Here is a 1,153,433-nt window from a genome sequence, read left to right on the forward strand (position 1 = left end):
CCCAACACTGCCATGTCCCGAACGCTGTCAGATCCATGTTGTGGTTCTATCGTACCACTCCCCACACTTCCACCAAGGTTTCCCCATTTGAACTGTTGCGTGGGAGGAAACCATGTTCAAAAGTTTGTCCTGGGTGGATGTCACGTTGGGTAAAAATGAATTCCATTGATAATGTTGATGAAGTTGTCAGGTCTAATGTCTCGCATGCTCAGTCTAAACAAAAGAGTGTTTTCGACTCCAGGAAGAAAGTGATCTCTCAGTCATTTGTGGTGGGTGATAGAATTCGGATCAAGTTACCCACTCACTCTACCAAGGGGAGTCCCAAGTTTTCTGAACCTTTTGTTATTGACAAAGTATGTGGGAATTCTGTGAGAGTTAACATGAAGAACTGGTGGAATGCTGCCAGGGTGGTTAAAGTGGGCAAATCTGTGGTTCATCCTCAGTTTTCTCATGATATGTCTATGTTGCCTCTTGATGTTCCTATTCTGCCTATTCTGCCTTCTACTTCTTCTGCTCTTGATTTGCCTCGCAGGAGTTCTCCTGTTCCATCTTCCCATGATGCTTCTGCATTACCTTCTACTTCTTCTGCCACTGTCCTACCTCGTAGGAGTTCTCGCACTCGAGTCACTCCTGCCAGGTTTCGGTAATTTCCATGTTTTTTGTTGTTCTTGATCTATTGCTGTTCTTTCCTGCTTTTTCTTTTGTTTTGTAGGAGAGAGGATAATGTAGTGTTCTGTTAGGTTTACTTTCTAGTCTTTTTAGAATCTTCCACACTCTGTGTTCTTTCTCCTTTACCTCTGATTCCGTTTAGAATGCTGTTTTGAATTGCCAACTGTATTGATGATTTACTGGCTGAGTGAGCTGCTGCGCAGCACTTGTTCTAATAAACCAACTTACAAATCAACCTGCCTGTGAGCTAATTACTACACTAGCCTTGCGCGAACACCCCAGGGGAAGACTGATCTGTCGACCTCACTTCCCCTGGGGGCCGCATTCCGCGAGCAGGCGCTTGGCCTCCGCCACCCTGGGGTCATCTCCCGGGCGATGTCGCTGCCATTCGCCAACTCGCTCTCAACAGGGGCTTATGATGTGTAAAACCAGCACCGCTTGCAAGACCCTACAAGACCGGCTGTCATGTCACCCACCGAAAATGGTGTCTGGCAACCTAAATTGGCCAGTCTTATTGTGCCAGCCCAAATGTAGCGCAACGAGCCCAATGGCCCGGTGGTCAGCCGCCCCCCACAAAGCCCTATTATATGTGTAAAGGGGCCCTTAAAAATAATATCGCAAATTATGAACAGGGACTAGAAGCCTAATGCGGATTTAGTTGCTAGGTGGCGCCATATTTTGCAGTTCTGATTGTTAAACTAACAGCACTTTGCATTTTGGGATTTGTAGTTTCCATTTTTTGTAATGTAAATAAAGCTAAAGAAATTACAACATACAAAGTTTGTTGACCACAAGCCCTGGGTAAATGGCGCCTGATGACATGGGTAAAATTGGAAACTACACCTACTGCAACACTTTTATTTTGGTAATAATCTACATTATTGTTTGGAAGGTTCCTGTTTTAGCATGTGTTCGTTTTCATTTCAGTGTATGTTTTTCCTATTCATTGTTGGAAGTGGGATTTGTAAAGGGGAGAAGATGTGTTGTACCTGGTAAGTCTGGGTTGTGCTGTTTACATCTTTAAACTCAGGTTCCATGTTCTAGTGTTCTCTTCTATTGTGATGTCTTGGAGGACTCTGTCTGGCCAGTAGTTAGCTGGTTGAGAAGGAACACCAATGGCAGTCGTTCCGTCTCGAATAAATACCCATTTAATAGTACTGAGTGTGAATAGTATCTTTACAAAAGTTCCCTTCCTAATGCCAGGGTTTTCCTTGTGAGTCCTGAGGAAAAGGTTTTAGGGGGGTTATCTAGACACTACTTTCGCATTTGCAGGTACTGCAAGAAACTTTTTCTGGATATAAAAAGAAAATGTGCTCACACAGAGAAACATGGTATTTTCCCCCTGTTGAACCTGGGTTTCAATAACAAATATACGAACACATTTTACAGAAGGGGCACTGGGTCATGGATAGAGAGGGGCCTGCTGCCTAATAACACTCTGCCCCCTTGTCAAGGTCCTGCATGAAGAACTACACAGATGCCCTAATCCAGGCCTGCCAAGTATCACGCATCAGGCGTGACTCTAACACATATCAGTGTGGTGATCCTCATCAACGCACTGAAATGCATTGTCACGCATTTTAATGCCGGCCACAATATAGGTGCACAGGGCTGGACTGGAACCAAAATGTTCAAACCTGCCCCCCTCCAAACTCCTGCATGATTCGGTCACAACATATTCTGCTCAGCAAGGGGCTAACCTCGGAGAATAAAATACTTCCCACTTTGAACCCTATATTCCAAATGTCAGAAAGATCATAATTCACAAAAGCAAACTTACACTTTTGTGTAAGTTAACGATTGTTTGCTATCCACAAGGGGATTTATGCGTTTGTTTTTGAGTGCAGACTAGAGTCTCAGCGTATTAAACATATGTATTTTTATGTGCAGAGACACCGCACTGTTAAAGATACTTCCCGTTAAGGATTTTGTGAATAGTGCAAATTTGCAAACTTGTAAACTTACACAAAAGTAGATGTTTTAGCACCCAGGCTAATGTGCTGCATAGCTAAATACATATAAGATCCCAACGTGAGACCGATTGCATTGTACATGCTTGTTTAGGGCGGCAGCTACCGCGGGAACAACAACATTTACAACACTTAAGTTTCGGTTTCGGTTTCCACTTTCAACTGTGAGAATCCGTGATCGGTTCGTGAAAAAAACTGATGGTGAGTCTTTTGTGAAAAAGTATGTTGTTGGTTTTTCCCTTATTCGTGGTGCGGTTTCGATGAAGGCTGTGACAGGTTAGAGAGAGGACACGGGGACGGCTTTTTGAACTTGGAGGCTTCGGTAAGCCGCTGCAAGACGTCGAGGTGCAGGCTTCAGTGGTTGGAGAAGTGGATCAATTTGGGAACGATTTGAACAGCTTTTTTCTAATTGTACATCAACAGTTCCCCCACTTTTTGCATTTAATACAACTACCAGTACTATTTCTGCACAGTTAGTGCCGACCTTGAGGTGCCTATGGGCTGAAAGGGAAGGTGCCGCCAGTATTTCGTCGCCATCATGGGCGAGGCGTGGCAGAAACAAGCCAGGCTGGTGCCTGCGCCCCGAAAGAAATGTAAATTTAAAAGTACTGTTCTTCTGTTTGCACTAGGTCTGATTTTGTATCACGAAACACAAAATGTGAAAATACTTGTCTTATTTTAAACACAAAATCTCTTGGCGCATGTTCTGTTAATACAATTTTAAAAAGTGTACTTTGATTATTCACATCTCTTTCAGTCTGGGATTTTTTAGAACTGTGAAGGAAAGTGATGATAATCTCCATTGCGCCAACTAGCATTCATTTCTGCAATTGTTAGGTGCGTACACGGACATCTGCGGGGGTGGAATTAATCAAAAAGCTTTCCTAACGTAAACGAGTACATTGCCCTCCGATTCCTTTAATGTTTCATGAAAGGCGTACGTTACATTATTTACAATTTTAAGATGAAAGGTAAACAAAATATTGCAAAATGTTTTCCGCCACGTCACTGGCCCCGCCTCCTCATTTCATACTTTTGTTATGCACTTCAACCTATGGCTGGGTTATCACACGTCAGAAACACGTAGCGGTTTCTGGGTGGGTTTACTTTGGAGCCCCACCCCCTCACACTCCACCTCCATTGCAGAAGTTCTCTATTTTCCAAGCTCCAACCGAGCGCGTGACTAGCTCCAGTTTTTATTTATATATTTAATGCAATTTTATATAGCGCAGACTGTACCCAAAGACGTCGGAGTGCTTCACAATATAACCAAGTACGTTACATAAGGACATTTACGTACGTACAACTTACAGATACAAACGAGATAGATGAAAAGGTAGAAAACAATAGTTGGCAGTGTTTGCTTTCTGGAACTTGTACTGTCCCAATGGCACAAATAGAACAACCAATCCCAGAACTCAGGTGAAAAACCCGGACAGGATAAGGAAGTGCAGGCACCTATAAAAAACTTGAAAGATCTATTTTTTGTAGGGGACTCCTGCTGTCTTTATCATCAAGCTTAAGGTGCACGTGCAACGATAAGGTGCACTTGCATCCAGTACTGAGACATAACTCCCCGACTTCCAACGAAACGGCATACTGCATCAGTGAACTTCAGACACAGTCGCAGGTACAGCCTTTCCCAGGGCACAAGTCCTAAAAAAAAGAAGGGGGGGGGGGGGGGCGCTGTCACCGGAAGTGACGTGACGAAAGGTGGCTTGCACCATCGGGCTCATTATTTATTTATGCGTTTTTATATAGCGCGGACTTTACCTGAAGGTGTCAAATCGCTTCACAAAAGGAACAGAACTGAAATATGAGAACATTACAAGTGAACAAATTACAAAAGCAAAAGTTACATTACATGAGGCAAAAGTGACAATTGTGAGCAAACAAAATACAAGAGGTAGCAAACGGTGCATTACAGGAGGAAAAAGTGACGTGTGCAGGTTACAAAAGCGTACAAAGTACAAGTAGAGGTATAATACTGCAATAAATGGAGGACACTCAAACATAAGAACAAACGTTACGTAGGCAATGGTGGCACTTGTGCAAGTATCGAAAGCAAACAAAATGTAAGAGGTAGCAAACAGAGTGTTACAAGAGAACAGTGACGTGTGCATGTTACAAAACAATACCAAACACAGGTAAAAGGGTATTACTGCAATAAAAGGCAGTCTCAAACCACACAAGCACACTGGGAAGGCAATTCCATAGTCCTGGAGGATAGAAATTTTCTATACTAAAGGGTCTTCCTTCAGATAATAGTGAGGGCATGAATTAACTTTGGAAGTGACTTTGAAGGAGGAGAACTTTGAGGTCAGTTTTGAAGGCCTGGAAGGAGGTTGTGGTCCGGAGCTGAGGCGGAAGTGAGTTCCAGATTCTCACTGCGTTGCCTGAAAAGGATTGGGCCATCGATCTTTCCTTCTTGAAAGTGGGAGGTTCAAGCAGTAGATTTTCCGCATTTCGTGATGGTCCAGAGCCTCCAGAGAGTTTCAGTTTATTTGCCAGATAGCGAGGAGAGGAGGAGTGCAAGGCTTTGTGGGTGATGCAGGCAGTCTTGTAGATTGATCTTGCCTCGATGGGAAGCCAGCGGAGGGTGGATAACATGGGTGTGATGTGGTCGCTTCTTTAGGCCCCATAAATGAAACGAGCTGCTGAATGGAGAACAAACTTAAGGGGGGACAGGTGGATTTGGGGAGGCCAGTAAGAAGAGAATTGCAGTAGTCCAGTCTGGAGAGAACCAGCGATTGGACCAGGGTTTTAAGGTCATGCTCCGGGAAGAAGCGACGAATCCCCCAGAGAAGGAGAAGTTGGTATCGAGCAGACTTTGCAATTGAATTAATGTGGGAGAGTAGATTAAGTTTTGTGTCGAGTATGACACCAAGGGATTTTGCGCTGTCGACAATGATGGGTTTATTGTTCAGTAGATTCATCTGGTCCATCCATTATTGAACCGGGGGAGGAGAAAGTGAGGAGGAGAGAAGGAGGAATTCAGTTTTGGAGGGATTCAGAATCAGTTGATGTGTTGACATCCAGTTTTGAATGGAGTCCAGAGTAGAGCTTATGACGGAGAGATCGTGAGTGGAGGCAACCTTGAGGTAGATTTGAGTGTCTTCTGCGTAGAGATGATAGTGGACCCCGGATTTACTTAGGAGATTTCCCAGTGGTTCCAAATAGAGATTGAACAATGTGGGTGCAAGTATAGAGCCTTAAGGAACACCTTGACCCACCGCCAAAGGAGATGACAGACTGTCCGCTATTTTGATCATTTGGGATCTATCAGAGAGGAAGGAAGCAAAACATTTAGCACAGTGCCCTCCATGCCCTTTCTCTGTTGAAGAGTGTTGAGGAGGGTGTTGTGATTGAGTGTCAAAGGCTGCAGAAAGTCAAGGAGAATTAGAAGACAAGAACCCCCCGAATCGAGTATCCGCAGCGCGTCATCAATCACTTGCAGCAGGGCTGTTTCAGTGCTGCAGTTTTGGATGAAGCCTGACTGAAAATTGTTAAGAAGATCATTGTCCTTGATATGACGAGAGATCTGTTTCGCAACACATCTTTCTGTGATCTTCACAAGAAAGGGTAGGTTAGTGATGGGGGCGGAAGTTGTTGAGGTCATTCGCATCAGCAGTGGGTTTTTTAAGCAGAGGGGTGACCTGCCCAGTTTTGAAGGGAACAGGAAGGGAGCCTTGACAGAGGGAGAGGTTGACCAGAGTGGTGCAATAGGGAAGAGAATGGGTATATCAATCAATCAATCATATCATTTGTAAAGCACACTACTCACCCGTGAGGGTCTCAAGGCGCTGGGGTGCGGAATGCTGCTACTGCTCGAAAAGCCAGGTCTTGAGGAGTTTTCTGAAGGTCAGCAGGTCTTGGGTCTGCCGTAGGTGGATTGGGAGGGTGTTCCATGTCTTGGCGGCGAGGTGGGAGAACGATCTGCCACCTGAGGTCGCTCTTCGGAAGCGGGGGACTGTAGCGAGGGCGAGGTCTGCGGAGCGGAGCTGGCGGGTGGGGGTGTAGAAGCTGAGTCGTCTGTTGAGGTACGTTGGTCCGGTGTTGTGGAGTGCCTTGTGAGCGTGGGTGAGGAGCTTGAAGGTTATCCTCTTGTTGACCGGGAGGCAGTGCAGGTCTCTCAGGTGGGGTGTGATGTGGCTGCGGCGGGGGATGTCGTGGATCAGGCGTGCAGAGACGTTCTGGATGCGTTGGAGCCGTCTCAGAAGTTTGGCCGAGGCTCCTGCGTAGAGGGCGTTTCCATAGTCCAACCTGCTGCTGACAAGGTGCTGGGTGACTGTTCTTCTCTTTTCAGTGGGGATCCACTTGTAGATCCTACGGAGCATGCGGAGGGTGTTGAAGCAGGAGGAGGAGATGGTGTTGACCTGTTCAGTCATGGAGAGGGTGGAGTCGAGGATGACCCCTAGGTTGCGTGCGTGGTCGGTGGGTGTTGGAGCGGTTCCCAGTGCGGTCGGCCACCAGGAGTCGTCCCAGGCCGAAGGGTTGGATCCGGGGATGAGGACCTCCATCTTGTCCGAGTTCAGCTTCAGTCGGCTCTTCCTCATCCATTCAGCAACGGCCTTCATTCCTTCGTGAAGGTTAGTTTTGGCGGTGTGGGGGTCCTTGGTGAGGGAGAGTATCAGCTGGGTGTCATCGGCGTAGTAGAGGATAGTTGAGGTCGTGCCGACGGGCGACGTGGGCAAGCGGTGCCATGTAGATGTTAAACAGGGTTGGGCTGAGGGATGAGCCCTGGGGTACGCCGCAGATGATCTCGGTGGCTTCGGAGCGGAAGGGGGGAAGGCGGACGCTCTGTGTTCTGCCAGAGAGGAAGGAGGTGGTCCAGTCCAGGGCCTTCTCTTGGATCTCAGCGTTGTGGAGGCGTGTTCGTAGTGTGTGGTGACAGACCGTGTCGAAGGCGGCTGACAGGTCCAGGAGGATGAGGGCCGTCGTTTCTCCGTTGTCCAGCAGGGACTTGATGTCATCGGTGGCGGCGATGAGGGCAGTCTCAGTGCTGTGGTTTCTGCGGAACCCGGACTGGGAAGGGTCCAGGATGTTGTTGTCCTCGAGGTAGCGGGTCAGTTGTTCATTGACTGTCTTCTCGATGACCTTTGACGGGAGCAGGGAGATGGGCCGGAAGTTCTTGAGGTCCTTGGGGTCCGCCTTGGGTTTCTTGAGTAAGGCATTGATCTCGGCATGCTTCCAGCTCTCCGGGAAGGTTGCTGTCTCGAAGGAGGTGTTGATGACTTTCCGGAGATGGGGTGCGATGGATGTGCTGGCTTTGTTGAAGATGTGGTGTGGGCGTGGATCTGACGGAGATCCGGAGTGGATGGTGTTCATGATCTTGATGGTGTCATCGTCGTTGATGTTGGTCCAGTAGAGCAGGCAGTTGGTGCGGATGGTGGTCGTGGGGGCGGAGGTCTCAGTGGTTGTCGGGGCGGTCATGGCATTGAAACGGTCGTGGATGTCTGTGTTCTTGCGGTGGAAGAAGGTGGCCAGCGAGTCGCACAGGTCTTGCGAGGCTGGGACGTCGTTGGAGCTGGGGTTGGAGAGTTCCTTCACGATGTTGAAGAGCTCTTTGCTGTTGTGCGTGTTGTTGTCTAGGCGGTCTTTGAAGGAGGCCCTTTTGGTGGATCTGATGAGGTGATGGTGTCTGCGGGTGGCATTCTTGTGGGTGGCGTGGCTGTCCGGTGTTCGTTCACGGAGCCAGATCTTCTCCAGCTTTTGGCAGGTTTGCTTGGAGGCCCGGAGGTCCTCAGTGAACCAGTGGCTTTCTTGTTGGTATGATTGTTGGAGGGTTTCTTGATCGGGGCGAGGGTGTTGGCGCAGTCGTTGATCCACTGTCTGAGTTTGCGGGCGGCGGTGTCGGGGTCGGTATGGTCGATGGGTGGGCTCTGGGCGAGGGTGGTGGTTAGCTGGTCTTCGGTGACTTTGCTCCAGAAGCGGTGAGGCATCTGTTGGGTGCGGTGGTGCGTGGTGGGTTTCTTGAAGGTGAAGTGGATGCAGCGGTGGTCGGTCCAGTGGAGTTCGGTGGTATGGTTGAAGGAGACGTGGGGGCTTGCGGAAAAGATGGGGTCAAGCGTGTGACTGGCGGAGTGGGTGGGTGTTGTGACGAGTTGTCTGAGTCCGAGGTTGGCTAGGTTGTCCATCAGGGTGGTGGAGTTGGTGTCGTCATTGTTCTCGCGGTGGAAGTTCAGGTCCCCGAGGAGGATGTAGTCCGTGGAGGCGAAAACGTGTGTGCTGACTAAGTCGGCGATGGAGTCGCTGAACTGTGATCGGGGTCCGGGCGGTCTGTAGATGAGGGTTCCTCTGAGGGTGGTGTTGGGGTCGGTGTGGATCTGGAAGTGCAGGTGTTCGGCGGTGCTGAGGGTGTCGTCGGTGTTGGTCGAGACTCTGAGAGTGTTCCTGTGGACGATGGCGATTCCTCCTCCCGCTCTGTTGGTGCGGTCCTTGCGGGTGATCTTGTAGCCTTCCGGGACGGCTATGGCTATGTCGGGTGCTGAGGCGGGGTTCAGCCAGGTCTCCGTCAGGAAGGCGACATCTGGGGAGGTTGAGTCAAGTAGGTCCCAGAGTTCAACGGCATGTTTTCGGGCGGAGCGGGTGTTGAGAAGGATGCATCTGAGGTGGTTGGGTTCTTTCCTGGTCGGCAGCATGGTGGAGCGGATGCTTGTGAAGCTGCAGTTCCGGCAGGTGAAAGCTCCATGGGTGCGCTTCAGGGCGGCCAGGAAGCAGGTGTTTGATCGTCCATTGTTGAGTGCATGGAGGGTTCTGGCATCGTAGCGGTGTCGGGCGTTGTGGCATTCGTGGTGTCCAGGTTTCCTGGCGCTGGGTGCAGTCCAGGCACGGACGGGCACAGACGGGCTTGCCGTAGGGGCTTCCACATGAGGGGATGCGGGAGGGAGGAGCAGCTGGGAGGCGGGAGCGAGGCGGCGAATGGGGTTGAAGGTGGGCAGGGACGCAGCGGCGGGAAAACGGGCAGGGGCCACGGGAGAACTGGGCACAGGAAGGAAAAACAAGTTTAGGCAAGAAAACAAATACAGGCACATAGGAATAACAAGCATTTGCAATGCAATAGGTCTCGCATTAGGAAATTTTGAGCTATTGGTATTGTAAATGACTAATATTTTATTTATGTGTTTGTTTTGAAAATAGCTAAATTAATAGCTTTGCCATTTACAATGCCAATAGTTTTAACTTTTGAAAACATGACACCTATAGCATTTGTAATGCAATATGTGTTGTATTTACATGACTTAGATGTATTAATATTACAAATAACAATGGCTTTTATTTTTTTTGATAATTAATACTTAAATAAAAGTTATTATAATTTATAATGGCAATAGCTTAAACTTTTGTAAATAACTTTTTGGGAAGATTATGTTCAGTGTATTTTATTGTGATGAAAATCCAAGAACAGCAGTGAAATATTAACATCTTTTTGTGACATTTGTAATAAAGCTTGAAACATTGAGAGAACATATTAGAACCAGTTGTTGTTGAATGGTTGCACAGAGTGATGCTGTGGCGTTCAGTGGTGCTGAGTGATGCTGTGGCCTTCAGTGGTGCTGAGTGATGCTGTGGCATTCAGTGGTGCTGAGTGATGCTGTGGCATTCAGTGGTGCTGAGTGATGCTGTGGCATTCAGTGGTGCTGTGGTGTTGAGTGGTGCTGAGTGATGCTGTGGCGTTGAGTGATGCTGTGGCGTTGAGTGATGCTGTGGCGTTGAGTGATGCTGTGGCGTTGAGTGATACTGTGGCGTTGAGTGATGCTGTGGCGTTGAGTGGTGCTGTGGTGTTGAGTGGTGCTGTGGCGTTGAGTGGTGCTGTGGCGTTGAGTGGTGCTGTGGCGTTGAGTGGTGCTGTGGCGTTGAGTGGTGCTGTGGCGTTGAGTGGTGCTGTGGCGTTGAGTGGTGCTGTGGTGTTGAGTGGTGTTGAGTGGTGCTGTGGCGTTGAGTGATGCTGTGGCGTTGAGTGATGCTGTGGCGTTGAGTGATGCTGTGGCGTTGAGTGATGCTGTGGCGTTGAGTGGTGCTGTGGTGTTGAGTGGTGTTGAGTGATGCTGTGGTGTTGAGTGGTGCTGTGGTGTTGAGTGGTGCTGTGGTGTTGAGTGGTGCTGTGGCATTGAGTGATGCTGTGGCATTGAGTGATGCTGTGGCATTGAGTGATGCTGTGGCATTGAGTGATGCTGTGGCATTGAGTAATGCTGTGGCGATGAGTGATGCTGTGACGTTGAGGGATGCTGTGCGTTGAGTGGTGCTGTGGCGTTGAGTGGTGTTGTGGCATTGAGTGGCGCTGTGGCGTTGAAGGGTGAAGTGGCATTCAGTGGTGCCGAGTGATCCTGTGGCGCTGAGTGATGCTGTGGCGCTGAGTGATGCTGTTGCGTTGAGTGGTGCTGTGATGTTGAGTGGTGCTGTGGCGTTGAGTGGTGCTGTGGCGTTGAGTGGTGCTGTGGCGTTGAGTGGTGCTGTGGCGTTGAGTGGTGCTGTGGCGTTGAGTGGTGCTGTGGCGTTGAGTGGTACTGCGGCGTTGAGTGGTGCTGCGGCGTTGAGTGATGCTCAGAGTGATTAAAAAGTGTTGCCAAATCTCATATTCGTGCCATGAGTGAGATCAAGCGTGACTCTGTGAGCAAACAAGCACTTTCAAGCATAACTCAATGTGTGTCTAAGTCTGCAGCTCCCAATTATTACGAGCTACATTAACTGTCCAAATGTTGTGCGCAGTGTGTGTGAGTGAGAGAGTGTGAGAGAGAAAGAGTGTGTGTGTGTGTGTGTGTGTGAGAGAGAGTGTGTGTGTGTGTGTGAGAGAGAGTGTGTGTGTGTGTGTGAGAGAGAGTGTGTGTGTGTGTGTGTGAGAGAGAGTGTGTGTGTGTGAGAGAGAGAGAGAGAGTGTGTGTGAGAGAGAGAGTGTGTGAGAGAGAGAGAGTGTATGAGAGAGAGAGTGGTGGCATCATGACGCCAGATGTAAGGGGCTTGCTATCGATGATCGAGCTATGACACTCCTACGTTGGTTAAAAATTGACCCTGTTAGCAAGTGATGGAATTGTGGACTTTACGTTGTGGGCAGTTGTCAGCTTTTCGAAGCGGCTGAACCACCGGCTTTATTTAGAGCCCTTCGCAATCCCCCTGTATGCAGTACCTGTTCCTCACGTGCAGGTGGCAGTACACATCTATGAAACTGCACAGGGAACTAAACAGTGACAGAAATGTATAAAGGAAATTTTGATTCCAGAACCGGGCTTGCAATGGTTATACTGAACCTTTGTGTGTTTAACTTGTCCATAACCCCGCTTCAGTAAAAGCAGCAGTGCACGTCACCCCATTTGCTTCTTTTTTACTGCTGAGCTTCTTACCCGACCTTTAATTTGGTCCAGGCGCACTTTAACGTAAATTCATTTTGAAAGGGCTTTTTGACAAGTTTTCACTAAAGGCGAAGGTTGCCTTGTGCGAAAGTGTATGTATCGCGTTAAGTTTAAAACTGTACCCACCAGCACTGACGGTGTAATTGTTTAAGAATATTATGGAACTGTGTTGGTAATTTTGGGCATGGAAGTGGCGACGTTTACAACTACGTCAAGCGCGTAAGTTGGTTGGCTTTCTGAGCATCAAATTTGACACAAAAGAATTCATGTGCCACGAGCGCTGTGAGGGGGCTGGGCAAGCATGCCAGCATTCACGAGCAGATGGTCCTGTTTATGACCTGCGGAGCGCGTGAAGTGGCTGGTGGCAAATGGACTCAAAGCGGCCGGTCGCTTTGATGTTCTTGGCTTGTCTTGCTTGATGGGGGAGCGTATTTCTGTGTGAGGCCAAGCGCGCGCCTGGCGAAGCGTCACGCTTCAGTACACAACATGCATTGCAAGGAATCCGCTTGTTCAAGAGTGTTGTTTCCCCTGCAATAGTTCAGAGCTATAAATAGCTCGACCTAAAAAGGGGCAGTTGGTACAAATAGGGTCCAAGATATGACCTGCCAGATGGGTAAGGAGCCCCATCTGCTGGATTAGTTGGGCCAAATGCAGGTTATCCAGAAAGCCTAAATGGATGTTTAAGTCCCCCAGCACGACATACTAAGAGAATCGCAATGTCCTAGTTATGATGTCATCCCCAAAAGCTAGCAGGAATGAACCAGCACGCCCATGTTATACTTTTAAGGTTGGCTTTAGCGCTGACCTTTTGATTTTAATAAAATAATATATGTGATATAGTTACAGGGGCTTTCATGCAGCCCTCGTCATGTACTGGTCTGTAATTGCGTCATTCAACATTTGTCTTTCGCCCACTACTACATACATATGGGAGGCGGGTGGGGGTGTAATGGGTCAGTCATCACTATACGCTGAGTGATTGGTCCAGCTCTTTCATAGGGAGCACAACCGCTCACAAAATAGTTCTCCAAGTGCCTTGGAATAGTACGAGAATATGCGCTTTTTGAGGTCAAAGCATATTTTTATTTTACATCTGTTTAAGTTCTAGGTTTTGTAAAAAAAAACATGACAAAACCGAAAGGCTTGCGGCCATGCCAGACCTGTTGTGTTTCACCGATACGTGCTTCCATTATACCGTTAAGAAAGAAGCGTTGTCTTTTTGTTGGTGTTCGAAGCATCACCGTTTAGGACACAGTAGCTGCATGGTAACTGTGTCGCAGTAACCCCCTCCCTTAGCTACCGAATCCCACCTCTGTGCTCGAGGCACAAACAGAAATGAGTGTTATCTTAAATGGTGTTTGAAGGAATCTGGGCCTGCCATCAGGCCTGCTGTTATAATATCTACTTGAATCCCCTCTGGGGAGGGCTGAGTTGGTAGAGAAGGGGGTGGATGGCCCCCGCTGTGAAGTGGGTTCACAGAGGAGGTGGGGGAAGCCCGGTCTGATGTCAGAAGTGACGAGAGCCCGTGCGTCTGAATTTCCCCAGCAACAGGCCGCTATTAATGTAGCTTGGCAGAAGCTGGCATGCCCGCTCTTAGGAGCTCAGATTCTGGCACATTCCTGTGAATGGCTGCACCATGGGCAGACGGGCAAAACAGTGCACACGTATTAACCAGGCACTACCACTGGCATAAGGGCAGACAGTGACACCCCCATATTCTCATGACACCTCTAGGCTCGATCTGGCCAATTTTGCTGTCTGGGCAATCCGTTGTGAATCTCTCCTTATTTTCGTACATTGACCTTCACAGCCTGCAGCCTCGGTGGCATGGGAATGACTTGTAGCGCTAAGAAGAAATTTGTTCCCAGAGATTCTCCAGGGATTTATCTTGACGTGCGAAATATTCAGTGAGCGGTTATGTGAAAAAGGAACAGGGAGTGATTCATTTAACTTTCCTTCGATATTAATTGAGAAAAGGCGGGAACAAATACCTTATTTTTTGCAGATTTATTATAGGGCGAACTAGACCCGAAGGTATTAGAGTGCTTTATACACGAGCAGCAGTTACGTTTAACAAGGACACGTTCGTTTCTGAAAGGCACGGGGAGATTTAGTGGTTTGCCCACAATCACAGTAAGCTTAGCCGACGCTCGAACCTGGAACCCCAGCTCTAAAGTCGGCAGCTCTAGCCGCAAGGCCACGAATAAAACACACGCAACAACAAAGAGAAGTTGAAAGTACTAATGTTGGTTTAAACCCGATGTTTTAGTTCGGAGGAGTGGTATGCTGGAATCGAAGGGTTTGGACATAAGCGGGATTGTGTACAGCTAATTAAAAAGCAATTTAATTAATTGTTTAACAAATTTGACACTGTTAGACGGGGACCTGGAGGGTCGGCCGAGCACAAGTGGAGAGGCCTCCGGTGAGGGCCGTCTCCAGCGATCGTACAGACAAGTAACTTCCCCCCCACAGATGGACACCACACGAAGATCAGATTAACACCTTTTATAGGCAGTTCTTGAAGTAAGGTAGTACGATACAAGGAGATCAGGACACGATGATCCTCTCAATTCTAGTCTCTAGTAGGGAAAGGGGGTAGCGGGACAGTCTTGGTACCTACGGGTACTGAGGTGAAACGGCGGTAGCTCACAATCCTCGAGCTCGGCGGTCGGACGGGTCGGACCGTGGCAGCGCCAGCAGGTCCCGAAGAGATCGTAGGGGGCAACGGGCCGCGGCAGCGCCAGCAGGTCCCAACGAGGGTGACGGTTACACCGGGCCGCGGCAGCGCCAGCAGGTCCCACGAGGATGGAAGTTACAACGGGCCGCGGCAGCGCCAGCAGGTCCCACGAGGATGAAGGTTGCAGAAGGCCGCGGCAGCGCCAGCAGGCAGGACGATAGTTCACAAGGCAGGGCTGCGGCAGCGCCAGCAGTCCGTCAAGGATGAGTTCTTCTCGGTGTCTCTCGACTCCAGGATACAACTCCCTTCCTGCTCTGGGGCTGCCTCAGTTATAGGTCTGGCGCCCTTTGATGTCCGGACCCTCGCACTGGGAGGTCGGGGGGTCCGGGATGAGGGAGTCCAGACACCCAGCAGGGGGGTGGAGCCAGCACCCGGGGAGGCTGGGGGCGATCGACACCTGGCGGGGGGAGAGCCATCGACACTTCTTTCTCCCATTAGCCTGCCAAGTGGTCCGTTCACCTCCTGGGTGGATGGTGGTGCCGGGATGGCGGGGCCTGGCCAGGCCCAGGGTTGGGGTCGAGCTGAGGCCACGCGGCCGCGTGGTGCAGTGTCCAAGATGGCGGCTGGGCCGGGCAATGGGGCTGACGGGGGCCCGGGCCCGTGACACAGAGATATCCGGGAGCAGGCGTCCCGGAGGGGACGGGTTGCGGGTTGCTTCTGCGGGTAGCCCCCGGAGAGCCGGTGTCTGGGCCCTGTCATGCGGGGAGGGAGCGAGCCCTTCGTGGGGCCTGTCCAACATGCGTCCCCCCCCAGCTGAAGGCGGGGAGAGTCACCCATCCTCTTGGGGACTCTCCTCGTCGAGGCGGAAAAAGCGGGACAGGCCATCCGCGTTGGCGTGGTCTTGGCCAGGGCGATGCTCCACAGTGAAGTCCATCCCCTGCAGGGAGATGGACCATCGCAATAGTTTGGGGTTCTCCCCCCGCATTTGCATTAGCCATTGCAGGGGCCGATGATCTGTTTGTACCCGGAAGTGGGTTCCGAAGAGGTAAGGCCGGAGCTTCTTGAGGGCCCATACTACTGCGAAGGCCTCTCGCTCAATGGTGCTCCAGCGCTGTTCTCGGGGCAGTTGGCGTCTGCTGATGAAGGCCACTGGTTGGTCGACTCCCTCGGGGTTCAGTTGGGAGAGGACGGCCCCGATGCCATGGTCTGATGCATCAGTCTGGACGATGAACTCACGGCTGTAGTCGGGGGCCTGGAGCACAGGAGCGGTGCACATGGCGGCCTTCAGCCTCTCGAAGGCCGCTTGACAGTCGGGAGTCCAGTTGACTGTTTTTGGGTTGGTCTTGGATGTGAGTGCCGTGAGGGGCCCCACAATGCTGCCATAGTCCTTTACGAACCGCCGATAGTACCCGGTGAGCCTCAAGAAGGCTCGGACCTCGGTTTGGGTTACGGGGGGGCGCCAGGACTGGATGGCAGCGATCTTGAGCTGGAGGGGGGCCACCAGACCGCTCCCCACTTGGTGTCCGAGGTAGGTCACGGACCCCTGGCCGATTTGGCACTTGCTGGCCTTGATTGTGAGGCCGGCCCGTTGGAGGGCCTGCAGGACCCCTCGGAGGTGGCGGAGGTGGTCTGACCAGTGGTGGCTATACACCGCGATGTCGTCCAGGTATGCGGCGCTGAACTCTTCGAGGCCCGCCAATACCTGGTTCACCAGTCGTTGAAACGTGGCTGGAGCGTTTTTCATGCCGAATGGCATCACTCTGAAATGGTAGTGTCCATCCGGGGTGGAGAAAGCGGATCGTTCTTGTGCCCTGGGGGTGAGGCCGATCTGCCAGTAGCCCGCCGTCAGGTCGAAGATGCTTAGGTAGCGGGCCGCCCCCATGCGGTCAACTAGTTCGTCGGCTCGGGGGATGGGGTGAGCGTCGGTTCGGGTGACAGCGTTCAGACCCCGATAGTCGACGCAGAACCGGAGCTCGGGTTTGGTGCCCGGGGCCGCAGCTTTGGGGACCAGTACAACCGGGCTGGCCCAGGGGCTGTCCGAGAGTTCGATGACTCCGAGTGCGAGCATCTTGGAGACTTCTTCTTGGATGCAGGTGCGTACCCGATCTGGTACTCGGTACGGCCGGTGTCGGATAGGAGGACTGTCGCCAGTGTCCACGTCGTGCAGGCACCAGGGGGTGACCCCGGGTGTGAGGGAGAATAGGTTTGCAAATTGCGGCAGGAGGGCCCGACAGTCTTGGCGCTGCTCCGGGGTCAGAGCCTCGGAGAGTTGGACCCCGTCCACCGAACCATCTTTTTCCCCGGTCCCCAGTAGGTCAGGGAGGGGCTCGGAGTCCTCTTCCGCCCCACTGTCTGTAGCCATCAGCAGGCTGAGCTCCGAGCGCACGAAGTGGGGTTTGAGTCTGTTGGCGTGGAGGACCCGGAGGGGGTTCCGGGGGGATTCCATGTCGATGAGGTAGGTGACGGGGCTCTTACGCTCGATCACCTTGAAGGGCCCCGTCCACTTGTCCTGTAAGGCACAAGGTTCGATGGGGGACATCACCCATACCTGCTGGCCAGGCTCGAATTCGATGGAGGAGGCATGTTGATCGTACCACTTCTTCATGTCCTCCTGACTGTCTTCAAGATTGGCTTTGGCGATCTCTCTGAATCGCCGGGTCTGATTACGGAGGGTCAGGAGGTACTTGTAGACGTCTGGAGGGGTCTTCAGGGGGGCCATTTGCCACTCTTCTTTAACTAGGCTGAGAGGCCCGCGAACAGGGTGTCCGTACAGGAGTTCGAAAGGGCTGAAGCCGAGGGACTTCTGGGGGACTTCTCGGTAGGCGAAGAGGAGGCACGGTAGTAGCACGTCCCACTGGCGGCGTAGGGGTTCTTCCAGCCCCATGATCATCCCCTTGAGAGTGCGGTTGAATCGCTCGACCAGTCTGTTTCCTTGCGGGTGATAGGGGGTTGTGAATCGGTAAGTGACTCCGCACTGCTGCCAGAGGGATTTCATATATTTTGAAATAAAGTTCGTGCCCCTGTCGCTGACGACTTCCCTGGGGAAGCCCACTCGAGAAAAGATCCCCATTAAGGCTCGACCTACCACTGGTGCTGTTACAGTTCGAAGGGGAACCGCCTCAGGATAGCGGGTGGCGTGGTCCACCAGGACCAGGATGAATCGATGCCCTTGTGCTGTTCGGGGGTCCAGGGACCCCACAATGTCTATTCCCACCCTCTCGAACGGGGTGGTCACAACGGGGAATGGTTGCAGAGGTGCCTTGAGTTTGTGCCCGCTCTTCCCGCTGGCCTGGCAGGTCGGGCAGGACCGGCAGTGGGTGGAGACGTCCTTTCTCATTTTCGGCCAGTAAAAGTGAGTCACCAGGCGGTTGTATGTTTTGTCTTGCCCCAAGTGTCCAGCCAGGGGGACATCATGGGCCAAGTTCAAAAGGAGGTCTCTGAAGCGGAGGGGCACCACCAGCACTCGACTGGCCCCCAGCTCCGCTATTCTTTGTTCGCTGTACAGTAGGTCATTGTCCCAATAGATCCAGTGGGCCACTGCGGTGTCTCCTGCGCCCTGGGCGAGCGCTTGCTGTCGCAGTCCCTCGAGGGAGGGACATGTCTTTTGCTCTTGCCGGAATTGTTCTTGGGTGAGCCCCCCTTTCTGACGCCACTGAGCCAGGTCCGGAAGGTCTTGGGGCTGAGCGGGCTCTTCGTGGGTTTGTTCCGGGGTGTCGGGAGGGATGGAGTCTCCCTCTGGAGCGATCGGGGGAGGAGGTGCTGGCCATTCGGGTTCTTCAGATCTAGGGATGGTGTCGGCGGCCATGGACCAGGTTGTTACGCACGCCCAGCCCGGGAGGCCTAACATCCCCAGGTGCTCTCTTCTTTCAACGGCTGCCCACGGGGAACTCTCGAGATCGTTCCCCAGGAGGCAGTCCACGGGGGCATCGTCGCGGACAGTCACTTTTAACATACCGGAGACTCCTCCCCATTCGAAGGGGACGCAGGCCATCCGACACAGGCTCTCCGAATTGTCGGTCGATCGGACGGGGCAAAGAACGTTTGGCAGAATTTGTTCTGGGGTCACCAGGTGACAACGGACGGCGGTCACACTGGCCCCTGTGTCACGCAGGGCTTCGGCCTTCCGCCCATTTATGTTCACCCACTGGCTGTATTTCCTGGTGTTGGCTGGTAGGGGAGCCCGCGGGATCAGGTCTCTTCCCCCTAGGCAGGCCAGGGTCATGGCGGCAGGTTCCCACTCGGGCTGCTCCTGCTCGTACTCTTCAGGCTCTTCGGAGACTTGCTCTTCTCCTAGGGCGGCGGCAGCCACCTGGCGGGGCCCGGGGGTCTGGTTCTTTGGGCAGGTCGGGTCACTGGCATAGTGGCCGACTCGCTGGCATCAATGACACGTAACGTTGGCTCGGAACCCCGGGCGCATCGGGGGGTTGCCCCGGCCGGCCGGGGGCGGGGTGTTGTTGGCGGGAGCGGCCGGGGCGGCGTCTCTGCCCCGGCCCTGTCCTCCTCCTCCTCCTCGGGGACGATGATGACCTTGGTTGGTTCTGTTCTGCTCGTTGGGCCCACTCCGGGTCACTCGGGTGCTCTCCCATCGGTCAGCCTCGGCGGCGAGCTGCCGTGGGTCAGTCAATTTACTGTCGAGGAGGTGCTGCCTGAGCTCGACGAAGCAGTTGTTGGAGAGGTGTTCCCACACAATGAGGTTGAAGAGCTGTTCGTAGGTTGTTACGTTGCTACCCTTGATCCATCCCTCGAAGGCTCGGCTAAAATAGTTCACATATTCTATCCAGGTTGTACCCGGGATCCGGGTGCAGTTGCGGAACCTCTGGCGGTACATCTCGGGCGTCAGCCCGTATCGACTGAGGAGGGCGGCCTTCATGTGGTCATAGGGCGTCATTTGATGGTCCGGAAGCTGCAGCAGGGCATCACGGCCTTCATTGACGAATCTCCCCCATAGACCGGCTCCCCAGTCACTTCGAGCGATCCGGTGGGCAGTCATGGCGATCTCGTAGGCCTTGAACCACTGCTGTATGTCGTCGTTCCGATAGTATTCACGGACCACATCCTTGGGGATGTGGACCTTCTGTTCGGTAGTACCTGGGGGGCGCGGTTGCTCGGGCACCCCTAGGTCTTTGCTCTGTTTGCGCATTTCTATCTCCGCTAGCTTGCACTCGTGTTCGTATGCCAGTCTTTTTTCTTCGAGTTCTCTCTGTCTCTGCTTTTCCTCTCGCTCTTCTTGGAGCCGTAAGTGTTCTAAGTTCATCTTTTGTTCTGCCAGTTTCAATTCTCCGTCTAATTTGAGCCATGCCAACTCTAACTCGTGTAGTCTATTTTTCTCTCGTTCTCGGATCTCTTCCCGGGAGAGATCCGTTCTCCTTTCTTCCGTCAGAGTGGTGTTTGTCTCCGGGGCTTCGGCGATATTTGTCTCTGCCCAGGATTCTAGGGCGTGTTTGAAGTCCTCTTTCGTGCTCAGACCGGTGGTGGCAATGCCTAGTTCTATGCAAAATTGTTTTAGCTCTCGGTGGTTGTACTCTTCCAGTTTTTCCATCTGGAATTTCTCTGCAGATCCGCTCTCTCTGGTCGTCATTGTGGATTAGTCGTAGGGTGAGTTACTCTCTGTACGGTTACACGTTGGTTCGGATCGCGCCGCTGGCCACCAATGTTAGACGGGGACCTGGAGGGTCGGCCGAGCACAAGGGGAGAGGCCTCCGGTAAGGGCCGTCTCCAGCGATCGTACAGACAAGTAACTTCCCCCCCACAGATGGACACCACACGAAGATCAGATTAACACCTTTTATAGGCAGTTCTTGAAGTAAGGTAGTACGATACAAGGAGATCAGGACACGATGATCCTCTCAATTCTAGTCTCTAGTAGGGAAAGGGGGTAGCGGGACAGTCTTGGTACCTACGGGTACTGAGGTGAAACGGCGGTAGCTCACAATCCTCGAGCTCGGCGGTCGGACGGGTCGGACCGTGGCAGCGCCAGCAGGTCCCGAAGAGATCGTAGGGGGCAACGGGCCGCGGCAGCGCCAGCAGGTCCCAACGAGGGTGACGGTTACACCGGGCCGCGGCAGCGCCAGCAGGTCCCACGAGGATGGAAGTTACAACGGGCCGCGGCAGCGCCAGCAGGTCCCACGAGGATGAAGGTTGCAGAAGGCCGCGGCAGCGCCAGCAGGCAGGACGATAGTTCACAAGGCAGGGCTGCGGCAGCGCCAGCAGTCCGTCAAGGATGAGTTCTTCTCGGTGTCTCTCGACTCCAGGATACAACTCCCTTCCTGCTCTGGGGCTGCCTCAGTTATAGGTCGGGCGCCCTTTGATGTCCGGACCCTCGCACTGGGAGGTCGGGGGGTCCGGGATGAGGGAGTCCAGACACCCAGCAGGGGGGTGGAGCCAGCACCCGGGGAGGCTGGGGGCGATCGGCACCTGGCGGGGGGAGAGCCATCGACACTTCTTTCTCCCATTAGCCTGCCAAGTGGTCCGTTCACCTCCTGGGTGGATGGTGGTGCCGGGATGGCGGGGCCTGGCCAGGCCCAGGGTTGGGGTCGAGCTGAGGCCACGCGGCCGCGTGGTGCAGTGTCCAAGATGGCGGCTGGGCCGGGCAATGGGGCTGACGGGGGCCCGGGCCCATGACACAGAGATATCCGGGAGCAGGCGTCCCGGAGGGGACGGGTTGCGGGTTGCTTCTGCGGGTAGCCCCCGGAGAGCCAGTGTCTGGGCCCTGTCATGCGGGGAGGGAGCGAGCCCTTCGTGGGGCCTGTCCAACAGACACAAAAGAATGCATGGGCCAAGAGCGCTGGGAGGGGGGCTGGGCAAGCATGCCAGCATTCACAAGCAGATGGTCCTGTTATTACCTGCGGAACGCGTGAAGTGGCTGGTGGCAAATGGACTCAAAGCCGCTGGTCGCTTTGATGTTCTTGGCTTGTCTTGCTTGGTGGGGGAGCGGATTTCTGTGCACGCGCATTTCTCAAATGAACTGCATGGAATCCGGGGAGGAATCCGCTTGTAAAGAGTGTTGTTTCCCCTGCAATAGGTTCAGAGCTATAAATAGCTCGACCTAAAAACAAGCCTGGGCAAGAAAGCAAGTTAGGCACAGGGGAATAAAAACAAGTCTGGGCAAGAAAGCAAGTACAGGCACAGGGGAATAAAAACAAGTCTGGGCAAGAAAGCAAGTTAGGCACAGGGAAAAAATACAAGATTAGGCAAAACCAATGCAGGCAGAGCAGTGCAGTAGAGTATAGAAGTCAATGGCAATGGCACTAGGAAAGGGGTCAAGAAAATTGTTGGAGGGCTTTGTTTCGAGGATGCACTTGAGGAGGACATCTTCAGAGATGGGGTCGAAGTTCTGCCAAATGGTTAGTGATTTGCGCTCCTCTGGGGGGGGTAGGATGAGCGACCTGATCCACAAGTGATTTCACTTTTCGTCAAAGAATACAGCGAAGTCCGCATCTTTCTTTGTAGAATCCTCCAACTTGGAGGTTGGGGGAGACCAGTTAGTATTCTTGAGGAGATCAAATAGTTTTTTGGGTCTATTTTTGGCTGAGTCAAGGAGGGTTCTGAAGTGTGATGCTTTCCCAAGGAAGATGTGCTTTTGGTACTTGGATCTTGCTGAACGAAGCGTGGCCAAATTACCGGTGGAGGGCGCTTGCCTCCATTGTTAATCCAGAAATCTTAGGTGCTTCCTTTCTTCATAGAGGGATTTGTTGAACCAAGGTGCTGAGGGAATGGGCCTTTTCTTTTTGCTTTGGAGATGAGTGACGTTATTGATTTAGACTGCAAGGACTGAGAGGCATTGGGAGGTGAGATCGTCAACATCTAGGTTCGGGTCTAGTAATATGCTTGTTGTATTCCCTCTACATCGAAAAAGCCTCGCGCGCTTCCTGTGCATATGTTTCTAGGCAATTACCTGGATTCTGAGGTCGCGGAGGATCCTTTTTGCCACCTCGGCGTAATTACATGCTCGCTGTGGTCATGGGTGCACCCTTGTGCATTCAAATAATAATACTCACCCTTACAGCATTGTGCTCGAGCTGCGCACGAGCAACACGGCCCAGCTCAAGACACAACATAAGGCACCTTGGGTCAGGGTCGGATTGGGACCACAATTGTGCCCGGGCACTGATGAAAAAAGTGGGCCACATTTGCGGGGCGTGGCCCACATTCGCGGCTGTTCCCTATCATGGAACACACAAGGAATGTAAGTGGGAGGATATTGCTCTTGGGAAAGACACAGGGCCAAGATGACAATGTCCTACAACCTGAGCACCTGAAAATCAGCCAGGCCCCTTTCTATTACCAAACTATTCCCAGCCCTCCAGCGCAGGAGCATCTGAAAACAGCGATGCCCCTTTCTCTTGAAAAATTATTCCCCAACCCTCCAGCGCAGGAGCATCTGAAAACAGCGAGGCCCCTTTCTATTAAAAAATTATTCCCCTGCCCTCCAGCGCAGGAGCATCTGAAAACAGCGAGACCCATTCCTGTTACAAAATTATTCCTCAGCCCTCCAGCGCAGGAGCACCTAAAAAACAGCAAAGCCCATTTCTCTTAAAAAATTCTTCCCCAGCCCTCCAGCGCAGAAGCACCTGAAAACAGCGAAGCCCCTTTCTATTAAAAAATGATTCCCCAACCCTCTAGCGCAGGAGCATGGAAAACAGCAAGGCCCCTTTCTATGAAAAAATTATTCTCCAGCGCAGGAGCATCCGAAAACAGTGAGGCCCATTTCTATTAAAAAATTATTCCCCAGCTGTCCAGTGCAGGAGCACCTGAAAAACAGCGAGGCCCCTTTCTCTTAAAAAATTATTCCCCGGCCCTCCAGCGCAGGAGCGTCTGAAAACAGCAAGGGACCTTTCTATTAAAAAATTATTCCCCAGCCCTCCAGAGCAGAAGCATCTGAAAACAGCGAGGTCCCTTTCTATTAAAAAATTATTCCCCAGCCCTCCAGAGCAGGGGCATCTGAAAACAGCGAGGCCCCTTTCTATTAAAAATTATTCCCCAGCCCTCCAGCGCAGGAGCACCTGAAAACAGCGAGGCTCCTTTCTCTTAAAACAAGCATTGGAAATGCAATGGGTCTCGGATTTATTTGAGTTAGAGCTAATGGCATTGTAAATGGCAATGTCGTTTAGCCATGTGTTATGGAGTGTATGCATGTAGTGTGTAGTGGAATTATGTGGGTTGGATTGGAATTGTAGCAATGGTGGCATGCTGCGCTTTAGATGAATATGTTTAAAAGTAAAGTGCACCATACTGCGATTGCTACAATAGTTAATTGTGGATGCATTAACAATTGATGTGTGCACTGATGGCTGGTGGTGTGTGTGCCTGTAGAAATTGTGCACTGATGGCTGGTGGTGTGTGTGCCTGGTGGAAGCATGCACTGACGGCTGGTGGTGTGTGTGCCTGTTGAAAGCGTGCACAGACAGCTGGTGGTGTGTGTGCCTGTTGAAAGCGTGCACAGACAGCTGGTGGTGTGTGTGGCTGGTGAAAGCGTGCACTGATGTCTGGTGGTGTGTGTGCCTGGTGAAAGTGTGCACTGATGGCTGGTGGTGTGTGTGTGTTTGGTGAAAGCGTGCACTCACGTCTGGTGGTGTGTACCTGGTGGAACCGTGCACTGATGACTGGTGGTGTTTGAGCCCGGTGAAAGTGTGCACCGACGGCTGGTGGTGTTTGTGCCTGGTGAAAGCGTGCACTGACGACTTATGGTGTCTGTGTCTGGTGAAAGTGTGCACTGACGGTGTGGTTGTATGCGTGTGTGGTTGCGTGAGTGGTGGTGTGTGGTGGTGAGTGTGTGTGTGTGGTGGTGTTGTGTGTGTGGTGGTGTTGTGTGTGTGGTGGTGTGTGTGTGGTGGTGTGTGTGTGGTGGTGTGTGTGTGGTGTTGTGTGTGTGGTGGTGTGTGGGTGGTGGTGTGTGGTGTTATGTGTGTGTTGTTATGTGTGTGGTGTTATGTGTGTGTGTGTGGTGGACTTAGGTTGAGTTTTCATACCCTGCACACTCACACACTGCCCCTACACACTCACGCTTTGCTCACCCTACACACTCACGCAGTGTTCACCCTGCACACTCACACACTGCTCACCCTGCACACTCACACACTGCTCACCCTACACACTCACACAATGCTCACCCTACACACTCCCACAATGCTCACCCTACACACTCACACAATGCTCACCCTACACACTCACACACTGCTCACCCGGCACACTCACACAATGTTCACCCTGCACACTCACACTGCTCACCCTACATGCTCACACAATGTTCACCCTGCATGCTCACACAATGTTCACCCTGCACGCTCACACAATGTTCACCCTGCACGCTCACATACTGTTAACCCTGCATGCTCACACACTGTTAACCCTGCACGCTCACACACTGGTCATCCTGCATGCTCACACACTGGTCACCCTGCACACTGCTCACCCTGCTCACCCTGCACACTCACGCACTGCTCACCCTGCACACTCACACACTGCTCACCCTGCATACTCACACACTGCTCACCTTGCACACTCACACACTGCTCACCCTGCACACTGACACACTGCTCACCCTACACACTCACACACTGCTCACCCTACACGCTCACACAATGTTCACCCTACACGCTCACACACTGCTCACCCTGCACACTTACACACTGCTAGCCCTGGACACCCACACACTGCTCACCCTGCACACTTACACACTGCTAGCCCTGCACACTCACACACTGCTCACCCTACAACCTCACACACTGCTCACCCTGCACACACACACACTGCTCACCTTGCACACTCACACACTGCTCACCCTGCACACTGACACACTGCTCACCCTACATACTCACACACTGCTCACCCTACATACTCACACACTGCTCACCCTACACGCTCACACGATGTTCACCCTGCACACTCACACACTACTCACCCTGCACACTCACACAATGTTCACCATGCACGCTCACACACTGTTAACCCTGCACACTCACACACTGCTCACCCTGCACACTCACACACTGCTCGCCCTGCACACGTACACACTGCTAGCCCTGCACACTCACACACTGCTCACCCTACACACTCACACACTGCTAATACTACACACTCACACACTGCTCACCCTACACACTCACACAATGTTCACCCTGCACGCTCACATACTGCTCACCCTGCACGCTCACATACTGCACGCTCACACACTGCTCACCCTACACACTCACACACTGCTCACCCTACACACTCACACACTGCTCACCCTACACACTCACACACTGCTCACCCTACACACTCTCACACTGCTCACCCTACACTCACACACTGCTCACCCTACACACTCACACACTGCTCACCCTACACACTCACACACTGCTCACCCTACACACTCTCACACTGCTCACCCACACACTGCTCACCCTACACACACACACTGCTCACCCTACACACACACACTGCTCACCCTACACACACACACACATCTTCGGCCCGCCTGGGTGGGAGGAGAGGCTCCTCGCAGACGTAGCACTCGATCCCAGCTCAGAAGGTGACTCGGCCTTGCGGCACTTTCGCTTTCAGAGTCTGAGCAGGGCTGAGTCCAGAGCAGGGGGCGCGGTGGAAGCAAGTGGTGCTGCTGGGGCTTGTTTCTAGAAAAAGTCAAGTTTGCGTCTAGCTCCAGAAAGGAGGTGCCCTGAGGAACGACAGACGTCGGTGGCTAGAAGGAGGAATGGACAGAGGGATAGGACGTGAAACCAGAAGACAACAGCTAAACAGAATGAGGTCAACCAAGGGAAGAGGGAAGGGGGGAGTTATGAAAAGAGAGTGGGACAGTACTGAATGCCACTGGGAGGGCCAAAAGAATAAAAGCTGCTGTTCTCTCCAAGAATCAAAAAGGGCCTTGACTCCTTACTCAGAAAGGCTGAGTCCAACCAAACTTATTAAACAAAACAAAAGCCAATACTGGAATGTCAATTCAACAACAACAAAGTTCCAACAAAAGCTGCTTTGATTGAAGCAAAAACAACCTATTTGTCTTTAACACCATACAAATTTATTCTTATTTGATGAAATGATCATTTTTCTTTTTTAGCACACTATTTGTCGTGCTTGGAAAATACAAAATACAAAATGCAAACAGTTTTATGTACAATATATACAACCATATGAATATACAATTTCAAGCACACTTGGCCATTCATTCATACACTATCCTTTCAAAACAGTGAAAACAATAATAAAAAAACAATAATACGAAAACAGTGCGTCCAGGCATCGGTTAATGAATCAGTCCAAAATATTTCTTTTCATATTTTTGCGAATTATTGCAGTTATAATTGTCACAAGATCCCTCGTGAATCCAAATAAATGCAAAACAAGAATGGGGGTAACCAGATGCTGGACAAAAAGTGGTCGACGCGTTTCAAACCCCTATAATTAAGGTGGGGTTCTCCTCAGGACCGGATTGGTTCTTATTCCAAATATGAAAACGCAATCAATGGCAGGCAGTGGAGTTTCCCAAAGGAATTGTATTCCCCAAAAACATGTGATGTCAGCAGCCGCTGCCTCACAGCTTCACGCTCGCTGCTTTCTCAACTGGTTACACCGCCTAAGGAGAAGGACTGATGCCTTCCACCCGCATTGGACAGGAGCAGATGCTTGAGAAACTAATGAGAAAGCAGCAAGCGTGAAGCTGTGAGGCAGCGGCTGCTGACATCACATCTTTTTGGGGAATACAATTCCTTTGGGAAACTCCACTGCCTGCCATTGATTGCGTTTTCATATTTGGAATAAGAACCAATCCGGTCCTGAGGAGAACCCCACCTTAATTATAGGGGTTTGAAACGCGTCGGCCACTTTTTGTCCAGCATCTGGTTACCCCCATTCTTGTTTTGCATTTATTTGGATTCACGAGGGATCTTGTGACAATTACAACTGCAATAATTCGCAAAAATATGAAAAGAAATATTTTGGACTGATTCATTAACCGATGCCTGGACGCACTGTTTTCGTATTATTGTTTTTTTATTATTGTTTTCACTGTTTTGAAAGGATAGTGTATGAATGAATGGCCAAGTGTGCTTGAAATTGTATATTCATATGGTTGTATATATTGTACATAAAACTTTTTGTATTTTGTATTTTCCAAGCACGACAAATAGTGTGCTAAAAAAGAAAAATGATCATTTCATCAAATAAGAATAAATTTGTATGGTGTTAAAGACAAATAGGTTGTTTTTGCTTCAATCAAAGCAGCTTTTGTTGGAACTTTGTTGTTGTTGAATTGACATTCCAGTATTGGCTGTTCTCTCCAAGTCATTACACATCTAATCTGACCCAGAACTGCACCAAGTGCAACACCCGCCGTGGGGATTTTTATAACAGAAAGGTCACCTGCTGCTTGAACGAGGGAGGCAGACACTTGACACCATGTGCTTCATATCGAACTCTGGATCATGGTTTTCGAACTGGAGCCTCGGTACTAGGCAGGCTTAAACAAAATTAGCAGCATAAAATAGCAAGGATTCTGTCGCTGATGAAGGTCAGCAGAGACGGAACGATTTGAGGAGTAACGAAAGGAAAAATACAGATGAGGCAGTGAACAGCTATCTGACCTTTGTTTCTGGTGAATATTGTTAAAGGAAGAAAGACTACCTGTGCAAGCCCCTAAGTGAATGCTTGCACTAGCGCTGGCCTCCACAATAGTGCGGAGAAGATCCGGTACCGAAGATTCCCAGCACAGCCAGATGTGCAGGTACTGACGGCAGCGCAGCCCAGCAGAGCGACGCAGGTACTGACAGCAGCACAGCTCAGCAGAGCGGCACAGGTACTGACGGCAGAGTGCTAGGAACGAGTGCTAGGCGAGGGCGGCTTGGGCGCCAATTAGAGATGATGGAGGTGGATGCGGGGCGCTGCCTATTAGCGGGTGGTCCGGGCTCCGGGGGAGCCAGGTGCGAAAATGCTCCAGGATGTGAAGGATGGTGGACGCAGCCTCCCCTCCCCTGCTGTATGGGGTTGGGCCAGGCCGAGGATACACGGAGCACTTGGGAGGTAGTGCCGTGTGGGAGTGTATTGCGCTGGGGGGACCGGGCTGGATGCGGGTGTCGCACAGGGCGAGCATCGCGCGGAGGCATGAGCCCGTCTGCGGGATTCTCTTGTAGCTTAGAATGCTGCCCTGGTAAGGCGGGGTGCGTGTCCCCCACCCTCGGCAGGAGATGTGTGGAGAAGGGCGCATCCTGCACCCGCTGCACCCTGGGTCTATCCCAGGTTACTCCCGCGCAAGTTGTTTGGGCAACAGCAGACCCCCCAGGATATAGCGGCATGGATTGGCAAATTTAGCGGCACAAAAATGAAAATTTAGCGGCACAAAAATGGAAATTTAGCGGCATTTAGCGGCATTTTATTTTGTGGTTTTTGCAACACCAAACACAGATATCTTACTGTTTGAGTTATTTGACAACATGGAGCTATGTACATTTTGTTTATTTACAATTCAGCCCATTTGTTTTAGTTAAAAGGCATGTTAATCTTGGCCACGTACGTTCAGTTCTTCCGAGCACTCCAAATCTAGACCAGTATTGTGCTGCTGGTTGTAATGTAAAAACAATAATGCCCGGATTGATTGCTCTGAAAGGGACCGTCGTCTGGAAGAGAGAATAATTTTGTATATACTGTTGCTCCTTTCAGCATCTGCAGAGCTTGTGTGTATTGTGTAAATAATGTGCATGTAACTGTGCACGATTGTTTGTTTTCATTTTTGAAATTCCATTTTGACAGTTTTTAAGTAGACAAGACAGAATTAATTTTCCATCTCTCTGAGCAGCGTGCAGTGCTTGCAGCCACAACGCTATCTGCCTTGTACAGAAATTGCTAGAAAGGAAGTAAAAATGTTACATCTCTGCCTTCCATGTACTCTGCAATAGATCATTGCTTGTGTACAATTGTAGTCCCAGATGTGCAGAGCAGTCCACAATCGCTTCTCCATAAGAAGGTAAGGTAGAAAGAGAATCCAGAAGAGGGTGGGGTTAGACACACAGACCAAATGTTGAGGGGGCATGCTGAAAGATCATATTCTGACTGCAGGCCTACCACTGATGAAAGCTATGCAAGGATACTAACTTGGCTTAGCGTGCTGTAAGTTAGTTAGGTGATAAAGCCAAGAAATTATATGGCTGAGAATATATTTTTCTGAATAATAGATAGGGATTTTAGACTGATAGAAATCGGGAGGTGAGATGAGACGCGATTGGAGCTTTACTTGGATTGGCTCTAGCTTTGGTGATGATTACAGAGACTTTAGTAATTATTCACATATTTCTGACACGCATGTTTTCATAGAATATTTGTGCATAATAAATAACCAATCCTTGTCAATTACCAATCATTGTGTGTGTCCTGTTTTGGGTAAGCAGGGCAGAACTCGGGTTTATAAATAACTCCTCTGATAAAAACTCTGGCAGGGTTGTCTAAATGAGATTGTTCTTGGTAATATTAAAAGTAATGCAACATTATTGCCCATATGTGAGAGATATGCCGAAACTCCGCAAGATCAGAAAGTCGTGACGCTACCAGAGAATAGTTCACAGATTTATGTTTCGATTGGAAGTGCCACCCTCTGTGTAAAACCACAAAGACACCAATTGAAACCCAGGGTAAAAATTAAGAGTAGTCAGTAAGAAAGATAGCCAGAGTCACAATGTAAAAAAACACATACAATCTAGGACTATACCGAAGGCAAGGACCATCTAAAAATCTTACAATGGTGAATTCAATCTGCAAGGAACAGAACGAGAATGTGCCCCTGACTAAAACCCAGGACTCACTGAAGGTGCAACACTTGCGATAGGGTTACTTGGACATTACACATCTCCACTGCCCCCCTCCCACCCGGGCAGCGCTCTTCCCTATGTGTGCGGCGGGCCCTCCACCAGCGTGAAGGACGGACTTACCTGTGTCTTCGTGCGTGTCGCTGCCGCTTCGTGCTCTCTCCCCCTCTTGCTGCTGTGGTGCTGGTCTTCTCCCTCGCTCGGCCGCCGTCCTCGACCTCCTGGCTCCTTCTCTCCGCGCGCAATGAAATCAAATCCTGGGGGGAATGGGAAAATGGGTGCCTCGCCTCGCGCTCCTAGGCGGAAACGGGCGGCAAGACGGCGATCGGGCGGAAACGGCAAATTTCGCGATTTTTTTGCAAATCACGAAATCGCGATAAGCTGGAGGGTCTGAACAGTGCTTAACGACTTGACTAAGGCAGCAAAGGGTCGAAGTACAAAGTGGAGGGGGGACGGTGTTTAGCGGACCTGGGGGGACGGGGCGGGAGCATACGGGAGGCTATTTGTGATCGTTGGTAAAGATAGGGCTTGGGCGCCCCTGGGGAAAGGGAAAGACTGGATGCCAGGGCGGTCGGGGGGGGTGCGGGGTCACTGCGAGCGTGGGGGGGGGAGATTACGGTGCGTTGATGGTGGTCTAGGCTGGTATGGCAGGGCAAACAACGAATGCTGAGTGATGGTTTGGGTGCTAGGGATAGCAGAGGGAGGGTGATGGCGTTTGGGGGGTTGCAATTAATTGTGACAAAGGACTTTTACACAGTAAAGGACGAGGCAGCAACCTACGGGACAGTGGTGGCGGCACGTCAGAATGGGGCAGGGTTGCCATGGTGCTCAGGCAACGCTAGTAGCAGCCGAGGGGGTGAGGCAGAGCAGGAAGAAGTTAGGTACAAAGTCGGGGTTTATTTTATTTTATTTATGCTTTTTAGGTCTCGCCTCTCAATGCGCATGCGCATTGAGCGAGACTATAGGGGCTTAAATAAGGTTTACCTACACTGGCGATTGACTGGCGATTTGATGCTGTGCCCGTGCGCATTTAGGTCAATGCGAAAATGCGCGTGCACATCATCAAATCGCCATCTGTTCCCCAGCAGCACTCCTCCCACACCTTTGAAGTGAAGCTTGGCTTCACTTCAAAGGCCCCAGCTGCTTCACACTACGGCCGCATTTCTCCTCCCCCTCCCCAGCCGCCAGCACCTCCCCTCTCTCTCACGGCCGACAGGCCGTGTTATTTTTTCAGCCTCCCCTGAATCTGCTACTTAGCCAGCACCTCCCCTCTCTCTCACGGAGAATGTTTTATTGACACACCCCACGTACCACTTAAACCGAAGTGAGCTTAATCTTTGACTACCACATTAGCAATGTTTTTTTCCACAAACAAGCCCAACACTCACCCACTGTACCCCTGACCCTAACCACGCTCGGCGTTTCTCGTCTTTCCAAGCGACGGTTTCTAACCACTAACGTCACTTCCGCAGCCGTAGGTCCCGAAACATTCTGAGCCCTTAGGACAAGCTAGCCTACAGTGTCGCTTTTGTAAAATACACAAAACGAGATCAAACGAGAATAGCAACTAAAAAGGCATTCTTGTTGCAATGAGGTACTGGGTTTTTAAAGACCGGCACAGAACCGGTAACCCAGCGGTGCTAGGGAATCAACACCCAGAGACCTCGGGTTCTTCCTGATTCAGATCGACAGAAACTCAGAGTGTTCTAGGTGAAGTCAAAGATTAGTTTATTGGCTGCAACCAAGGTAACAGGTGTCCTAGAAGTACAATACGGGTATGTTCTCAGGAGACTGCACACTTTTACAAAGTCAGGCTTCTCTTTTTATACACGATTCTAGGCCCTAGGCAAAACATTCTTGGTTGTAAAGAAAATAGTTAACATATTCTGGTTCAAAGAAAAAGCAGAGTCATGATGACATGTCCATATTTCACTTCGTGCTGCCGGCAACAAATCATTTGGCAAGGCCCAACATTTCATCAGATAACACTGGACCCCTAATAAAAACGGGCACCTCCCCACCATAAAGTAAGTGAAGCAAAAGAGTGGAGATAGATGTGAGCGAGATATGGCAGGTGTGCGCGCTGAAATGGTTTTATGGTTTGTTGAGCCTAGATGCTATCTTGCTTGGCCACTGGGAGGGAACTGACCTAACGAGTTCGGCCTGGGGCAATGGTTCCAACTTGTACTGAGGTCAGGGAAAAGTCGATTAAGGAGTATGTGTCCTTGTGGAATCAAATTCAACTGGATTAAGGCCTATGTAAAGGGCAACATATAAATGGGAGCCAAGGGTTCAGAATGTAAATGACGATTTCGAGGGGAAATCGTCACTCGAACACGCCGAAAATACATGTACATGATGTACTCGTCATTCTCGGTCTTTTGATACCAAATTCGTCATATTTCGACGAAGTTTTAATTCTCGAGTCCAGAACTATTATATGAATTTCAGATTTCCAGAACCACAAACCCTCCTTTTGCCCTTACATAGGCAACTAATCTATCCTCGTGTTACTCTGAGTCCAGATCGATATTCGTAAAGTCATTGAGATGTTGCTGTAACATCATTCTAGTGCTTAGTTCATCTCTAGACACAGGCTTCCTTACACATGATGTAACACAGAGGCCACATATTGCAGGAGCACACTGTATGCATAGACAGAACAGGAAAAGAATGGCTAAGACCATCCCAATGACCATCAGAATTTTCCATCCCCAGGCAGATATCAGTTCCCAGAACCATCCCATTAACGACCAATCTCCTTTATCCACATGGATAGATTCAGAAATCTTATGTAATTTGGAGATGGCCCTGTACACGGTTGGAGCATTATCTGGGATGAAAATGCAACAACTAGACTGGATCAATTTGCATATTCCACCTCGGTCCGCAAGTATTACATCCAAAGCGACCCGGTTCTGAAGGGTCATAAGTCGATCCGACTGGAGCTCAGCAGTCAGGTTACTAAGGGCACCAGCAGTTTCAATCACGGTGGATTCAACTACCCTTGTTAATTGCCTTATGTTTCTACTGTTAGCCATGGATCCCCAGAACGGCAGAAAACCCTATGCAAAGTCCCCAAATTCTTGACCTGCAGTGTCTTCTTTACTCAAAACACCTCTAACTACCCTTGTCCGATGGTAATCCGCCGCTGCTGTGTAGGTGGGAGGTAACAGGAATGAAACAAAACATGAGCCCGAGAAGTCAGGGGGCAACCATGTATAGGCTCTATCATGGCAGATGAAATAAGTACCCTTAGCGGCTAAAAACGCAGGGGATGTTTGAGATCCAAAAACATACGTTTCTGTACAGATACTCTTCCCTAGCTGAGCTCTGGGATTCTTGCCAATACCTTGCAGACACAGGTGACCTTGATGGGGTACGATCCAGATAGGGGATGATCTTTTGGCTTGCTGTTTCTCACTTAAAGTAGTGCCATATCCGGTCACGTTTCAACCTACATATGCAAGTATCTCATCATCTGGGGTATCTTCATAAGAAGTTACTTCCTTGATCATGTCAACTATACCTTTGACTAGGGCGCTAGTCTTGAGGTTGTCTTTTACAGAACGTAGGGGTTGGATTTCTCGTGCATATATGAACATTGTCCTATATGCCCATACTGAACCATTGTGACTAAATGGCAGGACCAAATAGGGGATACCTTTATCCGTTGTGTGAGGCATGAGACCACACACCTAACAGTTAGTTGTGTTCATTACAAGTTGGTGTTGGTGTAATAACTGAACTAAGGAGTTATTAATGAATTCTAACCTTCTATTAGATTCGTGGTCAGGCAGAGGGTGGAAAGAATGAGAGGAAACAGTAGGAGGAGGTATGGGTGATGTAGTGGGCGCAAATGTCACATGAAAAGAGAATAAAACATAACTTATTAAAAAGACCATTACGCTGGATAGCATAAAAATACACAATATTATAAAACTTTTCTTCGTCATCGTGTTAAAAGTCTCTGCTTAAAGTTCATTTGTTTGGCAGGTCTCTCCACATCAGGAAACTCCATCCTCTCTAAGGTGCTGCCCGCGACGAGGAGGTTGATTCTGCTAAGGAGTGCTTCTGTCAGTCTAGGGCAACTCCCTTGGACCGACCAGAACCACCGACCTAACGTCGTTGGCTGCACTTCCGAAGACTTTAACCAATCGCGGCCCTAGCAGCGGAACCCAGATGGCGGTTCGAAAAACAAAAATAAGCAAGTTACCTAGATGGGAGATCTGCACCTTCAAAAATAGGATTTGGGGAAAAAGATACGTTTATTAGTCCATAGGTTTTGGTCTCAGATCATAAAAAGGAATCACTTTTATTAGTCTGTTTTTCTCGGTCGCAAATTGTAGCGTCTTTTTCCTGGTACTGTCTGGTCCTGAAACAGCAGTTCAGGCTCCAAAGAATTCAATTGTTCTGGTGGTGGCACAGTTTTTTGAAAAATGTTCTCGCTTTCACAATCAGGGTTAGTTTCTTTTACACGGCCATCAGTTGTGCGCTCTGAGTCAGTGCCACCTTTCTGGACCCATTGGTCATGTGGCGGAGGTGAAGGGATTCTCTTGCAATGGACCCCGTGAATCCAGTTGGCCTTCACCTCCACTCGAACTGCTGACCTCGTGGAAAGAAGGACGAGGTACGGCCCGGTCCACCTGGGCTGGTCGTTCTTTGTCCTTTGAAAGTTCTTTACGAGGATCCAGGATCCAGGGACAATGGAGTGACCTGGAGTCTCAGAGACCGGAGGCAGGGTGTTGTGGACCTGTTGATGTAAAACACGCTATTTAGCCGTCAATTCATACAAATAATCAAGCAAAATAGGGTGTTGCAGCTCGCTGAACTTCGTGGGCCTAGGCACTCCCCATATGTTGGCTGGCCGGCCAAAGACGATTTCGTACGGGCTGAGTTTCACTCGCGAATGCACAGTCATTCTGGTGGATAGGAGTGCTAAGGGTAGAGCGTCAGGCCATTTAAGACCTGTGCTCGCTTGGATTTTGGCCAATTTAAGTTTAAGCGTGCCATTGTAATATTCTACTAATCCAGCTGATTGGGGGTGATTTGCAGCGTGGAACTTCTGCCTAATGCCTAGCCCTTCACACACTCTTTTCATCACATGACCCACAAATTCACTTCCGTTGTCAGACCAGACCATTCTCGGCATTCCGAACCTGGGGAAGTACTCTTTTACAAGGGCTTTGGCTGTGGACAAGGCAGTATTGTCTTGTAGGGGATAGGCTTCTACCCATCTTGAGAAGGCACAAACAACAACGAGCACGTATTTTAAGTTGTTGCACCTCTCCATATGTATGAAATCTAGCTGCAAAACCTCGAACGGATACGTAGGAGGTGCAAAATGACCAGCTGGAGTTGGGGTTCCCCTACCAGGATTGTGTTTCAGACATACCATGCAATTCTTGACAACATTTTCTGCACACTTGGGAATCCCTGAATTCTTCCACACTGGGGCCAACAACTCGCAAATCCCTTTCGCGCTGATATGAGCCATTCCATGAGCCATTGTAACCACTGCAAGCACATATACATCGGGTAACAACCATCTCTGATGCTCTGTCAATTCAATCCAACAACCATTTGCATCCATTCTCCCTGTACTTTCTCTCCACGTGCTTAACTCTTTCTCTGTGGCCTCGGCTTGGATGGACTTCACACTTTCTATCGTGTCCTCACATATTCCAACCTCACCAGTCCATCTTTCAGGGCCTGCAACATACATTCGGCTCATCACATTCTTTGCCGTTTCCTTAGCGGTCTCATCAGCAAATGCATTTCCTCGGCCAACATCATCAGTCACTTTCTTGTGAGCACTACATTTCACAATCGCTATTTGCAGGGGCAAGGTCAGTGATTCAAGAAGCTCATTCACTAACTGACCATGCTGAATCTTAGTTCCATGCGAAGTCAGGAACCCACGTTCTCTCCACAATCGTCCAAAACTGTGAGCCACTCCAAACGCATACTGACTATCAGTGTAGACAGTCACTCTCATTCCTCTAGACAATACACATGCTCTCGTAAGTGCGACTAGTTCTGCGGCTTGAGCTGAACCATGTGGTATTCGCGCAGTTTCAACGACTGTGTGCAAAGTTGTGACAGCATATGCTGTAGTCACGTTCCCATTTGGGAGCTTAAAGCATGAACCATCTACCCATAATGTGCCCTCACATTCAGCAAGAGGAGTGTCAAATAAATCAACTCTCCCTTTCGTCTCTTCCTCTGTTCTAAGAAAACAATCGTGCTGTTCTGAAGCATCTGATTCTTCTGCAATTGGTAACAACGTGGCTAGATTTAAGGTACTGCACCTTTTTATATGCACATGGCTCGCTAGCAGCGTTAATTCATAGCTGGACAGTCGAGCACTAGTTAAGTGCTGTGTCTTGGTCCTATTTAACAATGTGTCTACTGCATGCGGGACCATCACGATTAGTGTATTATTCATTACTAGACCAGCAGACTGTCGAATAGAAACAGCTGCTGCTGCTGTGGCCCTTAAACAACTTGGCAATGCTCGTGCTACCGGATCCAAAGTTGACGAAAAATAGGCGCATGGCCGCTGTCTATCTCCGAATAACTGAGTCAGCACAGACAATGCACAGCCCTCCTTCTTGTGGACATACAATGTGAAAGGCTTACTGTAGTTGGGGGTAACTAACACAGGAGCCGAACATAATGCTGTGCGTAATTCGAGAAAACTTTTCTGACACTCTTCAGACCAAGGGATGGGATTGGGTGTATTTTTACACGTTAATGCCACCAAGGGTTTGGCCAATAACGGAAAATTTGGAATCCACTGTCTACAGTACGATGTAATGCCCAAGAAAGCACGTACTTCTCTCTGTGTTCTTGGCACACTCAATTTCGCTATTGCCTGAATTCTTTCTGGGGTCAGTTTCCTTCCCTCCTTCGATAAGAGGTGACCTAAGTAGGTCACTTCTTGTCGGCAATATTGAAGCTTGGAAAGTGACACCTTGTGATGCAGATCACACAGATGACGCAATAATGTCAACGTGGCCTTTTTACAAATTTTCTCAGTATCCGCAGCAATGAGCAAATCGTCCACATACTGTACAAGAGTGGCACCTTTAGGCAAAACAATCGTGTCAAGCTGTGTTTTCAGAGTTTTACTGTATATTGAGGGGCTTTCACAGTAGCCTTGAGGAGCGCGTTTAAAGCGGAAGCTTCGACCTCCTAAACTGAAGGAAAAAATATCCCTGCTCTCCTCAGCAATTGGAATGCTGAAGAAAGCATTCTTTAGGTCGATCACCGAAAACCACGAAGCAGAAGCTGGAATCATAGTTAATAATGTGGTAATGTCGGGGACACCTGGAAATTGTGGCACAACTATCTTATTTATTTCTCGAAGATCAATCACGAATCTGTACACAGGTGGCTGAGAAGGGTCGGTTCGTTTTAAAACAGGCAGAACAGGACTATTGCAAACATTGCCTCGTGTTTCCTCAATCACATCCTTTTCAATCAATTCGTAAACAATCGCTAGCAAAGCTTTTTCACCCTCATTAGATATTCTGTATTGGGGAATTCGTGGCATTTTGACATTCGACTTCAATGTTACAACATATGGTGGAATTTCTAAAAGACCTACATCATTAGGACCAGTAGCCCAAAGAATATCTGGGAGAACCGACAATTGTGCTGGAAGTGCATCTCTCGACAAATAAATGGGAGAAACCACTTCCTTACCTAAAGTAAGTTGTACTCCTGAAGGAGAACAGTATAAAGTCGCATATAATCTTTTTAGCAAATCCAATCCTAGCAAATTTTCACCACAACCTGTTGTCAGAATAAGGGGTGCTTCGAATTCACAAGGACCAACAGAAAGAGATAAAGGGTCAGAAATTGGATTTCTAACTGGGGCGCCAGAAAAACCTACAGAAACGTTCATTTCGCCAGACACAGGTGCGCCAGGGAGTTTGGAGTGCATAATAGAACTCTTTGTAGCACCAGTATCCAACAGAAAAGGTTCTGACACACCTGATGTAATCACCTCAACGTAAGGTCCACTCTGATCTACTGGAACTGAAACAACTCCCTCTCTTTGTCTATGGCTGTCCTAGCAATCATCATTCTCCCACTGCTCGTTTTCTGTGTAATACTCATCAACGTAGTATTGAGTTGTCCTGTCAGATATGTTATTTTGCTGATCGAACCTGTTCATAGAGTTTTGTGGTGGAAGGGGACGTGTGTCCTGAGGGGCGTTTCCACGCCCTCTACCTCTAGGCGCTTGCTGACTGCCACGACCTCTAACACCAGAAACACCATTTGCACGTTGTGACAGGGCAGGACAATTATACCTGTAATGACCCTCTTGTTTGCAATATAAACACTGGTTGGGGCCTACACGGGGTTGAGTGTAATCGAATCTTTGCGAGTTTCTCTGATACTGTTGAGGCTGCTGAAAAGAATTTTGGTAGTGATTCTGACCATTATTATTTTGATGACCACCACCACGTGGCGGATAGGCTTGCTGTAGCAAAACCTTCGTTTTTAGTTCTCTAGTTTTCTTTTCTACTTTATCTTTCTCATCTTTGTCTCTATTTTCGTAATATTGCGCAGTAGCCAATATCTGCGCTGAAGATGAGACTGCCCAAGAACTTTCTGAATCTTTTAATTTTTTACACAATTCTGGAAGCAGATTGTGCACGAATTTATCAACAAATAATCTCTGACCACCTTCTGTGGTCATATCTTGACCGCTGTGGTCAATGAATGTTTCTTCAAATCTAGTGAAGAAATCTGAAACAGTTTCTTCCTTCTTTTGCTTGCATGCAGACAACTTATCCCAATTTACGCGTATTGCAGGCATTATCGTTTTCATGTAATCTACTATTTTACCAGGGAGTTCTGCTATCAAAGGCTCAGGCTTGGCACCACCAACTTGTCGGGCATCTGCAGCAGTAATATTAGCCCATGTATCACCTAATTCCTGGTCATGATCTACATGACGAATTTTACCCCATAAAGGCTGTGGAACAACATTCCCAAATAACATGTCGATATCGGCTAAATTCATTATAGATGACCCAGCAGTTTGTGACAATTCTTTATAGTACCCTGCAGGATTTTTACGCAGATCTGGTAATGTTTGTTTGAGTGCTAAAACTTCAGCTCGCTTCCATGGGACATGTACCCATACACGCTGGAAATGTGGAAAATTGGTGGGTTAGCGGTTGTGTCACCCTCTCTCCATTGTGGGGGAACTTCTCTCATAGGGTATTGGCGTGCCTTTTTCCTACTAGATGCACTAGATTCCGATGGTGACCCAGAACTGTTTCCCTTACTTCGATATGATAACAACATTTCAAGTGCTTTTTCCACTTCGGGACCTACAATCATACCCTCTCCAAACTTAAACCGTACACGACACATCTCTTGTGGGATGCATTCCTGATCATTGTCTTCTAAGTCCTCGCAAAGGAAAACACACATCTGTTCGAAAACATATCTCTGGGTCGCTGCTTCCCATTGATGGAAGACTTCCATAACAGACTGTACATCATATCTTGCAGTGTCCATGACCCATTTCCGAGCTAAACTATTCAGTGAATCTCTCTCTTGATAATCAGGCAGTTGACTTCGCAACTGTCTTCTTCCTATGTTAGGGGTCGTAGCAGGCGACCCGAAAAGAGGTAAAAGAAAGTTAGTAACAGTGCTGGCCATTTTCTGCCGAATAGAAGGTGAAACTGAAGGACAAACGGATGGAAAGACGGGGTGAGATAAGGCGGGGGTAGAGATAGCAGAAGAGGTATCAGGGGAAATAGAGGGGTTACTAGGCAAAATCGTAGAGGGAGCATTAGGAGACGTGAAAAGTGCAGTAGGCAAAATTGTAGAAAACACAGGTGAAACAAAAGTGGTCAGTGGGCCTGGAGAAGGCTGCACCGAAGAAGTAGGAGCCAGCTGAAGAACAGCTGGTGAGTGCTGTTGAGGAGCAGGAGGCGTAGTTTGCGCAACTAAAGGTTGCGGGGTGCTGTGGCATTCTGCGCATAGGGGGGTGGTGAATTTAATAATTGCGACATTAATGGGTCTCTTTCACGCTCTTTTGCTGCCTCTTGCTGAAGAGACGGTAAAACTGGATAACATTTATCTATTGCCATTTTACGTTGCCTGTGCAACTGCTCATTCATCTGCTCTTCCTCATTATCTTTAAACTGCACAGCAGCTTGCGTTACTGAAAGTCCCCCTTCTCTCTTATTTTTCTTAGCTAATTTAATTTCTTTTTGTTTGGCTTCTTTACGCCATAAGCGGAAAGAGTCAAACATCGCCGGCCGGGCTTTCTTTTCAAAGAGTTTAACTTCAAGGTTGTCTAAGATTTCAGAATCAAAGCTACCATATTGGGGCCATTTTAGAACACCATCTTTTCTAGTGTATTTAATCCATACTTCGTTGTAAGTGATGGGGCCTACCCCATGTTTTACATATAGCTCGTAAGTCGGAGTTCCAACTGGAGGAACCGGACATGAGTCCTCCAATCGGGAGTCCCTATTATCACTACCAAGACAAAACAAATTCCCAAGTCTAAGACTAGGCATCCTCGCTCTCTAGTCTAGTTCCAAACTTCAAAGGATTATCGATTACCATATTTCTCGTGGATACACGAGTCCTTCGGTTATGGTGCTTGCAAGTACCAATACAAAACCTTTTGTATCCCAAAGATACCACAAAGTAAGTCCACCTAAGGACTGGGAGACGCTCCACTTATACTTAACTGAAATATCGATGACGTCACCAGAAGACTCGTCTCAGTGTTTCGCTCTACCAAAAACTTCAAGGGTCCAACATCAGGGCGATAGCCAGGGCAGCAGTCCTTGTAGCCGTCGGGAAGCGGGGAACCTCGCAGCAAAGACCTCGGACCACGTCGACATGCAGGGGTCGATGAGGTGGTTGGCCGTCCTCTGGAATTTCCACACGAAGCTCCTCACGATCTTCTGGCTGACTGGTACCACTGGAATCGCCCCAAACGTTGGGCGCCAACTGAGGTACTGGGTTTTTAAAGACCGGCACAGAACCGGTAACCCAGCGGTGCCAGGGAATCAACACCCAGAGACCTCGGGTTCTTCCTGATTCAGACCGACAGAAACTCAGAGTCTTCTAGGTGAAGTCAAAGATTAGTTTATTGGCTGCAACCAAGGTAACAGGTGTCCTAGAAGTACAATACGGGTATGTTCTCAGGAGACTGCACACTTTTACAAAGTCAGGCTTCTCTTTTTATACACGATTCTAGGCCCTAGGCAAAACATTCTTGGTTGTAAAGAAAATAGTTAACATATTCTGGTTCAAAGAAAAAGCAGAGTCATGATGACATGTCCATATTTCACTTCGTGCTGCTAGCAACAAATCATTTGGCAAGGCCCAACATTTCATCAGATAACACTGGACCCCTAATAAAAACGGGCACCTCCCCACCATAAAGTAAGTTAAGCAAAAGAGTGGAGATAGATGTGAGCGAGATATGGCAGGTGTGCGCGCTGAAATGGTTTTATGGTTTGTTGAGCCTAGATGCTATCTTGCTTGGCCACTGGGAGTAAACTGACCTAACGAGTTCGGCCTGGGGCAATGGTTCCAACTTGTACTGAGGTCAGGGAAAAGTCGATTAAGAAGTATGTGTCCTTGTGGAATCAAATTCAACTGGATTAAGGCCTATGTAAAGGGCAACATATAAATGGGAGCCAAGGGTTCAGAATGTAAATGACGATTTCGAGGGGAAATCGTCACTCGAACACGCCGAAAATACATGTACATGATGTACTCGTCATTCTCGGTCTTTTGATACCAAATTCGTACTATTTCGACGAAGTTTTAATTCTCGAGTCCAGAACTATTATATGAATCCCAGATTTTCAGAACCACAGCAACCATAAGATAAACCATTTGGAGAAAAATAAAGCAGTTTTTAAGTTTCATTTTTTATAATTGTTTACAACATTTTCATAGCGATTCATCTTGTAGCACCAAAGTTCTTTATACGCTTTCATATTTACTTTTTGGGATCAATGTCATACACCACATCTGGCAAAAAAAGATGGCTGCTTCCAGTCCATACGATCCCAGTCCATATCTAATGCTCCTTCAGAGTGTAGTCCTTTGTCTATCTCTAGGGCCGCTGCATAATATTGCAGCTTCAGCTATAACGTGACGTTGTACGTGACGTATACGTGTAGTTTCAACACAATTCCTCATGGGAGTGGTAGTTTACTACGAGCTGGTTTGAGTGTTCGGTTGCTCTTCCCAGACTCCATGAGCCGGCGTTCCACGCGTGTTGTGATAGTCACATGTCGGTGAGCGGAGACAGTGAAATGAAGAGAAATGGGGAACAACATAAAGAGAAACAAGTCACGGTAAGTGCACCTTTTTATGTGGTGCTTTATTTCCCTCCTTGTGATCTGCATAACTTCACTTGCTGTTTCTGTCCCAGGTGCTTGGAGATCAAACAAGGTAGGGAATTCTAGTAACGTTGCTTTTAGGATTGCCAGCTGTCCCGTTTTATGTAGTAATTTGGGTTGTTTTCACCACCCAGTTGGTACACGACGCCAAACATCCCGCCTTTTCATCCCTCGCACTTAAAGGTGTCACGGTCGCTTATTTTAGTTATATGTAGCGCAAACTCGACCCGAAGGTAATCGAGCACCTGTCGCATTACAGACGAACACATTCATTGCTTGTTCCCTGTTGTTCACATCTTCATCTCCCCCATGGTTACTCCTTTCCCAGGTCTATCTCCATTGATCTGCCTTCCACCTCTCATGCCTCTCTCCCAAACTCATCTTCTCCCTTTCTATACTCAACTCTCTCCCTTTCTATAATCTCAGACTCCCTCTCCTGCTTCTCTCTCTTGCTTCGCTCTTGGGCTCCCTGTCCGTACTTCTCGCCCCTGATACACTCTGTCTCCCTCTCCATGCTTCTGTCCCCTGCTGCACTCTCAGGCTCCCTGTCTGTGCATCTCACACTTGCTTCACTCTTGGGCTCCCTCTCCGTGCTTCTCTTCCTTGCTGCACTCTCTGCTCCCTCTCTGTGCTTCTCGCCCCTGCTGCACTCTCGTGCTCTCTAGAGATGTGGCCTAACGACCAGAGCTGCCATCTAAGTCATGTAAATACAAAACATGTTGCATTCCAAATGCTATAGGTGTCACATTCGCGAAAGTTATAACTATTGGCATTGTAAATGACAAAGCTATCCAGTTAGCTATTTTAAAAACCAACACATAAATAAAATATTTGTTATTTACAAGACCAATAGCTCCAACTTTTCTAATGCGAGACCTATTGCATTTCCAATGCTTGTTTATATAGTGCGGACTTTACCCAAAGGCGTCGGAGCGCTTCACGGTAGGAGCGGTAATGATTCCTGAGGAGAGAGTTACAGGTGAACAGAGTACAGGAGCAGGCGTTTAAGTTGCGTGGGGCGGGGGTGGCGGTTGTGGTCGGGCAGAATACATGAGGTAGCAAACAAAGTGACGTGTGCAGGTTACAAGAGAAAACAAAGTACAATTAGAGGTAAAATACTGCAATATATGGTAGACACTGAAGCACAAGAACAAACGTTACGTAGGCAATGGTGGCACTTCTGCAAGTATCGAAAGCAGACGAAATGTGAGAGTTAGCAGAAACTGTTACAAGAGAAAAGTGGCATGTGCATGTGAGGGCTTGTGCGCAGGGAGAGGCGATCGGGAAAGGGTGGTGGGTTGAAAATTGTTGGGAGCTCCAGCTCAGCAGAGCGGCGCAGGTACTGACGGCAGGAAAAAGCCCGCTAGTGGTCCACGCGCGCGCGTGCGCTACTGCGGGCATATGTGCGATAATTAAAAACAAATTGTCTCTGGTGCGCGTAACAGACACCAATAGGCCATAGGCGGAGCTACGCGACCGCCTACGGCCTATTGCGTGTTCTGTTTAAAAACAGCACTCACGCAAAGGCCAATGGAATTGGACCTTGGAAATCCACACGCACGAGCTTGTGAACTTTCAAGGTCCATTTTCAAATCGCCCGGAATAGGACTCGGAGCTGCGCGACACTGCTGCGCAGTGTACGGCAGGCCCGAGCCCTAAAAATATTCCCCAGCTCTCCAGCGCAGGAGCACCTGAAAACAGCGAGGCCCCTTTCTCTTAAACAATTATTCCCCAGCCTCCTGCGCAGGAGCACCTGAAAACTGCGAGGTCCTTTCTCTTAAATAATAATTCCCCAGCCCTCCAGCGCAGGAGCACCTGAAAACATCGAGGCCCCTTTCTCTTAAAAAATTATTCCCCAGCCCTCCAGCACAGGAGCACCTGAAACAGCGAGGCCCTTTCTCTTAAAAAATTATTCCACAGCCCTCCAGTGCAGGAGCACCTGAAAACAGCGAGGCCCCTTTCTATTAAAAAAGTATTCCCCGGCCCTCCAGAGCAGGAGCATCTGAAAACAGCGAGGGCCCTTTCTATTAAAAAGTTAGTCCCCAGCCCTCCAGAGCAGGAGCATCTGAAAACAGCGAGGCCCCTTACTATAAAAAATTATTCCCCAGCCCTCCAGCGCAGGAGCACCTGAAAACAGCGAGGCTCCTTTCTCTTAAAAAATATTCCCCAGCTCTCCAGCGCAGGAGCACCTGAAAACAGCGAGGCCCCTTTCTCTTAAAAAATTATTCCCCAGCCCTCCAGCGCAGGAGCACCTGAAAACAGCGAGGCCCCTTTCCATTAAAAAAGTATTCCCCGGGCCCTCTAGTGCAGGAGTATCTGAAAACAACGAGGCCCCTTTCTTTAAAAAAATTATCCCCCAACCCTCCAGCGCAGGAGCACCTGAAAACAGCGAGGCCCCTTGTTCTCCAAAAATTATTTTCCATCCCTCCAGCGCAGGAGCACCTGAAAACAGCAAGGCTCCTTTCTCTTAAAAAAATATTCCCTAGCTCTCCAGCGCAGGAGCACCTGAAAACTGCGAGGCCCCTTTCTCTTAAAAAATTATTCCCCTGCTCTCCACCTGAATACAGGGAGGCCCCAGCTATTTGTAAATTACTCACCCCTCCGCAGCCCTTCCGTGCCTCAGGGCAATGGCCTGGCAGGAGAGGGGCTAAAGCAAAAACAGAGCTTCTGGGCCATCCATGGGGGTGGGGGGGGAGGCTACGGTGAAGATGGTGAGAATTCTCCACATCACCTGGCCCCCACAGCGAGACCCATTCTTCCTCACCCACTATGCCCTGAACGAGAAGGGCTGTGGGAGAGGACTAATGCAAGCACTAATGCAGCAATGCTGCGTGGGCCCCAGGGGGGCCTAGGTGAAAATGGCTCATAGGCCTGAGCAACACCTGGCTCCCTGGGAGGCCGATTCTGGCACACAATCATCCCTCCACAGCCCACCATCAGCATGATTGCTTGGCAGGGCAGGGGGTCAAGGAGAGGCCACAGCTGATCATCGCTGAACGGCTGCTTTCCTCTCCCTGTCAGTGCTCTCTGTGGACTGGTAAAGGGGGAAAAACCGGCCCACAGAGTGCACTGAGATACCGGCCCTTCGGCCCATGCCCAAGTGCCCGCAGTGCCAATCCGCCCCTGCTTTGGGTTACTTCATTCCAACCGCCTGTCCCTGTTCATCCTTTTAAGGTCATGATGTGAAAGCTATACCTACCTGCTACTGCTGACTTGAGAGCCTGTCTGATGTGCCCCACCCCCTGTTTTAAATACTCCTTCATTTGTCATGTGGTCTGATCGCGCGCACTGTAGTACACGAGTCGCATTAGTTTGCGGCAGGGATAGGTTAAATACGTCTGATGCAGACTGCTGCGTAGAAGCTGCAGCTCATGTTTGAATATAAATAAGATTGTCCAGATAATAATATTGTTCTTTGCAGAGATCTTTGTAAAACCCACAAGCCAAAAGTTCACATCCTCCTAAATGGTTCATTATTAATAGGCCTGCTGCAAGCATCTACATGTAACTAGCAAGACGAAAGTGTGAATCTTTGGAAAACACAGGGCTTTAACTGGGATGAGTAAAATGGGGGGACTCTCAAAGGGGCGTGACTAATGTAACTAAGGGCGTGCCTTAAATACACATAAGCTAAATATCAGTGCTTAGCATTGAGGTACTGGGTTTTTAAGAACCGGCACAGAACCGGTAACCCAGCGGTGTCAGGGTACACCCAGAGACCTCGAGTCCTTCCTGATTCAGACCACAGAAAATCAGAGTCTTCTAGGTGAAGTCAAGGATCGATTTTATTGGCTGCAACCAAGGTAACAAGTGTCCTAGAAGTACAACACACGGGAAGTATATTCTCGGGAGACTGCTCGAATTTACAAAGTCAGGCTTCTCTTCTTATACAGAATTTTAAGCTTCAGGCAAACATTCTTGGTTTTACAGTAGATCATTGACATATTTTCAATACAAAGAAAAAGCAGAGTCATGATGACATGTCCATATTTCACTTCGTGCTGCCTACAACAAATCACCCGGTAAGGCCCAACATTTCATCAGATATCGGTGGGCCCCCTATCAAAACGGGCACCTCCCCACCATAAAGCAAGTGAAGCAAAGAGAGCAGAGACAGATGCGAGCAAGATGGGATTCTTGCCAGTACCTTGCAGACACAGGTGACCCTGATGGGGTACAATCCAAATCGGGGAGGATCTCTTAGCTTGCTGTTTCTCACTCAGGGTAGCTTCATACCCGGTCACGTTCCAATTTATATATGCAAATATCTCATCGTCCGGGTATTTTCATAAGAGATTTCTCCCTTAATCATGTCAACTATACCTTTGACTAGGACGCCAGTCTTGGGATTGTCTTTTACAGAACGTAGGGGTTGGACTTCACGTGCGTATATGAACATTGTTCTGTATGCCCACACAGAACCGTTGTGACTGAATGGCAGGACCAGATAAGGAATACCTTTATCCGTTGTGTGAGGCATAAGACCACACACCCAATAGTTAGTCGTGTTCATTACAAGTTGGTGTTGGTGCAACAGCTGAACAAAGGAGTTATTAATGAACTCCAATCTCCTATTGGATTCGTGGTCAGGAAGAGGGTGGAAAGAATGAGAGGAAACAGTAGGAGGAGGTATGGGTGATGCAGTGGGTGCAAATGTCACACGAAAAGAGAATAAACCGTAACTTATTAAAAATATCATCATACTGAATAACATACAAATGCACAATATTAAAAAGCTTTTCTTTGTCATCACTGTACATAATTTGTGTTTAAAGTTCGTGGGTTTGGCAGGTCTCCCCATCTCGGAAAACTCCATCCTCTCTAAAGTGCTGCCCGCGACGGTAGGTTGATTCTGCTAAGAAATGCTTCCGTCAGTCTAGGGCAACTCCCTTGGACCAACCAGAACTGCCGACCTAACGTCGTCAGCTGCACCCCAAAGACTTTAAGCAATCGCGGCCCTAGCATCGGAACCCGGATGGCGGTTCGAAAAACAAAAATAAGCAAGTTTTCTTCAGATGGGAGAGCTGCACTTAAAAAAAATAGTACTTGGAAGGGAAAAGAAATATCTTTTATTTGTCCATAGGTCTCGGTCTCAAATTGTAACGTTCTCTTCCGGGTACTGTTTGATCCTGGAACAAAAGTTCAGGCTCTGTAGTGTTCGATCGCTTGGATGGTGGCACAGCCTCGTGCAAAATGATGCTGTGCCCGTGCGCTTTTAGGTCAATGCGCAAGCGCATTGACCTAAAATGCGCGTGCACATCATCAAATCGCCATCTGTTCCCCAGCAGCACTCCTCCCACACCTTTGAAGTGAAGCTTGGCTTCACTTCAAAGGCCCCTGCTGCTTCACACTACGGCCGCATTTCTCCTCCCCCTCCCCAGCCGCCAGCACCTCCCCTCTCTCTCACGGCCGACAGGCCGTGTTATTTTTTCAGCCTCCCCTGAATCTGCTACTTAGCCAGCACCTCCCCTCTCTCTCACGGAGAATGTTTTATTGACACACCCCACGTACCACTTAAACCGAAGTGAGCTTAATCTTTGACTACCACATTAGCAATGTTTTTTTCCACAAACAAGCCCAACACTCACCCACTGTACCCCTGACCCTAACCACGCTCGGCGTTTCTCGTCTTTCCAAGCGACGGTTTCTAACCACTCACGTTACTTCCGCAGCCGTAGGTCCCGAAACATTCTGAGCCCTTAGGACAAGCTTGCCTACAGTGTCGCTTTTGTAAAATACACAAAACGAGATCAAACGAGAATAGCAACTAAAAAGGCATTCTTGTTGCAACCATAAGATAAACCATTTGGAGAAAAATAAAGCAGTTTTTAAGTTTCATTTTTTATAATTGTTTACAACATTTTCATAGCGATTCATCTTGTAGCACCAAAGTTCTTTATACGCTTTCATATTTACTTTTTGGGATCAATGTCATACACCACTTCTGGCAAAAAAAGATGGCTGCTTCCAGTCCATACGATCCCAGTCCATATCTAATGCTCCTTCAGAGTGTAGTCCTTTGTCTATCTCTAGGGCCGCTGCATAATATTGCAGCTTCAGCTATAACGTGACGTTGTACGTGACGTATACGTGTAGTTTCAACACAATTCCTCATGGGAGTGGTAGTTTACTACGAGCTGGTTTGAGTATTCGGTTGCTCTTCCCAGACTCCATGAGCCGGCGTTCCACCCGTGTTGTGATAGTCACATGTCGGTGAGCGGAGACAGTGAAATGAAGAGAAATGGGGAACAACATAAAGAGAAACAAGTCAAGGTAAGTGCACCTTTTAATGTGGTGCTTTATTTCCCTCCTTGTGAGCTGCATAACTTCACTTGCTGTTTCTGTCCCAGGTGCTTGGAGATCAAACAAGGTAGGGAATTCTAGTAACGTTGCTTTTAGGATTGCCAGCTGTCCCATTTTATGTAGTAATTTGGGTTGTTTTCATCACCCAGTTGGTACACGACGCCAAACATCCCGCCTTTTCATCCCTCGCACTTAAAGGTGTCACGGTCGCTTATTTTAGTTATATGTAGCGCGAACTCGACCCGAAGGTAATCGAGCACCTGTCGCATTACAGACGAACACATTCATTGCTTGTTCCCTGTTGTTCACATCTTCATCTCCCCCATGGTTACTCCTTTCCCAGGTCTATCTCCATTGCTCTGCCTTCCACCTCTCATGCCTCTCTCCCAAACTCATCTTCTCCCTTTCTATACTCAACTCTCTCCCTTTCTATAATCTCAGACTCCCTCTCCTGCTTCTCTCTCTTGCTTCGCTCTTGGGCTCCCTGTCCGTACTTCTCGCCCCTGATACACTCTGTCTCCCTCTCCATGCTTCTGTCCCCTGCTGCACTCTCAGGCTCCCTGTCCGTGCATCTCACACTTGCTTCACTCTTGGGCACCCTCTCCGTGCTTCTCTTCCTTGCTGCACTCTCTGCTCCCTCTCTGTGCTTCTCGCCCCTGCTGCATTCTCGTGCTCTCTAGAGATGTGGCCTAACGACCAGAGCTGCCATCTAAGTCATGTAAATACAAAACATGTTGCATTCCAAATGCTATAGGTGTCACATTCGCGAAAGTTATAACTATTGGCATTGTAAATGACAAAGCTATCCAGTTAGCTATTTTAAAAACCGACACATAAATAAAATATTTGTCATTTACAAGACCAATAGCTCCAACTTTTCTAATGCGAGACCTATTGCATTTCCAATGCTTGTTTATATAGTGCGGACTTTACCCAAAGGCGTCGGAGCGCTTCACGGTAGGAGCGGTAATGATTCCTGAGGAGAGAGTTACAGGTGAACAGATTACAGGAGCAGGCGTTTAAGTTGCGTGGGGCGGGGGTGGCGGTTGTGGTCGGGCAGAATACATGAGGTAGCAAACAAAGTGACGTGTGCAGGTTACAAGAGAAAACAAAGTACAATTAGAGGTAAAATACTGCAATATATGGTAGACACTGAAGCACAAGAACAAACGTTACGTAGGCAATGGTGGCACTTGTGCAAGTATCGAAAGCAGACGAAATGTGAGAGTTAGCAGAAACTGTGTTACAAGAGAAAAGTGGCATGTGCATGTGAGGGCTTGTGCGCAGGGAGAGGCGATCGGGAAAGGGTGGTGGGTTGAAAATTGTTGGGAGCTCCAGCTCAGCAGAGCGGCGCAGGTACCGACGGCAGGAAAAAGCCCGCTAGTGGTGCACGCGCGCGCGTGCGCTACTGCGGGCATATGTGCGATAATTAAAAACAAATTGTCTCTGGTGCGCGTAACAGACACCAATAGGCCATAGGCGGAGCTACGCGACCGCCTATGGCCTATTGCGTGTTCTGTTTAAAAACAGCACTCACGCAAAGGCCAATGGAATTGGACCTTGGAAATCCACACGCACGAGCTTGTGAACTTTCAAGGTCCATTTTCAAATCGCCCGGAATAGGACTCGGAGCTGCGCGACACTGCTGCGCAGTGTACGGCAGGCCCGAGCCCTAAAAATATTCCCCAGCTCTCCAGCGCAGGAGCACCTGAAAACAGCGAGGCCCCTTTCTCTTAAATAATAATTCCCCAGCCCTCCAGCGCAGGAGCGCCTGAAAACATCGAGGCCCCTTTCTCTTAAAAAATTATTCCCCAGCCCTCCAGCACAGGAGCAACTGAAAACAGCGAGGCCCTTTCTCTTAAAAAATGATTCCACAGCCCTCCAGCGCAGGAGCACCTGAAAACAGCGAGGCCCCTTTCTATTAAAAAAGTATTCCCCGGCCCACCAGAGCAGGAGCATCTGAAAACAGCGAGGACCCTTTCTATTAAAAAGTTATTCCCCAGCCCTCCAGAGCAGGAGCATCTGAAAACAGCGAGGCCCCTTTCTATAAAAAAATTATTCCCCAGCCCTCCAGCGCAGGAGCACCTGAAAACAGCGAGGCTCCTTTCTCTTAAAAAAATATTCCCCAGCTCTCCAGCGCAGGAGCACCTGAAAACAGCGAGGCCCCTTTCTCTTAAAAAATTATTCCCCAGCCCTCCAGCGCAGGAGCACCTGAAAACAGCGAGGCCCCTTTCTATTAAAAAAGTATTCCCCGGGCCCTCTAGTGCAGGAGTATCTGAAAACAACGAGGCCCCTTTCTTTTAAAAAATTATCCCCCAACCCTCCAGCGCAGGAGCACCTGAAAACAGCGAGGCCCCTTGTTCTCCAAAAATTATTTTCCATCCCTCCAGCGCAGGAGCACCTGAAAACAGCAAGGCTCCTTTCTCTTAAAAAAATATTCCCCAGCTCTCCAGCGCAGGAGCACCTGAAAACAGCAAGGCCCCTTTCTCTTAAAAAGTTATTCCCCAGCCCTCCAGCGCATGAGCACCTGAAAACAGCGAGGCCCTTTCTCTTAAAAAATTATCCTCCAGCGCAGGAGCACCTGAAAACAGCGAGGCCCTTTCTGTTAAAAAATTATTCCCCAGCCCTCCAGCGCAGGAGCACCTGAAAACAGCGAGGCCCCTTTCTCTTAAAAAATTATTCCCCTGCTCTCCACCTGAATACAGGGAGACCCCAGCTATTTGTAAATTACTCACCCCTCCGCAGCCCTTCCGTGCCTCAGGGCAATGGCCTGGCAGGAGAGGGGCTAAAGCAAAAACAGAGCTTCTGGGCCATCCATGGGGGTGGGGGGGAGGCTACGGTGAAGATGGTGCGAATTCTCCACATCACCTGGCCCCCACAGCGAGACCCATTTTTCCTCACCCACTATGCCCTGAACGAGAAGGTCTGTGGGAGAGGACTAATGCAAGCACTAATGCAGCAATGCTGCGTGGGCCCCAGGGGGGCCTAGGTGAAAATGGCTCATAGGCCTGAGCAACACCTGGCTCCCTGGGAGGCCGATTCTGGCACACAATCATCCCTCCACAGCCCACCATCAGCATGATTGCTTGGCAGGGCAGGGGGTCAAGGAGAGGCCACAGCTGATCATCGCTGAACGGCTGCTTTCCTCTCCCTGTCAGTGCTCTCTGTGGACTGGTAAAGGGGGAAAAACCGGCCCACAGAGTGCACTGAGACACCGGCCCTTCGGCCCATGCCCAAGTGCCCGCAGTGCCAATCCGCCCCTGCTTTGGGTTACTTCATCCCAACCGCCTGTCCCTGTTCATCCTTTTAAGGTCATGATGTGAAAGCTATACCTACCTGCTACTGCTGACTTGAGAGCTTGTCTGATGTGCCCCCACCCCTTGTTTTAAATACTCCTTCATTTGTCATGTGGTCTGATCGCGCGCACTGTAGTACACGAGTCGCATTAGTTTGCGGCAGGGATAGGTTAAATACGTCTGATGCAGACTGCTGCGTAGAAGCTGCAGCTCATGTTTGAATATAAATAAGATTGTCCAGATAATAATATTGTTCTTTGCAGAGATCTTTGTAAAACCCACAAGCCAAAAGTTCACATCCTCCTAAATGGTTCATTATTAATAGGCCTGCTGCAAGCATCTACATGTAACTAGCAAGACGAAAGTGTGAATCTTTGGAAAACACAGGGCTTTAACTGGGATGAGTAAAATGGGGGGACTCTCAAAGGGGCGTGACTAATGTAACTAAGGGCGTGCCTTAAATACACATAAGCTAAAAATCAGTGCTTAGCATTGAGGTACTGGGTTTTTAAGAACCGGCACAGAACCGGTAACCCAGCGGTGTCAGGGTACACCCAGAGACCTCGAGTCCTTCCTGATTCAGACCACAGAAACTCAGAGTCTTCTAGGTGAAGTCAAGGATCGATTTTATTGGCTGCAACCAAGGTAACAAGTGTCCTAGAAGTACAACACACGGGAAGTATATTCTCGGGAGACTGCTCGAATTAACAAAGTCAGGCTTCTCTTCTTATACAGAATTTTAAGCTTCAGGCAAACATTCTTGGTTTTACAGTAGATCATTGACATATTTTCAATACAAAGAAAAAGCAGAGTCATGATGACATGTCCATATTTCACTTCGTGCTGCCTACAACAAATCACCCGGTAAGGCCCAACATTTCATCAGATATCGGTGGGCCCCCTATCAAAACGGGCACCTCCCCACCATAAAGCAAGTGAAGCAAAGAGAGCAGAGACAGATGCGAGCAAGATACAGCAGGTGTGTGCGCTGAAATGGTTTTATGGCTTGTTGAGCCTTGATGCTATCTTGTTCGGCCACTGGGAGGGGAACTGACCTAACGAGTTCGGCCTGGGGCAATGGTACCAACTTGCACAGGTCATAGGAAAGTCGATTAAGGCGTACGTGTCCTTTGGGAATCGAATTCAGCTGGATTAAGGCCTATGTAAAGGGCAACTCACAAAATGGCTGCCATACATAAAATGGAAGCCAAGGGTTCAGAACGAAAATGACGATTTCGAGGTGAGATCGTCACTCGAATATGCTGAAAATGCTTGTACATGGTGTACTCGTCATTCTCGGTCTTTTGATACTAAATTCGTCATGTAACGATGAAGTTTTATTCTCGAGTCCAGAATAATTACACGAGTCCAGAATTTTCAGAACCACAAACCCTCCTTTTGCCCTTACATAGGCAATTAATCTATCCTCATGCTAATCTGAGTCCAGATCTATATTCCTAAAGTCATTGAGATGTTGCTGTAACATCATTCTAGTACATAGTTCATCTCTTGATACAGGCTTCCTTACACATGATGTAACACAGAGGCCACATATTGCAGGAGCACACTGTATACACAGACAGAACAGGAAAAGAATGGCTAAGACCATCCCAATGACCATTAGAATTTTCCAGCCCCAGGCGGATATCAGTTCCCAGAACCATCCCATTAATGACCAATCTCCTCTATCCACATGAATAGATTCGGAAATCTTATGTAGTTTGGAGATGGCCTGGTACACCGTTGGAGCGCTATCTGGGATGAAAACACAGCAACTCGATTGGATCAATCTGCATACCCCACCTCGGTCTGCAAGTATGACATCTAAAGCGACCCTGTTCTGAAGGGTCATAAGTCGATCCGACTGGAGCTCAGCAGTCAAGTTACTAAGGGCACCAGCAGTTTCAATCACGGTGGACTCAACTACCCTTGTCAATTGCCTTATGTTCCTGCTGTTAGCCATGGATCCCCAGAACGGCAGAAAACCCTTTGCAAAGTCCCCAAATTCTTGACCTGCAGTGTCTTCTTTACTCAAGACACCTCTAACTATCCTTGTCCTGTGGTAATCTGCCGCTGCTGTTTAGGTGGGAGGCAACAGGAATTAAACAAAACATGAGCCCGAAAAGTCAGGGGGCAACCATGTATAGGCTCTATCATGGCAGATGAAGTAGGTACCCTTAGCGGCTAAAAACGCAGGGGAAGTCTGAGACCCAAAAACGTATGTTTCAGTACAGACACTCTTCCCTAACTGAGCTCTGGGATTATTGCCAGTACCTTGCAGACACAGGTGACCCTGATGGGGTCACGTTCCAATTTATATATGCAAATATCTCATCGTCCGGGGTATTTTCATAAGAGATTTCTCCCTTAATCATGTCAACTATACCTTTGACTAGGGCGCTAGTCTTGGCATTGTCTTTTACAGAACGTAGGGGTTGGACTTCACGTGCGTATATGAACATTGTTCTGTATGCCCACACAGAACCGTTGTGACTGAATGGCAGGACCAGATAAGGAATACCTTTATCCGTTGTGTGAGGCATAAGACCACACACCCAACAGTTAGTCGTGTTCATTACAAGTTGGTGTTGGTGCAACAGCTGAACAAAGGAGTTATTAATGAACTCCAATCTCCTATTGGATTCATGGTCAGGAAGAGGGTGGAAAGAATGAGAGGAAACAGTAGGAGGAGGTATGGGTGATGCAGTGGGTGCAAATGTCACACGAAAAGAGAATAAAACGTAACTTATTAAAAATATCATCATATTGAATAACATACAAATGCACAATATTAAAAAGCTTTTCTTTGTCATCACTGTACATAATTTGTGTTTAAAGTTTGTGGGTTTGGCAGGTCTCCCCATCTCGGAAAACTCCATCCTCTCTAAAGTGCTGCCGGCGACGGTAAGTTGATTCTGCTAAGAAATGCTTCCGTCAGTCTAGGGCAACTCCCTTGGACCAACCAGAACTGCCGACCTAACGTCGTCAGCTGCATCCCTAGCAGCGGAACCCGGATGGCGGTTCGAAAAACAAAAATAAGCAAGTTTTCTTCAGATGGGAGAGCTGCACTTAAAAAAATAGTACTTGGAAGGGAAAAGAAATATCTTTTATTTGTCCATAGGTCTCGGTCTCAAATTGTAACATTCTCTTCCGGGTACTGTTTGATCCTGGAACAAAAGTTCAGGCTCTGTAGTGTTCGATCGCTTGGATGGTGGCACAGCCTCGTGCAAAATGATCTGTGCCCGTGCGCTTTTAGGTAAATGCGCAAGCGCATTGACCTAAAATGCGCGTGCACATCATCAAATCGCCATCTGTTCCCCAGCAGCACTCCTCCCACACCTTTGAAGTGAAGCTTGGCTTCACTTCAAAGGCCCCTGCTGCTTCACACTACGGCCGCATTTCTCCTCCCCCCTCCCCAGCCGCCAGCACCTCCCCTCTCTCTCACGGCCGATAGGCCGTGTTATTTTTTCAGCCTCCCCTGAATCTGCTACTTAGCCAGCACCTCCCCTCTCTCTCAAGGAGAATGTTTTATTGACACACCCCACTTACCACTTAAACCGAAGTGAGCTTAATCTTTGACTACCACATTAGCAATGTTATTTTCCACAAACAAGCCCAACACTCACCCACTGTACCCCTGACCCTAACCACGCTCGGCGTTTCTCGTCTTTCCAAGCGACGGTTTCTAACCACTAACGTCACTTCCGCAGCCGTAGGTCCCGAAACATTCTGAGCCCTTAGGACAAGCTTGCCTACAGTGTCGCTTTTGTAAAATACACAAAACGAGATCAAACGAGAATAGCAACTAAAAAGGCATTCTTGTTGCAACCATAAGATAAACCATTTGGAGAAAAATAAAGCAGTTTTTAAGTTTCATTTTTTATAATTGTTTACAACATTTTCATAGCGATTCATCTTGTAGCACCAAAGTTCTTTATACGCTTTCATATTTACTTTTTGGGATCAATGTCATACACCACTTCTGGCAAAAAAAGATGGCTGCTTCCAGTCCATACGATCCCAGTCCATATCTAATGCTCCTTCAGAGTGTAGTCCTTTGTCTATCTCTAGGGCCGCTGCATAATATTGCAGCTTCAGCTATAACGTGACGTTGTACGTGACGTATACGTGTAGTTTCAACACAATTCCTCATGGGAGTGGTTGTTTGCTACGAGCTGGTTTGAGTGTTCGGTTGCTCTTCCCAGACTCCATGAGCCGGCGTTCCACGCGTGTTGTGATAGTCACATGTCGGTGAGCGGAGACAGTGAAATGAAGAGAAATGGGGAACAACATAAAGAGAAACAAGTCAAGGTAAGTGCACCTTTTTATGTGGTGCTTTATTTCCCTCCTTGTGAGCTGCATAACTTCACTTGCTGTTTCTGTCCCAGGTGCTTGGAGATCAAACAAGGTAGGGAATTCTAGTAACGTTGCTTTTAGGATTGCCAGCTGTCCCATTTTATGTAGTAATTTGGGTTGTTTTCATCACCCAGTTGGTACACGACGCCAAACATCCCGCCTTTTCATCCCTCGCACTTAAAGGTGTCACGGTCGCTTATTTTAGTTATATGTAGCGCGAACTCGACCCGAAGGTAATCGAGCACCTGTCGCATTACAGACGAACACATTCATTGCTTGTTCCCTGTTGTTCACATCTTCATCTCCCCCATGGTTACTCCTTTCCCAGGTCTATCTCCATTGCTCTGCCTTCCACCTCTCATGCCTCTCTCCCAAACTCATCTTCTCCCTTTCTATACTCAACTCTCTCCCTTTCTATAATCTCAGACTCCCTCTCCTGCTTCTCTCTCTTGCTTCGCTCTTGGGCTCCCTGTCCGTACTTCTCGCCCCTGATACACTCTGTCTCCCTCTCCATGCTTCTGTCCCCTGCTGCACTCTCAGGCTCCCTGTCCGTGCATCTCACACTTGCTTCACTCTTGAGCTCCCTCTCCGTGCTTCTCTTCCTTGCTGCACTCTCTGCTCCCTCTCTGTGCTTCTCGCCCCTGCTGCACTCTCGTGCTCTCTAGAGATGTGGCCTAACGACCAGAGCTGCCATCTAAGTCATGTAAATACAAAACATGTTGCATTCCAAATGCTATAGGTGTCACATTCGCGAAAGTTATAACTATTGGCATTGTAAATGACAAAGCTATCCAGTTAGCTATTTTAAAAACCAACTCATAAATAAAATATTTGTCATTTACAAGACCAATAGCTCCAACTTTTCTAATGCGAGACCTATTGCATTTCCAATGCTTGTTTATATAGTGCGGACTTTACCCAAAGGCGTCGGAGCGCTTCACGGTAGGAGCGGTAATGATTCCTGAGGAGAGAGTTACAGGTGAACAGATTACAGGAGCAGGCGTTTAAGTTGCGTGGGGCGGGGGTGGCGGTTGTGGTCTGGCAGAATACATGAGGTAGCAAACAAAGTGACGTGTGCAGGTTACAAGAGAAAACAAAGTACAATTAGAGGTAAAATAATGCAATATATGGTAGACACTGAAGCACAAGAACAAACGTTACGTAGGCAATGGTGGCACTTGTGCAAGTATCGAAAGCAGACGAAATGTGAGAGTTAGCAGAAACTGTGTCACAAGAGAAAAGTGGCATGTGCATGTGAGGGCTTGTGCGCAGGGACAGGCGATCGGGAAAGGGTGTTGGGTTGAAAATTGTTGGGAGCTCCAGCTCAGCAGAGCGGCGCAAGTACTGACGGCAGGAAAAAGCCCGCTAGTGGTGCACGCGCGCGCGTGCGCTACTGCGGGCATATGTGCGATAATTAAAAACAAATTGTCTCTGGTGCGCGTAACAGACACCAATAGGCCATAGGCGGAGCTACGCGACCGCCTAAGGCCTATTGCGTGTTCTGTTTAAAAACAGCACTCACGCAAAGGCCAATGGAATTGGACCTTGGAAATCCACACGCACGAGCTTGTGAACTTTCAAGGTCCATTTTCAAATCGCCCGGAATAGGACTCGGAGCTGCGCGACACTGCTGCGCAGTGTACGGCAGGCCCGAGCCCTAAAAATATTCCCCAGCTCTCCAGCGCAGGAGCACCTGAAAACTGCGAGGTCCTTTCTCTTAAATAATAATTCCCCAGCCCTCCAGCGCAGGAGCACCTGAAAACATCGAGGCCCCTTTCTCTTAAAAAATTATTCCCCAGCCCTCCAGCACAGGAGCACCTGAAAACAGAGCAGGAGCATCTGAAAACAGCGAGGGCCCTTTCTATTAAAAAGTTATTCCCCAGCCCTCCAGAGCAGGAGCATCTGAAAACAGCGAGGCCCCTTTCTATAAAAAAAATTATTCCCCAGCCCTCCAGCGCAGGAGCACCTGAAAACAGCGAGGCTCCTTTCTCTTAAAAAAATATTCCCCAGCTCTCCAGCGCAGGAGCACCTTAAAACAGCGAGGCCCCTTTCTCTTAAAAAATTATTCCCCAGCCCTCCAGCGCAGGAGCACCTGAAAACAGCGAGGCCCCTTTCTATTAAAAAAGTATTCCCCGGGCCCTCTAGTGCAGGAGTATCTGAAAACAACGAGGCCCCTTTCTTTTAAAAAATTATCCCCCAACCCTCCAGCGCAGGAGCACCTGAAAACAGCGAGGCCCCTTGTTCTCCAAAAATTATTTTCCATCCCTCCAGCGCAGGAGCACCTGAAAACAGCAATGCTCCTTTCTCTTAAAAAAATATTCCCCAGCTCTCCAGCGCAGGAGCACCTGAAAACAGCAAGGCCCCTTTCTCTTAAAAAGTTATTCCCCAGCCCTCCAGCGCATGAGCACCTGAAAACAGCGAGGCCCTTTCTCTTAAAAAATTATCCTCCAGCGCAGGAGCACCTGAAAACAGCGAGGCTCCTTTCTCTTCAAACAAATATTCCCCAGCTCTCCAGCGCAGGAGCACCTGAAAACAGCGAGGCCCCTTTCCCTTAAAAAATTATTCCCCAGCCCTCCAGCGCAGGAGCACCTGAAAACAGCGAGGCCCTTTCTGTTAAAGAATTATTCCCCGGGCCCTCTAGTGCAGGAGTATCTGAAAACAACGAGGCCCCTTTCTTTTAAAAAATTATCCCCCAACCCTCCAGCGCAGGAGCACCTGAAAACAGCGAGGCCCCTTGTTCTCCAAAAATTATTTTCCATCCCTCCAGCGCAGGAGCACCTGAAAACAGCAAGGCTCCTTTCTCTTAAAAAAATATTCCCCAGCTCTCCAGCGCAGGAGCACCTGAAAACAGCAAGGCCCCTTTCTCTTAAAAAGTTATTCCCCAGCCCTCCAGCGCATGAGCACCTGAAAACAGCGAGGCCCTTTCTCTTAAAAAATTATCCTCCAGGGCAGGAGCACCTGAAAACAGCGAAGCTCCTTTCTCTTCAAAAAAATATTCCCCAGCTCTCCAGCGCAGGAGCACCTGAAAACAGCGAGGCCCCTTTCCCTTAAAAAATTATTCCCCAGCCCTCCAGCGCAGGAGCACCTGAAAACAGCGAGGACCTTTCTGTTAAAAAATTATTCCCCGGGCCCTCTAGTGCAGGAGTATCTGAAAACAACGAGGCCCCTTTCTTTAAAAAAATTATCCCCCAACCCTCCAGCGCAGGAGCACCTGAAAACAGCGAGGCCCCTTTCTCTTAAAAAATTATTCTCCATCCCACCAGCGCAAGAGCACCTGAAAACAGCGAGGCCCCTTTCTATTAAAAAAGTATTCCCCAACCCTCCAGAGCAGGAGCATCTGAAAACAGCGAGGCCCCTTTCTATAAAAAAATTATTCCCCAGCCCTCCAGCGCAGGAGCACCTGAAAACAGCGAGGCTCCTTTCTCTTAAAAAAATATTCCCCAGCTCTCCAGCGCAGGAGCACCTGAAAACAGCGAGGCCCCTTTCTCTTAAAAAATTATTCCCCAGCCCTCCAGCGCAGGAGCACCTGAAAACAGCGAGGCCCCTTTCTATTAAAAAAGTATTCCCCGGGCCCTCTAGTGCAGGAGTATCTGAAAACAACGAGGCCCCTTTCTTTTAAAAAATTATCCCCCAACCCTCCAGCGCAGGAGCACCTGAAAACAGCGAGGCCCCTTGTTCTCCAAAAATTATTTTCCATCCCTCCAGCGCAGGAGCACCTGAAAACAGCAAGGCTCCTTTCTCTTAAAAAAATATTCCCCAGCTCTCCAGCGCATGAGCACCTGAAAACAGCGAGGCCCTTTCTCTTAAAAAATTATCCTCCAGCGCAGGAGCACCTGAAAATAGCGAGGCTCCTTTCTCTTCAAAAAAATATTCCCCAGCTCTCCAGCGCAGGAGCACCTGAAAACAGCGAGGCCCCTTTCTCTTAAAAAATTATTCCCCAGCCCTCCAGCGCAGGAGCACCTGAAAACAGCGAGGCCCTTTCTGTTAAAAAATTATTCCCCGGGCCCTCTAGTGCAGGAGTATCTGAAAACAACGAGGCCCCTTTCTTTAAAAAAATTATCCCCCAACCATCCAGCGCAGGAGCACCTGAAAACAGCGAGGCCCCTTTCTCTTAAAAAATTATTCTCCATCCCACCAGCGCAGGAGCACCTGAAAACAGCGAGGCCCCTTTCTATTAAAAAAGTATTCCCCAACCCTCCAGCGCAGGAGCACCTGAAAACTGCGAGGCCCCTTTCTCTTAAAAAATTATTCCCCTGCTCTCCACCTGAATACAGGGAGGCCCCAGCTATTTGTAAATTACTCACCCCTCCGCAGCCCTTCCGTGCCTCAAGGCAATGGCCTGGCAGGAGAGGGGCTAAAGCAAAAACAGAGCTTCTGGGCCATCCATGTGGGTGGCGGGGAGGCTACGGTGAAGATGGTGCGAATTCTCCACATCACCTGGCCCCCACAGCGAGACCCATTCTTCCTCACCCACTATGCCCTGAACGAGAAGGGCTGTGGGAGAGGACTAATGCAAGCACTAATGCAGCAATGCTGCGTGGGCCCCAGGGGGGCCTAGGTGAAAATGGCTCATAGGCCTGAGCAACACCTGGCTCCCTGGGAGGCCGATTCTGGCACACAATCATCCCTCCACAGCCCACCATCAGCATGATTGCTTGGCAGGGCAGGGGGTCATGGAGAGGCCACAGCTGATCATCGCTGAACGGCTGCTTTCCTCTCCCTGTCAGTGCTCTCTGTGGACTGGTAAAGGGGGAAAAACCGGCCCACAGAGTGCACTGAGACACCGGCCCTTCGGCCCGTGCCCGCAGTGCCAATCCGCCCCTGCTTTGGGTTACTTCATTCCAACCGCCTGTCCCTGTTCATCCTTTTAAGGTCATGATGTGAAAGCTATACCTACCTGCTACTGCTGACTTGAGAGCCTGTCTGATGTGCCCCCACCCCTTGTTTTAAATACTCCTTCATTTGTCATGTGGTCTGATCGCGCGCACTGTAGTACACGAGTCACATTCGTTTGCGGCAGGGATAGGTTAAATACGTCTGATGCAGACTGCTGCGTAGAAGCTGCAGCTCATGTTTGAATATAAATAAGATTGTCCAGATAATAATATTGTTCTTTGCAGAGATCTTTGTAAAACCCACAAGCCAAAAGTTCACATCCTCCTAAATGGTTCATTATTAATAGGCCTGCTGCAAGCATCTACATGTAACTAGCAAGACGAAAGTGTGAATCTTTGGAAAACACAGGGCTTTAAGTGGGATGAGTAAAATGGGGGGTCTCTCAAAGGGGCGTGACCAATGTAACTAAGGGCGTGCCTTAAATACACATAAGCTAAAAATCAGTGCTTAGCATTGAGGTACTGGGTTTTTAAGAACCGGCACAGAACCGGTAACCCAGCGGTGTCAGGGTACACCCAGAGACCTCGAGTCCTTCCTGATTCAGACCAAAGAAACTCAGAGTCTTCTAGGTGAAGTCAAGGATCGATTTTATTGGCTGCAACCAAGGTAACAAGTGTCCTAGAAGTACAACACACGGGAAGTATATTCTCGGGAGACTGCTCGAATTTACAAAGTCAGGCTTCTCTTCTTATACAGAATTTTAAGCTTCAGGCAAACATTCTTGGTTTTACAGTAGATCATTGACATATTTTCAATACAAAGAAAAAGCAGAGTCATGATGACATGTCCATATTTCACTTCGTGCTGCCTACAACAAATCACCCGGTAAGGCCCAACATTTCATCAGATATCGGTGGGCCCCCAATAAAAACGGGCACCTCCCCACCATAAAGCAAGTGAAGCAAAGAGAGCAGAGACAGATGCGAACAAGATACGGCAGGTGTGTGCGCTGAAATGGTTTTATGGCTTGTTGAGCCTTGATGCTATCTTGTTCGGCCACTGGGAGGGGAACTGACCTAACGAGTTCGGCCTGGGGCAATGGTTCCAACTTGCACAGGTCATAGGAAAGTCGATTAAGGCGTACGTGTCCTTTGGGAATCGAATTCAGCTTGATTAAGGCCTATGTAAAGGGCAACTCACAAAATGGCTGCCATACATAAAATGGAAGCCAAGGGTTCAGAACGAAAATGACGATTTCGAGGTGAGATCGTCACTCGAATATGCTGAAAATGCTTGTACATGGTGTACTCGTCATTCTCGGTCTTTTGATACTAAATTCGTCATGTTACGATGAAGTTTTATTCTCGAGTCCAGAATAATTACACGAGTCCAGAATTTTCAGAACCACAAACCCTCCTTTTGCCCTTACATAGGCAATTAATCTATCCTCATGCTAATCTGAGTCCAGATCTATATTCCTAAAGTCATTGAGATGTTGCTGTAACATCATTCTAGTACTTAGTTCATCTCTTGATACAGGCTTCCTTACACACGATTAGGCTTTCCTGTTTTCAGTTTCTATTTTTGGTGAATTCTGGTGGTGTTTTTTCAGTGTTTTCCAGTGATTTCAATACCTCAAAAAAACAGTGCTTTTAGGTGGTTACTAATTTTCACGCCATTAAAAACAACTGAAACTGTGTTTTACCGGTGTTTATGGAACGCTTTGCTTTTATTATTGCGTAATTTCTTCATTGATGCATGGTATATAGACTGTGTACGTACAGTGTATATGAGGTCCAAATACATTTTTTACAAGTCGAAGGTTAAGTCAGCACTTTCTGAAATTTGCCTGAAAAGGATGGCTCTGTGCAAGGCACACCTCTTGAACTGCGGGGTACAGAGAGAACTTTGTGGAAATGAGAGATTTCTGGGGGTGTTGGGTGTTGTAGGCAAGGCAGGCAGTTCTCATAGTTCATTTATAATCCATGTGTTGTCATTTGAAGAAAGTGAGAGCTGGGTGACATGTTCATGGTTTTGGACACTCCTCACAAATCACGTAGCATGATGGCACGGCTCTGAGTAAAGCTAGGCTAGTTTTCACTGCTGTTTTTTTCCCCTCTGAAATATTTATAGTGCTAACTCGACCTGAAGGTATTGATGCGCTTCACATGAACACCTGTTGCGTTACACAAGGGCACATTCATTTTTGTTAGGGACGGGTAGATTACGTGATTTACCCTGAACCACAATCATTTTCATACAGTTGGTGACAAATATACTGTAGCTTTTGGATTTGACTGACTATGTTATTAACAGTTGCGCGGACGTTTTCGTGTATGGTCTTTTAATTGGCTAATATTGGCTCTGGGTTCTTTACATGGAGAGGCGCCTGTGGCCAAAAGAAAAGGACGGTAGAGGGAGAAAATATGTTGTCTTATTTCTTAATGAAACGTTACAGTCATTTTAGTTTAGTATGTCTATCGCAGACAGTCTTGTCGATTCAAAGAGGAATTGTTTTCTTTTTATTTGCCTCAGTATAAAATGCAACTCTTTTCAACTAGGTGAAGTTCTAAGGGTTTCTTTTAACTTTCTAAACAAACAAAGGTTGCTTCTCTTTGGGGTAATGTGCCGGCAGCTAGGTCATGGGGTTTCTGTTGCCCTGCCACTTACTGTGACACACACACAGTGTTCTGCTCCGCATATCATATACAATCCCACTCCAGAGTGTGTAGGAGACGTGCCAGGGACTTGTAAAAGAATGTTAGGGGACCATAAAGACAACCATGGGGACAGCGCATTGCCACTCATGTAGGGAGGAGTCAAATGGGAATAACACCACCACTTGGAGACTGTGTGGAAAAAAAGGGATTGAAGCCAGATTAGTGCACGGTCACGAGGGCCAATGGCATGAAGCCCTCTCTATAGACACTGACACATCCTTACAAATCAGGACTTTGGCACGGCTCCAGCCACCTTCTGTGAATAGTCACTGTAGGCTGTGGACCCTGGCTAGGATGCTTCCTCCAAGTCTGAAGGTATCCTGGAAGGGTCCATTAGCAATGCAATAGGTCTTGCATTTGCTGTCCGTGTGCATGTATCCAGAAATCAAAAACCAAGTAAAACAAACTGATATGCAGCAGTGATAAAGCATAGCAGCTTTAAGTTTGGTGCAAGAATCACAACTCTAGCCATAGGAAAAATGGCTCAAATGAAGGAACATCAAAATGAAATAAACTGAAGATAACCCACCTCGACTTCGTAGACCCGGACTAGTGTCCTGCACACACTGAAAGGGCATTAATTAACTGAGCTCAGCTGATACTATTGCACTCCAAGCTCATGCGCTATGAAAGCCATGCGCTAGCGGGTGAACAGCACACATAGGCGTTCGGTTTGTCAAGGGCAGCGAGAGAGTGCGGGTGAACATTATCTGATGCCCTTTTTCTCGTTTGACTAACTTCTCTGCTGGACTCGAGCAGCCTGCACTAGGGAAGAGAAAAGGCACGGCTAAAGCAGAGCTGTCAAGTTTTTAGATTGCACATGTGTGACACTCCCATGATTTCTGTGTACTAATGAGTGACATTCAACAATCAAATGAGTGACACTTATAGTGACACTTTCTCCCAAGTAAAACCAAGCTATGAAGTGACTGGAAACATACCTTTTGAGCAACGAAAAGCTCTATAAAGCTATTTAAATGTGTCAAACCCCTGAAATGAAAGGTCTCTAACCTACTGTCCTGCCAGCCAGGCAGGGTCAAGTGTGACAGAGTTTGAAAGAGAGGCTCTGCAGCAACCTTGCGCTGCAAGGGGCCCCAGAGAGCAGCTCAGCGCTACAAGTCAAGCATCGCCCTGGGCACTTTGGTGAATGCAGCCAGGCAGCCTTGGATGCACAAGCAGGAAAAACATCATCAGTTAAACTATCAGTGAAACTAAAATGGCAAACCCGCTATATAACCCTGTCAATGGTAGCAGAGAAGCCAAATATTAAATAAAAATAACCCTGCATCCGGAGTGGTGTTAAACAGCTTTGCACACCACGTGCCCTGGTGAGCCGTTCACAAGTGCGGTTTCTCATAGTGCTAATAACAGGACACACCATGAGTGACGTCACAATCCCAAAGGTGCCCCTCAAATATTTAACAGGCCAGTAGTTGGGATTGGGGTTCAGAGTTGAGCACAACTAACTGTACCCCCTTTCACACGTGGCTTAAGTGAGACATTGACAATCACCCACCGCAGCGCTATGTTTTTTCTGCGCACTTGAAATTAAACAATGTGATTGTAATGTGAGAAGTAAACAGACAATGCTCGTCATCTGGCCGGGGCTCAATAGGAAGCGAATTACCAACGACAGCATTTAATATAAACAGCAAAACCGATTATGAATAATATTTTATGAGGAGCAACCCAGAGGCCCCAGTAATGTTCATGGCTGTTTGAAGCACTCACCTGACTCTGGGCCTGGACTCGGGTGTCTCTCCTGCGTCACTGATGCCTGTTCTGGGTCCCGAATGTCCAGAGTGAGCAGTGGGGGGGGAGGGGGGGAAGCAGAGTGAGCAGCAATGTGCCCGGAGGTGGGGGCACCCTGGGCAAACATATCCTGCCGCGCTGCCCAGCGCACACAGTGCCTCGTTACCCACGGTTCCTCTTTTCATGCAGCGCTAGCAATACCAGCACCACCGCGGAAATGAGTCCGTTTAAAAGACCAGCAAAGGACGGGGTCCGAGGAGAGAGTTAAAAGTAATTCGACACAATGCATGCCAGCCTTGTGTACTCTTGCAGTTCCTAGGTCAGAGATCAGGGGCGGCATCTCACCGAGCACAGCCTCTGGCGAGGGAAATAATAAACGCAAATTACAATAGGCGGATGGCGTGCTGAAACAAAGCGCTGTACCTGTGTACATAAAATGTATGTGGGTGGCGCCATGGTAATTAAAAATAAAAACGAGCACCATGCTAAACGTCTGTGCTACCATTAACGTGTATGCAAAGAAACATTAAAATTAAAATGAGCGCCTTGCTAAAACAAAGCCGGCGCCTGTGTACATACAAGTTGGGCGTGGAAAATAAACAGCTCCCTGGTGCAGGGCCGGCTGCCAGACATGCAAAAACAGCAAGCAACAAAGACTGTTTCTGTGCTCAGCCCCGCCCCCAGGAGCTCTGAGAAGGGGCGAAAGAACAACAAAGCCTAGTTATGTAAATGGTCTTTTTAAAGACTTGTGAAGTACTCGGGTGCGGCCGCAGTGAGACAGACGGCAGAGCACAACAGCTCCTCTCCCTCGTCAACTATGAAAATCAGTGACATCCGGTTTAAACCAGGTCACCTGATTTTCATCCAGTAGGGTATTTACGAGCAGAGTCGGTTATAACCGAATTCCGGACAGCCTACACATGATGTAACACAGAGGCCACATATTGCAGGAGCACACTGTATACACAGACAGAACAGGAAAAGAATGGCTAAGACCATCCCAATGACCATCAGAATTTTCCAGCCCCAGGCGGATATCATTTCCCAGAACCATCCCATTAATGACCAATCTCCTCTATCCACATGAATAGATTCGGAAATCTTATGTAGTTTGGAGATGGCCTGGTACACCGTTGGAGCGTTATCTGGGATGAAAACACAGCAACTCGATTGGATCAATCTGCATACCCCACCTCGGTCTGCAAGTATGACATCTAAAGCGACCCTGTTCTGAAGGGTCATAAGTCGATCCGACTGGAGCTCAGCAGTCAAGTTACTAAGGGCACCAGCAGTTTCAATCACGGTGGACTCAACTACCCTTGTCAATTGCCTTATGTTCCTGCTGTTAGCCATGGATCCCCAGAACGGCAGAAAACCCTTTGCAAAGTCCCCAAATTCTTGACCTGCAGTGTCTTCTTTACTCAAGACACCTCTAACTATCCTTGTCCTGTGGTAATCTGCCGCTGCTGTGTAGGTGGGAGGCAACAGGAATGAAACAAAACATGAGCCAGAAAAGTCAGGGGGCAACCATGTATAGGCTCTATCATGGCAGATGAAGTAGGTACCCTTAGCGGCTAAAAACGCAGGGGAAGTCTGAGACCCAAAAACGTATGTTTCAGTACAGACACTCTTCCCTAACTGAGCTCTGGGATTCTTGCCAGTACCTTGCAGACACAGGTGACCCTGATGGGGTACAATCCAAATCGGGGAGGATCTCTTAGCTTGCTGTTTCTCACTCAGGGTAGCTTCATACCCGGTCACGTTCCAATTTATATATGCAAATATCTCATCGTCCGGGGTATTTTCATAAGAGATTTCTCCCTTAATCATGTCAACTATACCTTTGACTAGGACGCTAGTCTTGGGATTGTCTTTTACAGAACGTAGGGGTTGGACTTCACGTGCGTATATGAACATTGTTCTGTATGCCCACACAGAACCGTTGTGACTGAATGGCAGGACCAGATAAGGAATACCTTTATCCGTTGTGTGAGGCATAAGACCACACACCCAACAGTTAGTCGTGTTCATTACAAGTTGGTGTTGGTGCAACAGCTGAACAAAGGAGTTATTAATGAACTCCAATCTCCTATTGGATTCATGGTCAGGAAGAGGGTGGAAAGAATGAGAGGAAACAGTAGGAGGAGGTATGGGTGATGCAGTGGGTGCATATGTCACACGAAAAGAGAATAAAACGTAACTTATTAAAAATATCATCATACTGAATAACATACAAATGCACAATATTAAAAAGCTTTTCTTTGTCAGCACTGTACATAATTTGTGTTTAAAGTTCGTGGGTTTGGCAGGTCTCCCCATCTCGGAAAACTCCATCCTCTCTAAAGTGCTGCCCGCGACGGTAGGTTGATTCTGCTAAGAAATGCTTCCGTCAGTCTAGGGCAACTCCCTTGGACCAACCAGAACTGCCGACCTAATGTCGTCAGCTGCACCCCAAAGACTTTAAGCAATCGCGGCCCTAGCAGCGGAACCCGGATGGCGGTTCGAAAAACAAAAATAAGCAAGTTTTCTTCAGATGGGAGAGCTGCATTTAAAAAAAATAGTACTTGGAAGGGAAAAGAAATATCTTTTATTTGTCCATAGGTCTTGGTCTCAAATTGTAACGTTCTCTTCCGGGTACTGTTTGATCCTGGAAGTTCAGGCTCTGTAGTGTTCGATCGCTTGGATGGTGGCACAGCCTCGTGCAAAATGTTCTCGCTTTCACGTTCAGAGTTAGTTCCTTTTACATGTGCATTATTGGAAGGGATGACACGTGGCACGGTTTTAGGTTCTGGGTCAGCGACACCCTTCTGGACCCACTGGTCATGTGGCGGAGGTGAAGGGATTCTCTTGCAGTGGACCCCGTGGATCCAGTTGGCCTTCCCCTCCGATCTCGTGGAAAGAAGGACGAGGTGCGGTCCGGTCCACCTGGGCTGGTCGTTCTTAGTTCTCTGGAAGTTTTTAACAAGGACCCAGGAGCCTGGGTCGATGGAGTGACCTGGAGTCTCAGAGACCGGAGGCAGGGTGTCGTGAACCTGTTGATGCAAAACACGCAATTTAGCCGTCAATTCATACAGATAATCAAGCAAAACAGGGTGTTCGAGTTCACTGAACTTAGTGGGTCTAGGCACTCCCCATATGTTGGCCGGACGGCCGAAAACGATTTCATAGGGGCTAAGTTTCACTCGTGAATGCACAGTCACTCTGGTGGACAGGAGTGCTAGGGGTAGAGCATCAGGCCATTTAAGACCCGTGCTCGCTTGGATTTTGGCCAATTTGAGTTTTAAAGTGCCGTTGTAGCATTCTACTAATCCAGCTGATTAAGGGTGATTTGCAGCGTGGAACTTCTGCCGAATACCTAGCCCTTCGCACACTCTCTTCATTACACGACCCACAAATTCACTTCCATTATCAGACCAGACCATTCTAGGCATTCCAAACCTGGGGAAGTACTCTTTCACAAGGGCTTTTGCTGTGGATAAGGCAGTATTGTCTTTTAGGGGATATGCTTCTACCCATCGTGAGAAGGCGCAAACAACAACGAGTACGTATTTTAAATTGTTGCACCTCTCCATGTGAATGAAATCTAGCTGCAAAACCTCGAACGGATACGTAGGAGGTGCAAAATGACCAGCTGGAGTTGGGGTTCCCCTACCAGGATTGTGCTTCAGACATACCATGCAATTCTTGACGACATTCTCTGCACACTTGGGAATTCCTGAATTTTGCCATACTGGAGCCAACAACTCGCAAATCCCTTTTACGCTGATATGAGCCATTCCATGAGCCATTGTAACCACTGCTAGCACATATGCATCGGGCAACAACCATCTCTGATGCTCTGACAATTCAATCCAGCAACCATTTGCATCTATTCTACCCGTACTTTCTCTCCACGTGCTCAACTCTTTCTCTGTGGCCTCAGCTTGGATGGACTTCACACTCTCTATCGTATCTTCACATACCCCAACATCACCAGTCCCCCTTGCAGGGCTTGCAACATACATTCGGCTCACCACATTCCTTGCAGTTTCTTTCGCAATTTCGTCAGTGAATGCATTTCCACGACCAACATCATCAGTCACCTTCTTGTGAGCACTACATTTCACAATCGCCACTTGCAGAGGCATGGTCAGCGATTCAAGAAGCTCATTCACCAACTGACCATGCTGAATCTTAGCTCCATGCGAAGTCAGGAAACCACGTTCTCTCCACAATCGTCCAAAACTGTGAGCCACACCAAATGCATACTGACTGTCGGTATAGACAGTCACTTTCATTCCTTTTGATACCACACACGCTCTTGTGAGTGCAATCAATTCTGCTGCTTGAGCTGAATTATGTGGAATACGTGCAGCTTCAACAATTGTATGCAAAGTCGTGACAGCATAAGCTGCAGTCGTGTCACCATTCGCAAGCTTGAAGCATGAACCATCCACCCACAATGTACCATCACATTCAGCAAGAGGAGTGTCGTAAAGATCAACTCTTTCTTTCGTCTCTTCTTCTGTTCTAAGAAAACAATCATGCTGCTCTGAAGCGTCTGATTCCTCTACAATTGGCAACAATGTAGCTAGGTTTAAAGTGTTGCACCTTTTTATGTGTACATGACTCGCTAACAATGTTAATTCGTAACCCGACAATCGAGCACTAGTTAAGTGCTGTGTCTTGGTTCTATTTAACAATGTGTCTACTGCATGTGGGACCATCATGACTAGTGTATTATTCATTACTAGACCAGACCAGCAGACTGTTGAATAGAAACAGCTGCTGCCGCTGTGGCTCTTAAACAACTTGGCAACGCTCTAGCCACTGGATCCAAAGTCGACGAGAAATATGCACATGGACGCTGTTTGTCCCCAAATAACTGAGTCAAACCTTCCTTCTCATGGACATACAATGTAAAGGGCTTACTGTAGTTGGGGGTACCTAACACAGGAGCCGAACATAATGCTGTGCGCAATTCAGAAAAACTTTTCTGACACTCTTCAGACCAAGGAATAGGATTGGGTGTATCTTTACACGTTAATGCCACCAAGGGTTTGGCTAATAACGAAAAATTTGGAATCCACTGTCTACAGTACGATGTAATGCCCAAGAAAGCACGCACTTCTCTCTGTGTTTTTGGCACACTCAATTTCGCTATTGCCTGAATTCTTTCTGGGGTCAGTTTCCTTCCCTCCTTCGATAAGAGGTGACCTAAGTAGGTCACTTCTTGTCGGCAGTATTGTAATTTGGAAAGTGACACCTTATGATGGAAATCGCACAAATGACGCAACAATGACAATGTGGCTTTCTTACACATTTCCTCAGTGTCTGCAGCAATGAGCAAATCATCAACGTACTGTACAAGAGTAGCACCTTCAGGTAAAACTATCGTATCAAGCTGTGTTTTTAGAGCTTGACTATATATTGATGGACTTTCACAGTAGCCCTGAGGAGCGCGTTTAAAGCGGAAGCTGCGACCTCCTAAACTGAAGGAAAAAATGTCCCTGCTCTCCTCAGCAATCGGGATGCTGAAGAAAGCATTCTTCAGGTCAATCACTGAAAACCAAGTGGCAGAAGCTGGAATCATAGTCAATAATGTAGTAATGTCGGGGACAACTGGAAATTGTGGCACAACTATTTTATTGACCTCTCTAAGATCAATCACGAATCTGTACACGGGTGGCTGAGAAGGGTCAGTTCGTTTTAAAACAGGCAGAACAGGACTATTGCAAACGTTGCCTCTTGTCTCCTCAATCACATCTTTTTCAATTAGCTCGTAAACGATCGCTAGCAAAGCTTTTTCTCCTTCACTAGAAATTCTATATTGGGGAATTCGTGGCATCTGAACATTGGCTTTCAATGTTACAACATATGGTGGTATTTCTAAAAGACCTACATCATTAGGACCAGAGGCCCAAAGAATATTAGGGAGAGATGACAATTCTGTTGGAAGTTTGTCTCTCGACAAATACATTGAAGAAACCACTTTCTTACCCAGTGTAAGTTGTACTCCAGAAGGAGAACAGTACAAAGTCGCATGCAATCTTTTTAGCAAATCTAATCCTAGCAAGTTTTCACCACAACCTGTTGTCAGAATAAGGGGTGCTTCGAATTCACAAGGTCCAACGGAAAGGGACAAAGGGTCAGAAATCGGATTTCTAACTGGGGGGCCAGAAAAACCTACAGAAACATTCATTTCGCCAGACAAAGGTGCGCCAGGGAGTTTGGAGTGCATAATAAAACTCTTTGTAGCACCAGTATCCAACAGAAAAGGTTCTGACACACCTGATGTAATCACCTCAACGTATGGTCCACTCTGATCTACTGGAACTGAAACAACTCCCTCTCTTTGTCTATGGCTGTCCTAGCAATTATTACCTTCCAAATACTCATCTTCTGTATAATAATCATCAACATAGTATTGAGCTGTCCTGTCAGATGCGTTGTTCTGCTGATCGAACCTATTCATAGAATTTTGAGGTGGAAGGGGACGTGCGTTCTGGGGGACGTTTCCACGTCCTCTGCCTCTAGGCGCTTGCTGAACACCACGACCTCTTACACTAGAACCACCATTTGCGCGCTGTAACAGAATAGGGCAATTATACTTGAAATGACCCTCTTCTTTACAATATGAGCACTGGTTGGGGCCTATAGGGACACGTGGTTGTGTATACTCGACTCTTTGCGAGTTCCTCTGATACTGTTGAGGCTGCTGAAAATGATTCTGATAGTTATTCTGACCACCATTATTTTGACCACCACCACCACGTGGCGGATATGCTTGCTGTAATAAAACCTTCGTTTTCAGCTCTTTAGTTTTCTTTTCTGCTCTATCTTTCTCGTCCTTGTCTCTATTTTCGTAATATTGTGCAGTAGCCAATATCTGGGCTGAAGATGAAACAGCCCAAAAACTTTCTGAATCCTTTAACTTTTTACACAATTCTGGAAGCAGATTGTGCATGAATTTATCAACGAACAATCTCTGACCACCTTCTGTGGTCATATCTTGACCGCTGTGGTCGACAAATGTTTCTTCAAACCTGGTGAAGAAATCAGAGACCGTCTCGTCTTTCTTCTGCTTACATGCAGACAACTTATCCCAATTTACATGTATTGTAGGCATTATCGTTTTCATGTAATCGACTATTTTACCAGGAAGCTCTGCTATTAAAGGCTCAGGCTTAGCGCCACCAACTTGTCGGGCATCTGCAGCAGCAATATTAGCCCATGAGTCACCTAATTCCTGATCATGATCTGTATGACGAATCTTGCCCCATAAAGGCTGTGGAACAACATTCCCAAATAACATATCGATATCGGCTACATTCATTATACATGACCCAGCAGTCTGTGACAATTCTTTATAATACCCTGCAGGATTTTTACGGGGATCAGGTAATGTCTGTTTAAGGGCTAAAACTTCGGCTCGCTTCCATGGGACATGTACCCATACACGCTGAAAGTGTGGAAGAATAGGGGGGTCAACAGTTGTGTCGCCCTCTCTCCATTGTGGGGGAACTTCTCTCATTGGGTATTGTCGCGCCTTTTTCCTACTAGATGTACCATGCTCAGATTGTGACCCAGAAGTGCTCCCCTTACTCCGATATGATAACAATATTTCAACCGCTCTCTCGACATCGGGACCTACGATCATGCCCTCTCCAAACTTGAACCGTACACGACACAACTCTTGCGGGTTGCATTCCAGATCATTGTCTTCCAAATCCTCACAAAGGAAAACACACATTTGTTCAAAAACATATCTCTGAGTCGGTGCTTCCCATTGACGGAAGACTTCCATGACAGACTCTACATCATACTTTACAGTGTCCATAACCCATTTACGCGCTAAACGATTCAATAAATCTCTCTCTTGGTAGTCAGGCAGTCGACTTCGCAACTGTCTTCGTCCTGTGTTAGGGGTCGTAGTAGGCGACCCCAAAAGAGGTGAGAAAAGATTAGTAACAGTGTTGGCCATTTTCTGCCGAACGGAAGGTGAAACTGAAGGAAGAACGGGTGGGAAAACAGGGGGAGATAAGGCAGGGGCAGAAGTAATAGCAGAGGGATCATTAGGAGAAACCGAAGGTGCACTAGGCAAAGTAGTAGAAAGCACAGGTGAAACAGAGGTGATCGGTGGGCCTTGAGGAGGCTGCACCAAAGGAGCAGGAGCCAGCTGAAGAATAGCTGGTGGGTGCTGTGGAGGAACAGGAGGCAAAGGTTGCACAACTAAAGGTTGCGGAGGTGCCGTGGCATTTTGCGCATAGGGGGGTGGGGAACTTAATAAATGCGACATTAACGGATCTTTTTCACGTTCTTTTGCTGCCTCTTGCTGAAGAGACGGCAAAACTGGATAGCATTTATCTATTGCCATTTTACGTTGCCTGTGCAACTGCTCACTCATCTGTTCTTCTTCATTGTCTTTAAACTGCATAGCAGCTTGCATTACTGAAATTCCTCTTTCTCTCTTATTTTTCTTCTCTAATTTAATTTCCTTCTGTTTGGCCTCTTTACGCCATAAGCGAAATGAGTCAAACATCGCCGGCCAGGCTTTCTTTTTGAAAAGTTTAACTTCGAGGTTATCTAAGATTTCGGTATCAAAGCTACCATATTGGGGCCATTTCAAAACACCATCTTTTCTGGTGTATTTGATCCATACTTCATTGTATGTGATGGGACCTACTCCGTGTTTGACATATAACTCGTAAGTTGGGGTCCCAACCGGAGGAACCGGACACGAGTCCTCCAATCGGGAGTCCCTATTAATACAACCAAGACAAAACAAATTTCCAAGTCTAAGACCAGGCATCTTCGCTCTCTAGTCTAGCTCCAAACTTCAAAGGATTATCGATTACGATATTTCTCGTGAATACACGAGTCCTTCGGCTTTGGCGCTTGCAAGCTCCAAATCAAAGCCAACTAAGGACTGGGAGACGCTCCACTTATACTTAACTGAAATATCGATGACGTCACCAGAAGACTCGTCTTAGTGTTTCGTTCTACCAAACTTCAAGGGTCCAAATCAGGGCGATAGCCAGGGCAGCAGTCCTTCGTAGCCGTCGGGAAGCGGGGAACCTCGCAGAAAAGACCTTCGGACCACGTCGACATGCAGGGGTCGATGAAGTGGTTGGCCGTCCTCCGAAATTTTCACACGAAGCTCCTCACGAACCTCTGGCTGGGCTGGTACCACTAGAATCGCCCCACGTTGGGCGCCAACTGAGGTACTGGGTTTTTAAGAACCGGCACAGAACCGGTAACCCAGCGGTGTCAGGGTACACCCAGAGACCTCGAGTCCTTCCTGATTCAGACCACAGAAACTCAGAGTCTTCTAGGTGAAGTCAAGGATCGATTTTATTGGCTGCAACCAAGGTAACAAGTGTCCTAGAAGTACAACACACGGGAAGTATATTCTCAGGAGACTGCTCGAATTTACAAAGTCAGGCTTCTCTTCTTATACAGAATTTTAAGCTTCAGGCAAACATTCTTGGTTTTACAGTAGATCATTGACATATTTTCAATACAAAGAAAAAGCAGAGTCATGATGACATGTCCATATTTCACTTCGTGCTGCCTACAACAAATCACCCGGTAAGGCCCAACATTTCATCAGATATCGGTGGGCCCCCAATAAAAACGGGCACCTCCCCACCATAAAGCAAGTGAAGCAAAGAGAGCAGAGACAGATGCGAGCAAGATACGGCAGGTGTTTGCGCTGAAATGGTTTTATGGCTTGTTGAGCCTTGATCCTATCTTGTTCTGCCACTGGGAGGGGAACTGACCTAACTAGTTCGGCCTGGGGCAATGGTTCCAACTTGCACAGGTCATAGGAAAGTCGATTAAGGCGTACGTGTCCTTTGGGAATCGAATTCAGCTGGATTAAGGCCTATGTAAAGGGCAACTCACAAAATGGCTGCCATACATAAAATGGAAGCCAAGGGTTCAGAACGAAAATGACGATTTCGAGGTGAGATCGTCACTCGAATATGCTGAAAATGCTTGTACATGGTGTACTCGTCATTCTCGGTCTTTTGATACTAAATTCGTCATGTTACGATGAAGTTTTATTCTCGAGTCCAGAATAATTACACGAGTCCAGAATTTTCAGAACCACAGCATAGTGTGCAGCCTGACTTGTATTTTGCTGTTTCTGCCATTGCAATCCAGATATATGATACAACAAGTAACATCATACCTACAAGTCAGGACTATTGGCTTTGTCAATGGTTGGTAGTTGCATAAGATAAATACGCAGCAACTATGGCTTGTATATAATCAGCCGCGGTCGGTAGTGAGAGTACCTTCCGGGCGGTGACGTGGGGAGGGGCTATTAAACTATGGATTACAGAGGGTTACAGGTAAGTAAATATATAAATAAATTAAATAAATTTTGTTCTGCTCACTGCATCGCATTTGTGGATGCAGTGCATGCAACAAAATTCGTTTTTATTCATTTATATGTTTACTTACCTGTAAACCACTGTAATCCATAGTTTACTACCCCCCACCATGCCCCTCATCTCGTCACCGCCTGGCAGGTACTCCCACTACCGACCGCGGCTGTATATAATATTGAAAAACCTTCCACTTAAAGCCCTGTTGACACAACAATGTTGCTGCTCCTGAGTTTCAAAAAGAGAAGGGAAATCCAGAGAGAAAATGACTCTTTAACCCCTTCTAAGCTCATAACGAGCTCAGCTCGTTATGCAGTACACTGCTTGTGTGCTCATGACGAGCTGAGCTCGTCATGAACAATGGGAATCTAGGATCTGCAGCACAGAGGATGAATTGCTGTAGCATTCATGTGGTTAAAGGATTTCCCTTCTCCTATAACGCTCACCTGGCATGACGTCATGCCGTAACTTCTCCACTACTGAGAAGTAAGCAGTGTCAGCACGTGCACATCGATTTGCCTGCTGTCACTGCAGTCTGGAAAAAAATGGACCGCCTGTTCCGGGGCACAAAACAGAGCCCGATAGAGACCCTTTTCGAGGCCCCCTTTAAAAAAACTACTGGTGCTCAGCAACGGTGAGACCCGACCCACTCAAAGCCCAGGGAAAACGTATGTATTTATGTATGTATTGGATCTATAAAGCGCAGGAATCACCCCCAAAGGGGTAGCTCTGCGCTATCTTAGCGGGAAAGTCAGACAACCATGTGCAGATAGAAATTACACTCTGAATAGTGCAGTTTTCAGGAGTTTCCTAAAGTGTAAGAGATTGGAGCATTTACGCAGGTCCACAGGTAGGGTGTTCCAAAATTTCGAGGCCAGATGGGCAACAGTTTTGCCGCCTGTCCTAAGCTCCTTGAATCGGGGAACCACTAACACCCTTTTCCCTTCCGACCTAAGATGACGATTGGGACAGTAGACTCTGAATTTTCCGCCAGATAGCTGGGGCTCGTGCCATACAAAGCTTTATGGGTGAGGCAGCCAAGCTTGAAATTAATTCTTTGGCGGATAGGGAGCCAGTGAAGCTGTTTTAATAAAGGGCCTGCTGGGGTACGAGGAGGTTTTTTTAGAGCCCGGCGTGCGGCCACGTTTTGAACAATCTGCAGTCTGCTGCGAAGGGACTCATTAACGGATGCCAGCAGAGCATTGCAGTAGTCCAAGCGGCCAGTAATCATTGCCTGAATCAAGATTCTTCGCACAGAAAGTGGCAACCAGCGAAACACTCTTCGCAGGAGACTTAAGGTCTGCATTGTGTCAGACGCCAGGACGCCAGGACGCCATTTCGCTCCGGTCGGCTGGTGGAAGGGCTGGCTTGTTGGCTGTCTACTTCTTGTAATCGCCGTGATTAAACGGGCGATTTCGCTGTTTCCCCGGCTGTTTCCCCGGCGAGTTTCTGCACGCCGTGAACCGCTGTGAGCTGCCGTTTCCCCATCGCCGCCGGACCTCACGCATCTAGCAGGTGCGGTGGGTGCGGCTTTGCAGCTCCGCGGTGCTGGACCTTCGGCTCTCTGCTCTCAGCCCCCAGCAAGCAGAGCAGAGAAAGCAGAACACGGACAGCACGGACGGTGAGTGGCTGGCGGTAGGTGGCAGAAGGCTGGAAAGTCGGGCTGGGCACTGGAGCGGTTTTCTTAGGTGACATGAAGACCTCATATGTAAAATGTGTGTTTAGAGAGATGGCAGTGAGTGTTTAGTACACACGTGGCTAGAGTGATATATCATACTGCTGCCCAACGGAGTTACGAAGCGATATCAAGCACATCAGCACTAACAAGCTGGCGCTACACTAAGAAGACCTCGTTTTGGATTGTGCTGCATTTCTGCAGCTTTTTAAAATTCCCGTTTTGTCTGCCTAATTGTATTTTGTATTTTGATTTAATACTTTTACCCTGTTTTTAAAACGTTAAAATTGGCCTACAACTTACTGCACTCTGCCCCGCTCACTGCATATAATTGGATATCAAGCACCGCGCTTTGCGGGTCCCTGCCCACATCTCGGATTAGTGGCCATCTTAGGTGGGGCTGACGACGCCAGGCGTTCTGCGCGGTCTAGTCTCGGAGGCTGGACGCGCATTTAAGCGAGGCAAACCTTCGGCGGGCGCACTAACAAGCTGGCGCTACACTAAGAAGACCTTGTTTGGATTGTGCTGCATTTTTTGCGGCTTTTTAAAATTCCCGTTTTGTCTGCCTAATTGCATTTTGATTTAATAATTTTACCGTTTTTAAAACGTTAAAATCGGCCTACAACTTACTGCACTCTGCCCCGCTCACTGCATATAATTTGGATACCAAGCACCGCGCTTTGCGGGTCCCTGCCCACGTCTCGGATTAGTGGCCATTTTAGGTGGGGCTGACGACGCCAGGCGTTCTGCGCGGTCTAGTCTCGGAGGCTGGACACGCATTTAAGCGAGGCAAACCTTCGGCGGGCGCACTAACAAGCTGGCGCTACACTAAGAAGACCTCGTTTGGATTGTGCTGCATTTCTGCAGCTTTTTAAAATTCCCGTTTTGTCTGCCTAATTGCATTTTGATTTAATACTTTTACCCTGTTTTTAAAACGTTAAAATTGGCCTACAACTTACTGCACTCTGCCCCGCTCACTGCATATAATTGGATACCAAGCACCGCGCTTTGCGGGTCCCTGCCCACGTCTCGGATTAGTGGCCATCTTAGGTGGGGCTGACGACGCCAGGCGTTCTGCGCGGTCTAGTCTCGGAGGCTGGACGTACATCTAAGCGAGCCATGCTGACGCACAGCGTCATCGCGCAGCGGGATTGCTGGACTTCCGCCGGAGTTATGCCTGAGTTCAGCCCGTCTGCGCCCGTCCGCGCTGAGGACGGGCTGCAGGACGGGCTGCCCTCTGCCAACATGTTCTCAGGTATGCTAACTCGGGATGACCGCGTACATTATACCTCCATGGCACTACATTGACTGCGATCCCCCACCCTCACTACTTGCACCGTATGCATTTTGCCCTCTCATTACTTTACATGTGCTGGTTGCGGTTTTTCCACCGGCAAAATGCAGCTTTCTAAGACGCAATTAAACATAAAGCATTACCGGGGGAAAAGGAAGCCTACCAAGGGCCGTACCTCATCTTTTTCTCCTCTTCATTTTTGGAGCTTAAACTGTAGATCGCTTCCCAAGAATAAATTAAACATCTATGATTTCATAAGTGATGAATCTCCTGATGCAGTGTTCCTGACCGAGACCTGGCTACATGCTAGCTCGGGTCCGGATATTGCTGCAGCCATCCCTCCCAACTATGTTGCGCTGCATCAGGACAGACCCTCCGGTAAAGGTGGTGGAGGAATCGCAATCATCTTTAAATCTATTTATCAATTCAAACTGGAACATTTACATCTTCCAGGTAGTGAGGCAGCATTATTTAAACTAATGATTAACTCCCGATTGACGCTTTCCGGTCTGCTAATTTATCGGCCGCCCGGGAATGCAGCTTCGTGGATTCCCTCACTTGTTGATTGCCTTTCAGCAACACTATTGAAATTGAACAATTTCACTATTCTTGGTGATTTAAATATCCACTTAGAAGATGTTAATAACCCCCTGAATAAATCTTTTTTTATCTGATCTTGAGGTCTTTAATCTCAAACTTTGTAATTCAGGGGCTACCCATCTCGCAGGCCACCTCTTGGACCCTATCATTTCTACTCTTTCGTTCGATTGTACTCAATCAGCGCGTCCGCTACATTGGTCTGATCACTATGCGATACACTTTATGCTACCACCTGGTCTTTTTTCGGCCAGTGTTCATGTGGAGGAAACTAAATCGTCCTACCGATGGGACAGGCTCGACATGGTTGCTTTTAATCAGCATTTGACTGAGTCAATTCCGGCTTCTATCAAGACAGAGCAGGACCTGAACATTCCCATTTCGTGTTGGCTGACAGACGCAGTGACTGCTCTTACCCCTCGCTCTAGTAGCAAATATAGATCCCTGCGCCCCCCTGCACCTTGGTTCTCTGACGAGTTGAAAATCCAACGTGCTAAATGCAAAGCCCTGGAGAGGAAGTGGAGGATTTCATATTCCACTCCTTGCAAGGTGACTTACAAAGACGAGCTGAAAGTCTACCATGCAAATTGCAAACGTGCCAAGGCCACATACATTGCTTCTACCATTATCCAAGCGCAAAATTGTCCTCGGACTCTTTTCGCCACTGTAAAGAAACTCACAGGAGCAGATACCATCCCCTCCTTGCCGGCTTTGAATGGCACACAATGTAATGCCATTGCGGACTTCTTTATATCCAAGGTTGAGGGTATCTATCAATCTTTGGCCTCCCTTTCACTGCCAATTGATTCCCCTCAACCTGGCTCCTCTTGCAGTGTTTTTTTCTCTCCCACTGTATTCATCCATAACTGGTTACCATTTGATGACTCCTCCTTCCTGTCTTGTCTAAATAGTATCAGGTCAGGTTCCCCTCGGGACCCAGTTCCTATGAAGATACTAAAACAACTAGACCTTGAACCACGGAGATTCTTAATGAGGCTACTAAACATCTCTCTTATCGAATCTCGGGTGGCACCGGATTGGAAACATGCCATGGTTGTGCCTTTGCTCAAAAAATCTGGTGCGGACCTTACAAACCTTGCCAACTTTAGGCCTATATCCCTGCTGCCAGCCTGCTCCAAAATACTGGAACGCCATGTTAACACCCAGCTCAATGAGTTTGTTGAAAATGTGGGATATCTCCATCCATCCCAATCAGGCTTTCGCGCTAATTACTCCACCAAATCCGCACTCCTTGGGGTGACTGAGCGACTCCGACACGGTATCGATAGCGGTGAGACCTTTGCGCTTATTCTTCTTGATTTAAGCGCTGCATTCGATACCGTGTCTCACTCCACTCTTTTGAAGTCCCTCCGCTCCCTTGGTGTTGATGGATCTGCGCTTGCCTGGGTGGCCTCATTTCTTAATGAGCGCACCTTTCAGGTTTTCTCAAACAAGGCTGAATCTGCGATTCATTCTTCAGCTTACGGCGTCCCTCAAGGGTCTATATTAAGCCCATTGTTGTTTAATATTTACATCAGACCTCTTGCCTCCATCGTAGAGGACGCCGGTCTGTCTATATATTCATATGCAGACGACACGCAGATTGTGTTTTCTCTCTCTAGCAGCAGTGTTCAGGAAGTCTCTGCCCTTAAAGTTGGCCTATCTCGCGTTGCAGCTTGGATGCAAGATCATCTGCTGAAGCTCAACGGAGAGAAGACGGAGGTTATTATATTAGGCAAGCATAAAGACCTGTGGGGCTCTAGACACTGGCCATGTGACATGGCTCCTCTGCCTACCCCTGTGCCTGTTGTTCGTAACCTCGGATTCCTGATCGACGACACACTTTCGATGAGGCAGCAGGTGACCAAGGTTGCTGCAGTCTGTTTTAACACCTTACGATGGCGGCAGAAGATCTTATGGATGCTGCCTGAGTCCACCCGAAGAACTGCCGTCCAGGCCCTTGTGATGTCTCGCATTGACTATGGCAATGTGCTTTATCTGGGAGCGGATAAAGCAACAATTAATAAACTCCAAGTGGTACAGAATTCAGCTGCTCGCCTCTTGCGTAATGTTCCACGGAGAACGTCCGCAATGCAAGCCTTGCGTGATCTGCACTGGCTGAGAATTTTAGATCGCGTGACTTTCAAAACACTGTGTTTTCTGTTTAAGATCCGTCAGGGTTCTGCCCCTACCTACCTGCATAACCTTGCCCAGCCTTATCTACCCGGCCGTTCTTTAAGGTCATCTAATAATGGCAATTTTTTGACTCCAAGAATCCGACTGGCAAAAATGGGAGGCCGTTCATTCGCATATCTTGGACCAAAGATGTGGAATGCTCTCCCGCTGGCGTTAAAAACTGAAACTAATCTTCTGGCTTTTCGTAAAAAGTTGAAGACTTTTCTGTTTTGATTTCCTCCTTTTTGTGATCTCTTTTTGCACCTGCTTGATCTCCTTCTTCAGTCTGTCATTGGCGCCGGGAAACCCATTGCGGGTAGCTGTGCGCAATACAAATTCAATAAAATAAATAAATAAAATAAATAACATGCTTCCTGATAACCTTGGCCAGGGGGCCGTGTAGATATTAAATAAAGTGGGGCTTAAATATGAGTCATGGGGAACCCCCTTAGTAAGTTTCAAGGTTTGGGAACGGAAAGGGCCCAAGTTGATGGTCTGAGTGTGCTGGTCGAGGAAACTGATGAGCCAGTTGAGTGCCTGTCCTTGCAGCCCGGCCTCTCTCAGTTGAAAAATCAGTTTCTGATGAGAGACCGTGTCAAAGGCTGCTGTCAGATCCAATAATATCAGTATCACTGCTTTATTGCCATCCAGTGCCATTTTGATATGATCTGTGGCCCCAATCAGGGTTGTCTCTGTGGAATGGTTGGGTCTAAACCCAGATTGTGAAGGATCCAAAATCGTATGGGTAACAAGATAATCCATTTGCTGAGTGTTGACATAGCTCTCCACCATTTTACTCATCAATGGGAGAAGCGAAATGTGGCGGTAATTTGAGAGCGTGTCAACAGATAGCTGATCTTTTTTTCTTGATCGGAATCACTTGAGCATATTTCCAGTCTAATGGTAAAATACCTTCATGTAAGGAGGTATTCAAAATCTCAGTAATAGGGGCGGCTAGAGGAGGGGCAAGCTGGGCATATTTGTATGCTGGCATAACATCTAGGGGGAGCCCGATTTTGCTGTGCTAAGCATGGCTTCCACCTGAGAGATCTGAATAGCTTTAAACAATCCAGGCCTACTTTTAAGTCCTCAGCTACTTTAGAACCCAGGTCAGTGGGCTCAGCATAATCAGATTTTTGCAGAAATTCACTTTAAATCCGATTGATTTTCTCATCAAGGAACACAGCTATGCTGTCACAAAGGCTCTGAGGGGGGTGATCTGTTGGGCGCAAGCTGTGGGCTTAGTGAAACAGTTGAGGACTTTATATAATTCCTTTGCAGAGTTACTGCCTGGTTCAATTTCAAAATAACATGAATTTTTTATGCACTTTTTAAGTTCTTATGGTAAGCAACATGGGCCAGTTTAAAACTATGTGTATCATTTTCAAGCTGAAATTTATTTTTATTTCTGAGTTTGTATTAAAATAATTAATAATTCCCGCCATCTTTTTTACAGCACCTTACGTCTGGATTTTTCCTTGTGTAACTCTACAGTAAACCATTCTTCATTTTTCTTTTTAGATTTATTCGTACAGTGTTTCAGCGGGGCTAACATGTCAATTATTGTGCTAACATTGTCATTAAAGACCCTCAGCTTCATTGCGCTGTCCATGTGTTCCCTGAATATCATGGGCGTATATAATTTACTAAAAGAGTCAAGCGTGACTCTTTGCCACTGTCTTTGAGGGACGGTCTGAGCGCCTTCAGGCAAATTCTGTCTGATGCAGCTAGTGATCCGGAAAGGGGTCATGGAATGATCTGACCACGTCAGTGGGCACGGGGGGATCAGAGTTTATGAGAGGGGAATTGATTAATATAATATCCAGCATGTGCCGGCCAAATGTGAGGGGCCAGCATTAATCTTTCCCAGTCCCAGGGTGGCCATGTCAGCTAAAAAGCTAGCTGCCTCATAGTTATCTTTATCCTCGCTGTGGATATTGAAATCTACTAGCTGTAGAAAATGATTAGAGATCAAAATGTGAGTGGCGATTTTGTCAATTGATTTTACATTAAAATCTTTAAGTGGTCCTGGGGGCGATAAATAAGTGCGCCTTTTAAATTTTCCTGTGAAGATAGCTCAGTTTAAAAAATACACATTTCCATCAGGCTATCCAAGATGGATTCGACAACTGTAACTTTCAGCTCTTTTTAGGTCTCGCGCCTAGCGTTGCAGTGCACAGCATTGCTCACACAGCGCGAGACCTCTTGTAAGGGGTTTTGAAAGCTGACCACACGCTCGTGCGTGTGATTAGGCTTTCGCCGGCAGGCATTGGCTTTCACGTGTTTTAAAAAAAAATAAAAGGCACGGGATTGCGGGCGCATGTCCCGCCTTTGCAACTCCCATTCCCACCCGGTGTCTAGCACGCACAGCAGCTCGCATTCGCTTCGCTGCCGCGCTCCCTAGCACCCGCTCCTCTGTGGTGCGCGCGTACCACTGGTTTACATATCTGACAGAGAGGTAGAGTGTTTGGGAGAAGGGGGTGTCAGTATTGTGCTGATTGATATTTGGAGGTGGAGCTAGGGTTGCGTTGCTGGTTGATTTTTTTATATTTGAAGGGGGTGCTGTGGTGTTGGTTGTTTTTTGTTATTTGACGGAAACTTCGTGTTATGGTGCTAGTTCATTTTTGATGTTTAAAGAGATGCCAGTCCGCAGCTACACGTGAACATCGCCCAGTGTGCATGTGGCAGGTCCGTGCTCCAGGGGTGTTGGTAGTGTACGTCACTAGATAAGTCGAAGGGTAAACGTTTACCTCTCTGGTGCTTTGTTTGTATAGCACCTCTACCCGGCCTGGCACGGTTTGTCGTCGGTGGTCGGGGCAGCGCCCTCACTGCACCTGAGTCATGCAGTTTTCAGCCCACGCATGCACCTTCCTGCCACGCCAGGTATCTGTGTGCGCGTGTACATACCTGTCGAGCTCCAGGAGTAACCAGGTGGGGCTAGGAAGGCAGTGATCCTCACCGTGAACCCCCCAAACCCTTCCGGACCCAGTCAAAGAGGAACGTGACAGGCCCGCCCCTTCCGTGTAAACAAAAGCATGTGTGCCCTATTCCTGCCAATTCTTCTTTCTCTCGCCCATTCTCCTACAGCTCGTTTTTCATTGCTGCTTGACCTCCTCCCCCACACCCTCCATCCCCCGTTGCTCCCCCGGCCCTCGCTTCCCCCTCGATTTCTGTTTTCTTTGGACGCAGCTGATACTGAAAGGGATTTGGGGCAGAGACTGCCATGCCAATCAAAGAATGCATGGCAAAAGGAGAAGGCCAGCTGGATAACGCCCTGTCTGACTCTCCGCCTGAGGAAGGGTGCACTCACCCCGAGAGGACGGGTGGACCCGCATTACCATAGTATCCTCAAACATCCCAAAGCTACCACCATTACTCTGTCTCCCAGATCCATTCTTCTACTAAAATGGTTCTCCAATCCGCAATGCCACCTCCACACCGAGCAGCATTCCCCTTCCCTACACGCCACTCTGGGGTCAGTGGGACACCTATCCGCCACCACACTCATCGGTCTGAATGAATCTCCCATCACTATGTCTCTCCCTACAGCCAACAGCGAGCCAGATGCCCCACTGCCCTTCTCTCATCCCCACATCCCCCCACAGGTAGCAGAGCGCACCCTGTCTCCCCACCGCCACCCTCGATCTTAATCCCGCCGAATCCCCACACACCCTGCGGAGAGCAGGGATCACTCTTTGTCTCCATGCAAGTCGATGCCTAATGCTCAATTATGTACAAAACCCCCAGCGGATGTGGCGTAAGAACCAGAGCTGCCGACTTTGGACCTGGAGAAGGGGTTCGAGTCTCGGCGTTGGTTCAACATCCTGTGATTCTTGTGGTAAATCACTAATCTCCCTGTCTTCCAAAAAAGTGAATGTGTTTTTGTGCAGTTTAACTGGCTGGTGCCCACTTTCCCTACTCTATCTAGCCTGAGAATAGTTCTCAGGGAGCTCAAGGGAAATATCAGGCGTGGAATTCGGTTTTAGCCAGGTCTCTGTTAAAAAGGCAAGATCTGGAGATTCGGAACAAACTAAGTCCCAGAGTTCAGTGGCATGTTTCGGTAATGAGCGTACGTTTGCTAACAGCCCCTTCCAGGTATGCAACTGGTTTATAGTGTTCAATCCAGTTGAGCTGCTAATCTCACCAGCTATCCCTGTCACACTCTTCCCGTGAGAGCCACTAGTATTGGGTATGATATTGCTGCAGTCATAGTGGCAGTCCAAACAAGCGAATGGCTCTTCAAGATTGTTAAGCATACCATTATGAGAGCATAGAATCATGCCCTGCCTCATCTGTAGAAGTTGTGAGGGGGTGTAGGAGAGCCTAGAAATGTTATCTGGTGGGAATCGGGCAGGGTTCCTGGCGACGGTCTGGCGGGGAAGGGCGCAGGCGGGTTTGCCTTTGGCACGCCACCGGCGCACCCGCTGCTCGCGTCTGCTGTGTGTTGGCGCCATCTGATCCTAAAATAGGCAGGATCAGTTTCCAAATGCAGAAGACTAGAGCGTCTTCTTGCAAAAATGGCCGCCCAATGTGTTCCACCGGAAGTGAGGATTAACTACCTATCCTCCCTTCAGCCCTTGGCTCCCTCCACACAATCAGCACTACCAGCTGCGGTGGACCGGGAATAAATGGATGAAGCAGCTTAAACAGGGTACAGGATCCCGAGAATGTCACAGCGGTAAGAGAAGATAGTTACACACAGCTAAATGAGAATAGTTAAAACACAATTAAATTCACATAGTAAAATCGCAAAAATTAATGGGATAACATTTTTTAAATCATCAGTCCTCAGGTGCTAAGAGAGAGCACAAGCTATGTCTGTGAATTATGCAGAAGCTCTGCCTCAGACTGACAGTCCACTGCTGCGCGTCGGCTCCATCTGATCCTAAAATAGGCAGGATCAGTTTCCAAATGCAGAAGACTAGACCGTCTTCTTGCAAAAAATGGCCACCCAATGTGTCCCACCGGAAGTGAGGATTAACTACCTATCCTCACTTCAGCCCGTGGCTCCCTCCACACAATCAACACTACCAGCTGCGGTGGACCGGTGTATTATTACAGGGTTTTCCTCCCAACACTACAAACGTACTAAAATGTTAATGCTTCGAATGTCGATGATATGAGCAGAGGTGGGCGAGCCAACAAATTAAGGATCGTAGAGCCCGTGCACAAGGCAAGCCCTGAAATTATTTGTTATGCAAAAAACAAACCACATCAAATATAATAATTTCAGTTTTTTTTAAAAAACAAGCATTGTCCAAGACAATATGTCTTGTCTACGCAAGAGCTATTGGCTTAGCCAATGTATTTTAGCCATGTTATACATCAGTGTGGTTGCTGTTCAGCATGACTAAAAGTTAGTGGCATAGAGAAGAGTGCATAGATGCCAAGGTTTTAGATTGCTAAGTGTGACATTTTCATAAGTTCAGTGTAATTATGAGTGACATTTCAACAACTGTATGACACTTATCTCACAAGCAAAATCAACCAATGAAGACGAGGGAAACATAAATATCACAAATTATGCCCGTTTGAGCAATGAGAAACTTAGAGGGGATCTTAAAAGTGCTGCAAAGCTCCAGAAATGGAAGGGCACTTACATAATACACGTGCAACTTGATCATACCACGAAACACATGTGTAACCATGAGAGCTGCCCAGACCTCTCAGGCTGTAACCTACCGCAGCCCGCATATTATTTACACCACCCCAGTGCTGAAGATTGAGACACAGGTGCTCGTAGTGAAAATCACTGTGTTCCAGCAGTGGTCCGAGTCGGGCCTGAGGGACAACAGACTTGAGAGTCACATATGCTGAGGATGACTCAGTGAAGATATATAGTACAAATTGAACCATTTAGCTGTGGCATGCCCAGTCCATGCATGAGAAAGGAAGCTCATGTTTTAGTCAGGAAATTAAACCCATTAAACAGATCACATTTGCTATTCTCCCTATCTAAATGTAAAAGTCTATGAAATATTGGCACTGGGGACCTCAGAGGAAGTACGATTTACGGTAAATAGAAAAGGGAATGAAGTAAATAAGGTTCTCCTTTACTCAGGGTTAGTAAAGTCAGTATTAGTAAAGGCAGAGCATGAGCTACATAAGGAAGGTATTAGACTAGTAAATAGAGTAGAAATGTTAGAACACAACAAGTATGAGATGCCAATCCTTACTAATTATTCAGGGTTGGGACTACGGCAGGTAAGGTCAATCGATCCCTGCTGGGATAATAAGGAAGATCCTGAAATTACCATAAGATGCAAGGAAACCGAGAGAGCTAGAGAAGGTATATTGGCTGGAAATAGATATAAGGCTCTAGCATTCCCGGCTTATGAGGAAGATGGCTGCTTAAGTGAGATAGACTAGGAGTTAGGGTCGTTGCACAGCCTGGCCATTTTATCCGCGAACATAAATGGATATAATAGAATACTGAATCTGAAAATCTTTAAAGAATCTATCAACAGCAACGAGATTGTGTGTCTGCAGCAGACCTGGCTGAGCGACGAATCCACATTGAGCGAAGGGTTTGTCCAGCAGACAAAAGTAGCAAGAAAAAAACATGTTGGTCGACCCTTAGGAGGGCAAATGACATTGATCTCTACAAAAATTGCCAGGAAGGTAGAACTCTTGGAAGCAAAATGCAAATGGGCAATAGGTTGTAGAGTGTTGTTGTTGAACCCTGACCCACGATACGAATGTATTGTTATTGTAAATGTATATATACAGAAGGAGCAAGAGAATGAATACAAGGCTGAATTGGAAAAATTAAAATACAATTTGCTAACTTTAACTGACAAATTCCAGAAGGATGCACTTTTGTGCTGGATGATTTTGACCATAAATTAAATCTTTGTAGGATTGACCCATGGTGTAAGAAGTTGTTGACCTCCTACAGGATAAATGATGCGATCTTTCTGAAGGTGGATATATCAGCACAAGATACGGCTCTGGGGCAAATGTTGGGCTCAAATGGGCTTATTTTGCATGAATAGTAGAATAGCGTCAAAGCGACCTGCAAGGCGTACTTTTAAGGCAGGCCAGCAACCCTGTCCGATTGACTATGTGTTTCTACATGCATGGAACTTCGAATTCATTAAGAACTTCGAGGTGTTAAAAATGGATGGAAGTCTTCATTACCCCCTGAAGACAGAATTATATGGAGTAAGGAAAACCAAGGAGATACAGTGCTCCATGTCCATATCGATTACCCAAGGCGTCTCACAACACGCATTTTGGGGGAGTACATCGAAAAACTAGCCGCTGTACAGCAGACCCAAACATTAGAAAATATCCTGAATATGAAGGATAATGGATGGTATGAAAATATAATCACCCAACTGGTGGAATGCCTAAGGGTTAAAATAAAACCTAGTACATCAGGCAATAATAGGAAAAACAAAACCCAAAGTAAAGAGAAGTCCTGGTTTGTTGAAGAATGCCGGTAGGTTAAAAACAAGCATAAGACAAAGGGAAAGAAGACTTAGGAGAAATTATAAGGTAGAATCTTTCCGCAGCCTTCAGAAATTAAGGATAAAATATAAAACGATTATTAGAAATAAAAAAGAACATACAAAGAGAGTTGCTGGACAAAATTACTACCTGTAATAGAATTTAAATATTTGAAAGGCTTTTGGAAGATGGTCCAAGAAATTTCATGCAAAATACTAGGGTCCTTGAATTGCGTTGTACCAGAAGATGTTTGGGTAAGGTTTTTGGAGGAAATATATGGAAATTGGCCTGTAAAAGAGAGATTGAGATCCACACTATGGCCAGGTGTGAGGAAGGAAATTAAGGAACACTTCACTTCTAGTAATATTAAAAACACATATTTCTAACCTTACCAGACAATCTCCCAGCAGTGATTATAGCCCCTTCCATGCTCATGACAAGCTCAGCTCGTCATGGCATATACCTCTCAGGTGCTCATGACGAGCTGAGCTCGTCATGACCACACCCGATTTCTTTGCTGTCCAGCACAGCCGGGGAAACTCTCAAGCAGCGATGAGGATAAAAGCCAGGCCAAAGTGGTGGGCAGAATTATTTTCAAAAATGTTCCTGGGGATACTTAATAAAGGTCATATACCAGAAAATTGGAGAGGAGCAATCATAAGACCCATCCACAAACAAGGAGATACAAAAGCCCCGAAGAATTATAGATTAATTAACCTACTGGACAGAGGAGAAAAGGTATTTGCCAAAATAAACTTGGAAAGACTTAAGGACTGGGCAGAAACAAATCAGATTGTGCCCCTGGAACAGGAGGGATTTAAAGAGGAGCTCTCCACAGTTGACCACTGTTTTGCGCTTTGGTCCATTGCACGGAAGTCTATTGAGCATAAGGGAAGTTTGTTCTGCTGCTTCGTGGACGTCCGTGCAGCATTTGATCTAGTGGACCGTGAGACGCTGTGGAAAACGCTGATTGGATATAACATCCCAAGGGATTTGCTAAGGTTAATTCAAACACTACATAGCTATAATTGAGCGCAGATACTTTTGGCCATAGACGGGAGACTATTGCAGAAAATCCCAATTGGAAATGGGTTAAGACAGTGGTGCGTACTGGCCCCTCTACTCTTCTCCTTATTCTTAGCAGACTTACCTTCAGTTTTAGGCACTGCAAGGGGGGCCAGCCCAAAGAGAAATGGAAAACATATTACATGTCTACTATATGCAGACAACCTCGTAATAATGGATCAAACAGAGATCGGTATGCAAAGAAAGACTTATATGTTTAACGAATGCTGCAGTCTTAAAAAACTAGTAGTAAATATGGTTAAGACAAATGTGTTAAGCTTTGGAAGAAGAAAAGTTGGAAATGGTAGATGAATATAGGTACCTTGGGATGTGGTTTGAGAAAATTCTGAACTGGCACACCAATCTAGAGGCAGTAAAACTGAGGGCATCAGCTTCGGTTAGTGGGCTAAAAATAATGAATGGAGTTTACAATGAAAAGTCGGACAGACCGGTTCTAAAAGCATATTCAGCCATGGTACCCCCACAATTCCCATACAGAGCCGAAGTGTTATATCTGAGTGGTAAAAACTGATGAGAGGTTGAAAAGGGAACATGTCTGAAAAACTTGCTATCATTGCCCAATCCGCAATGGTCCAGGCAGTGAGATTAGAAACAGGATTGACATCATGGGGTATAATGGCATGCATGGCGCTATTAAGATTCTGGCAGCGCCAGGGCAGAGAAGAAGATCATAAAATCTCGCAGTGGTGTAGAAACGAGATATTGAAGAGTGAGCTAAGATGGGCAAAAGAGATAAGCAAAACTATCATTAAAGCTTGTAGAATTATGAGGATCAAGCTGTGCCCCCTGATGATCCAAATTGAGGTGGGCAAGAGGGAACTCAGGGCCCTGGGGAGTGAAATCTCTCGAGCCCAGGACCAAGACTATCTCTTGGGGGAAAAATCTGTACACTTTATGATTAACTTGTGGCAAAATAAACGTAATTTCCCTTATATGGATAGACTACCCTGTCATCAGTTAAGAAGAGAATTACTAAGGATAAGAATTGGTGCAAACCCTTGCTATGCCAACAACGGGGTAAAAAGAGCAATTATCGATAGCAAGGGGAAATGTGTCTGTACCTCGGGTACAATGTGTGATACTCTACATCTTTTAATGGATTGTCAGATGGTTTTGGATATACGGAAAAAGATTTTATGACCAATTTTTGAAAAGCATGGGATTAAAAACAGGGTAGAAGCAGTAGATCTTGAAAACTGAAATGAGCAATTTAATCACAGCCTGCGCTATGGGGAAGTAAAATAAACTCTTACATGTGATTAGAAACACACTTCTTTTTCAGATGTTATAGAGTAAGTTATACAGAATGCTGGAAGGATCAATTCATTTTAAATTTGTGAATGTTATGACATTTTTTATTATGAAATGTGATTGCTGGTGTTGTTTTTATGGAGATTTTAAATGTTTGAGGACTATTTAGCCCAAATAAACGTTGGTTTGAACTGAACTCATAATTTAGTATTAGTTTAGCATCAGTGATAGTAGTAACATGCACAACAGAATCCGTGAGTGCCATGGTAGCAGGCACAGAACAGATGTAGCACATAGGTGTCAGTAACATGCAGGGCAACAGGGCAACAGAATTAGGTCAGATATGGCATGCCCAATCTTCATATTAAACAAGCATTGGCATAGCCAATAGGTCTCGCCTTTTGGACCTTAGTTATCCAGCACAATATCCTTGGTGCAACAACATCAAGTGTTGCATGGCTAAACACTTATAAGTTCACAAAAGCAAGACCTATTGGCTATGCCAATGCTTGTTTTGAGTGAGTGGCTTGTGCAGGTAGGCCACTGTGAGGTAGAGATGCTGCGAGTGCTTTTACAGAAGCCCCTGTGACATTGCGCCTCTTCAAAATGTATCTTGGGTCTGGTGTAATACTTCTAGCCCCTAATCCCATCTTCTCGCACCCAATGCATCCTTAAATGTCCCATGTACAGCCGGGGTTGGATGTGGTGGTGGTGGACGAGGTGGATGTGGTGGTGGTGGACGTGGTGGTGGATATGGTGGTGGTGGACGTGGTGGTGGTGGTGGACATGGTGGTGGTGGACGTCGTGGATGTGGTGGTGGTGGATGAGGTGGTGGACATGGTGGTGGTGGTGGAGGACATGGTGGTGGTGGACATGGTGATAGACGTGGTGGATGTGGTGGATGTGGTGGTGGACATGGTGGTGAACATGGTGGTGGTGGACATGGTGGTGGACGTGGTGGTGGTGGACGTGGTGGTGGTGGATTTGGTAGTGGATGTGGTGGATGTGGTGGTGGTGGAGGACGTGGTGGTGGTGGACATGGTGGTGGATGTGGTGGTGGACGTGGACATGGTGGTGGTGGACGTGGTGGTGGTGGATGTGGTGGTGGTGGACGTGGTGGTGGTGGAGGACCTGGTGGTGGTGGAGGACGTGGTAGTGGACGTGGTGGTGGTGGACATGGTAGTGGACGTGGTGGTGGTGAACTTGTTGGTGGGGGATATGGTGGTTGTGGTGGACATGGTGGTGGTGGACATGGTGGTGGACGTGGTGGTGGTGGACGTGGTGGTGGATGTGGTGGTGTTGGTGAATGTGGTAAACGTGGTGGACGTGGTGGTAGTGAATGTGGTGGTGTTGGTGGAGGGTGTGGTGGTGGTGGACATGGTGGTGGACGTGGTATTGGTGGACATGGTGCTGGTGGTGGACGTGGTGGTGGACGTGGTGGTGGTGGATGTGGTGGTGCTGGATGTGGTGGTGGGCGTGGTGGTGGATGTGGTGGTGAACGTGGTGGTGGATGTGGTGGTGGACGTGGTAATGGTGGACGTGGTGGTGGATGTGGTGGACTTGGTGGTGGTCGTTGTGGTGGTTTCAGTGTAATTGTACATTGATCTCTCCTGGTGGCAGAAGGCCAGGGGGCTCTGGGGCCCGGACTGACCCACTCCTTCCTGACAGGTTTTATTCCACCTCCGATAGATGAACATCCCTTTTATGAATGAGATTGCGGCTGTTGCTGCTGAAATGCCAACGTTTTACCCCAAGACTGACTCCAAAATGTCAGTGCGGGTTTATCAAAAGCCATTTTTGAATTGACACCCGAGTGAGCGTACACTGCGTTCTTTTGAAGCCACATATGGACGTTTCGCTGACTGCCAAGTGTACAAAGAGACAATAAAGTCTCCTAGGAATGACCTTGTGCATAAGCTGCAAGCACACTTAGGCTCTCGGAGAGCACGCAGGAGGAAGGGACCACATCTGTTCACGCGCAGCCTCGGCTGGGCAGCGCTTTCACGGCACACATTCTGAATATCATTAGGCCAGGTTGCATACCAGGGACGAGTGGACACTCTCAACAACTGCCTGGCTGGCAGCCCTCGCCGACTGGTGCTGAAAGATGCCCTGTCTGAGCCTGAGGCATCTGACATCCGCGGTGCACAGCCTTGCTACGTCACTGGTGCAGTGTCATCGCTCATAATTAAGAAGAGGGCGCTTATGCCACTTTCACCTTATTAGTGGGCAGTGCACTGCATGTTCAGCCTGCTGACTTCCGCACACACGTGCATTGAATGAAACAGGGGAGAGGCGGACCGGCGTTAAAATAAAACACACAATCATGATTGTGATAAGAAAAGTTTGCTCGGACTAAATTAGTGAATTTAAATAGTTTTTATAGGACACTTCGATTCCATATGCCCTGGACTGCGCACTGTTGGGCACTGTGGGTATCACATTTGCATCGCACTTGCTCATCTGCATGCCCCTTCTTATTGTGGTAGTGCCCACCAACATAAAGAAGGCAGTACAGAGCACCATTGTTTGGAGAACAGTGCCACAGTCTGCCTGAAAACACATGCTCCTTTGCACACTTTGGTGCACAGTGTGTGCACTGCTGCAGGGTCTGTGCTTGGAACAAGGCACACTGGCCTGTCAATGGCTACATGCCAGCTTGAAGAATGAACCCCATCTTTGCCTCCATAAACACAACATGCCTCGTTGCTTGGTCATAGGAAGCACACCACTGGTTGGTATGTGCAGTCCCATTGAACATGCCAAACTATGCTCTGCACATGCAACCCTGAACATTCGAGTATACATTAGAAACTGAAGTGCTGCCTTTCTCTGCCATCCCAAGACCTTCCGCAGGCAGCTCCCGAGCCCGCCAGCAACGCGACAGAAAACAAAAATACACCTCAGTCAAGCAATCCGTCCTCCTCAGGCGTCTTCTGAAGGGGCAGAGAGGCGAAGCGCTATTCCTGCTATTTTGCAGAACAGCCAGGGAGGAGTCTCTGTCTAACCCAGAGGAACACTAGATTCCTTTCCTGCTATTCCTGCCTCTGCTGCTGCGGTTCGCCCTAGTCCTCGCTGCTGGCCCGGCTCCTCTCCCATCCATCCAGTGCAGGATGGCAGCCTCCTATCAGCTCAGCCAGACAGCTGACCGCAGTTGGCTCCAGCTGACTGAGCAGGTTAGCCTGACCTGGGAGGGAGCTGCGGTAATCTGCACCAGATGGAGGGACAGGGAGAGGGAGAGAGACAGGAGCGAGGATAGGGACAGCCTTTACTAAATTATGCAAACCCGGGGCAGTCGGGATGTGTAATTTCATCATTACAGCAATATTACCTCAAAGGCACACTGATTACACGCCTGAAGGAAATATCACTAGAAACGTGCTTACAAAAAGAAATAACTACATAAACGTGTACATTATACATTTGCTAATACCAGACAAACAGGAGTTAAAACCTACATTAATATTAATAGACTTAATTAAGTGCAACTAAACAGACATTGCATCTTCAAGAATCAACACATTCTAATAAACTTCTTCTGTTCCAAATGAGAATGCTGCAAACCTCAAGCCTACTGAAAAAAGCATCGGGGCACTGACGCTTTACTTTTCATGTTAAAAGTAAATTGCTGGTGCCGCGATTATAGCAATAGTAAAGAAATAGATGTTTTTTTCTATTTCTTTACTTTTGGTATAATCACGGCACCCGGCTTTACTTAGAACATTAAAAGTAAAATGCGGGTCCTGCAATTATATGGGTTAATTACGGCATGCTAACCTGCAGGGTTAGGAAGAACTCACACAGCAGGAAAATTATTAAAATGAATCCTGGGGTTCAGGAGCAGACAGCCCCTTTGCTGTCCATTAAGCAATCCGGGATGAGGCAATGGGAGCGCCTTCGTGCAAGCTCCCGCCAAGAGGAGGCCAGAGGCTGCGCGAACCTGCCCGGATATTTAAATCAACAAGAAGCCCCCTGTTGCGACTCTTGCCTTTATTTTATGAGGAAGTCGTAGTGGGCGGCAAGGCGGGGTCAGAGACCCCTTCATGCTTGCAAACGCTTCATTTAAAAAAATTCACATGCTGTTTTTAAATAAAGTCCATGTCATGAACTCTCACAAAGGGCCTTCTATTTATCCGGCCAGAAGCTTCCGTTCTGCAAGGAGAAAGTCAGGCATCAAGGAGAGCAAATGGGGTGAACCGAGGGATGTTTTCAATAAAAACAAGCGCGTGCTGCAGCAGGGGGGAGGAGGGGGGCCTGTGCGATTCACTTGCGGGAGCGATAATTGCTACTATAGGGCGGTGCTCGCTCCCGCAAGTGAAACGCCACACGTGCACGCGTTGCCATTGAAGGCAATGGAACGCGTTCATGTTTTTGGCTGAAAAGCCAAAGCGATTACAAAAGGTCTCTTTTGCCTATGTAGCGCATGTGCACTGCATAGGCGAGACCTAAAAAGAGCTCCGTGTTTTAGAGCTCCAGTGGCAGTGATGTACATAATAACAGGCTCAGTCTATTCATGACAGTAGGAGTTCAGGTATATCAGTGACTGTAATGTGCCTGACAGCAGAATCAGACCGAGTAAAACTGCACCAATGAGACCCCACATATGGCAAAAGAAGCACATGCATAAAAGGCATGCAGGCTGCAGGTATGTTTGAGACATTAGAACTAGTTCTGTAACCCATATATCATACCACCAAGCTGCAGCCCTGAAGCTGTAACCTACCCCAGCCTCCACGTACTTTTACACAACCCTGGAGCTGAAGATTAAAGCACAGGTGCTAGTAGTGACACTTGCTGTGCTCCGGCAGTGTTCTGGGACTTGAGAGTCACATACGCACAGGCTGACTTAGTGAAGAAACGTGCAGTATGAGCAGCTGCTGTGCCGGTCTGACGGCAGGCCAGACTCCACAGATGACTCCTCGTCGGCTGGCCTCTCCAGGGCACACTGGATTCTGAAATGACACTTGGCAGCTGAGCTCAGTGCTGGGGCTGCACCACTGCGGGCTGCCTGTCAGGCACCACCACTCAGGCCGCTTTCTGGGTCAGGCATGCAGGTTTACAGACTTGAGCTTCACATACAGCAAAGGCTGACTGAAGAAACAAGCAGCAGGGACTGGAGGCAAGCGCTCACAGCTGACAAACTTCAAGTATGCCGTGCAGCCCACTCATGCCTCTCTGCCTGCCAATGTGCAAGTCATTCGAGGGGGAGAGTGAGTCTGTCCTCTCCTGGCTGCCTCTCTATGTAGTAGCCATTGGCCATTTTCAAGACTTATTCCGTCATGTGAGGTCACAGTGAAACTGAATGCATTGCAGCAGCAGTGAATATTGTTACATGGTAACCTCTCAGCTTGCCTAAGCCAGCCCAGTCAGGAGCTGACCACCCTCAAGCCTGCCACAACAGCGTGGACCGCGCGCTGCAGCCTGGCTTTCTGATAGTGCATGTAACAGCCCTCCGCTCCTGCTTGACAGCTGAGGTGCTATAAATGCGTGACTTTGCATTTCAGTGCAGTGATGAGGATAACCACACTGGAATGCTTTAATCTAACGCCTGTTGCATGGTATTTGGCAAGACTGAGAGCGGTGTGGAGTGTCTTAGAGATGAATGGAGTTGAATGGCGAAGAGAGTAGTAGAGTGAAGTGGAGTGGAGTGTCATAAAGTGGCATAAAGTGTTGTGTATTGCAATGGCATAGTGCGGAGTGGCGTAGAGAGAGTAGAGTGGACTGGTGTAGAGTACATTGGAGTAGAGTGTTGCAGAGTACAGTGATGTAGAGTGCAGTGGCATAGAATTCAGCGGCTTACAATGCAGCATCGTATAATGCAGTGGAGTAGATTAGAGTGTTGCATAGTACAGTGCAGTGGCATAGAGTGCAGTGCAGAGTAGAGTACAGTGGCATAGAGTGCAGTGATGTAAAATGACATACATAGAATGCAGCAGTGTAGAGTGGTGCAGAGTAACGTGGCCTAGAGTGGTGGAGAGTAGAGTATAGTGCTAGGAGTGCAGTGGCACAGAGTGCAATAGAATACAGTGGAGTGCTACAGAGTGCCGTGATATAAAGTGAAGTGATGCAGAGTAGAGTGCTGTAGAGTACAGTGACATAGAGTGCAGTAATGCCGAGTAGAGCATGGTAAAATTAAGTAGTGTCATACAGTGTAGTGGTGTAGAGTGTATTGGCGTAAAGTACAATGGCATAGAATAGAGTGGTGTCGAGTACAGTCGCATAGAGTGCAGTGGTGCAGAGTAGAGTTAAGTGGTTTAGAGTGCAGTGACGTAAAGTGGGGTGGTGTAGAATAGAGTGGTCGGGTGTAGAGTGCGTTAGTGTAGAGCACGGGTACTAATAGTACGGCCCGCGGGCCACCAGCGGCCCTGCAAGCCTTCCTTGCCAGCCCGCGGACCTTGCAGACATCGTACTTGTGTTTATTTTATTTTTTTAATTAAAGAGTGTCAGCAAACACTGCCGCAGCAGCGCGGACTCCGAGACACTCTGCTCTATGGGGGCCGGGTGATTCACAACAAAGTCTCAGTAACAAGTAAATTGTCTTTTAAAGACCTGTGAAGTACTCGGGTGCGGCTGTGTGTGTGCCCGGGAAGCTAGGGTGAGGTGACAGAGGGTGACAGACAGAGGAAGGGAAACAGAAGGAGGGAGACAGAGGGAGGGAGACAGAGAGGGAGACAGAGAGAGAGAGGGAGACTGTGTGGGAGGGAGACAGAGGAAGGGAGACAGAGGGAGGGAGACAGAGGGAGGGAGACAGAGAGAGAGGGAGACAGACAGACAGAGGGAGGGAGACAGAGAGAGGGAAACAGAGGGAGACAGAGGGAGACCGAGAGAGAGGGAGGGAGAGGGAGACAGACAGAGGGAGACAGACAGAGGGAGGGAGACAGAGGGAGGGAGACAGAGGGAGGGAGACAGAGGGATGGAGATAGAGTGAGTCTGAGGGCGACAGACAGGTGGAGGGGGGCGACAGACAGAGGGAGACAGACAGGGCCGGAGACAGAGGGAGGGAGACAGAGGACGACAGACAGAGGACGACAGACAGAGGGAGACAGACACAGGGAGACAGACACAGGGAGACAGACAGATAGAGGGAGGGAGACAGAGGGATCGAGACAGATAGAGGGAGACAGAGGGAGCGAGACAGATAGAGGGAGACAGAGGGAGACAGTTGGAGACAGACAGAGGGAGGGAGACAGAGGGAGGTAGACAGACAGAGAGAGACAGACAGACGGAGAGAGTGGGAGGGAGACAGAGGGAGAGAGAGAGGGAGAGAGGGAGGGTGACAGAGAGAGAGGGAGACAGATAGACAGACAGAGGGAGACAAACAGAGGGACACAGAGAGAGGGAGGGAGACTGAGGGAGACAGGGAGGGAGACGGAGGTAAGGAGACAGAGGGAGGGAGACAAAGGGCGACAGACAGAGGGAGACAGACGGAGGGAGCGAGAAAGACAGAGGGAGACAGAGTGAGGTAGACAGATGGAGGGAGACAGACAGAAGGAGACAGAGGGAGGGAGACAGAGGGAGACAGAGAGAGAGGGAGGGAGAGGGAGACAGACAGAGGGAGACAGACAGAGGAAGGGAAATAGAAGGAGGGAGACAGAGGGAGGGAGACCGAGAGGGAGACAGAGAGAGAGGGAGACTGTGTGGGAGGAAGACAGAGGAAGGGAGACAGAGGGAGGGAGACAGAGGGACGGAGATAGAGTGAGTCTGAGGGCGACAGACAGAGGGAGGGGGCGACAGAGGGAGGGTGGCGACAGAGGTAGGGAGACAGACAGAGGGAGGGAGACAGAGGGAGGGAGGCAGACAGAGGGAGGCAGACCCAGACAGACAGAGACAGACAGAGGGAGGGAGACAGAGAGAGGGAAACAGAGGGAGATAGAGGGAGACCGAGAGAGAGCGAGGGAGAGGGAGACAGACAGAGGGAGACAGACAGAGGGAGACAGACAGAGGGAGGGAGACAGAGGGAGGGATACAGAGGGAGGGAGACAGGGAGTGGGAGACAGACAGAAGGATACAGACAGAGGGAGACAGACAGGGCCGGAGACAGAGGGAGGGAGACTGAGGACGACAGACAGAGGACGACAGACAGAGGACGACAGACCGAGGGAGACAGACCGAGGGAGACAGACAGAGGGAGACAGACAGAGGGAGACAGACAGAGGGAGACAGACAGAGGGAGACAGACAGAGGGAGACAGACAGAGGGAGACAGACTCAGGGAGACAGATAGAGGGAGGGAGACAGACAGAGGGAGACAGACAGAGCGATCGAGACAGATAGAGGGAGACAGAGGGAGCGAGACAGATAGAGGGAGACAGAGGGAGACAGACGGAGACAGACAGAGGGAGGGAGGTAGACAGAAAGAGAGAGACAGACAGAGACAGACAGAGGGAAGAAGAGAGTGGGAGGGAGACAGAGGGAGAGAGAGAGGGAGGGAGACAGAGGGAGAGAGGGAGGGTGACAGAGAGAGGGAGACAGATAGATAGACATACAGAGGGAGACAAACAGAGGGACACAGAGAGAGGGAGGGAGACTGAGGGAGACAGGGAGGGAGACGGAGGTAATGAGACAGAGGGAAGGAGACAAAGGGCGACAGACAGAGGGAGAAAGACAGCGAGAGGGAGACAGACAGAGGGAGCGAGACAGATAGAGGGAGACAGAGTGAGGTAGACAGATGGAGGGAGACAGACAGAAGGAGACAGAGGGAGAGAGACAGAGAGACAGAGAGAGAGAGAGAGAGAGGGAGGGAGAGAGAGGGAGAGAGAGAGGTGGAGAGAGAGAGAGGGGGGGAGAGAGAGAGAGAGAGAGATAAATATATATATATATATATATATATATATATATATATATATATATATATATATATATATATATATATATATATATATATATATATATATATATATATATATATATATGTGTGTATGCCGGTCTGGTGGCTCCTCATGGTCACAGTTTTCTTTTTTTTTTGCTCTAGCCTCGCCCCCTCCCCCACTGACCCCGCCCCCACCGGTGCGGCCCTCGGCCACAAACCACACTGTAAATTTGGCCCCAGAGAGAAAGTTTGTGAGTACCCATGGTGTAGAGAGTCTAGTGGCGCAGAGTGCAGCTGCATAAAGTTCAGCGACATACAATGCAGCATTGTAGAATGCAGTGTTGCGTAAGACATGATTTTAGCGTAACTCTACAAGGTGTGCTTTCCTACCCACAAGTGTCACAGGTGAACTCAGTCAGTTCAGTGCTCCAGCAATGAATGTGAAGGACACGTTATTGCAGCCCAAGACTCTACTCAATGTGTAATTGACATAGAAGTATTGCTTTTGGGATATTAACAATCCCCTAAAGGGATCAGAGGCAACGTGGAAACAGCAACAACCTTATTTCGTTATTAACAGTTTACAGCAAACTGTACTAAGAAGAATGGACACTTTTGAGTTAAAAGTATTTATTACTATAGGAAAATTCAGTTTCTTACCACTTCTAAAACATCTACACAGAATATTATAAAAATAGCAAGAAGACACATTATAAATAATAATAATACTACTCAATAATAATAATACTAACAAGAATAAAATGAACCTAACATTCTAATGCCTACTGTTATGCTCTGACTGTGAAAGCACAAAAGGCAGAGCAACTTGTAATCTAGAGTTTCCTAGGGAGAAGAGATGCCTCGAATACCTGGTTGACAGCAAAGGCTGTCTTTATCAGCGTAACTTGTGGGCCACCCTGAAGTCTCCACTAAACACAACAGAGGGATATATGGTCCAAGGGATATGTTTAAGACCTACCCAGGTTCACTTCTCCATATACTACAATACAAAACACCTAAAGGTCTAATATCAACAATTTGTCAACTGGCTTCAACTCCTAAAACTAGTGAGTCACATAAAAGCCCAAAAGGAAGGAAACAATAAAAATAGAGAGCCAAGATAGAGTCATCAGTGGTTAGATCCAAAGAACGCTAGACGGATTCCCATCAATTTCTCATGGTGATCAATCTTATCATTTGGTTATCCACATCTCAGCATGGTGTGTCTCTTGATCATAGAGACTCTCTACCACACATAAGGAAAATAGCTTGATTGGATCAACCCCAAAATCACTTTAAAAAAACCTATAAATTGTTTCTAAATACAAGATCACAAGAGAAATGTGCAAAACGTAAAATGTGATGATTAAAATAGGATGATGAGGCGAAAAAGACGAGACATTTTATTATAGATATCGACTTATCTCCTGATTAAAACCAGAACAGTGCAAGGGACAGTTTCAACAAATAACTGCTAAACTCAGGCCAACATGTTTCAGACGCTCGGGAACAAAACAAACCCTTGGCTTTCTTCAGGGCCTCTGCTCTTAAACTTTGCTACTGCAGACCAACTATTATGTACTCACAATTAAAGTGAAAAAATAAATAGTGAAAATGCACACATACTAATAGGTTGGATTCAATACAACCTACTTGTTACTGATCCTCCGCATCAAAGAATGCAAATGGCATCCTGGTTGACCGGGGACTGGACCTCACCTCACCTGGACCTAGCTCAGGAAACGCGCATTTACGTGATTTTGGACTATTAGTATTATAAATGACAATGCCTTCTATTTATGTTTTAAAACGCAAAACATAAATAAAATGCATTGTCATTTACATTGCCAATAGCTCAAACTTGCGTAAATGCGAGACCTATTGCATTGCAAATGCTTGTTTTCAGTGTCTTCAATAGAATAAATCAGCCTCATATCGGAAATCAATCTATGATGTTTCTCTCCCTTGAGTGTACTTCACTGTTGATCGATGAAATGTTAGCAAGTAACAAATTACACGTTCGGCAGAGCAAAACAAAACAGGGATATGATGAATATTTTAAAGAACTTATTACATCTAAGACCAGCTAATATATTCCAAGAATGTCAAAAGTCATTTTATTGTTCATGAGCAAAACCCCCGCAATGTAGGCGTTTTTGAAAACTTCAGAGAGGGCACCTCCTGCAGACGGTGGTCCCTTTTACTGTTGCTAATCCCCGGCAATGACGTAAATCAAGTGTAGCACTTGAAGGTTGTGTAGCTGCTGCTACCCTTGACTTGCCCCCTGGTCCAGTAACACAGCCCTCCCTGCCGAAGGTCCAGGGGTCAGGAAGACAGCGGCAGGAAGAAAAGCAAGCAGGGCCCAAACAGCCTTGTTTACATTCTGTATTATCAACTCCTTGGCCTTTATCTGTAAATAGAAGTCAGTTGATTGATATAGCAATGGGTCAACCCTGTGATTCCATAGGGTGTCAAAGGGTGTGGGATGCCACTCCCAATGCCCTTGGTATTTTGCAGAATTGACATTGGGGATCCCATGGGCCTGACAACGTCCTGCAACAAGGCGGGATAGATTTGCTCTGGCAGTGGAGTGATGCTCATGATATAGATACAATGAAGTAAATATAGATTGTGATAGGAGCGGTGTTCCCTAGACAGGTCTGGGATCATGCCCTTTACTTGGTCCATGCAGTGTAAACATTTCTAGAAATGCTTCTGGTTTCCAGTTCGCTCCTGCCCTCACCATTTCTCAGCTTGGGCAATAAGGCAAGGGCGTCCAGATCCAATAGCCTAGTAAATCCCCTGTGTTGTTCCAACGCTCTCTGAGGTCGTGGGTATGTACTCTCAGTGAACAGGGATGCCCTCTCCCAATAGTCTCGTACCTGCATCATGTCAGTGTAATGCTCTCTGTGGACGAGACTGCTCTGATGCAATAACCTTGCAACTGCCCCAATTTAGTACAGTGATGTGAGAATGAGGGTGCCCTGACCAATTAACTTTGTTACTCACCCATTACCAGAATGTGAGAGCTCACTCTTGTATATGCAGGTAAAACGAGTTGCACGAAAGATCGAGTTGGCACAAGCATGGTATACAATATTGCTCTTGTTTACAAGAAACAACACAACAGATAAGGACACCGGCCAATAAAAATAAATTGAAAAAGACCTATGAGAAATTTTGCTAAAAAATTGAAAAGACCCAAAATAACGCAAGAAGTGTCCATGATCTCACCAGTGGATAAAATAAATAAACTGATAGAGACAAGCAGAAACAAATGCACAATTCAGAAGCTAGTTGAGATAAACAGTGAAAGAGGGAACTTTTCCGTGCTCTCTGAGGATGAGGGTATTCTGACTACATGAACTTGTTACTCCCTCATGTTAATGCAATGCTTTCTAAGTGCAAGGCTGTTTTGACTCAATAATCACGTAACATCCATGTCGGTACATTGCTTTCTGAGGACGAGGGTGTCCTGACCAATTACTTTGTAACTCCAATATGTGGGTCAGTACTTACTGACGATGAGGGTGTCCTGACCCATTAACTTAACACCCTAGTATGAATGCATTGCTCGCTCAGGGAAGTGGTTTTTGCCTGGTCAAGTAGCCTTGTAATATTCACAAGTAACTAAAATGCACCCTGAGGACAAGGGTGTTCTGGCACAATAATCTCGTAACAGCCCATGTTGGTACATTGCTGTCTCACGACAAGTACGTCCTAGTCTCATTAACCTCAGAACTCCCCAATGTGCGGTCCGTGCTCTGTGAAGACAAAGGTGTCCTGACCCAATATCTTCTGAACTCCCCATGTCTGGACAATGCTCTTTGAGATTGAGGGTGCCCTGATCTAATAAACTCAAGAAGAGTTAGAAGTAATGCTAACCCTTCTCCGTTGTGGCCCAAGATGGAAAAGGACATAAACAACTGGGAAGCAAAAGCAAAGGGATATGAAGGGGAGGCTGGAGCAGTGGCTATCTAGGAAAGGTGACTAGTTACCAAGAAGTCACAGCCATTGGCACTGGGGAACAACTTATAACTTTCTGAGGCAGATCCTGAGTGTTTACTGGAAATTGGACCTCTCTTTAGAGAAATGAACCACACAAGAGATTTGGCCTTGCAGGGGACCCTTCGTACAATCTTGTCCACATCACAAGGTGAAGCTTACCCAAGCCTTTGAGACATAGCAACAGTTGTCCTTGCGCCAGGTGCAGCAGCAGAATGGAAAATCTTGGCAGCATAGTCTTCCAAAGCAGACGTAAGCAGGAGTAGCCAGTCCGAGGAACAAAAAGGCTTTACAATTCGTCCGCCTTCTCTGTCCAGCTGTACAGCTCCACGTGAACCGGCTTAGGTCCTCGATGAGGCCAGAGCCTTTCCTAGACCGGAAGCCCAGTCACTGATCTCTTCTGCAGATGGCAGGACCAGCAGACGGGTTTAGCAGAAGTGAAAGCGAAAGCGTGCAACCTCACAGGAACACACACGCAGTCCTTACGCACTGCGCATGCGTGCGGCCAACTTTGCCTGGGGCATGGAGCGCGCGGCAGTGTCTGGGGCTCCCGTGAGCTGAGGGAGCCCTGCGTGTTGTAGCTCGTGTGATGGTAGCATGGAGCGCGTGTGCCAGGTGATGTGACGGAGCCTGTAGCGGAAAGAGCCCGGTGAGTGGGGGGGAGGGGGTGTGTGCGCGTGTGTCTGCGTGTGTGTGTGTGCGCGCGTGTGTCTGCATGTGTGTGTGTGTGTGTGTGTGTGCGCGCGTGTGTGTGTGTGCGCACGTGTCTGTGGGTGCGTGTGTCTTTCTGTGTGTGTGTGCGCGCGTCCTGATCCATTGTGAGTGTTAACAGCATGCCGGTATCAGAGCGCGTGTTCAGCACGCGACCTGATCCGATTCCGGCATGCTGCGCGTGCCCATCTCTTATCTCCCTCTTGGCTCCTTGTAAGCAGAGCCGCCAACAATAGTCTCGCCCTGCGACAGGGCTTTGCCCTGTATCGCAGGTGCGAGACCTAAAGACCCCGCTCTGTCCGTAGTTGCCTCAGACGGATCCGGAGTCAAATGGGGAGGCCATCCTGAAGTCTCCCAGGTCTTTCTCAGCAAGCTACCACCTCATCTAAAAGTCTCATTTTCCAAGCACCTCTAAAGATTAGAAGCCAGCCCAGGAAGCTTGCTGTGGCAGATGCGTGGAAGGGCTACTAATGTAACACCATAAGAATGCAGCCGTGGCCCGTGCAGCTAAGAGTAGTGGGGCCGGGTTGGGGGGATTTCCGCAGACGATGACGAGGGAAAATTAATTATTTAATTCTCCCTCGTCATCGTCTGTTGAAATCCCCACCCGGCTCCACCACTCTTACCTGCACGGACCGTGGCTGTAAGTATACCTTACCCATACTTTCCTCTCCAACCAGAGCTTTGCATTTCTTTATGCCAAAAGGAATATGGACCTGGAACAGCTACTCTCAGACAACATGCTCTACCTCAACTACTCAATTCTTTTTGCAAATTACAAAAAATATTTTTCTTCTCCTTAGACAGATGGGGAGATAGCTCATTGGGCTGGCAGCATTGACATTTCCTTCTCTGGGGAGCCTTCATCCGTGGCAACAACACCCTTCTGATCAACATAGTCCCTTAACAGTATTCTTTTGAGTCTTCAACACTGTACTTACTCTTACACTATGATTACCTCACCTCGTTCATTTTTTACAAAGTAGTTTTTTATTGCATTTTCATCACTTATGCAAACATATTGAAGGACATAGAGCAAGTGCATGCTACAAAAGTATGTATCATACATTACGTCACCACGTGGTCCCCGTCTCATGTTTGCATGAGCATTTAATCCTCCTTTCCGTTGGCCAGGACCTACGTAGTCAATAAGTTGTCGGGCTAAGAGTGCCCTGATGTCTGTCACATGAGAGCCTTAGCAGCATTATATGATAATTTGTAGCAATTCGCCGTCGACCAAATGAAGCTTAACCCACGATAACAGTTGTGAGAAATCTGTCTAGTGCCCCTCTTTGGGGGAGCACTGTTCCTCAGTGTCGGTCAGGGGTAGGGGGCAGGCCACAGTAGGCCCATGGAGTGGCCAGAAAGTAAGAAACGAGGTACACTATGTCAAGGAGTGGGAAGCAAATCTCAAATGTCCGGCCCACAGTCATGTTGTTTCACTCTCTGTGAGTCAATACACATCACGTCCACCATCAACTGCATAGGAACAGGCAGCCAAGGAATTCAGAGCCTCAAGGTGGTCTCCCTTCTGTCTTCGCCGCCAGGTTTTCTAAATACATGATGGCCCAGGCGTCCCATAGTGTCACCCCTCCCCGCTGAGGTGGAAGTGAGTGTCAGGCAGTAGTCTTGGCAGCCGCCCATTTGAAAAGGTTTCTAAGTCACAGAGACATTGCGGGAGGGCTGTGGTGGACTTCCACACCAACGCTATGCAGCAATTTAATGGGCTATATGCAAGATCTACAAACCTTGTGAGTGACATATTTAATCTTGCATGTATGGGATGTCCGACCCAACAAGCAGTGTAGGGGATCCAGCTGTACGGAGCGTCCAATTTCTGGGCAAGCCCACACCATACAGTAACAATCTGCCTCCGGAAATCTACACCGTGTGCATTTCGGGTCCAACCCCGGAAAGATCCGGTGTAGACGCGCAGGAGTAGGGTATGTCTGGAGTTGGTTTTTGAATTGTGTGTATTTCAAACCTGGGTTCCTAGCAACCTTATTGTTGTGTTTCAGAGTAAGGGACCAATGCCTGCCCATGAGCTCTTGCCAGAGTAAGTGGGCCCATTTATCTCTCAGGGCATATAAACTGTGGCTGTGGGATTCCAGCAGCATCTTATAGATTAATGTAATCCCTCCTCTGCCAGCACCATGTTCCAGCGCCAATCGCAACGCTGGGGATACAGTGGGTTTTATTGTGGCTGTTAGTGCGTTGTGGGTCAAGAGTTGTCCCTCATTAGAATGGGCACACAAATTTGTCAGCAGGCTCACAATGGCTGTCAGCTGTGGGGGTGAGGTCGGCTGAGCCTCAGGGTCTTCGTCCTTCTAGCACTTAACTTAAAATGCCCGCTCACTTGCACCGCGGTAGGAAGTAGGACGGACCGGACACCCAGCACCTATTAAAGTGAGTCTGACAAACTCAGACTTACACTACTGTCTTCATAGTAGCCAGCCATTGGGCAGTAACAGAGATTCCTCCTGCCTCACTGGCTGCGTGGTGTGTTGTGTGTGTTACATTGTAACACACTAGTAAAAGCTAGTGAGCAGCTGAGCCAGCAGCCTCTCGGGGGCAGCACGCCCCTATCACTGCAGCTTTGGTGCATTATACCAGTGCTGGGCTTGAAACTCGAGACGCGATATAATGTGTGAGTTTGCATTTCATTGTGGTGATGTGGACCACCGCACTAAAATGTGTTAAACTAACGCCTGATTTGTGGGACTTGGCAGGGCTGCACTCCACCCCTCTGTCGGACACCGTTCCATCTTTTTCCTAAACAATGTGGGTGATGCGTGTGCCTATAGTTTCACAAATTGTGCCATCGTGTAGGGCCCGTGAGTGTAACCGCCAGGTAGGTAGGTTTAGGTGTTTGTTGTCTGCCCCAGTGTATCGTCATCTTGAGTGGGCTGTGGTTAGAGAGTGTATGGCTGCTAAGGTTCCTGAGGCCGAGATTTACATCAGCGCCTCGCTGCTGGTCGCGCTGTCCCCATTGTATTGAACGTTTTAAATAGCCCGTTTTGGATTTCATTTAATTTTATTTTTTTCGCTTTTCCCCTGTTTTTAGCACGCTCCTGCCCCTTACCTTGCACCATAATTTACTGGAAAAACCACCGCTGTTCGGCGGGTCCGGGTTCCCGGGAGGTTGTGGCTGCCAGTCACATCTTGGCTTGGGAAGGGAAGCGTGAGCGCCATTTTGGAGCGTCCAGGTGATCTGGGACGCCGAGTGGACGCTATTTAATGCTCGCTTGCTGTGCGCAGCGGTGACGCGCAGCGGTTGCGCCTTCCCTGCGCCTGAGTCGTGCCAGAGTCCTGCCCGTCTGCGCTCGTCAGCGTCTCGGAGGCGTAGGAGGTGGGACTCTGGCCTTCTTTCAGGTTTTTAAAACAATTCATTATCGTAGGTATTCCTTTCTTTGTGTCTTCGCTCCTTAGTTTGACTCTGTGATGATTGTGTACAGTGCCGCTGCGTTACAGGCCTTGCGTAACCTTTCCCCATTCTGCCACTGTATTTTTCCTGGAGGACGCCTTTTGAGGAAAGGATGTCCTGCTTGTGGATGGCGCCCAGTGGTATCGCTGATAACAGTTCTGCCACCTCCTATTCAGCACTGTCATTGTGCTCTTCTGAATACGAGATCCCTTGTCAGACACTCTACGGATATTTGGAATCTTCTTGTTGACTCCAATATATCCTGCCTGTTCTTAACAGAAACTTGGTTAGGGGAAGGCTCAGGACCGGATCTGGCCTGTGCCTTACCTCCGAACTTCACTATCCTAAGAAAGGACAGAGTCGGGGGCAGGGGAGGTGGAGTGGCCCTTATTGTAGACAAGGCCCTCGTGTGCACTTCTTTTCCTGTGGAGAATATCGCAGGCTGCGAAGCCTTAGGTTTTACACTTGGCCTTTCTGCGTCTCAGACGTGCACGGGGATCCTTGTGTATAGACCACCCGGGCCTATTGGCTCGTTCTTTGATGATCTGCAGGCTGCACTGTCCACACCCTGTATGCGATCAGCGCACTGTGTTTTGTTGGGGGATTTGAACTTGCATATGGACATGATAGCGGACCCCGATGCGTCTAAATTGCGGGATATAACTGCATTGCTCGGGCTTGTTCCTTTCATTGATAGACCCACCCATCTCAAAAGCCATACTCTTGACAAAATCTTTTCTACGACGCAGATTGTGGTGTCCCGCCGCTCCCTGTTTTATGGTCGGATCATTTTCTAATAAATTGTAAAATCCCATATGAGACCAGGATCGGCCAGAGAGCACAGAAGGGTGTGATCCGACAGTCAAGACCGTTTCACTTAGTTACGGCAGAAATGCTGTCGGACGCCCTTTGCCGACATCCATGTAAACTTACAGGTAATTTAGATTCTGACCTGGATTCGGTTCAGAAATGGCTGAAAACAAGATTTGAGGAGCTAGCTCCAGCTAAGTCAGCCAGGTCAGCCCCTAGACATAAGTCCGCCCCTTGGTTTACTCCTGCATTACGGAAAATGCGCCAAGACTGTAAAAAGGCTGAAAGACTGTGGCGGCGCAAATATGAACCAGATGAGAAAAGAAAATATCGCGATGCCATAAAACTCTACCATAAATATATCTCCGAAGGTAAAAAAGATTATCTTGAGCGGAGAATAGATCAAGCGGATAATATGAGTGGGGAACTTTTTAGAATAGTAAAGGAGTTTACTGATCCTGCTGCATGCGCTCCCACTCACTCCCACACAGAAGAATGGATTAGGCAGCTTGCTGACTTTTTTGTATCAAAAATTAAAGCTATTCAGGAATCCTTTCCCTCTGCTGATGGGGATGCAGTGGCTTGTATGCCGAGCTCTGTATCGTCAGCAGGGGCAGAGATAGGGCCCATACTATCGGTCTTTCCATCAATGTCCTGTACCACTTCCCACGACTTGATGTCCCAGCTTCAGTCTGGTTCACCCCTGGATGTATGTCCAGCAAAATGTTTGGGTAGAGTGGCTTCGGCAGTTAACATCTTGCTGAACCCCCTGCTCAATCTCTCCCTGAGTTCGGGAGTGGTGCCACAGGAATGGAAGCATGCATTGATTCTGCCGCTACTCAAAAAACCTCTATTAGATCCCCTGATGCAGGCTAACTATAGACCTATCTCCCTGCTTCCTGCTCTGGCTAAGGTGGTTGAGAAACATGTACAGCACACACTTACCAACTATATCGAGAGTAACAACATTCTCCATGATTCTCAATCCGGTTTCCGTGCGAATTACAGCACGGAGACAGCCCTCTTGGAGGTGACCGAAGCTATCAGAGATACCCTCGATCGCGGAGGGAAGGCTATGTTAGTCTTGCTTGACCTGTCGGCGGCTTTCGACACCGTCCCGCATGACGGTCTCCTTTTAAGACTCTGGGAGATCGGGTTGCGTGGGACGGTGTTGGACTGGTTTCAATCCTTTCTATCGGGCCGTCGACAGGTGATCTGGGCACCACCGTTCTCCGCCGAAATGCCCCCGCTAGAGGAGGCTTTTGGTGCCCAGATCATATCTTACGCTGATGACATCCAGCTCCTGTTTACTTGCAGGAAGGGAGAGGTTTTTGACGGCGACAGGATCAAAGGCTGTCTGAGTGCGGTCTTTGCATGGTTCCAGCGGCACAGCCTGAAATGCAACTCAGATAAGTCTGAGTTGCTTTTCTTTGGTTGTGCCCCTGATCCCTGTTGGAAATCGTGGTGGCCTCAGGACATGTTCCCACCAGAGAAGGCGTCTTCCCAAGTTAAGAACCTGGGGGTAGTGTGTGACGACGACCTCTCTTTTAGACCCCATATTATGGGGCTATCGGGGAAATGTTTCGGTATCCTGAGGATGCTTAGAAAATTTCTTCCACTCCTCTCTTTGCAATATAAAAAAATTATTGTCCAGGCGTTAGTAGGGTCTCGACTCGACTACGCCAATGCGTTATACTCAGGACTACCCAAATATTTGCTGGCTAGATTGCAAATAGTGCAGAACTCAGCGGCAAGAGCCATTTTTGGCCTGCCAAGGAGAGCAAGAGCTTCAGAGCTGCTAAATAGGTTGCATTGGCTACCTATCTCTAAAAGAGTTGTTTTTAAAATCCTTACGCTGGCTTTTAAGGCCCTTCACTCTGTGGGTCCGAATTACATCAGGAAGCGTGTGGCTTTTTATGCGCCGCGGAGGATGTTGCGGTCAGCTGCGTTGGTTAAAGTGGATGTACCGCCTATCAGACGTCCCCGGATGGGAGGTCGGTCCTTCCAATATGTGGCGGCATGCCGTTGGAATGAGCTTCCTATCACTCTCCGCAAAGCCAATAGTCTCCTCTCTTTTAGAAAGGAGCTAAAGACTAAGCTCTTTTCTGCATAAGTTGTAGGACCGTTGTGATTCGCTGTTACTGTGTTTCTTGGTTTTCAAACCCCTTTGTCAAAGCGCCGGGACACCCCTTTGGGTAGCCGTGCGCTCTAAAAGAGTGGTATAACATAACAACATAACAACATATTTGGTAGCTGCAACAAATGGGATCATGTCAGGGTTGCAAAGAATAAGATTGATTCCAGTGTGCAATTGGTGGATGGATGAAAAGAATGAGTATTTTTTCATGAAGGGATGCATGGTGCCCCAAATGTCCGTGAGGCAGTTGTGTCCTAGCCAATCTACGAAGGTGCATGCTGTTCTGGTTGCTGCAGTACCATGTAGAGGGGGGGATGGAGCTATCCAGAGTAGTGTTGTGTACACAGTTAAAGTCTCCACCCCCATATATCATCTGGTGGGCTAGTGTGTCTAGGAATTGGGACTGACCAATGTTGGTCGCATCCAACACCACTGGTGTGATGGATGCACCATCCAGCGTTCCCTCAGCTACCCCATAGCACCCTTTGAGATACACCATCTTGCGTGTGATCACCAACTGTACGGCTGGCTCCACCCACAGAAGCACCCTCGTTGCATATGCTGAATATGAAGTACCAACTATCTGGCCTCTCTAGCGGTGGCTGAGTTTAAGGAGCCCCATGGCCATCATGTGGGTTTCCTGTCAGTATGTTATGTGGATCTGTCGGCATCGCAAATAAGAGTACACTTGGTGGCGGCGTTTGGACGTAGCCATACCCATGTCCATAATCCAGATCATAATGTTCTATGTGGGGTTAAAATCTTTCAAACGTGTCATCATGATTAACGTATCCTCCCACCTTTCCATTCAGTGATCCCTCCGCACCTGGGGTCTCAGGCAGTCCTAGACAGCCCCCCTGAAACTGTTGTTGTCGGGTCACACATAAAAACGAGGCAATAACATAAACCCCAACTCCTATCCCCAGTTCAGGACAGCAATACGCCCTGGACCAAATATAAACAGTACAGTACAGCAAAAGTAAGGGTTTCCTACAGAATCTAGGGAGGGGTGGTGTAAGGGGCCAGTGGTGGACAGAGAATGAGACCAGAGTGCTGTTTAGACAACAAAAGTGTTTTTATTGGTTTTTGTTTGTAGGTGGGGCTTTGACCACAGTCCTTCCTCAAAAAGGGGTTGTTGCTGATTGCTGGGAATGTCAGGGTTGGTCCGTCGTCATGGTTCGTGTGGCCTCAGGGAAAAGAAAAAAGAAACGGGTTTTCACTGATCTGTTCTCAGTCTTTACTGTAGTGCTACCGTCACCGATTACCAAAGAAAGGGGGTGTGTGCATGCAAGGATCACCGCGGGGCCTCCCGCCTCCCCAATCCTGCTACCTCCCGCCTCCCCAAACACCCCACCAGAATGCCCCTTTTAGCAACACTTGCCTTGGGCTGTGGCCCGACTCTCGGACCACAGCAGCTGGACCCGTGGCGTCTTCTCCCTTCAGCCCACCGGGTATGGTAGCAGTGTCGGGAACGTTGCTCAGCAGCACGCGCTGGGTCCTCTCTGCCTTCCGGGTCTCCTCCGCCTCCGCTCTCTCGCTCTCCGCTCTTCTACTCTCCTCCGCCTCCGCTCTCTCGCTCTCCGCTCTTCTGGTCTCCTCCGCCTCCGCTCTCTCGCTCTCCGCTCTTCTCCTCTCCTCCGCTCTCTCACTCTCCGCTCTTCTGGTCTCCTCCGCCTCCGAGTGCTCCACAACCTCCTCTCCGACCTCGCATCCCGTCCGTTCCAGACCTCTCCTTCTTATCCTTCCGGGTTCCGTCGGCTGACCGGACTCCTCCTCCTTCCGCAGTACAACCACTAGACCGCGGCCGTTGACTTCCTGGTTCTGTGTTCTTGGCAACCAGGAAGTGGTGTTTTCTTCGTCTTCGTCCGTCCCTGTGTACTCCATACGCTCCTCATCCCCACAGGTGGAATATGTAATCATGCCACACCCGTGGTGTAGCTGCAGATAGGTCCCCCTCCTGTACAAGCACATAGCCCTGGAACACCGATATAAACAAGCATTTGCAATGCAATAGGTCTCGCATTAGGAAAGTTTGAGCCATTGGTATTGCGAATTACATTTTTTTAATTTATGTGTTGGTTGTGAACATAGCTATAGTAATAGCTAAAGTAATAGCTTTGTCATTTACAATGCCAATAGTTTTAACTTTCACAAATGTGACACCTATAGCATTTGCAATGCAATATGGAACTTTCTGGGCCTCACTGATCTTGTTCACTTTAGCACCAAGATGCCCCCAGGTGTACGTTGCGCTTTAGTTCCTTAATTTAGTCATTCATAAAAAGGTACATATTGACCACTCACAGCTGGAACACAGCACATTTTAATGTTCCATGCTGGTGGTGCCGTACCTGCTGGACCCTTGCTTATGGTCACATAGGCCTTGTAGGCGTTCATGCTTTGGAGACAAATTAAGTAACAAGCAACTATGTCTCAACGGGTAGTACTTAAATACCACATACATATTGGCTAGACAAGACAAACGAAAGCTTTATTGATGGCTGTCAAGTAGGTCTATTGGGCGTTGACGTAAGGATGGAGGGGGGAACAGGATCGTAGCTGACCTCTTGGGCTACGCAACTTAAAGGATGTGAGACATACGTGGTAATGCTATGCACACATCCTTGAGTGAAAGTAAGACGTGTAACAAAGTTAGGGAAACTCCTCGGGTTGCGTGGAAGGGCCGCAAAACACCGTTGGTAACTTACAGAGCCAGTGTGACAGGAGGCAGCTGTGTATGGGGCGGGCGCCTGGAGGTAAGACAGATGACAGCTGGATATTTACATAGCAGGACAGCCTCCTAAAAGGAGGACTGGGGGACTGAACCCTGCATCACAATGGAGGAAACAATACCCCGCACCTACCTGCGAGTCGGGATCCTTGAGTCGGTGCTCGGCCGAAAGGTGGTGCCTCAACAGCAGCGGCCGCTTGTAGTTGCGGGTGCCCTTGCTAAGCTCGTCGCGCCCTCCGCCGTCCTCCTGTCGGCACCAGGCACAGCCCATAAGCCCCGTCTCTTGGCTGAAGCGCAACCACGGGAACTCCCGGAGCTATGAACCCTGTCATGGTGGCGGCAGGTGTGGTAAAGGCATGTCCTGCAGGTCTCCTCCCTCTGCTCTGCCATGTGGAGCTTCGAGCCCAGCCCTGTGCTTCCAGACCTGCGCAGGTAACTCGCTCTGGAGCCCGCACAACAACGGGCCGCCTGTGCTTCATGACAGCACCGCGCCTAGCAGCGCGCTTAACAAAGTTAGGGAAACTCCTCGGGTTGCGTGGAAGGGCCGCAAAACACCGTTGGTAACTTACAGAGCCAGTGTGACAGGAGGCAGCTGTGTATGGGGCGGGCGCCTGGAGGTAAGACAGATGACAGCTGGATATTTACATAGCAGGACAGCCTCCTAAAAGGAGGACTGGGGGACTGAACCCTGCATCACAATGGAGGAAACAATACCCCGCACCTACCTGCGAGTCGGGATCCTTGAGTCGGTGCTCGGCCGAAAGGTGGTGCCTCAACAGCAGCGGCCGCTTGTAGTTGCGGGTGCCCTTGCCAAGCTCGTCGCGCCCTCCGCCGTCCTCCTGTCGGCACCAGGCACAGCCCATAAGCCCCGTCTCTTGGCTGAAGCGCAACCACGGGAACTCCCGGAGCTATGAACCCTGTCATGTTGGCGGCAGGTGTGGTAAAGGCATGTCCTGCAGGTCTCCTCCCTCTGCTCTGCCATGTGGAGTTTCGAGCCCAGCCCTGTGCTTCCAGACCTGTGCAGGTAACTCGCTCTGGAGCCCGCACAACAACGGGCCGCCTGTGCTTCATGACAGCACCGCGCCTAGCAGCGCGCTTAACAATGTTAGGGAAACTCCTCGGGTTGCGTGGAAGGGCCGCAAAACACCGTTGGTAACTTACAGAGCCAGTGTGACAGGAGGCAGCTGTGTATGGGGCGGGCGCCTGGAGGTAAGACAGATGACAGCTGGATATTTACATAGCAGGACAGCCTCCTAAAAGGAGGACTGGGGGACTGAACCCTGCATCACAATGGAGGAAACAATACCCCGCACCTACCTGCGAGTCGGGATCCTTGAGTCGGTGCTCGGCCGAAAGGTGGTGCCTCAACAGCAGCGGCCGCTTGTAGTTGCGGGTGCCCTTGCTAAGCTCGTCGCGCCCTCCGCCGTCCTCCTGTCGGCACCAGGCACAGCCCATAAGCCCCGTCTCTTGGCTGAAGCGCAACCACGGGAACTCCCGGAGCTATGAACCCTGTCATGTTGGCGGCAGGTGTGGTAAAGGCATGTCCTGCAGGTCTCCTCCCTCTGCTCTGCCATGTGGAGCTTCGAGCCCAGCCCTGTGCTTCCAGACCTGCGCAGGTAACTCGCTCTGGAGCCCGCACAACAACGGGCCGCCTGTGCTTCATGACAGCACCGCGCCTAGCAGCGCGCTTAACAAAGTTAGGGAAACTCCTCGGGTTGCGTGGAAGGGCCGCAAAACACCGTTGGTAACTTACAGAGCCAGTGTGACAGGAGGCAGCTGTGTATGGGGCGGGCGCCTGGAGGTAAGACAGATGACAGCTGGATATTTACATAGCAGGACAGCCTCCTAAAAGGAGGACTGGGGGACTGAACCCTGCATCACAATGGAGGAAACAATACCCCGCACCTACCTGCGAGTCGGGATCCTTGAGTCGGTGCTCGGCCGAAAGGTGGTGCCTCAACAGCAGCGGCCGCTTGTAGTTGCGGGTGCCCTTGCTAAGCTCGTCGCGCCCTCCGCCGTCCTCCTGTCGGCACCAGGCACAGCCCATAAGCCCCGTCTCTTGGCTGAAGCGCAACCACGGGAACTCCCGGAGCTATGAACCCTGTCATGTTGGCGGCAGGTGTGGTAAAGGCATGTCCTGCAGGTCTCCTCCCTCTGCTCTGCCATGTGGAGCTTCGAGCCCAGCCCTGTGCTTCCAGACCTGCGCAGGTAACTCGCTCTGGAGCCCGCACAACAACGGGCCGCCTGTGCTTCATGACAGCACCGCGCCTAGCAGCGCGCTTCACTGAAATTCTAAGGCGAATGTGACACCGAAGGGTTAACTTACTGCCTGAATTACAGTCAGAATGTAGACATCCCAGCATGCACTTCTCGTTGTAAACAGCACACGGGAGCAATTTGTGCACTATGGAGTTCGCTCAAAAAACAGAGGGCAGACTCATGTGATGTAAGGAGCAGCTTTATTTTTAGATGTTTCATGCACAAGTGAGTAAGTTTCGTCTTTTATTCAGACATTACTTGCATCTATTCCATTTACGGCAGTGTTTTATAGGTACGTGGACGTTTATTTTAAGGACCAGATGTGCTTTTTAGTGTGACACGTACGGTGCGGGTCGGGAGGGCAGGTACTTTCTGAAATTCACGACGATTTGAGACTTCTATGTAGGTGCACGACAGTCCTAATATTTCCGTTCGGCGTGGTTGATATTTAGAAATTCAGCGAGATTTCAGGTAATTGTAACTACTTATGGGAAATAGTGCCGGGCGGGGCGCAGGATCCTTACAAGCAAAACAAGTGACGTCAGGCGGGCGCGTGCACTTCCGCGCAGGCGCAGAGTGTTCTTGGTCGCTTCTCCGGCACCCGCCCGCCCATCCATCGGGAGCCGGGCAGAAGGAGCCCACATGAAAACAGGACAAGAAGAGAGCCTGGTGAGGTGAGGTAAGGGGGGGGACAGTGTGTGTGTATGCAGTGTGTGTGTGTGTGTATGCGACGGCGGGTTCTCTGTATGCGTGCGTGTGTGTATGTGCGCTCGTGTGTGTGTCTCTGGTGAGGTAAGAGGGGAGCGTGTGTGTATGCAGTGTGTGTGCGCGCATGTGTGTGTATGCGACGGCAAGGGTGAGTTCTCTGTATGTATCGGTGCGTGCATGGGTGCTCGTGTGTGTGTGTGTGTCTCTGGGTATGCGCATGCATGTTGGTGCTTGCTTCCGAGGCAGGAGAGGGGCACGGCGCCTTGCGCGCCCACGAGGTGCAATCTGCGCTCGTGCACCTTCTCGTCCGTCCTTCCCTCGAGACAGCTGACTATACGTCTCCGTCCCTGGAAGCATCCTTTGGATGCTAATTCCAGGGCGAGACCTAAAAAGGATATAGTGCCTCAGTTAAGATCACTTGATCTGCTGTCATGGGAGTAAGAGCAGGGCCTTACCGGAGGTCTGGTGGGATATTTTTCAAAGCAGAGGCTAAATCTTCTCCAGGGAGTCTGCCCTGCAATCAAATGAACTTGCAGACTGATTATGACAGGACTTTTAACTCGGCTATCACTCCTTCGTCACCTGCTCCTCCATAGACCTGCCTCTGGGGCTTCCGTACTGCTGCTGTCTGGGCTTCCGATGCTGCTGGTCACTGGGCAATAGCAAGTTGCGTGGTGGCGGGTTCACTTACTTCGAATCCAGCCACTCCCAGGCCTTGGTCAGTGTTGTAAAGAACTGCATATATCCGGAGTCTATGATGCGTAATTTGGATGAAAACATGAATATCGTAGACCTAATTGGCAAAGTTTCTGTTTAACCTTCATAAATGATCCCCGCTGGCTTTGCACATCCGCCATATAATCTGGATAGATGTTTACAGGATTTGGGATTGGGATGTGGCTCAAGGAATTACCGGAGGCAGAGATTAATTAGAATGCAAAAGGAACCATTGATGGACAGAATGCTGAACAATGTCAAACATTCACTCCTAGTACAGAGATTTGGGCCTAAATCCATAGTTATTTTGCTCATCATGCCATTCTAGTTTAGACCAGTCATATGCAAATCAGTCTTGACTCTGCTCCCCATTGGAACAGTCCAGCCTGAACTGCCAGGCCAGTTCCTCCCTTGACTGTAATGAAGCATCCTAGAACCGGTTTCAGGCACTGGCATAACGAAAAGTGAGGGGGCCTCCCTGCACCGTACTTAGGGGGGACCCCTCCGGGCCCAATCAGGAGCTCTCCCGACCCGAGTTGAGTGCCGAGGGGTCCCCTTGGAGCTAGGGCCCGCCCCCCCGCACCGCGTGGGCTCCGGGGGCCTGTGTTACGCCCCTGGTTTCAGGGTATCAACGCTCATCAGCTAGGCTTGCTTGATTCCAGTGGCATGGTGAGCACGGGACCCAAGATTGGGCATACAAGATTAATTGCGATTAATTCAAGCATTCTATCCATCACTTTTCTGTATACTTGTGTGTCGCCCTAAGTAGGACGGGTATGCCGAGATGTGGGTCCAGTGCACACAGTGTCACTAGAACCAAGCTGTATGCGGCTTATGAGTCCATAACTAGGGTGAAATTGATCCTTTGTTGCTTGTGTTCCGGTTCAGCGAGGACCTGGCTTGGAACTTCCGGCTGGACTATTCCTATTAGAGCAGGGTCAAGACTGATTTGCATATAGGTGGGTCCAAACTGAGGTGGCATGGCGTGTAAAATACCGATTGATTGGAATGAGGGCCTAGTGATTACCAGTGGCTGAGATTAATTCCATCCATCACTTTCTTGTATACTTATGTGTTGTCATTCCTAAGTGGGACGGGTATGCCTAGACGTGGATCCCGTACACACGGTGTCACTGGAACTAAGCTGTAACTGCCATGAGCCCATAATTACGGCATAACCGGTCCTGGGTTGCTAGGGTTCTAGTTCAGAAAGGACCTGGCTTGGTAGTTTGGGCTGGACTGCTCCTATTGTAGGACGGTCAAGATGTATTTATATATAGCTGGGTCGAAACTGAGGTGCAATGGTGGGAAAAATAATGATGGATTGGAATGCAGCCCAAGTGATTTCCAGTGGCTGAGATTAATTTAATTATTCCATTCATCACTTTTTTGTATACTTATTACAGCTAATGGAGTTCTTTTGATCTCTGGGGTACAGCACTAGAGAGAGATGTTGGGGAAAAGCTCCTAGACACAGAGGTGTAAGGCAGCTTGGTTTTTCCTTCTAACCTCCCGTCTCTGTTCATCCTCTTAAGGGTGTGTGATGTTTATAACTGCTACTGTTGACTATCCACTCGTTCGGGTTTCTGGGCTATCCCGGAATCTGCTTTAAAAGAGTGTTGTGTAAGTATCCCCATCTTGTTTTACTTACTTCCCCATCCATCATGTGGTCTGATTGCAGGTACTCTAGTGCGTGCTTCGCATTCAACCTGGTCAAGAAGTTCTGAGTGTGAATCACCTTTCCAACGCATGACAAATTATTACCTTACATGTAATGTATATTGTGTGTTTGAACATGCATGTTCTTCTTCTAGCCGTCCTTGGACGGCTAGAAGCCACAGCAATACCCAATTAAATTAATAATATGTGCTAAACAAATGTCATATACAAATAAGAGTGTACCTCGGTCCAAATAATAGCTCCTGTCAATCCCTTATATACTGGTGTCCGCACAGGAAAACTCTCTGTATTTTTACTGACCTTCAAAATAATGTATGTATTGATCAGTGTTGGAAATTAGCCCTTTCTCCAGGGACACCCTGATTTATTTATTTATTTATTTTGCTTAACCATGCTTTGCTGGCTACAGTGATAAAATGCCCAAAGTAAGAAGGGTTAGTACCAGTAACCTTTATCCCATTGGTTAGGGCATCCCTAGGGATTATTTCCACTCACTGGCTCATGGCAAGCATAAATGTGGAGCCTCAAGGCACCCAATTAAGAACACTTCTGGACTTGAGGAAGATAAGAAGATAAATGAACCTGTTGTCTGAACCCTGAGAAGAGTCCTGGAGGACTGGATCTTCTCTCTTTTTTGTACCCAGGACAAGAAGTGGACAGAGTCCTAAAGCCAGCAAAAATATAGGGTCCATCAAAAATATAGGGTCCAGCAAAGGTGAAAACTCGTCGGTGACCCTGCTCAAAAGGTAGCTTTCCTACAGCAATCAAATCACTTATCCCACAATTACACATCCCAGATAATTTAAATAAAAACTAAAAAATACCCTATTAGGTAAATGCACAGTCACAAATAGCAGTTTGCCTAAAAACATAATGCACAAAATAGGCAAGCAGTTAGCAAAGCACCGCCATAAAAAGTACGTAAAATAACATAACTGGCAGCACAATATGGAACATTAGGAAGAAGCATAAGTAGCAACATTGGGCATTTTACAAAGAATATAGACATGTTGGTAAAGGTAAATACAGCCACTCCGAAGTGGCTAAAAGAAATAGTAAAGTGAATTATGTTTCAACATTTTTAATGATGTTATAAGCAGACAGGAAATTGGTAGACGAGGTTTAATTAGCAGTATTTACATGAAAGTATCATTAACTATTGCCATATATGGATGCAATTCAAACTTAAGACCTCGCAACATAATTGAGAGGACCATCAATGAACCTGAAGATACACACACACACCACATATCATCATCAAAGCCGCTGGTACCACATGCATCCCTCTTTTCTGTAATTTGCACATGTTGTTCTTTATACGCCTGATTTAGTTTGTTGGTTGCTTGACATTCGTCAAATTTTCAGTTTCCCCACCTGATTCAGATTAAGGGGAAGTGCCATGTTTCCATTGATGGAACCGACACTGCCACAGGTGGAAACCTTAAGAGCATGGCCTGATGGACATTGGGCTGTTGGTCAGTATTCCTTACACTATCCATCCTTTTTGACCTGTTTAGGATCTCTAGGGAAAGCCTGGTATCCGCAACAGGGAATCGAAGAAATGACTTCCAACTGCTGAAAGAAAACTCCCAGAGTGGAATTAACATTTTATCTTAATAACATACCAATGTTCATGAATACTGGGACGAAAAAGCAAGCATTGACAAAGCCAATAATTCTTTCCATTGAGACCTATTGGCCCTGTCAGTGTTTTTTTAGCCATGCTGTACAGCATCCCCGATGCTGTGCAACATGGCTAATGAGGAAAACATATTCTATGATGTGGTTGGTTGTGTCATTTTGCAGGCACGCACACCACACGTGCACACCAACAAAATGTTGCACCTAATGTCTTTTTTTCATTTACTTGCTGATCCCAGCCGGATCAGAATTTTTCAAAAGTGCACAAAAGTGTTTTTTTTTTAAACATGGGCGGGGGAGCAACAGAGAGTGCAGGTGGGGGAGAGTAATGTGGCGGGTGGGGAGGAGAAGCAATGGTGACAGACATGGAGGGTGGGGCGAAGCAACACGGAGGACAGGAGGACAGAAGCAACGAGGAGGGCGGGGTGGGGGAAAAGAAACAACGGGCGAGTTAGCAATGTGGAGACAGAATAGTAGATTTCCAAACCACAAAGTTTTATTAACAAATTGGTAAAGTTATGAGCTCGAACGATTCCAATTGGTCATAAATCATTGATCGTCATAAAATGTGTTGGTCAGTAGAATTCAGAGCGATTCAAAATAGCAAATACAAAGACAGACTGTTTCAAGTTATTGAAAGCAAATCAACCAAGTTTCAGTTTTCCCTGAAAAGAAATTCGCTAACATCGCAAAGCTATGAAGTCAAAGGAATGGTAGAAATTGAGAAGAATGTGTCAAAAAGTAAAGCCCCCCAAGAAGACAGAATCATCAAATGGAGATTCATTCAGGTAAAAGAGAAATGATTTTCACAGAAGTCAAACTCTTTGAGCAGGAGCAAATAAGACATCAGTCTCAAGATAATGGGAGGGGACAACTGAATCTAGCCTGCAATGCACAATTAAAATTCTCGATACGTTGCAACACTCCCTACAGTTCTCAGGGAGAGGAAAGCAATCAGGATAAAAAATGTCATGACATCTGGCTTAAGCCCTCTTCTCAGCCATCACAATAGAAGTTTTCTGCTGTTCGACCTTGAAGAGATATCTCGTAGCAGGATGATACATCCTGGGCAGCCTGTCCGCAGTACAAGTGCAGGGATTCATTAGTCAGTTTTCAGTGAAACACATGGAGATAAAGCATTTTGCAGCAATCTAATTAGTGAGAACTACTTCAGCTTGGCTCCTGAAACGAGAGAAGGAGAGAAAGAACTCAGCAGCCTAAAGCGCATTAACTTGTACCTGGGAAGGCCTACGTTATCTATGGGTAACTTAATGGTAACTCCACACTTTATATATTCACATATTCATATGTATTTGTGCAGATTAGTGTATGTTATGCAAAACAAAAAATAGTGACAGTGTCACCAGTTCCCCCTATGATCACACAGAGAGTCATCACACATTACGTTCATAAGTCCCAGGTGACTGATTTTTGAATGCCAATTGTTGACTTCTGCTGTTTACATCTGCACTCCATATAAACATAAGGATTCTATCAATGTGTAGAGGTGAAAAAATATTTTATAATTTTCGTTTTTAATGTGAAATAGTAGGCTCTCTCTTAACGGTGGAAAGATGAGAGCACGTGTGCTTTGTTAAAATACCCCTCACACACTAAAAAAATCCGTTAGTGTCATGCTTCATCATAGGGGTCTTCCCGTCCCTATAACGGGGCGGGGCGTGCTACGACCAGACGGACTACGCGGGAGCACTATAGATGTGACAGAGCTATGTGTGGGTGCAATGGTGTCAGTGAAGTGTAGGGATCTAACTAGTGAATGCACAAAAATACAAAAAAGTTAAAAATTCCCTGGCTAGTAGAACAAATACATTTTATTGGTATCTCTGGCTGGAAATGTTAAAAAGGGGATAAAAGGTAGAGCAATTACTGAAAACTTGCTCTACCTTTTATCCCCTTTTTAACATTTCCAGCCAGAGATACCAATAAAATGTATTTGTTCTACTAGCCAGGGAATTTTTAACTTTTTTGTATTTTTGTGCATTCACTAGTTAGATCCCTACACTTCACTGACACCATTGCACCCACACATAGCTCTGTCACATCTATAGTGCTCCCGCGTAGTCCGTCTGGTCGTAGCACGCCCCGCCCCGTTATAGGGACGGGAAGACCCCTATGATGAAGCATGACACTAACGGATTTTTTTAGTGTGTGAGGGGTATTTTAACAAAGCACACGTGCTCTCATCTTTCCACCGTTAAGAGAGAGCCTACTATTTCACATTAAAAACGAAAATTATAAAATATTTTTTCACCTCTACACATTGATAGAATCCTTATGTTTATATGAATCGTTCAGGAGGGTGATTCTATCTCAACCTCTACGCTTCCTCTTTTTTTTTTTTTTTTTTTTAAAGACCTTTATTGATAGAAAAGGCAAATACAAATCAACAGGAGCCCAGGAGCTCACACATACGGTACATTGCAATTTACTGAAGCACGAAGGATCCATTACAGAAGGAAGGAGGTCTAGTTTTAAAAGTGTTCCTTGTAGAATAGACATGAACAGGAGAGCGCGGTGCAACAGGACAACACCGGTATAAAACAATCAGGATAGGTAATCTTGAAGCATAAACAAACACCAAAGTCGTTGCGAGGCACCAAGGAAAGAAGCGTCTAAACCCCAGGGAAGGAAAAAAGGAAAAAGAATAGTAGGCCCATAGAACAGAAAGAAAAACAAAAAACAAAAAGAAAGCATCCCCCCCCCCTAAGTACCCCCCACCCTGCACCCCTGCAGCTGGCTACGGCCCGACCCCCCCTAGCAGTGTGCCTGTCGCCCAAGAAAAGGAGTCCCGAAAGATAGAGAGTAAGAAAAGGAGAGAATCCTAACACTCTCAGAAAAAAGAAAAGTGGGGAGGAGCCCACAACCCGTCCCCCAGCTCCGCCATTCTGTACCAATAGTTCCCACAGCGGTCTGACGCTCAACAAGTATAATATGTCCAATATGCAGAAAAAGTGGAGACGCAGCAGCAGCGCGCAATATATGTAAGGCAATAACACCCAAACCAAGCGCAAGCCCCCGATATAATCTTCCATCCCCAACGATACATGTCCGAGTCACTCAAAGAAGCTAGATCCCTCGCCGTCACACCCACCAGAATGGCACAAGAACAGGAATCAGTATCCCAATCGCCATAGCACGGTCCCAGAGCACAGAAAGGAGCACAGCGGCAAGAACAATAAACAGAATACCAATAATATGTCCCCATCCGGCATGATCAGTAACCAAAAATCCATCAGCCCAATAATGGAAGCGTCTATCCTTGTCCCGTTTTTTCCCTACCACCGCAGACCCGGGCAGTCGATACGGATGCAGACGGCAATCCAGGAAAGAAACCGCGGCGTAGGGGATCCGGTGCAGGCAGGGCAATGAAGTCCAGGAGTACCAAAGGGAGCGCCGAGTATGCCATCTCAAAATCTCCGAAGGTAGCCAGGGCAGGGAGGGAAAGCGCCGTGCACAACTCTCCTCGGAGCGAGTCTCGGGGATCAGCAAACATTGCGAGAAGGGAGGGCTCGCATTGTGGCAAAGGTTTCAAAATACACGATTTCGGGGGCCACTCTCCCGTGACTGATGGCAACGACAGGTTCGGGGTCACGAGGGCGCCACCGACTCCAGTGGACGCCACCGGAGCACAGGCGAAGGTGGAACAAAGAGCGGTGCCGAGTCCCTGCGAGTCGGCCATCTTAGGACAAAGTGAAGCACCGAGGATGCCCTCCATTTTGTCCAGCAGGACGCAGCCAGAGCGTAGAGCCTCAGATCGGAAGGAGAGGACCGCTTCCAAAACGTTCCCAAAACTGTGAGAGGGAGCACACAATGTAGCAGGCATGTTCTCCATTCAGTGAGGCAAGAAACACCAATCACGGCCAAACAGCCACAACACACAGCAGGATGTCCACCATAGCATCGGGCAGGGAGACCCCAAGTAGAAACAGGCGCGCACCATACAAGGACAACCAGGCGTGCTACGATGTCAGAAGCCTGAGCCCGGGCGCAGACTTTAGTGTAGTCCGACCAATACGCCGTCCGCTTAGTGTCGATTGCTCGGCCAGCTCGAAAGCACAGCGGCAATAGCGGGGCGAAATGCAGGCAATAAGCACACAAATCACAGTGTAAGTGTCCGTAGCGTCAAAGTTGTAGACTGGCGCAGTCACCGCAGAGCCAAAAGCGCAGCAGGATGCGAGCACGGGGTCCGCTGGCCGATGAGAGCTGCCAATCGGGACCTCACCGTCACCCAGTCCGGGAGAGCGCGTCTGTTGACCGGCCTCGATAGTTACGCGAGGCCCCGGTCTGTACGCTGATGCGGGCCGCCAACTGCGTCCAAGTATTTCTCCGACTTGCCAAGGAGCAAAAGCGTCAGGATTTCGTGGCGGGTCAGTGGAGTAAGTCCGCTGTCGAAATCAGCCACTGCGTTGCAGGATATCAGGCAGGAGAGACTTAAAGGCGGAGACGGTCCCCGGAGCCGAGGGACTACACGTCCGCTCCGAGCGCCATCTTGGCTCCTCCCCTACGCTTCCTCTTTTTGATTTTTTGTGTACATCTGCACTCCTCTAGATCCCTCATTTCATCATCTCTGCATCTCCTCAAGCTCTACTTTTTCTCTCTTTCATTTCCTCCCATTTCCCTTTGACACAAATTCATCTTCCTTACATTTTTATCCAGCTTATAGCTAAGATAGCAGTAATCAATATGGGGTCAATATAGTTCCTAATAATCTATTGCCAATGCCATTACAGAAAATCCTTTTCCAATTTCCTCCCAGGCACCTGTTGCTCCCAACTCCATCAAATCTACAGAAACTTCAGAAATATTAATAATAAACCTGTTAATTTCACTACTCTGGCTGAAGGTGTTACAAGTGACAGACTCCAACCTCTTTTGGAAATAAAGGATTTGAAGCAAGCTTGTTCTGTATAACCGTGGTCCTATAATTGCCACAAGCTCTGTATTAATAGCTGATAGCGCTTCAGCTGTATTAGTTGCAAGATGGTCACCCACTGTAGACCGCTTTCTAATCACGTCATTCAAAACTACTCCTGTAGAAGGAATCATAGGACCAAAGATGCCACCACCTATTTGTGAAGCAATATGCTTAGCTATCCCATGAAGCACTGTTCCCTTACCATCTGTCTCATCTACATGGTACAGCTTAGGGAACACTTAAGCTTAGTAGAAGCTGCTTTCCACTTTGCAGGAAGCTGAAAATAAGCATTCTTCCCACACACATGATAAACTCCAGGATTAACAGGATCGTTTCCACTAAACACATAATCTCCCAGTACCTCTGATCTCTGTGCTCATTCATTCTATCGCATCATCTGCAAGTATCTAATCTTTACTTTTCAACTCATAAAACAAAACTTTCCTTGCTTTTCCCAATCTAAGTTGAACATTGGGTGCATCCCAGCATTTTTAGTTTATCCTCTTCCCACTGACACCGTTTCTCCCTTTGCCTTTAACTCAATTTCTTCCCTTCTGTCTTTCAATCCTTCAATAAATTTACACACGCCGGTACTTTATGTACTTTTCTCGCTGCTCTGCTGCTAATCTCTTTTGTTGCTAGAGTGTGAAATATTTGGGAATTATTAAGTGTTCTTAACTCATTTTAAGGTGTCAGTGTTGTAGGCGGAGGGCAGGGGCCGTTTTTGCCTGTGTTTCAGTGGCCATGTTCAGAGCCACTTCCTACTTTTGTACAATAACAAACTAGAACTGCCACTTTGATGCAGCGTTCTAGTTGTTAGGATCAATCTGGCCCGACTACTTAAGGCACACAGGGGCGCAAAGTCAACTTAATGTGCCGGCAGTACTTTGTGCACACATCTCGCTGCTCTGCTGCTAATCTCTTTTGTGCTAAAATGTGAAATGTTTGGTATTTTTTAAGTGTTCTTAACTCATTCTACGGTGTCAGTGGGGTGGAGGGCAGGGGCCGTTTTTAAGTCGAGCTAGAGCTGCGCATGCGTAGCATGCGCTGTCTAGCTCGGTACCTATTGTGTTTAGTTTCATGGGAATCTGAGACAGCATTCGGCCACGCGCCTCTGCTGTCTCAGATTTGTCCGTGTGAGCGCGCTTTCGTGTCTGGCTGCTGGCAGCTTGCTGGAGACAGCTTGAGTGCTGTCGGTTTCGGAGTGTGTGTGCTGAAAACTTAAGGCATGTTTAAAAGACACAGCACACATACACGCAGGCAGGCACACACACAGGCAGAACACACGCAGGCACATACAAGCGCACACCACCCCCCCCTCCCCTCCTCCGAACACGCAGGGCTTACATACACACACAAACGCGCACACACACACACTCCCAACCCCACTCACCGGGCACACGCAGGGCTTCCATCACTGGGGGGGCGGGCACCGTCAATGTGCCCCGACGACCCCCTCACCGGGTCTGTTATATTCCTCTCGTCCTGTTCCTCCGTGTCCAGACTCCGCAGCCCGCTCCGTTGTTTCTCCGCCTCTTCCGGACAGTTCGTGCGTGTCACGCCTCTCCTTTCTCCCGCCCGGAAATCCTATTTGCGTGTCAGGCCTCGTTTTCACCACGCATTTACAGCAATGCCGAGAGCTTGTTTATGTAGGCTCTGAATTATGTGACATCATGGGATGTTTTAAATAAGAAAAGTTCTTCATCTGCTACGCTTTGGACCAAACTGCGGAAATTACATTTCAGGGATGTCATTACAGAAATAACATGCGTTTCTATATTTTTATTTCTTCTGTCGTTTTATTTTGTGCTAAGTTTTTTGATCCATGTTGCGGCTTCTTTTGCCAGCCTCTTAAATTCACAAACATTCTAGGGCAAAATGATGCTCCTTAAATTAAAACATTTTCACTAAGCGGCAGACCGTTCTTGGTGCCGATGGTTTCCAATGCCGTGATCTTCTCTCAAGGCACTGGTCTGAGAACGCCCCTGGCTCTTCTTGAACTCTATGCCCCTGCATCTCCTTGTCCCCTGTGCCCGTGTCTCCTTGTGCTGTGTGCCCCTCCTTGACCTCTGTGCCCCTGCGTCTCCTTGACCTCTGTGCCCCTGCGTCTCATTGACCTCTGTGCCCCTGTCTCCTTGCCCCCTGTGCCCGTGTCTCCTTGCCCCCTGTGCCCGTGTTTCCTTGCCCCCTGTGCCCGTGTCTCCTTGCCCCTGTGCCCACGTCTCCTTGCCCCCTGTACCCTGGGTCTCCTTGCCCCTTGTGTGCCCCTGGGTCTCCTTGCCCCAGATCCTGCCAGTGGGAGAAGACAAATATCTATACGAACCTGTGTATCCCAAGTAAGTACTCATGCTTATTATTTTGTGGGTTAGTTAATAACACGTGTTTCTGCACCTGTGGTTGGTGGTTTTAATAAATGCTCAGTTTTGGAAAAAAGCAGCATATTAGCTATTATTGTGCGGTAGAAGATGCATTGTCTGTTAACACAAAGGGAACTCGATCTCCTGCACATCCATCCTATCTATCTACCCATTTATTATAGACTGTTCACTCCATAATCAAGCACAGCTTGTAGAAGTGTATTTGAAAAATGTTGATGCTGGCAACCAAAGTTTAGTATTAGAGCTGGCAAACAAAAGCTCAGAACATGGTCCTTTTCCAAATTTGTCATTCATGCATAAAGACAATTCTCAAAGGAGTGTAATAATCACAGACCTGTTTTTCTCAGTCTTATAAATATATGATGGGTAGGAGATGTTACGGGTATGACTGACTAACTTTTAGTTTAATTATCAAGAAGTGTCAAATTATGTATACAATTTCTTCAACCTAAAGAGTAATACAATAGGCGAAGAAGAGGTGTGTCTCCATCCCCTGAAAGGTTTCTACTTAATTGTCCTTTACCTTCTAAGGCATGGTTTTGGAATTCCTCTGTGTATCATGGCTTTTATTTTGAAAAGGACTCACTCTTGGGAGCAGTTATTACATTGGGGGAAGAACATAAGTGTAGTTAGATTTATTAAATCCATTTTCTCTTCGATTCTGTAAATTCTAATGAGGTTTAAGTGTGTGTTTTCTTCAAATATATAAGTAGTTGAATTAAATTAAGTAATCTTTCTGCACCCTTTATTTTATAAGATGTCTCTCTTTACGCTGTGAAAAACACTGTTGCTTGTCATTTTTGTACTAACTATATTGATTTATGCGGGCGATCTAGTCTTAATTTTCAGGTACACTGTACATTTTACTCTGATGGGAAAACTGTGGGATGTATAATTGTGCTACTTTAGAGTTGGCGCATCATATCTGCCACATTTGAGGACACTATTGGAGAGAGGCCTCCAGAACGTCTGCACCTTGATGCACATGGGCTATTGTTTATTGGGGGGAGCAGCCCCTACGATCCTAATTATATTGGGGACAACTACTGCCTGACTCTTTACTGCTGCATACTGCACTGCATGTAAGCGTGCCAAGGCACAGGGGACACATCGCCCGCAAACACAGAGAACAAAACAAGCATTTGCAATGCAATAGGTCTCGCAATTGTGAGAGTTTGAGCTATTGGCATTGTAAATGGCAATGCCTTTTATTTACGTGTTAGTTTTTAAAACATAAAATAAGGCATTGTCATTTACAATGCCAATAGCTCAAACTCTCACAATTGCGAGACCTATTGCATTGCAAATGCTTGTTTTACTTATGTTTCGGTGGCCGCTTTTGGAGCCTCTTCCTATGTTTGCACATTAACAACCTAGAGACGCGATTTTGGCGCCATGGTCTTGTTGTTAGGATCAGTCCAACCTGGCTACTTAAGGTGCACCAGCAGGTGCACCGTCAGTGAGCTAAAGGCAAGCCCAACTGCTCTTGTCTGCATCCTGCCGTGACCAGAGACCCTACCAGTTTCTCACCATGTGTCTAGTTTACACATCGAAAGAGCTACTCCAACTGAATAAGGCACAGGGTAAGAATTGCCGGCATGCAATAGCACACATGCAATAGCACAGTTCAAGATACCCATCACCTGCATGAAATGTAACTTCAAGCAGGAAATCACAAACCACCTTCCACAGGCCCCAAACCATTAAAAAGTACACATCACACCCACAAGGCGCAGATGTACTGGCTGGACTGCTGATCTCTGCTAAAACACAGCTCCGAGCTATTCATCTTAGAAGAGAAGAAACCACTGGCCCTGTTTCTCACAGAGTCAACTTCAGACATAGTGATGTCCGTCCTGCCTGGCTACTCCATAGAAAAATGTGATAGAAAACATAGAAGAGGTTGGCAGGGTAGCCATAATCTTTAACAAAGAATTGGGAACGTTCACACCCATTGACATCACAGGAAGCGAGAGCCTCCAATTTTCCCTCAAGCTTTTCCCCACTTTCACCTTCTCGGACATCGTGATGTACCGCCCCTCAGGGACTTCCTCCCGGTTTGCTCAAGTACTACCAGATATTGTGGCAGAATGTAGTAATCCAAAAGCAAATTTTACACTGTTAGGAGACATGAATTTACCCTTTGAGGATAATGGATGTGATACTGCCAGTGTGCCAGCTCATGATCTAGCTGCAGTACAATAAAGGCAAATCGTCGAGACCCCAACACACAGTCAAGGTCACATCATCGCCCCTGTCTTTACCAACATTACAGACCTGGTTACAGACCATACAATCCCAATTTTGTGGTCTGATCAAAACATATTGTTATGTTATGCTATGTTAAAGAAACTTGTAAAGCGCACGTACACCAGATGGTTACATGGCTCTGGAGTCCAGGGACTGCTGTAGTGAGAGGATTAAATTAGTCATATGCCTGGCGGAACAGCCAGGTCTTTAACTGTTTCCTAAACTGCGCTTAAGAGGTCGTTGATCTCATCCCAACAGGAAGAGAGTTCCAGAATTGAGAAGCTAAGAACGCAAATCTTAGTCCCCCATGTTTCTTACGTTTAAAGGACGGGATGACCAACGGATTCAAATGAGAGGACCTGAGGTCTAGAGAAGGGACGTAGTACTGAATTTCAGAGGATCTAAATGCTGGACTGTTGCCATAAAGAGCTTTAAAGGTGATACACCCCAGCGTAAATGCACAGCGCTTGGCCACTGGGAGCCCGTGTAGGCTTTTCATTAGCTGTCTAACTTGGTGCTATTTGGGCTGGTGGTAAATTAGTCTGGCCGCTTGGTTTTGCACCAGCTGTAGGCGAATTTATTGATATGCCGGGATACCTGCATAAAGTGAGTTTGCATAATCAATGCAGGAGATTACCAACGCCAGGATGACTAGGGTCAAGGCTTCTGTGGTCATAAATCTATTGATGTTCCTGATCCTTTGCAACTGAAAGAAACAGGAGGAGACCACTGACCCAATATGGGCTTTCATAGACAGGTCATTGCTGATCATAATACCCAGACTTTTGATAGAACATGATCAGAGTGGAGGGATTGAATCTTTTGTGACTCAAAAGACATCTTTGAAGTAAAACAACTTGCACACTTCTGAGCCCAACAACAGAGAGTGTACTTATGCTAAGCATTACATGCCACAAACAGATGCTTACTGGGTAAGTAACATTTTCCTTCCATTGCAGATAGGGAGCCAGATGAGGTTATAAAACCTCTCTGGGACCACAACTGTGCTGAATCATGAACCACGCCAAACCCGTTGTGGCTGTCAGTTAGATGGTGGGTCTCAAATTGTTAGAGACCAAACAGGCTCTAATAAAAGCGCTCAGTTCAGCTACCTGCGCGAAGGTTACATTTCACAAATAGGAGGCTTCCACTACACCTAGGTTGCAGACAGTATAGGCTGCTTTCAGAACTCCTCATCCGTCTCTTAAAGAAGAGCTGTTTACAAACAAGATGCAATTGGGTAAACCCCATTATCGTATTTCATCAGTAACAGGCAAGGGCAACAATATAGCAGGGTTGACACAGGAGCACCTCCGCAGAGCAATCTTGTCTTCAGTGATGATAGATGATTGTACTGGGCTAGCCTACTATGTGTCTTGTGATGTGTTTGGGGGTGAGTAAGATCTCAAAAGAATGGGGAACCTAAAGGAAGAGCGTTCCTCATAACTATGCCCTCACATGCTGGCACGAACTTCTGCAGCTACTGTGTCAAGAGTGGCAGAAACGTAGGCAACAGAGCGTTTAGAATTTGCATGGGTCTGTATCAACACGTACTGCGACCCTCCCATCACGTTCACAACAGTTCAATACAAAATCCTTGTTATAGTCCGGCATTCCTAGAGCTGAGGTGAGGCAGAGGCTTTCTCTCAGCTCAAGAAAAGGCACTTATGCATTCGTTGTCCCAAGATAGCAAATCAAACACATCTTTGTGTGTAAGCCTCTGTAGAGGCCTTACCGCTAGGGAAAAGTTGGGCATCCACTTACGTCAATAGCCCCACATTCCCAGAAACATCCTGACTTCTCGTTGTGTGGTGGGAAGGGTAATTCTCAGTATGGTAGAGATGCTCTCTTGAGACACCTTTCTAGCTCCTGTCTCAATATGGTGTCCCAGATACAGGACTCCCTTCCCGGAATATTTCAGGTTGAATAGGAACACTTTATGCTTGTTCTCTGCCAAGTGAATAAATAAGGCAAAGATGTATTGCCTGCATACATCTTGTGTCATGGATGCCACTAATGGGTTGTGGATTGCACAGAACCAGAACAGAGTTTCATAACAACTGCAAGGTCACCAGATTTTGATTCAGTGTCTGTTTGAAAATCAAGGGATTTTCTGTGTACCCCTGTGGAACTCTGCACCATGCCAGAGTTTAATCTTGAAATCGGAATGCAAAAGAGAACTGGCTGTCCTCATGCAAAGGTATGCAAAAAGAATGCTTGGCATAGGTCGATGACCGTGAACCACTCAGCGATGTAGGGTATCTGAAAAAGCATCACAACAGAACAAGACAAGGAACAAGAATATTATTGACCTCTTGCAAGTCCCCGCCATTCTCCAACTTTTTTTTCACTTCTACAAAGCCATTATTTGTGAATTGCAGGTACTCTCTAGTATCTCCTTTTTATTGCCCTGCTGTAGCATGGACTCGTTTTTGGGGACAAATCGAATGACTGTCTCTTTGTGAGAGGTTATTCTCACAGGTTCAACATCTTTGATCAGGCCAATATTCATGCTAGTACAATCCCAGACTTCCTCCTTCGCGGAGTCCTGTAGATCAGAGGATAATGTTCTCCCTTGTCAAAACCTGGAGCAATCCAACAACTGACTTCTGTGTGTTCAGTTTAAAGCCTGCATCCTTATTGTGTGTCTGAAGCTTGACACCATTAGATAGATCAAGCAGTTCAGTTTGCAGAGTAAAACCCTGCCCAGTAATTTGACTGGACTTGAATCACATATTACAAACTGATGGTATTCTTAAAGGGGATCTATCTTAAATGGGATGATAGCTGAAACAGGATTCACAGTCTGATTATTGCAAATACCTATAACTTAGACTTGTTCTCCCGAGAGGGGTAGGGGTGGATCTCTACAGTTCCAACAGTAGACAAGGTGGCTCTTGTGTCAACCAAAAGTGACACGGGTGGCTTTTGATCTCTCTATACACACATGGGCCATGTCAAGGCCTCTAACTTGTTGATATCCGGGAGTTGCTGGAGTGACATTGTTCCGGCCAATCCCTTCTCTTGGTACCAACACCAATTGGTAAGAACTAGGGGGAAGAGGGTAGATTTTGTGAATGGTATCTGACTGTGCTTGTTCTTGTCCTGAGCTCAAATTGTCTAGCTCATGGTGGATTAGGATGAGTTCTTCCTCTTTTGTGCACTATCACCTGTGGTTATCACAGAGAAATTACAGTTGACGTTAACTCTGTGACTTTACTTACATGTAGCAAATGCCCAACAATTAATTTACACTTAAACAAAATGGTTCACTTGGGAAAAAGGTCTCTTCTTTATTGTCCTTGATGGTTATTTTGGAGAGCTTGAAACGATTTCCCTTATTTTCTCTTAAGGATCAGGTGTCTCTTATTAATTCTCATTGTTCCAGCAGACTCAAGTAAACCATCGTATTATTTTCTCATACAAATGGATGGGTTGGGGCTCTACAATATGGGCTGTTTCCTTGGTTCTTTTCCCGTGTAATAATTTAGAAAATCATTATAGTTAAAAGGTTTCCATGCAACTAGTTCTTGAGTTCTATAGTTATGTGATTTAGAGTGAAGGGAGAAACTGTTCGCGCAGTAATAACCTCTCTCTTTCTTTTTCTTATTTACAGGTGCGAGTCCATTAACGCAACAGCATCGCAACGAGAAGATGGCAGTGCTGGAAGACGAATTCGCTGGAATATGAAGTCAGGCAAGTCTGTGTGGGAAATCCTTGGAACTTGAGTGCGGGAGATCCTTGGGGTGGGAGCCAGAAAGCCAAGCTGCAGCAGAGGGCATGGCTGAAATAAGCGGGAGAAAAACAAGTTGGCCGTCGAGTCAAGTGACTCCAGGAAACCCTTCTCAAAATATTGTGAGAGTTCCTGTGTCCCATGCCAAGAGCAAGCAATTGTGCCCATGGTTTACAACAGAGACAATGGTTTACCATGCTAGATGAGGCCAAGTGCCAGAGGTCGTCACTTGGATAGTCCCAGGGGGGAGGGGGTCGTTCTAATGATCTTGGATGTGGCAGAGGTCTGGACTAGGTAAACAGAACATACTAGGTCCCCTTGGAGTATTATAAGAGGCAAGCTCAAAAGAAGGGTCAAGAGTGGAAGCCAGAAAACGTGCACGTAGCATAGATCACGACAGGCCACTCTGGTGTACCTCAAAGAATTCGCCAAGCACACAATCTTTTTTTTTTTTTTAAACAAATGTTCTTGTTTTTTAACAGGTAGCAAATAGTACAGTGCCAGGTAAGGCCACAGTGCATCCTATTACAATGAAAACAGTACATTCCTACTCGTTTAGTCCATATATCAGCGATCCATTCACTGGAACAATGCTAGACAATATCTGTAAATCAACTTGTTTCTCACATTTTGAGTAGGCTTGCTGTTCCCTGGTTCCTCCCTCCACTCTTTATAACACACAGATTTATTTTCGTGAAGTCCCACTTTCCCTTCTGCCCCATGGTAGCATGCCTCCAGTTCATGTGCCACTGGGCTCAAGCTGAAGCTCCTATCTCTCCTATTTGTCTTCAATTGTCATTCAAGCGCAGATCAGGTTGTTGGGGACTGTTGGAGGAGTCATCGTCTGAGTCTTTTAAGCATTCCACTAGTGCATCCCAGGCTCCAGCCTTATTTATGGTGCTATGGTCTCTCCTCACCTCCTGAAACAGTGCTGCTCCCTCACATCCCGCCCACTGCGCCAGGGTCTCTTTCCATTTGGGTACCTGGGGGCTGACAGAAGCATTCCACTTCATAGGTATTGCCTGTTGGACTTGGCCCTTCTGGCAGGTTCACCCCTAAACTTTTTTGCTTTTAATGGTGACCTAGTGATGGTGATTTTTGGGTTCTGCGCAATTTCACTGTGTCCCAGTGGAAAGTGCGTGCACACTCTGAGTGCGTGGAGTAAGGTTGGCCTGCCCTCCCATAGGAATGCATGGGGAATGTCTGTGTCCCTGGTAGTTCCTGATGCGTGGGGTGTGCAGGCTCGAGTCTGGTATGTGCGGACTCGTGTGATTGAATGCTGCGAAATGATTTATGCGGCGTGTATGTGTCTAGTGTGGAAGTGCCACTTCTAGACATGGCTGGGCATGTGCTGTAAAGGTGCTTGCGTGTGATTGGCTGGAGCTGGCTGGGATGCCAGGCTTCATGAGTCATGATCGGTCTGCCCGGTGGTGAGTGTGGAGATTAGCATGCTGATGGCTGGGGAGGAGTGCACCTGGGTCCTGAATAGGGCTGGGCTTTCCCCACACAATGCTGGCTCCGCCCCGTGTGGTGCGTCTAACGACCCTAGCCTCCCTAGTGAATAGAAAGGGTGGTTGAGCACATCAAGGGTGCTCCAAAACCAGCTGCAACTGGTTTCTCCCCCACCCTGCACCTCAGACAAAGGGATTTCATGTATAAGAAGGGGCTGTGTCCCCTTACAATTTGTTCTCTTCTTGAATCCTGTCTTGAGGGGGGCTGCTGCCGGGCGCCAGGAGGACCGCCACTTGGACTGCCTCCCTGCCTGGAGGGCCAGTGAGCTGGCCCCTGGGCACAGCCTTGCCCCCTGCCTACCTTCCTGAACTTTGCAAGGACTTGTTGCTGCAACTTTAAACCTACAGCAAGGGTAGAGCGCTGTAATTACCACCCTATCGCTGGAAGCGCTTTATTTATCTGCTAAGCGCTGGGAGCGCTATAATTGTCCTTAAGCGCTGGGAGCGCTTTACTGTTCGAGGCATGTGGGCTGCTAAATTCATATCTGTAGCATAGATCGCCGCCTAGTGTTGGGTCCGGATGATTGCACATTGTTGTCCTGGAAGAGTCTTCGAAGTATCACGAGATAGGTGGCTCCTCCCCTGGACTACAGTGCGCATGGGCATCGACTCCATCCCCATATTGTTTTTTTCCGCCATTGGGTTCGGATGTGATTTCGACGTCTCCTGTTCGGAATCGTGATAGAACTTTTTCAAGGCAAAAAGGCCTTCTTTGCACCGTCGGTATTGTTCGCGTTCGGTCCCGTCTATCTTCCAGCTCGTGGAGTCGGATATCCGGGGGGTCGTGTGACTCTTCGGTGATCGCGGCCTAGTCGACGCAGCAAGACTTCGACGGCATGGAGCGGAGTCCATTCAAGAAATGTCCCGTGTGTGGATCCAAGTACCCACACATCGACGTCCATCCTGTGTGCAACAAGTGCCTGTCGCCGGACCACGACGTGGCCAACTGTATGGCCTGTTCCAGATTTCGATCAAAGAAGACGATCAAGCTTCGGCGCGTGGCGTGCCTTGAGGCCCAGCGATCGGCTCCGGCACCGGTGGATATCTTTGACGACCCCGCGGAAGACGAACAAATGCGTCACCTGCAGATTTCCCCTACCCCGGTGGAGGTCGAGTCCGACGACGGAGCGGACGTCCACAGTCCCGACATTGAGGAAATCGTCGAAGGTAGGGGACGACGACGAAGCATATGGGGCCATGGAAGATAGCTCGGAGGAAGAGCTATGCCCCGTTCGTACTCTTACAAAGGCTCAGGTCACGGGATCGCCACGCGGCCTTACCCAAGACCTTACACCTCGATCCACGGCCCCGCCTTCCGGCCCGGCTACGGACACCTCCGCGGAGCCGCCATTGCTGAAATCGAAACCGAAACCCTCGGGATCGATGAAAACAAAGATGGCCGACACGCCATCGAAACAGAAGACGTCTGCTCCGGTGCCGACGCCGTCGTCATCGGGGGCCTCCAAACCGATACAAGCTGCCGACCAGGCAAAGGTGCCGAAGGTGGTTAAGGAGCCAAGCTCGAAGAAGCCCGTCGAGCCGGTGTCAACCAAGGTAGACAAGCCGACGTCCAAGAAGACTGTCGAGCCTACATCGGGACAGTCTGTCGCGCCGAAGACCAAGGGGCCCGTTGACGCGAAGTCGGTGAAGGGCGCAGAGCCACGATCTGGGGTCGTGACTCCTAAAGGAAAACCTGTCGATCCGAAGCAGTCGGCGTCGACGTCTGCGGCTGTGGACAGTGATCGAAGCGCACCAGTCAAGAGTGCCCCTGCGCCTCGACCGGACAAACACAAGTCATCCACACTCGGGTCTTCCCCTGGGGGCGGACCGAGGACGTCGGTCGGATTGACAAAACCGTCCGCTTCCTTTACGAAGCAGGTCTCGGACTCCCTCAAGCGCCTTAAGGACAAGGCTTTGGCAGCGGAACCGAAGACTCCTTCCGCACCGAAGCCGGCAGACACAGCGAAGACCACATCGGCACCGCTCCTCTACACGTTGCCGCCTAAGGTGGCGCCGAAGGCCTTTGCACCGCGGTCGGTGCCCAAGGACCCTGTGTCGACGTCAACTCGCCTGGCTGGGACTGTGGGTCATCAACACCCTTTGGTTGAAGAACGGTCGGAGCATTTCATCGATGCCGACACCGGGAAACTCACGCTATACAAAAGGAAGATTACTTCACAACCTTTGCAGTCGTTTACCATTCCTCTGAAACGTAAGAAGCCTGCAGCAGAAACACCAGTTCTGGTGGAGCAGATTCTTCCTCAGCATAGGAGGAGTGCAACACCTTCACCCACATACTCTGATGGGGATGGAGGGGAGCAAGATGAGGAGTACAATTTTCCTGCTCATACAGAGCCTGATGAGCAACAGGACTCATGGATGGACACTGGTGATCAAGGGGACCAGCAGACGGTCCAGGATCCTCAGGTTTATAACGTGAAGCCGTCTCCCACTGAGGACTCTGCGGCATTTAATGCCTTAATTGAAAGGGCAGCTACAAACCATAAAGTGGAAATGCATGCTGACCCCGTGGAGGTGGACTTCCTTTTTGACACTTTCTCTACTGCTGAAAAAACTGTCAAGACTCCCCCAATGTTGAAAGGGGTCCTTAAGCATGCGGCAGACATTTTCAAGGAACCCACAAGATCACGAGTTGTCAACCCACGCATTGAGAAGAAATACAGACTGGCACCTGGCGACCCGACCTACATTAGGGGCCAGTTGCCTTTGGACTCTTTGGTGGTCTCTAATGCCCGCAAGAGGGCAAACTCCCAAACCACGGGTGAAGCTCCTCCCCCAGACAAAGAGTCAAAAGTGCTGGAGGCATCTGGGAAGAGGGTGGCAGCTCAGGCGGCCAACATATGGCGCATCTCAAACACGCAGGCTCTGTTGGCCAGATACGATAGGGCACACTACGACACCCTAGAGCAGCTGTTACAACTCCTCCCAGACCAGTTTAAAGAGAGAGCTGAAATGTTTATCCAGGAGGGGAAGCTCATCTCCAACGCTGCTATAAAGTGTGCGCTAGATGTTGCGGACACAGCAGCGAGAGCGATCAACACTAGTGTGATGTTGAGGCGTCAGGCATGGCTCCGCATCTCGGGATTCAAGCCAGAGATACAAACTACTATCCTCAATCAGCCCGTTAATCCAGACAGGTTGTTTGGCCCAGAGGTGGACACCACCCTGGAGAAGATCAAAAAAGATACCGAGACTGCCAAGTCCATGGGAGCTCTCCAGTCACAACAATTTAGAGGGAACACTTTTCGTCACTCAGGCAATCGAGGTGTTAACAGGGGGCACATGTCGCAGCAGACGCCGTTCGCTAAAAGTGGTGCGCAATCCTCCTACAGCAAGCAGGGCAGAGGTGGATACAGAGGAAACAGTGCCAAGGGTAGAGGCAGAGGCAACAACAGTTCCCGTTCCTCTGCCGCCAACAAACAGTGACTCCCTGTCACTGCCCCCTGACCATCCAACACCTGTCGGGGGGAGACTCCAGCAGTTCCTGCCCGTCTGGAAGCCCATCACCACAGACAGGTGGGTCAGGAAACTTATCCAGTTCGGCTATTGTTTAGAGCTGACATCCACCCCACCACCTATGCCCCCAAAACACCGTCCTATGTCAGCAGAGCACTTGCACTTATTGCAGCAGGAGGTTCTGGTGATGCTGCAAAAAGGCACAATAGAGCGCATGCCAGTGGAGGAAGAAGGCACAGGGGTTTATTCCCTGTACTTCTTAATCCCAAAAAAGGACGGCTCACTCAGACCGATTCTAGACCTACGCCCCTTAAACCAGTACATTCTTTCAGAACACTTCCACATGTTGACACTGCAGCAGGTTCTTCCCTTGTTACAACAGGGAGACTTCCTAGCAACCTTGGACCTCAAGGATGCTTACTTTCACATACCACTCCACCCATCCCACAGAAAGTACCTCCGGTTCACCATCCAAAACAGGCATTACCAGTTCAAGGTACTCTTCTTCGGAGTGACCACTGCTCCAAGAGTGTTCACAAAATGTCTGGCGACAGTGGCGGCGCACCTCCGGAGACAGAGTATACATGTCTACCCTTATCTGGACGACTGGCTCGTTCAGGCAAAGTCAGCCCAGCAGTGCGCCACAGATATGTCCCACACCATTCACCTCCTTCACAGTCTAGGATTTACACTGAACTACCCGAAGTCGCACCTTCAGCCGGCCCATGTGCGGCAGTATTTGGGCGCGACGATCAATACTCTGGCTGCCACAGCCCAACCAAACCCAGCGAGAATCGACAACATCCAGGCGCTGATCCAAAAGTTCAGACCGCAACACTCACTCCCAGCGAGAGTGTTCATGCAGTTGATAGGCATGATGGCCTCCTGCATCTTCATAGTCCCGCACACGAGGCTCCATATGCGTCCGCTCCAAGAATGCTTAGCGCATCAGTGGACTCAAGCTCAAGGACAGTTAAACGACCTAGTGTTGGTGACGGGTCGGGCATACAGCTCTCTGCATTGGTGGAATCCACACAACCTTTGCAAGGGCCGACCGTTCCAAGATCCTGTGCCACAGATTACACTAACGACGGACGCATCTCTCCAGGGATGGGGGGCCCATGTGCTCCACTACACAGTGCAGGGGCTATGGACAACACTACAAAGGAAGATGCACATCAACTACTTAGAGCTGATGGCAATCTTCATGGCTCTCAAGTCCTTCAAAGTACATCTGTGCAACAAAGTCGTGTTGATCCGGACGGACAACATGACAGCCATGTACTACATTCAAAAGCAGGGAGGTACGCACTCTCCACAGTTGTCTCATCTGGCTCAGAGCATGTGGAAGTGGGCCATTCAGAGGAACATCTTCCTCATGGCGGAACACCTCCCGGGCACAGACAATCAGATGGCGGATCTGCTCAGCAGGTACAGCCACCAGATGCACAAGTGGGAGTTACATCCATCAGTACTCCGCCTGTACTTCCAGCAGTGGGGTCATCCAGAGATAGACCTGTTTGCCACGGAGGAAAACGCAAAATGCCAAAGCTTTGCCGCCAGGTTCCCTCACCCACTATCGCAGGGCAATGCGATATGGATGAACTGGTCAGGCAGATTTGCGTACGCTTTTCCCCCAGCGCCTCTCATTCCGCTGGTGGCAAAAAAGCTAAGGCAACACTCGCTGACGCTCATCCTAGTTGCTCCAACATGGGCGCGACAACCGTGGTACACCACGTTCCTCGAACTCTCCGTGGTACCGCATCAAAGACTGCACCTCACACCCCGGCTCTTAACGCAGAACCGTGGCGACATTCAGCACCCGGATCCGCAGCAGCTCAATCTGGCGATCTGGCTCCTGAGGTCTTAGAGTTTGGCTACCTTGATTTGCCCCCTGAATGCATGGACATCATCCGGGAGGCAAGGAAGCCCACTACCAGAGCTTGCTATGCAGCAAAATGGAAGCGGTTTGTCATCTACTGTACCGAGCACGCTATCAACCCGCTCGATGCATCCATTCCTAATATCATCTGCTATCTGTTGCATCTTTACAAATGCAATCTAGCATACGCTTCCATTCGGATACACTTATCCGCCATAGCGGCTTTCCTCCAAAACAGGCAGCATCTCTCTGTCTTCAGGGTGCCTGCCATTAAAGCATTCCTGGAAGGGCTAAAGCGGGTCATCCCTCCCAGGACCCCGCCAGCTCCTGTGTGGAACCTCAATGTGGTGCTCACCAGATTGATGGGTCCCCCCTTTGAACCTCTGCATTCATGTGAGTTTCAATTCCTCACATGGAAAGTGGCTTTTCTCATTGCCATAACGTCTCTAAGACGTGTTAGTGAGCTACAGGCGCTCACAATCCAAGAGCCATTTATACAAATTCATTCAAACAGGGTGGTGCTGCGCACTAACCCCAAATTTCTCCCGAAGGTGGTGTCGCAGTTTCATGTCAATCAAACCATCGAACTGCCCGCATTCTTTCCAAACCCAGAAACAGTAGCAGAAAGAATGCTCCATTCGCTTGATGTCAAAAGAGCGCTTATGTACTATATTGACAGAACACAACCTTTTCGAAAGACACAGCAACTCTTTGTTGCCTTCGCGGCCCAGCATAAAGGCAACCCCATTTCCAAAGCAGGAATAGCCAGGTGGATCGTTAAGTGTATTCAGATTTGCTATCAGAAGGCTAAGCGCACTTTAACGGTCCCCCCCAAGGCGCACTCCACACGCAAATTGGGGGCCTCCATGGCATTCCTAGGTAACATTCCTTTGGAAGACATTTGTAGGGCAGCCACATGGTCTACACCACATACGTTTACCAAACATTACTGTGTAGATGTGCATTCCAAACAGCAGGCAGCTGTAGGACAGGCTGTTTTTAAAACACTTTTTCAGACTTCTTCAGCTGGCACGGGCGGCCGCCGTTAATGGAGGGACTGCTATGTATTCTATGCTACAGATATGAATTTAGCAGCCCACATGCCTCGAACTGAATATGCTACTTACCAGTATGCATCTGTTCTTGGCATATAGGGCTGCTAACATTCATATCGCCCGCCCTCCTCCCCGGCGCCCGTAGCGGCTGCAGACTTTTCTTGCATTTCATCTCTAGCATGGCCATCACTTTCTCAGTTACACTCCATCTTTGCCACAATGGCTAAAAACAATCTGGGGATGGAGTCGATGCCCATGCGCACTGTAGTCCAGGGGAGGAGCCACCTATCTTGTGATACTTCGAAGACTCTTCCAGGACAACAATGTGCAATCATCCGGACCCAACACTAGGTGGCGATCTATGCTACAGATATGAATGTTAGCAGCCCTACATGCCAAGAACAGATGCATACTGGTAAGTAGCATATTCATTCCCTTTCGCGGCTGCACACGCCGCTTTTTGCTGATTTTAAAGTCCCCTGGCAGGTGCCCACTCTGCCAGGGACCTTGCGCTGTTTTTGGCCCGAACGAGTGCCCACCTCGCCTTATATTTAAATTAGAGAGGGTGCCTACCCCTCGTGTGTCTCCCCGCATCACCGCCGCAGCCCGGGACAGCTGAAAATCGCCACCCGGCCCGCGACCAGGAAGTCAGGCAGGCCGGGGGCGGGACTACGGGACAACCGGAAGTAGGAGGGCGGGAGCCTACCCCGCCTCCCACGGAAGAGTCGCGGCTGCACGAGCACCGGAGCAGGTAGGAGCCTACTCTGCGCCCCGGTGCACTCACCCGGCAAGGGGAAGAAGCCCCAGAAGCAGGACCGGAGAGAGAAGGCCGGTGAGGACTGCAGCCCGGTAAGAAGGAGACCGCCAGCGTCCCTGCCGCCTCCTGAAGGCAGTCCGGTGAGTGGAGCTGCCTGGGAGGAGGGGGGGTTTGGTGCGAGGCCGAGGCTCCTGGGGGCATTCTTTTAGAGTCCAGGAGGGACTCCAATGGGCGGCACAGTTGTCCTCAGAGCCCCGAGAGGCTTAAGCCACCCCATTTGGTCACTGAGTCCCCCGAGAGGGACTCCAACGATGCGCACATTTCTCCAGAGTCCCCGGAGGGGGGACTCCGCCTACCCCCTACCTTTAGTCACAAGCCCGAGAGGCTCCCCGGGGCCCCAGTTGTCCCCGAGTCCCCCGGGAGGGACTCCAGCGAAGGCCCCACATTGGTCCAGAGTCCCGAGAGGCCCCAAGGCGGCCTAGTTGTTTCTCGAGCCCTAAGAGGCTCCCCCGTTGGCATTTGTCTTCCGAGCCTGCGAGGCTCAGCCCCAGCATCTTTGTTCTCGAGCCAGAGAGGCTCCACCATTTGCATATTTGTTCAGAGCCTGCGGGGCTCCAACGACCCCGCATTTGTTTGTAGAGCCGACGAGAGGCTCGTGGGGGCATTTCTGTCTTTAGAGCCACGGAGGCTCAGAGGGGGCATTTTGTTGTGCATAGAGCCCAGCGAGGCTCAAAGGGGCCAGTCATTTGTTTAGAGCCCTGAGAGGCTCAGGGCGACATTTTATTTCTTCAGAGCCTGCGAGGCTCCCACGTTGGCCCCATCATTTTCCCCAGCTGCCCAGCACTTCGTGGGCAGTTGCTACGTTTAGGACCCCCCTGACTTTGGGACACAGGGCATCCTAGCCCTAGAGAGGCCAGTTGACCTAGGGACAGTCACAGGTGGTGACTAATGTGAGTTCTGCGCTATTGTGTTTTCCTGCACCTCTGAATGTGTTTTAATGCGTCATGTGCCTTGTTCTTACACCAGTGAAGTAGTGTGGCTCACTGGTTAGAGGCGGCAGACCCAAGAGCAGAGGACGGCCCGGGACCAGGGTTCGATTCCCGGCGCGGCAGGTTTCGGGACCAGGGTCAGCGGACTCGATAATTCTCTCGCCTCGGTGCCCACTCTGATCAGCGTTCACACTCGGCAACTCGGGGCATTAGCTTGCCTCATCTTCACTAACGGCCCCACCAGACCGCCGGGGATGCCTGGTCTCACCCTGGAGATACCCATTAAGGGACCATCTCTCAGGGAAGCCAGGAAGGGTTTCGCAGCGGTCAAAGCGCCTTGGGACCCTATGGGTAAGTAGTGCGCTATATAAATGCCTATACATTTACATACATACATGTTTATGCATCATGTGTTTTCCTTCCCTACACCTCTCAATGTATGTTATGCATCATGTGTTATGTGCTTATACCCCTACAGGTATTGTGATACTTAGGTGGTTGTTCTCCTAGTGCAGGTGGTGCTAGTGAGGTCCTGGTTCCCTGCGCAATATTCTCCTAAGGTGGTTAGGGTTGCGTAGGTGGTACTACTGGTTACCAGTGGTTACTGATTGTGTGCTCTATTTTCTATTTTGTGCTACAGTGATTTCTATTCTATGTTCTAAGTTCTAAATTCTAAATCTACCAAGTGCTAAGTCCTTAAAGTGCTGATCTCTGACAGTGGTTCAAGTGGCCCTGTCTTGTACATATCCCCTGTAAATTCTGCCCATGCCTGTTGGCACATTGTAAAGTGTGTGTTTTTATCTAATGTGTTTTGGTAATACAAAGGCTATTTTTATACATAACCTTGTGTGGAGTTTCCTTTGTGGTGGGCCTTGGGTGTTGTTGCTGGGGTGTGTGCGCAAACACTTAACGCACATTGCCTCCGAGTTTAGCCTTACTGCTCGTGCTACGTTACCAAGGGGGTGAGCAGGGGTTATCTTGGCGTGTAACTCCCTTGCCCTGACGTGGAAGTGGTGGTCTCTGACTGACTTTGGCGCAAGCCCTGGCCAGCCAGGGATCCCATTTCTAACAGGCGTGCAGCAGTGTGGCGTGCAGCAGTGTGTGGCATGCAGCAGTGTGCAGCATGCAGCACTGTGTGGCATGCAGCAGTGTGAGTAATGCAGCAGTATGCAGCAGTGTGAGACGTGCAGCAGTGTGTGGCGTGCAGTAGTGTGTGGTATGCAGCAGTGTGTGGCGTGCAGCAGTGTGTCGTGCAGCAGTGTGCAGCATGCAGCAGTGTGAGGCGTGCAGCAGTTTGAGGCTTGCAGCAGTGTATGGCTTGCAGCAGTGTGTGGCGTGCAGCAGTGTGAGGCATGCAGCAGTGTGAGGTGTGCAGCAGTGTGAGGCGTGCAGCAGTGTGAGGTGTGCAGCAGTGTGAGGCGTGCAGCAGTGTGAGGCGTGCAGCAGTGTGAGGCGTGCAGCAGTGTGAGGCGTGCAGCAGTGTGAGGCGTGCAGCAGTGTGTCGTGCAGCAGTGTGGAGCATGCAACAGTTTGTGGTGTGCAGCAGTGTGAGGTGTGCAGCAGTGTGAGGCGCGCAGCAGTGTGGCGTGCAGCAGTGTGTGACGTGCAGCAGTGTGTGTCGTGCAGCAGTGTGCAGCATGCAGCAGTGTGAGGCGTGCTGTAGTGTGCAGCATGCAGCAGTTAGCAGCATGCAGCAGTGTGAATAATGCAGCAGTGTGCAGCAGTGTGAATAATGCAGCAGTGTGCAGCAGTGTGTGGCGTGCAGCAGTGTGTGGCGTGCAGCAGTGTGTCGTGCAGCAGTGTGCAGCATACAGCAGTGTGAGGCATGCAGCAGTGTGAGGCGTACAGCTGTGTGCAGCATGCAGCAGTGTGAGGCGTGCAGCAGTGTGAGGCGTGCAGCAGTGTGAGGCGTGCAGCAGTGTGTGGCGTGCATCAGTGTGTGGGTGCAGCAGTGTGCAGCATGCAGCAGTGTGAGTAATGCAGCAGTGTGCAGCAATTTGAGGCGTGCAGCAGTGTGAGGCGTGCAGCAGTGTGAGGCATGCAGTAGTGTGCAGTATGCACCAGTGTGAGCAATGCAGCAGTGTGCAGCAGTGTGAGGCGTGCAGCAGTGTGAGGCGTGCAGCAGTGTGAGGCATGTGGCACTGTAAGGCGTGCAGCAGTGTGTGGCGTGCAGCAGTGTGTGGCGTGCAGCAGTGTACATTATGCAGCACTGTGAGTAATGCAGCAGTGTGCCGCAATTTGAGGTGTGCAGCAGTGTGAGGCGTGCAGCAGTGTGAGGCATGCAGCAGTGTGCAGCATGCACCAGTGTGAGTAATGCAGCAGTGTGAGGCATGCAGCAGTTAAAACTCAATCCGGACAAAACAGAATTGATACTCACTGACAGCCTTCCTAGCCCATGGTCCCCCACTTTTTGGCCCCCTGCCCTTGGTCCTCCTCCCCCCCTTCCATCAAGGCTAAAACCCTAGGTATCTTAGTTAGCCAAGACCTGACAATGCGCCCCCAAGTAAGTGCTGTTGTCTCGTCCTATCCCTAGGTATCATCCGGAAAATTTCTCGTTTCTTCTCTGCGGAGGCCCTCAAGCTTATTGTCAGGGCCATCATTGTTTCTCGCCTAGACTATGGCAATGAACTTTATGTAGGGATCCCAGCTTATGAGCTCCGGCGCCTTCATCTCATTCAGAATCAGGCAGCCCGCCTGATATACAAGCTCCCTAAATACCATAGTGTCACCCCCCTCCTTAAGTCCCTCCACTGGCTCCCTATCGCCCAGCGTGCCCTTTTGAAGCATGGCTGTCTCACTTTCATGGCCCGTGCTGGCACCGCCCCCGGGTTTCTTAATTCAAAAATCCGGCCTTACCTCCCCAACAGATGCCTTCGTTCCTCCACCCAAGCCCTTTTGGTGGTCCCCCGTTTTAAAAGGAAAAAACACGGTGGACTCCGCTTCTCTTTCCTTGCCCCCACTTTCTGGAACACCCTCCCTTTTTAGGTCTCGCAGAGAGACCTAATGCCACCCATCCACAAAACTGACTTTTTACGACCCGGATTTGTAGAAGTGCACGTGCTCGTGACCGCGCTTCTATCCCCCTGCCTTGCTCTTCAAAGGCTCCCCATACCATTTGCTCCTGCCTCCCCGCCCACTGGTTCACACTGCCGTGACTCGCATCTCTACTCCCCCCTGGTCTCACATCAAAGGCATCAGCCTCCCACAGGCTTCCCCCCCCCCCCAACGTCCTCTTTGGCTCCTTAACTTCTGCCCTCTTTCCCCCCCTCCCTGTTCCTTTTCGTGTTCTTCGATGGTTTCTCTTGTTTTCTTGCTTCCTGCACTCTTCTCTTATCTTTCCTCTTCCTGCTCACTTTGAAATTTTCATTTTCCCCCTTTTCCTTCCTCCTCTAATTCTCCCTTTTGGTGCTTTCTCAATAGCTAATATTTTCTCCTTGTTTTCCACCCACATTCTCCATTTCTCCTTCCCGCTGCCTGTATTTCACAGCACCTCCTAAGAGGTTGCGGGGAAGAAATGCCGTGTAACATGCTGGCCGCTTCAGCAGGCTTGTGCCGTATTTTGTTTAATCAACACAGCGCCCACTTTTCTCCTGGGTGCTACCATCCAGCCTGCCGTGCCCATCACTAACCTCTAACTAACAATTCAGTGGCATGCTTTATGCTCTGTTCATGTTTTTTTAGCTTGGCGCCCCTTCTCTGTCATGACTCCACCCCCCTTCCCCCCCCCCTCCACCACCACCACCAACCCGCGGTTGCTGCGCTTCCTCTACTTTTCTCCCCTTCCTCAGCAGAGCGTGTGCGAGCCTTCTTTTTAAAAGGAATTTCTATGGTTTTTTTTTACAGTTACGGAGTGTGTGTGTGTTTACAGGGCAGTGGGTAGCCCCTGACACAGTCTATGCTGAGGGTCCCACTTCTCTGGTGGTAGGACAGCATTGGTAGCGCAGGAGACTCACCCTGGCAGGCTCCATAAGTGCTGCAGCGGCTGCGCTGACACGGCCTCCTTCCTGGCTACCTGCTGGGTTAGGACTTTGCTCTCTCTGGCTGTAGCTACCATGAAGCCTGCTGCACCCATTACTCAGCTCTAAGTAACACTTCAGTAACTAATTGGTGGCAATCATTTGTCGCTATTGCCTCCCCTCGTGTTCTCCATGTGACTTGCATTTCTGCCCAGCCATCTGTTCCCCAGCTCCAGCACCTCCCCTGCATTGTAAATGCTTGTTCACACCTGAGAGCTGCCTGTTTAGATACATGTTGGCCAGCGAATCCTGCTCAGAGAGCTGTAAAGCCAGCAGGTTTAGTTTGGCATAGTGGAATTGTATCTGAATTCATAAATGGTAGTGTTTCCTGCCATGCGTGTTCTCACGGAATACATTTTTAAATATGCATGGTTTCATTTCATCCTTTATTATGCAGAATCCAGTCTACCAGATGAGTCGTTCTGGGATACATGTTACTGAAAACGCCACTTTGAGAACAGAATTGTAAAAGAAAGAAGGAAACGTGGTGTGGTGTTTCAGTACTTTTTGCTAAAACAATGAACTTCGACCCTGCCACTTAAGAACTCCGCACGTTGCTCGCTCCCATCGTGCAGTGAAGCAGCTTGTGTTCCCCCCTCCACTCACTTAGGAAGAACACTTGACACTTCTGCCCCTGCTTAGTGATGTAGGTTTTACTAGAAATACATTTCCCATGTGAATTTTTACCAGCACATAGTTTTCTAGGACCGTCTTTTAGAAGAGCTGCTTTGATGCTTTTTCTAATTATGTTCTTTGATTCAGTGGCTTGCCTTCAGGACTATTAAACTGTTAAGGAATGTGGCCATTGACAGAAGATGCCATACAGATTCATCTCAGTCATAATAGCAGTAGTCACGTGTTCCTGTATAGTCCATTTCATATGAAGCAGCCATACTGCTCATGCTCCCTCCCAGAAAAAAACGAGATCGAGGCTTGCTTTGATCTCTCTCCCCCACATCAACCGCTAGTGAAAGTCAGTGTTTTTGTAATTAATCATGGCATCATAATAACTACATGAGCCCAATGTCTTCTTGCCACAACTATATAATCAGACTGATAAGACTGGTAATGATTCTTGCTGCCTTTATTTGGGAAAAAAATGTGATCATCCTCAGCCTTTCTTTGTAATACTTTGGATTTGATGTTACAGTTTAAATCGCTTTATTGGCATTTTCATATGAAGATGGCAACAGGTAGAGCGCAGCACTGCTGAGTCCCGGCCTCTGTCTCATCTCGGACCCCGACCATCGCCGGAGACTCGACCTCCGGCGCACTCACCCGCCTGTCACCTCTGTGTCAGAGCGCACTCTGCTGTCACCGTCCCTGCACTCTCGTCTCAGTGTCAGACCTCTCTTACTCTCGTCTCAGTGTGTGCCAGACCTCCCCCTTACTCTCCGCTCTCATCTCAGTGTCAGACCTCTCTCCCCTCTCACTCTCCGCTCTCTCTTCCCTCTCACTCTCCGCTCTCTCCCCTCTCACTCTCCACTCTCTCTTCCCTCTCACTCTCCGCTCTCTCTTCCCTCTCTCCACTCTCTCTCCCCTCTCACTCTCCACTCTCTCTCCCCTCTCACTCTCCACTCTCTCTCCCCTCTCACTCTCCGCTCTCTCCTCCCCTCTCACTCTCCGCTCTCTCTCCCTCTCACTCTCCCCTCTCACTCTCCGCTCTCTCTCCCCTCTCACTCTCCACTCTCTCTCCCCTCTCACTCTCCACTCTCTCTTCCCTCTCACTCTCCGCTCTCTCCTCCCCTCTCACTCTCCGCTCTCTCTCCCTCTCACTCTCCCCTCTCACTCTCCGCTCTCTCTCCCCTCTCACTCTCCACTCTCTCTCCCCTCTCACTCTCCACTCTCTCTTCCCTCTCACTCTCCGCTCTCTCTCCCCTGTCTAGGCTGCTCTCTGACTGTCTCTAGTGGCCTCTCTGTCTGACTCTGGTCACCCCTCCTCACCATTACACACCCTCACATCCACTCACCCTCACACCCTCACCCACCCTCACCCACCCTCACACCCCCTCACCCTCACACCCCCTCACCCTCACACCCCCTCACCCCCTCATCCTCACACACCCTCACTCACCCTCACACCCTCACCCCCTCACAACTCTCTCACCCTCACTCACCCTCACACCCCCTCACCCTCACACCCCTCACCCTCACACCCCCTCACCCTCACCCACCCTCACCCCTCCTCACCATCACACATCCTCTCACCCTCACACACCCTCACTCACCCTCACCCACCCTCACACCCTCACCCACCCTAACACCCCTCACCCTCGGACCCTCTCACCCTCACACCCTCACCCTCAGTCACCCTCACACCCTCACCCTCAGTCACCCTCACACCCTCACCCTCACACCCCCTCACCCTCACCCCCCTCACCCTCACCCCCTCACCCTCACACACCCTCACTCACCCTCACACCCCCTCACTCACCCTCACACCCCCTCACTCACCCTCACCCACCCTCACACACCCTCACACACCTTCACCATCACACCCTCACCCTCACACCCCTCACCCTCACACCCCTCACCCTCAAACCCCTCACACCCCTCACCCCCTCACCCACCCTCACTCACCCTCACGACCCTCTCACCCACCCTCACCCTCACACCCCCTCACCCTCACTCACCCTCACACCCCCTCACACCCCCTCACTCACCCTCACCCACCCTCACACACCTTCACACACCCTCACACACCCACTCACCCTCATACCCCCTCACCCTCACACCCCCTCACCCTCACACCCCCTCACCCTCACACCCCTCACCCTCACACCCCTCACACCCCCTCACCCTCACACCCCCTCACCCCCTTACCCTCACACCCTCACCCTCACGACCCTCTCACCCTCACCCTCACACCCCCTAACCCTCACACACCCTCACTCACCCTCACACACCCTCACCAGCATAGCATAACAAAACCTAGCATAGCATAGCAAAACATAGCATAGCATAACAAAAAGCATAGGATAGCAAAACCAAACCTAGCATAACAAAACAAGAAATAGCATAGCAAAACACAACAAAGCATAGCATAACAAAACACAACAAAACATAGCATAACAAAACATAACAAAGCATAGCAAAACAAAACATAGCATAACAACACACAACAAAACATATCATAAGATAAAACATAGCATAACAAAACAAAGCATTGCATAACAAAACATAGCAAAACACAAAGCATAGTATAACAAAACACAGCATACATAACAAAACATAGCATAACAAAGCATATCAAAACATAACATAACTTAGCATAACAAAACACAACAAAACATAGCATAACAAAACACAACATAGCATAGCATAACAAAACAAAGCTTAGCATAACAAAACATAGCATAGCATAGCATAACAAAACATAGCATAACAAAACATAGCATAGCAAAACAAAGCATAGCATAATAAAACACAACAAAACATTGTATAGCATAACAAAACATAGCATAGCATAACAAAGCATAGCATAGCAAAACACAACAAAACATAGCATAACAAAACATAGCATAGCATAACAAATCAAAGCATAGGATAGCAAAACTAAGCATAGCATAGCATTACAAAAAAAAGCATAGGATAGCAAAACAAACCATAGCAAAGCTTAGCATAGCATAATAAAACATAACATAACAAAACATAGCATAGCATAACAAATCAAAGCATAGGATAGCAAAACTAAGCATAGCATAGCATTACAAAAAAAAGCATAGGATAGCAAAACAAACCATAGCAAAGCTTAGCATAGCATAACAAAACATAACATAACATAGCATAGCATAACAAAACATCTATAGGCCCTCCCTCTATCTATCGCCCTCCCTCGATCTATCTATCGCCCTCCCTCGATCTATCTATCGCCCTCCCTCGATCTATCTATCGCCCTCCCTCGATCTATCTATCGCCCTCCCTCGATCTATCTATCGCCCTCCCTCGATCTATCTATTGCCCTCCCTCTATCTATCGCCCTCCCTCTATCTATCGCCCTCCCTCTATCTATCGCCCTCCCTCTATCTATCGCCCTCCCTCTATCTATCGCCCATACTCACTCTATCTATCTATCGCCCATACTCACTCTATCTATCTATCGCCCTCACTCACTCTATCTATCGCCCTCACTCTATCTATCTGTCGCCCTCACTCTATCTATCTATCGCCCTCACTCTATCTATCTATCGCCCTCACTCTATCTATCTATAGCCCTCTCTCTGTCTATCTATCGCACTCACTCTATCTATCGCTTCACCACAGCATCACTCAGCACCACCACAGCATCACTCAGGGGAAATACAACATTACTAGGCGCTACCACAGCATCACTGAACGCCACAGCATCACTCGTCGCCGCCACAACATCACTCAGCACCACCACAGCATCAATCTGTGCAACCAATCAACAACTGGTTCAAATATGTTCTCTCAATGTTTCAAGCTTTATTACAAATGTCACAAAAAGATGTTATTTCACTTCTGTGCTTGGATTTTCGTCACAATAAAATACAATTAACAAAATCTTCACAAAAATTATTTACAAAAGTTTAAGCTATTGCCATTATAAATTACAATAACTTTTATTTAAGTATTAATTATTAAAAAATGGAAAAACCATTGTTATTTGTAATATCAATACATCTAAGTCATGTAAATACAACACATATTGCATTACAAATGCTATAGGTTTCACATTTGCAAAATTTAAACTATTGGCATTGTAAATGACAAAGCTATTAATTTCGCTATTTTCAAAACCAACACATAAATAAAAAATGTGTCATTTACAATACCAGTAGCTCAAACTTTCCTAATGCGAGACCTATTGCATTGCAAATGTGTTAGGATCTATGCTTCATGGAACTGTGAGCATGTTGCTAGGAGCTTAGAATGTTATAGTCTGAATAGGAGACAGTACAGAGGGAGCTGTGGAAGGAGCTGGAGGTCTCTTTACTTCTGACCATTAAAGACTAACTTTAATCATCATTTCTGTATTGGAGTCATCTTTACATTGGCGACGAGGACCTTGAACTCTGGCAGGGGACAGAGACTATGATGTGACCTCCACCCCTGGATGATACTACTGGATTCTGCTGTGGTATACATTTTAGTCCTCCATTTGGACTTCCTATTTTCGTTCCCAAAGTGGCCATCAAGCCGGTATGTACATTTCCTTCTTGCTGTTCTGAGTTGCTGAGGAAATTCTGAACACATTGGAACTGAAATTGAAATTCTCCTATTAGTGGATATTTCGATACCTGATACTCGAAATCTATTCCCTAAGTTTGTGGTTGCTTCGTGGTGCAGCTTTGGAGTGCTACTGACTGTACTTCGCTCAGCGCGGTTCAAGTGCTTCAAGTGCAATATTCAGAAAATATCTGCTACCTTACTTATACAGCCGCGTCTCAAGTGCATCATTTGAAAGTCTCCACTGCCTCGCTTGCGCGTGCTGACTACCCGTTGCCATCGCCGAGTCTTCTCTCTTCGAGTCTTCGCCTCTGGAGCCTTCGTCATCAGCTGGGATGTCGCGTCGCTGATTTTCGTCACGTAACTTCGTGGGGTCGAGAACGTCAGCGTCATTAGCGTGACCCATACGTGGCGGCCATCTTTGTAATCCTCAAGTTTGTAGTTTGAAACTCCCTCGGCTCTTATACTACAAGACTCGTATTTATTTCATATGGACTCACTTTTGAGGTAACGAAGATGATAAACGTCTTTTCGGAAACGTGAATGCCCTGTTCATCTCTGGCAACATACTGCAAGGAGAATTTTTTACCGAAGGAGTGTAAGGCTGCAAGAAACATTCTACTTCTTCTTCATTTACTTCTTTGACTGCCTTTCCTGTTGATTTATTTGATTTTATTTGTTTGTCCATCATTATGGGTGATCAAACTTTTTCGACGCCTCCTTCCTTTTTACCCTCTCCTGGTGAACCTTCTATACCTTGGAAAGAATGGAAGAAATTGTTTTAAACTTATGTCATAGCTTCTGGTGCGGACAAATATGGTCCTGTTCGTAAGCAAGCAATTTTACTTCACAATTTGGGAGTGGAGGGTAGAAGATTATATGAAGATTTGCCTGAAATATCTTTGGGTGTAGGAGATGGTCAAGCTAGTAATGTGTATGAAATGAGTATGTTGATGTTGGAAAAGAGGTTTATTACTAAGATCAATACTGTTTTAGAAAGGCATACGTTTTTCTGTCGTGCTCAAAAACATGATGAAGACATTGCGACTTATGTAGCAGCTTTAAGGGGTTTGTCCTTGAATTGTCAATTTAAAGACCTGACAGATTCCCTAACTCGTGATCAGATCGTCAGATGCACCAACAATAAAAGAGTGAGGGAGAAACTACTTATAAGAGATTGTACGTTAGAAGAAGCAATTCAGATTGTTAAGGGTCTGGAGAATACTGACTTATGGATTAAAGAAATGGATAAATGCACTAATTCTATTGTATCAAAAGATAGTACAGTGAAAGAACCAGAATCTAGTGCAAAGTGTTCTCAGACACAAGCTTCTGTTGATGAAACCAAAATTCTTAAAAATATTGGGAAGTTCGATTCTAAAACTACGAATAAGCCACCAGGTTACCGTCCTACTAATTTTGGCCAACAAAATAATTTGCGTCCAGTGAAATGTTATAGATGTGGTTCTCCTGGACACATTGCATCCAGTCCACGTTGTGCAGATAGAAATGCCATATGCAGAGGGTGCGGAAAAAGGGGACATATACTTAAGGCTTGCAACGCTAAGACACAGTATATTAATGAGATTGATGATTGTTGTGAAAATATTGAAAAACTAATGTTGTGTGTAGATGGACTAATTTTGAACGAAAATTGCCCTTGCACAGAGAAACCTATATGTCTTATTGATGTAGCTACAGAGAGTACTGATAAGCTTGAGAAGCCACATTGCTTAATTAATTTTGATTGTAGAGATCCTAAACATCCTCAAACTAGATATGTTAACAGGTTAGTGGACTCTGGAAGTTTATATACCTTATTGTCCAAGGATGCATATGTTGAAATTTGGCAGAATGATTGTGACGTTGACTCTTGGAGTGCACCAGACATAAAAGCAGTGGGATATGGTGGGAAGACCATAGATATCCTAGGTCTCAAGTGGATGGTAATAACTTTTCAAAATAACAGGGTTTTTGGACGAGTATATCTTACTAAACAAGGGTCTAACTTGCTTGGTTGGCGTCACCAAAAGGACTTAGGAATTGTTTTAAATCCCAATGCAGTTGAACCAGTTTCTTCTTTTTCTGTTCTAAGTGTTGACACTTTTGAAACTGATGTCATGAAAAAGTTTCCTAATATTTTTTCAGACAAGTTAGGAAAGCTGAAAGGATTTTCTCACAAAATCATCTTTAAGAAGAAAGCAATACCAGTAGTTCACAAAGTAAGGAATTTACCACACTTAATGAGGGAACCTCTTAAACAAGAGTTAGATAAGTTATTAGATCTGAAGATTATAGAACCTATTGAGGCATCTGAGTGGCTCGCCCCCATTGTGGTCGCGCCCAAGGATGGTGGAGCCAAAATTCGGCTCTGTGTGGACTTGCGCGATTTAAATAAGAATATATGGGTTGATAGACAACCTTTACCAAACATTTCTGAAATGTTAAGTGCCATGGGTGGAGGTGTGTGTTTTAGTGTAATTGACATGTCTGCAGCCTACCACCAAATAGATTTGGATGAGGAGTCAAGACACCTCACTTCCTTTGTAACACTACTGGGAGCGTTTCGTTATTGCAGAATGCCGTTTGGTTTAGCGTCGGCCTCAGCAGTGTTCCAAAGAGTGATGCAGCAAGTTCTAGTTGGAATCGACAACGTTTTGTGTTTTCAAGACGATGTATTAGTAGTTGGGAAAGATTGTCATCATCATGATAAGATATTAACAGAAGTTTTGGAACGCATGGAAACCAATGGTTTAACGATAAAAAAAGAAAAATGCCAGTTGAAGCGAGATAATGTAACATATCTTGGTCATGAGATATCTGGTCTGGGCATTAAACCTAAAAAAAGTATAATTTCTGCAATCAATGATGCTCCTACACCAACAACTAAAGATCAGCTAAGATCTTTTCTGGGATTAGCTGAATATTGTTCAAAATTTATTAAAGGATTTTCTGATGTAGTTGAGCCTTTAAGGCAATTAATGAAGAATGGTGTGGTTTTCGAATGGAATGAAGCTTGTGAGAATGCTTTCAAATGTGTGAAAATGGGAATTCTTCATGCACCTACTTTAGGTCATTTTGACGTTAAAGCCAAAACATTGGTTACCACTGATGCAAGTGCTGTGGGAATTGGAGCTGTGCTCTCTCAAATATCTGATGGTGTGGAAAGAATTATAGGCTTTGCTTCTAGGAGACTTCAGGGTGCTGAAGTTTCTTATTCAGTTATTGAGAGGGAGGCTCTCGCTTGTACGTGGGGAATTAAACATTTCAGGTATTTCCTTTGGGGTTTACCTTTTAGAGTACGGACAGATCATAAGCCCCTTGTGCATTTGTTTAAAGGAGTAAGAGGCTTGGAGGGAAATGTCACTCCAAGAATATCAAAATGGATTTTATCTGTGCTTGAATACAACTTTCAAATGGAATATATGAGGGGAGAGAGAAACGTCATTGCAGACTATCTGTCTAGAATGCCTGTAGATTTGGTTTTTGGTGAGTCAGAAATCAATGATCCAGTGATTAGTTGTGATGAAATTCTAGCATTTGATAAAGGACAATGGGAGAGTGCCATGGCAAATGATCAGCTAATTCCTTTGGTTATGGAAAATGTTTCTGGAGGATGGTCTAGGGAATCTTCTAATGATATTCGTTTGAAAGGTTTTTTTTAATGTAAAAGCTGAATTGAGTGTTTCTGAAGGTAAACTGTGGAGGAGGAACAGGTTGGTGCCACCGTGTAATCTCTGGTCCAAAATCATGAATATAGCGCATGAAGGTCATTTGGGAAGGAACATGACTAAGAGAAGGATCCGTGAATCATATTGGTGGCCAGGTATGGATGGTGAAATAGATGATTTGGTCAGGAATTGCCATGCATGTGCTGGAAGTGATAAGACGAAAGTAATTAGGCAACCTCCTCTTTCCTGTGTTGATTTTCCAGCACGTCCCTGGGAGAAATTGGCGATTGATTTCCTAGGTCCGATTTCTAAATTGGGTGCTCAGAATAGATTTATAATGGTCCTTGTGGATTATCATTCAAAGTGGTTCGTGATGGAGTCTACCGAGAACATTGATACTAGAAGGGTGATAAGTTTTATGGAAAGAACATTTTTAAATGAGGGCATACCGAAAACTTTGATTTCAGATAATGGTGTGCAATTAGTATCAAGAGAGATGAAGGAGTTTTTGGATGGTATGGGAATTTGTCATGAGAAAGTTGCGTTGTTTAGGCCACAAGCAAATGGTCTTGTTGAAAGGATTAATAGATTGTTGATGGAGAATATTCAGTTATCTTTGGCGAATGGTCTGTCGTGGTCTGAGGAGCTTAAGAAAATGGTCTGGTCGTATAGAGTGACCCCGCAGTCACAGGTATATCTCCATTTGTTTCTCTGAAAGGGCGTGAACCAGGTTTGAAGGAAGTTCCGGGTTGGCTGAAGAACAAGGAATGTGTTTGGAGTGACCGTTCAAGTGTGAAAGATGGTGTCGTCAAAAAACAGTGTAATTCTGCACATTCATACAATTTGAGAATGAGGGTGAGAGATTCGGACATAAATGTTGGTGATTGGGTTGTGACGAAAAAAAGTGGTATTGTTATAAAAGGGGAAAGTAAATATTCACGACCTAAACAAGTGAAATCTGTAAAAAAAATTCTCATCTTAAATGATGGTTCTGCTTGGAGCTGTGGTAATGTTGCAAAATGTAATTCCCCTTAATTGTCACTTTCATTTTTTTGTATTTGCTTTATCCTGTAGCTTGTATTTTTAGATTGTATTATATTGTAATGGGGAAGATGTGTTAGGATCTATGCTTCATGGAACTGTGAGCATGTTGCTAGGAGCTTAGAATGTTATAGTCTGAATAGGAGATAGTAGAGGGAGCTGTGGAAGGAGCTGGAGGTCTCTTTACTTCTGACCATTAAAGACTAACTTTAATCATCATTTCTGTATTGGAGTCATCTTTACAAAATGCTTGTTGTATCCGGTCTCTGCCTTGTTATGCGGATTTCCGCAGAGCCCTCAAAACTTACCTCTTTTCCCTGGCCTTGCCTCTATAAATATTCTTTTTAGTTCTTAGTCATCCCTCCCCTTCTCAGTCTAGTCATAGCGCCATGAAACCGCTCGGTGTTAGCGCGCTCTATAAATGCTTTCAACTTCAACTTCAACTTCAGTGTGAGGCGTGCAGCAGTGTGTGGCGTGCAGCAGTGTGAGGCGTGCAGCACTGTGAGGCGTGCAGCAGTGTCGGGCGTGCAGCAGTGTGTGGCCTGCATTGTGGTGTACAGCAGTGTGCAGCATGCAGCAGTGTGAGGCGTGCAGCAGTGTGTGGCGTGCAGCAGTGTGTGGCGTGCAGCAGTGTGTCGTGCAGCAGTGTGCAGCATGCAGCAGTGTAAGGAGTGCGGCTGTGTGAGGCATGCGGCAGTGTGAGGCGTGCGGCAGTGTGTGGCGTGCAGCAGTGTGTCGTGCAGCAGTGTGCAGCATGCAGCAGTGTAAGGTGTGCGGCAGTGTGAGGCGTGCAGCAGTGTGAGGCGTGCAGCAGTGTGAGGCATGCAGCAGTGTGAGGCGTGCAGCAGTGTGAGGCGTGCGGCAGTGTGAGGCGTGCGGCAGTGTGCAGCATGCAGCAGTGTGAGTAATGCAGCAGTGTGCAGCGTGCAGCAGTGTGAGGTGTGCAGCAGTGTGTGGCGTGCAGCAGTGTGTAGCGTGCAGCAGTGAGTGGCATGCAGCAGTGAGTGGCATGCAGCAGTGTCTGGCATTCAGCAGTGTGTGGCGTGCAGCAGTGTGTGGCGTGCAGCAGTGTGTGGCGTGCAGCAGTGTGTGGTGTGTAGCAGTGTGTGGCATGCAGTGTGGCGTGCAGCAGTGTGTGGCGTGCAGCAGTGTGTCGTGCAGCAGTGTGCAGCATGCAGCAGTGTAAGGAGTGCGGCTGTGTGAGGCATGCGGCAGTGTGAGGCGTGCGGCAGTGTGTGGCGTGCAGCAGTGTGTCGTGCAGCAGTGTGCAGCATGCAGCAGTGTAAGGTGTGCGGCAGTGTGAGGCGTGCAGCAGTGTGAGGCGTGCAGCAGTGTGAGGCATGCAGCAGTGTGAGGCGTGCAGCAGTGTGAGGCGTACGGCAGTGTGAGGCGTGCGGCAGTGTGCAGCATGCAGCAGTGTGAGTAATGCAGCAGTGAGCAGCGTGCAGCAGTGTGAGGTGTGCAGCAGTGTGTGGCGTGCAGCAGTGTGTAGCGTGCAGCAGTGAGTGGCATGCAGCAGTGAGTGGCATGCAGCAGTGTCTGGCATTCAGCAGTGTGTGGCGTGCAGCAGTGTGTGGCGTGCAGCAGTGTGTGGCGTGCAGCAGTGTGTGGCATGCAGTGTGGCGTGCAGCAGTGTGGAGCATGCAGCAGTGTGGAGCATGCAGCAGTGTGAGGCGTGCGGCTGTGTGAGGCGTGCGGCAGTGTGAGGCGTGCGGCAGTGTGTGGCGTGCAGCAGTGTGTCGTGCAGCAGTGTGCAGCATGCAGCAGTGTGAGGCGTGCGGCAGTGGGAGGCGTGCAGCAGTGTGAGGTGTGCAGCAGTGTGAGGCGTGCAGCAGTGTAAGGCATGTGGCAGTGTGAGGCGTGCGGCAGTGTGAGTAATGCAGCAGTGTGCAGCGTGTAGCAGTGTGAGGCGTGCAGCAGTGTGTGGCGTGCAGTAGTGTGTGGCGTACAGCAGTGTGTGGCATGCAGCAGTGTGTCGTGCAGCAGTGTGCAGCATCCAGCAGTGTGAGGCGTGCAGCAGTGTGAGGCGTGCAGCAGTGTGTGGTGTGCAGCAGTGTGTGGCGTGCAGCAGTGTGTGGCGTGCAGCAGTGTGTGGCGTGCAGCAGTGTGTGGCATGCAGCAGTGTGTGGCGTGCAGCAGTGTGGGGCGTGCCGCAGTGTGTCATGCAGCAGTGTGCAGCATGCAGCAGTGTGAGGCGTGCATCAGTGTGTGGCATGCAGCAGTGTGAGGCGTCCAGCAGTGTGTGGTGTGCAGCAGTATGATGCGTGCAGCAGTGTGAGGCGTGCAGCAGTGTGTGGCGTGCAGCAGTGTGCAGTATGCATCAGTGTGCAGCAGTTTGAGTCGTGCGGCATTGTGCAGCTTGTAGCAGTGTGAGTAATGCAGCAGTGTGAGGTGTGCAGCAATTTGAGGCGTGCAGCAGTGTGTGGCGTGCAGCAGTGTGTGGCGTGCAGCAGTGTGTGTTGTGCAACAGTGTGTGGCGTGCAGCAGTGTGCAGCATGCAGCAGTGTGAGGCGTGCACCAGTGTGAGGCGTGCATGCAGCAGTGTGAGGCATGCAGCAGTGTGCAGCATGCAGCAGTGTGCAGTATGCAGCAGTGTGAGGCGTGCAGCAGTGTGAGGCGTGAGGCAGTGTGAGGCGTGCAGCAGTGTGTGGCGTGCAGCAGTGTGTTGTGCAGCAGTGTGCAGCATGCGGCAGTGTGAGGCACGCATCAGTGTGAGGCATGCAGCAGTCTGAGGTGTGCAGCAGTGTGAGTCGTGCAGCAGTGTGCGGCATGCAGCAGTGTGGGTAATGCAGCAGTGTGCAGCATGCATTAGTGTGAGGCGTGCATCAGTGTGTGGCGTGCAGTAGTGTGTGGCGTGCAGCAGTGTGTGGCATGCAGCAGTGTGTCGTGCAGTAGTGTGCAGAATGCAGCAGTGTGAGGTGTACAGCAGTGTGTGGCGTGCAGCAGTGCGTGGCGTGCAGCAGTGTGTGGCGTGCAGCAGTGTGTGGCGTGCAGCAGTGTGTGGCGTGCAGCAGTGTGAGGCGTGCAGCAGTGTGAGGCGTGGGGGGAAAAATGCACTGAGAAAGAGTAGGGGAAGCATTAGCCGACAAAAGAGTGGGGGAGGGGATACTCGAGCCGACGTAAGAGTGGGGGGAAAAAGCTTGAGCCGACAAGAGTGGGGAAAAAAGCACTAGCAGACGAAAGGTTGGGAAAGAAATGCACGATCCGACAAAAAAAGCATGAGTCAGAGAAGAAAGTAAAATGTGAGCCAGAGAAAGACAGGAAATAAGTAACGAGCCATGTAGAAAAAAAAAAGCTCTCGGCATTTCTGTGGTAGGGGCGGGAGAGTGCATTCCTCTCAAGTCTAATTCGGGGGCGGGGGAGCGGCAGCCTTTGACGTCTGATGCCGAGGTTCAGACAAATGGTGGTGTGTGATGTGGCTGGCGATGATGTGCATGCGCAGAGCTCACATGAACTGTACGCGATCCGCAGCTAGGTAGACTTTTCTTTTCCGCTTACTATAATCTCGCCTATTTATTCCTGTGGGATAGAATAGGCGAGACCTGAAAAGGCCAGTCCTCATGCGAGGTTACAAATGAAGACAAGGCGGTACTAAGGAGGTATTAACAAGCTGATTAATGAATCAGAAGCCAGCATTTACAAAGGACAAAGACACAAGCCAATGATATGGGCGGAGAGTGGGCGGAGCTTAAAGTGCATACTCTAATACAGCATGCCTTGCAGAGCAGCAGATGTGCTGCCCAGGCTCGAACTAAAATGTACATTGCAGTGAAAAAAGGAGTTAATTAAACATCACTTTGTAGCAGACATGAGGAGGATGCTGAGAAATATAGGAGTTTTGTTGAAACACATTAACAATTTACATACATTTTCAGAATCACAAGTGAAAAAATTGCTTTTATAAGGAGCATTCACAATTGAAAGATACCTTCCCCCTGAAGTCAGGATGAACCCTCCCATGTTCCTCTTCAAGAAAGAAGCCAAAGGGCTCCTAATGAAGAATTTTTCACATCAGTCTGGCCTCTCCATGTGATGCTGGGGCCACAACCGCAGATTCGTGGCCCGGTTGCCTGGCTCAAGAGAATGTTTCAGGCATTTTATGACTGTGAATTTTTCGCTTTGTTTATTCTGTTTTGACATTTTATATCTGTGAATTTTTTTGACTTATTTACTTTGTTTTATTTTACTTGTACCCTCTTGATGCATATACTGTAAAGCGCTCTGATACTCTTGGTCGTCATGTTCGCGCTATATAAAACTTTCTAAATAAAATAGACATAAATAAAATAAATAAAAGATATATTTTAAGAGCAAACGGAAAAATATTGGAACTGTTTAACAGTAAAGCTAAAAGTAATAGTATTTAGTTCTTGCTATCTTCGACTTGTTTGAACATTTTTAATATTTCTAGAAAATGTCATTGACGATATAAGAGGCACTTTACAAAAATGCATATTGCATTTTTGCTCAAATGTAAAAGGTCTAGGTTGCGTTCTACAGTTTATCATTATTATTTTTTAGACCTAGGTTAAACAGAGGAGATGCACTGTCTAGAAGAGACTATTGTATTGAATATGTGTTGTGTTTCTTGTCCCGCCCCTCCTGCAGACAAAAAAGCGCTTTGACTTGGCGAGCGCTGGCCTTGTCATATCGCTTTTTTCCACGGCTTTCATCCATGCTTAACAGCAGCCCTGCTGCTATACCAGATAGCTAAAAGACTTTGACAACGCCAATAGCCCTCGCATTGCCGAGACCTACTGACTTTGCAGAAGGTGTTTTATTATGTGAAGGTTTGTATGGAAAGTCGGCCTGAGGGATGGCAAGTGGTTGGGATTAATTCACGCATTCCTTACATCGTTTTGTTGCTTGTCGCTCTTTGACTTCTTTGACTTTATGTTAACATTTCTAAAGAATGTTACTGAAAAGTCGACGGCCTCTTCACAAAATGCATTTACCGATTGTGCTCAACTGCAGTAACTCTGTGTTCTTCCCGATTGCGTCAGTTTCTTCACATTTGTCACCAGGTGGCTAGGCAAACATTATTTCTGTAAACCATAACAATGATTGTGCCTTCTTTTTTAACCCACAGAAACAAAACCAAGTGATCGCTGTGCGTGGAAGTAAATCAGGCAATACGAGTTAATCTATGGAAATAAAGAAGAAACCAAAATATACCAATGAATTCCAATTTCAGCATCCCTTTGCGCACTGTGACTATGCTTCTAGTGTCGTACATATCAGGTAAGTGTCAACATAGTACTGAGAGAAGGCTTTGAAAATGTAGGGTCCGTTTTACAATGACTTAATTAAATATTCCTTTCTGATATGAAAACATTCCAAAAGTTCAGCAATCACACAATGGTTCATACCATTGCATTATTTAAATCAAGAAGAAAACAAGGGTAATTGTAAAACACATTAAGTAACGAAAAGAGAACAGTGCACACTTGAAACATGGCTTATTGTCACAAGGCTTGTGGTAAGTTTTCACAACACGGAAGTCATAGATTCACTAAAGGGCCTGTGAGTTGTGGGAGGGCCGGGCAGGCAGAAGTCGTGCACAGCCCATTCCCCCCTCTGTACAAAGCAGCACATCTGGCCCATGGCTGATGCTGCATCAGTCAATACCACATGATGTCACAGGCTCCCTGCCATCAGCAGACATGGGAGAAGATGAGGGGTGGAGAAGATGACTCATCTAAAATGCAATGCATGTTTTTCATTTGCATCCTTAAATAAGGAGCAGGAATGCCCAAAATGTACAGCTCGGGTCATTCTCTGCATGCACGTTGCTCTGTGGAATTTCTGCAAGGTAGAGGTCTAAAGTACACGGCTGTCTGTCTCCGTCTCTTCTATCTGGCCACACCACCAGGTACAATGACAGGCAGCCCAGAGTAAGCACATCACGTCATGAAAGAGAGGTGGGCACACAAATGCGCTGAGCATTTCCACGGTTGAGTCCTCTGCATGCATGGGTGTGCAGAGGCTTTTCATAAGGACTGTACCTGCTGAATAGAGCAGTATCTCAGTCCTAAATACAACAAAGGTGTGGGATGACGCCAATGGCAGGCGAGCTGCTGTGCAAATAAAATAGCCTGTATAGCGTGAAGGCAACAGAGAGCACCCAGGGAGCGAACCCACCAGAAGTGGAAGAGTAATGGCGGTGAACGACAAAGGAAGGGGTCAAGAAGAGGAAGATTGAAGAGTTGCGACGGGGGAGGATTGTGGGAGCTGTACCATGGTCTGGTGGACGGAAACGCAGGGCAAGTAAAAGTTGGGGAGAGTCAGAGCAATCTTGTCCATGCACGAATCAGAAACCCCCAGAAACTATGACCATTCCATTCCATCACATATAAAATACAGCAAGCGGTAGCGCTGTAGCAGCTCCACCTAAAACTACAAAGACCATCGTCATTTGCCAGTGACACCATTGGCTGGGGTTTAAGTCTTAGCCAGTAGATACTCTGATGAAGAGCAGGTTATTCTAAACTATATGGATGTGAGCCAAAGCGCCTGCTTGAACTTCAGACTCACCGCTGTATAGAGCCTGGGAATTGTAGGGTATAGCCTGGGTAGGCGTGTCCGACCACAGTCCTTGAGAGCAACAGTAAGGCCAGGCTTTCAGAATAATTATTAGTTCGAGGCATGTGAGCTGTAGATCTCATGCTGTGCATAGCTTGCCATCTACTGATGTTTTCACTTTATTTGTGTTCGCCCTCGAGAACAGAATTTTCTATCCCCAGTGTGTAAAAACCTTTTTGCGCAGTGATTTGAATTCTGAGTTGAGTGGTATTTATCACTTTCATTACATTTCGACAGGTCACACCTACCGGAACTTAGCAGGAGAAACGTGTATGGTATTTACTGCACTGCACCATGTATATTTTGATGCGTCAAGCACCGACTCCCACATGTTATTCCCCAAACAATCTGAGTAGCTTCTATTTACCGCTCCCAATAAATAATGTACCCCAGGATATTGTTCTTTATCATGTGCAATAAATAGCACCTGCATTCCGAAAAACTCTGAATCAGGGCATTAGTCAACATCAACCTGCTTTACTAAAGCATCCCAGTGCTGAAACAAAACTTTAAAGCTACTATTACTACATTCAGGTCACAAGAATTCTATGATGGGCGAAGTGGGAGTAGACCAGATTATCCTGAGTGAAGTAAATAGGCATGAGGGGCCTGTGGAAAGATTCCGTTCCAATTTGCACTTCGAGCATATACTTCAATTTCATGGGGTGCCGACAATAGACGATTGAGTATGTCTTGTCCTAGGACTTCAATGGTTAAACAGGCAGCTCAGTGAGTGGAACTCAGAGTGTAACTTTACATATGTTATGTAGACATACCAAATGGCACTTCTATGTATTTTCACTGTGCTATTCATATGTGAAGAGAGTAGGTCAGACACTTAAATCTTCCTGCAGAATCCTCACCTTATGAATTATCCTTTCAGGCATCAGACTGGTCGGGAAACCTTTTCTCTAGCAGTAGGTCACCAGTACCGCTGGGTGACACCATGCGTTTGAGCCAACCCCCCCCCCCCCCGACAGGTGACGACACAGAAGTTTCAGTCACAACTCCCCCCTCCTCCCCTCCCCCAGATGTGACAACACAGAAGTATATTAGGCGCCAAGTGGTGTTCTGGTTGCAGGTCCTCTTTTTCTGTAACTCATCGCTGAAGGTCCTGATCTCTCTTAGTGCTCCACTGCAACAGTGAATAGCTCTAATGGGTCCACCTAAGATTCCATGTTTTAACTCTTATCACAGGTGCTGAAAGAAAATGTCCTTGGCAGACGCATATGACATCTGCATGAGGTGTTCGGGTTGGAACCTGCTGCTGTGGTCTGAGTCTCTCCAAAGCTGAAGGGACCTGCCAAAGTTTTCCCTTTTACCTTTAAATAAGTCTCCTTAGAGGGAAAGTTCTTCCAAAAGAACTTCCCACAAAAAAATACAAAAAGCTCAAAACGAAGAAAATTGCTCTTCTTCCTCTAAGAAACAGTCCTGCTCCAGAGTTCATTAGGAGTCTTGACGATGCTGTTCCTCAATGCCGGATTCTTCCTCGCTGTTGTCTTGGCCGAGCCTCTTGGCTAATGCTGAAGAGGAAGATGCCACAATTTCACTGCATGTTGAGACCTTCCATCAAGTGATGCTAGATTTGTTCATAATGACTCAAGTTCCCTCTGAACTTGTGTGGTAAATAAATAATTAATTACCGGTACTATTTTTGAATATATTAACAATAACAGATAGCTCAATAAATAAGAGGCAGGATCCGATGTGTCCGAGTTGAACAGGCTTTATTCAGGCAAAAGGGAAGGGACTGGAACGGGACAGCCTGAAATAAAATAGGAAGGAAGGCAGCTGCACCATTTCATTAACAGTGCAGTGTATATATAGTAAGATATTTCAAATACATTACATACAGTAGGCGTAACTTGTGACAAGCGTAAGATAAGAACACATGGGTGGAAACAGAAGGCGTGTACAGGGCGTGCACTGAGACATGTGATGTGAAACGTCATAGAAATGTCATGAGTGGGCGGAAACAAGGAGGGGGGCTACCTGAGAGCAGCTGGGACCTTTAACCTAGTGGTGCGCGCAAACGGGCAATGACGTGTTACTAGGGAGAACTGGGGCTATGACTTCTGCACTAGAAGAGGAGACTAAAGTCTGCGGTGTCAGGACGACATGTACCTATAGCATATCTGGTATCTGGTGTTTGGAGTACATGTCGATAGAATCTAAAAGTTATCAGGGCAAAGGCTACTTGACACTAAGGCTGGTGCATGCATATATTCTACATGTATTGTGTGTGTTAGGAATATTCTATGAATACTAATACAGTATTTCTCTTACATGGAGACAGAAAGACTAGACTATAGCTGAACTGTTTATGCGGTTCAGTAGCTTAGGAATGCAGAGAAGGAAAGCTGGACTGATAACTGGAAGCATAACATATTCTTGGCAGACAGGCAGGCAGGCAGAGCCAAGCCGGGTACCGCGCTGCGAGACAGGAAGTAAGTGAAGGGTCAGGGATGCAGGTGGGGGCTGCATCGCTCCTCGGAGAGGGTTCAGGAGACTGGAGCTTGAATCTGGTGTCCGGGCCCTTTGAGGCCTAGAAACGGGGACAATGTGGTGAATTAACGTGCACACTGTAAAACGTTGCAACATAGGCCTGATACTCGTTGCTTTCACGAGAACTGGATACTTGGCATACTAGAGTTGGACACAACTATAATTGCGTCTTTAATCGATCATAGGGGAATACATGCATATCGATCATGCACATATAACATAGGATGGGGAACACGTAGGCACATATAACAAGGCAAAATTCAATTTTCCTCATTCCCTCCTTGTGCCCTACGTTTCCATCAGGAAACATCAATATTCATAATACCATCTATCTGTTCATATAGCATCATTTGCTCGTCTCGAATTGTCTTTGAACGGGACTTACGACTAGGAATACAAGAGGTAGCACACAAGCCGCAAATCGCAGGGCCACATTGTAAACAGAGGCAGCAACTGAATATGATCATTACTGCTATACCTAGGAATGACAATACTTTCCATCCCCAGGCAGATATGATACTCCAGAGCCAACCGGACCATGCCCAGGTGCCTGGATTCTGGTGTAACTGATGGGCAATTTTATGAAGTCTCGTTATAGCTGAATAAACAGACGGCGCGTTATTAGGAATGAAAATGCAGCAACTAGATCCGATGACTCTACAAGCTCCTCCTCTATCGGCCAATATGACGTCAAGAACGAGACGATTTTGGAGCACGACAAATCTAATGGCAGATTGCTCTTCGGTTAAATTACCTAGAGCGGAAGTAGTCTCATTCACTACTGCTTCAAGGGTTCTGGTTAGCCTACGTATTAACTTACTATTCTGGACAGGACCTATGAAGAAAAAGAAACCTTTATTGAAATCTTGATATTGTTCTAGAGTAGTTTCAGTTTGATCGACAATTGGGGACTCAGTCTCCCTTCTATGTCTAACGTGTACTAGATGTGTGTTTCGGTGATAATCAGATGAGGCTAGGAAAACTGGTGGCAGTAGGAAGGCAATGTAACATGTTCCATCCCAATCTAGGGGCAGACGAACATATGCGGTCTGACCACAAACAAAATAAGAATGACGTGAGGCTTTGAAAATAGATTTCCCACTGTCACTATACTCGACTACAGTAGTACAATCACTATGACCTACATGTGCGGAACCATTCTGTCTGACACATAATTCGCCTTTAACTGGTAGAACTGAAATAGCAGGCAAATCTGGAGTAGTCTCGGACTGAACATTCAGAACCATGAAATTCGAGGAATAATTACCTAGATCATATACTTCATTTTCTAGATCTAACCCTGTTCTATGGGAAAGACCTTCCTTGTCTGGGAAACATGTTCGATTCAGAAGGGACATATCAGTTAGGGATGACGTTAACGTGGACCATGCTCCACACGAACCATTATGTGAAAAAGGATAAGGAAAGAGTGGCAGAACTCCCTTCGGTGTCTGGAAAGGGGGGAGTCGACCACACACCCAACAATTAGTGGCATTGCTGGTCTGGTGTGAATAGTGCAGCATTCGGATAAAAGTATTATTACGCATAGCAAGACGATAGGATAACTCGTGAGGAGGCAGGTCACTAAATGTGTGCTCTACTGTAACATTAGAAAACATATGTACATGTGAAATAGGAAAACATAAATGCAACGCATAACTTATGCATGTAACCATAAGGCTTAAAAATAATAAAAAGAACAGAGTAGCTATACATCGACTGCAAAGATTCTTTCGATAGCGTATTCTCTTAGAGTTTTGACTAACTCTTTCACTGTGTGGGTCTATCTCATACATGTCAGGAACCTGTCTAACCGTTTCACCCGAGAGGGACTTAGACAATTAAACTGGCTGACTTACTAGACCTCAACTTGGATTTATACTCCTGCTGCGGAGTTTTCTCTAACAGGGGAATTTTAGATTCAGTTTCTGGGCAGTCCTTGAGAACGGGGCAGTCCTTGAGAAAAGATTTAGCTTTGAGTCCATGGAATTTCTTGACGTGGCTGGCGTGTAGCCACCCTTTTCGGTTTTCAATCTTCACTGCTGTCCGGGTGGTGAGGAGAACGAGGCGGGGCTCCTTCCAGCGGGGCTGCAGCGGACTTGAACGATCAAAATTTCTCACGAGGACGAAGTCGCCTGGTATGACTTCGTGCGATTTCACTTCGGTGTTGTCTGGAAATGCAGCGGCAACCTGTGAACGACAAGATTGTAGTGCAGACATCAAGGAAGCAAGGTAATCTGTCAGCATATTACTGTCAACATCGGTAATGATACGGGGTCTAGGTGTACCCCACATATTGGGGGGACGTCCAAACACTATCTCATACGGGGACAGACCTGAACGGGAGTGAGCGACCATTCTCATATAGAAAAGGGCGACTGGCAGTGCTACTATCCAATCTACACCTTTCTCTGCACACACTTTAGCAATACGGATTTTCAGGGTCTGGTTATGTCTCTCTACGAGACCGGCTGCTTCAGGATGGCGTACACAATGGAACTTCCACTGGTACCCTAACAGAAGGGAAACTTGTTTCATGAGCTCGGATGAGAATGGCTGGCCGTTATCTGAATACACGACCCTAGGTAATCCATAGCGGGGAAAGAACTCACGAACCAACTGCCTGGCAGTGGTCGCGGCTGTGTAATCTGGAACTGGATATGCTTCTGTCCACCTGGACAAAGCGCATACAACTACGAGGACATACTTGAAACCTCGACATCGCTCCATCTGAATATAATCCATCTGGAGGACTTCAAAAGGGTGGTCAGGAGGATGGAATCCACCTTGTTCCACCGGGACACCTTTACCTGGATTGAACTGACAACATATCATGCAGGTACGCACTTTCTGCTTGGCTGCTGCTCGTAAATGCTTGTTGAACCAAATGTTCTGGATACTATCTAACATGGCTTTTTCTCCTAAGTGTGCTGGACTATGTGCGGTGTTAATAATGACTTGAACCATAGAGTCGGGGAGAAACCATGTGGCTTTTCCCTTCGTCAACCATCCTTGATCTGTCTGGACCCCTCCTTGTTCGGACCATTTCTTGATTTCATCGGGAGTAGCATGTGACTGTATATCTATTACATCTTGTGTTGGGTCCTTAACTGTCATACAAGTAGTCTGATCTGGAATGTGTGTCGGTGTCGTGTTAACTGGACTGTCTGGAGTCTGAGCTGTGAGCTTGGCTGTTTGATCTGCTAGATCGTTACCTTGGGAAATGATGTCGGTGACTTTCGTATGTGCCTTGCACTTCATGATAGCGATAGCTGTCGGTAAATGTATTGCATCTAACAGAGCTTGAATGAGGGGGCCATGCTGAATCTTGGTTCCATGAGAAGTCATGAAACCTCTTTCTTGCCAGAGTACTCCAAAGTCGTGAACGACTCCGAATGCATAACGTGAATCTGTGTATATGTTTACTTTCAAGTTCTTCGCTCGTATGCAGGCTTGGGTCAGAGCGACAAGCTCTGCTGCTTGAGCAGACAGGGTGTCAATACGATGTGTTTCTATAACTTCAGTGTCAGTAGTCACTGCATACGCGGCTACTAGTTCTCCTGTACTTGTTCTCATACATGAACCATCCACATAAAGTGTCAGGTCGGGATTAGGTAATGCAATGTCTGTCAAGTCTTGTCTTGGCTTTGTCATGGTGTTAACAACTTCCACACAGTCATGTGTGGCAGGATTAGAGGTAACTGACGGTAACAGTGTAGCTGGATTTAAAATGTTGCAGCGTCTGATTTCTATGTGTGGCTGAAACAGTGTCAGTTCATAACCTGTTAAACGTGCAATTGTCAAGTGCTGAGTCTGTGTTCGGTTGAAAAGAACCTCCACGGAGTGTGGAACTTGTACTGTCAGGGAGTGTCCTAACACTATGGAATCACTTTGTCTGATAGCTAGAGCTGTGGCTGCAACTGACTTGAGGCACGCAGGCAGAGCCTGGGCTACTGGATCTAATGTGCTAGAAAAATAAGCACAGGGCTTGTATTGTCCTGCTTGATCTTGTGTGAGAACAGATAATGCAGTACCATCACGTTCAGTAACAAAAAGTGTAAAGGGCTTACTATAGTTCGGTGTTGCTAGAACAGGTGCTTGGCATAAAGCTTTCTTTAATTCATTGAAAACAAGTGTATGTTCCTGGGTCCAAGGGAGGACAGTCGATACGGCTGCCTCCTGTGTCGTTAACTGTATCAGTGGCTTGGCTAGAAATGCATACTGAGGAATCCATTGTCTGCAATAAGAAGTGAGGCCGATAAAAGCTCGTACCTCCTTCTGAGTCTTGGGCTGTGGAAGACGTGCTATTAACTGGATACGGTCTGGTGTCAACTGCCTACCCCTCTTGGACAGTAAGTGTCCAAGGTAGACCACTTGCTGGACACAGAATTGCAACTTGGAAGGGGACACCTTGTGCCCCATCTCGGCCAGAAAATACAGGACTGTAAGTGACGCACGTTCGCAGTCACGTTCAGAACGGGCTGTGATCAGTAGATCATCGACATACTGGAGCAGGGCAGTTTCAGTTGGCATGTGAATATTGTCTAGTTGTCTTTTAAGCGCTTGACTGTAAATACTAGGACTTTCTGTAAATCCTTGAGGAGCTCGTGTGAATTTATAGCTTCTTCCATTTAAACAGAAACCGAAAAGGAACTGGCTGTCTGGATGAATAGGGACACTAAAGAATGCGTTCTTGAGATCGATAACTGTAAAGAACGTAGCTTCAGAATCAATGGCTGTCAAGAGTGAGGAAATATCAGGGACCACTGGGTATTGGGGTATGATACATTTATTAAGTTCTCGAAGGTCAATCACTAATCGATAAACTGGAGGTGCATTTGGATCAGTACGTTTCAGGACTGGAATGATAGGAGAATTACATACATTGGAGTCAGTTTCTACAACCACTCCTTGAGCAATGAGTTCGTCAATAATTTTGGATAAGGCTGCTACAGCCTCAGGTGGCAATTTGTACTGTCGGATTCGTGGTAATACAACACCTTGCTTCAGAGTGACACGATGGGGTGTGATATGCATACAACCTACATCAGTTGGACCTTGCGCCCATAAATGCTGCGGTACATTCAATAATCTTGGATCAAAATCACGTAATACATAATGACCTTTAAAATCACGCAGAAACAAACGGACCCCTTCTGGGGAGCAGCATATGACTGCTCCTAATTCTTTCAGAGTTTTAATGCCTAATAAATTTTCTGGACAAGATTTCGTGAGTAACAAATCTGTAGTTCGGGACAATGGACCAACTTCTAGAGTAACTGGTTTCGATATTTCATTAACAATAGGCTTTCCTGAAAATCCAAGGGAAACATTTCTAGAGCCTGAGAGCGGAGCCCCTGGAACCTCGTCATGACTGATGGTAGTCCTACTTGCCCCTGTATCAATCAGAAACTTTCTGTCTTTCCCTAATACTTGACTGTGTACATAGGGACCCTCTTGATCTACAGGAATCTCGATGAGAGGCAAGCCTGCCTCCCTCTCTAGGCTGTTTCATGAATATGGCTGATAATCTGGATACTCGGACTGTGCATACTGGTACATCTGCTGTGTAACGTGTTGTGTTGCAGCGATAGGCTGCGGTACTGTAACTGTCTGTTGTGCATTCTGTGGTGGCTGGGAATTCTGTGAAACTTGTTCTTGTCTAGACGGACGTGGTCTCTCTTTAGTCTTACCAGTAGCTATGTTGTGTTTCAGAACTGCACATTCGTTTATAAAATGACCTGGCTGTTTACAGTAATTGCATGTCCCTTTAACGGGAGCTGCAGGATGGCTGGCTTGATTCGGACCCCTCTTCTGACTGTCTTGTGGAACAGATTGTGCAACTAGTACTTTCATTTTCGTGTCTTTCATACGTCTCTTTTCGTGTTCCTGCTCTTCCCTGATTCTGTTCTGGTGATACTGTAACATCTGGAGCATCTGTGACGGAGTATTAGCTTGCCATGTACTTTCGACTTTCAGTACTCGATTTTTAACTTGTGGACTTGAATTCTCGACTAGTTTGGTAACAAAAAGATGAGGGTACGATTCACTACTTGTTTTCAGACCACTATTAATAATGAAACATTTCTCAAATCTAGAATAAAAATCACTAGTATCTTCGTCTTGTTTCTGTTTACAGGCTGAGATGGCATCCCAATCTTCCTTTTTCGTGGCTAGTAATCTTGGCAAGACTTGTATTAACAATTCGGGCAAAGCTTTAGCTTTATCCCCAAGACCGGTACCTGGTACTCGTGTATTATCTTCAGTTTCTAATGCTGTCCAATCTATCTTTTTCTCTCCCTCCTCCCATTCTTTTTCTTTGAGTTTTTCATATATGCCCGCAGGCAACAGGACCTTTAACATTTTAATGATATCAGGATACGTGTATTCTCCCATACGGAGCATGTCCTTTAATTCACGGTGGAACCCTGCTGGATCTTTATCATGACAAGGAATTAACTTTTTCATTTCTAAGAGTTCTATTTTCGTGATAGGGGTGTAAACAAATACTCGTTCTAGACTACCATCTTCTCCCTTAACTGGATGCACTTCCCGTAACGGATTCTGTCTGTCTATGTAGAATGATTTTCTTTCTGGGGGTGAGGCGTGAACAAAATGTGGATTCAGAAATGTTCGGTATTTGTGGCGCTGTTCTAGAATGACACTAATTAAATCGGTACCTAGACCCTTCCATCTGTATTGGAGTAACTCGTTCAATACATCATGTAGAGGACCTGGATCAGAATGCCGTTCCTCATACAGTGTAATGCGGTGCTGAATCATATATGTACCCACCAGACGTTGCTCGGCTGGGGGCAGTTTCAAAAACGTTTGTGCCACTATTTCATCTGGAAACGTGGTGGAATCACTAGTCCATCGGACTGCTGATCGGGCGAGTTCTTGTTCATGCATTGTACTAAGCTCGCTATAACCTATTCGTGATTTCAGAATGTGATCGGTGGCCTGGAATACTTGCTCAAGAGAACACTGTTCTGGTGCAGGAGGAGGAAAAACTTTCTTGTAATCTAGGCGTGAATATCGGTCGGAAAGTCTAGTTCTACCTACATACGCTATTCTGGAGGGATTCTCGCTGTCTACCTCTTCACTAGAAGAGTCACTCTCTTTCTCGGTTGCTCTTTTTGCTTCTCGTTCCTTGTGTATACGTATTATTTCCTTACGAATTTTCTTATACATACTCTCTATACAACCTTGTGTCTTGTGTTTTCCCTCCGCTATATTGTCACTCCACCTGGTTAGGACTTTCATCTCGTCTTGATCTTTATCTGGATAATCTTGCTCTCTTATTAAACAGTTAATCAGGAACTTTAAAATCATAAGTTGAACCTCGGCTTTCCTTTGTGACATAGCTTCGTGAATACTTTCTGGATTCTCTCCTGTACGGATGAAACGATATATTCTGTTCAGATGTTCCTTCATATCGGGCAGGGTGATCAAAAAGCTGGCCACCCGTCTTAAACGTACTGAATATAAGATCATGTGATCTTCGCCTGGAACTGGATCATATATACAGTCAGTAAGAAGTCGCTTGAGATCTGTGTATGTCGCCACTTTTGGCGTACGCTGTAACGCTACGTCGTGCAGCGTCAGACGTTTCGGTTGAGGCGGGGTGCGAGGAGCACTTCCCCCCGCGGCTCCTAAACTAGAATCGTCGGTGAATACTGTACGGGCTGGTAGAGTGACTGGCATAACGGGTACATTTACTGTGGGCTGGTCCGGGGGTGCTGGAACATGAACTTGACCCCCGGGAACAGTAGTTGGCGGGACAGAAATTACATTATTAACGGGAGCAGGCGGAACAGGCAGAACATGATTTGCATATGCTGGGACTGTGTCGTCCAAATAGGACGAAAGAAAAATTTCAGCTGCGGTCGGTTTATGACGTAGCTTAATCGGGACCATTGGCGGCGGTAAATTACCGGGTACTTCCGGGGTTGCCTTCGGCAAGCCCTCGGCAAGAAGAGGATACATACCTTTAATAAGGGCATTTCTCTGTCGGTCTGACTGTTCTGCTCTAACTCGTTCACCTTCTCCTATTAATTCCCTTTCTTGGGCTTTTTCTGAGGATTCCCTACTTAATTCTGTTTTTCTAAATTCTTTTTCGGTTCTTTTATGAGATTCTTTGCGCCATAACTCGATGGCATCTTTCTGGGACTGTCTGGCTTTCTTTTTCCATAATGCTTCTTCTACTCGCATGATGCACTCGGCATCCCATGTACCTGATACGGGCCATCTATATTTCTCTTCTAGTTCCTTAGTATAGTCCGCCCATAAGTCTAGATATATTATGGCATCTAAGCCATGCTTGTGATACATAAAATGTCCTGGACTGTCCCTAGGAGGGACAGGAACTGCTTCTTCGAGTAACCCTTTTCTGGTCTTTAACTGACGTAATTTCGAGAACAGAGGCATTTCAGTAATACACTTGGAACACAATACACAATAATCACAGTAATAGAATAGCAAACAAAACATTCATACCACGACATAAAAATACATTGATAACAGTTCGAACAGAATACTACCTGATACACTGAAAACAGAACACATGAATTTCTCGAGAACGAAACTTACTAGAATTACTAGATGCACTGCTAAAACAGTACAGAACATACCGGTCCCAGAAAGAGACACGTCGGACCGTATCCACCTAGGTGAATACTTCGGACTGGATCTGTGTACCCAAACCCAACGGACCAGGAACAAACTAATGATCCTGTCTAGATACTTCCCCCGCGACGGTACTCACCGGTAAGCAGAAACTGGAAGGCCTCGGAATGGACTGGACTGCTACGACGCCGGACTACTACATACTTCGGAAACTTCGGAAACAGGTGGGCCTCCAGATACTTCGGACCTTGCTCTCTCGGCTTGGGCTCTGGTCGGGACGAACCGCATTCCACACCGCTTCGTCTGGATGTCGGACCGCAGTCTCCGTCTCCTCCGTGGGCCTGAGGGAGACTTGAAGCAGAAATATCTGCACGTGCACGGTATTGTTCCGTCACGGCTGCAGAGGGTCAGGGGACCGGCGTTGCATCGCCAGCGCGTGAGGAAGGGGTACGTCCCTATTCGGGCGCCATTTATGTGGTAAATAAATAATTAATTACCGGTACTATTTTTGAATATATTAACAATAACAGATAGCTCAATAAATAAGAGGCAGGATCCGATGTGTCCGAGTTGAACAGGCTTTATTCAGGCAAAAGGGAAGGGACTGGAACGGGACAGCCTGAAATAAAATAGGAAGGAAGGCAGCTGCACCATTTCATTAACAGTGCAGTGTATATATAGTAAGACATTTCAAATACATTACATACAGTAGGCATAACTTGTGACAAGCGTAAGATAAGAACACATGGGCGGAAACAGAAGGCGTGTACAGGGCGTGCACTGAGACATGTGATGTGAAACGTCATAGAAATGTCATGAGTGGGCGGAAACAAGGAGGGGGGCTACCTGAGAGCAGCTGGGACCTTTAACCTAGTGGTGCGCGCAAACGGGCAATGACGTGTTACTAGGGAGAACTGGGGCTATGACTTCTGCACTAGAAGAGGAGACTAAAGTCTGCGGTGTCAGGACGACATGTACCTATAGCATATCTGGTATCTGGTGTTTGGAGTACATGTCGATAGAATCTAAAAGTTATCAGGGCAAAGGCTACTTGACACTAAGGCTGGTGCATGCATATATTCTACATGTATTGCGTGTGTTAGGAATATTCTATGAATACTAATACAGTATTTCTCTTACATGGAGACAGAAAGACTAGACTATAGCTGAACTGTTTATGCGGTTCAGTAGCTTAGGAATGCAGAGAAGGAAAGCTGGACTGATAACTGGAAGCATAACATATTCTTGGCAGACAGGCAGGCAGAGCCAGGCCGGGTACCGCGCTGCGAGGCAGGAAGTAAGTGAAGGGTCAGGGATGCAGGTGGGGGCTGCATCGCTCCTCGGAGAGGGTTCAGGAGACTGGAGCTTGAATCTGGTGTCCGGGCCCTTTGAGGCCTAGAAACGGGGACAATGTGGTGAATTAACGTGCACACTGTAAAACGTTGCAACATAGGCCTGATACTCGTTGCTTTCACGAGAACTGGATACTTGGCATACTAGAGTTGGACACAACTATAATTGCGTCTTTAATCGATCATAGGGGAATACATGCGTTCGAGGCATGTGGGCTGCTAAATTCATATCTTAGCATTAGATCGCCGCCTAGTGTTGGGTCCGGATGATCGCACATTGTTGTCCTGGAAGAGTCTTCGAAGTATCCTGAGATAGGTGGCTCCTCCCCTGGACTACAGTGCGCATGGGCATCGGCTCCATCCCCAGATTGTTTTTTTCCGCCATTGGGTTCGGATGCGGTCTCGACGTCTCTCTGTCGGAACCGAGAAAAACTAACTTTTTACGGCCAAAAGGCCTTGTATTCTTTGCGTCGGTATTGTTTGCGCACGGTCTTGAGTTCTTCCGTCTCTTGGAGTCGGAATCAACGGAGTGATTGCACTCTTAGGACATCGAGGCCTTCTCAGCGCGACACGACGCAACTTTCCAGCATGGAGCGGAGTCCGTTCAAGTACTGTCCGCTCTGTGGGTCCAAATACCCACATATCGACGTGCACCCGGTCTGTAACAAATGCCTTTCACCAGACCATAACGAAGACAACTGCAGGGCCTGCGCAAAATTCAGGTCGAAGAAGACACTCAAGCTTCGGCGCGCGGTGCGCCTTGAGGCCAGACAAGCGGCCCCGGCTCCGGAAAACATCTTCGGCGACCGAGAAGAGGAGGACCAGAGCCATCATCTTCAAATCTCCCCGCCCGAGACGGAGGTCGAGGCAGATCCGGAAGACGACGACGGAGTCGTGGATCAGGGCCTTGAATACGTCGACGAGGTAGGGGACGTCGAAGAGATTTATGGGGCCGCGGAAGATAGCTCAGGGGACGAGCTATGCCCCGAAGGTTACGAAGATCAAGATCGGGTCACGGGATCGCCTGTCGGCCTTACCCAAGACCCCGTACCGCAAGCCTCGGCCCCGCCTTCAGGCCCGGCCACGGACATACTTGCTGCGCAGCCCGTATCGAAACCGAAACTGAAACCATCGGTATCGACTACACCTAAAATGGCCGACCCGAAAACGAAACCGAAAGTTATCGATTCGAATGACCCGAAGATGGCGGCCGTACCACCAAAAACGATGACACCCGCTGCTGCATCGACTCCGTCGACCTCCGGTCCACAAAAGTCGAAGAAATCTGTCGATTCCACAGGGTCGAAGTCGGCGCCAGAGGAGGGATCCTCTAAGAAGGGTGGTCGGCACGGGTCCGCCGCTGTGACGCCGTCAAAGCCCGCCAAAGCCAGCGACACGGCTCCGGTTCCGACTGGGACTCCGTTAGTCGGACGCGTGGTGGTGACGGAGCCGACAAAATCACACGGATCGAAGGCTGGCACATCTGCACATCGGTCCAAGGACTCTGGGTCGGCGGCTGCGGCGTCGTCGTCCAAGACTCAGTAGGGCCAACAGGACGTCGGATCCGAGGGCAAAGTAAAGTCCTCCTCGTCGGCGCCAAGAGCCGCTGTAAGTGACGCGTCCCTCGTCGCCGCTTCACTACAGAGAATCAGGGAGAAGGCCTCTGCTACGCCGGCTCCGATGCCATCGCCGCAGAAGCCGATGGACATTCCGGTGAAGCCTGCGGGTAAACTTCTCTTCCTTCTGCCGCCAAAAGAGACGCCGAAGGCCTTTTCAACAAAATCGACGCCAAAGAAGTCGGATTCTTCGACGGCGGGGGCACTTTCAAGTCGGGTACTCGACTCTGAAGAGGATGCGGAGCGTTTTATCGACGCAGACACGGGCAAATTGACCCTTTATAAGAGGAGGATCACTTCACAGCCGGTGGACTCCTATGTCATCCCCCTAAAGAAAAAGAGGCTTCCTGAAGGCGCTTCAGGCCTCATGGAGCCTATCCAGCCTCCTCCAAGAAGGAGCCCAACTCCTTCCCCAGAACACTCTGAGGGTGAAGGATATGTTGAAGATGACCAATACACTTTCCCCATCAATGAACCTGATGCACAGCCGGATTCATATGATGACATTGGTGACCAAGGCACCCAAGATGTGGGGCAAGACCCACAGCCTTTCACTGCACGTGCATCCCCAACAGAAGATTCTGCAGGTTTTCATGCACTCATTGAACGGGCAGCTGCTAATCATGATGTGGACATGCATGCTGACCCAGTAGAAGAAGACTTTCTATTTGACACTTTTTCAGTCTCTGAACGGACAGTAAAGACACTGCCTATGCTCAAAGGGGTCCTCAAACATGCTGCGGACATCTTTAAGGAACCTACCAGGGCGAGAGTGGTCAATCCACGTATCGAAAAGAAGTACAGACCAGCACCTGCAGACCCTGCATACATTCGGGGACAGTTGCCGCTTGACTCCCTGGTGGTCGCAAATGCCTGCAAAAGGGCCAACTCCCAAACAACGGGTGAAGCTCCTCCCCCGGATAAGGAGTCCAAAGTGCTAGAGGCAGGAGGCAAAAGAGTAGCCGCACAGGCTGCCAATTTTTGGCGTATTGCGAATACACAAGCACTCTTGGCACGTTATGATAGGGCGCATTACGACACCCTAGAGCGGGTTATAGAACACCTGCCTTCGCAGTTTCAAGAGGGCACCAAACTGCTTATAGAAGAGGGAAAACTGATTTCCAACGCAGCCATAAAGTGTGCACTTGATGCCGCAGACACAGCAGCTAGGGCCATTAACACTAGCGTCATGCTCAGACGACAGGCGTGGCTCCGCATATCGGGGTTTAAACCTGACATTCAGACAACCATTCTTAATCAGCCAGTCAATCCTGATAGACTGTTTGGTCCAGATGTGGACACCACACTAGAAAAAATTAAGAAAGACACCGAAACTGCTAAGTCTATGGGGGCCCTACAATCACAACAGTTTCGTGGCAACAATTTTCGTCGCTCAGGTGCACGTGGAGTCACCAGAGGACAGATGGGTCAACAGTCACAATTCTCCAGAGGCGGAGCACAATCCTCGTACCCCAAGCAAAACAGAGGGGGTTACCGAGGAAACAGTACCAGAGGACGTGGAAAAGGAAATAACAACTCCCGCTCCTCTGCCCCAAACAAACAGTGACTCTCTGTCACTGCCCCCCGACCACCTAACACCTGTCGGGGGGAGACTACAGCGGTTCCTGCCCATCTGGAGAAACATCACCACGGACAGGTGGGTGCGACAACTTGTCCAGTACGGTTATTGTCTAGAGTTAAAATCCACTCCACCCAACATTCCACCAAGGCAACGGCCTATGTCCGCAGAGCATTTGCACTTATTGCAGCAGGAAGTAGTGGTGATGCTGCAAAAAGGCGCAATCGAGCTCGTGCCGGTGGAGGAGGAGGGCACAGGGGTATATTCCCTGTACTTCCTTATTCCAAAGAAGGACGGATCTCTCAGACCCATTCTAGATCTGCGTCCCCTCAACCTGTATATACTATCAGAACATTTCCACATGCTTACACTGCAACAGATTCTTCCCTTGCTAAAACAAGGGGACTTCTTAGCAACCTTAGACCTCAAGGATGCTTATTTCCACATTCCACTACACCCGTCCCACAGAAAATACCTCAGATTCACTATCCAAGGCAAACATTATCAGTTCAAGGTCCTACCCTTCGGAGTGACCACAGCCCCAAGAGTGTTTACCAAGTGTCTGGCGACAGTGGCGGCGCACCTCAGGAGGCAGAACATCCATGTCTACCCCTACCTAGACGACTGGCTCGTTCAAGCCAAGTCGGAACAACAGTGCGCCGCGGACATGTCGACTACCATTCACCTCCTTCACGATCTGGGCTTCTCGTTGAACTACCCAAAGTCGCATCTTCAGCCGGCGCATGTCCGGCAGTTTCTAGGTGCGACGATCAATACCCTGACGGCCATGGCCAAGCCAAACCAAGTCAGGATAGACAGCATGCAGTCGCTAATCCAAAAGTTCAGACCACAACACTCGCTTCCAGCAAGAGTGTTCATGCAGCTGATTGGCATGATGGCCTCCTGCATCTTCATAGTCCCTCACGCACGTCTACATATGCGTCCGCTCCAGGAGTGCTTAGCAAATCAGTGGACACAGGCTCAGGGACAATTGACAGACCTAGTGTTGGTTACCAGTCGGGCATACGACTCTCTGCATTGGTGGACTCCACACAACCTTTGCAAGGGCCGACTGTTCCAGGAGCCAGTGCCACAGATTATCCTGACAACGGACGCATCTCTCCAGGGATGGGGAGCTCATCTGCTCACTTACACGGTGCAGGGACTATGGACGACGCAGCAACAGAAGATGCACATCAACTATCTGGAACTGATGGCAATCTTTATGGCACTCAAGTCCTTCATTGTACATCTGTGCAACAAGGTAGTGTTAGTCCGGACGGACAACATGACCGCGATGTACTACATTCAAAAGCAGGGGGGCACCCACTCGCCACAGCTGTCTCATCTGGCTCAGGGCATGTGGAAGTGGGCCATTCAGAGGAACATTTTCCTCATGGCAGAACACCTCCCGGGCAAGGACAATCAGATGGCGGATCTGCTCAGCAGATACAGCCATCAAATGCACGAGTGGGAGTTACACCCATCTGTACTCCGCCCGTACTTCCAGCAGTGGGGTCATCCGGAGATAGACCTGTTTGCCACGAACGAAAACGCAAAATGCCAACACTTTGCCGCCAGGTTCCCACACCCACAGTCGCAAGGGAATGCGATATGGATGAACTGGTCAGGCAAATTTGCGTACGCTTTTCCGCCAGCCCCTCTGATACCGCTGGTGGCAAAAAAGCTACGGCAGCACGTGATGACTCTCATCCTGGTTGCTCCAACGTGGGCGCGCCAAGCATGGTACACCACGTTCCTCGAACTCTCGGTGGTGCCGCATCAAAGGCTGCGCCTCACGCCCAGACTTTTGACGCAGAACCATGGAGACATTCAGCATCCAGATCCGCAGCAGCTCAACCTGGCGATCTGGCTCCTGAAGTCCTAGAGTTTGGCTACCTTCACCTACCTCCAGAATGCATGGACATCATCAAGGAGGCAAGGAAGCCAACTACCAGAGCATGCTATGCTGCAAAATGGAAGCGTTTTGTCATTTACTGTACAGCCAATAACATCAACCCGCTAGATGCATCTATCCCTAACATTATTTGCTATCTGTTACATCTTTACAAGTGCAATCTAGCGTACACTTCCATTCGGATACATCTATCCGCCATCGCAGCTTATCTTCAGAATAGGCAGCATCTCTCTGTCTTCAGGGTGCCTGCCATTAAGGCTTTCCTTGAAGGTCTGAAACGAGTCATTCCCCCAAGAACACCGCCAGCTCCGGTGTGGAACCTCAATGTGGTCCTCACCAGACTGATGGGACCACCCTTTGAGCCACTGCACTCATGTGAACTCCAGTTCCTAACGTGAAAAGTAGCTTTCCTCATTGCTATTACGTCACTGAGGCGCGTTAGTGAGCTACAAGCGCTCACAATCCAAGAGCCATTCATTCAGATTCATCCAAATAGGGTAGTGCTACGTACTAACCCCAAATTCCTTCCGAAGGGGGTGTCACAGTTTCATCTCAACCAAACTATTGACTTACCAGCGTTCTTCCAAAACCCGCAAACGGTAGCGGAAAGAATGCTCCATACGTTAGACGTACGGAGGGCGTTGATGTACTACATAGACAGAACACAACACTTTAGGAAAACAAAACAACTTTTTGTTGCCTTCTCACCACAGCACAAAGGCAACCCTATTTCCAAAGCAGGAATAGCCAGGTGGATTGTTAAGTGCATCCAAATCTGTTATCAAAAGGCCAAGCGCACTTTAACGATACCCCCAAGGGCGCACTCCACACGCAAATTGGGGGCATCCATGGCTTTCCTGGGGAACATTCCTTTAGAAGACATTTGCAGAGCAGCCACGTGGGTTACCCCACATACCTTTACAAAACACTACTGTGTAGATGTGCATTCCAAGCAGCAAGCTGCTGTAGGACAGGCTGTTCTCAAGACACTTTTTCAGGTTTCTGCAGCTGGCACAGGCAACCGCCGCTAATGGAGGGACTGCTATGTATTCTATGCTAAGATATGAATTTAGCAGCCCACATGCCTCGAACTGAATATGCTACTTACCAGTATGCATCTGTTCTTGGCATGTAGGGCTGCTAACATTCATATCGCCCACCCTCCTCCCCGGTGCCTGTTGCAGCTGCAGATATACTATTGTATTCAATCATTAGCATGGACATCCTTTACACTTTTCACTCCATCTTCTGCCACAATGGCGAAAAACAATCTGGGGATGGAGCCGATGCCCATGCGCACTGTAGTCCAGGGGAGGAGCCACCTATCTCAGGATACTTCGAAGACTCTTCCAGGACAACAATGTGCGATCATCCGGACCCAACACTAGGCGGCGATCTAATGCTAAGATATGAATGTTAGCAGCCCTACATGCCAAGAACAGATGCATACTGGTAAGTAGCATATTCAATATCGATCATGCACATATAACATAGGATGGGGAACACGTAGGCACATATAACAAGGCAAAATTCAATTTTCCTCACTTGGTACGGCCAAGGGAGAGCCTGACGCTGTCGACTTGGTGCCTGTGGTGGCTTCAACCCCAATGCCTCCTGACTTCGTACCTCGACAGGATACGACTCTGATGCTTAAGAATTCAAAGTCTGCTAGGGCGCAGTCTGCTGTTCCTTTGGTGCTGCCTTCAACACAGAACTGCCCTTGGAGCAATCTACACCACTGCTTTCATAAATATTGATGTCTGAAACAAATTTGAGTTGTCACAGAGAAAGCAAAAGCATGTTTTTATGATGTGCCTTTAATGTTGCCTCTTTCTAGGCCTCAGTGATTTCCCAGAACTTGCAAAAGGTATTTGCATCTGACTCTGGGGCTATTGCCATGCCTGATAACAATTATGGCCTTACAACAAATGATGACTATGAAGTTCATAGCCTCCTTCTCCTCTGTAATATTGATCTTATCTTATATCTTTATTTACAAAGTGTAAGCGGCCTGTATACTTCTTCAGAAGGGGACATCCCTTATCCCTTTTATATGGCGCAAACTAGACCCGGAGATATCAGGTATCAGAGCTCTTTACATAAGCACCAGTTTAGTTACAGATGGACACATTCATTTTTGTTAGGCACGGGGAGATTAAGTGATTTGCCCAGAATCACAGGTTGTTGAGCACCGTTGTCGAGACTCAAACTCAGTTCCGAGGTCGATTGCTCTAGCGTAAGGCTTCTTCCTCTCCCCTTGAATGGGAGAAATACTTTTTGGGCCAGCAATCCATAGGCAAAGATCCACACAATATAGAAATTTTAGGACCTATATTGTCGGGCCCAGCAGTCCATAGACAAGGTTCCAAACAACATGCATGTGCAATAGATAACTCACAATTTCTTTTACCAAATCCTTCACTGTAAAGTCTGATGGTCTAAACTTTTTTCTCAAAACTGAATCCAAATGCCTTTCAGGCTTTACATTAAATACAAGAAATCCTCATTAGCAGACACAGTCAGTAAGCTTTATTCTTGTCTACTTCTAGCACATGAGAGGATCTATTCTCAAACCATGACTGATATGTGGTCTTCTCTAACACAGGAGGATGTACAGAAGAAACATTAGCAAGAGTGCTTCCTTAAGAAGCATCGTCAAACCAGTGCTTCTTACATGATTGAGAAGTCATGAAATAATGGGTTTCAATAAAATCAGGCCACACATTCATATCCTGGTTCTGGGATTTGTTAGAAATGGTCCTTTGGTCGTTTTTCCTACTGACTGTAAATGAGAAATGAACCCAAGTTGTAATGTAACTATTAGTAGCTTTTAAAAAACGTTTTTAAACATTTGTTTTGTTGAGCACAACTGTGTTACCTTGTGGACTGAGTGCTGAGTGCCAAAGTAGTAGTCATGAAGGTATAGTTGTTTCAAACCTTGCTAGTTACCTTGTCCCCTGCATCAAAACATGTATCCAGTTAATTATGCATCCTATACTGTATGGTTCAGTCTACCAGAGGTAAGAGGTAATACTCCCAGAGCAGAATTAGGAAGGGGAGGGAAGGTCGTCTGTGAAGTTGTCATACATAAGTGCCCTGCTCTTCAGATGAAATGTGGGTGAAACTTGCAGGTGAAAGCTTCTCAGAAATGAACGGTTTTCAGATCCTTCCTAAATGAGTGGTGGTTCACTTGCTATCTGAGTGTCAGTTCCAACTTTTCCCCAAAGTGTTAGCTCAAGTGCCCCAATCATATGCATCCTACAACTAATAGAAATGAGGTAAAAAGAGAAGAAAATACATGTGAAGAAGCATAGAGCCAGGAAGTGTAAAGCCCTGCTACATTTGTGCTTAGCAAAACCTGTACAAACATAAGAGATTATTTAGAGGTTGGTGGAGTGGGATTGGTAGTGCCCCACCCTTTCAGATTTGTGGATTTCTGCCACCTCAAGAGGTGGGAGAACCGAGTCTGTCAGTGGCGCCTCAGGCAGCCAGTAGAAACCCTTGACTCTGAGGTCTAGCCAAGAGTGGACTGACAGGTCATAGTACCGGTCACCACCCTATCTAGAGCAGGAAGGCAGTCACTTTTATGTTTTACTTGGATAGCCATGCATGTCTTTCCCTGTGCATCAGGGAAGTTTGTATTTTGCTTTAAATGAGCAAACCTCATTTTTAGAGGTTTGTTGGTGCAAATAAAAGAGAATGCCGAGCAGGCCTTTTCAGCACGGCGGCCCGTTCGGTATTGAACAGTAATGAAAGGTACATCCACCTAATCAGCAGATGTACTTTCATTAGAGAGATCCCACAGGCCGGTGAAGATCTCAAAATATAGCGAGCATTTTTAAGTTAAACTTGTGGAATGGTGTTGATGACCCCCAAATATATAAATTGAATGTAGAATTGTTACATAATTGAACTAATTTATGGAGCCTTGTACAGAACTCAAAAAAATATTTCATGCAAATAACTTATAAACGAAAGCAATGAAAACATTATTTGGCATTTCTCCATCTTATAAAAATGTTTGTTGTTTCGCTAGGCGACCGCGCTTCAATGATAAGAGCCCATTCACACAAAGATGTTGTACTGCCTTGTCAAGGGGCCTACAGTGGAGACTTCATCTTGGAATTCCTTGTTATCACCTGGCAGCGCTCTGATAATGACGCAGTTGTGCACAGCTTCTTTCATGGAAGAGACCAACCTGTGTATCAGGAAGAGGAGTGCAGAGGGCGGACTCAGCTATTCCCTGGAGAGTTTCACAAAGGAAACGCGTCTCTGTTATTGAAAGATGTGCGAGAGTCTGATGCTGGGAGTTACACCTGTCACTACATACTGCATGACAAGGACGGATACACACCTCAACGCGTTGTACTTCAAGTGCAGAGTAAGAGCACTCTTGTCAATGTGATGTTTCTATTTGTTTGGTGGAGGGAATCAAGGGATGTGGATCCCTTTGAATGGAGGAATTTGTGCTTAATCATTTAGTAAGTGAACAGCCTCAGATAAACAGCATCAGAACTATCTATATCAAGAACATTTGGAGAAAGAAGACGTTTGGCCTAGTTGAGTCCCTGTAGATAGATGGGTATCATTTTAATGCTTACATTGGTTTTTATTGTTGTATGACAAAAATCAAAGGCACTCAACAAAGCTGTGACATCTCAAAGGTTCAGCTTCATCATAACAAGGAGCAACATTTTTTAAATAGATCCCCGTGGCCACCCACCCAACTCCCCTTCTCATCCGGGTGCTCATGAAGCTCCAAACCATTAGAGAGATCATGTATTAGCAGGGGTTCATGTAAATGGATTATCAGAGTAGCTCATTCTACTGGACTAGTCAGTCGGAGCAACCTCAGATATCAGGGACAGGTCAACTCTGTAAACTCCTGTGAGAGGAGGGTGATCTATGGTTGTCAGATATCCCGTATGAATCCTCTTGCTGAATGAGTGTTAAAGAAAGCCTCTCCATCCCCAGAACATGCCAAATATGATGTAGCCAATTCTGCTGGGACAACTTATCTGTTCCCCAGTAGGTTAATATAGACTGGTGTGCCACACCCTGTGCCAGAGCTATATGTCGGTCCCTTCAGGATTTAGGAGGGTATGTGAGTGGGTTGGGAAGTCCCAATATGATATATGAGGGGAATCTGGACAGCTGGGTATTAAAGTGAGTATTAGTGTCAGTCAGGATTTCATTCCAAAACTATGTTAGTTTAGGGCCTTCCCACAGAATATGTACCAAAGTTCCAGTGGAGTCTGAATGTCTCCAGCACCTATCACTACTCGCTGGATTCCCTCTATGTAATCGAACCAGGGTACGGTACCAATAAGTGGCAATTTTCGCTACAGTCTCTATGCTGGAGGTGTTAGATGCTGTATATCATGCACAGTAATAAACATCCTGCCATTCCTTAGGGGACAGTTGTCTGCCAACTGCCAATTCTCATCGGGCCTGCACAGGGGACTACAACCTGAACTCCTCATGTAGCAGTATCCCATATAGTTCGGCAATGAGGCACCTATCAGAGTCCTTCTTGAGTAGCCAACACTCAAATTCTGTCAGTTGCCATTGTGCGGCCTCACTAATTGCCGACTGCATCAGCCAATGTCTGATCTGTGTATATCGAAACCGTTCCCTCTCTGGGATAGCAAAGTCAGCATGCAGGGAGGCAAATGTGATGGGGCCTTCTGCATTGAAAAAGTGGACTATAGATTGGCACCCCGCCTGTTGCCAAACTCGTAACAGTATGCTATCCAGACCCGGGTTAAAGTCTCCATTTCCCACAACCAGAGTTAAGGGGGAAGGAAACGATGTAAGGCCTCTCCGGGTCACCTTCAAAGTAGGCGTGGTAATCAAAGACAATTAGAGACTTAAAGGGAGGTCGGTGCAAGACAGAAACAAAACCTTCCATGAAGCTGTTCCCGCCAGTGTTCTGTCCATAAACGACCACGTCTTCTCCGAATCAGGGCGAGACCACTCTACTAAATAATGAAGCTGTGTCACCTGGAAATAATGTAGTAGGTATGGGACTTCTAAGCCTCCATCGATCGGGGGATGCCAGTTGCGAATGCACTTCATCCGGGGTCGTTTACCAGCCCACCTGAAATGCTGTAGTGCGTCTTGTAGAGTCTGAAACATCCCTGTCGGGGGCTGTGGGGGGAGTGTTTAGAAGGTATATAAAATCTTAGGTAGATCTGCATTTTAAGGGCGGCAACACATCCCAGCAAGGAAAGGGGATTGCCAACGTGCCAAATCAGCCTTCAACTTCCTAGTTATATCTAGACAGTTGAGGATCGTGACCCCTGTGATAATAGGGGCCAGCTGGATACCCAGGTCGGGGATAGATCCCGAAGCCAATTGGATCGAGGGATTCTGAGTCAAGTAGGCCTTTACTTTGGGTGAGTCTATGAGGTCTAGGAATTGTGATTTAGCAAGATTCATACGGAATCCTGACGCCGCTCTGAAATGTCTGACTTCATCTAAGAAGCTGGGCAGGGCCTCTCAAGTGTTGTTTAGGGTGACAACAGCTTCACCCGTATATAATGTAATTACATGTTCCTCACCCTAAAAGCACACCCGGTAATGTTTGGGTTATCCCTGACCTTTTGGGCAAAGGGCTCCATATAGAGCACAAATAATGGTTGAGAAAAGGGGCACCCCTGCTGTGTGTCACGACGTATGGGGAATTGGGCTGATCTTCTCCCATTGACTCTTGACAGAGGCCTTTGGGTTCCCATAATTGCTAAGAATCTTGGCGCAGAACCGTTCCCCTATGCCAAAGTGAGCCAGTGTCTTGGATAAGTAGGGCCAGTGAACGCAGTCAAATGCCTTCTCTGCATCGATGGAGAATGGCATGACTTCTCCCTGGGAACGATTGGCTTTGTCTATGCGATGTAAAATCCATTTGGTGTTGTCTGCACAGGGCCTTTTGAGTTTAAAACCTGTTTGATTAGGGGCCACCATCCGGGCATTAAGGGCATGAAACGAACTGCTAGTATGCCCATTTAAGAGGGAGATGGGTCGATAGAACCCACACTGCTGCTTGTCTTTATATGGTTTCGCTAGGACCATTATGGAAGCTTCCGTCATTGAGGGAGTAAGTGAGGCTGAACTCGTGATGGAGTTAAAAACTCTAGTAAGGAGCAGAGCTATGGACAAACAGAAGACCTTATAAAAGGCCGCGGGGAATCTGTCCAGGCCAGGCGATTTAAGGGGTTTCTGCCTAGAGATCACTGATATGCCTTCCTCTATTCTTATTGGACCATCTAGTCCTGCTGCCTGCTCTTCTGTCAAATGAACAATGCAGTTGAGTATTGCCTCTATGACCACAAAGTCAATGTTTCTATTTAGAACATAAGTAGAAGTTCTTTACCTAAGTTTCTGTTCAATGTATGAACTGCATATCTTATGTCTACTCACATTTGTGGGTCAACAAGCAAAGCATCAATGATTCAAATAATACTCAATATTCTATTTAGACATTTCATCAATGTGAATTTACTTCAAAATCACTTTTTTTGTTTTTCTGTTTTGTAACACGATTGAAATATATTTGTTTTTTCTAATACAAATTTACATGTTTGTGCATAATTATGATACATAAATAATCCATTTACAGTGCATGAAAAAAAACAATACATAAAGGCCACAACACTTTTAAGGACAATACAGTGAAACCGAAGGGTCCTACTTCCCTATCAACATATATCGGGAAAATACATACTTTTCCTCAATAATAAATCAATACATGGTCCAAACTAGTGAGAAATGTCAGAGACCGCCTAAGTCCATTTTATATTTATTTACACCACAGTTTGTTGGCTAAACTGAGCAGTTTGGTAATTTATTTTGTCATTTACAAATGGCGATACTCTTGGCCTTGTGAAGTGGAGGGGTTGGGAAGGGTGTGCCGATGCGTTTCAACTGTTGTGTGGGGACCAGGAGGATTCAAAGAAGGTCTTACTCAGGCCTGGAATTTTCTGTGTAGGACACTATTGGTTAAAAATGAAAGGACATTAAACTTAATTTATAAACTGTGTGGAGAATGAGTGCAATTATTTTACCAAAAGCCATACATTGGGATCATACTTCCTATTAATTGAGGTGTGTTTTTTCAAATGGTTTTTGAAAGGAGTCCAAGGCACTTCCTTCGATTTTTCAGGCAAAGTTAAAATTTCTCTGGCAATGTTCAAATTTCTCTGTATATGCACTTAATACCTACAGGGAACAAGGGGTGGAAAAGTATTTCTTGTGTTTTAGAATTAAAGGGTTTAGACCGAATAACATGTTCTTTATTCGGCATGCATTAATGGTGTTTATTTGTGTCATGGTTGAGAAATGGAAATGTTTCCAAAAGTGCTTGAAATTGTACATTTTTGGTTGGCACCTAACTAATTGTGAGTATAGTAGTTTCTTTAGCATGCGCTAGGATTTAAAAGAACTCAAGGTGCTCACATTGCTCGGTACATTGCCTGTTTCAAACTTCGTCAGAACAGACCATTATGTTACAATTGGGACGGAAAATGACAATGGCCTCCGGTTTCGTGGCATCGAATATCATCTGCCTTGGTTTTAGCATGCAACTTAGAAACATCGATTTTGTGCTAAGGTGAGGAGAGAAAAGACCTCATGCATTCCAAGATTGTGAGCTTAATGATTATTTAGAAATCGGGAGAGCCTTTACCTTCAAGGTGAACAACAGTCGATCTTCACTTTTGACTCGCGCTTTGCCGCACTCGTACAGTTTGTTCACCGCTCTGGTCGCAGTCTTCGACTTCCGTGTATATCACATGTGCGTTTGCATCCTATCACTTTTAAATTTCTAACGTGTCTATGTACACTCTCTGATGTCCCTCTTCTTCCTGATGGATGCCTGACTTCCGGAACGCTAGTTTCTAAAGCTACCGTTTGCTTATGAATTTGTTGATATCTTCGATCGCCAGTTTCACATCAGATGCGCAATTGGACGCCTCCATACTTGTGACTGCATATTTTCGGTTAACAATTTCACTTTAAACCAGGATCACTCAGCCAAGGAATGTTCTTTCCACCGAGAAGCTTAAGCACAGTGCATAATTTCCAAAAGTTTAAGGCCATTTGATGTGGTGCCCAGTTTCAAGATATATTTTGCTTAAAAATTCCCAAGAAGAGAATCTGTCATAATGCCTTTGATGTGTTTTAGCACTGTCCACTTCATTTCATGTGGCAAATGGTTCTTTCCCAGACAGTGTTTTATCATGGGTGCAGAGAGTACTTTACATTTAATGCGCGATCTGTGTTGTGCGAGACGTGTTTTTATTTGTTGTGTAGTTTTTCCAACATAAGCCAATTTGCAGGGACAGAGCACACAATAGACCACATTGGTGGTGTTACAATTTGCGAACTGATCACGTCTGATGTTTTCATTTCCATAGTTAAAGTCATTACCCACAGTGGTGCTGCTGCATGAATTGCAGTTTCCACACCAATGGTGACCTTTGACTGGGGGTAGTGCTACCATGGATTGCAAAGTTGGTTCAAATCTTTTCTTTTTTGTATTCGCCCGCACCAAGTAATCTTTGATGCTTTTGTTCTTTTTGAGGGCAAAGATTGGGAATTCCTTAAAGACTTCCAACCGTTTGACCCTTTACCAATTCTTTTTTATGATCTTCTCGATTTCATTTGTGTAGCCAGAAAAGGTGGTAACGAATACAAGTGGCATGTCTTTCGCTTTCTATTTTGGAGTTAGTAAGGGCTCTCTTGGCATGCACCACGCCCTTTTCATTGCCTGTTTCGTCAATTTCTGGTAGAGCGACATCACAGAGAGTAGGTAGACACGTCAGAAATGTAAAACTGATAGGATGCAAACGCACACGTGATATAGACGGAAGTCGAAGACCGCGACCAGAGCGCCAAACAAACTGCACGAATGCAGAAAAGCACGAGTCGAAAGTGAAGTTCGACTGTTGTTCACCTTCAAGGTAAAGGCTCTCCCGATTTCTAAATAATCATTAAGCTCACAATCTTGGAGTGCATGAGGTCTTTTCTCTCCTCACCTGAGCACAACATCATATTATAAGGTCTAAACCCTTCAATTCTAAGACACAAGAAAACCATTTCCTCCCCTAGTTGCCTATAGGTATCAAGTGCATATACAGAGAAATTTGACCATTGCCAGAGAAATTTGAACTTTGCCTGAAAAATCGAAGGAAGTGCCTTGGACTCCTTTCAAAAACCATTTGAAAAAACAGGCCTCAATTAATAGGAGGTATGATCTCAATGTATGGCTTTTGGTAAAATAATTGCACTTTTCATATCATTCTCCACACAGTTCATAAATTGAGTTTAATTTCCTTTAATTTTTAACCAATAGTGTCCTACACAAAAAATTCTAGCCCTGAGGAAGAACTTCTTTGAATCCTCCTGGTCCCCACACGAAGGTCGAAACGCGTCTGCACACCCTTCACAACCCCTCCACTTCACAAGGTCACGAGTATCGCCATTTGTAAATAACAAAAAAGATTACCAACTGCTCAGTTTAGCCAAAAAACTGTAGTGTAAACAAATATAAAATGGACTTAGGCAGTCTCGGACTTTTCTCACTAGTTTGGACCATGTATTGATTCAATATCAAGGAAAAGTATGTATTTTCCCGATATATGTTTATAGTGAAGTAGGACCCTTCGGTTTCACTACATTGTCCTTAAAAGTGTTAGGCCCTTATGAATTGCCTTTTCCATGCACTGTAAATAGATTATTTATGTATCCTAATTATGCACAAACATGTAAATTCATATTTGAAAAAACGAATGTATTTCAATCGTGTTACAAAACAGAAAATCAAAAAAAGTGATTTTTGAAGTAAATTCACATTGATGAAATGCCTAAATAGAATATTGAGTATTATTTGACTCATTGATGCTTTGTTTGTTGACCCACAAATGTGAGTAGACATAAGATATACAGGTCATACATTGAACAGAAACTTAGGTAAAGAACTTCTACCTAAGTTTTAAATAGAAACATGGAATTTATGGTCATAGAGGCAATACTCAACTGCATTGTTTATTAGATTCCAACCACTATGTTCCTCACCTGAATCATTCCCTTTTTTTGTAAAATTTTCTGCCAAATAAGTCACTTTGGATTCTCCCAATTAGTCAGCTATTTTATGGGTGGGAAGAGCCTGTGCGAAATAAAGTCTTTGTAAAATTCCCCAAACCTTCCCGCCACAGGCCCATCCCCCCTCAACAAGGGCTTCCTCTTCAGTCAGTACGGAGTTCACCATGGTGGCTTGACGTAGGGCTCCGAGTTTATCCGCAAATAATCTCCCACATTTGTTCTCCCCTACATAAAAGGAGTGTTTGATGTGGAGAATGGAGTATTCTGTGCTATCTCGATCCAACCCTGCTGGTGTTTCCGGGCAGACTCCAAATGATGCCACACTCTAGGGGCCCCTGTGCAGTGATGGATGATCTCTAACTCCCGAAGCTGCGTCTGTAATTATGAATGTTTATTCCTCCATATTTTGTTGTCCACAGCTGAGATGTTGATAATTTCCCCTCGTATGACCGCCTTCAGCGTCGCAGACTATCGAGATAGGGCTACCAGGGGTATAATTAATTCTCAAATAATCCCCAATTGCCCTATTTATGTGCTGGACCACCCCAGGTCTACGCAGGAGGGTCTCTCGCTGTCGCCATGTATGGGTGGTAGTGTCACTGTGCTGGTGTGTAAGGTCTAGCAAAAGGGCAGAGTGATCGGACAGTCAGCGCGGTTCTATTTCCACCGCGTTGACTGCCATATACACATATCTAGAACCCAGGAAGAGGTCCAATCAGGCGTATGATTTATGTGCGTGGGTATAGAAGGTGTAATCTCGCGTTAGCGGATGGCAATCCTGCCAGATATTCCTCAATCCCATCTCTTGGAGCCAAAGGGCTCTCTACCTGCGGTAATAGCTCCCGCCGCGCCCTCCCTCAGAGCCGAGCAGTCCAACTCATTATGAAAAATTAGGTTAAGGTGTCCCCCCCCCCTCCCCCCTCAGCACAACCCACCGGTCCTGTGTTGTCATAGTGTCCGCTACAGCCTTGTGCAAGAACTATTCCTGCCTCTCGTTAGGTGCATACAGGGATCCTATTATCAGTGTATGTGGTCCTAATGGATGCGATAAACCAAAAGGCGGCCTATAATTTCTGCTAAATTGGATCTTACTTTCTCCCCGAAAATAACGTGACAATAATATTGCTACTCCTGCCGCATTACGTGCAGAGGAGTAGAAATATTATTGGGGAAAGACCCTGGACTTGAGTCTATGTCAATCACCTGCTAGTAAGTGAGTCTATTGTAACAGGCAAATAGCATGTGTATGTTCTAGATAGGAGAGGATAGCACGTCATTTAACGGGGTTATTGAGTCCTTTAACATTGAGAGTCAAAACCCTCCGACTGTTTTGTGGAGCCCCTTCCCGTCTAGCAGTAGAGATTACTCTTTCACCCCAGATGTAGGAAACATAAAATGACTAAGTACTAGTGATGAGCATCCCTAAAAATATACCCCAACAAAAACAATCCAGCGTCCCTGGAACAAGGAGGGGACCAAAGTATCCAACCTCAGTCCAGTGGTGAAAAGACAGTAGGGGACTGTGGCCAAAACTTCAACGTCCAATGTGCCCCTCCCCGGACTCCCTCAGACCCCCTACACCTCACCACAGGCTCAAATTTCAACATGCTCAGGTGGGGTCTTTGGATACAGAATCCTCGGACAACCTTTCCAGAATAGACTTTCTCTCTGAAGTGATCACGGCGGAGTCCGGCCTGGCCCTCCCAGGCCCAGAAGAGGGTCATCTCCATCTCGAATGCCTGTCAGCTCTGCCCCCCACATGCCACTGTGAGGGAGCAAAATGTATGAATCTGCTCATGTCATCGAAAGATGATTCGGAAGGGATTCTCCCAGGAGTATGCAACATTTTTGTACCTGAAGAATGCTGTAACCGGGCTAAAATCCTGTCTCTTTTAGAGTGTGGTGGCTGAGAGATCCTAGAACAAATGCAATATATGACCTCGAAACTGTACCAGCTGTTCTTCTCAGGCTTTATAAAATTAGCAAACCCTTCCACCACTGTCACTGCTTTGAGGCACAATTTCACATGCCTTCTTATGTTAGTTTACTTTGGCAGGAGCTTCATGAACAACAGAAACAGGAGAAATTACACCCTAGCTTCCTTTTACCATGACAGCCCTTCAATCCCTGGTTGTGGTGTTGCTTTTTCTATGATTTGAAACCTGAGCTGCGAAATAGTATGTTTTGCCTCTTGCCAGGGAGTGCTAGGCTAGATGTTGTACTTCTATTTATTATCTTACTCTTATGTTCAGTGATCCGAAACTCTATTTTACGCTCCGTCTTGCCCACGTAGGCTTTTCCGCAAGGACACTTAATGCAGTGTACCACATATACCACAGAGGCCTCCAGATTTACACGGTACCATTGCTTTAATTTTTAAGCAAATATTTTGGTCTTAATATATTGAAGAACAATGTGTTTGAGGCATGTGGGCTGCTGAATTCATATCTGTGCATAGATCGCCGCCTAGTGTTGGGTCCGGATGATTGCACCTTGTTGTCCTGGAAGAGTCTTCGAAGTATCACGAGATAGGTGACTTTTCCCCTGGACTATAGTACGCATGGGCATCTTCTCCATCTTCAGATTGTTTTTTTCCGCCATTGGGTTCGGATGTTATTCCTATACTCCAACTTCGGAATCAAAACTAAACTTTTCTAGAGGCCAAAAGGCCTTCGACTTCGACGGTATTGTTCTCGCTCGGTACTTCTTGACTCGATCAAGCTTTCCATCTCGACTCGGTCGTTGACGCAGGCCGTTGGGCCTTTTTTACGCCACGTGGGCCTGCTGTCGATGGAAAGGAGCCCGTTCAAAAGGTGCCCACAATGCCACTCCAAGTTCCCGCATACTGACAGACACACAGTATGCAACAAGTGCCTATCACCAGACCACAAGGAAGAAACCTGCCCAGCCGGTGCCCAATTCCGTTCGAAGAAAATCATCCGGATTCGACGGGCCGCTAGGCAAGAGATACAGCGACAGGCACCGGAACCTGACAACATCTTCGAGGATGAACAAGAACTTCCACAAGGGGAAGATTCGGATCTAGAGATCGTCACCGTCGAGGACCACTCGGACTCCGATGACGAAATCCCACCGGGGCAAACCGTGAGTACATTGCCCCCGACACCAATTACCCCGTTACAGAAGGCTCCGATCGAGGCATCGCCTAAAGGCCTTAGCCAAGATCCAAAACATCATTCAGCAGCCCCGCCGTCCGGCTCGGCTCCGAAAACAAAGATTAAGCCTTCAGACACCCCAGGTCCAAGTAACGTTATCCCAAAGAAGGTTCTAGAACCCAAACAGGTAGTCGACCCGAAGGGCGTCGAACCGAAGAAGGCCGTACAGCCTAAGGGCGTCGACCCGAAGAAGGCCATCGAGCCAAAAAGCGCAGAACCAAAGAAGGCCGTCGAGCCAAAGAAGGCCGCCGAACCGAAGGGCGCCGAGCCGAAGAAGGCTGTCGACCCAAAGAAGGCCGCTGCGCCGAAAGTCGTCGAACCGAAGAAGGTCGCCGACACAGAGGGCGTCGTACCGAAAGCCTGTGGCCCAGCTGAAGAAGGTTATCGAGCCAAACAAAGGCTCCGACCCAAAGAGGCAACGCCTAAAGGCCTTAGCCAAGATCCAAAACATCATTCAGCAGCCCCGCCGTCCGGCTCGGCTCTGAAAACAAAGATCAAGCCTTCAGACACCCCAGGTCCAAGTAACGTTATCCCAAAGAATGTTCTAGAACCCAAAAAGGTCGTCGACCCGAAGGGCGTCGAACTGAAGAAGGCCGTACAGCCTAAGGGCGTTGACCCGAAGAAGGCCGTTGAGCCAAAAAGCGCAGAACCAAAGAAGGCCGTCGAGCCAAAGAAGGCCGCCCAACCGAAGGGCGCCGACCCGAAGAAGGCCGTCGACCCAAAGAAGGCCGCTGCGCCGAAAGTCGTCGAACCGAAGAAGGTCGCCGACACAGAGGGCATCGTACCGAAAGCCTGTGGCCCAGCTGAAGAAGGTTATCGAGCCAAACAAAGGCTCAGACCCAAAGACAAGTGCTCCTAAAAAAACGGTCGATCCGAAAAAAATCGGCGTCTCGACAAAAGACAGTCAACCTAAAAAACCTGTAGAGCACAGAAAGCGCATCGAACCTAAAGATCCGGTCGATCCACAATCAGTCGTCGACCCGGACAAAGAGGCCGAGCCGAGGAAGAGCAATAAGGCACCGAAAGTCGTCGAACCAAAAAAGGTTGTCGACCCGAAGGCAACAGTTGATCCAAAAAGGACCGAGCCAAAGAAGTCAAAGACACAGCCACGGACAGTGGAAGAAGGACTCTTCCATCCAAAGCCATCAGAGGATCAGGCAAAAAAATATATAAACCCTGACACTGGTAAAGTTACAATCCTACACAGGAAGAAGAGGCCATTGGACACGGACTCTCATTCCCCCATTCTTCTAAAGAAAAAGGACTTTGGGACTTCTCCCTCTAGACCCTTCATTCCTTTCTATCCCACTATGCCTACTACGCCTTTTGCTCCTTAATCTCCTACGCACTCTGGGGACAATGAGGGCGACACAGGGGAAGATCCTCAATATGATTATAACTATCCAGAGGATCCTAACCCTCAAAATGAACCATGGGTAGAGCCGACTGATCCATATGACACGCATCCCATCCCTGACACCTCCTCATACCCAACAAAGCCGTCACCTACTGACGACACCACTGTCTTCAACCAGCTAATAGATAGAGCAGCGCAGCACCACAACGTAGACATGCACAATGAACCTATAGACGAAGACTTTTTATTTGACACATTCCCTACTTCTGAGAAAAATGTCAGAACACTTCCTATGTTGAAAGGGGTACTAAAACACGCGCCAGATATATTTAAAGATACAGCCAGGGCACGCGTAATCAATCCCAGGAATGAAAAGAAATATAGAGCGGCCCCTACAGACCCTACTTATATCAGAGGTCAGTTACCATTAGATTCACTAGTAGTGGCTAATGCACGCAAAAGGGCCAACTCACAGACAACAGGAGAAGCTCCACCTCCTGATAAGGGGTCCAAAATACTAGAGGCCTCGGGTAAAAGAGTAGCATCACAGGCCTCCAATCCATGGAGAATTGCAAATACACAAGCTCTACTAGCTCGTTACGACAGAGCACTGTGAGAAGTTGGCCTGATATGCAGTGCTCACTATTCTAGTGATCACTATGTATCAGTCCAAACAACCCTTATTGATGATTGGTTGTAAGTCAACCTTATAGACCAGCTATCCTAGTAGCATGGATACGAGCAGTCTAAGGCTAAGACTCTAGAGGGCGTGTTAAGCCAGCTGTTTTACCATCACATTACCCCTTGAACACCAAGTGAAAGGACACCACACAAGTTGTTATGAAAATAAACAGATATTTATTTATAACAAGACTACCCTGAACTCCTTATGAGTCAGGGAGCTAAGCACACAACAAAACTCTTACGAAAATACTTTAAGTTGCACAATTTACACAAATGCCCTAGGGGCACGAAAAACCATATACACAGTAAGTGGAATGCGAACTTGCTAGCAGGTAAGTAATACTTTTCTAGACTTAGGAATCGCTAGGCCTACAATTCTAAACACTGGGATTAGATGCAGGAGGCCTGTGGACGTCGTGTGCAGAGTGGGAACTCTCACGCGTAAGGCGGGAAAAAGTCTATGGAGGCTAGCAGTTGCAAAGTTACTGTTCTCGGGCGAACCCGACTAGGTGGGTCGAAAACAAGAGTGGATCCGAACACTTAGGGTGTTGGACTATGCTGGAGCACCGGAGTACTCAGGTTACCTAGCCCAGGGGCTGCGGCTGCATAGGGTTGAAGTTGCGTCGGAAACCCTCGTTGAAGATCCAGGAGCCTGAAGAAAGAGTTGCTGGCAGGCGGCCAGTGAAGAAAGTTCGGAGTGATCCAAGCCTGGATCAGGGAAGAAGAAACCTGTAAGCAGAGGGGACCAAGTTCTGAATCACTAGCCAGTGATTTAGGTGGGCACCAGGATGGCACCGGACGAAGTCACCTCAGCCAGGTGAGTGGGCGCTGCTGGGCTCTGCAGTCTCTCGGACCAGGAGGCGTTGTCGGCGACCAGGATGGAAGTGCGAGCTGTCCCACGAAGGTTCTTGCTGTCGACGTCGCTGGACCCAGGATTGGGCAACAAGTCTTGGCAAATGCAAGGCCCACGCGGTGGACCTAAAATGGCGTCTTGAGTGGACCAGGAGGGTCCAGGGTGCTCCTCTTTTGGAGGGGAGCAAGGGTTAGTCTGGAGCAACCAGACCAGCAGTAGTTGTCGTCGTGGAGCGTCGTGAGAGGGCCACTAGCCAACGGGCAAGCGACCTGGACAACGCGGTTGGCAGCAAAGAGCAGAAGGGCCCCACGCCGATCTCGTGGATGCAGGGGGGCTGAACTTCGGTGCTGGAGCTGCTCAGGGTCGGGGCTTCTCTTACCCCAAAGCACTCGGTCGAGGGTCACTCGGTGGTCGTGCTGGACAAGCGTCGTGCAGTTCTGAAGATGGCCGGTCCCTCGAGGTCTCGTCACACCCACGGATCACAGCTGGGCTGATGATGTAGGTTGAGGTCAGAGGTGCCAGGGAAGCCGGTTCTCGTCGTGCTGGAGCAGTCTTGATCCGAAGGAGAGACTGGCAACAAACCGCGATGCTTGGTTGGTGCCTGCTGCTGCAGGGTGACTACTCCTTAGTCACAAGGGAGAATCTTGGGAAGAGTCTTGAGTTCCTTTCGTAGAAAGTAGTTTCAGGATTCAAAGATGATCTGATTTGGAAGGGGGCCAGTTCCTACCTTTATCCTGCAAAAAGGGGCTGGCACGCGACTAAGTCCTGCCCTATGGGTGGGACTAGGAGGGGGGTGGTTACACCCCTCTCCTTTGGCGGGCTTTCCCCAGGCCAGGGGCAGGAGTGCCCCTGGAATTGGTTTCAGCCGGCCTATGCACAGTGAGCACCGGGGTGCCACTTGCAGTCACCTTCCTCTAAAGCCCAGCCTACCTAGGATACACAAAATCCTGTCTGGGACGGTGCTGGCACCGCCCCTGGCAGGAAACCCTTTGTCCTTGCCTCCTGGGCTGGGAGGACTCCCAGCAGCAGGAGGGCAGAATTGTGTCTCGGTGGCAGCATCCATTTTGTGGAGCTAAGGCTCTGTCTGACTTTAACTGGGGTTACAGGTTACATACATGTCGTGTCCCTCTAGAAGGGTGGAATGCTAACCCCGTCGCCAGAATTGGCGAGGGGTTAGTATTCCAATTCGTATGACACCTTACTCGACATGTTTTGATAAAGCGATACCAGAGTTGGCATATAACCGCGAGGATTATAATGCACTTAAGAGTATATGGTATGCGATATCATGGAAACGGCTAAGGGATGGATCCCGAAAGCCGCAGACAGGCTCAGCTCATGCCAGAGCACCATCTCACACGATTCCAAGCACTCTGCCTTCAGGATTGTTAAGGCCTGCCATAGGAGTGACTGATAGGAGATCTGTGTGTCCATTTAGGTTTAGATATAGGAATACTATATCTACAGCAGAGGGTGAGTACACCACTCTGCCCCAGCTGTCAAGCAGCCAGTTGTGTCTGATTTAGTTAGTCAGCCCAGGGGTGGCATAATACATGCTGCAGCCCCTGGGAGACTTCTGGGTGCACCTCAGCCCTGGGTACAGGGACTTGAGAGGGCCCAGTGCCAATTCAGTACCTGGGTACAATTTGGAGTAGAGAGAACAGCTAGGCTGTGGGTCTGATTAGCAGGCCCACAGCCAGGGAAAGTCGTAAACCAGTGAAGCAAAAAGCAAAAATCTGGGTGATCATAGGATTGCAGACCCTACTCTCCTACAAGCACACTATGACCAGCTTGAAAGTTTGATGCAACACTTGCCTGAGCCTTTCAAAGCCCAAGCTAATGACCTCATACAGGAGGGGAAATTTATTACAAACGCCTCCATTAAATGTGCGCTTGACGCAGCTGACACTGTTGCCAGGTCCATTAACACTAGTGTCTTATTACGAAGACATGCATGGCTGCGCATTTCTGGCTTTAAGAACGAGGTGCAATCCACCATTCTTAACCAACCAATCAAGACTTCCTTTTCGGCCCTGCAGTCGACACCATTTTAGACAAAATGAAAAAGGATACAGAAACTGCAAAATCAATGGGTGCATTGCAGTTTCAACAACACAGGTTCCTTTCGACACTCCTCATACAGAGCAGCTACACGGGGCAAAACTTCACAAACCTCATCTACATACAAAAGCAACACCCAAGGTTCCTTTAACCAGAACTCCAACAGAGGAGGTTATAGGGGCAACAATAATAAGGGAAGAGGATGTGGAGGCAATAACACCAGAGCCTCCACTGCCGCAAAACAGTGACTTCATCACACTACCTCCAGACCATCTAACACCGGTCGGAGGCAGGATCCAACAATTCCTACCTGTCTGGAACGCAATTACCACAGACAGGTGGGTGAGACAAATTATCCAGTATGGTTATTGCCTAGAACTCACTTCTACTCCACCAAACATACCACCCAGACCCCGCCCTATGTCCAAAGAACACATCACCCTGCTACAACAAGATGTGAAATGCATGCTGGAAAAGGGGGTCATAGAGCCAGTCCCTTTCCAACACCAAGGGACAGGAGTATACTCACTATACTTCCTTATTCCCAAGAAGGACGGTTCACTCAGACCAATATTGGACCTCAGACCCCGAAATCAATTCATACTGTCGGAGCACTTCCACATGATCACACTACAGCAAGTGCTCCCGTTGCTCCAACAAGGAGACTTCCTAGCAACATTGGACCTCAAGGTTGCGTATTTTCACATACCCATCCACCCAGCTGACAAAAAATATCTCAGGTTCACAATAGAAGGTCAACACTACCAATTCAAGGTTCTCCCCTTCGGGGTAACCACGGCCCCAAGGGTGTTTACAAAATGCTTAGCGACAGTAGCTGCACATCTCAGGAGGCAACACATGCACATGTTCCCATACCTAGACGATTGGCTACTACAAGCAAAATCGTACGAACAGTGTGCAAGAGACACGTCTCAAACACTTCAGCTGCTACACAGCCTAGGTTTTTCGATAAACTACCCATAATCGCATCTACAACCATCCCACACACAACAATATCTGGGAGCTACTATAGATACCTCAGTGGCAAAGGCATACCCAAACTCAGCGAGGATAGCCAGCATGCAGATGCTCATTCGCAAATTTCTGCCACAACATTCTTTGCCAGCTCGAGTTTTCATGCAGCTCATAGGCATGATGGCCTCCTGCATATTCATTGTCCCCCATGCCCGACTTCAAATGCGTCCATTGCAAGAATGCCTAGCACGGCAGTGGAACCAAGCTCAAGGACAACTAAAAGACCTAGTGTTGGTAGACAGTCGCGCTTACAACTCTCTGCAGTGGTGGAACCCACAAAACCTTTCCAAGGGGCGACGGTTCCAAGAGCAAGTTCCACAACTAGTACTAACAGCGGACACATCAATGACAGGTTGGGGAGCCCTCCTACTTCAATACACAGTACAAGGGCTCTGGAAAATCAAACAAAAGAAACTGCATATCAACCAACTAGAGTTGCTAGCAATATTCCTAGCCCTAAAAGCATTCCAAAAATACTTGTACAGCAGGACTGTGTTGATCCGGACGGACAACATGACAGCCATGTACTATATCCAGAAACAGGGAGGAACACACTCCCCACAGCTGTCCTACTTGGCACAGAGCATATGGAAGTGGGCAATTCCAAAATAAATCTTTCTCCTGGCAGAACACCCCCCAGGGAAAGACAATCAAATAGCAGATCTGCTCAGCAGACACAGCCAACAACTACACGAATGGGAGATTCACCCCCAGGTTCTCCAGCCATTCTTCAAACAGTAGGGGCACCCAGAGATAGACCTGTTTGCCACAAACAAAAACTCAAAATGCCGGTACTTTGCCACCAGGTTCCCACATCCGTTGTCACAGGGCAATGCGATATGGATGAACTGGTCAGGCAGATTTGCGTATGCTTTTCCCCCAGCACCACTGATTCTGCTGGTGGCACGCAAACTGCGGCAACAGTCACTCACACTGATCCTAGTTGCTCCCACATGGGAGAGACAGCCATGGTACACAACGTTCCTGGAGCTTTCAGTAGTTCCTCATCAAAGGCTGCGCCTCGCACCCCATCTTCTAACTCAGAACCATGGAGAAATCAGACGCCCAGATCCCAATCAGATGAACCTAGCGATCTGGCTCCTGAAATCTTAGAATTTGGATACCTTAACTTGCCTCCAGACTGCATGAACATCATTAAGGAGGCAAGACGACCAACTACTAGAGCATGCTATGCAGCTAAATGGAAGAGATTTGTTATTTACTGCAACAATAACCAAATCAGCCCATTAGATGCTTCCATACAGAACATTATATGTTACCTACTGCATCTTCAAAGATGCAACCTAGCATACTCTTCGATAAGACTACACCTCGCTGCTATAGCAGCATACCTTCAAAACAGGCAACACCTTTCACTGTTTAGAGTACAAGCAATCAAGGCTTTTATGGAGGGTCTTAAAAGGGTGATTCCTCCAAGGCATCCACCTTCCCTAGTCTGGAACCTAAATATAGTACTTACTAGACTTATGGGACCTCCTTTCGAACCTCTACACTCATGCGAATTGCAATTTCTAACATGGAAGGTGGCATTCTTGATTGCCATTACCTCACTCAGGCGAGTTAGCGAGCTACATGCACTAACAATTTAAGAACCCTTCATGCAAATACATGCTAACAGGGTAGTTCTTAGAACAAACCCTAGGTTTATGCCAAAGGTCGTATCCACTTTCCATATTAATCAATCAATAGAACTGCCAGTGTTCTTCCAAAATCCATAGTCAGTAGCGGAAAGAGCCCTACACACACTGGATGTAATGAGAGCTCTGCTTTATTATGTGGTCAGCACGAAATCATTTAGAAAAACAAAGCAATTATTTGTTGCTTTTTCACCACAACATAAAGGGAATCCCATATCAAAGTCAGGAATAGCCAGATGGATAGTTAAATGCATTCAAATATGTTATCAAAAGGCTAAACGCACTTTAACTCTACCCCCAACAGCACACTCTATGCGAAAAATGGGGGCATCCATGGCTTTCCTAGGAAATATTCCTCTTGAAGACATATGTAGAGCATCCACATGGACTACCATACACACTTTCACAATACACTACTGTGTAGACGTGCAAGCAAAGCAGCAAGCTACTGTAGGCCAGGCTGTCCTCAAAACTCTCTTTCAAACTGCTGCAGCTGGTACAGGTAACCACCGCTAGAGGAGATACTGCTATACAGTCTATGCACAGATATGAATTCAGCAGCCCACATGCCTCGAACGGAATATGGTACTTACCAGTATGCATCTGTTCTTGGCATGTAGGGCTGCTGACATTCATATCGCCCGCCCTCTTCCCCGGTGCCTGTTGCAGCTGCAGCATTATCTTTTGCATGGCCATCTCTTACTTTACTATCTCCATCTCTGCCACAATGGCGAAAAACAATCTGAAGATGGAGAAGATGCCCATGCGCACTGTAGTCCAGAGGAGGAGTCACCTATCTCGTGATACTTCGAAGACTCTTCCAGGACAACAAGGTGTAATCATCCGGACCCAACACTAGGCGGCGATCTATGCACAGATATGAATGTCAGCAGCCCTACATGCCAAGAACAGATGCATACTGGTAAGTAGCATATTCCTTATAGTAAGAATTGCCCTTAGTGAGGAATGCATTAGGGAGAGTTGCCCTTAGTGAGACTTTTCGTGAGGGTGGGCTGTCTTTGGCGAGAAGTGAGAGCTTCCATTCCTGAAACAGTGAGTTTAATTTATATTCTCCCATTCCTTTCTCACTTTGAACTGCACAAGTTATGTTGTATGATATTTGAAAATTTTATATCATGGTACAGCATTTTCTATAATGTTGACCATAATGGAGTTGCAGTGTTGTGGATATTGGAGATTGGGTGGTCACCAGGTTTTGGCTTGAGGTGTTGAAGAAAAATCAGCAGTGGTTCAAAAAGATGAGACTCTTTTACACTGGGAAGTGAAAAGGAGGTAGAAAATTGTAGTATGCGTGGAGAGAGATATGGTAGGTGTGATTTGACGTTTCGAATTCTTGGGAATGAAAGAGTACCATGTGTTGTTTAACTTAATGGTGTGTTGAAAAGGAGTATTTAGGAAAATTGTTCTGAGAGTGTGGCAGGAATAGTTTTTTTTTGCTAGTGTGTTTTGTGTCTAGGCGAAGGAAAAGTGTAGAGGGTAACTTACGGTATTAGAGGAGATCACTGAGCACGTGCCTCCTCTTATTTTTGAGGAAAGCAAGAACCGTCTAAAGGTGTAAAAGGGATTGTGTTTCGTCTTTTGTCCCATTGGCTGGAAACAAATAACAGAGTGGGGAGATCTTCTCTCTTGTCATAGGTCAGACAGCTCAGTCCCACAGGACGTTGCTTTACACGGAAAACCAAGGCCACTTGCATCTGGACAATGATGCAACGAATGTGGCATATTTTAATTAAAATACATCTGTGTCCTCTAGTGTGTTTTTTTAAAAAATGTCCCAGGCCTGATAGCTCAATGCCCCAGAATGTCTTTTATATCAAAAACCGAGAACTTTCAGTCCCACACCAACACAATATGAAGCAAAAACAACACGTGTCGCTAGTCACCAAAATTTCATCTGCATCTTGGACATGTTGTGGATATGCAATTTTCATCTAATACCGCCCTTAAGTTAATTACTGTATGCATCTTTAATCTGTATTTTACTCAAGTATTCATTGTAGATAACAATCTATGTTCTTGACCTTGATTTCTGTCTGCTAATCATAAACTAAGGTCATGCTATGAATGCAAGTCATCATGATATACAGTGTAATGCATTGAAAAAGTATTAAGTGAAATAAATATTCTCTATTGTATCCCCGGAAAATATTAGTATGGATTTACGTAGACTGTCAAGTACCTGTCCCCAACAACTCGACTATAGGAGTTAAAATAGTAAATTCACGCATTTGATTTGTGGGTGCGGCATGTTGTTTGTTTTAGGAATTTTAAACAGATCAACATTATTGTAGGAAAATAGTTTAAGGTTGAGACGATGTCTATATTTTTGCATATATATTTTTTTCGCACATTATCTTTTCAGAAAACTGCATTTTTATGTATGGCTCTCAGAGAGTGTCATTGGCGTGAATGCCTGGATTCTATGACGCAGCACTAGTGGGTAAGAGAACTTGTTAACCACTAATGCTTCATCATACAGAAAATTCAGGCTGTTGTGGCTGGGCTGCCTGAAAGCCTGTCAGCGCAGCACTGGGGGCCAATGAGCAAATCTTCTGGAGGCCTTTTCTTTTTTTTACATTTGGGACAGGGGGAGAAGCCATGTTATATATGGATTCCCCATTGCTTCTCTGCTCCTGTGCAGAAGTTGAAAGCAAGGGCAGATGATTTTGGAGGCCATACATAAAATTATAGATGAGTAAAAAGTGGATTATGGGGATGTTTTTCACCTTGGGGACCTGAGTGACATCGTAGATAAATCAAGCTTTGCTCTTTTTTGTGTATTTGATGTCACTCAGTGACACTCCACCCCCATAATTCACTATTATCCATCTACAATTCTATGTTGTATATACCTTCCATTTGAAGCCTTTATTATAAGAATCATGGTCAAAATCTGGTTATTCACTGTAGTGACATCACCAAAGTTGTTAACCACTGTTGTAATGTCACCAAGGGAAAGGGCTTATGTCCTTTTTGTTCCATCTCCTTGTGCAGGTCTCTAGAGATCCAAGTGCCTCAGCGAAATAGTGGTCTCGGCCACTTTCTCCTGCCTTTCCTGGGTCTCGCCAGACTGGAGGGTGACAAGAGAATGCGGTCAGGGCTGTTCTCCCACCAATCTTCCACTCATCTCTCAGTGTTGGCCCTGAGAGAAGAAATGTAGCTGTGGGTCTCACAGAACCATTGTCAGCATGGTGCTGACTCTGCTCTGAGTGTGAGAGTTGGGAGCACAGTATTTGGCGTGGAGGGATTGGAATTGCACAGGAGGTGGTATAGGTTGGTTGCACGAGACTAGGTATTATTTTCTGTTGGTTGGGGTTGCAGACAGTGGTGGGTGTGCATGGCAAGAGGCCATGTCTTTATTTTTTCATTTGGTGGAGAGGAAGGGTATCTCAAGAGTGGTGGAGTGGGGGCAGAAGCCCAGATTTTTTACAATTCTTTTTTCCACTGTTACTCATCTGCCTCTGCATATTTTGTTAGAAGCTGGGGCAGATGATTTGTGGGGCCATATACAACATACAGTTATAGATGAGTAAAATGATATACATTGCAGGGATGTTTTCACCTTGGGTTTGAGAGGGTCATCAAAGACAACTAGAGCTCCGCTCTTGTCTATTTGCTGTCACTCAGAAACGCTCATGGGCAAACAGGGAAACATCTCAGTAATTCCCAGTTACCCATGTGTAATTCTATATGTATATCGGGACGGTTTGCACCCTTGGTATTATGCTGGTTGCATTTATTCAGAAATCTCTGTTCCATATTGTAGGAAAAGAGCCATTTTTGACATGGTCACCTCCACTTATTGCATGATAACTGATGTGATTTCGACTGAAAGGACACTGGGTTCCTGCTAACCAGGTCCCCCAGTGCCAGAACTCTTTCAAAACTGCACAATTGTTTCCGCAATTGCCAAAACCTTTAGCACCCGCTGTACGCTCCTCTGTAAATGGTACCCCTGGTACTTAGGACCTGAGGTACTAAAGCGGGCACCTAAGGGCATCAGCACATATTGTGCCACCATAAGTGACCCCTCACCAATCACATTCAAGACTGCTATCACAGGCTGCGTGTCTTCGTGCAGACAAAAGTGAAAACACAAGATGTCACCCATCCCTTTGTGCCATATCCCCTAACACTGCTCGTGATATTTGTAAGCCACCCCTATAGCAGGCCTGACAGCCCTAAGGCAGGGTGATGAATATTATTATTTTTTTCTTTTTCATTTTGTAGCTGTGTGTTTCTCATTTCTTTCTTTTTTTTTAAAAAACCTTTATTAAGCGATTGTACGGTACATCAGTGTAATAAAACATCCGTAAGTCATATGTCACATTGTAGCACTTATGTTTAACACCTTCCTGTATCAGTTTGATGTAACATTAACTTCCCCCCCAAATAACTTCAACATAGGTCCTGAAAACACTACTAGCAGTCCATCTTTGTCATTACAGTATAGCTGCATGCGATGCAGACCACAACTTACATCAGTGTACACGAGGTCTAAACAACACAAATTACCTGGATATCATAGACATAGTATAATTGCAAATTTAGTGCCCCTCTCCCAGGTCCCGCAAGCCGAAGTAGGGGTGGCCATCCCATCCATGCCGTTTCCTCAGTCCCACAGCACTGACCCTGGATAGAGTTACACTCCAGATAAACCCTGCTGCGGGGTTGTGGATCGTGTCTCAGGCCCAGTCTCACGTTCTGATTCCAGAGTGGGCCCGCCCTCTTCTCCTTCGCCCCTGGCCTCCTGCGCCATCAGATAGGAGGTTACTGGGCTCCAATTATCTTTCGGGCGTGACTTAGTGGGTAATGATCTTAGGTCTGCATAATTGTGCATCTGCTCTTGCCAAGTAGCCATCAAATTAATCCAGTCTTTAAACTTTGGAGCGCGGCCCCTGCCCCAGCGACATGCTACTTGCTGTTTCGCCAGTAACAACCCCATTGCTAGGAACTTTTTATGACCTGTGTTAACGATTTGAATCAGTCCCAAGAGAGCCAGGAGTGGGCATGGCGACATTCGGACGCCCAGCATGTCCAAGATCCCCTCGAAAGTTTGCACCCAGAACTCCGCCACCGGGGGGCAGCTCCAGGCCAGATGTAGGAAGTCCGCACCCTCCCGACCACATCTCATGCAGTTGTCAGTTTCCCTGAGTCAAAATATATGGAGTTTAGCCGTGGTGTGGTATAACCGGTGCAAGAACTTACAATGAATAAGGCGCAGCCTACTGTTACTAGTGATAGCCTCCGTCTGTATACAGCTAAGTTCCCATTGGTCATCCGTTAGTGGGGCATCCAAATCATTATCCCATTCATACCTGTCTCGGACAGGGCGGGGAGGCAGTGCTTTCTGTGCGTGCTTGTATAAGAGGGATACGGTGTGGCGGGGGGGCTCTGTCTGTAAGAACGCATGAAGGGGAGCAAGTGTATTTGGCTCTGTGGGAAAATCTGGGGTAACTGCCTTCATACTTTGTCGGAGTCGGGTGTACTTAATGTGTCCATTACCGTCGGCATATGTGTACCAAAGAACTGCTCTATAGAACGATACTGCCCCGCTATGTATAGGTCCCCCCAAGTGTAATACTTGATGCCATTCAGCATCTTACGACAGATGCCCTCACTCGTGACCCGTAATAAAGGATTTTGCGACAGGGACATTTTGGGAGAGTACAGCATAGGGTGTTCCAACTTATGAGCAATTAGATGCCACCCCAGTACGGTGCAATCCACCGTGGATGGGTCACGTCCCCGCTCCTTCACTGCTGTGAAAAGGTAACCTGACGGGGGTGTCGGGCCATGTAGCCATCTTCGACCGCCAGGTGCGGCATGAAGGGTGGCGGGTGGAACCAGTATGTTGCAAAATGGGCCTGTGCACAATAATAGTAAGTTTAAAAATTCGGGACACCGTACCCCTCTTGGTGGTATGGCAACATCAACGTGTTTAGGGTAAGGCGTGCCTGCTTCCCGCCCCATATGAGTCTCGTAAGCTGAGATCTGAGTGTATTAAAGAAGAAACTCCCCAGGTGGTATGGAATATTTATACAAATATATAAAAGTTGTGGCAATAACACCATCTTGATTAATGAGATCCTGCCTGCAATGGAGAGGGGGAGCCACAACCACTTGGTTATAGTGTCAGTTATCTTATCTATAGCCAGGCCATAATTGAGTCTCATAAGCGTGTCTCTGCCTCTGGTGACATGAAGACCCAGATATTTCAAATCGTCAGTTTCCCAAATTAGAGGGTAGTCCATCTGGTGTGTCTGGGTGTTATTTGTTAGGGGGAAGATTGCCGATTTTGACCAATTTATTTGTACTCCGGATATAACTCCAAATGTAGTTATCTCGCGCAATATGGGGTTAAGGTTTTCATGTTTTTTTTAACATACAGTGTCATATCATCTGCATATAAAGAAATAAGCAGCTACCTAGAAGGGTAAATTAATGCTTTATCATTATGGTGCTGTTGGAGTATTGCAGCTAAGGGTTCGATGGCAAGGGCAAATAAAATAGCAGATAGTGGGCAGCCTGGCGCTTACCCCTGGAGATAGTGAAGGGGGAAGATTTGGCGCCATTTAACAGCACCGATGCCACCTGCTGATTGTAAAGCAGCTGTATCCATCGGAGGAAGGCAGCAGTCAACCCATGTGTCCCAAAGTGCCTAGCAAGTAATCCCACTCAAGGGAATCAAATGCCTTGGTAGCGTCAAGGAATACCGCCACAGCTGAGCAGTCAGGATCAATATCTTGTAGGACAGCAGCAAGGGTTCTAAGAATATGCGACGTAGCTTGGCTAAGGATAAACCCCGCCTGGTCCGTAAGTACTAGTCGCTGCATCAGTAAATTAAGTCTGGTCGCTAAGACTTTAGCAAGTATTTTTGTGTCGCAATTTAATAAAGATAGGGGCTGATATGAATAGCAGGATATAGGGGGCTTCCCAGGTTTTAATAATGAGGTTATAAGGTCCTTGCGCATGGTTTGTGGTAAACAGCCTACTTCCAGAGACTCATAAAACACCTCCTTCAGGATAGGAGCTAGGATCGGGGTGAAGGCTTTGTAAAACTCTATAGGCAATCCATCGGACCCTGGGGCCCGTCCCAACTTCATCTGCATGATAGCCTCTGTGATTTCGTCCAGCTCCAAATCCAAGCTCAGGAATTTTCGCTGGGTATCCCCTAGGCAGGCCAGTGCCGTGTCGTCAAAGTACTCGGACAGGTTAAGCGGGGTACCTCTTTGGGAAGAGTACAGCGGTCTGTAGAAATCTCTGAACGTGTTAAGTAGAGCGGGGAGATTCCTATGCGTGTTACCCTGCGCAGGTTGAATCTCCGTGATATAGTTGGAGAATTTAGGAGGCCTAGTTGCAGCCGTAAGAGCTTTCCCTGGCCTGTCCCTCTGCCCATATATCCTCGCCATGTGGGGTTTCCCCCTAAATTTGCATTCCCTGTCCGCAATCTCACCATATTCTGTCAATTTGCTGCGCATGGCTGCTCTGAGTGCATGACCATCAGTACTGGTGCTAATGTCCTTTTCTAATTTTTTAAGTTCCACTTCCAATTTGGAGAGGTCATTGCGCAACATTTTAAGGATACCCCCCGTTAGATATACACCAGCCCCGCACAGTAATTTTAAACGCCTGCTATACTGTGGTGATACTGGAAACAGATTGGATATTTAGTTCAAAGAAATCACAGATGTCTTGCTCCAGTTCGGACTTAAATACTGTGTCCTGCAAGTGTAAAGGGTTGAGGCGCCAGGCACCATAATGGGAATGCTGCTGGAGGGTGTGCAATTCTACAACAACTGGGGAATGATCGGAATACGTTTGGGGTAGGTGGGTTTATTTTATTTATTTATTTAAAGAGTTTTATATAGAGCTGGCTAGACCCGAAGGTATCGGAGCGCTTTACATGAGAATCAACAATGTAACAGAGAAAGTTCAACAATTACACAATACATAAAAAAAAAATAGGCAATACAATTAGGAGAGGAGAGAAAGGAGAGAGAAAAGTAATGGAGGTGAGAAAGGGAGGATAAGGGAAGAGACAATAAGGAGAGACGAAAAGAAGTCTGTCTAAAGACCGACTGGGTAGGTGACGACCAAGGAGGGAATCCACGGCCCATCTCCCCTATAGCTAAACCAAGTAGCTCCATCGGGCATCAGATAACATAGTTCAGGCTCAAGGGAAGGAGAGATATAAATAGAGGGGGGATGCGGGAGGAGATGACAGGAGAGACGAAAGGAAGTGCAACAATGTGGTTCGACAATATACCAGAAAAAGATCAACAAGTAAACATTATATCAAACAATCAGCAATACATTAGGAGAGGAGAGAAAGGAGAGAGGAAGTAGTGGGGGGTAGGGGAGGAGATAAAGTGAGGATAAGGGAAGAGACAACCGTAGAGACGAAAGGAAGTCTCTCTAAGGACCGACTGGGTAGGTGACGACCAAGGAGGGAATCCACAGCCCATCTCCCCTATAGCTAAACGAGGTAGCTCCATCGGGCATCAGACAAAATAGTTCGGTCTCAAGTGGAGAGGGAAGAGGTTCACAGAAAAACAGGGTGGGGACAAAGGGCAAGGGCATGTGAGGGCAGAGGACAGAAGCTGGAAAGAGTAGGAGCGGAGAGGGGGGAGGGATGGGGGAAGGGAGAGGGGGAAGATAAGGTCAGGAGAGACGCGGGAGCGTTAGCCCGAAGTCCGGCTGGGTAGGTGATAGTCAAAGGAGGGAGCCCAAAGTCAATCTCCCCCATAGCTCGCGAGGTAGCTCCACCGGGCATCATACAAAAGCTTTTCTCCCCGGGGCTGTCTTAGGCGCCATCATGGGATGTTTCAGCCTAGATGAGTTTGCAGCATTGGAACTCCCAGCGGGGGTGGTGTACACGCAGGGACACATCAAAGCTGAATTGCGTAAGAGGGACTCAGGAAATCAGGCCATATGCATCAGTTCTCAAGAGTATGGAGACAGCAGGATGTCAATTGCCTCAAGCGGTGGGCCCTCCAACCTGGAAGAAGCAGTCAGTACTAGCGCACAAAACGGGAGTATCGGCGATCGACGCCATTTAAGTAAACGCGGCCGCCATATTAAAGTCAGGCAGAGGCGAAGGGAGAAATGTCCTGCCGATCCCGAGAGCCAATTTTGCCACCGATAGCCCCACTTTGCCAAGCGGGACCTTAGAACGGGTCCGGTGTGTCACTAGGGGGAAACGGCATCCTCGCTGCAGCGGGAGTCCACGAACGGGGCCCTTCAACGCAGGCCTCGCACCGCCTTCTTGGGCGGCAGCTGCGGGGGTGGTCTCGTGGGACCGGTGCCTGGGCTCCCAATTCACTTTAGGTCGGGGCTTTGCCTGGAGCAGTAGGCCTCGTGCTCACCAATCGGGACCTTAATAATGCTGTTTGCCATCTCTGCAGGGCTGATTCATTTACCCCATCGATATGAATATATAGTCGAACCTGGCTCAAGATGAGTGTTCAGTAGAGTAGTGTGTGCCCTCAAGCAGCTTAGGGTGTGTATGCCTCCAAGAATCAAGTAAGCAGTTATCAGTTATAGTATCCAGCAGAGTTCTTTGAGTGTTTGTATAGTGCATCGGAGAGCCTCGGGACCTATCCATTCGCGGTTGTAGCGACGTGTTGAAGTCTCCTCCCCATATAACATAAGTAGTGCCAATCTCTTTTATTTTACTCCATAACTGGAGAAGCGCGCTAGGGTAATCAGTATTAGGGCCATAATAATTAGCAAACATCACATCATAGGGACGGAGTCTCCCCCAAGTCAGACAGAATCTACTTCCTGCATCCGTCTCCATCCCACCGGGCACAAATGGCACCCCCCCTTTTGAACAAGATAGCAACACCTCGGGAGTAGTTAGAGTAAGAAGCAAAACAACGGTGTGAGGCCCACCTCGAGGCAAACAGGCGCTCAGCTGAGGGGCTCAGGTGTGTCTCTTGTAGCAGAGCAACTGTGATATGATGCCTAAGTATCCAAGTATCTGCCTTTTTTTCCAGGGGTTGTTCAGCCCACGTACATTCCATGATGCAACCATAATTCTATCTACATCGCGTGTGTTGTCTGCCATAGAAGTCTCTATGAGAAGCTGTACATAACCTTATATCGGTAATCACAAATAGCAATATAATCCAGAATACTGTAAGCAAATGCCCCCCTCACGCCACCCACTCCAGCTTCCCCAACTTGCCGGGCACAGAAACCCATCCCACCCAAGAATCCAAACGATGCACTATAATCACCTTCAACTCCCACCATAACTTTAGGGATATGCCCCCCTGGGGAAACACCAGGGGCCCACGACCTGCCCCCTTCCTCCATACTCACACCCACCTACTGCTCCGCTATAAGGCGGACAGTTATGGCAGGACAGAGGCAAGGTGTTGAGCAGGGTAATACACAAAAGGCATATAAAATGTTCATACATCACCAGTGTCAAGCAGTCCGTTTTAAGCAGAATGTCAGTAATAGTTCCGAGAGAATCAGTGTTCATGACGTGCCTCAACCAACGTCCGACAATGAAGAATGAGATCTGGAGGGCCCTCTCGCCCCCGATTCCCTGGACTGGTAGTCTTCAACCTGTTGCGGGTTCTGGAAGTAGTGCTGCTTACCATGATGAGCGATCTTCAGTTTCGCCTGGTACAACATAGCATAAGGGATTTCTTGCGATTGTAGTTTTTTCTTAACAGCTGAGAATTTACGCCTGGCATCCTGTACTGATTGTGTGAAGTCCGGGAAGATTGCCAGCGTAGTGTTTTCGTAATGAACCTGTTTCTTTTCGCGAGCCATGCGAAGGACTGCGTCCCTTTCCCTGTAGTTTAAGAAACAGGCTATTACTGGCCTCGGCGGTGTCGCTGGGGGCGGGCGGGCCGCCAGAGACCTGTGCGCCCTCTCCACCGTTAGGTGCGCTGAGAAGGATTCTCTGCCAAATAGATCAACTACCAACTTTTCGATTAAGTCTTCCATACGGCCCACATTTATCGATTCCGCCAGGCCAAGGATGCGGACATTATTTCTTCTGGAGCGGGCCTCCAGGTCCTCATTTTTATCAGCGATAATCTTGAGCAGCCTTGTCCATCTGCGATATCTGCCCTTTGCTCGTGGTGGCGTCATCCTCAAGATCCGAAACCCTGGTCTCAACCTCCTTCAATCGTGATTCATGCTGATCCAATTTATTGACCATAGCTTCCATGCGCATGTTCAACGTATCTATTTTAGCATCAATGGATGTGAGGCTTTGCTTCAGGCCTTTAAATCGTCCTCAGGCGCGTCCGTAGCATCAGAGTCCGCTGGTGCCGACGAGTTCGATTTAGGTGTTTTGCACGCTTCAAATGGGATTTTAGTCTGTTTGGCGTCAGCGCGCCCTATGTAGGCCGGCCAATTTGAGCAGAGGTGTAAAGCAGGATCTCCAGGGTGCTCCGTCAGCTGCCAAGAGTAACCCGCTGAGCAAAGATACCTAGTAGTGGCGACTTCAATAAATATGTGCAGGTGAACAGTGCTGTCAAATTCGTGCCCTAAGGCAGCGCTCTCAGCTTCGATGCTAGCAGTAGCCGGTCTGTCCCTGTCACAGGCCACCAACCATGTGCTCACCCGAAGCTAATGCAAGTTGCGTAGGGGGCACTCTCACTGTTAATTACAGTTAATTGTAATTACAGTGGTGACATGGAGGTAACAGTGAGCACAGTCTCTTCGAGGGGTCCCAGAATACTGCCGGGCGGCTTGGGGGGTAATGAAGTAACCAGGCACAAGCAATGAGCCTCATCAGTGTTTCCAGTAGAGCATAGTTGCTCGTCTGCTCCCAGGCCCAGCGCCACAAAGGAATCCTTATGTCCACCAGATGTTATGTTATGTTATGTTATGTTAATATGTTTTTGTATAGCGCAAATCACCACTGGTCTCTAAGCGCTTTCACAGAAAAAAGTACACACCACACTGCCAACCTGAATGTCCTCCGCCATCAATCAGACAATTAGGGTGTTGATGTTATCTTTTTAAACAGGTAGGTCTTTAACTTCTTTCTGAAAGAGAGTAGCGCTGAGTCCCCTTGTAAAGTTGCAGGTAGCTCGTTCCAGATTTGCGGAAGGAGTACCGACAAGGCTCTGCCACCCTTAGATTTAAGATTAAATCTGGGTTGAGTTAATTTACAGGCTTTGCCAGAGCGCAGAGCTCTACCCGGGGTGTACTTCCTCAAACGATCTTTAATGTACTTGGGGGCCTCTCCATGAATGGCTTTATGGGCAATACAAAGACATTTGAACTGCACTCTATATTCAATAGGCAGCCAGTGCAGCTTCAGGAGAAGGGGGGTCGCGCGAGTTCTCCTCGGTAGGGAAAAAATCAGCCTGGCAGCATCATTCTGCACCACCTGCAGTTTGTTCAAGAGTTTCTGCGGGAGACCTAAATACAAAGCATTACCGTAGTCCAGCCGAGAGATAACTGTGGCGGACACTATAGATTGCAATGTCGAGACAGAGAGGATGGGCACCAATTTCCGGAGTTGCCTGAGCAGGCCTATACAGGAACCTACCACCGCCGAGACTTGAGGGGCCATTGATAGGTCTGCGTCAATTTTTAATCTTAAGCTTTTGACCACTCTTCCTGGGTTTGGCACCTCCCCTAATTCTGGGGGCCGGAAAAGCTCGCACCAGGGACTTTCTTGTTTAGTGATGACCAGCACCTCTGTTTTCTCTGCGTTAACTTTCAGAAGATTGTTTGTCATCCAATTAACGGTGAATCTAAGCAGATTCTTTACAGAGTCTTGTGCCTGGCTGGTGTTATCGAGCTGGACTAGCAGTTGAGTGTCGTCCGCGTAGTTAAAAATTTGGCAGTTCCTCTGCGTAAGTTCCTCCACTAAAGGTTGGATATAGATATTAAATAACAGTGGGGACAGTGCAGACCCCTGGGGAACGCCACAGGTCACCGCACTAGCGCAGGATAGATGGTCTCCCATTTGCACTCTTTGAGTACTGTCAGTGAGGAAGGATTTAAGCCATTTGAGTGCTTGCCCTGTAATTCCTAATTTCGAGATACGGTTCAGCAGGATGGCATGGCTGACCGTATCGAAAGCTGCTGACAAATCCAGGAGAATCAGGGCACACAGCTGTTTATTGTCAGCTCTGATTCTCAGATCGTCAACAACTGAGGCCATCACCAGCTCCGTGCTATGCTGTGACCTGAAGCCTGCCTGTCTTGGGTGGAGTAGACCATATTCCTCCAAATAGCTGACCAGAGTGTTCAAGGCCTGGTTTTCCAGGATCTTTTCTTAGAACGGAAGTTGGGAGATAGGCCTATAATTTTTTAGGGCATTGACATCCACTCCTGCTTTTTTCAGGAGGGGGATAACCCTGGCTTCCTTCAAATTCGCTGGCAGGTAGCCTGAGTCCAGTGACTCATTCAATAGGCTCAGCAGCTGCCTTTCTAGACCAGGCAAGGCCATTTGGAATATTCTCGGGGGGCAGGGGTCCACGCTGGATCCTGATTTAATTTGGTACGCAATTGTTGCCAAACTCCCTTCATCCAAACGTGGGATGCTGTTCAGATTCCACGCCAACTCCTGGGGATTAGGAGGACCTAGGGGAATAGGGTCAGTCGGAGTTCTTGCAATATCCCCAATGATATCCTGCACTTTCTGGAGAAAGAACTTCTGGAAGGTGTCGCCATCCGGACGGTCATTTATTGGGACTTTATCCTCCAGCTGCGTTAATTCTCTCAGGATGGAGAAGATCTCCCTTTACTTATTCCCCGCGCGGCCAATTCTGTCCTCATAAAAGGCTGCCTTCCTCAACAATATATCGGCCTTATATTTCAACATAAGTTCCTTATAGGTTTCAGATTCTGCCTGGCTGTAATTGAGTCTCCACTTTCTCTCTGCTTGACGCAGAGCTTGTTTTTTCTCTCTTAGCGAGACATCGAACCAAGGGGCTCCCTTTCCTTTTGCTCTGGTCCTCTCTGTTCGTTCAGGGGCAAGCGTATCAAGAGCGGTCCGAAACCAGGGCATAAATGCTGTAAATTGAGAGTCAAGGTTTCCTTCCCTTCTCTCTAGAGGTGGAATGGTGAGAAGCGTGGACAGCAGAGATTCTGCTTCCACCTTCTTCCAAGCTCGAACCTTTCTCCAGAGAGGATCAGATGATACAGGAGAGGAGTCACACGGAACCCAGCATTTAATCTTAAAGTGGTCTGACCATACACACGGGCTGACATTGGTTATCTCTGCTCGGGCCATAGAGGACCAAATCAGGTCCAACGTGTGTACCTTAACATGTGTAGGGCCTGTGACCAATTGTACCAGGTTGAGCGAGGACAGGTTAGATTCAAACCATGCCTCTGTAGAGTTTCTGGGTACCTTATCCCAGTGATAGTTGAAGTCCCCTGCCACCAGAAGGCTTCGTTAAAGTCTGGGGAGCTTTTAGGAGGGCGGTATACTACTAACAGCATAATGCAGGAGGATTTCAATGAAATTTTTACACCCAATAACTCTGCACTATCACAATTTTCGGCGAAAATCTGTGTCACCCTAAGAGATTTTTTAAATAGTATTGCAACTCCCCCCCCTCTGCACTCCTCGGGGCGGTTATACCACATTGCGTCATATTCTAACGGTAATGCGGCCAGAATGTCAGGGGTAGATGATGCCCCCAGCCAGGTTTCAGTAAGGGCTAGAATGTCAATATCACCATCCAGAAGGAAAGAGAACACTTCTAGATGGTGCTTTTGCAAGGATCGTGTGTTTAGCACAGCTACTTTTAGCCCCTGAATCACGTGAGAGTGGAGCTGTGCCTAGGCAATATGGCTTCACTCCCTCCGCGCAGTAGTGACTCTTCCTGTAGTTTGGCCACAGTAGTGCTATCCAGCACCTCGTCCCAGTCCTAAGGGCAAAAAGGGTCTCACCAGGATATGTATAAGATTGAGAAGGAGTCCTGGCCCCTGGGCCCGTCGTGGCGCGGACGGGCGCAGACGGGCTTGCCTCTGGCGCGCCTCCAACGCTGCGCGCTAGCATTCTGGGTCCTTAAATCGTGTTTGGCAGGTATCCCTACAACACTAGTACGCTACCCAAGATGGCGTTTTGGGAGCGTCTCTGAGGCCCTGGTCCCACACCCAAGATGGCGGTCAGGAGCCGAGACAGCGCGAGGCTCACCCAAATGGTGAGTGGTGAGCTTAGATTTTAAAGTGCAGGCAATGCGGAGCAATTCTTAGGTGGGAGCAGCAATCGATAATTCAAAACCCGCTATATCGGGCAATCCCCCCAGAATAACTTTAAAATAACATGAGATTAAAAATCACGGGCGGCGTTCTAATCAGCAGCGTGACAAGCAAGTTCTGTGCAAGCACGCTTGCCTCCTGGGTTCCTAAATAGTATTTGCCAGGCGTCCCTACAACACTAGTACGCTACCCAAGATGGCGTCTTGGGAGCATCTCTGAGCCCCTGGTCCCACACCCAAGATGGCGGTCGGGAGCTGAGACAGCGCGAGGCTCACCCAAATGGTGAGTGGTGAGCTTAGATTTTAAAGTGCAGGCAATGCGGAACAATTCTTGGGTGGGAGCAGCAATCGATAATTCAAAACCCGCTATATTGGGCAATCCCCCCCAGAATAACTTTAAAATAACATGAGTTACAGCAATTAGTGCAGATTTTAAAAATGACAGGTGCCCAAACGACGATTAAAAATCACGGGCGGCGTTCTAATTAGCAGCGTGACAAGCAAGTTCTGTGCAAGCACGCTTGCCTCCTGGGACCCTAAATAGTATTTTCCAGGCGTCCCTACAACACTAGTACGCTACCCAAGATGACGTCTTGGGAGCGTCTCTGAGCCCCTGGTCCCACACCCAAGATGGCGGTCGGGAGCCGAGACAGCGCGAGGCTCACCCAAATGGTGAGTGGTGAGCTTAGATTTTAAAGTGCAGGCAATGCGGAACAATTCTTAGGTGGGAGCAGCAATCGATAATTCAAAACCCGCTATATCGGGCAATCCCCCCAGAATAACTTTAAAATAACATGAGTTACAGCAATTAGTAAAGATTTTAAAAATGACAGGTGCCCAAACGACGATTAAAAATCACGGGCGGCGTTCTGATCAGCAGCGTGACAAGCAAGTTCTGTGCAGATTTGTCTGTTATTTTGCAGCAAGCGTAAGGTAATCAGTGTAGTTTATGTGTGGCTCCGGTAGGAAGCTATGGTCGCACAGATCAATTAAATGACAGGCCCGCTTGGTTGCAGACGGACTCGCTCAGTCTCCAGGGGGTCTACGCGTGTCCCTCGTGTAGCGACTGTGCAGTGGGACAAAGTGGCAGCAGTGCGCCCCTGTGCACAGGTAATGGCATCGGCTCGGAAGAATGTCAGCACCAGTCAGGGACGCGTGCGGAGATGCCAGATGCGCCACACTGATCAGTCCTGGTTCCCCAGATGCTAAATTTCCTCAGCTGCCAGCAGTCAGTTCTCACTTTGTGCCGACCGCTCCGTGCTCTCGAGCCGTGGCACCAATTCCAACGATGCCGCCCGCAGCCTGATCAAACCGTTGCAGCGCAAATTTATGCTCGCGCGACGGAGCGGGCACCCAAATCACCGCGTCCTTCAGCCAGGCATAGAAGGGGATGAAGATGACTCACCGACGCCCGCTGCCCAATCCCTGATCCACCACACCGTCTCGGCTCTGGGCTGCCTCGACGAGCACGCCCCCGCCGCAGGCTCCAGTCCGGGGCACAGCAGATCGCCTGTGACAGCAGCGGTCATTTTCTCAGCAGTGCACCATCCTGCGCTCATGTATCTGGCATCTCCAGACTCTACATCGATTCAGCAATCACGCGGTGAGGTCATAAATGCACATTTTCAACACAGGATGAGGTGAAGGGATATTTTCCTGCTCGGCAGGGCTAGAGCCTCACAGGCGTACAGCCATCTTGGTCGTGTGCCACCTAGCGCCCCCTCCCCCCTTCCCAGGTGATGAATATTAGATGTGAGAGCATACCTGCATGAGCAGATATGCTCATGTGCTAGTCATTTCCATTGTTCCCAGTGCAAGTGATCAGGAAATCCATTTTAAAACATGTGCTGGACACTGGTCAAACCAAGTTCCCCAGCTACATGATGGCTTCACTGAAAATAGGGATGGTTGGTATCAAACATCTCACATTGATAAACCCACGTTAAATCCAGTGATGGATTTCCCAATACATGCACTCAGAGGGCACCTTAGAGGTGCCCCCTGAAAAGAAAGGCTTCTGGTGTGCTCTCTGACTAGTTTCTGCCAGCCTGCCACTCGAGACCCTGTTCTGACCTCCAAGGGTGAGAGCCTCTGCTATCAGGAGGCCCAGAACAAAAGCCTGTCTGGGAGGAGGGTAACACCCCCTCCCACATGATGGCCAGTACCCAGGCTGGCAAGCTTCAAAAAGCTGCCACCTTTGAATTGCGCTTCTGGCTCCTCTCACAGGAAAGGAAGCTTCTCCACTCCTAGAAACCCCTTAGCACCTGGACAGTCAGGAACATTAGATAATCAGGTAGGCGTACCACCTCCAGGCTAGTACCACCCTTTAGGTAGGCTACACAGAGGTGGACACGATTTTTCAGAATCTATGTGATCTTTGTGATCTGGGACAGAATAGTGCCCACTTCCCACAGGATGTGGTCCTATAGGGGGCGTAGTGACTCCAAGGGTCAGTAGTCCATTGGCTACTATTCTACACTAAATTCAGTATTTAGGGGAGTCCCTGGCTCCTGAGAAGCAGATCCTGATGATCTAAAAGAGAGGACATCGAAGAGCCGCAAAAGCAGAAGAGGTGGGAAGAAGCAGCTGACCTGAGAGCAAGCCTGCCTACAGCAGTTGACTCCAGAAATTTAGGGGGGCTGCCTTCCTTCGATAAAGAACCAAGACCTCTTGTGGGACAGCATCCCTGTTCCCGACATCTTGCAGCAAATCCAAAAGAAAGGATTCTGAGGCCTCCGTAACTGCCAAAACCCGACAACTGTAGCCACCACTACACTCATTGCTCCAAACCCAAGTCGAAGTGGGTCAACGGTGCCAACAAGGTCCCCCAGCCTTCCAGAGCCCGAGTCCATTGTGGTTTTACCCCACATGTCCCTTCGACGTCGCCTGCAGCCTCTGCACGCAGGCCCCTCTGCTGCGACTGCTCCTGTAAGGAAATCCCGACGCCTAAGTACACTTTGGCACCCGTCGCCCCTGGGGCCATATGGAAGAGGACCAAAGGTGTTCCTACGTCCCGAGCATCTCAAGTCCTGAGCCCCCCTATAGGTTCAGCCTGACTGGCCTCCTAGCCAGAGCCTGCAGCCTCTTTTCGCAGAGACCATGCTCCATAGAATAGAATTGGGCTCCCGATGCTGTTTTGCATCCTGCACCCTGCAGACCTCATGCCGCTGGTGGTGTATTGTTGGTGCTGCCTTGGCCCTTGACCACGACTCACCTTAGCTCCTGGAGATTGGTCCCGTATGTCACTGTGCCATACCTGTTTGCAGATCTTGTTCTTTCTTCCTTAGGCTAACATTGCAGGACTCACAAATTGCACTGTGTCCACTTTTTGAACTGAAATAAAGTATATTTAAAAATGTACTTACCTGAACGATTTCTCTCTGATGCCTAAACATATATAAAGATACTTGCTATTTCTATAAATTGACTAGCTTACCCGTCGCGCGTTGCTGCGATCTCATGAGAAAGGAAATTCAAGGAAACTCGTTATGATAACCTTCAATTTACATTGTGTCATTTTTATTGAAACTTATTCATTTTAATATGGAAACCATTTCAAAGTGTTTTTTTTATTCTATTTATTTATTCGAGTGCTTGTGGATACACGATGTTTTTTGTTTTTCCGTCTGATGCGTACACAAATAAATAAGAAGGTTTTCCCACGCGTGAGCTGGCCACATACAACTGTCCATGTGAGAAGCACGGATTCTCCAAATCTAGTCCTCACACTTGCAGCGATTGTCCTTGTGCTTTGTTGATGGTCATTGCAAAAGCGAGTCGCACTGGAAACTGTAAACGTTTGAATTCAAAAGGCATATCTGTTGGGATCATTGGAATACATGGCAACAGTACATCTTCCCCCTTGAATTTCCCATTCAAAATTGTAGCTTCGATGACGTTGTTCATCATCTTTTTCACCGAAAGTCTTGTACCGTTGCAAATTCGTGATGGATTGATGTTTCGGAGAAGAATGATCGGCACGCCAATTTTCAATGTTAAAATGTGCGGTGGCATACCTGGCAAATCCAGTGAATTCAAGAATTCCGTTGGGTAATTGACAACTTCGTCTTGATTCATCACAGTATCTATGGACTTATACGTTGTCGCTTCGCCTGGTATTCCGTAAATGGAAAAATTCAGTATTCAAAAGATTATGAGGGCCCTGGGGGACCGATATTTAAAAAATAATTATCCCAGAAACCTTCGCGGGAGTGTACTCAACAACTTCCCAAAGTTTCATGGCGATCGGATGAATGGTGTAGTAATGCATAAAGGACAAACAGACAGACAGACATACATTCGTTTTTATATATATAGATGTGCATCTCCTTGTACAGTCATGTGTATCATTTATTGATCATTGTGCGTATTGCAGATGTCTTGCATTCCTCTCGATTAAGCCTAAGGTTACTCGACCACACTACCCCTAATAGAGCACCTGTCAACTTATAAGGGACTCCCTGGACTCTTTACACAGGATATCAAATTGTTGATATATCACATAAAGAGCCAGCCTCCTACACATATATTGTTACTTAACAGAGGCAACAAAGATATGACTTGAAGAGGTCTACAGGCGTGCCCTTCCTAGCCTGGAGAGAAGCAAAATATACCTCATCATGGCAAATGTAAGAAAGACAGATTATGTTTTTGAACAGGACCTTCATTTCCGTTAAAGCAATGTCCTCTTACCTGTGCCTTGACAGTACTACTCCTTGATGCTTTCCAGATATCGGGATAAGCTGTTTTACATGCAGAGAAGGATTTAGAAGAGTCTTCATTAATCAGGAAACTATGCTTTGTGATCCAGAGCAGAGGTAACAAGAGTAATACAGGACGCCCAACTCCGAGATGTAAAGTTCTGTGAATAGAAATTGTGTTCCATTAGAAAATTCCTGTAGTCATGGAGGGAAAGGCTCCAGCAAGCCTCTGGCAAAGTGCACAGGAGCACACCAACCCCTCATAATAGGAAGCTGTCCAGCAAGTACCAAGGGCCTGTATTAGAGTTTGGCGTACGGGTATCTCTGTCACAAGCATGACAACAATCCTGTCTGCCTAATTACAAGTGCATTACATCCACAGATGCTTGTAATAAGGTGGATGAGATATCCGTAATGTTTGTTACTGAGTAACCCAACTGCCAAACTCTAAATTAGGCTTATTGTATCTCTGCTCAATAGGATGTAAGGAAAGTGACCTTTGAAATGGTGCCTGGATGTAAATAGATCTTTGCTGGAACGACACCAGCAAAGAAAGAGAAGGGAGCTAGAGAGCTGTTGAACTCCTGCTTGGGATGATAGGAAGAGGTAGGAATACATAACTAAGGAAGTCCGTTTGCATTCTTAAGTACCCTTGAGTGTAAACAGCACACAACCTCTTCCCTTAAATAAACAACGAGATACGAGATGCATAACTCTTTGATTTGTCTCTTTTTTCCTCCCATGTTACATGTATATTATGGGGAACCTGGATCTACACTTTCTCTCTTGTTCATTCCTCTCTATTATGCTAAGTTACTGATGGTCTTCCATCAGATTATTGACCTCCATTCGTCTTATCAATTCTCCATTTATTTACATGTTTTATATAGCTTAATAACCAAAGTGGTGTCGGCATGCTTTATAGGAAACCATACAGCTAACATAGGCCTCTTTGACAAAGGTGGTATAATAAGGACTAAGACAATGAATGAATTCTGGAACATATATTTATTCTGAATACTTTTTTTTATTTCTTTATTGTAATTTTCTAGGCATACTTTGCAAATGAAAACAGTTACATCACATGGACCACCCAATACAGTAAACAAGACATTCCCCGGTCCGGGGTTAATGAACCAATACAGGTGTCCACTGAAGCGTCTATCAAACCAGCAATCAGCGAAATCATCATCATCATGAATCACATTGTTATTTTGATAACTTGTAAACAAACACCCCCCCACATCAGGTCCACCCATCCCAAGGTCCAGTGAACAAACATTCAGGTTGGGGAGTCCTCCCGCCTCTCCCGCTGTCTGGGGGACTCTGTTACCTCCGGACTATCTCCTGTGGTCATCGTCTGTGTAGAACTAGGGGCAATTCCCTCTATCTCCTGGATCATTACCCCCCATGCCTGTAACACCTCCGGGAGTTTAGCATCCCTCCTAGTAGTACGCATGTGCCCTCCTCCGATTTATTCTGAATACTTACTCAAGGGCGTGAAGAGCATAAGTTTGGCCAAGGGAAAGGAGGGGTTGGCCTAGAACAATGGTGCATGAATGGGTGGTGGACCTCCAGGAGGAAAAAATAGAATCTGGAGAAGCCCAGAGGTCTAATAATCAAGAGCGAACTGCTGGAGAGGGGCGAGAGAAGAAGAGGAATGAAGAACACTGAGAATAGAGACATTGAACAACTGAGGAAGAATATATGACCGAAAGAAGCGTGAAGTGAGGGAAAGGGATAGGTGAGTTTTAGAAGGGAAGGTGTCCATTAGTTCTCTTGGGAAACATTTTGGCTATTTAGTTGAATTAGATAGGAGCGGAAGAATTGGAAACAATAGTAAATAATAAATAGGATATGTGCTGGAGGATCATGAGTGAAATGGAATGGGTGCCAATGTAATTCTCTTAGTACAGGAGTGAAATTTTCGAGTAATTTCTCCGGTCTCTGTCTTCTGATTCTGAGCTCATCAGAGCTGCAAACTATCTAAAGCTACCATTCAAATGTTGCCGTCTGGTGTACTAGATTTTCTAGAATCCATCGATCATTTCATACATCTATATTGGCCTCCGGGGAAGCCGTCCGAGGCAATGTCTGCAGCCGGCCATCTTTGCTCAGCCATCAGCAGTCGCGATTTTCCTCCCCCCCCCCCCCCCCCCCCCCCCCCCACGCAGCCTTTCTTCCTGCAATCATTGGTAATGAGCATATAACTGAAGTCCAGGTACTCTGTGACTTCATTGAGTGAACCTAGGGTCATTTTTCAGTCCCACGTCAAGCATTTTTACTGGTCGTGTGATGGTAGACTTTGCAGGGCTTATAGTTGAACATCTATCTGCACAATATACCAGAAATGTTATAAGCTGCAACTGTCTTTTGTGTATTAGCCTACGTTTTAATGAATGCATATGTCTTTGGATGACAGTTTCTATCGCATTTGATAGTACAGTAGCACAAATATAGGCCCATATCATAAATAGAGACCAATTTCCAAGTATTATTTGAGAACAGTGATACAAGCTATGTGGCGTGTGATACAGACATAAGGCATATTATGCATTTATAATAACGATGATTATCTGATTAGGAAAACAACTTTATGTAAATATATATGTTTGGGTAAGAGGCGACATTCATTAGATGCATTTTAATTAGTATTTCTTTCATTTTTCAACAGACAAAGACATTTTGATGGCCAACCCCCCTGATTTACTCGGTAATATGCTTTTCTTTTATTTTTAATGCAACTATTTTGGCCTTAATGTATTGATGAGCAATTAGTAGGAATTGCCATTAGCTAGAAATGGCTTTAGAGAAAGCTTTCCTTGGGGATCTTTTTCCTGAGTGACAGCTGTCTTTGGTGAGAAGTGGCCTGAGTGAGAGCTTCCCCTCCTGAGACAAACTGTGAGTTTAATTTATATTTACCCATTCCTTTCCCACTTTGTACTGGACCAGTTATGGTGATATTATAATTTGAAAAGTTAAGCTTTATCAATGATATGGACTTTTAGCGATAAGGACTCTCTGAGGATCGAATTGCATTTCCCAGACTGCTGATAACACTGTAGCTGAGCAGGGTCTAGGATCTTTAGGGCAAAGTAACTTGTGATGACCTGAGCGTGCTCAGGGAGGGGAGATCCAGGTTTTCTGGCAAAATATTGTGAGAAGGTGGATCCATCGGTGAGAAGGGTATTCAGAGGATAGAGGTGCATATCGAGAATGAGAGTTCTCAATAGGCACCTGGGCATTGAGAGATGCAGAATGGTAGGATGGGGTTGGCGTTTGTTGGGGGTGCTGCAAGTATGTGTGTCAGAGGGCAGCAATTTCTATGATGTTGACCACACCCAGCTGCATTGTTGTGAATGGTGGAGATTTTGTGGTCACCTGAATTTAGATTGAGATCTTGATAAAAAAAATCAGCAATTGTTCAAAGAGCCAAGCCTCTGTTACAAGGGGAGGTTGAGAGGTGGTAGACATTTGTGGTAGACGGTGTTTGTGGTTTGAATGAGGAGAGACATATGGTAGGTGGGATTTGGCATTGCAAATTCTTGGTAATGATTGAGTAGCATATTGTGGTTTCTCTAATTAGTATGTTAAAAAGCAGTAGAAGGGGAACCGAGTTTGAAAGTGTTCCTAGAATAACCCTTTATGCTAGTGTGCTTCATGTCTAGGTGAAGAGGAAGTGTACTGGGGAACCTAAGACATTAGAGCAAGTAACTGAGCATGTTCCTCCTCTGCCTTGAGACGGGCACACATTGTCTAATAGCGTAAATAGGATTGTGTTCCGTTTTTGGTCCCATTGGATGGAAGCAGATGGCTGAGTGTCGAGGTCTTCTCTCTGTGATAGGCCAGACAGCTCAGCCCCACAGAACGCTGTTTCACACTGAAAACGAAGGCCTCTTGCTGCTGAACTGTATAATGCAACGAATGTGGATGATTTCATGCAAAATCCATCTGTGTCCTCGAGTACTTTTGTAAAATGTCATTGGCATGAGGACTCAATCCCCCAGAAGGTCTCGTATACCAAAAAAAAATAGAGATCTTTCAGAACCCCCCCCACCCAAAAAGTCTCCCCAAAATGAAGCAACACCAGCCATACATTTCGACTACTCACCAACATATCAGCTGTACCTTGGAGATGTGGAATATGAGTTTCATTTAACGTAGCTCTTTACATCATTACTGTATGCATCTTTAATTTGTATTTAATCTAAGTACTCATTACCGATCTCTGTAAATACACAGTTGGCACAATAACAATAGATATCATGGGCATTGATGCCTTTGTTTGTTAAGGCCATGCCATGCATCGAAGTCATCACAATGTACAGTGCAACGCATTGAAATAGTATTGAGAGGAAAAACATTCCCCTCAAAAGTAAAGACTTTGAGAACGTTAGCATGCATTTAAGCACCTATCCAGTTCGTTGTCCCGAATTATACTAGGGTAGGAGTTTAAAAAGTAAATTAATGCACTCGTGCAATGGGTGGGACATGAGTTTTGCTGGGTTTAGGGATCTAAAACAAATCAATATTTTGTAGGAAGATATTTTTAAGGTTGAGACAATGTCTACATTTTAGCATAAATATTTTTCCACATTACCTTTTCAGATATAATACATTGTTATGTATAGCTCTCACGGAGAGTCATTAGTGTGAACGACTGTTTTACAAATCTAGCTATGATGTAGTGCTAGCGGGTAATAGAACTTGTTAACCACTGCTACCTGCTCATAAAGAAATTCCAGGCAGTTCTCGCTGTGCTTTCTCAGAGCCTGCCAGAGCAGCGCTGGAAATCAGTGAGCACAGGGTGGCACAAAAGGTGATGGCTGGCAGGAGGCCTTGTATGTTTTTTTAAATTCAGAACAGGGAGCGAAGTCATGTTATCTGTCGTTTTCCCATTACCTACCAATTGAATGCAGGGGTCGATGATTTTGGGGGCCGCACATATACAATTATGGATGGGTAAATAGTGAATTATGGGGTAACTTTTTACCTCATGGTTCTAAGTGACATCGTAGACAACTCGAGCTTTGCTATTGTTGTATATGTACTTCATGTCACTCAGAACCCCTTGTTAAGCAACATCCCCCTAATTCCCTATTATTCATCTACAATTCTATATGTTGTGTATGCCTTCCATTGGAAGCCTTTATTATGAGACAGTTTGGATCACAATCTGATTATTCACTGCAGTGACATCACCAAAGTGGTTAACCACGGTTGTGACGTCTCCAAGGGAAAGCGCTGTGTCCCCTTTGGTCTGCCTCCTTGTCTGTGTCTCCAGAGACCCAAGTGCCTTAGAGGAATGGCGGTCTCGTCAGCTTTATCCTACCTCCCTTGGGTCTCCACAGACCTGAGGGAGTCACGAGAAAGCATACCTTATTGTTCCCTCGCCAACCTCCTACTCTTCTGTCAATGCTGGTCTCTGAACACTAGCGCTGAGAGAAGAAAGCAACCTGTGCTGACAAGCGCTCTCACAGAGCCACTGTCAGCATGGTGGTGGATCTCTGCTCTCAGTGTGAGTGTGGGGAGCACAGCTTTTGGCTGGAAAGGTGTGGGATTGTGCACACAGTAGGTGGAAGGAGACTAGCTATTTATTCAGTTGGTTAGGGTGGTGGGGGTGGGTAGCAGGAGGTCATCTATTTTTTTATTTTGCTGGAGGGGAAGGGTATCTTGAGCGTGGTGGGCTGGGTGGCAGGAGGCCAGCTTTGTTTTATAACAACACTTTAGGAGATCAGCTTTTTAACCCCTTCGCTGCTAGGCCTTTTCCCCTCCTGTGCTAAGGCTTTTTTTGGGCGTTTTGGATTAGTGCGCGCTTAGGCCCTTGTAACTTTTTGACCACATAAGGTATCCACGCCAAATTTGCATCCTTTTCTTCCAACATCATGTGGATTCTAAAGGCGCCCAGGGTTTGTGGATTCCCTTGGAGGGGTCCCAGAAATTAACCAAAATATAGTGATTTTTTTGTTTTTTTCAGAAAAATGGGAAAAACGGGCTGCAAATGAAGGCCTCTGGGTTTTTCTCTGAACATGGTATCAAAAAAGGGTTTGCGGGGCTGAAATCTCCATTTTTTCAGCTTTTAGGGAATGACAGTCTTTTGTCAGAGAACCGAAATTTTTCACTCAGTTTTGGCATTTTTCTGGGACATAGCCTATTTTTGCTATTTTTAGAGCTTTCCACCTCCTTCCAGTTAATGGTAGAAATGAGTTTGAAGCAATAATGGATCCTGGAAAGCTTTACATTTTCGGAAAGTAGACAAAATTCTGAATTCATAAAGGGGTCATTTGGCTAAATCCATGAAGGTTTCGTTATAGAAACTAACAGTTAGATATTGGAATAATTGAAAATTTGTTGAAAAAAAACAGCCTTTTGTCTCAACGTTTTCACCTATAACTTTTTCTAATTTTGACAGCTCTTGGAAAGCAATATACCGTTACATCCGTTAGACCTTCCTGGTTGTGGGGATATATAGGACTTGTAGTTTCACCAAGAACCCGACGAACCCAGATCCAAAAACTGAGCAGCAACTTGCAATGGTATTTTTTCATTTACTGGGTATAGAGCACTTTGTCTTGGAAAATGTATACATGGAATAATCTGTATGAAAGACACCTATGTATTTCTGAATTGGGTACAAATTATAGAGTTCAGAAACAGTATATAATTGCACATTTTCAAAATTGGGAATACTCATACCAGCATGAGAATTATTGGTCATTTTTCAAAAAGAGTTTTTTTTTACACAATGTCTTTCAATGAAAGGGAGAAATGCATGAAAGCTCAATTGGTAATAACAGTTGATTTACAAATCTGAATTACCCCAAGTGTCCCGATAAAAACGGTACCTCACTTGTGTGGGTCGGCCTTGTGCCTGCGACAGGAAACGGCGCAAAATGCAACGTGGTCACACCTAAATTTTGCAGTTACAAATTGACCCTTTTTTGGCAAAGTGCCTACCTGTAGTTTTTGCACCCTAGCTCTGCCGGCACCTAGGGAAACCTAGCAAACCTATACATTTTTGAAAAGTAGACACCCAGGGGAATTCAGGATGGGGTGACTCGACTGCCTACCACCAGGTTTTGTTACCCAGAATCCCTAGCAAAGCTAAGATTTTGACAAAAAAAACCCACATTTTCCTCACATTTCTGTGGAGGAAAGTTCTGGAATCTGCGTGGATCAACAAATTTCCACCCACCCCAGGTCTCCCGATAAAAACGGTACCTCACCTGTGTGGGTCGGCCTTGTGCCTACGACAGGAAACGGCACAAAATGCAACGTGGTCGCACCTCAATTTCCCAGTGAAATCTTGCGCTCTTTGGACAAAGAGACTACCTTTTGTTTTTGAGCCCTAGCTCAGCCGGCACCTAGGGAAACCTAGCAAACCTATATATTTTTGAAAACTAGACACCCAGGGGAATTCAGGATGGGGTGACTCGACTGCCTATCACCAGGTTTTGTTTCCCAGACTCCCTTGCAAAGCTAAGAATTTGACAAAAAAAAAACATTTTCCTCACATTTCTGTGGTGGAAAGTTCTGGAATCTGCGTGGATCAACAAATTTCTACCCACCCATCGTTCCCCCAGGTCCCCCGATAGAAACGGTACCTCACTTGCGTGGGTAGGCATAGTGGCTGCGACACGAAACAACGCAAAATGCAACATGGTCGCACCTCAATTTCCCAGTGAAATTTAGCACGTTTTGGACAAAAAGACTACCTTTTGTTTTTGCGCCGTAGCTCTGCCAGCACCTAGGGAAACCTAGCAAACCTATACATTTTTGAAAACTAGACACCCAGGGGAATTCAGGATGGGGTGACTCGTCTGCCTACCCCCAGGTTTTGTTACCCAGAATCCCTTGCAAACCTAAAAATTTGACAAACAAACCACATTTTCCTCACATTTCTGTGGTGGAAAGTTCTGGAATCTGCGTGGATCAACAAATTTCTACCCACCCAGCGTGCCCCCAGGTCTCCCGAAAAAAATGGCACCTCACTTGCGTGGGTAGTCATAGTGGCTGCGACATGAAACAGCGCAAAACGCTGCATGGTCGCACCTCAATTTCCCAGTGAAATTTAGCACGTTTTGGACAAAAAGACTACCTTTTGTTTTTGTGCCGTAGCTCTGCCAGCACCTAGGGAAACCTGGCAAACCTATACATTTTTGAAAACTAGACACCCAGGGGAATTCAGGACGGGGTGACTCGTCTGCCTACCCCAGGTTTTGTTACCCAGAATCCCTTGCAAACCTAAACATTTGACAAAAAAAAACACATTTTCCTCACATTTCTGTGGTGGAAAGTTCTGGAATCTGCGTGGATCAACAAATTTCCACCCACCCAGCGTGCCCCCAGGTCTCCCGAAAAAAATGGTACCTCACTTGCGTGGGTAGGCATAGTGGCTGCGACATGAAACAGCGCAAAACGCAGCATGGACGCACCTCAATTTCCCAGTGAAATTTAGCAAGTTTTGGACAAAAAGACTACCTTTTGTTTTTGTGCCGTAGCTCTGCCAGCACCTAGGGAAACCTGGCAAACCTATACATTTTTTAAAACTAGACACCCAGGGGAATTCAGGACGGGGTGACTCGTCTGCCTACCCTCAGGTTTTGTTACCCAGAATCCCTTGCAAACCTAAACATTTGACAAAAAAACCACATTTTCCTCACATTTCTGTGGTGGAAAGTTCTGGAATCTGCGTGGATCAACAAATTTCCACCCACCCAGCGTGCCCCCAGGTCTCCCGAAAAAAATGGTACCTCACTTGCGTGGGTAGTCATAGTGGCTGCGACATGAAACAGCGCAAAACGCTGCATGGTCGCACCTCAATTTCCCAGTGAAATTTAGCACGTTTTGGACAAAAAGACTACCTTTTGTTTTTGCGCCGTAGCTCTGCCAGAACCTAGGGAAACCTAGCAAACCTATACATTTTTGAAAACTAGACACCCAGGGGAATTCAGGACGGGGTGACTCGTCTGCCTACCCCCAGGTTTTGTTACCCAGAATCCCTTGCAAACCAAAAAATTTGACAAAAAAAACACATTTTCCTCACATTTCTGTGGTGGAAAGTTCTGGAATCTGCGTGGATCAACAAATTTCCACCCACCCAGCGTGCCCCCAGGTCTCCCGAAAAAAATGGTACCTCACTTGCGTGGGTAGTCATAGTGGCTGCGACATGAAACAGCGCAAAACGCTGCATGGTCGCACCTCAATTTCCCAGTGAAATTTAGCACGTTTTGGACAAAAAGACTACCTTTTGTTTTTGTGCCGTAGCTCTGCCAGCACCTAGGGAAACCTGGCAAACCTATACATTTTTGAAAACTAGACACCCAGGGGGATTCAGGACGGGGTGACTCGTCTGCCTACCCCCAGGTTTTGTTACCCGGAATCCCTTGCAAACCTAAACATTTGACAAAAAAAAAACATTTTCCTCACATTTCTGTGGTGGAAAGTTCTGGAATCTGCGTGGATCAACAAATTTCCACCCACCCAGCGTGCCCCCAGGTCTCCCGAAAAAAATGGTACCTCACTTGCGTGGGTAGGCATAGTGGCTGCGACATGAAACAGCGCAAAACGCAGCATGGACGCACCTCAATTTCCCAGTAAAATTTAGCACGTTTTGGACAAAAAGACTACCTTTTGTTTTTGTGCCGTAGCTCTGCCAGCACCTAGGGAAACCTGGCAAACCTATACATTTTTGAAAACTAGACACCCAGGGGAATTCAGGACGGGGTGACTCGTCTGCCTACCCCCAGGTTTTGTTGCCCAGAATCCCTTGCAAACCTAAACATTTGACAAAAAAAACACATTTTCCTCACATTTCTGTGGTGGAAAGTTCTGGAATCTGCGTGGATCAACAAATTTCCACCCACCCAGCGTGCCCCCAGGTCTCCCGAAAAAAATGGTACCTCACTTGCGTGGGTAGTCATAGTGGCTGCGACATGAAACAGCGCAAAACGCTGCATGGTCGCACCTCAATTTCCCAGTGAAATTTAGCACGTTTTGGACAAAAAGACTACCTTTTGTTTTTGCGCCGTAGCTCTGCCAGCACCTAGGGAAACCTAGCAAACCTATACATTTTTTAAATATAGACACCCAGGGGAATTCAGGACGGGGTGACTCGTCTGCCTACCCCCAGGTTTTGTTACCCAGAATCCCTTGCAAACATAAAAATTTGACGAAAAAAAACACATTTTCCTCACATTTCTGTGGTGGAAAGTTCTGGAATCTGCGTGGATCAACAAATTTCCACCCACCCAGCGTGCCCCCAGGTCTCCCGAAAAAAATGGTACCTCACTTGCGTGGGTAGGCATAGTGGCTGCGACATGAAACAGCGCAAAATGCAGCATGGTCGCACCTCAATTTCCCATTGAAATTTAGCACGTTTTGGACAAAAAGACTACCTTTTGTTTTTGCGCCGTAGCTCTGCCAGCACCTAGGGAAACCTAGCAAACCTATACATTTTTGAAAACTAGACACCCAGGGGAATTCAGGATGGAGTGACTCGTCTGCCTACCCCCAAATTTTGTTACCCAGAATCCCTTGCAAACATAACAATTTGACCAAAAAAACACATTTTCCTCACATTTCTGTGGTGGAAAGTTCTGGAATCTGCATGGATCAACAAATTTCCACCCACCCAGCGTGCCCCCAGGTCTCCCGAAAAAAATGGTACCTCACTTGCGTGGGTAGGCATAGTGGCTGCGACATGAAACAGCGCAAAACGCAGCATGGTCGCACCTCAATTTCCCAGTGAAATTTAGCACGTTTTGGACAAAAAGACTACCTTTTGTTTTTGCGCCGTAGCTCTGCCAGCACCTAGGGAAACCTAGCAAACCTATACATTTTTGAAAACTAGACACCCAGGGAAATTCAGGATGGGGTGACTCGTCTGCCTACCCCCAGGTTTTGTTACCCAGAATCCCTTGCAAACATACAAATTTGACAAAAAAAACACATTTTCCTCACATTTCTGTGGTGGAAAGTTCTGGAATCTGCGTGGATCAACAAATTTCCACCCACCCAGCGTGCCCCCAGGTCTCCCGAAAAAAATGGTACCTCACTTGCGTGGGTAGGCATAGTGGCTGCGACATGAAACAGCGCAAAACGCAGCATGGTCGCACCTCAATTTCCCAGTGAAATTTAGCACGTTTTGGACAAAAAGACTACCTTTTGTTTTTGCGCCGTAGCTCTGCCAGCACCTAGGGAAACCTAGCAAACCTATACATTTTTGAAAACTAGACACCCAGGGAAATTCAGGATGGGGTGACTCGTCTGCCTACCCCCAGGTTTTGTTACCCAGAATCCCTTGCAAACATACAAATTTGAAAAAAAAAACACATTTTCCTCACATTTCTGTGGTGGAAAGTTCTGGAATCTGCGTGGATCAACAAATTTCCACCCACCCAGCGTGCCCCCAGGTCTCCCGAAAAAAATGGTACCTCACTTGCATGGGTAGGCATAGTGGCTGCGACCTGAAACAGCGCAAAACACAGCATGGTCGCACCTCAATTTCCCATTGAAATTTAGCACGTTTTGGACAAAAAGACTACCTTTTGTTTTTGCGCCGTAGCTCTGCCAGCACCTAGGGAAACATAGCAAACCTATACATTTTTGAAAACTAGACACCCAGGGGAATTCAGGATGGGGTGACTCGTCTGCCTACCCCCAGGTTTTGTTACCCAGAATCCCTTGCAAACATAAACATTTGACAAAAAAAACCCATTTTCCTCACATTTCTGTGGTGGAAAGTTCTGGAATCTGCATGGATCAACACATTTCCACCCACCCAGCGTGCCCCCAGGTCTCCCGAAAAAAATGGTACCTCACTTGCGTGGGTAGGCATAGTGGCTGCGACATGAAACAGCGCAAAACGCAGCATGGTCGCACCTCAATTTCCGAGTGAAATTTAGCACGTTTTGGACAAAAAGACTACCTTTTGTTTTTGCGCCGTAGCTCTGCCAGCACCTAGGGAAACCTAGCAAACCTATACATTTTTGAAAACTAGACACCCAGGGCAATTCAGGATGGGGTGACTCGTCTGCCTACCCCCAGGTTTTGTTACCCAGAATCCCTTGCAAACATAAACATTTGACAAAAAAAACACATTTTCCTCACATTTCTGTGGTGGAAAGTTCTGGAATCTGCGTGGATCAACCAATTTCCACCCACCCAGCGTGCCCCCAGGTCTCCCAAAAAAAATGGTACCTCACTTGCGTGGGTAGGCATAGTGGCTGCGACATGAAACAGCGCAAAACGCAGCATGGTCGCACCTCAATTTCCCAGTGAAATTTAGCACGTTTTGGACAAAAAGACTACCTTTTGTTTTTGCGCCGTAGCTCTGCCAGCACCTAGGGAAACCTAGCAAACCTATACATTTTTGAAAACTAGACACCCAGGGGAATTTAGGATGGGGTGACTCCTCTGCCTACCTCCAGGTTTTGTTACCCAGAATCCCTTGCAAACATAAACATTTGACAAAAAAAACACATTTTCCTCACATTTCTGTGGTGGAAAGTTCTGGAATCTGTGTGGATCAACACATTTCCACCCACCCAGTGTGCCCCCAGGTCTCCCGAAAAAAATGGTACCTCACTTGCGTGGGTAGGCATAGTGGCTGCGACATGAAACAGCGCAAAACGCAGCATGGTCGCACCTCAATTTCCCAGTGAAATTTAGCACGTTTTGGACAAAAAGACTACCTTTTCTTTTTGCGCCGTAGCTCTGCCAGCACCTAGGGAAACCTAGCAAACCTATACATTTCTGAAAACTAGACACCTAGGGGAATTCAGGATGGGGTGACTCGTCTGCCTACCCCCAGGTTTTGTTACCCAGAATCCCTTGCAAACATAAAAATTTGACAAAAAAACACATTTTCCTCACATTTCTGTGGTGGAAAGTTCTGGAATCTGCGTGGATCAACAAATTTCCACCCACCCAGCGTGCCCCCAGGTCTCCCGAAAAAAATGGTACCTCACTTGCGTGGGTAGGCATAGTGGCTGCGACATGAAACAGCGCAAAACGCAGCATGGTCGCACCTCAATTTCCCAGTGAAATTTAGCACGTTTTGGACAAAAAGACTACCTTTTCTTTTTGCGCCGTAGCTCTGCCAGCACCTAGGGAAACCTAGCAAACCTATACATTTTTTTAAACTAGACACCCAGGGGAATTCAGGATGGGGTGACTCATCTGCCTACCCCCAGGTTTTGTTACCCAGAATCCCTTGCAAACATAAACATTTGACAAAAAAAACACATTTTCCTCACATTTCTGTGGTGGAAAGTTCTGGAATCTGCGTGGATCCACAAAATTCCACCCACTCAGCGTGCCCCCAGGTCTCCTGAAAAAAATGGTACCTCACTTGCGCGGATAGACATAGTGGCTGCAACAGGAAACGGTTCAAATCGTACGGTGGTGAATTTACATTACCTTATTGCAAAACTACCTTGATTTTGGGGGGGGGCATCTGAGTTTGTGGCCCGGGGCTCGGTGGTATTCTTTGCAAAGTAGCAAACCCAAACAGTTCTGAAAACTAGACACCCGGGGGAGTCCAGGGAGGTATGGCATGCGTGGGTTCCCCAATGTTTTCTTACCCAGAACTCCTTGCAAACCTTAAAATTAGGTAAAAATAGCACTTTTCCAAACTTTTTGGCGTGGGATCGCCGTGCCGGCAAAAAAGTCCTACCACCCTGCGTTCCCCTTGTTCTCCCGAGTAAAAGGATACCTCACTTGTGTGGGTGCCCCAAAGCAGAACACGCCAAAAATGAATTTTGAAAAAAGTAGTTTTTAGTCATATTTAAGTTTTACAAATGAAGCCCCCCAGCCTGAGTCACATGCCTTTGGCCCACCCACACAAGTGAGGTATCATTTTACTCGGGAGAACAAGGGAAACGCTGGCTGGTAGGACATTTGTGCCGGCAGCGAGATCCCACCCAAAAAAGTACGGAAAAGTGGGTTTGTCGACCAAAATTTAAGGTTTGCAGGGGTTTCTGGGTAGGAAAACATTGGGGGACCCACACATTCCGTACCTCCCTGGACTCCCCCGGGTGTCTAGTTCTCAGAACTGTTTGGGTTTGGTAGTTTCCAAAGATGCCCTCCAAGCCCCGGGCCAAAAGCTCAGGTGACCCCCTCAAAAAATAAGATTATTTGGCTAAAGGTAATTTTTTGGTCTCCACAGTATGAATTGGGCCTTTTCCTAAAGCAGCCACTATGCCTACCCACACAAGTGAGGTACCATTTTTATCGGGAGACCTTGGGGAACGCTGGGTGGGAGGTAATTTGTGTGAGCCCAGTGATGCCACGCTTTCCCACACTAAAACGTGTGAAAAAACTGATTTTGTCCAAGCAAAAAATGAGGTTTGCAAGGGATTCTGGGTAAAGGAACGTTGGAGGATCCACGCAAGCCATACCTCCTTGGAAGCCCCCGGGTGTCTACTTTTCAGAAATGTGTGGGTTTGGTAGGTTTCCCTAGATGGCTGTCTCGCACGGGGCCAAAAACCCAGGTAACCCCTCTTGCAAAAGCTGGTGGACTTGACATTTTCACCATTGTTAAATTCACCACTTTTTGCAAGAGGGGTTACCTGGGTTTCTGGCCCCGTGCGAGACAGCCATCTATGGAAACCTACCAAACCCACACATTTCTGAAAAGTAGACACCCGGGGGCTTCCAAGGAGGTATGGCTTGCGTGGATCCTCCAACGTTCCTTTACCCAGAATCCCTTGCAAACCTCAATTTTAGCAGAAAAAAAATCAATTTTTTCACACGTTGTAGTCTGGGAAAGCGTGGCATCACTGGGCTCACATAAATTACCTCCCACCCAGCGTTCCCCCAGGTCTCCCGATAAAAACGGTACCTCACTTGCGTGGGTAGCCATAGTGGCTGCAACAGGAAAAGGTCCAAATCGTACGGTGGTGAATTTAAAATGCCCTGAAGCAATATAACGTTGATTTTGGGGGGGGGGGGCATTTGAGTTTTTGGCCCGGGGCTGGGTGGTATTCTTTGGAAAGTAGCAAACCCAAACAGTTCTGAAAACTAGACACCCGGGAGAGTCCAGGGAGGTATGGCATGCGTGGGTCCCCCAATGTTTTCCTACCCAGAACTCCTTGCAAACCTTAAAATAGGTAAAAATAGCACTTTTCCAAACATTTTGGCGTGGGATCGCCGTGCCGGCAAAAAAGTCCTACCACCCTGCGTTCCCCTTGTTCTCCCGAGTAAAAGGATACCACACCTTAACAGAGTTACTCAAAAGTCAAACATTCAAGCACGGCTATCTATTCCTCAAAGACACACACATACAGGTTGGATTTGGCACGAGGGCGAGTGATGGTTCAGTACATAAAATTTTATTAACAAGATATTTCAAAAAAATGAAATGCTCTGTCAATAAATAAATGCATAAAAACCGAACCAGTGACTCGCAACTTGTGAGCTGTAAAGCTACGACAAGGCACCAACCGTTTTACAGGCCATTCACGCACCTTTCATACCTGATACAAACCAGACCATTGACACCATCCGATTGGAAAAGCAACACATAACAACAATCACAATAAGGGACAAGGTACACCCTACTGCAGAAAGAGAAAAAAACAATTATTACTGCACACCCATCTAATCCGCAAGCACACACACATACTGGTTGGATTTGGCACGAGGGTGAGTGATGATTCAGTACATACAATTGGATACGCAAGTAATTTCATCAAAAATGAAATACACTGCATATAATTGAAAGTATGATAAACTGAACCACTGACTCACAGCTCGTGAGCTGTAAAGCCACGTCAAGGCACCAACCTCTTTACAGGCCATTCATACACCTTTCGTACGCGTGACACATACAAAACATTCACACCGCCAGCTGCGGACCCATCACATTTCAACACTCACACCAGCAAACAGCGCCATTCAAGGGCCCATCACTTTCACACACCCACATTTCTGACACTGCAACTACACAAAATGATGGACTGTGTGGAGTGTCACTCAACTAGCAGTGTGTGTAGTGACCAACAGAAAGTAACTACTCACACACCGCCTTCCGAGCGCCAGTCCACCCACAACACCATCCAAGCACCAGACCATGCACACCGCCAGCCAAACACCACTCAGCGCACACCGACAGCCAAGTACCACTCCACACACACCACCATCCAAGCATAACTCCACGCACACCACCAGCCAAGCGCCACTCCACAAACACAACACCAGCCAAGCACCACTCCACACACCACCAGCCAAGCACCACTCCACACACACCGCCAGCCAAGCACCACTCCACACACACCGCCAGCCAAGCACCACTCCGTGCACAGACAGCCAAGTACCACTCCATGCACACCACCAGCCAAGCGCCCCTCCACACACACCACCAGCCAAGCGCCACTCCACAAACACAACCCCAGCCAAGCAACACTCCGTGCACAGACAGCCAAGTACCACTCCACGCACACCACCAGCCAAGCGCCACTCCACACACACGACCAGCCAAGCGCCACTCAACACACACCACCAGCCAAGCACAACTCCACACACACTGCCAGCAAAGCACCACTCCACGAACACCACCAGCCAAAGACAAATCCAAACACAACACCAGGCAAGCGCAAGAGCACGCACACCGCCAACCAAACACCAGACCACGCACACCGCCAGTCAAGCACCACTCCGCAGACACCGCCAGACAAGCACCAGTCCACAGACACCGGCAGCCAAGCGCCAAACCATGCACACAGTCAGACAATGGACACTACACGCAAACCAACATCATACTTTAGTTTTTTTTTTTTAATAAAAGAGAAACAAAAACAAATTGCAAATTGATACAAATCTACTAACTCGACAACTAAATCTAAAAAGACTACACAAATACAAACTTTGAAACTGAACAATAAGTTTTACAGAATAAAGACCAACCAGTTCACTTTACCACTCATTGATACTCCCAAAAATTCTTTTGCGTGTGGTACAATCTAAAACAAGCAGGTACACACAGCCCGGGGTTTGAAGGGCAGTCGGGGCAGTACATGTGAACCTCCTTCCGCAAACCTCTTCACCAACAGACTCTACATCTCCAACTGGGAAAGTCTTTTGAGGTTGTAGGAAGAATTGTATCAGGAAAGTGGCGATCTTTCAATCTGGCAACATCCTCCACCACTCCAACTCTAGGAACACTTGCCTGTTCCACTAAAACAAGGCTGCCTATTACAGACTCCTGAAACTTTACAAAAGACAGGGGACAAGATTTCTGGAACACAATAAAAGCATTAAAGGTTGCCAAGTGGAAAAGATGGATAGCCAACTTCTTGTACCAAATGTAAGCCTTACGAAGAGCAGCATACGGTTCCAACCTCTGATCAACTCTGTCAACTCTGTCAACACCACCCATGTACTTATTGTAGTCCAGTATGCACACAGGTTTGCGCACTTCTGCAACCTGACCCCAAACAGTCCGCGGTTCAGTGCTTTCATCATGTATTGTAGTCAACATGCAGACATCTCTCCTGTCTGTAAACTTCACAGCTAGAAGCTCCTCACAACGCAATGCACTGCACTGTCCCCGAGCAAGCTTTCGACAAACAAGTTCTTTTGGGAAACCTTTACGGTTTGAGCGGATTGTGCCACAAGCAACAGTGTCCACTTTGGCCAATTCCCTGAACAACCGCACACCAGTGTAGAAGTTATCGACATACAAATGATTGCCTTTGTTAAACAATCCACGACCAAGTTCCCACACAATTTTCTCAGTCACTCCAAAAGCCGACGGACAACCAGGGGGGTTAATCCTGGATTCCTTACCAGTGTACACCCTGAAATTAGACATATCCAGTCTCACTGTCACACAGCATATACAGTTTGATTCCATAGCGTGCCCTCTTACTAGGAATGTATTGCCGAAATACCAAGCGGCCCTTGAACAACAGCAAAGACTCATCCACTGCAATTTCTTTCCCAGGATAAAAGATCTCAGAAAATCGATCAACCAAATGATCAATGACAGGCCGAATCTTGAAAAGACGGTCACAATCAGGGTGATCTCCTGGCAAAGCAAGACTATTGTCAACAAAATGCATCATCCGCAGCAGAAGCAAATACCTATCACGACTCATGACTGCCGGAAATATAGCTGTTGCCATCAAGGGACTAGTAGACCAATATGAAGCCATTGATGGTTTCCTAAGCAAGCCCATCAAAAAAGTTAAACCCAAAAGCTTTTTCATCTCCTCCAAATTTGTGGGAGTCCACCGGGTAGCTCTAGCATGAGGCTTAAGGTTGGCACTGTTCACCCTCAAAATAATTTCAGTATACAAATTAGTCTGCTCTACAATCTCTGCCAAAAACACATCATCCATAAACAACTTGAAAAAATCATATAGGCAAAAAGTTTTCAGTGTTCACCCTACACCCTGGAACACCAGTAAATTCAGGCAATGCCGGCTGCACCATGCCTGGTGCAACCCAGAGGTCAGAACTTTCATCGTCAAGTCTTGCAGCCGCAGGCCGCCGCCCAGCTGCCTCTTATCTCACTACACCAACTGGAAGTCTAGCAGCACCAGGCTGCAGCCCAGATGTCTCTTGCCGCACTATTGGCACATCAATGTCCTCCGCAACCACAGGCACAACAATGTCCTCCCAAACCGTAACCACAGCAATGTCCTCCCCAACCACAGGCACATCATCCACACCAAAAGTAGCTTCATCAGCACTCAAAGTGTCTTCATCATCAGATGAAGCCATGTGTAGAGAAAACTCACGACCTGAATCTTCACCTCCCACCTCTGGCTCAGAATCAGAGTCAGACTCTGGACCATGGTCAGAGGAAGAATCAAAAAGCATTCCAACAACTTGCTGAGCAGTAATCCGGCGGCTAGCCATTATCCTTACAAATAAAGGAGTCTGCACAAACAACTCAACAACCCCAACACTGCGCAAAGTAAGATAAAAAATGTAAGACTTTTTCACAAAAAACTATATTTAGTAAAAATATACAATTCACTTACAAGACACAACTACACTCACCAGCACCTACTCTGCAAAGACACAGCAAATAGGCAACGATATCCCACTAGAAAGAAGAAAAAAAAACTTACATCTACAGAAGGACACATCAAAAACAAATGCAAAACATGTTTTACAATCACAACAAACAGAAACAAAACATACTCGTATTACTACACACTTTGCAAAATAAACAATTACATTACAATTGAACAAAAAAAAGGTCTCTTACCAAACACATGCAACTACAGAAACAGCAGAACAACAGAACCACCAGTAACAGAACCGCACACTGCAACAATCTAAAGAGAAAAAAAATAATACACATTAGAAGAAACACAAACAACACACATTACAACAGGCTATGTCACAGGGTATGTCACAAATGGGGTGTCTGTCCCCAAGGGGGGAAGATTATAAATCATTATAAACGTGGGCCCCCTGGAAGAAACCCTACGGAGGGCAGAGAGGCCAAATAAAGACACAGCAGAACATACAGAAAACAAATGGGCCCAAGGAAGCAGCCCTTGGCCAAGGGGTCGCTCCCTATACAAAAACAAAAACCTGGAGTATAGTGGGCTTTTCTATCCCCCCCTGGGACCAGAAACTGTAAAAAAAAACAGCCACTCCGCCCCCAGGGGGGGGGCAGAATGGTCTACAATATTTATAATGCCCCCTGGAAGCGACCCTTGCCCAAGGGGTCGCTTCCTTTATAAATATACTAAAATCCCTGGTGTCTAGTGGGCTTTTCTACCCCCCCTGGGTCCAGATGTGGCCCAAAAAACGGCTGATCTGCCCCCAGGGGGGGCAGACAAGTCTAAAAAAAATTATGGGCCACTAGGAAGCGACCCTTCCCCAAGGGGTCGCTTCCTTTACAATTATAAATAAATCCCTGGTGTCTAGTGGGCTTTTCTGCCCCCCCTGGGTCCAGATCACGCGCTAACATGGGCGATCTGCCCCCAGGGGGGGCAGAAAAGTCTGGATTGCAAAATGATGGCCCTAGGAAGCGACCCTTGCCCAAGGGGTCGCTTCCTTTTATGAAAATAAACATCCCTGGTGTCTAGTGGGCTTTTCTGCCCCCCCTGGGTCGAGATCGCTCGCTAAAACGAGCGATGTCGACCCAGGGGGGGCAGAAAAGTCTGAATTACAAAAAATTAGCCCCTGGAAGCGACCCTTGCCCAATGGGTCGCTTCCTTTTCAGACAAAAACAATCGCTGGTGTCTAGTGGGCTTTTCTGCCCCCCCTGGGTCGAGATCGCTCGCTAAAACGAGCGATGTCGACCCAGGGGGGGGCTGAAAAGTCTGAATTACAAAAAATTAGCCCCTGGAAGCGACCCTTGCCCAAGGGGTCGCTTCCTTTTCAGACAAAAACAATCCCTGGTGTCTAGTGGGGGCATTACTGGTGCAGGATCGCGACGCTGTGCGCGATCCTGAACCAGGAATGCCCTGCATTGGGACATCAGGGGAGAGGAAACAGTGTTTCCTCCCCCCGATGCCTCAAGGCACCGAGAAATGGCCCCCCCGCCCCACCGGAGACCAAAAACCTACCTTGTAGCTGGACGCGCTGGAAAGAAATGGCTTCCAGCGCGTCCAGCACTTCCTGATGATGTCGGCGTGCGCGACAGCGCGCTGACGTCACCAGGAAGTGCGGGGGAGCAGCGCGAAGTTCTCCGCTGCCACCCCCCAAAAAACTAACACGATCGGAGCCCCAGGGGGGGAGCGACAGCGCTCCCCCCGAGGGCTGTACTGATGACGGAGCGGTTCCGTCATCAGCACAGCCCAACCGATGCTGATGACGGAACCGCTCCGTCATCAGCATCGAAGGGGTTAAACATTTTACAAGTTCCCCCGTTACTCATCTGCCCCTGCATATCTGTTTGAAACTGGGGCAGATGATTTGGGGAGCCATATACCACATACAATTATAAATCAGTAAAATGATGTCATCATCAGAGATGTTTTTCACCTTGGGATTGAAAGTGACATCATAGACAACTCAAGCGTGTCTCTCATTGCCTTTTAGATGTCAATCAGAAGCCCTTCGTTTCTTAAGGAAAACATCTCCATAATTCATAGTTACCCATTTATAATTGTATATGTTTTTTTAGATGGTTTGCGCATGACACTTGTCCTTGATAAACCAAAGGCATAGTGGGATTTGTGCCTATTGCATGAAAACAGAAATTAATGATGCATAAATTAATTACTTATCTTAAATCAATGAGAACTACTCTGTCAAGATGTGATATGAGACTGAAAACTGTGTGTTATTAATGATGAAAAGAAAGAAAAATCTTCTTTCTTTTTATGAAGCGGTCACCCACCAACCTAGTTGGTGGCATGCTTCATCATCGGGTCCACCTAGTGACACAGAATGTGTCACTAGCGTGCTACAACGCCTGTGTTACAGCGGAGCCGGTATATTTACTGAGTGTGCAGTGATGGTGACGTGAAAGTGAAGTTTAAAAACTGTCCAGTGGTCCCATTGCCCAAAGGGATTATCATTAATATATGGGCCTCCGGCAGTAGTAAAGCAAGGCAATGGATGTAGGTGGAGTAGTATTAGGGGACTCCTGCATCCAGTGGGTGGTCTACATGTTTCAGCCAATCCTTTAATGTTAACTGGCTTTCCTCAGGACCTAGAAATGTGAAAAGTGTGATCTATGCTCACTATTGTGTGTAGCTCGAAAAATGTGTGGCACACGCTAAGGTGCCCTATGTTTGAGAAGGCAGTTCCTTCTCAAAGCACTCCTGTACATACAAGCACAAATGTTGACAAACAAACACACAGATTTGAATGTTTAGGCATGGATGGCAAAATCACATCAATAAGTATTAGCCGTAGTGTCCGTGGTAAAAACTGGAAAATAATTGCAAGGTGAAAACGTCATGGTAATATTGGGTGATGATTACCGGAATATGCGCTATTGTGTGTGGTAAAGCACATAATGGGAGAGAGAAGAATAGTCAAAAAAAGTTTAAAAAAAGGTTATTCTCACACTAGCGATTAGCTATGAATGCCCCATGAGATTCCGGCAGAGATTCTGGCAATATGGCGGGGAGAAAAAGGAAAGGGGGTGTGGTCGCCCTTTGTAAAACCTGAAAAGGAAAGGTCTTACCATGTCTGTAGCGGGAGAGCTGGGCCTCGTGGTCAACTTACTACGTGAATGCTCAGGACCGTCGTGAAAACCTGTGTTGCTGCATCGGATCTCCGCTGATAATGGACCCGGGAGGTGTGGCTATTTAAGTACCTTTGTGGTTGCTCAGCTGTCTCTCATGAGCAGGTTCTGCGAGTAGCATCTGTCTAGAGAGAAGACATAAATAAAAGACCTCACGTTACTGGACGGACCTGTACTAATTACGTCAGTGTTACTGGTCATTCACACCAGTACAGATTGGGTGAATGTATGACATTTTTCCCAGGATGCTTGTTTCTGGTCCAGGGAAGACATGGTTCGGCAGTTCAGGCAGGACTGTTCCCATGAGGCACAGGGTCAAGACGAATTTGCATGTAGCTGTGTCTGAACTGGGGTAGCGGAGTGAGCTAAAGAACGATGATGGATTTAAGCCAGATCTGTGACTGGGGGTAAGTGTCTGAAAGGTTTCAGCGCTCCGTATATCATCTTCTTGTGTTTGCTTTGGCGGCTCTAGTCTGGCACTTTCTCCAGCAGCTGGGATTTGCTTTCTGGAACATTTGGTGTAAGCTGTGGGGAGTGTAATTCCAGCCTTAACATATTTTATAGTGAATTTTCCTCCCTGCAACAGACTTAGAGGATGATTTGATGTTCTTACATAGCTATTCCCAATGTGTTTGTGATACTGGTTTACCCAAAAACCTACTCCCACTCCTCATTATGTGGCTAGGTCTGGGGGTTATCTTGTGCGAGCAATGCCTGATACAAATTAGATATACTGCTTCTAGTGCCCAATAGCTTGGGAAACAGGTACTCTAGTGCAGTTTTGTCTCTAGTTGCACCCAATTGAATTGCAGGGTTAGTGACCCACTGATGAAGCCAGCCAGGCCAAAATCCATTTTACATAGTATAAATGTTTTAGATGTGAAAGCATCAAGCACTTATGGCAAGGATCTTACACCCTCCTTGTCCCACCCCACCCCCACCCTGGCCTCTGTACCTGAAATACAGTGCCCTCAGCTGCTGGGGTTGAAATCATCATTATAGTGGATGAGTGGTTGTTTGGAGAGGGATAGATCACCATGCCCCTTGTAGCTATGCAGGTGTTACAAACCCAGAGAGTTGTACTAGCTGGTGTGATGAAATATGCATATGGTGGCCTAAGACTTTTGTTCAACCAAACAAGATTCCATAAAAGCCTTTGGACAATAGCATGGTCCATGTGGCTCCAATTTATATGTGAGTCTGACATGCTCCACTTGACTGCTACTCTCAGCAGAGATGCCTCATACTATAGAAAAATATCAGGTAGGGCCTCTGGGCGGCCTTCCCGCTCCACACAAAGTGCATTAGGTATTGTTGTATTTGCTTGAAATGTCTACTGTCGACCCAATCCGGAAAGTCTGAAACTTGTATAGTAAGTGTAGGTGTATATTCAAAGTATCAGTCAGGGAGAACTCAATTCAAAAGTCCGAAATGTGTTAAATATGTTAAGTTCAGTGTATGAAAAGAAAGTCGTCTGAATATAGGTACAAAGATTTTCTTTGATTTCCAACCATAAAAGCATGGTGTCGCATTTTTTGACATATCCAGGAGTGCAAAAACGTCTGTCAAAAATGGATAATCATTGCGATTAAATGACCCAACAATCGTATCTAGCTCTTTTTCGAACTGGTCTGTTTTGCCTTTCCTTTTCTGCGTTCCATCCCTAACCGTTTAATTTCAGCAAAAAAAAGTAGATGACAAACCTTGTCCTGAAGAGGGCGTCGTGTCAATATTCCCTGATATATTACTTTCAACAGACGAAAGAGAAATACTGCTGTCTCCCTTTCGTTTTGAGGGCCCCAAGCCTTATTGAAATGCCCGTAGAGAATAATCCGGCCCCTGGCCATTCCTGACAGGACCAAAAGAAATTGAACGAGGTAAGCTTCCTGGGGCATATTTAGAGCATAAACTGTAGCTAGTGTAACTGGGTGTCCATGGAGTGTCCTAGCTTGAAATAGATATCTGCCTTCCCTATCAATCCTAGTTTGAGAGTCTGAGAGACTACGAAGGGAAAGTTGCGTTTGAGCAGGATGGTTACACCACTCTGCTTGGTGAGTGCAGAAAGCTATGGGATATGATACATGCCTGGTCTGTTTTTCACTAGGTGTTGTTTCCTGCAGGCATATAATATTAGATTGTTGGTTCCTGAGAGTCTACCAGAAAGAAATACTTCTAAATTGTGTTCTGGAACGTCTTCTCTTATGCCAAGTATCCTTAGATTTTTCTTGGATTTACCCTAACAGAGTGATTTTCCCTATATTACAGCTTATCTAAAGCAGATCACAATTGTTGTTCTACCGATGAGGTAAGACAAGATGTAGTTAACATGCAGCTCCCCGAATATCACGCCTAGCATCAGCGTCTAGAATGTGTTGAACTACCAAATCGATGGAACCCAGGTCAGAGCCCATATCCGCCAGACTTTAATCAAAATCCTGGTGCATTTCATCTCAGTTCTGTTTAAAGGGGCAAAAAGATGTCTACGGGGCCTTTCTCTCAGATCTGCGCACACTGGCCTTGCCCCAGAGGCATTCCTGTCCCCAGCTACCAGCCCAGGTCTATGCTGGTAGGCAAGCTCCCCTTGGTTATCTTTTTCTTTGGAGTCATGCAGAGTTCTTCCTAGTTCCCCCTCTCTCGGGACTCATTTGAGGGGAGGGTACCTCCATTGTCACTTGGAACTCAGAGGAGTAGGCAGTACAGTGCTGAAGTCATGGGTCCCGTACAGACGAGTTCTCACAACATCTCTCACAAACAGCTCCTATAATGTCTGCCAGCCCTCCAGGGAACCACTCATCGCTGACATTCGAGGCTTCAGTAGACAGCAAGCCTCCTCCATAGAAGCTAATGCCCAATAGTTCCACGAAACATAGTGAGGCTTGGCAGAGGAACATGGCGGCCGCCAGCTGAACGCCCGCAGTCGCCTTCCCCTTCCATGGAGCAGCTAAACGCTTCGTAATGGGTGATACTAAGCAAAAATGAGACCTGCGAGAAAGTAGTTGTCAATCCCCCCCCCCCTGTACAGCGCTTACTGTAATTAAGGTTTTCCGCCGCAGATTATGCCCCCGGAGGTTGAATCGGTTTGTCGGCTCCTTGAAGCGGTCCGCGGAGCTGAGCGGGATGACGGCGTGAGCAAGAGCCGGCACTGGATGTGGGAGGAGGCGGCTCTGACTCAGAAGAGGCGAGACTTCGCTCTGCTCGTGTTCCGGGTCAGCGGAGAAAGAGCCAGCGGTAGCTTCCATGGAGCAGAGGCGGTGGCTAGAGGAGCAGCAGCGAAAAAAACAATAAACACCTTTCTTTGGCAGCGCGGTGGTGGGAGCCTCAAACGATGTTCCACGCTCAGTGAAGGGGAGAACAGCGGGATATCCAAGTCCCCAAGGGAACAAAACTTTCCACAAATAGTTGCAGCATTAACCAATACCCCAAAAAGGTGTATGGATATTGGGGGCACACCTGACAAGGGCGCTAGTAAAGAGGCATGCTCAAGGGGGGTTTGTGGTATAGAGGAAACACATCCTCCAGCTAAAGTTAACAGGTATACACTAAGAGCGAGGACTGTGTTTGACTCTACCAAGGGAAAGCCTGTGTACCCTCCCCGTATCTCACCCCCCCATCAATGAAGTAAGGGAACGAGTAAGAAGGGGTAAAGCTAAGCTGAATACCTCAGAGGAATACCTGAGTGTAAAAAATATCAAAAGTAAGGGAAAAAGCAAAAGTTGGGGTGGTAAGGCAGTAGAGGCCAGTATTGAAGTTACCCCCTCACTCAAAACCTACTACAAGGTAATGTCTACCATCTCTACCACTACCACTCCCACCATTAGCGGCCCTCCCGCTTTGGCTCAGTCAGCCCAGCTCGCCCAGTCCTTAGAGCACATACAGCCTGCTCCGGCTGCCTTGGCTGAAAACAACAAAGGGTCATTAGTCGGTGGAGCTGCAGAATCTATGTGTGCAGATACACCCATAGTCCCAGTTGAGGTAGAGGAAATGATACACTCAGACATCGTCCTGGTTAACAGGTATTCAGTGTTGGAGGTTAATGGATCGGGTGCTATTCAACTCGACTCCACAGCAAAAGCCAGAAGTACTGATATAACAGATATATCGCAATCAGGACAGGCATACCAACCTGCCACTTCTACCGCCTTTGATAGCACTGACGTAGAGTCCAACACCGATGAGCCCACCACAACTGCAGGGAGCTTGGCTGAAATATTGTTAGCCATGAAGGATGAGATTGCTAGCAGGTTCACGGTATCAGAAACCAACCAGGCTGAGATGTCCAATAGATTTTCTATATCTGAAGCCAATCAAGCAGCAATCAAGGCCTCCTGTGACGAGCTAGCCAAGAGGGTGGATGAGGTTACCCTTAGAACCGAGGCAATTGAGTCAGAAATTCCCAAAGTAAAGGAATCCTTGCGTGCCACCGAGGTAGAGGTTACAAAGCTATCTACTCAGAATAAAGAACTAAAGGAGGACATTGAGCGCCTGGAAAATTACTCACGCCGATATAATTTGAGAATTCTGAATGTGCCGGAAGCCATGGAGGGGGGAGACATTAAGGGGTTCGTTATATCCTTATTGATGGGGACAGTTTTAAAAGACGCCTCAGAGGTGGACTTGCTGCATGATATACAGCGGGTGCACCGGGACCCCTACAGGAGAACTCTTGCAAGACAAAAACCCAGGAAGATCTTGGTGAACTTTTTAACCTACTCCATAAAGGAAGAGAGTTTGTCTTCCGCCTTAAAAGAAGGAACTATACACTACAACAGCTCCAACCCGTTCAGTTTTCAAATAAGATCTGATATTTCTCACATCACCGCATCAAGACAGTGGGAGCTGGGGAAAAGGCTGGAGGAGCTGAATAGTATAGGTGCTAAGGCACAGCTTAAATTCCCAGCGTAGTTAAGAGTGATGTGGAACAACCACATGCATCTGATTAAGACGGGGAGGAAGCAGATGCCCTAATAGCTAAGATTAGAGATAAACAAGGGGGACAAGGGGGGATGTAGATTTTGGAGGGTCTCCTGACACATACATGAAATGCAATTATCAGGAATGTCATAAAAAATACTCTTAATTAAAATGTGATTAGCAAACTTGCTCCATGGGGGGGGAGGATGGCTAAATAGGCTTTTGCCTATTAGTAGGGAGGGTTCCTCAGGGATGGGATGGGCACGTAGAATGGGAGGGCGGGGACAGGGGAGGGCGGGGGCGCATGGGTGGGGAGCAGTGGGAAATAAGAAAAAAAAATTCGACCTCATCTCAACAATTTGTGTACTACATCAGGTCATGAAGGGCGCCTAATTTTGGTAGAAGCTGGAACAGGTGACAGGCGTGACTATGGGGAGTAGAGGGACCATCTTTGCATCTTGGAATGTTAATGGGCTAAAGTGTGCTCGGAGGCAGAGGCTAATTCTTAAGTATCTTGAACTTTCTACCGCACAAGTATGTATGCTGCAAGAGACACACCTGAGCTATGAAGAAAGCTCTTTAATTTTTTCGAAGGTCCCCTGGGTGAAGTGCTTTAGTGCCTCAAAACAGACGTCCCAAAATAGGGGGGTGGCTATATTGATCAAACATGGAACACCATGTCATATAAAAAAAACACAACCAGATTCCTCTGGTAGGTGGCTGACGGCTCAATTGGCATTTGAAAAGGTAGAAATATTCTGTGCCTCTTTTTACGGCCCAAATATAGACGATCCAACTTATATCCACAAACTACAAGCTGTGTTGATGTTGGAACCTCCACCATATGTGATTGGTGGAGATTTCAATGTATTACTGGACCCACTCAAATATAGATCTAATTTGGGTCATTATAAAGGGGCAGTAAAGGTACGTCGGGCTTTAATCAACATGATACACGACATGGATCTAGTTGATATATGGAGGGGGAAAAAAGGGGACCAGCAGGGTTTTACCTTTTTCAGTAAAAAACATCACCATTCCTCAAGGATTGACTATATCTTTACTGATAGAGGGTCAATGGTAAATCTAGGAGAGATAACAGTTCTCCTGAGTCACCTTTCAGACCATGCCCCTTTGCAATTAATCTATATGAGGAAGGAGGCACAGCGGCAAAAGCCAAGGTGGACTTTAAACAGGGCTAAGTTACCAGACCCCGAGGTGATTGCAGCTGTTCAGGCCCCCAATAAGGAATTTTTCTATCTAAACTCAGATTCCACAACATCAGATATAGTCTGGGATGCATATAAGGCATGGTTAAGGGGGAAACTACATGGAATTATATGCTACAAAAATAGGATTGAAGCTGAGGCACTGAAGGGGGTTGAGGGTAGGATAAGTGGTTTGGAGAAAGAAAGAGACGGTGCCAGTAGTGGGGCCCCGGAGCAATTTACTCACATCATGAAGAAGTTGGAAGAGACAAGAGCTGAGTACAGAGGAATCTTAGAAGCTAAATGTAGGGCACAGTGGATCACCAGAAGGATGCAGAACTATGAATATGGAGAGAAGGCCGGCACCCTTTTGGCGTGGAAAGCCAGGACTGATCGCGCCAGGAACGATATAAGGGAACTCATCATTAACACTAACGGGGACGCCTCAAATAAGAATGAGGATTTGCAGTCCTGTCTCCTCCCCATCTTCTCAGAGCTGTATAGAGAAGATGTGGCCCCCCCGCCGAGCTCGATCCAGTTATTCCTTATGGATAAACAGCTTCCCGTACTCTCAGAAGATAGTAAAAATAAGTTAGAGGCCCCCTTTACCCTGGAGGAGATAGAAGCACAGATTAAGAAATTGAAAAATAATAAGGCGGCAGGCTCAGATGCACTCCCAAGTGAAATATATAAGCTCCTTAATGCGGAGCTATTAGATATCTTGGGGGACACTTTCAACTTAATATACAGCTTAAATGGGAAGGTCCCCAACACATGGAAGGAGGCAATAATTGTATTGATTTTAAAACCGGGCAAGGACCCAAAGAAGGCAGACTCTTACCGTCCAATCTCCCTGCTAAATGCCGATTATAAGATCTTCATGGGCATTTTGCCAGGGAGATTGGTAAACTGAGCCCGAAGTTAATACACATGGATCAGAAAGGGTTTGTCGCAGGGAGACATATACAGGAACAGACGCAGCTCTTGATAGGCAATATAGACCTGGCCGTTCAGAAAACAGAGCCCTTGGCCGTAGTCGCTTTAGACGCGGCAAAGGCCTTTGATAGAGTCTGCTGGGTGTTCCTTTGGGAGGTTTTGAGGGCTATGGGGTTTGGTCCAATTTTCATACAAACCCTGCGGAACTGTTATCAGGGTGCCTCTGCTCGAATTTTGTTAAACGGGCTCCTCACGGCGAGTTTTAACATCCAGAGAGGAACTAGGCAGGGGTGCCCGATCTCGCCCCTCCTATTTAACCTATATGTGGAGCCCTTGGCGCAGATGTTGAGACTGGGTGATACAATCCATCCATTTAGATCAGAACAATACAGCTCCAAGTTAGCTTTGTATGCCGAAGACTTAATACTGTACACAAGCGATCCAGAGACAGCAATCCCTAGGGTGGAGGAGTGCATGAGTGAGTTTGGGTCCTTATCCGGGTTTCTTGTCAATAAGACCATGACAGAGGTGATGTGTTGGAATTTAGAGTGGCCAGGAAGAGTAAGTGAAGAACTGAGATACCTAGGGATCTTTGTAGTAAAGGAATTGGTAAAGATGGTCATTCTACCCATGCTGACATACCTTTTCTCCTCTGTCCCATTAACATTCCATAAAAAAAGTTTAATGAAGATCCAGAGTAAGATTGGGAGCTTCATTTGGGGCAATAAGGGAGTCCGCCTGGCGTGGAAAAAACTAAGACGCAGGTTAAAAAAAGGCGGGTTAGCCCTACCTGATGTTAGGCTATAGGCTGTAGTAAAGGAATTGGTAAAGATGGTCATTCTACCCAAGCTGACATACCTGTTCTCCTCTGTCCCATTAACATTCCATAAAAAAAGTTTAATGAAGATCCAGAGTAAGATTGGGAGCTTCATTTGGGGCAATAAGGGAGTCCGCCTGGCGTGGAAAAAACTAGGACGCAGGTTAAAAAAAGGCGGGTTAGCCCTACCTGATGTTAGGCTATAGGCTGCAGCTTTTCAGTTTAAAAGCATACGGATGCTTCTGGTTAAACCGGGCGAGTCTGCCTGGGGGAGGTTGCTGGGTGAAATGGTGCGAGTAGAAGGGGGTGGAGACGGCGAGGCTTTTCTGTACAAGTTTGGCTCGCCCAGATTTTTCAAGCGGGTGCGTCTGAAGGTACTGAGGGCAGCCTTGGAGTTATGGTATAGACTTAGAAGGTGCTGGGGCATTGGGTACTACTCTGACAATGCCCCGGTTTGGGATGCGCCGGAAACGCCGGACTGCCTACAGGACAGTTTGGCATTGCCGATAAGGAGGGCAGGCATCACAGTCTGGTCTGAACTGTTAGACCCCGGGGGGGGGGTACATCCATGGGAGTACCTGAGGGCAAAGATCGGGCCAGGGCTCTCAAGATTCAAATATATACAGCTAACATCTTGGTATGAGGCAGCAAAAGGGGAGATCAGAGGGAATAGAGAGATTGAAGCTTCGTGGCAATCCATCCTCCCAATGAATAAAGAAATCTCTGTCTGGTATAATAGTCTGTTGGGGATGGAGGATCACGAGATACCCCCCTTAGCGTCAGTATGGGTGGGAACCCCCCTCGGGCAGTTAATAGAGTAATTGTACGAGCCATCCCTATTGATCCTGTACAAATATGTTAAGCCTGCTTGTTTAAAGAAAAATCATTTTTTTGTGATAAATAGACTCTATTACACCCCAGCGAAAATCGCAAAGTTCGCCCCAGATCCAGCTCCCAAATGCCCTAGATGTGGGACACCTCTCGCAAGCGACTTACAAATATTCTTTGAGTGTCCAGCTCTTGAAAAAGTTTGGACTGAGGTGGGAGACAACATTCGAGACATTTTGAACACAAACATAGTGATCAACATGCCATTGGTGTTTTTCAGAGACGATGGCGGTCTCAGTCAAACCCTCCCCCAGAAGGCCAGAGGGCTATTACTTTATTTGATCCTGCAGGCCAGAAGGGAGGTGTGCAGGAAGTGGAGGGACCCTTTACCGCCGCAAAGAGAGGATTGGCTTAAAGCCGCATTTTCTATGGCCCGCTTAGACTATGATTGTGCGGAGGACAAGACAATGAACATCTGGCACCCCTTTGTGAACTGGGGCAAGAATCTAAGACTAACTTAATATAAATGGTCCAATGATTACACCAGGGTCCCTTACAAAGATGGGGATCGGTCGGACGACCCAAGCGAGTGCGGTAAGCCGTGGGGCCCACAGATTATGAAGGCGGCTTCATAAGACCCGCAGAGGCTTGAAAGGTGAGATGAGGACAAAAAAAAATGCCCAATAGTTCCACAAGGGTCTCGGTGTGATGGCTAATAGCAGAAAAGCACCGCCTCACTACTTACAGTCCTGCAGGAGGACAGGGCTCAGCTAAAAAACAATAAAAAGGTACAGTAGCCTAGTATTATTTTAACCTAACCACAAAGAAGACTTTACCAATGGGAACACAAAACCAATATTTTTGTGACGGAAAGGCCACAGCCACTTCCTCGTGCCGTGCTTCATCATTGCCAGTCCGCCCCACCACGCTGAGATAGTACAAACATGGAGGTCTCAACCTCTGAAGTAGGGAGAACAGAATAAATTCTTCTCGTCTTATAAGGGGTCCAGATATATTTCTAAAACTACCTCTGTGTAAACTCAAGGTATTCTTTTTAGTCAGTGGATAGACAGGGTAGGATTAAAATATAAAACTGGATGTTATTGTGAGTTAATGTCTCAAACATCCATTATAAACATCGTCTGCCAACACTTTTCGCCACAAAAAAGATCTCCCCGAAGGGCATCTAGGGCCTTTGTCTGGGCAATACATGTACCCTTACATTCCGTCCTGCGTTTATGTATGTACATGCAGGAAAGAGTAGGTCTTACCTCTACCCATCCAGTAGTTTATTTCTACCCTTTTATTTTAGTGTTCAAGCCAACTAATCGCACATGATGGGAAGCACTCCTGAGTGCACAGGACCGCACCGGCAGCGGTATGTGGTATCACAGGACCTAAACCTTGATGAATGTGTGTCTACAGGAGTGGTCCCCACCGGTGTGATTAGCTGTTTTGAACCCTAAAATAATAGGGCAGAAATATGCTTCTGAATGGGTAGAGGTAAAGCTTACTCTCACCTGCATTCATGTGCACGGACACAGAAAGGACTATAGGGGGACCTTTCTTGCCCTGGCAAAGACCTTAGACCCCCTTCGGGGGGGATCTTTTTAGGCTGAAACAAGCAACCAGTGCTTCCTCTGGCCTCACAGATCAGCCCTTGCCGCCCCAGCCTCCTCCGCACTCGGCCCAGCTTTTTCTCGGCTTGGAACACTCGCTGCACTACAGTGGACCAGGATCAGGCTCTCTCCCGCCAACGGCGTCTTTCTTCAGGATGGAAGAACTGACATTGATTGAGCGGCTTTGCCTCCTGAAAAGCAAAGGCAGGTGCCAAAAAACACAGGCTGCGAGCTAAGACTGAAAAAGTTTGGCTAGCCACAATTCTGGCCACTTGCTACGGGGGCCTAGGCCCATTTTTCAGTAACTGGACTTTAAAATGATTCAAAAACGCATTAAGCCATAGCCATTAATAGTCAAAATTGTAAAACAATTGAAAAGATTAAGGTTCTGTAGCATCTGTCTGGACTTGAAATTCCTTGGAGAAGTCAGCTTCCGTGAGCGCTGCTGCTGTGCACAGGGCCTCCTTCAGGCTATCAAACGCCTTCTGGCACACCTATGTCCCACCAGGTTGCCCTTTGTTGGCATGCTTCATCATTGGGGTTCATCCTAATCCTCTACAGATCGAGACGTGCTGCGACTTGACGATTACGCAGGAGCACTTGCTGGTGTGTTAAATAATAATAATTGATTGATTGATTGTCAGCACTAAGGGGGATTCCACGCCGGCTGAGCTCACCTAGCTCCGCTGAGGCGTCAAACAGCTTCCTGCTCTGTGTAGCGGCCGGGCTTTGCTCCGCCGAGCGACCTGCCTCCACTGCTTCCTGACTGGCCGGGCTTCGCTCCGCCGGTCAGGACTACATCACCCAGCAGCCCCAAACTCAGGACGCCGCCCCCTCATCATCCTGCGCCAGGAGGCGCATAAAGCACCGTTTGCTACCTCGTCCCGCGTGGACGCGCGCGGGACACGCCGGGCAAAGCCCGGGCCGTCTGTGGCTGTCCGGGGCAGGAGGAGGCAGGGCTGGGCCACCACTCTATGCTGCTTCACTCGGGACTCTTGCACCAGGTAAACTGCATCGAAAATACCAGACTGTACTTAGTTGACAGCACTACACGTACACTAATGGCGACAAGGTCTAAAATGGGCATAAATACCCCTATGTCAACTCGCTCAACATCGAGGAAAAAATAACAAGCTAACATTCCTCTACCAAGCCTGACGGCGATAGATAGAATGCTACAAAAAACTATCGGGGTCGTTGTTACAGCAATAGGAAGTACAGAGAGGCGTTTGTCATTACCATCAAGTTTGTGCTTTCCAAATCTACCCACCCAAGATAGGAATACTCATGTAAATACATCTGCAACAACAGCGTATTCACAGGACTCCATTCTTATGGAATCATACGCATACTTTCCAGGGAAAAATCACAATTGTGCCAGTATACCGCAACAATCACCCCCCATTGACTTTCCACGTCGGGAAAGCAGATTGTCAGTGACTCCCAATATGCGAACAGATGAGGAGTCACCTATTTTAATTAATGTATCTGATGATCTGGAGGGGTTGGATGAATGCAGTAATGTCAATATTAACTTACCAGATAAGACAGATAATGTGAATACACCTAGTAGAAAATTGCTGATTGCACATAAATTCCGGGGGAAACCAAGGGGTAACAGAAGAAAATAGTACCCCTTCTTATGAAACAAAAGGGTGAGAAGAGTAAGCCACATAATAGTTCTGACTCGCAGCCCAATGAAGATAGGTGCCCCATTCAACAGGAAACATTATCCCTTATTGTAGCAGACCTTATGATCCAACTTGAGCAGTTAGTGAAGTCACTTACCTTACTGATAGAGGAAAGATTAAAGGTCCTAGTAGATAAGGTAGGAAACTTAGAAAGGCTTGGTATAGCCCACTCAGACATGCTGGAAAACATGAATATACCAGTTAAGCCAGCCCAGGAAAAGGCCCCCAAGTATAAACCCCTAAACAAACCGGATAATGGTGGACTGAGAGTAAACAATCGTACCGCACCAACTGGCACAGTCATTATCCCGGAAAAAGTAGAACCTAATGGCCCTACAATAAATACGGGGCAAATAGTTACTGCAGAAAAGCCCAAGAAAGTTAGCCCAGAACTTATTAATTCAAGTAGGGCAGTCCCTGTGCAAAAAACATGTAATGTAATTCCTGCGGTTATAAATTTACCCCCTGAAAGCAGTGCTTACGTAGCGATTCTTGCTAATGTTCCAAAACTAAAGCCCACTCAATTTGAAAATCAAGTAACGCTCAAAAACGAAACATTACACTGGCTTTCTAGAAACTGTGGTTTCCCCTTGCACGGGGCGAATCAGATAGTAATGGTTCAGAGAGTGGGCTGGTTGTGTCCCAGTAAAAAGGAAATTGATGGCGATTGTATCGTTATCAATTTCAGAACACCAGAATGGGCCAGGGACTCAATTTTAAATGCGCCATTGCCCTCCAATTGGGAATATAATACTACTCTACTCCTGTTAGATTATTTTTATAGGGGCCAGTCAGGCAAGCAACATAAAGTGCGAATGATTGATCATCCCAGAGTTGACTACCATAACATAGCCCATAACTTTACTACCTTACCTAAGTACAGGGACAACTTTCTAATTCCCACTTACAACAGATTTCAGGCATTCGACCCGATAGACGAGATAGATTGACTTAGTGATCAACCCGAATTCTTGTATGTAGATATTGAAAAAATGGATAGTAAGGGAAAGGTCCTTCAGGGACGCACAGCCCCCTCCAAGGAGACTTTGTTTAGATCTGAAACCGACCCTGAGGCGGCCGGATTAAATAAAGCTGATGTGGATACTGATGAGGGATCAGTGAGAGGTGGCATGTATACATCTGTAACGACAGTCCAATGTGATACAATTCCAGCTATAGATGCCAGTTCAATGGACAGTTCAGCAAAAGTCCAACCCCACACTATTCCATATAACACTAACGATGAAGGTCTCAACATCACCACATGGAATATTGCGGGTATTGCTGGAAAACTTACTACCCCATTCTGGAAGAGCTTTATTACCCGAGGGTACGATATAATCTGTCTACAGGAGACATGGTTTAGAGAACAAATTCATGTGGAGGGGTAAATATCATATCATCTAGCTGCAGCAACACCCGTAGCGGGTAGGGCAAAAGGTGGGCTTTTAACTTTGGTATCAACCAAGCTCACTGAGTTTAAATTTGGGAGTTGCTCTGAGGTTGCCCCGTACGCACAGATATTGCGTCTAGAACATGGAAAAGGTAGGGACCTGGTTATAATACATTTTTATAATAACATTTTGGGAGCTAATCAGGAACTGATAATACAAGACATAGGGAGGGAAATTGAAAGAACCTTATCGCAATCCAGAGATCTACCAGTTATCGTCTGGGCAGGAGACTTCAATATACAAGCTTGTAAATATGCACAAAAAGGGATTTGCGGTCATCTAGGTGAGCAGGATAGTAGAGACGGCACTCCATACAATCATTTCCTCATACTTTTTTCGGAAATGCATTAAACAACTTAGTTGCGAAAATGGACTTGGAGTTGTTGGATTGTACAAAAAATAGCGACAACAGAGAATGTCCATCATTCAAAGGAAGGGATGCCCATTCTAACATTGACCATGTTCTCGTGTCCTGTGACTCTGCCTACTCTAATTTATGGGAGGTTGAGCAAACTGTGAGTGATCACAACAGCATTTCACTTACATTATATGGTTGGGGGCGTAAAACCTATACCGACGGGAGATATATTCAAGGGATTACAGCCGAAAGACCGAATGGCATGAGAATAAAATGGGCCAACACTAACCCCGACCAACTCATGGTGGATGTTCACTATAAATGTGCTGCAGAAGTAATCTACTGTCTAGGTGTTGAGGTGATTCCTGCTAGTCTCCTTACTAACTTTTTAAAAATAAATGTGGTAATTGAGGACTTATTGACTGCTAGGAGCCGGAGGCCGAGGAAAACCAAGGTGGTTTGGTTTGACAAAAACTCTGCTCAGGCATTAACTAAATTAAAAGGGGCCTTAGATGTTAAGCCCAGAGATATAGTAAAAATCAGGGAAGATCGCCACAACTATAAGACCTCGTTAGCTAGGCGAAAAAAGGAGCTACAAGACGAGACATGGTCTAACCTGGATATGGCGGCATCTACTAAAAATCACAAGTTATTTTGGGAAACAATCAATTGTCCTTTTTTAAAAAAATGAAAATATTCCCGAAATAATCTCCCATGTAAGTTGTAGCACCTGGATAGCTCATTTTTCTAGGATTTTTAATTCAGATGGGTTAATTTTAGATACAATCAAAGAAAATAAATCGAAATGGCAGAGAATGCAGTTAAATATCAGCTTGAATGAGGTATATGAGGGACTTAGAAAAAGCAAGGGTGGTAAAGCCCCGGGCCCCGACGGGGTACCAGTGGACCTCTATAAGCACGAAATGGATCTATGGGCACCCCTATTGACACGTTTATTCAATGCTGCTGCTGAAAATGGGTTATAGTCGATCATTGTTCCCCTATTTAAGAAAGGCTCGAGGTCAGAGGCATGCAATTATCGTCCCATCTCCCTTCTGGACTCGTCAATTAAGGTTCTCAGTAGAGTCCTCTTAGAGAGATTGGAAACCTGGGTTGAAGAAAACGCTATTTTATCACCAGTGCAGTACGGATTCAGAAGGGGGTTGGGAACGATGGAGCAGTGCGTAAACCTCGAGCTTATTGCTAGCAAATATACAAAAGCTAAAGAAGGTAACCTATTTTTATGTTTTGCTGATTTGAGTTTTGCTTTTGATTTAGTTGAACATTCTCTTTTATGGTCAGTTTTATTAGATATGGGAGCACCAGCCGAGATCATCCACTTTTTGGCGAGACTTTACGAAAATTTGTCTAGTAAAGTCAGATTTGGTAGAGCTGGTGAATGTGCCCCCTTTTTTAAGATTAATAGAGGCATTCGGCAAGGATGTGTTTTGGCACCCCTTTTATTTTCTTTATTTATAAACCAAATTAACCAAACCCTTAGATTTATTCCAGCAGATGCCCCTACTATTAATGGCAACCCCATTCCAATACTGCTGTACGCGGATGACGCGGTCCTCCTGTCTCGTACCCAAAATGGCCTGCAATGCCTTATTAATAAATTTCAGACCTTCATAAATAGCAGGAAATTGATAATAAATAAAGGTAAAACATTCGTAATGTCATGCGGGAAGAAGACTAGGAAAAACAGGACTTTCTATTTCGATGGGGATAAATTAGAAACCGTCAAAAAATTCTGTTACCGTCTGGGGTTACAATACTCAAAGTGACAAGCTAATTCAGAATGAGGAGAACTCATTTCTGAAACGCTTGCTATGTGCCCCGGCCTCAGCCTCCTCTGTGATAATCCATAGGGAAGTGGGCGTAAATCATGTCAAGGATCTAACAGCTCTGCGCCCATTGGCCCTATGGCGATCAATCTGGTCAAAAACGGAAACTAAATTTACCCAGGACGTGATAACTGACTGTTTAAGGCTCGATTATTGTTCACGTATACCATGGCTTGGCCATATCAAATATTGGTATAAAACACTCTACGAAATCGATGCTTTTCATGAACCTGAGTCGGTGGCCTGTGTATCCAAAAAAGAGCTTGCAGTATCCTTTTTAAAACATATGGAAAATATTAGATCCATCGAATGCGCGAAACCAAGAACTTTTACCCTTCATCAGGAGTATAGCGTAAGCGAAGGCTTTCAATTATACCTAACATCAGTTACAAAAAGCCTACACCGTTTTGTATTAACTCACTTACGCCTGGGCATTGTGCACCATTTAGTGGCATTCCCTCTGATTAACCAGCACAGCACCTTTCCCTGCCCTTGTGACGGTATATCCAAACAGAGTAGCTGTCATTATATGTTGTTTTGCAAATTTTATATTTCATTAAGGAAATTTTATTTAAAACCCATCCTTTTATCTAATAAACTATGATGCACTAAGATAGCCATGCAGATAATGTTTAACCTGCAGAGCCCAGATATATGTTTTTGCGTAGCAACATACATTTTAAAATGTATATCTGCACGGAAATCGATGATTTTATGAACAAACTGTACTAAATGTCTTATGTTATTATAACAGGGAAAGACAATAACTCCCCCTGCCATACTATGTGTTTAGTGCACTAGTGACATTATGAATTTTAGATTTGTGCTTTAAGTCTATTTTATTCTCGGCGCACTAGTGACACTGTGAATTTTGTATTTTAATCTTTTTAATCGGTGTCCCAATTCCTATGCACTTTATCATTGCTAGTTTTGCACATAAACTAAAAGACGACTATTGCACTTTCCGAATGCTAATTTTGCACATATTTCTATTAATTGTTAGCATGTGTCATTTTACTGCAAATTTTGCACATGCTTTATAAAGATAAATTGCACTTTATTATGTATTGGCATTTGATGATTTAGGAATTGTTGTTGATATTCATGGGCTGAATATATTTTGTATATGTACTATTTTATGTTTTGCTGTTTTGTTGCTATATGGTCATATACATATATATACCGAATAAAGCATTTTGAATCTGATTATAATATAGCACAACAATATGTGCTCTGATTACGCAGGAGCACTTATTGGTGTATTAAATAATTATAATAGATTATTATTTAATACAACAACAAGTGCTCCTATGTAATCGCCAAGTCGCAGCATGCCTTGATCCGTATAGGATTGGCATGAATCTCACTTATGGAGCATGCCACCAAGGGGCAACCCTGGTGAGTGAAGGGTCTCTAGGAATTTTTGTTTTCTTATTGAGCGATAACAGTGGAAACACGCTGTATCCTACACACCGACTCCCTGGGCAGGTTTTCTTCGAATCTTTCGATTATTGTGTGATACTGTTGTGTAAATATGTCCGGAATCAGTAAGTTTCCAAAGTAGGTTTATTAAAGTACAAAGATATCAGGCCAACATCGCTTAAGCAACTCGGCACAGCTGCTGCTACAATCTGTTGCTGCTCCAACTGATCACCGATGACACATGGAACATCCATGTGTCATCAGTGATAAGACACGAGGCAGCTCGTGACAATTAAAGCGCCAGTGCAAAACACAACACATCTCCTTCCTTTGACAATTGAAAGTTCATACAATATAAATACTATACAATGTGAAAAAATAACATATTGTTCTAACAACAGTATTATGTGAAAAAAAAAACATTCATCCTAACAAGAATAGTCAAGATGATCTAAAGATTGCTTTTAAGATTTCTAGATTGCTTTTAAGATTTCTCTTAAACAAAACACCACCCCCTACCAACATAAACAGAGAAAACAAAAACAAAAAAAAACATTTTTTAGTAATATAGGGCCAGATGTAGGAAGGCAAATACCGGTCGGTAACGGCCGATTTCGGCCGTTACCCACCGGTATTTGCAGATGGAAATGTAGGGGCCTGAAAATGTGACAAATCGGTATATTTACCGATTCTGTAAATTTACCGATTCGGTAAAATACCGAATCGGTATATTTACCGAATCGGTAAATCTACATGTAGGTGGCACTGTAATCAGTGCCACAGGCCCTTACCGAATCGTTATTTACCATGGCACACAAGCCAGAATCAGGGGTGCAACAGGGTGTCAAAGTGACACCCTGTCCCCCTTGCAAATTCGGTATTTTTACAGAATCTGTATTTACCGATTCGGTAATTGACATTGATTCCTATGGGCCTCATCCAAATTTTCCCTGCTTTTAACAATCCTACCTAAATGCCACACTTTACCATCAGATAATCTGGCAGAATTCTTAAAAACCTCCATCACCTTTAACGGAATAGAAAATGTATTCTGACCCTTCCTTACTTTAAACGGTAACTTTACTCTTACTACATCTCCAACTTCCAAAATCACAATGTTAGTATTATGCTTGGAGTCAAACCGTTTCTTATACTTTTCTTGATGCAACAAAACCCTATGAAAAATACGACGAGACAACACCCTATGAAAAATACCATTACGTTTTAAGTACTCTTCCATCCTATGGCACTTGAACTGAACACCATTATCTGTAATAATGCTTTTAGGTAAACCTTCTCTCTGGAATAATTAATCCATGAACTCCAAAACACTTTCTGAATCAGCTCTGTCAACAATCTTAATCTCAGGCCATTTTGAGAAATAATCCACAGCGACCAAGATATGCAAATTGCCACCATCCTTTGAAATAGGTCCTGTGATATCAAAACCTAAAGTTTCCCAAGGCATATCCGGACACTGAATAGGACATAAGGGAGGTGTACTAACCTTCTGAGACTTATCAGAATTTAAACAAGCAGAACATGTTCTAACTGCTCTCTCAACTTCTGAATCAACCCCTGGCCACCAGTATAGTTCTCTCAGGCATTTTTTAGTCTTTACTATACCAAGGTACCCTTCATGACACAGTTGAATCACTCTTTCTCTTAATTCCTTTGGTGGAACAATCTTCCCACCACGCAAAATATTGCAATCCTTAAGAGACAATTCATTACGTACCTCCCAGAATTGCTTTACCTCCTCATTCAATGTGCCTTTCCCTGGCCATCCATTCACAATACAATTCTTAACCTTGACAAGAAGCTCATCTTTACCTACACTCTCTTCCCATTCTTGTGGACTCAAGGAGTTATCTTCATTTTTAAAATCAACAGCAGCAACCTGTAGGTCATCCCAATTCTCAGTTGAAGACATTAGTGGCAAGGGTAATCTGCTCAAACAGTCCGCTACCTGATTTTTAACACCAGGAATATAAGAAAGTGTATAAGGATAATCTAACAACCTGACCGATATTCTGGCAATCCTTGGAGTAGCATTTAACCCCTTCACTGCTGGGGCTATTCCCCTGCTGTGCTGGGGGACGGGGTGGCGCGCACAGCCCCCCGGTGCTCATGACGAGCTCAGCTCGTCATGAGCCACAGCGCTCCGGTGCTCATAACGAGCTGAACTCATCAAGACCGTGCCCGTTTCAATGGAACGCTCAGCACAGCAGAGCTATCAGCCCAGCATGCGAGCGTTCCATTAAACCGGCGCGGTCATGACGAACTGAGCTCGTCATGAGCACAGGAGGGGTTAATAAACCCTCAGGGGAAAGGACCTTTACCAATGGTTTATGATCACACCTTACATCCACATGCAAACCCCACACAAAACATCTAAAATGTTCCAGGCCCCAAACAACAGCCAACGTTTCCCTTTAGATCACTGAGAACCTCTCCTCAGCTGGAGATAAAGCCCTGGAAGCATAGGTGTTAGAACCGGCTATTTCTGGTAGGCTAAGGCTGATGCCAAAGCCAGGCAGAAACCACCGTTCTAGTCAGGGCAAGGAAGTCACACGCCAAGATAACCCCTGCTCACCCTCTAGGTAGCTTGGCACGAGCAGTCTAGGCTAAACTCGGAGGCGATGTGTAAAGCATTTGCGTCAGCGCACAACAGCAACAACATACTAGGTACACCACAAAAGAGACTCCACACCAGGTTATATTAAAATAACTTTTGTATTGTCAAAACATATCAGATAGAAACCACACATGTACATTGTGCCAACTGGCACGGCAATATTCACAAGGGATTATTTACAAGACAGGGCCACATGGGCCACTGTCTGAATCAACACTTTGCAGATATAGAAATACTTGTCAGTAATTAGAATAAAAGTATATAAACTTCACTGTAGCACAAAGTAACAGTTATAGATCACCTCCAGCAACTACTGGGAACAGGTAAGTACCACCTACGCAACCCTAAACCCCTTAGGAGACTGTCACGCAGGGGACCAGGACCTCACTAGGACCACCTGTACTAAAAAGAACAACCACCTAAGTATCACACAGCATTTAGGGGTCTAAGCAAGAACACATTACCCATGATGTATGAAACACATTCAGAGGAGTAGTAAAGGAAAAGCACCTAAGTATCACACAGCATTTAGGGGTCTAAGAAAGAACGCATTACCCATGATGCATAAATATACATTCAGAGGAGTAATAAAGAAAAACACATAATGCATAAACCTACACATTCAGCGGTGTTAAGAATAAAGCACATGATGAAATAAAAATACATTCAGAGGTACCAGAATAATACAGTAGCGCAAAAGTCACATGATGTCTACAAACATTCAGAGGTGCAGGAATAAGACATGATGCAAGAAATCACATTCAGAGGTGCAAGAACCATACAATTGCGCACAACCTACATAAGCCACCACCTGTGGCAGGCCCTAGGCCAACTGGCCTTGTTGGGGCTAGCACGCCCTGAGTCTCAATGTCAGGGGCCTAAACGTAGCAGGTGCCCACTACTTGCTGGGCACCTGGGAACACACACAAGGGCCTAAACGCTGCAGCTGGCACTAAGTGCTGCGCAGCTGGGAAGGCCGGGCACCACTGTGCCCTCGCTGTCCCACACAGGGACTCTCTCCTGAAATTGCCTAAACGGTGCAGCTGCCCACTAATTGCTGGGCAGCTGGAGATTCAAAACTGCGCCGGGGCCCTCACTGGCCCTAGAACGAACTGCGCAAAAGGTTGGAGCCACACAGGCTCTGAAACAGCTGGGGGGGCGTTGGAGCCATCTGGCTCTTAAACAAAATATGGCCCCTCTGAGCTTCTCTGGGCTCACACACGTTGGGGCGACCCACTGCCAACTGGGGCCGCCCTAGATGCACCAAAGTCAATTATGCCCCTACGAGCCTCGGGGCTCGTCCAACAAGATGAGGCCCCTTGAGCCTCTCTGGGCTCGCAAAACGCTGGGGCGACCCACTACCAACTGGGGCCGCCCTTGAAGCCCTCGGGGCTTCGCACTGGCAGCAGGCGCGAGCTCGCGCCACTGCGGGGGCGGACACTGTCACCGTGCCCCGGCGCCCCTCCTCTCTTCTGCCCCACTCTGCCCAGACTCACCGGCAGCCCCTCGCGGGCGGGGCAACGGCAGGTCTTTGCTTCCTCGAGGCTCTCCCTCCATGCGGGGAGCCTCGCGCCGGCCTTCTCTCTTCCTCGCCGGGGCTCCCTCCGCACACGGGAGCCCCCAGCATCAGACCACGAGTCTTCTCCTCTCTGCAGGGCTCCCTCGGCACACGGGAGCCCTGCCAACCGGTCGCCTCGTCTCCCTGGGGCTCCCTCAGCCGAGAGGAGCCCCGTCAACCGCCGCCATCTCCCGCGCCTTCCTTTCTTCTCCCCGCCGACTGCGGGTGCGGGACTTCCGGCCGGCCGCGCTGGGATTGGCCGGCCGGCCGGCCGACCACTTCCGGGTCGCTGCGGGCAGCGCAGCGGCCCTCCTTTTTAGGCAGGCAGGCGGGGAACCATGATCCGAGGGGTGGCACCCTCGATACAAAACCAAACCCAATAAAAGTTGAAGCGCTATTAAGCGTTTGGGGCCAAGTAGCGCTGTAAATACAAATAAAGCGCTCTCCAGCGCTTGGGGGCAATAAAGCGCTAGAAAAATAGGCAAAGCGCTCCCAAGCGCTAGGAAAGGCAAATAAAGCGCTCCTAAGCGCTATTGACCAGCAAAGTCTTCCAAGAAATGCAGCAGGCAGGGGGACAGTCAGGAAGAGTCCCCCAGCAGTCCATCAGGGCATCCAGGGGCTGGGCAGAGTCCCCCATCAGCCCTTTGCAGGGCAGAGGGGTCCCCCAGAAGTCCTCCAGCCTCCAGGGGCTGGGCAGCGCCCGCCTCGGGTAGATTCAGGTCAGCAACAGAACAAGACAAGAACAAATTGGAAGGGAACACAGCCCCTTCTTAAACACAGAAAAGGCTTTGAAGTCTTTTGAAGTCTTTGTGTAAGCGAGCCCCTTAGCCCTGGGTGTATCTGGTTTCCCTCTCCTGTCAGCCTCAGGTCAGAGGTGACAGTGGGCCAGCAGGAGGGAGAGCCATCAGGGGTTGGCCGACAGGCACAGCCTGGTTCCACCAGACGCTCTTTCCTCCCCTCCCTAACAGCAGATGGGGGCCTTTCATCTACGGCTGACTCAGACCCCCTCCTCCGGGGCCCTGCAGACCCCGTCCTACTCAAAACAGACAGTCCATCCACCAGCAGGCCCAGGCACTCCTGGGCCAGGCCCATCAGCCAATCACGTGCCAGCAGACTCACTACACACCCGACTTCCTGTCACAATGTTATTGCTAGAGTTCGGCAATAAGTCATTGTGTTTGTCCAAATTGATTTTTGGGTTCCCATTCCTGTTTTTACATAAAATGAACTCTAGCAATAACATTGTGACAGGAAGTCGGGCTGGTAGTGAATAAGACTTAACCCCTTAATTCATAATTTGCATATGACTTGATGATACTGTTTTTCCTCACTGTTTTTCACTGTTTTTGAGATAACTGTTGAGATAACTGTTGATCACTGATACAATTTGTATGCACATTTTCACTTGTTTCTATTCATTAATTGTATACATTGTTTGTTTTTCTTGCTTTTCCCTTGCAAAAATTATGTTTTGCTCAATGTGAAGTTGATTATGCATCTTTCCTTGTTTTTAAAAAAAACCAAAACAGACAAATTTCAAAAGCAAATGACATAAATTAAATGTCTGAGTTAACTAATTGATGTGGTTTTCTCTTTGCTGAACATTAATGTTGGTATAATTGTGCTTACAAGAGGCATAGGTAAATCCCCTTCTTTTCGGTGTCACAATAGGCCCTACCTACCCTCTTTCCCACAGAGCCAAACCCCTCCTTTCTTCTGAATTCATATCTGGGCATAGATCGCCGCCTAGTGTTGGGTCCAGGTGATTACACTTTGTTGTCTTGGAAGAGTCTTCGAAGTATCACGAGATAGGTGACTCCTCCCCTGGAATACAGTGCGCATGGGCATCTTCTCCATCCTCATATTGTTTTTTTCCGCCATTGGGTTTGGATGCAAACTCCTATACTCCAACTCGGAATCGAAAACAAAACGTTTCTAAAGGCCAAAAGGCCTTCGACTTCGTCGGTATTGTTCTCGTTCGGTACCTCTCTACTCGATCCAAACTTCCATCTCGATTCGGTCGTCGACGCGGGCCGTTGGGCCTTTTCGACGCCACGTGAGCCGACCGTCGATGGAAAGAAGCCCGTTTAAAAGGTGCCCACAATGCCACTCCAAGTTCCCACATACTGATAAACACTCAGTATGCAACAAGTGCCTTTCCCCAGACCATAGGGAAGAAACCTGCCCAGCCTACGCCCAGTTTCGATCCCAAAAAACTATACGAAACCGACGGGCTGCTAGGCAAGAAATGCAGCGACAGGCACCGGAACCGGACAACATCTTCAATGATGACCAGGATCTACAGGATGCCCCAGACTCGGACCTAGAAATCGTCAAAGTCGAGGACTACTCTGACTCCGACGACGAAATCCCGTCGGGGCAAATCGTGAGCACACTACCCCCGACACCAACTAACCCGTTACCAAAGGCTCCGGTCGAGGCATCGCCAAAAGGCCTTAGCCAAGACCATAAAAAACTTTCGCCAGCCCCGCCTCCCGACTCGGCTCCGAAATCGAAACTGAAACCGAAACCTTCAGAAACCCCAGGGCCAGTACCATCGTCCCGAAGAAGGTTCCAGAGGCAAAGAAGGTCACCGACCCGAAGGGCGTCGATCTAAAAAAGGCCGCACAGCCAAAAAGCGTTGAGCCAAAGAAGACTGTCAACCCCACAAAGGCCGTTCAGCCAAAAACCGTCGACCCAAAAAATTGGTCGACCCGAACAAAGGCACACAGCCAAAGGGCACCGAAAACAAGCCTGCTGTTCCGAAAACCGTCGACTCGACAACCGGTGCCATACCGAAATCAGTATCGAAGCCGGACAAGCCTATCGACCCAAAGATAACGGCTCCTAAGACACCAGTCGATCCAAAAAAGAACATCGACTCGGTGAAAGACACTCATCCAAAGAAGTCTACAGAGCACAAAAAACGTGTCGACCCGAAAGTTCCGGTCGACCCGAAACCACTCGTCGACCCGAAATCAGGGCCCGAGCCGAAAAAGTCCAACAAAACTCCAAAAGTCATCGAAAAACCAAGTGTTACTGACCCGAAAAAGTCTAACACTAAACTCAGGACTGTAGAGGAAGAATTATTCCACCCAGATCCATCAGAAAACCAAGCTAAAATATCCATTAATCCAGAGACTGGTAAAGTTACCATCCTGCATAGGAAAAAGAGGCCTTTGGACTTTGAACCCGATTCACCTATTCCACTGAAGAAAAAGGACTTTGGGACTTCTCCCTCAAGACCCTTCAGCCCTTTCAACCTATCATGCCTACCACACCTTTTGCTCCTTCCTCACCTTCTCACCACGGGGACGATGAGGGGGACACAGGGTATGAGCCACAGCCTCAATATGATTTACCACAAGATCCTAACCAAGAGGAACCTTGGGAAGAGCCAACAGACCCTTATGACACCCATCCCATCCCTGATGTACCCACTTATCCTACTAAGCCGTCACCTACAGACGACACAGTAGTCTTCAACCAACTCAAAGACAGGGCAGCACAATTCCACAATGTGGACATGCATAGTGACCCTGTGGAGGAAGACTTCCTGTTTGACACATTCACTACTGCAGAAAAAAGTGTCAAAACGCTTCCCATGCTGAAGGGAGTTCTAAAACACGCACCTGACATATTTAAGGATACAGCCAGGGCACGGGTAATCAATCCCAGAATAGAAAAAAAGTATAGGCCAGCTCCCACAGACCCTACTTACATCAAGGGCCAGTGGCCACTAGACTCTCTGGTGGTTGCTAACGCACGAAAAAGAGCCAACTCTCAGACAACAGGGGAAGCACCTCCCCCTGACAAAGAGTCAAAAATTCTAGAGGCATCAGGCAAAAGGGTAGCTGCACAAGCCTCCAACTCATGGAGGATTGCTAATACACAAGCCCTACTGTCTCGTTATGACAGGGCGCACTATGATCAGCTCGAAAGCCTTATGCCACACCTACCCGAGCCTTTTAAAGCACAAGCCAATGATCTCATCCAAGAGGGAAAGTTCATATCAAACGCCTCCATCAAATGTGCGCTCGACACTGCAGACACCGCAGCTAGGTCAATTAATACTAGCGTCCTGCTACGCAGACATGCATGGCTGCGTATTTCCGGTTTTAAGAATGAGGTGCAGTCCACCATTCTTAACCAACCTGTCAATCCAGATTTTCTATTTGACCCTGCTGTCGACACCATTTTGGACAAAATGAAAAAGGACACAGAAACCGCAAAATCTATGGGTGCATTGCAATTTCTGCAACATAGGGGCTCCTTTCGACGCTCCTCATACAGAGCAAATACACGAGGGAATGCTTCGCAAACGTCTGCCTCATACAAAAGTAACACACAAGGTTCCTTCAATAAGAACACAACCAGGGGAGGATACAGAGGTAACAGTAATAAGGGAAGAGGGCATGGAGGCAATAACACCAGGGCCTCCACTGCGACAAAACAGTGACTTCATTACGCTGCCTCCAGACCACTTAACACCGGTCGGAGGCAGACTACAGCAGTTCCTACCTGTCTAGCACGCAATTACCATGGACAGGTGGGTAAGAGAAATGATCCAGTCTGGTTATTGCCTAGAACTGACTTCTACGCCACCAAACATACCACCGAGACATCGTCCTATGTCCACAGAACACATCACCCTGCTAGAGGTGAACTGCATGCTGAAAAAGGGGGCCATGGAGCAAGTCCCTTTCCACCAACAAGGGACAGGAGTATACTCCCTATACTTCCTTATTCCAAAGAAGGACGGTTCCCTCAGACCAATATTGGACCTCGGACCCCCAAATCAATGTAAACTGTCGGAGCACTTCCATATGATCACACTACAACAAGTGCTCCCTTTGCTACAGCAAGGAGACTTCCTAGCAACACTAGACCTCAAGGATGCGTACTTCCACATACCCATCCATCCAGCCCACAGAAAATACCTCAGGTTCACAATAGAAGGTCAACACTACCAATTCAAGGTTTTGCCCTTCGGGGTTACCACGGCTCCAAGAGTGTTTACAAAATGCTTAGCGACAGTGGCGGCACATCTCAGGAGGCAACACGTCCATGTGTACCCTTACCTGGACAATTGGCTAATACAAGCAAAATTGTACCAAGAGTTTGCAGCACACACGTCCCAAACAATGCAGTTGCTACACAGCCTAGGCTTTTCTATCAACTACACAAAATCGCATCTGCAACCTTCCCACGTACCAGCAATACCTGGGAGCCACTATAAATACCTCAGTGGCAAAAGCATATCCAAACTCAGCAAGGATAGCCAGCATGCAGATACTCATTCACAAATTCCTGCCACAACACTCCCTGCCAGCTCAAGTCTTCATGCAGCTCATAGGCATGATGGCCTCCTGCATATTCATTGTCCCCCATGCCAGACTCCAAATGCGCCCATTACAGGAATGCCTAGCACGGCAATGGAACCAGGCTCGTGGACAACTGAAAGACCTAGTGTTGGTAGACAATCGCACTCACGACTCTCTGCAGTGGTGGAACCCACAAAACCTTTCCAAGGGGCGACTGTTCCAAGAGCCGGTTCCACAACTAGTACTAACAGCGGACGCATCACTGACAGGCTGGGGAGCCCATCTCCTTCAGTGCACAGTACAAGGGCTCTGGACAAACAAACAGAAACAGCTGCATATCAACCAACTAGAGTTGCTAGCAATATTCCTAGCCCTAAAAGCATTTCAGAAATACTTGTACAACAAGACGGTGTTGATCCGAACGGACAACATGATCACAATGTACTACATCCAGAAACAGGGAGGAACGCACTCTCCACAGCTGTCCCATCTGGCACAAAGCATATGGAAATGGGCGATTCCAAAGAACATTTTTCTCCTCGCAGAACACCTTCCAGGGAAGGACAATCAGATTGCCGACCTGCTCAGCAGGCACAACCAACAAATACACAAATGGGAGATTCACCCCCAAGTTCTCCAGCCATTCTTCGAAGAGTGGGGTCACCCAGAGGTAGACCTGTTTTCCACAAAAGAAAACTCCAAATGCCAGTACTTTGCCGCTAGGTTCCCACATCCGTTGTCACTGGGCAATGCGATATGGATGAACTGGTCAGGCAAATTTGCGTACGCTTTTCCCCCAGCACCGCTGATCCCACTGGTGGCACGGAAACTGCGGCAACACTCTCACACTAATCCTAGTTGCTCCCACATGGGCGAGACAACCATGGTACACAATGTTCCTAGAACTTTCAGTACTGCCTTGCTCTCCATCTTCTAACTCAGAACCATGGAGAAATAAGACACCCAGATCCCAATCAGATGAACCTAGCGATCTGGCTCCTGAAATCGTAGAGTTTGGATACCTTAACTTGCCCCCAGACTGCATGAACATCATTAGGGAGGCAAGACGACCAACCACACGAGCGTGCTATGCAGCTAAATGGAAGAGATTTGTTATTTACTGCAACAATAACCAAATCAACCCATTAGACACTTCCATACAAAACATTATATGTTACCTGCTGCATTTACAAAGAAGTAACTTAGCATACTCTTCTATTCGACTACACCTTGCTGCTATAGCAGCATACCTTCAAAACAGGCAACACCTTTCGCTGTTTAGAGTACCAGCAATCAAAGCCTTCATGGAGGGTTTAAAGAGGGTGATCCCTCCAAGACACCTCTCTTCCCCAGTCTAGAATCTAAATAAAGGGGCCTATTACGATTGCGGATTTCCCGCATCCACCGGGCCGGCGGAAGCCACCGCCTGCCCGGATTGATGCGGGAAATCTGCCGCGAAGCCTTGAAAGACCCACCGCCATATTAGGATGGCTGGTGGGTTTTACTATCTGTCCTCCGCTTCTCTGCCGTGGGCGGATTCCGCCCACGGCGTAAAAGCATTAACATGGCTGGCGGTGTCTATCAGACACCGCCAGCCATATTAGGATGTCTGCAGAAAGATGCCTTTACACGGAGGCATTTCCGCCGTGTAAAGGCATACGGATTTGTGTTTGGGGGCCCGTTGCGGGCCACCAGGGGTGAAGGGGGGGTGGGGGTGCACATGGGGGGTACCTATGGTACCCCCCTGCATTTGCCTGCACAAAGCGGCAGGCACCGCGAGCAATGCAAATGCAAATGCATGCAAATGCACAACTTACATTTTTTTCATTGCTTCAAGCAGCACCCGCCGCAATGATAAAAATACAGGATGTGACCGCCAGGGTGGCGGTCACATCCTAATTTGCACGGAGGGACCGCCGCTGCCCCTGCGGACGGTCCCTCCTTCTCTATGGTGGCGGATCATAATCGGCCCCATAGTGCTTACCAGACTCATGGGACCTCCTTTCGAACCTTTACACTCATACGAATTACAATTCTTAACGTGGAATGTTGCCATCTTAGTTGCCATTACGTCACTCAGAAGAGTGAGCAAATTACAAGCACTAACAATTCAAGAACCTTTCATGCAGGTACATGCTAACAGGGTGGTTCTTAGAACAAACCCCAAATTCATGCCTAAAGTTGTATCCAATTTCCATATCAATCAAGAAATTGAACTGCCAGTATTCTTTCAGAATCCACAATCAGTAGCTGAGAGAGCATCGAGTTACACACACTCGATGTAAAAATAGCTCTACTTTATTATGTGGACAGAACTAAATCATTTAGAAAGACAAAACAACTATTTGTTGCTTTTGCACCACAACACAAAGTTAATCCTATAGTCAGGAATAGCCAGATGGATAGTTAAATGCATTCAAATATGTTATCTCAAAGCTAAACGCACTTTAACAGTCTCCCCTAGAGCACACTCTACACGGAAAATGGGGGCATCCATGGCTTTCCTAGGAAATATTCCCCTTGAAGACATCTGTAAGGCAGCCACTTGGTCCACCATACACACTTTCGCTAAACACTACTGTGTAGACGTGCAAGCAAAACAGCAAGCTGCTGTAGGCCAGGCTGTCCTCAAAACTCTTTTCCAAACTGCTGCAGCTGGCACAGGTGGCCGCCGCTAGAGGAGATACTGCTATTCAGTCTATGCACAGATATGAATTCAGCAGCCCACATGCCTCAAACGGAATATGCTACTTACCAGTATGCATCTGTTCTTGGCATGTAGGGCTGCTGACATTCATATAAACCTAGCCTCTACCTCTACCTCCCCTCTTTGTTTGTAGTACAATATCCCAAACACCTTTTTGGAAACAAACGTAATTCACAGTAAAACATTAACAGGTTGTTTCTTTTATTAGTTAGCAGGTAAAAAGAATTGCTGTTAATTGATGACTTATCTTTTTCAATGTCACACTGACTTCTTAAAGGTTTTAGAACAGAATCTTTGTTCAGAATATTCAAGACTTGGACCTGAAATTTGTTGAGAACCAAATTAGTGTTATTCAATGCATTCTTGGCCTCTCTCGAACAGAGAATTTGTGATCATGGTCAGATAGCAAAGCCTCAGAGTCCGGCAGTATCGTGAACTTTTAGTTCAAGAAACTGAATTTCTGAGTTGCCAAGCTGCCTGTCATATTGTGCAATGTGACTAAATTGCGTCCTGTAAGTAAGATAAGGTTTTAGAGATGCACATGCTAGAAAATAGAAGTACATTCATTAGAAGTTGGATTTATTTTTGAATTTCTAAATTGTGATTCAAAGATGAATTTTAGTATTTTCTAATCCTAAATGTCTATTACAACTATGGACATCTTCCTGCACTGCATAGGGTTAGGAGCATGGGTGTTCCCTTGAGTGTTGCAGAGTAGGGTTTTCTGCAGGAATGTCGTGAGCCTTCGTAAAGTCGTAACAAGACTGATAACAGTTAAAGACATTCCTATTCAACCTCCCTCATTAATTCTCTGCTAGCAATTCTGCCAGGCCACCTCTGTTGGCTCCTAGCGCTTGGACGCCCCTGGGTAGCAATTCTCGCTTTATAAATCTACCTTTCATTTCATTTAATTTCATTTCATTCATACTAATTGCCATGTAGAGATGAAGGGGAAAAAGGCAAAGCACTTAACCAAAGCCCAAAACAGGTAGAATTTTAGCTGACTCTAAATCCACCAGATTAATGTTAGACTTATTCAATGAAGTAATTGCTGATGATTTAAATGTGCAACACAATTATTTTTTTGAGGTCTTGAAAATGTTTATAAAAATCGAATGCTTGACGTAGTCTCTTAAAATGTTTGAGCTTAAGGCCATCCGCTCAAGCAAGGCTCTGCCTTTAGCGATGGAATGCGTGGTATGGGGATGGCTTTCAGTGAAACATACAGGTATTTTTTTTTTATAGATTGTTGTTTATACAGAAGGGAAGTATGCCTTGTGTCTTACAAGCACAGGGCAAATGGAACTAAATTAGTGTTCTTCATTAAACGAATTACTTTGAAAAGGAGTACCTACATTTGTATTTAATATATGTTTGTACATTTTTACAGAGAACAACAGAAGGTCCTGGTCTAGGCGATTGTGCCTTCTTCCTGTGCCACTGATTATAAGTGCTCTGTTATTGGCCATGTTCAGAAAGTTCAGAAACGATCAGAAGTGGTCGACACCACCAGAAGGTATGCAAAGTGTTCCAAGCTGTCATATACAAATGCTCGAACATAAGTAATGCTGTCAGAAACCATGCTTGTGCTGGAAAAGAAAAGCTTTCTAGTCTGTATTTACCAACAACACAGGATTGATACTGAGTTGGGCAGCATTGACTAATGGTATTCATTACAGTAGGAGGCTACATTTGCAAACGTTAATCAAGGTCATTTGAGGACCATGATCTACTCTTTCGTGTCTTTTATGGAAAAAAATACTTTACGGATTGACACTTTTAAAAGATGACAAATATACATACAAGAACAGAGTTCTCATCCATGCATGTGCACAGGAACTAAGTAATGTGTTGCAATTCTCCTTGTATACCACAAAATGCACCGTTTTCAAGTGAACTATGGTGCTGATAAGAGCTTATAAGTCTTGTGATAGGATGAGCCAAAATGGAGGGTGTTTCTATGGGAATCAGCTCTCAATTCCCTCAACCTTAACCCGACTCATTGTTCCATTGGGCCGATAAGGCTCTCATTCGGGAGTTGCACGTCTCTGCGCGGCTCTGCACTGAATCTGGGGAAACCTTCAATTATGCAGTGAGCACTCTAACTCCATTCAGGGGTCCAGGACCCTAAGGACAACACTTGGCCATAGAGGCCAGCAGAGAGGATGAATTCAGGTCCAGTTGTGTCTGGTGATCTAGAAAGCAGGAATGCCTATGGAAGCTTGTTGTGTCCCTCTAGCTCAAACAGGAGGTCAGCTAACGGACCCTTGCAGTCACTACTGGGGTCCTGAAGGCAAGCAGGTCCAATCTTCCTTCAGGATTCTCAGACAGCATTAGGTGCATATACTATCATATACTAGGTACCTATAAGTAAGTTAAATGTGCCAATTAGGTATATGCCAATTTCCCTTTGTTTAAAAGGAAGTCCACAAGCACTTTATTGCTAACTAGCAAGGATAACATGCATAGAGTCTTGTAGCCAACAAAAAAGGGTTCAACAAAAATAGAGTAGTAAAGGCAAAAAAAATCTGGGGAAAACCACGCAAGAGATGCTCATTTCAAACAGTTGCTGTACATCAGTTCTCACTTTCTGCATGTGTTCACGGATCCCTAACATCCCAGAAGTCTTTAATTTGGGGCTGAGCACATGCAGCACAGTGTGCTTGGGAAGGTTTGGAAGAAGGGGAGGGAACGAAGCAGTGGTATGGCGGCCATAGGGCCATCCATAAAGCCTTCAGTGCATACGACAATCACACTTTTCTTTGCACCCCCTTTCGAGCTGAAGGGAACTTCTAGAGCTCCTGAAATTGTGACGTGTTATTGAAGGCCCAAATTGTCTCTGAAAGTGGCAGTTTTTCTCAGTTTGGGTGCAACACTGACTTAATCATGCCAATTGAAGGCAGCAAATTTGGATCAAAGGGTAAAATGATGGCTTCAGTTGCCCTCTCAGAACCTGAAATTCAATACCCGCCATACACGCTTTGAAAGCAGTGGGGCGCCTCCACACTGGCATCCATTTCTCGGGCAGAGTCAAGCTGTTTGTGGCTTCCCCTTCCACCCAGCCTCCGCAGGTGTCTCTGCAATGATTTTTGACTGTGGATCTAAGCCCCCTCCATCCTCCATGTGCGGGAGAAGTGCGAGCGACCCTGAGCAGAATGGTGAGGGGGGGGGGATGTTTCTGGGCCTCCCTCAGGTGCTCACTGGAAGAACAGTGACGCCAGTCCTGCGGCCAACAGGTATCAGACAAGGAGTTCTGGGGAACCAGTGTTCTGTCACAAGGAGGTGGTCAAGCATACCTTGTTGGCCCTGGTGCGATCAGACAATAAGTGTTGTGTTAGGCCCCCGGTGGGTACCCCCTCGGATTGCAGGGCCCTGGAGAGCTGAGTGTGATGGTTGCACCAGTGAGAGGGTCAAGGCAAAAGTCCAGGTCGTCATGTTACTGCTCCCTGATGCACAAGAGAGGTGCAGGCACTGCAGGTACTGACACCCCTCCTCCACCCCCCTTGAGGGCTGGGAATCCCTGTGGCCAGCGTTTGGGTCACGCAGGGAACCAGAATGCTGCAGATTTTGCAGCGCCATTGCTTGTGGAGAATCATTGGCGGCTGCAGGGATGTGGCGGGTGGCCGGTGATCGCCTATGGGGAATGACGGCAGTACAGGGCCACCGGAGTTGCTTTGGAGGCTCCCCCAGAGACCTCACAACAACAACACCAAGTTATTTAGTTCTAGTTAGGGGCCTTATTTACGGCTAACTCCCAAGGAGAGTTGTTCTTCGGTTCTTAAATGTGTAATTTGAACAGAGTCTGAGACAGCAGGGAGAGACAGATGGGACTATAAGTGGTGCGGGGGTCCCTGGAAGGGCTGCAGGTGAGGAAAAGGGGGCAAATAAGCCTGTAAAGTTGGTGGAGCACAGGGTCCCAGCTCTCAGGTTGATAGTGGTAAGGATCATGGAGCCAGCAGTACCTTAAGAGGGGCGTGCCGGGGGGATGTGGGGGTGTTGCAATGGGCTGCAGGATGCTTTGGGCACTTGTTGGTTCAATTGACAGTGACAGCTGCGGGGATGGGACCTCCTCTTCAGAGTGAGGGGGGTCTGGCCTGGAATGAGCTCCGTACAATGGTGGCTGTAGTCCAGAAGGGGACAAGTATAGGGCGAGCCTTCTGATAGTGGGGAGAGTAGCCTGGGATGGGGAGGTGCACGTCAGGCCAAGAGGCATGTGCCAGAATTGCGGGGACCGGATTCGGAAGGTGGCAAGTGACCAAGGAGAGAAGACAACTAGTGCTCCCGGTGAGAGGGCGGACTCATTTGGGGGGATTGAGTAGGTAGAAGAAAGAGGTCAGGGCTACCGGGGATCCTGGGGCTTTGGTGGCATAGAGGATTTCAAGAGGATGCAGAAAATATGGTGGGAATTGAGGGAGCGTTTTGTAGAGTTTAAGAAAGTGGCTCTGTACATACTGGACCAAAGTAAGGTACAGTGTGCTCAGAGTCCACAGTACCCTGAGGTATGGCAGAGGCTAAAGTTAGATATGACCTTACTCTCTAAAGTGGTAGCTTGGTCGAGCAGTAAGGCAGTATCAGAGGACAGTGTAAAGCATTTGCTGTACACACTCAGTCAGCAAATGGTCTCACACACTCACGAACTGAACTGAACTGAACTGAACTCTAGGCCAATTGTTTTGTATATAAAAATATATAGTTGTTTATTTTAGAACCACAAGTAGGTATCATAAATACTTTCTCAGAATGAGATGTTGCAATTGAATACTTTCAAATAGCAGCAGACTTTTAAATGCAATAGTTACAGTTGTTGCAATATGCAATACAAGTTAAACACAAAATAACATTGAGCTCAATGGGAGTTTTTAAGTAAATGCAATAAAATCACTTTACGCATGTTTTTGTTATCCTGGATCCTGGATTAAGCCCTGGTGCGTTTCCTGTGAACAGTTGAAAGAAAGCGTTTTTGTTACACAGGCGATTTTTAAGGAATATTTGTATGCTTTGAAAATCGATACTTAGAAGAAATTTTGGTCAATACCAAGCAATGCAATCCTGTGAGAAAGTGGCTCTATATATACTGGACAATAAGGTAGTACAGTGTGTATAGAGTCCACCAACCCCAGAGGTATAACAGAGGTTAAAGTCAGACTGACTTTACTCTCCAAGTGTAAAGCATTTGTTGTACTCACTCAGTCAGCAAAACGTTTCACACACTCAAGAACTGAACTCCAGGCTAATTGTTGTTATATCCTTAGATGTAGTTGTTTTATTTTTAGAACCAACAGTTATAAAGATATACTTTTCGAGGTACGAGTACTCTCATGTAAATACTTTGCAGAGGAGCAATACGTTTGTACACACAATAGTTACAGGATAGCTAATAGCAATACAGTTCTGAAATACACTCTAGCATTGAGCTCAATGGGTGTTTCATAGGAAAGTACAGTTGATTATTTTAAGGATTACTTTGGTAGTTCTAGGACTAGATCTTAGATTCAGTCCTGGGGTCCAAGCTGAAACCAAATTAGCAAAAATGTATTAGTTACTGTGATGAATTTTCCTGAATATAAAGCTGTTTTAAAAGTTGACACTTAGAAACTTTTCAAGGTGATTCTGACAATGTTATCCAATGGGAGGAAATTCAGGTTACAGGTAAAGTACGATTGCGTTACTTTTATAACCCAGTACTAGTCTCCTAGGGCCAGCACTGGGGGCTTAACTCAAAACAGGTAAGTAATTGCGTTTCAGTAGTTCGTGTGATTTTGAAAGAATATTTGCAGTTTTAAAAAGTAGACAGAAGAAATTTCATAAAAAAGCAGACAATGGATTCCTATGGAGAAAATATAGGTTACTAGTAACCCCGCTATGGATTACTCTTGCGGTTCAGTACTGGGCTGAAAGGTACAGTACTGGCTTCTCCCCGGATCACAGTTGAGTACTTTCGAATTCGGACTTTGGCTGATTTTATAGAAATATTTTCAGTTTTCAAAACATCACACTTAGAAAATGTTCAAGTAAAAATGGGTCAATGTTATCCAATGGCAGGTAAGTGAATTACCGGTTTCCAGGTGAGTACTTGGTTGGTGAAGTTAGGGTTCTGGGTGTAGACTCAGGGGTCCCCCAGGATCAGGTAGGTACAGTTAGTACACCCTCATCTGCACAGGCGGCACAGGGGCGGCCGGGTGCAGAGATAGTTAGGCCCAATGTTAGTCAATGAGAGGCAGGGGACCTTCGGTTGGTGGCGGCTGGCTAGCAGGCCACGCGGCTGTGGGAGCTGGGCTCCTGGTCACTTGTTCAGAGCAAGGGGGGAAGTAGATTAGGACAGAGAGGTCACAACCAGAGGCACTCGGGCGGCTGGGTGCAGGGTGCTTTTGAGCCGTCGGGCGCTCAATGTTATCCAATGAGGATCTTGACGAAGGAACAAAGGCTGCAGGCTCGGGGACGGTGACTCTCCAGGGGCGACCAGCACTTCGAGAGGTAAGTTGGGATCTTGGAGCACAGGTAGGTATCCCAAAGGGAGGCACGGGGGGCCGCGGGGCACCGGGTGCAGGGGTGTCTTTAGGGGTCGGAAAAGCTTACCCTCGGCTGGTCGCGGTTGGGGTGGCCCCTGGTTCTGAGGCTGCAGGCGTCGGCTGGTTTGTCGAGGAGGGTCTTTGGGCACTGGACTTCGGGTCCCAGTTGCCGGGGAGACATCCTCGTGGTCTTGGTTCGGGTTGGCCCGGCCCGGGCTCGGCTGGTGCAGAGTGGGCTGGTCCGGAGCTTCCTGGTGGGCACCAGGTGGGTTGTTGCAGCAGAGCCTCTGCTGATGGGAGTCCCAATCTTCGAAAGGGTCAAGGCAGGCAGGTCCTCTGGGTGTCCCAAGGTTGCTGTCCGCCGAGGTCGCCGGGATTAGGCAGGAGCAGGTTCCAGGTTCAACAGACCGATAGGGCTGGGGCCAAGTCAGTTGTTGTTGTCCTGTTATTAGCAGCTGCGCGGCGGGTCTTCTTCTTCTTGATCTTCTTTCTTCTTGTTGGTATCGGGATCTAAGGAAGGAAGGTTCAGGGAGCCCCTAAATACTAAATTTAGGGGCGTTACAGGTAGGGCAAGGGCAGGGACCAATGGGTCCCTGTCCTGGAGTGAGTACACCCCCTAGCCTGCTCCTCTCCTGTGGGAGGGGGGCAGGAGCCTAGCTGGGATTAGGCAGGACTCCCCATCTACAAGATGGCCGGGGTCTGGGGTCGTGCTTCACCTCGCCTCCTCCACCTGAGGGGTGGAGTTGGCACAGATTGGCACACTCCCCTTTCTGACGTAGTTTTCCCTCCAGTCTTCCCGCCAGAGTGGGGGTAGGCCTGGTGGGGGGCTGGTTGCTGGGTACAGCAAATGGTCTGGAGAAGCTCTCAGAGGCGGTATGCCTTTGAAGCTTCCCCCTGTCCATCCTGGGGGAGGAGACATAGCACGTCGCCCAGGATGTGCTTTGTTGCAGGCCCAGGAGAGCGGGGGGCTCTCCACCCAGGGGTCCAGCAACATGTCTGCTGTGTGGCAGCCTCTGCAGCCACTCAGCCCAGACGTGACTTGTCAGTTCGGGTTTTTGGAGGGCATCTCTAAGATGCCCTCTCATGCATTTTACATTAAATCCCACACTGGCATCAGTGCGGGTTAAATGTGCTGAGAAGTTTGATACCAAACTTGTCAGTCTTCAGTGAAGCCATTATGGTGCTGTGTAGTTCGTAAATGACAACCTCCCAGCACCATATACTCTTAAATGGCAACACTGCATTTACAGTGCCCAGGAATGGCCCTGGGTACTGTAGGGGCACAGGACTCATGCACCTGGGCCCTCACCTCTGGCATAGGGCACCCAGCTAGAGGGGTGACTGAAGTATGCCAGGGCAGTGGGCTCTGTGGGCATGGCACACGGGGATGTGTGCCATGTCGACTCTTGCTTTAGTTCTGTACTTAGGCACTCAAACCTGCAACGGCAGTGTGTGGGTGCCAGGCTACAGGGTCCCTGAGGGTGGCACAGTAAGTGTTGCAGCCCTCAGAGGTCTTCTCTGGTCACCATGCCCTGGGTACCTAGGGTACCATTTACTAGGGGCTGACAGGTGGCCAGAGATGCCAATTGGGTGTTTTGTTTCAGCATAGCTTTTCTTTGTAGGGAAGGAACACAGGCCCTGGGTACCTGGTTGGCAGGGACCCAGGGCACACTCAGTCAAAGTACATCAGCAGTTCAGAAAAAAAGTGGGGGCATACCAAGGCAAGAAAGATGGCACTTTCTCACAAATCCTATGGAGGAAAACCAAGTTACCGGTAAGTTACAGTTATAATTACTTTTGAAGGTCAGTACTGGGCTCAAAGATCCAGCACTAGGATCTCTCCTGATAGCAGGTGAGTAATTTCCATTTCGTTGTTCGGACGATTTTTAAGGAATATTTCACTGTTGCAAAACTCGACAGAAACAATTTCAAGTGAAAACCAGCAAATGTTACCCTAAGGAGAAAATCAAGTTATCGGTCTTTGGGTAAGTACTTGACTGGCAGAGTTAAGGTTCTGGGGGTAGACTCAGGGGTCTCCCAGGGTCAGATAAGTACAGTTGTTACACCCTCAGCGGCACAGGGGCAGCCGGGTGCCAAGAGAGTACGCCCAATGTTATCCTATGGAGGATAGGGGACCTTCCGTTGGTGGCTGCTAGCAGGCAGGCCACCCGGCTGTGGGAGCTGAGCTCCTGGTCACTCACACAGGGCAAGTGGGGAAGTAGAATAGGGTAGTTGCTGCACTTCCAGTGGCACTCGGGCGGCTGGGTGCAGGGTGCTTTTGGGCCTTTGGGCGCTCAATGTTGCAATGGGAAAGCTGGAAGTTGAGCAAAGGCTGCAAGCTCGGGACGGAGATTCTTCAGGTGCGACCACCACTTCAAGAGGTAAGTTGGGATGTTGTAGGAAAGGTAGACACCCAGGAGTTGGGCACAGGGGGCAGTGGGGCGCCGGGTACAGGGGTGTCTTTTGGTGTCGGGAAATCTTGCCCTCAGCTGGTCACGGTTGGAGGGGTCCCTTGTTGTGAGGCTGCAGGCGTCGTCAGAAGGGTCCTTGGTTGCTGGATTCCGGGTCACAGTCGCTGGGGGGACGTCCTCGTGGTCTTTGTCCACTCAAGCACGGCCGGGCTTGGCGGGTAAGGAGTGTGCTGGATTCGCAGTTCCTGGCTGGCACCAGGGGTTGTTGCTGTTTGAGCAGAACCACTGCTCATGGGAGTCCCAGTCTTTAGATGAGCAAGGCAGTCAGGTCCTCCGGGGTTTTCGAGGTTGCTGACCACAGGAGACGCCGGGATTTAGCAGGTTCAAGGATCAGCAGGCTGGTAGGGCTGGGACCAAGTCAGTTGGTGTCGTCCTCTTGTTAGCAGCTGCACGGCAGGTCTTCTTTCTTCTTGTTTCAAAATCGGGATCTGAGGAAGGAAGGTTCAGGGTGCACCTAAATACTAAATTTAGGGGTGTTACAGGTAGGGCAAGGGCAGGGACCAATGGGTCCCTGTCCTGGTGTGAGTACACCTCATATCCTGCCACTCCAGTATGAGGGGGGCAGGAGCCTAGCTCTGATTGGGTAGGGCTCCCCATTCTCAAAAAGGACGAGAGCCTGGAGTTGTGCTTTACCTCGCCTCCCCCACCTGAGGGGTGGGGTTGGCAGATGCTGGCACACCCCCTTTCCTTCCTTTGTTTTTCCCGCCTGTCTTCCCGCCTGAGTGGGGATCAAAACTGGTGGGGGCCAGTTGCTGAGTACAGCAAGTGGCCTGGAGAAGCTCACAAACGCGGCATGCCTTTGAAGCTTCCCCTGCCCATCCTGGGGGAGGAGACATAGCACCTGGTCCCAGGATGTGCATTGTTGCAGGCTGCAGAGAGCGGAGGGCTCGCTTCCCAGGGGTCCAGCAACATGTCTGCTGGGTGGCAGCCTCTCAGTCCAGACACAGGATGTGGGTTGGTTTCAGGGGGCAACTCTAAGTTGCCCTCTGTCGTGCATTGTACATTAAATCCCACACTGGCATCAGTGCAGGTTTAATGTGCTGAGAGGTTTGATACCAAACTTCTCAGTCTTCAGTGTAGCCGGTTCCACAACTAGTACTAACAGCGGACGCATCACTCACAGGCTGGGGAGCCCATCACCTTCAATACACAGTACAAAGGCTCTGGACAACCAAACAAAAGAAACTGCATATCAACCAACTAGAGTTGCTAGCGATATTCCTAACCCTGAAAGCATTCCAGAAATACTTGTACAGCAAGACTGTATTGATCCGGACGGACAACATGACCGCAATGTACTATATCCAGAAACAGGGAGGAACGCACTCTCCACAGCTGCCCCACTTGGCACAAAGCATATGGAAGTGGGCGATTCCCCAAAACATTTTCTCCTAGCAGAACACCTTCCAGGGAAGGACAATCAGATAGCGGACCTGCTCAGCAGGCACCGCCAACAACTACACGAATGGGAGATTCACCCCCAAGTTCTCCAGCCATTCTTCGAACAGTGGGATCACCCAGAGATAGACCTGTTTGCCATAAAAGGAAGCTCCAAATGCCAGTACTTTGCCGCCAGGTTCCCACATCCGTTGTCACAGGGCAATGCGATATGGATGTACTGGTCAGGCAGATTTGCGTACGCTTTTCCCCCAGCACCGCCGATCCCGCTGGTGGCGCGCCAACTGCGGCAACACTCACTCACACTAATCCTAGTTGCTCCCACATGGGCGAGACAACCTTGGTACACAACGGTCCTGGAACTTTCAGTAGTTCCCCATCAAAGACTGTTCCTCGCATCCCATCTTCTAACTCAGAACCATGGAGAAATCAGACACCCAGATCCCAATCAGATGATCCTAGCGATCTGGCTCCTGAAGTCTTAGAGTTTGGATACCTTAACTTGCCTCCAGACTGCATGAACATCATTAGGGAGGCAAGACGACCAAATACACGAGCGTGCTATGCAGCTAAATGGAAGAGATTTGTTATTTACTGCAACAATAACCAAATCAACCCATTAGACGCTTCCATACAAAACATCATATGTTACCTGCTGCATCTACAAAGATGCAACTTAGCATACTCTTCGATACAGCTACACCTCGCTGCTATAGCAGCATACCTTCAAAACAGGCAACACCTTTCACTGTTTAGAGTACCAGCAATCAAAGCCTTCATGGAGGGTCTGGAATCTAAATATAATGCTTACCAGACTTATGGGACCTCCTTTCGAACCACTACACTCATGCGAACTACAATTCTTAACGTGGAAGGTAGCATTCTTGGTTGCCATTACCTCACTCAGAAGAGTAAGCGAATTACAAGCACTAACAATCCAAGAACCTTCAATTCAAGTACAGGGTGGTTCTTAGAACAAACCCTAAGTTCATGCCAAAGGTCGTATCCAATTTCCATATTAATCATCAATAGAACTGCCAGTATTCTTTCAAAATCCACAGTCAGTAGCTGAGAGAGCCCTACACACATTAGATGTAAAAAGAGCTCTACTTTATTATGTGGACAGAACTAAATCATTTAGAAAGACAAAGCAACTATTTGTTGCTCTTGCACCACAACACAAGAGAAATCCTATATCAAAGTCAGGAATAGCCAGATGGATAGTTAAATGCATTCAAATATGCTATCAAAAGGCAAAACGCACTTTAACCGTCCCCCCAAGAGCACACTCTACAAGAAAAATGGGGGCATCCATGGCTTTCCTAGGGAATATTCCTCTTGAAGACATTTGTAAGGCAGCCACATGGACCACAATACACACTTTCACAAAACACTACTGTGTAGACGTGCAAGCAAAACAGCAAGCTGCTGTAGGCCAGGCTGTCCTCAAAACTCTTTTTCAAACTGCTGCAGCTGGCACAGGTAACCACCGCTAGAGGAGATACTGCTATACAGTCTATGCACAGATATGAATTCAGCAGCCCACATGCCTCGAACGGAATATGCTACTTACCAGTATGCATCTTTTTGTGGCATGTAGGGCTGCTGACATTCATATCACCCGTCCTCCTCCCCGGTGCCTGTCACAACTGCAGCATTACCTCTGGCATGGCCATCTCTTACTTTACTATCTCAATCTCTGCCACAATGGCGAAAAACAATCTGAGGATGGAGAAGATGCCCATGCGCACTGTAGTCCAGGGGAGGAGTCACCTATCTCGTGATACTACGAAGACTCTTCCAAGACAACAAAGTGCAATCATCCGGACCCAACACTAGGCGGCGATCTATGCACAGATATGAATATCAGCAGCCCTACATGCCAAGAACAGATGCATACTGGTAGGTTGCATATTCCTTCTGATTATAGAAAGGTGAGAGTGGTGCATGTGGTAGTGGTGCAGGTGATAGTACATTTGTGCATTCCTTTCGAAGTCACCGCATTTTTGCAGACACAATAGGGTGCGTTTGTCTGAGCAGGGCAGTAACCTGTATTTAGAAAGATTGACGGGGACACTGGAAGAGTGGATAAATGACCGTAAGAAGCTCTGATTTGGAGGGACAGAATGACACCTAGAGGAGCTATCTTTCCGATGGTGGAGGAAGGCAAACTGTTCAGCTGATTGAGGAAAGATGGGTGGGGGGCTGTAACAAGCAACAAACAATGGAACAATGAAGCCACGATTTAAGCAAAAACAAGAGCCTGGTCTAAGAACGGGCAGGCTCAACAAGATGGTTAATGTGAGTTCCGATGCAAGAACCACAAGGACTCATATAATTTCAAAGTTTGGATAGTGTTTGGGGGGATGTTGGGGGTGGGAGTTACTCAGGGGAGGCATATTGATTTAGATCCTTTTGTTAGCCCAGTTGACATGGGAGCTTGTGCGGCTCAGCCGAAGGCCTACGTGATCTGCTTACCACTTGTATATGAAGCGGCCTTTTGCACTAAATGCAAGAGGACTGATGTGATCATTAGATGGGGAGAGGCGAAGGAATCACATAGGTCTTGCGACGTGTAGCCACTCCCTTCAAGTCTGCATGTTAACACTTTCAAAGCAGCATCACATTAAATATAAAATAAGGAAACAAAGAATGTAGTAAACACAATATCCACAAAGACAAAATATCGGCACTGAAAGTTCACTTTAACACTGACAACTAGCATAGGCTGGTCACTTTTTGCTTTACAATATAGTGCAGTGCCTTCTTTTTCTATTGCAGTTTTATATAGCGCAAACATGGCCCAAAGGTATCGCAGCACTTTTGCATGAGCAAATGTATAAACATGACCTCGCAATCCATTACTAAGCATGGTGTAGGCAAGGGGATGTCAGACGTTCAGCAGAAAAAAATCATGGGAGGTTGTTAGGGTTCATTGACCGCTCCACTCACCCTCTCTTCCTGTGGTCATTCCTAATTAGCAGATGGTTGCAGTCAAGGTATCTGATACTTTAATAGGGAATTCCAAGGGATAATCTATCAGTCCTGTTAAAAACATGTTTGAGGCATGTGTGCTGTAGATCACATGCTTATGCATAGATTGCCATATGGTGTTGGGACCGGATGTTTGCACCTTGTTTTATTTTAAGAAATCTCCCTAGTCACAAGGTAGGTGACTCCTCCTTTCGGTGATAGTGTGCATGGTCATCAACTCCATCTTCAGATTGTTTTTTTTCGCCATCGGGTTCGGATGTGACTCGCTACTATCCGGTTCGATGCCGATCTTTCCGTTCCTCTCGGCGCGTACAACCTTCACCCTCGGCGGTATTGTTTCTGATCGCGTTCCCCTTTCTTCACGGATCGTGTTATTAGTAAAAACTAATTTCAATTAGAGAGCTTGTGGTAGGCCGTTGGTCCTAGCCCCCGGTTCGACTAGCAGTCGATGGTACAAACTCCCTTTAAGTCCTGCCCTCGGTGCCATGCAAAATGCCAGCGCACCGACTCACACAACGTCTGCAACCTGTGTTTGTCTCCGGAAAACAGTGAACAGGACTGCAACGCGTGCCAAGCTTTCTGCTCCAAAAAGACTCTTTGCGTCTCTCGGGCCCTACGACACGACATGCAGACCCAACACACAGGCTCCATTCCGGACAACTTTGGACCTGAATCGGAGGAAGAAGAAGCCAGCAACCCCATCGGAGCTGATGAGGAACAGGAAGAAATCTACCTTTTTGATGACGGCTCTGACCAGGATGAAGAGATCCCGCATGGACAACGTACTATAAGTACAGTCCCTACCTCGCCCCAACTTCCAGTTCCACCGAAAAAGAAGGCTCCGGACCAACCCTTGCCCCAGGCCCTGGTCGGCACCTAGACCACGCTTCCAATGCCCCACTTCTAAGCTCGGCACCGAAGCCTACCAAAAAGCTTTCTGACTCCAAAAAGCCTCATGCCAAATCGGGCACCGAGCCAAATGCCTTCGGGGTCGAAGACAAAGTCTGGCACCGAACATCACCACTCGGTACTGGTTTTCTTCCCTCAACTTGACTCTGTTGCAGAAAGAGCTCTACACACCTTAGATGTTAGAGGAGCGCTGTTGTATTATATTGAAAGGACCAAATCTTTTGCACATCCTCACAAGGGCAATCCTATATCTAAATCAGGTATTTCTAGGTGGATCGTTAAATATATCCAGATTTGCTATGCAAAAGCCAAAAGGACTCTAACTGTACCTCCTGGAGCACATTCCACTCGTATACTAGGAGCTACTATGGCTTTTTTAGACAAAATCCCTATTACTGACATTTGCAAAGCTGCAACATGGTCCACACCACACACATTCACCAAACACTATTGTGTAGATGTGTTAGCCAGACAACAGGCTAATGTGGGTCAAATAGTACTTAAAACGCTGTTTCAAACAAATTCATCAGTTACAGGATAGCCACCGCTTAGAAGAGACTGCTGTATAGTCTATGAATAAGCATGTGATCTACAGCTCATGTGATCTACAGCTCACATGCCTGGAACGGAAAATGCTACTTACCTATTATGCATCTGTTCTTGGCATGAAGAGCTGTAGAATCTCATGCGCCCACCCACCCCCCTTGCAGGTGCGGTGCGTCCATTGGGGCGTGGGGGCATAGCCCCCCTGCCCGCCCGCAGCCGCCCGCAGCTCCTGGCCTCGGCGTTAAGTAAACTGAATCAGTTCTGTTTACTTAAGTTCGAAGTAAAGAGGAGAGAAGACGAGCATGACGTCACATCGCCCACCCCCTTCAGAGTCTGAAAGGGGTGGGCGGGGTGGCGTCATGTTGACTGACATGATGATGTCATGTCACCAGACCAAGCAACACAAGTGCGCATGAGTGGGGACGGAGGGTGAATTTTTTACCCGTGCCCGCTCATGCGCACTTGCGTTTGAACTTTTTTGCGCATGCCCATTAGGAGCCCTGTGGGCTCCTAATGGGCATCCTAGGGGTGAAGAGAAACCTGTGCCCGCAGCGGCAGGATTGGCTGCGAGGGGCTGCCAGTCCCCATTCGTGACGTGAGGCGCCAAGGAGTCGAGGAGCAGGGTGGCGCGGACCTGGACCGGCGGTGATTGAGGTAAGTTTTTTAAAATGTATTTAACCCCTTAATTGCTGCCGTCGGCCAACGGTCGTCACGGCCACTACCTCCCCAGTGCTGCGCACGACCGTTGGACGTCCATTCAGCACTAGTTCCAATGGACAGCGCAGCACTGGGGAGGTTTATTTACAAGCTCTAAAGGGGTTAATATTTATTTCAACCCCCCCCCCTGCGCGACATATCCCCTCTCCCCCCAGCGCGACATAGTCCCCCTCCCCTCCAGCCACGACTGGATTTGTGCACTATCAGGGCGTAGGAGTGAGGAACAGGCAGCTGGACTGTGTGGAAAGGTGGAGTCTCTCTGGATCTTAGGAAGTCCTTGGGGCAGAGGATGAAAAAAGCAGCTCTTCCGAAGCCAGGGATCTGAAGCAGCAACACTTTTAGAAGGAGTTAGCAAACACGAGCGGGACAATGATGAGATAACGAGGCATTACCGGTGGCAGATTGGGCGATCTACAAAGGCCAGCAACAAATCACAGGCTTAGCTAGCAGCAGGGGAGACTGTCAGAATTCCTGAATTTGTTCCCATTGATGCCTGGTGGTGGTGTACACGTGCTGTGCAATGTTATGGTCCTGGCACTACCTGCACGTTTTTGGAAACTTCAGGAATCTGCGCATTCTTGACATTTTTTTCCCTAGGGAACGACATCCTGCATTACTGGCACGCGATTGATTTGTCAACTGGTAACATGCCACGAGGGTCACTTTTAGCCATAGCAACTTCTTGCGGGATGAGAAGCATACTTAGTTATAAAGGAAAAAGTGAAAAAGTGAATGATGGCCTTTTTTCGCTTTGGTGAGGTAGTTATTGATTTTTTAATCCGAATTCAAATGTGCAGTGTACCTACGCTTCCTTGTCCCTCTCATATGAGCACGGGTACAAATGGGACAGACTAGTGGCCATTGGTTGTTCGAGCTCGCTTGCTCGCCGTACTGCAGTACGACAATTGTACGCCTCACCACTTTTAAAAGTCACCAGCCACCACTGCCCCCTTGGTACCTGTAACTGCTGTAGTTCTCTTGATACTATACTGAATTCTTTACTACTACTCCATTATCTCACCCTCTGTGGGAAAATAATATGAAGATAGTCGATGACCACGCGCACAATCACGGAAAGGAGGAGTCACCTATTGCATGACGAGGAAGACTTTTTCGAAGAAAAACAAAGTGCAAACATCCGGACCCAACACTAGATGGCGATCTATGCATAAGTATGAGATTCTACAGCTCTACATGTCAAGAACAGATGCATACTGGGTAAGTAGCATTTTCCTTTTGCTGATAGTGTGACTGTGTAGCTGGCAGGGTTTATAGTTGAAAATCCCTAAAATGTACAAGAAATGTTCTTGAAAAGAGAGTATTAAATGTTACTTTTTGTATTAGCCAACATTTTAGTGAACACACGTCTTTAAACGTCTGACAGTGGCTAGTTTATTATAGAAAAGAGCGCGTCCAATTTAGTCAGTAATTTTTCCTCCAATGTTTCCTGGACTAGTACTTGTTATTTCATAACTTATTCCATCCAAATGATCACTAAGCAGTCTTGCGTTTTAATTTAATCCTGATGTTTATTCAATCAATATACTTCATCACAGCTCAGCCCAGCCAACTTGTTTCATCCGAAAGGACATCATCAGGGCTCCAATTCCTGTACACCTTTGCAGCGGACCCTATAGTGCTCTGGTGAGCCAGGCTTTCACAACAGCCTGACAGTGGCTGTTGTATTTCATAGTACAGTAACAAAACTATAGGCCCACACTATAAATAAAGTGTTTACTTATTATTTGTGAACAGTGATAGTAGATATATGATATAGAAATAGGAATATTATGCATTTATAATCAGGATGTTCAGCTAGTGTGATAGCCACTTTATGTAAATATATGTATTTTAGTGGGAGGCGTCATTATTTTGATACATTTTAATTTGTCATTCTTTCATTTTTTAACAGATCAAGAAGCTTTACTGGACAGGAGTCCTACCTTATATGGTACAGTGTGTTGCTTTTGATTTTTTAACTATTGTGGCCTTAGTGAGAACTCTGTTGATAAGCAATGTGAGAAATAGCCTAAGGGAGAGCTGCCCTTAGCAAGACTGCCCTTCCTGAGACAAACTGTGAGTGCTTCCTTTTTAAGTTGAGCCTAGAGCCAGCGCACATGCGCTGCTCTGCGAGACGTATTGTAGAGGAGTAGAAAATAGAAGTCCCGTCCACTCTCCACCCATATTTGCCATTGGCTTGTGTCATTGTGCATCCTACATGCTGGCTTCTGATTCATCAATAGGCTTGTTAGTCCTTCCTTAGTACCACTTCCTCTTCATTTGTCACCTCCCATGGCGACTGACCCCTTTATTTCGGTTGTTACAGGTAAGTGTTATTTAGACTGTGAGCACTATTTCCTTTAATGAGTTTCTCCTACTGCAGGCACGACATGCTTTGATGCCTTCTTTACTCCTCCCATCCCTCCTGTGGTCATGCCTTCTCTCACCCTCCCATTGTCCATGCCTTCAAGCCCCCCACCCGCCTTCCCGTTGTCCATAGCTTCTGCCCACTCCCCATCCCCGCTCGCCCTCCCGTTGTCCATGCCTTCTCGCCCCCCCACCGCCCGCCCTCCCTCCCTCCCGTTTTCCGTGCCTGCATTCGCTGTGTCCACCAGCCATCTCTTTCAGCTCTTCAGTTCATGGGCAAGGCACTCCACGACTCATATATGTGAACTATTGTAAAGGTTGTATGAAAACATCCGCTTGTATGGCCATGGTGGTTTTGCGCAAGTGTGAATTTTCCTCCCACGTGGCATAAATCATCATATCCTGCCTGCTTTGAATATTCTGAACACAAGCTGTAGAACGTTAGTGAGATGGTAACATTAAGGGTGCCACACCTTTTATTATAGTGAGAAGGCGTGTTTTCTGGTAAGTTCATGTTTGCATGAGTGTTACACAATCTATTTTAATGTGGAAAGGGCAGTGTTAATAAAGTGGTTATCCAGTGCTCCTATTGAAGACCAACTAATTGTGGGGTAGCATTTTGAATAGAAACTGCAGTTTTCTTAACATATCCAAGTTTTTAATAGAAATTGAATTATTTTTTTCAATGTGTAAAAATGCTTCGACAATAACGAGAGAATGGTGCACGATTTGCTTTATCCTAAAATGATTCCCTATTTTACAGTTAATTGTTGCATACTTTATGTACTTGCCTCACAATTTCATCCTGTCCAGTTAATTTCTTTCGCCACTGACATAATTCCAGTGGCCCTGTTTGAGGTAGTTAAATCACAAGTGAGACAAGCATATGGTTTTGGTGTTAATTGAAATTCTACTAAAGTGAAAAGAGGGAAAAAAGTAATCAGCTACCTGCCATGAGGAATAACAACGCTTACTGTATTTTTGAGAGATATAAGCTTCCGTATAATATTACTGTCGTATCTTCCTACTCAGGGGGCACTGCCAAACATTCCTATTGTTTCACGCCTCCCCCGTCACCGCTGTGGAACGCGCCGCTGTGACACCAGTTCGAATGTCACGGCTGGCAATGTTCTACGGTGAGCGCCTGTGGCAGAGGGACGACGGCAGGTGGACTAGCAGCCTGTCAGCTGTGGCTGGGGTCTTTCTTCTCAGAGATTTATTAGCTGTTAATAAACAGCTTGTTTTAAACCCTTCGCCTGCGTCGGCATCTTATTTCAATACCACACTGGCGACGAGAACAAACGGAAGATTTATGAGGAGTTGACCCCAACACGCGAAGCATTTACAGCGGGCCAGGACACGGAAGGATAGCTGAGGCATCAAGGTTAATTAAAAATTTGCAAACATTCGTGACAAGAATTTTCAATTCTATTAAGGACACGGAGGCGAGGATTATGCTTACTCGATTTCTTTACTACAAACAGCAGCCAATAGGAACATAGTAAAGAAAACAGGAACTACAACTCCCAAGAGCCCTTAGGCAACCATAGAGACTATAAGCTATATAAGGCACCATAGAGGACAACACTTCCTCTTTCTTTGTCCAGGAAATTCAAACAGTCAAAAGTCATTGAAGGAAAAATACCGCCGACCATCCGGAAGGAAAAGTCTGAAGGTAAATCGCACAAGAGGCCAACAGGAACAGGCAACCATCCACAGCGAAGAAGATGCAGCTGGAGAAAAAACAAATCCAGTGTCCAAGGAACGGAAACATCGCAGAAGACCAAGATGAAGGATTACTTCTGGTCCGAACCTGAAAGAAAAACAGAGCCGTAACACATATCCCCAAACCTGAAAAGGTAACAGCACATAGGGAGGGGAAGAAAGCAATGCAATAAACAATGCAGATCATATGAGAGCAGAGAAGCAATATAACAATGCAGTAAAAGACAAATGGGTGGGATAATCCTCGCCTCCGTGTCCTTAATAGAATTGAAAATTCTTGTCACGAATGTTTGCAAATTTTTAATTCTATGGCAGGACAGGAGGCTCAGATTATGCTTGTTCAAAGCTGGTCCACCACAACAGAAGCCAGAGTCATTACAGGTTTGAAATAAAATGTTTTAAACACAGTGTCAGAAGACCAATCAGCCGTCTTCACAATGTCCTGCAAACTCACACCAACATGAAAAGCCTTAGAGGCCATGGCACCTCTCGCGGAATGAGCTCCAAAAACGGAAACATCAATGCCAGCCTCAGACATAAGCCAGCGCACCCAACGAGCCAAAGTAGCTGGCGCAACAGGCTTGAAAGGCTTTTGCAAAGCAATTAATAACTGACCAGATAAATCCTGACGAAAAGGAGCAGTACTCACCTCATAAGCCTTTATGCAGCGGACCACACACAATTGCGGATTGTGAGGAAACGCCGGATAAGTGACCGTGGACAGATTAGTCTTGGTACGTCTGGAAACCGTAAAGGTAACTCCTTCGGGGGAAAAAGAACGACCCGCGAGATCCAAAGCGCGGACATCCGAAACACGCTTACAAGAGACTAAGCATAACAGCATGGTCAATTTCGCAGACAATTGTTTACGAGACAGAGAAGCGTTGGGAGGCCAAGCTTCCAGAAAACGTAACACTACTGAGACGTCCCATAAAGCGACATATTTCGGACATGGCGGTTTAGCCAACCGAACCCCACGCAGTAATGTAGAGATGAGAGGATGTTCTCCAATAGGCTTACCATCGACTAAAGCATGGCCCGCAGAGAGAGCGGAGCGAAAAGAATTAACGGTCCTGTAAGCAGAACCAGAAGAAGCAATGGAAGCAAGAAAATTAACCACTAGAGAGACATCTGCTGAAGCGGGATCCAGATGTCGTTCAGAACACCAATCACACCACCGACGCCAAGCTGACGCATAACGCTTGCGCGTGTTGGGGGCCCAAGCTTCACTGAGAAACTTCTCAGCGTCTCCAGATAATCCCGGGACTTTCCAGCGTTCCCCGAAAGACGCCACGCCACTAGACGGAGCTGGCCCGACAGAATGAGAGGATGCGGATGTAGCAGAGGATTCAACAACAAGTTCCATTTCGCAGGAAGCAGGAATGGAGTCGAGCAACTCATTTCCAGAAGATCCGGAAACCACGCTTGAGCTCTCCAAAGAGGAGTGATCAGAATGATCTCCGAGAGAAACTGTTTCGTTCTGGCCAAGACTCGCGGAATCATCGCGAACGGCGGAAAAGCATAGCAAAGCTGAGGAGGCCAAGTCTGGAGAAAGGCATCCGTGGCCAGAGCCTCCGGATCCGGACGCCAGCTGTAAAACTTGGGCAGCTGAGCATTGAGGCGAGAGGCGAAGAGATCGAGCCACGGGCGACCCCAAAGGCGAGACAGGGCGCGAAAGACCCGAGGGTGAAGGCGCCAGTCGCTGAAGTCCAGCAGATGGCGAGAATTCCAGTCGGCCACTTGATTCTGGCGACCTGGGAGATACTCTGCAATAAGCGTGATCTTCCTCTGAAGGCAGAAATGCCAGAAATCCTTCGCAATCTCTGCTAGCAATTTCGACCGTGTCCCCCCCAGTTTGTTCACATACCTCACCGCTGAAATGTTGTCCATACGGAGCAAAATGCAACAGCTGGTGGCCTGAGGGGCCAGGCTGCGGATCGCAAAGGACCCTGCCAGGAGTTCGAGGCAATTGATGTGCAGTGTCAACTCGTCGGGAGACCAACGGCCGCCCGTCGTCAAGTCCCCGCAACGGGCTCCCCAGCCCCGTAGACTCGCATCCGACTCCAAAATCAAGTCCGGAGTTGCGCCGAACAGGGCTTTCCCGTTCCAGGCCTCCATGTGATGGAGCCACCACAACATTTCCGACCTCGCATCCTGGGACAGAGGGACATGGTCGGAATAACGAAGACCTTTCTGCAAGTGCCTGATCTTGAGACGCTGCAGGGCCCGATAATGTAGGGGACCCGGAAAAATCGCCTGAATGGAAGAGGCTAAAAGTCCGACAACTCGAGCGATCGACCGCAACGACACGTTCTGTGCAGACAACAGTGACTTCAACTCCCGCTTGATAGCCCTGACCTTCTGGGCAGGCAAAAGAAGTTGGCAAGACACCGAATCTATCTGGAAACCCAGAAACTCGATCGACTGAGTGGGTTGCAAATGAGACTTCTGAGGATTCACTAGAAACCCGAGAGACTGAAGCAGATCGATCGTCCAAGATAAATGGGAACGGAGTTGCAGCGGGCACTGAGCCATCAAAAGAATGTCGTCCAGATACACGATCAGCCGCACTCCTCGCGCGCGCAGCGATTCCATAACCGGCCGCAGGAGCTTCGTGAAGCACCAGGGGGCGGACGAGAGACCGAACGGGAGAACCGTGTACTCGAACCATTCCCCCGACCATTGGAACTGCAAAAAGCGGCGATGAGGCGGAAAGATGGGGACGGACAGGTAAGCGTCCTTCAAATCGAGGCGAACCATCCAGTCGCCGTTGCGGAGAAGATCTCGTAGCAGATGGATGCCCTCCATCTTGAAATGGCGATAAACCACTCCGTTGTTGAATTCCTTGAGGTTGAGCACAAGGCGAGACCCTCCCCCTTTCTTCTCCACCAGAAACACATTGCTGACGAACCCCTGTGGATGCAGGGTCGTGCGCACAATGGCCCCTTTGAGAAGAAGGGAATCTATTTCCGCGGAGATCACTTCCCGATCGCGTTGGGAAAAAACAAGGGGAAAAGGGACGGGACCTTGAAAGGGTGGGTGGTAAAATTCGATCTGATATCCTTGAACTGTCTGCAAAATCCATGCATCGTTGGAGATCGCGCGCCAATTCTGTAGAAAAAACTGCACCCTGCCCCCCAGAACAACACTCTTGTAAGGAATCAGGCTCACCTGTTGAGGAGAAATCTTGTCGACCGCCCTGGTTTCCACCGTAGTTTCCACCGTAGCCTCCCTTGTTGCCTTGACCACGACCTTTGCGGGAGGGGTAGAAGGTCGCCTTAGATCCGGAGTAGGAGGACTGCTGCTGATGACGCTGTCCGCCTCCGCCTTGGTGGGACTGTTGGCCACGCTGCTGGCCAGAACCACGGCCGAACGAACGTCCCCCAGAACGTCCGGCCCTGGCAAAAACCGGGCGGAATGCTCTGCGCAAGGAAGACTGCGCTCTGTCGAGGCCACTAAAGGTGGCTACAAATTGCGTTAATTCCTTCAGAAATGGTTGTCCAAACAGGAGACCTTGGGCCAAGGGACCAGACTCAGAAGTGGCCAATTCCGACAGCCGGGGGTCCATCTTCAAAAGAATAGACCGACGCCGTTCGGAGGACAGGGCACAGTTTGCGTTTCCTAGGAAACATATAGCCCGTTGGGCCCAACCAATGAGTTCATCCGGATCAATGCCAGACGCCGACCCCTGCGCATGGTAACCCAAATCCAGGATTTTGGTCAGTGGACCAAGTATATCAAGGAGTTTATCCTGACACAGGCGCCAAGACCTATCAATTCCCTTTTTGGGGTCTTTGGTGAATTTCTTGAGATAAGTTAAGATAGTGGGATCGACATCCGGCGTGTCAGCCAAATTATCTGCCAACTCCGGCCGAGGGCACTCAGAACGCAACCGGGAGCGTACCTCCTGATCAAAGGAACTCCGGATGTGAGATTGAATGTAATCAGCGACTTCCGGCGCAGGGGACCAAACCTTGGAATTGGGATGGATGATATCTGACGGCTCAAACGTCAGGACGGGGGGATGAGCGGAGGCATCAACAAAATGTTCTTTGCGAGGTCGCTTAGCAGGTGGAAGACCAGAGGGACCAGAGGAGGAAGAGGATGAAGTGTCCTCAGCGTCCGGGGGAGGAGCATGGGACCTCTTGGACACAGATGGGGAAGACAAGGAATGTGCCAATTTCAAAAAATCCGATGTATGAGGGTTTTTAGGAGACTTAGAGGAGTGCTTGGCAGAAGAGGACGGAATCCAGCCCTGTTGTTGAGCGTAATCCGTCAAATGGCGCTTCAGAGGACCAATTGCGTGAACCAACGCAGTATTAACAGAATGTCTGACCCCTTGGTCAAGTGCCTCGACCAAGTCGTACTCAAAAGCCTCTTCGGGCTCCTCATCATATGAATAGCCCTCAGCATCATCATAATCTGCCATGGTGTAAAGGTATAAGAAAGAAAAACACCAAGGTGCAAGAAGCCCAAGAATCAATAATACTAGTAGGGGCCAAGGCAAGGACCAAGCGACCCAGTCAGGGGGGGGTGACAACCCCAAGCAAGCCAACAGGCAGAGTACACACTCGACCAAAAGTACATGTAAATATTAAAGTGGAGGGACTGGCTTGCAAAAGTCACCCTAGGCAACGCCTATAATTGTTATCCAGCCCAGAACCCTAGCAGAGGGAAAAAGGCGTCCTGTGGGGCTCTCCGGCAGGCAATGGGCGGAGGCGACAAAGCAACGCTGCCTCAGAGCGTGTCAGGGCTCCGCGAGAGACACGGAGCATAAACAGAGCCAACACGCATGCGCGAAGGCGTGCCTGGCTGTCCGGAAGGGAAGCGACGCGCGACAAGTGTGCGCGAGCTCCCGAGCCCCGTCCCGCTCCACACACACAAGGACACACGGGCACAGAGCGCCCGCAGTACTGGAGAGGCGAACACGCGCTCCCAAAAGACAAGCGGCAATAGAGGAAACCGACAGACTAAAGACGCATGCAACCGGCAAAGTGAATGCGCAATAGCGGACAAAACGGCGCCACAGCGCGTAAGTAACCTAGTAAAGGCAAAAGTCAAGTACCAATGCAAAACATTAAATACAAGTAAGAAGAAACATTAAATGCACTTAACTGGCTGCGAAGCAGCAAAGAAAGAGGAAGTGTTGTCCTCTATGGTGCCTTATATAGCTTATAGTCTCTATGGTTGTCTAAGGGCTCTTGGGAGTTGTAGTTCCTGTTTTCTTTACTATGTTCCTATTGGCTGCTGTTTGTAGTAAAGAAATCGAGTAAGCATAATCTGAGCCTCCTGTCCTGCCATAGAATTGTAACACTCCAGGCTATCGTATGATGAAGAGGGGAGAACAGCCTCAAAGAAGCATCGCGGCTGATGAAAGGAAGGAAGTAAAGAGAAACGAACTGTAACCAGGCAAGTGTCTGAGCTTGAAATTGGGTGCGTGGAGACTTAAAGTGATAATCCTGATCTAAGTTACGTGGGTGCCAAAGAAGTATAAACCTCGCCCCATTCTTAATGCATTCGAAGCAGAGATAGGTGAAATAATTGTGCTATAACAGCGGCATAGCAAGCTCAGACACGCTGCCTGTGAGGGTCTGCAAAAGTCAAGTAAGACTGTTTGAAAACTTGAAGTACTAGCCGGCGAGGGAGATACAGTTGGGCGAAACCTGGAATGTGCGAAGGCAACTTGTAGAAAAGCGCAAGGCTGAGACTGTAATAAGCGTGTGGCATTGCGTGAAGGCGAGCGCGAAGAAGAGCAAGAACTCACGATCGCAACCTGTTGAGGAATCAGTAAGAAGAATAACGTATGGGCATTCACCCGTGAAAGACTATGAGGAAAGTGAATTCCTAGCGCAACTGCGCCATCTAGTGGGCACGAGGGAAATAGGCCCGTTTTGTGTCCTTACTGCATTGTGAACCTTCCTCGGACAATCTGGGAATTGAATTGTTTTTTAGGTTTCGGCTACCGTCGCACCGCGTAAGCAGTGGGCGGAGCCAAAATCTTATGTGTGTAGTATGGGGGCCTGAACACGCCCCTCTTCACCATTGGCTGGCCTCGTAAATGCTGGCCAGCCATTGGAGGAGAGGAGCGTCACTCAGTTCAGGGCCCGCCTTGACGCGATTCGGGGGCGTTTCTGGGTCTTTTTCTTAAGTCCCGCCCTCTCCTCTTCCCATTGGCTGGAATTTTACCTTCCAGCCAATGGGAAGGGGAGAGGGCGAAAAACCCGCCCCGAATCTCAAATTGACCTTGTTCTGTTTGTGTCTGTTATGTAACTCATGGACTCCGAAGTCCTTATGTAATGTAACTGGTCCTTTTGTAAAACGCGCTGACACCTTTGGGTAAAGTTTGCGCTATATAAAATCGCATTAAATATAATAAATAAAATACAAATTCCCTGTCTGTATCTGAGACCCTACGCGTACAACATGCCGTCACAAGCTTCCGTCATGCCGCTCCAGGCACGCCGCATGCCTGAGAGTTCCGCTGCCCGCTCAAAAGTAAAGCTGAAAGTTTCTGCAGCCCCGGGCTGCACCCGCCCAGGGAGAGGGGGGCTGCAGCCGGCGACAGAGCGTGCTGAGCGGGGGCTGCAACTGGCCTCGCCGTACCCATGAGAGGCATGGACATAGAGGCGGAAGCCCTGCTGCAGGAAGCCCAGGAGAGCATCGAGGCTGCACAGAACTATGGACGGGAGCTGCAGCAGCGGCTGCACGGGCTGCAGCAGGCGCGAAGACAGGTCAGAACAGGCGGCGCGGCGCCCGGGTTACGGGGAAGTTATTAGGGTACCTTGGAGTGAGGCAGGCACATCCCGTGTCACTCATTAGGATTCCGCGCTCGGCCGCTGATAGTAAAGGGGAGGGGGCGTGGGTGGGTAGAAGATGGAGGCTGCTGAGTGGTGAGTGTCTGCGCGGCGCATGTTGTTGACATGAGACCTGTTGGGGCCGCATCCCCCGGCGGCCTGGGCGCCGCTCCCTCACCGGGCTTTCTCGCGGGGCGGGGGCTGGTGTTGGTTGGAAAAGTGTTTATGTTTTGTTAATGCTTCTTTCAGGCATTTGTTCGTGCTGGTCGCTCTCCTAGGTCTTTTGGCGCAGGCGACGTGTTGGTTTGGCGAGGTCGCAGGGTGTGTTTACACTGTAGTGTGCTTCGCTGTGGCGCACGTGTCTATCACGGGAGCTTTTTTGTTGCTGGCGGTGTGAGATTGTGGCGTTTGCTGCCGGCGAGTGAATGGATGGGGAGCCCTGGTGCAGGTGGTGCGAGCGCGGTTGATGGTGGTGGAGGCGCGGTGCGTGTTGTCGTGCATGGCGCCTCCTCCTCACTACTGCTGTGTGGGTGTCAGTGAGGGAGATTTAAATAGGTGCTGCGCAGTGTTGCTGCTCGCATGCGGCGGCCATGAGGGTGAGGGGGCTTTGTCCCAGCTTCCCTTGTTTGGGACGCAAGCCGCGCTGCTCCGGGTATCTCTAGTACTGCGGGGATTGTGGCCGTGCAGGGTGCGCGGCCTCCGCCATGTTGGAGGAACAGGAGGCAGGCAGTGCTTGAGGGGGGAGGGGCAGTGCCACCAGGATCGTCTCCTACGGCTTGCCGCTGCGCGCACCCCCTCGAGAGCGGTGAGCCTGGGTCCCTCCTATATTACTCTCCTAGAAGTGGCTTGCCTGGTTTCGTAACTGTTCCAGGAAGTGAACAATTATAAAAGTGAGAACACGCCGGATAACTTTCGCCTCCCTGTCTTTCGGTTTAGTCCCTGATTTTTAGTTTATTATGTTAAGCATTTTTATTATTTAACTTTCGGCATTATTTATTCAAACACTTCTGTTTTGAAGTAGAAAAAAATCAGACACTTACAAATTTTAGTTTGCACAGTAGCACGTTTTTAGTCATGTCAAAGAAGAGTACATTAATACTGTTTTCCCTGCGTGCGACAGGCAGGACAATTTTCACACCTACAATTCATTTGGTCACCCGTGTCGGGTATGGTTGAGTTGAGGGTACTGTTTATCAAGTAATGAGCATGGGCGGGAGGTTTTTAAGTTTCGCCTGTGTGTGTGTGTGTGTGTGTGTGACTGCTCCTTGGTGTGTGTGTGTGTGACTGCTCCTGGGTGTGTGTGTGTGTGTGACTGCTCCTGGGTGTGTGTGACTGCTCCTGGGTGTGTGTGACTGCTCCTGGGTGTGTGTGTGTGTGACTGCTCCTGGGTGTGTGTGTGTGTGTGTGACTGCTCCTGGGTGTGTGTGTGTATGTGACTGCTCCAGAGTGTGTGTGTGTATGTGACTGCTCCAGAGTGTGTGTGTTTGTGTGTATATGTGACTGCTCCAGTGTGTGTGTGTGTGTGACTGCTCCAGTGTGTGTGTGACTGCTCCAGTGTGTGTGTGTGTGACTGCTCCAGTGTGTGTGTGTGTGTGTGTGTATGACTGCTCCAGTGTGTGTGTGTGTGTGTGTGTGACTGCTCCAGTGTGTGTGTGTGTGTGTGTGTGTGACTGCTCCAGTGTGTGTGTGTGTGTGTGGGGGGGGGGCTCTGGGTGTCACTGGCTCTGGGTGTGTGGGTCTGGGTGTGTGTGTGGTAGTAATTGCTGTCTGCTGAACTCGTCCGTAGGGTACAATAGTTCTCACATTTGCGAGATATTAAGCTATTGGTAATGTAAATGACAATGCCATTTATGTATCTGTTTTCAAAACCAACACATAAATACAAATTTTGTCATTTACAATGCCAATAGCTCTAACTTCTCCAAAGGCGAAACCGTTGCATTGTAAATGCTTGTTTTTTATTGCGCTGGTATTTTGCGTATAAAGACGAGGACTATTTTTTTTTGTGTGTGACCTACGGACTATTTTTTTCTCATCCTTTCCATCTCCACCCTCCAAGTATTGTACCATTAAAAGTATATCAGCGCACTTGTACACTAATAGAGTTTGAAACTAAGCTAAAATAGGTATATCATGATGAAGGCGGTGTTCCTCCCTGTTGCATACAAATGTGTGTGAAGATAAGTGTCTGTGAGGCATAAGGAAGCAGGCATCTTAGGGTTGTTATCCCACAGTATATAAGTGCTATTTGTTTCTCAGGAAAAAAAAAGTTTTTATATTGGCTGGTCTAACGTGTAAACATAGGTGTTTTAATAACCCAAAACAAGTGGAGAAAATATGCAAAACGTAACACCCCCACCGTTCTTTTTAACTAGCCCAGGGGAGCCCACCATACAGTGGAAGAAATGGAAGAAGGTCTTCCTGAACTATGCAGTTGTGTTTGGACCCAATTTAGGGTTAGAAAGGAAAGTAGCGTTGTTGTCATACTACAAGGGGGCGGAAGGGGAGGAAGTGCTAGAACACCTCCCAGAGTTGAGTGCACATGAAGCAAGAGGATTGAATGAATTTGAAATTAGCCTTAAAAAACTAGATCTACATTACCTTCCTAAAACTAGCACTATTATGGAACGGTACCATTTTGGCAAAAGAGGACAAAAGGAAGGGGAATCGATTGAGGATTTTGTATCAGATTTACGCAAACTGGCTGTCACATGCAAGTTTGGAGGTGCGTGTGAGGAAATAATCAGAGACCAATTTGTGTTAACATGCAGGACTGAGCGTGTGCGTCAGGAATTGTGGTTGAAAGACGACCCACCACTAAGGGAGGTCCTCATAGTAGCCAAGCAAGTAGAACACATGATGCAGTGTGTAAGTGAAATCAAGCAAGACAAAGAGAGCAAAGTCAGCAAAAGCAAGGTCAATGTGAGCGAAGTAGTGGCAGAAAGTGAAGGTGTGTTGGCTGTGAAAGAGCAGAGAAATGTACAGAAAGAACAGAGGGAAACCAAAGGAGGATGGAGCTTCAAGGGCAATTGCTATAGGTGCGACAAGCAAGGACATATGGCGAATTACAAAGATTGTCCTGCATTAAAATACACATGCAGCAAGTGTGGCAGGAAAGGGCATTTCAGGCAATACTGCAGGAGTGGTCAGGGGTACAAGAAGCAAGAGAAGGATAACACCGCACGGGTGTGTGATGAGATCGTCCTGCAGGTACAGAGTGGACAAATTAGCAATCCTAAAGACATGATAAAGGTTGAAGAGACAGGGTTGGAGGCTATGTTTGACTCATGTTCGAAGATAACAATCATCAATGCCAAAGAATTTGAAAGGGTGGCCAAAGGAAAGCTCAAGTTGAGCAAAATGGACGTCAGGCCAGGGGGCTATGGTGGTCAACCTATCAACATGAAAGAGTATTTTTGGGGCACCGTAGGCTACAAAGACAGATTAACAGTCTCTAAGGTTTATGTATCCCTAGAGGGGGACAACATACTGGGATGGCAGGCGCAAAAAGAGCTAGGAGTATACCTCAACCCCAACAAAACCCTCCAGATTCTGATGCAAGAAGTTGGCGAGGCATTAGGAGGAATCGAGGAAGAGTTCAAGGAAGTGTTCAGCGGGGAACTAGGGTGCTTAAAAAACTATTCTCGCAGAATAAAACTGAAGGAACACGCGGTGTCTGTAGTAGCTAAGGTAAGAAACCTCCCCATAGCTATCCAAGAGGCAGTCGGGGCAGAACTGGAGAAACTATGCAACCAAGGAGTAATTGAACCGGTGGAGGCGACGGAGTGGCTGGCGCCGATCGTCGCAGCTAAGAAGAAGGATGGGTCCGTCCATCTATGCATCGACCTCAGGACACTGAACAAAGAGGTGGTGGTCGACAAATTCCCGCTGCCCAACATCACGTAGATGATGAGCCTGCTGGAAGGAGCGAGAGTATTCTCGATGCTAGACTTAACATCGGCCTACTTCCAAATCAGGCTTCATGAGGACTCGCAGGAACTCAAAGCGTTCGTCACGCCAATGGGAGCTTTCAAATTTAAAAGAATGCCATTCGGTCTAGTCTCGGCCGCAGCGGTATTCCAAAGACTCATGGGAAGCATCCTTCGAGGCATTGCTGGGGTAAAGTGCTATCAGGACGATGTACTGGTCTTCGACGCGGACAATGGACAACACGATGCAAGATTGAGTCAGGTGCAGGTGAGATTCAGAGAACAAGACCTTACTGTGAAAAAGGAAAAATGCAAGATTTGATGCCAAGAATTGGATTTCTTAGGACACAAAGTAACGCCAAGCGGCATTCAGCCCAAAGCAGAGCTCCAGAACACTATAATCAGTTTGGTTCCGCCAAAGACCAAGGAGGAAATAACATCGTTTATGGGTATGCTGGAGCTCTACAGCAAGATGGTGCAGAACTTCGCAGGCAGGACCTATGCTATACGCCGGTTGCTCAAGAAAGACGTGGTGTTCAGCTGGGATGAGCAGTGCCAAAAAGAATTCGAGGACGTGAAGAAAGCACTCGCGGAAGCCCCAAGTCTCAAGCGTTTGTACAGAACAGAAAGATGGTCGTGACAACAGATGCAAGTTCAAAAGGACTTGGGGCAGTCCTCACACAAGTTTGGAGAGAGGGGTGAGAAAACCATAGCCTTCGCATCGAGATCCCTTAGGAAGTCCGAAGTCAATTAGTCGATAATTGAGAAGGAGGCTTTGACGGTGCACTGGGCCATAAATAAGTTCCGGGACTTTGTCTGGGGAACCAAGTTCAACCTGAGAACTGACCACAAGCCCCTGGTCGAAGTGTTTAACAAGAAAGGGCTCGACGTGATCTCCAGTAGAATCAGACGTTGGGTTGTAAATCTACAGTAGTATACGTTCAATGTTGAATATGTACCTGGGACAAGAAATCTCGCAGCAGACTGCCTCTCACGCCTTGTGGGAGAAACAAAGGAAGAGGAAGCGGTCGAAGGAAATGGACACAAAGAGGAAGAGTCACAAGCAGAAAAAGTTTGTGTTATTACCCAAGGAGCCGTAGGAGAAGAAAGTTGGAAAGAGGCCCTAAAGGCGGATGACCAGTTGATGGAAGTGTACGCGAGGGTAAAAGAAAAGTGGAAGCACAAAGACAAACAGGATGTGACCCTACGCCCGTTCTGGATGGTCAGGGATGAATTGTCCGTCATTGACGAATGCCTGTTCCGTGGCACAAGACTGATACCTCCCAAAAACCTGAGGGAGTAGCTAGTAGATCAGGCCCATGAAAGACACCTGGGCATCACAAAAACTAAACAGAGGATGCGAGGAGACTATTGGTGGCACAACATGGACAATGTGATTGAGAGGAAAGTAAGAGACTGTGTATCATGCACCATCAGCGACAAGGTGTTGAAACAACACACGCCTCCCATGCAATGTCGACCACCCCCGTTGAGGCCCTGGGAAGATGTGGCACTGGACATTGTGGGCCCGCTGTCGGGTGAAATTCGCACCCCCTACATTTTGGTGCTAGTGGACCTATACTCTAGATGGCCAGAGGTGAAGATAGTGTCCGAGATCACCACCAAAGTGGTTATTGAGTTCCTACAGGAATTATTAATCAGGGAAGGATTACCCAAGAGCCTGTTGACAGACAATGGGGTGCAACTCTGCTCCAAAGAAATGAATGACTTCCTTGAGCTCAATGGGATCGAACACAAGCGCTGCCCTCTATACCATCCTGAGACCAACGGGATGGTTGAGCGGTTCAACAAGACCCTTAAGGAGAGCATCCAACTGGCAAGAGTCAATGGACTGAATTGGAAGGAAGAAGTAGGGAAGCGCCTAGAAGCCTACCGAATGACCCCTCACCAGACAACCGGCGTTGCTCCATTCGAACTACTCCGGGCAAGAAAACCCAACCCTAAACTTTCACCGGGGTGGATGGGATGGTATAAAGGGTGGACTGGACACTCAAGAGAGGCGCAGAGGGTTGACAGGGAGCATAAAGCCATGTTAGACAGGAAAGACAGATATGACAAACTGCACTCGGTAAGAGATGTAGGATTTCAAGTGGGAGACGCAGTAAAAATCAAGGCACCTACTGGCAGGGCAAGCTGGTCCAAGTTTACCAAACCCACAAGGATTGTCAAACTGTTTAAGAATGCTGTAAAAACTCAAGAGGGGAAGATTTGGAATCTAGGAAGAGTAGTAAGGTGTCACTTCCCTGATAAGGACAAAGGCATAGAGGACAAAAGTGTACAAAAGTGTAATCAATCCCCATAGAAAGGGGACCTCATCCATGAAGGGGCGTACTGGGGAACCCTACCCTACCCGCAGGTGGTTAGTCGGGCTAGGTATCTGGAGCAATATGTTACTGAATAGTCATCTACGCATGTTCATATGTTTTTCCCTATGTACTGTTTTTCTTGTTTTGTGCAGGGAAGGGGGATGTGTGGTATCTTCCTACACAGGGGGATCTGCCAAACATTCCTATTATTTCACGCCTCCCCGTCACCGCTGTAGAACACGCCGCTGTGACATCAGTTCGAATGTCATGGCAGGCAACGTTCTACGGTGAGCGCGTGTGGCAGAGGGACGACGGCAGGCGGACTGTCAGCCTATCAGCTGTGGCTGGGGTCTTTCTTCTCAGAGATTTATTAGCTGTTAATAAACGGCTTGTTTTAAACCCTTCGCCTGCGGTCAGCATCTTATTCCAATACCACAATTACCTTCTTCCACTTTTGCGAATATCGACTTTTACTTAACCATAAGTTGTCCCTTTTAAACTTGATCCTATTGCAAAGTTTAGAAGCAGTTTATTTCCGGGCATCTGCTCTGGAAGCTTTTTTTTCACCGGATTCCCGTTCTCAGAATTCAGCAGCACTTTGTTTGCAAATGATTCCTCGTGGGGATTTTAAAGCGCTTGGAGGAAATTCGGTTGCAACGCATCCTGCCCGGTAATAGTTTATAAAAATCTGCGAAGTTCACACAGAGGACGCAACAGGGCAGACCGCTATGATTGTTTTGACCTGTAGAACGGGCTGTGGATCTTTCTCCTGAAAACAACCGAATTCGGGTTACTATTTTGTATTTGTCAGTGGCAAAAGGCCCCAGCGCTATCATTCCTCATTGAAATCCTGTGTTCTGAGTTGGGTATTTTTTTTTCTTGGAAATTGTGCGGTTTGTTTTAGACATGTTGAAAAAAGTTAGGGATACTCCAAATCACACATTTTGGGGGTTTGTGGAAGGGACCACCAGTCTCCAGCAGAGGAGAAGCATGGTGGATTGTTAGTTTTGAATCTGTGATTGGAAATCAATAACTTTTTGATACATAACCTCAAATCAATCAAATCCATGAAAGCTAAAGGAAGAGCTAGATGTGCAACTACCTAGTTTAAACCACCAGGTCGAGAGCCTTTTTCGCAACCTGCAGGCAATAGAGTCAAATGTTGGCAGGAGCTACTCAGCCTTTCATCCTACTGAGGTTACTCAAAGGATTGCTCCGTAAATTATGCTGTATTTGCATTATATTTGCAGCCCTAAAGACTGGCAGCAGTGGAACCAGAACGAAAACTTGCTATTATTTTGTTAGATGTACCCATAGCACAAAGTGAAAGGCACCTGAAGATCTTGGGCCTGAAAAGGTGTTAGATCTTGGGCCTGAAAAGGTGTTATGAGTAGTTTAATGATATATGAATGGGGGGGGGGGAGGAGGGGAGGGAGGCGTGGGGGGGAAAGAGTGCGTATACGTCGACGTTCCATTAAAGGCATCTTGGTTAACCTGAACTTGGACTACAGCCCTGGGGGAATACATGTATATTGCACTGAGTGCACAAACAACCCGCTGCAGAACACCTTGCAGTCCTGCAACACACAACACTGGTGCTTGTTTTATCTAGTTACTGTAGGGGGCTTAGCTGATATATTTGATTTAGGCGCCTTGACGCCCTTGGGGCTAAGTCTGCGCAAGATAAGATCCTTTTCATTCATTTTTTTTTCCATTCATAGTTAACTCCTGGGGTTTGAGCTTGTAAATTGCACACACCCCTCTGCAGCAGCCGAGATATATTCCTGACTGCATTCAGGGACCACTGTGCGCAAGTAGCGTGCAGTTGTATTGGCAATGATTTGCCCCAACTGCACATCTTGCAACATTTCCTTACTTGAACTATAACTAATTTAGCTGTAATTCTGTTTCTTCGCTGAGCCTAAAACGCCACCTTAAATGAACGAGAAACTTCTATAGTGAACAGCACCAACAGTTCACTTCAAGGCACTTCCGAGCCAAAGGAAGGACTGCCACTGATCTGCATGGGTATGCTTTCAAGTTGTATTCCCAAAGTTTAATGTTTAGTATAAATTAGATGCTTGGAATTTCCTTTTACTAGGTCTTGCCTATGGAGGGCTTTCAGTTGTTTGTTGCCAAATGACCTCTTGTGGACCACACCAAAAACTTACAGTGTACTAACATGGGCTGACTTTCTTGTCACTGTCATTTGCTTGCTTCTTATTCAATGGCTTTCTTTCCTCTTCTTGTGTTTGCTCCTCCCTGAGAACACTGCTCCTTTACCATCCTTTTGATTGGAAAACACGTGTCCTTGCACTACTGGAATTCATGGATCTACTTTTTAGGTCGAGCCTGGGCAGCGCATGCGCTGCTCTGCAAAACATGCTGTATTCAGGTATGAGATACACACCATGGGTGATAAATTCCTGAGTCTATAGTCAGTGCTCTCAATTGTCAGTATATCAGTTTCCACTCCTATCTGTACTAGTGGTGTTCAAAGGAAGGAGGACGCACCCCACCGCCTAAAGTTTACATCCAAGAGATCTCTCTAAGTACCACAAAGTGATTCCCAAGCACACACTTTCAATTCAATAATATACACAATATGCAATATCTTGGACAGTCTTTGTCTTTTGTTATTTTTTTTTTTTTGTTTCTTAATGCCGAGCCAACATGTGTTTCATCGTATTGAGTATTTCCCACGACTTTCTCAGGGCTGTCTTCTTCCTGGCTTATGCCTAGTCCACCTTCTCTCCGGTTCTATTTCTGTCCCAGTGGTATCATAGGCGTGTCTCAGTAAAACGTACTCATATGTATTCAGTATGCTGTGTACTTTCTTAATGGTCACAAATTATTTATTTCCGTAATGGCAGTATCCACATTCAATATTCGTATGTTTGCACAATCTTTTTATTTATTCAGCATTTGATTGTATAATTTCTGTAACATTGTTGACCTTAATATGCCCAAAAATTTAAATTACATTAAGCCCATTTACCAATAAGTGAATACTTTTCTCTATCCAGTTTAAAAGTAGATAAAAGTGTACCCTCTTGCTTCTGCTGAAAAAGCACTTCCCCACCTATTAAGAGGCACAATAGACAGAATGAGTGCTGAGGTGACACAGGAGGGAGGGTGGTTGAGCTAGGGGCAACTTGTACAAAAAAGGATGTGAGGGAGGTGCTGAGAGTAAACATGCAGTCAAAAGTGGAGGGGTCGGGGCAATCAACAACATGAGCAACATGGTTTAGTAATGTGAAAAGTAGACAAACTAAAATCTAATGCTAGTCTGTGCCTGAGAAGGAATGGTTTTGCAAATTATGTATTATATTGCCTTTATTGTGTCCGCTACCAACATTGTAACTATGCAAAAAGGATTTCCCAAAGAATTTTATGAAAACGAAATAGAGCATTTCATATTTTAGATGCACTTAAACATGTACAAGTTTGTTCCTGCTGAAAATAAAGCCCCACAGACATTGGCAGCTTAAACAGGACTCCTAAGTAATGGTTGGAAATTTTCACCCCTTTTCTAATGCCACAAATATTAATTAATTAGTGCTAGGTGAGTGAAAGAGTTGTGTGGTGTCCAAATGCACTTTATTATTGTTTTTTTTAATCCTTTTTATTGAAAAAGTATTTTCCCCCTTTTTACCCCTGATACAAGGCATGTACTTTAATTACTGTGTTACATTCAATCATGATACAAAAGACAAAGAGAAAAAAACACAAGCATAGAAAAGGAAACGTAAGTTATATAACAGTTCTACGATGCTTTCACTTGTCCAAGATTCAGTTATATGATGAGGGAAGAACCATATAATAATACAAATAAAGCAAGATACTTTTAGCAAGCTAAGCAGGAAAGAGAGGGGAAAAAAAGAAAACCAAAAATGAACAAGAAAAAGAAAACACATCAAACAGTATCAAAATTACTTATAGAAACATCTAGCTCACCATCTCATTTTACGGGGTAAACTCAGCTCCTTGTTCCCTCCACTTCGTCACCGGGCCCCAAATTTGTAATCCTAACTTTTTCCCTCTTCTCCCTTTCCTAGCATATATTGCCTTTTCTAGACTGTAGGCTGACAAAAGTCTGCCTAGCCATTCCTGATAAGTTGGAGGTATTTTATCCAGCCAAGCCGTTGCAATTGCTAACCTTAATATTGCCATAGCCACAAACAAGAAATAGCTAAAATCTAGTTGTACTTCTGCATCTATTACCCCAAAGATAATAATTTGGGATGTCAGTTTCAGTACTATTCCTAAGGATTTTTTTAAAAACATCTCAATTTCATCTCGGATCGTTTGTAGATGGGCGCAAGACGCAAACATATGCACAATATCAGCTTGGTCTGAACCACATCTAGGACAAGTAACTCCAGTGCTTCCCCCCCACTGTGCTATCCTTGCGGGGGTATAGTATAGTGAGTAAATGGTTTTAAAGTGTTGCGCCTGGAGTGGGGCTGAACAAAGGATGTCCTGCCCCCAAATTAAAGATAGTTGGAATGTTTCTTTGGCTATACCCAACTTATGTTCCCATTTTTGTTCTTGTTTCTCCAGATCATCCACTTTGTTTTTAATCAGTTCAGCATATAGATTTTTAATTGTACCCCCTACTCCTCCCTGTATAAGATCCAGTATTGTATTTGTGTTAAATCCGTTCGGGCCTCCTTTCTTTGCCGCTATAAAACTCCTAACTTGCAGAAACTTAAAAAAATGTCTCGGATCCAGATCGTATTTTTCTCGTATTTCAGAAAATTGCAACATTCCCTGAGTCCCAATTATATCTCCCAATTTACTTATCCCCCGCCTACCCCAGTCAGCAAACACCGTGTCTGAAAAAATTTCACGTGGAAGTGTCTCATTGTCTATCACCCTAGTATACCTATTATACTTCCCTAATCCAAATCTTTTTGTAAAAGCCTTCCAGATGTTGTAGGCTGTCAATATGGTCTTAAATGTTGTTCTTTTATAATAAGAAGAGTCAGTTTGTTTCAGTAATACGTTCTCTGCTTCTGAGTTCAGGACCAGTGCGTATATGGCAACCGTTCCCAATGGATCCTGTCCTTCAGCTTCTGCCTCTCCCAGTAGCCCAGCCATATATTGTAATGCGGCCGCCCAGTAATATAATTTAAGATCCGGCAAGCCCATCCGCCTCTCTCCCTAGGCAACTCCATGTATCTTTGTGCCCTTCATGTCTTCCCTTGTGCCCATATGAACCTATTTATCATGTGCTCCCAGATCTTAAACCATTTTGCCTCGAATAACAGTGGAATTGCCCTAAATATATACAAAAATTTCGGGAGAAATATCATTTTAATGATATTTACCCGCCCCACTATTGACAGATGTAATTTATTCAATCTATCTAGTTCTTGTTTAGTTTTACAAAATATCGGTGCTATATTCAATTCCACTAGTTTGTCTAGTTCTGACGTAATTGTGACCCCTAAATATGTACCTGCTGTCACTACCCTTGGATCAATAAAGCCTGCCTTATTGTTTTGTATGATTTGAGTTTTAGAAGTATTCAGAGCATAACCTGATACCTGGCCAAACTGCATCGCCTCAGCCTCCACTTCTCTTATGGCCCCTGCGGGATCTGAGGTAACTATCGCCACGTCGTCTGCATACGCTAGTATCTTACAGTCCCCCCTATGAGTCTTAATTGGGGGGATATTATTGTTAATTTCCATTTTACGTATGTAGGGATCCATATATAAGGCAAATAGCAGCGGCGAGCACGGACATCCCTGCCGTGTCCCTTGCATTATTTTTAATGGGAGGGTGTATCCTGCGTTGACCCTTACCCTAGCGGTTGGTGTTGTATATAAAGCTTTCATTGCTGTTATAAAGCCTGCTCCACAACCAGCTCTTTCTAAGATAACCCATAAATAATCCCAGGAGACCCGATCAAATGCTTTCTCAGCGTCCAGTAGCATTGCTGCCATCGGGTCCCCTGGGATCTCCATGGCGTCAAACAAGGTAATAACTTTCCTTATATGATGAGTTGTGCCTCTCCCAGGTATGAATCCATGCTGATTTATACTAACCGACTTGGCGATCATTTTAGCAAATCTCAAGGCCAATAACTTAGAAAATATTTTAGTATCCGCATTCATCAAAGTTATTGGTCTATATGACCCTGTTTCATCAGCCGGCTTTCCTTTCTTTAAGATCACTACAATGTCTGCCCCCGCCCAGGATGCTGGTATCGATGCCCCACTCTGAGCTTGTTGGATTGTATCCAGGAGATCTTGCTTAAGTATTCCCCAGAATATCTTATAAAACTCTACAGGAAATTGGTCAGGTCCCGCCGCTTTAGCTGATGGGAGACTTAGCATGGCCAGCTCAACCTCCTCCATATCACACACTGCTTCTAAGATCTCTCTATCCTCTCCTAAAAGGGTCTCACCGGGTATATCCCTTAAGTAGTCGGCTATTTTGCTGAGATTTTTAGGATGTCCCTCATCATATAATTTAATATAAAACTGCCTGAAGACCTCTCTTATTGCCTCCGTCTCTTTGAGAGAGTTTCCTGCAGAATCTTTAATCTCTCTAATTGCCCCTATAGCAACCATCTGCCTTGCCCGGACTGCCAATGGACGCCGTACCGTTTCACTACATACATAACATCTTTGCTATTTGTAAGGTATATCTTAGCCGTCTTATCTGATATGCTCTCATTTGTTTCCATTCTTGCTTTGGCCACTTTAACAAGGACTTGGTCCAATGGATCCCCTGCCGACACGGCTCTAGCTAGCTCCCCCTCTGCTTCTTCTAATGACATTATTAAAATTTCCATTTTTCTTTTCTCCTCTTTTTGTCTAAAGACGCTAAAACTTAGGGTTTCCCCCCGTGCAGCGGCTTTAAACGCGTCCCAAACTACCCCTGTCTTTGCACTCCCTCTATTTATCTCAAAAAATGACTTAATCCAGCCTGACATATGTTCAATATATTTATCATCCTTCAGCAAAGCTCTTTCAAACGTCCATGTTTTTTCTATTTTCTGCTTTATTGTTGCCGGAAGGGTTAAAATCAGCGGATTATGATCCGAAAGGATCCGGGGCAGCCTCTGTATCTTAATCCCTGATAACAAGGAGTTAGATACAAAGAAGTAATCCAACCTTACACACAACCTATGTGGTGCCGAATATTAAGTGAAGCCTAGATCATCCGGCTTCAGATATGGCCATACATCACAAAGTAAATTGTTGTGTACAAGGTTAGTTAATGCACGATAGACCCTCTTTTTCCTCCCAGAATACATCTTTCTTCCATTCCCCCAAAGACCTCCAGCCCCATTTATATTAAAATCCCCAGCCATAATAACCCGAGGGGGCCATGTAGCTAATTCAAGCTCCAGGAACTCCATAACCTCTGGGTCATCCTCTGTCGAACCATAAACCGATACCAAAGTAGCCCATTCTTCCCCAATCATACACTCTATCAAGAGCCATCTCCCCCATTGATCCTCTAATTTTCTTCTCACTACGATGTCGGTACGCCTCGCCAAAATGGCTACGCCCCTATTTCTAGTCCCTTGTTTCGAATAAGCTAAAAGATTAAGTCCTAGCTGCTCCAAGACCCCTGCATTTGTCCCTTCTATATGGGTTTCTTGGAGAAACACAAAATCGGGATTCATAGTCTTTAACAGTGTTGCCACCTGCTGCCTTTTCTGTCTATTATTTAATCCACAAACATTCCACGTGATTACTCGTGTTCCCATTTAATTATAGGTAATTGCCACTCAAATGAATCTCCATTCACTTTCCTTTTAACATCCTGGTTTTCCTTTATACTATTTTCCAAGTTCCTAAATTGTATCTTTGTAGTATGCCTTGTACCCTCTCCCACCCCACACCCATCTTCCCCACAACCCTCCTCCCCACAACCCTCCCCCCTCCCCCCCCCCCATTACAGGCAATTGGGTCAATCCTGACCCAAATGTGACAGCTCACAACCCGGAGCGTCCCCCCCCCCTCTCCCTCACAGAGAAAAACCTATAAAAAATTAGACCCGATGGACTTTCCGTCATTAAACATGTAGTGTTATTGTCTACCAGGCGTATTTATAAACCAAGAACAAGGATTTCTCAAAGCATTAACATTAACACAATTGCACTAAGAAGAGACCCCCCACCTTAATGGCTTCCTGCCTTCCTTAGTGAACTTCATTTTTCATTTTCTGTGTTCTTTAGGAGTACCTTGTCTTACAGCGACTACCATCACGTTCCTGTTTGTCTGGCCCTTTAACTCCTCCAAATACTCCTGAGCTTTAATTTCTGACATGAAGAATCGGACATTCCCCTTCAACACTACTTTCAACCTACAAGGAAAAAGCAAGAATGCCTCGCAGCCTAGGTTTTGAAATGGATTAATTAATTGGCGCATTCGCCACCTTCGCTAAACTGTGGCGTGACAAAAGTCTGGCCTAGCAAAAAATGTCACCCCATTAAAAGTACGCCGTGCAGTTGGTTTAGCCTTGTCTATTATTTCCTGTCTCAATAAAAAGTTTCCAACATAAACCAAGATAGCTCTTGGCTTATCTGGCTCTAAATTTCCTCTTTTTTGTACAAATGGAAAACGGTGGGCGCGCTGCACCTCTACCTCCCAATTCCACATCTTAGCCTCTGGGAAGGCCCCCTTCAATAAATTAATCACAAAAGACCTAGTGTCCTGGCCTTCCAGTCCTTCCGAAACTCCAAGAAGTCTAATGTTATTTCGACGCTGCCGATTTTCGAAATCCTCGAGTTTCCATTGCAAATCAGTTGTTGTCTCCTCCTGTTCCTGGCTGAATTTCTGCCATGTATTAACCTCATCTTCCAATTGTCCCGTCCTCTCCTCCACTTCAGTGACTCTTGTAGCCATGTCAGCATATAACTTATTGACCTTCCTTAATGACCCTTGTAACTTCTGATTTGCCTGCCTCGCCCTCCTACTCTCTGATCTAGCTTCTAGTTGCATCTGTTTCAATGTATTATATAGCATATCCATAGTAGTGGTTTGATTAGAGGTATGAGGCTCCTGCTGATTGCTAGTGCTACCATCGGGGTAAATTTGGGAGGTGGCAGAATAATCCCAGTCTAGTTTTTTTGAGACTTGCGTGGGGCTCATCACTCTTTTTAAAGTGCTTCGTGATTTACGCATTTTATGTTGCAGATTTGCCCTATGTACCGTGTTATCCTCCAGATCCGTAGTATTTCCCTCAGACACCTCCAGAGAGCTTTCTCCTGGGGTTGATGTGATATCTGACTCCTCATCATCGCTTTCTGCGTCATTCAGTGAGAAGAAACATTCATCACTAGGAGAGCCAGGGGTACAGTCATGATCTTAGTCTTGGTGTTCCGTGTTACAACATTTACAACATTTTGCCGGGGGGGGGGGGTTTCCCCTCTCACTCTTCCTGATTTTGTAGGTAGACCTGTCAAGACTTCAGGCCGTGCAGATTGATAGGTCTTTAATACTTTAGGCCCTCAATGCACGTGGCCCCCTGCCCCCTCTTTCGTTCCCATATTGGTTTCAAAACCTAAGGCACCCATAGTCTCTGCCCCCTCCAAATTCAAGACATTCCACCCCTCAGAGTTAATATTCGGGCCATTGTTTTTGTCTATTTCCTGAATAGCTCATAGTTACTTCCACTGGGTGACTGTGAGACATGTTCATCACTACTCACAGTATTTTCCAGCAATTCTCCATGTTCAATGTGCTCAATGCACTCAATACCTGTCAAGGGTTCTTGCCGTACCGGCCCTCCATCGGTCCCAGCCTCTCCATCTGCAAAGACGCCTGCCTCTTCAGTTCCTGGCAGCAAGCTGATTGCAATCCCGCCTTTCACCACAACGGAGCGGCAATCCGTGACTCTGAACCCGTCGCTGTAGCCAGCGGCGTCGTAGAGACCAGCTGATCGTGCCTCGGCGTCTCCAACTCAGGGATCAGTTCCTGCTCCTGTAACTCCGTGGCGGTATCGACAGGTGAACCTGCATCAACACTTGGAGTGTGAGAGTCTGTGTGAGAACCAGCAAAGGCTTCCATCAAGGTGGGTTGCCTTAAAACGCTCTCTTCATTAACCCGCTGTTTCAGTGCTCTCTTCCCCGTGATCGTTTTTTCTTTGTCTTTTTTCTCCTTTTGTTGTTGCCCAGCGTTAGAATCGTCTTTTAACTTCATCAGGGCCTTCCGTGTCTGTGTCTGCGTTTTCCCCCTTGGATTGGAAGAGGGAGCGCCAGAGTCACTTTGCTCATTGAACTCGGCGTCTTTCTCCTTAGTTTTCAGTGTTCTTCCTCCCTTTTGCGCCATAGTAATCATCCGACTACAGAAAAAAACGCTAATGTAGGGATTCCACAGCCTTTTCAGGGACACCTCGCCGGCAATAAGCTGCCGTATGTACGTTGGTTGAGCACTTCCACCGTCAGTGAGTCGCCAAGCCCAAGCCCTGGGGGAATACATGTATATTGCACTGAGTGCACAAACAACCCGCTGCAGAACACCTTGCAGTCCTGCAACACACAACACTGGTGCTTGTTTTATCTAGTTAACTCCTGGGGTTTGAGCTTGTAATTTGCACACACCCCTCTGCAGCAGCCGAGATATATTCCTGACTGCATTCAGGGACCACTGTGCGCAAGTAGCGTGCAGTTGTATTGGCAATGATTTGCCCCAACTGCACATCCTGCAACATTTCCTTACTTGAACTATAACTAATTTAGCTGTAATTCTGTTTCTTCGCTGAGCCTAAAACGCCACCTTAAATGAACGAGAAACTTCTATAGTGAACAGCACCAACAGTTCACTTCAAGGCACTTCCGAGCCAAAGGAAGGACTGCCACTGATCTGCATGGGTATGCTTTCAAGTTGTATTCCCAAAGTTTAATGTTTAGTATAAATTAGATGCTTGGAATTTCCTTTTACTAGGTCTTGCCTATGGAGGGCTTTCAGTTGTTTGTTGCCAAATGACCTCTTGTGGACCACACCAAAAACTTACAGTGTACTAACATGGGCTGACTTTCTTGTCACTGTCATTTGCTTGCTTCTTATTCAATGGCTTTCTTTCCTCTTCTTGTGTTTGCTCCTCCCTGAGAACACTGCTCCTTTACCATCCTTTTGATTGGAAAACACGTGTCCTTGCACTACTGGAATTCATGGATCTACTTTTTAGGTCGAGCCTGGGCAGCGCATGCGCTGCTCTGCAAAACATGCTGTATTCAGGTATGAGATACACACCATGGGTGATAAATTCCTGAGTCTATAGTCAGTGCTCTCAATTGTCAGTATATCAGTTTCCACTCCTATCTGTACTAGTGGTGTTCAAAGGAAGGAGGACGCACCCCACCGCCTAAAGTTTACATCCAAGAGATCTCTCTAAGTACCACAAAGCAATTCCCAAGCACACACTTTCAATTCTCATACTTTAAAACAGACTCTCATTAAACCACTGTTAAAGAAACCTCATCTTGACATGGAAGAATTAAAGAGTTACCGACCTATTGCTAGCCTCCCATTTCTGGCAAAAATAGCCGAAAAGGCACTGAATTTACAACTTTCGGCATTTATAGAGGATCATCATCTGCTTGATGATTCCCAGTTTGGCTTTCGCCAATATCATGGGACGGAGACGGCTCTGATCAAAGCCGCGGATGATATTAGATCCATCCATGACGCCGGGGGGGCAGCAGTCCTGATACTGCTTGACCTGTCGGCGGCTTTCGACACGGTCGATCATGCTACTTTGATCGACCGTGTCGAGAACATCGGTGTCCAACACAATGCCAGGAAACTGTTGGCCTCCTTTTTGGCCAATAGGACTCAGGTGGTTACAATGGGATCTTTCCATTCTTCCACTTTGTCTCTGCCATGTGGAGTTCCCCAAGGCTCATCCCTTAGTCCGACACTTTTTAACATCTACGTGTCGGACCTTGTCAATGTCATTCGTGCACATGGGATGAGCCTTACCTCCTATGCAGATGACACCCAGCTGGTCCTTGCCATTAAGAATGACGGCCACAAAAAAGCCAATGATCTCAATCAGGGCATGTTGGCAATTGGGAACTGGATGGCTTCCAATTGCCTAAAATTAAATTCCGACAAGACGGAAGTAGTTATTTTCGGTCATCTGACCCCGGAATGGTCCTCTTGTTGGTGGCCCTCATCATTAGGCTCTCCCCCGGAGCCTGTTAGCAAGGTGAGGAATCTGGGAGTCATTTTTGACGACCGTCTCACCTTTCTCTCACATACTAACCAGATCACGTCCGCCGCTTTTTATAAATTGAGGCTAATCAAGAAAATCCTTCCTTTTTTTCCTGATTCAGCTGGCAAAACCTTGGTCACCTCACTGGTACTGACAACCCTGGATTATAGCAATGCTCTGTTCTTGAATGCACAAGAAAGAGTCTTGAATAAAATGCAAATAATCCAAAACTCAGCAGCCAGGCTTCTGGGCAGAATCCCCAAACACCATTGTGCTTTCGCAACCATTAGAGAATTACACTGGCTACCTATCAGAAATAGGATAAAATTCAAAGCTCTTTGTATAGTGTTCAAGGCCTTGCACAATATGGGACCTGCTTTCTTCACTCAAAATTTGATTCCTTACTGTCACTCTAGAACCTTACGTTCCTCCAGTCTAAATGATCTCGTGGTTCCCCGCAGTAGATCTGTTTTATGGGGAGACAGAAGATTTCTTGTTTCAGCCCCCAAACTTTGGAACACTTTGCCTCCCTCGATCAAATCAAGCTGCTCACTCTGGTCTTTCCGTAAACAACTCAAGACCTGGCTTTTTAATCAATAGACCCACTCTTCCCTTGACCGGTTAAATTCTGCAGAAATTCGAGCGCCGAGACGCCCATGGGCCTTTGTTCGCGCTCTAAAAATTTTATTAATAAATAAATAAATTCAATAATATACACAATATGCAATATCTTGGACAGTCTTTGTCTTTTGTTATTTATTTTCTTTTGTTTCTTAATGCCCAGCCAATATGTGTTTCATCGTATTGAGTATTTCCCACGACTTTCTCAGGGCTGTCTTCTTCCTGGCTTATGCCTAATCAACCTTCTCCCTGGTTCTATTTCTGTCCCAGTGGTATCATAGGCGTGTCTCAGTAAAACGTACTCGTATGTATTCAGTATGCTGTGTACTTTCTTAATGGTCACAAATTATTTATTTCCGTAATGGCAGTATCCACATTCAATATTCGATTGTGTTCGGGTTCCCATAATCTGTAACCCGGACGGTCACTCCGCAGCTACACAGCCTACACTTTCTATCTCCTGGCGACGCAACAGGAGATGAAACACTGTGTAGCCGCGGAGTGAACGTCTGGGTTACAGATTATGGGAACCCGATCACAATCTCATCAGCCAGGATAGCTTGACTCCAGTGGCATGGAGAGCACGACGTCCACGTCTGGGCACACTCATCCCAAGCTGGGTGACAAAAGCAAAGAGAACAATTGATGGACAGAACGCAGAATAATGTCACACATTCACCCCAGTATAGAAATCTGGACCCAAATCCATCGTTTTTTTGCTCACCATGCCATTCCAGTTTTAACCCAGCCATATGCAAATCAGTCTTGACCCTGTGCCCAATGGGGACAGTCCAGCTCAAACTGCCACGATACGTCCTCCCTGGATTGGAAACAAGCATCCTAGGACGGGTTTTGGAGTTTCACCCTCATCAGCAAAGATAGCTTGACTCAATTGGTATGGAGAACACAGGACCCACGTCTAGGCATACCCATCCCACTCAGGGTGACAAACGCAAAAAGAACAATTGATGGACAGAACGCAGAACAATGTCATACATTCATCCCAGTACATAGATCTGGGCCTAAAGCCATTGTTTTTTTGCTCACCATGCTTTTCCAGTTTGGACCCAGCCATATGCAAATCAGTCTTGACCCTGTGCCCAATGGGAACAGTCCAGCCCTAACTGCCAGGCCAGATCCTCCCTGGACTGGAAGCAAGCATCCTAGGACCGGTTTCAGGGTTTCACCCCTCAAAAGCCAGGATAGCTTGACTCCAGTGGCATGGAGAGCACAGGACCCACATCTGGGCATATCCGTCCCACTTGGGGTGACAAACGCAAAAAGAACAATTGATGGACAGAATGCAGAACAATGTCGTACCTTCACCCCAGTATCTGAGATCTAAGCCTAAATCCATCGTTTTTTTGCTCACCATGCCATTCCAGTTTGAACCTAGCCATATACAAATCAGTCTTGACCCTGTGCCCAATCGGAACAATCCAGCCTGTGTGTCTTTTGTTCACTTTAATAGTGGCCACGCCCCTTTCTTTAGACACTGCTCGCCATATTCAGGTTACAGCGAGCCACGCCTGAAGAAAGGGGAGCGGCCACCATTAAAGTGAAAGCACAGCATGGGGAGCATTTAAAAAACAAAAACATTTGTTTGTGAACTTCACAAACAAATGTTATATATATTTTTTTATAAAAGCGCCCCATGCCGTGCTTTCCCTTTATTGGTGGCTGTGCCTTTTATATATGTGTTAGTTTTCAAAACACATAAATAAAAGACATTGTAATTTCTAATGCCAATAACTCAAACTCTCACAAATGTGAGACCACTTTAATGGTGGCCACGCCCCTTTCTTTAGACGCTGCTCGCTGTATTCAGGATACAGCAAGCCGCTTCTAAAGACAGGGGCGCGGCCACCTAAAATGTGGAAAGCTGCCAGGGTAAGACCGATTCTAAAAAAAAAAAAAAAAAAAACAACTGCTGACCCTAAACTGCTTTTAAACTACCGTCCCATCTCTTTACTTCCCTATTTTGGGAAAATGTTAGAATTCCCCATAAACCAACAGCTCGTTGACCATCTCGAGAGCCATGGACTTTTCGACCCTTCACAGTCCGGTTTAAGGGCGGCGCACAGTACAGAGACAGCTCTGGTCGAGGTAACAGATTACATCAGGCTGGCCTGGACAATCACAAGTCAGCCATCCACGTCCTGCTTGACATGTCCGGCGCCTTTGACACCATCTCCCATAGCATTTTAGAACATCGGCTCTGGGAGATAGGTGTCAGAGGAAATGCTCTCAACTGGTTTGAGAGCTATCTAGCCGACTGAGTAACAACTGTCCAAATTGGTAACAACATCTCTTGCAAGAGACCGGTCAAGATGGGAGTACCACAGGGCACCATTTTGAGTCCGACCATTTTTAACCTGTATATGACTCCACTGGCCAAAGTGATCAAATCCTATAGATTTGATGTAATCGTATGCAGATGACACGCAGATCCTGATCACTATTGGCCCAAACCCTGTTGAAACCAAACAGCGTTTCCAAAAATGTATGTCTCATATTGATAGGTGGATGAGTTCCAACCACCTTCAATTGAACGGTGGCAAGTCCGAGATCATGCTTTTTGGTAAGGCTCAGGAGCATTAGGCACACGACTGGTGGCCACCGAACCCGGGCCCCTGCCCAATCCCCAAATAAATGGTACGCAACGTAGTATTCTACATGGACAATCAATTGTCCATTAAAAACCAGATTAATCATATCATTGGTACCTGTTTTGAAGTGATGCGCAGTTTGCAGAAGGTTTTTAAATGGATTCCCACTGAGGCCAGGAAACCATTAGTCCAGGGACTTATAATAAACCGAATGGACTATGGAAATGCATCATTGCTTTCAATTAATGACAATGTCTTAACCAAACTCCAAATCTTGCAGAACACTGCCGCCAGGTTATTCCTAGATCTTCCGCGTAGATCTTCCTCTTCTCCTTGTTTAAGAGCCCTTCACTGGCTTTCGGTGAGAAACAACTCCTTTTTAAGACCCTCTGTTTAACACACAAGCATATGTATGGAAATGGCCCGAAATACTGGTCAACAAAACTATGTTGGTATCAGCCACGTAGGGTGCCCAGATCCAGTAATGAATCATTACTTACCCCTCTTAGAATCCGCACCGCCAGAAAAGGAGGCAGGTCTTTCTCTTTTCTTGCTCCGGGCTTGCGCTGGCATCATGGAATAAAATTCCTTCACACTTGTGCATCATCCCTGATCACAACTGCTTTCGTAAGAAGTTGAAGACATGGCTATTTGATAACTAAGCCAGCATCTCTATCAGAGCCGTCTGCAAGTGCCAAGAGACTTCCAAGTGATGTGTGCGCTATACAAATGTCCCTGATTTGATTTGATTTGAAGTGGTCTCACATTTGGGAGATTTTGAGTTATTGACATTAGAAATGACAATGCCTTTTATATATGTGTTAGTTTTCAAAACACATAAATAAAAGGCATTGTCATTTACAATGCCAATGGCTTAAACTCTTGCAAATGCGAGAACTATTGCATTGCAAATGCTTGTTTACATAGCTGCCTGTATGACAGCTGCCTAGAGTGATAATTGTCTTTAGCACGAAATTAACTTTAGTGGGAGCCTGACTTGGTGGCAAATGTGGTCTTTGCTCCGATGCTGAACAGGAATGGGCAAAGTCAAAATGTTTCGCCTATGCAAGATCTATTGGCTTTGTCAATTTTTTTAGCTATGTTGTAAAACAGTGCAGCTGCTGTGGAGCATGGTTGAAAGTAAAAAATAATTGCCTGTAGAGGATATTATGTTATGAAATGGCCTATCATTGCATAGGATGCAATGCTATGGTATTGACTGTCATGGTATGGTATGATGTGGCCTGTCATTTGGTATGGTATTGTATTTTATGGCCTGTCATTGTACAATATGGTCTGTTGTATAATTTGGTATGGTATGGTCTGTCATTGTAAAGTATGGGATGTGGTATGGTATTGCTTTTCATTGTTTAATATGATATGGTATGTCCTGTCATTGTTTAGTTTAGTTTAGTATGGTATGGTATGATATGGCCTGACATTGTATAGCCTGATGTTATCTGTATTTTTAAAGTGCACTATTTCCCGCAAGGGTATCCTGGTACTGTGATATTATGGCCTCTCATTGTGTATCATGATAAGGCCTGTCATTACATAATGGCATGGTATGTTATGGTAAGTATGATATGGTATGCCTGCCATTGTATAGTATGGCATGGTATGGAATGTCATTGTATGGAATGAGATGGTGCGGCCTGTCATTGTTTGGCATGGCCTGTCATTGTATAGTATGGTATGGTATAACCTTTTGTATATCATGGTGTGACTATACTTTGTCCTGTCATTGTATAGTGTGGTATGGAATGGCATGTCATTCTCTAGAATAGTATGGCCTCTTACTATATAGTATGATATGTTTTTGTGTGTCATTGTACACATTAAGCTACAGGAGGTAGGACAAGAGAAGAGGCCAAACAACCCCTTTCCTTTTTTCTGTCTTTTCACGCTAGAATGTTCTATCCAACTTGTAACTATGCAAGCATAAAGCAATTTAAAACACACTCTGTTTTTTGTATAAAACATTTTAATCATGCCCACGACATCCTATAGATCATGAAACTTACCAAAAAAGTACTTTGTTACAAACCAAATGAGTAATTACTTAATATTGATAGCACTAGGACATTAAGGTATTTTGAAATCATTGTTAAAAGTGATTTTAATAACCTGTTGGCTGCTGGTGTTATGCTGCACCAAAGGGAGCATGGAGTAAAACCAGAAACAAGACCACCTAATAATTAGGGATCGGCGTAACTCACATAATTTTCCGTATTGTAATTACACAAGATTACCGCAAAATTACACAAGATTACACGGAATTCTGCAAGGGGTGTAACCCAGCATTTAGCATATTTTCTTAGAGCAAAATTCAGCCCTGTGTCCAAAATAGACCCAAGGATGGATTTTGCGGTAAGAAAATAGTGATAAATTCAGAAGAACACGAACAGCAGCAGCCAGCAACTATTCATGCTTGCAAAGTTTGTTGTTTCTGTGCTCCTGAGACAAGATATTTGTGCCAAATTACTCATAAATATGCAAACGGATGTATTTACATTATTTTAAGTAATTTGCACATCAAAGAGTACAGTTGAATTACTGAAATTACTCCAATTACTCTAGAAATATAAACATTTTGTCCAGGCATATTAAAAACGCATATATATATATATGTATATCAAGGAGAACTATCTATAAGGAAGGGTCTTCTAGTGTATGTTTGTACAGGGGAAACACATTTGTGTTTTTAGAAGACCCTCACTCACCAACCTATTTGGTGACATGCTTCATTATTGGGTCCTACCCAAGGTACAGAGTGTACCTTGGGTGTGCTTCAACGCCTGGATATAGCGGAGAAGGTTTTGTGCAGTGTGTGTGCAGTGAAAGTGAATGAATGAGAATTAAAAACTGTCCAAAGGGTCCCAGGTAACAAAAGGGACTATTTTAATGTTTGGGCCCTTGGCAGTGGTTAAAAACGAGAGGCGGATATCATCCTTATAGCTAGTTCTCCTTGATACATACATACATACATACATACTCAGGGAAGTCAACTGGCCTCAGTACTTTTCCTCTCTCTCCACCTTAATATTTGATACTAAAAACGCATACACTCTTGCAGAGTGCTGCAAGCGCATGAGAAAACTAGGCCATGGCAGAAAGTGGAAGCAATGGAAGGACACACCCTAAACAAAAAGAAAGGAAGCTGTTCTTAGTCCATGCTCCAGGGATGGGGGAAACATACAAACAGAAAATGAAGCCAAAGTGAAGCCAGCAGGTGCTTACCAAACATAATCCAGCAAATGAGACTGACTTTAAAGCCAACAAATTGAAAGTAATAGGTGGGCTCCAAGCCACCAGTATGTAAATAAAATGTCTTGCAAGAGACAGGTGAAACAGAAAAAAAGCCTTCAGTCAGAGAAGCAGCTGTGGCAGTATAAGACTGTCATTGGTGAAAAATTACCTCTGCTAAGATGCATTATCAGTCTTCGTCTACCTCCACCCTGTTTGTAGAAAGTGTTTGAATACTTATTGTGCCTCCCCATGAGGTGCTCTACTTATTGAAATTCAAGTCTGTGAAACAAAAGCTTACCTAGTGTCTCACACAATGTGTAAAAAATGAAGAACAACAGATGCAAGAATAGATGCGTATATCTTTACTTAAGACACCACTTTGCTTCCCTGGTTTTTCCCATCATCACCGGAGGATTGAATGGATATTCTCAGGGTTGTAAGTTAAAAATTGAAAAACATAAATGGGCAGAAATGTGTCCTGAATGAATGTTTTCAGACATCTATTTGTCTTATTTTTTTATTTTTTTTATTTTGAAGGTAAGGTGCAGTACAAGTAGTTATACAGTTAAATAGACATAAATAGAGCATTAAAACGTAATATAAATATAAAGTTACATATAAATAATATTCCAAATACATATAAGCAGATGTACAATTCATGATGTGGGATAAAAATTCAATAGCAGCAATAATATACAGATAAAAATACTGATTTCAGGTCATATTCTGATTCTGGTCTCCCTCCATTTCAGGACTGGCGCCCACAGGCGTCTACCCAGCTCTCGCTTTTTACCTCCTTTAAGTTCATATAGACAAGACTCAATATTATGAATGGCCAGGAGTCTCGAGAGCCACATCTGAAAGGAGGGTGCAATTACCTCTTTCCAACCAGCTGAAATCAGAATTCGCATCACAGCTACTGATATAAAAACCAGGGCTTCCTCATTCTTTCTAAGAGCCAGTTTTGAATATGTACCCATTAATATCAACGTCGGGGATAGATCGATCTTGTGACCTAGCAGCCCCTCCCAGAATTTCATTATCTCATCCTTAAGAGGGCCCAGCCTGTCACATGTGGCGAGCATATGTACTAAGTCCGCTTGAGGTGAGTCGCATCTGGGACAACAGTCATCCGGCCTAACACCCCAACCGAATAATTTAGCCGGAGTGTGGTACAGATTGAAGATTGTTTTATAATGCTGGGCCCGTAACTTAGAAGCCCGGAAAAACTTTTTATTCAACTCGAGAGCAAGGTCTAGATCGACATCGGGGTTATCCAATTTACTAACCCAACCACTTTCCATTTTCTCAATGTCATCTTGAATCTTCTCTATCAGGAGATTATAGATTATTTTAATCTTTCTACACCCTCTGCCCAATGCCTCAACCACAGGAATATCTATTTTGGGCTTTAGTTTAGGTCTTAAGCCCCTTAGAGTACGGGCAATTTGTTCATATAGGAACCAATGGGTAGCTGGAATGCCATACATTTTTTGCAGGTCCTCGAACCCTATTATCTTATCCCCCTCCATAATATGTTCAATGGCCTTAATCCCCATTTGCTTCCAATCCTGGAGATTCCTGTCTGTCCTCACTTGTGGTAACAGACAAGAGTTTGCCAACTGGAGATAGGAATTTACTTTTGGGACTTTAAAATGTTTTAGGATAATTTTCCAAACCGACCAGGCCCCAAATAAAGTCTTAAAGCGTGCCTTTTTATAGAACCTGCGCTCGATCTCACGGAGCAGAAGACCAGTAGCGTTCCTCCCCGGCAGCATTTCATAAATTGGGGGTGGTCCCTGAATCTCAAAGTTTAAGTTTCCCTCATCAGGTCTTGCATCGCTTTGAAGCAGAATAGACATTTGAATTAGAAGACAGGACCAATGGTATAATGTAAGATTCGGGAGTGCCATACCACCCCTTTCCCTTGGCAGTGATAAAAAGTTAGTGGAGCGTCTAATCTTACCGTACTGCCATATAAACTTTATAAAGACAGATTCCATCTTGTTCATTATTTTGTCGTCTATAAGGAGGGGAATAGCCCTGAATAGGTAAAGGATTCTGGGGAACATTACCATTTTTATAGCATTGACCCTGCCAACCAAAGAGAGATGCAATACATCAATTCTTTTTAATTCTGCCTCTATAGATTTGATTAAGGGGAGATAGTTCTCTTCTACTATTCTTTCCACCGATGCGTTAATTTTTACCCATAAATAACCGCTGAGTCCACGAATCTGGAATCGGATTGCACAATGTTTTTTGAACAAATTATTTGAGTTTTAGATTCATTTAGGAGGTAGCCAGAACCCAGTCCAAAAACCTTCGCCATCTGTACCAAAACCGGAAGTGTCTGCTGGGGGTTCCTTGTAAGTATGGCAAGATCATCAGCGTACGCTAGTAGTTTATTAGTATGTCCATTAAAAATCACGGGGGGAATATTTGGATTCTCTAGTATTTTCTGAATGAGAGGATCAATATACAAAGAAAAAAGGATGGGGGAACAGGGGCAACCCTGCCGCGTCCCTCTCTTTATGGAAAATGTATCCGACTTTTCCCCCATAGCCGTAACTCTCGCAGTCGGGTCCACATACATGGCTTTGAGCGCTCTAATGGCTTTCTCCCCAAATCCTCTTCCTGACAATATCCCCCAGAGAAAGCCCCAATCAACGCGATCGAACTCTTTCTCAGCATCTAGCAGGATCATGGCGACCCCCTCCCCCGTGGCAGCACGGGCGTCAAAAAGAGTTATAGCTCTACGCGTATGATCTGTAGTATCTCGTCCTGGGACGAACCCATGCTGCCACGGGGAGACGAGATCGCCAATAATCCCGCCCAAACGCCTAGCCCAGATCTTTGAATAAATCTTGGTGTCGGTGTTTATCAGGGATATTGGCCGATAAGATCCCGGTTTTTCTGCTGGTTTACCTTTCTTGTGGAAGATTACGATGTTAGTTTCCCTCCACGAATCGGGTACCACCCCTGAGTATACAATCCCATTAAATAGATCAACCAGTAAAGGAACAATCTCGCGTTCCATTGCTTTGTACACTTCCAGGGGTAACCCGTCGGGGCCAGCAGCTTTTCCTGGCGCTAACTCCCGCAATGCAGTCAGGACCTCGGCATATGATATATCTTTATCAAGGTCCGCTCTGGTTACCCCATTCAAACAGGGACCGTTATCTGGGTATTTCTGCCCCTGGTTGTTCCCAATCTTCCCCACATCATACAATTCTTTATAAAAATTCTGAAACACCCTTAAAACATCCTTAGTTTCTGTGTAAGTATTTCCATCTTCCTCGATACTGGCAATATGATTTTTTGATTTTTCCTGCCTTAATCGAAGGGCCATGGCTCTGCCCGCTTGCTCTCCTGTTCCGTATCTTTTTGCTCTGGAAGCTTGAAAATCCCTTATTGCCCTTTGTGTTATTTCCTTCAGCAGGGCCGCTTTAATAATCACTAAGACATTATGGCTTTCCTTACTATCTCCCCCGGAGGCAATATCTCTAATATGCTGTTCTTCAGCTGTGGAAATCTTACCCAAAAGTTTATCTACCTCCATCCTATTCTCTTTCTGAGTCTAGATGAACAACTAATCGTTTCTCCCCTTAACTTAGCTTTAAAAGCCTCCCAGACCCCATTCCGTGATGTACTATATCTGTTTGCTGCAAAGTATTCTCCCACCCATTTATTCAAATAATCTACAAACCTATCATCTGCTAACAATCTTCTTTCAAATGACCAAGGAGACTTTACCCTCTCCACTCTTCCCAGATCATAAATAAGCAACAATGGGTTGTGGTCAGAGTTTGCTCTTGGGAGTTTAATAATCTGCACCTTCTCTATTTCTGAAGTGGAGATAAAAATGTAGTCTAATTTTGAATACTTCTAGCAGGATTTGAGAAATATGTATGACCAGGATTCTGGCGTTCTTTTATTCGCCAAACATCCAGCAGCCCATGCGAGCTAATAAGAGCCTGGACTGATCTAAAAACTCTGGGTTTCCGTCCTACGTATGATATACAATTACCCCAGTCTGAAGAAATATTAAAATCTCCTGTAACTACCAGTGGGGTGGGCCACCCAGCCAACTCTATTTCTAAAAAGTCAAACATTTCGGGATCATCATCATTTGAACCATAAATAACACAAATTGAAAAACCTAGATCCATTTCAGCAATTGCCCATCTGCCATTACAATCCGTTCTCACTTTCCTGGCCTTTCCCAGGGCAGTTCTTGCTAGTATGGCAACTCCCCTAACCATTGATGATTGAGATGAGCAGGCCACTAGATCAAACCCCTTCAAAAATAATAGATTTCTCTTGGCCCAGGGGAGATGGGTTTCCTGAAGACAGAGAATATCTATTCTGTTATACTTTACCACATATTCTAATCTCTGTCTTTTCTTCCAGTCATTTAGGCCGCCCACATTCAATGTACAAATTATAATGTTCGACATCTACTTGAACATGATCACCTACAACAAGAATCTGATCAAATATTACTTTCAAACTCATTTGCTCTTTCTGTCCTCTTTCCATATTGCACCATTCCCTCCATTTCTTGTTTTTCACCCCAGCCCCACCCCCTCCCCTCCATCCCACCCTCCGCCCAGCACCCCAGACCCCCAACCACCCCCACCCCTACCCCTCCACCCTACTCTGTGAGGCGCTCAGACCTTGTCTGAGCGTGTGATGGATCGCGGTACGTGCAGTGTGGACTACCATATCATTATACCAGACGATTACCAATCATTAGGAGCTAAAAAAAATAAAATAAAAAAAATAATAATAAATTACCATTCTACACAAAATCAAACATTAAATTCAGCAATAACCGAAAAAACCAGCAAGCCATTCCATCATCTTTAAGGCAATAGTTATTTTCAGCAGATATCTTAGTTTCCAATAGAATCCAAATATTCCTTTGCTTTGATCTCCGATGAGAAGAAGATTGCTCTCCCTTCATTAATAATCTTTAGCTGCGCGGGGTTTATGAGGAATGCCTGCATCTTTTTATCTTGAAAGGGTTTAATCAGGCTTCTCAAACGCCAGCGTCTTTCTACCGTCGTATGGCAGAAGTCAGGCCGCACGAAGAACGAGAATCCCTCACAGCCTCGTTTAGCATTAGGTCTTTCTAGATCGAAGATAGCCTGTCGCAGATTGAAGTTTCCTAAAAAGATCAGGATTGCCCTAGGTTTGTCATCTACTTTCATGTTCTTTTTAACTCTGAAAGGGGTGCGGTGCACTCTCTGTAGCTCACAGGACCAGTTCCAATCCTTAAGTTCCGGAAAAGCCTGTTCTAATAGTTTTACCATAAATGACCTGATATCGGACCCTTCTGATCTCTCCGGAATTCCAAGGACTCTTAGGTTATTTCTGCGGAGCCTGTTCTCCATCTCCTCGAGCTTCCATTGAATGTCTACAACCTGAGAGCTTTGTGCGTTAACCTTGGCTACGGCCACCTCCACCTCTGCTTCTGTTGAGACAATCCTGTCCTCCAGGTTTGATACTCTGTCCCCTGTGTTAATACACGTCTTAGACAGTTTCCTAACCACGCCCCTCATTTTCCTCACCCACCAAAAAGGACACCTTTTAGACCCTGTCTTTAGCAACTGCAAAAACCTTCACGTTGGAAATCCCTCCCCCCTTCCATGGTCGGACCACTTCCTCATCCCGCTCACCTGGACCCTGCCCCTTCACCTCCCCCCCCCAAACCCCCGACAACTCAACGTTCCCGCAACTGGTCTAAACTCCCTTTATCTGAGTGGCAGGATCTCCTACAAGGCACCAAACCCATTAACACCTCCACTCCCACTCAAGATAATGAGAACTATAACAATTGGATCACCAGCTCCCTACATATAGTATTACCACTAAAAAATTCCCATCCTAAGCGGGGCAATCCTACAGCCCCGTGGTATACGAGTGATCTACGTGAGGCCAAACGTGTCTGTAAACGACTTGAGAGGAAATGGCGTCTCAGTTACCTCCCAGCAGACAAAGCGAGCTATCGAACGGCAATCAAAAACTACAAAGTAAATATCCATCTAGCTCAGGCTAAATACTTTGAACTTAAGATTGAGAAGGCAGCGTCCAAACCTAGGGAGATTTATCAGATAGCCAAATCCCTTTTGCAACTTCCCAAGGCCCCAAAGCATCACAATAACACTCAGACCCACTGTGAGGAAATAGCTGAGTTTTTCTACCAGAAGATAGAAACCATCAACTCTTCTTTTCCCCCCACCGTTACTTTGTCCGCAGACTCCGTCAACATAGGCTGCACGACAGCTCCCCCCTGTGTTCTCAATAGCTTTCCCCCATTAGAACTTATTAAACTGGAAAAACTCATGAGCCAGGTTAAATCTGGATCACCTATCGACCCAGCTCCTCCCAGTACTCTCACTCAGATAATCCATCTGATCTTGCCCACCATCCAAGACCTGCTCAACTCCTCCCTCCATATTGGTATTGTTCCACCTCCATGGAAAAGAGCAATGGTCAAAGCCTTATTAAAAAAGCCCAGTCTCGATCAATCTAACCCCGCTAACTATCGACCCATCTCCCTTCTGCCATGGCTTAGTAAACCTCTCGAGAAGCATGTTAACATCGTTCTCACTGACTTCCTGGAAGTCAATAACATACTAGACCTCTCTCAGACCGGCTTCAGGCCCCGTCACGGTACGGAGACTGCACTGATTGCAGTGACGGAGGAGGCAAGGAGGATCTTGGACGATGGCGGGTCCACGGCCATCGTCCTACTCGACCTAAGTGCCGCCTTCGACACTGTCAATCATAATATCCTATTCCACCGTCTTGACAAAATAGGCACAGCACTCAACTGGTTGAGGTCCTTTCTCACGGATAGGTCATTCCAAGTCTTTGAGAGGGATTTCACCTCTGCCAGTAGACCCCTCAATTGTGGAGTGCCTCAGGGCTCCTCCCTGAGCCCTACCCTTTTTAATGTCTACCTACGCCCCCTAGCTGATGTCGTCCGCCCATTCGGGGTGAAGATCGTCACTTACGCGGACGACACGCAGCTAGTGGTAGCACTGGACCCCCCCTGAACTCTCATCACAGTTTACACACATGCCTTGAAGCCGTCGCTGCTTGGATGTCTGGCTCTTGTCTTAAACTCAACGGGGACAAAACAGAGAAATGCTCCTGGGTTATAACATCGCGAAATCCATTGATCCTATCTGGCCCCTCTGTTTAGGAAGTCCCCCGCAACCCAAGGAGCAAATCAAGAGCCTAGGCATCTGGCTCGACCACACTCTAACCTTCAATTATCAAGCCACCCAGCTTGCTGCCACCTGCTTCGGGCTGATGAGACTACTGCGTAAAATTCTCCCTCTCCTTCCGTTCCATTCAAGACGGATTATGGTTCAAGGATTGATACTCTCCCGCCTCGATTGTGGAAACGCCCTATATCTTGGAGCCCCACAATCTACACTTAACAGACTCCAGGTTATTCAAAACTGTGCGGCAAGAATTCTCCTGGATATTCCTCGCCGAACTTCAGTCAGAGCCAGACTGAGGGACCTTCACTGGCTCCCGGTGAGATCCAGAATCGAATTTAAGAGCATGTGCATCGCACACCGCTCCTACTGGGGAACAGGCCCCTCTATCGACTCCCTCCTGGTGAAAGCCTACCTACCCTCTCGCTCACTCAGATCCGCGACCTCCCACCTTGCCTCAGTACCACGCATTAGGAGGGCCAGGTATGGAGGCCGCTTGCTCTCCTACAACCTAGCTAGGATTTGGAACTCCCTTCCCCTCCATATCAGATCAGAACCTAACCTTCTCACTTTCCGTAAACTGTTAAAAACTTGGCTTTTCAGCAAAATTTCAATTTAATTCCCCACTCAGCTTCTCTTATTCCAGCCTCTCTGGCCCAACTCATTCTTTTTTATAGCGCTGGGACGCCCCTTGGCAGCCATCGCGCTTTACAAATCCTCATTCCATTCCATTCCATTCCATTCCTCATAGCTGCTTGTGATTTACGGGATTCTTGGCGTGTCTCTTCTCTATGGGCTATGATCTCTTGATGGATTGTCTCTAATAGGGACATTTGTGCTCTTTCAATACCCGGGCTATCCTGCGCGGACAGAGAGGTAGGGTGGTCCCATCTAAGTTCACAACGAGGGTCTTTCACATCTTTTTCTGTGGCTACTGCAGTTTTCAATGCCGTTGCGGGCTGTTCCGTCTCGAATTCGCTCTCAGAGTCTTCCAGGGAGCTACAGTCACCATCACCATCCCCCTCCTCCTCTTCGGACCAATCCAAACCGTCAGAGGCTGAAAAGAAGGCTTCACTTTGAGCTCCCTCCCCAACTCCGTTTGCAATGATCTCACAAGGTTCACCCCGTTCCAACAGGACCGACTCCTTTCCGCCAACTTCCAGACTATCTTTGAGACTCTGTGCTAGTGCTTGTGCCTGTACCTGTGCAGGTACTTCCACTTTGCCCTGCGCCAACTCTTCCACAGCAGCTTTAGAATTAACGGGTTCACAGCATGCATCCTGGGGCACCTGAATTGTCTCTGTTTCAGCCACAACTTCAACTTCAATTAAAGACTGTTTGGCCCCCCCTGCTATTACTGCCACCTTCTCCTTACCGGTTTTTATATGCATTTCAGCTATCGAGACCGTAGCCTGCCGGGTCTGGGTCAAAGGTTGCCTCTCCTTGAGGTTCTCTGGCGTCTGTACTCCCATAGCGCCAATCTCTCGAGGGAGATTTTTCTTCCTTGCAGCTGCTTTGGAATTTTGATTATTAATTTTCGGAGCCATTACCAAACTGGTTGCTCCGCTGATCCTCCGCTGCCTGCACAAACAACCACACGGCTTCCACTTCGGGCGCTCCAAGTTACTTTCAGAGCTCCCACACCGCTGCTGCGATCCCCGTGTCAAGCTCCGCCCCTCAAGGAAGCCGCGGCGTTTCGAACCGGGAGAGCCGAGAGAGAGAGCCAGCAAGACAGTAGCCAGCCCTCGGAGCACACGAACCGCTGAGCCACGACAGGACAACGCGGCTAACATGCCCCCAGGAGATCCTTTCGTGAGCCTCCAAATAAACATACAAAGTAAGCAGCTAATCGGGTTTCTTCGGCACTTACTGAAAGTCCATTTTCGCTCCTTCCATTGGCAGCCTCACCGCAGCACCGCTACAACCGCGTCTACGCAGCCGCCATCTTGCCCCGACCTCTATTTGTCTTATTTTTTAATGTATTTATTTATAAACCGCACATTTCTTCGAGCTCATGGTGTTCGGAATAGTTACACAAATTAGTGTGTATGATTGGTCATGAACAGGGCTATACAATGACAGCAAATTATATTAATGTACATTGCAAATCCACTTATTTTTATATTACATATTTTTTTTTAATATATTTTTGTTATTTTTGACTTGAGACAAAATATAGTAATGGTATTATACATACTTCACGATTCAGAATAAATGTTGTACCCTGCAATCTGGTACATACAATGCCACAAAAAGCATTTACAGAATTTACTTTGTCAAATAAGACTTGCCAACTGGGCAGGCCTGGAAAATTGCCCATTCCTGCTGCATCGTGAGAGAAGGAAAGTTTAGGATGGTGCGAACCAAGCTCCGTTACTGCCTGAGTCGTTGAGGGTCAGTTCTTCCATAACGATGCTTGGGGCCATGCTGGGGTTTCTGATAGGTAATATTGTAGGGGGCAGTAGGATACTGTCATTGCGCAGAGTGGAGTGGAGGGAGGCCACATAAATAAATTCTAGGAATATAGACGGCAGGCCAGTAATTTCACAGCAGTCTAAAACTAATGTCATTTTTTGCGCGTTCCATATAATCATGCCGGACTGTACCCCAGTACTCCGCCTATGGGCACTTAGCAACCCTCTATGCTTCCCCCTGAGGTGGGCTGTGCTTTTGCCCCCCACCTATTGTATAAACTTTTTTCCACTGCTAAATTAGGTGCATGATGGGGACTTTCACTTCATTGTTGTAACTCATTTAGCCAGTAGAAGAGAAACATCTATTAATCCTGTTGTGGCCTTCTTATTGTTAGTCTAAGGAACAACCCTAACAAGCAGTGTTAGAAGTTGGTAAGCTTGCTGTGCTCAGTGGCCTGCGCAACATCATGAAGTCCCACCTGGAAAAATTATTGCAGCAATGGACAGGACCATATCATATGCAAAACATCCACTTGTAGAGCATGACAACGCGGGCAGATGCCTGCCGTGGGATTGCAGCAATTATATATAATAAAAAATGCCACCATTTTTAAAATAAATATTTGGGGAGGTCGGCATGAATAGGGCTCAGGGAGTGAGACCTCATACCTCCTCCCCATAATAATAGAATTTGGTCCGGGGAATTGGGGCTCCAGAGCTAATTAAGGCTTGGGAGGGCATGGCCCCCCTCCCCTTAAAATTAGAATTTAGCCCCGGGGGATCGGTTCACCTGGGCTTAATAAGGCTCAGGGAGGTAAAGATGACGGTTTCCTGGAGCCCACGGTAACAAAACACTGAAATATGTGGAATTCAAGTACCCTCATGAAGCTGTCACCTTCTCAGGAGGAAAAAGCCAAAGGTGTGAAACAGCTTCTTGCTGATGAGGTCTTCACAGAGTTGGAGAAAACTAGGAGTTAGTAATCCAAGCGAGGAAGTCCCACGATCGAAGTTGCAGAAGTGGAGGGAGCAAAGAAACAAGCGAAGGATCATGGCTTTTTTTAGACACATCCCCCAATGAGACCAAAGCCTTCAAATAGTGAAACAACATGAAAAAGACTTGAAGTCCAAACATCACATGAGAGGAAGCATAGTGAACATAGTTATTTGAGAAAGTCAGGAAGAAACCAAGGGAGGAACAGCCATGAAAAGAAAAGAGAACAAACACCTGAAGTAGACTATTTGTGGAGTCGCCATAAAAGGCAGCTGCAATCCCTCAGGGAGGTGATTTCCATTTTGTAGTTGAAGGAAAAAGGAGCAAGAGACCGTGAGGGAACAGTCCCAAGTGAGAGACTCTCCCAGCCTGCAGTTTCGAGCTTCGTATTGTCTCTTCTGAGCCCCGGTCCTGCAAGAACCTGCAATGTACTGCAGTTCTCTGGAGCCCAGGCGACCAAGAAGCTGCAGACGCAACACAGATGAGCTATCAAATGCTGCTCTTCAATCCATCAAAACCAGATAGTTATATCCAGTATGAAAAAGCCCAGCTTTCTTTTTCTATCAGTTGAAAGTCTACTGCTGCCTTTTACCAACAAATGTTTCCCTAGATTGGCTAATCATGATAGATAGAGGTCTTCCTCTTAGGCCAAGACAGACAGTGGGATTCACCTACTCACACGACCACTCACACGCACACCCAAAGCAGCGCATCATGAGACATAGGATCATCTCCTCCTCATCAGTTATTGCAAATTGCCCATTGTCTCCAGCATCACCCAAAGAAAAGTGTAATCCGCCTTTCCTGTTAGGCCTCTTCCAGCAAGGTCTAGAGCTTTTATTGACAGAACCAAAGAATGATGGATCTTAACTTAACCTCATCAAATGGCTCTAGGGTTTCTGAAACCTTTCTACCATGGGAAGCATCTGTTCTAACAAGATCTTACCCCGGAGCTGAGAGGAACAAATAGGGGCCTATTCACAAATTGCATTCTTTAGTATGTTAAGTAGTGCAACAGTGGTAAAACGTATATTCTAATATTCTACAGAATGTCTGGAGTGATATCTGGAAGGATGTGCTAATACAAACTAAATCCCACAAAAGAGTACGATTATTTCTCATCACAACCTATCATTCTGATGTTACTACAGTCCTAAAGGTCTCAAAACAGCTTTAAAGGTATTCCAGGCCAATCTTGGAGTAAGTCGAGTACACAAGGCCACTCATAGATACAGCAACACACTCTCATAGAAAATAATGGAGATAGGGAATTCCACAGAGTGAAGCTCCTCACGCCTAACAGAAAGAGGAAAAATAAAGGTCAGCAACGAGCAGAAAGAGGCAAAATAAAGGTCATAAGTGAGCAGAAAAAAGGTAGAAAACAAGCTAAACCCACTAAGTTACTCATGCACCCGCTCACAGAACAACTCAGACACTCACACACCCACTCAGACACTCAAGCACCCACTCAGGCAGTCAAGCACCCACTCACAGACCCACTCAAACACTCACTCACACACCAAGAGAGACACTTATACAGTGACTCACACACCCATTGAGACACTTGTGCACTCACTCACTGTTGCCCTGTACATAATAGGGCAGGGGGATCAAAACTACTGTTAAGTCCCCAGTATATAATAGGGCAGGGCACTTTAGAGGCCAGCAGCCCTTTCTGCACTGAATGTGTGCACTGCTGAGGCAAGTTTAAAAGTAGCCCTGTGTTGCAGGACTGCTTTTAACATGTAAATTGTGCCCAAACTCGACTTTGGTGTTTTTTGGGCACTTAAAAAGAATGAATAGCAAAAAACGTTGGCATATTAGGTATCCCAAGGGTCTCTTCTGGGTGTCCCAGTAGTGGGTGGGCCCGATGCTTATAAGGAGGACCCTTATAAATAGGTTTTATATGCCCTGGGTATAGTGAAATGACTTCCCTCATTGTAGTAAAGTGCTTCCCAAAATCGACTTTTGTGCTAGGAGCACTGTAGAGTGAAGATCTGCAATATTTGTACATATTCAGAACCCCTTAAGTCTCCCATGGGTGTTTCAGGGGTGGGGGTTCCTGTAGATATAAGCAGGGTCTTATTAAAAGAAGTTTTATAAGCCCTGGTGTTGGAGAAAATTGCCCAGTTAATTTTCCCCATTGCAGATCCCTGCCATGTTAACATAGGTTAACATGGCAATAAGTTATTAATTAATAATTCCCGCCTGTAAACAGAGAAAAATAATTTGTTCAAGACTTACTGGAATGGTATTGATAAATCCAACAACATGCTATTGTTGAATTTATCTTAACATGTACAAACAAGAAGTTATATGACTTTCTTGTCTGTAAACCAAAATTCAGTCTTCCGGTGATCTACCCTGATTGGTCAGAGTTAAGTGGATTAGCCAGGCTGCTTTGAAGAGGTGATACGTAGCCCCTTTGGTAAAAGAGCCATTCTGGGAAGAGTGGGTTCTGCTGCATAGCAATGCCAGAGCAAGGGGATGGGGGTTGTAAACCACGATCTTCTAAAGGAGGGCACAGGCAGAAGAAATCAGTTTCATTTACGCCTCTACCCTCTGACCCCTGCCAGATAGCATGCTCAAGGAAGGAATGTGCAGATGCCAGGGGGAGGGAGTCTATGGAGATGGGCCATCCATTGAAGTGGGTTTAGCCAGTTCTTGCCTCTCTCCTGAGAATTCAGCCATATTGTATTTTGGAACAATAGTGCTTTCTGGGAGATCATTGTGCCATAGTTTGGAGGAAATAATCATGCTCTATGGTGTTGTCCTGCACCTCATTGGACAGGAGTACCCTCCTGTGTGACCCTGGAGAACACTGAATAAGTATCTGAGAGGGGCAGTGCCTCTCAGCTCTGCTGCTTGAAACTGAGAGGAGAAGAAGGATTGCCAAGCCGGAAACTTTATATTGCACAATCAGACCCTGCATTCTGACTGACTGCGTCTGCTGCATTATCTGGAACTACAGCCCTTTGGGTGTACCTTGCTTCAAGAGGAATAAAGAGTGGACACCAAGCTGGAAACTTGATTTGCACCATCAGGCCCTGCATAATGACTGATTGCCTTAACCCATCTCTTAGGACTCGTCTTTAGTAGCGGCAGCAGAGGGAGAAGGAGGACGCGCTAGAAGCTGCAAGCAGACAAACACCGAAAGGTGCTAGCTCCTCGGTCTCCCGGCCCCTGGCTTAAGCTCCCTGCTGACCTCCCCCGGCTGTGGGGTCTGTAGTAGTGAAAACCGGGCTGAGAGGCTGGGAGCCGGGCCGTTGATAAGACGGGAAGTGAGACACAAGGCTGTGGGTGCGAGAAGGCTCCTGCATTTCATCAGTTTAGCTCGGCGGTCGGCGGTCAGTGTTTGGCGTTCAGCGTTGTGCCTTGGCAGAGCAAACAGGGCATCGAAGCCCAGCAGAGCTGCTCATGGTCTTTCTGTGGCCTATCTGTGTCCACTCATATCCAGAGTCGGTGTGGTTATTTTTGTTCCAGAACGCTCGATTGGGCCCTTATCAAGGAGGCACCCTCGGATCCGTCATATGACATGTGCCTGCTAATATAGCATTAATTCGGTCATTTCCAGAATAGACTCCACCCACACGGAACCCATCGAAATCAGTTTTCTTTATTTCACACGTGCCTGCACCAGTGGAAATCAAGGACTTCAGAGCCCAGGGGTAACCGCGTCTTCTTCGCGCCACTTGGCGCATATAAGCTGTATTCGGCTCCCGTAGATGGGCCACCCCTCTCTGGCTCGCACAGTAAGCCCTTGCTGTATGTTACTGAACTATTGACCATTGACTATTGACTATTGTTGAAGTTTGTTTTCTGTAGGTTAACACTTAGAAATATGAGTAAGGGGAAGATGGGAGTGGGGGTCGTGGGTACACTTGATGCTTTCCTCTCGAGGGCGGAATCTGCATTAATGCACAAAATCCAAATTACAGAACGTAGGTTATCATTGTTATTGCATCACAACCCAGCCCACCTCCTATGTTGCAATCTGATTTAGTGGTAACTACTTCACACATTTCATCTGATTTGAATTGCTCTACAAACTTAGGCACGGTCACCACAAGGGGTAAGAAACATAGTGGGGCTGTTGGTAATGAACCACCCTCGAAAAAAATGAAAGGCCGAGGACCATCGAAGCCAATCCCCCTATCTACAAGAGCCGCCAAAAATAAGTTAGTTGTAAAATACGGGAGTTCGCTGTCTAATGTTAACCCCGCAACAGACACATGCCCCCATACTACGGGTGCCATTGGTGCATATTCACTATCTGCGTGTAGTATGGACGAGCTTTGTGCGCAGATGGAACTAAAACTGTTGGCTTTGGTTGATCCCTTGCTTAAGAAGCTATCCTCGATAGAAGACAGACTCTCCAAAATAGAGAAGGGTATCTTTAGTAGCCCATCCGTCAATAGCAAGAGTAATAGTAATGGTAGGGTGCAGAGGTGTATTGGGACTACTAAGCAATTGGTGAGGGGAAATGTCTCAGTTCTAAAGGGACCTCAAACCAATGTTCAGTGCCCGCCATTGGTAACCCCCACAGCAACAGTACTGTCTACTGAGCCCACAAAATCTAATAATCCAATCCCATTATCGACATACACCTTACAGCCAGGGACAAATGGTTTTAGGGGTCAGCATTTAGATCCTCTTGCTGCCTGAGCCCGAGCCCAGACTCTCCATCCCTCTCTCCATCTCCCTCCGGAAGCCACTCCTTACACAGTTGTTATGGGTAATGTCCCAACCCTTCCATTTGAAGCATATGAGCATTGGTCCACATTAAGAAATAAGGCTCTATACTGGCTGGGCAAAAGGATTGGCTTAAAAGAACATCTTTTTTCTGAATTTAAATTGGTTCGTAGAGTCCCCTGGTTCGGGAAAACTTATAAGTCTCTACCCGGCGACTAAGCTTTAGGTCGCCAAGCGTAGTCGAGCATATATTTGAGAGTCAACATCCCTCTCTCCATCTCCCTCCGGAAGCCACTCCTTACACAGTTGTTATGGATAACGTCCCAACGCTTCCATTTGAAGCATATGAGCATTGGTCCACATTAAGAAATAAGGCTCTATACTGGCTGGGCAAAAGGATTGGCTTAAAAGAACATCTTTTTTCTGAATTTAAATTGGTTTGCAGAGTCCCCTGGTTCGGGAAAACTTATAAGTCTCTACCAGGCAACTAAGCTTTAGGTTGCCAAGCGTAGTCGAGCATATATTTGAGAGTCAACATCCCTCTCTCCATCTCCCTTCGGAAGCCACTCCTTACACAGTTGTTATGGATAACGTCCCAACGCTTCCATTTGAAGCATATGAGCATTGGTCCACATTAAGAAATAAGGCTCTATACTGGCTGGGCAAAAGGATTGGCTTAAAAGAACATCTTTTTTCTGAATTTAAATTGGTTTGCAGAGTCCCCTGGTTTGGGAAAACTTATAAGTCTCTACCAGGCGACTAAGCTTTAGGTTGCCAAGCGTAGTCGAGCATATATTTGAGAGTCTCCATCCCTCTCTCCATCTCCCTCCGGAAGCCACTCCTTACACAGTTGTTATGGGTAATGTCCCAACGCTTCCATTTGAAGCATATGAGCATTGGTCCACATTAAGAAATAAGTCTCTATACTGGCTGGGCAAAAGGATTGGCTTAAAAGAACATCTTTTTTCTGAATTTAAATTGGTTCGCAGAGTCCCCTGGTTCGGGAAAACTTATAAGTCTCTACCAGGCGACTAAGCTTTAGGTCGCCAAGCGTAGTCGAGCATATATTTGAGAGTCTCCATCCCTCTCTCCATCTCCCTCCGGAAGCCACTCCTTACACAGTTGTTATGGGTAATGTCCCAACGCTTCCATTTGAAGCATATGAGCATTGGTCCACATTAAGAAATAAGGCTCTATACTGGCTGGGCAAAAGGATTGGCTTAAAAGAACATCTTTTTTTCTGAATTTAAATTGGTTCGCAGAGTCCCATGGTTCGGGAAAACTTATAAGTCTCTACCAGGCGACTGTGTTGTTCTAAGCTTTAGGTCGCCAAGCGTAGTCGAGCATATATTTGAGAGGGCAGGGAACAGCTTCCTCAACGAGGATAAGATAACCATCCTTCCACTGGTTTTCTTTTACCAACCAACCAATATGTCCAGGGGCAGTGAGATGAGAGGGTTATCTAGTGCACACAGGCAACAAGACTTTCCGGTGACTACAAGCAACCGTTTTGAAATGTTATCCTCTTTAGAGAACATACATTGACTGGGAATTACTGCCAGTTCTCCACTAATTCAGGCATCAGTCTCCAGGAGTCAAATGGGAAAGACCTAGGGTTGTGTATTCCCGACCCGGCTGTAATATTTATACCAGCACCTGGAAGGAAAGTTGGAAAAATGTATAATCATGATATAGAAGGAGGAGCATGCCAAAATCTGATGAAGCCAAAACATAGGGTTGACGAGAACATCCACTCACCTATTGACATTCCCCACATCATATCTGGTATACCCAGGCTCGAAATAGAGGCGAATGATCATGTAACTAATTCCCAAATGATCACTAGTAACGCCACCCAAGGGCAACCAAAGCCACATATGACTGTAGCTGTTTTTGGAATATTGCCGGTTTATCCTCCAAATCCATCTCTCCCAAGTGGTCATCCTATATAGATAGGTATGATGTCTGGTTATTCCAGGAGACCTGGTCACTGGCTTAAATCTTCCACCTCGGCTATTTAAATTTCCCAAAAGCTGCCTTGGATGGGCAAGGAGGGAGACCCATAGACTGCCTGACCTGTTGTGTTAGACAACAAGTGGGGATATCAGTGAAGGAAGAGTTCATTGATGGTCGGGACATCATGGCCATACGGATTACTATGGAGCATGGGCCTGAAGTCCTGATCATCAATGTCTATTCAAAAGGACAGCCTAGGGGCAAGGGTTCAAGTGTGGATACAGCCCCCGATAGTTACCAGGGAACCATAAGGGGCAATTTCAATTTGATAATCGCTGGTGACTTTAATTGCAGTTTCGTGCCCCTGGACCATGAGGATGGTAACCTTAGTGTAGAGGAGGATGTACAGTGGAATATCCCGCAACTAGAACTTTGTCCCATTAAAAATTGGACTGAGGCTGCATTCCAGCTAAAAGGGATGTGCTAGGAAAGGGGACTGAGGGCAGCTAATGGGTGAACGCAGTCAGATTAGAAACAGGCTCATACTTTTGATAACGGCTCTACTAGTAGCCGTATAGATTACATCCTTCTCAATATGGAATATTGGTCATCTGTTTTGGACATGGAGGTGCAAGAACGGACCGAATGTGACCATAACCCGTTAGTCCTTCAAGTACAAGCTCCCGCTTTCTTTTTAAATCCCAAATCTAGGGCAGTCCAATATGATACATCTGAGGTCATGTTAACCAATGATATGAGAAGAGTCCAATGGGGTAGGATTATTGAAAATGAGGGAGCCCTGGACCAAATGAAAGATCTGGTTGCTTGTGCGACCACTACACTTCTCAATTGTGACTCCCAGGGGGATATTGATAGTAATGACTTGTTTAAGCAATTGAAAAACTTTTTTATTAAAAGTAGTAAACCAATTAATAAACCTCATGTAAAGGCGGCTTCATGGTATAATAGCTCATGTAGACAGGCCAACAAGACCTTAACCAGGGCTATCAGATCAAAAGACTTGGGTGACATAAAAAAGGCTAGAGCAAGGTATAAGAAAGCCCAGCAGCAAGCCAAGAAGGAGTGGGATGAGAACCGCTGGCAAGATTTGCCCATAGCCAGCAAGGAGAAAAATATGACCCAATTTTGGAAGCTTTTAAAATGGGGCAGTGGAGTGTTAAATCAGACACTAACTAACCACCTTGCCCAGAGCATTGGGTTCTACACTATGAGGCTCAGTTCACTGCCAGTAGTGGTAGTGATGATATTCCCCTATGGCCTACTTCTACAACCACTCGGTGTTTTACTAGTTCAGAGGTCAAATTAGTGTTAAAATCGATTCCAAGAGGCAGGGCCCCTGGCCCCCATTGTATCCTAGCTGACCTGTTTGTTTATGATAAAGCTAACTGGGTACCTTATATAAAAATACTGGCCAACGCTATTACCAGAGGTGCTTCCATCCCTGATACGTGGTCAGGCGCCGCAATGATACCAGTTTACAAAAAGGGCGACCGTTCACTGCGAGGTAATTATCGGCCAATAAGTCTTATCGATTCAATACAGAAAATAGTTGCCAGGCTTGTTCTTGATAGAATTCAGACCTGGATAGACGAGACCGATATTTTAACTCCTCTTCAGGCAGGGTTCCGACCACATACTAGCACCATAGATCAGGTTTTTAGAATTGTGCTTACATATTGGCAGGTGGTTATTATGGGAGGGGTGCAATTTATGCGGCTTTTGTTGATTTAAAATCCGCATATGATTTAGTCCCCCGTACGAAAATGTGGAACGCCTTTGTGGACATGGGGATGCCTTTGGAACTCGTGGCTATTTTAGTAAAATTACATAGTTCCAAATACGCACAAGTACGTCGGGGAAAGCAGGGAAACGTTAAAGAGAGGTTTCCAGTTTCGAAGGGGGTACGCCAGGGGTGTGTTTTAGCCCCAACCCTGTTCTCTCTGTTTCTAAACAGGGTAGTTCAGTATTTCTCCACCTACCCCACAGATGCCCCTTTGGTGGCTGGTATGAACATACCGCTGCTAATGTTTTGCGGATGACACTCTGATAATATCAAAGACTCGACAGGGCTTGCAGGCCGCCCTGTCTCACTTCAAGGTGTTCTGCCGCGACCATGAACTAGTGGTTAGGGTTTTGAGGATCTGACCCCACTGGTAACAGCTCAAAATAAATTTGTTAGAACACTAACTGCAATCAACCCCACTCCTGCCACTGTATCTTGACTTAGGTTGTTATAGTATTGAGGATTCGGCACGCTTCAGATCTATAGCATTCTGGAGAAGGCTCTGGACTACACCAGAGCTCTCTCTACGCTAAGGCTCTTCGTGAGGTTCGGGGGCTGGGCCTCACATATAAGATCTCCTGGGTTAAAAACGTCAAATCAACCCTGGTTAATATGGGGATGAGCTCTCTGTGTGATGACCCAGCAGCCAATTTATTTCCATAAAAAAAACTTCAAGGAAGCATATTGGAACATAGTTAAAACCAAGCGGTTCTCAGCTATCACGAGTCCCACCCTCACTAAACTATTCCTGGAGATCAATTATGAGACCAAGCTGGAATCCTATTGGGACCTTATTACTAGAGCAATAGGCAGGAAGCTGTACCATCAGTTTAGAGTGGGCTCGCTTCCCATAGGATCTTTTACCGTTAGCTGGCATTTGTCAACGGATGATAAATGCTCCTCATGTCCAACTGAAATTGAGACAATAGCACTTATTATGTTTGTATGTCCAGCTTATAAGCTACCCAGGATCAAATGGCTTAAACCCATTTGCAGCAATATGGGTACAAGATTAGCTATGGAGGTCTTAAGGATCCTAAGGTCAGATACCAAACATTCGATAGTGGTTTCATTAGCAAAATTGTTGAGTTGGATGTGGGTTATTCGCGCAAATAAGATAAGGACTCGTTGACCCTGCTAGTTTTATTATTATTGAGGGCTGAGGGGACATAGTACAGGCTTGCCGTTAATATCATTTGCTTTTGTGATTTTGTCAACCAAAGAGTTGATCATTATCTGACCTCTAACCTACAACTGGTCCTTATAATATGGGGCGATAAATGGAAAATAATTGTCCCACCATAGTTTTAGTGTGTTGTACACCTTTTTATGTGGTTGTCAAATTTTATAAACTTTTTTAATACCTTTTGATATTTTATGTACCAACGTTTTTAACATATTTGTAATTATGATTGTGGTTTTTACAAGTGTCAGATCACATACTATAATCTAACTTTTTAATTGATGTATTTTGACTTTTATGATTTTGTAAATCGAAATAAAGACTTTATTGACTGACTGACTGATAGCGCCTGCTGCATCATCTGTAACTACAGCTCTTTGGATGTACCTTGTTTTGGAGAGGAATAAAGAGTGCGCTCCCTGTAAGCTATAGGTTAACAGAGCTCACCTGCATCAACTGCACCAAGAGTCCCCTGCCTTGAGTGTATCCAGTGGACCTTTAAGGGTGTTGTCAAGGTGAATTGTGGTCCAACCTTTCAAGGACCATCTTGGAGATTCCAGACCCTTGGATTGTGTTTGGAACACTTTGGACCCTCGAGAGGAACTTCAGGACTACAGGGTCATTATGATGCGGACAGACTTCAGTCCGTTCGCCATCATATTGGGGCCTGGCACCACTCGCCCATCGTATCAGGGACTGGCACCGCCCGCCTACAAGGCGGCGGTCCTACAGGGCCAATCACAATGCGACCTCCACCACAGCGGTTGCAGTGCTCATATTTTACATTGCGGTGGTTGCTGCTGGCTGCAGCACCTGCTGCAATGTACAAATGGGCCATTTTACATACCCCTGCACTACGTGGCCATATGGTGCCTTGCACATGATGCCTTGCACATGGTGCAGGTGTATGTAGGGGGTACCATAGGTGCCCCACAAAACCCGAAGAAATGTGCCAGATGGAAGGGGGGCCTGCCAGCGGCCCCCAATATCCATCCCTGCCATCCTTTTCATGGCGTTTGAACCGCCATGGAAAGGGTGGCGGGGAGGGACATCTTAATCCCTATGGCGGTCTCTGGTAGGTACTGCCACCAATGCAGGGATTGGGAGGCCCTTCCGCCACAACGGCGGGCCCGTCGGATGCGTGGCGGTCGGAGTTTCCAACCGCCATGGAACCACCAGCCATCGTAATGTGGCGGGTGGGCAAAGGCCTTCCGATGGCGGAGGAGACCGCCACCGACAGCCTGTCCATGTCGGTCTTGCTGTCATTGTAATGACCCCCTAACTTCCCGAAGTTTGGGAAAGTTTGGTGAACTTTTGTGAAAAAGCTTCAGAGGGTGACTGGACCCTCACAGAAAGGCAATCCAGTGAACACTCACTGAATTCAGCCTGCTGGAGGAGGCTGCACACGCCTGGTGAGAAATCCTCCAGAAAAGTCTCGAAGTGAGAAGGTAAAATCTTGACCAGGGCCTCCCGTTCAGTGTATCCGACCAGGACTCCATTGTGGTTGGCCGCATACTTTGACTTTGTCCTGGTCAGAGGCAACCAAATGTCTTGAACTGGCACTATTGTTTTCTAAGCACTAGAAAGGGTTTAATCTTTAAAAAAATTCATATCTTTGGTTCCCTACTGTGGATTATCTTCGTTTTGGTGTCATTTTAAAGATACAAATATTTCCTTTGTTTTAGTAAATTGGTGTTGGATTTTTTTTGGTCTTAATTATTTACTGAATTGGTGTTTTTAAATGCTTTAACATACCTGTCTCTGAAGTTAAGTTAATAAGCGTTGAGCATGGGAATAATTTTTTGAGGCCTATTATGAGCCCTAAACTGTGTTAGTGGCCTTATTGCCAGTGGCAGATTTGCCTCTACTAATAACCAACTGTCCAACACACACAAACTCACTTTCAAGCGTTACAGTTAGTAAAGGACACTAAAAAACTATAGAAATTCGCGGGAAAAAAAGGTTACTGGGACGTTATACTCAGGAAAAATAATTTAAAATACCTTAGAAATTTACTGAAAAAAACAAAGGTTACAGGAACATTATAGTTAGGCTCAGATTACACTCATACAAAACCATAGAAATTCAGCATTTATAGTTACCTGAGCTAACTATAATGTACGCCCCCGCGTTGCACTTCTTTTGACGCCACATATTACATCACACATGACATGGTCAGTGACATCACTGATGCCATCTCAAATTACATCACTGATGTCCCTGAAAAATATACAAGTACATGCAGTGGGAGCATTGTGAAACTCCGGCTCATAATAGTCATTCAAATTTCCAGAGTGAAGACAGGTCTCATCCCTAAGCTTTCTACTTTTCATAATGTCCACAACAAATCCTGAAAAACTTAAACACAACTAGCAAGCAAATTTATTCCGAGGAGTTTAATCATAATTTGGCCATACAGAGATATGAGCATTGGAAAGAAAATATTGACGAGAAAGGTATTTGAGAAACCAAAAACTGGCAGGTTCAAGGCAAAGAAGCCCTATTCTGGGCATGCATTATACCCAAATAAATAATTTTTCTAAATGAAACCATCCAGCAGACCTCCCTGGGATTTGGTACTATGAAAGATTGTAAACACTCAATGCTAAAGGTTAATTAAATACTGTTCACCAATTGGCAACCTCAAATAAACATTTCTGACTCTGAAAGAAATGCTATGATCTAAAATGGAAAGTATAATGCTTCATGATGACCTCCTGAAGGTTTAGCCTTATAGCCCTATGATTCCAAAACATGCATGCCTCGTTTCCTTTCCAACACCCCATGTCCAAAAGCAAATCCTTCTAATCCCCGATAAAACAAATGAATACCTGTGGTCATTCCTAAGTATAATGTGGGTAGACTGTGCTAACACTGAATAGCACATTCCAGGTTTACGGCTCTAAAGGAGCATTTGTCCCCAATCGAAGGAATTATGGACTTTTCTAATTTCCTCCTTGGACCACACCCCGTTAAATTTAAACGATTTGTAGTAACAGGAATATATGCAATTTTTAATAAGTGGAACAAATACTCAGAAAGATAAGCTGATGAAAGAATCCACAAGATAAGTAAAGAAAACATGCAAGTAGTTTTTAGGATTATCGACAATGGCATGCACACACTCTTCTAAAGAGTGTATTCATTAAATGACATTATGTCCTCAGCATTAGATCTCCTTAAAGCTCATTAAGAGCGATAATACAGTTACACTGGGGTTTTCCATCTCTTCGACCAGGTTCTGTGCCCTGGAAACATCTGAATGAAACTGCCATTTTTGAGCCCTACAACTTAACATTAACACAGAAAAAATGACTAAGAAGGAATCCACCTACACCTTGTGAAGCATTGAGCAAATGAAGGGAACCCCGTTTTCTGTGAGTAAACATCAGCCTGTTACATGGCTGACACACAGAGTTATTTCTCTGCCAGTTACAACTTTCCATTTTCATGATTGCCAGAAATATACATCATCGGTCTGATACTGAAAATGCACAATTCACATCTGCTTCATTTGTGGAAATGTTCTTCTTCCTACACGTGATTAAATGAAGAGAACCCTGTGTTTACCAGTTTTACCTGCTGCAGAAATCCTCTAGGTTGAAAATGACCATGCGATTCAATTGCTTTGCATGAAATGCATAACGCTTGGATGCCTGGATTGAATTGTGTCTTATCAGTAACTCCCTTGAGGTCCATCCCAACGCACTTTTAAACTCAACCAAATGTATTTGATTACAGTTTCTAAAACACCATAGTGAGGGGGAAGAACCTTGTACCTACCACATCAACATGCAATCAAAGGTGTCCCTTGGCCTAGAATTGATATAAAAGACATGTTTTTGGACAAAATTAGTAAACTTGTCACAGTTTTACTACAAAAGAAGTCCCTTCGACTTCTGCAGCAGAAATCTAGAATTTGCAGACAGCCAAAACCGCTACCAAAATGGAGGATGTTACAAACACAATACCAAACTTATTTTGCACCTATCATACACAAAGCTTTTAACACATCCAGTACAACTGGTAATGTGCACTTTTTGAAAAACATTGGGTCTGGTTAGTGACTGGATTTAAAGCAATATTCAGACCAGTTCCATCATTGTTCTACTGCATGTTCTCATTTTTTAGATGATTTCTCACCATCCTTTTACTGATCCGCTTCGGTGTTTTCATCGTACTCCTGGTGCAACAGGATATCGACAACATGAAGTACTCGTATGCAGCTAATCAAAAGTGCCGAGAAACCCAGGCGCACTATCTAGGTTATAAGTGGCTTACTGAAGTCAGTTAAAGCTGAAGTCTGCCTTTTGCAAAATGGATGCTAGACAAATGAAACCAGTTTTTTGGTGTCTGAACTGTGAAATTTAAATGATCCTAGAACTACATCTGGAACAAACCCTAGTGGCTTTCCTAGGTTGGCAGCGCTTCTGCAACCACTGCAGTCACACCGGAAGCAGTGTTGAGAAATGCATTTCCCCATGCGACAAACTGCTTGCAATGATGGACCAATATTGCCCTTTGAAGAGGGTCCTGAGGATTGGCTAACACTGCTGTTGTCCTTTGAGCCACTGATTAAAGTTCTCGTACCATCTCCGAGTGCTTTCGAACCGCAACATCTCTTTCAGTGCTTTGGGCCACCCACCTCACAAGCAGCTGGTAACATGCTTATGTCACTCACCTATTCATCTCGATAACCACACATATGCTGCCTATAATCCCACTATCATGGAAACATCTTCAACTAACGACTAGGAGCAGTTGCCCAACCATCTGACCAAAAAACATGAACAGAATTCCATATCAAGTACAAAGACTGTCATGAATCTCCTCAAGAAGAAAAACTACAATCAAACCATTTTTTTCTGTCATTTTCATTTTTTCTTAAACTGCATTATTTTTTCAATAATATTCAGTAGGATGCGTGGTCTACTTAATTATGAAATTGCATCTCTTCCCAAGAAGATGTTTTCATATGACAAAGTATTTTATATGATACAAAATGTTATATTACTGCTTGAAGCATGCAAGGCTTGAAAATAACTATTCATGCAAAGCTTAATGAATTATTTTATGATATTTTACAATAATTCATTTTAGTCTGTTTATTCTGATTTTATTAATTGATTTATTTTAGTTCATTTTAGTTATGAAATGTAATATTTCCATTTCAAGAGCTTAGATTTTGCTTGATATTTGGAAATGTTATATTATTCCTGTAAAATAGAGTCCATAGAATGATGTCATGCATATGCATTAGATTCAATTATCTCATACCCACACATACAAGCCAGTGATGCCATAAAGATCCCAAAGCCTGGCTCCATTTTGAGCATTTTAAGTTAGCCCTTTGGCCCATAAGCCACATGTCATTATCTTTTGCAGAGCTTATAAAAGTGTCAATTTATCCATACAATGTCTTTGCGAACACCTAAGGCAACATAAGTCTGCTACGAGTTCCCTGATATCCACATTTCAAGGTCTGTCAGTGAATGTGCAAAATACAAATAGAGTCTGCGTTGACGTATATTCTCCTGCTAATTTATACTCTTTATGTCTTGGACCAAATGTAAGGTAAGAGTCAGTGGTCACCCTATATAAACCACATGATTAGCCTCTGATTTCACTTATAAAAACCCACAGTATCAAATTAAGTAATTATGCAGATGATACTCAATTGATTTTATCATTAAATAATAAACAGGAATGCATGCACTCTCGATATCCAGGACTGGATGAATTCTAACTCACTTAAAATGAATGGAAGCAAAACGGAACTCTGCTGTTCCTCTAACAAAATCCCGGTATCTTTGCCATCAAACTTCTGGCCGCTACCCATGGAAAATTCGTTGGGCAATCCGGTGGCAGGGCGAAATTTGGGCGTGATTTTCGATCAAGTGTTATCTCTGGAAAATCACGTAAATAAAATTGACGGGACCTGTTTTGCTCTGACCCGGGCTCTCAGGAAGCTATACCCTCTGCTTGACCTACCAGCCGTATCATTGATTTTCAGAGGGGTAAAATTAAGTAGGCTAGACTACTGCAATGCTCTGTTGCTAGGAGCCCCTAGTTATCTTTTAAAAAATTGGATCGTATCCAGACAATTACTTCTAAACTGACACTAAACAAACTCGGATACTCTTGAGCCACAGATGGCCTGAGGGAGCTTCATTGGTTGCCTGTTAAGCAGAGAATAGCCTTCAACTCGCTATGTATTGTTCATAAGGCACTATGAAACAAAGGGCCCATACCTCTTCCAAACAAACTAAAAAAGTACACCCCTGGCAGAAATCTCCGTTCCACTATGGGTAATTATGTCCAGGAGGCTAGGTACAACAAAGTCAGACAAGGTGGACGTTCCTTCTCGGCTAACGCGGCTCAGTTATGGAACAGATTTCTACCCTCCCTACTATCTCAATTTGAACTGCAAAAATTCAGGAATCAGTGAAGACCTCACTAGTGGTCACTGATTAGTGTTTCATCTGCTTCATTTTACACAATGGTTTAGCACCAGGATACCATTTTGATCAGAGTGCGCTTTATAAATAACCCTTTACATTACATTACATGAACTGACATAGAATCAGAGTGGTCTTCGTTCCGGGTTATTGAAAGAGGTCCTGAGAGACTGCTGCTGCATCTGTTTTTATGCTGAGAGCTCGTATTGAGAGGAGAGGGGCTGAGCCAAGCTGATGTATGTTTTCCTTTCAAGGGAACATTCTCTCCTTGCCGAAGTCTGATAACCACAGCTTTTCTACTGTGAACAGGTAATGCGTTGTGTGGTATCCCCAAAAAAATCTAGAGACAAGTTAGCTTCTCTATGCACTCAAAATGTAGCGCATAGAAGTAGTTTTTAGGGTGTTAGACTCCTAGGAGCATTCTAATCATAGTAGAAATCTTCATACTATTCTCGCTACTAGTGACATGCATTAGTGCTGTTCTAATTATATTCTGTGTGGGTATTATTCATGTGCTAAGCAACAGGACGAGCCTCTTAAGATAAACACTTTAAAACATATACAGTGTCTTTTCTTAGTGCAGTACTTGTGTGTGCTAGTCTAAAGAATGAAATTAGCCTTAAATTACTACTGCATCCTTGACCCCTTCCAACACTGTTAGTAACCCAGAAAGCACAGAATCCACACCAACACGTATCTCAAGTGGGGTTGTGTGGCCCTACAACAACCTGAACTTTCCCGCTCAAGCACTGGTGCACTTAACTAAGTTCAGGCACATGTGAGTGGGAAAGCCATACCTTGTAGAACTAGGCCAAAGTCATAGTTTATGCCCCATCCAGGCCAGTGTTTTGACAGAATACCCTTGAACAACCCAGTCTCATTTCTGTCTCCAGAGTCCTTGAGGTGAGTCCTACTTCTCTTTCTGAATTTACCAGGAGGCCTTGGGTAGTCTCTCTTCAATGTCTCCAGATCTAGCCCAATAAAACATTAGTTTACAACCCTCTTTCATGATGTCAAAGTATACATAGCCTGCGCTGCCACTCCTACACCCAGGTCTGCAATACAAAATATTTATGAGGCTCTCTTACAAGCAAGTTGTGCTCCTGTGGCCTAAAACGCCTCAATCTCCTTCCAAAGCCAAATGACTCACACCGGGAAGTCTCCATTTACCTGGTACTGCTCATTGTCACAAGGCCTTGGTCATCTTCATAACCACAGCGTAGCAGGACCTGCACCATTTCCTCTTGTCACTCTGTGTAGGAAAGTGGGTTTCTGTTGCAGTAACCCTCCCCCCCACTTTTGCCAGACTACGGATGCACTTTTTCTTGGTGTGCCCTGGGTCCCTGCCAATCAGGTTCCCAGGGCCTGTGTTCTTTCCCCAAAACTAACCCAATTGGCATCTCTGGCCACAGGTCAGCCCCTGGTAAATGGTACCACAGGTACCCAGGGCCCTGTGACCAGGGAAGACCTCTAAGGGCTACAGCACTTGCTGTGCCACCTTAGAGGCCCTGTACCTTTACACACACACACTGCCTTTGCAGGCTGTGTGTTTTGGTGCAGAACAAAGTAAAGAGTCGACATGGCCCATGTCCTTGTTTGCCATGCATACAACCCATTGGCCTGGCATAGATCAGTCACCCCTCTAGCTGGGTGCCCTATGCCACTGGTGAGAGTACAGGTGCGTGAGCCCTGTACCCCTACAGTGTCGAAGTCAATTCTTAGACTTTGTAAGTCCAGTGCTGCCATTAAGAGTATATGGTGCTGGGAGGTTGTCATTACGAACTCCACAGCACCATAATGGCTACGCTGAAAACTTGGAAGTTTGGTATCAAACTTCTCAGCACATTAAACCCACGCTGCTGCCAGTTTGGGATTTAATGAAAAATACACACAGAGGGCATCTTAGAGATGCCCCCTGAAAACTAACCCACCACTAGTGTCCAGGCTGAGTGGCTGCTTTCAGCTGCTGCCACCACCAGACATGTTTCCAGAACCCTGGGTCGAGAGCCTGCTGCTCTCTGGGGCCTGAAACAATGCACATCCTGGGATGAGGTGTCAAGTCTCCTATCCCAGGATGGGCAGGGTTCAGGAAGGGGAATCTTCAAAGACATGCCGCCTTTGTGAGCCTCCCCAGACCATTTGCTGCTTTCAGCAACTGGTCCCCACTGGTTCTACCCCCCTGCCACTTTGGGCGGAAGATCCGGCGGGAAAAACAAGTGAGGGAAAGAGGTGTGCCCTCCTCTGCCAACTCCACGCCTCAGGTGGGGTAGGCGAGGTGAAGCACAACTCTGAGTCCCCGCCATCTAGAGGATGGGGGGACCCAACCAACCAGGAACAGGCTCCTGCCCCCCTCACACCAGAGGGTGACACAATAGGGGGTGTACCCACCCCAGGGAAGGGACCCATTGGTCCCTGCCCATTGAAAAGAAGAAGGACCAGACAGCCTTGCAGCCAGCTAACAAGAGGGCAACGCCCACTGACTTGGCCCCAGCCCTACGAGCCTGTCTCCCCTCCAACCTGCTCCTACAAAATCCCGGTGTGTCCTGGAGCCAGCAACCTCGGAAACCCCGGAGGACCTGCCTGCCTTCACTTCCAAAGACTGCTTCTCCCGTGAACACTGGACTTGTTCAACTGCAACCACTGACAGCAGTTGGAAACCGCGAATCCAGCCCACTCCGCACCCGCAGAACCCGGCCCGAGAATGAGTGGTAAAATACCACGAGGAGTTCACCCCAGCGATCCTGACCCGAGATCCAGCAACCCCTGACCTGCCTCATGCCTCCAGCCGACACCTGCAGTCTAAATCCAGAAGGCCCCCCTAACCGCGACCAGGAGCTGGTAAGAAGATCCGACCCCGGCACCCCTGCACCCAACGACCCACGGCATTGTGTGCCCAAACCAACGGTGCCTAACCAACCCTTAACTTCCCAACTTACCTCTCGAAGTGGTGGTCGCACCCAGAAGTAATTTGTCTCCCTGCCTGCAGTGCTTTTGCAAACCGTAGGTTCTCCATTGAAAGCAACACGGTACCCGACGTCTAAACAGCACTCCGCACCCTGCTGCCCCAGTGCCGCTGAGGGTGCACCTTTTGTGCTACTTTGTTTCCCCATTTGCCTTGACCTAAACCCTAGGAGGTTTGCTCCCACAACCCAGTGGCCTGCTTTCCAGCAGCCACCAACCGGAAGCCCCCTATCCCCCATTAGATAACATTGGGCATCAACACTCTGCACCTGGCCGTCCTAGTGCAACTGAGGGTGTAACAAGAGTGCATCACTGACCCTGGGGGACCCCTGAGTCTAACTCCAGAACCTTAACTCCCACAGTTGATAACTTACCTGTGAACCTATAACTTGTTTTTCCTCCATAGGATTACATTGACAATTTTCTTCCAAAAAGTTTCTGTGTAGAGTTTTGAAATCCAAAAATATTCTTTAAAAATCGCACGAATAACCAAAACGTATTTACTTATCTGTTTGGAGGAAATGTCCCAGTGTTGATTCTAGGGCCCAATTCACAGAACTCACTTAAGACAAAATCCTAAACTTACTACGATTTTGGTATTCACAGAAGGCACTTACTCATTTTGGTATTCACAGAAGGCACTTACTCATTTCGGTATTCACAGAAGTTAGGAGTCCTAACTTTAGAACTCCTAAATGCCTTCTGTGACTACCGAAAGTCTTAAAGTGAGGATTTTTCTCAGTTTAGGAGTAGTAAAGTTAGGACTCCTAACTTTAGGACTCCTAAATGACTTCTGTGAATACCAAAATGAGTAAGTGCCTTCTGTGAATTCCAAAATGGTAGTAAGTTTAGAATTTTGTCTTAAGTTAGTTCTGTGAATCTTGCCCTTGGTATCCAACACTGAGTTAGAAAAGTAACATAAAAAGTAACTTACCTACCTGTAATTTACTGCAAAAGCCTATTCTTTTCAATGTACTGTATTTGCTAAGTATTTCAACCTACTGCAACCCCTGTAAATCAAACAAAGTACAAATCCTATTGCATTTTCAAACTGTTCTATATTCAGCAACGTATTACTGTAAAGTATTTATTGCTTACCTGTGCCAGATTTGCTTGGTTCTAAAAATAAAACAACTATATTTTTTATACAAAAACAATTGGTCTAGAGTTCAGTCCTTCAATCAATCAATCAATCAATCGTAACACTTGTATAGCGCACTACTCACCCGGAAGGGTCTCAAGGCGCTTGGGGGAAGGGGTCCGCTACTGCTCGAACAGCCAGGTCTTGAGTTGTCTCCTGAAGGCGAGGTGGTCCTGGGTCAGCCGAATGTGGATGGGGAGGGAGTTCCATGTCTTGGCCGCCAGGTAGGAGAAGGATCTGCCTCCGGCGGTGGCTCTTCGGATGCGTGGTACGGCGGCGAGGGCGAGGCTAGTGGACCATAGCTGACGGGTAGGCGTGTAGAAGGTCAGGCGGTCGATGAGATACTTGGGGCCCAGGTCATGGAGAGACTTGTGTGCGTGGGTGAGGAGCCTGAACGTGATCCTCTTGTTGACGGGGAGCCAGTGCAGGTCCCTCAGGTGGCCGGAGATGTGGCTGCGTCGGGGGATGTCCAGGATGAGTCGGGCGGAGACGTTCTGGATGCGTTGGAGTTTTTTCTGTAGCTTGGCTGTGGTACCGGCGTAGAGGGTGTTTCCGTAGTCCAGTCGGCTGGTGACAAGGGCCTGGGTGACCGTCTTCCTGGTTTCGGTCGGGATCCATCGGAAGATTTTGCGAAGCATGCGAAGGGTGTCAAAGCAAGATGAGGAGACGGCGTTGACTTGTCTGGTCATCGAGAGGGAGGAGTCCAGGATGAAGCCCAGGTTGCGTGCGTCGGCTGTTGGCTTGGGAGCGGTGCCCAGGGCTGGGGGCCTTCAGTGTGTGAATTCATTTACTGACTGAGTTTGTACATCAAATACTTAACAGTGTCCTCTGATACTGCCTTACTGCTCGACCACTCTACCTCAATTAGAGAGTAAGGTTCTATCTAATTGACTTCTGCGTACCTCTGGGGTCACTTGGTCTCTATACACACTATACCTCATTTTGATGTAGTATATATAGAAGAGGGAGTATCCCCAGGACACAGTGTCCTAGTGATTCATAGAAGTGGAGAGAGATATAGTAAAGAAAAAATTCTTTCTTTATTTAGGAAACCCCTCACTCACCAACCTACATGCTTCATCATCGGGGTCCACCCCAGTGGCCGATTGCCACTTAGGTGTGCTTCGACGCCTGTAGCTACAGCGGAGCTGGTTTTTTGAAAGTGTGACGGTATAGTGAATAGATGAGTTAAAAAATGTCTTTGTTTTACTCCCTAAAATGTATTGTGGAGTCACAAGACAAAGCTTAAAACCAAGTGGGATACTTATATTGGCTTGATTAGCCAGGAAGTATTAGTGTTTTTGTGAAAAATGTGGTAAACATGTTTCAACCTTTAAAATAACATTGCAAGGTTTTCGTGAGGACCAAGTGTATGAACCGGGCGGTCTACGCATGCTAAGGCGCACCCTACCCTGATTCAACAGATCACCAGACCGTGTACTCATGGTTCGGCAAACTTACAGCCTTCTGTGTAAGCAAAAATGTTTTGGGGAAACTTCAAGTTTCGCCCCATGGAGACCATGGGGGGGCTGGTTATAGATGCATTGTCATATAACTCTGGAGCCCCCGGAATACCTGGAGTGGGTTCTCACGGAATCCCGAGGAGTTACAGGCATTACAGGCATCGAAACACACCTAAGTAGCACTCGGCCACGGGGGTGGTCCCCGATGATGAAGCATGTCACAAACTAGGTTGGTGAGTGAGGGGTTTCCTAAATAAAGAAAGAATTCTTTCTTTACTATATCTCTCTCCACTTCTATGAATTACTAAGACGCTGTGTCCTGGGGATATTCCCTCTTTTGTTTTTTGATACATAACCCTAGGGGACTGGAAGTCTGATCCCGACGAACCCTTACTCTCTTTGTGTTTAAACGTAGTATATATAGATCCAGTTTCACTGGCTCTATATATACTTCACCAAAATGAGGTCACTATACAATATTCAGAATGCCTTTAACCAGTGCTCTTAGAGACTGTACGCTGCCCTCCTCAAACTTGGTTAGTCCACTTTCTAATTGACTTCTGCGTACCTCTGGGGTCACTTGGTCTCTATACACACTATACCTCATTTTGATGTAGTATATATAGAAGAGGGAGTATCCCCAGGACACAGTGTCCTAGTGATTCATAGAAGTGGAGAGAGATATAGTAAAGAAAAAATTCTTTCTTTATTTAGGAAACCCCTCACTCACCAACCTACATGCTTCATCATCGGGGTCCACCCCAGTGGCCGATTGCCACTTAGGTGTGCTTCGACGCCTGTAGCTACAGCGGAGCTGGTTTTTTGAAAGTGTGACGGTATAGTGAATAGATGAGTTAAAAAATGTCTTTGTTTTACTCCCTAAAATGTATTGTGGAGTCACAAGACAAAGCTTAAAACCAAGTGGGATACTTATATTGGCTTGATTAGCCAGGAAGTATTAGTGTTTTTGTGAAAAATGTGGTAAACATGTTTCAACCTTTAAAATAACATTGCAAGGTTTTCGTGAGGACCAAGTGTATGAACCGGGCGGTCTACGCATGCTAAGGCGCACCCTACCCTGATTCAACAGATCACCAGACCGTGTACTCATGGTTCGGCAAACTTACAGCCTTCTGTGTAAGCAAAAATGTTTTGGGGAAACTTCAAGTTTCGCCCCATGGAGACCATGGGGGGGCTGGTTATAGATGCATTGTCATATAACTCTGGAGCCCCCGGAATACCTGGAGTGGGTTCTCACGGAATCCCGAGGAGTTACAGGCATTACAGGCATCGAAACACACCTAAGTAGCACTCGGCCACGGGGGTGGTCCCCGATGATGAAGCATGTCACAAACTAGGTTGGTGAGTGAGGGGTTTCCTAAATAAAGAAAAAATTCTTTCTTTACTATATCTCTCTCCACTTCTATGAATTACTAAGACGCTGTGTCCTGGGGATATTCCCTCTTTTGTTTTTTGATACATAACCCTAGGGGACTGGAAGTCTGATCCCGACGAACCCTTACTCTCTTTGTGTTTAAACGTAGTATATATAGATCCAGTTTCACTGGCTCTATATATACTTCACCAAAATGAGGTCACTATACAATATTCAGAATGCCTTTAACCAGTGCTCTTAGAGACTGTACGCTGCCCTCCTCAAACTTGGTTAGTCCACTTTCACCAGAGTTCTCAAGTCTGGTGCCTGCCCATCTAGTGATGCAGGCTAGACTGTCATGTTTTCCGGTCACGCCAGTCATGCGCGACCCTTGATCTACAAATATGTCCGACTCCCTTTACTGCGCATGCGTGCGAACCGGCCAGGAAGCACAAAAACTCGATGATCCTGAGTCAAGACACTTTGCGTTCCTGCTTCGGGAAAGTTTAGCTTTTCCGGGTCACTCACCTGCTCTTCTGAGTTGTTGTCGAGGCGACTTCTCCTACAGTGGCGTTCCGGTTTCTTCACCTGCTCTTTCGAGACATTGTTCTCCTCCTCGGCCTCCTTTGTCGAGGCAACGTTCCTGTTCCTGGCTTCGTGTGTCCTCTCTGGTTCCTCACAACTACCGGTGTAGGCTCCTGTTCCCCCGGGATTATTGTTTCCCACACAAGAGACAATACTGAAAAAAAACTGCATGAATTCTGTCACAGTAACATCGCTTGCGCGCCGAATCTGCTCTTCATTTTCATTGATGTAAATTAATGTTACTTCCTGAAACTTATGAAACACAGTTATTTCTGCCTGAAGTGAAGGCGGATAGCATTCAGCACTTTAAAGAGCATCACAGTTAATTGAAACAACTCTGGTCAATTGTTACATGTCTTTAGGTGGGTTCTGGAACAGAGCTTCCTAGAGGTTTTTACATCTAATCTTCAACTGAGAACACCTCAATTACTCATACCTTTTTACCTTTCTAGATATATACCCCAGGTATCAGAAATACACGGAAGAAGGGAATTATCCAGGTAAACACAAGCACAAGTAGAAAAGATATACTGTAGGAGTAGAAACACCATGCATACTTACTTCTTCTTCTGTTCTTTCTTTTAACAGAGATTTCTTTTGGTTGACTGGTTCTGTCTCAGACTGGGGTGCGACGTGGGACCTTTGTGTTTTCCTCCTTGGTTTTTTTCCCTTCTTCCCCGGGTTACTGTTGGTACTTTGACTCTGTTGGGTACAATAGGTGACCAGGAGAGGTTGAGGATCTTTCTTCATTTGCATGGCGTTCCTGCGGAAATGAGAGTAGAACTTGAGATAGACTTTCCAATCCCATAGTCACCTTAATTGAGAAATCATTCTATGTAATCACCAATGCTTCTCCATATGTCTTTAGCGGATGTATTAGTGCCTCAAGCTCCATGGTCATTTCAGAGTTATGCTGAATGTAAAGGAGATTTTCTGCATCTTCCACTTTCTCTTCAGTGCTGTACTTATAACAGTGTCTCCATATCTTTGTCCTCGAGCTTAGGACTATACACTGGGACAAACCACCTCAGTTTTCAACTCCTCCCAGCTTTCATCTTGTCCTTGCCAGAACCTGCCCACTCTCTTCACTGGGCTCCTCATGCCTAGCAGCAAGTGCTAACACCGTTTGATGGTGGATTTGAGGGTGGGCAGCCCCATACCATTATTCCATGATCACAGGGCTATCTTCCTTCTTACCCTTCTTTCCCTGCCATAAATAGCTTCCAACTGCCAAAAACGTTTTGCTGCATCTTCATGCAGGTCCTTAATAACTTGTCACCAGAGTGGGAAGGCAGAGTATTTACCCAATACTCTGGAGCCATTCAAGTGTGAGGTAAGCCCTTAGGTTACAGCACTTAATGTTCACATTAATTGAATCTTGCCTAATTCACTCTGCGCACCACACGCCAACAACGTTCTATTATATTATTCACTCTCGAAATTTTAGACACCAGCTCCGACATGCAAGGAATGGGGACACGCAGGATACTACAGGTATGCATTGGTAAGCCAGGCACTAAAAGTAGTTGGTCAATGCTCTGCTGTACTAGGAATTATTTTCTTACTTCTTCTTGTTTAAAGAGTCATCCTCTGGGAGGCTCTTGGCCTCCTTGTGCCTTTCATGTTGACTCCTAGTATTATGGTGTCTCTGTCATCAGAGGAGGTGGCGAAGTGGCAGGAGTGGACAATCTGAGGCAGAAGGAGGGTTGTCTGGAGCTGGCACTGGATCTGCATGCCGGTGGTGGCAAGGTGAGAGCGACTTCTGCCACTGGAGGCTTAGAGGGATAGGCAACTGACTGCTGGTTCGTGGGGACTCCAACTCACAGTGCAGTGCCAGGACAAGGAATGGGGGCTACTGGCTGCAGGCTCTGGCCAGGGCGCAGAGACTGGGGGTCCGGGACCGCTGCATACAACCAGGTGAGGTGGCCAATGCCGCTGGTGCTAGGGCGCACAAACTGAGAGGCCGACTACTCTGATCCACGAGCAACTAGCGGATGGCTTGTGCATTGCAAGGCTCAAAGAGACACTCAGTCGGGTGCAAAAAAACGGTAGACTGAGGTGCGGCGAGACTGTGGGGATTGCACCTGGAAGCTGCCAACTGGAAGAGGAGTTCTTGATGGGACACTGGCATCATTGTAAGAGCACGGAGGTGGGGTGATGTGCAGGTTGCAAGGAGCGCTGTACTGCGTGACTCGCACCCTTCCCCCATTGCAATATTGATGCCCTGGTATTCTGCTGACCGCGAGTGGTGTATGAGTGCAGACTGGAGCTCTACTGCTGGACTTGGGGCATACGAATTGAGGGGCCACCTGCATACTTTTTGTATGATACCCGGTGGAGCTACCTCGCTAGCTATGGGGGAGGTTGACTTTGGGCTCCCTCCTTTGACTATCACCTACCCAGCCGGACTTAGGGCTAACGCGCCCGTGTCTCTCCTGACCTTACCTTCCCCCTCCCCCTTCCCCCAACCCTCCCCCCTCTCCACTCCTACTCTTTCCAGCTTCCGTCCTCTGCCCTCACATGCCCTTGCCCTTTGTCCCCACCCTGTTTTTCTGTGAACCTCTTCCCTCGCCACTTGAGACTGATCTATTTTGTCTGATGCCCGATGGAGCTACCTGGTTTAGCTATAGGGAAGATGGCCCGTGGATTCCCTGCATGGTCATCACCTACCCAGTCGGTTTTCAGACAGACTTCCTTTCGTCTCTACGGTTGTCTCTTCCCTTATCCTCACTTTCCCTCCTCCCCTACGCCTCACTACTTTCTCTCTCCTTTTTCTCCTCCCCTAATTGTATTGCTGATTGTTTGATATAATGTTTACTTGTTGATCTTTTTCTGGTATATTGTTGAACCACATTGTTGCACTTCCTTTCGCCTCTCCTGTCGTCTCCTACCGCATCCTCCCTCTATTTATGTCTCTCCCTCCCTCCTCTCTCAATGTATTGAGACTGAACTTTTTTGTCTGATGCCCGAGGGAGCTACTTGGTTTAGCTATTGGGGAGATGGGCCGTGGATTCCCTCCTTGGTCGTCACCTACCCAGTCGGTCTTTAGGCAGACTTCTTTTCGTCTCTCCTTATTGTCTCCTCCCTAGCTCCTATCCTCTCTCCCCTGAATCTCTCCCCTTGCCTGCTACTCTGCCTACCCCCCTGTCCTTTGTGCCCTTTTGACTAAGCACTCCTTCTCCCCTTGTTAGGGAAAGATCCAATATTTATACTCTGGAGTCTCAACAAACCCGCTGAGTGAGTCCATTACGCCAAGGGAGCCACTCACACTTCAGGTATGTTATGGCACCCCTTGCCAAAGCACTCCCTCTCCCCTTTTTGGGGAAGGATCCAGTATGTAGGCCTTGGAGTCTCAGAGACCCCTCTGAGAGAGTCCACTGCGTAAAGGGAGCCTCTCGCAATAGAGATAGGGAAGGGATACCACTTCCCCTGGGATCACAGCTTACTGGACTTTGGACGTTGCCTTGACTCGTCTACCGGTTTGTGTCCCCGTCACCCTTCCCCTCCTCTCCCCATGGTGTGTCTCACACCCTCCCCTCCTCTTTCCCGCCTTCATTATCGGTCTACTTCCCCTGCTCCAACCCCCCCTCCCCTGAATCTCTCACCTTGCCTGCTTTTCCACTTACGTATTTGTGCTTGTTTATCTCAACCTTACAAGTAACTATGTTGCCATGCTCTAAGAACTCTGTAACCTTTGTAACGATGTAACCTGTAACTATGATCTGATGCTCATGTAAAGCGCTCTGATACCTTCGAGTCTAGCCAGCGCTATATAAAACTTTAAAAATAAATAAGTAAAAATAAATAAATAAATAAAATAAACACACCACTATGAACAGGGGCTTTTGGTTCCTTAAAAAGGGCCAAACTTTTCTCCTTTTTCGTTAATACTAAATCTAGTGACACAAGCCCCTACTGAGTTGACAATATACATTTTGTTGTAGCCCTGAGTGTCATGAACTTTACTCTTCTGGTTCCAGTATAAGGGCTCTTGTACATGTACATGCCCGACAAAGAGTACATTGTAACATATCCATGTATAAACAGGAGGTTTAGATATACAGGCTTGAACTTTTTTCCAACCCTTGGAATAACTCCTCTGAATTTATGCTGGCCCTTAAAGTGCTCTATAGAACATTTTAGCATTGTCTTAAGCACAGGCAAGAACTGAGTGGCGCTCTCAGTCTTGAAGAGTTCTCAATGAGGAAATCCTCATCCTCTTTATCTACCTCAATCGATACATTATGGTGCTACGGTGTCCTGACTACATCATAGACAGATGAATCATCAGGCAGAGAAACGTCAAAGTATGGTTCCAAGTTCAAGACATCTTGAGAATCAGCCCTATAAGTGTGACAAACGTCTTTCTGCTGGTCGGTTATCTTGTTTCCCACACATTTGTTAAAGGTTATGGTTAGATGCCTGTATCAAGAGTTTCCTGGTTTAATAGATCAAAATGGTAGCTTTAGCTTACAAGGAGGTGCGAAAAGCAATTGACACCTGGTATGGCAATTGTCATCTTCCGACTATGTAGTATTGTAAACGTTTGAGACATTTAGATTGCTGGTGTAGATTTCCTTCCACATGTTATATGTGTTGTAGTAGAAGAATATGACAGCGTCTGCAGGAGCTAAATTAATTGTTACAGATGAATGTATCCAGCAATTCTTTTAATGTTCTATTTTTTTAAAGCTATACCTGCATTTATAGGTAGGAAAGGGGGATAAGTGACTTTAAGACCTAGAAATGTTGTCAGTTAGTGCTGAGATCTACCTTGTGACATGCTGAGGAAATTGTTTACACTGTTTTGATCTGTTTACAACGTGACAGACAATGCGAGGAACAACTCTCTGTCTAGACTATTTGGCTATAAAATCTATAAACTATATTTGGGAAGACTTAACCACCTCTCTGGGTGAGGATCATTGAGAAATGATGAACCTTTTTTAACTTATTGGTGGCATATGGTGGATCAAAACATACTAGAGGAGTATTGGAAAAATGCTCAGGAATCATTCTCAAGGTCTACCTTTGACTTCATTTATTATTATCAAACTCAAGCCACCAAATTAGAAGGGGGTCATCTTCCTCGACAGACAGGTGTCATTATGTGCATGGTCATGCCAGATTCTTCTGTATTTTACTCTGTATATATAATGATGGTATTTAAAGAGCGCAGCGTTCACCAGAGGTATCTTGGCACTTATTTGGCGGTTATAAGGTCGATGTGGCAATAAAAGATTAATGGTTTAACGAGCATGTTTTGAGAAGCTTTCTGAAACATAATTATGAAGGCTGACCTCGGAGAGTAATAGGGATGGCATTCTAGGCCTTGCCAACTGAAACAGAAAAAGCCCTATCTCCAAATGTTGATGTGTGATATATTGAGACTTCAAGAAACAAAATGTTGTCTAGAATGCAGTTCTCTAACAAGACTGCTCTGGCTAATTTTTTGCCTTGAAGTCAGGTGTATTAGCAGATAAAGCCCTATGTATGGCTTTCATAGGTTTAAAGAAGAGCCTATTCAGAACAGATAGCCACTGAAGATTGCTTTGACTATGTGAGACTCAAGCAAACATCTTTAGACTGTTAAGGAGATGTGCTGCTGCATTTGAATCAGCTAGAGATTTTTGGTTTGGGCGTTGCTAAACATTTTCATAGTAAATTCTGGACTGAATCAGCGTTCACCACAGCGATTCTGAGATTATATTTAAGGAGCGGCAACATGTTAAGTATTTTCTTTTGAAGGAAGAAAGATTTGCAGACATTAACTACGCGCATCCCAAGTCCTAGGTTTTAGTAAATATGAATTTGATGTTCCTAAACTAGGAGATTGGGAGGAGGGACCCATAATAAAGGGCCATCTCAGTTCTTCTGTCTTTGTTTTGTGAGAGGATAGTCGTAACTCTGTTTTGATGGAGTTTAGCTTCAAATCGTTTGCATTAATCCACCATCTGCTGACTGGAAGGCTGTCTGCTAGTACAGAAGCTGCTTCGGCTTTAGTTAGGTGATAGACTAAAATTTAATAGCGTATTTTCAGCATCTATAAAGAATTTCTGTCCCCATTTGGTGCAGATGTTGTGCTGGTGGTAACATGTAAATATTAAAAAGTGGAGGGGTCAAAATAGTTCCTTCCAGGACCTCGCAATACATGTTCCTTAGGAGAGTCAAAAGATGGATGAGAAAATATTTGTTGGCAGTCACAAAAAAATGATTTTAGACAAGATGACAGTTCTCTTAATAGAGATTTCTGTCAGCCTAGAGATGAAATATTATGATTAGTAGTCAAGGTCCAAGAGAACAAGAGCCCCTGTATCTCCAGCATTCACAGTCTTCTGCCACTGAAACGCGGTCTCTCACATGTACATGAGACCTCTAGCCCGCATGCTATCACAAAATTATCTTCACTGCCAAATGTATTCAGATGACATCCAATTACATGTTTGGTTGAGCAGGCGAGATGGTTGAACAAAGCATCAGCCTGTGCCTAACACATGCGCAGCATTGCATGACGCAAATCTACCTGTGGCTGAATGGCTGTATGACAGACCTTTTTAGAGAAGTAGACCGCAAGCTGACAGCCTTCAGTTTATCAGGCCGAATAGACTAAGAGCCTCTCCAACTCCCGCTCATCCAGTAGAGAGGAGTATGGTTTGATGATACTCTCTTCTTTGAACACTAAATTACAACTCTGGTGAAAAACGATAACTTTCATCTGTGGAGACGGATCCTCCTGCTGATACATGTGAATCTTTATATGAAATCATCACAGCAGCCACCTTGCCTGTTCCTATGAAAAACAATGAACATCTATGGGAGCAGGAATAACAGTGACAAAAACATCTATTTAAGACTGCTCTGAAAACAGTCTGGTTCTTACATCTATATCTATACATAGCCCTTCTATTTGACCTTTCATTCGGTTTCTGTTCTGCTACTCTAAGCATCCAAAAGCCTTTGGATGAATGATGACACTTTCTGGGAAATCAGCTTAACCAAATTACTAATGGGTCTTTTCAGCAGGGCCTTGGTTAAAAGGGAGCAGACCCACAAATGCACACTATGGGGTGCATGTACTGCATTAGGCCTTGATTGTAGTCATTTTACCAAAGCAAAACTACAGCAGTGAGAAGGGTAACAAGCATTTGCAATGCAATAGGTCTCGCATTAGGAAAGTTTGAGCTAATGGTATTGTAAATGACAATTTTTTTATTTATGTGTTGGTTTTGAAAATAGCGAAATTAATATCTTTGTCGTTTACAATGCCAATAGTTATAACTTTTGCAAATGTGACACCTATAGCATTTGTAATGCAATATGTGTTGTATTTACGTGACTTAGATGTATTGATATTACAAATAACAATGGCTTTTATTTTTTTTGATAATTAATACTTAAATAAAAGTTATTGTAATTTATAATGGCAATAGCTTAAACTTTTGTAAATAACTTTTGTGAAGATTATGATCAGTGTATTTTATTGTGACGAAAATCCAAGAACAGAAGTGAAATATTAACATCTTTTTGTGACATTTGTAATAAAGCATGAGACATTGAGAGAACATATTTGAACCAGTTGTTGTTGAATGGTTGCACAGATTGATGCTGTGGTGGCGCTGAGTGATGTTGTGGTGGCGACGAGTGATGTTGTGGTGGCGACGAGTGATGTGTTGGCGACGAGTGATGTTGTGGTGGCGACGAGCGATGCTGTGGCGGCGACTTGTGATGCTGTGGCATTCAGTGATGCTGTGGTAGCGCATAGTGATGTTGCGGGTGAGGGCGATGGATGGATGGATGGATGGATGGATGGATGGATGGATGGATGGATGGATGGATGGATGGATAGATAGATAGATAGACAGACAGACAGATAGAGTGAGGGGGATGGATAGATAGATAGAGTGGGGGTGATAGATAGTTGGATAGATAGATAGACATAGATAGATAGATAGACTGACAGACAGATAGAGTGAGGGCGATATATAGATAGAGTGAGGGTGATAGATAGATAGATAGATAGATAGATAGAGTGATGGTGATAGATAGACATACAGTGAGGGCGATAGAGTGAGGGCGATAGATAGAGTGAGGGCGATAGATAGAGGGAGGGCGATAGATAGAGTGAGGGCGATAGATAGAGTGAGGGCGATAGATAGAGTGAGGGCGATAGATAGATAGATGGTTGTGTGTGTGGTTGTGTGTGTGTGGAGTTGTGTGTGTGTGGGGAGTTGTGTGTGGGGGGGTTGTGTGTGTGTGGGGAGTTGTGTGTGTGTGGGAGGTTGTGTGTGTGGGAGGGTTGTGTGTGTGTGTGGGGTTGTGGTTGTGTGGGGTTGTGGTTGTGTGTGTGTGGTTGTGTGTGTGGGGTTGTGTGTGTGGTTGTGTGTGTGGTTGTGTGTGTTGTGTTTGGGGTTGTGTGTGTGTGGGGTTGTGTCTGTGGGGTTGTGTGTGTGGAGTTGTGTGTGGGGTTGTGTGTGGGGTTGTGTGTGGGTGGTTGTGTGTGTGGTTGTGTGTTGTGTTTGGGGTTGTGTGTGTTGTGTTTGGGGTTGTGTGTGGGGTTGTGGGGATGTGTGTGGGTTAGGTGAGGCAAGGCATTGGAGCAGGTCTTTCTTGAGGGTGAAGGTTAGGATTAGTGCGAGTGATACATTTGATTCAAGAGTGAAAGTTGAGTTTACTGTGACAGATAGAAGCAAGGTTAGAAAAAGGTCTGTTTAAGGGTGAAAGTTATAGTTATGGAAGGAAATAGAAGCAGGAATAAGAGTGAAAGTTCGGGCTAGAGGAGGTTTGGATCTGGGTTAAGGGAAAAAACTAAGGTTGGATGAGGGACACGAGCAGGATTAGGCATAACGTCAGGGTTACAGACTCATTTAGGGCCAGAGAGAGCGTTTGAGTTCATTTAAACTGCAGGGCATAGTTAAGATTAGGGCATGGGTTAGTGTTAGTTAAGGCTCAGTGAGCTAGCGAGGTAAATTAAACAAAAACAACATTAGAAAGTAAATTCAAAACAAATTATCTGAACTCTATGTACAGGTCAAACATTAGCAATTTGTAATTGTTATTTTGAGTAATTTACGTAAACTGTTCACCTAGTGCTGGCCCCAGGGACGCGCAGAAAGTGCCAGGTGGGTGACAGGTAAGGGAGTGCGTACCGCCCATGACCACAGATGGGCGCTACATGTGACTGTAAGCACTGTGATATTTTGTATGTAGCATAGACTTAAAAGTCACAGTATAATACGTGCGTAGTCGTGTGAGGAATGCTGGATGACAGAAGAGGCACAGCAGTGCCGGAGGATGGGGGCCCATGGCAGGTTTAATAAGAAGCGGTCTCGGTGGCTCTTGATCGCAACGCTGGACATATGCATAGTGCCAATATCGGCCCACTCACCAGCCCGCTCGCAGCAACATGCATGTCGCAGAAATAAGCAGACAAGACAACTTTTTGTTGGAGAAAAGTAGCTGCGGGTTTATTAGCATATACACATGCCAACAAGGTGGGTTATCTTACAGACGATCCAAAGGCAAGCCGCCCCTCGCGGCCTACCACCTGATGGGCCAATTTGCAACGTGGCCTTAGCCAATCGTTGCTTAGCGGTTGCGGTGAGGAGATAGCCCCTCCCATTTCCGGTGAACTCTTGGTCCACCCTCTTGCACACGCCCCCCCCCTACGAGGGGCGGAGCGTTCAAGCGACCCCCGGTTGTACAGGTTTCCAACCGCCCGTAGGAAAGCTGGGCGCCGTCGCACCCCCGGGACCACCGCACAGACTTCCTGGGGATATTAGGCCTCAGCATCCTTTGTGCTCCTGAAGAGGGTACTCTCGGGTACCGTTCGGCCTGTAACTCTGCCACAGCCCTGGGTGTGGCGACCGTCGCAGCCAGGGCCCCCCACCAAGGCCGGCATTCCTCCTAGCTGTTCCTTACTTGCTATTACTAGGGCCTCTTCCCTATCCAGCAAAAACAGGTCCATGCAAAAGTGGACCGCTGACTCAAACGTCCTGAAACACCATGGGAATTTGGCATGTAGCACACATGTCAATAAAGCCAAATCTCTGCTCAAAAGTTTGCGCATGGCGCAGAAAACCTCTTGCGAGCCAGCTGCCTCACTTGTCCCTGACAGAGCACCATACCACGGGAGCTAAGGATAAGAAATCCGACCACTAAGCTCACCTGTCACCAACGTGTGGCCAATTCCCTTGTGGGCTTCTTCTAGGGTGCATGCTAGCCCCATAGCCCAGACAAATTAACAATACTTCTCCATAGCTCCCCGGCGACACAGCCTGGTGTCCCAACATGATGGAGGGAATGAGAGTGTGTTGCCTGTGGATAGGCACTGAATCCTCCATAAAGGGCCAACTAGTGCAGCCTACCCTGCTTGCTGACCCTACGACCAGACACAGAATCCCGGTCCCTGCTAACAACCCGTGTGATCCTTGATACTTCCACCAGAACGGTGTGGGACTACCATGTTCTGTGTCACCTGCTTCTGAAATCCCTTTGTGAGCTCTGCTGGGACCCATATGTGTCCCTGCAAATACTGCGTCATGCACTAGGCCCCTAATGCCCTTCTCCGTCCCTCAAAGACATCTGACAGCCTGATGCCCCCTTGCAGCTTTGGTTAATGGCATTGGACCCCGCACACCCAGTCAGTGTGTGTGACATGCATTTACTTAAAAGTTACCAGTTAATGTGAGTGGCTGGTCCTGTCCTGTCAAGGCTTGTAAATGGCCGTTCCCACCTTGTAGTGACTGTCGTGCCATGGGAAGTGTGACACAGGCACGGGTGTCCCAGAGTACCAGCGGGGTAAGGGGGGAACTACCAGAACGAAACATGACCCATCTTGAGCAGTGGGAACGCCATTGAGTCAAATGACTGACTTGGCTGATCTCGAGGATCCAACTCGTAGTGCATGCCTGCCTTCAAAACATATAACATTAGTTGGGCCGCCCACCGCTGGCTGCAAGCTTCTCCATCAAGCGTATAAGGCCTGTTTGCATTTAGCTAAGGCAACATCCCTTATAACACTGTGTAGAGGATCTCCTCGTGTTAGACACTTGTGCAAGTCGTCCCCCTGTGCCTGGCCTTCGGTGTACCCTATGAAGCTCGAACAAGCAGCCTATACAACTGTATATACATCCTGTGTAACTATGGGAACTAATACTTCCTCCTCTTACTTCCTGGTATGTGAACACTGCTAAAGGAAACCCGACTTTCGTACCTGAATAACACTAAATAGATACTGTCTGGGTGAAAAGCTTACCCAAGCACCTAGCCAAGGGCCCTCCACTGCGAGTCAACCCCTGATGTAGGACTTAGACTGAGGAAATTCCTGCCCCTTGCGGACCCTTCACGTAGAAACGGCTAAAGCAATCGCCTACATGGCCGCATAGGTGCCAACATGTGACCCACGCTATTAAACAAGTAGAGGCTAAAAGGTATCAGCCTAAACCACAGAGGAGCCAGAGCTGAGAGGTCTTAGTGGGATCAGGCTGGAGGAGGTATGTGTGCTAATGCAGGCCCAAAATTCTGTGCAAATTGACAAAGCATCACCATAGTCCCAAATTGCCAGGGCATAGAAAACTGGCAATGCAGGGAACACTATGTGAGTGTCTCGGCGTGGGCCAGAATGTAAGAGTATATGTGTGGTAATGCAGGCACAACTAATCTGCAGGGCTACACAGCTTGCTCAGGTAAAAGTGCTGAGAAATGCGTGGAAATTGGCCGCTATGACAAAGCCTCCCTATCCTTACTTACAAAAGGAGCGCTACCATACAACAAGCCCATCTGATGGTTTAGTCAATGCTTCTTAGTGCATAAAATAACTAAGCCACAATATAGCTTTCTTGCAGAGCCAAACAAGAAATAGCCGCCCCCATCCATAGCTACCAAGATGTCAACTGCTATGTGTGACATTTCCATCAACTCAGTGCACTATGAGTGACCTAATAAGACCTGAATAACACTTTCGTACCAGCAATCGAACAATGAAGCTGAGTGAGACCCAAATCAGTAAATACACCCAATTGACTTACAAGAGACTCTAGAAGGCCAAGGTTTAAGGCTGCTTATGTCAGATATTCCCGAGCTAGACGTGTGCCTGTGTGAAACAATAAGATATATACGCAACTTTGGGAGTCAAAGTGCCAGGTATGGTGTGAGACTGTGTAGCTCAGATGGAGCTTAGTAACACAAACTTACACAGTCAGTCTGAAATGCCTGGCACCGGATAACAGGAGATGGGCACATGCAAACTATGCCTTGCGTGAAGACACACCAGCGCTGATGGGGGAAAACGGCTAGCGCCAGCATCGCCTCATCCTGAGCACGCCAACCCAGTCTAATATCAGAAAGACGCCGACCAAGTCCAAGTCTCTCTGTATTCTTCTCAACATGTGAGAGCGAAAACCCACACCAATGGTCGCACTACCGACCCACAGCGTATAGATATCCGAGCCTAGTATGCCTCCCTGCAAAGCTGCACGCTGCGCCGCCTGGGCAAAGTGTCCTACTCTTATAACATCCTTGAGGTTTCTTAACCCCTTGCATGCTGGTGACGAACCCCAGCCGCCACGCTCCGCGGTGCTCGTGTGCGGATGACGGCTGGGGTTCGTTACGGCCCCGCCCTGTTCGTTTGTTTACCGCACAGCGGCGGAAATGGGCCAGCAGCGAAGGGGTTAATGATAAAACTGAACCTCCAAGTGCAAGTTGGAATAGTCACCAAATATTTCCATTACTCTTAGTGAGTTGCTGCGAATGTGTAGCAAACACGTAACCATCCCCGAATAATGTATGGAAACACATTCTGAAATAGAAAGAGTATGCCCGGGCACTGTCAGTAACTCTTCCCAAAGAGGGCGTGAAAGCGCTGGACTGTATCCCTTGTTGGAGAACCAACCATGGCCAGGATGGACAGTGGCTCCCGAAAGTGCTGACCCTTCCGAAATTAGTGAAATGGGCATGCCTGTGACTAGGAGGTACTGGTGTATGTGTGAAAATTGCACATGTAAAGGTATGCCCTTGCAAGAACATGCATGGACATTGCATGCAGAACACAGCAAGGAGCATGCCAAGAAGCTGCCCCTTGCAAAGGGAATAAAGGAGGACATGCAAACTTGCCAAATGAAATGCGCAGTCAGTGATGACCGATGCACATAGGTGTGTGTGATAAATATTCACCCCTTACTCGTCCCCTCACCATACTACCTAGAACACCTCATCCCAGGCCTTAACACTGACCTCAACCAAATACAATTTATGCCCTCTATTAAAAGAAGGGCACCATTATAGCTAGGGCTATTCCCCTAGACTATGGAAGTGTCTTACCAGTGTGTTCTTGTGCTAAGGAGTCTGCCATGAGTGCAGTAATAACCTTCTACCTGCGTTTGGTACTCTTTTGTAACATGCACACGTCACTTATCTCTTGTAACATACTTAGTGCTCCTTCTTAACATGGTTTATGTTTCCAGAACTTGTACACGTGCCCCCGTTGCCTGCGGAAACTTTTGTACATGAGTTTGACTGCCTGTCAAGCATTACAGAAATTACCTCTACGTGAACATTGAAAGCCGCCCTGAAAGTGGTGGCTTAGCCAGTGCAACCTGCCCCGCCGTGCTGCGGACAATAAAACTGCCAGGGAAGACATCTGAAGCCCAACCACACGGTTCCCTGATACGCGACCAAGCGATTCACTGGCGCGCAACCCTTATTATCCCCTATCGCGGGGAAGCTCAACTGATTCTCTTGTTCTGATTGTGATCGTGCATACCAGACGACGGTTCGCACTTGCCCGTCTCACTCTAGGATGATGCCTGGTTTGTTCGCCCATCCCGCGCTACAAATTACGCACTTCTGAGCCTTGGCCGGTTTGTGTCCTCATTCCTGTTCGGAATTGATGCCGTGATGACACCCACTCTCCCACCCCTTTTTGCCTGACCTATATTCTCAGTGCAAGCTCCATGGCTATTGTGGCTTTCATTGTTTAGGCAAACATTTTGTCCTGATGATGATCCCTTTGATTTTGTAAATGGGATCGAAACGCCGTCGACCTTTTGAAACACCATATACCATAAAATGTATACCTAATGTGATACGCTTGTAATGGTGTGAATTGAATTTCTGTTATTGCTTCACTCACAGAAATCCTTAGCTTCTGCCTAAATATCCTTCTCTGTCTCTTGACTACCTTTTTACCATGCCAATCTGTAAGCTTTAGGGTACAGGCTTGTGCCCTACTCTAAATGAATTGTTGAAGGTATCTTTTGTGACTTGAAAATTGTATAGTAAAAATTCTTGACCTCTGTCCGGCTGGACAAGTCCTACAACTTAATATAGTTTCCATTGTGTCTATATTGATTGTTTTCTTTCATTCTTCTTGCATGGGACCACTGTTGTTATAAAAAATATGTTCCCTGAGGTCCTGTGCTGACTCGTATGGGTGCCCTTGTTGTGTTGGATACGCGGACAATAAATCAGGCAACCAGCTTACAGCGGCACTCATGTGCACGCACCTGAGAGAAAAGCACTTCTGGCCCCCATGCCTCAAGGAGCGGAAGGGCAACCGGTCTGGTCAGCAGCAGCAGTGCCCCAGTCTAGTACTCACCGCTTTCCAAAGTCAGCACACTCGCATGCATTACCCCTTGTTCGGCTAACTGAGCTTGAAAACTGAGCCCCGCTGCACAAAGACCCGAGACCATACTAAAGGACACCAAGGTCCCGAGACGCTAGAAGCTCTGAGCCCCGCAACAAAGTGCCGCCGATAGAGGCTCGCGACAGCGCACATGGCATGTCGGGCGATGGGGGCTCACCGCAGCACCATTCCCGTCGGCCCTGGGATGCATGCCGGCAGTGTCGGACTAGCCGGAAAGCACCACACGGAAGCATGCTTGTTACAATTAGTGAAAATAACCGTAACATACGCGGGGGGGCTACGGAGAAAGTCAGTGAAATAGATGGTGCTGGCCAGGCGACCGCGTGCCCAACGGCCAGATGACGCAAGATGGCCGGGTGCCACCCAGCAGTGAGCCAAAATGGCCGGGGTCCACTTGGGCCGCACATTGCAGAGGAAGCGACTGGACGCCAACACTGCAAAGATACCTCACCAAAGAGATACCTCGCCGAGTGCTGGGTAGCCTCTACACCCCGATAGACGGTAACGCCTAGAAACCACACCAAATGTGTTCTTCACCCAAAGCGCAGAAATCAAAAGGTAGTGATACACCAAGGAACAGTGGATCCGCGCCGTCCACTGGCGAAAAAACCCACAACGGACAGTGCAAGACCGGTGTGTTCTTGTGCATAGAGGGTTGTCCAGTCAGAGCCGGCATATCCTATCACCTGATGTAGGCACTCTAAGGGTAGATAAATGATATTGTATAATCTCCGGGTAGAATGAGAAAGCCGAACGCGGCCACCTGGTACCCATACTGCCATTGGCCTCTCTGCTGAGAGCAGCATGAAAAGGCTCCTGCGGATAGCCGGTAAAGGGGATGTCAGTGATACTGACACTTGTGCATTGTAGCATGCGAATAGTACCCCTACTGGCACCCACTCTAGCCAAAACTAAACAAAATAGCGTCACTGAATAGCTTTGAAACCACACCAATCTGGTCCTAAACTCTAGAAACAATGCGCAATACAAATGTCGCTTTCCCAGCCCCATGAGGCCAGTGATTCCAAGATTCCATCCATGAAGTTCTCGTGTACGGTCAATAGGCCGGAAATCTCCAAGTCTGCAAAATTTTGAAATTGGGTGCCAAATACAAAACACTCGTGGCCCCGAGGGTGGAGGCGGGGCCTTGTTCATGGGGGCGCCATAATAAAAATTGCTCGTGACCCCCGGTATTGGGGGCTCGGGCACGTCAGGCCACACACTCAATGGCCTGCCATTGAGGCACCCCACTGCCGCGATGTAGACGACAATGCTTAGTGAACTTCCATTGCGGGGGGTACCAGGGGATCCTTGCGATAACGCTAGAAAGCTGCTTCGGCATGGCCCTGCACGAACAACACTTTGCCTAATTAAATCCCAAAGCCCCTAACAGAATGTATTTTTCACAAAACGAGTCTGCACCCTGTTGCGCCGCTCCATAACCTAGAGGAGCAGAACCCTCAGAGCTAATGTGCTAACAAGGCAAACCAATGGAGGAGAAAATACGGGCGCAAGAGATCCTACCTGTTAGCACACTCGATCTAATAGGGGAGGGTTCCGCAAAATGTACAGCAATGCGTAGGCGAAAAGTGAGAAACGCAAACTGAGAATCAGCCAATCCGAGCTCGACCTATCCCTTGCCCACAGCAGAAGAATGCTAATAGACTAAATAAACAGCAATACAGATAAATTAGCACTCCTCTGAGCACAAGGCCAGCTACTGCACACTCTGTAAAGTTAGTAGAGTTGCGATCACAACACGCTACCCCAAACACACCCAGAGTCCACTGCCGGCATAATATGAAAAATTGGGCGCCATTTGCAAAAACACTCATGGCACCGAGGGTGGAGGCGGGGCCTCGTACATGTGGGCGCCATATTCAAAATTGCTCGTAACCCATGGATTGGGGGCTCGGGCACGTCAGGCCAACACCCTCAATGGCCTGCTAACTGCGCAAAGACCCAGAGCTAACCGCGTCTATCTATGAGGCACATGGAGATGGGGCCCAGGCGGGAGGAGAGCGTGGGCGAAGAGCACTCAAATGCATGTCCAAGAGGCCCCCCCAACAACTACACAAAGCAGGACCTAGTGTTCACAGCGTAACAAAAGGGGGGGCTTTAGCGAGGCCCACCATAAACCCATCCAATCGCACCCCGACGTGTTATCAACCCTGTACACGTGCCAAAAGATGCCTTATAACACTGGAAAAGCGCGCTTCCAGTCTGGCCTACGCAGAGACATAACTGGCCATCGCGATGTTCCACCTGAGCGCCCCGAAAACATGAAACAGTGCCTGTGGACTGCAGTACCACTCCCCGTCGGGCCCCTTACGCTGAAAACAACCAAGCTCTGGCGTGGAGAAAGCCCACAACTAAGGAACAGTGCCACCCCATGATAAAAACGCCATACTGCACCAAGAGTAAGCCCACGCACGACCAATCAGTCAACATAACGAACACCCACTTAGCATTCTTTGACGAAGCAACAGGGTTCCCTGTATACCATCCCAAATACATATCTAACATCTACTTAGCCGCATCATCGCATGCATGGCCTCTCCGAAGAGCCAAGCCAAAGCACACTCAAAAACGACAACGCAGAGCACACCAGCAACCCTGCATGCCCAGGAGCCATACCGAGGCCGCACACCGGAGACTTGGGTGCAGGGCAGGCATAGTGTCGCGACCCGCGGCATGGTCTCTGCAACCCCACAATCCACTCTCGTGAAACTCACCGCAGAAAACAGTACCCCGACGCCAGACCAAGCTCCAAACGGCATCAGGGTGAGGGAACGGCAGACAAAGAGGCCGCTAGGTGGGCGGGGGAGGAATATATACTCTCCCTCGCCCACACCAGGCCGGAAGTGACGCGCAGGACCCTCCGGGATCACATAGCGCTGGGCTGCCCCCGTGTGCCATCTTGTGGCACTATGGGGGCCGCCCTCTTACTTGTGTCCCCTGCGGGGACGTGTCGGTCGGCCTGCATTACTGATAGAGAATGAGGTAATGCCCTGCACAGTCCGGAGAGCCTGCGTTCTGCTCCAAGTGCTGTGCGCGCTGCTCTCCGGTGACATGATCAGGTCCTCATCAATCCAAACCTAATTACGAAGAACTTAATCTGGAAGGATGGAGCGCCGGAGGCGATCGCGCCATCCGGGAAAAGGTAGAGAGGGCGGCTGAGAAGCGGGCAGCGCTAGGACCCAGAGAGTGGCGTGCACAAAGCTGACAAAAACAAAGAAAATAGAATAATAATAAAAACATGACGACGACGACTGCAAACCCACCCCAGGCCCTGCGTGATCGTCATGGGACGGTAGACGCTACTTTCACTGAAGTATATTTACACGCCCTAGAAGCAGACGTGTTAATTAACTGAGCTGCTAAGCTGGCAGCATGGACATGAACCAATATCTAGCTAATTAAAAATAATTTTAAGTTATTAAAAGACATGGGCACTTTTATGGAGATGCAGTGTAATCAGCGGTAAGCGTGCGCAGTAAGGGAAGGGCATAGGAAGGGCTGTCCTCGCCAACGAGCAGCGCATAAGACTCCTGGGCACTGTGTGGGTACCTGTCTCGCCTGCACACCTTATTCCTCACGCAATCTTCTGTCTGGCCTGTTCCCGTCCAGCCATCACTGGGACGTGTTTATTAACTGCCGGCTTTACGTACTATCTGAACAAAAGGAATGGAAATCCCTGTACCTGCTCGTGCATGTGGTAAAAGCAGCCTTTAAAACCACTGTGTTCAGACCTGGAGAGTCCTCGTACACCGTGACCGCCCGAAGAGCTGCTTTAAATCCATTGCATGCAGCTGCTTATACCTCTACCACAATGGGGCACCGTGCTGCAAGGCAACGAAGAAGACCAAAGGACTACATCTACCTCCCTAGAGCTCTATAAATCTTTGCACCAGAAGTTGGAGTCAGAAAAATATCATTTGTTTATATCAAGCTCTTCATAGTAAATGTTTTTAAGCTATCTAGCAATTAGCAGAGGCAGCTGTTCAGTCTGATGACAGTGTGTTCACCTCGGTTGGACCGAATGCTGAGCTGAGGTTCGAAGTCAAAACGTGCAGAACACCGCAGCTGTCAGTGGGAGCGTTTAAATCACCGAGCCACCCTGCCAGCCTTACAAAGAACTGTGGCAGCAAATGATAGACGGAATCCTGAATGTGTGTTTACCCTTTATAAGGCTTTAAAGGAAGCCTGTATCTTCTGCAAAGGCTGAAGCTTAAGAAAGTGCCCCCTAGTGCCAGGCCTGCAGTCATTCGCTTAAAGACCTCACGAGGGGGGCAGAGACGAAAAAGAGGTGCTAGGAAAGGGGGAGCTCTGATGGGGGGAAGGAGGAAGAGCAGTGTGAAGGATTCGTCGTCCTCAAAACAGTGGCATCTCTTTGAACGGGAAAGTAGTGCCTTAAGGGGTACTCTGTCCATCAGAACTTGGACTGACTTGTGCCCAACTCTTCTGCCTTTCAGAAGCGAGGCTGTCATCTGCCTGAATTTTTGGCTCCGTTCACCCGATCTCATTATTCAGTGCTGTTTTTCTTGTTAGCAAATTAAACATAGTTAAATAAAAAGTAAATGCTGAACGTAGATTTAACTATGACGTTTGAAGGCCAGTGGGAAGTCCGTGATAGTGCTGGACCCGTGCTCATCCATGCATGGCCAAGGCCGGCTAGCAGCTGCTGCCGGAGCCGGTACGGAGGCTCCCGGGAGAAACTAGCACAGTGAAATGGATTAAAAAAAAAACAGGCAAGTTAAAACAACAAGTGCTCAACTTCAAACACACGAAGACAAGCAATGGCGGCTAGGGGCAGCAGGGGGCCAAAGTGCAAAGGGAGCGCGGGGGAGTGAGCGAGTGGGAGGGAGAGTGGGAGGGAACGAGCATATGGGGATGGGGTGTGAGTGAGGCCAAGCGCGCGCTGGCGAAGCGTCACGCTTCAATACATCACATGAACTGCATGTAATCCGTATCCGCGCTTGGTTCAAAGAGTTTGTTTCAGCTACTATAGATCAACATCTGCAATGCGCAAGCGCATTGGCAGAGGTCGACCTAAAAAGTAATCAACTGCAGAGAGTGTCTTGTGGAAACATTGCTCCTCAAGGCCCGATACACGGCTTGACTTTCCCTAGTGAATATCACTCCCATGTCATTAAGTCACTAGATGGTATACATTTCCCATTAACTGCTAAGCTCAATGAGAGGATGTATGATGCAAACACATATGATGCACTGGGCAGCTTCTCCTTGTCAATACTCTATGCAGTATTTACCTAGGGGCTTTTTATCCAGTGGGCAGAGTTGGAAGGCTGGTGCCAAGCATGACTGTGCTCTCTCAACTTATGTAGGAGAGGCTTGTGAGTGCTGACAATGGTCCAGCCCGGAAATAGTGGAGCAGGATGTAGATATTGCATCTTTAGAAGGTCGATGCAGGCTCTTGACCAGAGTTTTACAAAGGAAGTTAGAACATTTCTAACATTATGGTCGTTAACGTATACTGCCAGTACTGCCCAATGAAAGTCTTCAGTTGCATTCTCAGATCTTAATTGAGGTATAAGTCAGAACATTTCATATCCAAGACCCACACCCCTTACAGATAGCCAGGCACATTGAAGAAGGTGCTAAATAGAGCTTCCAGCTTACATGGTTGCTTGGCCGCAGTGTCTGACTTTTCTATTCATCTAGGATCCCACAGCTATTACTGCACAGATTCTGTATAGGTACTTGGAAATCCCACAGCATATCAACAAGACAAAGTTGCAATAAGACCATCCCTTAGTCCAAGGCATACGTAGGGGCCAACAGGTCCAACACTGGTAGAGAGGCTCCGTTCAAGAGGGCGTTGCACCCCCTCTTTCTCTCGAGAATCTAAATTAGTTGGGTCCAGAGCTACACCACATTCTGTGGTCTTAAGACAAGCATTACACAGTGGAATGCAGGATTTCTGTTTGTGTCATTTTTAGCCAACTAATTCCAATAATTCCAATTTACATCGACATTTACAACAAAGTGACCTCAACGAAATCTTGTTACCTTCATTTCACTAAAGGCTCCTTTGCAATATTCTGTAATTCCAGCATAGCGAAGGACTCATTTTTTGGGTAAGAAATCGCTATGTCATTGTTCTAAATCCTATTGTTCTTTAACATTATCCCATGTGGAGAGGTAAATTACGTTAAGGGTCTCCAGTGCTGGGGCTGCAGCCTACATTGGTGGCCTGTTACCAGCGGGGACACAATTCTTCACCACATAATCACTGCGATGTAGCCTTCCTGGATGATGTTAGAATATGTGATGTACTCTGGGCTTCCCCAAGGAGGCTCATCAGCCTGTGGGTGCCCACAGCCATACCATGCAGGAAAGCATTCAGATACTGTCCAGGAATGGCAGAGGCACCCAGACTGCTGTTTGTAGAATGGCAACCCAATATTGGCCTTTGCAGTAACATTTCGTGCTTATTATAAAACCAATAGTTCAAACCAATCAAAACAAATAAACATGACAAACATCAAATTGCAAATGCATCGTCGTCACCAACAGGGAAATATACATTATGAATTTAGACTTACGTTAAAATGTGTTCGCTCCATTGCACTCTTAAAAGCGACATTCTTCAAGAAGAACAGGGGCTGCAAGCTCTCATTCATCTCTCATGAAGTCCTTACATGCACACCATTAGGTCTGTACTCTGTTATGCCTCTCTCCTACTAGTATGAAGTGCACATGAGCGAAGTATTAACTATATTAACAGAAACACATTTGTGACTATTGCAGGTGTATAAGACTTATACATCCGTGAAGTTCAAATTTCAAGCTGACAATGGACTTAATTCACAAACTGCACTTTGAAGTACTACAAACCATACTACTAAGTGTTATTAGCAACCTACTTGCTTATACTCATGTTTGTGGAGCTCTCCACCGAACTGCTGAGTCTTTGTGCAGTCAGTATACATTTTAGTAGTGTGAGATGGGACTGGAGACCATGGGTTAAAAAAGGGGCAGACTGATTCCATAAGGGGGTGGGATTAGAGGCAAGTATTAGGGGTTTAGGGAGTGGATGTCACTCACCAACACAAGAGTAAGCCACTTGCTATACTCCGGGGGTGGTAACATGTGACATACACTTTTGTAGTAAATTTATACTCGGAGAGCCTGATTCATATAGGTAAACTTACACTTCTGTCTAAGTTTACAATTTTTTTGTTATTCGCAAACTACAAGTTTAATTTTACAAATACTAATTTTACTACTGGGAAGACTGCTAACTCAGACACATTCAAAAATAACCTTCTGCAGGTATACATTTATTATTGGTAAAATTAAACCCGTAGTTTGTGAATTAAAAAAACCCAGTAAATTTACACCAAAATGTAAGTTTACCTTTGACAATCAGGTGCTTAGTGTGTAAATTCTGATAAGTAGTAAGCATACACTTTTGAGCAATTTCCACTTTGTAGTCAGTTACCTTTATGAATCAAGCCCAACATGTTTTGGAATTCACAATGCATATGGAAATTTTAAAGCTTTGTTTAGGAGGAGATAATTCAAGGTGAGAGCAGTCATTTGGGGGCTGCACAATTAAGCGTAGAACCTGAGCAATATCTGTCCTTGGCAGCAATCAATTAAATAAATGACAAGGAATAATGGCAGTAAGCAATATGCGTATATTATCTCATTATGTATCACAAGAATATTTTACCAGTTCTTGGCTGATGTCCTGATAAACAAAAATTCACTGATAAAAGCATAACTGTGACTGTCAGACAGGCAGGGCTAATAACCCCTTCCGCCCCAGCACCTTGAGACCCTCACGGGTGACTAGTTGTGCTTAACAAATACTGATTGATTGATTGATTGTTGATCGAAAGCTCTCAATAACATCTTTTTAGATAGAACATTGTACATTGTCATTATTTCATTGCCTAAGAGCTAGTGGAGCATCCTATGATCATCAAAGTAGGACAATTACTCAGAATATTTGAAAGACCTTTTCAAGGCTCACAATGTCCCTAAACAGAGACTTTTTATTTCAACACACTAGATGGCTCGGATTTGTTACTGATTTATTCACATTATTTGGATTTCAGTAAATGTATAAAAACCTTTAGAAATAGCGTAACATGTCCCTAATGCTTGTTTTATACATCAGATGCAGATAATGAAACCTGTAACCATGATGTTGCATATCTCTGCATAGTATTCACATGGAGAGCCTGAGTATTTGAACTGTCACTAGAGCTTTGCAGGCTACTTTAAAATGTCTTCACATTCACTGCGTTTAATATGCCAAACCTTTAGACTGATTTGGAAAGTTTAGCGTTGCTAAAAACAAGGCTAATCTGACATCAGTGCAGGGTGCTTCACAAAGGAATTAATGATACCCCTGCCCCCTCTTTATTTTCTATCACCCTGAATCTATTCCTCCCTCTCGAATTGGATAAAGGTGACTATTTTTTTATCCATACTAGCTTACCCGTCGCGCGTTGCCGCGATCTCAGAAGAAAGGAAATGCAAGTAAACTTGTTATGATAACATTCAATTTACATTGTGTCATTTTTATTGAAACTTACTCATTTTAATATGGAAAACATTTCAAAGTGTCGTTTTAATTCTATTTATTTATTCGAGTGCTTGTGGATGCACAATATTTTTTGTTTTTCCGTCTGGTGCGTACACGAATAAATCAGAAGGTTTTCCGACGCGTGAGCTGGCCACATACAGTTGTCCATGTGAGAAGCACGGATTCTCCAAATCTAGTCCACACACTTGCAGCGATTGTCCTTGTGCTTTGTTGATCGTCATTGCAAAAGCGAGTCGCACCGGAAACTGTAAACTTTTGAATTCAAATGGCATATCTGTTGGGATCATTGGAATACGTGGCAACAGTACATCTTCCCCCTTGAATTTCCCATTCAAAATTGTAGCTTCGATGACATTGTTCATTATCTTTTTCACCGAAAGTCTTGTACCGTTGCAAAGTCGTGGTTGCAAATTCAGTATTCGAAAGATTATGAGGGCCCTGGGGGGGTCGATCTTTAAAAAAAAATTATGCCAGAAACCTTCGCGGGAGTGTACTCAACAACTTCCCAAAGTTTCATGGCGATCGGATGAATGGTGTAGTAATGCATAAAGGACAAACAGACAGATACCGTTGCAAATTCAGTATTCGAAAGATTATGAGGGCCCTGGGGGGACGATCTTTAAAAAAAAATTATGCCAGAAACCTTCGCGGGAGTGTACTCAACAACTTCCCAAAGTTTCATGACGATCGGATGAATGGTTTATTAATGCATAAAGGAAAAACAGACAGACAGACATACATTTGTTTTTATATATATAGATTAACATTTCCTTATTATTGCACCAACAGACTCATAAATGAATGACGTTATACCAGTCCATCATTTTCCAAACTTGCATCTGTTTACTATATTGGGTAGTAGATATGTGAAACAGAGTACTCCAATGGGATCTTGATTAAGGGAAAAAAATCCTAAACCAACTATTTTGAATCATGTAAAAATATTTCTAAAGTTGTTTTCTCTTTGCAGGAGCAATTGAGTCCTACAAAAGAAAAGTCCTCAGCACAATAGAACGCTGTTGTAAATCTGCATGCACTGAAGAAGGAGCTGAAGAAGAAAAAGATGATTGCTTGCCTCGAATATTTCATACAATGAGTGAAGAAATGCTCCATGAATGCTCGGATAAAGGGAAACAGAACATGGGGTTTACTTTCACAGAAAAGGAGGGTACTGTACAATCAGAAGATCTGTTCACTCATAAAACACACGAGCTGATTTCGGAGCGGATGCTGATATTCGGAGATGCTGGGATTGGAAAAAGCTGCTTTTCAAAAGGGCTTCTGAAACAATGGGCATCTGGGCAAAAAAATCTTTGTTACAAATGTATCATTTATGTGCCTTTCAATGAGTTAAATACAATTAAGGAACACATAAGTGTAAGAAGACTCTTAGAAAGCAAGTGCCCGGAGCTATCTCCAGTGCTCACTGAGCTGCTCGTCAAAGAAAAAATACTCGTCATTCTGGATGGCTTGGACGAGTTTATGCATGATCTAAAGGACAGTTCACCACCACCCAAAAACACATGTGATGTTGATACACCCCTTGATATAAGCACCCTGATAACAAAAGTCATTTACAAGGAGCTTCTCCCAGGCACAAATGTTTTAGTCACTTCTCGTTTGAGTTATGTGCCTAAAATCAAAGAAAATTTCACCTCAGCATTTATATTGGAACCATTCACCGAGGATCAGGTCAAGGAATACTGCGAGAAATTCGTGCCTTTCGACAACATCTCAGGCTCCATCTTGGACTTTATCCGCAAACATAACTTATCCAGTTTGGTGTCAATCCCCCTCCTAAGCAGTACCCTGTGTCAGTTGTATAAGAAAGGAGACCATTCCCAGAATGAGGGATCCCTGACCACAAGCAGCAGACTGATGTTCTCCCTTCTGCAGCTCAGTGTGAAGACCACTTTAACAGAGACAGGACACATTGATCCGGCAATACCGAAAAAATTTGAAGTCCCGGAAAGCATTCAAAATACTATCAATCAGCTGTGCAAGATATCTTACGAGAATCTCATTAATGGGGTGCAAGAAATAAAGAAAAAAGATCTTGAGGTAAACAATAGTCTAATTTCTGGAGTGCTGGAAACAAAGGCAAAAGACAAGGTCAATTGTTTAAAGACAGACTTTTTCTTGAAAAATCTTTCAGAATTCTTCTTCAAAAGAGACGCCAAAGGAGACACGTTTGAATATCGACATGCCAGCATACGGGACATGTTTGCTGCCTTGTACTGTGTAATGCAAATCCAGGAAGAGAAAGAGCTCACAAAATTCCTGGACGCCTTAGTTTTTGGAGAGATGCTCCAAGATTTAAAGGGACCTCTCCTTGATAAAATTACCTCTGATCACTGGAAAAGGTTTCAGAACTTCATACGATTTTTCTTTGGTCTTCTGTCTTACAAAAACAATAACCTTTTGTCCCAGCCGCTTTCTCTCAGCAAAGATATAAAAGAGTTTCTAAAACAGTGGTTTCAGGCCTGGATTGAAAAGTGCCCACAAAAAATGAAATTCTTCAACCTCTTGCATTGTGCATTTGAATTGCAGGATCCCGATCTGAAAAAGGATATCTCACATTCCATCAAGAACATTAATTTGTTTAATATACCTCTTAACTCTTTAGACATCAAAGCATTGTGTTATTGCTGTCAAAACTCCGTACTCGAAGTGATGGATCTAAGATTGTGTGAGCTGAGAGACCCAGCCTTGGAACAGCTCCAAATCCTTATACGCATGTGTAAAGATGTCATGTAAGTAAATAATTGAAGTAGAAATTTTCTCAATGCTTTTTTTAAGCAACTTAATGAAATGGCGGAACTGAGAACTTAACTTATTTTATTTAAAGGTAAGACACATTTTTTCTATACTGTAACCTAGCACATAATATTGGTAGTTAGTTTGGAGTATTGCAATATTTTCAGATTGAAGTGTAGGGAGGTACAACAGTTTCCTCTGAGCTATGAAAGTTTGATTAAAAGGGAAAACTACTAGTTTAGCCTAGGGGGTTGTGCAACAGAGACAGCACCCCTGCCTCCAATGCTGTGGCTGGCCCACATAATTTGAATGTTGTCTGCCTGGCTCAAGGACATTTTACAATATAGATGCAGGAACCACACCTGGAAGAAAATAGGTGATATCATGTCTTCCATTCCATGGCAGCGAGGCAGGTCTGCTGATACTCATGATGTTTCTTACTACGGTCTTCACCAAGAGAAGCGTTCTATCTCTCAAAATATCACAAGATGCCACATTGCTTGCCACGTTTCAAAATTGGTAGTTACAAAGATGAAATGTAAACATTTTCTTAATAAAATATCTCTTACCCCGGGACCTAGAAACCACCATGAGTTGCGAGTGTATTCATATTGAGTTACCAGAAATAAAAACATGTTTTGGGCCGGGGCTGCCATTTATGTCTTTTTCTAAATAGTTTAATCTAAAAATATGACGGTGCTAGCCAAACAATTTTTTTCTGGACACTAGACATTGCCAATAATGTCTTGTAGTAATATCTTGTTATCACTTACCCTTTTGCCAATCTGCAGAGAGTAAGATATTGAAATTGCTGTGTAAATATAGAGACCGGTATGACTAGCAAATCGACCATTTAGTCACAATCCAAACCTTTGTGCCCTCTATTAACAAATGTAACGAGAGCTGTGTTTAAGAAAGGTCCACTTGATTATTGGAGGAAATCAATTAAAGTGCCTATATTTAAGAAGGGTGATAGGGACCTCCCAGCCTGCTATCGAAGTATCTCATTATTAGATTCGTCTGTAAAATGTTTAGGGAACGTAGTTCTTTGAAAATTTAGAGGAATTGGCATAGGAACACTCTTTTTCTCAGAAGTTCAGTATGTATTTCAGCCTGGTCTAGGCACTGTTGAACAGGCATTCAATCTATCTCTAATTCTGGGGAAATACGCCAAGGCCAGGAGAGGTGCCATACATATGATTTTCATGGACCTCTCCTGTGCCTTTGACCTTGTTGATAGGGAGAAACTATGGGGGCTAATGTACCAAGCTGGTATTGATCCTTCTATAATGGTTTTACTTAGACGCCTCCATTGGGACACCTTTACAAAGTCAGTTACACATAAAATGGTGACAGTACCATCTCTATTAAGGTTGCAAGAGGGGTGAAGCAGGAATGCATTTTGGCACCTTTTCAGGTTGAGCCTAGCAGCAGCGCCCATGCGCTGCTCGCTCTGCGAGACTGCTGTAGTAGAGTATGGGAGAGAAACTGCGCCCACTCTCCTCCCATATTTTTCATCGGCTTGTGTCATTGTCTTGTGTAAATGCTGGCTTCGGATTCGTCAATAGGCTTGTTAGTCCCTACTAAGTATGGCCTTGTCTTAATTTGTACCCTCCCATGGCGACTGGTCGTTTTACTTCAGTGTTACACAGGACTTGTTATTTAGTCTTTAAGTACTATTTACTTTATTGAGTTTCTCTTACTGCAGGCTGGACATGCGCTGCTTCAACTGAAACCTCTTGTGTTTTTTTAAGCAGCCTGGTCGTCCCCGTAACAGGGCGCCTGATTTCAATCACTTTAACCGGGCAATATCTCTTGTCTGTTTCAACCACCCTAGTAAAATGGATTTAGAAATGATTCGCAAATTATTTTATGTGAATTCCAGGTAGCACATTGGGCCATATGTATGAAAATGTCCATTTGCAATTCTCAAATAGCGATTTTTTGCGAATCGCTATTTGAGAATCGCAAAACGCTATGTATGTAGGATTTGCAATCCATTTTGCGAATCCTACATATTCCTTAATTGCGAATTGCGATTTGCAAGTAAGGAATACCTCTCCATTCATTCCTATGGGCCCAGAGGCGATTCCCTATATGCAATCACAAAATAGGGAAACACAAAATTTGCGATTCCTTATTTTGAGAGGGGTGTCTTGTGTCATACATTGGACACTGCTGATTTGCGATCGCAAACGCCGAAACTCGGCGAATTTCGGTATTTGCGATCACAAAATTGCCTTCATACATATGGCCCATAATCGTGTGCTAATGGGCTGAAGCTAACAACAGCACATCCTTGTTACATGTCATTTGCACTAAAGCCACCTGAAAGGGTTGTTTTCAAAAGCCTGTTTTATCAACAACACCACCACAAATACCACCGCCACCACCAATTCCATTACCACCAATACCACCACCAATACCACACCACCACCAGTACCACCACCGCCAATACCACCACTGATCTAATACCACCAGCGATTCAATACCACCATCAATACCAATACCTCCACATTCATCAATACCACCACCACCACGAATACCCCTCCACCAAATCCACCAATACCACCACCAATAACACCCCTACCCCCAAACCACCAATACCTCCACCACCAATACCACCACTACCAATACCATGACCACCACCACCAATACCAGTATCACCAATACCACCACCACTAATACCAATACCACCACCAATACCACCATCAATACCAATACCACCACCACCAATACCACCATCACCAATACCACCGCCATTACCACCTCCACCAATACCACCACCAGTAAGACTACCACCAATACCACCACCACCAATAGAACCACCACTAATACCACCACCGATAACACAACCACCAATACCGGCACCACCAATACAAATACCACAACCACCACCAATACCACCACCACCAATACCACCACCAATGCCAATTCCACCACCAATATCAGTACCACCACCAATACGAGCACCACCAATACCACCACTAATACCAGCAATTCCAATACCACCACCAATACTAGTAACACCAATACCACCACCATCAATACCACCACTATTACCACCAACAGTACCACCAACAGTATCATCACCACCTATACTACCACCACCAATACCACCACAACCAATAACACCACTAACACCTCCACCAATACCACCATCAATACCGATACCACCACAATCAATACCACCACCACCAATATGAATACCACCACCACCAATACAACCACCAACAATACCACCACCAATACCACCACCAATATGAATACCTCCATCACTAATACAACCACCAACAATACCACCACCAATACCCCCACCACTACCAATACCACCACAACCACTAAAACCACCACCACCAAATCCACCACTACTACCAATAGCAGTACCACCACCAATAACAATATCACCACCACCAATACCACCACTACCAATACCACCACCAATACCAGCACCACCAATACCACCATCACCCCAATACCACCACCAATACCACCACCACCACCAATACGGCCACCAACACCACCACATATACCACCACCACCAATACCACAACCACCAATACCGCCTCAACCAATAACACCACTACCACCACCACCACCACCAATACCACCATCAATATCACCACCTATACCACCAATACCAGCAATACCACCACCAATACCAATACCACCAGCACCAATACCACCACCTCAACACCTCTCGCTCACTAGTAATAGCAGGGGCACTGTACGAGGCTGGAGCTGCAGCCGAGACCATCCCTCCCTCCCTCCCCTCCCGCCATGCCTGCCATAAAGCACAGCCCGCCCTGGACCAGGAGGTGAAGCCAGGACCATACTACAGCTGGAGTGTTTTTATTAGTATTTAAAAAGAGAGAGTAACCTTTGGTAACCCAAAGGACTGGGATTCAAACTAATACTTTTTACAAAGACGTCCTCTGGAAATGTTATATGTCCACACCTTAACTCACAGTCATAATCAAAGTCACAAGCATTTGGATCCAATTATTCCGACCACATCCAAACTTTGAGTCTGCTAAGTATTGGCACAAAAAATCATTAGTGAAATGATGGTTGAAATTTATTAAAACAATAAGTTTTTCAAAACATTACACAATAAAAACAATTCTATCAAAAAAAATCACAATAGAGCAATTACAATGCATTCAATATTAAAACCAATTGATCCTAGTTGAAATACAAAAAAAATGTTGACACGAGAGTTTGAAAACAGACCGTAACCATTGTCATCAATTGCCACAATCGAAAAACAGGATTTTTCCACATAAACCTTGATGCCTTACAAGTCATACACATCTATGGTGATGTTCTAACAGATGGATTTGTGGCTACCAATAGGAGCGTCAACGCGTTTTGAAGGTATGTTCACATAACACCCTCTTTTTTCAAGACAGTGGTAATATTTCTCCCGTTCTTTTAAAATTTGAGGCGATGATAAACAAGTCTGCCCCAGAATTATGCGGACACTATAGTCTCCAAACTACTTCCTATGAAGTCGTCCCGGTTAATCACTTTCTTCTTTTATAACATTTGTACGGAAATCGGGCGTCTGATTCACAGCGACAAACTGGCCTTAATTTAGGGATCACAGCAACTGCGCAGGCCCTGGTATTGACTTATATTAATACCAATATCTATCGGCCCACTGGGTGAACTTCCTCTATTTCTTGTGGGCGATATTAAAAAAGAACTATTCCTTTACACTATTCCTTAAAACGAACTCCTTTGTAATTCCTTTTTAGAGTGGAGCTTTTTAAATAAATCAAGCTCTTTCTGATACACAATGAAAAACTGGCGGCATGACAATATGGCACCAGGACGGACCTATTGACACGCCACCGGTGTTTCATTGTAAATTAGAAAGAGCTCGATATATTTAAAAAGCTCTACTCTAAAAAGGAATTTCGAAGGAGTTTGTTTTAAGAAATAGTGTGAAGGAATCTTTCTTGTTTAATATCGCTCACACTGCCATCCCAACCCAATTTACCCTCCGCCATACTATAATGGCGGGGGCTATCGCGGTGGACGCAAAGTGCGTCAGCCGCTTTTCCGCCGGTCCGCAATCATTTCTATTGCCGGCCGGGCAGACTTGGGGCTTAATATGGTGACACCGCCATCCATATTAGTATGTGTGTTTTTAAAGGCCTTTCCATGGCGACGATGCCCCCCTGGAAAGGCTGGCGGGGAATTGCTTTGGGGGCCCATTGCGGGCCCCCGGGGGGATGGGGGCTGCACTTAGGGGGGTACCATTGCCATGCACAAGGTGGCAGGCACCGCGCAGTGCCTGCCACGTTGTGCATGGCAATGCACAACATGGCACTTTGGCATTGCGGTGGGTGCTGCTTACAGCTGCACACACCGCAATGTCAAAATTGCGGAATGCGACCGCCAGCGTAGCGGTCGCATCCTATTTAGCGGTGCGGACCGCCGCACGTCTGGCAGCCGGTCCTAGCACAGCTAGGGTGGCGGGCGAACTAAAGTCCGGCCACCATCCTATTAAACCCCTTTTTGTCTGTGTAATTTACAACACTTACACATCTTCTTCACTGCACTATTTATCACTACTTTGAAGACGTCGCAGGCCAGTCTCTTCCTCTGATATTTGCAATTTAACAAGTGGTCGAGAAGGCCTTTTATAGCAATGCAATAGGTCTTGCATTTGCAAGAGTTTCAGCTATTAGTATTGTAAATGACAATACCTTTTATTTATGTTTTAAAACCCAAAACATAAATAAAGCCATTGTCATTTCCAATGTCAGTAGCTCAAATTTGCGTGAATTCGAGACCTATTGCATTGCAAATGCTTGTTTATTTTTATTTTATATAAATGCTCTTGATTCTTTTTTAATATTGGGTGTAAAGGATGTCCCTAAGATAGGCCTCCATTTGGTCACTCTACTTCTATACGCAGATGATGCGGTCCTTTTCGCACATACAGCAAATGGATTGCCGACTCTTTTGGATGCTTTTAACGATTTTATGGGGAATCTAAACTAGAAGATTAACCACAGTAAGTCTTTTATAATGACTTGTGATCCAAAGAATACAAGATCCCAGAAAATGTTATTGGGACAACCCTGATTAAGAGAGTATCTAGTTTTAATTATTTGGGTGTTTTATTTGATGCAAACTTGAGTTGAGACAGGCTGACTGTGTTAAGAACACAGAAGGTGGTGGCCTTATGTTAATCAATTTTCAGATTCGCGAAAAAGTTAGGACATAAACCCCTGAGAGAGATGTCTACACTTTATAAAAGTAAGTGTCTTGCATCTGGAACCTACAGAGCTGGCGTATGGGGATATGCAGGCCTGGGTAATTTACAGAGAGCTGAAAATAAATTCCTGTGCAGAATTTTAACTATCCTCAAAACCACGCCGAGTCTTATTTCACATCAGGAACTTGGTCTTGGGTATTTGGAGGACCAAGTTAGATTGACCCCTTTACTTCTGTAGCTGAGACTTTCGTCCACTCCCGAGACCAGCTTCTCGCGCAAAGGTAGTTGAGGATTGTATGAACTGCAACTGCCATTCCCTGGCTTACATATGTTAGAAATACCTTTCCAACTTGTCTGAGCAATATCTTTGATTGATCAGTTAACATTAAATTCGTGTCAAAGGCGTTGATAAAAGAAAAGTTCCTGGAGGATAGGAGAAATGCTAGAATTGCTAAGGTGCTTGATATGGCCACACTAGCAGGGTACATGCCTATCTCTACTTCCATGGGGAAGGAACCATACCTAACCTGCATAACTAATGCTGAGCACAGATTTTATCTTTAAAGGTTATGACTGACCATGGTTCTCCTTTAAGCTGCATTTCCCAGGAGAGAGTCTTGGTTTGTCAACATTCCATGCAGCCCACGCAATGCTTTGTCCACCCCATCTACATCACACGTTATGCTCTTTTGCACATTGTATTGTACCATATAAACTCTTTTTTTACACCTTATTTTAAATAACATGAATCTAACATCATATCAAGAAGGTTTATATTCTTTACAATGCTTGTGTACCCCAACACTTTGTTTATCTGTTTTAAATTACATATTAACTGATTTATGATTTATATACTTTTAATTTTTCATTTTTAGGAGTGCATGCCTATCCCGAAAGACCCTCTCTGTAACCTTTTTAACACATTTAAAATGTGTATTCTAGGTTTTTCGATTGATTTTTAACATGTACTCTATTTATCTTCTGCTTTTATGGTCAGGTATTGACCTAATAAAGAATTCGTTGATTTGATTTGAATAGCAAATTGAAGTCCACTTGATGTGGCTCTGGCTATGTCAGTAGTAGCAGAATACTTCTTGTTTCATCTTCTATTCCAAAACTATAAATCTACTTGTTGATGTGATATGTACGAGATGGGTCACTGGTTTGAGAGGAAGGTGATATCATGAGGTTGCTTTTGGGTGTGTTAACGGTAATGTGCAAGGAGTAATGCTCATAAGCACAGAGGTTGGTGTGGGTATCACACACTATAGGAAATGTGGTAGTACAATGGCACAGTATGTGTAAAAGGTGTGTGTGCATCAGTAGGACCTCAAATTTAGGTGACACACATTGAGGTGCACAATCTTCATAGTGGCAACATCAGCAAGTGGAAAACCTTTAAGAAGACAAAAAAATATGAGCGTGCATTGCGGTATCCTATTTAGGTGCAAAACTATCAGGATAGTGGAAATGCTTGCAGAAGCAAAAACCAAAATTAGGTAAACAATTACAAGTGGACCCAAAAACACTCTTGACGCTACAGCAGTGTGGAGATGTTTTTAGGGGCAAATTATATTTAGGTACAAAACTCACATTTCGGTTTACAAACTCAATCTGGTGCAAAAAACAAGTACAAAATCAGCAGCAGGGTGGTCACTCATATAGTTGCAAAACCACTTAGAAAGACAATGGTGTCGCAAGATATCATATTAGTTATAAAAGGTGGGCATCTGTAAGGCATCTAATTTGATTGACAGCACACTCAAATGCAAAACATAGTACAACCTCCTCATAAGTGCAGGAAACATTTAGGGACACAAATTACATGTCACTCTTCGTATAAAGTAAGCAGCATTGTGGTATCATATATAAGTTGGGAATAACACATAGGGGCAAACCCACCTTATGGTTCAATATCCCCAGAAGTGTAGAAACAAAATTAGGGGCCGAAATTATATGGGGTGGGGCATATTTAGGTGTAAAATTACACGTTAACCATATCAATCTTGGTGCAACACCATCAGGAATGTGAAAACGCACCTAGGACTACAACTCACATTTAAAAGAAGTAACACATTTAGCGTCACATTTAAATGTGAAATTACCTTTGGGAAAAATATCACCAAGAGTAAGGCAATACGTTTAGTTGTGGAAATCACATTAAGGTGAAAATTACTTTTAGATGCAAAATTACACTTGCGGCAAATTAAGTAGGTTTTAGACAGATTTATCAGCAAACATGTATTTTAGGTGCTTAAACAGATCACATGGCAAAGTTATCTTTGGTGCAAAGTCTCTTCCTACAGGGAGAAAATGTGATAGTAGGATATATACAAGATGTGCATTAGTATGACATCAAATTTAGTAGACAACACATTTAGGTGCAAAACCATCCTTTTTAAAAAAAAAAAAGTTTATTGAGTATTCAATATAGATGGTAGTATACACTGGAATACCAAAGCGAGGCAAAACGACCCGCAGAAAACGAACCCCTTACCCCATCCCCCGGCACATCCAGTAACATTACATTATTCATGTATTGAATCATGGCATTACGGACACATAAAGGTGGTACTTAAAAAAAGAAAAGAGTCTCAGTACAGGCTAGCAATGCCTCTACAGATAGTAGCACATAAACACAAAGCCCATTACAAGTCTTGATGACTCAATATATATAAAGTAAGTGGGGCCCAAAAATCTTCGGGCTCCGAGGCCTCAGGCAGGTCCTCTGCATAGGTCTCCAGCTGGTCCCCGCAGTAAACCTAGTCACGGATCCATTTTTTGACTGTGGGAGTGGCTCTGGAACCCCAGCACTGCACCACCGCCCTTTTAGCCAACAGAGTCGAGACAGTAACAATACGACGACTGCAAGGCTTTAGGCTATTCAGACTACCCAGGAGGCATATCTCCAGAACACAGCGCGCAGGTTCCAGTAAAACATCCATTAGCACATATTCGCCACCCTGGACCAAAATGCAAATATCCCTGCACACAGCTACGCCAGATGCATGAAATCGGCCTCCGCCCGCCCACACCGCACACAGCAAGCAGTATCATGCAAACCAAACATACACAATTGCAGTGGGGTATAATAGAACTGGTGTAGATACTTAAAGTGAATTATGCATAATTACAATTTGCTGTTAAGTGGCCTGTTAATGCACAGCAAGACCTCCACTGCTCAAGCGTAAGGGTGGACCCCAGTGCAGCATTCCATTTAAGATACAATGGGTGTTCCCCTGGTTCCCTCTCCCACAGTGAAGCATTGCATAGTTTGGTGATCAGAACCGTCGCTCAGCCCCTGCCAGCACCGCCTGCAGTGCCAGCAATGTTGTAGGTTCCATCGGATAGTTTGGGTAGATGGCTCTCACTGCCTGCCGTACTGTCACATAGGTGAACCCCAACATAAAGTCCTGATTCCGACCTACCTGTTCATCTTGTAAAGAGTGTAACTGATCATTTTTATACAGATCCCCCAGCTGGGAGATTCCAACTGCCGCAACGCTCGCAACGCAGACTGAAATATCGGGGTGCGCGGTCAAAGGCAACTTCGGGCGCATAAATAAGTGAGCTGTGACCTTTTGGCCAGAGCCCCCAGGCCCATGCAGTACAGTGCACAGGGTTGTTTTCAGTCCTGGGACCACCAGTGCTCTCCAAAAAGGTTGCTGCCTCTAGCGGCACTGGGAGAACTGCATCAGACTCTATGGCAGTGTGGGGCAGAAACCGCTGCGGAAAGTGCCAATAGTGCGCAAACTACGCCTGTGCGCAAAGATAGTATTACCTAATATCGGGCGCCTCAAATCCCCCCTCCCCCCCAGTCAAATGGTTGCACAAGAACAGCCCAATTGCATTTGGGCTTCTTACCACGCCAAATGCGACTAAAGCTGACTGGAGCATCTGAAACAATGAAATGTTCAACCTGATGGGAATATTTACAAAGAGATAGAGAGGTTTGGGCAAAGTAGCCATTTTTATACCCGCAATATGATCAGCTAAGGAGAGGGGCAGCCTGGCCCACCGTTCCCCCTGCTCGGTGATCCGCGTGATAACTCGGCCATAGTTCATAGAGATGACCTGCTCTGGGTCCCTATGCAACCATATCCCCAAGTACTTCACCGGGTCTCGAGTCCACGTCAGCGGGAAATCCAGCTCGACCTCCCACGTACCAGCCGTCAGCGGGAACACCGTCGACTTCGCCCAACTAATCCCAAGTTCTGAGTATCTCTCAAATCTAACATATTCTCGAAGCAATTCCGGTAAGAAAGTGTCAGGTTCACACGCATACAGTAACATATCGGCGGCGTACAGTGAGACAACGAGTGGCCTCTGCCGAAACCGAAAATAAGGCCAGGCCGCAGGAGCCCCACAGAGCCCTTCCCCTGCTGCGCACAGCCGCGCAATCCCAGTGCAGCAAGGGGAACCAGGGAGCACCTTCTCTCAGCCTGCGAAGTTTGAGGGACCAGGCACTGCAGACCACCAAGCTCTGCAATTAGGATGTCGCAGCGCACAGATCACAAGGCACCTCACCTCCGGGTGACTCACAACGTGTTTCGCATCAACTGATATTGGCGGCGATCCGAAATTATGACTCCTGTTAGTCAGCCCCAGCTGTCAGCAGCATACAGCCATAGATTAGGCCTCTAGCAGTGGAGAATCACAAATGTTCCATGTGGCGTCTGGCCCCGTGCCGTGCGGGCCCCCCACCGGCAGCGATCAAGAACGTGGCGTCCAGCCCCCTTCTGTGCAGCAGTCAGCGGCGGCAGCTCCCTTCACAGCCCGCAGAGCGCGACACTCAGCCAGGGCCCGCACCCACCTCTGCAGCCTCGAGCCCGGGCAGGCCGCACTCCACTCACTGCGGCCGGCACCAGGAGTCGAAAGCAGTCGTCAGGCACCCTCCGCTGCAGCTCAGGGCCAGTAGATCACAGTCGGGCCGCCACTACTCTCCTCAGGGCTCAGCACCTGCAGATCCCGTCCCCGGCTCCCTCACGCTTATCGCCGCTGCATCAGGGCAACACCGGCACAGACGGTGTCACGTTGCGCCAGCTCACACCGCCAGGCCAGGACCACAGACGCCCGTGGCACCTCACCTCTCCAGCGGCCTGAGTCATGATGGGCGGGCTCCGCTTCAGGGCCACTCCTCAGGCGCAATTTTTGTGGCACGCCCAGGCCACTGCAAGCAGGATTCCCAACGATATAACGGTGCCAGGCACTCAGCAACACCACAGAATGAGGCAGGGGGATGTCATCATGCTGTCCGTGTGTAGTAAAGCTGTGGATGCGACGTTTTTTAAGGCTGATAATTGACGGATGGTGGCTCAACCGAGCAGAGCTACACTAGGATGCGGCCATCTTGCTGTGCGCCCTCTAGCGCCCCCCAAGTGTAAACCCATCCTTGGTTCAACCTCCGCATGTGTGTGAAAAACGTTTAGGAGCTCCAATTGCAATTTTGTGTTAAATAACTTTTAAGTGATGAATCTCTTTTAGTGGCAAAGTCACACTTTGTACTGATTATTCTGCATTGTGGAGTCACATTCAAGAACAAATAGTATTCACTTTCAAAATCACATTCAGCTGTCCAATCATCCTTGATGAGGCGTCAGCAACAGTGTGAAAAAAATCTGATGGTTGTAACTAATGGTATGTCTGTTACTTGTGTTTTATGGTGCTTGTTATTTTTATAGTCAATAAATATTTTTGATCACAGCAATACAAAAGAAACTCATCTGACAGCAACTCCTCCTGCACAACTGACCCCATGCCATCCTTCATTGTGCTCCCTACACTCAACTGACATCTCTAGTAATCGTCATTAATCAAAAGTATTCCCACCACCTACCCTAGATACTGGCATGCTTCTTGTGCCCAATTAATGGTCTCGTCCTGTTGTGAACAGCAGTCCATTGCTGCTCTCCATTCTGAGAATGCGGGAGCGTTGGAGGCTCTCCACTGGCATGCAGTGTCTCTCTTGGCTAGCACCGTTGCCAACCTAATCAGCATACACTCCCCTCACATGCCTCCCAGGTCATCCAATAGACCTAGTAATGCAACTGTTGGGGTCGGGTCGATATGCCTGCCCATCGCTTGAGGAAGGGCTTTGGCTGGCAAGCTTCAGTACCTGGCAGTTCCAGGGCATAACACGCACAAAAGAGGAAAAGGAGATAATCAAAGTAGGATTCCACCCTCTCTGGAAAAATAGCAACGTTTTTAAGAAAATGCCCTCACTCACTATTAGTGTTATGCTTCATCATTTGACATGCTTAAACATCCCTGCCAGACCAACGCTTGGGATGGAGCAGAGGGTTATGGGGAAGACATTCAAATGTTTATGGGGATCCACTGTGCAGATAATCTCATTAAAACTACCTCAGGGACATCCCTGGTTCCTATTTAATATTGGGCCCACTGGGCAGGATCAAAACAAATTACCAGTGATAATTTGGGGATATTAGTACCCCATCATATTATTCACCTGTTATGAGTCAACATGTTTCGCCCTATCTTCTTACCCCTATGGGTCGATCAGCCTTCTTCAGGACTAAGATCCCACATTTAAATCTACCCACCCCTTGTATTAACAATGCTGAGTGAGTGGAGGTGTTTCATGCAGTGACCTTACTTCTCACTCTATAGAGTTAGAACAGGTGCTTGGTGAGGTATATAGACATTAAGGATATTGATCTGCTTCCGTTCGATCAAGCCCTCAATTCCTACGTACCCACCCTGGAAGTCTCGAACAGTTTTCGTTACCTTCATTGCCACCCCTCTAGAGCCTCGGCATAGCATTTATGAAAGGTCTGGTCAACCCCAAATCTGCAAGAAAGGGCGCATTTGGTCTCCTAGAGGTGTCTTTCCTGCATTACCAGCACAGTTGGATAGGTCTTGGCATAGCAGAGTATAATGGCTCGCTTAATACAGTCAAAGAGGCCATTGACTTTCCAGGTCATGACGTGGAAGTCTGTCATTGTGAGGTAACTTAGTTGTATGGTTTGGGCCCTAGCAAGTGACTGCGTCCTAGGGTGAGTGCGCTGTCTGACTAAATTACAACATTGAACAAAACCAGCCCAATTGAACATCTGTACCCTCTAACCCCCCCCCACCCACCAATAGCCCACACTTCCTTTCAAATTCACACTGTAACATAACCTGTTATAACCTACTGCAGGGCAGTAGAGTGGAATCTCCTCCCAATAAGGATTTTTGCTTGAAGGTCCAAGACCTTCCCCCCTGTGACCCATTGGTGTCTTGGTCGCTGTGAACAACCTCCCCCCCATGGACCTCAAGGACCCCCTGCCCCCCACATCCCATAAGTGCACTGGCCGCATGCCAGAACTCTCACAGTATCCTCATTCAACCAGGGAGGAGCCCTCTCCCTCTGAGGGGTGTTTGGATGAAATATCGGATACAAAATATTGTGTTGAATAAATATCATGTCAAGAATATCTAGACCTCATATTTTGTGGAGAGAAAAATCGAAGTGAAAATTTTGTTTTAAGGATTGTTTTTAATATTGATGTAAAAGAAATTTATGTAGCACATGCCGTTGGATATAATATTGTTTTTAGTGTAAAATAATATGTAAAGTATTGTTTTTTTTTTTATTCTATGTATTTTTTTAATGATTGTATTCTAGATTCATTTTAATTTTTTTAATTGGTATAATTTGTACTTTTTAATTCGTTTAATGTTTTTTTTGAAGAATTGCATTTTTTGTATGGATGTTGGGTAAATAGGGAATAAGGTGGGAAGATTTTAAAAAAATGTTATAATTTGTAATTGTAAGAAATAAATGTTTAGAAATGCCCATTTATTATTAGTTTTCAGTTGTTTTTCATTATATGTTCATTTTATTTTTAAATGCAGTGTGAAATAAGATTTATTTTAATAGGTTTTTTGAAAATAATTTATTTCATATTTAAAAATATTTATATTATTTTAGAAATATTATGTGTTGAAATGTAAGTTATTTTTTTAATGACATTTTTATTATTGTATTAGAAAATGTAAAAATAATGTTTAGAAATGAAAGCAAAACGTACTAATTGTTATCATGTCAATATTTAAAAAAATGTTATGATAAGGTTTTAGAAAAGGTGAATGGTATAACAGTATAATTACAATTTAGTAAATTTCATTAATAAATAAAGAATAAATATTTTTTTTTAATTGGATTTCTTATACAAATAAGCATTTGAATTAGTGTGTTATAATATTACATTTTAGATTTTTTTTATTTACGGAAGCACGATAATGTTTAGTATTATTTGTATATTTTGTATTTGTAAAATATATTGTAGGTAAAAAGTTTTTTAATTGGATTTTATTAGTTTGCAATTTTATGTTTTTTACACCTTCACTAATTTCTTTAGATTGGATTGAGGATAATAAAATTCACCCCATTAGTGTCTAACAACTTCCCCAAGTTGGTTTAGATTGGAGAGAGAATAGTAAAGCTCACCCCTAGAATGTCCCAACACCTTCCCTAAGTTGGTTAAGTTGGAGTGGGAATAGCAAATGTCACTCCTTTACTGTCCAACACCTTCCTAAAATTGGTTTATATTGAAGTGAGGCTAATAAATGTCAGAACTTTAATGTCCAACACCTTACATGAGTTGGTTTAGATTAGAGTGGCAATAGTTTATGTCACCCCTTTAGTGTCCAACACCTTCCCTAAGTTCGTTTAGATTGTAGTGGGAATAGTACATTTCACCCCTTTAGTGTTTAACAACTTCCCCAAATAGGGTTAGATATTCTGGGAGCAAATGTCATCCCTTTAGTGCTCAACACCTTCTCTAAGTTGGTTTAGTTTGGAGTTGTAATAGGAAATAGTAAATGTCACCCTTTAATGTCCAACACCTTCCCTGAAGTATGTATGTATGTATGTATAAACCATTTTATAGCGCTCTCTGTTACTTGGGAGTATCCTGGCGCGATGGAGAAAGACAAAACACAACGGGGGAACCAGCTTATACCACACCGATAAACAGATGAGTTGTCAGACTCTTCTTAAATTGACCCACGCACTGAATGGAGCGCAGGTGAAGGGGAAGGGCATTCTATGCCCTGGCAGCCACCACAGCTATCGACTGACCCTAATCTAGTCCGCTTAAAGCGAAGTGGTTTATATTGGAGTGGGTTTAGTAGGTCCCACCAGTTTAGTGTACAACAACTTCCCTGAATTGGTTTTGATTTGTGTGGGAATAGTAAATGTCACCTCTTTAGTGTCCAACACATTCCCCAAATTGGTTTATATTGGAGTGGGAGTAGTAAATTAGTGTGCAGCGCCATCCCCAAAGTAGTTTAGATTTGAGTGGGCATAGTAAATGTCAACTCTTTAGTGTCCAACACTTTCCCCAGATTTGAATGTGTGTGTTATAATATTACATTTTAGAAAAATGTATATTTACGGAAGCGGAATAATGTTTAGTATTATTTGTGTATTTTATATTTGTAAAATATATTGTAGGTACTACGTTTTTATTTTTATTGGATTTTATTGATTTGCAATTTTTTGCTTTTTTTACAACTTCACTAAATTGTATATATTGGATTGGGGATAGTAAAATTCAACCCTTTAGTGTCTAACAACTTCCCCAAGTTGAGTTAGATTGGAGTGAGAATAGTAAAACTCACCCCTTGAATGTCCTAACACCTTCCCTAAATTGGTTTACACTTGAGTGGGAATGGTAAATGTCCCCTTTTCAGTGTTTAAGATTTCCCCCAAATATAGGGCCCCATTAGGATGTCGGCCGGATTGCCAACGCCATGTGGGCAGTGGCGATCCGCCCGACGTCCTTCCCCGCCCGCCACCCATTTCCCCTGCCATATTACTATGGCGGGGGGGACCGCAGCGGACGGAAAGACCGTCCGGCGCTTTTCCGCCCAGTCAAGGAGTTGACCGGGCGGAAAAGGGTTTCATATGGTGACGGTGTCTGTTAGACACCGCCATCCATATTAGGGTGAAGGCGGGGATATGCTTTTCCATGGTGGCAATGCCACCACGGAAAGGCATGCAGGAATGTCTTGTGGGGGCCCGTTGCGGGCCCCCAGGGATTCCGGGGGGTTGGGGGGTGCACATGGGGGGTACACTTCACTGTACAACGTGACAGGCACCGCACGGTGCCTGTCACGTTGTGCATTGAAGTGCACAATGGGCATCTTTAGCATTGCTGCGGGAAGTGCTTTCAGCACACTGGCGGGCGCATCCTAATGGCCCACACGGCACCGCCGCCCTTATGGCGGGCGGTCCCGTTTAATGTCGGGATGGGGGGGGCGGACAAAGTCTGCCCGCCATCCTAATGGGCCCCTTAGTGTGATGAAAAGATATCACATATATTTTTTTATTTCATTTTTTGACAATTTTTTGTGTACTTTTACATTTTGCCAAATATACTTTTAACATAAAAATAATAGCAATTTTAAAGTGAAGTAACTAAAATAAATTATTTTTTTAATTGTAAAAAAACAGAAATACATCAGATTTTATACATATTAGTACCATGTGCTTTTTGACATCTTTCACTATATTTATAATTACTATAGATTAAATAATTGTATATATTTTATACTAATATTTAATTTATACTTTACAACATTGTATGACATGTTTAACATTTGTAATAGTTTTTTAATTGTTTTAAAATTATCTATTAAGCATTTTCACTGTATTTCCCAAACATTTCAATGGGGAAATAGTCTTTCTTTCAGTTTCATTTGCCTGCCATTTTTTACCGCTAGCTTCTATTTTGCGGTCTATTGTTATTTTGGGTCTTTTTTTCCAGAAGGCAAGTCGCAGTTAGGTGCTGCTCTTCATCAGAACTGGTAAGTCCCTTTCATGGATTTTGTAAGGATGTTGAGGGTGGGGGAGGATTTAGGATGAGTGTGTAAAAGTTGGGTATATCGTGAAGAGTTTTGGGTATTTTTAGGTGGGTTTTTGTTAGTGTTTTGCAATATGTTGTCTTGTCACTTTTTATGTATTATTAGTGTATGATTATGTCATTTCTAAAATACGTGATGTTACTTTTGTTTTGATGATTAAGGGAGTCATAAGGATGGCGGGCATACTTTGTCCGCTCGCCATCCTATCGGGAAATGGGACCGCCCGCCATAAGGGCGGGGGTCCCGTGAGGGCCATTAGGATGCGCCCGCCACAGTGGCGGGCGCATCCTGCATTCCTGTCATTGTGGCGTGCGTTGCACTCAGCACCGCCCGCCACAATGCCAGGAAGGCATGTTGTGCATGGAACGGGCCCCCACAAGCAGTTACCGCATGTCTTTCCGTGGCGGCACCATATTAAACTATTTTCCGCCCAGTCAACTTGTTGACCGGGCGGAAAAGCGGCAGACGGTCTTTCCATCCGCTGCGGTCTCTCCCGCCATCGTAATATGGCGGTGGGAAATGGGTGGAGGGCGGGGACGGATCTCGAGCGGATCGCCACCGCCATGCGGGCCGTGGCAATCTGCCCGAGATCCTAATGGGCCCCTAAATGTTATGTGTGTATTTATTTGGGACTATAATGTATTGTATGAGTGGGTGTTTTAACATTTCTTTTGCAAGTTTGTGTTTATGAAAGATTTCAATAGGAAGTTAAAGTTTTTAGTTAAATTTTCTTTTTTTCAGACTTCCTCGAGCTGTTTTTAAAAAAAAAGATTTTTTCGAGTTTTATTATGGAACTTCTAGGAAATTGTTAATATTTTTGCATTTGTTTGTATTTGTTTTCTTAATTTTTTGAAGGATTACTATTTTTTGCTATGTGGATTTGGCGAGAGATCGGCAGCTAAACAGTAAGTTTTATATTAATGTTTTGTTGTGTGTGGATAATGTTATATTGTGGTGTTTATGTTATGTATATGCCCTATTTTTACAGGATGAATGTTCAATTTTTGGGTGATGTAATATATCTAAATCTATTTTTAAATGTTTATTAAAGGTATAGGATTTTTAGTAGTAATTGGTATAGGTAAACATTGTTTTTTAGGTGTTTTTTATTGAATTTCTTACTTATGTTGAGGATAAATGTGTAGTCCACATTGTGATAATCGATATTTTTGACATGGTATATGTTTATTTATTATTAGTGATATTTGTGCTTGTGATAATTTTGTTATCAATATATGTAAAAATCTATATTTTTGTTACCAATATTTGCGTGGTTGATATTAGTGTTTTTTTTTTGGTTAAGAATACAAATTCGATATTGTTTGGCCTAGATATTTAATTTCCGATATTTGTGATATTTGTAGGATCAATATTTTGTTACTGATCTCTCCGAGGTGGCTCCTTGACTACCCCTCTATTTATTGCATGTCTCTTCAGAATGGGTGCCAATGGCCTCCTTGCGGTGTCCTAGCTCCATTCCAGATAAGTTCGGTCACTACGCATGGCGTCCACGGCCTTTTCTTGACTTCATCTTTTAATGGGGAGGTCCTCAAAGTACGGCCCGCGGGCCACTTGCAGCCCGCCAGGCCTTTCCATGCGGCTTCCATGGAAAACAGCAGTAAGGAATTTGGTGCAATTTCTGCTGTCGTGATTCTTTGGGGGCCGCATTTGCCATAAAAGAGACATGTGCAGACATTGAGTGTATTGCATGCTTACCTGCGCCCCTCACCCTCATCTGACTTTGTGACAATTTGCTTGTGTCGCGGCAGAGGAAGAAGATTTTATCTGTGGTGCAGAATGCAGCTTGTGCTCTGTATAAGGAGAGAGGCAAATCTCAGATGTTTCTATTGTAACAATCTTCAAAATATCACAGAAATGCAGTCTATCGACGGAACAAATAAGATTGTTTACAAAGTCTAAAAGATGTGAGTTACACGAAAATGTCCCCGAAGTGCAGTTTCTAATGTCTGTTACAAGAGAGTCTTGAGAGGTTGAGCAGAACGTATAGAGGACAAAGGAAAATAAGCTTTTAAACTAGGGGGGAAGTACCCCTGCCTGGCGACTGCACTGTTACCGGGGATTCCAAACTCTGGTTCCAAAAGCTATAAACATTTCTGTGACTTTGAATAAGTGAAGTGGGACAGCACCCATACTGGGCTGGTACCGAGAAGCTGTAAAATAAGAATGCAAAATTTCAGTCCAACAGATGGATGCCCCTTGTACTCCTGGACACAGTGCTTGTACATGTACACGAACTCTAGGAAGGCCCATGACCACAGAGCAGCAAACAACGTGCGGCACCCTGCACTGTCCTACTAGTACGAGGGGAGCAAGTACCAACAATAAGCTTCAGGCTGGAAGGGGTAACATATGCCACACTCCCTCCTTTGTACCCAAGAGCTTAGCACACTCAAGGCACTTCCAACCTCTAGTGTTTAATAAGCCGCACCCTCACTGCCCCCAATCTGCAGGGGTGTAAACTACTACTACCCTACTTCAAGTTGTAGGGTGGGTGTGACATATGTCATCCCACTCCTCCAATGCCTGAGGTCTTGGCATATAAAAGTAAGACTCCTCCAATCCGGGTTGAGGCACAGGACCCTCTCTGTCCCAACCACTACCAGAGGACAGGGCTCTCTGCATAGTTTCTTTCCATGTGATACAATTTGCCAATGCCAAAAAGGAATTAACATTGCAACCAACAGCTCACTCCACAAGGAAGAAAGGGGCAACACTGGCATTTATGGCCATTGTGCCCATTGACTCCATTTGTGCAGCAGCAACATGGGCATAGCCACACATCTTTACAAAGCATTATTGTGTGGATATACACATTTTAAGGAAGCTCAAATTGGACAGAAGGTGCTTCAACACCTGTTTGCAAGGTCTTACTTTCACCACAACCTCCCAGATATGGGAGAAACTGCTACATAATCTGATGCACAGCATGTGAATCCAGAAAAGGATTCACGCTGCAAAACCAAATGGTTACTTACCAGTAGGAGTAGTTTTGAAGCTTGAAGAATTTTCTGGATTCACATGCGACCCACCCGTCCTCCCCTAGAGTAAAACAAACTGGTGGGGAAGCAAATGACTACAACAGTATTTTAAAACCATCTCAAGGATTACAAAACAGAACAAAAAATCCGAAGATGGCCACCACGCATGTCGACCTCCAGGATGCCGTCTGACGTCACACAAATGGTGGTCGACAGCGGCCAAAACAAGAAGAAAAAAAAGACAATTCTGGACCCAACCACTTGATGGCAGAATGATGCACAGCATGTTAATCCAGAAAATTCTTCAAGCTGCAAAACTATTCCTTCTGGTAAGTAACCATTTTGTTTCTTGACCACCTTGATGTAGGTGGAGTAGATCATAATACGGGTAGAATGAAACTGTAGATTCTTTTTTTTGTGCTCTTCTCATGGGATGTTGCAATCCTGAAATCTCAGTATACGGGCGATTACAGTACTTGGCAGGGCACCAGGCGGGGGTTTTGGGGCCAAGGTTCTATTGGTTCATTTGCCACAAACCACTGGAATAAAGTACCTTCTGGGATCCAGGACCGAAGACACGTCTCTATAAATATTTCCTGTGCTGTGTTTACGTCCTTTTTGGAAATCCCACAAAGCCCAAATTGTTGCGCCAAGTCCTGTTTTCGGTATCCTGTGTCCGAGGGTGCGTGCGGGGGTAGCTAGCCGAGACAATGTTCCCTTAACGGTTTTTACTCCTCCTCAAGGCGTGAAATCCTGCCTTCTGCTTCTGTTACCATGCTAGCCATGGTCCGAAGGTCCTGCCGAAGGAGGGCAACATCTACTCCCCTCATCTCCTATCTTTGTTTTCACCACCTCTTGCAACATCTGGATTGCCTGCAGGATGGTTGTCACTTCTGCAGAGTCTAAATGTCATGTATTGGGAGGATCACCCGACTGCTTAGGGCCTGATTTTGATTTTGACCGGATATCATCCAGCGGGGGTCGCAAGTACTCCATCAAGCTGACCGCGGGCCACCTGCCGTATTTAGATGTTGCGGCAATAGACAGTAAACGGCGACTGTGGTTGTCTTCTCTTCTGGCTAACAGTACTCCATCACCGTCAGGCCGGTAGGTTTGTGTCAAGCCAATTTAGATGTTCCCGTTGTGCTGGCAGTGTCTTAGCAGCGGTCTGCTGAAGGGGTGAGTTCCTGGTGCTGTGGAGACTGGTAAGAACAACTTATTATTGTTTCAATACACATATGTGTCATGTTTGCATGAAAAACATATGTGGGCAATGTGTTATGTCCCTTTGTGTTACATATTGCATGCCACTCACACGACATACAATTACTATCGAATGCCCACCTACAAGCACCACAACAACCATTTTTTTAAAGAGTCAATACAGGTGTGTTACCGTTACATTGATTAGTTGGAAAATGAACGCTACTACATTTCACCTAGGAAAAAATATTGCATTTAGGAGCAATGCAGACATACACAAGGCTACAACAATTGTCAAAACATGATACATAGTAGGACAATTGTACAAGTAGCCAACTCTAAGTAGGAGGGTTTCCCGCCACAGTTGTCTCAACGGAAGGCCACTTCATAATTAGCTCTGCCGGACTCTTGGCTGGAGTCCCACCACCAGCCGCTTCTGCCTATGACGCCATCGACAAGGATGAGAATTCCTGGCAGAGGCGGCGGGACTGTGGTGTTTTTTTTGCCCATGTACCTGCCAACGTTTAAATACAGCAGATGGACCGTCAAGTCACCGGGCAAAAATACCGTTGAAAAAGTGACGGCAGACATGATCCACCAACATCTAAATCAGGCCCTTAGTCTGTTCTGAAATAAGAATGGTGTATTTGTTGATCCGCAGTGAGGGGCAGGTCTCATGAACAGTATGGCAGTGACAAACTCAACCATAGGAGTAGCAGACTATTAGGATCTGGGGGTATACTTCACTCACCACTAGCCAGTCTCACCGGACCTGGGAGCTCACCTGGCCCACTTGCCTCTGCTCTTGACCTGGAAGCCGCATGTGCAGACGGCATTGATAGCTCTTTGTCCCTTCACCTCTCATTGGCCTGCACCAGGCCAACTCCCCAAACATTCTAGACTGCTAGAATGTTGGCCGTAGCAGCACAGCTGGCACAGCGCAAGCAAGACGGAGTGGAAAAGAAACAACGTAGAGGAACCTCCATCCATAGCTCACCTTCACCCGAGGCATGTTGTTCTCAGCCTCCTGCTCTCTAAGGACAGCCAGGCAGCTCACCAAAGGTGGGTGGGGCATTAGTTTACTACCCCTGCTCGTGCCTGTGGAGGCAAGTCAGATCATTAAGGTCCTCCGGGTGACATTTGATATTCCCATGTCATCAGGATGAGTCTGCTGCCACAATTATCTGAGTCATCTCCTCTATGGGGGTTTGATGTCTGTATGTATGACCATTTATAGAGCGCACTGTAACCCTACGGGCATCCTGATGCTGTGACGCCTAAGTTTCTGACTACGGATATTGCCATCCTACTGGGTAGAGATTATGTCCTGGGAAATAGCCAGGTCTTGATTTTTTTGCGGAGCAACAATGATCCTGTGTTTGTCTCAATTCAAGGGGGAGGTTGTTCCAAAGATGCGCAGCTGTTGTGCCAAACACTCTACCCCCCCAAAGTTGCTCTCTTTGTTTTGGGTATGATCCCGAGATTGGCTGATGAGGAGCGGAGATTACGTATATGAACATACCATCCAAATCTCCTCTGTATTGGTTTGGGCCCAAGACCATGTAGGGCCCTAAACACAATACAGAGGGATTTAAACTGTACCCTCTGAGCCACCGGGAGCCAGTGCAACTCTGCCAGAGCCTGAGATGAAGACGACCGCCGTGGTCTCATAAGCGCAAGTTTTGCTACTGCCGTTTGAATTCTCTGGAGTCTCTCATGCAGATATTTAGTGGACTCGAGTAGCAAGGCGTTACAATAGTCCAGGCTAGTCTAGGCGGCTCATGATGATACTCCTGACTACTAAAGATCTTGCCTAAGTCGGTAATACTGGCATTACCTTCCGCAGTTCTCTAATGAGAGTATAGCAGCTCCCCACCAGCTTGTTAACATGAGACTCTAGGTTCAGCTTAACATTAAAGCTGACCCCCAGGTTTCGCACCGTCCCCATGGGTACTAAAGGAGTTTCCGTGGGAATACGCCAGAAGTTGGTAGGGAGAACTGTCGGCACTCTACCCACTCCACAATGCAAGATCTCAGTTTTATCATTGTTGAATTGCAGTGAGTTGTCTCTCAACCAGTTTGTCATTTCCCTCATACAGGTATGGAAGATCTCCAGGGCCCCATCGGGGCCACCTTCCAAAGACAGAATCAGTTGGGTGTCATCAGCATAGTTCACCAACCTAATGTTGAAAGGCTTGATGATGCCTTTCAGCGGCTGCATATAGGCATTGAAAAGGATAGAGCTGATTGAGGACCCCTGAGGTGCCCCATGCTTGATGTCAGCAAAGTCCGATTGGAAGGGGGAGAGTGCCACTGCCTGCTGTCTATTGGACAGATATGACAACCCATCGCAAAGCTGTTTCCACCACCCCCATTTCTTCCAGCCTAGCTAGGAGGATCTCGTGATTAACTGTGTTGAAAGCGGCAGACAGGTCTAGCAAGATTAAAATAGCAGATTGACCCCTGTCTTCACGCATTCGGAGGTCGACCAGGAGGGTTATCAGAGCAGTTTCCATCCCATGACTTGGGCAGAACCCAAATTGCTCCTCCTCCAGCTTGTTGTTAGCCTCCAGGAAGTGGGAGAGCAACATGCTCACCAGGCACTCCATGAACTTCACTGGGTATGGGAGAATAGAGAGATGTGTCTATAGTTCTTCGGGCATTTAGGGTCTGCGGTTGTTTTTTTCAGCAGGGGGGTTACTATTGCCTGTTTCTAACAACATGGAAGCAGCCCGCTACCAAAGGATTGGTCACACAACTGACGAAGAACCAAGTTCTCTCCATATATTATGGTGAAGAGGGTTCAAAGGCGAGCCTGATGAAACTCCTGAGGCCACTTTGATAAATTCCTCGTCCGAGGACAGCGCAAAGTGATCCAGGATAGCGCCCTACTTCAATGGCATCGTCCCCCTGTCCCTAACCTCCAAAGCCTTTGGTGTTTGTCTATCCTTCTGCGCTATACTGTCTGATGGGGCATCTACCTTCAACCCTTAGACAATCTTGCTTATCTTCTCCAGGAAAAAGTAAGCCAAGTCGTCACATAACTCCTGTGTTGGCAAGATCTTATTTTTTACACATTCAGGGCTAGCCATGCTTTTTAGGTCTCCGGCCTAGCGTAGACTGCGGAACCAGTGTGGCGTAGCCAGAGTCCTTTTCCTGGGGTTTTGAAAATGGACCTGGAAATTCCACGCAGCTCGTGCGTGTTATTTCCTAGGTCCATTTTCATTGGCCTTTGCTTGTATGTACTTTTAAAACAGAACACGCATTAGGCCATGGGCGGTCGTGTAGGTCTGCCCATGGCTTATTGGTGTCTGTTACGCGCACCAGAGGCCATATATCTTTAATTATCGCGGCCGTCTGGCCGCAATAATTGAAGACATACGCTCGCAGTGGCATGCGCGCGCGCACCACTCTCGAGCTTCTTTTATTTTTTGGGATCCATTTCACGGCAAAGCTCTCCCTGTCAGCGCCTCTTCTCCGTGTCTCCGCTTTCTCTGCCCGTCTTGCCATCCTTTTCAGAGTGCTTGCGTGTGCAAAAAAGTGCAAATGTAAGCAGCCCCTCCCTGCCCTGACCCTACCATGCATCCCTTCACGGAATTAAAAAAGCACCGGCATTAATCACATTAGCGGTGGGTCCGATTGTTGGAAGCCCTGTGCGTTGTCATCGGCAGTGTTTGTTATTGTAAGGGAATCCAACGCTGGCCTGCTGGGGAGAGATAAGCGGTGCTTATCGGGCTTGGCAATCTTTATCAGAATGGGCCCGGTGCTTATCAGAAGCTGACATCTAGCTGCGAGCACAGCAGAGGAAGAGCGGGCAGCCCGGCTCCTGCTACTACTGCCACTTTCCAACTCAAGTTTGCCTATGTGTGTGGAGGAAAGGTCCCTGCACAACAGGAACCGCCGCAGTGTAGCACTGGGCTCGAGGCCAGGTGTGATACAAGGCATCCTAAGTGAACCGTGTGTGGAAGTGGTTGCATGTATGAGGAGGACGCATCCCTATGGTCGGAGCAACTGGAATAATGCGGCATGGGAGGACCAAGTTATGCGGCAGGGATGCCGGGCGAAAATGCAAATTATTCGGCATGGTGAGGCACATTTTGCGAAAGTATAGTTTTTTTCATTATTTTGCAATTTTTAGCACGTTAATAATTGACAACGCCTTTACCGAATTAGTACTAGTTTAACACCCAAATACAGCAATATGCAACTGAAAGGCATATGAAACTGAAGGGTGAAGAGTCAACTTTTGCGACCTGCCATCCCCTACACAGCAATAAGCGTCACCGCATTTTTAGTAACTTTTGATCCATTTGAACTTGAAACTAATGTTTTTTAAAAATGTTTAGATTATGCAGCAGATGATGGATTATGTGGCAAATGCGGCAAATCCATAACTGCAAAAATCGCTGTAGCCACAGAATCAATTCTAGTGGCCCCGCCCATAATCCACATTATAGCATGGCTGATAAAATAAAGTGGTAATAATAGTCCAAGGTACGGACTGGAGACAGTACCCAAACCATAGTATGCACCCATCATACGTTTTTGGGCTAGAACGGGAGATAACAGGCAAGTCCAAGAATTAATGGGCCCTTTGTGCAAGCAATTCACCCCACCCGTGGCCCTTTTCTGCAGACATCTTCCAGATATGTTCCAAATGTGTGCTTAAAAGTGAAAGATGGTACCAGGTGCAAATTTGCACTCGGTAAAACGTGTAATTGCGCTGGCTGGTAATTCCCCATCACTGTATGTTTTAGATTCGACATTTAAATTAATGGCCATTCTTACAAACTTGCCTATTCACGAAATATTTCTACCCATGCAAAGCGCCCCAACGCCTTCTGGGCCTGGTAGGCACTTTAAAATGTCCATGAATAAAAATATGTTTCCGCTCAATTGCTTGGACATGAACAGAGATGCTCTATAGATGTAGTAAGGGGTGGGGCATAGGGTGTAAAGTATGGTCCCCGCATCAGAGCTGCCCCCAGGATCCGCCCCCTCTTATCTGGCGGAGCCCACGGTAACGGCTGAACAAGTTCCACATAACTCTCATGATTGAAGTTAATACAAGTTCTCAGGCCCTATCTCTGCAGAATCCGCTCCCAGCCCTTATCAGCTCGTCACATCTCGCTAAAAGCAGAACAAAGAGACAGGCAGGCAGCAGCTGCGATTGTTCTCTCGGCTTTGATAATACTGGGGGAGGGGGTGAGGGAGAGGGGAAGTCAGGTATAAGCTTCATCATCAATTGAAATCAAACTCATTAGATTATCAATTTCTATAATCTACCACTAGGCAAAAGAGAGCTGAGAGTACACAGCAGAGGGTCTCACTTCAGCTTGCAGTCAAACTTCAGAAAGGGTGCTCTCTCTGGAATAAGTATATGGGAGAATGCTGGCAAGGCCCCCCCCTACCCCACCCTTGGAGTATCAGAGAGTGCTCCCCTTGAATTAGTATTGGAGGGTCTGCTCGCAAGGGTGCTCCCCTTTAGAGTAAGTCTCAAAGAGACTGCTGGTAAGGGTGCCCCCTTGGAGTATCAGAGAGTGAGATACAGCAGAGTGAGATACAGCAGAGTGAGGGACAGCAGAGTGAGCGTGACAGCAGAGTGAGAGTCAGCAGAGTGAGAGTGACAGCAGAGTGAGAGTGACAGCAGAGTGAGAGTCAGCAGAGTGAGAGTGACAGCAGAGTGAGAGTGACAGCATCGTGAGAGACAGCAGAGTAAGAGATAGCAGAGTGAGAGTGACAGCAGAGTGAGTGACAGCAGAGTGAGAGTGACAGCAGAGTGAGAGTGACAGCAGAGTTAGACTGACAGCAGAGTGAGAGTGACTCAGCAGAGTGAGAGTGACTCAGCAGAGTGAGAGAGAGCAGAGTGAGAGTGACAGCAGAGTGAGAGAGACAGCAGAGTGAGAGAGACAGCAGAGTGAGAGTGACAGCAGAGTGAGAGTCAGCAGAGTGAGAATGACAGCAGTGCGAGAGTGACAGCATGAGAGACAGCAGAGTGAGAGTGACAGCATGAGAGACAGCAGAGTGAGAGTGACAGCATGAGAGACAGCAGAGTGAGAGTGACAGCAGAGTGAGTGACAGCAGAGTGAGAGTGACAGCAGAGTGAGAGTGACAGCAGAGTGAAAGTGACTCAGCAATGTGAGAGAGACAGCAGAGTGAGAGAGACAGCAGAGTGAGAGAGACAGCAGAGTGAGAGTGACTGCATGAGTGACAGCAGAGTGAAAGTGACAGCAGAGTGAGAGACAGGAGAGTGAGAGGGACAGAGTGAGAGTGACAGCATGAGAGACAACAGAGTGAGAGTGACAGCATGATAGACAGCAGAGTGAGAGTGACAGCATGAGAGACAGCAGAGTGAGAGTGACAGCAGAGTGAGAGTGACAGCAGAGAGTGACAACAGAGTGAGAGTGACAGCAGAGTGAGAGTGACAGCAAGAGAGACAGCAGAGTGAAAGTGACAGCATGAGAGACAGCAGAGTGAGAGTGACAGCAGAGTGAGAGTGACAGCAGAGAGTGACAGCAGAGTGAAAGTGACAGCATGAGAGACAGCAGAGTGGGAGTGACAGCAGAGTGAGAGTGACAGCAGAGAGTGACAACAGAGTGAGAGTGACAGCAGAGTGAGAGTGACAGCAGAGTGAGAGAGACAGCAGAGTGAGAGAGACAGTAGTGTGTGTGAGAGAGACAGCAGAGTGAGCGGGGCAGCAGAGTGACAGCAGAGTGAGAGTGACAGCAGAGTGAGAGTGACAACATGAGAAACAGCAGAGTGAGAGTGACAGCAGAGTGAAAGAGACAGCAGAGTGAGAGAGACAGCAGAGTGAGAGACAGCAGAGTGAGAGTGACAGCAGAGTGAGAGTGACAGCATGAGAGACAGCAGAGTGAGAGTGACAGCAGAGTGAGAGACAGCAGCGTGAGAGTGACAGCAGAGTGAGAGAGACAGCAGAGCGAGAGAGACAGCAGAGTGAGCGTGACAGCAGAGTGAGAGAGATAGCAGAGTGAGCGGGACAGCAGAGTGAGCGGGACAGCAGAGTGAGAGTGACAGCAGAGAGTGACAGCAGAGTGAGAGTGACAGCAGAGAGAGAGTGACAGCATGAGAGACAGCAGAATGAGAGTGACAGCAGAGTGAGAGAGACAGCAGAGTGAGAGACAGCAGAGTGAGAGACAGCAGAGTGAGAGAGACAGCAGAGTGAGAGTGACAGCCGAGTGAGATTGACTGCATGAGAGACAGCAGACTGAGAGTAACAGCAAAGTGAGAGGGACAGCAGAGTGAGAGTGACAGCAGAGTGAGAGGGGCAGCAGAGTGACAGCAGAGTGAGAGTGACAGCAGAGTGAGAGTGACAGCAGAGTGATAGCAGAGTGAGAGTGACAGCATGAGAGACAGCAGAGTGAGAGTGACAGCAGAGTGAGAGTGACAGCATGAGAGTCAGCAGAGTGAGAGTGACAGCAGAGTGAGAGTGACAGCAGAGTGAGAGTGACAGCAGAGTGAGAGACAGCAGAGTGAGAGACAGCAGAGTGAGAGACAGCAGAGTGAGAGTGACAGCGGAGTGAGAGTGACAGCAGAGTGAGAGTCAGCAGAGTGAGAGTGACAGCAGAGTGAGAGTGACAGCATAGTGAGAGACAGCAGAGTTAGAGACAGCAGAGTGAGAGTGACAGCAGAGTGAGTGACAGCAGAGTGAGAGTGACAGCAGAGTTAGACTGACAGCAGAGTGAGAGTGACTCAGCAGAGTGAGAGTGACTCAGCAGAGTAAGAGACAGCAGAGTGAGAGTGACAGCAGAGTGAGTGACAGCAGAGTGAGAGTGACAGCAGAGTGAGAGTGACAGCAGAGTTAGACTGACAGCAGAGTGAGAGTGACTCAGCAGAGTGAGAGTGACTCAGCAGAGTGAGAGAGAGCAGAGTGAGAGTGACAGCAGAGTGAGAGAGACAGCAGAGTGAGAGAGACAGCAGAGTGAGAGAGACAGCAGAGTGAGAGTGACAGCAGAGTGAGAGTCAGCAGAGTGAGAATGACAGCAGTGCGAGAGTGACAGCATGAGAGACAGCAGAGTGAGAGTGACAGCATGAGAGACAGCAGAGTGAGAGTGACAGCATGAGAGACAGCAGAGTGAGAGTGACAGCAGAGTGAGTGACAGCAGAGTGAGAGTGACAGCAGAGTGAGCGTGACAGCAGAGTGAAAGTGACTCAGCAATGTGAGAGAGACAGCAGAGTGAGAGAGACAGCAGAGTGAGAGAGACAGCAGAGTGAGAGTGACAGGCGAGTGAGAGTGACAGCATGAGTGACAGCAGAGTGAAAGTGACAGCAGAGTGAGAGACAGCAGAGTGAGAGTGACAGAGTGAGAGTGACAGCATGAGAGACAGCAGAGTGAGAGTGACAGCATGATAGACAGCAGAGTGAGAGTGACAGCAGAGTGAGAGTGACAGCAGAGTGAAAGTGACTCAGCAGTGTGAGAGACAGCAGAGAGTGAGAGAGACAGCAGAGTGAGAGAGACCTCAGAGTGAGAGTGACAGCAAGAGAGACAGCAGAGTGAAAGTGACAGCATGAGAGACAGCAGAGTGAGAGTGACAGCAGAGTGATAGTGACAGCAGAGAGTGACAGCAGGGTGAGAGTGACAGCAGAGTGAGAGTGACAGCAGAGTGAGAGAGACAGCAGAGTGAGAGAGACAGCAGTGTGTGTGAGAGAGACAGCAGAGTGAGCGGGGCAGCAGAGTGACAGCAGAGTGAGAGTGACAGCAGAGTGAGAGTGACAACATGAGAAACAGCAGAGTGAGAGTGACAGCAGAGTGAGAGAGACAGCAGAGTGAGAGAGACAGCAGAGTGAGAGACAGCAGAGTGAGAGTGACAGCATGAGAGACAGCAGAGTGAGAGTGACAGCAGAGTGAGAGACCGCAGCGTGAGAGTGACAGCAGAGTGAGAGAGACAGCAGAGCGAGAGAGACAGCAGAGTGAGCATGACAGCAGAGTGAGAGAGATAGCAGAGTGAGCGGGACAGCAGAGTGAGCGGGACAGCAGAGTGACAGCAGAGTGAGATTGACAGCAGAGAGTGACAGCAGAGTGAGAGTGACAGCAGAGAGAGAGTGACAGCATAAGAGACAGCAGAGTGAGAGTGACAGCAGAGTGAGAGAGACAGCAGAGTGAGAGACACCAGAGTGAGAGACAGCAGAGTGAAAGAGACAGCAGAGTGAGAGTGACAGCCGAGTGAGATTGACTGCATGAGAGACAGCAGACTGGGAGTAACAGCAGAGTGAGAGGGGCAGCAGAGTGAGAGAGACAGCAGAGTGAGTGACAGCAGACTGAGAGTGACAGCAGAGTGACAGCAGAGTGAGGGAGACAGCAGAGTGAGAGTGACAGCAGAGTGAGAGAGACAGCAGAGTGAGAGTGACAGCAGAGTGACAGCAGAGTGAGAGTGACAGCATGAGAGACAGCAGCATGAGAGTGATAGCAGAGTGAGAGTAACAGCAGTTTGAGAGTAACAGCATGAGAGACAGCAGAGTGAGAGAGACAGCAGAGTGAGATTGACAGCAAAGTGAGAGTGACAGCAGAGAGAGAGAGAGTCAGCAGAGTTAGTGTGACAGCAGAGTGAGTGTGGCAGCAGAGTGAGAGATACAGCAGAGTGAGCGGGACAGCAGAGTGACAGCAGAGTGAGAGTGACAGAGTGAGAGTGACAGCAGAGTGAGAGTGACAGCAGAGTGGGAGTAACAGCAGAGTGAGAGAGACAGCAGAGTGAGAGTGACAGCAGAGTGAGAGTGACAGCAGAGTGAGAGTGACAGCAGAGCGAGAGTGACAGCAGAGCGAGAGTGACAGCAGAGTGAGAGACACAGCAGAGTGAGAGACAGAGTGAGAGTGACAGCAGAGTGAGAGACAGCAGAATGAGAGACAGCAGAATGAGAGACAGCAGAGTGAGAGAGACAGCAGAGTGAGAGTGACAGCAGAGTGCGAAGTGAGAGTGACAGCAGAGTGAGAGTGACAATAGAGTGAGAGACAGCAGAGTGAGAGAGACAGCAGAGTGAGGGAGACAGCAGAGTGAGAGTGACAGCAGAGTGAGAGTCAGCAGAGTGAGAATGACAGCAGTGCGAGAGTGACAGCATGAGAGACAGCAGAGTGAGAGTGACAGCATGAGAGACAGCAGAGTGAGAGTGACAGCATGAGAGACAGCAGAGTGAGAGTGACAGCAGAGTGAGTGACAGCAGAGTGAGAGTGACAGCAGAGTGAGAGTGACAGCAGAGTGAAAGTGACTCAGCAATGTGAGAGAGACAGCAGAGTGAGAGAGACAGCAGAGTGAGAGAGACAGCAGAGTGAGAGTGACTGCATGAGTGACAGCAGAGTGAAAGTGACAGCAGAGTGAGAGACAGGAGAGTGAGAGGGACAGAGTGAGAGTGACAGCATGAGAGACAACAGAGTGAGAGTGACAGCATGATAGACAGCAGAGTGAGAGTGACAGCATGAGAGACAGCAGAGTGAGAGTGACAGCAGAGTGAGAGTGACAGCAGAGAGTGACAACAGAGTGAGAGTGACAGCAGAGTGAGAGTGACAGCAAGAGAGACAGCAGAGTGAAAGTGACAGCATGAGAGACAGCAGAGTGAGAGTGACAGCAGAGTGAGAGTGACAGCAGAGAGTGACAGCAGAGTGAAAGTGACAGCATGAGAGACAGCAGAGTGAGAGTGACAGCAGAGTGAGAGACCGCAGCGTGAGAGTGACAGCAGAGTGAGAGAGACAGCAGAGCAAGAGTGACAGCAGAGAGTGACAGCAGAGTGAGAGTGACAGCAGAGAGTGACAACAGAGTGAGAGTGACAGCAGAGTGAGAGTGACAGCAGAGAGTGACAGCAGAGTGAGAGTGACAGCAGAGAGTGACAACAGAGTGAGAGTGACAGCAGAGTGAGAGTGACAGCAGAGTGAGAGAGACAGCAGAGTGAGAGAGACAGTAGTGTGTGTGAGAGAGACAGCAGAGTGAGCGGGGCAGCAGAGTGACAGCAGAGTGAGAGTGACAGCAGAGTGAGAGTGACAGCAGAGTGAGAGTGACAGCAGAGAGTGACAGCAGAGTGAGAGTGACAGCAGAGAGTGACAACAGAGTGAGAGTGACAGCAGAGTGAGAGTGACAGCAGAGTGAGAGAGACAGCAGAGTGAGAGAGACAGTAGTGTGTGTGAGAGAGACAGCAGAGTGAGCGGGGCAGCAGAGTGACAGCAGAGTGAGAGTGACAGCAGAGTGAGAGTGACAACATGAGAAACAGCAGAGTGAGAGTGACAGCAGAGTGAAAGAGACAGCAGAGTGAGAGAGACAGCAGAGTGAGAGACAGCAGAGTGAGAGTGACAGCAGAGTGAGAGTGACAGCATGAGAGACAGCAGAGTGAGAGTGACAGCAGAGTGAGAGACAGCAGCGTGAGAGTGACAGCAGAGTGAGAGAGACAGCAGAGCGAGAGAGACAGCAGAGTGAGCGTGACAGCAGAGTGAGAGAGATAGCAGAGTGAGCGGGACAGCAGAGTGAGCGGGACAGCAGAGTGAGAGTGACAGCAGAGAGTGACAGCAGAGTGAGAGTGACAGCAGAGAGAGAGTGACAGCATGAGAGACAGCAGAATGAGAGTGACAGCAGAGTGAGAGAGACAGCAGAGTGAGAGACAGCAGAGTGAGAGACAGCAGAGTGAGAGAGACAGCAGAGTGAGAGTGACAGCCGAGTGAGATTGACTGCATGAGAGACAGCAGACTGAGAGTAACAGCAAAGTGAGAGGGACAGCAGAGTGAGAGTGACAGCAGAGTGAGAGGGGCAGCAGAGTGACAGCAGAGTGAGAGTGACAGCAGAGTGAGAGTGACAGCAGAGTGATAGCAGAGTGAGAGTGACAGCATGAGAGACAGCAGAGTGAGAGTGACAGCAGAGTGAGAGTGACAGCATGAGAGTCAGCAGAGTGAGAGTGACAGCAGAGTGAGAGTGACAGCAGAGTGAGAGTGACAGCAGAGTGAGAGACAGCAGAGTGAGAGACAGCAGAGTGAGAGATAGAGTGAGAGTGACAGCAGAGTGAGAGTGACAGCAGAGTGAGAGTCAGCAGAGTGAGAGTGACAGCAGAGTGAGAGTGACAGCATAGTGAGAGACAGCAGAGTTAGAGACAGCAGAGTGAGAGTGACAGCAGAGTGAGTGACAGCAGAGTGAGAGTGACAGCAGAGTTAGACTGACAGCAGAGTGAGAGTGACTCAGCAGAGTGAGAGTGACTCAGCAGAGTAAGAGACAGCAGAGTGAGAGTGACAGCAGAGTGAGTGACAGCAGAGTGAGAGTGACAGCAGAGTGAGAGTGACAGCAGAGTTAGACTGACAGCAGAGTGAGAGTGACTCAGCAGAGTGAGAGTGACTCAGCAGAGTGAGAGAGAGCAGAGTGAGAGTGACAGCAGAGTGAGAGAGACAGCAGAGTGAGAGAGACAGCAGAGTGAGAGAGACAGCAGAGTGAGAGTGACAGCAGAGTGAGAGTCAGCAGAGTGAGAATGACAGCAGTGCGAGAGTGACAGCATGAGAGACAGCAGAGTGAGAGTGACAGCATGAGAGACAGCAGAGTGAGAGTGACAGCATGAGAGACAGCAGAGTGAGAGTGACAGCAGAGTGAGTGACAGCAGAGTGAGAGTGACAGCAGAGTGAGCGTGACAGCAGAGTGAAAGTGACTCAGCAATGTGAGAGAGACAGCAGAGTGAGAGAGACAGCAGAGTGAGAGAGACAGCAGAGTGAGAGTGACAGGCGAGTGAGAGTGACAGCATGAGTGACAGCAGAGTGAAAGTGACAGCAGAGTGAGAGACAGCAGAGTGAGAGTGACAGAGTGAGAGTGACAGCATGAGAGACAGCAGAGTGAGAGTGACAGCATGATAGACAGCAGAGTGAGAGTGACAGCAGAGTGAGAGTGACAGCAGAGTGAAAGTGACTCAGCAGTGTGAGAGACAGCAGAGAGTGAGAGAGACAGCAGAGTGAGAGAGACCTCAGAGTGAGAGTGACAGCAAGAGAGACAGCAGAGTGAAAGTGACAGCATGAGAGACAGCAGAGTGAGAGTGACAGCAGAGTGATAGTGACAGCAGAGAGTGACAGCAGGGTGAGAGTGACAGCAGAGTGAGAGTGACAGCAGAGTGAGAGAGACAGCAGAGTGAGAGAGACAGCAGAGTGAGCGGGGCAGCAGAGTGACAGCAGAGTGAGAGTGACAGCAGAGTGAGAGTGACAACATGAGAAACAGCAGAGTGAGAGTGACAGCAGAGTGAGAGAGACAGCAGAGTGAGAGAGACAGCAGAGTGAGAGACAGCAGAGTGAGAGTGACAGCATGAGAGACAGCAGAGTGAGAGTGACAGCAGAGTGAGAGACCGCAGCGTGAGAGTGACAGCAGAGTGAGAGAGACAGCAGAGCGAGAGAGACAGCAGAGTGAGCATGACAGCAGAGTGAGAGAGATAGCAGAGTGAGCGGGACAGCAGAGTGAGCGGGACAGCAGAGTGACAGCAGAGTGAGATTGACAGCAGAGAGTGACAGCAGAGTGAGAGTGACAGCAGAGAGAGAGTGACAGCATAAGAGACAGCAGAGGGAGAGTGACAGCAGAGTGAGAGAGACAGCAGAGTGAGAGACACCAGAGTGAGAGACAGCAGAGTGAGAGAGACAGCAGAGTGAGAGTGACAGCCGAGTGAGATTGACTGCATGAGAGACAGCAGACTGGGAGTAACAGCAGAGTGAGAGGGGCAGCAGAGTGAGAGAGACAGCAGAGTGAGTGACAGCAGACTGAGAGTGACAGCAGAGTGACAGCAGAGTGAGGGAGACAGCAGAGTGAGAGTGACAGCAGAGTGAGAGAGACAGCAGAGTGAGAGTGACAGCAGAGTGACAGCAGAGTGAGAGTGACAGCATGAGAGACAGCAGCATGAGAGTGATAGCAGAGTGAGAGTAACAGCAGTTTGAGAGTAACAGCATGAGAGACAGCAGAGTGAGATTGACAGCAAAGTGAGAGTGACAGCAGAGAGAGAGAGAGTCAGCAGAGTTAGTGTGACAGCAGAGTGAGTGTGGCAGCAGAGTGAGAGATACAGCAGAGTGAGTGGGACAGCAGAGTGACAGCAGAGTGAGAGTGACAGAGTGAGAGTGACAGCAGAGTGAGAGTGACAGCAGAGTGGGAGTAACAGCAGAGTGAGAGAGACAGCAGAGTGAGAGTGACAGCAGAGTGAGAGTGACAGCAGAGTGAGAGTGACAGCAGAGCGAGAGTGACAGCAGAGTGAGAGTGACAGCAGAGTGAGAGACAGAGTGAGAGTGACAGCAGAGTGAGAGACAGCAGAATGAGAGACAGCAGAATGAGAGACAGCAGAGTGAGAGAGACAGCAGAGTGAGAGTGACAGCAGAGTGCGAAGTGAGAGTGACAGCAGAGTGAGAGTGACAATAGAGTGAGAGACAGCAGAGTGAGAGTGACATCAGAGTGAGAGTGACATCAGAGTGAGAGTGACAGCAGAGTGAGAGACAGCAGAGTGAGAGTGACAGCAGAGTGAGAGAGACAGCAGAGTGAGAGAGACAGCAGAGTGAGAGTGACAGCAGAGTGAGAGAGACAGCAGAGTGAGAGTGACAGCAGAGTGACAGCAGAGTGAGAGTGACAGCATGAGAGACAGCAGAGTGAGAGTGACAGCAGAGTGACAGCAGAGTGAGAGAGACAGCAGAGTGAGAGGGACAGCAGTGAGCGGGACAGCAGAGTGACAGCAGAGTGAGAGTGACAGCAGAGTGAAAGTGACAGCATGAGAGAGAGAGACAGCAGAGTGAGAGAGACAGCAGAGTGAGAGTGACAGCAGAGTGACAGCAGAGTGAGAGTGACAGCATGAGAGACAGCAGAGTGAGAGAGACAGCAGAGTGAGAGGGACAGCAGTGAGCGGGACAGCAGAGTGACAGCAGAGTGAGAGTGACAGCAGAGTGAAAGTGACAGCATGAGAGAGAGAGACAGCAGAGTGAGAGAGACAGCAGAGTGAGAGTGACAGCAGAGTGAGAGACAGCAGAGTGAGAGAGACAGCAGAGTGAGAGAGACAACAGAGTGAAAGAGACAGCAGAGTGAGAGAGACAGCAGAGAGAGAGAGACAGCAGAGTGAGAGAGACAGCAGAGTGAGAGAGACAGCAGAGTGAGAGTGACAGCAGAGTGAGAGACAGCAGAGTGAGTGAGACAGCAGAGTGAGAGAGACAACAGAGTGAAAGAGACAGCAGAGTGAGAAAGCAGATTGAGAGTGACAGCAGAGTGAGAGTGACAGCAGGAGAGACAGCAGAGTGAGAGTGACAGCATGGGAGACAGCAGAATGAGAGTGACAGCAGAGTGAGAGACAGCGGAGTGAGAGAGACAGCAGAGTGAGAGAGACAGCAGAGTGAGAGAGACAACATAGTGAGAGAGACAGCAGAGTGAGAGAGACACAGCAGAGTGAGAGTGACAGCAGCGTGAGAGTGACAGCAGGAGAGACAGAGTGAGAGTGACAGCAGAGTGAGAGTGACAGCATGAGTGACAGCAGAGTGAGAGTGACAGCAGAGTGAGAGTGACAGCAGAGTGGGAGTAACAGCAGAGTGAGAGAGACAGCAGAGTGAGAGAGACAGCAGAGTGAGAGTGACAGCAGAGTGAGAGTGACAGCAGAGCGAGAGTGACAGCAGAGTGAGAGTGACAGCAGAGTGAGAGACACAGCAGAGTGAGAGACAGAGAGAGACAGCAGAGTGAGAGTGACAGCAGAGTGAGAGTGACAGCATGAGAGACAGCAGAGTGAGAGTGACAGCAGAGTGGGAGTGACAGCAGAGTGGGAGTGACAGCAGAGTGGGAGTGACAGCAGAGTGGGAGTGACAGCAGAGTGGGAGAGACAGCAGAGTGAGAGTGACAGCAGAGTGAGAGTGACAGCAGAGTGAGAGTGACAGCAGAGCGAGAGTGACAGCAGAGTGAGAGTGACAGTAGAGTGAGTGACACAGCAGAGTGAGAGACAGAGTGAGAGAGACAGCAGAGTGAGAGTGACAGCAGAGTGAGAGTGACAGCAGTATCAGCAGAGTGAGAGTGACAGCATGAGAGACAGCAGAGTGAGAGTGACAGCAGAGTGGGAGTGACAGCAGAGTGAGAGACAGCAGAGTGGGAGTGACAGCAGAGTGGGAGTGACAGCAGAGTGGGAGTGACAGCAGAGTGGGAGTGACAGCAGAGTGGGAGTGACAGCAGAGTGGGAGACAGCAGAGTGAGAGACAGCAGAGTGAGAGACAGCAGAGTGAGAGTGACAGCATGAGAGACAGCAGAGTGAGAGTGACAGCAGAGTGAGAGACAGCAGCGTGAGAGTGACAGCAGAGTGAGAGAGACAGCAGAGCGAGAGAGACAGCAGAGTGAGCGTGACAGCAGAGTGAGAGAGATAGCAGAGTGAGCGGGACAGCAGAGTGAGCGGGACAGCAGAGTGAGAGTGACAGCAGAGAGTGACAGCAGAGTGAGAGTGACAGCAGAGAGAGAGTGACAGCATGAGAGACAGCAGAGTGAGAGTGACAGCAGAGTGAGAGAGACAGCAGAGTGAGAGACAGCAGAGTGAGAGACAGCAGAGTGAAAGAGACAGCAGAGTGAGAGTGACAGCCGAGTGAGATTGACTGCATGAGAGACAGCAGACTGAGAGTAACAGCAAAGTGAGAGGGACAGCAGAGTGAGAGTGACAGCAGAGTGAGAGTGACATCAGAGTGAGAGTGACATCAGAGTGAGAGTGACAGCAGAGTGAGAGACAGCAGAGTGAGAGTGACAGCAGAGTGAGAGAGACAGCAGAGTGAGAGTGACAGCAGAGTGAGAGAGACAGCAGAGTGAGAGTGACAGCAGAGTGACAGCAGAGTGAGAGTGACAGCATGAGAGACAGCAGAGTGAGAGTGACAGCAGAGTGACAGCAGAGTGAGAGAGACAGCAGAGTGAGAGGGACAGCAGTGAGCGGGACAGCAGAGTGACAGCAGAGTGAGAGTGACAGCAGAGTGAAAGTGACAGCATGAGAGAGAGAGACAGCAGAGTGAGAGAGACAGCGGAGTGAGAGTGACAGCAGATTGACAGCAGAGTGAGAGTGACAGCATGAGAGACAGCAGAGTGAGAGTGACAGCAGAGTGACAGCAGAGTGAGAGAGACAGCAGAGTGAGAGGGACAGCAGTGAGCGGGACAGCAGAGTGACAGCAGAGTGAGAGTGACAGCAGAGTGAAAGTGACAGCATGAGAGAGAGAGACAGCAGAGTGAGAGAGACAGCAGAGTGAGAGTGACAGCAGAGTGAGAGACAGCAGAGTGAGAGAGACAGCAGAGTGAGAGAGACAACAGAGTGAAAGAGACAGCAGAGTGAGAGAGACAGCAGAGAGAGAGAGACAGCAGAGTGAGAGAGACAGCAGAGTGAGAGAGACAGCAGAGTGAGAGTGACAGCAGAGTGAGAGACAGCAGAGTGAGTGAGACAGCAGAGTGAGAGAGACAACAGAGTGAAAGAGACAGCAGAGTGAGAAAGCAGATTGAGAGTGACAGCAGAGTGAGAGTGACAGCAGGTGAGACAGCAGAGTGAGAGTGACAGCATGGGAGACAGCAGAATGAGAGTGACAGCAGAGTGAGAGACAGCGGAGTGAGAGAGACAGCAGAGTGAGAGAGACAGCAGAGTGAGAGAGACAACAGAGTGAGAGAGACAGCAGAGTGAGAGAGACACAGCAGAGTGAGAGTGACAGCAGCGTGAGAGTGACAGCAGGAGAGACAGAGTGAGAGTGACAGCAGAGTGAGAGTGACAGCATGAGTGACAGCAGAGTGAGAGTGACAGCAGAGTGAGAGTGACAGCAGAGTGGGAGTAACAGCAGAGTGAGAGAGACAGCAGAGTGAGAGAGACAGCAGAGTGAGAGTGACAGCAGAGTGAGAGTGACAGCAGAGCGAGAGTGACAGCAGAGTGAGAGTGACAGCAGAGTGAGAGACACAGCAGAGTGAGAGACAGAGTGAGAGAGACAGCAGAGTGAGAGTGACAGCAGAGTGAGAGTGACAGCATGAGAGACAGCAGAGTGAGAGTGACAGCAGAGTGGGAGTGACAGCAGAGTGGGAGTGACAGCAGAGTGGGAGTGACAGCAGAGTGGGAGTGACAGCAGAGTGGGAGAGACAGCAGAGTGAGAGTGACAGCAGAGTGAGAGTGACAGCAGAGTGAGAGTGACAGCAGAGCGAGAGTGACAGCAGAGTGAGAGTGACAGTAGAGTGAGTGACACAGCAGAGTGAGAGACAGAGTGAGAGAGACAGCAGAGTGAGAGTGACAGCAGAGTGAGAGTGACAGCAGTATCAGCAGAGTGAGAGTGACAGCATGAGAGACAGCAGAGTGAGAGTGACAGCAGAGTGGGAGTGACAGCAGAGTGAGAGACAGCAGAGTGGGAGTGACAGCAGAGTGGGAGTGACAGCAGAGTGGGAGTGACAGCAGAGTGGGAGTGACAGCAGAGTGGGAGTGACAGCAGAGTGGGAGAGACAGCAGAGTGGGAGACAGCAGAGTGAGAGACAGCAGAGTGAGAGACAGCAGAGTGAGAGTGACAGCATGAGAGACAGCAGAGTGAGAGTGACAGCAGAGTGAGAGACAGCAGCGTGAGAGTGACAGCAGAGTGAGAGAGACAGCAGAGCGAGAGAGACAGCAGAGTGAGCGTGACAGCAGAGTGAGAGAGATAGCAGAGTGAGCGGGACAGCAGAGTGAGCGGGACAGCAGAGTGAGAGTGACAGCAGAGAGTGACAGCAGAGTGAGAGTGACAGCAGAGAGAGAGTGACAGCATGAGAGACAGCAGAGTGAGAGTGACAGCAGAGTGAGAGAGACAGCAGAGTGAGAGACAGCAGAGTGAGAGACAGCAGAGTGAAAGAGACAGCAGAGTGAGAGTGACAGCCGAGTGAGATTGACTGCATGAGAGACAGCAGACTGAGAGTAACAGCAAAGTGAGAGGGACAGCAGAGTGAGAGTGACAGCAGAGTGAGAGGGGCAGCAGAGTGACAGCAGAGTGAGAGTGACAGCAGAGTGAGAGTGACAGCAGAGTGATAGCAGAGTGAGAGTGACAGCATGAGAGACAGCAGAGTGAGAGTGACAGCAGAGTGAGAGTGACAGCATGAGAGTCAGCAGAGTGAGAGTGACAGCAGAGTGAGAGTGACAGCAGAGTGAGAGTGACAGCAGAGTGAGAGACAGCAGAGTGAGAGACAGCAGAGTGAGAGATAGCAGAGTGAGAGTGACAGCAGAGTGAGAGTGACAGCAGAGTGAGAGTCAGCAGAGTGAGAGTGACAGCAGAGTGAGAGTGACAGCATAGTGAGAGACAGCAGAGTTAGAGACAGCAGAGTGAGAGTGACAGCAGAGTGAGTGACAGCAGAGTGAGAGTGACAGCAGAGTTAGACTGACAGCAGAGTGAGAGTGACTCAGCAGAGTGAGAGTGACTCAGCAGAGTGAGCGGGACAGCAGAGTGACAGCAGAGTGAGATTGACAGCAGAGAGTGACAGCAGAGTGAGAGTGACAGCAGAGAGAGAGTGACAGCATGAGAGACAGCAGAGTGAGAGTGACAGCAGAGTGAGAGAGACAGCAGAGTGAGAGACACCAGAGTGAGAGACAGCAGAGTGAGAGAGACAGCAGAGTGAGAGTGACAGCCGAGTGAGATTGACTGCATGAGAGACAGCAGACTGAGAGTAACAGCAGAGTGAGAGGGGCAGCAGAGTGAGAGAGACAGCAGAGTGAGTGACAGCAGACTGAGAGTGACAGCAGAGTGACAGCAGAGTGAGGGAGACAGCAGAGTGAGAGTGACAGCAGAGTGAGAGAGACAGCAGAGTGAGAGTGACAGCAGAGTGACAGCAGAGTGGGAGTGACAGCATGAGAGACAGCAGCATGAGAGTGATAGCAGAGTGAGAGTAACAGCAGTTTGAGAGTAACAGCATGAGAGACAGCAGAGTGAGAGAGACAGCAGAGTGAGATTGACAGCAAAGTGAGAGTGACAGCAGAGAGAGAGAGAGTCAGCAGAGTTAGTGTGACAGCAGAGTGAGTGTGGCAGCAGAGTGAGAGATACAGCAGAGTGAGCGGGACAGCAGAGTGACAGCAGAGTGAGAGTGACAGAGTGAGAGTGACAGCAGAGTGAGAGACAGCAGAATGAGAGACAGCAGAGTGAGAGAGACAGCAGAGTGAGAGTGACATCAGAGTGCGAAGTGAGAGTGACAGCAGAGTGAGAGTGACAATAGAGTGAGAGACAGCAGAGTGAGAGTGACAGCAGAGTGAGAGTGACATCAGAGTGAGAGTGACAGCAGAGTGAGAGACAGCAGAGTGAGAGTGACAGCAGAGTGAGAGAGACAGCAGAGTGAGAGTGACAGCAGAGTGAGAGAGACAGCAGAGTGAGAGTGACAGCAGAGTGACAGCAGAGTGAGAGTGACAGCATGAGAGACAGCAGAGTGAGAGTGACAGCAGAGTGACAGCAGAGTGAGAGAGACAGCAGAGTGAGAGGGACAGCAGTGAGCGGGACAGCAGAGTGACAGCAGAGTGAGAGTGACAGCAGAGTGAAAGTGACAGCATGAGAGAGAGAGACAGCAGAGTGAGAGAGACAGCAGAGTGAGAGTGACAGCAGAGTGACAGCAGAGTGAGAGTGACAGCATGAGAGACAGCAGAGTGAGAGGGACAGCAGAGTGACAGCAGAGTGAGAGAGACAGCAGAGTGAGAGGGACAGCAGTGAGCGGGACAGCAGAGTGACAGCAGAGTGAGAGTGACAGCAGAGTGAAAGTGACAGCATGAGAGAGAGAGACAGCAGAGTGAGAGAGACAGCAGAGTGAGAGTGACAGCAGAGTGAGAGAGACAGCAGAGTGAGAGAGACAGCAGAGTGAGAGAGACAACAGAGTGAAAGAGACAGCAGAGTGAGAGAGACAGCAGAGAGAGAGAGACAGCAGAGTGAGAGAGACAGCAGAGTGAGAGAGACAGCAGAGTGAGAGTGACAGCAGAGTGAGAGACAGCAGAGTGAGTGAGACAGCAGAGTGAGAGAGACAACAGAGTGAAAGAGACAGCAGAGTGAGAAAGCAGATTGAGAGTGACAGCAGAGTGAGAGTGACAGCAGGAGAGACAGCAGAGTGAGAGTGACAGCATGGGAGACAGCAGAATGAGAGTGACAGCAGAGTGAGAGACAGCGGAGTGAGAGAGACAGCAGAGTGAGAGAGACAGCAGAGTGAGAGAGACAACAGAGTGAGAGAGACAGCAGAGTGAGAGAGACACAGCAGAGTGAGAGTGACAGCAGCGTGAGTGACAGCAGGAGAGACAGCAGAGTGAGAGTGACAGCAGAGTGAGAGTGACAGCATGAGTGACAGCAGAGTGAGAGTGACAGCAGAGTGAGAGTGACAGCAGAGTGAGAGTGACAGCAGAGTGGGAGTAACAGCAGAGTGAGAGAGACAGCAGAGTGAGAGTGACAGCAGAGTGAGAGTGACAGCAGAGCGAGAGTGACAGCAGAGTGAGAGTGACAGCAGAGTGAGAGACACAGCAGAGTGAGAGACAGAGTGAGAGAGACAGCAGAGTGAGAGTGACAGCAGAGTGAGAGTGACAGCAGTATCAGCAGAGTGAGAGTGACAGCATGAGAGACAGCAGAGTGAGAGTGACAGCAGAGTGGGAGTGACAGCAGACTGAGAGACAGCAGAGTGGGAGTGACAGCAGAGTGGGAGTGACAGCAGAGTGGGAGTGACAGCAGAGTGGGAGTGACAGCAGAGTGGGAGAGACAGCAGAGTGGGAGAGACAGCAGAGTGAGAGACAGCAGAGTGAGAGACAGCAGAGTGAGAGTGACAGCAGAGTGAGACGCAGCAGAGTGAGAGACGCAGCAGAGTGAGAGACGCAGCAGAGTGAGAGACACAGCAGAGTGTGTGAGACAGCAGAGTGTGTGAGACAGCAGAGCGAGAGTGACAGCAGAGTGAGAGTGACAGCAGAGTGAGAGTGACAGCAGAGTGAGAGACACAGCAGAGTGAGAGACAGAGTGAGAGAGACAGCAGAGTGAGAGTGACAGCAGTATCAGCAGAGTGAGAGTGACAGCATGAGAGACAGCAGAGTGAGAGTGACAGCAGAGTGAGAGACAGCAGAGTGAGAGGCAGCAGAGTGGGAGTGACAGCAGAATGAGAGTGACAGCAGAGTGAGAGAGTCAGCCGAGTGATAGACAGCAGAGTGAGAGTGACAGCAGAGTGACAGAAGAGTGAGAGAGACAGCAGAGTGAGAGAGACAGCAGAGTGAGAGACAGCAGAGTGAGAGTGACAGCAGAGTGACAGAAGAGTGAGAGAGACAGCAGAGTGAGAGAGACAGCAGAGAGAGTGAGCGGGACAGCAGAGTGAGCGGGACAGCAGAGTGACAGCAGAGTGAGAGTGACAGCAGAGTGAGAGTGACAGCAGAGTGAAAGTGACAGCATGAGAGACAGCAGAGTGAGAGAGACAGCAGAGTGAGAGAGACAGCCAAGAGATAGAGAGACAGCAGAGTGATAGACAGCAGAGTGAGAGACAACAGAGTGAGAGAGACAGCAGAGTGTGAGAGACAGCAGAGTGAGAGTGACAGCAGAGTGAGAGACAGCAAAGTGAGAGAGACAGCAGAGTGAGAGAGACAACAGAGTGAGAGAGACAGCAGAGTGAGAGAGCAGATTGAGAGTAACAGCAGAGTGAGAGTGACAGCAGGAGAGACAGCAGAGTGAGAGTGACAGCAGAGTGAGAGTGACAGCATGAGAGACAGCAGAATGAGAGTGACAGCAGAGTGAGAGTGACAGCAGAGTGAGAGACAGCGGAGTGAGAGAGACAGCGGAGTGAGAGAGACAGCAGAGTGAGAGTGACAGCAGCGTGAGAGTGATTTTATTTTGAATCATCAATCTTGCTTTCAAACTTCTGCATGTATTGGCATAAAGCATTATACAAAGTCTCATTTTGCTAAACTTTAAAAAACTGTGTAAACATCTTTAAACTGGAACCCCTGTCAGTGGTGCAGTCAGAGCTTACAACATTCATTTAGAGCGCTGACCCTAATAATAAAGGCTTTCAATTAATGAACCATGAATACAGGTTTGGAGAGAATTAGCATATGGGCAAAAATATTACCTTAACTTCAGACAGTGCCCTTCCCTGATCCATAATGCGGTACTGTAATCTGGCAGCCAAAGGGTTTGTGCTACAGGGGGTGGGGCCTACTTGTCCCAAGGACAAAATACACATGAAAACTTGTTGCCCTTGACCCCAAACAATATGTCCAGGGCGTCAGGCTGTAGTAATTATACATCTTTATGAATATACATATATTTATCCCTTCTTCTCCAGTAAAGAAACTAACTGCAAGGAATCCATTTTGCGCTCTAAAATAAACATTATGGCAGGCATCAGCCTCTCATATTGAAAGATTGTCTTCATTCTCCGAATAGAGCCTCCTTCACCTTGGTCCAAGCAGCAGGTAAAGGGAGGTGAACTGCTCATCAGCCTTCTTATTGTGGTCTGTTTTTATAAAAGGAATGCAAATAAATAAACTTTATTTTAAATTTGTATTGTTATGAGATGTACTCAAGTGTGTTTAATTTACCTACCAGAGTGTAAAAATGAGAATCTGGTGCTCTATTTTAAACCAGAGAAGTTACAATAAGGCCTTGGTGCAGTTCGAAACTCAGCAAAGTGACCTAAAAATTAGGGGTAGGCGGTCATTTCCGTTCCGCTCATGGCGGTCGGACCTCTAACAGCTGGGCTTGCACAGATACTGCCACCATTCAGGGATTACTAGTCCAACCGATCCTGTCGGAGGTGGCGGCCCTTTCCCCCAACCTCAGCACTCCACCTGCCGGCATCATAATCCGGCAGTCGGATCCCAGCCCTGGATTTTGGGTGGAGGTGGCAGTCTGTCTGTTACCATATTTGGGCCCTAAGTTACAGGCTGTAACTGCATAGCACCAGCCCTCACCCCCAAAATATTATTTGGTTGATCACAAATAAACAAATATATCAACAACATGGACTTCTTTTTTCTCTAAAGAATTATACATTAAGAGAAACTCAGCTGAAAAATTATGATCTTGTTCTGTGCAGTGCAAAATATTTCAGTGAAAGTAGTGTTTCCAAAGGCACATTTATAAACATGATGCCTGCAGTATTTTGCAAGTTTCTACACTTGGAACCACAATGGAATATAATCTTGCCAACAGTCTTGCCTGCACTTTGCCACATCCGCATCTTTACCTCCAAACAGCGCGGGAGAGGGGACTACAGCGCCCACGCTGCAATGCGAGCCGCCATGTCACTGCTGGCGCCAGGAGGCGCTTAAAGCGCGGCCAGGGCTCCCGCACCGCAGGACGTGCGCAGGCCTGTCAGAGAACGTAGGAGCGGGAGCCTAATCTTGCCAACAATCTTGCCTGCACTTTGCCACATCTGCATCTTTACCTCCAAACAGCGTGGGAGAGGGGACTGCAGCGCCCGCGCTGCAACGCGAGCCGCCACATCACCGCCGGCACCAGGAGGCACTTAAAGCGCGGCCAGGGCTCCCACACCGCGGGGTACCCAGGCGAAGCCCGGGCCTTGGGCGGGCCCGTCAGAGAACGTAGGAGCCTGGGCCGGGCCACCCCCCTTATTTCTACAATGGGTAAGCGCAAGCATCTGTGTAGCCATGATCAGGGAGGTTTAAAAGCTAAAATTCCTAGACAGTCTGCTTCTATCATTTCTTATCTGACCTCGGCGGTGGGTGCCTTGAATCAGGAGATAGCTAATGCAGAACAGGAACTGGGCTGGGCACGAGCCAAATCGTCGGGGAGGAGAATATTGCACCTGAACGCCCGATTACATTTCCTAGTGCACTGGAACCAACGGTATTGCTTAATAGTCCGACGGCAGGGAGAGTAGCTTCTAAACAAGCTGTCGGTGAGACAGGGGTTCTGAAAGTAGCAATTAATGAGAGCCTGCCGGACTTGGAACTGGTAGCAAATGGGCCGACCTTGGGGAAAAAGAGAACCAGCAGAAAAATTAATAAAGGGGATAAGGGCCCAAAAAAGAGTAGATCGAAGCCGGGGCAGATGGTGGACGAGAACACTCAATTGATATTGTACAACTTGGCGGAGGACATTTTTAGCATACGATTTGAAACCATACTAACTGACATTGTTAAAGATATTATTGATACCCTGAACACTTGTATTGCGGACATTTTGAGAAAAATTGAGAGAATTGACTCCCATTTTAGGGAATCGAGTACACGATCCAGTTCGCATAGTACAAGTATGTTGCTCAAGGCCCAAGCGGAGTCTATGCCTCCTATTGGAGTGAATCTTTCGGGCCGCCAGCCATCGCCCCGGCCACGGGCTAGTTTAACAAACAGTTCCCCAGTTTCACTCATGGCAGCCCAAGAACATCATGCAGGTGGGGGGCCATTTACACATGCAGTCTTCACTCATTTGGATCTGCCAGCAAATGGCACAACTGTGGCGAGCTCAGGGTTACTGGCCCCACCGGAGAGAAATATTAGCCCCAAACATTGTAGAATTAATCTCCCCCGGAAGCCACCCCTTTGGTCGCAGTTTTAGTAGGGGTGCCACCACTTGGAGCACAAGATATCGAATCTACACCGTCCTTGATACGAAAAACTAAAAATTGGTGTGAACAACATTTCTCTGGTAAACCAGAGATCTCACCCAACATCGTAATGGCAAGGCGGATAGGGTGGGTTAGAGACAGACCCAAACAGGTTAATGGTGACTGTTTTATTGTCAATTTTAACAAACGTGACATAGCCAATAGGCTGTTCTGGGATGCCGCCGATCTAGAGATGGGGAGCATCAGGGCTTTGCCTTTAGGATTCTTCTACTCTCCGGTTTGGAGACCACTGGTATCTGATAGATTCTATACCGAGGCTCATTTGAAGAGGTCATACCAGATTTCCAATCATCTACCTCGTAATATAGGCAATGAGCTTCGTCCACAAAGGACAAGTGGTAGTGATGTGACAGCCCGCCATTTGCCATCCTTTCGCTTAGGGCTTGATGGAGGCCCCATAGTGCTAACTAATAGATTCCTTCCATTGTCTGAGTTAGATTTTAATGATTAACTGGAGGTGCCGGATGATGGTTTACCTGTTGCTAGTCATCATGGTCTGGTCAAAGTAGAAGAAAATCTCCCTCAATGTGAAATCATCAGCTGGAACATTGCGGGTCTAAGATCAAAAAGAGCAGACCCAAGTTGGCTAAATTTTATAAAACATTACGATATAATTGCCCTTCAGGAAACTTGGGACAGGGGGGATAATTTTTGGTTGGATGGTTATACATCCTACTGCCTACCTGCACGCCCTGCCCTGGCAGGTAGAGCTAAGGGGGGGGGGTTAGTGTCCCTTTTTTCCTAAAAGTTAAAAGGGTCATTGATGTGGTTAGATGCGGCTTCCCATAACTGTCTGATTATAGAGTTAATTGCTCCTAACTACCTCAATTATTATTTGTTAAGTTTTATAATTCTGGGGAATGTGATGTCATGAATCAACATCTATGTCACTTGAATTGTTTTTTAGATTCTTATAGGTCAAAGCAATCCACTTTTTATCATATTGTACTTATGGGCGATTTTAACATTCATTTGTGTGAATTGAACTGTTATATTGATGATCATCTAGGGCCTGTTCACTCGGTGATTCCCCATTTTGAGCACACACAGCAGGGGGAGGCCTTGGAGGACCTTTTGGCCGGTGCAGATCTCTTTGAACCCAGTTTTAATGATTGATTCGATCGGTTTCCTATATTTAAAGCCAAGGATAGGGACACCATTATCGACTATATATTTTTGTCTTCCCCACGGCTAGCTAAGGTACTGTTTTACAATGCCAGGCTGTCCCCATTTAGTGATCATAACCCTGTAATTTTAGAGCTATATAAAGATTGTGGTCTTCTGGGGCCAGCAGAAAAGCAAGTGGTTGCTAACTCTGTGGCATCTAGTGAGCAGGGTAGGAGACTTAAATGGTTCAATGTAATTCCAGACTCGTTCTTTGCAGATCTTTGTATGAAGGCTGCAAAAACATAGTAAAATGCACTGATCAAACCACCCCATGGGCTGAGGTTTTAAGAGCTTTTGATGGAATTTGTAAACAGATAGCAGAGGACCTTACAGTGATATCTAAACCTAGACCTAACAAGGGGGAAAGTTGGTTTGATAATAACTGTTCACGGGCCCATCGTAACTTACTTCAGGCCCTGAAAAATATACCTTGTGATAGCAACTTGATAGCCAGTCTAAGGAAGCAATATAAGTTAGCACTCCATACACGTAAAAATGAGATTAAAGTTGAGGCTTGGGACGCACTTTTATTAGTCGAAGTCCTAAAGGATAGCTCGAGATTCTGGGCTATCGTTGACACCACTTTTTTCTGGCCTTGAAAATGATTCTTTGGAAAGTAATATTACCGAGGCACAGTGGCTCTCTCATTTTGAGGGTATTTATGGGTCTAATGTGGATTGGGACCCCTGTGCTAGCTCATTATGCCAAAGGGGTTCAACTTTAATTGTTTTTAAGGAGGAGGACATTGAAAGGGCAATAAATTAGATTTCTAGCAATAAAGCGCCTGGCCCGGACCGTGTTCCAGCGGATCTGTATAAATGCTACCCCAAACTTTGGGCCAAGATATTAACAAATGTTATTAACGCTTCGGGCGCACCAGGGTTTCCTGCATCTTGGCCCCGGTCACAATTATACCGATCTTTAAAAAGGGTCAGAGAGGGGATCCTCGGTGTTATAGACCGATTTCATTGATTGATTCTGCCAGTAAAATATTGGGCAAAGCAATTCTAGCCAAAGTAATGGTTTGGGTGAATGATAATGAAGTCCTATCCAACCTACAATATGGTTTTAGACAGGGCCGAAGCACCATGGATCAGTGCCTTAATTTTTTATCTTTTAATAGGCAAATATCCAATGGCTAAATCAGGTTCATGGTTTGAGAAAAACAAGGACCCCCTGGGTAGTGATTACTAAGGACTCCTAGGACAGGGTAAACAAAGTGTATGCAAAAAAAATCCTAGGCAGTCTTAATGGTAGGCAACAAGTTATTAGACCCAAATGTGACTAGGACTAGGCAAACAATAAAAGATATAATCAGTAGTAAAAAACAAACATGTTTTTAATGTACATAATAAAAATCATATAGAGAACTAGAATAGTTCAGATTATATGACAATACAGTAATAAAATTATATGCAATTGTTACATATAATGACACAATATACACCTTTATAAAATAAATAAAAAGACACCATCAGTTGTTGAGAGGTGTCCACAAACAGAATGAAGGAAAAAATACTCGACGCGCGTTTCGGCGAGAACGCCTTCTTCAGGAGACACAAGTTATAATAAGAAGAGACAGGGACAAACCTAAAGTTGGTATCTTCATATAGATGACAAGTAAACGATATACCTGTTAAGTAGGTATATAATTTCCTTTGTTGAGGTCGCACGGAACTCAAAAAAACAGCTGTAGCGTATTCCTTCGCTGTATCCCGATGGCTGTCTTCATTAGTTTTTTCTTAAGGTTCCGATAGTTGATATTCAAGATGCGTATATTTGAAGATTATCAGCGATGTGCAAATATTAGGGTCGATAGATCTGAGCAAAGAATAAATATCTGTTGTCGTTAGTGAATATTCCTCCGGTAACTGGTCTGTAAATAGTCACAGTTGTGGTGTTTCAAAATTAAGGATAGTGGCTGATAAAGAAAACACGCTGACATCCGGATGGAACTTGCGGCGGTACCGTGATGTGGCGTGCCATCAGTCGAACAAGGAATCAGGTTCATTACATATGGCCTTTATGGACCATTCCTCAGCATTCGATCTGGTTAACAGTTCGAAGCTGTGGATTATTTAGCTTGATTTGGGCATTGATCCTTGCCTGGTTTACTTTTTGGCAGATTTGCACCAGGATCTATCAGCTTCAGTTAGGGCCTCTCAAGCAGGGAATTGCACAAGGCACTTTAAATCGGACAGGGGCGTCTGTCAGGGGTGCATATTGGCGCCACTACTTTCTACCCTTTATATTAATTCGCTTGATAAATCTCTAGCAGTGGCAACACCTGATGTCCCGCGTGTAGGAGAAAGGCTTATTCCGGTTCTTCTATACGCGGACGATGCTGGGCTATTAGCCCATACTGCTTTTGGTCTTCAAAGGCTGTTGGATGCCTTTGGAGCTTACATGCTGTCCCTGGACCTGATTGTGAAAATTTCAAAATCTCATGTTATGACAATGGGTCGAGAAATAGAAAGTCTAAATCTTTTTTCTGTAATGGAGCTGAGGTGACGGGGGTGACCTCCTTTACTTATTTGGGGGTACTTTTCGATGAAAGATGCTCCTGGGTTCCCCAACAGAGAGTTAAAAAGAATGCAGTAGTTAGATCTACCTAAGCTTTACTAGGATTTTCACAACGTTTGGGGCGAGGCCGTTTGAGGCCATGCTTAACATTTACAGATCCAAGTGTCTGGCAATTGCCATGTATGGCTCATCTATTTGGGGCTATAAACAGCAGGATGGTGTACAGTTATCAGAAAAAAGATTTTTACGTGTCCTCCTGTCTGTACCACAATCCTCCTCAACTTTTGCTATCCACCAGGAACTGGGGCTGGGCTATGTTTCAGATCTGTTGAGCCTAGCACCGCTGGTCTGCTGGCTTAAAACCTGGCTTATCGCAGATATAACACTGAACCATCAGATCCTGCGGGATTGCGTTAAGCTGGATAAAGCCAGTAGCATCCCATGGCTGTCTTATGTTAAACTTATGGTCTTTATTTTGGGGCGCCCTGAACTTTTTTATTCTCCAGCGGGGATTAAAAAAGAAGATGTGATACGGGTTAAATCTCAGTTTTTGAATCTAGTGGCGCTGAATCGGGAGGAGCAGGAGCTACAGAAACCTCAGGCAAGGGCCCATTATCTGGCAAAATCCTCCATGTTAATTGAGCCCTATCTGAGAATTGTGACTAAGCCTTTCTACTGCTGACTCCTCACTAGATTTCGTTTTAATTTGATCCATTTCACGCTTGGTCATTTGCTGGGGTGGTGTAAACCAGAGGATGCAGTCCGGTGCCAGTGTGACAACCACTCCACACAGGACACATTGCACTTTATGATGATTTGGTTTTACTACAATGAAATTCGCAGGAAGATTTTAGTACCCTTATTATAGGACGAAGGATTTTTACAGGTTAGACCAGCGTTGCTTTATCTTCAGATGCTTAATAGTACCTGGGATATTTTTAATACTGCCAGTTTTCTTGTTGCTGCTGTTCGTCTCAGGAAAAGGAAAATCTCTATGATAAACCATGCATAAAGCCCTTATTTTTATATTTTAAGGAAATTTTATAAAATTCAACATATTATGTTTTAACACTGATGAATTAAATTGTCGATGTTGTTGTTTTTATCTTTTTATTTTTTCTTTATCTTCGCTCATATGTATTGATAGTTAAGTTGATAGTGGTTTTTGTATTTTGTGCTTTGTACTTTTATGATTTTAATTAATCGAATAAAGTGGATTGACTGACTGACTGACACAATGGAATATAGAAGATGTAAGGTTTCCATGACTGACCTCTATTACATCTTTGGATCATAGACCTGCATATGCACAGACTGCATGTCGCTCCTTTTGCTGGCATCCGTTTATGCACTATTTTCAGTATACTTTGGTTAATTCTTCTCACTCCCTGGTTGGCCTCTCTTCATTTTGAAAAGCTGGGAGCAAGTCTTTCAAAAAATAGGCTAATGTTCCCTGTACATTAGTGCCTTTAATTCCTTTACCCTTCGGCTAGGTTTGTGCTGTTGTATTCCACATAGATGTATACCGTTAGTTTGGGCAATTATGTCACTTCATCATATAAAGTTTGTCATATCTATCTATCTATCTATCTATCTATCTATCTATCTATCTATCTATCTATCTACCTATCTATCCATAGTTAGGACCTAGTTTCCATAAGAGTAGCATTTTAGTTTTGCTAATAACTTTGTCGCTGTTTGATGAATCTTCACAACATTTTCAAAACTAGTTTGCCACACATTTCAGCTGCTGTTTGGATAGTTTTGAGGTGATTCATCAAGTGGGGGCTGAGAAAAGGGGAAAGGTCTCAAAACACATTTTCCTTATGGAATTTTCTATAGGGATTTTGGACACAACTACACCCTGAACCGCTGAACGGAATTACACCAAATTTGACAGAAAGCTAGACCTTGGCTCAGAAAGAGTGCTTTTTGTAATTTGGTGTATATCTGTTCAGTAGTTTTGGAGTTATTAAAGAAAAAAGGTTGATGTATATCTAGACCTTTGTGGATCCATCGTGGAGGATCCGGGGATCCACGCTCCAACAGCAACACTGTGATTGGCTGGGCACAACCTGAGAGGAAAGTTGGTTCTGCCAATTAAAAAAACATATGCCCACTCACAAACCCACTCACACTCTCTCACAACCCCACACAACCACTCATTCACCTATTCACACATCCATACACCCACCCACTCATATACCTATACAGTTACTCACACACCCCCTCAATGACCCAGAAAAGCACTCACAGACTTACATAGGCACTCACACACCCATGAAACGACTCACACATCTAGTCACACATGCACAGCCACGCACACACGCATACAGCCACCTACACACCCATACAGCCACTCAGACAACTACTCACAGACCCACAAAGGCACTCACAAACCTATTTCCACCCACATTTAAACACTAATACACCCATTCACACACTCATATATACCCACTCACAGACACTCAAAACCACTCACACATCCACACAGACCCACTCACATGCTCATTCACATACTCACACACCCATTCACACACTCACATGTCCACTCACACCCCCTCACAGACTCAAAAAACACTCACAGACCTACACATCCACTAATCCACTCACTCACAGACCCACAAAACCCCTCACACACCCACTCAAAGAACCACACACCCATACATCCACTCACACACCCACTCACAGCTCTACATCCTTCACACAGTCAGTCATAGACCCTCACAGCAATTCACACTCCCACTCAAACACCCATACATGCACTCACACACCCATTCACACACACAAATTATACTTTCACTCACAGACCCATAAAACCACTCACACGCCCAGTCACACACCCACCCACACAGCCACTCACACACCCACAAAATCAATCAGTTACCCAATCACAGACTCACACGCCCATATAGCCAATCACACACCCACTCACTAACTTACACACCCATTCACTCACCCTCACAAGCACTCAAACACTATCTAACATACCCACACAATCACTAATACACCCACTCATTTACCCATACAAGCACTCACACACTATCTCACACACCTACACAATCACCTACACACACAGTAACACATCCATATAGCTACTCACACATCCAGTAATGCACCCATATATAGTCACTCACACAGCTGTTGACACAATTGCACACCCACTCACATACCCATTCACTCCCACTCCCACACAACCACTCACACACTCGCTCTCCTACTGTAATAAATGTGTTGTTGTTTTGTACTGAGTGTGTGGCTTTTGTTAAATGAGTGAGAAATTAAGAAAAAAAATTGAAATAAAAAATAACTCGTTTTTGGGGAAAAAAGGGTTGGCTCTCAAAAGAGCCTTTGTGTTTATGGTGTTTAGATTATAACTACACACAGAACAGGGTGCAGTCTTTTAAGTTGTTGAGGAACACCATGTTGCCTGTGTCTGTGAAATGGACTCTGTCTTTTCGACATATTATGTCAATTTCAAAGCGTAAGTTGTTATGGTATAAATAACCCTTGTTGTGGTGTCGGACCAATGCAGAAACAGTTTTATTTATATGTTTCATGTATTTCTCTAACTGCAGACAAAATTGAGTTGACCACTGCCACTTCTGTCTTTGAAAAATGTTGAACACTAAGGCAGTAGGTGGTAAAATTGGCATTAATATACCAAAGGTATCCTTCATTGGGATTTCCAGTCCTAGACCTAGTCCTACCCCAGTAATAGTGCCTAGGTAATTTCCACCATAGTGCACAATTATGAGGTCTGCATTTTGGCAGTCCACAATGCTTTAAACCAAAGGCAGCAATTGATGCCACTTTAATGCTCTCTGGACAACCCAAGTAATGTCTAGATTAGGTAAACCTAGGTCTGTGTCAGTGCCACTCTTTTTAGCTCAAAATACAAAACTATGGCCTACAATCCAGACACTGACCATTTTGGAGACAAGCAGGAGTAGTACACAGGAAAAGCCTGCCACAGAATGAGACAGTTTTTAAGATGAAAGGCAGCTAACATGTAGCTTGGTATACATCTTTATGTTTGAGAAACACACTCACTGGATGATGTTATCAGTGATGTCATTTGAGATGTCAGCAGTGATGTCACGGACCATGTCATGAGTGATGTAATATGTGAGGTCATAAGCAGTGCATTACGGGGGCGTAAGTTATAGTTACCTCAGGTAGCTATGACTGCTGAATTTCTATGATTTGGTGGTGTGAAATCTGAGCTTAACTATAACATCCCTGTAACATTTGTGTTCGAGGCATGTGAGCTGTAGATCACATGCTTTGCATAAGTCTGCCATCTAGTGTTAGGTCCAGATGTTTGCACTTTGTTTTCCTTCTAAGAAGTCTTTCCCAGTCACGAGGTAGGTGATTCCTCCTTTCGGTAATAGTGCACGTGGGCATCGACTCCATTGTCAGATTGTTTTGTTCCGCCATTGGGTTCGGGCGTGAATTGCTGCGCTCTGGTTCGACACTGTTTCTCGGGTTCCCCTCGGTGTGCAATCCACTACCCTCGTCTGTATTGTTTCTCGATCGCGTTTCTCATTCCCCACCTATCGGTACAAAGTCTTCGATCGGAAAATTCATGGAGGGCCATTTGGCCTAACCGCGTCGGGTCAGCTCGCAGTAGATGGAACAGACTCCATTAAAATTCTGTCCCGGGTATCGTGCTAAGTATCCATGCACCAATTTGCATGAAGTGTGCAACTTGTGTCTATCCCCTGGACATGGCAACCAAAACTGTGACACATGCCGATCTTTTTGATCCAAGGAGACGCTCTGTGATCGTCGGGCTCGATGTCACAAAATGCACAAACAAAATAGCTCCGCACTGGATCTCTTTGGAGAAGATTCCGAAAATGAAGCCTTCGACGCAGCTGAGGAAGAGAAGGAACACATTTCCGTGTCCGAAGATGACTCAGACATGGAAGAAAAAGTTCTGCCGGGTCAGCGTACCATGAGTACTCATACTCCCCTGCCCCAAAAATTGCTAAAGAAAAAGACTGTGGTCCCTTCTATGCCTTCGGGCCAAGCACGGCACTGAGAACATGTTTCGAATGCCCGGTCTTCGGTTTTGGCATAGAAACACACATCAAAGCCTTCCATCTTGGGATCGAGTTGGCCCCACTCGGGCACCAAACCGAAACCTTTGGCACCGAAATCCAAGCAAGTCATCGTGACCATCCCATCGGCACCAAAACTTAAATCTTCGGAGCCGAAAGACTTTGCGCTGAAACCTTCGACACTGAAAATTCTAGCGCCAAAAGACAAGACAGCTCCTCCCCATCCAAGGAACCTCTTTTCGACAACCAACACGGACCCAAAACAAAAACAACTAGTGATTAACCCCTTCGGTACTCGGGAGCAGGATGCAAGGGGTTAATCAAAAAACTGGACATATTCACTTAAAACTGCCAGTTAAATAGAAGCCAGAGATGGAGGAAGGACCCACATTCCACTTAAAAAGAAAAATGTTGGTACTAATCCTTCATCACAATCACAGTCACCTGACCACCAAGAGGACTGGGGTGGGGAGGTACCAGGGGACATTAGTCCTGATCCATGGACTGACTACAACACAGATCCTAATACAGACAATTATCCTGATCTATACCCTTCAAAACCCTCTCCACAAGACGACAATGTAGGGTACATAGAGTTACTCAGTGGGGCTGCTGAATATGGCGGGGTCCAACTTCACAAAGAGGCCCTTGAACAGGATTTTCTCTTTGAGACCTCAAGTTCCTCTCAAAGAACAACACACACAGTGCACATGCTCAGGTGTATGCTCAAACACGCAGACAAAACTTTTAAGGACTCTGTGAATGCCAGGATTGTCAGACCTAGAGTAGACAAAAAATATAAGCCAGCATCTACAGACCCAATCTACATCAAGGGTCAAGTTCCCTTACACTCCCTAGTGGCCTCTAACGCTCGCAAAAGAGCAAATTCTCAAACCACAGGAGATGCCCCTCCTCCTGATAAGCAATCCAAACTTCTAGAAGCTTCTGGCAAAAGAGTAGCTGCACAAGCAGCCAATCACTGGCGTATTGCCAACACCCAGGCTCTTTCAGTGCGTTATGATAGAGCTCAAAATGAAAAGCAGGAAAAATGTCTCCAATTCTTGCCAGACGAACATAAAAATAAAGTTAATGATTTAATTCAGAAAGAAAAGCTTATTTCTATTACATCCATTAGATGTGCTTCAGATGCAGCTGATACTGCAGCTCACGCAATTAACACTAGCGTTCTTTTAAGAAGACATGCCTGGCTCAGAATTATAGGGTTTAAACCCCAAGTCCAAGCTTCCATTTTGAATCTACCCTTCAATAAGGAACACTTCTTTGGACCTGTAGTAGATAATTCTTTAGAAAAAAATGGACACAGATGTTGCAAAATCCATGGGGGCTTGCAGTCTTCTTCCAATCGAGGCTCCTTTCACCACTCTTAGAGAGGGGGCTCAAAGAACATATCCTCGGACCATACCTCAGCCTCCTACAGAGGCAACATTCAGTCACCCTCTTCCAGAGGTTACTTTAGAGGAAGATTTCGAGACAATAATGGCAAAGGAAGAGGTAAAGGTAACACAACACGTACTTCCCATGCAGCTAACAAACAGTGAGTTGCCTCCTCCACCCACCTGATCATTCTTCACCTGTTGGGGGACGTCTTTCTCAATTTCTACCTGTCTAGAATACAATAACTTCAGTGAGATGGGTTCTAGAAATTATCTGATCTGGTTATTGCCTGGAGCTTACTAACAATCCCCCAACATTTCTCCAAGATCACACAAAATATCTCCAGAGCATTTAAACCTACTAAAATTAGAAGTTCTATTTCTTATTGCAGAAAGGGGCTATAGAGCCAGTCCTATTAAAGTATCAAGGGATATTCTTTCTCATACCCAAAAAGGATGGCTCTCTCAGGCCTATACTAGACCTCAGAGACCTAAATCTGTATATCCAATCAGATCATTTTCACATGGTGACACTCCAACAAGTGCTCCCACTCCTTCAGCAAGGCGACTTTCTGTCTGCTTGAGACTTAAAGGATGCTCACTTCCATATTACAATACATCCCACTCATCATAAATATCTCAGGTTTGTGGTAGTGGGACAACATTACCAGTCCAAAGTGCTTCCATTCAGAGTCACCACTGCTCCCAGAGTATTCACCAAATGCCTGGCAGTAGTCGCAGCTCATCTGCGAAGAGAACACATTCACGTCTTCCCTTAAACGAATGGCTTATCAAAGCCAGTTCACTAGTAAAGTGTCTACAACACACCCACAAAACAGTACAGATGCTCCACAATCTTGGATTTACAGTAAATCTCTCGAAGTCCTATCTCCAACACGCACACATACTTGGGAGCCACTCTTGATACACAAAAAGATCTAGCCTGTCCCAATCCAGCCAAAATCCGCAAGATTCAGGCTCTCATTTCCCAGTTACAGTCCCACCACTCATTACAAGCTTGGGTATTCATGCAGCTACTGGGAATGATGGTGTCTTGCATCTTAATAGATCCCTATGCAAGACTTCAAATGCGTTGCCTTGAGGAATGCTTAGCACGTCAGTGGAATCAGTCTCAGGTTCAATTATCAGATCAAGTGTTGGTAGACGGCCACACTCATTTCTCTCTGCAATGGTGGAATCCAAAAAAGCTTTCCAAAGGGCGGCCCTTCATCAACCAAGTTCCACAGACAGTGCTAACAGCAGATGCATCACTCACTGGTTGGGGTGCTCATCTCCAAACTCACACAACTCATAGCATGTGGAGTAAACAGCAAAAGCAACTTCACATAAATCACCTAGAGCTTCTAGGAATATATTACGTTACAACGCAAACCATTACAACTCATGCTTTTACAACACTGTTTTTACATCGCAACAACCATTACATCACATGATTTTACAACGCATACCATTACAACGCATTTTTAAAAACTACCATTACAACGCATTCCATTACAATGCATACCATTACAACGCATATTACCTTTAGTACAACAGTAGGGTAAGTGTTGGATAGTATAGGGGTAAAAATGACTATTCCACCTCCAGTAAGTGTAACATTATGGAAAGTATTGGATAGTGTAGGGGTAAAAATTACTATCCCTACTCCTGTGAGTGCAACAGCAGGGAAAATGTTGGATAGCATAGGGGTAAAAATTTGATATTTGATATTTATTATCATTTGTAAAGCGCTGACTTTCGCTCCGGAGGGAGCATCTTGGCGCTGAGCACACAGAAGGTCGTCTATGGGGGGCATGGATCAAATAGCTGCGAGAACTGAAGAGTCGGACTGAGCATAAATCCAGGTTTTCAAGGATTTCCTAAATAGGCTTTCAGAGGGGGCGTGCCTAAGGCTGGGGGGGAGGCGGTTCCATGCCTTGGCCGCCAGAAAAGAAAAGGTCTTTCCACCCTTGGATTTTAATTTTATACGGGGTTCAGAGATGAAGTTGGCGCCCGATGACCTCAAACAGCGAGTTGGATTGTAGCGCTGGAAGCGCTTAATCAGGTAGGATGGACCCATGCACCTGTTAGCTTTAAATACAGTGACTAAGAGCTTGAATAGGATTCTCTTGTGGAGGGGCAGCCAGTGGAGGGCGTTGAGGGCTGCAGAGGCCGAGGACCTGCGGGGGAGTTTCAAAACAAGCCTGGCTGCTGCATGTTGGACAGTTTGTAGTTTTTTCAGAGAGGACTTCTTGATACCTGCTAGGAGGCCGTTACAATAATCCAGCCGGGAGAGGATAAGCGCCACCGCGACTGATTTCCTGGCACTGATAGGCAAAAAATTAAAAAATTTCTTTAATTGCCTGATCAAACTGAAACAGCGCCCTGCGGTAATGCGCACATGTTCATCGAAGCTGAGGGAAGCATCAAATTGAACACCCAAGTTGCGGGCTGAGGCAACCGCGCTCGGTGGTGCTTCGGAATTATGAGGCCACCAGTCTTTGGGGGAAAAGAATGTGCCTTTACCGAGGGGAATTATTTCTGTTTTGGCGCTGTTGCATTTTAAATGGTGCAGGTTGAGCCAAGAAAAGACTTCTGACAGACAGTTTTGGAATTTGATGGCAGCATCCGGAAGTCTTTTATCGATAGTGACGACAAGCTGGGTGTCATCAAAATTACTATTCCCACTCCAGTGAGTGCAACAGTAGGGAAAGTGTTGGATAGCGTAGGGGTAAAAATTACTATTCCCATGACCCCAAATCCCATACCCACCGTAAAACTTACAATTCTCCATTACCCTATGACATGCGTTGTAATGGCATGTGTTGTAATGACATGCGTTGTAATGACTGCGTTGTAATGGCATGCAATGTAAAGGCACTTTCACTGTAAAAGTTGGGTTGTAAAGGCACTGCCTTTAATGACTGCATTGTAATGGATGTTTCCCGCTGCTAGCAGTACTTATAGCGCTCAAAGCCTTTCAAACTCACCTTGTAGGCAAAGCTGTCCTGATACACACAGACAACATGGCAGCCATGTATTATATACAGAAACAGGGAGGGGCACACTCTCTCCAACTGTCACACCTTGCACAGGCCATTTGGAGGTGAGCCATACATCAAAAAATCTATCTCCTAGTAGAACACTTTCCAGGAGTAGACAATCAGATCACAGATCTGCTTAGCAGGCAGAGACAACAGATTCATGAGGGGAAATTCCACCCCTAAGTTCTCCCGTTATTTCAGATAGTGGCTTCCCAGACATAGATCTGTTCGCCACACACCAAAACGCAAAATGCCCAAGCTTCAATCCATCAATAAATCATGCGTTTGTTAAGCGCTACTACTCAACCTTGAGGGTCTCAAGACGCTGGGGGGGGGAGAGGGGAGGAGGGGTTCGCAGGTTTCAGTCCATCAAGGAGAGGGTCTGTCGAAAAGCTTCGCCTTCAGGTATCCACACTCATTGTCCAAAGGCAATGCACTATTTATAAACTGGTCAGGGATATTTGCCTATGCTTTTCAGCCTCTCACACTCATTCCACTAGTGGTTTTGAAGTTCCTGCTAACGCCCGTCACACTAATCCTAGTAGCTCCCCCATTGGTCCGTCAACCTTGGTTCACCACCCTTTTGGAGCTCTCAGTCGGTCCTCATCAAAAACTACATCTCACATCCAGTTTCCGCATGCAGAGCCGTGGAGAAAGAAGACGCCCAGATCCCACACATCTCAACCTAGCGAACTGGTACCTGAAGTCCTAGAGTTTGGCTAGTTGAATCTACTGCCAGACAGTATGAACATAATAAAAGAAGCTAGAAGACCTACTACAAGAGCTTGCTATGCATCAAAATGGAAGCGGTTTGATATTTATTGTAACAACAACCATATCAACCCGTTTGATGCTTCAGTTCAAAATACAATTTGCTATTTACTGTATTTACATGGTCAAATTTAGCGTACACATCTATACGCTTACATCTTGCTGCAATAGCCGCATACCTTCAAAATAGACAACATCTGTCTCTTTTCAGAATACCTGTCATTAAGGCATTTATAGAGGGACTCAAAAGAGTTACTCCACTGAGACATCCACCTACCCCAGTGTGGAATCTCAATATTGATCTCACTAGACTAATGGGTCCACCCTTTGAACCATTGCACAGCTGTGAACTATAATTTCTTACAAGGAAAGTGGCTTTTCTAGTTGCTATCACATCACTCAGAAGAGTCAGTGAGATCCAGGCATTAACCATAGAAGAAACATTTTGCAAATGCACCAAAACAAAGTGTTTCTTCGAACCAACCCTAAATTCCTTCCTAAAGTTGTTTCTGGCTTTTACATTAATTAATCGATTGAGTTACCTGTTTTCTTCCCTCAACCAGATTCAGTGGCAGAACATACTCTACACACACTAGATGTCAAACGTGCACTGCTGTATTACATTGAAAGGACAAAACCTTCCCGAAACACAAGGGCAATGCCATATCAAAATCAGGTATTACAAGGTGGATTGTTGTGTATTCAAATATGCTATGCAAAGGCTAAAAGAACATTACCAATTACCCATAGAGCACACTTTACACGTAAACTGGGGGCTTTTACGGCATTCCTAGGGAATATACCCATAGACGACATATGCAATAATAATAATACCACTACTGAAGTTTATAAAGCGCAACAGCTACCTCAACAACAGAGGTGTCCCGGCGCTCAAGTATCAAGCAATACATGCAGGGTAGTTTCAGAAGCTGGGGGGCAGACCTAGTTTTTGCTGAAAAGCCATGTCTTCAGTGCTTTCTGAAGCAGGACTCTGTATTTGCATGGCGAAGGAACCCAGGCAAGGAATTCCACATTTTAGTTGTTCTAGCAGAGAATGCCCTACCACCCAGCCGGGCTTTCACAATGCGGGGGACACAGAGCAGGTTCTGAGTGTTCGATCACAGAGACCACTCTTGCTTATAACAGCAGAGTCTTAGTTTAAGATAGCTGGGACATTTTCCCTTCAGTGCGCGGTAGGCCAGGATCAAGGCCTTGAATTCTATTCTTTTCGCTACTGGGAGCCAACGTAGATCCTGTAGGTGTGGCGAGACATGATGCCAAAAGGGAATGTGTCTAATCAGTCTCGCCGCCGCATTCTGCACCATCTGCAAACGTCTAATCGCATATTTAGGCAGGCCGAGATATAAGCCATTCGCGTAGTCCAGCCTGGATGTTAGAGTGGCATGAACTACAGATTTAAGACAATCTTCTGGAACCAAGTGTAAGAATTTACAAAGGTTTTTTAATTTACTAAAGCAACCAACGGTGAATTTGTGCTGAGAATGAGAGGTTAGCCTCCTATCTCACCCCCAGATTTTTGATACTAGAGCTGGGGGAGGGCGGAGGTCCCATTTCTGAAGGCCACCACAGGTCTGGCGCATTCACTGGGCCGTTTCCAAAAAACAGCACCTCTGTTTTTCCTGTATTAAGTTTTAGTTTATTTATGTTCATCCAGAGGGCAATGTCGCGCAAACACCCTTTAAAATTCTTAAAAGTCTCTGCCGTCTGCTCCTGATAAGAGAAAAACAACTGGGTGTCGTCAGCGTAAGAAATTGCCTTAGCACCCCAGTTGGCAATCAAAGAGAAGAGAGGAGCTAAGTACACATTGAAAAGTAAGAACTCAGCACAGAGCCCTGAAGGATGCCACACCAAAGAGGTTTAGGTTTAGATGTAAATGGCCGTAGGGCAACTTTTTGAGAGCGGCCACTGAGGTAAGATTGCAACCAGGTCAGCACCTTCCCCCCCAAAGCCTATATCTTTTAATCTCTGAACCTGCCAAGCATAGTCGACATTGTTGAATGCTGCGGACAGATCCAGGAGCACCAGCAGTGCTAATGCCCCTGAATCAAACGCCCATCTCACTGATTCTGCCACCTCAAGGAGGGCAATCTCCGTGCTAAAACGCAACCGGAAGCCAAATTGTGTTTCATGCAGAACAGCATTACACTTAATGAAGTTGGTCAGTTGACGCTGGACCAACTTCTCCAGCATTTTACCCGGAGCTGGCAGTAGAGAGATTGGCCTAAGATTGTTAAGGTCTCCTGGGTCTCCGTTTGGTTTCTTTCTCAAGGGGAGAAGGTAGCATGCTTCCACTTATCAGGAAAGACACCAGTATCAAGGAATGTATTGCAGACATGAGTTAGCGTATCAGTAAGGGAATGGGATATTATTTTCCAGAGTTTAGGGGGGCATGAATCATCTGGGGCCCCTGATCTACATTTTTGAATTTCTGCCATTGCATCCTGATGCAAGATTGGTAGGAAATTTGAAAACAGAGGAACCTCCCCCCCTCTCAAAAGGTGAGTCCGGTTTCTCTGTAGCCTTGGGTGCGAAAAGGAGTTGTAGACCTTTAGGATTTTATTTTTTTAAAAACTAGAAATGTCTTCACACAGAGCTGGAGTAGGTTGCACTTTGGTCTCTATTGCTTTGGGCTTGAAGAAGGTCTGAACTACCTTAAACACTACTTTACTGGAATGGTCTGCCTTGTGGATACAGGAAACAATGTGTTTTCTCCTGGCCGTTTTTAGTGACTTATGCAAGTTTATCAAAGCATTTTTATAAATTGCTTTAGCCAGGTCACAATGGTTTACTCTCCACAGGCATTCTAATCTTTTACAAGTCCTTTTTTTTCTTCTTTGAATGCCTCCGAGAACCATGGGGCCGATGGGTATAGTCTACGAGATAACATCATTTTGGCTGGGGCAATGACCTCTACCGCCGAGGAGATCCATTGATTAATTGCCAAGGCATCTATATTAGGGTCTGACGAAAGAGAGGGGAGATTGTTCTGTAAAATAGGACCCAGCACTGCTGCAGTTAACTTTTTCCAATTTCTCTTCACGGTGGGCCGCCTGCCGCAGGCCTGGCTGGCATTAGGCAGCATAACTGAATAAGAAATCAGATAGTTATCCGACCAGACCAGGGGGCTTACATAACTATCGAAGAGATGTTAGAAAATACTAAATCTAAAGTGTGGCCTGCCTTGTGTGTAGGCGCAGATACTATTTGCAATAGGTTGGCAGCCGCCAAAGAGGAGATCAGATGGGCTGCTTGAGAACAGCTGGGGTCGTTCACATGCAAGGCTGCAACATTGTCTACTCTTCACACATTAACAGAGCATTACTCAGTAGATGTGTTGGCAACACAAAAAGCTAGAGTGGGCCAGGCAGTTTTGCGGACACTATTTCAGACTACTGCAACAGCTACAGGTTAACTACCCCTTTGGGAGAATAATTGCTGTATGGTCTATACACAAGTATATGATCTACAGCTCATATGCCTTGAACGGAAAATGCTACTTACCAGTATGCATCTGTTCTCGGCATATAGAGCTGTAGATTCATATACACCCACCCGGCTCCACGGGGACCTATACCTGTTGCAGTTATATCTTATATATATATATATATATATATATATATATATATATATTATATCGGTTTCTGCAAGAGCAGAGGTTCTCCCGCACTCCCGGTATTAAAGTACGACTGCAACACGATTTTGGTCGTTTAAATTTTCATTTATATCCACAGCTCGTAATCAGCATACTCCTCGACGCGTTTCGCGGCACCACGCCGCTTTCTCACGAGGCAAATTTACATTTGTGCATTTTGTCATCACGTTTAAATAAAGTATTGTGTTCACTTCTAAAAAAATGGGAAGGGGGTGGTGGGAAGTGACGATTTACAAATAACTTCCTGTACAAAGTGCAGCTGAGCATTATGGTCTATGTAGTTCTTAATTCAAAACATTTTCAAAAACTTATATTTTTGTTATGTAGTTCCCTTTGTTACATATACTTTTACTCTATTTTTTCTGATGGCTGTTCAATAAAGTATTAAACATTTCAATAACGTCATTTTAGCCCTCTGGTGGGCATAATTTCTTACATCACATATAGTTAACTTTACTCATTTCCTCCAGTGGAATGCCATGAGAGTTCCATGTTTTTAAATTTCAGCCGGTTGCTCATTTCAATCATTTGATTATTGTCCTTCCCGTGGGCATGAATTGCTTAAGGGGGTATTCTATTCATGGTTTTAGTGACTTTCCTCTGCACAGTTTGTATCTAGTCAGCTAGGTTACTTGAAGTGAAAAAAGGTGGAAAATTAATCATGATTAAAAATTGGTGACAATAAAGAGGAGGACAGAGCAAGTTGTCTTTTGAGCAATTAATTACACTTTGTGGGCATTGATGTTACAGATGGTAGTGAAGTTCCTCGTCCTGGTTCAATCCATGAGGGGTTAATGTTCGAAAGTTTAGGATGTGCTTTGATTCCTTCTGTCTTAGGGTTCTGATTCGATCGCCACCGCGTGGGTTGTTGATGACGCTTTCAATAGCGTAGAATTTTAATTTCTTCCAGTCACTGTTATGTTCTTTTTCCATGTGTCTTGAGATGGCATTACTTCTGTCACAATTTGTTGTTGCCCTTACGTGCTCAAGGATTCGTTTTTTCAATTCGCACTTCGTGCTTCCCACGTATTTCAAGGCACATGGACATTCCACTATGTAAATGACGTATTCACTTTTGCAATTGATGAGCTGTTGTATTTTCCAAATTCTGTTATTTGCCATTGTAATTTCCTTTTTCTTTTCCGCAATGGCACATACCTTGCATCCAGAGCATTTAAAAAAAACCTTTACTTTCGGCCACGCTTCTGGTTTTTTTGGCATTTGGAAATGGCTATGTACTAGTTTGTCCCGTAGGTTTTTTGCCCTTTTGTACGTCACTTGTGGATGATCCCCTACGATCTTTGCAGTTGTCTGGTCCATGTGTAGGATGTGCCAATTTTTTCTCAAGATGGCTAGGACTTGGTTGTTGCTGGTTGAATAGGTTGTTATCAGTCTTATCTTGTTCTCATCGCTTTTTGATGTTTTCTTTTCAGCAATTAAATCAGTTCGTGATCGTTTTTCAGTTCTCTCTAAGGCAGACTCAATTGTGCTTTGGTTATACATCCTCTTTTTGAATCTTGATTCCGCCTTTTGGCGGTGTTTTAACCATTCATCTTTTTTGGAGCAAATTCGTTTTATGCGGAGAAATTCCCCGTACGGAATATTCTTGATCAAGCTGGTCTGATGAAAGCTCTGTGCATGTAGCACCGAATTTGTGGCAGTTGTTTTGCGATGGAGCGTCGTGTGTACCTCACTATTTTCAATGTATATCTCTGTGTCGAGAAACACTACTCTCGATTCATTTATCTCATAGGTGAATTTGAGATTGTAATTTGAATTGTTCAGGATGTTGAAATATTCAGAGAATTCTTCTTTTGTGCCGTCCCATACTAGGAGAAGGTCGTCGATGTATCGAAGCCAAGTTATTGATTTGTTTTGGAATCTTTCATTTTCAATTTTCCAAGCCCATTCTTGCTCCCAGAGGCCCATTGTCAAACAGGCATACGAAGGGCTAAAGGAAAAGCCCATCGCTGTGCCTTTGATTTGCTTATACATTTGGTCCCCAAATACGAATGCATTTTGTTCCAAGCACAGCTCAATCATCTCTTTTAGCATCTTGTTGTGGCTTGTGTATTGTATGTCTCGATCTGCCAGGAATTGTTCACATGCTCTCAGGCCAATGTCATTTTGTATATTCGAATACAGAGACACCACGTCCATGGTTACTAATTTGTACGTGGTCTGCCACGGTGTTTCCTGTAAATGTCTTAGGAGATCCCCAGTGTCTTGGAGGTATGATGTTAGACCCTTCACGTATGGTAGTAAAAAGATGTCTAGATAAATTAGCAATGGGTTCCAGGAGAGATTCCTTTGCAGAGATTATGGGTCTCCCTGGTGGTTTCGTGGGGTGTTTATGCAATTTCGGCAAGAAGTAAATAGTGGCCATTTTAGGAAAAGGTGTTTTGAGGTATTTTACTTCATCTTCATTCAACAAATTTTGAGCCAACCAGCCATCCAGTTTGATATCTAATTCTTCCTTCCATTTATTCATAGGATTGCTTGGAAGTTTTGTGTAATATTCCTTGTTTTTGAGTTGTGAATTCGCCTCCTTCATGTAGGTGTCTTTGTCCAGGATGACGACGTTGCCGCCCTTGTCGGCCATTTTGATCTCTATGGTCATGTCTCCTTTTGAATTGTTAAGAGCTTGTCTTTCTGCTGTTGAGAGATTGTCCTTTCTTTTGGGTTGTGATAGATTGTATAAATCTTTTATGACACATTCATGGAAAAAGTCAATTTTATTCCCTGGGGGTAGTTGTGGATAGAATTTGGATGTTGGTCGCAATTTGCTGCACCCAGCTCCCATTTGGGGAATATATTCTTCAATGCTAGCTGGTTCTCCTTGACCCTCCTGTAGTTCAATTAATGTCATGAAGCTTTGTGCATCTCTTGATGGTAGAGTGAGAGCGGATTGTGGGATTTGTCTTTCGAATCTGGCCATTTTTGGGTTTTCCACAAACAGCTTTGCCAATTTAATTTTCCTTATAAATTTATAAAGATCGATTCTGGTCTCTGCTAGGTCGATGTTGTTGGTAGGACAGAAACTTAATCCTCTTTTTAGAATATTTAATTCTATCTCAGTGAGATTCCGCTTGGATAGGTTGACTACTTCTAGGTCTTGGTCCGTATCCTTGATTTCGGATTCAGACTGTGACACTGTGCCTGGTTCTAATTCCATTTCTGACGCATGCTTCGGGTCATTGTTCCCACGCGCCCCTCTCCAGAATTTTTGTTTGTGTTGCCGCTTGCCTCTCCTGGTTGGTTTTTTCGGGCATGTCCTCTGCCTCTTCCTCTGCCCCTCATTGTTGGTGGGGGACCCATTCTCTCAGGGCATTCCACTGGAGGAAATAAGTAAAGTTAACTATATGTGATGTAAGAAATTATGCCCACCAGAGGGCTAAAATGACGTTATTGAAATGTTTAATACTTTATTGAACAGCCATCAGAAAAAATAGAGTAAAAGTATATGTAACAAAGGGAACTACATAACAAAAATATAAGTTTTTGAAAATGTTTTGAATTAAGAACTACATAGACCATAATGCTCAGCTGCACTTTGTACAGGAAGTTATTTGTAAATCGTCACTTCCCACCACCCCTTCCCATTTTTTTAGAAGTGAACACAATACTTTATTTAAACGTGATGACAAAATGCACAAATGTAAATTTGCCTCGTGAGAAAGAGGCGTGGTGCCGCGAAACGCGTCGAGGAGTATGCTGATTACGAGCTGTGGATATAAATGAAAATTTAAACGACCAAAATCGTGTTGCAGTCGTACTTTAATACCGGGAGTGCGGGAGAACCTCTGCTCTTGCAGAAACCGATATAATTTTCAGCAGCGGGGCCCTGCTGCAATCTCCCTCGCACCGCCAAGAGAGCGCTCGGAAGCCTCTGCCCGGGCCAATCGAGTGGGATATATATATATATACATACATGGACATCTCCTTCTAACTACTCTTACTGGCTCCATTATCACCCTCTGTAGGGAAAAATTTAACAATGGAGTTGATGCCCATGCGCACTATCATCCAAGGGAGGAGTCACCTACCTCGTGACTGAAAAGACTTCTCCAAAGAAAAATAAAGTGCAAACATCCGGACCCAACACTAGATGGCGATCTATGCACAAGTATATAAATCTACAGCTCTACATGCCAAGAACAGATGCATACTGATAAGTAGCATTTTCCTTTCACCCTCTGCAGGAAAACAATCTAACAGTGGATTTGATGCCCATGCGCACTATCACCGAAAGTAGGAGTCACCTACCTCGTGACTGGAAAGACTTCTTCTAAGAAAAATAAAGTGCAAACATCTGGATCCAACACTACATGGCAGGAGTATGCAAAGCATGTGAATCTGCACCTCTACATGTCAAGAGCAGAGGCTTACTGGGTAAATAACACTCTCCTTATATTTTTCAGTGACTATATATATGTGTGTGTGTGTGTGTATATATAAATGTGTATATATGTGTATATATATATATATATATGTGTATATATATATATATATATATATATATATATATATATATTACCTACTGGCGCTCGCCAGTAGGTATATATAGTTAGGATTTTTTCTCTATGGGATTTTTGAAAATTCTATGTCTAATAACTTTGGCGTTTGTGGATGGAATTGGCTGAAATTTTCAGGAAAATGGCACATTTTGTTTCTGAGCAGCCCTTGAAAATTTGGGGGGGTTTGTCAAGGGGGGGCCGAGAAAAAAGGGGGGTCCCAAAACGTGTTTTTAACATTGAGTTTTCCATAGGGCGGTTGGCCTCACGTTTAGCCCGAAGGGCTGAATGGATTTGCACGAAACTTGGCAAAATTGTAGGGACTGGTAGCCCGATGTGCCTTTTGTAGGTCTCAATATATGTGCTTCAGTGGATTTTGAGAAATTAACGTTCAAAAAAAGATATATATCTGTAACAGCGGACCGGGCAGCGCTCCAGTTCGCGTACTTTTCGCGCAACGGAGCTTTGTGAAGCGAAGCTGATTGGTTCTCCGGCGTCTGTAAACATTCCAAACAGTCCGTAGCGGCCGCCATCTTGTCTCTCGGTAGGATCGAGAGACAAGAGGAGGCCAAAGCGAAGGGGCAAATGACCATAAGGGGGCATAGTAGATTCTCGCTGACCCCCTAGGTTTGATGTGGAGGTTTTAAAAGGGCCCCGCGGGGCAAAAAAAAAAAAAATAATAATAATCGAACGGCTGAATGGATTTGCACGAAACTTGGCAAAATTGTAGGGACTGGTAGCCCGATGTGCCTTTGCTAGGTCTCAATATATGTGCTCCAGTGGATTTTGAGAAATTAACGTTCAAAAAAAGATATATATCTGTAACAGCGCTCCGCTTCGGAGCTTTGCGAAGCTGATTGGTTCTTCGGCGTCTGTAAACATTACAAACAGTCCGTAGCGGCCGCCATCTTGTCTCTCGGTAGGATCGAGAGACAAGAGGAGGCCAAAGCGAAGGGGCAGATGACCATAAGGGGGCATAGTAGGTCGTCCCTGACCCCCTAGGTTTGATGTGGAGGCTTTAAAAGGGTCTCGCAGGGCAAAAAAAATATATATCGTTTTTTTAGTTTTTTTGCGTGGAGTGCGCCCGGTTCGCGAACCGGGAAGCGTTCTGGGGAGCGTACTTTCTTGAAAATTAGTGAAAAAAGTTAGAGTAAAATAATAATTGTGAGTGATCAGATGTAGGGTAGCTCTGAGAAGAGCTTTTGGGTTTATGGTACATTTAGGTACTTATAAGTAGGTACCAATGCACAGTCTTAAATTCAAAATGAAAACTCTGTTGCCCTCATCTGAGAAGTGAACTCCATCTCCTCTGTAGATATCTTGCATGTAGTAACGCAAGTTATTGTTGTACAGGGAGCCCATTCCATGGTCTCTCATGTAAGCTGAAACAGATTTGTTTACATGCTTCCTCGACTTCTCAATTTGTGGACAAAATTGGTTTGACCACCTCCATTTCTGTCTTTGGCATATATTTGAATATACCAAGGCAGTCTGAGGAAAAAGTGCCATCAATTGCTCAAAGGTGTCCTTTAAAAGCATTTCCAGACCTACCCCAGTCAAAGTGCCCAAATCATTACCTCCACAGTGCACAATTAACAGGTCAGGTTTTTGCAAATGCATAAAGGTTTTCACCAATGGTATCAATTGGTGACATTTTAATCCTCTGTGGCCAAACCACTTAATTTCCACATCTTGTAAATTGAGGTTAGGTAAATTCCTGTTCTCCGCATACCTCTGAGCCCAATAGATGTAACTATGTCCAACAATCCAGACAGAAAACATGGTGAGAGAAGGTTCTCCTGCAGTCAGATGAAGTGTGGCAATGAAATGGCAGTTGAAAAAATAAGAGTTTAAAATGAAAAAAATGTGGAGTTTCTGTGTTAATGAAGCAGTAACAGTGATTGGTGGATTTTGATTGCTGAAAACAGAAAGTTAGGGTGCATGGATGAGTTGTTTGAAAGATGTATTTTGAGTGGTGAAGAAAAAATCATTAAATGAAAGAATGCAGTGGATATGAGGTGCACTGAGAGTTCAGAGTTCAATTGCAACATTGTTGTGTGAACTTGCAAACACCAGAGGTCTTCCAAGACGTGGTTGCCATGCAGAAAAGGCATGAAATGGCAGAGGGGGGAAGGGTTTTCATTTGAAAAAAAGTGAGGGAAGAGTTTTGATTGGGTGACATGAGAGATATGTGTGAAGAATTACAGCATTTCTGTGCTTTTGATAGCTGCAGACTCTGGAGTGCATACCTTTTGCTCTGCTGAAGACAAATTGGTGTGTTTCTGAGACTGTTTTGAAACTCAAAGTATTTGCTAAGGTGAGAAAAGATTTCTTTAATTTAGATAGAAAATAGTGTGCTTTAAGGAGAAAATTATGAAGAAAGTTGTGTTTTTCAAATGTTGCTTTGTCTCAAGTGTTTTACAAATAGATTGTGTTTCTTTGAGAAATTGTAATTGGAGAAAATGTGAAGTATTAGTACTGACAGGGTTTTTATGTGCATAGGAGCTGTGGAGTGTTTTCAAATTATGACTTGTAAATCGTTTTTGAGAAAAAGCAATGGTTTTAATATTGATGACAAGGACATAATGGTGTCTGCTTCTTTATAAGGTAATTGAGAGTCTCTGATGTTATTTTTCCCATTTCAATGTAAGAAGTTTGTCTGTGGAGCAAATTGCTTGTAAATATGCTCCCACCTGTGCATGGCAAATTTAGATTTTGAATGTTTGCGTTACATAGGCATGTTAAAGGTGACTGAAACATGCTGCAAAGGCAATCAAAAAACGCTTTTATGTGTCTTAAGGACATTTTAAGTCATTTCCCCATGTGCAGTGTTTTCAAATTATGAGTTGAAAATCGTTTTTGAGGTAAAGGAATGTTTTCAAAATTTATGTGCGCCATATGCCCCCAAATTTCTTTTTCAGGGGTGCAGCAGGGTGTTCTTGAGACACCCCTGCACCCTCGGAAAAATTCGTAATTTGCGATGAGGTAATTGCTAATCGCAAATTGCACCTTCATTCCTATGGGCCTCCTGCTGCATGGAAATGAATGGGTAATTTGTAATTAGCAAATAGCTCATCGCAAACTAGGAATGGTAAAGAATCGCTATTTATTCCTTAAAGTTCGCTATTTAGGAAATGCAAAAAACTTTGATGATACATATGGCGGTTCATCTCTAACAAGATAAGAAGCATAGGGATAGATTTATGATGACTGGCGCATCACCAGGGATGTGTTAGTCATTCTGTGCCGCTGTTCCGTCACCTATGGTGTGCTGCATTTACAATGCGGCGCATCATGGGGCAAAAATAGCACAGATGCGTGACGTATCTGTGCCGTAAAGGTGGCGCATTGCTGGAGTTGTATCGCAAGTGTGATGAAGCTCCAGCAAGGCTCAGGGGTGTCCCTGTCGCAGGGTTTCTGTTCTCACACAGAACTGTGGACAGAGGATTGGAACCTCGGCGAATTAGGGTGCCCCAAAACTCACCTTAGTAATCAAAAACCCCTTAGCAAGCTAGGTACAGTGTCACATTGGATATAACAAACTCTCAATGTTTAGACAATCCAGAATATGAACTTATAGTATCTCAGGATACGTGGAACTCATGAACAGTCGGTCGTTATATATTTCTTAGAAACCAGAACATGGAGTTAAGAAGAACACATGTGTATTTGAAATGTTTATTTACTAATGCCGTCTTCTCAGGCATAGTATCTTAGATAATAGAAGTACACATATTATCAGTAGCAAAATTACCAGCATAGTTACTAGTACATAAAAAGCGAATGGTGACAGTATGTTAACATGCTGTAAATGAATAAGAGTTAGCAACACTTATAAGCAGCCGCGGGCCGTGGAGGGAGTTACGGTGGGGCAGGGAGGCGGGGAGGGGGAGGGGCAGGGTGGAGAGGGCTCCACCCTGCCCCTCCCCCTCCCCGCCTCCCTGCCTCACCGTAACTCCCTCCACGGCCCGCGGCTGCTTATATCTGACCCTCCCTAATACACATATTATATTATTTGCTAAGAAGGTCTCTTTGTGTTGGTTTAGGGCGTGCCCATACTTTAGTGTCTTAGATTTGAAGGAATCACATCAGCATACACCAGCTCTCTCTTCATGTGAACCGCATCAAGTGTTGTGTATGTGTGTTCGGCAAAGCAATATAAAACCTGCCTCATGCCCAGAATTGGCAGAAGCTGCACTTATGTTATGAGTATGAAGTCGTGGAGATCAGACCTCATAACAATTCTGTATCGTGTTGTTCTTGAAACTTCAGCAGTTGCTGTACAGATATAGTTTAACAAGCAAAGCAGATAGTAGAGCAATAACATATTATTCTCATGTAAACCACGATGAACTACTAGGTTGAAAGCTAAAGCAACAACTAAGTGTCGTGTGCAGAAGTTGCAAAAAAGGAAAAATGGCGTTTAAACCGGTAATGAGCCCATGCTAACTTAACACGGTGTAAAGATATCCAGGATCTAGATGACACTTCCCCATGATCCGGAAACGAACTGAATAAGATAATAGAAGTGGCATCTCATGAGAGCAGATTGCAACTTTATATGTGGACGGTCCGCAAGGTAAAACATTAAAAACTAGGAAAATGTAATGCTAAAGAAAAATAAAACAGCCAACTACTTTATCGAGGCTTAAGCCAATAGGCAAGCTAAATAATAAAAACTTGACAAATAAGTCAATGAATTGTCAATGAAATGCTAGTACTCAGCATATCAAACATGAAAAAGGTCTATGACATAACTGTGTATGCAAAATAAGCTGCAACAGCCTCCAATAGGAAGTCACCGTCTTCATCCGAAAAGAGTTCAGCCATCCAATTTAAAAGCGGAAAAGAACATACGTGCTCTCCCAGCACCGGATCCTCTATCACCATCAGAGGACAGCTCGGTGGGTTTTCAAGAAAGCTCTGTTCCAAGAAAGACTGTGTTGCCGCCAGTAAATTCCAGGGACCAATTAGTCCATGCATCAATGCCACAGCCATAATCCTTTCGCCAGGACAAACCAACTCGTGAGTAATGATAGGAGTCATCAGCTGATTAAAGTCGACGTCAGGAGAAACCGGTCCGCAGAGACACAAATCAATGGCCCAATCGAAATCACAGGTCAGGCAGTGAAATACAGGCTGGACACAGGTGAAGTAGGAGAATCGAAAAGATAATCCATATGCCGTGCTTAATATCGCCAACGGCATTGTGCCATAATATTCAAGCATGCGATTGCGGAACAGCGTCAGCAGCTGCAGGGCGGGAGCTTGCACAGGAGGGACATCCATATTTAAAAATGTAAAAAAGCACAAGAGCGTCCGCTGGTAATGCTAGTAAAAATGGGAATCCACCAAGCACAGTGGAAAAAATAGAATGAAAGAAAGCAGGGATGACTCCAAAGATTTTCTCAAATGAAGTTACGAGACCACTGGTAACAACTTTAAAAAAGTGCGCCAGGCCCTTTGTGGAGGACGCGTTAAAGATAGTCCGAACCATCTTGCTGAAATGGAAAGGCAAATCTGTATTTAAAAGGGTCTGCACCTCTGTACGGGTGTTCGCTATGTGAAGCACGAAAGTTTCACGGGCCGAACTCAAGGCCACCTCTCTCTGAGACAAAAGAGCTCTTATTCTTGCCATGCCGTTGAAATCTGTTCCCAAGGTTGGTATTTGTGGCCAGATTGAAAACTCCCTATGTTCATGTGTGGGAGGAAATAGAACATTTCTGCAGCAAATAACCCGTTCACTTACTGTTACGATAAAAGGAATACTTTTAATTAACCCAGAACAATCTTCATTATTGAGCATCAAATAACTACCATTTTCCAACAACTTGAACGTGGGGATGATAGCAGGAACTGGCGTGCCTTGCAACACGCAAGCCATATTTGGTCGGTGTTTGTTGCATGAACCGTGTAACTGTATGTGCCTACACATTAGTGAATGATCTGGCGTCTCAGTGCATTCCTCTCCATTCAGATAAACTTCTTGATCATCTTTGAAACATCTGTATGTGTATGGAAGCGACCAGACCTCATGAAGAAAACCACTACCTAAAGGTGCATAACGACCTATTGGTATATATTTCATACAATTTGAAAACTTATATAAAGCAAAAGGCAGCGTTATTAAACCGTGGATAAGGCACGTTGCCAAAGCAGCCAACCTTTTGGATTTATACTGGAAATGTTAAAGGAAGAATTATGGAGTAGGGCCTGTAAATCTTTAATGGACAACCGAGTAAAATTACTCCAACCATCATATTCCTCTAACTCCGGGATAGTAGGGGTGTTTTAATTTTTTAGAAGTAGCCAATCCAAAGCATTTGGTCTGGGAAATTGTTTCATTCACAAACAACATATGATTTGGGATGAGATATGCACGGTGCAAAGCCTCAGTGCCTTTTACCTGCCAGGTTCGTGAACCCCAAACTGATGTAGATCCTGGATATCTTTACACTGTGTTAAGTTAGCATGGGCTCATTATTGGTTTAAACGCCATTTTTCCTTTTTTGCAACTTCTGCACACGACACTTAGTTGTTGCTTTAGCTTTCACCCTACCTGCGTCAAGATCTATGCCTGCTTCAAGCAGGCGCAGGGTTTTGATGCAGCTTTGTCCTATCTGATTGTAAATGCGGCAGACTGTGGGTGGTAGAGCAGCGGTGCACGTTAACTGGTGCATCTCTGGGGATGTGCTAGTTAATATAAATCTGCCCCTTTCCATACATACTGAGCATGTCATGAATGATGTAATATGTGACATCATCAGCAGTGGATTACGGGTAATAGTATCTCTAGTTTACTCCCCTATAGCTGTCTTTCTTTTAACATAACTGTCTGTTTCCTTCCCTTATACTTACTGTTTTTTTGGTTCGCTTCCGGTTCGCGTACCGGCGAGCGAACTGGGAAGCGAACTAAGAGAAATAGAGGTTGGCACAGTTCCAAATATTGTACCAATTTTTTAATACCGGGGAGGTAGTTCTGAAAAGAACTTTTTTTGTTTTTTTATTGTTTTTGTTGTTTTATATTTTTTTAATTATTTTTCTGAACATTTTTTTACTTTTTTTGAATTTTTCTGAACAGTTTTATATTTTTTTTGGTTTTTTTTTGGAGGGGGCAACGAAAACGATTCATTGTAAAGGGCTCAACAGAAGCAAAAAAAAAAAAAAAGAATTTATTGTTTGGGGCGTTTCGGACAAACATGAGCATGATTGTCAATAGCTCTGTTGATCAGAGTGATGCTACTTTCTCCGTAGCAAATGAATCCACTGCAATGTACGCAGACTTGTTTTACTTCACGAAATCTCGTTTGTATATTTGGCACCATCTCCCTGCCCTCTGGTCCCGTTACTTCCGGTACAACAGATCTTCTGGCCATAATAGGGAGATTATCTAGGTCGTTACGAAACTGTGCAGCACTGTAGTTGTTAGGATGCCACCTAGTCATATGGCGATGCATTGTGTAGTTTCCGAAACTGTATTTTTTGTCGGTCCCTCTGGACAGTCTATCTTGACATATAAGGCAAGTTACGTATCTTGCATTTACTTTTTTCTGACCTTTGGGAATTTAAAAAAATTGCCAAATGAAGTTTTCTTTCCGGTGAGACGTCCTGGGCTCCTCAGGCAAAAAGTGCCTCTCTTTGTGCTCTTCGTCCTGTTCCTCTTCTTCCTCTTCTTGCTGAATTATAACTTGAGCAGGTGGTCCACTCTTCCTTGGATGTGGTGGAGGTGGTGGGGAAGCACCAGCTGAAGCTACTAAAGAAGCCATTGCTCACTGGTAACAAAGGGTCTTTCTCTCACAATGATGAAAGTCAGAGTGAGGAAAGAAGGAGGGATTTTCATCATTTGGGAAAAACAATAGTTCTCAACCAATGAAAAGTGTTCATTTTAGATTATATGACCTAGTCTTACATCATTAGGAAACCAAAAGTGAAATGAACCAATGAAAAGTGTTATTACCAAGTCACATGACCTGCTGTGTTTACGTTACGCGCTTTGCAGGGCCTCACGGTTTGCTTCCAGAAACCTGCGCTTTGCGCCTCGCTTCGCGTACCAGTTCGCTAACGTAGCACGTCATATGACGTATCACGCGACAACGCGAAACGTCATGTGGACGGGAGGCGTCACGATGTTGTTTTCTAACGCGGCAGTTGCGGTAAAGAAACGTTTACCGGCTCGCGGTCTATTTCGCGGCATCAAGGTCAGCTAACGGGAAGTTTCCCGATTCGCGAAGCGGGAACGAAGAAAAAAAATATTTAAAAAAAAAAAATTATTAATAAACATATAAAATATATTTTTGGATTTAAAGAAGAATACATTTTACAGCTACAGATATTAGCTGTTAAAAAACCAATGAAATTCACTGAAAAAACCATAGGTTATAGACCATATATAGTTAGGAATTAGCATTTAGAAAACCTTATTTTACTCACACAAAACCATTGAAATTCCATATATAGTTAGTTGCACTAACTATATATTGCGCACCCGCAATCCACTGCTGAAGATGTCACATATTACATCATTCATGACATGGTCAGTGACATCACTGATGACATCACTGATGACATCTCAAATCTAAAATAAGGTTTTCTAAATGCTAATTCCTAACTATATATGGTCTATAACCTATGGTTTTTTCAGTGAATATATATATACACACAAAAAACTCTCCTACCAGTTTTGCACCTTTAACACTTTCTGCTGTGCCTCCATTGCCTTTGTTGCCATGTTGCCTGGGGACCCCCGTGGAGAGTTCTGTATTACCGCCATCCCGACGCCGGCTCATCGACATTGATATTGACTGACTGGTGTGGGGGTTTTTTAGGGCTTCTTGAGACTGTGGCTAGCTGAACTCAGCTCTTTTAATCTTTGAATACTGTTTATTTTTGTTATATATGTCACTAGTGGGGGATTTCCTATTTGCTTTTTACCAAAAGATTATTGTGCAGGAAACTTACGTGGGTTAAAGCCCGTTTTGTTATTAGGACAGGGGCCTTTTGGATTCAACATGGGGAAAAGAAAATTATAATGTTCAAATAGTACGTCCTTAATGAAATATCTGTCAGGGGCTGTGGGCATTTTAGAAAAGCAAATTTTGAATGTAGAGGAAGCTTTGAATAAAGAGTCATATAGTACGATTGACACTAGTAAAGCCCACTCTTCCACCCATAGCCTGTCTGAGGGGGCCTTAAAACCTAACTCGAAAAAGGCACCTGTGGAACTACAGAACGGTTGTGTCCAAATAGAGAGGGATGAGATTTTATCAATTGACGCCGACGCAGCGCCTTTGCCCCCACAAATAAGAGCGCCTGTGTCTAAGAATTTAGAGGTACATTTATCCTTACCACCACAGGTTCATAAGGCCCTCCCCACCCCAAAAATGATAAAATCTCATTTGAAGTCTAAGTCTACACACGCAAAGGATAGTCCAGTCACTAATATAGTGAAAGAACGTGCAAGTCCTATTAAAACTAAAAGTAAAAATAAAGGCCAAGCAGCTAATAATATGACTGGAATCACAAACTTAATATTAGATTTAACCACTTTTATTAAAGAGTCCATTGGTACCCTGGCAAAGAGACTCAATACCATTGAGCAAGACCTGACACTAATCTTAGGGCAACTAAAGGATGTACAAGTAGAGCCAGAAAGGGGCAGAGCTTAGTCAAAAACTACAGTCAGTCAACAGTTGATTGTGCCCCCAGTCGCAGTATACAGTTTAGGGAGAGGGAGAGATCTAGTTGTTTTGTAGGTCTTAGGTTAAATAAGGTAAACTCTCCTAGTGCGCAATTAACAGGGATCATAAAATAGAAGGGGGTGGAAACGATCCTGGTAGAGATCGTTGCAACGATCCATCACGAGTAGATACTTGCACGAGCCCATGAACACGAAGGACCCACAAACAAGTGTCCACACTAAACCATGTCAATTTAAATCTTCCGGCTGCGGCTCCTTTTACTGTGGTTTTGACAAATGTGCCACTGTCAAATGATGGAGAAAAAGAAAACTGGATGACGTTGGGGAATAAATCTTTACATTACTTAGGGACAAAAACAGGTTTGACTCAAGAGATGTTTGATTCCTTCAAAATGATAAGACGTGTTCAATGGGTGGGTCCTACTAGAAAGTCTTTGAAAGGGGACTGTGTAGTACTATCTTTAGGCTCCCCTGCCCTAGAACAAGAAATTTTACTTCGAGCGGGCACAAATAGATCTTTGATCGAGGGAATCAATGTGCTACCACTGGGCTTTGTTTATCAGCCCAAAATGCTCAATAGAATTACTGCCCCCCCTACTGGCACTAACTTTAACAACCACTGGAGAAATAATCTAGATGTGTCAAATACGTTTGGGTCAGTATATTCTTTGGAGGAGGTGGATTGACGCAGGGTTACAAAAGCTAGCAAGAAGGTGGTGACCTGTGATGAACCTGAGCTTGATCAGAGAGTACGATATTTAGTACCCCTTTTGGAAAAACCTAAACCTGTCCTTAGGGCAGCAGGTGGGTATTCCCCCTAAGTTGATCCGCCCCCTTTCATTCATGAGCATCAAAATAATTATCCCTGTATTGGCCCACAAGACATGGGAGATCTCCCTGTACTAAACAGCCAGAAAGTGGACCGATATGCCCTTGTAAGCAAGAAAGCATCCAGCGAAGTAGCAATCGCTGAAGTAGCGGAAATTAGTTAGAGTATTGCCACAGTGGTAGAGAGGCGCTGTAGTAGGGGGGAGAAGGACTTGGCATTAAGGCCCCAATTAAAGCATGCTCATGGGCAGATAAGACTTGTTTTTTGGAACATTTTTGGGCTCCAATCCAAGGTTAATAACACAGTGTGGTCGGATTTTATTGAGAACTGTGATGTACTGTGCCTGCAGGAGACATGGCTGTTGGACGAACAACACGTACCATGCCCCCACATTGCATTCAACGCACGGAAGACATAAAGGGGGTATGTATATACATTTCAAACATGCTGGGGGCACAGAAGATAAAAACCGTAAAAACAAACAACTGCTATCAAATTGTGACTATATATTTTTCCCCACACGTTGTGTTAGCTGTTATCAACTTCTATAACAATATTGATAGGGGTAATTTCATTGACCAGTGGAAGAATTTAAATGACGACTTAAGTAATTTATCAAAAGGGAAGGATACTATTATTATTTGGGGAGGAGATTTCAACACCCTCGTTTGTACCCAGTATTCCTGTGGGCTTGTGAAAATTGAAGAAGAAGACCATGGCCATGCGGCCCATTTTGTACATTCTACTATGGGTGAATGTCTTAATGATGTTATGGCCTCACATGATCTAGGATTTGCCAATATGTTGTGCTCCCCTCCAGTAGAGTTTGACACCACGTTTATTGGACGGGGTTTCAGCTCCACGATAGATTTTATCATTTTCCCTAATCGACTTGCAACGCTGGTTAATAAATTTAGTATCCATCTGAATGGGCTTAGCGATCACTTTCCACAAGGCATTAATATTTCAATTCCTCATTGGAGCATCTCTGCAGTGGAGAGCTTGGTCTGGACACAAGGCAGCGTGTTGGATCGTCAGAATGGTTATTCACTGCGCTGGGCTAAGAAGGACCCTGAGGCACTGAATTCAAAATTAATGTCACAAGCCATAACCCCTATCAAATAGTGCCTGCGAGAAGAGATTTCCCATCCTGATGTACTGGTAGCATTTTCTCAAATCCCAGCCGCAATTCAAAAAACTTTGATTCGCCCCTGCAGGGAGCCTAGAAACTTAAAGCATGGATGGTTTGATTCTATGTGTACCAAGGCATACTCCCTGTTAAAGGCCGCGCTTCACAAGACTGTGGAGGATTATGAGGAAATTAGAGGATACAGGAAGGCCTATAATCTTGTTAGAAACAAACGCAAAAAAGAAATAAAAGATCAGGCCTGGAATAACCTCTATGAAGCATCTCTCAGCAGGGATAGTTCACTCTTTTGGAAGGCAGTAAAGGCCCTGGTTTTTATGAATAACTAGCTTACCCGTCGAGCGTTGCTGCGATCTCCTTAGAAAGGAAATTCAAGGAAACTCGTTATGATAACATTCAATTTACATTGTGTCATTTTTATTGAAACTTATTCATTTTAATATGGAAAACATTTCAAAGTGTCATTTTAATTCTATTTATTTAATCGAGTGTTTGTGGATACACGATTTTCTGTTTTTCCGTCTGGTGCGTACATCAGTATTCGAAACATTATGAGGGCCCAGGGGGGCCAATATTTAAAAAAAATGTATGCCAGAATTCCCCAAGTTTCCTTGCGATCGGATGAATGCTGTTTTAATGCATTTTTATGCCAGAAACCATCGCGGGAGTGTATTCAACAACTTCCCAAAGTTTCATGGCGATCGGATGAATGGTGTTTTAATTCTATTTATTTATTCAAGTGCTTGTGGATACACGATTTGTTGTTTTTGCGTCTGGTGCGTACATCAGTATTCAAACGATTATGAGCTATGGTCCCCACTTTTAACAAGAGTCCTTGAAGCCAGCTGTTCAGAGGGTTTTATTAAATCCTGGTCAGAGACCATAATAATACCTATTTTTAAAAAAGGGGACCTGGAAAATCCTGCTTGTTACAGACCCATATCCCTCCTGGATTCTTTCATGAAAATCTTGGGAAGGGTCATCTTGAACAGAATGCAAGAGTGGGCTGAAGATAATAATACAATATGGGTTTAGGGAGGGAAGGGGTACTGTTGAGCAGGTTTTAAACTTTTTAATTTTACACGGGAAATACACCCAGGCTAAGCCGGGAAAACTATACGCGGTATTTGTAGATCTTACAGCTGCCTTTGACTGTGTTAATCACAGTCAGCTTTGGCAGATGTTTGAAGGGCTCAAGGTCGACAAGTCCCTGGTGCTATTTTTGAGACAGTTATATGCGGGGGCATCAGCAAAGGTGAGGTATGGTCTTAAGGGGAAGTGTACCAGGTCATTCCGCGTGGAGAGGGGAGTGAGACAAGGCTGCATACTGGCCCCGTTCCTCTTCTCATTATATACTAATGCCTTGGAGGAGGAACTGGTGGCCAGTGTGAGTGATTCCCCGCAATTCAACAACAAGCAGATTGTCTCCCTTCTTTACACGGATGACGCGGTTCTAATGGCCAGAACCCAGCTCGGCCTTCAGAGGGCCCTTACCACTTACATTGACTTCATGGACAATAGGGGACTGAGGCTCAATGTGAAGAAAACCTTTGTTATGTCTTGTGGCAAGGGCAGGAATAAGCGCTGTAAACACGTAGCTGGGACAGATAAAATTGAACCAACTAACACGTTTTCTTACCTTGGCATTCTGCTAGAGGATACTGGTTCTTGGAGCGCTGCCGTAAAGAGTAGGGCTCTTTTATTTAAAAGATCAACAGCGCCCGTGATGTCTTTAAAAAAAAAAATGGGTAGAAGGCCACCAGAGTTCCTATTAAAAATCTACCAGGCAAAGTGTATAAACATCGCCACGTACGGGGCAGGGGTCTGGGGATTTCACGATGTTACACCAATTCAGGTGGTTGAAAATGCTTTTCTTAGATTTATATTAGCTCTTCCTCAGAGTGCAGCTAATTTTAATTGTCACAGTGAACTAGGGATCCATCATATCACTGACGTGATTAAAATGCAACCTATGCTACTTTGGCATAGAGCCTGGACCGGATCCCCTCTTGGGATAAACCGAGACATTCTTAGAGACTCTATGGGCATGGGCCAGGTCAGAAAAATTCCTTGGTTAAATTACATCAGGAAATAATCCAATGATTTGGGGAGAACTGAGCTTTATAGTGACCCTGATTCCTTATATTCAATACCTAGAAAAGACCTTAAAGCTGTGTGTCTGAACCACTTTGAGACCCTAAGAATGGGGTCGGAGTTTACCCAAAAAACTGTGATCCAGCATCAACTTACCCTGGTCTGTAGCTCCATTCAACCTTATTTAGTATGGTGTCAAGGGGGTTACGATAGATACATCTTGACTAGGTTTAAGTTCGATTGTTTTCATCGTCTGGTCTCATTTCCAACAGTTAACGACTGGTCCAGACAGCTTTGTCTTTGTCTGTGCGATAATCTAGCTAACCATCGACTATGCACGTGACTCTTTTCTGTAAATTCTATGTAAATGAAAGGGCCAGATGGATTATCCCATTTTTAAAAAGGGGTACATGGCGGCAATGCCGTCCGGCCTTTTTATTTCTTCAATTATTGAACAATGAGTACTGTGTTGGAATCTTATCTGTCTTTTTAAAAAGCATACTGAGAAAGAGAAAAAGTTTAAATTGATTGCTTATTGCTGAGTTTAATGTATTTTTAAATGTATATATCTAATGAATTGACATTTTGTATTTCTGCTTTTATGATTTTATTCATTTTTAAAATCAAATACAACTTTTTCTGATTCTGATTCACTAAAAAAACAAAGGTTACAGGGATGCTATAGTTAGGAAATAGAATTTTTAAAAACTTGAAATTCCCTTAAAAAAACAAAGGTTACAGGGATGTTATAGTTAGGAAATTGAATTTAAAAAACCTTAGAAATTCACTATAAAAAGAAAGGTTACAGGGACATTATAGTTAGGCTGACATTTCACTCGTACAAAACGTGAGAAATTCAGCAGTTAATAGTTAGCTGAGCTATCCATAACTTGCACCCCCACAATGCACTGCTTATGACCACACATATTATATCACTCATGACATGGTCGGTTACATTACTGATGACTTCTCAAGTGACACCACTGATTACATCATCCAGTAAATGTGAGTGTTTTTAAAAAGTTTATGAGTGTTAAATATATATACAAAGGTGTATTGGTGAATCAGTGGGTGTATGAGTGCCTATATGTATGGTTCAGTGGGTGTGTGACTGATTGTGTAAGTGAGTAATTAGGGATCTCAGTGAATGTATGGGTGAGAGACTAAGTTGTGTGAGTGTCTGAATCAGTCTGTCAGTAGGTGTCTAAGTGGCTGTATGGGTTGGTGATTGGGTACTTGAGTGGCTGTAGGGGTGATTGATTAGTTGTCTGAATACCTGTATGGGTGTATGAGTGTCTGTCTGGGTGGGTGATGAGGTGTGTGACTGCATGGATGAGTGAGTGGGTGAGTCAGTGGCTGTATGGATTAGTGCGTGCATCTGTGAGGGACTGTATGGGTGACTGAGTATGTGCATGTCTGTGTCAGTGAGTGAATGGATGTGTCAAAGGTATATGGGTGAGTAACTGCAAATGTGAAAGTCAGTATAGGTGAGTGTTGGAGTATATGACTGACTGACTGTATGTGTGAGTGAGTGATTGTGAGAGTGGCTGTACAGGTGTGTACTTGTGTCAGTGACTATAGGTAAGTGAGTATGTGTTAGTATCTGTATGAATAAGTGAATGTGTGGTTTTTATAACTGTATATGTGAGTAATTGGCTGTGTGATTTAATCTATAGCTGAGTGAGTTGGTGTGTGAGTATCTCTATGGGTGACTGACAGCATGTGATTGGCTGTATGGGTGTATGAGTGGATATATCAGTAGTTGTATTAGTGAGTGAGTTGGTTATTAGTGGCTGTATGGGTGACTGAGTGGATGTGTGTGTGTGTGTGTGTGTGCACCTATGAATCACTGAGTGGGTGTGTTAGTGCTAGTATGGGTGTACCAATGGTTTTGACAATGGTAGTGTGGAAGTTGGAGTGGGTGTATTAATGGTTATATTGGGGTGTGATTGGAGATTTTGTGGATGATGTCATCAGTGATGTCATTTGAGATGTCATCAGTGATGTCAATGACCATGTCATGAGTGATTAATATGTGAGGTCATAAGCATTGCATTGTGAGAGGGCGATTTATAGTTAGTTCAGATAACTGACTGCTGAATTTCTCTGGTTTTATATGAGTGAAATCTGACCCTAACTATAACGTCCCTGTAACCTTTGTTTTTTCAGTGAATTTCTATTTTTTTTCCAAAATCTATTTCCTAATTATGACATCCCTGTAACCTTTGTTTTTTCAGTAAATTCCTACATTTTTATAAATTCTATTTCCTAACTATAACATCCTTGTTTTTTTCTATAATTACATATTGATTCTATGATTAGATAATTGATCTAACTTTCCCCTTTGTAAAGACTTGCCGAAAATGTGCATCTGAAATGCATTTTCCTTGTTCGCGGCGACACCGGAACTCGCAATGATGTCAGTAGTCACGAATACCCCATGCTTTTGGCAAAGTGTTAAACACATATATAGACATGTTTTATTATCAGTTTGAGTCTAGGTATTTAGTAAGCTTTTGATTTAACTTTTTCCTTTTTATAGATTTGTCGAAAAAAGAACACCTACAATGCATTTCCCATCTCCGCGCTGACACCGTACGTCGCAATGGCATTGATAGCCACAAACAGTGTGTGTTTTTGGCAAAGTGTTAAACAAATATACAAACATATTTATTTAAAGTTTGACTCTAGCTCTTTAGTAAGATATTGATTTAATTTTCCCCATTGTATACATTTGTTGAAAAAAGTGCATCTGAAATGAATTTTCTTTTGTCGAGCTGACACCGGTAGTCGCGACGACGTCGATGATCATGATTAGTGCGTGTTTTTGGCAAAGTATTAAACAGATATAGAGACATGTTTTATTTAAAGCTTGACTCTAGCTGTTAGGAAGATATTGAATTAACATTCCCCTTTGTATACATTTGTCGAAACAAGTGCATCTAAAATGTCTTTGACATCTTTGCGCCGTCACCGGAAGTTGTGAAGACATCGGTGGCTGCAAATACCCCATGTTTTCGGTGAAGTGTAAAACACATATATAGATATATTGACATAAGTGCAAGTGTACTGTTTAGTAGCATATTAGTTTAAGTTTATTTTCTCTACGCATTTGTCAAAAAGAACAGTTCCCAAAAACAACTTTCCATTTTCGCTGTGACGCCATAAGTTGCGATGATGTCGGTACTCAGGAATAGCACGTGGCTAACAAATAAAGAAATTTCATTGGATTACACAGTTTCCTTTAGGAAAGGAAGCACAGACCCACTTCTTCCTTCTTTTTTTAAAAAAAAATATTTTATTGTCAGACTGCATATGTGTGTTGCAGGGCTCTGCACACCAGAGACATCTGCAGTAATTAACATTACATCAGCTGGAGGGCAATCGACTTTTCATTGTGAGCATAAACAAGCAAATATATGACAGAGCCATATTTAGAAATCAACTGCCCCCCCTTCCCAACGACCCCCCACACTCCCAACATGTCCCTACCCCCAGAGTCGCACCAAATCCACCAAGTTCTACCCACACATGAAGTAAAATGCATAGAAAAAGAACTGTACATGCACACCCGCCACCCAGGTCCCCCCACACCCTACCACTGCGCCACACGACCCATCCATCCCTCCCCCGGAAGATCATACAGCACCACGGGGTGTTCAAGCCACAGGCCCCTATAATCTGCCCAACGTTTCCAAATTTTAAAATGTTTCCAAGGGCACCCCCTGGTTACGAAAATTGGCCGGTCCAACCCCATGCAAAAGTCTAACCTGTTTTTCCAGACAGGCCCGTGGATCTTTCCACGCCTTGGCAATGTCCCTTTTGGCCAACGTGAGGCCCAGTTGCATCAGGTGCCTTTTGTACACATTGCCACCCACCCCATCCATTACATGCAGCAAGGCAAACTGTGGCGTACATGGGAGCTCCCACCCCAATACCTCGGATAGACAGGCCAGAACCCCCCGCCAGAACCGGTCCAGGGATCCACAACACCAGACTGTATGCAAGAACGTCCCTTCCTCCCTGCCACAGCGGAGGCATTCCAGTGAGGCGATCAGTCCTGCCCGCCAACGCCAAGCCCTGGTGAAATAAACTCTATGTAAGTGTTTAAATTGGATGAGACGGAGACGCATCGCTATGGCCGCCCCACTGAGGGTGGCCAGAGCCTCTCTTCAGTCCTCCTCCTCCAACTCGCCCACATCCCCCTCCCATGTCTCCCGGAGCTTCTTAATTGTGGGGGAGCAGTGTGTAACCAATGATTGGTAAATGCGAGATATCTTCTTCGTCTCCAAATCCCCCATGAATACTTTGCTTCTAGGGGACTAAACTCTGGGAGCGACTCCAATCCCTCCAGGCTGGGAGACATGGCATGACGGAACTGGAGATATCTAAAGAACTGGGAGCGTGGCATGCCAAATTCCCTACATAAATCCTGAAAGGACTTAAGTGTTGTGGCCCTTAATAAGGTCGAAATGCCGATGTTATCCCACCCCCGAAATCACTGTAGTGTTGCAAGGCTGGGCAAACGGCCATTATGCCACAGGGGGGTCTCCCCAGTCAGTGTATTCCACCACCCTATACGGTGCCGGTCTCCAAAGGCGAAACACTACCTGCGTGGCCGATGGCAGTGTGTTCCGTAACGGCGCTGAGTAGAGTATAGTGTGTAGTGTTTGAGACCCCATGAGGTAGCGTTCCAAGATGTAGGCTGGGTCCCCCCTGTCACCATACCACCACTCATTTAGGAAAAGGAGGTGAGAGGCCTGGTAGTAGGAGAGGATGTCTGATGTCGCCAACCCTCCGCAATAAGTGGAGAGAAAGCATGTGCGTAGCGCCACATGTACCGCACCACCCTCCCACAGAAACTGTTCAAGCACAAAGATCACCAACCGGAACCATTTGGGCGGGATCGGATATGGGTGGTTTTGCAGCTGGTATAGCAGTCGGGTGAGGCCACCATTTTGAAGATTTCTGACCTGCCATAAGTTATCAGCGGCATACGGGGCAGGTCCTGAGATCAGCCCGAACTCGGTCCCACACTGGCGCCAGATTCCGCTCCCAGGAGATAGTCGGCGCCTCCGATACAAACACCCCCAGATACTTAAGGCTCCCTGAAGTGTGGAAGCCCAATCCCCCGCTCTTGACCGCTCCCCCAGCACCCATAGCGGGGACTTGCGGGGGTTCATATATAGCCCCAATGACTCTCCGAAGATCTGCATCATCTGCAAGAGCCGCGACCCTGACCTATTGAGATCAGTAAGAAAGAAGAGAACATCGTCCGCATACATTGCGGTCCTATCGGAGAGCCCCTGCGCCCACGCAGCTACGCATCTATGCGCACCCACGCCGCTAGCGGCTCCATAGCCTGGGCGAACAGGTGGGGCGAGAGGGGGCAACCCTGTCGGGTGCCGCGCCCAATGGGAAAACTGGAGGATATCGCTCCCGCCACCCGTACCGAAGCCGTCAAGTCAGTGTAGAGAAGTCACAAGTAGGACAAGAAGCGGGGCCCAAGGTTTAGCCGGGGCAGTAGTGCGAACAGATAGACCCAGTTCAATGAGTCGAACGCCCTGTCTATGTCGGCAAGGAGGAGTGCGACCTGTTCCCCAGTCCATCGGACCGCGCCACCTCCATGTGCGCCCGCCCAATATTGTGCCTGGTCGCCCTATGGGGCATAAAGCCGGCCTGATCTGGGTGGACCAGCATGGAAATATGAGGTAGGAGCCAGTTGGCCAACGCTTTGGCCAGGACTTTGGCCTCCACATTCAGAAGGGAGATTGGACAGTAGGAGGTGTTCCGGGGGTCTGCCCGGCTTATGAAATATCACCACCTCCACATGCCTCCAGCCTGGGGGAAGTCTACCCTGCTCCCTGGCCTCCTCCAGCACCGCCCGGTAGTGAGGGGTTAGCTGCAGATGATATTTCTTGAATAACTCGCTGGGGAACCCATTCGGTCTGGGAGCTTTCCCCGAGTTGAGCTCGCCCAGGGCAGTGCCCAGCTCTTCGTCCGTCAGTGGGAGCTGCAGCCGATCGCGCACCTCATCAGACACTGCTTTAGACGGTAAGTCCGCTATGAACTTGTCCACTATGTGTTCTGGTAGGCACTCCTTCGGTCATATAAATCTGCATAATACGAAGCAAAGCTCTCCGCTAATGCACCCGGGTCCGCTATCTGAGCACCCATTTCATCAACTATCCGCGGTAAGGCCTGAGCATGGAAGGCTCCTTGACAGAGCATGCAGCATTTTGCCAAACTTATTTCCCCACTGACATATTCTGCTGCGTGTTGCAAGCCGGATCTGCCGTGCCTCGTCCAGCAGGAGAGCTGCATAGGACTGTTGCGCTAGTAGCAGCTGCCCCACCGCCTGACCTCCACCCGCCGCACGACCCTGGCGCTCCAGCGTTTCGATCTCCGCCTCGGCACGCACCAATTCCGCCCTATGCCTCTTTCGGGCCGCTGCGCACCATGCGATATCCACCCCCCGTAATGTGGGTTTCAACGCTTCCCATAGCGTCCCGGCGCTAGCGACCGACCCCACGTTCCCGACCAAGAAATCAGCAATTGCCTCGCTCATATGTCTCCTGTAGTCCTCCTGTTGCAGGTGCCACACCGAGAGGTGCCAACGAAACGGTTGTCGCCCCCTTCCCATCCGGAGATCAACGGTTACAGGGAAGTGATCCGAGAGCACACGCGGAAGAATCTTCAGCCATTTCTCGTGGGACAAATATATAATCCAATCTAGAAAAGGATTTGTGGACTGCCGAAAGATACGTATATTCCCGCTTATCGCCATAAAGACGCCGCCACGTGACCACCCAATCCAAGCCCACGACCATATTGTGTAGTTTTGTGGAGTGGCCTCCACCCGGGCCACCCCCGGTCTGCAGCTATCCCTGGCCACGTCTAAGACATCATTCCAGTCCCCTACACCGCCGATAGTGCGTCCGGGATGTCTGCCCACACTGTAAATAACTTCTCGACTAGCGACCACTGCAGGGGGGGGGCGTATACGCAGCCCAACACCAAGGGAACCTCTCCGACCATACCCCTAACAAATAAATATCGCCCCTGTGTGTCAGCCCACTGTTTGGAGTAAATATAAGAAAGTCTGCGATGCACTAAAATAGCAACTCCTCGTGAACCCCTCGCAAACCCTGCGTGAAATACTTGCTGATACCCATAGCGCTGCAAGCATAGGGCCTTAGTACCCATTAGGTGGGTCTCTTGTAGCAAGAGCATGTCAGCCCTAGCTCTCTTCACCTGACGCAAAACTGCCCCTCGCTTGATTTTATCCAGGACCCCATGTACATTGCATCTGAGAATACGGAGGGTACCCTGTGGCCCCGAAGCATTGTCAGTGCTACCTGCCATCAGGGAGCAGCCAGGACCACGGCTCGGGCACCGGGCCCTGCGGACGTGTGCATAACATGTGTATGTAACCCCTCATGGTTGTGCGACTCAAACCCAACAAGAACAGATCCCCCCCTGAATTGACAGCCCTCCCCCACCCTAAACCTAAACCGTTGAAGTACCTGTTGCGGCATGGTTGACAATCGCCCCCCAACGGGGGACCAACAGCTGCCCACACCAATGGATTCACACCCTACAGCCCATACCTCCCAGGCCCACCCCCCAGAAGTACCAGACTAAAGGGGAAGTCCGCCAATAACACTACTCCCTCTAAGCATATACAGTACATATGCATGACAACCTAATAGGGGGAGGACCCTGGCACTATCCTGCCATCAGGAAGCAAAAGTCAGGGGGACCACTGTCGGTTGCCCAGGAGCCGAGGCCCCTGGGGTGGAGGCTCCCCGAGACGCAGAATGCCGTTGGGACCGAGATCGCCTGTTTCTCCTCCAGCGTGACCCTCGGGAAGATTTCGACTGCGCCTCGCTCAGCGAGGAGTCCGATTCCAGTCCTGGCGGTGTATGCACTCGCACCGTTTCATCCGTCCACTTGAACACTTCCTCCGGGGTATGAAAGAAGTGGGTGCGAGACTAGGAAACCACCCCCAAGCGGGCCAGGAACAGCAAGGCATAGGGGAGATTGAGGTCTCGCAGGCGGCCTTTAGCAGCCATGAACGACTGAAGCTGCTGCTGTACCACGTGTGTATAATCCGGAAAGATCAGGATGCGTTGATTCTCAAAGAGCAGAGGTTCCTTGACCCTGGCCTGCTTCAGTATAGTATCGTGGTCATGATAGTTCAAAAGTTTTGCGATCACCGGCCGTGGGCGAGGCCCCACGGAGATTTCTGACTGAGAGCTCTGTGGGCCCGCTCTATCACAAAACATCGCGAGATGGCGTCCGGGGGTAGCAAGCCTTCCAGCCACTGCGTTAGGAAGCTCTCCATATTTCCTTTCTCTCAGCCCTCCGGAAAGCTAACAAAGCGCAGATTATTTCGTCTGGCCCGCCCTCGGCCCGGAGCATCAGGCCCTTCTGGGAATTCTCCATATTCGCCACCTTGCGCTTCAGGGCCGCAACGTCGTCCTCCACCCCTGAAATCCGTGTCTCTACCTCCGTAATGCGGGACACTGCATTCTGCAGATCCTGTGGCAGTAGCATGACATCTGAGCCCACTGCGCCAATTTTTGCGTCCAGCATGTCCCGAGACTGTGTGATGGCCGCCATCAAAGCCACATTATCCGGCACGGCCTCCTGCTGCCCTCCAGCCGCACCTGTCCCTCCGCCCGGACCTGTGAATTTGTCAATGAGCCCATGTGTTGTAGCACCGCCACTACCCTTGCCCTTCGTCATGGCCACAGGCGGAATTCAGATCCGGCCCACTGCCCACACAGAATCCTGCACAGTGTACACGCCAACTGTCCGGTCGACGACCCTGCCACTCCCCACCGCGAGGCACACTCGAACCAGGGCCCGCAATCCACTGAGGGGAGTCCAGTTGCCGCTACCCGGGTCCCAAAGGCAGGGGGGTCTCCTCAATCCCCCTGTCCCCGCTTACCCGCAGGAGGGCACAGACTCAATCACAGTCTCCGGGGCCCCCCCTCTCGGTCTAACCGACCATCGATACAGGCACCTCCCGGGGGGGGAAATGGGGGGAAGCTCCAATGGACGTATGTTAGCACCCCTGGTGCCCGGCCAAGCACACCGCTCTGAACTCGCTGGGGGCCGTTCTCAGCCCAGGTTCCATCGTCCTCGAGAGGCAGGCACGGGACACCGCACCAGCCTCTCTGCCACTTTCTACACCTATATGACCCGCCCAGCCTGGCCGCCGCAGGTGTCCTCCCAGTCCAGCACTGACTGCAAGCAGATACGCGGCCACCACCGGATTCCACAGCCGCCTCCCCTCTATCGCCAAATCTCGGGGGCACTCTGCAGGCTCAATTTTCTAGCGGGGCCGCAATTTCACCCACCGCCGCAAGGCCCGACTCCACAGTCATATCTCCAGGAGCTGTGCAGGCCTCCCCGCGCGGTGCGATCCCACCGCCGATCATCGGGGGGGTCCTCAGAGCAGAGATGCGGGGGGGGCCTTCCCTCCAAAGGCCTCCGGTGCTCCAAACCCCAGCTGTCACGTCACAGGAGGGAGCCCCGGCTACCAGTACTCACAGCCCCGGGTCGCTGTCTCCGCTCCGGCCGCCTTATCTCTCCCACTTGATTCAGCCAGCTGCCATGCGACCTGGAGCCGCACCGACTCCGCCGCACCACAGACTCCTCAGGGACCGATGCGCCCCTCATGCACCTCTCACGGAGACCACCACCTTGGGAACCCACGGGGCAATGCACAGGATCCGGCTGCTGTGTCTCACTACGACCACGCGGCCCGTGAAAATCTACTTCCCGGCTCCACACCAGGCCGCACCTCACAGGGACCCCAGCTCTGGCCCCCGGTCTCACTCGGCTTCGGAAACTCCAGCAGATCGTCGTGACAGGCTGCGGGTGCTCCACTGTCTCCCCAGGGCTTCATTTAGGTAGAAGAAGTCTGGATTTTAGCAGGATAATTATTGGGCTGGATAGAGCACAGCTAAAACACGTCCGCCATACTGGCTCGTCTAGCCACGCCCCCACTTCTTCCTTCTTGAACTTCCAGGTACTGATTAGTTTATTATAGGAGCTGTCCCAATCAGCAAAACAATATTCATGTGGTACAACAAGTATTATATAATCTTTTATTTGGTAGTAGTCACAACCATAAAAGATAAAAAGAAGCTGTAAAACAGATCAACATTACAGTTGAAATTCATTGAGAATATTGTGTAAAATCACAAAGTCCGCGCAGCCATAAATTGCATCATGAATTTCTGGATCTGAGTGCTGCTCTCAAGACATTTGTGACTGCAAAAAGGGTATAATCATTGGGAAAAAATCTACAAATACATTAGAGCAACCTGGGCTTGTCTAAATCTCATAGCTTTTAAAAGGGGCTTAAAAAACAATCTCCTCGGATGGGTAAAATATTTACATAGAAGGACAAAATGTAGGGTATCCTGTGGAGACCTATCATCGCAGCCACAAGGGCAAGTTGTCAAATCCTGGGGCTTCACTGTGTCGTATTTGAGGAAAATATCTGATCTACCTAGGCCTGTAAGGTATTATTTGATCTACCGTAACCGGGGGATTTTGAGTGCGTGGTCTAGTGATAGGCAATCTTGTAAGATTGTGAGGTTAAATTCTGCCTCATTGTTAGGCCAAATCTTCACCCAAAACAGCAATGGATTTACTGCCACCAGGACGGCTATATAATTAACTCCTAATTCTTTCTGTATGAAATACGAGGGGGTACCGTGGGGAACCTTCAAGATTCATCTCAGGAGCTTGTTTTTGCGATCTGTTGTTTGTCAACCACGGTATACCACCAGACGTCGCTTCCATACAAGACCTTGCTGATGCAGAAGGACTGGTAGAGCCTTAAAATCACCCCTAGTGACCGGGTACCTAATCTAGGGGTATAGTTAGCAATGGCTCCCATGATTTTATTCAAGTCTCCTAACTTTCCCTCCATCACGTGTTTCCAGTTCAATTTTGCATCAAATAAAATTCCTTAATAAGGGAAGGCCGATACATTGGCTGAAATGTGGGCTCTTGCCTTAAAAGTCTTAGATAGGGTAGCCCGAGGGCCAACTTCCAAAACTTGCGATTTTGTGAAGTTGTCCGACAGGTCCAGCCCGTTTATTAAAACAACAAATCCATTAATCAGGGCCTGTGGGCCCATCGGTGTGCATTCCATCAGCACTGCGTCATCGGCATATAATAGGACTGCCACTGTTTTCCTGCCCACTCGAGGGCAGTCAGTCTGTAATGATGTCAGGGCAGCTTCTAAGCGATATATATATATATTGTAAATAAAAATGGGGGTAAGATACACCCTTAACAAACCCCCCTAGTGCAATAAAATGATCAGTAAGTCCCGCTCTGTGTGAGTATCTAACTACTGCGGTGGTATGGGCATGAAGGGTCATTAAAAGAGTTACAATAGTGGGCTCAACTCCCAGGGAACTAAGTAGGGCCCAAAGTTTCATATGGTTCACTAGATCGAATGCAGAAGTGAGGTCTATAAAGCCCAAAAAAAGGACGCTAGGTTGGGCTACCATATATTTGGAAACTAAACAGTAGAGGTTAAGGCATAGCTCTGTAGTTGATTTTTCCGAGCGGAAACCCAACTGCACTTCAGAGATAATTTGATTTGTATCTGCCCAAGAGGAGAGCCTAGTTAATAAGACCTTGACTGTAGAATCAATGAGGGACATGGGGCGGTAACAATGTAGATTATCCTTATACCCCTTCTTAAGGATTGGAATGACGGTAGCGGTTGACCATGAAGACGGCATCCCATTCCTAACCGCTGCATTTAACATTCTAGTCAGAACCCGAGCCCATACATCAACGATGTCCCGGAAAAAATCTGGAAGGATCCCATCAGGTACTGGTGCCTTATTCCGGTAAAATGTCTCCATGCCCAGACATACTTCGTTCACGGAAAAGATGACAGGGCTATCAGCTGGGCAGGGTTCTACCTCATTACTGGTTCCCTCACTTTGTCTGAAGTTATAAACCCCTCAAAGTGGGTGATCAATTGATCCGGCGTAATGTAAGGTAATAGTGCGGGTCTTGATGGCTCAGAACAGCAGGGTCCATTTATGACTTGCCAAAAGAGAGTACTATCCCGCTGCTCACTCGCTTGGGTTCATTCATCCCATACCTGTCTTTGTAACACTCGCTTCCATTCCTTAAGGGCCCCCTTGTTGTGACTGTGGCGATTTGCCATCCAAGCACTATCTAGAGGGATCGGCTACAAAGCTTTCTTTAGGAGACAGAGTGCCTGAAGACACTCAGCATCAAACCATGTTGGATGTTCAGGGACAGGGTCAAATGCAGGTGCTGATAACAAACTAGCAATCGACTGGGCGATGGAAAAGAATGCGCTTATGATCTCTTCACCAAAGGCTAAGAGGTCAAAGCAGGTTAGGATCTCCTGTTGTCATAGTAGATAAAAGCCTTAAGGTTTATCTGCGACCAGTGTAGTCACTTCCCCATGTCGGTTAAAGATAATAAACCTTCGGGTGTGCTTGAGGGATGTATGACGTTACAACGCATGCTTTTACATCGCATGCCTTTACAACGCGGTTTTTACATCGCATACCATTACAACGCATAGCGCTTTTGGGTGTTGGATAGTGAATAGTTTAATTTACTATTCCAACTCCAATCCCCGTGGATACTAGGGAAGGTTATTGGATAGTAAATTACCTAATCCCTATCCTAGAGCGCCCCCCAGCGCAATGCGTTGTAATGGTTTGCGTTGTAATGACTGCGTTGTAATGGTAGTGCGTTGTAAAAGTTTCGTTGTAAGTGATGTTTCCCGTGCTTGGACGCACCAGTTGATTACCTACCCCTTCGAGCACTAAGATCAAGGGGTTGTGAATCACTGAATGGACTGTGTAAATTGTTAAAAGAAAGTGAGCACTTTCCCAGAGAGGCTGAGATGAAAATGTAGTCAATAATCGTTGCACATTTCCTACCTTTTATAGGGTGGGGGAAAATGAGACTTAAAAAGGTTAGACATCTTATCTACGGTGAATATTAGACTATGAGTATGTAAAAAGGTGTTTTAGTTTAAGGCCATCGGCGGAGTGCTCAATATGCGTTCCCACACTAATCATGCATGTTTAAAAATGATGCAGGTGTTGTTGTGAATCATGACGTAGGTGGCAATTAAAATCCCCTTCCACAATAAGATTCTCTTGGGTGGGGCACTCTCCCCGTAATGAATCAAGGGTGCCACTTAAAACTGCAGATTTGTGGGCCCTTGCTTTCCCCTTTTTGCATTGTAAAAATTAATTAATGTCAATTGGAGCGATCTTCCCTCTACTAGCTTGAGGCCCTGGAGAACTTTGGGATCCGACTTCACTGGCTATTGTACCACTTAAATGCATACCACATGAAGCAACTTAAAATTGTACAGAGAGAGAGAGAGAGAGAGAGAAAGAAGGAGAGGGATAATCGGCCTCCAGAACTCCAGGTTCCTGGTGACAAAGTTCTACAAGAAGTGGATAGAAGATGCAGTGAAATGTCACCAGACCTAAAACGTTTTGTTACCTTCTGCATGGACTGTAACATCATCGTAGCATCTGGGAGCAGTCTATAGATTTAAATTTACAGGATGTAAAAAGTCATAATTGTTAATTTTGTTTTTGATTTTTTATTTCAGGACTTCAAGCACAATGTTTTAGTTAGTGCTTAAAATTCTGTTATTTGTGTTGCTATTTTATATTTGAAAAAAATACCAAAAAAAGTAAAAAATTAAGAATCATTAAAACAAAAATACAAAATCAGTTCCAAAAGAAAATTACGTTGAATGAATGAGTGCATGAGCGGTGCATTGATCTTATAATAAGTACATGAGTGATGATTGAATACGTGCATAAGTGTGTGTGAATGTTAGATTGAGTGCAAGAGTGGTACCCGGGTGATTATATAAATGAATGCGTAGTGCCTGGGTAATTGTATGACTGCATGGGTTGTACCTGAATGATTGGATGAGTAGATAGTAACTGCCTGGGTAATTAGATGAGTGGATGGATAGTGTCTGGTTAATTGGATGAGTGCATTGGTAGTGCCTGGATTATTGGATGAGTGCACAGGTAGTGACTGGATGATTGGATAAGTATATGGGTGGTGTAATTGTGATTGGATGAGTGTCTGAGTAGTGCCTGGGTGATTTTATGACTGCCTGGATAGTGCCAGGTTGATTGGATGAGTGCTGTGGTAGTGTCTGGGTGATTGGATGGGTGATTGGGTAGTGCCAGGGTGATTGAATGAGAGCAAGGGTAGTGCCTGGCTGATTGTACAAATGCATGGGTAGTGCATGGGGGATTACACGACTGCATAGGAGTGCCTGGATGATTGTATGAGTGCATGGGTAGTGCCTGCGGGATTGGATGAATGTAAGGGTATTGCCAGGATGATTGGATGACTGCCTGAGCAGTGCCTGGGTGATTGAATGTTTGCATGGGTAGTCCCTTGATAATTGAATGACTGTATGGGTAGTCTGTGGGTATTTGGATTTGTGTATGGTTGGTGTCTGAGTGTCTGTGTGATTGTGTATGAGTGTTTCAATGGGTTTGTAAGTGAGAGCATAAGTCTCTGAGTGGGTGAGTGAATGGGTGCATGCATGAGTATCTGAGTGGGTCCGGGACTGGGAGGGTGAGTGTCTGGGTGGGTCTGTGAGCGGATGCGTAAGCCTTTGAGTGGGTGCATGTACATCTGAGTAAGTCTATGAGTGAATGTGTGAGTCTCTGAGTATAGGAGTGAGTGAATAAGTGTATAAGTCTCTGAGAGAGCCTGTGACTGAGTCTCTGAGGGACTGTATGCATGTGTTAGAGGGTGTATGAGTGTCTGAGTGGATCTGTGTGTGGATGTATGAGTGTTTCAGTGGATCTGTCCCTAGGTGTGTGTGTGTGTCAGTAGATCTGTGAGTACATATGTGCATGTGTCAGTGGGTTTGTAAGTGGATTTGTGAATCTCTCAGTGAGTCTGTACATGGGTGCTTGCCTTTTTGAGTGAGTCTATAAGTGGATGCATGAGTATGTTAGAGGATCTGTGAATGGGTACATGAATGCCCAGGTGGGTCTGTCAGTGGGTGTAAGAGCCTCTAAGTGGGTATGAGACTGTGCACGAGTCTGAGTGGGTTTCTAATTAGGTGCATGAGTCTCTGAGTGGATCTGTACATGGATGCGCCACTCTCCGAGTGAGTCTGTAGGTGGGTGAATAAGTACCCGAATGGGTATGTGAGTGGGTGCATGAGTTCCTGAGTGGGTATGTGACTGGATGTATGAGTGTGAGTAGGTATGTGAATGGGTGTATAAGTGTCTGAGTGAGTTTGTGAGTGTATACTTGAGTCTGTGACAGTGACTGTCGAGTGTGTGCAAATATATATTACTTTTTTATAGTTTCACCAGTATTCGTGGTGTCGCCCTGATATTCGCGATGTCCCCGTGATGGTACACGATTGGCCATGCAGGTGATCGCAGTGTTGCCACGAATATCATACATGATTAAAAAAATCTATTTTGAACACATAACTTGTGCCACTAACACCCCCATTTCTCAAACATGAGGTCAGTCCACCCTGACCCCATATCTTAGCTTTCACAGAAATAATTTTCAGCCCTGAGAACCGTTCCTGATTGATAAAATGTTGGTGGCTGCAACTTTCTTTTCAGATTGTGTCAAGCCAATCAAAGCATTTCCGCTGGTACGCTTTCGTGGTTTACCTCAAACACGTCGCGAGTTAACTGTGTTTACCACAAACCCCCCACAACTTTCTCTTAAGGTTGCATCAAGCCAATCTGAGTATTCCCACTGGCTTGCACTTTCACAGTTTACCTCGAACACTTCGCGATTTAACCTAAAAACCGCTTTGAAATACCCGTGACCAGAGATATGATTATATTGTTTGGATTCAATTTCACAAAAACTACTTAACGGATTTGCACCAAATAAGAAAAAGCACAATCTGCGTAACATCTACCTTCCTGCCAAATTTGGTGTAATTCCATCCAGCGGTTCGGGCTATAGGTTCGACATGGTGTTCCTCTGGGAATTAACATTACAAACGCACCCTTTTTCTCATGCCAATTTCTTGGGACCCACTGCATGGATCACCCCCAAACTTTCTAACACACAGAGCCAACTTGGACACTTTTTTGGGAACATTTCATGAAGATTGGTCAAACAATGCCAAAGTTATAGGCAAGTCAAAAAATGATTTTCCTATGTAAACTAGGTCCTAACTATAACTACCTACTGGCGACTGCCAACACAATAGTTAAGCAATTTTTGCTATTTCTTATTTGGTATAAATCTGACATTTTTATGAAAATAGTGTTTAAAAAGATGTAAGGGATAAACACAGATAAAATGTTAGCAATATCTATCCTGTTGGTGTCAAAATATGTTCTGACTGGTCATTTCAAAGTGGTTTGGCAGATCCTTTTTGGCTGGCCAAATCAAGGAGAATATGTTGTGGCAGCCAATTCAGGACTCAGGGATTCAATTCCTGAGTCCTGAAAAAAAAGCCCACTTATGGGGCAGGGTGGACACACCATGACTCCTAGAGTCATGTGGGGAGGTCCTAAAAGGTCCCCCTTAACTCAAAATTAAGAAAAATGTGTATATCTTGGGTCACAGCCAAGATGGTACACTGCAGTATTCAGCGCAGCACCCACTATGGCACCACTGTACTAGTACTGCAGTATTATTATTATTATTAGATTTTTATAAAGCGCGTAGTCACCCGTAAGTATCCCAGCGCTAAGATCCAAACTGCTAAGGATAGCAGGGGGGGGGGGCAGATCAAGGGAAAAGGTGCGTTTTCAGCCGCTTCCTGAATCGGAGGTAGTCTGGTTCCGTCCTAAGATCACGGGGGAGGGAATTCCAAAGGCGGGCTGTGTTAACAGAAAAACGCCATCCACCCGTGCGCACCTTCTTCACTCTGGGGATGGTGATAAGGTATTCTTGATCAGATCGGAGGGATCTTGAAGCTTTATAGGGCCTGATGAATTTTTTTAAGATGGGGGGGCCTTTATCCTGCAGAAGTTTGTGAGACATACAGAGAGCTTTAAACTTCACTCGCTCTCTCACTGGAAGCCAGTGGAGGTGTTTCAGGGCTGGTTTGGCCGAGGACCTCGCCGGGGTATTGGTAAGGATCTGGGCCGCGGCGTTCTGGATCCTTTGCAGTTTATTGAGGGTAGCCTCGGTAGCACCCAGATAGATGGTATTACTGTAATCCAGCCTTGAGACAATGAGGCCTTGAACTAACAGTTTCTGGGAGGCAGGAGGAAGTAAGGGCAGAATCTTCCTAATCGATTTGAGGAGCCCAAAGCAAGTCCCCGCAATTTTTTTGGCTTGAGTCTTGAAAGACAGGTCTTTTTCAAGCCAAATTCCCAGGCTCTTAATCGCAGACTTAGGGGCAGGGGGATCACCCAGGCAAGGGGGCCAGATATTTGGAGGGAGGGAGAGCCCCTTCTGGCCAAGGAGGAGAATATTCGTCTTTGCACCATTAAGCTTTAGTGACAAACTATTCATCCATCCTTGTATTTCTTGCCAGACAGTTATAAAGGTCCGATGGTTCTTGGTTTGGGTGAGATAAAGACACCACTAATTGAGTGTCATCAGCGTAGCTGATGATACTAACTCCGAACGGATTGACAACCTCCTCCAATGGGGACATGTAGACATTAAATAATGTCGGGCTCAGAGATAAGCCCTGGGGCACGCCGCATTGGAGGGGAGTTTCGGGAGAGCGGGAGTCATTCTCCCACACCTGGTAGGAGCGCTGGCCAAGAAAAGATGTGAACCAGGTCAGTGCAGTACCCTCAACACCTATGTTCTTGAGTCGCTGGATTAAGGTCCGATGGTTGACGGTGTCGAAGGCCGCGCTGAGGTCCAGGAGGATCACTGCCGCTGATCCTCCCGCGTCCAGAAGCGCTCTGGCCTCCTCCACTGCTGCGAGTAGGGCGATATCAGTGCCCTGCCCTGGGCGGAATCCAGTTTGCGAGCATCTGAGAAGATTGTTGGTCTCCAGATACTGCGAGAGTTTTTTGTTCACTAACTTTTCGGCGATTTTACTGGTTCCAGGGAGGAGAGAAATTGGCCTATAGTTGGCTAAGTCCGAGGGATCCAGAGACGGTTTTTTAAGTAGTGCCTTGACGACGGCCGCCTTCCAGCTAGGGGGAACTTTTCCCTGGCTCAATGAGGCATTTATGAGCTGGGTGAGTGAAGGGACGATGGTCGGGGCCACTTTCTTAAGGATGCGTAAAGGGACAGGGTCCCTAGGGGATCCGCTTTTGATGGAGTCTAGCGTGGTTGCAACCTCTTCAACAGTCACTGGACCCAGAGAGATAAGACGGGGAGAAGTGGGGCTTGCATTAGTACCGTCTTCCTCACTGAAATTAATGGGTGGAAGGGAAACCAGGATTTTCTAAATCTTCTCCTCGAAGAAATTGGCTAATTTAAGGCATTTTTCTTCCGCTGCCTTAGCATCTGGCAGAGTCTTTGGTACGGGGTCTGGAGCTTTAAGTAGTTCTTTTAAAATAATAAAAGTTTCCTTGCTGGAGCAGGAGGAGTTTTCTATCCTTTCCTGAAAGAATGTACTTTTCGTATTGCGAAGGGCGAGCTTATAGTTTTTTAGGGAGGTACGGAAAGCGTCATTCTTGACTGTCGATTTATCCTTCCTCCAGGAGCGCTCCGTTCTCTTACACTCCTTCCTTAAAAGATTACGCTCAGGAGTGTACCAAGGGGCAGGGCTCACTCTTTTAATTCGCCTAAGGGTGGTAGTTTTAGGGAGAAGTTTGCCCAGTGATGTAGTGAGCCAAGAGTTAAACTGATCATCGGCGATGGCTGGATCTGAGATTGGGGCGGGAGAGAGGCCCTGAGAATGATATTCCATTCGTATGTAATGAGTTTATGCCAGCGACGGTCAGTGACCCGGATTTTGGTCTGTTGGAAGGATGGGATAAGGAGGTGCCAAAAGATAGGTATTAAGAAGTGGTCTGTCCAGGGGAGGGGGAGGGGAGTGCAAGTGGTGATATCCGTGATGTAGGTTAATACAGGGTCCAAGAGGTGACCTTTGTCGTGAGTAGGTTCTAAATTGACTAGCCGAATGTCGAAAGACGTGAGGTCAAGAAGAAGTTCGGATGCAGTTAAATCTTTGGGGTCTAATAGATGAAGATTGAGGTCCCCCAAGATAAGACAGTTGGGAAAGGACGTAGCTATTTGAGTGACAGTGTCAACAAGAGCGCTAGAGAACTTCCCTGGGGTTCCTGGCGGGCGGTAAATCAGCAGCCCCGAGAGGTACCACAGTACCACATTATTGCAGTACCACGGCATGGATAGGCAATATTCCCAGAGATCGCGGGCTACGTTTGACAATGCTTTGGATCGCGTCCCTCCGTGATGGTTGATGTAGTGCACTGCTGCTACATTGTTCATCTTGAGCACCACCCAGCTCTGGATCCTGTCCTTTGTCCAGCGCTTTACCGCGAACGAGCCTGCCATCAATTCAAGGCAATTGATGGGAAGGTCCTGCTCGGAAGAGGACCATCTTGCCGTCCGACTCTATTATCAGATCTGGTTGGAAACCGAAATCGCTCTGCCGTGCCAGGCCTCCATATTCTTGATCCACCATTGCAGTGCCGTCTTGGCCTCCTCTGTGAGAGGTACGACCTGAGAATAAGTGAGGCCTTTGCGCTAGTGATAGGCTTTGAGGCGCTGAAGGGCCCTGTAGTGCAGGAGTCCCGGGAAAATAACCTGAATCGAAGACGATAGAAGGCCCACCACTCTGGCTAAGTGGCAAAGGGAAATTGTGGGCCGCGCCAACCTACGCCTCAGCTCGTGTCTGATCTTGGATATCTTCCGAGAGGGCAGGGCCAAGGTGGACGCCACTGAGTCTATCGTGAAGCCTAGAAATTGCATCCTCTGGGAAGGGATTGTTGTTAAACCCCAGAGACTCCAGGAGGGACACTGTTCACTGCAACTGTGTCAGCAGACGTTGGGGACATTGACTCATGATGAGAATGTCGTCCAGATAAATTATCATCCGGACGCCCTCCGATTAGAGAGGCTCCACCACAGGCTTCATCACATTGGTTAAACAACGCAGAGTGGAAGACAGCCCGAAAGGAAGGGAGGCGAACTTGAAAATCTGAGAACCCCACTGGAACTGCTGGAAGTGTCTGTGAGGGGGAAAAATCAGGATCGTAAGATAAGCGTCCTTGAGGTCAAGGCGGACCATCCAATTGTGCGCTTGCAGAAGATCCTTCAGGAGGTGAATGCCCTCCATTTTGAAATGACGGTAAATGAGCCACCAGTTGAATTCCCGAAGGTTGATTATGGGTCGGTAGCCCCCGTCCTGTTTCTCCACCAAGAAGAAGATGTTGCTGAGGAAACCTCTGGAATGCAGGGTGGAGGGGGAAATCGCCCCTTTCTGCAACAACTCTGATATCTCTCCATCTATAAGGTCCCTTTGCTCTCACGTTAAAATGATGGGTCCGGCCGGAATACTCTATCTGAAACTCGCTGACAGTTTGCAAAACCCGAGCGTCAGAGGTGAGCTAAGACCACTCGTGAAGAAAATATTGTAGTCTGCCTCCCAACTTCACCTCCCCAGACTCTGGACTCGTACCTCGTTGGTTGTTATAGGAACCATCTCCACGTACTCTGCCACCCCTGCAACGGGGTAAATTCCTGTTCGGGTAGAAGTTCCCAAACTTTTCCGGATCCTGGTACTGTCCTCTATGGGACTCACCCTGTTTGAAGGAGGCTCTGTTGTAAGGGCGACTGGCGGAGCACCCCCTGCCACGACCGACTGCGCTAAAACACGTGGGGTGAAGAGCTGTTTAATCGACGTTTGGGCCTTGTCCAGAGAGTTAAAGGTGTTAACGAATTTCCCTAATTCTTTCACAAAGGGATCTCCAAAGAGATTACCCTCTGCGACTGGCCCCGCTTCAGAGGTTGCCAACTCCCCTAGTTTAGGATCTATTTTTATGAGCAGGGATCTGCGACGTTCTGTCGATATTGCCACATTGGCATTTCCCAGGAAAATTATCGCCCTCTGCGCCCAACTAGAGAGGGTATCCGGGGAGATCAGAGTGCCTGAAGCCTTGGTGTCTTCAGCCAGATCTAAGATTTTTACCAAGGGGCCCGCCATGTCCAAGAGCTTATCTTGGCACGCTCTCCACGAGCGATCGATGCCCTTCTTGGGGTCGCAGATGAATTTCACTAAAAAGGTGGACATCTTAGGATCTACTTTGGGCATAACATGTACCTTACCCTCTAGGGTAGGTCTTGGGCACTCTGCTCAAAGACACTCCTTACTTCCTGGTCTAGGGGCTTGTGCAGTCTTGCTGCCATGTAGGCTGCCACCTTGGGGGCAGGAACCCACTGCGTTGAGCGAGGGTGCAATAGATCATCAGGGTTAAGCATGTCTGTTCCTAGGTCGGAGGATGCTGATAGGGCAGGCTTGGATGGGCTCCATGGTCTCTCTGATTCCCCATCCCCTTCGGAGGTTTGGGGGGACTCATCTGGGTCCACTGTAGCCACATCATCCGGAACCCAAGAAGGTTCCCCCAGAACCTCCTCCGGTTGGCTGGGTGCCACGGGGTTCTTGGCCTCCATGAATGCCTACTTGAGGCGAGCAAAAGCGTCTGTGTCCACCCTCGCGTCATCTGTACGCTTACGTTTGGGATCCACCTCGCAAGTGGAGGGTTGGTCTGGAGGTAGGGGAGTATTCCTCGACAGGTCTTCCCTCTGGTCTAGGGGTAATTTACATTGCGCTTGCAAAAGGTCAATTTTCTTCTCCAAAGGTGCACCACTTGGGACAACGCCTTCAGGATGGAGGAGTCCATGACCCGACAAAAATGGTCATCTACAGGTAGGTACATGACCTCCTCCTCCTTCTCATAATAATCTTCATATTTCATTAAGGAAAATAGCTAAAGGTTTAATTCAGAACAAATTAGGGGCAATCTGCAGGGAAACTCTGACAATAAAAGCACAGATCGTGCACTTAAATATTCTCACAGGCCTGGGACCAAATCGCCCTCTTGATTCTGAGGGAATTGAAACTACCTGCCTGGGCTGGTTCTTTTGTATATTTCACAGTCTTACCCGCAATGTGTGCGTTCAGGTTCCTGGCAGGGGCTCTCCTTAGTATTTAGCCCAAATGTGTTTAAACTAGCGCCGATCTTCCCCCCGGCTGAAGCAAGACTGTCTGAACTGCGTTAATCCAAAAACGGAACTCGGCGGCTCGCTGCTGCGGGGGGGTTAACACACTGAAGAGTGCGCAGAGCGGGAGGGCGCGCGGTACCCTAGAGGCGGGAGGCCGCACCTGCTGAGAGCCTGTCTAACCGGCAGCGGCCGCGAAGGAGCGTACAGCGCTTCCGTGGCCGAAAGCTGTAAGAAAAAATGTGTTCAGAGCATAAAAAACGAATACACTAAGGCAAAATAAACTCTACTTTCCACTGAGTGGCAAAACACAGGCGAATCACATACAGTAAGAAAGCATTATGACAAGAACAAATCTACTCATCTTAAAGCTGCTGGAGCAGCGAAGAAAGAGGATGATAGAGCGTCTGCGTAGGAGGTTATGGGACATCCTGGCGCATAATTTGGCTACCTCTGTTGGACTGTTCTTTATTTTCATTTCTCCCTATGTTCATGTGAAATGTAGTTTTTTTATGTGGATTGTAGCACTCTGTAAGGCTGCTGGAGCTAATAATGGAAGAAAGAACAGCCTAATCTGAAGCCTCCGGTCCTGCCATAGAATTAAGAAGGACACTTGACAGAATGAGATGACTGTAAACCACTCTGTAACTGAAGGAATCTGAAAAAATATAACTGCTGGATTTGGTACCACCGGACAACATGGAATTACATTTTTAAAATTATTTTTCTATGATCCTGCACATTATGCAATTTCCCACTTGATTTATTTTTACACAGTATAGTAGAATTCCAAAGCTTACCAGACATTCTCAAAGGATTTCCTGTTCAATCATTTTCTCAATAACAAGCTTCATTTTCCTTTACTTCTCTTGAGAGTCGATATTGCGCAAATCTGGGGAAAATGGCACCAGGTTTAGTTCTAATTTTACAGGTACAGCACTCTTTATTAATCCTATTTATTTCTCGGAGAAATCCCAGTGTGTCTTAAATCCAGCGTAGGTAATTTTTTGTAAATGCTGGAAAGAATTGAACCCTCTAATTTTGTGATTTGATTTTAAAGACTGAATCCTCATCTTGTATTTTAAGCACAAACCATCCGGGTGTGCAATAAATTGCATAATTCATTTTACAAAGCAAACCCCTCCCTAACAAATTCACAGGACTTCAATAACACAAAATGAACTAATGCTTGTTCTCCATGTGTCTTCCTACAACTCGGACTTTTCTTCCTGAGAAGGATAGGTTAGGGACTTCCACAGAACAAATTGTGGAACGGGTAGCTCATGTATCAATAAAGCATTATACGGGGTGTTCACTGACCTCACCATCAATGTTTTCCCCTTTAATCTACCTCTAAGACTGCTCTAAGCAATCCTCTTCCCCGGCACTGTCATTGTGAATTATTTCTGAAAAAGAATAATTACTCATAATCAGTGTATTCTGTTGATGCCCTGTACTGTATGGCATTTTGTTTCTGCATCAATGGGGCTCAATATATCATCATATGACATTAACTCTGATCAGGCACACCATGCATAGAAGTTGATTGGATTTAGAACATTGCCAATGTATTTTTCTGTATCTGCAGAACAAGTTCAGTTTGGGTTCTATCTCGATTTCTTCTGCAGTCCCTTTTCCAATTCCTAATGTTTCCACAGAAGTGACTAGCTGTGTTACTTTTCAACATTTACATTAATTCCAGAATTGTTCATCAATCCTTTTCCAGTACCTTGCATTTGCACTAATCCATTTGCTATTCTTACACCTTGCATTTGAGATATTCCATTCATTTCACCATTTCCAGATTAATTGGAATGCCTTTAAAATTGCTTTGTCTGGGCAACCATCAAGTAATTTTCTCTGCTTTGCACCAAACCAATTAGTAATGTATTTAGCCAGTTTCAAAATCTCATTAATGATCTTTGTTTGCCAACACATTTCTCTTTGTTGCATATGACTTCACAAGTCAGGGCGGAAACCCATAACGAAAACAGATATCATCTTTCACTGGATCATCTACTTTACTATGCCTCTTGAAAATCTGCATAATTCTCTCATAATAAGCATGCACCGACTCTTTTGGATGCTGTTAAGTACTCAAAATTATTACCCAATTAACATCCCTTTCAGTCACCTTCATTTTCAAATATTCAATCGCCTGTCAATTGGCTACCAAGGAGCATTATTTGCAGTGTTTCTTGCTAATTCTTCAGGTGGCCATGCAACAGCAACCTTATATTCAGAACATGAGTTAATAGGAATTACAATTTTGAATAATGAGTTCAAATCAGTCCACAGCATTTGTGAAATCGTTGTCAGCCTATAGACCTCCTTGAACCATCTCTCAGGCTCCTCTATCAGGTTTAAGAAATCTGTAGGAAATGCATAAAGATCAGCAGCTCTCATCCAAGGCACATACACTAAATTCCCTCCATGTACTCCCCTCATTGGAACTTCAAACCCGTTCCTGATCTCACTTCTAAACCACTAGACAATCCCCCATCTTATTCTCTGATTCCTTTACTTTTGTTTTTATTTGCTGTTCCCTTCTTCCATCTTTCGTGGAGGCACTCCATTCCCTTATCCTCACAATTAAATCTTTAATGTGAGCTCTGAAAGTCATCAAACTTAATACTTTTATTTTAACATGAGTCAACTCCATTTTTTAATTTTACTCACATTCTTCATTTTACTGATATCCGCTAATTTGTCTAAAATAGCATACGCTTCGGGGGGGCGTGGCTTGCGCGCCGCTGTTGCATGGCGTACCGCGCTTGAGCTCCGGGGTGAGTTGGTCCCGTAGAGCGTTTCTCTCCGCTTCTTCGTGCCCTTGCGACCTGAAACTTCACGTACCAGCGGCGGAACATGCGGTGACCTTCACGACGCTGTTCTTTCCGCGTTCTCAGCTACCGAGGACATGTTTCCTGAATTCTTCCTCACAGGCGCTCGCATTCCTGAAGAGCGACCGCCATTTTGTCGCGCATGACGCTCCTGTCATCGGGCTTCTGAGGCGCTGCAGCGGATACAAACTTGCGGTTTTCAGCGCTTGGCTGAGGGTTTCTACTCACGACGGCTGAAATGGTAACATTTATGCTTTTTCCTTGAATGTTACTTTCTTGCTTCTTGGCTGGTCTTTTGAGCTGCTCGCTTTTATTTTTTCTCTCACATTCTTCATGGAGGTGTCTGCTCTGTTTTATTGAAGTGATTTCCTGCGCAATTTTCCTCATACTTGAACAGCTTCTCTTCCTTTGCGTGTTTTGAGCGCAAACTGTCACTGTTCTACACTGAGTCTACATATTTTGCGCAACTTTGGTGTTCCAGCCTATTCCAGTGTATTCTCTCAGGCTCCTGCTGCGTCACTTGTCATTATGAGTCGACCATTGAACAGCAGGGACTCTAAGGAACTGAGCGCATCTTTAAAAAGACTTAAGTCAGTCTCTCCGTCGCCTGAATCTCCTCAGGCAGACAATGCTTCCACATTGGACACCATTTTGGCGCGCCTGAATGAAGTTCATGAAATTGCGCAGTCAACAAAGACTAACACTGACTTACTGCAAGTGGAAGTGTCTGCTATCCGGAATGATTTTAAAGCCCTTTCTCTTCGTGTATCAGCGACGGAAACACGAATAAGTTCTGCAGAGGATGGGATGCAAAAGCAATCCAGGTCCCTTTCTCAATTGGAGCGTTCTATGGTGGCGTTGCGCAGAGACCTCACGGAGCAGGAAGACCGTAATAGGAGATCCAATCTCCGTATTTTTGGTTTGCCGGAGGACTCAGAGAAATCATCCTCCTCTATGATTGAGTTTCTATCTCATTGGATTCCGGATACACTCCAACTATCTTTTCACAGAGATTTTGAGATTGAAAGGGCACACCGTGTTCCTACGTTTCGGTCTAAGGCAGCCACCCAGCCAAGAGCAATTATTTTTAAACCCTTGAGACATCAACACACTGAACTGATTCTGTCTCATATGCGCAAGATTAAACAACTCAACTGGGAGGGTCATCGCATTTCCATTTCTCAAGACTTTGCCAGAGACACAGTCATAAGACGGAAAGGCTTCTTGAATCTTCGGAAGCGTCTCACCGATCTGGGCATTCCTTTTTCCTTTTCAGGTCCATCCAAGTTTCGCATCACTTATAAAGGACGTACCAGGATCTTTGATGAACCGGCAGACTTGACAACGTTCTTAGACAACCAGGAGGAAATAGAGATGGAGATTCAAAGAGCAACAACACAGGCTCCTGGGGCCTCAGTGACCTGATCTGTTTATCTCTATACTTGTGGTTGTACTGTTTTCAAGATGAATCCCTCTTCGTTCTTTTTCGTAGTCTTTACACGCTAATTTACCTCTCTGCTATTGTACTTTTCTTCTTCTCTTTCTCTTCTCCATACTGCTCTTGAATCTCTTCTTCCTTCTCAATTCTGTCCTCTCAGCCTCTTTTTCTGGTCTATCCTTTGCATGATACTGGCCTTGTTCTAGTTATTGGGTGCAGATTTCTTGCTTGTATTCAATATACTATTTCTTTTTTCACTAGCACTTTTTCTTCACATTTTTACCTTATGCTAGTTATTGTGCTACTATAGCGAAGTAGTATTCTCCTTTCGGTTTCTGCTCCTTTCCCTTTTCCATATTTGTCTCTTCCTTGTCTCTACATGCTCCTCTCTTGCACTTATTTTTTTCTTTTTCTCCTTCTACGGTTTCACTCTATAGTATAGTTATGTAATTCTTGTTATTATTAATATGTGAAGTAGCTGACTATTCGTCACTATAGTTATGTAAAGTTACATATTATTTAGGTTGTTTATTGCGTAATTAAGTTTTTTTGCATTCTTGATTCAATTGTTCTTCATTATATGATCTTGTTCATGTTATGGTATCGCTCATCTACCCTGAAGTGTGTTATTCCTCTTATAGCGTCTCAGCTCCCCATTTTCAAAATGTTTTTGCACTGAGTTCGGCTGTTTCTTCATGTGGTTTATTTATTTTCGTGAGATTTTTTCTAATAATTGGGCTGTTTCTCCTTACCAATTTTTTGCTCTTAATACGGTCCCCTACTCGCCCTTTCCACGTTCTCCCTTGCATGATGTGGGTCTCTTTTAGACCTCCCCCTCTGCTTCTTTTCTTTTTCTCTTCTTGTCTTTCTTCTCTTCTGGCCTTTCTTTTTTCCTGGTTCTCCCACATGGTGGCTCCAGTAACATCTATTTTGCTTAATAGCTGGCCCACTGTTTGTTTGCACCCCGTTTTTTGTTTGTCATCAATGCTGTCTCCGTTTGTATCCCCCTTTGTTCCATGTCAGGTTTAAATGTGTTATCCCTTAATGTTAAGGGATTAAATCATCCAGTAAAACGATCTAAAATCCTGGATTATTGTAAGTCGCTCTCGGCAGACTTAGTCCTCTTTCAAGAATCTAAAATTACCAGTAGAGAAGCTTTATTTTTAAAGAAGGAATGGGTGTCGGATGTGTCTTGTTCTGATGCTTCTGGTAAACGCAATGGTGTGCTTATGTTAGTTTCAAGGAAGTCAGGATTATCAATCGTCTCTTCTGAACACGATTCTGAGGGTCGCTGGCTTCTATCTAAATTGTCGGATGGACAACATGACTTGTTTGTTATGAATATATATGCCCCGAATGTGGATAACCCAGCCTTTTGGCAATCCATTTCTAAAAAATTGCATGACACCCCTCATGCTGGCAATCTCATTGTTGGTGGCGATTTTAACTTACCAATGGATCCTTTATTAGACAGGAACTCTGCATTCCAGTTTCGTCCACCTAAAGCACATAAGCAGATGATTAACATGTGTTCCAATGCTCAATTACATGATATTTGGCGTCTCCATAATCCCACTGGCAGTGACTTTACTTTCTTTTCTTCCCCTCATTCCTCATTCTCTCGTATTGATTATCTCCTGGTTCACTCCTCTCTTGTCTCAGCTTCTTCCTCTCCGCTGATTCATCCCATTGTCATTTCCGATCATGCTGCGGTCACTTTTACGCTTATGTCCTTTGCGCCGAAACCGCGTGGTCGTTCCTGGAGGCTTAATACGGAAGTGTTACATGACTCTGATCAAGTGGATAAATTCTCCACGGACATAAACACTTTTTTCCGTGAAAATGAGGACTCGGTCTCTTCTCCAATAATTCTATGGGACTCTTTTAAGTGTACTTTTCGGGGCCAAGTTATAGCATGCATGTCCAAACGCAACTTGACGATTAAGAGGGAACTTACGGACTTATCTTCTAACATCAAAACTCTGGAAGCCTCCTTTAGACATACTAAAGATCCGACTAACCTACAACAAATTAAGCTCCTAAAATACAAATATAATACTATTGTCACTAACAGAGCTCATATCGGTTTCCAGGCACAAAAGTCCAAAAAGTTACTTTTAAAGAATCGCGCTGGGAAACTCTTGGCTGCCACGCTAAAATTCCAAGACTCTTCCTATAAGTCCTCCCAGATCTCTTCGATTAAAGACCACACTGGCTCTACCAAATTCCAAACTGAGGAGATTCTTGAAGTCTTTCGCGATTTCTATAATAAATTATACACCCCCTCTAACCAGGCTTCTTTTGACAATTGCCAGGACTTTTTAAAAACAATTCCGATTCAATCAATCTCAGAAGGAGATCGCTCTACTCTGAATGCTCCTATCTCACCGGAGGAAATAGCGGCTGCTATCAAGGCCACCCGCTCGGGGAAAGCTCCTGGTCCAGACGGATACCCGATCTTATTTTATAAAACCTTTCTTCCGCTACTTGTTCCTAAGCTACAAGCTGTCTTTGACACTTTCATTCGTAATGGTTCTGTTTCTGGTACAGCTGCTGATGCCACAATAGTGGTGATCCCGAAAGAAGGTAAGGATCATTCAGATCCTAAGAATTTCCGCCCTATCTCGCTTCTTAATATGGAAGCGAAGATTTTTGCTAAAATTTTGGCTAAACGTCTAGAATCTTTTATTCCTCATCTAGTACATCCCTCCCAAACTGGATTTGTTAAGGGTAGACTGGCAAGAGACAATATCCGCACTTTCTGTCATATTATTGGAGCGGCTAAGCGGTCCCAATTACCTGCCGCGGCCTTAGCCCTCGATGCGGAAAAGGCCTTCGATAAGGTCTCTTGGCCTTTCCTTCGAGCTGTCTTATGTGCACATAACCTCGGAGACTCTTTTATTAACATGGTTATGTCTCTATACTCCCAACCTAAAGCTAACATTAGAGTTAATGGTGCTACTTCTTCTTCTTTTAATCTGTGCCAGGGCACGAGGCAAGGGTGTCCCTTATCCCCTCTCTTGTTTCTGTTATCTATCGATCCTCTTCTTCGGCTGATTGATTTACATCCTGATATCAAAGGCTTTTCCTTTGGCCCTCATTGTCTTAAAACGGCTGCCTACGCTGACGATGTTCTCATTTTCTCAGATGATATAGCGTTGGCCATCCCTGCTATCTCTGACACCATTTCTTTATTCTCTAAAGTATCCGGATACACTCTAAACAGAGATAAGACAGAAATGTTTCCTTTAAATGCCTACTGTTTCCCTGCTCATATGGGTTCGGCTGGCTTTAAGTGGCAATCTACCCATCTCAAATATCTCGGCATCTATTTCTGTTCCACGCTACATACCACGGTTGCCTATAATGAATCTCAAACTCTTACTAAGGTTCGTCATCTTCTGGATACATGGTCTCCGAAACATATTTCGTGGTGGGGTCGCCTACAAACCCTAAAAATGATGATCACGCCGATTATTAATTTTGTCTCATCCATGATTCCGATGAAACTATCCGACTCTTTTTTTCGGGAAATCGATGGGATCACCGCCAAATTTCTTTGGAATGGTAAACGCGCTCGGTTAGCATATAAATATTTACGTAGACCCTGTGATATGGGGGGGTGTAATTTTCCGGATTGGGAAAAATATCAGACGGCTTTCTTGGCCTCTCAGGGGGCCTTATGGTTTTCTCCTCCATCCCATCATACTCCTTTATGGCTACACATAGAACAGGACTTAGCTGCACCTCTACCAATTGCCTCTCTCTGTACTACCTCCACTTTCCACATTCTGTTTTCCCGCTCTATAATTATTGATACAATTTCCGCAATTAAGAGAGTAGACAGGAAGATGGCATTTCCTCTGCACAAAACTAGATGGTCTTCCATTTGGCGTAATTCCAAAATTAAACTTAATATCACTCCCACCCTCATGTCATATTGGGCTACGAAAGGTGTTTCTCTTGTGCAACATCTGTATAGTGACTCTGGGGAGCCTTTACCTTTTTCTACCTTAGCGCTCAATCACTCTCTAACTAATCTAGACTTCTATACCTTTCTTAAAATCAAGGTTGCCATCTCCAAAACTCGTCTTCACCCCTCCTCCCCTACCGTCTCGCTATTTTGTATTTGGCTCAAAGCTGGTCATGTTGCCTCCCACATATACAAGTTTCTATCTTCTACTTCGCTTCCTGACCAGACGGTTGCACAACAAAAATGGATGCGTCATTTTGATCACAATATTACAGATCATTTGTCCTCTGAAGCTTGGCAATCCATTAGCAAATTTGCGCTTCGTAACAAAATAGCTCCTTCCCTTATACAGTCCAAGTTTTTCTCGATGAACTTACTCCACTGGACACCTGTACGACTTCATTCTCTCAACCTTAAAGAAGATGATCTCTGTTGGAGTTGTGGCCTGGAGGCGGGGGATTTCCCTCATATGTTCTATAATTGTTCCTTACTTAAACCTTTTTGGGACCTTATTCAGCAACATTTATCTCTTATCTTTGACATTCAGCTCCAGCTCTCTTTTCCTCTAGTTATATTAGGTCCCTGGGCTGCTCCTACGCCCCTTCCCCTTGATTTGGTACAATTACAGCTGTTAGATCTTCTGTTATCTATTGCGGTAAAGGTTATCCTTATGGATTGGAAATCCTTCTCATCAGTCTCTTACCATACGTGGTGGGCATGGGTTTCCTTCTTACGCAGTGCTCACACCTCAGTAGATCTAGCACACCTATCGCCTTACATTTCAAGTGGGATTTGGGCATCATTGGATGAATACATGGACCTCTCCTCGCAAGGTGTAGTCCCTCGTTTTCCTGTTGGTTTGTCTACTTAATGTTTGGTCTACTAGCTACGTTGCATTGGGCTATTCCTGTGGGATTCCCTCCCTCTTTCTCCCTCTTTCCTGTCCTCTCATCCCGTTCTTTCTGTCTACTGCTATTTTTTCCCTTTCTTTCTTTCCTTCCTTCCTCCTTTTGCTCTTGTTTCTTCCCCTTCCCCCTCCCTCATCTCAGAGGCTGATATGTTCCACGTTCTGCACGATATACCCATTATTGACTTATATTAGTAACTTCTTATTGATTCCCTTCTTTCTAATTTTATTTCCATATACTTGAATTATTGATCAAATGATATCCATGTTTGGTTTTTCACGTTTTACTCACATTGGAGTGTATCACCTTTTTGTATTTTGACTGCTATTATTTGGATCATTATTTCTCTCAATAAAATCTTGTTGAACTAAAAAAAATAGCATACGCTTCATTTGCACATCTGGCTGCTTCTTAGATCAAGTACCTCATTTTATCAAATTTGCATAACAATAATCTATTTAAATCAATTGTCCCTCTCAACATCTCTCTAAATAGAATTTTAAAGGCCAATATTAATAGTGCTTTAGGAGTGATTCGCTTTGAATTTGAGAAGCAGCTGGAATATGTTTCCTACTAGTCAGCAACACTGGTATTGCAATCTCAGATGGGTCATTGGCTTACACGCTGATATCCACAACAGCTGATGGGCACTAAGGAAACCACCAGTTCCCTGTCAATGTATGGAGGAGGTCTGGAATTCAAAAGATCATTAATTAAAGTATCATCCTCATCTGTATCATGCACTCCTTGGGTTTCTTCATTGCAGGGAAAACTCACACCCTCCATCATATCCTCACTCCAACACTTCTATTGTTCCCACTTATTATCAGAACACCTGTTTTGTCACTTTCTTTCGTTCCTTCTCTGTGGCCATTCAGTCCCATTTATTCAGAACCTCAAATGGTGTAAGTCTAGGCAGTGGTTCTCTGTTTTTTATGGTTTGTCTTAGGAAATCTAGCTTTCTAATACTGAAGGGACCCTCTAAAGAAAACCAAGTTTTTTTCAGTGATATTTTTATTCCTTTCCGAAATGTAGGTACATGTATACAACCAAATTTCCGGAAACATTTGGTATGCAGGTGGTCCCTCAGCAGGTAATTTTTAACCTCAGTAAAAGGTACAGCAGAAACATACATTTCTTTCAATAAAGCACCAATTATTTTTGCTTTGGAAAATTCGAAAACCATACTAAATAAACTAGCGAACAGTAACCAATTCTACCATGGCTTTGTCAAAGGTCATTTGTCAGCAGCCAAGCAATGACAGTGAGGCTTTGTGGTGATGTCTCATCAATTCCAGGGCGGCTACCTGGCTAACTAACCAATCACGGCACAACCTCTCCATGAATGGCTAAAACAAAAAAAGTGTGGCCATGAAGACTGAGTGGGTGAGAGGAGCTCCCCATTCTGTGAGGGGCACTCAACTGACACTAGGACTATTGGACACAGGTGGCTGGCAGGGATCTGAGGCCCGGAGCAGCGTTGCATGGTTCTGCACACTAAAACTGGTGGTGGGTTGGGGGACGCAGCACATCTGCCACCCCATGCTGGAGCCATGGGGAAGGAGAAGGCTGCTAGGACATATTCCACTGAAACCATTATGCAATATACTACGCCACAACAGTTGTCCCAGCGAATCACTCGGTAGGGTGGTACGGACTCGGCCTGTGTGTCCCTGGAAGGAGAGCTGGAGCCCTCCAGAGAAGAGTTACTAGTGGCCATCCAAGGGTCCCGTACAGTGTTCGAGCAGAAAATTAAAACCTCCTCCATAGATGTCAATTTGCTGCCTGTGGATCTAAGGTAGGTCTGTAGGGGTAGGTCACCAACCTCAAGCAGCAGATGGCCAAGCTGAACACAGTCACCTGCGAGCTGGAGCATAGGGTTGCAGATGCAGATGGCCAAGCCTGACGCAGCAACATCTGAGTGCTAAAAGTTCTCAGGAGAGAGTGGACATGGCCTCAAGGGAGATCTTCCTGGACACATGGGTGAGGCGACACCTTCAGCCTATGGACCTGCCATAGTTCTTCGTTGTGGAGCCGGCCCACAGAGCGTTGATACCCCATCCGCTGCTGGATGCCCCCAAATGGCCATCATCGAAAGAATCCTAAACTATCAGGACAGTGATAGCATACTGAGAGCAGATAGGAAATAGACAGTGCCCCGAAAACTGTAAAACTTCCATCTACCCAGACTTTGCCAAGAAAGTCCAGGAGTAGCGAAAAACCTTTCTGGTTGTCGACTGAAATCATGCCCCTATACACTTCCAGGCTGAAGGTCCTTTTGACCTGGAGGGCGCATTTTTTTGATCACCCGGAAGAGGCCTGGGAGTGAACAGAGATTTGGGACAATATGGCACTGACTCAACCTGTAGGGGAGAGTCGGGGGGGCCCTGGGGCCAGGCCCCAGGATGCACCCCACCATGCACGTCCCGAGGTGGACCTGCGGTGGCCAGACCCTTGGACTCTCACTGGGTAACAATCCAAGAGGATGGCACTGTGCTGATTGAGAGAGAACCAGATTCAGGGGGTCTCAGTGGGAGGTTGACATCCTCACTCTAGGCTGGAGACTGATGCACGGGATCCTATTGTGGACTGTGTGCTGGAAACGATGGGAAGAGAAGCAGTGCTTAATTGATCCTACCTAGTACTTAGGCTTATTTCTGCACCATGCTTGACTATGGATTTATAGGCGCAGAAATATGTTGTGACTTGATGTGACTCGTGAGATGCTGACTACTAGCCAGGAGAAGACTCTGGAATATTCTGCTGGTGATGCCAGATTTGGTTGGGTGGGGTCCTAGAGAGAGGGACACGGCCCTGGGCTTCTGGGGTTCGGTGAGGGAGGAGAAACTAACATGCCTATAGAGGAATAGATCCGGGGCACCCTTACGGGACCCAGTACACATGTGCAGTCAGTGAATGGGTCGTGAAGTTGGAAAATAGGACTAGTACTTGTTGGACGGGGTGGGGTGAAGCCCTGGTTCTGACCCTTGAACCGCGTTGGCATACATAGACCTGATGTTGCACTATGTTTGTCCGTGGGAGGGGGGAAGTTTGTTGTTTCATATTATAAGTTGTTGATTGTGTTAATACCACAGGTAGAGACCGTCACCATGCAGGTAGGGGTTAGGGAACCGAGTGTTCCAGTTACAAGATGATGGCGGTAGCTATCGGTCTTTGACTTAGAACGTATAAGGGCTAGGAACATACCCAAAGAGGTACAGGGGGCTCTCCTATCTGAAACGCCATAAAGTTAGCATAGCCTGCTTACAGGAGACTCACCTAGAGGATGCCAGGGCTAAGGATTTGGCTCAGAAGTTTAGGGGTCTTATCTGGTTGGCACCAAGCATGCCGTTCTCCTTCACATATGTTGAGGCAGATGTGGAGGATAGGTATGTTTTGCTACAGGGTAAACTGGAAGGCAAGGCAGTGCCTGGGCTTAATACATACGCCCTGAATGTGGAGATTCCCCGCAGAGGTCGTACCCAACGTGGTAGGGAGGGAAACCTTGTTGCAGGCACTGACTGACTACATTAACACTAATTAGGGCTCTACAGCGAGCAGAGCTATGGAGTGGGAGGCAATGAAGGCAATGCTATGCAGGCTGTTCCTAGGGCTGACCTGTGGAGTATGACAATAGTTACAGGCAGATCTACTAGAGGCAGAGGCAGGATTGGCAGTGCTGCTGGAGGGATAATTGTCTGATGCAGTAAAGCGAGGGCAAAAGATTGATGTGTACCAACATTTAGCTGACACATGGGACAGGCTAGACAGGTGCACCTGCAGTGCTATAGCCAACAGTTGCAAAGGGAGGGAAATATGGCAGGAAGACTGCTGGCCCAGATCCTGCTTAGAGTGTCATGACCTTCCAGTCACACACTTGGTGACTTCCGGGGGTGTAGCAGCAACCTTCTGCGTGGGCTTAGTGGCCATCTTCTGGGCGCATCTGGAGGGGGTTTACAGAGCAGGTCCACAGGTCACCCGGGGATGATATCAGGTGTTCCTAGCTGACCGGGCGCTCCCCAGGATTGGGGAGGTGGTGACGGGGAAGCTGTATGCTGACCTAGGCCACGAGGAGCACTGCCCATGCTCCCAAGATCTAAAGCTTCTGGTGGGGAGGGGTACCCAGCAGAGTCCTACCAGAAGTTTTCAGTGGTGGTCACACAGGGCCTCCTGGAGGTTTTTCTAGAAGTAAAAAGAGATGGGGATACTGCCGCTCTCCATGAAGGAGGGGGATCTTTACATATTGCCCAAGCTTGAAGGGAACAGGAGTGACCCAATGGCGTATAGGCCATGATTCATTCTGATATCAAGGTCCTGAAAAATTGTTTGCTAACCGATTGACCTAGTAAGGACAGGTTTGGTGCATGAGGACCAAAGTGGAGTTATCTCTGGCCGCAGCATGGGGATGAACCTCAGACGTCTGACAACTGTGTTGCATAAGGTTTAGACCTATCGTGGCGATCGTATCGTGTGGTGGACTCCCTATCTGGCAACAGAAGCTGATACACAAATAAATGTGTTCATCTCTGGATATACATATTAGAAATTATATAAAGGACGTTTTTTCACTGGATGCCAAACCTGTCCGTAATCAGGGACACAAAGTTAGAAAGTAAAAATCGCAGAATAATACTTTGCTCCAGCATATTTACAACTCAGTATATTTTTTAGCTTTGACTATCAAGCAAGAAGTGCCTCACAGCCATCCACACCTAAAAGGATCGCTGAAATCGCTAGATTGATAGATACAAGAAACCAACTCTAATCCACTGTGGCCCATTTTCTTAACGAAGGCACAGCTCAGTGCCGAAACGCGCGTCGAACGTAAGAGATCACTACTTGTGTGCCACACTGTTTTCTCTTCATTAATATTGAAATTGTTATTATTGCATTTATCTGAAATGCAGAACAGTCACAATTTTTAATGTACACTAGTTACTTTGAAGTATGAATGAAGATGAATGATTGAGTTTGTATGGGACCTTGTCTTTTTAAAGAAATTAATTGTCTTACATTATCATCAATAACAATTATGTCTATTTTGTAAAATATATCCAGATCTAGTTGGTTCTCCTTTCATCCTGACTGGTTTGTTATTAATTGTTGAAATTTAAGTTATGTCTATAATTTTGTTGCCTTAAGTCTGTACACTAGATTGATTAGTCCTTGCGTTAAGGAACAGTACTCTTCCAGCAGGGGGCCCCTCTCTTTGCAATATAGAAGATTGAGAGTAGCCATGAAGGATGGCTTTAGTTTCAATGGACTTGGAGGAGGCCTTTGAAATGGTCAACTGGGGTTACCTGCTTGAGGTTCTGCAAATCGTGGGGTTTGGCCTCTAACTACTTCACGGTGAGCACAATGCCGGAGTGCGGGTGGGACGATGAAGGTCTTGCAGGTGCGACCTGGGCAGAGGGACGCGGCAGAGATGTCCCCTATCTCCACTCTTATTTGCTCTTGCAATGGAGCCCCTGGTGGTGTGGGCTCAACGGGAACTGCATGACTAAGGCACAGTGCTGGGGAAGACGCAACATATTTTATCACTGTATGCTGATGACACAATGTTTTATCTTAGAGCCCTCCCAGACTCGCTATTGTTTTCCTTTGCAGCATTGGTGGGGACCCCAGTTAGACATCAGTCCGACATTGGCTTCCGGTGGTAACTAGACAATTTCCGCTAATTGGGCATTATGGTAGTGCACTCCTGGGAAAAGCAACTTCGCCTTAATATAGGATGGATAACTGACTCATTGAGCGTATCTTTCGCCTTCTGAAATACGCTGCCACTGTCAACTAATGGCCAGGGTAGCGATGTTCAAAATGGTGCTCCTGCTGCCTTCCTGTATGTTATACAGAATTCCCTGTGTCTGATGCCCATCTGGGTGTTCAGTAAATTGAGCTCCATACTTATCTTACAGGCTGGTAAGCTTTATCAACCCTAACATGCCGATACGAGGAGGGAGTGCTAGAGGTACCGCGGCTAGAAGTCTATTTTTATGCTGCACAGAAGCAACATGTGGGTCGCTGGCTGGAAGGTGGTGATAGTTGGGAGAATCATATGCTTCTGGGAGTGGTGGACATCGCAGACCTTCCAGGATTGTAAATGGAAGGCTTTGGTGTGCCACCCGGCTTGCCACACATGGTCAGACTCGCTGCACATATATGGCAAAAACTTGTGACGGTAGTTCTTTGAAGGGTTCCATTTCATAGGGACTTACTGGACTGAATACTTGTGCCGGTCAGGCATATGGCGTAAAACATGTCCTTTCAAGCCTGGGAAGTGGGTGGTTGTGAAACAGTTGGGGACCTGTACTCCAACTAGCATTTTATTTCATTTAAGGACGTGTGGGGGAGATCACGTTTGGTCCACGGCACTTCCTACATTATACAGGCCTAGCCGAACTGGCTATGTAGACCTGGACTATTTTCCCGGCGGCGAAGGGTAGGTCCTGCACATTAGGAACCCTGTTGACCTGCAGGACTGGATGGTACCTGGTGTCCCTACTATACAATACAATGATGGCCGATGCTGCAGGATGCCCACTACGGACTCGAGCAAACTGGGAGACTGCCCTGGGGGTTCCCCTGACAGACACTAACTGGACACAAATATGTACACTGACCAAGATAGTAGCTAGCAATACCGGATTCAAAATGGTCCACTACAACTTCTTACACCGTGCTTACATGACACAACTGGCGCTTCATAGGATAGCTCGGACCTGGTTGGAAACGTGCGGGTGTCCAGGAGCTAACTTTTCACGTTTGGCCTGGCAGTGGCAGAGCTGCAGAATTTTTGGGTGCATGTGGTGGAGAAACTTGCACACACCACTTCGTCGCAGGGTGCCCTCACCCCGCAATTTTGTCTACTGGGCAATATTAGCAGGCCCAAAGGGTGCAAGATGGTATATCCAGCTTGTGGAGAGCTGGCATAGAGATGTAGAGGAATGGACACTAGCAGAAGAGATCCGCATGACATTAAGCAGGAGAGATGATAAAGGAGAGGATGATGGGCATGCATGGAGAGCCCTGGGAGATAGATTTGTGGCACAAGAGGACATTTCATCAGGCGACGAGTCTACTGATATGGAAAACTAAAGCTCCAAACGAGATTGGTATGGAGGGTTACATTATGACTGGGCAGCTGGTAGATGTTTTGCACTATCTAAACTGATAGACTGCCCCTGTATGGGACAGCTGTTGTTGCTTTTATTGATATGATTATATTCCCTTCTCTGTACACGGCATAATGTGTTGAATGTTAACTGCTGCAATGTAAAAAGGCATATATATTAATCATATTAATTGTTGATGGACAAAATCGAAACCTCATAAACAATTTCAAAACAGCACGTCGCAAAATCACAGCTCTGGTCTTCAGAAAATTATAAATACTTTTTTTTAAAGGCATATCAATTTCTTTTCGCCCCTGCAAATTTAAAACTTCCCTCTGCTCAATGTTCTCCTGGCACATGTGTGTTTTATTTTTAAATGTATTTAGTATAATTACTGCAGCACTATGTTTTCTTAACAAGTAGGCACACCAGCTATTGAGTGGGAGGAGTGGATTGAGGGCTTTGAGAACTATCTTGAAGCATTGGATGATCCAAACTTCTCAAGCAGCAAGAAAACCTGATTATTCAGTGACTTGGGTAAAGAAGGACAGCATATCTTTAAATATGTACCTGTAATTTTAGATGCCCAGGAGGTGATGATTTCTGACGTTTATAAGGAAGCTAAAATCTGGTTAGTGACCAGATTTACATTATCGATAAATGTTGCAATGACTAGACAATAGTTTTAAACTTGCAATCAAATATCAGTCTCATAACTAGTGGTGGGCAGTGAACTCTGGTCTGCCGGCAGCGTTCAGAGTGTTGACCATTCAGCGCTCTGCTTGGAGCGCGTAGTTCGGTAAAAGCTCTGCAAACCGCCACATGGCAGAGTTTTTCACGTGTGTGGCATGCCAATGTTAAGCTGGTGAGCGAGAGAAAACAAGCGGTAGACTGTCTGTCTGTGAGATTTCCCAATGCGGGGGTCACAGTAAATCGCTATTGCACGCTTTCAGAAAGTAGAAAATCTACACAAGCAGAAGAAAGAAGCAGCTCCCTTTAGTGCACCTCATGGTGCCGTTTGCACTGATTTTACAGGTGGGCACAAACTCTCAGTGCTAAAAATCAGCACTAGCAATGCAAAAGGCCTGAAATATGCTACTGATGAAACTCTGTAGAATCTCGCAGAGTTTTTAGGTAACTCTGCAGAATTCTGTGGAGTAAAACTCCACGAGTTCCATCCACCCCTACCCCTGACATATATTCTCCTCAAAGCCCTGCATTTTTTTAGTGCACAATTTCCTACTCCTATTCTCTTAGAAGCATATTGAGTGCTAAAATTGTGGACGAGCAAGTAACATGCATGAGAGAGAAGCAGCTTTTTGTGGGTTATATGACCCTGTCAGCAACGACGGTTGCCTGCCTGACACCTCACCTGCCTCGTGTGGGGAATCCTGTGCCTGGGGGTGTAGCTCTGGTGCCTGCTCCTTCACCCTCCCTCCGCCGCCGCAAGACATTGCTACCCTTTTGCTGCCGCAGTGCGGGGGAGGGCTCCTGACACCGGGGCCAGCTGGGACTCCAGCTCCCAGCCTGCATCGCGGCCGGAAGCCGCCAACCGCAACGCTAGACACGCGCCAGGAGGCGCCATTAAATCCGCCTGTTCCCCCGCATCGCGGGACGCGCCCGGGCAAAGGGCGGGCCGTCTGTGGCCGGATGAGGCCAGGCTGGGCCACCCCCCTTTCGTCTGTTGCAGACACCTATGAAGACTATTGAATCAATGGGGTAAACCCAATTAGTCACAGGACCTGGGTAGCAGTTTGTATGTAGAAAATGGTCCTGGATATAACTCACGACGCAATTGATGTAAAACTTGTAATTAATATGAGCAAGTTCACATTAGACAAAGTCAATTTGTACCTAAGGAGATGTATAACTTACAACCAGCAATATTAATTGCAATGAACCCAACACATATACTTCAAAAACATAAATGCTTTATGTCACAAATTTATTTACATGATATTAAAATAAACGATCCAGAACAACTGTAATTTACAGTAGACAAGTGATAGATTCAAAAAAGGGGGTGCTCAAGTGAGTTGAAAGGAAAAACGGTTGGAAGGACAGAATTAAGATGAGTCAGTACAACTAAAAAAACAAATTTTTCAGTTTGAAGCACAGAAAGCCTACCCACACATTATTATATACATCAATTAAAACAATACGGGGATGATGGGAGTGGAGAATTGGGTGTAGGCCTTAGGTTGGGGGGGGGATAGTCGTCGAAGTTTCGACCCTAAAGGAATACGGGCGATTTCAAGGCCTCTGCTGCAGGTCTTCTTCAGGACGGGGGTGGGGATGGACAAGGACTGGATCAGATAACCAGGAATAAAACACGGGCGTCAAGCCAAAAAGGATTAGTGACGGACGTCAAGCCAACCGGCTAATGACGGACCACCAATTATCGATGTGTCACGAAATCCAATCAATGGGAACGGTATCTACTCCTGACGTCTTAAAAACGTATCCGCGCCTGAAAACCGGGGGGTGTGGCCAAAGTTACACGCACGTGTAACTTTGGCCACACACCCCGGTTTTGTAAACCCGGTTGAGACGCGGCTCCACTGGCTGAACGCGGATGTGTGATTGATTTCTCAATACTCCACTTCGATTAAGAGAAGTGCTCCACTTACATAGATCTGGACTCGAAGATTATCCTCCTTATTCAATACCACTTCTGGGGGTTGCCATTACCGCCAACGTTGGTACCTTTCTGTGGCCCCTCTCATCCGCCTCCCATTCATTCAACTTGCTTATGCGCTGACTTGTAGTGGATTGATCCTCTCTTCAGACGCCTTGGTTTGCAGGCGCGGATACGTTTTTAAGACGTCAGGAGTAGATACCGTTCCCATTGATTGGATTTCGTGACACATCGATAATTGGTGGTCCATCATTAGCCGGTTGGCTTGACGTCCGTCACTAACCCTTTTTGGCTTGACGCCCGTGTTTTATTCCTGGTTATCTGATCCAGTCCTTGTCCATCCCCACCCCCGTCCTGAAGAAGACCCGCAGCAGAGGCCTTGAAATCGCCCGTATTGCGTTAGGGTCGAAACGTCGATGACTATCCCCCCCCCACCTAAGGCCTACACCCAATTCTCCACTCCCATCATCCCCGTATTGTTTTAATTGATGTATATAATAATGTGTCGGTAGGCTTTCTGTGCTTCAAACTGAAAAATGTGTTTTTTTTAGTTGTACTGACTCATCTTAATTCTGTCCTTCCAACCGTTTTTCCTTTCAACTCACTTGAGCACCCCCTTTTTTGAATCTATCAATTGTCTACTGTAAATTACAGTTGTTCTGGATCGTTTATTTTAATATCATGTAAATAAATTTGTGACATAAAGCATTTATGTTTTTGAAGTATATGTGTTGGGTTCATTGCAATTAATATTGCTGGTTGTAAGTTATACATCTCCTTAGGTACAAATTGACTTTGTCTAATGTGAACTTGCTCATATTAATTACAAGTTTTACATCAATTGCGTCGTGAGTTATATCCAGGACCATTTTCTACATACAACCTATGAAGACCAGACAAATCACCTAAGGTACTGTGAATTGGACCTAAATCTCCTGGCCATAAACTTTGGAAACGCAGGTTCTGTTTGTAGCTTGGAAGGAGTACATCTTGACTGGGCGGGGATTCTCTCATTGCCTACTGCCGATTCACTATTTACCTCCAAAGAATGAGTAATGCAGGTAAAAGACCGAAAAATGCTGTACCACGGCCAAACACCAGATTGCAGGCGGCTATGCCACAGCCCTTACCTAGCCTTACAGCCATAGATAAGATGTTACAAAAGACGATAGGGGTGGTGGCCACAGCTATCGAAAATACAGAGAGAAGGTTATCAATTACGCCCATTGTATGCCTTCAAGACCAAGGAGGCGATTGCTCAGATACTGTAATCGATGTTTCTGATTTAAGTTCATACTTAACACCGTCCTATGTTGAGCTTCCCTGCGCACAGGCGCACACAGAAACCCCTTTAGATGTGGAGGTTCTCCCTATAGTTTTGAACTCTCCCCCAACCTTGGAAATCCCTACAGTAAGCAAGCCACGACTTAGAAAGAAAAAAGAAAGCTTACCAAAAAAATGGCTAAAAAGAATCTGGCTAACCATAACCTGGTGACACCAACAGCCAATACTTCTCAACTGACCCCAGGTATACCGTGTTGGGTTACTAACATGGTGGCTGACCTACAGGCATGCCTGGAACAGACCATCATTACCCATATAAAACCCTTAGCATCAAGATTGATAGACTAGTTTCTATCCTAAATAACAGGGGGAAGGGATTGCAAAGCCCGCAAATTCTTTAGGAAACCCTGTTCTGTCCGAGCAGGGTGGCACATCAAATAACACACTAAGTGATAAGGTAGTATCATCAATCAACCCTTCAACACAAAACAAAAATTTAAGAACACCACCAACTACCACAGAACAGGCCAGTGCTCTCCCTCCCCCCCCCCCGGTCCTACCACCACCATACAAGACCAGACCCATCAGGGAGCTGGAGAATCTAACTCCAAAACCACTGAAGCCAGATCCAAGGCAAAGGGGGGTAAAAATGAGAGTAAAAATAACTCATCAATGGGCCGGAACGTACCATATAATGTTGCCCCAGCCCAACTGCCGACTATTAACCTACCCCCGGAAGCTCTACCCTATGTTATCGCATTAACAGGAGTCCCGCCTTTAGGGGAGGGGAAAAGAGAAAACCACTTTGAGTTAAAAAACAAGTGCATTCAGTGGCTAGATGTAAACAGGCCATTACCCCCAAACATCTCAGGGAAAATCCTTGCGGTCAGAAGAGTAGATTGGATTGGGAGGGGACCGAAGACAGTGGCAGGAGATACCATAGTAATTAACTTTAGGGACACCTCTGCTGTGGACCATATTTGTAATGCCCCGCCTGGTAGACCAAACACCCAAATTCTGCCATTACGCCTGTCATATTTTTACCCTACCCCCCACCGGAGATCAATTCACCCGAACAGGCCTCATCGCAGTAGGGGTCATTATGATCCACCAAATAGAAGGCAACAATGGCAAGTGCCTGAGGAGGGTACATTTTCACACAACCCCACATATCCACTACAAGCCCACTGGAACAGGTTCAGCGTGTTGGAGGGGGTGGATTGACTACTACAGGATGGGAATTCTTCACTACAATTTTTCAGTGACGAGTTTACCAAAGGGCCTGTATTGAAGGGAATTATTCCAACCACCACCCCAGTAGTAAATACGGGGGAGGGAAACAGAGAGAAGGGTGAATTGGAGCACCAACGGGGGACTCAGATCATAGCCCATGCGGTACCTAGCAAAGATATTTGGGATTTACCCCGCCCAGTTAAAAGGGAAGAGATAAACTTAAATAAGGAAACTGCCCCAAATGAAATAATGATTACTGAGGGAAATAAGGCCATCTACCCCGTTGGGGTTGGGGCTAGTACTCTAGCTGGGCAGGACACATTAAAAATTGTGTCCTGGAATGTAGCAGGACTTGCCGCTAAATTCGAGGACAATAAAGGGAGACAATACATCACTAGGTTCCATGTTATATGCCTTCTGGAGACCTGGATGATTGACTCCAATCACTTCTCCATGGAGGGGTTTAAGTGCTTTCCAGTCCCTGCTCAAAGGTCATCTTCAGGGAGAGCGGTGGGAGGGTTAATCACATATGTAGACCTTCGTATAGAGGGGGTCTGGTCCAACCTAAACTAGATGTCACATAATATGCAGGCGATAGGTTTCCGCTCAAAAGGGGTAAATATCACCTTGGTTAATTGGTACAACGCTGTGGGAGCAAATAGCAAGGGAAACACAATAAAAGAACTGGACTCCTGCTTAAGTGCCCAGCTATCCGTAGCAAAGGCAGCAGTTGCCCCATCGGTGGTTCTTGTAGGTGATTTTAATTGCCATCTTTGTGGGATCCTAAGACCACTAAACAGGGACTGGTTACGGTACACAGTGGAGAAAGGACCACATTTCCTGCATTCTCCAGGGGGGTGGGAGATAGATAAGGTGATGAAAAGCCATAATCTGGTCCATACCGTGGACATGGTTGAAATGGGTAGCGGAGGGGAGCTCAATCCAACCTTTAAGGGCAGAGGATGTCACTCTAACATAGACTATATTATGGTCGCTCTTATATTAAAAACATGAGTTAGCAGGGCGGATATTGAAAATAGCATATTTAGCCACCATAACCCATTGGTGTTGGAGCTAAAAGGACTAAAAATCAAAAATGCACCATCTAAAGTAGGAACGATAGAGAGAATATCAGACCAAGGGAGAAGGCTAAGATGGTCCAAAATAGATGGGGACAGGTTTTATAAAAGCTCAATAACCAGAGGGTCAGATGCAATAAAAGTATGCCTCGACCTAAATAACAAGAGAGTGCCGGTAGTATCCGCATTCGAAGAGCTGGCCAACCTCATCAAGGGACTTTTAAAGACCACCATGACTAGGACAATAGTCATTACACCTCGATGGTTTGATAAAGAATGCTCAAAGGCACATAAAGATCTTAAAAACAGCCTAAAAACGCGTCCCAGGGATAACACTTGCATAGCCCAATGTAGGTTGATATATAAGAAGGCCCTAAAAACCCGTAAAACTAGCCTTCAAAGGCAGGCCTGGGAGGATTTAAGGGAGGCGGCAGAGAGAAGAGACCTGACCGAGTTCTGGAAAATTATAAATAAACCATGATTCCACAAATTCTGAATACCATTTTACCAGAGCAGTGGTATGCCCACTTCAACAATTTATATAATCATACAGGTGAAATTAATAATGATGAGGGGCAGAGGTTAACATTGACGGCACAGCTAGAGATTACCCTGGCAGAAGTGGAAGGGGCAATCTTGGGGCTAACCAAAAATAAGGCACCTGGCCCAGACGGCATCCCCCCGACCTTTATCTTAGTAATGTAGAACTGTGGGCACCCATCCATACAAGGATCTTGAATGCAGCGATGGAGACGGGCCTGCCGCACTCTTGGTCCACGGCAACTATAGTTCCAATATTTAAAAAAGGGAATCGGGATGACCCTCAATGCTATCGCCCGATATCCTTGATTGATGTCACGGCGAAGGTGCTGGGCCGTGTCATCTTAAACCGCCTGTCTGAATGGGTGGACGACCACCAGTTAATAACAGACATCCGATATGGGTTTTGGGAGGGAAGGTCAACAACGGACCAATGCCTGAACCTCTATCTGTTGATCGCCAAGTATACTATAGCCAGCAAGGAGGCGGTCTATCTGGGGTTCATGGACCTCTTTGCAGCATTTGACCATGTGAACAGGGAGAAGCTATGGGCCTTGATGATAGACCTAGGGGCAGAAGAAGATCTAGTTAACACCCTCAAGGCCCTGTACTGGAACACAACCGCGTCTGTCCGCTTTAATCAAGATGGAAGTAAGACATCATCATTTCCAGGCACTAGTGGAGTGCGGCAAGGCTGCATTCTAGCTCCATTTTTGTTCTCATTGTACATTAACAACTTGGACAGGGAACTACAAAAACTTGGAGTGGATTCCCCCCAAATAGGTTCCCGCCCAGTCCCCGTCCTGCTTTACGCGGATGACGTGGTGCTGTTAGCCCGGACACCGCGGGCGCTGCAGAGGCTGATCGACGGATTTGTAAGCTTTATGGCAACACTTGATTTGTCAGCAAACCTGGACAAGTCATATGTTATGTTAGCGGGGGCAAGGCCAGACAAGAAATTTTCTTACAAGATAGGAACTTACAAAATTGGTCTGGTTCAGTCTTTTTCCTCCCTAGGTGTATTATTTGATGGGCTCCTAAAGTTCAAACCTCTGGTGGACAAACAGGCTGTAAAATTGGTGGCCTCTGCGGGGGCGATAATGGGTAATGGGAGAAGGCTGGGTAGATGGTCCCCTGAGCAAGTGATGAATTTATATAGATCAATATGCTGTGCTAAAACAGCATATGGGGCAGAAGTCTGGGGGTTCGCAAATACATACCAGGTCCAGGCAGAAGAAAACAAGTTCTTCAGAAGTATTCTGAAAGTACCACATAGTACCTCTGCCTACATGATACATGAGGAACTGGGAGAACCTTATATTGAAGACCAAATCAAGATCAGGCCGCTTCTGGCCTGGGTCAAAATTTGGTCTAACCCCGAGGCTGGCCTGAGTAGGCAAATCATCACAGACTGCCTGAACAGAGACAAAGGGTGTTCCATCCCCTGGATAAAATATGTAAAACACACTCTAGAGGCTATAGGTTGTAAGAACTTCTATACCGCGCCTGAAACCCTTACTTTCCAGACTAAGACGACTGTAAAGAAACTGTTTGGTGAATGGACAACTATGCGCAGGGCAGCCACAGAAGAGCGTAAATCTACGGTTGTGTCCTATAGACTATTGAAAACGGAAAGCGGAAGGGAACCCTATCTCTCAGTGACTCCTAATACACAGGACAGATTTTATATGACCCGTTTTAGGTTTAATATGTTGCATCACTTACTGTCTGATCCTCTTGGTTTTACCTTAATGTTTGAGCAGAAGGGTACCTGCGGCTGTGACAATAGGTCTCCGCAGGATACCCTTCACTTTGTTCTGTTATGCTCATTTTACTCATTACCCAGGCGTAAGTTCCTTGTGGGAATCCTGAGACGGGCTAAATTCAGACATGCCAAGGTAGCTCTAATATTTTTGCAGAAGGCTACAGACGCTTATACATTGTCCTGTATCACGAGTTTCATCAAGATGGCAATGAGGTTAAGGAACTCGAGACAGATGAGTGGATTGTAACCCCCTGTATATTGAGACACTGGATATATGGACATTATTGACAAAAACGTAATGTTTTTATTTATTTTTTTAACTTTTTAATCGGGTTTTTTATCTTTCTCCATGCTTTTATGTACTTTTATGGTATCTTTTGAAGTGCCGAATAAAGAATTTGAACTGAACTAAACTGACTCAAGTAGTAGTTATCGCTGAGATTGTCTTTCTGGTATAAAAGCAATGGGAAGGAAAGTATTAGGGCCTCTAAGAGTGTTAGAGTAGAAAATAAAACTGCGAGGATGCCAATTAGTTCTTTTGGCAAGAACTCTAAAATAAAAAATAAAAAAAATACAAAGCTGTGTCACAGATGTTGCGGTTTGTTATATGGACCTGAATCTAAGAACTGTCTTGCCAAAGGTGTGCAGGGTAGAGATATACTTTGCCAGTCTCTGTTGAGATAGAAAGACAAATCGCTACTATAGAGGAACAAGTGGATGAGCTGGCACCCAGTGTGGTGAGTGTGGATCATTCCGAAGATGAACATGGACGATGTAATAGATCTAGTGCCATAATAGTTTATAGGAGGCATGAGGTCTCTCGAATGGTGGACTGAGGTTTACTTTTTTACTATTGATCCTACGGATGTGTTTGAAATGACCTGGATTGGGGTCCAGTTGGGTCCCAAGGACATAAACTCCAAGGGATATCTAGGGAGTAGTATCAACATCTCGTTGAATATATATTGATATATATGGGTTGACTTTAGGATTCAAGCTGTGGAAAGGAAGGTTTATGTAGCTAAATTCGGGCCACCAAGTTTAGCCTAGTTGCATCTATATAACTTGAGAACCTGACCAGGTAAATGCAGATGTTGATGAGATTTTATCTAATTTTCTAACGACTAAACTTGGCTCTGTAAAAGGCTACATGCACAGTATTATCTTCCATAACGGTGCAACCCCTATCAAGATTAATTACAGGAGAATATCACTGCATATTATACAGGAGGTCAAGAGTATGCTACACTAGATGGTGGTGAATGGTGTGATTGAAGTGGTGGAGGCCTCAGAATGGCTTTCTGCGGCTGTGTTTATGAAGAAGGCTGATTGGGGCCTCAGGTTTTGTGTGCTCCTGAGGCTTTTAACTCAGAGCATTGTCAATGATTGTTTCACTCTCCACAACATCAACAAAAGGGTTCTGTTGTTGAAGGGTAGTAAATACTTCTCAAGATTGGATTTGAGGAGTGCTTAAATATAAATTCTGCTGCACCCTGTTTCCAAAGCTATTACAGAGTTTAGAACTCCTGGGGTTATTTTCCTACTAACCCATTTATCCTTTGGTTTAGCTTTCGCTGCTAGTGCCTTTCCAGGCCTCGAGAAATCTATTTGCCCACTCACTATGGCGAGTCTGATTTTATCAGGGCAAGCTCTTTTAGATGCTACAGGCCCATTCAGATGAGTTGACAAAGAATAGGAGTCCTGTTCACTCACAAAGTGAATGAGCAGTAAAGATGCCTTTAACCCCTTGCATGCTCATGACTGCTCCCTGCCATCATTTGTCATGGTGGGCGTGTGCGCATGATGACCGTTAGCTGTCCGAATCTCGCCCGTCGTTTATTTCTCCCGCTCAGCGCGGAAAATAAACCTGCATGCAAGGGTTTAAATCTTGTTTTTATCTTGTCACATTTGCTCAGAATTCAGTGACAGAGGTCAAATGTCAGTTTATGTCTTTGTACAATCAGCTTTGAGGTCAGAGAAAGAAAAAGTAGAGGATTTTGTACAGTGAACTGTCAAAAAAAACGTGCTGGACAGAGTGTGGAATGAAAGGCTGTAGGGTGTTATTTTGTTTTCTAGCACGCAATATTTAACTATCTAATAAGTGAACTGTACAAACCTTTCAAATTGTATCTGATTAGGTATGAAAGCATATTTTTTGTAACTCTCTGATGAAAAACAAAATTGTAATAGGATGTAAACAAATCCAAACACTTTACTTGGTGATATGTAAATGAGAATTATTTTTGCTGCAAACTCACGTTGACAGTGACTAGAAGAAGTAACTTGAGTACCTTCTCTATTCAAATGATTCCTGCCAAAGAGTGTTACTGCAATTTAGGAATGAGTGGGACTGGATGCCATTGGGGAGATCTTAGCCAGTTTGTTCATTTATGGGAATCCCCTGGCTTTATGCACCAATGCACTTGTAGAAAGTCTGCTCCGTGACGTTATCAACATGGGGTGCAAAGCCAGCAACAGTGAGATGGATTTAATCTGTTACATGGGGAATAGTGAGGTCAGATGGAGCTTGTACGAGATTTATGGTGGACAGATATTTTTACAAGATAGCTTTGGATATATATGAAGAGAGTAGGATTCTTGAGAGATGTCATACCTTGAGGGACACCCTCATGTGCTTTCAATACTACTACCCATTCTACCCTCACCCTTGGCCAGAAAAACTGATGAAAACTGATATCATTAAGGGAAGTTCCAGCCCAGGAGAAAAGAAGAAACGACCATGGTATAAGGGGTCTAGGAAAAGGTGGGACAGGGAATATAGTGGCTCAGAAGTTATGGAAAAGGATTTACTAGTTAGTCAGTGATGTCTTAGTGGAAAAATTGAGCTTCCCTGAGCGTTGAGGAATAGTATCAGAGCGAATGAAGACGGCTGAGTGTCCTGGGCTACTGTTATGTGCCCTTTTGTCTTCCCACTTCCCCACATCCAGTGGGCTATGCCTTTGTGTTTGATTCATTTCTAAACTGACAGTGAGCTTTACTATTGAATGAAGGTGAGATGGTTTTTGCAGGTTTCGCATACAGGCTTCTTGATGTTATTTCATAATATTAATTGTTTGATTGCTCGAATTGTGACAACGGAATGTCATCTCGAATTTAATTACCTGGTTTTACTGATTGTACCAGAATAACGTTTGAGTGATTGATGGAAAGATCCTTTAGCAAAAAAGTGTATTTCAATTTCACTTCCTAAAAGCCTATTCTGTGATAGACTGTGCGCCTGATTGGAAGGTGACCAGTGAAGGATTTAGCGCTTCCTCCAGAAATCCGAGGATTTTTTGTTAGCACTCAATATGATACCGGGCCATATGTTTTGTTTCCACTTGATGGACCCCTAGAAAAGAAACAAAGCTTTTGAGCATTTTGTTTATGTTTCTAAGCCACTTTTGTTTTATAGTAAATCCAATCTTGCATAATGTAAATACTACTGTATATGAAAACATGCTGCATAGAGAGCCCGCTGTCTAATGAACCCACTACAGAGATCTGTATGCAAGTTGAATAATTATGGATGCATAATGTGCTCTTAGCCAGTCAGCGATCAAAGGCCAATTAATGTGTAATATCAACATCTGTCATATTACTCTGCGATGAGATAACAGAAAGCGACCTATCATTCAAGGAGTTAAGTTCAGAATAGTATGCTCTTAAACCCCTTACCTGAACCTAACACTCTCAGATTAAACATAGATAATTGCCCCATAGTCCATTTATGGCCTATGAAACTCAATAACCCATTCAGCTTTCTGAATTTAAACTGTTACAGTGTTCATCCATACCTTCACCCATATTCAAGTTGAATCACACACGTATGTTTTAAAAAAAGAATTCATTATTCATTTAAATGTTGGTAACTTCTTTACAGTCCTCATAAAGTTCACTATAATACTGAAAGGTTTTCATTTTAATGGCAAGAAGATAAGAATGCAAGTGTGGAAATATATTTATTTAGCCACTGCTGGGAGAGTTCCTACTGAGCAATCATTTAGTGGAAGGTTCTCAAATAGCCAGATCAGGCCACCCTCTGCCAGGCAATTTAGAGGTTCCCACAGTGATGTTGGGGAATGTCTACTGAAATTCCTTCCATTGGCAGGAAGGGACCGCTTTTGACCATAACTATGCATTACCAGCTGGTATGCAATAGTCTGACTGCCAAGTCAGCATTTTATGTTTTTCAGAAATAACCACCCAGAGCAGGGTTTACTTTCTTAAAAACTAAACATCAGTCTCCCACAAGCATTGGCAGCTTTATTCCAACTCATTGAAGGTATTGTTCCTTTTCTTAGAGTCGGGCTTGCAATAGCATGTGGTATTGTGTACAAAAAAGGGCTTGGAGCCAGCCCATTGCTTCATCATTTGTTGTCTGCACGTCACTCTTCTTTGCAGCCTGCTTAATTGGCCAGTGCTGCTACAACGTAATTTCCGATCATTTCTTTGGAGCAGGAAACAAGCACTGATTGATTCAATGTAATCCGTGCCTGTACTATTTCTTTCCCCCTCCCCGTGCCTGTTGCTCTCTCCATTGTACTTACGTTTTTTTCTTGTTTTATTTACTTATTCCCACCCCATTTCTTCTCATCCTGTCTTTCTTTCTTCTCCCACTCACACCCGCCCTGTCTCTTCACTTCACTTTTGACCTGAAAAAAGAGCTATGAACGGCCAGTGCTGGTCACTTCATAGCCCTTTTAAAAATCATAGCCAATGCAGATCGCCTAGTCGAGTTCTATTGGTTTTGCTAATGCTTGTTTCTACTCCGGACAGTGCATGAAGATCGTGGTCAGAACCTTCTGATGCTCTTTAGACATTAGTTTTTCATCATTAGACCCACCCAGCAGGTGCTTTTGATGTTGGAACTAACTTACATTCGGCTGTTCTAAACCAAGAGGTTTCCCGACCTTTAAATAAGGCAGCGATGCCTTGAGAGGAGCTGGAGGGGGGTGGAAAACACGCTGACTGTGTGCAGCTTTCCCATTACCAACTACTTGTACAGGAGTTCCTAACTTTTTAACAATGGAGCCATTAACTGCCACACCAGAACTTGTAGTCATCTATCTAAATGTATAGTAATCACCAATTTCAAATGATTGAACTTAAATCATAACTTCACTTACAAAAACGATACATTTCCTTTTGCCAAACAAAAACACACATGTGCTGACCTTTTATGGGGGGGGGGGCTCGTACTAGAACAACAAGTAATAATAAATGCTTTTCCCAATTTGACTTCCCCGCCCAACTCTCCAATTATTAAAGCAAAAATATCCAGTAACATTTACATATCTACCAGTGCGCGGCACATAAAGACTGTGCGACGTACGTGTAAAGCAATGTGGGGATAGACCGATTACTGATCTGGTGCATAGAGGAAAGGAGCAAGGACACATCTCTCTTTTACCCCGCTATTGATTTCAAATTCTTCTGTGCATTTCCCTCCAGTGCCAAATCTTACTTTTGTGGTTGGGTCATTGTAAATTCCCCTTATTAATTTGAAAATAGGCCTGTCTACCCCCGTATTCTCCATGATGTGCTAAAGCTTGTTATGTGGCACACAATCGAATGCACCAGACATATCCATGAACCCTAGATAAATAGAGCCCTATTTCACAATGTGTATTTGCTAAAAAATAACGAGAGGCGAGGCACGGAACTTAAGTCTCAATACCTTTTCAGAAGCCATACTGTAGGTCCATATATATATATATATATATATATATATATATATATATATATATATATATATATATATATATATATATATATATATTCACACAGCGCGCTTGCTTTCCAACTGTAACATAATTGTAAATCCCAAGTGGGTTGAAGTTGCAGACTGCCTCCTCACTGCTCTGCTTCACAGTGTCCATCATGAACGGAGCGTGTGTCCCCCTGTAAAAGACACCGGCTCCACGACCATCCTTGTAGCATGACGCCTCACGGAGCCTGCCAGGACCTATGTTACAGTTGGAAAGCAAGCGCGCCCACTTGGGACTACACTATCCAGAAGGCCGCTGTGACGGCCACGCCCACCCAGGGCAGGTGATAAACTCAGAGCGCTGCTTTGCAAGCATTTTCTACGCCGCTGAAGAAGAGAGCATGGGGCTTTCGAAACGCGTCCTGGCGTTTAATCAATTTGAAGAGACTTTCTGCACGTTCTGGCTGCTAGCGCGTTTGTCCATTAAAAGTGAATAATCATACGACCAGTGGCTGTCTTCAATTTAGGGTTACCTGTGACTGTGTGAATTTTAGCGGCTGTCTCCGGTCGCGAGGACAGCTCACTGACTACAAGCAGGTCCTGGCAGGCTCCGTGAGGCGTCATGCTACAAGGATGGTCGTGACTGTGTGAATATATATATATATATATATATATGCTTTTTCTCTGACAAAATTCTCTAGTATGCCAAGGAGTATTCACTACTAAACCTTAATCAATTAGTCCCTGAGGGCTATTGGGCTATAGCAACAGGAATCATTACGGTTGCTCCTCTTAAAGATGGGTATGATTATAGATTTTGACCATGTGTCAGAGTTAGCTGATTATCCACAGCCTTGGTAAGTATGGGGCCCAAGAAATAGATATTAAAATTATAAAGGTCTTGTGGGACCCAATCCTAGCTGGAGGCTTTGCTGCTCACAATTGTTATGATAGCTGTATTTACTTCCTTCAGAGAAAATCCATTTCACACTGTATCCTGCAGATTGTGGCGGGCACTGACAAAGGCCTTAATGTCGTCATTGATTCCCTCACTTTCACTAACTAAATTGATGTTAACACTGACTTTTGGTGTGTGTCGCATCCGTTTGATTCCATTGATGAAAGATCTACCTCATTTAAATAAAACCAAATCCGCTTTATCAAAGGACTTTTCGCATTCCACACATAAGTTAATATGATGGGTAAGTTTTGCTTTTGTGAAATGTGTCATATCTCACATTTGTCTTATTTTTTTACCGCCAGAACAACTTTGATAAAATCTGCTTGATCTACAACAACTGCTTTCATTATAAGTGTGTTCAATTTGCTAGTCCATACCTTGGATGCAATTGTTTGCAGCAACATTTTGTGACAACGTTAGTCCATAGTTAGCAAAACGGTAATGACCCTTTATGGGCTTGGGTATTTACGTTACATCTGAATTGTGTATAGATTATGATAAATTTTCATTCTTAATAGTAATTAAAAATAAGATAACTTTTAGTTGCCATTTCAGCTTGCAAAGCTTATAAAAATCTGCTGATGCGCCATATGGTACTAGGGATTTTTCTATTTTCATTTTTAATTGATTTAGTAATTTCTATTTTAGTTATCACTTGCTCCATACTTTTAGTTTCAGCTATTGTAATGGGTTGTTGTTAAAAATGCCTGCATGGGTTCCATATATATTTCATGTACATCTTATAACCTGTAAAAATATGCACATTTTTCACCATTTACAGTAGTTTTGACTCTGACATTTCCATCTGTGTGGTTATATAATTGGCTTACTTTTGCTACCATTTTCCTGTTGCTTCAGTTTCTAAGAACAGTTTTAAATTTCTTTTTTAATATAATTTTTTTTTGTAATTCAATATTAAATCCACCAGCACCTAATCTTTTCATTTATTTCCTTTCGCTGATTACTCAGCGATTCCAGGTTTGTCTCTCAGTTTTTTAGTTCTTGACATTTCTGCTATGAGCTCTCCTTTGACAAACATTTCAGCCTTACAAACGTTTCAGTTAGGAAGTTGATGAAGCCCCAATGCTGAACGTTATCTTTACAAACTCTCTGATTTGTGTAGTCCGTTTTTACTCAAAGTCTTTATTATCTAGAATCCTCGGGTTGAGTCTTTATCTTTTAGTATTGTGAATGTTTCTAGCATTAAAAGAGCATGGTCCAATATCAGTATATCGTCTAATTTTCCATCCACCAACTTCTGTATTACATTTTGTATCAGTGAGAAATTAACAGCGGCACAAGAGTCAGATAAAAATCTGTCCTAATTATTCAGTTTTCTGTTTGCAATGTGTTTAGTGCATCTTTTGTTTCATTCAGCAGCGAAGAAGCTTTTGAACAGTGTAAGGGTGCATTTGAAAGATTTCTGGAGAAACTATTAGTTTCTGTTTTAAGTATTGACCAGCTACACTCAGATTCATGCATTGTTCGTTTGACGATTCCACTCAGCTTTTACTAGAATAAAATGTTAACTCCACTTGATTTACTAGAATACCTAACTACTGAGAAATGTCAGGTTAAAAGTAAGTGATGGGTAACAACAACAGAAAAGAGTGTGAACTATAGAGAGCCATTGTTTTGTGAGTCATGTGAGAGAAACGTCACATCCCAGAATTTCAGTGCCCAGCTGCCACCATCTTTGACTAAATGCTGTGATTGTCAAGGGCAGGCACATTGCTGTTACCATCTTAACTCATAATTATAAGACCCACCATACTCCTTCTGTCACTCACACTTGCTTGTATCCCATGAAGAATCCCCACCCCATCTCCTCAATAGGGGAATTTGCTGGAGAAGTGTCAGGTTGAAAGAAGACGTGGGAGCACAAAATGTGAAACTATGTGTGGTACAGAAAGGTAGAGTTTGCGAGTTCCTGTGAGAGGGACTACAAACCTGAAAACTTCTGTTACCCAGCTGCCACCATCACCTGCCTAAATGTGGTGATTGTACGATGGACAAGAACCTTACTGCTTGTAATCTTAGTTGAAAATTTAAAGACACACCATATGCACTTCTGTCATCCTTGGGCTTATATTGCATTACCAATGATACTTTAATAGTCTTGGAATATCATTGTTTAAGTCTGTGCGTGGAAAATAAAACTGATTTGTTCTCTAAAATATGTGGAATCTGTGGAATATAAGGCCTAAGCAGTTTACTGTACGTTTTGTGTCAAATTATCTTTTCAGGCTAAGTTCCAACAAACTGTCAGAGAAATCTGGAGAAATCTTGGGAAGCCTTCTAGGAGACGAGAAATGTACCATTGAAAAACTATCGTAAGTAGCTGGGATAATATGGGAGTTACTAGCTAATTGTGATTTTTGTTCTGTCTTGATGCAGTTTCTTAATTAACTGTCTTTTCACTCACAGACTTGATATCAACAATGTGAAACAAAATGTGTTGCAGAAGTATAAACAATAAGAGTTTAGTGAATGTTTTATTTTTCTAACATGTTAATTGTTTATATAAAGGCAATAGCGAGTAAATTGTTTGTAATATAATATTGCTACTCGATAGTAATTCACTTATATCTGAGATATCCCATATCTTGGCTGCGGCACATTCTCAGATAGTTGTCAAATCTTTGGGAGTCTCACAACAAATTATGCAAATCAGCTGTTTGTACTTTTGCAAACAAAGGAACTCTGTCATGGTGACTTTGGGAGCTCGGGGGCTTTCCATCTGCGGGTGACAAGACGCTTGGCCACTATGAAGACCAGATCTAGAAAGCAGGAGGTAATCCTACTTCTCTTGAGCCTGCAAAACAGTCTCTGGAGACATACCTCCCACCTATATAGATCAGGGCGTTCAGTGCAGCTGGAAAATCGGTAGTGATAGTGATGTATGCAAGGGGGAGCAGGACCAAAGCATGTGCAGCAAATCAGCACACACCTGAAAGCAGTGCGGGCAAACAGCATCGTCTCTCTGATAAAACCTGTTGATGTTGGCAATTATGAAATAGGCTCTATGTACAAAATAGTGCTGAATAGGCTTGAATTGGGCGTTGCTCTGTATGTGTATCGGGATCTCCAGTACCGTGGCCCATTCCTTCTCAGTGCAAGGGTGTGCTAAACTGCCTCCCACTTGTGACGTAAAGGGAGTAGTGTAGTAGTGTGGGAGAGGAGGTAATCAACGAACCAGCACATGAGGTGTCTGTCTCCACTCATCACGTGTAGGTATTGTACTATGAGATGCATGGGCAGTTCTGTGGTCACATCTTGCCAGTGGCGCCCTATCATGGCAAGCACTGCGTTGTGTAGCAAGAATTGTCCCAGAGGCAATCCATCTCCCCCTTCAGCAACTCGAAAGTCACAGCATGCCATCTCTGTATAAGCCCCTCCTAGGCATACATGCCTACCTCATGCCAGATTGACAATTCAGATAACGATGTGGGCCCCCCAAGCCTTGGTTTGTCCAGTAGTGCCAACTCGGGTGCGTAGAGGATCATATGTTTATTGATGTGAAGGCATATGCAAAAGTAGTGAGTAGCATCCCCAGTAACAGTGCATCTTCGTTCTTGTGCAAGGGTGAAATAATGCAATAAAGCACCCAAACCCCAACTGGGGGAAATCATGCTTTGGCCTACAGATATAGACCTGCTAGCCACCTGCTATCCATTGGACTTTGGCAGCGTGCTAATATTATTATGGAAATTTGTAAAGCGCCTGGTTACGCGCACCGGCGTGTCCCCGCGCTAGATGAGAGAGTATGAGGTGGCCAGACAGGGAGGTTACATCAGTACTGACCAGAACAGGTGAGTTTTGAGAGCTCTGCGGAACTTGGCCTCAGAGGGTTCAAGACGCAGCTCCAGCGGAAGCATATTCCAGCTCTTAGCTGCAAGGAGCCTGAAAGATCTGCCACCCATACGAGCTTTGTAAATTTTGGGGTCAGCTACCAGCCCAGTGCCGGAGGATCTAAGCATCCGCTCAGGTCTATAGGGAGTGATCAGGCTATGCAGAGGATCGGGAGCCCTGCCCCCGATGATGCGATGACACATGGAAAGTGCTTTAAAGGTGATCCTTTCCCTGACAGGGAGCCAATGGAGGGCCTTCAGAGCCGCTTTAGAGGCCGTTCTTCTTGGAAGCCTCGGCACCAGCCGTGCTATGGCATTCTGTAGCACCTGGAGACGATTGAGACTTCTAACCGTAGTTCCCAGATAGAGGAGGTTCGAGTAGTCTAATCGCGGTGTCACCAGGGCATGCACCAGAGTCTGCCTGGCACCAACGGGGAGCAGGTCCAGGATCCTCCGCAGACTCTTGAGTATACCAAAGCACATCCCAACCACTCGATCAATCTGGGGAGTAAACGATAGGTCAGAGTCAAACATCACCCCAAGGTTTTTAGCCTGCCGACAGGGCACTGGAGTGGTGCCTAGGCATGCTGGCCACCATGCCGAGGATCACACATCTGGACCACTCCCCACCACGAGCACCTCAGTTTTGGTCCCATTCAGCTTCAGGCAGTTGTTAGACATCCAGGAGGCAAGCTCCTGCATGCAAGCACTGAAGCTGGATGCCGCAACATCGGGTGCCCGTGACAGCGAGATGACCAGCTGTGTGTCATCGGCATATGACACTAGTTGGATGCCATGGCTTTCCACAATATTGGCTACGGGGAAGCATATAGGTTAAACAGGGTAGGGCTCAGGGCAGAGCCCTGAGGAACCCCTTGATCAAGATTGAACATACAAGAGTAATGTTCTCCCTGTCTAACCTGAAAGCCCCTGTCGGACAGAAAAGATTGGATCCACTTCAGCGCTGACCCTGTGATTCCACCCTTGTTCAGACACTGCAGCAAGGTGAAATGTGCTACAGTGTCGAAAGCTGCACTTAGGTCAAGTAAAATGAGGGCCATCGTCTGTCCCTCATCTACCCCTTGCCTGATGGTCTCAGTGGCCATAAGCACCATAGACTCAGTGGAATGCCGTGAGCGAAAGCCAAACTGAGTTGGATGGAGCAGATTGGCTTTCTCCACATATGCCATTAGCTGAACATTGGCCACCTTTTCTGCCACTTTGGCCAGGTAGGGAAGGAGTGAGATAGGGCAAAGATTATCTAGCCTATCCCAACTTAGATTAGGCTTTTTTTGAAGCGGAAGTACTACAGCCTGCTTCCAGCTTTTAGGTACTGTATTGGATCTAAATGATAGATCCAAAACATCCCTAATATAAGGCTCAAGGATCTCGATACTCCCGGCAAGTAATTTCGGTGAATCCGGATCACGAGGGGATCCTGACTTGATGGAGCAGCATATCTGCCGTAGACCGTCAGGCGGTGGGGTGAGAAAGTTCTCCAGCCTATTGACACCCACAACCTCTAGTTTACTCTCTCTAAACTCTCATCCCCTTCTCTTTCCTCCTGAGAAGGTGGAGTAGACGGTAGCCACCTTTTCAGAAAAAAAAGCAGCAATGCGATTACATGATTCCTCTGAGACACTGGACGGGTCAACAGGTGAACCACAGAGAGAGATTTCTTTATAAATCTTAAATAGTGCTCAAAATGTGGGGCAGCTAATCCTCCCTTGTCTGTGGGAGAGTAAAGTTTCACCAGGGCCACTCTGCATCTCGACTTGGGTCAGGTATAGTGCTATGGCTCAGTGAAGCCCGGGTACAGACGGATAGAGCAGTGCCTCACGTCCTGAGTGTTGGCCAGGTGAGGTGAGGTTTTTTACCCGCACACTACGGGTTAAACCACGTACCTTGAAATGAAACAAGTAGTGTTATAAGTTTTATTTTTATATTTTTTTCATTTACATTTCACATCTGTTTTTTGTTACACACCCAACGGAGTAGCTTATACTTTTTAGGTCATTATTGCTGAAACATGTAGACCGACCCTCTAAACTAGACAGTTGCTGTTTGTTTTTTTCAAAACTGCCTTAGCACTGTTTTTAACCCTGACACTAAGGGATATATAATAAATAGATTTTTCTCTTAGTAGCCAGTTTTAATTTCACTTTTTTTAACTTTTTTGCACTGTGCCCATCAACTAATAATACACCACGGCACATCATAATTCTGGATTTAGTACATCCTAGGAGATCCTTAAAACATCCCTGTGCTCCTCCCTCACAGTGAGGGGGTTGTAGCCCTCAGCTGTACTAGGGGTTACAGCCGGGAGGAGATCCCAGATGATGAAGCATGTCACCTCTGGTGAGTGATGGGACTCTGTTTCACGAGTTGGAGTGCCCACATGGGGCTTCATTTAGGCGCGTTTAGATAGTGGTGAGTAGCGGAGGATGCTTTTGGGCACCAAGTAATTTTGTAGACCTCTAGACAATTTAGTTTGTTTCATAGTTTCTTGGGAAAGTGTCTTTGGAGGTCTTAAAATGTTTTCCCATGGACCCTCTCACTACCGGTTTTTGCATTCTCTCCCCTAGTATTAGCCTACCATTCACACATGAAAGAAGGACACCGAGGGTTCCCCAGGCATGCCCGACCACCTCCGCCACCCTGTGTCTCCCCAGCCATGCTACAAAGAAACAAGAGGCTACAAGAAACCACCCAAACTCTGCAACCTCTGTGTAAGAAGGAGAGGAACACATGGGTTATACAGTGTAGTGCAGAACAGCCAACAAAAGAAAAGGTGGAATCAATGCAGCCACTCTGAGCCGCCGAGGACAAAGCCAAGGTATTAGACAGCCATAGCCAGGCACTGTAAGGACCAAACAATGTCGCCCAACATCTGCGGTGTGATTACAGGGTTCACAGCTGAGTCCGCTCTAGAGGTCCAAGTATTTGAGGAGCTGTCTTCACTTATAGATGTGTCTGAGTCGTCATCTAGTGCCAAGCCGTGGCCCACCAAAGCCACTGCATTTAATAAGTTCTGGTGCCTCTCCCGAATGACCTGTTCCAAGTACAGTGCAGTCGGCTGCCGAGGTGAGCAGCCTGATCGGAGACGTCTGTTGTGGCTCTTTTTGGCCCCTACAACACAGGTTGTGGCAGCAGCATGACGCATGTGGTCCATCCTCGTATGCCTTGCTGCCTCCAACAGTCCCACATGTCCTCCGGGGAATTGAAGAAGTGCTTCTTCCCCTCTGCTAGAGGAGGGCGTATCTGATGTTGAGGTCTCAGCACGTTTCACCGCGAGCAAAGTACTGCATTGCGCCTATACTCTGAATGTGAAGTCAGTGAAGAACATTACTTTTGCATTATCCACTGTGATCTCCTGCACTTTCCGTACCTCACGCAATACAGCATCTCTGTCCCTGTAATCAAGTAGGTGGAACAACTATGCCTGGGACCGGAGCCCGGCGGCTGTTGGCGTGCCCGGACCCGGTGAGCACTGAAAAGAAATGCGAAAAAGTATCCGAAGGTAATAGTTGCCTCAACTAGTCCTCCACACACGCCAAGGCAGGAGTGAACTCCGTGCTCTCCGGAAGCCCATGACGTGGACTTTGTTGCGATGCAAGCACCCCACCACATCTTCCATGCGGCGCTGCTGGACATGTAAGTGCTCCGACATCAAGCGCATCGAAGAGTCAAGTGTACTAGTCTTGAGCTGCAGCTCTTTAGGAGTCAGCTCAGTGGTGTGCACTCTATCCACCAGTTTACGGTGATCCGCATAGAGCAATGTCAGATCTGTTGTTACCACATTTATCTAGCTTTCCAAAGGCCTATGCGCCATCTCCAGTGTAGCACCAATTTTGTCCAGCGCTGTAGACCTCGAGAAATCCTAAAAATCTTACTTGACCTGCAGGTCTTATGACTTAAATAATCTACTCGACCTAATTATAATGCTCTGGACCTATAAACTGATTTAAAACTATGTGAACCTGGGCAAGTATTGTATTTCACTGAGACACCGTTTTCTTCATTATCTCATATGAGAGCACCTTCAAATATTCAAGTAAGAGAGTTCAGCACGTCTGCTGTACAGAAAACTCTTTTGTTTGATTTAATAGACTTAACATTAGCTCCATATATATTACAAATCTAGCCACATATAGGATACACTTGACCGCAGACTCTCCCTTAGTTCATTAACTGCATTGTCATCAGGGCAGGAATGTTTCTCAAATCATGTTTAGAAACTATCACTTTTAATAAATACATAACTAAAGCTTAAAGTAGCAGCACTCTGTCATTTGCAATCAGCAGATTCTACATTAAAATGGCAATAGAATTTGTCATGGACATGTAGTTTTAAAACTATAATGTTTGGAAATAAAGTTTCTGAAAATATTTGTAATTCACACATCACCATGTAAAGTGTTGCTCCTATTTAAATCTTTGTTTGCATCACACTTATGAATTACAAAAAAAAAAGTTCTTTCACAATTCCTGATATATTTTTAAATACTTGTACTACTCATTTACAAGCTGTTTGAGAAAAAAAACTGACATTTCACAGCCTCTTGTTTCACAGTTATTGTCAGATAAGTCACTTGACAAAAAGCAATAACTGTAATAAGAGAAAGAAAAGAAAAGTTAACACCATTTTCCAGGAACAATTAGTAAAAAGACAAACTGACATTTGACCTCTGTCCTTTAGCAATCTGCAAATGTTTTAAGATAAAAACAAGATTTAAAGGCGTTTTAATTGCTCATTCACTTTCTGAATGAATAGAACACCTGTTTCTTCCAGCTTAAGTTTACCTGCCAGTAGGGACAAGTAAGTGCTAAAAACAGCTTGACCTGATAAAATCTTGCAATTGCGAGTGGGCGAGCGGACTTTTCGAGGCCTGCGCTGCTAGAACAGTATCCAGCTTGTCGCTTATAGATGGCGCTTGAGTAGAACCAGGCCAGCCCTACTTGGTAACTTGTTCCTTTCAGTGGAGGGCTTCGTGTTCGCTCAGAGTACCTGTGTGTGTGTGTGTTACTGAGATCCAACCTTTAAATTTAGGTAGCATCCTCCAGTACAGGAGGTTCTCTGCAGATTATAACAGCGTCATCAAAACTCCTTTGCCTGGCGCAAGAGGAACAAAAAGAGGCATCACAATAGAAAGAGGTTATGTACTGAAGAGAAGGCGTTGGCCTTACTCCTAGGTCTGACTTGTGTCCATTCCATGGTAATTGGTAAGAAGCCAACTAATGTTGAGACCATAAACTACTACTACTCAAAATGTACACACAGCTGTGCACAGCCCATTACTGTGAAATTGAGAGCTATACGGCAGCACGATAGTTTCCATCCTGTCTTCCGACCCTCTCAGTTCTTTTTAACAATGATAACCATGGGCCTGAAACATATTCTTTCATGTCAAGCAATTCCTGTGTGGTCTTTTATTTGAATTATTTACACAGCATGACTATTATAGTCACAAAATGATATAATTATCCTAATATAACATTTACATTAGGAATCTACAACAATGAATAAATACAGTTCGAGGCATATGGGCTGCAGATGGTACATTTATGAATAGATCGCCATCTGGTGTTGGGCTCGGATGATTGCACTTGTTTTTCTCTTGGAGAAGTCTTTTGTCGTCACGAGACCGATGACTCCTCCTTTGGGTCCTAGTGCGCATGGGCATCGGCTCCATCCTTAGATTGTTTTTTTCCGCCATCGGGTTCGGATGAGGATCGAAGCGCTCCGGATCGACTTCGAGAAAAAAGCGATATTTCGGCGCGTATTCCCTTTCCAATTCGACGGTATTGTTATCGAGCGAGAGTACATTTCCATTTCGACGCGATTCGACGTCAGCAACAAAATTTCCAACGTCGACGAGACCGGGAGGCCTATCTCGACGTAGTCCAGCCCGGAGTCCATGGAAAGGACTCCATTCAAAAAATGTCCGTGTGGTGCTAAGTTCCCACACAAGGACCTACACGAGGTGTACAACCTCTGTTTATCACCTGAACACGTATCCAGGGACTGTGAAGCTTGCGCGGCATTCTCCTCCAAGTCGACGATTAGAAACCGTCGAGCCCGAAGACATGAGGCGTTGAGAATGCAGTCAGAGGCAATCCCGGAGCTGTTCGAGGCCCAGCACCCCGAAGAGGAAGAAGAAGATGAGGACGAGTCGGGGTCGGAAGCGGACGAGTCTGACGTCGAAGAAATCGACGTTAATCAAACCGTGAGTGACGACGTCCCTTTACCAAAAAACCGACCCCGTTTGGTGTCGACCGCGCCTTCGAGCCCGGTCAGACAACCGAAAAAAGTTTCCGACGCCCCGCCTTCGGGCTCGGCAACGAAACCGAAACACTCGGCCTCCCACCATGTTGGATCCGAGAAGCGGTCGACCTCGACATCGACACCGAAGCTCCATACCAAGGAAAGCTCGAAGTCGAAACATTCCATGTCGAAACCAAAACATGCTTCGACGTCGAAGACTTCCTCGACACCGAAAATATCGGACTCGAGCAAACTCTCGGTGCCGAAAACACAAACTGACAGTCAGAAGCAAAAGCACCTTTCGGAACCAAAAACTTTGGTACCGACACAGGAGCATCAGACAGATCCAAAACAAAAGACTTTGTGTATTGATCCGCAAACTGGCAAGGTGGTGACAAAACTGCCTAAAAAGAGGAAGAATGAACAGTTGGACGACAAAGCTCCTCCTCCTAAAAAGAGAACAATGGGGACAAATACAACTCCTCCCCTCTCTCCACAACCTAAAGACACCCCCTCATCTCCTCTTCATCACACTCCACGGCTATCTACACCTCAAACAGATGTAGAAAGTGACACAGGGGAGGGGGAACTTCCTAGGGATGATGACGACACTGTCCCAGAAGACGCAGACCCATGGGAAGATTATAACGCAGTGTCAGATAATGATAACAACCCTGAACTGTATCCCTCAAAACCCTCACCTCCTGATGATAATACAGGTTTTGCACAGTTAATTAATAGGGCAGCAAAATACCACAAGGTAGACTTACATGCGGAACCTCAAATAGAGGATTTCCTTTTAGAAACACTACCTGCTGCACAAAGAACATCAGGAACACTACCAATGCTTAAGGGTCTCCTCAATCACACATCAGAAATATTCAAAGACCCTGTGAGGACTAGGGTATTAAACCCAAGAATTGATAAAAAATATAGGGCAGCCCCAAAGGACCCAATATTTATCAAGGGACAAATACCTTTAGACTCGCTAGTAGTCACAAACGCTCGTAAGAGAGCAAACTCATTAACTACAGGAGAAGCTCCTCCTCCTGACAAAGAGTCCAAGTTAATAGATGCCTCTGGCAAAAGGGTAGCATCCCAAGCGGCAAACAGCTGGCGCATAGCTAATACGCAAGCGCTACTTGCACGTTATGATAGAGCTCATTATGATGAGTTAGAAAAACTCATTACACATCTCCCTAAGGAACATCAAAAAAAGGCAGATCAGCTCATACAAGAAGGGAAGATAATAACTAACACTTCCATTAAGTGCGCCTTAGACGCAGCAGACACTGCAGCAAGATCCATAAACACCAGTATCATGTTAAGGAGACATGCATGGCTCAGAGTCTCAGGGTTCAAACAAGAGGTACAAACATCCTTATTGAACCAGCCTTTTGATGGGAAAACACTTTTCGGCTCAGGTACAGATGAGGCGTTAGAAAAGATGAAGCAGTGCTAACTTCCTGATGGGACTACTAAATATGATACTTCAAGGTATTAAAACAAATGTTGCATTAAACCCAACATCCTTCCCAAGTCGAATTTTATTTAATTTTCCAAATAGCAACTTTAGAAAGTTGCCTCTTTGGTGCCCAAGCTTTCCAGTAGTCGTTTTTTGTTCCAGGCAGCTGCTTTCTTCGAGACAGCCTGCTGCCCTCCCGGAAAGAGATGACAATGATGCTCATAAAATGGAACAAAAAAACCTGCTAAAGGAAAAGATGTGACCTCCTCCCGGCAGGATGGCCAGAGTGGGTGTGAGCCCAAGATGCTAGCTTCACAGGAGAAGCTGCCTTTGAAGAGCAAATGCTAGTAACACTATGAAAGGGCTAACGGTTTGTTTAGGTAGACAGGTTGGCATCTCAGGCAGAGGGGGAAACCCTGTTGTTAAACCGTTTTAACAAGGTATTATAGCCACCAGGTAGCCGCTCCTATTGGTTGGGCTAAGAAGCTCCACACAATGAGAGATGGGTATGGCCATGTTGGGAGTTGGCAGAATAGTTCACTCAGGGATAGGTAGGTGCCACACTTCACAGGAAGTCATCATCAGGCGGAGGAAACCTGGTAATCCATTGGTTAGTTAGTCACCACCATCCAGTGAGCTCATGGCAGCATAAAAGTCACACACGTAGCACCCAGACCTCAGAGCACTACTGAAAAGAAGACTAAATAAGGACTGCCCGCTGCTCCCTGGACCAATCAAAGACACTGGACTGCACCTGCTGAGCCCGAGGACTGTGCCTGCGGTGCCCAAGTGTCAGGCAGATAAAGAGACTCCAAGAGTTAGTTGGTTGACTCGCTGGTAGAGTCACAGGGACATAAAAGCTGAAAAGCCTGCACCTTTGACAAGCCAGTGCCAAGAAACCTGACTGCTGCTGGAGGAGGTGTTGCAGCCCAGGAGGCAGAGTCCTGATGCTCACGAGATGCCCCCGAGTATGCTGAACCTCTGAATGCTATCAGAGGGTACTTTTGTCACCCTGCAAGAAAGTTGTCACAAGTTAAAGGAAACAACTGGTTTTGCTCTAACTGGAGACCATTTGACCGGTGGTAACAGGATCCACGCTGGAGTTCATCTGACAATCGTCTGAGATCAACTCCTAAGGCCAAAGATGCCCCTGAAGCTCAAGGACCATAGGGTGGCCACAGGAAGGTCTACCGCACTAGCTCAGCAGCTTCAGTGTCCTACAGCATACATTATCCCTTGTATCAGGTCCTGCCTAGAGATTTGGAACTGGATTAGAGACTGCTAAAAGTATCAAGTAACTGTCACACTGGACCTTTTTAGTCCCTGTGACTGCCCCCTATCAGAGTTGGCCTGTTCAAGAGTTCCCACTTAGTAATTTTCAACTTGCTTGTCATGGCTAACCCTAAATTGCTATTGCAGATGATTACAATGATATATTGCACTGAGGAAAAAAGCAGTGATTTAGTGTTCTTTTAAAAATCACAACTCTGGATCCCTCAAATAGATTTTTGTTGTTGAGGTGTCAACCTGTTTTTGTACTACTTTATGTTTTACACGTGTTCCTTTGGTGAAGCATGTCTGCTCAGTGCTACGGCTATCCAGGATGGAGCTAAGGTTTTATAAACCAACCTCACCGGACCTAATATAGAATTGTGACATTATTGCACTGTGTGGTCGCTTAAACACACCATAGAATACTCCACAGTCTCACACCGACCTTGAAACAACTTTGCATTTTTGCCAGTTCAAGGACAAGGTTGTATATTTGCAAGTACTTATGAGTGGACATGTGACCAAACATTGCACATCATCAATCTCCAGCCAATGCAGCTTACTTGTATTGTGTATGCTTGCATGTTACCGGTATCACAGGCTTTCATGTGAGCTCGAATTGACATAGGGTCTGTCCAGGAGAGGGACATTTCATGCTACAGAGTTGCAGACATTCTGAGGTTCAATACTCCTTTTTCAGAAAGTCCACTGTACTGTCACTTGATTTCATAAGACTCTATCACGTTTTAAAACAGGCACAGGTCCTCAGTTTATTTCAAATTTTTTGGGAAGCTTTTTGTCAAATCCTGCCCATTGATGCTCGTGCAATGTCAAATTGTCAATTTTAGATGTGCAGGAAGGCATAAAGTTTAAAACAGCCAATCCATGGTCCTATTTTTTATTGCAAAGGGTAATTAGACTCAAATTACTATTAAATCACAGTTTTGTTAATACCGAAAAAGAGCAAACTTACACAAACGTGTATGCTTACCTTTGAAAATCTGACCCTAAATGTTGATCATGAAATTGTAGACTCCTATAAAAAAGTATGACTACAAATGTGGACATAGTTATCATGTGCTGTATTTGATAATAATTTGCTATCAAATAGAAATGTGAAATTTCTGGGTCCTCATAGTTGCATTCTAAATCATAATAGCAAAATGTGTTCACTCTTTAGCAGTGACATTTAATTGCACATCCTACACTGATGTGCATGTGGTTTTCAACTTACTTTTACTAGAGATTGAAGAGCTGATGGAGTATGAAGTTTTCACAGTTCTTGATATCAAATGGGATTAAGGAATTTAGTACAATGCTAACATCGATATATTTGATATCGATATTACTGACTTCGATATTACTTACATCGATATAAATAAATTCGATATTACTTACCTTAGGGTCGATATTCTGTCTCGCTATTTCTGCATGTCGCTATTACAAACTCAATATTTAGACTCTGTACCAAAAGTATATATATACTAAAAAATATGTGGGGTAAAAAAATGTGTGCTGTGGGCATGCAAAGTCCCCTGCATTGCTTGGTCGTACAACCGTCTTAGATATGGATTGTGAAATGCTGGAAGCAGTGGAAGGAAGATTGAGTGGGCAGCAGCCATACATTAACACTTGCTCAATTCTAGAATACCGCTTAATGGATATACCCATCATCAAAGTAAAGAGATTGAGGAATTGACATAATACATTCCAGTAGAAATCAGGATATGAGCAAAAGCAAATCTAGAAGAGGAGGGGCACTATGGCTAACACCTTATTAAAATCATCACTACATTCAGCAGATAATGCAGATGTCCCTGATAGGAAAGCATTTGTTTGGATCTTTTACTGACAAAGCCTTGATGAAACAACTAAGGCATGGGAGCTTTGCAATCAAAAGGACATTTCATAAGAGGAATTCCCAGTATTATAACAGTTCGAACATGTAAACTATGTGTAACTCAAACAACACCACAACAACTGGGGGTCGATTCCAATTCGGGAAAAACGGCTCCGAATAGCTGTTCAGAGCGTTTTTCCCGTACGAATCGTACCCTGCAACGTCCCGCGTACGTACGACGAAGTACGATTCGTACCAGGAGCCGGACTCCGAGCGAATCGTACAGAGACCGTACGACTCGAATCCCCGTACGAGTCTCCGTCGGAACCCGCTGTACGCAACATCTGTATGGCTCGCGGCTGGTTTATACGACCCACCAAGTACGATACGTGTCGGGTACGCACCCTATGACCCTGTTTTTATTGGAAGCTGAAAACAGCCGTAAAAGCAGAGTTCGCGCCGAAACAGGTACGGAACGCCCCCCCCCTCCGGATACGTTGCGTACCCCCATGATCGCAGGGGTGCACCCCGTACACCCACCGTACATGGGGTACAGTGCGTACCCCCCCATGATCGCAGGGGTACGCACCGTACCCCATGTACGCTGGGTGTACGGGGCGTACCCCTGTGATCATGGGGGGTACGCACCGTACGGTGTGTATGTGATTGTGCGCTTTTCCGTACGAATCGCCCTTACCTGACGTGAACCGTACGGATCGCGTCCTGATGCCCCGGTCCGGATCGTACTCGTCGGGTCGTACGGCGTGTGTAAGAGTCGTACGGAGAGGGCTCCGGATACGATTTGTACAGACGTGTTTTTTTACCGGATCGGAATCGACCCCGCGGTGTTTCAGACTCCATGAGCACACAATCCAGTCCACACATGAAACAACAAACAACTATATGATTCTGTTTCCACAATACAAAACACTTATAGGGGTTAGACTAAAGGTCTTTCTCAAAGTGGCAGTCCATTGCAACAGACAAATATGTTATAGACATAATAAAATACAGTTATTGGATTGTGTTCATAAAAGATCCTTCATCAATGACAAATTAGAAACAAAATTGCAAGAAAGACCAAATTACTGTTCTACTCGACAAAAAAACATAAATCTAAAAGGTGCAATAGAAGTACATATTCAAGAGAGAAAAAAAAAGGTATGCTCATTATACTTTCTAATTCAAAACAAGAACCAACATTCAGAGCAATACAGAACATGCAGCTCTTAAATTAATTTGTAAAGCTGCAGATGATCCAAATGACAACACTTCAAGATGTCATTCATCTACAATGCAAGGATGACTTTCTGCACACTACTAACTTCAAGAATGTAGTTTTATGTGCCAATACATCCATGTCATGTTTCTGAGGTCTGTAATGGTAGGAGTAAATTGGCAGTTTAGAGGGTTAAAATTGGCACCAGGAGTGTTCTCAAAATATTTGAGATGCTCAACCATTCTTTCATACTCACACCAAGACGATTGGCTGATATCAGTGGTCTCAAGTGAAAGAGGTACTGGCGTAGTGTTTTGTGAGCCACACTACAGAAAGATTTGAAATAGTGGACAATCACTGTATGTTAAACAGGAGGCATTCAAAGCCTTCAGCCCCACAATCACAGCAAATTCATCACATACAAGTTGGGCAGCACATCACAATTAGTTGAGCATCAGGGAACAGCAGTCACCAGTAGATGTTATAAAACATATCAATTACTTATAATTAAAAATAGATCTCCCAGCCGTAAACGTGTTTCACAGTCAGATACAGGGAACATTTGTACAAATAATGGCAGACTATAGAACAATGTTTATTTAAACTGGATAGCGCAAGATATTTAGAACTTGACAATAGGAAAAACATTGTACCTGTGGCACATCATGTTCCAGAAAAAGAAAACATACACATAGATTAATAAAGCAAACAGTTAAAACATGTCACGTGATTGGGAACTAAAACAACCCATAGTCATCGTATAGCCTTCAAACGTGGTGTGTGTTAAGAAAAGATCTGTTTGCAACATAGATAAAAATGTCAAAAGTTTCAATCCAGACATCAACAGTCACAATCACTGGGGAATGCTATGTCAATTAGTTGGTATGAGATCTTTGTATAGGTTTATCCCCAATTACACTTACTCTCCCTGGTACTGAACACGATTCACAAATCCAACATCACATTGATGTTAATTGCAGCACAATGGGCATGATGTATTTGGTTCTCAAACCTGTTGAGAAGAATTACCAATATTCAGTCTGGCTGAAGTGGAGGCTCACATCTCCTTCCAATCTTACCACTTGCCTAGCAAGTTTGTCAAGACTTGCAATGTGCATCAGAGTGCCTTCGTATTTGGGGCCAAAATAAGTGGGTGACAAACCTTTTCAAAGGCCTTGTCCTGCCCCAAATGTCCTGCCAAAGGCACATCATGAGTCAGACCCAGGAGACAGGCTCTGAAGCAATAGGGTACCACAAGCACACGGGCTGCCCTAGGCGCAGCAACCTTAGGCTCACTAAAAAGGAAACCATTCTCCCAGTAAATACAGTATGAGCCAGACTTCTTTCCAGCTGCCTGGTCTGCAGCCTTGTGCCGCAGACCCTCAAGAGTAGGGCATTCTTTCTGCTCCTTTCAGAATTCCTCCCGGGTGGGACCCCCTTCTTGCTGCCAATGGATCAGCTCAGGCAAGCCCCCAAAACCATGATGATTTGTTCTATTCTGTCATCTGACCATCCTGTGGCTGTTTTGTACAGTTTCAATTATTGTTTGTGCTGTGAATTGTGTGATTTAGGTATGGGTCTGTTTGATGAATCTTGGGAATGTTTGAAAGCATGAATGCAATATATGAATCAGGAGTGTGGGACTTGATGTATTGTATTTTGTGCTATTGAATCCTGATATGTTGTTAAATACCATATTTATTTATTGCTGAAATGTTTGTTAAAAAATTAATATAATTATTATATATTTTGTAAAATCTTATGTGATTGATTAACTTCGCACTTGATCTGCTCCGTTGATAGTGTATCTATTTCAGGACCCTGTCCTAGGGCCTAGTTTGAAGATTTGGGGCAGGTAGTTTTTTTGCCTTTGGTGTTTCTTATTTCCCCTGTGTACCTGCCTCTATTGTGTCATGGATCCCGCTTCTTAGTAGACCCAGCTAGTCCCAACCAGTATGTGCGCATCATGAAAGGCAAAATACAGACAGACAGTGAAATTTAATGCATGACAGATGCAAGGCAGGACAGAAAATTAATGTGCATTTACATCCACAGCAGTCAGTGGAGACGAGGATGAATCCCCCAACCCAGAGGCGATAGGGCAAGAGGAGGAGGAGGAACTGGAGGAGGAGGAGGGCAGCCCAGTTATCCCTCAAACGCAGCCGGCGGAATGCAGTGCCACCATTGTCCCCGCTGGAGGAGGAAGGCCAGGACACCGATGGCAATGTCCAACCAGTCCCGGGACATTCAGAGCCACAACACCGTGTTAGAGCACGTGCAGATCCTATACCGCCAATACCATCCAGGCACAGGGCATCCACCTGTGCAGCAGTCCCAGGAGAGGACACCGTCTTGTTGGAAGTCCAGCGCCTGCAGGCAAGAAGCATGAGGTCAATACAGAGGCAAATCAGGGTTGGCTTCATGGGCATGACGGGTGCCCTGGAGGCACTCTGTACCTGAATTGAGGGCGGATCGTGCTGCTAGGTGCAGGGAGATGCAGCTCTTAGACCTCTACACCAGGGCGGTCAACCGCCTTTCCTCAGCGACCAATGTGCTATCAAGGCACAGCATCAGTATGCAGCGTGAGGTGGCACACTGCAGCCAGGATGTGGCAAGGGTCCTGGTACAGGTGACATGCTGTAGTTGAGCTGCGGGCATCTCGCACTACTGGTCCAGGAGTCCTCACTCCAACATCTGGCAGAAGCAGCATTACACCCCGCCCTCGGATAGGCGCCATAGTGTGCATCACAGAAGGGCTTCTGGGACAGGTGAGGAGGGCACTGCACCCACAGCGAGGGGCTACGGGCTGACAGCGCCGCAGTTGAGGTGCTCAGACTTGGACAAGGAGATGGGTGCATCAACCCAGTGTACACGGACACTTGGTCCAGATTGTTCATTTACACTGTTATCCTAACATGTGCTGGGCATTGAACAATACTTTGTGTGCTACACAGGCTGTGTGCCGATATATATCCTGTACTAAAGGAAATTAAACACAGTCTTGTAATTGATATTTAGCATTGTGTCATCTTTTCCTACCTAGAAATAGTTCTTTGTGATCTCATCTTGCCTCTGGCGCCCAGCAGCTGCACCAATTACACTGCCTGGCATGCGTCCTGGCACTGGCCCCTCCTCATCTGATGAATCCGATTCACTGAGCTCCACTGGTGTGCCTTTCCTGGTGGCGATGTTGTGCAGCATGGCACATGCTACCACTATCTTGCAACAGGTCTGGGCGCTGTATTGTATTGCCCCTCCACTCATATGTAGGCATCGGAATCTGCTCTTTAGTATTCCGAAGGTCCGCTCAATGGTACATCTGGTTGCTATGTGGGCACTGTTGTACCTCTGCTCCCCAGTGTTGGCAGGATTCAGGTAAGGAGTCAGTATGTAATCACGGACCGTATACACACTGTCACCTGTGCGGTGGGAGGAATATGGTTAAACACTGTCCTGCCAATGCTGTCCTTTACTAGTGTGTCCTTTGAACAAATGCAATTACCTAGTAGGTATCCCTCCCCAAACTCCCCACTTGTGAGTCGACGGTGTATCCCACTGTGGCGGAAGATGAAAGCGTTGTGTGTGCTGCCTGGGTATTTTGTGACGATGTCAGTAATAATGTGCTTGGTATTACACACCACCTGTATGTTCAGGGAATGGTAGGATTTGCGATTCCTGAACACATACTCGTTCTGGGAGTAGGGGATATGGCGACATATGTCCCATCTATGCATCCAATGATGTTGGGAAATTGTGCAATTTGATAGAACTCCTGCTTGGTCTGGTCTAGTGCCTGGGGAAGTGGATGTGGTGATGCAGCCTCTGTACCATGGCATCAAGGAACGCATGTAAAAAGCGCGACAATGCACACTGTGAGACCCCTCCTGCTGAGGCTATCACGCCCTCGAAGCTACCTGATGCCAAGAGGTGCAGTGAGCACAGGACCTGGATGTGGGTGGGGATGGTGTGTGTTCATCCAGACTGTAGTTTGAATGGATCTCCTCCTCAGTCCACTGGAACAGGGTTATGCGCGCTCGAAAGATCCATTCCTGGCATCTCCTTTTCTGTGCAGCAGCTCTGAGTCGCAGCCTCCTGGCTATCACATACAGCACAGCCATTGTGGAAACAATCTGTTGCATTGTGGGCCTCTTTAAATAGTTTGCATCTGGTTACCACCTGCTCAGACTTGGTGGTAATTGCAATTCTCTAATTTGCGAATTTCAACAATTCTCAATTTGCGATTTTTTTCATGCATTCCATTTTGCGAATTTGCAAATTGCGAGCTTGCCAATTGCGAGATTCGCTAAGGTTGTGTCACATTTAGCAAATTCGCAAATAAATCGCAATGGAGTATGATTAGCAAATTTGCTAATCGCTGATTTTGCGATTAGCAGTTTTGCGTACGGAATGTGTCTCATACATAGCAAAGCTGTGTTTAGCGATCGCAAACTGTTTTTTTGCGGTTCGCAGTGTTTGCGATCGCAAAACAGCTTCACACATATGGCCCCTAAACTTTTCCTTCTACTACTCTGGGGTGAGACCATACCGGGTGAGCAAGGCATCCTTCATGATAGTGTAGGTGAGACTTGAGACTAGGGATGTCAAAGTGTCTCTTCCCCTATCTTAAAGTGTTTCCACTGACCCACCCCACAGTATGTGTCAAGGTCCTAATTCACGTGGAGTATTTCCTCGTATGCCAAAAACCAAGCATGTATGTCATCCGTCCTCTTGTAATCCTGTACCAAATCATTAGGAAGGTGCACCATTCACTCAGACTGCACTGGCTGCACGTTGCCACCTTTAGTGCTGGACTCTGCCTGCTTGGTCTATATGTCCAGCTCGTTTAAACTCAACTCATGGGATTAAAGCAATTTATTTTCTTCCAAGGGAAGGGTCCTCTCCTGTAGAGCAAGGGCCTTCTCCTTATCTTGTTGCTTTTGCTCCATCTCATACTGTTAACACTCTAATTCCAACTTTTTGCTTTCCATTCTGAGCTTTTGAAGCTTATGCTCAAGTTCTCCAGTCTGTTGCCTGTCCACCAGTTCCTCCGGGGACAAATCTCTGCATGACACACTGTTGCCACCCCTGGAAGATGCTCTTGCAGGCAGATCCTGCACTCCAAAATACCCTTGCTGGCTTTGTACATCCAGATCCTCATTCTCAACCTCCCCAGCTTCTCTTGCTGCCCACCAAGCCCTTGGCGTCTTTTACAGCTCCTTCCTTCTAGCAGAGCTTCTAACTGGGCTTTTAAAATCATTGCAGAACAGTTTAAGTTGAGGCACTGTGTAAGACTGGAACCCCGCAATTTCAAACACCAAATCTGCAACATCACTTGCTGGGTCACCAAGCTGGGACATGATTTGTAGATCACTTCAAGGGTTGTCGCCAAAAAACAAAAAAGATCAAAAAGCAGTATGTGGTTGTGTAATGGTCTACACTATGCAGTACTGTACACCAATCACTGTATGTCAGTTACAAATACAAGTCCAAATCCTCACCACTGACCACCAATGTTAGAAATGGGGGAAGGTAGTTACAAGTGTTATGCACCCTTTCCAAGTAAAGACCCTTTCTTCTAGTCAGAGTAAGGGGATTACACATCCAACAATACACCTGCTCACCCGCTTGGTAGCTTGGCACAAGTAGTAAGGCCTATCTCAGGCAATGTGTAAAGTATTTGTACATAACAATTCTTTCTATAGGTTTCTATGGATGTGAATATTTTACACAAAGTACCTTCAGATGCATCAAAATCCACTATGAAATACAGTCGCAGAGAAGGGAAGCGTAGAAAAACACAGAGATGCGTCGGTTCCTGAGTCCCTGGCGATGCGTCAGTTCTGCTGCACACAGGAGAAGTGTTGCATCGATTCCAGACTGTAAGGGGAAGTGATGCGTCGAATCCAGACGGTTCTGATGGGCAGGTTATGCGGGGGAGAACCTGCCACACAGGCGTGATGCATAAATATCCGGACTTCCTGGAGGTCGATGCGGCAGCGGCAAACAGGCGCTATGTCGATTTCTTCAGCCGCGGTCCAAAGATGCATCGATTCTTTCAGCCGCACAGCGAGGCCTGCGTCGCAGTCAGTTATGTGGTCATGGACTTTGAGGACACGGTGCGCTGAACTCGCGCTGCAGCGTTTTTTTTCTTCCATAAGCAGGCACTGCTTCGATTTCTTTGCCCGCATGGTGGCTGTGCATGGAATTGTTTCCCACATAGCGGTGCTGCGTCGGAAATACATGCACTGGAAGAACGATGAGTCGATTTTCAAGTCTTTGGTAGTTTTTTACACCAGGAGCCATCTCCAGTGCCCAGAACTGGAATTAGCACACCTTGGCAGGTCAGACCTTTTGGCGGTAGTGTTCAGGGATGCTGTAGGTGAAGTCTTTGGTGGCCCTGAGACTTCTCAACAGGAGGCAAGCACACAAAAGCCCTTGGAGAAACTTCTCAAGCAGGATACACAGCAAAGTGTAGTCCATCTCCTCTCCAAAGCAGAAGCAACAACTGCAGGCCAACCCAGCAAAGCAACACAAAGCAAAAGGGCAGTACTCTTACAGCTCTTCAGCTCTTCCTTTTAGCAGTCATCTCTTAATCTAGAAATGTTCTAAAAATCTGTGGTTTTAGGTCCAATACATATACCTCTTTTGGCCTTTGAAGTAGGCATACTTCAAAGAAAAGTCTTTGTCGTTCACAAGCTCCTGCCTTTCCTGACTCAGTTCCAGACACACTCCAGGGGGTTGGAGACCGCATTGTGAGAGGATAGGCACATCCCTATTTAGGTGTCAGTGACAACTCCTCCCACCACTCTAGCTCAGCATCATCTGCCTGGTGATAGGCCTTCGGGATATGCAGGGCACACCTCTGCTCCCTTTGTGTGACTGTCTAGCTCAGGGATAGTCAAAGTAATTACCCCCCCTGGTGAATAGCAGCTCTGGGCTGTTGTTTACTTCACAGAGAAGGGCATTCAGAAAGCTGTGAAACTGGCATACTTTATTTGCAAGTTAACTAAACTAAAGGTAAAGAAGCAAAGAATGTTTCCTAGACAACTTACCTTTAGCACGCATCTGCTTCCCGCCCCCCAACGTCCACCATTCAACACCTCGACCCTCGCCCTGCTGGCATCGGTGTGGCCCTTGGAAAGCCACAGACAGTACTTTGTGGCCCCCGCGGATATGTTTGCGAGTACCCTCAGTCTAGATTGAATGCACAAATAGGCCTCTGTCAGTCGAAACTAGATGTTGATTCCACAGTCAGGCAGAGGCACAGGCAAGTTAAACAAAAAAAAAATCACTTTCTAAAAGTGGCATTTTCAAACACACAACTTAAAAACTAACTTCTCTAAAAGATGTATCTTTAAATTCTGAGGTTAGGAAGCCCAAACTCAAAATCTCCATCTCTTCCCAATTGGAAGTTACACTTGTAAGATGTTACGCAGCTCCAATGATAACCTATGGAAGAGACATGCCTTGCAATCTTGAAAAACGAGATTGGCAGTATTTTCCCCATAAGGACATGTAAAACATACCAGTAATTTCCCTACCTTTCACATACACTGCACCCTGCCCATAGGAGTACCTTAGACCTACCTTAGAGGTGTCTCACACGTAGAAAAAGGGAAGGTTAGGGCCTGACAGGTGAGTACACTTGCCAAGTTGACATGGTAGTTTAAAACTGCACTCGTACACGTTGCAAGGGCAGGCCCGAGTGAAGTTTAGATGGCTACTCATGTGGGTGTCACAATCAGTGCTGCAGGCCCACTAGTAGCATTTGATTTACAGGCCCTGGGCGCACACAGCACACTTCACTAGAGACCTACTGGTAAATCAAATATGCCAATCACGAATAACTAATCAGAATCCCAATTTACACAGGGAACACTTACACTTTAGCACTGATTAGCAGTGGTAACATGCCCAGAGTATATAAACAAGCAAAAACGAAGTCCAGCATACAGTCAAAAATACAGGGGGCAGAGGCAAAAACACTGGGAAAACCACACCAAGGATGCCAGGTCTAACACTTAGCAGCATTGCTCTTGACTTCTTAAAATTCCAACATTTACAATTATCAGAATAGAGGCAAAGAAACCGAAAAGTTTGAAAATGTTGTTATGCTAAATGGACATGGTACATTAACTGATGTTCATATCCTAATGTTCAGGAATGCATAACAGAAGAAATAGCTATAGCTTATACTTTAACTATGTGCTTGAATTTAAATTAACCTATGCCGTGGGTACATTTGTCAGCTTTAGCAGCATATACTAATAAATAATTTAATAAAAACAAGAGTTTCTCGAAACATATTATTAGGAAATATAGTGCCAACAGGGCTCTTGAAAGAGCCTTTGAGTGTAAGCATACAGCAAAGTTTAAGCATTTAAATTTTATAAACTGCTTTTTGTATTGCAATCACATCATTAAGGAGATTTAGCAATTTATAAGCTATGTAAGACACCAACTGAAGTATACACAATATCTGAAAGAAACAGGTTAGTATTAGATTCCTTACCTTAGAATATCCCCAGGCGTCAGTCTGGATCCGGAAACTTTTGCGTAGCAGTACCCCTGCGCGTCGGTAGGCGTCGTCTGCAGGCGTCCCCTGCGGCTCCGCGTCGTCGGCGTCGTGCGCTGTGATGACGTCGCTGGAGTATATAGACGCCGCCTCCGCGCGCTGACGTCAGTTCTTCTTTTTTCCGCGCCAGTTAGCGCAGATCCGAAGAGCAGTACTCCGGTCTTTTGACCAAGTGTTTGTATAACTTAATCTTTCTACGGTGCCGGTAGGATGCCTGGGTTTAAGAGCTGCGACGAGTGCGACCGCATGATGTCGGTCACCGACCACCATCGACTCTGCCTCCGGTGTCTGGGCGCGGACCACGACGTGGAGTCCTGCGTCGACTGTCGGGCCTTGACTGGAAAAGCTAGGCGGGAGCGGTCCCGCAAGCTTCTCGAGCTCCGAGTGTCGGCCCCGCGTCGAGAGCGGTCCCGGTCCGGTCGGAGGTCGAGGGAGCGGTCGAGGGAACGATCGCGGAGCCGCCATGGGCGCTCCGGGAGTCGCCACCATTCCTCCGGTTCGTCAGGTAAGCACAAGAAGTCGGGGCGTCGCCATCGCACCCCCGACTCCCCCCGACGCCCGCGTGATGCGGCCGGGGGCTCGGGTGGCCCCACCCCCGCGGGCCCGCGTGGGTCACCGACGCCGTCTACCCCATACCCGTCGGTCCCTGGGGAAGGCGCGTCGCGTGAGGGGATCGAGGCCTTCCTCATTGCTATGAGGGCGAGGTCTCCTCCGGCGGGGCCTACGGCGCCTGCGGGGCCGTCGGTCCCGTCTGGGGGCCCGAGCGGTTCGGGTGCTTCTGCCCCGACGCCGCCGGTGGCTCCGGTCCCGGCGCCGCTGGGTCCCTCAGGTTCGTCGCCGGCTGGTCTCCCGGCCTCTCCGGCGTCGGTTCCTTTGGGCCAACCCGTGGTACCGCCTCCGCGTGGTGCAGCGACTCCGCCGTCGGCTCCGGCCGGCGTCGGGTCCCCGGCACCGACGCCGCGCGGCGCCACCCCCATTCCCTCCCCGACTCCGGACACGGAGTCGGACCGGCGTCGGCCGACGCCGGATCCGACGCCGATGGGGCCCGTTGACCCCGATGTCTATATCGTCGACCCAGAATATGGGTATGATGAGGATGAGTATGGAGAGGGTTGGGAGGGGTCTGAGGACCCTTTATCCCGTGCCTGCCAGTATGATGTGGACTGGGTAGGTGATCTGGGTGATGCCAGTGGCCTGGACGAGTCGCCCAACCCTGGGTTTGTCTCCCCGTCCCCTGTGGCGTCTGAGGCAGGTGCTGCCTATTCAGTGGTCCTGATGAGGGCTGCCAAGGCCTTACACCTTGAGCTCCCCGTCGCGAAGGTCAAACCGAACATTCTGACCGAAGTGTTTAAACCGCAGTCATGCCCCCAGGAGCCTCTGCTGCCGTTTAATGAGGCCCTGACGGATGTCCTTTTGGGCACCTGGTCCAGGCCCGCTTCCGGTGCACCGGTTGACCGGAATGTGGCAAGGCGTCACCGTCCATGCTCGGACGACCCTGCCTTTTTATCCACCCATCCCTCCCCGGAGAGTCTGGTGATCCAGGCCTCCACTTCGCAGTCCGCATTTCCGTCGGCTCCGCCCGATCGGGAATCAAAGCGGTATGACCAGTTTGGTAAAAAGGTCTTTTCCTCTTTGAGCGCTGGACTGCGGTCTTGTAATACCGCGTGCCTCTTGGGCCGCTACACCCACTCCCTGTGGGATACGGTCGAAGAGTGTTTGCCGCAATGCCCCCAGGAAGTGCGGGACAAGCTCACCCGGGCCTTGGTTGAAGGCCGGGATGCGGCGCGGTACTCGATCCGTTGTGGTCTGGACACAACAGATTCCTTGGGACGGGCCATGTCCACGAAGGTGGCGATTCGTCGCCATGCTTGGCTGAGATCTGCCAACTTTTCGCCAGACGTCCAAAATACACTCATGGACATGCCATTTGATGGCAGTCGCCTGTTTGGTGACAAAGCGGACCACGCGCTGGAGCGCTTCAAGGACTCCAGGGTCACGGCCAAGTCCTTGGGTCTTTCGACCCAGCGCCAGCAGACGGGTTCGTTTCGCCCCTTTCGTGGCCAAGGGAGGGGCGGTCCCACACGTGCTGCCAGCCACGCGCCGCAGAACGCTCCCCAGCGCGGTGGCGGCCGTGGTTTCCGCCGTGGTGGCGGTAGAGGCCAGCGGCGTGGTCAGTCCACGCCTCCCTCCGCTGCTGCATCCAAGCCTTCCTAGTCCGAGCTTTCGGGCTCACGTGACGCCAGTGGGTGGCAGGGTTCGCCATCACCACTCCCGCTGGCGCGCGATAACATCGGACAGGTGGGTGCTGCAGCTCGTTCGAAGGGGCTATGCCCTCCCCTTCGAGTCCACTCCTCCAGCCATGCCACCGCAGAACCACCGTGTGTCGGGGGACCACTTGACACTTCTGCAGGAGGAAGTTACGGCCCTCTTGGCCAAGGGGGCCATCGAGCGCGTTCCTGGGCCAGAAGTAGGGTGTGGTTGCTACTCCCACTACTTTCTGGTACCCAAGAAGGACAAGGGAGGCCTGCGTCCTATCTTGGACCTGCGGAACGTCAACGGCTTCCTCCGGAAGGAGAAGTTCAAGATGTTGCCTTTGGCTCAGGTCTTGGCTGCTCTAGACCCACGAGACTGGATGGTAGCGTTGGACTTGCAGGATGCGTATTTTCACATCCCCGTCCTGCCGGCCCACCGGCGTTACCTGCGGTTCACGGTAGGCCACGAGCACTTTCAGTTTATCGTGCTCCCATTCGGCCTTACCAGCGCCCCACGGGTGTTCACGAAAGTGATGGCGGTGGTCGCAGCTCATCTGCGCCGGTTAGGGGTTTCAGTCTTCCCCTACCTCGACGACTGGTTGTTGAAGGCGGGCTCGCCCCAGACAGTCGTCCACCACCTTCAGACGACGGCAGACCTCCTGCACGAGCTGGGGTTTTCCATCAATGTGCCGAAATCACACCTGTGTCCCTCTCAAAAGCTCCTTTTCATCGGAGCGGGTCCGGGATATTCAGGCTCTGATTCCCATCTTTCAGCCGTTATCCCGGGTTTCGGTCAGGTTGACGCTGCGGCTTCTGGGGCTGTTGGCCTCCTGCATCCTACTGGTGCATCACGCCAGGTGGCGGATGCGGGCTCTGCAGTGGGACCTGAAGTTTCAGTGGGCCCAGCATCAGGGCAACCTATCCGACCATGTCCTGATCTCGGAGGGCACTGCGAGACAGTTGCAGTGGTGGCTTACGGACCGCGATTGGGTCAGAGGCAGATCCCTCTCCCTTCCCCAACCGGAGCACGTGGTTGTGACGGACGCGTCCCTCCAGGGCTGGGGTGGCCACTTGGGAGAGGCGGAGATCAGAGGCATCTGGTCTCCGGCGGAGTCCCGGCTCCATATCAACATGTTGGAGCTACGGGCGATTCGCCTAGCACTGAAGGCATTCCTCCCCTTTGTCAACGGGAGTGTAGTGCAGGTGTTCACGGACAACACCACCGCCATGTGGTACTGCAACAAACAGGGCGGTGTGGGGTCGTGGACCCTTTGCCAGGAGGCTCTGCGTCTCTGGCAATGGCTGGAACGTCAGGGCGTGACTCTGACGGTTCAACACCTGGCAGGTTCTCTGAACGCCAGGGCGGACGAACTCAGCCGTCGGTGCTCGGTGGATCACGAATGGCGTCTGAACTCGGACGTGGCGAGAGGCCTCTTTCAGCAATGGGGAGAGCCTTGGTTAGATCTATTCGCCACAGAAGAGAACGCGCAATGTCATCAGTTCTGCGCGTTGGAGTTTCCAAGACGGCACTCGCTCGGCGACGCCTTTCGGCGCGAGTGGAGTTGCGGTCTGTTGTACGCCTTTCCGCCTATACCACTTCTGCCCAGAGTGCTGAAGAAGATCAGGCGCGACCGGGCCCAAGTTATCCTTGTGGCTCCGGACTGGGCTCGAAGGTACTGGTATCCCGAGCTACTCAGCATGACAGTCGGTCCCTCGATCCGCCTGCCCCTTCAGGAGGACCTTCTGTCGCAGCAGCAGGGGACGGTCCTCCACCCGAACCTGTCCAGTCTCCACCTCCATGCTTGGAGATTGAGCGGCGACAGTTGAGGCCATTTGACTTGCCTCCTGAAGTCTGTGATGTTATTCTGGCAGCCAGGCGTCCCTCCACAAAGTCGGTATACGCCTGCCGGTGGAACAGATTTGTGGCATGGTGCACAGCAAAGGCTGTGGACCCCCTTTCTGCCCCTCTGTCTGAGGTTCTCCTCTTCCTTCTTTCCCTTGCCCAGCAGGGCTCTGCTCTGGGCACTATCAAGGGCTATCTTTCTGCCCTTTCCGCCTTCTTAAGGCTACCTGATCAGCCATCTTTATTCAAGTCCCCTATTGTATTACGATTCTTAAAAGGCATCACGCACATGTATCCACCTGCTCCGTTCGTGATGCCTCAGTGGGACTTGAACCTGGTTCTGACTTTCCTGATGTGTGCTCCCTTTGAGCCTCTTCATTCCTGTCCTCTCCGTCTTCTCACTTTAAAGACGGCCTTCCTGGTTGCCATCACCTCTGCCAGGAGAGTGAGTGAGCTCCAGGCCCTTTCTGTTAAACCTCCTTTCTTGTCTGTTCATCCTGACAAGGTGGTTCTTAGGACTAGACCTTCTTTCCTGCCCAAGGTAGTCTCTGCTTTTCACATTGGGCAGTCCATCACCTTGCCCTCCTTCTTCCCGCCTCCGCATCCTTCAAAGGATGAAGAGCGGCTCCATCGTCTGGACCAAAAACGTGCGCTTTCATTTTACATGGATCGCACACGCCAGTTCCGGGTGGATGACCAACTGTTTGTTGGCTACGTGGGTGAGAAGAAGGGAAGGGCGGTACAGAAACGAACCATCTCTCGGTGGGTCGTCCTGTGCATCAAAGCATGCTACTCTTTGGCTCGGAAGGAGCCTCCTGTTGGGCTGAGGGCCCATTCCACTCGGGCTACGGCGGCTACTACTGCCACTACTGCCCTGGGCCGGGGAGTCCCTTTGCAGGACATTTGCCAGGCGGCTACGTGGGCCTCGCTGCACACCTTTGCGAGGCACTACTGCCTGGACAGTCAAGTCCGGAGGGATGGCTTCTTTGGCCGTTCGGTCCTCCAGGACTTTCTGGTGTAGGTTGTATTGGTTCGCAGACCCACCACCGGGGTTGGTATTGCTGGGGTATCTATTCTAAGGTAAGGAATCTAATACTAACCTGTTTCTTTCAGATGAACAAGTTACTTACCTTCGGTAACGATATATCTGTAAGAAACAGTAGTTAGTATTAGATTCCTTACCGCCCCACCCATCCTCCCCGTTCTGCGAACTGATACCTAGGGTTAAGGACATCCCTTTCAGGGCCCTAGTTTCAAATGGCACCAGTGTTAGTTCTCACATGGCTCTGCGTGTTCTGGCGCGGAAAAGCTGTGTGCAAAGAACTGACGTCAGCGCGCGGAGGCGGCGTCTATATACTCCAGCGACGTCATCACGGCGCACGACGCCGACGACGCGGAGCCGCAGGGGACGCCTGCAGACGACGCCTACCGACGCGCAGGGGTACTGCTACGCAAAAGTTTCCGGATCCAGACTGACGCCTGGGGATATTCTAAGGTAAGGAATCTAATACTAACTACTGTTTCTTACAGATATATCGTTACCGAAGGTAAGTAACTTGTTCAATAAGGCGGTAATGCAAACCAATTCACTGTTCATATTAAAGGTGGTTTCACATTACCTAGTCAGTTCCATTAACTGCCTCACTTTCAGAACCTTTCCAATTCAGAAGAAAATAAAAACGCGATGGTTCATTACTTAAGGGAAACAAAAACTGCACGAAAATAGAAACAGTACTTATTAAGCATGCTCCTCAGGTTTAACGCTCCTATAGTTCAGTGGATTGTGCAGACTATAAAACTGTTCCAGCATAGCTAAACCAGATAATGAACCACAAGCACATTCTACTCATAAAAAATGGAGCTACACTAGAGTTTATGGGTAATGTCTCTTTCAGTGCTACTTATACAGTAGCTATGTGGTCGTGAAAGCGTACCTTCCCAAAATAGGCCATTTAACATTAAAACAAGTGTTTAGCACTAGCCACTCCTCAACCCCTTTTACACATGGTGATAACACTGCTTCCTAATCTATGCGCAGCATGTAAAATCTAGAAGTTGTTCACACTGCAAAAGAAACTAGTTGCTTTACAGTATCAACATATTTTTTGCTTGTATCTCTTACACATTCACATGTCACCCTATTTCCCTGATATTTAATAATCTAAAATTATTGTCACATACAACACCATTTTGGGCTTACAGGTGATGTTATATTGAGTCATCATGATGCCTCCTACAGTTGTGCCATGCCCAAAGTTAATGAGAAAGATAAACTGTCCCAAAGATATACAATGATCAAAGAGCCATGAAAATCAATGGAAATATCTAAAACAATAATACCACTGCCATACTATTCAATACACCACTATGAACAAAACTGTGTTATATAAAAAAACCAGAATGTGAATACAAAATAAAAAGAGATACAAATATTTGTTTCTTATGTCAAAATATTTTGTTCATTTTATTCAAAAGCAATACATAGACAATCAATATTGGCTTCACAAGTAATTGGTACCTTGAAAAAACATAATTAAAATCCAGTGTTAAAATACATCACAAAGAATATCACAACAATAAAAAACAATTTTTCATAGTACAGGTTACGTTGTTTGAAAAAGTAGTTGTCGACGCAGCGTTTCGGTATATTTTTTAAATTCTTACACCTTCATCAGGACAATTTCTAAATGACAGAGAACAAATAATTACTTGACTAATCAAATTACATTTTATAAAGCTTAAAAAACAAACATATTATCACTCGTGGTAAGTAGGCAGTGTTTACAGCAACAAAGAACATCTTTTTGTGCATATTCCATTATTTACAGTATCATTTCTTCAAGACACTGAGCTATTGCAGTATACATTGTCTGTAACTAATAGCTAAAACATTTATATTGACAATTCCGCTCAGTAGGAACTAACTGTGGATAATAATTCTTCCAGGACGCATATTGTTCCATAATTTATGTCTATCCTTTCTCTCTTATATCCCCAGTGATTAGGAGTGTGTTGTCTATATATCAGACAATTACCAGATTCATCTATATGTCAAATCTAATAAGTTATTCCAATTATTTTACGTATATAATAATCAAATACCTCAGCCGTAGGCTTTAAGCAAGGTGAGCTTGTTGGATACACTACAAGGGATTTTTTAAAACATGGACCCTTGGTTTAGATGTGCAAGCTTGATACTGCTACTCGCATCCAAATGATTCTTTCCTTAAAGGAACACAAAGGTGATACCTATTATGATCACAATCCAAACTTAAAAATATCCCTTCTATGAACCACAACTATCAGGTTTGGATTACCTCGGAATACGGTTATGTTTCCCTTCACATCATCCAGAGGGGCCACCGATATTCATTGTTAGTTTCCAGTTAAAATCTAAGGAAAATGATGTGGCCTGATTCGAAAAATATTCTAATCCCCCTAGGGAATTTAATTGCCAAAGGTCTTATTTAGCACTTACTTACCAAATGAACTGAAGAATATCTGACTACGACGTATGACATTTTACTGGCGGAGGTCAACTGCCCCCCACCATTTGTCTTGGCTGCTCCATAAGGGGAGGAGGTGATCCTCCCCAGTTTCGCACACACTCTCCCGAAGGAGCAGGCTCCGCGGTTTGCAGAAGATTGGGCTAAGGCGCTTGCGACAGCTTTGTACCATACTCATTGTGGCTGGGATAAATTCTCCCCCAGTCATGAGATTCCCTTGCGGTCTATGCCACAGGCTCAACCCCAATACCCCATGCGACGTGAAGCGAAAGCTCCCATGGCGGAAATCCTTGAACAATTGGAATATCAAGGTGTGATTGAAACATGTGTGTCTCCGATGAATAACACTCTTTTTACTGTGACTAAGCTGGACGGCTCATACCGATTGGTATTGGATTACCGCCACTTAAATTCTCATTGTCGTACGTGTGCGGTCCAAAATACAGTTCTGCTCTGTGGATAGTCTTGTGCGTAAACGGTTTAAACCATACTTGACATATCCAACGGGTTTTTGGCCACAACCTGTCCTCTATTAGTAGTCAATGGACAGCTTTTACCTGTGTTGGTAAACAACGCCACTTTCGTCATTTGGCTATGGTCTATAAGAACAGTCCTGGCGTCTTTGCCGCCCGCATAGTGTCTCTCTTGGAGAAACTGGACCCAGATGCATGTTCATATGTGGATGAAATCTATCTCACAGACGACGAATAATGGTCACGTAGTCACGTAGACTGCATAATTTGTCAGTTTGCGGACTTCGGTTACAAATGTAACTTTGCAAAGTCACACATTGCAGAGTACACAGTGTTGTTCCTGGGCTACGAGCTCAACAATGAAGGACAAGGATTAGCTCCTCACTTCCTGGAGAAATGCGCACAGCTGCGAGCTCCCACAACACTGAAGAAACTACAATCTTTACTGGGCTTTTTGAATTTCGGGCGTACGTACATTCCCCATTATTCCAAGCGTATCAAGCCTCTTTACATTTTGATACAACCTACGTTCTCCAAATCGTGCTGGCTGCCTGAACATTCAGCCATCTTGCAATTCTTTGCAGGCTGATCTTCTAGAATCTAAATTCTTGTTGACCCGTGATAACCACACCAGCCTGGTGATAAGAATTGTACCAGGGGCGGTGGGTTTCATGTACCTCACTTTTAATGAGGGTGACACAGTCCCTATCGCTTACAAGTCACACTTGTACACTTCGGCTGAGTTGCGGTTTTCCACTGTGGAAAAAATATTGACAGCAGTGCAAATGGCGATTCTTAAGGAACGTGCACAGTCGTAGGGAAAACCCATTTTGGTTGTTACTCCGTATCCTGCCTTGGAGACAGTAACGAAAGCCCGTGTACCAAATTCCAAAGCTTTGCACACACAGTGCATACAATGGGCAAGGTCCTTGACATCCCCGGATGTCACGTTCATTTTGGATTCCTTGGTGCAGACTCAGGAGTTCTTACAGTATGAATTTGTTCATCCTGCTCCTCTGACTATGCGCCCGCTTGAGGATTTCCGTTGTATCATTTACACCGACGGTAGCACGCAAGCGGCTACAGGTTCAAAGCATGCATATTCTTAGGCCTGAGCAATTGTGGTAGGTACTATGGTGGATGGTGAATTCAACCCGGTGTCGTGCATACACAGACATTAGGGGACTGTACCGCCCAATTGGTAGAGCTTCGTGCTCTGATGCTTGCATTGGAGTACGCAGATCGCAGTGTGACTACTCTTATCGTGACTCTTACTACTGTGTTCATTCATACAATGACAATCTACCCTTTTGGACTCAAAATGATTATCGTGACTCCAAGGGACGCACAATAAAACATAAGATGATCTGGGTTCGAGTGGCTGAACTTAAAGAACGACTGCCACTTGTGTTTGTAATTCATACTCTGGGTCACCAGCGTGTTGGAGTTCACGCTGTTGGCAATTGTCTCGCGGACGAAGCCGTGAAGACAGCAGTTGCAACATATGCAGTAGCAGCGGTTACACGTTCCAAAAGTAAGAATGATGATGACATCTTGGCAGCTATTGCCGCAACAGAGAAGGGCAGTATTTACCCTAGAGGTTTCCCTTCAAAGTACTCTTATCATTTAAGTCCTGATAAAGTTCCTTATGTGAGAATTAAAGACGTTGGTGACAGGTTAATACCCAACGCGGACCGCAGGCAGACTTTGATTACAGCAGCCCGCCCTGGGATGGCCTCATCGCATGCCGGTGTGTCAGCTACTGTATCTCTGTTCCAGCAACGGTATTGGTGGCGGGGTTTGTACAAACAGGCGCGTGATTATGTCTTTCAATGTGGCATTTGTCAGCAAATTAAACCTTCTACTGCTGCACTCCTGCCCCAAACTTAGTTGTACATATCTAATAAACCACTTGCGTGTGCTTATTTGGATCACTGCGGTCCTTTCTCCCCAGATACTGCGTATAAGTACATCTTAGTAGCAATTGATTCTTGCACACGCTTTGTGTGGTTGTAGCCTCAACGCAGTGCTGATTCCAGAACTGTCGTAAGGGTTTGCGTGTCTTTGTGGGAACTTTTGCGTGTGGTACCTTCCATTCAGACCAGGGTCCGGCATTTGCCTCTAAGGCATACAAGGATGCCATGAGTTCTTTGGAGGTCTAAGTCAAATTTTCGTCTCAATACCGGCCTGAGGGTAATAGTGTTGTGGAGCGGATGAACCGTGACTGAAAGCAATCCTTGACAGTGAAGGTATTAGGTACTGGCCGTGTCTGGCTAACCCACCTAAATAGCGTACAACGTGCACTAAATAATCTCCCTAGAAGGTCTCTGGGTGGGCGGACCCCTTACGAAATGCTCTTTGGCATCAAAATGTTCGTTCCGGACCTTGAGGGTCTAGACATGGCAGCAGAAGCCACAACCTTTGACGTAGATGAACATTCTAATATTTTACAGAACCTACAAAAGACCAGAGACAGTCTTGCAAAGGAACATTTGCCCTCCACATCTGATGCTGCGATGCAGATTCCGGTAGTCGGCTGGCTACTCCAAGTTGGCGAACTGGTCCGAGAGAAGATCGAGAACAAGAAGGAATTCGGTCCCTCCTATCGAGCTCCAGTTCCTGTGCTTGGTGTGCAGGGTACAAGAACAGTCATTTTACCTCTTCTTCCTGAGCGAAAGGGGAACAGGTACATTTCCATTGACAATGTCAAACTACACAGGGTGGACGATTCTTCATAGTAAGACACCTGCGGTCTCGTGTCCAGCGATGGTGCGACACTCTGTTTTGGCCTCGGATCCTGCCATCGGGCCTGATGTTGCCATTGAAATTAATACAGTTGTGGATCCTTTATTAAATCCACCTGCTGGTGATCCTCTTAATGATACTGAATATACTTACCCCACTAACTTATTTATGCCCGATTTGGAGACCCGTGTGGCTAATCAATCACATTTTTCATTTGACACTGGCTCAACCACATCAAAGTCGCCTTCAAAACTTTCGATGTTTGCTACCTGGTTCAAAAAACATTTTTTAATTCCCCCTTGGACTTACATTTGACTGGTGCTCTTTTCAATTTTTTTATTCATGTCCATCGGATTTGTGGTGTATTTTTTTTAGTTTTGTGAATGGACACTACGTTCAAGAAAGAACATACATTAGACTAATTGATGGAACTTTGGCTCCCCCCTCCTCTTCACACATCATGAAGAGGGACCAGACATTTGTGAATATAACTACTTGGCCCATTTTAGATGGGATTGTATGGGATGCTGTTAAGTTCCAGATTCATGGGCCCACAGAGGTTATTAATGTTCCCAATGTACTCCGTATTTCTATGGGGGATGTGGTTAAACAAAATATCCGCTCTGATGATTGCGACGTCCAAACCGTAAAGGCTTTATTTTCTGATTTGAAATATTACGCTGCTTTTGATGCTGAAGATTTGTGCATGGAGTGTGCGAACTATGGTGATTTGTTCTGTTACCAGCACTTTGGAAATCACTTTCTGCATAAAACAAATACATTTAGAAATGTGGTTAACTACACACAGTGGAAACATTGTACCGCACCTGTTGAAGGCAGCTCCATGACTCTGTTAAAAAAGTTTTCTTATTTTACTGATTTTAATCAATCAAACCCTGATGCATTTTATTTTAAGATGACTGATGAGTCCTCTTCAAAGGTTAGACTTACCCACACTAAATTACTGTATTCTAAGTCCTTTATTGACCAATTGGCGATTGGGGGCTATGAACTGTGGAAAGATATTGTTGATCTTAAATCTGTTTGGGGTTCTAAAAGTTGGCAAGTGCAAGGCACTGAAGCTTTGCATCGTGCGTGCCTCATCCCGAACCATATGTTGTTTTTGAATTCTTCTATTTCACAAACCACCTGCTTTGGATTGGCTACTTCTAAATAATTAAATGCTCCTTCATTTCCTGATTTGGGTGAATATCCTCATTGGCATAATTACACCAGTTCGTTCCTGAGTGGTTTACAAGCCCTGTTAAGAAATTCCTCTTTTTTTTTTTAAACATATTTTATTGTTTTACATCACAGCATTCAGATAATCTACTGTGCATTCCAACAATGACCCATCCAACCCCCCCCCCCCCCAAGGTAACCAATAGATCCACATACTATACCAACCGGATCCTCGCTGCATTCACAATAATGTGGACTAATCATTCTGCACACAGTTGCAATATACCTCTTGCTCAGATTCAAACTAAACAGTCCCACCTATAAACTATTCTAACCCCAACGATAGCTCCCCCTCCCTCCCCCCTCCTCCCCCCCTTCCTTCCCCCCTCCCCCTTTCACCGGTGTGTTCCATGTTTCTGCAAATATATAGTGCGTTGGATGGGTTGACTGAAAATCAGGATTCCCCCATTGGGTGCTTCAGTGGCCTCCCTGTGCTGGACCATTCTAATCTCGGGTGTCCCCTGACTGTTGGTCGGTCAGGGATTGAACTAGTCCCTCCCAAGCTCTTGCCGCATCTAACGCTTTCTCGTTATTCAGCAGCAACCCATTTATTCAGCTCGGCCCTCCACCTCTTACTGCTGGGACCCTCCCTAGATTTCCAATGCATTGTTATTTCTCTTTTTGCCAGCACTAGCTCCATATCTACAAATTTGCTTGCCACCTTTGTCTTGGAGGTATGTGGGAACCAATGTAATATGCACGTGGCCATGTCGAAGTCTAACTGGCACTCTGTAACTAGATTCAAGAGATCTCCCACTTCACCCCAATAACCCCCCAAGCTCGGGCACTCCCACAACATGTGGTCTATTTCCACTCCCACCCTAGTACATCTAGGACAAACCGCATTATCAATGTTAAAATATTTCATGATCTTACCAGGCGTCAAATATGCTCTGTGTATTATAAAAAAATGCACCAGCTGAAATCGTGCGTTCCTGGTGCTTTTCCACGCCCTGCGCAGAATATGTCCTCATACAGTTTCCAGTATGGGCTTTCCAATGCCTGCTTCCCATTTTAGTCTTAGTGTATCCAGTGGAGTTAGTCCCTCATTCAGCATTCTCGTGTATAGGCATGTAACTGCTTTAAATGTTCCTGCCGCCATCCACCTGCTGGTGATCCTCTTAATGATACTGAATATACTTACCCCACTAACTTATTTATGCCTGATTTGGAGACCCGTGTGGCTAATCAATCACTTTTTTCATTTGACACTGGCTCAACCAAATCAAAGTCCCCTTCAAAACTTTCGATTTTTGCTACCTGGTTCAAAAAACATTTTTTAATTCCCCCTTGGACTTACATTTGGCTGGTGCTTTTTTTCAATTTTTGTATTCATGTCCATCGGATTTGTGGTGTATTTTTTTAGTTTTGTGAATGGACACCACATTCAAGAAAGAACTTCAATTAGACTAATTGATGCAACATTGGCTCCCCACTCCTCTTCACACATCATGAAGAGGGACCAGACATTTGTGAATATAACTGCTTGGCCCGTTTTAGATGCCCGTTTTAGATGGGATTGTATGGGATACTGTTAAGTTCCAGATTCATGGGCCCACAGAGGTTATTAATGTTCCCAATGTACTCCGTGTTTCTATGGGGGATGTGGTTAAACAAAATATCATCACATCACCACATACTCACATGCCATCGTTGTTGTAGGCTCTACCAATCCCCCCTTCCAATGTTTCTGCAATGCCCGCACCAGAGCGGCGTGCACTAGGAATCCTCCCCTAGGGAGATCGTATCGCTCTTGCAATGCCTGATAGGGCAATAATGCTCCATCCTCATATAAGTCCCCAGGTACTTGGATCCCTGCCTGTTCCCACTCCAACAATGACGTCCAGTCTCCACCATGGGGCAATGCTGTAATCATCCCCAGTGGAATTTCAGGGGCATATGGGTGTAGCACACCTGCTCTGCGCTGACTCCGATTCCAGCATAACCTCAGTGTTTTCTCTTCCAAGGAGAGATCCATAAGGTCCAACCGCTACTGTAATATGATAAAGGCTAGGATATGCCTTGGTATCCCTCTACCCCTCAAGGTCTCAGGACCTCTAAACTCCTTTGTGACCGCCTGTCTAAGGACCTGTAGTTGTGCAGCTTTATAGTAAAGTTCCAGGTCAGGAACCGCCAGCCCGCCCTCCGCCTTCGGCCTCATCAGTGTTTTTTGTGCCACTCTGCTCCTCCCAGACCCCCAGAGGAACCCCACGATTATGGACTTCCATAGATTAAACAGCGAGCACGGTATCCACACTGGTAATGTTCTAAGCAAGTACAGCAACCTAGGAAGTGCCACCATTTTCAGCAAGGCTATCCTCCCCATCACTGATATCGGCAAGGTACTCCAAAATGCCATGCTGCCCTTCAGCGCTTGTACACATTTACCTATGTTTCCTTCCAGGATCGCATTGGCCTCATGATAGATATGCACACCAAGGTATGCTAAGCAAGACTGCTCCCAACTCATGGCCCGCAGCATCGCAGGTGCTGCCCCCCCCCGGTTGTACTGGAAATAAACATGTCTTAGCCCAATTTACCTTTAACCCGGAAATGCCGCCAAAGTCTGAAAGCAACAGTGCCGCTAGTGCACCCTCAGCATTCGCCAGAAACATCAACAAATCATCCGCATATAGCGATATGTATTGTTGTTCCCCCCTGAACGCCAGGCCCTCGTACCATTGTCCCAACCGAGCTCGCACTGCCAGAGGTTCTTTAGCCAAAGCGAATAATAGTGGAGAGAGTGGACAACCCTGCTGTGTCCCACGAGCCACTGCGTAGCGGGGCGAAATCATCGCCCCCATCTTTACTCTAGCCACTGCAGATGTATACAACACTGTTGTCCATCTCACAAATGCCTCCTCCACCCCATCGTTTTATAGAGGTATGGCCATTCTAAACTATCAAAAGCCTTTTCTATGTCCACCGATAGTATCGTGGCCATGGGCGAATCAATGTGGGCCTCCCCCAAAATCCTCACCAATCTCCGTATATTTGTGGCGGTATTTCTAGTTGGGATAAACCCAGCTTGATCCTCATGAACTAAACTGGTCATATGCTGCAGCAGGTGCAAAGCTAGGATCCTACTTAGGATCTTATAATCCGTGGACAACATTGACAATGGGCGATAAGCTGCCGTATCTGTACCTTCCCGTCCCGGCTTCAGTAATGGAACAATGAGTGCCTCTCGCATCGTCATCGGGAGTTGGCCCAGTTCTCTCACTACTCCATAGACCTCCATCAGTTTTGGGGCCAGCAAGTCTATATACTGCGAGTAAAATTCTACCGGCAATCCGTCCACCCCTGGGGTCTTATTACGCGCCAAATGTTTAACTGCACTCCTAATTTCTTCGATCGTTATATCTCGGCCTACATGCTTCGCCTAATCTTCCTCCAGCTTCGGGAGTGGCACGCTCTCCAAGAAAGACTCTATATCCACCTCTCCTGCCATCAACTTACTCTCATATAGCGTCTCATAATACTCCTGGAACCAAGTCATAATCTCTCTCTGTGTGTATACCGTGCCACCGTCGCCCGTCTTCAGTGCCATGATCAGGGAGCCCCTCGGAGCTGGACTAGCCAGCCACGCCAACAATGTACCTGCTTTATCCCCCTCCGCATGGGTCCTCTCAACATATTTCCTATAATCAAAGCATCGCAATCTCTCTACCGCCATGGCCACCGCTTCCTTAGCTTCCACCACTTCCTTTTGTACTTCCGGCCGTTCAGGTCGTGCTTGTTCTGCCGATCTTAATCTATGTTCTGCTCTTTCCACATCCTGCAGTAGGACTTTTCTCACTCCAGCATACTTACTAATGCATAGTCCCCTTACCACCACCTTAAAAGCATCCCACTCCACCGCCCAGGTAGAAGCTGTTTCTGCATTTTCATTAAAATAAGGCATTATCCCTTCTCCCACTTCTCTTCGTAACACTGGATCGTCTAGCGTTTCAGGGCGCAGTCTCCAAGTAGGAATGTCAGACCTTTCCCTCGTCCAGTGCATGGTGACCTGAGGAAAATGAAATTTTGCCTGACCAAGATGCCCCCTACGTGTACCCTATGTTACATGTGTGTTACATATATGTGCATGTCACCCATGCATATTTTCCCTTAAGTGGCCTGAACAAAGAGGCCTCTGCATTTACGTCCTGCATTAGGATGCCTGTCATCAAGTTTCCCAAACGTTAAGCTAACATGAAGGCCCATGTATTTACATTGTGCACTTTTAAATAAATCACGACAAAACCTTTTTTTTGTGGTTCAGCCTGAGCCACTTTCTGAAATAAGGGTTTTTCATGACTCCTGACACACTGAAGGCTGCAGTTACGTATCTCTGACCTCGCATGCTTCTAGCTCAGCCGAGAGAAACCCAGCAAGGGCTGCCAAGATAGTATTATGAATAACAGTTATCTGCCTGCTGTACAGAGTCACATTCCTGCCCAGTGAGGAGGGTAAACAGAACCCGTCCGCGAAAGATAGGGCCTAGCCTCTCTGTCTCCATTGAAGTAAATCACAGTGCTTGCATCCATAGAAAGCTCACAGCCCCCACAGCCCCATGCAATGAACGAAGAAATATATGCTTTTTCTGATTCCTAGTGACGAGCAACCTTTGCTTCAGATAAAACATCCCCGACTCTAGATATCTCTAGATATCAGATAGTACAAGACGTGCTGGTCGCCCTGACACTGAAGGCTTCTCTACTAGACTTAAAGTCAACTCTCCTCCCAGTTACACGTCAATTGCACGTCATGACCAAGTTGCACACAAGTAGGGCAAAGTTCCAGCTGGTCATGCAAACTCCTCCTCTGTGTACCACCCACCTATGACACCTACCTATGACTCATAAAGTGTACACCCACATGTACGCCCACATGCTCTTATCTGTTTCTTTCTCTGCTCTGCGTTCCTTCCTACGCCCTATGTACAAGACAAAATGTATATATGTTGTTCATTTGTTATTAAATGTTAGAAGACCCTTCCTGAACCTCAGTGGTGATGGAACAGATTCTCCCTTAACTCGAGTTATTGGAATAAAGCCCTTTTAACTTGGACACCACGGACTCTCTGCCTCTCATTTGATACATGCTAATTGTTAAGCCTAGAAATTATGCCAGGGTAATTATTTTATTTACCACATTAATTTGGCGCCCGAATAGGGACTATCCCTTTTCCTCACGCGCCGGCGACGTAGGTCCAGCCTTTGCCCCCTTCTACAGCCGTGACGGACTCCGAAGTGCACGCAGCGGGATTTCCTGCTTACTCCCTCAGGCCCACGGAGGAGACGGACTGCGACCAGGCGTCCACACGAGGCGGTGAGGATCGCGGATCATCCCAAACAGAGCCCAACCCGTGAGAGAGCAAGGTCCGAGGTTTCCAGAGGTCCACCCGTTCCAAGGCGCATGCGTAGACGTGGACGTAGATGCGTAGAAGTCCGAGGCCTTCAAGTTTCAAGTTTTGCTTCCCGGTGAGTACCACTATGGGGAATGCATAAAGTTTCAAGACGGGTTCATTTTATATGAACACGGTCAAGACGGATTCACGTTAAACGTGGAAACGGTAAAGACGGGTTCACGTTATTCGTGAAAACGGTCAAGACGTGTCTCATTTTTGAGACCGGTATGGTTGTACTGTATTCCAGTGCATAAAGTTTTTCAAGTACATGTTTAGCTCTCTGTATCAGTTTAGGTTGTAACTGTTTTAGTGTTTAATATTTGTTTGTGTGTGAATGATTGTTGATTGTTTCAGTCTATTTTGTGAATATTGGTTTCAAACATGCCACTGTTTTCAAAATTGCGTCAGATAGGGACCAGAAAAGGCATACTAGAAGAGTCAGTTAACATCCCGCCTAGAGACACACCTGGTCATTATATGTATAATAAGCATGGATTAGACGCCATTTTGTTTTTAGATTTATGGGTAGACTATACAAAGGACCTGGAGGAAAAGTATAGATGGCCTGTCTCGGGAACATGGGATTCTGAATGCATTATGAGGGTGGAAGAAGCGCTATGGAAAAAGAAGTCAAGACCCTCTCAGAAAGATGCCATTGAATTGTGGCGCAAAGAGTCACATAGGAGTATAGAGAAAGAATTTAATAAAGCAGAGAGAACTAAACAAGCAGCGGAAAAAGCGAAAGAAAAAGAACTAGCTAGAGTGACCACCTCAGAAACACCCAGTAGGTCGCGAACGCCACCACCTGTACCCTTTAGAGTTTGTAGAAAGAAGCTGACAGCATCAGAGTTCCTTGTAAATAGCTCCTTGTAAATATGGTTTATGAAGAGCATGTCATTATTATAACTTGTTGAGTTTCTTGTGAATATGGCATGTGAATAGCGCCATGTGGTTATGGTTTGTGCAGAGCTTGTTATCATTACGTTAGGCAGGAGAGAGCTGGATCTCTTTCAAGTGCTTGGAGAAAACGTTTTTGAAGATGTGCGTACGTGTTATGTGATAACGTGGAGAGATGAGTTCATGACTTTCCCATGTACTGCAGTCATTGGGGAAAGATTGTACTTCAGCTGCCAAAGGGTTAATATCTTGTATTGAGAGGGCAGTATTTGTTTTAACATGCTGTTTAACAAGGTGTTGAGGGATTTTGGCGTTTTTTGGTGTTTGCGGGGGGGGCGTGTTTTTGAGCGGAAATTCGTACCCGTTCCAGTGGAGGGATTTGGTTGCTTTTTGGTGAGGATTTAGGGAATCGCTTGGACTACTGTGATGCCAAATTTGAAAAGGATCTGAGCTGTGGAAGTGGTGGAAAAAGCATGTTTTGTGCGGAGGTGCGATTTGCCATGTTATCCAATGGGCGTATTTCTGAAAATTGAGAAATTATTTTGCGCTAGGGGCCCGGGGGTTGGATCAGCGGTAGAGGAGGTGGATGGCCAGGTGTGCTGAATTTTGGGGATTTTTGGCTTGGGCGGAAGGGTGTGTTTGGCTAATGTGTATTTTTGGAAAATGGAGCTGTTTTGATTTGTGCGTGCTTTTAGGCCGAGATTTCGTGGTGTGCTAAATAGTTCTTAACTGAGTCTGCGGGATCGGCTGAAACTTGGGAGTGTCTAGTTTTGCGGCAAAGTAGTTTGAAGGAAATTGGTGGAGGGGAAGGTGTCTTTTTGGCGTAGTTTGGAAGTGCGTTTTGGCACGATTTCATGGCTGTGTAGCTCACATGCATGGTTATGTGAGCTGACACTAAAAGTCAGTGAGTATTTAGTTGATTGATGGTTTGATTTTTTTCTTTTTCATTGGTTGCTGGGTCTGCCTATGTGCTTTGTCAGTTTGCTGACTGAATGGTAACATCTTGCATGGAGAGTAAAGAAGTGTTCATTTAACATTCTATTTCAAATGCGTCCGTGTATTTGTGTAGGTTTGCCTTGGAACACTTGATTTAATGTGTTTTGACTCAGAGGTCGGTAAGCTGTAAATAAACCAGTCGGATTGAGATAAGGGTTTGCAATCACGGTTGAGAAAGAAATATAAAACAGACCCATCATAGAATGTGCTTTTAATTAGTGTAATGCAACCGTGTGTTGTTTTTTAAATTTAAATTTGTTCTACAAAATATACATTATTATTATTTCCCAATGCAAGCTGCCCTTTAGTATAGCGTATGACAGTTAATCCACTCAATTAGACAACATGTTTTTTTTGAACCTCAATTAGAAAACATGGTTCTTTGAAAAATGATGAATCTGGCCCTTTTAATAGGTAGAATAGAAGAGCTTGCACACTTCATTATGAAAATCTTGGTTCTGCAATGCAAAATTATGGACATATTATTTTCAATAAGTAAAATGTGACGTGTTTCCATGCCATGTTGTTCTGTTTCTTTTTTTCCTTTTCAGCTAGTAACAATATTTTATGATATAATTATTTTAAAATGCTAGCATGTGTCTAGGTTACAAAAAAAAAAGATGTCCTTATTAATTACTGATTTTAGGATGCTTTTTATCACGTTTTACATTTGCTTCAGTTCAGTTAGCGCATGTGTTTTTCGACCTTGGCCTGACTCCCGGGGAAAGATATTTTGTAAAGGGAGGGCTTTTCCCTCTTGGAGCTCCAAGCAGTGCCTGTCTTGTTATTATTGGCCATATCCCAATTCCTTTTCGCGAACACTTGGCAGCTGTTCTTAGCTCTCAGAGTTTTGAAAGGGTGGAGGAACAGCCCTGTGGGTGACATCACGATGGCAGTGTAGAAAAAAAAACTATAAAAAAAAAAACTTGATGAGCCACAAAGACATGTTTATAAAAGGAGGGGGTCAGGTTGCTCTTCCTTACAGCCAGCACAGAAAGCTTCATTGACTTCAGATAAGAGCATGCTTGCAAATGAATAGTTTTTCCCTCGTAGTGTAAACAGAATAATTGGCAGGAGTTTCGCTCTTGCAATGAGCCCTAGTATTTACAGTCAGGCATTAAAAAGACAGCTGGGACCTGCCCCTTGGATGCACAGCTGGGAAGATGCACAGCCAGGGCCCTGCAGCCCAGTCTCACACACCCTTCAGCCCTGGAGCTCAGTCTCAGTTAGAGCCCTGTGTGAGGTGCATCAGTCTCGCCCCCCCGCTCTGCAGCTCACTCAGTTAGAGCCGTGCGTCCTGTAGTGCGGTCTCACACACGCTCAGTCTCATTACGCAGACAGTATTTATATGCCGCCCAACACTGCCCTACTACAGTACGTAGATGACATCCTAATTACAGCACGTTCAGAACCAGAATGCGCAATTGCATCACTGACAGTTTTACATTTCCCCTTCAAAGTTGCAATTCTGTGAAAAGCAAGTGGTGTACCTTGGACACTTACTTTCCAAGGAGGGTATACAGCTAACACAAGCCTTTCATTCAACATTTGACTGTAGCAAGACTGACAGGATATGAACTGACATTATTTCAACCACACATAGAGATCAGACGTTGTAATATTCTGAATCCTGCAACACTTTTGCCCTCAAGTACAGTAAATACACCACCACATGACTGTGTGGAAGTAATGAATATAGTGACGAAACCAAGACAAGACCTGACAGATATTGCACTTCCAGACCCAGACTTAACGCTCTATGTAGATGGATCATGCATGAGAACGAGTGCAGGAGAATTAGTAGCAGCTTATGCTACTAAAGTCATAGAGACACAAAAAATAGACACACTATCAGCACAAGCAGCAGAGCTCATCGCTCTGACACAAGCCTGCATAAGAGCTAAGCACTTGAAAGTAAACATTTATACTGACTCACAATATGCTTTTGGCGTTGTTCATGATTTCGGGGTACTTTGGAGGGAAAGAGGTTTCTTGACCTCCCATGGGACCAAGATTCAGCACGGCCAGCTCATTCAAGCCCTGTTGGAAGCAATACATTTACCTACAGCCATTTCTATCCTGAAGTGCAAAGCTCACACCAAAGTTACAGACACCATTTCCCAGGGTAATGACCTGGCAGACCGAACAGCTAAACTTACAGCCCAGACAGCCCAGACACCAACAGACACGACAAGGACAGAGGTACCATTACTGACAACATGTATGACAGTCAGGGATCCCACTCAAGATGTACTCGACATACAGTCACATGCCACTGCAGATGAGATAAAGAAATGGACTGAACAAGGAGGGGTCCAGACTGAACAAGGTTGGATGACTAAGGGAAAAGGTACATGGTTTCTTCCAGATTCTATGGTACAAGTAATCATAAACACAGCACATAGTCCAGCACACTTGGGAGAAAAGGCAATGATAGACAAGTATGATCTGTTGCCAGTTCAATCTAGGTAAAGGCATTCCGGTGGAAGAAGGCGGATTTCATCCTCCTGACCACCCTTTTGAGGTTCTCCAGATGGATTATATCCAAATGAACAGATGTAGAGGTTACAAGTATGTCTTGGTAGTTGTGTGTGCACTATCTAGATGGACAGAAGCATATCCAGTTCCAGATTATACTGCTGTGACAACAGCCAGGCAATTAGTGCGCGAGTACTTCCCCAGGTATGGATTGCCTCGGGTCATATATTCCGATAACGGTCAGCCATTCTCCTCTGAATTAATGAAACAAGTGTCTCTTCTGTTAGGATATACTTGGAAATTCCATTGTGTAAGACACCCAGAAGCAGCAGGCCTTGTAGAAAGACATAATCAGACAATTAAGACAAAGCTTGCAAAGATATGTGCAGATAAAGGCGTGGATTGGATGGTGGCCATGCCGGTTGCCCTCTTTTACATGCGTATGGTAGGTCATTCCAGAACAGGCCTATCCCCGTATGAAGTAGTCTTCGGTAGACCGCCAAATATGTGGGGTACGCCTATGCCTAAAAAAATGTTGTCTGTACTGATGTTGACAGTAACATGCTGACAGATTACCTGGCTTCCTTGATGTCTGCACTACTCTCTTGTCGTTCACAGGTTGCTGCCGCCTTCCCTGACAACACCCAGGTCAAGGAACACGCCATAGTCCCTGGGATCGTCGTTTTTTTGTGCGGAACTTTGATCGATCAAGCCCCCTTGAGCCACGTTGGAAGACGCCGAAGTTGGAGCTACTGACCACGAGGACCGCGCTGAAAGTCGAAGGACGCAAGGGAAACTTCACGCTCAACACTATAAAAGACACTTTGGACAATCTAATACAGATACTATAAACATTACAAAAAATACAGACTTTGCGCCGCTTGCGCCGCTTTTACTAGAAAAGACTCCACAGCAGGAGTATAAATCTAAGTTAAGATCTAGTAGGTCAGACGTAGTTTAGTTGTCTAAGTCCACTCGGTGGTGAATCGGTTAGACTAAGATTTCTGACATGTATAAGATCACATACAAGAATAGTAAGAAAAGAAACATGAGAGAAAAATACTGCAAACTATTACGCAGTAGATGTATAGTTACTTTGATCATTCTTTTTATTCTGTGCATTGTTATAATCTGTGTCAGTTTATTACTACATGTTTTCTTTCCTATTTCCTCACATATACACTCTTCCAGTAACAACACCACAGAGCATACATTTAGTGAACTGCCACCTCATGAACTGTCATATCGACTTGCATTGCGTAACAATACTTTTATTCAAATGTTACACCATTCTCATCAGACCAGCAATGCGACTAATTGCTGGGTATGTGGCCAACTGCCACCTTATCAAAAGGCGAAGGGAGTTCTGCCCTTCTATCCTCTGCCGTTCTCACACAATGGTTCATGTGGAGCATGGTTTGCCTTAATGACCTCAATAGATAGAAAGTACATAGCTTATCCAGGTGGCTGGATATATGGAAACCTGAATAAAGTAATGAATGAAGCATGTTTTCCAGACAAAGACGGATTTCCTCAAAGGAAGGGAACCGATCTAGAGAATGAAGAGTACGAGCAGGGAAATGCATCCGTTAATTTTATAATGTTAAATGTTCAGCCCAAGCAAAATACAGGTCCACCGTTTATTTCAGTTCTACCAGCAAAAGGTGATTTATGTGTTAATAAGAAAGGCTCAGTACATATGGGACACAGCGAGTGTACAGTTGTAGTAGAGTTTAATGATGAAGGACTTTCTTCTTTCAAAACATCACGCCATACCTATTTCATTTGCGGTCAGACAGCCTATGTACATCTGCCCTTAGACTGGGGTGGGACTTGTTATATAGCATTCTTATTGCCACCTGTATTCTTGGCCCCATCCCATTATCATAGAGATTCACGACTAGAATATGTTAGAGTAAAGAGAGAGACAGATGCCTCAGGGATTGATCAGACTGAAACAGCTTGGGAGCAATATACAGATTTCAACAAAGGATTCTTCTTCTTCATAGGTCCCGTCCAAAACAGTAAACTGATACGCAAGTTAACAAGGACTCTTGAGGCAGTAGTGAATGTGACTGCGTCTGCCCTGGCGAACTTGACCCAGGAGCAGTCTGCCATTAGACTTGTCGTTCTTCAAAATCGCCTCGTTCTAGACGTCATCTTGGCGGATAGAGGCGGAGCTTGTAGCGTGATCCGATCTAGTTGTTGCGTTTTCATCCCAAATAACGCGCCATCTGTGTATGCAGCGATAACAAGGCTCCACAAGATTGCTCATGACATACATCAAGACCCAGGCACATGGACTTGGTCCAGTTGGCTCTGGGGTGTGATATCTGCTTGGGGATGGAAAGTGTTGTCCTTCCTAGGATTGATCCTACTTATGATATTTGGTTGCTGTCTCTGTCTGCAGTGTGGCCCGGCCATTTGCGGCCTGTGTGCAACTGCATGTGTTCCACATCCAGGTATACAAAGGGTTAAGGACGAACAAATGATGCTGTATGATCAACTATACGGTCTCATGAATATAGATGTATCCTGAAGGGTTACGTAGGGGACAAGGAGGGAATGAGGAAAATGAAATTTTGCCTGACCAAGATGCCCCCTACGTGTACCCTATGTTACATGTGTGTTACATATATGTGCATGTCACCCATGCATATTTTCCCTTAAGTGGCCTGAACAAAGAGGCCTCTGCATTTACGTCCTGCATTAGGATGCCTGTCATCAAGTTTCCCAAACGTTAAGCTAACATGAAGGCCCATGTATTTACATTGTGCACTTTTAAATAAATCACGACAAAACCTTTTTTTTGTGGTTCAGCCTGAGCCACTTTCTGAAATAAGGGTTTTTCATGACTCCTGACACACTGAAGGCTGCAGTTACGTATCTCTGACCTCGCATGCTTCTAGCTCAGCCGAGAGAAACCCAGCAAGGGCTGCCAAGATAGTATTATGAATAACAGTTATCTGCCTGCTGTACAGAGTCACATTCCTGCCCAGTGAGGAGGGTAAACAGAACCCGTCCGCGAAAGATAGGGCCTAGCCTCTCTGTCTCCATTGAAGTAAATCACAGTGCTTGCATCCATAGAAAGCTCACAGCCCCCACAGCCCCATGCAATGAACGAAGAAATATATGCTTTTTCTGATTCCTAGTGACGAGCAACCTTTGCTTCAGATAAAACATCCCCGACTCTAGATATCTCTAGATATCAGATAGTACAAGATGTGCTGGTCGCCCTGACACTGAAGGCTTCTCTACTAGACTTAAAGTCAGCTCTCCTCCCAGTTACACGTCAATTGCACGTCATGACCAAGTTGCACACAAGTAGGGCAAAGTTCCAGCTGGTCATGCAAACTCCTCCTCTGTGTACCACCCACCTATGACACCTACCTATCACCTACATATGACTCATAAAGTGTACACCCACATGTACGCCCACATGCTCTTATCTGTTTCTTTCTCTGCTCTGCGTTCCTTCCTACGCCCTATGTACAAGACAAAATGTATATATGTTGTTCATTTGTTATTAAATGTTAGAAGACCCTTCCTGAACCTCAGTGGTGATGGAACAGATTCTCCCTTAACTAGAGTTATTGGAATAAAGCCCTTTTAACTTGGACACCACGGACTCTCTGCCTCTCATTTGATACATGCTAATTGTTAAGCCTAGAAATTATGCCAGGGTAATTATTTTATTTACCACAGACCAACAACGGGTTGTGGTCAGACAGTGTCCTAGCAAGGTACTCAGAGTGGGCTATGGCAGACACTACCGACCTGGAGCATAATATCGCATCCAGTCGAACATGGAGGTCGTGCAGTGCCAAGAAATAGGAATAATCCCGGTCCTACGGATGATGGGTCCTCCACACATTCACCAAATTCCATCTAGTTTGCCAATCTAGCCTATATTTGGACAATCTGTGAACTGGGGAATCTGGCATGGGGGGATGTGACCTGTCCCGGGTGGCGTCCGCTATTGAATTAAAATCCCCTCCCAACAGTATCGGGCCTGCCAAATAATGTGCCAATGCGCCAGACATCCGATCCAGGAAACGCGCCTTGTCTACATTCGGTGCATAAATACTACTTAAGGCTACATCCCTGCCATACAAACGTCCTTTAATCGCTACAAATCTTCCCTCAGAGTCTATTGTTTGCTTAGTCACCTGAAAGGGGACCCATGCCCTAATCCAGATCAATGCTCCCCTCGCAAACGCCGAATATGAGGTACTGAAAACCTGCCCCCTCCATCTACGTTGTAATGCTAGTCCCTCTGGTTTAGTGAGGTGCGTTTCTTGGAGCAATGCTATATGTATACCTCTCCTAACCAAGTACGCATGAACCTTGTGGCGCCTTGTCATCGTGTGTAGTCCTCGTACATTCCAAGTGATACAACGCAAATCAGGCACTGCCCCCATCGTCATAAATCAACCGTCTCTCTCCTCTCTGTGCAAAGCTGAACACACCGGTGATTCCCATGCCCCAACCATTCCCCGAACCCCCCTCTCCCACCCCACCAAGAACAGGTCCTAGAACAAAACTGCTAGTCCCCAACCAAACCATTCCAACACGTAACACACACCTAAGCTCACCAGTTGTCACTGCAGGCATGCCTTATGAGCAGTGGGAGGGCCCAGCGCCAACGGGTGACCACTTGCGTTCAAATAGTAACCCCGCCTCAATCCCCGAATGAAACACAGCTAACTTCTCTCACCCGTGCACCCTACCAAATATCAGCAAGCTATTGCATACAGAGTTGCTTTCCCACCCCGGTGTGGCCTCCCAAAGGACTCCACAGGCCCACCCATGACAACATTTCTCAACTGATGCAGAGCATATGTTCAACCCACATTTCCCACCACAGTTTATTGTAGGTCAGATCATCACTCTGCGGCATCTGGACACTCTCCGCCTCCGAGGCCTCAGTGTCTGACTGTGTTTTGTCTTTCTCTGAGTCTGTACTCCCTGGCGACTGCAATACCGGTTCCCCTGACAACGCCGTCACCACATCCAGCACTTCCTGTCTTTCCAACTCAGTCTGTGACCGCGACTGCTTCCGCATGTCCTGCCGCTTGCGTCGAAGGCGCTGTGACTGGCGCTGGGGAAGGCCCTCAAAGGACTCCTGCTGGTGCCGCTCCGTTCGGTCTGCTCAAGCCCTATAGGTTTCTAACCACGCCCATGCGTCCTCCGGGGTATTATGGAAATGAGTGCCACCATCCAACATTATTTTCAACTTCGCTGGGAATGACGAGTATTGAAAGCCTTCCGATCTCAGCTCTCTCTTAACTGCCAGGAAAGACGCGCGGCGGCCCTGGATCTCCAGTTTATAATCCGGAAAAATAGTCACTTCGCTATTTTTGACTTGATAAGGCCCATCCGTTCGCGCCTTCTGGAGCAAGAAGTCCCTGTCCCTATAATGCAGTAGCCTAGCCACCACTGGGCGAGGGGGACGCCCCGGCTGCGGCGGTTTAGCTGGTACACTGTGCACACGCTCCAATGTGTAGAAGGGTGACAAACCCTCCGCCTCGACTACCGTTCTCAGCCAGTTTTCCAGATATCGCACCATGTCTGCCTCCTCCACTTTCTCAGGCAGGCCCACCACGCGAATATTATTACACCTATTCCGACTTTCTGCATCCTCCACACGTTACTCCAATGCTTGTATGCGATCCAGTGCGTCCGTCATTGTGTTCTCCAGTACAGTTTGGGTCGACGCCACCTCCTGCAGTGTTACCTCCACCTGTTTCACTCTATCCACAAGCTTAGAGTTGTCTGCTCTCAGGCGACCCAGCCCCGTCGCTACCTGTGCAATGTCTTGCCGTGGGCGAGTCCTCAATCGCCGCCAGTATGCGGTCAAACTGCTGTTGCATCCTAGGATCCTGAGATGTTCCCGCTTCATCCAATGCAGCCTGGGACCGCATTTCACTGTCCGGCGGTTGGGGCCCTCCCCCTTGTTTCCCCTTTGGTTTCCCCATGCTCTGGACCTCCGGATTATGATCAGGTGCTAGTAGGTTTGCCACGATGCTCCGAACTCCCAAAGGATTATCAGCGGCCAAGTCCCCACAAACGAGCCCAGGTGTCCTGCTCGCCCGGAAAGCCCCCTCACTAAAACTGATGCCCCAAGTTACAGGGCAGCAGCCTCCTTCAATAGCTCAGATTCGGGAACCCCAAGCAGAAGCAGGCCAATCGCCTTCCGGCCTCAATCAACGGTGTCTTGCACTCCCACGGGCGAGCCACAGCAAGAGCAAAGGAGCCACGATTCGGACCCCCACAGGAGGCCAATACACTGCCACTCCACTACCTTTGGTTCCTCTCACTACGTGCCACTCCTGTGGTTCCAGTTCAAAGTCCGCTCATCCTGCTCCCTGACACTACCATGGAGTTAAATGCTGGCATCAGCGCCCTCTCCTCCAGGGCAACTCGGAGCCTTGCCCAATCAAGTCCACTCCCGACTCCACCGGTCACCAGACCTGGGCACTCGCCACCTGCCCGTCTCCGTGGTCCTCTGTGAACCTCCGCTATTTAGTTCTCAGCCTTCGGGACCGGGCGCGAGTCTCCTTGATATTGGGGGCACCCCCAACTCCAAACCATCTGACTGGCCCCAGCGGTCCTCACATCATGGGCCTCTGCTTTCCGTCTGCTCTCTCCTCTGCCCCGCCACAGCTTGTGGGCCGCAGCCGCCCCCCCGGCCCCGCAACCGCCTCCACAGCCAGGGGCCGCAGGTCAGGCCGCACCTCACTCACCGAGGCAGGTTTGAAGTCACCTCCGCTCCGCCGTGCACCGCCCAGCGTCTGCTCTCCGCTGCACGTCTCACAGCCCTGTGGTGCCGCTGCCAGGGATCAGGGCCGCAGGGTCCGCACTCTCCGCGTTCGTCTCCTTCCTTCCACGGTCCGCTCTCATGCAGTGCTCCCGCGGCGCCAGGTACCTCAGCTCACGATCCCCTTGCGCTCCTCAGCACCCTGCCCGTCAGCAAGTCCCCTGCTGCACCATCGCACCGGACCCAGGTGTGTCCTGCTCCCCCACCGGGCGGGTCCCTACGGCCTCAGTGTTAGGCTTGATCGTCCCTCACCAGCGCCACCGCCATTTTAGAATCCGTCACCGCCAGCAATCCCAGGCCAAGAAGCTGCTCAAAACTCTCAGCCCACAGCTTATTTGTTGTCCGGCAGGTGCCACGTCAGGACGCACCTCTCCTATTATGCTCGGTGTCATCGGGCAATCCAGAGAACTGCCATAGAGCAGGATTTTGTGGGGATCGATGCGGAGCTCAGTGCTCACGCAGCCAGCTGCATCGGCCTCCAAGCCACGCCCCCCGTTAAGAAATTCCTCTTTTAATGTTTCTAGCGTTAATCCCGAGGGCTGGTTGCTATGGCAAAAAAGTACAGATTCCTGCCAGCATTGTTTTCTGGGTCTGACCCCTGGATAAACAGAGGATAGAGTAGGTCTCCGTTTTCAGAGTCACCATTCCGTCACCACCTATTCAGTAGGCAAATTATGCCAAAGTTGGCTTAGGCACTCCACTTTAGCGTCAGTGAAATTACATTTATCCAAATTAACTGACACTGTTGACCTGAATGACTTCGTGAAAGGTCCTGCAGCAGGCAGATCTAAACGGTGGATATATGCTGTTTATAAGGAGGTTTGGAAACTGTCCCAAATTGAAGCTGCTTCTAGGCTCCGAGCTATTGATCAAGCTAATTTAGAAAAAGGACTTGCTGTTTTAGATAATAGCATTAACACCCTTTCTTCTCGTATTTACACATTGGATAATATTGTTTCATCTGTTGTTGACATTTTACAAGACGACGTTGCAGTTCTGTACCATGGACAAAATCAATTGCGTTCTATAATGGAGTTTGCATGGACTCTTCAGACCTTAAAATCTGGGAAAGTGCCTAGGGATTACATGAACACGACATATTTATTTTTGCCTTTTAATTTGACTGTTAAACAACAATTTATGTCGATGAAAGATGCCACGTTTTCACTGCTGCATATTGAAAAACTGGAAACGTTACCATTTTCAGTAGCTGAGGTAAATTTGGCAATTTGGCTCATCCATGGGTTATTAACTCTGCTTTTCCCTCTGTTTAAATTTGAGTCTTGCATGAAACACTATGCTATAGGTAGATTTGAACCTTTAGGTAGTGCTTATCTTCTTGAAGTCTAGAATCTTCAGTTTACATATAGGTGTTTGAGGGAAGGAAAGGAAGTTTATTTGAAAGGTGAAGACTGCACATCCACACCAGATCACTCATTAGTATGTAGAAATCTGCAATTGCATGGTTCTTGTAATGTACTGGCACCGAATCTTGCGTGTGTTTTGAAAGGCACTCGCACCCCGGCTATTAAAGCAACTTTCACATTGCTCGCAAACTGTAGTTATTTGTTATTAAATAATGAATATTGCTGTGGTATCTTTGCGGGAATTCCGTACATCGTTACTGTTTTCCAACGTGTTGTTTGCTCTAAGAGTGTTCTGTTTCCTTCTCCACATGGGAGGCTCGATGTATCCATCTGGCCTTCTATTCCGACCCAGAGTTCAACAAGATGAGTAGAATAAGAGCTCTTTTGTCCCAAAAAGAAGTTGCCCTTACATCTGCGCATGAAACATTCGTCCTTCACGTTGCAAACACCCGTACTGAGGTACATGCCTTATTAAATCAGATCTCCCCCTGCATTTTGGTGCTTTGATTCACCCAATCGTCAATGCCTCGTCTACCATGGGCCTGGCGCACTGTTTTAAAGTAGTAAGTTCTGGCCTTGTGACCTCATTCCAAACTATATTTGGTGTTATACCGGCTTTTTTTCATTCTATTTTTTCGAGTGTCTTTGGCAGTTTCCCTTTAATTCTCGCTTTAGGAGCGGGTGTACTGCTATTGATCTGCTTAATCCGAAATGGATGCACATTTTGCGCCCCACGACTATCTGCCCCGGCTGTTCCAGCTTCGTAACCGGATGCTAGAATACTATGGTTCGCTTCTTCTGGCGACTCTGAGTGTGGCGTATGATTTATCTTTCCGGTTTTCATACTTTACTTGCGTGCAACCTGTTTTCCATTGCCTGGATTGTGGATTTGAATGGGCCCTGGATTTGTGTCTCTGCAACCCGGTGTCTCCTGACCTGGATTTTAATCTACTAATGAGTCTCTTAGTTGCTCATGAAATAGATCGTCCTGGTTTCGGGATTATGGCCTGCGCAGCGGCTCCGGGGATTCTGGGCAATTGGAACATATGGACTTCGGCCAATGACTTTCTGGCACGCAGTTATCTCGAAGAAAGCCCGAGTTGTCCTCTGATGGTACTAGAGGCTCCGGTGATTGAAGAACATGTATGTTCATTTCCATTACTTAATTGGATGGCTGAAATGCTCATGGATGATGATAATGACTTCCTGTTGGAGGCAGTTGCGACATATGGTGCCTATACGCTGTTGGATTGAAGTGTGATTTTTTTGTGCTTCATAGACACGTACTGGACTCTTGAACTTTTTTCTCTGATGCATAAATGTTTTTTACACATTTTTTTAAGGTCTTATTTACAACATGATCGCCCGTGGATGTTTTCACTGACTTGGTTACTTTTTCATTCGGATTATTACTCCCAATTATCAAGTTTGGCAAAAATTCTGAACTTGGTTCTGTCTCATTCTAACTTGAACTCTGTGTTCTATGAATCTTGCCCCCTTTATTGTGCGTTCTCCGATCAAGGGAGGGTGTAGTATGGCCTAAGGCCTCCTTTGAATGCATGTTATTTTAGCATGGCTTATTAGAAGTTTAAACGCCATTTTACTTTTTGCCGCTTTTGCACACGACACTGCACGTAACTGTTTTTGTAGGTTAGGCTTCATGAAGGTCTAAACATGAGAAAAGTTTTGTTTTTGACATCTCTAGACTTACATTGTGCCCCTAGTCTGCACAGTAAGTGCTGAAACCGTCAAGGTTATCATAACAGGGTAGATGTTGTTCGACATGATCGAATAGCACTTTTAGACATAACAATTTGGCAGCTGTGAGCCAGCTGAGATTCTGGCGCCTTTATTGTTCCACACTTGCCATGATGTCACACACTTGGAAGATTTTCCGTTTCCAGGGATGCAGAGAGCTACATGCTGATCCTGATGTGATTCACTCTTACTGAGTGGAAAGGTAATAGGGTCTCCCACACAAGCCTAAGAGACCTTCTTTAGTTTATAAACATAGTTCCTATATAGGGAGGGTGTTATAACTAGGTGCTATACTGCCTGTTTTCACCAGCATTATAATATGCTTTCTCCTTTTGTGTTTTATGGAATTGTAACAATGCTTACCCTATTATTTCTAATCATATGTCTGCTTATGTTGGCTAAGATACTACACCTGAGATCACGTCATTAAAATAAATATTTTAACTTTACCTTGTCTCCTCTTTACTCCTGTTGTGGACTGGTATGAGAGTATAACAAAAGAGTGTTCTCATTTCCCACCATTCCTGAGTTTGTACTAAGTCGCATGTTCTAGGTTGTCTAATCATTGGTTGCTTTGCTATCGGACGAAGAGCTAATGTGACACTGATGCTAGCTGGTTGGGATTTTTCTGGGTTCTGAGCTGAGTTTCTGGTACACCACAATTCACCGATGTCCTAGGTCTCTGTGCACAGTTCTGTGTATGAGCAGGATCCTTGCAACACTATGTTCCTGAATTGCTGCATTTCAGCAAGTTTTTTTTTGGCTGAGATCTTTCATTTATTGTACACTTGGTTTTCTATTTGCCTATAACATCCTCAAGGTAACATTGTCTAACTCAATTACTCTGCATTGACCCTGTTTTACTCCTATCTTACTGTTGTCCCCATGCTTTGTTTATTGTTTATCGCTTTGTGTTGTAATCTTACTTTTTATTGTTTATCATTATGTACTTGTTAAGTGCTTTAATACCCTTGGGTCATGTTCGAGCTATATAAACCTTTCAATAAATAAGGAATAATGCTCCTTAATATAGTAAGAGACCATGAAGTACTATAATATTTTGTGAGTTTTCCATCAGAACTGCCTGTAAAATTGACTTTGATTAAGCCAATGCATTTGGCAAAATGGTTATAAAATGTACAGCTTCCCTCTATTGCTTTCACAATTATCTCAGGCAATTGGTACACACATTGAGTTTATATGCTTAGTGCAACATAGGCTAATCGCAGGGCATTTTCAATTGCTAGTCATGGATACCATTAGTTTACTAATCTAATATCTCTTCACGTTTTCTACTGTTGTCCTCATTGTTTGGAAATGCATTCTTAAAAGAAACGAGAACTTAGGGTTCGATGCATGTGAGCTGTAGATCACATACTTTTGCATAGATCGCCATCTGGTGTGCTCTGTAAAGCATTAGTCTTTTTAAAAGTGACTATTGCGGTTAAATGTTGATAAAAGTTGGATTTATACAAACCTTTCATAAATGTGTTCTCTCTAGGCTTGGAACAAATTGTCTAGGAGACTCTGGCACTAAACACATTTTCAAAGGTCTTGAAAACAACAAAAGTCTAAAATTCCTGTCTCTGACAGGCAACAACATACGTGACTTAGGCACAGTAAGCATGGCTCAGAGTTTGAAGGATAACAAAACACTCAAGGAACTTCGGTAAGTGTGTTTGCCCTTTATTTTGACATTTGTTTGTGAATTATAAGAAGATCCTAGGGATGGAATGACACTCTTATGTTCTGCAAAAAATGTCAGGTCAATTGTCTTGGACGGTATGCTCCCCTTGTCCTCCGCACCATCCAGGACCTTTTCACCAACATCTTAAACCATCCTGAGCAACATCACTACTACTGTCTGCAGAGATATGGTGCAGGTCACTACTCTCTTTTTGTCAATGATCACCACAGTCCAGTACCAACCCCGTTTACCTCTTATCACCAGTACTTGCTGACCAAATAATTAAAATATGTAAAGTCCATTAAAACTTTATCTGATGCCCACTGACCAAAGCTGCAAAATGAAATCTATGGCCCCATATTTTTCTGTCTCAAAACCTGCATATTTAGCATTTTCGCCACTCAAAACCTGCATATTTAGCATTTTCGCCACTCAAAACCTGCATATTTAGCATTTTCGCCACTCAATGTAACAAAGCCCTCAAACCCCTGATGCTTAAAAACTAGTGTATCTGACGAACAAAGAAGTTGCTAGCCCTCACAATAATTTTTTCTCTCAAAGTATTTGAGAATACAAACAAGGAGGAATCTTCTGTTTGTTTGGGTTACTTTATTTCAACCCTTTTGGAATTTTAAGTCATTTTTAGATATATTTTTTCATGGGTGAGAAAAACACTTTACACAAACATTTACAAAATTTACAACTATCATACTACTAACATATATACAAATAAATCAACATTTATATACAAACTTCTTTTACATGAAAGAATGGTGATTGTATATCCACAAATACTTATTCTTTGTGAAATTTCAAACCACTATAGTGCCCAAAAGGTCAAAAACAAAAAAGGCAACAAGAAATTGAATTTAACTTTTTCCAATTAGTTTAAAATGATGAATGATCAACTAAAGGACGAGTGAATTATGATGCCTGTTTGCCGTTTGCCGACGCGTTTCGAATCTGGGAAAAAAATCGCAGATTCTCCTCAGGGTTCTTTCAATGTAGTAATCTATAGAAATATAAAGGAAGTTCGTTTTAATAACTAGAAGTTAAAAAATTTTGATGTCCCCTAAACATACTGATAGTCACTAGATTGGTTACCTTCACAGATGGGCGGCACGGTACCGCAGTCCAAATATTCAGGTAGGGATGGGGACCAAGGGCTTTTGGTTTTGACAGTAAATTCTGTTTTTAGAAAAATACGAGATGGTTACTAGACCACCCAAAGCAGCACAGTTTAAGTGGCTCTACAACTGACCAGGCTCTCTAGTTCACGTTTCCTTTTTGTTTCAAAGAGACACTCTCTGGGTGTGTATCGAGCTCTCTTAAAAGAATGTTTCAATAATTTTTTCGGGTAACCCCGTTGAACCAATTCATCGCAAAAGTTTTGCCCATGCTGTTCAAACTGTCCAATCTCTGAACAGTTTCTCCGAATCCGGAGAAGTTGCCCATATGGCAAATTCGCCCTAAGGTTTCTGGGATGCGAACTGCCATAATGAAGGATGGTGTTTTTATCCGTTGCCTTCTTAAATAACGACGAATTTAAGGTTCCACCGACATTTTTTATTTCCACGTCAAGAAAAGTCATTTTTTCATTACTTGAGTCCAGTGAGAAATGTATGTCCTGATGTCGTGTGTTTAACCACTGGTGAAAGCACGCTTTTCCACACGCCGCGGAGGAGCCTTCAGCTTGCTCCGCGCCTGCCAGCAAAGCTCACGGCAGTGTTTGGTTCAGAGTAATGGCAATGTGACCAACGACCCCCCATCTAAAATCCATAGGTATGTCCCGCCCCGCGGTAAATCTTAAGCTTGACTGTCGTTTATACCAAACTAACGACCATTGAGCACAACTTATGCTTGTGCGTTACAGATATCATCGGCATCGCTCTATGAGCAGAATAACTTCAGTGTGAAAACATCAGTAGCCTTACCGCTACAACGTTTAAAGGTAGGATATTTGAGCCTTTCAGTTGTAGAGCCACTTAAACTGTGCTGCTTTGGGTGGTCTAGTAACCATCTCGTATTTTTCTAAAAACAGAATTTACTGTCAAAACCAAAAGCCCTTGGTCCCCATCCCTACCTGAATATTTGGACTGCGGTACCGTGCCGCCCATCTGTGAAGGTAACCAATCTAGTGACTATCAGTATGTTTAGGGGACATCAAAAATGTTTAACTTCTAGTTATTAAAACGAACTTCCTTTATATTTCTATAGATTACTACATTGAAAGAGCCCTGAGGAGAATCTGCGATTTTTTTTCCCAGATTCGAAACGCGTCGGCAAACGGCAAACAGGCATCATAATTCACTCGTCCTTTAGTTGATCATTCATCATTTTAAACTAATTGGAAAAAGTTAAATTCAATTTCTTGTTGCCTTTTTTGTTTTTGACCTTTTGGGCACTATAGTGGTTTGAAATTTCACAAAGAATAAGTATTTGTGGATATACAATCACCATTCTTTCATGTAAAAGAAGTTTGTATATAAATGTTGATTTATTTGTATATATGTTAGTAGTATGATAGTTGTAAATTTTGTAAATGTTTGTGTAAAGTGTTTTTCTCACCCATGAAAAAATATATCTAAAAATTACTTAAAATTCCAAAAGGGTTGAAATAAAGTAACCCAAACAAACAGAAGATTCCTCCTTGTTTGTATTCTCAAATACTTTGAGAGAAAAAATTATTGTGAGGGCTAGCAACTTCTTTGTTCTTCAGTTATATTAGGTCCAGCTGCCCCTCAGTCCCAGGACCAGACTCCGTTGTTTTGCAAAATAAAAACTAGTGTATGGCACCACTCACCCAGCAACCTTGGTCCAGTATCATTGGGCAACCTAGGTCCAGTATCACTGAGGACATGAATATGCCCATTTTTATAATTTGTTTACAAATCTAACCTTTCTTTCCACTGGAGTTGTTTCGTAATGTCTATTAACATAAAGCATTATGTACCTTTTTTATCTTATTTTGTTTTGTGTGGTAAATTGTTTGTTTATGCCTCTTTCTCCAAACCATTTATTTATTCAAGTGTTCGCTCAGCCACAAAATTGGCTTATTTTGACAAATGCTCCTCCTGTGAGGAGAAAGAGCTAGGGCAAGATTATCTTGTTTGCTGCAATGTTGAATTTGTTAGGAAATGACAAATAAGAGACCGGAGACAGATTTCACGTCCGAGATTTCTTAGAAATTCTGTTCTTTCCTGCAGAAAGAATATATTTTCTTGCTCTCTTTTCTGCTTTAGGGACTCGGGCAGGCTAGAAACTGCATATTGCATATAACCTTACTAAGAAAAACACTGTAAACAAAAATGGTGGAGCTGCATTACCATTCCTTGACCTTTCAGCAGATTTTTCACACAATACAAGATATCTTTAGTTTGAGACTCAAACAAGTTAGTATAGATGGCATCATTCTTAACTAGATTTCCTCTTACCTAAACAAACTGATTCATATACCCAACTTTTCGTCCGATCTTTACGCCTGAAAACATGTGTTCCACATGTATTTATCATATCACTACTGCTTCCTAACATCTAAACGAAACCACTGCCAGAACGTATCCACAATTATGAACTGACCTGCTACAACTACATTGCTGACACACAGGTAAATTCAGGAGGTAGCTTGCACAAACCCATTTCTCTTGTTAACGCCGCCTAAAACAGAACCACCTGCTAACCATGAAAGTGGAGAGAGGATGTAGCATAATGTCCAGAGCTGCAGAGTTCGAAATCGGTTGGAACCAGGTTTGAATCTTGGCATCAGCTCAACATCCTGTGATACTAGGCAAATCATTTAATCTCCCCGTGAATTAATGTGTCCTTAACTGGTGCACATGAAAGGCGCCGGTGTTGATGATTAAGTGCTGGTGCTGAGCATCGGAAACCACAGGCTCAAATTAAGCAATGGATAATTCTCAGATTGGAAAACCCTAAGGACATAGGAAAATCAAAAGTCAGCAACAGCCTCATAGCCATTGATCATTGGTGAACAATGGATGACATGAAATAACTTCAAGTAAAATCCTTCAAAAACTGGAATACTGAACTACAGTGAATGGATCAGTTACTATCCACTATCTTTCTGGCCATATAAACTGAAGCATCTGCCAAAAGTAACTTAAGTAGTACAAAATCCCGGAATTGCCTTCAACTCTGCTTTTCATGAATGCTCAAGTGGACAAGCTATCTAAATCAACTTTCTGCACAATGGAAACTCTTTCACTCATCTTTCCACATCTTGCATTTCCTCAAACAATACAAGCAGCAACATCACTCCATGAACTCGATTATGTTAATAGAGTATATCTTAGATGTCCACAATGAACCATGAGAAAGCTGCAGAGAATCAAGAACGCGTCTGCAACCCGGTCATAATGTAAAGATGCTAGTTCTGAAAGTTCTATACAGGCTTCCAATTGCAAGAAGATCCTCTTTTTTTGTTGTTGTTTATTTGTTGCTTTTTATCAGTTTATTGTAATAAAACCAGGTAACCGGTAACTGGTACGGTATACATTTGCAATACTCTTTCTTGAGCATGGATTCATTCTGTTTCAGAACAATGTAACATGATCATAATTCACTGCATCTGATTCCCCCGCCACTGCCCCCACCCCCTAAGGCTCCAGGCCCCGTACCCAGACAGTCTGCAGTCCCATAACTCAAACTCAGCTCCCTTCACCCAGAGTCGTAAGTGGCCGATCTAGGTGCCCCATATCTTGGTGTTTTTATTTGGACAGCCGTGTGATTTGTAAACTGCCTCTCCTGCAATTGTGCAGTGGTACATGCCTCTAAGCCACTCCTGGATTGGTGGGGACACGATCTCCATTACCCGTCTCATATGGTGAGTATGCATCTGATCCCTACTAGATACCCCTGTCGCCAGAGGCCATCCTATCCCGGGACTATTCCCAATAGCCCCATTTTGGGATCTCATTTGAATGGGAAACGTATCACCTCGGCCAGAAAATTCTGATCCAGTATTTGTGTATGATCTGGCATTCCCACACAATATGTATCCAAGCTCCTGGGGGAGCTCCACATCTGAAGCACTCAAGGGTCTGGACCCTACCCATCTGCCATAATTTGTGGTGTGCAAAGTATACAGTTTTGGCATCTACCCAGTCCATCTTATCCATTTCTCCAATGTCAGGGACCCATTTGTCCCTCAGGAGTGTCATGGTGTTGGGCGTGCTGATTAAAAGGGTCCTATAAAGTTGTGATATGCCTTTGCCACCAATTCCCCCATTGTAAATTGGGGTTTCAAAGGGTTGTGTTTGGGGAGTGGATTGGGATCATTCCGTACTTGCTCTAGTATGTGACTCAATTGTAAGTATTGAAAGAACTGTTATAAGTGTAGGTCGTATTCTGAAGTCAGTTGTTTGAAAGAGAGCATGTGACTATGCACTCACATATCCCTAGCTTGGAGATGCCTATCTTGTTACATTTGTGGAACCGTTGCAGGTGTGGTGTTAGTGTGAGGCAGGTTCCCATCCGTCACACCATCTCTCTGGTCAGTATCTTACTCCAACCCATCCGCTTCAGGGCCCTGTTCCAATACTCAATGGGATTTGCTATGATCAAGGTTATCTGTGATGGTATTTTTTTGCCGTAAATCCAGGACCAATGAACAGAGTCCCGCAATCACCAGTCTGATGGCTGGGTCTCTCTTGTCAACAAATATCCAGTCATTTATAGGAACCATTTGAGCTGCCTAGTAGCACAATTATATAACTACTGCCCACTGACCCCCATCTTTTTGGCCACTGAACACACTTGGTGTTTTCTACCCTTGGAGGGGAATCGCCCCAGACATAGGAGTTGATCTCAGATTGTATTTGCCAAACCACTAGGGCTGTATCTTGTGTGTGTTGTTATGGAAGATATACAGCATTTGGGGAGTGCAATGAGCTTAAATAACGTGATGCATCCCAGGACATTGGGGGTGAACTGCAACATGACATGTGGTTCCTACCCTTGTGTTCGCGGGGAACTATGTTTAGCTAACAACAGATCTCAGGTTGCTTTGATATCTGTATCTCCAAGTGGGTGAACAACCCCTGCTCTTGTCGAGTGTCAGGCTGTTTGTATGATTCTCTAGTGAGAGGAATGATCAAGGGAATCAATTGTGATTTGCCCCAGTTCACCATCGCCCGGATACATCTCGTTTCAAGGTGTTATGCATAATTTGCAGAGCAATAAATGGCATAGAACCAAAATTAAATAAAACCAAAAATCATCAATTCTTCAAGAGAAGGAACTTAAGTTCCGAGCTGGCACCACATATAATAATTGCTGCTTTCAGGAAAAAAACATTGTTGGTTGTACTTTCTCCATTCATGACGCAAACTTATAGTATTCCCTGTCTACAGTGATTAAATAATCTGGCAAGTTTGGAAGAATGGGTAAGACCTGGTTATTTCCAGCATGATCCAGCATAGAATCTATATGATTTTGTTCCCAAAAAACAAGTGCCATTACAAATGCTGGCCTCTCTGACTACAGACAGATGCTTCTAATGTTCACTCTAAGATCAAGGGAAAACAAAATCAGCACAAAAGTCTTACAAACAGTACCCTCCCAAAATCATGGGAGAACTAATTCAACACAACCCCCTCGAACATGCCACCTATTTGTCTACTTCAAGCAAATGCATAACGGAATATTCAGTATAACTCACAGAGATTGTCCATGCCTCCAAATCTGGACTGTCAAACGCAAAGGTCCGACTATCCAGACTCACCAAATAACTTGAACCTCACATTTGAAAGAGCAGAAATAACCTCTGCTAATAAAGTAACCTATGACAGGACAAAGTTTTCAACACTGAACAGCAAAGATGAAACAACTTATAGCACCTGCCCATCTGTGAGAACCTTCAACCCTTCTTTCTATAGTTTCCACATGCTTCCTCAAAAAGCCTTCTCCCACATATTCTTAAAACACTGCATGAATCGTTTAACCTAAATCTAATGATTGTTGTTTCACCTTCCTTTCTACTAAATGTTCCTCTTCTTACCATTCATCCTTACTGTCACTGAGTGTAGCCCGACTAAATCGCCTCCCTGTCTCCTGTGCTCTATGCATACTATTTCACAAACTTGCCACACTTCACCTCATAAATCACAACCTCTCCTGTGCAATAATTTTTCTGCAATGTAATAATACATAAACTCCTATTAGATATCTTAAAAGTGATGGATGGAATGCTTGAATCTGTCTCAGCCAGTGGTGATCTCTCAGGGCCACATTCCAGTCCATCGTTATTTTGCACTCCATGCCACCCCAATTTGGACCCAGCCATATGCAAATCAGTTTTGGCAATGCTCCAGCTTAAACAATCTATCTACCCTGAAAAGCCAGCCCAGGTCCTCCTTAACCAGTAACACAAGCCAGTCAAACCCATTTTTGCCCTGTGGCATGGTGTGCAAAATAAGGATGGACTAGAATGCAGCCAGAGTAATTACCAGTAGCGGAGATTAATTCAAGCATTCCAGCCATCATTTTGTTGTATGCTGCAGTGTGACAACCCCTCATAGTGACCAAGGTCAAAGTTAGTCTTAACTCTAGAAACTTTAGGAAGAACAATATATCTAGAAAGAATCATACTCCACACTCAGGTCCATGTAGAATTGTATTGGTAAATTATGTGTGAAAGGGATAAATAGAGCTGAAAAGTTAATTTCCTACATCAGCAGATTAAGACAGTTTCACTATCACGGATCCTTTTATTACCTTATTTAACCTACTTAGGTTGCATTTTCTGTCCTCAATCAAGCCTTTGAACAACCTTTTTTTCAAGTAATAACCAGGGCACTAGAATTATGCATGTCATCCAAATTATTTGCCTCGTTTGACAAAATTATGCAGTAAGGCAAACTAAATTATGCCACATAGTGCGGGACAATATAACAGCAGTACATTTCTTAACTGTGGCATTTCAACCATTATACTGTTTGGGCAAAGTTGCACCTCACCAGTACCAGTTCAACTCCTGAATACAGCAATTATCAGTTGAGAGTTCACCAATTTGTATGCTTACATAGGGCCTCCAGTAAATCTTGCCAAGTGGCCCATCCTTTGCCCTGACAGGTGCCTCCCTCTAGATTTGGAAATGTTCGCTAGAAGAGTGTACATTTCTAGCATTGATAGGAGCCACCATCGCGGCAGTTCCTATCAAAGCACTGTTAAGTTTTTACAACGTGTCCTCTTTGAAAATAAAAAACTTAAACAATGCACCTTACAGCCAGGTTTTTCCTGGTGGTGATGGGCATTCAAAAACAGCTGAATGTCTTCCATCTAAATTAGGTGGGTGAACATAGAGCCAAACCTCAGAAGGCCCTTACTCCCACTGGCCGTCGGAGGAGTTTGACCTTGGCTAGCCAGAGTAGAGTCTGCTGTTGTCAATCTATAATCAGGCCGAATCTAAATTGGTTAGGTGGACCATAATGTTGGTGGGGAAGGGAAATTGCAGCAGAGTTTCCTCTTTTTTTTAGAACAGATTTTATTTGGCAAGAACAAATATATCACAGAGCGCTGTAACCCAGCAACTCATGCATACAGATTGTACATTGAAATTACTTTGACAATTTCAAGAGCAAAAATAGGACAGTTGAAGAGCAATACATTTGAAATATAAGCAAAAGCAAAATAACAAAGAAACAATCCCCCAACCCCCACCCCCTATTGCACTCACGCCTATCCCAGAAGTTCCATAAAAGAGCAGTCTCAACCATCCAGACCCAATACCCCCATTTCCAGGAGGCGATGTAATTTGTCAATTATAGTGGAAGGGACGCCACATCAGCAGACCTAGCTACTGAAACAGGCTCTAGGTCCAGATCCGGATACTCTGCCCATCGCCGCCAAATTTTATAATGCTTAAGCGGGCACTCCCTGGCCACAAATATAGGGACTTCCAGCCCCATACAGAAGTCCATGCCAATTTTCCATGCAGAGATCGAGGGCGCCCTCGGAGCCTTCTAGGCTTTGGCAATATCCCTCTTGGCCAAGGTGAACCCCAATAGCATAAGGTGGCGTTTGTATATGTTACCTCCTATATTATCCATAACATGTAGCAGGACTAACCTTGGAGAGCTGGGGACGTTCCAGCCCAGTACCTGAGAGAGGCACGACAGAACTCCCCGCCAAGAGCGTGCTAATGCGGTGCAATGCCAAATAGTATGGATCCTCATGTTGGCAATGAAGGCACACCAGGGAGGCCACCAATCCCGATCTCCAGAGCCTGACCCTAGTGAAATAGACTCGATGGAGACACTTGAACTGTATAAGGCGAAGACTTACGGCTATGGATGACCCCAGCGGGGAGGCCTGGGCCTCCACGCTGTCCTCCTCCTTCAGCAGGCCTATGTCTTCTTCCCAGGCCTCCTTAAGACACTGTTATGTGGGGGAACTATGTGTGACCAGGGACTGGTAAATCTTGGAGATCTTGTGGTCCTGAAGATCCCCCATAAATATCTTGGCCTCTATGGAACAAAACTCGGGCAGGGACCCCAACCGCTCAATATATGGAGTAATAGCATGTCGGAGAAGTAAATAATTGAAAAATTGAGTTTTAGGCATCTAAAAGTCATTTTGTAACTCCTGAAAGGATTTCAGAGCCGATCCCTGCATGGCATCTCCAAGAGTAGAGATGGCAATATGGTCCCAGCCCCGAAAGCCGGACAGTGCAGCCAGTTGTGGCAGTCGCTAGTTATACCAAAGGGGAGTCTCCCGAGTCAACTTATTCTATCATCTGGTCCTCCGCAATGCCTGTCTCCATATCTGAAAAATAGGTTTTGTAGCAGGTGGCAAGGGTCTACGCAGCGGCGAGGAGAAGACTATAGTGTGGAGGGTATGATCTCCCATGCAGCGCCCCTCGACCGCATATGCTGGGTCAGCCCTATCCCCATACCACCATTCATTGAGGACTAGGAGATGAAAGGCCATATAATAGGACAGGATGTCAGAAGTTGCCAATCTCCCACAGTACGTGGACTGGAAGCAAGTCCGCAGTGCCACTCTCGCTCCTCCGCCAGCCCATAGAAACTGACCCAAAGCTGTATTGACCCGTCGGAACCAGCCGGGAGAAATCGGATAGGGATGATTTTGTAATTGATAAAGGAGGCGGGAAAGCAACACCATTTTAAATATGGCCGATCAACCATATCTTGAGAGGGGCATTAGGGACCAGGTTTTAAGATCCTCCCGCACGCGATCCCATACAGGGACTAGATTCCGTTCCCAAGGGGTGATCGGTGAATCCAACAAGAATACTCCCAGATACTTCAACACCCCAGAGACCACCTGCACGGAGGAGGCCCAGGAGCCAGGCCCAACCCTCCGCCAAGGACCCACAGCATAGATTTACAAGGGTTTATGTGTAGGCCAGAGGTCACCCCGAAGATCTGCATAATACGTAGGAGGCGCGGTCCTGTTCTGTCTATGTAAGAAAAAAAGGACATTGTCAGCGTACAAGGCAATACGGTCCGACAGACTTGTCGCCCATTCCAGACCAGTCACCTAGGCATCGATCCGAACCCAGGACGCTAAGGGTTCCATTGCTAATGCAAATAAGTAGGGGGACAGCGGACACCCCTGCCTCATGCCCCGCCCAATAACAAACGTGGAGGAAGCAGATACCGCCACCCGTACGGACACAGTCAGGTCCTTATAGAGGAGGGTCAAATAGGACAGGAAGCGGGGTCCAAGATTTAATTGTGCGAATAGGTATACCCAGCTAAGGGAATCAAAAGCCCTGTCCATGTCCGCTAACAACAGCGCAGACCGCTCCCCCAGCCCTTGGTCAGTCGCTATTGCAACATGTGCACGCCGTATATTGTGTCGGGTAGCCCGCTGGGGCATAAACCCGGCCTGGTCGGGATGAACCAGAGATCTAATATGGGCACGGAGGCGGTTGGCCAATGCCTTAGCTAGTACCTTGGCCTCTACATTAAGGAGGGATATCGGGCAATATGACCCATGTTGATCTGGGGGTCTTCCGGGCTTTTGATATTCCACAATCTCCGTGTGTCTCCAATCCCTAGGTAAGCAACCCCGCTCCGTGGCCTCCTCAACCACTCCAGAAAAGTGGGGTCTCAACTGCTGATAGTAACGTTAACAAAATTCACAGGGGAAGCCATTCGGTTTCGGACCCTTTCCAGGCTGCATCTCACCCAGCGCCGCACCCATCTCCTCTTCAGTGAGTGGGAGATCCAGCTCCCCGCGCACCGCATCCGAAAGGGCCTTAGGCGGAAAATCATCAAGAAAGCGACTAGCCACATCACGGGAAGGCATTTCCTAGGGGCATAGAGGTCTGCATAATACACAGCAAAGCTTTCGGCGATCGGAGGGGATCCGTGAGAGTGGACCCTTTTGGACCCAAAATGCCTGATAGGGCCTGGGAACAGAGCGACCTCTGACACAACCTGTGCAATAATTTGCTGGATTTATCTCCATATTGGTAGATTCTACTATGGGTCGCCAACCACGCCTGCGAGCCTCGTCCAGTAGAACATGAGCATATTCCTGCTGCGTCAAAAGGAGTTGGTGGCGCGCCCAGGTGATCGGTATGATCTCTGCTGCAAGATTCTAATTCAAATAGTTTTGCCTCTGCCTGGACGAGGGAATCCCTAGGCAATCTGCGGGAAGCCGCCCAAAATAAAATATCCACACCCCGAAGCGTGGGCTTCATCGCCTCCCAAAGGCAGTCAGCCCCCTCTACCGTCCCTACATTAAGTGACAAAAATTGGTCAATGGCGCTTTCCATATGCTCTCTTCCCTCAGGAGGTTCCATACCGAAAGACGTCACCGAAACGGCTGCTGTACGCGGCTCACTCGGATCGGAAGAGTGATCGGTGAGTGGTCCGAGAGTCCACGCGGAAGAATATCGGCAGCCACCACCCTGTGGTCCACGGTTCGGGAAACATAGATGTAATCGAGGGGGGAGAAAGATCCGTGGACGGCTGACAAGTATGTTTAACACTGCGTCGACCCATGCAGGTGTCACCAGGGATCCACCCAATCCAGACCCGTCGCCAAGGAATATAGTCTAGTAGACCGCCTGCAGCCAATGGGACCCCAGGCCGCCAACGATCCCTACCTATGTCCAGCACATCGTTCCAATTCCCCCCCCCCCACACCACTAACCCATCGGGCATGTCCGCCCACTAAGTCATGAGCTTTTCCACCATATCTCCGGAGAGGGGCGGGGGGCATAGACACAGCCCAACACTATAGATTCTGTCCCTATCATTCCCTGGAGAAATAAGTATCTACCCTGTGTATCCCTCCATACCTTCATGTGCGTATATGGAACACGTCTATGTGTCAGGATCGCAACCCCCCGGGATCCCCACACAAATCCGGAGTGAAAGACATGCATATACCCACAACTTTGAAAACACAGCGCTTTCGTCCCCATAAGATGCGTTTCCTGCAGCATGAGGATGTCTGCATGTGCTCGCTTCGCCTGCTTGAGTATTGCTCCCCTCTTGATTTTGTCCAGCGCCCCCCTGACATGTGAAGGGTCCCGGAGGGAACCCGCTCATCACTAGGAGACCCAGCAATGAGAAGGTTCGAGGCATGGATGTGTGTACGACAACATTATATGGTCTGGATAAGGTGACTCTGAAGCAATGTAGGCCAGTGCGATAGAACAAAATACCCCCCTCCCTCCAAACATCCCAACAACATATCCCCCCCCCCACCCTTTACCTCAAAAACGATGAAGTATCTGGCGTGGCGAGCGTGAGTAGCAGTCACCCTCCGTCCGCCAATGGATCCCTAACTTACAGCCCATTGTCAGCTGGCCCTTTCCCTGTAAAAGGTGTGTTGCAGGGATTTTCGGGCCCTCAATTGTGCTTCCCCGGTTAAGGCAAACATATTGCAGAATTCTTGAAATAGTTACACCCCCACAAGTTAGTCTGATGTAGCAGGTAGTAGTTGGGCCGATGCAGCTCGGGATGGGGCGCTACACGACCTGCGTCTAGACCTGGAGCGTCTATTCTTTTTACCTTGCTGCTTAGATTGTTTTCGCACCATTTCACTGGACGAGGAGTCGGGAGTCTCTCCGAGGCGGAGTCTGCGGACGAAGCCTCACAGTCTCATCTGTCCACTGAAAGACCTTCTCCGGCGAATCGAAAAAATGAGTGCGGGAACGATAAACCACCCGCAGCCTGGCTGGATAGAGGAGGGCATAGGGGAGTTTGAGCTCAAGGAGCCGGGTCTTCGCCGCCATAAAAGACTGCCTTCGTTGCTGAACCAACTTAGTGTAGTCGGGGAATATTAGGATGCAGGCATTGTCAAGATCCCCCATAAATATCTTGGCCTCTATGGGACAAAACTCGGGCAGGGACCCCAACCGCTCAATATATGGAGTTATAGCATGTCCGAGAAGTAAATAATTGAAAAATTGAGTTTTAGGCATCTAAAAGTCATTTTGTAACTCCTGAAAGGATTTCAGAGCCGATCCCTGCATGGCATCTCCAAGAGTAGAGATGGCAATATGGTCCCAGCCCCGAAAGCCGGACAGTGCAGCCAGTTGTGGCAGTCGCTAGTTATACCAAAGGGGAGTCTCCCGATTCAACTTATTCTATCATCTGGTCCTCCGCAATGCCTGTCTCCATATCTGAAAAATAGGTTTTGTAGCAGGTGGCAAGGATCTACGCAGCGGCGAGGAGTAGAGTATAGTGTGGAGGGTATGATCTCCCATGCAGTGCCCCTCGACCGCGTATGCTGGGTCAGCCCTATCCCCATACCACCATTCATTGAGGACTAGGAGATAAAAGGCCATATAATAGGACAGGATGTCAGAAGTTGCCAATCTCCCACAGTACGTGGACTGGAAGCAAGTCCGCAGTGCCACTCTCGCTCCTCCGCCTGCCCATAGAAACTGACCCAAAGCTGTATTGACCCGTCGGAACCAGCCGGAAGAAATTGGATAGGGATGATTTTGTAATTGATAAAGGAGGCGGGAAAGCAACACCATTTTAATTATGGTCGATCAACCATATCTTGAGTGGGCCTTTAGGGACCAGGTTTTAAGATCCTCCCGCACGCGATCCCATACAGGGACTACATTCCGTTCCCAAGAGGTGATCGGTGAATCCAACAAGAATACTCCCAGATACTTCAACCCCCCAGAGACCTCCTGCACGGAGGAGGCCCAGGAGCCAGGCCCAACCCTCCCCCAAGGACCCACAGCGTAGATTTACAAGGGTTTATGTGTAGGCCAGAGGTCACCCCGAAGATCTGCATAATACGTAGGAGGCGCGGTCCTGTTCTGTCTATGTAAGAAAAAAAGGACATTGTCAGCGTACAAGGCAATACGGTCCGACAGACTTGTCGCCCATTCCAGACCAGTCACCTAGGCATCGATCCGAACCCAGGACGCTAAGGGTTCCATTGCTACTGCAAATAAGTAGGGGGACAGCGGACACCCCTGCCTCATGCCCCGCCCAATAACGAACGTGGAGGAAGCAGATCCCGCCACCCGTACGGACACAGTCAGGTCCTTATAGAGGAGGGTCAAATAGGACAAGAAGCGGGGTCCAAGATTTAATTGTGCGAATAGGTATACCCAGCTAAGGGAATCAAAAGCCCTGTCCATGTCCGCTAACAACCGCGCAGACCGCTCCCCCAGCCCTTGGACAGTCGCTATTGCAACATGTGCACGCCGTATATATTGTGTCGGTTAGCCCGCTGGGGCATAAACCCGGCCTGGTCGGGATGAACCAGAGATCTAATATGGGCACGGAGGCGGTTGGCCAATGCCTTAGCTAGTACCTTGGCCTCTACATTAAGGAGGGATATCGGGCAATATGACCCATGTTGATCTGGGGGTCTTCCGGGCTTTTGATATTCCACAATCTCCGTGTGTCTCCAATCCCTAGGTAAGCAACCCCGCTCCGTGGCCTCCTCAACCACTCCAAAAAAGTGGGGTCTCAACTGCTGATAGTAACGTTAAAAAAATTCACAGGGGAAGCCATTCGGTTTCTGGCCCTTTCCAGGCTGCATCTCACCCAGCGCCGCACCCATCTCCTCTTCAGTGAGCGGGAGATCCAGCTCCCCGCGCACCGCATCCGAAAGGGCCTTAGGCGGAAAATCATCAAGAAAGCGACTAGCCACATCACGGGAAGGCATTTCCTAGGGGCATAGAGGTCTGCATAATACACAGCAAAGCTTTCGGCGATCGGAGGGGATCCGTGAGAGTGGACCCGTTTGGACCCAAAATGCCTGATAAGGCCTGGGAACAGAGCGACCTCTGACACAACCTGTGCAATAATTTGCTGGATTTATCTCCATATTGGTAGATTCTACTATGGGTCGCCAACCACGCCTGCGAGCCTCGTCCAGTAGAACATGAGCATATTCCTGCTGCGTCAAAAGGAGTTGGTGGCGCGCCCAGGTGATCGGTATGATCTCTGCTGCAAGATTCTAATTCAAATAGTTTTGCCTCTGCCTGGACGAGGGATTCCCTAGGCAATCTGCGGGAAGCCGCACAAAATAAAATATCCACACCCCGAAGCGTGGGCTTCATCGCCTCCCAAAGGCAGTCAGCCCCCTCTACCGTCCCTACATTAAGTGACAAAAATTGGTCAATGGCGCTTTCCATATGCTCTCTTCCCTCGGGAGGTTCCATACCGAAAGACGTCACCGAAACGGCTGCTGTGCGCGGCTCACTCGGATCGGAAGAGTGAGTGGTCCGAGAGTCCACGCGGAAGAATATCGGCGGCCACCACCCTGTGGTCCACGGTTCGGGAAACATAGATGTAATCGAGGCGGGAGAAAGATCCGTGGACGGCTGACAAGTATGTTTAACACTGCGTCGTCCCATGCAGGTGTCACCAGGGATCCACCCAATCCAGACCCGTCGCCAAGGAATATAGTCTAGTAGACCGCCTGCAGCCAATGGGACCCCAGGCCGCCAACGATCCCTACCCATGTCCAGCACATTGTTCCAATTCCCCCCCCCCACACCACTAACCCATCGGGCATGTCCGCCCACTAAGTCATGAGCTTTTCCACCATATCTCCGGAGAGGGGCGGGGGGCATAGACACAGCCCAACACTATAGATTCTGTCCCTATCATTCCCTGGAGAAATAAGTATCTACCCTGTGTATCCCTCCATACCTTCATGTGCGTATATGGAACACGTCTATGTGTCAGGATCGCAACCCCCCGGGATCCCCACACAAATCCGGAGTGAAAAACATGCATATAGCCACAACTTTGAAAACATAGCGCCTTCGTCCCCATAAGATGTGTTTCCTGCAGCATGAGGATGTCTGCATGTGCTCGCTGCGCCTGCTTGAGTATTGCTCCCCTCTTGATTTTGTCCAGCGCCCCCCTGACATGTGAAGGGTCCCGGAGGGAACCCCCTCATCACTAGGAGACCCAGCAATGAAAAGGTTCGAGGCATGGATGTGTGTACGACAACAATATATGGTCTGGATAAGGTGACTCTGAAGCAATGTAGGCCAGTGCGATAGAACAAAATACCCCCTCCCTCCAAACATCCCAACAACATATCCCCCCCCCCCCCACCCTTTACCTCAAAAACGATGAAGTATCTGGCGTGGCGAGCGTGAGTAGCAGTCACCCTCCGTCCGCCAATGGATCCCTAACTTACAGCCCATTGTCAGCTGGCCCTTTCCCTGTAAAAGGTGTGTTGCAGGGATTTTCGGGCCCTCAATTGTGCTTCCCCGGTTAAGGCAAACATATTGCAGAATTCTTGAAATAGTTACACCCCCACAAGTTAGTCTGATGTAGCAGGTAGTCGTTGGGCCGATGCAGCTCGGGATGGGGCGCTACACGACCTGCGTCTAGACCTGGAGCGTCTATTCTTTTTACCTTGCTGCTTAGATTGTTTTTGCACCATTTCACTGGACGAGGAGTCGGGAGTCTCTCCGAGGCAGAGTCTGCGGACGAAGCTTCACAGTCTCATCTGTGCACTGAAAGACCTTCTCCGGCGAATCGAAAAAATGAGTGCGGGAACGATAAACCACCCGCAGCCTGGCTGGATAGGGCATAGGGGAGTTTGAGCTCAAGGAGCCGGGTCTTCGCCGCCATAAAAGACTGCCGTCGTTGCTGAACCAACTTAGTGTAGTCGGGAAATATTAGGATGCAGGCATTGTCAAGCAGCAGTGGTTCTTTGGTCCTCGCCTGTTTCAGGATAGTGTCACGGTCGAGGTAGTTAAGAATTTTCGCAATGACAGGTCTCGGGCGGGAACCAGGGGGGGGGGGGCTTCTGGATCAATGCTCTGGGGGCACGCTCCACCATAAAGCACTTAGACAGCGACTCGGGAGGGAGCCAACTCTCGAGCCTCTGGGTGAGGAACTGCTCCATACCACCCGCCTCACCCCCCCCCTCCGGAAATTCCTCTGCGTCCTCCACCCTGGATGCCAGGCCAAGTTGGTCCGTCTCAAGGGAGGTCACTCGCTTCTGTAGGGTATTCAACACATGTCCACTCCAGAGACCCTCCGGAGTGGACTCCGTGACTCCGTGATCCATGCCACCACGTTGCGTAGATCTTGACGCTGTAACATAACGTTAGATCCAACCGCTCCAATTTTGGCATCCAGGGCATCCCTTGACTGGGTGATGGCGGCCAGGAGGGCGGCATTGTCAGGCACATCCCCTGGCATCCCTCCCGATGCCACTGCTGAGGCCCCAGGGCCCTTGAATTTGTCCATGGTACTCTGCTTGGACAACCCCCCTCCGTGCCGGTCCCTCGTCATGGCAAACCCCAGGCATCTGTGTGTGTTAGAGAGGGTATTGTGACCGCCCCTGGTATAGTATAGCCCAGCTATTAGAGGACCACCGGATGCCACTGGGGGGCAGGGTGTTCTATAGGTATGTCCAGTAGCCCAGCTTGCAATTCCCGTACCCCACAGGGGGATCCTCCCCAGTTTGTGCAACCTGGTCATTGATCAAGGGAGGGGCGCAAGGGCAAGGCGGAGGGGAACTCCGGAACTCCGCACAGCCAGGAGACACATATGGGCCATACCCTACTCACCGGTCCCGCCCGTAACCAGGCACCGCTCCCTGCCGAGAGCACAGGGCCCACAAGCCAGCCTCGCTACAGCCCTTCAGGAGCTCTCCCACTATGTAGGACCAGCGCCACTGCAGCCTCAGCATGAGATATGCGCAGCATGAGATATGCGATTGGCTCACGCGGCCCGATCGACCGCCGAGGCGAGCCCGCCGCGCAGCGGGGAGGGAGAAGTATATGCGGTGTTCAGTCCCCCATCGGGGATCAGCCGCTGATTGATGGCATAAGGTTCTTGCAAGGAGCGGGGCAGCTGAGAGGGGCAGGGGGGCACTACCACTATCCTCCACTGGGGCCTGTAGGGACTGCCTCGCTATGGGTAGGCCCTGAATTTGTTGCACAAATAATACACTACACTGGTTCTGCTATGTGCAGGCGGGAAGACCCCGAGCGGTCTTCACCGGCTTTATTTATCCCCTCGGCGCGGGCCCGCCCCGAGGGGTGTGGGGATGCGTGTCTAGATGGATACAAATTATAGGAGCGCCCGAGTGGCACTCTACATCCCTCCTTTATTTTAGCTGACATCAAGATCAAAGTCTTTCTTATGGGGAGGCACAGGCAAAGTCTCCGAGTCTTTGACTGGGACCTGGATTAGGCCGTAGACAGTATCGTTGGTTGCGGCGACCTGGAGACATCGTAACCTCAGCGGAACGCTCGGTAGCATCTTCGCGATCTTGGGGCGTACAGGTTGCTCCTGGTTGTTCTCCAGCCCTGTGGCTCACCGGCACACGCCCTTCTGTAGCCGGACTCCAAGCTGGGGATGACCCGGCAGACTCTCGTAGTGGTGTCATGTGGGGGTAGACCTCGCTTCCGACATCGGCTTCCGGCTCAGAGGCTCTTTTGAAGCTGGAGACGTTCCGAGTGACCAGTTGGTTTCCTCTTCGGGCCGTCACCATCGTTCCCTTGACCTTCTCAACAGTCCAAACATCAGGCTCGTAGGGCGTCTGGAATTTCCACCCTGGGGGTCGGTCTTTGATCACCACGAGTCCCCCACGGCAAGCGTTGGTGCTTTCGCATGACGCGCCTCACTCGCTTTTCGATTGGTTGTTTCTCTTCTTGCCTGAACTGCTTCCTCGTTCCTCGGTTCCGGTGCCCATTCTGGGCTCGCCGGTATGCTGTCTCTCGGGGCTCGTTTAAACAACAGATGTGCTGAAGCACACTTTGCTATGAGGCGTTTGACGATATGCCCTCAAAAACTGGTCAAGGGCAGTTTCCAGATTTTCCCCATTATCCACGGCAATGCGCAATGCACGATTTAGAGTACTCAAGTCTTTTCACCTCCCCATTGACCTGGGGCCACAGGGGGGTGATCTTTCGGTGTCGGATGGCGAGGTTCTCTAGATATCCTTGAAACTCCCGTCCCTGAAAGGGGGGTCCATTGTTAGACTTGACCTCAGCAGGGAGGCCCATCAGCGCAAAGATCCGGTCCAGGGCTGTTTTCACCTGTGGAAAAGCGGTTGACGATAGGACCTCCACAATTGGGAACGAGTCGACGATGACCATCATGTGACGACCATCCGGAAAACTGCCAAAGTCCACACTCGGGTGCGTCCACGGGGTCGTGCATGGCTCTTCCGTAATGGCAGGTGTGGGCGCAGGATCTCCCCCGGTGATGGTGCAGGCATGGCACGACCTCACCATCTCATCAACCATTGTATCCATGTCTGGAAACCAGACCTTGTTTCTCAGCCTTGCCTTGGTCTTGGCTGTCCCTTGATGTCCCACGTGGGCCAACTCGAGAATTATTTTCTGCAGGCCTTCAGGTACCACGATCAGGTGACCTCTCAGGACGACGCCGTCTTCCCCTACGCTCAGCTCATGCCTCACTTGCCAGAGTTGCTGTCGCGCGTGATTGACCTCCAGCCGGAGGGTTCGGGCTCCATCCATGAAGTGCGCCCAGCTGTTTTCTCGCAACGCTTCTTTGACCCTGGACAGGGTGTCGTCTTCTGACGTGGCCTGACCTATCTCTGCCAATGTCATTGCTTTGGGACAGGCGGACTGTGAGATCATGTGGACGAAAGCCTCACTGCCATGAGCGGCATCTGGTGCGTATCCAGGGCTACTTGATTCTGGATGACGGGAGAGGTAATCCGCAGGATTGTGAGCACCAGGGCGAAACACCACTTTGAAGTGGTAGCCTTGCAGTTGCACCACCCATCGTTCAATGCGCGGGGGAAGCCAGCCGGGTCAAACCTGCAAACAGGGGTATCAGTGGCTTGTGGTCGGTGACCACGGTGAAATCTTGGCCGCACAGGTTCAGGTGGAAATGCTGGCACGCCCATTTAATTGCCAGTGCCTCGCGTTCGATCTGCGCGTAGCGAGTCTCAGTGTTGGTCAGTGCCTTGCTGGCGTACGCAACCGGCTTCCACACCTCAGCCCCATGTTCTTGTAGGAGTACCGCTCCCAGTCCGACCGGACTCGCGTCGACGACCTGTTCCGTTTTGCGTTGGGGCTGGAAATATGCCATCACCGTCTTGTCGAGCAGGCTGGCCTTGATGTCATTGAATGCTTTGTTCGCGGCTACAGACCATTCCCACTTCCGGTCTTGGCGTGTGAGGGTCCTTAGGGGCTCTGACATTGCCGCCAGATTTGGGATGAATCGGCCACAGTAGGTGGCCATGCCCAGGAAACTTCTCACTTCGGTGGGGTTCCGTGGGGTTCTCGCTGCTTTAATTGCCTTAGCCTTCTTTGGATCTACCTTGAGTTCTTCTCTCGTGAATGTGTAACCGAAGAAGTCTATTCTCTCCTGGTAGAAAGAGCACTTGGATTTGTGCAAAGTCAGACCGCTGTCCACTAGCCGCTGCAGTGTTGCTCTCAGGTGTGCATGATGCTCTTCGAGGGTGTTTGAATATACCAGAATATCGTCGCTGAGGTTGATGACGCCGCTCAGTCCCGACAGCACCTCCTGAATCGCGTTCTGGAAAACTTCCACAGCGGAGGATACCCCAAAGCTGAGTCCTCGGTAGCGGCGTAGCCCTACATGATTCGAGAAAGTGGTTATGCATCGACCTTCCGGCTCCAACTCCAGCTGATGGTAGTCCGCATTCAGATCGAGCTTGGAGAACCACTTCGCGCCATTTAGGTTAGCCACTATGTCGTCCATGGTCGGGGTGATATGCCGCTCCTGCTTCACTGCCGTATTGGGCAGCCTCATGTCGACGCAGAGTCGAATCGCTCCCGGTTGCTTGGGCTTAGGGGCTACGACCAGGGGAGACACCCACGGGGTGGGCCCGGACACCTTCTCTATCACCCCCAGTTCTTCCAATTTTCTGAGTTCTTCCTCCACCTGCGGTCTGAGATTGAACGTCACGCGCCGGTGCCGGAGGGCTATAGGCCGTACTGATGTATCGATGTGCAGTCGGAATTTCTTCCCTTTTAGTTTACCCAATCCTTGGAATAGCTCTGGAAATTCATCAAGCAGGGCCTCAGCGTGGGTCTCATGAACTTGGTTTGCAAAGAAGACGAGCTCCAGGTCTTCTGCCATGTGGCAACTGAGCAGGGTCCCTTTCTTGCCTTCCGTCACGTGGAATTTTGCCTTTGTGGAGAGCTTCCCGCTCACGATAGTTGTTTGGATGACCCCTCGCAGCGGCAGGGGGTCAGTGCCTCCGTAAGTGTAGATTCTTGCACTAGAGGGTGCAAGTGCAGGTTTCAGCGAAAGCTGTTCGTACTGTTCTGAGTCCATCACATTCACTGATGCTCCTGTGTCTATTAGCGCCTGGATGGCGGTGCCATCTATGGTAACTGAGCACATTGGCGGGGGACGTCTCTTGGTGCCTGCCTGGTTGACGTACGAGATGACAAACACTTCCTCGTCATCGTCGTCTTCATACATAGGGCGTCTTCCTTGTGCTTGATCATCAGGTGGTGGCGCCTGTTCTTCTAGAGATACTTGAAGGACACGCTGCGACATGCTTCTGGCCCTGGGCGTTGTCGCTCGAAAACATCTTTGGCGTAATGATTTGGTCGCTCGCAGCGTGAGCATATCTTCCCCCTAGCTCCGCACGTAGTGTCTGCGGGGTGGTCTTCACCGCAGTATCCGCATTGGCTCCTTTGCGCGGATTTGGGTGCTTGGCGCGTTTGGGTGGGCCTCCTCTGGATGGCGTCCACCTTTTCTTCCTTGATCGGCAGGAGCCTGGTTGTCGACGGATTGGCCACCAGGGTATGCAGGGCTGCTTCCATCACTTCCGCCCGGGCGTCGGACAGTTCGTGGGGCCGAGCTAGGACTAGGATTTCGTCGAGGGAGATGCCCGGCTGACGTAGTATCAGTTTTCTCAGTAGCTTGGATCGGCATCCCACTATGATCTGGTCTCTGATCTCTTCTCTTGGCTCTCTGAAGGGGCACATGCTAGCCAGCCGGCGGAGTCTGGCGTAGAACATGTCCACGGACTCCGATTCAGTCTGCCAGGCCCTCTTGAATTTAAACTTCTCAAAGTCATTGTTGAGTTGTGGATCAAAGTGGGCGTTTAGCGCATTGACTGCCGCGTCGTAGTCGTCTTCTTCTCCGGTATTTGGGAGTGATTCAAATAGATCGTAAATTTCCTCTCCTCCGTAGTAGATGAGAAGCGACCTCTTGACTGTTCCATCGGTTTCACGTGTCCCTTTGAAATAGTGGTTGAGTCTCCCCACCCAAGCCTTCCATCTGGGGGCTGCAGTCGCTGGGTCGGCAGATTCGCTAAATGGGGGCAGTGGTGCCACCGCAGTGTGAGTGTTTGTCGGTGGCCGGAGTCTTAGGGCTGGCCCTTGGTCGCCTCCCGCTCCCTGCTGTACGGGTGCTGCCGCTGCTGGTGCTGCTGCTGCCGCTGCTGGCGCTTGAACACTCATGGTGGTGCTGTGGCTTGGTTGGGCGTCGCCCTACAATGGCTTGCGTCAGCAATTCTACTGGTCCTTTCTGGCGCCACTTGCACACTGCGTGGTGTAGGGCTTCAAGGTTATGCGGGGCAACGTGCGTGCTGGTGAGGTATTGTGTTAGTACCCCACGTTTTTCTTCACTGATTATATGTCCCTTTTGATTTTTCTCCTTTATTATATATTTTTTTTTATTTGGCTCTGCCATTGCTTGTTTGGAGCCTCCTGTTATCGCTCTGCGTGTTGCTGCCCGGCACAAACAGTCATCCAGGCTGTTCTGCACTCGTGGGGCGTTCCCGATGCAGCATGCGCCTCCAGCGTACTCGCCTCGCACGTGGGGCCGCTCCTGACCTTGCAGGCACTGCGGCAGGCAGCCTCGACCGGGGCCTTCAAAATTAGGCACGTCTCCCTCTGCGGCCGCTCGCGGCTGAGCGGGCTGCCCCGGAGAGTCGGGATTACTGGAGGTGCCAGGAATGCAGGTGAGCCTCAGCGGGGACAGCACCCAGCGGCGCGTCTCACTCACCCTTCGCCGTGTCAGCGCCGGGAGCCCGCCAGCTGAAGGTGTTCCCACAAGCGGGATACACGTGGGCAGGCTCGCACCGGCAGGCAGATGGCCGCGGGCTGTCTTGGGGCGCGCTGGGGGCCCACGCACTACCTCCACACGCAGGATGCACTGGAGCGAGACAGCCGCGGGTGGGCACCGCGCGTCTCGGAGCATGGGGGCACGCGTGGTTAGGTACCGGCCTTGTCGCCAGTGTAGGGACTGCCTCGCTATGGGAGAAGTATATGCGGTGTTCAGTCCCCCATCGGGGATCAGCCGCTGATTGATGGCATAAGGTTCTTGCAAGGAGCGGGGCAGCTGGGTGGGGCAGGGGGGCACTACTACTATCCTCCACTGGGGCCTGTGGGGACTGCCTCGCTATGGGTAGGCCCTGAATTTGTTGCACAAATAATACAATACACTGGTTCTGCTATGTGCAGGCGGGAAGACCCCGAGCGGTCTTCACCGGCTTTATTTATCCCCTCGGCGTGGGCCCGCTCCGAGGGGTGTGGGGATGCGTGTCTAGATGGACACAAATTATAGGAGCGCCCGAGTGGCACTCTACATCGCCCACGAGACCCGACAAGCCGCCGATGTGGGCCCTCCAACGATGGAGCTGTCAAGACCGGACCAGAAGCCTCACCCCAGGCATCAACAGGATCTCAGACACCCGCCAGTGCAATGGCCACCGCTCCCCGAGGCAGATGGCACCACTCTGCGCGGCTCGACGCAGGCGCCGATCGCAGGTCCACAGTATCAAATGAGGGGGGCGGCAAAGGGACGCACTCCGGTCCTCAGGAAACACCGCCAATAGGAGCCGCCACTCCTGCAGTCCGCCACTGGGGCCCACATGGCCCGATAGACCGCCGGTGCGAGCCCCTCTGGAATCACAAGGGGAGGAGGGCACATCAGGATCCCAAGCCCGAGGGAGCCGCACTCACTGGCTCGGAACACTCCCAGAGCGGCGATATTTAACCCTCAGTCCAGCCGTGCACAAACCCAGCGCCTCAACCCCTGTGACCCGAAACGGCCGCTGACCAGCTGCACTCACCGACCTTCAGTGGGCGCGGGGGCCCGCGATCCAGGCGTGTGCTAGGTAGGTCCGGGAGCGCCCACCAGGGCACCGTCAGCTTCGGAGCAACCCGCTCCACCCAGGCAGAACACCAAGTCCCAGCTCCAGCAAGGCCCAGCGCAGTTCGGTGCTCCAATCTCCGCCCCAGGCCGCACAATCTCAGCGTAGACTGGCCCGATCCAGGACCTCCGTCAATGGCGCCCGCTCCGAGCCTCGGAGCATTCCAGAACTCGGCAGCAATGGACTCCGCTGCTCACAGCACTCACAGGACACAGTTTTGAGCGTAGAGATGGACCGGGGAAGAAGGATAATGAAGGATTCTGCAGCGGGCTGGACAGAGCTCTAATAACACAAGTCCGTCATGATGGCTCGCTAGGCCACGCCCCCCGCAGAGTTTCCTCTTTACCAGAATTTCGATTGAGGCCCATGTCTGGTAACATTCCAGATTATACTTGCATACTGTTTAATCAGCAAAGTGGCTGCGATGAGCTATTTAACTGGTGGGTCTGGCTGTCTTTTATAGGAGTGAGAGCAGGAAGCACCATTGTATAGTGGATCGGACCACAAAATATCTATGAGGATTTAAGTAGCATCTAAAAAGGAAAGAACATGTACCCTAGAAATTAAGATCGTGTTCTTTATACATGTCTGGCAATAATTGTGCATTAAGATTGAGATACAAATTGTGGCTGTTGATACAACATACCTTTCACCTCCATGTCATTTCTCTCATCCTGGCTAATTTAGTGGGTCTTAAATTAAATGTTCATCCAACATGCTTGATTTTCCCTTCTCTTGCACCTTTTCACTGGAGCATATGGAAAAGATGAAGCACAAAACATAAAAGCCAGGTTCACACCCAGTATGAACATTTAAGTCACCTTCAGGCACCAGAGGTTTCTGAGATTCATAGAAAACCCTTTGTTAGAAATGGGGTTACTGGTTCAGGTGGGTGAAACCCTACCCAGCAGTAACCACAATCTCTGGCAGGGTGAACCACAAGCAAAACCCAAATTAGCCTGTGCTTAACACTCTGGTAACTTGGCACAAAAGCAGACAGACTTAATTCGGAGGCAATGTGTAAAATATGTATGCAGCACTTCAAGCAGTAATAAAGTAAATACACAACACATTAAAAATCCCACATTAATTTAGAAAAATAGAGTAAAATGTAATAAATCTAATCTGTAAAACCGGAGATATGCAATTCCAGAGTTTTAAGTAGAAATAGTGCCTAGAAACACAAAGCAGCAACAGGTCACGCCAGACCGGGACAAAAACACAAGTTCAGGCAGATTGTGATAGGGCACTGGCCAGAAACAGGGATCAAAATCGGCACGCTGAACAAAGAATCTTAAATCTTGGTTGGCGGAGTGTTGTGAGAACCCATGTCCAGTATGCGTCGTGCAGTGGCTGTTCCTAGGAGCTCAAGGCTGTGATGTGAGGTCCTACATTGTCATCGAGGAGGCTGTCGATTAGGGGCTTGGTATGCAAAGTCCTGTATGGAGGATGCATCGCTCACCAACAGTTCTGAGAAGATTTCAGGCTGTGATGCCGAGTCCTGCATCATTGTTGAGGATGCCATTGATGGGGGGGCTTGCGATTCGAAGGCCTATGTCAAGGATACACTGTGAAACTGTGGTTCAGAGGAGAATGCAGTCTGTGATGCAAATTTCCACATCAGGAAGCATCACCCAGCGACCGTTCTGGAGCAGAGCTGCAAGGAGATGTGTTGTCCTGCGTCGGTTTTCCCCACAGGGCCACAGCTGAGCTTGCAGAGCACCTTCAGGCCCACTTTCAAGGCAACAGGACTAGGACTATGTATTTTAACACCAACTTCTTTTAAAATTACTTCATGTCTTAATTCCGGCTGCAGGAACTGTGTTGAAGGGTGGTACTGAGGGAAGTGAGGATCCTCTTTTTCTTGCGCTCTGGTTGTCCGTCTGGCACGCCTTAAATGAAGTACTTGGGGCTGCTTGCGTGTTTCACTATTACCAATTCGGTAAATACCGAATCGGTAATAGGGGGAGCATATTCAAGGGTGGCAGGGTGTCACATTGACACCCTGTTGCACCCCTGATTCATGTTCACATGTGGCGCACATACATGCCCTAAGGGCATGTATGTCTGCCACATGGCACTGAGAAAAAAGCAAAAAATTGCTTTATTTAAGGTATTCGGTATTTACCACCAACTTGTAGTTGGTGGTAAATAACGAATCCTGATAGCAAAAATGCACTCACTTGAGTGCCACCTACATAGCTTTTAAGGATTCAGTAATTTACCAATTCCTTAAAATAAGGATTCAGTATTTTACCGATTCCTTAAAATAAAGAATCAGTAAATTACCGAATCCTTAAAACCTGACTCCTACTTTAGAAAAGGCTAAATACCGGTCGGTAACGGGATAATCACCGATCTAGCTACCTACATATGTCCCATAATCTTGATCTAGCTGCCCACCAGTTCAGTGAGTGGCTGGCCAACTGATTGCATGCGGTGTAGCAGGGTTTCCGTTCTCCCACAGAACTGTGCATAGAGATTTGGAACCTCGGCGAATTAGGGAGACCCAAAACTCACCTCAGTACCCAAAATCCCCTCACCAGGCTAGCTACAGTGTCTCATTGGTCATAATAAACTTCCAATGATTAGACAAACCAGAACATGAACTTACGATACCTCAGGTTACGTGGAACACATGAGCACTCTTTCGTTATACAATCATTTCAGACCAGAACGTGGAGTAAATGAGGACACGTGCACATTTGAAATATTTATTTACTAATGCCGTTTTCTCAAACGCAGTATCTTACATAATACAAGGAAACATATTATCAGAAGCAAAGTTATCAGCATAGTTACTAGTCCATAGAAAGCAAAAGGTGACAGCATGCTAAGATGCTGTAATGAATAAGCGTTAACAACACCTAATTCTCACCCTCCCTATCTAGCATATTATATTAATATCTAAGAAGGTCTCTTTGGGTTTTAGCAGGGCGGGCCCATACCTCAAGATCCTAGTATGAAGAGATCACATCAACTTCCACCAGCTCTCTGCATGCGAACCGCATCAAGTGTGTTTATGTGTTCTAAGCAAAGCAATATAAAACCCGCCTAAAGCCAGAAATTGGCAGGAGCTGCACTTATGTTATGTCTATGAAGGTGCGGAGATCAGACCTCATAACAATTCCGTGTCGTGTTATCCTTGAAGCTTCAGCACTCTCTGTACAGACATAGTTTATTAAGCAAAGCTGATATCAGAGCACTAACATATTATTCTCATGTAAATCACAACGCTCTACTAGGTTGAAAGCTAAATCAACAATTATGTGCCGTGTGCAGAAGCAGCAAAAGAAACAAGCATTTACAATGCAATGGTTTTGCCTTTGTTAAAGTTAGAGCTATTGGCATTGCTCTTGACACTCTGAAGCTCCACTCTGAAGCTCCACTCTGAAGCTCCACTCTGCACTCTGAAGCTCCACTCTGCACTCTGAAGCTCCACTCTGCACCCTGAAGCTCCACTCTGCACTCTGAAGCTGCACTCTGCACTCTGAAGCTGCACTCTGAAGCTCCACTCTGAAGCTGCACTCTGAAGCTCCACTCTGAAGCTCCACTCTGAAGCTCCACTCTGAAGCTCCACTCTGAAGCTCCACTCTGAAGCTCCACTCTGAAGCTCCACTCTGAAGCTCCACTCTGAAGCTCCACTCTGCACTCTGAAGCTCCACTCTGCACTCTGAAGCTCCACTCTGCACTCTGAAGCTCCACTCTGAATCTGCACTCTGAAGCTCCACTCTGCACTCTGAAGCTCCACTCTGAATCTGCACTCTGAAGCTCCACTCTGAAGCTCCACTCTGAAGCTCCACTCTGAAGCTCCACTCTGAAGCTCCACTCTGAAGCTCCACTCTGAAGCTCCACTCTGAAGCTCCACTCTGAAGCTCCACTCTGAAGCTCCACTCTGAAGCTCCACTCTGCACTCTGAAGCTCCACTCTGCACTCTGAAGCTCCACTCTGCACTCTGAAGCTCCACTCTGCACTCTGAAGCTCCACTCTGCACTCTGAAGCTGCACTCTGCACTCTGAAGCTGCACTCTGAAGCTCCACTCTGAAGCTGCACTCTGAAGCTCCACTCTGAAGCTCCACTCTGAAGCTCCACTCTGAAGCTCCACTCTGAAGCTCCACTCTGCACTCTGAAGCTCCACTCTGCACTCTGAAGCTCCACTCTGCACTCTGAAGCTCCACTCTGCACTCTGAAGCTCCACTCTGCACTCTGAAGCTCCACTCTGAATCTGCACTCTGAAGCTCCACTCTGCACTCTGAAGCTCCACTCTGAATCTGCACTCTGAAGCTCCACTCTGCACTCTGAAGCTCCACTCTGAATCTGCACTCTGAAGCTCCACTCTGCACTCTGAAGCTCCACTCTGAAGCTCCACTCTGAAGCTCCACTCTGAAGCTCCACTCTGAAGCTCCACTCTGCACTCTGAAGCTCCACTCTGAAGCTCCACTCTGCACTCTGAAGCTCCACTCTGAAGCTCCACTCTGCACTCTGAAGCTCCACTCTGCACTCTGAAGCTCCACTCTGCACTCTGAAGCTCCACTCTGCACTCTGAAGCTCCACTCTGCACTCTGAAGCTCCACTCTGCACTCTGAAGCTCCACTCTGAATCTGCACTCTGAAGCTCCACTCTGCACTCTGAAGCTCCACTCTGAATCTGCACTCTGAAGCTCCACTCTGCACTCTGAAGCTCCACTCTGAATCTGCACTCTGAAGCTCCACTCTGCACTCTGAAGCTCCACTCTGAAGCTCCACTCTGAAGCTCCACTCTGAAGCTCCACTCTGAAGCTCCACTCTGAAGCTCCACTCTGAAGCTCCACTCTGAAGCTCCACTCTGAAGCTCCACTCTGAAGCTCCACTCTGAAGCTCCACTCTGCACTCTGAAGCTCCACTCTGAAGCTCCACTCTGCACTCTGAAGCTCCACTCTGAAGCTCCACTCTGCACTCTGAAGCTCCACTCTGAAGCTCCACTCTGCACTCTGAAGCTCCACTCTGAAGCTCCACTCTGCACTCTGAAGCTCCACTCTGCACTCTGAAGCTCCACTCTGCACTCTGAAGCTCCACTCTGCACTCTGAAGCTCCACTCTGAATCTGCACTCTGAAGCTCCACTCTGCACTCTGAAGCTCCACTCTGAAGCTCCACTCTGAAGCTCCACTCTGAAGCTCCACTCTGAAGCTCCACTCTCCACTCTGAAGCTCCACTCTGAAGCTCCACTCTGAAGCTCCACTCTGCACTCTGAAGCTCCACTCTGAATCTGCACTCTGAAGCTCCACTCTGAAGCTCCACTCTGAATCTGCACTCTGAAGCTCCACTCTGAAGCTCCACTCTGAAGCTCCACTCTGAAGCTCCACTCTGAAGCTCCACTCTGAAGCTCCACTCTGAAGCTCCACTCTGAAGCTCCACTCTGAAGCTCCACTCTGAAGCTCCACTCTGAAGCTCCACTCTGCACTCTGAATCTGCACTCTGAAGCTCCACTCTGCACTCTGAAGCTCCACTCTGCACTCTGAAGCTCCACTCTGAATCTGCACTCTGAAGCTCCACTCTGCACTCTGAAGCTCCACTCTGAATCTGCACTCTGAATCTGCACTCTGAATCTGCACTCTGAAGCTCCACTCTGAAGCTCCACTCTGAAGCTCCACTCTGAAGCTCCACTCTGAAGCTCCACTCTGAAGCTCCACTCTGAAGCTCCACTCTGCACTCTGAAGCTCCACTCTGAAGCTCCACTCTGCACTCTGAAGCTCCACTCTGCACTCTGAAGCTCCACTCTGAAGCTCCACTCTGCACTCTGAAGCTCCACTCTGAATCTGCACTCTGAAGCTCCACTCTGCACTCTGAAGCTCCACTCTGAATCTGCACTCTGAAGCTCCACTCTGCACTCTGAAGCTCCACTCTGAAGCTCCACTCTGCACTCTGAAGCTCCACTCTGAAGCTCCACTCTGCACTCTGAAGCTCCACTCTGAATCTGCACTCTGATGCTCCACTCTGAATCTGCACTCTGAAGCTCCACTCTGCACTCTGAATCTGCACTCTGAAGCTCCACTCTGCACTCTGAATCTGCACTCTGCAGCTCCACTCTGAATCTGCACTCTGAAGCTCCACTCTGAAGCTCCACTCTGAAGCTCCACTCTGAAGCTCCACTCTGAAGCTCCACTCTGAAGCTCCACTCTGAAGCTCCACTCTGAAGCTCCACTCTGAAGCTCCACTCTGAAGCTCCACTCTGAAGCTCCACTCTGAAGCTCCACTCTGCACTCTGAATCTGCACTCTGAAGCTCCACTCTGCACTCTGAAGCTCCACTCTGCACTCTGAAGCTCCACTCTGAATCTGCACTCTGAAGCTCCACTCTGCACTCTGAAGCTCCACTCTGCACTCTGAAGCTCCACTCTGAATCTGCACTCTGAAGCTCCACTCTGAATCTGCACTCTGAAGCTCCACTCTGAAGCTCCACTCTGAAGCTCCACTCTGAAGCTCCACTCTGAAGCTCCACTCTGAAGCTCCACTCTGAAGCTCCACTCTGAAGCTCCACTCTGAAGCTCCACTCTGAAGCTCCACTCTGAAGCTCCACTCTGAAGCTCCACTCTGAAGCTCCACTCTGAAGCTCCACTCTGAAGCTCCACTCTGATGCTCCACTCTGATGCTCCACTCTGAAGCTCCACTCTGAAGCTCCACTCTGCACTCTGAAGCTCCACTCTGAAGCTCCACTCTGCACTCTGAAGCTCCACTCTGAATCTGCACTCTGAAGCTCCACTCTGCACTCTGAAGCTCCACTCTGAAGCTCCACTCTGCACTCTGAAGCTCCACTCTGAATCTGCACTCTGAAGCTCCACTCTGCACTCTGAAGCTCCACTCTGAATCTGCACTCTGAAGCTCCACTCTGCACTCTGAAGCTCCACTCTGAATCTGCACTCTGAAGCTCCACTCTGCACTCTGAAGCTCCACTCTGAATCTGCACTCTGATGCTCCACTCTGAATCTGCACTCTGAAGCTCCAATCTGCACTCTGCAGCTCCACTCTGAAGCTCCACTCTGAAGCTCCACTCTGAAGCTCCACTCTGAAGCTCCACTCTGAAGCTCCACTCTGAAGCTCCACTCTGAAGCTCCACTCTGAAGCTCCACTCTGAAGCTCCACTCTGCACTCTGAAGCTCCACTCTGAAGCTCCACTCTGCACTCTGAAGCTCCACTCTGAATCTGCACTCTGAAGCTCCACTCTGAATCTGCACTCTGATGCTCCACTCTGAATCTGCACTCTGAAGCTCCACTCTGCACTCTGAAGCTCCACTCTGAATCTGCACTCTGAAGCTCCACTCTGCACTCTGAAGCTCCACTCTGCACTCTGAAGCTCCACTCTGCACTCTGAAGCTCCACTCTGAATCTGCACTCTGAAGCTCCACTCTGCACTCTGAAGCTCCACTCTGCACTCTGAAGCTCCACTCTGCACTCTGAAGCTCCACTCTGAATCTGCACTCTGAAGCTCCACTCTGCACTCTGAAGCTCCACTCTGCACTCTGAAGCTCCACTCTGAAGCTCCACTCTGAATCTGCACTCTGAAGCTCCACTCTGAAGCTCCACTCTGAAGCTCCACTCTGAAGCTCCACTCTGAAGCTCCACTCTGAAGCTCCACTCTGAAGCTCCACTCTGAAGCTCCACTCTGAAGCTCCACTCTGAAGCTCCACTCTGCACTCTGAAGCTCCACTCTGAAGCTCCACTCTGCACTCTGAAGCTCCACTCTGAATCTGCACTCTGAAGCTCCACTCTGCACTCTGAAGCTCCACTCTGAATCTGCACTCTGAAGCTCCACTCTGCACTCTGAAGCTCCACTCTGAATCTGCACTCTGAAGCTCCACTCTGCACTCTGAAGCTCCACTCTGAATCTGCACTCTGAAGCTCCACTCTGCACTCTGAAGCTCCACTCTGATGCTCCACTCTGAATCTGCACTCTGAAGCTCCACTCTGCACTCTGAATCTGCACTCTGATGCTCCACTCTGAATCTGCACTCTGAAGCTCCACTCTGCACTCTGAATCTGCACTCTGCAGCTCCACTCTGAATCTGCAGCTCCACTCTGAATCTGCAGCTCCACTCTGCACTCTGAAGCTCCACTCTGAATCTCCACTCTGAATCTGCACTCTGAAGCTCCACTCTGAATCTGCACTCTGAAGCTCCACTCTGAATCTGCACTCTGAAGCTCCACTCTGAATCTGCACTCTGAAGCTCCACTCTGAATCTGCACTCTGAAGCTCCACTCTGAATCTGCACTCTGAAGCTCCACTCTGAATCTGCACTCTGAAGCTCCACTCTGAATCTGCACTCTGAAGCTCCACTCTGCACTCTGAAGCTCCACTCTGCACTCTGAAGCTCCACTCTGAATCTGCACTCTGAAGCTCCACTCTGCACTCTGAAGCTCCACTCTGCACTCTGAAGCTCCACTCTGAATCTCCACTCTGAAGCTCCACTCTGAAGCTCCACTCTGAAGCTCCACTCTGAAGCTCCACTCTGAAGCTCCACTCTGAAGCTCCACTCTGAAGCTCCACTCTGAAGCTCCACTCTGAAGCTCCACTCTGAAGCTCCACTCTGAAGCTCCACTCTGATGCTCCACTCTGATGCTCCACTCTGATGCTCCACTCTGAAGCTCCACTCTGAAGCTCCACTCTGAAGCTCCACTCTGAAGCTCCACTCTGAAGCTCCACTCTGAAGCTCCACTCTGAAGCTCCACTCTGCACTCTGAAGCTCCACTCTGAAGCTCCACTCTGCACTCTGAAGCTCCACTCTGAAGCTCCACTCTGCACTCTGAAGCTCCACTCTGAAGCTCCACTCTGCACTCTGAAGCTCCACTCTGCACTCTGAAGCTCCACTCTGAAGCTCCACTCTGCACTCTGAAGCTCCACTCTGAATCTGCACTCTGAAGCTCCACTCTGCACTCTGAAGCTCCACTCTGAATCTGCACTCTGAAGCTCCACTCTGCACTCTGAAGCTCCACTCTGAAGCTCCACTCTGAAGCTGCACTCTGAAGCTCCACTCTGAAGCTGCACTCTGAAGCTCCACTCTCCACTCTGAAGCTCCACTCTGAAGCTCCACTCTCCACTCTGAAGCTCCACTCTGAAGCTCCACTCTGAAGCTCCACTCTGAAGCTCCACTCTGAAGCTCCACTCTGATGCTCCACTCTGAAGCTCCACTCTGAAGCTCCACTCTGAAGCTCCACTCTGAAGCTCCACTCTGAAGCTCCACTCTGAAGCTCCACTCTGAAGCTCCACTCTGAAGCTCCACTCTGAAGCTCCACTCTGCACTCTGAAGCTCCACTCTGAAGCTCCACTCTGCACTCTGAAGCTCCACTCTGCACTCTGAAGCTCCACTCTGAAGCTCCACTCTGCACTCTGAAGCTCCACTCTGAATCTGCACTCTGAAGCTCCACTCTGCACTCTGAAGCTCCACTCTGAATCTCCACTCTGAAGCTCCACTCTGCACTCTGAAGCTCCACTCTGAAGCTCCACTCTGAAGCTGCACTCTGAAGCTCCACTCTGAAGCTCCACTCTGAAGCTCCACTCTGAAGCTCCACTCTGAAGCTCCACTCTGAAGCTCCACTCTCCACTCTGAAGCTCCACTCTGAAGCTCCACTCTCCACTCTGAAGCTCCACTCTGAAGCTCCACTCTCCACTCTGAAGCTCCACTCTGAAGCTCCACTCTGAAGCTCCACTCTGAAGCTCCACTCTGAAGCTCCACTCTGAAGCTCCACTCTGAAGCTCCACTCTGAAGCTCCACTCTGAAGCTCCACTCTGAAGCTCCACTCTGAAGCTCCACTCTGCACTCTGAAGCTCCACTCTGAAGCTCCACTCTGCACTCTGAAGCTCCACTCTGAATCTGCACTCTGAAGCTCCACTCTGCACTCTGAAGCTCCACTCTGAATCTGCACTCTGAAGCTCCACTCTGCACTCTGAAGCTCCACTCTGAAGCTGCACTCTGAAGCTCCACTCTGAAGCTCCACTCTGAAGCTCCACTCTGAAGCTCCACTCTGAAGCTCCACTCTGAAGCTCCACTCTGAAGCTCCACTCTGAAGCTCCACTCTGAAGCTCCACTCTGAAGCTCCACTCTGAAGCTCCACTCTGAATCTGCACTCTGAATCTGCACTCTGAAGCTCCACTCTGAATCTCCACTCTGAAGCTCCACTCTGAAGCTCCACTCTGAAGCTCCACTCTGAAGCTCCACTCTGAAGCTCCACTCTGCACTCTGAAGCTCCACTCTGCACTCTGAAGCTCCACTCTGCACTCTGAAGCTCCACTCTGAAGCTCCACTCTGCACTCTGAAGCTCCACTCTGAAGCTCCACTCTGCACTCTGAAGCTCCACTCTGAAGCTCCACTCTGCACTCTGAAGCTCCACTCTGAAGCTCCACTCTGCACTCTGAAGCTCCACTCTGCACTCTGAAGCTCCACTCTGAAGCTCCACTCTGCACTCTGAAGCTCCACTCTGAAGCTCCACTCTGAAGCTCCACTCTGCACTCTGAAGCTCCACTCTGAAGCTCCACTCTGCACTCTGAAGCTCCACTCTGAAGCTCCACTCTGCACTCTGAAGCTCCACTCTGAAGCTCCACTCTGCACTCTGAAGCTCCACTCTGAATCTGCACTCTGAAGCTCCACTCTGCACTCTGCAGCTCCACTCTGAAGCTCCACTCTGAAGCTCCACTCTGCACTCTGCAGCTCCACTCTGAAGCTCCACTCTGAAGCTCCACTCTGCACTCTGCAGCTCCACTCTGAAGCTCCACTCTGAAGCTCCACTCTGAAGCTCCACTCTGAAGCTCCACTCTGAAGCTCCACTCTGCACTCTGAAGCTCCACTCTGAAGCTCCACTCTGCACTCTGAAGCTCCACTCTGAAGCTCCACTCTGAAGCTCCACTCTGCACTCTGAAGCTCCACTCTGAAGCTCCACTCTGCACTCTGAAGCTCCACTCTGAAGCTCCACTCTGCACTCTGAAGCTCCACTCTGAAGCTCCACTCTGCACTCTGAAGCTCCACTCTGAAGCTCCACTCTGCACTCTGAAGCTCCACTCTGAAGCTCCACTCTGCACTCTGAAGCTCCACTCTGAATCTGCACTCTGAAGCTCCACTCTGCACTCTGAAGCTCCACTCTGAAGCTCCACTCTGCACTCTGAAGCTCCACTCTGAAGCTCCACTCTGCACTCTGAAGCTCCACTCTGAAGCTCCACTCTGAAGCTCCACTCTGAAGCTCCACTCTGAAGCTCCACTCTGAAGCTCCACTCTGAAGCTCCACTCTGAAGCTGCACTCTGAAGCTGCACTCTGAAGCTCCACTCTGAAGCTCCACTCTGCACTCTGAAGCTCCACTCTGAAGCTCCACTCTGAAGCTCCACTCTGCACTCTGAAGCTCCACTCTGAAGCTCCACTCTGCACTCTGAAGCTCCACTCTGAATCTGCACTCTGAAGCTCCACTCTGCACTCTGAAGCTCCACTCTGCACTCTGAAGCTCCACTCTGAAGCTCCACTCTGCACTCTGAAGCTCCACTCTGAAGCTCCACTCTGAAGCTCCACTCTGAAGCTCCACTCTGAAGCTCCACTCTGAAGCTCCACTCTGAAGCTCCACTCTGAAGCTCCACTCTGAAGCTCCACTCTGCACTCTGAAGCTCCACTCTGAAGCTCCACTCTGAAGCTCCACTCTGAAGCTCCACTCTGAAGCTCCACTCTGAAGCTCCACTCTGAAGCTCCACTCTGAAGCTCCACTCTGCACTCTGAAGCTCCACTCTGAAGCTCCACTCTGCACTCTGAAGCTCCACTCTGAAGCTCCACTCTGCACTCTGAAGCTCCACTCTGAAGCTCCACTCTGAAGCTCCACTCTGAAGCTCCACTCTGAAGCTCCACTCTGAAGCTCCACTCTGAAGCTCCACTCTGAAGCTCCACTCTGAAGCTCCACTCTGAAGCTCCACTCTGAAGCTCCACTCTGAAGCTCCACTCTGCACTCTGAAGCTCCACTCTGAATCTGCACTCTGAAGCTCCACTCTGAAGCTCCACTCTGCACTCTGAAGCTCCACTCTGCACTCTGAAGCTCCACTCTGAAGCTCCACTCTGAAGCTCCACTCTGAAGCTCCACTCTGAAGCTCCACTCTGAAGCTCCACTCTGAAGCTCCACTCTGAAGCTCCACTCTGCACTCTGAAGCTCCACTCTGAAGCTCCACTCTGCACTCTGAAGCTCCACTCTGAAGCTCCACTCTGCACTCTGAAGCTCCACTCTGAATCTGCACTCTGAAGCTCCACTCTGCACTCTGAAGCTCCACTCTGAAGCTCCACTCTGCACTCTGAAGCTCCACTCTGAAGCTCCACTCTGCACTCTGAAGCTCCACTCTGAATCTGCACTCTGAAGCTCCACTCTGCACTCTGAAGCTCCACTCTGAAGCTCCACTCTGCACTCTGAAGCTCCACTCTGAAGCTCCACTCTGAAGCTCCACTCTGCACTCTGAAGCTCCACTCTGAAGCTCCACTCTGCACTCTGAAGCTCCACTCTGCACTCTGAATCTGCACTCTGAAGCTCCACTCTGCACTCTGAAGCTCCACTCTGCACTCTGAAGCTCCACTCTGAAGCTCCACTCTGAAGCTCCACTCTGAAGCTCCACTCTGAAGCTCCACTCTGAAGCTCCACTCTGAAGCTCCACTCTGAAGCTCCACTCTGCACTCTGAAGCTCCACTCTGAATCTGCACTCTGAAGCTCCACTCTGCACTCTGAAGCTCCACTCTGAAGCTCCACTCTGCACTCTGAAGCTCCACTCTGAAGCTCCACTCTGAAGCTCCACTCTGCACTCTGAAGCTCCACTCTGAAGCTCCACTCTGCACTCTGAAGCTCCACTCTGCACTCTGAATCTGCACTCTGAAGCTCCACTCTGCACTCTGAAGCTCCACTCTGCACTCTGAAGCTCCACTCTGAAGCTCCACTCTGCACTCTGAAGCTCCACTCTGCACTCTGAATCTGCACTCTGAAGCTCCACTCTGCACTCTGAAGCTCCACTCTGAAGCTCCACTCTGAAGCTCCACTCTGAAGCTCCACTCTGAAGCTCCACTCTGAAGCTCCACTCTGAAGCTCCACTCTCCACTCTGAAGCTCCACTCTGAAGCTCCACTCTGAAGCTCCACTCTGAAGCTCCACTCTGAGGCTCCACTCTGAAGCTCCACTCTGAAGCTCCACTCTGCACTCTGAAGCTCCACTCTGCACTCTGAAGCTCCACTCTGCACTCTGAAGCTCCACTCTGAAGCTCCACTCTGAAGCTCCACTCTGAAGCTCCACTCTGAAGCTCCACTCTGAAGCTCCACTCTGAAGCTCCACTCTGAAGCTCCACTCTGAAGCTCCACTCGAGCTCCACTCTGAAGCTCCACTCTGAAGCTCCACTCTGAAGCTCCACTCTGCACTCTGAAGCTCCACTCTGAAGCTCCACTCTGCACTCTGAAGCTCCACTCTGCACTCTGAAGCTCCACTCTGAAGCTCCACTCTGCACTCTGAAGCTCCACTCTGAAGCTCCACTCTGCACTCTGAAGCTCCACTCTGCACTCTGAAGCTCCACTCTGAAGCTCCACTCTGCACTCTGAAGCTCCACTCTGCACTCTGAAGCTCCACTCTGAAGCTCCACTCTGCACTCTGAAGCTCCACTCTGAAGCTCCACTCTGCACTCTGAAGCTCCACTCTGAATCTGCACTCTGAAGCTCCACTCTGCACTCTGAAGCTCCACTCTGAAGCTCCACTCTGAAGCTCCACTCTGAAGCTCCACTCTGAAGCTCCACTCTGAAGCTCCACTCTGCACTCTGAAGCTCCACTCTGAAGCTCCACTCTGCACTCTGAAGCTCCACTCTGCACTCTGAAGCTCCACTCTGAAGCTCCACTCTGCACTCTGAAGCTCCACTCTGAAGCTCCACTCTGCACTCTGAAGCTCCACTCTGAATCTGCACTCTGAAGCTCCACTCTGCACTCTGAAGCTCCACTCTGAAGCTCCACTCTGCACTCTGAAGCTCCACTCTGAAGCTCCACTCTGCACTCTGAAGCTCCACTCTGAATCTGCACTCTGAAGCTCCACTCTGCACTCTGAAGCTCCACTCTGAAGCTCCACTCTGCACTCTGAAGCTCCACTCTGAAGCTCCACTCTGAAGCTCCACTCTGCACTCTGAAGCTCCACTCTGAAGCTCCACTCTGCACTCTGAAGCTCCACTCTGCACTCTGAATCTGCACTCTGAAGCTCCACTCTGCACTCTGAATCTGCACTCTGAAGCTCCACTCTGCACTCTGAAGCTCCACTCTGCACTCTGAAGCTCCACTCTGAAGCTCCACTCTGAAGCTCCACTCTGAAGCTCCACTCTGAAGCTCCACTCTGCACTCTGAAGCTCCACTCTGAAGCTCCACTCTGCACTCTGAAGCTCCACTCTGAATCTGCACTCTGAAGCTCCACTCTGCACTCTGAAGCTCCACTCTGAAGCTCCACTCTGCACTCTGAAGCTCCACTCTGAAGCTCCACTCTGAAGCTCCACTCTGCACTCTGAAGCTCCACTCTGAAGCTCCACTCTGCACTCTGAAGCTCCACTCTGCACTCTGAATCTGCACTCTGAAGCTCCACTCTGCACTCTGAAGCTCCACTCTGCACTCTGAAGCTCCACTCTGAAGCTCCACTCTGCACTCTGAAGCTCCACTCTGCACTCTGAATCTGCACTCTGAAGCTCCACTCTGCACTCTGAAGCTCCACTCTGAAGCTCCACTCTGAAGCTCCACTCTGAAGCTCCACTCTGAAGCTCCACTCTGAAGCTCCACTCTCCACTCTGAAGCTCCACTCTGAAGCTCCACTCTGAAGCTCCACTCTGAAGCTCCACTCTGAAGCTCCACTCTGAGGCTCCACTCTGAAGCTCCACTCTGAAGCTCCACTCTGCACTCTGAAGCTCCACTCTGCACTCTGAAGCTCCACTCTGCACTCTGAAGCTCCACTCTGAAGCTCCACTCTGAAGCTCCACTCTGAAGCTCCACTCTGAAGCTCCACTCTGAAGCTCCACTCTGAAGCTCCACTCTGAAGCTCCACTCTGAAGCTCCACTCGAGCTCCACTCTGAAGCTCCACTCTGAAGCTCCACTCTGAAGCTCCACTCTGCACTCTGAAGCTCCACTCTGAAGCTCCACTCTGCACTCTGAAGCTCCACTCTGCACTCTGAAGCTCCACTCTGAAGCTCCACTCTGCACTCTGAAGCTCCACTCTGAAGCTCCACTCTGCACTCTGAAGCTCCACTCTGCACTCTGAAGCTCCACTCTGAAGCTCCACTCTGCACTCTGAAGCTCCACTCTGCACTCTGAAGCTCCACTCTGAAGCTCCACTCTGCACTCTGAAGCTCCACTCTGAAGCTCCACTCTGCACTCTGAAGCTCCACTCTGAATCTGCACTCTGAAGCTCCACTCTGCACTCTGAAGCTCCACTCTGAAGCTCCACTCTGAAGCTCCACTCTGAAGCTCCACTCTGAAGCTCCACTCTGAAGCTCCACTCTGCACTCTGAAGCTCCACTGAAGCTACACACCGCGCAGGGCAGCTCTGGATGCTGATGCGAGAGGCCAGCTGGGAGGCGCGCTGCTCGTCTTCCTGCTCGTGCTGACTCGGAGAGAAAACTTGTTTTCATTGGGAGAGCGGCCTTCAAAGACCCGGTCACTGCCTCCGAGTGTTTAGCTTGGGATAAAATGGGCGCAGTGTTGTGGTGATGACAGTAGAGCAAGGGAGGTGCCGGCAATGCCGGACCAGACTCGGGGGCGTTCCCGGCGTCGCGTGACGTCGGCAAAAGGCAAAGAATGTCAGGAACGCCCCCGTGTCTGGTCCGGCATTGACGGACAGGCCCCTCGTCCAATGGCAAGGCTCCGTTTACGGAGCCAGCCAATCAATGACGAGGGCCGACCCAAAGCACCCTACAGTTCTCAACAGGATTTCGCCTGCGCGAAAAGCTGCGCAGAGCGCAGCTTTCGCTAGGCAAAACCTAAAAATGGCGTTTAAACATTTAATAAGCCCATGCTAACTTAACACAGTATATAGATAAGCAGAAACTATATGACAGCGGTCCTTCCTGTGAAATGGCATCAAGCTGTCCAGAGACCTCCTAAATCCCCCTGGTTCACGGTCCATTTAAAGTCTTGGAAGAATGAATGCAAGCGTTTAGAAAGAAGATGGAGAAAGAACTATGATGTGATAGGTAAAGCAGAATATAGGAACTCCATAATGTTTTATCATGCAGAGATGAAACTGTCGCAAGCCACCTTCCACAGCTACCTCACTAACTCTTCCAATTCCCCGAAAGATATTTTTAGGATTCTCAAAGACATCGCTGAACCTATGGCAGTTAGCTCCACATCGGTTGCATCGGTAGAGCATTGTGATGAATTTGCTTCCAACTTTCAGAAAAAATCATGGACATGCATTCTTTGTTCCTATATATCTCTGATCCAGTGGACTTTTGGCCCTTGGGGCGCACAAGAGTATTCTTTTTTTCGCCTTTCCTACCCTCAACATGTGCTTGGTAAAGAATTACATAAACACCGTCAAACCAGATTCGCCCCTGGATCCTGCCCCTCTACACATCCTCTGTCAAGGGTCTAATGGTGCCGTCCCTGTATTGTCAAATCTATTAAATCTTTCCTTGTCCTGCGGACAGCTCCCTCACCAGTGAAAGCATACAATTGTTAAGCCACTTTTAAAGAAACCCAACCTTGACCCCTCCAATCTGAGTAAACACAGACCTATTTCCCTGCTACCTGGAGTCGCAAAGCTGCTAGAAAACCATGTCAACACAATCTTTCTGCCTTCCTCAAATATAAGGAACTCCTACATGCCACCCAGATTAGCTTCCGCCCATTACACAGCACTGAAACAGCGTTGTTGGCAGTGATCGAGGAACTTAGGCAGCTGCTGGAACAAGGAGGTTCCGCTGCCCTTATTTTGTTTGACCTCAGTGCACCATTTGATACCCTGGACCATCTCACTCTTTTAGAGAGAATTTCAAAAGTCTGTATCGTGGATCGAGCATTCAACTGGCTCTCCTCCATCCTGGAGAATAGCACTTTCCAGGTCCAGGATAAGTCCTGTTTTTCAGCCAGTCTCCCATCCTGTTGTGGAGTGCCTCAGGGCTCCTCCCTGAGCCCCATCTTGTTTAATCTCTACCTGTTTCCCCTTGCTGATATTGTTCTATGCCATGGACTTATGTTGGTCTCTTATGCTGACAACTCCCAGTTAGTTATGTCAATTTACCCATACTCATTGTCTTCAGGAAGTTGCTAGCTGGATGGCTGGTTGCAAATTAAATCTTATTGAAGACAAAACAGTGGTCATGCTGATGGGCAATTATTTCAGCAACTCTGTTCTGAGCCCACTCCCAAAAATTCAATAAAGAGCCTTGAGATATTGCTTAATTCTGGTCTTACTATGGACCATCAAGCCAACAAATTTGCCGCCTGTTGCTATGGCATTTTGAGATTGTTGCAGAAGGTTTTCAACCTCCTGCCTTTTAGAAAGTGATTATTCAAGCTCTGGTGTTACTTGACTATGGGAATGCCCTGTGTGTTGTTAGGGGACTAGAGATTGTGCACAATGCTGCCGCACATCTTCTAACAAACATTCCGAAACATCAGTCTGTCACCAAGGCTTTAAGAGATCTTCAATGGCTTCCAGTGGAACGCTGAGTGAAGTTTAATTTTCTCTGTATCAAGCATGGGGCAATTCACAGTAGGTGCCCCTCTCTGCTAAGATCTTTAGTCTCCCCTTATGGGATAGCCCTTAGATCTTCTTCAGCCCACCGATTGAAGGTCCCCAGGATTTGTAGATCCTGCTGAGGTTGCCGATCCACTTCCTTCTTGTCCCCCAGACTTTGGAACACTCTACCTCTGAAACTGTGTCTACTGGATGGTAAACTTCCTTTACAAAAAGCCCTGAAGACCTAGCTTTTCCACACCTGAACTTCCTTATCAGCTCTATCTCATTCATTTGCAGTATCTATGGCAGCGCTGGGAGGTCTTCGGTTAGCATGCACTTTACAAGACTATAAGAATAGAATAGGGTGGCAACACTTTGGGGGGCAAAACTCTCATTGGATTGAGCCCAGGTGCTGGGATCAAATGGCTGGAGCCTGTTCTGTCCCTGAGGCTTACGACCAGGAGTCTAGGCAACTGGCCCTTGTAGTCACTCTGGTGGTCCTGGGTTTAAGATGCAGGTCAGTCTTTGACTCAAACAGCAGTGCAACAGAGTAGCAGTCCTTCGGACAAAGCAGGACAGCAGTCTTTAAGGGGCTTTCATAGATCCAGAGTTGTATTAGGAGTTGGGTCTGAGGGACCAATATTTATACCTGGTACTAGCTTTGAAGCAGGAGAAGGATCTGGAGGTGTTTACCTCCAGAGGGGTCTTGAGTGCCCTACCTCCCTGCCCTGTCTTCTGCTTGCCCAGGGTCACAAAAGACCAGTGTCCAACCCTTTGTTAGCGAGCTTAGGCAGAACCTTCGTGATGTGCAAGTGTGGTAGGTGCAACCCATCCCCCTTAATGATGGCTCTTCCTGCTTCCACCTATTTCCCATTGTGTTATTGCCTGGAAGTTATATACAAAGAAAACTACCAAGTATACCTAGTCATGTGAACTAGGTTGCAGGTACCCAATGGTTATGCCAAGAAAATACAAACTTTCTAAAAGTCGCAGTTTTGGAATTGTGACATACAATCCACCTTTACCATTAAAGAGGGCTTAAAAGTACAATTCTTTAGACACCAAATTGGACATTCCTATCTGCTCCCAATCGAAAGTTGTCGTATTAAATGTAAAAGTCAATCCAATGCTATCCTATGGGAGATGTAGGCCTTGCAGTAGTGGAAAACGGAAGGAAACGTTTTTTACTACCAAGACATGTAAAAGATTAAAAGCACATGTTCATCATTTTAAATGCACTGCCCCTTGCCCTATGGGCTGTGTGGGGCCTACCACAGGGGTGGCATATATTTTAAAAAGGAAGAGTTCGGCATGGCAAACAGTTTATTTTGAATACAGAAAGGGGGCCTATGAAGAGATTATAGGACCTGTGTGAGCAAACTCCCCAATATTACTGATACTTGTCACACAAAAAGCCCACGCGTCCAATTGAGAAAGTCTGATGGGCGTGTGGATAGAAACAACCATGCTGGGAAAGGGTATCTCTTTCAAGGACGGTTCCCCTCACACACCAAAGGTGTCATGCTTCATCATAGGGGTGCCTCCTCGCATCATGAGCCTAGTCGCAATGTGGGCTATAACCCCCTTGCTGCAAGGGAGGAGCTCGGGGAAGTTTATTTTGAGAGAACGAGTTACCCTTAAACCCTTTGTGAGCATGGTGGGTTGTGTGGTCAGTGCAGTGCTGGGGTGAATCTCGGTTAAAACTGCCTACAAGGTTAGCCCGCAAAAATGTATTATGCTACCTTGTGACAGGGTTAAAAACAAAGAGAAAAAAGTGTAACTTCTAACAAAAGAGACAGCTGCATTTGGAAACTATCAACATGTTTTGGCCTTAAAACCTATAAAAGTGCTGCGGCCTTCATTAGGATCATAACTTAGCTACTGCAATTGAAATCAACACAACTGCGAAAAGGTGTGAAAAAATGATTATCAGAAAACGACGGTGTGTAATACTGAACCAGTGATCCTGTAGTTCAGCAGATTCACCGGTGAAACCTGTGGTATAACAAAAAACAATGCACCGCGCCATTCAAATAATGGTACACATATAAAATATATATATATATATATATATCAATCCAAAATTGCCCTGAAGCAGGAAGACACATCGCAGTGGGATGATGTAAATCATTTATTTTGGAAAGCCAGCTCGTTGGTCTCGAGTCAAAATTAAAATCCTTACGCGTTTCTGAGCACTGCGGCTCCTTCGTCAGAGGAAATGGCAAATGGACAGCTCACTCGGCTTTCTCAGGTACGTAAAGGCCCCTGTATATTTAATTCCTGTTGTTAATTGTAACAAGCACTTCTACCCTTTGGGGCGGGGGACTCCTACTCCGTGAGGGGAAACATGATTAATTTGGTGGTCGGCATCTGTGCCAAATTTAGATAATATGTACAGAATTCCGGGGACAGTATGCACAAGCTCTGCCAGCTAAAAAAGGATGTTGTCTGCTTATATAAATAATATACCCTGTTTTGTGGCCTGACCCAGAGGAAATACATCCAGCACATTGATCCATAATCTCACTACCAGTTCCTTGTACAGGAGCTCTATCCAGGACACACACTCTGGACCAAAACCCATTTTTCTAAGGATGGACAACAGAAAAGCTCATTCCAATTCACCAAATGTCTTTTCAGCATCTAGCAATGTTATTTTTGCTGTCATCATTCATCCTCTGACTCTATCCCTCGAGATTATGCTTTGTAGACCTACGTAACATCAACCCTGACTGATCTAGGTGTATTAATTTGTTTATAATTATGTATTAGGAGTTAAAAACATACTTTCAATAAAATCTTATCCTCCACATTCAGATTGGTATACATCAAGCACAGACCTCGATTGATCTACCCTGTCTATGAAGTACTATTGGGGCTATCCTCAGATCTGGCGGAAGTGGTTCCTCTTGTTTTGGCCCATATAATATGCATCAAATAGGTTTTCTCAGTTTACTGTTGAAACTTTTTAAAAATTCAGCTAAATCCCATTTGGGTCTGGGTTTTCCTACTTTTAAGATGTTTCATTGCTTTATAGATTTCTTCTACCTTTATCCGCTGCTCTAATTTTTCACTATCTTCCCTTAACAGTGTGGCAATTAGAAGATCTTTTCCAAAACTATAAATATCCTCCCTAGAGCACAGTAATCTGGATTTGTACAATGTTTCCAGATAGTGCGCAAACCCCACCATGATGCCATACACCATTTCTACCGTATGTCCCTCATTTGTGTAAATATGCCACACCCATCTCTCTGACTTTCCTCCTTCTTCGACAACCATGCCAGTACTGTTCCCTCCTGGTTTTCCACCACATATATTCAATACTACTGTTTACAAAAGTGCACCCTATCCTCTCTCTCCACCATTTGTCTATGCTGTTCTCTATATAGTGCTATTGAGTGGGCCCACTCTGTAGTCGGATTCACCATTTGCTTGAACACCATCTGAAGCAGCCGGTTCTCAATTTCACCTGTCATCGCCTTCCAATTCCCAGTTATCTCTACTATGGCCTGCCCCCTAACTACCATCAATCAATCAGGTGCATTTGTAATGTTCTCTGCAGCTTCAGCAGAAGTGTCCTGGCTCTTACTATGATTCCCTTTTTTTGTTCTCTTAGTATTATGTTGTGTGCGCTCGGAGATCACCAGGCATGTTGCCTCGTGGCTGTTGCTTGGTGCTGATACACTTTCTTTAGTCTCCATATCTGTCCTGCCATCATGCTACAATTAATAATGAGTTTCATGTGGAATGTACAAGTCTCACTTTGTGACTTATGCCCGGCTGTGATAGCGGACTGTAGACTCTGTTCAATCTCCCCGTCTTTGCTCTCATGGCTTGATTCCTCTCCTTGGACAAGCCGATGGATGAATGTTGTTGAGCTTTAGCAGGTGACAGTTTACTCTGTTTAGTTTCCAGCTCTGTCCCTGCTCTCATGCTGTGATTAGTCCTAGGCGACGAGTTTCATGTTGTATGCTCCGTGAGCTCGTGAAAAATAAGAGAGGTGGCTCAGATGTCTTTCACTGCTCAGTGAGACCTCCAAGATTAATTCTGAGCAGATTTTGCTTGGTTCTGGCAGCTGCGAGGCTCCTGTGTGCTATTTCCATGATACCCGCCTCACAAGTCTCTTTTCATCAACTCGGATTGAGGTGTCTGCTTCTTGGCTATCCAGACCCTTTCTTTCTGTATTGGGAAAATATTGTGGACCTGTGAGTCCTTTCTCCTGTGAGTCCTTTGTTACTGTTCACACTGGGTGTTATTACTTAACATGCACCATTACTGAAGCATATTACCCATGAGCAAGGCGTGTGTTGGCAAGGCGTGTGTTGCGCCTAAACGCTTTAGGTAAAATGTTCCATGCTGTATGCTGTTCAAAGAAAATGAACTATCTGGATTAAACCTTCATTTATCTGGAAACCCGCTGTGAGGGCATATATTTGTTTTTGGTTCGGCTGAGCCAAAAAATCGTGCTGTGGATAGATATATACATATGCACACACACACATTACTGTGTTTAATTTTTTTTAATTATATTAAATGTAAATGTTTTGCATTTGTTTAAAATTAATTAGCTTATATTTTAAAATACAAATAAACTTATTAAAAATATATAATTGTCTTAAAGTAATTGAAAGCATAGCATTTACTTAAAAAGTATAAAAATGCTATTAAGGGTGGTATTGTTTTCAATTTTGTTTAAATAATAATATTTATAGAATAAATGTATGTATTTTTATAATTAAACAATTAAATGAAGACTTAATTTGATGAGCTAATGCGCTGTAACAATTAATTTTATTAGTTCTAGGTTACTAACAAATATTTGATTTAATTCGCATCCTATTTTCCGTTAAATGTTTTAAATATTTTTTTAAGAAACAAAATGTATTATATTTCTGAATACTGTACCATAATGATTTTTTCCGCCGCAGTGGTGGTGATCTCCATCTACAAGTGAAAGTTAGTTACACTAGGAAATTTAGGGCCAGATGTAGGAAGCCAAATAGCGACCGCAAATGCCGAAATTCGCAGAATTTCACCGTTTGCGATCGCTATTTGGCTCTGAGCAATGTAGGTAAGATTAAACCTACTTGCAAATTGCGATTCCTTAAATGCAATGTAAGTAGCACAAATGAAAGTGCCCTTTAGCCTTAAGGTATCGCTAATTGCCACCAACTTCAAGTTGGTGGTAATTAGCAATTTCCTTTAACCCCTTCGACGCTGATGACGAGCTGGGCTCGTCATGAGGTAGCCACCTCGCACGCTCATGACGAGCCCAGCTCGTCACGTAAAGTGCGCTTTTGAAAAAGTCAGCGTACGAGCGGAATTCCGCCCGCACGCATGCGGTTAAAAAACTACTTTTTTGCTTTTTTTAAAGTGCCATGTGGCACACATTCATGACCGTAGGGCATGTATGTGTGCCACATGTGCACACATGCACATTTCAGGGGTGCAACAGGGTGTCCTTTTGGAACCCTTGCACCCTTGAAATTGCGCCCGGAATTTGCGAGTGCCTCTTGTTTACTCGCAAATTGCGGGCGCAAATCCTATTGATTCGTATGGGCCTCTTGGCCCATAGGAATGAATGGGATGGTATTCCTTTATTGCTAATCTCAATTTGCGATTCACAATTAAGGAATAATAATGAATTGCAAATATTTTTGCGATTCCTACCTACATTCAACTTAGCGAGTCCTTAATAGCAATTCGGTAAAAATCGCTATTAAGGACTTGCTAAATTGAGTTTACCTACATCTGGTCCCTAGTCTTATACATCTCTACCCCCTAGTTTCAGAAGATGGAGACATGCACGTCTACACTTTGGTGTAAATGTACGCTTGGAAATTTACATTTACACCTTAGTATAACAGTAAATGTACGTCAGTAAATGCACAAGTCAGTAAATCTACACGTCAGTTTACCTGTGTGAATTGGGCCCTTGATGTTTAGCTATTCATATAGCACCTGGTATATCTTTTTAAATGTGATAAATAAGTCAACTGATGCCCAGTATGGTGACTTGATTTGCCCAAGATCCTACAGTGTGGTCAGGTGGAGAAGGTAAGGCTTTGGGCAATTCACATGATACTCAGAAAGTGGATAAACGGGGTTTCTTTACAATAGCATTTTGTGAGATTGGCTACATGCTTATAATAGCCAGAGAAAATCTCAAGATGCTATCTCTGAATCTAAGCTAAAAAATACAGTGATTGCCTAATTAGAACTCTGATACTTCCATAAATCTGCCACAATCAGAACTATTGCATAATGAAAGTGCTGGCATGTTCATAGCTCTTCTGCATACAGAAAGTTGTCCTAAACAGGACCCAAATATAAAAAGGCTCTCTGTAGACACTGAGAATGTACATATTCATATATTAGGCAATAATGGAGCTCTATCATGTTCAAAGTCTAGTATTATCAGAGAGGTTGCATAATCAGAGGCTTGCTAATTTCTATTCAAAAACCAAAATGTAGAGAAATAGGACAATTGGACGGCCATCTTTGTCCCTAGAAGTATTTAATAACCAAAGAAGAGGGCCAAAATAAATAAATGACTGTCTGACATTAGAGTGTCTGGCACCTCAAAGGTTTGTTAATAATACCCTCACACACCAACCTGGTTGGTGTCATGCTTCATCATTGGGTCCCAGCCGGGTAGCCGAACGCTACCCAGCTGTGCCGCGACACCTGTTTACAGTGGAGCTGGTTAAGGTGTAAGTGGATGTGATGAAGTCAGTGTAAAAGTAAAAATACCTCCAGAATTCTACCTGTTAATTTATTCCTGGTGATCTGGGGTATGCTTAAAAACAGGAGAGTGGATAATGGGCTACTGGTACTATGTGTAGCTTATTATTAACCTATGATGGTCGACATGTTTCAGCCTGCTTGAAAAAATATTGGGGCTTTCTTCAGGACCTCTCAGAATAAAGGGAGTGATGTGAAAAAGTGAGTGGTAAAAATAGCTACCACGTGTTAAAGCATTTTTAGCACTCACGCTAAAGAGTGCTATATATGCATAGAGGACTGACCGTATGTGGGTCCTCACAATTTGTCAAATACGCTATTAGATTTGCAGGCTTTCGCATCAGTTCCTGGGGGGGAGCGAGCCTCATTTAAGTCACTCATTAGTGTTGAGGTCACGTCCGCGGGTCCACCTATATGGGATCCTCAGGAGCAGGCTGGTTGCTAAATTCTATACCATGCATAATATGAGCGGCTTTTTTCGAAAATATAGTATAATGACATTGCTGCCATGATTTGCCACCCCACTGCTTTCCACCAAAAGGGACCAGTAGCCTTCTGAAGCATTTTGACTGTTGGACAAGTAGACGTATTATAAAATTCCACACTTTCTCTGTTGTTACCCGAGAAATAAGTTCCAGAAGCAACTTCCTATTCAGGCTATGATACATGACTTATGGCAAAATGGCTTGGGGGTAATATACGGATCAATTTAAGGTTCAGTGGGCATTGTCACATGGGTAAAGGATCATTCACATCAACATCCTAAAGAAGAAAGTAGATGGTCAATCTAGTTTCCGCATTTTTTCTTCCTCCAGTAACATCAGAGGTGGTTTCACTGCAAACAGACAACACAACTTTCAGGAGCTACCTAAACAATGTTTATATTGTTACCAACGCATTGCCTTTTGATATATCATTACTAAATACTTTTCAGCTCCTTTACTACTATGTTGACAAGTTACCTTGTCAATGGCAAGCCGTCCACACTTACACCACCCCCGCGCCAGAGATACCGTGTCTTCTTACCCAGCACCTTCTTCATGGCTATTGCATGGTTCTACAGAACTCCATTAATTTATTGGCAAAAATAAGTGTTGCTCCAAATCTCTTATCATGCTGGAAGGTCCCTATGCCTGTAGAACATCACTGCTCCTCTCTTTATCTGCCTACCACTTAATAGGCCCAAATTATACTGCCTGTTCACCAAGGGGTTTTCACACCATCCTATTCTCTTTCATTTATTTCCTTGGGTGCTATGGGCATGACTCTCACGTCCATAGCACTCCCAACCTGGAGCTATGGACATGGAAGCCATGCCGAAGTACCGGGCACCCAAGATGCAGTTGTTGTGTGCTGCTTCGGTGAACCTATCTTGTCAAGCCACCTTGGGTTGGAGAACTATCCATCTTCTGCGAAAGACGTGATCTCATCAGTAACATAATGACATCACCGGCATACTGGTACCCAGGAGCCACTTCATAGTTTCCCAAGAAGCGTGAAGGGGACTTCCATAGATATATACTGAAACTCAGCTTTCAAACAACACCACCTATTCCCTGCAAAGGGCAAGGCGATCACTGTAGGATGTGATGACCTGGTACTCCCTGTAGACACCATTTAGTATTTCTGCCTCCGAAGGGTAGATGGGGCAATCACCCCCAATTTGCCCCCGGGAGGGGTAGGAAGTCCACTAGACTCTAGTGATTAACAAAATAAATCAAGGGGGTGGGGCGTTCTCTATGCACGTTGCAATGCTCTTACACAAAAAAAATGGACTACAGTCTGTGGGGAGAAGCAGATTAAAAGATTGCCCAGAATTTGTCCCACCAGGGGCAGAAAACCCACTAGACAGCAGGGATATAAAACACACAGGGCCATGCCTGCTTCTCAAAAAGCCACTCCAGCTTTTCTGCTACATTTGGAGGAGAAATTGGAGGCTTTGCTCCCAATTTGCCTCCTCAGTAGTGGCAGAAAATCCATTAGTCACAAAGGAAAGGAAAGAAAAAACAAAAGGATTCAAGGGACCCAGCATGCAGAGGTCCCTGACCTTAACCAAAAAGAAAGCCCTACTGCCTTTTGCCCCTCTTGAGGGGGCAGATTGGGGGATTTTCTCCCAATCTGCCACTGCCGGAGGGGGGCCGAAAGCCCCCTAGTCACGGTTAATTATTTATTGTTTTTAACAAGGGGCTAAGGTGGCCCAAGCTCCACAGGGTCATTTTCCATCCCCAAAAAGGACTTAACTGTCTTTTTGTCCCCCATGGGGGACAAATTGGCACGTTAGTCTACAAGTCGGGGGGCAAAAAGCGCACTAGACACCAGGGAAAAAATAAAGGGTGGATGTGGCCCACTACGCGCAGGGCAATTTCCCCACCCAAAAGGGGCACAACAGGCTATCCTGTGGGATGCAGATCAGGGGCAAATCCCCCAGTCTGCTCCACAGAGGGTCAGAAAGCAATGAGACATCAGGTAATTTACATTTGGGCAGAAGAAAGGGGTGTGGGTGTACCGCCCTGGCACTTGACCATACTCCACCACAAAAGGGGCAACCCAGTCTTTCTGCCTCTTCCTCCCCCCCCCCACCAGTGGGGCAGAGAGGGGGTTTGCCACCAATTTGCCCCTGTGGAAGCAGAAAGCCCACTAGACACCAGGTATTTCAAAATAGCATCAAAACAGACAAAATGGGATGGCCTACCCTAGCTGCGAACCACACCCCCACCCCAAAAGGGAACTGGAGTCTTTCTGCTACCCTGGGTGCATGCAGGTTGTTTGTCATATTTTGTTACATTGAGGAAGGTTGCCACTTATGTGCCCAGCCGGGTGGTTAGAATGGCCACTAGACACCAGAGATTTCAAAATGGTACCAAAACAAACAAAGGATGGTGGTGGCCTACCCTAGCATCAAGCCACAACCCCAAAGGAACAATAGAGTGTTTCTGTGCCCTTGGCCCTCCCATACCCCCAGGGACAAATAGGAGGCTAGACCCAACTGAAGAGATTGCGCTTAATCTGCCCTTTGGAGGGGTAGAAAGCACACTAGAAACCAGGGATTTTACATTTGGGCAAAGGAAAGGGGCATAGCCATGTCATCCTGACATTGTGCCATACCTCCACAACGGGGGCTAACCAGTCTTTCTGCCCCTGGGGGTCAGAGAGGGTCCTTGCCCCAATTTACACTGCAAGGAAGGGCAGAGGATTTGTCTTCAGGTGTGGGGCAAGATGGCATCTGTGTGAGGCCGCAACTCGCCTCTCCCCTTGTGCCCCGTTCCTCAGATGGTGTAGGACAATGCGGCACAGAGACTCCCTCGGCACTAGGACCCTTTAGGTGGAATGCAGGAACCGTTTTTATAGCTGGAAAATAGGAATTGTATATAGAAACTGGAAGGTCCTCGACTTTATCGGCAGTGGCAGCAGCTACAGCCGCGGAACATTTATGCTGCGTCACAGCGGTTAGATTGCGGCAGGAGACCCAGTGCTGTATTGTGGCTGAGGCAATGGCTACACACAGTAAAGGAGGGAAGCAATGCCCGATACCCGTGGTGGCGTCTACCGCGTTGATCTCTTATCGGCGATGAGAGGTGGCTATGGACGGCAAAGCCGACGTGAAGAGAGGGTAACCCCAGCCACACAATGGGGTGCAGTGTTTTTATCATGAGACCTGGGAAATGCAGAATAGTAGACCATTTGGATTTCTCAGCAAATGCGGCCTCCAAATCAAAAACATTTGCTATATACCATGTGATTCACATGATAGTATGGGGAACCTCTTCCCCATCCAGAGCTCACAGTAGTAATAGATGCATCACTCCTGTGCTAGGACGGCTTTTGAACCGAGATAAATCTGACTGTATTGCAAGTCTTTTTTCCTTTCATCAAGGGAAGGCTGGTTCAAGTGTTCACGGACAACATTACCGCCATGTGGTACTGCAACAAACGGGGCAGGGTGGGGTTGTGCACCCTTTATCAGGAGGCCTTGTGCCTCTGGACATGGCTGGAACATCAGGGCATTTCCTTGGTGGTTTAACACCTGGCAGTGTCTCTGGCCACCAGAGATAAGCACTTCTAGGATGCAACTGTAGATGCCTAGCAAATCACGAATGGCATCTTCATCCAGGGGTGGCGCAAGGTCTATTTCGAGTTTGGGGAGAGCCTTGAATAGATCTGTTTGTCACTGCTGAGAACACGCAATGTTAGCACATCTGTGCACTGGAGTTTCCAAGGTGACTCACGCTCAGAGACTCATTTTCATCTCAAGTGGAGCTCAAAACTCCTTTATGCCTTTCCTCCTGTACCAATCTTGTACAGGGTTTTCAAGAAGATCAAGAACACCTTGGCCCAAATCGTCTAGAGGCTCTGGACTGGGAAAGGAGAGTGTGGTATCCCAAACTCCAGAGTCTGAGCATCTGTCCTCCAGTCAGGCTGCCCATTCAGGGGAATCTTCTGTCGCAGCATCAGGGCAGAGTACTGCATCCGAACCTGTCAACTCTCCACCCTCATGCTTGGAGATTGAGCTGTCACAGTTGAGGGTGTTTGCTCTCCATCCCGAAGTATGTGATATTATTTTGGCAGCCAGGTGTTCTTCTACCAAAACCATATGTGCCTGCTGATGGGAAAAGTTTGTAGTGCACATCTAAATCTAATGGTCCTTTGTCTACACCCTTGTCTGAGTTTCTGCTGTTCGTTTGATCCCTGGCCTGGCAAGGCTTTGCTCTGGGCTCAGTGAAAGGATATCTGTCTGCCATTTCCACTTTTCTGTGGTTGCTGGATCAATCTTCCCTGTTTCAGTTACCTGTTGTGACCAGATTACTTAAAGGCTTGCTGCATATGTTTTCTCGCATGCTCTTCATTATGGCCCAATGGGACTTGAATTACAATTTTACCTTCCTCATGTAATCCCCTTTTGAGCCGAAGCATAGCTGCTTTCTACGGCTCTTAACTCTAAAAAGGGTCTTCCTTCTTGCAATAACATCTGCCAGAAGGGTTAGCGAGTTACAAGCACTTTCCGTTAACCCTCCTTGCACTTCATTTTTTCCAGACAAACCAGTTGCTAAGAACTCAGGCATCCTTTTTACCAAAGGTAGTGATACCTATTCATGTCAGGCAAAACAACAACCTGCCTATCTTTTTCCCCTTCCTCGTCCCTCTAAAAAAGAGGAGAGACTCCACTGCCTGGGCCCAGTAAGAGCGGTATAGTTCAATGTTGATCATACCAACTACTTCAGGGTGGACAATCAACTCTTTGTTGGATTTGTAGGGGCAAAGAAAGAGAAGGCAATTCAAAAGAGAACCATCTCTTGATGGATCATTGTCTGTATTAACATCTGCTATGCATTGACCTAGAAAAAGGAGCCCCAGTCTTGGACATCTGTCAGGCAGCTACATGGGCATCGCTTCACATGTTTGCCAAGCACTACTGCCTCAGCTGACTGGTCAGCGAGATGGGCACATTGCCTCCTCAGTACTCCGACAATCCACAGACCCACCTCTGGTGAGAAATATTGCTTTGATATTGATTCTAAAGAAAGGAATTTGTAGCTGGACGTCTCTATCAGATGAGCAAATTGCTTACCTTTGGTAACGCTTTGTCGGGTAGAGACTCTATTTAGCTGCAGATTCCTTACCGACCCTCCTATCCTCCTTGTTCTGCGGTCTGTCTTCACGACATTAGGAGATCTTTTTGGTCCTCACATTTGGCACACCAGTCGTTCTTCCTCAGCTTGGCTCTGTGCTTCTGATGTAGTAAAAATAGTAAAGACAGCGCTCTGGGTTGGTGCCTATATAGGCACCACGCATGTCACTTCCAGCACCGACAATGCCACAGACGCCACAAGATCTGAATGACTCCACCTACCGGCATGCTAGAGAGATCGTTGAGAAACTATCAGATCCAGTCTCACGCCTGGCATTATTCTAAGGAAAGATAGTCTCTACCCGATAAAGTGTTACCGAAGGTGAAGGTAAGTAACTTGTTCTTTTTAACCATGTTAACTGTATGAATGATTAGAACTTTCCTGTTTTTTTGAAAATGAGACTGCCTTGACGACTAGCTTCAATGGTAAATTTTGGCGGTCCAGTCTGTTATGTTTCCCTGGACACATCAACATTCGATGTGCAGTGACTCGTTTTATATGGTATACTGCGAGTCCTGTTGAAGCTGTCGCTAAACATGATATCTCTGGATCAGTAGTTGTATGAAGCTGCATGCTTACCACTTTTGTTCGTAAACATTTGGTAATGTCAGATTGTCTCTTAATATAATACAGTATTCGAAAATTATTGTAACAAGGGCATTATTTATCATCCCGTTTAAGGCTGTGTAGAATATTTCTTGTATTTCATCAGAAAGGAATGCCTGAGTAGCAGTTAGTTAAATAACAGTATTGTAGTCATCCTCAGCTTCATTTAATTCTATCATGGTTCCTTTCAAATCCCACATCACAATTTGAACTTCATTTTCAATGACTGGATTTCCTAACGGTACAGGAGTTAATGAGGATGAAAATGAAACTCCTACGAAGTATGTTTTATTATTTCTGCGTCTACCAATTGTTATTCTTAAATGTCTTCATTTTCCTTTTTGAAATCGGTTTGCAAACTAGGGCAAGCTCAGGTTTCCTTTATGGCTTGAAAAGTTAACTTGTAGTTAGAAAGTTTCCATCAGCACCAGATTAGTTAAAGAGTTGAACTAAGAAAACATATGTAATGTTCTTTTATAGAAGCATCTTGACAGCTAGGTTTTCAATGAGTGAATGGATCAGGTTTTCCTCGTCTACCTAGGTTGCCTTCATAATATTCCACCAGACGTGACGTGAAATTTGGCTTGTATGTTAACTGAGGAGCAATTTAATTCAGACGCATTGCTTCTAGTGTGAAAGCGCACTTAGGGTACTAGCAGTCAATATAATAATTCTTTATGTGTATACTCAATGTTTGGATTAACTAGTGCTAGTTTTTCAGTGTCTGTAAAATACACAGAAACTCTCTCTAATGTCGAGGCTGGTCCTAGATGTAGCCATACCGCTTGGATGTTCTTTCTGTAAAGGATTCCTGTGAGGCGACAAACTGCTTTACTGGTTTATATGGGCTGCCTATTCAACGAACAATCATTTTCAGGCCTAAACTGCAAATTATCTTGTAGAGAAGTTATTTCCACATTTGTGATGTATGGTATGACAAAACTGGGTACAACTGTGCAGTTTTTCTGCAACAACACGTACGTTCCTGCCATCCAGCAATGCCTGCGGGACATATTTTCAGAAATAGCGCTCAGAGAATTGAGAGATCTACATATGAGGATAAGCACTTCTAGGATGCAACTAAATGAGAAGGAAAAAGCATATTGGGGCACTATGCTCTCATTGAGTCAGAACAAGAATTGTGTTGTGAGGGGGTCACGATGAAGGTGGAAACGTGGTGATCTGGCCCAGAAGTATCTATGAAAGAAGCATATAATCAAATATATGATAAACTGTTCATATAAGAGAGTAATTAGAATATTCTATAATACTACTAAGAATTAACTTTATTGTGATTTGAATGTGTGGGAGAGAAAAGGGTTCCTTAACTGTGATGAATACAACTTTTTGAAGAATGAATGTCCAAAGCTGCCAGTTTTTTTTATCTCATTCCGAAAACCCACAAATATGAAAGCAATGCCGCTTGAAGACCCAGTAATGCAGCTATAGACGGACTATCTAAAAACGTGTCCAGATGGACGCTTTTTCCTTTATCTCTCACCGCTGGAGATTAAAAATACTTTCCAGAGCCCTTGAGTGTTGGCAGTGGCATAATGAAAATTGAGCCCCCCCCCCTGCAAGGTACGTGGAGGGGCCCCCTATGGACTCTTATCAGGAGCTCGCTGGCGGAAGTGCTGTGCTGAGGGGGCCCCTGGAGCTTGGGGGACCCCCGCGTGTTACGCCCCGGAGTGCGGGTCCTTTCTATCAAAGGAATGTTGGATTACCTGCAACAACATGCACATCATTATCAGCGTTCTATAAATTTATAATAAAGAGTCTGTAGCATATGAAATGGTTTGATTCTTCTTTGTGCTTAAGATTGTGTGTTTTGGGGAGAATTCCCAGTAACAATGTCTTACATTCCTTTCTTGTGCAGTTAAGTGTGCATGTTTATTGTTAGCATTTAAGTAGTGATTGTTGAAAAACCAAACCATAATTTGGTTAGTAACTAACCATAATTGTAATTCTTTATCCTACATTTCATGAGTAACATATTTGTCTTATTTGTATATAAATTCCACAATTGAATCATGTGAAACCGCTCCAAGTTAGGGCTGCATCCTGACTCTATAAAATCATGTTAATATGTGTTCTCCTCACACTTGATATTCTTTGAACCACATAAAATATTTCACTTCTCCTAGAGAACCGCCCTACCTTTAACATTTGTGGGGTTACCCTGTGTTGGTCAGAACCCGGGTTAATCACAGTACACCAACTAAATGTGGTTCTGTCGAAGTTGCTGAAAATATTCTTTGTGCATTTATAGGTGGTCTGCTTAAGTCCTCACCATTAATTTACACGATTGTATTTAAAGCACACAAAAGTAAATCTGAATTACATTTTCTCATTTGAAGTAGTGTATTTTTGGCAGTAGTTCAATTCACAATGTACACATTTCATCTACACAAGTGCTCCGTGCGCAGTGTGTAATGGGCTTGTGTGAACAGTGAGTGCACGTGAAGAGCATAGAAACATAATAATCAATGTGTTAATGTTTTCATTAGTCAGTCCTCTTAGATATACAACCTCATTGGTGCAGGATTGATATTGAGAGTCTAAATGTTTCATCCAACCCCCTTAAAGTTGTATCAACTCCAAAGTAAATTGACATTTCAACCCCAGGAATTCAATGTGACTTTATATCATGAAGATGGAGTTAACTTAAGACACTATATGGAGATACTCTACTCCCATAAATGTATCAATAGGCAGAAAAATGGCTCAAAACGTCACCTAAAAATGGACAAAATCTTTAAAAACGCTTCAAAAGGTGGCAAATGTGATGATCGCGGGGTTAAAAGCAGACTGGGAGGCTTGTGCTGTAGGAGCGAATGATTTTGAGACAAGTTGTGGATGAGCAATTAAAGTATTGAAACAATGTAATACAGACCTGTAGGCATCCCTTCGATTGAAGTTGATACCACTCAATGTGTTTAAGTGAAGGCTGAACCAGACAACCTATAAATGAGTAACAAATGTTTTGACCAACTCCGACAGAACCACATTTAGTTTGTTTGTTGCCCACATGCAATGCACTTTCTACTCACACTAACCTCTTTTTAAGCATACTAAGCATCCATTCTGCCTCAATTATTGTGAATGAATATTATATAATTATCTCCACCATTTTCTAATTAATTCCACTGTACTACTAGATCATGTATATGAAAGCATAGCCCTTTCAAATTGTAAATACATTTTAATACTAATTTACATAACGGTGTCAGAATAAAAGTAAAAAAATGCATTCACTATAAAGACTCTTTATTTAACTTGGTAGTAGTGTCTAAACAAATTACATTCTTACCAAACCTATTAGCTTTTAGTTTTATTTTCATTTGATTTATTTCTGTGTGACATATCAAATACTTCTTTGCTGCCTGGGCCCCTGTTCGTGTTGCCTACAGAGTAACAGCACCTCTTTTCATCCACCTATGAGTCCCAGTATTACTTAGCACATTTACATAACCTTCCAGAATTGCCTAATAATACATTTGTATGATAAACTATATTGAACCAATGGGGGGGCGTGGCTACGAGCCGAACATGGCGGACGTGTAGCGATCGAGCTCCGTCGATAGCCCGATATACTTGCTGAATATCCTGTTACCCTAAGATCTTACCCACCTGACTCGGGCCCCTACAAACGCCGTGGGTGTGAGAGACCTAGCGACGGCAACGAGCGACCCTGTGGCGCCGGTGGAGGCCGTGTGAGATCGCCGAGACTACCGCGGCCTGCGCCCCCGGCCGAAGCCGGGTCCTAAATTTCGAGTGCAGACCGGACCGGCTGAAGACGATCAGCGGAGCACTGGGGAGGCGTCGGAGGTGTGCGGCGCCACTGAAACCTGCCGCAGTGCCCGGAGACCGGCGCCCGCTCATCCTGCACCTAAGAGTCGCGCCTAGGGCGTCCTGAGACACATGCTTCCCCTGGCCTGCCCCGAGCGGCGGCTGACGGTGACCGAGTTGGGAATCCAGAGCGCTGCCGACGGGAGGACTACACCCGCGCATGGTCCCTGACAGCCTGAAAGTGGTGCGTGGGACAGGACTGATACGGAGGTGGACACCGGGCATACTACACAACACCTGGGGGTGCGCCGCGGCCGCCTTGAGCGAGCAGAGTGGAATCGCGCTGGGCAGCGGCGCGCGGCGCCATATTGGTACCGACGTACCAACCGGAACAAGAGGTGGCAGTGAAGAGATCCCAAGGCAAATACGCCGAGACGCAGCCCACGGTGTGCAGCATAGCCATTGCACGATTGCCAAAACAACACTGGCAAGGACGACTGCACGCAGCAGGGCACACCCTACAAAGGGAGGCACTCGGATACAAGCTACCTACGGAGCTGCTGCGCCGAAGGCTACCGGCTGTGCGGCGCGGAAGCACGGCGATTCCTGCTTGAACTCGACACACCCCGCCGAGAGTGCGGTAAGCAACAACTGCCTGCACCACCGAGAACCCTGCTGCGGCTGAGTAAGGGGGAATTGAAACTGTGCCACTACGCACAAGCGTAGATCCTACAGCGCCGATAAGGTCCTCCGACCCCTCTTGAAATCGTACTACCAGCAACCCCTACTCTATCGGACAAGCTGATAAAGGAACTACCTGCACGGACTAGACGGGAGACCGAAGATACGGGGTGCCTGCTGTAAATCGAGGGGGCTGCCGAAGCCAGTCCACCGCCACCCTGCACACGAGATCCATGGGGAGACACAGGGTCAAGGCCCAGGACCAGGGCATAGGCACGGACATGCAATCTACTGGATCGGAAGATCCACTTGCCACCTCCAACGTGGATATTATACCGCCAACGGGAAAGGGCATGCAGGACGCCAAGCTAGACCTTATTCTGAATGAAATAAGAGCTACAAGAGAAGCGCTAGAACTACGAATGGACAATATGGCCACTGGCCTGTTGCTGCTCAGGGCAGACCACAACAAACTGGCTGAGAAGGTCTCGGAACAGCGGCTTGCACTAGACGATGTCATACCACAGCAAACGGACCACTCCACGAAGATAGAAGGCATGGAAAAACAAATTAAATTACTGTGGGACAAGATGGATGACGCGGAAGGACGGGCCCGCCGCAATAACGTCCGAATCTTGGGAATTCCGGAGCGCAGCGAGGGGAGAAACCCCACGCTGTTCGTAGAAGACTGGCTCAAGACGGTGGTTGGCCCGCAAGACCTAACCCCGCTGTACAGTGTAGAACGTGCGCATAGAATGCCTGCGAGACCGCCAAAGCCAGGGGCACCACCACGTCCATTGATAGCACGACTCCTTCACTATAAGGACCGCGACTCGGTCCTACGTGTGGCAAGAGTGAAGGCGCTGCTCAGGTACGAAGACAAAACTATATCTGTGTATCCGGACTTCACCCCGGCGGTGCAACGAGCTAGGTCTACCTTCTTAGGAGTGAAACGTAAACTGCGAGACAGGGATTTGAAATATGCCCTGCTGTTCCCTGCTCGCCTCAAAATACTGTACGAAAACAAATCGCACTTCTTTGACACTCCTGAGGAAGCGGAGGAGTGGATGGAGGTGACACTAACACCGCCGACCACACAAGACCCGTTTCAGATAACCGGAGTGACTGACCATCGCACCGGACGGACCGACAACATCCTCAATCCAACGCTGGAAAAGAGCACTCGGCACGATCTACAGCGAGTGGAAAATCGACTAAGGGTCGCTCTGGGAAACATACAACCGTGGTCCAACTGACGGAAGAGGCGCTGGCCGCACACAATGCAGGCGGCGCAGCTGGCTCGGTCAGCATTTCGGGTACACATACGGAGGTATCCGGCTCTGCGGACAGCTTGCAGCTTTTTCCCAAAATCACAGCACAAATGGCAGAAGAATTTTGACTGCGCCCTTGGCGGACTCCGGGTGGTAATGTGTGAACCTCGCACATGGGCACGTGAGGGGATGGGTGATAGCGGGGACACACTAGCTACGGGCTCACTGTAACACCACCGACAGGTACAAGACAGGTGTACGTAGACTACACCCCCCACCGTATAGACATGTTTTGGTTTGTCATTTGCCCACGTTGGGCTACTTGGTTTGGACCTCAGGTAATTTTGCTTGGGGACCTTCACGTTAGGGAATTACACGTTTATATGGCACTCGACTCCTCACATATGGTATATGTGGCCTATCTGCCCAGACGCCTGATGAACTCACGTAACACAAACAGTCATGGGATCCCTTAATACCTACAAGCAGTGCACCTGGAATGTGAGGGGTATGGGGTCTATTCACAAGAGACACAGAATACTGGCACAACTCAACCGGAGAGGTGTCATGTTGACCTGCCTTCAAGAGACCCATTTGAACAATGCGGAGAGCACGAAGCTGCTAAAGAAATGGAAGGGACAACTTTTCGCTACCTCTTACTCTGTATTCTCAAGGGGGGCAGCCATTTGGCTCCGGAACTCAGTACCCTTTAAGGCAGTGGAACAGAGAATAGATAAGGAGGGTAGATATGTATTTGTGCGTGGTCTGCTGGATGGCTCCCCTGTTGTGCTTGGAAGTGTGTATGCACCAAACTCAGGCCAGTCAGACTTTTTAGCCAGCGCAAATGGGATATTGACTGAATGGGCAGAATACAAATGGATTATAGGCGGGGACTTTAACGCAGTGTTGGATACCTTACTAGACAGATCGCACCCACCATTACATGCCACTGAGAGCAGAAGACAGGCGGATGCGCTGGCGCAATGGGCGGAGGGTTGGGATCTGGCAGACACATGGCGCAGCAAACTCTTACTCAACAGGGAATAAACTTTTTACTCCCCGCCACACAAATTACACACTAGAATAGACCGAGTTTTCTGCTCCAAACCCTTGTTAGGGACAATACTCACGGCGGAACACATGGGTAAGACACTTTCTGACCACAACCCCGTGGAAATAACACTTCAATGGGGCAGGGTCCCCACACCGATTCCAACATGGCGGTTACCTGCGGAACTGCTAGAAGATACTGTCTTTAAGACTTCACTGGCAGATACCATTGTCAATTACTTTACCACAAATGCAGACACTGCTAGTTCCAGGCAAATGGAATGGGACGCATTTAAGGTGTGCATTAGAGGGGAAGCAATGGCCGCTCGTGTGGGCAGGAGACGTGCGGTGATCGACAGCCTAAAAGAAGTTGAGAGTCGACTAGCAATGCTGGAAAGTGAGGCTGCAGGTACGAACTTACCCTTCACGCCACTACAAGAGGCGCACATATGCCACGCTGAGCTGCTAGAGGAACTAAGATTACTGGACTATAGGGAATACACCTGCAGGCAACACACACAAGCTGACAGATCAGGACCCCTGCTACCCCGCATTATACGTGATGCCCCGACACACTTGCCCATCTTAGAAGTTATGGACCAGGGGGGCTCGACGGCCACGACTCAGATGGCTGTTAACACTGCTTTTAGAGACTACTATGCCACATTATACGGCCCGCACCAACAACTCTCACATACGGCATTTGAGGAATTTATGGGGGGCCTAGACCTGCCCCAGCTAGCAGACAGACAACGTGACGACCTGAAACGCCGTATCACGGTTGTAGAAATCCGTCAGGCCATTCACGCTCTCCCGAGAAACAAAACCCCTGGGACGGACGGCCTCCCGGCAGAGTTTTACGAAACATATATCGACCTTCTCGCCCTGCGCCTACAGGTTATCTACCAAGAGGCACTGCGAACTCAGTCGTTGCCGCAGTCGTCCCTTCAGGCTCTGATAGTCTCTCTCCTGAAACCAGGCAGGAACGGAATGCAACTGGCTAACTACAGGCCTTTATCTTTATTAAACACTGATCAGAAAATATTGAGCAAGATACTGGCGACGAGGCTAGCCCAATACATCCCACAACTAATACACCCCGACCAGTGCAGGTTCGTGCCCGGCAGGAGCACGGCTATGAACCTCCGGAGGTTAGCCCAACTCATGCTGTGCGATCAGGCAGAAGTAGGCACAGAGGGCTGTGTCTCCTTGGATCTAAAACAAGCTTTCGACTCACTTAGATGGGATTTTATGGTTGCGACGTTTGCAAAATTTGGGATACCGCCCGAATATATTGCCTGGGTTAGATTACTGTACACCCGCCCAACGGCACGGGTACGTACCACCAGGTGCATATCAGAGACATTGAACGTTGCAAGAGGTACCAGACAGGGCTGCCCGTTGTCCCCGCTGTTATTTATCTTAGCACTTGAGCCATTGCTCTGTAAACTCCGGACATTGGCATCCCACAGGGGCATAGCGAGAGGCGGGACAGTACATGTGGTGTCCGCATATGCCGATGATATCATACTGTACCTACGGGATCTGAGAGGTGACTTAGACCCCATACCTAGGATATTTGAAGAATTTCGCACATTGTCGGGCCTCACCATCAGTGAGCCCAAGTCATACGGATACTGTTTTAGCACCGCTGGTGCGCCCACCCCACTGCCCTTTGCACCATATACCTTTCAAATGGCGGACACGACCTTCCGTTACCTTGGGATACAGGTATATAGGAGCGCCGGGGACATGATAGACGGCAACCTGGGTAGATCACTGATGGCACTGAAGTCGCAGGTACAATTCTGGACAACATTGCCGTTATCTGTAGCGGGAAGAGTGGCCATCTCCAAGATGGTACTACTCCCCCGCCTGATTTACTACTTCACTAACCTACCGTTCATGATCCCAGCCACATTGTTACGGGCGCTGGACACGACCCTAACGGAACTCATCTGCGGCTCGGGACGGAGACGTATAGGGCTTGCCAAGTTACAGCTAACCTCAGAGGCTGGTGGTATGGGCGTTCCGGACTTCCGAGCATACAACTTCGCCTGCCAACTACAATGGCTTGCCTACTGGCTGACGGGTCGAAATCTGCATGAAATTGGTATGTCGGAGGAGGACTGGTGGAGGGGGAAACTACACACGCTGCTCTTGCCCCGTTCAGAGCTGCCAATGGTGTTACCCCCACTACTCCGACTAGCAATAAACTATTGGAGGAAAGCGGTGAAATACACAACACCGACGACCTCATATGCCCCAACAATCCCACTACTGGGTATCCCACTGGGGACAGGACTGTTATCAAACCAAACACTCACGGCGTGGCACGACGCAGGAGTTTGCAGATGGTCACTTGATGTCCTTTAAGGACTTCCGAACCACACATCATATCACGGGGGATCGTTTTTTCTACACGGAGGTATACGACAGTACATAATAAGGACATGGACGCAGGATGGGGACGAACCTCCTACCAACCCACTGCTAACAATGCAGTATCTTATGGGAACAAGCAGTCATCTAACTAAATTCATTACGACTGGTATCAGAACAGGAAAAGCGACAACGCTACAACCTCTAAGGACAAAATGGGAGGGGGACATTGGTAGACCGCTTCGGGATAAGGAGTGGGACCGCATCCTTAAATTCCCCAAAAAAGTGGCCAGGAACCCGAAGTTCAAGTTCAAACAGCTGATGGTTTTACACAGGGCGTATCTTACACCTCACCGCATACACGCTATGTTTCCTGACACGGTAGACATTTGCCCCCGTTGCGGAGCGGATGACGCAAGGCTAATACATATGCTATGGGACTGCCCAAAATTAAGCCATTACTGGAACACAATACATGGGGCGCTCGCCGGAGCAGCCGCCTCCAAGCCGACGGATACCATAGAATGTGCCATACTAGGGCTAGGGCCAGTGGAGCGCAAAAGAAGTGTGGCGACCCGCTTCACTGATATGGCTTTGTTACTTGCAAAACGTACAATAACGATGAGGTGGAAACCGGCCAAACCGCCTGACCCAGAGCTGTGGAGGGTGGAGGTACTACGCTGGGGTAAGGCCGAGGGTGAGGCACTACAACGCGAAGAGCGGAAGGGTCTCAGGAAAACACTGATTTCTTTAGACTGGTATACTATACTAGGGACATTCGAAACGGGAGGGGACAGCGAGTCTGACCACTCATCAACTGCCGGTTGAGGTGCAGACTGTATAACCAGCGCTATCCCATACCACCATGGCGAATTGTGATTCTGGGTGCAGCAACTGGAAACCCTATATAATTATTGTCTAGGTGACCCTATAAGACTGTGATGGAGTCTGACAAAGATGTGGATTGCAATGGGCAAGGTCGAATACCGAGAATTTTGGAAAGCAAAAGCGTATAAGTGCCGGGGGCGGGAGGGATGGGAGGAGGGATGTTTTTCAGGGTGTTGTTTAGTTCAAATGGAAGTAAAACTGAAAATGTTTAACACTTTATCATGACACTGTGAGTGTACGAGCATGTTACTCTACGGACTTCTTGAATGTAATGTGTCGTATACCAATGTCTATTTATACTGCTAATAAACAGATTTACAAAAAAAAAAAACTATATTGAACCAATACTTTTAGTAGCAAGTCTCCAGTCTTACCAAATTTGTATTCATCCTCTTCCTCTAGGAATGCAAGAGACGTGGTCTATTAATTTCCTTGCGCTAAGGACCCTGGTATGCTTGAGAAGCCTCTAAAACATTCAGCAGTGTCATAAAGAACAACTGTTCAGTAGTTGCTATGTCAGTAAAGCCCAATTATGAAAAAAAACCATTCTATTTTTATAGTGTGCAATTATTAGGTATATTGATTTTTCATTGGTTATAGGTCACAATATTGAGGTCAATAAGGCCGACCTGCAAAATATTTATAAGCAATTTAGCATCAAAGTATTAATATATAGGGAAGTATAATTTAACTTTTCCTAATTTCACATTTGTTTACCTTGATCTTGTGTTGGTAGTCAATATCGTGGAGGTGACATTGGAGCAGGTAGATATAAACAATACTTGATGTTTTGGTGTACAGCTTTACATGTTTAGGTTGGTTGTAAGTATACACTGAACTCACTGAATACTGAACTCACTATATCCCAATGATAACATTAAATGCACAGAAGGGAGTAAAATAGCTGGGCTCTCTAATTCCAGTTGCTGATACAAATTATTTAAAAACAACATATTTTGAAGAAGTGGCATATGTATATAATTACTACAGCCCTAGCATTCTATGCATTGCTGCAGGTATGGGGACATGGGATGTATTGTAGCAGTAGCACCCAAGAACAAGAAGATCAAAAAGCACAATAGCAGTCACTAAAGTATTCCGTGAATGCTCACTCTAAAGCTTTAAGTATCTCTCTACCTCTCTTTACCTCCTTTTTTTTTTTTAACAAATTTTATTTGTCATAGGTCACATATACTGCAGAGCTCTGGACCCTGGAGTTCCCTGCACACATCAATATATCAGCAATAAAATCTTAGACATTTATACTTAAACTAACAACACCCCCTCTCCCACCCTCTGTTTGCGCCGATGCTGCCACCTGTTTACAAAGAGTCTTTAAATTGCATGCTAAGTCTAACAAAACACTCCCTTCTTTCCACCCAGGAGCCACCTATCAGATCGTCGGGAGGTCGGCCCTCTCAGGCGGCAGGTCCAGGTCCAATCGACGGTAGTCCGCCCATCTCTTCCAGATCTTAAAATGCTTACGGGGGCACCTCCTAGCTATGAATACAGGTTGCTCAAGTCCCATTTTTCCAAGCAGTTAACGACGGAGCTTGAGGCGCCTTCCACGCCTTGGCAATGTCTCTCTTTGCCAGTGTTAAGCCTAGCAATAGCAGGTGGGGCTTATACCTGTTGCCCCCCATCCCCTCCTTAACATGCAACAGAGCTAAATTCGGCGTGCGTGGGAGCTCCTACACCAAAACCTCAGACATATAGTCAAACACCCCGTCCAGAATCTTTGCAAAGCCGAACACCCCCAGACTATGTAATAGTGTACCCTCCTCCACTCTACAGCGGAGGCAATCAGGGGAGCTAATCATGCCTGCCCTCCAAAGGCGCTCTCGGGTGAAATATGTGCGGTGCAAATATTTAAATTGGATCAGGCACAAGCGCGTGGATATTGCCGCTCCCCTCGGACACGCCAGTGCCTCGGCCCAGTCCTCTTCTTTTAAGTCCCCTACGTCCCCTTCCCATGCTGCCCTAAGTCTGTGTAGGTCAGTGGAGCAGTGGTGCACCAGTGTCTCATAGATGTGTGAGATTTTCTTGTCCGGGAGTTCACCCATGAACACTTTGGCCTCTATTGGGCTAAATTCAGGGAGAGGCCCTATGTTAGTTAGGTGTGGCATCAGCGCGTGCCTGAACTGCAGGTATTTCAAAAATTGTGAGCGTGGCATCCCATACTCATCTTGCAGGTTCTGAAAGGACTTCAGGATACAGCCCGTCATGACATCGCCCAATGAGGAAATCCCTATCGCGTCCCAACCCCCAAATCCCTGTAGGGCATTCAGGCCGGGAAAACGACCATTGCGCCACAGAGGAGTCTCATGGGTCAGCACGTTCCACCACCCCATCCTACCCAGAGCTCGCCTCCATACATAAAAAAACCACCTGTGTGGCGGACGGAAGACACTTCCGAAGTGGTGCAGAATACAGCAGGGCATGTACGGACGCGGAGCCCATTAAGTGTCGCTAAACCACGTAGGCCGGGTCTCCCCTATCCCCATACCACCACTCATTGAGTACCAACAGGTGCGCCGCCTGATAGTAGGAGAGAATATCAGACGTAGCAAGCCCCCGTGTAAGACGATAAAAAACACGTTCGCAGAGCCACCCGTGCAATCCCTGCCTCCCACAAGAACCCACCCAACGCAGAGTTGACCTGCTGAAACCAATGGGGCGGAATCCGGAAGGGATGATTTTGTAGTTGGTACAATACACGGGGAAGTGCCACCATTTTGAAGATAGTTGATCTGCCATAGATCGTTAGGGGCATGCGGGACCAAACCTTCAAATCTTCGCGCGTGCGATCCCAGACTGACGTGAGGTTGTGGTCTCGGGAGGCAGTCGCCTCCTCCGACAAGTAAACCCCCAGGTATTTCACCCCCCGGTCGCCAGCTGCAGTCCAAAGGCCCATGCGCCCACCCGCCGCCGTCCGCCCAGCACCCACAGCGTCGATTTGCCCAGATTCATGTATAGACCGGAGGTTTCACCAAATATCTGCAAGATGCGAAGCAAGCGCGGTCCCGATCGATCCAAGTCGGTAATGAAAAACAGGACATCATCGGCATATAGTGCTATTTTGTCAGTGAGACCCGGTGCCCACCTAAAACCCTTGAGCTGGGCATCTATACGAACCCACGCCGCCAAGGGCTCCATGGCCAGCACGAAGAGATAGGGGGGGAGGGGGCAGCCCTGCCGAGTGCCCCTCCGGACCGGAAATGAGCGGGAAATCACTCCCCCCACGCGTACTGACGCCGTGAGGTTGTGTATAACAATCGTAGATAAGCCATGAACCGCGGACCAAAATTAAGGCGCCGCAACAGGGCAAATAAATATATCCAGCTCAAGGCATCAAATGCCCTGTCCATATCCGCAAGGAACAACGCCGCCTGTTCCCCCAGTCTCTCCCATGCGCGCATCTAATATTGTGGCGAGTCGCCCTCCGCAGCATGAATCCCACTTGATCGGGGTGAACTAAATCTGTAATATGGGGCTTGAGCCTGTTTGCTAAGGTCTTGGCAAGAACTTTGGCCTTTGTATTAAGTAAGGATGTAGGGCGGTAGGACGCGTGGTTATTGGGGTGTCTACCCGGTTTAAAAAAAACACCACCTCTGCATGCCTCCAATCTGGGGGGAGCAGTCCCTCCTCGCACGCCTCCTCAACTACCGGGCGAAGATGTGGGCCCAGCTGTACATGGAACCACCTGAAAAACTCAGATGGAAAGCCATTGGGACCTGGGGCCTTGCCGGGGCGCAGCTCACTGTAGTTCTGAAAATTCTGAACTCGCGAATAAAACTTTGTCGTAGCATGACGATTTTTATATCAAAAGACCGAGAAGGGCTAGTACACTATGTACAAGCATTTTCGTCATATTCCAGTAACAATTTCACCTTGAAATCGTCATTTTCGTCCTGAAACCCTTGGCTTCCATTTTGTGTACGGCAGCCATTTTGTGGATTGCCCTCACATAGGCTTATATTACAGCTAAATTCGATTCCTAAGGACACGTACACCTTAATTGACTTCTCTCTGACCTGGGCAAGCTGAAATCATTGCCCCAGGCCGAACCTGTTTGGTCAGTTCCTCTCCCAGTGGCCGAACGAGATAGCATCAAGGCACAACATGCCATAAACCCTTTTCATCGCACACACACCCTGCCTAATCTTGCTCACACCTGTCCCTGCTCTTTTCTCTCACTTGCTTTATGATGAGGAGGTGCCCGTTTTTATTGGGGGTACACCGATATCTGATGAAAATGTTGGGCCTTGCCGGGTAATTTATTGTGGGCTGAACAAATTGGAATGTGGGCTTGTCATCATGACTCTGCTTTTTCTTTGTAGTGAAAATATGTGAATGGTGTACTGTAAATCCAAGAATGTTTGCCTGAAGCATAATATTTTGTATAAAAAGAGAAGCCTGGCTTTGTAAGATTGAGCAGTCTCCTGAGAATATACACACCGTGTTGTTGTACTTCTAGGACGCCTGTTACTTGGTTGCAGCCAATAAATTCGATCTTTGACTTCACCTAGAAGACTCTGAGTTTCTGTGGTCTGAATCAGGAAAGTGCTCGAGGTCTTAGGGTGTACCCTGACACCACTGGGTTACCGGTTCGGTATCGGTTCTGAAAAACCCAGTACCTCAGCTGGCGCCCAACGGGACCGGTCCAAGCCAGAGGTTCGTGAGGAGCTTCGTGTGAAAATTCTGGAGGAAGGCCGCCACTTCATCGACCCCTGCATGTCGACGTGGTCCGAAAGTCTTTGCTGCGAGGTTCCCCGCTTCCCGACGGCTACGAAGGACTGTGGCCCTGGCTTTCGCCCTGATTTGGACCCTTGATGTTTGGTAGAGCGAAACGATAGACGAGTCTTCTGGTGACGTCATCGATATCTCAGTTAAGCATAAGTGGAGCGTCTCCCAGTCCTTAGTTGGTTATTAGTTTGGGTATCCCTTCGGGATCTTTGATTTGGAACTGCAAGTACCAAAGCCGAAGGACTCGTGTATTCACGAGAATATCGTAATCGATAATCCTTTGAAGTTTGAAGCTAGACTAGTGAGCGAAGATGCCTGGTCTTAGCAGACTTGGAAATTTGTTTTGTCTTGGTTGTAATAGGGATTCCCGATTGGAGGACTCGTGTCCGGTTCCTCCGATTGGAACTCCAACTTACGAATTGTATGTGAAACATGGAGTAGGCCCCATCACATATAATGAAGTGTGGATCAAATACACCAGAAAAGATGGTGTTTTAAAATGGCCCCAATATGGTAGCTTTGACACGGAAATCTTAGATAACCTCGAAGTTAACATTTTTAAGAAGAAAGCCCGGCCGGCGATGTTTGACTCTTTCCGCCTATGGCGTAAGGAAGCCAAACAGAAGGAAATTAAACTAGCGAAGAAAAATAAGAGAGAAAGGGGTATTTCGATAATGCAAGCTGCTATGCAGTTTAAAGATAACGAAGAAGAACAGATGAGTGAGCAGTTGCACAGGCAACGTAAAATGGTAATAGATAAATGTTATCCAGTTTTGCCGCCTCTTCAGCAAGATGCAGCAAAAGAGCTTGAAAAAGATCCTCTAATGTCGCATTTGTTAAGTTTGCCACCCCCTTATGCGCAGAATGCTACAGCACCTCCGCAACCTTTAGCTGCGCAACCCGTGGTTGCATTGCCTCCTGCTCCTCTACAGCACCCACCAGCTGTTCTTCAGTTGGCTCCTGCTCCTCCGGTGCAGCCTCCTCAAGGGCCACCGGCTTTTACAACTGCTCCTCCTATACTTCCTACAACTTTAACTACTATAACGACTACCACTCCTAGTACTCCTCCTGATACTGCCTCTGCATCTGCCTTGCCTCACCCTGCTTTCCCGCTGGTCTTTTCATCGACCTCTCCTTCTGTTCGTCAGAGAGTGGCTAGTACTGTTACTAGTATTCTATATCCTTTCTTTGGAGCGGCAAGTCCAGCTCCTACCTCTGAACGCACACAGTTGCGTAGCCAACTGCCTGATTCTAGGGAGAAGGAAACGTTGAATCATTTGGCACATAGATGGGTGACTGACCCGATGGAATATGATCTAAAATCTGTTATGGATGTCTTCCATCAGTGGGAAGCATCAAAGCAGAGATACGTTTTTGAGAAAATGTGTGCTTTTCTGTGTGAAGATTTGGAGGACAATGATTTGGACTCCAATCCGCCCGAGTTGAGCCATGTACGGTTTGAGTTTTCAAAAGGCGCAATTGTGGGTTCAGATGTTGAGAAAGCAGTTGCGACGTTGTTGTCGCTTAGGACTGAAGGTGTTTCTAGGTCGTTGTTTGAGTCTGATTCCTCTGTTAAGAAGAAGGGGAGACAGTATCCCATGAGAGAAGTTCCCCCCGTTTGGAGAGATGGGGATGCGAATGCTAATCCAATTATTCTGCCACACTTTCAGCGTGTGTGGGTACATGTTCCATGGAAGCGAGCTGAAGTTTTGGCCGTTAAGCAGACATTGCCTGATCCCTGTAAGAATCCTGCAGGGTATTACAAGGAATTGTCACAGACTGCAGGGTCATGCATCATGAATTTAGCGGATATAGACATGTTGTTTGGGAATGTTGTTCCACAGCCTTTATGGGGAAAGATTTGCCATGCAGATCATGATCAGGAGTTAGGTGACTCATGGGCTAATATTGGTGCAGCGGATGCCCAACAAGATGGTGGTGCTAAACCCGAGCCTTTAGTAACAGAACTTCCTGGTAAGATCATTGATTACATGAAAACTATAATGCCTGCGATGCGTGTGAATTGGGATAAATTGTCTGCGTGTAAGCAGAAGAAAGATGAAACGGTGTCTGATTTCTTCACCAGGTTTGAAGAGATGTTTGTCGACCACAGTGGTCAAGATATGAGCACAGAAGGTGGTCAGCGGTTGTTCGTCGATAAATTTGTGCACAATCTGCTTCCCGAGTTGTGTAAAAAGTTAAAAGATTCAGAGAGTTCTTGGGCAGTTTCCTCTTCAGCACAGATATTGGCTACTGCACAATATTACGAAAATCGAGCTAAAGATGAGAAAGATAGAGCAGAGAAGAAAACTAAAGAGTTGAAAACAAAGGTTCTGTTACAGCAAGCGTACCCGCCACGTGGTGGTCAGAATAGTGGTGCTCAGAGTAACTATCAGAATAACTATCAGCAGCCTCAACAGTTTCAGAGGAACTCGCAAAGAGTCGAGTATACTCAACCACGTGTCCCTGTAGGTCCCAATCAATGTTCGTATTGTAAGGAAGAGGGTCATTTCAAGTATAGTTGCCCTGTTTTGTTACAGCACGCAAATGGTGTTTCAGGTGCACGAGGTCGAGGTGTTCAACAAGCTCCAAGAGGTAGAGGACGTGGAAATTTCCCCCAGAACGCTCGTTCCTTTCTGCCTCAGAATTCAATTAATAGGTTTGATCAGCAGAATAACGCGTCTGGTAGGACAACTCAGTACTACGCTGATGATTACTATGCAGAAGATGAGCATGTGGAAGGTAATGATTGCTAGGACAGCCATAGACAAAGAGAGGGAGTTGTTTCAGTTCCAGTAGATCAGAGTGGACCTTATGTTGAGGTGATTTCATCAGGTGTGTCAGAGCCTTTTCTGTTGGATACTGGTGCTACAAAGAGTTCTATTATGCACTCCAAACTCCCTGGCGCACCTTTGTCTGGCGAAACGAATGTATCAGTAGGTTTTTCTGGCACCCCAGTTAGAAACCCGATTTCTGACCCTTTGTCCCTTTCTGTTGGACCTTGTGAATTGGAAGCACCCCTTATTTTAACAACAGGTTGTGGTGAAAACTTGCTAGGATTGGATCTGTTGAAAAGATTGTATGCAACTTTATATTGTTCTCCTTCAGGAGTACAACTTACACTGGGTAAGAAAGTGATTTCTCCAATGTATTTGTCAAGGGATAAACTGCCAACAGAATTGTCATCTCTCCCTAATATTCTTTGGGCTACTGGTCCTAATGATGTGGGTCTTTTGGAAATACCACCATATGTTGTAACATTGAAAGCCAATGTTAAAATGCCACGAATTCCCCAATACAAAATTTCTAGTGAAGGTGAAAAAGCTTTGCTAGCAATCATTTACGATTTGATTGAAAAAGATGTGATTGAAGAGACAAGAGGCAACGTTTGCAATAGTCCTGTTCTGCCTGTTTTGAAACAAACTGACCCTTCCCAGCCACCTGTTTACAGATTCGTGATTGATCTTAGAGAGGTGAATAAAATAGTTGTGCCACAATTTCCAGTTGTCCCTGATATAACTGCCCTATTGACCATGATTCCAGCTTCTGCAACATGGTTTTCGGTGATTGACTTGAAGAATGCTTTCTTCAGCATCCCGATTGCAGAGGAGAGTAGGGATATTTTCGGCTTCAGTTTAGGAGGTCGAAGCTTCCGCTTTAAACGCGCTCCACAGGGCTACTGTGAAAGTCCATCAATATATAGTCTAGCTCTAAAAACACAGCTTGATACGATTGTTTTACCTGATGGCGCTACCCTCATTCAGTATGTAGATGATTTGCTGGTTGCTGCAGATACTAAGGAAATCTGTAAAGAAGCCACATTGTCATTGTTGCGTCATCTGTGTGATTTGCATCACAAGGTGTCACTTTCCAAATTGCAATATTGTCGACAAGAAGTGACCTACTTAGGTCATCTCTTATCGAAGGAGGGAAGGAAACTGACCCCAGAAAGAATTCAGGCAATAGCGAAATTGAGTGTGCCAAGAACACAGAGAGAAGTACGTGCTTTCTTGGGCATTACATCATATTGCAGGCAATGGATACCAAAATTTTCGTTATTAGCCAAACCTTTGGTGGCATTAATTTGTAAAGATACACCGAATCCCGTTCCATGGTCTGAAGATTGTCAGAAAAGTTTTTCCGAATTGCACACAGCATTATGTTCGGCTCCTGTGTTGGGTACCCCCAACTACAGTAAGACCTTTACATTGTATGTCCATGAGAAAGAAGGTTGTGCATTATCAGTGTTGACACAGTTGTTTGGAGACAAGCAGCGTCCATGCGCGTATTTTTCGTCGACTTTGGACCCGGTAGCTAAAGCATTGCCAAGTTGCTTGAGAGCCACAGCGGCAGCAGCTGTTTCTATTCGACAGTCTGCTGGTTTAGTGATGAATAACACGTTAATTGTGATGGTTCCACATGCAGTGGACACGTTGTTAAACAGAACCAAGACACAGCACTTAACTAGTGCTCGATTGTCAGGTTACGAGTTAACATTGTTAGCGAGTCATGTGCACATAAAAAGATGCAACACACTTAACCCAGCTACGTTGTTGCCAATTGTAACAGAGTTAGATACTTCTGAACAGCATGATTGTTTTCTTAGAACAGAAGAAGAAACGAAAGGGAGAATAGACCTCCTAGATACTCCCCTTGCAAAGTGTGATGGTACCTTATGGGTGGATGGTTCATGCTTCAAGCTTCCGAATGGTGATACGACTGCAGCATATGCTGTCACGACTTTGCATACAATTGTTGAAGCTGCACGTATCCCACATAATTCAGCTCAAGCAGCAGAATTGATTGCACTTACGAGAGCATGTGTGTTGTCAAAAGGAATGAAAGTGACTATCTATACCGACAGCCAGTATGCATTTGGAGTGGCTCACAGTTTTGGACGATTGTGGAAAGAACGTGGGTTTCTGACTTCGCATGGAGCTAAGATTCAGCATGGTCAGTTGGTGAATGAGCTTCTTGAGTCACTGACTTTGCCGTTACAAGTTGCGATTGTGAAATATAGCGCACACAAGAAGGTGACTGATGATGTTGGTCGAGGAAATGCATTTGCTGACGAAATCGCAAAAGAAACAGCAAGGAATGTGATGAGCCGAATGTATGTTGCAGGCCCTGCAAGATGGGTTGGTGACGTTGGAATGTGTGAAGACACAATAGAGAGTGTGAAATCGATTCAAGCTGAAGCTACAGAGAAAGAGTTGAGTGTGTGGAGAGAAAGCACGGGTAAAATGGATGCCAATGGTTGTTGGATTGAATTGTCAGAGCATCAGAGATGGTTGCTACCCGATGCGTATGTGCTTGCAGTGGTTACAATGGCTCATGGAATGGCTCACATCAGTGTGAAAGGGATTTGCAAGTTGTTGGCTCCAGTATGGCAAAATGCTGGAATTCCCAAGTGTGCAGAGAATGTGGTCAAGAATTGCATGGTGTGTCTGAAACACAATCCTGGTAGGGGAACCTCAACTCCAGCTGGTCATTTTGCACCTCCTACGTATCCGTTCGAGGTTTTGCAGCTAGATTTCATCCACATGGAAAGGTGCAACAATTTAAAATATGTACTCGTTGTTGTTTGTGCCTTTTCAAGATGGGTGGAAGCCTACCCCTAAAAGACAACACTGCCTTATCCACAGCTAAACGCCTTGTGAAAGAGTTCTTCCCCAGATTCGGAATGCCTAGAATGGTCTGGAGTGACAATGGAAGTGAATTTGTGGGTCGAGTGATGAAGAAAGTATGCGAAGGTCTAGGCATTCATCAGAAATTTCACGCTGCAAATCACCCCCAATCAGCTGGATTAGTAGAATGTTACAATGGCACGCTAAAGTTAAAATTGGCCAAAATTCAAGCGAGCTCTGGTCTTAAATGGCCTGACGCTCTACCCCTAGCACTCCTATCCACCAGAATGACTGTGCATTTGCGAGTGGGACTTAGTCCATATGAGATAGTTTTTGGCCGCCCGGCCAACATATGGGGAGTGCCAAGGCCCTCAAAATTTAGTGAAATTGAACACCATGTTTTACTTGACTTTTTTGTACGAATTGACGGCTAAATTGCGTGTTTTACACCAACAGGTGCATGATGCTCTGCCTCAGGTCTCTGAAGCTCCAGGACATCAGATCGATCCTGGATCCTGGGTTCTGGTGAAGAACTTTCAGCGAACAAAGAACGACCAGCCCAGGTGGACCGGCCCACACCTCGTCCTTCTTTCAACGAGATCAGCTGTTCGTGTAGAAGGGAAGAAGCACTGGATCCACGGCGTACACTGCAAGAGGGTGCCTTTACCTCTGCCGTACGACCGGTGGGTCCAGGAGGGTGTCGCTGACTCAGAGACTAAAACCGTGCCACGTTTTCTGCCTTTCAGTGATGCACGTGTAAAAGGAACACTTACTGAAAAAGAGAGTGACAACATTTTGCAACCAGCTGTATCACCGTCAATTCGATTGGACACTACAGAGCCTGAACTCCTTTTCCACGACCAAACAGTACCTGGGAGAAAACGTTATAATTTGAGACCGAGACCTATGGACAAATAAACAAAAAAAAATTCCTCTTTCGCTATTTTTGAAAGCGCAGCTCTCCCATCTGAGAAACTTGCTTATTTTTGTTTTTCGAACCGCCATCCGGGTTCCGCTGCTAGGGCCGCGATTGCCCAAAGTCTTTGGGGTGCAGCTGACGACGTTAGGTCGACAGTTCTGGTTGGTCAAGGGAGTTGCCCTAGACTGACAGAAGCATTACTTAGCAGAAACAACCTCCCATCGCGGGCAGCATTTTAGAGAGGATGGAGTTTTTCGAGATGGAGAGATCTGCCAAAACTGTGAACTTTAAAAACCGAATATGTAAAATGATGACAAAGAAAAGCTTTTTGATATTGTGCATTTTCATGTTATTCAGTGTGATGATATTTTTAATAGGTTATGTTTTATTCTCTTTTCGAGTAACATTTGCACCCACTACACCGCCCATACCTACTCCTTCTACTGTTTCCCCACACTCTTTTCAACCCCTTCCTGAACACGAATCCGCTAGGAGATTAGAGTTCATTAATAACTCCTTTGTTCAGCTTTTGCACCAACACCAACTAGTAATGAACACGACTAACTGTTGGGTGTGTGGTCTTATGCCTCACACAACGGATAAGGGTATTCCCTATCTGGTCCTGCCATTCAGCCACAATGGTTCTGTGTGGGTATACAGAACAATGTTCATCTATGCACATGAAGTCTACCCGCTACGTTTTGTGGAAGACAATCCTAAGAATAGTGCTCTAGTTAAGGGTATAGTAGATATGATTAAGGAAGATATTTCCTACGAGACTATCCCTAGAGATGAGACACTAGTATACATAGGATGGAACGTGACCGGATATGGAGCTACTCTGAGTGAGAAACAGCAAGCTAAGAGATCTTCCCCGATTTGGATTGTACCCCATCAGGGTCACCTGTGTCTGCAAGGTACTGGCAAGAATCCCAGAGCTCAGCTAGGGAAAAGCATCTGTCCTGAAACATATGCTTTTGCATCTCAGACTTCCCCTTCGTTTTTAGCAGGGTACCTATTTCATCTGCCATGATAGAGCCTATACATGGTTTCCCCCTGACTTTTCGGGCACATGTTTTGTTTAGTTTCTGCTGCCTCCCACCTACACAGCGGCGGCAGATTACCACAAGACAAGGAGAGTTAGAGGTGTCTTCAGCGAAGAAGACACTGCAGGACAAGAATTTGGGGACTACGTAAAGGGTTTTCTGCCGTTCTGGGGACCCATGGGTAACAGCAGGAACATAAGGCAAATTGACAAGGGTGGTTGAATCCACCGTGGTTGAAACTGCCGGTGCCCTTAGTAACTTGACTTCTGAGCTCCAGTCGGATCGTCTTATGACCCTTCAGAACAGGGTCGCATTAAATGTCATACTTGCAGAACGAGGTGGGGTATTTAAATTGATCCAATCGAGTTGCTGTGTTTTCATTCCAGATAACGCTCCAACAGTGTACCAGGCCATCTCCAAACTACATAAGATTTCCGAATCTATTCATGTGGATAAAGGAGATTGGTCATTAATGGGATGGTTCTGGGAACTGATATCCGCCTGGGGATGGAAAATTCTGATGGTCATTGGGATGGTCTTAGCCGTTCTTTTCCTGTTCTGTCTGTGCGTGCAGTGTGCTCCTGCAATATGTGGCCTCTGTGCTACATCATGTGTAAGGAAACCTGTATCAAGAGACGAACTAAGTACAAGGATGATGTTACAGCAACATCTCAATGACTTTAGGAATATAGACCTGGACTCAGACTAGCATGAGGATAGGTTAATTGCCTATGTAAGGGCAAAAGGAGGGTTTGTAGTTCTGAAAATTCTGAACTAGCGAATAAAACTTTGTCGTAGCATGACGATTTTTATATCAAAAGACCGAGAATGGCTAGTACACTATGTACAAGCATTTTCGTCATATTCCAGTAACAATTTCACCTCGAAATCGTAATTTTCGTCCTGAAACCCTTGGTTTCCATTTTGTGTACGGCAGCCATTTTGTGGGTTGCCCTCACATAGGCTTATAATACAGCTAAATTCGATTCCTAAGGACACGTACACCTTAATTGACTTCTCTCTGACCTGGGCAAGCTGAAACCATTGCCCCAGGCCGAACCTGTTTGGTCAGTTCCTCTCCCAGTGGCCGAACGAGATAGCATCAAGGCACAACATGCCATAAACCCTTTTCATCGCACACACACCCTGCCTAATCTTGCTCACACCTGTCCCTGCTCTTTTCTCTCACTTGCTTTATGATGAGGAGGTGCCCGTTTTTATTGGGGGTACACCGATATCTGATGAAAATGTTGGGCCTTGCCGGGTAATTTATTGTGGGCTGAACAAATTGGAATGTGGGCTTGTCATCATGACTCTGCTTTTTCTTTGTAGTGAAAATATGTGAATGGTCTACTGTAAATCCAAGAATGTTTGCCTGAAGCATAATATTTTGTATAAAAAGAGAAGCCTGGCTTTGTAAGATTGAGCAGTCTCCTGAGAATATACACACTGTGTTGTTGTACTTCTAGGACGCCTGTTACTTGGTTGCAGCCAATAAATTCGATCTTTGACTTCACCTAGAAGACTCTGAGTTTCTGTGGTCTGAATCAGGAAAGTACTCGAGGTCTTAGGGTGTACCCTGACACCACTGGGTTACCGGTTCGGTACCGGTTCTGAAAAACCCAGTACCTCATCACCCAGAGCTGAGCCCAGCTCGTCGTCAGACAGCGGCCTGTCCAATTGCTCCCGCACGTCATCTGTGACTGACCGCGGGGGAAGATCATCAATGAACCGCTGAATTACATCCTCCGCCAGGCACTCCCTTGGCGCATACAACTCCTCATAGTATGCTGCGAAGCTCTCCGCAATGGCCGAGGGCTCAGTGACGGGCACCCCCTCCGAATCCACCAACTGGGGCAGTGGCTGCGTGGAGCGTGCCCTGGCATAAACGGTGCAACATCTTACTAGATTTATCGCCCCACTGGTAGACTCGGCTACGCGTGGCCAGCCAGGCCTGCCGTGCCTCCTCCATCAAAACCGCGGTATATTGCTGCTGAGCCAGCGGGAGCTGTCGTCTGGCCGGTCCCCCCACCCACCTCCCGACCCCTCCGCTCCAGTCCCTCCATGGCCGCCTCCCGCTGCACCAAGTCTCGTTGCCGCTCCCTGCGCGCGGCCGCACACCAGGAAACATCGACACCCCGTATCGTGGGCTTCAGCGCCTCCCAGAGGGTGGCCGGGGCGTCCACGGAGCCTACATTCAAGACAAAGTAGTCATTTATTTCTTTGGTCAGGTGTTCCCTATATTCATCCTGCAATAGATGCCACCCCGACATTCGCCACCTGAAAGGCTGTCTGCCTGGACCTATCCTAAGTGTGAGGACCACCGGTGAATGGTCGGAAAGGGCTCTTGGAAAGATATCGGCCGACACTGTTCTATGTGCCTGTCCCCTAGGCACGAAAATATAGTCTAGTCTGGAAAATGAGTCATGTACCGTCAAAGTATGTGTATTCCCTACGCAAGCCATGCATATGTTTCCATACGTCCGTCCAATCAAGTCCTGTAACCAGGGTGCGCAGCTTCGTGGAAGGGCCCCCCGCCCCATAATGTCGCCCCACTCCGGCCACCTGTCGCAGCTCAGGTCCATCACATCGTTCCAGTCCCCCCCGACCACAGCTAGGGTATCCAGCATTTTGCCCCAAAGAGCCACCATAAGTCGCTCCACAAGAGGCCACTGCAAGGGCGGCGGAGCGTAAACGCTGCCCAGGATCACCCTGTCTCCCCCTATCCTGCCCTGCACGATCACGTACCAACCCTGTGTATCAGTCCAAAGTCTGTCGTGTGTGTATGAGACCCTGCGGTGTATTAATATCGCTACCCCTCTTGACCCCCTGGTGAACCCCAAGTGTTTTACCTGGTGGAACCCATAGCGTTGCAGACATGGCGCCGTCGTGCCTAGCATATGGGTCTCCTGAAGTAGGAGTACGTCTGTCCTGGCCCTTTTGGCATAATGAAGCACTGCCCCCCATTTCACTTTATCCAGCGCCCCACGCACATTCCAACTAAGGATGTGTAGGGAGCCAGGGGCTACCCGCCCCCCCCCCCCTTCGGCATCATACATGGCGGACAAGCTCTAAGTAGGCTAATAGTGTTTCTGCGACTCAGCACACAGGCAATATGACATATAGGCAACATCAAAACATGCACAAACAGACCCCCCCAACCCCACCCCCTTTTGCAATTTCCCCCCCTCGACCCCCTACCCCGTACCTCACTAACATGGAAGTACCTGTCACAGTCGGAATGTAGCCAAGACCCCAACGAGGGAACAAAGGCTACCCCCTCCAATGGATCCCCAAACGATAACCCCTAACTCTAGGGATTTACTCCCACCCACTCCTGCAGGGCCAGGCTCCCAGCCCAAAGGACTATCCCAACTAGACATCCACCCATACCATAGTTCAAGAGCAATTCGAAAGTCTCCGTCGTCACTTCAGTGCAGTTTGCTGCTCCGGTGGCGGATCCCCCTGCCGAACCGCGGAGCCAGAGTGAGAACTGCGCCTGGACCGCGATCTCCTGTTCCGTCGCCACTGGGTCCTGTGGCCTTCACGGGCAAACCCGCTGGAGGCAGAGTCCGATTCCCTCCCCGGTGGCGTGTTGACATGCAGCTTCACTGTTTCATCCGTCCATTTGAACACCTCCTCCGGGGAGTCGAAAAATAGCGTGCGGGACTGGAAGATGACCCTCAGCCGGGCCGGGTACAACAGGGCATACTTAAGCTTGAGGCCACGAAGTCGCGCCTTAGCGGCAAGGAAGGATTGTCGCTACAGTTGCACTAGGCGGGTATAGTCCGGAAAAATGAGTATGGTCGCGTTATTGCATGTGAGGGATGCCTTTTTCCGCGCCTGTCGCAGGATAGTGTCCCGATCTGAGTAATTGAGGAATTTGGCAATGATGGGCCACGGACGTGCCCCTGGGGGGGGGGCTTCTGCATCAGGGCCCTGTGGGCCCGCTCCACCACGAAGCAACAAGACAGTACCTCCGGGGGGAGCCAGCCCTCCAGCCACTGGGTGAGGAAGCATTCCACATTGTCCCCCTCGCAGCCCTCCGGAAATCCCACAAACCGTAGGTTGTTCCGCCGAGCCCGCCCTTCGACATCCTCAACACGCATAGCCAGGCCCTTCTGCAGTCTCTCCATGTCCGCCGCCTTCTTCTTTAGGGTAGACACGTCGTCCTCCACCTCCGAGATACGGGTCTCCGTGCCAGTGATGCGTTCCTTAGGTCCTGTCGAAGCAACATCACATCCGAGCCCACCGCCCCGATCTTGGCGTCGAGCATGTCCCTGGACTGGGTGATCGCAGCCAGGAGCGCAGCATTATCAGGTGACTGGTTCTGCGACCCCGCCGCCCCCGCTGCAAGGCGGCCTCTGTGAACTTATCTATGGGCCCCTGCTTAGTCTATCCTCCACCTGTGCGGTCTCGTGTCATCGCGGCACAGCCAGTCGCTCCTTGCGATGAATCACCTCCCAATCAGGGGTTCAGCAGCAATCAACACTACAGCTGCGCAGACAAACGACCCTCCAGCAGCTTCCTTCCCAAGTGGAGCACGACCAGCGTGTCGAGCCTCAGCCCCAGTCTCAGTCACATGGGGCCGTGCGCCCGCTCCCGCTCCGCGTGTATTAATATGGTGTGGTAACAAAGGGACACAACACGTCGCCGCCGCGTTTCTCCTCTCAGGCAACTCTCCGCACTAATTGAGGGGCCCCTCAGCCCTCAGCTGCCACTGTGGCCCGATCCGACCACCGACCCCCCCCGGCTGCCCTATACAGCAGCCACCGAGAGATCTCCACCGGGGAGGGGGGACATGAGGGGGGGGGGCTCGGGGGCACACCCTCCACTCCGCACAGGTCTACTCCAGCTCACCGATCTGGGCCAGGACCCCCAGCCGCGCCCTTAGGCTCCCAGGGCCGGCGCCAACAGCCGCAGCAATCTCGAGCCTCCCCTGCGATTTCAGCCGGTCCGGCTGACCCGCCACATCCAGATCCTCCGGGGGGCCCGCTCAGTCCCTCACCGCCGCCAGTATCTCCCGGTAGCAGCTGATGATGGGTCGGTCACCCGCCTTCGTCTGCACCCTCAGGGCGCCCGACTCGCCTCAAAATGGCAGCCGCACTCACCAGACCGTATCGGCGGATCTCACGGCCCGACCACCGCCAGGCCCACGGCTCCTGCAGCCTCAGCAATGTCTCCTCACGCTCCTCTGGACCGGGGGAGCCACGCACACACCGGGGTGCCAGAGCAGCGCCAGCCCACTTTGCGCCGACTGCCCCGCCGCAGCCGCGCCGGTCACTAGGTACCTTTCGCTGGACTGGCGATTCACTGGGGACCCCGGCTCGCTCTCTGCCGGTGGCACAGCAGGCCTCGCCGCCGCCGCAGGGCTCTCCACACCTCTGCACAGTCGGAGACCGTCGCCACAGTCACCGGAGGATCGCTGGAAGGTAGGCGACCTCAACGGGACACAGCGTTGTGTAGCAGATGTCTAGGGATAGGATATAATGGCAGGATACTGTTCAGACCGGTCGGAGCTCTCACCCTACACGACCACCATAGTTGCTGGCCAAGCCACGCTACCTCCTTTTTTTAACGTTACCTTTCATCATCCTTTTTTCTGTTTAAGTTTAAGTTTAAAATATTTATCAAGCGCAACGTACACCTGGGCGGTTTCTTGGCGCTAAAGTAAAAGGCAACCAACTGAGCTAGAACGGTAGCTAAGGCGGCAACTAAAAAACAGGTAATTTACTAAAGAAGAGCCTGAGAGAATAAAAAGGTCTTCAGAGCTTTGCGGAAGCCGGAGTACTCGGTACGGGAGACATCGTTTACAACGAATACGCTACAATGCATTCCATTACAACGCAGTCATTATAACGACCGAATTGTTACATAGCAAACCATTACAACACAAGTTGTTACAACAACTTGCTGTAGGGGACAGAAGGTGTTGGATTTAAAATCCAACACCTTCCCTACTGTTGCACAGACTGGAGTTGAAATAGTAAATTCTACTATTGCAACATCCAGCGCCCCCTACAGCAAGTCGTTGTAACCACTTGCGTTGTAATGGTTTGTGATGTAACAACGCGGTCGTTGTAACAACGCATTGTAATGGAATGCGTTGTATCGTATTCGTTGTAACATCCCATATTCCTTCTGTATCTCTGCTTCTTGTTATACTTCATCTCACTTAAAATGCTATTCTATTTACCTTTCTGCCTTTTACCTGTCTGTGGCCCTCTACCATTTCATTTGTTCTCACAAATCCAACATCAAGTCTACTCATGTAAGTGTACGCATAGAGGAGGGTCAAGGCAGAGAAACATAATTAAGGAAAGCATTATCAAATTTCACCCTATAGAAAGTTCATCGGGCAGTGACTTTGATTTTTTCCTGTTGCTGCCCCAGTTTGAAGCAGTGTGGGGCATATTCTGAAGAACGTGTGATAACCATCGCAAAAGTAACTCAACACACAGTCGATCGCAGGAAATTTATGCCGTGTTAACCAAGTATTCACAACACGGCGGCACCATGCGATAGTCACCAGATAACGCATCAAATTGCTGCATGAAAATCAACGCCATGCTCCAAAAATGCAAAACAAGAACGCCAAAAAAGCTGCGATGAGGCCAATCCCAATGCAAAAAGCAGCGAAAACCAGCGGCAGGCCTGCAAAATCCCACGCGTCTGGCGGGAAAATGCACTATAAAAGCAACAAAAACAACACACCAGGAAGAATCCAAAGTGCCTAGCAACATGGATGCACTCTGACCGAGCACAGAGGCCAATGCGAACCCCACAAGCCCCTCAGACCACCAGCAAGGAACAACGGGGTCGGGGAAGGCCAAGAAGAAGAGGGAGAGGAAGACGGGGTGAAGTCCGCAGGAAAACAAGACCAGCATCACAGAGGTGAGAGAACACTACCAGCAGCTGACCCACGATCAGACTACCTTAAATGCAACAGGAGTGTCGAGGAGGCCAATGGAGCAGGCCAAGAGGTGCTGGCATGACGTGAAAACCTAAACCAGGCCCAAAGCCGCTGCCAACAGGAAGGCAGCAACGGCGACAGGAGGTGGGAGTCCTGCGCCACAGGAGGAGCTGGAGGAAATGGAGGCCAGTCATCAGTGTGGAGACGGTGCAAGGAGGTGGGAGTATGCACACAACTCGAGAGGACCTGACACAACAACAACAGGGTGAGGAACGAACAGGGACTGGGAGGACGGGGGAGATGGGCACAATGGCACACATGCACAATGATATGTAGCACACTGCACACCCACAATTACCCAGGGTCATGTCCCCATCCCCGTGGCACACTGCAGCACACACACATAGCAATCACAGCACATCCCATTACAATGTGGCACAAAGTGCAACACCAACACTGCAGAACAGGGGACACAACTATGTCCGCTCATGTGCAGAGACAGGCCAATCACATGTGACAGAGCAGGGAACTGTGAGATGCATATGTATGGGTACAACCTCACATCAGTCATGTAGTCCAAATGTCCACTGTCCCCCCTCAAATTGCCATCCACGCCCAAACAGTCACAATGTACATTGTCACACAGTCTGCATGTCTACAAGAACAATGCACCAACATAAATGTCAACATGCATCTCCTCGTCACATTGCAGTGGGACAAACAACACCTCCAGCAGGTCAGACCAGACAACCCATCAGGTTGCCAGAGACGACCACCACACCTTCAACACCGATGCCCTACAACAGATCATGGACATCCCACGCAACTCACTACCAGGACCAGGGCAGACAAGCTACTTAGAGGAGAACCCAGCCCCTGCAACAGACTACACAGCATGAAGTACCCGCAAGCACGGCTGGCTCACAACACTTCACCGACCCAAACATGGCACCCCAATGCCAGGTGTCAAAGAGCCAAAAGGCAGTGTTCGAGCAGGTGAAGGTGTGGTTCGAACCCATGGAAGGTGAACTAGAACACATACATGGGTGTCCACCACCCTTCAGGGACCACCTACACCCCCAAAGGAGACCCACACTGCCATAGAGACACATGCAGATGCACATTTCTCGTACAGAACCACGCCCAGGGGCACGCACATATCAGTCACACACCCACTTTGGCTCTGCGTACGATGGCCCAGTCCACTCCCCTTACGAATTGAGTGGATGACGACAAAGATACATGTCCAAGCCCTATCCCGCTGCCTTCGGTGACATGTCTGCGTCCGCTGTACAATGCACAATGTAATGTCGTAGGGCCCAGGGCTCTCATGCATACAACAAGACTACAGGACACATGCAGATATTATGTTGAACTGGCTACGGGCATGTGCACCCTGCCCCTTTAGTGGCAGGGCCACATGTACAGTGATGCCTGTGCTGGATGTGTGTGGGGTGAGTGCAAGCCATCCTTCAGGGAGTTGTTGGTGCTGGCAACAAATACATCAGTGAACACTATGAATACGGAAACACACAACACCAGCATTACAGGGACAACTGCGGAGCATCATAGAGGTAGCCGGAGCAAGTCCAGAGGTCACACAATGAGCAAATAGAAGTGTCCGTGAGTAGCAGTGCGCTGAGGTTGGGGCACTAGAGGTGAGCGTGCTCATGTGCACATTCCTGATTCAACTGCAGTGGGGGGTGTCACACCTGCATCACCTTCCTCATCGTTGTCCCAGGTCTCCCACACTGCCTAAGGTGACATTGCTGCATGAACTCTCCACAGCACATACCAAAAACAGTAATAAAAGATGATTCGTGGTGCACTGAGTTAGTGGCATCTAGAGTGCTGAGGAGGGGAGCAGGCAGAAGATGGCTTCCACAACAGGTGTGAGCAACTCCGTCAGTCTGCCAGTGTGACTGTTTCGACACTGGCAGTTGGAGTTGGTCCTAGCGGTGGTGGCATGTGCCTCCTGCGGTGATGCGACGTCCGGGCAGGACTCGATTTGATGTATGAGCCCTGGTGGACCGCAGTTGAGGCTGGAGGCAGCGGACAGCGCAGGGTTACAGACACATGGCGTTGATGACCCCATGGCCATTGCCTCAGAGGCCATCCAATATCTCAGAAGAAGGGGTCTCTGACCCGACCAGCACAGAGTTAGTGGCCCCGGATGCACAGCGGCCGGCACATGCACCCTGCCACGGGACGGTGACTTGCCGTCCACTGAGGTAGGGCCACGCAGACTGAGCGGGTTCTCATCGATGTCGAGGGTTATTGTGATGGATGGTTGCGGGGGACAGTGGAAGGTGTCCTCCAGGGCATTATGCAGAGGGCAGAAGCTATCAAGAAGCAGAAAATGGAGGAGTGGAAAGCGATAGCCTCGTTGCCACCACCAATTCAGGATCAGCTGCCTGAGGATGAAAACCACCCCCTAGTCCATAGACTCAGACGCCACCAATGTACCAATGTACGACCAGAGAGTGTTCATGAATGTCGGTGAACAGACTTTGTGGCACCAGGTCTGAGAGGGGATGCAGTCTGCGATGATGCTGGTACACTGATATGAACTCCGGCATTGCCAAATCAAGACTCTGTGACCTACTGGACCGTAGTGTAGGCCTGAGGCAGCGGTCAGCAGTGGGCAACAGCCACGTGTCGTAGGCTTGCGATGCACAGAGTCAGTGACATCAGGGCAGTTGTTGGTAGTGTTCGATCACCTCCGAAAAGATGATCCTTTTTTCTTCCCAAATTCAATGCGTCATCCTCTTACGCCTCTCCTTGAGTGCAATGATTCATACTCCGCCTTTGAATAACCAATGTTCAGTTCCAATTCTGTGTCCTACTCGAGCGCAACGTAGGCCGAGAGCAGTAGTCCGCGTGGTCCCACAGAATCTTGCGGCTGTGATGTGACACTAAGACCTGTTGGCACAACATCGAAGGGTGTACAGTGACATACACTCAGCCATGATGTATGTGCTCTGCCATGGTGTAATCAAGACTTGGTTCCAAAAGTGCTACCTAGTTGGCCGCAGTGTCAGCCGGAGGCAGCGGTCACCGCGGGCCAACCAATGTCCAGCCATCTCCTCCTGGATCTCTCACACGCAACGTTGGAATGGCATTTGTATTAGATTTGTGGCTGACAGGTAAAATGTAAATTGATACTTGTATAGCGCACTACTCACCTGCAAGGGTCTCAAGGCGCCTGTACGAATACCGCTGTGGAACCCATCCTGGCTTTCCCTGTGAGGTGTCCACTCCTGGGCACCCCCAAGGTGGAGGCCAGGCATCCTTAGCGTTGTGGGGGCCGTTGTGGAGATTAAGCAAGCTTTTGCCCTGAGTTGCAGAGTGGGACTCCATGATTGGAATAGGCACCGAGGCGAGAATTATCAGGTCCGTGGAATTTTTTAGCTCAAGACCCGCCGAGGCGGGGAATTGAACCCTGGTTCCGGGCTAGACCTCTGCATCAGGGTCTGCCGCCCTAACCATTGAGCCACACTTCTCCACCAGGTAGTGGCACCAGAGCTGAGCAGGTGTGCAGCCGGAGAGAAGGCTGTGTCCTGGCTGTGACGGACTGCATTGGATTGGTGTGAGGCCTGCAGGACCGCAGTGCAGGCCGAAGGCCAGAGTCAGCAAGGGCCCACAGACACATGTAGTGGGAGTCCTGTGCACCACCTTTGTGGCACCACATCGGAGGGAGTATAGCGACATGAACTCAGCCTTAAATTATGTACTCTGCCATGGTGTAATCAAGACTCAGTTCCAAAGGTGTTACCTAGTTGTCCGCTGTGCATGCGGGTGTAGTACGTCAACGAGAAAGGAGTACTGTGGCCCTGTGTTGTGGAGGCCGTAATGGTCTGAGGAGGCTGCCAAGGTCGCAGAGGACCGCACCCAGAGTTACGTGCCTTTTATTCATACCCCGACGCTGGCCTGGCATGCACCGGGTCAGCCCACTCTGCTCCCGCCTACGGGGGGACGTCACAAGCTACATTTCCGCGATCTTCCCCACTGGCTGGGGTGACATGGATGCGTCCACTGTCCACTACACTCCAAACACCAGAGGTGTGTGTCGACATGGATATGTGAGTGGTCTGCATACTGCAGTCTGGCCAGCACATCCACAACACACTTGGCATTTTGTACATTCTCATTCATCGGTCCCTTGCCACCTTCGCACATGCCTGGTCCCCACCTCTGCCGACATTCTGCTAATGTGTGTCCGAGGTGCCATGCCGTTGATGGCTCATGTACATGGTGAGTTGTGCTGTCGTGTCTGGTGGGTGTGCATGTTGTATGTGAGTTTGTGACATGCATTTCCTGTGTTGTGTGTTGCATGATTGTAGAGTTGAGGTGTGTGGTGGATGCATTTGGTATTGGCCAATGAGCAGTGCATTTCCGTGGGTGCCATCCTGGTGGTACAGGTTGATGATGGACTGTCAAGAGGTCCGGTCCAGGGAAGACATGGCTTGGCGGTTCGGGCTGGACTGTTCCCATGAGGCACAGGGTCAGACTGATTTGCATATGGCCATGTCTGAACTGGGGTTGGAGAGTGAGCTAAAGAACGGTGATGGATTAAACCCAGATCAGTTGACTGGGGGTGAGTGTTTGTATTGTCAACGCTCCGTCCATCACCACCTTTGGTTTTTCTTTGTTCGCCCTAAGTTGGCAGGGTATGCTCAGACGTGAGTCTCTTGCTCACTTTGCCACTGGAGTCAAGCAAGCCCGGCTGAAGATGGCTGTAATGCCAGAAACCGGTCCTGGGAAGCTTGATTCCGGTCCAGTGAAGACATGGCTTGGCAGTTCGGGCTGGACTGTTCCCATGAGGCACAGGGTCAGACTGATTTGCATATAGCCATGTCTGAACTGGGGTGGCGGAGTGAGCTAAAGAACGGTGATGGATTAAACCCAGATCAGTTGACTGGGGGTGAGTGTTTGTATTGTCAACGCTCCGTCCATCACCACCTTTGGTTTTTCTTTGTTCGCCCTAAGTTGGCTGGGTATGCTCAGACGTGAGTCCCTTGCTCACTTTGCCACTGGAGTCAAGCAAGCCCGGCTGAAGACGGCTGTAATGCCAGAATCCGGTCCTGGGAAGCTTGATTCCGGTCCAGGGAAGACATGGCTTGGCAGTTCGGGCTGGACTGTTCCCATGAGGCACAGGGTCAGACTGATTTGCATATGGCCATGTCTGAACTGGGGTTGCGGAGTGAGCTAAAGAACGGTGATGGATTAAACCCAGATCAGTTGACTGGGGGTGAGTGTTTTGTATTGTCAATGCTCCGTCCATCACCACCTTTGGTTTTTCTTCGGACTGTCAAGAGGGTCAGGTATCATGCACACTGCCTGGGTGGTTGGCGGTGGCGTTCGTGGAGATTCCACAGTGGTCCACTATTGCCTGCACATTGGTGGGATACGTGCGCTTTCTGTTGCGCCTATTGTGTGCAGTGTCGCCAGGGGGCACAAATAAGACATGTGTGCATTCAATTGCCCCCTGACACATGAGGGAAGCCAGCTGTGGGCTACATGCCTTTCTTGGTCTCTGGCTGTTCCTGCGCAGTGTGTGTGTGAAGTAAAGGTAGAGTGGTACCAAGATGATGGTGTCATCCATGACCATTGTGATGGACTTAAATTGGCCTGGCTGTGTGACTCCTACTTCTCAGGGAGATGTTGGCTGGAGGGTACCAGAGGCCAATACGTGCAGTACGGCCAGCAGCTTTGTCTGCGGAGGGATGTTTGTTGTCGTTGTGTTGGTACCGTCAGCCTGTGGGCAATGGTGGTCAGGTTGCCGAGGAGGGTTGTCCCTTTGAACATATAGTGAGCAAAGTAATTCTCTGGTGTTGGGTCTGTGATTTTGGTGCATTTTCGGAGGGTCGCTGTCTTTGTCTGCACTGTCTCAGTGTTGGTCCGGGGGTGGGGGGTCTGTGGGGTGTGGGTGTCGGGGCCCTCTTGGGTGTCTGGCCCGCATGTTCAGTGGCTCCATGGCATCTGTTGGTCTTAAGGTGTTGCTGTGGGTTGGGCTCCCTTTTGTGGTGCAGGCTGCCGTCCGATTTTACACCAGGTCAGAGCAGGTGTAAATTTCCTGCTGCTAATGCGCTTTATAGCTTGTTTCGTGGTCTTTTCGCTGATCTGGCTGGTCGTTGAGAATGTTGCGGAGTGGTGTTGTGGCTTTTTGTACGGGAACGCCTACTCTGCATCTCATTAGCGATAGTTGCCGGGGTCATCTGTAGCGATGTTTTTTGCAGCTGCTATCATGGCTAAACTGGTGTTGTGGGCTGTTTTCACCAGCTTGTGAATGGGGTGATACATTTATTTCAACTTTGGCTGCGATAAAGTGCTGTTAACATGGCTTGAGACTATCACCCTATGTGTATGTTTATTTCAATATTATGCAGCCACCCACTTAACAACAAACAAGTCACACTTACCATGTCCTTCCTGAAGTTGGAGGAACATGCTATGTAGACACTGTATTCCACTTAGAATATTGTTGTAAGACAAAAAGATTTAGATGCAAGTGTGAAAATGAATGCCTGGTAGCTTTCACTACCTGCTGTTGTTGCATCCCTCCATTTCCGAAAGTTGAACATATAATTCAGTATTGTTTGGCATCGTGAGGGTGTGAATCTGAGCAAGGGTTGGTCTACTGCCTCTTAAATCATTAGTATGACATAGCTGCTAGGCCATCATTGCAGCAGCAGTGTAGTACAATTGAGAAAAGGTATGCAAAATCTATTAAACTGAATTGCACAATAGTACTGAGTGAGCAACTAAAGGCAGTAGCGGCTGGGAATGAAGAAAATAAATAAATCAACACTTACCTGTCTGCCACCGCCGACTCCTCCTTTTTGCCCGCTTCCAAGGCAGGAAGCACCCGGCTCCCATCCTCCCGATAGCCAATCACAGTGCTGCAATGCAGTGTTGTGATTGGTCTGAGCGCCGTGGATCAGCGCTCAGCCAGAGAATGGGAGATTGCGCATGTTCTCCATGCAGGCGTTAATGCAGCCTGCATGGAGAACATACAAAGTGCGCATCACGGTTCGACCGGCCCAAGATGGCCGGCTAAAGCATCCTGCGCATTTGGAGTGGGCAAACTACTCCTGCCCTGTGAGCTGGGCAGCTCCGCCCCTACACAGCTGAGCAAGAGGAAAAATAAATTGACCTGCTCAGTGGTGCAATGCTCATCTGCTTTTGCGGAGGAGTCGCCACTGCACCGATGTCAAGTCAAGTGTATTGAGGAACTTGTAAACTCCTAACATACCGATGTGATCATCAGCTTGAGGTATAAAATTAGCATCAGTCTTGGTGACTCGAGTCCCCTGTAAATCACACAGAACTGCAGCTGAAGAGTGCTACCCAGTGGGACAGAACTTTAGTACAAAAACCATAGGGCTGGACCAAATGCTGCTGGTGAGCTCAATCACCCCAATATTCAGCATCTTGGATACCTCATCCTTGATGCTGGCTCCCACTTTGTCAGACTGCCTGTTTTTGACAAGCATATTTTCCCCTGTAACAATATTATGGGTACATCAATTGGTAAACCCTGCGATTAGTGAGAATTTAGAGGCGAGCTGTCGAAGCAACTGCCAACACTCCCTTTGTTGTCCTTCTGTCCGAGTGGAGGAGAGGTCTACTCCCTCCACTGAACAATCTTCCTCCTTGTATTGTAGACGGTCTAGTAGGGGTTAACTTTCCTCCTCCTCACTATCGTCTGTCACCATAAGCATGGTTAGTTCGGACCTCTCAAAGTGTGGATTAAGGCGATTGACATGTAGGACCCTCAAAGAGTCCCTGAATGTTTGAAGATCGAACAGTTAGGTGACTTCACTTTTCTTTTGTTTGATCTGATAGGGCCCAGTCCACCAATCCCGGAGGACTCTGGGCTCCACAGGCTCCATCAACCATACTTTCCAGACAGTGTAGTACTCTACCAGAGTGTCCTCCTGGTCATACCACTGTTTGATTATTTCCTGGCAGGCCTCCAAATTAATGTTGGCCTCTTTCATGTATTGGTCCATTTTGGTTCTGATGGCTGACATGCAGTTCACTACATCTTGTGGAAGTCTTTTTGGTGTTTTCTACAACCCTCCTTCAAAAGACTGAGGGGTCCTCCCACAGGGTGTCCAACCAGGAGCTCAAACAGAAGCCAAACAGGAGCTCAGGCTTTCTGTGGCCCGTCCGAGTGGGGCAGGCATGGCATTAAAACGTTCCAATTACACCTTAAGGGCTCAAAGAGGCCTATGATAATGCCCTTCAAAGTCTTCTTGAACATTTCAATATCCCCCCTGGTCTGGGGATAGTATGGTGAGAAGAGCATGTAGGTAACCCCCAGGGCCGTAATGGCCATAGCGGGCACCGGGCAATCCTCCGGTGCGCCGCATGGGTGGGGGCCGGTTTTGTTACAGGGCCGTTTTTGCAGCATAGCTGCAATATCGGCCCTGTAATAAAATCGGCCGAAAACCGGCCCCGGCAAAGAGCTCGGCGGCACCTCCAACACCACCACCCACCCCCCAGTGGGGAAGGGGGGGCCGGCCGAGCACTTTGCTAGGGCTGGTTGTGGTTCCCAGTCCGGCCCTGGTAACCCCACACTCATCCCACATGGACTTCATGTATACTGACATGAAGTTGGTCCCTCTCTCAGACACTATTGGAAACCCCACTTGTATAAATATTTCTATCAGGGCCCTGGCCACCACAGGTGCAGTCACTGTTCTCAGGGATATAGCCTCAGAGTACTGGGTAACATTGTCCACCAACAACATGATATGCCTATTCCCTGGAACTGTCTTTCGGTCCAAACGGCCAACAATGTCCAATCCCACCCTCTCAAAGTGTGCCCCTACTATAGGGAAGTTCTAGCGGGGAGTCTTGCACCTCCCTCCTGGACAGAAGTCCAGCACTGAACATCAGAACCAACAAGCCATGATTCCCAACATGGAGCCATACAGAGCAGCTGGGCAAGGATTAAAACTGGGAAGACTCACCTCAACCCCTCTCCCAGTTTATTGATAGGACTGGAAGCGCAGCATTAACAACAGCTTGGATAGTGCGTGGGCTTTTGCCCCTGCTGCTGTTTGTGGTTCCTCATTGGCCTCAGGAATGCACAGACGTGTGCAGTGACAGCACTTTTTTAGCAGATTTACTGAGCTCCCTAAGTCATGCGAAGTATGTCTGCCAAATAAATTAAATTGGGCGTGTGTGAATTTTGCTCCTCAGTCATGCACAGTCCAGTCCTCCACCTACAGAATGCTGTGCTTTAAACATTAGTCTGTAGCTAAATAGTGCCTCAGCTCCCCTTCTCTTGTCATCAGGAAGATGGAATGGCAGAAAGAGCTGCTCTGCCTTCAGGCAGTATTCATGAAAACACAAAAGTCATGTTTTCAGGAACACTAAATTGGGAACTAAGGAGAGATGAGAGCGGATTTGAGGTCAGATTCGATTTTTGCCTTAGCGAGGAAGAAGTCATTAGATAAAGACTCAGAGGCTGCAGAAATAAGACCTAACAATAGTTCCGCACTGTAACATGAGCACTGTATCCTACATAGTATGATAGCGGCTGCACAGGTCATGATGGATATCAACAAAGTCCAAAGGAATACGAGGGGACACTACTTAAGAATTTCCTGGTCTAACATTTCTTATTATATTGCACACTTTATTGCGACCTTTGCTTCAACTGCAAAAGTGGACAGGCAATTTTTTACACAAATATCAAACCGTAGATATTCCAGGATGAGAGGGGTTGTACGTAATTGTAGCAAGCTTGATGTCTTTTGCTTCCAGTTTGAGTAAATGTGATCACGCCACACTTGCACTTTACATTTGGCATGATGGAAGAGGCCGAGTAAGATAATAAGCATCGATGTGGTCATAGAGAACATGGGGAAACACTGCTGTCCAGAAGAGTGTGTTTCCCGCTCTTTTCCTGTTTCTCCTTGGTGCCTCCCTGCACTATTAGCGCTTCTTCCGCTGTCACATTTGCACTATATATCGAGTTTAATGGAAGGTCACTGTCAGATAAAGTGCCTACTGCAGTTTTCACCTGTTGAGGGGAGGGGCGGGGCGAGTTGAGCAAATGTTGTTTAGCTGGATGTCGTCTCTTATTAGTAGTGAAATGTTAACAAACGTTTATCTTGTCACTTTTGCGCTTTATATCTTGTACTACGAAAGAGGCAGTTTAAGTCAATAAGCAATCACATGGAACAAAAGGAGATGGGGTGTTGCTGCTGCCTAGAAATAGTCCACCTTTCTCTTGTTTTCTCATTCATAATACCCTTGCACTGCTAATATTGCCTGTGATGCCATAAGTGCACTTAACAACTGGTTCTCTTGGTAAAGGTACTGCAAGACAGGTTGGGATGCAAATGAACTAGATAATGCAGGCGATTTCTGTCTACCTGACTAAGGGTACTGTTTTAATTGTTTGTGAACCCTTTAAAACACTCGTGATGTGTCATTTATGGTTTTAATTAACTGAAATGAATATGATTTGATTTATGTTATGCATGAGCTAAAGAATACCTTATTCAAGATCTTCGGCCTTATTCCACCAGGGCATAAACTGCTTTGCTCAGGGGCTTTAGCTTTGGACATCTGCCAGGCAGCCAAGTGGGCAAATTACTATTCTTTTACCAGACACTAATGCATTAATTCACACGTCTGCAGAGAGGGCTTTCTTACCTGCTGGGATCTGCAAGACGTCCTGGTGTAAAGTCTACAACCTTGGAGGAGTCTTTGCAATGGTATAATTTATTCACCTCCAGTAACGCTCTTTCTGGTGGCTACTCTACCCAACTACCGAATCCTCACTCCGTCCTCCCTATTCTGTGGAGTAGACTTTCAGGAATTAATAAGGCCTCAAGGTAGATTCACACACTGCTAGTCAGTAAGCTAAGGTCTGTGTTCTAGAGGTACGGAAAGGAGGTTATATAAACTGACGTCATTGTGCAGGGGTGGTGCCTTTATGCGACTCTGTGTCATCATGTCTGGAGGAGGGACATTGTCAAGACAGAGAATTACTGTGCCACCTGTTAGCATGATGGAGCTATTATCAAGAACTTCTGGATTCATTCTAATGCATGTGGGCATTCATTTTTGAATTTGAATTTTTTTTATTAACTGTACAATTAATTGAAATCTTTACAGTAAAAGAAGAGAATACAAAAAACTGTGTTTGTGAGCTTCTTTGCTTGATAAAAGATGCACTGGTATGCCAATTAAAAAAGAAAAAGCGAGTTAAAAAAGAAAACAGAGTAAAGTGATGGGGTGCGGCGCCCCTATCTAAGTCCCATGTAGATGGCCTTTGTCCAACCATGTGTGCCTTGGTGTTAGTCTTGACGACGGACGTTTCTTTCATGGGAGGGCAATGTCAATGCTACGACGTGGCAATGTTACTTCAGCTATCGTTCGCTGCTTTCGGGCATTGAATTCCCAGGTGTTAAGATGTTTTCGTTATTGGCTTTTAGGGCTAGCCTAATTTGGTGGACACATTTCGCCAATCTCGCTAGGGTCATTGTGTTGGTAGTTGAGAAACACAAGGCTGTTGCTTCGGAGCAACATTTTATTCTCTGAGTGAGGCAAATCGGGCTCAACAGTCGCCGTCAATCGTTGTCAAAAAAAGGACAGCAGCAGAGGAGGTGCAGCTAAGATTCCCTCGTGTAGGTGCATAACCTACAAGATGTGGGTTCCCCTCTTTGAGCCCATGCGGGGTTGAAGTCTGCTACCCCAAGCGTGGTCAGCCTCATGTATAGAATTTTGCTTCGGGCGTAAGTTGTTAGAGCCTCACTAAGGTATGATTGAGCTTTTCCTGCCATGTACAAGTTGTTTAAAGGGTCCAAATGGGGACTTCGACGAAGGGTTTTGTGGTCGAGGTCAAAAGAGATTTCATAAACTTGTTTGTTGACGGCTCTCTTCCATGCATTCAGTGGGATGTCCTGCCGCGGAATGTTTTCTTCCTCGATCCTCAAAGCTTTGATTGCGTGTCCCAGCCTGGTCTGCCATATAGAGGCTGGCCCTTCGAAGATCGATCTCAAGTGGTGTTTTAGGGAGTTAGCCGGGGCCCTTAGTACCCTTAGATACAGCTTTATGAGCTCCCCCTGACAAATCAAGTCTGGTCTTGCTAGGCCGAGTTCCAGTCTCAGCCTGGATCTTCTTGCTATCCTTGGTATATGTAACACCAACTTGTATGCCTTCACTTGGGCTGAGTTGAGAAGGACATCCAACTTCCCAGGAAAGGCCAGGTGACCATAGGAGATCGCAGGGAGAAGCTTTGCTCGTAGGGCTATCAGAATTGCGCTGGCAGATGGACTGATCAGGTTCTGACTTAGTTGTTTTAGCAAGTGTGTTACCTTATTGGCTTTGGAGGCCTGATGATTTAGATGTATATTGGCCTTGGCCCGTTCCGAGAACCAAACCCCCAGATAGTTGTAAGAGCCCACCGAGTTTATTTGAGTGTTTCCCAGCTGCCCCTGTGCTTGCCTTTTCCGCTGATAGGACCCAAAGATGATGACCTTTGTTTTCCCTTGATTGACAGCCAAGCTGTTGGCGATGTTGAATCTATTTAAAGCAGTTAGTGTTCTTTGTAGGCCGATCTTCGTGTGGTCCATTATAGCCGTGTCATCGGCATACTGTAGGACTGGTATCCTCACACCTCCTAGTCTGGGGGCTACTAGGCTGGCTCCTTTTAGGGCCTCCCCCAGGTCTGCTGTGTATAAATTAAATAGAATGGGGGCCAGCACACACCCTTGTTTTAGCCCATTTTCTGTGCCCATCTTGGGAGAAACCGTCCGAGCGCTTGTTTTAACCCGCACCCAGGTAGCCTCATATAGTGACTTAATTGCCATCAGAAGATTCGGTGGTATCCCCCACTTATCCAGTTTCCACCATAGGCGTTTTCTGTCCACTTTGTCAAAGGCGGTGCTATAGTCCACAAAGCAGCAGAATTGTGGTGGGTGGTTCTTCGAGGTTGCCTGGGCTGAAAGATGTGCTAGCACCAGGACATTGTCCATTGTGGACGCCTGGGACCTAAAACCAGTCTGGTACATAGGAATTATGTTTTCTTTTTCGGTCCATTTTTCTAAATCATTAAGTATTAGGCGTGCGTATGCCTTGGCCTCCAAGTCAAGCAGGGCAATAAGCCTGTAGTTCGATGGTTCTAGACAGTCTCCTTTTTTAAAAATTGGAACCAATATAGAGCCCCTCCAGGAGTCAGGGGTTGTGGCAGACAAGAAAGTATGGTTAAAGAGCGGAGTTAAAAGAGTCGCCCAGAAGTCAGGTGCCTTTTTGAAGACCGGTGCTGGGATGCCATTGGGCCCTGGGGCGCCGTCGTTCCTCATGCGCTTAATAGTTTTAATAACCTGATGGGTGTTTATCCAGGTTGGTGTAATGTCCTCAACAGCGGCCTGGTAGCTGCTACCCCTCGCATTCCTTCCTGGGCTCGGGAATGTAGCTTCTGGATTTGTACTGATCTGGAGGACTTCCTCAGCTGGCTCCGCCTTGTCTGTGGATGGATCTTCATTAGTGGGATCTATTGCATATAGCTGTTTCACGTGTTGGATCCAATCTTTTTCGGGTACCCCGTTTTCTCTCGTTGGTCCTCGATTGCTCAGCAGGTTGATGAATCGCCAAAGTTGTGCTGAGTTCTTTTGTTTGAGGAGGGAGAAAACTTTAAGCCATTTGCTTTCCATGGTGGCTTTTTTGTATTCCCATAGCTTCTTCCTCAAGGAGGCCCTCAGTGCAGGTATCAATGCCCCATCTGTTTGACTACCCCCTCCTTTCTTTGCTACGAGCGCCTTGCATAGACATTTTTTTTGTTCTCGTATATCCTGAGGGCAGGTGTTTCCAGTGCTAGGTTGCGCTTTAGTCATTTTATTTTGTGATTTGGGGTTCCCGAGTTTACTTTGTAGATACTCAATGATTTGCTCCCATGCTGTTATGGGTGGTTCCTCTCTGTGCAGACTTCCTTCCTGTGCCTGGCCCAGCCAAGTTTGGAGTTTCTCTTTTGTCTCGTTTGACCACTTGATCCTCCGCGTAACGCTATGTATCTCCTCACCACTTGACTCCCCAATGGATTTATAGAAGGCGGCAGTCGGTTTGTCCAGCTGGAATGTTGCTCTTAGTGGCCTATGATCACTTTCTTGCCGGTTTTCGATTTCAAAGTCAGTCATTCTGTCTGCCAACTCTCCAGTTATCATAATATAATCGATTCTTGACACGTTCCGGAAAGTGGGCCGGGGCTGCCAAGCGGGCGTGTGGGCGCTTTTCAGTGCGTGGGTTGAAGTCAGTTTATAGCTGAAGAAGAGGTCATGCAGGATAGCCCCTTTACCCGATCCCCGAGGAAGAGTTTACGATTTATCTAAGTCTTTTAGATTAAAGTCCCCAGCTAGAATGACCTGATGAGCTTTATATTTATTTAGCAGATCTTCTAGTTTTTGTGCCAGTGCCTCCAGCTGGTCTTTCATTAGGGTCTGTGCAGGATTGATATAGCAATTTAGTACCAGCAGGTTGAATGGATGACTGGTGTTACTCAAGCCTCTTATCTGTATAGCTTGCAGCCCGAGGGAGTTCACATTGATGGTGGTGGCGGCGATGGGATACTCATGTTTTATCAAAACTGATAGACCGCCTGCTGGTCGACCGAAGATGTTCCTTTTTGTTGCTGGTACTTGAAGTTCGTAATACCCAGCCAGAGGAGTGGAGGTCAAGGCCCAAGTTTCTTGCAGACAAATGATGTCTCCGCTTTCCAGAAACCACTTTAGATTTTCATTTTGCTAATTCCTGCTATGTTCCAGGAGATTACTGTTAGTGATGGCTTTACAGTGGATCCGGGCCTGGGTTCTCCTCTGGCGGGCTGTCTTTTATAGCAGTTAGGAATGCTGTAACCTCCTACTTGCGAAACCCTTTTGCTCATCGATGGAGGAGATTGTTTGTATGACACGTTAGTTGTTTTGACATAGAATTCTGATTCCTTTTGGAGCCCTTTGGCCCTGCTGGCTTCCATTTAGAGGTCCCAGGCTGGTTGTTCCGTGTAGGACCGATCGAGTGGCCTTTCTTCTTCTTTCTGGGGCCAAGACAAGTGGGTATTTAAGGGGCGCCACTATCTGAACTTCAATGCCCCATTCCGCAAGTAATATGGAATTTTTTTCGATGGCTTGTTGTGTCTCTTTGTTCTTCAGCATGTGATGAATATGTGGTTAAACAGAATATCCAGTGGAAAGAGTATTACTGAAGGTATGTAACCTATTTTAACATGTGTGAATGTGTTGCGTAAGTCTGGGGGTTTATGACTACATAAATTTTAATAACTGACCATACACCCAAATATGTCTCTGTAAGTCTGTATTTTTAAAAGGAAACACACCCTGTAGGAGCATGCACACTTGTTTATATGTGTGCTGTTGTGTATTTGGCTGCATGTGTGTGGATGTTCACAATTCCCTATATCACATTGTGTTAAGTAGGCATGCACCTAGAGTGGGCACACACATTTACTAATGTGTTTGTGTTTCTGTAGGTGTGTTCAAATATATGTGATTCTTCATACATGTATATCACAACATTCGCAATATGGATATTTTCTTTTAAATGTCCATCTGCCATTAGGCTCATAAGCAGTTGTGCAACTGTTTACATTTGTGTGTCTTTGTATGTGTATTTGTATCTCTGTGTGCGGTCAGGATGCTTTAATCTTGTGTTTAGAATCCAATGGGAGTAGGGGTTGCGGCAATGATGACTAAATGCAGCCGTCACTCCTCCGTCTGCCTCAATGGATCGATGCTTCCGTCAGCGACTGCACAGCGTGGGAAAGCCGGCGAGCATAGCGACAAGAAGTTGGTGGCGGGAGACTGTGGAGATCGCGGTACGGTTGACTGCGGCTGCGCTCACGGAGTTGCTTCACGGGCACGATTTTAATCTCAGACGGCAGGCAAGGAAAACCTTGACCCGCTGGATGGCAATGCGGGGCAGAACAGCAGAACAATGAGGGGGTGAGTATCAGCCGACCACGGGAACGGAGAGCATGTAGGAGGCGGCCAGCTCCAGGATTTCAATGGGGCATCTGCGCCATCTGTGGAGTTGAAACCGATAAGATACAGTGCGATGCTGGCATAAGGAAATGGACTGTGGCCAGATGAGGAGGATGTGTTGAGGGAGGGCCCACTCAGCCAACAATTGCCTGAATGTTTGCCAGCCTTTCAGTCACTGGGACCACACTAGAGAAAGTTGAATCTCTAAATGAAGTGGGGGATAAGAAACTAACAGATGATACCCAGACGGAGGATGTTGGGGGGGGGGGGGGGGGGGGGGGGGGGGGCAAGACTGAGGATTCTTTGTTAGGCTTTGCTGGAAGTCAAGCAGGGAACACAAAGGACGAGAGAGGCATTATTGTAAAAACAACATTCATAGGGTTTAATCCCACAGAGGAAAAAAGGAAGGCTATGACAGAAATAATTGTTTGTTTCAAAAGCTTTATTCGGTTTTGTAAACATAACCATATAAGCAAACATAAAAATACAGTAATATTGTTGTCATCCCGCTTTAAATTCACAAATATTTCTAAACAACCTACGTGACTTTATGTACAACATAGGTTAATAGAAGTTGTGCAAAAACGCAAATAGGTGCCATATGCTCTCTATATTACATAATGTGCAAATGTCGCAGTACAGTACCTTATGTAATTAATTTGTGCAAAAACGCAGTACAGTACTTTGTGTAATTAATTTGTGCAAATATGCAAATAAGTGCCATATGCTCTCTATATTACATAATGTGCAAATGCCGCAGTACAGTACCTTATGTAATTAATTTGCATTTCGTACACATTTTCCAAAGTGACATGTGCTAATGATTGATACATTATGTGCAAATTTCGCGATAAGGTGCCATATGCCAACAGTATGCATTTTGTGCAAATGTTGCAAAGGTGCCATGTGCTACTGATACTAAATTTAGTAAAATAATAACATTATAGCATATGTTTACCGAATGAATTATTAAGTGTAAGACATATAGACATAAACTTTCACAGAAAGTTTATAAAGTGCTAACGTGCTGTCTTAATTAATATACTCAGAGGACGATAGATTTCCTAGCAGCTATGCATTTTAGAATATAAGATGCAATATAAAAACAAATGTCGGTGCCTTCCAGAGAAAACATTAACTTCATAGCATTTTTAGTGGATCGAACTTTATATTTTAAAAACATGGGTTTCAGATAAAACTTCCTCATAAAAGAATAAAATTTGCAAAACATTAAAAAATGGCAGCAGCTTTGTTTGGATGTGTTATCACATGGGCATAAAGAATTAAAACAATTTTTTCATGATCGGAAAGATGGTGAACAATTACTAACCTGAGTCGTGTTAGTACGAAGCGATGGGAAGGTCTTGTCACTTCACTTAAGTATGCCTGAAAGCCAATTCTAAGATTTAGTTGCTGGTAAAATACAAAAGTAGGTTGTTCCCCAATCAGTCTCCCTCGAGCCTCCCTTTTATGTGCTAAAAAAGTTACTTTTAGCTCCTTTTTTCGTATCGAGGCTGCATACTCTTGCTCCGCATAGATGTTACATATAAACAAAAGGCTGTACCAATGGTGGATGAATTTCAGCCAGGGAATACGGGAGCAATGGTCCAACTTCAGGCAATCTTTAATAATAGACTGCGTAAATAGCGTTTCATTTTTGGACCAAATAGATCACCATAATAGCAGGGGGCGTAGGGCAGCGAAATATGAAATGTAGCTGAGTCCCACTTCCTGGTGTGTTAATTCAGTGGAAGCAAATGTTGGTACACACAGCAAACGTTTAAGAAAAGTATTTTCATCATGCTGAAGTGTTTTTCCACAATGATGACCCCAAACTCCTGCCCCATATAGTGCAGAGGATACACACCTAGCATTGTAGATTGCCAACATATCTTTTAATCTTCGATCCCCCAGTTTTTTTGAAAATCTAAAAATGCTGTTGGTATTCCTCCTCATTTTATAGCGGACATTTTCGTGTTTGTGTGACCATTTCCCGTTCACAACAAATGTAACGCCCAAATAGCAAAACATTACAATTGGGGGTGGGGTTGCACACTACTCACACACCAGCGGTATCGCCCCAAAGGACTGTGGTCAATGTAGTTACGTGTTCCGCGATGCATCTTCTTTCGATTATCTGCTATCTTCGCCATCCCTGGACACGTGTTTCGGGGTATAGGCCGTGTTCAGGGGTTGCCGGTGGCTGCCGAATATCCGCCAGGTTTAGTACCACCCAGGCGCGCAGGTGCGGGGTCCCAGGCTCGTCATCCAACTGCTCGAGGGAGCTTTAATATTACAATTGGGGGTGGGGTCGCACACTACTCACACACCAGCGCTATCGCCCCAAAGGACTGTGGTCAATGTAGTTACGTGTTCCGCGATGCATCTTCTTTCGATTATCTGCTATCTTCGCCATCCCTGGACACGTGTTTCGGGGTATCACCCCTCGTCAGCAGGGATAGGCCGTGTTCTGGGGTTGCCGGTGGCTGCCAAATATCCGCCAGGTTTAGTACCACTCAGGCGCGCAGGTGCGGGGTCCCAGGCTCGTCAGCCAACTGCTCGAGGGAGCTTTAACATTACAATTGGGGGTGGGGTCGCACACTACTCACACACCAGCGGTGTCGCCCCAAAGGACTGTGGTCCATGTAGTTACGTGTTCCGCGATGCATCTTCTTTCGATTATCTGCTATCTTCGCTATCTTCGCCATCCCTGGACATGTGTTTCGGGGTATCACCCCTCGTCAGCAGATATAGGCCGTGTTCTGGGGTTGCCGGTGGCTGCCAAATATCCGCCAGGTTTAGTACCACTCAGGCGCGCAGGTGCGGGGTCCCAGGCTCGTCAGCCAACTGCTCGAGGGAGCTTTAACATTACAATTGGGGGTGGGGTCGCACACTATTCACACACCAACGGTATCGCCCCAAAGGACTGTGGTCAATGTAGTTATGTGTTCCGCGATGCATCTTCTTTCGATTATCTGCTATCTTCGCCATCCCTGGACATGTGTTTCGGGGTATCACCCCTCGTCAGCAGGGATAGGCCGTGTTCTGGGGTTGCCGGTGGCTGCCAAATATCCGCCAGGTGTAGTACCACTCAGGCGCGCAGGTGCGGGGTCCCAGGCTCGTCAGCCAACTGCTCGAGGGAGCTTTAACATTACAATTCGGGGTGGGGTCGCACACTACCCACACACCAGCGGTATCGCCCCAAAGGACTGTGGTCAATGTAGTTACGAGTTCCGCGATGCAGCTTCTTTCGATTATCTGCTATATTCGCTATCTTCGCCATCCCTGGACAAGTGTTTCGGGGTATCACCCCTCGTCAGCAGGGATAGGCCGTGTTCTGGGGTTGCCGGTGGCTGCCAAATATCCGCCAGGTTTAGTACCACTCAGGCGCGCAGGTGCGGGGTCCCAGGCTCGTCAGCCAACTGCTCGAGGGAGCTTTAACATTACAATTTGGGGTGGGGTCGCTCCCTACTCACACACCAGCGGTATCGCCTCAAAGGACTGTGGTCAATGTAGTTACGTGTTCCGCGATGCATCTTCTTCCGATTATCTGCTATCTTCGCTATCTTCGCCATCCCTGGACACGTGTTTCGGGGTATCACCCCTCGTCAGCAGGGATAGGCCGTGTTCTGGGGTTGCCGGTGGCTGCCAAATATCCGCCAGGTGTAGTACCACTCAGGCGCGCAGGTGCGGGGTCCCAGGCTCGTCAGCCAACTGCTCGAGGGAGCTTTAATATTACAATTGGGGGTGGGGTCGCACACTACTCACACACCAGCGGTATCGCCCCAAAGGACTGTGGTCAATGTAGTTACGTGTTCCGCGATGCATCTTCTTTCGATTATCTGCTATCTTTGCCATCCCTGGACACGTGTTTCGGGGTATCACCCCTCGTCAGCAGGGATAGGCCGTGTTCTGGGGTTGCCGGTGGCTGCCAAATATCCGCCAGGTTTAGTACCACTCAGGCGCGCAGGTGCGGGGTCCCAGGCTCGTCAGCCAACTGCTCGAGGGAGCTTTAACATTACAATTGGGGGTGGGGTCGCACACTACTCACACACCAGCGGTGTCGCCCCAAAAGACTGTGGTCCATGTAGTTACGTGTTCCGCGATGCATCTTCTTTCGATTATCTGCTATCTTCGCTATCTTCGCCATCCCTGGACATGTGTTTCGGGGTATCACCCCTCGTCAGCAGATATAGGCCGTGTTCTGGGGTTGCCGGTGGCTGCCAAATATCCGCCAGGTTTAGTACCACTCAGGCGCGCAGATGCGGGGTCCCAGGCTCGTCAGCCAACTGCTCGAGGGAGCTTTAACATTGCAATTTGGGGTGGGGTCGCTCACTACTCACACACCAGCGGTATCGCCTCAAAGGACTGTGGTCAATGTAGTTACGTGTTCCGCAATGCATCTTCTTCCGATTATCTGCTATCTTCGCTATCTTCGCCATCCCTGGACACGTGTTTCGGGGTATCACCCCTCGTCAGCAGGGATAGGCCGTGTTCTGGGGTTGCCGGTGGCTGCCAAATATCTGCCAGGTTTAGTACCACTCAGGCGCGCAGGTGCAGGGTCCCAGGCTCGTCAGCCAACTGCTCGAGGGAGGTTTAACATTACAATTATATTATATTTGGCAGCCACCGGCAACCCCAGAACACTACAGTTTACATACAAGGTTAGTTCTGGTACCCAATCGTTCCTTAAAAAAGGGCTATTTATAGTCTCCTAGAATAATTTGCTGTTGTTTGTGTCTGCTGCTAAGCTAAGTTTATTCCAAGCTTCCGCCTGAAGTTCTCTTTTTCTGGCCTCGATAGTTAATTTATAAGTGTAGCGTAAGTCTTGGATGTGTACTACATTTCGTGGTTTGGTGCCCAAGGCCTGTTTCAGACTGCGTAAGGCTTGAGTACAATTTTTGTCAAACCATCTGACATGCACCTGTTTTGTCACACTATGGCTTTTAGTTAATAAACCTTCTATTGTTTTGTTTGTCTTAAAAAAGCTAGAAATCAGTGTGTTTGAATTAGCGTCATCACCAAGACAGTACTCTATTTCACTACTACATTTTATTACCACATCCCTTTGTATCTTTTAGGGGTCAACACCAGCCCATTTTATCCTCATGCCATTAGGTCTTATAGGGGCAATATAGGAAATGTGAGCACTATTATTGGGTTGTTTGTTTCCACCACATAACAGTGATATAGAGATACTGTTATGGTAACTTACGGCCTGTTGTGTAATCCATAAGTTGGAATAATCACTTTTACAAGAAATCAGGATGTGGTCAATGTTGGTAGTGGCATTCCTACCAGTGAAAGTTGGGCATTTAATATTTCCCCTTCTCATGATGCAGCTTAATAGTTCAAGATCTAATTCCGCTATTAGAGTGTTTAAAGCTGTGCCATATTCACAGTGGGGGAAATGCATGTGATCGGTGTTATCATCAACGTCAGAACCCCTCATAAATCCACATGTCTTGGTTTGGGCTAGCGGGCATGCTTGGATATTGAAATGGCCGACCCAAAGGGTGATGGCTAGCTTACTTGACAATGCCAACGCCCTTTCGATTTCTTTTCCCAGTGCCTCCGCAGAAAAACCCGTACTGTTATCAAAAATATTATTGTAGTAAATAACTAAAACCAAGTCTTTACCCCCAAGAAAGTCGAGCCGCATCACCTGGCTATGAGTATCCACTGTTGTGCAGCTTTTAATTTTGCATGCGGTTAGTTTATTGGATACAAGAAGCAAAAGGCCACCCTTTGCTTTGCCTGCCACGGAATGAACAGCATTTAACCAGAGCGAGGTGTAATCCTCTACGAAAATCGATTCTCTGCACCAGGTGATGAAATCCCTCCAGAATGGTGTATCTAATTTCTTGCTGAGGCCTGCAACATTCCATGTTACAATAGTGTAACCTTCATTTAAATTGTTAATTACAGGCTTACATAGGGGGGTAACTGAGTTCTCCTTTTGGGAAAGATCAAGCGTTTCCCCAGTTGTTATTATTGGGATTTCTGTTGCCCCTTTGGGATATACTATTTGTTTCACTGATAGTAGAAGTAACTATTTCTATACAGGGTTTCCTACAGACTTGTAACGTTAGGGGGGAAGATGGCCCGACCTCTGATTCTACCCCATCAGCATCCTTCTGCAAGATCCCTGATAGATTAAGTTTCTGAGCTGTAACATGGCCTAGCATGAGTCAATCATTGTCTTCTAGGGAATTTAGTACCTGAAATCTGTTATAGAATGGAACAGTGATACAAGGTGGGGGTATTAATAGCAATGACATTTTGTAAGAGGTAAAATTAAAGCTACATTTGAGCTGTCGTAGTTGTTAGTCGCCATCAGGTGTCTGTAAAAATACCCTAGGGGCAGAAGGGTCGTATTATACTCCCACTGTGACGGGGAAGGGGCAATTGCTAGAGTATTCCGTGAGCACCCCGGAGTTCTAAAATTAATGATTATACAGTCACCCTCATAGTTTTTCTTGAGGGGACCAATCCATCCCACCCTTTGAGTTAACAGTACCTGATTTGCCATACCCATTGGAAAGCCACAGTTGTTAGACAGCCAATGTAGGGTTTTATTCTTGAGTGTTTTGTGGTTTTCCGTCTGGTCTTTCCGTAATTTTGGCACATTCACAAGAACCATTACATAGGCACCACACTCAGGCGGCAGGTTGATAAATGCTGGTATCTTATTTATAGTGAGGGGCATAGGGTCTAAATAGCCTGATTTAGTAGCTTCCATTGGGGTTCATTTCTCCCTTTGATTCAAGGCAGTATTAAGTTCAGTGGTAGGCGTTATTCCATTTAACATAGGGTGTTCCTTAGGTATTGTTCTGGGACCTGGATGTTCTATTGATGGCCTCTCTATATGGGTGTTACTCGTTTTAGGTACCGATGGGATGCTGCTACTATCCAGGTTAATTGCATCACTATTTTTATCACTGTTTGCATCTGTCCTGGACCTGCCTTGCTGAGTCCTCATGCTGTTTTTTTCCAGATGACCACTTAACTTATGGACTTCTCTGGCTAAATTATCAACCCTGTCATGGAGTGGCCTGAGCAGTTCAGTTAATTTGTCAAAGATCGCTTCTATATTTAGTGTACCATGAGCTGCATTGAGATTTTGTTGGTTACCATATTCCCCCGTGTAGAAGTTCTTTTCTCTTTTTTGCCTTTAAGTTTCCCTGGCCTGTCGTTTTCTTTTTATGTCCCTTGATTTTAGTTGGGGAGACAGGTGAAGAGTGAGGGGAAAGAGCCAGGATAGATAGTCTAGGTGTATTAGAAATGCGGGAATGCTCCTCTTCGATGTTAATCGCGCCATCAGTTAAACCAGTTACCTCTATAGGAGTATCAACTATTGTGGAAAATTAGTGCGTTTTGGTGAACATTATCTGCGCCATCTTGCCTCTTCCCCTGATGCCACACTTTTGTCGTGCGCGCCCGCCATTTTAAGATGCCCCGATCAGAACCAACCCTTTTGCATGCCGCTGGCCCCTGACATAGCCCTTTGCCTTCGCTAAGCCTGCCCGCTGACCACCCCCTGCTTGCACCTGCCTTGAGTCATAAACCCCTCTTCGGCGCTGCTCTGCCCCCGGCCCTCATCCTGTTCCCAGCGCGACACCTCCCTGCTTTCCTTTCATGATCTCCGGCCCTTAGATGCAAACCCCCTTTTTCCCCGTGTGCCCGTTTTGTCCTCCCCGTTCCCAAGCCGACACCCAGCTCTGCCGATACCATCCTTGCCCCTCCCCGTACAATAGAAAGCTTCCCCCATCAAAGAAATCCCCGGGTTGATCAAAGCCCCCACCCCATGAGATCCAATCAAACTCCCCACATTCCGTGAATCGGCGGATTATCCAGCTGCGCGATGCTCATCACCTGTTGTGATTAGGGTGGGGACTTCAACTGTAAATGTGTGTGGGAACGGGCCCCAAAGGGGGATTCCGGGTATGTCTTTCCGTATATCAAAGCTTTGTCACATGTATGTAAACTGCAATAAAAACCATAAACACTGTATATAAGGGGCCAGGCCTCAAACGTAAGTTAGAGCACCTCAGAACGATACCTTCTGTCCGTTTCGTTGTGTTCTCCTCCGGAGAGAATAAAAAACCTTGTTTCCTGCTTTCCAGTCTCCAGCGCCTGCCTCTTCATTGATTTAAATAACTAGAGGGTCACAGAGGCAATACCGCCGGGCAAATATCGATTGTCCCCGACCCGATTGAAACTGTTTTTACAATTGGCGTCCCAAGCGTGGGGCCCATCAGCGACTCGTGGATCCAGTGGGAGAGGTCCCGACGACAGAGTGAACGACTGCAACGATCGGGAGAGCTCTTGCCCAATAGACCCTCGTCTGGCAGCCGATCATCCGAACTTCACTAGTTCCGAACAGACCTCTCTCGAGTGATCTACGGTCCTGACTGGGAACCATCAGGAGTGCCGTGAGAAATACGAGAAAAAGAGGACGATCGGGCGCTGGATTCGGAAGACAAGAAACTGTCCACATGGTCCGGGTAAGGTCGTGTTGCCACGACTAGTTGCGAAATTTGTTTTGATTGCTTGATTGTTCAAAATACTAGTATTGCCTTGTTTATTTTTATTTAGAGATTCACTGTCTGCAAACGGAGAAGCAACAGGCTCTCTCTCCCTTTGTAAGCAGTGGAGGATAAGTAGGGTAGCAGCCGTGCTTGTTCTTTTTCTCCCCCACTCAATAATTGCTTGAAACTGAACTGTTGTTCACAAACTATTGTTTCCTGGAGATTCTCTGTCTGCAAGCAGGGAAGAGACCATCCTTTTTGCAGATAGTGAAAAGGGTAGGTAACGCAGATCTTTGCGGTCCTACTCATTCTCCCCATTGTTATTTTGTTGGTCTATTGTTTTTTTTTGGATCCATGAGGTATTCACTGCCTGCAAACAACGTAGAATAGAAATATTCTGTCTAGTCTTTGCACCTAGTGATAAGATAGGCAGTGCTGACTTTTTAGTCCCTCGTTACGAGCCGTCATGTCTGTCTTCTCCCCATTGATAAATAGCCTGTTTAGCCCGGACCGGGTGTTAGAGGTGGACCATACGGCTCCACTAGAAGGCACCCCTAATAAGGACATGTTCATAAACTATGGGTTAGTCACCATAGCTTATAATAAATTATGGCACAGGTATACCGAAGATAGCCAAGACAAACAGTGGCCACTGGCAGGATCCTTTGACCTTGATAAAATAGAAACGTTAGAAATAGCCCTTCGAAATAATAAGACGACGCCAATTATGCTCGACAGTCTCGGTATGTGGCGCAGAGAGGCTACGAAACGACAGAGAAAAGACGAGGATAAACCAAGTAGGGAAATATACCGACAGGACAACCCCAGGACACCGCTACCCACAACTTATCCCCCGACACTATACAAAGGACGACCAGACTTAGGGTCAGACCAATGCGCTTTTTGTAGGTATGTCGGACACTGGAAAGCCCAATGCCCGACTCTACTGAGCGTGAGTAGAAGCAAAGGGCCGACAGGAACGACAGACCGACAGTACGAGAAAAGGCGCGAGACAGAGAAGAACCCGACTTACATAGACAGGCCAGACAGAACCACCACGTTTGATTATGCCCGATGGCACAGATTTCGCCAGGAAAATCTCAGCGGCATGATCAAGTTCTCCTAGGTCGGGCAATGTCAAGACGGGAACCCAGCCTCGTTTAAAATTCACAGACGGAAAGAGATAATTATGACCGATAACTGTTTTTATATTTGTCTTGGGTCTTTGTATGTCGTACTTGTACTGTCCCCCGCCTGAGTTCGTGTGTATGTAATGTACAAATCTGCGTCATCCCTTTTACACGTGTTTCCGTGTTACTCGACCCCTGTTAGCAGAAACTTAGCATAAAAGCAACCTGGAAAGAAAGAAATGATAAAACAAAATCCGTAGAACATTAATAAACTTGAACTTTTAATTTAACACAACAAACAAGGAATAATAACGATAAACTGTAGAAAGTAGAAGTCAAACAGAACATTCGCCCCCCCCCCCCCATTCTGGAACCTTCCAAAGTAGGGCAGGGTTACGGCTACGCCCAACCAACGGCAACCCATATAAGGCGAGCCCCGCCGCCAACTCTTGGTCAGGAAATCTTAACGTATGGGGGAGCCGGAGGAGAGGCAGGAGCCAGCAGCCTGGGCATTTGCAGGTAGTCCCGCCACATGTCTCCTTGGCCGGCCGCAACGGGCCTGGAAAGACTAAGGTAGTCCCGCCGCATGTCAAGAGGAGAGCGAGGCACCTCTTCCTTTTCTCTTCCGTCACAGCCGCAGCAGTCCTGGACGGCGGGATGTCCTGCACGTACCTCCACAACAATTTGTCCAAGTTGGGCTGGGAGGGAGAGGCGACGCGGACGAGCCTCTCCCACCTCCACCGGTAGGAGGTTTCCCAGCCCCCAGTCCGGCGCCGAACACCCCCAGTCAGGCGATGGTGCCCATACTTCCACAGCACCGGACACACCATGGTGGCACCCCAGTACTTGCGCAGCACCGAACACACAATGGTGGCACCCCAGTATTTGCGCAGCACCGAACGTACAATGGTGACGCTTGGGGAACACCGGATGTGGAGAGGCCTTCATGCAGGGCGATGAAAAGGAGCGGCATGGAGTGCACCGGGAGAAGGAGACGATGTGAACGAGTCTCCCTCGCCCCCCCCAGGTGGGGGCATCACAGCTGCACCCCAGCTGAACGTCCCGCTCTCACAAAACAGGGACCTCTTCCCTTCACTCCAAAGGGTCTCTTCCATTCTTGCAAACTCGACGAGAGTGGCCCCTGTAGGGCCTCAAAATGGCGTCTGGATCCGCTGGAAGGCGGGCCCCGGCCACTAGAGTAACTTTGGCCAGCCATACAACTCGAACATTTGTCCCATGGAGCACGAGCCCCCATCTCCGACAGCATCTCCGCAGCCTTGAAGATCATACAAAGGTCCCCGGCGGAGCCTTCGGCCTTTGCAGGTTTCCGGTAAGGGACGGCTGCTTCGATCGCCAACGAAACAAACATGACATTGCCACACCTTCTGTTAGCGTGAATTCTAGAACTGCCGAAAAGGACTCTGGTCCAAACTGCCAGTAATGGAAACATTTCCCCCTGATGCTGCTTCCGGACTGTGCCGGCCCCGCCCAAAATGGCGCTGGTATCAATCGGAACTTGCGAACACCTCGTGGTGTTCCTTCGCACTAATATAAACTTGATGTTCTGAGATTTTTGTGATCCTTTGTACACTTGGCTAGAAAAGACAAGGAGAGCTCACTCGACGAACAGTATGAAAAGATCCCCGTTACAAATGTTGACTACGAATATACAATGTATTATATCTTTATAACTGATGTAAACCTCATTTACGATGCATACGTACGGTATGCATATAGGAAATCTGATTACAACTGTTATGATTATGTTTCTAAATTATGAAAATATATGCCCCCGAACCCCCAGCCAATTAATAGACGTTTTAGTCTCTTACAAATGAATGAGTAAAACTTTTCCGATGTTTTTACTGTTGCAAACGACACCCCCCACTGTACGCACTTTAGCCATTGCCACGACCGACCAAATACGACCACACCCTCCTAATCCATATGCTGAAATGAATTTGCAAAATAAAGTCTTTGAAACTATGGACGGGTATTGCATGCTTTATTTTAAAACAATATGGGATGGGTAGGAAAGTTCTTTTTCTGTGCACCCTACTCTGCTCTCTCTTTAAGGTTAAAGGAAGATGGTTGCCCAGCCTTGGAGGACGGATCGGATCGACAACACGACACTCCGCCTTAAAAGTACGCGACTGACTCATGAACTCTCGCGTAGAGGAAGACCGTGACTTCCAAGGATGGGTAAAACGAATGGTGTAAATGAGGGAATGTAAAAGCAGGGTGAAATGAAATAATGTAAATATTGTAAAGTACAACGTTCCGAAGTAGCAGGGACCCAAGAACCGAAGAACTTTAGAACGCCACGGCGTTGAAAGAGGTTTAAGGATCCCGATAGTGAGATATACCCTTTGACTAGATACCTCGCACTAGGCCCCCCTGGTTTCCTTTTTATGTTTCCCCGCACACGCCCTACATGAACACACTACCCCCCCCGACTCCGAAAACCATATCCCCGGGGACCCTGCCCCAAGGAAGAAAGACGAGTAAAAGGTAAGTAAAGGACTTATGAATCCATGTATTTGAATGCGCGCGAATGCTGTCTCCCCCACCCCCCCCTTTTTTCCTCCCTCTGCAGGTTACATCAGAGATTACAGCCAAGGTGTGGCGAAGATCTGAGACCTTGCCATGTCTAAGTGCACGAAACGGACTAGCGCCGCGGGGTGGTGTCTAAGCACGCCTGCAAACTACTCACGTATCGAACAAACCCGAAAAATTAGCACAACCTGATAAAAAGTGATCACCCTTAAACCAGACCGGGCGAATGAACCCACGTTACGTATGATGCGAAACTGTGAGGGAATGTGTGTGTGTGTGACTGAGGCGTTGACCCAACTGGTCGAAGGACCGAGAATGCGAGAAAGTGCGACAAAATGGTACCTCCTTTTTCTTCTCTCCTTTCCTCAAAGTACGTCCCCTCTACCCTGTCTAATGCTCAAACTGCGTGATTACAAGATTCTAACGCGGACTCGTGAATACCCTTTACTGTGTAATGCACTAAATAGCCTTTCTTGAATGCACTGCCGCCCTCTCTGTTGCACGTGTACTATTTAGCCTGCCGTTGCACTCTCTCTCTCTCTCTCTCTCTCTCTCTCTCTCCCTCTCTCTCTCTCTCTCTCTCTCTCTCTCTCTCTCTCTCTCTCTCTCTCTCTCTCTCTCTCTCTCTCTCTCTCTCTCTCTCTCTCTCTCTCTCTCTCTCCCTCTCTCACTCTCTCACTCTCTCTCCCTTTTTTTTGCACTACCACTCTTCCGAGTGGTTAGCCCCGAAATTGGCAGATTGCCGCCCCTAGCACACCACCTAATTGGCTTCAAATACCGTCAGTATTTGCACAAACATTTGTCTTTAATACAATCACCCTGAGGCCGCGTCATTACCTCTCCTTTTCCGCTAGAAGTCAATGAACCCAGGTTGGGCCGTAAGGGAAAGGACAGGTAAGACGACAGAGGTTCCCTAATCTGGCCCGAAATAAGGGAACTACATGTCAACGGCTCCTATAGTATAAAACAAGGACCTCAGAATACGCGACCCTCCCCTCCCCGAATCGTCGCAATACCCAAACCAGAAAAACGATCACCCCCCGTTGCCTCCCCTGTCTATGTCCCTGGTTGTCTCCCATAAACCCCTGTCCTTCCTAGTTAAGTAACCGGGCTGTAAAAGGTTACGTAGGACCCAGAATGATGTTTTACAAGGTTAACAGACTAGACCAAGGTAAAGAAATCATCAAAATGAACCCCGCAGTAGTTGAAAAACAGGATGCACCGATAGAAAGGAAATGTTTAGCCATGTTCGTCTCTCAGCAAAATACCTGTGTAGTACCATGTTGACGACTCACTGTACCCTTTTGTAAATGTGAAACTCTAGAGAACGGCATATCTTTGCCAGATTTGTCTCCCGAAGGTGGGTTACCATCAGATGAACTTTCATGCCTGTAATAAATGATTATGAAGGAAAGTCATAGTAAATCCAGCAGGTCCGCCACCGGTCATTCATATGCCAGTTGTGAACGTTAAAAATGACGGACATTTTCATTCTTTGCCTGGAGCTGGGAGAGAAATAGACTTTTTTGATTATCTTCATCCGAAAATTTTCTAAAAGACTGTCTTTTCAAACTTGTTTAAGGGTACTGCTGTTGGAGGAGAGAAGGACCGGATGTGGGAGCACGAGGCCCGACTGCAGACTAAGGGACACCTGCGACATTGGCCAAGGCGAGACCACGACTGAAAAGAGCTGCAGGACGAGGCACTGTTTTCGACAGCATGAAAAGAAAGGGTCGACCTGATGCCCCTGCTCGACGTCCAGTGCCTGTCGACAAGTCCCCGCTCTCTGAATTCCGTCACACGCCCGCCTATTTGAAGTCTCTCGTTCCCCTAGTTTGTTCCTAATTTGGCCTTGCTCCATCCCCCTTTTTCCTCTGACCTACCCTATAGACTGTTTTGAACGCTCTTCTTCCATCGGAACTTTCTGACAATCACCTCAAAGGACACAGGGCGAAAAGGACCTTTCCGACCAGAAACGCGAGGAAAGGGTCGTGCCCTGCAACGCAGAACTTAGAACAGAGCCGGACTTGTAGCTCCACCGCCGGTGCTCAACAGCGCCAACGAAAGACCACAAAGAACAATGAGAACTCGTAAACTTCGAACATTTGACATCCTCAATCACCGTTTTTTGCCTCATTTCTCTCCCAGCCGCCATTGTATTGATCCTGCTCCAATCCGAATCCGAAATATGTATTAACCTGCCAGTTTACGTTATGATATGTACTTGCTGCTCGCCGTTTTTGTATTTCATTCCTATGACTTTCCTGCTGAACAAATTTATCAAAGTTCATCAAATAGGTGCACCTCTTAAAAACTAGAAACCTCAAAATGTATTGTTTACAACTCTTTATCTTGGGTTTCCTACCGTTTTCTCTCTCATGCTCACCACAATAGACCCGAGTAGAAAATGAACCAACAAGATGTCTTGAATATGTTAAAGGAGGGACTGTGGAAAATTAGTGCGTTTTGGTGAACATTATCTGCGCCATCTTGCCTCTTCCCCTGATGCCACACTTTTGTCGTGCGCGCCCGCCATTTTAAGATGCCCCGATCAGAACCAACCCTTTTGCATGCCGCTGGCCCCTGACATAGCCCTTTGCCTTCGCTAAGCCTGCCCGCTGACCACCCCCTGCTTGCACCTGCCTTGAGTCATAAACCCCTCTTCGGCGCTGCTCTGCCCCCGGCCCTCATCCTGTTCCCAGCGCGACACCTCCCTGCTTTCCTTTCATGATCTCCGGCCCTTAGATGCAAACCCCCTTTTTCCCCGTGTGCCCGTTTTGTCCTCCCCGTTCCCAAGCCGACACCCAGCTCTGCCGATACCATCCTTGCCCCTCCCCGTACAATAGAAAGCTTCCCCCATCAAAGAAATCCCCGGGTTGATCAAAGCCCCCACCCCATGAGATCCAATCAAACTCCCCACATTCCGTGAATCGGCGGATTATCCAGCTGCGCGATGCTCATCACCTGTTGTGATTAGGGTGGGGACTTCAACTGTAAATGTGTGTGGGAACGGGCCCCAAAGGGGGATTCCGGGTATGTCTTTCCGTATATCAAAGCTTTGTCACATGTATGTAAACTGCAATAAAAACCATAAACACTGTATATAAGGGGCCAGGCCTCAAACGTAAGTTAGAGCACCTCAGAACGATACCTTCTGTCCGTTTCGTTGTGTTCTCCTCCGGAGAGAATAAAAAACCTTGTTTCCTGCTTTCCAGTCTCCAGCGCCTGCCTCTTCATTGATTTAAATAACTAGAGGGTCACAGAGGCAATACCGCCGGGCAAATATCGATTGTCCCCGACCCGATTGAAACTGTTTTTACAATATCACAGAAATATTTGGTCTATCTTCGCTAGAAAAAATAGGCACTTCGCTTATGCTGACCTGATCTCCTAGCACGAGGCTTGACCCCCTGGATAGGCGCCTCTCAGTACGATCGATTTCCTCGGTAAGGACGCTAACTGCTTTCACTAGGTATTGTATCTATAGTATTACACGTATTTTCCATCAGTGGTTTTGTACGTCTCCTTGCCATTATAGGGGATAAATAGCTTTTAGTCCACAATATAAAAACTTTGTTAAAAGAAACCCTGAGTTGTATAGACCTGGAGCAGCAATAATACAATTCACAGTTGACAGGCCTTACCCCAGCAACAACTTCAGTACTTTTCAGTGTCCGCAACCAGTCAGTTAAAAGTTTTTAGGGGGGTGGCCCAGCCCGGCCTCTGGCGGCCTAAGATGTGTTAAAGTACGCTTGGATGGGTTAAGTTGATGGGTCATTGCAAATGGGAGTTCCCCAGACATTCCAAATGTCACTCTCTGCTCAGTTTATGGAGGCAATGTGGACGATCCATCCCTACTGTAATGGTTAACTAACGAATTGGCACATTGGCCCCTTTCAATTATTGTGTGTGGAGATCTTAATATAAACCTTGATTCCAAATGGGGACAGGATCAAAGATTTAAGGGGTGAAAGCCAAGGGTTTTTCAGGCACTTTGCAATCTATGTCAGATACACGGCTTGGTGGATGTATGGTCGGTTAAAAGACCTGAGGACCACAGGTTTACTTTTTACTCAGCACCACACCAGAAGGCCGTTAGGCTGGATTACTTCTTTGTCTCCTCTACACTTCTGGTTAGATGTAAAATTTGTCGCCACCCAAGAGTGCTATCTGACCATAGCCCTCTGGTATTACAGTTAGAGCAGGGAGGGCCCTAGTACTAGTAGAGGACTACATCAGCCACTAGAAGGAACAGATCCTGGAATTCCTGCAAAGAAACATGGGGATGGAACCACTTGGAGTTGTCTGGGACAGATTAAATTTATTCAAGAACAAGGGTCCTTAGCATTTTAGATAAAACAAACAAGATAGAATATAGGCCATACTTGGAGACTATATTTTGTCACTGTCCAGCCGGACAGTAAGTTTTATTTTTCAACAATGTAATTCTTGTGAAAAGGATAACCAGGCACAATCCTGTACCACAAAACAGAGGAACACAAGAAACTGAAGAATTAAAGAAATTTAGAATAAAAGAGAACAGGCAAAAGAAAGAGCAAATGTTGGCCACTTGTCAAATCAGTGTTACATTCAAGGTATGCCAACCAACTGCCAAAACACAACAAATTATACACAATGGTTTAGGTTGTGAAGGCAATCTATATAGTCGACGTTTCGATCCCTAGTGCTCAATTAATTGGGACCATCATCAGGACTGACAAATTTACATTATTTGCCTGTCAGTATGTATTGTTTTAACGCCTGTAGGGAAATATAAGGAGGAAAAAGGCGAAAGAGAGAACTGTTTTAGAATTTCAAAACATTTTCTGTTTTTTACAAAAAGGGGAGAAAAGTGTTCATTAGACCTGAATTCTCATAGATCACACATGATAACATAACTCTTGTACTCGGAACCGGCTTGTTCGTGCCTATATCTGTGACGCACTCGTGGAGGGGTTGTTTGATTTAAAACGACGTGATAGTGACTTTGTGAGCAGCACCTTGTGTCATACTGAATGAGTAAATAAAGAACAATATTTGCGCGAACACTTTCCTTTGGAGCCGTTCTATGTGGCTAGTACATGCATTAGGCGTCCTTTGTGAGGTGACTAGAGGGGCGGGCAGCATGGACTTACCCTGGGTCGGCAGGGGTAGCGACCCTGTTCGTGGTGTTTAGGGAGGGAGTTGTGGGTCATCGACCTGAAAAAAGCGGGATATTCAGAATCGGGTGCTACTAAGGGCCGGACTGTGCGGGGTTAAACCGCCGGGGCGCAAAGTTACCTTGAGGACTCAGGTGGTCCAAACTCCGTCTGGGGTGTCCAATAGCTCATAGGTTGAGCACGTTCCCTGTTGGGCAAGGAATTAAAATCAGAACGAGATCTGAGGAAGGCAAGGGTGCACAGATTCAAAAAATGGGGGGAGAACCGAGACCTCGTGGGGTCACTAGTTTAGTGCGCTCTTACCTGAGGGCGTGTGGTGTTCAGGCTATGTCTCGATCGACATAGTGGGGCAGCGGGCGGGCAGTCAATGTCCTATACAGCGCTGTTGCTCACTGGGGGCCATTACACTTAATTGTGAGTGCAGGGCGTCAGCGTGTCCGTCAGTGGACGTCAGCAATGGGCGCCATCTTGGAAGGGGAGTGAATGGCACACTCAGTGCGCCATATTGGGTTGGTCAAGGCTACCAATTCGGGCAGCTGGAGGGATCAACCTCTTGGGAGATGGGCATAGGGGTTCAATTAATGCGCCTTGTATAGGGGCCTCAAGGGGGTGACATTTGTGCAATTATCCATGCATATAGTGGTGAGAGGGTGTTTATTTACAGTGCAGGTGCAGGGTAATGTGGTGACATTTCAACAGACCATTTCAATAAAACTTCTCATTTTGAGCGACCAAAAAGTAACATGTACGAATTTAGTCTCTGTAGTTTAAACAATACTTTCAGAAAAAGCAGCATTTTGATATAGTCTTTCAAAGAAGGCTAGTCCAGTCCTCTGGGCGATTCAGACCTTTCTGAATGGTGTCGAATTGGATCATTGTTCTTAGTTCTTCCTTATTCAATAGCTGAGCCAAATTACCACCTCTTGGGGGAAGTTTCACGACTTTGAGGATGGACCACTTGATGTCGTTCTCAGTGTGTCCTGCTGAATTATAGTGGTCCACCAGAGGGGCATTTGCAGTGTTACATCTGATCCGGCTTCTGTGTTGGCAGATTCTCGTCCTTACTTTCTGCGTTGTTTGTCCCACGTAAAGTTTGGGGCAGGGGCATTCAATAACATAAATCACATTTGATGTGTTACAATTTGAAAAAGATCGTCTTTCAAATGTGATGTGCTGGTGCGTGAATTTTGTGCCCTCCACCGTGAAGTCGCAAACAATACATTTACCACATTTAGCATGACCTACAATGGGTGGCAAACCCCACGCTGCTTCGAGTGTATTCCCTTGCGTGGCAACTGGGAGAGCCGCCCTCACGAGATGGTCTTTCAGATTTTTATTTTTATTAAACGCAAAGAGGGGTTTATCAATCATGATACTCCCTACATTTAGAGTAGGCCAATGCTTAAGAATCGACTTACGGATTCTGTTGGATATTGGAGAGAAGGTGGTGACACGCCACAACGAGGCAAAGCAAAGAAACGATGGCACAACCCCCCGGGAGAACGGAAAACCCGGAACAATTTTTACCAATGGTAGCTGGCCCTCCAAATGAGATTATTCCTATATTCAATCTCTCTAAACATTGTCTATGCAACACTGAAATGGAACTACTCAAAAAAGGCCTGTCCTTCGTGCCCACTGTTCGCCCCGATTTTATGGAGCTTCAGACAGAACTGTTGAGATTCTTCAGGACAATACGTCTGAAAGCCTTTTTCCAACTACACCCGAGCCCCAAACAAGAGTCATACACACCATTTAGACCACCATCCACTTTTTCGCCCACATCCTCGATGGTACCGGCGGAAATTGTGACTTTTGAAAAACTAGTTCTAAATGACTTGTCACAGATTCAAAATCAGAAACTATTCGTTCCTTATAACATATCACTATCCGAAAAAAATGCTATCAATACCCTGAAAGGCAACAACAACATAATTATTAAAAGTGCAGATAAGGGTGGAGGAATAGTGATTCAGGAGATACAGGCCTATAAGGAAGAAATCTTGCGCCAACTGAATAATACAGAGCACTACCAAAGGCTCCCTGGCAATCCCACCAGTCAAATACAAGAGACCATTAAGGAGCTAACGTCCCAAGCTTGTGCAGAAGGATATTTGAGCAAGAAGGAATATAATTTCCTTAACACCAAATCCCCCCGTATCCCGGTAATATACACCTTGCCGAAGATACATAAAAACCTCGCCAACCCTCCCGGGCGCCCAATTGTATCTGCATGTGGTTCCGTGCTAGAACCACTCGGGGCTTATGTTGATTTTTTTATCAAAAACTTCGTGCCCTCCACAACTTGCTATGTCAGAGACAGCATGTCTATGATTACCCTTGTTGAACATTTGGAATTTGACCCAGAGTATGAAACCCTGTGCACCCTAGATGTAGAATCGCTGTATACAAACATCCCCCAAACGGCTGCTTTACTAGTGATTCAAAAAATCTTAGATACACGGCCACGTCCACACAGGGTACCCTCCTTATTTATTCTGCAACTACTCGAGCTTTGCTTGACAAAAATTTTTTTCTTCTTTGAAAACACCTACTACCAACAGATCAAGGGGACATCTATGGGGGCTATTTTTGCCCCCAACCTGGCCGTACTATTCATGGACCAGCTAGAAATAGGCTCAATCCTGGTGCCAGGAAATCCATTCTATCCGGGCATAAAACTCTGGCGTCGCTACATAGACGACATTTTTATGATCTGGACTCAGCCCTCTGAGACATTACCACAGTTCCTCCATTGGCTCAATAATAACTGCCTTGGTCTTACCTTTTCCCTTACCCACGACAAGTCTTCTATAGCATTCCTAGACCTTACCATTTACCATGCAGAGGGTGAGCTTCTCACAAAGCTATTTCGCAAGCCCACAGAGCGCAACACGCTTTTGAACTATAAAAGCAATCACCCCAGGGCCCTCAGAGATTCATTGCCATACTCACAATTTCTGAGGATCAGACGCAACTGCTCTGATAAGAGAGACTATTTCAGAGAAGCCGAGGTATTGTCCACAAAACTAAGGGACAGAGGCTACCCAAAACGAATTGTGAAGCAAGCTTCCAAACGTGCATGGTACTGCCCGCGGGAAGTGTTGTTAATCCCAAAAGAAAAAACTCAAAAAGAGAGAGTAGCCTGTGTCACCACCTTCTCTCCAACTTCTCACCACCTTCTCTCCAATATCCAACAGAATCCGTAAGTCGATTCTTAAGCATTGGCCTACTCTAAATGTAGGGAGTATCATGATTGATAAACCCCTCTTTGCGTTTAAGAAAAATAAAAATCTGAAAGACCATCTCGTGAGGGCGGCTCTCCCAGTTGCCACGCAAGGGAATACACTCGAAGCAGCGTGGGGTTTGCCACCCATTGTAGGTCATGCTAAATGTGGTAAATGTATTGTTTGCGACTTCACGGTGGAGGGCACAAAATTCACGCACCAGCACATCACATTTGAAAGACGATCTTTTTCAAATTGTAACACATCAAATGTGATTTATGTTATTGAATGCCCCTGCCCCAAACTTTACGTGGGACAAACAACGCAGAAAGTAAGGACGAGAATCTGCCAACACAGAAGCCGGATCAGATGTAACACTGCAAATGCCCCTCTGGTGGACCACTATAATTCAGCAGGACACACTGAGAACGACATCAAGTGGTCCATCCTCAAAGTCGTGAAACTTCCCCCAAGAGGTGGTAATTTGGCTCAGCTATTGAATAAGGAAGAACTAAGAACAATGATCCAATTCGACACCATTCAGAAAGGTCTGAATCGCCTAGAGGACTGGACTAGCCTTCTTTGAAAGACTATATCAAAATGCTGCTTTTTCTGAAAGTATTGTTTAAACTACAGAGACTAAATTCGTACATGTTACTTTTTGGTCGCTCAAAATGAGAAGTTTTATTGAAATGGTCTGTTGAAATGTCACCACATTACCCTGCACCTGCACTGTAAATAAACACCCTCTCACCACTATATGCATGGATAATTGCACAAATGTCACCCCCTTGAGGCCCCTATACAAGGCGCATTAATTGAACCCCTATGCCCATCTCCCAAGAGGTTGATCCCTCCAGCTGCCCGAATTGGTAGCCTTGACCAACCCAATATGGCGCACTGAGTGTGCCATTCACTCCCCTTCCAAGATGGCGCCCATTGCTGACGTCCACTGACGGACGCGCTGCACGCTGACGCCCTGCACTCACAATTAAGTGTAATGGCCCCCAGTGAGCAACAGCGCTGTATAGGACATTGACTGCCCGCCCGCTGCCCCACTATGTCGATCGAGACATAGCCTGAACACCACACGCCCTCAGGTAAGAGCGCACTAAACTAGTGACCCCACGAGGTCTCGGTTCTCCCCCCATTTTTTGAATCTGTGCACCCTTGCCTTCCTCAGATCTCGTTCTGATTTTAATTCCTTGCCCAACAGGGAACGTGCTCAACCTATGAGCTATTGGACACCCCAGACGGAGTTTGGACCACCTGAGTCCTCAAGGTAACTTTGCGCCCCGGCGGTTTAACCCCGCACAGTCCGGCCCTTAGTAGCACCCGATTCTGAATATCCCGCTTTTTTCAGGTCGATGACCCACAACTCCCTCCCTAAACACCACGAACAGGGTCGCTACCCCTGCCGACCCAGGGTAAGTCCATGCTGCCCGCCCCTCTAGTCACCTCACAAAGGACGCCTAATGCATATACTAGCCACATAGAACGGCTCCAAAGGAAAGTGTTCGCGCAAATATTGTTCTTTATTTACTCATTCAGTATGACACAAGGTGCTGCTCACAAAGTCACTATCACGTCGTTTTAAATCAAACAACCCCTCCACGAGTGCGTCACAGATATAGGCACGAACAAGCCGGTTCCGAGTACAAGAGTTATGTTATCATGTGTGATCTATGAGAATTCAGGTCTAATGAACACTTTTCTCCCCTTTTTGTAAAAAACAGAAAATGTTTTGAAATTCTAAAACAGTTCTCTCTTTCGCCTTTTTCCTCCTTATATTTCCCTACAGGCGTTAAAACAATACATACTGACAGGCAAATAATGTAAATTTGTCAGTCCTGATGATGGTCCCAATTAATTGAGCACTAGGGATCGAAACGTCGACTATATAGATTGCCTTCACAACCTAAACCATTGTGTATAATTTGTTGTGTTTTGGCAGTTGGTTGGCATACCTTGAATGTAACACTGATTTGACAAGTGGCCAACATTTGCTCTTTCTTTTGCCTGTTCTCTTTTATTCTAAATTTTTTTAATTCTTCAGTTTCTTGTGTTCCTCTGTTTTGTGGTACAGGATTGTGCCTGGTTATCCTTTTCACAAGAATTACATTGTTGAAAAATAAAACTTACTGTCCGGCTGGACAGTGACAAAATATAGTCTCCAAGTATGGCCTATATTCTATCTTGTTTGTTTTATCTAAAATGCTAAGGACCCTTGTTCTTGAATAATAGTATCTACCCACGGTCCACAGCTAACTGGTTGGGTTACCTTGTTATAAATAAAGTGGGACAGATTAAAAGCAGGAGTGGGACGCGAGACAATAATGTATTCATGCAGGAAAATAAAAAAGGAAAAAATCTGTGGAACATTAGGCTTCTGAAACTAGTCCAGGCTGATGGAGAAAGCACACTATGATGTGGCCCTAGCAAAGACAGAAATACAAGGGAACTATTAAGGAAAGCTATAGATAAAGCACTAGTTCACAGGGAGGAGGGGAATGAATGGGGGGAGAAGGTGAATCATTTGTTAGCTGTTAGAACAAGGCTAGAGGTGATCCACAGCTAAATCTTGTCTATAAATGATCCTGTGTTGGATAAGGTAACAGAGCCTAGGGATATAGGGCAGCCTTTCTTAGGTTTTATTAATCATTGTATATGGAGGAGGCGGATAGAGGGGGAGGGGGATGCGGCAAGCCAAATAAGCCAATACTTAGATGCCTGTGAGATGGAGGTTTTGTCACAAGAGGAGAGGGAGGCACTGGAATCCCCAATAGAAATGGGATGTAATAGAAGACATACTTAAAGAAATTCTGATATATGTGTTCCTACAGACAGCAGAAGGGGTGGCACCACCAAGAACCTGTGTGCTGGCAAAAATAATAGCCTCCCCAAAAAAGATAAACCTGTTCAGGAGCTGGGCTCCTACTGCTCTTTAACGTTAATCAATGGAGACTTTAAAATCTACTCTAAATTATTAATCACACAACTCTCACATGTCATTAGTAAGATGGTATATGAGGTACAATATTGCTTTATACCTGGAAAAGGAACTGTAGTGCATATTCGAAGGGTCATTACCCTTTTCAATGTAAATCAAGTGTCTGGAGACCCGATCACAGCCAACTTGTTCGATGCCGAAAAGGCCTTTGATGGGGTCTCATTGTCTTTCTTATGGGCAACAATGCAAAAGAAAGTGATTGGGAACAAGTTCTTAAGAGCTGCACAATCCTTGTATACCGATCCAGAAGCAAGTGTACTTATAAACAGCAAAATGACCCAACCTTTGAAAATCACAAGGGGGAGTCCGCAGGGGTGCCCTTGCTCACCCCTCTTATTTGCTTTGTACATAGATCCCTTCCTTAAACAGCTTGCAGCACCACATAACATGCCCCCGATAATGAGATACAATCAGAGTAAAGTCCAGGCCTATGCGGATGATATAGCCATAGTAACTCCACACCCAGAACAAGTTATGTGGGCAATAGAAGAGGAGGCAAGAAAATATGGCTTACTTTCTGGCTACGCCCTGAACCAGGAGAAAACCCAAACAGTTGTCTATGAATTCACCCCTTTTAATGATAGCCGGGTGGTAAAGAAGGAAAACTATCTGGAAGTTAAGATTAACTCGGATCTGGACCAGGTGGTTAAGGAAAACTTGGAGCTGCACGAAGGAGACCAGGAAAGTGCAAAAAACTAGACTACCTACACCTATCTCTCATTAGCAGAACTAATATAATTAAAATGATATAGTTCCTTAAATTGTTATCTTTTTTTTGGAGCAATACCGCTGGTCTTAAATTATTTTACATTTTAAAATTTCTTTCATTTTTTTGTTTAAAAAATGTGAAAATATTTTTGCACAATTTATATGGTCTTACTCACGGCCAAGAAGAGCTTTTAAATTGTTATCACTACCAAGGGAGCGTGGAGGCTTGGCCCTACCTAACTTGAAGCTATATTGGGGGCAACCTCACTCACACATCTTACCACACTCCTGAGTATCGACAGTAGTACAATACAAGCTACATTTCCTACCCCTTGGGAACTTCTGATTGGCCATGATGCTTGGGGATGCCTTTGGCACCAATTAAGCTATGGGTACTACAAAAGAGTCCGATTCAAGCCATTACTAACGGCTTTTAAAATCTGTGGAGCAATACGGCGTTTAAATGGATTAGGGAGGGTGAATTATCCCACTCCAGATATTTTCAATGATATACCCTTTAAGTCCTGGTTTGAAGCCGGTATCAAACAGATAGGTTGCTTTTATTCCCATGAGGGAATTAGATCATACAGGGAATTGACATGTAAATCCGGCCTTACACATAGGGATTTCTTCAAATACCTGCTGACTAGGGATTTTCTACTTAAGAAAGGGGAAAAGGTGGACCAGTCATGGAGAAGGGAACTGGTGGATATAATCACCCTACCCAGAATTGGGACTATAAGCTACTGAATGAGGGCTCCAAAGAGGATATGGAATTATGCTCCAATAAATGGCAAGAAAGACTAGAGATCTCGGGCCACTTTCCAAAAGATATTTCTAAGCGCCCAGGCAATTTTAATACCGGCCAATCTGCAAGTTCAATTTTACAAGACATGTTTTGGGCTTTATTATACTCCAAATAGAATAGCGAAATGGAGTGATGGAAAGGCAGCCTATTGCCCGCGCTGCTCTCTCCATAAGGCGGACATAACTCATATGTTTGCAACATGTAACAAGTTGGAACCCCTGATCAGTGATATAAAGGGATTTTTTAATGAGAACCTGCAGGTGGAGCTGGATGCGCCGGCGATCTTGCTGGGAATATCGACCTTAAAGGGAAAAAAAGGAGGGGCATTGTTAATTATTGCAATGGCGTTGTACAGGTTGTGCATCGCTTCGGCCTGGCTATATCCGACACCACCCCGCCCTGTTGATGCAGCAATGGGTGGCGCGGCTGCTGGCTACTTTAACTTAGAAAAGGCCATATACAGGCGCAGGGGCCGCAAGGCAAAAAGAAAGGGAATTGAAATATGGAAGCCTGTAGCAGACTGGGCGGAATACTCTTCTTTACCAGCATTAAGCACTTTGAACAGCGCTCATTATGTATCTAACTCCGCCGAATCCATTGATCATTAGGCAATTATATATGCAAATTAGCACCGTAATGTGAGGACTAATTGCAGCTAAATGTTTCGCACCTGGCACGCTAAACCGTACTATTGTTTATAATTATATTACATCCTGTATCTAGATGTTCCAAGATGTTTTCAATACCACCAGCCCTGTTTCCTGATATGTGTGTGTATGAGAGAGAGACTTGTGTAGCTGAGCTCCATGGTGTGCTTGTTTTGTTTTCGATTGTGCCCTACTTAATGTGCGTATATACTTTTGTGTATGTGAAAATGACCTCATTGGTGTGAGTTTGTATGTGTGTGTGTGTGTCTGCGGTTTTGGTGTTGTATGTATGTTTGGATCTTAGTGTGTCTATGTGTGCAATGTATGTGTGTGTGTGTGTATATACATACATATATATATATATATATATATATGTGTTTGTGCACGTGTATGTATGTATATAAAGGAGTTTTAAAATGTAATCAATTGCAATGCACAGGTATCCACTGTTCCGATTATATCAGCCATCACTTACTGACAAATTTTTTACAAAATGCACAACACTTGACCTTGCATTGTGGACAGTTACATTTGGGTTTCTAGATTATCAAGTGTGTTTATGTTAAATTCAAAACCACAAAACAATTCTGAATGTATCGATTGCACAAGAAGATTTTGCAAAAATCTACAACGCATATTCGCTAACAGAACACAATACAATTTAAGTTGCCAATATCATTTAACTATATTACATGATGTTTCAACAACAGCCAGAAGACAAATCACCAAACCAAGATAAGGTTTTGAATGAAGGAGGTACCATTCAGATTAGGTGAGATTTCATTTAGCAGTTTCAGAGTTTACCTCGACTAAAGTTTGATATGGTGAAACCAATGTTAAAGTGGAACGTGATAACTTTTGGAACCCACCTTAAGATTGTTGAGTCATTTCACCATTTCACCAGTCTGCACCAGATTTCCCACGCTAAAAGTGGTGGGTTTGAATGCTGTTTCCCCAAAGTTTGGTGCAGATTGTTTAGGGGCAAAAAGTTAATCAAGTTGCAAAAACTGAAGGACCTTTCGCCTAAAAAGATTTATCTCTCTAACTTTTGGAAAATATATGTATGACTAAAATACATGTAGTATTATATCAGGCCAGGTTGCTGTTGACTGGTCATTAATTACCAGGCTTATGTTGAACTATGTAAATATATGCCATTTTCTCTGTTGGAAACTTTTTCCTGTTCTAAATCTCTTTACACTTGAGCACCAAATTATTTCACGTTCCTTCTGGAGCAACCCTCTCCCTCTTTTTCTTTGACTCTCCTGAATCATGTGATGATGTTTTACTGTGCTGTTTGTATATATATGTAAAATAAAAATGACATGCCCATTTTCTTGAAAAATTGTTTTGCGATGTTTGGGTTGGTGCACACACTTTTTGGTTATGTATTAGTTACTTGTTATTGTGAGCTGACTTAATAGTGGCTTCTATTAGAGAATAGTAGTACCATTTTCGATTACTCTGTTGATTATTAAGTATTGGTTCAGGACTATTGTTTCCTTTACTATACTTGTAACTACTGGTCATCCAGTTAAGTCTCAACGCTTTATTCTGCCACCTACAACACAAGGTTGTCTTCATCAGAACAGACAATGTGACCACCATGTATTACCTCCTGAAACGAGGCAGCATACACCCACATCAGCGGTCAGCGTTAGCACTGGTCATTTGGAAGTGGACAGTCTACCACATGATCCATTTATTGGCAGAGTACCTACCGGGAGTAAACACCAATTTTGCGATCTGTTCAGTAGGAGGTGGCAACAAGTCCACAAGTGGTAACTCCACCGACTACTCCTATTCCTATACCTACATCACTTGGGGGTTCTCTTACATACTTTTTGCCACCACCAGATGCCAAAGCTTAGCCTCCAGGTTCCCACACCCACAGTCCATTGCAATGCACTATAGATGAACTGGTCAGGGATATTTGCCTATACTTTTTCTCCTCTACCACTCTTTTCATATGAGGTCTGGAACCTTCGGCAAACACCCCTCACTCTCATCCTTGTGGCTCCCACGTGCGCCAGGCAACTCTTGTTCACCACCCTTCTTCACCTGTCCCTACCTTACCATGAGTGAGAAGCTGGCCACCCAGCCAGAACTTCTCTCTCAGAACCAGGGCATAGTCAGGCACTCGAACTCCAGGCAGCTCAATCTTGTGATTTGTTTCCTGAAGTCTTAGAATTTGGCTACCTCGTTCTGCCTCAGGAATGTACGTCCATCTTTAAAGAGGCCCCCAGACCCACTACGCGCCCCTGCTATATGGCTAAATGGAAAGGGTTTGTGCATTGCTGCTTTCGGAAAAACATTGACCCTTTAAAACCAGTGGTCCAAGACATAGTTTTCTACCTTTTTCATCTGCAGACGTTGGGCCTCGCCTACACATCTGTCCATCTCCACTTAGCTGCAAATGAGGAACATTCTTCCTTTTTCAAAGTCCCTTTATGGAGGGACTTAAACAGATGATTCCACCTAGGGTACACCAGTCCCTGTCTGGAACCTCAACACTATCCCAATTTGACTCATGGGCCCTCGTTTTGAGACCCTTCATGTGTGCCCCCTACAGTTTCTCTTTTGGAAGGTGGCCTTTCTAGTTGCGATAACGTCTTCCTGTCGAGTGAGTGAAGTTCAAACTCTTACCCTTGAGTAAACCCTTCTTCCATGTGCACAATGATAGAGTTGTCCTTAGAACTAATCCAGAGTTTCTGCCTAAGATGGTAACTTCCTTCCACCTTAACCATATTATTGAACTGACTGTGGTCTTTTCACATCGAGACTCTATGGTAGGGAGGAAGTTTCACACAATAGATGTAGACTCTTTGTCCCATTCACTAAACCATACAAAGGCCATGCTCTATTTAAAACGGGCATAGGCAGGTGGCTGGTCAAATGCATTTAGACTTGCTATGCTAAAGCCAAGAGGCAATTGGCTGCCCCACCCAGACCCCACTCTACCTGCAAAAAAGAGAGGCCTTCGTGGCTTTCCTTGGTAACATTCCCATAGCTAACATGTGTAAAAGCAGTTTCTAGGTCCACTCCACACACTTTCCCTAAGCACTACTGTCTAGATGTTTTTGCATGGCAACAAGCTAACGTTTGCCAGGCTGTGTTACGTACAGTTTTCCAGTGCTCTACAACACCCTCCGGCTAGCCTCCACTTAGGAGAGAACCGCTTTACAGTCTATGCCGAGCATGTGTATCTACAGCTGCACATGCCACGAATGGAAAAGGTTACTTACCACCTAAGCATCTGTTCATAGCATGTAGTCCTATAGATTTTCATTCGTACAACCTCCTCCCTGAAAGCCTCCAGTTGATAGAGATGCCTTTCATTTTTGTTCTTTTGCATGGTCACCTTCTGCTTTCTATGCTCCCTTTTCATCCTTACCCGCAGTGCGGAAAAGCAATTTAACAATGGAGACGATGCCCATGCGTATTACCAGTCATAGGAAGAGTCACTATACATTGTGAGTCGAAAGACCTCTTCAAAGAAAAAAACAAGTTGCACATATCCAAGCCAAAACTAGATGGTAGGAGTATGCAGGGCATGTGCAGCTACAGCACCATATGCCATGAACAGATGCTTACAGGGTAAGTAACATTTTCCTTTCACATGCATGGCATAGCATATAAACAGTAGATAGGTTTGTAGAGTATGTGTAAAATTTCTAAACATCTATTAATTGATTACACATGTAATTGAAAATTTGCAGTCAATTGGTTTTTCATTCACTTACATCAACGTGATGCATATTTGTTTTTTTCAGCTTGTGTATGAACTTTTTTGGGCATGATGGAATAATAAACATAAAAAAACTTAAGAGCGATCGACCCGATTTGAAGATTGTGACCAGAATCGCAGAGGATGAAGAGGTGCTTCGATACACAGAAGAGAAAGTAAAGGGACTGCTTTCAAGTGGATCGAATCAATACAAAATGACATGGCTCATTCAACTGCTACAAGAAGTACTGAAGGATTTAAATGATGATGAGAACACGCACAGCTGTGTTGAAAACACAGTGAAGGAGAGAGTACAAATATTGAAAAATAATATTTCTCATGTTCTACGAGAACATCTGACCAACCAGTTGACTCTGAATGTTTAACCAGGATTCCAAAAAGCACTGACAGTGCCAAGACATCTGATTTTATCACGCATAAAAATCCATTTCATTTTTTTGTGCAAAAACCAGGAGAAACATAGACAACTACTAACAGACGTAGGCCAAAATTGAATAGTTAATGACGTACAGACACACAGGCATACAAACATGTAGGTTGGGTTCGCAGTCACCTACGAACACATTCACAGGTACACATGCCAATGTTGCTTGCTCAAAAACGCGCAAACAACTGCGGATAAACAGGCACCTACAAAGCATACGCACCTACAAAGCATACAGACAAATGCAAAAAAGTCCATGCACACAAGGACACAAATACATGTACTTGTAGAATATGTGATGTTATAATGCGATCAAAAAGATTGCGTTATGTAACATCGCAGTTTTTACAACGCAAGTCGTTCCAACGACTTTTGCTTGAGGGCGCTGGACTTAGGAGTAGTAAGATTTACTATTCCAACACCAGTCTACGTATAGTAGGGAAGGTGTTGGAATAGTAAATCTTACTATTCCTTAGGTTATAGCACCCTCCAGTGCAAGTCGATGTAACGCTTGCGTTGTAATGGCAGCGTTCTAAATGCATTGCGGTGTAATCACCGCGATGTAAAGGATGTTTCCCGTACTGGTATATAGCAGGCACATACATGCACAGTCCATGCACCTTTACTGTTCCCTCGCTCTCATCCTGTTTTCTATCCCATTTCTGTGCTTCCTGCATTACTTTTTCTGTTCTCTCCATATTCTGTCTCTCACTTTCTGTGATCTATCTGCCCATTTCTTCTATTTGCCCGTGTGGCATAGAGCTAATTTTCAAGCCATTTTGTTAGAGTTTTAAATAAGCCTGATCTCTGTTCAGTTTGTTTTTCGCATTCTGCCTTTCTTTGTCTGCCTCTGTTTCTTTTTTTCATCTTTACTCTACCAGGACAGTGTAGCTTCTACAGTACAGCATTTTGTTATTAGATGTAATGGATGGAGTAAGCCCACTAGATAAAGGTAAAATTCATTAGAGCCTTATGAGTAAGAATTTTATGAGAGTTATAGTTTGAGAATGTTTCACAAACAAATCAACCAATAATGTGTCTGTTTGTACCTGAGATGACAGTGGTTGGTTTTCATACAGATGCCCATTTTTAACCTGGGATGGCAATAATCCTCAAATAAGATGCCCAACGTGGCAACGTTATATGTTGAAGATGGTAGTGATAGGTGCGAATATTTAGTCAGTATATTAGCATTTTGTGCTCAGTTTCATTTGTGTCCATTGTGTATTCATTCTGTTAAGATGGCAACATCCTGTTTATAGAACTCCCCTTTTTAAATGTTTCGCCATGATTAGAGCAGTTTTATGTTGCCTGACGCATCTCTGCAAATCAGCAGAGATGGACCCAGGAAAGATATGGCACTCAAGTTTATCCTTGCGCCACCCATGATGCGCCGCATTTACAATGCGACGCACCATGGCGCAGGAATAAACAGATGCGTGTCGCAACTAGGGTGCGAAGTTGGTGCAGTGCTGAAGTTGTGTTGCGTACGGCATGCAACTCCAGTACTTTTCCAACTTGCCCTATCTGTAACGTGGTGCGTCAAGCCTTACGCCTGCTTCAAGCAGGCGCAAGGTTTTGACGAATCAGCGTTGGTAAAGTGACTCAGTGAAATCTTATAGATTTCACTGAGTCACTTTTCAGGGGCGTTTCTGCAACGGCACGTCCCCCCTGCGTGGAAACGCCCACATGAAACCTGACACAGGTTTCATGTGGCGCATGGCCTTACACCGTGAAGCATCTTCATAGATGCGTTACGATATAAGTATGTCGCAACGTGGCGCAGTGTTTGCGCCGCCGCTGCGTCACAGAAGTGTTGCAACGGCGGCACAAAAGTGGCACAAGTCCCACATAAATCTGCCCCATGGGCTTTTTCAGGGCGGAAACTTTAATCTTGAGCGTAACACAAGTGTGCAGGATGTGAGTGCATAATGTTGAAAGTATATATTGAAGGCACGGGAGCCCAGTTGCTTCATATCTCTGAAAGTGTTGAAGATTCACCTCTGCCTTGAATTTTCTTAAACCTAGTATGTGCTAATTGCGAATGTTTCTTGTGGTCAGGTATACCACAATAATATATATATATATAAGTTAAAGCTATATATAATAGACTTACATTTGATTTTTGAAAAGCTGCGCTATCAGTATGAGGAACCCACCCGCCTGTGAGACAGAAGAGCATTCTTTTGAAAGGTGAAAGGAGAATGGTTCTTGCAAGTTAAAACTGGGGCCCAGATCTGCGTGGTAGATGTATCTCTTCTTACAAGGAGACTAACTGAGTTCATGAAATGAGTTATGTTGGTGTCTTTGTACATGTATGAGGGGTCGTATGAATTAGTAACCGAAGGTTCTCCAATTTTAGTATAGCTGTGTTAACTCATAGGAGATATACGAGCCCTGTGAAAATTAGGAGCCAGGGTCTTACACAGAGGGTCCTTCACACACCCACAGCCTATTTTTAGAGTGTCGGTTCAATATAGAGGTAGTGATTGCATACAAAAACATCAGATTAAATAAACAGACACCAGATATATGAATTGTAAGAGAAACACAAATGACTAATGCAAGGTTTCTAATTACAAAAAAATGTTTAGTGCTCAATTTGCAACATTTGTGGTTGAAGCATACTGGAAGAGCACGACCATCGTTTTGGAACTTAAACAGAGGGGTACGATTTGATAATGGGTGAGAGTTATAATTTAAATATATGACGAACGTTGTGTATCTACAGATGTACTTCAACTTTATTGATCACATGTTTTCCTGTAGGATATATATTGGTGAACCCAGATTTGAGGTAGATTATAGATTTAAGACCTGATTTCTTTAGAAAGCTCCAAAATAATGGGACACTGTTACATTATCTGCTTAATATGACATTGGTGATTATTGTCTGTGTCATAATTGAACTTAGTTAATATTGTAAACGTAATTACGGATAATTGTATTCTGTATAATATTAGGGCTTATAAGGGTACAGGCCTTGATTTAGGAGTCCAGCAGTAGAAAAAATGGTAATTAAGGTAATTAAGACTAGGGGGATAAAATGGGTTGGTTGCTGTGATTGTATAAACATGTGAAGATCAGTGCTTTATTAAAATATTATATTTCTTTAGTTGTTCTATGCTGGGGAGCATTCCTAAGGGCTGACTTTACTGTTTAATGCTGATGGGAGCATAACTGTAGCAGGTGTATAGTAAACTAACTGTCTTGAGAAAGGTATAGTTAATGCATATGTACCATTGAACACAGCATCAGCCGTTTGATTATTAGATTTCTGTTGACTCGTTGTAGAATATATTGATCAATGATATCATCACAGGCCAGACTATGATGTAACAAGACCAAATCTGAATCTTATTGTTTTACGTGTGTTGCACGTAAAGCACGTAGAACAAGTTTGTGGTGGCAGAACCCACAGGAAGACCAGCACCTCTGCAGTATAACAGGGGAGGATGGAGCAAGGTATAATATAGGAAGCATGCACTTTCCACATTGAAGGTACAAGAAATTATCCTTGGATAATTACCACACTATAGCCTGGGATTGCGAGGCCAGCACCATTCAATTAGGAGTGCTACCTTTAACAATAATCCTATAGAATTAAAGAACAAAGGGTCTGATTTAGATCTCGGCAAACAGGTTACTTCGTCACAACAGTGATGGATATCACATCATTTTACATATAAATCCCATTATAACCTATGGAATTTATATTTCGTTGGACAGGATATATGTCACCGTTGTGACTGAGTAACATGTCCGCTGAGATCTAAATCAGACCTTAAGTTCATTAAGTGCTGTGTCTGCTTTTTCAAGGGACTTGACGGGATGACTCTCCTGACAGTGACAGGAGTTTATGTCCACCCAGAAATTGGAGCCAATGAAGGGAGTTCAAGTAAGAACAGGAAGACCTTACATCATTCACTGAGGGCATTTGCTGTGAATTCAACTTCTAAACTTTTGTAATTGACTAAAACAAAGGAAAATGCAATACAATCCTTGCATATTAGCGTCCAAAACACAGGGGTGTATGTGCTTTGTGGGACGATAGCTGAATCTCAGTTTCACTCTCCACCCACAGTACAACTGCTGCCTTGAAGCTCGACAGCTACTCCCCTGAGCTACGTTTCCCATTGTCCATCCCTTACACTGTTCTGTAAATTTGTTTGATTTATTTCATTATGTTTTCTAGTTGAGAGATATTGTAGTGCGGTCATAGAGGTGTATATTTCATTTTGACTTTTCTCTCTGCAATTTGAAACACATTTCAGGATACCACTTTACTTCTGATTTCCATAATCTAATTATGTCTTCTCTTTTTTAATTGGTATTCATTTTTATACGGCCCTTGATACATGCCAACATCCCCAATCTAGTAGGAAAACTCTCTCTTCCTTATGATAAAATTGCATTATTTCAGCTTACGCCCTCCTAAAACTCCTTGACAAAAATCCTCGCATTTTATTCTCTAAATCTCCTATTAGGTATTCCCAAATGACAGTGTAGATGACGAGCGCTTTCATTGAGTTGTGAAGTTCTGACCTGCTTTGATTTGGGTGTGGCATCAATTGATCTTTTCCAAAACAGCACACACAAATTCATAGGGTTCAATACTGCTTGGCAAGTAGCCACATTCATTTGCAACACCTTCAGCCATTCCTGACTTTAATGTAGTGAAAAGCATTTAGCTCACCAGGGGGCAGATTTAGGAGAGCCTTGATTTGTTGCTGCAAAATACAGCACACATAGAAAGAGGAAAGCACCCCTATGGATAGTTTCTGTGCAGGAAGGTGCACCTTCCTGCACTTAAACATTCCTGCCGACGGCACAGACACCCTTGCACCCTGGTGCAAGGGTGCCTGCATTGATGCTAGCTTTCCAAAACGGCACCAGTGCAGGGGGAAAGGACAAGAAAGCACAACATTTGATAAATACTTACATTCATGCCCTCTCACTTTAACATAAGGCAACGCAGCAAAGTGACTTGCTGCACTGCCCTACGAAAAAACACCATAAATTAGGGCTTAGGATTTTTTAGGTCATACTTAAGTAAGCAAGTTTTTAAAAATTACAAAATAATGCCTAATTTAGATGTGTGTGTTTGTCATTGTGTTTTTTTTTTGTTCATGTGCTACAAGCAAAGTTGTGATGCATTGAAATATTGTGCGTCATTGTAATGTGTATTAGATTCATATTTTATAAAATCTATTGAAAGATATTGGATTTATGTAGAACTCCAATTACATATAAAGGTGTCAGTTGAATAATGTGTGGTGCAAGAGTCACTTTAAGTTTGAAGTTTATAAGATCCTTACTAGTCTAGCTGTGAATGAGTACTATAGGAATTGTGACATTTTTTCTGTGTGTGAGGTTTGTTGGGTTTGAATCGCCTGTTGATAAACTTAGCTTATAGATCATGTAAAAAGTATTGTGAGATAATATATCCCTTTCAGTGGTGTTCTTCATTATTCCCTTCCCGTATTCAGAGAAAGGTTTATTTGTTCATATTGTGCATCATGTTTAAAGTTTTTTGTTTTAAAATTGTATTGTGATTCATCACATGTATTGTGATCGTTTGGCTGAATCAGAAATGGTTGCATATACAGCAAAATCTAGAAATCGTTCAGTGGTGGGAAAGCCCCTCCTCCGTAGGGAAGTACTGCAAATGAGATTCTGCAGAATCATGTTTTTTATATACATGACTGTGGATTCAAGAATGACATGAGGCTACGATGCAATTTTATGATAATGGTACATTTGATGAGAAGAAACTTGAGTATTTGAGGCTTGTTGTATTTGATATCAGAATGCAACATGTTGTGTGTTTCAACAGGACGGTGCACAAAAGCTTCCATTTTTACAAGTTCACGTTTAAACTTGACAGTGACTTTTTACATATTTTGGCTGTAAATGATAACGTACCCAGAAAGTGTAATACATGCAAGCACATTTAATTTTAATTTTAAGCTTTATATATTGACAATGTACATTCTGTTCAAGGATAAAGTACACTGAGCATGCTGCCCTTTCATTGTGTTGTCTGTTACAAGACAGATCTGAACCAAAAAGACAAACAATAACACCAGCAATGGACCTCAGACCCAGGCCCAATGGAGCCAATTTTTATTATATAAACTACTTCTGTGCTTAGCTTGCCAGAGGAGCACTTCCATGGATTATCCTGAACGTTCACCAGTGACTGATTACCAGCCTTGCTGGCTTCCATCACTATCCTGCTAAGGACTGTGACCTGTTCTACAACAGACTGTCTTCCTGATCAATGAGACAGAGTTAAACAGTGAGTTAGGCTCCTCCAAGCGATCTAGCAGAACGCAGTCACATTATGCTCTCTATTATAAGTAGTGGGTAGTGTTAGGTAAAGGTATCATTCTGATATATATTCATATAATCACTGCAATAATTATAATGATTGCATTATTAATCTTTTTCACCATTCTTGTAATGCTAGTAACAATGCTCTGTTTCCTTCTAATAATTGCTGCTCACGTATTTTACTCAAGAATCCAACTTCAATAAATGTTTGAAATGGCAATTTCTGTATTTCTTGTGTCTCCCTTTGGGCATGCCTGAGGTAACAACTAAAGAGTCGATCTGTTTCCACAATTTCCTTGGGGGGGATTAGAGTGGTCATGTTCTGAGGTTGCAAATACCAGCTGGTACCCTGTCAGGTTTGGGGGTCCAGATAGCGCACTGTGAGCTAGCCAGGAATTTGGCCAACATATTATGATTATATGAGTCGGCTCAGTTCCCATATTTTGATGCATATGTTGTCCAAATGCACAGTGTGAGAAGTTGGCCTGGTATATGATGCTCACTAGTTCTAGTGATCACCTTGTACCATGCCAAGTAACCCTTATGATGATTGGTTGTAAGTCAACCTTATAGACCAGCTATCCTAGTAGCGTGGACAAAGCAGTCTTAGGCTAAACTCTGTAAAGGCATGTGAAGCAAGCTGTTTTACCATACACAATCCCCTTGAATACCAAATGAAAAGACACTACACAGAAATATATTGAAAATATATATATATTTATTTACTACAAATATCCCCTATACTCTTTATGAGCACAGAAGCAAATGCGTTAAAACAAAACACAGTTAAAATACACAAAAGTTGCACAATATGGATGAGCCCTAGGGGCCACTTAAACCATATACTAAAATAGTGGTATAAGAACCACCAATCTGAAAGGAAATAGGCCTAGGGCCTGGGGAATCGCTGGAGCTGTTCGGGACTAACAGTGAAGAAGTCGGGAAAGGCCCGCGGGACTCGGGTGCAGTGCTTAAAGTGCACGCATGCACCAATGCAAAGTCAATGGTGCGTAAAAGTTACAAAGTTACTGTAAAAGGAGTCTTCCGACTGGACAAGGACTACCAAACTTTAGAGTTAGGCACTAGAGGTGTGTACCAGTGTAAGAACACCGGCGTTAGTAAGTTACCTCACCCACAGGAAGCGGGTGCATAGGTGCCAAAGTGTGTCGGGTTTCGTCACGCAGTCTGATGGTGCCTGAGGATGAAGATGCTGCAGGCGTCCAGGCGAGAAGTGTCCGGTGTGATCCAAGGGTGGATCGAAGATGTGAAGACCTGAAAGCAGAGGGGACAATGTTCAGAAGTCACTGGCCAGTGACTGGCGAGGAACCAGGATGGAACCAGGCAATGTTGGGTGCAAACAGGCGATGAGGTGCAGCTTGTCTCCGCAGCCACGTGGACACGAAGAGGTCTAGGACGTCGAGGAGTCGATCAAGAGCTGTCCCACGAACGCTCTAGCTGATGGCGGTGTCGGCAACTTCATTGGAGCAAACAGGCCTTGGCTAATGCAAGCCACGCAGGAAGTGGAAAAAGCTTTTTACTCGGACCAGCAAGGTCAGAGCGGGGGCTCCTTCTCAGGGGAGCAAGGGCCAGTCTGGAGCAACCAGACCAGCGGTGTAGATCGTAGATATCCTCGCCAAGATGGCCACTAGCCGTGTGGCAAGTGACCGGGATGACACGTCGAGTGGCAAAGTGCAAAAGGGCCCCACGCAGATCATGGAGATGCTGGGGGGCTGATCTTCGATGCAGATGCTGCTCGGTGGTGGGGCTTCTCAAACCCCAAAGCACAGCATCGAGGGGGCCTCGGGTGCTGCGCAGTCAGCTTCTCGGGGGTCTTTCAAGATGGCCAGTCCCACGTCTCTCGATGCCTCCACGGGTCTCTTCTTTTCAGGGACTGTGGATCGGGCTGTGAGATGTCTGGGAATCCAGGTCTTGTCGGGCTCTGGGCTCCGGCTCCGGCGGGAGGCAGTGGCAAAGCAGACGTCGAGTTGCTGGTTGGTGCCTGTATTCACAGGGTGGTCACTCCTTGGCCACAACGGAGATTCTCTTCAGTCTTCTGTGCAGCAGAATGTCGAAGTCCAGTTTTCTTCTTAGTTTCAAGTCGAGTTCAGGATGATCTGAAGTCTTGGGACACAGCTCCTACTCTTATTCCAAAACTAGGGGCCGGATTACCTGCTAGGTCCCTCCTCTGGGTGGGACCAGGAAGGGGGGTGGTTACACCCCCTTTCCTTTGTCCAGTTTCGCGCCAGGACTGGGGCTGGAGAGCCCCAGGACCGGTTTCAACTGGCCTATGCACAGGGACACCTTGTGTGCCCCAGGCATGTCTCATTCTATACAGCCCTGTCCTACCCAATACACAAAATCCTGTCTGGGGTGGTGCTAGCACATCCCAAGGCAGGAAACCCTTTGTCCAAGCCTCCCTCGCTGGAATGACTCCCAGCAGCAGGAGGTCAGACTTGTGTCTGTGGTGGCAGCATCCATTTTGTGATGCTGAGGCTCTAGTTTAATTTTAACCGGGGTTCAGGTTATGTACATGTCGTGTCCCTCTAGAAGGGTGGAATGCTACCCCCGTCGCCAGAACTGGCGAGGGGGTAGTATTCCAATTCGTATGACACCTTACTCGACATGTTTTGATAAAGCCAAACCAAAGATAGCATTTAACCGCGAGGTTCATAATGCACTTAAGAGTATATGGTATGGCAGAATCATGGAACAGCTAAAGGACGTGGTTCCGAAAGCTGCAGACAGGCTCAGCTCATGCTAGAGTACCATCTCACATATTTCCAAGCACTCTGCCTCCAGGATTGATGAGGCCTTCCATAGGAGTGGCTGATAGGAACATATGTGTCCATTTTAGGTTAGATATAGATATACTATACCTAAGTAAGGGGTGATTACACCGACTTACCACAGCTGAGTGATCAGCCAGTTGTGTCAAATATGGAGGCCAGGCCAGGGGTGGCATAATACATGCTGCAGCCCCTGGTAGGCCTTGGAAACACCTATGCCCTGGGTACCTGGGGTACACTGTTACAGGGGCCAATAAGGTGAACCAGTTCCAATTGTGTATGTACCTAAGGTACATGGAGTCCATTTTAAGGAGAGAGCAATTCGCCTGGGGCCCTGAATAGCAGGATCCCAGGCCAACTAAGAAAAAACCAGCTAAACACTAGGCAAAAAGTTTGGGGGTTACCATAGTCAGATATCCACCTTCCTACACAACCCCCCCCCCCAAACGAAAGGAGATAAGGCTATCCTTGACCAGGTAAGCCTATATTGCCTAAGTGGCCATATAAGGAAGTACCAGCTCTGGCTTGGTTACCCCCTGTCTCATGGTCCACTAAGCAATCCCTCACCCTAAGGGTATCTGAGGGTCTCCACCATAGGGACAAAATACACCTGTGGTGTGTTTTGGCAAAGTGAAAGGCTGGTGTTGAGGTGGAGTACTGAAGTGAGATTCCTCTGTAGGACTCCAATCACTATCCACCCTGTAGGCCTTTCTTTCCTTGACTGAGTTGCACTGTGCTCTCAGGGTCAACCTCTGGCTGCCTAAAGCTGGAGGCTGGGTCCCTTCTGTTAGCTTACTGGAGGGACAGGTCAGGTTTGGGGCCTTGGGGTCCCAGGTTTGGCAGTGCCCAACAGTGTCCATTTGGGGGAGGTCCCTAACTAGTTTTAAGGGGGATCCCTCATAAGTTTTTAAAGTTTTCACCTTGCTAGGGCTGCTAGCTTTGGTGCCCCTAATCTGCTGATGGGGGTGCTTTATTTGACAGGGGGCCCTTTGGGGCTCACTGACTTTCTTGTCCTCTGCAGCCCTGGGCTGGCTGAGGCAAGGTAGAGAGGGGCAGGTTACCTGCTCCACACTGGGTCACACCTTGGAAGGGTCCACTGACCTCAGGGGCTCTTCCAGGCTATGCCTGACTACCTCTGGGGCAGTTTCTTCACAAGGGGTAAGATCAGTTCCCTGAGGAGGCTGATCCTTTCCTAATGTCTGGTGGGAGGGAGATTTCTCTTCCTCCTCAATGCTCTCTGTTTGTGTGGAGTGATCCATAGTTTCAGGCTTCACAACACATGAATCAGTTTGAGTTTGGGCTGTGGCCATCACAGCCCCACCAACCTTTTCAGTAAGGGACTCAGTTTGGGTATGGGCTGTTACCATAACAGCTCTGCTAACTTTCTCAGGAAGAATTTCTACTGAAGATGGGGATGAGATTTGCTCAGCCCTACCAACCTTTTCAGGAAGGACATCTTGTATTGGGGCTGTGGCCAGCACAGCCCCACTAACCTTTCCATGGAGATTTACCATTTTAGAATGGGTTTGTTGTTCAACCTCAGCCCAGGCTGAGATTTCCTAATCATTCCCCAGTAGACAATCTACAGGCAAGTTTGAGGACACTGCCACTCTCTTTGGGCCAGTGACTCCTCCCCAGCTGAGATTTACCACTGCTATGGGATGATTTTTCTGAACTCCATCAATGTTTGTCACCTGGTATGTGGCACCAGGTAAAAGTTGCCTAGAGGGGACTAGATTCTCAGTCACCATGGTGATACTAGCCCCTGTGTCTCTGTAGGCCTCAACTTTCAAACCATTGCTGAGGGGTTCTTGTCTATACTTGCTCAAAGTATTTGGACAATCAGTGAAATTGGCAAACCCCATGCCAGTCTCATAGACAAGATCAGTTGGGGACCTGGTTAGGCCAGAGTCTACCTGTGTTCCAAAGGTAAACCCACCCAAATTCTTGGGGGTGCTCCCACCACCTGGGGGACCACTGCTAACACTGACAGGAGGTGTTGGAGCTTTACCTGGAGGTATGTTTTCCTTATTACTATTCTTTGGACAACAGCTGTCTGTTTTCCAATGGCCAACCTGTTTACAGGCATGGCAGTAAGGCTTTTTCTGTGTAGAGGAAGTGTCTTGGGACCCACCCCCATCCTTGGAGTTTTGGGGCCCTGGGGAAGTCTTCTCTTTGGTTTTATCCCCACCTTTCTCTTGAGGCTTGGTAGTCTCTTTCTTTTGGTCACCACCCTGGTTCTTAGGCCTGATCCTGGTTCTGACCCATTTGTCTGCCCTCTTACCCAATTCTTGTGGAGAGGTCAGATCAGAGTCCACCAGGTGCTGATGTAGAAGCTGGTTTTGACAATTATTTAAGATTTGCTCTCTCATCATCAAATTATACAATCCTGTATAGTCTGTAACCTTACTTCCCAGCAACCAGCCCTCCAGAGCCTTAGTGGCACATTCAACAAATTCAGACCAGTCCTGAGTCTGTGTCTTCTGGGTTTCTCTGAACATTAACCTGTACCTCTCAGTGGTTAAACCCAACCCATCTATCAGAGCGCTCTTTAGGACTAGGTAGTTTCTAGAATCCCCATCACTAACTGTGAGGAGTCTGTCTCGGCCTCTGCCTTCAAAGGAGAGCCACAAGATTGCTGCCCACTGCTCCTGAGGGATCTGCTGTACTCTGCAGGCTCTCTCAAGTGCAGTCATCCATTTGTGGATGTCATCCCCAGCTTTGTAGGGGGGCACAATCTTACTCAGGTTTCTATTGTCATAGGACCTGTCTTTATCCTTAGGGATAGTGCTGCCACCAGTGGATCCTAATCCACCCTCTCTAGGCTGTCTTGCTCTAGCAAGTTTCTCTTTGGCCAGGGCAACTTCTAGTTCTTGCTTCTGGATCCTAAGCTCAGCCTCTCTCATTTTGGCCTCATGTTCCCTTCTCTGAGGGCTAGTCAACCCCCTTCTGGAGTGACCATGAGAACCTCTAGAAGCTTGGGAGGTGTTGGATTCACCTGAGTGATTCCTCCTCCTCCTTTGCTCCTGGTTAAGTCCACTTGGGGGTCTGAGTGGGTTGGACCCTGACTCAGTCCCAAATTGGCTTAAGTTAGCCTGGCTAAGTCTCCTGACTGGCACCTGACTAAGTCTCTCATCATCAGAAGCACTTTCTCCCTCCTCCTCTTCCTCTTCCTCATCCTCAGGCTGAGTATCTCCAGTGTTCTGGTCTTCCTCATCTATCTTGACAACAGGGACAGGGGTGTCAGTATTATCATCTTCTGTGGGAGAGCCTCCTTCAACATTCCCTGTGGGGTCTGCTTTAGAGGTCTTTAGAGCTTCAGACTGGTCTAAAAGCTCTCTGAGGTGTGCTGTGGTAGGGGCTGGACCCGTCTTGAGACCTCTTAAGGTACACAGCTGCCTCATTTCTTTAAAGTTTAACATAGCAAATTTGGATGGTGCCCTTGGAGGGTCACTCTCAACAGGGACAGGTCCAGTGGACCCCTCTGCTCCAGACATTGCTCTAGTGTGGGTGGATATGTTGCAATCTACCTACACTGGTGTTTACCTACTAAACCTATCTAGTAGTTGTAGTCAGGGTGTGCTACTCCCTATCCTCTACAACAACTAAGTTCAGTAGAACTTAAGTATACTAGTCTTGTTTTATATGTACCTAACAGGTACCTGTATGATCTTTCAAATGATACTCTCAAAGATTGTAATGGTAAAACAACAGCAAGCTCAAATCCCAACCGCTGCTCACCAATGTGAGAAGTTGGCCTGGTATATGATGCTCACTAGTTCTAGTGATCACCTTGTACCATGCCAAGAAACCCTTATGATGATTGGTTGTAAGTCAACCTTATAGACCAGCTATCCTAGTAGCGTGGACAAAGCAGTCTTAGGCTAAACTCTGTAAAGGCATGTGAAGCAAGCTGTTTTACCATACACAATCCCCTTGAATACCAAATGAAAGGACACTACACAGATATGTATTGAAAATATATATATATTTATTTACTACAAATATCCCCTATACTCTTTATGAGCACAGAAGCAAATGCGTTAAAACAAAACACAGTTTAAATACACAAAAGTTGCACAATATGGATGAGCCCTAGGGGCCACTTAAACCATATACTAAAATAGTGGTATAAGAACCACCAATCCGAAAGGATATAGGCCTAGGGCCTGGGGAATCGCTGGAGCTGTTCGGGACTAACAGTGAAGAAGTCGGGAAAGGCCCGTGGGACTCGGGTGCAGTGCTTAAAGTGCACGCATGCACCAATGCAAAGTCAATGGTGCGTAAAAGTTACAAAGTTACTGTAAAAGGAGTCTTCCGACTGGACTAGTACTACCAAACTTTAGAGTTAGGCACTAGAGGTGTGTACCAGTGTAAGAACACCGGCGTTAGTAAGTTACCTCACCCACAGGAAGCGGGTGCATAGGTGCCAAAGTGTGTTGCTGCAGGCGTCCAGGCGAGAAGTGTCCGGTGTGATCCAAGGGTGGATCGAAGATGTGAAGACCTGAAAGCAGAGGGGACAATGTTCAGAAGTCACTGGCCAGTGACTGGCGAGGAACCAGGATGGAACCAGGCAATGTCGGGTGCAAACAGGCGATGAGGTGCAGCTTGTCTCCGCAGCCACGTGGACACGAAATGGTCTAGGACGTCGAGGAGTCGATCACGAGCTGTCCCACGAAGGCTCTAGCTGATGGCGGTGTCGGCAACTTGATTGGAGCAAACAGGCCTTGGCTAATGCAAGCCACGCAGGAAGTGGAAAAAGCTTGTTACTCGGACCAGCAAGGTCAGAGCGGGGGCTCCTTCTCAGGGGAGCAAGGGCCAGTCTGGAGCAACCAGACCAGCAGTGTAGATCATAGATCTCGTCGCCAAGATGGCCACTAGCCGCGTGGCAAGTGACCGGGATGACGCGTCGAGTGGCAAAGTGCAAAAGGGCCCCACCCAGATCGTGGAGATTCTGGGCGGCTGATCTTCGGTGCAGATGCTGCTCGGTGGTGGGGCTTCTCAAACCCCAAAGCACAGCGTCGAGGGGGCCTCGGGTGCTGCGCAGTCAGCTTCTCGGGGGTCTTTCAAGATGGCCGGTCCCACGTCTCTCGATGCCTCCACGGGTCTCTTCTTTTCAGGGACTGTGGATCGGGCTGTGAGATGTCTGGGAATCCAGGTCTTGTCGGGCTCTGGGCTCGGGCTCCGGCGGGAGGCGGTGGCAAAGCAGACGTCGAGTTGCTGGTTGGTGCCTGTATTCACAGGGTGGTCACTCCTTGGCCACAACGGAGATTCTCTTCAGTCTTCTGTGCAGCAGAATGTCGAAGTCCAGTTTTCTTCTTAGTTTCAAGTCGAGTTCAGGATGATCTGAAGTCTTGGGACACAGCTCCTACTCTTATTCCAAAACTAGGGGCCGGATTACCTGCTAGGTCCCTCCTCTGGGTGGGACCAGGAAGGGGGGTGGTTACACCCCCTTTCCTTTGTCCAGTTTCGCGCCAGGACTGGGGCTGGAGAGCCCCAGGACCGGTTTCAACTGGCCTATGCACAGGGACACCTTGTGTGCCCCAGGCATGTCTCATTCTATACAGCCCTGTCCTACCCAATACACAAAATCCTGTCTGGGGTGGTGCTAGCACCTCCCAAGGCAGGAAACCCTTTGTCCAAGCCTTCCTTTGCTGGAATGACTCCCAGCAGCAGGAGGTCAGACTTGTGTCTGTGGTGGCAGCATCCATTTTGTGATGCTGAGGCTCTAGTTTAATTTTAACCGGGGTTCAGGTTATGTACATGTCGTGTCCCTCTAGAAGGGTGGAATGCTACCCCCGTCGCCAGAACTGGCGAGGGGGTAGTATTCCAATTCGTATGACACCTTACTCGACATGTTTTGATAAAGCCAAACCAAAGATAGCATTTAACCGCGAGGTTCATAATGCACTTAAGAGTATATGGTATGGCAGAATCATGGAACAGCTAAAGGACGTGGTTCCGAAAGCTGCAGACAGGCTCAGCTCATGCTAGAGTACCATCTCACATATTTCCAAGCACTCTGCCTCCAGGATTGATGAGGCCTTCCATAGGAGTGGCTGATAGGAACATATGTGTCCATTTTAGGTTAGATATAGATATACTATACCTAAGTAAGGGGTGATTACACCGACTTACCACAGCTGAGTGATCAGCCAGTTGTGTCAAATATGGAGGCCAGGCCAGGGGTGGCATAATACATGCTGCAGCCCCTGGTAGGCCTTGGAAACACCTATGCCCTGGGTACCTGGGGTACACTGTTACAGGGGCCAATAAGGTGAACCAGTTCCAATTGTGTATGTACCTAAGGTACATGGAGTCCATTTTAAGGAGAGAGCAATTAGCCTGGGGCCCTGAATAGCAGGATCCCAGGCCAACTAAGAAAAAACCAGCTAAACACTAGGCAAAAAGTTTGGGGGTAACCATAGTCAGATATCCACCTTCCTACACAACCCCCCCCCCCCCAAACGAAAGGAGATAAGGCTATCCTTGACCAGGTAAGCCTATATTGCCTAAGTGGCCATATAAGGAAGTACCAGCTCTGGCTTGGTTACCCCCTGTCTCATGGTCCACTAAGCAATCCCTCACCCTAAGGGTATCTGAAGGTCTCCACCATAGGGACAAAATACACCTGTGGTGTGTTTTGGCAAAGTTAAAGGCTGGTGTTGAGGTGGAGTACTGAAGTGAGATTCCTCTTTAGGACTCCAATCATTATCCACCCTGTAGGCCTTTCTTTCCTTGACTGAGTTGCACTGTGCTCTCAGGGTCAACCTCTGGCTGCCTAAAGCTGGAGGCTGGGTCCCTTCTGTTAGCTTACTGGAGGGACAGGTCAGGTTTGGGGCCTTGGGGTCCCAGGTTTGGCAGTGCCCAACAGTGTCCATTTGGGGGAGGTCCCTAACTAGTTTTAAGGGGGATCCCTCATAAGTTTTTAAAGTTTTCACCTTGCTAGGGCTGCTAGCTTTGGTGCCCCTAATCTGCTGATGGGGGTGCTTTATTTGACAGGGGGCCCTTTGGGGCTCACTGACCTTCTTGTCCTCTTGTGGAAAAGTACATTTTGCCATGTTCTGTGTCCCTACGTGTCATCCATCATATGTTATGTGTGCATGATTAAATATGCATATGCATTCCCCACGTTCGATTAATGACGCAATTACAGTTGTGTCCACCTCTAGTATGCCAGTTTCCAGTTCTCGTGAATACTACGAATATCAGGCCTATGTAAAGCTACGTTGCCACGTTTCTCAGTGTGCACGTTATTTCATTATAAAGTCCCCGTTTCTAGGCCTCAAAAGGGCCTGGACACCAGATTCAGCTCCTGTCTCCTGAAACTTCGCTGAGGAGCGATACAGCCCCCACCTGTATCCTCGACCCTTCACTTACTTCCTGCCTCGCAGTGCCCGGCTCACCCTGGCTCAGCCTCTGAGTCTGCCAAGAATATGTTATGATTCCAGTTATCAGTTCAGTCCTCCTTCTCTGCATTCCTAAAGCTACTGAATCGCATCGATAGTTTCCGTCATTGTCTAGCCTTCACGTCTCCACGTTAGAGAAATACTGCATTTAATGGTCATTTAATATTCTTCATCACGCACTACATGTAGAATAATGCATGGTCCAGTCTTAGAATCAAGTTAGCCTTTCCCCTCCTGACTTATAGTTTATATCAACATGTTCTCTAAACATCAGATACTAGATACTGTTTAGGTACATGTCGCCCTGACTCTCCAGACTTCAGTCTCTGCTCCTAGCACAGAGTTCATAGCCCCCAGCTTCTCCTAGTAACACGTCATTGCTAGTTTGCGCGCACCATCAGGTTAGAGGTCCCGGCTCCTCAGGTAGCCCCCTCCATGGTTTCCGCCCCATTCATGACATATTCTGTTACGTTTGCATCACATGTCTATGTATACGCCCCGTTACACCTCTTTTCACCCTTTGCTCCACCCACTGCTCCGCCTATCATATGTACTGTAATGCAACTGTTTTACTATATATGCTTGTGTATTGTTATTAAATGCTAGCGCGCTCATCCCAGATCCAGCCCCGGCAGCTGCTGGGCCCTGCCATCCTATTCCTATGCAGGTTGTCCTGTTCCTGTCCTTTATGCTGTAATAAACCTGCGAAACTCCTACTACCTCGAATCTTGACTCTTATTTATTGAGCTATCTGTTATTCATTTATACATTCAAAAATAGGGTATTATTTATTTATTTACCACATAATGGCGCCCGAATAGGGACTTGCCCTTTCCCCACGCGTCGGTGAAGCCACGCCGACCCCCTGACCCTCTGCAGTCGTGACGGAACTCTTCTGCGCACCGGCAGATATTTCTGCTTCAAGTATCCCTCAGGCCCACGGAGGAGACGGAGGAGGCGGTCCAGCATCCAAACGAGACGGTGGAGGAACGCGGCGAGTCCCGACCAGAGCCCAAGCCGAGAGTCCGAGGTATCCGGAGGTCCACCCGTAACTGAAGTCCGAAGTTCGCCCGTCCGGCGTCCAAGCAGTCCCGTCCAGTCTGAGGCTTTCCGCTCTTGCTGCCCGGTGAGTACCGTTACTGGGGTAGTATCTAGACAGGGTCAATTTAATTGACTCTGGTCCGTGGGTTGGTGGTACACAGACCCACAAACGAAGTGTCCACTTCGGTGGATGCGGGTCCTGACGTGTCTCTTTATGAGACCGGTAAGTTTCGTACTGTTTCAGCAGTGCATCTAGTTCCTGTTCTAGTCAGTTCTGTTCTCGAGAAAATTCATGTATTCTGTGTTCCGTATTCCAGGTAGTATTCTGTTCGAACTGTTATTTTTAAATGTTCTTCATGTATTTTAATGTCGTGGTATGAATGGGGAATAAGTATCGTGTTTATTGTGTATTGTATTGTGTCTAGATTATAGTTCAGTCATGCCGCTCTTTTCGAAATTACGTCAGTTAAAAACCAGAAAGGGTCTGCTGGAAGCAGCAGTTCCAGTTCCGCCTAGGGACAGTCCAGGTCATTTTATGTATCAGAAGCATGGCATAAGCGCCATACTGTATCTAGATTTATGGGTAGAGTATACCAAACAGTTAGAAGAAAAGTATAGATGGCCCGTATCGGGTACATGGGATGCCGAGTGCATCATGCGAGTAGAAGAGGCATTATGGAAAAAGAAAGCCAGACAGTCACAAAAAGATGCCATCGAGTTATGGCGCAAAGAAGCTCATAAAAGAACTGAAAAGGAAATCAGAAAGTCAGAATTAAGTAGAGAATCCTTAGAACGAGCACAAGAAAAAGAACTAATCGAGATAGGTGAACAAGTCAAAGCCGAACAGTTAGACAGACAGAGGCATGCCCTTATTAAGGGTATGTATCCTCTTCTTGCCGAGGGCTTGCCAAAAGCGACCCCGGAGGCATCCAGTAATTTCCCGCCACCATTAGTTCCGACCAAACTACGTCACAAACAGACCGCAGCTGATATTTTTATTTCGTCCTATTTGGACGACACAGTCCCAGAATATGCAAATCCTGTTCGCGCTCCGCCAGTCCCTGTAAATCAGGCACTTCCCGCTCCTCCAGACACCGGAGTACCTGTTACGGTACCCCCGGTCCAGCCCGCCATACAAGTCCAGCCTACATTTCCATTTCCCACTCTGCCAGGACGAAGAGCCTCAGTAGACGACTCTAGTTTAGGGGCCGCAGGGGGAGGTACTCCTCAAACCCCGCCGCCACACAAGCGTTTAACGACAGCCGAATTACATGCACAAGCGTCACAGCGTACGCCCAGACATCAGACTGTAGCAGAAATAAGAAAATCCCTTGCCGAATGCGGCTATGATCCAGTCCCAGGCGAGGATAATATGGTTTTATATTCATTCCGCGTAAGAAAGGTGGCCGAGTATCTAGTCACCTTACCGAATATGAAAGAAGATCTAGACAGAATATATCGTTTCATCCGTACAGGGGATGATCCAGAAAGCATTAGCGAGGCCATGTCTCAAAGGAAAGCCGAGATCCAGCTCATGATATTAAAGTTTCTGATTAACTGTCTAATAAGAGAACAAGATTACCCGTCTAAAGATCCGGCCGAAATGAAAATCCTGACAAGGTGGAGTGATAATATAGCCGAGGGTAAGCACAAGACCGTCGGTGCTATGGAGAGTATGTACAAGAAAATCCGTAAAGAAATAATAAAGTTACACGAACAGCGTAAAGCGGTACAAGTAAGCGAGAAAGAAAGTAACTCTGATACTGAAGAGGTAGAGGACGAGAATCCCGCCAGAATAGCGTATGTAGGAAAATCTAGATTTCCAGATCGCCATTTACGTCTAGAACACAAGTCTACTTTCCATCATCCAGCACCAGAACAAGGTTCTCTAGAACAAGTATTCCAAGCTACCGATCACATTCTGAAATCACGAATCGGTTACAGTGAGTTGAGTACCATGCATGAACAAGAACTAGTCCGATCAGCAGTCCGATGGATTACTGATTCTACCACTTTTCCAGACGAAATAGTGGCACAAATGTTTCTAAAACTGCCCCCAGCCGAGCAACGACTGGTGGGTATGTATATGATCCAGTACCTCATTACATTGTATGAGGGTCAGCACTCTGATCCAGGCCCGTTACATGATGTCCTGAACGAGTTACTCCAGTATAGATGGAAAGGTCTAGGTACCGATTTAATTAGTGTCATTCTAGAACAGCGCCACAAATATAGAACGTTTTTGAACCCGCATTTTGTTCATGTCTCACCCCCAGAAAGTAAACCATTTTACATGGAGAGACAGAATCCGTTACGAGAAGTCCACCCAGTTAGAGGAACGGGTGGCGAACTAGAACGAGTGTTTGTTTACACTCCGATTACAAAGATGGAACTCCTCGAGATGAAGAAATTAATTCCCTGTCATGACAAAGATCCAGCAGGGTTCCATAGAGAATTAAAAGACATGCTCCGTATGGGAGAATACACGTATCCAGATATAATTAAAATGTTAAAAGTTCTGCTGCCCGCAGGGGTGTATGAAAAGCTCAAGGAAAAAGAATGGGAGGTGGGAGAGAAAAAGATCGATTGGGCAGTTCTAGAAGCTGAAGATAAGGCACGAGTACCAGGTACCGGTCTTGGAGCGAAATGTAAAGAATTACCAGAATTATTAATACAAGTTTTACCTAGATTATTGACAACTAGAAAAGAAGACTGGGATGCAATCTCAGCCTGTAAACAGAAGCAAGATGAGGATATTAGTGATTTTTATTCTAGATTTGAGAAATGTTTTAGCATCAACAGTGGCCTCAAGACAAGTAGTGAGTCATACCCTCACCTTTTTGTTACTAAATTAGTCGAGAATTCAAGCCCACAAATTAAAAATCGAGTTTTGAAAGTCGAAAGTACCTGGCAAGCTAATACCCCGTCCCAGATGTTGCAGATGCTCCAATACCATCAGAATAGAATCAGGGAAGAGCAAGAACACGAGAGAAAACGTATGAAAGACACGAAAATGAAAGTACTAGTTGCACAATCTGTTCCTCAAGACAGTCAGAAGAGGGGTCCAAATCAAGCCAGTCATCCTGCAGCTCCCGTTAAAGGGAACTGCAATTATTGTAAACAACCAGGTCATTTTATAAATGAGTGTGCAGTTCTGAAACACAACATAGCTACCGGTAAGACTAAAGAAAGACCACGTCCGCCTAGACAAGAACAAGTTTCACAGATTCCTCAGCCACAGAATGCACCACAGACAGTTACAGCACCGCAGCCTATTGCTGCAACACAGCACGTCACACAGCAGATGTACCAGTATGCACAGTCTGAGTATCCAGAGTACCAACAGTATTCATGAAACAGCCTAGAGAGGGAGGTAGGCTTGCCTCTCATCGAGATACCTGTAGATCAAGAAGGTCCCTATGTTCATAGTCAAGTATTAGGGAAAGACAGAAAGTTTTTGATCGATACAGGGGCAAGTAGGACCACAATTAGTCACGCCGAAGTTCCAGGGGCTCCGCTCTCAGGCTCAAGAAATGTTTCCCTTGGATTTTCAGGAAAACCCATTGTAAATGAAATATCAAAGCCAGTTACTCTAGAAGTAGGTCCATTGTCCCGCACTACTGATCTGTTACTTACTAAGTCATGTCCAGAAAATCTATTAGGCATTAAGACACTGAAAGAGTTAGGTGCAGTTATATGCTGTTCCCCAGAGGGAATACGATTGTTCCTACGTGACTTTAAGGGTCACTATGTATTACGAGATTTTGATTCAAGACTGTCTAATGTTCCGCAGCACTTATGGGCGCAAGGTCCAACTGATGTAGGTTACATGCAAATCACACCCTATCGTGTGACTCTCAAGCCAGGTGTAGTGTTACCACGAATCAGACAGTACAGATTGCCACCTGAGGCTGTAGCAGCCTTATCCAAAATTATTGACGAGCTCATGGCTCAAGGAGTGGTTGTAGAAACTGACTCCAATGTATGTAATTCTCCGATCATTCCAGTCATGAAACGTACTGATCCAAATGCACCCCCAGTATATCGATTAGTGATTGACCTACGAGAGCTTAATAAGTGTATTATTCCTCAGTACCCAGTTGTCCCAGACATCTCTTCCCTATTAACAGCCATTGATTCCGAAGCCACGTTCTTTACTGTAATCGACCTCAAGAACGCGTTTTTCAGTGTCCCTATTCATCCAGACAGCCAGTTCCTTTTCGGATTTTGTTTAAATGGAAGGAGCTATATGTTTACACGAGCTCCTCAAGGTTTCACAGAAAGTCCTAGTATTTACAGTCAAGCACTCAAGAGACAACTAGACAACATTCACATGCCAACTGACACTGCCCTGCTCCAGTATGTCGATGATCTACTGATCACAGCCCGTTCTGAACGTGCTTGCGAGCAAGCATCCCTTACAGTCTTGTATTTCCTAGCCGAGATGGGGCACAAGGTGTCCCCTTCTAAGCTTCAATTCTGTGTCCAGCAAGTGGTCTACTTAGGACACTTACTGTCCAAGAGGGGTAGGCAGTTGACACCAGACCGTATCCAGTTAATAGCGAGTCTTCCACAGCCCAAGACCCAGAAGGAGGTACGTGCTTTTATCGGCCTCACTTCTTACTGCAGACAATGGATTCCTCAGTATGCATTTCTAGCCAAGCCACTGATACAGTTAACGACACAGGAGGCAGCCGTATCGACTGTCCTCCCTTGGACATTTGAACATACACTTAGTTTCAATGAGTTAAAGAAAGCCCTATGCCAAGCTCCAGTTCTAGCGACACCGAACTACAGTAAGCCTTTTACACTTTTCGTCACTGAACGTGAAGGTACAGCATTATCTGTTCTCACACAAGATCAAGCAGGACAATACAAGCCCTGCGCTTATTTTTCGAGCACATTAGATCCTGTAGCCCAGGCTCTGCCTGCGTGCCTCAAGTCAGTTGCAGCCGCAGCCCTAGCTATCAGACAAAGTGATTCCATAGTCTTAGGACATACCTTGACAGTACAAGTTCCACACTCTGTGGAAGTTCTTTTAAACCGAACACAAACTCAGCACTTGACAATTGCACGTTTAACAGGTTATGAATTGACACTGTTCCAGCCACACATAGAAATCAGACGCTGCAACATTTTAAATCCTGCTACATTGTTACCATCAGTTACTTCGAATTCTGCCACACATGACTGTGTGGAAATAGTTAACATTACGACAAAGCCAAGACAAGATCTGACAGATATTCCATTACCAGATCCAGACCTGACACTTTATGTGGATGGTTCATGTATGAGAACAAGTACAGGAGAACTAGTCGCCGCGTATGCAGTGACTACTGACACCGAAGTTATTGAAACTCACCGTATTGACACCCTGTCCGCTCAAGCAGCAGAGCTAGTTGCTCTGACACAAGCCTGCATACACGCCAAGAACTTGAAAGTTAATGTTTACACAGATTCACGCTACGCATTTGGAGTTGTACACGACTTCGGAGTGCTCTGGCAGGAGAGAGGTTTCATGACTTCTCATGGAACCAAGATTCAGCATGGTCTCCTTATTCAAGCTCTGTTAGATGCCATACACTTACCGACATCTATCGCTATCATGAAATGCAAAGCACATACGAAAGTTACTGACATTATTTCCCAAGGTAACGATCTAGCAGATCGCACAGCTAAGCTTACAGCACAGACTCTAGACATTCCAGTTAACATGACACACACTCCAGATCCGATTACATGTATGACAGTTAAAGACCCTACACAAGATGTCATAGACATACAGTTACACGCTACTCCCGAAGAAATCAAGAAATGGTCCGAACAAGGAGGGGTCCAGACAGATCAAGGATGGTTAACGAAGGGTAGAGCAACATGGTTTCTCCCCGACTCTATGGTTCAAGTCATTATTAATACTGCACATAGTCCAGCACATTTAGGAGAAAAAGCTATGTTAGACAGTATCCAGAATATTTGGTTCAACAAACATTTACGAGCTGCAGCCAAGCAGAAAGTCCGTACCTGTATGATATGTTGTCAGTTTAATCCAGGTAAAAGTGTCCCGGTGGAACAAGGTGGATTCCAGCCCCCTGACCACCCTTTTGAAGTCCTCCAGATGGATTATATTCAGATGGAGCGATGTCGAGGTTTCAAGTATGTCCTTGTAGTTGTATGCGCTTTGTCCAGGTGGACAGAAGCATATCCAGTCCCAGATTACACAGCCGCGACCACTGCCAAGCAGTTGGTTCGTGAGTTCTTCCCCCGTTATGGACTCCCTAGAGTCGTATATTCTGATAACGGTCAGCCATTCTCATCTGAACTCATGAAGCATGTTTCCCTGTTGTTAGGGTACCAGTGGAAGTTTCATTGTGTACGCCACCCTGAAGCAGCCGGTCTCGTAGAGAGACATAACCAGACTCTGAAAATCCGAATCGCCAAAGTATGTAAAGAGAAAGGTGTGGACTGGCTGGTAGCTCTACCAGTCGCTTTATTTTATATGCGCATGGTCGCACATTCCAGATCAGGTCTGTCCCCGTATGAGGTCGTTTTCGGCCGCTCCCCTAACATGTGGGGTACTCCTAGACCCCGAAGTATTACCGATGTTTCAAGTAATATGCTGACAGATTACCTAGCTTCCTTGATGTCTGCCCTCAACTCATGTCGTTCACAGGTTGCCGCCGCATTTCCAGACAATACCGAGGTGGCACCGCATGAAATCGTTCCAGGATCCATGGTGATGGTGAGGAATTTTGACAGATCAAGTCCGCTGGAGCCTCGCTGGAAGGAGCCCCGACAGGTCCTCCTCACCACCCGTACAGCCGTGAAGTTGGAAGGTCGCAAAGGCTGGGTGCACCTTTCTCATGTAAAACAGTTTAATGGACTGAAACCCGTCTTAAAGAACATTTCCCAGGATTTGAAGGATTGCCAAAGCATTGTTCTCAAGGACTGTCCCGCAAAAGACATTGCTACAAACCCTCCCCTGTTAGAGAAAACTCCGCAACAGGAGTATAAACTCAAGTTAAGGTCTAGTAAAATAAGTCAGTCAGTTTGATTGTCTAAGTCCTCCCCTAGGTGAAACGGTTAGACTGTTTCTGACATGTATAAAATAGACCCCCATAGTGAGAGAGTTAGTCAAAACTCAATTCGATGTATCGTTTTTCTATGTTTCATATTGTTTCTCAGCATTATGATGTCCTGCACCAGTTATGCATTTTTCTTGTATTTCCCAGTTCTTCATGTAAATAAGTCTGCTAATGCTACAGTAGAGCACATGTTTAGTGATCTGCCTCCTCATGAACTCTCTTACCGCCTCGCTATGCGAAATAATTCCTTTATCCGCATGTTACATTACTCACACCAGACCAGCAATGCCACTAATTGTTGGGTGTGTGGTCGACTCCCCCCTTTCCAGATACCGAAGGGAGTTCTGCCACTTTTTCCTTATCCATTTTCACATAATGGTTCGTGTGGAGCACGGTCCACGTTAACGTCATCCTCAACAGATATGTCTTTTCTTAACAGTACATGTTTTCCAGACAAGCAAGGTCTTCCCCACAGAACAGGCTTAGATCTAGAAAACGAAGTGTATAATTTAGGTAATTATTCTTCGAATTTCATGGTCTTGAATGTTCAGTCTGATACTACTCCAGACTTACCTGCTATTTCAGTACTACCAGTCAAAGGCGAATTATGTGTCCGAAATAATGGTTCCGTACATGTAGGACACAGTGATTGTACTACTATTGTCAAGTATAGTGACAGTGGGAAATCTATTTTTAAAGCTTCACGTCATTCTTATTTTATTTGTGGTCAAACTGCATATGTTCGTCTGCCCCTCGATTGGGAAGGAACCTGTTACATTGCCTTCCTACTGCCACCAGTTTTCCTAGCCCCACCTGATTATCATAGAAATACACATCTAGTACACATTAGACATAGAAGGGAGTCCCCAATTGTCGATTATACTGAAACTGCTCTAGAACAGTATACAGATTTCAATAGAGGTTTCTTCTTCTTTATAGGACCTATCCAGAATAGTAAGCTAATCCGTAGGTTAACAAGAACTCTTGAAGCTGTGGTAAATGAGACTGCCTCTGCTCTAGGTAACTTAACCGAAGAGCAATCTGCTATGAGATTTGTCGTTTTACAGAATCGTCTCGTCCTTGACGTCATACTGGCCGATAGGGGCGGGGCCTGTAGAGTCATCGGATCTAGTTGCTGCATTTTCATTCCAAATAACGCGCCGTCTGTTTATTCAGCTATAACCAGACTCCATAAAATTGCCCATCTGATACACCAAGATCCAGGCACCTGGACATGGTCCGGTTGGTTCTGGAATATAATTTCCGCATGGGGATGGAAAATATTGTCCTTCCTAGGTATTGCAGTAGCGATCATATTCAGCTGCTGCCTCTGTATACAATGTGGCCCTGCGATTTGCGGCATTTGTGCTACCTCTTGTATTCCTAGTCCCAAGCCCCGTTCTAAATCCCGTTCCAGGATAATTCGAGACGAGCAAATGATACTGTATGAAATGATAGATGGTATCATGAATATTGATGTTTCCTGATGGAAACGTAGTGACAAGGAGGGAATGTGGAAAAGTAAATTTTGCCATGTTCTGTGTCCCTACGTGTCATCCATCATATGTTATGTGTGCATGATTAAATATGCATATGCATTCCCCACGTTCGATTAATGACGCAATTACAGTTGTGTCCACCTCTAGTATGCCAGTTTCCAGTTCTCGTGAATACTACGAATATCAGGCCTATGTAAAGCTACGTTGCCACGTTTCTCAGTGTGCACGTTATTTCATTATAAAGTCCCCGTTTCTAGGCCTCAAAAGGGCCTGGACACCAGATTCAGCTCCTGTCTCCTGAAACTTCGCTGAGGAGCGATACAGCCCCCACCTGTATCCTCGACCCTTCACTTACTTCCTGCCTCGCAGTGCCCGGCTCACCCTGGCTCAGCCTCTGAGTCTGCCAAGAATATGTTATGATTCCAGTTATCAGTTCAGTCCTCCTTCTCTGCATTCCTAAAGCTACTGAATCGCATCGATAGTTTCCGTCATTGTCTAGCCTTCACGTCTCCACGTTAGAGAAATACTGCATTTAATGGTCATTTAATATTCTTCATCACGCACTACATGTAGAATAATGCATGGTCCAGTCTTAGAATCAAGTTAGCCTTTCCCCTCCTGACTTATAGTTTATATCAACATGTTCTCTAAACATCAGATACTAGATACTGTTTAGGTACATGTCGCCCTGACTCTCCAGACTTCAGTCTCTGCTCCTAGCACAGAGTTCATAGCCCCCAGCTTCTCCTAGTAACACGTCATTGCTAGTTTGCGCGCACCATCAGGTTAGAGGTCCCGGCTCCTCAGGTAGCCCCCTCCATGGTTTCCGCCCCATTCATGACATATTCTGTTACGTTTGCATCACATGTCTATGTATACGCCCCGTTACACCTCTTTTCACCCTTTGCTCCACCCACTGCTCCGCCTATCATATGTACTGTAATGCAACTGTTTTACTATATATGCTTGTGTATTGTTATTAAATGCTAGCGCGCTCATCCCAGATCCAGCCCCGGCAGCTGCTGGGCCCTGCCATCCTATTCCTATGCAGGTTGTCCTGTTCCTGTCCTTTATGCTGTAATAAACCTGCGAAACTCCTACTACCTCGAATCTTGACTCTTATTTATTGAGCTATCTGTTATTCATTTATACATTCAAAAATAGGGTATTATTTATTTATTTACCACACTCTGCAGCCCTGGGCTGGCTGAGGCAAGGTAGAGAGGGGCAGGTTACCTGCTCCAGACTGGGTCCCACCTTGGAAGGGTCCACTGACCTCAGGGGCTCTTCCAGGCTAGGCCTGACTACCTCTGGGGCAGTTTCTTCACAAGGGGTAAGATCAGTTCCCTGAGGAGGCTGATCCTTTCCTAATGTCTGGTGGGAGGGAGATTTCTCTTCCTCCTCAATGCTCTCTGTTTGTGTGGAGTGATCCATAGTTTCAGGCTTCACAACACATGAATCAGTTTGAGCTTGGGCTGTGGCCATCACAGCCCCACCAACCTTTTCAGTAAGGGACTCAGTTTGGGTATGGGCTGTTACCATAACAGCTCTGCTAACTTTCTCAGGAAGAATTTCTACTGAAGATGGGGATGAGATTTGCTCAGCCCTACCAACCTTTTCAGGAAGGACATCTTGTATTGGGGCTGTGGCCAGCACAGCCCCACTAACCTTTCCATGGAGATTTACCATTTTAGAATGGGTTTGTTGTTCAACCTCAGCCCAGGCTGAGATTTCCTAATCATTCCCCAGTAGACAATCTACAGGCAAGTTTGAGGACACTGCCACTCTCTTTGGGCCAGTGACTCCTCCCCAACTGAGATTTACCACTGCTATGGGATGATTTTTCTGAACTCCATCAATGTATGTCACCTGGTATGTGGCACCAGGTAAAAGTTGCCTAGAGGGGACTAGATTCTCAGTCACCATGGTGATACTAGCTCCTGTGTCTCTGTAGGCCTCAACTTTCAAACCATTGCTGAGGGGTTCTTGTCTATACTTGCTCAAAGTATTTGGACAATCAGTGAAATTGGCAAACCCCATGCCAGTCTCATAGACAAGATCAGTTGGGGACCTGGTTAGGCCAGAGTCTACCTGTGTTCCAAAGGTAAACCCACCCAAATTCTTGGGGGTGCTCCCACCACCTGGGGGACCACTGCTAACACTGACAGGAGGTGTTGGAGCTTTACCTGGAGGTATGTTTTCCTTATTACTATTCTTTGGACAACAGCTGTCTGTTTTCCAATGGCCAACCTGTTTACAGGCATGGCAGTAAGGCTTTTTCTGTGTAGAGGAAGTGTCTTGGGACCCACCCCCATCCTTGGAGTTTTGGGGCCCTGGGGAAGTCTTCTCTTTGGTTTTATCCCCACCTTTCTCTTGAGGCTTGGTAGTCTCTTTCTTTTGGTCACCACCCTGGTTCTTAGGCCTGATCCTGGTTCTGACCCATTTGTCTGCCCTCTTACCCAATTCTTGTGGAGAGGTCAGATCAGAGTCCACCAGGTGCTGATGTAGAAGCTGGTTTTGACAATTATTTAAGATTTGCTCTCTCATCATCAAATTATACAATCCTGTATAGTCTGTAACCTTACTTCCCAGCAACCAGCCCTCCAGAGCCTTAGTGGCACATTCAACAAATTCAGACCAGTCCTGAGTCTGTGTCTTCTGGGTTTCTCTGAACATTAACCTGTACTGTTCAGTGGTTAAGCCCAACCCATCTATCAGAGCGCTCTTCAGGACTAGGTAGTTTCTAGAATCCCCATCACTAACTGTGAGGAGTCTGTCTCGGCCTCTGCCTTCAAAGGAGAGCCACAAGATTGCTGCCCACTGCTCCTGAGGGATCTGCTGTACTCTGCAGGCTCTCTCAAGTGCAGTCATCCATTTGTGGATGTCATCCCCAGCTTTGTAGGGGGGCACAATCTTACTCAGGTTTCTATTGTCATAGGACCTGTCTTTATCCTTAGGGATAGTGCTGCCACCAGTGGATCCTAATCCACCCTCTCTAGGCTGTCTTGCTCTAGCAAGTTTCTCTTTGGCCAGGGCAACTTCTAGTTCTTGCTTCTGGATCCTAAGCTCAGCCTCTCTCATTTTGGCCTCATGTTCCCTTCTCTGAGGGCTAGTCAACCCCCTTCTGGAGTGACCATGAGAACCTCTAGAAGCTTGGGAGGTGTTGGATTCACCTGAGTGATTCCTCCTCCTCCTTTGCTCCTGGTTAAGTCCACTTGGGGGTCTGAGTGGGTTGGACCCTGACTCAGTCCCAAATTGGCTTAAGTTAGCCTGGCTAAGTCTCCTGACTGGCACCTGACTAAGTCTCTCATCATCAGAAGCACTTTCTCCCTCCTCCTCTTCCTCTTCCTCATCCTCAGGCTGAGTATCTCCAGTGTTCTGGTCTTCCTCATCTATCTTGACAACAGGGACAGGGGTGTCAGTATTATCATCTTCTGTGGGAGAGCCTCCTTCAACATTCCCTGTGGGGTCTGCTTTAGAGGTCTTTAGAGCTTCAGACTGGTCTAAAAGCTCTCTGAGGTGTGCTGTGGTAGGGGCTGGACCCGTCTTGAGACCTCTTAAGGTACACAGCTGCCTCATTTCTTTAAAGTTTAACATAGCAAATTTGGATGGTGCCCTTGGAGGGTCACTCTCAACAGGGACAGGTCCAGTGGACCCCTCTGCTCCAGACATTGCTCTAGTGTGGGTGGATATGTTGCAATCTACCTACACTGGTGTTTACCTACTAAACCTATCTAGTAGTTGTAGTCAGGGTGTGCTACTCCCTATCCTCTACAACAACTAAGTTCAGTAGAACTTAAGTATACTAGTCTTGTTTTATATGTACCTAACAGGTACCTGTATGATCTTTCAAATGATACTCTCAAAGATTGTAATGGTAAAACAACAGCAAGCTCAAATCCCAACCGCTGCTCACCAATGTGAGAAGTTGGCCTGGTATATGATGCTCACTAGTTCTAGTGATCACCTTGTACCATGCCAAGCAACCCTTATGATGATTGGTTGTAAGTCAACCTTATAGACCAGCTATCCTAGTAGCGTGGACAAAGCAGTCTTAGGCTAAACTCTGTAAAGGCATGTGAAGCAAGCTGTTTTACCATATACAATCCCCTTGAATACCAAATGAAAGGACACTACACAGATATGTATTGAAAATATATATATATTTATTTACTACAAATATCCCCTATACTCTTTATGAGCACAGAAGCAAATGCGTTAAAACAAAACACAGTTTAAATACACAAAAGTTGCACAATATGGATGAGCCCTAGGGGCCACTTAAACCATATACTAAAATAGTGGTATAAGAACCACCAATCCGAAAGGATATAGGCCTAGGGCCTGGGGAATCGCTAGAGCTGTTCGGGACTAACAGTGAAGAAGTCGGGAAAGGCCCGTGGGACTCGGGTGCAGTGCTTAAAGTGCACGCATGCACCAATGCAAAGTCAATGGTGCGTAAAAGTTACAAAGTTACTGTAAAAGGAGTCTTCCGACTGGACTAGGACTACCAAACTTTAGAGTTAGGCACTAGAGGTGTGTACCAGTGTAAGAACACCGGCGTTAGTAAGTTACCTCACCCACAGGAAGCGGGTGCATAGGTGCCAAAGTGTGTCGGGTTTCGTCACGCAGTCTGATGGTGCCTGAGGATGAAGATGCTGCAGGCGTCCAGGCGAGAAGTGTCCGGTGTGATCCAAGGGTGGATCGAAGATGTGAAGACCTGAAAGCAGAGGGGACAATGTTCAGAAGTCACTGGCCAGTGACTGGCGAGGAACCAGGATGGAACCAGGCAATGTCGGGTGCAAACAGGCGATGAGATGCAGCTTGTCTCCGCAGCCACGTGGACACGAAATGGTCTAGGGCGTCGAGGAGTCGATCACGAGCTGTCCCACAAAGGCTCTAGCTGATGGCGGTGTCGGCAACTTGATTGGAGCAAACAGGCCTTGGCTAATGCAAGCCACGCAGGAAGTGGAAAAAGCTTGTTACTCGGACCAGCAAGGTCAGAGCGGGGGCTCCTTCTCAGGGGAGCAAGGGCCAGTCTGGAGCAACCAGACCAGCGGTGTAGATCATAGATCTCGTCGCCAAGATGGCCACTAGCCGCGTGGCAAGTGACCGGGATGACGCGTCGAGTGGCAAAGTGCAAAAGGGCCCCACGCAGATCGTGGAGATTCTGGGGGGCTGATCTTCGGTGCAGATGCTGCTCGGTGGTGGGGCTTCTCAAACCCCAAAGCACAGCGTCGAGGGGGCCTCGGGTGCTGCGCAGTCAGCTTCTCGGGGGTCTTTCAGGATGGCCGGTCCCACGTCTCTCGATGCCTCCATGGGTCTCTTCTTTTCAGGGACTGTGGATCGGGCTGTGATTTGTCTGGGAATCCAGGTCTTGTCGGGCTCTGGGCTCGGGCTCCGGCGGGAGGCGGCGGCAAAGCAGACGTCGAGTTGCTGGTTGGTGCCTGTATTCACGGGGTGGTCACTCCTTGACCACAAGGGAGATTCTCTTCAGTCTTCTGTGCAGCAGAATGTCGAAGTCCAGTTTTCTTCTTAGTTTCAAGTCGAGTTCAGGATGATCTGAAGTCTTGGGACACAGCTCCTACTCTTATTCCAAAACTAGGGGCCGGATTACCTGCTAGGTCCCTCCTCTGGGTGGGACCAGGAAGGGGGGTGGTTACACCCCCTTTCCTTTGTCCAGTTTTGCGCCAGGACTGGGGCTGGGGAGCCTCAGGACCGGTTTGAACTGGCCTATGCACAGGGACACCTTGTGTGCCCCAGGCATGTCTCATTCTATACAGCCCTGTCCTACCCAATACACAAAATCCTGTCTGGGGTGGTGCTAGCACCTCCCAAGGCAGGAAACCCTTTGTCCAAGCCTCCCTCGCTGGAAGGACTCCCAGCAGCAGGAGGTCAGACTTGTGTCTGTGGTGGCAGCATCCATTTTGTGATGCTGAGGCTCTAGTTTAATTTTAACCGGGGTTCAGGTTATGTACATGTCGTGTCCCTCTAGAAGGGTGGAATGCTACCCCCGTCACCAGAACTGGCGAGGGGGTAGTATTCCAATTCGTATGACACCTTACTCGACATGTTTTGATAAATCCAAACCAAAGATAGCATTTAACCGCGAGGTTCATAATGCACTTAAGAGTATATGGTATGGCAGTATCATGGAACAGCTAAAGGAAGTGGTTCCGAAAGCTGCAGACAGGCTCAGCTCATGCTAGAGCACCAACTCACATATTTCCAAGCACTCTGCCTCCAGGATTGATGAGGCCGTCCATAGGAGTGGCTGATAGGAACATATGTGTCCATTTAGGTTAGATATAGATATACTATACCTAAGTAAGGGGTGATTACACCGACTTACCCCAGCTGAGTGATCAACCAGTTGTGTCAAATATGGAGGCCAGGCCAGGGGTGGCATAATACATGCTGCAGCCCCTGGTAGGCCTTGGAAACACCTATGCCCTGGGTACCTGGGGTACACTGTTACAGGGGCCAATAAGGTGAACCAGTTCCAATTGTGTATGTACCTAAGGTACATGGAGTCCATTTTAAGGAGAGAGCAATTAGCCTGGGGCCCTGAATAGCAGGATCCCAGGCCAACTAAGTCAAAAACCAGCTAAACACTAGGCAAAAAGTTTGGGGGTAACCATAGTCAGATATCCACCTTCCTACACACAGTCTTACTTAATTAGTAGGAACCGTACAACATGGCGCCATCAACATTATAGTCAGGTACTTAATGGCTCTCTTGAGTAGTTCTTATGTGTGCCCAAAGCCCCTAGTCACCTTATATAATGACGATCATGCTGTTAGGGAATAAACCTCTTCTGCTAAATAGGGAGCACCTCTTTTTGTCTGAAGGTTGTTCAAGTTTGAACCTTTAACCCCTTTGAGGCTCATGACTGAATTGTTCCGTCATGAGCACTAGTGCTCCTGTGCTCATGATGGAACCAATCTGTCATGAGGATAGGGGCACAAAATCCCTCTGCTGCAAATAACAGAGAGATTTACATTTTTGGGGGGCCTCGGGAGGTGGGGACCAGCTTTCCCAACCTCCCAAGGCCCTTTCCTCATTTTCAATTTAATGGCGCATGGCACGCTGTCATTAGATTGAAAACAAACTGAAACTTTGTTTCAGTTTTATTGTTTCAGTGCTTGTGGAGCTATCTCAGCCCCCGAGCACCGAAACACTTGGGAGAGGTATCGTTAGATACCTCTCCCAATGGTACCCTTACCTAGTGGATCCCTACTTGCCGATCACCCCAGGAGTGCGCTCCATAAGCAGGGATCCACCCACTAGCACCAGGGAGGGGGTGGCGGCCCTTTGGGCAAGGGCCTTTGCTCACACATATTATTTGCACACAACAGTGGGGGCAGATGGGGGCATTAGCCCCCATATCAGCCCCCTCGAGAACGGCAGAAAGCCTACTAGAAACCAGGATTTTCTTTATTGACATTGGGGTGGGGGCTTCCCAAACTGGGCATGAAAATGCCCCCACCCCCAGTGAAATTCCAGTAGCCCCCAATCTGCTCCCAGGGGGGGGGCAAAAGCCGCCCACTAGAAACCAGGGATTTCTTCTTGTTGATGTTGGGGTGCCCACAAAGGTCATGGCAATGCCCCTATCCCTTCACAGAAATGTCAGTCTTTCTGTCCCCCCAGGGGGCAGATGGGGGCAGTAGCCCCCAATGTGCTCCCCGGGGGACAAAAAGACCACTAGAAACCAGGGATTGATGTTGGGGTGGTGACAATGCCCCCACCCCCAGTGAAATTCCAGTCTTTCTTCCCCCCCCCCCCCCGGGAGGCAGAAAGCCCATTAGAATCCAGGGATTTTTTTTTATTGATGTAGGAGTGGGGGCTGCCCAAGATGGGCAGGCCAATACCCCCACCCCCCCAAAAAAATGCAAGTCTTTATACTCCCCCCCCCCCAGGGGCAGATGGGTGCAATAGCCACTAATCTGCCCCCGGGAGGGGCAGAAAGCCCACTAGCTACCAGGGATTTCTTTTTATATTGTATGGTTGGGGGCAGCCCAAATGAGGCATAATAATGCCCCTACACCAAAATCAATTTTCACAGTCTTTCTGCCCCTCCCCGGCGGCATATAATAGTAATAGCTCCTTATCTGCCCCCCTGCGGGGGCAGAACGCCCACGAGGCCTCAGAAAATTTTTTTTTTTTTTAATTCAGGGGTGATGTCAGCCCAGAATGGGCATGCCAATGCCCACACCTCCCCAAGAAAATTCCAGTCTTTCTGCCCCCCCAGGGGCCGATGGGGACAGCGGCCCCTGATCAGCTCCCAGGGGGCAGAAAGCCCACTAGGTGCCAGTGATTACGCTGGATATTTTATGCATGCTGGTGGGGGCTGTCCAGAATGGGCATACCACTGCCCCAACCCCAAAAAAATAGCCACAGTCTTTCTGCCCCCCTTGGGGGCCTATCGGGGCAACCCCCCACCCCCGATTCCCCCTCAGGGTGGCAGAAAGCCCACTAGGCACAGACTTATTTTTAACAATGAGCCTGCCTGTGGATTTTGGGCCCAAGCGCATAGGGAAACCTAGCAAACCTGTAATTTCTTTAAAACTAGACACCACAGGGAATCCAGGAAGGGGTGACTTGTGTGCCTCTCACTAGGTTCTGTTTCCTCACATTTCTGTGATGGAAAGTTCTAGGATCTGCGTGGATCCACAAAATTCCACCCACCCCGCATTTCCCAAAGTCTTCCGTGAAAAATGGTACCTCACTTGTGTGGGTAGGCCTTGTGCCCGCGACAGGAAACAGTTCAAAACGCAACGTGGACACACCACATTTTCTCAGTGAAAATGGACCCTTTTTTTGCAAAGTGCCTAGCTGTAGATTTTGAACCTTAAAAAACAGCTAAATGTTGTTTGTTTTTTGGAAAAATGGGAAAAAAGAGCTACAGATAAAAGCATCTGTTTTTTTCCCTGCAAATAGTATCAACAAAGGGGTTGTGGTGCTGAAATCACCCAGGGTAACAGAACCTGGTGGGAGACAGTCAAGTCACCCCATCCTAGATTCCCATGGGTGTTCAGTTTTCAAAAATATTTAGAATTGGTAGGTTTCCCTAGGTGGCGGCAGAGCTAGGGTTCAAAATCTACAGCTAGGCACTTTGCAAAAATATGGTTCATTTTCACTGTGAAAATGTTGTGTGTCCACGTTGCATTTTGGGCCATTTCCTGTCTCTGGCACTAAGCGTACCCACACAAGTGAGGCACCATTCTTCCCAGAAGACTTTGGGGATCGCAGGGTGGGTGGAATTTTGTTGTGGATCCACGCAGATTCCAGAACATTCCACCACAGAAATGAGGAAAATGTGGGTTTTTTTAACAAATATTTAGGTTTGCAAGGGATTCTGGGTAATAGAACCTGGTGAGAGCCAGTCAAGTCCCCCCATCCTGGATTCCCCTGGGAGTCAATTTTCAAAAATATATAGGTTTGCTAGGTTTCCCTAGGTGCCGGCAGAGCTAGGGTTCAAAATCTACAGAGGGCACTTTGCAAAAAAAGGGACAGTTTTCCCTGCTTTTTGCGTTTTGAGACGTTTCCTGTAGCGGGCACTAGGCCTACCCACACAAGCAAGGTACCATTTTTATCGGGATACTTAGGGTAATACAGAATTGTAGAGCAACTGTTATTAGCTATTGACTTTCAATGTATTTCTGCCTTCCAAATGAAAGACAATGTGTAAAAAAGAAGTCATTTTGAAAAATTACCTATAATTCTCATGCTAGTATAGGTACTCACAATGTCAGAAATGAGCACATTTCTACTGTTCTAAACTCTATATTTTGTTCCAATTTCAGAAATACATAGGTGTCTTTCTTACTGATTTTTCCATGTGTATATTTTCCCAAATTAATTGCTATATACCCTGTACATAATAAAAAAACACTGCAAGACGCTGCTCAGTTATTGGCTCTGGGTTCGTCGGGTTCTTGGTGAACCTACAAGTCCTATATATCCCCACAACCAGAAAGGTCCAGCGGATGCAACCGCATATTGCTTTCAAACAGCTGTTATAATTAGAAGAGGTTACAGGTGAAAACCTTGACACAAATGGCTGTTTTTTTCAACTAATTTTCAAGTTTGTCCTATATTCAACTATTTGGTTCTATAAAGAAACCTTGCAGGATCTACACAAATGATCCCTTGCTGAATTCAGAATTGTGTCTACTTTTCTAAAATGTATAGCTTTCCAGGATCCATTGATGCTTTCATACCCATTTCTCACATTAACTGAAAGGAGGTTGAAAGCACAAAAAATAGCAAAAATAGGCTATGTCCTAGAAAAATGCCAATACTGTGTAAAAAATGTTGGTTTTCTACCAAAATTCTGCTTGTCCCTGAAAACTGGTATGATGGTGATTTCAGCATACCATTTACAGGGGAATAAACAGACGCTTTTATCTGGAGCTCTTTTTCCCCATTTTTCTAAAAAAACAAACAACATTTAGCTGTTTTTTGGTTACTATCTGGGTCCCTCCAGGGGAATCCACAAACCCCGGGTACCTTTAGAATCCCCATGATGTTGGAAGAACAGCACGCAATTTTGGCATGGATACCTTATGTGGTCAAAAAGTTACCGGAGCCTAAGTGAGAACTACCCCAAATAACCAAAAAAAGGCTTAGCACAAGGGGGAAAAGGCCTAGCAGTGAAGGGGTTAAAAGGATCACCCCATTATAGTTTTTTCCTTCTCTGAATTCCATTCATTAAAATGGAGAATGCAGTAACAGTGGTTATTCAGTTAACCTCTTCGATGCTTAGTACGGAATGGTTCCTTCATGAGCATCGGTGTCCCTGTGCTCATGACGGAACCATTCCATCATGAGGACAGGGGCACGAAATCCCTCTGCTGCAGACATCAGAGGGATTTCTATTTCTCCCCAGTGACCTCGGGAGCTGGGGAAGAGCTTCCCCAGCTCCAGAGGCCCCCTTGCAGTTTCTGTGAATTGAAGATCAGCACGCACGTCGCGCTGACGTCATTTCACAGAAACCGAAACTGAAATGAGCCTGTAGGCTCATTTCAGTTTCACTTTCTATCTGCTCAGGGGGCATCCCCATAGCACGTAGAAAGACAGGAGAGGTATCTCCAGTGGAATCCTATTTGGGGATTGCCCCAGGAGGGGGATCCCCAAGCAGGGATCCACACACTAGACACCAGGGAGGGGGAGCCGCCCCTTGGGCAAGGGCCTTTGCTCCCCCCAAAAAGGTATGGCACAATTCAGTCTTTCTGCCCCCCAGGGGGGCAGATGGGGCAGTAGCCCCCAATCTGCCCCCCCCGGGGGGGCAGAAAGCCCACTAAACACCATGGTTTATTTTTGGTGCATTTTTTTTAGAGTGGGGGCTGCTCGAAATGGGCACGCCAATGCCCCCACACCCCCGCCACCATTACAGCCTCGGGAGGCAGAAAGACCACTAAACACCAGGGATTTTTTTTGCATATTTTTTATTAGGATGGGCCTGCCTGAAATGGGCCCGACAATGCCCCCAGCCACCATTACAGCCTTTCTGCCCCCCGGGGGCAGATGGGGCAGTAGCCCCCCCTATCTGCCCCCCCGGGGGGCAGAAAGCCCACTAATTGCCAGGGAGTTTTTTTAAATTGATGTTGGAGTGGTGACAATGCCCCCACCCCCGGTGAAATTCCAGTCTTTCTGCCCCCTCCCCCCCCCCCCCGGAGGGCTGAAGGCCCACTTGACCGTAGCCCCCAATCTGGCCCCCCGGGGGGGTGCAGAAAGCCCACTTGACGCCAGGGATTTCTCTTGTGCATTTTTTTTAGCCTGGGGGCTGGCAAAAACGGGCACACCAGTGGCCCCCCAAAAAATGAGAGTCTTTATCCCCCCCGGGAGGCAGATGGAAGCCGTAGCCCTCAATCTGGCCCCCCGGGTGGTGCAGACAGAAAGCCCACTTGACGCCAGGAATTTTTCTTGTGCATTTTTTTTAGGGCGGGGGCTGCCCGAAACGGGCATACCAATGCCCCCACCCCCACCACCATCACAGCCTTTCTGTCCCTCCCTGGGGGGCAGATGGAGCAGTGGCCCCCAATCTGTCCCCCGGGGGGGGGGGGCAGGAAGCCCACTAAACGCCAGGGATTTTTTGTTGCACAATTTGTTTTAAGGTGGGGGCTGCCCAAAACGGGCACACCAATGCCCCCACCCCTGCCACCATTACAGCCTTTTTGCCCCCCCTGGGGGGCAGAAAGCCCACTTGACGCCAGGGATTTTTTTTGTGCATATATTTTCAGGGTGGGGGCTGCCCGACCCTAGCACTCCAATGCCCCCAACCCCGCCACAGTTACAGCCTTTCTGCCCGCCCGGGGGACAGAAAGCCCACTAAGTGGCAGTGATTTTTTTTGCGCAATGTGTTTTAGGGTGGGGTGTACCCAAAACTAGAACGCCAATGCCCTCACCCTCCCCCCCCACAAAAATGACAGTCTTTCTGCCCACCTGGGAGGCAGATGGGAGCTATAGCCCCCAATCTGGCCCCCCGGGGGGGGGCAGAAAGCCCACTAGAAACCACAGATTTTTTTATTTTATTTGTGTAGGGGTAGGGGTAGGGGCTGCCCAAAATTGGCATGACAATACCCCCACCAAATCCCCAGAGAAATTCCAGTCTTTCTGCCCCCCGGGAGGGCAGATGGGGCAGTGGCAGAAAGCCCAGTAGGCGCCAACGATTACGCGGGCTTTTTTTATGCATGGCGGCTGCCCAAAATAGTCATACCAATGCCCCCTACCCAAACAAAAAATATCCACAGTCTTTCTTGCAGGCATATCGGGGTGAACCCTCCTCCCCCGATTCCCCCCCAGGGCGGCAGAAAGCCCACTAGGCTCCGACTTTTTTTAGCAATGTGCCTACCTGTGGATTTTGGGCCCTAGCGCAGCTGGCACACAGGGAAACCTAGCAAAACTATACAGTTTTGAAACCTAGACACCAAGGGGAATGCAGGATGGGGTGACTTGTCGAGCTGTCACCAGGTTCTGTTACCCAGAATCCCTTGCAAACCTCAAACTTTGTTAAAAATAAACATATTTTCCTCACATTTATGTGGTGGATAGTGCAGAAATCTGCATGGATCCACAAAATTCCACCTACCCAGCATTCCCCAAAGTCTTCAGTGAAAAATGGTACCTCACTTGTGTGAGTAGGCCTAGTGCCCACAACAGGAAATGGGCCAAAACGCAACGTAGTCACACCACATTTTCCGAGTGAAAATGGACCCGTTTTTTTCAGAGTGCCTAGCTGTAGATTTTGAACCCTAGGGCAGCCGGCACATAGGGAAATCTAGCAAACCTGTACATTTTTGAAAACTAGACACCCAGGGGAATCCATGTTGGGTGTGACTTGACTGGCTCTCACCAGGTTCTGTTACCCAGAATCCCTTTCAAACCTAAAAATGTGTCCAAAAAAACACATGTTCCTCACATTTCCGTGGGGGTGAGTTCTGCAATCTGCGTGGAACAAAATTCCACACACCCAGCGTTCTCCAAAGTCTTCATAGAAAAATGCTACCTCACTTGTTTGGGTAGGCCTGGTGCCAGCAACAGGCAAGGGCCCAAAACCTACTGAGGCAACATCAAAATTACCTATCACAAAACAACCTGGTTTTGCATGGGGGGTCCCTTGAGTTTTTGGCCCCTGGCTCGGCGGCCATCTGGAGGAAACCTACCAAACCCACACATTTCTAAAACCTAGACACCCGGGAGAGTCAAGCGAGGTATGGCTTGCGTGGGTCCCCCAACATTTTCCTACCCAGAATCCCCTGCAAACCTCAAATTTAGCTGAAAAAATCACTTTCTTCTCAAATTCATGTGTGGGAAAGTTCTGGAATCTACGTGGATCCACAAATTTCCCCACACCCAGCATTCCCCCAGGTCTCCCGATAAAAATGACACCTCACTCGCGTGGGTGGGTCAAGTACCCATGACAGGCAAGTGCCCAAAACCTATTGAGGAGACATCAAAATGACCTATCACAAAAGGGGAACAGCCGTTTCAACCCGGTTTTTACCACACGTTGCAATTACATCGCATGTGTTACAACGCATGCGATGTTACAACGCGTGGTAAAAACCACGCATACCATTACATCGCATGCGCTTTTACAACGCATGTGATGTAATGGCTGTCCGCGTCGTTGTGAGGAAACTGAGGCTGTTTCCTCACAACGACGTGGACCTCTGACGATGCAGGAAGTAGGAACCGTGAGCAGGGACGGCGACCCTGAAACCACGAGGAAAGAGGTAAGGCTGATTGTGCTTGGGGTGGGGGTGGTGGTTTGGGGTAGGGTAGTGTGGTGTAGGGGTGGGGGTAGTATGGGTAGTGTAGTAGTGTTTTAGGGTTAGGGGTAGTGTAGGCGTGGGAGTAGTGTGGGTAGTGTAGTAGTGTTTTAGGGGTAGTGTAGGGGTGGGAGTAGTGTGGGTAGTTTAGTAGTGTTTTAGGGTTGGGGCAGTGTAGGGGTGGGAGTAGTGTTTTAGGGTTTAGGGTAGTGTAGGGGTGGGAGTAGTGTGGGTAGTGTTGTAGTGTTGTAGTGTTTTAGGGTTTAGGGTAGTGTAGTGGCGGGAGTAGTGTGGGTAGTGTTGTAGTGTAGTAGTGTTTTAAGATAGTGTAGGGGTGGGAGTAGTGTGGGTAGTGTTGTAGTGTAGTAATGTTTTAGGGTTAGGGGTAGTGTAGGGGTGGGAGTAGTGTGTTGTGTATGTGTATGGGTAGGGTTGTCACCTACCTTGCATACTATCACCACGAGTATAACTTTACCATGCATTTCTTTACGTTGTAATGGCATGCATGGTAAAGACATACTTGTGGTAAAGGCATACTCATGGTAAAAGTATGCGTTGTAATGGCATGCGATGTCATTGACATCACGCAGTAATACCTGCATTGTAATGGCACGCATGGTATTAGTATGCGATGTAATGACATACATCCTCACAAAACAACCTGGTTTTGCAAGGGGGGTCACATGGGTTTTTGGCCCCGGGCTCGGTGGCCATCTAGGGAAACCAACCAAACCCACTCATTTCTGAAAACTAGACACCCAGGGGAGTTCAGCGATGTATGGCTTGGGTGGATCTCCCAATGTTTCCCTACCCAGAATCCCCTGCAAATCTCAAATTTAGCTGAAAAAAACACCTTTTCCATACATTTTTGCGTTCCTCTTGTTCTCCTAAGTAAAATGATACTTCATGCATGTGGGTGGGCCAAAGGTCTGTGACTAGGAATAGCCCAAAACATTTAGAGTATAGCACCGAGAATTCTATGCGCTAAATTTTTTAAAAAATACGTTTTTAGCCAGTTCGGCTTTGGACACCCGCACAAGTGAGGTATCATTTTACTTGGGAGAACAACGGGAACGCTGGGTAGTAGGACATTTGTGCCAGCACGGTGATTCCACGCAAAAATATGTGGAAATTGTTTTTTCCAGCTAAATTTGAGGTTTGAAGGGGATTCTGGGTAGGGAAACGTTGGGGGATACACGCAAGCCATAATTCAATGCACTCCCCAGGATGTCTAGTTTTCAGAAACTAGTGGGTTTGGTAGTTTCCCAAGATGGCCGCTGAGCCCGGGGACAAAAACCCAGGTGCCCCCCCAAAACCAGGTAGTTTTGTTATACGTAATTTTAAAGTCTCCACAATACGATTTGGGCCATATCCTGTTTCAGCTACTTTGCCTACCCACACAAGTGAGGTGCCATTTTTATGAGGATCCCTGGAAGAACACTGGGTGGTAGGAAATTTGTGGATCCATGTAGATTCAAGAACTTTCCCACACAGAAATTTGAGACAAAAAGTGAAACTAGACACTCTGGGAAGTATAGCAAGGTATGGCTTGCGTGGGTCCCCAATGTTTTCCTCCCCAGAATCCCCTGCAAACCTCAAATTTAGCTGAAAAAATCACTTTTTTCTCAAATTTCTGTGTAGGAAAGTTCTAGGATCTACGTGGATCCACAAATTTCCTACCACCCAGTGTTCGCCCAGGTCTCCTGATAACAATGGTATCTCACTTGCGTGGGTGGGTCAAGTACCCACGACAGGCAAGGGCACAAAATGTATTGAGGAGACATCAAAATAATCAAACAACAACCTGGATTTGCAAAGGAGGTAACCTGGGTTTTTGGCCCCTGTATCGGTGGCCATCTTAGGAAACTTCCGAACTCACACATTTCTGAAAAGTAGACACCCGGGGGAGTCCAGCGAGGTATGACTTGCATGGGTCCCCCACCATTTTTCCAACCAGAATCCCCTGCAAACCTCAAATTTAGCTGAAAGGATAATTTTTTCTAAACTTTCTGTGTGGGAAAGCTCTGGAATCTGCGTGGATCCACAGATTTCCTCCCACCCAACGTTCAATCAATCAATCAATCAATCAGAACATTTGTAAAGCGCACTACTCACCCGTGTGGGTCTCAAGGCGCTGGGGGGGGGGTGCGCTGGGGGATGCTGCTACTGCTCGAATAGCCTGGTCTTGAGTAGTCTTCTGAAGGTTAGTAGGTCCTGGGTCTGCCGTAGGAGGATGGGGAGGGTGTTCCAGATCTTGGCAGCTAGGTGGGAGAACGATCTGCCACCGGAGGTCACTTTTTGGACGCGGGGGACAGTGGCGAGGGAGAGGTCGGCGGAGCACAGCTGGCGGTTGGGGGTGTAGAAGTTGAGTTGTCTGTTGAGGTATGCTGGTCCGGTGTCGTAGAGTGCCTCGTGTGCATGGGTGAGGAGCTTGAAGGTGATCCTCTTGTTGATGGGGAGCCACTGCAGATCTCACAGGTGGGTTGTGATCTGGCTGCGGCGAAGGATGTCAAGGACCAGGCGTGCAGAGGCGTTCTGAATGCATTATAGTTGTTTCAGGAGTTTGGCTGAGGCTCCTGCGTAGAGGGTGTTTCCGTAGTCAAACCTGCTGCTGACAAGGGCCTGGGTGACCGCTGTTCTTGTTTCGGTGGGGATCCATCTGTAAATCTTGCGGAGGGTGTTGAAGCAGGAGGACTAGACGGTGTTGACCTGCTTTGTGATGAAGAGATTAGAATCGAGGATGAACCCCAGGCTGCGTGTGTGGTCGGTGGGTGTTGGTCGGCCACCAGGAGTCGTCCCAAGCCAAGGGGGTGGAGCCGAGGATGAGGACTTCTGCCTTGTCCTAGTTTAGCTTCAGGCGGCTGTTCTTCATCCACTCGGTGACGGCTTTAATTCCTTCGTGGAGGTTGGTTTTGGCAGTGAGGGGGTCCTTGGTGAGGGATAGGATCAGCTGGAAGTCGTCGGTGTAGGAGATGATGTTGAGGTCATGTAGTTGGGCGACGAGGGCAAGCGGTGCAATGTAGATGTTGAACAATGTCGTGCTGAGGGATGAGCCCTGGGGTTCGCCGCAGATGATCTTGGTGGCTTCAGAGCGGAAAGGGGTGAGGCGGGCCCTCTGTGTTCTGCCGGAGAGGAAGGAGGTGGTACAGTCCAAAGCATTGCCTCGGATCCCTTCGTCGTGGAGGCATGTGCGGTGGCAGACAGTGTTGAAGGTGGCTGACAGGTCCAGGAGGATGAGAGCCGCGGTTTCGCCGTTGTCCAGCATGGTCCTGATGTCGTCGGTGGCGGCGATGAGGGCAGTATCGGTGCTGTGGTTGCTGCGGAACCCGGACTGGGACGGTTTCAGGATGCTGTTCTCCTCGAGGTAGCGGGTCAGTTGTCTGTTGATGTCTTCTCGATGACCTTCGCCGGGAACGGGAGCAGGGAGGTGGGCTGGAAGTTCTTGAGGTCCTTAGGGTCGGCCTTGGGTTTTTTGAGAAAGGCGTTGATCTCGGCGTGCTTCCAGCTCTCCGGGAAAGTCGCTGTCTCGAAGGAGATGTTGATGGCTTTCTGGAGATGGGGTGCAATGGTGTGCAGGCTTTGTTGAAGATGTGGTGTGGGCATGGGTCTGACGGAGAGATCTGGAGTGGATGGTGTTCATGATTTTGATGGTGTCGTCATCGCTTATGTTAGTCCAGGAGAGCAGGGGATCAGTGCAGATGGTGGCCTTGGGAACGGGGGTCTCAGTGGCTGTCGGGGTGGTCATGGCGTTGAAGCTCTCGTGGATGTCTGCGAACTTGCGATGGAAGAAGGTGGCAAGGGAGTCGCACAGGTCTTGCGAAGGTAATATGTTGTTGGTGTTGGAGCTGGGGTTGGAGAGTTCCTTCATGATGTTGAAGAGCTCTTTTCTGTTGTGTGCGTTGTCATCTAGGCGGTCTTTGAAGGAGGCCCTTTTGGCGGATCTGATGAGGTGATGGTGTTGGCGCATGGTGTTCTAGTGGGCTGCGTAGTTGTCCAGTGTCCGTTCACGGGGCCATTTCTTCTCTACTTTTCTGCAAGCTTGCTTGGAGGTCTGGAGGTCCTCGATGAACCAGCTGGCTTTCTTGCTGGTGTGTCTGTTGGGGGGTTTCTTGATCAGGGCGAGGGTGTTGGCGCAGTCGTCGATCCACTGCCTGAGGTTACGGTCGGCGGTGTCAGGGTCGGGGGGGTCGGCGGGTGGGCTCCGGGCGAAGGTGGTTGTTAGCTGAACTTCGGTGAATTTGCTCCAGCATTGGTGAGGGATCTGTTTGGTGCGTGGTGAGTTTCCGGAAAGTGAAGTGGATGCAGCGATGATCGATCCAGTGGAGTAGGGTGGAGTGGCTGAAGGAGTCGTGGGAGCTTGCGGAGAAGAGGGGGTCAAGCGTGTGGCCGGCAGAGTGGGTGGGTGTTGTGACACGCTATCAGAGTCCGAGGTTGGCGAGGTTGGCAATCAAGGTGGTGGAGTTGGTGTCATTGTTGTTCTCGAGGTGGAAGTTCAGGTCCACAAGGAGGATGTAGTCTGCGGAGGCGAGGGCGTGTGTGCTGATGAAGTCGTTGATGGAGTCGCTGAACTGTGACCAGGGTCCGGGGGTCTATAGAAGAGGGTTCCTCTGAGGGTGGTGTTGGGATCCGTGTGGATCTGGAAGTGTAGGTGTTCGGCGGTGCTGAGTGTGTAGTCGGTGCTGGTCGAGAATCTGAGAGTGTTCCTGTGGATAATGGCAATTCCTCCTCCTGTTCCGTCGGAGCGGTCCCTGAGGGTGATCTTGTAGCTGTCCGGGATGGCTATGGCTATGTTGGGTGCAGAGGAGGGGTTCAACCAGGTCTCCATCAGGAAGGCAACATCTGGGGATATTGAGTCGAGTATGTTCCAGAGTTCAACGGGGTGTTTGCTTGCGGAGCGGGTGTTGAGAACAATGCATCTGAGGTGGTTGCGTTCTTTAACGGTGGGTGGCTTGGCAAGTCGGATGCTGGGGAAGCTGCAGTTCCGGCAGGAGAAGAGTCGTTGGGTGCGCTTTGGGGCGGCCAGGAAGCAGGTGTGTGATCGTCCGGTGTTGAGTGCATGGAGGGTGCTGGCATTGTAGCGGTCTAGGTGCAGTGGCGTTCACGGGGCCATGGGTTCTGGCGCTGGGCGTGGTCAGGGCACGGACCGGCTTGCCTTAGGTGCGCCTTCGGCGCACCAGCGGAGTGGCTGCGCAGCTTCCACCATAAGAAGGGGGGTTGGGAGGGAGGAGCAGCTGGGAGGAGGGAGTGGACGAAACGTCGAGCGGTTGGGCAGGGGACGCAGTGGCGGGAAAAAGGGGGCAGGAACAGTGAAGGAACAGAAGGCAAAAAAAGCACAGGGCTCAGAAATACAAAAGGGGAAAGGAGGAATGAAACAAAACAGTTAAACAATTAAGCAGAAGCAATACAAGTACAAAAACAAACCTGCGGGATGGCGGGGATGCAGCGGCGGGGAAAAACGGGTCAGGAAGGGCAAAGGAACAGAAGGCAAAAAAGAGCACAGGGCACAGAAATACAAAAGGGGAAAAGAGGAATGAAACAAAACAGTTAAACAATTAAACAGAAGCAATGCAAGTACAAACACAAACCTACGGCCTACCTCTGGCCACCAGGGATGAGGCGCAGGTGATAGCCTGAGGGTGGAGGCGGGCCTCGAACGCGCGGCAGTGGCAGCAGCAGCAAGCTGGAACAGGGGCACAACAGGTGGTGCTGTTGCGGCGTGGGGAGCGACCTGCCTAGAGCAGGGTCAAGGGTCGCTCCCCCAGGTCTCCCGATAAAAATGGTCAATGGCCAAATTGTATTGTGGATTCTTCGACAGAGAGACGCTGATTGGCTAGCCACACAAACACCAATGCCTAATTGTGTACATTAACCCTAATTAGATCAATCCCCCCAACTCATTACCTTTCTGCATCACACATAATCACCCATAATACTGAATATTTAAATGAATCACATTTTGGTCACTGTAACCACAGCATTATGACTTACAACATTGTTTTGCATTGTCTAGTGTAAAATGCAATAAATAAAACAATTTAAAAAACATGCATATGCCACGTAGTGGACCCTTGCACAAGCCCCGGCAACCATGTAGGCTGGGATCAAGATTCACCTTATCATGTCATGCCTGGTCCAGTCCGCCGGTGCAACCCCAATATAGTATTAAATATGAAGCTAAAGGCCCAGTTAGAGAAATTCTAACATAAATTGAATATCCAGGCATAAATGAATCTTGTATCTAACCAATAAACAATCCTTTGTTTTCATTAGTGAAACCAGATCATTCATACCGCTAGGTCTTAGACTACAGACATTTAAACAGTCATACATGCACATTTGCAGTTAAACATTCACAAAGCACTAATGAACAATATTGTGTGCAAGAATTATATGACAACATAGACATTTCAAATGGCCTTTTCTGCCAAAACATAGCATCTGTAAGCAGAGATCTAATTGCGTTCACCTCAATTGGGCCACAGACATTTTTTTGCTTATTCCCACAGGGGTATAATAACAGCCCAGATTTGTTCTCTGCCTGTGTTAAATAAAATCTACAAAAATGGATCCATAAGCATTGTCTTACATTGATGACATATACCTTATGGATGATGACTTAAATACACATCTAGCCATTATAGATCACATTGTCGTGGGATTTGCTGAATTTGCCTACAATATTAAGGGCCAGATGTAGGTCGCCAAATACCGGTCGGTAACGGACGAAATTCGGGAATTTCGGCTGTTTCCGACCGGTTTGTGGAATTTGAGATGTAGGTGCCAAAAAACTTCCGAATCGGTAAATAAGAGTCGGTATAATTCCAAATCGTAATTCTCCGAATCCTTATTTACCGATTCGGAAAATAAGAAATGGTAAAAAAGGGCCATCGAGATGTAGGAAAGGGAAAAAATACCGAATCCGATAAAATTCGGTATTTAAGAGTCGGTATTTACCATGGATTGAAAGCAGGTGGTAACCAGGTGCAGCCTATAAAAAGGGCCCCAAAATGCAACAGTACTGCAAGAATCGCGGCATTTTATGTCATTGCGAGGCGGCTACGGCTACAGGCAGCAGGAGAGAGGGTCTGGATGAGGGAGGAGCAGGTCTACAGGCAGAGGATCACCCTATTTCAACTGACTGAGCCAAAGATACTGCAGAGGTACAGGCTGCACCCCAGAACCATCCTGGACTTGATTAGGGACCTCCACCCATACCTGAATAACTCAACACCCAGGGCCCACGCCATCCCCCCCATGTGCAGGTGCTCTGTAGCCTACACCTGCTTGCCTCTGGGAGCTACCAGAGTGTGATTGCTGCAGTTGGTGGTGTGTCCCAGAGCTGCCTATCACATTTTTTCCGGAGGTTCCTGGAGGCCATGACGCAGAGAATGGAACATTACATCCGGTTCCCTGACACACCTGTGGAACTTGCAAAAACAAAAACTGATTTCTATCAATTTGCACACTTCCCTCACGTGATAGGCTGCATAGATGGCACCCACATTCCACTCTGTCCACCTGCAGCCACTGAACACATCTACCAAAACCGTAAGTCAACGCACTCCATCAATGTGCAGGTGATATGCAATGCTGCCAACATCATCACAGACAGAGTGGCCAAATTTCCAGGTAGTACCCATGACTCCTACATCTTCCAGAATAGTGGGATATACACACGGCTTGTTGCTGGAGAATTTGGCGATGGATATCTGCTAGGTAAACAACAGTGACACACCCTGATAGTCATGGCAGATGTATGTGTGATGCATATGTGACTAATGGTGCTCTATTTTCCCCCATAGGCGACAGTGCATATGCCCTGCATTCCTTTGTGCTCACACCCTACCCCAATCTAACTACCAGGAGTGAGAGGCGTTGTAATGTGGCTCACAGGTCAACTCGCAACATAGTGGAGCGCACATTTGGGCTACTCAAAAGCAGGTACCGCGGTCTTCACAAGAGTGGAGGTGCACGGCAGTACACCCCCATCCTGTGCTGCAAGATAATAGTGACTTGTGCCATGTTGCACAATCTTGCCACCAAAGAAGGCACAGGGGTGGAGATGACACATCACGAGGACATTGATGATGACCAAGAACAGGCAGAGCCCAAAGCAACAGGAGCAGCAGCAACAGATGGTAGATTGAGACGGGCAGAGATCACACGTCGATATTTCTAGGTAATGTATGACACACAGACAGGTATAGTGTCTGAAGAGTGTAGTTTAATAATCACTACATCATGTAAAGAAATAAAAGCCATTGTCCATCAATGTCCGTGTCCATGACTGCGTGTGCTCAGTTGCCGTCACTGTGAGCAGTCCTGTGGAGTTCAGGCAATGTTCAATGCTTACGGCCACGCACTACATTGTGGAATTTACGTGGCTGGGTTTCCATATCTTGGCTGGGGCCTGACTTAGCATTGCTGTGCCTGCAGCTCCTGCGCACCTCTGGTACAGGTGTGCTGGAGCCACTCCTGCTGGTGGACCCTTCTGTCTCCTCCACACCCGTGTCACCAGCAGTGCCTGTTTGAGTGGTGAGCATATGCTCCATCGCAGAGGTCACTCTTCCCATGCCCCGTGTCAAGTCTGTGCAGCAGTGCACTATTGCATCCTGCATGGTTATTGAGCGGCGGCACAGTAGTGATGTTGATGTTGCCGCATACACTGCCGCTCCCTGTGACGCTCTAGATGGTCCCTGTCCAACTTATCAGACAGTACACCCATGTATGTGGAGATGTCTGACATCCCCTTGGCAATTGACTCCAAGCTACCAGCAATGTTGCCTATTCCCTTGTCTATGTGTGACAGTTTGTAGTTTATGCTGCGCACCTGCCTGTGCACGGCCAACATTGCCTTAGCCTGCAGGCGCGGTACTTTCACCATTGAGGCCTCCAGGCCACAGAAGACGCTCTCTCCTTCCTGCCCCTCGCCACCCTCACGTGCCCTCCTGCCAAGGACACTGGCACGCGCAGTGCCTGCTGTAATCTGCGGCCTGGCCTTGTCAGCCACAGGTGCAACGGTTTGATTATCGCCCTCCTCACCCTCCTCCTCATCTGAGATATCCAGGATCCTCAGAGGGGGCACATCAGGCCTACTTGCACTTCCCTGCATGGACGACCTGGACGTTGGTGTTGGTGTAAGCGGTGTGGTTTCAAACTCAGGGGTTCCAAACAATAGGGGGGATTGCGGCACAGCTGTTGTGGCTCGCTCAGGTGTTGAGGCTTCCAGGGATGTCTTGTTGCCTCCTTCTACAGCGCTATGACCTGTGCTTTGTTTCTCTTTTTCTTTTCTGTTAGTTGCTGGTGCACTCTCCTCCCTTGCTGGTGCTGTATTGCGTGAGGACTCTCCTGTGAAAACATATGGACATAGGATCAATGGTGTTGTTCACTTGTGTGTACTTTTGAAATACATTTCTTACACACCTTTGCCTAGTGTACATTGTGTGCTTGGAGATGTGTGTGTCATGCCTTGCTGAATAGTATGGTGTATGCATTGCTAGTATGTAACTATGACTACGTCTCCCATGATGCATTGCTGGCCCCCAGTAACAGCTGTTCAGGAGTGTAATGATAATGCACAGTAGGGAACGGGTTCAGGGTAATGGGTTTGGATTAGGGTCCAAGCATCTTACCTTGTTTCTTTGTTGCCCTTGCTGAACTCTCCAAGTCTACTATCCCATGGATGCATTCTGGCTCCAGGGTTGATTCCACTAACTCCTCGAGCTCAGTCAGTTTTGGTGCTTTGTTTCTACCACCTTCTGTCACACCAGCCTCCTTTGTTTGGACGGCAATCTTCTTCTTGGTCAAGATGCGCAGGTCATACCATCGTTTCTTTATGTCGTCTATCTCCCTGTGCGTCACCCCAATGGCATTGACCTTTGCCTGTATGCCAAGCCATATGTTTCTCTTAACAGACTCTGCATAATGCAGAGACTGTTTGCCAAATATTTGGGTGTAGTGACTCACAATTTCTTCTACTAGCACCTGCAGTTCTGCTGGGCTGAACTTAATCTTTCTTTTGCGCTCACCACCATCCTTTTGCCCTTCCTGAGACTCCATTCTGTCTAACTGCTTTGCTCTGGATAGTCCGCTCCTCTCACCTCTGCTCTTCTGTTTGTTCAGTTGCTCTGCACCTGCATGGGTGTGGCCACTCCCAGGTACTGGGGAGGGGTGCTTCATTGTGATTGGTTGGTTACTCTGAGCCTTGGTTGTGGGGTGTGCAGGGTGTCCTTGATTGGTTAGCAGGCTCACATGTCAATTTCAAAACTGCCAATTCGGTATTTAACGATTCAGTATTTACCGAATCGGTATTTACCGATTCGGAAGATGCATAATCGGTAAATCCCATTCATTCCTATGGGCCTGAAGGCCCATGTGAATGAATGTGAATTACCGATTCGGTATTTCCCGAATCGGTAAATACCGATTGGATATTCCGAGTGATACCGAATCGGTAACATTTATCGGAATTTTACCTACATCCCGTTTTCCGATTCTAAAATACCGATTCGGTATGAGTCGGTATTTAAGAATCAGAAAAAAAGATTTACCTACATCGGGCCCTTCATGTCCAAAAAACAAAAATTGCTTATCTCAGTGTCCTGTATTTGGGACAGGTAAAAGCTTAGCTCCACATTTCTTAGAGAAATGTGCACTCTTACAACCACCAAATACAATTAAAAAAAGCTACAATCACTTTTGGGCTTTCCTAACTTTGGTAGAACACACGTACTAGATTATGCACATCGGGTGAAAACATTCTATGAATTAATGCACCGGTCCCGTCCACATGGAAAGGGGCAGAGATAGTCCCAATCTATAAAAAAAGGGAGTAAGTACGCACTTGGGAACTCAAGGCCTATTAGGCTTATAGATGTAATGCAGAAGATCTATGCCAGCTAAGTGCTGAATAGACTCAAGAACCGGATAGACAATAATAATATTTTAACAGCTTACCAGGCAGGGTTTAGAACCTGTGGTTCCATGTTTAAATATCGATAACAAAAATATAGTTAACAAAAATATAGATGTAAAAATATCGACTCCCTATACTTAAACAGGTAAGTACAATAATATTGACTCAAAAATAAAGATGTAAAAAATATAGATGTAAAAAATATCGACTTTAAAAAAATAACATAACTTAAATTAAATAATTAAATAATATTAATATTATTAACAAAATAAATTACATTACATTTATATTTTAACTAATTATAACAAATAAACTTAATTTAATCAATATAAACACAAAAAATGTGTACATATACATATCTTTACTTAAATACATTTTATTATTATCTTTATTTATTTTATAAACTTTAATAATTATATAAAAATTAAATAAACACATATATAAAACATTTTGAATAAAATAAAATATTCTATATTTAATTAACACATTAAAGTATTAAAAAAAATACATACATTTAATAACAAAATAAAAACATTAGTAGTTAAAACATTTGGTAGCGAAGGGGTAAAAATTACTATTCCCACTCCAGTGAGTGCAACAGTAGGGAAAGCGCTGGATAGCGTAGGGGTAAAAATTACTATTCCCACTCCAGTGATTTCAAGAGTAGGGAAAGCATTGGATAGCGGAGGGGTAAAAATTACTATTCTCACTCCAGAGAGTGCAACAGTAGAGAAAGCGCTGGATAGCGGAGGGGTAAAAATTACTATTCCCACTCCAGTGAGTGCAACAGTAGGGAAAGCGTTGGATAGCGGAAGTGTAAAAATTACTATTCCCACCCCAGTGAGTGCAACAGTAGTGAAAGCGTTGGATAGCGTAGGGTTAAAAATTACTACTCCCACTCCAGAGAGTGCAACAGTAAGAAAGGGTTGGATAGCGTAGGGGTAAAAATTACTATTCCCTCTCCAGAGATGGAAACAGTAGGGAAAGCGTTGGTTAGCGTAGGGGTAACAATTACTATTCCCACTCCAGAGAGTGCAACAGTAGGGGAACGTTGGATAGCGTAGGGGTAAAAATTACTATTCCCACTCCAGTGAGTGCAATAGTAGGGAAAGGGCTGGAACCCAAAACAATAAAAAACAAAACTATCAAGATGTTTATTAAATTTAATTTCCAATATAAACATAATTAATACATACATTTAAATATATTATTATTAACAACGATAATAAAAATAATTAATTACACATTATTTAACACTATAATATCCACCACACACACCTAAAATTAATTACACAATTACATTTAATATTTACTAATTAATTAATGAAAATTAATGTATTATTTTTTATTAATTAATCAAGTAATTACTTACCAGCTTTCACACCATATACACTTATAAACACCACAACACACACCTAAAATTAATTACACATTTACAATTAATAATTACTAATGAATTAATGGTAATTCATTAAAAAAGTATTTATTAATTAATAAATAAAAAATTAATTACTTACCACCCTTCACACCCTTTACACGTGTAAACTCCACAACACACACCTAAAATTAATTAAACAATTAACATAATTAATTATGAATTGACTAATTGAAATTAAATAACAACTAATTACTAAACTATTATTAATAAATTAACGCATTAATTAATCAATTAATTTTATATAATTAAATTACTTCCCACCCTATTCCCCTATAAACCCACAACCCGCTACGGAACTAATAACAAAAAATTAACCATAAAATACATTAATAACTAATACAATTCCAAAACATATAATAAAATGACAAACAATTCTCATTAAAACACTAAAATACATAACAATATTCCTAAATCGATATTTTTGTAAACTATAGTTTTGTAAACGATATTTATTACAACTATATTATTGTTATCGATATTACTTACCTGTCAGTCGATAGTCTTGTCAAACTATATTTCTTCCAAACGATATTTCTGCGGAGATATTAATGTTCCACGATATTTCTCCGTCGATATTCCTGCTCTGCACCGAACAAGTACAATTGATCAGGTCTTCAGGCCATAGTTCATCCTGTGAAAATGCAATACAATAAAGAGAGCCACATTTATATTGCATTTGTAGACCTAAAGGTAGCATTCTATCTTGCAAAGGGGGTCCCAGTGGGCCTCAATAAAGGTTCTAAGAGCACCTAAGAACATCCTCAACCAGATAGTTAGGCTACACCAAGGCAAATATACCACAGTCCACTGGGGGTTGAATGGCGAGTTTAATGGGCCAATCACCATCAACAGAGAAGTGACGCAGGGCTAAATGATTGCACCTACCCTGTTCTCACTCTACATTAATGATGCCATCATCCTCTAAAAAAAACAAATTAACATTATTCGACAAAGATCTGTGGAATCTCTGTCCAGTGTTACTTTTTGTGGGCAACACCATCCTGGTCTCACAGACTTCAAGGCGTCTCCAAAATCTGCTTTACTACTTGAACACTTATTGTAGGGAAAAGGGTATAGAAATAAATATTGAAAAGACTAAATATATGGCCATAAAACCCCATAGGAACTGTAGAAAAACATTGAGGTTGGTGAACAAAATCTAGAGCATGTATTCAACTTCACTTGTATGGGTGTAATATTGGATTCTACATTTTTATGGAAGCCCCAAATAAACCACGCTACGCGCTTACAAACTGGTCGAGGGACATTTTTGTAAATACAGTATGTTCATGGCCAAAATAATCACGCCGGCCCTGGAGATCTACAAACCTAAAGCTCAAGTGGCTGCTTTATACAGGGCAAACTGTGCAGCATAGGTAATGTTAGTCAGCTTGTCCTCTGCGTAAATAAGTTTATGAGAGGGTTATTAGGCCTGTCGCCGGAGACACCACTTGTACCTGTGTACTATGACCTAAATACCAAACAGATAGAACATATTGTAGTTTTGCAAGCAATGCTTTATTGGATAAGATTGTGGACGACATAGGAATTGGTAAATTACTGTGACAGCACCAGAGAAGTACTTGGTAGGACTCGACTTTTCCCTGGCTTCGACATGTCCCGTCATGGTTTAGTAAGGTTGGTCTCCCTTTGTATTGTAGTGAGCCACAATCATTGATGCAAAGCTCAAAGAAGCATTTAAAACAAATATGCTGGGAACGTATTCTATATATCCTTTATAGTAATACAAACTTAGGAAAGCTGACAGCATAATTCTTAGTGCTAAACCAATACCATGCTTTGAGGAATTCTTAGACACAATTAAACCCCATTTGGCGACCTCATTAAAGAACCAAGGAATAATGCAGGACATCCTGAGGCAGATAACTAAGTTACACCAAGGCAACTTTGCCAGAGTCCACTGGGAGGTTCTTGGCGATGTCACCAAACCAATCCCCATCAATAGAGGAGGAGGCAGGGCTGCATTCCTGCACCTACCCAGTCCTCACTCTACATTAATGATGTAATCGACCATCTCAAAAATATGATTCCCCGAAGCTCTGTGGAACTTCTGTTCCTGCATTACTTTTCGCAGACACTACCATCCTGGTCTCACAGATGCCAAGGGGTCTCCAAAATCTACTAGATTAATTCAACACATATTGTAGTGAAAATGGTTTAGAAGTAAATACAGGAAAGACTAAATATATGGCCATAAAACCCCAAAGGAACTTTAGGAAAAATGAGGTTGGTGATCAAAATCTAGAGCATGTATCCAGCTTCACTTATATCGGAGTAATACTTGATTCTAGATTGTCATGGAACCCCCAAATAAATCACGCTTACACATGGGTTGGGGGCAATTATTAGCAAATGCAATCCGTCCAACACCAAAATAATCATGCCGGCCAGGGAGATCAATAAACATAAAGCACAAACGGTTGCTTTATACGGATCAGAGCAGTGGGGAATAGGTAATGTTAGCCATCTTGTTCTTGGCGAAAATAAGTATGAGAGGATTATTAGGCCTACCAGTGGCGACACCACTTGTGGCTATGTACCATGACCTAAATACCAAACAGAGGATATTGTAGTTTTGCGAGCAGTGCTTTATTGGATTAGATTGTGGACGACCCAGGAACTGGTACATTACAATGAAAGCATCAGGGAATTACTTGATAGGACCTTGTTTCATAGATTTACGAGCCACCTTCGACAGGGTGAATCGAATCCGACTATGGGAAAAATTAAGATCATGGGGGCTACCAAAGAACCTAATAGAGGCAATGAGAAGCCTGTACAGTGACACCTGGGCAAGAGTTAAACTGGGAGCCGGCAGCACTACAACTGCCGAAATTAGCACACAACAGGGCCTAAAACAAGGCTGTGTCCTGGCCCCAAGTTTATTCAATCTTTACATGGCGGATATCATCAATCACATAGAAGTGGGAGAAGGACATCCACCGAATTTGGCAAAAACCCCAATCCCCCTCCTACAATATGCGGACGATATAGTTGTGTTGAGTCAAACCCCAATAGGGTTGCAGGGAATGATTAATAACCTCGTAACCTATTTGGAGCACGAAGGCTTGGAATTAAACAAAGAAAAGACCAAAGTGGTCCACCTAGTAGACCCGAAAAAACCATTGTTTAAATGGTACGCAAACAGATCCCAAATAAAGGAGGAATCATCCTATAAATATTTAGGTCTAAAACTGGGGCGAGGCCCAACCAATAAAGAACACAAAACAGACCTAAAGGCAAAAATCTACTCTATGGTCTACGCACACCGGTTATTGCAGAAAAAATTGAGTTGCCCAAATTATTCACATCTGCTAAATGTGATGAAAGCACAGACCTTACCCACCTTGTCATACACACTGGTTATCTGCCGTGGCAAAGAGACAGGGCTATTAAATAACCTGCAAACAAAGTTATATAAAGCGGTTTTTAACCTACCAAAATCAGCCTCACCAACTCAGGTTCGTCTAGAGTTTGGCCTACTGAATCAGAAGTTTCGCAGTATGGGTACCTTTGCGAAACTTTGCCATAAAATACGTCTCTCAGAGGAAGGCTCACTGGATAACCTGTGCCGGAAAGAAATTGAAACCAGCAGAAACAGGCCGCATTAGGTAGTTGGGGAGATTTCCTGACTCAATCCTTGAGGGGCTTAGGAATCCAATCGATATGGGATTCAATCCCAGATAGAACCAGCTTTGACAAAACAACAAATAATGCTGTCAATTGGGAATCCTTTCTGGAAGATCAATCGATAATCTCGAAACGACGACACGGGTGGACAGTGATAAATTCATATTCTGGGATAAAGCCGCAGCCTTATTTAAAAAGTCACTTTAACGAGAAACTAAAACAGAGATATATAGAACATCGGCTGGGCTTACAGCATTCGAAGGACTTACTACCATCCTGGAAAGGTAGCTACGCGGACCCCCATTGTCGCCTATGCGGCTACCAAAATGAAACACTACCCCACCTGCTATGTGTTTGTCCAGCTCTCACGGACTTAAGGAGACGACTTTTAAAAAACATTTTTAACAAATTGAACATTCGCACATGCAGACAAGCTGTAATTAGATGGTTGGAGGGATCTTCGTCCGTGTTGGGTTGTAGGGGGGTCAAATATATGAGTAAAGTGCAATCCCTCATACGACAAGCGGAGCTCGGGGAGATAAGAGACATTGAAAATGGCATATCCAACAATTGATAGATAAAGCTTGTCATGGTCATAACAACTCATTAAATTGCAGGAATATGAACAGACTTGAGTCGATCAGTTAAAAAAAGAAGAACAATCAGAAAATACATAAATAATTAATTAAACAAGTTTATGTACCAGTGGAAGCAATAATGTACAAAACAAGTACTTTTTTAATAAGTGATTTTGGAATATAAATGTAATATTGTAAACGTAATATTGTAAGAATTTTTAATAATTGGAAACAATAAACTTTTTGACTTGACTACTTGATAGGACCCTAACCTTTCCCTGGCATCAACATGTCCAGATATGGTTCAGTAAGCTTGGTCTCTCTCTGTATTGGAGTGAGCCATAATCATTGACTTAAAGCCTAAAAGAAATATACTGTTAACATATCCTTAATACACATTCATAGTAATCCAGACTTAGGAAAGCTGACAGCACAATTCCTTGCTGCTAAACCAATACCATGCTTCAAGGAATTCCTAGACACCATTCAACCTCATTTGGCGAGAATCCTGTACATGAAATTTTGTTATGAAACTCTCCAACTTAAAGCTTATGCTACCAGATGGAAGCTATCTGACGTTTGACTGCTTATTCAGAGCTTGGGTCAGTGCTTTCCCCGAATGCGCACCAAAGGCAAGTCCATCCGAGGTCGTCTGCACCTGGACAGTGCCCAGGGCCAGGACCTTTGTTCCTCCCACCATCAGCCACTAAACCACCAAGAAGCTCCTAGCCCTAGAACCCGTATAATGCAACAACAGCTGCTTCACTTTATCCCTGTGAACAAGCAAAGGACCCTTCACCTGCCACAACTGCCGCTTCTCTTGTTACACAGCACCCCCTGCCCACACTTGACTCAACACCGATTCCGCTCAGAAGATGATGAACAACCCGTAAACTCTCCATTGCATCCTGCTCAGCGCCTGCTCCCTCTGCAAGTACACCACGGAAATCTAGTTCACCATCACCACCCACTACACTGACGTTACCTTCATCACCAAAATGTGGCTTAACATCTCATACAACCCTGACATCATCACAGCCACTCCCACTGGCTACAAGATGATACACCAAGACCTTTCTAACAAACACGGCAGGGTCATCGCAAACATCATCTTCAAGGAGACCATCCGATGACCGTCACCAATGACGACACAACACCTCTCATGGAACACCTCAATTTCTGACTACAGACCTGCTTTCTGCTTTGTCATCTTCAACCACATCGCGGCCCTAGCCATCGACTCCCACAACTACATCCTACTCGGCAATTCGAATTTCCACATTGATAACCTCAACAACACCAACTCCATCACCCTCCTGGAGATCCTGAACAACATTTGCATTCACCCAACTGTTCACCGAACCCACGCACAAAGCCGGGTAGAAATTCAACTCCATTTTTACCTCCATCAACAGAATCATATCCACCTTCACCAAAGAAGTCACCTGGGCGGTTCAATTCACCATGTCCAATGCCCAACATACCATCGGCAAGCTCCACAGTTCCTCCCACTTCTTCTGGGGCAAGGTAACTGAGACTCAGTGAACACAGACCCTCAGCACCACACAACCCAATACGTCAACAGACGTTGACCGGGCCGTCCAGAATTTCTCCGCCAGTATCACCAAATGCACGAACAGAGTCACCCCACTCAAACCAGAAAAAAAAAACCTCAAAACAAGCCAGCTGGTACACCCCAGAGCTCAGAACCTCAAAGCACGACTGCTACCAACTCGAGAAGTGATGGCACATCATGAAAACCCTTCCAACAGCTGCTTACAAAACAGCCAGCAGCAACTACCACCTGTGCATCAGGTAAGCCAAGAAAGCAGCCATCGCTGCCTACATCGACACCGTGGCCGACCACACGAAGGATATCTTTAGAAAAGTCAAGGAGTTCTCCAACCCGACAGGCACAGAGAACACCATCCACCCCTCCCAAGAACTCTGCAACACCCTTCCAGACTGCTTCAACAGCAAGATTGCCACCATCTACAGCAACTCCCACCCTGACTCACCACTCTAAGCCTCAACAACCTCAACCAACCAACCAACACCAGCCGAACGATCACCAACTGGTCTCAGATCACCACAGCCATCATGTATTCCATCCACTCCTGGGCACCCACTGACCCATGCCCACAACATCTCTTCAGCCTCAGAACCAAACCAATCAGCACAGAACTCACCAGCATCCTCAACACCTCAATCTTCACATCAACCTTCCCTGACAAATGAAAACATGCAAGGGTCAGACCCCTCCTGAAGAAACCCTCTGCAAACCCCAGCAGCCTCAAAAATTACTGACCGATCTCCCTGCTCCCCTACCTAGCCAAAGTACTCGAGAAAGCCATCAACGAACAACTCACCAAATACCTTGAACAAAACCACCTACTCGACAACTCTCAATCAGGATTCTGTGCCAACCACAGCGCTGAGACCACGTTGATTGCTGCCACAGATGACATCAGAACTCTCTTCTACAGTGGAGAAACTGTGGCCCTGATCCTCTTTGACCTCTCTGCAGAGTCCTACATCATCTCCTACCACACCCTCGTAGACAGACTAGAACATCGCCATATAGCATAACGCTGTGAAGTGGTTCGCATGTTTCTTTACAGGACGCACACAGAGCATCCGACTGCCTCCCTTCACCTCCGCACTCAAGTACATCATATGCGGTGTACCCCAAGGATCATCCCTCAGCCCCACCCTGTTCAACATCCACATCACCCCACTCACAGACATCATTAGATCCCATGGACTCAACATAATCTACGTAGACGACACTCAACTAATCCTCTCGCTCACCGAGGAGCACTCCGACACCCAAATCAACTCCTGCAATGCCATGACCAATGCAGCCAAATGGATGACAGACAACTGCATCAAACTCAACTCCAACAAAACAGCACTATAGATATTCAGGAAGAACACCTCTATATGGGGCACAGCTGGTTGCCAGCAGAACTTGGACCGACACCCACATCGACAGACCATCTTTGCATTGCAAAGATGGCCGCCTGGTAGGAGCTACTGTCGTGAGCTCCAGGGTTGGGGATAACCAAAGCGGTTAAAATCCCTGGTAAACCCCCCAGCAGCCATCCACCCACTGAGCACAAGAAACCGGAATTGAACGGGGCAAAGAGAAGAGGTGAAGCTGCTTACCGAATTTGTCGAGAGCCCATCAGCGAATTGTCGAGAGTCCAGCAGTGCCAGCAACTGTCCAGGCGAGATCGCCGAAACGGAGGACAGACCCCTGAAGGAGCGACTGAGGAGCGGCGTGGAAGCGGACCAGTGTGCGATCTGGAGTGCCGCGACGGCCTCACGGGAGATTGGAGGCTAGGTTCTGCTGAGCACGCACGGACTCGGAATCACCCCAGTGGAATGCGCTCAGCCACGCTGCGGAGCACAGAGGGGAGGGACCGAGGCGTCCGCCCGCGGCGACACCAGGAAGTGTGAGTGGCTCTTAACGGAGAGCGTTGGCATGCGCTGCCGCTGCAGGGAACGAAGGTGAGGGACAGAGGCGGTAGCCGTGCGGCGCTACCAGGAAATAGTGGTGTATCGCGATTAGATCTACGCTGCCCCTGCATTCCCTGCATTCGCGCGTCATGCTCTGGTCAATCAGTGCAAGAAATAGTTAAAGAAATAAAAAAGATCATCGATCGGATGCCAAAGAACGAAGTGGACTCCACGAACCGGCTTGCCTGACCTTAAAATGGCTAAAGAACGGTGATGGATCAAACCCAGATCTTTTGACTGGGTGTGAGTGTTTGATTAGTTCAGATGCTCCGTCCATCACCACCCCCTTTTGTACCGCTTTGGCCGCCATAAGTGTGGCAGGGTATGCTCAGACGTGAGTCCCTTGCTCACTTTGCCACTGGATTCAAGCAAGCCGGGCTGAAGACGGCTGGAATGCCAGAAACCGGTCCTCGGAAGCTTGTTTCCGGTCCAGGGAAGGCATGGCTTGGCATTTCGGGCTGGACTGTTCCCATGAGGCACAGGGTCAGACTGATTTGCATATAGCCATGTCTGAACTGGGGTGGCAGAGTGGGCTAAAGAACGGTGATGGATCAAACCCAGATCTTTTGACTGGGTGTGAGTGTTTGATTAGTTCAGATGCTCCGTCCATCACCACCCCCTTTTGTACTGACCTTAAAATGGCAGCCGCAAAAGACTTTCTGAGTGACAAACGAAATTAGCTCCTTGCAGCCTAGTACGACTAATTGCCCTCAAAGGTATAACACCCTCGGCCAAAGAACTTTCAGCCATTCTATCTCAAGGATACTCCTAATTAGGAAAATACAATAGGAAATGAACTCCAAAATGGCTGAAAGAAATAGGGGCAATTGAAAGCAATAGGGTCAATGGAGAAAGGAGCTTAACACAAGGACAGAAACAAACAATGGCAAGTGAAAGAGGAAAAGTAAAACAATAGAAAGAGAGAAAGGCATCAGTCATAGAGAGATAACTAATATGGCAGACATCTTGAAAAGACAACACAAAGTAATCTAAAAAGGATAATAACTATAGTATAGTTACTTATGCTAGAGAGAGTATTTATTCCCCCACCAAAAGAAAGGACCAGGAAGAGGAACTACCATAGTAACTATAATATAGTTACTTACTTTTGTTAGAGAGAGTATTAATGCCCCCATTCAAAAGAAGTCACCAGGAAGAGGGCAACCCAAATATTACTCAATTGCACATCACAAATATGGAGGACAACTACCTTGAACCAATAAGTAGAAACACCTATATCATAAAATACCCAACCTATCTTTCCAAGAATGCAGCCAAACAATTCAAGCACAACCTCATGAGGAGAAACCCTGACACATTCATCTCTGACACTACCTTCTGCATGGATAAAGGAATTATCGCGAAAGACATGATATTCTTCACCAAAAGAACAGCGAAATGGCGCAATGCCATTACAAAGATGCTTTACATAAAATCCACAACTAATATCCCACATGGTACAAAATGTATTACCTTAGCATCACCAAGTCTCAGAGCGGACCTTTGCATAACTATCTTCAAGAATTGAATAGTGATGATCAAGCTTCTAAAAACGAATTGGAAAAATTCGACAACATATTGTCATCCTTAAAAAGAAAGGTAGGGAACCCAAATCCACTACAACACCATAGTCCTTTAGAAGACAACCATGTCCCATCTAACAATATCACCACAATTAGCACCCCAACTAGGGACCTCCAGGAACCTGAACAAATTATTCAACCAGGAGTCATAAGCGGAACAGAAATCACGTTGTTTGGGAATGATGCAGAGAGAACACGAAATGCGAACATCAACAACAGCCTTGGAACACAAAGCTTAGATAGAATGTCCAACACGGCAAACAATGGTAGAAGAGGCAACCGATCTAAGGGAAATCTTAAGAAGACCCAGATGAAATGCTCAGAACGAAAACTCAAGAACAAAAAATGTGAACATCGTAATATACGGATGAGTAATCACATTACATCACCCAAGGTCATGAGAAAAATCATAGAGATCCAAACACAAATCAGCAACTTGTCGCAGGAATTACTAAGTACCCTGAAAGGGATAGAAAAACTGCGTGATATTACGGAAAACACTCATTCCGAAGTAGTGCACATCCGAGATCTATTAAATACATCCAAAGTTAAGAGCAATAAGAGGGCGATGCCATTTTCAAATAGACAAAACCGACCGGATAGGAATCAGAATTATTTAACGGAAGAAGAAATACTATCCCTACTCCTGGATTATGAGCCTACGGACCGCATTAGGGGGGAGGAAATCATAAGAGTACCGATAGACGCCAACAGAATATCCAAGAGGAATGAGAGGAAACCCAATCTCAACAACCTACAACAAATCCAACTAACCACCGGTTCGTTAAACATGAACACAGATAAAACAGAGGAATCATTAAAATGCCTACTGCTCAACTGTCGATTTGCAGCTAAACATGCTTCTGACAAAGCCGACATCATTATCAACCAGGAAATAGACATAACAATCCTTACTGAAACTTGGCTATCTGAATCCTCGTCCCCAGTCATGGACCTTCTGGTGCCCCCGCATTATAACATAATGAGACTTGATAGACAAAAAAAGTCAGGGGGTGGTATAGCCTGCATCCACAGATCGGACTTAGAAGTTGGAAAATTTCAATCCGACCCTCTCGAGTCATGCGAATACCCAGGGCTCAATATAAGATTGGCTAACAAACTGATTTGTAACCTACATGCCTTGTATCACCCACCGGGAAATAATATGAACTTCATTGACCAGTTAATGGAGATCATCACAGCTAACGCTAACACCGACACTAATAATATATTTTTAGGTGATTTTAATCTACACTGGAACGACATCAACGACAAACAGGTAAATGCTTTTAAAGACTTTTTAACCAAACTAAACCTATCCCAAGCATGCCTACAACCAACACACTCGAAAGGAGCAACAGTGGACTGGATTATCTCTGAAAATGATAACTTCTCAATCCTCGCAATAGAGCCATGCGACTGGTCAGATCACCATGCCATAACCTTCCTAATACCCACATGGGAGAAGATAAAAACCACTCAACCTAGCAAAATCAAAAGATGGATGCGAGATAACAGAGACTCAAATATGGATCTGCTAATTGAAAGCTGCAAGAAAGACCTAAACCTACCTGACAACATGCAGAATGTGAATGATCGAACGAACCACTACACTACCTCAGTAACGAAAATAGTCAACGCCACCATTCCGCTTAACCTGAAAAGAGTTACTGAGAAGATTAAAAACCAATGGTTCAATGGAATATTGAATGAAGACAGGCGAAAACTAAGACGTGCAGAAAGAAAATGGAGACAACACCCATCATCCCCTGAGCTGAAATCCCTCAGAAAAATCAGAAATTAATACAACAAAAAGATCCTCAACTCTAAAAAGGAATTTATCAGAACTGAACTGGATAACGCCAAAAACAGACCACGGAAACTGTTTGAGATTATAAAACAACAATCAAACAAGCTGGCAAAATCTGCCCAAGAAGTCACCAAAACGCAACTAAGTTGCGAAGAATTAGCTACCTTTTTCACCAACAAAGCCAACAAGCTGGAAAGAGAACTCAGGATCGCAGCAGATAACCCCGACTACAATACACCTTCATCACAATATGCATCGAAATATGCGAATAATGTGATAGAAAACAAGGCACACTGGGACACCTTCAAATTATTGGACCAGAATGAGATTGCTAAAACGCTATCTGATACCAAACCCAACAATCACTATAATGACCCACTACCATCAAAATGCCTGAAAGAAATCAGCCATATCGTGATTCCAATATGGACAGAAATTATAAACGCCTCTCTTTCCCAGGGGGTCCTCCCAGAATGCCTTAAGACAGGGCAAGTAGTCCCGATCATCAAAAAACCTACAGTGGACCCAGCAGATCCAAATAACTATCGCCCAGTGACCAACATCCCTCTTCTTGCCAAATTAATAGAGAAATGTGTACAGAATCAGTTGAGCCTGCACATCGACAATTTCTCACTGTTGGATGACTGCCAATCGGGATTCAGAACAGGTCACAGCACGGAAACAGCAATCCTTCACATTGTCGATGATGCACTTCAAGCACTAGATCACAATCAATCTTGTCTACTCATTCTCCTAGACCTGTCTTCTGCCTTTGATACAGTTAACCATGAAAAATTACTGAACAGACTTCATGACAGGATGGGAATATCTGGTAATGTACTGAAATGGTTCGAATCATTCTTACAAAATAGAACTCAGAGATTCCTGGTAAACCAATCACTTTCACCTTCATGCCCAAACACAATTGGAGTACCCCAAGGATCTACTTTATCTCCATCTGTTTAACTTGTACATCGAACCCTTTACAGAAATTCTGCGAAATTCCAAAATATCTTACCACATGTACGCGGAAGACACGCAGATATACATCAAGATCGCGTCCCTGGAAGACATCACCTGAATGAATGAGGCCCTCAAAATGATGCTAAAATGGCTAACTATCAATCATATCAAGCTAAACGCAAATAAAACAGAATTCTTACTTATCTCGCCACAGAAGAACCATTCAGAAGTGAAGGAATGGTCCAAAATGATCACAGCGTTAAATTGCACCCCCACACTAGTTGACTCGGCGAAATCACTTGGAATCACACTGGATGAGAACCTAGACATGAAAACCCACATTAAAGTAATGGCAAAAAACTACTTAAGAAAAATAAAATAATTTTTATCGGAGACGGATCTAAAACTAGCAGTGCAATCACTGGTTACCTCGAGGATTGAATATGGGTGTACCACGCTAGCAGGACTACCAAAAATTTCCACAGCACCACTAAAAGCATGCCTCAATGCAGCGGCAAGACTTATTACAGGAACGAGGACATTTGACCATATCTCCCCTCACCTGAAAGCTTTAAATTGGCTACCTTACGAAGCAAGAATACAGCTAAAAATGGCATGTATCACCCATAAAGCGATTCACTACAACACACCTAGATACCTCACCCAGAAAATAGAAATTTCAGGAGGAAACAGACCTGCCCGGAGTGCCAAAGATCTGTTACTGAGACCACCCATCTTCAGGAAGAAAAAAACCTATGGGAGGGCGTTCTCAGGAGTGGCCCCCAGAATCTGGAACTCTCTTCCCTCGAGCATCAGAAAAACTACAAACACTGCAACATTTAAGAGGGAAACTAAGATCTTTCTTATGAGTAAGTTCCTTCCATAGGCAAGACAATCCACCATCTAAGACTTACATTGAGGTGATTATTAGATATCAACTTGTGAAATATATAGAAAATTACCAACGATAAGATGATAACAGCGATCGGCACGATGCCAACCCTGGGACTGGAGAAGATCGAGACCTAAACAAAAGTCACTAAAAACAATCATATACGGAAAGACCGCATACATCTATATAATATAATTAGTCCCTAACCTACCTCAGAGCATTATATATTCGTGTTTAAACATGTACCGGTCCTTATTTATCTTTATCTTTACATTATCTTCCTAAATCAACCCAGTATGGTAGTATTTCTAACTAATTTCTTTACAGTCATATTGTATATTATATATGTTTGTGTTTTTAACCTATTCCATGTGTTGTTGAGCGCTCTGATACCCAAGGGTCATGTTCGCGCTATAGAAAACTTTTCAATAAATAAATGAATAAATAAAACCTTGGCATCATCCTTGACAACCAACTGACCATGAAACGACAAGTCAATGCAGTCACCTCCTCCTGCTTCCACACCCTTCGCATACTCCTCAGAATCTTCAGATAAATCCCAATTAACACCAGAAAGACGTCACACAGGCCCTCATCATCAGCTGCCTCGAATACGGCAACGCTCACTATATCGGAATTTTCCACCAGCTTCTTAGAAGACTCAAGACAATACAGAACACTGCAGCCAGACTCATCCTGGACCTTCCCAAATGGACCCACCTCACCCCTATCTCAGAAACCTCACTTGGCTCCCCATCCAGAAGAGATGCCAGTTCAAGATCCTCATGCACGCCTACAAAACTCTGCATGACCAAGGACTGTCCTACATCAGCCAACAACTGAATTTCCATCTGCCCAGTAGAGACATGTGTGCTCCACCTCATGCGCCCTCGAAAGCGCCCCTGCATTTGTAGCAGCCGCCGTGCAGGCTGCTCCTTCTCCTGCATCACTGCCAAGACCTGGAATGACCTGTCTCTCCCTCTCTGAACAGCACCCTCCCTAGCAGACTTCGGAAAGAAACCTGGCTTTTCGACTGAGACATGGCTCCCTCAGTGCCCAGATACCTTGTGGGTTGACTGTGCTGCGCTATACAAATGCTGATTGAGTGATTGATATAATAGTTCAAACTACGAGTCTATCTGCACTTCATGTACTTTAGACCACATTGAAAATACTGCACATCTTGTTTTTTAGTACGGACCACGACAAGATGAGGAAGAAATCGATCTACCCACTCTAAAGAATTGGGGATCAGGAAACACCAGGAACCTTTATGAGTATTGGAATATGACACAACACCATAGATAGTTTTTAGCTTGAGCAAATATTTACTAGCAGTAAGATTTGGCAATGACAAGATGGGCTCCCATGGGCAGGGTGCAGGGTCTGTGAAGGGTAGAACACATGCTGGTGTGTTTTACATGCTCTGATTGTGAAATACTGCCAATTTAATTTTTCACTATTGCAAGGCCTGTCTCTCCCACAGGTTATCATTGCAGCTTCCTTGTAACATCTTACTGTAACTTTCAATTGGGAAGAGATAGAGATTTGGAGTTTGGGCTAACTGAGCTCAGAATTCCTAAATACATCTATTAGTGAAGGTGTTTTTTAAATTGAGTGTTTGAAAATGCCACTTTTAGAAAGTGGCAATTTTCTTGTTAACCACCTGGGACTTTGCCTGCCTGTGAAATCAGCATCTGGTCTAGAATGACAGGGGCCTACTTATGCATACATACAAGACAGTCACACAAAGGGAGTTGAGGTGTGCCCCGAATATCCTGATGGCCCATCACCAGGCTGATGGGTTTTCCTGAGCCAGAGGGGTGGGAGGAGTTCTCACTGACACCTGAATAGGGTTGTGCCTGTCCTCTCACAATGCTGTCTCCAACCTCCCTGGAGTGTGTCTGGAGCTAAGGCTGGGCAAGGCAGAATCTTGTGAACAACAAAGACTTTTAAAGTATGCCAACTTCAAAGGCCTAAAGAGGTAAAAGTATTAGACCTAAAATGCCAGACTTTTAGAATACTTCTGGATCAAGAGGAGACTTTGCCAAGAAGAAAAGCTGAAAGGAGCAGTACTGCCACTTTTCTGTGTGTTGCTTTGCTGGGTTGGCTTGCAATTGCTGCTTATGTTTTGGAGAGGAAAAGGACTGAACTTTGCTGTGTATCCTACTTGAGTAGTTTCTCCAAGGGCTTGTGTGTGCTTGCCTCCTGTTAAGAAGTCTCAGGGCCATCAAATACTCCATCTGCAGCATCCCTGAAATCCACTGCTGGGAGTTCTGACCTGCCTTATGGTGCCAATTCCAGTACTGGGACCTTGGAGGTTGATCCTGCTGCAACAACATCAAGAAGACCTGAAAATTGACACTTCGCCCTTCCATTGCCTGTTTTTCTGACTGTGCAGAAGAAATTTCCATGCACCACCAACGTGCAGCTGAAGAAATCAACGCAGCGCATGTCCATGGTCAAAGAAACAGCTGCAGTCCAAGTTCAGCGCACCATGTCTCTAACATCTAAGACCACCACACTGACTCCGATGCAGGCACAGCTGTGAGGCTGAAATCATCGACGCATTGTTGGACCACGGCTGTAGAAATCGACGCAGCGCCTGTTTGCCACCGCCACATTGACTTCCAGCGAGTCCAGATTTCCACGCATCGAACCTGTTCATCAAGTTTAACCAACCCATTTACGCATCGCTTTCCCTTATAGTCCAGATTGAATGCAAAACATCTCCTCTGTGCATCAGAACTGACGCATCGTCCCCCCAAGGACTTAGGAACCTATGCATCCCTATGCTTTCTGATGCTTCCCTCCCCTCCTGTTTTTCTTTGTGGATTCTGAGGCATTTGTGCAAATACTTTGCACATTGCTTCTGAGATAGGTTGGACTGCTTGTGCCAAGCTACCAAGGGGATAAGCAGGGGTTATCTTAGGTGTGTAATCTCTTCATCCTGACTAGATGGAAGGGTCCCTATTTGGACAGGGTGCTACCACTGCCAACTAAAGACCCCCATTTTGAACAGTGATACTGTAACAATTGCATATAAATCAAATATATATTCCAATGCAGAAATGCATTATGTCTGTACACAAAAAATACTGACTGCAGTTCAAACGGTTGTTGTAAAAGGAAAGATCTTTGGCTCAGGAGAAACTTATAAATGTTTTCGCTCCCATTCCAGCTTTACAGGCTGTAAAAAAGGCCAATGATCCAAAAGCAAAAGCCTTACATCCATGATCAGGGGTATTCACAAACATTTGACCAGGGGCCAGAAAGTATGGTCTATGGTGTGACGGAGGGCCGCACTGATGGTGGTAGGTGATCTGGGTGGGTCAGCGATTGTTTAAAAAGGTTTAAAAAAACTGTTAAATAAACGGGAAAGCATTTATTTGCAGGATAATAATTGCTTGCCTGATTATTTAAAAAAAAAAAGAAATTAGGGCTCAGCAAATAAACAGCAGCTCAAGCTGCTGTACACCAAGGTCAAGAGGGCGGCAAGAGACCCCCACGCTGTTATTTGAATATCACAGTCCTAGATTTACAGTGGGCCACCTCCTAACAGCTACAGACATAGACTATGTCATTGACCCTACTCAACAAACACAAGAATATCTACAATATGAACAAGAATGCCCTGTGCTCAATCACATGCCTCTTACGACTTCATTGTCTATACTGATGGTCCAGCCAAGCCCTCAGTTGGAACTAAAGAACAATACTCCACTGCTTGTGCAGTAGTAAGGGGAAAATTAGGGATGGAGTCTTCCAACTTCTAATAACACTTACAAAATTATTAGGTGATTGACCTACACAGCTGGTTAATCTCAAAACGCTAATTCTGCCCCTAGAAAATACCGATCCTGAATTCTCCACACTAATAGGAGGTGATTCATATTATTGTGTCCAGTCTTTCAATGAGCACTTACACTATTGATGCCAGAATAGATTCAGAGACTCTACAGGAAATACTATCAGGCACAAGTTGCTTTGGGGAAAGGTGGCATATTTTCAGGCATGTTTGCCAAAGGCTCATATAGTTCATACACTGAGTCACCAACTTGTTGCATTACACATTGCTGAAAATGTACTGGATGGTGAAGCAGCAAAGGCAGCAGCTCAAACAGCTGTCATAGCTGAAATTACTCGTTCCCGTATGAGAGTAGACTGAGACATCATGGTAGCAGATATAGCTTATTGCTGTGGCACTCCATTACCTAGAAAATGTTCAGTAAAATAGTCCTTTCCTGAGGGCACAAAACATACCTTTTGCTCGTATTCCTGAGGGGGTGGGGGACAAGTCATTACAAATTTAGACATTAGACTAGAATTAATCACAGCTTCTCATGAGGGGTTAGCTTCTGCCAATTCACTACTACAGCAACGCTATTGGTGGTGTTGACTATACATATGCAGGAGCAGCATTCCACTCGGACTTGGGACCAGCATTTTCCTCTAGGTGCTCACCGGGATACCTGGGGCACCCTGGGTGTGGCTGTGCATTGTTCCTCCCCATATCATCCTGAGGGAAATTCGATAGTGAAGACAAAAAACATGACTTAAAGCACCGTTTAACAGCTAGAGTATTAAGTTAAGTTTGCAGTTGAATCTATGATCTATATGGAGTCCATAGTGCTTTAAAAAATCTGCCTAGAAGATCCTTGGGTGGCTGGACTCCCTATGAAGTCCTGTTCGGCATCCAGATATGGCCTACAGATCTTGATAACCCTGGTGCAGTGACAGTAGATATGCCTTTTGATATCAATGAACGTTTAACTGTCTTACTGGAACTAAAAGACTTCCAAGATGACCATTTGAATGAACACATAAAACATTCTGCCGCTGAAGAAGTGAAGGTGCAACCAGCAACTCCTATCTGTTTTTCAAAGACTGGGGATCTAGTTTAAGAAAAGATTGTGGAATTCAGCCTGTCCTACAGAGAACCGGTGCCTGTCTTGGTTGTTGAAGGTACCAGAACAGTCCTTTTTCCACCCCTTGCAAGGCCAAAGGCTCCTAGGCAGTTACCTGCCTCCTCATTACCATACAGGAAATCCCTTTCCAGATATTAAGTAATACAGAAGTTCCTACTCCTGGTAGGGGTATATCAGATACTGAAGTTTTGCTACTTCTAGATACAACTATCAATATAACACACACACACCATAAGACAACTCACAGTCTTTGACTGCCACTCCTAACAACCAAAGTTGTTTATGATGATCCACCTTTGGAGGTGTCTACCAGTTCTATACTCCCCTGTGAGATACCTGTTATTACAGAGACTGCCTCTGGCTATTTTACAGACAAGGACTTTTCCTCTGATTCATCAGACCCACCATTGCATGTAATTTGTGCATTTATTTTTGGGCTAAACCAGGCTTACTTTGTTCCACCTTGGATTTATATTTAGATTGTTACATCATTCATTTTCCTTTTCATTTGGACATTATCTCCCTGAATGATTGCTGTCGAACTAGTAACCGAAGTATTGAAGCATCATTCTTCATCACATAAAGTGATATAAGACCTGTCCCCTGTGAACATGTCTTCATTTCCCTTCCCAGGTGACATTGTTTGGGATAAGGTCCCATTTCATACCCATTTCATATTTTTGGTCCCATAGAGACTTTACAGAACCCTTATGTTTTTAAAATGTCATCAACTGATGTAACAACTACTTCCAGTTTATCTGAATATTGGGCTGTAAATTATGTAATTTCTATTCTTTCTAAGCTAGGATATTATACTGTATTAGAGAGTGAATATATGTATAGTGGAACAACTAATTATGGTGAAATGTTCTGTAATCTTCACTATGCCCACCATTATTTGCACAGAGCTAGTACTCCACATGCAGTTTTTACTTTCACACAATGGGAACATTGCCCAGCACCACCAGTGGGTAGCTGAAAAACATATCTGCAAAAATTTGCATATTTTTAGGGCAACAACCCTGTGTTTCAGGGATTCTGCACAAACACAGAATTATGCGCAGGAATATGGAACCTTGGTATATAGGGCCTGGGTCTTCCTACCTATAGTGTCTCACTTGCTCTCCTACTCGCTCACAGAGAAACAAATGATTAGACACCCCAGAACACAACACTCCGAGATCTCTCAGGAATCATGGTAACAAGACACACCCTTTCGCTCGTACTCTAGTACTTGTCCACAATAAGATCTGACAGTGACACAAAACGGTTTACATTTTTTATTTTAACTAACGTGCCCTAACATGCGGTATACATGCAACAACAACCAGGAAAATGCATAGTACATATATAGTCAGCATAGCAGCTAGTCCATAAATCATGAAGGGAGATGTCATCATGGAAAGACAATAGAGCCTACCTTCCCTCCCCTTGCTACGGAGCAGTATTATTATATATCATAAGAACTCTGGGCTTTGTCAGCAGACCCCATGCCTTAGCCTATAGGTGGTAGATCTACATCATAGGTGCTGTCTCGCTCTTCTCCCCTGAAATGTCCCTCGCCAAGTGTGTGTCACCTATTTGTGTAACCCCCTAAAAACCAATGTATGGTGTCCAAACAACAGCTGCACCAGTATGTTTTGTCTAAGGGCTAAGGTCTGGCCAGAACAAAATAACAAGGGGCATTGTTGTTCAACCTTGTACATAATGTTCAGTCAAAATCCCAGGAACATGCAGACCGTGAACACAGCGATGAGTTCTCATGCGAAAGCAGCCATAGAAAATATTGCAAAAAATAAAGACGTAGTAACGTGCGCTGAGCAGCAGGCAGGGTGCAACGTGCTCATGCTAACTGAGTTAAGACGACAACGTCCCTGTGGGCCATGTGACACCCTGCCCATGGCCAGGTCTTTAGGCCTATGTGAAGACAAAAATCAGAGGCAAGCAGAGGTTAAGAGTCTCAGTGTTATTCCAATTAGGAATGTCATGAAGCCCAAAACATTTTTTAATGCAAGGTTATATTTCTCAAAACAATTTGCTAAATGGGTACTCAAAAACCCATCCATTCATAGTTAATCTCCGGAGAGAGAAATGTTGCGTGAAAAGCGGAATGCCATGAACTCCAGAATGTTGTCTGTCCCTTCCATACTAAAAAGGTGTGCCATCCAGTTTAGCAGATCGAACTCATATCTAAAGACTGTTAGGAGCATGCCAGGGCAACCTGCGTTAACTTAGAAGAAACTCCAATCTATGATGTGTTGCGCATGAGCACAGGTACTCAAGTCTGCCATTGGTCCAGGTAGAGGATTGCACACTAAATGCCTACCCATGGAACTTTCCTGGTCATGGGCCTTCAACTGACCCAATAATAGATCGTAATCCAAGGCAGCGTGTGTGGTATTGGAGAGGCAGACATCAAGGCCCCATTGAAGAGCGCATCGGAGGCAGTGGACACAGATTGCACGCAGGTGTAGTAGGCATAACGGAAGGTCATCCTACTTCAAGTAATGCTACTTGACCTCTGTGCACAGTGCCTGTTATGCTTTTGCTTTGAGTATTCTCTTGATACCCTTGCTAAAAAAACAACTACTCATATGATACCCATTTGTCAGCATTGTCTTTAAAAATTATTTGACATAAACATAATCTTATTAAACATCATTTAATCTGTTATAATCACAGAAACCACATTCTTGGATGTTCCACACATAGCAGAAATTCAATTTTATGCTTGAGAATGTTTCATACTTATACCCAATGCATTTCGTGCCCTCTGGCCCTTCTTCAGGGGCTTGAGTCTATAAACAATATAAACATTTATTCATAGAACATAGATTGATTGAGCAAGGAATTATATTCAAAATTAATTATCTCATACACTAAATGTACACATGAAAAAACAACCAGAAATAAAGATGACAGCAGTGAAAGCCGTCCACTGTGACTATGAGAAAAACGTGGTCTAAATCACATGCTCAAGTTAAACCAATGGGTGTCATTACACCTTCTTTCTGAAAACATACACCCCAGAAGCATAAAAGTATACCTCCGTGTTTCGAATCCTATTCTGTTTCCTGAAATGAAATGTTAAATGGAATCTCAGATGCCGCTGCTTACTTACCAAACCCAGACAAATTCCACTGTATGCTAAACAGACTCCACAAACTGGTACTAACCTTCCTACTTGCTGTTGGTCGCTGAAGGAAACGGGGTGGGAAAAGAATGTGAAACGAGGTCCTGTGAAACAACACAAACCACCCAGGATTATTGGCTTGAATCCTGTTTTACCTTCCTTGTGCATCCAAATAAATGCCCCTGTGGAACCGTCTCTCACTGAGCTGGCCTCCGCTCTCCTCCTGCTCAACTGCACCAATTCTCCACAACGTGATGCCTCTTGCTGTTACCAACCGCATTTGTGATGCTGTATGCAACATGACGTACTGAGTGTAGCGCACACGAAACGGAATACACCCCACCCGTCGTGAATCAAATGGACTGCCCTTGAGCGCAATAATGGACTGAGTTCTATACCATGGTAAGGAACTATATAAACAAGCATTGGAAATGCAATAGGTCTCGCAATAACGCGAGTCTGAACTATTAGCATTGTAAATGATAATGCCCTTTATTTTTGCGTTCTGGTTTTTGGAACATAAATAAAAGGCTTTGTCATTTACAAGGCCTATAGCTTAAATTTGCGTTAAAACGAGACCTATTGCATTGCAAATGCTTGTTTTAATTTGCAAGAGTTTATCATATTTTATGTGGTTTGTGTTGTACAGTGTGCATGTGGCTTGTGCAGGGGCTCTTAGACTTCGGCCAGACCCTCATCATGGCATTTGCTGGTAATCTGTTGTTCACTGGGGTGAAGAAAGCTGAGTTCCATGCACGAGACCTTGTGTAGACCTTTATTAAGTCTGTTGAAGAGCGCAGCAGTACTTACTTCATGCTGCAAACACGAGGGCAGCAACTCAACGTTAGGGCAGATACGTACGCCTTGGCCGGACAGGTTTTTAGCAATGCATCTGAGGAGAAACAGCATGGAGGGGATGTGTGGTTGCGCGAAGAAATCAGGGGCCCAATTTCAAGTGTGTGTTGTAATTATGAAAGCGGGCGCGTGTTAAACATATAGCACAGCGCCCATGTACGTCAAAGCTATGTGCAGCAGCCTAGGAAGCGACTGCTGTGGCTAGTCATTACGAGCTGCTCTCGAAGGCGGCTTTGGAACAGATGGTAATTTAAGTTAAAAAAAAAAGACTTTGATGCAGCAGGGGGCGGAGAGCAGGGGGTCGGAGCGGGAAGAGCTGCTGGTGTGGGAGGGTGATTGATGGGCGGGGCAGCGCTGGGGAAGCCTGGGATGCCTTTGATGTGGGGAGGGAGGAGAGCCTTGTGCAGGAGAAATGAACAGATGTCCGTGAGGTGTGGGAGGAGTGCCTGATGCGCGTGCTTGTGTTTCACGTGAACTGAAAGAAAACGCCGGCTGAAAGCCCTTTGGTTTGACGAGGATTTTGCCGACTTGAATTCTCGCTCCTCAATGTGCTTGCGCGCATTTAAGGTCACGAGACCTAAAAACCTATAAAAGCTGTAAAGAGCTCACACAACAAGAAACCCTCTTTAGACCGGATCTTATACCCACAAACATTGGGGGGTTTATAAACACCGGTGTACCTACTGTGACTCCTTATTTACTACCTTTGAAACAGATCTGGATATAAAGTGCACAAGAAATACAAGAAGAGAAAAATAAACACAAAGAATGAAAGAAAAAGGTGACTCAGTTGCATGTGTATATGTACATAAACCTTTATTAATGTAAACCTTGATGAACAATGCCTGGACTAACTTTAAAAGCACTATTAATAGCTAAGCGCCTACATGTTCATCTGTCATTGATACCATAGACCTCCCTTCACAGAAAACACCCCAGATCTACTTTCATTAATTCCTTTGGGATCTTGCGTGTCTAATTTCCTGATCCGAAAGATTTTTCTCTGTAACAATGACGTGGTGAGATCTTTACCTTGTGTGGGGTCTATTATTTCTATAACTTGGAACTTGATGTGAGCGATGGTATGATGTGCTTTTATCCAATGTAGTGCTAGAGTGCTGTTAGTGTTAAAGTTCCGTATTGTACTTTTATGTTCCGAAATCCGTGTTTTTCTTTTTCTTTCTGTCTTCCCAACATAAAGTAGTCCATAGGGACACTTTATGCCGTAAATTAAATTCTTGGAGTTGCAATCTGCATTATGCTTCAGTTTGATGGATTATCCTGTCGATAGATGTTGAATGCAGTTCCTACTGATGACGTTATTGCAATGCACGCAGTTGTTACACCTCCTGGTGCCCTGAAATTCTTTAGTTGCTGTGGGTGGTGACTGTGTCAACATTTCTTTAAGGTTTATTGACCTCCTATAGGCATGTAAGGGTTTTTCCTTAAACAAATCCTTGAAATCACTTTCATTTTGTAGAATCTCCCACCTGTTTTTCTCAGACTTTTAGAACAAGTAGAATATTTAGACACAAACACTTGCCTGGTCATATTGGATTTTGGTTGATTGGTGAGAAGAGGGTTTTTCCTTAAACAAATCCTTGAAATCACTTTCATTTTGTAGAATCTCCCATCTGTTATTAATAATTTTTCTCAGACTTTTAGAACTAGTAGAATATTTAGACACAAACACTTGCCTGGTCATTTTGGATTTTGTTTGATTGGTGAGAAGAGTTTCGCGTGTTTTGTTTTCCACTTTTTCAATAGCTTCATTCAAGATGTTTTCTGGATATCCTGTAGAGATATACCTCTTTTTCTGAATGTTCATATTTTTTTGCAATGTAGTATCATCTGAACAAATTATTTCCGCTCTTAGAAACTGTGAATACAGGAGATTATGAATCAGATTTTGAGGATACTGTTGTTCCACATGATGAAGATGTTGTCAATATATCGACAATACAATAGCAAGTTGTCTGTCCATTCTTTATCATTGTAGATTAAATCTTCCTCATACTTAGCCATATAGATATTGGTGTATGCTGGGGCCCCAGCAAAACCCATAAATGTTCCTGTCAATTGAAAATAATAATCATTCAACCATTGAAAGTAACTATGGTGGAGACAAAAGTGTAACAACTCTAACACGAACACTTTATCTGCTCCTATTGCTGATTGCTTTAACAAAGCCCACTCCACTGCCTTCATGCCTCCTGAATGCGGAATTGAAGTGTACAATGATTTCACGTCCATAGTACACAAAATGGTATCCTTGTCGGATGTTATGGTTTGTAACTTCTGAAGAAAATGCATGGTGTCCTTCACATACGATTGCCATTTCTGAACAAATGGCTGAAAAAAATGGTCAATATAATGACCCAGTGGTTGAAATATGGACCCACATCCTGTGACAATATGTCTCAATGGTGGATTGTAAAGATCCTTATGAATTTTAGGAAGCATGTAAAGTCTTGGTCTTCTGGGTTAGTTTCTGTCAAGTATGATCGTGTCACAGTGGTTATCCATCCCATCTCAATTGCTTTCTTGAGAACGGTTTCTAGAGTAGAAATCAGTTGCCTGGTGGGATCTTGATCAAGTAGAAAATATGTGGTAGAATCTGTAATGTGTTCCATAACCTTCTGTATGTAGAATGCCTTGTCCATTATCAGAATTACCCCACCTTTGTCAGAAGGTCAGGCAATAGTCGATGTCAAAAGACATTCCTGGCATAGAATCAAATAGCTGTTGCATTTGATCAAGGTACAGTTGCAACTGACCAGGTTTGGCAGCTCCACAGATTGAGCCTCTATTATGAAGCAATAATAGGAGAACCAGCATGCTTGAAATCAACAGGAGCAGCAGCGGAAACCGTTCAAAGGCGCTGTAAAATATTTAAGGAATAAAGGCTGGTATTACTGCAAAAATAGTCTGAAAGGAAGAAACAAGGCGACTGGGCTCTGGAGCACTTCCGAGTTTAGCACCCCACAAGAACTAAGATAATTGTGGCCTGTCTGGTGAGGAGAGCCGAGGACAACAGGCGTTGTGACTGCAGAGGCCCACACGGTAGCAGATATCACCGCACTGCCCTAAATAGCTGTGGAAGTCACCAACGCAGAGGGAAGGCAACCGGGGTCGTGTGTGGCCCAAATCATACGAAGAAGGAGTGCACCGGCGGTGGGTGAAAAGAGGCAAGGAGGCATGGCGATGCGGGCCAGCGTGGCAATGGGGGACGAGCCGCAGGCCCTAAGGCTTAGAATTGCTGGAGCATTGTGGCGTGCAGCTGAGCGTGAGGGCCACAGCAGGAGGGATCACCCCTGGACCCAGTGGAACTGAGGGTGCGCGTGCAGACTGAGGTACCTCTTGCCGAAACCTTAAGTGGAGAGAGCCCGCAGCCGGAGACAATAGACAAGCCTGTGGCTAGCCAGCGGGCTGTGCAGGGCCAGGGACACACACGACAAGAGCCTAAGACTGCCGGCGAAGAGGCCCAGCTGAGTGGGGCTTCCCACCGCCAGCTCCCCCTCAGACGCTGTTGGACTTTAGTGCTCGGTGGCACCCCCGGTGAGTGTGTGGCTCGGGGAATACTACAGGCAACCATGAATGCAGTCTCCCTGCTGTGCACAGTGCAGACAACAAGTTAGTGGAGCCCGGGAGGTGGAGGTTCTGGTCCCAGAGTTTGTGCACTGACTCACGGGCAGGGGGGTGCCTGTGGTGCCCCTGGCAGAGGGGGGCTAAGTGCATTTTCCCGGTGGGATACCCCCCCAGCCCTGGTGCGGCAGAAGCACCTAGAAGAGAGAGGTCCATGGTTTGGACATAGCGTGACCAGCTGTGCTGCCGACCTCTCTCTTTGGAGCACAGGACCTTTCCCAGCAACGGACCCTCCCTGTGCCAACAGATGAAGTAAACTGAGCGGGCTAAATTCACCCTGCCAGAATAGCGCAGCCAGTAGCTTTTGAAGGATTGGGCCTAAGGGGATGCACATTCTGCTACGCATTGTAAGGGTTCCACAGCACAGACTTTACTGAGCGGGCAGGAGTTGGTGGGCCGTCGGTACCGGGTTCAAGGGTCAGGACCTTGAGACCAACCGGAGGAGATGACGGAGCATAATGACGAGCGCCAGGCTGAAAAAGGAGCACTTGGTCAAGGAGATACTCCTGAAGCAACCCACGCTGGAGGCAGCCGCAGCGATATGGCGAGACGAGGAAGGGAATCTGGGAGGTCAAGAGGGAGCTGATGCCCCGGCTACTAAAACCTTCATGACCGCTCTCTTCACTTCCTTGCGCAAGGATCTGCAGGAACTCAAAAGGACAACTAGCGGACGACCTCAGAGAAGTCAAGTGTGATGTCGAGGAGATTGGAAACCGTGTGTCTACACTGTAGGAACATGAAAATAGGCACGATGAGGAGGTAGAAATGATGCAGCAGGAGATCCTCCGGCTCAAGGAGCAGCATATTGAGCTACGGGCCCATGCGGAAGACCTGGAGAACTGCTCCCGCCGCAACAACGTGTGTATCCGGGGAGTGAAATCTGGTGCTGAAGGAGAGGACATAAGAGAATTTGTCACGCCCCTCATCAGTCAGGTGTTGGGTGCAGACCACTCAGCCGTAGCCAAGATCGACAAGGCCCACCGGATAGGGTTGCCAAGGAGTGGCAAGAACCCTGCCACTGGACATCTTAGTATGTGTGCATGACTTCCAGCTCAAGGAGCTCATCATTATGAAGGCGAGGGATCCACACCCCTTGCAGGTCACTCTCCTACACTTTTCCAGGACCTGTCCGCCCCCAACCTGTTCTAACTACGGGAATTCTGCCACATCTGAGGGAGAAAGGAATTGCCATCTCATCGGGTCATCCCTTCCGTATCATCTTCTGCTATGATGGGCAGTTGAGGCAGATTCATTTAAGGAGGCCGGAGAAGTCTTGGGATTATCAAAGCCCCCGTCCTCAGAGATGCAATGCGAGCCCTTGCAGGGGCCTAGACACAACCGGCCCCCCCGGTAGACAGTGGGTAAGTCAGCCTCCACCCACATACCGGACACAGCAACTATAGTGAGAGAAAGAGAAGCAGTTATCTCTTCATTAGCCTCTTCCCCTGCCCAGTCGTCTTCCTCATGAATGCTCAGTAATGGTAGGTTGTGCACGATCTCGAAGCGGAGTCGGGGACCACCCTTTTTTGCCTGTGAAAGTCTGCCATGGACACTTTTCCCCCTAATCCGCATTTCCTAGACGAACTGTGGTCTTCTGAGACTTTTGCTTTTGTACTAACCTGTTGGATGAGAGAACTTCTATTGTTCAATCAATGGGGATTTATTTTGTTTTGAGTATCCTGCACCGGTCCTAGAGCAACCCGTTTTACCACTAGGGGCAACCCCTAGCGACCTCTCTGCACTGAGGTCACCGCTCTGCACTATATAATATCGATAGTACCCCATGGGTAAGGACCTCAAGGTTGTAAGTCTCAATGTCTGGGGCCTTAACCACCCTGAAAAGCGCTCTGCCATCCTCTCCCTGCTAGAGCACACTGCAGGTAATATTTGCATGTTGCAGGAGACCCACCTGCTGTCCAAAGACACAGCCCGCATGCGCTTGCAACTATTTCCCCGCCAATATTGGTCCTCAGGCACTGCGAAAAACAATGGTGTGGCCAGTCTGCTGGGGGTGAAATTCGAAGGGAAGGTATTCTCTACCCTCTCTGAGGTGAAGAGCAGGGTTCTGGCGCTTAGGCTCCAATGGAGTTCTACTCTTTTCATTTATTAATATTCAGGCACCTAACTAACACCATCATTAGGAACCTTTCAGAGGGTTTGGCTTCTCATGACGCTGCAATAATAGTGGGAGGGGACCTCAACTTGGTCATGGAAAATGTTAAGGACCGCTCTGTCCAGAGGTATGAGCAGGTAGGAGCGCTCTCCCCAGAGGGTAAACAATGTCTCTTAGACAATGGCTTTCAAGATGTCTTGCGACAAAGTCATCCCAAGCTACTGGACTACACCCACTACTCTGCTGCTCACAAATCCTACACGTGCCTCGACCATTTTTTTGTTTCCCCTACGCTGCTTCCCAGAGTGTGGGAGGCCTCTAGAGAGCAACGATCCTTATCAGATCACGCACCGATCACCATCAATATTCAACCAGATGAGAACACACACATTCATGCGAGGTGGCATCTGCGGGAGAGCCTGCTGCACGCTCCTAGTACGGTAAAGGGGATACGCACAAAGTTATTAGAATACTTACAGCATAATGACAGGGAGGACACCCCGTTAGCAACAATCTGGGAGACACTTTAACATGTAACGAGGGGGGAACTTATAGCTGTTTCCTCTGCTGATAATAGACGACGTTGGGAAGCTCGGCAGAGCATTGAACAGGAGGTGCACAAACTAGAAGCTATACATAAATGTACGGGTGCGCCGAGAGTATGGAGAAATGGCTCCCCCTAAAACGCCTAAATCTAGATAGGGCGGAGTACGCACTACTTCACCTGCGCCACAAGTTGTATCTGAGCAGCGCAAGTGTGGGAGGCTGCTTGTACACAGGCTCTGAGCTAAAACTATGGCGGCGGCCATATCATCGATTAAGCAGCCATCGGGAGTAAAGGCACACTTAGACACTCAGATAGTAGCCACGTTTAGGCAGTTTTATCAGTCTTTATATAGGGAGGAGGCCGCAGGACAGCAAGATGCCTACGCCTACCTAGAGGCAAGTAAGTTCACTTGTCTCCCTGAGACCCAAACGACACAACTTGAAGAACCCCTACGCCTGTTGGAAGTTATATCAGCCATTTCCAGGTTGAAATTGAAGAAGGCCCCGGGCCCAGACAGATATTCTGCCCTATTCTATAAAACCTTTTGTGAGGAGCTGGCGGCCGTGCTGACGCGGCTCTTTAATTCTTTTCTGGACAGTGGAGCGGCCACAGACTCCATGGCAGAAGCAGAAATCTCTGTGATTCTTAAGCCACACAAGGATCCTAGTCTCCGGGGTTCCTACCACCCTATTTCGCTGCTCAACATAGATGCAAAAATCTTCACAGGTATTTTGGCAGCCCGGCTGAATCCGCTGATGGCAGGCCCGATCAAGCCTGATCAAGCGGGGTTCATCCCCACTCGCCAGGGAGGAGATAATACCAAACGACTCTTACACCTCATGGATAGCGTTCACAGGTGCCATAAGGAGGCATTATTTTTATCAGTAGACGTGGAGAAAGCGTTTGACAGGGTTCGATGGAGTTACTTGTTTGACACACTCCGATGCTTTGGCTTCGAGCGTGCTTTATCCTATGGGTTCGATGTATTTATCACTCCCCGTGGTCTTTTCTTAGAAAAAATGGGGCATCTTTGACGCCCTTCTCGATAGCTAGGGGCACTAGGCAGGGGTTCCCGCTCTCTCCCCTCCTCTTTGCTCTATATACGGAGCCCTTAGCCCAAAGGACACTGGATCATCCACAAATTCAGGGTCTCTGATTTGGAACTGACACCCATAAAATAAGCCTCTATGCAGATGATGTGATCCTATCGCTCTCAGAGTCCCTCACATCTTTGCCCGCTCTCGTAACTGAACTGGAGACCTTGGGGAGGTCTCAGGTTTCAAAGTAAATCTCAGCAAGTCCCAGGCCCTTCACCTTTCCTCTACCCAGGCACACGTAGATCTCTTAAGAGAGAGATTACACGGCAGTGGGCCAACCAACCAATAAACTATTTGGGCATTCTTCTGGCTCCTACATTGTCACAAACGCTAGTGTTGGACTACTCGGCACTGGTAGACCAGACGGCGAGAGCCCAGAACGGGTGGTCGAGGCTAAAACTGGCCTGGTTTGGTTGCATAGCAGCTGTGAAGATGACTGTGTTACCATTGATTTTATATCTGTTTCAGAACTTGCCCTTGGTCCCCCCCCGAAAGCTATGCTTGCTTAACAATTTCCCATAAATACATTTGTTTGGGGGAGGGGGAAGGCGCGACTGCCCATGTCCCGACTGGTGGGGAAACACCCGTTACAGCGGAAGCACTGCATCGCGGATGGCTGCACACCGCATGCTACCGCGCCGCATGCTAAGATATCGCAATGACTTAAACATCGCTAGCGATTACATTGCATTCCAGTGCGAAAGTGCTGTTATAACGGGAAACAATGTGGTCTTGGTGCTGGGAACTAAGGTTCGAACCTCCTGTCACGTCTCCAAAAATAAACGCTCACCATATATATTTTGTACAAAACGGAAATTAAACAAAAAAGGATCTCAGAAACATATTCAACAAAACGGAAAGTAAACAACAATAATTGCTCTCCAGAAACGATGTCATAAATACACGATATAATATTAGCCATTACATCGCATTACAGTGCAAAAGTGCCGTCATAACGGGAAACGATGTGGTCTTTGGTGCGAGGGCACCTAATACTGCAAATGGTTCACGACCACATAACGGGAAACGATGTGGTCTGAGGCCAACGCTGCCAAATTCGGTGCTGGGAACTAAGGTTCGAACCTCCTGTCACGTCTCCCCAAAAAAAGCTCACCATAAATATTTTGTTTTTGTGGGGAACAATCCTAAAATATATTAATTTTGATAAACTGTGTGATATATATTTTGTTTTTGTGGGAAACAATCCTAAAATATATTAATTTTGATACACTGCGTGCGAGAATACCAAATATACTCTTGTGGGTGGGTGGGTTGATGCGTGGATGGGAATGGATGATGGGTGGGTGGGTGTATGGGTGGGTGCGTGGGTGGGTATGTGTTATGATGTTTTTTCCAGCGCATGATGTCCAACATGTTTGAGGGTTTGGTGGGGGTTGTATATTTTCAGGACGATATTTTGGTTTCAGGGAAGTCTGTTAGGGAACATAATACCATTTTATGTCAAGTGTTATCCAGATTGGGAAATACTGGTTTGACTGTCAACAAAAGCAAGTGCACATTTCTGGTGGAGGAAATTGAATATTTGGGTTTCACCATTTCTTGTGGGGGTGTTTCTCCAAAGAAAAACTTATTGATGGCGATTGAGAATGCTCCGCGGCCTACAGATAAGGATCAACTTAGGTCCTTCTTAGGACTTGTTGAGTTTTATTCAAAATTTGTTCCTAGGTTTGCGGACATTTCTGAACCTTTAAGGGTTTTGTTGCGGAAGGGTGCTAGATTCACCTGGGAGCAGCAACAAGCTGATTCCTTTTGTCACATTAAAAATGAAATTTGCAATGCAGGGATTCTTTCTCCTTTTAATCCCTCTTGTAAGTCGTTCTTGACTGTGGATGCTAGTCTTATTGGTGTTGGAGTGATTTTTTCTCAGTTACAGGCTGGCACTGAGAAGACTATCGCTTTTGCGTCTAGGACGTTAACTATGGCGGAAAGAAATTACTCAGTGATTGAGCGTGAGGCTCTTGCTGCAGCATGGGGTGTGGAACACTTCAGGGTATATTTTTGGGGTGTGAAATTTGCTTCTGTTGGTGATGTTTGTGGGGGTTCGTTGGATGTTTTCTCTAAGGCCCAGTGGGTGTCAGAGATGGAGAAAGATTCCATTTTGCAAGGTCTCATTGTTTTGATAAAGAATGGGGCTCTACGTGAGAGTTCAGTCCCAGTCTCTATCAGGCCTTTTTGGAAAATTCTGGATGAGTTATCTGTGTCCTCTTCAAATGTCATCATGAGGGGTGATCGTTTTGTGCCTCCTTCTGGTCTCAGGTTACACATTTTCAACCTTGCGCATGAGGGCCATTTGGGCCAAGGTTTGACCGCTAGAAGGATCAAACAAGAGTTTTGGTGGCCTGGTTTGGATGAGCAGGTCGGAGTGCTGCGCCTTGTGTGCAATCTGTCAATAAAAATTGTTATTAAAAAAAAAAATCCGCACAAATGGCACAGGGGTTGCGGGTTCCTGCATTTTATTGTAATGAGGCCCCTGGGTAGCCTAGGTCTTGGGGGTATTTGTTAAAAAAAATAATAGTGGTGGCTCGCTAGGGCCCCCGCAGTCTCAGGGCTTCACTTATGTTGGGAGAGGGTTCAGTAGGCTGTGGAAATACGTCCCGGGGGTATTTGTTAAAAAAATATTAGCGGGGACTCGCTGTGGCCCCCGCAGTCTGGGCACTTCACTCATGTTGGGAGGGGGGTGCAGTAGGCTGTGGAAATTATATCGGGAAAACAACAATGCGCTGTATTGCGGGATTTCTTTAATATAATGTGGAATAATTTTTATTCATTATGCAGTTTTAACTTTTGTTACGGATAGAGTCACTTTGTTACAGGGAATTTATTAATATGTGGGAGGGCATGTTCTGTATGTGTGCACTTAACAAAATTAACGTTTAATTGGCTGAGGTGTTCCAACAACAAGCTTAATGTTCATTGGGTGTGAACCATCGAAAGTAGAAGTGTTTCCTGCTATTCACTTCTTCTCCGCAGGGTAGCAAGGACATCTAATTGGCTCACCTGATCTAAGGAGGACCTTCCTGAGCTTAATGTTGATTGGTTGTGAACTATTGAAAGTAGAAGTGTTGCTAGGTATTCCCTTCTCTGCTGAGTAGGAGGGACATCTGATTGTCTGACGTGTTCTAAGGAGGAGCTTCCAGAGCTTCATGTTGGTTGGTTGTGAACTATTGAAAGTAGAAGTGTTGCAAACCATTCATTTGCTCTCCGCGGTGTAAGAGGGACATCTGATTGGCTGACGTGTTCTAAGGAGGAGCTTTCAAAGCTTAATGTTGATTGGTTTAGACCTATTGAAAGTAGAAGGGTTGGCCGCCATTCACTTCCGCTCCGCGGAGTAGGAGGGATATCTGATTGGCTGACGTGTTCCAAGGAGGACTTTCCCAAGGTTAATGTTGATTGGCTGTAAACCATTGAAAGTAGAAGTTTTGTCAGCGATTCCTTCCCTCTCCGTGGAGTATTAGGGACATTTCATTGGGTAACATGTTTTAAGCGGGACCTTTCCGAAGCTTAATGTTCATTGGCTGTGTACCATTAAAAGTAGAAGTGTTGGCAGCCATTCCCTCTTCCTCTGTGGAACAACATGGACATTTTATTGGCTAAAGTGTTCCGAGCACAAGTTTGTTCCTTATTGGGTGGGAACGGTTCGGTCATTTTGTGACGCACTTCCAAAGGAGTACAGGAAAACAAAGTAGTTGAGGGGAGAGTTGGAACACTATTAACTCTGTACAATGGTCACAATGTGGTGGACAGGGATTGTGAAGGTAAAAATAGTTTTTTTATATATTTTCGGGGCCATTTATATAATTGCTGTGTGGTGTACAAATCACTGCGAAAAAATAACAGTGTCTTGCGGTCCTCTTTTTATCAAGTTTGCGAGTGGGATACTTCCCAGGGGCACTATTTAATGTGGTGTTTACTTTTCTGACGGGGAGGTGTGGTTGTGCAGCAAAAATTTCAGTCTAGGTTTTAAACAGTTTTTATTTAGCAATTACAAATAAACTTTCTTCGGAAACTGACGCTATATATATGTCAAAGGGGTGACAAATAAAAATTAAATTTCATAAAATATCAGTTAAGAGTGGCAACACCCTCCTTTTTTCTGCTATAGTTTGTAAAAGTGTTGCCCCATATCCTTGATAATATAAGAGGGCATCAGTTACTTTTAGATAAAGTAGAAAAGAAGTGCTACAACAAACATTCCCGCACTACATTATCTGAGGCTGTTCTGGTGGTTCGGATGGAGAGGCGTTGGAGCGAGCACTGAGTTAACGTGCCACTGATCTTGTTTATAAGTTGAAGGAAGACTGCGAGACTTGAGCCACTTCAGAGAGTTTTTTCTACCTGGGCGGACATCACGAAGATAAGAGTCCACTGGAATAGAGTCTAGACGGTGGTTCCTACCCCACCCACTTTGGTGGCTGTGGTGGGGGGGCCGGCGATACCAGCCCGAGGTTTGGCCGGGGCCGCGAAGAATAGAGTACCCATGTCCTGATGAAGCCTATATCATCTGGCTGAAACGCGACCGCGACTGCGTCGACACCTTATGTTTTGAACGGAGTCCCCTGTAAAAAATTTAAGGAAGATTGGATTTTTTCCAAGGCACACCAACACAAATGTAGGCTGGGTTGATAAGTTAACCCCCTGGTGTTTTTTGTGTTTGGGACTACTGTTTTGTTGTATACTCCACCCCAAATTAAGGAGGAGGTACATATGTAAATTGGTGTATATATTCTTTTTTCTCAAGGGTACAGAGAAGTGTTTTTGGTATTGTATAGTGTTCTGTGTATTTGTATATATTATATATGTGATGTGTTATATATAGATTGTGTCATTTTTTGATATTGTGTCTCTCTGGCTGTTTGCTCATATCAATCAATCAATCATGCCATTTGTATAGCGCACTACTCACCCGGGAGGGTCTCAAGGCGCTTGGGGGGAGGGGTATGCTACTGCTCGAACAGCCAGGTCTTAAGTTGTTTCCTGAAGGCGAGATGGTCCTGGGTCAGCCGAAGGTGGATGGGGAGGGAGTTCCAAGTCTTGGCAGCCAGGTAAGAGAAGGATCTTCCTCCGGCGGTGGCTCTTCGGATGCGTGGTGTGGCTGCGAGGGCGAGGCTGGTGGACCGTAGCTGGCGGGTGGGCGTGTAGAAGGTCAGGCGGTCGTTGAGGTACTTGGGGCCCAGGTCGTGGAGAGACTTGTGTGCGTGGGTGAGGAGCCGGAACGTGATCCTCTTGTCGACGGGGAGCCAGTGCAGGTTCCTCAGGTGGCTGGAGATGTGGCTGCGTCGGGGGACATCCAGGATGAGTCGGGCGGAGGCGTTCTGGATGCGCTGGAGTCTTTTCTGTAGCTTAGCTGTGGTTCCGGCGTAGAGGGCGTTTCCGTAGTCCAGTCGGCTGGTGACGAGTGCCTGGGTAAGTTCTGTATATGAACTAATATATACTTATGCTGCGTATAATTCGCGTATCACAAGATAATTGATTGTTTCTTGTTTGATAATTAAAAGTAGATTGATCCCTTCAGTACCTTTTTGGTTCTACTTTTTCATCCTTGGATGTCTCCTGCTCAGGTACGGGAGGGTAAGGTGGGCAGAACCCCTAACCATTTTTTCTATTCGTTAGTGTTTACTTTTCTGACGGGGAGGTGTGGTTGTGCAGCAAGAATTTCAGTCTAGGTTTTAAACAGTTTTTCTTTAGCAATTACAAATAAACTTTCTTCGGAAACTGACGCTATATATATGTCAAAGGGGTGACAAATAAAAATTAAATTTCATAAAATATCAGTTAAGCGTGGCAACACCCTCCTTTTTTCTGCTATAGTTTGTAAAAGTGTTGCCCCATATCCTTGATAATATAAGAGGGCATCAGTTACTTTTAGATAAAGTAGAAAAGAAGTGCTACAACAAACATTCACGCACTACATTATCTGAGGTCAGAAGAACAAGTAAAAAATAGTTAAACACAAATGACTTCATATTAGATAGAAATGTATGCATTATAATTTTTTTAATTTGTATTTTGCAGAAATCGGGAACGTTCTTTCGTAGTGCTTAGAGGTCGCACTCTGTTCCGCTATCACATCACATACTCATTTAAGAATATATATGATAGTACTATTATAATATACAGTACTGGTACTATATATTCTAGAGGGAGAATGTGAATAGGAACTGCAACTGAGAAGAATAGAAATTAGAAAATAACATTCAGAAATGTAGGGTTTATCAAATATTTAAAGTAACAAAGTATTTATGAAAGGTATATTTTTCATACTGCAATTTCGTAAAATATGCTCACTGAAAAAATATCTGATCAAGTACGTTACAATATTTTGTAAGCTGTATTACAGATGGCGCCGATAAATCTCTAATTCCTCTTCTGCAATAATAGGACAATCTATTACAATATAACAAATGACACCATTGTTACAGAAAAAAAGAAAAGGAAAATAAAGTTATCTATAGAACAGGAGATCCATAACGAAATACTTTTAGTGGTAATTATTTTTTGAGCGTCTTTTCTCCAGGACATCGAAAAGTTTGATCTTTGTGGCGACAGGTCATAAACTTCTCTGAGATCATTATACTGTGAACATTATAATATGCATATTCACAGTATATGATCAAAAGGCTGGAACGGAGTAAAAACCAGAAGCTTATATATCTTTACTCTTTGCGCTGACGGCTCATGAACTTCTCTGAGATCACAATGACTGTTAATATTATGATATACATATGGACAGTATATGATCCCCAGGGGAAAACAGACTAACAACTGGAAGGTGGTGATGTTAATTGTAAATGTTTTAGGTTTGCGCCGACGGGTCACCAACACCTCTGAGGTCAAGTACAGTGTCAATATTATAATATACGAAGTCACAGTATGTGACAAAGGAGCCAGAAAAGGAGCAATGTTTGCTGTAACCTGTCTGTTTCTGAAAACAAGCTGATGATGTTACAAAAAGAAAAGGTAAAAACATGCAAAAACACTTTTTTCAACATATAAATGTTTAAATATTGACAAGTAGCTACGTATTATAAATATCTACTATGCCATAATCAAACAACTTACTACTCCAGAATATGTTTTGTAGGCGCAAAACAAGAATCAGACGCTAGAAAAGGGAACTTGCATCACAGAATGGGCACAGAGAAATAACTCGCGAACACAAAACTAATCCCACAGTGGGTGTGGTTTATAAAGTTTTTGGTTATTGAGTAGTCTATGGAAGGAAGATGCAGCTCCGCCCATTTAGATGTCATGTTTTATAGTTTACACATGCTCATGTTTTAACTGTTTAACTTGTGCACGTGTTGGGAAAAGTTACAAACTGTGAAGCTGTAAAGGTTCCCCGTACGACACACTGTTCCTAAGATGGCTTTAGGTTTGGTTATGACACTGCTGGTGTGGTGACCTTACTACTACTTATCTCTGAGCATATAGTTTCAGCGTGTGTCACACCAAGGCAAGGTGGGGCCCCGGAGGGGCTCTAAGAGTCTCTTTTCTCTGTAGTTCACGCTGTTGGTGTTCCTCCTGACAACCTTAAAGTGTCACTCACCTCTGCCCCTTTCTATCGCTCTGCTGTGTTGGGAGTGTGTGGCTGTTGTTGTCACCTCAGTTTCTCACTAGGTCCTCAATCCCCAGGTCAAGTTAATGGGAGTTGGGCAAAGTGATGGTCTCTGGCCCCACTTAGTGGGCCCCTACCTTTCATTTCTGGGGGCTGCGAAAGCTCAGTGCGTCCTCTAAGGCGCATTCATTCTAAATTCCTTATCACGGGTGTTCCACCCGGGCGCCTCAGTCTGGTGGATCTGCTATCGCCCATACCCCCTTACAGGTGTGCTAAGAAGGCTATAACAGTGTATCCCTGTGGGCCTCAGTCACCGCTGCAGTTGGCTCTCTGTAGCATTAGTAGTCCCCTTCCGTATGGTCCTTTTAACAATAGGCGATGGCCTGAGGGGTCTCAATGACAAGCTTATTCTTATTGTGTAAGATTTAGTGTGCATTTGTTCCTGTTATCTGCAAGTATGTGGAGGGATTGCTAGAATACTGCCCCTCTTCACTTATGTCCGGTGATGGTCTGTGGTGCCTCTGCCACTCACCTGGGTCCACAGCCTAGATCTCTAGGCAGGGTTCCTTCTTTCTTTGCTCCAAAAGGTCATGGGGTTTTTACCCTGCCTCTGGTCCCTACTTGTCTTCTCGGCGGAGGGGCACTGCTCAACCGTCCCCTGGTGGTGCTCCTACGAGCGTGCAGTCTAGTTTACTGGTATGCTGGATAAACCGCTGGGGCCTCTACACCTGTGTCTCAGCTTCTTCAGGAGTGGGACTTGTCAGAGCACTGGAGTCTGTTGCGGTAGGATTCTGCCAAGTGAGCCTGAAGGCCTTCTTTTCCTGCGCTTGACGGGTAAGATTCCTGGGGCACCTCTTCCTCTTTGTCAGCAGTTGGTCACAACCCGTGGAGGGGTCTCCACAGCCTCACCTCTACCAGTGGACTATCTTGGGTGGCTCCCACAGAAGGCCCGATGTGGTTTCTTTTTCTCTGCTGTGGGGGGCCCCCAGTCTCGGGAGGAGCCCCTCATCACTGACGCCGTTCACCTGCGCCTGTACTGCCCCAATTTGCCACTCTTCCCAGGCTGCCTTTGTCGATCAGTGATGCTGCGCTCACCAGCTCCTCCTGAGGGCCAGTTTCTCTCAGGCCATCAAGGATCACCTCTTCGCCACCTTGGGTGGCATGCTCACTTGGTCAGCGCTGTTTGAGTCTTTAATGGTGAGGTTGTTGTTTTAGTGACTACCCTCACCTCCCGTACATTTATGGCATGTGGTCGAAAGGCGATTACAAGGCAGGATTTCTAACAGGATTTGTTACGCGCTGCCGGAGCCCCAGCAGAAGCATCTACTCAGCCATGTTGCAGGCCACGCCCCTGTTGCAAGGATCCTGCTCCTACACAGAACTGTGCACAGAGACCCATGATGTCAGTGAATTGTGGTGTACCAGAAACTCACCTCAGTACCTAGAAAACCCCAACCAGCTAGCATCAATGTCACATTAGCTCTTCGTCCTATAGCAAAGTAACCAATGATTAGACAACCTAGAACATGTTACTTAGGATAAACTCAGGAAGGGTGGGAAGTGAGAACACTCTTTCGTTATACTCTCATACCAGTCCACACGAGGAGTAAATAAGAGACACGGGTAAGGTTAAAATATTTATTTTAATGACGTGCTCTCAGGTGCAGTATCTTTGCCAACATAAACAGATAAATGATTAGAAATAATATGGTCAGCATTGTTACAATTCCATAAAACACAAAGGGAGAAATCATATTACAATGATGGTGAAAACAGGTCATATAGTGCCTGGTTATAACACCCTCCCTTATCTAAGAACTATGTTTTATAAACTAAAGAAGGTCTCTTAGGCTTGTTTGGGGGACCCCATTACCTCTCAGCTCAGCAAGAGCGAATCACATTAGGATCAGCAAAAGCTCTCTGCATCCTTGGAAAAGGAAAATCTTCCAAGTGTGTGAAATCATGGCTGCAGTGTAATAATAAAGGCGCCAGGATTTCAGTTGGCTCGCAGCTGCCATTTGTTGTGTCTAAAAATGTTAGCCGATCAGTTCGAACAACACCTACCATGTTATTGTGGTAAATAAATAATTAAATACCTGTTCTATTTTTGACTAGATATACAATAACAGATAGCTCAATAAATAAGAGTCAAGATTCGAGGTAGCTAGAGTTGACAGGCTTTAATTAAGCATAAAGGACAGCAACAGGACAGCCTGCATGGGAATGGGATGGCAGCTGCCGGGGGGCAGGATCTGGGCAAGAGTGGCAACTTTTAATAACAGTGCATAATATTTATAGTTAAACAATAGCATTACAGTTAATACAGTAGGCGTAGCAGTGGGCGGAGTTCGTAGCAGTCGCGAAAGATAAGGCAGTAAGTAGGTGTAACAAGAGGCGTGTACATAGACATGTGATGTAAACGTAACAGAATATGTCATAAATGGGGCGGAAACATGGAGGGGGCTACCTGAGCAGCAGGGACCTCTGACCTAGTGGTGCGCGCAAGCTGGCAATGACGTGTTACTAGGAAGAACTGGGGGGATATGACTTCTGCACTAGAAGAAGAGACGAAAAGTCTGGAGTGTCAGGGCGACATGTACCTGAAGCCTATCTAGTATCTCGTGTTTAGAGAACATGTTGATAGAATCCAAAAGTTATCAGGGCAAAGGCTAACAGACTCTAAGACTGGTGCATGCATTATTCTACATGTAGTGCGTGCTGAGGAATATTAAATGACCATTAATACAGTATTTCTCTTACATGGAGACGTAAAGGCTAGACCATGACTGAAACTATTGATGTGATTCAGTAGCTTAGGAATGCAGAGAAGGAGGGCTGGACTGATAACTAGAATCATAACATACTTTTGGCAGACTGGCAGGCAGAGCCAGGCCGAGCCGGGCACTGTGAGGCAGGCAGTAAGTGAAGGGTCAGGGATACAGGTGGGGGCTGTATCGCTCCTCAGCGAGGGTTCAGGCAACAGGAGCTGAATCTGAGTCCGGGCCCTTTTGAGGCCTAGAAATGGGGACTTTTACTGAATTAACGTGCACACTGTGAAACGTGGCAACATAGCTTTACATAGGCCTAATACTCGTAGCTTTCACGAGAACTGGGAACTGGCATACTAAAGTTGGACACAACTATAATTGCGTCTTTAATCGATCATAAGGGAATACATATGCATATTAATCATGCACATATAGCATAAGATGGGGAACACGTAGGCACATATAACATGGCAAAATTTACTTTTCCACATTCCCTCCTTGTGCCCTACGTTTCCCTCAGGAAACATCTATATTCATGATACCATCTATCATTTCATATAGCATCATTTGCTCGTCTCGAATTGTCTTGGAACGGGACTTAGGACTAGGAATACAAGAGGTAGCACAAATGCCGCAAATCGCAGGGCCACATTGTAAACAGAGGCAGGACTGAAAATAATCATTACTGCTATACCTAGGAATGACAATACTTTCCATCCCCAGGCAGACATGATACTCCAGAGCCAACCGGACCATGTCCAGGTGCCTGGATTCTGATGTAACTGATGGGCAATTTTATGAAGTCTGGTTATAGCTGAATAAACAGACGGCGCGTTATTAGGAATGAAAATGCAGCAACTAGATCCGATGACTCTACATGCTCCTCCTCTATCGGCCAGTATGACGTCAAGGACGAGACGATTTTGGAGCACGACAAATCTCATAGAAGATTGCTCTTCGGTTAAGTTACCTAGAGCAGAAGTAGTCTCATTCACTACTGCTTCAAGGGTTCTGGTTAATCTACGTATTAACTTACTATTCTGGATAGGGCCTATAAAGAAGAAAAAACCTTTATTGAAATCGGTATACTGTTCTAGAGCAGTTTCAGTTTGATCGACAATTGGGGACTCAATCTCCCTTCTATGTCTGACGTGTACTAGATGTGTGTTTCTATGAAAATCAGATGGGGCTAGGAAAACTGGTGGCAGTAGGAAGGCAATGTAACATGTTCCATCCCAATCGAGGGGCAGACGAACATATGCGGTCTGACCACACACAAAATAAGAATGACGTGAGGCTTTGAAAATAGATTTCCCACTGTCACTATACTCGACAGTAGTAGTACAATCACTATGTCCTACATGTGCGGAACCATTCTTTCTGACGCATAATTCGCCTTTGACTGGTAGTACTGAAATAGCAGGTAAGTCTGGAGTAGTATCAGACTGAACATTCAAGACCATAAAATTCGAAGAATAATTTCCTAAATTATAAACTTCATTTTCTAGATCTAACCCTGTTCTATGGGAGAGACCTTGCTTGTCTGGAAAACATGTTCTATTCAGAAGGGACATATCATTAGAGGATGACGTTAACATGGACCATGCTCCACACGAACCATTATGTGAAAACGGATAAGGAAAGAGTGGCAGAACTCCCTTCGGTGTCTGGAAAGGGGGAAGTCGACCACACACCCAACAATTAGTAGCATTGCTGGTCTGGTGTGAATAATGTAACATTCTGATGAATGTGTTATTTCTCAAAGCAAGACGATAGGATAACTCGTGAGGAGGCAGATCACTAAATGTGTGCTCTACTGTAGCATTAGCAAACTTATTTACATGAGAAATTGGAAAACATAAATGAAATGCATAACTTGTGCAGGTAACCATCAAACTTAGAAACAATAGAAAACTTAGAAAAACGATACATCTGATAGAGTTTTGACTAACTCTCTCACTATGGGGGTCTATCTCATACATGTCAGATACCTGTCTAACCGTTTCACCCGAGGGGGACTTAGACAATTAAACTGGCTGACTTATTTTACTAGACCGGAGCTTCTTTTTATACTCCTGCTGCGGAGTTTCCTCTAACAGGGGAGGCTTGGACTCAAAGTTTGTAGCGGGACAGTCTTTGAGAATAGGGCAGTTTTTAAAATTCTGGCAGTCCTTAAAAATGTTCTCGGCAAACTCTTTTTTCCGAAGTCCATGAAATTTCTTGACGTGAGACAGGTGCACCCAGCCTTTGCGGCCTTCCAACTTCACGGCCGTGCGGGTGGTCAGAAGGACTAGTTGAGGGTGTTTCCAGCGGGGCTCCAGCGGACTTAAACGATCAAAGTTCCTCACAAGTGCAAAACATCCTGGAACGATTTCATGCGGTTTCACCTCGGTATTGTCTGGAAATGCGGCGGCAACCTGTGAACGACAAGAGTGTAGGGCAGACATCAAGGAAGCTAGGTAATCTGTCAGCATATTACTGGAAACATCTGTAATACTTCGGGGTCTAGGTGTACCCCACATGTTCGGGGGCGGCCGAATACGACCTCATAAGGGGACAGACCGGATCTGGAATGTGCGACCATGCGCATATAGAATAGGGCGACTGGCAGAGCTACTAGCCAGTCTACACCTTTCTCTTTACAAACTTTAGCAATGCGGATTTTTAGTGTCTGGTTATGTCTCTCTACGAGACCTGCTGCTTCAGGATGGCGCACACAATGAAACTTCCACTGGTACCCTAACAAAAGGGAAACATGCTTCATTAGCTCAGATGAGAATGGCTGGCTGTTATCAGAATACACGACCCTAGGGAGTCCATAACGGGGGAAGAATTCACGAACCAACTGCCTGGCAGTGGTCGCTGCTGTGTAATCTGGAACTGGATATGCTTCTGTCCATCTGGACAAAGCGCATACAACTACAAGGACATACTTGAAACCTCGACATCGCTCCATCTGAATATAATCCATCTGGAGGACTTCAAAAGGGTGGTCAGGAGGTTGGAATCCCCCTTGTTCCACCGGGACACTTTTACCTGGATTGAACTGGCTACATATCATACAGGTACGGACTTTCTGCTTGGCTGCAGCTCGTAAATGCTTGTTGAACCAAATGTTCTGGATACTGTCTAGCATGGCTTTTTCTCCTAAATGTGCAGGACTATGTGCGGTATTGATAATGACTTGAACCATTGAGTCGGGGAGAAACCATGTGGCTTTTCCCTTCGTCAACCATCCCTGATCTGTCTGGACCCCTCCTTGTTCGGACCATTTCTTGATTTCATCAGGAGTAGCATGTAACTGGATGTCTATGACATCTTGTGTAGGGTCCTTAACTGTCATGCAAGTAGTCTGTTCTGGAGTGGATGTCTGTGTCGTGTTGACTGGAATGTCTGGTGTCTGAGCTGTAAGCTTGGCTGTTCGATCTGCTAGATCGTTGCCTTGGGAAATAATGTCAGTGACTTTCGTATGTGCCTTGCACTTCATGATAGCGATAGCTGTCGGTAAATGTATTGCTTCTAACAGAGCTTGAATGAGGAGACCATGCTGAATCTTGGTTCCATGAGAAGTCATAAAACCTCTTTCTTGCCAGAGCACTCCGAAGTCGTGTACGACTCCGAATGCATAACGTGAATCTGTGTAAATATTAACTTTCAGGTTCTTGGCACGTATGCAGGCTTGGGTCAGAGCGACTAGCTCTGCTGCTTGAGCGGACAGGATGTCAATACGATGTGTCTCTATAACTTCAGTGTCAGTAGTCACTGCATACGCGGCTACTAGTTCTCCTGTACTTGTTCTCATACATGAACCATCCACATAAAGTGTCAGGTCGGGATCAGGTAACGGAATATCTGTCAGGTCTTGTCTTGGCTTTGTCATAGTGTTAACTACTTCCACACAGTCATGTGTGGCAGGATTTGAAGTAACTGACGGTAACAGTGTAGCAGGATTTAGAACGTTGCAGCGTCTGATTTCTATGTGTGGCTGGAATAGTGTCAATTCATAACCTGTTAAACGTGCAATTGTCAAGTGCTGAGTCTGTGTTCGGTTTAAAAGAACTTCCACGGAGTGTGGAACTTGTACTGTCAGGGAGTGTCCTAATACTATAGAATCACTTTGTCTGATAGCTAGTGCTGTGGCTGCAACTGACTTGAGGCACGCAGGCAGAGCCTGGGCTACTGGATCTAATGTGCTCGAAAAATAAGCACAGGGCTTGTATTGTCCTGCTTGATCTTGTGTGAGAACAGATAATGCAGTACCATCACGTTCTGTAACAAAAAGTGTAAAAGGCTTACTGTAGTTCGGTGTAGCTAGAACAGGTGCTTGGCATAAAGCTTTCTTTAACTCATTAAAACTAAGTGTATGTTCAGATGTCCAAGGGAGGACAGTCGATACGGCTGCCTCCTGTGTCGTTAACTGTATCAGTGGCTTGGCTAGGAATGCATACTGAGGAATCCATTGTCTGCAGTAAGAAGTGAGGCCAATAAAAGCTCGTACCTCCTTCTGTGTCTTAGGCTGTGGAAGACTCGCTATTAACTGGATACGGTCAGGTGTCAACTGCCTACCCCTCTTGGACAGTAAGTGGCCTAAGTAGATCACTTGCTGGACACAGAATTGAAGCTTCGAAGGGGACACCTTGTGCCCCATCTCGGCTAGGAAATACAGAACTGTAAGTGACGCACGCTCGCAGTCATGTTCAGAACGGGCTGTGATCAGTAGATCATCGACATACTGGAGCAGGGCAGTGTCAGTTGGCATGTGAATATTGTCTAGTTGTCTTTTAAGCGCTTGACTGTAAATACTAGGACTTTCTGTGAAACCTTGAGGAGCTCGTGTGAATTTATAGCTCCTTCCATTTAAACAGAATCCGAAAAGGAACTGGCTGTCTGGATGAATGGGGACACTGAAAAACGCGTTCTTGAGGTCTATGACAGTGAAAAACGTGGCTTCAGAATCAATGGCTGTCAATAGGGAAGAAATATCTGGAACAACTGGGTACTGGGGAATGATACATTTATTAAGTTCTCGAAGGTCAATCACTAATCGATATACTGGAGGTGGATTTGGATCAGTACGTTTCATGACTGGAATAATAGGAGAATTACATACATTGGAGTCAGTTTCTACAACCACTCCTTGAGCAATGAGCTCGTCAATAATTTTGGATAAGGCTGCTACAGCCTCAGGTGGCAATCTGTACTGTCTGATTCGTGGCAGGACTATACCTTGCTTGAGAGTCACACGATGGGGTGTGATTTGCATGAAACCTACATCAGTTGGACCTTGCGCCCATAAATGCTGCGGTACATTGGACAATCTTGGATCAAAATCTCGTAATACATAGTGGCCTTTAAAGTCCCTTAAAAACAATCGTATTCCTTCTGGGGAGCAGCAAATAACTGCACCTAATTCTTTTAATGTCTTAATACCTAACAAATTTTCTGGACATGATTTCGTAAGTAATAAATCAGTAGTTCGAGACAATGGACCAACTTCTAGAGTAACTGGCTTTGATATCTCGTTTACAATAGGCTTTCCTGAAAATCCAAGGGAAACATTTCTAGAGCCTGAGAGCGGAGCCCCTGGAACCTCGTCATGACTGATAGTAGTCCTACTTGCCCCTGTATCAATCAGAAACTTTCTGTCTTTCCCTAATACTTGACTGTGTACATAGGGACCCTCTTGATCTACAGGTATCTCGATGAGAGGCAAGCCTACCTCCCTCTCTAGGCTGTTTCATGAATACGGCTGGTACTCTGGATACTCGGACTGGGCATACTGGTACATCTGCTGTGTAACATGCTGTGTTGCAGCTATAGGCTGCGGTGCTGGAACTGTCTGTTGTGCATTCTGTGGTGACTGAGAAGTCTGTGTAACTTGCTCTTGTCTAGGCGGACGTGGTCTTTCTTTAGTCTTACCAGTGGCTATGTTGTGTTTCAGAACTGCACACTCGTTTATAAAATGACCTGGCTGTTTACAATAATTGCAAGTCCCTTTAACGGGAGCTGCAGGATGACTGGCTTGATTCGGACCCCTCTTCTGACTGTCTTGTGGAACAGATTGTGCAACTAATACTTTCATTTTCGTATCTTTCATACGTTTCCTTTCATGATCTTGCTCTTCTCTGATTCTATTCTGGTGATACTGGAGCATCTGAAGCATTTGGGACGGAGTATTAGCTTGCCAGGTACTTTCGACTTTCAAAACTCGATTTTTAACTTGTGGACTTGAATTCTCGACTAGTTTAGTAACAAAAAGATGAGGGTATGACTCGCTACCTGTCTTCAAACCACTGTTGATGATAAAGCATTTCTCAAATCTAGAATAAAAATCACTAGTATCCTCGTCTGCTTTCTGTTTACAGGCTGAGATTGCATCCCAGTCTTCCTTTTTCGTGGCTAGTAATCTTGGCAAAACTTGTATTAACAGTTCGGGCAATTCTTTACATTTTTCTCCTAGACCGGTACCTGGTACACGTGTATTTTCTTCAGCTTCTAGAGCTGCCCAATCTATCTTTTTCTCTCCCACCTCCCATTCTTTTTCTTTGAGTTTTTCATATATGCCCGCAGGCAACAGGACCTTTAACATTTTATTTATATCTGGATACGTGTATTCTCCCATACGGAGCATGTCTTTTAATTCACGGTGGAACCCTGCTGGATCTTTGTCGTGACAGGGAATTAATTTTTTCATCTCTAAGAGTTCCATCTTCGTAATCGGGGTGTAAACAAATACTCGTTGCATTTCACCATCCGGTGTCCTAACTGGGTGTACTTCTCGTAACGGATGTTGTCTGTCTATGTAAAATGGTTTACTTTCCGGGGGTGAGACGTGAACAAAATGCGGGTTCAGAAACGTTCTATATTTGTGGCGCTGTTCTAGAATGACACTAATTAAATCGGTACCTAAACCTTTCCATTTATACTGGAGTAACTCGTTCAGAACATCATGTAACGGACCTGGATCAGAATGCTGACCCTCATACAGTGTAATGAGGTGTTGGATCATATACATACCCACCAGTCGCTGCTCGGCTGGGGGCAGTTTCAGAAACATTTGTGCCACTATTTCGTCTGGAAAAGTGGTAGAATCAGTAGCCCATCTGACTGCTGATCGGGCTAGTTCTTGTTCATGCATGGTACTAAGTTCACTATAACCGATTCGTGATTTCAGAATGTGATCGGTAACTTGAAATACTTGCTCTAGAGAACCTTGTTCTGGTGCTGAAGGAGGAACAGTTTTCTTGTAGTCTAGACGTGAATGTCGGTCGGAAAGTCTAGTTCTACCTACATACGCTATTCTGGAAGGATTCTCGTCGTCTACCTCTTCGGTAGGAGAGTCGTCTTCTTTCTCGCTTACTTGTGCTGCTTTGCGTTTCTCGTGTAACCTTATTATTTCTTTACGTATCTTCTTGTACATACTCTCTATACTACTGAGTGTCTTGTGTCTTCCCTCGGCTATATGATCACTCCACCTTGTCAGGACTTTCATTTCGGTCGGATCTTTAGTCGGATAATCTTGTTCCCTTATTAAACAATTTATTAGGAATTTTAATAGCATGAACTGAATCTCAGCTTTTCTTAGAGACATGACTTCGCCAATACTTTCTGGGTCTGTTCCTGTACGAATGAAACGATATATTCTATCTAGATCTTCTTTCATATTTGGTAGGGTGTCCAAATACTCGGTCACCCGTCTTACACGCAATGAATATATAACCATATTATCATCGCCTGGGACTGGATCATAACGGCATTCGGTAAGAGCTCGTCTGATATCTGCTACGGACTGATATTTGGGCGTACGCTGTAACGCACGTTCATGTAACTCGACTAATGTTACACGTTTGTGTGGCGGCGGGGTACCAGGAGCACCTCCCCCCGCGGCCCCTAAACTGGAATCGTCGACTGATACTCTTCGTGCTGGCAGAGTGATCAATGTAGCGGGTACTTGTAACGTAGGCTGGACCGGGGGTACCGTAACAGGTGCTGTAACAGGTGCCCCGGTGACTGGAGGAGCAGGAATTACATTATTTACAGGAGCTGGCGGAACAGGGTTTGCATATTCTGGGACTGTGTCGTCCAAATAGGACGAGAGAAAAATATGAGCTGCGGTCGGTTTGTGACGTAGCTTGGTCGGAACTAAGGGTGGCGGAAAATTACTGGATGCCTCCGGGGTTGCTTTTGGCAAGCCCTCGGCAAGAAGAGGGTACATACCCTTAATAAGGGCATTCCTCTGTCTGTCTGACTGTTCGGTTTTAACTCGTTCACCTATTTCGATTAATTCCCTTTCTTGGGCTCTTTCTGAGGATTCTCTACTTAATTCTGACTTTCTGATTTCTTTTTCCGTTCTTTTATGAGATTCTTTTCGCCATAACTCGATGGCATCTTTCTGTGACTGTCTGGCTTTCTTTTTCCATAATGCTTCTTCTACTCGCATGATGCACTCGGCATCCCATGTGCCTGATACAGGCCATCTATATTTCTCTTCTAGATCTTTAGTATACTCGACCCATAAGTCTAGATATAATATGGCACTTATGCCATGCTTATGATACATAAAATGACCTGGACTGTCCCTAGGCGGGACAGAAACTGCTTCCTCGAGCAGACCTTTCCTAGTTCTTAACTGACGTAATCTTGAGAACAGAGGAATGACTTTGACTGGAATCTAGACACAATACAATACACGATGAACACAATAATGACTGGGGAAACAACTCATTCATACCACGACATTGAAAACACATTGAAATGACATTTAAAATAACAGTTTGGACAGAAACATTACCTGGAATACTTGAAAACAAAAACACATGAATTTCTCGAGAACAGAACTTACTAGAATTACTAGATGCACTGCTGAAACAGTACGAAACATACCGGTCTCATAAAGAGACACGTCAGGACCCGCATCCACCTAGGTGGACACTTCGTGTTGGATTTGCGTACCCAAACCCACGGACCAGAGACAAATTAATTGACCCTGTCTAGATACTACCCCAGCAACGGTACTCACCGGGCAGCAAGAACGGAAGGCCTCGGACTGGACTGGACTGACTACGACGACGGACGACGAACTTCGAACTTCAGTTACAGGTGGGCCTCCGGATACCTCGGACCTTGGACTCTCGGCTTGGGCTCTGGTCGGGACTCGCCGCGTTCCTCCACCGCCTCGTCTGGATGCTGGACCGCAACCTCCGTCTCCTCCGTGGACCTGAGGGATACTTACAGCAGAAATATCTGCCGGTGCGCAGGATGGTTCCGTCACGGCTGCAGAGGGTCAGGGGGCTTGCGTGGCTTCTCCGGCGCGTGGGGAAAGGGCAAGTCCCTGTTCGGGCGCCATTATGTGGTAAATAAATAATTAAATACCTGTTCTATTTTTGACTAGATATACAATAACAGATAGCTCAATAAATAAGAGTCAAGATTCGAGGTAGCTAGAGTTGACAGGCTTTAATTAAGCATAAAGGACAGCAACAGGACAGCCTGCATGGGAATGGGATGGCAGCTGCCGGGGGGCAGGATCTGGGCAAGAGTGGCAACTTTTAATAACAGTGCATAATATTTATAGTTAAACAATAGCATTACAGTTAATACAGTAGGCGTAGCAGTGGGCGGAGTTCGTAGCAGTCGCGAAAGATAAGGCAGTAAGTAGGTGTAACAAGAGGCGTGTACATAGACATGTGATGTAAACGTAACAGAATATGTCATAAATGGGGCGGAAACATGGAGGGGGCTACCTGAGCAGCCGGGACCTCTGACCTAGTGGTGCGCGCAAGCTGGCAATGACGTGTTACTAGGAAGAACTGGGGGGCTATGACTTCTGCACTAGAAGAAGAGACGAAAAGTCTGGAGTGTCAGGGCGACATGTACCTGAAGCCTATCTAGTATCTCGTGTTTAGAGAACATGTTGATAGAATCCAAAAGTTATCAGGGCAAAGGCTAACAGACTCTAAGACTGGTGCATGCATTATTCTACATGTAGTGCGTGCTGAGGAATATTAAATGACCATTAATACAGTATTTCTCTTACATGGAGACGTAAAGGCTAGACCATGACTGAAACTATTGATGTGATTCAGTAGCTTAGGAATGCAGAGAAGGAGGGCTGGACTGATAACTAGAATCATAACATACTTTTGGCAGACTGGCAGGCAGAGCCAGGCCGAGCCGGGCACTGTGAGGCAGGCAGTAAGTGAAGGGTCAGGGATACAGGTGGGGGCTGTATCGCTCCTCAGCGAGGGTTCAGGCAACAGGAGCTGAATCTGAGTCCGGGCCCTTTTGAGGCCTAGAAACGGGGACTTTTACTGAATTAACGTGCACACTGTGAAACGTGGCAACATAGCTTTACATAGGCCTAATACTCGTAGCTTTCACGAGAACTGGGAACTGGCATACTAAAGTTGGACACAACTATAATTGCGTCTTTAATCGATCATAAGGGAATACATATGCATATTAATCATGCACATATAGCATAAGATGGGGAACACGTAGGCACATATAACATGGCAAAATTTACTTTTCCACATTATGATAACCTTGACGGCTTCAGCACTCACTGTGCAGACTAGGGTCACGATGTTAGTCTAGGGATGTCGAAAACAAGCCTTTCTCATGTGAAGACATTCGCGCAGCCTAACTTACAAAAACAGCTATATGCAGTGTCATGTGCAAAAGCAGCAAAAGGTAAAATGGAGTTTAAACTTCTAATAAGTCATGCTAACATAACATGTGTGCAAACCAGGCCTAGCCCACACTACACCCCCCTTCGAGCAAAGTTTTTAAGCATTGGATTAGCATAGGGCCATCCATGCCAAGATAGAAAGGGACAAAGTATTTTGCCATTTTTACAGCAAAGTCTGTAAGCATAGGATTAGCAAAGTGCCACCCACACCAAGCTGTAATATGACAAAAACCTTTTACCATCCAGGCACAGTTTTCTGCTTCTCTTTTGCAAAATGTATGTGGCACTCTAGGCCTGAAAGTCTTGTTTTGACTTATACTGGGTGCTCCCATGTGTCTGGATAAAGCAAAACCTCTCTGAAGAGTTATAATTATAGTGAAAAACGTGTCAGGGGTTGCTTTTATTACTTCAAGGTTGGTTTGAACTGTATTTTACCAATCCAGAGCTAAAATACTGGGCCTGGGGTGGTAGAAGGCTTTTCTCCTCATAAGACACAAGGGACCCTCCATCGCTCTTTATATCTGTGTGTGTCTGTGATTTTATTTATTTATTTATTTATTTATATATATCTACATGTAGATATATATTCAGCCAATCCTGTTTAGCACCATTAAAAATCAGGCACCGACTCCGTGGGATGAAGTTTCAAGGATGATATTTATTCCATACGATTATATATATATATATATATATACCATAAACTGGATTCTGGTTGGAGTCCCCATTACGCATGAAAGTGGCGTGCAGGGAAATCATGGCATTAATTCAAGGTGTCAGACATCATCCACATGATTTTGTATGCAGCCTACGGATACCAGAAAGCCTTGCAAATTGGTAATTGTGTAACGCCCACCAGAGGGAAAGAAATAAAAAAGGAACAATCAATTACCTGGTACCCAGAGGCGAAACCGGTTGCTGTCTGAAGAACTTCCTCCCCCGAAGAAGGCCGAGTGAATGGCCGAAATGCATTGGGACAATTAATCTGTCAAACTTGAATAAATAATGAAATGAAATCAACCGTGAATTAGTGCGACTCAAATCTTTCCCAGCCAGGTAAGGTGTCAAGATGTTATTTACGGCTTTGTCCTGCTGCGGAGTTACGCACCTCTTGAAGAGCGCCATGCCTGCCCGACAAAGGACGACTTTGAAAATAGCGGACAGCTTCAGGGCAGCGGCTGCTACCAGAAACTGGATTCTGGTTGGAGTCCCCATTACGCATGAAAGTGGCGTGCGGGGAAATCACGGCATTAATTCAAGGTGTCAGACATCATCCACATGATTTGGTATGCAGCCTACGGATACCAGAAAGCCTTGCAAATTGGTAATTGTGTAACGCCCACCAGAGGGAAAGAAATAAAAAAGGAACAATCAATTACCTGGTACCCAGAGGCGAAACCGGTTGCTGTCTGAAGACCTTCCTCCCCCGAAGAAGGCCGAGTGAATGGCCGAAATCAATTGGGACAATTAATCCGTCAAACTTGAATAAATAATGAAATGAAATCAACCGTGAATTAGTGGGACTCAAATCTTTCCCAGCCGGGTAACGTGTCAAGATGTTATTTACGGCTTTGTCCTGCCGCGGAGTTACGCACCTCTTGAAGAGCGCCATGCCTGCCCGACAAAGGACAACTGTGAAAATAGCGGAAAGCTTCAGGGCAGCGGCTGCTACCAGAAACTGGATTCTGGTTGGAGTCCCCATTACGCATGAAAGTGGCGTGCGGGGAAATCACGGCATTAATTCAAGGTGTCAGACATCATCCACATGATTTGGTATGCAGCCTACGGATACCAGAAAGCCTTGCAAATTGGTAATTGTGTAACGCCCACCAGAGGGAAAGAAATAAAAAAGGAACAATCAATTACCTGGTACCCAGAGGCGAAACCGGTTGCTGTCTGAAGAACTTCCTCCCCCGAAGAAGGCCGAGTGAATGGCCGAAATGCATTGGGACAAATAATCCGTCAAACTTGAATAAATAATGAAATGAAATCAACCGTGAATTAGTGCAACTCAAATCTTTCCCAGCCGGGTAAGGTGTCAAGATATATATATATATGTATATATATATATATATGATGTTGTGCCCCCCAGCTATTATTGATGTAAATAGACAATTTTGATTGTAATAATGTTTTGAATGTTGATTTAACGTTCATTTGCTTTCATGCCACCCTTGCGTCCTGTTTCTTTAGGCGCTCGGGCTTTTACTGTCAATTTAATGCTCGTCCTACTCCTGACGCGTCATGTGATCAAGCTCCGCTTGCGGAGCGAAACGCGTCAGGGAGGGCACTGGCTCTTACATTTTTCTGCAAATAAATGGATTGTTGAAAACACCTTTGTCTGCTGTGGCTTTGGTTCGCGTTTAAACACTGCTGTGTGTTGAAGAGGTCCACGCCTGCTGTTTCCGCCACGTTTGGCGGTCAGGATTCAGTTCTGCATTTCTTCACCGGAGTTGGTTTGCTTCCGGTTTCGTGGACCCGCTTGGGATTTGTGGCACGGTTTCTTGTCAAACTTCGAACGCTTGCGTTCCAACGATTGAACTTGGAAAGAGTACTTTGACCGTGCCCCCTGCCTACTGTGTTTATTCAACTGGCCGGCGCTGTGCAGCACCTGATCCGGAGAAGTGTCGGGAAGCGGAGGGAGGCGTTGGTTTCACTCGGCGTTCTGGACCGTTTCTGGTAAGGAGTTGTTGGCGCGCACCAGTGACATTTACTAAATAAGGCAGGCCCTAAGCAAATATCAGCATTGATAAAGCGACCATTGACGATATTTATTTATCGTTTACCAGCAGCATTTACGAGTTTAAATCCAGCGGCATTTTAAGCCGTTACATTAACAACTGCAATTATGTTATCCACCGACGCTCTCAGGAGTAGGGAAATGGCGGCGGAGGCGCTATATGAGAACTTACCCACTACAAATTCTACAAATACTCAAGCAGGTCGTACAACAAATGCGAGCAATAGCACTAAAGACCTACTTAAAACCTTGGAAAAATTGCTGCGCAGTGAACTTTCTAAATGGTGGGAGAAAAAATCATTGGACAAGTATTTGGAAGTTAACCGTGTCCCCAGGGGATTACGAGTAATGATAGTACCAACATATGAAAATCCGGACCCCAAAATGCTTCAGAGGTGGGCTGAGAACAGTCTTCAGTCATCAAGGAACATGTTATTAATTCTGACTGAATATGCCCATTCTGATAGAGAACTTTTGTTAATTGAAATAGAAAAAACTAATGCATTATTAGAGGCATCAGGCGACACTGAATTAATTGCGAATGCCCGAAAGGAAATTGATTCAAGACTCACCAAGTTGGGGCAAACAATTCAAGAACGAAAAATCAACAAGTTTGCCAGGGATAAAGAGGACTATGAGACAGGGCGCATATTTACGTTTTCACGAAAATATGATTCATACAAACGCAAGGCCATGTCCACTGGGCAACAAACAACCATCAATGCCGATGCTGGGTCAAACATCGATCCTACCTCAACCAATCAGGATAACCTTTCAGTGGCGTCTTTCAGTGGCTCTGAAGAAAGCTTATCACGTGCAGCGATAAGCTCAATTGACTTAACTAAATTCTCTATGGCTGATGAATTAAATTTTGTCAGCGAGGACCGGAGGTACTCTCTGCGCTCACGGAATATTCCTCCTCAAGCAGACAAAGCGGCAGTCAACAGCGACGCTGCAGGAAACGCAGCGCCAAAAAGAGGTGGCAAACGAGGCAAAACTCGCAAGAATTGGAACAATTAACGAGTGAGCATGATAATACTGTAATCAACTTGACTGATTTGACTTTATCCAAGGCAGAGGAACAACTTCTCTCGCTAGGACTGTCGTATTGTCCCCCTAACGACTTTTCCTATGTCCAAGCACGGATTGATGTTTTTAAATTTATCAGAAAGATTAAATTGCAAAAATATTTTTTATTACATCCTGATAATGCATCAATACATGCTGTGTCTGATGAGATAACATCTAATGTCAAATCTTTGCAGGTTAAAGATTTACAGGGCTTACAGTCATTATTGTCTCTAGACCATGAAAGCAATACGCAAACTGATTTGTCAGTAAGTCAGGTCATGAATGTTAATTGTTCTCCACCTACTACCTTCCGTGGAAAATCAACTTTTTTACCTTTGATGCCTAAGGACGCTGTTGACGTCTTTAGTGACAGGATTATAACAGAATTCAAGTCTTTGAACAAAAAGGTGCTGAAAAAGAAAAGACAGGTCGATTTTAATAACATGCAATATATGAGACTTGTAAAGAAGATCCAGGGCAATGACCAGGTCATCGTCAAAAACTCTGATAAGGGAGGGAATACAGTGTTATGGGCGAAGTCTGACTACACTATTGAAGCAAACAGGCAACTTGGTGATGTATCATGTTATACAAAGTGTACTAAATTCACGATGTTAAAAAGCCATGAAAACACGAGAAAAAACATCAATCGTTGGTTTCGAAATGGCTTACTCACCAAAGAGGAAACTAAATTTCTCAATGTTGCACACCCTATCACTCCTTTGTTTTATCTTTTGCCCAAAATCTATAAATGCACCATTCCTGTCCCAGGCCGTCCCATCATCTCAGCTCTAGGCAGCATGAATGAGAACATCTCGAAATATGTTGATTTTTTTCTGCAACCCCATATGTTTTCCCTTCCCTCATTTTTGAAAGACACCACAGATTTTTTGGTCAAAGTTAGTCACGTCACGTGGTTTCCTGATTATTGTTTTCTGGTGATGGATATAGAGGCACTTTATACCAGCATTAACCATGAGCAGGGACTCCATGCAGTTGAATATTTCTTGAACAGCAGAGAGGCAGACTTTAGAAATCACAACCTAATGCTCATGGACATGATAAAGTTGTGCCTTGTCAATAACTATTTCCAATTTGGGAAGGAGTTCTTTCACCAGGAGCGAGGGGTGGCCATGGGTTCATGCTTCTCCCCCAGCTATTCCTGCCTCCATGTTGGCTGGTGGGAGAGGCATGTTCTCGAAGTCACTCACATACATTGGCTTCCTCATCTTGTGCATTATTGGCGCTTTATCGATGATATTTTTATCATCTGGCGAGGCACCAAAGATCAGGCAGCGGCATTTGTGAGAGATGTCAACGTCAATGACAGGAATCTGAGGTTTACGGCTAGTATCACTTCTGATGCGGCTGAATTCCTGGATGTCCAGCTTTACATTGATCAGAACACCATCCAGACTAAGCTCCATAGAAAAAGCACTGCGGGCAATTCCATCTTGCATGCCCGCAGTGCTCACCCGACCCATACTATCAATAGTATACCCTTGGGTGAATTCATCAGAATAAAAAGAATCTGCAGTAGCCCTGACAGCTTGGAACAATGTTTAAGGGAATCTAGGACTAGATTTCTGAGGCGAGGGTATAGTGGAGCCATTCTTGATCAGGCCTTGGCAAAGGTTGGTGTTCGGTCTCGGGAGGATCTCCTCACTCCCAGGAACAAGGAGAAGAGGGACACTACTGAACAGGGCTCTGTTCGGTTTATCACCACTTTTTGTTCTCAGATCTCTAAGATTAGCCAAATCATTCGATCTGAGTGGCCAATTGTATTAACCGACGTCATCTTAGCACCATTTTTGCCCAAATCACCGGCCATCACTTTTAGGAGGGCTCCGTCTATGAAAGACGCATTAGACAGAACACAGCCAGAACTGCCACCTAAAACCAATTGGTTAAACAAATTAGGTTTTTTTAGATGTACGTCGTGTCGTGCCTGTACATTTGCTGAGAATGGAACCCACTACACCTCGGCTTTCAATGATAAGTTGATCCCCATAAAAGAACATCTGACATGTCGCAGCGAATATGTAGTGTATCAACTTATCTGCACATGCTCTTTATCCTATATAGGGAGCACTAAACTCCCTGCATATCAGCGTATCCTGCAACATATCCGAGCCATTGTCAACTCGGATATGACTTATCCGGTGGCTCGCCACTTCAAAGCTGTACATGATAAAAAATTAAAAGATCTAAAGTACACTTTGCTGTGTTCGGTGGCCAACCCAGGCAGAGGGGGGGATCGTGAAAAACTGCTGCGTCAAAAAGAGGCGTTCTTTATTTTATTACTTGACACCCGGGCCCCCAATGGGCTTAATGCCTTTGATGAATTACACCACTTTCTATGAGGTTGATGTGACGTATTATCCATTTGACCTGAATGTAAATATTTCTGAAAATGACTAAAGAAAATTAATCTGTTTGTTGTATTTTTTGCACAGTATTATGGGTGAGTTTTCATAATGGTTCTTCCGCTGACATTATTAAAGTTTTTTATTGTATTATGCAATGAATTTTAGGTATTGGCACTTTAGCATGAAGGCATTTTTTGTATTCACTTTTCTGAGGGGGCATGCATGAAAAGAAAAATTATGTATTGATTTGAGCAAGAATATTATTAATACCTTTGGACGTAGTTTAAATAGACCATCATGATTGCACTGGCAATGAACTGTTTTCACATTTTGATCTGTTTATCATTTTTTGATATTTTATCATTTTTGATGCTGATCTTGTGATATATATGTTTCGTTTGGCATTTTAATCGTCTAGGTCCTCTGGTTAAAGCATTGAGATCTAATTTGGTTTTGAGGCCTGATTATTATTGCTAGATTGATAAACACCAACTCGATTTATGATTTTGAATGCACTATGCAGTGATGTTGTGCCCCCCAGCTATTATTGATGTAAATAGACAATTTTGATTGTAATAATGTTTTGAATGTTGATTTAACGTTCATTTGCTTTCATGCCACCCTTGCGTCCTGTTTCTTTAGGCGCTCGGGCTTTTACTGTCAATTTAATGCTCGTCCTACTCCTGACACGTCATGTGATCAAGCTCCGCTTGCGGAGCGAAACGCGTCAGGGAGGGCACTGGCTCTTACATTTTTCTGCAAATAAATGGATTGTTGAAAACACCTTTGTCTGCTGTGGCTTTGGTTCGCGTTTAAACACTGCTGTGTGTTGAAGAGGTCCACGCCTGCTGTTTCCGCCACGTTTGGCGGTCAGGATTCAGTTCTGCATATATATATATATATATATATATATATGACGCTCCCTTTCACACCAAAAAAACGAGTCACTCTCAAAAGCGGGTGCTTCGAACCGCGTTGGTGTCCGCAGTAAAAATAACAGCTCCAAAATCCCAAAGTATACCCAGCCGGGTTGTTTCAGGAAAATAGCACTCACAAGCACGGCAGTTACTTCTGGCAGGGGGTAGATTTATTCAGATAGACGCGTTTCGGGAGAGAACTCCCCTCGTCAGTATTTACATCTGAGAAACTGAATACTATGTCCTTATCTATGTCCGTCATTACAATAGACACAAACGAAGGACTGAGCAAAGAGCATCATGGGCGCCATCTTTGAATGTACAAATACATTTCAGTTTCAAAATGCTTTATTCGGTTTGTACAAGTACAACCATATAGCAACATTCATGGATACAATTGAAGTTACTTTTATAAGAGATTAAAGAATGATGAAACTTGCTAAAACAATTACATTAATTCAGCCAATCAAGTTAAAACCAAAAAAATAGAAAATAATCACTAAATATAGCGTCAATTTAAACATAAGGTGCAAGGCATGCCAAGGGCGATAGTACTAAACAAGAAACCTATGCTGGGCGTAAAGTGCAGTAATATGTGCAAAATGCAAAATTTGGACATAGTATTTTAGCAGCAATTTAGCAAATAAGTACAAAGCATATCACATTAGTATACCATAAAATCACTTATATGTAGCAGCCGTTTTAAGCATTTAATGCAGAGCATGCAAGTAAGATGGTACTAGACAAAAGGCCTATGCTGGGCATAAAGTGCAATAGTATGTGCAAAATATACAAAAAATTGAACATTGTATTTAGCAGAAATTTTAAAGTCTAGTGCAAAACAGGCTAATTGAGGTAGTACAAGTCAAAGAGAGGCCTAAGCTGAGCATAAAGTGCAATAGTATGTGCAAAAATATGCAAGGGGAACTAAAGTGCAATGTCTATAAAATCTCTTACGTATTTTAGCAGCAATTATGTACAAAAAGCATGAGTCCAGAGAGGTACAGAACCAAGGGAACAATCGATACCCGGATGTAAAAAACATAATAATAACCAAAGTTCGTGTATAAGAGAAATGCAAAAGGTTTGGCAATAGCTCACAGTTGGTCAATAGGTGTCTTTCCCAACGGAGATCATATAATGATTGATTTCCTGTGCCCGATGCATTTGAGAACATAAGTGGCTACACGGTAACACACATTTGGGGACGACAGGTCAAACAACAGTTGCATTGCAGCTCTTATATCACACGTACTATATTCTAAAAATAGTTGCTTTAGGTAAAACTTTCTAAAACCAGTATAAAAATTACAAAGTAGTAAAAAGTGGCAGATACTCTGTTTCGATTTCCCATCGCATGGGCACGGGCAAGACCCCGGCTTCTTTACAGTAGGGAAGGCCACCAGATGGTGGACTATACCCAGCCTCAGGCGTGCCAGAACAAAGCGATGGGAGTTAATACTGACAAATGTAAGGTATGATGGGAATCCTGTGCTTAAATTGTGTTCCAGATACAATTTAAAAGTACTTTGTGTAGCATACCCCTTCATTCTAATCCCTTTTGCATGATCCATGTAGATGGATTTAAGGTCACGCTTCGATAAAACTGATTCTGTTGGGGTGTCTTTAAAAATATCTTGACCAAAAAGGGAATTATACCAGTGAAAAATGTGTTTTAGCCAAGGGATTTTTAAGTGCTGGTCCAATTTAATGCAGTCTAAAATTATTTCCTGGGTAAACTTGGTTTCATTTTTGGCCCAAATGGATCGCCAGAGGGAGAGGGGACGAAGTGCAATCAAGTCTGTGGCTTGGTGAATGCCCAGCTCCCTATGAATGATTTCGTTGGAGGCTGAAGCAGGAAGACATAATAGGCGTTTAAGGTACTTATTTTCTTCCTGCTGAATGGAGAGGGCGATCTGCGAGTTATATCCCCATATCCCTGCTCCGTATAGAGCAGAGGACATACACCTGGAGTTATAAATAGAAATCATCTCCCTTATTCTACGCCCCCCTAATTTGGAAGCGAATCTGAAGATGCAGTTTGTATTTCTAATCATCTTCATGCCTATACAGGATTGCTCGTTTACCCATCTCCCATCCCCTGAGAAGGTAATGCCTAAGTAACAAAAATGTTGCACAGACTCAAGTTTATCCCCATCAAGGAAGAATGACTTACTTTTCTTTAATTTCTTCCCACAGGTCATAGTCATAGTCTTGCCCTTATTGATTTTAAGTTTTCTTCCCTTAATAAAAACATTAAATTTATCAATTAGCTTTTGGAGACCGTTCGCGGTCCTGGAAATCAGAACCGCGTCGTCCGCGTATAAGAGGACAGGTATTTGTTTACCATTTATCATAGGGGCATCAGCAAAAGACTCTTGTAGCGACTGGTCGACCTGGTTTATAAAAAGGGAGAACAGCAAGGGTGCGAGAACGCACCCTTGCCTAATCCCTCTACCTATTTTAAAAAAGGGGGTGCATTCTCCGTTTGGTCCGAATCTAACTTTACTTGATAAGCTGCTATACATTCTAGCCAGCAAATGAATGATTTCGGGGGGTGCGCCCATAGCAAGTAATGTTGGCCAGAGCAGTGTGTGTTCCACTAGATCGAATGCTGAGCTTAGATCGGCAAAGCACATGAACAAATTCCCTTCCTTTGCTTTTGTGTACTTGCCGATAATAAGCTCAAGGTTCACACACTGCTCCATGGTTCCTATGCCCCTACGGAACCCGTACTGGATTGGTGACAGGACATTATTATCATCGACCCAGGACTCTAATCTTCCCAGAAGCACGCGACTCAGTATTTTTAGTGACGAGTCCAAAAGGGAAATTGGGCGATAATTACGTGCTTCAGCCCTTGAACCTTTTTTAAAAAGTGGCACCAGTATAGATTGACCCCATGAGGTAGGTAATTCATCCTCAATAGCAGCATTGAAATAGCGTGTTAAAATAGGGGCCCATAAATCAATCTTGGATTTAAAAAAGTCCACAGGAACCCCATCTGGGCCCGGGGCTTTCCCCCCCTTGCTTTTCTCTATCGCATCCCGCACCTCATTTAAAGATACTGAAAACAATAATTTCTCCCATTTAAAATTGATTGGCATTACGGTTAAAACATTAGGATCTAAGACCAAAGTACAATCGAAAGAACAATCAGAGTTAAAAATCCCAGTGAAGTGAGTAATCCAGTCTTGACAGCTGACATGCGAGGTAAGTTCGGGAATGTTGTCGTTCTTTAAGAACGGGCTGTTTACAGTGTCCCAGAAGAGTTTGTGGTCTTTTGTTTCTGCAGCCTGGTCTAATTTAGCCCATGCCTCGTCCTGTAATTCTCTCTTCCGAGTTGCTAGTGCGATTTTATAATTGCAACGCTCTTCCCTTATCTTACAGGGGTCTCTCGGTTTGGCATCTAGCGAAATTTTTAGCCTTTTTAGTGACTGGGCACAATTATCATCAAACCACACTGTTTTGACTTTTCTTGGCTCCCGTGATTTGCATGTCAATAATTTCTCTACGGTTTGTGTAATGATTAGAAATTTAGACAGCAAAGTTTCTGAGCATGGTGTTGGGGATAGACAATACTCCACTTCTCCATAGCAGTTAGTAATTACATTGGTGACAATTTTGGCAGGGTCAACTTTTGTCCATTTCACCCTCATCCCATTTGGCCTTCCTACGGAGATGTTCTGAATAGGTTGACCATAGGAGTTCCTTTTTGACCCCCAGCCCAATAATTCGACAGATACACTGTTGTGGTCACTGACCGTTTGTTCAATTACCCAAACATTTATATATGTTGCAGAGCCGGATACGATGATGTGGTCTATAAAGGATTGGCTATTCCTTCCATGGAATGTTGGACATCTGACATTGTTTGCATTCATGTTGCATTCAAGAAGTTCCAGATCATATTTAGCCAGTAGGTTATTCAAGGCACTGCCTAGGATGTTGTGCGAATAATTTCAAAACATTCCTGATTGATACATTACACCGTCAATTGAGCCGTGTATCGGCATAATTATCATCTTAGTAATTACCCACATTGCTTTTAGATCTGGAGACCATTTGTATCCAAATAATGTGGCTAGGATGACTCAAACACAACTCCAGCCTACGAATCAAGTCATGATTGAGACATAGAAACATCAGGCAAATCTTGCCGTGGATCGGCAATGGCAGCCCCTTAGGACTGCCAAACTTAAGGTGTAACAGAATTTTTCAGCAATGTACATAACAGATATCAATGAAAATGGCATCTCCAACCCCAAGCCATAACGACTAGACTACCAAAATACAATCCATCTCAAAATCATGATTTCATCATTTATACAGTATTTTTACAGATTCAATGCACTTTAGCCCATCCTAGTCAACCCAAATGTGAGGCCAGTTCTTCTCCCATGTTCAATCCCTTGGGTGCTCTAGTCTCTAAATCTATGATGTAACGGGACTCGAGTCTCCTTAATGCCAGCAATCTATTGCCCCCTCTTGGATTTTCTTCAACTCTGTCCAAACAAATATACCTTAGAAGGTTCCTGTCGCTATTGTGTCTGATGGAAAAGTGGCGTGCCACAGGATATGTGAAATCCTTATTTACTATGGCACGCATGTGTTCTAATACCCTCAGCTTGACAGGATTAATAGTTCTGCCTACATATCTCAACATGCAAGGGCATACAAGACAGTAGACTGCATAGTCAGAGTGGCAAGACATAAATTTGCTGATCTTCTTCCCTCCCATGTGGCCAGGGACCTCATAACTCAATGTCCTCTTGCTTGATAGACAGGCCTTGCACTTACCGCAAGGAAAGAAGCCTTTGGCATCCCTTAAAGTACCCTGTCGTTTGTCAATAGGTCTCAAATAGCTATGGACTACTTGGTCACGTAGTGATCTCGCCTTCCTGTACGTGATTAATGGCACGTTGGGTATATCAGAACCAATGATTAGATCTGATTTTAAAATATGCCAATGTTTTGACAGGACTGATCGCAATTTGTAAGAGTCCGCAGAATAAGATGTAATCATGCGGAATTTACCTTCTGTGGTTGAAGCTGGTTTTTTAGAAAAAAGACTAGAGCGAGGAATAGTTCTAACCTTATTCAGAGTCTCTGAGGAGATGGGGACTGTATCCTCTCACCACAAACCTCTCTGTACACTCGGTGGCTGCTTTTTCAAAACACTCATCCTGGCTACAGTTGCGCTTGAGCCGCAAAAATTCCCCGTACCGGATATTATTAATCAGTTTACGGGGATGGCTGCTTGACGCGTGTAAAACGCTGTTGCCAGCAGTCGGTTTGCGGTACAAGTTAGTGCAAATGTGCCCATCATTGATGCTGACTTCTAGGTCCAAGTAATTGACCTTTTCCCTGTTTATTTCACCAGTGAATTTCAAATTATACTCATTATTGTTGAGAATTTGAATATACTGGTTTGCTTCCTCAATCGACCCATTCCACACCAGGAACAGGTCATCAATATACCTGCTCCATAGTACCACCTTGGTGTTCCAGGTGGAAAGTCTGGGGGCCCAGGCTACCTGCTCCTCCCACCAGCCCACGAATAAATTCGCGTAGCTGGGGGCGAAGCAGGAGCCCATGGCTGTACCAGTCAGTTGGCGGTACATGGTGTCCTGAAAGAGAAAAATGTTGTTATGCAAACAAAATGCAATTAGTTCTAATAGCATCCTATTATGTACTGCATACTTAAGCTCTCTTTTGTTGAGGAAGTACTCTATAGCATGGAGGCCCTGGTCATGGTCTATACAAGTATACAAACTTGTTATGTCCAGGGTGATCAATGTATAGGATGGTTGCCAGTCCAAGAGTTCCACCTTCTCTATAAAGTCTGTGGTGTCTCTGATGTACGATCTCAGAGACAGCACAAAACTGAACAGATGGTGGTCTAAAAATTTAGAGAGGTTCTCCGTCAATCCTCCCATAGAGGAGATTATAGGTCTCCCAGGGGGATCATTGATGTCCTTGTGGACCTTGGGAAGGTGATAAAAGCAAGGTAACGTTGGGTTGGTAGTCTTGAGAAAGAGATATTCCTCCAGATCTAGCATCTGTTTGTCAAGCCACTTCTTGAGTAAAATATGAAGATCATTGATACTGGATAGATAATCTTGTTTTTTTATTACGGCATAGCAGGAAGCATCCTGCAATTGGCGCATAGCCTCAGCCACATATTTGGGCCTGGACATGATGACAACATTTCCTCCCTTGTCGGAGGGTTTGCACCCAATAGTTGTATCATCCATAATGGTCTTAATGGCTAATTGTTGTGCCTTGGTGGTATTGAATTTTGCTCTTTGGTTCCCTTGTGTAGTTCTCATGGCCATCAGGTCCCTGGTGACCACTTCGGAGAAAATGTCAATTGAGTCCACCGCAGTCTGCGGAACAAATTTAGAAGCCAACTTAAAATTGCTCTTAGGTGCAGTCTGATCAATGTCAACATTAGCCAGCCGCTTTTAATCCTGATGAGTTCAGAATGCCGGCCTCGATCTGCTGGTTCATTTGTGAGTCCCAACTGTCGATGATGCTACCTCCCACGGCTAGGACAGCCTCGTTAAAATTATTCCACAAATCGCCCTAAAGCATTGGAGGCGCACTCAACGATGTTCGACCATCCGGCCTGTAGATGCAGCCTCATCAGGATTAAAAGCGGCACGATGTTCTATATGCGAATTGAGCAAGCTTTGAAATGTGTGACTCACTTAGAGTTTTAATGGACATGAAACATGAACAAACGCACGAACTTACTAAAAGACAATGTTTTGTACCCACAGGTAGGACACCATGCCCATAATGCACCAAGGAAAAAAGAGTAAAACCCACACGCCCATGGTGGGTGGATATGGCCAAATAAAACCGGAAAAATAACCTGTGGGGCTTGTGTGTGTTGTTTAACCTGCCCAGGAAGAAGGGGCTTGATGCCCTGAAACGCGTCGGCAAAAAGAAAAGAAACGCGCATTGACAAGCAGGCTGCATCTACAGGCCGGATGGTCGAACATCGTTGAGTGCGCCTCCAATGCATTAGGGCGATTTGTGGAATAATTTTAACGCGGCTGTCCTAGCCGTGGGAGGTAGCATCATCGACAGTTGGGACTTACAAATGAACCAGCAGATCGAGGCCGGCATTCTGAACTCATCAGGATTAAAAGCGGCACGATGTTCTATATGCGAATTGAGCAAGCTTTGAAATGTGTGACTCACTTAGAGTTTTAATGGACATGAAACATGAACAAACGCACGAACTTACTAAAATACAATGTTTTGTACCCACAGGTAGGACACCATGTCCCATAATGCACCAAGGGAAAGAGTAAAACCCACACGCCCATGGTGGGCGGATATGGCCAAATAAAACCGGAAAAAGAACCTGTGGGGCTTGTGTGTGTTGTGTGTTGTTTAACCTGCCCAGGAAGAAGGGGCTTGATGCCCTGAAACGCGTCGGCAAAAAGAAAAGAAACGTGCATTGACAAGCAGGCTGCATCTACAGGCCGGATGGTCGAACATCGTTGAGTGCGCCTCCAATGCTTTAGGGCGATTTGTGGAATAATATATATATATATATATATATATATATATTCACAGAAAAAAATAGGTTTCAGACATGTTATAGTTAGGGATTAGCATCTAAAAAACCTTAGAAATCCACTGAAAAAACCATAGGTTTTAGGGGTGTTATAGTTAGCTGGACATTTCACTCATGCAAAACCATTGAAATTCCTCAGTTATAGTTAGTTGTCCTAACTATAACTTGCGCGCCTGCAATCCACTGCTGATGATGTAACATATCACATCATTCATGACATGGTCAGTGACATCACTGATTACATCACTGATGACATCTCAAATGACATCACTGATGACATCATCCAGTGAATGTGGTTTGCTTCTATATTTAAAAAAAGTATTATATATGTAGGAATCTGTATTGAAGACGGAATGGATGTATAAGTGTCTGGATGGAGCATTTAGTAGTACATTTAGTAGTACTGTGATTGACTGTCTAAGTGCCTAATTTAAAGTGTTTCACTAAATATATGGTATAGTGATTAAACTGTGTGAATATCTGTATCACTCTGTCTCTTGTTGTGTGAACAACTGCATGAGTTGGTTACTACCTATGTGAAACTCTATATTAGTTTTTAATTAGTTAAGTGAGTATTTGTATGGGAGAGTGAATGTGTATGTGGTTGGGTGGGAGGTGTGTGACTGTCCAAAGATGTGTAAATAGTTGATTTAGTAGGTATAGGATGTTAAGACTGCATGTGGAAACAGTTGTTTGGGGAGAGAATCTCTTTCTTGGTGTGTTGATGAGTAAGTATATTTCTCAATGATAATTGTCTAACAATGTTGAAATATAAAAGGCAATGTGACAGTTGGTGTATATAAATAAGTATATGTAAGATTCAGTGGTTGTCTTACTAAATGTATGGAAAACTGTATACTTACAATAGTGATTTTATAACACACTAAGTATGAGTTACTTTCTATATCAATAAATAAAGTCATGTTTGTATAAGTGTGTAGCTGAGTACATGTAAGTATGATGAATTATTTGCATAAGTGAGTAGGATGACTGCAAAAGTGAGTAGGATATGTGCTATTCTGTAATTTTGATATAGATGTATAAGTATATTTAATTATTGTTCTATTGATCTTTGTCAGCATGTATGAGTGAATGTATAGGTAAGTGTATAGATGTGTGTGTAGATCTACAAATCAATGAGTGAGTTTTTAAAAACTTGTGTTGGTGTGTCAATGGTTTAAAAAATGGTAGTTTATATTTTATAGTGAGTGATGAAAGGTTATACTAGTGTATGATGAGTTGTATCTGATTGTTACTTGGATGATGTCATCAGTGATGTCACTGACCATTTAATGAATGATGTAAAATGTGACATCATCAGCAGTGGATTGCGGGCGCGCGAGTTATAGTTAGTACAACCAACTATAACAAAGGAATTTCAATGGTTTTGTACGAGTGAAATGTCCAGCTAACTATAACACCCCTAAAACCTATGGTTTATTCAGTGAATTTCAAAGGTTTTTTAAATGATAATTCCTAACTATAACATGTCTGAAACCTATGGTTTTTTTCAGTGAATTTTAAAGGTTTTTTAAATGACAATTTTTAAATGTATTAATTCTTATATTTATTTTTTTGATACTGATTTACTACATTTTTTTAACTATTTATTTTTAGATATTTTATCTTTTAAATTACATTATAATTATATTATACATTATATTATAAAATATACTTTCTCAGAATGAATTACTTTAGTTTAAATACTTTACAAATAGGCAATAGACTTTGAAGTACAGTAGTTACAGTTGTTGCAATGGACAACACAATTTCAAACACAATGCAACATTGAGCTCCATGGGGATTTCTAGTTAAATGCAATTAGTTACTTTATGGATTACTTTTCTAACCACAGGACTGGATCCTAGATTCAGTCCTGTGACATCTCCTGTAAACAGTTCAGTAAAAGCATTTTGGTTACAGAAGTGATTTTAAGGAATATTATTCTATTTGAAAAGTTAACACTTAGAAACTTTTTCACATAGAATCACCTATGTTATCCTATGGGAGGAAATTCACTTAGCAGGTAAGTAGTGCTATCGTCACTTTTTCTTCCTCAGTGGTGGATCCTGGATCCAGCACTGGTGCATCTCCTGTAAAAGACACGTAGAAACTGTTTGGGTGAAAACCAGACAATGAATTCCTATGGAAGGAAGTACAAGTTACTGGTAAGTATGCTTAGAATTACTTTTCAGGGTCAGTGCTGGGCTAAAAGATGCAGCACTGGGTTCTCTACTGATAACAGGTGAGTAAATCGGAATTCGTTGTTCGGAGGATTTTAGGTGAATATTTTAACCCCTTGGCCGCAGGCGTAATTCCCCCGCTGTGCTGGGGGGAGTGGGGGCACGCGCTGCGCCCTGGTGCTCATGACGAGCTTGGCTCATCATGCAGCACTGTGGCACTGTGCTCATGATGAGCTGAGCTCGTCATGACAACACCCGTTTTCGTGGAATGTTCAGCAGAGCAGGGGAATTATCCCCGCATGTGAGCGCTACGGCGTGCCTCATGACGGGCTGAGCTCGTCATAAGCATGGGAGGAGTTAAAGTTCCAAAACTCCACACACAGAAGATTTTCCAAGTGAAACCAGTCAATGTTAGCCTAAGGAAGGAAATTCAAGTTACTGGTAAGTATGGTTAGAATTACTTTTCATGATTAGTACTGGGCTCAAAGATGCAGCACTGAGGTCTCTCCTGATAACAGGTGAGTAAATTGGATTTTGTACTTCTGCTGATTTTATGCAAATATTTTAATATTCCAAAACTCCACACTTAGAAGAATTTCCAAGTGAAACCAGTCAATGTTACATTATAGAAGGAATTTCACTTAGCCGGTAAGTAGTGTTATCGTTACCTTTTCTTACTCAGTGGTGATCCTGGATCCAGCAGTGCTGCATCTCCTGTAAACAGTTTAAAGAATGCGTTTAAGTCATACAGGTGATTTTTAGGTCTCGCCTGTCAATGCGCTTGCGCATTGAGCTTGCGAGAATATAGGGGCTTCTCCAGAGCTTAACCAAACGGACGATTCCATGCAGTGCCCGTGAAAAGCAAAAAAGCGCGTGTACATCAAAGCCACTAGCCTTCCTCCCACAGGCATCCCCCAGCGTGCGCTCTGCCTCAAGGCATTTCTCCTCCCCTAATTATTCACTGCCCACGGCCGTCCGGCACATCAAAGTCTGCTGCTCCCCATGCGTCTCGTCACCCTTACTCTCCCCTATTCTTCCCTTCTTGCTTCTCCTCACCCCCCCCCACCACAGCAATGCCGAGGGCTTGTTTGTAGAGTCATTGTTCTGTTATTTGAACCACGTCCTGCCCATCGCTGCTTGTACGGCGCTGCTCACAGCTGCTCATTTAATTTAATTTTAAGCACTCTATGTTAGTGTGGTTGCTGGCTACCATCCGTCCTTTCATACCAGTGTTGTTGATTATCTCTAAAAGATCCCTCCCACCCTCTGAAGTCTGGGTGCTTTTTTTTCATTTGTAATCATGGGCGCCGGTTCACCTAAAAACCACGGGTGGTAGCGAGTGATGTCATGTACCATTTGCCCCGTCTAAATTTACATCACTGGGTTGACCTTTTTCCCTGACTTAAACTCCTTCATTGTTGCTTTTTTCCACCCATCTCCGCAACCCCGTCCCACAACAAGGCTTGACTCCCCCCCATTCCTCCCAAGTCGTTTCTCCCTCTTTGCAACCCTCTCCCACAGCACTGCTTGCTTGCCACGATACAAGCAAGCATCTTTCCCATGTAGTTGAAATACGTATGGAATTAAAGCTCCATCACCTATACACATATTGGCACTTTCACGTCAAATCTCCACTAGCGTGCCTATGCACTTAATCAACCTTTGAAATCGTTGACACAGTTCTAAAAATCAGGCTTGTGAATTTACAATGCAATTGCAAGACTTAGGAAAATACACCTAGCAGCGAGCAAAACAGTCGCAGTAATACAGTGAAATTCTATAGCGCGTTTACAACCAAGATCTGTGGGCACTTATTGACTTAATACCTGCCATCTTAGCCAGAGAAGACTCCCCATTAATAAGCCCAGCAATGAAAAAGGTCAGTTAAGTAACAAGAACACCACATATTTAATGTAGCACAGAAATTAGAAAACGGGGGTGGGGCGTTCTGTTTGAATTATATTTTTACAATAGCCCGTTGACAGCTCTTCATTCTCCCCAAGCTTGCCTTTATTTTGCGCGTAAAGGTCAAAGCAATGTATATATTCCCATGGCACTTCTTATATCTAAGCTGTGCATTGCACCTTTTACTAATACTCCATTTACTAGCTAGGTGGTCGATACGAAACTAGTCCTATCTGAATTTAGTTGAGTGCTTGGCAGATACCGCCAGACATCTACTGCTCAGAAAGCTGATGCCTCGTGTCTGAAGCAAGAACCATATTATTTTTTTGCCCGCCGACTCAATGTGCACTTTTCAGAGCAGACCCCGTAAAATGTTTCCATTAGGCACAAATTACTCCTTAAATTAAGGTACATAAATCAAATAGATTTTAGGTAATTAAGTAATTACGTAATTTATAAGTTGGGCTAATCTTAATACACAACTTTAAGTTGGAAGGACACTTGTTTTAGTTGGAATATTTCCACACAAACAACCCTACACACACACACACAACCCCAAACACACACACACACACACACACACACACACACACACAGACCCCCACACACACAACCCCCACACACGCACACACACAACCCCACACACACAACCCCACACACACACCACCCCCCACACACAACCCTACACACACAACCCAAAAACACACAACCCCACACACACAACCCCACACACACAACCCCACACACACAACCCCACACACACAACCCCACACACACAACCCCCCACACATACAACCACCCCCCACACACACACCCCCCACACACCCAACACACACACCACACACACAACCCCCCACACACACAACCCCCACACACACAACCCCACACACACAACCCCCCCACACACACAACCCTACACACAAGCAACCCCCCCACACACAACTCCCCCACACCCACAACCCCCCACACACACACAACCCCACACACAACCCTCTATCTATCTATCTGTCTATCTATCGCCCTCACTCTATCTATCGGCCCTCTCTATCAATATATCTATCTATCGCCCTCGCTCTATCTATTGCCTTCACTCTATCGCCCTCACTCTATCTATCTATCTATCTATCTATCTATCTATCTATCTATCTATCTATCTATCTATCTATCTATCTATCTATCTATCGCCATCGCCCTCACTCTATCTATCACCCTCACTCTATCTATCGCCCTCACTCTATCTATCGCCCTCACTCCATCTGTCTGTCTATCGCACTGACTCTATGGCCTTCACTCTATCTATCTATCGCCCTCACTCTATCTATCCATCTGTCCATCTATCGCCCTCACTCTATCGATCTATCTATCTATCTATCACCCTCACTCTATGGCTCTATCTATCTATCTATCTATCTATCTATCTATCTATCTATCTATCTATCTATCTATCTATCTATCTATCGCCCTCACTCTATTGCCCTTCCACACTCTATCGCCCTCACTCTATCTATCGCCCTCACACTATCTATCACCCTCCCTCTATCTATCGCCCTCCCTCACTCTATCTATCGCCCTCCCTCTATCTATCTTTCGCCCTCCCTCTATCTATCGACCTCTCTATATCTATCTATCGCCCTCCCTCTATCTATCTATCGCCCTCCCTATATCTATCTATCGCCCTCCCTCTATCTATCTATCGCACTCACTCTATCTATCTATCGCATCACCACAGCATCACTCAGCACCACCACAGCATCACTCAGGGGCACCACAACATCACTATGCGCTACCACAGCATCACTGAACGCCACAGCATCACTCGTCGCCACCACAACATCACTCAGCGCCACCACAGCATCAATCTGTGCAACCATTCAACAACAACTGGTTCAAATATGTTCTCTCAATGTTTCAAGCTTTATTACAAATGTTACAAAAAGATGTTAATATTTCACTTCTGTTCTTGGATTTTGTCACAATAAAATACACTGAACAAAATCTTCACAAAAGTTATTTACAAAAGTTTAAGCCATTGCCATTATAAATTACAATAACTTTTATTTAAGTATTAATTATTAAAAAAAATTAAGCCATTGTTATTTGTAATATCAATACATCTAAGTCACGTAAATACAACACATATTGCATTACAAATGCTATAGGTGTAAAAGTTATAACTATTGGCATTGTAAATGACAAAGCTATTAATTTCACTATTTTCAAAACCAACACATAAATATAATATTTGTCATTTACAATACCAATAGCTCAAACTTTCCTAATGCGAGACCTATTGCATTGCAAATGCTTGTTTAGGAATATTTTTAGTTTGTGAAAATAGGCACTTAGAAACTTTTCTGGTGAAAACCAGACAACAGATTCCAATGGAAGGAAATACAAGTTACTGGTAAGTACGGTTAGAATTACTTTTCAGAATCAGTACTGGGCTCAAAGATGCAGCACTGAGGTCTCTCCTGATAACAGGTGAGTAAATCGGAATTGGTAGTACATCCAGTAAGCTCCACAGAGCTGCATAGCAGAGAGATGTAAAAAGGGGCACGGCTTGCACCACCTCTCTGAAAAGCCGCGCAGTGTAAGCACCTGGTGGGCCATTTGGCCCCCATAGTCCCTCAGGTTTGATGTAGAATTTTTTCCCCAACTTAAACCGCGCCACAGGGCGTGCTTGCACACATCACATCAGGCCCCCTCCCCTAACTGCGTCCGAACCCATCACTGGGAGGGTCACGGCTAGAGAGAGTTTCCACCTTCGAATATCTCGGTGTAACTCTTAATGAAACCATGCTCTGGGGACCACACCAGACTAGGGCCAACCTCAAACTAGTACAGACTACAGGGGGTATCGCTCGGATGATGAAGGGCTCCACATACCGTCCGCTGGGGCCGCTCATCCAGATCTAAAAGGTACAGGCTAGGGGGGCCACCATGTATGGGGCGGAACTGTGGGGCCATACATCTTCCTGCAGTCTGTCTATAACTGAGAACAACTTTATTAGACAGATAGCTGCACTTCCGCCCAGCACCCCGCTCCTTCCCCTGAGGATGGATCTGGGTCTGAGACCAATAGCTGACAAACTAGGTCTCAGACCTATAGCCTTCTGGCGAAGGCTATGGAGCAGCGAAGAACTTTCTGCCTATAGGGCGGAACTGAGGGAGCTTTTGACCCATCCCAAAGCGTTACAGATCCCCTGGATAAAATATATACAAAAATCCTGTGCGAGACTGGGGTTCCCTGATCTCTGGTCCGATCCTGCTAATGCCTCATTAAATATCTCACGGAGAGCTCTGACCAATGCCTACCATGAGCAGAAACTAGCCATGGCCTTGGATTCCCAGGGTGAGGGGTCACTTACATCTGTATTTGCGAAAAGCAAGGACTCATATAGGCTGGAGAGGGTTTTTGACGCTATGTCCCCTGTGCTGGCCAGGAAGCTCTTTCTCCAATGGAGATATGGCACATTGCCTCTGCGATCTTTTACCAGTTCCTGGTCAACACCGCCCTCCACCAAGCAGTGCCCGGCATGTACAGGTGCGGAAGAAAGTGATTTATATGTGGTCCTGTTTTGCCCAATTTACAAGGCAGCGAGGAAATATTGGCTCCTTCCACTTATTAGAAATCTTGGTTGTAGGGAGTATCTCCCGATGTACAGAATCTTAAAAACCGATGTTTCAAGCCCAATTGTCTTTGCACTAGCAACATTTCTTACCAATGTCTGGCACACCCGCACCCGTATTCTGAAGTCGCAGACTCCCACCTAATTTTAAGTTTGCAATTTTAAACATAATTTTATTAGCATGAAATTCCTAGAATGGAACAATTTTATATTGTACAAGTATGTATTGATTGTTTATCAGGATGATTTTATAATGGTTGTATATGTTTTTACTGTATATCTTTTATGGCCACACGGCCGAAATAAAGATTGATGAGGTATGAGGCATTGTGGACCAAACACCTCACCCACCCCCACACCACCCCCTCCCCCACCAAACAGCCAGCCCCCAACCCACTCCCACAACCACTCCCCCCTCTCCCCCAGTCCCCTCTCCCCACCCCATACCTCAGCAACATTGAAGTACCTGTCGCGGTATGGATCGTCGCCCGCCCCCAACGGGAGGCCGGCAACCATCCACTCCAATGGATCCCCATGAACTACCAACTCAAAATTCCAACCCCACCTTTGAAGAACTAAGTTTCTGAACTTGGGGAATGCGTCCGCCCAGAACACTGCCCCCCCACCCACATTCGTCCCATGTCAACCAAAGTACTGTTGCTTGAAAAATTGTCCTGATGGTCGTTCCATGCGGCCTCGTATATTCCACCGGGAATCTCCCGTCTTCTTAACCCCACAGACGTAGATATGCGCCAAGGTGTGTTCCATACAGGACCAGTGTTCAAGGATCCTCCGCCGGAGGGTCAAAGCCGCCGCCCCGTCCAGTTTCTCTCTGGAATTAGAGCGTTGTTTATGCCTGGATCTCCAGTTGCTTTTGCTCCGCGATCGGCGGGGGGTGTTCGTCGGCGCAGCACTGGATGAAGAGTCCGAGTCTCGGCCTGGCGGCGTATGCACTCTCACCTTCACAGTCTCATCCGTCCAATTAAAGACTTCCTCAGGGGAGTTAAAGAAAAGAGTACGGGATTGATAGACCACTCGCAGGCGGGCCGGGTACAAAAAGGCGTAGAGGAGATTGAGATCCCGCAGGCGCGCCTTGGCCGCCGCGAAGGACTGTCTCTGTTGCTGCACAAGCCTGGTGTAGTCCGGGAAGATTAGGATTTTCTGGTTATCACACATGAGGGGCTCCTTCGCCCGTGCTTGTTGCAGGATAGTGTCCCATCATGATAATTCAGCAGTTCTGCAATCACTGACCGGGGGCGGGATACCACCGGCGGCCTTTGGATAAGAGCCCTGTGCACCCGTTCTATCACAAAGCAGCGTGAGAGGTAATCTGGCGGTAGACAGCTCTCAAGCCACTGTGCCAGGAATCTCTCCATATTATCTTTCTCGCAGCCCTTCAGGAATCCAACAAATCTTAGGTTGTTCCGCCGAGCCCGCCCTTCCGCATCTTCTGCCCGGAGCGCTAGACCCTTCTAGATTCCTTCCATACTGGCCACCTTCCGCTTCAGGGTCGCCACATCGTCCTCCACTCCCGAAATTCTGTTCTCAGCCTCTGTGATATGGGTCACGGCATTTCGTAGGTCTTGGCGCAGTAGAGTGACATCCGCCCCTACTGCCCCTATCTTCGCATTCAACATATCCCTGGATTGGGTTATCGCCGCCATAAGTGCCGCATTGTCTGGTCCCGGTGCCTGTTGGCCCCCTGAAGCTCCAGCACCCCCACTTGGTCCCGTGAACTTGTCAATGGGTCCCTGCTTCGGGGCCCCCCTCCAGCACCACCTCTGGTCATCGCGGACTGCGTCAGGGATATCTATTACCTATGGCACGTGACAACCTATCCGGTGCCTCAGAGAGGGGGTCTCTCCCAAGGTCGCACTACGTGTCCAGGGTATGAGCCGGACCAAGTCTGTCCAAAGGTCACACTCGGGGCCGCCTAGGCTACAGCCAGCCGCCGTTGCCAAAAACTGCTCAGTGTCACACCACCGTGCCTCTCACCTCCAGGCCCGGCTCCACTCGGTTCACTCCCAGATCATTGTGGAGAGTGTGTCTCTTTCTCAGGTCCAGCGCTGTGCACCCGCTGTGACGTCGCGTGTCCCGGGCCCAGATTGGATGGGGGCCCAGCGTCCCACCACCGGATCTGCCTCACCTGCGGCCGCCGCGACCCCCCGGACCGGGCCCCACGCGGACTGACCCTACGTCAATGATGGCACCCCTGGATGTCTTGCCAATCCAACTGGCAGGGGGTGAGTTACGCCTTCAGCCCCGTGCACTCTGCACACCCCCAAGTCAGTGCCGTGGCCCGATCTGACCACCGATTGCGGGTATTGCTTGCCTCCCTGTCCTAGAACACTGCAATGGTGCAGAGCGGGGTCTCCGGGGCAGGACTGTGTCCCAGATGCTCCCACCTGTTATCAGTGAGGACCTCCGGTTGGTGGCCCGCAGACCAGCACGGGTAGGGCAGAAAGGAAATGTCAGCGGCGGCCGGGCCAGTCCACGCCAGCCACCCCCCTTGCCCGCTGTGGCCAGGTCTTGATGCACCCCTCGATACCGCTGCTGCCCGATTCGACCGCCGGGAGGGCCGCCGTCCACTCCACTTCACCTATCGCCACACGGGGCCAAGTGCGCACCCCAGGATAGCTCACCTCCGTGTACTGCGGCCAGACGCCACCAGGGAAGGCCCCTACCAATCCCGGCTCCCAGGTCACCAAAATTGGACATCTAGGCCTCACCTCCGCGTTGCCCCCAGGACTGGACCCTCAGCCATCGCTGTGAGCTGCTCTCCGTTGCCCACCGTCAGTGGGGGCCGATCCGTATCGCCAAAGCACTTCTAGCGCCGATGTAGGGCCACTGGCAGCCGCCTCTCACCATCTGCTCCCCCGCCACCGCCACCGCCAGGACCCGTGAAACTCGAGGTCCCCGGCATCACGTCGCGGCGCAGGCCTCACTGTGTCGGGAGTTGGACCTCCAGCCCCTGGAGCACACCGTCCGCCGGAATCGCACAGAGGGCTTGTCACCGCTTTCCGCCACAGGAATACCGCACCGGGGCGCCTCAGGGTGGGGGAGGAAAGGATATTACGGCGGATTTTCAGCCGGCGGGAAGGAGCTCATCTAGGCTGCGTCCGCCATGCTGGCTACCTTGGCCACGCCCCTAATTGCGCCGATTTAAAAAAATAATTTAATGCCTTTTTTTGGCCCTGGGGTTCCTTCTGGGACCCTCTGAGCAGGCCTAGGGGGTCAGGGTGTTTCTACCCTGCCCCCTTCTCTTGTTTTATACCTTTGTTTCTAAGTTTTCTGGTGACTCGCTTCTACCGAGCCACATGCTGGCTGCCAACAGTTCCTGTTTTGGAGTGCTGGCAGCCAATCACACTGAAGCTCCTCCCAGATATCGAAACTTGTATTTTTCTAATTTTGTCAGCAACTACTGAATGGATTTACACCAATTTTGAAAAGGTCACCAATTTGAAAAGGTCACTTTCTGACCCAAGCACTATCTTTCTGCCAAATTTGGAGTAATTCCGTTCAGTAGTTTCGGCTGTAGCCTTGCACAAAGTTTCCTATGGGAAATTGATTTTTTCACTCTTATTTTTTCAATTTCTCAAAAACTACTGCACAGATTTACACCATTTAAATAAATGTCGCTTTCTGACCCAAGCTCTACCTTTCTGCAATATTTGGGGTGATTCCGTTCAGCAGTTCGGGCTGTAGCTCATCACAAACTTTCCTACGGAAATTAACATGAGGAAAACACGTTGTGGGACCCCCCCTTTTTCTCAGCCCCGCTTGAAGAATCACCCCCAAACTTTCAGGATAGGAGCTGACCTGGATAGACTTATTTTTGGGATAATTCACAAAGATTCGTCAAACGACGCCAAAGTTTTTTTTTTGTGCATTCAGCAGTCTGCCTTAGACCGTACCTATGGAGCCTCTCGGGGGTGTAGTACACTCTTTGTAGACATTTGAAATGTATTAGTCTGTGCCTGCTGTTCAATGATATCTTTTGTGTGCTCGTACAGCAATACCTCCACGTACTGTCGTCAATGGTGACCTGTAGGTCTCTTTGCCAGGCCACTCTGGCTTTACTGAGCTGTTGTTCTCGGTGCGACTGTGCTATTCTGTATAAAGTTGTTATTAACTTCTGGGGCGTCTCCGTTTTGATGACATGTAAGTTCTGAGACCTCCGGCGGTTCCGCCATGTCAGGCCCCAGTAGGTCTGCTAGAGCACTACGAACCCTGTGATATTGGAAACGATGCAACAGTGAAGCCACTGCCCCCTCTGTCGCTATCTGATCCCAGGTCTTGACTGTGCCATCTAGGAATAGGTCACCAGCCAATCTTATACCCAATGTATTTAGTGCCTGTATCATACCTCTCTCCCTAGCCGGTGGCAGCCAGAGAGTCCACTCCAGAGGCACGATCGGCAAATATAACAAGGCGCCACTCTGTGCCTGCAAAAGAGAGTGCCAGGCATGGTTCGTAGCCATGATAGAATCTAAAATGCCCGTCCGTCGGTCCATTGGTCCGAAAATCGTGGCCGGGAGAGGCAGTGGGTCCGCAAAGACACGCTCCATCCGCACATGAGGTATGTGCGCATCTCCGTGTATCCACGTGTGCAGGTGTGCGCCCTGCGCCACTCTATAATAGAGCTCTAAGTTCGGAGCACCCAATCCGCCCATACTGTGTGGTAGAGTGAGGACAGTCCATTTTACCCTAGGTTGCTTGCCTGCCCACGCCAGCTTGATTCTGAGCTGCATCATGGTTTGAAAGAAGGCCTTTGGTAATACCATTGGAATGGCACTGAACAGGAAAAGGAATCTGGGCAGTATCTCCATCTTCATGAAAGCTATTCGCCCCATCAGGGATAGTGGTAGTCTGCACCACACTTCTACGTCGTCTTCCAATTTGCCATAGGCAACCCCATAATTATCATTGAATAGAGTGGCCGAGTCCGAGGGCAGACTTACTCCAAGATATCTAACCGGGTCCTCTGTCCATTGCAGCGGGAATTTCATCTCAAATCTGCTGGTCGTTGGTGTTAAGGGGAAGGCCACCGACTTCGACCAGTTGACCCTTAGTCCTGAGAGCGCTCCGAAACGGACTACCTCTCTGAGCATTGATGATAGGTTGGTTTCAGGGTCCCTTACATACAGCAGTGTGTCATCTGCGTATGTTGATACCACTATTTTATATGATGGGAAACTAACACCCTTGTTGCTGTGGTATTCACGCAGTACGCAGGCCAGCGGCTCGGCCACCGGAGCGTACAGCAAGGGGGACAACGGGCACCCCTGCCTAGTTCCCCTACAAATGGGAAAGGAGTCCGTAACTAAGTCGCCCACTCGGAGTCTAGCCGTCAGGTTGTGGTATAGGGCTCCCAGCATTTGCAGAAATGGTTCTCCCAATCCCATGCGCTGCAGCACATGTTTCATGAAGGGCCATTCGACCGAATCAGAGGCCTTCTCCATATCGAGGAAAACCGCAACAGCCTTCGCCTCCTGTTTGACATGCTGCATGGCACCCAGGACTGTGCGAATATTATAAGTCAAATTTCTGCTGGGGATAAAACCAGCCTGCTCTGGAGCCACCAGCCTGGGCGCCAAAAGCGCAAGTCGGGTCGCGAGTACTTTAGCATAGATTTTAGCGTCTACATTGCGGAGTGATAGGGGTCTGTACGAGCTGCACTCGTCGTGTGGTTTATCTGGTTTAAGTATTGTGACTATAAGGGCCTCATTCATAGAATGTGGCATGCTGCCCTCTACACAGATGTCGTCGAACAGCGAGGATAAGTGCGGAATCAGTTTGTCCTGGAATGCCTTATTAAAAACCAACTGTGAGGCCATCGACGCCCGGCGCGCTACCAGAGCGCATGCTCGCCAGGGCTTCAGTGATTTCGTCTTTTTCTATCGGACGCATCAGGAACTCCCGGTGCACGTTCGTTAGCATGGGTAGGTCTATGTGTTCTAAATAGTCCGTCGTAGCCTCTGACACGGCGCCACCTCTTGAGGAGTACAGATCTGCGTAATAGCTTCTGAACTCGTTCGCTATGTCAGGCTCGTCCGTGATCAATTGGCCATCAGGCCTTTTCAGCTCTGTGATATGTGACCTTCTTCTACTGCCCTTTAGTAATCGAGCAAGTAACGAGCTTGGGCGCTCCCCCTCTCCATAAATTTGTGCTGTGGCATATTTCCCGATGTGTTGCACTTCCCTGTCTGCTTCCTTATTATATTCAGTTATAAGGGACTTTATCTCGTCAGCTACCGTCGCGTCCGGCGCTCTAAGACTGTCAATTGTTTCTCTAGACTCTATAGCTTCTGTCTAATAGATTTCAGCACACTAGAGTGTTTGGCCATGACAATACCCCTGATGAACACTTAAAGGCTTCCCACACCATCTGAAAGCTGCCTACCGATCCAATATTTGACTCAATAAAGGTGTTAATCGCTTCCGCCATCTCGCCCTTGAACAGCGGATCAAGTAGTGAATATGGAGGAAAGCGCCACGTAAATGGCGGTATCCTCTTTGTGGGAGTCGCCAGAACTAGCAGAAGCGGGGAGTGATCAGACAGTGTGCGGGTCAGGACTGCGCAATCCTTGATGCACCCCATCAGAGAGGAGGACGCTAGCCAGTAGTCAATTCTGGTGTGGATATCATGGTATGCAGAATAGCGTGTATAGCCCCCTGTGCCGGGTGTCTGCCTCTCCAGACATCCTCTAGGTCCAAGTTTACGAGTTCCGCAAGTAAGGTTTGTGCAGCAGCTGAGGGTCTGCGCAATGGGCCGGCAGGTCTATCTAGGGCAGGGTTAAGAACTAAATTGAGGTCTCCCCCCATAATACCTGTACGGTGGAATATGTGCATGAGACTGTCTCTAAGTCATGGTAAAAGTCCGGGGAGTCGTAATTCGGGCCATACACGTTTACGACTAGTAGCTCCATACCCATCCCCTTGCAAAGAGAGATAACAAATCTGCCCTCCTGATCCGCCTTTATAAGTGACAGCGTTAGCTTCGATTTCGGGTTAACCCAAGTCAATACCCCCTGGCGTGTGTTGTGAACCCTGCCGCTGCCTAGTTGCCTGCCAGTCCCCTACCAAGCAGCATCTTAGTGGAGAGTGGCAGGTGGGTCTCTTGTAAGAGGGCTAAGTCAATTCTCTGCCGTTGTAAATAGCTTAAGACTTTACGCAGCTTTCGGTGGTGGTTAAGACCCCGAATGTTCCACGTGAGTGCTCTGATCACAGAAGGCTGATTACTTGTAGTCGACTCTGGTGTGTTAGCCATGTCTCTCATGTGGGCGCATCTCGTACCGTGTGGAAGCTCCCGAGCCTTGGGTGAGTAGTGTGTGTGCGTAAAAAAGAAATCTGCCTCCTCCCTCCAACTCACTCATTGAACAACAAAACCGTCCCTCTCCCATCCCACAGCAGACCACCCCCAAATTGGCCTTGCCGAACCCTGTACCTCCCTCCCTCCTCCTCATTCTAACCCTCAACTGCCTAACAAACAACACTAGAGTGTATATTGGTAGCATTGCGCGCGGGGGCCAAGGTCGCCGTTCCACCAGTACTCAGTGTTGGAATGATCTACACTGTGGCCGCGTCGCTCGCTACACATTGTGGTACATAGTTAGCACTAGTCGCCCCAGGGGCGAAAGACCTCGCTTAGCAAGACCCTCACCACTGCATACTGGATATCTATCAGCGTCCTTTCCCAACACTGGGGCAATCATTAATAGTCCACTTCACTGAATTTATATAGCAAACAGCAGTAAGGAGTAAGGTGCCGCCAGGAGCTAGGCGCATCCAGGAGTCATTATGGCCCTGAGCCACAAAAACTGCCTAGGCTCACTACTACAATCACTTTCGTTACCTGAGCGTAGTGCCTGAAGTCTTACCACAGTCCGGGGGGGCGTGGCTAGCGGCCGATGCCAGCAGACGCAGCCTAACGAGGCTCCCATCCCTAGCCCCAATAAATCCTGATTTAATCCAGTAAACAGCGCGGACTCCCCGTGAAAACCGGGTTGAGTCCGCACCAGACATCGGTGCCTGCCCGGGGAGCGCGTCAAGCGTGTGAGTAGCCCGAATCCAGTGCTGCGACCCCCGCGGGTCCCGGACGGGCCGATGCCTAAAATGGCGGCGTGAGACTCCCAGAGCCACCGGACTGCGCCCAGGGGGACCTAGCACCCAAATATCGGATTCTGCCGACCGAGCGGGATATGAGCGAGCCCTGAGTAGCTATCTGGGAGCGGAGTTCTTGGCGGACCCAGCGGCGGTATTGCCGAACCCAGAGGCGGCGCTGCAGAGGAGGGTGAGATCCGCACTCCGGTGGGGCTCCGAAATTGAGGACCCGGCTTCTGGGCCTGAGCGGCTGTAGCGGCGGCGCTGGTGAGGGGAGACCCAGGGGCAGGGAGCGAAGGCACCGCCAAGACCTGAGCGCAGGCGGAGCGACTCCACGGGCACACAGAACCGCCCGAGCGGAATCGGATCAGGAGAGCGGGAGGCAGCGAGAACGGCGGCTCTGCTCAGCACCGAGGTGGTGACCCTGCGCTGGCGAGAGGAAAACCCAGGGGCAAGAAACGAGGTAACCGCCAAGCCCGGAGCGCAAGCAGAGCTCCTCCACGGGCAATCAGAGGCGCCTGTGTAGTTTTGGACCGGAGACACGTGAGAGGAGGCCCAGCGCCGGTGAGGCGGGGACGAGGCACGAACTGAGGACCCAGCTGCCCCGTGTTGCACTACCAGGGTGAAGACCCGGAGGGCTCCGACACTGAACTGTGACACCGGGCAGGGCGCCCAAACCTGGGGGCAGTGACCCTCCCCCCTCCTGCCCAACTGCCCCGCTTGGTTGCCTACCACCCGGGAGGTGCCTGCCGGACTAAGCGACACCCTGCGACGACCTGTGGGGGCAATCAGAGTGGCACTGACCAGGGGGACCACCCGGCCACAGCGGGGTGAGCTCGTGTGTATGAACTTTGGAGCAGTGGGTGGATTGGGGCCCAGCAGGGAGCTGTGACACTCCCCGACAGTGGCGTTGGGGTGACTACCTGGCGACAGTGGATTTTACCGGCGGGTGGCTTGCCTGCTGGGTGGCGGTGGTGGCTGGTGACCCTGTTTCTGAACCGACGACTAGGCCCGCCACTGGGAGACCCGCACCGGCAGCAGCAAGGAACCCTTGCACGCGGACACCCTACACGACAGCGGAGGCCCTGACAGCCCGCAGTAGTGGAGGGGTGCGGAGAAGTAAGCGCCTGTGCGCGGCACGAGGGCTGGCACCGTCCTGCGGTGGGGAGGGGATAACGACGGGCCTACATCGGATGAGCGCCTTTGGCCTCAAGGACTGCGGACTGCAACTGTCTGGTCGGTGACGGCTCTACACCGACGAAGCGACCGGCCGACCGGCTGAGTGACCTGTCTGTCTGGTCCACCTCCGCGTTCGCCCGGCGGTTGGCTCGGTGGGAACATGGGGAAGCCGAAGGGTCCGAAGGGTGACGCAGGAACGACCACAGAGGCTCCGGACGCCACACCACATACCCAGTCGGACTTGCTAACGATGCAGGACAGAATCCTGGAAGCAATAGCGGCCACGAGGACCGCCTTGCAACAAGACATTGCCCAAGTGTCGACGGGCCTGGGGCTTCTGCGGGCAGACCATGGGAAACTAGCCGACAGGGTCAAAGACACGGAATTAATCCTGAAGGACGTGGTGCCAGGACAGAAAGCCTTGGAAGGAAAACTGACGGACGCCCTGGAGCGCATCCAGACGCTGGAGAGGAGAGCGGAGGATGCGGAAAACCGAAGCCGGCGGAACAATGTACGACTGGTAGGCCTTCCGGAGAAAAGCGAGGGGACGGACATGCTGGGTTATATGGACAACTGGCTACGGACAGTGGTGGCGCCGGAGGGCCTTTCCCCCTTCTTCTCGCTGGAGAGGGCCCACCGGGTGCCTGCCCGACCCCCCAAGCCGGGGCTCCCCCCGAGACCGGTGGTGATCAAAATCCTCCACTATAGGGACAGAGACTGGCTTCTGCAACGAGCAAGAGAAGCGGGCCCGTTCCAGGTTGACAATAGCGCAGTCACGTTGTTTCCGGACTACACCTTTGAAACCCAAAAGCAACGGGCTTCATTTCTCTCCATTAAAAAGGAACTGAGATCGGAGGGGCTGCAATATTCACTGTTGTTCCCGGCGAGACTCCGGATTTCGGTGGATGGGAAGGCACTGTTCTTCAACACATCAGCGGATGCCTGGGACTGGTGGGACACCTACAAGGCTGGAACAGATGGGGCCCGCCAAAGGGCGGCCGCGGAGGAATTCCAGCGGGGCTCGGTCAGGAGATCAAGACGGATTCGGAAGAGGGGCCAACATCAGAGGCGACTGACGGTATCGCAGACGACGGTGGAAAGGAAGGCAGCACTGCAAGCGGTGAAAGAGGTCTCGGGAGCAGAGGCACCACAGCAGGAGGAGGACTCGAAATCGATCTCGGAGGACAAGCAGACAGGGTCCGAAACTGAACTGTCGGAGGTGGACAGTGTGAAGGGCCCGGAGGTAACGCCGCTAACGGCGGAGGAGGTCTTCGGCAGATAAGTGTTGAACTGGGGGATGTGGGGGCTAGCAGCGTCGACCTGGAGGAATGGCGAACCTGGCTGATGGAGCAGGCTGATGTGAGACTGCTCAATCGTGAGTTTGGTTGTACATAGAGGGGTGATTGGGAAAAGGGATGCTAATTTTGCTACGGTAGCTAGTACACGTACCCAGAGGCCCCTAAGGCCTCCGCAGTACAGACTGCGGACTAGTGAGTTTTAAGAGCACCTTGCTCAATTGTTTGGACGGGGGTAACTCATCTGCAGTTAGGTCCTGTTCTAGGGGGGGTGGATGTCTGGAGATGTTGGGGTTACTCAGGACGGGGAGGGGGGTCGGGGAAGGGGAGCAGAGCTGGGGAGGGAGTTAGGGCGAACGGGGTGGGGAACGAACCGGTTGGGGAAGGGGGACAGGGGGGCCGTTACTGGTGTCTGGCCACTGTGGAACAGGGCTCTTAGCCTTCAATGCCAAGATTATGGGTAGTGTGGGATCGTTAAAATGTGTGTCATGGAACGTGCGGGGTCTGAACTCAATGACTAAACGGCACAAAGTTCATTCTTACCTAGTCCGCAGAGGGGTTCACATCGCCTTCCTACAAGAAACACATCTGACCAAACAGGAGGGGGTAGCGCTCCAAAGGAGGTGGCGGGGTCACCTGTTTTACACCACATATTCGGCGTTTGCCAGGGGGGTGCTACTATGGATTCGGGCTGGGATCCCATTCCAAATCACTAGGAATACTGTGGACCCGGAGGGTCGTTTTGTAGCAGTTGAGGGTTTACTCAGGGGCCGTCCTATAGCGCTATGCAGCGTGTATGCACCCAACACTGAACAGGCGCCTTACTTCGCTACACTTTCCACGCGCTTGGCAACCTACTTCGCAGGTCCAATATTACTAGGGGGGGACTTTAACTCTATAGCGGACACTACACTGGATAGGTCACACCCACCGCTCCACGCTTCCCCGGTGCACAGGCTGGCGAAACATAGGATGCATTGGCAGGGGCAGTGGGAACTCGCTGACGTGTGGCGCGCACAACACCCGGCTGAGCGGGACTACTCCTTCTATTTCAGCCTGCACGACCTACATGTCCGCATTGACGCATTTCTATGCTCTCCTCAGGTTCTCCCGGCAGTAGCTCACACAGAATACCTCACACGTACAATATCAGATCACAATCCCCTGCTGCTCACACTGGCCTGGATGAACGGGTCCACACCGATTCCAACGTGGCGGCTCAGGCCGGACACGTTGGATGACCCGCCCTTTAGAACGGACTTGGAACTCAGAATCACCCAATATTTTACTGAAAACGAGGGGACCACCTCCTCCAGGGCCGCTGAATGGAACGCATTCAAGGTGGTGGTAAGGGGGCACTGTATAGGGAAGTTTGCGGGGACGAGGCGGACGCTAGTAGAGGACGTGGACAGGGCGGAACGGACGCTGCGAGAAGCCGAGCGATCGCGGCCCGGCCACCCCGAATTGCAGGGTAGAGTTGGTACAGCAAGGGAAGCAGTGGCGGTTGAGGTGGAGCGCCTACGCTGCTTCGACTACAAAGCTTATGTGACCAGGACGCTCGCTGAGGGGGATAAGACGGGGACACTCCTGGCCTGGCTGGCCAACCCTCACAGAGGATCCACCCCAATACTGTCCCTGGCGGGAGCGAACGGGGAAACCTATCACACGCAACCGGACATAGTGCGGTGCTTCCAAGAATACTACGGCACCTTATACAGACAGGGGTCGGAGACCCGACCCGAGGCGACGGAAGCCCTACTGGCGGAGACCCAACTGCCCCAGTTAGACCCGGAAGACGCTAAGGCTCTCGGGGATCCGATTGGCCTCGAGGAAATCAGAGGGGCCATCAAGAAAATGGCGCGAAACAAAACACCGGGGATGGATGGTCTCCCTATTGAGTTCTATGTGAAGTATATGGAACTACTGGCCCGAGACTCAGAACGGTGTATAATGAGGCCAGGGAGAAGGGTGAGCTGCCCCAATCGATGCACGAGGCGATCATGATCCCATTGCTTAAACCGCGCAGAGACAGCGCGAACCCGGCGTCATACCGACCGTTGTCGATGCTGACGACAGACTACAAAATCTTGAGCACGATTCTGGCCGGGAGATTGATCGCTCATATGACAAGTCTGATTCATAGGGACCAGTCGGGCTTTATCCCGACCAGGAACACGACCCACAACATTCGACGGCTGCTCAGGCTGCTGGCGGACCCCCCACAAACGGCGCTAGCCCCGGTGGTGTTGTCAGTTGACATTGAAAAAGCCTTCGATAGCCTGGAATGGGACTACTTATATGCGGTGATGAGGAGATTCGGTCTCGGGGATGGTTATATACAATGGACCACAGTGCTTTATGCACGAGCGGGTGCGAGGGTGAGAGTGGGAGCTACGATATCGGACCGCTACGAGGTGAACCGGGGGACGAGGCAGGGTTGCGCGCTCTCTCCACTGTTGTTTGCACTGGCCATGGAACCATTTGCAATGCTGGCTAGACGGGGTGATGCGTACCTCGGACTGGAAATGCGAGGGACCTACCACCATATATCGTTATATGCAGACAACCTTTTGCTGTTCTTGGATAACGCTGATGAGGCAGTTAGGGGTGCAGAGGATCTTCTGCGGAGATTCGGAGCGCTGTCAGGCTTAAAGGTGAACTGGGAGAAAACATGCTTATTCCCGCTCCGGAAAGGGGAGACATGCCCGACGACCAACAACAGAGTGCGCTGGGAACCTGATTGCCTGCACTATCTTGGGACCTACATATATCACGATCCCACCAACTTGTTGGATGGGAACATCGGGCGATGTATCCGAGGATTGAAGGGCAATATGACTTTCTGGGCTACCCTCCCCCTGTCCATGACGGGGCGAGTGTCCCTCCTCAAAATGATCGCCCTACCGCGACTTTTATACTTTTTTAGGACCTTGCCGGTATGGATACCGGGAGAAGTGTTCAGGCGCCTGAAGTCCAGCATAATAGCTTTTCTATGGGGAAGCGGCAGGCGGCGCATAGCACTGACGACCCTCATGCGCCCCAAAGATCAGGGAGGATTAGCGGTCCCAGACTTTGAGCTCTATTATCTGGCGGCACAGCTTCAATTCTTTACGCAGGAAGTGGCGAGAGTGTACCGGGGGCCGGAACACGAGAGGGACGCGGGCACCCCCCGCCATGTGCTAGCCTATGTAGCCCTCCAGCAGAAACTATTACTGAGTGGACTGTCCCAGGAGGAAAAGACGCTAAGGTTATGTTGGAATCGCATGCAGAAGCGTGCGGGCCCTGGTCACCCATATGCCCCAGAGATACCATTGGGGATGCTAACGGCACTTCCACATGGGGGGGACTGGTCGAACCTCCAGCTGTGGGAAGAGGCGGGACTTCAGATGGTGGGGGACTTATATTCTGACGGAGTTCTGATGGAGTTCCGTACTCTACAAGAACGCTATGATCTTCCGTGGGGTGACTACTTGGTGCATGCAGCGGTGGTACGGGCGCTTCAGGCGCATTGGGGAGGGGGACTGATGGAACCTGTGACGTCATTGGCATGCCAATATACGATGATGTCAGCAGGAACGAGGAAAGCGGTTACGTGTCTTTACTTCAGAATGCATACAGAAAACACACCACCACTGACACGGCTCAAAACACAATGGCAAGAGGACTTGCTGAGAGAAATCCCAGACACAACATGGTCCCAACTGCTTCAGCGAGCAAGGAAAAGCACCAGAAACGCCCGTTTCCAATTAATACACCTGTATATCCTACACAGGGCCTACCTCACTCCGAATAAGATAGCGAAATATTTTGGCGTAGTTGACGCAGCATGCCCCAGATGCACGCTAGTTGGCGCTGACTTGCAACACATGCTTAGGACCTGCCCGCGCATCCAGGAGTACTGGGAGGGAGTTGGGGACGCCCTAAATGAGGTCACGGATAGAACACTGCACTATGATAGCGCGGTCGTCCTCCTACATTGGTTCCCACACACGCGCAAAACGAAGCTGTCGAGTAAATTTATTGACATGGGCCTTATGATCGCAAAGAGGGAGCTTACTAGGGGTTGGAAATCAAAGACAGCTCCAGCACACCATAAATGGCGGAACGAATTTTTAAAATGGGCAGCGGCAGAAAGTACACTCAGATACCAATTGGCCAGGCGGACGGCAAATGAAAAGGCTCAGGAAGCGGCACTGGCATGGGAAACCCTGGTCCAGGCGCTCAGGGATAGTGTGGAGGTGAGTGACGAGGAGGAGGGAGTAGCACCACAGGAGGCCCCGAGGGAGGAGGTATTGAACCCTGCACTGACACCTGACACAAGCACCTAAGTATTGTTCCCACTATCCTAATCACACAGATTTGCCTGAGATTTTACACTGGACAGGTAGGCTTAGACACCAGGGGGCCGGGGGGGAAAGGGAGGGGGGAAGGGAGAAAAGTTGAACTGTTTATTTAGATGGAGAGAGTCTATACACAACTGTAGAGCGGGGGAGCACGATGGGCGTTGTCAAACTAAAAGCGGAGAATATTGTAAAGCTGTGCTATTTCTACATGAACCAACTGCACCATGCTACATGATTGATCGCCACCCAACCTCCGGGATGTGGGCCCAAAGGCTGTGTAAACAATCGATACTCGGACGGTGACTGCAGTTGTACTGGGGTTCATGATGGTGGGTATACTGTATCATTGACATTACCTCTGCAATAAAAATTGTTTTACAAAAAAAAAAGTCTTACCACAGTCCGGCCAGCTGGCATGCAGAGGGAAGCTTTTGTCTAGTCACAAGCTCTGCGCCTTACCACCTTATGGAGCCAGCCGTCAGTGGGCCTTCACTCCTGCTCATCCAGTCCACTGCCCACTTCAACGTCGTCCCTCAGCTCAGAGGCTTCCCTACGTCGCTCTCTCGACCATTTCTTGAGGGCTTGTTGTAGGGCTCTGGGGTCTGTAAACAGGTGTGAGTGCCCCCGTCTGTTTACTCTCAATTTCGCTGGGTACAGCATCGCATAGTCTAGGCCCAATTCTCTAAGCTAACGTTTGTACGGTGTGAAGTGCTTACGCGCCTCCTGCACACTGGCGGTAAAGTCGGGATATCGAGAAATTTCCGATCCTTCGTACTGCAGTGTTTTCTTCTCTCTGGCCAATCGCAGAGCGTCATCCCTGTCCCTGTAGTTGAGCAATTTTGCAATGATTGGTCCCGGTGGGACCCGCGGGCGAGGGCGCGGACCCAGGGAGAGGTGGGCACGCTCTACCACGAACATCCGAGAAAAATAGTCCTCCCCCAGCAGGGTGGTCAGTAGCTTCTCTATAAAGCGCTCCATGTTGCCTGTTTGCGTCGTCTCCGGAAGGCCCGTGATTCCCAGGTTGCTGCGGCGAGACCTCGCTTCTAAATCCTCAGCCTTGTCCTGTAGCGTCTGCATGAGCTTTTCAATTTTTTTGTGGTTTGTGTCAAGCTCCGTATGCGCCTCCTCCACCTCCGTCAATCTTCTCTCAGACATATCCAACCTTTCTGCGTGCTTGTCTATCCGTTCCGCCATTCTATCCATCCTGTATGTGAGGGCGTCCATTTTTGAACCCAGGGCCGCCAAGCTGCTGTGAAGGCCCTTTTCCATGGCCAGTAAAATATTCTTTAGGTCAGAGTCTGCTGCCACTGCACCACTTTCCTGCGTGGTCTCCTTATCCAAGTTAGCGGGCTCATGTGGCTTTGTGCGCCTCTGGTCGAAGGAGATTTTCGTCTGCGTTTTGTCCCCTTTTCCCATCTTGCAGCTCCCTGGTTTGGTATGCAGCACCCAGGCAGAGAGGAACGTGTAGGAATGAAGTTTGGCTCCAGTCGCTCTCAGCAGCAGATGGTGCAGAGTGTCGCGAGCTCAGCTATGCGATTCAGGCTGTAATGGTGTCCATAGGGCCCCACGCTGCAAAAAAGGCCAAGTACGTACAGAAGTGTAGTATCAACTAAGTCCACTTCCGCCAATCTCCCCTGGGCGCGATAGCATGATGGCGGCTCAGAGATGCGGCCCGAGGCTCCCCCCTGCCAGGTCAGCAGCACCTCCAGTCTGTTCTGCAGTCTGTAGGACCAGCCAGTTCGGTCTCTCACCAATGTCCTATTGAAGGAGTGTTGACGTCGACAGCTTCACACTCCCTGTGACACCCGCCGTCAAAAGGCGTCGCCGGGTCTTGCTGTAGAGTCTGTGAGCAGAACAGGGCCCCACAAAATGCACTGTGGCCCTTCTGCCGTCAACCTAGTGCCCCGATCAATAGTTTACCGCACTGTCCCTTTGGCTAGGACGCCGGTATCACTGCGTCTGGGACATAGTACGTGGGTCAGTCTCTCTCCCGGTGAGCCCCGCCTACGTCACAGGGTGCAAGCCGACTCCCGCAATGCGCACACACGGGGCACTGTAAATCTATTCACCGGCCTTGAGGACTCATCCCCTCTGTTCACGCCTCCGGTGCAGAGCACGTGTGGCTCAGGGGTGGAGAAGTGTGGCTCAGGGGTTAGAGGCAGCAGACCCGGAAGCTGAGATCGATCCTGGACCAGGGTTCAATTCCCCGCCTCGGCGGGTCTTGGACTAAAAATTCCACGGACTCGATAATTCTCGCCCCGGTGCCTCCTCGACTCACGGGTTCACACTCTGCGACTCTGGGCAATAGCTTGCTTAATCTCCACAACGGCCCCTCGCGGCGGGATGCCTGACTTTCACCTTGTGGATACCCTGCTATCTCACAAGGGAATACCAGGACGGGTTCCCTAAGCAAGCGCCGGGAAACCCACTGCGGGTAGCTGTGCGCTATATAAGCTCAACTACATTTACATTTACATTTACGCAGCAGTCCGCCACCGGCGCTCGCCGCCGCACTAGGCTTTCGCGCCACTCACTCAGTGGGTCTAGAGTTTCCCGGCAGGGTCCCCGGGCCACGGTATGATGTAGGGACTGGGCACAGATCAGGGGAGCCGTCAGGTGTTCGTTCCGGTCCACTCCCTGCAGTTCGACCTGAAATGAGCGCTCCACCCGTCTCCAGTCACAACGTCTCTTCGTGAACGCACGTCGTGTGACGTCGCGCGGGTTGGGTGCGCACTCCAGTCCGGGGCTTTGCGACCTGATACTTCCCCGCTCCAATGCCCTTCAAAGCTTCGGTTCCCCGTATCGCAGCTTCTCTCATACAAATGGTTTTGTATGAGAGAAATGTCCAGCTAACTATAACATGGGTGAAACCTATGGTTTTTTCAGTGAATTTGCAAGGTTTTTTAAATGCTAATTCCTAACTATAACTTTTGTGAAACCTATGGTTGTTTCCGTGAATTTACAAGGTTTTGTAAATGAGATGTTAAAAATGTATTAATTATTATGTCTTTCTTTTTATACTAATTTCTTATATTTTTTTATATAAATATTTATATGTATTTAATTGTTTTGATTATATTTCATATTTTTATTATAAAATAATAACAAAACTAAATTGCAAAGTCATTTTTGGATTAATTATTGCTTGACTTCGGTTGCAAGTATAACACAACTCCAGCAATGCTGTGGGGCCTTATGCTCACAAAGCTGTATCAATCCTTACACCTGCTTCAAGCATGTGCAAGGTTTTGATGCAGCATAAGCTCAAAAGTGACTGAATGAAATGTTATACATTTCACGCAGTCACTTTTAGGAGGCGTTGCTGCACCCCCTTCTGCACAGGAAAGCCTCTTCTGGCGCAGGGCTTTACAATGTAATGCACCCTCCAGATGCGTCACATTGTTAATAGCACACACCATGGCACATCTTTTGCACCACCTCTGTGTCACAAAAGTAACGCAACGGCTGTGTAAAAGAGGCACAAGGTGATTGTAAATCCGCCCCTAACACATGCAAATTCACCCAGGCAGTTTCACCAGCAGCGCAAATTGAAGCATAGACTTCTAACATATTTATGTACATATGTTACATTCAAGTGCTTTGCACATACTACAGTATACTATAGGTAAACACCTTATAGATTTATGCTGTAGCACTTACTTATAGCTCTGCATTTTCACATTCTCCATACACTAGTAATGTATTCATTCATTCATTTATGAACTACACATTCATTCTGACAAACTTTTACACACTAACATAGAAATATACAGCCAGATTCATCAAAGTAAAATCAGCTCGCAAAGGGCCAGATTCTGAGAATCTGGCCCTTTGCGAGCGCTATTTTTGCATTTGGGATTCATCATCCCAAATGCAAAAATCACAAATCTAGAAATCGCTAAATTGCGATTAATTGCATTTAAGGAATCTCAATTTTCGATTCCTTAAATGCAATTCATGAACCATTTGAAAATTGCGAATTCGCAATCTGGGGCCGCTATTTACCGCGAAGTATAACTTCGTGGTAAATAGCGAAAACTTAGAAAAATGCACTTTAGTGCATTTTTCTAAGTTGTATGTTACACACACACATGTCCTTTGGACATGTGTGTGCACAACACCAGTGTACATGACCATTTCAGGGGTGCTACACGGTGTCCTTTGGACACCCTGGCACCCTTGAAATTGCTTCCTTATTTGCGATTCGCTAATTGCTAATCGCAAATAAGGAATGACTCCCCATTCAAAGGCCCATAGGAATGAATGGGAAATCCATTCCTTATTTGCGATTAGCAATTACTGAATTACCGAATCACAAATAAGGAAGCAGTAGAAATTGCAAAAAATATTGCGATTTCTACATGCATCCCCTTAAAAATCGCTATTAAGGACTCGCAAAACGGGACATTGATGAATCTGGGGGTATGTTCTTTCTTTGACCAGTGAAGGTAGTTCTAAAAAGAACTGTTTTTTAGTTTTTTTTTTGTGTTTTCTCAACAAATTCCAAGCGGAACAAAAGAATGAAAAAAAGAACAACTAATGTCGAGGACAGCGCAATGATCCTGTATCCTGCGTTTCATCAGGTCTATAGACTGTTCCCCATAACACAAAGTTTATCGCAATAAATGCAAAGAATTTTAACTTTAGCAAAGTCAGAATCAATATGTGGGTGTGGACTGCTTGCTGAAAATGCTGCCGCAGTTGATGTACTTGGTGTAGCAGCAGGTGGGTTCTCGTGCAACCTCCGTCTTTCAGATCGAGCAAAGTTCTTGGGGTGCAAGATCTTCACGTGTCGCACCATATTTGCTGTGCCAAAGGAGTATTTTTTACATGGATCACCCCTTGAAAGAGTTGTTTGGCAAATTTTACAGGTTACTTTTGCAGCATTAACCTTTTTTTGACCTTCTGGAAAAGTGAAAAACTTTCAAATTAGAGCTTCTTTCCTCTTCTTTGGAGCTTCTTCAGGAAGTAAATATTTCTCTGAAGAACTGCTGGAAGATGACTCCTTGCTCTTAATATGGTGATCTTCCTATTTGAGAAGATTCTCACAACAAATGCTTATTCTTAGAAAGTCAAAGTCTAATGATTATAATGGGAAGGAACTTTCAACACTCGCAATAGGAAAAGTTACGAACCAATCAAATCTCTACTTTTAAAGTCACATGGCTTTGCATACGCTTATGATGCGCTTGCGCAGCTCTTTCAATATGAGTACGCATGATGTTCTACCGCGATTTGTGTAATTCTTTTTAAAGTAATATAGGATTATTAAAAGTATTAAAAAAAAATCATAGTTATCCCAAATGTCTGCCCTTAGTATCTACATTAAATACATACATGTTTTAAACCAAGTAGAAACATTGCCCCCTTCCGCGTACAGAACGCTGTACATGACGTCACACCAAAGCTTTAATGCAACGCGTAACGTCAAAGCATATTCGTACCGTATGCGCGGTACATGCTGAGTATGATAAGCAGTACAAACTATGGTGCGATCACCCTCTCAGTGACAAATCAGATCTCAGGGAGCGCTAAGGAGAATGATTAGAAGTGCTGACTCATTGCAGATCTGATTCTGGGCCTGCCTCTGCGTACATTATAACACCGCCCCATCTCTCTCTGTTGTTAATGGTTAGTGCACACACTCATACTTGCACATGCGCGGTGCACGCCTGCCCACACTACCCACATGCCACCACCTAGCATGCTTGCTATCATTTAGCCTGGAAACCAATACATTACCCAATGAGATGTCCCCCAGGGCCATCATTCTTGCAGACCGCGAAAACGCTACCAATGACGGCCCTGGGCTTGGTTTGGTCAGCCCCCGCGGTTCCCATAAAATGCGGGCACACGTGAGCACGCTCTCTTTTGCCTGCCTGTGCTGTGGTGACAGACAGACTGCCAGACTCAGCGAAACCGCAGCCTTTCAAGACACGACGAAAGACAACAGAAGCAAAGGTAAGAGAAGACGTCACAACATCAGCCTCCACTGTACATTGTATATGCATAATGCTATTTTTTTATCCTTCATATGGCTTTCCTACCCCTCAATGGTTTAAAATTGTACTTACATAATTGAAATATTTCTTTATAAGTCACGAGGTCCTATACACTTCTAATCTTAAAAATTGTGCGTACATACATTTTGGTGTCGTATTTCTGTACTACTCCACGTGCTTAGGCCTCTATTATTATTAATTATGCGTCCATGATACTATTTTCTTTTCTGCGTCATGAGTCCGTCCCAGGCCTCTATTAACTTATTGATCTTCCATTGTTTCCTGGAGCAGCAACAGTCTTAACTACGGAATATTAAGAACCCACATTAAAATTCACTTTTGATAGTAGTTACGCAACTCAGTGTACGATGACTAATCAAAATGTCCTTTTGTTTCCTTCACCAAACATCGTTCAGAAGCAACCACGGCCTATCGAGCAACAGCAATGGAATTCTCTGCAACTTATTGAATATACTTTAACGTATAGAAGCAGAGTTCAAATCGAATGGTGAACTCCGGTGGCCGCACTCTTTATATAAGGTAAACACAGCACCCAAGATCTACAAAGCCTTCATAGCAATGCATTAGAAATAAGTCGCCATAACGGGCGTCAGTAACGCAATAGGCACTTCCATATAGACACCACTTGAACGCGGCACTATAACAACTGAAATATACCAGGTACACTGCACTTGTAAAACTGTACTGTTAGCTTTATTTGTGAAACGAGAGAGGGCCATATCATCAACACTTGGCAACAAAATTATTGCCACTTTATCGGCAGCAAACTGCCGCTAAAGTTGGATAATGGGTATGATAATATGCTCTATGCAATTCCAATCGAAGCTCATGTTAGATGTGAAGGACATCTGACATGAGCTTCAATTGGAATTCCATAGAACATATTATCAAACGCACTATCGCCACTTTAGCGACACTTTCCTGCCGATAAAGTGGCAATAATTTTGTCGCCCAGGCTTGATATTATGGCCCAGAATGCATAGTGTACAGCAGCTTCTCTGTAAAATCTATAATTACCTCCGAGCAGTGACAACAGATAGGTTACAACAGTCTGACAAACAGATCCACAACCATATTACGCCACTTTTGAGCCACTTTTAACATGGGTAAAGTGATGCAAGGAGCTAGCAAATCTACGTCTGGTTCAAAATAAAATCTCAACTCCAGACTCTGCGACACAGTTTTAGTGTTGTTTTCTCTTTCTCCCACTCTTTGTGACATAATTTCTCTTTCTCTCTTAAACTTAGACACTGCTGTCTGCTCGGACGTGTAGAAGATCAGCTCAACTTCAGTTGTGAACTCCACTTCCTAATGTGCTTGTGCATAAAGTTTACACAACGGTAAGAACATAGGCCTAGATCTACAAATCCTTCATAGGAATGCATTATAAATAATGCGGCATAACGGGCGTCAGTAACACAGTAGGTACTTCCATATAGACACCACTTGAACGCGGCACTATAACAAATAAAATGTACCAGGTACACTGCACTCGTAAAACTGTAGTGTTAGATTTATTTGTGAAACGAGAGAGGGCCATATTATCAACCCTTGGCGACAAAATTATCGCCCCTTTATCGGCAGCAAACTGACGCTAATGAGGCCATAATAGGTTTGATAATATGCTCTATGGAATTCCAATCGAAACTCATGTTACATGTGAAGGACATCTGACATGACCTTCGACTGAAATTCCATAGAGCATATTATCAAACTCATTATCGCCACTTTAGCGACACTTTCCTGCTGATAAAGTGGCGATATTTTTGTCACCCAGGCTTGATATTATGGCTCAGAGTGCGTAGTGTACAGCAGCTTCTCTGTAAAATCTATAATTACCTCCAAGCAGTGACAACAGATAGGTTACAACAGTCTGACAAACAGATCCACAACCTCATTATGCCACTTTTGAGTCACTTTTAACATGGGTAAAGTGATGCAAGGAGCAAGTAAATCTACGTCTGGTTCAACAAAAAATCTCAACTCCAGACTCTGCAACACAGTTTTAATGTTGTTTTCTCTCTCTCACACTCTCTGTGACATCATTTCTCTTTCTCTCTTAAACTTAGACACTGCTGTCTGCTTGGACGTGTAGAAGATCAGCTCAACTTAAGTTGTGAAATCCACTTCCTAATGTGTTTGTGCGCAAAGTTTACACAACGGTAAGCACAGAGGCCTAGATCTACAAATCCTTCATAGGAATGCATTATAAATAATTCGGCATAACGGGCGTCAGTAACGCAGTAGGCACTTCCATATAGACACCACTTGAATGCGGCACTAACAAATAAAATGTACCAGGTACACTGCACTCGTAAAACTGTAGTGTTAGCTTTATTTGTGAAACGAGAGAGGGCCATATTATCAACCCTTGGCGACAAAATAATCGCCCCTTTATCGGGAGCAAACTGCCGCTAAAGAGGCCATAATAGGTTTGATAATATGCTGTATGGAATTCCAATCGAAACTCATGTTATATGTTAAGGACATTTGACATGACCTTCGATTGGAATTCCATAGAGCATATTATCAAACTCATTATCGCCACTTTAGCGACACTTTCCTGCCGATAAAGTGGCAATAATTTTGTCGCCCATGCTTGATATTATGGCCCAGAGTGCGTAGTGTACAGCAGCTTCTCTGTAAAATCTATAATTACCTCCGAGCAGTGACAACAGATAGGGTACAACAGTCTGACAAACAGATCCACAACCTTATTACGCCACTTTTGAGTCACTTTTAACATGGGTAAAGTGAAGCAAGGAGCTAGTAAATATACATCTGGTTCAACAAAAAATCTCAACTCCAGACTCTGCGACACAGTTTTAATGTTGTTTTCTCTCTCTCTCACTCTCTGTGACATCATTTCTCTTTCTCTCTTAAACTTAGACACTGCTGTCTGTTTGGATGTGTAGAAGACCAGCTCAACTTAAGTTGTCAACTCCACTTCCTAATGTGTTTGGGCGCAAAGTTTACACAACGGTAAGCACAGAGGCCTAGATCTACAAATCCTTCATAGGAATGCATTAGAAATAATTCGGCATAACGGGCGTTAGTAACGCAGTAGGCACTTCCATATAGACACCACTTGAACGTGGCACTATAACAAGTAAAATGTACCAGGTACACTGCACTCGTAAAACTGTAGTGTTACCTTTATTTGTGAAATGAGAGAGGGCCATATTATCCACCCTTGGCGACAAAATTATCGCCACTTTATCGGCAGCATACTGCGGCTAAAATGGCCATAATAGGTTTGATAATATGCTCTATGGAATTCCAATCGAAGCTCATGTTAGATGTGAAGGACATCTGACATGAGGTTTGATTGGAATTCCATAGAGCATATTATCAAACTCATTATCGCCACTTTAGCGACACTTTCCTGCCGATAAAGTGGCGATAATTTTGTCACCCAGGCTTGATATTATGGCTCAGAGTGCGTAGTGTACAGCAGCTTCTCTGTAAAATCTATAATTACCTCCGAGCAGTGACAACAGATAGGTTACAACAGTCTGACAAACAGATCCACAACCTTATTACGCCACTTCTGAGTCACTTTTAACATGGGTAAAGTGATGCAAGGAGCTAGTAAATCTACGTCTGGTTCAACAAAAAATCTCAACTCCAGACTCTGCGACACAGTTTTAATGTTTTCTCTCTCTCTCACCCTCTGTGACATCATTTCTCTATCTCTCTTAAACTTAAACACTGCTGTCTACTTGGGCGTGTAGAAGATCACCCCACCTGAAGTTGTCAACTCCACTTCCTAATGTGTTTGGGCGCAAAGTTTACACAACAGTAAGCACAGAGGCCTAGATCTACAAATCCTTCATAGGAATGCATTAGAAATAAGTCGCCATAACGGGCGTCAGTAACGCAATAGGCACCACTTGAATGCGGCACTATAACAGAACCGGAATATACGAGTCACACTGCACACTTAAAACTGTAGAGTTACCACAACTTGTAATGCTTCAGCTCATTTACTCACATCTACATAATTCTAAACTCTAATTTTCTTTTTTCTTTTGCAGATTAGCAATCGGACACCTTTTGGAATCCATTTCATAATTTCTTTATAACATTTTTAGAGTTATTTTGCCAGTTCTAATATAGTTTCAATTGAGTTTTGTTTATATTTATTGTTCAATAAAAGTTAATTAAAAAAACTACATACTTCTTTTATTTTGTGGGGGAGGGGTATGACGGTCCACAATAAAAATAATGTTGAAATACTAATGTAAAATATTCAAGACTAGGATTGAAAACTACTGAGTTCTAACTAACTCATATATTAAATACAACGGTGAGAAACTACTAAAATGGCAGTGGACGGAGTACGTAATCAACGTTTGGCGCCTCGGCACTAACTTTCAAATAAATATATAAAAAATATGTCTATTAATACAGTACAAAAGTACAGCACCGAATGAATCACATGAACCGGGAAAAGAAAGCGACAGATTTACTAACTGATATAAAGAAAGGTTTGCTTGTTGAACTTGAAGAAAAAGAAAACGGGAACTTCGAAACGACGCTGAGCATGCGAAGAGAGTACAACTGCTACACCAAAAAAAAGGAAAGCTTTACAAACAAAAGGCGATACATTATCGCCGCTTTTATCGACAGGATACTGCCGGTAAGGCGGCGATAATGTGCTTGATGATAGGCCCTTGTAACTTCCCATAGCAGCCCAGGTTCTGGTGTTAACCTAGGCTGCTATGTTTATTCACAAGTACATATTATCAAGCCCATTATCACCGCTTTATCTGCAGTTTCCTGCCAATAAAAGCGACGATAATGTATCGCCTTTTGTTGATAATATGGCCCATTGCTCTTTTTTTGACCAATAAACTTAGGTGCATATCATCAAGGACGGGTGTTAAAATTATCGCCACTTTATTGCCAGGAAACTGCCGATACATCGATGATAATGCGCTTGATAATACGGCATTCTTATTTCCCATAGAAGCCCATGTTAACACCAGAACATAGCCTTCTATGGAAATTTACAAGGACGTATTATCAAGCCCACCCTCCCAACATTAACAAAAAAACATAGGCTCTTGTAAATTCCCATAGCAGCCCAGGTTCTGATCCTAACATATTATCAAGCCCATTATCTCCGCTTTATCGGCAGTTTCCTGCCAATAAAAGCGACGATAATGTATCGCCTTTTGTTGCTAAGATGGCCCATTGCTCTTTTTTTTTACCAGTAAACTTAGGTGCATATTATCTAGGATCAGTGTTAAAATTATCACCGTTTTATTGGCAAGAAACTGCAGATAAAACGGAAATAATGAGCTTGATAATAAGGCCTTGTTATTTCCCATAGAAGCCCATGTTAACATCTGAACATAGGCTTCTATGGGAATTAACAAGGACGTATTATCAAGCCCACCCTCCCAATTAATAAAAAAACTCCAGACAATGCAGGTACCCGGAGCTGGAAGGTCATTTTACATATCACTACCCCAGAAAGGTAGCGTTCCCCGCGATGTGTACGGGAAGAGAGAGAGCTTAAAACATATATTTTTTTTAAAAAGACCCGAGGGGTTCCGCTCACTGAGACTGCGGGGAGTAGGACCGTAAGGTCCGTAACCCCCCCGCATACCTCAAAATAAAACCAGAGGAGTGCCGTTCCACAGTGCTCAGGGCACCTTACAAGCCCCCATTATGCAGAAAAATTGCCCCCGTAATTTACCCCCCTGGGACCTAATGAATAAAACAGACTTCTACTTTTTTTTCACCTTTTCCACCGCGTACAAGTACTGCACGAGTACCCCGCCATTTTTTATTTAAAAAATAAAATAAAAATTGAGCCTAAAGATCCATGTACCACCCCCTGACCAAGACTATAGGCTCAGAATGTTTCTACCCTGCCCCCTTTCCTTATTTCTCGACTTTCTTTTACTGTTTTCTTGTGACTCTGCTCTCCCGACAAACAACATGGCTGCCAACACTTCCTGGTTTGGAGTATTGACATCCAATCAGCATGCAACTCCTGTTCGTAATTGTAGGTATTACATACGCGTACGCCGCGATTTTTCTTTAAAAAGAATAAAATACGAATAGAGCGTAAACATCCATGTACGTCCCCCTGAGCAAGCCTAGAGGGTCAGAATGACTCTACCCTACCCCCTTCCCTTATTTCTCAACTTTGTTTTACTGTTTTCTTGTGACTCCGTTCTAGCGAGGCACAAGATGGCCGCCAACACTTCCTGGTTTCGAGTGTTGACAGACAGTTCACAGCCAATCAGCATGCAGCTCGCGCTCGTAATTGAACAGATATCAGTACGCGTACTGAACTCCGACTCTAGATATTGCTATGATTTTACTTGCAATTTTCTCAGAAACTACTCAACGGATTTACACCATTTAACAAAAAGCACAATCTGCAAACTGAACTCTACCTCTCTGCCAAATTTCGTGTAATTCCGTTCAATCGTTCGGGCTGTACCCCCGGCTAAAGGTCCCTATGCAAAATTGCATGGGGAAACACGTTTTGGAACCCCCTTTTTTCTCAGCCGCCACATGACGAATCACCCCCAAACTTTCAGGGAAAGAGCGGAACCGAGCAGGCCATTTTCTTGGAAAAATTCACGAAGATTCGTCCATCGGCGCCAAAGTTATTCCAAATAGAATGTTGTGGATTTCCAATGGAAACTAGGTCCTAACTATAACTACCTACTGGCGACTGCCAGTAGGTAATATATATACACATATATGTCGCCAGTATGTACCAAATTGTTTTTCCACATGGGGACCTGCGTGTTAGCAGCTCCCCATGTGGAAAAACAATGCGGGCTCCTGAAGGACGTGGGGAGCCGGCTGGGACCGTGGGGGCTTTGGGGCTCCCCCCACGTTCCCCAACGTTTTATATAAGCCCCGGGGGATGAGGTGCCTGGCAATAATATAAATTAGTGATAGGGGCTATTTTTTTAAAAAAAAGGTAAAATTAGGAGTTGGGCACCCAGCACAGCATTCAGTGTGGCCCCCTGATGTGCACGCATTGGATGCACGACTCCTATCGCGTAGGGTGCGCGACTGCAACGCGTTTGGTGCACGACTTCTATGCATTGGGTGCAGACTCTGACTAACTAACTAAGTACACAATTGTGTTTCAGGCCTACAATTCCCCAGTCAGTATCCACACACTCCAGCAAACACCCTGTGACTGCTCTTGCAATCCCATAGTGACTCTTTCAGTACCATGTACTAATCCATTCACTAAAGTAAAACTCAACCAATTATGAATTCACCCAGTGTCTCTCCTTATAGTTGTAATCATTCAGTTAGTTTGCATGTACTCATGCAGTGAGCCAGGCTTTAGGGTACGGAGTGCTTCAACCTCCTATGAAGTATGCATGTAGTGGTCTAACCACCTTCACACTTGTGTTTCAGGCCTACAAATCCCCAGTCAGTATCCATACACTCCAGCAAACTTCCTGTGACTGCTTTTGCAATCCCATAGTGACTCTTTCAGTACCACCTACTAATCCATTCACTTAAGTAAAACTCAACCAATTATGAATTCACCCAGTGTCTCTCCTTATAGTAATGTTATCATTCAGTCAGTGCTTCAAACTCCTATGTTGAAGGGGCATTCCATAGGTGTGCGTGTTTGCACAGAACACTCATAGAACAAGACACATCTCCCAATTTATTAAAAATCATAAATTACAACATGTGTGTGAATGCTGCACCATCCTCCATTTGGTGTAACAAGGCACAACAAGGAGAATTATTTTCATTTCTCCTCATTTTTTCTCTTTGAATGTATGCTAAAATGCACAGCATACATTGAAGGAGAAAAATGCCTTCACAGATTGTTTTTGTGCAGAAAGGTTTGTCTTGTCTCTCTTTAACCAGAGACATTCGTTCTGAAAATAACTTGTTTTTTTGAAGTATATTTTTTTGTAGTTTTTTTAAACAATTTTCAGATATTTTTTTTCCAAAAGAAAAAAGGACGAAAAAAACAGTGAACTTCAGGAACTAACAGCCCAGAATTAAAAAAAAAGAAAAATCTAACAGCGGTGGTTTCGTTGTGCTGTACAGACTAAGTCAACAAACTGCTCTCCGTAGCACAGAAGTTGGTTGCACTTGATGCAGTGTATTTTTATGTATACAAATTTGGAACATATGTCCGGACGTGCTGGCGAAGAGGAACTGGCAGAAGTACTTGGCACTGCAGTTGGAGGGTTGTCTCGAAGTCTCCTGCACTCCTCCCGAGACAGATTAACAGGGTGCAGACTCTTAAGATGTTTGTACATACTTGCAGTGCCACACGAGTACTTTTTATGGGCACTGCCTCTTGAAAGAACGTTACCACAGATTTTATAGGTGATTTTTGTGGCATTCACCTTCTTTTGTCCTTCAGGGTAGGTAAACAACTTCCACACTACTGAAGAAGGTCTTTTTGGAGGCGTAAGTTCCACAACAAATTCTTCTTCTGAAGCACGGTCCGATTCTTGTGGTGGCTGTTGTCCTGAAGCTATTTTGTCCTCAAATTGGAAAATATCAGAAAATATATAATCCAAAAAAAGTTCTTCTCAGCTAAGGGATCGGTCTCCTAAAAAGCTCTAAGAAGAATGATTGAAATGGATGGGGTACTTCAATAGTTACAATGAGAAAAGTTATGAACCAATCAAATCTTTTTTTTCCGGTCACATAGGGTCTGCGCACCCGGCGCACAGGCAGCACGCACCCAAAGCGACTTAGCAAATTTGCATTTAAAAGTAATATAAGTTTATCAAAAGTAAAAATATATTAATTATATGGTTAGGTTAGATAATGTCTTTCCTTAATATGTATATTAAATACATATATATATATATATTACCTACTGGCGGTCGCCAGTAGGTAGTTATAGTTAGGATCGTTTTCCATAGGAAATCCGCAACATTCTATTGGGAATAACTTTGGCGCCGAATGAGGGATCTGCCTGTAAGTTTCCTTAACTTTGCCTCGCAGCGCTCTGCTCCTTCACTGAAAGTTATGGGGGATCCATTAGGCGGGGGCCGAGATAAAAGGGGGGTCCCAAAACATGTTTTCCCCCATGTTAATTTCCGTAGGGCGGTTGGACTCACTTTTAGCCCGAACGGCTGAATGGATTTCCACCAAACTTGGCAAAATTGTAGGGACTGGTACCCCGATGTGCCTTTGCTATGTCTCAAGATATATGCTCCAGTGGTTTTTACGGAAATTAACTTTGAAAAAATATATATTGGGCTACATTGGGCTATATATATGTTAGAGCCCAAATGTAGCCCAATGTAGCCCAAAGATGGCCACCAGAGACAAAAAAAACAAATGTAGCCCAAATATCAGCCAGATGTAGCCCAACTATAGCCCAATGACAGAATGTCCCAGAGTGTTCTAAAGAACAACTAGAGCGCTAACAGTCTTACTTATGACAAAAGTATGACACACCTGAAGTCATCTTGATTGGAATAAAGTGTTAACACTTAAAACATTTAATTTGCAAAGGAACAACAAAATGAGGGGGTTCATTTTGCCATAGAAATTATGATTAGTGCTGAAGAAAGAAAAATTAGGGCACATTTTGAGTGACTTCTCAAATCCTCTTATATTTCATTAAAAAAATTCTGATATGCAGTCTCCCAAGATGGCCACCAGAGACAAAAGAGCCCAAATGTAGCCCAAATATCAGCCAGATGTATCCCAACTATAGCCCAATGACAGAATGTCCCAGAGTGTTCTAAAGAACAACTAGAACGCTAACAGTCTTACTTATGACAAAAGTATGGCACACCTGAAGTCATCTTGATTGGAATAAAGTGGTAACACTTAATACATTTAATTTGAAAAGGAACAAAATGAGGGGTTTCATTTTGCCATAGAAATTTTATATATATATATATATATATATATATATATATATATATATATATATATATATATATATATATGTATATATTCACTGAAAAAACCATAGGTTTCACACCAGTTATAGTTGGGAATTAGCATTTAAAAAACCTATTAAATTCACTGAAAAAACCATAGGTTTTACACCAGTTATAGTTATCTGGAAGTTTTACTCGCATAAATCCATTGAAATTCCCACTTTATAGTTAGTCGGACTCACTATAACTTGCGCGTGCAATGCACTGCTGATGACGTCACATATTACATCACTCATGACATGGTTAGTGACATCCCTCATGACATCACTGATGACACCATCCAGTGAATCTGTGTCTTTTTAAAAAATAAATGTGTTATATATGTATATGTAAAAGTTGATGGAAGAATAAATGTTTAAATAACACCATCTACCATCCACCATCAAACACCATCTACCACTTTGCTGCGACTGCGCTGCATTAGCGCTGGCTTATTTTAAGCTGTCCTCGTTTTTTATTTCTGTTATTGCTTGCTTTATTTACCCCTGGTTTTAGACTTTGCTGCCTGCAGCTAGCGCCTCGCTCCCCTTACCGCATTTATAAAGTGCACCTCTGTGCCTCAAAGCACCACCACTTTGGTGGGTCCGGGTTCCTGGGTTCCATTTCAGGCGCCATCTTTGTTTGGGGATTGTTGTTTGGCGACGGCCGCCATTTTGGACCGGTCGCGCGCGCCAAGGGCTCATTGGAGAGCCTATTTAAGGCGGTCCTTCGTGGGGTAGCGTTCTACACCATCTACCACTTTGCTGCGACTGCGCTGCATTAGCGCTGGCTTATTTTAAGCTGTCCTCGTTTTTTATTTCTGTTATTGCTTGCTTTATTTACCCCTGGTTTTAGACTTTGCTGCCTGCAGCTAGCGCCTCGCTCCCCTTACCGCATTTATAAAGTGCACCTCTGTGCCTCAAAGCACCACCACTTTGGTGGGTCCGGGTTCCTGGGTTCCATTTCAGGCGCCATCTTTGTTTGGGGATTGTTGTTTGGCGACGGCCGCCATTTTGGACCGGTCGCGCGCGCCAAGGGCTCATTGGAGAGCCTATTTAAGGCGGTCCTTCGTGGGGTAGCGTTCTACACCATCTACCACTTTGCTGCGACTGCGCTGCATTAGCGCTGGCTTATTTTAAGCTGTCCTCGTTTTTTATTTCTGTTATTGCTTGCTTTATTTACCCCTGGTTTTAGACTTTGCTGCCTGCAGCTAGCGCCTCGCTCCCCTTACCGCATTTATAAAGTGCACCTCTGTGCCTCAAAGCACCACCACTTTGGTGGGTCCGGGTTCCTGGGTTCCATTTCAGGCGCCATCTTTGTTTGGGGATTGTTGTTTGGCGACGGCCGCCATTTTGGACCGGTCGCGCGCGCCAAGGGCTCATTGGAGAGCCTATTTAAAGTCGCTCCCCACGCGCAGCGGGACGCGCAGGTGGACGCCTTCGCTTAGCCTGAGTCGTGCCGGAGTCCTGCCCGTCTGCGCCCGTCAGCGTCCAGGAGGCGGCAGGGCGGCGTAGGACTCTTGGTCAGGCGTGGGCGAAATGATCCACTATACCTCGGCGTCGCTCCGCGCCTTGCGCACTATTTCTTGTCAGTGCCGCTCAGTTTTCCCTGGACGATACAAGGGTAAACGACGCTGTCCGGCCTGCGGTTGGTCGCCCACGGGGACGCTATGTAGCGCTCCCAGGGCCACCGAGGTGCCTGCGAAGCATCTCTGTCTGCTGCTTAATACAAGGTCGGTAGGAAGACATGCGCAGCACATCTACGACTTATTGGTCAGGGATAATCCTCTTTGTCTACTCTTGACCGAAACTTGGTTGGGAGAGGCGTCCAATCCGGATATCTTTTCTGCAATCCCTCCAACCTATAACATCTTTCGCCAAGACAGAGCTAAGGGCAGGGGGGGCGGAGTCGCGGTGGTGGTAAGGAAGAACATTTCTTGTTCTGTTCTTCCCGTGAACCCCATTGGGGGCTCTGAATCCCTGGCTTTCATGCTAAGACTGTCTCCAGGCCAAGCGCTTAAGGGTCTGTTGGTCTACAGGCCTCCTGGCCCGGTGGGTTCCTTTTGGGAGGACCTACAGACAGCTATCTCGGAGTTGGCGTTGTCTGCACAGCATTGTTTGCTGGCAGGCGACTTCAATTTTCATCTTGATGTCACGGACGATCCGGATGGGGCAAGATTGCTGGATATTACATCTCCGCTTGGCCTGACACCGTTTGTGTCGGGGCCTACACATGAGAAAGGGCATACCCTTGATCAAGTGTTTTCCTCTGTCCCTATTGTCGACATTGAAACGTGGCCTGTGCTCTGGTCAGATCATAGGCTGATCGGGTTCTCTGTATTAGAGAATGGGCGGTTCGACACCTGCGCCCCCATGGTACCCAGATCGGCCTCGAGAGCGTTATACAGAGTGACGCCTGCTATGCTAGAGCAGGCGCTCACGGAACATCCTTGTTCTCTCTCGGGGGATCCGGAAAGAGACACGGAGGCCCTGCAGCGATGGCTGACTGAGAGGTTAGATGACCTTGCCCCTAAGGCAACCCCCCGGTCCTCGGCGAAACGGCAATCTGCGCCTTGGTTTACAGAGGCGTTACATGTGGCTCGCAGCCAATGTAAGGTCGCTGAACGGGCCTGGCGCCATCAATATGATGGGGAGGCCAAACTCGTCTATAGGGCGGCGGTGAAGGCCTATCACCGTGATGTTCTTGGTGCCAAGCGGGAATACCTTGCCAGGAGGATCGAGGCGTCGGCAAACTCTTGTAAGGAGATCTTCACGATTGTGAAGGAGTTCACGTCTCCGACTTCTTACTCACCCCCGCCTGTATCACCTGATGTGTGGGCGCGTGATCTCGCCACCTTTTTTATCGACAAGATTAAGGCTATTCAGGCCTCCTTCTCGGAAAGCACGGAGGAGGGTTGCTGTGATCTTGGGGTGGGACTTGGAACATCGGCCATGCATATGGCTATCCTGGAGGACTTTCCACCTGTCTCCAGTGACATGTCCCGGACTTTGTTAGCCAGTCTTAAATCTGGCTCCCCACTTGACCCCTGCCCCGCCAAATTTTTGGCCGGGATGGCGGCAGTGGTGAATCCCCTGGTCAACCCGATCCTCAATGCCTCCTTGAGTACGGGGAGTGTCCCACGCGCCTGGAAAAGGGCGATGGTGATCCCCCTCCTGAAAAAGCCTGGTCTTGATGCCGAGGCTTTGGCCAATTATAGGCCAATTTCACTTCTCCCGGCTCTGGCCAAGATCACCGAGAAACATGTTCATGGCGTCTTGTCGAACTTCCTTGAAGTTAACAATCTGCTCCATCCATCCCAATCCGGTTTCCGTCCGAATTTTAGTACGGAAACAGCGTTGGTGGAGGTCTCTGAGATCATCAGGGAGACCTTGGATGGGGGTGGCAAGGCCATGCTAGTCATGTTGGACCTGTCGGCGGCTTTCGACACCGTTCCCCATAAGGCGCTGCTCGCCAGGCTTTATGACATCGGCCTAAGGGGGACGGTGCTCAGATGGTTTACATCTTTCCTGGAGGGCCGCCGCCAGACGGTCTGGGTTTCCCAGAGCTCCGCCGAGATGCCGCCATTGGGTGTTGGGGTTCCACAGGGCTCGGTGTTGAGCCCGACATTATTTAACATCTTTATGTCCCCTCTGGCGGCTGCGGTTGAGGCTTACGGAGCCCAGATCGTGTCCTACGCCGATGACACACAACTCCTCTTCACATGTGAAAAAGATCAGACATTTGATGGGGAGAGAATCCGGGACTGCCTGGGCAGGGTCTTTAGCTGGTTCCAGCAAAACTGTCTGAAAGCCAACTCCAGCAAGTCGGAGGTTCTTTTCTTCGGCTGTGCCTTCGATCCCGAGTGGCGACAGTGGTGGCCGGCCGCCATGTGTCCTCCGGCTCAATCGTCCTTGGTTGCCAAGAACTTGGGTGTTAAGCTTGATAACAAACTTTCTCTGAAAGCGCACATCCTTGGCCTGTCCGGCACCTGTTTCGGCATCCTCAGAATGCTCCGCAAGTTTCTACCCTTATTGTCTGCGGAGCACAGACGGATAACGGTGCAGGCGTTTATCGGATCCAGGCTAGACTACGCTAATGCCCTTTTCCTAGGCCTCCCGGATTATTTGGTTCAGCGCCTGCAGGTGGCACAGAACTCGGCAGCCCGGGCAATCTTTGGTCTGCATAGACGAGCACGGGTTTCGGAGTTGCTGCAGACGCTCCATTGGCTTCCAATCCGGAAGCGGATTGTTTTTAAATCTCTGACGCTGGTGCACAAGGCTCTGTTTGGCTCAGGCGCAGGATACCTGAAGAAAAGACTAGTCTTCTATCGCCCAGCTCGCTCATTGCGCTCAGAATCCCTGTTCACTGCTGTGGTCCCACGCGTGCGGAAGGCCCGTATTGGGGGGCGCTCTTTCAGCCTTAAGGCCTCCCAGCTGTGGAATGCGCTTCCATTGGCACTCCGCAGCACTCCTAACCTGCTTCAATTCAGGAAGAATTTGAAGACTTGGCTTTTTAATCATTCTGTTTAGGTGGCTTTTTCTCTTTTTGGGTTCTGTTTTACCTGTTATGTTGATTTGACACTGTAAGTTGCCTGTGGAAAGCGCCGGGACACTCTTTTAGAGTAGCCGCGCGCTATAAAAATGCACTCTAACATAACATAACATAACAATAAGTGTTTACATGGATGTTTTTTGAAAAAAATTTAATTGGTTAACTGGTTTATTAAGTGTATCTTAGTGAATACATATATTAGAGAGTAATGTTTAAATATTGAAATATATGTATTAGTGTTTCACTTTGCGTATAAATGGCTGCATGGGTTGGTGAGTAGCTACATGCACACCTCCACCCACACCTTAACACCCCACACCCCCACACCGACACCTTACACATCCACACCCACACCCACACATTCCACACACCCACACTCATACACACACCTCACCACCCCCCCAACACACACACACGCACACACAGATACCTCACAGACACACCCCACACATCCCACAGACACACCTCCCCCCACACACACACACCCACACCTCGCAGATACACCCACACATACACACATATTTTACACACATACCCCCCACCCCCCCCACACACACCTCACACACCCACACCTCCACCTACACTCAAACACCCCACACACCCACACCCACACACACACCTTACACCCCCCCCACCCACACCCACATACCCCATACACCTACATACACCTATACACCTCACCCCCCCAGACACATACACACACACACCTCACAGACACACCCCACCATCCCCCACACACACCTCCCCCCACCACACATGGTAGTTTACCCTGCTCCCTTATGATGTTTTCAAGTATTACATTTTACTCTCTTCTGAATCTACACAAAATTGGCAGTGATATGGTGCATTAGAGACAGAGAGTTAGAGAAAGGAGGCAGGAGATGAAAAAGAGATGTGAAAAACACATTGGAGATAATATAGTGGGAGAAAGGAAGTGACTATGAGCAAATTTACTATGTAACAAAAAAAAGTTGCACTGTAAGTCTCAGGTTATATTATAATCATGTTGGTAGTATTTAATGAATTACATATAAAAATGAATAATGTCTCGAACAATTTTTAATTATTAAATAAAAATGTATTGTTGAGATTGTTCATAATTTAATAACACTTCTAACATTACATCATCCGGAATGTCCTCCAAATTTTCATTACATGATTCAAATGATTCAAGACAGTCAATTAGTTGTTGATCCTCGGACTCATCCATGAAATCCAAGTCTTCGTTAAGAATATCTTTATCCATAATTTCAAAAGAAATTGTATTGCTCTCCTCTTTACCTTCCATTTTTGCTGTAAATTGCATACAAAATAACTATATCAGTAGAGTTAGGGCATTGTTGGGTTTAAGTTCAGACAGGTACTTCTGAGTTTTTAACAGTGAAGTTATTTTTGGGCATTGTATGGTATCAGGCAGGAAGTAGAAATATAAAAAAGTGCATGTGATGAAGCCTACGTAAATTCATAATTATACCAGAGAAGCCTAACTCAATCCATAAGTATAACAGAGAAGCCTATCTCAATCTATAACTATAACAGAGGGATAGTAAAAAACTATCAGTAAACGTTTTTCCAATTTAAGTTAAAGTGCAGAACATAGTTCCCCTTACAAATGAACAACTTACCTTTCAGAAAGGAGTTGATGTTTTCAGAGGAAATCTTTTATAAATGTACATCAGGTAGTACTAGTCAAAATGGCCGTGTTTCCCTCTCATTTTTCATTTATATTCATGTACATAACCAATCAAATGTCAGGAAAAAAAAGTAGAAAATGAAAGTAACATTTTAATTGGTTGTAAATCCAAACTCTTCATATGTGTTTTTGTCAAATAATTTACCTCAGGATATTTAGACAGGGCTACTCAATCTCATAGATTTCACTGCGTCACTATTACGAGGCTTTTTGCGGAGAAATGACCCCTCTGTGTACATTACACCTGACAGATGTATAATGGGGCGCAGAGGTTTAAAAAATGACGCATCTACCTACACAAATTTTTTTGGGGTAATGCTTGGTAGCATTGTTTGCAAGAGAGAGGAAATGTATTTTGTAAAATAGTGAGTTTTCAGTAATGAAATGGAATGCTTGTACTCCAGCAATGCATCCTTTCACATGGGGAAAGCTGCATGTGAAAGCGTTTGCCTCAGTCTTACGCTTGCTGTAAGGCAGGCGCAAGATTTTGACGTAACAGTGTCCTAAAAGTGATGCAGTGAAATCTCATAGATTTTACTGTGTCACTATTATGAGGCTTTTTGCAGGGGAATGCCCCCTCTGTGTACATTACACCTGACAGAAGTATAATGTGGCGCAGAGGTTTAAAATGTGACGCATCTACCTACATGCGTCACTTTTTAGATATGGCGCAAAAAGGTACATGTTTTAAGCCGCCGATGCGTCACAAAAAGTGACGCATTAGCAGTGCAAAACTGACGCAGGGCCTCATAAATGAGGTTCATCTTTTTTTGCACACTACTCCAGTTTAGTCCTGTCCATTGCACTCTTGGACACAAGCCTCACCTTTTGTGCTCCCCTGGACAGGCTTCATCTCATCTGTACTCCTGCTTAGGTGTCAGAATCCTATCACATGGGGAAAGCCCTATGTGAAAGCGTTTGCCTCAGTCTTATGCCTGCTGTGAGGCAGGTGTAAGATTTTGATGTAACAGTGTCCTAAAAGTGACACAGTGAAATCTCATAGATTTCACTGCGTCACTATTAGGAGGCTTTTTGCGGAGAAATGACCACTCTGTGTACATTACACCTGACAAACGTATAATGTGGGGCAGAGGTTTAAAAAATGACGCATCTACCTACATGCGTCACTTTTTAAATATGGCGCAAAAAGGTACATGTTTTATGCCGCCGATGCGTCACAAAAAGTGACGCATCAGCAGTGCAAAACTGACGCAGGGCCTCATAAATGAGGTTCTTTTTTTTTGCACACTACTCCAGTTTAGTCCTGTCCACTGCACTCTTGGACACAAGCCTCACCTTTTGTGCTCCCCTGGACAGTCTTCATCTCATCTGCACTCCTGCTTAGGTGTCAGAATCCTATCACATGAGAAAGCTCCATGTAAAAGCGTTTGCCTCAGTCTTATCCCTGCTGTGAGGCAGGTGCAAGATTTTGACGTAACAGTGTCCTAAAAGTGACGCAGCGAAATCTCATAGATTTCACTGCGTCATTATTACGGGGCTTTTTGCGGAGAAATGACCCCTCTGTATACATTACACTTGACAGAGGTATAATGTGGCGCAGAGGTTTAAAAAATGACGCATCTACCTACATGCGTCACTTTTTAAATATGGCGCAACAAGGCACATGTTTTATGCTGCCAATGCGTCACAAAAAGTGACGCATCAGTAGCGCAAAACTGACGCAGGGCTTTATAAATGAGGCTCATCTTTTTCTTGCACACTCCTCCAGTTTAGTCCTGTCCACTGCACTCTTGGCTACAAGCCTCACGTTTTGTGCTCCCCTGGACAGTCTTCATCTCATCTGCACTCCTGCTTAGGTGTCAGAATCCTATCACATGGGAAAGCCCCATGTGAAAGCGTTTGCCTCAGTGTTATGCCTGCTGTGAGGCAGGTGCAAGATTTTGATGTAACAGTGTCCTAAAAGTGACGCAGTGAAATCTCATAGATTTCACTGCGTCACTATTACGAGGCTTTTTGCGGAGAAATGACCACTCTGTGTACATTACACCTGACAAACGTATAATGTGGGGCAGAGGTTTAAAAAATGACGCATCTACCTACATGCGTCACTTTTTAAATATGGCGCAAAAAGGTACATGTTTTATGCCGCCGATGCGTCACAAAAAGTGACGCATCAGCAGTGCAAAACTGACGCAGGGCCTCATAAATGAGGTTCTTTTTTTTTGCACACTACTCCAGTTTAGTCCTGTCCACTGCACTCTTGGACACAAGCCTCACCTTTTGTGCTCCCCTGGACAGGCTTCATCTCATCTGTACTCCTGCTTAGGTGTCAGAATCCTATCACATGGGGAAAGCCCTATGTGAAAACGTTTGCCTCAGTCTTATGCCTGCTGTGAGGCAGGTGCAAGATTTTGATGTAACAGTGTCCTAAAAGTGACGCAGTGAAATCTCATGGATTTCACTGCGTCACTATTACGAGGCTTTTTGCAGAGAAATGACCCCTCTGTGTACATTACACCTGACAGACGTATAATGTGGCGCAGAGGTTTAAAAACTGACGCATCTACCTACATGCGTCACTTTTTAAATATGGCGCAAAAATGTACATGTTTTATGCCGCCGATGCGTCACAAAAAGTGACGCATCAGCAGGGCAAAACTGACGCAGGGCCTCATAAATGAGGTTCTTTTTTTTTGCACACTACTCCAGTTTAGTCCTGTCCACTGCACTCTTGGACACAAGCCTCACCTTTTGTGCTCCCCTGGACAGTCTTCATCTCATCTGCACTCCTGCTTAGGTGTCAGAATCCTATCACATGAGAAAGCTCCATGTAAAAGCGTTTGCCTCAGTCTTATCCCTGCTGTGAGGCAGGTGCAAGATTTTGACGTAACAGTGTCCTAAAAGTGACGCAGCGAAATCTCATAGATTTCACTGCGTCATTATTACGGGGCTTTTTGCGGAGAAATGACCCCTCTGTATACATTACACTTGACAGAGGTATAATGTGGCGCAGAGGTTTAAAAAATGACGCATCTACGTACATGCGTCACTTTTTAAATATGGCGCAACAAGGCACATGTTTTATGCTGCCAATGCGTCACAAAAAGTGACGCATCAGTAGCGCAAAACTGACGCAGGGCTTTATAAATGAGGCTCATCTTTTTCTTGCACACTCCTCCAGTTTAGTCCTGTCCACTGCACTCTTGGACACAAGCCTCACATTTTGTGCTCCCCTGGACAGTCTTCATCTCATCTGCACTCCTGCTTAGGTGTCAGAATCCTATCACATGGGAAAGCCCCATGTGAAAGCGTTTGCCTCAGTCTTATCCCTGCTGTGAGGCAGGTGCAAGATATTGACGTAAAAGTGTCCTAAAAGTGACGCAGTGAAATCTCATAGATTTCACTGCGTCATTATTACGAGGCTCTTTGCGGAGAAATGACCCCTCTGTGTACATTACACTTGACAGAGGTATAATGTGGCACAGAGTTTTAAAAAATGACGCATCTACCTACATGCGTCACTTTTTAAATATGGCGCAACAAGGCACATGTTTTATGCCGCCAATGCGTCACAAAAAATGACGCATCAGTAGCGCAAAACTGACGCAGGGGTTTATAAATGAGGCTCATCTTTTTATTACACACTGCTCCAGTTTAGTCCTGTCCACTGCACTCTTGGACACAAGCCTCACGTTTTGTGCTCCCCTGGACAGGCTTCATCACATGAGTATTCCTGCTTAGGCCTTATAATTTTTTTTTAGAATAACATTTGAAAAACAATGAAAAGGTCATATGTATAAGCTTTTCATTACACTACTAAAATATTTTTTGCTTCCAATTAATGAGTTTTACATTTTTGAGAAAGTTTAAATAGTAGGACCTGCACTGTGTTTCTAAAATGTTATTGAAAAATGGTATTTGGGACTAATCAATGAATTCTACATTTTTGAGAAAGAATAAATAGTGTGTGCATGATTACATAAAAAGAATTGACCTTTTCACAATTATGTCACCTGTGTTACCTGAGATTAGGAAGTAGATTGTGCAGATGAGGTGAGACATGTCCAGAGGGACAGAGGAGGTGAGGTTTATGATCAAGACTGTAGTGGGAGAGAGGCCTTTCCTGGGAAGCATAGGTGGTGAAGCCTGTGTATAAGAGTGCAGTGGACTAGACTTCATGAAGTCTATCCCCTACTGGACTCTTAGACACAGGTCTCATCTTCTTTGTACCTGTGGACAGAGCTGTCTTCCACTATACTCTTCAATACAGGCCTCACCTTTTGTGCACCCCTGGAGAATCCTCACCTGATCTGTAACCCAGAATAGATCGTTTGCTTTTTGTCATTGCTTTGTTGTTTGTTAATAGTGGTCTATAATGTGCTATTTTTTTCTTTAACACAGATTGAAATCAAGATTTCAAGAGTAAGCAAACATGCCCTCAAGGGAAAGGAGAAGAAAACAACATAACCACCAAAAAACAAAAACAGCAACGGAATTACAGCACTCTTCCACAACAAATACTTCAAAAAACAGGAACCAAGCTCCTGGTAAGACAACTAAGTCTTTCATACGAAACATATGTACTTCAAAAAAAATTGTTGGACAGCATGTAGAAAAAGAGAATGAGAGAGTAAATTTGAAAAGGAAGGAGAGAACCTCAAAGAATCCTACAACTGGAGCAGGAGAGAAAAATATGTATGGGAATAGAAGGCAGAATCAGTTTAGAGACATTCGTAAACGAATGTTTCGCAATAGGGTGGTTTTAAATTTGTTAAAAAACATTTGGAAAGGTAAACAGAGAGCTGCTTTTTATAAGAAAAAGAAAAGTGTGGAGAAGATTGTTGATCAGGCTTTTGAAGTTAAGAAACAATTATGTATTTTAATAATCAATAGAATTAGGACACTTAACAAGACAATTGATGTTTTCAAATCAAACAGTAGATGGAAAAGAGTAATTAATCGGAGTAATTTTTGTAAAGTTTTTTCAGGAGAATGGATGCACAGTTCAAGTTGTGAGCCATTTTTTAATGAGGAGAGTTACTTCCAGGAGAATGATTTAGTGCATTCAGTTGACACCAGTGGTCGAGCGTATGAAGTGAAAGACGGTTGTCCGATTGAAAAAGAGAAACTTGTGCCTAGAGAACCAGAAGAGGTGTTAACTGATGAAGTTTTAGGGAGACGTACTAAGGGTCCAGTGTACACTTGGAAGTGTAGTCGTATTTGTAGTGTGCGACAGGAATCAATTGATTTGTTTTGTAATTTCTTACGTACATATTGTAAGAAAAGTCTAAAGCAGAAAGTGAAGTTGTTGCAAGACTTAGATCCTTGCAGAGTGAGAGAAAACACAGGTTTGCAAGGGCATTCACTGGCTTGTCTTCCTAGAAAAGTCTGTCAGAGTGTTTTTCATCATTTTAGGATGTTAGCAGTGCATCATACCAAAATGAGGAAATTAGTGAGAATGTTGTATTATGCAAAAAGTCCAGCACTTAAGCTTAAACAATTAAACAGTGCTCTTTTGCATGGAACTGAATTAGATGTGAAGAAGATTTGTGAAGAAATTGAGATTTGTTATTTTGGTGAAAAAGAGGATAGTGTAGAATTTGACACAGCAATCCAAGGTAATGTGGAAGACAATGTACAGATTTCAAGTACAGAAAAGTTTGACCAGGAAATTACCAGGTTTAAGGTGAAATCAAGTGAAAGGCCGAATTTTACTTGTGTGTGTTGTCGACGAAGTCATTATAAGCATCAAACTAGATTAGTTGATTTATACGTAAAAAGTGAAAAGATGAATAATTATGAGTGGAAGGATTTTGCAACTTATTTGTGGGTGGAGAATTGTTTTGATTTGAGTTCTGATCAGCGTATTTGTAAATATTGCTATGATAAATTAAATCAAAACAGAATGCCTGCTAAGCTGTTCATAATACTCTGGAGTTGGTAGACATTTCCCGTGAATTGATGGATTTAAATACATATGAGTCTATTTTGATTCAATGTGTCCACCCTTTTCAGGCAATTGTTCGCATGGAGCCTATGATAGGAAAATTGCCTCCTACAGATTTGCAGAGAGGATTAAAGGGAAAAGTTGTTTATTTGCCTCTTGATTTAAAAAAAAATATTGATACAATTGGTATAGAAAAAGTAGAAGAGGAACCTTTAGTTATTCTAGTTAATGGGGTTCCGACAAAGAGTAAGAAAATCTGGCAAGATTTAGTGGATGTTAGGAAAGTCAAAAAGGCAACGTTGTATTTAGTCAAAAACAATGAGTATTACAAAGATGTATGTGTTGCAGCAGAGGAAACAGCTGCAGATGAAGACAGTGATTGTTCAGGCGGCCAAAAATTGAAAAAGTTGATGTGTCTAGAAGTGAAGTGAAGAAATATATGAACATTATACTGTTCATCCTTTGCATTCCAAAGAAGTAATGGGGAATGCAATTGAATTGTTTCAAATGAAAGCAGCAAAAGGAAGTCCCATTAGTGTATGGGAAGAAAGTTTGGAAGCTCGTTGTTTTCCACGGCTATTTCCAACAGGTCGAGGTGGACGATATGACGATCGTCCACTTCAAATTCCTGCATCTGAATATCGAACTGTAAGATTATATGCTGAAGATCCAAGGCTTCGTCAGTGCATTCCCTATTTGTTTCATCTACTGTATGAAAGTGACTTGTCTGGGCTTTCTTATGCAGTAAACCATATACTGAAAAGTGGAGCACATCTGCAAAATGTTTCGGCGAGGGACTTTATGGAGAAAGTGAATCTGCAAGATAATATTTTGGAATCTCATCTAATCAATCTCATGGCATGTCAGCGTGGTACAAATGAGTATTGGTACCGTCGTCATGGGTAATTGAAATGTATGCTAAGAAACTTAGGAACTCCTACGTGGTTCCTCACTCTTAGCTGTGCCGAGTATGCATGGGACGACTTACTTCAATTTCTACGAGAGGCAAATGCAAATATACAAAATATAGAATTCAAAACACCTGGAGAACTGTGTTCTTTGGATCCAGTGAATGTATGCAGATATTTCAATCATAGATTTGAAGCTATGATGTCTTTTATTACCAACAAAAAAAATCCTCCCTTTGGAGAGGTTTTGGATTTCTTTTGGAGAAAGGAGTATCAAGCGAGAGGTGCTCCTCACATACATATGTTGTTGTGGATTAAAGATGCACCCAAATTTGGAACAGATTCGGATGAAACAGTGATGAGTTTCATTGAAGAGTATTCAACATGTGCTGTTCCGAAAACTACAGAGGAAAACAGTTTAAGGCAACAAGTTTTACGCTTTCAATCCCATCGTTGTGGAAAGTACTGTCGTCGAAAATTCAGAAACAAGGACAAGTTCTACACAAAATGTCGTTTCGGCTTACCACGACCAGTGATTTCTAAAGGAAGAGTAAATAATTTGATGTCTTCTCTGCGACATACTGTGACGAGGAAATCACCAAAAAATACATACAATTTAAAAAGAAACGAAGAGTCCAAGTACATCAACGACTACAGCCCAGTGATTTTGTCCATGTGGAATGCTAACATGGATATTCAGTTCGTTGCTGACAACTCTATTGCTGTGGCTCAGAGGACATTTCACATGAAAAGAGTCTAAGCAAGAAATTATACAGTTACAGTCTGAAGATGTTGTCGCATCGAGAAATTGGAGCATATGAATGTTCTGATCGATTGTCGTCAGCAAGTCTCTATGCCAAATCTAGAACCATCATTTGGGTGAGTCTAGGTCTTGCTGCAACACGAAACCGAGTTTTGAAATCTGTACAAGAAATAGAGTATTTGGCGGAGAAAGAACCAGAAAGTACAGATATTTTGAAGACAAACATGTTGGATACATACTATCCAAATAGAAGTAGTCATCTTGAGAACAGTTGTTTGTATGAAGTTCTGCAAAACTGAATTTATAAGAGAACCATCAGAGAAGATATTAACAATGGAATATATGCTATCAGTGGGTGTGAAGGATGTCTAGTGAGACAGAAAAAAGGCCATTTGATTAATCATCGAAAATTGAGTTCCGAAAATCCAGAGAAAAGGGAATTTTACTATTTAGCTCTTTTGCAACTCTTTAAGCCATGGCGTACAGAAGAGGAACTACTTGGAGATTTTCTGTGTTACGAAGATTCTTTTAATGCAATCAAAGATACCATAGAATGCCCTGTTTTTCCAAATTATCTGCAAATGTTGAACGAAGAAATAGAGCAAGAAGCCACAATTGCTGCAGAGATTGCTAGAGACAGTTCTCAAGACAGTCAGAGTTCTGCTTCATTGAGTCAGGATCCACTTGGAGGACCAATTATACAAAACGAAGCTGCCACTGCCATGGATGAGGTGGAAAGAGCTATGGAACAAGCTCAAGATGATGTAGTTAACTTAGAAGATTTGGTGAAACAACTAAACCTTGAGCAGAAACAGATATATGATGAAGTCACAGAACAGATTGAACATGGATTCAGTCATGAGAAAAAAGAGTGCTCATGTACATCATTTAAGCCTGTCCAACTGTACGTGAGTGGAGAAGCGGGAACTGGAAAAAGTTTTCTGATTAAAGCAATTGCAACTTATCTGCAGAAAAGGACTGAATCCCCGCTGTCTTGTGTTGTTACCGCTCCAACTGGGCTGGCTGCACATAACATTAAAGGGATTACTTGACATCGTTTACTGATGCTGCCAGTGGAGCATGATAACAAATTGCAATATCACAAGCTATCTGGAGATGCATGTTCCGAAGTTTCGAGAGTCCTGAAGAAAATGAAACTTCTTATCATTGATGAAGTAAGCATGGTGTCAAATATAATGCTTGCTTTTGTGCATTTGAGAATGCAAGAAATTTTTAGAACAGACTATGATGTCTTATTTGGAGGAAAACACATTATTGTTTTTGGAGATCTACTGCAGTTGACTCCAGTGAAAGGACAATTAATTTCAAATTTGTACCCAAATGAAAACATTCTTCCAGAGAATATTTTTAAGAAAATTAACGAGAAGAAATCTGGCATATGTTTGATGCCAACTCTGAAAGAATGTTCCATGTTCAACAACAAAGTGTTAAAGTTAGAAAATGAAGAGATAGTGAAACTGGAAGCTACAGATAAAATAGAGCATATGGGAGCAACAATTATTTTGTCTGAAAATTTGAAATCAAAATTGGATTCATTAGAGAAGACTATATCTAAAACTGCTGGTTTTGAAAAGACTCTGAATGTGTGTTTACATTTTCGTATCATTTTGAGAAGGAATTTAAATGTTGAAAGAGGTCTGATAAATGGACCAATGGGTCATGTTGTTGGTTTTGTGAATTACAAAAATAGAGATGGAATTGAAATTTTAAAAATTAAATTTGATGGCATTGATGAAATAGAACAAATTTGTTGTTGTTCAGCTAGATTTTTGCTCGTGAAAGACTCATATGTTCGCCGAAAACAGTTTCCTATTTGTTTGGCATATGCGGTGACAATTCATACGTCTCAAGGTTTAAGTGTAGATAGCGCTTTGATGAACATTGGAAGTTCTGTGTTTAAAGAGGGTATGGCATATGTGGCATTATCACGAGTCAGAACTTTATCAGGATTGTACTTGATTGAGTGTGATGAAACAAAGATTTGTGCAGATCTACATTGTGTTAAAGAATACAATAGGTTAAGAAGAGAGTTTGCTCCACATTTGCCTCAATATCCTCTGATTGAAAAACGTGTGGTAGGCCGAAAAAGAAGAAATGAGAGTAATTGCAGTGAGGTAGTAGCAAAAAGACAAAAAGTAGACGAAACTGTAATTGTAAGCAGAAGGTAAAAGGATTCTGTTGAAGATGTTGTTGGATTTCAGTTTGAAAACAGGTCTGGTGTCAACTGCTATGCTAATGTAGTGGTTAATGTTGTTTTTTTTCTTCAAAATATACAAGAACAGATTGTTGAAAATCGGGATCAAAGATTCTGTTGTTTGTTGAATTCCGTGTTTGAGAAATGTACCAGTGATAGAGCAAAAATAGAAAGTGTTTCAGAAATTCGAAATCTTCTAGACATATGTACTGGTCAAAATCAATTTTCACAGAATATTCAGCAGGATTGTCAGGAATTTTTAATGTATATGTTTGATGTATTGGAAGATGAAGGTGTATATATAAGAAATCTTTTTAGCCTTTGTTATCAATGGCAGCATGACTGCGACAACTGTACTTTATCAAGTACCACTAGAATAGACACTGAAAGATTTATATATTTGACTTTACCAGACTGCAAATCAGTGCCTTTTAATAATCTAGTTAAAGCAGCGGATCACAATATGGTGTGTCCCCAATGTAAGTCTACAATGCTGTCCACATTATTTCTACAAAATTATGGTCAGTATGTCATTTTAATGTTCCAACGATGTAGACCTGATGGAACTAAATTGACAACTTCTATTAAAAATGTTGTGGCGTCACAGTTATCGATATCAGGAAGAACCTTTGCAACTGCAGCTATTATTTTTCATGAAGGTCCTTCTACAACATCAGGGCATTACACATGCTATTTAAAAAGTTGTAAAGGTTGGACCCTATGTAACGACACTCATTTGACTTTCAAACAACATTTGCCTTTTGGCTTAAAAAATTCATACCTAGTGTTTTTACAACCAAAATTTAGGTAAAGGTAATTGGCCTATGAAGACGGGAGCAGTTAATAAAGGTTATTTTGCTGTTTAAAAATATATTCTGAGTAAAAGTGATCCAGGTAATATAAAAACTTGACTTGTCATATAGGTACTGTAAGTGGATCTCATAGTAAGTGATATTAGTATTATACAAAATGATGAACATTGAGTGAGTCAGAGATGGTTTTACAAATACTTAAATATTGTGAAAATGTTGTAGAGCCTTTCTTTCAGAATGTCGGAAAAAAGGTCATTTCAGAGTTTCTTTGAATTAATTTGAAAATATACTCATACATCTGACACTATTTGGCCAAAAGGAAAGGTACAGGAATGAGTAAAGAGTCATGACTGAAAAAAGGGGTATATGAAAATAATGAAAATATTTCAGATGTTCTTGGAGCTTTTCTTCTAGAAAGTCGATGAAATGGATTTTTTACTGTACAAAGGTATACACCCAGGCTTAAAATTATAAAAACAACCAAGGCTATTCAACGAACAAGATATATATAAGGCAACAAACAAATTAATGAACTTTGCTGATATATAAAAATTTAATTATATTGATAAAACAATCAATCAAATACATATAGACATGCAGAACTAATGCATTAGATACACATGATACAATAAAAAATATTATCTCTTTTTTTAATCAATTTCTTAAAAGCAACATTTGTTCTGATAGAGATGCAGGATTACAAATATGATCATCCCAGATTCTATTGGGAGGGCTGTTTATCAACGCGTTTCGACACGTAATTGTGTCTTCATCAGGACAAATATTATACAGCTGGATATCTAAAGAGAACAAAACATATTTTAGAATCTCAAAACATTCAGTACTGTGTGTTACAAGGCAAAAGAGTGTACATTTACATAGCCAGGTTTGAAGATAAAAATTGTATCATATTGCTGAAGTTTAGATTTTTCACATCTTGACAATAGTTCAAGGTAAAACAATCTGTATAAATCCTTATCCATAGTATAAGGTTTTGCGATATATATGTCTTTCAGATATATTTGATAAATGCATTCAATCGCGTATTGACATTATTCTATTTAAAAACATCCTTATGTTGAAAAAGAAGGGAAAGGAAGGATAAGGTAGGAAGATAAAGAGGTTTAGGGTTTGCAGGATTTTCATTACTCCAATTGCTAATGCAGCATTGTGAATTTTAATAATTTCTACCTATTATCTAATTCTATATACCAGAGTTTTAGCACACTTATTTTGATGACATTCCCTAATATTCATCTAATCTAATTATTTATGCACTACTATATTTTATAGGACTCAAAGGAGTCACTCACCTTTATTGGTGGGATAGGAGTGGTTTCGTCCAAAAACAATATAAACAGCTATTTTTTATAAAAGACGTATTTATTTAAATGGACATTTATTCTTTTCTTTATGTTTTAAGCTATTATTTCTTTTTTATTCCCTCCTTTTTTCGTGTTCTTATCCTTTTTATTTGGATAATCAAGCTAAGGTTAAGTGTGAATGTGCATCGATGTATTTTCAATGCTGGTAATTCGAGCTGATGTAACCGATTATATCTTACATTTACTGTGAAAGACCAGTTTGTTTTTCATCGTCTAACATTGAGTATAAGATATCTTACCTAGACTATTCTTTTCAGCATTTTGGAAAATTCAGAACGACAAAAGCGGAGAGTGAGGCACCTTTCTTTTCTTTTTCTTTCAGTCTTGGTATGTGAAACCTATTAAAAAAACAGGATTCCTAGCTTTTAGTTAATCATTACCAATGGCTTAATATAGAAGCCTTAATTTGCATAAACTCGTTCTATGATCTCGCTCTCTGATTTGCATAGTATCGTGTTACCTGTAGCTGGCGGTTTCACTGCATACATCCCACTCTTCGTTTTGGAAAGTTAAAACATGATGTGTTCTTTAAAAACAGATATTCTGCAACAAAAGTGAAGATACAAGCTTAACTGGGTAACCTTTGTTCTGTACCTGAAACCTTTGCTTTGGCTCTGAACGTACTCTCGGATTTTTCAGGCCACTTCTAAATACAATTTTCGTTCTTTTTAAATAAATCTATTTGCTAATAGCACAGTTGGAAAACGCCAGCTAGATAGATCAATTAACGTACAGATTTCTTAAATCACACTAAAGATATCTACAGCGCAAAATGCATTACTCTTGAGGGTCGTTTATATACAAGCGGCGTGTTTTTTACCTTAATAGATTATGCTATCAGTGCCTTGATTCCTCGGTTACCAAAGCTTTAGCAAACTGAAGGCGCCAGCCTGAGACGTCGTGTGAGGATTAGATTTGTCTCTCTAGATGCCAGTGATAGAGAGAAAATATAATAATTGCGATGATAATGGTTCAGAATAATTGCGATGATAATGGTTCAGAATAATATTGTTATTTTTCAGTGCATTTAATGAACAAGGCAAGTTATTACCTATGTCAATTCGTGTTTAAAAGACCTTGTTTGTTTGGCTCCACGAGCATGAAAGAGATGGAAACGATAGTTCCTTGCTCTATGGCCCCAAAGTCTTCTTGGCTTCCCAATTCTGTAGCGTGTGTTTTTTAAATTGGAAGTTCCAAACTGCAAGACATAAGAGTGCAGCCAGGCTATTAGCAGCTTTCCCTAGGGTCGATACTATTTAGCAATAAAAAGGAAATAAATATTTTAGTTCTCCCATTTTCAAAATCTTACCAGTATGGTTGACGACAGACTCGTGCTTCACGCCGCCTCGGCTGGTGCAGAAAAAAGGAAGGGTTTGTAAGTTGCCTTCTCATTGGTATTTATACCAAACAGGTTCAGTGTCATAACAGTAGACACACGCCCACATTTAAAGCAAAAGTGTTCACGGGCTTGATATGATGTTGTCTTATTTTTCTAAACTTTATTTTGACTGCTTATGTGTTTATGTTAGTCAATCATATCTTTGAAAAAGTACTAATTATATATAAAAAGGTAGTTTTTGGCAAAATCTACATGTTGTTAACGCTGATACTTATTTTCCTTTTAGTATAGATTGAAGTACCTATCTTGTCATAACTCTATGTCTATCATCATTATCTATATAATTGCATTCTCCCAAGGTAGCTCGTGGTTTAGGCCATGGTTGATTGTACCAAGGGTAAAAATCCAATATACCTCTTTCTTTTTTCTTTTTTTATCTCCACCCTTACTGTTGGGTACGTGGACCTTTTCCAGAATTCGCCATTTTAATTCATCAGGTGAGTGTCTGTACTCCAAGAAATGGTTTACCAAAGGTGCTGTTAGCTTTCTAGTTTTTATTGCTGACCTGTGCTCTGTCAGTCTTGTCTTTACTGCTCGTGACGTCTCACCCACATAACCCAAATGGCAAGGGCATGTGAATAAATATATGACATTTTGGGTGTTGCATGTCCATAATTCTTTTGCTTGAATGTTGATATTATTAAACATTAAGCTTCCACCAGTGATAATGCTGTTACATGACTTACACGAGCCGCAACGAGAGGTACCCTTTGCTGTGCCATTATCTGTAATTAACTTCTGTATAAAGGGAGGGTTACCTGTTCTTTGGACATGTCTGGATCGTACAATTTGGTCCTTAAGATTTTTGTTCCGCCTGTGGGCGAACAATGGTTTGGCTATTTTCTGTTGGTTGTCATTCAGATTCAATAGGTGCCAATTGGAATTTATTATCTGCCTGACTGTAGAGTCCAGGGTGGAATGTTTTGTAACACAGACCAGTGTCGAATTTGTTTTTTGTTTTTGTGAATGTAAGAGTGCATCTCGATCATAAAATCTGGCCCTCTTATAGGCCTCTCTAACCAAACGGCGAGGGTATCCTCTCTGGATAAATTTTTCCTTCATGCTTTCAGACTGATTATCATAATCTCTAAGTTTCGTACAATTACGCCTTACCCTTAGGAATTGTGAAAAGGGGATACTATCCTTCTGACATCTGGGGTGATAGCTCTTAAAATGTAATAACGTATTCCTCGCCGTGGGTTTTGTGTATAGATCTACCTCCAGTAATCCTTCGTTGTTTTTTATATAGATATCTAAAAACTCTACCCTTGATGTACTAGTGTGGGCAGTGAATCGGAGATTCTCATCTGCCAGATTCATCGACAGGAGGAATTCCTTTAGGGTCTGTTCCCCATTGGTCCATACAAAAAAGATGTCATCTATGTATCGGTACCAATGGGAAACAGACTCAAAGAAAGGGGCCACTTCGTTGAAGATGCATTTAGCCTCAAATGCAGTCATATAGATGTTCGCTATTGATGGGGCCATAGAAGCCCCCATACTGACTCCCTTTGTCTGCAGGAACATATGTTCTCCAAATTCGAAGAAATTTTCCTGTTAAACAAGTGATAGACATTCCTTGATGAAGGTTTTGGAACAGGGTATTTGATGTTTGTCAATAAACCACATAGTTGTATCGATTGCTCCTATTTGGGGAATGTTGCTATACAGTGACTCAATGTCTAGAGTCACTAAGATATCTCTTTGTTCATTAAAGGGCAGTGTTTCTACTTTTGTGATAATTGCAGCCGTATCTTTGACGTATGATGGTGAAAGAGAAATGTAGGGACGAAGAATGTTATCCAAATACTTAGAGATTGCTTCAAGGGGTGTCCCTATCGTTGATACGATCGGGCGATATGGGGGATTATCCTGATTTTTATGGATCTTTGGTAATCCATAGATACAAGATACCTTATTGTCTGATTTATTTAGAAATTCAAATTCCTTTTTGTTTATGATCCCTTCCTCATATGCTTTAGTTGTATCATATTTATAGTTTTTACTATCCTTTCTGTAGGATTTAATCTGATTTTTTTATAGAACGTGGGATCATTTAACATTTTAAGCATATTGGTCTCATAAATGATGCTATCAATCAGGACTATCCCACCACCTTTATCACTGCTTTTCACAGTCACTGTGTTATCATTTTTGAACTTAGTCAACGATTCATGTTCTTCCCTGGTTATGTTATATTTAGGTTTGGGAATAAATCTGAGTGCCTGATCTAGTGTTTTTACAACTGCTTTTAAAAAAAAAAGCAGTTGTAAAAAAACTAGATCAGGCACTCAGATCATATGAGGAAGGGATCATAAACAAAAAGGAATTTGAATTTCTAAATAAATCAGACAATAAGGTATCTTGTATCTATGGATTACCAAAGATCCATAAAATCAGGATAATCCCCCATATCGCCCGATCGTATCAACGATAGGGACACCCCTTGAAGCAATCTCTAAGTATTTGGATAACATTCTTCGTCCCTACATTTCTCTTTCACTATCATACGTCAAAGATACGGCTGCGATTATCACAAAAGTAGAAACACTGCCCTTTAATGAACAAAGAGATATCTTAGTGACTCTAGACATTGATTCACTATATAGCAACATTCCCCAAATAGGAGCAATCGATACAACTATGTGGTTTATTGACAAACATCAAATACCCTGTTCCAAAACCTTCATCAAGGAATGTCTATCACTTGTTTTACAGGAAAATTTCTTCGAATTTGTAGAAAATATGTTCCTGCAGACAAAGGGAGTCAGTATGGGGGCTTCTATGGCCCCATCAATAGCGAACATCTATATGACTGCATTTGAGGCTAAAAGCATCTTCAACGAAGTGGCCCCTTTCTTTGAGTCTGTTTCCCATTGGTACCGATACATAGATGACATCTTTTTTGTATGGAACAATGGGGAACAGACCCTAAAGGAATTCCTCCTGTGGTTTAATCTGGCAGATGAGAATCTCCTATTCACTGCCCACACTAGTACATCAAGGGTAGAGTTTTTAGATATCTATATAAAAAACAACGAAGGATTACTGGAGGTAGATCTATACACAAAACCCACGGCGAGGAATACGTTATTACATTTTAAGAGCTATCACCCCAGATGTCAGAAGGATAGTATCCCCTTTTCACAATTCCTAAGGGTAAGGCGTAATTGTACGAACCTTAGAGATTATGATAATCAGTCTGAAAGCATGAAGGAAAAATTGATCCAGAGAGGATACCCTCGCCGTTTGGTTAGAGAGGCCTATAAGAGGGCCAGATTTTATGATCGAGACGCACTCTTACATTCACAAAAACAAAAAACAAATTCGACACTGGTCTGTGTTACAAAACATTCCACCCTGGACTCTACAGTCAGGCAGATAATAAATTCCAATTGGCACCTATTGAATCTGAATGACAACCAACAGAAAATAGCCAAACCATTGTTCGCCCACAGGCGGAACAAAAATCTTAAGGACCAAATTGTACGATCCAGTCATGTCCAAAGAACAGGTAACCCTCCCTTTATACAGAGGTTAATTACAGATAATGGCACAGCAAAGGGTACCTCTCGTTGCGGCTCGTGTAAGTCATGTAACAGCATTATCACTGGTGGAAGCTTAATGTTTAATAATATCAACATTCAAGCAAAAGAATTATGGACATGCAACAACCAAAATGTCATATATTTAATCACATGCCCTTGCCATTTGGGTTATGTGGGTGAGACGTCATGAGCAGTAAAGACAAGACTGACAGAGCACAGGTCAGCAATAAAAACTAGAAAGCTAACAGCACCTTTGGTAAACCATTTCTTGGAGTACAGACACTCACCTGATGAATTAAAATGGCGAATTCTGGAAAAGGTCCACGTACCCAACAGTAAGGGTGGAGATAAAATAAGAAAAAAGAAAGAGGTATATTGGATTTTTACCCTTGGTACATTCAACCATGGCCTAAACCACGAGCTACCTTGGGAGAATGCAATTATATAGATAATGATGATAGACATAGAGTTATGACAAGATAGGTACTTCAATCTATACTAAAAGGAAAATAAGTATCAGCGTTAACAACATGTAGATTTTGCCAAAAACTACCTTTTTATATATAATTAGGACTTTTTCAAAGATATGATTGACTAACATAAACACATAAGCAGTCAAAATAAAGTTTAGAAAAATAAGACAACATCATATCAAGCCCGTGAACACTTTTGCTTTAAATGTGGGCGTGTGTCTACTGTTATGACACTGAACCTGTTTGGTATAAATACCAATGAGAAGGCAACTTACAAACCCTTCCTTTTTTCTGCACCAGCCGAGGCGCCGTGAAGCACGAGTCTGCCGTCAACCATACTGGTAAGATTTTGAAAATGGGAGAACTAAAATATTTATTTCCTTTTTATTGCTAAATAGTATCGACCCTAGGGAAAGCTGCTAATAGCCTGGCTGCACTCTTATGTCTTGCAGTTTGGAACTTCCAATTTAAAAAAAACACGCTACAGAATTGGGAAGCCAAGAAGACTTTGGGGCCATAGAGCAAGGAACTATCGTTTCCATCTCTTTCATGCTCGTGGAGCCAAACAAACAAGGTCTTTTAAACACGAATTGACATAGGTATTAACTTGCCTTGTTCATTAAATGCACTGAAGAATAACAATATTATTCTGAACCATTATCATCGCAATTATTCTGAACCATTATCATCGCAATTATTATATTTTCTCTCTATCACTGGCATCTAGAGAGACGAATCTAATCCTCACACGACGTCTCAGGCTGGCACCTTCAGTTTGCTAAAGCTTTGGTAACCGAGGAATCAAGGCACTGATAGCATAATCTATTAAGGTAAAAAACACGCCGCTTGTATATAAACGACCCTCAAGAGTAATGCATTTTGCGCTGTAGATATCTTTAGTTGGATTTAAGAAATCTGTACGTTAATCGATCTATCTAGCTGGCGTTTTCCAACTGTGCTATTAGCAAATAGATTTATTTAAAAAGAACGAAAATTGTATTTAGAAGTGGCCTGAAAAATCCGAGAGTACGTTCAGAGCCAAAGCAAAGGTTTCAGGTACAGAACAAAGGTTACCCAGTTAAGCTTGTATCTTCACTTTTGTTGCAGAATATCTGTTTTTAAAGAACACATCATGTTTTAACTTTCCAAAACGAAGAGTGGGATGTATGCAGTGAAACCGCCAGCTACAGGTAACACGATACTATGCAAATCAGAGAGCGAGATCATAGAACGAGTTTATGCAAATTAAGGCTTCTATATTAAGCCATTGGTAATGATTAACTAAAAGCTAGGAATCCTGTTTTTTGAATAGGTTTCACATACCAAGACTGAAAGAAAAAGAAAAGAAAGGTGCCTCACTCTCCGCTTTTGTCGTTCTGAATTTTCCAAAATGCTGAAAAGAATAGTCTAGGTAAGATATCTTATACTCAATGTTAGACGATGAAAAACAAACTGGTCTTTCACAGTAAATGTAAGATATAATCGGTTACATCAGCTCGAATTACCAGCATTGAAAATACATCGATGCACATTCACACTTAACCTTAGCTTGATTATCCAAATAAAAAGGATAAGAACACGAAAAAAGGAGGGAATAAAAAAGAAATAATAGCTTAAAACATAAAGAAAAGAATAAATGTCCATTTAAATAAATACGTCTTTTTAAAAAAATAGCTGTTTATATTGTTTTTGGACAAAACCACTCCTATCCCACCAATAAAGGTGAGTGACTCCTTTGAGTCCTATAAAATATAGTAGTGCATAAATAATTAGATTAGATGAATATTAGGGAATGTCATCAAAATAAGTGCGCTAAAACTCTGGTATATAGAATTAGATAATAGGTAGAAAATATTAAAATTCACAATGCTGCATTAGCAATTGGAGTAATGAAAATCCTGCAAACCCTAAACCTCTTTATCTTCCTACCTTATCCTTCCTTTCCCTTCTTTTTCAACATAAGGATGTTTTTAAATAGAATAATGTCAATACGCGATTGAATGCATTTATCAAATATATCTGAAAGACATATATATCGCAAAACCTTATACTATGGATAAGGATTTATACAGATTGTTTTACCTTGAACTATTGTCAAGATGTGAAAAATCTAAACTTCAGCAATATGATACAATTTTTATCTTCAAACCTGGCTATGTAAATGTACACTCTTTTGCCTTGTAACACACAGTACTGAATGTTTTGAGATTCTAAAATTTGTTTTGTTCTCTTTAGATATCCAGCTGTATAATATTTGTCCTGATGAAGACACAATTACGTGTCGAAACGCGTTGATAAACAGCCCTCCCAATAGAATCTGGGATGATCATATTTGTAATCCTGCATCTCTATCAGAACAAATGTTGCTTTTAAGAAATTGATCAAAAAAAGAGATAATATTTTTTATTGTATCATGTGTATCTAATGCATTAGTTCTGCATGTCTATATGTATTTGATTGATTGTTTTATCAATATAATTACATTTTTATATATCAGCAAAGTTCATTAATTTGTGTGTTGCCTTATATATATCTTGTTCGTTGAATAGCCTTGGTTGTTTTTATAATTTTAAGCCTGGGTGTATACCTTTGTACTGAACTATTTCCCTGACCCAGGATTTTTATCCTCACCAGGGGGTCCCCGATACACTACATAATGGATTTTTTACTGAACAGCAAAGTACTTTGCAACGAGAAAAGGACCTCTATGATATACTTTTTGGCCTCAAGGAAAAGTAAGTCAATCAAAGTATAGTGTACATTTGTCATTTGTCAGTATCTAAGGTTTTTTTTAAAACACAATCTTTTAGATTATGTTTTTTTTTTCCCGCTGTCATATGATGAGTAATTTGAACTCACTGTTTTAATTGAAATTCAATATATTCTGAGAACAGCAAAAATAAACTATGTAACATGTTGTACAAGTTATTCTATACTTTGGATTGTGTAAATTAAATTGTATTCCCATTCTCTGACACTCACTTTCCTTTTTCGATCCTCTTTCAGCTCTTTTTACTCACTTATAATGTCTTTCTCTCACTCTCTGTAACCCCCGTTCCTTTACTCCACTTCTTTGACAAGCCCCCATTCTCATTTCAACTGTCTGCATCCCCTCTCTCCCTTGCATAAGTTTTCAGCTTTCAGTCTCTCTGCTTTACTTCCCTTTTCCGTATTTTCCTCCTTTGCTCTTTTAGTAATTCCTGTTTACTCACTCAGCAGTATTATCGCACTCTATCACTATAAATCACCCACTCTCCCTCGCTTATCTTTGTTTGCTCCTTACTTTTGACCTTTTCTCTCTATTTTTCGTTCACTACTTCTATGTCCTCAGTGCCTCACTCTCCTTGTGTTATGTTCACTTGTGTTTATCTTTTCCGTCTCAGTCATTATCTTTTTACTTACTACTGTTTCCTGATTTAGTTTTGCTAAGTCACATTGTTTTAGTATCTTTCTTACCTTCAGTTCATTTCTCTGTTCTTCTCTTCCTCTCTGTCAGTGAATCTATATGCCTTACTTTTAGTAATTTGCTCTCATTCTATTTCTTTTTTCTCTTTTTATCCTTCTACCTTACTTTATTTCCCTTTCTGTGTCCTTCATTCTTACTTCATTTCTAGATACACTGTTATGATTTTTAACCTCTTCATTTGTATATTTTAATTTAAAATACACATTTTACTAATTATAACTTATTATTTCTTCTCTCTTTCACAGATACAAAGTGCAGTAAAAAAATAATTAAAGTTACATTTATTATATGGTAAGTATGACTAAAAAAATGTACTTTGTCATCACCCTTTGCTTTAAGCTTACTAATATTTTCTCAACCAACCTCACTCCTGTGTCTTTATTCTGCTTACCACACTTATTCTCCATGTTTACTCCAATTTCCCGATTTCCCTTCTCATATTCAACTTCTTTCAATCCCTATTCTTTACTTCACTTACCCTCTGTTCCCTTCCTTTGCTTCTTCACTCATTTTGTTTTTCTTAATTATTTATGTTACTCCTACACACACGCCTCATCCCCCTCTCAACACATACACACACCTCTAACATACACCCCCCACACACACCACACACACACCTCATACACACAAAAAATCCCCCCACACACACTCTTCACATACACACACACATTCCATACACACACATACATCGCACACATATACACCCCACACCCATACACTCCTCACACATACTTCACACACCCTCACCCTCACCTCCACCCACACCAAAACACCCCACACAGCCACACCCACAGACACACGTTACACACCCACACCCCGACCTACAGCCACTGACTCCCTATAAGTCACACACCCTGCATTGCTTATCTTTCTTTGCTGTTTCACTCAAATCCATTCAGGTACTGTTTTCTTTACTCTCTTTGTCCTTTCTCTTTGTCACTCCCCATGTCTTATCCTAATTCAATTTTTCACCCTCTTTCACCCCTCTTTACTTACACTAACTGGTCTTTTCTTACCCTCACTCACCATTCTTCATTTATCCCGGTTACGCCACTACCCTTCATTCTCAATTTTTTACTGTCCTTTCTTTTTCTTTCAACACCCACTCACATTCTGACACTATCTCTACTTTAGTCTTCTTCCTCTCTCTTTTCCCATCTTTCGCTCTTTTAGTCATTTTACTTTTCTCACTTTCACCGTATTACACCTTCTCTGTTTATTACTATGTAATAAACAATCCCTCTGTGTTTATCCTGTAGCTCTCTTTCTCTTAACATTGCTCTCTTTGTGTTCTTCCCTCATGGTAACTCCGTCATAAAAAAAAATCTATTTTTTTGGGGGGCGCGCCCCGGTACGCGTACTCTAAGAAAACAAAATTGACAGAGATTCATTAAAAATATAGGTTTATTTTTATAAATGAAAGGTAGTTCTAAAAAGAACTGGTTTTTTTCTTCTTTTTGTTGTTTTATATTTTTTTAATGTTTTTTTGAACATTTTGTACTTTTTTTGGCTTTTCAAAACAGTTTTATATTTTTATTGTATTTCTTATGGGGAGAAACAAAAAACAGGGAATTGTAAATGGCTTAACAGGAGCAAAAACAAAAAACGGAAAAAATTACTGTTCTTTGGGGCATTTGTGATTGTCACCAGCAAGGACGACGAGCTACATGCTCTTTTCACCATAGGCGATGAGCTTGCCACATGCAATACATGTGATTCTAAAATGTGCAAATCGTGGTTGTATACAAGGCATCATCTCCGTTGTTTCTGGTCCCGATGGAGTGGGTTGTGTTCTTTTGGAGTTGGTCCTTGAAGACTGGGGGAGGTTACTGGCCAGTTCCCTGAGCTCTGCACGAGAATAGTTGTTAGGTTGTTTCCGGATCATATGTCGAATCAAGGAAATTTTTTTGTTTGGGTTGCCCCTTGAGAGTTGTTCGCCACAGATTAGGCAAGTTACCTTGGCCGCATTCACTTTTTTCTTGTCCTCTGGGAGTGAAAAAAACTCCCATACAATGTGTTCTTTTGGCTTGTATGGGGTATTTTGTTCAGGCAGCCATCTTCTCTCCTCCTCCTCCTCCTCTTCCTCCTCCTCCTCTTCTTCACCACCAATGTATTGTTGTGGTGGTTCTCTTGGTGATGGTGGTGGCGGTGGTGCAGATGCTCCAGCTGTTGCTGCTACAGTAGCCATTTCAAAGTACAAAATAATTGTCTCTATAGATGAAACAGGTCTTCCTCAGTCAAAGGACAAAGTCAGAATAAGGAAGAAAGGTGGGGTTTTTCATCATTTGGGGAAAAAAACTGTCCTGAACCAATCAGAAGTGTTATTTTCAGGTCACAAGACCTAGGCTTTACTCATTTGGGAAAAAAAACTGTCCTGAACCAATCAGAAGTGTTATTTTCATATCACAACAACCAGGCTTTACTCATTTGGAAACCAAAACTGTTCTGCACCAATAGAAAGTGTTATTTTCTGGTCACATGACCCGACGCGCTTACGCTACGTGCCCCGGGGCGCGCCCGTAGTCGCGCTCCGGGGTGCGCCCGCGGGTGCATAGCGTAAGCGCGTCAGGACGTTCCGCGATCGTATGCGATCGCGTGCTTTCGGTTGCGATTACGCTGTGCGTCATATGACGCATCACGCATCTACGCGATACGTCACGATGTTGTTTTCGTTCGTGGGAATAGCGCTCCCGGGACGCTCCCCGGTACGCGCCCCAGGGCGCGCCGCGATCGTATGCGCACGCGTGCTTCCGGGTGCGCTTACACTGTGCGTCATATGACGCATCACGCGTCTACGCGATACGTCACAATGTTGTTTTCGTTCACGAGAATAGCGCTAACGGGACGCTCCCCGGTACGCGCCCCGGGAGCGCCCCAAGTTAAAAATAAATTTTTTTTTTACATTTGGCATAATTATACAATATAACATTCGTTTTAAAATTTATTATTTTTTATACCTATAAAGATTTGCTATTAAAAAACCATTGAAATTCACTGAAAAAACCATAGGTTTCACACTTGTTATAGTTAGGAATTAGCATTTAAAAAACCTTTTAAATTCACTGAAAAAACCATAGGTTTTAGACCAGTTATAGTTAGCTGGAAGTTTTACTCGCATAAAACCATTGAAATTCCCACGTTATAGTTAGTTGGACTCACTATAACTTGCGCGTGCAATGCACTGCTGATGACGTCACATATTACATCACTCATGACATGGTCAGTGACATCACTCATGACATCACTGATGACACCATCCTTGTGACAGAGTGACAGACCTCCTTTCACTTTAATGTAACCCTTGAAACACATATTCAAAAATAGAAACTAAAATTTTCAAAAAAATGGAGATACCCATACCACTTACAACAACCAATTCAATAATTCCACCATCTATATACACATCCACTGATTCACCAACAGTTCTATATAGTCATACATATACTCACTCATCATATGTAGTGATACACCTATACATCCTGTTACACACCGACAGTCATCCAAAAGATACTCTCACACATACTCACACATGCAAATTAACTATTGAACATCCATTTATTTGCATATACAGCTATACACACACTACCACTTTTCTTCTAAAGAAACTTACACATACTTACTCTCTTAAACAATCACTTATAGAAACACATACTAATTTAAACAGGAACTCTTACAATCCCTCACTCTCACATATACTCACTTATATACATCAATATTCACATATACTAGATTAAAACATATGTAATTACTGATAAAGACACTAGTGAGACAGTCATTCACTCACTAACACACACATATACACACTCATTCACCCATATAGTCCTGCACATATGCTGTCCTCGAAACAGATACAAACAGAGTCAGTGATTCATGCATCTACCACCAAACCATACAGAAACTCATACTGATACTAAAAAAACATCTAATAACCCATATACATACACATGTAGCTACTCACCAACCCATGCAGCCACTTATACACAAAGTGAAACACTAATACATATATTTAAATATTTAAACATTACTCTCTAATATATGTATTCACTAAGATACACTTAATAAACCAGTTAACCAATCATTTTTTTTTTTTAAACATCCATGTAAACACTTATTTAAACATTTATTCTTCCATCAACTTTTACATATACATATATAACACATATTTATTTTTTAAAAAGACACACATTCACTGGATGGTGTCATCAGTGATGTCATGAGTGATGTCACTGACCATGTCATTAGTGATGTAATATGTGACGTCATCAGCAGTGCATTGCACGCGCAAGTTATAGTGAGTCCAACTAACTATAACGTGGAAATTTCAATGGTTTTATGCGAGTAAAACTTCCAGCTAACTATAACTGGTGTAAAACCTATGGTTTTTTCAGTGAATTTAATAGGTTTTTTAAATGCTAATTCCTAACTCCGCGCATCCTGAGCGCACCCTAAGCGCACCATCTCGATCACGCGCTTAATGCTAATTGGCTGTCATGTGGTTGTCAACATTCGAAACCAGGAAGTGTTGACAGACATTTTTTGCTTCGGTAGATGTGAGGCTGAAGAAGTCAGTGGAACAAGTGTGCAAAACGTATAAAGGGGCCAGGGTAGAAATAGCCTGACCCTCTAGACCTGCTTAGGGGGTCCCACAAGGACTCCCAGAGCCCCAAAAAATTATTATTATTTTTTTTTTAAATGGCAAAGTACGCGCAGGGTGCGCCGGATCCTGCCGTAAAAATAGTTAAATAAAACGGAGCTTCTTTAATAATTAGCCACCGGGGGGGCCAGATCCTGGGGGCAACATTATTAAAATTTATTGGGGGCCCAGAGGGGCCCCCCTGCCCCGGGGACCGCCACCACCTGCGGCTACAAAATAAATAGTTGGGGGCTCAAAGGCCCCCCAGCAAAATACATGGGTGGGGGGGCTCAACGCCCCACCAAGCCCCAGGGACCACCACCCCCTGGGGCTTTGAAAATAAGTGGTGGTGGGCTCAAAGGCTCTCAGCAAAATACATGGGTGGGGGGCTCAATGGCCCCCCAAACCCCAGGAACCACCATCCCCGGGGCTTTGTGTATTGTGGGAGGGGGGCTGCATGGCCCCCCTCCTGGAGCCATTGAGGGCCCTGGGGACCACCACCCCCCAGGGATGGCTCCTGCAGTGTACTGGGGTGCCCACTTCTGGGACACTGCTGTTTGCTATGAGAGGGTGGGAGTCTCGCGGCTCCTGCCCTCCCATAGCAAACTTGGTTTGGATTTTGAAAGAGAGAGCAGGGAAACCTGCTCTCTCTTTCAAAATCCAAACCAAATTGTTTTTCCACATGGGTACCTGCGTGTTAGCAGCTCCCCATGTGGAAAAACAATGCGGGCTCCTGAAGGACGTGGGGAGCTGGCTCGGACCGTGGGGGCTTTGGGGCTCCCCCCACGTTCCCCAACGTTTTATATAAGCCCCGGGGGATGAGGTGCCTGGCAATATTAGAAATTAGTGATGGGGCTATTTTTTTTCAAAAGGTAAAATTAGGAGTTGGGCACCCAGCACAGCATTCAGTGTGGCCCCCTGATGTGCACGTATTGGATGCATGACTCCTATCGCGTAGGGTGCGCGACTGCAACGCGTTTGGTGCACGACTTCTATGCATTGGGTGCAGACTCTGACTAACTAACTAAGTACACAATTGTGTTTCAGGCCTACAATTCCCCAGTCAGTATCCATACACTCCAGCAAACACCCTGTGACTGATCTTGCAATCACATAGTGACTCTTTCAGTACCATGTACTAATCCATTCACTAAAGTAAAACTCAACCAATTATGAATTCACCCAGTGTCTCTCCTTATAGTTGTAATCATTCAGTTAGTTTGCATGTACTCATGCAGTGAGCCGGGCTTTAGGGTACGGAGTGCTTCAACCTCCTATGAAGTATGCATGTAGTGGTCTAACCACCTTCACACTTGTGTTTCAGGCCTACAATTCCCCAGTCAGTATCCATACACTCCAGCAAACTTCCTGTGACTGCTTTTGCAATCCCATAGTTACACCCTCAAGCTTGCCACCCGGAAGCACCACCAGCTGATCCGCGACACCAAGAAAACTGCATTCAAGGACCGACTGGACAACAACGCACACAACTGCAAGGAACTCTTCAACATCGTGAAAGAGCTCTCCAACCCCAACGCCGGAAACAACGACATCACCCCATCGCAAGAACTCTGCAACTCCCTCGCCTCCTACTTCCACAACAAGATCGCGGACATACACAACAGCTTCAACACCCAACCGACGAACGCCACGCCCGACTCAACCGAACCACCGCCCCCCACCACCACCCTCCGCGCCTGGACTCCTATCAGCACCGAAGACACCGTCCGCACGATGAACTCCAACCACTCCGGATCTCCGACCGACCCTTGCCCTCACCACGTCTTCAACAAGGCCGACGCTGTCATCGCACCCCACCTGCGGGACATCATCAACACCTCATTCGACACCGCCACCTTCCCTGAGAGCTGGAAGCACGCCGAACTCAGCGCTCTACTCAAGAAACCAACAGCGGACCCCACCGAACTGAAGAATTACCGCCCCATTTCGCTCCTCCCGTTTCCAGCCAAAGTCATCGAGAAGACCGTCAACAAGCAGCTGGCCGCCTTCCTTGAGACAAACGGATCCCTCGACCCCTCACAGTCTGGCTTCCGAGCCAACCACAGCACCGAGACCGCCCTCATCGCTGCCACCGATGACATCCGAACCCTGATGGATAACGGAGAAACAGCGGCGCTCATCCTCCTAGACCTCTCCGCGGCCTTCGACACCGTCTGCCACCGCACCCTAGTGCAGCGCCTCTACGACGTCGGAATCCAGGAGAAGGCACTGGAATGGATCATCTCCTTCCTCGACGGAAGAACCCAGAGAGTCCGCCTACCTCCGTACAAATCAAAGGCCACCGAAGTCATCTGCGGCGTACCCCAAGGATCCTCGCTGAGCCCAACCCTCTTCAACGTCTACATGAGCCCCCTCGCGGCCATCGCACGCCAACACAACCTGAACATCATCTCCTACGCCGACGATACCCAGCTGATCCTCTCCCTTACCAACGACCCCGCCGCCGCCAGAGCCAACCTCCACGAAGGAATGAAAGAAGTAGCCGAGTGGATGTCGACCAGCCGCCTGAAGCTGAACTCGGACAAGACGGAAGTCCTCATCCTGGGATCCTCGCCCTCCGCCTGGGACGACTCCTGGTGGCCCCCCGCCCTGGGAACTGCACCCAAACCGACAGACCACGCACGCAACCTGGGCTTCATCCTGGACTCCTCCCTCTCCATGACCAAGCAAGTCAACGCAGTCTCCTCGTCGTGCTTCAACATCCTGCGCATGCTACGGAAAATCTTCCGGTGGATCCCCACCGAGACCAGGAAGACTGTCACCCAGGCCCTCGTCACCAGCCGACTGGACTACGGCAACGCCCTCTACGCCGGAACCACCGCCAAGCTCCAGAAGAGACTCCAACGGATCCAGAACGCCTCAGCCAGACTCATCCTCGACATCCCACGACACAGCCACATCTCCGGACACCTAAGAGACCTGCACTGGCTCCCGGTCAACAAGAGAATCACCTTCCGTCTCCTCACCCACGCACACAAAGCCCTACACGATCAAGGCCCGAGCTACCTCAACAACCGCATCAACTTCTACGCTCCCAAACGACACCTCCGATCAGCCAGTCACGCCCTCGCCGCCGTCCCCCGCATCCGAAGAACGACAACAGGAGGAAGGTCCTTCTCCTACCTGGCTGCCAAGACCTGGAACTCCCTCCCGACCGACCTGCGCCTGACCCAAGACCACCTCGCCTTCAGGAAGAAGCTCAAGACCTGGCTGTTCGGGCAGTAGCAGCACCCCCCCCTAGCGCCTTGAGACCCTCCGGGTAAGTAGAGCGCTCTATAAATGTCTATGATTGATTGATTGATTGATCTTTCAGTACCACCTACTAATCCATTCACTAAAGTAAAACTCAACCAATTATGAATTCACCCAGTGTCTCTCCTTATAGTAATGTTATCATTCAGTCAGTATGCATGTACTCATGCAGTGAGCCAGGCTTTACGTCACAGAGTGCTTCAAACTCCTATGTTGAAGGGGCATTCCATAGGTGTGCGTGTTTGCACAGAACACTCATAGAACAAGACACATCTCCCAATTTATTAGAAATCATAAATTACAACATGTGTGTGAATGCTGCACCATCCTCCATTTGGTGTAACAAGGCACAACAAGGAGAATTATTTTCATTTCTCCTCAGTTTTTCTCTTTGAATGTATGCTAAAATGCACAGCATACATTGAAGGAGAAAAATGCCTTCACAGATTGTTTTTGTGCAGAAAGGTTTGTCTTGTCTCTCTTTAACCAGAGACATTAGTTCTGAAAAAAACTTTTTTTTTTGTTTTTTTGTAGTGTATTTTTTTGTAGTTTTTTAAACAATTTTCAGATATTTTTTTTCCAAAAGAAAAAAGGACGAAAAAAACAGTGAACTTCAGGAACTAACAGCCCAGAATAAAAAAAAAAAGAAAAATCTAACAGCGGTGGTTTCGTTGTGCTGTACAGACTAAGTCAACAAACTGCTCTCCGTAGCACAGAAGTTGGTTGCACTTGATGCAGTGTATTTTTATGTATACAAATTTGGAACATATGTCCGGACGTGCTGGCGAAGAGGAACTGGCAGAAGTACTTGGCACTGCAGTTGGAGGGTTGTCTCGAAGTCTCCTGCACTCCTCCCGAGACAGATTAACAGGGTGCAGACTCTTAAGATGTTTGTACATACTTGCAGTGCCACACGAGTACTTTTTATGGGCACTGCCTCTTGAAAGAACGTTACCACAGATTTTACAGGTGATTTTTGTGGCATTCACCTTCTTTTGTCCTTCAGGGTAGGTAAACAACTTCCACACTACTGAAGAAGGTCTTTTTGGAGGCGTAAGTTCCACAACAAATTCTTTGTCTGAAGCACGGTCCGATTCTTGTGGTGGCTGTTGTCCTGAAGCTATTTTGTCCTCAAATTGGAAAATATCAGAAAATATATAATCCAAAAAAAGTTCTTCTCAGCTAAGGGATCGGTCTCCTAAAAAGCTCTAAGAAGAATGATTGAAATGGATGGGGTACTTCAATAGTTACAATGGGAAAAGTTATGAACCAATCAAATCTTTTTTTTCCAGTCACATAGGGTCTGCGCACCCGGCGCACAGGCAGCACGCACCCAAAGCGACTTAGCAAAATTGCATTTAAAAGTAATATAAGTTTATCAAAAGTAAAAATATATTAATTATATGGTTAGGTTAGATAATGTGTATATTAAATATTCAATTCAATATTCAATCAAATATTCAATATTCAATATGTATATTAAATACATATATATATATATATATATATTACCTACTGGCGGTCGCCAGTAGGTAGTTATAGTTAGGATCGTTTTCCATAGGAAATCCGCAACATTCTATTAGGAATAACTTTGGCGCCGAATGAGGGATCTGCCTGTAAGTTTCCTTAACTTTGCCTCGCTGCGCTCCGCTCCTTCCCTTAAAGTTTCGGGGGGATCCGTTAACTGGGGGCCGAGATAAAAGGGGGTCCCAAAACATGTTTTCCCCATGTTCATTTTCATAGGGCGGTTAGACTCACTTTTAGCCCGAACGGCTGAATGGATTTCCACCAAACTTGGCAAAATTGTAGGGACTGGTACCCCGATGTGCCTTTGCTATGTTTCAAGATATATGCTACAGTGGTTTTTACGAAAATTAACTTTGAAAAAATATATATTGGGCTACATTGGGCTATATATATGTTAGAGCCCAAATCTAGCCCAATGTAGCCCAATGTAGCCCAATGTAGCCCAATGTAGCCCAAAGATGGCCACCAGAGACAAAAAAAAACAAATGTAGCCCAAATATCAGCCAGATGTAGCCCAACTATAGCCCAATGACAGAATGTCCCAGAGTGTTCTAAAGAACAACTAGAACGCTAACAGTCTTACTTATGACAAAAGTATGGCACACCTGAAGTCATCTTCATTGGAATAAAGTGGTAACACTTAATACATCTAATTTGAAAAGGAACAAAATGAGGGGTTTCATTTTGCCATAGAAATGCTATATATATATATATATATATATATATATATATATATATATATATATATATATATATATATATATATATATATTCACTGAAAAAACCATAGATTTCACACCAGTTATAGTTAGGCATTAGCATTTAAAAAACCTATTAAATTCACTGAAAAAACCATAGGTTTTACACCAGTTATAGTTAGCTGGAAGTTTTACTCGCATAAAACCATTGAAATTCCCTCGATATAGTTAGTTGGACTCACTATAACTTGCGCGTGCAATGCACTGCTGATGACGTCACATATTACATCACTCATGACATGGTCAGTGACATCACTCATGACATCACTGATGACACCATCCTTGTGACAGAGTGACAGACCTCCTTTCACTGTAATGTAACCCTTGAAACACATATTCAAAAATAGAAACTAAAATTTTCAAAAAAATGGAGATACCCATACCACTTACAACAACCAATTCAATAATTCCACCATCTATATACACATCCACTGATTCACCAACAGTTCTATATAGTCACTCATACATTTAATAGGTTTTTTAAATGCTAATTCCTAACTATAACTGGTGTGAAACCTATGGTTTTTTCAGTGAATTTCAATGGTTTTTTAATAGCAAATCTTTATAGGTATAAAAAATAATAAATGTTAAAACGAATTTTATATTGTATAATTATGTCAATTTTTTATTTTTATTTTTATTTTTAACTCGGGGCGCTCCCGGGGCGCGTACCGGGGAGCATCCCGTCAGCGCTATTCTCGCAAACGAAAACAGCATCGTGACGTATCGCGTAGATGCTTGATGCGTCATATGACGCACAGTGTAAGCGCACCCGGAAGCACGCATGCGCATACGATCGCGGCGCGCCCTGGGGCGCGTACCGGGGAGCGTCCCGGGAGCGCTATTCCCGTGAACGAAAACAACATCGTGACGTATCGCGTAGACGCGTGATGCGTCATATGACGCACAGCGTAATCGCAACCGAAAGCAAGCGATCGCATACGATCGCGGAACGTCCTGACGCGCTTACGCTACGCACCCGCGGGCGCGCCCCGGAGCGCGACTACGGGCGCGCCCCAGGGCGCGTTGCGTAAGCGCGTCGGGTCATGTGACCAGAAAATAACACTTTCTATCGGTGCAGATCAGTTTAGGTTTCCAAATGAGTAAAGCCTGGGTCTTGTGATCTGAAAATAACACTTCTGATTGGTTCAGGACAGTTTTTTTTTCCCAAATGAGTAAAGCCTAGGTCTTGTGACCTGAAAATAACACTTCTGATTGGTTCAGGACAGTTTTTTTTCCCAAATGATGAAAACCCCCACCTTTCTTCCTTATTCTGACTTTGTCCTTTGACTGAGGAAGACCTGTTTCATCTATAGAGACAATTATTTTGTACTTTGAAATGGCTACTGTAGCAGCAACAGCTGGAGCATCTGCAACACCACCACCACCACCACCATCACCAAGAGGACCACCACAACAATACATTGGTGATGAAGAATAGGAGGAGGAGGAAGAGGAGGAGGAAGAGGAGGAGGAGGAGGGGAGAAGATGGCTGCCTGAACAAAATACCCCATACTAGCCAAAAGAACACATTGTATGTGAGTTTTTTCACTCCCAGAGGGCTAGAAAAAAGTGAATGCTGCCAAGGTAACTTGCCTAATCTGTGGCGAACAACTCTCAAGGGGCAACCCAAACAAAAAATATTCCTTTGGTAATAATACCATGATTCGACATATGATCCGGAAGCATCCTAACAACTATTCTCGTGCAGAGCTCAGGGAACTGGCCAGTAACCTCCCCCAGTCTTCAAGGACCACCTCCAAAAGAACACAACCCACTCCATCGGGACCAGAAACAACGAAGATGATGCCTTGTATACAACCACGATTTGCAAATTTTAGAATCACATGCATTGCATGTGGCAAGCTTATTGCCTATGGTGAAAAGAGCATGAAGCTCGTCGTCCTTGCTGGTGACAATCACAAATGCCCCAAAGAACAGTAATTTTTTCCGTTTTTTGTTTTTTGCTCCTGTTGAGCCATTTACAATTCCCTGTTTTTTGTTTCTCCCCATAAAAAATACAAAATAAATATAAAACTGTTTTGAAAAGCCAAAAAAAGTACAAAATGTTCAAAAAAACATTAAAAAAATATAAAACAACAAAAAGAAGAAAAAAAACAGTTCTTTTTAGAATTACCTTTCATTTATAAAAATAAACCTATATTTTTAATGAATCTCTGTCAATTTTTTTTTCTTAGGGTACGCGTACCGGGGCGCGCCCCCCAAAAAAATAGAAAAAAAAATTTCATGAAGGAGTTACCATGAGGGAAGAACACAAAGAGAGTAATGTTAAGAGAAAGAGAGCTACAGGATAAACACCGAGGGATTGTTTATTACATAGTAAAAAACAGAGAAGGTGTAATAGGGTGAAAGTGAGAAAAGTAAAATGACTAAAGGAGCGAAAGAAGGGAAAAGAGAGAGGAAGAAGACTAAAGTAGAGATAGTGGGAGAATGTGAGTGGTTGTTGAAAGAAAAAGAAAGGACAGTAAAAAATTGAGAATGAAGGGTAGTGGCGTAACCGGGATAAATGAAGAACGGTGAGTGAGGGTAAGAAAAGACCAGTAAGTGTAAGTAAAGAGGGGTGAAAGAGGGTGAAAAATTGAATTAGGATAAGACATGGGGAGTGACAAAGAGAAAGGACAAAGAGAGTAAAGAAAACAGTACCTGAATGGATTTGAGTGAAACAGCAAAGAAAGATAAGTAATGCAGGGTGTGTGACTTATAGGGAGTCAGTGGCTGTAGGTCGGGGTGTGGGTGTGTAAGGTGTTTCTGTGGGTGTGGCTGTGTGGGGTGTTTTGGTGTGGGTGGAGGTGAGGGTGAGGGTGTGTGAAGTATGTATGAGGAGTGTATGGGTGTGGGGTGTATATGTGTGCGATGTATGTGTGTGTATGGAATGTGTGTGTGTATGTGAAGAGTGTGTGTGGGGGGATTTTTTGTGTGTATGAGGTGTGTGTGTGGTGTGTGTGTGGGGTGTATGTTAGAGGTGTGTGTATGTGTTGAGAGGGGGATGAGGTGTGTGTGTAGTAAGATAAATAATTAAGAAAAACAAAATGAGTGAAGAAGCAAAGGAAGGGAACAGAGGGTAAGTAAAGTAAAGAATAGGGATTGAAAGAAGTTGAATATGAGAGGGGAAATAGGGAAATTGGAGTAAACATGGAGAATAAGAATACGTGTGGTAAGCAGAATAAAGACACAGGAGTGAGGTTGGTTGAGAAAATATTAGTAAGCTTAAAGCAAAGGGTGATGACAAAGTACATTTTTTTAGTCATACTTACCATATAATAAATGTAACTTTAATTATTGTTTTTTACTGCACTTTGTATCTGTGAAAGAGAGAAGAAAAAATAAGTTATAATTAGTAAAATGTGTATTTTAAATTAAAATATACAAATGAAGAGGTTAAAAATCATAACAGTGTATCTAGAAATAAAGTAAGAGTGAAAGACACAGAAAGGGAAATAAAGTAAGGTAGAAGGATAAAAAGAGAAAAAAAGAAATAGAATGAGAGCAAATTACTAAAAGTAAGGCATATAGATTCACTGACAGAGAGGAAAAGAAGAACAGAGAAATGAACTGAAGGTAAGAAAGATACTAAAACAATGTGACTTAGCAAAACTAAATCAGGAAACAGTAGTAAGTAAAAAGATAAACACAAGTGAACATAACACAAGGAGAGTGCGGCACTGAGGACATAGAAGTAGTGAACGAAAAATAGAGAGAAAAGGTCAAAAGTAAGGAGCAAACAAAGATAAGCGAGGGAGAGTGGGTGATTTATAGTGATAGAGTGCGATAATACTGCTGAGTGAGTAAACAGGAATTACTAAAAGAGCAAAGGAGGAAAACACGGAAAAGGGAAGTAAAGCAGAGAGACTGAAAGCTGAAAACATATGCAAGGGAGAGAGGGGATGAAGACAGTTGAAATGAGAATGAGGGCTTGTCAAAGAAGTGGAGTAAAGGAACGGGGGTTACAGAGAGTGAGAGAAAGACATTATAAGTGAGTAAAAAGAGCTGAAAGAGGATGGAAAAAGGAAAGTGAGTGTCAGAGAATGGGAATACAATTTAATTTACACAATCCAAAGTATAGAATAACTTGTACAACATGTTACATAGTTTATTTTTGCTGTTCTCAGAATATATTGAATTTCACTTAAAACAGTGAGTTCAAATTACTCATCATATGACAGCGGGAAAAAAAACAGAATCTAAAAGATTGTGTTTTAAAAAAAAACTTAGATACTGACAAATGACAAATGTACACTAATCTTTGGTTGACTTACTTTTCCTTGAGGCCAAATAGTATATCATAGAGGTCCTTTTCTCGTTGCAAAGTACTTTGCTGTTCAGTAAAAAAATCCATTTTATCGACTTTCTAGAAGAAAAGCTCCAAGAACATCTGAAATATTTTCATTATTTTCATATACCCCTTTTTTTCAGTCATGACTCTTTACTCATTCCTGTACCTTTCCTTTTGGCCAAATAGTGTCAGATGTATGAGTATATTTTCAAATTAATTCAAAGAAACTCTGAAATTACCTTTTTTCCGACGTTCTGAAAGAAAGGCTCTACAACATTTTCACAATATTTAAGTATTTGTAAAACCATCTCTGACTCACTCATGTTCATCATTTTGTATAATACTAATATCACTTACTATGAGATCCACTTACAGTACCTATATGACAAGTCAATTTTTTATATTACCTGGATCACTTTTACTCAGAATATATTTTCAAACAGCAAAATAACCTTTATTAACTGCTCCCGTCTTCATAGGCCAATTACCTTTACCTAAATTTGCTTGTAAAAACACTAGGTATGAATTTTTTAAGCCAAAAGGCAAACGTTGTTTGAAAGTCAAATGAGTGTCGTTACAACCTTTACAACTTTTTAAATAGCATGTGTAATGCCCTGATGTTGTAGAAGGACCTTCATGAAAAATAATAGCTGCAGTTGCAAAGGTTCTTCCTGATATCGATAACTGTGAAGCCACGAAATGTTTAATAGAAGTTGTCAATTTAGTTCCAGCAGGTCTACATCGTTGGAACATTAAAATGACATACTGACCATAATTTTGTAGAAATAATGTGGACAGCATTGTAGACTTACATTGGGGGGACACCATATTGTGATCCGCTGCTTTAACTAGATTATTAAAAGGCACTGATTTGCAGTCTGGTAAAGTCAAATATATCAATCTTTCAGTGTCTATTCTAGTAGTACTTGATAAAGTACAGTTGTCGCAGTCATGCTGCCATTGATAAGAAAGGCTAAAAAGATTTTTTATATCAACACCTTCATCTTCCAATACATCAAACATATACATTAAAAATTCCTGACAATCCTGCTGAATATTCTGTAAAATTGATTTTGACCAGTACATATGTCTAGAAGATTTCGAATTTCTGAAACACTTCTGCTCTATCACTGGTACATTTCTCAAACACTGAATTCAAGAAACAACAGAATCTTTGATCCCGATTTTCAACAATCTGTTCTTGTATATTTTGAAGAAAAAAAACAACATTAACCACTACATTAGCATAGCAGTTGACACCAGACCTGTTTTCAAATTGAAATCCAACAACATCTTCAACAGAATCCTTTTTCCTTCTGCTTACAATTACAGTTTCGTCTACTTTTTGTCTTTTTGCTACTACCTCACTGCAATTACTCTCGTTTCTTCTTTTTCGGCCTACCACACGTTTTTCACTCAGAGGATATTGAGGCAAATGTGGAGCATACTCTGTTCTTAACCTATTGTATTCTTTAACACAATGTAGATCTGCACAAATCTTTGTTTCATCACACTCAATCAAGTACAATCCTGATAAAGTTCTGACTCGTGATAATGCCACATATGCCATACCCTCTTTAAACACAGAACTTCCAATGTTCACCAAAGCGCTATCTACACTTAAACCTTGAGACTTATGAATTGTCACCGCATATGCCAAACAAATTTTTGGCGAACATATAAGTCTTTCACGAGCAAAAATCAAGCTGAACAACGACAAATTTGTTCTATTTCATCAATGCCATCAAATTTAATTTTTAAAATTTCAATTCCATCTCTATTTTTGTAATTCACAAAACCAACAACATGACCCATTGCTTCATTTACCAGACCTCTTTCAACATTTAAATTCCTTCTCAAAATGATACGACAATTTAAACACACATTCAGAGGCGTTTCAAAACCAGCAGTTTAGATATAATCTTCTCTAATGAATCCAATTTTGATTTCAAATTTTCAGACAAAATAATTGTTGCTCCCATATGCTCTATTTTTTCTGTAGCTTCCAGTTTCACTATCTCTTCATTTTCTAACTTTAACATTTTGTTGTTGAACATGGAACATTCTTTCAGAGTTGGCATCAAACATATGCCAGATTTCTTCTCGTTAATTTTCTTAAAAATATTCTCTGGAAGAATGTTTTCATTTGGGTACAAATTTGAAATTAATTGTCCTTTCACTGGAGTCAACTGCAGTAGATCTCCAAAAACAATAATGTGTTTTCCTCCAAATAAGACATCATAGTCTTTTCCAAGAATTTCTTGCATTCTCAAATGCACAAAAGCAAGCTTTATATTTGACACCATGCTTACTTCATCAATGATAAGAAGTTTCATTTTCTTCAGGACTCTCGAAACTTCGGAACACGCATCTCCAGATAGCTTGTGATATTGCAATTTGTTATCATGCTCCACGGGCAGCGTCAGTAAACGATGTCAAGTAATCCCTTTAATGTTATGTGCAGCCAGCCCAGTTGGAGCGGTAACAACACAAGACAGCGGGGATTCAGTCCTTTTCTGCAGATAAGTTGCAATTGCTTTAATCAGAAAACTTTTTCCAGTTCCCGCTTCTCCACTCACGTACAGTTGGACAGGCTTAAATGATGTACATGAGCACTCTTTTTTCTCATGACTGAATCCATGTTCAATCTGTTTTGTGACTTCGTCATATATCTGTTTCTGCTCAAGGTTTAGTTGTTTCACCAAATCTTCTAAGTTAACTACATCATCTTGAGCTTGTTCCATAGCTCTTTCCACCTCATCCATGGCAGTGGCAGCTTCATTTTGTATAATTGGTCCTCCAAGTGGATCCTGACTCAATGAAGCAGAACTCTGACTGTCTTGAGAACTGTCTCTAGCAATCTCTGCAGCAATTGTGGCTTCTTGCTCTATTTCTTCGTTCAACATTTGCAGATAATTTGGAAAAACAGGGCATTCTATGGTATCCTTGATTGCATTAAAAGAATCTTCGTAACACAGAAAATCTCCAAGTAGTTCCTCTTCTGTACGCCATGGCTTAAAGAGTTGCAAAAGAGCTAAATAGTAAAATTCCCTTTTCTCTGGATTTTCGCAACTCAATTTTCGATGATTAATCAAATGGCCTTTTTTCTGTCTCACTAGACATCCTTCACACCCAATGATAGCATATATTCCATTGTTAATATCTTCTCTGATGGTTCTCTTATAAATATAGTTTTGCAGAACTTCATACAAACAACTGTTCTCAAGATGACTACTTCTATTTGGATAGTATGTATCCAACATGTTTGTCTTCAAAATATCTGTACTTTCTGGTTCTTTCTCCGCCAAATACTCTATTTCTTGTACAGATTTCAAAACTCGGTTTCGTGTTGCAGCAAGACCTAGACTCACCCAAATGATGGTTCTAGATTTGGCATAGAGACTTGCTGACGACAATCGATCAGAACATTCATATGCTCCAATTTCGCGATGCAAAAACGTCTTCAGACTGTAACTGTATAATTTCTTGCTTAGACTCTTTTCATGTGAAATGTCCTCCCACATTTCCTTCAGTTCTGTCTTTTCTTTTTTTGTGATGTAAGACGTCACATATCGAGCCACAGCAATAGAGTTGTCAGCAACGAACTGAATATCCATGTTAGCATTCCACATGGACAAAATCACTGGGTTGTAGTCGTTGATGTACTTGGACTCTTCGTTTCTTTTTAAATTGTATATATTTTTTGGTGATTTCCTCGTCACAGTATGTCGCAGAGAAGACATCAAATTATTTACTCTTCCTTTAGAAATCACTGGTCGTGGAAAGCCGAAACGACATTTTGTGTAGAACTTGTCCTTGTTTCTGAATTTTCGACGACAGTACTTTCCACAACGATGGGATTGAAAGCGTAAAACTTGTTGCCTTAAACTGTTTTCCTCTGTAGTTTTCGGAACGGCACATATTGAATACTCTTCAATGAAACTCATCACTGTTTCATCCGAATCTGTTCCAAATTTGGGTGCATCTTTAATCCACAACAACATATGTATGTGAGGAGCACCTCTCGCTTGATACTCCTTTCTCCAAAAGAAATCCAAAACCTCTCCAAGGGGAGGATTTTTTTTGTTGGTAATAAAAGATATCATAGCTTCAAATCTAGGATTTAAATATCTGCATACATTCACTGGATCCAAAGAACACAGTTCTCCAGGTGTTTTGAATTCTATATTTTGTATATTTGCATTTGCCTCTCGTAGAAATTGAAGTAAGTCGTCCCATGCATACTCGGCACAGCTAAGAGTGAGGAACCATGTAGGAGTTCCTAAGTTTCTTAGCATACATTTCAATTCCCCATGACGATGGTACCAATACTCATTTGTACCACGCTGACATGCCATGAGATTGATTAGATGAGATTCCAAAATATTATCTTGCAGATTCACTTTCTCCATAAAGTCCCTCGCCGAAACATTTTGCAGATGTGCTCCACTTTTCAGTATATGGTTTACTGCATAAGAAAGCCCAGACAAGTCACTTTCATACAGTAGACGAAACAAATAGGGAATGCATTGACGAAACCTTGGATCTTCAGCATATAATCTTACAGTTCGATATTCAGATGCAGGAATTTGAAGTGGACGTTCGTCATATCGTCCACCTCGACCTGCTGGAAATAGCTGTGGAAAACAACGAGCTTCCAAACTTTCTTCCCATACACTAATGGGACTTCCTTTTGCTGCTTTCATTTGAAACAATTCAATTGTATTCCCCATTACTTCTTTGGAATGCAAAGGATGAACAGTATAATGTTCATATATTTCTTCACTTCTAGACACATCAACTTTTTCAATTTGGCCGCCTGAACAATCACTGTCTTCATCTGCAGCTGTTTCCTCTGCTGCAACACATACATCTTTGTAATACTCTTTGTTTTTGACTAAATACAACGTTGCCTTTTTGACTTTCCTAACATCCACTAAATCTTGCCAGATTTTCTAACTCTTTGTCGGAACCCCATTAACTAGAATAACTAAAGGTTCCTCTTCTACTTTTTCTATACCAATTGTATCCATTTTTTTTTAAATCAAGAGGCAAATGAAATGAAAAATTGCACTTATATAGCGCGTAACTACCCGGGGGCCTCGCAGCGCTTTAGACTGATTATTTTACAGCGGGCACCGGGTAGGTCAGCACGTTTGTGCAAACAGGTGCGTTTTTAGGGCCTTTCTGAAGGACATGAGATTTTTGTTTTCTCGGAGGGAAAGGGGCAGGGAGTTCCAAAGTTTGGCCGCAGAATGGGAAAAAGAGCGACCACCCCAGCGAGCCTTATTGATTTTTGTTGTGGTTACAAGCTGAAGGGAGCCAGAGCGCAAAGCTCTGGGCGGAGCATAAGGCGTAACCACAGGATACATAATTGCCGGGCCGGTGCGATGAAATGATTTGTGAACTATGCACAAAGCCTTGAACTGCACTCTAGCCACTACCGGGAGCCAGTGAAGCTCTTTCAGAGCTTTCCTCGCTGACTGCCGGCGGGGGATGTTATATAGGAGCCGTGCGGCACAGTTTTGTATGACCTGAAGCCTACAAGTGACTGCTACCGGGGCTCCTAAATAAAGTGCGTTCCCATAGTCCAGGCGGGAGAGAACCAGGGCCTCGACCATGATTCTCCTGGCCTGGAATGGGAGAAGAGGAAGCACCTTACGGAGCATTTTCATCAGTCCAATGCAAGTAGAAGCAGTTTTTGTAGCTTGGGCTGAGAGATCCAACACCTTGTCTAGCCAAATCCCCAGGCTCTTAATCTGGGATTTGGGAGGGGGGGGCAGGCCTAAACATGGAGGCCAGATGGATGCAAGGGCAGATGAAGAGGAATTGCCCAACAGCATAATGTCTGTTTTCTCCCCGTTTAATTTAAGACAGGAAGATTGCATCCATCTGGCAATAGCCTCCAGACAGGGACCTAAGGTGGAAGACGACCCCTCGGGGTGGTCGAGAGAGACTACCAGTTGGGTGTCGTCTGCGTAGGTCACAATACGCACACCAAAGGGATGGACTATCCCCTCTAAGGGTTCCATGTAGGCATTAAAAAGGGTGGGACTCAGGGAAGAACCCTGAGGCACCCCACAACTAAGTGAATGCTTAGGGGAGACTATCTCACCCTCGAACACCTGAAAGAACCTGCCATCCAGGAAGGAGGTAAGCCATTCCAGGGCCGCACCCGACACGCCCAAGCCACTCAAGCGATGTTATAATATGGCATGGTTGACCGTGTCGAATGCGGCGCTGAGGTCGAGTAATATAATGGCAGCCTTTCCTCCCCGGTCCAGCACGGCTCTGGCCTCTTCAGTCACAGCCAGAAGGGTGGTTTCAGTTCCGTGCTGGGGACGGAACCCTGTCTGAGAGGCACGAAGCAGACTGTTGGTTTCTAGGTAGTCCACTAAGATGGTATTAACGTGCCTCTCCAGCAATTTGCTCATCCAGGGGAGCAGGGAGATGGGACGATAGTTGGCCAGGTTGTTCTGATCAAGTGTAGGCTTTTTCAATAGGGCTCTAACCCTCGCGCATTTCCAGGGGGGAGGGACCATACTGGAAGTGATAGAAGCATTAAGAACATCCAGGATCACTGGACGGATGATATTCATGACCTTAGTAAGAATCCGAGGAGGAGCTTGATCGCTAGGGGATCCCGAGGTGATTTTTGGGATCAACCTATCTAGGGTGGGGAGGTCAAGAAGTGGAAATTTGTCAAGCTGACAAGAATGAATGGCAACAGTAGGGAGGGTGGGCTCTAGAGTATTTCTATCAATGCTAAATGTAGAGTAGATGTCCTGAATTTTCTGAAAAAAGAACATAGCTAGATCATTGCAGCGGGTCTGAGCACCGTCTAGTGATGGACGCTCGGGAGGGGGAGAAATTAAGGACTTGGCTATTTTAAAAACTTCCTTGGGAGCATTTGCGGCCAGATTGATTTTAGATTCATAAAAAAAAGATTGAGCAGTTTTTATTTCATTTTTGTAGAGCTTCATAGCAGCTCTATATTCAGCCTTCCTCTGCTGGGAGCGATTCTGCCTCCACGCTCTTTCTAATTTGCGGCAAGTTATTTTCATGGTTCTAAGAACAGGGGTGTACCATGGGGCTACTTTAGATCTTGTTATAGATTTCAGGGGGATTATAGGAAGGACTTGATCAAGAGTATTGCAGATCCAGTTATCGAAACTCGTCAAGGCCATATTGGGATTAGTGGATTGTTTAGGTAGATGGTTCGTAAGGGCCCTTTCCCACTCAGGGAGCGAGAGTGAAGACCATTTCCTCCCTTTATGTTTACTAAAATTGTCAGAAGTGGGAGGGAGACTTGTGGACCAGGAAAAGGGTATTAAGAAATGGTCGGTCCAAGATAAAGGGATGGGGGTCTCGGCCTTTAATTTATCCAAATTGCTGTAAATGTGGTCTAAAAGATGACCCTTGTTGTGTGTTATTAGAAAGCCCTTTTGGTGCAAGTCGATGGACTGAAGATTAGATTGAAGGTTAGTAGCTTGAATATCACAGGGATCATCTAAGTGTATATTAAAATCACCCAATAGGGTAAAATTTGCAGACGCAAGTAAAACATTGGTGACAGAATCTATCAGATTGGGGATGAAATTATTAAGGGCACCAGGAGGACGATAGGCTAACATGCCAACAAACGTGATAGTGGGGGAAAATTCTAAATTAAAATGTAGAATCTCACAGCCTGGTATAGTGGAGGAGGAGGTGCGGCATTTGTACGTGTCTCTATAGACTATGGCCAGACCACCACCTCTCCCTGACTGGCGGTCCATTCGTTTGAAAGTGTAGCCCTGGGGGGCCGCCCATACTATGGTTGGATCGCTTTCCAACTGAAGCCAGGTCTCTGTCAAGAAGAGAACCTCTGGATTCAACTCTTCAATCAACATGGAAAGTTCGGTGTGGTGTTTTGAAAGAGAACGACAGTTCAGAAGAAACATTTTCCATTTGTGAGAAGATTGAGGCTTTACAGTATAGGTAGGAGATGTGCTCCAGGCACACAATTTACAGTGGGACACTGTGTTCATGGGAAAAACCGAATGGAGGCACAGAGGATTAATGGGGGAAAGTAACCTGTGAAGACTGGCAGAGCTATAGGTAGGGCGTGTTCCTGCCATGGTGTCCGAAGTAGCCTAATGCTGAGGGCTGGAGGCGTCTGGACGCGGACTGGCGAAGACTGGCTTCTCTTTGGCGCCTCTTAGGCTCAACAATGGCGCTCCCGCTGCGCATCACCGCTGCGCGAGGAGGCAAGGTGTTTGTAGATTGGGAGGTGAGGGAAGACTAGAGCGTCACCCTCTAAAGATGGCCGCCCGCCGAGGGACAAGCAGGAAGTAGGAGCGCTCTTCCTCCCTCCACTCAATCAGCACAAAGTAGCTGCGGTGGACCGGGGAGTCAGCGCTATGCCTGGCAAGGTAACAACAATTTATATTACACACTTTACAGTTTTAAAAGCACACAGGTTAAAAACACACATTTTTAAAAGTATCCTCAACACAGTGCAGAAACGATCCACACCCAAGCGCTAGCGTGCTAGTAATCAATCTACACGAGCGCGAGTGTTTGGAGCCCTAAATAGTCAGGGAGGGAGGGAAGACTAGAGCGTCACCCTCTAAAGATGGCCGCCCGCCGAGGGACAAGCAGGAAGTAGGAGCGCTCTTCCTGCCTCCACTCAATCAGCACAAAGTAACTGCGGTGGACCGGGGAGTCAGCGCTATGCCTGGCAAGGTAACAACAATTTATATTACACACGTTACAGTTTTAAAAGCACACAGGTTAAATACACACAGTTTTAAAAGTGTCCTCAACACAGTGCAAAAACGATCCACACCCAAGCGCTAGCGTGCTAGTAATCAACTCTTCCCTTTAATCCTCTCTGCAAATCTGTAGGAGGCAATTTCCCTATCTTAGGCTCCATGCGAACAATTGCCTGAAAAGGGTGGACACATTGAATCAAAATAGACTCATATGTATTTAAATCCATCAATTCACGGGGAATGTCTACCAACTCCAGATTATTATGAACAGCTCTAGCAGGCATTCTGTTTTGATTTCATTTATCATAACAATATTTACAAATCTGCTGATCAGAACTCAAATCAAAACATTTCTCCACCCACAAATAAGTTGCAAAATCCTTCCACTCATAATTATTGATCTTTTCACTTTTTACGTATAAATCAACTAATCTAGTTTGATGCTTATAATGACTTCATCGACAACACACACAAGTAAAATTCGGCCTTTCACTTGATTTCACCTTAAACCTGGTAATTTCCTGCTCAAACTTTTCTGTACTTGAAATCTGTACATTGTCTTCCACATTACCTTGGATTGTTGTGTCAATTTCTACACTATCCTCTTTTTCACCAAAATAACAAATCTCAATTTCTTCACAAATCTTCTTCACATCTAATTCAGTTCCATGCAAAAGAGCACTGTTTAATTGTTTAAGCTTAAGTGCTGGACTTTTTGCATAATACAACATTCTCACTAATTTCCTCATTTTGGTATGATGCACTGCTAACATCCTAAAATGATGAAAAACACTCTGACAGACTTTTCTAGGAAGACAAGCCAGTGAATGCCCTTGCAAACCTGTGTTTTCTCTCACTCTGCAAGGATCTAAGTCTTGCAACAACTTCACTTTCTGCTTTAGACTTTTCTTACTATATGTACGTAAGAAATTACAAAACAAATCAATTGATTTCTGTCGCACACTACAAATACGACTACACTTCCAAGTGTACACTAGACCCTTAGTACGTCTCCCTAAAACTTCATCAGTTAACACCTCTTCTGGTTCTCTAGGCACAAGTTTCTCTTTTTCAATCGGACAACCGTCTTTCACTTCATACGCTCGACCACTGTTGTCAACTGCATGCACTAAATCATTCTCCTGGAAGTAACTCTCCTCATTAAAAAATGGCTCACAACATGAACTGTGCATCCATTCTCCTGAAAAAACTTTACAAAAATGAGTCCGATTAATTACTCTTTTCCATCTACTGTTTGATTTGAAAACATCAATTGTCTTGGTAAGTGTCCTAATTCTATTGATTATTAAAATAAATAATTTTTTATTAACTTCAAAAGCCTGATCAACAATCTTCTCTACACTTTTCTTTTTCTTATAAAAAGCAGCTCTCTGTTTACCTTTCCTAATGTTTTTTAACAAATTTAAAACCACCCTATTGCGAAACATTCGTTTACGAATGTCTCTAAACTGATTCTGCCTTCTATTCCTATACATATTATTCTCTCCTGCTCCAGTTGTAGGATTCTTTGAGGTTCTCTCCTTCCTTTTCAAATGTACTCTCTCATTCTCTTTTTCTACATGCTGTCCAACAATTTTTTTTGAAGTACATATGTTCCGTATGAAAGACTTAGTTGTCTTACGAGGAGCTTGGTTCCTGTTTTTTGAAGTATTTGTTGTGGAAGAGTGCTGTAATTCCGTTGCTGTTTTTGTTTTTTGGCGGTTATGTTGTTTTCTTCTCCTTTCCCTGAGGGCATGTTTGCTTACTCTTGAAATCTTGATTTCAATCTGTGTTAAAGAAAGAAATAGCACATTATAGACCACTATTACCAAACAATGACAAAAAGCAAACGATCTATTCAGGGTTACAGGTCAGGTGAGGATTCTCTAGGGGTGCACAAAAGGTGAGGCCTGTATTGAAGAGTATAGTGGAAGACAGCTCTGTCCACAGGTACAAAGAAGATGAGACCTGTGTCTAAGAGTCCAGTAGGGGATAGACTTCATGAAGTCTAGTCCACTGCACTCTTATACACAGGCTTCACCACCTATGCTTCCCAGGAAAGGCCTCTCTCCCACTACAGTCTTGATCATAAACCTCACCTCCTCTGTCCCTCTGGACATGTCTCACCTCATCTGCACAATCTACTTCCTAATCTCTGGTAACACAGGTGACATAATTGTGAAAAGGTCAAATTTTTTTATGTAATCATGCACACACTATTTATTCTTTCTCAAAAATGTAGAATTCGTTGATTAGCCCCAAAATCGATTTTTCAATAACATTTTAGAAACACAGTGCAGGTCCTACTATTTAAACTTTCTCAAAAATGTATAACTCATTAATTTGCAGCAAAAATATTTTAGTAGTGTAATGAAAAGCTTATACATATGACCTTTTCATTGTTTTTCAAATGTTATTCTAAATAGAAATTATAAGGCCTAAGCTGGAATACTCATGTGATGAAGCCTGTCCAGGGGAGCACAAAACGTGAGGCTTATGTCCAAGAGTGCAGTGGATAGGACTAAACTGGAGTAGTGTGTAAGAAAAAGACGAGCCTCATTTATAAACCCCTGCGTCAGTTTTGCGATACTGATGCATCATTTTTTGTGACGCATTGGCGGCATAAAACATGTGCCTTGTTGCGCCATATTTAAAAAGTGACGCATGTAGGTAGATGCGTCATTTTTTAAACCTCTGCTCCACATTATACCTCTGTCAAGTGTAATGTACACAGAGGGGTAATTTCTCCGCAAAAAGTCTCGTAATAATTACGCAGTGAAATCTATGAGATTTCACTGCGTCACTTTTAGGACACTGTTACGTCAAAATCTTGCACCTGCCTCACAGCAGGGATAAGACTGAGGCAAACGCTTTCACATGGGGATTTCCCCATGTGATAGGATTCTGACACCTAAGCAGGAGTTCAGATGAGATGAAGAATGTCCATGGGAGCACAAAACGTGAGGCTTGTGTCCAAGAGTGCAGTGGACAGGACTAAACTGGAGGAGTGTGCAAGAAAAAGATGAGCCTCATTTATAAAGCCCTGCGTCAGTTTTGCGCTACTGATGCGTCACTTTTTGTGACGCATTGGCGGCATAAAACATGTGCCTTGTTGCGCCATATTTAAAAAGTGACGTATGTAGGTAGATGCGTCACTTTTTAAACCTCTGCGCCACATTATACTTCTGTCAGGTGTAATGTACACAGAGGGGGCATTCCCCCGCAAAAAGCCTCATAATAGTGACACCGTAAAATCTATGAGATTTCACTGCATCACTTTTAGGACACTGTTACGTCAAAATCTTGCACCTGCCTTACAGCAAGCGTAAGACTGAGGCAAACGCTTTCACTGCAGCTTTCCCCATGTGAAAGGATGCATTGCTGGAGTACAAGCATTCCATTTCATTACTGAAAACTCACTATTTTACAAAATACATTTCCTCTCTCTTGCAATCAATGCTACCAAGCATTACCCCCCAAAAATTTTTGTAGGTAGATACGTCATTTTTTAAACCTCTGCGCCACATTATACGTCTGTCAGGTGTAATGTACACAGAGGGGTAATTTCTCCGCAAAAAGCCTCGTAATAGTGACGCAGTGAAATCTATGAGATTTCACTGTGTCACTTTTAGGACACTGTTACATCAAAATCTTACACCTGCCTCACAGCAGGCATAAGACTGAGGCAAACGCTTTCACATAGGGCTTTCCCCATGTGATAGGATTCTGACACCTAAGCAGGAGTACAGATGAGATGAAGCCTGTCCAGGGGAGCACAAAAGGTGAGGCTTGTGTCCAAGAGTGCAATGGACAGGACTAAACTGGAGTAGTGTGCAAAAAAAGATGAACCTCATTTATGAGGCCCTGCGTCAGTTTTGCACTGCTAATGCGTCACTTTTTGTGACGCATCGGCGGCTTAAAACATGTACCTTTTTGCGCCATATCTAAAAAGTGACGCATGTAGGTAGATGCGTCACATTTTAAACCTCTGCGCCACATTATACTTCTGTCAGGTGTAATGTACACAGAGGGGGCATTCCCCTGCAAAAAGCCTCATAATAGTGACACAGTAAAATCTATGAGATTTCACTGCATCACTTTTAGGACACTGTTACGTCAAAATCTTGCGCCTGCCTTACAGCAAGCGTAAGACTGAGGCAAACGCTTTCACATGCAGCTTTCCCCATGTGAAAGGATGCATTGCTGGAGTACAAGCATTCCATTTCATTACTGAAAACTCACTATTTTACAAAATACATTTCCTCTCTCTTGCAAACAATGCTACCAAGCATTACCCCAAAAAAATTTGTGTAGGTAGATGCGTCATTTTTTAAACCTCTTCGCCCCATTATACGTCTGTCAGGTGTAATGTACACAGAGGGGTCATTTCTCCGCAAAAAGCCTCGTAATAGTGACGCAGTGAAATCTATGAGATTGAGTAGCCCTGTCTAAATATCCTGAGGTAAATTATTTGACAAAAACACATATGAAGAGTTTGGATTTACAACCAATTAAAATGTTACTTTCATTTTCTACTTTTTTTTCCTGACATTTGATTGGTTATGTACATGAATATAAATGAAAAATGAGAGGGAAACACGGCCATTTTGACTAGTACTACCTGATGTACATTTATAAAAGATTTCCTCTGAAAACATCAACTCCTTTCTGAAAGGTAAGTTGTTCATTTGTAAGGGGAACTATGTTCTGCACTTTAACTTAAATTGGAAAAACGTTTTCTGATAGTTTTTTACTATCCCTCTGTTATAGTTATAGATTGAGATAGGCTTCTCTGTTATACTTATGGATTGAGTTAGGCTTCTCTGGTATAATTATGAATTTACGTAGGCTTCATCACATGCACTTTTTTATATTTCTACTTCCTGCCTGATACCATACAATGCCCAAAAATAACTTCACTGTTAAAAACTCAGAAATACCTGTCTGAACTTAAACCCAACAATGCCCTAACTCTACTGATATAGTTATTTTGTATGCAATTTACAGCAAAAATGGAAGGTAAAGAGGAGAGCAATACAATTTCTTTTGAAATTATGGATAAAGATATTCTTAACGAAGACTTGGATTTCATGGATGAGTCTGAGGATCAACAACTAATTGACTGTCTTGAATCATTTGAATCATGTAATGAAAATTTGGAGGACATTCCGGATGATGTAATGTTAGAAGTGTTATTAAATTATGAATAATCTCAACAATAAATTTTCATTTAATAATTAAAAATTGTTCGAGACATTATTCATTTTTATATGTAATTCATTAAATACTACCAAAATGATTATAATATAAACTGAGACCTACAGTGCAACTTTTTTGTGTTACATAGTAAATTTGCTCATAGTTACTTCCTTTCTCCCACTATATTATCTCTAATGTGTTTTTCACATCTCTTTTTCATCTCCTGCCTCCTTTCTCTCACTCTCTGTCTCTAATGCACCATATCACTGCCAATTTTGTGTAGATTCAGAAGAGAGTAAAATGTAATACTTGAAAACATCATAAGGGAGCAGGGTACACTACCATGTTTGGTGGGGGGAGGTGTGTGTGGGGGATGGTGGGGTGTGTCTGTGAGGTGTGTGTGTGTGTATGTGTCTGGGGGGGTGAGGTGTATAGGTGTATGTAGGTGTATGGGGTATGTGGGTGTGGGTTGTTGTGTGGGTGTGTAAGGTGTGTGTGTGGGTGTGGGTGTGTGGGGTGTTTGAGTGTAGGTGGAGGTGTGGGTGTGTGAGGTGTGTGTGGGGGGTGTGTGGGTGTGGGGGGTATGTGTGTAAGATATGTGTGTATGTGTGGGATGTTTGGGTGTGTCTGTGAGGTGTGGGTGTGTGTGTGTGTGTGGGGGGGAGGTGTGTCTGTGGGATGTGTGGGGTGTGTCTGTGAGGTATCTGTGTGTGCGTGTGTGTGTGTTGGGGGGTGGTGAGGTGTGTGTATGAGTGTGGGTGTGTGGAATGTGTGGGTGTGGGTGTGGATGTGTAAGGTGTCGGTGTGGGGGTGTGGGGTGTTTAGGTGTGGGTGGAGGTGTGCGTGTGTGAGGTGTTTGTGGGGAGTGTGTGGGTGTGGGGGTGTGGGGTTGTGTGCGTGTAGGTGTGTGTGGGACATACTTGTAGGTACCTAAAACAGCCACAGAACCCAAAAGCTCTTTTCAGAGCTACCCTACCTGTAATCACTCAAAATGATTACACTATTATTTTAACTATTTTTCACCAAAGTACGCTCCCCGGTGCGCGTACCCCCGCAATAAACGAAAAAAATTAAAACTTACCCGAGGGACCCTTTTATGGCCCCCACATCAAACCTAGGGGGTCAGGGGGGGTCTACCCTGCCCCCTTTTGGTTATTTCCCCCTTTGTTTTTACCACCTCTTGTGTCTCGATCCTACCGAGACACAAGATGGCGGCTGCTCCGGACTGTTTCGAATGTTTACAGACACCCGAGAGCCAATCAGCTTTCCGTGCGCAAGTCACGTGGCGCGCCCGGAGCGCTCCCCGGTGCGTGTACCGGGGCGCGGCTATAGATATATACATTTTTTTTAACCTAAATTACTCAAAATCCTCTGGAGCACATATCTTGAGACATAGCAAAGGCACATCGGCCTACCAGTCCCTACAATTTTGCTAAGTTTGGTGAAAATCCATTCAGCCGTTCGAGCTAAAAGTGCGACTGACCGCCCTATGGAAATTAACATGGGGAAAACACGTTTTGGGACCCCCCTTTTATCTCGTCCCCCGCTTGACGAATCCCCCCCAAACTCTCAGGGAAGGACCGGAGCGCCGCGAGGCAAAGTTGAGGAAATTTCAGGCAGATTCCTCAACCGGCGCCAAAGTTATTCCCAATAGAATGTTGCGATTTCCCTATGGAAATCAATCCTAACTATAACGACCTACTGGCGACCGCCAGTAGGTAATATATATATATATATATATATATTCACTGAAAAAACCATAGGTTTCACACCAGTTATAGTTAGGAATTAGCATTTAAAAAACCTATTAAATTCACTGAAAAAACCATAGGTTTCACACCAGTTATAGTTAGGTGGAAATTTTACTCGCATAAAACCATTTAAATTCCCACGTTATAGTTAGTTGGACTCACTATAACTTGCGCGTGCAATGCACTGCTGATGACGTCACATATTACATCACTCATGACATGGTCAGTGACATCACTCATGACATCACTGATGACATCTCAAATGACATCACTGATGACATCATCCAGTGAATGTGTATCTTTCTGAAAAATAAATATTTTTTATATATGTATATCTAAAGGTTGATGGAAGAATAAATGAGTAAATAAATGTCTAAATGGATTTTTTTTTTGTAAAATTGATTGGTTAACTGACTTATTAAATGTTTCTTAGTGAATACATATATTAGCGAGTAATGTTTAAATATTTAAATATCTGTATCTGTGTCTCACTTTGTGTATAAGTGGCTGCATGGGTTGGTGAGAAGCTACATGAGTGTGTATATGGGTTATTAGTTGTTTTTTTGAGTATCAGTATCAATGTCTGTATGGTTCGGTGGGGGATATATTACTTAGAACCTATGGTTTTTTCAGTGTATATATATATATATATATATATATATTACCTACTGGCGGTCGCCAGTAGGTATATATAGTTAGGATTTTTTCTCTATGGGATTTTTGAAAATTCTATGTCTAATAACTTTGGCGTTTGTGGACGGAATTGGCTGAAATTTTCAGGAAAATGGCACATTTTGTTTCTGAGCAGCCCTTGAAAATTTGGGGGGGGGGGTTCGTCAAGGGGGGGCCGAGAAAAAAGGGGGTCCCAAAACGTGTTTTTAACATTGAGTTTTCCATAGGGCGGTTGGCCTCACTTTTAGCCCGAACGGCTGAATGGATTTGCACGAAACTTGGCAAAATTGTAGGGACTGGTAGCCCGATGTGCCTTTTGTAGGTCTCAATATATGTGCTCCAGTGGATTTTGAGAAATTAACGTTTAAAGAAAGATATATATCTGTAACAGCGGACCTGGCAGCGTCCCAGGACGCGTACTTTTCGCGCAACGGAGCTTTGTGAAGCGAAGCTGATTGGTTCTCCGGCGTCTGTCAACATTCCAAAAAGTCCGTAGCGGCCGCCATCTTGTCTCTCGGTAGGATCGAGAGACAAGAGGAGGTCAAAACAAAGGGGGAAATAACTATAAGGGGGCATAGTAGATCCTCGCTGACCCCCTAGGTTTGATGTGGAGGTTTTAAAAGGGCCCCGCGGGGCAAAAAAAAATAATAATAATAATAATCGAACGGCTGAATGGATTTGCACGAAACTTGGCAAAATATTAGGGACTGGTAGCCCGATGTGCCTTTGCTAGGTCTCAATATATGTGCTCCAGTGGATTTTGAGAAATTAACGTTCAAAAAAAGATATATATCTGTAACAGCGCTCCGCTTCGCGTAACGGAGGTTTGCGAAGCTGATTGGTCATTCTGTCACTGGGCTATAGTTGGGCTACATCTGGCTGATATTTGGGCTACATTTGTTTTTTTGTGTGTCTGGCGGCCATCTTTGGGCTACATTTGGCTACATTGGGCTTCATTGGGCTACATTGGGCTACATTTGGGCTCCAACATATATATAGGCCAATGTAGCCCAATATATATTTTTCAAAGTTAATTTTCGTAAAAACCACTGGAGCATATATCTTGAGACATAGCAAAGGCACATCGGGCTACCAGTCCCTACAATTTTGCCAAGTTTCGTGGAAATCCATTCAGCCGTTCGAGCTAAAAGTGAGTCCAACCGCCCTATGGAAATGAAGGAAATGAATGGGTAATTTGTAATTAGCAAATAGCTAATCGCAAACTAGGAATGGTAAAGAATCGCTATTTATTCCTTAAAGTTCGCTATTTAGGAAATGCAAAAAACTTTGATGATACATATGGCGGTTCATCTCTAACAAGATAAGAAGCATAGGGATACATTTATGATGACTGGCGCATCACCAGGGATGTGTTAGTCATTCTGTGCCGCTGTTCCGTCACCTATGGTGTGCTGCATTTACAATGCGGCGCATCATGGGGCAAAAACAGCACAGATGCGTGATGTATCTGTGCCGTAAAGGTGGCGCATTGCTGGAGTTGTATCGCAAGTGTGATGAAGCTCCAGCAAGGGTCGGGGGTGCCCCTGTCGCAGGGTTTCTGTTCTCACACAGAACTGTGGACAGAGGATTGGAACCTCGGCGAATTAGGGTGTCCCAAAACTCACGTTAGTAATCAAAAACTCCTTAGTAAGCTAGGTACAGTGTCACATTGGATATAACAAACTCTCAATGTTTAGACAATCCAGAATATGAACTTATAGTACCTCAGGATACGTGGAACTCATGAACAGTCGGTCGTTATATATTTCTTAGAAACCAGAACATGGAGTTAAGAAGAACACATGTGTATTTGAAATGTTTATTTACTAATGCCGTCTTCTCAGGCGTAGTATCTTAGATAATACAAGTACACATATTATCAGTAGCAAAATTACCAGCATAGTTACTAGTACATAAAAAGCGAATGGTGATAGTATGTTAACATGCTGTAAATGAATAAGAGTTAGCAACACTTATAAGCAGCCGCGGGCCGTGGAGGGAGTTACGGTGAGGCAGGGAGGCGGGGAGGGGGAGAAGCAGGGTGGAGAATACAAGTACACATATTATCAGTAGCAAAATTACCAGCATAGTTACTAGTACATAAAAAGCGAATGGTGACAGTATGTTAACATGCTGTAAATGAATAAGAGTTAGCAACACTTATAAGCAGCCGCGGGCCGTGGAGGGAGTTACGGTGGGGCAGGGAGGCGGGGAGGGGGAGGGGCAAGGTAGAGAGGGCTCCACCCTGCTTCTCCCCCTCCCCGCCTCCCTGCCTCACCGTAACTCCCTCCACGGCCCGCGGCTGCTTATATCTCACCCTCCCTAATACACATATTATATTATTTGCTAAGAAGGTCTCTTTGTGTTGGTTTAGGGCGTGCCCATACTTTAGTGTCTTAGATTTGAAGGAATCACATCAGCATACACCAGCTCTCTCTTCATGTGAACCGCATCAACTGTTGTGTATGTGTGTTCGGCAAAGCAATATAAAACCCGCCTCATGCCCAGAATTGGCAGAAGTTGCACTTATGTTATGAGTATGAAGTCGTGGAGATCAGACCTCATAACAATCTGTATCGTGTTGTTCTTGAAACTTTAGCACTCGCTGTACAGATATAGTTTAACAAGCAAAGCAGATAGTAGAGCAATAACATATTATTCTCATGTAAACCACGATGAACTACTAGGTGGAAAGCTAAAGCAACAACTAAGTGTCGTGTGCAGAAGTTGCAAAAAAGGAAAAATGGCGTTTAAACCGGTAATGAGCCCATGCTAACTTAACACGGTGTAAAGATATCCAGGACCTAGATGACACCTCCCCATGATCCGGAAACGAACTGAATAAGATAATAGAAGTGCCATCTCATGAGAGCAGATTGCAAGTTTATATGTGGACGGTCCGCAAGGTAAAGCATTAAAAACTAGGAAAATTTAATGCTAAAGAAAAATAAAACAGCCAAGTACTTTATCGAGTCTTAAGCCAATAGGCAAGGTAAATAATAAAAACTTGACAAATAAGTCAATGAATTGTCAATGAAATGCTAGTACTCAGCATATCAAACATGAAAAAGGTCTATGACATAACTGTGTATGCAAAATAAGCTGTAACAGCCTCCAATAGGAAGTCACCGTATTCATCCGAAAACAGTTCAGCCATCCAATTTAAAAGCGGAAAAGAACATACGTGCTCTCCCAGCACCGGATCCTCTATCACCATCAGAGGACAGCTCGGTGGGTTTTCAAGAAAGCTCTGTTCCAAGAAAGACTGTGCTGCCGCCAGTAAATTCCAGGGACCAAGTAGTCCATGCATCAATGCCACAGCCATAATCCTTTCGCCAGGACAAACCAACTCGTGAGTAATGATAGGAGTCATCAGCTGATTAAAGTCGACGTCAGGAGAAACCGGTCCGCAGAGACACAAATCAATGGCCCAATCGAAATCACAGGTCAGGCAGTGAAATACAGGCTGGACACAGGTGAAGTAGGAGAATCGAAAAGATAATCCATATGCCGTGCTTAATATCGCCAACGGCATTGTGCCATAATATTCTAGCATGCGATTGCGGAACAGTGTCAGCAGCTGCAGGGTGGGAGGTTGCATAGGAGGGACATCCATATTTAAAAATGTAAAAAAGCACAAGAGCGTCCGCTGGTAATGCAAGTAAAAATGCCAATCCACGAACCAGAGTGGAGAAAATAGAATGAAAGGAAGCAGGGATGACTCCAAAGATTTTCTCAAATGAAGTCACGAGACCACTGGTAACAACTTTAAAAAAGTGCGCTAGGCCTTTGTGAAGGATGCGTTAAAGATAGTCGGAACCATCTTGCTGAAATTGAAAGGCAAATCTGAATTGAAAAGGGTCTGCACCTCTGTACGGGTGTTCGCTATGTGAAGCACGAAAGTTTCACGGGCCGAACTCAAGGCCACCTCTCTCTGAGACAAAAGAGCTCTTATTCTTGCCATGCCGTTGAAATCTGTCCCAAGGTTGGTATTTGTGGCCAGATTGAAAACTCCCTATGTTCATGTGTGGGAGGAAATAGAACATTTCTGCAGCAAATAACCCGTTCACTTACTGTTACGATAAAAGGAATACTTTTAATTAACTCAGAACAATCTTCATTATTGAGCATCAAATAACTACCATTTTCCAACAACTTGAACGTGGGGATGATAGCAGGAACTGGCGTGCCTTGCAACACGCAAGCCATATTTGGTCGGTGTTTGTTGCATGAACCGTGTAACTGTATGTGCCTACACATTAGTGAATGATCTGGCGTCTCAGTGCATTCCTCTCCATTCAGATAAACTTCTTGATCATCTTTGAAACATCTGTATGTGTATGGAAGCGACCAGACCTCATGAAGAAAAGCACTACCTAAAGGTTCATAACGACCTATTGGTATATATTTCATACAATTTGAAAACTTATATAAAGCAAAAGGCAGCGTTATTAAAACGTGGATAAGGCACGTTGCCAAAAAACCCGCAATCCTCTGCTGATGATGTCACTGAGCATGTCATGAATGATGTAATATGTGACATCATCAGCAGTGGATTACGGGTAATAGTATCTCTAGTTTACTCCCCTATAGCTGTCTTTCTTTTAACATAAGTGTCTGTTTCCTTCCCTTATACTTACTGTTTTTGGTTTGCTTCCGGTTCGCGTACCGGCGAGCGAACTGGGAAGCGAACTAAGAGAAATAGAGGTTGGCACAGTTCCAAATATTGTACCAATTTTTTAATAACGGGGAGGTAGTTCTGAAAAGAACTTTTTTTTTATTGTTTTTGTTGTTTTATATTTTTTGTATTATTTTTCGGAACATTTTTTTACTTTTTTTGAATTTTTCTGAACAGTTTTATATTTTTTTGGGTTTTTCTTGGAGGGGGCAATGAAAACGATTCATTGTAAAGGGCTCAACAGGAGCAACAAAACAAAAAAAGAAGTATTTATTATTTTGGGCGTTTCGTACAAACTTGCATATGATAGTCAATAGCTCTGTTGATCAGAGTGATGCTTCTTTCTCCGTAGGAAATGAATCCATCGCAAAATACGCAGATGTGTTTTACTTCACCAAATTTCATTTGTATATTTGGCACCATCTCCCTGCCCTCTGGTCCCGTTACTTCCGGTACAACAGATCTTCTGGCCATAATAGGGAGATTATCTAGGTCGTTCCGAAACTGTGCAGCACTGTAGTTGTTAGGATGCCACCTAGTCATATGGCGATGCATTGTGTAGTTTCCGAAACTGTATTTTTTCTCGGTTCCTCTGGACAGTCTATCTTGACATATAAGGCAAGTTACGTATCTTGCATTTACTTTTTTCTGACCTTTGGGAATTTTAAAAAATTGCCAAATGAAGTTTTCTTTCCGGTGAGACGTCCTGGGCTGCTCAGGCAAAAACTGCCTCTCTTCGTGCTCGTCGTCCTGTTCCTCTTCTTCCTCTTCTTGTTGAATTATAACTTGAGCAGGTGGTCCACTCTTCCTTGGATGTGGTGGAGGTGGTGGGGAAGCACCAGCTGAAGCTACTAAAGAAGCCATTGCTCAGTGATCACAAAGGGTCTTTCTCTCACAATGATGAAAGTCAGAGTGAGGAAAGAAGGAGGGATTTTCATCATTTGGGAAAATCAAGAGTTCTCAACCAATCAAAAGTGTTCATTTTAGATTATATGACCTAGTCTTACATCATTAGGAAACCAAAAGTGAAATGAACCAATGAAAAGTGTTATTACCAAGTCACATGACTTGCTGTGTTTACGTTAAGCGCTTTGCAGGGCCTCCCGGTTTGCTTCCAGAAACCTGCGCTTTGCGACTCGCTTCGCGTACCAGTTCGCTAACGTAGCACGTCATATGACGTATCACGCGACAACGTGAAACGTCATGCGGACGGGAGGCGTCACGATGTTGTTTTCTAACGCGGCACTTGCGGTAAAGAAACGTTTACCGGCTCGCGGTCTATTTCGCGGCATCAAGGTCAGCTAACGGGAAGCTTCCCGATTCGCGAAGCGGGAACGAAGAAAAAAAAATATTTAAAAAAAAAATTATTCATAAACATATAAAATATATTTTTGGATTTAAAGAAGAATACATTTTACAGCTACAGATATTAGCTGTTAAAAAACCAATGAAATTCACAGAAAAAACCATAGGTTATAGACCATATATAGTTAGGAATTAGCATTTACAAAACCTTGAAAATTCACTGAAAAAACCATAGGTTATAGACCGTATATAGTTAGGAATTAGCATTTAGAAAACCTTATTTTACTCACACAAAACCATTGAAATTCCATATATAGTTAGTTGCACTAACTATATATCGCGCACCCGCAATCCACTGCTGATGATGTCACATATTACATCATTCATGACATGGTCAGTGACATCACTGATGACATCACTGATGACATCTCAAATGACATCACTGATGACATCATCTAGTGTCTGTGTGTTTTTGTAAAGTTTAAATACGTTTTACATATTGAAGAATGAGTGGATGTATGGAAGACTGAGTGTGTGTGTGGCTGGCTGGGAGGTGTGTGACTCTGTGCATATCAATGTGTACTTGTATCAGTGATTGTATAAGAGAGTAAGTATGTGTTAGTATATGTGTGAAAAGTATGGTGTTCTGTGTTTAACTATAGATGAGGAAATCGAAGTGTGATTGATTCTTCACAGGACTGACTAGGTGTATGAGTGCATATGATAGTGTTCTAATAATAACTGACTGTATGTATGAGTAATTGTATGGGTGAATGAGTGAATGTGTGTGTAGACGTACGAATCAGTGAGTGCGTATGTAGTAACTGGTATTGGTGTGTCATGATGTCATCAGTGATGTCATTTGAGATGTCATCAGTGATGTCATTTCAGATGTCATTAGTGATGTCATCAGTGATGTCACTGAAGTATGGTGTTCTGTGTTTAACTGTATAGATGAAGAAATGGAAGTGTGATTGATTCTTTACAGGACTGACTTGGTGTGTGAGTAACTCCATGGATGAGTGGCAGTGTGTGACTGTCTGCATAGGTGTATGAGTGCATATGATAGTGTTGTAATAATGAGTGACTGTATGTATGAGTGATTGTATGGGTGAATGAGTGAATGTGTGTGTAGACGTAGGAATCAGTGAGTGCGTATGTAGTAACTGGTATTGGTGTGTCATGATGTCATCAGTGATGTCATTTGAGATGTCATCAGTGATGTCATCAGTGATGTCATTTGAGATGTCATCAGTGATGTCATCAGTGATGTCACTGACCATGTCATGAATGATGTAATATGTGACATCATCAGCAGTGGATTGCGGGTGCGCGATATATAGTTAGTGCAACTAACTATATATGGAATTTCAATGGTTTTGTGTGAGTAAAATAAGGTTTTCTAAATGCTAATTCCTAACTATATATGGTCTATAACCTATGGTTTTTTCAGTGAATTTTCAAGGTTTTGTAAATGCTAATTCCTAACTATATATGGTCTATAACCTATGGTTTTTTCTGTGAATATATATATATTCACTGAAAAAACCATAGGTTATAGACCATATATAGTTAGGAATTAGCATTTACAAAACCTTGAAAATTCACTGAAAAAACCATAGGTTATAGACCATATATAGTTAGGAATTAGCATTTACAAAACCTTATTTTACTCACACAAAACCATTGAAATTCCATATATAGTTAGTTGCACTAACTATATATCGCGCACCCGCAATCCACTGCTGATGATGTCACATATTACATCATTCATGACATGGTCAGTGACATCACTGATGACATCACTGATGACATCTCAAATGACATCACTGATGACATCACTGATGACATCACTGATGACAACATCCAGTGACTGTATGTTTCTGTAAAGTTAAAATGTGTCTTACATATTGAAGAATGAGTGGAAGTATAAGTGTCTGGACAAAGGATTTAGTAGGTGCATGACTGAATGTATGAGTGAGTGATTAAATGTGTCTCACTGAGTGCATGGGTTAGTGACTAAACTGTCTTAATTTGTGCATCATTATGTCTGTTGTTCTGTAAACTGCTGCATGTGTTGATCAGTAGCTATATGATTAACTATATGGGTTACTGATTGATTGTCCAAGTATTTGTATGGGAGACTGAGTGTGTGTGTGGCTGGCTGGGAGGTGTGTGACTCTGTGCAGATCAATGTGTACTTGTATCAATGATTGTATAAGAAGGTAAGTATGTGTTAGTATATGTTTGAAAATGTAAGGTGCTCTATGTTTAACTGTATAGACAAGAAAATGGAAGTGTCATTGATTCTTTACAGGACTGACTAGGTGTGTGAGTAACTCCATGGATGAGTGGCAGACTGTGAGTGTCTGTATAGGTGTATGAGTGCATATGATAGTGTTGTAAAGATGAGTGATTGTATGTATGAATGATTGTATGGGTGAATGAGTGAATGTGTGTGTAGACATAGGAATCAGTGAGTGCGTATGTAGTAACTAGTATTGGTGTGTCAATGGTTTCAAAAATTATACTCTGTATTTAACACTGGGTGAAACAGAGGTTATATTAAAATGTGAGGAGATGCATTGTATTGTCACATGAATGATATCATCAGTGATGTGGTCATTGATGTCAAATGAGATGTCATCAGTGATGTCATTTGAGATGTCATCAGTGATGTCATCAGTGATGTCACTGACCATGTCATGAATGATGTAATATGTGACATCATCAGCAGTGGATTGCGGGTGCGCGATATATAGTTAGTGCAACTAACTATATATGGAATTTCAATGGTTTTGTGTGAGTAAAATAAGGTTTTGTAAATGCTAATTCCTAACTATATATGGTCTATAACCTATGGTTTTTTCAGTGAATTTTCAAGGTTTTGTAAATGCTAATTCCTAACTATATATGGTCTATAACCTATGGTTTTTTCAGTGAATTTCATTGGTTTTTTAACAGCTAATATCTGTAGCTGTAAAATGTATTCTTCTTTAAATCCAAAAATATATTTTATATGTTTATGAATAATTTTTTTTTTAAATATTTTTTTTTCTTCGTTCCCGCTTCGCGAATCGGGAAGCTTCCCGTTAGCTGACCTTGATGCCGCGAAATAGACCGCGAGCCGGTAAACGTTTCTTTACCGCAACTGCCGCGTTAGAAAACAACTTCGTGACGCCTCCCGTCCGCATGACGTTTCACGTTGTCGCGTGATACGTCATATGACGTGCTACGTTAGCGAACTGGTACGCGAAGCGAGTCGCAAAGCGCAGGTTTCTGGAAGCAAACCGGGAGGCCCTGCAAAGCGCTTAACGTAAACACAGCAGGTCATGTGACTTGGTAATAACACTTTTCATTGGTTCATTTCACTTTTGGTTTCCTAATGATGTAAGACTAGGTCATATAATCTAAAATGAACACTTTTCATTGGTTGAGAACTCTTGTTTTTCCCAAATGATGAAAATCCCTCCTTCTTTCCTCACTCTGACTTTCATCATTGTGAGAGAAAGACCCTTTGTTACCAGTGAGCAATGGCTTCTTTAGTAGCTTCAGCTGGTGCTTCCCCACCACCTCCACCACATCCAAGGAAGAGTGGACCACCTGCTCAAGTTATAATTCAACAAGAAGAGGAAGAAGAGGAACAGGACGACGAGCACGAAGAGAGGCAGTTTTTGCCTGAGGAGCCCAGGACGTCTCACCGGAAAGAAAACTTCATTTGGCAATTTTTTAAAATTCCCAAAGGTCAGAAAAAAGTAAATGCAAGATACGTAACTTGCCTTATATGTCAAGATAGACTGTCCAGAGGGACCGAGAAAAAATACAGTTTCGGAAACTACACAATGCATCGCCATATGACTAGGTGGCATCCTAACAACTACAGTGCTGCACAGTTTCGGAACGACCTAGATAATCTCCCTATTATGGCCAGAAGATCTGTTGTACCGGAAGTAACGGGACCAGAGGGCAGGGAGATGGTGCCAAATATACAAATGAGATTTGGTGAAGTAAAACACGTCTGCGTACATTGCAATGGATTCATTTGCTACGGAGAAAGAAGCATCACTCTGATCAACAGAGCTATTGACTATCATATGCAAGTTTGTACGAAACGCCCAAAATAATAAATACTTTTTTTTTGTTTTGGTGCTCCTGTTGAGCCCTTTACAATGAATCGTTTTCATTGCCCCCTCCAAGAAAAACCCAAAAAAATATAAAACTGTTCAGAAAAATTCCAAAAAAGTAAAAAAATGTTCAGAAAAATAATAAAAAAAATATAAAACAACAAAAACAATAAAAAAAAAAGTTATTTTCAGAACTACCTCCCCGTTATTAAAAAATTGGTACAATATTTGGAACTGTGCCAACCTCTATTTCTCGTAGTTCGCTTCCCAGTTCGCTCGCCGGTACGCGAACCGGAAGTGAACCAAAAAACTTTTTTTAAAAAAAGAACAGTAAGTATAAGGGAAGGAAACAGACACTTATGTTAAAAGAAAGACAGCTATAAGGGAGTAAACTAGAGATACTATTACCCGTAATCCACTGCTGATGATGTCACATATTACATCATTCATGACATGCTCAGTGACATCATCAGCAGAGGATTGCGGGTTTTTTGGCAACGTGCCTTATCCACGGTTTAATAACGCTGCCTTTTGCTTTATATAAGTTTTCAAATTGTATGAAATATATACCAATAGGTCGTTATGAACCTTTAGGTAGTGCTTTTCTTCATGAGGTCTGGTCGCTTCCATACACATACAGATGTTTCAAAGATGATCAAGAAGTTTATCTGAATGGAGAGGAATGCACTGAGACGCCACATCATTCACTAATGTGTAGGCACATACAGTTACACGGTTCATGCAACAAACACCGACCAAATATGGCTTGCGTGTTGCAAGGCACGCCAGTTCCTGCTATCATCCCCACGTTCAAGTTGTTGGAAAATGGTAGTTATTTGATGCTCAATAATGAAGATTGTTCTGGGTTAATTAAAAGTATTCCTTTTATCGTAACAGTAAGTGAACGGGTTATTTGCTGCAGAAATGTTCTATTTCCTCCCACACATGAACATAGGGAGTTTTCAATCTCGCCACAAATACCAACCTTGGGAGCAGATTTCAACGGCATGGCAAGAATAAGAGCTCTTTTGTCTCAGAGAGAGGTGGCCTTGAGTTCGGCCCGTGAAACTTTCGTGCTTCACATAGCGAACACCCGTACAGAGGTGCAGACCCTTTTCAATACAGATTTGCCTTTCCATTTCAGCAAGATGGTTCGGACTATCTTTAACGCGTCCTCCACAAAGGCCCTGGCGCACTTTTTTAAAGTTGTTACCAGTGGTCTCGTGACTTCATTTGAGAAAATCTTTGGAGTCATCCCTGCTTTCTTTCATTCTATTTTTTCCACTCTGCTTCGTGGATTCCCATTTTTACTTGCATTACCAGCGGACGCTCTTGTGCTTTTTTACATTTTTAAATATGGATGTCCCTCCTGTGCAAGCTCCCGCCCTGCAGCTGCTGACACTGTTCCGCAATCGCATGCTAGAATATTATGGCACAATGCCGTTGGCGATATTAAGCACGGCATATGGATTATCTTTTCGATTCTCCTACTTCACCTGTGTCCAGCCTGTATTTCACTGCCTGACCTGTGATTTCGATTGGGCCATTGATTTGTGTCTCTGCGGACCGGTTTCTCCTGACGTCGACTTTAATCAGCTGATGACTCCTATCATTACTCACGAGTTGGTTTGTCCTGGCGAAAGGATTATGGCTGTGGCATTGATGCATGGACTAATTGGTCCCTGGAATTTACTGGCGGCAACACAGTCTTTCTTGGAACAGAGCTTTTTTGAAAACCCACCGAGCTGTCCTCTGATGGTGATAGAGGATCCGGTGCTGGGAGAGCACGTATGTTCTTTTCCGCTTTTAAATTGGATGGCTGAACTCTTTTCGGATGAAGACGGTGACTTCCTATTGGAGGCTGTTGCAGCTTATTTTGCATACACAGTTATGTCATAGACCTTTTTCATGTTTGATATGCTGAGTACTAGCATTTCATTGACAATTCATTGACTTATTTGTCAAGTTTTTATTATTTAGCTTGCCTATTGGCTTAAGACTCGATAAAGTACTTGGCTGTTTTATTTTTCTTTAGCATTAAATTTTCCTAGTTTTTAATGCTTTACCTTGCGGACCGTCCACATATAAACTTGCAATCTGCTCTCATGAGATGGCACTTCTATTATCTTATTCAGTTCGTTTCCGGATCATGGGGAGGTGTCATCTAGGTCCTGGATATCTTTACACCGTGTTAAGTTAGCATGGGCTCATTACCGGTTTAAAGCCATTTTTCCTTTTTTGCAACTTCTGCACACGACACTTAGTTGTTGCTTTAGCTTTCAACCTAGTAGTTCATCGTGGTTTACATGAGAATAATATGTTATTGCTCTACTATCTGCTTTGCTTGTTAAACTATATCTGTACAGCGAGTGCTGAAGTTTCAAGAACAACACGATACAGAATTGTTATGAGGTCTGATCTCCACGACTTCATACTCATAACATAAGTGCAACTTCTGCCAATTCTGGGCATGAGGCGGGTTTTATATTGCTTTGCCGAACACACATACACAACAGTTGATGCGGTTCACATGAAGAGAGAGCTGGTGTATGCTGATGTGATTCCTTCAAATCTAAGACACTAAAGTATGGGCACGCCCTAAACCAACACAAAGAGACCTTCTTAGCAAATAATATAATATGTGTATTAGGGAGGGTGAGATATAAGCAGCCGCGGGCCGTGGAGGGAGTTACGGTGGGGCAGGGAGGCGGGGAGGGGGAGGGGCAAAGTGGAGCCCTCTCCACCCTGCCCCTCCCCCTCCCCGCCTCCCTGCCCCACCGTAACTCCCTCCACGGCCCGCGGCTGCTTATAAGTGTTGCTAACTCTTATTCATTTACAGCATGTTAACATACTGTCACCATTCGCTTTTTATGTACTAGTAACTATGCTGGTAATTTTGCTACTGATAATATGTGTACTTGTATTATCTAAGATACTACGCCTGAGAAGACGGCATTAGTAAATAAACATTTCAAATACACATGTGTTCTTCTTAACTCCATGTTCTGGTTTCTAAGAAATATATAACGACCGACTGTTCATGAGTTCCACGTATCCTGAGGTACTATAAGTTCATATTCTGGATTGTCTAAACATTGAGAGTTTGTTATATCCAATGTGACACTGTACCTAGCTTGCTAAGGGGTTTTTGATTACTAAGGTGAGTTTTGGGACACCCTAATTCGCCGAGGTTCCAATCCTCTGTCCACAGTTCTGTGTGAGAACAGAAACCCTGCGACAGGGGCACCCCCGACCCTTGCTGGAGCTTCATCACACTTGCGATACAACTCCAGCAATGCGCCACCTTTACGGCACAGATACATCACGCATCTGTGCTGTTTTTGCCCCATGATGCGCCGCATTGTAAATGCAGCACACCATAGGTGACGGAACAGCGGCACAGAATGACTAACACATCCCTGGTGATGCGCCAGTCATCATAAATCTATCCCTATGCTTCTTATCTTGTTAGAGATGAACCGCCATATGTATCATCAACGTTTTTTGCATTTCCTAAATAGCGAACTTTAAGGAATAAATAGCGATTCTTTACCATTCCTAGTTTGCGATGAGCTATTTGCTAATTACAAATTACCCATTCATTTCCTTCATTTCCATAGGGCGGTTGGACTCACTTTTAGCTCGAACGGCTGAATGGATTTCCACGAAACTTGGCAAAATTGTAGGGACTGGTAGCCCGATGTGCCTTTGGTATGTCTCAAGATATATGCTCCAGTGGTTTTTACGAAAATTAACTTTGAAAAATATATATTGGGCTACATTGGCCTATATATATGTTGGAGCCCAAATGTAGCCCAATGTAGCCCAATGAAGCCCAATGTAGCCCAATGTAGCCCAAAGATGGCCGCCAGAGACAAAAAAAACAAATGTAGCCCAAATATCAGCCAGATGTAGCCCAACTATAGCCCAGTGACAGAATGACCAATCAGCTTCGCAAACCTCCGTTACGCGAAGCGGAGCGCTGTTACAGATATATATCTTTTTTTGAACGTTAATTTCTCAAAATCCACTGGAGCACATATATTGAGACCTAGCAAAGGCACATCGGGCTACCAGTCCCTAATATTTTACCAAGTTTCGTGCAAATCCATTCAGCCGTTCGATTATTATTATTATTTTTTTTTTTGCCCCGCGGGGCCCTTTTAAAACCTCCACATCAAACCTAGGGGGTCAGCGAGGATCTACTATGCCCCCTTACGGTCATTTGCCCCTTCGCTTTGGCCTCCTCTTCTCTCTCGATCCTACCGAGAGACAAGATGGCGGTCGCTAAGGACTGTTTGGAATGTTTACAGACGCCGGAGAACCAATCAGCTTCGCTTCACAAAGCTCCGTTGCGCGAAAAGTACGCGTACTGGAGCGCTGCCCGGTCCGCTGTTACAGATATATATCTTTTTTTAAACGTTAATTTCTCAAAATCCACTGTAGCACATATATTGAGACCTACAAAAGGCACATCGGGCTACCAGTCCCTACAATTTTGCCAAGTTTCGTGCAAATCCATTCAGCCGCTCGGGCTAAAAGTGAGGCCAACCGCCCTATGGAAAACTCAATGTTAAAAACACGTTTTGGGACCCCCCTTTTTTCTCGGCCCCCCCTTGACGAACCCCCCCCAAATTTTCAAGGGCTGCTCAGAAACAAAATGTGCCATTTTCCTGAAAATTTCAGCCAATTCCGTCCACAAACGCCAAAGTTATTAGACATAGAATTTTCAAAAATCCCATAGAGAAAAAATCCTAACTATATATACCTACTGGCGACCGCCAGTAGGTAATATATATATATATATATATATATAATTTTAGACATTTAAAAATTTCACGGGAATCGCGTACTCACCCGTCAAACATGTACATGACGTCACACGTAAGCGCACGAGCGGCGCGTAAAGTAATGTACAAGTGTCGCGATGTGTACCAGTCGCATAGCGATCGCGCACAAAAATACGTCGAACACCCTACGCGGATCCTCCACAACAATTCTAAAATGGCAGCTAGGTTCCACGCAGTGATCTAGTAAGGTGCGTTTTGGGTGCGCGACTACCCCAAATGTTTTTTTAAAAAAACAATAAAGAAAATATTATAAATATATTTTAAGAAATATAAAATTAAAAAGATACAAAATTAAAACATTTTAATTAAAAAAAATATATATATATATTAAAAATGTGTAATGTAATGGAAAAAATAAGATATCTACAAATAAATAGATTAGAAAAATGTAGTAAAACAATATGAAAAAAATAAATATAACAATTGAAACATTTAACAATTATCATTGAAAAAACCTTTGAAATTCACTGAAAAAACCATACGTTTCAAGCCTGTTATAGTTAGGAATTATCATTTAAAAAACCTTTGAAATTCACTGAAAAACCATAGGTTTTAGGGGTGTTATAGTTAGCTGGATATTTTACTCGTACAAAACCATTGAAATTCCTTTGTTATAGTTACTTGTACTTACTATAACTCACACACCTGCAATCCACTGCTGATGATGTCACATATTACATAATTCATGACATGGTCAGTAACATCACTGATGAAATCACTGATGACATCTCAAATGACATCACTGATTACATCATCCATGTGACAATGTGATACATCTCATCATACACTAGTATAACCTTTCAACACTCATTATAAAATATGGACTACCATATTTGAAACAATTCACAAACCAATACAAGTTTCGAAAAACCCAATCAGTGATTCCTACATCTACACACACATCTAAACACTTACCTATAGATTCACTCATACATGCTAACAAAGAGCAATAGAATACTATTAAATATACTTATACACCTACTTCGACATTACACACAGTACACATCCTATTCAGTTATGCAGTCATCCTACTCACTTATGCAAACAATTGATCATACTTATATTTACTAAGCTACACACTTATACAAACACCACTTTATGTATTTATATAGATAGTAACTTAGTGTGTGATAAAATCACTAATATAGTTATATAGTTTTCAATACAGTCACTCATGCAACTACTGAGTCTTAAGTATACTGATTTATATACAACTGTCACATACACTGCCTTTTATATTTCTAGTTTGTTAGACTTGTATCATTGAAAAATGTATTTACTCATCACCACACCCATAAAGAGATTCACTCACCCAAACAACTGTTTCCACAAAGAGTTTTAACCTCATATACCTACTAAATCAACTATTTACACATCTTTGGACAGTCACACACCTCCTACCCAACCACACACACATTCACTATCCCATACAAATACTCACTTAACTAATTAATAACTAATATAGACGTTCACATAGCTAGTAAACAACTTATACTAGTATACACAACAAGAGATAGAGTGATACAGGTATTCACACAGTTTAATCACTATCTCATATATTTAGTGAGACACTTTAAATTAGTCACTTAGACAGTCAATCACAGTGCTACTAAATCCTCCATCCAGACACTTATAAATCCACTCAGTCTTCAATGCAGATTGCTATGTATATAATACTTATTTAAATATCGAACCAAACCACATTCACTGGATGATGTCATCAGTAATGTCATCAGTGATGTCATTTGAGATGTCATCAGTGATGTCATCAGTGAAGTCACTGACCATGTCATGAATGATGTACTATGTGACATCATTAGCAGTGGATTGCGGGCGCATGAGTTATAGTGAGTATAACTAACTATAACAGAGGAATTTCATTGGTTTTGTACGAGTGAAATGTCCAGCTAACTATTACACCCCTAAAACCTATATGTATATATATATATATATATATATATATATATATATATATATATATATATATATATATATATATATATATATATATATATTACCTACTGGCGGTCGCCAGTAGGTATATATAGTTAGGAATTTTTCTCTATGGGATTTTTGAAAATTCTATGTCTAATAACTTTGGCGTTTGTGGACGGAATTGGCTGAAATTTTCAGGAAAATGGAACATTTTGTTTCTGAGCAGCCCCTGAAAATTTGGGGGGGGGGTTCGTCAAGGGGGGGCCGAGAAAAAAGGGGGGTCCCAAAACACGTTTTTCCCATGTTAATTTCCATAGGGCGGTTGGCCTCACTTTTAGCCCGAACGGCTGAATAGATTTGCACGAAACTTGGCAAAATTGTAGGGACTGCTAGCCCGATGTGCCTTTGCTAGGTCTCAATATATGTGCTCCAGTGGGTTTTGAGAAATTAACGTTCAAAAAAATATATATATCTGTAAGCGCGCTCCGGGCAGGGCCCCGGTTCGCTTACCTGACGCGTAACGGAACTTCGCGAAGCGAAGCTGATTGGCTCTCCGGTGTCTGTCAACATTCTAAACAGTCCGGAGCGGCCGCCATCTTGCCTCTCGGTAGGATCGAGAGACAAGAGGAGCCCAAAACAAAGGGGGAAATGACCATAAGGGGGCATAGTAGATCCTTCCTGACCCCCTAGGTTTGATGTGGAGGCTTTAAAAGGGCCCCGTGGGGCAAAAAAATAATAAATTTTTTTTGTTTTTTTTGCGTGGGTAGCGCCCGGTACGCGCACCTGGAAGCGGTCCGGGGAGCGTGCTATAAGGAAAAAAGAATGATAGACTATGATATTTTGAAATATTGTATGTTTATTGATTGTTCTTTTTGTTGTTTTTTTTTGTTTTTTTTGTTATTTAAGTAGCAGTATTTATGATTATTAAATATAAATTTATTTTTGGAATTGTGCACAGTATACTATAAGTCTGACTTTACATTATAATCAATTTGGTACTAGTTTATGAATTACATATAAAAATGATTAAAGACTCAAACAATTTTTTAATATTAAATATAATTTAATTTTTCTGATTCTTTTTCAAAATTTAATAGAACGTCTAACATTTGACTGTCCGATATGTCCTCTTGTTGAGTGAACATAACTTCCCACATTTGACCGTCATCATAATGAAGTAAATGATCCACAGATTCTACACATTGTAGAAGTTCATGGTCTCGTGATTCATCCATGAATTCCAAGTCAATGGGTTCAATTATTTCCTCATTGTTCATGTCTAGGACAATTTCAAAGGAAACGTTCTGTTCTCCTTGCATTTTTGTGCTGAAATTTGAATAAAAAATAAATATATCAGTAGAGATAGGGCACTGTTGGGTTTAAGTTCAGACAGGTACTTTTGAGGCATGAAGTAGTACTATTAAAAAGTGCCTGTGAGAAAGCCTATGTAAATTCATAATAATACCACAGAAACCTAAATCAATCCATAATTATAATAAACAAGCCTTTCTCAATGTCTAACTCTTACAGAGGGATAGTATATAACTATCTGAAAATGTTTTCAAATTTATAAAATAATATCTTACCTTTTGAAAACAAGTTTAAGTTGTGAGTGAAAATGATCTTGCAATGTAGTTCAGGAAGTAGTAGTCAAAATGGCTGTGTTTTTCTCTCTTTTTTTATATATATTCAGGTACATAACCAATCAAATGTCAGGTAAAAAAAGTAGAAAATGAAAGTAACATTTTAATTGGTTGTCAATTCCAACACTTCAGATGTGTTTTGTGAAGTAATTTACCTCAGGGTATTTAGAGAGGTCTACAGGCTAAATGGCTAAATGGAATTCCAACCAAATGTGTGAAAATAGTAGGGATTGGTATGTAGTATGAGCTAATCTATATTTGGTGAAAGTGTCTCCAGGGTTTCTTCTGTAAATTACTTTCCCACCTTTTTTAATGGAGCGCTTCCCGGTGAGCGCCCCGGTACGCGAACCGGCAGCGTTACGGGAGTCCACCATTTTGTGTTTCGGTCGAATTAAGATACAAGATGGAGGGCAAATAATGTTCAGAATGGGTAGAAGGGGGCACGGTAGACGTATTTTGACCCCCTAGGTTTTCTGAGGGTGGCTGAGGAGGCCCATATATGTGAAATATTTTAAAAAAAATTCGCGCGGTTAGCTTCCGGTTCGCGTACCGGGTAGCGCTCCGGGGAGCGTACTTTGTTGAAAATTAGTGAGAAAAGTTAGAGTAAAATAATAATTGTGAGTGATCAGATGTAGGGTAGCTCTGAGAAGAGCTTTTGGGTTTATGGTACATTTAGGTACTTATAAGTAGGTACCAATGCACATTTTTAAATTCAGAATGAAAATTCTGTTCCCTTCATCTGAGAAGTGAACTCCATCTCCTCTGTAGATATCTTGCATGTAGTAACGTAAGTTATTGTTGTAGATGGAGCCCATTCCATGGTCTCTCATGTAAGCTGAAACAGATTTGTTTACATGCTTCCTCGATTTCTCAATTTGTGGACAAAATTGGTTCGACCACCTCCATTTCTGTCTTTGGCATATATTTGAATATACCAAGGCAGTTTGAGGAAAAAGTGCCATCAATTGCTCAAAGGTGTCCTTTAAAAGCATTTCCAGACCTACCCCAGTCAAAGTGCCCAAGTCATTTCCTCCACAGTGCACAATTAACAGGTCAGGTTTAGGCCAATGCATAAAGGTTTTCACCAATGGTATCAATTGGTGACATTTTAATCCTCTGTGGCCAAACCACTTAATTTCCACATCTTGTAAATTGAGGTTAGGTAAATTTCTGTTATCAGCATACCTCTGAGCCCAGTAGATGTAACTATGTCCAACAATCCAGACAGAAAACATGGTGAGAGGAGGTTCTGCTGCAGTCAGATGAAGTGTGGCAATGAAATGGGAGTTGAAAAAATAAGAGTTTAAAATGAAAAAAACTGTGGAGTTTCTGTGTTAAGGAAGCAGTAGCAGTGATTGGTGGATTTTGATTGCTGAAAACAGAAAGTTAGGGTGCATGGATGAGTTCTTTGAAAGATGTAATTTGAATGGTCAAAAAAAAATCATTTTATGAAAGATTGCACTGGATTGCAGGTGTACTGAAAGTTCAGAGTTCAATTGAAACATTGTTGTGTGAACTTGCAAACATGAGAGGTCTTTCAGGAGGTGGTTGCTATGCAAAAAAGGCAGAAAGGGTAGAGGGGGGAAGGGTGTTGATTTGAAAAAAGTGAGGGAAGAGTTTTGATTGGGTGACATGAGAGATATGTGTGATGAATTACAGCTTTTCTGTGCTTTTTATAGCTGCAGACTCTGGAGTGCATACCTTTTGCTCTGCTAAAGACAATTTGGTGTGTTTCTGAGACTGTTTTGAAACTCATAAAGTATTTGCTAAGGTGAGAAAAGATTCATTTAATTTAGATAGAGAATAGTATGTTTTAGGGAGAACATTATGAAGAAAGTTGTGTATTTAAAATTTTGATTTGTGTCAAGTGTTTTACAAATAGATTTTGTTTCTTTGTGTTACTTAGCCATGTTAAAAGTGACGCTAAAATAGTGCAAGGGTCTTACAAAAATGCTTTCATGTGTCTTAGGGTATTTTAACTCACTTCCTCATGAATGTAGGTATATAATTGATTTAGATGTTGTGTTTAAAAACGATTTAAGAAAACAATTAGGTTTCTGGATATGTACTGCTAGAGATTCATAGGTTGCTTGGGGCATATTTATAAGGCCTTTGAGCCTCTCTGATGTTATTTTTCACATTTTAATTTAAGACCTTTCTCTGTGGTGCAAGGTCCTTGTAAATATGCCCCCATCTGTGCTTGGCAAATTTTGATTTTAATTCTTTGACTAACATAGCCATGTTAAAAGTGACCCAAAAATGTTGCAAGGGCCTTAAAAAAACGCTTTCATGTGTCTTAGGCCATTTTAAGTCATTTCCCCTTGAATGTAGGTATATAATTGATTTAGATGATGTGTTTAAAAACGATTTATGAAAACAATTAGGTTTCTTGATATGTACTGCTAGAGCTTCATAGGTTGCTTGGGGCATATTTATAAGGCCTTTGTATCTCTCTGATGTTATTTTTCCCATTTTAATTTAAGACCTTTCCCTGTGGTGCAAGATCCTTGTAAATACGCCCCCATCTGTGCTTGGCAAATTTAGATCTTGATTATTTGACTTACATAGCTATGTTAAAAGTGATCTAAAAATGGAGCAAGGGCTTAAAAAAAACGCTTTCATGTGTCTTAGGGCATTTTAAGTCACTTCCCGATGAATGTAGGTATATAATTGATTTAGATGATGTGTTTAAAAACGATTTTTGAAATCAATTAGGTTTCTTGATATGTAATGCTAGAGCTTCATAGGTTGCTTGGGGCATATTTATAAGGCCTTTGTGTCTCTCTGATGTTATTTTTCCCATTTTAATTTAAGACCTTTCCCTGTGGTGCAAGGTCCTTGTAAATACGCCCCCATCTGTGTTTGGCAAATTTAGATCTTGATTATTTGACTTACGTAGCCATGTTAAAAGTGATCTAAAAATGGAGAAAGGGCTTAAAAAAACGCTTTCATGTGTCTTAGGGCATTTTAAGTCACTTCCCGATGAATGTAGGTATATAATTGATTTAGATGATGTGTTTAAAAACGATTTTTTAAATCAATTAGGTTTCTTGATATGTAATGCTAGAGCTTCATAGGTTGCTTGGGGCATATTTATAAGGCCTTTGAGTCTCTCTGATGTTATTTTTCCCATTTTAGTTTAAGACCTTTCCCTGTGGTGCAAGGTCCTTGTAAATACGCCCCCATGTGTGCTTGGCAAATTTAGATTTTGATTATTTGACTTACATAGCCATGTTCCATACAGTTCTCACCTTCTGCGTAGTATTTGATATGCTAGACTCCATCTGCACTATGAGATACCTAAGCAAAGGAAACACAGGTGATGTGATTGTGAAATGAGGAAAAGAAACTCCACATTTTTCAATTACATCACCTGTGTTTTCTAAGTTTACGAATGACATTGTGCAGATGAGGTTTAGGTCTGTCCACGGACACAGAAGAGGTCTGGCCTTTGTTCAAGAGTGAAGTGGACATGACTTACTTCATTGGTAGGCTTTCACATGTATTATCTCCTCTGTACTCTTCAACAAGCGTAAATTTCATCTGCAACCCTGAGTAGGCCTCACCTTAAACAAACCTCTGGATAGGCCACACCTTATCGTCATCCGGAATCAATCATTTAAAATGTTAGGGACAGATTTATGATAGGTGTATGACTCTTTTGCGTCACTGTGCGTCACTTTTGTGACGCAGCGGCGGTGCAAAAGATTTGCTATGTGGCGACATATTTACAACTTGATGCATCTAGGCAGATGTGTCATGCTGTAAAGTCCCATGCCACATGAAACCGATGCAGCAGTGATGCAAAAGATGCACCATGTTGCAAGACAGGCCTCATTTCATCTCCAACAAGATAAGAAGCTAAATCTTCTGTAAATGTCAAAATTGTTGTATACACTGCTCAACTTATGTGTACTCTTTGATATGCTAGAGTCCATCTGCACTATGAGATACCTAAGCAAAGGAAACACAGGTGATGTGATTGTGAAATGAGGAAAAGAAACTCCACATTTTTCAATTACATCACCTGTGTTTCCTAAGTTTACGAATGACATTGTGCAGATGAGGTTTAGGCCTGTCCACGGACACAGAAGAGGTCTGGCCTTTGTTCAAGAGTGAAGTGGACATGACTTACTTCATTGGTAGGCCTTCACATGTATTATCTCCTCTGTACTCTTCAACAAGCGTAAATTTCATCTGCAACCCTGAGTAGGCCTCACCTTAAACAAACCTCTGGATAGGCCACACCTTATCGTCATCCTGAATCAATCATTTAAAATGTTAGGGACAGATTTATGATAGGTGTATGCCTCTTTTGCGTCACTGTGCGTCACTTTTGTGACGCAGCGGCGGTGCAAAAGATTTGCTATGTGGCGACATATTTACAACTTGATGCATCTAGGCAGATGTGTCATGCTGTAAAGTCCCGTGCTACATGAAACCGATGCAGCAGTGATGCAAAACATGCACCATGTTGCAAGACAGGCCTCATTTCATCTCCAACAAGATAAGAAGCTGAATCTTCTGTAAATGTCAAAATTGTTGTATACACTGCTCAACTTCTGTGTACTCTTTGATATGCTAGAGTCCATCTGCACTGTGAGATACCTAAGCAAAGGAAACATAGGTGATGTGATTGTGAAATGAGGAAAAGAAACTCCACATTTTTCAATTACATCACCTGTGTTTCCTAAGTTTACGAATGACATTGTGCAGATGAGGTTTAGGTCTGTCCACGGACACAGAAGAGGTCTGGCCTTTGTTCAAGAGTGAAGTGGACATGACTTACTTCATTGGTAGGCTTTCACATGTATTATCTCCTCTGTACTCTTCAACAAGCGTAAATTTCATCTGCAACCCTGAGTAGGCCTCACCTTAAACAAACCTCTGGATAGGCCACACCTTATCGTCATCCTGAATCAATCATTTAAAATGTTAGGGACAGATTTATGATAGGTGTATGCCTCTTTTGCGTCACTGTGCGTCACTTTTGTGACGCAGCGGTGGTGCAAAAGATTTGCTATGTGGCGACATATTTACAACTTGATGCATCTAGGCAGATGTGTCATGCTGTAAAGTCCCGTGCCACATGAAACCGATGCAGCAGTGATGCAAAACAAACACCATGTTGCAAGACAGGCCTTATTTCATCTCCAACAAGATAAGAAGCTGAATCTTCTGTAAATGTCAAAATTGTTGTATACACTGCTCAACTTATGTGTACTCTTTGATATGCTAGAGTCCATCTGCACTATGAGATACCTAAGCAAAGGAAACACAGGTGATGTGATTGTGAAATGAGGAAAAGAAACTCCACATTTTTCAATTACATCACCTGTGTTTCCTAAGTTTACGAATGACATTAAGCAGATGAGGTTTAGGTCTGTCCACGGACACAGAAAAGGTCTGGCCTTTGTTCAAGAGTGAAGTGGATATGACTTACTTCATTGGTAGGCCTTCACATGTATTATCTCCTCTGTACTCTTCAACAAGCGTAAATTTCATCTGCAACCCTGAGTAGGCCTCACCTCAAACAAACCTCTGGATAGGCCACACTTTATCGTCATCTTGAATCAATCATTTAAAATGTTAGGGACAGATTTATGATAGGTGTATGTCTCTTTTGCGTCACTGTGCGTCACTTTTGTGACGCAGCGGCGGTGCAAAAGATTTGCTATGTGGCGACATATTTACAACTTGATGCATCTAGGCAGATGTGTCATGCTGTAAAGTCCTGTGCCACATGAAACCTGCGTCAGTTTTCATATAGGTGTTTTGTTGCAAGGTATGCATTAATTTGCATGAAAGCCCTGTAAAACTAACACAGTGAAATTTAGAAGATTTCACTGAGTCAGCTTTATAGCATTGCTGAATCAAATCCTTACGCCTGTTTGAAACAGGCATAAGAAGTGATGCACCATGCAATGTGAGGCTTCCTCCTGTGCATTGCAGGAGACATGTCGCGCTTATGACGTGATTCCTGCAATGTGCTGCTTTTGCGGCACAGATGCGTGACGCATCTGTGCTGTTTTTGCTCAATGGTGCTCCACATTGTAAATGCGGCACACTATGGGTGGCAGAGCAGCGGTGCACATTAACTGGTGCATCCGTGGGGATGCGCCAGTTAACATAAATCTGCCCCTTTACATTTAAGTATGAGCAGGGGACACAGAGTCGGTGAGGGTTATCCAAGGTTAAGAAGAGATGAGTCCTGTTCACTGTGAAAACTTGGACATAGGCCTCACCTCCTCAGCATCACTGGACATGGCTAAATAATAGCTGCAAAATGTTACTCTTGTTAAACAATTTTACTATTATAGTCTCTGAGATTTGTCTCTTACTCTGCAACATCTCATTGTTGTTCTCTTTCTTTAAAGATAACGACAACATCAAGCATGAGTGATAATGATCAATCTGTTGATCTCGACATTATCATTGAAATTGTGATTGAAACATCAGTGGAAGTAGATCCCTTGGATGATTTAAATCCTGAGGATGATGAAGAACATGATGAGGATGCCGATTTGTCAGAATTGTATGACATAGGGTGGGAAGCTGACCTGCTTGAGCCTATGGAACTATAAACATTTATTTTTAAAATTTACAATAAATGAAAAGTAAAAATGTAAACTGTTTCATTTAAAATTAAACACACCTTCAAAAACAGGTTATGTGTAGTGTCTTCAATAAAATATTAAAATATGCTAATAAAATTAGATCAGATTCACATATAAAACAGCACAGGTAAAATGTAGAAGCATTCCATTTCTTTTCTGCTATTTGTGTATTCTAAATTTGCCAAAGCACTAAAAAATATTCTATGTAAAAATGTCAAGTAGTGTGTTAAGTTTTTGATGACTGTTATTGATTTACTGTTTGGTAATAGTGGTTAATAACATTTTTTATTATATTTTACCACAGATTCAACTGCAGATCATTTCAAATTTTGAGAATGCCGTCTAAGGATAGAATCAGAAAGGCTACAAAACGTCAAAGACAGCAGGTTCATCAATTAATGCAGCAGTCCTCTACAATAAAAAATCGTCAAGTCACCAAGAAAGCACCGGGTAAGACCACGAAATCATTCATAAGAAACATTTGTAAAAAAAAAAGTAGTACTACAGAAAATGTTTTAGTCCAGAAAAAGAGAAGCAATTTAAACGGAAAGGAAAGGCCAATCAAAAATGTTACTGCTAGAGCAAGAGATAACTCTGTGCATGATAGTAGAAGGAAACAACAGTTTAGGGACATTCGTAAACGAATGTTCAGCAACAGGATAATTGGCAATTTGTTAAAAAATATTAAGAAAGGTCAACAGAAAGTGGTTTTTTATAAGAGAAAAAAAAAGTTGAGAAAGTTATTGATCAGGCATTTGAAATTAAACGAAAGTTATTTATTTTGATAATCAATAGAATTAGGAAGCTAAACAAGGCAATTTATGATTTCAAAAGAAATCGTAGATGGAAGAGAATAGTTAATCGTAGTAATTTTTGTGAAGTTTTTTCCGGAGAATGGATGCATAGTTCAAGTTGTGAGGCATTTTTTAATGAGGAGAGTTATTTCCAGGATAATGATTTGGTGCATGCAGTTGACACCAATGGTCGAGCTTATGAGGTGAAAGATGGTTGTCCAGTTGAAAAAGAAAAACTTGTGACAACAGAGACAGAAGAGGTGTTAGGTAATGAGGTTTTAGGAAGACGTCCTAAGGGTCCTGTGTACACCTGGAAGTGTAGTAGTATTTGCAGTGTACGACAGGATTCCATCAATTTGCTTTGTGATTTTGTACGGACATTTAATAAGAAAAGTTTGAAGCAGAAAATGATGTTGTTGCAAGAATTAGATCCTTGCAGAGTGAGAGAAGTGACAGGTTTGCATGGTCATTCACTGGCTTGTCTTTCCAGGAGAGTATGCCAGAGTGTTTTTCATCATTTCAGGATGCTAGCAGTGCATCATAATAAAGTGAGGAAATTAGTTAGAATGTTGTATTATGCTAAGAGTCCAGCAATTATGCTTAAACAATTATGCGCTGCTCTTTTGCATGGTTCTGAAATAGATGTGAAAAATATTTGTGAAGAAATTGAGTTTTGTTACTTTGGAAGTAAAGAGGAGAATGTTGAAATTGACCCAGAAGAAGAGGGTAATGTGGAAGATAGTGTGCAGGTTTCCAGTACAGATAATTTTCAGAAGGAAATTGCCACGTTTCAGGTGAAATCAAGTGAGAGGCCTAATTTCACTTGTGTGTGTTGTCGATGCACTTATTATAAGAATCAGACTAAGTTAGTGGATTTATATGCAAAAAGTGAAAGGGAAAATAATAGTGAATGGAAGGATTTCGCAACATACTTGATGGTAGAAAATTGTTTTGATTTGGGATCGGATCAACGTGTGTGTACTTATTGTTGTAACAAATTAAATCAAAACCAGATGCCTGCTAGAGCGGTGGTTCATAATAATCTGGAATTGGTTGAGATTCCTTCTGAATTGAAGGATTTAAATACTTATGAATCTATTTTGATTCAAAGTATCCATCCCTTTCAGGCTATTGTAAGAATGGAGCCAAAGACAGGGAAATTGCCTCCATCAGATTTACAGAGAGGATTAAAGGGAAGAGTTGTTTATTTGCCTCTAGATTTGAAAAAAAACATTAACACAATTGGAGTAGAAAAAGTGGAAGAGGAACCTCTGGTTATTTTAGTTAATGGGGTTCCGACAAAGAATAAGAAAATATGGCAAGATTTAGTGGATGTTAGGAAAGTCAAAAAGGCAACATTGTATTTGAAAAAAAATAATAAGTACTATAAGAATGTATATGTTGCAGAAGAGGAAGTAAGTGAGGAAGAGGATAGCGATTTGTGTGCTGGTCAAATTGAGAAAGTAGAACCCTCTAAAAGTGAAGAAATATATGAACATTATAGTGTTCATCCTTTGCATTCCAAGGAAGTCATGGGGAATGCTATTGAGTTGTTTCAAATGAAACAAGCCAAAGGGAGTCCCATTAGTGTTTGGGAGGAAAGTTTGGAAGCTCGGTGTTTCCCACAGCTATTTCCAACAGGTCAAGGAGGAAGATATGATGAGCGACCTCATCAAATTCCTGCTTCTGAATACCGGACTTTACGAATGTATGCAGAAGATGCTAGGTTTCGACAATGCATTCCCTATTTGTTTCATCTACTGTTTGAAAGCGATCTGTCTGGACTGTCATATGCAGTGAACCACATCTTGAAAAGTGGTATACAGATGCAAAACATCTCGGCAAGTGACTTTATGGATAAAGTCAATGTCTAAGACAGTATTTTGGATTGTCACCTGATTAATCTCATGGCGTGTCAGCGTGGTACTAATGAGTACTGGTACCGTCGTCATGGTGATTTAAAATGTATGCTGAGGAACTTAGGAACTCCCACATGGTTCCTCACTCTGAGCTGTGCCGAGTATGGCTGGGAAGACTTACTTGAATTTCTACGAGAGGCAAATGGAAACATTGAAAATATCGAATTCAAGACACCCGGAGAACTGTGCTCTTTGGATCCAGTGAATGTATGCAGGTACTTCAATCATAGATTTGAAGCTATGATGTCTTTCATCATGAACAAGAGAAATCCACCTCTTGGAGAGGTGTTGGATTTCTTCTGGAGAAAGGAGTACCAAGCAAGAGGTGCTCCTCATATACATATGCTGCTGTGGATCAAGGATGCACCTAAATTTGGAACGGATCCAGAAGACTTAGTGATGAGTTTCATAGAACAGTATTCTACATGTGCTGTTCCAAATGCAAAGGAGGACAAAAGCCTAAGAGAACAAGTTCTACGCTTCCAAAGCCATCGTTGCGGAAAGTACTGTCGTCGTAAATTCAAAAACAAGGACAAGTTCTACACCAAATGTCGTTTCGCCTTTCCACGACCGGTGATTTCTAAAGGAAGAGTGAACAGTTTGATGTCTTCGCTGCGACAAAATGTGATGAAGAAATCACCTAAAAACACATACAATTTGAAAAGGAACGAAGAGTCCAAGTACATCAACGACTACAACCCAGTGATTTTGTCCATGTGGAATGCTAACATGGATATACAGTTTGTGGCTGATAACTGTATGGCTGTGGCTCGGTATGTGACATCTTACATCACCAAAAAAGAAAAGACAGAATTGAAGGATATGTGGGAGGACATTTCCCATGAAAAGAGCCTCAGTAAGAAGTTGTACAGTTTCAGTCTGAAGATGTTGTCGCATCGAGAAATCGGAGCTTACGAATGTTCTGACCGGTTGTCTTCAGCAAGTCTCTATGCCAAATCTAGGAGTATCGTTTGGGCGAGTCTTGGTCTTGCTGCAACGCGTAATCGAGTTCTGAAACCTGTGCGGGAAATTGAGTATTTGGCGGAAAAGGAGCCAAACAGTACCGATATTTTGAAGACCAACATGTTGGATACATATTATCCAAATCGAAGCAGTCACCTCGAGAATGTTTGTCTGTATGAGGTTCTACAAAATTACATATTCAAGAGGAACATCAAAGAAGATATTGATAAAGGAGTGTATGCTGTAATTGGAAGTGAGGGATGTCTGGTCAAGCAAAGAAAATGCCACTTGGTAAACCATCGAAAATTGAGTGGCGAATCTCCTGAAAAAAAGGAGTTTTTTTATTTAGCACTTTTGCAACTTTTCAAGCCTTGGCGTGCAGAAGAGGAACTGCTTGGAGATTTCCTCTGTTACGAAGACTCTTTCACTGCCGCCAAGGAGACCATAGAATGTCCTGCTTTTCCCAAATATCTAGAAATGTTGAATGCGGAAATCGAGCAGGAAGCAACGATTGCAGCCGAGATTGCCGGAGACAGTTCTCAGGACAGTCAGAGTTCTGTTTCCTTGAGTCAGGATCCACTAGGAGGACCTGTTATCGAAAATGAAGCTGCCACTGCCATGAATGAAGTGGAAAGAGCCATGGCACATGCTCAGGAGGATGTGGTTAACTTAGAAGACTTGGAAAGACAACTCAACGTTGAGCAGAGGAAAATATATGACGAAGTTACCAAGCAAATTGATCATGGATTAAGTCATGAGAAGAAAGAGTGCTCATGTACGTCGTTGAAGCCTGTCCGACTGTACGTGAGTGGAGAAGCGGGAACTGGAAAAAGTTTCCTCAATAAAGCAATTTCATGTTATTTGCAGGAAAGGACTGAGTCATCGCTGTCTTGTGTTGTCACCGCTCCAACTGGACTGGCAGCACATAACATTAAAGGTATTACTTTGCATCGTCTACTGATGCTGCCAGTGGAGCATGATAACAAATTACAATACCACAAGTTATCTGGAGATGCTTGTTGTGAAGTTTCAAGAGTCTTGAGGAATATGAAACTTCTTATCATTGACGAAGTAAGCATGGTTTCTAATGTCATGCTTGCCTTTGTGCATTTGAGAATGCAAGAAGTTCTTAAAACAGAGTATGATGTGTTATTTGGTGGCAAACACATCATTGTTTTCGGAGATCTACTGCAGCTGACACCAGTGAAAGGACAACCTGTGTTCAAAATGCTCACGCATGAAGATACCAGGAAGTGCATAGGGAGCATTGGCAACGTCAATATATGGTTAAACTTCAATTATGCTGAACTGCATGAAAATATGCGTCAGGCGAAGGATGAAGATTACAAGAATATTCTACAAGATGTTAGAATTGGAAAAGTGACCGAGCATGGGAAAGAAGCTTTACATGCACGATTACTGTCAAATTTATATCCAGAACAAGACGTTGTGCCTGAGAATATTTTTCAGAAAATTACTGAGAAGAAATCTGGAATATGTTTGATGCCAACTCTTGCAGAATGTGCTATCTTCAACAACAAAATGTTGCATTTAGAAAACCAAGAGATTGTGAAACTGGAAGCTATTGACAGAGTAGAGCATATGGGATCAACAATTATGTTGTCTGAGAATTTGAAAACAAAATTGGATTCATTAGAGAAGACTATATCTAAAACTGCAGGTTTTGAAAAGACTCTGAATGTGTGCTTAAACTGCCGTATAATTTTAAGAAGGAATTTACATGTTGAAAGAGGTCTGGTAAATGGATCAATGGGTAATGTTGTTGATTTTGTGAAATACAGAAATAGAGATGGAATTGAATTTTTAAAAATTAAATTTGATGGCATTGAGGAAGTACAGCTAATTGGTCGTTGTTCTGCTAGATTTCTGCTTGTAAAAGACTTATATGTTCGCCGTAAGCAGTTTCCTGTTTGCTTGGCATATGCGGTGACAAACCATAAATCGCAAGGTTTAAGTGTAGACAGTGCATTGGTGAATATTGGCAGTTCTGTGTTCAAGGAGGGTATGGCATATGTGGCATTGTCACGAGTTAGAACTTTATCGGGATTGTACTTGATTGAGTGTGATGTCACAAACATTTGTGCGGATCTAGATTGTGTTAAGGAATACAATAGGTTAAGAAGAGAGTATGCGCCACATTTGCCTCAATCTCCTTTGTTTGAGAAACGTGTGGTAGGCCGGAAACGAAGAAATGTGACCAATAGTAGGGAGGTTGTAGCAAAAAGACGAAAAGTCGATGAACCTGAAATTATAAGCAGAAAGAAAAAGGATTCTGTTGAAGATGTTGTTGGTTTTCAATTTGAAAACAGTTCTGGTGTCAACTGCTATGCTAATGTAGTGATTAATGTTTTGTTTTCTCTAGAAAATGTAAAAGAAGAGATTGTGGTCAATTCTGATCAAAGATTTTGCAGTTTGTTAAATTCTGTGTTAGAGAAATGTAGCACTGATAGAACAAAAATAGAAAGTGTGTCTGAAATTCGAAATCTGTTAGACAGATGTTCAGGTCAAACACAATTCTCTCAAAATATTCAGCAAGATTGTCAGGAGTTTTTAATGTATATGCTTGATGTATTGCATGCTGAAGGTGTAGATGTAGATCACCTGTTTGGGCTTTCTTTAAATGGCAGCATGACTGCGAGAACTGTAGGGTATCAAGTACTACTAGTGTAGACTCAGAAAGATTTATATATTTAACTTTGCCAGACAGTAAATCAGTGTCCTTTAATAAGCTAGTAAAAGCAGCTGATCACAACATGGAGTGTAGCCAATGTAAGTCTGAAATGTTGTCAACATTATTTATACGAACATATGGCCAGTATGTCATTTTAATGTTCCAACGATGTAGGCCTGATGGAACAAAATTGACAACTTTAATAAAAAATGTTGTGGCTTCACAGTTGTCAATATCAGGAAGGACTTTTGTAACTGCAGCAATTATATATCATGACGGTCCTTCAATAACATCAGGACATTACACAGCTTATTTAAAGTCTAGAAATGGCTGGTCATTCTGCAATGATTCTGTTTTAACTTTAAAAAAAAAATTGCCTTTTGACCTTAAAAATTCTTACCTGGTGTTTTTAAAACCAAAATTTTAGGGAAGGAATCTCAGGATTTGCTCTGAGGAATTTCAAGAGGTTCTAATGGCTCCTACACGATTTGGCCTTGAGGAGAAGTGTAGTACAGAGTCAAAAGTTATTTTTGAGTTTTAAATAGTTCCTGGAAAAAAAGAAGATTTTCTTACAGAAAGTGGTGGGCAGAGATTAGTTGAAGGACAACAGAGTATTTCCCAAAGCAAACGGTGTTCTTACCATAACACTTGACGTCATGGAAAAATAACTGCACTTTGTATGAGTTCAGAAAAACTGTTTCTTTTTATAAGCTAATTCAAGCAGCCAATCAAAACATGGAGTAGAGGGAATGTAAGTCTGCAATGCTGTCTAGATTATTGGTCCAAACTTTTGATTATAATGTCATTTTGAAAATCCAACAATATAAACCTGATGAAAGTAAGTCTTCAACTTTAATTACAAATGTTGTGGCTACACAGTCGTTGATTTTAGGAAGAACATTTGTAACTGCAGCTATTATATGGCATGATGGTCATTTGACAGATCCGCTTATTACACAGCTTATTGAAAATGTAAAAAAATTTGCTGTTTCAGAAATTATTCCCATTTGACTACGATACAATGTTGCCTTTTTATTTAAAAATATTCTTACTTTCTGTTTTCAGAAAAGAGAATTTAGGGTAGGTAACTGGCGTATAATGATTCTAGGGGTTGATATAATTTTATCTACTGTTTTATATTGCTTTGTGATTAAAAGTGATGTAGAGAATTAAATAATTGTAGTACTCATAGAGGTAGTGTAAGTCTGCTTCATAGTAAGCAGTATCAGTGTCATAGGAAATGTAGAACATGAGTGAGCAAGAAGGGTAAGATATTACTAGTCCAGGATTGTGAAAGTGATCTTGAACGTTTTCTTTCTGAAAGTTGCGGAAATACAAAATGACGGGATTTTCTTAGAAGAATTCCAAGAGTTATAAATGGCTCTTACACGATTTGGCCTTGTGGAAACGTGCGGTAGAGAGCGAGAAGTCATTTATTGTATGTAACATATTTTTCAAAACGATGGAGCTTTTCTTTCAGAAAGTGGCGGGCTGAAAATAATAGCAGCACACCAGAGTGTAAGCTGTTCATAGGATATCCTTCGACGTCATGGAAAGTAAGTTACTTTTCAGGAGTTCTGATTTCTGTTTGGTTATGTTATATGGGTTTTTTAAACACAATCATTTTGATTGTGTTTTTTTTCTCCCCGCTGTTATATGATGAATACCTTCAAGTCACTATTTTTAGTGAAATTTGATAAATTCTGAGAACAGCAAAAATAAACCATTTAACATGTATAATTAATTCTGTACTTTTTGTATTTATGATATACATTTAGAACTGTGTAGTAGGCATTGAAAAGCTGAGGCTTCTATAAGTGTCAAAGTTGTTGCATACAGTGCTCACATTCTACGTAGTCTTTCATATGATAGACTACATCTAAACAATGAGATACCTAAGCAAAGGAAACACAGGTGATGTGACTGTGGAATGAGCAAAAAAAATTGCACGTTTTTCAATTAAATTACCTGTGTTTCCTAACATTACACATCACATTGTGTAGATGAGGTTTAGGCCTGTTCCAGGAGACAGAGGAGGTCTCACATTTGTTCAAGAGTGCAGTGGACATGACTCACTCCGTTGGTAGGCCTGCACATGTATTATCTCTTCTATACTCTTCAACAAGCCTAAATTTCATCTGCAACCCTGAGTAGGACTTACCTGAAACAAATCTCTGGATAGGCCACACCTTATCAGCATCTAGAAACAATCATTTAAAATGTTAAGTGCAGATTTATGATGGCTATACGCCTCTTTTGCGTCGCTGTTCCGTCACTTTTGTGACGCAGCAGCAGTGTAAAAGATGCACCATGTTGCAAGATAGGCCTCAGTTCATCTCCAGCAAGATACCGTCAGTTTAAAATGTATATAATTAGGATTGTGTAGGGGGCATGCAGAAGCTGAGGCTTCAGTAAGTGTCAAAGTTGTTGCATGCAGTGCTGCACTTCTGGGTACTCTTTCATATGCTGGACTACATCTGCACAATGAGATACCTAAGCAAAGGAAACACAATTGATGTGATTGTGAAATGAGCAAAAGAAATTGCACGTTTTTCAATTACATCACCTGTGTTTCCTAACATTACACATCACATTGTGCAAATCAAGTTTAGGCCTGTCCAAGGAAACAGAGGAGGTCTGGCCTTTGTTCAAGAGTGAGGTGGACATGACTCACTTCATTGGTAGACATGGATATGTATTATCTCCTCTGTACTCTTCAACAAGCGTAAATTTCATCTGCAACCCTGAGTAGGCCTCACCTCAAACAAACCTCTGGATAGGACACACCTTATTGGCATCCTGAAACAATCATTTAAAATGTTAGGGACAGTTTTATGATGGCTGTGCACCTCTTTTGCGCTGCCGTTGCATCACTTTTGTGAGACAGCAGCAGTGCAAAAGATGCACCATGTTGCAAGATAGGCCTCACTTCATCTGCATCAAGATACTTTTAGTTTAAAATTTATATTTTTAGGACTGTGTAGGGGCATGGAGAAGCAGAGGCTTCTGTAAGTGTCAAAGTTGTTGAAAAACTGTTTGTCCTTCAATCTTTTCCCTTGTCTTTTCTAATTTTTAAATACATGTTTTAATATTTTTCAAATGTTTGTTCTCTCTTTCACAGATTGAAAGTATAAAAATAACAAGTGACTAAGTTAACGACAATTATAAGGTAAATGTTTTGTACTCTTTTCGTTACATTTCTATCACATTTAACTTCTATTAGTTTCACTACTTCATTTCTTTAACCCTCACTTTCCTGCCTTTGCTACTTTCCTCATTCCTTTCTCTATTACTTACTTTCTCTACTCCTTCCACTATTTTTGTCAGTCCCTCTCTTCTCATACTTCCTCACTCTTGTTCACTCACTCCATCTCTATTACTCTCACTGTCTCTGACTGATCACTCTTTCACTACTTGTTCATTATGCTTTCTCTCTGTTGTTCAAGCACACTAAGGGGCATATTATCAACACAGGCAATAAAATTATCGCTGCTTTTATCAGCAGAAAACTGCCGCAAAAGTAGCTTTAGCAGCAGTTTTCTTCCGCAAAAGCGGCTTTAGCACCAGTTTTCTGCCGATAAAAGCAGTCATTATTGGCAGAAAACTGCTGCAAAAGCGTCTTTAGCGTCAGATTTCTGACGATAAAAGCAGCAAAACTTTTATCGCCTATGTTGATAATATGCCCCTATGTTATTTACATTTCTTTGCTGTTTCAATCATTCCTTTTCTGTTACTTCTTCTTTTCTGCATTGTGTTTTTTCTCTCTGTTATTCCAATGTTTTAATCTTAATTTAATCATTCAGTCACATTCTCTACTCTCCTTTTTTTTCTTTCACTTCCTTATCTATTTTGTTTTTCTCAATTATACCCTCTTCCATCTTTTCTTCGGTAAATAGATCTATTAAACAGTATCTTTGGTTTAGTCCCTATAGCTGTCTTTCTTTTAACATTACTCTCTGTTTCCTTCCCTTATGCTTACTCTTCTTTTTTTTTTTTTTTTTATTTTGGGTTCGCTCCCGGTTCGCGTACCGGCGAGCGAACCGGGAAGCGAACCAAAAGAAATAGAGGTTGGCAGAGTGCTAAATATTCTACCAATTTTTTTTATAAAGGGGAGGTAGTTCTGATAAGAACTTTTTTTTATTGTTTTTGTTGTTTTATATTTTTTTTATTATTTTTCTGAACATTTTTTTACTTTTTTTGTATTTTTTGAACGGTTTTATATTTTTTTGGGGGGTTTTTTGGGTGGGGGAAACGAAAACGATTCATTATAAAGGGCTCAACAGGAGCAACAAAAAAAAAAGAATTTATTCTCTGGGGCGTTTCGGACAATCATGATTGTCGATAGCTCTGTTGATCAGAGTGATGCTACTTTCTCTGTAGCAAATGAATTGGTTACAACGCACACACACTTGTTTCACTTCCCCGAACCTCATTTGTATATTTGGGACCATCTCCCTCGCCTCTGGTCCTGTCACTTCCTGTACAACTGATCTTCTGGCCATAGAAGGGGGATTATCTTGCTGGTCACGTAACTGCGCAGCACTGTAGTTGATAGGGTGCCACCTCTGCATATGGCGATGCATTGTATAATTCCCGTAACTATATTTTTTATCTGTCCCTCTGGACGGACGTTCTTTACATATAAGGCAAGTTACGTACCGGGCATTGACTTTTTTTTGGCCCTGGGGAAATTAAAAAAATTGCCAAATATAATTTTCTTTGACATGAGACCTCCTGGGCACCTCACGCAAAAACTGCCTCTCTTCCTGCTCTTCCTCTTCTTCCTCTTCTTCCTCCTCTTGCTGAATGATAACTTCAGCAGGTGGTCCTCTCTTCCTTCTTGGAGGTGGTGGAGGTGGTGGGGAAGCACCAGCTGAAGCTACTAATGAAGCCATTGCTCAGTGATCACAAAAGGTCTTCCTCTCACAAAGATGAAAGTCAGAGTGAGGAAAGAAGGAGGGGTTTTCATCATTTGGGAAAAACAATAGTTCTAAACCAATGAAAAGTGTTACTCTTAGGTCACATGACCTAGTCTTACATCATTATGAAACTAAAAGTGAAATGAACCAATGAAAAGTGTTATTAACAAGTCACATGACCTGTTGTGTTTACGTTACGCGCTTTGGGCCGCGTCCCGGATCGCTTCCGGGAAGCGGCGCTTCGCGCCTCGTTCGCGTACCGGTTTACTTCCGGGTACGCTAACGCGGCGCGTCATATGACGTTTCACGCGACAACGCGATACGTCACGCTGACGCGACGCGTCACGATGTTGTTTTCTAACGCGGCAGTTGCGCAAACGGAACGTTTACCGGTTCGCGGACCGGGTCGCGGCACCATTTTGAGCTAACGGGAAGCGACCCGGTTCGCGGACCGGGAGCGAAACAAAAAAAAATAATAAAAAAAATACATACATTTTTTTATTAATAAACATATAAAATATATTTTTTGATTTAAAGAAGAATACATTTTAAAGCTTTTGATATTTGCTATTAAAAAACCATTGAAATTCACAGAAAAAACCATAGGTTATAGACCATATATAGTTAGGAATTAGCATTTACAAAACCTTGAAAATTCACTGAAAAAACCATAGGTTATAGACCATATATAGTTAGGAATTAGCATTTAAGAAACCTTTTTTTTACTCACACAAAACCATATCGCGCACCCGCAATCCACTGCTGATCATGTCACATATTACATCATTCATGACATGGTCAGTGACATCACTGATGACATCACTGATGACATCTCAAATGACATCACTGATGACATCACTGATGACATCTCAAATGACATCACTGATGACATCACTGATGACAACATCCAGTGACTGTATGTTTTTGTAAAGTTAAAATATGTCTTACATATTGAAGAATGAGTGGATGTATAAGTGTCTGGATGAAGGATTTAGTAGGTGCATGACTGACTGTATGAGTGAGTGATTAAATGTGTCTCACTGAGTGCATGGGTTAGTGACTAAACTGTCTTAATTTGTGCATCATTATGTCTGTTGTTCTGTAAACTGCTGCATGTGTTGATCAGTAGCTATATGAGTAACTATATGGGTTATTGATTGGTTGCCCAAGTATTTGTATGGGAGACTGAGTGTGTGTGTGGGTGGCTGGGAGGTGTATGACTCTGAAGAGATTCATCGTATTATCACATGAATAATGTCATCAGTGAGGTCATCAGTGATGTCTTTTGAGATGTCATCAGTGATGTCATCAGTGATGTCATTTGAGATGTCATTTGAGATGTCATCAGTGATGTCATCAGTGATGTCACTGACCATGTCATGAATGATGTAATATGTGACATGATCAGCAGTGGATTGCGGGTGCGCGATATATAGTTAGTACAACTAACTATATATGGAATTTCAATGGTTTTGTGTGAGTAAAAAAAAGGTTTCTTAAATGCTAATTCCTAACTATATATGGTCTATAAACTATGGTTTTTTCAGTGAATATATATATATATTCACTGAAAAAAACATAGGTTTTAGGGGTGTTATAGTTAGCTGGACATTTCACTCTTTTTTCAGTGAATATTATATATATATAATTCACTGAAAACAACATAGGTTTCAGACATGTTATAATTAGGAATTGGCATTTAAAAAACCTTAGAAATTCACTGAAAATTGGGTGTTATAGTTGGACATTTCACTCGTACAAAACCATTGACATTCCCACGTTATAGTTAGTTGTACTAACTATAACCCACGTTATAGTTAGTTGCACTAACTATAACTCGCGAGCCCACAATCCACTGCTGATGATGTCACATATTACATCATTCATGACATGGTCAGTGACATCACTGATCACATCACTGATGACATCTCAAATGACATCACTGATGACATCATCCAGTGAATGTGGTTTGCTTTGATATTTAAATAAGTATTATATATACATAGCAATCTGCCTTGAAGACTGAGTGGATGTATAAGTGTCTGAATGGAGCATTTAGTAGCAATGTAATTCACTGTCTTAGTGACGAATTTAAAGTGTCTCACTAAATATATGGGCTAGTGATTAAACTGTGTGAATACCTGTATCACTCTATCTCTTGTTGTGTAAACTACTACATAAGTTGGTTACTAGCTATATGAGAGTATACATTAGTTATTAATTACTTAAATGAGTATTTGATGGGATAGTGAATGAATGTGTGTGTGGTTGGGTGGGACGTGTGTGACTGTTGAAAGATGTGTAAATAGTTCATTTAGTAGGTATATGAGGTTAAGACTGTATGTGGAAACACTTGTTTGGGTGAGAGATTCTCTTTATGGGTGTGGTGATAAGTAAATATATTTTTGAATTATATATGTCCAACAAACTAGAAATATTAAAGGCAGTGTATGTGACAGTTGTTGTATATAAATAAGTATACATAAGACTCAGTGATTGTATGAGTGACGTATGGATAACTGTATACTTGTAATAGTGATTTTATACCACACCTAGGGCCAGATGTAGGTAGCCAAATTCTGGTCGGTAATGGCCGAAATTACCGAATTTCGGCCATTACCGACCGGTATTTGGAAAATGAGATTTAGGAGTAAAAAATTTACCGATTCGGTAAATATGAATTCGGAATTTACCGAATCCTTATTTACCGATTTCTTATTTACCGAATCGGTAAATAAAAAATGGTAAAAAATGTCCATTGAGAAGTAGGAAACCCAAAAAATACTGAATTTCATGAAATTTTGTATTTAAGAGTCGGTATTTACCATGGATTGAAAGCAGGTGGTAACCAGGTGCAGGCTATAAAAGAAGGTACCAAAATGCAACAGTGTAACCAGAATGGCGGCTTTCTACGTCATAGCAAGTCGGCTATGGCTACAGGCAGCAGGAGAGAGGGTATGGAGAAGGGAGGAGCAGGTTACAGGCAGAGGATAACGCTCTTCCAACTGACTGAGCCATAGATACTGCAAAGGTATAGTCTACACCCCAGAACCATCCTGGACTTGATAAAGGACCTCCACCCACACCTGGATCACCCAACACCAAGGGCGCACGCCATCCCACCCCATTTGCAGATGCTGTGTAGCCTATACCTGCTTGCCTCTTGGAGCTACTAGAGTGTGATTGCTGCAGTAGGTGGTGTGTCTCAGAGCTGCCTGTCCCGTTTCTTCAGGAAGTTCCTTGAGGCCATGATGCAGAGAATGTATCATTACATTCGGTTCCCTGACACACCTGCGGAACTTGCTAAGATCAAAACAGATTTCTATCAACTGGCACACTCCCCTCACATGATAGGCTGTGTAGATGGCACCCACATCCCACTATGCCCACTTGCAGCAACAGAACACATCTATAGGAACCGGAAGTCAACACACTCAATTAATGTGCAGGTGATATACAAAGCTGGCAACATCATAACAGACATTGTGGCCAAATTCCCAGGGAGTACCCATGACTCGTACATCTTCCAGAATAGTGGGATATACACACGCCTTCTTGCCGGCGAATTTGGGGATGGACACCTGCTAGGTAAATAACTGTTACACACCCTGACAGTCAATGCACATGGATCAATCATGAGTATGTGACTAATGTCATTCTCTTTTACCCCTAGATGATAGTGCATATGCTCTGCGGTCTTTTGTCCTCACCCCCTACTTGAATCCAACTACCAGGAGTGAGAGGCGTTACAACGTGGGACACAGAGCAACACGCAGCGTTGTAGAACGCACTTTCGGACTACTGAAAAGCAGGTTTTGCTGCCTCCATCAGAGGGAGGTGCACGGCAGTACACTCCAATCATGTGCTGCAAAATAATTGCAACCTGTGCCATGCTGCACAATCTCGCCACCAAGGAAGGAACAGAGGTTGAGATCACACATCATGAGGACATTGATGATGGATCAGGCAGAGCCCTATGCAGCAGGAGCAGGTCCAGCAACAGATGGTAGACTGAGTCGGGCTGAAATCACATGCAGATATTTCTAAGTAAGTAAGGAGACACAGGCATGCTTAGTATTTGAAGTACGTAGTTTAATAGTCACTACAGCACTTCACTGATACCAAACCATGGTAGTACAATATCTGTATCCCACACTGGGTGGCCACAGTTGACCTCACTGCGACCTGTCCTTTGGTTTGAGGGCATTGTCAATGTTTGCACCCACGCACTACAGTGCGAGATGTACAGGGCTGGGTGTCAACGTGCGCAGTGGTGGCTGGGTCAGCAGTTTGGCACCTGCTGCTCCCTCAAATGTCAGGAACAGGAGTGCTAGAGCCACTCCTGCTGGTGGAGTCTTCTGTGTCCCCGACACCTGTGTCTCCAACAGTGGCAGCCTGCTGTGTCAGCAAAACCTCCATGGCAGAGGTGACTCTCCCCATCCCCCTCGAAAAATCACTGCAGCAGTGCACAATGTTATCCTGCATGGTGACTGAGCGCCGGCATAGCAGGGAGGTTGCAGTGGCAAGCTGGTTCATGGCTTTGGTTTGTTGCTGCATGCATTGACGATCCCCGCGCCTTTTGGAGTGGTCACTCTCTAGTTTATCACAGCGGGCACTCATGCACTGTGTCATTTCCCTCATGCCCTCTGCCATGGAGTTTATGCCTTGTGCCATAGCCCTGTCAATGTTGGACATCTTGCTGTTTAATATGCGCACTTGTCTAAACACCCTTAAAATGCCCTTTGCCTGCAGGTGCTGGACCTTCACCATGGTGGCCTCAAGACCACAGAAGACCCCCTCTCCATCCTGGCCTTTGCCTCTCTCCCGTACCCTACGGCCTCGGACACCAGCACGCACAGCTCCAGATGAACTCTGTTGCCCAGCGTTGTCAGCCAGAGGTGGAGTACTTGGTGTGAAAGCCTCCACATCTTCCTCATCTGAGGTTTCAATGATCCTGAGTCGGGGCACATCATGCCTCCTTGGCCTTCCCAGCACAGAAGACTCTGAAGTTGGTGCTGGGGACAGTGCAGGTGCTTCCAAATCCTGTGACCCAAACAGCAGAGGTGACAGTGGCCGTGGTGTGGTGTGTTGCTCCAGTGCAGTGGCTGCCTGTGCTGTGGATGTAGTTTCAGGTACAGTGCTTGGTCCTGATCTGTCGGGTTTTTTCTCCCTCATCTCGATTGCCGGTGCCCTCTCCTCCCTTTCCTGCGCTGTACTGCGCGATGACTCTCCAGTGGGCAGATATGGACAATGTGTCAGTGGTGTTGCTCACCTGTGTTTCATTATTAAATCACATTCCTATCACACAATTGCCTAGTCCACAACTACTTATGGATATAGTGCGTGGCATGCCATGCTGAATTCTATGTTGACTGCATTGATGTATGTTCCTATCACTATGGCTCCCATGATGCATTGGTGGTAAGAACTAAAACCCGTTCTGGATTGTGATGCAGACACCCACAGTGTGGATGGGGGCAGGGAATAGGGTGGGGATTCATGTCCATGCATCTTACCTTGTTTTCTTGCAGCTCTGGTTGAGCTGTCAGCATCCCCAATCCCATGTATGCTTTCTGGCTCCAGGGTGGATTCCACCAGCTGCTCCAGGTCTGTCAGTCTTGGTGCACGGCTCCTCCCTCCAACTGTGGCTCTGGCTTCTTTCCTCTGAGTTGCAATTTTCTTTTTGGTGATGATCCGCAGATCATACCACCTTTTTTTGAGGTCATCTATGTCCCTGTGTATGACCCCAAAGGCATTGACTTTTGCCTGTCTCTCCAGCCAGGTGTTCCGTTTAACAGACTCTGCAACATGCAGAGATTGTTTGCCAAAGAGCTGGGTGTGGTGTTTGACCACCTCCTCCACCAGCACCTGGAGTTCAGCTGGGCTGAATTTAATCTTCCTCTTACGCTCAGCTCCATCCTTCTGGCCTTCCTGGGACTCCATTTTGATGCTTTGCTCTGCTCAGGGCAGCCTGCTCCTCTGTGTTTCCTCCAGCTCTCTAAACAGTTCAGTTGTTCTGCACCTGCATGGGTGTGGCCACCTCCAGGTACTAGGGAGGGGTAGTTGCATCTGATTGGATGGTTCCTCTGTTGCTTTGTTGTGGGGTGTGGTGGGTGTTCCTGATTGGTTGACTGGCTCACATGGATTCTTTTCAAGATTCACGATTCGGTATTTACCGATTCGGTATCCTATTTATTCCTATGGGCCTGGAGGCCCATAGGGTTGAATGGGTTTTACCGATTCGGTATTTTCCGAATCGGTAAATACCGAATGGGGATTCCGATTTTTACCGAATCGGTAACTTTTACCGATTTATTTTATCTACAACCCTTTTTCCAATTCTGAAATACCGATTCGGATGTGTGCTGGTGTTTAATGTTGATGTAGATGTATATTTAATAATGTTCTATTGATCTTTGTTAGCATGTATGAGTGAATCTATAGGTAAGTGTTTAGATGTGTGTCTAGATTTAGGAATCACTGAGTGGGTTTTTAGAAACTTGTACTGGTGTGCCAATGGTTTCAAATATGGTACTTCATATTTTATAATGAGTGTTGAAAGGTTATACTAGTGTATGATAAGATGTATCAGATTGTCACGTGGATGATGTCATCAGTGATTTCATCAATGATGTCATTTGAGATATCATCAGTGATGTCATCAGTGATGTCACTGACCATGTCATGAATGATGTAATATGTGACATCATCAGCAGTGGTTTGCGGCGAGCGAGTTATAGTTAGTACAGCTAACTATAACGTGGGAATTTCAATGGTTTTGTACGAGTGAAATGTCCAACTAACTATAACACCCCTAAAACCTATGGTTTTTTTCAGTGAATTTCTAAGGTTTTTTAAATGCTAATTCTTAACTATATCATGTCTGAAAGCTATGGATTTTTCAGTAAATTTCAAAGGTTTTTAAAATGCTAATTCCTAACTATAACATGTCTGAAACCTATGTTTCTTTCAGTGAATTTCAACGGTTTTGTAAATGGCAATTTTTAAATGTATTAATTATTATATTTATTTTTTTGATACTGATTTACTAAACTTATTTAAACTATTTATTTTTAGATATTTTAATTTTTAAATTACATTATAATTACATTATACATTACATTACAAAATATACTTTCTCAGAATGAATTACTTTAGTATAAATACTTTGCAAATAAGCAATAGAGTTTTAAGTAGAGTAGTTACAGATGTAGCAATGGGCAACACAATTTCAAACACAATGCAACATTGAGCTGAATGGGAATTTCTAGTTAAAAGCAACTAGTTACTTTATGGATTACTTTTCTAACCACGGGACTGGATCCTAGATTCAGTCCTGGGACATCTCCTGTAAACAGTTGACTAAAAGCGCTTTGGTTACAGTAGTGATTTTTAAGGAATATTATTGTATTTTAAAAGTGGAATTAAACTTTTTCACATAGAATCACCAATGTTATCCTATTGGAGTAAATTTACTTAGCAAGTAAGTAGTGTTATCGTTACTTTTTCTTGCTCAGTGGTGGATCAAGGATCCAGCACTGGTGCATCTCCTGTAAACAGTTGAAAGAATGCGTTTAAGTCATACAGGCGATTTTTAAGGAATATTTGTAGTTTGTGAAAATACACACTTAGAAACTTTTCTGGTGAAAACCAGACAATGGATTCCTATGGAAGGAAATACAAGTTACTTCTAAGTATGGTTAAAATTACTTTTCAGGGTCAGTGCTGGGCTAAAATATGCAGCACTGAGTTCTCTCCTGATAACAGGCGAGTAAATATTTGTAGTTTATGAAAATAGACACTTAGGGCCATATGTAGGTTGGCTTAAACAGGTCGGTAACCGCTGAAAATCGGTAAATTTCCCGTTACCGATCGGTATTTAACCCTTTGCGATGTAGGAGGCTGGATTTAAGGATTCAGTAATTTACCGATTCGTTATTTTAAGGAACCTGTAAAATACCGTTTCCTTAATTTAAGGAATCAGTAAATTACCGAATCCTTAAATCCTATGTAGGGAGCACTCAAGTGAGTGCATTTTTGGTTTAAGAATTCGTTATCTACCACCAACTACAAGTTGGTGGTAAATACTGAACACCTTTAAAAAAGCAATTTTGTGCTTTTTTAAAAGTGCCATGTGGCAGACATGCGCCACATGTGCACACATGCACGAGTCAGGAGTGCAACACGGTGTCAATGTGACACCCTGCCACCCTTGAATATGCTCCCCCTATTACCGACTCGGTATTTACCGAATCGGTAATAGTGAATGGCTTACCATTCATTCCTATGGCCCTCCAGGCCCATAGGAATGAATGGGAAGGTATTCTTTATGACCGATTCGGTAAATACCGAATCGGTAATAACGAATATTACCGAATCGGTAAAATTTACAGATTTTTTACCTACATTTTATTTACCGATTTTTAAAAACCGAATCGGTAAAATTCGGTATAAGTTACTGGGAAGTATGGTTAGAATTACTTTTCAGGATCAGTACTGGGCTCAAAGATGCTGCACTGCGGTCTCTCCTGATAACAGGTGAGTAAATCGGAATTCGTAGTACATCCAATAAGCGCCACAGAGCTGCGTAGCAGAAAGATGTAAAAAGGGGCACGTCCTGCACCACCTCTCTGCAATGCAGCGCAGTGGCGCTTCCTGTAAGCACCTGGTGGGCTACTTGGCCCCCATGGTCCCTCAGGTTTGAAGTGGAATTTTTTTCCCAACTTAAAACGCGCCACAGGACGTGTTTGCACACATCACGCCAGGCCCCTCCCCTCCCTTCACCACTGTGTAAATGCACCCTGTCACTGTTCTAAGTTGAGAGATTAAGTCCCTTTCAATCCTAAAGGGTCCCTAGGGTCAAACTAGCCCACTAGGTACCTCCAGTAAGCGCCACAGAGGTGCGTTGCAATGAGGTGTAAAAAGGGGAGTGGCCTCTGAACACCTGTCTGCAACGCAGCTCCCTGGAGCATACTGGAGATACCTGTTGGCTTATTTGGCCCTCAGGGTCCCTCAGTATTCAATGAGAATTAATTCCCCAACTAAACGCTCCACAGGGCTGTTTGCACAGCGGTGAAGGAAGGGGGCGCTGCCTGAGGTGATATGTCTGCAAACACACCCTGAGGCGCGTTTTAAGTTAGAGAATTAATTTCTCCTCAATCCAGTGGGTCCCTGGGGGACAACTAGCCCACCAAGTACCTCCAGTATGCGCCAGGATGCTGTGTTGCAGTGAGGTGTTCAGAGGCCATGCCCCTTTATACAACACTCTGCATTGTAGCTCCCTGGCGCACACTGGAGATACCTGTTGGGCTATTTGGCCCTCAGGGACCCTCAGTATTCAAAGATAATTAATTCCCCAACTTAAAATGGTCCACAGGGCGGTTTGCACGTGGTGAAGGATGGGGGCATGGCCAGAGGTGATATGCCTGCAAGCACACCCTGTGGCGTGTTTTAAGTTAGAGAATTAATTCCTCCTCTATCCTGTGGGTCCCTGGGGGCCAACTAGCCCACCAGGTACCTCTAGTATGCGCCAAGAGGCTGTGTAGCAGAGAGTTGTTCAGAGGCAAACGCCCCTTTATACAACACTCTGCAATGCAGCTCTGTGGCGCCTACTGGAGGTACCTGGTAGGCTAGTTGGCCAACAGGGACCGTCAGTATTGACAAGGAATGAATTCCCCAACTTAAACTGCGCCACAGGGCGTGTTTGCACACATGTGAACTCAGGCCCCGCCCCCTCCCTTCACCACTGTGCAAACACGCCCCGTGGCGCATTATAAGTTGGGGAATTAAGCCCCCTTGAATACTGAGGGTCCCTGGGGTGCACTAGCCCACCAGCTACCTCCAGTAAGCGCCACAGAGCTGTGTTACAGAGAGGTGTAAAAAGGGGCATGGCCTCAGAACACCTCTCTGCAACGGGGCTCCCTGGGGCATACTGGAGGTACCTGGTGGGCTAGTTGGCCCCCAGCGACCCCCAGTATTCAAGGGAAATTTTTTCTCCCTCTGCAAATGTGCCAGGGGGCGCGTTTGCAGAGTGGCGCAATGAGGGTGCATGACTTTTTTAAGTAGGGGGCTGTGTAGCCCCCCTTCTTTTTCTAATATTTGTAATATTAAAAGTATTGGGAAGGGGGCCACGTGGCCCCCCTCCTGAGGCCATAATCTGCCCCGGGGACCCCATCCCCCGGGGCATGGGCGTTTTATTTAAAAAAAATTCTTTGGAGGGGGGCTGCCTTGCCCCCCTCCTGTGGCCACTTATGGCCCTGGGGACCCCATCCCCGGGGCCGGCCCTTTTTTAAATTATTTTTTTTTAATTTTATTTTGAGGAGGGGGGGCGCATGGCCCCCCTCCCGGGCCACTAATACCCCAGGGACCCCATCCCCCGGGGCTGGACCACTTCATTGGGGACCGTGGGGGGTCCCCAATCCCCCAAAGTTCCCAGTCGGCACCCCGCATCCTGCGGGAGCCGGCATTGCTTTTCCACATCTGGAGCAGCTAATATACTGCTCCCCATATGGAAAAGCAATCTGCTTTGCTATTTGGAAGAGAGAGCAGGTTTCCTGCTCTCTCTTCCAAATAGCAAAGCAGTTTGCAATGACAGGGTGGGAGCCGGAAGGCTCCCACCCTGTCATTGCAAATGGCATCCCGGGGGGGCATCCCGGGACACTGCAGAAGCCTGCCCTGGGGAGTGGCGGGCCCCAGGGCCATCAAAGGCTCCAGGATGGGGGCCGTGTGGCCCCCCTCCCATCATTTGAAAAGCCCCAGGGGGTGGTGGTCCCCGGGGCTTAGGGGTCCATAACAGACCACTAAATTAAAAATTTAGTTCCCACGGGATTTGCCCCCCCGGGGGCAAATTAACATATTTACAGGGAGACCGCGTTTCTTTTTTTTCCATCGCTAGGATGCGCGGATCCTACATGCATCCCGCAATTTAAAAAAAATAAGGGGCATATTTACAATAACTGGCGCATCCCTGCAAATCAGCAGGGATGCGCCAGTTATTCTGCGCCACAGCTCCGCCATCATGGATGCGCCGCATTTACAATGCGGCGCACCATGGTGCAAAAACGGCACAGATGCGTGACGCATCTGTGCCGTAATAGTGACGTATTGCTGGAGCAGCTCCAGCAATGCTCTGGGGGCCCTATCTAGTTAGTGCTGCGTCAATCCTTACGCCTGCTTCAGGCAGGCGCAGGGTTTTGACGCAGCATGGGCCTAAAAGTGACTGAGTGAAATCTTGTAGATTTCACTCAGCCACTTTTAGGAGGCGTTCCTGCGCTGGAACGCCCACGCCTACATGTGGCGCAGGGCATTACAACGTGACGCATCTCCCAGATGCGTCACGTTGTAAGTACCCCCGCACCATGGAGCAGGATTTGCGCCGCCGCTGCATCACAAAAGTGACACAACGGTGGCGTAAATGAGGCGCAAGGGGCTTGTAAATCTGCCCCTAAATGTTTTTGGGCCCTGGGGGTCTTTGTGGGACCCCCTGAGCAGGCCTAGGGGATCAGGGTGTGTCTACCCTAGCCCCTTTTGGCGTTTTGCGGCGTTTGTTATTGATTTCTTGTGCCTCGGTTCTACCGAGGCATAAGATGGCTGCCAACACTTCCTGATTTTCACCGTTGACAGCCAATTAGCATACACCTCGTGCACGGCAGGGTGCGTGCAGGCTGCGCTTAGGGTACGCAGATAGATACGTGGATTCACTGCGCCCATAGATATATAAATGAATTTAACTGTAATTTTCTCAGGAACTACTGAACTGATTTACACCAAGTGAGCAAAATGCACGAGTCTGAACCAAGGACTACCTCTTTGCCAAATTTAGTGTAATTCCGTTCAGCAGTTTGGGCTGTAGCTGAGTCTAAAGGTCCTATGGGAAATTGCATGGGGAAAATGCGTTTTGGGACCCCCCTTTTTTCTTGGCCCTCGCTTGATGAATCATCGTGAAACTTTCAGGATAAGAGCGGAACGGAGCTGGCCAAAAGTTTGGAAAATTTCACGCAGATTCGTCAACCGGCGCCAAAGTTATTGGGAATAGAATGTTGTGGATTTCCTATGGGTGATAGGTCCTAACTATAAATATATACTGGCGAATGCCAGTAGATAATATATATATTCACTGAAAAAGCCATAGGTTTCCGGTACGTTATAGTTAGAAATTAACATTTAAAAAAACATAGAAATTCACTGAAAAAAACATAGGTTTCAGGGACGTTATAGTTAGCTGGACATTTAACTCTTACAAAACCATAGAAATTCCACCGTTATAGTTAGTTCAGCTGACTATAACTCGCGTACCCGCAATGCACTGTGGAATTTCTATGGTTTTGTAAGAGTGAAATGTCCAGGTAACTATAAAGTCCCTGAAACCTATGGTTTTTTCAGTGAATTTCTATTTTTTTTAAAATGCTAATTTCTAACCATAACGTACCTGAAACTTCTGTTTTTTTCAGTGAAGTTCGATGGTTTTCAAGTGAAAATTTCTAACTATGACATCCCTCTTAAGTCCACTTGAACCCTGAAGGTCCCTGGTGGCAAAGTAGCCCACCAGGTACATCCAGTAAGCGCCATAGACCTGCGTTTCAGAGAGGTGTTCTGAGGCCATGCCCCTTTTTACACCTTGCTGCAAACGTGGAGCTGTGGCGCGTTTTAAGTTGGGTGATAAAGTCTCCCTGAATCCTGAGGGTGCCTGAGGGCCAACTAGCCCACCAGCTACCTCTAGTAAGCGCCACAGAGCTGCGTTGCAGAGTGGTGTAAAAAGGGGCATGGATTTACTGGGGGTACCTGGTGGGCTAGGTAGCCCCCAAGGACCCTTAGGATTGAAGGGGACTTAATGCTCCAAGTTAAAATGTGCCACAGGGCGCGTTTGACCTGCACACTTGTCAAATCAGGCCACGCCCCCTCCTGGCACCAATGTACTAATGCGCCCCCTGGGTCATTTTAAATTGGGGGATTAAATCCCCTTGAGTCCTGAGGGTCCCTGGGGTCCAACTAGCCCACCAGGAACCTCCAGTAAGCGCCACAAAGCTGTGTTGCAGAGAGGTGTAAAAAGGGACATGGCCTGAGACCACCTCTCTGCAAGACAGCCCTGTGGTGCATACTGGAGGTACGGTATGGGAAGGGGGCCATGTGGGCCCCCCTCCTGTGGCCAATTCCTGCCCCTGGACCCCATCCCCTGGGCATTGCACATTTTTTTATGGAAGACTGCGTGGCCCCCCTCCTGAGGCCTCTATTGGCCCCGGGGACCCATCCCCCGGTGCTGGCCCATCCCCACGGTCCTGCCGGCTCCCCATCTCCTGCGGGAGCTGGCATTGCTTTTCCACATGGAGCGCTGCTAAAATGCAGATCCCCGTGTGGAATGCAATCTGCTTTGGATTTTGGAAGCGGTAGCAGTAAAACTGCTCTCGCATCTAAAATACAAACCAGAGTTTGCAATGACAAGGCCGGAGCAGCACAGCTCCCGCCCTGTCATTCCAAACAGCAGTGTCCCGGTGGTGGGCAGCCCAGGACACTGCAGGAGCCAGCCTTGGGGGTGGTGGTCCCCAGGGTCATGGAGGGCTCCAGGAGGGGGGCCCCCTCCCAACTATTGCCCAGCCGTGGGGAGGTAGTGGTCTCCGGGGCTCGGGGGTCCGCAACAGTCCCCCGAATTGACATGATTAGTGCCCTGGGGAGGTGACAGTCCCCGGGGCATGTGGGGAGCTCGAGCCTCCCACACAGTTTAATATATATTAAAAAAAGAAGCCCCAGGGGTGGTGGTCCCCGGGGCTGTGGGATGGGCTGTGTGCCCTATAAATATTTGAGAAAAGCCCCGGGGTGGCGGTGCCCAGGGCTGCGGGGGCCCCAGTAGGTCCCCGCTAATATTTTTGGTCAATGTCCCTGGGACCTGGCCCACCCGGGGGCCTCAATGAAATGAACCGCGGAAGCCTGTGCTTCATTTTTAAAGAGAATTTGGCGGGATTCGCGATCCCAACGCTAATTTCACCGAAATTAACACACAAATGCTTTTTTTGGACTTGGGGTCCTTGTGGGACCCCGTGAGCAGGCCTAGGATGTCAGGATGTTTCTACCTTTGCCCCCTTTTCTTGTTTTTCAACTTTGTTTTACTGTTTTCTTGTGGCTCGGTTCTACTGAGTCACAAGATGGCTGCCAACACTTCCTGTTTTGGAGTGTTGGCAGCCAATGAGAATGAAGCTCGTGGTCCGGAGGGGTCTCAAATCCACTGCATCCCTAAATATCGAAACTTTTATTTTTGAATTTCTCAGCAATACTGAACAGATTTACACCATTTAAAAAAGGACACTTTCTGAACCAAGCACTACCTTTTTGCCAAATTTGGTGTAATTACGTTCAGCAGTTTGGGCTGTAGCCTTGGCTAAAGTTTCCCATGGGAACTTGATTTTCCGACCTCTATTTTTTTAATATCTCAGGAACTACTGAACGGACTTACACTATTTTAAAAACAAGGTCAGTTTCTGTACCAAGCGCTAACTTTGGTGCAATTCCGTTCAGCAGTTTGGGCTGTAGCTGTGTCTAAAGTTTCCTATGGAAAATAACATGGAGAAAACACGTTCTGGGAACCCCCTTTTTTCTCAGGCCCCGCCTTGCGAATCACCCCAAAACTTTCAAGACAGGAGCAGACTGGAGAGTGCCACTAGTTTTGACGATTTCGCAAATATTCATCAACTGGCACCAAAGTTATTGGGAAAAGAAAAAGCGCTTTTCCTATGGAAAATAGGTCCTAACTGTAACTACCTACTGGCGCCCGCCTGTAGGTAATATATATATATGTATTCCACAAGTAGGTGCTTTACTTCGATATTTAAATAAGTATTATATATACATAGCAATCTGCCTTGAAGACTGAGTGGATATATAAGTGTCTGAATGGAGCATTTAGTAGCAATGTAATTCACTGTCTTAGTGACGAATTTAAAGTGTCTGACTAAATATATGGGCTAGTGATTAAACTGTGTGAATACCTGTATCACTCTATCTCTTGTTGTGTAAACTACTACATAAGTTGTTTACTAGCTATATGAGAGTCTACATTAGTTATTAATTACTTAAGTGAGTATTTGTATGGGATAGTGAATGAATGTGTGTGTGGTTGGGTGGGGCGTGAGTGACTGTCGAAAGATGTGTAAATAGTTCATTTAGTAGGTATATGAGGTTAAGACTGTATGTGGAAACACTTGTTTGGGTGAGTGAATCTCTTTATGGGTGTGGTGATGAGTAAATATATTTCTGAATTATATATGTCCAACAAACTAGAAATATTAAAGGCAGTGTATGTGACAGTTGTTGTATATAAATAAGTATACATAAGATTCAGTGATTGTATGAGTGACGTATGGATAACTGTATACTTGTAATAGTGATTTTATACCACACCTAGGGCTAGATGTAGGTAGCCAAATACTGATCAGTAACGGCCGAAATTCGGTAATTACGGCCGTTACCGACCGGTATTTGGAAAATGAGATGTAGGAGTAAAAAATCTACCGATTCGGTAAATATGAATCGGTATTACACCAATTTGGAACTTAATGAATCCTTATTTACCGATTTCTTATTTACCGAATCGGTAAATAAGAAATGGTAAAAAATGTCCATCGAGATGTAGGAAACCCAAAAAATACTGAATTTCATGAAATTTAGTATTTAAGAGTCGGTATTTACCATGGATTGAAAGCAGGTGGTAACCAGGTGCAGGCTATAAAAGAAGGTACCAAAATGCAACAGTGTAACCAGAATGGTGGCATTCTACGTCATACCAAGGCGGCTATGGCTACAGGCAGCAGGAGAGAGGGTATGGAGAAGGGAGGAGCAGGTCTACAGGCAGAGGATAACGCTCTTCCAACTGACTGAGCCATAGATACTGCAAAGGTATAGTCTACACCCCAGAACCATCCTGGAATTGATCAGGGACCTCCACCCACACCTGGATCACCCAACACCAAGGGCGCACGCCATCCCACCCCATGTGCAGGTGCTGCGTAGCCTACACCTGCTTGCCTCTGAGAGCTACTAGAGTGTGATTGCTGCAGTAGGTGGTGTGTCTGAGAGCTGCCTGTCCAATTTCTTCAGGAAGTTCCTTGAGACCATGATGCAGAGAATGCATCATTACATTCGGTTCCCTGACACACCTGCGGAACTTGCTAAGACCAAAACAGATTTCTATTAACTGGCACACTTCCCTCACGTGATAGGCTGTGTAGATGGCACGCACATCCCACTATGCCCACTTGCAGCAACAGAACACATCTATAGGAACCGGAAGTCAACGCACTCAATTAATGTGCAGGTGATATGCAAAGCTGGCAACATCATAACAGACATTGTGGCCAAATTCCCAGGGAGTACCCACGACTCGTACATCTTCCAGAATAGTGGGATATACACACGCCTTCTTGCCGGCGAATTTGGGGATGGATACCTGCTAGGTAAATAACTGTGACACACCCTGACAGTCAATGCACATGGATCAATCATGAGTATGTGACTAATGTCATTCTCTTTTACCCCTAGGTGATAGTGCATATGCTCTGCGGTCCTTTGTCCTCACCCCCTACTTGAATCCATCTACCAGGAGTGAGAGGCATTACAACGTGGGACACAGAGCAACACGCAGCATTGTAGAACGCACTTTCGGACTACTGAAAAGCAGGTTTTGCTGCCTCCATAAGAGTGGATGTGCACGGCAGTACACTCCAATTATGTGCTGCAAAATAATTGCGACCTGTGCCATGCTGCACAATCTCGCTACCAAGGAAGGAACAGAGGTTGAGATCACACATCATGAGAACATTGATGATGGAACAGGCAGAGCCCTATGCAGCAGGAGCAGCGCCAGCAACAGATGGTAGACTGAGACGGGCTGAAATCACACACAGATATTTCTAAGTAAGTAAGGAGACACAGGCATGCTTAGTATTTGAAGTACGTAGTTTAATAGTCACTACAGCACTTCACTGATACCAAACCATGGTAGTACAATATCTGTATCCCACACTGGGTGGCCACAGTTGACCTCACTGTGACCTGTACTGTGGTTTGAGGGCATTGTTAATGTTTGCACCCACGCACTACAGTGCGGGATGTACGGGGCTGGGTGTCAACGTGCGCAGTGGTGACTGGGTCAGCAGGTTGGCGCCTGCTGCTCCTACAAATGTCAGGAACAAGAGTGCTAGAGCCACTCCTGCTGGTGGAGTCTTCTGTGTCCCCGACACCTGTGTCTTCAACAGTGGCTGCCTGCTGTGTCAGCAAAACCTCCATGGCAGAGGTGACTCTCCCCATCCCCTTTGACAAATCACTGCAGCAGTGCACAATGTTATCCTGCATGGTGACTGAGCGCCAGCATAGCAGGGAGTTTGCAGTGGCAAGCTGGTTCATGGCTTTGGTTTGTTGCTGCATGCATTGACGATCCCTGCGCCTTTTGCAGTGGTCACTCTCTAGTTTATCACAGAGGGCACTCATGCACTGTGTCATTTCCCTCATACCCTCTGCCATGGAGTTTATGCCTTGTGCCATACACCTGTCAATGTTGGACATCTTGCTGTTTAATATGCACAGTTGTCTAAGCACCGCTAAAATGCCCTTTGTCTGCAGGTGCTGGACCTTCACCATGGTGGCCTCAAGACCACAGAAGACCCCCTCTCCATCCTGGCCTTCGCCTCTCTCCCGTACTCTACGGCCTCGGACACCAGCACGCACAGCTCCAGATGAACTCTGTTGCCCAGCGTTATCAGCCAGAGGTGGAGTACTTGGTGTGAAAGCCTCCACATCTTCCTCATCTGAGGTTTCAAGGATCCTGAGTGGGGGCACATCATGCCTCCTTGGCCTCCCCAGCACAGAGGACTCTGAAGTTGGTGCTGGGGACAGTGCAGGTGCTTCCAAATCCTGTGACCCAAACAGCAGAGGTGACAGTGGCCGTGGTGTGGTGTGTTGCTCTAGTGCAGTGGCTGCCTGTGCTGTGGATGTAGTTTCAGGTACAGTGCTTAGTCCTGATATGTCGGGTGTTTTCTCCCTCATCTCCGTTGCCGGTGCCCTCTTCTCCCTTTCCTGCGCTGTACTGCGCAATGACTCTCCTGTGGGCAGATATGGACAATGGGTCAGTGGTGTTGCTCACCTGTGTGTCATTATTAAATCACATTCCTATCACACAATTGCCTAGTCCACAACTACTTATGGATGTAGTGTGTGGCATGCCATGCTGAATTCTATGTTGACTGCATTGATGTATGTTCCTATGACAATGTCTCCCATGATGCATTGATGGTAAGAACTAAAACCAGTTCTGGATTGTGATGTAGACACCCACATTGTGGAAGGGGCCAGGGAATAGGGTGGGGATTCATGTCCATTCATCTTACCTTGTTTTCTTGCAGCTCTGGCTGAGCTGTCAGCATCCCCAATCCCATGTATGCTTTCTGGCTCCAGGGTGGATTCCACCAGCTGCTCCAGGTCTGTCAGTCTTGGTGCACGGCTCCTCCCTCCACCTGTGGCTCCGGCTTCTTTCCTCTGTGTTGCAATTTTCTTTTTGGCGATGATCCGCAGATCATACCACCTTTTGTTTAGGTCATCTATGTCCCTGTGTATGACCCCAATGGCATTGACTTTTCCCTGTATCTGCAGCCAGGTTTTCCGTTTAACAGACTCTGCAACATGCAGAGATTGTTTGCAAAGAGCTGGGTGTGGTGTTTGACCACCTCCTCCACCAGCACCTGGAGTTAAGCTGGGCTGAATTTAATCTTCCTCTTATGCTCACCTCCATTCCTCTGGCCTTTCTGGGACTCCATTTTGATGCTCTGCTGTGCTCAGGGCAGCCTGCTTCTCTGTGTTTCCTCCAGCTCTCTAAACAGTTCAGTTGTTCTGCACCTGCATGGGTGTGGCCACCTCCAGGTACTGGGGAGGGGTAGTTGCATCTGATTGGATGGTTCCTCTGTTGCTTTGTTGTGGGGTGTGGTGGGTGTTCCTGATTGGTTGACTGGCTCACATGGCTTCTTTTCAAGATTCCCAATTCGGTATTTACCGATTCGGTATCCTATTCGTTCCTATGGGCCTGGAGGCCCATAGGGTTGAATGGGTTTTTCCGATTCGTTTTTTTTCCGAATCGGTAAATACCGAATGGGGATTCCAATTGTTACCGAATCGGTAACTTTTACCGACTTTTTATCTACATCCCGTTTTCCAATTCTGAAATATCAATTCGGTATGAATCGGTATTTAAGAATCGGTAAACTGGGATTACCTACATCTGGCCCTAAGTATGTGATACTATCTATATGAATAAATAAAGTGGTGTTTGTATAAGTGTGTAGCTTAGTAAATATAAGTATGATCAATTGCTTGCATAAGTGAGTAGGATGTCTGTATAAGTGAATAGGATGTGTGCTGGTGTTTAATGTTGATGTAGGTGTATAAGTATATTTGATAGTGTTCTATTGATCTTTGTTAGCATGTATGAGTGAATCTATAGGTAAGTGTTTATGTGTGTCTAGATTTAGGAATCACTGAGTGGGTTTTTAGAAACTTGTACTGGTGTGTCAATGGTTTCAAATATGATACTTCGGGCCAGATATAGGTAATTCTATTTTACCGATTCATAAATACCGAATTTTACCGATTCGGTATTTATGAATCGGTAAAATAGTAGTTGGGAGATGTAGGTAAAAATAAATTTTCCATTACCGAATCGGTAACATTCGGTATTTGCCGAGTCGGTAAATACCGAATCGGTATTGCCCATTGATTCCTATGGGCCTTGAAGCCCATAGGAATCAATGGGCAATACCAAATCGGTATTTACCGAATCCTGCAAGGGTGCATGGAGTATCACTTTGACACCCTCTAGCACCCCCCATTCAGGCATGTGTGCCATGTGGCACACAGACATGCCCTAAGGGCATGTCTGTGTGTCACATGGCACAGATGTGCGTGCACACCTGCATTTGGTATTTTACCACCCAATAGGATTGGGTGGTAAAATACCGACTCTTAAGGGCCTGTGGCACTCTTAGGAGTGTCACCTACATCTGGGATTTACCGAATCGGTAAAAATACCGATTCGGTATTCTACAGAATCGGTAAATTTACCGAAGCGGTAAATTTACCGATTCTGTAAAATGTTGGCCCCTACATGCCAAATTCTAAATACCGGTCAGTAACGGCCGAATTCGGCCGTTACCGACCGGTATTTCATGACCTACATCTGGCCCTTCATATTTTATAATGAGTGTTGAAAGGTTATACTAGTGTATGATAAGATGTATCAGATTGTCACGTGGATGATGTCATCAGTGATGTCATCAATGATGTCATTTGAGATGTCATCAGTGATGTCATCAGTGATGTCACTGACCATGTCATAAATGATGTAATATGTGACATCATCAGCAGTGGATTGCGGGCGCGCGAGTTATAGTTAGTACAGCTAACTATAACGTGGGAATTTCAATGGTTTTGTACGAGTGAAATGTCCAACTAACTATAACACCCCTAAAACCTATGTTTTTTTTCAGTGAATTTCTAAGGTTTTTTAAATGCTAATTCCTAACTATAACATGTCTGAAACCTATGTTTCTTTCAGTGAATTTCAAAGGTTTTTTGTAAATGGCAATTTTTAAATGTATTAATTATTATATTTATTTTTTGATACTGATTTACTAAACATATTTAAACTATTTATTTTTAGATATTTTAATTTTAAAATTACAATATAATTACATTATACATTACATTACAAAATATACTTTCTCAGAATGAATTACTTTAGTATAAATACTTTGCAAATAGGCAAAAGAGTTTTAAGTAGAGTAGTTACAGTTGTAGCAATGGGCAACACAATATCAAACACAATGCAACATTGAGCTGAATGGGAATTTCTAGTTAAATGCAACTAGTAACTTTATGGATTACTTTTCTAACCACAGGACTGGATCATAGATAAGCATGGGCGGATTTTGCGGATCCACGATTCACGAATTTGCGTATTCACGGATCGTGGATCCGCAAAATCCGCGGATTTTGCGGATCGGCGGATTTGGGGGCGGGGCTTCCATGCCAGGACCATCGTGCCAGATTGAACCCTGCCCTTCATATTTATTCAAGAAGACGCCACCGTTTTGTGCCATACCTCTACTCAACTGGAGTACTTTCTACTGGATAATCAGTAAGTGCTACCTTGTTGGGTAAATGTATAGTGCTTTTACTACACTACAGCTACCTAAACTGCCTGAGAGTTGTCAACAGCGACCAGGTGTGTGTTACTATGCAATCGCGCCGAAGGGCGCAGGGGTCCCTTGAGTGACCTATCATAGTGGGTAAATGGCGGGAAGACGGTGCACACCTCGAGTGTGTGGGCGGGGCCAAACGGACGGGGCTTCCATGCGAGTGCACATGCCTCTTGTGTGTATAAAAGGTCAGAGACTGATCAGAGCAACAGATGTAGAGACAGAAGCTCCTGGTCACAGAACAGCACGGGGATTGCGCTCGTGAAGGTCAAAGATGCAAAGGCCTGTATCCAGCGTCACAGCTGATTTTCAACGGTATATTTGGGAAGAAGGCACACCTGCCCAGCCTCCACAACGCTCAGGATTGTTTTTGGGCTGATGAATGAGTCACTGAATTAAAGCTTCAACTAGGGCACATGCTGTATTGATATCTGTAAGTGCTTCCTGTTGAGGTGTAATTTTTGTGCCAGGACCGTCGTGCCAGAATGAACCCTGCCCTTCATATTTATTCAAGAAGACACCACCGTTTTGTGCCTGTTGTAACTAATTTACGATGGCGCCGGCAAGCTGCCAGCGCCATCCTAAAATAGTTACTAAATTAGCTTCAACAGGAAGCTCTAATTGGTAACATAAAGCAGGTGCTCGAGCCCCTGCTTTATCTTATCTATTAGAGCTTCCTGCTGAAGCTAATTAAGTAACTTTAGGATGGCGCTGGCAGCTTGCCGGCGCCATCGTAAATTAGTTACAGACCAGCAACGCGTGAACTTTTGACCGGGAATCCGCCGCTCGCGAATTGCGGATTTTCGGTAAATTCGCGAGAGTTCGCGGATCGCGGATTTACCGAAAATCCGCAAAATCCGCGATCGGAGCAGATTTTTCGCTCATGCTTAATCATAGATTCAGTCCTGAGACATCTCCTGTAAACAGTTGACTAAAAGCGCTTTGGTTACAGTAGTGATTTTTAAGGAATATTATTGTATTTTAAAAGTGGAATTAAACTTTTCTCATAGAATCACCAATGTTATCCTATGAGAGGAAATTCACTTAGCAAGTAAGTAGTGTTATCGTTACTTTTTCTTGCTCAGTGGTGGATCAAGGATCCAGCACTGGTGCATCTCCTGTAAACAGTTGAAAGAATGCGTTTAAGTCATACAGGCGATTTTTAAGGAATATTTGTAGTTTGTGAAAATACACACTTAGAAACTTTTCTGGTGAAAACCAGACAATGGATTCCTATGGAAGGAAATACAAGTTACTTCTCAGTATGGTTAAAATTACTTTTCAGGGTCAGTGCTGGGCTAAAATATGCAGCACCGAGTTCTCTCCTGATAACAGGTGAGTAAATCGGAATTCGTTATTCAGATGATTTTAGGTGAATATTTAAAAGTTCCAAAACTCCACACTTAGAAGAATTTCCAAGTGAAACCAGTCAATGTTACCTTATGGAAGGAAATTCATTTAGCAGGTAAGTAGTGTTATTGTTACTTTTTCTTACTCGGTGGTGGATCCTGGATCCAGCACTGGTGCATCTCCTGTAAACAGTTGAAAGAATGCGTTTAAGTCAAACAGGCAATTTTTTAGGAATATTTGTAGTTTACGAAAACAGACATTTAGGGCCATATGTAGGTCGGCTAATACCGGTCGGTAACGGCCAAAAATCTGTAAATTTCCCGTTACCGACCGGTATTAAGCCCTTTGCGAGGTAGGAGGCTGGATTTAAGGATTCGGTAATTTACTGATTCGTTATTTTAAGGAATCTGTAAAATACTGATTCCTTAATTTAAGGAATCGGTAAATTACCGAATCCTTAAATCCTATGTAGGGAGCACTCAAGTGAGTGCATTTTTGGTTTAAGGATACGTTATTTACCACCAACTACAAGTTGGTGGTATACTGAATACCTTTAAAAAAGCAATTTTTTGCTTTTTTATAAGTTCCATGTGGCAGACATAAATGCCCTTAGGGCATGTATGTGCGCCACATGTGCACACATGCAAGATTCAGGAGTGCAACAGGGTGTCAATGTGACACCCTGCCACCCTTGAATATGCTCCCCCTAATACCGATTCGGTATTTACCGAATCTGTAATAGTGAATGGCTTACCATTCATTCCTATGGGCCTCCAGGCCCATAGGAATGAATGGGAAGGTATTCTTTATTACCGATTCGGTAAATACCGAATTGGTAATAACGAATATTACCGAATCGGTAAAATTTACCGATTTTTTACCTACATTCTATTTACCGATTTTTAAATACCGAATCGGTAAAGGTATTTAGGAATCGGTAAATAGAAATTACCTACATCTGGCCCTTAGAAACTTTTCTGGTGAAAACCAGACAATGGATTCCTAATGAAGGAAATACAAGTTACTGGTAAGTATGGTTAGAATTATTTTTCAGGGTCAGTGCTGGGCTAAAAGATGCACCACTGGGTTATCTCCTGATAACAAGTGAGTAAATTGGAATTCGTTGTTTAGATGATTTTAGGTGAATATTTAAAAGTTGCAAATCTTCACACTTAGAAGAATTTCCAAGTGAAACCAGTCAATGTTAGCCTATGGAAGGAAATTCAAGTTACTGGTAGGTATGGTTAGAATTACTTTTCAGGATCAGTACTGGGCTCAAAGATGCTGCACTGGAGTTTCTCCTGATAACAGGTGAGTAAATCGGAATTCGTAGTACATCCAGTAAGCGCCACAGAGCTGCCTAGCAGAAAGATATAAAAAGGGGCACGACCTTCACCACCTCTCTGCAACGCAGCGCAGTGGCGCTTCCTGGAAGCACCTGGTGGGCTACTTGGCCCCCATGGTCCCTCTGGTTTGAAGTGGAATTTTTTCCCCAACTTAAAACGCGCCACAGGACGTGTTTGCACACATCACGTCAGGCCCCTCCCCTCCCTTCACCACTGTGTAAATGCACCGTGTCACCGTTCTAAGTTGAGAGATTAAGTCCCCTTCAATCCTAAGGGTCCCTAGGGTCAAACTAGCCCCCTAGGTACCTCCAGTAAGCGCCACAGAGCTGTGTTGCAATGAGGTGTAAAAAGGGGAGTGGCCTCTGAACACCTGTCTTCAACACAGCTCCCTGGAGCATACTGGAGATACCTATTGGCTTATTTGGCCCTCAGGGACCATCAGTAATTAAAGAGAATTAATTCCCCAACTTAAAACGCTCCACAGGGCGGTTTGCACAGTGGTGACGGAAGGGGGCGCTGCCTGAGGTGATATGTCTGCAAACACACCCTGTGGCGCGTTTTAAGTTAGAGAATTAATTTCTCCTCAATCCTGTGGGTCCCTGAGGGCCAACTAGCCCACCAAGTACCTCCAGTATGCGCCAGGACGCTGTGTTGCAGTGAGGTGTTCAGAGGCCATGCCCCTTTCTACAACACTCTGCAACGTAGCTCCCTGGCGCACACTGGAGATACCTGTTGGGCTATTTGGCCCCCAAGGGACCCTCAGTATTCAAAGAGAATTAATTCCCCATCTTAAAATGCTCCACAGGGCGGTTTGCACGTGGTGAAGGATGGGGACATGGCCAGAGGTGAAAAGTCTGCAAGCACACCCTATGGCGTGTTTTAAATTAGATAATTAATTCCTCCTCAATCCTGTGGGTCCCTGGGGGCCAACTAGCCCACCAGGTACCTCTAGTATGCGCCAAAAGGCAGTGTTGCAGAGAGTTGTTCAGAGGCCATGCCCCTTTTTACAACACTCTGCAATGCAGCTCTGTGGCGCTTTCTGGAGGTACCTGGTAGGCTAGTTGGCCCCCAGGGACTGTCAGTATTGACAAGGAATGAATTCCCCAACAGGGCTTGTTTGCACACATGTGAACTCAGGCCCGCCCCCTCCCTTCACCACTGTGCAAACACGCCCGTGGCGCGTTTTAAGTTAGGGAATTAAGCCCCCTTGAATACTGAGGGTCCCTGGGGTGCAACTAGCCTACCAGCTACCTCCAGTAAGCGACACAAAGCTGTGTTACAGAGAGGTGTAAAAAGAGGCGTGGCCTCCGAACACCTCTCTGCAACAGGGCTCCCTGGGGCATACTGGAGGTACCTGGTGGGCTAGTTGGCCCCCAGGGATCCCCAGTATTCAAGGGGAATTTGTTTTCCCTCTGCAAACGCGCCAGGGGGCGCGTTTGCAGAGTGGCGCAATGAGGGTGCATGACTTTTTTAAGTAGGGGGGCTGTGTAGCCCCCCTTCTTTTTCTAATATTTGTAATATTAAAAGTATTGGGAAGGGGACCGCGTGGCCCCCTCCTGAGGCCATAATCTGCCCCGGGGACCCCATCCCCCGGGGCATGGGCCTTTTATTTAAAAAAAAAAATCTTTGGAGGGGGCTGCCTTGCCCCCCTCCTGTGGCCACTTATGGCCCTGGGGACCCCATCCCCCGGGGCCGGTCCTTTTTTAAATTATTTTTTTTTATTTCATTTTGGGGAGGGAGGGCGCATGCCCCCCTCCCAGGCCACTAATAGCCCCAGGGACCCCATCTCCCAGGGCTGGCCCACTTCATTGCGGACCGTGGGGGGTCCCCAATCCCCCTACGGTCCCAGTCGGCTCCCCGCATCCTGCGGGAGCCGGCATTGCTTTTCCACATCGGGAGCAGCTAATATACTGCTCCACATATGGAAAAGAAATCTTCTTTGCTATTTGGAAGAGAGAGCAGGTTTCCTGCTCTCTCTTCCAAATAGCAAAGCAGTTTGCAATGACAGGGTGGGAGCCGCAAGGCTCCCACCCTGTCATTGCAAACGGCAGTGTCCCGGGGTGGACAGCCCAGGACACTGCAGAAGCCTGCCCTGGGGAGTGGCGGTCCCCAGGGCCATCAAAGGCTCCAGGATGGGGGCCGTGCGCCCCCCATCATTTGAAAAGCCCCAGGGGGTGGTGGTCCCCGGGGCTTAGGGGTCCATAACAGACCCCTAAATTAAAAATGTAGTTCCCACGGGATTTGGCCCCCCGGGGGCAAATTAACATATTTACAGGGAGACAGCGTTTCTTTTTTTTCCATCGCTAGGATGCGCGGATCCTACATGTATCCCGCAATTAAAAAAAAAATTTGGGGGTCCTTGTGGGTCCCCCTGAGCAGGCCTAGGGGATCAGGGTGTGTCTACCCTGCCCCCTTTTCGCATTTTGCAGCATTTGTTTTTGGTTTCTTGTGGCTGCCAACACTTCCTGATTTTCACCGTTGACAGCCAATTAGCATACACCTCGTGCCCGGCAGGGTGCGTGCAGTCTGCACTTAGGGTACGCAGATAGATACGTGGATCCACTGCGCCCATAGATATATAAATGAATTTAACTGTAATTTTCTCAGGAACTACTGAACGGATTTACACCAAGTAAGCAGAAGGCATGAGTCTGAACCAAGGACTACCTCTTTGCCAAATTTGGTGTAATTCCGTTCAGCAGTTTGGGCTGTATCTGAGTCTAAAGGTCCTATGGGAAATTGCATGGGGAAAATGCGTTTTGGGACCCCCCTTTTTTCTTGGCCCTCGCTTTATGAATCATCGTGAAACTTTAAGGATAAGAGCGGACCGGAGCTGGCCAAAAGTTTGGAAAATTTCACACAGATTCGTCAACCGGCGCCAAAGTTATTGGGAATAGAATGTTGTGGATTTCCTATGGGTGATAGGTCCTAACTATAACTATATGCTGGTGAATGCCAGTAGATAATATATATATTCACTGAAAAAACCATAGGTTTCCGGTACGTTGTAGTTAGAAATTAACATTTAAAAAACCATAGAAATTCACTGAAAATACCATAGGTTTCAGGGACGTTATAGTTAGCTGGACATTTAACTCTTACAAAACCATAGAAATTCCACCGTTATAGTTAGTTCAGCTAACTATAACTTGTGTACCCGCAATGCACTGTGGAATTTCTATGGTTTTGTAAGAGTGAAATGTCCAGGTAACTATAACGTCCCTGAAACCTATAGTTTTTTCAGTGAATTTCCCAAAAATTTTAAATGCTAATTTCTAACCATAACGTACCTGAAACTTCTGTTTTTTTCAGTGAAGTTCGATGGTTTTCAAGTCATAATTTCTAACTATGACATCCCTATTAAGTCCCCTTGAACCCTGAAGGTCCCTGGTGGCAAAGTAGCCCACCAGGTACATCCAGTAAGCGCCATAGACCTGCGTTTCAGAGAGTTGTTCTGAGTCCATGCCCCTTTTTACACCTTGCTGCAAACGTGGACCTGTGGCGCGTTTTAAGTTGGGTGATAAAGTCTCCCTGAATCCTGAGAGTCCCTGAGGGCCAACTAGCCCACCAGCTACCTCTAGTAAGCGCCACAGAGCTGCGTTGCAGAGTGGTGTAAAAAAGGGGCGTGGCCTTACTGGAGGTACCTGGTGGGCTAGTTAGCCCCCAAGGACCCTTAGGATTGAAGGGGACTTAATGCTCCAACTTAAAATGTGCCAAAGGGCACGTTTGACCTGCACACTTGTCAAACCAGGCCACGCCCCCTCCCGGCACCACTGTACTAATGCGCCCCCTGGGTCATTTTAAATTGGGGGATTAAATCCCCATGAGTCCTGAGGGTCCCTGGGGTCCAACTAGCCCACCAGGTACCTCCAGTGAGCGCCACAGAGCTGTGTTGCAGAGAGGTGTAAAAAGGGGCATGGCCTCAGACCACCTCTCTGTAAGGCAGTCCTGTGGTGCATACTGGAGGTACGGGAAGGGGGCCATGTGGGCCCCCCTCCTGTGGCCAATTCCGGCCCCAGGACCCCATCCCCTGGGCATTGCACATATCTTTTTTTATGGGGGGCTGCGTGGCCCCCCTCCTGAGGCCTCTATTGGCCCCGGGGACCCATCCCCCGGTGCTCGCCTTTATTTTTTTTAATTAATCTTATTTTTGGGGGGAGGGGGGCCGCTTCTGGCCCTGGGGACCCCATCCCCCGGGGTCGGCCCTATCCATTGGGGACCGTGGGGGGAGCCCCAATGCCCCCACGGTCCTGCCGGCTCCCCGTCTCCTGCGGGAGCTGCCATTGCTTTTCCACATGGAGCGCTGCTAACATGCAGCTCACCCGTGTGGAATGCAATCTGCTTTGGATTTTGGAAGCGGTAGCAGTAAAACTGCTCTCGCTTCTAAAATACAAACCAGAGTTTGCAATAACAAGGCCGGAGCAGCACAGCTCCGGCCCTGTCATTCCAAACAGCAGTGGCCCAGGGGTGGGCAGCCCAGGACACTGCAGGAGCCGGCCTTGGGGGTGGCGGTCCCCAGGGTCATGGAGGGCTCCAGGAGGGGGGCCCCCTCCCAACTATTGCCCAACCCCGGGGAGGTAGTGGTCTCCGGGGCTCGGGGGTCCGTAACAGACCCCCGAATTGACATGATTAGTGCCCCGGTGAGGTGGCAGTCCCTGGGGCATGTGGGGGGGCTCGAGCCTCCCACACAGTTTAATATATATTAAAAAAAGAAGCCCCAGGGGTGGTGGTCCCCGGGGCTGTGGGAGGGGCTGTGTGCCCCATAAATATTTGAGAAAAGCCCCGGGGTGGCGGTGCCCGCGGCTGCGGGGGCCCCAGCTGGTCCCCGCTAATATTGTTGGGCAATGTCCCTGGGACTTGGCCCACCCGGGGGCCTCAATGATATGAAACGCGGAAGCCTGTGCTTCATTTTTAAAAAGAATTTGGCGGTATTCGCGATCCCAACGCGAATTTCACCGAAATTAACACACAAATGCTTTTTTTGGACCTGGCGTCCTTGTGGGACCCCCTGAGCAGGCCTAGGGGGGTCAGGGTGTTTCTACCTTTGCCCCCTTTTCTTGTTTTTCAACTTTGTTTTACTGTTTTCTTGTGACTCGGTTCTACTGAGTCACAAGATGGCTGCCAACACTTCCTGTTTTGTTGTGTTGGCAGCCAATTAGAATGAAGCTCGTGGTCGGGAGGGGCTCAAATCCACTGCATCCCTAAATATCGAAACTTTTATTTTTGAATTTCTCAGCAATACTCAACAGATTTACACCATTTAAAAAAGGACACTTTCTGAACCAAGCACTACCTTTTTGCCAAATTTGGTGTAATTACGTTCAGCAGTTCGGGCTGTAGCCTTGGCTAAAGTTTCCAATGGGAACTTGATTTTCCGACCTCTATTTTTTTAATTTCTCAGGAACTACTGAACGGACTTACACTATTTTAAAAACAAGGTCACTTTCTGTACCAAGCGCTAACTTTAGTGTAATTCCGTTCAGTAGTTTGGGCTGTAGCTGTGTCTAAAGTTTCCTATGGAAAATAACATGGAGAAAACACGTTTAGGGAACCTCCTTTTTTCTCGGCCCCCACCTTGCGAATCACCCCAAAACTTTCAAGACAGGAGCAGACTGGAGAGTGCCACTAGTTTTGACGATTTCGTGAATATTCATCAACTGGCACCAAAGTTATTGGGAAAAGAAAAAGCGCTTTTCCTATGGAAAATAGGTCCTAACTATAACTACCTACTGGCGCCCGCCTGTAGGTAATATATATATATATATGTATTCCACAAGGAGGAGGAGGCAGCAAGACAAACGATGTTAGCGGCAACAATGATGTTAAAAGTCTTATAAAAGCATTAGAGAAGAACAGCCGTAGCGAACTCACCAAATGGTGGGAGATTAAATCGCTTGAGAAATATCCCATAGGCCTAAGGATAAAGTTAGCGCCAAGTTTTGACAGCCCAAATGCCCTCCTTTTGAAGTAGTGGGCTGAAAGTATTTTGGAAGCGTCAATGTGCTTGGTATGTCTGTTGGTGAAATAAGCTAGGATAGATCGCAACAAAAATATGATGAAAATAATAATAAACCAGAACATCAAAGCAGTAAGCAGTACATTGACAAAAGTATTAAGGACATGAAAGACCGAATAATAAAACAAGAAGAAGTTATAAAAACCAGGAAGACGTTTAAATTTGCCCAAGATAAAAACGACTACGAACAGGGGTACATTTTTACGTTTGCACGGAAGTTCAATAGTCTGCAGAAACAAAAGGGCAGTTTCACTAACAAATCAGTGGCAAACGCAAGAAAATCAGACCTGGCAGGAAGCGATTCCAATATATTTACCTCGGATGCTAGTTTGGTCCAAAAGTGAGTCGGAGTCTGATGACAGAAACTCTGGTTCAGAGCGAGGGGATTTGGGCCAACTAACATTAGCAGAGGAACTGGATTACATCAGAATGGAACGCAAGCAGTCATTACGGCTGCGCAATCCAAACGCCTCAACAAACAAAGGCAAAATGCAAGAAGACGTGAATGAAGGAAATGCTTCAGGAACAAGGGGAAGGCGGCAACAAAATCGCTATTGGAAGAAAAGCAAGCAATAGATAATACTATTGTCAACCTCAGGAACATTGACCTAGACCAAGCAGAAAAACAACTTTTGCCACTGGGTTGATATTTCGGCCCCGAAAGCAACTTTGGATATTGTAACACCCGTATAGATGTCTACAAGTTTATTAGAAAAATTAAATTAAGGAAATACTTAACAATAAAAAAAATGTGGAGCATGGAACTAAAAATAGACAAGAGCGCAATGTTAACACCAACATACAAGGACTGCAAGTCAAAGATATGTCACTTGTTCAGACTTTACATGCACTAGGTGAAGAAGACATCCAAATTGGTAACACACAAGAGGTAGCAGAGGCAAAAGGTATGAATATTTCTAAACCTGGGCACAGTCTTATTAAGCCAGTTTCGACTTTTGTCCCTACAATGCCAAGTGATGCAATCGATATTTATCATGATATCGATTGTCATCAATAAATAGGACCAAGGGGGCAATGTTGTACTATGGGACACAAAAGATTATATCAAAGAGGCATACAGACATCTTAATGATGGGGCTTGCTATAGTAAAATAAATATGGCACAAGTAAGAGCAATACAAAAAAATTATAAGGAAGATTTGAGAGCATGGAGAAAAGAAGGTCTCATTTCACTATAAGAGTTTAACAGCCTGATTCATGAAAAACGGGATTTGTGAGTCTCAAATAGCGATAAATTGCGAATCGCTATTGAGAAAGCGCAAATCTGAATTCATGAAGATTACCGATAAAAAATGCGATTCGCACGCGGGCGCAAATTCCGTTTGCAATTAACGATAATCGCAGAATAATCGCTATTTCCGGCTACCCGCGTCGGGATTGCGATTCGCAAACTCGCGAGATCGGGAAAACGGGAAGTCGCATTTCGAGCACAGTGATGACATCACAACCAGGAAGCAGGCAGTTCCCACCCCCATTCACCACAGTGAGGCAGACCTGGAGGGAGCAAGTGGGAGAGCTGCTGCTATTCTGGTGATTTGTAAACTGCAACTACTCTGCTGCCATGTCAGAGGAACCTGTTCCTGGCCCCAGCAACAACACAGGGCGGAAGAGGAAGCTCAAATTTTCTGAGCAGGAGCTCGAACATTTGATTGAACGGGTGGTGGCCAACCACGAAAAACTATTTGGCAAAGACTCCAGGAAGGTCCCGGAGCAAGAAAAAAGGAGGATCTGGCAGGGAATAGCCTCCACTGTCAACTCCGTGGGTGTGGCCGATAGGTCACTTGAGGAGCTGAAGAAAAGATGGTATGACCTCCGAGGTCGTGCCAAGGAGAGGGTGGCGGAGCGCCTTGGAGAGTCATCGGGCACTGGAGGTGGCGGACCTACAGTCCCTCCTAACACACCCTTGGAGGACCAGGTGGAGAACACCCTTGAGAGGGAGGCGTGCGTTGGCGTCACACGTCTGGACTCCTCCCGCCCCACCCAAGACACCCAAGGTAAGTGGCATGCGACTGCGACCCTGTCCCCTATGACTGTCCCTGACCAAATAGGCTCCCATAATGTCCCTTAGTCATGCCATTGTTGCACATCTGGGAATGCCCTGAAGCATTGTGGGAGATGTAGTGTGGCCACAATGTAGTAGTACCACAATGCAGCCAGACAGGTCCCAAAGTACGCAAATCCACAGCCATTCAGGGAATGTCACCCAGCATGCATGTAACAACTGCACGTCTGACAGACACATGCAACTAATGATTGTCCACTTACCCTCACAGGTGGCGCTGAAAGCAGCGACAGTGAAAGGCTGCAAATTGATGAGGAGGCCCAGGAGGAGGATTTTCCACCACAAACCCAGGCACCAGCCCCTGCCGCTGCTACAACACCAGCAGCCAGGCCCCCCACCATTGTGCCCCCTGCATCTGGCGGACCACCGACAGTCACAGCCAGGCCCCCCACCATTGTGCCCCCTGCATCTGGCGGACCAACGACAGTCACAGCCAGGCCCCCCACCATTGTGCCCCCTGCATCTGGCGGACCACCGACAGCCACAGCCAGGCCCGCCACTATTGTGCCTCCAGTCCCTCCCGCACCAGCAACGCCTGCTGTGACACCACCAGCAGCTGGTGCTACAACATCTGTGCCTGCGACAGCGCCAACACAGCGGCAGCCACAGTGACAGGCCAGCAGAGCAGGCGTGGGAGGTCTCGCCAGCACACCACTGCTGCAATCAGCAGGAGGGGCAATGGACAGAGTCTTGCTTGTATGAGCGTCGAAAGACGCATGTTGAGAATACATCAGCGCCAGGCACGGCAGCAAGGTGCCATTCAGCTCCAGCTCCACAAGATTGGGCGCAATGTGGCCGGAGTGGGAGACCGCATGGACCGCATGACGGCGGCCATGGCAGGTATGGGGGACCGCATGGACAACATGACTGCAGCCATGGCAGGTGTGGGGGAGGGAATGGCCTGCATGACTGCAGCCATGGAGGCCAACACCGCTGCGATGACTAAGCAGCGCAGTGCAGCACGCCGGCCCCACCACCAGCTCATGAGCCGGCTGGCCTCCTACAGCAGGTCCAATTATGTGGCAGCGAATGCCACTTCACAGTTGTCGCGGCGGTCACTAGTACAGCAGCACCAACTCGTACAGTGCTGTGAGGACATGACCAGGGTCCTGGAGCACCTCACCACGGCGGTTACGGCACTACACCCTCCAGCTCTACCTGCCACTGTTGGGGGTGATGATGGCAGTGAGGGGGCATCCAGCATCAGCAGCCACTCTGCCACACTAGTCCCGCCACTCAGGCGCAGCACCAGGGCAACGCCAGGTACAGGTGCCCCGGAAGAGGATGAGCCTCAGAGGCGCTTGGGCGGAACGCGCGTGAGGCGCAATTGACTCATTTAGACAATTACAGGCACAGGCTGACTATAAGCCTGCCCTGTCCTTTGACACTGCAGTATGAAGTAATACTGTTAGTAGAAAATAGTTGTACTGGTGACATTTTTTGTGAATGAAACAAATATATTTATTTTGCAGCACACATTAGCGTTGTGTCATCATTACATTTATCATGCAATTGTGATTTGTGGGGTGAGGGAAGAGGGTGGCCTAGAAACTGTTCACTGTGATGTGGTTGCGACGTCTGTGGCCTTCAGCTGGGTTCTCCCCGCGTGCATGGTGCGCATGTGCAGGTGGCCGGTCGTCCCCTTCAGATTCACTGCCAGAGATGTCGACAGGTATCCGACGCTTGGTTGCAATGTTATGTAGTATTGCACAGACAGCCACAATGCGGCAGCACACTGCAGGACTGTAATACATGGCCCCACCTGTCTTGTGCAGTATGCGGAACCTGCTCTTGAGCAGGCCAAATATCCTTTCTATGCAATTCCTTGTCCGTATGTGTGCAACATTGTAGCGCCGTTGCTGGGGTGTGGCAGGGTTGAGGTAAGGGGTCAGGAGGTATTCACGGAGGGCGTAGCCACTGTCACCTGAATGAGAGGAGCAGATGGTGATTGCCTGTGCTGCGCAGTTACTTCATAGCAATGTGACATTGTCGACAAAGTGTACTTACCAAGTAGGTGTCCTTCCCCAAACTCTCCCCTGAGCAGTCGTGTGTGGAGGCCGCTGTGCCGGAATATGAAGGAGTCATGGGTACTCCCTGGGTACTGGGCGACAATGTCAGTGATGTATGTCTTAGCATTGCAGACCATCTGTATGTTCAGGGAGTGGTAGGACTTTCTATTGCGGAACATATACTCCGTGGCAGCTGGTGGGCAGATGGCGACGTGGGTACAGTCTATGCATCCGAGTACATGGGGAAAATGGGCTACATTGTAGAATTGTAGCTTTGTCAAGTCCAATTCCTGTTGGCTCGTGGGAAATGTGATGTGACGGTGTAGCTGGGTGAGCATGGCGTCAACGAATGTGTGGAGGCAGCGTGACATGGTGGGCTGGGATATCCCCCCAGCAGCCGCTACTATCCCCTGGAAACTCCCGGAGGCCAGGAGGTGCAGGCTACACAATACCTGCACATGTGTAGGCACCGCATTGGTTCGCCTTGTTGGGTGCTGCATCAGGGGGTCAAGGTCATGTATTAGCTGGATTATCATTTCCCCATTCAGCCTGTATTTTGCAAATATCTGCTCTCTGGTTTGGCCCAGCAAGGTGACCCGCTGGCGGAAAATCCTGTCCTGGATCCTGCGTCTCCTCCGTGCTGCTCGCTGTAGCCTTCGACGCCTCACCACCATGTACATTCCTGGCATTGTGGAACTCCTAATGCTGCTGCTGAATGTCCTTATGTGTGATTGGTCAGGCCTGAACCTGTTGGTGATTGGCCAACGGTTTTTCAAATGTAATTAGTTCATGGCTTTTATGGTTACCACCTGGTTTGAGTTGTCCTTAATTTGCGCCGCGCAAACAGCGATTTTTGGGTTTTTCGCTATTAGCGATTTTTCATGAATGCTGATTGAGAATATATTCCGATTTTGCTATTTATTTCGCAGAATCCGTGGTTTGTCGCATTTTCCGATTCGCTAATGCTCGCCTACCAGGATTCTGCGAATTTTATAGCGAATTCGCTATTATGTGTTAGCGAATTCGCAATTTTGTTGTTGAATGCCAATTACGTAAATTGCGCCCGCAATTGCATTTTCGCAGCGATTGCGGGCGCTATTTTACTTCATGAATCAGGCTGTATGTTTCTAAATTAGGATTTTCCAGTTTTACCGAATATATATTTTATACCAAAGATGCATAAAAATGAATTAACTATTCCAGGAAGACCTATTGTTTCATCAATTAACAGCACTTTTGAGAATACATCCAAATATGTTGACTTTTACCCCCAAGAGTTTGTCATCAACTTACCAGCATACATTAAGGACACTACCGATTTTCTGTTTCAATTGAGCAATTTAAAGTAGTTGGATCATTACCTTTTCCTTACCATGGATATTACCGCTTTATATAAAAGCATTGCCCATCCAGATGGATTGTGATCTGTGGAACATTTTATGGGTAAGAGACCTATTGAAATGTACTGTCACAATCAAATGCTAATCAAAATGATCCATTGGTGTATATATATTTAACAATGTGTTTACGTTTGACAGTGCAGATTTTCAACAACTAAGAGGAGTGGTTATGGGGGAATGCTTCTCCCCCAGTTACGCATGTCTCCATGTGGGCTGGTGGGAGGAGCATGGCCTCAGGTCACAATGTGCCTCAATATGGTCCAAACATGTGGTCAAGTACTGGCGGTATATCGATGATATTTTTGTAGTATGGCATGGGACTGAAGATCAGGCCAGTAGATTTGAAGAAACTATTAATGATTACAATCTCAACTTACATTTCACAGCCAACATAGATGCTACATTTGACAATTTTCTTGACATCAGGGTACAAGCAGTGCAGGACAAAATAGAAACTTGCCTATACAGGAAGCCCACACCGGGCAACACTGTGTTACATGCAGGGAGTTTTCACCCGCAGCACACAATAGCGAGCATTCTGATTGGCGAATTTATTTGCATACATAGGGCATGCAGTACACCAGAAGCCCGGGCACATCATTAAATGGAGGCTAAAAAGAGACTGGTAGCCAGGGGATACAAATCCACCAAATTTGCTATGAGGAAGGACAATACTACAGATTGATTATCCTAACTTGACCCCAACAGGCATGTAGCACCAGCAAAAATTGTTTCAGGTGAAATCCATGACAGTGACAATATTGATTGAGGCTTATTATAGGATATTGTAGACAGGCCAAAAGTATTAAGACCATCATTATTAAGGAATGGCCGGTTGTCCTGACTGATCATACTTTGAAAGGGGTCCTCCCGACCACTCCCACAGTTACTTTTAGAAGAGGGTATTCTATGCGCAGTGACTCAGTGAGGAACAGCCCAGAAACCAACATAACAGAAAACTGGTTGCTCCCTAGAAAGGGTTTCTTCTGGTGCAATTCATGCAGGGTCTGTAGGTTTGGCACCAATACTGCCACAGATTTGACCTCTTTCTCTGACAGACCTATTGCACTGAAAGCACATTATACTTGCAGAACTGAATATGCTGTTTACGTATTAAAATGTAGCTGCAATTTGTGTTACGTGGGTAGCACAAAACTGCAAGTGTATATTCGGATTTTACTGCGTGCGATAGTGAAATCCGACCCAGTCTACCTGGTGGCCAGGCATTTCAAAGCAATACACAACAACAACTTGAATTGTTTGCAATATTTTGTAATTGATGCTGTGGCGCAAAATAAACGGGGAGGCAATAGGGAGAGAGTGTTGCGCCAGCTCGAATCTCGATACATTGTCGAGCTGGACACCAGGACCCCCACGGGGTTAAATATCGGAGAAGATCTGTACAACTTCCTTTGCGAGAGGAATTTGACCTAGCTAGAGAATGTATCTGGGGGACTGTCTGAGGGAGATGATTATACATCAAGGTTGAGTATGAACAACGTCAATGAGGCACTCAATAAGGGAATTATATAATGTTCCTATGATCACTCACGCACCCACTTTGTTATGATATGCTGATCTTGTATTACCAACACTTTTAAGATTACCGTATGTCGCTGTGTATTTTTAGTAGTGTCAGGGGGCTCCCTGTTCACTATCTCCCCTGTGGGCATGTGGTTCTTTATTGTGGTCCGAAGTCTAGCTGATGAGAATATATCAGAAGTATTTGTAGCGGTAATATAGATACTACCCGCAGTAGACTAAGGATGAGAATAAGGATGAAGTTTATTTATGACAGAAAGAACTACCAGGTTTTTTATCCTATTTTTGCACAATTTTGGCACATGAATTGCACAATTTGGCACTTTATACATTTTAGAACTATGCCTGGCACTGACAAGTTATACCACAGAACAGCTATGGTATTTGTACTATGATACATATTGATTTGATTTGCGTATTTGCACATGACTAACGCTTCTTTTGCACATGTCAACATATTTGCACACTTTGCAACATAAGAATGCCCGTTTTGCACAATTGCGCCCTTTGCACATATTCAGATGGTCTTTAAAATAACATATATTGCTTTTATCTATCGTTAATACAATTAGATGTATGAATTTGTTGAATCGAATATTGCACTCCGCATTTTCATTTGTATAATTATGGACTCAAACAAACAACGTTGGGATAGCCCGATATATATTGGTAACACATGCAAATATATACTAAAGCGAGGGAGAAATATAACAGGCGCAATAACATATGAATAGAATGTATTTAAACATATTATGCAGTATGTGCTATATAATGTGTATTTGCACACAGAAATAACGCTGTAAAATTATGATCCATACAGAAGTTATTCTGCGAAAAAGATGCATGTATGCACTGTATTTCTTCTATGTTCACCAGTGCCTCAATACATCATTGTAAGTTTCTTTAAATTCAGTTTGTGATACCTGTTTGTCATGTGATCAAGGACACCGTCTTGTGTCCGAAACGCGTCAGAGAAAGCACCATTGATATTCACCGCAAAAAAAAAAAACTGCCACTAGCTATACATTGAGTCTGTGTGCCTGCTTGTGCACGACTGCACTTGGGAGGTACGCTTTGGATATGTGTGTGTGTATTTATATATATATATATATATATATTTATATATATATATATATATATACATATATATATATATATATATATATCTATATGAGAAAAAGTTGCTGAGTCCAATTCAATGTTACTGACACGTATTTTAATATTCAAAATAACAATCATGGCAGCCTTTACTTCCTGACGCGTTTCGGCAAAATGTCTTATTCATAGGTATGGAGGTTCGCTCATAGTAGTGAATTTTACTCGGCACAGGTGCTTATTAATCCATGCCAGAGGAAACTAACCCAGACATCCTCTTTGCCACAGAGACGTGGCTGCAGGAGCACTCAGGACCTGATCTGGTGCAAGCTCTTCCGCCTGGATATCAAATACTCCGCCTTGACCGGAAAAAAGGAATTGGAGGTGGCCTTGCAGTAATTCATAAAGCAGACTATGATGTAACTAGTACCCCGGTGCATCTCCCAGACAGTGAATGTCTCCCTTTTCTATAAAATTCAGCCCCACTCATACTTTTTCCGGTATGCTCATATACCGCCCGCCAGGATCTCAAGGCCTATTTCTCTCAAATCTTGCGCTGACAGTCGCAAAACTGGCACTCACCTCAGCCAACTATACAATTTTGGGCGACATTAACATCCACTTGGATGATCAGACCGACCCCTCCGCTAGAGAACTTATATCTGGCCTACAAGCCCTGGATTTACACCAACTTGTCCTCGGGCCCACACACCAAAAAGGACATCTCCTAGACCCCATTTTCAGTAACTGCCCCAAACTTCTCGCCAAAACCCTTCCCCACTGCCCTGGTCTGACCATTTTCTTATCCCATTTACCTGGACCCTTCCCAATCACCCCTACCCCAAACCCCCGGCGACTCAGCAGTCACGGAACTGGCAAAAAATCCCCCTACCGGAATGGCAAACCTCCCTACAGTGCACAATACCTCCCAACTCATCCAACCCTATTCAGGGTAACGATAATTACAACAGATGGATCACCAATTCCCTGGACCTCGTACTCCCACTGAGAAACATCCATCCCAAGCGGGGCAATCCAACAGCCCCATGGTACACAAAGATCTTCGGGAGAAAAAACGTGCCTGTAAACGTTTGGAGAGAAAATGGCACCTTGACTACTGCCTGGCAGATAAAGTTAGTTACAGAGCAGCTATTAAAAATTACAAAGCAGATATCCAACGAGCTCAAGCCACATACTTTGAACAAAAGATAAGTAACGCAGCGTCTAAACCCAAAGAGATTTACCGCATAGCTAAATCTCTCCTGCAACTTCCTGAGATTCCCAAAGCTCACAATAACACTCAGACTCATTGTGAGGACATAGCAAAGTTTTTCCATCATAAAATAGAAATCATTTACTCCTCCTTTCCCCCCCTCTGCCATCTCGTCCAGTGACCTCACCATCACAGATCCTACGACAGTCCCACTTAGTGCCCTGAATAACTTTCCGGCTCTTGAAAAAACCACCCTAGAAAAGCTAATGAGACTAGTCAAATCAGGATCACCTGTTGACCCAGCTCCTCCTAGGGCTCTCACTCAAATAATTAACCAGATATCACCCACCATTCGAGACTTGCTCAATTCCTCCCTCGATACTGGCATCGTCCCGCCCCTATGGAAGAGAGCTATGGTCAAAGCTCTATTAAAAAAAAACAACCTCGACCAGTCCAACCCTTCCAATTACCGTCCCATCTCCCTCCTGCCTTGGCTCAGCAAACTTCTTGAGAAGCACGTCAACTCCATTTTAACAGACTTTCTAGAAACTAACAATATACTGGACCCTACCCAGACGGCTTTAGGCCTCGCCATGGAACTGAGACTGCCCTGATCGCAGTGACGGAGGAGGCAAGAAGGATCCTGGATGGTGGCGGCTCCACAGCCATCGTCCTACTTGACCTGAGTGCCGCCTTCGACACTGTAAATCATAGCATTCTACTCCACCGGCTTGCTATGATAGGAGTGTCAGGAACAGCGCTTACCCGGATAGAATCATTCCTCACAGATAGATCCTTCCGGGTATTCGAAAAGGAGTTCACCTCCTCGAGTAAACCGCTTAATTGTGGAGTGCCTCAGGGCTCCTCCCTGAGTCCAACCCTTTTTAATGTTTACCTCCGTCCTCTAGCTGATGTCGTCCGCCCCTTCGGGGTGAAAATTGTCACCTACGCGGACGACACCCAGCTGGTGGTGGCGCTTGACCCCCCTCTCAACTCTCACCACAGCCTACATAAATGCCTGAAAGCTGTCGCGACCTGGATGTCAGACTCCTGTCTAAAACTTAACGGGGATAAAACAGAGGTAATGCTCCTTGGAAATAACATCACAAAATCAATTGATACCATCTGGCCCCTCTGTTTAGGCAGCACCCCTCAACCCAAAGACCAAATTAAGAGCCTAGGCATCTGGCTCGACCAAAACCTCACCTTCAACCATCAAGCCACCAAACTTGCCGCAACCTGCTTTGGGCTGATGAGATTACTTCGAAAGATTCTCCCCCTTCTCCCGTTTCACTGAAGACGGATCATGGTCCAAGGACTAATCTTGTCACGTCTCGACTGCGGTAACGCCCTATATCTTGGCGCCCCACAGTCCACCCTCACCAAATTACAAGTTGTTCAAAACTGCGCGGCAAGAATCCTGCTGAACCTCCCCCGCCGCTCCTCAGTCAAAGCCAGATTGAAAGACCTTCATTGGCTCCCTGTGCGAGCTAGGATAGAATTCAAGAGCATGTGCGTCGCACACCGCTCTTACTGGGGAACGGGCCCGCCATAAACCAGCCTCTGGTAGAATCCTATCATCCTTCTCGGCCCCTCAGATCCGCGACCTCTTACCTCACCTTTGTACCACGCATAAGAAGAGTTAAATGCGGAGGCCGCTCGCTCTCCTGCAACCTGGCTAAGATCTGGAATTCCCTCCCCCTCTCAATCAGATCAGAACCCAACTTGCTTACCTTTCGAAAACTGCTAAAAACTTGGCTCTTCAATAAAACCCCCACTTAATCCCTTCTGCTCCCCACGCTCCCCACACTCCCTCCTCCTCTGCTCAACTAACCAGTTTTCTATAGCGCTGGGACGCCCCTGGGTAGCCATCGCGCTCTACAAATTCTCATTCCATTCCATGCCCTCGCATGACTCAGAGACGAGATCATACAAGTCCCACAATGCATCATAAGTATACATCAGAGTTCATGTTCTGTAGTTTTTAAAATGTAGCTGAAATAGCGTTTCTAAATCACAGTGCAGGAATATTTCATGTTGTTCAGTACATTAAAGTGCTACGTGCATTACAGACCTCCTGTGACTCTTGATGCCAACTATGTCGATAATGCTCAAAACGTGACAGTTCACGGAATTGCCAGGAAGAGGTGAGTATCCCTTCCATCTCCCTTGCTCCTCACCACACGTTGCAGTATAAGTACAATCCTTCCTGCTCATGCCCCCCATTCAAGAACCCAAAACAATCTCCGTCGTCGGGGGCCCCAACCCTGCAGGGCGGCCTCAGCTGCCGGGAACGGCAGCCCGGAATTTGATCCAAGAGGAAAAGTTGCTGAGTTTTTTCACTGAATATACATATATATATATATATATATATATATATATATATGTCCAAACGAAAGGTTACCCACAAAGGAAGGGCCCACACAGGTAAGTTTTAGCACCAATTCTTTACTGGAGGTTGCAATGCGGGAGCACAGAAAATGCTAACGCTGAAAATACACAGTCTTAGCCCGACGCGTTTCGTGCTTCAGAGCACTTCCTCATGGGCTGTGAGCCTCAGTACAAGGGTAGGCAACGGCCATTTTTCAGCACCTGTATATCCTCTACATCCCGCCTTAGTGGGTGTGGCCACCTGCATGGCCAGTTGGTTATTGTAGTGCTCTCTTTATTCTCCAGTGAGTCGCCATGCCATTCCATTTATAAAAGTCTCAATAATATCCCAAGTGGGTTGCGATGCACAATCCTACCACCTCGCATGCACTTTCATACCTCCATAAACGGCTCCTGTCCCAAGCGATCATGCCGACTGGCGTCACAGCGGGGCTGTTAAGACGCAGCGGAGCTCCTCCCGCGGCTTAGGCTAAGCCGCTTTTTATCCAAACGAAAGGTTGTCCACAAAGGAAGGGCCCACACAGGTAAGTTTTAGCATCAAATCTTTACTGGAGGTTGCAATGCAGGAGCACAGAAAATGCTAATGCTGAAAATACACAGTCTTAGCCCGACGCATTTTGTGCTTCAGAGCACTTCCTCATGGGCTGTGAGCATAAGTACAAGGGTAGGTAACGGCCCTTTTTCAGCACCTGTATATCCTCTACATCCCGCCTTAGTGGGCGTGGCCACTCCCGTGGCCTGTTGGTTATTGTAGTGCTCTCTTTATTCTCCATGGAGTCGCCATGCCATTCCTTTATAAAAGTCTCAATAATATCCAAAGTGGGTTGCGGTGCACAATCCTACCACCTTGCATGCACCTTCATACCTCCATAAACGGCTCCTGTCCCAAGGGTCCCTGGGCTAATTGCACCCCAGGGACCATCAGTATTCAAGGGGAGTTAATCACCCAACTTAAAACGCGCCACAGGGCGCGTCTGCACAGTGGTGAAGGGAGGGGGCGGGGCCTGAGTTCTCATGTGTGCAAACACGCCCTGTGGCGCGCTTTAAGTTGGGAAATGAATTCCTTGTCAATACTGAGGGTCCCTGGGGGCCAACTAGCCCACCACTACCTCCAGTAAGTGCCACTGAGATGCGTTGCAGAGTGTTGTAAAAACGGGGCGTGGTCTCTGAACACCTCTCTGCAACGCAACATCCTGGCACATACTGGAGGTACCAGGTGTGCTAGTTGGCCCCCAGGGGACCTCAGGATTCAAGGGCACTTAAGCACGCAACTTAAAACGTGCCACAGGGCGTGTTTGCACACATGTCACCTCAGGCCCCGCCCCCTTCCTTTACCATTGTACAAATATTCCTCGAAAATCAGCTAAACTATGAATTCCGATTTACTCACCTGTTATCAGGAGAGAATCCAGTGCAGCATCTTTTAGCCCAGCACTGACCATGAAAATTAATTCTAAGCATACTTACAGTAACTTGTATTTCCTTCCATAGGAAACCATTGTGTGGTTTTCAGCAAAAAAAGTTTCTAAGTGTCTATTTTTACAAACTACAAATATTCCTAAAAATTCGCTTGTATGACTTAAACGCATTCTTTCAACTGCTTACAGGAGATGCACCAGTGCTGGATCCAGGATACACCACTGAAGAAGAAAAAGTAAAGATAACACTAGTTATCTGCTAAGTGAATTTCCATCCATATGGTAACATTGACTGGTTTCACTTGGAAATTCTTTTAAGTGTTGAGTTTTGGAAATTTAAAATATTCACCTAAAATCAGCCGAACAACAAATTCTGATTTACTCACCTGTTATCAGGAGAGACCTGAGTGCCGCATCTTTGAGACCAGTACTGATCCTGAAAAGCAATTCTAACCATACTTACCAGTAACTTGAATTTCCTTCTATAGGCTAATTTTGACTGGTTTCACTTGGAAATTCTTCTACAGGCGCAATAACATTTGAATAGAATGTATCTAAACATATCATGCAGTATGTGCTATATAATGTGTATTTGCACACATAATAACGCTGTAAAATTATGATCCATACAGAAGTTGTTCTGCGAAAAAAGATGCATGTATGCACTGTATTTCTTCTATGTTCACCAGTGCCTCAATACATCATTGTAAGTTTCTTTAAATTCAGTTTGTGATACCTGTTTGTCATGTGATCAAGGACACCGTCTTGTGTCCGAAACGCGTCAGAGAAAGCACCATTGATATACACCGCAATAAAAAAACTGGCACTAGCTATACATTGAGTCTGTGTGCCTGCTTGTGCACGACTGCACTTGGGAGGTACGCTTTGGATATGTGTGTGTGTATATATATATATATATATATCTATATGAGAAAAAGTTGCTGAGTCCAATTCAATGTTACTGACACGTATTTTAATATTCAAAATAACAATCATGGCAGCCTTCACTTCCTGACGCGTTTCGGCGAAATGCCTTATTCATAGGTATGGAGGTTCGCCCATAGTAGTGAATTTTACTCAGCACAGGTGCTTATTAATCCATGCCCTCGCATGACTCAGAGACGAGATCATACCAGTCCCACAATGCATCATTAGTATACATCAGAGTTCATGTTCTGTAGTTTTTAAAATATAGCTGAAATAGCGTTTCTAAACCACAGTGCAGGAATATTTCATGTTGTTCAGTACATTAAAGTGCTACGTGCATTACAGACCTCCTGTGACTCTTGCTGCCAACTATGTCGATATTGCTCAAAACGTGACAGTTCCCGGAATTGCCAGGAAGAGGTGAGTATCCCTTCCATCTCCCTTGCTCCTCACCACACGTTGCAGTTTAAAGACAATCCTTCCTGGTCATGCCCCCCCATTTAAGAACCCAAAACAATCTCCGTCGTTGGGGGCCCCAACCCTGCAGGGCGGCCTCAGCTGCCGGAAACGGCAGCCCGGAATTTGATCCAAGAGAAAAAGTTGCTGAGTTTTTTCACTATATATATATATATATATATATATATATATATATATATATATATATATATATATATATTCACTGAAAAAAACATAGGTTTCAGGAGTTATATAGTTAGGAATTCGTTTTTAAAAAACCTTTGAAATTCACTCAAAAAACTATAAGTTTTAGTGGTGTTATAGTTAGCTGGACATTTTACTCATACAAAACCAATTAAATTGCTCCTATATAGTTAGTTGTACTAACTATATTTCGCGCACCCGCAATCCACTTCTGATGATGTCACATATTAGATCATTCATGACATGGTCAGTGACATCACTGATGACATCTCAAATGACATCACTGATGACATCACTGATGACATCATCCAGTGAATGTGGTTTGCTTCGGTATTTAAATATGCATTATATATATATATAGCAATTTACATTGAAGAATGAGTGGATATATATAAATAAATATTTGGATGAAGGATTTAGTAGCAGTGTAATTGACTGTTTACTTGTCCAATTTATAATGTCTCACTAAATATAGTGGATAGTGACTAAACTGTGTGAATATCTGTATCACTTTGTCAGTTGTTGTGTAAACTGATTCTACAGTTGGTTACTAGCTATGTGAAAGTCTATATTAGTTATTGATTAGTTAACTGAGTATTTGTATGGAAGTGTGAAAGTGTGTGTGGTTCGGTGGGGGGGGTGTGACTGTCCAAAGATGTGTGAATAGTTGATTCAGTAGATATATGAAGTTAAAACTACATGTTCTAACAGTTTGGGTGAGGGAATCTCTTTATGGGTGTGGTGATGAGCAAATATATTTCTCAAAGGTACAGGTCCAACAAACTAGAAAAATAAAAGGCAGTGTATGTGTCAGTTGTTGTATATAAATAAGTATACATAAGACACAATGATTGTGTGAGTGACTGTATGGATAACTGTATACTTGTAATAATGATTTTATAATTCACTAAGTATTACTTACTATCTAAATGAATAGAAGAAGTGGTGTTTGTATAAGTGTTTTGCTAAGTAAATATGTAAGTATGATCCATTGTTTGCATAAGTGAGTAGGATGACTTCATATGTGAATAGGATGCGTGCTGTTGTTTAATGTCGATATAGATGTATAAGTATTTTTGATAGTGTTCTATTGTTCATTGACAGCATGTATGAGTGAATCCATAGGTAAGTGATTAGATGTGTGTATACATCTATGAATCACTGAGTGGATTTTTAGATACTTGTATTGCTGTGACAATGGATTTAAATATGATACTCTGTATTTTACAAACAGTGATGAAAAATTGTAATAGTGTATGAAAATGTGTATGTGATTGTCACGTGGATGATGTCATCAGTGATGTCATCAGTGATGTCATTTGAGATGTCATCAGTGATGTCACTGACCATGTCATGAATTATCTAATATGTGACATCATCAGCAGTGGATTGCGGGTGCGCGAAATATAGTTAGTACAACTAACTATATAGGAGTAATTTCATTGGTTTTGTATGAGTAAAATGTCCAGCTAACTATAACACCACTAAAACTTATAGTTTTTTGAGTGAATTTCAAAGGTTTTTTAAAAACTAATTCCTAACTATATAACTCCTGAAACCTATGGTTTTTTCAGTGAATTTCAAAGGTTTTTTAAATGCTGATTCCTTACTATATAAGGCCTGAAACCTATGTTTTTTTCAGTGAATTTCAAAGGTTTTTTAAATGCTAATTCCTAACTATATAAGGCCTGAAACCTATGGTTTTTTCAGTGAATTTCAAAAGTTTTTTAAATGCTAATTCCTAACTATATAAGGCCTGAAACCTATGGTTTTTTCAGTGTTTTTTAAAAAAAATTGATTGGTTAACTGGCTTATTAAGTGTATCTTAGTTAATACATATATTAGCGAGTAATGTTTAAATATTTAAATATATGCATGAGTGATGCAATATGTGACGTCATCAGCAGTGCATTGCAGACGTGCAAGTTATAGTGAGTCCAACTAACTATAACGTGGGAATTTCAATGGTTTTATGCGAGTAAAATTTCCAGCTAACTATAACTGGTGTGAAACCTATGGTTTTTTAAGTGAATTTCAAAGGTTTTTTTAAATGCTAATTCCTAACTATAACTGGTGTGTAACCTATGGTTTTTTTCAGTGAATATATATATATATAACATTTCTATGGCAAAATGAAACCCCTCATTTTGTTCCTTTTCAAATTAAATGTATTAAGTGTTACCACTTTATTCCAATCAAGATGACTTCAGGTGTGCCATACTTTTGTCATAAGTAAGACTGTTAGCGTTCTAGTTGTTCTTTACCACTCTGGGACATTCTGTCATTGGGCTATAGTTGGGCTACATCTGCCTGATATTTGGGCTACATTTGGGCTCTTTTGTCTCTGGTGGCCATCTTGGGAGACTGCATATCAGAGTATTTGAGAAGTCACTCAAAATGTGCCCTAATTTTTCTTTCTTCAGCACTAATCATAATTTATATGGCAAAATGAACCCCCTCATTTTGTTCCTTTGCAAATTAAATGTTTTAAGTGTTAACACTTTATTCCAATCAAGATGACTTCAGGTGTGCCATACTTTTGTCATAAGTAAGACTGTTAGCGCTCTAGTTGTTCTTTAGAACACTCTGGGACATTCTGTCATTGGGCTATAGTTGGGCTACATCTGGCAGATATTTGGGCTACATTTGTTTTTTTGTCTCTGGTGGCCATCTTTGGGCTACATTGGGCTACATTTGGGCTCTAACATATATATATAGCCCAATGTAGCCCAATATATATTTTTTCAAAGTTAATTTTCGTAAAAACCACTGGAGCACATATCTTGAGACATAGCAAAGGCACATCGGGCTACCAGACCCTACAATTTTGCCAAGTTTGGTGGAAAACCATTCAGCCGTTCGGGCTAAAACTGAGTCCAACCGCCCTATGGAAATTAACATGGGGAAAACACGTTTTGGGACCCCCCTTTTATCTCGGCCCCCGCTTGACGAATCCCCCCCAAACTTTCAGGGAAGGAGCGGAGCGCCGCAAGGCAAAGTTAAGGGAAATTTTTGGAAGATTCCTCAACCGGCGCCAAAGTTATTTACAATAGAATGTTGCGATTTCCCTATGGAAAACAATCCTAACTATATATACCTACTGGCTTTCGCCAGTAGGAAGGATATATATATATATATATATATATATATATATATATATATATATATATATATATATATACGAAAGGTTACCCACAAAGGAAGGGCCCACACAGGTAAGTGTTAGCACCAATTCTTTACTGGAGGTTGCAATGTGGGAGCACAGAAAATGCTAACGCTGAAAATACACAGTCTTAGCCCGACACGTTTCGTGCTTCAGAGCACTTCCTCATGGGCTGTGAGCTTCAGTACAAGGGTAGGCAACGGTCATTTTTCAGCACCTGTATATCCTCTACATCCCGCCTTAGTGGATATGGCCACCCGCCTGGTCTGTTTGTTATTGTAGTGCTCTCTTTATTCTCCAGTGAGTCGCCATGCCATTCCTTTAATAAAAGTCTCAATAATATCCCAAGTGGGTTGCGGTGCACAATCCTACCACCTTGCATGCACCTTCATGCCTCCATAAACTGCTCCTGTCCCAAGCAATCATGCTGACTGGCGTCACAAAGGTCTTCTTTTACGTGTGGAGTTTTTGAACTTGATCAAATTCCTATAAAATCAGCAGAACTACGAATTCCTTTTTACTCACCTGTCAGGAGTGACCTCAGTGCGGCTTCTTTGAGCCCAGTACTGATCCTGAAAAGTAATTCTAACCATACTTACTAGTAACTTGTATTTCCTTCTGTAGGAATCCATTGTTTTGTTTTCACCAGAAAAGTTTCTAAGTGTCTATTTTCACAAACTAAAAATATTCCTTAAATATTGCCTGTATGACTTGAACGCATTCTATCAACTGTTTACAGGAGATGCATTTGTGCTGAATCCAGGAGCCACCACTGAGTGAGAAAAAGTAACGTTAACACTACTTATCTGCTAAGTGAATGTCCTCATATAGGATAACATTGGAGAATCTATGTGAAAAAGTTTCTTAGTGTCAACTTTTAAAATACAATAATATTCCTTTAAAATCACTACTGTAACCAAAACGTTTTTACTTAACTGTTTACAGGAGATGCCCGAGGACAGAATCTAGGATCCAGTGCTGTGGTTAGAAAAGTAATCCAAAAAGTAACTAATTGCATTTAACTAGAAATTCACATTGACCTCAATGTTGCATTGTGTCTGAAATTGTGTTGTACGTTACAACAACTGTAACTAATGTACTTAGAAGACTATTGCCTATTTGCAAAGTATTTAAACTAAAGTAATTTATTCTGAGAAAGTATATTTTGTAATGTAATGTATAATGTAATTTAAAAAATATAATATCTAAAAATACATTGTTTAAAAAAATTTAGAAAATCAGTATTACAAATAAAAATTAATACATTTAAAAATTGTCATTTACAAAACCTTTGAAATTCACTGAAAAAAACATAGGTTTCAGACATGTTATTGTTAGGAATTAGCATTTAAAAAACCATTGAAAATCACTGAAAAAAACATAGGTTTCAGACAAATTATAGTTATGAATTATCATATAAAAAACCTTTGAAATTCACTGAAAAAAACCAAAAGTTTCAGACAAGTTATAGTTAGGAATTAGCATTTAAAAAACCTTAGAAATTCACTGAAAAAACTATAGGTTTTAGGGGTGTTATAGTTGGCTAGATATTTGACTCGTACAAAACCATTGAAATTCCCCCGTTAGTTGTACTAACTATAACTCGCACGCCCGCAATTCACTGCTGATGATGTCACATATTACATCATTCATGACATGGTCAGTGACATCACTGATGACATCTCAAATTAGGTGAGTAAATCGGAATTCTTAGTACATCCAGTAAGCGCCACAGAGCTGCTTAGCAAAGAGATGTAAAAAGGGGCACGGCCTGCACCAACTCTCTGCAACGCTGCACAGTGGCGCTTCCTGGAAGCACCTGGTGGGCTACTTGGCCCCCATTGTCCCTCAGGTTTGAACTGGACTTTTTTCACCAACTTAAAACACGCCATAGGGCCTATTTGCACACAATACATCAGGCCCCGTCCCCTCTCTTCACCACTGTTTAAACGTGCCTTGTCACCATTCGAAGTTGAGAGATTAAGTCCCCTTCAATCATAAGGGTCCTTAGGGTCAAACTAGCTCACTAGGTACCTCCAGTAAGTGCCACAGAGCTGCTTTGCAGAGAGGTGTTCAGAGGCCGCGCCCCTTTTTACAACACTCTACAGCGCAGCCATCTGGCGCATACTGGAGGTTCCTGGTGGGCTAGTTGGCCCTCTGGGACCCCCAGTATTCAAGGGGAATGTGGTCCCCCTCTGTAAACGCGCCAGAGTGGTGCAATGAGGGGCGTGGCTTCCGTCTGCGATCCCGTTTAAAAAACATTTAAGAAGGGGGGCTGTGTAGCCCTCTTCTTTTTCTTATTTTTAGGCCCTGGGGACCCCATCCCCCAGGGCCTGCCCCCAATTTTTCTTTTAAAAATATTTTTAATTTCGAGGGGGGTTGCCTTGCCCACTTCCAGTGGCCATTATGGCCCCGGGGACCCCATCCCACAGGGCCATCCCTTCTTTTTTTTTAAATTACATTTTGGGGAGGGGGGCCACGTGGCCCCCCTCGCGGGCCACTAATAGCCCCGGGGACCCCATCCCCTGGAGCTGGCCCACTCCATTGGGGACCGTGGGGGGAGTGCCCAGTCCCCCCACGGTCCGGCCGGCTCCTCGTGTCCTACGGGAGCCGGCATTGCTTTTTCACATGGGAATCGGCTAACATGCTGGAAAAGAAATCTGCTTTGCTATTTGGAAGAGAGAGCAGGTTTCCTGATCTCTCTTCCAAATAGCAAAGCAGTTTGCAATGACAAGGTGGGAGCCGCCAGACTCCTGCCCTGTCATTGCAAACGACAGAGTCCCGTGGGTGGGCACACCGGGACACTGCAGGAGCCAGCCCTGGGGGTTGGTGGTCCCCAGGGCCATCAAGGACTCCAGGAGGGGGGCCGCGCGGCCCCCCTCTCACCATTTGAAAAGCCCCGGGGGTGGTGGTCCCTGGGGCTTGGGGGTCCATTACGGACCCCCAAATTATAAACTCAGTACCGCGGGGAGATGACAATCCCCCAGGGTGTGTGGGGGGGGCTCAAGCCCCCACACAGGTTTTTATTAAAAAAAAGCCCCGGGGTGGCAGTCCCCCGGGCTGCGGTGGGGCCGTTAGCCCCCGCATATATTAGCAAAATGTCCTGGGGTGCCGGTACCCGGGGCGTGGGGGGGCCTTTGAGACCCCAGTCACTTTTAATAAAAGCCCTGGGGGTGACGGTCCCCGGGGCTGGTGGGCTATGCGTTTCTTATTTTTCCCATCTGCAAGATCCGCGCACCCTGCGCGGATTTTGCCGATTAAAAATAAAAGGGGGGTCAGGGTGTTTCTACCCCCCTGCCCCCTTTTTGTGTTTTGCGCATTTTTTTTATAGGTTTCTTGTGCCTCGGTTCTACCGAGGCACAAGAAACCTACTATATATATATATATGTATGTATATATATATATATATATATATATATATATATATATATATATATATATATATATGTCTTTACCAAAAGCCCTCGAGCTCTGAAAGGGCACACTACGCTTCCCCCATGATTCGATGTGTAAGCCCTGCAGACACTTGCCTTTCTGGGACTCATTTTGTTGACTGCATGGTCCGATGCGTTTCAAGGCTAGTACGCCTCTTCCTCTTCCGAAGCTCAAGGGCTCTTTGGTGGACAACATTAACTACACGGCTGCCCTGGCCGTGGGGAGGGGCACCAGTTTCTCCTCGGGCAAAGAAGTCACATGGGAAACGGCTTTGGAAAATAACTTTCTTTTCCCTTAAGCACACTGACTCGATGGTGATTTCACTTGATTTCTGGACTGCCCTGCCTACTCAAGGTTTGAAAATCAAGCGCAAATACCGCAGGGGGACTGAGCCTACTCAAGGTATTATTTAACTCTGTGCACTATGGACTTCAGATACCAGCATGCCAACCGGCATTTAGAAGGCCGCACCCACTTAGGGCGTTTTTAGTTCAATAAATGATGAACAAATTAAGCGCAGAGTCGTAATTCCCTCAGCTAAAGCGAATCCATGAATACGGGGCGTTCTGTCTCGAAACGCGTCGGATCTGATATAAATTTTAAGGAATGCCAGAAACCAAGTTACAGCGAGGCATGCACTGCTGGAAGGTGCGAGTTGGTGTAGTGTGCCCTTTCAAAGCTCAAGGGCTCTTTGGTGGACAACATTAACTACACGGCTGCCCTGGCCGTGGGGACGGGTACCAGTTTCTCCTCGGGCGAAGAAGTCACATGGGAAACGGCTTTGGAGAAGAACTTTCTTTTACCTTAAGCACACTGACTCGATGGTGATTTCACTTGATTTCTGGACTGCCCTGCCTACTCAAGGTTTGAAAATCAAGTGCAAATACCGCAGGGGGACTGAGCCTACTCAAGGTATTATTTAACTCTGTGCACTATGGACTTCAGATACCAGCATGCCAACTGGCATTTAGAAGGCCACACCCACTTAGGGCGTTTTTATTTCAATAAATGATGAACAAATTAAGCACAGAGTCGTCATTCCCTCAGCGAAAGCGAATCCATGAATACGGGGCGTTCTGCCTCGAAACGCGTCGGATCTGTGGAGAAGCGTAGCTCGAAGCTCAAGGGCTCTTTGGTGGACAATATATATATATATATTACCTACTGGCGGTCGCCAGTAGGTATATATAGTTAGGAATTTTTCTCTATGGGATTTTTGAAAATTCTATGTCTAATAACTTTGGCGTTTGTGGACAGAATTTCCTGAAATTTTCAGGAAAATGGAACATTTTGTTTCTGAGCAGCCCCTGAAAATGTGGGGGGGTTTCGTCAAGGGGGGACCGAGAAAAAAGGGGGGTCCCAAAACGCGTTTTTCCCATGTTAATTTCCATAGGGCGGTTGGCCTCACTTTTAGCCCGAACGGCTGAATGGATTTGCACGAAACTTGGCAAAATTGTAGGGACTGGTAGCCCGATGTGCCTTTGCTAGGTCTCAATATATGTGCTCCAGTGGATTTTGAGAAATTAACGTTCAAAAAAAGATATATATCTGTAACAGCGCTCCGGGCAGCGATCCGGTTCGCGTACTTTTCGCGTTACGGAGCATTGCGATGCGAAGCTGATTGGCTCTCCGGTGTCTGTAAACATTCCAAACAGTCCGTAGCGGCCGCCATCTTGTCTCTCGGTAGGATCGAGAGACAAGAGGAGGCCAAAGCGAAGGGGCAAATGACCATAAGGGGGCATAGTAGATCCTCCCTGACCCCCTAGGTTTGATGTGGAGGCTGTAAAAGGGCCCCGCGGGGCAAAAAAAATAAATATATATATATAGTTTTTTTTTCGTGGGGTGCGCCCGGTACGCGTAACGGAAAGCGGACTGGGGAGCGTACTACAAGGAAACAAGAATGATTGACTTTTAACTTATTGTATGTTTATAGACTTTTTTTTTTATTTTTGGCTGAGTGACGTCTCGGCCTATCTCCACGGGATGCAGTCCCTACCATCTCGGCGTTTAAGCCCAGGGGGACCGGTAGTGTGGGAGAGATAACGTCTGTTAACGTTCGATTCGAAGGAAATCAGGAAGTGTTGATAAACATTGTCTGCGCCATCTTGCCTTTTTTCAAATGCCACACTTTTGTCGTGCACGGCAGCCATTTTAGATGCCTTGACCAGACCCACTCTCTGCACGCTGTCGATCCTTAGCATGGCTCCCCACCCTCGCAAGCATCTCCCCCAGGCACTGGTCACCCCCGCTCTCTGTCTTATGCATGGGCAATAAACCTCCCCCCATCTGCGCTGCTCTTCCTTGAGAATCACACCCTGTGCCCGCCCGACACCTCCCTTTCGCCCTATTCACTACCGCACCCTCTGACACTCCTCTTCCTCTGTGTCCGATTGTCCAGGCCGGTCCCAGGCTATCACCTAGCCATGCAGATGTAGTTTATGGCCCCAGCTGTAAAGAATCACCCCTCTTCAAAGGAGTTACAGTAGATCAAGGCCCCCACCCGATGAGATCCGTCACACCACACGCGTTCCTACTATCTGAAAACCATCTTGTATTGTGATTGGGGAGGGGACCGAGCCTGAAGCGGAAGATTCCAGGGATGCCTCTTTGTACATCAAAGTTTTTAGAATTATGTGTCACATTAAAAATATATAGCACTCCAACAAAGTAGTAGGATTATAAAACTTTAATAACTTATAAATATATACAACGCAACAAAAACAGTAAATACATTTAAACATTTTTTAGAAAAAAGAAGCAACAATGGTCATTAGCTGAGTTTTGTGCGAATAGTCCCAAGGCAGCACAACGTGCTGAGTTCTGGACGGCACCCAGGTGATGTTACCTGGGTGCCGCACTGGTTTTTGGTATCCTACAATGCAGCTCCGAAAAACGGCGTGGGGCGTCCCGGGGGGAGACCTCGTCAGTAGCGGTCTGTTGTGCGAATAGTCCCAAGGCAGCAGAACGCGCTGAGATGTGGATGGCACCCAGGTGATGTCCAGTAAGTTGCCGCACTGGTTTTGGTATCCTACAATGCTGCTCCGAATAACGGCGTGGGGCGCCCCGGGGAGGGGGGGTGGGGGGGGTAGGTGGCGTGAACGGGCCTCCCCAGGTGGAGGCTCGTCTGCTTTAGTGGGGCGCCCCTTTACCGTTTTAGTGGCCATTCCGTGGTGCGTCCCGGGGGGTGCGGGGGGAGGCCTCGTCAGTAGCGGTCTGTTGTGCGAATAGTCCCAAGGCAGCAGAACGCGCTGAGATGTGGATGGCACCCAGGTGATGTCCAGTAAGTTGCCGCACTGGTTTTGCTATCCTACAATGCTGCTCCGAATAACGGCGTGGGGCGCCCCGGGGGGGGGGGTGAGGCGGCGTGAACGGGCCTCCCCAGGTGGAGGCTCGTCTGCTGTAGTGGGGCACCCCTTTACCATTTCAGTTGCCATTCCGTCCGCTTTTGGTACACTGTGCCAAAATCCGCCATTCAGCTGAGTTGCGCCCACTCTTGCGGTGCAGCGATAGGCGGCTGCCACAGGACTCTCAAAATGGCGGCAGGCTCTTTCCTTTTTGGGCCTGGTCCACTGAAATGGCCCTGGGACACCTTGGAACTCGGACGCTTGTCTGCTAGGTCTTGGACCCCATTCTCGAAAGCGTCCCCTCAGCCTTGAAGATTCTACAAAAGTCATGGGGGCCACCGACTCCTGCAGGCTTCCGGTGGGGAGCGGCTGCCATGATTGCTCGCGGAATGACCACGACGGAGCTACGAGATGGTGGTGCTTTCATGCTGACGCCAGCTTCAGTCTGAAACATCCAGAAACAAGGTGGGGCTTTCATCGTTTGGGAAAAAAAAAATTTTTAATCCAATGAAAAGTGTATTTTTAGGTCATATGATCAAGCCTTCCATCATTAGGAAACCAAAAGTAAAATGAACCAATGAAAAGTTTTATAAACAAGTCACATGACCTGTTATGCGGCATAGGGCTATAAAAAGCGTAGAAAATCCGTTGGCACGTGAGGCGGCGTCAGTAGTGGACCGATGTGCGAATAGGCCGAAGGCAGCACAACGCGCCAAGATCCGGATGGCACCGAGGTGGTGTCCAGCAAGTTGCCGCACTGGTGTGGCCATCCTACAATGCTGCGCCGAAAGTCGGCGTGGGGCGCCCCGTTGGCCTGTGAGTTCGCGTCAGTCAGTGGGGGCTGTTTGAGGATCTGACTGCATTGGAAAGCAATGTGATGCTGTGCGTCGCCCCCAAGATGAGGCGGCGTCAATAGTGGACCGATGTGCGAATAGGCCGAAGGCAGCACAACGCACCAAGATCCGGATGGCACCGAGGTGGTGTCCAGCAAGTTGCCGCACTGGTGTGGCCATCCTACAATGCTGCGCCGAAAGTCGGCGTGGGGCGCCCCGTTGGCCTGTGAGTTCGCGTCAGTCAGTGGGGGCTGTTTGAGGATCTGACTGCATTGGAAAGCAATGTGATGCTGTGCGTCGCCCCCAAGATGAGGCGGCGTCAGTAGCGGACCGATGTGCGAATAGGCCGAAGGCAGCACAACGCGCCAAGATCCGGATGGCACCGAGGTGGTGTCCAGCAAGTTGCCACACTGGTGTGGCCATCCTACAATGCTGCGCCGAAAGTCGGCGTGGGGCGCCCCGTTGGCCTGTGAGTTCGCGTCAGTCAGTGGGGGCTGTTTGAGGATCTGACTGCATTGGAAAGCAATGTGATGCTGTGCGTCGCCCCCAAGATGGAGGTTCCTCGGCTGCAGTGGGGCGCCCCTTGGTGTTTCACTTGCTATGCAGCTGAGTTGCGTGCGCACTTGCGGCGAATAGGCCGAAGGCAGCACAACGCGCCGAGATCTGGATGGCACCGAGGTGGTGTCCAGCAAGTTGCCGCACTGGTGTGGCCATCCTACAATGCTGCACCGAAAGTCGGCGTGGGGCGCCCCGTTGGCCTGTGAGGTGGCGTCAGTAGCGGACCGATGTGTGAATAGGCCGGAACCAGCACAAGGCGTCAAGATCCGGATGGCACCGAGGTGGTGTCATAGTTGAGAGTTCTGAGCAGCGCTTGTAACACTGTCTGAAGCTTATTTGTACCTGCTGCAGCTTCACTATTGCCCTGGTGTGGCCTAAGATCGCCCATGACATAGGCGTCCGCCTCCCGGGGTCCGGCGGAACATTTTTCCTTTTCCTTTGTGCATCTTGTCCCACAATCCGTTTGACCTGAAGACACGACCAGGTCCCTGAATGTGTGCAGGGGGACGCTATTGATTGAATCAAAATGGCGGCTTCACACAAAGCTGACTCAAGCGTTGCTGCTGATGCTATACAGACAAAAACTGGTTTTCAGTTTGTACATTCTTCAGGATTTTTCCATCCAAGGCTGGTTGAGAGTTTGTAGAACAATGGCTTCAGATTTTCAACATACTACTCTTCAACATTCTTCCTAAATGTAACAATGTGAGACTCACTAGGAGAACGGTGTAGTGAGGGCCACAAACGGCTGTTTATCTTTCCTTTCAAAATGCTGCCAACAATATTTTCGGAATGGAAGACACCACAAGGCGCTGAGATTCGGTTGGCACCGAGGTGGTGTCCAGCAAGTTGCCGCACTGGTGTGGCCATCCTACAATGCTGCGCCGAAAGTCGGCGTGGGGTGCCCGAAGGGGGGGGGGGGGAGGCGGCGAAAACAAGCCTCATGCCCGCAAATGTATATCTAGATAATTTTATTGTAACTGGCCCTGTCGTTTTTTAATTATAAAATGTACGTCCACCGATTCCGCAACTGTTAGACACTTTAGTTCTTGCAACCTAATGGCCCGCCCGTTACGTTCCTCTACAGTGTAAATGTCTCCTCATCATATACGATTACAGTTTGCTCCGTGGCCGGCCCACGTGGTTATAGGCCCGTATTTGTATACTGACATTTTCACAATAAAGGTTTTTAAAAGAAAACATGGTAGTAGTATTTACATTGGTAAAGTTTTTAATAATAGTCACTGTTTTCGAATCAGTAAAAGGCAAGTGAAATAAAGCAGTCCAATTACATGAAGGGTAAAAGGTATAATACGCAGGAACGCAGTAAAGATAAATGGTCAAGGGCTGTTGTGTTTTCTACTCCTGCAACATAAAGTGATCGATAAGAATCTGATATTCAGCGTATCGGCGACTAAGACAGCAGGCCGAGCCTCTTTTGATCAACGGCTCCGTCATGGGACGAAGAAACGCCCTTTTTTTCGAAAAAGGAATATATTTTACTTGCAGGACAGTTGTAAATTTTCCGGGAAAGTACATTAGCCTGGAACATTATAACATATATGTTTAAGAAAAAATAATGTTCGAAAGTAATAAAAAGTGTAATTTTTAGGTCATATGACCAAGCCTTTCATTATTAGAATAAGGAAAGTAAAATGAACCAATGAAAAGTTTTATTAACAAGTCACATGACCTGTTATGGTTACGTTACGCGCTGCGCGCCGCGCCCCGGATCGCTTCCGGGAAGCTGCGCTTCGCGCATCGGAGCACTTCCGGATGCGCTAACGCGGCGCGTCATATGACGCATTACGCGACAACGCAGGTCCAGAATATAGTCAAAATGTCTCCACCAACCAGCGGTCGGAACACAACCCCTTTCAGCAGGCTAAATAGTTCTGTTAAATGACAACAGAAGGGACAGGCAACAAGAACCATCAGTCAAAGAGGGGAGGGCAAGTTCTTCTCTACCGGGTCACGTTGGGGCGCTACCGGAACTGATCGAATTGGTAGTCTACAGTGTTTCTGGATGTTTCAGACTGAAGCTGGCGTCAGCATGAGAGCACCACCATCTCGTAGCTCCGTCGTGGCCATTCCACGAGCAATCATGGCAGCCGGTCCCCACCAGAAGCCTGCGGGAGTCGGGGGCCCCCAAGACTTTTGTAGAATCTTCAAGGCTGAGGGGACGCTTTCGAGAATGGAGCCCAAGCCCTAGCAGACAAGCCTCCGAGTTCCAAGGTGTCGCAGGGCCATTTTAGTGGACCACGCCCAAATCTGAAGAGCCGGCCGCCATTTTGAGAGTCCTGTGGCAGCCGCCTATCTCTGCACCGCAAGAGTGGGAGCAACTCAACTACATGGTGAGCGAAACGCTGTAGTCGCAAGAGCGGGCGGTAAACAGCTGAATAGCGGAAGAGGCACAGTGTAGCAAAAGCGGGCGGAATGCCAACTGAAACGGTAAAGGGGCGCCCCACTACAGCGTGTCTTCAGGTCAAACGGATTGTGGGACAAGGTCCAGAATGGAAGAGTCACCAAAAGGCAAAAAGTTCCGCTTAACCCCGGGAGCCGGCCACCTATGTCGGGGGCGATCTCAGGCCACACCAGGGCAACACGACTTGGGGAGGGGGCCGGAGCCAAGCGCCCCCTCCGAGTCCGCGCCATCACACCGTCCCTCGGGGGCCTCCGTCAAGCGTTTCAGGGAGGCACCGAATCACATTGTTTTCAAATGCAGTCACGTCCTCAAACAGCCCCCACTTACATTGAGAATAGTGAAGCTGTAGCAGGTGCAAATAAGCTTCAGACAGTCTAACAAGCACTCCTCAAAACTTTGAACTATCAGAGTGCATGAGTTTCATGCTCGATCGATTGAGCTAGCCGGATCGGGCAACAAAAAGTATAAAATAGTTATGTAAATAGTTATTTAATAAAATGTTTTACCCTGTTACTTTGCTGGTGTGTTGTATATATTTGTAATATTTGCATAGAGTTTATCGTTATTTTGGGCGGGGTGGGTGGCGGAGCCGAGCTGTCTTGCAGCCATCATGGTGTGGAGTTCAGTTCATCTCACTAGTTTCGTATTTCTCATGAGGGGTTGTTCCTAATGTTTCTATTTTAGCGAGGTCAAAAAGAGATCCCATTAGTGGCCTACTGATTTTGCTCGATCCCTTTTGTTTTTTTACACGTTTTTTCACTATCTGCAAAGACTAAACAGAGTATTGCGACTCTGTGCTTGTTTGTAAATAGAGAATGAACCAAAGAGAACCAATTCTAAAACAGTAAATGCTTGGATAACAATCAATCAAATGGAGAGGGAAGCAGGCACGACGGATTACAACGGGGGCAAAGGCCTGCGTTAACTACCCTTCACTATCTGCAAAGAGAGAGTACTCCTAATAGAAATGAGGGGGGGCAGCATTCAAAGCAGATCAGTGTGCATAAACAAGAAAATGTTTTTACTTACCACGTACTTGACATTCGACAGCTTATGATATTTGCTATTAAAAAACCATTGAAATTCACTGAAAAAACCATAGGTTAGAGACCATATATAGTTAGGAATTAGCATTTAAAAAACCTTGAAAATTCACTGAAAAAACCATAGGTTATACACCATATATAGTTAGGAATTAGCATTTAAAAAACCTTATTTTACTCACACAAAACCATTGAAATTCCATATATAGTTAGTTGCACTAACTATATAGCCAGCAGCAACTCTACGCGTTTCAGTCTTAACCAAGACCTTGCTCACGAGACTGACATGTCAGTCTCGTGAGCAAGGTCTTGGTTAAGACTGAAACGCGTAGAGTTGCTGCTGGCTGAGCTGTGATGAATAAAGAAACCTAAACCACTGATTTGGGAGTAATCACTGTGTTGAAAAATCGATTCCGGAGTGCACGAGCAAACTTCTCTACGGAGAAAAACAGGAATGCATATATATATATATATATATATATATATATATATATATATATATATATATATATATATATATATATATATATATTCCACAACGCCTTCGTTATTTGAAAAACTTACCCGAACACAACAGGATTGCTGATTGATGGCAGGAAACAAATCGTTTCGCCTGCCGGCTTGCTCACGTTTCAACGCCATGATGCTACGTGCATATTTTATACACAGCGAACCCTCACCACAAAGTGCAGTGAACAGACCATCGAAAATGGCAGCCATTTTGTAATATTTACACATCCTATACATTGAATGAAGGTGGTACGTTTCTATCGCATTATAACCGTCAATTTGCATTATTACAGTCACAAATACAATTTAAACAGTTATTAAAAAAATATAGCATTCAACACTTATTTGTCGCTTGTTATTCCAAAATATATACAAAGCGAATATTTTGTTAAAGAATTATCTTACACATAATTCATATCATTTTAAATGTTTTTGGTGCAAAAGAAACTCAAGTTTGTTGGATAAACATGAATAATGTCGCATTGTGCATAATCTCATTACACAGCGTCTGTACATCGTGTTAACAAACTGCTTAATAAAGTTTTCTTATTCAAATAAAGTTCTTCAATAGCACATATCAACAGTTGAGGCTATTAAGCCCAAGTGGGCTAAAATAAATCAAAAAATCCAAAAATAGCCTATAATAATACCACAGTAACACCTAAGTGGGCAAATTCAGCAAACTATATTTCTATGACTGTTTGTTAAACAGATATCAAACGCTTCTATGGTGTATCATTTCATCCACCGCATAGCTATGTCATTTCTTATCCCATTAATGCCATGTTCGATGAACCGCCCTTTACATACCTAAAAGTTATAAACATATTAACAATTAAAATAAATATTGGACCGCAGAATATCAATTACTTAACATTTTCAGATTTTCAAATTTCATTCTATTAGATGCACAGCTAATTCCTCGCTAGAGTTAAATCCATTCGGGGTCATGCAGTCAAAGTCTATGATGTATCTAGACTTTCGCTTGCGCTGGGTTAGTTCTCTGTTCCCTCCCCTTGTGCCCAACACTACCATTTCTATAACAATCACCCTCAAAAGACTTTCATTTTGAAAATGACAATCGAAAAAATGGCGTGCTATCGGATATTGTGGGTTATTGTTTTTGATGGCACGCACATGTTCCATCACTCTTTTTTTTGCACGATGTATTGTGCTACCCACATACCACTTGTTACATGGGCATATTAATACGTAAACACAGTACATGGTATTACAACTCAACATTTTATGTATTTCAAACTTTCTGTCAGAGTTAGGAATTTCTAGAAAGTCACGATACACACTCTTTCTAAAAGCTTTACAGTCTCTACAACATTTAAAGCCTGCTTTATCCTTGTTTTTAGTCTTGTTAGTGACATGATTTCGACTAAGATCATCTCTCAAAGATTTACACTTTCTAAAAGTGATTTGGGGATTAGTACTGATATGCTTTTTAGGATGTTCATCAGTAGTTAAAACATGCCAGTGTTTTTTGAAAATCCTCTTAATCTCATTTGCTTGTCCTGAGCAAGTGGTTACAAATCTGATAGTATCATCTGTCTCATCTACCTTATTGGGATGGAGTAGTTAGTTCCTAACAGTTAAGTCAACACAATTGCATGCCTTCTTAATGGTAGAACTTCTGTACCCACACTCCTTAAAGCGTTCACACATTGTTTCTTTTTCACTTTGAAATGTTGCTTCAGTGCTACAATTCTTATTTGCCTGCAGCAGCTCCCCATAGGGGATGCTGTTGACCAGGTTCCGAGGATGTGCACTGCTAGCCATCAGGATGCTGTTTCCCAATGTTTTCTTACGGAACAGGCTAGTTGTTATTGTGTTCTGTTGAATAACAACCTTTACATCAAGGCAGCTTCTATGCTCCCTCTCCATACCATAAAAACATCATCGATGTACCGCAGCCACAGGACTACATTACTGTCAAACTCTTCAAGTTGCGTGGACACCTGCTCCTCCCACCAGCCCATGAATAGATTGGCATAACTGGGGGCGAAGCAGGTGCCCATCGCTGTGCCCTGTGACTGTCGGTACACCGTATCGTCGAAGATGAAAAAGTTGTGCATGAGACAGAATAGAATCATGTTTACCAGCATCTGAGAGTGTAGATGTAGAGAAATGGAACGTGTTTTGAGGTAGTGTTGTATAGCTTGTACCGCCAGGTCATGTCGAATGCTTGTATATAAGCTACTTACATCCAACGGAACAATCGTATATACGATGGTTCCCATTGGATACCATCTATGATGGTTAGAAAGTGTGTCGTATCTTTTAGATATGCAGGCAATGCAATCACGAAGGGTCTCAAGTAGTGATCGATAAATCGTGAGGTGTTTTCTAGCAGGGAGCCTATTGAGGAGACTATAGGTCTCCCTGGGGGGGGGGGTCCAGCGCGTTCTTATGTAGTTTGGGCAGGAGGTATAAGATGGGAATTCGGGGATGGGTACAATTAAGATAATTGTACTCCTCCCACTCTAATAGTCCTTTCTCTCTCCAATCAATCAACAATTTACCATACTCAGAGTTAGAATTTTTTATCCTTGCGTATGTTGAAATGCAATAGCATGTGGTGTCATTGAGTTGTCTAGTACCTTCTGCCAGGTACTTCTCTTTATCCAATACCACCACATTCCCACCCTTATCCGAGTGGCGTATCACTATCTGATTGTCATTCTTAAGTTCCTCAACTGCCTGTAACTGCTTCAAGGAGAGATTTTTCTTATTATGTGGCATTTTGTTCTTTCTCAATTTTTTAACATCATGTAAAACTCTTCTTTCAAACACTTCAATCACCTCACATAGAATGTTGGGTAAAAACCTCGATTTAGGCTTGAATTTGCTCCCTGGATTTACTCCAACATCTATGTCTCCATCTATCAACAAATCATCCCTATTTAGTCGCCAGATGACACAATTTCAAGTAATTCCAAGTCATTAGTATCAAGGTTACTTTGCCGCCCCAACCCATATTTTGCGGCATTTCTGCCTGGGTGTAACTCAAACCACTTTTTTAACTTACGTTTTCTAGAAAAATTAAAAAGATCAATCCTTGTTTGAGTGTAGTTCAAATTTGTCGAGGGGCAAAAGGACAGACCCAGCGAGAGGACTTCTTTTTCACAGCTAGACAATATACATTGTGAGAGATTTATTACCGTCATATCTTGTTGTTTCTACCCATTGTCATCATTCCCACGGGCATTTTCTCTCAGTTTTTGTCTCCGGATTTTGGCTTGTTTGTTCCTCTTGTTCTTCCTCGTCCGGCCCGCCCCTGCCCTCTTTGATTCCCTTGATCTTAATAGGATTTGGTCCTTCCCTGGATCATCCCTTGGAATTGTAATAAAAAATTGCTCTTCCTCTTTTGTGGTTCCAGGCTGATCGCTTGATTAAGCCCTGCTCCAGAGACATCAGATAAACTACTGTCAGACACATCACTCTCCCTTGCTTCCACCATAGTTGGTTTTGGGGTGTTGATCACATTTACACTCCCCGTCTTTTCAAAAAGGTGGTCGTACTTTCTTTGGAACGTGAGCGTGCAACCGGACTGATAATCTTTAAAGTGCCTGAGACACTGGTGTTGCTTTTTCATAGTTATTTCCTCTTCAAGTTTCACCATTTTCACATCTAGTTGTTTCATATATTCTTCTAGTGCCTCCTTTGACATTAGTGGACCTAGCCCATTGAGTATGGGATCTATTTGTGCCAATAGCGTGCTCCTATCCTTTAGTGCATATTTCACTAAAATGTGCATCATGGTGGTTGAACACGATGCAGAATTGTTGGCCCATTCCTCTAACATCTCAGGGTCAGGGTCTTCAAATGTTGGAATAGTAAATATCCTAAGATCACGAGGCACTCGTCCAACCTCAATGTACTTCTGGAGGGACTCAGCCTCCCACCACTTAGAAAGTTCTTTTCTCTGCAATTTTTCTAGCTGGATCAATAGTGTCTGCACTTTAACTTCATCAGTAATGCTTGTAGCTTGCACACTCGAACTTGCATTAGCACCGCTTTGCATGAAAAAAAGTATATCTGCGGTCGCCTTTCTTTTAGCATCCAACGCTGCCATTGTGACATTTAAGAATACACCATCAAAAAACCTATGTTGCAAAAATAGTTAAATAAGGAGTGCTCAAATAAGAAAGGTCTGAATAATATATACCTTGTAGGCTCCTGCTTTGGTTTTTGGTAGATCTTATTTTATAGGAATGCTCTTTTTACCTTAGTAAGCATCCTTTTTGTTAAACAAATGGGCTATAATACATACAAAGGTTGAAAATATATGTTTTAGTATGTCACTGTAAATATTGTGTTCAGTTTGTGAGGTATATAAATGTGATGTATATATATGTATTTGTTGTGTATATGTAGTTTATTGTACAACCATAAAAACGAATTATTTCTGTCTATGAGAAAATAGAACAGTAATAAAAAAATTACAATAAAAAAGAGCTACTTAGTAAGTTATTTTTGTGTCAGTTAGTTTGGCCTCAGATGAACATAAAATATAGATTGGTTTTGATATGATTTAATTCTAGTAGGAAGGGATAATTTATTTTTCTCTGTCCTTGAATTAGATCTATTATTATTTCCTATTCATCAGTTTTTGTAGAATATATGCCATTTTCACTTGTAGCACAAAGTTAGGTACAGCAATCCTGTGCCAGTCTCGGAGGGTGTCCCCTCCTTTCAATTACGGGCTCCCAAACCCCGTGGCAGTTAAAGGAAATACGTGGCGCATTGCTTATAGCTAGCCTTACTCACCATCGATGCACTGCGGGATCTCAGAACAGAGACCCTATTTTACCTATGGCGTTTCACGGTCAGCCTCCGCTTTGCCTCCGCTCAGACCTTAACTGTTGAAACTCCTTGCCGTGTTATAGTAGATCCATGGATAGTTCCATTAATCACATAACTGCGAAAATCCAAAGAGAAGTAGTCCACGCCCAAAAACACCGGCAGAAGGGCCACACCGGGGGAACCAGCCTTAGCGCCTCTAATTAATAACAAACAGCAACTCCACTATGAGGATAGTGCCAGGCTAGCTCGAGGACGGTCCAGGTTTGGACCACCGGTAGCCCTAAACTTATATTCCACAACGCCTTTGTTATTTGAAAAACGTACCCGGACACAACAGGATTGCTGGTGCAAAAAAGTGAATTTTAATGGCAGGAAACAACACGTTTCACCTATCGGCCTGCTCACGTTTCAACGCCATGATGCTACGTGCATATTTTATACACAGTGAACCGTCACCACAAAGTGCAGTGAATGGACCAACGAATATGGCAGCCATTTTGTAATATTTACACATCCTATACATTCAAAGAAGGTGGTACGTTTCTATCGCATTATAACCGTCAAATTGCATTATTACAGTCACAAATACAATTTAAACAGTTATTCAAAAAATATAGCATTCAACACTTATTTGTCGCTCGTTATTCCAAAATATATACAAAGCGAATATTTTGTTAAAGAATTATCTTACACATAATTCATATCATTTTAAATGTTTTTGATGCAAAAGAAACCCACGTTTGTTGGATAAACATGAATAACACCGCATTGTGCATAATCTCATTACACAGCGTCTGTACATCTTCTTAACAAACTGCTTAATAAAGTTTTCTTATGCAAATAAAGGTCTTCAATATCACATATCAACAGTTGAGGCTATTACCCCCAAGTGTGCTAAAATAAATCACAAAATAGCCTATAATCATACCACAGTAACGGTTACTTTTGGATTTTTTGAATTATTTTAGCCCACTTTGGTGTAATAGCCTTAACTGTTGATATGTGCTATTGAAGAACTTTATTTGAATGTGGCGCTCGAAAGAAAGGACTAGGAGCCGTTTCATGGCAGAAAAGAACCGACAAATGTATAAATCTGGCCATATTAAGCCTTTTTAGTGCTGTAAGCATAACTGTATGAAGGCTAATAGTTTGCATATGAATTCAATGAGTGTAATTTGTGCAAAACTATTAAATGGTTTAAGAGGCTAAAGTGCAATCACTAATTTTTAACAAGTGGCTTGTAATCATGGTAAAAGCACAAAAATAATGTGGAGCGATGCAATGGAATCATGAGCTGTACTTTACTTGTGTATATAGATATGATAAAATGGCGAGCACTTTGGCACTGCGGCTTAGTCCCTTTTCGCTGAAACAATGAAATGTAATGAATTAGAATGTGGATAAAATGGTGGCCTCCCGGCGTGTCGGTAAACACCGAGGAAGGCATCGCTGAAACTCGTCTGTTTGGTTTGGAATAAAACAAGACCTGAAACATCTCTCGAGAGTGCTGGTTCCTTCTTCCAAGTAAGGGGATTTGAGCTAAGAGATATATATATATATATATATATATAATCACCCACACACACACACACACACACACACACATATATACAGAGAGATGGAGGGTCCCTTATGGACTTACAATTTTCACTGTCCTGTTGTATAAGGACCCTGAATATATTGCAAGAATTGGCTGTTTACCTACCTAAGTGCTCCAAGAACACAATACTGATAAAATATAGATGAAATGATAGAGATACAATTCTTAAACGGATTGAAGACATTTTGCAGCAATTGAAACTGTTTGATAATTAGAAACCTATTGAAAATGTTAAGGTTTAAGGTGGCAGTGAACACCAGACTGCACAGCCTAGAAAAGGAAATCGAAACTAAGAAAGAAAGGACATTTCTACATTATTTAGAGATTTGCAGAACATTTGGTAGGAAATATTACAGTGCACAAAAGCAGGAACAGCAGAATCAAAGCAAAGTGAGGCAGGAACAGTTTATCTCTGATGCAGGATTGGGTACTATGGACGGCCCAGTCATATTAGAGAACTGTGAACCAAATACATGAAAAGCAGGTCTTGAAAAGGTTTTTTGATTGTTAGATGAGTTTTGCCTTTTAAGGAGTGGGCAAAGTCAGTCAGAATTACAGAGTGGACACGCAGGAGGTAAAAAAAAATCCATGGAACAACATAAGATGAGACATCGGAGTAACAGCCAAAATAAGTACAGACACAAGTCCAGAAGACAAAAGGAGTCACAAACACAACCAGAAATAAAACAGGTGACAACCAGTTTAATTGTCAGTCTTTCCATCAGACTATTGAGTAGAACGGAGATATTGAACTTATTGTTGAGTTTGATTTTTTTGTCGTGCACCCAATTTTAACTATGTACAGAGTAGGATTGAACTATTTAGATTTAAACAAAAGTTTAAATTACTGAAGGCATACAAAATGGCTCATAAAAGATACAATTAAGTGTGGAAAAGTCTACACCTTCATATGATAGTAATCTAGCAATAAGGGATATTAACATGTTATTCACTCAAGCAAGCCTTGAGAATGAGGATGCTAACTATTCAGATATACAGACATTCCAGGAGCTCTAGCTGAGATGTGTATTGCTGTGGATATTAGTAGTGTGAGTGATTTCTAATTCCTCTTGATGATTAAAGAATAGTGACTCCTTAAAAATAAGCATCTTAAAATACCCCACCTTGTAGGACCAATATGTCATCCATTGATAGTATCTTAGAGAATACCTCAATATACATTGACTTTTTCATGGGCCCATTGTTATTAGTCTACCTTCAAACATCAGAGACATTTAGACAGATATGCTATTACCTGCATACTGAGACATTGAATATAATCATGACATTTTGTCTATAGAATAAAATCTCTGGTTTTGCCAATTATGCTCCTGCTTCACCCCCAACTATGCGAATTTGTACATAGGGTTTTGGAGGGAAGAGGTATTTTGAGCTGAATATCATTTTATATTTACACATTTAAGGATGTCATTATTGTAATCTGGAAAAGTGCAAAACACTGGCCCCAGAATGTGTAGATCATCTTAACACTTACAATTTGAATTTGAGATATACTTGTAACATCAGTGAGGTTTGTGTTTTATTTATGGATGTAAAAGTATCAGTCATGGGAGGAAAACTCAGTACATCACTATTCCGCAAACCTACTGTGAGTAACGGTATTTTACATGCACGCAGTAGTCACCTGCAAGGGTTAAATTGAAATATACCTTATGAAGTGTAACTTTGGGCCAAATGCAACTGAAGCACAGAGGAACTATTTCAGAGAGAACAGAAGGTCAAACTGGGTAGATTTAGGAAAAAATGATTACCACAGCTGGCTTCTTAAGGGAGGATATTCTGTCTGATGCAAACAATGAGAGAAACAAAAATCCAGAAAATGACATTGGGTTACTTACTACCTTCAACAAGAATGTTAGGCAGGCCAGAAGTATTATGTCCAACTATTGTGATTCTCTTGGATCCAAACTATTCCAAAGATATCATACAGGAAGTGTTCTCCCCTGAGGCATAAACTGATTAGAAGTAATATTGAAAAATCGGGCAAAGATAAGAATGTGGATTTGATTAATTTATTTGTGGAAATGGCAATGCATGCACATTCTGCAAAACCCCCAGATATTATGAAGTAGTGTATATGGATAATAAAAAAACAATAAAGAAATTCAGGACTTGTAATTCAGACTACGTGGGGTATATGTTTTTTTCTTGCAAAAAGAAATTTGTGGGACATATCACTCATCCAGCATATCCTTGAACATAGGAAAATCCATTGACATAACAGACAGCGCTACCTAGTAGCTAGGTATTAAAAGGAAACGCAGGGTGATAATCATTGTACTATATTGCATAGACAAGGTTTTGAGTAGCAGGAGAGGAAACAACAGTTAATTAATTCTAAGGGGAATGGAATCCAAATTTATTATAATACTGGAAACCAACTTCCCTTGGGATTAAATAGGGAAGAGGAAAAGAAAGTACCCTTATAATCTACATGTATTAGTTAATTTCTTCTGGAATAAATTTGCCTGCACTAATATTATGGTGACATTTTGTTTTATTGATCCTTTTTAAAATTCTTTTAGGAGGTTTCACTTGTAGGAACATATAGGACTGGTGAACATTTACCCACTGGGACAAGACATAGTTTGGGACTAAATTAAGTACTATCATGAATTTGAACAATTGTTGGACTGCATAGGATCTGTGATGTCTATCCATCATTTATGCAATAACCATTAAGATGTCATATTGATAGCACCCTGATATTTATGGAGAAGTCCATTAGATTAGAGCGATAAGGGACAACCATTTTCAGTAAAATGCCCACAGAAGTTGGACTATTGAGACCATATCTATAACATTCAATATGACTGTGTCTATTATTGATGTATGATGTTCATTGCTATCAGTTGTACTTAAATGTGAAAGCTGACTTATTGTTGAATCATTAGCATGTTAAAGTGCACAAGTCCAGGATCAGGGATATGAATTCGTATTTCATGAAACTTTCATTTTTGGGCTAGAATTCTATAACTTTGCATTTGACTCTAGATCTGAAAATGAAACGCTATGGACTATGTCATGATACACCTCTTCAAGATAGCGGAACTAATTACTGAAATGGAAGGTAGCAGGTTTTATAAGGGTATATTTTAGGGTTTTAGCAAAGGCAAAGGAATATCCAGTCCACTAAACTCTCCATCCAAACACACCTCCTTTAGAGACAGGCAGATCTTAAGTCAACAGAGAACTTCCTCTGATGCACTGACTGAGTATGAGCCATTGGAATGAGATTACGCCGCCTGCTCTATTTAGGATGGACGGAGTAATGTCTTTGTTTCCTTGTCCGTCACCACCAGGATAAACATGGCAGTGAGGGACAAAAATAAGGCCTACACTTCCTTGGAGTTTGTTATTGAAAAACAAAAAAAGTGTAAAACGTTCAGTGAACAACCATCAACACCAATGACAGAAATCCACCAAATTTTTTTGTAAATTGAAAGAAACCACTTTGACAGCTGTTTCTTTCAATATACTACAATGACTACTGAGCAGGCAATAATCTCGGATCTGATAGATGGTAGTACTGTTCTTCAAACTCACAAACAGGCCCTATGTCTATTGCACTGGGGTAAATAGTATTAAAATATGATATCACTCACTGGCTAGCTCACAAAGGCCGAAATGGCTAAAACCCATTGTTTGCCATGCTCTTGGTGGAAATAAATTGCCAACATGATTAGATTTTGAGTGTGTTATTTAGTCTCCTGAACATACAGCATAGCATTGTGTGTATGTGTATACTCACTGAAAGAAACAAAAATTAAGGGGGGAATTATAGGTGAAAATGTCAGTTAAAACATTCCGTTTTAAACTAACAAAACCCCTGAAATTCACCAGTTACACCTATCTTACACAACTATAACTCGTGTCCTAAAGTAACTATAACTCGCAGCCCCGCAATGCAGAGTTTAGTCATCACTGATCCTATTTCAAATGTTGAAGTGATGTTATCAATCATATCATCAAACATGTAATGAGCTATGTAATACAGGGGGTAATTAGCAGTGCATGGCGACAACTTGAGTTATAGCTATTATAGGGCACCCGTTATAGTTACCTGAAATAACTATATTTAATGCAAAGAAAGACATTACTACCATACCCAACTATAAAGTCACTTTAACCTTTGTTTTTATCAGTGAATTTCTATGGTTTTTTTTATACGTAAAGCAAGATGTCCATCACACTGTGCAGCATTGTTTTGGATGCTGAGATTGGCCTGCGGCCTGGCTCTGCACCCAATCACCAGCTGGCGCCCATCTCCCTACAGTGCCGCATGGCTTGGGCATAGGGCCTGGCTACAGACCTTGCCTGTGCCCAACCCCTGCCGCCGCTGGCATACACAGCGGATTATGCATAGTAATATAAAGGGTGTCATTATAAACAAGGCAAACATAATTGATTTGTCAACAAGTCATAAGTGAAACAAATGAATATTTAATAAATGGACAATGATTAATTAAAGCAGTTCTGTTTATTAAACAATTGCTTAGCACACCATTCCAATAATTCAGAGACAGGGTGCCGTCTGGTGGTAGTGAGTAGGAAGAAGTTATATAGGACTCACAATATCTTATCACTGCTGTGCGGTTTTCCAAACCCTTTCTATTCCAGCACCTCCCCGGTCCCACCCAATTAATTTATATACTTCTGCCATGGGGTCCATACCTCCCAATTTTTGGGGCACCCTGTACTCTGGTAGAGCACTATCTCCACCTGTTGGCACTAATCGAGGTCATGTTCCCAGTCCCCTAATTCTCGCAATGTTCCTCTTTGCCATGCCCGAGGCCAGCATGAAGCAAGTTTTAGTGTGCTTAGGTCAGTTTACCTCCCCCGTCACTCCCAGTAGGTGCCACTGTGCTTCCACTGGGACCTGAAGTCCCACTACATTGGTCATGAGCCGGGCCACCCCAGTCCAATAGCGTTGAAATTTGGGACAGGCTCAGATAATATGAAAAAAGGAACCCACTTCCCCACAACCTCTAGCATATTGGTCCTGGGATCCGGGGAATTGTTCATGAGTTTACGGTAGGTGAGAGAGACAGCCTTATCCATCATCGGATAGAGTAATAGTCGGTCCTCCAGCAGGGAGTATTCGGGTAGCACTTCCCCCTCCGCTATGTGACATCTCAAGGCATGCCTTAACTGCAGGTAGCAGGATCACTCCTTATCAGCCATCTGATATTCTGATATTCTGTTTGTAGATCCTCAAATTTGATCATGGCCCCATTCGCCAGATATCTCTAAGGTGATCTATTCAATGATGCTCCACCTACGAAAGCCCTGTAGATGTCCCACTTCACTCAATAGGTAGCAGTCCTTCCTAAAATATTTTGAATAAAGCCTTATTTAAAAAATCATTAACATGTCTGAGTCTTTTAACATTTTTCAAGGCACAAAGTGCAACCATAGAACCAGTTACTAGAGATCTCTGCACTCCAGCTGAAGAGCATACAACTCCAGCTTGGAGTGCTTTTGAAAAATATACTAAACTCTCCTGGGTTCATGGATTTAATGACCCAGGAGACTTACTGTTTTTAAATGTTATTTGGGGGCTGCTGCACTCTCTGCAGCCCCCACAACTTCAAATAAAGGTTTGGTGCTGGCCCAGCCTTTTTGAAAAAAGCCATATGTCATAATGGGGAGCTCCTTGCTAGGAGCAGTGAAAGATAATGTTTTCCCTTTTTCATTTTTGTCATTGTGGTTGTCCCCCTGGGTGCTGGTGGGAATTTGTGATTCTTTTAATAACCTTTTAAAATGAGGAGGGGGCTTGTGACCACCCACCCCAAGCCACTACTGGCCCCAGAGACCCCATCCCAAAGGGCCTAAAGTGAGTGCCCCTTTCCCACCCGGGGCACACACAACACATATATCGGGGCCCCGGGGAGGCCTATGGCACCAGCACACTCGCTGGTTCGCCTGCGTACACCGATCCTGAATACAACAGGAGTCAGTTTTACTTCCGCCTGCCAGGAGCAGGATGGCTCAATCTTGGAAAATAAAGTGGATTGCTACCTGGCGGGAGAAACAAGTACGTGGTCATGTGCGTGCATGCTGTCTGAAGGTCTGACTGGGCTTCAAAGGTTTGGGATGCACTGAATCTCCCAGTCCAAGAGAGGGTCCAGCACTCCTTTCATCTTCTAACTCTCTCTTCTCTCATCAAGGGTTTCCTTATCAATACGATCTGCATAGTTTGATTGTCATACTTTCCTGGTCATACTTCACTGTATTGTCCTCCCCCATCTTGCCTCTCTTCATCTATGTTGCTGCTGCACTCCATCACTAGGATCAGGTCCATAGGTGTATCCCAAGGATGCTTACAGTTGACCACCAAGAATAAGACGTCTTTGATGGAGTGTATTATAAAAGAGAGCTACCAAAAACGTGTCTGTCTATCTTGCTCCAGCATGATGGTGTTGGAAATAACTGAGGTAACATACTATGTGATGATACCCTTGATGAAGAGTAAGTAATCCTTAATGGTTGACTGCTTTGTCTATCTTTTATCAAACATTGATGCAAAATGGTACATAAATTGCTGAAATTGATTTCAATTTGGACTATTGTCATTAATCATGGGTGTAGCTCTTTATAATGCCTCCCTCGTTAAAGAGTGAAGGCCACTTTAGATACTTCAGTAGGAAATGTTTGAGGTCTACCTAGAAAATCTAATTTGCATTGTGCCATAACGATGTGGAATTTCTCAGGGTCTCTGTTGTACTTCCCCAGAGGAGCCAGAGGTGTCCTGACACTAAAGGACTAATCATGAAATTCTGAAGAATTGATGGATAAGATTGTAGATGAGATGTGCCTGCATCAGAATTTGAGCCTATATTACTAGATGTAAACATTTCCATCCCATTGCCAATTTCACTAATCTTATTTAGATACAAAGTTTGTTCTTGTCAAGCAAACTTGAAATATTCCTGAACTTTAGAAAGGCTTAAGCAACTGTTTGCATGGGAGTAATAAAAAAATTCAGATTATATTTAGTAATCGCAAACCATGAGGTTCTGATGTTGGCATAAAAAGCTCTTGGATTCCAATATAAACTCCAAATCCTTTGACCTGGGAGAGACCCGTGCTCACAAGTTTTGTTTGTAATTTATAGCCTGTGAAAATTGGGATTAGGGTTAGAGAGTGAGACACAGTGGAGATGACATCTCCTTGATGAAGTAAAGCATCTTTGGTAGATATGGCTGAGTAGGCTTATAGCATCAAACTTGCACACTTCACCAAAGTATACTCATGTCCTATTTGGATGACATTGGAGACCTTTTAGCTATAGGCACACATATTCTATTACAGAAACCCAGACTCCAATCAAGGACATGCCCAGTCTTGTCAAATGTATGTTGGTAAGGAGCCAAGGAGAACCCATATCCATCCTCCTACATTGACAGCCTGGAGACTGGAATAGATAATATGTAGGTGTGTGGATGATATTGAGCCAATATGACTCATTGCCGGAGGACTCATCGCGGTCGCTGTGTCATGTATTCCTATCGGTTCTAAATCGATCCCCCTATTCCTGACCCTATTCTAGTTAAACAAACCAACAAGTTAACTAGCAGTCAGCCCATGAGGCAGAAATTCCCCATGATGCAGATACCGTTATCTGACGCAGTCACACTACGGCACAGGAACGTGTTATCTGATTAGGTCATAACGCTTGCGATCTAATTAGACAAGCGATATTCCTCCAGCCCCTGATAAGGCATACGGAGTTCTCATAACAAATCAAACCTATGACAACCTGGGCAAAACCCTGCGGCCATTGTTTTGATTTCACCGAGAACTTTAGTAAAAGAATGTGCTAACGAGCAAATCGTATGACATCTTTATTGACGTATCTATGTCCATCCTTACGTCAATCTCGGCACCTTAAAGGTATAAATATTACCGATCTTGCCATATGCAAACACACGCGTGGTGACGAGACGGAGCAGCCATACTTGCCGAAGCCGAGAGCAGAGCAGACCCCGCTGGCAGCAGCCCCGCCTTCCTGACGCGCTGAGAGAAGCTGCTTTCTCCTGCCGAGAATCCAGCACCGGCGTTTCCGGGTAGCCCTCGCAGGCAGCCTGGAATATCGAGACCAGAGAGAGAGATACCATTCCTCATTCATCCTAACTTCCAGGTACAGAACTGAATAACCCCTCACAGAGAATTCTTTAGTTATTCACTTGGCAAAAACAAACTTAACTTAAACTGTAACTTTCTATTCCCGCCCACGTATTAGGCTTAGGTCAGGTACACGGGGTAGGCGTATTTAGAAACACCAGTTGAGTACGTTTAGTCAAATGTATATGTGTATGTAAATATATTTTATTCATTTTAAACATCATATGGCTTAGAAACCATATCAATGTTTTTACAGTATTACTTTATACTATTGCTTTTAATGTATGCACTTTACTTAACTATAAGTATTGCAATAATATCGATCCATTTCTCTTGTATGAGAAAAGAGACTGATCAATAAATAACACCTTTTTATTGAACACGCCCGTCTCTTCCTTTTCTCTACATTCTGATGAGACTAAGAATGCACGTACTGACTGAGTAAAATAATTTGCCTTTTGTTCACACGACTCTCGAGATTGACTCTTGATTAGGGGAGAGCAAAGTTGTCATGTTCTATGGTTGTCAGAAACTAAATCCCTTCTTGTCTAATCAGGGAAGTTAATTCCTCCTTGAACATTCGAGAAAGTTTCTAGCGAACTCTGAGCTACGCTGGCAAACCCAAAACTTAAGTCTAGTATCGACAGTAGTAGACCTAGTTAACGTCTGGCCTAGGCCTTTACTGCTGTAGGTATTATTCCAATGCGCAGAGCCTATTGGGAAGATAGGAACTACACTACATGGCGCCCAACGCGTTTGGAAAGGGCGATAAAACTAACGTAAGACATTTAGAGTAACTCAGTCGTGCTTTCTCACTCAGACCCCTTTTCCCACAATACTCCAAAGACGTCTGGAGTGGGTGAAAGGTAATATCCTCCAAAACCTCGCAGGAGGGAACTCCTATGTATGGTTCTTGGTATAGTCAACGTTGAAGGATAAACAGTTCCAAAATATTGTGCATCTAATCTCTGTTTCCATAAGAAACCTGATCTGCAAACAAACAAAATAACCTTCAGGACAGTAAAATGTCAGAAAATGAAGAAGAAAGAGAGGCAGTTAGATTAGCAACTGAACTCGCAGATGCTGATGCTACCATGCAAGCAGCAGACGCGGATATAATACTCATTCCGGTCATCAAAAGGAGATCTATAACTCTAAAACTTATAGAAAATGGACTGACACCTAGAGGTGGCACAGTCATATTCGTAATTGAGGCACACGAATATCGGCAGACAGAGGTATATTATTCATGGATACATTTTCCAGCAGCTAATGCTGTAACAAAGTACTTCCACTATTACAAAATAGAGGAACCTCCTAATGAGTACACTCCTTTTGAGGAGGTGGAAGTACCACTCAAATTCCAAGAGCATTTGCTCTTATTTGATGGCGCCCTAAAACATAATAATCACATCACCAGGCTCGGTCCTTTAGGTAGACCAGGAGCAACGTGGCCGGTCCTAGCCGGATACACACCACATCCAGACTTCAAAAGAATGCCTGCAGCAGATCTTTTAGTACAACTAAAACAATTAATAAAAATTCATAGACAATTAGTTCAGTATGTGATGCGGACTTCAACAATTCAGCCAGCAATTAAACTTCCACAGCTGACCCCTCACCAGGGGAACACAAATAAAATTACACCACAGAACATCCAGTCTTGCCTAGGTAAAGTACCGGCTAAACGGGAACAAATACCATTCTGGTTGGCACAGAAAATTACCCAAATAGAGGCGGTGTTTCCTGACACCACCCCATTAGAAAAACACAGGATTCTGACTATCTGTCTCCCAATGGGAATCGCACCACACATTGAGGACTGTGACACTTGGGGTACAGTCTTTGCTTCCATCTACACAAAAACGCATGGTGTTCCATCCATTTCGGTGATACCAGATGTGCTAAAACAAATTCAAGACGAATACGGTCCAGAGCCCGCTTTAACTCTAGGTATGAAATTACTGAAAGACTTCAAGCAGGTCTCGGCTATATTATTAGCCAACATAAAAGGTGAAGCAGCCAACGTGGCGATCCGCCAGAGGTTAAAAGAGACAGATATAGCAGACCAACCAGCTGAAATTGCCAGAATCATAGAAAAATCCTATGAGGAACTAGGTAGAGATAGTTTAGGTGGAATACCAGTAAAACCGCAACTGACTGAAAGTCCAGAAAAAATATTTTTTAATAATAATTCAACATCACAGAAAAAGAGCTGGGATGGAAACAAACAATCCAATCCAATACAAAAGAAAAGAAATTCCAGTCCCGAGGAAGGTCTCCTAGGCGAAGGGAAAAATCTCCGACCCAAAGACACAGGTCACCCCAGAGTGACCCCTCTGGGAAAAGATATAACCTTAGAAATAGGGATAATATAAAAAAGCGTGATAGATATCAAGACATTGATACACGTCCCTCTCAATCTTTTCAGAATTCCTCGCAGAAATCGGAAAGAAGAGGACGATCAGAACAAAGAGAAGAGCACACCAAGTCCAAAGACAAGGAACCTGCTCAGCTAAAAAAGATATTACAATTTCCAAAAAAGAAGGTAGCCAGTATCAAGGTAGTTAACAATGCCGAGAATACTGAGGACACAACTGAAAAACGGAGAATGGGCTCAGACAATGCTAGACAGCGCAGCAGAAGTGAGCATAGCTCGCAAAGTCCTTATGAATCATCTGGAGACAGTGGACACGAATGAATATCTTCAAGTGGAAACTGCGGACACCAGAGTTAGCAAACCCCACAAGATATACGAGATAACATTGCGTATAGAGGGAGATAAGACTAGGAAAATAAGGGGACTATTTTGGGATAATCTCTCCAAGGGCTATGATATCCTTCTAGCTGAAAAAGACTGGCCACCAGAGTTTGTCAGGGAGTGCCCTCATGGGGAAGAAGTAATTATGCCGGCCTTCTCGAATCATATCCCAATTCATAAAAAATACACACTTGCTAGAAAGTGGGCAGTGGCTCTAGCACCTGCTTTATATAAAAATCATGTAGGATGGGATGAGGACTCCCCTCCTCACAAAATCCAGTTAAAATCACAACCTACTGCACAAAGGCAGTACCCAATTAAGCAAGAAGCTAAAAAACAGGTAAATGAAATACTAGATCAGCTAGAATACCAGGGGGTGATTGAAACTTGCACCTCACAAATGAACAACCCTTTGTTTCCGGTCTCCAAACCAGACAATTCATATCGTCTAGTTTTGGATTACCGACACCTTAACACATGTTGCAAAACTTTTGCAGTGCAAAACTCACACAGTGCTGCACTAATGAATAACATAGTGCGCAAAAAATACAAAACAACCTTGGACATCTCCAATGGATTCTTTTGTCAAAACATAGCACCAGAGAGCAGATATTTAACTGCATTCTCAGTAAATGGCACTCAAAAACAATTCTGTCGGTTAGCTCAGGGGTACAAGAACAGCCCGGGGGTATTCTCAGCGAGAGTAACAGAATTACTTCATCTATATGATGATGAAGCATTATCTTATGTCGATGACATTTACTTAACAGATGATGACTTGGAGACTCACTTGAAAAGAGTGAACACCATAATACTTGGGTTCGCAGCAGAGGGTTACAAATTCAACTTTAAAAAGTCCAGAATTGCCCATCTGACAGTCCTGTTCTTAGGATATGAATTATCAAGTGAAGGCAAAAGCCTGGCTGACAATTTCCTAGAGAAATGTGCCGTACTCCAAGCACCTAGAACACTAAAAAACCTACAGTCAATTCTAGGCTTCCTAAATTTCGGAAGAACATACATTGCAAATTACGCAGAAAGGGTCAAACCCCTTTATGATCTAATTAAACCAGATTTTAAAAAATCCAATTGGACTCAAATACACACAGAAATTCTGAGATCCTTACAAACAGACATGCTAATTAAAACAAAATTAGAAACACGTGATAACACACGCAATCTTGTGATTCGAGTCATCCCAGGGAGATGCGGATTCACATACCTAACCTCTAATGAGGGGGAAAAGGTACCAATTGCATTCAAATCACACTTGTACACAGAAGCTGAACAGAAATTCAGCAACAAAGAAAAAATTGTTCATGCAGTTCAAACCGCAATAGCTAGAGAGAAAGATCAAGCGGACGGTAGACATATCACAGTCAGAACAGCAAAATCAGCCTTTGAAGCATTAACAACACCGTGGAATTTACCAACAACAGCATTGAATCCGGAATGGATACAATGGGTGAATTCTATCACAACGGACAAAGTGTACTACTACTTTGATCCAGAACTAGAAGAATTAAAAAATCTAGAATATGAAAAAACATATCCTCTGCCAATCGACATTCTGCCTCTACGACATTACGCCTGTGTAATCTATACAGACGGACATGCTCAACCGTCCGTTTGGGGAGAACAAGCATACAACCCCACATGTGAGATTACAAAAGAAGTGTGGCGCGGAGGTAAACTAAAACCTCTATTAACAAAGACACACTCAGTAGAAAGTAATTCAGAACAACAAACTGAAATAATAGCATTGAAAATGGCGCTAGATAATGCGGATCGCGAATTCCCGACACTTATAGTGTCAGATTCATATTACTGCGTCAAATCATATAACAGCGATTTGCAGACATGGATTCAAAACGGTTACAAAGATGACACAGATGCACCAATAAAGCAGAAACTGCTCTGGGAACAAATAGCTCTTTTACAGAAAGAGCTACCAAAGACTCACGTGACTCACTCACTGAGTCATCAACGTGATGGCGTTCACGTTGTAGGGAATTCATTGGCTGAAACAGCCGCAGCGGCAGCCACTAAATCGGCTCCCGTAGTTCGAAAAAAGCGTACATTAAAATACATTGACGGTGAAACAGTGCTGGCAGTGAAAACGTCATCAAAAGGCGACTGCTCAGCGTTACCGATCAACTATCCACTCAATTATACATACATAATCGATGCAAACTCCGTCCCTTTTGCTCGAATCCCTGGAGTGGGGGATAGAGTGATTCCAAACATGGACAGGAGAAACTTGTTAATCGCAGACGCACACATGGGCGAGGGTCTCAGACACCTTAAATTAAAAAATACACTGGAAGAATTACAATCACGGTACTGGTGGCCAGGCATGAGCCTGCGTCACACCATGTTTGTAAAACGCTGCCCGAACTGCAATAGAGATCGCAGTGGGGAGAGAAACAGTTTGATACCTCGTCGTATTACGGCAGATAATATTACCAGTAAAAAGAATGGCTTGCGATTAACATATACAGGCTAGTTTCCACTTATAATGTAGATCACCAGCCCTCGGCTGACGTCCGGACTGTTATACAAAGATTTGCGAGTCTAAATGGCATATACGCTAAGAGCATGCTACGTTCGACCATTGTTTTCACTCAGGCCCACCAGCCTGGGGGGAAACATGGCCGAATGAGCACAGTCCAGCGGGAATCTTCTCACTTCCTTCCTGAGGGTACGGGATGGTGTAAAGAAAAAACCAAGACATAAAGCAATCTCTAGCGGAAAGGATATTAGGTTCGGGAGCTGGGTGGGTCAAACATTTAATAAGTGTCCAACGTAGTCTCAATAACTTGCCAAGAAATTCTCTGAAGGGATGCAGTGCGTACGAATTATTATTTGGAACTAGGATGATGATCTCTGACATTGATAGTCAGACTTCAGTGGTGAAAGAAAAAAGCTTTGATATCAAAGACCGTTTGGCTATTTTGCAGGACTTAAACAAAACAAGAAAAGACCTGAGCAACATAAAGTTGAAACAACAGCCAACAACCACTGAAGAACCACCACCTGTCCCAGCAAGACCTGTCTGGATTCCAAAAGTCGGGGATCTAGTCAGGGAAAAGATCGCGGTAAAGAAGGAATTTGGGCCTTCTTACAGAAAAGCAGTTCCTGTCTTGTCTGTCAACGGGACAAGATCAGTTGTACTACCGCCACTTGCTGGTAAAAAGGAGAACCGAGTTGTATCCATCGACCTGGTAAAACCACAACATGTGGCCGATAACAAACAGTAGGCCAAGTGGACTCCCAATAAGTAGCAGAACACCAAGGTTTGCTACCAGTACAGAGGTCCTAACGAAGAGGCTCATCACATTCGAAACGCCTACAGAAGAACAACAAGGACTATGCAATAATGCAATAGAACTAAGACCTCTGAAAACCCAAATAAAAACATTTAGCAGAGACACACCACTCTATAATGAAGTACCAAGTGACAATGCAAGAAACAAAAATCCTGAACCAATTGGAACAATTGACAGAACTGCATCCGGCTACTTCATAAACTTCGATGATTCCTCTGAAGGCTTCAGTGAATCAAAGACACAGCCATCATCAAAATCCTTTAAAGACAAAGCTAAGGAACTTTTGAAACAACTGAAAGAAACATATCTGATTTCTCCATGGATTGAATTTTGGGTGGGTTTTGGTGCATTTATCCTCATACTTTGGCTCATCATGGTACTTACTTTGGGACGCTTCATTGAGGGAAAATATGCTAAAATGGACACAGCAAGTCAGAAAATCAACTTGATCCTCAAACCACACACATCTTCACATGTCGAGAAAAGAGAACTTTCTTCAGCCAACTTCACAGCCAATCCGATACCTGGTGGGGTAGCCTGGGACAACACTGACTATGAAATTTATGGTCCGGTCGAAAATCCTGAAATATCCACACCAAATTAAGATCTCATTGAGTGACTTTGCAAAACCAAGCTCATTTGCTGATGATTGGGACTTCGAAAGCATTAATAACATGATGTCTGACTTAGTAATGTCTGCTAAATTTACCAAACATGATTATTTGCAGGGTTCTACAAATTATGACAGTATGTATTGCTATAACCTCTATGGTAACCACTTTTTACATAGATCTGCACAACCTAGAAATGTTTTAAATTATAATCAATGGGAACATTGTGCAACACCTCCAAAAGGGAGCTCAAGAACCGTTTACGACAAATATTCATATTTTTCAGGTTTTAACACAAGTAATGCTGAAACATTTTATTTTAAATTGTCAAACAAGACAGGAACCAAAACCATGATAACCAACACAAAATTGTTATATTCAGACTAATTTTTCGAACAAATGAATACTTTTGGTTTTGATTATTGGGACAAAAATGTTGAATTGAAAAGTGTTTGGGGTACAAAAGATTGGCAAGTACAGGGTATAGAAGCTTTGTTTAGAGCCTGCATGATCCCAGAACAAATGATATTTTTAAATGACACTGTTCAACAAACCACCTGTCTTGGTCTAGCCAAAATCAAAGATTTAATTAAACCGTCTATTCCAAAGCCAACAATGTTTAGCAATAACTCTGATACAGATGAAGAGATAGACGTAAACCATATATTAAACCAAAACAGAACACATCCAAATTGGAAACAGTGGTTGATCTGGCCCACAGATACTAATAACTGTCAAGACAGATTCCTGAACAAAACACAGGGTTTCAAAATGAACAGGCCAGACCCTAGATATCCCCAAAGACATCACCCAGGGATAATTACCACCTACAGTGTGGGCAAATTATGCCTTCAATGGCTACAAACTTCCACACTGGCTGAAATTAAGCAACACCTAACTTTACTTACTGATGGTGCTGACTTGCGTGATTTCACTTTGGGACCACGCAAACAGCGTCAAAAACGTTTCATAGCAGCCTCTGTATATGCAGCATACAATGAGGCCTGGAAGGTTACTCAAATTGAAACAGCAGAGAGAATACGGGAAATTGACCGTATTAATTTGGAAAAATCACTTTCTGTAGTGGACAATGGGTTAATGACTCTGTCCTCCAGAATTTTTTCATTGGACAGCATTGTGTCGTCAGCTATCGATATATTATCGCAAGACTTACTGTTATTACAACATGGTCAGTCACAATTGCGTTCTATTGTACAGCTTGGCTGGACGTTACAAAATCTGCGTTCAGGCTATGTGCCTTGGCGTTTAATCAACACAACGTCACTATTCCAAATCTTTAACCTTACTGATAGACAAATCGGTATGGCGCAAAAGGGTGCTGATTATACAATCTTGAGCATTGAAAAACTAGAAAGATTACCAATGACAATGTCAGAACGACCTGTCAGTGAATGGATAATACACGGAATCATAAATATTCCAATCTCAACCGTCAGGTTTCAATACTGCCAAAAATATATACAGGCTGGCATGTACGAGAAATTGGGAAAGGGGTACCTTAAAACAACTTGGAACCTGCCCTATTCACATGCATGTGTCAGTAATAAAGGACAGAAAGTGTTTCTTAGTGGCAACAATTGTGAGATGTCACTAAGCGGCACACTTCTGTGTAACGGAATTAGTTTGCATGGAGCCTGTGAAGGGAATTCATACAACCTTTCATGTCACCAGCAAGGCGCACCTGCAACAGAAATAGAACCATTCTTTCAAAGACTCTATAATGGGAGTTACATTCTTATTGTAGACCGCAGATGTTGTAGTCTTATGCCCGGGACTCCTTATCTAGTAACTACTACTGCGAAGGTCAAGTGCTGTGGACGCACATTGTTCCCCAGCTCCTTCCCAGACAGGGAGGCAAGGGCATGGCCCGATTTGAAAATTACTTCTATTCGAATAGATACTTTAAGCAGAATGAAAACAGTCCTTCTTCAGACGCCTACCAGGCTCTCGTCATCAAAAGAAACGTATGATCTACAAGTCGCAAGGACGACTGCAGAGATACATACATTATTATCAACTAATTCCCCCGTACATTTCGCGGAAATCCTGAATGAAATCTTAAATATTTCTGATACCAATGGGGTCTCAAAGGTATTTAAGACAGTATTTTCGATGGCATTAACACCATTCAAAGCCATACTGGGTATTTTTCCAGATTTCGTCCATTCGATTTTTGGCGGACTTCCCCTGATCCTGGGACTAATTGCAGGAATCCTATTCTTAGTCCTTATCTTTCGTTATGGCAACCCATGTCACAGACAAAATTCTTGCGACAAGGGAAGAAACAATCCTAGCCATTGGATACCGGGACCGCATATCAAAAATCCTGGGACTCTCCCGGCTTAGAGACCTGAACATGACTTGGTTTCTATCATTTCGACCAATGTGGCAAAGATGTGTTTTACCTGTATTGAGGTGTCTGCTATGCGGAGAAGAATGCGTGTTAGACACCTGTCTGACGCTACAATCGGATGCGCCGATGGATGCAGAAACATTGTTGAGCCCGATTAAGGTTCATGCTTTGTGCTGCCCTCAAAGGCTACCAATCCTGATGACGGCATTCGTGGAAGCTTCACCACTACGATTGATGGGTAGTGAAGTTCAAGATGAAAGCAGCATCGAACAGGTACGACCTTCTGTCAGTAATGCAAATCAGAATGTCAATGGAGACAATCATGCGCAAGAATGCATGATTACACCTATTTCCGAGTTAGTGGAACTTTCCCAGGAAGCTGTTGACAGTTTTTTCGAAAGTCTAAATGATATGATGTTCTCACCCGAACAGAAATAGAAACTTTTGAGCAAGCTCGCACACGGCGTTCCCTGAATTCGGCCTTCAACTTTAAAAATAAAGTGACATGAACATTTTCGCTCCAGTTCACGGACAGCAGTTTTTCCAGCAGCCCCAAAATATTTTTGCATATTTTTCGGGACACTATCTTCTGCTTAAAGTAAGAACTATTCTTAAAGAACTAAGGTTTCTAATACAAAAAAAACATTTTTTAGATAGCTTATAGACATTAGCTGCCCGCTGGCATGTTCATAAAGATATTTTATTCTGTGATGGAATGGTCTCGAAACTTTTTTCTGTCAGAAATCATTTCATGTGTAATTCTCATATACCAAATAAGCAATAATGTATACAAATGCGACTACTTTGGCATTATTCTACAGCTTGAGTGCATCCAATATATATGTCTGCAATTTTTCAGTATATTTGAAGAATTTCAAAATGCATTTATGTATTTTGGGGTGGTAAGGTATACACACTACTCTATAGTATGTTGTACTATGTTATACTATGCCTAGATTAGTAAATATGTCCATAGTTAGCGTGGAGTGGGTGTCATGTATTCCTATCGGTTCTGAATCGATCCCCCTATTCCTGACCCTATTCTAGTTAAACAAACCAACAAGTTAACTAGCAGTCAGCCCATGAGGCAGAAATTCCCCATGATGCAGATACCGTTATCTGACGCAGTCACACTACGGCACAGGAACGTGCTATCTGATTAGGTCATAACGCTTGCGATCTAATTAGACAAGCGATATTCCTCCAGCCCCTGATAAGGCATACGGAGTTCTCATAACAAATCAAACCTATGACAACCTGGGCAAAACCCTGCGGCCATTGTTTTGATTTCACCGAGAACTTTAGTAAAAGAATGTGCTAACGAGCAAATCGTATGACATCTTTATTGACGTATCTATGTCCATCCTTACGTCAATCTCGGCACCTTAAAGGTATAAATATTACCGATCTTGCCATATGCAAACACACGCGTGGTGACGAGACGGAGCAGCCATACTTGCCGAAGCCGAGAGCAGAGCAGACCCCGCTGGCAGCAGCCCCGCCTTCCTGACGCGCTGAGAGAAGCTGCTTTCTCCTGCCGAGAATCCAGCACCGGCGTTTCCGGGTAGCCCTCGCAGGCAGCCTGGAATATCGAGACCAGAGAGAGAGATACCATTCCTCATTCATCCTAACTTCCAGGTACAGAACTGAATAACCCCTCACAGAGAATTCTTTAGTTATTCACTTGGCAAAAACAAACTTAACTTAAACTGTAACTTTCTATTCCCGCCCACGTATTAGGCTTAGGTCAGGTACACGGGGTAGGCGTATTTAGAAACACCAGTTGAGTACGTTTAGTCAAATGTATATGTGTATGTAAATATATTTTATTCATTTTAAACATCATATGGCTTAGAAACCATATCAATGTTTTTACAGTATTACTTTATACTATTGCTTTTAATGTATGCACTTTACTTAACTATAAGTATTGCAATAATATCAATCCATTTCTCTTGTATGAGAAAAGAGACTGATCAATAAATAACACCTTTTTATTGAACACGCCCGTCTCTTCCTTTTCTCTACATTCTGACGAGACTAAGAATGCACGTACTGACTGAGTAAAATAATTTGCCTTTTGTTCACACGACTCTCGAGATTGACTCTTGATTAGGGGAGAGCAAAGTTGTCATGTTCTATGGTTGTCAGAAACTAAATCCCTTCTTGTCTAATCAGGGAAGTTAATTCCTCCTTGAACATTCGAGAAAGTTTCTTGCGAACTCTGAGCTACGCTGGCAAACCCAAAACTTAAGTCTAGTATCGACAGTAGTAGACCTAGTTAACGTCTGGCCTAGGCCTTTACTGCTGTAGGTATTATTCCAATGCGCAGAGCCTATTGGGAAGATAGGAACTACACTACAGCTGCTGAGTGGATTTTGACACTGCCGGTCGTGTTTAACATATCACGATTTGGGCATCTAACCTATACAATTAACCTTTATGACTGACTACGCGCTGTGGGATCACACACCTGAAATGGATGACAGATAGATCTATTATCACATGTAGATCCATCGTCTTGGACCCACACATAGTAATAACTCTGAAAGTACGGGATATATTTATTAGATGATCATTGGATTACTTGTCCTCAATTTGGCGAGACAAGCCTTTCCGTCATTAGCGGTGCTACATTTTTTGATCTTCGTTTATCATCTCTACTTGAAGACTCTTTCTACTAGCAGAAGCCCTGAAGACGTCCCTTTTTTGGGACGAAACGCGTCGGCTGTATGGTGTTTCATTTTTCTATTGATATAAAGAAATCAAATCAAGGAACTTCTATCTCTGTGACTTATTGGAATTGGATATGAATTATTGATTTGCTTTATGTTAAATGCTGTGGTGCACCTGTGCTGTTATATTTAATTGAGCCAATATGATGTGAAAAATGGAGAATGCAAAATGAGGATGCCATCAAGTTTTTACATTTGAAGTGCAGTATCATTACATTCTGTGATTACAAAACTGCATGAGAACTTCAAACGATGGGACTGTAAAAGGGAAGGAACCAACAGAGGGGAAAAACAACATGGTGGAGGCTAAGGACTCTCAACCAGCGAACTACGAACCAGGAGACATACAACTAAGCAGATGCAGGACAACTGGCCACTACTACTGCTGCTTCTTAAATTCACCTGAAAGCAGCTTTAGTCTTTGAGTCTCTAGTTAGTCTGGCCTTGGAGACACGCATAATCCCTTCACGCTTCAGCCATTTATGACCCGACTTTGAAAGTCTCCAAGCGTGGTTCTTCCTTTTCTTGATATGCTGTGACTCCCCGAGAGTATGCTTTTGTACGGTTCCTCATCACCTCTGATTCTGATGTATATAGAAACCAACAAGCCCTAGACTTGACTGTGTTTTCAACTCAGTTTCTCACATTATTGCTCACACAGCACATCACGATTAGAAGAACATCTTCTCATGCATCCTTCTAGAAAATGTTTCATAAGGGGCCCTGTGCTCTGCCTTTAGAAAGAGAGGATTGATAATCAATGGAGGAATAAACATGAAGAACCTTTGGATTCTTCTACAGGCAACTACAGACAAGACTTGGTAAAAAGCTGAGGGCTGAGATAAGCCTTGGTTTTCAAGTGCACAAATGTTTTATCTGATCCCTCCTTATGGCAAACTCTCTTGCTACTACCAATTAGTATTAGAGCATGTATGGAATACATATAATCCAAAATCATGGTTCGTTTCTTGATGGGTTTATGTCAAAATAGCATACAAAGAATATTATCTGACCGTTTCAATTATTAACTACAATGGGGTGATATTTTTGTAAATGAGCTGTAGGACACAATATTTTTGTCAGATGATATATAGGACACAATATTATGGTACCACACCTTCTTTATTACGTATTCTTCCTCTATGTTCACTATGGCAAATTTGGTTATGAGTTTTGCTATCTCTGTATATAATTTCTGCACTAGTTTGACAAATAATAATAGTGTTTCACATACTTATCTGAGTATTTTGTGTATGAGTTTTCCTTGGGTGGTCAACTGAGGGGAACTCATCAGCAGCATGAGGTAAGGTACCTGGGTATGATCGAAATCATAGGCATTCAACACAGAGGACTATAAGGTCTTCATCAACAGCTTATACTTCTGTATGGTAACAGAGGCTCAATCTCCTATCTAATTCCAAAACCACACACAGTTGATGAAGATTGAAGACTCCCCATCACCCGCCATTCAAGCACCTTATTTATTTTTCCAAGGATCAACCCTTTCCACATGCTTTCTAAAATCTAGATGGAGCCACTGGATGAGGCTCTGAGCAACTCAGTTATATGTGGAATTAAAAGCAGAAGACTACATGGCCATTGTTGTAAGCCGTCTCATTAAAATACAAACATAGATATCAAATTAGAACTGAAGCTTATTCCACAAAAGATTGAATTTGTTCTTCTCTTATCTACACCCACCCTCATTTCTATTCAAGCCTGCAAGGCACTTGCATCAAATGGCATGTTTCAACACTCATTTCAAATACTAAATCCTTATTCATCACTTTGCAGAGCAAAGCTAACGCCAATCAGTGCATCCGAAATGCAACAAAAGCCTCCTGAGAAATATAAATGACGTCATCAAGAATGAGGCTTGGTCAAGTTAGAAAGGGCTTGTGCTCACTGAATCAGACTCGGAATACTCTTTAGATGACTGGCTGAAACTGCCTGCATTAGTTTAGTACAGTAGAAAGTTGGTATGGTATCTCTGGTACCTCCTTAGGGTTTTATTCTCCCACCCTGCTGAATAAAACACGGATTTTGCAACACTCAGTGTGATAGTAGAGTGACATAATGTGGACATAATGTCCATACACTTTCATTTTCAGTTAAGAACAGGTGTAATTTTTTTTCATATCATGAGAAATTTAAAAAAAACACAAAGGATAGTTTCCTTTGGATCAGCTGATAGATGTTTCGCTTAGGCAGGCACAGTTTGTCAAAGCTGCGGAAGTGGGGGGGCAAAATGGAACAAAAGAAATGAAAAACAGCGAGGTTACACTGTAACCAGCAAAGTGTTTGGTAATCGGGAGAAAAGTGATGTGAAGAAAAATAAATGTAGCTCATAAAGAGTATAGTGAGGTATAGATTATGTGTGCTTGAAGTGCATAGTCATGGTTAAATATTGACCGATAAATTGAGATTGAAAACAGCATCAGTACAGAAAGTGGTCTTGATATCAGATGCTGACGATGTGTTTCGAACAGTACTTTAAATCTACCAAATTGCTATAAAAGAGACTGAACTCAGGCACATGGCACTAAAGCATATAAAGGTGGATGTAATCAGGGTGAGAGCATATGCAGAAAACGTGTAAAAGATTGTGTCCATCTTAATATTACGAAGTAGGAGTGTGTTATGATCTACTGTTGCCTTTCCCCTTGCCTACGTATCTCTTCTGTACTGCTCAGATAGAATGAGTGTTGGTGTGCTTGGAGATGTCTGGAATGTTGGATTGATGACGTTGTGGAATGATGGGTGCCTGGTGAGGTTGTGAGTGTCAGTTGGAGTGTGCAGGCTGAGCAGGACAGAGGCTGCTCCTGGTGGGGCATCGCATGGACTTAACATCTTTCTGTAACTTTCTGATGCTGTTAACTTATGAATAAATCTACAATATACATCTACACATCACCTGGCTATAGAAGATCTTTTATTTACAACAGAATGCTTGGCAGCAAGTGGACAGCAAACCAAGGGGTCCGTTAGGATGTTGTGCGGTGGCACCATCGCGGTGCTGCCGGGGTGGAAAAATGCCTTTTTCCGCCTGCGAGCAGCGGTACTCCCATTCGCCATATTAATATAGCAAAACATAGGTCATTTCCCGTCCGCCGCGCATCGGCATCAAAGTGCGCCCGCCACCTCTGCAGTGGGAGCCAATGGAGGCTTACCACCGTGCGGAATGACGTCCGCCCTGCTCCACAAATTAAGATGGCCCAAACAGGCAGACGCAACGCAGCGGAGACACCGCCCAACCAGAGATGGCGGAAACTCGACAGCGGAGCGTGATAGCAGAGACCCGGTCCCCTCCACCCGGTCATGGACGCCATGGACCCAGCTCTACATATGCATCCGGTGATATACCTGCTACAGCATTACCATCAAATGTGCCGCTGCGGACGCCACCGCAGGTACGGAACTACACAAATACAACACACAAGCTGACACAGGGTCCAATTCCACCACAGACACCCTGCTGGGGGTTACAACACATCCACAAGGGCACCCACACATTACCCACCTGCCACCAAGTCACCCCTCTGCATCCGGGACACACATTGACGCGAACTAGCAGCAACGTCCTGTTCCCGGTTACATCACCACTGCAGTCAACACAAGAGCACAATGAAGAAGCCAGGGCCACTCCAAGACATGGGCAGGGCACAGAGACCACAGGGACACACCACCCCCAACCACACATCAACACACCCCATCAAGTCACAGGCCAGGTGCCCATCCAGTGCACCCCCATGCACAGCAACAAGCAACAAGCACAACAACAAGCAAGCACAATCCACACCCTGCAATACACAACAAACAACTAGGGAGACAGCCACTGCAGGAGTGGCTGACAAGGAACACACAACACCAGTGCCTCACACACTGAAGGCTGCCAATACTTCCCAGCATACACACACACACACAAACACACACCCTGGGTGTAGCCACAAACAGAACACACACACAGGGAAGCCCGAACAGATGCCTGCCCAAAAACTACACACAAACACCACAGGAACACACACAGAACCCCAACACCCTGTCAGTCGAACTGTGGAAAGGCAATGGGAGCACAAACACAACATGAGTGCACAACATCATCACTAAAAGAACAAAACACACACACAACATACCACACATCACACAAGAAGTGCACCTGCACAGAACTAAACTGTCACATCAAACCAACCAGAGATGCACATGAAAGCAGAAATCAACAAACACCTCAGGACAACAGGGGATGCACACCAGGCAATGCCAGGCCAACATACACACAGCACTGTATGAACAATAAGCAGTGTGTGGACAACAAGCCCAACAGCTACACACATACATGGCTGACACAACCTCAACACACACACCACAAATCAGCACAGCACAAAAACAACAGCACACCCAGGAAGTGAAACAATACCACAGCCAACACACATACATCGATCACAACAACAACAGGATGCATCACTCTGGGTTACAACAGCAGAACCATCTACACCAGAGCACTGGGCAGCGCACACAGCTGAAGTGCACATGGGCAATACTCACTGATAAATAGTTCAAGAACATTACACATAAACCATTGGGGCAATGTCCAGAGTGAAACATCACTCTTGGCCCAAGAACTGCACCACAAGGCACAGTCTCACAAATGAAGTGATGGGGAGGCACATACACATGTAAACAAAGGGGACAGCTGACATCAAAGTCAACCGACTTGCATGTCAGTAGTAGACATGTAAGGGGTGTACCATACATAAATAGAGGGAGTACAGACCCCCAGTGGCTAGGCACAAGTGGCACACATAGGTCATGGCATTACACCACACACACTATGCCATACAGGAGGAGAAAAGGTACCTGTGCCTGCAATGCATGAGAAACACAAACACAATGCCAGTGAGGAGCAGCAGGGCCACACAGTCTACACAAACACACTCAAGACACATTGATGATCAAACAAACACAACACGATGTGCAAGTCACACACTTTGCACACTCATAAGTGACTCAAAGAACAAGGAGGAGTCACACAGAACTGTATGGACACACCAACACACTGCACAGTGCACAACAGACAACTCACAAAAGTGCATACAATCATTTACACAGGGCAGGACAATCCAAACAACAGGCATACAACTCCTGGGTGACACATGTGTGTCTATCACAATCCAGGGGCACACACACATCCACACCCACTACAGTCACACCCTTCACACGGCACACCTCCTCACCATCTAAGAGCCATCATGTAGGCCAGGGGAACAGGACTACGGGCCAACACAAAATGACCATACACATGCACAGCTGGGCACATATACAGGAATAACACACATACATCATGACATTGCCCAGCCTGCATGCAAACCTGTGCACAGCATCACAGCCTGTGCTGGCAGTGTACCCCAAACTGACATGGCAACAACGTAGCCAACAATAGCAAACCACTAAAAAGAGAACTGCATGACAGCTAAAAGAGCCAACACAGATAACACAAGTATCAGTGTCTGAATGGACTGAAGACCCTGTCACCCCTGTTTAAAAATGTGATGCGGGCAAAGAGCTTGGCAATGTTGAAGTGACACATAGAGCATGGGGCACAGGCAACCAAATGCACACACCAAAATAACTTTAATCAGCAAGGACACTGACAAAACACACAACAGGAGTAACTGTCTTTATTCACATATTGCACAGATGTGACAGTAGAACAACAGTAGATAAGAGCAAGGCACAAAATGCTGATCATATGCAAGATAATCTGCACAGGCAAACTACAAACAGGAAGGCCAGTGGGCATGGTACAGGGGAGAGTCCAACACAGCAGAGCAACAGGGCCAGTGTCCATGGCAGGTGGCACAGCAAGTACATGAGAGGCTGCACAGGGGAGAGTCCAACACAGCAGAGCAACACGACCAGTGTCCATGGCAGGTGGCACGTCAAGTACATGAGAGGCTGCACAGGGGAGAGTCCAACACAGAAGAGCAACAGGGCCAGTGTCCATGGCAGGTGGCACAGCAAGTACATGAGAGGCTTCACAGGGGAGAGTACAACACAGCAGAGCAACAGGGTCAGTGTCCATGGCAGGTGGCACAGCAAGTACAGTGCGTGTATTTGACCGTACCCTTCCATGACCAGCAACACATCCAGGTGGCAAACAATGGGCAGGACTAGCACACCTGTATGAGAGACAGGTGTGTGAGGGGGACTGCCACTCACATTTGGCTGTCAGGCAGACTTGGAGCTGGCCTTGTGTGGGGGACAGCAGGAACACTTGACTGGGGAGACAGAGGCCCAGGTGATGTAGAGCTATCAGTTGGCAAGCTGGAGGGCTGTTTGGACCAGGTGGTATAGTGGCACGTGGAGGTGGAGTCATGCAGGCCTGTGACACAGTGTGGATGGGAGAGGTTTGAGGGGTGCCGTTCCACTTATTGAGAATATGAAATGGCTTCTGTCTTGGGGTTAATGGGAACTGGTGATGACACAGCAGGCACACACACTAACTGTCCCGCATCAGATGCAGACACTGGCACTACCTCTGGTAACGTGCTGGATCCTGTGGAACGCTTTGTCTGGCTACGCCTCTGGACCACCTTCCCCTGTTTGCCAGGTGTCCCACCTACAGTGCCCTCCTTTGCCTGTTTGCCAGGTGTCCCGCCTACAGTGCCCTCCTTTGCCTCTTTGCCAGGGGTGGCCCCTACAGTGCCCTCCTTTGCGTCTTTGCCAGGGGTGGCCCCTTCAGTGCCCTCCTCCACCTGCTTCACTAGGCTCGGAATTGGAGTTGATGTGGTGGGGGGAATGTGGCCCTGTGCCCTGCCTAGGTGTACCCATGCTATACAACACCTCCTCAGTGGGCACAGACACTGCACGCCTAGCTCTGCGTGAAGTTTTAGGGACAGGAGAGTCCTTTGCTGGTAATGCCTCTGAGGCATGTGAGCCTGATGTCAGCCTCATTGCTTTTTCGGCCTTGCTCTTCCCTGACGGGCTCTTGTCCTTGCATTCTGGGGTGGCTCTGCTCGTTTGTGGGGATGGTGTCTGTGGGCAGGACCGCTTGGGTTGTGTCTGCTGTGTGCTCCTTGTGCTGTATCGTGTCTGTGACGCATGCAAATTGTGATCACTGTCATCTGATGTAGCCACTGACTGGGGGGTGGACAAAGGCACCTGAGCAGGAATGGGAGCATGTGCCTGTTGAAGGGCAGACGTCACTGCGGATGACAAAGCCTGGACTGTACGGTGTAGCCCACCCACGTCAGAGTATATGCCCTCCATGTAGGCAACCACCTGACCTACTTTCTTGTCATGGTCACGGAAGGCATTGAGCAGGGTGGTCTGGCCCACACAAAGCTGGCGCAGGAGCTCTACCGACTCAGCACTGAGGGCAGCAGGGGGGGACAGGTGCAGGCTCAGCGGTGCCAGGTGTGAATGTAACTCGTCCCCTCTTACTGACACGGACACGGGTAGCACCAGATGCAGTGGATGGGAGGCTGGGCACTGGCTGCTGTGTGGTAGATGATGTTGCAGACTCCCCATCCCCTGTGCCTGCCAACATGAATGCATCACCGCTGGCATCAGATGATGTAGTTCTCTGTGTCTCAGCCACGGATTCCTCCTGCATACTACGGTCCCCTTAAGATGCGCTGGTGAGCTCTGTGTCACTGGCCTCCAGTGCAGCTGTGGTGCTACTCTCCCCACCACTGGTTTCCGGCTCTCATTCCTCCGTGTCCACTGGTGATTCTGCATGAGAGAGAGATGCAGGGTTGTGTTACTGTCATCATCAGGACAAAGCAATCCAATCAATGCAGTTCAGGGGATGCCGAAATCAACATGGTGACCACCACACCCTGCAATCACATTGCAGCAACACACTAAATAGACCACAACAGTGCCTGTAACACTGAAAATCTGCCATGACTGAGCTATGTTGAGGCCACACAGCACAACACCCTGCCCAAGGATGAAGCATATCTGACATGCAACTTGCCCTGCCCACACCTAGGGACATGATGTGGGGACAACACTCATTGCCACTGACAGACCTTCAGGGAACAGGAGGGGACAACACACACACCTATTAGGATATGACAGTCCACAATGCCAAGTAGGCCATACCAAGCGGGGAACAACCTTTACTACGCAACTTTTACAACGCAGACATTAAAACGCAGACATTAAAACGAAAACCATTACAACGCATTACACTGGGGGGTGCTCTAGGATAGGGAATAGTTTTAATTTACTAACACCTTCCCTAGTGTCCACAGGGACTGGTGTTGGAATAGTAAATTAAACTATTCACTATCCAGCACCCCCCAGTGTAATGCGTTGTAATGGAATGCGTTTTAAAACTTGCGTCGTTACAGCATGCGTGGTAAAAGCATGCGTTGTAACAACGTACATCCATACAAAGCCCCATGTGGTACTCTGGAGCACCTTGTTGTCAGATGTGTGGGCCTCACCGATCATGGTGCATGCAAAGTAGGTATACATAAAGTCACACTCAGATAGTGGACCCTGCTGTTCAACCCCTAATAGATTCCACACACTATACCAATGCTGAATGACCATGTGGATCCTAACACATCTGGCTATGAGAAAGCACAGCATGGAGGATCAGCTTTGTAAGGCCAGTTTGGCCCAATGCCTGACACTAGCTCACATCCCAGCAGCCACTCACATGACACAGCACAGCATCACCACACGAACATCACATGGGCCACCGCTGCCACAGGCCCTGTACACATGCATCCGCTCCCAGCCAAAGTCAACCTCCCCAAATACTCACCCCTGCCTTGCTGGCAATGCTCCTTCAGACGTGCATCCAGCTCCGTATTAGTCACTGCCAACATGCGGACCATCAGTGGTGTTAAGTTGCGCCGTGCCAAATGCCCAGTGCGCGGTGGCAGCCCCAATGTCATCTCTGCCACGTTCTTTGCCAGCCGGCTGATGTCGTCCCACCTCTTGTGGGCGTGGGTGCGTCGTCGGTTGGATACCCCCAGGGCTCGCACCTTTGCTGCAATGTCCCTCCACACGGCCTTACGCTGGTGTACCTTGAGCTGCAGGTATGGGAGAAAAGAAGGGTAAATGACCAGTTACACAGTGTCATGTACCAACATCTATCAGTACAGTAGCAAGACACAGACTCAGGACCTATTGTAATCTCCCTCCATCCCAAACTGGGGGACACCCCACTAGGGCACTCTGCATGGGCCAAACAGATGTGATTGCATGCATACATGAGGGTGTAGAGGGTCACTGATAATCTCACACACATGCAGGATGACTGCACTGAACCCCCTCAGTGGCTTGCAGACATCACCAGTCCCATGCATGTCTGCCCACTACATACATCACATAGCTACGTGTGTCTGTGTCTAGAAGCACTGTGTGCATGACTGGGCAGCATTCAATGAGCATGTCCTGTGAACATATGTGTTTGTAATGTATATGGCTTCGGGGCACATGGACTCACCAACAAAATATCCATCTACAGAAGTGTGTTTGTGTGCAATCATACAGGGCTGAGATGGTGCATATCTACTATTCAGTGTGAATGAACAGGAGCAAGGACCACGTAAATTTGGTGATGTGTTCTTGTTTGGGTGGGAGGGCACTGGGCCTAGTCTCTGGGTTCACACTGAGTCGGACAACAGGGGCACACAGAAACATTCACCCGAGCAATTACTGTCATGGCACCTACATGTCGAACATCCTGTGGCTCTGTATGGCTGACAATGTAACACTCCATTCACATATACAACTGCAGGCAGGGAAAACAGTGACATTGGGACACACTCACTCCCTTGCCCTGAAGACAGTTTGTTTGTCAGTGTATGACACAACCCCACACCCTCAGGCATATACTGCAGCAGCACAACTACATGTCTGACACCCCCCTGCCCTACAGCTCCCTTAACCCTTTCACTGCGGTGGCTATTCCGACGCAATGCTAGGGGGTGGGGAGGGGGCCGCGGGGCGCTCCCGCGCTTGTGACGGAACCGCTCCGTCACGCCCCTCGGGTGAGCTGTGCTTGTGACGGAACGGTTCCGTCACGGCCCCGCCCGCTCAACAGAACGCTCAGCACAGACGCGGAATTCGCGCCGCGCAGGTGCGGCGAGCGGGCCATGACGGAACCGTTCCGTCACCAGCACAGCCCACCCGAGGGGCGTGATGGAACGGTTCCGTCACAAGCGTGGGAGGGGTTAATGATGACTTACCACTACATTGGGGCCACCATACAGTCTTGGGTACTGTGCCAGCACCTCGTCCACTAGGACCTCCAGCTCCTCGCTTGTGAAGGGTCTGGCACGGATCTTCTCTGTCCTTGCCATCCCTGTGGACATAGAACACCTGTGGTGGAAGTAAGTGGTGAGGAGTCCCAGGCAGCAGGCACTTGAGACAGCAGCAGGAGAGGGTCCCAGGCAGCAGGCACTTGAGGCAGCAGCAGGAGAGGGTCCCAGGCAGCAGGCACTTGAGGCAGCAGCAGGAGAGTGTCCCAGGCTCTGTGAGCAGTGGAAATGTGAGGCTCACTCCCACAGATTTATAGCCCCCTGGAGTCGTTTGTAAGGTGCATAGCTGCAATAATTGGTTGTCCAGGTCTGGCTCATTCAAAAGCATCCAATGACTGCCTCCGCGGTGGCGGAGCACGCCTTCTGCTATTTTCAAAACTGCATCATGCCACCGCAATCATCGCTCCCATTGGCTGTAGGCAATGCTCCATGGCAGTGATGCACTGCAGGGGCCCGGGGGGTGCTACCGCGATGGTGCATCGTTCAAAAGCATCCAATGACCGCCTTCGCGGTGGCGGAGCACGCCTTCTGCCATTTTCAAAACTGCATCATGCCACCACAATCATCGCTCCCATTGGCTGTAGGCAATGCTCCATGGCGGTGATGCACTGCAGGGGCCTGGGGTGCGCTACCGCGATGGTGCATCGTTCAAAAGCATCCAATGACCGCCTTCTCGGTGACGGAGCACACCTTCCGCGATTTTCAAAACTGCATCATGCCATCACAATCTTCGCTCCCGTTGGCTGTAGGCAATGCCCCATGGCGGTGTCGCACCGCCGTGGCCATGCGGTAGCTACCGCGATTTGGGTGGCGGAGCATGCCCACGGCCATCTACCCATGTCTCCATGCCAATGGTTACCGCACTTGTGAAGGGGGTGGTGCTGGTGTCACACCGCCGTGGCCAGGCGGTAGCTACCGCGATTTGGGTGGTGGAGCATGCCCACCGCCATCTACCCATGTCTCCATGCCAATGGCTACCGCACTTGTGAAGGGGGTGGTGCTGGTGTCACACTGCCGTGGCCAGGCGGTAGCTACTGCGATTTGGGGAACATACAATGGCAATGTCCATCATGAACACTGCATCAGTAAACAGCAGCAACATGGTTAAGGGCACATCATTGTGCACACAATGCCATTATTCAATATAATTCACAGGTGGACGCGCGCTATGTGTGACGCACATTGGTCTGTGGTCCGTGCCATGTCACTTATTGTCAAGCTCTGCGCCGTCTCTTACCTTGTCTTGTTTATGTATACGCAGATGAGTTTCACAGAGACGCAAGGGACCAACTACCCCAAACCACTAACAATGACTTGTGACTTTGTATTCTACAAGTTTATTGTTAGAGACCTAAGGAGGAGGGCCGGATACGGACGCTGTAGGTTTTCTTGCTGTCGACCTGCAAGGCAACAAGGAACCATATAAGAAATGTGTCTTTTAAACTAGCTATGGAATGTTCAGTAGAGATGTTATGCAGAGTGATGAACTCAAATTGAGCCTACCTGCGATCAGTGAATAAGAGTCCTGCGCCCGTATTTGTAGTGATGGAAGATGAAGGATGACTGTTACTTCTGCGGCGAAGAGCTTTCTTTTTATAGCGTAGCATAGACATGAACACTAGGATTCAAACAAAAGAACAGTTTTCTCTATATTCTTCTTGTTAGACTTTCTTTCAAGAATTATATACATCTAGATTTCAAATACCTTTTAACAGAAGCTCCGCTCCTTCTGCAGGTCTTATTCCTAAAAGATATAACACTCTAAAACAAACAAATGACCCAAAAGACTTCCTGCAATCTCATTAAGTCTACAATATGTCCTAACAGTTTTCAATAATAATTATACATTCCGATTTCTTGTTATGTCCTTTAAAGCTTTCCTTTGTCTTCTTATTCAATTTCACAGGAGTTCCTGAGTCCCTTGGATGTCCCAATGCTTGTTGCCAAAACGCGCCTTCGCAGGTAAGTACTTGTATATTTCAGCAAATAGCTAACTTTTGCATTAGACTTTGCATTTAACTTGTCTTGTTTTCCTTTGCAGGCCCGACGCGAGGATTCTCCTGTTACGCTCCACGTCGCAGATGTCCCGCTATAGCTGCAGATCTCCGTCTCCTCCTGAACCTCGGACCGAACAGAAGGCAAAGCGCTTTCCAGAAGGTGAGGTGTGGCTTTTATACCTAGCCAAAACCCCATGTTACGCACGTTAACGTGCATCACGTCTTTTCTGGCTGAATTTACATCGCGTCTTTTTTCTTGGGCACTTTTCCGAGTGAAAGGAAAATATGAAAGTGTTCTGATTTTCTTTACAGCCATAAACAGGTTTCAGACTGCTTTTCTTAGTTCACAAGCACATGAGTATTCCTCAAATGTTACACTGATTTGTACAATACAAAACAATGGTATCATTAATGCACCAAAACAATATACATAAGATGAAATACAAACATTACACAAAGAAGTGCTGGAGCACGGGAAAGGGGGGTTTCAAAGAAGGGTGTTCTAAAGTACTTTTACGAATGCACTAAGGTGTGTTAGGACTATAATCATGACAAAACGCCCCTCTCAAAATCCCCCCTAAGACCGTTAGAATGGGTTTAGGCTTTGTTGGATACCTAGTATGGAATGGTTTTAGTATCCGTGAGGCATTTTGGAGATGAGCCAATGGCTCCCAAGACCGTTCTTCCGGACCGTACCCCTTCCAATCTACTAGGTAGAATAGCTTTCCACGGATTCGCTTTGCATCTAACACTCTTTTGACTTCAAATTCAGGATGACCCTCGATATCTACAGGAGGTGAAGGTTGTATAAATCGTGTTTGTGCCTTAAATGGTTTCAATAAAGACACATGAAAAACAGGATGAATTCGATACTGTGATGGCATATATAAACGCATACAGACAGGATTGATTATTTTTTTCGATGCGAAATGGTCCAATGAAACGAGGATTGAATTTCTTATTTCCTTTTAATTTTAAGTGTTTAGTATTCAACAAGACCTTGTCCCTAATAACATATTTAGGTTGTACAGAACAATGTTTATCTGCCTGAATCTTTTGATCTTCCTTTGCTTTGGCTAAATTGAACCGTGCTTCTTGATGTATTGTAGTTAAATTTGAAAAGTAGTCATGTATTGAAGGAACATCTCTAGCTAATACTGGGTGTTCAGGAATATTTTTAGGAAGATAGCCATAATTTAAGAAAAAGGGTGACATTTTGATCGAAGAGTTTTCAACATTATTATATGCAAATTCCAAAGCACAAAGAACATCTGACCATTTGTCATCATGATTAACCAAAGAGCATCGTAAAAATTGTTCTTTGATCTGATTAGTACGTTCCGTTAAACCATCAGTTTGTGGATGGTAACTGGATGATAAGCAGACTTTCATGTTCAACAATTTACTCAAATTTTGCCAAACGTGAGAAATAAATTGGGAACCCCTATCAGAAATTACAATAGATGTAATTCCATGTAAGCGTATGATTTCTGTCATTAACAGATGAGCTAACTCCATGGCCGTAGGACGTTTTTCCAAAGGAATGAAATGAGCCATGCGGGAAAATTGATCCACATCTGTTAAGATTGTGGTGAACCCCTTTTTAGTTGGTGGAAGCTCGACTATAAAATCCAAAGAGATAGTGTGCCAGGGTTGAGGCGGAATTAGCAAAGGTTGTAATAAGCCACTAGGTTTTTGGTGAGAAGATTTATTCTGAATGCAAACACTGCATGTTTCGACAAAACTATGTATATCAGGGAACATGGAAGGGCACCCAAACTTTCTTTTAATCACTTGATAAGTTTTCGTAACCCCAGGATGTGCTGCTAACAGAGTGTCATGATGTAAATGCATAATGTCATGTTGTAGTTCTGTTGACGGCACAATGATTTGATTATTCATAAACAAATTTTTTTTCTTTTCGAACTTTACGTATAAAGAATTTTGGAGCAATGTCTGAAGAATGTCACGCACTTGCTTTACATGTTCTTGTTTGGAATTAGAAAATATTAAAATGTCATCTATGTAGACAACACAACAGACATTGATGAATTCGTGTAAAACCTCATTTGTAAAAAATTGGAATGCAGCAGGGGCGTTACCGAGTCCGAAGGGCATTACTTGATATTCAAATAGACTGAATTTTGTACGGAAAGCAGTTTTCCATTCATCGCCCTCTCGTACTCTCACAAGATGGTAAGCCCCGCGTAAATCCAATTTTGTATAAATGGTAGCTTGCTTAACTTGATCTAACAAGGTTGGAATAAGTGGTAAGGGATACCTGTTTTTGATTGTCACGCTCTTAAGGGCTCTATAGTTTATACACACGCGTAATTCTCCTAGTTTATTTGGTATAAAGAATAATGGAGAAGAGACCAGGGATTTAGAATGACGGATGAATCCGTTGGCAAGGTATTCATCCAGATAGTTTCTTAGGTGTTCGTTTTCCGCTTTGGTAAGTGCGTAGATTCTACTGCATGGTAATGTTGCCCCGGGAACAAGGTTAATCCTATCATCAAAATCCCTATGAGGGGGAAGGGTATTCGCACGTTGTTTGTCAAATACATCAATCAAGTCGTAGTATTCTTGTGGGACCTTTTCTAGAACCAAAACATTCTGTGATTCCTTTGGGAAATCATATACTTGAATAGGGTGCTCACTTATTGATTCCATAAAACATTGTTTTTTACACAACTGAGAATTAAAATTAATCTGTTTCGTTACCCAGTGGATAGCCGGGTTATGTTTTACTAACCAGGGTATTCCTAAGATTACTTTAAATTGAGGTGCATCAATCACGTCAAACCTCAGGGGGTCCTTATGGACTGATAAACAGTCCATCTCTAACATCTCAGTCTGTTTTCGTATTGGGTCAGATGTAAGTTCTTTCCCATATCCTTTAGATCATCTCGTAACCCTCTGTAAAAAAGAGACACTTGTTTTTCATAAGGCCAATTGGCTTCTAATACAAGACGATTAAACACAGAAATATAATGTAGAAGATCCGAGGATCCTTGTTTTAAATTCAGGAGTTCATTATCTGCTGACTGAACAAAGACGTGTTTAGCAAAAATCTTTTTTATGGAACGCTCAAAAAGAGTTAAATTATATAAAATAGGATTGTTACGTTCAACTAAAGGGACCATAAGGCTGCATCCCCTCCCAAATAAGACAAAATGAACGCTACTTTGGAGGAATCATCAGGAAATGCTACAGGTTTTGCTAAGAAGTGTAAGTGACATTGATTCATGAAAATTGTGAATTTATTATTGTCACTATAAGACCTTTCTGGTTGAGCAAGCCGAACAGCCGTAGGGGTTATCGGCCAGATTCATCATACTGAAATCGGCTCCCAAAGGGCCAGATTCTGAGAATCTGGCCCTTTGCGAGTGCTATTTTTGCATTTGGGGTTCATCATCCCAAATGCAAAAATCGCTATACTAGAAATCACTATATTGCGAAGACTCACATTTAAGGAATCTCAATTAGAGATTCTTTAAATGCTATTCATGGGGGGCGTGGCCTGGAGCCGAAGATGGTGGACGTGTAGCTCTAGCGCTCCGTCCGTAGCCCTAAACACAAGCAAGTTATCCTGATTCCCCCACCTGCAGCCCACCTGAACTTTGTACCGGAGGCCCCCGGGGGTGTCCTGCTGGAAGCGGAGCAGTGTTTACCCACTCTGCCCGTCCCGTGGATGCATTGCCGTGGCGGCTCTGGTGGCGGCCTACTGGTTGCGGTGAAGCCCCGGGCTCGAGTGGGCGATCTTCCCGGCCTCCCCATAGACATTGGCGCGGTCCGTCCGGGACACCGCACCGGGACGCGACGGCGGATACCAGCGGCGGACTCAGTCACCTACGAAGCACTCTGCTCCCGCTGCGACCCAGCGGCCTCCCTCTCGGCTGCGGAGCCCTGCCCGGCCGCCCTGCTGTGTGACCTGCGGAGCGTGTGGAGGCTTTCCCTGACCTGCCGGCGGGCTCTCCGCTGGCCTGCACAGTGAGTGACCCGCCTGTTGCCTGGGGCGCCGACGGGGTCTGTGGGGCAGGCGGTGCCAGACGCCCGACATCGGCGCTGTGGACTGGGCTCTCCCCGGACCTCCCCAGACACTGCAAGCCTGCTACGCAGTGTCATTGGCGCCATTTTGTCTTCGCGTCCGGGACGGACAGCGTCCCTGATTCTGTGCTGAGACGTCTCTCTCTGGCCCACGCACTTACCGACCGGCGGATCTGGGACGGGGAATGACCACGGAGTGATGCACGGCTGAGGTCCGTGTGTCCAGCGGCAGACAGCGGACGGTGATCAGACGACCCTGAATATCCAGGCGGCCAGCTCCGACCGGCGATAAGGGTGTGCACCTCGTGCATTGCGGACCTACCAGCACGCACTGGCCCAGACCTCTCCCGCGCTCCTTCTGGAGGCCGGCTCACTTGACATTTGCGGCAGCCCGTCTCTCTCCCTCTGGAGGGTCGAGGTCACGTCCACCCGGAGGGCCCGTCAGGTGGACACTGTCCCCCCCTCTACAGGCGCTACGATCGAAGATCCCAAGCACTCCCTGCCAAAACTGGGTCTACACGACCGCCGCTCTTGACCACCACACCCTGAACCTGCGGTGGCCGCGATACGGTGCCCGGAGTGAGTACGTGAGTGGGCGACGGCGGTCTGCTGTGCCCCTTCCAGCACCACCCTGCTAACAAGATCAATGGGCAAACACAGGGACAAGACCCATGATCGGGGCGCCACGGCGGACCTGCAATCCACGGGTTCCGAGGACCCGCTGGCCTCCTCCAATATGGACATCATTCCGCCGACTGGCAAAAGATCCCAAGACGCAAAGTTGGACCTTATCCTCAATGAGATACGCGCGACTCGCGAAGCCCTGGAATCGCGTATAGACAACATGGCGACTGGCCTATCACTATTAAAGGCGGACCACAATAAATTGGCGGAACGGGTGGCGGAGCAGAAAATAGCGCTGAATGACCTGGTGCCACAGCAGACGGAACATTCCACGAGGTTGGAGGGCGTGGAGAAACAGCTCAAACATCTCTGGGACAGGGTGGACGAGGCCGAAGGACGAGCGCGCCGCAACAATGTCCGCATTTTGGGCATTCCGGAGAGAAGCGAGGGGAGGAACCCCACCCAATTTGTGGAGGACTGGTTGAGAACACTGGTGGGCCAAGAAGACCTCACTGCCCTGTACAGCGTGGAACGGGCACATCGGATGCCTCCTCGGCCCCCCAAACCGGGGGCGCCTCCTCGCCCCCTGATCGCGCGCCTCCTTCACTACAGAGACCGTGACTCTGTACTGCGTGCGGCCAGAGAGAAAGCACCGATACGCTTTGAGGATAAAAACATTTCAGTCTACCCTGATTTCACGCCCACTGTACAACGCGCCAGATCCACATTCATGGGTGTGAAACGCAAATTGAGAGACAGGAATATGAAATATGCACTACTGTTCCCTGCCCGGCTCAAAATCCTGCATGATAATAAATCTCACTTCTTTGACTCGCCGGAAGAGGCAGAGGAGTGGATGGAGATCACTCTGGCGCCGCCGGCCTCGCAAGACCCGTTTGAGGATCGTCATGGAGGTGGACACAGCGACCGCGGGGACCCTCCGGATCGACGGCGCGACAATCCCAGCCTGGGACACCGCTCCTCCCATGGATCTTTAGCGGAGACACGTCCTCCTGGTACCCGAATGGCAGACCACCCGTCATCGACACAGCGGCAACAGCTCACAGAGGCGGCACTTGCAGCTCATGACGCGGAAGCACGTGGAGAAAGGCACACAGCCACCACCGACACTCATACAGAGGTGTCTGGATCAGTAGACAGCTTGCCGCTGTTCACGAAAATTACAGCGCAAATTGCAGCGGAGTTCTGACCTGCTGGGAATATGATCCCCTACGGGTGGTAACGTATAATTGACCCTCTCCCCCCCTCTTTCTTACATCAATGGTGGGTTGCTCGGGGATCCCGCTTTGTTGAGGGCTAACTAGCCTATGCAGACCGTTCAGTGACAGCCAACTGACGCCTGTCACCCCCCGTTATGCACATGGACTTCATTGACTTGTGCCCACGTTGGGCACCATGGTTTGGCTCCCGGGCATGTTGGCTTGGGGACCTTTTTGTTCAGGGGTTATATGTTTTCACGACACTCTCACCTCATCGCTACGCAGAATTGACATGGGTACCCGGGTGTTTCACTGGGTCGCATCACACAGATGGTTATGGGGCCACTTAATAATTACCACTTATGCACCTGGAACGTGCGTGGCTTGGGAGCAGTACAGAAACGACATCGAATATTGGCCCAGCTTAATCGCAGGGGGACTCAGATTGCATGCCTGCAAGAGACACATTTGAACGCTACTGAAGCTGTGAAACTGCGCAGAAAATGGAGGGGACAACTATTTGCTACCTCCTATTCTGCGTTTTCGAGGGGAGCAGCGATTTGGTTTCGCGGCTCTGTCCCCTTCCAGATGTTAGAACAATGTATCGATACTGAGGGTCGTTATGTATTTGTGCGGGGGCTGTTAGATGGGGATGCTATTGTATTTGGATGTGTGTACTCGCCGAACTCGAATCAGTCGGAGTTCCTGGCAACAGTGAATGGGGTACTAGCGAGATGGGCTGATTATCGTTGGTTCATTGGGGGTGATTTCAATGCTGTGCTTGATGTTACGTTGGACAGGTCACATCCCCCTTTGCAAGCGACTGAGAGTAAGAAACAGGCAGATGCTCTTACTAGATGGGCTGAGGGCTGGGACCTGACAGATGCATGGCGCAGCACACATTCACAGGAGAGGGAATACACTTTTTTCTCCCCACCACACCAGCTTCATACCAGAATTGACCACATTTTCTGCTCTCGCTCCATAGCGGGTGCAATTGTCCTGGCACAACACATGGGGAAAACTCTATCCGATCACAGCTCTGTGGAACTCACCTGGCATTGGGGTAGGCGGCTGACCCCCATCCCCACCTGGAGATTGTCACCAGATCTCCTCGAAGACTCAGTATTCCGGGCCTCCCTGACCGATGCCATAGTGACCTACTTCTCCACTAACATGAACACGGCCAGCACCCGTCAAGTGGAATGGGACGCCTTTAAGGTCTGTCTGAGGGGGACAGCAATGACCGCTGGAGTGGGCAGGAAACGGGAGGTGATTAATCAACTGAAGGAGGTGGAGGGCTCACTAGCGTCCCTAGAGAATGAGGCTGCAGGCACACATGCACCTTTTACACCACTACAAGAGGCTCATATTAGGCACGCAGAGCTAATGGAAGACCTGAGGCTCCTAGATTATAGAGAATACACGAACAGGCAACATACACAGGCGGATAGAGCTGGTCCCCTTCTAGCCCGCCTCTTACGAGACTCTCCGGTGAACCACCCCATTCTTAAAATACTGGACCTGACGGGCAACCCGACTACCACCCAGGTCGGGATTAACACGGCGTTCAGGGAATACTACACCACGCTGTACAGCCCCCCTCAGCCACTCCCGGAGGATGCATTCGAGGCCTTCACGAGGGACTTGGCCCTGCCTCAACTCAATGACAAGCAAATAAAAGACCTGAAGCGCACCATCACCATAGCTGAAATTAGGCAGGCAATACGTGCCCTCCCTAAGGGCAAGACCCCTGGAACGGATGGCCTACCGGCCGACTTTTATGCAACATACATAGATCTATTGGCCCCACGTTTACACGCTGTTTATTTAGAGGCGCTACGGACAACTGCTCTGCCACAATCGTCTATGCAGGCATTAATCACGTCCCTTTTGAAACCTACTAAGGAGGGGCTTCAGATGGCTGACTATAGACCCCTGTCCCTACTCAATACTGACTCCAAGATATTGAGCAAGGTACTGGCATCGAGGCTCGTGCAATATGTACCTCAGCTGGTCCATTCAGACCAGTGTGGTTTTGTTTCGGGCCGCAACACGGCCATGAACCTCAGGCGATTGGCCCAGCTCATGCTCGGAGACCGGGAGGTCACGTGCTCCGAAGGCTGCATTTCACTGGATTTGAAGCAAGCTTTTGATTCCCTGAGATGGGACTATATGTTTAACACGCTGTCTAAATTTGGGATCCCACCCGAATTCCTCGCTTGGGTCAGATTGCTGTACACCTCCCCCACCGCTAGAGTGCGCACCTCCGGACATATATCAGCATCTATAGCCATCGCACGGGGCACCAGACAGGGCTGTCCACTCTCCCCCCTCCTCTTCGTCCTTGCCCTTGAGCCTATGCTCTGTAAACTCCGGCTGATGGCCCCCCGATATGGCATCCTACGGCATGGGACTGCGCACATAGTGTCCGCCTATGCGGATGATATCATCTTGTATCTCCGGAATCTGAGGGGCGACTTGAGCCCCATTGCCCAGGTCTTTGAGGACTTTAGGACGGTCTCGGGCCTGACCATAAGCGAATCCAAGTCATATGGGTTCGCGTTTGCAATTACAGGCTTGGCTGCTCCCCTGCCTTTCGCCCCCCACGTGTTCCAGATGGCTGAAACCACCTTCAGGTACCTGGGCATGCAGATTTACAGAGAGGCCGACATGATGATTGACGGTAATCTTGGAAGGTCCATCAGGGCACTGAAATCGCAGGTGCAATTCTGGCTCACACTTCCGCTCTCCATACCCGGCAGAGCGGCGATCTCCAAGATGGTGATGCTTCCCCGTCTTCTCTACCTTCACTAACTTGCCATACCTGATCCCAGCGGCTACTTTTAAGACCCTAGACACTCTGCTCACCGAACTTGTTTGGGGGCACGGCCGCAGGCGTGTAGGTCTGTCCAAGCTACAGCTCCCCTCCGATGCCGGTGGTATGGGCCTGCCGGACTTTAGAGCTTACAACTACGCGTGTCAGCTACAATGGCTGGCATTCTGGGTAGCGGGTCGCAACCTTCAGGAGGTCGATATGACGGTTAGAGAGCATGCAATGGGGAAAATACATACGTTGCTTTTGCCCAACTCGGTTGTACCGAGGGATACCCCACCTCTCCTCAAACTAGCGATAACTTATTGGTGAAAGGCATTAAAGTATACGTCCCCGGGGTCGACATATGCACCCACGATCCCACTATTGGGCATACCGCTGGCCACGGGAACTCTAACGACGGACTCACTGGAGCAATGGCATGATGCAGGAGTATCGCATGTAGGTGACCTGTTTGCAGAAGAGCACCTGTTGTCCTTTGAAGACTTTAGAACCACCCATGGAGTCCCTGGAGGCACCTTCCTCCTACACGCGGGCCTTCGCCGCTATATAACACACAAGTGGTCCCCTGAGAGCCAGGAGCCTGTTATAAACCCTCTCATCACAATGCACTACCTGATGGGCACGGGCGCCCACCTGACAAAGTGGCTCACTGCTAGTATTAAGGGGGGAAGGGCATTCGATTTGTCGTTACTTCGGGCAACATGGGAGGGAGACATAGGGAGGCCCCTGCGGGACGGAGAATGGAAACGCATCCTCCAGTTTCCCAAGAAAGTAGCCAGGAGCCCCAAGTTTAGGTTTATTCAGTTGATGCTACTACATAGAGCCTACCTGACCCCACACCGCATACATATGATGTTCCCTGATGCAAAAAGCAATTGCCCCCGGTGCGATACTGAAGATGCATCACTGATACACATGCTTTGGCAATGCCCTAAACTAGGATATTACTGGACCACGGTTCATGATGCGCTTAAGGGAGCGGGCGCTCTGTCCAGATCTCCTACACTGGAGTGCACATTATTGGAGTTGGGGCCCTCACAACGCACCAGAACCGTGGCGGCACGCTTCTCGGACCTGGCCCTGTTGCTAGCGAAGCGTGCCATCACGATGAGATGGAAGTCTCCCAAACCTCCTAATCCTGAACTGTGGAAGGTGGAGGTAGTGCGGTGGGGTAAGGCAGAGGGGGAGGCTCTGCAGCGAGAGGAATATAGAGGCCTGAGGAAAACACCAATCTCACTGGACTGGTTTGCCATACTGGGTATGTTCGAAGCTGGGGACGATGATGAAGACGGGGATACATGTACCTCGCCGAATATAGGATGCATGGGTACTTAGTCAGACTGTCATGCACTGATACTAACTGTGGTGCGCTCTGGTGCGGTGCGAGGAACCCCAAATTGAATCGCTGTACTTGCCTCGTTCCACCTGTGTGTGCAAAAGGATGAAGCTTTACTTTGTAACGCCGTAAGTGGCCCGGTCTACTGTTATTTGAGTCTTATGTGGTTGTGAGAGTGTCGGGTGGGTGGGTTGGTTGAGGGTGGGGGGAGGGATGGCGTTGGCCGGGGTTTCTCTATCGGGTGACGGTTATTGTCATCATCAACAAAATGGAAAACTCCAGTTAACTATGCATGTATATGCTCTAAGCGCACTTATGGTTGTATTACCCTGTTTTTTGCTGGGACTGTAAATTTCTGTAACTGCTTTACCTACTATGCTAATAAACAGATTTTCCACAAAAAAAATAAATAAATGCTATTCATGAATCTTTTTAAAATTGCGATTTCGCAATATGGGGCCGCTATTTACCGCGAAATGTAACTTCGTGGTAAATAGCGAAAACTTAGAAAAATGCACTTTAGTGCATTTTTCTAAGTTGTATGTTACACAGGCACACGTCCTTTGGACATGTGTGTGCGCAACACCAGTGTACATTTGCATTTCAGGGGTGCTACAGGGTGTCCTTTGGACACCCTGGCACCCTTGAAATCGCTTCCTTATTTGCGAATCGCTAATTGCTAATCGCAAATAAGGAATGACTCCCCATTCATTCCTATGGGCCTTGAGGCCCATAGGAATGAATGGGAAAACTATTCCTTATTTGCGATTAGCAATTAGCGATTCGCAAATAAGGAAGCAGTAGAAATCGCAAAATAAATTGCGATTTTTACATGCATCCCGTTTTGCTAGTCTTTAATAGCGATTCCTTAATAATCGCTATTAAGGACTCGCAAAAGAGGACAATGATGAATCTGGGGGTTAAACCTGTATCTGTGTTGTATTATCAGAGGAGGTCGAAGGCTTAGAATCTGCAAAAGTGGGATTAAAACTCGGAGGTTTAAGCATTGGCTTTCGTATCTCTCTTTGCAATGCTGACAAGTCCCTACGTAAGGCTAAATTTTCTGTTTTCATTTCGTGAAGCAGTGCAGCTATGTCCTGCAAGGAGATTTGCGAAGTTTGTTCCATTGCATCTGGGTGAAACTTGTCCACTTGGGCTTTGCCTTCTGTCAAGCTCTGCGCCGTCTCTTACCTTGTCTTGTTTATGTAGACGCAGATGAGTTTCAAAGAGACGCAAGGGACCAACTTCCCCAAACCACTAACACTGACTTGTGACTTTTTATTCTACAAGTTTATTGTTAGAGACCTAAGGAGGAGGGCCGGATACAGACGCTGTAGGTTTTCTTGCTGTCGACCTGCGAGGCAACAAGGAACCGTATAAGAAATGTGTCTTTTAAACTAGCTATGGAATGTTCAGTAGTGATGAACTCAAATTGAGCCTACCTGCGATCAGTGAATAAGAATCCTGCGCCCGTATTTGTAGTGATGGAAGATGAAGGATGACTGTTACTACTGTGGCGAAGAGCTTTCTCTTGATAGCGTAGCATAGAACATGAACACTAGGATTCAAACAAAAGAACAGTTTTGCCTATATTCTTCTTGGTAGACTTTCTTTCAAGAATTATATACATCTAGATTTCAAATACCTTTTAACAGAAGCTCCGCTCCTTCTGCAAGTCTTATTCCTAAAATATATAACACTCTAAAACAAACAAATGACCCAAAAGACTTCCTGCAATCTCATTAAGTCTACAATATGTCCTAACAGTTTTCAATAAGAATTATACATTCCAATTTCTTGTTATGTCCTTTAAAGCTTTCCTTTGTCTTCTTATTCAATTTCACAGGAGTTCCTGAGTCCCTTGGATGTCCCAATGCTTGTTGCCAAAACGCGCCTTCTCAGGTAAGTACTTGTATATTTTAGCAAACAGCTAGCTTTTGCATTAGACTTTGCATTTAATTTATCTTGTTTTCCTTTGCAGGTCCGACGCGAGGATTCTCTTGTTACGCTTCACGTCGCAGATGTCCCGCTGTAGCTGAAGATCTCCGTCTCCTCCTGAACCTCGGACCGAACGGAAGGCAAAGCACTTTCCAGAAGGTGAGGTGTGGCTTTTATACCTAGCCAACACCCCACGTTACGCACATTAACGTGCATCACGTCTTTTCTGGCTGAATTTACATCGCGTCTTTTTTCTTCGCCGCTTTTCCAAGTGAAAGGAAAATACGAAAGTGTTCTGATTTTCTTTGCAGCCATAAACAGTTTTCAGACTGCTGTTCTTGGTTCACAAGCACATGCGTATTCCTCAAATGTTACACTGATTTGTACAATACAAAACAATAGTATCATTAATGCACCAAAACAATATACATAAGATTAAATACAAACATTACACAAAGGAGTGCTGGAGCACAGGAAAGGGGAGGGTTTTCAAAGAAGGGTTATCTAAAGTACTTTTACGAATGCACTAAGGTGTGTTCGCGATAGGCATCAACTCTAGCGTGTTTCTAAGAAGGGGGCTAGTTGTGGGTCAGTGCTGACCTTGGTAAGGCTTTTCTCACTGTATGGTGTTGTTACTTACTTGTGCTACCATATCAGCTCATGCACACAAGTGACAGTTTTCCAGCTACTGTGATCATTGGGTTGTGGATGTGTGCCAAGTTCACATGATGCATTGAGGTGTGACAGGTACAGCATATGGGTATGAGACAGTCATGGTCATTTTACACACATTTGTGGATGGTATGGTACGAGGCGTGCACATGTGAAATGTGGGTTCTGTATGTGTGCATTCCCATTGACCTATGTGTTGTTTGCGGCACTTGTGTATTGTAAATGGAAAGGTGTGTTTCTCAAATGTCCACCAATGTAACCTGGTGTGCCACGCATCTCTCATGGCAGTCTTTGGTTTTCCTTGACATCCTTAACGGTATGTGCTGTGGCCATCTCATGATGGTTGTCATTGACATTTACATCTCAACGAGGAGGAGGCCTAATCTCATACGTCACCTGACAGTGCTGGAGGACATGAAGGATATAGCGATCATTCGCAAATTCCTCCTCGACAGACTGACACTGAAGACCCTTTGTGATCTGTTGGAGCCCCTCCTGCAGTCTCGTCACCACTACCCAATAGCATTCACACCCACATACAAAGTGATGGCAGCCCTCTACTTTTTTGCAACTGGTTCCTTCCAGGAGATGGCTAGCTACCTGTCAGGTGAGGGTGAACAGTGCAATGGCTGACACATGCTCCTGGGTGGGGAGGCCTCCATGCTGCAGGGGTGTGGGACAAGGGGGCATGGTGGGAGTCGTGGTTCAGCCCTCCCACCCCCAAACAGGCCTCCCAAGCAAGATGGCTAGCTACCTGTTATTTGAGGGTGGAAAACACAATGGTGTTTGGGTTGTGCAAGGAAGTACTTATCAGTGTGTTGGTTAACATTTGTTTGTATTTACCAGCCTCCACTCCCCCGGACACTCCTTTGAGACGCTGAGGATGCAGTATGGCAAGCACCTTCTCCTCCTATGGTGTGAATGGTTTTGGTGGAATGGGAGAGCCACCGCCAGTCTTGTCAGCCAGCTCCCGGTTCTTGCTTCTCCTCTCTTTGACAATCCCCTTGAGATCATGCCACCGCTTCATGATCTCCTTCTTGGATCGCAGTGTGGTCCCTACTGCATTGACCCTTTGAACTATCCTTTCCCACATTTGTGTCCTTGTGGCTAATGGGGTCTGTTGGACCAGGCTACCAAACAGTTGTGGTTCCACTCTCACTTTCTCATTGACCATGACTGTCAACTCACTCTCTGTGAATTTGGGCATTTTATGTGCTGCCATGGTGCGTGGTATTTGAAGTGTTTGTGGGTGCAGGGGTGTGTGTGTGGTGGGTGTGGTGTTGATGTGTGAGGTGTGTTGTGTTCTGGGGGATTGTTGGTGCTGGTGTGATGGTGGTAGTGATGATGGTAGTGGTGGTGGTGGCAGTGTGTGTGCTGTGTTATTTTGCCTCTCCTGTCAGATCTGGTGTATGCCCTTCTATTCTGGAGTTTGCAAAAGATTGTGGTCAGTAAAGGGGCTGTTTTTATACTCAGCTGTGTGGGTGTGTCCAAATAGGATTTTGCTGTCAGGTGTGTTGTGGGTGTAGTCCTGGGAATTATATGTTTTTTTTGGCATATATGTTTTCATTGGTATGTGTTTTATGTATTTGGAGGGCATGGCTACTTTGATTTGTTCTAAGTTTGGCATTGTTGCGATGTTTTGGCATCGTCGCCATGTTTTTCATGTACCGTCTGCTGCGGTGGCTATGCTGCAGCTCTTCCGCTGTCTCTACCATTCACTCCTGTGTGCGACCGCGGCGGTCGCAAACTGAAGATCATACCGCGGGACCATCGGGGATATCCTAATTTCCCGTGCGGTGTCTCCGCTTTGCTTGCGGCGGATTGTAGCTTTTCTGCTGCATTTCCGACCGTTGTGGTCGGTTTTTGGATGTCACCGCCCGCGTCGGGTGGTTTTTGTTAGTCCGCTACCGCCGTGGTCGGTCTTTTTTCATGGTTGATCCTAATTTGACTGCCGGTTTATCCGTGGTCCCGGCGGGCGGTTGTTTCCCACCTCCAGGGCGGTCGGGGTGATTTTCCACCCGCTATGCTAAGGGGGCTCCAAGTGTTGTACCATCGCTTTAAAATTGTGGCTAACACATATTACCCAAATATGTGGCAATAAATTGTGCAAGCCATATTAAAAGGGAATTGCATGTTAATACCATTGTACCAATTAAACTGCATGTACTAAATCAGAGCCAATTGGAGTCCAAGGGAGCTTGATATTGTGGTATATGTTGTTTAAGCGGTTGTGTCCCACCCGTTAGCCAACAGATAACTTTAGTTGTCTGTAAATAGAAGTACCACAATAAAAATGTCAAGGTAATAGTCTCAATGTACAGGTCAAGAAGGCCTGATATGCTGGAATTTCGTATTGGTCATCCCTCGGGGAGGGAGTCCTCTGGTCATCAAAAGTAATGCTTTCTTTGACTTTATTTCTCAGCTGCAAAGTTTATCTTAGCATTTTTTTCAGTACCATATTACTTATTTAGGTCTATCTCACAACAGAGCACAAGCTGCCTGGTTGCAAACAATCTATTGTGAACTTGGCTTTCCACCAGATCATTGCTTAACATTGATTGGCTTTATTGTTGCTCTCATTTGCATGCTTCTTATCCAATTGCTTGCCTTCCTCTTTTTATATTTGTTCCTCCACTGGAGCATGACTTGTTTACGATCCTTTTGATCAGCTGACATCTTTGCTTCCTCTATGCTCAGATTTAGGCAACTACTTTTTTCTTTTTCATTCAGCACTCAATGAGAGTGCACGTATTTTCTATCTCTCCTTCATGTGCTGCTTCCTTCCTCAAATACCAACCCCTTTGTGCTTTGGTAATTGCCACCTCTGTCAGCTGGTCTGTAAAAGAATAACACAAGGAATGTTTTTGGAGGTTATGGCAGGCTTTAAGGATAGTTTTTTTTATATCCTGCATTCCACATATTCTACTGCAAAAGCCGCTGAGGCTCACAAAGGCTTTTATGGATCTGGGGGAAGGGCCATCTACTACACTCACTCACCTAGAGTCTAAGGCCGAAGGAGTACTTAGCATGACAATTCTCCCAGAGGCCCATAAATCTGCTCCATTGGCTACTGCAGAGGACACATTGCTAAATGCTGTGGGAAGTAAATTTCACGTGTTCCCTTTTCATTTTAACACTTCCTTTTTAAATTCTTTACAGTCCCTGAGTGAGAGAAAGTATTTGAAAAATAAACCATGCCATTTATAACAATTGAATTCAATGTACAATTTTAAGGGGGCACTGCGAGCCCAGCTGCAAGATGGCCACCAATTAGTGGGGCTCTGCAGGCCGGTCGGGCAATCTAGCACAGTCCGACTACTACAGTAGGCATTATCGCTCAAATCGGCCCAATATGGGCTTGAAAGGCTGAAGCACACATCCATAAGCTTTGACGGCAAAAACCTAGCCCGGTAAGGAGGCCGGCAGACGAGACCTGCGGCAAGGCCAAGATGTTGGCCCGGGGAAACGAGGAGCCTGAGCTGCGACTCCCCTCCGGAACTACCTGGAAGATCGAGCCCTGTGGAATTGCCGAATGGATTGGAGTGTGAGATGGATAGCAGCTGCAATTCCTGCTGTGAGGTGCCCCGGGAGAAACACACTGGAAGTGGCACGAGTGCGGTGTTGAGACCTTGCTGCCCTCCCGTAGCTGAACCGACAGCCATGTGGCCCGATCAGGACCGGAGATCAGCCGTCCGGCTACATAAAGGGTGCGGTGAGCCCCGTTGAGACTGGTGGCTAATTGTAACTCCCGGACCGGAGGCGACAAAGGCACACACAGGGAGGACGGCCTGATTGAGAAGATGGGGAGACTCTCGCCAGGGAGCTACCAGAGTTTCCTCCCCAACACACAAGATGAGAGGAGTGGCGTGGGGAGTGCTGGATGGGGTGCCCGCTCTGCTCCCCCAGCAGCTGCAGGTGGCTCAGCGTGCCGCCGAGAGGAGTGATCATTTCACCCCCTACCCGGTGATACCTGATGCTGGTGGTGTGGCAGTGAGGCCTGGACTGCTGACTGAATTTTGACAGGGAGCCGTGGTCCAATTAACTGCAGGTCCCAACAAGTAGCTGTTTACTGGGACTGGGCCCTGCACTCACAGACACGCTTAAGGGCCGCTGGCCCACTGGGCTCTGGGAGAAGCCATGAGGAGGACAACCGGGACGGCTGACACTGGCTAACAGAAGGAGCGCCCCTGATAGTCCATTGAGGATCCGGCAGAGGAGGCCCCCAGGGTGACAAGTGTGTGGCAGACGGAAAGCAACAGCGCCGAGACTTACAGTGCAGCTGATTGGCCATACAGAAGGCCCAGATGTACACAGTGAGACCGGGCCTGTAGTGTAAATTGTTAGATCAAGGCCCCCCCACCCAGAACTGCAGTGACCAGGAGGGTCATCCCTGGATTCGGCAGCAGCGGCGAGAAGAACCTGGGAGACACTAGCCCACTGAACTGCAGAGACAATAAGCTGCCCTGGGAGAACATGGGGAACAGCCAGAATTAAAGGCAAATTCAACAACTATGCCAGAGCCAGACATCCATGAAATGTTTAGTGAGCTTAAGCAGTCACAGACGACCATTGACAAAAAAATTGATAAAATGGTGAAAGGATAGACAGACTGAAAGACAAAATGTCCAGCCATGACAAGCGCATTGGACAGGTAGAACAGTGCACGTCGACACTAGAGGACGATGGAGAGACAATATGGGAAAAACTGCTAAGCTTAGAAAAAGTGCTAGAAGTAATAAAAAGTAAAAACAAAGATTTAGAGGCTAGATCAAGAGGAACAACCTGCGCATATTCGGTATTCCAGAATTTACTGCTATGTCTCACGCTGAGGACTATGTTGAGGAAATGCTGCGATCCCTAAACGGAGAGTCCCTGTCGGCGGTTTGTATTATGGAAAGAGCCCACAGTGCTCTAGGCCAGAGAACTCTGCCGGGAGCCCTGGCCAGGCCCCTGCCAGGCCCCTGCCAGGCCGATTATTGCTCGCCTACCTAATTACAGTGACACTGTACTGTGGAAAGCCAGAGACCAACAAGAAATCAAGGATCCAGGAAATGACATATTATTTTACCTGGACTTTAATCAAGCCGTACAGGTGGCGAGAAGGGAGTTTGTACCCATCAAAAGAATACTTCAGAAACAGGACATTAAGTACTTCCTATTCTACCCAGTAAAACTACGTGTCTTCCATGCTAACAAAACCTCATACTTCTCAGATCCCAAATCAGCAGCTAAATGTGTACATGGTCTTCGCCCTGCCAAAACCTAACAGCACCCAGATAAAGCAGGAAGGGGAGAGGATCACCCCAGTGAAACTGATTATTATAATATATTGTACTGGAAATCGTCTACTAGCGACATGCATCGGATGGGACCTCACTCCCTGCTATTGAAGTGGCCTGGGTCTCTCCACCGGACATATTTGGACCGCCATGCACCACATTGTTTAGTGATGTCTGCTGTGCCTGGAGGATGGGGCTCTCCCCACTTCCACTCCCATGACTGGCCACCCAGCTCCCATGGCTGGACATAGCCAGGCTTCTAGTGATTCCCCCATTGAGATGATTCCTAAACTGTTTCTAGTGGGGGGAGGTGGGTTGTATACCAGCCCAATTGGGGGGCGGTAGTAGGAAGAGGGTGGCGGTATTTGGGGTATCAATGTTTCTCTCATGGTTCTCTCTTCCCTCTCTACACTTGCCCCTTCCCTTTCTTCTCCCTGCTGGCCTTCCTATGTCCTGAGCCATTGATAGATGACCTAGCTGTGTGCATGCTAGATTATTATGACTGACATGGGTGCTTCTGAAGTGAATGTGACTGCTCGGAAAGCGATCACCTGAAATGTCCACGGTTTGAATGATAGCAGGAAGGCACGATTGGTAGCTGCCTGTTTGAATAGACAGGGGGCGAACATTTGTTTTTTTACAAGAGCTGCACCTGACTGAGAGTGGCTGCACGCGCCTGTGGGAGGAGTGGATTGGGGAGAACCACATAGCATACGACTCCAACTATGCCAGAGGAGTAACAATCCTTATAAGAAAAGGGCTGCCATGGTGCATGCTCAAAGTCCTATGCGACCCGCAGGGGCGATACGTAATGCTAGCTGGCATATTAGGGGGTCACCCAATTTGACTGGTGTCGCTCTATGGCTCAAATATAGATGACCTAGATTTCTTCAATGAACCCTGGCAAAGGGCTGACACATTGGGACCGGGTGCAACTCTTTGGGGAGGGGATTTTTAATGTTGTTTGGAACCAGATAGGGACAGACCGGGATGCGTGCGTCGGCCTCATCCCAGAGCGGCCGCACAACTACAAACTATAACTGAATTGACAGTGAATTAATTGATGTGTGGAGCTACTGACATGGCGATAAGGAGGAGGGTACCAGTGTCTCCTCAACCAGCCCCACATGATCTAGGATAGACTTCTAGCTAATTTGAAAGGAAATCCTACCAGGGATCTCCAAAGGTTCCCACTTGGTGACAACCCTGTCTGACCATTACCCTGTACTCATCCGGTTTGTGTTGCCTGGGGCCCCCAGTAGGGCATTCAGTTGGGGACTCCCCTCTGGCGCTCTACGCAACAAGATGTTTTGGGATGTAATTCTAACTGCGATACTAGAATAATTTGCGCAGAATGAGGGCACGGTGGATTCCCCTTCCCCACTCTGGGAGGCATTCAAGTCCGTGATTAGGGAAGAGTGCATTGCAAAACAGGCGGGAATCCTGTGGTTGATTCGAGGTGAGCTCCAGTGCGTTGGGAGCGATTAGGGGCAAAGTTGCAGAGTTTGAGGAAGCCACCATACGAGAAACCTGGCAAAAGAAACCCATGCTAGACAATAAGCAGAAGGAGACTGGGCTGGGAAAATGTTAGCTGGCCTCCTTAAGAATGTGTGGGACAGTGACTATATTAGTGAACTGTGCACAACAAACAATGAGACGGTGATCAGCCAGGCTGCTGTGAGGGCAGAAATGATGTCCTTCTACTCCTCTTTGTAAAAAGCCAGACAGACCTCGCCTGGCCCTGACTTGACCGCCTTCTTTGATTCTATCCAGCTGTTTTGGCTAGATGGTGGCTACCACAACTATCTGGACGAACCCTTTTGGGTAGAGGAGGTCGTTAGGGTCATCCGGGCTTTGCTGGGAGACAAGGCCCCTGGACTGGACGGCCTTACACCTGCTGTTTATAAAGAATTTGATTAATTATTATCGCCGTATCTCATAAACATTTGACAAATCCATTGAGTGAGGGGTACTCCCCCTTACACTATGGGAGGTGCTCATGGTCTCTATTTTAAAATCTGAGAAAGACCCTCAACTGGGTGACTCCTACAGGCCGCTGTCAATGATAAATCCAGATAACAATATCCTGGCTAAACTTACTGCAATGCAGCTCCTCCCCCTCCAGCCTCTGGTGCAGAGATCCGACCAATGTGGCTTTGTACCTGGCGGAGCCACATCACACAACCTGTGCGCCATCTTTGCAACTATGCAAGAGATAGACCCCTGGAACCCAGCGGCGGCAGTGTTCCTCGAAGCCACAACAGTATTTTGACACCTTCGAGTGGCCATATATATTCGCTGTGTTGACCCGCTTGGGAATCAGTCCTAAAGTCTTGAAACTGATTGCCCTCCTGTACTCTCTACCGATGGCACGGCTCAGAATAAACAGGGTAATCTCTCCCTCTTTCCCCGTGTCTCCGGGCACCAGACAAGGATGCCCGCTGTCCCCCCTTCTTTTTACCATCAACATGGAGCGGCTGGCTGCCCGGCTGAGACAGCACCATGCACATTGAGGCTTGGCATTCGTCCCTAGAGTTGTGCTAGTGTCTCTGTACGCAGATGACGTGACTCTATATGTTAAACATCCAGTGGAAAATCTAGACCCCCTAATTAGGGAAGTTCCCACGATTTGGTGGCTTATCAGGGGTAACTATCAATTGGGGGAAATCAACCATTTTCTCGCTAACACTTGCTACAGAAAGGTTCCAGTCGGAATACACCCTGGGATGGGCCGAATGCCCTTTGAAGTACCTGGAAAACTGGCTCAGTCGTAATAATGAGAAATTGTGCCAATGCAACTATGGAAGACTTATGAAATGGCTTGAGAGCAAGGTGGAGCGATAGATCTTCCTGCTGCTATCCCTTGCGGGATGCTAAGCAATAGCTAAAATTATTGCTCTCCCTAAATTTCTGTATGTCTTCATCAATCTCCTTCTCCCTCTCACCACCGCATTCAAACGCCGATTGGGCTCAAACCTGATATTGCTCACCTGGGCGGGCCAACAACCCAGAGTGTCATGAGAGATCCTAATACTGCACTTTAAACAAAGAGGACTGGGAGCCCCAGACATAGAGCTCTATGATAATTGTACCCAAGCTCAATTCGGCTTTCACTGGTTCTGCCAGATCCAAACCATGGCACACACGGCACCTGTGCATGACCAGGTGGCCCCAATGCCACTTACATGACTCTAGACACTGCCCATACTGTGCTTCGTGGACCCTGTTGGCTGCATGGTGTGGCCATGGCAAGAACTGACCCGTAGGGCACTCCTGGAAGTGATGTACGCCCCATCTGTGTCCCTGCCGCAGCACCCGAATTTGCGATTTTTGGAGGCCGCAGGAGCATCTCAGAGGCTGAACCGTCTCCACACAATTGGTGATGTATACCCTGGCGGGGAATTTGCTCCGCTTGACAGCATATTAGCGGATGCGGACGGCGGATTGCTTGGCAGAATGGCATATTTTCAGGTCTGCACAGTACTGTGAGCAAGATATACCTAATTTCCAGTGGCACCACACATGTTTCAGGCCCTTCAGGACTTCTTAAAAGACTCATCACCACGTAGACTTATAACTCGTCTGTCTGCATGTATGCAGCGCGCTGAGCCGATTTGTATACCTACTGCGCGTATAGGTTGGGAGGAGATATTGGGAACCCCCATAACAGATGAGCAGTGAGTATACTGTTGCACACAAGCGAGAGAACTATCCCCTAACTATAGGCTGAGGCTGATTCATTTTAAATTATACCACCGAATCTACAGATCTCCCATGTGGCTGTTTAGAGCTGGCTTCTGTGAGGATTCCAGGTGTGGGCGTTGAAGAGCCTCAGACACTGACTTTATGCATCTGGCCTGGGCTTGCCCGGAGGTTGCTTGCTATTGGGAAAACTTTATTATTATTTTTTTTAATTTCAACAAGACCTTCAATGACTGGTTGCAAAGTTGACACAGCAGGATGCCTACATCCCAGCGGGCCGGCACTGCGACTCAAATGAGTCCACAACGGAGGGGGTATGGAAAGAAACATAGCAAGCCGCCTATAACCCATCGGGCCGGCCGCGTAATGAAGGCATGCATGTTATTCAGTCAACTATTCAGGTCTCTAACAAACATAAAGATCCCGAAAGCGGGAAAAAGACACAGTTCTCTTGCCATCGATCTTCATCTGGGTTGACCATCACTGTCCCGTTCCCTTGCCGTGTGCTATCATTGCACACCATCTCCACTCCCAAACCCACAGATTGTCCAGCGCCAGACAGACCACCTCCTCCAACAGTTCATGATTCTACCTCTTCTGGGTGTCCCTCCCCCTCCCATCCGCTCCCCTCCTCCGGTAGCTGATCTGGGTGTATGTCATCAGTATCAGTACGTTTCAGGAGGTAAGTTTGCAGAGGGGCCCAAATGTTCCGTGGGCGAGATGTAGGTGGCATAAGTTCAGCGTAAATATGTAGCTGATCTTGAAAGTGTATAAGATCGTTTAACCACTCCTTAAATATTGGAGCTCTTCCTCTCCCCCAATGACATGCAATCCTTCTTTTTGCTAACAGAAGGGCCAGAGAATCGTATTTTCGGATCTTAACAGGCAGGCAATTGCTCTGTGTACCCCAAGAGCACCACAACGGGGGTATCAGGCACGTGCACCCCAGTCATCTCGTCCAATGCGCTAAGGGCCTCCCTCCAGTATGTCTGGATCAGTGGGCAATCCCAGGCCAAGTGTCCAAACTCTGCCCCCTCCGCTCCGCATCAGTCATAGCGATCGGTATTGCGCAGCCGGAGACGTTGCAGTCGGACAGGTGCATAATAAAGTTGGTGTAGGTATCTATAATGTATGAGTCGGAATCTGCTGTTAGACGAGATTTCGCCAGTCTGCCGACAGCAGAAGAACCATTGTTCTTCCATGAGGGGTGTCCCATGTCCACCTCCCACCTGGTCCTGGCCGGGGCGGGGTCCCTCTCCCATTCCCTCTGTGTAGTGGAGTATAATTATGAGACTACATGCTATTGGGACTCCTGCTGTAGTAGGACGTGCAGGGAGGCCATGATGGGCGGTTCGAGTGGGAAGCAAGGCGTGAGGGCCCGAATGGCCTGCCTGAGTCGCAAATAGTAGAAGCGTTTCAGCGGGGTGGGGGAGGAGGCACCAAAAAACTCATCACTGGTGCAAAAAGTCCTGTGTGTGTATAGTTGACCCCAAGTGAGCCGAGAGAGCTTCCGTAACATCGTACAGCACCCCCTCCCGTGTAACGGGTATATTGTGCCTTTCCCACAGAGGTGCCAAAGGTAAGTACAGTAGGGGGATCTGGAGCTTCTGCACTAGGTCCCGCCAAGCGAGAGTGGTGCATTTGACGGTAGTGGAAGCCTGGTGTCTAGGCACCATGGGATCGCTCAAATATGCTGAATAAGGAGTGGGAGTCATGTGCCCATCTTCCACTGCCAGATGAGGCATGTATGGGGGGGGTGTATCCAGTAGGCCGCAAAGTGAGTCTGGGCGCAGATAAAATATAATTCAATGTCAGGGACCTCCAGACCTCCGGCTTCAAAAGGACACGTGAGGACCTCCCAAGCCAGTCTGGGCTGTTTCCCGCCCCATGTCAATCTGATCAGCTGTGATTTGATACTATTAAAAAAATGGCAGCTCGGAGCATAAGGTATGTTAGTGAACAGGAAGAGAAGCTTAGGTAAGATCACCATCTTAATCAAAAACACTTTGGCGGCCATGGATAAGGGCATCGAAATCCATCTGGTTATTTTATCCGTCAATTGATCCAGTACCCGGCCATAATTGTCCCTCATCAATTCTTCCTGGCAGCGGGAGATGCAGATGCCCATGTACGTAACCGATTCTGGGAGTCAGGCTAGAAACACGGGGAGGAGTCAGTTAGGGGGAATATCTGCGATTTCCCCCGATTCACCTTTATTCCTGACAGACTACCAAACAGTATCAGTGTACGAAGGATTGGATTAAGGCTTATGTCGGGGTCTCTCGGATATAGCATCAGGTCATCCGCATACAATGATATTAAAATGTGTCTCTCTGGGTAGACCAAGTCGTGCTCCCGATGGTGTTGTCTGATTTTGGCTGCAGCGGTTCAATGGCAATAGAAAATAGAAGGGGTGACAAAGGGCACCCCTTTCGGGTGCCTCTGGTGATTGCTAAGGGGCTGATTGTACACCGTTAATAAGGATCTGTGCCTGCAGCCGCCCTGAGTACAGCAGGTTAATCCAGGCCAGAAAGAGGGGGGACCCCAGGCGTTGCAGCACAAAGGCAAGGTAGTCCCATTCCAGGGAATCAAACGCCTTAGTGACGTCTAGGAATATTGCCCCAGCGTTTGTCTCCAGGTCCATGTCCTGCAGTAGTGCGAACAGTGTACGCAAGTTGTGAGATGTGCCTCTCATAGGCACAAAGCCCGACTGGTCCGGGAGGACCAATGCGGTCATCAGGGGGCTGATACGGTTAGCGACTAATTTAGCTAGGATTTTTGCATCCACGTTTATTAAGGAGAGGGGCCTCTACGAAACACAATACTTAGCATCTTTACCTGGCTTGGGTATGGAGATAATGTGTGCTTCTTGCATAGAGGGGGGAAGGACGCCAGACTCCATAGCCTCCTCGAATATGTGACGCAAGATCGAGATGAGCAGGCGATGAAAGGTTTTATAGAATTCCTCCAGGAGGCCGTCCGGCCATGGCGCCCTTCCAGATGATAGCTGCATTATAGCCGTAACCATCTCCTCATCCTCGTGATGTGGTAAAAGAAATTTCCATTGGCCATCCCCCAAACACGCTATCGCTGTGTCCTCAAAAAAAGGATTCAAACTCGATAGAGTGATCTCTTTGAGTCTTATAGAGACATTTATAGAAGCTTCGGAAGGCTGTCACTATATCCGCTGTATCTCTATGGGTCTGGCCATCCTCATCCTCCACCTCTAGGACTGTATTCCAGAACCGCGGAGTATGGATTAGGGATCCCAACACCCTACCCGGCCTGTCTCCTTCTCCATACTGTCGCGCCCTATAGTACTTTCCCCTGAATCTACACTCGCTTTCAGCAGTGTCCTGGTAGTCATCCAGTGTACTTCTAAACTGCGCCTGCAGCTTGGGCATTGGAGCTGTCTGTAACGAGTTTCGATATGTTTGAGGTCGCCTTCATATCGTGGAATAGTGTACGACCGAGTTTTCGTTGCGCGGGAAGAAGTCCGCGATCTCCTGTTCAAGCTCTTGTTTAAAGACTGGGTTAAGCAGGGAGAGTGGATTAAGGTGCCAGTTCAAATATGGAGAGCTTTCATGTGGGGGGGTAAGAGGGATGAGCACCGGGGAGTGATCGGAGTAAGTGCAAGGGAAATGAAGGGCGTGTCAGCCCCAGGATAATCCATTTAGTGAGAAGCCACATATCAATTCAAGACCAGGAGGCCAGAGCCGTGGTGAAGCAGGTCCCTTCCCTCTGCAGCGGGTGCTTATGTCGCCAGGCATCAACGATCTCATGATCTGCAACAATATTTTTTAAAGTGGACCAATGGTGTGGTTGCGGGTGTGAGCGGTTGAGAGCAGGTTCAATGGCGACATTTGGGACCCCTCCCCATAGCAGGTGTGTGGAGCCTATTTACAGGCTTTTTACCCCAGAGCAGCCTGAAAAATTCTGGGTCATCAGAGTTGGGCCCATAGCAGGAGACAAATGTGAAGGTCTGGGTAGCTAATCTGCCCCAGGCGATGGAGTATTGACCCTGCTCGTCTTTCAGAGACCCTAAAGGAGTGTATGAGAGAGTTTTCCTTGCAAGAATGCACGTGCCTTTGGCGATGAGTAGGAAGAGAAGCTGTTGGCCCAGCGAGATGCAAATGTAGGGGTAGCGCTAAGATTAAAATGTGTTTCCAGCAGCATCGCACAGTGTATATTGTGGCGGTCTAGATAAGCTAGGATGTGTCGACGTTGCGCGGGTCTCCAAGACCCCAGACGTTCCATGTGAGGAACCGGTTTGTTGGATGATTTGGGGGGTCATTCACAGAAGCAGACATGGTAACACATGGTAACACATATTTATCAGCATTGTCAGTCGGGTGGCAGTCGCAGTGCAGTGGCGCAACCAGGATCCAATGACCAGTGTCGTGTGACAACTGTATGATTCTGTGCAAGAAGTGAACTACCCCCCACATCAGCAGCCCAATTCTGCCGTGGACCCCTTCCCTCCCTCCCCCCCCACCTTCCCGTGTCTCGAGAGACTCCGTAACTTCCCTCCAAACAATAAGACTGAGGGAGAAGATCAAACAACCAAAACTTTTCAACCCCAGTCAAAATATTCTAACAGTAGTTAGGGTTCACCTAATGGGTGGGTTCCAGAGGGCAACCAAGACCTCCTAGCATTCGGGCAACATTATAAGATCAGCTCGTTTCAATTCATATCTTAAGTCTATGGCTTAATGGGTGACCAGTATGAGGATATAGACGTTCTTCAGGATCAAGTCGTTACCAGCTTGCAGGTCACAATATTGGCACAGAGAACTTACCAATTCCGTCCCCTTCAGGGAATTGCATCTTCAGCAGCGCTATACAAGGGGGGGAAGCGCTCAGCATGAGTCCATACATACCACACGGTCAGTGTCTGTGACGCAGTTCTTCCCCTCTGCGCCCATCAGCCATGTCAAAGAAGATGCATCCAGAAAAGGGCAGGTCGCAACAGCAAGTTCCCGTCCACCATACCATGAGTAGAGCAGGGCCAGTGCGGCCTTTCTTCATTCTATGTTGGAGGCGCCACCGTGTTCTTCCAGGGGATGGGGAGGAGAGGCGTGGGACACCGGCTGCTTCGGCAAGCTTTTAAGAAAGTCCTGTGCCTGAGGTTTCCATGAATGCGTAATTTTGAGCCATGCCAGGAAGAGCATAGTGTAGGGCAGATTAAGCTGCTGCAGTTTCTTTTTGACTGGGATAAACTTTCTACTCTGCTCTTGCACTGCCATGGTAAAATCAGGGTAGAGGGAGATCTCCATACCGTCAAAATGGAGCTGCCCATGCTCCCTGGACAGGCGGAGGGCAGTGTCGCGGTTCCGTAATTTAGCATCCTAGCTATTATTGGCCGGGGAGTGGCACCTGGGGCAGCTCGTGTAGAGAGGGAGTGGTGCGCCCGCTCCACCACCAAGACAGGTGAAAAGTCCTCCCTCTCAAACAGCGTTATAAGGAGTCGTTCAACAAAGTCCTCCATTCGCCCAGTAGCTGTAGTCTCAGATACGCCCTGGATTCGGAGGTTGTTGCGGCGAGAACGGGATTCCAAATCCTCATTCTTGGCTGCTATTACCTTGAGGACCCTCTCCATGTCAGATGTTCGAGACGTGTGTAGGAGTGGTGGTGTCCTCTAGGTCCGCGATGCGCCGTTCCGCCTCCGTCAGCGGGTCTTAATCTTTGTCTACCCTATGAGTAACTCCATCCAGCCTTGCGTTCATAGACTCCATCTTGGATTCGATGGAGGTTAAGCTAGACTGCATGACGAACAGGAGTTCCTTTAAATCTGCAGTGGAGGGGGTTGGGCTCCACGTGGTCATCTTCCTGCTCTGTCTGGGAGCAGGTGGCCTTTTGTGCCTCAAAAGTCAACTTTGGCTGGCATCCGTCCAGCTTCCCCATCTCCAAGGGCTGGGATACTTGATACTATACTGAAGCAAAAGGGAGGGGGTCTGCCCGTGAACGCTGGGTCAGTCACTTTCGCACCGCCCTAAGTGTATTGCTTGTAATGACCCTCTACGTGGTGCTCAGTTCCTGAAAAGACCACCAGGACTAAAGAAGCAAGAAGGTACGGTTTCTCCACAGTGTCCTGTCTGGAAGGGTATTCACCACAGCAAGGCCTGTGTTCAGCTCACACCGGCAGTCGCGCTCCCCCAACAGCAACGTCGTTTAAAGCAGCAAGGGAGCACAAGAAAGACAGCTCCCCCCAACACTGTCCCAGCAGGTCAAGCAGTGATCTTCGGCCAGAGATAAGGCCCGCAGCAACAGCCTGGGCAGAGTCAAGGCCTCCTATCCAAGATCAGGGGCCGCAAAGGCAGGTGTCAGGCAGGCTCCACAGGACGCCGCGGGTCTCCCGCAATGGTGCAGCAAGGACCAGCGGGAACCTGCCGGCGGCTCCCGACAGCGCCCAAGGCCACAGGGGAGAATGCAGCGGGTCCCCGCAGGCGGTGCGGTTGTCTCCCTCTGCTACCGCAGGTTTGGGTCCGCTACTCCGCACCACCTCAGTCTCTCAGCTAGACCGGGCAGGCCCCAAGTCCGGTTCTGTTAGATAGCGAGGGCCAGCTTAGGGGGCACCGCACACTCGATCTCTCCCCCACCCCCAAGGCAGCGGTGCGCGCTCAGCCGGGTCAGCGCCGTCAGCGTCCGCAGCTCACCTCGGCTCTGCTGTAGGCAGTGACCAAGCATCCCCAGCAGCATCTGGGCAACAATCAGCAGTGTTCGGTCGCCGCCAGGGTGTCCATGGGCCACCTCCGCGATAGACGAGGACAGCTCGTTTCCAGCCTCCTCCGTCAGATCGCCACGGACGCTGCCATTTTGTGGATTTCAGCTCTGGGAACGGGTGGCGGGTCTCCGAGTCATAACAGCCTGTATGCCTCCACTTTCAGCCTAAATTCAGTGCCGCCCTGACAGCACAGCCATGTGGGTGTAATTCAGTCGCGTTTCATGCGAGATGACCAGGATAACCGGCGGATGACAGCCCGAACAGCAAGAGCCTCACACAAGTGTGGCCATCTTGCTTGGCGCCCTCTAGCACCCCCGCTATTGGGAAAACGTATTTTGGATATTGGCCAAAATGCTAGAGTATGAGTTGGAGTGCTCCCCCCTGACAGGGCTATACCGAATCCCATTTGGAGCCTTTCCGAACAACATCGTAATCGGCCCCTTAGATGGAACATTGTAATGCTTATCGAAATATGAGTAAAGGACCCTTCTAACCCAATGCTAGCTAGTGCTATCCCTACAGGCTCTAAGATCTTAGATGTCAACAGCCCAGACATATGTAAAGGAGAAATCACTAAATTGTAAGGAACAGGTTACCTACAGATCTATAGAGCCTGACCTCCACCCCTGATTGTGACTTCTTTGTACTATAAAGAACTAATCTGCCAAAACTATTGTGTCTGCTTTGATTTGAGGACCCCCAAAATGTGGATTCTATTACCACCATAATCACACTACGCAGTGACAAGTGTCTTGAGTTTAAAAACCTGTTTGTGGTAGGGGATTTCACAATACACATAGATGATTTGTCAGATACAATGGCAGCTGATTTTACACAATCCTTAGAATCATTTGGACATCCTCAACTCATATCTGAACCTACACACACAGCAGGCCGTGCTTTTGATCTCATATGGACACCTTTCCCTGACACGCAACTGCTGACAGCATTTTTCAAGTAAATTAGACATGCCCCAATTCACCAGTGACCCCTTTTGCAATATGCTTTAAGTTTTCAACAACTGCTGTGGATATCAGTGAGTAATGGCAATTATCTGGATGCCATCATCAATGCTTTATCCTTTGGATAGAATGAGATCCTTGATGTTAATTTCTATGCAAACAAATTTGCTAAGTGCGTCCCTCACCTGCAAAATTATTGGCTTTAAGCTAAAAATCAGACAAGCTGAGCACCTTTGGATGAAAGCCTACTTCTATGTAGACAACTCAGTTTACACCTCACAATGTCTTAATCCTTAATATCTGATTATTGTCACTTTGTGTATTACTCTTAAATTGCTCTTCATCTCTAAAATTGTATCTATCAATGATTGCATTTATTTATTATTTATTTATTTAAGAAGCTTATAAAGCGCACGGCTACCCCCGACGGGGATGTCCCGGCGCTACAGACTACAAGCTGGAGAGAAATGAGCTGCTTATTCGATAGTAAACAACCAAGTTTTCAGTTTGCTTCGGAACAAAGGCTCCGAGTCAATGAACCTAAGATCCAGTGGGAGGCTGTTCCAAAGTTTAGCTGTTACTACGCCAAACGCTCTGCCCCCGCTTCTGGCACGACGGAATCTGGGTATCACCAGGAGGCGTAGGCTATTCGATCTCAGAGACCTGACAGATTGAGACAGTTTAAGTCTCTTTCTCAAATATCCAGGGCCTAACCCGTTAAGGGCACGGAAGGCAAAAATCAAAGCTTTGAACTGGATGCGACGGGCAATGGGGAGCCAGTGCAGCTTCTTCCGGTATGGAGCAACCGAGTGGCGAAAAGGAATATTGCCAATCAGTCTCGCTGCGGCATTTTGTACTATTTGCAAACGTTCAATTTGGTACAAAGGGGCGCCCGCATAGAGACTGTTGGCATAATCTAAATGCGATGTAATCAGGGCATGAACAATGGTTTTGCGGGAATCCAAAGGGAGGTAAGGAAAGATCTTCCTGATCATACGTAGTTTGCCGAAGCAAGCTGCAGTGACCTTGTTGATTTGTGATTTGCAGGACAATGCATTATCAAATTGAAAGCCCAAGTTTCGAGCTGTCTGGACTGGGACCGGAGGAGGATTAAGTAGGGTTGGCCACCACTGAATGGCAGGCACCACGGTTTTCTGATTAAAAAATAAAACCTCTGTTTTGTCGGTATTCAGTTTAAGGTGGTTAGAGGTCATCCAGGAGCAAATATTGCTGAGGCAGTGGCGAAAATTGATGAAATTGGTGTCAGAGTGATCTCTAAATGAGAACACAAGCTGAGTATCATCAGCATAGGAGATCACTCTGACCCCCCAAGATTCCACCACCTTCGCCAGCGGAGCCAGGTAGACATTAAAAAATAGCGGTCTCAAAGCAGAACCCTGAGGCCCTCCGCAGAGAAGAGGTTTACGCTCTGATTCGAAAGGTCGGAGAAAGACCTTCTGAGTCCGACCTGTAAGGAAAGATCTAATCCAAGTCAGCACAGTACCTCCAATTCCCGACTGCCCCAGCCGGTCCAACAGTATCTCATGAGATACTGTGTCGAAAGCGGCGGATAGGTCGAGGAGGACCAACATGGCCTCCTCGCCCCTATCCACACACTCACGAATAGTCTCCGATACCTCTAAAAGAGCGGTTTCGGTACTATAGCCTGTTCTAAATCCAGACTGCGAGTCATGTAACAATTGGTTGGATTCTAGATAGTCTGCCAGTAGTTCCTGGGCAACCTTTTCCAGGATTTTTGCTGGCTTTGGAAGGAGAGAAATCGGACGGTAGTTGCAGAATTGCGAGGGATCCGCATCCGTTTTCTTCAAAATCGGGACTAGCATTGCCTGTTTCCATGCCATAGGGAATTGACCCATGCGAAACGAGGAATTCCAAATGGAAAGGAGTGGGCTGATCAGTACAGGGGCAAGATTGCCCATCACCTTAGCAGGAGCCGGATCAAGCGGCGACCCCGATTTGCATTGGACAAGTAGACTTACGGCAGTCTCAGAAGTAAGTTCTTTAAAATAATTCAGTGAGACTTTCTGAGAGTCCGGATCACTGGTCGGAGGGGAGGCCAGAACCGGATTGAATGAAGAAGTTAACTTCATAATTTTGTCCTGAAAATAGTCCCATAACCCATTGCAAAGTGCCTGGCTCGGAGAACTCTGAACCATCGTAGCGGGAGGGTTAACGAAGTCCTTCACAATCTTAAAAATAATTTTAGTGGAGTTCTCTGCATTCTTAATTTGCTGAGTATAAAAATCTCTCATAGTGGACCGTTTTAATTTTTTTAATTTGTTTAGGGCAGACTTGTAAATCAATTTAGACTCAAGATCATATGGCTGCCGCCATTTACGTTCCAGCTGTTTACAGCGGCTTTTTTTCTCTCGCAAGGCGGGGGAGAACCAGGGGGCAGAGGGTCTAGATCTAGTGGAGGTGATAGGTTTTAATGGGGAAATGTCATTAATAGCAGCTAAAAGAGCAGAGTTGTATTTCGCCACTTCTTCGTTAAGGTCCTTAGAGAGAGGATCATACTGATAAGAGAAGCGAGGATCAACGGCATCACATGTGACTTTATGCCATTTTCTCCCTATTTCCCCATTAAGAGTTGAGGGGATGGGTAGTAAAGGGGGAGTAAGATCAAAAGGAAGGAGGAAATGGTCCGACCAGGTAAGGGGGAGTGAGGGAAGAGTGGTGATACCAGGATGATTTGTAAATATCATGTCAAGAGTGTGACCTGCTGTATGGGTCGGGCCCTGAACTAATTGGGACAAGGTTAGTCCTTGCAAGGTCTCAATTAAATGAGACGCTTGTGGACAAGAGGGATTATCAGCATGAAGGTTAAAATCTCCTAGTACAGTAAAGTGTGAGTGTCTGAGGGAGAAATCCGCTATCATATGCAAAAGAGTGGCTAATGATGAAGTTAAAGCATTGGGGGGGTTGTATACTAAGATGCCAGCCAGAATAGTAGTAGCTGAAACCAAGATCGTAAAATACATGGCTTCAATAAGCCCTATATTGGTTAGTTTCTTAAAAGTCAAATTAAGATGTGACTTTAGGATGATGGCAAGACCACCCCCGGTTTTAGCGTTATCACGATTGATACCTACCAGTCGGTACCCTGAGGGAATGGCCAGGTGAATGTCAGGTTTAGAAGTATCTTTGATCCAAGTCTCCGTGAGAAATAAGATGTCCCAGGCATGGGTATCGAGTGACATCCAGATCTCACAAGCGTGACGAGGGAGGGAGCGGCAATTGATCAGAGCAGCCTTTAACATCCGAGGGTAGCTCGGGCATTTAGCCAAATTCGAGGGCTGAAGGGGACGTTTCAGCCAAGGGGTGAGAGTGAGCTCACAGAGTGCACATTTAAAAGGAAGGCTCTCTAGGCTGAATGGGCAGCAGCGGGCAGCTGGCGCACAAGTGCCTTGACTCAACTCAAGGAACTGAGTTCTAGTCCAGCAGATCTTTTTGGCCAAAATGACAGGGGGACCGGCGCTGGGCGCGGGCTAGGCGCGGACGGGCGCAGACGGGCTTGCCTTAGGCGCGCCTTCGGCGCTGCGCCCGCTGCGCGGACGGGAAGTCCCATTGTTAATATCCATACTAGAGGAGGGTGGGAGGCGTCCAAGAGCTGGACCGCTACCCTGCCTCCCCCTAAGATGGCGGTTAGCCCACTGACAGCCGGCGTCAGCGCTTCAATCGGCTGCGCCGGGAGGGAGATCTGAATACCGGGAGCCTTGGAGCGATGCAAATCTCGCCCACAAGGATCGGCAAAGTAGGTAGGCCGATAGTTAAAACTGCACAATTAAAATATTTACAACCTTAAAAATCTTACGATATGATCAGCCAAATGTGAAATTGTGAGGGATAGTAAAGAAACGCCCCCGGCTTCCGCCTCAGGGGAAAGTAGCAAGTAATCTGCAAGTGAGCTGAGTTTGGCGCCTTAAGTAACCAGGGAGGGCGGGAGGCGTCCAAGAGCTGGGACCGCTACCCTGGCTCCCCTTAAGATGGCGGTTAGCCCTCTAACAGCCGGCGTCAGCGCTTCAATCGGCTGCGCCGGGAGGGAGATCTGAATACTGGGAGCCTTGGAGCGATGCAAATCTCGGCCACAAGGATCGGCAAAGTAGGTAGGCCGATAGTTAAAACTGCACAATTAAAATATTTACAACCTTAAAAATCTTACGATATGATCAGCCAAATGTGAAATTGTGAGGGATAGTAAAGAAACGCCCCCGGCTTCCGCCTCAGGGGAAAGTAGCAAGTAATCTGCAAGTGAGCTGAGTTTGGCGCCTTAAGTAACCAGGGAGGGCGGGAGGCGTCCAAGAGCTGGACCGCTACCCTGCCTCCCCCTAAGATGGCGGTTAGCCCTCTGACAGCCGGCGTCAGCGCTTCAATCGGATGCGCCGGGAGGGAGATCTGAATACCGGGAGCCTTGGAGCGATGCAAATCTCGGCCACAAGGATCGGCAAAGTAGGTAGGCCGATAGTTAAAACTGCACAATTAAAATATTTACAACCTTAAAAATCTTACGATATGATCAGCCAAATGTGAAATTGTGGGGGATAGTAAAGAAACGCCCCCGGCTTCCGCCTCAGGGGAAAGTAGCAAGTAATCTGCAAGTGAGCTGAGTTTGGCGCCTTAAGTAACCAGGGAGGGCGGGAGGCGTCCAAGAGCTGGACCGCTACCCTGCCTCCCCCTAAGATGGCGGTTAGCCCTCTGACAGCCGGCGTCAGCGTTTCAATCGGCTGCGCCGGGAGGGAGATCTGAATACCGGGAGCCTTGGAGCGATGCAAATCTCGGCCACAAGGATCGGCAAAGTAGGTAGGCCGATAGTTAAAACTGCGCAATTAAAATATTTACAACCTTAAATATCTTATGATATGATCAGCCAAATGTGAAATTGTGAGGGATAGTAAAGAAACGCCCCCGGCTTTCGCCTCAGGGGAAAGTAGCATTAAGTCCAAACAATCTCTTTTTGCCTCTGTGAACGGACATGAGTTGACCGATTGGCAGGGCTCCACTTGGATGAACTTTGAGCCCCTACAACATAGCTGCAACTTAGAGGTGCTCAAGCTGTATGTCCATTTTGGCACCATGTCCTGTAGAGATCATCCATATATTAGCTCCAGACTTATAATCTCCTGTTATGAAGATGTTTGACCAAAATCGGCCAATGTGCATTGTTCCAGAGTATTGGAAAGAGGAGGTTGTATCCCCCTTCTGAAAAACATAATCTTCCCTAGTATGACCCAGCATACTAACCCCCAATCACAATAAAGATACCCATTAGTAAAATCCCGAAGAATGTTATAGTTATAGTGTCACAGCTGTCAAAGAAGTAACATGTTGTACCAATGGCAGCTGGGCTTCTACCCTGGCTCTACAATCACATCTACCCTCTTCCCGACAGTGGAAGATTTACAACAGATTTACAAAGAGGGACACAGTGCAGCCCTAAATATATTAGATATCTCAGCCCCTTTTGATACGGTTGACAAAGCAATATTTATGAATCACATGTCCAAGACTGAATTTCAAGGCAAGAACCTTGCATTTTTCAAGTTATTTCTGTCAAACTGGGCTCAACTGCTGTACTATCAAAAAGGCCGCCATCTGCTTTGGAGCCCCACAAAGTTCCTCTCTGCCTCCGTTATTATTCAATATTTACAGGTGTCCTCTCTCTCTCTGATTATTCGATCTTTTGGTCTGAAAGCAATTTCCTACTCTGATGATACCTAGATTTTCACCAGAATAGACCAGTCAGCCCTCAAATCTGTTTTGAGACTAAAAACGACAAGCTGCACTGTGCAGCAATGGATGAATACTAACTTTCTAAAATGTAATACTAGTAGAATGGAACTCCAACTTTACTTACTGGACAACTTTTTGTGACCTGTAGAGTTGGGCTCCCCACCTTCCAAAATCATAAGCCTAAGTGCTGTAAGTAATCTTCAATACAATTCCACTCTTAATTGCTTTCGTCTACTCTGTTGTTTTCTAACTCAGCGATACAGCAAGAAGATCCTTTTTTACCGCCATCTGATGAACTTGTCACACTTCTATCAGTATTGATTCTTTCACATCTAACCTACTGTAATATTATGTGTGGGTCTTGATGAGTGCTAATTAATAAACCTTAACCAGTACTGAACTTAACACTTCCGACTGTTTGCAAGCTTCACAAATTTACTCATGTCTCGTAAGCATAGTGTTTCCTCAACTTGCTACAACTTCAGCAACGTGTGCAGTTTAAGGCTTTCTGCATTGCTCTTAGGATATTCCATCTGTTAGAAAGATTATAAATAAAGAATATTCTAGTGCCTAACATGGCCAATGGCCTCATGATCTATTCATGAGTAAGTGCTTCAGTGTTAAGGCTGTATGACGCTTTTAAAATTTATATTTTGATTTATACATAATGTATTTATTTGCTCATACCCTGTTGATCCTGCAGTTTTTATTCTCTTCAATGAGGAAACTCATTATATAAACCCTCCAATTTGGAGGCCTGCAGTGATCCTTTTGAATCTTTTGTGTTCTATTAGGGATGCAGTCCAATTTCTTACTGATCTTGTTGCACTCTTGGAACATAGCTATTTTCTAATTTTGTCACTATTCAGTATTGATGGCCTTTACGGCAATTAACTTTATGAAGCCCACCAGCTTCTCAATCCTATTATCTTGTATTGAACTTTGGAATTTTTGTAATAAACATTCACGGTTTTCCTAAATTTCACTCTAGAACTCCCTTATTGAGTCAATCTTTACTTAATTCACTGCATTTGATATGCTGATATATATATTGTATCTTGTGTATCTTGGGACACTTTGCCTCATGAAATTGAGGTTAACACCATTCCCATCCATCCAACTAGTGTCTTTCAGATGTATGATTTTAGTGGTACAGAGTGATAGCAGAGGACTGTTAAGATATAAGGGGTTCGTTAGAGATTTCTTTTTACCTTCTCCCTAAACTCGTCTTTTGTCTACATTCGGAGTCCACTTTTGAATTATTTGCTGATCTACTGAGACTTTGTTGCTGATCTTGAGCAAAAGGATTGTTAGTGTGATTTGGTGTGCCCGTGATGCATTGTGGGATTTGTGGTTCAGATGTTCAGTGGTTTGTAATGAGTCATTAATTGTGACACTGCATGTGAGGTTTTCAATTATGCTTTATTGATCTTATTTGCATCAAAAAGGTTTAGGTTTTCTTATTTGTAAATCATATTTTTCATAATCTAATATCTCAGGATATTGTTGAACTTCTATGTGTAGTAGTGTGATTTGTGTGACACTGAATTCACACAGATAGGGACTTTTCTTGATAATCAATTTCTTCTCAGGTTTTGCATGTTTAATTTGGGTTGGTGCCATTTGCTCGTCGGTGCACAGAATAGGATAGGATAGGATAGGGATTTATAAAGCGCACTAAAACACGATGGTGTCAAAGCACGGAGCGGACAGGAAGAGGAAAGGAGAATGAGAGGCTGCTGACTAAACTAAGAAAAGCCAAGTCTTCAACAGTTTTTTGAACAACGGAAAGGATTCCACCTGGGAGCTTGAGGAGGGTAGAGTATTCCAAAGTGTTGCCGCCGCCTCCGAGAAGGAGCGGCCACCCCATATGGCTTTGCGAACTCTAGGGATGATCAGTTTTCTCTGGGATGAAAATTTCAATGTCCTCCCAGGCGTACACCGTTTAAACATGGTTTTCAGCTGCTGCGGACCTATATTATGCAGGGCCTGTGAACCGTACCTAAGGCTTTGAAGGAGTTCCACTACCCAATAGGGAGCCAGTGCAGGGTGCAAAGCCCCTCCTTTGCTGAATGCTTTTTCGGGATATTAAGGATCAGTCCTGTTCAGGGAGGCCGTACTAGTATTCAAACAGGAGGAAGTGCGCTAATCCGAGGTGGATTTCTTCTGGGCAGGACTCTGCTTTAGTGTGAATTTTTGTTTGACATGAGCTTCAAATATGCGCATCTTTTTATTTTGATTGTGAACTTCTTTTTATCTAACTTGCTGATTCTCTGTTTTTTTTTTTTGAGCCTACACGATTTGTTTAACTTGTTCGTGGTCTGTGACAAGAAAGTGCTGTGTAGTGTTTTTCCAATCATGGAAAAGGTGTGCTGCAATTAGTTAGCCAGATGAGGAGTGGTGGGATGTCACCACAGAGTTGTGCTGTTTTTGCTTAGTTGCTGCCAAAGTCGCACTGTGATTGGTTGACCTTTAATATAGCTGTGCTGAGATTGGTTGTTCATTTACTTGTTTCTGAGGCTTTTAGATTATTTTGAGTCAGTAATGATAATAAGTGATATATTGAAAAAGCTTAAAGTTCCTAGCATGCATGCTATGGATGGAGAGAAGATTCTTTCAGAGGACTTGCCTACATAGCAGATGATAATAAGCGTCTGACTTTATACGTGTGCATGGGTAAGAGATTGACTTGAACTAGAGACCAAGATTTGTAATTTCCTTAAGAGGTTACCTTTAACATTAGAAAGCTGGATTTTGTGTGAATGAGACGAATCCACTACCTAGACCCACGCAATTCAAAGCATCAATAAATGAGATTGAATGTCAACAGAGAAATAAAGAAAATGAAGAAACAGTTCAAAAGTTCATTTAGTCAATGGTTAGAAACCAAGTTGAGTATTCATAAAAAATCTTGGAGGGAACATATGGTAGGAGGAGTTTTGCACGCAATAGTTATTAAGACGGGCTCAAATAAAGCTGACGGTTCTGAAAGTGACAGAGAGAAACGTGACGAAGAAAAACAAATTGTAGAGGCGGATAACTTTTTTAATAATCTTCTGGATTTTCGACTTCCTCCTTACATAGATGATATACAGACACAAGCACAGAGATCACAAGTACCCCATAAAAGTGCAGCATGAGTGCACAGGGACTGACAGCGCTTGCAGTGACATGTGAGTGCAACTGTGAGTGCAAATGCTTCCCCTTGAGAGTGCAAAAGAATTCCCAGAGGTCTAAGGATGTCCATAAAGCCAATGCTCTTCAGGTTTCATTTGAAGAAGGATTTTATGGATCGATGGTATGCTGTACTAAATAAATGTTCGTTAGATTTAATTTTGTTACTCATAGAAGAACTGGCGGTTGTAATAAAGGAAATTACAGAAGAAATCAATCTTATTCAAACAGACCTAGAAACTCGGATGGACACTGAAGAATGGTCCAAAGTATTGGAAGAAATGAATCAAAGACTGGATGTATATTCTTAAGAGTTGCAAGAGGGTAAATTAAGGAAGTACAAGAGAGACACACTGGATTATAAGTTAAATGAGGTCTATACCTGGGCGGAGGTTTACGCCCAAAGAAGAGCTTATTTCAAGAAAACTTCAAATGCTTCTTCAGAAGAAAGCGTAGCTACGGAAGGAGATACTAACATCAAAAGAGCTCCGCCTAGGATGGAAAAAACCACAGATAAAACAGGAGAGACCAGTAGTGAAACTACAACAGAGGCAGCCTCTACAACTTAGTCTTTTTTACCCCAGGACATCAACATCAGTCAACCACCAGGTAAAAATGTGGGAAAACAAGGAGAAGTCAAAGAAAAACCAAGGCAAAATTTGAGGAGCCAAAAGCAGACGCAGTCATAAATATTTCATCAGTGGAATTAACCACGCAACAAAGGCACGTACTAAATAAAGGTCTAGGATTTGTGCCTACCTATCATACTAATCCTTTGGAAATTGAGATTGATTTTTTCAAGTTTATGAGAGTATTACGTTTGAAGTATTTCTTCTCAACCTTGGCTGCAGAGAGTATTGAACACACAGAACCAGAGTTCATAGAATTTAAACCGAAATCCACATTTCAGGCTCCGACATCACATAAAATCTTAGATGCTTTTGAGAATTTGGTTTATAAAGACTTAATGAAAATCAAAACTCGAAAAGTGACTCCATTAAATCTGACCAAACATGAAAGACACACGACAGACATTGAAATCGCTATCATCGGATACCAGGATTTTTATACAAAAAGCAGACAAGGGTGGCACCATTGTTTTTATGGATCGACAATTCTATAATGCAAAGGTATTTGAACATATTTCTGATACTGAAACCTATCTGAAGTTGGATCAAGATCCCATAAGAGAGTTGCTATCCACTCTTAATCAGATTTTGGATCATGCACAAGAAATTGAATGGATTTCGTCTAAGACTAGACAATATCTCACAGTGCACAACCCAAAAAAAACAGGGTTGTACATGCTACCTAAAATCCATAAAGACCTTACCAATCCACCATTCAGACCTATTGTGACCGGGTGCGGCACCATCTTCGAGCCCATCGGACATTACATTGATTTTTTCTTACAACCATTTGTCCAGGCCTGGAAATCGTACATCAAAGATACCACCCACTTTTTACAAAAACTAGCGTCCATATCATTGAAGGAAGATACAATTTTGTGCACTTCGGATGTAAAAGCCCTTTACACCTCCATTCCTCATGAAGGAGGCATTGAAGCCATTGAATGGGCTCTACTCAAACAAGACGTCATGAGAGCCGATAAAGTTTTCATTTTGGAAATGCTACATTTTTGCCTCCATCATAGTTATTTTGAGTGGGACAGTACATTTTATTTGCAACTAAAAGGCACTTCAATGGGCTTTGCCAGGGCACTGGCTTACGCCAATACGTACATGGTGAGATTTGAGGAGCTGTTTTTGTTTAATGATGAAGAGTGGTCCAATAACACCTTGCTTTATAGTCAATACATTGACAATTTTTTTTTGATATGGCACAACAGTGTGGAATTAATTGTGTCGAAAATTGAACAATTGAACTCATATGACAGTAACATTCAGTTCACGAAAACTATTGATCACAAGATGATACCTTTCTTAGACGTGTTGATAAAGATTGAAGATAGTCAAATTCAAACAGAAGTGTACCATAAATTGACGGACAAGAACACTGCCCTATTGTACACGAGTTTCCATTCAAGAAATATGATTAATACCTTATTCGCAGATGTTGCGGGCTAAAATAATTTGCTCCGAGGAAACCACACTTCAAACTAATTTGGACATCATTAAGCAGAAATACAGCATGAGGAAATATCCAATTGTACTCCTAGAAGAGACCACAACAAAGGTAGAAAAACACATTCGCAGGACCCTGCTGGAAACAAGGGTGAAAACCCAGAAAAACAGACAAGTATTTGTTTCAAAGTTTTCTACTAGTTCAAACCAGATAAAGAAATGCATCAACACACATTGGGATTTGATCGCCAACGAAAGTGATTTTCAGGATTTATTTGTCAATAAACCCATATTTGCCTACAAGAGATCACGTAACATCAAATAAATTTTAAAATTTAGTATCAATGACACGTCGCAAAACTATAGAGGCACTAAGAAATGCCAGAATTGTGTTCATTGCAACAATGTGATAGTCAGCAGTGTCATTCAACACCCACACACCGAAGAAACTATTACAACCAAACATAGTGCTGACTGCAATTCAAGTAATTTAATCTATGCCATTAAATGTCCTCGTGGCCCATTATATATAGGCAAAACTGAACGCAAGATGAAAATTTGTATTTCTGAACATAAAAGCACTATTCATAATAACAACATAAATAGTAGCTTAGCAGTTCATTGGACAACAAATAGACACACCATAGCACAGTTAAAATTCCAAGTTCTCGAAGTTATGAAGTCCGTTCCTGAAAGGGATTTGACCAAAACTCTTCTCCAAAGAGAGGTGTATTGGATCAGACGCTTAAAAACTCAAGATCCCAAAGGGATCAATGACAGAGTAGATTTAGGTTGTTATCTTTAAATCTGCACCTGGGTAAATAGACATGTCAGGATAATGGTTGCGTACCAAAAGTATTTCTGACGAGGAATATGATTGTGTCACTTATGAGATTGATCGCTATAAAAATATGTATACAAATGGACATGTGGTTGACACGTTTGATATGTATTTCAAGACATTTTGTTCTTTGTTGTTTTTTTGTTCTTTGTTTATTCAACTGTTTTTTGTTTCATTTCTGTTATTTTTTCATTGTGTCCGACAGCAGAACCGCCGTTTTTGATTAGTACTTATGGACATTATTGATATCGGCGCACCAATGTTAGGTACGCTATCGTGCATCTCTACGATTAGAGGTTATTCATAGTCAGTTGTCTGTAATAGATGTAGTCTTTTGTAAGGCTCTTGGTTGCTTAAGATGGCAGAATCTATAGCTTAGATGTTCAGTGGTTGAGCACACCACACGTATTTGGTCCCTTGTCTATTTTTCCTTTCCTTGAGCATAATACGCATGCATCGCATCTGACTTGTGAGCTACACCGCGAGGCGAGAACCCGGTAACAAGTTTACATCAGTGAACTTTTCCCGTCATAGGTATGTCGGATATCATGTTCTTTGAAGTATGAACGATGTTAGTGTCAGTGATTGATATCTGTGGTTACAAGAGAGCTTTATATGTTTCGTTACAGAAGTTGATTGAACACCCTGATGAGTGAGGCATGGTAAACACCTCTTCCAAATCGAAGCAGGTCGTTTGATTTGCAAGGCGGCATAGAGCAATTACTATAGTATTGGCGAACACTTCAGGATTGTATGTATGTTGGGCTTTGTTTGATGAGCATTACTGTATGAACCTTTAGGCAAGGGGTCATGGTTTCATGAGTGATACTGTTGTGTTGTAGTTACAGCGGTTGCATTACTAGTTGACAGGGGCAATTTAAAAACATTACCTCTCAGCGCAAGCAGTATCGCAGAACCCTCAAGGTCAGTAGGTTTGCTCATAGATATATGTCGGTTTGATCTTGGTACTACTGACACATTATTTAATCGATTGTATGTTTCTACACAGCTGGGAGTAGAGAACGTTTCAAGTTTTTGGTCACAATTAAAATACCACGGAGCGTTTAATTGTGAGTTGACGTTATTTTCATTTACTTGTTTACGCTGTAGGCACACGGGAAACTTGTTTAGGTGTCTCACACTTGGTAGTCCGCATAGAAGCAGTATTGGATTCAACGTTTTTCTTTTTCTTTTTCTTTCTCACTATCTCTAATTCTTCCTTGGTTTTTCTTTTGGTTTCTTCTTGTAAGTTACCACAAGTCCCCTTTCTACCAAACTTTAATGTAGAGTGTTATACCACATCATCTTGTAAACATGCTTGGGAAATTGATATTTCACGTTATAATAGATGCCTGCTTCCTGGATAAAGAGAGATCTATGTAATTTTCAAGATATATCATATTTATTTTTTACAGATTGAGCCCCGGACGAAGGGCGGCATGGCCAGAAATGCACTGGGCAGTTCTTCAAAAATGTTATGGAAGCAAATATGTAATTGATGGATTTGCATTGATTATTGTGTTTTTGTAGCAATTGAAAAAAGAGTAAAAGAAACTTTACGCAAAGTTTACTATATATTTGAAGCTTGTATTGTGGTTTAATTTAAATTGTAGACTGTTTCAGTTTCACATGTATAGATTGACAAATTTGTTACCACCACAAGGTGGACAGGCTACAGTGCGCTAAGGCCAAGTGGCAACACTTGATTTTGATTGCATTGACAACTTTACCTAGTACTAGTAGCAGCATCTCTGTTGCTATACCTACTGTTGTGTCTACGTCTGCTGAATTTTTGAGAAATTTAAATAGAATAATGCCATATAACTTGGATGAAATCAAGTACAACATTACAGAAGCAGCAAGGTGTGCAAATAAACCACATAAGTATTTAGTTGAAGTACACGGGGTTTAAATAAGAAAGTCAAAAGGCTATCAGAGGAATTACTAAATGGACTTAAGTGAAGCAGAAATATTAGAGATGGGGTTAGTGTCTTTACAACTAGATTATAGTAGAAGCAGAATGGTATACAATCATTGAGTTAAGCAAAGCTCTCTTCTCCATTGCTCTGCATTAGGATACCCAATATCTTTTCCCATCTTGGTTCCAAAGTAAAGTACTTGTTTAGTGTTGAATCCCATAGAGATATACTGAAAGTCCCTCAATTTTAAGTCACATTCCGAACAAAGATTTGGAAAGTTTGTAACTACCCTTTAACTCACTGCCACTTTAGTATGAAGGCGATTTGTTAGTGATATCAAAGACAAAAGTAGCCTGAAGACTAAATACAACTGCATTCCTGAATCATCTTGCTGACAATGACCACAAAGTTTCACTCACAAAGATGCAGTACTGTAAAAAAAGAAGTGATTTATTATGGTTATCACACTGAAAAGGGGAAAGGGAAGCCTCAAAAGAATACATTTATGCAATCCTGCAGATGAATCCTAAAACCACCCGTAGCATGTGAGGATGTTCCAGAAAATAGTGGACTAAAGTCCTCAGTGGATTCAACACTTTTCTCTGGCTGCGAAGACTTTAATAAGACTTACTCGCAGTGATCTCATGGTTCTGGTACCATTTGATGATGAATGCATGAACACCAACCAAGAATTAAGAGAAAATCTGCAGTACACCTGTCCTTGGAATGCTTTATTATGAGAAAGAGTGTGCATTGACAATGTTAACCCAAAATACAGAGGGCTGATAAGAAGGGTTGTTCATTTTTCTGCTACATTAACTCCACTACCAGTAGTTCTTCCTGGTAGTCTGAAAGCAGTAGCAGCTGTTTACCTTGCAATACAATTAAGTGAAGGAATTCTTATTGATCATGCACTCGTTTTTGTTCCCCATTCAGTTGACATTTTGTTGAATAGTACTAGAACTAGACATTTGACAAGCAGTCGGCTCACACAATGTGAACATACAATACTAGCAGTTAAAAACATCTGAATCAAGACATAAATGCCTTACATTTCATGTAGATGCAGATTGCAGATAACGTTGAAAGACGGTGTTGAACACCGGTACAGAATGGTGTACGAAACCACAACCAGATATCAAAGATGTTCCCCTTGAAATGGCCTGTCTGACTTTTTTGCTAGTGTTTGAGAGACCATCAAGGAGCACTGAAAGCTTCTAATGCAGCCTTTTTAGCTTCTTAAATTATTGAAGCATCATATTTGTCTGACCTAACTTCTGCACAAATGACAGTTAGGATTCCTCTAACATGAGCTTGGTGTTTAACAGACAAATTGAGTGTGACAAGTTATACAGACAGCCAGTATGGATATGGAGTAGTACACAATTTGTGTCACAAAGGTGTTTTATTGCATATTCCGGCAGTTTAATTTCGAACAGTTCCTACATTCTTGATCTTCTAGACGCAATACAACAACCTAGAGAAATAGCAGTTGTCAAATCTAGAGCTCATGGAGTTGGTGACAACATAGTCACAATGGGAAGTAATTATGCTGATCGATGGCTAAGAATTGAGCCCTTGAAAATGTAACTCTGAGATTTGTGGGTTGCATTAATTCCTTCAGTAAAACTTGTATCAATAACTGATGATATTGTTTTGAATTACTCCAAAGGTCTGGCTGATGTGTTGAAATCCATCTCTCATCAAGTGAATTGGACAGAAGCACCAATTAAAGAAACTCGGTATTTTACACTGGAACTGGCTGATTGAATCCTGATCAAGAAGCATGTTCTCAGGAGCTGCCTGGAACCAAGATGGAAGGGGCCACATTATATGGTGCCTATGACGTGTGCTGGAATCCTATAGTGGATCCACACAGCTTGCACAAGAATAGTGAAGTAGTGATGAGCCCCCACTGACTCATAGAGTCAATATCAAGATTGCAGCTTGGATTAGGGGGGTCTTGAACTTGATGAGAGTAACGATCTATTTTTTTTTCTTTTTTTTTTTTTCCCGGGTCCGATGATTAGGCCCTGCACTCCAGGCCCAGAGGGAGGCCCCCTGTGCCATGACGGAACTGGGCCGACAGCTCGAAATAAGCCTTGACGGAGTAAGATCTTCCGGAAGATACCTCCCGCCAATCTGATACATTTGCCCTGGGAAAGAATGAGACCATTTTTGGTCTCTAGCCTTTCAAGGACACTAATGGTGGTTGGATATTTCTTGGAACGACAATGCGGCTAATGAGGACAAACAAAAAAAAGAGAGTAACGATCTAGGTGAAGGTACAGTGGCTAATTTCAATCAATTTGAAAATCAGAGTGAAGAACTGTTACAAAATCACAAGCAGCAGGACGAAACCATCTGTAATCAAGTTTGTGAAAAACTGAAATTCATCCCAAAGAAAAGAAAGCAATTCATGGTGAGTCAGGTTAATGAAACTGATAAAAGTAAAGTTTCAGTTGTGAATGAAAAAGACTAACACTAATCATATGTGAGGAAACAAAAGCTGAGAGAGTACATCATTTCGATAAGTGGCCTAGAGCAGCAATGAGAAATTTCAAAAGGAGACTTTGGGAGAATGAAAGATCAGAGACAATCAGAGAAGAATCAGAAGTAATTGAAAATGATTTGGAGAATAATGACAGTGACTCGTCTGATCCTAAGAGACCAACACGAAAGAGAATCCCAAACAGAAAGTATAATCAGTTGAGTCACCATATCTGGCATCTGTTTTCGTAGAGGAGGAAGGTCTGAAGAAGAAGAGCCGCATGTGGAAGACTATAATCTCGCAAACTGCTGGCAATTCAGCTTTGAACATGAATTAGAAGAAGAAGAACCACCTCGAACTTTAGCAAACACTGATACTTTAGAAACTAAGACAAGAAAATCATTGTTTTGTCTCTTAAGTATCCAGAAAACAAATTAAAGATTTGACTCTATGAATTGAACAAATAGGCTGAGAAAGACTCAGAAGTCTATTTTTGTCTTTGATCTTAATAGAAATGGCATAAAGCAGATTTGGTAACATTCTTAGTATGGTTTGACTAATAGTACTAGTATTAGGTGTAATTGACTTACTGTTGTGCCTAGTTTTTCAGCTTGGATATATGTCATCACAAGTTGAATTAACTACAGTTCATAATGTTGTTGTTAGTATATTTAATAAGCAAGAGTTTCTGTCGCCATCCTTGTCAGAATTCAATGCTTTGCTAGAAGACCTTGCTGTTTCTGAAGGCTCTGGGTAGTTTGGAAAGATGAAAAAGAAACTAGGGAATAGATTATGACTGAAGAGGAATTTAGGACTTTGAATTTGCACCAAAGTTTGAGAATGGAGCATGAGCGAAAGGGAGAATTGAATATGATGCATCCCTAACGTAGATTACTAGGTATAAGGACCCTGAGTACTGCACTTAGGAAACTAAAAACAGATACACAGGAACCAATTGTTTATTAGTCTAGTGAAATACTTGCATGCAGTATGCAGTATCAGGAACCAGTGGATAAAGCATCAAAAGATGATCCAGGTCTGAATGCGGGTAGTATATAAGTAGCCGGACGCATATTATGATACATATACTCACTGGGATGCTGTAACGCTAGATCTATACTTCTACCGAAGGCTGACTCATGATAAGCCTGCATGGAAATTAAAATGGTAGAATCTAATATATGATTTATTATAAACAAGGAGATTGGGATAGAATTGCCTATTTTTAACCTTTTATTGTGTGTGTGACTTATTATCTGATTGTTTTTAGCCGGTATAGAGTCAAAATATCGAGTCCATAATATCGACTAGACACAATATCGAGTTAAAAATATAGTATGGACATAATATCGACTAGACATAATATAGACAACAAAAATATCGACTAGAAAAAATTAATATCGAATAGAATGGACATAATATCGAATCAAAAATATAGAATGGACATAATATCGACTAGACATAATATAGACAACAAAAATATCGAATTTAAGGTAAGTTAATAATATTTCTAATTATTTGTGTAATATAATTATGTAGCGGGTTGTGGGTTTATAGGGGAATAGGGTGGGAAGTAATTTAATTATAATTAATTAAACATGTTAATTTATTTATTGATATTTATTTAGAATTAATTGTTAATTAATTAATAATTGGTAATTAATTAAAATATAATTGGTAATTAATTATAATTGATTAATTGATAAATATTTTAATTTTAGTAATTTATTTTCTGTAGCGGGTTGTGGGTTTAGAGGGGAATAGGGTGGGAAGTAATTTAAATATAATTAATTAAACATGTTAATTTATTTATTGATATTTATTTAGAAATAATTGTTAATTAATTATTAATTGGTAATTAATTAAAATATAATTGGTAATTAATTATAATTGATTAATTGATAAATATTTTAATTTTAGATATTTATTTTCTGTAGCGGGTTGTGGGTTTATAGGGGAATAGGGTGGGAAGTAATTTAATTATAATTAATTAAATTTGTAAATTTATTTAATGATATTTATTTAGAAATAATTGTTAAATAATTATTAATTGGTAATTAATTAAAATATAATTGGTAATTACAATTAATAGATTAATTTTTAAATTGTAAATTAATTTATTGGTAATAGTTAATTAATTAGTATTAGTAGGTAATTTTTATAATTAAATAATTTTTATTTGTATTTATAAATAATAATTTAATATGTTTTATCCAATTGTTAAATATTTTAATTAATTTGTAATTGTTATTACTATTTATGTTATTTATATTTATATATAAAGTATTTACTTTCCCTACTATTGCACTCTCTGAAGTTGGAATAGTAATTTTAACCCCTACGCTATCCAACTCTTTCCCTACTGTTGAACTCTCTGGAGTTGGAATAGTAATTTTAACCCCTACACTATCCAACGCTTTCCCTACTGTTGCACTCTCTGGAGTGGGAAAAGTAATTTTTACCCCTACGCTATCCACCGCTTTCTCTACTGTTGCACTCTCTGGAGTTGGAATAGTAATTTTAACCCCTACGCTATCCAACGCTTTCCTTACTGTTGCACTCTCTGGAGTGGGAATAGTAATGTTTACCCCTACGCTATCCAACGCTTTCCCTACTGTTGTACTCTCTGGAGTTGGAATAGTATTTTTTACCCCTACGCTATTCAACGCTTTCCCTACTGTTGCACTCGCTGGAGTGGGAATAGTAATTTTTACCCCTACGCTATCCGACTTTTTCCCTACTGTTGCACTCTTTGGAGTTGGAATAGTAATTTTAACCCCTACGCTATCCAGCGCTTTCCCTACTGTTGCACTCTCTGAAGTGGGAATAGTAATTTTTACACTTACGCTATCCAACGCTTTCCCTACTGTTGCACTCTCTGGAGTTGGAATAGTAATTTTTACCCCTACACTATCCAACGCTTTCCCTACTGTTACACTCGCTGGAGTGGGAATAGTAATTTTTACCCCTACGCTATCCAACTCTTTCACTACTGTTGCACTCTCTGGAGTGGGAATAGTAACTTTAACCCCTACGCTATCCAACACTTTCCCTAATGTTGCACTTGCTGGAATGGGAATAGTAATTTTTACCCCTACGCTATCCAACTTTTCCCCTACTGTTGCACTCTCTGGGGTTGGAATAGTAATTTTAACCCCTACACTATCTAACGCTTTTCCTACTGTTGCACTCTCTGGAGTGGGAATAGTCATTTTTACCCCTACGCTATCCAACTCTTTCCCTACTGTTGCACTCTCTGGAGTGGGAATAGTAATTTTAACCCCTACGCTATCCAACGTTTTCCTTACTGTTGCACTCTCTGGAGTGGGAATAGTAATTTTTACCCCTACGCTATCCAACGCTTTCCCTTCTGTTGCACTCACTGGAGTCGTTACAGTACATTTAAACCTCTTGCTATCCTACGTTAAAAATATTGTATATGTTTTGTTAATAATATGTATATATATATATATATGTATTCAAAATAAATTACTATTTTTAAAGTTATATTATTTATGTTTTAATGTTATGTTTATTTAAGTATTTTAAATAAGTTAAAATTAATTTTATTTATTATTATATTACTTTTAAGACATTTAAAAAAAACGATATTTTGACAGTCTATATTTTTTACACTCGATATTTTAAAGTCGATATTTTGTACTTACCTGTTTGAAGATAGGAAGTCGATATATTGTCAGTCGATATTTTTACCTCGATATTTTGACATCTCAATATTATGACAGTCGATATTATGTCAGTGATCCTTTTTAGCCATATATGCATGGCAGATTATTTTAACTTTTGCAAATCTTATGGATTTTAATTTGAAAGCATCAATAATAATAATATAGAACATAAATTGTATGGTGCAGAAGGAAATATGTGGGCCTACTTTTGCATCACCTACTCCAATCACCCACCTTCCACCTGAAGGAAGCTGATTTATGTGTTAGGAATATTCTTCATATTAATAATAATAATAATAAATAATAAAGGCATTTGTAGAGTGCGCAGCCACCCCAAAGGGGGTGTCCCAGCGCTAGTGCAGACAGAGGGGAGGAAGAAGTGCCACGCAGAGCTATTCATCCAACTAAAGAGACAGGTTTTCAGGGACTTGGAATTCGTGTTCAGACTGTATCATGCGCAGTTAGGGAGGGAGGTTGTTCCAACATTTGGTGGTACCCACCACGAATGTTCTGCCTCTCATTCTAGCTTTTGCAAACCGGGGAGTGGAGAGAAAGTGTTTGTTGTTAGACACTAAAGATCTGGTTTGTTGATAGGGTCAGAGTCTCCTCCTCAAATAGATCAGCCCTCTTCCTTTGTCTGCCCGATATGGGAATGTCAGGGCCTTGAATTCAATCTGTTTGGCTATTGGCAACCAGTGAAGTTGCCGAAGGTGCGAGGAGATGTGGTGAAGAAGCAGGACACCGCAGACTGAACGAGCTGCGACGTTTTGAATGATCTGGAGTCTACGGATCAGGCCAAGCTGAAGGCCCATGTATAGTCCATTCGCAATGTCAAGGTGAGAGGTGATCAAAGTATGGACCACGGTTTTATGGGTAGCATTAGGCAGAAAGTGGATCAATTTCCTAATAGTTTTAATTTTGCCAAAGCAGGCTGCTGAGACCGTTTGAACATGCGTCGAGAGGAACAGATCTTTGTACCATCTCACACCTAAATATTTGACCGAGTCCTTAGCAGTGGGAGCGTTACCCAGTTCAAAAGGCCACCAAGCAGTAGGCGGGGGAGGGGAGGGTGGTTTAAAGAACTGGACCTCGGTCTTATCCGCGTTAAGTTTTAGAAAATTGCGGTTCATCCAGACGGCAATGTTTTAGAGGCATTCTTTTAGCGGTCAAAGGTGACGGCTTAAAAAACAACACTAAAGGTAAATGGTAACTGAGTATCATCCGCGAATGATGTTACTTTAATCCCAGTTTTGGAGATAAGCTCCCCAGGGGAGTTAGATAGACATTGAAGAGGTGCGGGCTCAGGGCTGAGACCTGGGGAACTCCCCATTTAAGAAGTTTGGCGGCTGAGGTGAAGGGGTTAGTCAGGACCGGTGGCGTACGGTTATGTAGAAAGGATGATAGCCAATTCATCACAGTTCCCTGGATGCCTATGTCCTTTAGACAATCTAATAGGATGGGGTGAGAGACTGTGTCGAATGCTGCAGATAACTCCAACAGCACCAACCTAGCCTTAGAGCCGCCATCCACAGCCCATCGTATGGAGTCAGCCATTTCAATCAAAACCGATTCCATGCTGAATCCTGGGCGGAAGCCAGACTGGGATTCATGAAGGAGGCTGTTAGTCTCAATAAACCCAGCCAGTAGCTGGTGCACTAATTTCTCTAAAACCTTCGCTGGGGCAGGGAACAGAGAGATAGGTCTGTAGTTGCAAGTGATTTCAGGGTCAGCGATGGCTTTTTTTAGGATGGGTAGAAGAAAGGCATGCTTCCAGGCTGCAGGGTAAATACCCTGTCTGAGTTAAGAATTCTAGATGGCATTTAGATGGGGATTCAGACACTCCGCTAGGGCACTATATTGTTTAGCTGGCCAGGGGTCACCTGGGGACTCTGATTTGCACTTCTGCGGTTCAGTTAGCGAGGCTTTGACAGAGATCTCAACAAATTCTGAGAAGACTGGCTTTGGAGTCTGCTCCAGATTGTAATCATTAGTCATCTGAGAGACGTCGGGTGAGCCAGGGAAGGATGCATAAATCAAAGAGATTTTATCCTCGAAGAAAATCGGAGATTTTGTTGCATAGTGTCTGTGAGCGAGGTTGAGTGTGGGTAAGCGCAAGTAGGTTGGTAAAAGACTTCACAATTTAAAAAATTTCCCTAGATGAGTTCTTAGCATTAGTAATCCGTTTGGCAAGAAAGTCTCTTTTGTTTCCAATGAGGAGCTTATGATACTCTTTAAGTGCTGCCTGATAGCAAGTTTTACTTTAAATGGAATAGGTTAGTCTCCAGCTACGTTCTAATTTTTTACAATCAGATTCTTTTGCTCTGATTTCATCCGAGTACCAAGGTGCAGAGGGGTACATTCTTGGTGAATTTACAGGTTTCAGGGGGGGCAGGGAATCAAGAGCTTCACTAACCCATTTATTTAAATTTGAGATGCTATCCTCAAGATCGTTTGAGAGAGAAGGTTTGGAGTCCTTCAGATGTGAGAAAGTGACTCAGAGGTCACCCTCCTCCAATTCCTTATAATAATAATAATAATAAGGTAGTTTGTAGAGCGCTTGGTTACGCCATCCCGGCGTGTCCCCGCGCTGTGGAGAACAGAAAAAGACCCGCCAGAAGCATTAGCAAACCACCCATCCGCACCTACGCTCCTATATAATGTACAGGTGAGTTTTGAGAAGACTCCTGAACTTGGCCTCCGACCTTTCCAGTCTAAGACCCACCGGGAGTTTATTCCAACTTTGAGCCACTATGACTCTAAAAGAGCGTCCTCCCATTCTGGCTTTCTTGATGCGGGGGATAGCAAGCCGCCCTGTCCCACCTGAGCGTAAGGCTCTACTTGGTTCATACCTGGAGACCAAGTCTCCCAGATATGGTGGAGCCTTATGCCAGAGAATGCGATGGCATATAAGGAGGGATTTAAAAAGGACTCTCTTTTTGACCGGTAGCCAATGTAGTGCCGCAAGTGCCGGCCTAGAAGCAGCTCTTCTTGGAAGTCTCAATACCAACCGAGCGGCCGCATTTTGTAGGACTTGCAGGCGCCCCAAACTTTTTTTCGTAGCTCCTAGAAATAGGACATTCCTGTAATCTATGCGGGACGTCACGAGGGCCTGCGTCATAGTGCGTCTGGCTTCAAGAGGGAGCAGATCCAAGGTTTTGTTTAGTGTTTTTAGCACACCGAAACACTTTCCCACTAGACGGCGAATGTGCCCCTCATAGGATAGGGTAGGATCCACCCATATCCCCAGATTCTTAGCCTCCTTACAGTGCGACCCAAACAATGTGGCCACCAATCCACTTTCCAGCTAAGATTATCTCCACCGACCACCAACACCTCGGTCTTGGCTCCATTTAGCTTCAAGAAATGCGTGTTCATCCAAGAGGCCAGAGCCTGCATACAGGCCTTAAAATTGGATGCCGCGACCGAGGGTGTTTGGGAGAGTGAGATCAGCAGTTGGGTGTCATCAGCGTAGGAGACTAACTCTACTCCAAACGCTTGCACCACCTCAGCCAGGGGGGCCATATATAAATTAAATAAAGTCGGACTCAGGGCCGAGCCCTGAGGCACCCCCTGTTCCAGCGCCACCTCCGTGGATTGAAAAGAGCCCTGTTGAACCTGAAAGCTGCGGCCCGTAAGGAAGGATTTCAGCCACCCTAGTGCGGAACCTGTGACACCACCTCTGTTAAGACACTGCAGCAAGATGAAATGGGCTACAGTGTCAAACGTCGCACTGAGGTCTAACATCACCAGTGCCATGGTGTGTCCAGCATCTGCACCTTGTCTTAAGGTCTCCGCAGCTCTTAGTAGGGCGGTTTCGGTGGAATACCCTGACCGGAAACCCGATTGGGAGGGATGTAGGAGATTGGCATTCTCTAAGTGTGCCATCAGCTGAGTATTTGCCACCTTCTCGGCCACCTTAGCTATGTACGGTAGCAGAGAAATCGGCCTAAGGTTCTCCAGGACTTCATGGCTCACATTGGATTTCTTCCTAATGGGTAGAACTACTGCTTTCTTCCAATCTGCCGGAAGTGCCTGGGAGGCAAAGGAGATCTGCAGCACATGTCTGATGTAAGGCTCCAGGACCAGCAGGCTGTCTCCCAACACCTTGGGGGGTGCTGGGTCCCGAGGGGAGCCGGACTTAACACTCAGACAAATACTCTGTAGAACATCCGGGGGGGAACAATAAATTGCTCCAAGCGCCTTTCCGCATTACTTGTCCCAGACACTTTCTCAAAGGTCAGCCCGCTTTCGGGATTGCTAGAAAAGGAGGCATATATGTCCCTGACCTTACTGGCAAAATACTGTGCTACTCGGTTACATTCGGTCACTGAGTCATTGTCTGGGGCATTCGAGCTGGCCACTAATGAGATCTCTTTAAAGATCTTAAAGAGTTCTTTTGAGGAGTTCTCTGCATCCCCAATTCTATTATTGTAATGGGCGGCTTTGGCTCTTCGTAACATAACTTGATATTTTCTCTGCACCGCCCTATAATTGCTCTTCTTCTGCGAGCGTAAATCCGTGCTCCAGCTTCTCTCTATTCTCTTGCAGTCAGACCTAGCCATCTGCAGAGCTGGCGTATACCAAGGAGCGGATTTTCTGGCTCTGCTACCCGATTTAGTCAGACATAGCGGAGCCACTATATTAAGGGCACTAAGAATGCGTTCGTCCAACTTTTTATTAGCGCTGTCGCTGTCTCCGCCCCCCGGCGGACCCCCTTCCTGCAACAGTTTACTAAAGATGTCCTGAGAGAAATGTTTCCATTTGCGATGGGGATAGATTTGGTTTCCTCCCCTTTGTGTGTCTTCCGCTAAGATGTTAATACTGAAGGGAACCAAGAAGTGATCCGACCAGGGGACTGGTAAAGGAGTGTCCGTCTCCACCCCGTCCCAGCTGGCAAACACCGGATCTAATAAATGGCCATGCTTAAGGGTAGGGGTAGTGTTTTTCAGCTCCAGTTGCATAGCCTGCAGCTCATGCCTTAAGTCTACCGCCTCCTTTAGCAGGCCGTCCTCGAGGTGTATGTTAAGGTCCCCTAGCACAAAAAGCCTGCTCTTCCTAATAGCCAAATGAACAATACCTTCCATCAGACTTGTCCTGAACTCACCGAGCCCTCCTGGGGGACGATAGAGAAGGATCCCCGTAATAGAATACTGAGGGCCTAATTTTAGGCTGAAATATCCTGCCTCACAGCCTTCCATTTTTAGGGGCTCTAAGGTGCATTCATACAGTGCTTTGATGACCATTGCAATCCCCCCACCCCTTCCCGTGTCTCTATCAATTCTGGCTATAGTATGGCCTGGGGGGAGAGCTTCTATAATATCAGGATCAGAGTTGTCCCCCAACCAGGTCTCCATTAGGAAGAGAACATTCAGTTTCTCATCCAAAAGGAGGTCCCAAATCTGATTACTGTGCTTACTCAAAGATCTGGAGTTCAGCAGGCCTCCCTGGAGTTTCCTGGTAGCTGTCCCACTAGCCGGTTCTCTCCTGCCCTTAAATGAGCAATGCATGCAGTCCCTGAGTTTTAATGCCTCCATGGAGTGCCAGCATGGCTCCGTAATGGGTGGACATAGATGTAACAGTTCCTGTTTCCCATAATGTATGGGACGCCGTTTCAATTGGACAGGGGTCGTGGCCCCGGCCCCTGGTCGGCCGCGGACAGGCGCAGACGGGATTGCCTTTGGCGCGCCTTTGGCGCGCTGGCGGCGCGGCCGCTGTCCCACACACATTAAATAGGGAGTAGGGCGGGGGAGGGGCAACTAGAGCGCTAACCTGTCTGCAATGTGCCCAGAAGTGCTGGGCTCCTCCTCACCTTCCGCATCAATCACCCACAATGGGCGCGGCGGACCGGGGCGGGAGTGCAGGAGGTGAGTGACCCCCCTGGACTCTTAATCAGCCCCAAATAGAGTGCACGTTATTTTTAAAAATGTCAGCTCAATACAGTGCAAATCATTACAACCTGCTAGCAGTACTCGCTAACACTATGTAAAAAACAGCAATACTATCGCTTTTACATCAAAACGCTCTAAATCAGTGCCCACAGTAAAATGCTTGCGGCGCACAAGCGGATAGAGCCTGCCTCTGCCACCGGCTTGCTCGTCTCCACAGCGTGGCCGCATTCCTCCCCACTCTTTATAGAGGTTGTGTACAGCGCAACTAGAGCGTTAACCTGTCTGCAATGTGCCCGGAAGTGCTGGGCTCCTACTCACCCTCCGCATCAATCGCCCACAATGGGCGCGGTGGACCGGGGCAGGAGTGCAGCAGGTGAGTGACCCCCCCGGACTCTTAATCAGCCCCAAATAGAGTGCACATAATTTTTTTAAATGTCAGCTCATTACAGTGCAAATCATTAACCCCTTCGGTGCTGATGACAAAGCCAGCTCGTCATCAGCGTTACCTGCGCTGCGCGGATGACGAGCTGGCTTTGTCACAATCAAGCCATTTTTGAAATTTCAGCGCACGGCGGGAATTCGCGGTAGCGCGGAAGCGGTTAAAACCTGCTAGCAGTACTCGCTAACACTATGTAAAAAACAGCAATACTATTGCTTTTACATCAAAACGCTCTAAATCAGTGCCCACAGTAAAATGCTTGCGGTGCACAAGCAGATAGAGCCTGCCTCTGCCACCGGCTTGCTCGTCTCCATACGTCTCCTTCTAAGATCTTTTGGGATGGAGGTGGCTCTCCCAATGCTTGTCAGGTGTAGTTGGAAAGGGATCTATAAGTGATCTGACCAGTTTACTGGAACAGGTGGATGGACTACGATGTTGGGAAGGTTAGAGCAAATCAGGTCCAGTGTATGGCCTGCCTTGTGTGTTGGAAATAGTATGTGTTGAATTAAGTTGCAGCCGGCTAGGGCGGAAAGGAAGTTGGTACTGTGCGGGCAGGTAAGATCGTCCACATGTAAGTTCAAGTCACCTAACATTGTAAAGTTGGAATACCGCGTGCTGGCCTGGGCAACGTAATCCACGAGGGTGGGGACAAATTTAAGACTGGAGTCAGGTGGTCTGGAGAGAAGGAGCCCTGAGCAGGAGGTGGACGCCGAGAGTTTGATACAGAAGGGCAATCCTTCTGTATCAATCAATCTGCTCAAAGTTGGATGATGCGCTCTCCCATCTTGTTTTGTGGATGATTGCTAAACCACCTCCAGGTCTCCCACTTTGCCTATTAGCACAGACTATGCCATAGTCCTCAGGGATGGCCAGAGTCAGCGCGGGATTAGAATCATCACAAAGCCACGTCTCAGTCAAGAACAAGAGGTCCCAGTTGTTATCTACAAGGGACTGATGTATGTGCAAGGCGTGTTTGGGCAGGGATCTACAGTTAATCAGGCAAGCCTTTAGCTCTACTTCCGTGGGTAGTGTAGCAGGGTTAAGGCTAAGGGCCTTGCTTCGCTTTGTGATGTAAACCATTTTTACAGCTCTGACGCTAGAAATCCTAAAGAATAATTGTACCTAGATTTCCCTAATGCATTTGTACTGACTAAGATTATCTCTTATATCAACTTTTCTGCCCTAAAATTATTGCTGACCTTGTTGCACTTCGATTCTAAGTAGTTAAGCATTTTACTGTCATATAAAATTATACCATCATGTATTCATCTGCCCGTGATTAGATGCTCCTTTTAAATGTGCTTTTAAATATGTAGCCTGTGTTTATTGGAATTTGTACCACTAGGCGACTTTTAACTGCTTTTTTTTTTTTTCATCCTCATCTACGTACGTTCATGGTTTCCAACTGCCAAACACCAAACAAGGGAGAAAGGTAAAAAAGAGTTCAGTCGTGCTGCCTCAGTCTGTGCTGGCAGGAATGACGGTTAAGGAGTGGCAACAAATTCCCAACAGCTACGACTGGCTCACACCAATCAAGTTGCCTTGTTACCCAGATGGCAGATGACAACCATTGAGCCAGTTGCCACCATTGCTATTGCCCGTCAGATTACCAGAAAGAAAGGAAGAGACTGGCATAGCAGGGTGAATGAACCATGGCTACGTAATCATCGGACCTGGGAGAAAAAAAAATGAGACCAATCAAGCAAATGCCAGAACGCTCTCTTATTTTGTTTCCCGGCCCTGGCGAGATCTAGTTTAGAGATTTGGAGAATTGAAGAGCACCAGTCATGAAAGGAAGGGATGGAAGCATCCTTCCAATGCTTACAGATTTCTCTGCGAGCCGCCAGAATGGAATAGAACAGTAGGTCCTTCGCTGGACTACGAATTTGATCCTCAACTCCAAAGATGACATGCGAAGATCAATCACTACTGTGAATCCTAGAGAAGAAGAAAGTTTGCTGCTAATAGAGTCTCAAAAAGGTGCTAGGTGAGGACAGTCAAAGAACATATGTGTGTCCGGGGTCTCTTTTAAGCCACCGCGTGCACAAGCCACTGGACCTCCCAGGGAAAACTTGGACAACATCTGCAGGGAGTAGTAGGCCCTGTGTAGGGTGAAAAGATGGTTTCTACGAAGCCAGGCTGGTTTGACTAAGTCCCACAGTACTTTGCACGACATTAACCACAGATCTTTCACAATCAGGCCTGGCATCGAATCTCCCCACAAAAGCTCAGGAAGGTAAAAATTGCCATCAGTTTCTTCCAGAATTAGATTGTTATGTAATGGTATGTTATTTATTTTTTTATATAGCGCGCGGCGACTCAAAAAGAGTATCCCGGCGCTTTAGCAGCAAGACCTACGACGAGATAACATAACACAGCTGTAAAACAAAAAAAAAGGGGAGCTCAATAAAAAAGGGAACAAAGCCTATAAAGTAAACAACCAGGTCTTTAGACCCTTCCTAAAAGCAAGTAGACTGGTGGCGCCCCGAAGTGTCAGCGGCAGAGAATTCCACAGCTGTGGTGCCAACAGTCCAAAGGAGCGACCTCCAATGCGAGCTCTTTTCACACGTGGCACCACCGCCAAGAACTGTGACTCCGATCTGAGAGCGCGGGCCGGATGATAAAAGGCCAGTCTCCTTTGGAGGTACTTCGCGCCCCCGGCATGGAGGGCTTTATAGGCCAGAGTCAGCGTTTTAAAGATGATCCGCTTGCGGATAGGCAGCCAATGTAAGGTCTGCAAGAGACCCACAACACTGGCTCGCCTATTTAAGCCATACATGGCTCTCGCCGCAGCATTCTGCGCAACCTGGAGACGCTGCAGCAGATACTCTGGCAGGCCCAGGTAAAGGACATTAGCATAATCCAACCTGGACCCGATCAAAGCCTGCACGGTCAGTTTCCGATGTTCTTCCGATAGAAGGGGTAGAAACTTCCTCAGCACCTTGAGGAGGCCAAAGCAGGTGCCCGTCACCCCCAAGATCTGGGCTCTCATCGTCAGGCCCTTGTCCATCTTAACCCCCAAGTTCTTAGCAACTAAAGATGGACGGGATGGTGGAAACATGTTAGTAGGCCACCAAGCTTGCCAGTCAGAATCCGACGCACACCCGAAGAAGAGAACTTCAGACTTCTCAGAATTGCATTTGAGGCCACTCAGATGAAACCATCTAAAGACAGCCTCAAGGCAATCCCGGATGCTCTCTCCATTAAAATCTCCTCCCCTCTTACAAGAGAAGAGGAGCTGTGTGTCGTCAGCATAGGACACGATCCGGGCCCCGAAAGACTCCGCCAATGCCGCCAAAAGGGCCATAAAGATGTTAAAGAGGGTCGGGCTCAAAATATAGCCCTGCGGGACCCCGACACCCAATGGCGGCATCACAGCAGAGTCCGGGGAGGCCCAGACCGTTTGTCGGCGGTTAGCTAGAAATGAAGAAAACCAGCTGAGCACCGTCCCCCTTAGGCCAATCTCATAGAGTCTAGAGAGAAGGCCCTCATGGGGAACGGTGTCAAAGGCCGCCGACAAGTCCAACATGACCAGCATGGCCTTGCCACCCGAGTCCAGTACCCCTTTAATGTCTTCCGACACCTCCAGGAGCGCTGTCTCTGTGCTGTGGTATGGGCGAAAACCCGATTGGGTGGCATGCAGAATCTCGTGCGATTCCAGAAAATTGGAGAGCACCGTGTGTATGTGCTTCTCCAGAATTTTCATAAGGGCTGGCAAGAGAGAAATCGGTCTGTAATTGACCAATGCCTCAGGGTCGAGGCCAGGCTTCTTCAGCAGGGGGATGACCATTGCCTGCTTCCATGCTTGCGGTACCAGACCCTGGCTCAGCGAGAGATTCAAAAGTGGATTGACCAATGGATTTAATGCCTCCGCCATTTTTGATAGAAACTTGGCGGGGCAGGGGTCCAAAGGCGATCCAGTTTTAAGCGTGCCCATAAGCCCTAAGGAAGCAAAGGCTGAAATGGAGGGGAAGATTGCCAGCATCGGGCCAGATGAAACCGCCAGACGCGAGCCATCCTCGGTGCAAATTGACCCTACAGGCGCCACCAGATGAAAAGAGTCCTGGATAAGCTTTATCTTGCTGGTGAAAAAGTTAGCAAGATCCGCAGCCCAGGATTTAGGGGGCATGTCTCGGGAGGCATTAGAGCGGGGAGCTGTAAATTCTCTCACTATGGAAAAGATTTCATTACAGGAGTTCGAGGCAGCCTCTATTCTCCCAGCAAGATAAACCTTTTTTCCAAGGTGAATATCCCGCTGATATGCCTTAACCGATGTCTTATAGAGCAGTTTTGCCATAGGATCATATTGAGAGCGCCAAGCTCTTTCCGCCACCTTGCAAGACTGTCGGGCGGTCGACAATGCCGGAGTGAACCAAGGGGCCGAAACCCGTTTCGATGTTGAGCGGGGGGCCATCACTGGGGCAAGGTCATTAAGCCTGTCCAACAGCCAGACCTGCAGAGCTTCCAGGTCCTTCTCCAGGTCTCCTGAGAAGGGGCACGGATGATCCAGCGCAGCCTGAGCGAGCATCGCCGGGGTCACAGAATGATAGGCCCGGAGGGCGCGACACTGTTGCTGAGATACAGAATTGGCAGGTCTCATTATGCCTTTAACCAAAAATTTCACTAGCCTGTGGTCTGACCAGAGCACCGGAATAATCTCCTTAACCTCCAAAGGGGATGTCGAGAAAACCTGGTCCAGGGTATGACCCTTTTCATGAGTGGGTCCCAAAAGAAACGGGATCAAGCCCAAGGGGGCAGTGGCCTCCAAAAATTTGGTGGTGTCCGGGTCTGATAGGTCATCCATGCGGAAGTTGAAATCTCCAGCGACAATACACTGTTCCGTTTTCAAAACCAGCCCTGATAGGACAGACTCGAACTCTTCAAAGAAGGTACCAGGTGGACCAGGTGGTCTGTAATCCAATAGGCCTTTGAAGGATTGGTGGGGAGCCAAGGTGATGGAGAAGGCAAGGGACTCAGAGCCGCGGATGTCATCTACAGGCAGAATGGAACAGGCCACACTTTCCTTCACCACCAGAGCCACTCCCCCACCCCTACCCTTGAGTCTGTCCTGCCTAAAGACATTATAGTCAGAAGGAATGGCGGCAGCCACATCAGGGTTAGAAAATTCCCCCAGCCATGTCTCAGTTAACATGAGGCAGAGAGGCTTTTCCATGTCTAGGAGATCGTAAATATCCTGCGCGTGTCTAGCCACAGATCTAGTATTGAGCAACATGCAGAGGTACCCAGCATGGTCGATCTTTTTGTAGGGGGGCTGAAACACGGCACAGCTAGGGCGCCATCCGCACCCAGGACAGCAGCACTTACCCCTATAACGACCAGGGAACACAGTACAACACTCACCCGAATGAGGTTGGAAAGGGCGTAGTAAACGTAGCTCACATGATGTATATCGGAGCTGGGGGGGCCCAGAAGCTAAAACGCCCAGTGGCTGAGCCCAGCCCGCCGCTCCGCCCGCCTCCGGGACGCTGACGGGCGCAGACGGGCTGGACTCTGGCGTGACTCCGGCGGTGATCCGGCGTATCCGCTGCGCGTAAGCATGACTCCCTTATGAGGAGGCCGTCGCCTGAGCCACTAGACCGTGCAGCCCGCGCCCCTCACTCAATATGGCCGCCACAGAAGCACTGGGCTCCTACAACCAGCCCACAGGAACCGGACCCGCAAAGCGCGGTGGACTACACAATTATAGTGCAAGTAAGGGCGCTATAAGTTAAAAACAGGGGATATGAAAATGAATAGTAAAGCAAATATCACAAAAGGTATTTTTTTAAAAGAACGCCGCCAAATTGCTAATGCAGCGCGCATCAGGTCAACAGGGCGCCATGAAGCGCTCAGGTAGGTCTCGCGTCCGCGACCGCTCGTACATCAGCGGAGCCAGGAATAACAAGAACGAGCCCACCTGGTTACCTCCCTTATGAGGAGGCCGTCGCCTGAGCCACTAGACCGTGCAGCCCGCGCCCCTCACCCAATATGGCCGCCACAGAAGCACTGGGCTCCTACAACCAGCCCACAGGAACCGGGACCCGCAAAGCACGGTGGACTACACAATTATAGTGCAAGTAAGGGCGCTATAAGTTAAAAACAGGGGATATGAAAATGAATAGTAAAGCAAATATCACAAAAGGTATTTTTTAAAAGAACGCCGCCAAATTGCTAATGCAGCGCGCATCAGGTCAACAGGGCGCCATGAAGCGCTCAGGTAGGTCTCGCGTCCGCGACCGCTCGTACATCAGCGGAGCCAGGAATAACAAATACCATAAAGAGATCTCTTTTTTTTACTGGTGGTTTATCTAGCAAGAGAGATTCAAGTTCACTGCCTCCCCCTTATGGCATGTTGTTCCAGCGTGGTGTTTGGATGGTTACTGCTTGAGCCCAACTCGATATTTGCAAATATTTAAATCTAGAGAGGTTGGGCCCCACCTTGCCTACTAGATATTCCCAAGGAAGCAGGGTCCCTTCCAAAAACAGATCTCCCCAAACTGTTATTTCAGCCTCTCTGAGCGGGAGTGCTAGTGTGTCACCCACTGCTTTTTTTATTGATTCATACATATTTCCATCTTGTACTTTTATGGCCTGCTGGCCAAAATAAAGTTTATTAAAACAAATTAGCTCTTTCGCTGTGATTAAAGTGCAACAACTCGCAGGATCATATCAAAGGTTAGCTTGGCCCATCCCCATTAGGGAATCTTTAACAAATTGAATTCAGCGGTACTAGAGGGGTGCTAGCAGATAAAAACTAGAGCTGCCTCATAAACCCATTTTCTGCCATTATTAACGATTTTAGATTTTTATGCCCCCAAATCTCTAAAGGGAAACCACAAGTGCCAGGTATGTATATAACTGGCAATACAAATCTGCAGTGTGACCCATTGTGTAGCTTCAGCATCCCTCCACTATGCTGCTCCAGTTTTGATATTCTCTTTATAACATGATGTGTCCAATCCATCTTTTCATCTAGGGTAATCCCTAAGTCATCAAAAAGGTGTACTCGTTCTCGAGGACCACCATTTAGAGTGGGCTTTGAGCGAGTGATATGGCAACGGTTAAAAACCATGTATTTCGTTTTGTTCATATTGATTCCCAACCCCCTCTGCTCACAAAACCTGCTAAAATGATCATGTACTTTCTGGAGCCCCATTGGTGACTTTGACAATAAGAGAGTATCGTCAGCAAACATGAGAGCCGGTACACTCATTCCTGCTAGTTTAAGGGTGTCATTATCGCAGCTATTAAAAAAATCAAAGAAATCATTTAAAAACAGGGTAAAAAAGGTGGGGGCCAGTACACAGCCTTTCTTACACCTCGCTTTACAGGAAAGGGTTCAGTTACTTCACCCAGCTTGCCACACCTAACTTGCGCGGAATTATTCTGTAAACTGGAATGCCTATTTCAGCAAGACATTTCCACAGCAGGGTTCTGGGGGCCAAGTTGAACACTGCTCTAAGTTCAACAAAAACAGCATATAATCTTCTCCTTGCCATACTGATGGTCTTCCAGTATATCATCTGCAGTCTAAATACCTGATCAACGGTGGAGGTATTGGATCGAAATCCACTTGAAGGGGGCAAATTTTGTCATTCTCTTCAAGCCAATCCAGAACCCTACTAAGTATACCGCTACTAAAATGTTTTTGTGCCATGTCTATTAAACTGATAGGTCTGTAGTTGACAGGTTCATGGGACAACCCTGCTTGTAGATTGGAAGAATTTAGCCCCAGCCCAGACCTTTAGGATACTTGCTCCATTTAAAATAACATTAAATACCACTGTAAAGTAAGGTGTCAAAAAATCTAATTCTGATCAAAATAGATCTCCAGGGATCATATCAATACCAGCGGCTTTATGTGGCGCTGCCTTCCTAATGGCCTAAGGGGCAGATATAGCAATGATTTTTTTAGTCGCAAACGCTGCAAATCGCCAAAAAACAGCGTTTGCGACTAAAAAACAGGAAAATGGTATGTATGTAATAATTCGCATCGCAAATTAAGCAATCGCTATATTTGTGATTCCTTAATTTGCAAGAACAGCTTTTCTGCAATTATTTTGCGATTTCTCATTTTGCGAGGTATTTTCTGTGAAAATCGCAATCTAGAAATCGCAAAATAAGAAATCGCAAAGAGATGTATGAAAAATTCGCAAATTGCGAATTCATGAAAATCGCAGTTTAAGAAATCGCAAGTAACACCAACTACATGCAGGTGATATCCAGGTTGAAAGTATAAAATAAAAAGGAACCCAAAATGCAATGAAAAGTATCAAAATGGCTGGACTATACCTGATAGCCAGGAGGCTGTGTATCCAAGCCCTTGCACAGAGGAGACAGAGATAGGAGAGAATATTCAGACTGCGCATCACGCTGTTCCAGCAGACTGAAGAGGACATCTATGACAAATACAGACTTCATCCACACACTATTTTGGATCTCATTAATGAATTGAAACCTTTTTTGGAGCATCCAACAGGCAGGACACAATCAATTCCTAACCATGTGCAGGTATTATGCTCACTGCACCTTTTGGCTTCAGGGTCTTTTCAAAGCGTCAATGCAGAGGGTGGCGGGGTGTCCCAGAGTGCTCTTTCGCGCTTTTTCCATGCCTTTCTGCATGCAATGCTGAACAGGCTTCAACATTACATCTATTTTTCAAACACCCAACAAGCCATGCAAGAAACAAAACTGGATTTTTACCCAATTGCACGTTTTCCACGTGATTGGTTGCATTGATGGCACCCATATTGCCATCACTCCACCAGCAGCCACAGAATATGTGTATAGAAATAGGAAAGGCTACCATTCCCTCAACATCCAGATTGTGTGCAATGCTAAATACATCATCAATGATATTGTGGCAAAGTACCCAGGCAGCACACATGACTCCTTTATTTTCTGACATAGTGGAATTCATAAACGTCTGAGTGCTGGACAGTTTGGAGAGGGATACCTGCTAGGTAAATGAATCACATATATCCATCCATCCATACATTAGTTAATTATTAATGGAACACACAGTCACTCTTACTTTTCTTCCACGCAGGTGACAGTGCCTACGCAGTGCGAGACTTCATCCTAACGCCATATTTGAATCCATCAAATGCAAGTGAGAGAAAATACAACAGGGCACACCGGTCAACGCGCGGCGTCATTGAATGCACATTTGGTATTTTAAAAAGCCGTTTCAGGTGCATACACAAAAGTGGAGGTGCATTGCAGTACAGTCCTGAAACATGTTGTAAGATAGCTGCGCAATGCTACATAACATGGCAATGAGAAAAGGCACAGACATTGAAGTGAGTGACTCAGACACATCTGATGATGATGCCATACCTCCACCTGGAAGGGCAACAGCAGGAGTAGGAGCAGCGGCTGGCCGGCAGAGATGGTCTGAGATAACACAAAATTACTTTTAGGTAAGACAAGTACTCTCACAACATATCTGTTTTTTGCAAGTGATGTTTTTAATCCCAAAACAAAAACCTTACTACTGTTTCTAACCATGACATGTTACTGCACAGTCATGCTAATGTACCATTAATGACAAAGAAAGCCAAATGTGATAATGTAGAAAGGAGCAAGTATTGCTATATACATGTTCACTTTTTGTGCTGGCGGCTAGGTGCAGGGCGGTGTTCACATTCCATGCTCTCCAACACAGGTGTAGTTCCAGCATGTCTTCCACTTCTGCGCTGCGTCAGTTGAGAAGTTGGAGTGGGGTTGTTGCTACTCCTGCTGGAGATGTCCTCACTGTCTGCTGAAGCCATTAGGGCGCTGACACCAGAGTTTGCAGTTTGTAAAATCTCAAAAGCAGATGTAACCTTGTCCGGGCCTTTGGAAATGTTTTGAGTGCATTCACTCATCTCCCTCTGCATGTTTATGCTGCGCATAGTGATGTTACATGTAACTGTACATAGCCGGTTACTGGCCTTTGTATACCCATGCATTCTGCCATGTGCACGGTGAGCAGCCCTGTTCCGAGATTCCTCTGTGCGTTCAAGTGTCATGCACAGTCTGTCAATTGAAGCTGCCATACAGTTCATGCCCTCATCCAGGCTTTGTTGGTTATTGTTCAATTTTGAAAGCTGTCTATTAATTGACCGTAGGGCCTTATGTTGCAGGCGCAGCACATGAAGCATATCCTGCTCTAAACCAGCAAAAACTGTGGGTGTTTCTGGATGACCACTGCTGCTCCTGGATCTATCCAAACTATATGTGCGTGGCCTTCTTTGCGTTTGGTGTTGGTCTTGGCTAGCAACAGGGACCACTGTATCAAGGCCACTGTCTCTTGTATCCCCTTCAATGTCAAGGCCATCTTCCAATGGAGGCAGAGGGGCCACATGTCTGCGCTCCCTGCGCACAATTGGAGTAGAGACAGTCTCATCACGACTTCCTCCTTCTGCACCGGAGACAACATGGAGTGGTAATTCATCACCCTCTGTGTGATCCCTTGATTCCCTTGATTGTGCCGTGGATGTAGAGTGAGACATATGAGTTTGTGTTTTGCTGTGCAACTTGAGACAACGTTTTTTATTTCAAAATCTGACATTATTTACACTCTAATTCTGCCGACCAACAACACCACAATGTGGGCCTGTGTTTCATTAATGTCAGATTAAAAATGTACGTGGAAAACTACAACTCCCATGATGCATTACCAAATGTATGTTAAGCAGTGTTCCTGGACTTAGAAATTCCTTGTACTGAGTATCATACCTGTGCGCATGCATTACCCACTAATTTTGGACTTCATAACATGCATCTTACCTTGTGCACTTTGTGTAGGGTCGGAGCTGTCTATTTCAGCCACTCCACTCACACTCTCAGGCAGGAGAGTGACCTCCATAAGTTCTTCGTGTGGTGTAGGTTGCTCTGCTGTGGAAGTTCCACCTCCAGTCTTGTGTGCCTCCTTTATCCTTTCAGCCACCCTTTCTTTTGATCTCTGGCTAATGTCGTACCATCTTTTCCTGAGTTCTTCTATGGTACGGTCGGTCATTTCCCCTGCTTTCACTTTTTGCTGTATATCCAGCCAGATCTTTCTTTTCCTGGATTCAGGCACTTTTAATGCTTTTTTTTCCAAAAAGCAGCTCATGGCTGCACACCATCTCCTCAATTAGGATTTCCTGCTCCTTTTCTGAAAACGTATGTTTTCTCTTTCTTTTCTCACTAGTCATTCCCTCCTGTGTGCTCTGGGACTCCGTTTCACAGCAAGCAAGTCTGTTCAGCCTCCAAACAGTATTCCAACTGTCACTGGGTGTGGCTCAGGCAAGCAGGTGCAGGTAATCACTCCCTCTTCCTGACTGTGATGTCATCAACCTGCTCCTGCATTGTAGATTCCCGTTTTTTGCGATTTCTTAATTTGCGAATTTCGCAATTTAAGAAATCGCAAGGGATTCTGAGAATTTTTTGCGATTTTTAAGAAATTGCTAAAAAATCGCAAAAACCTACATACATCCCGTTTTGCGAATCTGCAATTGCGAATCGCAAAATATCGCAATTACAGAATCGCAAAACAGCCCTTGATACATCTGCCCTCAAGACCTCTATGCACAATATTGCGGGAAGTCCTCCTAGATCCCTCACTGATTTTAACAAGCAAGGGAATAGCTCGTGATACAGGGGGTATATCCTCAACTGGCTTTTTTGATATAGGTTAGTGAAGTGTGCTATACAGTCCTCAGCTGCAACATTATCATCAATTTTAGATTTTCTTACCCTGTTACCTGTGGCAATCAGGTTCCAGAAGTGGATTTGATTGTTTTCCCTCTGTGCTACTAGGAGGAGTCCCCTATTCTGGTTTTCCCAGTCCCTTTATGCCATTGCAAGTCCTGTTTTGTATGTGGCTCATTTTACTCGGCTCTCTCCCCTGTATTGCTCTTGATGGAATTAATCAGAGCACTTTTAACCTAAATGCATTGTTTATTGAATGAGGATGGTACACTACTCCTTCACCCTTGGCTACTAGCTTCTCTAAAGAAGTCCATGTTTAAGCTATTAAAGAGAGAGTTATTTACATCTTCAACCTTTTGTAAGACTGACTCCTGGCTTGACAATAAGGGCCTGATTACGATGTCAGACATTACCACGGTCTCTGGGCAACTGTCCCAACACTGCCATTACAATTCTCCTATGGGAGTTTGTACTGCGGCCGTAAACCGGCCGTGGCACGAGCTCCTTTCAGTACCATAATGAAAGGGTTAAATCTCATTGTCTAATTGAAACCACTTCCATTCTCTTAGTCAGTGCTGTGAATTTGACTTGAACCTTCACAGAGTTGTCAATTAGCAATTAAAGACAAGGCTGTATCGTTTACAGTATGATTGGCATGTCTTATAGCATTTCTGAGCCAAATGAGCGGTCAAGTGTTCTTTACGCCTGATGAGTGGGAAAAAACTGCAGGCAGGGTAAAAAAGATAAGATAAATCGCCAAAATGAGTCTGGAAGATGGTGAATTTGCTTGAGGCCTTGGGACGGCTTTGTGTTGAGATTGTCAGACGATCTTGATCTTTCTCCCTGAATTTCTCTCAATAGCAGACCTTACTAGCTCTCAATTTTATTGTAGGTTGTCCTATTTTTTCATTTTGATTGTTTTGTTTCTTTATTATGTATGCTCCATGGACAAAAGATGGGGTCAAAGCACAACAGAAGAAAGATGGTTTGTCTAGGCAGGTCTAACAATAAACATTCTACAGTAATTGCTGATGCTTGGTAGACTTCACTCAAAAGAACTAATTACACTGCGTGTTCAAGACAAAGAGATGCTGAGCATAGACAAAGCTATGGCACCACCCTGCCCTCCATGTATGAGGCACTCAGACAAGCAGACCTAGACCTATTCAAGGGAAAGCAGAACATGAGGTAACAATATTTTCTCAATTGTACAAGACATCATGGCACAAATAGTTCACCCAAAATATATATTTTTTAAATGTCTTCTTTTGTTTACAAGTATATTACAGCAATGTTTTCTATTAACGGGAGAAAGTCTTAAAACTAAATGCCAGAGTCAGAAAATGCAGTCGTTTCTGACCAAAACATAAAAAGCGATGTCGATATCCTTATGTCACGTGCTCTAATATAAGATTTATTCTTGCTCATAACGTGAAGCAGGTGCTGCATAACGTGCAAAACATTTACAGTGGACGGTGTGAAAATGTATTTTACATTTGCACTTTTGATTTTTCTTTTCAATAACACACTATGACCTTCATTACGATGTTGGGTGGATGCTGTTGTGGATTCAGGACTGTTGACCTCGGGTTGGCGATCCTGACTGCATTGTTAGGATGCAACCTCACATAGCGTAGTCACACACTCCGATTTCTCTACGGGAGCTTGTGCTACGGGCGTAAACCGGCTGTAGCACAAGCTCCCAAAGAGAAATTGGTGTTTTTGTCGATCCCTGCACCTGACGGTGCCCGCCACGCCAGCAGGGATTCCGACTGGCAGCCACTGTGGCAAGGAGGCCCTGCTAGCAGCCCTCAAAGTCACTTTCGACAGGCTTTTCATGTGGGTAAGTCCGGCATGAAAAGCCTGTGGGAAATAGACATCATAACACCCAAGGAGTAAACGTCGTACATAGGGGATGCTGAGTGAGACTGAACTCGAAGCAAGAAACTTCAGAGGATTGCAAGTCCCGGCAAAGCTGTCTTTAGAACAATGATTGGATGTATGCAAAGAACGCAGACAGACCTTACGACCAAGACCCCAGCAAAACAAACAAGAAAAAAACACACAATCAGAAGAAGGGAGAGGAGACATGACGAACGCTGAAGAACAAAGAAGACCAAATACACGCAAATGGAAACGCAGATAAGTTCTGCAACCTCCAACAACACAGTAGTCAATTTAGCAAATGTTGAAATGAATGAAGTAGAAAAACAAATACTGACCCTTGGCTTGTCATATTGTCCCCAAAACACTTTTGATTATGCATCTACTAGAACAGACAATTTTGAGGGGATCGCAAATTGAAACTTAAAAAGTTCCATGCATTAAAGGAAAAAACAAGTCATGATGTACAGGTTAAAGAGTAAACTGATTACCTACAAATGTTGCCCCTCTTCAATCTTACAGCTTCGGATATGCCAATATTAAGCGACTTAGAGGAAATGGCTCAAAAAAATCCCGAAGCAGCAATGGCAAGCTCCTTTACAGTAACAACAGGAGAACAAAACATTACTAAAAACAAATAACAGCTCACAGCTATGGCAAGATTCAAACCAAAATCACCTTTTACCCCAATACTGGCTAGAGATTCAATTGATATATTTCATGAACAGGTCATCACGGGTATAAAACAACTTAACCACAAAATAAGAGGACAGAAAAAAGACAAATATAACAAACAGGAAAATCAATATCACAAACTCGTGGACAAACTAAAGAAAAACCCACAGCTAATAATAAGAAACGCTGACAAAGGAGGTAATTTAGTTATCTGGGGGAAAACTGAATATGTAGAGGAAGCTACAAGGCAATTATCAGATCGCAATTGCTATAGCAAAACCGACACGCTTTCCTTAAGAGCAACCTACAAATCTTATTACAACTAACTTTTAGCAATGAAATTTGCAGTCTTGCTCACAATGGATGAATATAAATTTCTAAAGAACGATACCGCAACTACACCGGTGATTTATTTCATCCCAAAACTTAAAAAGAATTCCATCAGACCCCCTGGACGATCAATCATATCTGCATGCAATAGTATGAATAAGAAAACTTCACAATATGTAGACTATTTTTTGCAGGAGCACATCCAGCAACTTCCCTCCTACATAAAAGATACCGGCGATTCTTTATCTAAAATTCAAGATTTTAATTGGCAAGAGGAATTTCTTTTAATAACTATGGACATTATGGTACTTTATACGAGCATCAATCATAAAGATGGCATAAGGGCAGTTCAACATTATCTTAGAAGAAGACCCACTATGTATGAACAACATAGTAAAATACTAACAAATATGATTGACTTCTGCTTGAATAACAATATCTTTTTATTTCAGAGTGCCTTGTACCAGCAACTACGCAGTGTAGCAATGGAGGGCCAGCTTCTCCCCCAGCTATGCCTGCCTTCACATGGGTTGGTGGGAGGAGCTGGTTCTACAGAAAAACTATTGGACAGTGTTACAAAGAAATGTTAACGTATGGTTAAGATACAATGATGACTTGTTCTGAATCTGGCAAGTGACCGTGCCAGATGCAGAAAAATGTGTTAGCAGTCTAAACAATAATTATATACATTTGGAATTTACACCACATATTACCTCAGAAACTGGAGTATTCCTTGATGTTGAGGTGTACATTAAAGAAGGCAAAATGGAGTCCAGGGCACACAGAAAACCTACGGCTGGCAACTCGGTGTTGCATGCAACCAGTGCCCATCCACAATACCTCATTCACAGTATCCCCTATGGGGAAATTATTAGACTGAAACGAATCTGTAGCAACTCAGAAGGCCTAACAAGAGCACAACAGGCAAGTAGAACTAGGTTTCTTCCGGGGGGGGGGGGGGGACACACAAGAAAATGTATTAATGCAGCCATTACAAAAAGCCAGATATCATCAAGGGCAGATTTACTCAAACTGAACCAACCCCAAACAATTACTCCTACATCAACGGTAGTTACAGATAAATCAAACACCTCAGGGGAGACATTCAGACTAATAATGGGGTTCAGTGGGCAAGAGTAAGAAATTTACAGTATTATTCGTAGAAACTGGCTAATCATATTAAGTGATCCAACGATAGGCCATTTGTTGCCCACAAAACCCCCTATTACTTACAGCAGAACCCCCTCTATGAAAGATGAGTTGGTACAAAACAACCCGATAGATAAAGCACCAGTGACCTGGTTGGCTCAGAGAAAAGGGTTTTGGAAATGTAAATCATGCAAAGCCTGCCAACATGGCATTACCAAATCATCCTATCAAACACCATTTAGCAAACAGGAGAAAATCATCAATAAAGCTCTGACTTGCACCATTTAGCAAACAGGAGAAAATCATCAATAAAGCTCTGACTTGCAAATCTGACTATGTAGTGTACGTGCTTGAATGCCTCTGTGGTTTGAGGTATGTGGGAAGTACCAAACTACAGGGGCACAAGAGGTTATTACAACACATTTGAGTCATAAAAAAATCAAGACAGATGTACCCGGTGGCTCGTCATCTCGGAGAAAAACATAAATCTGATCCTAGGGATCTCAGATATTTTCGAATCGATACGATACCAATCAATAAGAGGGGCGGAAACAGAGAAAAAGCCCTGCATAGGTTCGAAACAAGATACATTACAGCACAAGCTATACACAGCAGGAGCTTAACACAGGCCCCACAGCCTCCCCTCTGCGGGGGGGTTCAAGCTCCAGGGGGCCCCTTCGGGACTGCACTCTGGCCAGAGAGCTCCTGATTGAGCCTGGAGGGGGCCCCTCTTCGTACCGTGCAGGGAGGCCCCCTCAATTTCCGTTACGCCAGTGATTTACAGCACTTTAGCCGAGGCATTGATACCGGAGTTGAAGCTATCTGCCACATTAATTGGTAAAATGCTGCTAGAGCTACTCAATTGAACAGTCACAACAATCATGTTATTATTCTATAATTATCGTTTTTAACTCTTTGCACTTTTTTTGACATTAAAGAGGTTTTTAGCACTTGCACTTCAGGATTCAAGAAATTTTGCACTTTAGTAGCTAATGTTTACATAGAAATAACAGTGGAGACAACTGTTGAGTAAAGCACTTTATTTAGGATTCAAAGTGGGCTCACTCTGTATACTTGATAAACCTTGTATTGTATCTGGCCAATTTTGCACATTATGTATTTTACAATAATATTTCGCACTTTACCGATTTTTAGTATTTAATGTTTACAATATAATGTAGTTTTAGTGTACTATACAAATCTGTTGATATCTAAGGGTATTTAAACCATTATCAATTTTCTCTCTGAAAATATATCAAATAGAGAACGTGAATGTACAACAAGCATTTAATGTGCATAAATGATATTTGTAAATGCAAATACCGGAAGGTAACAACAGTGAAATGAAACAGATAGTATGTTGTCTATGTTTACTGCTACACTCTTTTTCTTTTGCTAGTTTTAATGCACTTGTCACTTTAAATCTAGGGTGGAAAATACAGGATAAAAATCACGTGTTGACTGATGAGCGCGTCATGTAATCAAGGCCCTCCGGTTCTGAAACGTGTCATGGTTGGCAATCTGTGGAATGAATAAATAACTCAAAAGTGCTTACATTGTGGTCCGTGCTCCATTTCTTCTTATCAATGGCATCGACGACGCCATGTTCTGGCCGAATTCTGGCCAAATTTAATTTATTAGTCGGCTGATGGGATGCATTTCGCCTGTCCAGCAGGCTTGCTCACCAACAGTTTTTTCATTACAATTCAACCATTTAAAAATGAACGTGCTTGTAGCGTATCCATTGAAATGACTACCAAACAAGTGTATAGAAAGAAAGACTGGTAGTTTTTTTGTGTGTTAACATATTAAAAAAAGCAATGGCTGTTGCATCTCAATATAAATAAGCATTGTATCAAAACAAATTAATACTACACAAGTTCCTTTAAAATAAATTAACATTTCGTCAAACTGTTTCCAGAATTGAATTCATCCTGAAAAACGCAATTGACAACAGAGTGCCCAACTGGCTACTACACTGCTACGTGTCGTGGCTGAGTCGGTGATTAAATGAATCTAAATATAGGATACTTATATTGCACATTGAAGTTGAGTTTGGGTTTCTCCATTATCTTAGTTATTTGATTAATGGGGACCAAACCCACCTTACTTGGTCAAACATAAGGAACTCAATGTGGATCTCAAAATTATGAGATTACCCAAGTGGGTCTATCTAGGTGTTCTAATCCCATATGCGCAAAGGTAGTGCAATCACTAATGCATTCATGAATGTTGTTATCATGCCCACGTGGGCAACTATTATTATTCACATTTAGATACCAGTTTTCTAATTATCGTGCTCAAAACCCAGTGGCTAAATTAATAAAACTCAAAACAAAACAGTTAAAAACAGATTTGGGTGGCTGCCTTCTAATATTCCATAAAAACATCAATAAACACCTTCAGGGATTTTTATAAATGTGTAACCAAATCCTCTTCCATGTTTAATCCTGTCGGGGTGCGTGTATTCAATTCCAAGATATAACATGACTCAAGTTTTCTGAGCTTTTTCTCCCGGTTTCCACCTCGAACATTTGGTGTAATACAGTCAATTACAAAGTACGATAGACCTTGAGCATTTTTACCATGATGTGACTCACAGTGGCGCGCCACTGGGTAAGACCTATCACCATTTCCTATTGCTCTTAAATGCTGCAGCACCCTTTTGTGTATGGGGTGAATTGTGCTGCCCACGTACCTCAAGCCACAAAGGCACTGGAGGACGTAGACTGCATAGTCTGTTTTGCAGGAGAAGTACCCTTTGATCTTTTTTTCTCTTCTGGAAAGGCCTAGTGCATACGATGAAGTGTTTTTACCGTACCCACAGGCCTTGCATTTGGTACATTTGGTAAAACCTTCCTTACGTTTTAACCAGGGTAAGGTATTCCTTGCTTGTTGTTTCTTCGGCACCATGTTGCTGACTAAGATTTGTTTTAAAGAGCTTGCTCTTCTAAAGGTTATTGCAGGTCTTTTCTGTACTAGTTTACCTAATAGTGGGTCATTAGGTATTAGGTGCCAATGTTTGGTTAGAATGTTTCTCACCTTCCCATGTTGGCGATTAAAGGAGGTGATCATTCTAACTTGATTACCCTTGGCTTGTTCTGATATAATTTTGCTCTGACTTTTACTAAAGAGGATGTCCTCTCTGGAACTCTTCTTTGCTCTCTGGATGGCAGTTTGTATATTTTCCTCTGTATAACCTCTCGTTTTGAAACAAGTCCTCAAGCAGTTTAATTCTCTGTCAAGATATCGTGTTCGCTACAGTTGTGTATTGTTCTCAGTCATTCTCCACGCATTTTTCAGGATAAATTCAATTCTGGAAACAGTTTGGGAAAATGTTAATTTATTTTAAAGGAACTTGTGTAGTATTAATTTGTTTTGATAACAATGCTTATTTATATTGAGATGCAACAACCATTGCCTTTTTTAATATGTTAACACACAAAAAACTACCAGTCTTTCTTCCTATACCTTGTTTGGTAGTCATGTCAGGTGACACGCTACAAGCACGTTCATTTTAAAATGGTTGAATTGTAATGAAAAAACTGTTGGTGAGCAAGCCTGCTGAACAGGCGAAACACCTCCTATCAGCCGACTAATAAATTAAATTCGGCCAGAACACGGTGTCGTCATTCCTTGGTTCACAAGGCGATTGCATATTTCGTGGAGAAGTGTGGCTCAATGGTTAGAGCGGCAGACCCTGATGCAGAGGTCTAGCCCGGGACCAGGGTACAATTCCCCGCCTCGGTGGGTCTTGGGCTCAAAATTCCATGGACCTGATAAATCTCGCCTCGGTGCCTATTCCAATCATGGAGTCCCACTCTGCAACTCTGGGCAATAGCTTGCTTAATCTCCACAACGGCCCGCACAATGCTAAGGATGCCTGGCCTCCACCTTGGGGGTGCCCAGGAGTGGACACCTTACAGGGAAAGCCAGGATGGGTTCCACAGAGGTATTCGTACAAGCGACAAGCGCCTTGAGACCCTTGCGGGTGAGTAGTGCGCTATACAAGTATCAATTTACAATTTACAATTTTACCAGACCTTGCTTTTGTGGTCCGTCCCCGCCAACGCGCCCTCTGTTCTGGAGCAGCGGGTGGCAGTAACCTAAGCAAGGAGAGACTATATATATATATACTAGAAGCCCGTCCCAATGTTGTCCGGGTATGAATTGCTGCCGGCCAGTAGTATATTTTTTGTAGGATTTTGTTTTGATAGCATTTCTTATCTGTGACAGGCCTGTGAAACACTCCGATTCACAGTGCACTGCTGATGCACTTAATAGTGCGCGTTCAGTAGTGTGTGAACTTGAGTTTTCCTACTTTATTTTTCCTTGCAATATTATATAGCGCAAACTCGACAACATGGCATGAGCACAATTTACATTACAGAAGAACACATTCATTTGTGGCAGGCACGGGGAGACAAAGCGATTTGCCTGGAATCACAGGATGTTGAGCTGATGCCGAGATTCGAACGTAGCTCCCCAGCTCTTAAGTTCGCAATTCTAGAACTTGTGGCGGGAGGTGTAACTAAAAGTGTATGTCTGTGCTGGCCATCAATGAGAGAGACCTGTGCATTTTTCAAATCGGTGGTGAAAAAATATGAGTATGTTGCTGGAGATGTGGGCCGCCGTGCCACCAATGTACTTACCGGGGGAGGGTAAACACCCATTATTCCGCAACTTTGTTTCCGCTTACCATCACTCCGCATACTTTCATTACGAAAGTACCATGACTCCGCAATGCCATTATAACGCATGGCATTACATTTTATATGCTTTTACCATGCATACATTTACAACGAAATTCGTTGTAAATGCATGAATGGTAAAAGCATGTGTTTTTTTTAACGTTTGGATAAAGTAAGTATGGGTATAGGGGTATATGTTTTGGGGTACTGAGGTATATGTTTTGGGGTGTTTGGGTATTTTAAGGGTTCAGATATAGTTTTGGGTTATGGGGTATAGGGGTTTTGAGGTACAGGAGTATTTTTAGGGTTCAGGGCTAGATTTGGGTTTTGGGGTACAGGGGTATTTTTAGGGTTCAGGGGTAGGTTTGGGTTTTGGGGTACAGGGGTATTTTAGGGTTCAGGGGTAGGTTTGGGTTTTGGGGTACAGGGTTATTTTTAGGGTTCAGGACTAGGTTTGGGTGTTGGGGTACAGGGGTATTTTAAGGGTTCAGGGCTAGGTTTGGGTTTTGGGGTACATGGGTATTTTTAGGGTTTAGGGATAGGTTTGAGTTTTGGGGTACAGGGTATATTTATAGGGTTAAGATGGGTTAGTGTTTAATGGTATTGGGGTATTTTAAGGAGTAAGGGTGGGTTATGATTATGGGGTGCAGGGGTATTTAAAAGGAGCAGGGTGGGATTAGCACACGATATGAGACATGGCATGAAGGGCGGAATGTACCACGCGCCCCCAGCGTTTGTCACGGCCCCAGCACACGCCCACAGCACAACGCAGACACACCCACAAGGGACTACTTTGCTGGCACGGTTCTTTTACCTTTTAAATGTATATGGTAGGCGTCTGCATAGCCTATGTCCTTCCGCTGCAACTGCCCATTCCAACGCTGTATTGGGTGTTGTGATGTGATTGGTGCTGTGGTTGCTGAGATTACCCGCCTCAAAGGTTTGGGCTCTCTCTTTATTATATTAGTATGGATATATATATATATATATATATATATATATATATATATATATATATATTATATATAAATGTTATTTTTTTCAAATCGCCGATGCTTTCACTTTTCGCAGCAGGGTCTGGACAATTATTCCTTTTTCAATATTTTATTTCACCATTCCTGCAGGGATATGAACTGTCTATGCATTTCGGCGCTATGCCTTCAACTGTTCCATATATATATATCTCCAGTCCCACATACCAAATGCAGTGCATGACCAGGTGTGGCATCCAGAAATATCCAAACAAAAGTCTCCAATTCCCAGAGTGAAAACACACGCACTCCCAGCAGATAAATGCTTGATTTGCGGTTTATTAAGCAGCACATTCAACGCGTTTCAACACCGAAGTGTCATGTTCACAAGTGATTAAACAACAGTGAGAACAGACATAAGTAAGATCAAAGGTGCATTGATAAATACAAAGGAAAATCAAGTGCAAGTAACTGGGGACGCCATCTTTGAATGTCACTTTATGTAAATAATAATGCAAAGACTAAAGCATATTATAAGGGAAATCACAGTGGGGAATAATGTGAACACCACAATCATAGGTTACAAACAGTAACCAAGTCATCATTAAATGTCTAATTATGCAAAGGATAAGGCATATAACATAACAAAATCATACTGTGAAAACTATATAAATAAACATAAAAGTCATAGGTCATAGCCAGTAACCAACCCATTAACACGGATAATAGGCCATTCTTTAGACTTTGTAAAGTGTTTGTTAGACCTGGCACCTTTGGCGTGGGTCTCCCCTGCATTTTTTGCCTTTGCCTCCTGTGTTATTGCTGTGTGTTGGTCACCATTTTGCTGGTCTAGCTGCTTTGGGCACTTTGCCACTGCTGTTTGGTGCCAAAGTGCATGTGCTCACTTTGTAAATTGTTATTATAGATTAGTGATTCCATGATTGGCATATTCGATTTACTAGTCAAGCCCTAGTACAGTGCACTGTGTGTGCCCAGGGCCTGTAAATAAAATGCTGCTAGTGGGCTGCAGCACTGAGTGTGCCACCCACAGAAGCAGCCGGTAAAATGTAACTCTGGCCTGCCATTGCAGAACCTGTGTGCAGTCTAGTACTGCTATATCGACTTGGCAAGTGCACCCACTTGCCAGGCCCTAACCTTCCCTTTTCTTACATGTCAATCACCCTTAAGGTAGGCCCAAGGTACCCCTGTGGGTAGGGTGCAGTGTATGTGTAAGGTAGGACATGCCCTGATGTGTGCGGCATGTCCTGATAGTGAATTACTGACAATTTTATTTTTCACTATTGCAGGGCTACCTGTTCCCATAAGACAGATTGGGGAGTTTGCTTATAACATTTTATAAACCTAACTACCCCTGAGAACAAGGTAGGAAAATAAAGTTAGGTATCCCTGAACTCAGAATGTTAATATGCATCTTTTAGGGCCAGATATGCGACGTGATTTTGCATTCTCAAATGGTTTTGCGAACCCGTTTGCGCATGCAAAATCACTGTTGGCCATGTACAATTCCTACTTAGCGAGTCTCAATCTATTTGCGACTCGCTATTTAGGAATTGCGAGTCGTAATTAGGAGGGCGCGTTCCCTTCCTAATTGTGCCCACAATGCTATGTGTGAATGATTTGTGACCGCAATTGCAGTCGCAAAACACTCGCAAATTACCACCCCTGGACGATCAATCATATCTGCATGCAATAGTATGAATAAGAAAACTTCACAATATGTAGACTATTTTTTGCAGGAGCACATCCAGCAACTTCCCTCCTACATAAAAGATACCGGCGATTCTTTATCTAAAATTCAAGATTTTAATTGGCAAGAGGAATTTCTTTTAATAACTATGGACATTATGGTACTTTATACGAGCATCAATCATAAAGATGGCATAAGGGCAGTTCAACATTATCTTAGAAGAAGACCCACTATGTATGAACAACATAGTAAAATACTAACAAATATGATTGACTTCTGCTTGAATAACAATATCTTTTTATTTCAGAGTGCCTTGTACCAGCAACTACGCAGTGTAGCAATGGAGGGCCAGCTTCTCCCCCAGCTATGCCTGCCTTCACATGGGTTGGTGGGAGGAGCTGGTTCTACAGAAAAACTATTGGACAGTGTTACAAAGAAATGTTAACGTATGGTTAAGATACAATGATGACTTGTTCTGAATCTGGCACGTGACCGTGCCAGATGCAGAAAAATGTGTTAGCAGTCTAAACAATAATTATATACATTTGGAATTTACAACACATATTACCTCAGAAACTGGAGTATTCCTTGATGTTGAGGTGTACATTAAAGAAGGCAAAATGGAGTCCAGGGCACACAGAAAACCTACGGCTGGCAACTCGGTGTTGCATGCAACCAGTGCCCATCCACAACACCTCATTCACAGTATCCCCTATGGGGAAATTATTAGACTGAAACGAATCTGTAGCAACTCAGAAGGCCTAACAAGAGCACAACAGGCAAGTAGAACTAGGTTTCTTCCGGGGGGGGGGGGACACACAAGAAAATGTATTAATGCAGCCATTACAAAAAGCCAGATATCATCAAGGGCAGATTTACTCAAACTGAACCAACCCCAAACAATTACTCCTACATCAACGGTAGTTACAGATAAATCAAACACCTCAGGGGAGACATTCAGACTAATAATGGGGTTCAGTGGGCAAGAGTAAAAAATTTACAGTATTATTCGTAGAAACTGGCTAATCATATTAAGTGATCCAACAATAGGCCATTTGTTGCCCACAAAACCCCCTATTCCTTACAGCAGAACCCCCTCTATGAAAGATGAGTTGGTACAAAACAACCCGATAGATAAAGCACCAGTGACCTGGTTGGCTCAGAGAAAAGGGTTTTGGAAATGTAAATCATGCAAAGCCTGCCAACATGGCATTACCAAATCATCCTATCAAACACCATTTAGCAAACAGGAGAAAATCATCAATAAAGCTCTGACTTGCACCATTTAGCAAACAGGAGAAAATCATCGATAAAGCTCTGACTTGCAAATCTGACTATGTAGTGTACGTGCTCGAATGCCTCTGTGGTTTGAGGTATGTGGGAAGTACCAAACTACAGGGGCACAAGAGGTTATTACAACACATTTGAGTCATATAAAAATCAAGACAGATGTACCCGGTGGCTCGTCATCTCGGAGAAAAACATAAATCTGATCCTAGGGATCTCAAAATTTTTTCGAATCAATACGATACCAATCAATAAGAGGGGCGGAAACAGAGAAAAAGCCCTGCATAGGTTAGAAACAAGATACATTACAGCACAAGCTATACACAGCAGGAGCTTAACACAGGCCCCACAGCCTCCCCTTTGCGGGGGGGTCCAAGCTCCAGGGGGCCCCTTCGGGACTGCACTCTGGCCAGAGAGCTCCTGATTGAGCCTGGAGGGGGCCCCTCTTCGTACCGTGCAGGGAGGCCCCCTCAATTTCCGTTACGCCAGTGATTTACAGCACTTTAGCCGAGGCATTGATACCGGAGTTGAAGCTATCTGCCACATTAATTGGTAAAATGCTGCTAGAGCTACTCAATTGAACAGTCACAACAATCATGTTATTATTCTATAATTATCGTTTTTAACTCTTTGCACTTTTTTTGACATTAAAGAGGTTTTTAGCACTTGCACTTCAGGATTCAAGAAATTTTGCACTTTAGTAGCTAATGTTTACATAGAAATAACAGTGGAGACAACTGTTGAGTAAAGCACTTTATTTAGGATTCAAAGTGGGCTCACTCTGTATACTTGATAAACCTTGTATTGTATCTGGCCAATTTTGCACATTATGTATTTTACAATAATATTTCGCACTTTACCGATTTTTAGTATTTAATGTTTACAATATAATGTAGTTTTAGTGTACTATACAAATCTGTTGATATCTAAGGGTATTTAAACCATTATCAATTTTCTCTCTGAAAATATATCAAATAGAGAACGTGAATGTACAACAAGCATTTAATGTGCATAAATGATATTTGTAAATGCAAATACCGGAAGGTAACAACAGTGAAATGAAACAGATAGTATGTTGTCTATGTTTACTGCTACACTCTTTTTCTTTTGCTACTTGTAATGCACTTGTCACTTTAAATCTAGGGGGGAAAATACAGGATAAAAATCACGTGTTGACTGATGAGCGCGTCATGTAATCAAGGCCCTCCGGTTCTGAAACGTGTCATGGTTGGCAATATGTGGAATGAATAAATAACTCAAAAGCGCTTACATTGTGGTCCGTGCTCCATTTCTTCTTATCAATGGCATCGACGACGCCGTGTTCTGGCCGAATTCTGGCCAAATTTAATTTATTAGTCGGCTGATGGGATGCATTTCGCCTGTCCAGCAGGCTTGCTCACCAACAGTTTTTTCATTACAATTCAACCATTTAAAAATGAACGTGCTTGTAGCGTATCCATTGACATGACTACCAAACAAGTGTATAGAAAGAAAGACTGGTAGTTTTTTTGTGTGTTAACATATTAAAAAAAGCAATGGCTGTTGCATCTCAATATAAATAAGCATTGTATCAAAACAAATTAATACTACACAAGTTCCTTTAAAATAAATTAACATTTCGTCAAACTGTTTCCAGAATTGAATTCATCCTGAAAAACGCAATTGACAACAGAGTGCCCAACTGGCTACTACACTGCTACGTGTCCTGGCTGAGTCGGTGATTAAATGAATCTAAATATAGGATACTTATATTGCACATTGAAGTTGAGTTGGGTTTCTCCATTATCTTAGTTATTTGATTAATGGGGACCAAACCCACCTTACTTGGTCAAACATAAGGAACTCAATGTGGATCTCAAAATTATGAGATTACCCAAGTGGGTCTATCTAGGTGTTCTAATCCCATATGCGCAAAGGTAGTGCAATCACTAATGCATTCATGAATGTTGTTATCATGCCCACGTGGGCAACTATTATCATTCACATTTAGATACCAGTTTTCTAATTATCGTGCTCAAAACCCAGTGGCTAAATTAATAAAACTCAAAACAAAACAGTTAAAAACAGATTTGGGTGGCTGCCTTCTAATATTCCATAAAAACATCAATAAACACCTTCAGGGATTTTTATAAATGTGTAACCAAATCCTCTTCTATGTTTAATCCTGTCGGGGTGCGTGTATTCAATTCCAAGATATAACATGACTCAAGTTTTCTGAGCTTTTTCTCCCGGTTTCCACCTCGAACATTTGGTGTAATACAGTCAATTACAAAGTACGATAGACCTTGAGCATTTTTACCATGATGTGACTCACAGTGGCGCGCCACTGGGTAAGACCTATCACCATTTCCTATTGCTCTTAAATGCTGCAGCACCCTTTTGTGTATGGGGTGAATTGTGCTGCCCACGTACCTCAAGCCACAAAGGCACTGGAGGACGTAGACTGCATAGTCTGTTTTGCAGGAGAAGTACCCTTTGATCTTTTTTTCTCTTCTGGAAAGGCCTAGTGCATACGATGAAGTGTTTTTACCGTACCCACAGGCCTTGCATTTGGTACATTTGGTAAAACCTTCCTTACGTTTTAACCAGGGTAAGGTATTCCTTGCTTGTTGTTTCTTCGGCACCATGTTGCTGACTAAGATTTGTTTTAAAGAGCTTGCTCTTCTAAAGGTTATTGCAGGTCTTTTCTGTACTAGTTTACCTAATAGTGGGTCATTAGGTATTAGGTGCCAATGTTTGGTTAGAATGTTTCTCACCTTCCCATGTTGGCGATTAAAGGAGGTGATCATTCTAACTTGATTACCCTTGGCTTGTTCTGATATAATTTTGCTCTGACTTTTACTAAAGAGGATGTCCTCTCTGGAACTCTTCTTTGCTCTCTGGATGGCAGTTTGTATATTTTCCTCTGTATAACCTCTCGTTTTGAAACAAGTCCTCAAGCAGTTTAATTCTCTGTCAAGACATCGTGTTCGCTACAGTTGTGTATTGTTCTCAGTCATTCTCCACGCATTTTTCAGGATAAATTCAATTCTGGAAACAGTTTGGGAAAATGTTAATTTATTTTAAAGGAACTTGTGTATTATTAATTTGTTTTGATAACAATGCTTATTTATATTGAGATGCAACAACCATTGCCTTTTTTAATATGTTAACACACAAAAAACTACCAGTCTTTCTTCCTATACCTTGTTTGGTAGTCATGTCAGGTGACACGCTACAAGCACGTTCATTTTAAAATGGTTGAATTGTAATGAAAAAACTGTTGGTGAGCAAGCCTGCTGAACAGGCGAAACACGTCCTATCAGCCGACTAATAAATTAAATTCGGCCAGAACACGGTGTCGTCATTCCTTGGTTCACAAGGCGATTGCATATTTCGTGGAGAAGTGTGGCTCAATGGTTAGAGTGGCAGACCCTGATGCAGAGGTCTAGCCCGGGACCAGGGTTCAATTCCCCGCATCGGTGGGTCTTGGGCTCAAAATTCCATGGACCTGATAAATCTCGCCTCGGTGCCTATTCCAATCATGGAGTCCCACTCTGCAACTCTGGGCAATAGCTTACTTAATCTCCACAACGGCCCGCACAATGCTAAGGATGCCTGGCCTCCACCTTGGGGGTGCCCAGGAGTGGACACCTCACAGGGAAAGCCAGGATGGGTTCCACAGAGGTATTCGTACAAGCGACAAGCGCCTTGAGACCCTTGCGGGTGAGTAGTGCGCTATACAAGTATCAATTTACAATTTACAATTTTACCAGACCTTGCTTTTGTGGTCCGTCCCCGCCAACGCGCCCTCTGTTCTGGAGCAGCGGGTGGCAGTAACCTAAGCAAGGAGAGACTATATATATATATATACTAGAAGCCCGTCCCAATGTTGTCCGGGTATGAATTGCTGCCGGCCAGTAGTATATTTTTTGTAGGATTTTGTTTTGATAGCATTTCTTATCTGTGACAGGCCTGTGAAACACTCCGATTCACAGTGCACTGCTGATGCACTTAAGAGTGCGCGTTCAGTAGTGTGTGAACTTGAGTTTTCCTACTTTATTTTTCCTTGCAATATTATATAGCGCAAACTCGACAACATGGCATGAGCACAATTTACATTACAGAAGAACACATTCATTTGTGGCAGGCACGGGGAGACAAAGCGATTTGCCTGGAATCACAGGATGTTGAGCTGATGCCGAGATTCGAACGTAGCTCCCCAGCTCTTAAGTTCGCAATTCTAGAACTTGTGGCGGGAGGTGTGACTAAAAGTGTATGTCTGTGCTGGCCATCAATGAGAGAGACCTGTGCATTTTTCAAATCGGTGGTGAAAAAATATGAGTATGTTGCTGGAGATGTGGGCCGCCGTGCCACCAATGTACTTACCGGGGGAGGGTAAACACCCATTATTCCGCAACTTTGTTTCCGCATACCATCACTCCGCATACTTTCATTACGAAAGTACCATGACTCCGCAATGCCATTATAACGCATGGCATTACATTTTATATGCTTTTACCATGCATACATTTACAACGAAATTCGTTGTAAATGCATGAATGGTAAAAGCATGTTTTTTTTTATGTTTGGATAAAGTAAGTATGGGTATAAGGGTATATGTTTTGGGGTACTGAGGTATATGTTTTGGGGTGTTTGGGTATTTTAAGGGTTCAGATATAGTTTTGGGTTATGGGGTATAGGGGTTTTGAGGTACAGGAGTATTTTTAGGGTTCAGGGCTAGGTTTGGGTTTTGGGGTACAGGGGTATTTTTAGGGTTCAGGGGTAGGTTTGGGTTTTGGGGTACAGGGGTATTTTAGGGTTCAGGGGTAGGTTTGGGTTTTGGGGTACAGGGTTATTTTTAGGGTTCAGGACTAGGTTTGGGTGTTGGGGTACAGGGGTATTTTAAGGGTTCAGGGCTAGGTTTGGGTTTTGGGGTACATGGGTATTTTTAGGGTTTAGGGATAGGTTTGAGTTTTGGGGTACAGGGTATATTTATAGGGTTAAGATGGGTTATTGTTTAAGGGTATTGGGGTATTTTAAGGAGTAAGGGTTGGTTATGATTATGGGGTGCAGGGGTATTTAAAAGGAGCAGGGTGGGATTAGCACACGATATGAGACATGGCATGAAGGGCGGAATGTACCACGCGCCCCCAGCGTTTGTCACGGCCCCAGCACACGCCCACAGCACAACGCAGACACGCCCACAAGGGACTACTTTGCTGGCACGGTTCTTTTACCTTTTAAATGTATATGGTAGGCGTCTGCATAGCCTATGTCCTTCCGCTGCAACTGCCCATTCCAACGCTGTATTGGGTGTTGTGATGTGATTGGTGCTGTGGTTCCTGAGATTACCCGCCTCAAAGGTTTGGGCTCTCTCTTTATTATATTAGTATGGATATATATATATATATATATATATAGATATATATATATATATATATATGTTATTTTTTTCAAATCGCCGATGCTTTCACTTTTCGCAGCAGGGTCTGGACACTTATTCCTTTTTCAATATTTTATTTCACCATTCCTGCAGGGATATGAACTGTCTATGCGTTTCGGCGCTATGCCTTCAACTGTTCCATATATATATATCTCCAGTCCCACATACCAAATGCAGTGCATGACCAGGTGTGGCATCCAGAAATATCCAAACAAAAGTCTCCAATTCCCAGAGTGAAAACACATGCACTCCCAGCAGATAAATGCTTGATTTGCGGTTTATTAAGCAGCACATTCAACGCGTTTCAACACCGAAGTGTCATGTTCACAAGTGATTAAACAACAGTGAGAACAGACATAAGTAAGATCAAAGGTGCATTGATAAATACAAAGGAAAATCAAGTGCAAGTAACTGGGGACGCCATCTTTGAATGTCACTTTATGTAAATAATAATGCAAAGACTAAAGCATATTATAAGGGAAATCACAGTGGGGAATAATGTGAACACCACAATCATAGGTTACAAACAGTAACCAAGTCATCATTAAATGTCTAATTATGCAAAGGATAAGGCATATAACATAACAAAATCATACTGTGAAAACTATATAAATAAACATAAAAGTCATAGGTCATAGCCAGTAACCAACCCATTAACACTGATAATAGGCCATTCTTTAGACTTTGTAAAGTGTTTGTTAGACCTGGCACCTTTGGCGTGGGTCTCCCCTGCATTTTTTGCCTTTGCCTCCTGTGTTATTGCTGTGTGTTGGTCACCATTTTGCTGGTCTAGCTGCTTTGGGCACTTTGCCACTGCTGTTCGGTGCCAAAGTGCATGTGCTCACTTTGTAAATTGTTATTATAGATTAGTGATTCCATGATTGGCATATTCGATTTACTAGTCAAGCCCTAGTACAGTGCACTGTGTGTGCCCAGGGCCTGTAAATAAAATGCTGCTAGTGGGCTGCAGCACTGAGTGTGTCACCCACAGAAGCAGCCGGTAAAATGTAACTCTGGCCTGCCATTGCGGAACCTGTGTGCAGTCTAGTACTGCTATATCGACTTGGCAAGTGCACCCACTTGCCAGGCCCTAACCTTCCCTTTTCTTACATGTCAATCACCCTTAAGGTAGGCCCAAGGTACCCCTGTGGGTAGGGTGCAGTGTATGTGTAAGGTAGGACATGCCCTGATGTGTGCGGCATGTCCTGATAGTGAATTACTGACAATTTTATTTTTCACTATTGCAGGGCTACCTGTTCCCATAAGACAGATTGGGGAGTTTGCTTATAACATTTTATAAACCTAACTACCCCTGAGAACAAGGTAGGAAAATAAAGTTAGGTATCCCTGAACTCAGAATGTTAATATGCATCTTTTAGGGCCAGATATGCGACGTGATTTTGCATTCTCAAATGGTTTTGCGAACCCGTTTGCGCATGCAAAATCACTGTTGACCATGTACAATTCCTACTTAGCGAGTCTCAATCTATTTGCGACTCGCTATTTAGGAATTGCGAGTCGTAATTAGGAGGGCGCGTTCCCTTCCTAATTGTGCCCACAATGCTATGTGTGAATGATTTGTGACCGCAATTGCAGTCGCAAAACACTCGCAAATTACCACCCTCTTTAAGAGGGTGTTAATGCAGTCGCAATTTGGAAGGGGTCCCCAGGGGACCCCTTCCACTTTGTGACTGTCTCTAAAAATATTTTTTGAGGGCGAGCAGTGGTCCCAGGGACCACTGCCTGCCCTTAAAAAATGAAACAAAAACGTTTCATTTCGTTTTTTTTTTAATGCATCCCATTTTCCTTTAAGTAATACGGCCTTCATTTACATAAAAAGCTGATTTATTAAAAAGCAGTCCCAGACATGGTGGTCTGCTGAGCCAGCAGGCCACCATCCCTGGGAGAGCTGGCATTCCTAATGGGCTCACAAATTGCAAGAGGCTCATTAATATTAATGAGCTTTGCAATTTGCGACCCCATTCGGAATAGCTAAATAACACTGTTGTACATTTCATTTAGCGCCTCGCAATTTCTGACTCGCAATGAGTTACAAATTGCGAGGCGCTAAATGAAAGGGTCGTACATCTGGCCCTTAGTGAAGGTGATTTTTACATTCTGTGTTTGAAAATACCACTTTTAGAAAGTAGGTATTTTCTTGCCTAACCATCCAGTGTGCCTCTGCTAGGTTTGTGTATTGCATGTCTGGCTTTTGGATGACAGAGGCTGGAGAGGGGCACTGGCTCCAGAGAGCCTGATGAGGCAAGTCTGGGCTGAATAGACCCAGGCTGCATTTAGAGTAGGGGGAGGAGATTTCCTTTCACCTGAATAGGCCTGGTCTGCCTTCAACAATACTGTTTCTATCTCCTGCCAGGAAGCTGCATCAGTGAGGACAGAATAGGTTTTGGCTGGGTACAGACACTCTGTGCCTTCAGAAAAGAGTTTTGTGTATAAAAAGAGGGGACCAGACTTTTAGATCACTTCTGGGAATCAAGAGGAACCTTTGCCAAGAAGAAGAGCCAAAGAAGCTGAGGAGGAATACTGCCCCTGTGTTATTTGCTATCTGGGGTTGGCCTGCAATCGCTACTTGTTGCCAAGGAAAGGAGAAAAGGACTTTGCTGTTTGCTTTGTCACCTACTTAAAAGAAGATCTCTAGGGGCTTGAAACTGAGCTTGCCTCCAATTCTGAAGTCTCAGGGACACAAAGACTTCACCACCAACTCCCCTGGATTTCCTTGCTGGGACTTCTAACCTGCAAAGAGGTGCCTGCTGTTGTTTTGTACCTCTAGAGACTGTTTTCTGATGGGAGCTGGAAAAGCAACGCAACTTCGAAGAAGCGAGACGCACCCGCACCTGTTTCCAATGCATGGCCACAGAAACCATCGCAGTGACTGCCGCGGCTCAGGAAATCACCACATCGAGTGCACAGATCTCCAATGTCTGAGATCACTGCACCGAGTTCAACGCAAGGCCTGCTGTGCAGCTGCAAGAGTTCACGCATCATCGCAGATCATCGCATCACAGCACTAAGTTTGCTGCATCGTTGGGGGATGCAGTAAGAAACTGACGCATCACCTCCCCAAGCAGAAAGAAACCGATGCATCACCTCCTCTTCAGTAAGGAACCAACGCATCACCTCTGCTGCGCTGCAGTAAGGAACCGACGCATCACCTCCCAGAAGCATGGAACTGACGCATCACCTTCCCTGCGGTCTATTTTGTTTGGTTGCGTGACGCATCGCAGGTACTTTGTGAGAAAAGTGTTGCATCTGCAATTTGCTTTGAACTGAACTATTTCTAGCATCTAAAAATCATATTATTATTACTGTATTGTAGATTTTTCTTGTTTGGTCTTGTTTTGGTTTAGATAAAGATTACTTATTTTACTAAATTGGTGTGGTTCCCATTTGAAGTGTTTTCACTGTATTACTGTATGTGTTCACAAATGCCTCTGAGATAAACCTGTCTACTTGTGCCAAGCACCCAAGGGGGTGAGCAGGGGTTACTCAGGAATGTATCCCCCTTTCCCCGACTAGAAGCAAGTGTCCCTATTTGGACAAGGGCACCTACCTCTGCCAACTATAGACCCCCATTTCTAACAATGTTGTATAGTACAGTTCATATTTTCAAAAAGCCACAATGGATCTCTTCAAAGTAAGGTTGTTGGCAGGTGGTAAACTTGTTAAAAATGTAGAAATGTATTTTTTCAAATGCAGCATTATATCAAAAACAGATCCCCATATTTCCCCTGAAAATAAAGTCAACTCCTCACCCCTTGATATGAGGGAGACTGTGGTTTGTTAACAAATGTCCCAATTTTAACATGAACGAACATAAAATCTTTCGGCTCAAAATATTTACCGATGGTTAAGGGCTTGGAATGTGATTTCAGGGAACAATATCAGATACCAGTAATATAGAAACTACCACGATCATTCCAGAAGTAATCTTTTGTACTCCATTTTTTACACAATTTCAGTGGTAATTGAAGCAGCACTAACAAATCTATAACTCAAAATGAGTAGTAACATTTTTAAAAAGGTCAGGTTTTGAGTGATACTGCCAATTTAAGTGAGATTTAGGGCCCATGGCAGGATCACGGAGAGCTAGCCATAAAGAGTCTCGCCATGTGCTGAACTGAACAAACGGTCCATGATGAAATACCTATTACACCAAATTTCCTTGACCAAAAAAGACCCCAAACATCTGAGATTTTAAACATATGTTGAAAGTGAAATGCAATCTGCCATTTATATAAATAGGTAAACTGCATTCTGTGCCTGGTATCGTCATTAATTTAAATTTCTCAAGGGGGCTTACTACTTTTCCAAGTTGGTTTCTCTTTCTGGTAATGACACCGCTCAAACCACTTAGATTAGAAAATTCAGTCTCAGAAGGTAAAATAAAAAATATAAATGTATCCACATAATTTACAACGAACTAATCTATTGTAGCCCTTCCCTTAGTTTAGAGGTGTGAAAGTAAAAGCAACATACTTTTGCTTCCTCCTGGAAATTGTTGCCATGAAAGAGGAGACTTTTTCATGTTTGTCAACAAACTGTCTGTTACCAATCCCCGGCAGGAGTTCAAAGGCCAATTACTAGTATACTGTTTCATGATGATAGTACTTCTGTCCCACTATTATAATTATGCTGTAGTGCTTTTTGAAAATAGGGGTGTCTTGCATCCGTGATCTACTATATTTACATGTACACATTTCTGCGCAAGAAAACTTTGGATGTTCATGAATGTGTCTTATATTATCTTTAATGCTGAGATCGATGACACTGCAAGCAGTAAATGGTACTGTAAAATGTGCTGGGGAGGGAATTCTACCTTACCTCCCCAAACCCTCTTGCGATGTGAAGCTGGAATAATAATTCTGGCCAGGCAAAGAAATGTAAATTTTCAGTGGTGATATATTTTTACTGAACTTATTTAAAGAGTTTTGCATGAGGGCGAACAGGGTCGAATAGATGTGAATACAACAGAGGAATAATAAAATAAAATAAAAATAGTTCAAAGACAAACAAACATAGGTTAACATCAACAATAACAAATTAGTTAACTCCTGAAGTGCAGCCGTCAGCCAAAGGCTAATGCCTGCTGTCCCAACCCAGTGCGTCTGTCAGCCACTGGCCAACATTGGGGTTGCTCGGGAAGAGCTTATTGAGTAGACTGGGCTTTTTTTGTTTTTAATAACGATCAGCGTACATTACAAAAGTTAAAGTAAAATTAGCAGCGGTGGTTCATCCTTAGGGATGTGGGGGCATTGACCCCCTGACCTCACCACTGCATCACAGCAGTTTGGTGGGAAGACCTGAGGCTGTGTCTACTGAAATGCACATGTCAGATTGGCCGGTGTTTTCATTGTGGCCAGCGGAGTTCACCCTTCTGCAATCAACAGCTGAAGAAGCTAGGCACAGTCCCGTAAGTGATCGACAAAGCGCTGTGTTTGCCTGCTCCAGCGTGAGGCAGGAGGGACTTCAGGAGTGTTTGCAGCCGAAAGTGTGCTGCAGACCATCATTCAAGGTAAGTTTTATTTTTAAATGATTTCTTGTAATTTTTTATGTTCCTCGCCACTTTTAAAATGTAGCAGCCTTCACTGAAAATGAGCCACAGGGCTCGTTCCACTTTCAATGAATCAACTCTCGGGGATATCTTAGTCCTTCGAGCACTGATATTTAGAGGAGAGGTGTCTTTGGAAAGACGAGAATATCCCCTTTCCAATGGTATCCCTGCCAAGTGAATGCCTGCTTTGAGATCGCCACAGGAGAGCAATCCCTAAGCAGGAATCCACCCACTAGACACTAGGGACAGGGTGAGTGACCCTTTAAGAAAGGACTTGGGCTCCCCCCAGCACATTTCATTATATCAGTCTTTCAGCCCCCTGGGTTGCAGATCTGAGCTGCACCCATGGAGGGCAGAAAGCCCACCAAAGACGAGGGATTTTCTTCTTACATATAAAAATATTAGCATTGGGCCATGCCCCCAACGTAATTTACACACAACAGTCTTTTGGGCCCCCAGGATGCAGATAGGGGCAATTGCTGCCGATCCGGGGAGGGGGGTGGGTTCAGAAAGCCCA

At 45.7% G+C, this 1,153,433-nt stretch overlaps 1 protein-coding gene across 1 annotated transcript; it reads left to right on the plus strand.

The window, feature by feature from the left end:
• Nucleotides 1-163,633: 163,633 nt before the first annotated feature.
• LOC144820014 (protein NLRC3-like) lies at nucleotides 163,634-712,560 on the plus strand. Its single transcript, XM_078677678.1, has 9 exons — nucleotides 163,634-163,782; nucleotides 186,758-187,102; nucleotides 227,241-227,279; nucleotides 277,443-277,568; nucleotides 293,509-293,547; nucleotides 385,860-387,642; nucleotides 526,280-526,366; nucleotides 581,791-581,958; nucleotides 712,077-712,560. Exons 1-9 carry the CDS (start codon nucleotides 163,719-163,721, stop codon nucleotides 712,414-712,416), a joined length of 2,991 nt encoding a protein of 996 aa, XP_078533804.1. The 5' UTR covers nucleotides 163,634-163,718; the 3' UTR covers nucleotides 712,417-712,560.
• The last annotated feature ends 440,873 nt before the right edge of the window (nucleotides 712,561-1,153,433 follow it).

Source organism: Lissotriton helveticus, chromosome 1_1 (genome assembly GCF_964261635.1).
Source record: "Lissotriton helveticus chromosome 1_1, aLisHel1.1, whole genome shotgun sequence".
Lineage (NCBI taxonomy): Eukaryota > Metazoa > Chordata > Amphibia > Caudata > Salamandridae > Lissotriton > Lissotriton helveticus.

What these genes read in the sequence shown, in the direction of transcription:
- LOC144820014 (XM_078677678.1), top strand. Translation starts at nt 163,719, where the DNA reads ATGAATTCCAATTTCAGCATCCCTTTGCGCACTGTGACTATGCTTCTA. An exon ending in TGTACCATTGAAAAACTATC is followed by an intron (nt 526,367 to 581,790) that starts GTAAGTAGCTGG and finishes TGTTCTCTCTAG; the next exon opens with GCTTGGAACAAATTGTCTAG. An exon ending in AAAACACTCAAGGAACTTCG is followed by an intron (nt 581,959 to 712,076) that starts GTAAGTGTGTTT and finishes TGTTTTTTTCAG; the next exon opens with CTTGTGTATGAACTTTTTTG.